Genomic DNA, 1,082,553 nt, shown 5'->3' with positions numbered 1-1,082,553 from the left:
AATGGAGAATCTAGCACCATCAGAGTATGGCTATTGGAACTAGAAACAGTTCAGCCTGTCCACCGAGGACTTGTAGAAGATGCTTCTCCTTTAAAAGGCTGCAGCCTTCTGCCAGCCTTTTGGTCTTTTGTTCCTCATTGCCAACTCATTCTTACCCCTTTTGTCTAATCAGTATACTTACATGTCTATATTGGCAATTTTCTTTTATGAAACACTAGCTCGCTCTCGCCTGCTCGCTCGCGCGCGCTCTCTCTCTCTCTCTCTGTGTCTGTTTGGAAGAGGTCATGCTGCCACTGATTTGGCTCAGTTGCTTAGACCCAAAGAACCTTAGGTTGCAAATTTTACCCCAACACAGACCAGTTATCTTCTTACTAAGAATAAAATTTCTCAGGATTCTTGACCTTCTGTCTTGGCCCGTCATTCTGTTCTGTCTGGTTTGCAAATGTGGTTTGGTCTTCCTCAAGAGAGATCAGGCAATCCATTACCACTTCTTTAAAACCCAACAATCAAAATATTCCTTCTTTATCAAAAATTAAGGGAACTTGGAGTTTTCTCAGAAAGCTAGACCTTTTTGATTTCATAGATGGTGAGAGCAGAAGTGATTTAGCTGTCCCAGAACTTTCAAAGCCCTTGTCTGAACTTCACATTGTATGTTCATGACCTTTTGAGATTGGGTGCCATCTTGCCTACCCATCCAAAACTCCCTTTTTTTTTTTTTTTTTTGTGCTCTCTGAACCATATACCCTCTGTCCATATACCTTTGTCTCGTGTGCTTCTGAGCCTTTGCTCTTGGTGTCCCCTGCCTGGAATTCTCTTTCCCTCCTTGCCTGCCCAAACTTTCCTTCAAGGCCCTGCATGAGTTCCACTTGGGTGATCTCCTATTTCTCACATCTTCCTAGATGTCTCTACACTTTCCAGATTTTATCTTCTGATGTTCTCTAATTGTTTCATGAGTGTGCAGCTTTATTTATTCTCTGAAAGATCTTAAACTCTTAGAAATCATGCTTTAGGTCTTTTCTGTGAGCTTTTCAGCATCTGAACCCATGTGGGATAATGCCTTGTTGAATGGAATTCCCAGGGAGTGGCTGGACCTGGCTCCCAGTCCCCATTCTACCACATAAAGTCAGGCTGATGGAGTTTCTGCCCTTTCCCCAGATGTAAAATAGACATTCATTCATTCATTCTCATATGCTCAGGGCACAAACTCAGAAGAATAAGACAAAACTCCTGTCTTTAAAGAGCTCTAGTTGAGGAGCTCTTTAAAGATGTATAAACAAAAATGACAGTACTCTCCAACTCCTGTTAACAAGGAGACCCAAGCAATCCCAGTGTACCTGTAGATGGGAGTTGATACATTTGTCTCCCTGTTGAGAATGTAAGCTCTCAGAAGATGAGCTGTATCACATTCATTTCTGGGTCTATAGTTTCTAGCCTAGTGTCTAGCATGTGGGGACATTAAATAGATATTTCTGTGGAATGAGGGACTTGATAAACAAAATGAGTGAATGTAGCAAGGGTCACAGGAGCACAGAGACAAGAGGTACGCAGGCAGACGATAAGGAGAGGGTTACTTTGTCCCAGATTTTTGAAGAAAGACTAGGAGCTTGCTTGCTGAGCAGACAGGAGAGGAGGCACATTGCTAGAGGAGGAAGCTGCAAAGGCAGAGACACGACCACGTGAAGCCCTGTGAGGGTAAGAGAAACCTCACCTGGTGTGAAATGGCTTGGGAAGGGCCTGGGTGGGGAAGCGAGGTGAGTGAAATTGTTATTCCTGAGCAGGCTGCAGGGTGACCCTAAACTTGTTCCTGCTCACCAGTCCCTTTTCCCCAGTCCCCCCAAACCTGGCCTCTCATTGCCCCTTGGCTCCTGGAATGCAAACCTTTTAATATTAGTGGAAAGTGTTACTTCTTAAGCTTTAATGTGCTCAAGAAACACCTAAAGGTCTTGTTAGAGATGCAGATTCTGATTCTTTGGGTCTGAGGTGGGGCCTGTGACTGTGTTTCTAAGGAGCTCCCAGGTGATGCTGCTGCTGCTGGTCCTGTACGGCAATGGTAACTAGGGAGGCTCTCCATAGCCTCAACTAAGAATTCCAAAGGCAAAAGGAAACTACCTTCTTTTGGATTATTTGTAACACTCTTGTCCAGCAGGGGAGGTAATTGAGTGTTGTCTGATAAAATCTTCAGGGATAAATGGCACTGGGTAGAAATGCCAAAAATAGGGCTTCATTCCACAAATAGCCCATCTCTGATACTGGTGTCTTTGTTCTGCAAAATACCTCTGTGAGTTTCTACTTCCCAGGCTTTTATCGGCTCCTGGGGAAGGCATACTGTTTTGGAGAAAATGGGCATCTAGGGGCCCAAGTGAGCTGTGGGGAGGTTCTGGGGTAGCTCTCCCTCTTACTCACCCTGCCAGGAAAACCCTCTTGTGATCTGGCGCCTTCTGCCCTTCGGTCCTGGAGGGCTGGATTGGACAAAGCCTAATTTAAGTTGTGTATCTGTTTTCTCTTGGCCAAATTCTGGATAGAGGCACAGAAACTTCTGGATCCATTTCTTTTCTTCCTTTTTTTTAGTGGAAGTATAGTTGATTTACAATGTTGTGTTAGTTTCTGGTGTACATCACAGTGATTCAGATACAGACATAGGGATATACACATTTTTTTCATTATCGTTTATTACAAGCTATTGAATACAGCTCCCAATGCTAAACAGCAGGACCTTGTTGTTTATCTATTTTATATGTACTAGTTTGTATCTGTTAATCCCAAACTCCTAAATTACCCTTCCCCTCTCCTTTCCTCTTTGGTCACCATAAGTTTGTTTTCTGTGTCTGGAAGTCTGTTCCTGTTTTGTAAATAAGTCCATTTGTGTCATTTTGGGATCCATTTCTTATCTCAGATGTCCCCAAGGTAGAAGCTTCTAGACCCAGTGTGAGACCAAGTGAGCCTGGAAAGCAGCTTTCCTGGGTCTTACAGGAGCCCTCAGCTGCATGAAGAAAAAGGAGGAGGCCGGCTACGTCAAACCAAAACTCTCTGGCTGACATGTGCCTGCGGCAGCATGGGTGGCTGTGCAGCAGACTGGGTCCTGGCCCAGGGGCTGGTGCGGGAGCTGAGGCCCCGGCTTGTGCCGTCCATCCCTCCGGGCACACCTGTGAGCCAGGCCGCTGCTGATGGTGGAGGAGGCCTGGGCCTGAGGACTGTGGCCCCTGGAAGACACTTTTCTCCCTAGGCTGCCCCGTCTCTCCTCTGATTTTCTTTCCTTTGGGCTGTGAGCTCTGTGAATGAGCCACCAGCAGCCAAACTCTGGTGAAGTGAGTGACAGGCACTTTGGCGGCAGAGTTTGTGCGAGATGCAGGCATGGACAACCGCCGCCAGTGTGGAGAACCATAGAGGCCTCTTCTCCATCCTCTGCTGTCAGCACCTGCCACCCAAATTCGGCCCACTTCCCTCCTCCCGGCTTGGAACAGCTTCAGCGGCCTTCTCTAGATTTCACTACCTTCACGATGATGTCGACAAAGTCCCATCCCTCTCCAAATTCTTTCATTCACTCATGCTGTCAGGGTGCCCGTGTGTAGCTGTGCGTCACCTGCTTACTGTCTGCTCTGAGCCAAGCACTGTGCTGGCCTCCCATTTGGTTTCTTTATGTTCTGCCTCTTACCACCTTCTTTACACACAGACACATGCATGCAGAGGTCCCCCGCTTCATCTATTCCAGTCTTCTCTTCCCTGTGTCTCTAGACAGCCCCAGGGAAGGAAGGTCTCGTGTCTCCTCCCCTTGGTAATAGGCAATGTGGACTACTGGAAACGCCTGGTGTTTCCCACAGACCTCAGTTTTGGTCCTGGCTGGGACTCTGCCCTTAACTATCATAGGTGACTTGAGTGAGTTAGGCCCTATCAGCCTCTGTTTCCTCATTGCGATTTTAAAAAAAGAGACAAAATCAGCTATTCCAGGCTTACATCTAAGTAGAGATATCCTTGGTAAAGACTTGGCACAGAGTCAGTGCTCTAAGATGTTAGCTGCTCCCTCTTCGGAGCATCAGTCGCCCATCGCCGGCGCAGGCGCAGGTGACTGTGCACGGGAGCCTTTGTTCTGCTCAAATGTCTTCCCAAGAAGAGTCGGGGGTCACCTTCTCTGCTTGGGGCCACCTTGGCACTCTACCCCAAGTTCTCCTGCTTGTGATATTAGCCTCCTTTCCTTTTTCAAAGGAAATATTTTCAAACAGACACTGCAAAAGAGAGAACTGAATAATGAACCCTTGGCATCTTTCAGCAGTTTCGACAATCAACAGCACCTTGTCACCCACCTCCCCTACTCTTTTTTTTTTTCCCCTAGAATATTTTAAAGCAAATTCCTGTCATCCTGTCATTTCAACTATAAACACTCCAGTGTGTTTAATAGATACAGATGTTAAAGAATATAACCACATTGTTTTTTTATCACACCCAACAAAATTAAGAATTATTCATTAATATAAACTAACACCCAGTCCATATTTATTTTTTCCCAATTATCGCTGTAATGGCTTTTTACTGTTGGTTTGATTGAATCAGGATTCCCCAAAGATTCACATTAATTTGATTGTAAGTTCACTTGGGTGTTTTTACACCAGCCTGCTTTGATCTCTTTTGTTTTTTGGTGGAAGTGCTACAAAAATGAGGAAGTTCTTACTTCCTGAAAGTCTCCCAACTCACTTCTCCGAACCCTGTCCAAACAGCACAAACATGAGCATCTCCTTTTTTGAGTGTTTTTAAATGACAAAGAATTCACCCCTTTCAGGAGCTTTGAAATAAATGGGTTCCTCAAACAACCTTCAAACCCCAACAGTCATCCAAGTGAGGAAGAAAGGCAGGACCCGTTTAGCTCTTGCTTTAGAGGGTAAACATTTCCGAAGAACTTCGTTCTTTGTGGAAAGACTTTTTTATGCCCTCCCACCTGCTTTTCGAAATCCACCAACCACAAAATTTACTCCATCCCCTTTTTTCTCTCTCCCTTTCACACTCCCTCTCTCTTTTTAGCAGCAACATACAAGCCGGCCATATTAGAGAGATGGAAATAAAGCCTCCTTAATGTTTTATGTGTCTTTGAAGTACATCCGTGCATTTTTTTTTTTTTTTTTTTTTTAGCATCTAACCATTCCTCCCTTGTAGCCCTCGGCCCCTCAAATCACCCTCTCCCATATCCCACCCGACTAACATCTCAGTCTCTGAAAATGCACAAAGATGCCTGGCTACCTCGCCCTGCCTTCAGTCTCACGGGGCTCAGTCTCTTTTTCTCTTTGGGTAAGTTAGACCGCACACCTGCATGCTCCTGAGGGTCCAGAAGTGCAGCCGCAACAGGAGGAGGATGGGGACCGGGGGCAGGAAAGAAGACAGTGCTGGAGCTTCTCTTCCGTGTCTTTGGGAAGGGAGGTTCCCGGGGCCTGGGGGAGACATTGCTGGGGACTGCATAGCGCTGGGACTACTTGGTCACAGAAATGTTGGGTCAGGGGATCTGAGTGTTCCTTGGGGGTGTCAGTTGTCAACAGGGGTGATTTTTCTTTGAATTTCCCTGAAATGGACCTATGTGGGGGTGGGGGCAGAGTGTAGGTTAATCTGCAGAGTCGCTTCATGGATTTTCTTTTTCTTTCTTTTTTTTTTTTTTAAAGCTGCTGAAAGTGTGGGGTCCTGGGACTTAATGCCCCCTTAAGGGGCTTCTTTTGTGAACCTTGATCTTTGGAATCTGGTGGGTTTAGGATATTAGAAAAGGGTGTACGTGGGAGTTGGGGGCAGAAAGTTGAGTCTGGGTCTGGCTTCCTGGAAACCTGTACCATTGATTTGTTGCAATGTGTGTGGGAGTAGTGGGGAGGTAGCCTTGAGGACTGATCTCTGGATTGGGAGGAGAATTGCTGAAGCAGGCACTGATGGAGAAAGTCTCTGGTTTGGGCCAGATGGAGTGGAGGAGGGGTCAGGTGAAGGGATCAGAAAAAAGAAGGGGAAAAAAAGGAACTCATGGTCTGAGTGTGGCTGTGGCCCTGCAGACCAAGTCTCAGAACTGTCCAGCCCTGCCTTGCAGATGGCCTGTCAGGTGATTCAAATGCTAATTTCATACTTGGCCATTCCTGGACTTCCTGGTGGGGAGGTGGGCTAGAGAGTTATTTGCAATCCTGCACAAAGGTAGTTTCGTTCTTGTTCCTAAACTTACTCGTTGCTGGCGTAGCAATTAGGATCCAGTCCAAGGGTCGTCAGTGGAAATATTCCCCATCACAGAGGCTCTCGGTCTCACTTCCTTTCTCCCTCTTTCTCTGGCACGCTGTGCTGGATATCGGGCAGGGGTGCTAAACAGAGACAGCGCAGGGCCCCTGGCAGCCTGCAGGATAAAGCCTATTAGCTTTGCTGAGTTATCACACATAGTAACGACAGAGCAGGAATGTTATGGAAGCTCAGGCAGCAGAAAGAGCATGAGCCTTGGAATCAATCTGGGTTTAAAGCCACCTTTGTCATTTACTTCACACTACTGGCAAGTTACTCCATCCCTCTGAGCTCCAGTTCTTTCATGGGTGAACTGGAGAACAGCTACTGCCTGGGCTATTTGTGAGTCTGGCACATAACCAGGGCTCAGTGCTAGTCATCTGTATGAACGCTTTTCATTGGCCTGTGCGCTGTGTATCTTGTTTGGTCCTTACGGTAATTGGTAATTGTATGAGGTAGATACGTTATTATCCTCATGTTACAGATGAGGAAACAGGCACAGAGCAGTTAAGTAACTTGCCCAGTAAGGTCACGGGACTAGTTTAAAGGGAGCTGAGATGTGAACCCCTGCTTATCTGACTTCAGCTCATTCTTAACCACTGAACTCTACTGCCCCTCATGTTCGAGAAATGGTGCTGCTATGTTAACAATAATTTTAATTATTTAATCAAAGAATCTCACGTACAGGCAAAAGGAGGGGAGCTGGGTGAATGACCAGTGTGTAGGGAGCTGGGGACAGAGGACAGGCGACCTCCTTTGAGAGCTTCCAGTGGGAAAGAGACAGCCTTATGAGAGCCTTATCTGCGTGAAGAAAGGAAGGGAGCTCAGGGAGCAGCACCAGGGTGTGGCGCAGGAGAGGATGGAATCTGGAGTGAAGAAGTCAGGGCATGGGGGTGGTGGTGGGAAGAAGCTAAAGCCTCGGCAGATCTGGGTAGGGGGAGGACGCAGGAGTAGGGACCTTGACCTTGTACTTGACTGCTGCTGTGATGAGGCACACCCTGGTTCTCCAAGACTGGGGGCTCAGGTGGACAATGGAACTTTGGTGGTCGTAGTGGCATCAGTCCCCAAGATGGAGAGATGCCCCAAGTGACAAGGGAGGGGGCTATGTCAGGGGCTGGGTTTGGGAGGATGACCATGGAGCTGACAAAGGGAAAGGGGACAGCTGGGCAACCTGCTGAACACACGACAGAAGTGAGTGAGACTAGTTTTCAGTTAGAAACAGTCCAAACGATTGGTCTTCCCTAGAGTTTTTCTCCACAGTCACTGGCCTGGTTACCAAAGTCTGGGTCACGTGAGGGGAGGCCTAGGAAGTGGTTCTCGCTCGAGCCCACTGCACACAGACACAGAGGGGAAGGTGCCTTCCGTCCTTTCTTCTGTGACTTTCATTGAGTGCCCTCTGTGTGTCATATATTGTTTTGGGTCCAGGGATACCAAGATAAATAAGCATAGCTCCCTAGAGTCTCTTGAAGGACTCAGGCATGTAAACAAATTACAACAACGCAGCATCATATTATTACCGTTAAAAATGTAATAATAGCAGCTAATCTTTTTTAATGGCTGACCATGTCCCAGGCATGCTGTGAGCTTTATATTTTAGTAAGTCATTTAATCCTCACCAGAGCCCTAGCAGGTAGGTCCTACTGTTGTGTCCCATTTTCAGGTGAGGAAACTGAGGTGCTGGGAGGTAACCATCTTGCCTAAGATCAGACCAGGGTGTTAGACTTGGCCATGATGCTAGTCTGGCTCCCAGCCTGGAAGCGATAGCTGGGCTGGGGAGAGGGTGCAGGCGCTGGGGAAGCCGTCACTGAGGCTTATTAGCTGGGATCTGCAGGGTAAGTAGGAGGGCCCAGGTGCAGCAGGGTGAACGCACTTCCCAACCCAGAGCAAAAACATGTGCAAAGGCACGGAGGAGGGCAAGATGGAGGTGTTTTCAGAAAAGTAAGAACTCTGGGGTCGCTGGAATGGTGGAAGCGTGGAGGGCTGGGAGCGGGCAGGAGATGAGGCCGGGAGGTCGGCTGGGCCCAGATGGCAGAGGGCTTGGAAGCCTTGCCTGGGAGCCCGGACTAGATCCTGAAAGCAACACGGGTCCAGTGGAGGCTGGGGGCGAGGGTGACGAGGACAGGTGTTCTCATGGCTGCTCGGGGTGAGGTGGGGGCGTGGGGGCGGACTGGCATGGGAGAGGAGCCCCAGAGGTGGGGACGAATCTGGTCTGAGATCAGGAGACAGGCTGCGTGTCACATGCACCCAGGAGGCAAGGGCTGCCCCAGGAGACAGTGCTCTGGAAGGGTGGGGGAAAATTTCTCTGCTTAGACCCACATACGCTTTCTCTCTTTTTTTAATGAAGAAGAAAACAAACCTACCTCATAGGTTGCTGTAGGGATGGAAAGAGGCATGAGGAGGATTAAATTCTAGTCTCTGCAGGAAATAATGTTTGACAGGAGATGTGCAAATTGTGATCTCTGCAAGATGGGCCCGTTAGAACAGGAGGTGACACGGGGCCCGAGGTGCCCAGATAGATGCCTTGGAGAAGGTGAGTGGGTCTGGGTATTGGTGATGTTTTGGAACGAAGCTCAAAAGCCACAACCTTACTGTACCCCTGTTGATCATTTCCTTTCTGTGAGTTGGAAATCAGGAGACCCAGGGCCCAGACCTGGTCCCAAATGGGAAAACCAGGAAGACTGTGGGGTCCCTGAGTGCAGAAGTTCCTTTAAATAGGACCATTGCACTCTGGCCAGCCTGCCCGGAGTGAGTTTGGGATGGACGGGGAGGCTGGCAGGTATGGAGCTGGACCTGCCACGTAGACAGCAGGAGGCCTTGTCCCTGGGACGCCTTGGAACAAAAATCACACTCCCACCCAGCCTCGACCCCTCAACGGTCTGTCTGGAGCCTGGCAGCCTGGGTTCAAGTTTAGCTTTTGTCACTTAACCAGCTGTGAACTTGGGCTATTCATTTAACTTCTTCGTGCTCCATTTCCTCATCTGGAGAGTCGGGGTGATAACAGGGATATTGCATTAGACGAGGTAATATCTGTGGGGTCCTTAAACAGCGCCTGGCACGCAGTAAGCACTCTGTTGTTACTGTGAAGACCTTCTGTGGCCCTAGCTGTGGATTCCGCTACCTTCCTGAAGCAGCAGAGTTCATCAGGAGCCCAGGATTTTGCTCACAGCTGTGCCCTCATTGCCTGATGATTTTCTTATCTTTAATGAGGGTCTGGATTGGTGAAAGGCCTCAGACCCTTGCCTTGAGCCTGAGATCCTGGTGAGGCGTCAGGTGGAAGGGGGTACCCTGGACTAGGAGTCAGGAACCATGATCCTGGCACCAGCTTGTCCCCATCCGCTGTGTGTCTCTCTGGCTTCACCTTCCTCACGGTTAAGACGGTGGGGCTAGATCGACAAGCTTTCCCCCTCTGGCTTCCTCTGATTTGCTGACTCCCTCCTCCTCTCTGCTGTTGGGACTGGACAGTTGACTCCTCTGACCACTAGAGGGCACACGTGTCCGCCTGGTGCCTCCTGCGGGACAGGCTGCAGGGATGCGGAGGAGGGACCCGCATTGCACCTCTCTGTCCGCCCCCTTCCTGCTGGCCAGAGAAGTCTCCTCGCTCCCCGTGGGTGGCCTCCCACACAGCAGAGGGCTAGCTCCTTCGAGATGGAGGGAGCTTCCTGATGGGGTTCAAGGTCTAATTGGCGCAATGTTGCGAGCTGGGGCAGGCCAGAGGCAGGGATGGGTCAGCCGGATTCACAGGACCTATTTCCTAATGCCACTTAGAGGAGGCTCCTTTCACTCAGGAGCCCTGGGAAGGAGGCCGACCCTTCCCAGGGACGGTGCTAGAGAAGCAGGGTGTTCCTGGGATAGGAGGTAAGCTCAGGACAAGGCCCTGCCAGGCTCTTTCCCTGCAGATTCCTCCGCCTCTGCAGAGTAGGGGGGGCGGAGATGGCATTTTCAGCGCACCTCCTCCTAGGCTGGCGCTGTACTAGGTGCTTTCATAATGGCTGTGGAAGCGGGGAGCTAGGAGCCGGGCTTTGTTCTCGGGGGCCCACTCGGCCTCCTCAGTTCATTTTCCCCTGATGAACACTGCAGCGCACACCTGGAAGCCCCGGCCTTGCTGATGGGGCCGCATGCCTATCCCTCTACTGGGGCTGCGTCCTCACCTCTGGGGCCAGCAGTTCAGAGCATTTCCTGTTCTTAAGCCCTGCCCACTGGCTCTGGCCACTCCTCCCAAGGGCTGGGCTGGGCAGAAGGGATAGTCCCGCTTCCAGGGTGCAGGGCAGCCGCTTTGGGACCCAGCAGCTTTGCGCAACAAAATCATTTGCAAAATCAGAGTCCCCTCCCAGACTGCTGCCATTAGGCCTGGCCCCGTGCCAGATCCCAGAGAATCTCAGGGAGCTGCCCTGAGGGGTCCATCTCCAAGGTGCCCCTGCCAGAAGACTGCCCCAGAAGCCCTTCCTATTTAGGGCACAGATCTTGAGGGGAATTTAGGCTACCATTTGTTTCGTATATTTTTTCTTATTTAATTGTCATAATAACCCTGAGAGGTATCATCAGCTGTGTTCTACAGAGGAAAGGACTGAGGCTCAGAAGGGGAAAGAATTTGCCAACGTTCTCCCAGCTAATTGAAGGCAGAGCTGGGATTGAACCCAGTCTGTTGAGAACTCCATGTCTGTGTTAGTCCCGTATCAGTAGGGCCCTGGCTCTCACCTGGACAGCCTTCTAGCTCCACCTCCCTCCCCCCACCCCAGGCCCATCCCCTAGCAGCTTCCTACCTCCCTCAGAAGAATGGCGGCCTCATCCCTACCTAACTCTGGGACCTCAGGTCCCTTCCACTTGCCCCCCTGGGTCACTCTGCTGGTTGTACCCGAGACATGTGATGGTCATTTCAGCCACTGGGACTTTACTCTTGATGTTCCGCTGCCTTGGAACTTGATTCCTTCAAAATTTCAACCGGCTCACTCCCTCACTTTAGTTGGGGGCTGTCTGCAGGGCACCCCTTGGAGCAGCCTGCCCGGACCACCTGATGTCACTCTGCACCTGGCTTTATTTTGCCATGTATCACTACCTAACGTTACAGTCTTACCTTATCCCTGTTAACGTCTGTCCTTCTCCCTAGAACATAAGTTCCTCATTACAGCACCTCTGCCGGCCTCCATCACAGCCGTAGCACCCCCATCCCCACCCCCCTGTGCCTAGACTGAGTGCCTGGGGCATAGTAGGTGATTTAGAAATATTTGGTAAATGGGTGAATGAATGATGGATGCCGAGTATTACTGTTTATCCTCTGTAAAGACTATTAGTCTTTTGGAATAAGGTTTTGACAATACTGGCCGAGAGTCTTAGAACTCAGACATGGACTAGAGTGAAGGAAAGGAGGTGCCTAGGGTGCAAAATTTAAGGAGGTGTTTGCATGCCCCTGAGAGAGGGCACGGCCTTAAATTTTGTGCCCAAGGCTTTCTGCCCTGTGGTGGGGGTTGCGGGGGGCACTGCAACTTCAGCTGGAAGAGCTTTGGCTCACTCCCCTCGCCCAAGACTCTGCCCTGCTTAGGATGTCAGAGTGGGATAGACCTTTCTCAGCCCTAGCACTCAGGGCTCCTGGCCAGGTGCTCCCCAGGGGATTCCTCAGAAACGTGCTGTTCCCACCCTGCCACCCCTGCAGCCTGTAGCAGCTCCTCGCTGTGGTGTTTCTAGGCCTGGCGTCTAAAAAAGGGCCTCCTGTCCTTGAAGACCCATCAGTTGGTCCCTTCGAATTGTGCTGATTCTTCTGGGGCATCTCCTCTCTCCTGCTGCTCATCTGTCATCCCTGCCAGAAGCCTGGGGTAGTTAAGGGGCTGGGCTGGGATCAGGCTTTACTCTGGCCCTGGATTATAGACAGCGAGGCCTTCTGAATCTCCACCTGTCCTCCAGGCTGCCGGCGCTCTGGGGACACTCAGCTTCAGCTGGAAGGGCTTTGGCTCAGCAGAGATGGTTGGAGGTGGTGGGGAAGAAGGGAAACTGAGGCCAGCACAGTGCAGGCCCTTGTCCAAGGTCTTCAGCCAGCAGGTGGCCATGACAGGGTGGGGGCAGGACAGCCAGGCGGAGGGCCTGTACCACTATGGTCCTGGAAAAGACTTGAGGCCATCTGTCCCTGGCTTGACAGATGATTTGGACTCTCTCCACCCCAGCCTCACTCTGCCCCGCATTTTCCCCAAGGGCCACATCAGGTACCCCTCATGAGCTTTGCCCACCTGACCCCTGACTATTCCAGCCGTAAGAGCCCCAGCCAGCTGCCATAGCTCTGCTCCCCTCCCTACCAGGTGCAGAAGGCTTGTCCCCTCCCTGGCCCTGTCAGCCAGAATCCTCACCAGCTTTTGGCTTTGTCCTCAGTGCCACCAGGGTGGAGCATGGAAGTCACAGTACCTACCATCCTCAACGTCCTCAATGGCTCTGATGCCCGCCTGCCCTGCACCTTCAACTCCTGCTACACAGTGAACCACAAACAGTTCTCCCTGAACTGGACTTACCAGGAGTGTAATAACTGCTCTGAGGAGATGGTGAGTCCTGGGAGGAAGGGGGGGTGGGGGAAGAGGCGGGAGCCCTGCTGCAGGAAGCCCACCTTTCCCACCACCTGTCCCTGCGCTGGACCAGGACCCCGGGGAACCCTAGTGGTCTGTGCTCCAGAGGGACTTGGCAAAAGGTGTGTTGTCATGCCTGGGTGACCCTGGGAGGGTGGCAGAGATCTGGAGGTAACTGCCTCTCTTCCTCATACAAGGGGGCACGGGAGGAGGGGCATCCTGCTGTCCTTGCCGCTCCTCGCTCATCCAGCACCCTTATCCTGTCCCTCACCCCACTCAGTTCCTCCAGTTTCGCATGAAGATCATTAACCTGAAGCTGGAGCGTTTCCGAGACCGCGTAGAGTTCTCAGGGAACCCCAGCAAGTATGACGTGTCAGTCACACTGAGAAACGTGCAGCTGGAGGATGAGGGCACCTACAACTGCTACATCATGAACCCGCCCGATCGCCACCGCGGCCACGGCAAGATCTATCTGAAGGTCCTCATGGAAGGTGAGGGGCTGCTGGGGGACCCCTGCCTGTTTCCACCCAACTCCTCTCCAGCAGGATTAGCTGGGGCTCCTTGGGAGAGGCTGTGCCTTCCTGAGGGATATGCTGGGTGGAAAGCATCCATTTTATTTCCTCTGGTCCTCAAGGACCTGGGACTGTCTCAGAGAGTCCTTATGACACTATCCATCATTATCTTGATCTTAAGAATCCTAAGAACAGCTTCCATTTATTGGACACTTTCTCTCAGTCATAGGTAGAGCTAAGTTCTCTATATGCATTATCTCATTTCATCCTCATAAAACCCTATGAGGGAGGTACTATTATGCCCATTTTACAGATGAGGAAACAGGCTTAGAGAGGCTAAGGAAGTTACCTAAGGTCATGCAATTAATAAATTGTACAATCAGGACTCAAACTGGGTCTATCTGACGTCAGTGTCTGGCTCTTAGATACTGCATTATACTGCCTTCCCCTGTGGCTTCTAGGTGCCTGGGATTTGGGGTGGGGTGATTAGAGGTCAATGGGTTGATTTTTGGCTTTGATTAAGTGCCTGCCACTGAGGAGAGTAAAGTCAGAACCACTGCTCGCATCCTGGGGGGAGCAGGGGCCTGGGGACAAGGCCCCCTCTGCCAGCCCAGCACTCAGCAGTTCTGTTTCCCCTCCTTCTCCAGAGCCCCCTGAGCGGGATTCCACGGTGGCGGTGATCGTGGGTGCCTCCGTCGGGGGCTTTCTGGCCGTGGTCATCTTGGTGCTGATGGTAGTAAAGTGTGTGAGGAGGAAAAAAGAGCAGAAACTGAGCACGGATGACCTGAAGACGGAGGAGGAGGGCAAGACGGATGGAGAGGGCAACGCGGACGATGGCACCAAGTAACGGGCGGGCGGGCGGCCAGCCCGCAGCCCCTCCCTCGTGTCCTGTACTCCCCCCACACTCCGCCCCGCACACTGTGTCCCCGCCTGCCCTCTCTTGGTGTGTTTCCCTCCAGCCTGGATCCCAGGGCTGTCCTGGGGTCTCCTGAACCCCTCCCTTCGTATCCCCCACCCTGTACCAAGAATGACCCACCTCTCTTTCATTGAGAAACCTGCCGGCGTCTGGGACGCGTGGGCCCTGGGAGGGGGGAGGGAGTGGTGCACTCAAAACTGCCTGTGTGAGGGTCGCACAGAGAGAAAGGGGAGTGTGGGCGGTGGGGGAGGGGGAGGCCAGCTGTCCAGCCTGCCCAGTGCCTGGACTGGTCTGGTGGCGGCTTCAGAGGGGACCTCAGGTCCGGGGGGCTCTGCTGGACAGCCTCTAGGAGGCCTGGGCTGTGGCGTCGCTCCGCTCCCAGCCCTGGGCAGCCCTGTCAGGCTCGGGGTGGCCATAGGTTCCTATAACTTGGGTGGGGTGTGTTGAAGGGACAACCGTGTATTTCCTGGGTGTTGGCGGGAAGCTGGGGCTGGAGGCAACTAGAGACAAGCCTTGGCCCCGGGAGCTCTGCTCCCGCCCTGAGAGCTGCTACCACAGAAGCCTCCGGTTTTCTGGTGGCTGTTTAACTCCTTCAGGTGTTTGGGAGAAAAGCACCGAAGGGCTGCTGAGCTGGGCCATGGCAGGGTCGTGTCTCTCAGGGTGGTGGTCGCTCTTCACCACAGTTACCCAGTAATGGGACGAATTTCAAAATGAGCTGAGGGGTGGAGGGGCTGGGAGGGGTGGAAGGCCGACTGCCTTCTCCCCCAGGGTGGCCGCCATCTGCCTGGGCCAGGAGCAGCCGTGAGGAAGGGGTGGGAGCCACGCTGAGGGGTCGGTGTGCAGAGAGGGGGCCGCCCTTGGGGCTTTGGTTCAGCCCCCCCCCCTTACCCTCAGCAGGGTTTCGTCTGGCTTTTGGCCCTGAGGGGAGCCTTGGAGCCTCTGAGGCCCTGTGGCCACATCACATCTGAGCCATGCTGCACCCTCCCCAGCCCCGACAACGCTCCCTGTGGGGGAGAAAGTAGCGCTGGTGGGGGGCCCACTTCCACTGCCATTTTACTCACAGGAAGAGGGAATTGCTTATGCCTCAGGGGAGGGAGGGAGATGGAGAGAAACTGCCTTGGAAGACCCTCAGAGATCCACTAGCCGAGTGGCTCAGACTAACAGGCGGGGAAACTGAGGTTCAGACTCACAGTAGCCGAGAGTCCTGCGCCTCCTCTGGTTCCTCAGTTTCCAGTTTGAATCACTAGAGCCATAGCTTGCCCGGTGGGCTGAGGGGGAGGCAGGGGGGCAGGCTCTCCGGACAGGGAGTTGAGGGAAGTGAGGAGAGGGAGGTGGGCCCCTCCAGCCCTGCTCACCTCCGGGGAACCCAGCCCCTCCAGGCTGTGACAGAGGCAGGGATGGGAGCGGGAGGGCAGGGATGCTGGCAGTGCCCCACACCAACCCCAGCTGACCCCCTGCTGCACTTCCTGGCCTTTCCTGGGAGCTCAGAGCTCAGGCCCTGCCTGGGCTGAGGGAGTCAGTGCCCAGGGCTGGAAGGAGTCTGGGAAGCGGGTGAGGACAGGACTGTGACAGCCCCAGGGAGCATTCTCTGTCTCTGCCCAGCAGATGGCCAGTTTGGGGAGAGAGCGAGAGCTTATGGAAGACTCAGTTTAATTCACTTCAGTATCCATTGATTGAGCATCTCCTCTGTGCCAGGAACTGTGCCAGGTGCCAGGGATGCCCACAAAGCCATAACAGAGTTGGGAACTGCTAGGTCAGCTCTGTGGGGACCAAGATTAATTTTGTTTTTGGTGCATCTAATTCCACCTCTGCAGCCACTGCTTCCAGGGCTGGAGTTGGAGAAGGAGGAAGAGATTCCAGAATCTGGGCCCTGGGAAGGGAGGAAAGAAAAGAAGGAGGGAAGATAGAACAGGTATGAGGGTGAGAGGACAGGCAGAGCGGGCACAGAGTAGGGGATGGGCAACCGACCAGATAGCTCCTGGATGGGGTGGAAATTCTAACTCATCAGTACTTAACTGCCAATCAACACACTGCCAACGGGGGTGGGCTAAGCCCCCGGGATGCCTGGGGTGGGTGGACATTACCCATCCTTGGAGCCAGCCAGCTGAGAGGGGAGAGGTGTGTGGTGGGCACCCTCGTTCCAGCTGAGACCAAGGGTGGTTGTAATAACACTTCTGCAGCTTGCAGATTTCACTTTTTGGCAACTTCTTAAGTGCTCTCCTCTTTCCAGGATGAGTGAGGATCTGTGTGGATGCTGGGAACTTTTTTTTTTTTCCAGGACTCATAACATTTAGGGGAATTATTTGCAGGATTCCCTAGGTTTATTCTAAGAAATCCTAACTCTCCTTAAAGAAGCCCAAGACTTCTGAATTCCTTCCTTTCCCTGCCCTGACCCAGAGGGTCCTGGGGAGAGCAGTTCCTCTCCAGGGATCTCAGGCGCCTGAGCAGATAGGGATGGGCCGGGAACCACCTTTGTCCCAGGTGTCCTCCCTCATATGCACTTTCTTCCCGAGCCTCTTAGAGTCTCTTCCTGCGGTCTCACAGAGCTGCCTCCCCCCCCCCCCCCCCCCCCGGGGGCAATGAGGTTGGGAAAAAAATGGGGCTTCTGTGAATAGAAGTGGGAAACCGGTGCGATGTTTTCCCGGCACCCTGCTTCCCAGTGTATACCAGCAAGCTGTTCCTCTTCCCAGCACGGTGGGGCTCAGGCCCTGCTGGTGGTTGCATGTTCCTGTCACTGCGCTCTGCGGGGTGCAGTCTGCTGGTTTTCCCAACTGCCCCTGCCTCTCCTGCTCTCTTGGAATTCTGTCCCTTCCTCCTAATTAAAGGGCCACTGGAGAGAGAGATGGGCTGGCCAACCCATGGGATTTAGCTTATAAGAACAAAGCACACCTTTTTCAGGACTGAAATGCCTTGAGGTGCCTTGGAACTGGCTTTGGAAATAGCTACCCGCCCCCCTAGCTATGGATTAATACAGTTATTCCCAATTTATAAAAAGGAAAAGCTGATGGGATCCATATTTCTCCCTGTGAGTCTCCTGGGCAAGGTTGGGCTGGTAAGTATTTGCAAGCTCAGGTTAAGCAGATGGACAATTGAAAACACTGGCCAGGTCCAGAAGGATAGTCCCAGGCCATAGGAATGGCTTGGTGCAATTGGAACGGGTGATGAATCAAGACATTTTTCTTCCTACTTATGTCTTAAGATAGACAGCCTGTGTCTCTTGCTGTGCCTCTTGCTATGTCTTCCTTTATTGAAGCTTGCTGATGCATTTGTACATAGTCTATATATAGACATATTATATATACAAATATAAAACATCTCACTACATCCACTCCAAAAGTTACATTGGCAGAAGGTGGGGGGAGGGGGGACAATCATTTCTCAACGTTTTGCGTTAATTCACCAAAGGCAAATTATAGAATGTTCTTATTGCTCTTTGTGCACTCGGAGGGGGAAGACACAACCACGTATGCACTTTCTAGGACTCGTGTGCTATATGGTGATTGGAAGCGGCGGTGGGGAGAGAAGCTTAAATGGTCCTCTGTGACCCAACAGCTGTGATATGTCTGCTTTTGGGAGCAGACTGAGTTCCTTTCGCAGTTTGTCTCATTGCTTGGATTTATTGGCTGCAATAAACAGATCATCTCCCCTGAACATCCCTTGAGTGTGGCTTTTTTCAGGGGTGCAGAGTGGGGCAAGTTGAGGCAGTGCCAGGATTGTGACAGGGACTCCTGATGGTCCTTTCCTGGTGCTCCCATTGACGCTGCCAGATCCCCATCAAGGATGGGGTCATTCTACTCCCCTCCTGTGGTCAGATGTTTCTTCTTTTTCCCTCTTTGCCTTCCCAGAATCCTGGGACCCAGGATCTTGAAAGCGTCCACCTTGAAAGCACCCTGGGGACAAGGTGGCTAAACACCCACTTCTTGGAGCGCTCTTGGTTATTCCTGGGAGACAACAACTTTTTGAGCCCCCAAGACTGTTATGCTGCTGTTGTCTCTTCTTTCTGTGAGTGGATGGGTCAGCCTTCCTGCCCCCTGTTTCTAAGCTGTATCTGACTAGGCAGACATCTCTTTTGCCTGCTGTGGACTCAAGAAAAAGAGATGACAGCTGGTGCAGAGTCTGCCCTCACGCAACTCCACGGATGAGGGTGTCTGGGGGAAGAGTCAGGTTGCTCACGTCTCCTCTGCAAACTGCTGTATCCTATTTACGTGCTGCTGAATCAGCCCTGAATTCAGGACTGAAGGCAACCACCTGGCCCAGAGACACATCCAATCTTTTCCCCTTTCACTTCCTGTTCTTATGTCTCTCTTTGTATTTCTCTCCCTCTCCCCCCACCCCCCCCGCCTCTCTCTCTTACACACACACACACCCTTTTGCCTAGGAGCCTCACCTAGATAAGAAAAGCCTCAACTTTCTGAATGGCAAGGAGATACTGAAGTGGTTGCTTTTCTCCTGTTTTCTTTGTCATTTCTGCCCGCTCCTGGCACTTCAGAGACATTTGCCAGTGGTTAGTGGTCAGATGCACTTAGAATATTCAGGAGGAGCTGAACATTCGTAGTTCTAATGCCTGCAAAGATCACAGCTGCTTCCCGAGAAAGAAGCCAGGTAGAAGGTTTCAGCGTTAAACAGAGGCGGCTGGTATTTGATAGAACCAAAGCTACCTTGGTTTAAAAGGATGCCTGCCCTCGGAGCCTCTGAGTCCTTCCAAGGTTGGGATGTCAGAGAGGATGCTTCTCTACTTAACAGACAAGGAAATTGAAGCAGGGGACTTGGACTGAGGAGCAGAAGGCACTGGGGATGCCAGCTAGTTCCTTCCGGGTGGACACGGCCTCTCGGTCTAGGGCTTTTCTCCCAGAACACTGGGAGGATGCTTTGGAGCTGGGCGTGGCTTCTGGGAGGGCTGGATCTGGTTCAGGCATCTCCCCTAGACTGATGTTCCTTGGCCCAGCCTGCTGCGGGCCTGTTGGGGTCATTCTGATTGCAGGATGAGCTGCCTTGTCGGGGAAGGGCTAGCTCCCACCCTGGCACTCAGGATTGCTCACTGGCTTCCCGTGTCCCCCGACTAAGGGGCAGGTGTCTGTACAAGAGCGTCTCAATTCCCACTGCCCCTTTGCTTCTCCCCAGACCCCCTGCAGGGTTCAGGCTCGGGCACAGCCACCGGCCTGCCCATGGCCCGCTGCCCTGGAATGCAGGTCTGTATGTGGAGGATTTCAGAGTCCCTAGGACAGGCTTTGATGGCCAAAAGGAGTGGGGTGTGAGAGTAGATTTTTACAACATCAGAGACAGGAGGGGTCCCAGAGACTCCTGGACCAAGTCTTCTGACTGTCCTGAATGGGAAACCAGGGACCAGCTCAGGAAAGTGACTTGCTTAGGGTCCCATGATGTGTCCAGGACAATCCAGGCTCTCCCAGCACCTCCGGGTCACCTGTGCTTTCCACAGCCCACACCCAGTGTGCGCCTGGTGCTCGGCACAGCTCCTCACCGCAGCCCACAGCAGCCCAGGCTCCTGCCTGCCCCTCCCCAGCTGGCCTTGAGTTGAATGAGAAGAGGCCCCCATGCTTCCTGGAAGGGCTCCCTTTTTAAAGCTGAAGTTCAGCGAGGGAAGGGAATTTTCCAAGTCACACAGTTGGCTAATTACAGAGCCTGGCTTTAGCTCCCATTCCGAGTCCCACCTGCACACTCCAGTAGAGTGACTTCCCTGTGCTGGTTTGTATACAGTCCCTCTTAGGCCACTTGTCTCTCTCTCATCTTGCAGGGGTCGGGGTTTTGAAAACAATTCAGGTGAGAGGAGGCTGGGACAGTGCCTGGTGGGCTGTGGGCTGGGCATCTGGGTGCACAGGAGCATGGGACCCCCAGGTCTCCTGCCCTCCTCCACTGGCACTTCAGGGGCTCAGGGGGTCCATGCTGGCAGGGCCTTGGTGGCACTGCCCCCTACAGACCTCTCACCCCACCAGCTTCTTGTCATCCCTGGCTACCATGCTGATGTCCAGGGTGCCGACCACCTTTTAGGACAAACTCCGGCTGCCCAGTGGTTGAGAGCTGCAGAGGGTCATGGGAAAGGAAGTTCATCTTAGAACTCTATCCTGCCATCCTGACTCGGATCATCAATTTGGTCCTAAAACAGATTAGCCTAGCCCAGGACCCCACTCCTTTGCAGGGCTGAGGAGGCCTCAGTGTAGAAAAGGGAGAAAGACTGGGATGGAGGTGGTGGGAATGGGTGAGTTGGAAGTGGGTAGCCTGGTAAAGCAGCTTCTCCTTTCACCTTGAGTCCATGAGGTACAAGGGGAGGCAGGCAAAGGGCCACTGGACCCTCAGCTTGGCTACTTGGGAGTCCATGGGAGGGGCTTTCCCTTATAGCCTTGGCAAAGTCACCTCTGTCCCAGCCACAGCTGCCTCTGCTTCTCAATGGGGATGCATTCATTCCCTGTAAACAGGTGGCATGCGGACTAGGAACTGTTTGCCTCAACAGATTGAAAGCTCCCCCTGTGGACAAATGGGCAAACGCAGAGGGTGTGTTCTGCCAGGAGGGGAAGTGTGTGTCCCAGCTGATGGCCAGCACAGTGGCTGGGGCTGTGACCACAGCGGGGAGGAATTAGCCTTGTGTCATTCTGCCTTAGGGCAGAACATTAGGGCTGGCGGGCAGAGACAGATAGGAGTCGGAGCCGGGTAGTGGGTCGAGTTTCTCTGAGGTAGTGAGATCCTCAATCCGGAAGTTATTCAAGCATAGCTTGGGGGTGTTGTCAGGAAGATTCCGTATATCAGGGCATACTTTTAGGTGCTAAGTTTATTGACATTGGCCCTCTGCAGCCCTCATTTTAAGATTCAAATGATGGAAGTGGGATTAACTCTTGCTTGCCTGAAGATAAACATGGCATACAATGGGTAAGCCCCCCATCCCAACCTCTGCCTTTTTACTCAGTCATGCTCTTCCGCAGGCTGCCTCTGCACCCTCCTACCGCCTTACTCTATCCATCCTTAGCAACTTATCAAGGGTGGGGAAGGGGAGGGGGCGAGCCCCTATTCACAGTGAGAAATAAGCTGAGAGAGGAAATTTGGAGCTAGAAACCTTCGGGAACTTCTTTCCAAAGATCAAGCCAAGTTAACTTGCATCCTTGGCCGTCTGGCTAGGGCCGGCTTCCCCTGTCTTTCAATCAAGACTGTAGAAAAAGGCGACAGTCCTTTCAGCCTTTCCCTCCCTTCGCCCTCCCAGCTTTGCCAGTCTTCAGCCTCCCCTTCCCTTCCCCACGGCAGACTCACGTTGCATGGGCTTCTCCACAGGAGCTGATGTTGTTTGTGGGGATGGGTGGGTTCTTTTCCAGCCTGGAAAGGGCTTAGAGGGCTGGGGTAGTGGTGGCGGTGGCAGGATGAGTGACAGCTGGCTAGACTAATAAGGATAATCACCATTTATTGAGTAGCTACTCTACACCTGGCACTGAACTAGGCATTCTATGTATATCAGCTGACGTAACCCTCAGGCCAACTCCCCAAATATGCATTGTTTTCTCACTTGTACAGATGAGGAGACCGAGGTTCTGCTATACTAAGTATGTGTACACCCAAGATGACCCAGCTAGAAAACAGCGAAGACTTCAAACCCAGGGCAGTGGGATGCCAAAGCCATCACATCGCACTGTGAGAAACATCAGGGGACTGGTTTCTTGCAGCCCAAAGATCTAGGAGTGGGTGGGGGCAGGGTGACTCGGAGTCAATCTTAAAATGGCCGTGGGCAACAAGAGAAGGGCAAAGGTGTTTGGAAGCAGAGGCACGCCTTCCTGGTAGGCTCCTAACACCCCACCCTCTGCATGGCTCTGGCCTTGGCTGGTCACCTTCTCCTCTCCTGGCATCTGAAAAACCTCTTCTTCACCTGCTGGCTAGTAGTCTTCCCGTCTCTACCCCTCCTCCTGGGCCTGTGTCTCACTCCAACCTCCCCAAGTTACCCTTCACTCCAGGTCCCACGTTTCCTCCTTTCCTCTCGGCCATCTGTCCCCCACCTCTGCCCCACCCCCGTATCTTCTCTCCCATTCCACTTCCTCCCTCTCCCCTCACTTTGCAAGATCCACTGCTCCAGCACAGCCAATGGGACCAGAACATTCAGGGAGCCCTGCCTGGCACTCCACACCACTTAACGCTTTGGTTTGGACAGTCTGTCCCAGTGCCCGGTTCACAGGCAGGACCAGGTCTAGGGTTCCAGGAGGACATCTGGCCATTCAGCCAACAAGGCAGTCCCCTGGGAAGCCAGGCTGCAATGAATGACAAACCTTCCCTACACCTCTGGCCCCCCAACCCTCCTGAGCCCCCATCCTCCCTTGCTGGGAGGGCAGTGGGGCATGGTAACCCATGAAGCAGGGAGGTAGACACATCTCTGGGGCGCTGGTAGAGTGGCTGAGCCCCTGCCTGGGGCTTCATGCCCCACCCCAATGTGGCCCAGAATAAAGGGATGCCCAGGACTCACCCCATCTCTGAGCTGCAGTGAGGGAAGCAGGCGCCTGCTCCTGGAAGGGGGCACACACCCCTCTCCAGCGTGGGACTGTCCGGCGAACATCTCCCTGGTCAGGGAATTTCAGCTCCCTCCTCCCTCTGCCCTCTTCCTCCCAATGAGCTCATCTGTCTGGGGCTCCCCACCCCCCTTTGCCTGAAATGATGTTTGGAAAGAACCTGGCAGAAAACAGAAATAGAGGAAAGGAGGGATGGAGGAAGTGGCTGCCTACCTGCCTGCACCCAGAGCCCTTAGAAAGTGCAGATGGGTGAGGAGGGTTCAGGAAGAGTTTATCTCTACTCCAACTCTCTGATGCGAGGTGGGCTGGGGAGCACCAGGCAAGGTGGCCAGTACCGGTTCCTTGCTGGACTGCTGAGCCACGTGCCTGCGGCTTGGTTTGGTGCATGCTGTCCTGTTAACCCCCTCGGCACCTGCCAAACTTCAGTGGATGCTATGCTGAGACTGTGGCTGGGGTCATGTGGGCGCTGGGCAGGGGGGCAGGAATGGTGAGTAGGGATGGGCAGGGAACAGACCTAGGTGCACTGGAAGGAGGCTCCCAAATGTCTGTCCACCCAATCCCAACCTGAGAGGCAGGAGGATTTGGGGGCATTTAACTTTAAGTGACTGGATGCAAGGAGTCTCAGCTCCTACGGTTCCAGCGTCCTGAGGTTGGGGGCCTGTTTATAACCAGGCTATAAGCTCCTGGTGTTAATCCAATTGATGGATTGATTGGAGGCTGGAGGCAGAGAAGCCCCCTGTTCTCTGCCTCTAAGAGCCCCGTCAGCGAAGCTGCCCTTGAGCCCCGTTACCTGCAATGCCCCGTTGCCTGCAGTTTCCGACAGGAGCCGTGAGGGCTTATGGGGGAGGGGGGAGAGGGAGGCGGCGGGCAAGGGCAACAGGGGAGCCAGAGGGGGAGGAGGCTCCCTGCCAGGCTCTTGTTACTTAGGAGGAACTTCTCTCAAAATAGCTCTGGAGACCTCACCGGAGCTGTCCCTTTCCCTTCCTGCCCTGCCGGGGTCTTGGCTAGCTGAGAACTGACAGGGGATGGAATCTTCCTCCCACTCGCCCCGGGAGAAGGAGGGGCCGCCCCCAGGGGTGATTGCCTTCTCACGTAAGAGCATCAGAGCTGCAGCTCTGTCCCCATTACTGCTGTGCCACTTCCCCCACCCCACACTGACCCTCACACCTGCTTTCCTTGCATGCGCCATCCTGCTCCCAGGAGGGCCCGGGTGGAGGCGGAGGGCAGGGATGGAGACGCTCACCTGGTCTCATGTGGGGAACCACATGAGAGCCGCTGCCCAGGGGAAAGCTCCTTCCCCTTAAATCTAGGCCCTGTGTCCTCCCACCTAAGAACAGCTCCTGGCAGCTCCTTGGCATGGGGCCATCCCTCTCTGCATCCCTGAAAACTTACTCTTCAAGGTCTTTTTGAGCCAGGCCGCCCCACGCCTGAGTGTGCGTTACCCCACCACCAAGGATCTGGCCTGTTGGGTGCAGTTGGGGGCGAGTCCTCACCATCCTGCCCTCCAGGGGTTTCCAACAGGAGGAGGAGAAAGAGCCTCCCATTTTTTCACCTCCCCTCCCAGAGCCTGGGGCTCTTGAGTTTGTGAAGTGGGGTTAAATCAGGGAGGGCTCCTCAGAGAACTATTTTTCTAAAGGCAGGACAGAGAACTGACCTTTGGTTGCTCTCCCCCCGGCACACCCAGGAGGCTCCTCCAGGCTCAATTGATGCACTTGGGTTTTGAGAATTTTTGAAGAAAGTGCTCTCTAAAAGCAAAATTCCTAAAGCCACTAATGCATCTCTCAAGCACTTTTCCTGCCCAGCTGTGGAGCCCTCCTGACGTTCTTTAGAGGAAGGCTGGGGGTGCGGGGGAGGGAATCAAATAATGGGGGAGATTCTAATATGGGCTTTAAGAATCACTTTCTCTGTGACCTTGGATCACACAGTCTACCTTTCTGCACCTGTTTCTTCATCTCGGAGGCGTGTGGGTTTCCTAAGGACCCTTCCGGCTCTAAGAATTGGTGAGCAGCAGGGCAGCGGGGAAGGTGGAGATCAGGCAGAAAACTGGCACCTTTTTGTGTCACCAGGATCTAAAGATATCCAGGGAGCTCTGTCCCCTCCCCTCCCCCTTCTCTGGGCAGGGGTCACTTTCCTTCCCTTTGGCTCATCTCCTGTCTCACCTCAGCCTCCTGCTCTGAGAAACATGACCCCTGCTGTAAAAATAAAGTGGACAGCCTGGATGCCTGGCTGCGTTGATCTAGCGTCTGGGACCTTCTGGGGAAAGAGAGGGTGAATGTGCAAACTTGAAGACAGGAAGAGACTTGGCCTTTTGGGGGCCACAGACCTCTTTGAGACTAATATGAGCTAAAATGTACCGCGTGCTGACACTATGCCCAGCCCTCTGCCAAACATTTCTACGTGCACTAGTAACCAGACTTCAGAGTCTGGTCCACTTCTGATGCCTGTGAGGCCTGGGGCAAGCGCACAAATGGAAATGACATATGTCTAAATATAAGCTGTGAATTAAGATAACAAAATGTTGAAACTGACCTATTATCTTCCTCTTTGGATTAATTTTCCTGGGTCTTAATTTTAAGGCCAGGCTCAAAACCCATTCCCTGGCCCACTCTTCTCTGGCCTTGTGGGGACGGGGTCTCTCACGCATGCCCAGGAACACTCCACCTGCATGTTAAGTTCCATCTGCTTCCCACCCTCTGCAAACAGCTGCCCTTGGCCCACTCCCCAGGTGTGCTGGTGCACATCTGGCCTGGGCAGCTCTTAAGATGATGGACCAGAGGAAGAGGCCTGCTTAGAACTGGGTCATTTGAACAGGGAATTCTAGGGTCCCAGATGTCAGGAGCTTGGTCTAGAAGAGGAGGAGTATGGACCACCATCCCTCCTGTCCCAGGACCTACTTTTCCAGTGAGGAGGGGTATGGCCAGAGGAGGGCCACCCTGAGGCGGCCCAAACTCAGGAGCCCAGGACTGAGGCCCTTGTTGCCAGGTCTAAGGGTAGGATTGTTCTTACCAGTTGCGTGAGGTAAATATCATCACTTTCACCAGATTGCAGAGGAGGCTTCTGCAGGAGGTTGCATAACTTGCTCAAGGTCATACAGCAGCAAGTGCTGGAGCTGGGGCTGGATTCCCCAGGGCCACTATACCACTGTCGCAGTGACCCTGAGTGAGCCTCTCTCCCGAGACACCCCCCCCCCCCCCCCCGCAACAAAGACATTCAGCATTTCCCATACAGCCTCAGGGGGCCCATGATCTCTTTGAAGCCCACCAGGGACCCCGGGTTAAGAAGGTAAGTGGTGGTGGGGCTGTAGCCGGGATCAGGCCATGAAGTGGGAGCAGGTTTCCAAGTCTGGACCAGTCCCCAGACAGGCAAAGGATGGAGGGTCAGGGATGCAGACAGGACCTGTGGTGGAGGGAGGAGCTGAGGCGGTTGGGAAGGGGGTGCTGAGGAGGGGATCAGACATTACCAAACCACCCCAAATTGCACTGCTCAGTTGTAACTCAAGGCTGGCTGGGAAAAGGCTTGCTTGTTGGCAGTCTCACCGGGCGGTGACCCCCCTCCACCAGCTCTGAGGCCTGCCCTGGGCTCCTCCAACCCCACCTCAAAAGGGAAGCGAGGCCAAGGACGTTTTCCAAGATTCTGACGGACACTGGAAATCCTTAGAGGAGGATGAAGGGTAGGATCTGAGGGGGACCGCTTAGGTGGGAAAAATGAATAGGAGCGCGGCGGGCGGGTGAAGCGGGGTACCGATCGGATCCGTGGTTTTCGGCCTGATTCCCTAACAGGATCATGGTAATTTCCGAGGAGTCTATGCAGCAGTGGGAGACGGTGGTGGGCGGTGGCGGGAGCAGTTTGCAGTTGGACGTCGGGTCCCCGGGGCGCTGCACGGCGGGGCGAAGGCGGCGGGCGCACGCACGAGCGGGTTGGCGGCTGCAGTGGGCAAGCCCGCACACGCCACCGGCTGCGGCAGTGCCCGCTGCGGGCGTCCGAGCCATCCCTTCGCGGCCCCGGGAGAGGGAGCCTCTACCCACCCCTTTCCGTGTTCCCCAGCTGCCCAAAGCAGAACACAGCCTTCCAACACCCCGAAAAATCCCACCTCTACTCCTCCCCAAACTATCCTCCTAATTGGCAGCTCAGCACACGGGATGATGCGGGCGACTGCGGGCAGCCCTGCAGTGCCAAGCCGCAGCCGCCAGCCCGAGCTGGAGAGGAAGGAGGGGAGACCGGCCGGCCCCCGGGGCTCGGGGACCACGAGGCGGGGCGCCCCAAGCTCCGCGGCGGCCACAGCCCCTCCTGAGGTTGGAGCGCTTCCAGAGCAGAGGCTCAGCATCCTTCGGCGATCCTCCTGCTCCTGCTCCTCCTCCTCCCCGCGCTCCTCCTCCTCCCCGCGCCCTCAGCGGCCGCTCCCGCAGTCGGCTCCTCCTCCCCCTCCCTCCCCCTGCTCTCGCTCTCTCCCCGCTAACTTTCCCGAGCTCCGGCCGGCGGCGCAGAGCTCCCCGGCAGCCTCGGAGCCCACTGCAGACCGCGGGCTGCGAGCGCGGCTGTGCCCGGTATCCCATCCCCGCGCCCCTGGAGCGCTCGGGAGAGAACAGAACGATGCCCGGGGCCGGGGACCGAGGCGCAGCCCGGGCGAGATGGCTGGGCACCGGGCTTTTGGGTAAGGCAGCCCCAGCTTGGTTTCTTCTCTTGCCTCTTCCCCCTACCCTTCCCCCATCTTTCCCCAGAGGAGGGAACACTTAGAAAAGCAGTGCCTTGGACGAGGTGGGTTTTGGAGTGCGGCACGAAATGAGCACCGCTGTCATCGGCTTTTTGCCGGCCGCGGGCTGGGAAGGCTGTGCTCCCTGGGGACCGTGCTCGTCCCCCTACCCGCCCTATCGGCCCAGCAGTCTCGCGATTAGTTCTTTGCTGTCTCCAAGGCCTCAGCCCCGGGCTTCTGGAGCTGGATATCGCAGGTATCCCAAGTTCAGAGGTTGAAGATTGCTGGGGGAGGGTGTCTGTGCCTCGGGTGTAGGGGATGCCAGGTGGGTTGCACGTGTGATTGTTGGGATGGTGGTTTCTACCTCTGCCCAGAGCTGTTTGTAACTTGGCTGCTTGTTGCCCAGGCACTAGCCGTGCACCAGCTGGAGGCAGGGGAGCTCCCCTTCCTCCTGGACCTTTTTCTGTTTGGTGCCTCTGCAGTCTACTTCCTCCAGCGTCCATTGCCTGCCCTGCAGACTAGGTGAGGTTGGAAGGACTTGGAAGCTCGTTTCAAGCCCCCTTTGGGGAAGGATCTTGCCTTCCTTCTTATAAAGAGATTCCGTGCAGTGTGTGTGTGTGTGTGTGTGTGTGTGTGTGTGTGTGTGTGTGTGTATCTGTTTAACCTGCTTCTGGCTCTTCATTTGGGGGATGAGTATGAAAACTGAAGAGACACATCCAAAGGACACAGAAGAAACAGATTATTTTTTTTTAACATTTTTTATTGATTTATAATCATTTTACAATGTTGTGTCAAATTCCAGTGTTCAGCACAATTAGAAACAGGTTATTAATATCTATTAATCCGCACACGATCGTTTTGAGTGTCAAACTCCAAGAGATTAGGGAATGATTTTTATTAGTCCAGCACATAATCTCCTCATAAATCATAGCTGGATTTCAATGTAAGCCGACTCCATCTCTGGCACCCAAATCTCTTCCCGTTTCTATTTGTCAGATTTGGCTGTTGGCAGCTCCCCCCATTGGGTTGAGCACATGAGGTGGGCATTTGGGTTGAAAACAGGGAGACAGAAGTCTTTAAGGGCGGTCACTGCTGTTTCTACAAAAGTAAACTGTGCAGACCTGTCATGTTGGCACCTGGTGGCGGAGGAGGGAGACAGTATGCCTTTCACTCAGGAACCACTGATTCTGTGACATCCCTACAGCTGGGTAGAAGATGCTGGCGTGCTCTCTTGCACCTTAGGCACAGATGTGCTGGTTTCACAGTGACCCTCGGCAGTGGGCCTCTGTGAGGCCTGAGGCTCCTCTTCATGGGGCGGGCACAGTGCTGCTCCCTACCAGCTCCCCCTCATCCCATCCCTGATCAGCACCGGTTCCCACTGTGACTATAGCAGGGGGAAGAGCTCACTGGGGAATTCAAACTCACACAGTCATTAAACTAGCCACTGTCAATGCCTCTGTCTTCCTTTCCTCCTCTGCCTGGTTGGCTGGTGGGATGCCAGTGCCTGGGCTGTCTTCTGTAGGAAACCACCCCATACACCGTGTGTGTGTGTGTGTGTGTGTGTGTGTGTGTGTGTGTGTGTGTGTGTGTGTGTGTTGCGCGCGCGCATGCATATGGGGATTGCGAGCAGATTCTTGGTACTTTTCTTGGGTGGAAGCCCCCACCTCCTTTAAGGACTGTTTAGCTGGTAGACTAGGGAGGAGCAGGGGTTTGGAAGAATCCCTGAGCTACCCTCTGGGAGCCCAGGAGACAGCACAGTGATCTGTAGGTGGGAGACTAGCAGGTCCCAGAACTGGCACCACCTGCTCTGCCTCCGGCCCCTCTGGTCTGCAGAGGGAGTACAACCAGGATCCCTCCAAACCCCCAGCCCCAGACCTTGCCCATGCAGCCACTGATAAGCCCTGACAGTGGCATTGCTTTGATCTTGGGACACAGACGCCATCCTTGCTCTCGGTCCCGCAGGGGAGATGCAGGGACAACTGGACAGCCAACTGGAAGAGGCTCCCTGGCAGCACCGGAGCTGGCAAGAACTTTGGAAACCATAGCACAGAGCTCCCCTAAGGATGAGGAAACCAGGTCCAGCGAGGGAAGGTGCATGGTCAATCGATGGCCAAGTGGGCCAGAATTCAGGTCTCTTGGGCTCTGCCACACCAACTTGCCTACCAGTTCACCAAAGTCTGGTGAAGGAGAAGGCCAGCAGGGACTGGGCTGATGCGCTGAAGAAGAAGTGCGGCGCTGGGGCAGGACATGGGAGGATAGAGGCTTGGGGGCCCACAGCTGTTGTTCTCTCCACTATGGAAACTGGGTCCAGAGCAGTAAGCTCCCAGGAGTCCTCTACCCCTCCCACTCCCTCTCCCCACATCAAACTTTGTCTCTTGGACTGAGACTAAAGTGATTTTTGATAACCAGACCAGACACCTTTTTCTTAAGTTGAGATGCTGTTTCCAAGGCTGTAGTATTGCAGCTGAGGTTTACATGGGCGCCAGCCCCCTCCTAAACATAGAACTGGTGATATATCCTTCCTGCCCACCCCTTCCTTGTTCCCTGATTTGCTCAATTGCTGTGATCTGTGTGTAATTATCACTTGTGAGGATGCTCTGTTGCCCAACCCTCTTTCCCTTGGTATGTATTTATTAAGGGCTTGTTTAGTGAGAAGGCAATTAAGGAGAGGGTGCTCAGTCCCACTCAGAGGAAGGAAAAAAAAAAGGTTTAGTAAGGGGTTCATGGAAAAGAGGATGGGAAACGGGGGAAGTGGAGGGAGCCCTCAGCTTTGAATCTGGAACCAGGGATTTGTTCTTTTTCCGGAGATGCAGGCCTGTGGGGTCTCCCAAGCCCTTATGCCTGCCGCTGCTGGTGGGATCAGCATGCTAGGTAGACTCCAGGCATAGATCCTCTCACCTTGGCCCATGGGCTGAGGGCATAGGGATCTCTGCATAAGCCATTGGCTGGCCGTGCTGATACACCCATTTGTGGCCTACAAGAGGAGGGAAATTCACACTACTTGGACTTGTTTGCAAAGCTGGTTTTGTTGAGCATCCAGGGTCATCTCAGGGGCACGCTTCTATCCTGGCAAAGCTCGTGGGGGTGGGCAGGAAGCAGGCAGGTTGCCTAGGGAGAGGGAGCTGAAATCTTTCCTCTGTCTCAGGACCCAGGGGCCTTGCCTGGCCCAGCCCTGACTCCCACAGCCCCTGGGGCCTGCACCCCAGAAGGGGTCTTGTCCTGCTGGCCTCGGCCCACTTTCTGCCTACCAGCTCTAACTCTGAGCTGTCTGACTCTCCTGGGGCCAGAGTGGATCAGCATCCCTATTAAAGTCAGCCGTGGTTCCACCTGCCATGCCCGGCAAGCCCTGGGAGCCTAACTTAGAGTGGGCACCACGCTGCCTCTCTTTCCTCCCTCCACCCCAAGGTGGGTGTCAGTGTCCCTGGATGTGAAAAGAGGTGGCAGAATTTTTCTGCCTTGGCATTTGCCTTGGAATTGCCTGATGGTGGCCATAGGATCCCTGTTGGTATGAGTATTTCATAATAACACTTGCATGGACCAAGTAATTTTTTACTTTCATTAAGCTTTGGAGAACCGAGTCAATCCTTAGACTAAGCTGCAGCACCCAGATGAGATGGGAAGGGGCCAATCGGAAAATTGCAAAGAAAATGGCTGCTCTGAGAGCTGCCCAATGGTTAGGGTCCTTCAGTGAGCAAAGGCAAGGCTTAGGGGCTTAGGACTGAATTCCAAAGGCTCATGAATAGGAGGACCTGCTCATCCATCCCATGAGGCCAGAAAGAGGCCCCCAACCCAAAACAGACACACGCACACCTTGAAATTCTAAAGAGTTTAGTTTGGGACAAAGCAAAGAAAGTCCTTCTTTCTCCAGGGAAATGGCCACATGGCAATAATTACCTCCAAGAAGTAACACAGGGTGAAAGTACAAAGCAATGTGTGGCCACTATGGAAAGCAGTCTGAAGATTCCTCAAAAAACTAAAAATAGACGTACCCTACGATCCGCAATCCCACTCCTGGGCATACATCCAGAGGGAACTCTCATTTGAAAAGATACATGCACCCCAATGTTCACAGCAGCACTATTTACAATAGCCAAGACATGGAAGCAACCTATTGTGTCCATTGACAGAGGACTGGATAAAGAAGCTGTGGTATATTTATATAATGGAACATTACTCAGTCATAAAAAAGAATGAAATAATGCCATTTGTAGCAACATGGATGGACCTGGAGATCGTCATTCTAAGTGAAGTAAGCCAGAAAGAGAAAGAAAAATACCATATGATATCACTCATATGTGGAGTCTTAAAAAAAAAAAGGAAAAAAGAGGACACTAATGAACTCACCTACAAAACAGAAACAGACTTGCAGACATAGTAAACAATCTTATGGTTACCGGGGGAAGAGGGGTGGGAAGGGATAAATTTGGGTGTTTGAGATTTGCAAATGTTCTCTACTATATATAAAAATAGATTAAAAATTTTCTGTATAGCACAGGAGACTATATTCAATATCTTATAATAACCTTTAATGGAAAAGAATATGAAAACAAATATATATGTGTGTGTGTATATATATATACACACATACACATGACTGGGACGTTATGCTGCACACCAGAAACTGACACATGGTAACTGACTTAAAAAAGAAAAAGAAAGAAAATTAAAACAGTATGTGAATGGCTTGGAGACATGGAAATATTCTTGGCTGACACTGGTCATTAAGTAGGGATGCCCTGGTTACATCTAGACCTGTGATGGGGGCCAGCTCTGTCCCCACCCTCCTCTTAAACACTATCCCCTTCTACCTGCAGAGTGCCCAGGCCAGAGGGATGGGTCCACTGAAGCCCTTCTCGTGTTTTATAAGCTCATGTTTTGGCTTTATACCAAGCTGGGGAGGAAAAAAGACAGCCATCCCTCGTTCAGGGATGGAGCACCGCTGACTTTCTCAAGGTCAGCAGGCAGAGTGGGGCCTGCCTTCGGCCGGCTGACCGGTCCATTCTGGCTTGGTCATCCTGCCAAAGTACCTCCTCTCGGGATCCTCTAGTGGATCTGTACCTTGACCCCTACCTCGTCCCCTCTCCCCAGTGCTGGTTGGCAGGTGAGAATGCACAGGACGCAGGCCCCTGGGCTTTCCTGTGCACAAGCCTCCCAGACACAGCCCACAGGCCTTCCGTCCACTGGGAGGGCATGCAGGGTGAAGCCAGGCTTGCTCATCCTCTCTGATGCCTTAACTTGGGCACAGACTCTGAACTTCTCTATGGAAATGTCTCTGCCTTTCCTTTGTCCCCTCCAGGCTATGGTGGGAATGGCAATGCTTCACTCTGGGAGTCTGGGCATCCTGAGTGTATTAGAGTTAAGTCATCCACATAGGTGCACACTAATCAGGCAGAAAGTTGCACTGTCATGAGCCAACCTTAAAAAAATAGCTTCTGCCTCTGTTTTGGACTTTTTTCTCCCTCTTTTTTTGCTTCTATTTAAAGCCATCAAAAAGATATCAATTAAAAAAAATTGAAGTATAGCTGATTTTTTCTCACTTGGTTTTTTTTTTATTGACATGTAACATTATCTTGGTTTCAGGTGTACAACAAGATAATTTAATATAGTATACATTGTGAAATGATCAGCACAATAAGTCTAGCTAACATCCATTACCATACATAATAACATTTTTTTCTTGTGATGAGAACTTTTAAAATTTGTTTTCTTAGCAAATTCCAAATATGCAATGCAGTATTATTAACTATAGTTACCACGCTGTATATTACATCTCCATGATTTATTCATTTTAAAAATTGACGTATAGTTGATTTACCATGTTATGTTAGCTTCTGGTGTAATTCAGTTATATATGTTCTTTTTTCATGTTCATTTCCATTACAGGTTATTACAAGCTATTGAATATCATTTCCTTGCTATACAGTAGGACCTTGTTTGTATACAGTAGTTTGTATCTGCTAATCCCTAACTCCTAGTTTATCCTTCCCTCCCTCTCCCCTTTGGTAACCATAAGTTTGTTTTCTATGTCTGTGAGTCTGTTTCTGTTTTGTAAATAAGTTCATTTGTATCAGTTTTTAGATTCCATGTATTAGTGACATCCTATGTATTTGTCTTCCTCCATCTAACTTCACTTAGTATAATCATGTCTAGGTCCATCCATGTTGCAGCAAATGGCATTATTTCATAAAAAGATTTCACTTTTGATATGTATCTTTGGTGCTCAGCCCATGCTGGCTGAGGCTGGGGAGAGGGAGTTGGTCTCTGACTTGCATTCCCTCACCTTCCCCGGGATCCTGACACTGGAGGCTGGCACTATGGCGCTCAGGCCCCGAGGGGGCGCTGTGACCATCAGGAAGCTGCCTCCTGAGAGCTTCCTGGTCACAGCTCTGCACTCTGTTCCTTGGTTTGCGAGGGCAGCGGAGTAGGGGTTGGTGCGGGTGTAGGGTCAGAAGCAGAGCTGAGCTCTCCTGTCAGAATGTCAGAACACCATCTTCTAGGCTGGAGGGTGGAATCTCATGGTCTGTCTCCTGTGAGACCTCTGGGCAGGGGTCAGGGGGTGGAGAGGGGAGAGGTAAAAAGGAAACCTTAGGAGTGCTCAGGAGAGCCGGCCCAACAGCAGTGTTCTCTTGGAGAGGCACCAGCACAGAGTCGTAAAAAGCAGACCTGTGTCTGAATACTGCTTTTTCCACTCACCAGTTGTGTGGCCTTGAGCTGGTTAATCTCCCTGAGCCTGCCTCTTCATTTTGTATACTGGGGATAAAAATAATAAGTACCTCACAGGATTATTATGAGGATTAATTGAGACAGTGCATATAAAATGTCTGTCCTATTTTACAGCAAGTGTTCAATTCCAGATTCACCATCTATTATGTGGCCCTGGGCAAGTTACCTAACCTCTCTGAGCCTCAATTTCATCATCTGTAAAATGAGAAAAATGATACCTACCTTTTGGCATTCTAATAAAAGTTGATAATAGGTAGAAATCCTCTAGCTCAGTGATCCTCAAAATGCCATCCCTGACCACAGCATTCCCTGGGAACTTCTTAGAAATGCAAAATTTCAGGCTCCATTCTAGACCTATCAAATGGGCTGAGCTAGCTGTAATTGCCCTCCAGGTGATTCTGATACTTTCTCAAGCTTGAAAGCCACTGCCCTAGAAGAATTCCAGGCACACAGGAGCTGATCAAAGAATGAAGGCTAATTGAAATAACCTCTCAGGACTAATTGGAACCCGGGTGGGCAAATCCTGCTATTTTAGGATATGAGGAAGGTATTGCTTTTTGGTTTTGGGATGCTGGATGTGTCTCTTTGATTTTAGGCAAGTCATCTACTCTCTCTATGCTCACTTGCCTCGTCTGTAATATGGAGCCATTATAGTACGTCACTCATAGCACAGGTATGAGGATTTAATGTGCCCGGCATGTAGTATATGCTCAGTAAATATCAGCTGCTGTTAACAAAGGCTGGGAGCGTGACTGGGATCCTTGGTCACAGGGTGTTATTTCTGAACTTTGTGGTAAGAGCACCCCACTTTGCCTTCAGCAGCTAGGGGAACAGGAAGGGGCCAAGGGGGCCCTGAGAGTGGAGCCCCTCCTCTCATTTAAAAAGCACTGCCCAGTGGCACCAGGCATTCTTATCTCATGTGGACAAAACAAGAGGAAACTGGTTTATGATGCACCAGGAGGGCATTAAGTTCAACAAAAGAGGTCCTTTGAGAGTGAGGATGGGCGAAAGTGCAAGGTTGGTGACCTGTAAAACAAAGACTGACCTTGGCTTGCCTTGGGAGCTAAAGCACTTCTGGGAATTACCTGCAGAGCTGGGAGCCCACCTGGACTGAGTGGAAGTTCTCAAGTGGCACAGCCATGAAGCCCAGTCAGTGCAGCCAGGTCTCCTCCTGGTTTGGCTCTTGGCTGTCCTGTGTCTAAAATCAGGTAGTGGCAACTTGGTGTCTCTAAAGTGGAGCAGTCTGGGTCCTTTAGCTACGAGGTTCTGGGAATGCCAGGCTGGAGGTCTGAGTCATTGAGAGAAGCTACAGTCTGGGAAGAGATGCCAGGGAAACTCTGGCATAGGAGTTGGTGCAGCCCATTTGCCCACTAGCCCTAGAGTCAGACCCCAGTTCAGATTTCAACTACTTCTAGAAGTTGTACACCTTTGGCCAAGGCACAAGGCACTTTGCTTCTCTGAACCTCATTTTTCCCACCTGTAAAAGGTGATGAATACAGACACTTTACAGGTGTGAGGTGAGAATGACGTGCGATTACTCACATAGAGGATTAGCAAGCATCCGGGCCCAGGAAAAGGTCATTATTCTCCAGATCACAGGGAACCTGAGAAGGACTCCCTCTGAGTCCTCACCCAGGCTGACCTTGGGTGCCTGGTTCATCCAAGGGCAAGAAGAGCTAGTTTCTAATTCCAACCCTACTCCTCCCCGTGACTTTGAGGGACAGTGGCATTTTATCAAGGACTTTGTAGGACAGGAGGACCAGATTCCCTTACAAGAACTCATGAAGCAGCAGGGCTGGTATTGATACAGATGTGGGAAAGCGGCGGGGTGCACGGGAGTGGGCTGGGGGGTGGTGCTCGGGGGGGGATGCTCCCCGGATGAGAGGCCCAGGTGGGCTGCCTGGAGTAGGGGGCAGGACTGGCCACTCCGGATCAGGAGGGGAACATGGGTGCAGCTCCCTCTCCCTGCTTGTGTGCATCTGGTTGCCCAGAGCCACGCTCTACAAAGGGTCTTCTGCTTTCTTACTTTCTCTATCATTGCCTCACTCATTCTGCACTTGCTGCTGCCCAATGCCAATACGATGCCAATACGTACTTGTTCCACCCCTCCTCTCCTGATGCCATCCCAGCCAGCTCTGTCTTCCTTTTCTTCTCGGGGTCTGGCTCGGTGGTCAAGCAAGGTCCAGCGGGAGGCGTCCCTCTGCCTCTCCGCCCCTTGGGGCAAGTGCAAGCCGCCAGGGTTGGTGATGAGTGGCCGCGGGGCTGTGTCCAGGGACCTTGGCTGCTGTTTTCCTCTTTTTCACCTCATGGGCCACCCTCATCCTCCCAACACCGCCCCTCCCTGCCCCCCCGCAAAAAAAAAAAAATCCCCAAAATGTAACATACAGAGTCCTTGGGGAAATTCCCAGCACGAACGGGAGGCACGGGCCCTGTCTTTGGGGCGGTGCAGGGAGGGCACCTTTAGGGGCAGCATCCGCAGGTTAGGGGGGCGCAGGCCCGAGGCACCGTGGCAAGGGCCTGGCTTTTCTGGGCTGGGGTGACCCCTGGTGGTCACTTAGAATGCTACAGGGGCTGCTAACTGGCTCAGAAGTCCATCCTGCCCAGGCCAAGAGGGAGAACGAATCAAGGAGGCGCGGGCGGGGCCCAGGCAGTGTCAGTGGAAGTAAAGAGAACCTTCCTCCTGACCCTGAGGGTACCAGAGAACTCGCTGCCTGATCAAGCCTCTCCACTCTGCCCGAGAGCTCCCTTCCGGGGCTCTAGGCTGGAGGTTTAGGTGGGATTTTATTAAGAAAAGTGGTGCCCATCACACAGGTCTCTTCCTGCTCCCTGTGTCCCTGTCGCTGGAGGTATCTGTGGGAAAGGCCACCACCATCTCCGCGGTCAACGGCACGGAGATCCTGCTGCCCTGCACCTTCTCCAGCTGCTTCGGCTTCGAGGACCTGCGCTTCTGGTGGTCATACAACAGCAGTGATACATTCAAGATCGTAAGTAGTGGGGGAAGGGACAGGACAGCGTTGATGCTCCACCCTTCCCTGTCGCCTCACCCCTGCCTCCCATCCCAGGCTCTGGTCTTTTCTGAACTGACCCCAAGGTGATGGTCTTCAGAACCTTTTGTCACCCTTTCTCCCAGTATTCTTTCCAGAGCCTGTCTAGGAAAATCTAAGTGGGAAGGATGCTTAGATTGTATTGCCAGAATTTGGGGTCTGTTGGAATTCTTGGCCAGAGTCCCCTGTCTGGCCTGAAGACTTACCTGAAACTTAGCTTGAGTAAAAATTAATAATTTTAAACACAGGGGAGAAAAGATCTTTGGAAGACTTGGAGAGGGGAATGAGGAGAGTCCAATGGGAGAAGGGCTGGGGAACAGGGCTTGGAAGGAAGGGAAGGGAAGCTGGGGAAGAGAAAGAGATGTGCGGGAGCAGGGACAGGGCTGTGGCCAGGGGTGGGCTGGTCACTCAGCAAGTGTGTACTGAGTACTCACTCTGCACTCTAACAGGGGATCCGAGACAAACATCTGGAAGTCACAAGAGACTAACTCTGGATATAATTAAACTCTGAACTCAGAGGGTGCTAACACACAACACTGTGGAATTGATCCACTTCTTGATGGAGGGCCAGAATTCAGGCAGACAGGGGACGTTGGCAAGGGCTGAGGGCAGTGACAGAAAGAAACGAGTGTGGTATTTGCAGGAGTCTTTATATAAAAGGCTTTTACAAAGAAAGCAGTAAAAGCTGTGCTACATTCTAGGGAGACCTTAATAACAGAAAGTGAGTTTAACTTGAAGCAAGTAAAATCCAGGTTAGACAGGCAGAGCTATCGATACTGGAAGGAAACCAAGAGGGAGGACTCTTCCTGGACCTGGACAGGGAGGTGCCCAAGGAGTGGGTTGGAGTGATGTCATAACTCTTGAAAGGACCCTGATTCTTTCTCAGCCACCTCCTCTCTTCCCTCTTTCCCCACAGCTCATAGATGGGACTGTGAAAAATGAGAAGTCTGACCCCAAGGTGAGGTTGAAAGAGGATGATCGCATCACTCTGGAGGGCACCACAAAGGAGAAGATGAACAATATTTCCATTCTGCTGAGGAACCTGGAGTTCAGCGACACAGGCAAATACACCTGCCACGTGAAGAACCCCAAGGAGAATAATCTTCAGCATCAGGCCACCATCTTCCTCCAAGTTGTTGATAAATGTATGTAGTGGGGGCCGGGACAAGGGCAGTGGAGTTGGAAGGACTAGGGGGAAGGTATCCAGCTCATGGTGAAATGGACCACACTGGTTTTCCTTTCACTTTGAGCTTTCAAGAGCTACTGGAGTTACATCTGGATGCTGGAATAACTTAGCTCGAATACTTATTCTGCCTCTGAATAGCTTATGATATACACTTAGGCCCTCTGAGCCTTGTTTTTCTCATCTGTAAAATCTGCATTCCCCTAGGGTTGTTGTGAGAGTTACAGAAGCTACATGGCAGTGTTTTGTGATGGGTAAAGTTCTCTGTATGGGCTGATTATTACTATTCTTGTGTATTCCGTTAGCAACAGCTGATTGAATGCCGGGTATTAAACCAAAAAGTGCAATGAATGATATGCAGTGTTATTCCTCTAGGAATTTACAGGTCTGAATAGGACGAGGACAGGTCAACCCGTGACTGAAAAAGGGGCAACAGAAGAAGAGGCACAGGCAACAGAGATTGATAAGAAGGGTCTCTCCCCTCCAGAGCCTCAGTCCCAGTTAGAGATGCCAGTCTGACACAGGTGGAACAATTAGACAATGAGGAAGCATGTGATGATGACGCCACATGACCCCTGACACCGGAAGTGTTTACAGAAAGGGCTGGAGTAATTAAGCTGGGTGGGCTTCATGGAGGGGGAAGCCTGGAAGGCTAAGGAGGCACAGACACAAAGAAAAAAGGAAGGGAGCCTGCTCAAGAATCCTGTCCTGATGGTGCTATGTATTTTGTGTACCTGCGGGTCCACTGCTTTTCTGGATGATATGAAATTTCTGCAGAGGAGATGCTCGTGATTCTGGAAGGTTTTGAAGTCAGGGCCATTAGGATTCTCAGGAGGACTGAAGGTTTGAGAAAAAGAGAGGAGTCAAAGATGACTGCCAGGATTTTGGCTAGAGCAACTAGAAGGATGGGGTTTTCTCATTGGAGGTGGGGGGGGCTGGGTGGAGCAGGTATGGGAAGTTAGGAGTTCAGTTTTCAGATGAAGGAACTGCGGCTGGAGGGGTTAAATGACCAGCTCTAGGTTACCAGCTCATTAATGATCGTTGAAATCCTGTAGTTAAAATCCAGACTATCTGACTCCAAAGCCTACTGGCCACACAAGAGGTATCACAGGGGCATTCTCAATTTTTTCTTGTGGGCAAAGGAGACCTAGAAAGAGGCAATGACTTCCTCATGTTTGGGGATCAAGTCAAACCGGGGTGCCATGGGCCCCGAGTGAGTTATTTCAGAATTTGTGTGGGTGTCTGTGAGAGGGCATGTGTGCAGAGGGAGAGGGGAGAGGGTCCTCTTCTTGTACCTGAGCCTGATGGCTGCCATATTCCAGCTTTTCCTGCTTCCTCCCTGGGGAGGGCGGGGCCTGAGGTGGGCGTGTCCCGGATGTCCAGGTTGGAGGCTGTGGAGCCCTTGGGTTGCCATGGTGCTCCAGGTGACCGCTGCTCCCCTTCTCCACCCTCTTCTCTCCCTGCTCTGGCTGTGAAGTGGAAGTAGTGGACAACACAGTGACGCTCATCATCCTGGCTGTCGTGGGCGGGGTCATTGGTCTCCTCATCTTCATTCTGCTGGTTAAGAAGTTTGTTGCCTTCATCATCAAGAAGACTCAGGAGAAGAAGTGAGTTGACTCCTGCCCTCCCACCAGTCCACCATCCACTCTTATATCGTGGGTGTTCTCAGCATCTTTTCATCCACCGTCATCTACCCCCATCCGCCTTCATCCTTCCATCTATCTCCTAATCCTATCCTCCTTTCCTAATTCTACCACTCTCCTTCCTATCCCTGCAACCCTGCTTCCATCTTCCAGCCCCATTGCTAATCTCCTTCCCTCTTCCCCATCCTCTCAGTAGGTGTTTGTTGAGTACATTGAATGCGCTGAGTATATAAATACAATCCACTTGCTAGTCCTCATTCCCCTGTCTTCCTCCCATCCTGCTAGCTTCTCTTTTTCTATTTGTACCACCCCAATCTAAAGTCTTACCAGAGGATTTAAGAAGCTTTTTTTTTTTTTTTTTAGATCAGGGAAAATATAAGATTCCATGTACAGAAACTCTAAAATGGGAAGATCCTTTAAGGAGGATGGGAGTCTCTTATTGTGAGATTCTGAAAATTCAAATGAGGGAGATAAAAACAATCTAAAAAGGCTGATATGAAAAAAAAATAAAAAGGCTGATATGGCCACCCAGGAAACCCTGAGATAGATTCAGGTAGAAGAACAGACATCTATACGGGGAAGGGGAGGAGAGATGGGGAGGGGGTACAAAGGGTGCAGCCCAGGCCCAGAATGGCCAGAACAGGCAGGCTCCATGGCAGCAGATGGTGAATGCTGCAAAGCCAGAGCAAGGAAATGGCGTTTGAAAGTTATGTTCTTAGCAAGAAAGAAGAGACAGGCCTGCCATTGGAGCAGAGAGGGTGAGAGTAAGAAGGAGAGACAGGAGAGAAGGGGGAGATACTCTCTTTGTGTTGGCTTCATTCTGCTGTGTTGAGAAAAAGGAATTAGGCTGGAAAGGGCAGAAATGACACTGGTCATGAAGGAAGGCAGCTAAAGGCAGGGAGGGAATTTTAAGGACCAGAAGAGGGAATGGGGAGCAAGGAGGCACTGAAATGAGCTCTTGGGTTGTCTGCCTGAGCTCTTGAGTGGTACCAGGAGCATGGAGCTGGACCAAATCCTGCTTTAAAAATTCAGTCTTACTATTGATGGTGAGTAAAATTGGACAACACATTATTCAACATATAAAAGCACGTGGGAAAGAAAACAGTGATCCTTGGGAGCCGCCATGGTTTCATGGAAAACAAGGCAGGTGAAGTGTTTTCTTGCTGGGGGCACTGGAATTGGCCCCAGATGCCACTTCCTGTCATTTGTCACATGCCTACCACATGTTAGGTCCTCCACCTGGCATTTTAATATAATATACATCATTTTTATTTTACAGTTGAGCAAAGTGAGGCTCAGAGTGCTTAAGTGACTTGTCCAAGGCCACACAGCTAATAAGTAATAGAGCTAGGATTTGAACCCTGACTTGTTTGCTTCAAAGCTGAACCCACTGCCACTGTACCCTTCTGATTCATGGGGCAGGTCTAGAGTTCAATCAGTCATTCATTCGGTGACTATGTGTACAAGGCACTGTGTTGGTGTTGCAGGAAGTTCTGGAAGGAATGAGGTTCTGCCCTTAAGTAAAGAAGACAGGACATGTACATGAAGAAGTGTAATATGAGGTAGAGGGACCAGGGCCAGCAAAGAGGTACACCAGAATGCGGCAGGGGTTCAGGAGCGGGTGGAATACTAGGGAAGGATTTCTGGCCAAAGAGATGACTATGGTCAGCCTTGCAAGATGGATATAATTTAACCCTCAAGGAGGGTGAAGAGAAGGGTGTTCTGGATGGGGAACCACTGAGAGCAAAGACAGAGAATCTGGGAAGTGGGCATGTTCTAGAGAACAAGACGTTTGTTGTTGTTGTTGAGAGAGTCAGGGGTGTGGTAGGGAGGGGAGAAGAAGCCTGCAAAGGGGGTGGGGACAGACCCTTAGGGACCTGGGAGTCCAGCCTGAGATTGGCTTTCCTCTGACGGCAGAGGAGCTGGGGAGGGCTTGTAGGGTCTGGCACGATCAGAGGGCCCCGGAAGAAAGGGTCTGGCCTTGGTGGGTACAGGGCCTGGGTGGGGAGAGGCTGGAGGTAGAAACAGGCCGTGGGGAAGCTGGAGAGGGGTCCTCTGAGCAGCGAGGAGAGCCTGCATAACAGGAGAGATGTGGCAGCTTCCTGAGAAGACAGGAGGTTGGGGGCAGCACCTCACCATCAGTTCTGGACTTTCACACGTGGGTGCAGTTCCCTCTGCCTGGAATGTCTCCTCCCTCTTTTCCGGCTCCTCTTCTTGGCCTCAGCTTAAATGACACTTCCAAAGAGACGTCCCTGACCCCAGAAGGAGTCTTCTAGGTTGAATCCCTCCTTGGTCCCCCCATCCTATCATTTACCACATGATATTGCAATTACTTGTGTAATATTTATCCCTTGGGAGTCTGCAAATTTTCTGAGAGCAGGTGCCATGAAAATTGGATGCCCTTCTAGCCTGACACAGTGCCTGGTAGCCAGTTGGTTCTCAGTAAAGAAATATGGACAGTTAGGTGGATGTGAATTAGTTAGGTTGACTATACCTTAGGTACAGAGATAGACAGACAGACAGACCCATCTGAGTAGAGGTCTTCAGTGGTCTGCCACAGGGCTCTCCTTGCCCATTGTTATTATTAAGATTTGAACTACATTAGAAATGATATACTTATCAAATTTCCAAAAACCTAGTAATTATGATGGAGAACAAAATTGGGATCTAGGAAGATCTTTATAGGCTTGAGCTCTGGACTAAATCCCGCAAGACAAAACTGAGGAGGACAAGTCAAGTCCGCCGTGAAGCCCTCACGCCCAGCTACACAGCCCAGGCTGGGCGAAGATGTAGTTTAGCAACAGCAGCCGTGAAAAAGACTTGCAAGTTTTCATGAGCTGGAAGCTGGGAGTGATGTCGCAGTCAGTCTTCCCTGGAGAGCTCTGTGCGGCCTGGGCGCTGCTGTTGAGGGAGGATGTACTTAAACGGGAGCATGTCCAGTGCAGGGCAGTCAGGGCGGTGACACTCCTGGGGGGTGTTTTCCCACCCAACCGTCTCTCCTTCCTGCTACCTTCTGTCCCATCGCACCACCCTCTGGCCACACCTCTTGCCTGTACCTGTGACTACTGTCTCATTCTTCTGGGCACTGCGAGCTTGGGGAGGAAAGGCCTGTGGGGCTCTGGAAGACTCTCTGCCCTGGGCAAACTGCCTGGTGCCTCGGGCCTTTCCCCCGGGTTGGCACAGCCTGGGAATTACCCCTCAGCCCTGACCCCTGGGAACGGCACCTGGTACCCTTGCCTTCGTCCGTGATGAGATGGCCGGGGGCTGCTAGCCTTACTGAGACCTTCCTGTGGGTCAGACGCTGTTCCAGGTGCTCACTGACTCCGTCCAGCAACCCCATGAAGAAGGGGCCACTGTTACAGCCATTCTCTGGATGAGGAAACGGAGGCAGAGAGGTTAGACAACCCGACCTCTGGCTACCATAGCTCTACAGAAGGGCAGGGAGAGGGCCCAGGCCTGATGCCCCAGGCCACGCCGCCCCCCACATTTATGCATCACTCTGGCTCCTCCTCTCACCAGTGTCCCCCTCCCTCCTCTCTCCCTCTCAGGAAGGAGTGCCTCGTGAGTTCTTCAGGGAATGATAATACAGAGAATGGGTTGCCGGGCTCCAAGGCGGAAGAGAAAGCACCAACCAAAGTGTGAGCCCTGCTTGGGGCCAAGCAGCCTCGGGGAGCCGCACTTTCCGGTGATGAAACTGATGCTTGAGCAGTGTCCGTGAACCCACGTGCCTGAGACATCTGCTGCTTGGCTCAAACTGTAGTCTTCCCCGGCGGCGGGAGAAGCTAGGGTCCTTGCCCAGACTGCCCCAGCCCCTCCCCCGCCAGGGCTCCCCAGGGACAAGGGCTGGCCAGGGGAGGGGGGCCTGTGGAAGGTTTAGGAGAGGAAAAGAGGCACTGGGGAAGTGTGCAGGGCTGGTCTCCTGACGTCCGGGTGGATGGGCTTCTTCAGTGTCCCCACCTTGTTTAAGGAATGCCTTGCTTTTCCTCCCGACGTTTCTTTGAGAGAGACTTGGGGGGTGGGCAAGGGCTGCCCCAGTAGCTGGACCCTGTGTGGGGAGAGGCCAGAGGTCTCTGTGCAGGATCTGGGGGTGGGAAGCTTTGATAGATACTTGGTCCCCCACATCCCTCTAATGAGGAACTTCCCTTTCCCTGCACCCCTGGGTACCTGTCTGCCTTGGTACCCCCCAACCTGCTGCTCCTCTGAACTCTCCAAGCTAGGGCTGCTGCCTTGGTCTTGGGGGGGGGGTCCCAGCCCACCTGGTTTGTTCCTCTGATCCCTGGATTCCGGAGGCACTCATGAAGGGGCCCGTCAGGCCTTCCTGGAGCACTGGAGTGCCACCTACACCTTTCCTAGCATTTCTCCTGGGAGGGTCAGGGCTGCAGAGGTGGGCCTCTTGGCCACAGAATGCCCACCCCCAGGCCTGCCAACCCCAGCGGCTCCTTAGCATGGCAGGACCACTGCCGCTCCTGGGAACTCGGGCCGGCTCTGCCCTGCTCCTCTCCCCAGAAGCAGCAGGTGGCGCCATCTTGCTTGAGGAGTTGCTCCTCAAGCCTCCCCTCCCGCTGGCTGCTCCTCCTCGGCCCCTCCAGCTTCTGCCGGCCCAGGGTTGTTCATCTCCAGCCCTGTGTCAAGGCTCGCCGTCACCTCAGGGGGTTCTCTTGCTTTGGACGGGAGGGCCTTTGGGATTTCTGGCTGCTTCCTGCTCAGCTGCGCCCCCTCCTACCCTGCGGTTGGGGAGGAGCAAGAGAGACTGCCCACAGTTTTCCATTGTTTTGCCAAGCGCTGGTTTGCACACCCCTTGTGTGTGGGGCTAGACTGTGCCTTACCTCCCGAGTCCTAGCTTCTACCATCCCTCCTCCCTTTAGCCCAGACGGAACAGCCAACTCGGGTCGGGGGTGGGGGGCGGCGGCACTGAGGAGGGTTCCCCAACTCCCCCCCCCCCCAGGGCCATGCAGGGGACCAGGGAGCTGAGTTGTGTCACTCACAGCCCCTTGGCCAGTGACTGGGTCTTAGGGACGTCTGCCAAGCGCTCCCGTGTGGTCCCTGACGGCATGTGGTGGTGTCCCCGTGGGTTGAAAATGATGGGGGGATGGTGGGGAGCAGTGATAGCAGAGGTCTCCACCATCTGCTCACTCCCTCGCTCTCTTGCTGGCTTTCTGACACTGTTGTCCTCTGGGCCCCTGAGAGGGAAGAGAGGGGAGTAGCTTCCTTTTCCAAAGTGTATGGGGACTGTCTGGGGACTGTCTGGGGACTTTCCCTGGCAAGAAGCAGCAGCAAGCTTCCCCAACGGTGCAGCTGGGGGAGGCTGAGAACAGCAGGACCTGCAGGGCAGCCAAGGTTGTGGCCTGTGGCCCTCGTCCAACCTGATGGGCTCACAGGGTCCCACTCTGATCTGTCTCTGTCCCTGGTGTCCTCCTTCACTCATCCTGGGCTCAGGTTTAGGTTTTCCTGGCTTTGGGAGCAGACAGACCAGAGCCACAGTCATGCAGGAAACTTCTTACAGCTGCCTTCATGCAAAACTGCTTTCTTCTCCTTTCCCAGCTTTAGCATTTGGACAGGCAAAGTGTCTTGGTCTCCTCTTATTCCCTTGAGAGGAAGCCAAGGTGTACAGAGTAAGGGAGAGGAAGAGCATCATCCTCTCCACTCCTGGGTCTACTAGTGACTGATAAGTGGGTCATACATCTCCTCTGGGCTCAGCTTTCCCCATCTATAAAATGGGCATAATAATACTTACCTACCTCACAGGACTGTTGTGAGGCTTGGCAAGTTTTGGTGTAAAAAATTGTTTTGGCTTGGAAAGGGATCTAGGAGTCCAGGTATTATCATAATTAGGGAGATTGTTTCAAGTCTGTCCTGTGTTCATCAGAGTCCCATCCCCATAATGCAAACACACACAAACACACGTACATGCACACACGCACACACATTCTCTCTCTCTCTTCTCTGTCTCTGTCTCTCTTCTCACCCTTCCCTCTTGGAATTATTTGAGTTTCTGTAATGTTGGAAACCCTGGCTCTGAGGCTTTACAGCTTCTTGTCCATGGCTTTTGTGTGGTGGTTTTCCACTGAGGTAACTGGGCGTATAGTGGGGACACTTTTGGTTGCCCCAATGCCTGAGGGCTCTGCTGGCATTTAGTAAGTGGGGGCAGAGAATGCTAAATTTAGTCCCGACAATGAAAAGCGTCCTGCCCAGGATTAGACCCATGGAGAAACTGGCATGGACTTGCAGTAGAAGATGTGTAGGCAAAGCCATCTTCCCAAGCAGACCCTCAGTGCATGCAAGTCTCGGGGTGATCTCCGGGGGCTGGTGAGGCTGTTTTCATGGCTTGTGGGCTAGAGAGAGCCATTTACAGAGTTGAACTTAGGACTGGTTCACATGCAGCTGCACTGACTGTAAAGTCAGGAGACTGCAGACAAAGTCATTCCCAGCTCCCCGTCCTTGATCCCCAAGGTGCTCGAGAGGTCTGGGAGAGGGGTGGGTGGAGCTCAGACTTTTCGCATCTGGCTGGCTGCCCAGAGCTGGAGGCAGAGGGAGGGGTGTGAGAGGGAGCCGCGGGGATGGTGGCAGCCGAGGGTGTGCGTGGAGTGCGTGTGTGGAAATGTGTGACTCTGGGGTGGGTGAGCTGCACATGGAAGTGGGGCTGTGTGCACATGTGTGGAAAGGCTGAGCGTGCCCGAGATGGGGGAGATTCTGCACATTTCAGGAGCCATCTTTCCTGACCTGAGCAATACCTGTTGTGGCATCTGGAGGCTGAGACAGGATAAGAGACAGAGGGGGAGAGCAGCCGTGCTCCTGGGCTCCGTAACGCTATGACTCCATCTCGTTGTCACAGACAGCTGCTGTCGGAGTGCTGGGGGGAGGGAGGGCCAGCAGGGGGACTTCTCTCGGGAAATCCTGCAGCTTGCTTCACTTCACTTTGTCCCAGGTTGGAGTCCCTACCCTCCCACCTCCCACCTGATATGCAGTGCTTTTGACTATCTTATGCATGGTTTCTTCCTTTGGCTTGGATGACAACAATACTCACAGTCAATTTCCTGTATAACTATAGATCCAAACAACGCAGCACAAACGGGCCTCGGGGAGGCCTCAGATCTGCAGGTGCCTCTGGGAGGCGCAGGTGTGCACACACCCAGCACTGACTTGTGTTCAAGCACAGAATGAATGTGATCACACTGTCTTGCCTTGACAACATGTTTTGCATTGTAGAATTTTATTCAGCTTGGCCTTGGATGAAATAAAAATTATGTTTAATAGAAATGGTTTGGGGTTTCTATTTTTAGCTGATTGGGAGTTGGGTTCCAGTTCTTTTACTTGCCAGCTGAGCCTCAGTCTCCTTGAGACAATCCCTGCCTAGATGGGATAACATGTAAAAAGTCTAAGAAAGTCTGGCACATTCACAGGCATTCAGGTCATATTAGTGCTGATAGCTTCTCTGGAGAAGTTGCAAAGATGGCCCTCTAATACTCATAGAAATTGCCGGGGCCCTTCCTGTTGTGATGACCTTGGCAGTGATTCTGGTACCACTAAATGTCATCACATCCCCTTCCCCGGACCCTTCCACCCAGGTTAACATTTATATCCAGGTGAAATGTACAAGGTCAACCTTCAAGAGGACAAGCACAGAACAACTTACTGACTGGCATGAATGGGAACACTGGGCCCTGCCTGGCTGGTCCCTCCAGCTTGCTGTTCCAGGGGACAAGCTGTCTGGGGGACAAGCTGGCATGGAGGAGGGAGAAGCTTAGGCATCTATCCCAAGAATGACTCTACCCATGGGCATTTCGTATGGTCCATCTTAAATGATATGAACATAGATTAACCAGGCACTCATGCCTTCTTGCCAACTGCTGGGCATAAGACCAGTCGGGAAAGGAATCATAAATAAGTATGTGTGTGTTTGTGTCTGCTCAGATTCCTGGATTTTATCCTACCATACTTTCTCATGCCATAGCCCTCTCTCCAATGAATTCACCTCAGACTGCATTTCAAAGGGTTTCAAACTCTAGGTCCTCAAAAGATCTCATTAAAAGACTACTCCTCAATCAAGGACCCCAGCAAGGCAGAGGTATGAGACCTCTGAGTTTCAGCAGATGTTCCTGACAGCACTGTTTTCTCAGCCCTCAGCTCAAGTACCTGCTCTGTGCCCCCACCCCGAATGGACTCATCACCTGGATTCCCACACCAACACGCACCTGTCTTCAGGTACTGCTTGTTGCCTGGGACCTCCTGCTGCTGTCCCGCCAGCTTTAGACCTGTCGGATATTGAAATTTTGTCTGAGTTTATAGCATTCTTGGAATGTCATGCTTTGAGCTTGCAGTTCCTCATGTAAGGCTCAGTCCCAAGGCCTGGATTGGTCCCCATCATTGCTGTGTTTCATCCCTACTTCCTTTCCCCACTCACCAGCCATCATACCTGTTAGATAAACAAATGTGTCAAAACCAGATTAGGAACTGGGACTGTCCTGGGCAAACCTGTTAAGCCCAGGCTGACCCAACCAGGACTAACCAGGACTAAAATACACATAAATGAAGGGTCCTTAATTTGAGCTGCTGGAAGGCACCCAAATGGACTCTTCTGAACTAGGTGATCTTTTAGATACTGGTGTCACTAAAAAGGCTATATGTAGACTATACTCCTAGGGAGCCTATAGTTTCCTGTGACTGAAATAGAAAAGTTTTTTTTAATGCGATGAAAGTTTGCTTCTCACTTGTGGGTCTCACGTGCAGGCCACTCTTCACATCTTGCTCAGAGGCGCTGCATCATACTTTGTGGCTCTGCTCCTCTGGGTCCTCGAAGCCCTTCCCACGCAGCTGGTGGATGGGGATGGTGAGAATGAAGATGGTGAGTTGGACGTTTGATGAGCCAGGACTGGAAGAGGACCACGTCATTCTGCGCACATGCTCCCCCCGAGGGAGGCTGGGAAACGTAGTTGCTGGGTTTCCAGGAGAAAGTGAAATGTGTTTTGGCGAATGCAGAGCATCCTATGAGATGACGAGTGTTCAGACAGCTGCAAGAGGCTCCGCTGTGGCTGAAGCCACAGTGGTGTGGTGGGGAATGGAGACAGGGAGGGAGGGCAGCAGGCAGGGTAGGCAGGACCCAGATCAGGCAGGGCCAGAAGGTTCACATTTTATTTTGTGGACAATGGGGAGCCATTGGAAGATTTTAGCAGGGGAGAGACAGGACTGGGTTGGAGAAGGCGAGACAGGAGACGGTGAGCGTGGTGGGGCTGATGTGGTTGCCCAGACAAGAGATGAAGGTAGAAGGGGGATGGCTAGCAGTGCAAGAGTGGAGATAACTGAAGGAGTAGAATACATAGAGCTCGATGTTTAAGGGGCTGGGAGAAGAAGGTGCCAAGATGGCTTCTAAGTTCCTCCTGGAGATAAGTGGGTTCTTAGAGATGAGCTTGCCTTGAAAAGGAACTGAGGGGAGCAGAGGGTATTGAGGGTGAGGAGGAGATGGTAAGTCCACTTATGAAAGTATTGAGTCTGCCCCTAGGTTACCAGAATACTAGCCAGTTGTAAATAAGGGTCTAGAACCTAGGAGACAGTGATCTGTTCAGACCATGGGGAAAGGAATCCTGGGCTCTGACACTCAGGGGCTGGTTGGAGGAACAGCAGCCCTTGAAGGGTGCCATGAGGGAGAGCCCAAGGGCAAGGCCAAGTCATGTCATTGAGGTCAAGGTAGCAAGAAGTGTTAAGAACAGGGTGGCCATTGCCATGTTGAGGATCAGTTCTTACAGAGTTTATTGGTGACCTCAGTGATCCCAGCACAGTGGAGTGGGATGGCCAGGAGGGAGAGGCAGCAGGAGCTGGATTCCAGGGTGTGGAAGAGTCAGCACCAGCACATGAGGTTACAATTTCAAGCAACTTGGCTTTGAAGGGTGGAAAAGGCATTGGCTTTGGTAGGAAGAAGGATGGATGGTTTTCTTCTTAAGATGGACGAAATAAAAGCGGGGTTAAATGCAGGTGGGGAGGAGACAGTGGGGAGGGAAAGGCTGACAGGTAAGAGTCCTTTGAGTAGACCTGAGGGGATGGACCCCAGAGGCCAGGTGGGAAGACTGGTTTGAGACAGGGGGTCAACCCTCTGCCACTGTGATAGGCAAAGGAGATCAAGTGGGAATAAATGCTGGTAAGTTTGCAGAGGATGTGGAGCAAGAGATTGGGGACTGGGCTGCGAATTGAAGGTGGAACTCTAACTCTCTATACCTTGAGTGTTGTTGGAATTTTTATAACTATGTAGTACACTCATAATAAACACACAGAACTTTGAGTCAAGTTGTGCTTGCTTCTAAGGCCGGGACGGATTCTTTTTCCTTCACTACAATGTCACCCACATCTCTCCTTTCACCTTCCTGTTTTCCCCTTCTCTTTCGCACTGTTTTTTGAACACAGGGCTTCTTCTGACCCGCTTGCTTTGTATTTGCTGTTGCCTCTAGCTGGGACCGCCCCCTGGAATGCGGACAGCCTATGCAGCCTCCAGCTTAATTTCAGACATCAGTTTCCCTGGTATTTGCGCACACCTGTGTTACAGTGTTTCCCACTTCATCCTAAAATCTCTCCTGAGCGTCCCTATCACGCTCATGGGCCGGGCTGTGTCCTCTCCACCTTCTCCCTGTGCCTCTTCGAGTTCCTGGCCCAAGTTTGCACGCAGGGCTCCATTGTGGTCCCTGTAACGGCTTGCTTTTAGGTGGGGACTTTCTTGTGGAGATGAGGTGAGAAGCCCCGTAAAAAAAGACCAGCAGGACCCCCAGGCACAGCCAGCACCATCCAGTTCCCTGGCCCAGTGGCTTTATCTCACTTTATGCCTCTAAAACAGCTTACTGCTAGGAAAGTGGAACTTACCCTTAAAATTCTGTTGATTCCCTGAGCTAACTCCTGATTGGTCCATTTATAGTGCTTCATTTGCATGCAGCTCACTCCTGATTGGTTATTTCTCTCACTCCTGATTGGTCCACTTCCCTCACTCCTGATTGGTCCATTTCTTTCACTCCTGATCGGTCCATTTCTACAAAGCTTGTTCCTGATTAGTCACCTTTGTAATACCTTATTTGCATACGGTGTTACAAAATGTTGCAAAGTCTAGACTGGTAGCCTATAAAAGCCTATGTAAACCTACAGACGGGGTTCAGAGCTTGGAATGTTAACTTCTTTGGGCCTGCTGGTGTAATAAACCTGAGTTCTCCAACTCTCCGAGTGCTACTTGGTCTCTCACCCAGATCCAGGTTGCTGTCACACTGAGCTGTAACACTGAGCTGTCACATGCTTTTCTGCAGCAGAGGTAGCTCTGGACCGGAGCTGGAATTGTCAAGCCTGTGCTCTGGCATCAGGCTTACTTTCCTGGGATTCAGCTCCCTTCCATCCTTGTGGAAAGGGAGCAGATCTTCTTGCCCACCAACCTTCTCACTGCACCCTCCCTCTTCCAGAGATGATGAGAGTCAGCTGTGAGCGTCTCCGTGCTGGTCATCTTACAACTTTCTGGCTCCCGCTTGATCTTGCCGGTGGAACCACTTAACACATTGAGTGTCGAGTGCAAAGGTTGGCTCATCTCTACATAAATCCAGATGGAAAAGAGCCCAAGCCGTTTCAGGTTAGCTGCTGAATGTCACCCTAAAACATTCTATGTATATGTCCGTATGTCTTAGGTATATAATATGTATTATATAGTTTTCATTATCATTCTATTTTAAGTAAATTTTTCTTTATAATTTCTGCTTTGACCTGTGAATTATATAGAAGTGCTGTTATCACATATGCATGTTATACTTAAAAATTTTTGTTTGCTGTTGTCTCATAACTTAATAGCATTGCAATCGGGGAACTTAATCTTAGACCTGGTTTCTTAGAAAACTTTAACTTGTCCATGCTAAACTTAATCTTAACTCTATATTGTGGGGTTCAATCCCAGGGAAACAGAGTTAGGGGGAAAGGGCCATGAGGCAGGGAAAGAGAGAAAGCAAGCACAAGGTGACGTGTTACTAAGCTGACCACAGCGCCACAAGAAACACGCAGCTGGTTGCTGAATCACGGGGACTGTCTCTGGGGAACCAGGGCTTCTCTGAATAGTTTCATCCTGGGGAAGAAGGTAGAATAATTTATTTGCTGACTCCTTTGTCTCCTGTTTTCCATTATTCAGCATTTATCCCATAGACAATGATTTCCATGTTTTGTTACTCAGCCTTTCCAGGCAGCCCTGGGGGAGCAGAGTCCTGTGGGTACAGTCTTCTGGCTCTGGGTGCTGGTGGGTACGATGAAGACCACCCCAGCCAAAGCCCAGCCCCAAAGGCACCAATGTGGTGTTAGGAGAAGAGATGGCAGCAGTTGCCAGGGTTTTAGAACCAGGGAAATGAAAGGCGCCAGAGCTAGGCCTACCCAGGGCAGGAAGCCAGGTCACAGCCTACATCCTAGAGGTGAGAGAATGGGGGATGCAGGCAAAACTGAGTGGAAATTGATTGGAACACAAAACTAGGTGTGGTGGGTGCTCATATGCTTTTGAAATGGGTTGAGACTTACTTTGTGGACTAGTATGGAGTTAATTTTTTTTTTTTAAGCAAATGTGCTTGAGAAGGATGCTCATTTTCTGAGCATTGAGTGCAAGGTTCTACACACATCTATTAATCAAGCAGACTAATTATATTGTTTAATTGTCTATACTTTACTAATATTTTACCTGTTTGACCTAACAATAATTGAGAGAAGTGCTCTGAAAGTTTGCTCTGTGATGGTGGATTTATCAATATCTCCTTACAGTTCTATCTGTTTTTAAGGCTATTTTTATATTGTGCTTATATAAGTTAAAAAAGAACCATTTACTGAGAAAAATTTCAGATATACAGAAAACTAGAAAGAATAATACATATCTATCACCTAGATTTTGCACTTGTTGATATTTTGCCATATTTATTTCAACTGTTTTTTCTTCTTCCCTGAGTTAACAACTTTTTGTCATTTTACCCCACATACTTCTATATGCATCTCTAAAAATTAAGGATATTTTCCTTAAGTATGATGCCATAATGGAATTAACAATTCCTTGTTATCATTCAATACCCAGATCATATTCATCCTTCCCCAGCTACCCCTTCACTCAAATGCCTTTTGCTGCTAATTGGTTCAAGTCAGGATCCAATCAAGGTCCACATCCTGTGTTTTGGTTGTTATGTCATTCATGACATTGACTTATTGAAGAGATTGGCTCATCTGTGTAGTAGAATGTCCCACCTTCTGGATTTGTAATTAGCTTCCAAATGGTGTCATCTAACTTATTCCTCTAATTTTTATATTTCCTATGAGCTGGAAATAAGATGTAAAGGTTTGGGTTAAGCATTTTTGATGAGTTGCCTTTCGGTGACACAGCATGAGGTGTACTGCATCTCCACATTGGGAGGCACATGGTATCTGATTATCCACTGTCAGTGGGTGGGTGATGCCAGCCTAATCCCTTGATTTTAAAGTTAGGTTTTCCTCTTGTGATTAGCAAGGAATCTGTGGAGGTGACACTTGGGCATTCTGCAGGTATCTTGTTCTCCATCAACCTTTCACTTAATGGTTTTCACATCCGTTGATGATCCTTGCTTAAATCAACTATCTCATTAGAAGTTGCTAAAAGTGATTTTCTATCATTCATCTGTATCGATTAGCTATATTCTTCTGTAGAGAAGAGCTTTCCCTCACCATCTCAAGTTATCTGGTTATACCTGGAAGTAGATTTCTACAGCAAAGCAGAATACTACTTAATTTTTTTCTCTTTAAGTATCATTTCAGAATAAAGACTTGATGTGATAGCAACTCCAGTAGTGGTGAAGGGTTTGCTTTTTTTCATTCCTGTTTTCTTCTCTTTGTTTACAAGTTTTAACTTAACTGTATCTTCCTGGTAAATTGAAGCTTTTATGATTATGTAGTGACTCTGTTTATCCTAAATCCCTATTTTATTTTATTTTTTACATTTTTTTATTGAGTAATAGTCATTTTACAATGTTGTGTCAAATTCTAGTGTAGAGCACAATTTTTCAGTTATACATGAACATATATATATATATATTCATTGTCCTAAATTGCTATTTTAAAAAATATATTTTACAGCATCCTCAGCTTAGATTTGGTGAAGTGTTTACTTTCTATATATTTTTTCATCTTTTTAGTTTGGTCTGTAACCTAACATTCTGGGTGTGTCTCTTCTAAATGACATGTAGATTGATTTAATCCATTCTGTTATCTCTGTGTATTAGTTGGTGAGTTTAACATTTATGGGAAGTCTGATATTTTTGTCTTTAGCATCCTATTTTGTACATTCTATTTGTTCTATTTTCTGTGCTTTCCTTACTGTTACCTCTCCTCCTCCTCCTTCTTCTTTTGAGAGTGTTTGATTTTTGTTTGCTTTTCCTTAATCTATTTGTTTTCCTTGTTTTGAAGTTAAACACTTACATCCATTTTTTTGATGATTACTCTTTTGACCACTTAAAATATAGTAAATACACTTTATGTAACATAACTTTAATCAATAGTTAAACCTCTCTCTTGAAAAACTTAAGAAGTTTAGAATATTTTAACTCCAACTAGCCCCTTCTGACTTACATACTGGTGTTGTTATTCTGTATTTTAATTAGACATTTAAAATTTAACTGAATAACAGTAACAAAATAGATGCTATTGTTATTTTATTTTGACAAAGTTTGTTTAGATTTGTCTACATTTTTACCAATCGCATCATTTACTATTCCTTTTTGCGTCTGTTTTTCCTTTTAGTATCATTCTCCTTCTCCCTAAGGTACATACTTTATATGTTCTTTTTGAGAAGCTTTGTGGTAGTAAACTCTCAATTTTTGTTCTTCTGAAAATGCCCTTTTTTCCTTGAAAGATAGTTTTGTAGGGTTCATAATTCTTGATTGGCCATAATTATTTTTGCACACTGAAGACAATTTCCTTGTCTCCTGGCTCCTTTGTTGCTGTGGAGAAGTCTGCTGTTAGTCTAACTGTGGTACTTATGTGGTTTTGTAAATGGTCTGAATTTTTCTCTCTAGCTGCTTTACAGAGTTTCTCTTCATCTTTGGTGTTAGGAAGATTCACTATAATGTGCCTGCATGAGGATCTATTTTATTTTTCTTCCCTTGGTTGTATGGGTGTACACTACAGTGGCATATGCTGTATCTGTGGATTTATGCCTTTAATTAGTTCTGGATATCAGATATTAAGTTTTGGGATATTGTCTCTCTTCCATTCTTTCTATTCTCCTCCTCTGGGCCTCTGACCAGATATATTAGGCCTTATCATTCTAGCCTCCATTGTTCATAGCCTTGTTTTCATATTTTCAAATGTTCTTATCTCTTTCCACTGAAATGTAGTAACTTCTTCAATCTACCTTCCAATTCATGAATTCTCTTAATCTATGTCTTAAATGCTATTTACCCCAAACATTCAGTTTTTCATTTTAATAATTACTCTTTATAAGAGCTATGTGTGGTTGGTTCTTCTTCAAATCTGCCTGTCATAATTGCTTGATTATTAAAATATTAATTTTTTAACAGACAATAACAAGTGTGGTGAGAATGTAAAGAAATTGGATCCTTTATTCATTGTTGATGGGAATGTAAAAGGATGCAGCCATTATGGAAAACAATAAAAAATTAAAAGTAGAATTATCATATAATCCAGAAATTCCACTTTTGGGCATATACTCAGAAGAATTGAAAGCAGGGTCTTGAAGAGATATTTGTACAACCATGTTCATTATTCACAATAGCCAAAATGCAGAAGCAACCCAATTTTTGATGGAAGAATGGATGAACAAAATGTGGTATAAATAATGGAATATTATTCATCATTAAAAAAGCAGGAAATTCTGATTCGTGCTACATTGTGGATGAACCTTAAAGACACTATATTAAGTGAAGTAAGCCAGGCACAAAAAGGCAAATATATGATTCCACTTATTTAAGGTACCTAAAGTAGCCAAATTCATAGAGACAGAAAGTAGAATGGTGGCTGCCAGAGGCTGGGCAGGGGGAGGGAGAAATGGGGTTATTGTTTCATAGGTACAGAGTGCCGGTTTGGCAAGGTGAGACCAATTCTGGAGGTGAATGGTGGTTATGATTGCTTAAGAGTATGAATGTCAAAATCATTAAACTGTATACTTAAAAGTGGTTAAGATGGTAAATTTTATGTTATGTGTATTTTACCACAATTAAAAAATTTTTTAATGTGGAAAAAATCCATTTTTAATATATTTAAATATTTTACCATATAGGAGGCCCTGTAGCGTGGTAGTTCATAGCATGAACTCTGGAGTCAGAATGCTCATGTTCAGCTTACCAGTAGGTAACCTCAGGCAAGGTTAACCTCATTGTGGCTTAGTTTTCTTATCCATAAAATGGGGATGAGAACAGTACCTATCTCATAGGTTCATGTGAGTATTAAATGAATCAGAATATGATGAAGCACTTAAATAGTGTCCAGCACCCAGAAATACTCTATTAGTTATTATTATAATTACCTGATAATTCTAACATCTGAAGTCATGAGGTTCGATTTCTGTTTTTGATGACCAACCCCCCCCCCCCTTGGTGAGTTTTCTTTTTTAAAATCTTGGCTGACCTCTGATTGTGAGCTCATATTTGGAGGACCTCTGTCTGGGAATCCTAAGGCTCTAGGCTTGTGCTGTTTTCCTCCATTAGATCTGCCAGCTGGGACCACATTTTCCCCCCTTTGGCTGTCTCTGCTTCATGCGGGAATCCCAGGTGCAGCTTCCTTACCTGCAGTAGGTCTGAATTTACTTCTGATCTACATGGAAGCCTTCTTCGTCCCTGGGGCCACCCAAGATTTAAGTTAGCTGTTGCTCCACCTTAGTTTCAACTCATGGTTCTGATCATTGTTTTATTTTATTTTGATTTTTTGGCCTTTGAGGATTTCTATTATTTATTAAGAACTTAGTCAGCCATTAGCAAGTATATTTTATCTAGGATTTGGCTTAACTATAGCAAGAAGATCCTCAGAATACTTGGGCTTCCATACAGCTGCCGGAGAAGTCCACGGGGCTTACTTTTCTGACCACTTTGAGTGAGGGAACTTATACTTATATCCTCAGAACCCAGCTTGGAGACCATCTCATACCTGGCAGGTGGTAAACAACTTTTTTCAAATGAATGCTAAAAACCACATCCAGTTTTCACCAGGCGGATTTAAAGGATTTAAAGGCGCAATGTCTCTTTCCAGCCACTTGGGGGCACCATGATTTAATGTCGGCCTTGAGTGCCCAAATCCTCTCCTTCCCCAGTCATAGGTTCTCTCTGGACTATGGCTGATGTCACAGCAGGGAGGAAGGGGAGGAGGGCAACGGGACAGGTCCTGTGAAGAAGAGACTTACTGACCCTGGCTTCCCCACTGTTGCCCTTATCCATCATCTCTGGTCTCCATGTCTTCTTTTCTTTCACTTTGAGACTCAGTCGTATCCCCAAGAACTTTTCCTACTCAGGCCAAAGAATAAAGGTCATAGTTCAATCACCTTGGCTCAGAGCTGAGCCATGGTTCATAGCCCAGTCAGCCTATGTCAAAGACTTCACATACCAGTTTAATAACAGTGGCCATTGAGGTAACAATAACAAAAGCAAGTAACAGTAGTTGTGCTAACAGTAGGACAACGCACTTTACATTATAAGGGCTTTCTTGTTCGGGTGGGCTTGGGGATGGGTGGGGAGGGAGAGTGCTGGCTCAGATCCCCTCCTCCTCCTCTCCAGTCTGTGGTGATCTGGGCTCTCAGAAAGGCATCTATTTCTATTCAGTAGAGTAGAAAGTTCCTTCTTGGCTTAGTGATGCCTCCTGAGACCTCGGCCTGGAGGCTGGCTTGTTCATTGGGCTGTGTCTCTTCCCCTTTGGATGCTGAGAGCATCCGGGGCAGCTGAGCCAGGGCTGCTGACTTCCTCCTGCGTGCCTGTGGGCTGTGGGGGCTCTTACAGGAAATGAAGTCCTTTGTTGCACCAAGAAATGCTGAGGCTGTGGGCAGAACGGTGTGCCCAAGGGGGCTCTTGCTCTGTGTCTGATTTCTGGGGGACCCCCACATGGGCAGGGTTGGGGGGAGCAGTTTTCAGCACTGCAGGGGAGCAGCAGCATCATGGATCAGACTAGAATCAAAGAGACCAACAAAGAAGTCAGATGCTTTGAAACTGGACAAAATGGTGGCATGCAAAATTAGTCTTCCTTTTTTTGAAGCTCTTTGCTCGTTTCTCTACTCTCTAGGAGCCAGGAAATCTCATAAGCCTTTCCACCCTCCCTCTTATAAGAATATGTTCTCTGGAAAGTGTCTGATAGTTTCATTCCGCCAGAGAATAGAGAAGGGTCAAACTGAGTGTGTTCCATACCCTAAGAGATGTGCATTTAGTGCAATCTCTGATCTAAGGAATTTCAGCTCTTAATGATGGAATCCCAGGTTGTCATTTGCTAGGCAGGAAGATTATTTGGGATGCTAAGGGGTATCTCAGCACCATTAAGGATGGTTTGGTACCCTCAGGGGAGAGGAATGGAGGGAGGGCACAACGGCTAGGGCAAACATGCTCACCTTCCTGACATTGTAGATCCAGTTGAGATAGGCTGTGACCTTGGTGTACACTCCCGGAGTACTCGGGCCCCCACAGCCATGGCCCCAGCTCACGATGCCCACCACTTGCCACTGGTCAGAGTGATACATCAGAGGCCCACCGCTGTCACCCTGTGAGAGGCCAGAGCAGGGGCTGCTGGGGAGGGCAGGCAGGGGTCAGATGGAGGGGTGGGCTTCTCTTTCCTCCCCTCACTTCCTGGCCCATCTGTTCCCCTGCTCTCTAGCGCCCCCTGCTTTTCCACCCTCACCCCTCTGCTCATGCTGTTCCTGCAGCCTGGAATGCCCTTCCCTTTTGGGGCAGGAGGGTTCTGTCTGTGGTCAAGTGAGTTGTGGGTGTGCTGTCAGCCCTCTCTTCACAACTCGCACTAGCACAGTGAGGGCTCTAAGAGGTCCTGCAGGAAGAAAGCCTGGTTATCTCTGTTGAACCTAGTATTTCCCAAATTTATTTGACCACTTCAGGAGGGCCAGTTTCCTGCCAGCCACTGTTCTAGACAACTGGGATTCAAGCAATGAAAAGAAGAAAGATCTCTGCCCTCGAGGAGCTTAGAATCAAATGGAACAGAGAGAGAGAAGGAGGGGAGGAGGGAGAGAGAGAAAGAGAGAGAAGGAGGGAGGGAGGGAGGGAGGGAGGGAAGGAGGGAAGGAGGGAAGGGGAAAAAAGCAAACAACAAACCAGACTAGAAAATGTCAGATAGTAAAAAGGGCACTTATTTGAATGTCCTTCTTACCAGCTCTTACAGCCTCTGGGGCTTCCTCCTCAGAACCCAGTACCACTGTAGCTGAACTACCTGTTTATGTAGCCCCCACCCCCACCACTGTGAGCTCCCCAAGGGAAGACACTGTCCCCAACGGCCAGCATTTACCTGACATCAAGAGATGACTAAGAGATGCCTCTTGAGTGAAGGAATTTCATGACTTAGGAGGGGGGCGGGAATCGGGTTTTGGAGTTTTAATGAAAATGGTTCAGAAGATCCTCTGGGTGGGGACATGAGAAGGGATTCAGGAGTTGGCCAGTAGGGGTGGGGTGAGGGGACACTGCACCAGGGCTCATCCAGCATGAGGTGGGCTTTCTCCAGTGTAGCTGAGCAGTTTGAGGGCAGTTACAGAGAAAACAGGCGTGGGATTCCTGCCCTCTAAGGGCTCAGACTTCTGCACATGATGGCGGGTGAGAGCGGGTGGGGAGGGAAGCATCATCTGTGTCTGTGAAATACACATTTGAAATCTTTCTGATTGTATCTATCTATGTATCTATATCTGTCCATCCATCCATTCTTATATGTATATCTGACTATAGTCCTTCCTTCCCTCCCTCTCCACCTTCCTCCCTTTGTCAGAGATTGAGTGCTCCCCATATGCAAGACTTCAAGTGGGGCATTGAGCCTCTGAATCTCCAGGACAGACATCCCTAGCTGTATAATCCCCTCATGATCCTTGGAGGCCCCACCTGGCAGGTGTCCACGCTACCCTCCAGGATGCCTGCACACAGCATCTTCTCGGTGACCTCCCCCTGGTATGCATCCTCTGCATTGCAGCGTGTGCTGTTAATGATCTGGACGGATGCCTGCAGCAGTGTGTCAGACATCTTCCCTGGAGGCAGAAAACACACTTGCATTCCCATTCTTGCCTTCTACCCCCCCAGCCCAGGATAATTCTCTGGGTTGCCTGGCATGATGGTGCTTGGACCTCCAAGATGGATTTTTCTAAAGGATGGTCCTCCTTCCCATCACCTCTGGGAACTGTTCTCTCAGGCCTGTGGTCCTGAGCCCAGGACTTACCTCCACCCTGTTCCGTAAAGCCCCATCCAATGACCCAGACTGGGGTGGCTGGAGCGAGCACTTCATCAGAGAAGGGCAGGCAGATGGGCCTGACTGTACCTGCCAGGAGGCAGAGAGGAAGAGGAAAGCAAGGTTTCAGAGAGCCTGGCAGCTAAGCCCTCTGTAAGAGCTGACCACACGGTTTCAATAGCATATGTGCCATGGATGGTAATAGAAGTGTTAGGAGAAGGAGGTTCTGTAGTCAAATAAGTGTAGAAAGTGTGAGTTAAACACAATAAAACAGATTGTTTAAAAAGTTTTAAAAACCTCTTGAAAAAAATTTTAAAAAGGAGGGGAGGGTATAGCTCAAATGGTAGAGTGCATGCTTAGCATGCTCGAGGTCCTGGGTTCAATCCCCAGCACCTCCACTGAAAAAGTAAATAAATAAATAAACCCCTAGCTAACCCCTGCAAAAAAAATTTAAAGAAAATACCTCTCGTATCATTAATATACATGAATATGCTCCAGGAAGAGAGGCATAGTATAAAAATGTTTCCCAAACTTATGTGAGAATGGACCCCTTTTCTCCCCAAGGGACCAGTGTCCTGTGGAGCCAACCACCGGAAATGCTGGTCTAAATACAACCCAATGTAAGTGTGAGTCATTAAACAGAGCTGTTCAAAGAGCCTATGAGCTTCCCTCACAGTAGTGAGTTCCCTGCCCCTGGAGGAGAGCAAACAGACACAGTGGCCCCTCGGCAGGGAGGTGGTACAGGCTCTTGTCATTGGTCGGGGTGGAGGATGGACTAGGGGACCTTTTAGGTCCCTCACAACTCTAGGACTGAATGAATCTACGATTCTCGCTTGAGGTGCTCCACATGGAGAAAACAGACCTCAGAAGAATCACTGGCAAAGGTGGGCTGGGGTGTCTCCTGATACCTCGAGCAGGCCTCGTGTCATCAGTGATGTGAGGCTGATGTATTTGCTGGAAACAATGGGCAAACAGGTCTTGGGAGGAGAATCGACATGACCAAGGCCACTTAGTGAATGAACGAGTGGCAGAGTAGGAGTTCTGTTCCCAGGTGCCATCCCTCACCGGAGAACGTGAGTGGGGACTGCAGCTTCACGAGGGCAATGTCCTTCTCTTTGGGGAGCATGAAGTTGTGCTCAGTGATGAAGATCTTGGCCACAGGCAGGGATGGGAAGTTGCTCAGTTTCTCTGAGCCAGCCCTCACCTTCCAGTTGGACACATCGAGATGCTTCCTGGGGGCAGAGACAGTGGGGTTCAGGTCTGAGCCAAGCATGAGGAGGCTTTGCCAAAGGATAGGTCCCCACAGCCCTGGGGATTGGGGCGCTAGATGCCCCTGCCTTTGGAGGTAATGCCGGTGAGAGCAGGGGAAGTTGAGAAGGGGCAGTCTGAGAAATCACCACCACAGACCAAATTCTAAAAGGGGTGTTGGATCCTTTTTCCTGGGGAAACTTGCCAAAGGAAACCGCCCCCTGGGGGGCTAGGGAAGAGGCTGTTCCCAGGGCCTGCGCTCTGGGGTCCTGACACTCTCTCCTCCAATGCTTTCTGCTGGCCGTGGTCCCCATGTGGTGCTTGTATTGCGGTCAGTTCCCTTATATTTCCCTGGTCTTTCTTCCCCTCGACATCAGACACGGCTTAGTGCTCAGGAGCGGTTTTCCAGGGAAAGGTTTATAGCTTTTGTTAGATTCTCCAAAGAGGTTACGAATCACTCGTCTACACTGTGTGCTCCTCTAAGGCAGTGATGGAGTCTAATGCATGAGGGCGTATGATGTGGCACTTGGTACCTAAGGTACTCATAGATATGGAATGAATGAATGAATGAAAGCAAAGAGGGCCTGGAGTGGTCCTTCCCCAGAGATGCGGGCTTGCCTCTCTCTGCTGGCCTGTAAGAGAATCTGTACTTGTTTTTTTAAGTTTCTGGATGTAATGAGGGAGTGGCAGTGACTCTGAAGCCAGAACCACTTCCTAGAAGACCAGCAAAGAGGGAGAGAGTCCTCTGGACTTTAGGCAGATGGGAAGAGCTTCTGTGCAGTGAATGAAACCGGGGGTGAGGGAGTGAGGACACTGGGTATCTGATAGCTTCCCCCCTGGAAGAGAAGAGGTCAGGTCTGGTGACCAGCAACCTCTGCTCAGACCCCAAGGCCTAACAAAGGACATCTTGTCCAGTGTCTCAGTGGGCTGGCCACACCCTGGTGCATGGTCTGTAGAGGGAGACGAGGGGGACTGAGAGCATCAGAAAACAGGTTGAGAGACAGGGGACCCAGGCACCCAGGCCCCTCCATGGCTCTGACCCTGGAGTCTTCCTCCCACCTGGGCCTTACCGGAAGCAGTGAGCTGCTGTGAGGATCCAGTAGGGGTCCAGGATGCTCCCTCCACAGATGTGTTGTTTGTCATACTGGACGCTGACCTGCCAAGGCCAAGAATCCACAGAGGCCTTCTCCCCGCCCACCACCCGAGGGGCCTTCAAGCTCTGCCCGCAGGCTGGACCCGGTAGGAAGGAGGGAGAAAGCAGGAGTCAGGCTCTTGGGGAAGGGGGCTGCCTCCCCTAGAGCCACAAGTCTATCCTGAGCAGGGCCCTTATGACAGGCATGTAGGGGTCTGGAGGTGGGAGGACCAGGCCCATTTTGAATTATTCATGGGGAGATACTGAGTGTCCCAGACCCAGGCTTTCCCCAATCTCCCTCTCCCTTTTTCAGCTTTGAACATGCTTAGACGTTTATATTGTGAACAGGGGCGTGTCCATTGTGCTGGGAATTCATGACCTTCAGACTAAACAGGGACACAGAATTAGGAAAGTCCTGCCCAGGTGGGGTCCCAGCTGCTCCCTCTGAGTAAACGGACACCCACAGGCTGCTTTGGGACTGGAGAGTGGGAAGAAAGTGCCAGAAATGGATCTTCCCATCCTCAACTCACCTTTCTCCAAGTCCCTTCCCCCGCTGACAGAGTCTCCCAAGTTGACATCCTGTTCCCTCTTTCACATCCCACTCTCCTGGCTCTCACATCTGACTCGCAAACTCTTGTAAAAATTTCCAATTCCACCTCCCCGCCCTGTTCTCAGCCTTTCTAATCCTTCTGGCGGTCGCTGCCACAGTGGTGATTCTAAGGGGGAAGGGCTACCGCCCTTTTGGGCTTGTGCCTGGCAGGTGCCTTTTCAACACCATCTAATTCCAAACAGTGCTTCCTAGACGTCACCTCACTCACCACTCAAAGCCCCTTAGCATCCCCCTTTGACTGCAGGGAAGAGTTTAAACTCCCCTTCCTGGCAGCCTCCCGCTGTCCTTAAATAAAGTTTCCATCTAGCTGAATCGACCTGCTGGTGGCTCTCTAAACAGTCATTCTGTTTTTGCTCCAGGAAGACCCGGGGATGCTTGTCTAAATCGTTGATCACTCAGCAAATTTGAATTGTGTGCCCACTGTGTCTCAAGGGTGCAGGGAAGAGAGTGGTGGATGAGACAGAGAGACAGACATGGCCCCTCCCCTCCTGGAGGCTACAGTTCATTCTGTAACGTTGAGCCTGGCACCACCTCCAGGCCACCGATCCCTGGGCACTTTCCTATCTTGGCATTTCCACAGCCGGCCTGGGTGTCAGCTGGCCTGCCATGTTGTTGTAGTTCTTGTCTTGTCTTCTCAACAAGACTGAAGTCTCCTCAAGGGAGGGTCTGTGTCTTAAGCCTCTTTGTGATTTCAGCGCTGTTCAGCACAGCATGTCAGGGGATGTGAACATTCATTCACTCATTCATTGACTGACCACCACGTGTCAGCCCCTACTCACTAGGTACCGTGGGGGTCAAATGATAATGATTAAAATCTTCACATCCATCAGGGAAGCATGTATGACTGCTAAACTGCAAAGGCAGTGGTGACGACCTTCCTCCTCTCGGGCTACCCAGTTTCTGGCCATTCTGCCAGGCTCTGCTCAGTTCTCCCGTGAGGCTGGTGGGCTGAGCAGGGCCACAGGGCTTGTTTTTTCCTTCTTATTTCCTCTGGGAGCCAGGGCATCTCCTGGCATCCTCTTGCGTAGTTAGACTAAAGGGCTTCTTGGGAAGATAAACCTCAGAAAGAGGTCAGGTGAATTCCTCAAGGTCACAATGGAAGCCAGTGGGACTGGTGCCTAGCTCTCCTGACCCCCACCCACCCCCAACCCCTTGTAACTCTCTCTGAAGCCTGTCAGCGAGGACCGCTGCTCAGTTTGGCACTTCCTGCATGAGGCCTCGCACCTCTCTTTTCTCAGACAAAAGCTCCTGAGGATAGTGGCCAATCTTCTTCCTTTTTTGGTATCTTCTCCTTCCATCCAGCCCCTGACAGTGCTAGACACATTCTAATTGTGCAATGATCTTTGCTAAGCTGACTGTGGGAATCAGATCTTGGATAGATGAGCTGATTGCGACAGAGGAGGTTACGTGGGCCCTGACCAGGGATGGGAGGTTGGTGGAGGCCCACTCCTGCACTTTCCAGTTCTCCTGCTCTCCCCCCCAGGTCCGTGCTCAGGTTGTGTGGGCTGTGCATGGAAGGAAGGAGGGTGTTCTTAACTCCAACCACTTGAAGGAGCATTGACGTACAAGCTCAAGATCAAAGGAGTAAGTTTGGGATATTATAGAGTGAAATTTGGAGTCTGAGGGATTTATGAATGAGGGTGAAGGTCTTCTCACTGCTTAGTGCTGGCCCAGGACCTAAGCCCTCAGAGATGGGGTGTACTCACCAAGGCAGTGCAGGGAAACCAGGGACCTGGAGAGACAGGGGCTGGAAGGGAGACACAGGCGCTGTGTGGTTTCTGCTTGTCCTCTGCCTGGGAGGCACAGACTCGGGTCTCCTGGCACTATTGATTCAAGTCCCCTTCCACCACCCGGGAAATATGGAACCTGCATGGTGGTGGGGGCTGTCTAGAAACTGCACTACCGCCCAGTTGAGTTCAAGTCAGTTCAATTGGATTCAACACCTTTGCTGATAAGCATCTACTCTGTGCTGGGTGCTGCTTGAGTCACAGCTCTCAGCAGCCTGAGATGGAAGAAAGCAGAGGCTGGGGCAGTGTCTGCGACACTGAGGGCTTTCCCAACGGAAGAGGAATGGGATTTTGATGAAATTCCAGGCAAATGATCATTCTGCCCCTACACCTGTCCTTTTCAAGATTTGCGCTTTGATGAATAAGCAGCCCCCAGTAACATCCCTGAGTGCGAAGAGGCCAGCAGCCTCTCTGAGCCACTCTGCTGCAGGGTGACAGTTTTCCTTTAGATGCCAGGTGGCAGGCACCGGAACAGGCCATTGACAAAGGCCATGCAGTCCCTCATCTGGAGAGCTGGGAGTGTGGGGAGGGCGTACTCGGGCTTGAGTGAGTGGCAGAAAGGACAATGTAGCCTTTGGAATCTTGCCTGTTGAGCTTAATAGGAACCATAAAACAATAGGAAAGAAATTTGGTTTTACTGTTTGACTGATGAAAAGGCCACCAGTGTGTGGACAGCACACGCTGTCCAGGTGTCCCTGTATTAAAACAAAGAAGTAACGCAGAAAACCTCTCAGAAATGCGATTCTCTATCTCTCAGCAGCTGACAGTCTGCCTGGCCAGGAGTTCTTCCTGTTGTCTGGCTTACGTCCCCCTTGCTGCGTCCGCTCAGGGTGGGCTGGCTGCGGGCCTAATGGCAGCATCCACACATGTGTGAGCCTTTGTGGGCCAGAGGTGTCCTCTCACTTACCCACTTGAGTTTCGCACTTGAAGTTCCTGGAGGTTCTCTGTGACTTTGACGACATCCAGATCTTGGTCTGGGCCAATCTCCACGGCTCTGAAGGTGGGTTTGCTGCTCACGCTGGGAGGCAGATTGAGAGACAGAGAGAAGTGAGCTGGGGCAGGAGTTTAGACCAAGATGGTGGGAGTAGCCCCCGCCCCCGGGGAGGGGGCGGCAGAGAACGCTGGGGAGGGCGTGGCAGGGGCGTGGGGGTGGTCTTGGTCAATGAGGGTGGTGGCAGCTTTGCTAGATGATAAGAGACGTTCCCCTTGGCATCCCAGGACTCAGCTCTAGGCCACGTCAGCAAAGACACGGCCTTGCCTTCTTGGTCCTGAACCCAGAGCCCTGGAGAGATGTTAGGGCTGTCCTTTAGTAACTCCCAGCTCGGGCCCTATTCCCCACATGTCCCAGTGGTTCCTTCTGGTTCACAGCAAGGGGAACAAGGAGGCAAAGGAAAGAACTTAGCTTCCCCATCACCTTGGAGGGAACTGGATGTGGATATTTGGTTCTCCAAACAAGGCTTCTGGTCTGAATTTAGTAGTGGGATACATTTATGGCCCCCTTGGAGATAGGACAGGCCAAGATCAGGCTTCACATGCATGCAGACATACATTACTCTCATTTGGACCCCTCTCCCTTTTTCTCTATGCTAATTCATGTTAATCTTCTTTCAAATGGGTTTAAGTCTTCCCTCCTCCAGGAGCCTTCCCTGATTAATCCCAGCTTCCAGACTGTTTCTGTGCTGAATCTGCCTCTTTCCCTTCTCTCCCCTCCTTCCCTATCTGGTCATGCTAGTACAAGCTCTGTGTGCAGGGCTTGAGTCAACCCGAGGCGCTGGCTGATTGGCACATTCTCACATTCCTAGCCAGGAATCTGGCACTACCTGGAGGACCCAGGCACGGCACCTGGAGGGTTAGTCTGGCAATGCTGGGTTTTGTGCTAAGAGTCAAGACTGAGGTTCTTGTCCTGGCTCTGACACTAGTTTGATGTGTACCCTTGGCAGGTAACAATTCCTCTCTGGGTCTCTCTAAGCTTCAGTTTTCTTCTCTATAAAATGATGGGTGGACCAGATGATTTCTAGAGTCCCTCCTACCTTGAACCACGTAGCATTTTGTAGTTATGGGACAAGAAGGTCCTCCCATCCAGGGAAATCTGAGCACCTGGGACTCATGATTTGGAGATGGACATTCCCAGGAGAGTTAGCCTCTGTTCACTGGTTACCTACTGATGAATAATTCTGTCCAGCTTTGATCTTGTAGAGCTCAGGAGCCAGGTGGCTTAAAGAGCTCCAGAAGGGCAGGCATTCCGGGAGCCTTTTACCTTAGGAGCCCCTGGAGGCACCCTGGTTTCATAATCAAGTTGCAGCCAGCTAGGCTGGGGACAGCAGACGCTGCAGTTGGCTGGGCTGCAGTAGGGAGGAGGGGCTGGCTGCATGGGGGAGGCTGGGCTGGGTGGATGCTGGGGGCGGAGAGAACAGCAGGGGCAGGGCGTGCCTTCCCAGCTCTCCTAGTAAAGGAAGGTTGCAGGGTGTCTTCTCCAGAGGGGCCTGGGAGTTGCACCCCATGGAGGGTAGAGAGCAGCGGAAGCCTGAAAACCAGAGAGCAGAAGGGCAAGCAGATCTGATGCATCAGCAGCGGCTGCCTGGAGCACGTACTGAGAAAGGACCTTGAGGCTGCTTTAGGCATTGATGGGAAAGGGTTCTGTGATTGATGAAGGGATGATGTCTGCCTAGTATTTATCATTTCTGCCTAGTCTCTTGGTCCAGTTTTTCAGAATCCTGAAGTTTGGGACCTGCAACTGAATATGTGGGTCCTTTTCCCTCCTCTCCATTTAGGCTCTGAGTGATCAGCTGTCTCCCCTCCCGTCCCTTTATAGATGAAAACTCCAGAGAAGAGAGAATTATCCAATCTAGAAACAGAGACGCTTCTAGAACTCCTGCTGTCCATGAATTAAGGAGTCTTGGGCACAAATTCTAGCCCTCTGCCCCACAGCTACTACCCAAGCAAGCTACTTACCTTCTCTGAACCTATTTCTAAAATAGATAGAATAATAACTACCTTTCTGGTTTTTGCCAAGATCAAATGAATATAAGTACATAATGCTAATTACCCTTCTTATCATTATCATTATGTGCTTTTCATCCACAGAAGATTTGGAGCTGCTTTTGAAATTTGCTGAGAGAGCTGGGATTGCTGGTGAAGCCCCAATAAAATCAGATTCATTTAAACTGAATTTTAACTGATGGGACTTTGAATAAGTAAACAAGACTTTTGTATTCTGGGGCAGGGACAACACTCTGCAAAGCCAAGAAGGAGTGAGGATTGAGAAGTCAAAGAAAGGAAAGGGTTGCAAAGGAGCTAGAATTGTGGAGGGTGGGGGGTGGGGAGGGGCATACATTCTCTCTCTGGTCCCTCATAACCCACCCATGAGGTTGGCATTGCTCCCTGCAATTAACTCTTGAACAAACTGAGGCTTAGCGGATGTAACTTCATGCCACTTCTAAGGGAAAGTGCTTCAAAAGCTGTTCTGTCTGACTGACTCCAATATCTGTATTTCTAGGAAAGAGGGAGGAAGGAGGAAGGAAAGAAGGAAACAGGGGACAGAGGAGGGAAGAAAGAGAGGCAGAGAGGTCGTGACATGAGATGACAGCCTCTGGAGCCTTGGGCTGGGTACCTGTCATAGCCCATCTGCCCACAGGCTGTCTTGGCCAGAGCTTCTGTGAAGTTGTCGAAACAGGCGGAGGCCCAGTTCTTTGTGGCCGGGTCCAGCACCTGCAGGGTGGATCGGTCCCTGGAGAGGCGGACTGGGAGGGGAGGAACCCGGGTCAGCTCAGGGCAGGGGCCTGTCTGGCCCATGTCCCTCAGAATTCATCATGTGACCAGCTCAAGCTCCCCCAATCCAGAACTGGGGAGCATCACAGAACCCCAACCCTTTCAACCTCAGGGGAATTTCCTCCATTTGGCTTTGCCTGAGCGAGCCTTTTTTTGACAGTAGCTAGGGTGACCAGGTTTCCTGGGGACAGTCTCCATTTTGACCTTTGCCCTGGCACAATTATAAATATTTCCCCCTTTTGCTTGCACTTATTTACAAACCAGAAGTAGACTCACAGACATAGAAAACAAACTATGGTTACCAAAGGGGAAGGTAGAGGGGAGAGATAAATTAGGAGTTTGAGATTAACATATACACACTACTGTATATAATATAGATAAACAAGAATGTACTGTATAGCACAGGCAACTGTATTTAATATCTTGCAATAACCAATAATGGAAAAGAATCTGAAAAAGAATATATATGTAGATATATATATCTGAATTACTTTGCTGTACAACTGAAACTAACACAACATCGTAAATCAACTGTACTTCAATTAAAAAAAAAAAAGAATACACAGGAAGTCACTTGCATCACAAAAGCCCCCATCATCTGTGTCCTGGGCTGTCTTTTCTCTTCAGAACTCAAGTACTAGGTAGATCAAGCTGGGCTAGCCCAGTCCAAGAAAGAACATGGGTTTTTATGTTCAAAACATCTCAATACCCTTTGAAGAACCTGGCTCAGTCTTGCTTGATGACATGTAGCAATAAACACTTATCTAATGAATAGAAGGATCAATAGCTGGTTAGTGGCCTTACTGTCTCTTTCTAGTGCCCTGGAAATAATAACTTTCATAGAAAGGAGCGAACTCCTCAAGGTCATCCGATTCAGCCCTCTGCCCAGGTGCAGCAGGAATGCGGCAGGCTTGGTTACAGTTTCCTGTCCCCTCTGGCCCACATCAGTTCATCAAAATTTACGGAGTGTTTGCTGCATATCAGGTATCGGGGATCTGGTAGATGAGACGTGGTCCTGTTTTTAGGAACCCTCCTACAGGGAGGGAAACTGACTGGTCAGGTGGCAGATGCTATGCAGTGGTCCAAGGGGGAACTGAGCCGACTTCCTGCTCTGCCCACCCCCCTGGCCCCACAGCCCCTGAGCTCACCTGCCACTGGAGGCCCATCGGGGAAGCTGTTGACACAGTGCTGCTCGTCTTCCCCTGAGGCACAGTCCTGCTGGCCGTCACACACCTGTGGCCTCGGGATGAAGTGGAGGCGCTGCCCGCAGAGGAAGTAGTATTTGTCCAGAACCACTTTGACTGGAAGGCAACGGCAGGGAGGGCAAGAGAGGACTGATGGTCAAACAGGCAGCCTAGGGGCTGGGGAGGCTGTGTTTCCCTGAAAATATGCTGGGCTTGGAGACAGGTAGGTGTGGGTTCCAGACCCAGTTCTGCCGCTTAGCAGCAGTTGGTCCTAAGCCTCATTCTCCTCATCTGTAAAATGGAGACAATAACATCTGTCTCACATCTAAAGATGGCTGAGAAGTCAATCAAGATAACGCGTGGGGAGCAATTTAAAAACAGCCCCTGCTGGCCTCTTAACCCCAGGTGCTGGCACTGTGCCTCTGGGAAGAGGAGACAGTGCTGGGCCTGGAGTCTGAAGACCTGAGCACCTGCTGTGTGACTTTAGACCAGTCACTTCCCTTTTCTGGGCCTCACAATTTGGTTGAGAACATTAGGTGAGCTGGCGGTTGTGAAAGTGTCTTGTAGCTATCAAGTGCAATTTCACAATTAGGTGTTTTTTTTTTAATTTAAATTTAATCAGATTTTATGTTTGCTCTGGTCTGGTTGCATAGAATTAGGTGTTTTTATCTGGGGTTGAAAAACCCATCACGGGGTTGGTGGTGTTTCGTTTTATCTCCTGCCTGCTGCTTTCAGATTCTGCTGCTCGTTTGTTATCTTGGATGATAAAAATGAATCTGGTGTTGGTAGGTCCTCAGGGAACAGATCTTTCAACACTTTTCCAAACTCTCCTAGCTCCTCCCGCTTAGCTGAACTCTCCTCTGGCCTGAAGCTCCCGTCTGCAGGCAGTGTCAGTGCAGGCTGCCCTGAGAAGTGGTGGTAGCAAGTCTGATGATGGCCCTGCCTGTCACTGCTAGACCTTCCCCTGTGTTGCCACGTGGAATCCTGACAACAGTTTTAGGAGGCAGGCGCCATCATTAACTAGCGTTGCAAGAAAGGAAATTGAGATTGAGAGAGTTAGGGTTTATTTCCCAAGGCCACTTAGCACTCGTGTGGTAGAGCTAGGATTTCAATCAGGTTCTGTCTGGCTCCAAAGCTCTTGGCTGCCTCTCCACGGCTTCCCTGAAGGAATTTAAGCTGTGACCTGCTGGTCCTGATGCTCCTGGTTTGAGAAATAAGGGAGAAGGAGCAGGTTGGATATTTCCTGGATTTTCAGAGTTTGGATCATGGTCAGGAGCCAGGGTGAGGAAGAGTGACTCCAGCCTCCCCCAGAAGCCAAAAGGTTGAGGGAGCTCAGTCCAGGATGGAAGTTCACATTACTTCCTCTGGTTTCAGAACTCAGGGGCCCTAGGCTGGAAGCTATGCAGGGTCTTCTGGGACAGGAGAGCCCGACTCTAAATTAGGTTCTAGTACCCACCCTGGCTCACCCTGAACTTGGCCCCGTCTTCTTCCTCCACTACGGCAGGGAATCTGTTCAGAGAAGGCGAGCTCATCGTAATAGCAGTCTGAGCAGAACAAGCTTAGGATGGCAAATCTGCTGACGTGCTGCAAACCCACCACTGCCTTGGGTCAGCCAAGGTCAAGGGGAATGATCTGCATCTCATGCCCCAGCGCATCCTCAGGGATCTGGGTGGCATTTGTGTTGTGGATCTACATTTCCACTGCCATGAAGAAGTGGAAATGGATCTGCTCAGCTGAAGGCCCAAAGGTCTGTTGCAGCCCCGTCCCCGACGGCCATACCGCCTCTCTCTGCCTCAGTGCCCAAGTGGAGAATGAGGGGTTAGATCGGATGATCTCCAAGAGTCCTCCAGTGAGGAGGCTGCTGTGGTTCCCTGGAAGGCCATCCTGGCTGATGAGCAACTATATGTCCTCAGTCACATCCGTACACACTGTGCGATGACCTACGCTTTTGTACAACCTGGTTTTTATCCAGGTACTTTACACACATTACCCCTCCTATCCTCCTGAGGGAGGTGCGATGTTTCACAGTGAGGAGACTGAGGTTAAGAGAGGCTGAAGGCTTTTCTCAAGATCACACAGCAGCAGGACGGCAGTGCCAGGATCCCTGTCCCAGGGGTCCTGATTCCTAGTCTGGTCTCCTCAGCCCCACTCCCTGGGTGAAAACTGTGGTCAGTAGCCTTCTGTGACTGGGGGAGGTGAAGGCGAGATCTCAGTCACAGGATATGGCAGCCGAAAGGGAGGGACTGTGGGGATGGAGGTTCCCTCATTTCACTCTCCTTTGTCCCAGAACAGCCTGCCCAGGATCACACTGGGTCTCAGGCACTGGCAGTGGTGAAGACAGAGCTAAGGGAGGGGAGAGGCACTGTCTTTCCTGATGCCTCTTCCCTTTGTGCATCCCCTCCTCACACAGAGACATGCTCCCGGCTCCTCCAGCCAGCAGCGCTGCCCAGATGCACTCAGCTCTCATCTGCAGACTTGGGGAGGAGGAAGCAGGGGGGCGTGGCCACCTGCAAATTGCCTACGTGGGTTTGTAACTGATGCAAACTGAGCTCTCCCTGCAGAATAAATCATCTGGGATAGAAGCCACCTGGGATAGATGGGGGCTGAGTTCATCTCTCTCTTGCTCTCTTAGAGGAAGGCTCCCTTTGGAGCAGGGGTGGATTCAAAGCTGTGTGCGTCACCTGCCCTTGACCCTGCTGGGGTGGGAGGGTGGAGGGCGGGAGCGCTCTGAGGTGAGGGCAGGGGAAGGGTGGGGGCTGCCACTTACTGAGGACAGCCGCGACGGTGACGATCGCCAGGCTCAGCAGTACCGCCATGATGGGGATGCCCACCTTTTTGAAGGTCTCCAGGGAGGTGCGGGTTTTGCGCACGGGGGTGACTTCTGAGAGGCGGAGGGAAGAGCCTGTAGTCAGCACTTGGAGGAGGTCCCTGCCAAGGCGCACAGCCTCCCTGCCCTATGACCTCTGGTTCTGAGCTGCAGGCACACCCTGGGGACGGTTTTGGTTGGCGAGAGGGGCTTATTCCTGCAAACTAGGCTCAGCCTCCTCAGCACGTGAGTCCCCCGCCTCCTTTCACTCACCTGGGCTTGTCCATCTTTCACAGGCGCCCCTCAAATGAACCTCCCTGGCACCTTCCCTTTGTTTTGACAGCCTGTTCTGGAATGTTCCACCCTGTCCAGTCTGACCTGTGTCTCCCCAGGAGGGGCATGTACCCTTTCCCTTTACTATCATTTATCCTCTTTCCTCACTTATCTCTTGATTAAACTATAAGCTAGAGGAGAGCAGGGGCTGCCAGCACAGTATGTGCTTAGTAAAGGCTTAATACATACTTGTGAACAAAGGCATCTTAATGGCCCCCATCTCCAACTCAGTTTAACACACAGCTGGTCTCTAGAAAGGGCCTATCTTTAAGAAGATTACAATTTGGAGGAAGAGGCAAACAAGGACCTAGCTGCCAGTGACGCCAGACACCATTGAGGCACTTCAGTAGGCCCCTGGAGGTGCGGATGGGAGAGGGAGGAGGGGTCCAGCTTGGTGAAGTCCTGGGGGTGGGGAGCTGTGAGCTGCTGGTGTGCCTGGGATGTAAGGTGGGTAAAGCATGTTGTGGGGCAGGGCTGGCAAAGTCAGCTTGTGAAGAAGAGTCTTGACTCTGGTGGTAAGGGGTTTGGATTTTATCCTGAAGACAGTGAGAGGCCATGGAAAGCTTTTGAGCAGCAGAGAGCCGTGATCACATTAATATTTAGAAAGATGAATCTCTCACCAGGGAGGAGACGGACTGGAACAGAAGAGTCAGGGGTTAGGGGGGCCGGGGGGTGCCTATGGGTGTCTAAAACAGGGCTGATAATAACTATATTGTCCATTTCACATGGCTATTCAAGGAGACGGACAGGCCATTGAAAAGTTAAATTGTCACAAGGTATCAGAGGTAGGTTCTTTGGTGTCCCCTCTCCTGGCAGACAATGAGCTGGGGAGGTGACTCGGGGACTTCTCCTCCAGGGAGAAGTGGGGCAGGAATTATAGCAACCCTGAGAATGCCTGGAAAGCAACAGGCCTACTCTCCTCCCCCTCACCTGCACCAAAGTGTCTTTCCTTCAGGAGTCACTTACTTTGAGAGGCCTTCCTTGTCCTCCCTATTTATAATACAGTCTTCCAACCTTTCCTCGCCTTCTTCCCTGTTTTATTTTTTTCAGAGTCCCTCTGATGTCCGCCAGATTTTGAACGCCATCTGTCCCCTCCCATCTCTACCTGAAATGAAGTCTGCATGAAGATGGGGACTTGTATCTGTTTTGTTTCCTGCTGAGTCCCTGGGGCCCAGGACAGTGCCTGGCCCATTGTCGGCACTCACAGATAATCTGACGAATGAATAAATGAATTGCTCTGTGCTTGTTCTCTTCAGCACATCCCTCCTGTCTTTCCTTACAGCTCTCATTTGTTCTGCCTGGAATGATGGCTAGTTTTGTCTCTGTCTTTATCTCTTTTCTCAGCTCTTCAAAAGCAGAGGATGGCGCCCTGCCAGAGACTGCTGCCCAGTGCGTGCTGATATCATTGACTCTGTGGATGGGGAAAGCATAGGAAACTGTGTGTTTCCTCAAAAGGGAGAGTTTAAACCTCAGACACAGAGCTCAGCCGTGGTGATGTGGGTCGTATTGTCTGTTACCGTCAGGACTGGCACAGGTTAGGTTATCAATAATGTTAGTGGATATTGTTTTTAAAGTTCCAGCAGTGAGTGTTCGGAACTGTCCTCTTTCCTGTGGCCGTGGACATGGAGATATTTTGTTCATTTGTTTACGTGTGACTTGTTTATTGAGCACCTGCCTCTGGGGATACAAGGCTGGCTTGTTTTCCCAGGAGTGAATGACTTACTGCGAGTCCTTTGATGAGTTGCCTGGTCCAGGGCCCCATGTCTCTGCCTCCGTGATGTTCTCAGGGAGACCATCATCAGGAAGGGAATGGTTTTCTGGGTTTCTTGTCTCATACATAAAGTTAACCATCCTGCTGAGCTATGAATAGCCTCCCTGCCTGCCATGGTTCCTTCCTCCAGCCTGTCCTGCCCACGGCTGCCAGACAGCGCTTCCCTGCATATTGCTTTCATCCCATCCCTCAAGGGCTCCCCATGACTTCCATCTCTGGACCGCACTCTTCTCCGGGCTTTCAAAGCCAGTGTAATTTGGCCTCCCTCTCCTAACCAAGTGGACCTCCCATTGCTAGTCCTCACCAACCCCACTTCCGCACGGGCAGCTTCTCTCCCTGGTCCGTGCACAACCTCTAGTCATCCTCACCTCTGAATCTTTGCTCTGGTTCTTCCCTCCACCACCGAGACCCTCCTCACTTCCTTCTGGCTTGGGACAGTTTGCTCCTGGAGCGCCTTTGCCCAGGGCGCCTGGCCCCCGACGACGCTGTCCCTAACCCCTCGGCACTGAGCTCCCCCTCCCCCCATTGTTTTCTGGTTGGGTTGTCCCCAGGCTTACTCAGGGGCTGGAGTGCTTGCGTGTCTGCTGTTCTCTGGGGACACCATGGAATATTAATACCTTAAATTCTGAAGTATAAAGCAGGCATCGTTTTACCTGCTGAAGATCATATTGTATGTAATCTCATTAACTTGTGACCCTGTAGTAAATAAGCCATCAGAGTAAGTGGAATTGGTCATTTCCTTATTGATCTGTTGTGTTAATTTGTTCCTTGCTGGCTCGTTTTGATGATCCAGCAGGCTCTCGGGGTAGGCATCAATGGTTTAGGAAAATGGAATAGGAGAAGAAAACACTTATATTTGGGAACATTTTATCTATTAACTCATTTTTTCTCCCTGTAAATCAGGCAAGCCCTGCCATTTTCTATTCTACCAGTGAAAACACCTTTGTCCTGTTTGTTCGTGGGCAGCAAGGTCAGACTGTAAACTCCATGAGGGCAGGGACTTCGGTTGTCATATTTGCTGCTACAGCCCAGCGTGCAGCCCAGGTCCCGGCACACGAAAGGCCCTCGCAGGATTGTTGAATAAATGAGAGAATGAGGAACTGAGTGAATGAACTAGGGGCATCACTGCTGTTGGAGTTTTAGGTTTGATGGTCCTGTCTCCCTGGGGACCACACCTCCTACTTCTAGAATGAATCCTGGAGCTCACACTTGCTCAGTGATATTTGCTGAATGATGGGTGAATGTCTCCCGTAGCCTTTAGCACCAGAAGGTGGTGGTGAGGGCCACGCAAGAGGGGTTTAGTATCTACTTGGTAACTAATTCAAACTCAAATGCTGAGGTAGAGAGAGGAAAGCCGGACCTGAGCTTACCAAAGCTGTTCAGGGGTCGATCATTGTTGGGATCCTGTAAGTGAAGGAAAAACACTCAGTGAGTTGAGTGAGGGAAACTCTCAGGCTGGAGCTCAGAGCCCCGGGGAGGACTCTTATCCGCCTTCCCTTCTCTCTGCTGAGTCTAAGTTGGGGTGGGGGCGCTCTGTGGTAGCTACATAATTGGTTCAAAATACAACGTTCACTTATGCATCTATATGACCTGGTAAAACAGGTTTATTAATTGCAGCAACTAGTTAGCAATTGTAGAAACAGCTGGCTGCTGGCTTGTTGTGTGCATTGCTGAGCTTTTTAAGATAAGGCTGCCCTATTGTCCGTTTTTGTCAATCATTTGTCTACTTTTATAGATGTTGTAGGCAGAACAATGAACTATGGCAGCTGGGTATTGTTCTATAGTTTTCATAAACGCTGTGAGGATTAAATGACCTCATAATAACTCTGAGAAATTATCCCCATTTTACAGAAGAGAAAAACCAAGACTCCTATAGATTAAGTGGTTGTTACGGCCCCAGAGCAAGTAACAGATCCAGCCCTTGGGGCCAGGCTTTTGGACTCAGTGCACCATTGTTTTCATTTCCCCACCGTTTCAGGAACCTATATGGGTGTCATCAGCTAGTGCTGGGTCCTTCTGATTTTCTGCTCCCCTGCAGTGAAGTCTAGTTGCGTATAATTAGCATGCAATCCACATGCAGAGATTATGCCCAGCATCTGCCCAGCCCTTCCTCAGTCTGAAGGCAAACCCACCTCTACTTGGGTCCTGGGTCTGCTAAGTTGTTCATGAACAGGTGTAAGAAGAGCTCCCTCCTAAACTGTTTCAAGGAAAGGACCTACTGCGGTGCTTGGCACCTAGTAGGGGCTTAATTGATATTAGTACCCTTCTTCCCTCTCATTAGCTTTGCACCTTTCTCACCTTCTTCTCCTTCCTTTTTTCACCAATCACCCTCAGCCCCTGATGTTTTAGATCCTGGAGAAACTCCTGGTTAGGCTTAGCTCAGTTCCAAGTTGCAGATGAACATCTCAGGGTCCTGTTTCCCTCCCAGCTTAGAGATGATGAGCCCAGACACAAGACAGCTCTTGGTTTTAAATGCGGGTGAGGACTAAGTGGACTGCAGAGAAGCCGAAAGACCCAGCCCGGGGAATGTGAGTTCTCATCTTGTCTTCTGACTTGCTGGGTGGCCCTGGGCATGCTCCCCAACCTCTCTGAACCTCAAGGTCCCATCAGGTAACTGGGAACTCTCTTTCAGAGATGATGAAGCAGATAAAAGGGTTACTAACTACACGATGAAATGGACAGATGCTCCCCCGGGCTAATAATGAGGCAAAGAAGAGGCAGCAGCTCATGGAGGCCAAAGGAACAGAGAGGCTGGCCAGCTCCTTTGCTTTTTTTGCCAAGCAAGCAGCCTGCCTCTGGGGCCTTATTTCTCTTCTCTCTGCAATGCTGAGCCTGCATTTCCTTGTTTCTGGAAGAAGTCAACAGCGGCAGAACTGGGATGACTGGGGTGTAGATGAGGGGAGAAAGCAGGTGTTCACAGAAAGGGGCTCTCTCGCCCTGTTCTGGTCTAAGGCAGCGTCAGGCTCCCATGGGGTCTGCAGCTCTGGCTTCCCATGGTCTCTCAGGGAAAACCTAGTGCAGGGATGGTGGCAGGTGGCAGGTGACAGCTAGGTTGCTAAGGCTGGGGACACAGCAGGGGGAACAACGCAGGGGAGGGGGTGGGAAAAGTTCTCTGGGTGAGCCAGGGGACCTAGAGGCTGCTCACAGTCAGGTCACAGAGTGAGGCTCAGCCATCGGCTGGCTCAGGTGCTCAGGGGCTGCTCTGAGAAGGCCTCATGCTGTTCTCGGACCCCTGAACCTGCATCCCACCCCTAACCTGACGGCAAGCAGCTGTGCCCTTTCCACCTGCAGGTTGATGCATTTGCCAAGCTGGGGCAAGTACCCGCTCTCTTGGGTGCCTCAGCCATGACAGGTAAGGGGAGGAGAGGGGACAGGAGGGCTGGGGGATCGTGAATCAGGAGACGAGGGTGTGAGTTTCCTGAGAGGAGCCTGGCCGTGATGCAGCAGCCCTGAGTGCATGGAAGGTTCTCAGAGATGACAAATCATGCTGGCTTCCAAGTATCTTCTGAACTTAGCCTGTCTCTACGCGGATCCCCTCAGCCAGGCCACGCACAGGTGGGTCTCCAGGCCTGGCACGGAGGAAACTTGGGAATTGGCCTCACTCGCTCTGCTTTGAGTTGAGCTGTCCTTACAGCAGCACCAACCTTGGCCTCAGCTGCTACATTCATTAGAAACCATTTCGCTTTGTTCTAAGCCACATAGGTGCTGACCTGTTGGCAATTTGAGCTGAGTACCCGGCCCCCATCCCAGTGCGTAACGGCTTGGGGGCAGGCCTGGCGCAGAAGGGAGGTGTCAGGTGGCCTGCTGTTATCCTGTTATCCCGCTGCCATCCTGCTGTTCAGCTGCCATCATTTAAGAATCAGCCTTTGTGTTCAGGCACAGCCCTTAACTCCAGGTAGGGCCAGGGGAGAGGGCAAAAGTGTAATGATTCCTGTCTCACAAATGGGGAAACTGAGGCACAGAGGCTTTGTGCAATCTCGTCTCAGGTTACGTGGCAAGTCGTTGTGAAAGGCTCCAGTGAGGTATTAATGCCTGCCCATGGAATGGAGCCAAACTGAAGACCTGGTTCTCCAGTCAAAGCCCATGCCTCCAGGTGATGGCGCTGTTAACTGTCCCTCCTACAAATCCCCACTGAGGGCCTTCCCTTGGTCTCAGGGGAAGCAGCCCCTTCTCTGCAGCCACTCTGAGTTCTGTCCACAGTTCTATTTGATTCAATTTTCTTTCTGCCCCCAGAGCAGTGTGTCCATCCAGCCCACCTTCCCTTCCCTTCCCAGCAGGATCTGATGGGAAGGAAGGTGCCCCCCACATTTGCACAGCTGAGGACAGTGTCAAAGCAATGGCTGATGGAGACACGAGAGCTCTCAGGAGTCAGGCCACCCAGATAGGGACCCTTGGGGTTTGCCTTTGGGAGGGGCTGATGGATCTTAAAGCTTGGCGGGGTTCTCTAAACCTTGTAATTTACCTGAACTAAGGAACAGCCATCAGTGATGCAGTGTGAGGTTTATAAGAGAATCCCACCAAGTTGATATTGCCTTTGAAAACATCATACTTCCTTTTGGCTTGTCCTAAATTGTCCTTTAAACCTTATCGGGGAGGGAAGTGGTGGCGAGGGAAGAGGGATTTTGGTGTTATAAAGTCTGACTCTCCTATTTACCTGCTGAGCTCTATTTTGAGCTATTATTTACCTAAGGTAAATGACTTAACATCTCCTGGACCCAGTTACCTCCTTTGGAAGTCAGGTGTGATAAAACTAGGTGGTGAGAAAGGTTGTCAGGTGCTTCACCTGCTAGTTATGAGGCGGCTTTTTAACCTACAGGAACCCCATATGGTCCTCTCATTATCGTCCCCCTCGGTTGATATTTATGGTCTGAGGGGTCTCACTGCTCTGAGCAGAGGGGGCGTGTCCCTGATCCTGTGCCCCTGAGCTCTGAGCCAGGAGTCCTGGCCTGAGTCCAGCTCTGCCCCTTACCAGCCAGGTGGTTCTGGGAAAGTTACATATTTTTTCTGAGTCTGTTTCCTCATCTGTAAAATGGGAAGAATATGGTCTGCTTCACAGGATTCTTGGTAAGAATTAACAGATGCTGCACGTGGTTTGACATACAGAGGAGTTCAGCACGTGAAAATTTGTGCCATCAGTTCCATCTAATACCCTGGAGGCTTGGAGAGCAGAACTCCACACAGTGCTGGGGAAGGGGCGGCACGGAGGTCCTGGAGGGGGCAGGACCGAGCATCCTCACTTGTTCTGGATGCTGTCAGAGAACCTGCATCTGATGGGCCGGTTTGGCTGCTGCAGCAAAGAGCTGCCATCTCCTGGCCAAAGTCTGTAGTGATTCCCGGATCGCTTCTGTGAACTGTCAGCTCTAAATAGTGCCTCAGTGCTGCTTCCGAACTCTGCGTCTGGGACCTTGCAGCTGCATAACCTGAACCACCTTCCTGCCCCTTCACATCACTCTGTGAGTGCTTGTGAAGATTCTCCTTGCTAGGCTGCCCTTTGCTAGGGGGGATTTATAGTGGATGGAAAACACACCTCAGGCATGTTGCTTAATCTCTGAAGCCTCAGTTGTGTGTGTGTGTGTGTGCATGAAAGAAAGCAAGAGAGACAAAAGAAAATAAGAGAAAGAAACAGAGATTCAATAAGTCTTCCTCTTCACAAGACCAAAATATGCATATATATATAAAACACATTGCCTGGTACACAGTAAGAGCGCAAGAGATGTTAATAATAATAGCAATAACAACACAATAATAATACTTTATCCTTTCAGTAAGCCACTGTTCTGGGGCTGGATATACAGCAGTAAATAAGCAGGCAAAGTCCTTGTATCCATGAAGTATATATCCTATTATTTTGATTAATAGTGAATAACAATATTAATATAAAACCTAGCAAGTGCTTGAGAAGGAGCCTAGCAGAGGGCCTAGCATGTGTGTGTAAAAAAAAATGGTAGCTATTTTTATGGTTTCATTAGGCCAAGAGTCCTGACTTCAGGGTGGGAATTGAAGGACTAGGGGGCCCTGGGGGAGAGTGACCAGGGCAGGTAGGGGACCTGAGGTGATGTCATGTGACTTACATGATCTTTCTATGAACAAAGGGTGGCGGATGCAGGCCAGAGAAATCAAGACCTAGGGTAGTACAAACACGGTCCTTTGAAATGTGCATCTTAAGGAAGAGGCAAAGAGGATGCTGAGGATAAATGGCAGAAGTGACAGAAAGATGGCTTTCTCTTGGCAAAGGGAAGATCATTTTAAGCAACAGATGACGTGTGAATAGAAGCTGGATTGTGAAGGAAATTTCCACAGTGGACAAAGGCCAGGGCAGATAAGGGCTCTATTGCACCCCGGGGGGATTTGGTGGAGCCCCCAGAGGTTGCATGGGGTGGGAGGGAAGGAAGATGTGGGTGGGGGTCACACTCCTTTCAAATACTGCAGTTCTGGTTTTACTCTGTTTTCCACCTGGGGCTCTATATGAGATTTCAGTGGAGCAAAGTGCTCTGAGGCTCAACCAGGTTTAGGGCTCAACCACTTAGCTGGAAGATTGCTGAAGTCATTTACTTAGGGCCTGTGAGTCTGAAGAGCTTGCTGTTAACCTGGAACTTCTGTTACCTCCTCCCACAGATAAGACTAGTCTTAAGCCTAATTTATTTATAACATTCTCTCGGTAAATCAATTTCTATCCTTAGTGATCTCATGGTAACTTGTTTTTTTTTTCCCCTAAGCAGCAATTAGGTATAAACTTTTTCTAGGTCTTCTTGAGAGTCTAAGTTAATTATGCCCACTGGTTTGCCACACCTATGTGTTTTTTTCCCTCTGTTTAGTGACCTTTAGTAGGTTAGTGATGGATGCAGTCTCCTTACAGAAATGGCATCGTCTTTTCTTCCACTTTCTTCCACAGATTGCACCAGTTGATGCAGTCTTCACTCAATGCACACTTTCTCATGAAATCTATTAGCTTCTAGATGGAAAAGTGGCGCCCCCTGGTTCTGCAGTATCTAGTTCAAGTTCCAGTTCTAGTTCAAGTTCGAGTTTCATGTTCAGGTCTTATGGGTCCACATCTTGGAGGAGACGGAGGGCACGATGGAAAAGCAGGGCACTTGGTACCAAACTTCTAGAGCTTAGAGTCCCAGCCTCACCTCTTCTTGGCTGAGTGACCCTTGTCAAGTCACATGAGCTCTTGGAGCCTCAGTTTCCTCATCTGTACAAAGAGGATCACTGTGTCTCAGAGAGCTGGGGTAAGACTTGGGGAGATTTGGGATGTGAATGTGCTTCTCAAGCTGCAAGATGTCACACTTGCTGCGTTTGGGTGGAGATGAGCCGTGGCTGCGGCCGTTTATTATTCTCTTTAGACCACCAGGGAATCCCGCTCACCAGGATGGGTCCTCCTGACAGCCTGGCCCAACCTGCCTCTCTGGAGGTGGGAGATGCCTGAAGTCCCCAGTGTCAGGGCGGGAATGGGACAAAGGTGAGGTGGGGTGACCTTAGTTATATCACCCCCTTCCTGTTTCACATCTGTGAGTGAATGATGCTCTGCCTGGGGTTGGGGCAAGTTGTTTACCCTGCTGTGTTCCGTCCTTGGAGTGTACGGAACTGAGGTCTTCCATTTTAGATATTCTTGTCTGAGTCGCCCACTGTGTCTTGCCAGTGCCTAGCACTTAGTGTGTGCTCCGGGAACACGTGCTGAATGAACGAATGCATATTATAAAGGAAGACACTGAGACTGCAGGAATTGCCTAAAGCATGTATGGGCTCAGCCACACCAGCAGGCAGAGCTCGGCCAGACCAATGCACTGAAGATTCCGTGATGGAGGACACTGCTGCCACCCTGGATAGGTGCCTACTCAGCCCCTTGCCCTCTTCCTCGAGTGTTTCTTTCACCTGCCACCCTGTAAGAGTTTCCCGTTGCATGTGGATTATGCTAGGAAACTGGCACAGCCTCTGCAGCTGCTCTGGGAGGAAGATGCAGGGGAGAGGTGTTGTGGTTTTGAGTCCTGTTTACAAATTTCTCTGCTGCCATCGTGACAGTCAGAGCCGCAGGCTGCGAGGTGGAGTTAAGCACACGCAGGGGGATTGCCGCATTGGTTCTGCTCAGACTCTCTCTTCCCCATCGCTGGGATTTCCAGGTGGGCTCAGGCCTCACCCCAGCTCCGTCTGGGATGAAAACAGCTTGGTACCACCTCCGGTAGCATCTAGCATCTTTTCAGCATCAAGTCTGACTAACCTTGTTTTCAGTGTCAGGTAAATCACACCACTCGTTCTAGGGGATTCAGTCTTTGGTCATTTATTTGTCCTTCATTCCCAAACATTTCTCAAGTACCTATTCTGTGACAGGCCCTGTGCCAGGTTTGGGGCTAAAAAAGGTGGAAAAGGCACAGACCCTTCTCTAAAAGCTCACAGTCTGGTGGTAGCAGGTTTATAAGAGAATGAGGCTGATGAATGCCTTTTAGGAATTCACTGTCTTGGGGGACCACTGCTTGGGGATTTGGGGTGTTTCATAGAGGCAGATGTTTTATCTGAGCATGAAGGAAGGCTGGGGGTGGGAGAGCTTCCCGGGAAATCTGAAAGGCCTGTGAAGAGCCTGAGAGTGTTTGTCTTCTACCGTCCTGAGCTGGTTCTGGGGCTTCAGAAAGTTTGTCCAGAGTTCCTGAGCCCTGCTTTCGGTCTTTCTTCTATTTCCCCATTTCCCCCCTCTTCCCTGGACCAGTCTCCCCTCACTTCCCACATTCAGCAACTCAGATTCTCTTAGGCTTTGTCAAGAAGACAGGCTCGGGGTGAAAGGTATTTCCTACAGGTCTTTCCTGGTGTCTCAGCTGCACGGAGGGAAGGCGGTGAGAGTGAGGGAGAGGCCTGGGGGCCTGGATGAGGCCCAACTTCTAAACCGCTTCTCAAGTAGCCAGGCGCAGAGCTCCACCCCAGGGGCGGGAGGAAGGGCCCTAGGAGATGGAAGAGGGCAGGGGGATGTAGTTCCACCTTCTCACTGCTGTTCCCTCCACCTGGTACAGCCCTCCCTCACCCCTGCTTCCCAGCTCCTAGGCAGCCCTCAGCCTCCGCTGGCCTCCAGCGAGGCCCATGCCCTGGTCTGGCTCCTACGTGTGTTGCATCACAAGCCGTAACTCAGTTGTTAGTTAAACAACTGTTTGTGTGATTGTGTGATAAGCATCTACCTGTCCCTGCCCTCCACTTCCTCTAGACTGAGCTCCCAGAGTGCAGGACCCACCTCTGCTTTCTCTAGCCCGCAAGTCTAGTGCGAGCGCAGAGCAGGCAGCCTGCCCCTTTGGTGGGATGAATGAATGGAGCTGGACGCCTGCTGCTCTGCCTGGTGGGGAGGGTGGGCTGTGCCAGGTTCTGGAGGGGGCTCAGCCCCAAGCGCAAGCCCCTGGCAGCCACTGGGGCTCCACCCAGGCCCTACCCCCCTGGGCTCTAGGGCACAGTGAGCTCCATGTAGGGCCTACATGACCACCCCATGGGGCCCAGGCCTCAGCCGAGCCCTCTGTGCTCCCTGCTCCAGACTTAGCACCCTTCCCCGTCCCCCACTGCCGCTCTTTCTTGCTGTTTGCATGCAGTTCCCGCTGCCTGGAATACCCTTCCCCGCGTCTCAGCCTGGAGAGAACCTGCTCATCTTTTGAGGTCTAAGGCAAGTACTTTCTCTTCTGGGACAACTCCCAACCACCGACCCCAGAGAGAATTTACTGCCTTCTCTGCTCCAGGGGCACCTTGCATCGCCTCTGGTATTGGACTTGTCACAGTCTCTCAGGATCCTTCGCTGTCCTTCTTCTGGATTTTGAGTACCTCCTGGGCAGGACCAAGGCATGGTACCCTTTTGCCCTCTTTCTGGCCATCCTGGGACAGATGATTAAATGGTGGATGGAAGGATGAGCTACTTGGGGTGGGGAGGGTCACAGCAGGTAGTGAGGGGTCCCGGACAGCAGGAGGGGGCCTGGCCCCTCTTTGCTCATCTTGCCCTCTTGGGTCTTTCCACTGCCCAGCTCTGCTGTCTTCAAGCCCAGGGTGGCACCACCAGGGCTGAGGGGGCTCCTGGACTTGGCCTCTCTTGGAGGCGGACCCTGCCCAGACTCCCAGGCACCACTGCCGGCAGGCTGCCCTGGTGACCTGCCACGCTCCTGAGCCCCAGCCCAGCCAAGCCCAGCAACCCCCTTGGTCCCTACAAGCCAGCAAGTCAAGGAGGAGAAGGTGGGGAGGACCTGCTTCCTCCAGATCAGCCCAAGGGTTGGACTGACCTCAGGCAGTGCACATGCCACCAGTGACACATGGTAGTTGGGGGCCTCCTGGGCATAGTGAGTTAAAACCAGGATGGCCAGTCACAGGGTGTCAGGCTTCCCTCCAGGGCTCAGCTGTGGGTGTCAGATATTGAGGGACACATTCCCCTTGATGAGAGACTGGGCTCAGACCTCTGCCCAGGCCCTCCCTAGCCCCTGCTCTCACTGGCACACCCGGTTGAATAGGTTTGAGGGAGACATTAAGGAACAGCAACGGTGCAGGACTCTGTGTCCAGGGAGTGGCCTGCGGGTGTGGGAGGAGGCAGGGAGGGGAAGAGAAGGGGGTGCTGTCTCATCTCTCCCAGGGCTGGGAGCTAAAGTTGTCTTGGCCTCATTAGAAGGAAATAACAGAGTTATTAAGCACAGGTGGTTTGATGGTTAGCTCAGGGGCCAGAAGCTCTGGATCGTGGCCACGCTGCTGCTTTGCCTTTGGGGCCTTGCCCGGCCCCTCCTCCCCAGCGTGGTCCCTGCCCGCCTCTCTCATACAGCAGCGCCCGGCTCCTTCCCTGGGTGGTGGATGGTCCGTGTTGACCACACCTCCCACCCATCTGCCGTTCCCTGGAGCGGATTCTTCTTTGGTCCTAAATCCTGACATCTGTACAGGGTTTCCTGGTTTACAAGACTATTCACACACGTCATTAGCCCATTCAATCTTTCCGCTAACCTTGTGTGCGGGCAGAGGAGGTGGCGTGGATAATATTTCTCTTTTATAGAAGGAGACAGTGAATCTCGGAAAGAGTGAACTCTCAGACTGACAAGCTCACAAGGGAGCTGACCGTGTGCCCTTTGGATTGAACAGTTAGTGCCCCAGCAGTCTGCCCTAGGAACTCCCCACTTCTAGGTTGCTCCGGGAGCCACCAGGAAGCTGCTGCCAGCCAGGCAGGCTGAGGTCTGGTCTCCAGCTCTGCATCCCCTTCTCTCTGACAGCCCCCGCGGGATGGGGCGTCTGCACACTGGCTGGGCTTTCAGGGTGCTTCCTGGGATGGGACATGGGAGGCTGATGCTTCAGTCCAGGCTGAATTGCAGAGTGAAGCAGGCAAGCCCCTTCCCCTTTCTAACCCCCCACTACCCCAGCCCTGGGGCTGGAGTTTTGCTAGATGGTTCAGGGGAGTGTCACAGGGAGTACTTGGGAGTCAGGAGACGATCACCTGAGGGACCCCAGCAGCTCACCCCTTTCTCCCCTGGATGCAGTGCCTCCCCTTCTCCTCGTGCCCTCCCCTCCCCCTTCGTTTTCATGTTGGTTGTGGGACAGCTTCGGCACCTTGGCCAATAACTGGGGAAGGAAGCTTCCCTAGGTTCCACCTCAGACCCGGCTGTTATCTCCTCCCTGCCCTGTCCTCAGTTGACCTCCCTGAAAGATGGGGTTGAGCCTCTTTGCCCCAAGACAAGTGGAGACACTCTAGGTGCTCAGAGGAGGAGTTTGGGCAGGGCCCCAAAAAAGACAAGTTGATCTCCATGGCACCCTAGATTGTTCTGAGGCGGCTCTCCACTGTTTGCTTTAAAAAGAAAAGAAGTCTGTTTCCCAGAGAGGTGGCAGAGGGCCACCATTGTAACAAACATCCCCTTGCCCTTGGGAAAACAGTGCCAGTGTCCAGACAACAGACCAAGAGACGTGGGGCAAGGGAGCAGGCAGATTGAGGAGGGAGAGCAGGAAGGATCGCCCTGGCCCCTGGGTCTCGGCCTCCTTGGTGCTGGTGCGAGGGCTGTTGGAGAGGAGCGGGGAAGGAAGGGCAGTGGGTACCGAGACGTGCCAGGGGCTGGAGTGTGGGGGCTGCTCGGGTGTGATCTCTGGGAGATGTTGCAAAATTCTCAGCCGATGACCTCTTAGGCTGCCTGAAGGACCCTGTATAGGGAGACACTCCCTCCCCCAGTCTTTGGAGCAGAGGGACCTGACACTCACCATGCTGGCTTGAGATCTTCCTGAATTCTCTATGGCCTGGAGCTGAGGTTGGCAACCCAAGTCTGGAGGAGGGCCTCCTGGGATCGGGCCCTGGCTGGCCAGCAGATCAGCGATCCCCGGGCAGCGCTGGCTGGAGGGCGGCTAAGTGCAAGGCAGGCTTCGGCACCCCTTCACAGCCAGCATCTCTCTCCCCGTGGGGAGCTGGCCGTGTCCCACCACTGTCTTCCAACAGTGATCTGGAGACTGTGGAGCAGGTTGATTAAAACAACCCTACAGGTGAAGTTGCCAAACTGGAATGATTATGTATCTTGTAACCTGACACCCATCTCAGGGGCTGAAACAGCACCTGGAGTCATGAACCCTTTGGCCTTAGAACAGGTGACACACCTAGATGTCGCAAAAGCCTTCCCGCCTGAATGACTTCCACCCAACCGGGTGTTGGCTGTTGGTGATGTCAGAGGCTCTCTCTCTCTCTCTCTCTCTCCTGCTTGACTTCTCACTGTGTGGGTGTTTTGTTTGGGGTTGTGGGGACGTGGAGGAGTTTGGGGAGTGGGATGATAGAATTTACTGCTCCTTGGAACTGGATGGTTGTCATGTGTGGGGCAACAGGACTGGAAAGTTCATGGAGAAGAGCTTTCTTCCCCTTTCCATGGACTTCGGCGTGAGGCTGTCCTGCACAGGGTCATAGACAGCGGACCAGCCAGCATCCTTTGTGAGTGTTCTCAGCCCTGCCTTGCCAGTTATTAATATTCTGAGTATCACTCTTGGTGCTATGGCTCGGACACAGGTCTCCCCTCCCCATAGGGTTACTGCTGACTCACATCCTGCCGTACCCTGACGGCTGGAGCCGCCCCTTGGCCGGGGTGGGGGGGGTGGTACGAGGCCAGACCTTGGAAGCACCGAACTACAGAAGCTGGAAGGGATTTGGGCAGCTGTCTTCTCCCACCCCTTTTGTGGGTCAGGAAACTAAATTTCAAGGACCCAAGATCACATAGCAAATTAGTGTCAGTTTCTGAGCAAACTGAGATCTTCTTCTGTTTCTCAGCCGTAACCCTCCCCAGAGACCAGCCTTGTGCACCAGCCCCTCCGGTGATAACGTGCTTCTCTGTATCAGCTCTTTACTTCTCACAACAACCTTGTGAGGAATAGTTTGATCCAAATATCTGTCAATATTTTTGTTTTGGCAGCTGAAGAAATCATAGCTCATGGAGATGAAGTGACTGGCCCCCAAATCACACTGGGTTTTGGGTAGAGCTGGGGCTTGAACCTGGTTCAGGGCTGACTGTAGCATTAGTGCCTGGAAGCCCTGGGTGACAGTCTGGGGACATACAGCGCATGGAAGACCCTGGTGACCTCTGAGTGGGAGGAGGAATATTAGGAGGTTTCCCTGATGATTGGCCTAATCTTGGCTGCTCCAGGTGGTGTGGCCTTGGACTTGTCTCTGAGCAGCAGAGATCTGAACTGGAGGGTCTCTCGAGCCAATGTGGCCCCCGCCCTCCCCCACTCTAGGGCACTGACCTGTAGAATTGGACATTTGGGTCAGAGTCAAGCGCCTGTGATCCCAGAACAGGTGTCTTCAGGGGACGGGCTGCAAAGACCCAGGCAGGCATGTCCCTTTTAAGGAGACTTGCCAGTTGGGCAGTGAGAGGCTAGTGGGCCACCCTGGATTCGGCTCTCCCTGGCCTTGGTTCCTCTATGTGCTGGGCTAAACATCGGGCCCCAGGTTGGCATCTCTTCGCCGGGTTCTCAGGTGTTGAACCAGGAAAGAGGGAGCTGCCTGGGCAGGAGAACCGCTGGGCGTGGCTGTTTTGGGGGTGATTACTCAGCCCTCCTGGCTCGAGCTCTGGGCCCAGCTCCCAGGTGGGTCTGGGAGCCTGTGGAGAGGCCTGGGAAGGAGATACGAGACAAGGCTGTTGTGACGTCGGGGGAAGAGGCTACACGATGTATAGGTGGAGGCACAGAGGCTGGAGAGAGTGGAGGCCCATCCTCCCAGGTGCCTCAACTGGATGTCCCCCCACGGCCCTCCATTCATGAGGCAGCCTCAGCTCCCCCTCAGCCCCTCCCGGTCCCATCTCTGACCACTCTTCCTCTTTCCCCACCATCTCTTTAGGTTCCCCCCCTTCTTTTCTCCCTCCTCTCTTTCCTTTTGCTCCTTTTTTATCTCCTCTCTTTCTCCCATCTTTTTTCCTCTCCCTTCTTCTTTTGCTCTTGTTTCCTGCACGTGGGTCAAGACCAGAGGCAGTCTGGCCACGAAGCTAATGAAGCCAAAGCTGCAGAGCCCCTCCCTGCACACCCCGCCCCCGCCCCAAAGCGATGTGGTCACACGGTCATTCTAGTTTGTAAATCTTGCAGCAGAATTTTGGGGGTATTATGCTTTTCCTTCAAGAGGGCCCCTCAACATGTATCTGCTTCAGGCCTCACAAAACCTGGCTCTCCCCTGATCAAGAGCGTGGGCTCTGGTTGCCTGGGGTCCTTATCCCGACCACTGACTATGTGACTCTGGGCATCTTGTTTAATCCTCCCGAGCTTCACATCTCTCATCAGTAAAGTGGGGATAACAGCACTGACCTCATAAGGTGGTTAGGAGAATTAAATGAGATATCTGTGTCTGGCACCAGAAAGGGATTTCGTGAATGGCGCTATTATTTCTATTCGTTTCACAAAATGTGTGTGTACGGCGCTCCTGCCACAGCCAGCTCCGGTGCCAGGCACTGGGGATTAGGGGATAAGGGATGCAGCCCTGCACACGCACATCGCATCGTCTCCTGGAGGGGATATGACACATCCATAAATCATGCTAAGTTAAAAAGATGTTCTAGTAGAGGGAAAAAGAAAACGCCTTGGGGATTTTACAGTTTTTCATCTTTCACTGCCTTCTCGTCCCCTTCCTCCTTCCTTCCTTCTTTCCTCCCTTCCCCCTTTCTTTCATTACCCACCTAGGACATTTTTACCTAGGTATGTAATTTACAAGACAGGACATCAGTTACCGGTTGTTTCTGAGTGTACATTTGATCTTTTTTGTTTGTTTTGCTTTTGCGTGGGGGAAGTAATTAGGTTTATTTATTCATTTATTTATTTTCTTTAATGGAGGTACTGGGGCTTGAACCCAGGACCTGGTACATGAACTCTGCCACTGAGCTATACCCTCCCCCTCGTATATTTGATCTTAATATCAGCATCCATCCACATGTGCCTGCCTATCCATCCCTCAGTCCCTCCCTCCATCCCACCATCCATCCATCCAACAAGTATTTTCTGTGGTGTTAAAGGCACTGTTGTCTAACACTGTATCTGGAGAAAATAGAAAGCTCCTGTTTTGGAGAGCTCAGCCTGCCCACGTACTGTACTCCCCCAATTTTATTTTATTTTACTTTATTTTTTACTGAAGTATAGTCAGTTGCAATGTGTCAGTTTCTGGTGGACAGCATAATACTCCTGTCATGCATATATATGTATATTCATATATTTGTTTTTATATTCCTTTTCATTAAAGGTTATTACAAGATATTGAATATAATTCCCTGTGCTATACAGAAGAAATTTGTTTTTTATCTATTTTTATATATAGTAGTTAATATTTGCAAATCTCAAACTCCCAAATTTATTTCTTCCCTCTCCCTCCCCTCCTAGTGCCCATAAGATTGTTTACTGTTTCTGCGAGTCTGTGCCCTCCCCCTATTAGAGCAGGACCTTCTGAGGGCAGCAAGCCCTCTAGATCGAACTGCTGAGTCAGAATCTGCATTACAAGATCCCTGGGGGATTCTAAAGCACCTTCAAGCTTGAGAAATGCTGTTCTAGATCTCTTCCCACGCTCAGGAGTGGGTAGAGGTAGTTATTTCTGGAGTGAACTGAATTCAGAGACTGGAGCTTGACATCCATGAATCCTTGGGGTTCCTTCCAGCCAGCGGATTCTGTCCTCTGAGCCCAAGTAATTTGAGATCAATTTCAGTGACAGACCCTTTTGTTCGAGCCTCTTGTAGGGAGTTAAGTGGAAAAGGGCGCAGCCCAAGGGCATGTGCTGACGACAGCTCACCACACTCCAGCCAAACAAGTCTGAAATGCAGCAGGTAGAATGCACTGCCCGTCCTGTGGGGACAGCAAGGGGCACCTCAGCTTATGGTGAGGGATGCAAGTGTGGCTCTCTGCTAAGTCTCAAACTTGCTGGAGAGGATTTTCACTGCTTGGCAAACCTTCTCCCAAGACATGGCTTAGGCCCCAAGGCTGTCTAATTCAGTCTTAAATATCTGCACCAAAGAAGAGCTGGGGAGATTGAGAATCCCCAACCCTGGCTGATTTCTTTTGGGTGGGAGCTGACCTTTCTCTTGCCAGGATGAACTTTGATAGGTGGGGGACCTAGGCTGGGAGCAGGGATGGGGAGACCCGAGTGGCAGAACGACAGGACGCATTTGCTTCCATAAACCACAAAAGTGAAAAACAGCTAGCATGGAAAATGTGCCCCGTGTGCCAGGCTTTTCTGCCTCATTTAATCCTTGTGGCCACACGAGGTCGTGGGTGCTGCTCTTGACTCAGACTCAGGGTGGGTGGGGAGCCACGTCTGCGCAACCTGGGACACCCGGGTCTTTTCCACTGCGTCGTGCGTGGTAGACCCTGCCTGGGTCATAGAGGGGATCTGGAATCCTCCAGGGACCTCTGGAAACTCTCTCAGGCCCCTGTAGCTCCAGAGCTCTGGGTGGGCCTGCCTGGGTCCCAGGAAGCAGTTTCTACATTGCCAGTGTAATCTGAAATCAGTCTCAGAAAAAAATTTTTTCATTCAGCCCTCTCCCCTAAAATTAGGCAAGAATGATTCTCAGATTATTTCAAAGGTGGCCTCTTTCTTTTCATCTGTCTCTAGAGGCTACTCACTGCTTCGCCCTGGAGGAGCCCAGTAGTTTAAAGGAAAAGGGAGGGCAGTAGGGCTGGGCAACGCTGCTTTTCCTCTTAACGGTGCTGTAGACTTGAGACCATGAACATACAGTACTTTGATGATTTTTTTTTTTTTAAGAATCTGACTAGAAATTGAATAGTCTGGATGGAAACTATATTACATTTATTTCCTCAGGATCAAATAATCAACAGCTTACACACGGGATAACCTCCACGCACAGGTTTGAATATTAAGTCACCTACCAGCTGGGTCACCTTGGGCATGTTATTTAACCTCTCTGTGCCTCACTTTCTTCATCTGTAAAATGGGTGACAATAATATCTACCTTCAAGGGCTGTTGTGAGGATCCGGAAATTCAATATTTGTAAAGTGCTTACAATGGTGGCATGAAAATTTTGTCAGGGAAGTGAAAATGATGATTATTTCAGCCCCAGGTTAAATAAATCATCACCTTCAGAATGTATGTTTTGATTACTGTGTTCCACGTAATCTACACATGTCATTCATTTTTTATGGCTTCATCAACAATGTGTGTTTTTTAAATTCAGATTCCAGCCCCATCTTTTGCCAATGGTGGGGGTGAGGGCAGGACCCTTACTCTCTCTGGCCTCAGTTACCCTCAGGGTTAAATTAGCTGTGAAATTATGGCCCCCGGTGCGGCTGTGAGAATGGGAGGGGAGAACGCTTATGTGACGGCTTTGCCTGCTGTGCAGAGCGTGGTCAGCAGGAGGGGCCGGCTTCCTACAGATGCGGGACTTGTGAGAATTTCCAAGGCCCTGATGTAGTCCATGCACTGCTCCGGGAAGGGCTGGACCGTCCTGCAGGTGCAGTCCCCTAAGGTCCTCAGCCACCTGAGTTTTGCTTTGTCATGTGCTTGGCTCAGTCAGCATCTCCCTACCTTGCAGAGGAGGTCTAACACCCACATCTCCCCTTTCCTGGCACTCTGCTTTTGCACCCCTCCAGGGATAGAATTGCAAAGTGATTTCTGAAGAGGTGCAGAAGCTCAGTGCTGGGTGCAAGGAGGAGCCTGGACCAGAGGAGAGCGAGCCAGTTAAGGGTTTAGTAAGCTAACACACTAATTCCCTCTGGCCCAACTACTAAAGGACTCTTTTCAGAAGTCCTGAATCATAAAATGATTCAGTTTTGACTTTCTGCAGAGGTACCTTGGCAAATGCTTACTGATGAGATCAGGGCAGCTCCCAGTTCATTCAGGAAGCCAATGTGTAACTGATGTGAGACAGGCCTCACGGGTCCAGGGGGGTGTCCTGGCAGAAGCCATGGACGCAGAAGAAAGGCAGTGAGGGTGTCAGTGTCTTCTCGGTCATTGTCAAGGGAGAGGGTGCAGGGATTGGTGAAGAAACATCACACATGTCTGGCCAGAAGGCTTTATGGCAACAAAGCATCTTCTCTCATTTGACCTTCAAAACAACCTTGTGCCATTGACCAGAGAACTGAGGCTCACAGAGGCTGAGTGGCTTGTCTAGGTTTACACAGCTGCCAAGATATCCATCTGGAACTGCCCGGTCCCAAGTCCTTCACATGGTCCTTTATTCTAACTTTTATTCGCAGCTTGGCGGTATATCCTCCTGCTGGCTTGTAGATGCCTGTAGACGCTGGATGTATATGCATTGAATAGTGTCCCCTGAGACAGACTGGGACCTGGGACCCTTTATTGCAGTGCTTGCCCCTGGACAAACGTCTCCTCGGGCAACAGAATACAAAGAAACTATAAGGGACTAAAACTTGCACATGCACAGTTGGGGCAATTGTGAACAATAAGATACAAAAAGGCTACAAACTAACTGCCATTTCTGAGGTGCCAGGAGCAAAAGGAGGGTACTGTGCAGGATCCCTGCACATGGCACCACCAAGGGCGTGGGCAGACCACCTAAGCCAGCCCTCTGGCCCACCCACGGGTCCGTCCTACCCTCGCCCCATGTAAGGGACCAGCCTGCCCTCCTCGGAGAACGAGCAGAGAGCAAGTGTACATGTTAACTTGCTTTTACTCCCTTGAGCTGCAGCACAAATCCTGCTAAAGCCTTGTCTGAATTTCTCTTCTGGTCTCTTATCAATTTCTATTGATTAAAGAGTCCAAGGACCTCAGCAGTGACATGGTAACACCTCAAGGATTTGTGTCCACCCAGATCCTCAGAACGTGACCTTATTTGGAAAGATGGTCATCGTAGACGAAGTTAGTTAAGATCCGGTCATGCTGGAGTAGGAGGGGCCCTTAATCCTGTGTGACTGGTGAGAAGAGACACAGGGACGCACACACAGAGGGAAATGATGTGCAGACGCAGAAAGAAGACGGCCACGTGAAGGTGGAGGCAGAGATCGAGCAGTGCTGCCATGGGCCAAGGATAGCCTGGGGCTAACAGAAGTTGGAAGAGGCAAGGAAGGATGCCCCCTAGAGGCTTCAGAGGAAGTATGGCCTTGCGAATACCCAGATTTTAGACTTCTGGCCTCCAGAACTGTCAGACAGTAGATTTCTGTTGTTTTTGTGGCCCAGTTTATGGCACTTTGTTACTGTAACACAGAGCCAATGGCAGGGCTTGTGTCTTACTCTTCTTTGTGTTTCTTCCTGTTTCCTCTAGTCTTGCTTTGTCCTTCTCCCTCCTGGGTGGTTGTACACACAGAGCAGCTAAATCTGGGCGGCTGGTGCCCTGTACAGACAAGGATTTTGATCCTTGACCTGGATTATATCTATTGCAGCAAATTCACCTGTCTAATCCTATTTGGCTCTGGCTTTTATTCCGCATAACTTCTCCCGTCTCAGCCACACCAAGAGTGTGCCTGACTGTGTTTGTGAATATGATGGTGTTTGGGAGGGGAGGAAGGAGGCGATGTGGTCATCACGCCTGGGGAACAGACTTCTGTCTTGCAGGCCCCTCAGAGAATCCCTCGGGTCCATCTGCCTGGGGCTGGAGGTCTCAGGCTGGGGCCGAGGGTTCATGCTGGATCTTGCTCTTGGCCTTCAAGTGCTGGCTGGACCAGCGTGGCCCGAGAATCTCATACTGCTCAGGCTGCCAGGTAAAGGGAAATATTGAGAAGGGAAGTAACCCTCACCCCTCAGCCCGCCCCCCTCCTCTCAAAAAAGTCATTTCCTCCACCAGAGCCATTGAGTCTTTGCAGATACTTGAGTCATAGTCTTTCTGTTGACTGTTCCTCTCACTGTGCCTCCTGAATAGTCTCTGTTTGCTGAGACTTCCTCCTACTTGTCCTTGTGCTGAACTTGGGCGGGGAGGGGTAGAAGGAAGGCAGGTGAGGGGTGATGGAGATAAGGGGTGAATTAGGAAGAACGTGGTTTCAGTTCAAGTCCTGGCTTGATGACCTTCTAGCTTAAAAAGTCACACATATTTACGGAGCCCTGTGCTGGGGTCCCCGGGAGAGAGCTCGTTTATATTTATATCTGCAGCACCAGCGCAGGGCCTGGCACACAATGTGCTTAAACATTGCTTGAGTAAATTTAGTTTAAAGCAGAACTCCTGCCGCAGGGGAAGATGCTTCTGGCAGCAGTGCAGGGGAGGGGGAGGGAGAACAGGTAAGAGGCAGCTGCAGAAGTTCAGACGAAGGTGGAGAAGGCCATCGTTAAGACGTGGTCCACAGGGATGGAGAGGATGAAGAAAAGGAAGGGACATATTCTTTACTAACATTCTTCTCTGCATTGTGCTCTGTGCTGTTTGCAGGGTGACTAATTTTGTCCTGATAACCCTGCGAACTCAGTCTTAATGTTCCCATTTTACGGCTGAGGGAACCGAAGTAACAGGCCCGACAGCACGCAGCTTGGTAGCAGACCCAGAGCGCAAGACCAGCACAGGTGCTGGGCTGCCAGGATCCAGAGACGCTGCTGGTGCAGATTCCAGAGGACTGGGGGTGGGAGGAACTGGTGATGACTCCGGGGTTTCTCTGTGGGTGAAGAAGTTACGGTGGGCCGTTAACGATTGAGTTCATTGGGTTGACCCTGTAGGAAGAGGGGATGCTTTTAGGTTGTCTGTGTCTAGGCCTTGCCAATTCCCGCAGGTGATCATTTATTGATGATGCTGGTGCCACTGGCTTGGCTGAGTGCTTCTGCAGAGTGATGCTTGGGGAGAGGCTGCTTGGCTCCTGGAAGCCACTGTGCCTCTGCAGGGTTGCCGGATGGTGGCACAGTGCCGCCAGGTGGTGGAAGCTCACTCCCTCGTCCTGGGATTCCTGCATTTTTCTCCTTTGGGTAGACTTCATCTCAGGTCTGAAAGGCCGTCACCAAGCAGCACTTCTGAGGTTCAACAAGCAGACACCGTCCTGGATGCCCCTCACATGATTTCCTTTGGCCCTCATCCTCTCCCTGGCTGTTACCCAGAACCAAAGTTCTTGAACCTGAAAGTCTCTGACCCAGACTGTTCCTTGACCTCACCCCTGGCTCTGTGGGAATCTTTCATTGATCAGATATTTACTGAGCACCTACAGTGTGCTGCTGGGCACTGGGGACACACAGGTGGAGCAGGCACCTTACCTTCTACCTCAGACATGGCAGGAGAGCACTGTGATCTGCTGGTCAGGCTGTACTGAAAGAACCAACAGAGCTGGAGCTCAGCAGCCCCCAAGAGGAGGTAACATTTGAACAGAGCTTGTGAGGATGAACAGTACTCGGTCAGGTGGAAGGGTGGGGGCCAAAGGGGAGACTAGCGTTCTTGGCAGAGGGGAGGCTGTGTGTTTGGGGAACGAGCTATTAATTCCATGAATATTTACTGAGCACTTTCTCCGTGTCAGCGCTGGGCTGGGGCTGGGGAGATACATAATACATGGCCCTGATGATGAGAAATTCACAAGACATCTTCTTTGTAGGACCTGGACACACAAGGAGGAATCTGGACACAGGCTTATGTATAGACAAGAAGTTCCCAAAGTTGGGTTCTTGAACCCAGGGATTATGCAAGATGATCCCCTGGGATAGGAGAAAAAATTACTAATAGTAAAACTTTCATTTATGTGTATTTTTCAACTAAAAATAGAGTTTGAGCTTTTCTAGTATTTGCTGTATGAGTTGACCCTGGTGACCTCACTTAGCCCCTACGTCATGCATCCTGTGTGTGTCTGAGGGGGTCCGAGGCAAGTGGGGGCTGGGGAGTTTCCTGACATCAGGCAGAGGGGCCCTTCCATCTTCATTCCCTTTTAACATGTTGTGACACATACGTCCTCAGAAGTGGGTTTATGTGTCCATAATCTGACTTAATTTTAACTGAATTGACCGTCACATAATGGACAAGGCACTTAGCAAGTTTCCTGAAAAGACCCTGTGGGTTGGAGAGAAGGCGGGTGATCTAAGCACACGCAGGTGGCAAGGGACCGGCATGGCTGTTGCTCCCCCAGTCTTAGCAGGGGAACTCAATATCCGTCTTGAGTTAAAAACTGTCACAATCTACTCATAATCGATAGAAGCAAACCAGAACTACTCAAAATGATCAAGACCATTTGAAACATAGATTCAAATCTTCTGATGTTAGTAATACTCTTTTTCTAAAGGTTTCTTGTCCTTCGGACATTGGCTGATGATGGTAGTACCTGTAAACGTAATTTATACAGAAATAAATACACAGAGGTTAGAGGTGGGTGCTAAAATTATTTTGTTATCGATAGGCATCAGAGAGGTTTGGAGACCACAGCTGTAGGCACTAAGGAGCCAGGAGAAGTTGCTCAAGTAGGAATGACTTTTTTGCTTTTTGCTTTGTTAATTTTGGAAGCCACTCCCTGGCAGCAGGGTGGAGTGAGAGATGAGGGTAGACACACTTGCAGGTAACTGCTGCAGAAGTCCAGGAGAGAGGATGCGGTCCTGAGCCCAGATTAGGGGAACCAGGAGACCAGAGAGAAATGTTACACATGAACTGGAGTTGGTGACTAGTTAGATCTGGAGAATGAGGCAGGGGGAAGATCCAGGGTGAGTCCCAGTTCTCTGAGTGACTGGGTGCTAAGAGGGCAAACAGAGGTGAGGGGTGGGTTGGAGGAGGAAGATTAAGAGTCTGAATCTGAGCCGGTTGAATTGGACATGCCAGTGAGAACCCTGGGGGGAGCTGTCCCACTTGGTCAGGCTCCTGGAGGTCTTGGGGCTGTGGACACCCCTTCCCCAGGCAGGGCCCTGGTAAGTGATGGTAATGGTAATGCTTGAAGGACGTGAAATGAGTCCTTTGAGCAGTAATGGTGACTTCTGTCCAGTCTTCCTGATTCCAGCCAGGCCACTGGCCCCAGGGATCAGACCCAGACACTCCCCATATTTCACTTCTGGGAACCACCCGAAGTGTAGGTACCCTTGTGGTCTTCCTCCTCTGAGCCATCTTGGATTGTGACCAGGCTACTTCCCCAGGGTGCTCCAGGCCAGAGTTACTGGGAAAGGCTGATCCGGCTGGGTGTGTCCTTGCTGTCATCTTCTGGTGCTAAAATAAACACAGTAAAGTGCAGGGAAGGAGCTGGGTGGGGCGGGACGGGCTGTGGATGCCCTGCAGTTGCTGAAGCAGGACAGGTGTGGGACCACTGAGAAGGGCTCCATTGGGGGTCAGGCTTTAGAAGAGATGTATTTCACTCTGTTCTGGTCTGGTCATTTCTGAATTGCAATATTTGGGTTGCCGCAGTTCAGTGTTCTTGACTGAGAGTCCACCTGGGTCTTGCCATGGAGAAGGTGAGCGGTTTTATCAGTGATGATTCTGAGAATGGGCCCCGGAACTACCAAACTGAACCTCTGGCTGGATCCTGGGGTCTGTGCATATGGGGGTGGGGTGGTTTTGTGGTCAATTAAATGTTGGTGGCTATCTTATCTCCCCATTTTAGTATTTTACTTTGGAATGGAAAAGAAGAAAGATATAGGCCAAAAGGTTGAGTAATTAAGAGTAAAGTCGATTTAGAAATAAAGACAGAAAGATGGAGATAAGAGAGAGAGACAGAAAATAGGAAAAGTAGGAAGGAGAGCAGAAAGTTACATAGAAAACTACCAACTGGAAGAAAGAGAAAGAAAAGTGGAATTAAGACAGGAAAGACAGAAAGTGAGGGAGATGGACAGGTAAACAGATGCAGGTCGATAGAGTGGCAGAAACTCAGAGACCTGGAGGAGAGAGTGGGCAGGGGGTGGGGATCAGGCACGTGGAAGGAGGGATGGAGAGAGGCCTGCTTGGCTGAAGCCTCTGCCTTCCATCTTCCTTTTTTCCCTCCCCACGTACCTGGTTCTCAATTGCAAAATCAAAGGAGCCAGAGTCCCAGTGACCTGCCTGTTTCCATTCCTGGCACCCAGCTGGGCTGTGGGAAGAGGCCATAAGCAGCTGTCACCTCAGCTTCTGCTGGGCAGGGGCCCTCAAGCAGGGTCTGGAGAGGAGCAAGGCGGCCTTGCAGTCCTGGCCCCTGGGGACTGAAGGGGATGCCTGATTCAATGTGCTAGCCCTGGGCGCTTCCCGTGACTTGCTTCTCTTTGTGATGGGACAGAACTACAAGTCTGTGTGACGCGAGAGCTCAGATGGGGAGCCTGAGTTGTAACGAACCTGGACCGAGGCGATGTGTGGGGTGGAAGCTTGGTGGCAGTCACACCCTGTGCACGGTGACTGGCATTGTTGCTTGCACACCGACAGCCAGGCCGTGGGCTGCCAAGGCGGGAAGCCCCTGAGCAGGGAGAGTTGGTTTTGTGAAGTCAACCCATAACGGGAAGGGAAACGCCATCTTGGAGGCCCAGGGAACAGAGGTGACTCTGGCTTAGTCAGTGACACTCACACATGTAGAGAAAGAAAGTGTCCACAGAAGGGGTCCTGGGGTACGGAGGAAATGGGTTTCACGGATCCAAACCAACCCAGGCTGGAGGATGGGGCCTGGGAATGGGGGGCACTAGAAGGTTCTGCTTGCAGAGGAAAAAACCCCTCTGGGAGGGGGCTGGGGCTAGTGGCGCTCGTGGGGCCTTCCCAGAGCGCAAGTGCAATTCCACCCACACCTCCCGCGTCCCTTGATCTGACTGTGTGTTCATCTGATAGCTACTGATTCAGCTTCCGGGGGACGTTGATGCCAGGAAGAAGATAACCTGTGGTGGGGACTCACCACACTAGTCCCACGAGGAATAATTTGCTATCAAAAAATATGGCATAATGGGAGCAAGAAATACCATTTACTGAGTGAATTGCCACTTATCAGGCTCTGCTAAATGCTCTTCGTGAATATGTCGTGCGATGCTGCCAACAATCATGTGAGGTGGGCATGATATCCTCCATTTTACAGATGGGAAAACAGGCCCAGAGCTGGGGTTTGCAGCCAGCAACCAGAGAGCAAAGTCTTGTTTCTTGGCCTCTCCCTTCTTGGAGGAACTCAGGATGAGGGCGATGCAGGCTCAGAGCCCAGACCTCGGCAGCTCCTCAGTCGTCCCCACTGAATGTGGGCAGAATGAGTCTGTCATTGAGATGGCGGTGCAAGCAGCCCATCTCTGGGCAGGCAGGGCTGAGGCCAGATACTAGAACCAGTGACTCAGCAGAAGTGGGACCTCTGGGAAGCTCTGCTGCCTCGGGGGTCTCCCCCTTGGAGTCCCCCAAACCAGCAAGCAGGACCGCTGTGATTGGAGGACACAGAGCTGGAGGAGAGCATGGAGGTGCTTTCTCTGTCCTTCAGTCTTCGATCAATAAGGGAAAATTAAAAGGAGGCCGGCATGGAGGTCTGCCTGGGGCTCCAAAGGATGAGGGCAGCCTAGCAGAGGGCAGGTGGTGAGAGGTCATGTGTTGTCCTCAGGGCTGAAAAGAGATTTGCAAGCCAGATTGGAACCAGCATTCCAAGGGACCCAGAGCTGGCAGGGAACTGGAGAAACAGAGGGAAGAAGGCAGTTGCTAGGGGTAAAGAAAAGAGGGACCCCTCTTGACCCCAGTTCTGTAGAGGGGGCTCCAGCCAACCAATGGCAGCTGCTTTCTCCCCACCTGGGCCCCAAAGGCACACAGGATCCTAAGCTTGGAAGGGAAAAGAGGTCAAGGACAATTTCTCATGGGGGCAATGCGGCCCCCTCTGGGTTTCCACCACTAATGCTTCCCAGAGCTGCTGCCCCACCCCCTGTCCACTCTCCACTGCCAGGGGCAGCAAATTGGTTATAACAGCAAAACAGAACTGCAGCAAAACCCTGACTCATGCCTTCCAAAGCCAAAAGGTCTTATTTCAGTATTTCCCAGCTCTTTCATCAGCACCGAGAGTTCATTCCAAGAGGGCTGCTGGGGAGGTGAGGGCGGGCGTTTGCACTCAGAGCGTGGAAAGGGGGCTGGAACTCTCGTTAGCAGAGGAAGACCTCAGCCTCCCTCTGCATCCCTAATCACCACGGCGGTTAGAGATGAGGGGTTGTCTGGGCTCTGCGTGGAGGCTCCAAGCAGACTTCCCAGGGGAGAGCTGTGATGGTGGACGTGGTTTGGGAGAGCCCCCGGAGCATGGGAATTGGGTCGGTGGCTGCCTCCCAGCTGGCCCCTCCTTCTTGTCCCACACAGGTGGGTCTGCAGGTTTGTCTGCCAAGGCAGTGCTGCCTCCATCTCTCCCGTTGGGCTCCCGAGCTTAGGGTGAGCATTAGATAAAATGCTAATCATTCTTCTCTTCTCGACCTCCTCTGCCCACAGGTTCTTAGCTTGCTTTGACTCAGCAAGAACGAGCCTTTATTTTCCCGGCTGTGGAGGGAGTGGGAGGGCGCCACCCTCAGCAGGACCCCACTGCTCTGGGTGGGACCACTGTTCTGTTCAAGCTTATCCAGCAGAGGTTGAGAACCTCACCCTGTGCCCCAGATCTGGGGGTCCCTGAAGGGCAGTCCGAGGCTTCATCTGGGCCCAGAGTGAGGCGAGAGTGAGCCAGACTGCTTTTCCAGGGGATGCAGCAAAGGAATGGAGAGGGGGCTACATCCAGAGGGGGAGCCTGACGGCCCCAGTGCACCCCAAGGCCCCTCAGCTTGCTCTTCTTGGCAATGGAGCTCCTGTGACCTGTTTTTGTATTTTTAACAACAGTGGCAAACGTTCTTTCACACGTTTTCTCATTTACACCTTAAGGCAATCCAGGAGGTAGGCCTTCAAAGGCTGCTCATTGCTCTAAGCCAGGGAGGTGAGCCCTCAGTAAGTGGCAGAGCCAGGGCCCAGGTCTCCACGCTGGTGGCTTTCCCCTTCCTCCAGCACAAGTAAGCAAGCATCCCTGTCCTCCCCAGACCGAGGCCCACCACGCACGCGTCCTGGGCGTCACAGGTGACAGGGCTCTTCATGTCGCTGCCCTCACCTGCTCACGCCTCACTTCGCTTCTGTGAGGCAGGATGACACTCACTCTGAAGAGGTCCCACGGCCCTCCTGGTTCTAGCCCCTTGACAGGGTGGCCGGGGTCTCTCAGAGGTTTTAAGCCCCACACTGGGAACTGGACCGAGGCTGTGCCCAGAAACACTGGCCTGGGACAGACACCAGTGTGGAGGAGCTGGGAGGGCCCCGCGTCCTCACGTAAGGACCCCACCCAGTGAGAGGAGGGGTGGAGGCCTGGGCTGGGAAAGGGGTCTCACCTCAGCTATGCCAGGGGCCCTGGTGACATTTCTGCTCTTGTAACTTGCCCTGTTTGTCCTGTTCGACCTCGCTCCTGGCTCCCGTGTGTTGGCAGCAAAGCCTCAGAAGCACAGGGCTCAGTTTTAGGGACAGAGATGGGGGGGAGATGCTCTGAACCCGCTGCCGCCACTTCTGCAGAAGGGCCCCTCCCCTCATTTCTTCCCCAGGTCCCCCAAGTTGGGCTCATGGTCAAATTGCAGAGAACTCTGATCGGGAGGCAGGACACAGTACTCTAGGCTTCAGGTGGTGGGTGGACCCAGCCAGGGGCCCCAGCGGCTCTTGGCTCCCTGACTTGCTTTAATAGAGAGGTGCCCACCCCCGAGTGTCCTCGTGTTCTGAGTTTTCTCATGTTCTTACAAGCGAGTTTCTGGTTTGGTCCTTATTCCTTGCCCTTGTCCCGGGATTGTGCACTCAGGCTGCCCTGATCCCTGGCACTTGCCTCTCAACCACCTGTTGGGCACATCCTGTGGTTCATCGTTTCTTCTTGTACCCAGGCCTTGGCTGCCTGCTTGAGCCCTGCCCACAGCTGCCCCAGCTGCCCAGGTCTGCCCCTCCCCCTCCTTGGGTCCACTTCCAGCTCTGGTCCTGGCCCCACAGGACTGGCCCTGGGGTGAATACTGAACCTGAAACTGAGCTGGGAGGAGACAGACCTCAAAGGAAGGGTGGAGCGAGGAAGCAGGGACCCCTGGGGGCTGCCGGGAAGTTCTGAGGGGACTTAGCAGCCAAAGCGAGCCCAGGACGGGGTACTCCTCTGCTTCAGGGACACTGTTCTCTGGCTGCCATCATAGTAACAGGGTGGCCAGGCCAGGGTGTGGGTACCTGAGGATTTTTTTTTTAAACAATTACAAAACGTGTTCTCATTAGGGAAGACCAACTCCCAGTTAGGACACAGGGTCAATAGAGTTTAATTCCTTGCCTGTGGTTCCCCTACTCTTGTGGCCAGGTATCAAATTATAGGCTTAGATCAACTGAAGGTGGTAACATAATGATTTGGTTTTAAGCTGTTCATGTTTAATTCCACACAAATTACACCACGAAGCAGACATTAAGGGGGATTACTGGGAAAAAGGAAAGTAGGAATGACTTTGGGCCTGATTCATATTTTTCTCGCGTTCAGTAGGTTGACCCCTTCCAATGGGCTGTTGGTTCCATGCATAGGCGCACACAGACCTAAGCCCCCTCGGGCAGGCCTCGCCTTTAAGATGCAGATGCTGCAGATCTCTGTGCTTCGGGGCAAGCACAAGTCAGGCAGGGGCCTTAGCCTTGGACTTGGCCATGCTGATGCTCATTACCTTTTTCTGTTGTCATTTGTTGTCCTAGTGATGGCCTCCCCTCAGACTGCTGGGAGGCAGGGAGGTGGGGAGAGGTTGTTGCCAAGCAGATTTACCATAGTGTATGTGTCCGTGCGCACCTATGTGCCCCACCTCGCCAGTGAAACCCCAACCCTGGAGCAAGTCAACATCCACCTGCACCCCTCTTGCACCTGGGATGCTGAAAAAACTCCTTCAGGCGCACAGATGTGACCGCGACAACGGCATTTTCTCCAACCCCCAGCTGAGGTTTCCCTACCGCCCGGCCATCTTTCCCCACATTGCTCTCTCAGGTTCCCCATCACGTTTCCCCCTCCCCACCATCCTCTCAACAAATGTCCTCACCTCCTAGAGCACGGAGGAAGCAGAGACCCTTAGAGAGGAACCCCTTCAGTTTCTCGCCTCTCCTCACACCTCCCACAACCACAGACACATCTATACACAAATCCTCCCTAATTTCCCTTCAGTTGCAATGGAAGATTTGTTCTTCATCCCCTCTGAGCTCCTCCATCTCCTCTTTAAGAAAGCGAGCATGACTTAGCAGCTCCTGAGTCTTCACCACCCTCTTCCGACAGGGCGTAGGGATGTCCAAGTCTCCCTTCTCGCAAACGCATCTCCGCTGACAGTACCTCCAGCTTCGCTCTGCTGCTGGTTGCCTCCCTTCCCCTCACTGCTCAGCCTGGGGAGAGTGGCCGACCCCTGTCACCCCTACTTCTCATGGGAAAGGGTGGCCTTTCTGCGTTGCCTTCTCTACCTGCATCCACTCCACTGCCCACGGTGGCCTGGCCCCTGCCCCTTTCATGCCACCAGAACTTGGCTGGAGTCCCCGATGACCAGTGTGTTGTGACCTGTGGCAATTGTGTGCAATGATCCACACAGTTTGCCTGTCTTTCTGGAACTTTACTCCTCCCTCCATTGCCCTCCTTCTTCTGGCTGGAACTTCCCTGTCTCCTCTGCCTCCTGGGTGTGTGTCAGTCGGGGCCTCCTCTGTGGCCCCCTCTTTTTCTTGCTTATCTTCTCTCCCTGGGGGTTTCACCCACTTTCAGGGTTATACTTATCACCTGGGTGCTAATGTCTCCCAAATTAGCTTTCGAGTCCAGAGAACTCTCTAAGCAATAAATCTCAATCTCCATTGCCCAGTGGGCATCTCCTCTGGAGGGTCTGAAAGTACCTTGAACCCAACAGGGCAAAATGGAGCTGCCTTCTCCTGCGTCCTCATTCTGATCAGCAGCCACTGCCACCCGCCCTGTCGACAACAGCAACGTCCTGGGAGTCATCAGGCTGCCCCTTCTTCTAACTCACTGCATCCAGCTGACCACCAAGTTCTGCTGACTCTCCCTCCTCAGCGCCCTCCCCATCTCTCCACCGGGCTCTGCCATCTCTCCCTGTGGGATGACACTTACGGCTGTCTCAGGGGGCACCTTGGCCTGGTCTTGCTCCTCACAGAACACCCCTTCCCCACAGTGGCTGGAGTGACCCTTCCATGGACCAGCCTGCCTGTCCTTGGTGGGCCGTCAAGGCCCCCATGACCTGCCCTCGGCCGCCACTTGACACTGAAAGCCTCTGATCGGCCTCACTGACCGTTCAGTGCCACGTGGTCCCTCCTGCCTCTCAGCCCTCAGCTTAGATCGCCTTCTTCCTTCACTGCCTCCTCTGCTTGGCACCTGAGTACTTGGCCATTCTTTTCAACTCAAGGCAGACAGCACCTCATCCAGGGACATTCCCTTGACTCCCACCTCACAAATCAAGGCTCTGTGCTGGCCCTTGCACTCTCAGAGCCCCCACGCTTACCTCTCAAAGCACTTAATACCCTGTAGCAATCACTTAACACTGTAACAATAATATTTTAGCTCTGTCTTCCCCACCAGAGGTCTGGGGCTGGAGCTCTTATTTCCATTTGCCCAGCCTGTTTGTCAAAAAAAATGGTACCTGATTATTGAGTAAATAATCACAGAGGACTTCCTACAAGAGGCAATTGTTAAGTAGTATTTTGTAGGCAGACAGGAAATGGTGTGAAAAGGAGGATGTGAATGAACTGTATAGAGGAGTCTCCAAATCAGATCAGGAGCTAAGAGAAACTGAAGAAATGATGACAGACGGTCCCCAACTTACGGTGGTGTTTCAACTTTATGATGGTGTGAAAATGATGCTCGGTCAGTAGAAACTCTGAATTTTGATCTTTTCCCAGCCAGTGATGTGCTGTCCAATTCTCTCTCATGATGCTGGGCAGGGGCAGCTGGCCACAGCTCCCCGTCAGCCACGTGATCTCCAGGGTAAACACCTGACACACTTACAACCATTCTGGACCCAGACAACCAGTCTGTTTTTCACTTTCAGTACAATATTCAGTATGGTACATGAGATAGTCAATACTTTATTATAAACCAGGCTTTGTGTTAAATGCATCTTCCCAGCTGTAGGCTAATATAAGTGTCCGAAGCACGTTTAAGGTAGGCGAGGTGAAGCTGTGATGGTTAGGTGTAGTAAACGCATTTTTTTTAAAGTAAAAGTATTTTTGACTTATGATAGTTTCAACTTACAATGCGTTTATCAGGATGTAACCCCATTATAAGTTGAGGAAAATCTGTAGATATATTTAACAGAGGGCAGGGAGACACCAGCAGAAGGCATGCTCCACTGAAAAGCATCACGGGGCTGTGGTACAGAGTGAGAAAGGCTGTTGGAATAGAGTAGCTGGTGGGCTCCTTCGGAGCCAGGAAGTAGGGCATGACTTTGCTGTGCTGACTCTGTGGGACTGGGTCTCTGTAGCTCATCCTGGCCCTGGCACACATCCCCGGTGTCTTGGAGGCCCTTGGAAGCCACAAGCAAGTGTCAGGCCAGAGACACAGGAATCAGGAGGACCCTTCCTTTTCTTCTCTGAGGCCTCCTGGACATGGAGATATGGGGACCCCCATCACTGTCAGGGGAACTGGGTCCAGGGTGGGATCTTTGGGACCGCGGGTGAGATGAATCCTCATGGCCCCTTCCAGGACAGAGAATTACAGAACTCATAGGACCTGAGCCTCCATGTGAATGAGATCCTGGTGAATACGTTGTTCTTCAAGCATCTGCAGGACGTCCAAGGACTGGGGCCTGTCTGTTGCCTCTAGTTCTTGGGGTGGGTGCTGGTGGCCATTCAGCCACTAGAGGGCGCACAGGCTCCAGGAATGGTTTCTCAGGGCTCAGCTTCGCAGAGGCTGAGAATAAGGTCTCAGAAGATGTGGCCAGAGTGTGAGAGCAACAACTGCAGGTGGGTCCCAGGGCTGAACTGGACTTTTTACAATCACCAGCACTAGTTCCATTCATTGATTTATTGATTCAAGAAACATTTGCCCCAGCACCTGGGAGGGGCCAGTTCTGAGCTGCTGGGCTCTGGGGATCTGAATCAGATAAGCTTGCCTGGACCCTGGAGGAGCTTGCTGCCTGGGCAGGGAGGCGGACCCTCAAAACTGAAGTTTCCATGTGACATATTTGTGCTGTGACAGAGGCACGTGTTGAGTGCAGTTGAGAGCACACCAGGGGGGCGTGTTGATTCTGCCTGGGACTTGGGGGAAGGCTTCCTACTGCCGGTAACATTTTCTGTGGGTCTAGAAGAATGAGTAGAGGTGCAATGGGCTGAAAAGTTAGGGAAAATACAGACCCGGCTAGGGGGTGCCCTGAGCCCACTCATGGAGGCAGGAACCTGCTGGCTGTCCAAGTTGGCTAGACAGGTGGATGTCCAGGGGACGAGGCTGGCTGGTGGAGAGAAGAGTCCTATTTGGGAGCCAGGGCAGACCCAGATTTTGTGGAACCTGAAGTTTAAATGGTTTTGGAAGCTTTCTTAGAACAAGAATACAAAATTTATAAACACAAAATTAGGTAGAGGGGCTTGAAAGGGTCTATACAAGTGAGGGGACAGATGCTGGAGCTTATTAGCTTCGTGGAACAGCCTGGCAGCCAACATATTCTGCTCTCTGCCTTCTTTTTCTCTCCCTTCTGGGGTCCCCTCGAACCCCGAGCAGCTAGTCAAGGCTGGATTCCGGAAACCAGAATCTGAGGTCTCTTCTGGAGGAAGGGAGGCAGAGCTCTCTGCTGTGGGGGAAGCGGGGGGTGGCATGATTTTTCGTATTGAGTCTATGCAAATAGTGCCCAGAAATTGTTCCATGGGATGACTTTGAATCTGACCGAAACTCCTGTTAACACTTTAAGCAAATCACAGGTGTGGAGGATTTTCCCATCTGCCAAATGCTTCCACCTCTGTGTCATTCTCACCCCATCCCAGTGACGCAGGCAAACTCTTCCCTCCAAGGAAGGCTCATTTTTTAAAAATCCTGATCTGGAGCAGATAAAAGACATTAATTTTCCTCTTTTGATTTGAGTGCAAATCTCTTTTAACATCAGTTTATAATGTGTCAGTTTCTGGTGTACAGCATAATGTTTCAGTCATACATATACATACATACATTCGTTTTCATATTCTTTTTCATTATAGGTTACTATAAGATATTGAATATAGTTCCCTGGGCTATACAGAAGAAATCTGTTATTTATCTATTTTATATACAGTGTATATCTGCAAATCTAGTTAGTATCTGCAAATCTCAAACTCCCAATTTATCCCTTCCCACTCCCTCCCCTTCCTGGTAGTCATGTTTATTTTCTATGTCTGTGAGTCTGTTTCTGTTTTGTAAATAAGTTCATTTGTGTCATTCTTTTAGATTCCATATGTAAATTACATCATATGGTATTTGTCTTTCTCTTTCTGGCTTATTTTACTTAGTATGATAATCTCCAGGTCCATCCATGTTGCTGCAAATGGCATTATTTCATTCTTTTTTATGGCCAAGTAGTATTCCATTGTATATATATACCATAACTTCTTTATCTAATCATCTGTCAATGGACATTTAGGTTGTTCCCATATCTTGGCTATTGTCAATAGTGCTGCTATGAACATTGGGGTGCATGTGTCTTTTCAAATTAGAGCTTCCTTCAGATATGTGCCCAGGAGTGGGATTGCTGGATCATATGGTAAGTCTATTTTTAGTTCTTTTAAGGAATCTCCGTACTGTTTTCCTTAATGGCTGCACCAAACTGCATTCCCACCAACAGTGCAGGAGGGTTCACGGAAGGCTCATGGTTGGGCCTAAACACACCTGGCAGGGCTAAACCACCAGCAGGTGGGACTTCACACCCTGCTTCTCCTCGTGCCCCTTGTTCACTATTTGGCTCAACGACATGTAAAGTTGAGATTGCCCTCTTGGGCCACTGCACAGGGAACTGATTCACCATAGAAGTGAAACCACAGATAAGGTGACTGGCTTTGATAGTCTCCCCTCCTGCGTGCGCTTGGGTGGTAAGGGCACGCTCAGGTAGGGTGGAGCTGATAGGTTTTTGTTCTGTTTTTTTTTTTTTGACCCTGTCTGTCTGCACTGCGGTGAGAGAGAGTTCTCACCTTTGTCGCCTCCCTGTGCTACTGGGAGAGTTCGTACCCAGGTGAAACCTCGATCTCAGTCTGTCACCCATGCAATGGATCCCTGAGACTCAGCACTGATTTACAAGATCTTCTGAGGGGTTTGAAGCCTGTGTTTAATGTGGAAGTTTCAGCCAGGGCAGGGGGAGGAGGGAAGTGCCTGCTAATTCCAGTAGCTTTAATCAAGCAGCCCTGAGCATCCGCTGTGTTAGACACAGTGCCAGCCCCAGCGGGGTGGAGCCCAATCAGCCACGCCCTGGTCCTCACGGCTCACTTCAGCCTTTACCTGGGCCAAGCACTGAGCTGGGCGGGGAGACATGGAGACTGATGTGCAACCATGTGCCTGTGCGTGAGAAGCTCATAGTCTGTTTCAGGATCTCAGCAGAGAACAGTAAAAGGCATAACATAGTCTGTTCAAAATTGGGAGGGACACTGTCTCTGCTTTTGTGCCACAAGATGGAGTGGGAGGCAATGCCTTGACAGCCACTGATTCTTTCCTGGCGCTGGACATGGCACAGATGACCCTCATTCAGCCCGGCCTGTGTGCAGAGCAGAACCTGCTCTCCTCTTCCCCAAATAGCAAGAGTCAGAAATGGGAGAATGGACTGAGTCAAAGCATATTCCTGCTCCCGGAGAAGTTTATTCTGCAGGGACTTAAAGGAAGTAGATGAGGTGGGAATGGATTGAGGGGGAGGTCAGTGGAGTCATTTCCTCCAAACGGTGCCCAAAGGACTGGGAGCCTCTGGTCTGGGGCTCACTGCACATCAGGGTGACCAGGGTGATGAGAGGAAGAGAGAGATGGGCATCATCCAGGTATTCAGATACTTCTTCAGATCCAGGAGACTCCAAAGCCTCTGAGCTTGTAACCAGACAAAACAGCCCTGGTTTATCTTATCTTCTGCAACCTGCACGAATCAGCCTGTGCTTGTGACCAGGAAACAAGAGCCAGGAAGTGGGGCTTGGGCAAAAAGGAGGCTGGGAGCAGGAGAACCCTGGGGTTGCTCAGAATGGGTGCTTGCCACTGTGTGCTTATCAGCTGTGTCTTCTCCTTCCCTTCCTCCCTCTAAACGTCTGGCAGAGATCAACAAGAAGAGTCAAAGAGTGAGAGCCAACTTGCCCTTGAACTTCCCCAGCAGTTGCAGGAGACTGGGGACAGCAGGGGCGGCTGATGGTTGGTATGGGCAGCTGGGTGCCAGTGCCCCAGTTCATTTCTTTTGGCCCATCTGAGCAGAGACCTGGCTTTGTCTAGACAAGGGCCTCAGCACAGGTCCCCCTGGCTGGCCCTGAGGCACCCGCTTCTCTCAGGCTTTGGAGCTTGGGAGTCTCTGGGGCTACTCTGTGCCTGAAACACTACTTGGGTGAAGGAAGATGTTCTATGTATCCCCAAAGCCCTTTTCTTCTTACTTCACGTGAGCCTTGCAAAGATGCCATGAGGCCCATATCACACATTAGCTCTTCATTTTACAGAAGACAATCTTGAAGTTCAGAGTGGTCACACAAGATTGCACAGCTGGTGTGTGCTAGGGTGGGGGCTCTCTGCGGTCGCTCTGAAGGCAAGCCCTGTGTTCCTTCCAAGACTCTAGATTTTATAAAGCCTCCCCGTACTCGCTCCTCCCAAGGAAACTGGGCCCCTACTACAGCATGAGGTGGCCTGAACTCAGAGTCACAGATCCCCTCAGCAACTCCTCAACCCTCCTCCCTCCGCCTCTAGTGGAGGAGGTACGGTTTACGGAGATTGTTGACAGCCGTCCAGGCAGGTGTGGTGAATGAGTAATGTAGTCACGAAGTAGCCAACTTTTTGATCCTGCCTCTATCCATAACCAAGTTTGAGTGGCTCACTATCATGTTTATGCACTTACCGGTTATATTTTTACTTACACTGTAGTATATAAGAAGCATTATAAAATGCATAGAAAAAAATTAATTAAAAATAGGAAAATTGGAAAAAACATGAAAGAATTACAGCTTCCCTATGAAATACTCCCAGACAGCATCTCAGGTTTGCTGTCTGGAACGGCCGCCCTGGCCATCTCTTGGCAGAGCTACTCCCCTTTGCTGGCTCACTGTGGCATCGTCCCCTGTTGTCACCAGCGCCAGGGCAGTGGCTGCGCTACTGAGGTTGGTGGAGGGCCCTGATCCCCGCAGACATCTTATGTCCGGGGCCTGTGGTCAGCATTGAGGGGCTGACTCCTGTGACTGCTACAGTTCATGCTTGGAAGGTTTCATGGGTGAAATAACACATTTTGAGTTAAAAAAATATATATACTTTTGGTTACAGAAGTGGTGCATTAAGATGATGGACTAAACTGCTGTGGTTTTTATTTGGTCCTTTTTTGCAGCTCTCTGGCCTGGGCTGTAGGCAGGAAGTTGTGGGTGGAAGGGAATATGAGGGGCAGGTTCCCCCTCCCCGTCCTGGCCCAGGGCCTGTGACATTTTCTTCCTTTAGGACACTTTCCTTCCCAGAAGGTATCTCCATCTCTTCTGGGATAGCCTGGTGTTTGACTGTTACTCATATGTTTTATCTAGAGCTGTGTTTCCCCAACGACTTTATGACCTTTTCCTCATCGTCTAAGTGCCTGGACCATTATTGGTATTTTTCTTAAGCTTGACTTCCATTTAAAATTAAATACCTCCTTTAACTTGTCCTAAGCATTAAAGTTCACAAAATCCAGATTTGATGTGCCAATGCTTTTTCTGAAACACATTAAAATAAATGCACAGCTATTAAATTATAAAATGGCCCTCCGTACAGCTGTCATCACCTCCTGTGTTGCCCGTGGGTGCGCCCACCCTCTGGGGAGCACTGATGTGGAGGGAGGGAGAGAGAGTCCTTGGCCTGGTTCCATCTGAGCCTGAAAGACCACCTCCTAAGAGACCACTGATAGGCCTTGAAATACTCAGGAATGCTTTCTGCATCCCACCCTTCTCCAGACACTGACCCTGTTCAGCACACCGTAGGCACTAAACTGCCCTGGGGCGAGGGTGGAGGGCTGCAGTGATCCCCAGCCTGCAGCAGTCATTTGCTTAAGCTAATGTAAAGGGACATTTGCCTTGACTCTCTCAAGGTGAATAACCACAGCTTATGCGCCAAACTGAGGGAGAGGCTGAAATATCTCATTTGTTTCTCCTGCTCATGGGGCCAGACTCCTCAAGCAGAGGCAGAATCTTCCCATCTCTCCCAACCCTTGGTGTCTGGGCAGGAAAGTCTCAGGGTTGGGGTCCCTAGGCTGCAAATGTGCTATGAATTCCTCCCCTAGATGGCATCTTGGCAGTACTGGGACATCATCAAGACCCCATTCAGTCCAGCAGTCCCACTCCTGGGCATACATCTGGAGGGAACCTTAATTCGGAAAGACACCTGCACCCCAGTGTTCATAGCAGCACTAATTACAATAGCTAAGACATGGAAACAACCTAAATGTCCATCAATAGATGACTGAATAAAGAAGTTGTGGTATATTTATGAAATGGAATACTACTCAGCCATAAAAATAATAAAATAATGCCATTTGCAACAACATGGATGGCCCTGGAGAATGTCATTCTAAGTGAAGTAAGCCAGAAAGAGAAAGAAAAATACCATGACATCACTCATATGTAGAATCTAAAAAAAAGACAAATAAACTTATTTACAAAACAGAAAGAGACTCAGTGACATAGAAAATAAACTTATGGTTACAAGGGGGGGAAGGGGGTGGGAAGGGATAAATTGGGAGTTCGAGATTTGCAGATACTGACTGGTATATATAAAATAAATAAGCAAGTTTAAACTGTGTAGCACAGGGAACTATATTCGATATCTTGTGATAGCTTATGGTGAAAAAGAATATGAAAACGAATATACGTATATTCATGTATGACTGAATATACTCTGTGCTGTATACCAGAAATTGACACAACAATGTAAACTGACTATACTTCAGTAAAAAAAATACCAAAAAAAAAAAAAAAAAAAAAAAGACTCCATTCAGGAAGAGCCAGAGGGTGAGAGTCGAGCTTTCAGGTGTCATCCTCCAGGAAGGCCCTAGAATGCCAACTTCAGCAGCCCAGTTTGTGGCCAGGACTCAGTCTCTGCATGTTCTCTCTGCCTCTGTCTCTTTCTCTCTGTTGCCAGACACCTGTTTCTGTCAACATTTGGCGTGGGCAGTCAGTTTACTCCCAAGGCTCACTTATTAGAAACGAGGCTCACTTTTTTTTTTTTTTTTTCAGTTTTCTCATTGACTTTATCTTGCTCAGAGAAGTACTAAAACTGAGTATTCTTAGGACTGGCATCTACCAAGAAATCTAAAATGTTTATTTATCTTAAACTCTTACTCAAAACAATACATTTCCAATCCTAAGCATCTTCATGTCTAACCTTAAGTATATTCAATATGACTCTCGCTTTCTTCCTCGTCAGTGTGAGATACCAGAACTGTTTTCTTTGGGAAACTCCCTATACTGACTCTCACATAATAGACTTTGGGAGACCCAGCCTTCTGTTCCTTAGACCCAAATGGTGGCAGCCTGGCTGCCAGAGAATCCTCTGGGGGAGCTCATTGAAAATGACAGATTCCAGGGCTCCCCACTCTGCAGAGTTGGATTGGACAGGTCTGGGGTAGCTCCATTCTTTGGAAGAGCTTCAGAGGACTCTGAAGCATTTGGGAACACCTGCTCTGCACCTGCCCTGACTTGTCTAAACCACAGGGAGAACTTGGCTTCATCTCAAGCTGAGGTCCAAGATACACAGGAGTACGTTGAGGATCGGGGCTGCGTAGGCAGAGAGACACCTGATGTTAAGATTGCATTTCTAAGTGCTGGGCGGGTACCAGCACTTAGAATTTCTTGAGGTCTCCTCCTGGCTCTTCATAAATGTTACTGTGTAAAGGGTGATGCTTATCTTCTTGTGTACTTGAAAGGAGACCACATATCTATCTGATTTAAAAGTGGTATCTGATTGTGTGGCATCCCTTAAAGAGAAAGGAGCCTGACACTCAGCCCCAATACATGTCATGGGAGATCATGATCTCTCAGGAGACCATTTCTGCCCACCTTCAGTCTTGCTTTAGGACTCAAAAGTAGCCTTTTGAACAACTTTGGGTGGTGGAGATCTGGGTGGGCTCACGTGGCTGGGTGCCTAGTTGATTTCTGTCTTGGGAGTCAAAGGCAGTGGTTAGATCAAGGCAAAGATGCCAACACTTCAATGCTGTTCTAAAACATTTCACCTTCAGAGAATGAAAGTAACTTACTGAATGTCCACTATGTGTCAAGAACAATACTACTCCCCTCTTTGCATGCATATCTCAGTTTTCTTTCACAATAACCATGCAAAATTAATTTTAAAAAAATCTCCATTTGGACATCGGTGAGGATTGAAACTTGATCTTGCCCAAAGTAACAATATTTCACCCTCCAGATGGCTCAACTCCAAGTCTCATTGCATGATCTCAAATCACTAAAGGGAGTATTCTAGTGGCCAAGAGTTAGGAAGATCTGCCTGAAATCTGCTGCCAGCTCACTCATGAAACTGGATTGAAAGACAAGGAGAAAGTGAGGGTAAATTCGGAGGGCACTAAGCAAACCAATGTATCTAGTTTTTTTTTTTTTAATTGAGAATTTACTTTTCAGAGAAGTTTTAAGTTCACAGCAAAATTGAAGGGAAGGTACAGAAATTTCCCATATAGCCCCGGACCCCGCAACATGCCCCACTAGAGGGAAGGGTACATTTGTTATAACTGATGAACCTATGTTGACACAAATATCACCCCGAGTCCAGTTTGCAATAGGGTTCACTTTGGGTGTTATACATTCTGTGGGTTTTGATAATTGTATAATGGCATGTGTCCAGTATTGCAATATCATACAGAGTATCTCCCTTCCCGAAAACATGCTCTGTGTTCTACCTGTTCATCCCTTCCCAAGCCCTGTGTCTAATTTTGATAAAGGAGATGCTTGTTCTTTTCTTGTTATTATGTGATTGGCTAGTTTTCTTCAGTAATGCTTTTTCTTACACAAATATTCCTGTTGCATAAAATTAAAATGGTGTGAAATTTATGATACTTGTTCTTGACTTAATAAAAGTGGCAATTTTATTTGGGTCCATGTAATACTAAGGTAAAACTGGAAAGCCTCTCTTTACTCCTACCACTGTTCATTCCCACACAGTTTGGGACACACAGCCGATTTTAGAATATTTTCATCACCTCAAAAAAATAAAAAAAAACCCCACGAGCTATAAACCCCCTTACCTTCCAATCCCTTCCATCTCCAGATGATATGAACGGAATCATATAATTTGTGGACTTTTGCGTTGGACTCCTTTCACTTAGCATAATATTTTCAAGGTTCCTCCAAACTGTAGCCTATATCAGTACTTCATTCTTTCTTATGGCCAAATAATATTTCGTTGTATGAATATTCCACACTTTGTTTATCCGTTTGTCTGTTGATGGATTCTTGAGTTGTTTCTACCTTTCAACTAGTATGAATAATGCTTCCATAAACATTTGTGTATGAGTTTTTGTGTGAGCGTATGTTTTCATTTTTTGGGGTGTGTATCTAGGCGTGGAATTTCTGGTAACACTATGTTTGAAGAACTGCCAGATTATTTTCCAAAGCAGCTGCACCATTTTATACTCTCCCCAGCACGGTATGAGGGTTCTGATTTCTCCATCCTCATCAACACTTATTATCTGGGTTCTGGAGACTAGCCATCCTAGTGGGTGTGAAGTGGTATCTCATTGTGGTTTTGATTTGCATTTCCCTGATGACTAATGACGCTGGAAGTATCTTTTCATGTGCTTATCTGCACTAAAGTTTTAAATTTTAATGTTCAACTTATCTATTTTTCTTTCATTGCTTATGCTTTGGGTGTCTAATCTAAGAATCATTTTCCAAATCCAAGGTCACAAAGATTTACCTCTGTGTTTTGTTCTAAGAGTTTAACAGTTTAGCTCTTACCTTTAGGTCTTTGCACCATTTGAGTTAACTTTTGTGCATGGTGTGAGGTAAGGGTCCAACTTCATTCTTTTGCATATGGCTATTCAGTTGTCTTAGCACCATTTGTTGAAAGGAATTTCTTTTTCCTTTGAATAGTTTTGGCATATTTGTAAAAAGTAAATTTATTGTAGATGAATGGGTTTATTTCCAGTTTCTCAATTTCATTCCACTGGTCTGTATGTTTATTCTTGTGTAGGACCACACTGTCTTGATTACCATTGCTTTGTAGTAAGTTTTGAAACAGGCAGTTGTGAGTTCTCCTATTTTTCTCTTATTTTTCAGGGCTGTTTTAACTATTCTGAGTCCCTTGCAATTCTATGTGGATTTTAGAACCATCTTTCAGTTTCTATAAAGAGGTCTTTGCGATTCTGATTGGGATGCATTGAATGTGTAGCTCAATTTGGGGAATATTGCCAACTTAATGTTAAGTTTTCTGATCCATAAACATAGGGGTTTTCCCATCTATTTAGATCTTTTTTATTTTTTCCAACAATTATTTGTAATATTCAAAGTATCAGTTTTACACTTATCTCAAGTTTATTTCTAAGCATTTTATTCTTTTGATGCTATTGTGCATTAGTGTTTTCTTAATTTAATTTTTGGATTGTTCATTGCAAGTGTATGAAAAGACAACAGTTTTGTATATTGATCTTCTATCCTGCAACCTTGCTGAACTTGTTAATTAGTTCTAATAGTTTTTCAGTGGATTTCTTAGGGTTTTTTATGTATAAGATATCATTTATGAATAGAAATATTTTCAATTCTTCCTTTTCCATATGAATGCCATTTATTTCTTTCTATTGCTTTAATTGCTCTGGCTGAAACCTCCAGTAAAATGTTGACTTGAAGTGGCAAGAATGGACATCTTTGTCTTGTTCTTGATCTTAGGAGGAAATCCAGTCTTTCTACCGTTAAGTCTGATGTTAGCTGTGGGTTTCTCATAAAGGTCTTTTATCAAGTTTGAACAAGTTCCTTTTTATTCCTCATTTGTTGAGAGTTGTTGTCATCTACTGAGATGATCATATGATTTTTGTTTTTTATTCTTTTGATATAATGTATTATATTAATTGATTTTCAGATGTTGAAACAAATTTGCACTTCTGGGATAAACCCCACTTGGACATGATGTATAATTCTTTTTATATGTTGCTGGATTAGGTTTGCTAGTATTTTGCGGAGGTTTTTCGTGTCCATATTCATAAGAGACATTTGCTTATAATTTTCTTTTCTTGTCATGTCTTTGGTTTTGGTATTAGGGTAATACTGGCTCTATAAAAATGAGTTGAGAAGTGTTCCCTTCACTTCCGTTTTTTGGAAGAGTTTATGGAGAATTGGTATTAATTCTTTTTTAAATGTTTGGTAGAATTCAGTAGTCAAGTTATCTGAGCTTGAGCTTTTCTTTGTGGGCAGATTTTTTAATAGTAATTTAATCTCTTCACTTGTTACATTTACTCAAAGAGTATATTTCTTCCTGAGTCAGTTTTAGAAGTTTGCATCTTTCTAGGAATTTGTTCATTTCATTTAAGGTATATAATTCGTTAGTGTACAATTGTTCATAGTATTCCTTTATAATCCTGTTTATTTTTGTAAGGTTGGTAGTAATGTCCCCTCATTCATCCCTGATTCTGGTAATTTGAGTCTTTCCTTTCTTTTTATTTTCTTGGTCAATCTAGCTAAAGTTTTATCAATTTTGTTGATCTTTTCAAAGAACCAACTTCTGTTCCTTTATGTTCTCTATTGTTTTCTATTTTCTATTTAACTAATTTCCACTCTAATCTTTACTATTTCCTTTCTTTTCCTTGCTATATGTTTAGTTTGTCCTCTTTGTTCTAGCGCCTTAAGGTGGTAGGTTTGACTGCTGATTTGAGGTATTTCTTCTTTTTTTTTTTATTTCTTCTTTCTTAAATCTTGCATTTACAATTATAAATTTCCCTCTAAACACTACTTTATCTACAACTATTCTACAGGAGATACAACTAAGTTGTAGCATATAGTTGGGCCATGCTGTTATTTTTAATCCAGTCTGACAATCTTTGCCTTTTTATTTGATTATTTAATCTATTTATATTTAATGCTATTATTGCTATAGGTGGATTTATAACTGCCATTTACTTTTTGTTTTCTATATGACCAATGTCTTTTTTTGTTCCTCTAGTTTTCTTTTATTACTTTCTTTTGCATTAAGTGGATGTTTTCTAATGTAGCATTTTAATTTCTAATATTTTTTCACCTTTTTAGTGGTTGCTCTAGGGTTTACCGTATACATCTTAGTTTAAATCAGAATTAGCTTCACATTTATACTAGCTTAATTCTAGTGATGTATAGAGACATTACATCTATATAGCTCTACTTTATTTCCCCATTTTGTTTATTGTCATTATATATATCACATTTATTAATGTTACAAACCCAACAATACAGTGTTATACTTATCACATGGCTAATTGCAGTTATTTCCTTAGCCTAAATCTATTTACAGTTTCCTTAAACTACATAATGGTGGTAATAATATTGCAGCTTAAAAAAAGTAAAAACTAACTTAAACAAAAAAAGTGGTGGCAGATTTTTTTCACAAATCTGACAGCTTATTTGAAAAATCTGAGAGAATTTTTATCTATAGCAACACCTTTGGAACCAATGTGGTTTTATTTACCATGCCTTAAACTTGGAATTTGTGGAGAAGACAATCTTACTACTAGGAAAATACACCCCGACTTATATTCATCTGCTTGGTTTAGTTCTAAGTATTTGGCTTTGCCCTTTAAAGTCATACAGAAAACGTGCACCCCAAGCTCTAATCAGAGAACATACTCTTGTCCTACATACTTTCCATGTTACACATACACTCTAGTTGAAAAGAGTGTTCTTACGGAGAGTTGGTTGAAGGAAATGTAGTCCTTACCTTCCTAAGGATAGTCCAGGCTTTCCTTGATACAATGAAAAAGAAAATAGATTATGATGCCAACCATGGGTACCAGAATTCCTTGTAGGGAAGAAAATGCATTGTTTGAATAAATAACTTGATGGACTCTTCAAGTTTGGAAACATTTTGGCCATGTCTCTTCAAATATTCTTCTATTCTCCCTTTCTCCTTTGAAAACTCTAATTAAACATATACTAGGTTGTTTGAAGTTGTCCCACACCCCACTGGTACTCTGTTTATTTGCTTTATTGTTTTTTCCTCTGTGTTTCATTTTGGACAGTTTCTATTGCTGTGTTTTCAAGTGCACTACTTTGCTTTTCTTCTGTAATGTCTGATCTGCTGTTAATTGCATCTAATATATTTTTATCTCAGATATTGTGGTTTTCATTTCTAGAAATATGATTTGGGTCTTTTTTATATCTTGAATCTCTCTACCTAATTTTTGGACATGAGGAATACAGTTATAACAACTACTTTAATGTCCTTGTTTGCCAGCTCTAATATATTCATCAGTTCTGAGTAGGTTTTAATTGATTAATTATTCCCATCATTATGGGTCATGTTTCTCTGGTTCTCTGCATGTCTGGTAATCTTTGATTGGATACCTGATGTTGTGAATTTGACCTTGTTGAGTGCTGGATATTATTGTTTTCCTATACATATTATGGGAAGCAGTCAAGTTATTTGGGAGCAGTTTGATCCCTTCTGGTCTTGCTTTTATGATTTGTTAGGTGGGTCCACAGCAGTTCTTGGTCTTGGGCGAATTATTCCCCACTTCGGAGGTAAGATCTTGCTGAGTTCTCTAGCCAATGTCCTGTGAGTTATGAATGTTTGCAGTCTGGATTATGGGAACACACACTGTTCTCAACCTTATTTGTATGCCAGACACTGTTTTCACTAATCCCTTCAGATGATTATCACTCTGTCCTTAGGTAGTTTATTCACACATATGTGCTGATCCATGCCTTACTGAATACTTTAGGGGGACCCTCTACACACTTCTGGGGTTCTCTGTGCAGCTCTCACCTCCATCCTGTAGATTCCCGATGCTTTGATTTCCCTAGACTGTCTCCTCAATCCACATTTTTCGATATGTTGTGTTTTCACTATTATTCAGTTCTAAATATTCACTAGTTTCTCTTGTGATATCTTCTTTTACCCTTGAAGTATTTAGAAGTGTGTTGTTTTTCAAATACTGAGAAGTTTTCCAGATTTTTGTTTTCATTTCCATATAATTCTGTGGTCAGTGCATATGATTTCAATCTTTTAAATTTTATTTAGACTGTTTTATAATTTAATATATGATCTATTTTGATGAATGCCCCATGTATACTTAAAGAATGTGTACTTAGTAGATGTTGGATGTATTATTCTGTAAATGCCTGCTTAGTCAAGTTGGCTGGTAATGTTCATTCTTCAATATCTTTTCTGATTACATCCATTCTATCAATTACTGAGAGGGGAGAGTTGAATTCTCCAGTGGTAATTGTAGGTTTGTCTAGTTTTTCTTTCAGTTCTGTTCATTTTTTCCTTCTTGTATTTTAAAGTTGTATAATGAAGATGCATACACATTTAGGATTGCTATGTGCTTTTGATGAATCAGCCCTTTATCATTATAAAATGTCCTTCTTTATTCTTGTTAGTATTTTCTGTTCTGAAACTACTTTGATATAAATTTAGCCACTTCAGCTTTCTTTTGATTAGTTTTTGCATGATATATTTTTATTTATCCTTTTACTTTTAACTTATATATGACTGTGATAAGTTAAAGATTCATATTTTAAGGCTTAGAACAACCTATAAAAATAAAGTGGTGTGACAAATAATATAAAATTAAATGACTTGATGGAAAAATTCAACAAATAATTAGAAATTATAAAAATAATTAAAACACTGAAAATGAAAAATACAATAACTGAAATTAAGAATACAAAGGATGATTTAATAGCAAATTAGACACAGCTTAAGAGAATTAGTCAAGTAGGAAATAGATCAGAAAAAATATTCAAGACTGAAGCCCAAATGAAAAAAGTATGAAAAATGCAAAAACAACTTCATTGTTAACGTTAAATTTTTAAACTGAATATTTAATAGCATTCACAATAATCTCATATGTTCTATTATACAGAATGAGCTTCCAAAAGCTTTACTGTGACTTCATAAATTAAATGAAAACATTGAGCCACTATTGAAATTAATTTAACTTACTCTTCTTGTAAAGAATGTCAGCCATCATTCTAAAATCAGTATCTATCTTAAACAGTAAAAAGACAAAGATCTCATCCCATATATTTGAAAACTAAAAAGACACTGCCAAAGAATTCATGGATTAAAGAGAAAATAACATTTGAAATTACAAAATATTTAAATCAGACACAGGTATATGTAAAAATATTATATATCAAACCTTACAGAATGAAGCTAAAGTGATACTTAGGAATAAATTTAGGGCATTAAATACATATATTATAATGCATTATACTGGAAGATCTAACCAATACAATAAGATAAGACAAGTAAATTTAAAGAGATAAGAATAGGAAAGTAAGAGACCAAATTGCCCCCATTTGCAGATAATATGATAGTCTACCTATCTAGACAGGAAAACTATTAGAATAAAAGAGTTTAGTAACACTGCTAGACATAAGATTAATATACACAAAACAAGTTCCCACTCACAGTAGCAACACTATAAAATTCCTAAGAATAAATCCAATAAGAGGTATGTAAAACCTTTAAGAAGGAAACATATAATAGCCTATGAAACATATGATAGCCTATAAAAGATGACACAAATAAATGAAAATATATGTCATACTTATAAATGTGAAGTCACAATATCGGTTTTACCCAAATGAACTTATAAATCCACAGCAATCCAAATCAAAATTCTAATAGGAGTTTTCACTGTTCTTGAAAAGCTGATTCTAAGATTCAGAGAGAGACTAAGAAGTGTTTATTAGTGATCAAGATTATTATGAGGCCATAGTAATTAAGGTAATGTAGAAGTGGCATGGTGATAGACATTTAACCGACAGAGACAAGAGTTCAGGAAAAGAAACATACATTTTTGTAAAACTTGATGTATGCAAGTAGATGAAGATGTATGTAGCAATGAAGATCACTGGGGAAAAGTATGGAAAATTAATTTTCCATTTAAAAGCTAGATCATCACCTTATAATGTATAGAAAAATGAATTCTGGTTAGATTCATGTCCTATGAAAGACAAAATTTGAAAACTTTTAGAAGAAAATGAAAGAGTATATCTTGGAGTAGAGATGGATTTCTTAAATAAGATTTTTAAAACCATGAATATGGATTAATTGAACTAAAATAAAAGTCAAAATTCTGCTCAGAAAAAGACATCATAAACAAAAGTAAGAGACAAGCCACAGAGAAAGTTTTCAGGGGTTCCCTCTGCAGATTCTGGAAATCTCTCTATGTAGACTTTCCTCTCTAGTGTTTGGTCCCATAAATTCAAGCTGCGTTCGTCTCCCAGATGCCACGTTCTTTCCCCTCAACCTGGAGTGCTAGGCTCTCTTTGGGTCTCACCTCCCTGTACTGTAAGTTGGAAACTCACTCCAGGCAATAAACTCGGCAGTTGTGGAGCATGGTTCATTTCATTTCCTTCTTTCAGACATCACCGTCTTGTACTGCCTCTCTCCATTATTTCATATATTTGTCTGGTTTTCTAGATGTTTAAGGCAGAGTATATCTGGCCTTCTTTATTCCACGGTGGCTGGAAGTGGAAGTAATCCTACTGTCATTTTTATAAAGTTTGAAAACATGCAAAATTATATATATATATATATATATATGTACACACACACTATTATTTCATTTCATTATACATATATTGAATTATTGGGAGAAATGAAATAATAGTACAAAAACCATGCACAAGGATGCTAAACACCAAATTAGGGAGAAAAGTTACTCAGAGGAAGAGGTAGGAGAGGACTACTCTGAAATTGAGATGATTAATAAGCAAGAATGGCAAAATTTTAGAATTCTTTGACAACTAGTCATAGGCACATGCATGTTCATCATGTTATTCTATACGCTTCTGTGTGCATGAAATATTTTATAATAAAAATTTAAAGATATACAAAAGGGGGAATGAGTAAAGAATATTAGTTAAAGGGGCATCCTGGAATGATAAAGAGGTAAAACAGGTAGTAGTTAATGTGTCTATAAGCCACCTAAGTCAGAAGGCACTGTTGGCGATGGGGACAAAATGGTAGCAAACAGAGATAGCACATCTCCTTCCTTCACCAGCTGGGTCTCTGGAAGGCTGTGATTTCCCTGCTGGTGCTTTCCTGAGGGTACTTTCTACTCCTGGACAGTCTTCTTCGATGAAACCCTTTAAAACTCCAGCTTCCACAAACAGCACAATACTCCTACCATGATTTGTTGGGTCATCTGTCTACCCACCCCTAGCTCCTGGAGGCTTGAGCTCTTGGGTCACTGTGCTGCTTTCTTATCCACATAGATGGTCTCTCTCTGACTTTGCCTCTCAGTTTCTTGCATTGCTTCCCTCCAATGATCATGTCTTGCTTGGATCTTTGCAGTAGCCTCCTGGCTGGTCTCCCATCTTCATCCCCCGCTGCCCCATCTATTCTTAACACAGTAGCCAGCGGAGTGGTCCTTTGAAAACAATGGATCATGTCACTTCACTGCTCCTGGTCTTGCTCAGAGGAAAAACCAAACTCCCCTCATTGCCTTCAAAGCACTGCATTTCTGGCTCCTTCCACCCCACCTCCTGCTGCTCTCCCTCACCCCCTGCCCCTGCTCATCACTCAGGCCTCCCTGATATTCCTGGAAGCTGCTTGGCAGTCTCCTGCCCCAGTTCTATCTGCTGCATCCTCTGCCTAACACTTTTTACCTGGCTATCTACCTGGCTTGTTCTTTCTCTCACCTATGGCTTTCCTCTCAACTGTCACATTCTACAGGAGGCTTTTCCTGACCACTTAAAACTATACTCTCATCCCCACAGAGCTTTCTATCTCTTCCTCTGCTTTATCTCTTTCTCCCTAGCATGTATTGCCTTTCAATATATTATATAACTTCTTTCCTTTTTTTTTCAATTGTCTCCCTCCACTGGAATATATTCTTCATGAAGGCAAAGATTTTTATGTTTTGTTTATTGCCATGATACAAGTGCCAAGAACAAGTGCCTGGCACAGAGAAGACGCCATTAGCGGCTTTGGGGATCCCTGTTTCCTCCTTCAATTGAGGACTTAAGGGGTGGGGGCCAGGTGCACAGTCCCTGACGCTGTCTGCTCACACTGACACTCACAGCAGCGGGGTCACTTGGCCTGGGCTTTGAATATCAGCCGAACACGGTGCTGCCAAGGTGTCTCTGGATCCCAGCTGCATGACTCCGTCGGGTCTGCAGGGCTTCTCTGTGACTTCCCCACCTCTCTTGGGGGCAGAAATCATTTGGTTGCCCCCACGCATGAGAGGGCACAGCAACGCTTCAAGGCTGCCTGAGGCTCCATCTGCCCAGATGTTCCAATCTGACTCTCCTTACTGGGCTCTTGCTGTCTTTCTGGGGCTCAGTCCAGCTCTCAGGTCCCACAGCTTTTTCTGGGAATTCTGTTGACTCCCTGGGGCTCCACTTTGGATCAGGGAACAAGGACTTTCTCTCTGGGGCTCAATGACATCTTTCCAATATTTTCCAGTGCTTCTCTTCCCACCCCACCCGCCCCATCTCTCTTGCCTAGTTTTCTTCCTTCCCTTCCCCCAGGCTGGAGATTTTTCTCTAATACAGTGAGAAGCGCAATCTTGCTTCTGCTCACCTCTTGCCTATGCTGTGAGTCCTCTCCTTTCTCTAAGGGCCCAGGCTTTTGAAATCTACGAGTAGGGGGAGAGAGCCTTTCTCTCTGCATTTGGCTGTCATATTCTCTCTGAGACCAACCTGGCTGCTTTAATGGGAAGAAGGGTCAGGGCCATGCAAGAGAGAAATCTTGGGTGGGGGAATTGTGAAATACTTAAGAATACAATTGCACCATTTGCTGATAATAATGACAACAATAGTAATGATATAATTAACATTTATTGAGCAATTAGTGTATGACAGGTCCTCTCCCAAGTGCTCTGTAGATGGCATCACCATTAACCACTACAACACCTCTATGTGTATTTATTGTTATTCTTATTCTCCATAAGACCAAATTGAAGTCTAGCAACGGAAACGGATTTACTCAGGTCCCAGATTTTGCAAATGGGCATGGGCTTCAGACTCAAGCCTGCTGTGCCAAAGCTGTGTGTAACACTGCCCTGCCTGGCCTCTCGGCAACGCCTCTGGAGCCTTGGAACTCCAGGGCCATGGAGATGGGGAATCAGTTTTATTATTTCTCACTCCTGGCTCCTTATCCAGCAGGAGCGGGGCTGCCTCTCCTCTTCCTTCCCTGCCCTGGCAGAGGTGGGTCCTTTCCTGCTCCCATGATCAGCCTCTTCCTGAAACCTGATTTCCCTCTCGACTTCTGCTTCAGCAAGTTTCCAGCTTCTCTCTTTCTCTTTCTTGGTTGCACAAACAAAACATAAATTTAGCTAAGAGCTCACACCACAAAAAGGGAAGAAGTGGTAAGTATAAGTAGCAAACAGAGCCCAAGGGTTAGCACTCTGTCACCACTTATGTGGGCTCGGAGGGGAGAGAACCGAGGCTCTGCGTGTCTCTGCTCCTGGGACCTTCCAGGCTGCCCTTCTTGCTTGATGCGAGGAGAGACCTCCTGGGCTCCTCCCCAAACAGCAGTGCCTTTTTCAACAAGTAGAATGCCTGTGGCTTCAGGCGGGCCTCCCAGCTCCAAACTATCTCTATTGTCAGAGGACTGTTACTTTGGATAAACAAGCTGCCTCTAAAAAATCAGGTATCAGACATTCACATCTTAGTCCAGCTCAGCTGGACTCGCTAGCTCAGATCCAGATACTCAGGGGACAGTCATCTTGATGGCAGTGGGGAGGGAGGAGAGGATATGTGAAACATGGCGCAGGTCAGCTGGCATACGGGGCTGCGAGAGGGTTCTGGGCAGCCGGCCAAGGAGGTGTGTCTCTCTGCAGGTGACGACTCCATTAGCACCCTGGGCCTGATCCTCTGCGTGGGGCTATCGCTGCTGCTCGTGTCCATCCTGGGCTACAGCCTGGCCAAGTGGTACCAGCGCGGGTACTGCTGGGAGGGTGAGTGAGCACTGGACCCTGTCGCCCCAGCTCTGCCCAGCCCTCCTCTCCTGTAGCATTTGGCCAGGCCAGGCGGGGCTGCAAACTCTTCAGCATGGTGTCATGTAAAAATATTTCCTGTGGTGGCTGCAGTGGTTGAAGACTTGAGTGGGTGGCTGAGCACTTGAGGTGTTGGGGGTGGGGTACTTGGGCCTCTATTGAGGGAGTAGGGGTTCTTCCCACCCCAGCCAGCAGCCAGCTTTCTCTCCCCTCAGAGCTCACAAGAGTCCATCCCCAAGGCCTGTGTGGGCCTTGAGGCCAAGGGCAATGGGCCAGACAGGGCAAGCTGCAGGTGTCCCCTTCTCTGGCTCCTTCTGCCTCTCTTGCTCTGCCTGTGGGTCTTGGGGCCCTCCCCTAAGCTTGCTGATGCTTCAGCCCCTCTGGGCATCTCCTGGAACTCGCTGCGGTGCTCCCGCCTCTGATCTGTATATGCACTTCCCATAGGACCCGGGTGAGCAGGAGTGCCAAGAGGTCGAGAACATCTCCCGGGTCTGCCACAAACTTCAGCACCTTCCACGGACGTTTGTTGAGCTCCTGCTGTGTGCCAATGCACTTTTGCCTAATACGATTTTTTTTTAAGTTCCATATAAAGGTGGAATACTTAGTCTCTATTTTTTTTTTTTTTAATAAATGAGGGTGTGAGGCTAAAGTCACAGGGTTGGAAAGTGGTAGAGTCAGAATTGAAGCCTCCTTCCCAGGGGAATCAGTGCCCTTGATGGAGGTATCCCCAGTGGCAGGACCTATTCTCCCAAAAGCTGGTGTTTCCATCTGGGAAGATGGGCTGCCCTCATGGGTGGGGGTAGGAAGCAGACACTGAATGAGACTGGGACCCTCCCACAGTATCCTGAGGCCCAGCCCAGCCACCCCATGCCTCCTAGACAGGGATGAGGGAGAAACCGGTGTTCCCAGAAGAGTGATGGGTAGCCCTCCCCGGAGGTACTAACCCCTCTTTTCCAATTATCTTCCTAGGGCCTAATTTTGTCTTCAACTTGTACCAAGTCCGGTGAGTAGATTCATGGTACATCTGGGTGGGATGGTGGTGGGGGGTTTGATATGCCTGAGAAGAAAATCAAAGATGGAGCCAAAACTTACTGCTTCCCTTCCCTGTCTCCTCCCTGTGCCCCTAAGCAAACAAGAGAAAAGAAAGGAGCCAGGGTCCATTTAGAAAGTTCCATGAATGAAAACTTGACCATGAACAGGATCATGTAAGGTCCTGATGACAGTGATTGTCTTAACATTCACCCCCCCATGAGGGCACCATCCATCCATCAATTCATTTATGGATTCACCCATCATTTATTCAGTAAGGATCTATTGTGGTAGGTATTGTGGTTTTAGTTTCTGAGGATACAGAGATACTGAACATAGCCTCTGTCTTTATGCATTTCACTGTCTGTGGTGGACACATGCTTGACTACAAATAATATAATCTCAGGCATAATATGGTGTCAAAAGAGAGGAGCACGTGAAAACAATCGGGATTCACAGAGTGGGAGTCAGAAAGTCCGCTCGCAGTAAGTCATCTCATCTGCTCTCTGCCACAGGGCAGGCCTGCTCCTCGCCCGATCTCAGAGATGGGGTAACTCTGATTCTGGAAGATAAGTCAGTGAGTCAGTGAATCATGGGAAGTTCTTCCCAGGCTCTGGTCTAGGGAGTTGGGCTCCCAGGGAGAGGCCAAGTTCCCAGCCCCAGTAACCTGATTGGAGCATCCTTCTCAGGAACCTGAAGGAGTTAGAGATGGGTCCACCCTTCACCATCAGTGGCCACATCAGCAGTCCAGACGGCGGCTACATGAAGTTCTCCGACAGGCTTGTCTGATGAGGGGAGTGTCAGCGTTCTGCAGTCCCGGAGAAGTGAGTGGAAGGTTGGTGAGTTCCTGAGTGAGTCTGATGTTCCAGTGTGGTCCTCAGATAGTCCACGCACCCAAGGCCAGCACCAGGGACTGCTTGGAATCCAGAGAGGATTCAGTTCATCCCCCGCCTTCTGGGGAGTGGGTGCGGTAGGAGATGGTCTCTGGTCATGCTGTTCCCCCACCTCCTGCCAGCACCGGTCACTCCTTTGCCACCTGTCCACCTGATCCATGTCCTGTCTTTCTTTCCTGGGGAAGTTCTATTTCTAATCAGATGGAAGCTTCTCGAGTAGGGCTTTCTATCTCAATCCTTTGCTCTGAGATGAAAGTTCCAAAAGGGAACCCTCTTCAAGGAGCATCACTGTAGTGCTTCTTTCTGAACTTTCTGAGCCCTGGAGCTGTCCCTGCTTCTGGGTGGCTGACCCTTTGGTCACACCCTTCCACGTCTGCCTTCAAGCCCACCCCATCTCTGCATCACAGTTGCTTTCTCCCATCTAAACATCTCCTCCCTCCAGCAGTCCCTCACGGACCCTCTGTTTCTCTCTCATCTCCTCCTCACTGGAGCCCACACTCAGCTTCCCCACGTGTTTCTCCCTCTGTCGTGCTCCTCCGCCCAGACGTGATGGTTTAGAGGAATCCTTCCCAAGATGTGTCTCTTTGTCACTGTCCCTTTTCTTTTTCTTTAGGAGGAGGCTCCTGGCTGAGCACCTGCCTCTCCTGGGCTCCCCTGGGCTGCCTTTGCCCCCTGGGTCTTCAGGGCCTGGCCTGGCCCATCTCGTGGACATGAGGAATCTTCTCCAGGCACACCACCAGGCTGAGGCCTGAGAGTCCCGCAGGGAGTCAGGCCTCTGGGGACAGTGTCTGGGGAAGTCATGGTGTCTTTCTCACAGAAACAGAGAGGTGGACATTCCCAAGAGAGGTAGGGCTGGTTTCCCAGAGGCCCCTGAGCCTGTGGGAGGAGTTCCAGGTGCCCTGGAGAGCAGAGTCCTCCCAGCTCGGCGGGTGTGGGTGGGGCCTGGAGGCTCCAGAGGGCAGCACTACGTGGAGCATCCCCTGTCACTTCCCCTGCAGAGCCGACACCAGGGCCAGAAACCTGTCATACCCTCAGGAGGCCAAGCCATGTGGCAGGGAGGTGATTCCAGGAGCTTTTTAATTTTCCTCCCAGAACCAACTTCCCCTAAGAGCTGAAGGCTGAGCTGGGGCCTGTACTCTGCCCTGCTCCGCTCTGCACGTGTTTCTGGCACTTTCAACAGCACCCCCCCCCCGCCCCCGCACCCCTCATGCCCTCTCATACACCTGGCCTCCATCTGGCTCTGTTTTCTCTGCTGCTGACCAGCCTCTGTGCCTCCTAAACAATTTTGAGAGCAGTGCTGAGAACAGTCCAGAAATACGTTCTTGTTTTTAGGTTCCTGGGATGGGATGGGCATGGTAGGGAGAGCTCTGGCTCCAGATGTTCTCCATTTCCTGTGCAAGGCCTGCCCTGGGATGTGGAAGGTGGACCAGAAATGGCAGGAGTGGGGAACAGGAACCCAAATTAGGCTTAAAAAAAAAAAACACACACACACAGCTAATGTACACGGGAAATCAAGAACCAAGAATAGCCTGGTGGACAGCAAACAGTTTGCTCATGAGTCATCACTTCTTCCTCCCATCTGTGCCCTGCTGGACCTGAGGTGGAGCCCACGTGGGGATGTTAGCCTAAGTGCTCAGGGCGGAGTTGTTCAATCCAGAGACAGACACTGAGTTCCTGGGGCAGCTGTGGATGGAGCAGGGTCTGAGAGGGGCCCTGCCAATGCCGACACCTGCAGTTACAACTACCAGCCGCCAGTCTCCCCACTCATGTCCCAGCAAGAAAGCCAATGAGATGCAGAGGCCCAGGACAATGGCAGGCGAGGAGGCCAAAGGCCATATGATTTGTCTTCCTATCCTCTCTTGACAGAGGCCTGGTGTCTTTCTTGCTCTGGGTTCTAGCAGATTGCAGAGAAAAAAAGGAAGGAGAGAGAGGACTTACCAGATCCTATCCCCTCACTTCCTGCCACGGTCTGGGGGCCATTCTCCTAGTGTAGCCAGGCTCCTACTTAATAAACCCAGTCTCTGGATTTGGAGGTCTTCAACTGGGCCCCATCTCTTCTACTCCTGAGTAGGTGAAGGTGGGGAATAGCCTCAGTGACTCTGGATCCCTCCCTTCCTTGAAGGCCTATTAGGGGTCAGGGAGATGGGCTGACTTTGGTGGCCTTCTTCCTTGAACTTCAGTTCTGAGGGCTGAGTTCCATTTCTTGGCCCAGGGGTTGTCCAGTCTCAATAAAACCTCAACCATGCCCTGCTCAGCGTGGAGCCTGGGTCTGCCCCTGCAAGTGTTCAGAACTCAGTGCCCTTGGGGAAACCGAAAGGATGGAGCGCAGGGCCCAGGTGGTCTTGGCCCTAGGTTTGGTGGTATCAGGTAAGGAGACAGGGACAGATGCGGAGGGCCGGGAGAATGGAGGGTATTTCCTATCCTTGGGAGCGGAACTGAGACTGAGCCACTTCCTCTTTTAAGGTCCTCTGACGTGTTCCCGGTCCTCTTTGCCTCCCCCTCGCTTTCCTGACTTCCGTAGTCTGGCTAGCACAGCTTTCTTTCCTCTGGGGCCCCAGGCCCCACCCTAGGATTATCCATATTTTTGTTGGAGGCAGATTCCAACTCATTCAGAAATGATTAGGGAGCAGGTGCCTAGAAATCTGGCTCTAGGTCTGGTTGTTCTGGGCACTGGCCGGGCACCCAGACTCACGGCCGTGCCAGAGCCTCCTGCAACCTTGTGACATGGAGATGATTATTGGCCCCCTTTTACTTATGGAGAGACTGAGGCTTACAGAGGTAGGCTGTACAGCCAGCCACTGACTGCACTGGAGCCCGAGTAGAGCCTGAGGCCGCACAGATGCAGCCTGACCTCAGGGCTCGGTAGGAGGAGGGCTGAACACCGTAGATGAAGGTCTGGTCTTGACCTGTCCTGCCATGCTGTGTGGCCGCGGGCTATCACGTCCCCACCCTGGGCTTTCGTTTCAGCATCTAGAAATTCAGGGATTGTACTGCTTCTCCAAGTCTCCTCTCTTTTTCTTGCGGGAAAAAAGAGGGTCTTATTATTACTATCTTTAATCTCTGTACTCTCTGTCTTTCCCATAGGACTTGGCACATAGTAGGCATTCAAGAAACAAAAGATGTAAGTACCAAGTGTAGTTATAACGCTCTAACTCAGGAGGTGGCAACTGAAAGGTGACCTTTTAGTTCCTTTAGACCCTGATGCTTGAGGATCGTAAATATTACTCAGTCTGTCTTTGACCTTGGATAAGTTCGACCAGCATCCCAGACTGGACCACTCCCAACCAAGCTGTTCTTTAGCAGGAAGACAAAACACTAATGCTTGCTGGACACATATCAGTGCAGAGCAGGGATTTCATACGCACTGTCTCACTGCATACTCCCAGCTTCCAGGTGAGGGAACAGAGGCTCAAGTTCTAGTGAAATGATTTGCTTAGGCCAGGCCAGAATTTATTTTCCTTATAATCCTCTGTTACTTTTAGCCTCTACCCAGGCTAGCAGCTTCCCAAGCTCCCGGTCCCCAAGGAAGCAGGCCCCTCCCTCTGGTCTCTAATCTCTTTTCTGGGTCCCCTGGTGTGGTGAGAAGGGCTTCTGTCCTCAGCTCTGAACTTCTCACTGACCCATTCCTTATTCTTTCTATTATTTTTTATATCCCCTATATGGCCTCCAAATCACCGAATTCTGCCTGTTCTTTGTGCTCGCTCAATTTTCACATCCCCAAAGTTCTTTAAGACCTGGAGATCTTCTTGTCCTCTGCTTTTTAATACAAAATACTCTCTGGCTCCCATAACTTATGATCATTCCCTTGTATTCATTCATGAAGCTTCTATAATGTGCTAGGAACTGTGCTAAGCACTGTGGGGGAACCCAGTCTCTCTTGAGATTAACCTCACTCCCTCCTATTTGATGAATACTTCTTGTAGGCAAAAATCAGGTCTTAACACCTTTTCTGAGTTCTCCATGGTGACTTGTACGGCTCTGGCTGCAGCCAGGAACTTCTCAGGAAATTATATTGGAGGCTTCTTCGGTCTCTTTGGGGGCATCTTGGGTCTTGCTTCATCCCTGGTCCAATCCCAGGTGCTCTGAAAACCAAAGCTTTGGATTTTCTCTTCCCGTCCTGCATCATGTCCCACCCTTTAATCATCAGCAGATACAAATCTGGAGAAAGTGCAGACACAGTGACTTTTCCTATTGAAGGGACAACCTAAGGGATGGCCAAGCCCACGAAGAGGCTGCGCAGGTGAGGAGGGGGCTCTGCCCTCCTGCAGCTTCCTTTTCCGTCGTCATGACCTTGCTCCTGCCAGCAGCCACAGAGGGGCCAACATCTACGATACCCCTCTCTCTGGCTTGGGGTTCTTAGAACCTCGAAGTGGGAGCTCATGGGAGTATTATTACTGTATTTTAAAAAACTGCTTAGTGATCAAAAACCATCTAGAAGCCGTGATATTTAAGCAGATCTGGTACAAAACAGGAAGCCAGTGGCCTGGTGAATTCTCACACTTGGGGACCAGAAGTGAAAATGTTCTGTCCCCACCCCCCAAGCAGCAGCAGGCCAGCAAAACAGCCGGTGGGGCAGCGCTGGAGGTCTCAGTAGACTCCGTCTCCGGGATGTTTCCTCCAGACCCACGGGGGTTGTCTCCTCCTCCCCAAAACCTCGGATGAGGCTTCTCATACACGGGCAGGGAGCCGTGGGGAGGGAGGGGGCTGGACAATGTCAGAACCCTGTCTTCTGTTCTAGTCCCAGGAGCTGGTGGGCCCCAGGGGCCTTGTTTGTATAAGGCTGACGTTGGACTTGAGGACACTGAGGGTCCTTCCAGCTGCAAGGCTATTTCAGAGTGTGGGTGACTTCAGTTCCACAGTACTGGGGGAGGGCGCAGGGGACGAGGTAGGCGGAGAAGCTCTGAGTGGGCTGTGTGTGTGTGTGTGTGTGTGTGTGTGTGTGTGTGTGTATACAGCAGAGGTAAGCCAAGGAGGAGCAGATTGTGTCTTGTTGCCTGCTGTATTCCCAGAGGGCCTGCCCAGGGCAGGTTCTCAATGAATGTTTGCTGAAGGGGTGAACGGCTGCATGTTCAATGTTTTCACGGTCCTTCGCCTTGCCTCCTGACCACATCCCCTTGCTCTAGGCTTCCTGTTTAGTCTGTAGCCCTGAGTCTCTCCAGCACCTAAGAGCTACAGGGTGAGAACAGCAGGGAAGGGAATAATCATGATATGCCAGGACGAAGCCAAGAAGATGACAAGCCTGAAAGGAAAATCAAGTTTATGTACAGCCTGCTTTATTTTTGTCTCAGTCTAATGTCTCCCAAGGATCCATTCAGCCTCAGGCTACCGTTACCATCACTGCCGTCTCCTGTTTGGATATTATACTTCTTCTATTTCTTGCACATGCTTTTCCTTGTGAGGAAATCCATTTTTCATGCATTCATTTATTCATCAAAAATGTACTGAGTCCTTATGCTCTATATTAGCCATTGGTTGGGTGTGAAGGACACAGAGATAAAACAAGAGTGTCTGCCCTCCAAGAGCTCACAGTGACAAGAGGACTGGATGTCTTACAGTCAGTGACAGCAGTATGCCCAGTGCATTACTGAGACAAGTCAGATTGAACACTACTCTCTCCATTTGGCAGATGAGAAGACTGAGGCCTGGAGGTGACATGGTAAGATTGAGCTGGTTGGGGATAGAACCCAGGGCTCTTGAGTTCCATTCCACTCCTGAGCATTCTTCCCACTCCCTGGGTCTGTTGGCCCTGCCCGTTTGCCCTTGGGGCATCTCCAGACCAACCACCTTGCTTTAGAAGCCTGTCCATGGACTTGTCCATTCAGCCTGATGGACTGATAGACACCTCCTCCATGTGAGTGTCTCGCTTTCTTCAACTCTGTTGCATCACGCCGCATAGCCCTTGTTCTACTAATTGTGTGGTCTCTTTGTCCCAGGTTTGAATTGCGGGCTCAGATCTTACACTATCTCAAGTTTCGGGAGAGTCTCCTAACCTCATTTAGCATAATTTAATAAATCATGTATTTTACTGCAACAAATGTGCATTGAACACTCTAGCTGGGTCAAACGCCCCTCCTACAACCTCCGAGCACGTCTCCGTCACAGCACATTCAGCTGATGCCTCTTCTCTTACATCCTCTCAGCTCCACCTCTGATTCCACCCAGTTCTGAGCGGACTCCAACTCCCTCTGTGCTGACAAGTCTCTTCTCCAGTGTCCACTGCCCATCATTTGCTTTCTGCCCTGGCTCCTTCTGTTCAGGGGTAGTCCATGGACCCTCATGCACCGGCAGCCCCAAAGTGCACAGCAGTCAGCATCTCTGGGGGAAGCTTCAACCAGTGGGGTTCAGGAGCAGATGGATCAGGGCTTCTCCTGTCAATGATCAGGGGACAGTTGGAAGAGGTCTCTATATGCTCCAAGGAACATTCCAGTGGGATCAAGGTCCAGCATCTCCCAGCATGACCAGCTTGAGAACATATTCTTGTTTTGGCTTTTCCTTCTCTTGGTCCCTCACTCTTGTTCCCTGTGATCACCTTCCAAATAAACCACCCACCCACAAGTCCTTGAATCAGGCTCTGCTTCTGGATGGGGCAATGTAGGCTAAGACAGCACCTATTGCCTTACATTGTGTCTGCCTTTATTTATTTACTTGCTTGCTCATTCATTCCTTCAGCAAATACAAACTCTATGCTCTAGGCTGTGAGAATGCAGGAATGAACAAAGAGATAAAGCCCTCGCCTTCACAGATCTTCTGTTTTATTGGGAGAGACAGACTACGAGCAAATAAACATATAAATATATCACATAATTACAGGTAACAATAAGGGCTCTGACGGGAAAAAGCTGGGGATTGAGGGATGGAATAGAGATGGGGAGGATACTGGGAGAGGGGTGGGCAGCGAAGACTTCTCCAAGGAGGCTCCATTTGAGATGACACTTGAATAAAACAGGGAGGAAATACAGGAAAAGACCTAGGAGGAGCAGGGCAATGACCTGAGGTGGAAATTAGCTTGAAGCAGAGTGAGCAAGGGACAGAGCTGGCAGATACCAGCTTAGCTGGATTTTCGCTCTCATCTGGACCAAGAGCAAAGGAGAGGGCTTCCAGGAGTGAAATAACATGACCTGAGTCATATTTTATAAAGATCACATTGGCTACGGTCCTAGACTAAGTACAGTGCACGAATCATGCTGGATTAGACTCAAGGCGCAGGAGTGGAAACAGGGACAGTAAGGGGACGAACATTGGTCCAGGTGAGACATGATAATGGATTTGACTGGGATGATAGTCTGGGGGTGGTTGGATTCACCATCTATTTGGAAGGTAGAGCTGATACGATGTACCTGATGAATCAGATGTGGGCTGTGAAGGGGTGATTCCTGGGTTTTGTTGTCAATAACTGGGTAAGTGGTGGACCATCAGGAGGAAGAGACCGGAGGTAGGATGAATGTGTGAGGGAATCAAGGGTTCTGTGGTTGACGTTATAATTTTGAGATGTGTGCTGGACATCCAAATGGAGCTGCTGCGGAAGCACTAGAGTTTGGGGAGAAATCCTGAGGGGGTATTTGGAAGTCATCAGTATCCAAGGCATTGAAAGGTACAGATTGGGTGATACCATCCAGGGGCAGTTGGGGAGAGAAGGGTTGAGTTTAATAGAAGCAGCAGCAAATCGTCTAGGTATTCGCGAAAGGAGTGACTCGCAAACTTTCCTGTGTATGGGAATCACCTGCAATTTGATCACCTGTAACTTGTTTACTAAGCAGGTCCCGGGAACTAGCCTTAGAAACTCTGGGCTTTGTGAAGCTTAGGAAGACGAGCAGCCCCAGGTGATTCGAATGCTGGTGGCGAATGCTGGTGATACTTTGAGAAACTGCCCTGGGGAATAGGCAAAGAGGCGCATTGGGAAATGGAGGGCAAAGAATCATGCCGGGGTTGGGGCCTGGGTAGCAGGATCCTGAGACTGTTTCCATTCTCTCCAGGGCCTTCATGAGGCCTTAGCCTCCACCAAGCCCTCCTTGCTTGTGCAGGTAAAGGCATACAGGTGTGGCACCCTCCACCCAGACCTTTGCTGATAGTACCTTCTTTGACCAGCACCCCTCCCCACGCCTACTCCAGAGCTAACGAGCTCAACAGATGAGCTCATTTACTAAAAACTCTCAGCTGCGCCCTCGTGATGGGCTGTGATTGTCTCAGGAACAACACAGCACCCGTGAGGCCGCTGGCTGGGGTCTGCCAGACGGCTGCCCGGCACAGGCGCGGCGAAGAGCAGAGGGACGGCAGCCTGCTTCTCCTCGAGGTGGGAGGTCGCCGGGTGAGTCTTCTAACTGCATGTTGGCTGCTGGGGTTAGGGGTGCGTGGTGGTGTTTCGCACACCTGTTTCTGTGTCTCCACACCTATGGCTGTGAGCTCAGCCATCAAGTGGGTCATAGCACAAAGACTTTCCCATCTGAATCTTCAGCCCTGAGTTCTCACCGAGTGCCAGGCCAGCCATGCCAATGGCTGGAGGACCTTCTCCTTGGCTGACCTGTCATATCGACTCCAGAACTCACCACTTCCCCTCTTCCTCCTTGCCCACATGTCCTTCTGTGGCCATATTTCACTTTTCTCCTCATCCACATTCGAGTACGGTTAGTAATCCTGATTCCTATTTTTCTCACTCCAGCCTGCCATCAAATCTTGCCAATTCTCCCTTCAAAATCTCTTTTGAATCTGTCACTTCCTCTCTGTTCCCACTGTCCCTGATCATACTGTCATTTGATGGGATTATCATTTCAGTCTCTGTTACGGACTGATTGTGCCCTCCTCCTTCATATGTTGAAGCCCTAACCCCTAATGTGACGGTATTAGGAGGTGGGGCCTCTGGGATGTGATTAGGGCTAGATGAGGTTGTGAGTGGAACCCTCATAGTGGAAAAAGTGTCCTAGTAAGAAGAGGAAGAGAAACCAGAGCTCTGCAACCTCCCCTCCCCGCCCCGCCCCCCCCCCCCCACCTCCGTCCCATCCCACTATGTACGTTGCCGGAGAAGGGGCCACACTGAAGTCTTTAGCCTCATCTGCAATCAGGAAGAGAGCCCTTACCAAGAACTGAATCTGCGAGCACCTTGGTCTTGGACTTCCCAGCCTCCAGAACATGGAGAGATATTTGTATGGTTTTGAAGCCACCCAGCCTAAGGTATTTTGTCAAGGCAGCCTGAGCTGACTCCTACAACCTCCCGTTCAGTTTCTCTGCCTCTTGCCTCCATCCCTTGTGTGGAATGCCAGTTTCTCTCATGGCACTCACTTGCCACTGATTACAATAAACCGTTTGTTAGTCTACTGGTTATCTTCATACCCAGATGGAGCCCTCCACAAAGCCACGCATCTTTTATTCTCCGCCTATGACCCAGGGCCAAGCACCGTATCGAGCACGTGGTATGTGCTTAATGTTTCACGAAGAAATCAAATGCTGACAGTGAATGCCTCCAACCAGTTCTCCCTGCAGCCTGCTTGGTCCCTTCGGACTCATGCCTTGTACATGGACCAGGGTTATCTTTTTAAAACACTAATTTCACCTCACTCAACCCTTCTTTGTCAGTGTTTACTGGGCCCCAGTGTCCTTTTCAAATGTTTGTGGGAGCTCAGGTGAAGTTAAGACCAAGCTGATCAGGAGGAAGGTGTGGTGGGTACTGAAAAAAATGTTAAATGATTAATAAAAATTTTTAATTGTGGATTTGCTTGAAAAGAAACCCTCAAACCCATAAGCACTACAGGAAATGGATGAGTCATGCCTTCCAGTATCTAGATTGGGGCTTGATAAAACCAGCCCTAACCGCTCGGACTACCTCACACGGCTACCAGCATGCCGTCCCAGGTGGGCACAGGGACAGCCCCCCTTCTCTGCTGTTCACATGCAAGGCTTGGAGACCCTCCACCCGCACTGCCCTAGGGGCTCCATTCAGTGCAGCGGGTGGGTCCGTCTCGGGGGCCATGGATATGTTCTGTGACAGTGCGTGCACTGGGAGTGGTGTGGGGTGGGGATGGAGACCTTTGAGGGAAGACAAGGCAGACTCTTTGACTACAGCTATTTACAAATTTGGGAAAACACGGTTCAACAGAATTTCCTCTTCAGTCAATGCCGGCCCATTTCCCCTCTCTCCTTACTAAGAGGAAGTTCCGTTAGCTCAGAGAAACGCAGAATCATATATTCCTCAGCCTGGAAAACCCTTCAAGGAGGTTACTCAGTGTAAGAAACAAACGGGGCCATCTCTTGGGGACTTCAATCCAAATTCCCGAGAAGCCTGGAAGTGTCTCAACACTGTTTGGAAGAACGCTCTCAATTTCTCCCACGGTCCTGGCTGTGCTGGGTGGTCAGAGAGCAGCCTGAAAGCAGAGGAGACATGGCACGAACTCCCACTCCTTCTGCAGAAGGGATGCTTGCAGCCACAGCCCACATCCTCAGACTCCACTCTCGTCCAGCTGCTCTGTGCTTCCTCTCTCCCATCCAAACTGGCCCCGGTTCCTTGAGGATGATGCCCCTTATTCTCTGAATCTTTACCCTCTCCACCGGCCTCCATCCAACTTGCCTCCAGGGTCTTTGCTTTGGGGGCAACAACCATCTCTAACACTCATTTCCAGGAGAAAGTGACCGAGCCCACACACCTCTTACCAATTTGGCAAGGAGTCCTTCAGGGCAAAAGTCTGAGCAGGTCCCGAGTGGTGTGAGATTAGTCAAGTTCTCTGAAAGCGATAGAATCGTTACTTCCCCAGAACTGGTTATTTTCTCAGAGTAAAAGGGGCGAGGCATCGCTGGAGATGACACGGGGGGGGGGGGGGAAGGGACACTGTGTCCCCAGCCACCTCCTGGAGGATCCAGGTTGCGACAAAGAACAAAGTGTACCCGAGAGCCCTGGGTCTGCTCCACCCGCTGGGCTGAGCTTGGTGACAGCTTCAAACCCACATGTGGCTTTTCGTGGAAGGAGCAGGTTGCTTTTAGAATTGAATACAGGTGGCTTCCGCACTTATGAGAAGCACCCTTGGGACACACTTACAGGTTGAGGGGAGCAGCTGGTGGGGCTCCAAGGATGCCTGGTTTGCTGCCTTCCTGGAAGAGGGGCTGTCGGGATCTTCTTTCAAGTTATCAGAATATACATCTAAAACACTGTTACGTCCCACTCCTGATTTTCAGTGCTTTGAGAGAATCCTCTGCATGCTCTTCCACGGTACTTACATTTCCATTCTTTCATTACATAACATACTCTTTACATGACGCTGCACTCAGTATCCTTCCTTACATACTCTTTCAGCAATTTCCTTACGTTTTTCACGATCTCTTTCACGTCCACCCGTTTCCAAGAAAAACTATTCATTTCCCTTTACATCTCTAAAAGCCAACAACAGCTACTTAACGCACGGAACTCTACACGCTTGGCACGTGTTAAACCCTTTGTGTGTGAGCTCATTTAAGCCTTAGAACATCTGCCCAAGGGGAATTATTTTTTCCATTTTATAGATGAAGAAGCTGGAACTTAGGATAAGAAGCCTGCCCAAGGTCACAGACAACGTGAGCATGAGGACCTGCACCTGATTTGAGCCTGAGTCCTCAGTCCTGGTACCTCAAAGCCATATCACACATCTTATTTATTATCATCCTCTATCATCAACGATTTGTGTTGTCCACTAGCCACGGTGTCATCAGAAATCTGACCGGTTTCACAAGATTCCTGTGGTCCTGACACTTTATTGGGAGGAAAAATACACACCACTCATTTACAGAGCTTTGTGTTCAAGGCACATTCACATCCACGTCCTTAGTGGAACCTCACATCACTATGAATGAAACGAGTCAGGCAACATTTTCTGATTTCACAGATGAGGAAAAGTGACTTTCCCAAGGTCACATAGCTAGAAACTGAAATTGGAATTAGAACTCCTAGGCCCTGGAAATATCCAGAATTCTTTCACTATACTACGTGGCCTCTTCAATAAATAAATGAACAGAACAAATAAATAAACCTTCCTAGGAAATGCAGAGGGACCCTCCATCAAACCTGGTTCCAGAGGGAGTTATCAGACTGGCACCTACAAGCCTCTTGGAAGAGTGGAAGGGGTTCTGGCTGGCTTCCCTGAGCCTGATGTCTGTTCCCAGGATGCCCCGGAGGACATGGGGCCAAGGCATGACTCAGGGAGGCGCACCCCAGGCCTGTCACCCCTCCCAGCTTCCCTGCCCATGGACTGTAAACTGGCTTTGAAGACAGATTCCGAACTGCCTGTGGGGAAGCAGTGCCCCCTTTCCGGGCCCAGGGTCCGGCAGCTCTCTCAGCATGATGCCATGGACTCCAGCTAGACCTGTTAGCCCTCGGCCTGAGAAAGCAGCTGGCTCCGTGCAGACGTGGGTCCTGCAGTCCACTTCCTCCCAGCCCTGGGGCAGAAGGGGTTGGAAATGTCATCCCAGAAGTCAGCTTGGCTAACATCCAGCATGGAGGGCCCTTTAGAGACTGAGTCCTTATTTCACAGATGGGGTACCTGGGGCCCTTTGAGACATGGCTGGTCCAAGGTCACACAGCTGATTACTGGGAGAACAGAGGGTCTAGCCCATGGGCCCTGTCCTGTGGGTCTGCAGCTGGACGTTAGCCACAAACCCAAGCGTAGGTCCCAACCTTGACCCTCTTGGGCAGATGAGGTGGTGACTGAGCTCAGAGGCCACTTCAGACCCTGAAGGGCTGAGTCTGGACCAGCACAAACTCACATGGTTTCTCTGGTACTGTCATCAAGACGGTGGGGCAGCAGGGTGAGGCTAGTGAGTGGCTTAACCACTCCAAGTGTCCCACGGAGATGTGTGCTATTTGCTCGAAAGAGGGAGCTGTCAGCAGATGGGCACGAAACATCCCCAGAGGGTGGGTTCTGAGCCAGAAGACCTTCTGGGTCTCAGCTCCCTCCGGCCTCTGCTCTCTCCTTTTCCCCCTAGAAATGGCCCCTGAAGCAAGACCCTGAAACCTCCATCCTCCCAGCCCTCCATCCTTCCTCCATCTGGAAGCTCCATGCTTCATCCTAAATGGGGAGGCCTGGCTCTCTGAGCTGACTTCAGCCTGGTGGCCTCACCATGACTCCCCAAGTCCCCATGATTCCCCTGAGCAAATAATCCTTTACCATACAGGAAGGGACAAGGAGGGAGGAGGTCTCTGCCCTGCCCTTCTCAGTTCTGCCAGAGTGGGCAAACCAGGCCAATGCCATCCAAGTACCCTGTGCTAACTTAGTGAGATCGCTTCTTCCTGCCCGGAACACCTACTGGGCCTGGCTAGTGCTGGTCCCACTGGGCTTGCAGAACAGTGCACAGGTTGGCCCTGTGTTTCACGTCTGTCTCCCGGGGCCTCTCCTCCTGGTCGGGGCAGAGTGTAGCTGAAACCAAACGCAGCCCCTTAGCCTGAGTCACTCATTCGTGAGCAGACTGGAGATCAGTGGCAGGGCGCCCATGTCTGAGTCAAAGTTGTCCAGGAGACAGCCTGGGGTGGCCACAGGGTCCCTAGGGGCAAGGTCATGGGCAAAGCTCCAGTCAGACGTTCTGTGCTCACCGCAGCTGGTTAAGCTCAGGAGTGACCATTCTTCAACTGATTGGTTCCATGGTCCAGCTGGGTCCCCGGGGGGAGCAAGAGGCATTTCTGGGGGTTCCTGTTTCATATAGCCCTTGGCCAGGGCCGGTAGAGGCCAGCCCATCTCAGTATCTAGGCGCATCCTGAACTGGGGGCCAAGGCCATCTGTTGAAGAGGACTCTTCTTCCAGGAGGCCTGACTTGGCTGCCTTCTCCTCTGTGCATCTGGTCTGCTTCAGGTAGCCCTGGAACGCCCCTGCAGCTGGGTCTTCTTCTGCAGGCCCCTCAGGCCCCTGGGGACTAACGTGGCCTAAAGCTGAGCCACCTGGCACATCCTGAGGCTGTCTTTTGGAGTTTTGGACCAGGCCAATGCCACTGTCATCCGGGTCTGGGCTGTCACTCCCCACCTGCGGCTCCCAGCTGGGCTCCGTGCCAGGACTCAGGCTGGGCTCCCGTAAGCAGATCCCGCTGTCTGTGCTGCTGCTGCTGCCGCTGCCACAGCTGTTCTCCAGTGACAGGGGTGCCCCCTTTCCAAGAGTCCCCCCAGCCTGGGGGTGGGGGGCAGAGAGGAGGAACTGGGGCTCATCGGTCTGCAGGGATGGCTTGGCACTGCCAAAGCCACTGTCTGTGCTGCCGTGCAGCTCCGAGTTCCTCAGCTCTGCGGACACCTTAGGGAAGGCCTCTTCGTCGAGGGGATGGATGGTGTCCTGGGTCTCTGGGCAGGAAAGCTGGCTGGTGAAGCTGAAGGGACCGTGCTCTTTGAAGACCTGGGGAGGAGAGGGCAGAGTTGAGAGGGTCACTGCAGGAACCCCACCCCAGTGTGGCCAGGGGAGGCCACGCGTCTAGGAGGGGAGCTAGACAAGGTCTTGCTCTGACAGAGAGGGGACAGCAGGGCCTGGATGACACCACCACCTTTCTGTTTTGTTTCAGAATTGAGTTTTCCTCCTAATGCAATTCTCAGTTTGACTAGCCAGATACCTAAGAAGCCTGTGTTCTCAGAGCTCAGAACGATGGGCAGCATTCTTACGTGTTACATAAGAACCTGTACATAAATAGCCCAGAAATATCTCTCTTAGATAATCAAACCCAATTTCACAAAATAATATTTACACTTACTACCTGTGTACTGTGACCTGCTGTATTGTGTTCTGTCCTGTCCTGTCCTGTCCTATTCTATCATATTCTATTCACTTCATTTTTAAAATGCTGGATGTGAGACACCAAGCTAGTTTCTCCACTCCCTGAGTGCACTCACGCGGCGTGGCTGCAGTGTGGGGCTGTGGGACAAGCACAGAACCAGCACTGTAGGAGCCCTTGCTCCCCATTAATTGCCAAGAGTCCCAGGGAAGTCACTTCACCTCTCTCCCCATTGCTCTTTGGCCTCAGCCACATTGGTGTTCTTTCTGCCCTGGAACACCTCGGCGCGGTGCAGTCTCAGGGCCTTTGCACATGCTACTTGCTCTGCATGGAATACTCTTCTCTTAGCACTTTGCATGGCTGTATCCTCCTTATCATTCAGGTCTCAATTCAGATGTCATGTCCTCAGAGAGGCTTTCCCCAACCCCTTGGTTAAAGCAGTGCTCCAGACACTTTCTTCACATAGTCTATTTTTGATTAGCACTTAGTTCCTGGAGTTGTTTGTTTGTTTTCTGTGCTCCCACTCACATATACACACACATTCACTTCCCACCCCCAAAAGAATAGAAATTCCTTGAGGACAGGAGCTGTCTGGTCTTGTTGGCCACTCTGTTCCAAGAGCTTAAACTGAGCTGACACGGAGCAGGCACTCCTAAGGTTTGTTGACTGACTTACTGACTCAGTGTTGTACATGTGCCCTCATTCCCTTTGTATGTGATGACTCTAATGCAACTCTTACTGTTTGGGTTCCTACTGATATCACATAGCTTGGTGACTAAGGATGTGTTTTCTGGAGCCAGACTTCATGGGTTCAAATTCCAGCTGTGCCGTTTACCAACCAAATCATTTATCCTCTCTGTGCTTTAGTTCCCCCTCTATAAAATGGAAATAAAGATAGTACAGCTTCCTCAAGTCATGGTTAGTACATGCAACATACTTAGAACAGTGCCTGGTACATAAAAAGCACTCAACAGACACTTGGTAAGTTGAATTTTATTCCCCAGTAGTTCTCTAAAGAAGTATTATTATCTCTATTTCCTAGAGGAGAAAATGGAACCTCAGAGAAGTTAAATGACTTGCCCAAAGTTACACAGCCGTAAGATCAAACCTGGAATTGGTAACTCAGCTGTGCTGATTTGAAATCCCCACTTGTTCAGTAAGACTTACTTTGATGTATTAACACCTCAGATCACAGCCGCTAAGGAAGGAGAAAAAGCTAACACGTGTGAAGGTGCTTTGTGTGCTGTAAGTTATTCATAGAGTTAGTGATGACCATGACCCTTAGGTGAAGGGAACTGGGCTGTATTTATCTTGAGGAGGAAAAAACTCTCAAGGACAACTCAATTCTGTGGTCCAAGCGTACAGAAGGAACAAAAAGCCCAGAAGTTGCTTGTCACCTCCTTTGGCATTTTGCATCTATGTCTATTTCACTGGTTTGCATTAAAGTTAATAGTTCACACATTGGCGGAGCCACCAGGCCATGATCAAGCCCCTTGGAACCGGAGGCTACATTACTCAGCTGCTTCCTGCACATTTTGCATGTTGTAGGTGCTAAGTAACTGTAGCTCAGTTGCTACCTCTCCCTTCCTAGATGCCTTTCCTCAAGCCCAACTAAGACCCTCCCATCCGGTACTGGGATCAGCCCTATCCCACTGCTCTGCTTTCTAGTGACCCATCCCTGCGTGCAGGCCAGAGTTCTTACTCAAAATAATTTCAGATGGCCTTTGTTTCTCTCCTTATTTTTCCAAGAGATCCCCATGGAGGGTCCCCTTCCAGCTGTGAGCTTCCCTGGGGCCCCTGTATCCCTGATGGAACCCACCCTTCCAAGCCGAGCCCTCCATCATCGCAGTAACGTCAGCTGTGGGGGCCACTTTTGGTCCAGTCTGAATCCCAGGCCACCAGGCCAGATGGACTGAGGTTTGGAAATGCTCACTGCAGCAAATTGAGTTTTGGAGGCCAGCTGACCACAAATGCAGCATTTGTCAGCCCTGCATGGCAAGAGGAGACCCTCTGGGAAGGGCCAGAGATGCTGGCCTCCTCTGTGGGGTGGGGGTGGGGCTCCTCTCAGCATCACGTCTCCACTCTGCTCTCCCCCGCCCTGGCAGCGGCCCTTTTGTCTCCCTCTTCCTAGGCACTCATCCCCAGCCTCTAGGGGTGGGAGAGGCTGGGCTCCCACCCTGGCTCTTCCTGGCTATGGGTCCCCCTGCAGGTAACAATCACTCTAAGCTTCAGTTTCCTCAGTTGTAAAGTGACGTTAATAACTGTACCTGTCTCGGAGGTACAGGGGCTGGTCTGTGGCCAATTATTAGCAAACAGTAACAAAACGATGGGTAGGGGGTTGGGATTACTCAGTACTCAGGTCTGTCTGGGCCACTAGAAGGCAACGGTCTCAGCACTGGGCTTGGCAACCAAGTCTTCCCTTGGCTCCCACAGTGCTTGACAAAGGCGCCTCTGATAAGGTCAAAGTTGAGGGTGTGGACTGTTTAGGAGGGCGCTTCCGGTCTCCTGGTGTGGCCAGGAAGGATGGCGCAGGGGCTCCCCTGTGAGACTCACGAGGACGGTGGGCAGCTTCCTCCCGCGCCGCACGTACAGCTGGAGGGCCAGGCAGTAGGCCAAGGTTCCGTACAGCAGCAGGACGAAGATGAAAAAGATGCTGAGGTTGGTCACGGTGAAATCTGTGGGCCCAGAGAGATGCATTTGTGGCCTGGCACCATGTTCCATGGACGGGCGGTCCCTGGGGATCCTGTGACCACTCTCAGGAGCAACTCAGTGAGTGGCCAAGTGTCCCCCCCACAACCTGCCCTGGGCTTCCTTTAGGTCACGACCCTGGAGGTCATGTCTGGGTTCCTGGGTATCCCTGCCTGGCCTTCTGCAACCTGCCCTGAAGGATTCCCTAGTAAGACACACTGACTCTGCTTCCAGCTCTCTGCACACAACTCACAACTCACAACTCAAACGATGGCACAGAGAAGAGCGGTGGGGCAGAAGGGTGCAGCAGGTAAGAAGGGAGGCTCTGGGAGCACCCAGACCTGGCCTCAAATCCCAGCTCTACCACTTCTAGCTGTGAAACTGTGGACAAACTAGTCAGCCTCTCTGAGCCTCACTTTTACCATCTATAAAATGGGCAAAATGATAGTGTCTACCACATAGATGGTTGCGAAGTACATAGCACTTACTCACCAAATCCTTTATAACAGTCCCCCTTATCTGGGGCCTTGCTTTCTGCAGTTTCAGTGACCTGTCGTCAACTATGGTCCAACAATATTAAATGGAAGAATTCCAGAAATAAGCAATTCATAAGTTAAATTGTGTACCATTTTGAGTAGCACAATGAAATCTCACACTGCCCTGCTCTTTCCCGCCCGTGACATGAATCATCCTTTTGTCCAGTGAATCCCACCCGTGAGTCACCTAGTGGCTGCCTCGCTTATCAGATCAACTGTGGTAGCATCCAGTGCTTTTGTTCAAGTAACCCTTATTTTATTTAATAATGGCCCCAAAGTGTAAGAGTAGTGATACTGGCAATTCAGATATTCTCTTAAAATTCTCTTAAATTTAGTTTATAAATTAATCATAGGTGGTTATGTATAGAAAAAAACATAATATATATCCATGGTTTGGGGCATCCACTGAAGGTCTTGCAATGTGTGCCCAACAGATAAGGAGAGGGGGAACTCCTGTACTATGTTTTCTGATCCTTATAACATCCTTAGGAGGTAAATACTGTTATCATCCCATTTTTATAGATTAGGATCCTGAGGTCCAGAGAGGTTAAATACTTGCCCAAGGTCATATCTGTCATAAGTGGTGAAGCTGAGATTTGAACCTAGACCTGTACACAGAACTTTCTATACCAGTGAGTGAATGTTGAAAAAGCTCTTAAGGATGCCTGGCACACAGATGGTACCTTACCCTCCTGCAGTGAGAGTGAGGCTTAAATAGCAATAAGCTCGTGCGTGTCCTCTGGAGACTGAAATGTACTAGGAAAGTAAGGAGTCCCTTTGGTCTTTCCCTGGACTGGGCACTCCCAGCACACTGACCGTTGGCATGATTTGTCAAGCATCTGATGTGTGGTGTCCCAAGTTGCTAGTTACAGCTTCTACTGGGCACACACTGTCTTCTCAGCTAGACTGTAAGATCCTTGCAGGCAGGACCGCAGCCTTCACATCTCATATTTCCTTCCCTCCCTCCCCTTCCCAGAACTTGGCTGAGAGCCTGGCACGGTATTTGCTGACTTCCACAGCTGTGGGGAGAAGTCAGCTCAGTTCTGCCTCCTCTGAGTGGGAGGGAAGGAGTTCTGAGAAGCCCTTGATGCCCCCAGCTCTAAGAAAGGACAGCAGAGGAGTGGAACTAACAGGAACCATCACAGTTGACTGAGGGGGGCTGGGGAGGGGCTCCTGGGAGCGCAGCCAGGCTCCAGTGGAAACACTCGCAGAACTGGGAGACCTGGCTCTGTGGCCACACCCTGGAAGCTGCGCATATGCACTGAACCTCAGTTCCTGCATCTCTAAAATGGGGACAAGAGGAGCTCTGTCTTAGGGCTGTGTGAGGATGCAGAGCTGTGTGTGGGAGTGCCTAGCCCAGGGCCCCTCATTGGCAGCCCTCAATGGATGCTCTTCCGAAGTGCGAGGCCCCTCTGCCTCCCTCCCACCCAGAAAGCAGCCCTGACCAACTCACACTGTGGGGTTAGCGTGATGCACTCCTCCTTGGACCAGCTCCCGTTATTCACTCGGGAGCCAACAGACGGTTTCACCCTGACACAGAACTCTCCCAGCCCTCCTGGGATTTGGAGGCTGAAGTTTTCTTGTTTTACCTTCTTCTCTTGTAACTGAAACAAAAATAATCATAGCAATAAACACAATACCCTTGTTCCAGGGCACGCAGAAGCCGAGAGAGCTGGAAGGGCCTTAGAGATGCTCTAGGCCAACCCCCTTCAATGTTCTTTTTTTTAAGATAACAAACCCTGCATTCTCAACACAGCCCAAGATCTCTGAGGCTCCCATGACTTATTTTGTATTAAAAGAGAAAAGGAAGTATCTTATAGATACTGAGGACCTCCCCAGAAGGGGCTGGGATCAGCTGTGGCGAAAAGGAAAGAGGGGGGATTCTGCAGATTTCAGATCCCCCACCTATGGGGGTGAGGCATTTACATAGCCCCTCAGAGCCTCATTTCCCCATCTATAAAATGGAATAAAATACCCACGGGCAAGAGGATTGGCAGCAATAGTCATACATCTCCTGTGGTACCTGACACTTAGGAGGCACTGCGTTGCCTGCCTCCTCGCAGAAGCAGAGGTTTGAGGGCTGACATCATCTCAACTCCTTCCCTGCGACGACCTCTGCTATGCTGGCCAAGTTCCCCAGGGGTGCACAAGAGGAACTTCTAGACTGGGTGAAAGGGAAGGCTGGCCTGGGGGAAAGCCCGTACCTTACTGGGTTCTGGTACCTTGCGAACCTCAATTGTGTACTCGCGGAAGTGTGGGAAGATGCTTTCGTATGTGTCGCCTGCAGGGGCCACGCTGGGCCTGGGGGGGTGGATCGTCCCACGGATGACACCGCTGTGCAACTCCAGCTTCACGCTGCCAACTGTCAGTGTCACTAAGTGGGGAGACAAACCCATGAGGCCTGCAGGCTGGGGAGGGCCTGGGCACCCCATCCATGCCTGGCCTCCAGGGTCAAGCTTTAATCACTCTGAAACCCAGGCTACAGGACTCCCAGTCGAGCAGGAGAGAAGAATGAATTTCCTGGGGAGTGTTAAAAATACAGATGCCTGGGCTTCCTCAAGACACGGTGAATCTGACTTTTGGAAGCTGGGTCCTGGAAACATCTATTTTAAACACCTTCCTCAGCTAATGTTTCTGCAGCCAGCGGAGCACCGGCTGGTGGGCAGGCATTAAGGAGACTATGACCTACGAGAGCACCCTTCTGGCTCCGACTTCTGCAGAGCAGTCTGGCCACACACTTAGAGGATGGTCAGTCCCAATCTGCACAATGAAAGAATTCCAACGAGTCTGGGCCTTATCCTTTCCTCTTATCTCTGCAGAGAGAAACTTCCAACTGCTTCAGTAGCAACTCCCTGCTTCAAAGCCTCAGACCTTGGCCCCTAAATTCATTCCTAAAGGGAGGAAGACCTGATCCAAATTCTGCCTACTGCCTGCTGCCCTGTGCTGAGGGCTTACGGATTCGCTTCCTCTCCCAGAACCCTGCAAGTGCACTGACCTGGGCTCGTGACTCAGCTGCCCCAACTCACCCCAAGACTTCTCTTCTGTAGGAGAAACAACTCCAGTTCCCTTTTTAACCTTGAACTATTTGGCTATTTTCATCTAAACTTTCTCCAAAGTCTTGATTCAGGCTTGTCTGGGCAACTAGGTCCCTGGCCAGGAAGCCAGGCAGACATGATGAACTATGAGAACAGAGAGAAAAGTTCTAGACTAGAGTTTCTGGCTGGAAAGGACCCTGAGAGCCATGTTCAAGGCCCAGGGGAGGAAAAGCACCTTCATCCATGGTGAAGCGGGTTTTGGGATGGGTCCAGTTGGAGCACTGGCTTCCGTTCACTGCCCGGACTTTGGCTAGGTAACCACTGCTGTGATACAGGTCCAGGGTCGCCATGGTGAGATCACAGGACAGCATCGGGGTCTGGCTACAGTTGGGGATGGGCTTCCAGAGATTTTCTCCATACCTGGGGAGATATTAGTGTAGGTATTGGGACGGGAACTTATGCTTAAACCTACCTCCTTTAAGAGGGAAGCAAGAGGCCAGAGGAGAGCTCTCATGATGGTAGAGCCCTCAAGGGATCTCATCTAGTCCAGGGCATCTAAGTGTAAGGGGCTCTCCCTTTGTTCTGGGACCTGCACCAACTTCTGTGTGGTCTAGAAGACTCTTAGACTGGAATATCAGCTCAAATCCCACTCTTACTGGAAGTCCTCAAGGAAGACTTGATACACTCCGCAACACAGCCCAATTCCTTCCTTCTCTCAACTACATCTGCCATCCTATGGGCTTCTTTGTTCTCCAGTTGTATTATGGATACTTTTCCTATTTTTCCAATAAAATGGAAAAATCTTGGGAGTAAAAAGCAACACTTTGGCTTTCTCATCCCAGAGCTCCCACCACACTGCTCTGCAGTGTTGATCAGTGAGAGTTGATCAGTACTGGTCAACTGATGGCATGCGCCAGGGTCCTTCCTGGTGTCACTTCAGTAACAGGGCAGGTATCTCCCCTTGCCAGGGGGGTAGAAGCGGATGGACTTACACTCCCTCACTCACCTCCCTCCTTTCTCCATCTTCCCTTTTGCTTACCTCAGGAGCTCCACTTCATAGTAGGTACTTTCAGACTGATTTGGGATAGGTGTCCAATGGAGGACGTGGTGGAAGAATTCTGCTGCAAACCACGCAGATGGAGGCTTGGGCAGTTCTGTCCCCAGGGAGAAGAGGGTCAGTACCAAAGGTGGCAGATCCCACCCCCCCCACCCCCCCAGGGAGGAGATGACGATGACAGTGGTGACAAGCATTCTAAGAGCTCCCATTTATTGATCACTTTTCCTTGAGCTGAACACTCAGCTAAGTACTTTATATATATTGTCCCATTTAATTATCACAATAGTCCTACGGTAGGTATTTATTATTCCAATTTTACTAAGAAGAAATGAAGGCTCAGAGGGGTTAAGCGACTTGCCCGAGGCCAACAGGGGTAGTGAGGGGTAGAGTGAGCCCAAGAACCCATATGTGTCTGATCCCAGAGCTTGTGCTCTGTCCTTAAAGCACTGTCCTGTGCTGTCAGTAATCGGGAGCAGAAGTGCTGGCTGAGAAGAGCCAAGCTGGGTCTGATGCATCTGAGGCAAGAAGGCAGGGGCTGAGGCTGAGATATGTTCGCAGTGAGCTCTCAGAAGAGCTAGTCCCTGCTCCAGCCCCATCCCAAGGTCTGCTCACCATCCCCACACCTGGTCCCCACCCTGACTCCAGCCCTGACTCGAGCCCAAGGTCCCCTCTCTGGAGTTCTTTGGGTACACAGATGCCCTGCTTGTTGGCATCTATCTTTCTCTTCACAGGACCCCAAGCTGAGTGCTTGCCCCGTTCCCTGGCTTTTAGGTCTTTACTCTAGCCAGATGCCTCAGGTTGGGTGAGGACAGGCAGTCCTGGTTACAGACTGGGCTGAGGACATTCCCACAAAGAGCTGGAAAAGAATTGCTAATCACTCTAGCAATTGCCCCAACACAATCACTTAAAGCATTTTAGTATGCTTCCTTCCCCTCTTTCCATTTCTATACATGGGTTATTTTTAAAAAATGAGGTAAATACACGTACTTTAAGGGTCTTGCCCATCAAGTGCAATGAGGTGGGTCAAAGCCACAGTCAGTTCCTCTCCTGTCCTCCTTTATCCCTTACTGCCTCTCCATCTGACATTCCCCTGTTCTCTAACTTCTCATCCTTCTAATAATGCTTCTTTTCTCTGTCATTCTCACTTAGAAAGCACACTGTCCCTGTCCCTTGCTGTCTTTCTTATACTGTCTTTGATCCTCAAATCTGTGTCTCGATTTCAAAACAGTAGATGGAAAGTGAAAAATGCAGTAGGTCTTTGTGGTGTTTGGGTGGAACATCCCCATTTCAGCACTCAATCATGTGAACGGCTGACTGCATGTTTTACTTTGTTTTCTGGCATCACGTAGAAGCGGTTTCAGTCTCTGCTCTCCCTGCCTTTGCTCTTGGCCCCTCCAATTCCCTGCCCTTTCATTCCCTCTCTCCAGGAGACTGAGCTAAGGGGTAGCAGTAGGCAGGAGGAAGGCAGGTGACAGTGGGAGTGCCGTTAAGATCCAAGGAAGGAGAATGGATGATCAGATGTGGCTGACAGGTGGTAGTAGGGGGAAAGAGCTGAGATGGGGGTGAGATGGCACGGGGCAGAAACAGATTAATCTGAGAGCTAAGGGTAGGTAGAGTCAAACTGAGATCAAAGTATTTCCCCAGAGGGACGAGTAGTCCCATCATATGAACTAACAACAAAAAAGCCATGGCTAAATTTATGACTCATATCGATGTGGGTGGACAGTGAGTTGGGAGGGGGTCATTTAACTTCTCTATCCACACTCCCCACTCCCCCAATCAATTTCAGCCTCCTCTATTTCCACAACGGGTGAGCCTGAGGCTTGCCAGATTGAGGGGGATTCCAGGAGGGGGAAGATAATGGGTTCCCCTCTCCAGAGAGGGCCAGCCAGATGGGGGTTCTCCGTGGGACGTAGAACTTTAATGCAGGGCGTGGGAGCGGGGTGGAGGGGCGCGGAGAGAGCAGAGCAGGGCTAGACCCCGGATCCTTACCATGCGCACGGGAGACGAAGCGCAGGCTAAGGAGCGCCGCCAGCGGCACTACCAGGCGCGGCAGCATCCTGGGCGCGCAGCATCCTCTGAAGCGAGAGCCGAAGCCGGAGCCGGAGTACGTGCCTCCAGCCGTCGGTACGCGAGGCTGCTACTGAATGCTCCGGCGGCGCTCCGCGCTCGCCCGCGCCCAGCGAGGCTGACGTAGGAAGGGCGGGGCCTCGAGACGCCCCGCCCCCGGAGGCGCTGCGCCCCGGAGCCAGCGCAGCAGCCGAGCGCAGACAGCGCAGGCCCACGTTGAGGAAGCAGGGCTAGGGTGGGTGTGTGCGGTGCCGGGGCGGGTGCGGGGCCCTGGCCGACTCCCACTCTCCTCGCCAACCCGCCCCCTACCCAGGGCCCCTCTGGGTAGCCTGGAGAGAGAGAGTGTGTGTGTGTGTTGGGGTGCAGGTGGCGAGGGACAACCCTGCCCCTGTGGGTGCAGAAGATGGGGTGAAGATGTCAGAGCAGATTGTACAGGCCTAGTGGGATTGGGGAAGGAGATTGTCCCAGGCACTCAGGGGATGTGTGCGAGGACACCTGTGTGAGTTTGGTGTTGCCGGAGTACCTCGGTGCAGGCCTCTGAGCTAAAGCAGTCGTACAGTGGGCAGCCTTCTACCTGCCTTAATTTTGGAGGCGTGTCCACGACATCTTACAGGCTTTTTCTCTTTACCTCGCCTGCCTGAAATGTCATGTTTAGAGCTTTTTTTTTTTTCTGCTGAGTAATAGCACTCCTGGAGAACTGGGTAGACATCATCAATCACTCGTACTTCTGTCGGTTGGCTCATCTAAGGTTTCATTACGGTGCATGGAAGATAGAAGGTCATGGGAGACAAACTGTCCTCTTCACCTTTGTTGGTTGGTGACATATGCTTCAGACTATGTGTGTGTATGGGGTGGGGGCGTGGGAGTCCCATCTGGTGTCTGAGAAAGACCTCGTTTTTTGATGGTGAAGATCAGAGATGCACCAACTATATGACAGTGGAGATATGGAAACGCAGCAGGAAACATGGTCAGGTAGAGCCACTGTAAGTGGACAGCTCTCATTGCTGCACTCCCTATCAGCCCGGAGGAGGGGTCTCAGGGTGTTAGAGGTGTGAGGGTATGTTTTGCACTCTCTGTTGCTCAGCTGAGAGATTAAGTGGTGGCCAGTTGCTCAGAGGTACCCAGGCATCACCCAAGGGTGTGGCTGCTCTCTCAAACGACTTCTTGACCTTTATAAGGAGTAAGCTGCACTGTAGCTTTCTGAACTTGTTTTTACTTTTAGTTTTGTGTTGAGTTGTAAGAGTTTACAAGTCTAGGCCCCCTTGCCATTTTGGAGAAGGATCAGGATTTTCAGTTCATTCATATAACATACGTTGACTGCGTATCATTATGAGCCTGGGGATATTATGTGCCTGCACATCACTGAGGCTGGGGATAAAATGGTGATGAAAACAAGGTCCTTTCCCCCCAAGAAATGAACACTCTAGCTAGAGACAGAAAGTAAACAGGAGATTTTTAATATGCTATGGTAAGTGCTCTGTACAGGAATGTACGGGCTTACACGGGGACTCAGAAAACAGACACTTTAGCGCAACTGGGACTGAGGGTAAGGAAGGCTTCCTAGGGGAGGTGACATCAGACCTGAGAAATGAGTAGGAGGCACCTGAGTCAAGAGGGTATAGGGAGGGTGTTCCAGGCGGAGGGAAGTATATGCTTAGAGATGAGGGAGTATGGTACTTTTTGAAGAACCTGTAAAGTGGGTAAATTAACATTCCTGTTTTAAGAAGAGAAAACCACCATGGCTGACTTAGGTTAGTGTTTTGCTCAGGGCAGAGTCTGCATTTTAATGAGACTATTTCAGTGTTTCCTGGTGCCTCAAAGAAAGCACCTAGAACAGGACATCTGATTGCCATCTCTTTTTAAAAAGAAATTCATGTGTTTGTTTTGGTTTGTATTCAGTTACTCATTCTCAGTGTTCTGAAGAATCCACCCTAAGGTTCAGTGATTTCTGGTATTCATACCAGTATCATGACAGATAATAGAAAGTAATTATAATAGTATCTTCTGTTTATGTAGCTCTTACTATGTGTCAATCATTCTGCTGAATACTTAACATGTTGTAGCAGAGACTGGCTAAGTGCAATCCCATTTCCTCTTCCTGGGCACCCACAACAACTGTGTTTCCTAGCTTGCCTTGCAATTAGGTGGAATATGTGACTGGGTTTTAACCAGATGTAAAGTTGTTGAATTGATGGGTGCACCTCCTGGCCTGGCCCCTAGCTCTGTCTTTGCTCTTCTGTCAGCCAGTGGAGAGGGCCCTGAGGAGGACTCCAAGGGGATGGAAGGAGTTTGTGTCCCTGAATTACCTCTTAGAGCAGAGCTATGTGAGAAAGACACCCAATCTACATTAGCCTGTGACTTGAGTGAGGATTGAGCTCTCGTTATATCTAGCCACTGAGATTTTGGAATTTTTGTTATAGCAGCTAGTGTTAACTACCCTGATTAACATGCAAACATTGTCTCACTTAACCCTTATTAGTACCCTGCTGGTTTGACATAATTACTAATGTTTTACAGATGGGGAAGTGGGGTCAGGGACTACTTCACTTGTCTGTGTCACTCAGCCAGCGAGCGGCAGAGCTAATATTACAGCCCAGGTTTGTTTGACTTCCGAGCTCATGCTTTTACCACTATATAAACCCAATCTTGGAAGAGTTCTTGGAAAAGACAAATGTCTCGTGAGTTGAGAGAGAGAAAGAGTGAGGGTGGGGGAGGAAGAACAGCTCAGGGCTGAGTCTTGAGGGAAGAGGGGATGTGGGGGTCCCAGTAAACATGTGGGGAGAGCTGGGTAGACAACTTGCCCCCGTGGCCACACTGGGAAATTTTTAGGACAACTTCTGAGCTTTAGATGGTTCCATTGTCTCATTTTCACTCTGCTTCATCTTGGTGTTCAGGTTGATGCTTCTGAATGGGCACCACTGTGGGGTCAGGTGGGCATCTGAGTGGTAGGAAGTCCAGCTCGAGTGTGGTAACAGACCCAGCTTGCAGTTTCTGTCCCTGGACTGGTGATTAGGGAAGTGGTAGGCCTTGTGATCACTGTGTCAGAGCGACACATAACAAGGAGAGAGACCTCGATGGAACCGCCCCTGAGAAAAAAAACAGAGAAAAGGAATCTGCCTGGGGACACTTCGTCATCACTGGGTCAAGGAGAATGACAGATGTAAGGGGATGGGGCCACCAAGGGCCAGTCCAGCCCCAGGAAGAGCTTTCTTGCTGTTGGTTACAGAATCTAATTAATGTCCACAGCCCTTCCCCATCTGCCTGACTCTCTCCTGCCTGAGAATAAAAGAGCTCAGAAGGGACAGATCTCCCCTCCGAATGTTCCTCTCTCTTCTGTTCAGATGGTGGCTCAGACTTGAATGCGGGGGCATTTGAATTTTAGTTGGATGGGTGATAGGCCTCCCTAAAGGCTTTTGAGCAGGAGAGAGACATGGCAGATTTGTATTTTAAATAGAAGAGGAAACCCAGAGCATGGAGGTAACTAGCCAAGGTGACTCAGCTAGTTAGTGGCAGAATCAAATTCCTGGTCTCCTGGTTGAAGTTCAGCTCTCTTTGCCTGACATGCTTCGGCAGCTAAGCTTGTAGAACTTTGAAGACTCTGTGAGTTGTGTGTTGTGTGTTGTGTGTCGTGCCTGCCCATCAGCAAAGAGAAAAGAGGAAGAACTACTGGTTTCCCAGGTGAGGGACCTCCCCTGCTAATTCTCTTGAATCAGCAGAACTGGGGCTAAGAGCCTTTTCAAGCCTACAGTCCGGGATTTCATTCTTGGTCAGGGGTCAAGGTTCACAAGGCTGCTGGGAGGAGCCTGTGGGCCTTGGAAACAGGAGATCTAGTTTGAGCCCCAGCCTGGCAACTGCCGGGTGTGTACTCTTGGAACAGTCCCTTTGTCATTAGCCAATGACAAGATTGAAATATTCCTAGGATGCTGTTAGGCCAGATACAGAAGTGTTCTTACAACTGATCAAGGCTCCCCAAATAAGAGGGGGTGTGGCTAGTGGAAACACTCAACAGAAAGACCTCATACGGACTAGAGGGAGCCAGTCTGCTTTCCTGTGGTCTGTGCTCACGTGTCCCTTCTCCAGGCTGTATGTTGTGTTGAGCCCCACCCCACCCCAGGACGACGGGGGCCTTGGACCACACTTGGATTCCTCCCAACCTCCAAAGTGATTTTTAAAAAGGTCATTTTATCAGAAGGGGTGAGGACCTAGTCCACTGTCATCGCTTTCATGAACCTGGATGCAAGACATTAAGAACAGAACATTGACAAAAGTATCTCATTTATTTCAAGAAATAGCTGTGTTTTCCTTCTGTAGTCCAGCTGACTGACTTCTCCAGTTTTTAGGGGTGTCATTTCCCTTTAATTCTACACTTAGTGACAGTCGGAGCTCCCATCCTGCAAATGGAGGAAGTTGATCTGCTCTTCGGTTTCCATTCCCGGATAGCTTGAGAAGCCTCGCGTGCCCAGGGCTGTCTTGGCAGTCTCATGGCCCACCTCTCATGCTGCTGGCTTCTGGGCTGCAGGCTGCTCGCTTTGAGTGTGGACACAGGGCTCATAACATTTTGACGTGCTGTTGGAAACTAACAGATGGCAGAAGTACCAAAGAGAGAGTTTTCAACTACTTCGAGAAATAGTCACTCGGAGCGCCCACCAGTTCAGTCCCATTCTGAAAACTTTCCTTAAGCATCTGGCTGTCACTGGGGCAGGGAGAAACCAGCTAGCTTCCTGCCTTTGGAAATCTCCAGGCCTCTCTGAACAACTTTCTTGCCCCCAGAGGGAGGCGAAACCTTCCTTCCCCTGCTCAAAGCCCACTTCTCGTCCTCCTCCTCCTCCTCCCCCCTCCCCCTCCTCCCCCCTCCCCCCTCCCCCTCCTCCTCCTCCTCCTCCTCCTCCTTCTTCTTCTTCCTTCTTCCTCCTCCTCCTCCTCCTCCTCCTCCTCCTCCTCCTCCTTCTTCTTCTTCTTCTTCTTCTTCTTCTTCTTCTTCTTCTTCTTCTTCTTCTTCTCCTTCTCCTTCTCCTTCTCCTTCTCCTTCTCTTCTCCTTCTCCTTCTCCTTCTTCTTCCTTTAAGCTGATTCACAGGAAGAACATCAGTGTTCTTCAAGGGAAAGTCCTAGCACCACCCCAAGGTATAGTCTGGCTCCCATGGCCACCAAGGGCTGGTTACTGGCATAATTCCCATATTTCTGCCTTAGCTTTAGATGACAGCCCAGGTGGGACAGAAGCTGTGTGGCCCAGACAGTAGCATGTCAGGCCCCATGCAAGGCCTTGCACAGCCATTCTTCCACGGAGGAGAGGAGACCAGGTCTGCCTGCCCCTCCTGCCCTTGTCTGGGCTCCTGTGAGCAACGCCAGGCCAAGAACGGTGATTTCCAGGTGTGGGATGGAACAGCCTAAACTCAGACTTGGGGAAAGCTACTTCTCTAACTTCTCCGGGCTGTGATCTGCTAAGGAGATACTCAGTTGACATTGCTGAATAAAACCTCTAGACCTCGGTCTGAGGCACCTGCCTTGGATCCACCACTGATGTCCAAAGCTTGGCCCAAAACGATGGGTAGGTACTTTATATTGACATGACTCCGAAGGTTCTCACTTAGGACAGAGAAGGGCTTTCACCTAAATACAAATCCTAATTACTACTCCATGATGTAGAAATTGTTTGTAATCCCTCAAATTATAGTTTTTTTTTTCTTTTCAAGAATTTAAAGATTTTCATTCCGCCACACCTCTGGTAGCAGCGGGAGGCCTGGATGGGAAGACCTGAGGCTGGGGTTTAAGCCCCAGGTTGTCACTTGTTGTCTGTGACTTTGGGCAAGTCACAGATTCCCCAGACCTCAGATTTCTTAGCTATAAAATAAGGATGATATCTCCTCTTCCAAACTATTGGGGTTGTCGAGAGGATTAATGTGAACAAACCTTTGCTAAGTACCCTTGACCAGGTATGGTGGGATACAGAAATTAGTCAGACATGTACTTGCAAGGGATTTAAACTTGTAATAAATAACATTGATATGCTATCCAAAGGACCAGCTTAGATGGAAACCACTGTGTAGACTCTAAGGTGCAAAACACATGCAGGGTACTAGTCCTGCATGGGTACTGCTGGTATTTTTCTTGTGGATTTGAGTCTCCTTTCTGTTATGCCAAGCATATCACAGGTCACAACCCAAACCTTTCTCCCCGTCCCTCGTGCTCCAGGAGAGCCTGCTGCCCCCCTGGAATCCTGGAATCCTTGCATGGAGGTCAATTCACCTGTTCCCCTCCTTCTCTTCCAGCACTTTCCCCAGGACAGATTGTAAATAAGGCTTTTCCTCTTTCACAGAATTAAGGACAAGTGTATGAAATGGTAACTGGAGGTCAGCTGGGGATGGTGCGTGGAAAGTTTGCACATGTGCCCAGTGGATGGACGTGTGGGGAAGGGGGCCAGAAGGGGGAAGCTCTGCCATCTGAGGATGCAGTTAAAGTTCTTATAATTTATAGGAAAATGAAAGTCAGAGAGGCAGAGCTCAGTTAGATGAGGACAAGTTCACACTTCACCCTCAGATTCATTCTGTGGCCATATGACCTTTTAGGACATAAGAACAAGTCAGTCACTGCTCTCCTCACCTTCGTCCAAATGCTTTTTCACAAGCCAGCACCTGGGTGACATGCTGGGAGGTCCTGCTGGCCTCTCTGGTGGGCAGTAGCCTCTCCTTTCTGCTGCACTACCCTGCCCCTCTCCCCCTCTCTCCCACCGCAGCCCTCCTCTCAGGACACCAAAGGAACCTAAGCGGAAAATTTACAGAACCTGTGAGAGGAAAATGAACATTTGTTCTGTAGCTTTTTAGAGTTCTTGCATATGGCGAGGTTATTTTTACACTTCTTAAAACTTTGGTTTGGGAAATAAATTTTTCACACACAAGAATTCTTTGATTAAGTTCTAAGTGTTCATTTATCAACCCTTGGATGCGTGATATGAAGTTCCAAATAGGTGACTCATGTTTATCGTTATAAAAATTGTTGAAATTCTAAGCCTAATTTCAGAAAGCCAAAGTAAATAAATGCTCTGAGGTTCATGCAGTTCTCATAAGCTGTCACTAATTGTGTCTACCTTTATACACTAGCACAAGGGTTTCCATATGAGTGCTAGATGCTTGCCCACTCACTGGTCCTAGGAGATGCTCCCTGTCCAGCCACATAATGTGATAACTTCTCCTGGCTTCCGGTCCAGTAGCCTCCTTCTATGGCATGTGTTCTTGAGCTCAGGACATGATTCTTTCCCTCTCTCCACTTAATTTTCCTCCCCACGCCAACTCTGGTCATCACACGCTAAAGCGTAAGTCAGTAACTCAGCTCCTCTGAGGTCCCACTTTGATAACCAAGTCCATAACTGCCGCCTCTTCCTCATGGCCCTTCTGCCTCCTGGGTCAACAGCTCAAATCTGCTAACATCATTGAGTACTTGCTCTGTCAGCCACTGTGATTAGCATTGGGGGTACAAAAATGAAAAAGATACCGTGTTTGCCTTAGAGCATGTTCAGTGTGAAATGGAGGCAGAAAGGAAACCTCGCATTTATTATTGTGCTGAGTAGTGTGCTATGGCTGCTTCATCTGACCCTCTCTGAGGTACTCTTTTCTCATTTTATAGAAGAGGAAGATGAGAGGTTATATGATTTGCCCAAGGTTACTTAGCGGATGGTACAGTCCAGGTCTTTCTGACTCTCCTGGACCCCATGATCCCCCTCCTCTCTACTCCTACCCACACCAGCCACAGACAGAAAGAAGCAGATGGGACAATTCCAGCTGTTGGCCAGTTAGGAGGCTACCAGGCAAAGAACTAGGTTAGGGCCTGATGGCAGGTGTTTGGGTACAACCGAGTCCCCCTCTGAGAGACCTAGAACCCAAGGCAGCTGGGGTGAGGTCTGTGTGTCAAATCTCCCTGTCTCTTTTTAACAACAAGAATTTATTAAGAACCTACGTGTGATTGCATTTAGCACTTGTTCTGATGAGCCTTAATTTCATCACATCTGCAAAGACTTTGTTTCCAGATAAGGTACCATTCACAGGATGCAGGGGTTAGGACAGGGGTACCCCTGGGGAGGATTTCTCATCTTGCCACGGAGAGCGATCAATTTTCAACATTCATTCCTATATTCATTCAATCACTCCTTGATTCAACACGTGTATATTGAGCTCTCTCACACATGGTGAGAGAGCAGAGCCTTCTCCAAGCTTGCAGCTTAATCAAATTATCACCCAAATAAAGTGAAAAATTGCAACTGTGGTGAGTGTTATGAAGGTCCATATTTGGGATTTAAGCTGATGAGAAAGTCCCAAGAAAGCTTCCCTGAGGAGGTGCTGCTAGAGTTGAAATCTGAGGGACGAGTTGGGATCACCGGGTTAAGAGGGGAGGGAAGCGTGCTCTGGGCAGAGGGAACAGAGGGCAGAACCAAGTACATTCCCAGCATCAGTGGGATGTTCGGGGCTGGAGGAGGGGCCGAGCGGGAGGGAGGGGTGCGTTTCTGGGGCTGTGTGGGGGTCAAACTGTCGTGCCTCCTCCCCACCCTTTACCCCAATCCTAACCTGTGGCCACTGTTTGGTATCCTGGGACCTTCCTCCCTGCTCCTCCCTCAGGCCTCATCCTTTCACTTCCTGCCCAGGGTGGCATGTGGTTTAGCAAGGAAACTCCCTCAACTCGGTGTGAAGGGCAGACCTCTAAGTTTCGATCAACAAAAATCTCATATTTTTGTGTGCAGACGCTGTGTTGGGAGTTACAGAGGGAATAAGGTGAGAAAACGACGTTATTCTGGCCCTTGAGTCAAGAGAATCTAGGGTGGAGGGGAAAGCACATGGGCTTAAGCACTGAATAGTCTGTTGACCTGGATTGAAACTCATTTCTGCTATTTATTGGCTGTGTGATATTAAGAGAATGACTTCAGCTTTCTGTGTCTTCATCCCTTTTGGGAGCATTGAACTCAAGTCAGCCAGTACTAAATGTGGACCCACTGTGTGCTACACGGTAGACCAGATACTGGCAACACTCAGAGACATGTCTGACTGGGAGCGGACCACTGAGGTTGACTGTTTCCTCTCCTGGGACTCCAGCTCCTATTTTGCTGCCAGCAGTGCTTGATCCAAATGGGTTCACAGGGCACATGCCACCGTGTGGTTCCTGCATGGGGGCCACAGACCAGGCGCAGGGCTGTAGGAAACGGCAGTCAGGGGGAGGGGATGAGTGTTCTGGGAATGTGGACCCATCTGGCCTTCTCTCTGCTTCCTCTTCTCTCCTGCAGAGTATCTGACACTGCGTATAGAATCAACATTTCCTGGATGCACACTAGCCATTCTAGGTTTCCTGAGTGACCCCCAAATTTGCAGAGTACTCTTTTGGTCGACAGCTTTCATCTATATCTTTGTTTATTGGCCATTATTGTCAGATGCCTCTACCTGATTTTTTATAATGACACTGGCCCTAGTCTTTTACATCAAACCATCTGTATCAAAAGGCCAAGGTGGCGTCAGACAGCTTGCCAACTGGGTACTGAGTTCGGCAAATTGTTTATGTTTCTAAGCCTCCATGTCTATGCTAAAGTGAGGACATGAGTCTCTTGCCATCCTTCCAAGGCTTTCATAAATATCAGATGAGATTTTGCCCCTGTGTCCTGTTTTTACCCCATTGTGGTGCCCAAGATGAGGTTTAGGGTGAGGTGAGGAAGGGTAAAATCTTGAGCGTTGAGCAGTTGAATTCTCCAAAATTGGCTGAGCCTTACCGTTCATTGATACCTGTGATTCCTCCTCTAGGGGCTGTTGTGGGGGCAGGTGGGTTAACTGCCCAGAAATGTCTTGTTGGGTTTCTTTTCCAACCATAGCGGCCTTTGACTCTTCAATTCCATCTCTGGTCTCTCACCTTTTAACATCTGGGCGGGGGATTTTGTTCAGAGTGTGAAACGGGCTTCTAGATCTCTCAGGTCTTCATATGTGTGAGGTGTTGTTTTTGTCCTTTGGTAGAGAGGCCATTTTCTGTGTGAGTAGAGGTGTTGGGCTGTGGTCCCTCATGCCCTAGGGCTGCTGTGGGAGCCAGAGTCCTGCCATCTGTGCCTTAGAGTCCAGGCACCTGTGGGAAATCATGGAACTGGATTCTGGGGTGGGCTCTGGGGCAAACGGAGGTGTGTGCTGAGTTACTGCACAACCAGGCCCAGCAGGGGAGGGAGGAGAAGCAACCTCAGAGATTGGCTGAGAAACGTGTGAAGGAGAGATTTCAGAGCAGGGTCCACCTAACAGCACAAAATCTGGGTGAACAAAGAATCTATGGAAACTCAATCCAATGTTTAGGATATGGTGTACAAGACATACCCAGGAATAAAACGGGATTCGCAAGTAGAGTAACTCTCTGAGTCTCAATTTCTTTATCAGTGAAATGTGTGTAACATGTCCTTCTTTGACAGCATTTACAATTTTCTCTTTAATACTGGTTTTGAGAAATTTGATTATGATTTACCTTGTAGTTTTCTACATGTTTCTTGTGCTTAGATTTTCTGTTTGGTTGGTTGGTTGGTTGGTTTCTTAGACCTGCAGGTTTATAATTTTCATCAAGTCTGGAAAAGTTTTGGCTATTATTTCTTCAATATTTGTCTGTCTCCCCGTCTCTCATCTCCTTCGGGGACTCTTTCAGGAACTCCGATCTCAGGCTAGCTGAAGTTGGCCTGCTGCTCACCAATGCTCTTCTTTTCTTTTGTGGCCACTTCTTTCCTCTGTGTTTCATTTTGGGTATTTTCTATTACTGTGCTTTTGAGTTCACTGATCTTGTCTTCTCTAGTGTCTAATCTGTTGCTAATCCCATTCAGTGTATTTTTCATTTATGATATTGTGGTTTTCTTCTCTAGAAGTTATAACTGATATTTTAAAAAGTAAAAGTATCTTGCATGTCTCTACTTCACTTTTCGAACATATGAAATACAGCTATAATTGTTTTAATGTCTTTCTCTGCTAATTCTAACATCTGGGATGTTCAACTGATTGATTGTTTCATTATTATGAGTCATCTTTTCCTGTTTCTTTGCATGCCTATGATCTGTGATTGTATGCCAGACATTGTGAATTTTATATCACTGGGTGCTAGATATTTTTATATTCCTATAATTATTCTTGAGCTGTGTTCTGGGATGCAATTAAGTTTACTTAGCACTAAATTTTACCCTTTTGTGTCTTGCTTTTGTGATTTGTTAAATGAGTCTGGAGCATTGATTAGTCTAAGGCTAATTATTTCATTCGACCAAGGCAAGACCATCCTGAGAACTCTACCCAGTGTCCTGTGAATTATGAGTCTCTCCAGTCTGGATAGTGGCAACAGGTACTGTTTCCAGTTCTGTGTGAGCACCAGGTACTCTTCAGTCTAGTCCTTTCAGATGATTCTTTGAGTAGCTTCAGATAATTTCTTCATACAGACACACTAATCAGTACTCCGATGAATACATGAAGGGCTCTCTGAAGTTCTCTCTGTGTGTGACTCTCTCCTCTCTGGTATTCCATCCTATGAACCCCAGCTGCATAGGCTTTACCCGAGTCCCCCCTCCCTATGCTGTGGCCTGGAAATTCTCTCAAGGCGGCATGTTGGGGCAGTCATATGGCTCAGCTATTTGCTTTCTGGTTCTCAGGGTTCTTGCTTTTTGTTGTCTGAAGTTCAAGTTCTTGAAAACCATTGTTGCATATGTTTTGTCCATGGGGGAGAAGGTTGTTTCAGGTTCCAGGATAAAATAGTCCCTGTTACTCTATCGTGGCCAGAAGTGAGAGTCCTCACTTTCATTTTTTCTTTTTTGGAGGGGTAATTATGTTTATTTATTTACGTGGAGGTACTGAGTAATTACGTTTATTTATTCAAATGGAGGTACTGGGGATTGAACCTAGGACCTCACGCATACTAGGCATGCGCTATGCCCTCCCCTCTTCTCACTTTCGCTTTTAAAGAACGTTTTGCTGACTGCTGAATTCTAGGTTGGCAGTTGTTTTCTGTCAGCACTGTAATGATATCATTCTATTGTCTTCTGATTTCTGCTGTTTCTGTCAAAAAGTGTATTCATTTTCTAGGGCTGCCATAACAAACTGCCACAGACTTGGGGGCTTAAACAACAGACATTTATTTTCTCACAGCTCTGGAGGCTGGAAGTCTAAGACCAATATGTCAGCAGGGTTGACTTCTTCTGAGGCCACTCTCATTGGCTTGCTGATGGCTGCCTGCTCCTTGTGCCTTTACTTGGTCTTCCCTCTGTAAGTGTTTGTCTCCAACTATTATTGTACTGCTGTTTATTTCTCCTTTTAGTTCTGTACTATTTGCTTTATGTACTTAGGTGCTCTGATGCTAGGTGCATAAATATTTATAATTATTATATCTTCTTGATGAATTGACCTCTTTATCATCATATAATGGCCGTCTCTGTATCCTTTTACCATTTTTAGTTTAAAGTCTATTTTGTCTTATATAAGGACATCTACCTCTGCTCTTTTTTTGGTTACCATTTGCTTGAAATATCTTTTTCTATCCCTTCTCTCTCAGTCAATGTGTGTCTTTATTAAAGCTAAAGTCTCTTGTAGGCAGCACATCATTGGGTCTTTTTTTTTTTTTTTCAATCCATTCAGCCATTCTCTGTCTTTTGATTGGAGAATTTAATCTATTTACATTTAAAGTAATTATTAATAGGTAAAGACTTACTATTGTCTTGTTGTTAATTGTTTTCTGACTGTTTTATAGAATCACTGTTCCTTACTTCTTATCCTACTGTTTTGTTTTGTGATTTGATGACTTTCAGTATCAGGGTGCTTTGACTTCTTTATCATGTTCTTTTGTGTAACTACTACCTTTTTTCCCCTTGTGGTTACCATGAAGCTTATATAAAATATCTTACAATTATAACACCCTATTTTAAACTAATAACAACTTAACTTCAATAGCCTTAAAACTTACACTTTTATTTCTCTTTTCTCTCATGTTTTAAGTTATTGAGGTTACAGGGGCCTTCAGAATCCTTATTTGTACTTGCTGTTTGATGTTTTGAATATAAATTCCTACCTAGTCCATTCCTCTCCTGTTTGACATTGGACTAAAATTTTTTGCTTAAAACACTGCAATGAACAGCCTTGAACATCATAATCTATTCTATTTCCTTAGAATAGATTTCTAGAAGTGAAATTACTGGATTAAATGGCATGAACTTTTTTTGAAACAGCTTTTGATATATCATCTTTGTGTGTAAAGTTTTTCTCTTTTTAAGATCATTTCCTTAGAGGAAATTTCAAGAACTGGGATTATTAGGGCATAAATATCCTAAAGGTCTTTGATGTGCATTAAGGCAAGAGTTTTGTACCCTGACCAGGCCCTCACTCCCTAGCTCACTTAGCGAATTTGAGTTTTGCTGAAGGCTAGCTTTACATGGGACAGCCAGCTAATGGTTATGACCATGTACTTTCCATGGCCAACCCCAGTGAGGGGATGACGGGCTCTCAGTGCCTGTCATCCCCAGGTTCTGGATGGGTAGCAAATTATCACCTGGGGAAGAGAAGGTGTTCATGTTTCTGGGAAGCCACCCTGCCTCTCTGTCTTTTCTTCTATCTCATAGTGGAGCCATTGCCTGCCTCCTCCTGCACCTGGAGGACACCTGGTGGCCCCTCTAACTCATCTTGGAGCCCCCAGAGCTAGCACAGAGCCTGGTACATACTGGTACCCAATACATACTTGTTGAATAAATAAAATGAGCCTCTACTCTGCAGGCAGGTCTGCTCTGTTTGTTCACATACAGTGTTTAATAGCCAAAGCAATCCTGAGAGGTTGGCTTCATTATCTCTGTTTATAGATGAGTAAATTGCTCTAAGAGGAAAGAAACTTGCCTGAAGTCATGCAGCTAATAAATTGCAAAGTCAAGATTTGACTCCAGTCATGAGATTCCTTTCCATTATCATCAGAGTGTAATATGTCAATCACCCCAGTTTTTAAAACAGTGAACGTTGCTGTCTGTGCTAGGATTGAAGGCAGATGCTGAGCTTCCAAGGAGAGGACTGTAGATCAGACACCCAGGGAGAGGGAAGGGCTCTTTCCCCCTTTCTCTCCCTCTCTCTCTCTCTCTCTGTGTCTTGCTCTCTCTCGCTCTCACTCTCACCACAATCTCTCTCACTATCTCTAGCTGGCTTTCTGTGTCTGTAGCCACTGGTGAGCGGCAAAGAGAATTATCGCCCTTACATTAATAGGATTTCTCAAAGTGCGGGCTGCAGCCTGCAGGCATCAGAATGCCCTCCAGCACGTATAAAAATGCAGATTCCTGGGTATCCCCACAGCTATTAAATCAGACTTTCAGAGAGTTGAACCCAGTCGAATCTGCACTGTAACAATTTCAGTAGGTGATTCTCATAAGCACACCCTCAAGTTTGAGAAACATTGCCTGAGAAAGAGGGGTCTGTGGTCAGAGCTGCAGGCCCAGCAGGAGGGGTTATATTCAGGGACAGGTGTTCTCTGTTCATATGTGGGTTGCTGAGGTTTACTGGGATGGTCCAGCATGACTGAGAGAGAGCCCTGGGCCTGTCACGTGCAGGGTGTGACACACAGAGCTGCCCCGTGCTGTAATATGACCAAATCAACAGTCCCATCTCAACTGACATTTGGTGGAAGCAAAATGTCATGCCAATTACTGATCAGACTCACTGGACAACAGACCAGAGAAGTGTTGCCTTGAAGCATAAGTCTATTTTTTGCTTTATCTTCATATTCCTAGGAATGTCCTTTGACCTTCACTTGGCTTCTGGGGCCAGAGATTTCAAAGACAGACGGGTGCAGTTGGGTGTGGAGTGGGGAGTAAGGGAAGGATGGGAGAGGCACTTTATAACATCAAGAGAGGAACTAGGTGGGGCCCCGTGCTTTGGCAAGAAACCACTGAAGAAAAATGTCATCTGTGGTTGTTTTGGGCAGAAAAGACTCTGGGGTTAATTGATTATTTTTCTTCCAACTTTTCTGTAGTTTTAGGTTTTCTTTAACAAACGTGGAATAATGATTCCTCCTATTATGAAACCCAGGTGGCAGACACTGTTCTAAGTACTGATGTAAATTAACCCATTTCATCCTCACAACTACCTCGTGGTGGCAGTCCTGTTTTTATCCCTCTTTTGCAGATGAGTACATTGAGGCACAGAGATGTTAAGTAAATTCCCCAAGGCTGCACAGCTGGTAAGGTGCAAGGGTAGGATCCCACCCAGGCAGGGTGACTTCAGAGGCTGTGTGCTTGGCTGCTATACTTCACATAAGAAGATGAGCATTGTCAGAGCACTTTCTCCAAAACCATTGTACTAACTTACTGATAGCAAACAAAGGCAGAGGGCCCTCGTAGGACACAGAATTGTCAGCCCAACATTTTTATTCTTGGTTCACTGGCTTTCCACATCTCTGTGCCCTAAATTGCTCTGTGTCAATTTTGCTGAATTCACTAGGTCATAAGGTTAAGACCATAGAATTAACTCCTGTGTATATTAAGCCTTACAGTCATAGATAGTACCAAACTTTCCACTAATCACAAGAAAGACTGGGTCAGCCAGCAAGGCTAAAAACTTCATCTTTAAAACTGTTTATTAAAGCCATCATAATGATTAAATATAATCAAGAACATGTTACCCATTTGTATTTCATTTTATTAGGGGGTTTGTTTCAGGTTGTGATTGTTTGGCCAGTGTATCTCCTTCAGAGAAAAGGAAGAGTAATTTCTTTTTTTTTTAATGTTTTTTATTGAGTTATAGTCAGTTTACAATGTTGTGTCAATTTCCAGTGTAGAGCACAATTTTTCAGTTATACATGAACGTACATATATTCATTGTCACATTTTTTTTCGCTGTGAGCTACCACAGGATCTTGTATATCTTTCCCTGTGTGATACAGTATAATCTTGTTTATCTATTCTGCATATGGCTGTCAGTAAGGAACAGTAATTTCTACAAAGGACAATAAACATAGCCTGGTCACTGGCTATTCAATTTTTTAAAACGTGCTTATAATTTAACTAAATATGACACGAATATATATGCAATCAACATCTAATATTGCCTGATGTCCACAGCAATATACATACGCACACACAAATTTATAAATTGTGTTCATTATTTTGAAAGATTTATATTCATTTTATAGAGAGGTTAGGACTCTGTTATTTTGTGAATGTCAAAATACACAGACAGAATTGAAAGAGTTTAAATTCTATGATAAACAAACAAAAAAAGATAAACATTAAAAAAAGACTTTGACACATAATTATTTATTCAGAGGGTCCCCCTGTGCACTGTTCCACGTGGTGAAGTAAGAACACCGACCTACACCATGCACTTACTTGGGACTAGCTAATTTACCTCCATCAGCTCATTTAATTTTTATAACCTCCAAAAGCCGCACTGTTCAGTGTGGTTCAACTCCCCACATGCGGCCACTGAGTACCCGAAATCTGATTAGTCTGAACTGAGATGTGCTGTGTGTATAAAATACATGCTGGATTTCAAAAACTTGGTATTAAAAAAAAAAGAATATAAAAATCCCCTTAATTTTGTTTATTGATTACACGTTGAAATGATAATCTTGTGTTAAATGAAATATATGAAGATGAATTTTGTCATTTGCTTTTTACACTTGATAATATGGCCACTGCAGTTTTTATAAGTTGCGTATAGGCAGCTTGTATTTGCGGCTCAGGTTCTATTTCTGTTGGCCAGTGCTGGTCAGGAAGGGGGGCGATGCCATCACCTCACTTTTCAGATGAAGGAGCTGAAAGGCTGAGTAGCCTGCCGGGGTCACACAGTGCCAGAGCTGACCTCTGGGCTCGGGCTCCACCCTGAGTGGCGCTTTCCTTTCTGCCCGCCCAGAGTCTCGGATCCTCACTGGTTGGACAATCACGTGTGCAGGAAACGAGCCGTGAACAAGGAGTTCCACACTGAGTCCCCGAGTCCAGATGCAATGCGGGCAGCACGGGCTGGGCACAGGCGATGCGGGCAGCACGGTGTGACTATTATGAAACCAGGAGGCGGACACTGTTCAAAGCACTGACGTGAATTAACTCATTTCACCCTCCCGACTACCCCATGGTGGAAGTCCTGTTTTTACCCACTTTTACCCACCGCTGCCATGCCCTGTGCGAGGTGACAGCTCAGATGAGAGCTGACATTTACCCAGTGCTCCCCTCTGCCAGGCACTCCTTCCACATTCCTTCATTAATCCTAGAGATCGCCTTTTGTAGCCCTGATTTACATCTGAGGGAACTTTGTCTTGGGGAGGTGGAAGCCATCCCCCAGGGTCACACAGCCTGTATGGGGTGCCGCTGGGACTCAATCTCAATTTTGCCCACACTGAGAGTTGCCACCCCGAGACGAGGGGAGGGGAGGCACGGTGGTACACTTGCTCAGGGAACCATTGCCGTGTAGGAAGTGCCAGGTGAGCTGGCACAGGGCCACAGCAAAAGGGACAGGAGGCCCCGTGAACTAGCATTGGTTGAACGAGGGAACCGAGAGCCTTTGGTGAGCTAAACTAGAAACTCAGCACATCCCAGGTCAAACCAGGAGACCTGTTGGCTTCCAGCTGAAAAAGACTCACCACAACCTGGCCAACCTGCTGGCAGGAGGAAGCTCAGTGAGTGAGGATGGAGGTTGGCAGTGGAATCCAGATCTCCCTGAGACTGAGACGCAATCTCGCCTGTATGCAGGACTAAGATCTTTCTAGAAAGGATCTAGCTTGTCAGTCCCACGGTGAGGAAGGCTCTTTAGAAGGAAAGCAAAGTCTATTCATTCCTCTGCGGGGATTCCCTCCAAATTGAATGAGCAGTTGGTTTTCTGAGGGTTTGCTTTGGGGCAGGGGAAAATTCATTTCTATGCTGATGACAAAATCTAGACTGTATGACTGTTGAGTTTCCTTGTGGTGAACTACTGAGCGCAACTTTGGAGAATTCACTGGGCTCACGTGGGTACTATCTGGCCTCATTCCTAGGCTCTTTCCCTTTGACTTTGTCCCTGTGGTTCTCAGATTATCTCCAGGTCTGGATCTTTCTAGCAGGGCTGCTTCCGATATCTGTTCCCAGGTGCCAGTGCAGCAGCCCTGGATGAGTGGTGCCCAGCTGTGCGTAAGGGCCCAGGAGTCTTCCTCCCCTGCCTGCTGGGGAAGGAGAGCACATACCCCAGGGCTCCGAGTGGATTTGAGGTTTCTCTGCACGTTCCTCCTTTAGCTTTGCTAGGGTTTGTTGCAGGAGCACCTACGAGTAGTGGGGAGAGTCCTTGTGTTTTGTTTTGTTTTGTTTGTGGAGTCCATCTGCTTCGAAAATGAAAAAAATTCCAGTTCTTACGCCTTTTTTTTTTTTTTTTTGGTGCTTGATGTAAATCATTTCTTCAGAAACTTATCATCTCAGAGAATTCATGAAATCTTGGTTCCAGGTTCAGCAAGCTGAGAAACTAGCCTCCTGACTGAGGTTAATTCATCAAGATAATGTCAAGCTGGCCAGCTAGTGGCTTTCCTGGATGACATCTTCTACATCGGAGTTTCTCAGCCTCAGCAAGAGTGACATTTTGGTTTGAATAAGCCTTTGTTGTGGCTCCTGTCCCATGCATTTTGAATGTTTAGCATCATCCTGGCCTCTGTCGACTAGATGCTTGCCACCACCACCACCACCAGCCCAGCTGTGACAACCAAAAGTGACTCCAGACATGGCCAAATGTTGCCAGGTGAGAACGACTGCTTTTTTTGTTTTTTTTTTAAACAAAAGTATAGTTGTTGTACAATATGTTACAAATGTGCAATGGAGTGATTCACAATTTTTAAAGGTTATGGTTATAAACTCCAAGGTTATAAGGTTATATACTCATGGTTTCAAAGTTATGTAAGTTATAAACTCTAAGCAGATAAAATCCATTTATAGTTATTATAAAATATTGGTTCTGTTCCCCACGTTGTACAATATATTCTTGAGGTTTATTGTATACCGAATAGTTTGAACTTCTTAATCCCCTCCCCCTATAGTGCCCCTCCCCACTTCCCTCTCCCCACTGGTAACCACCAATTTATTCTCTGTATCTGTGAGTCTACTTCTTCTTTGTTATATTCACTAGTTTGTTGTATTTTTTAAATTCTACGTATAAGTGATATCATACAGTGTTTGTCTTTCTCTGACTTATTTCAGAGTATAATGCCCTCCAAGTCCATCCATGTTGCTGTAAATGGCAAAATGTCATTCTCTTTTATGACTGAGTAGGATTCCATTGTGTGTGTGTGTGTGTGTGTGTGAGACGTCATCTTTATGCATTCATCTGTTGATGAATACTTAGGTTGCTTTGACACTTTGGCAATTGTAAATAATACAGCTATGAACATTGGGGTGCACATATCTTTTCAAAACAGTGTTTTGGGAGTTTTTTTTGGATCTATACCCAGAAACGAAATTGATGGGTCTTATGGTTGTTCTATTTTTGTGTTTTTTGAGAAACCTCCATACTGTTTTCCACAGTGGATGCAAAAATTTACATTCCCATCAACAATGTAGGAGGGTTCCCTCTTCTCCACATCCTCACCAGCATTTGTTATTCGTGTTCTTTCTGATGACAGACAATCTGACCGCTGTGAGGTGAGATCTCATCGTGGTTTTGATTTGCATTTCCCTTGTGATTAGTGATGTTGAGCGTCTTTTCATGTGCCTGTTGGCCACCTGTATGTCCTCTTTGGTAAAATATCTATTCAGTTCTTCTGCTTATTTTTTAATCAGGTTGCTTGTTTTCCTGATGTTGGGTTGTGTGAGCTTTTTATATTGTTGAATATTAATCCCTTATCAGTTATATCATTTGCAAATATTTTCTCCCATTCAGTTGGCTGTCTTTTCATTTTGTCAATGGTTTCCTTGGCTGTGCAAAAGCTTTTAAGTTTCATTAGGTCCCATTTATTTATTTTTGCTTTTGTTTCCTTTACTTTAGGAGGTGGATCCATAAAAAGATTGCTACAATTTATGTCAAAGAGCGTTCTGCCTATGTTTTCCTCTGGGAGTTTTATAGCATCGAGTCCTTCATTTAGGTCTTTAATCCATTTTGAGTTTGTTTTGGTACATGGTGTTAGAGAATGTTCTAATTTCATTCTTTTACATGTAGCTGTCCAGTTTTCCCAGTACTGCTTATTGAAAAGATTGTCTTTTCTCCATTATATATTCTTGCCTCCTTTGTTGTAGATGAATTGACCATAAGTGTGTGGGTTTATATCTGGGCTCTGCATTCTGTTCCATTGACCTATGCGTCTGTTTTTGAGCCAGTACCATACCGCTTTGATTGCTGTAGCTTTGTGGTAGAGTCTAAAATCAGGACGTGTGATTCCTCCAGCTCTCTTCTTCTTTCTCAAGATTGTTTTGGAGTCTTTTGTGTTTCCATACAAATTTTTAAATTATTCATTCTAGTTCTGTGGGGAAAAAAATGCTATTGGTGTTTTGTTAGGGATTGCATTGAGAGAGTCACTGCTCTGTGTAGTTGAGGTCTCTTTCAAATTCCAACAGACCAACTGCTCTGGGGGAGTCAAAGGAGTGAGGAATTGCTTGTGTCTCTGCATGTCTAAGAGTTGGGGTGAGAGGGCAGAAGGAACATTCATTAAAAAATTCATTCCTATATGTCATATGGAGAGTATGGCTCAGGGCATGGATTAGAATTAGACTTGAATTCAAATTCTGTCTCCCATTTATGAGTTATATAATCTTCAGCACATTACTTAACCTCTCTTAGCCTTAGTGTCCTCATCTATCATGTGGGAATAACAGTGTACCTAAGTACAAGGCTCAAATGAGGCGTCAGAGGGAAAGTGCTTATGAATATGCAGTGAACTTGTTGGGAATCATACCCCTGCTCCTTGGGATCTAGCGAAGATGAGCTTAAGCCCCAAGTCCCAAACCAGCTGTGGTTTGAAGCCCTGCTCACGAGGAGTTCCCAGGGGGACCTGTGAGCTCACACCTGCCTTTACCCATGGGCTTCTGTTTCCATATGTGTGTTTTCTATTCTGCTCCATGAGTGACAGTCTCACTTCTTCCCTTGATTTCCACCAAAACCAAAACAGAAACAAAAGTAAAAACTCCCTTGCAAAAAAAAAAAAATCCATGAGTATGAACAATTTACTGAAAATGAGCGACCGCACTGTACCCCTCAGTGCACACACAATTTTGAACTTATATGTTGGAATTCATGTCCTTTAAGGTCACATTGGATACTTTGCTTTTGGGGTCTCTTTTTGACCCTTCACTCCAAAGGTGAAAGACATTACTTTGACTCTTTTTCCCTTCTCTTCCTCGCTGTTCACTCCTCTCCTCCCCTCTCTATCACCTCACCACTCAGGTCTTGGCTCACCTGTCACCTCCTTGGAAAATCATTCTTGACATCGTTTTATGCAGCTGCCTCCCTTCTTTTCCACCAGCCACTCCCTACAGAAGTCACCTACTTATTTACTAGTCGCTTGGTTATTGTTCACCTCCCTCCACTTGAATGTAAGCTTCATGGGGGCAGAGCCGTTGTCTCTCTGTCTGTGAAGAATTTTTGTCCAGAACTGACCTGAGCTGTCTTGGAGCCTGTCTTCTCACGATAACATTGGGGCTATAAATGGCATCATGGCAACCTTAGCCAACCACCCCCACCCCCACCCACTCCATCTCTTGCTCAGTGTTGAGTTATTTGACCATGCAAGCCCCCCCTTGATTCCTCCCTTTTAACTCTATACCTTCTGTAAAGTGTGCTGCAGGCACAGATTTTAGTAGGTGGCACTTTGGGGAGCAAAGAGACTGGAGTGTTGGCTGGTGGGGCACGTGGTGCTGGGAAAGAGCAGCATGTGAATAGGGTGTAAAACCCAAAGCAACGAGCAAGAGTTCCGACATCAGCGGAAGAAAGAATGCAGATCTAAAGGTAACTCAGGGAGACGTAAGTCCCCTCCATAATCCTTGGAGGTGTGGGGAATGACCCTGGACCCCCACATACATGGGCTGGGTAACTCCAGGCAATGGAATGCTTTAGGGATGTATAAGAAGCTGACATACAGGTGGCATTTTCCCTTAAGAGGATGCTCATGGCTGAGACCATACAGGAGGATAATAGGAGGGGTACTGGAAGGCGGTTGATTCGGCTATTTGGGGGAACTAGGACCTTGGGGCCCTGGTTTCTAGTGGTCCCCTGCCTTGATGATTCAGATTGGCCCAAGTAGGGAAGCAGGTGGTAAGCCAAAGAGCCTTTCCTAGGGGTGTCAGCAGGTGGCACCCTAAACCAAGTTTGTCCTAGAAGGCTAAGCGAGCAAACGGGGAGGTTTATTCTCCAGGCCACTTCCCAGGAAATGATTCACCAGGAGACTTCATCATTTGGCTGCTCCTCACCAGGCTCAGTGGGGTGAGGCCCAGGACTGCTATATCACCTTGTTACATCTGAGGTGAGGGTGCCACTGGGGGTGCACTTCTTGACTCATTCATTCATTGGATGTTCATCAACATTCTCATGAGTGCCTGGTCTGGAGGGACTTTGCAAGCATTTCCACAAAGACACCCCTGTCCTGTTTCCTTCTGCGTTTGGAGTGGAGGTTGGGAGTGAGGGCCAAAGACTGGTGTCTGAAAGGGAAAATGGGGGGTGTGGATGACACTATGGAACACCGAGTCCAGCCCAACTCACAGTTCTATCTTGTACTCTCCCTCCTTTGAAATTGGGCACCACTCAGACGTTGCTGGCATTTGTTACAAACTGCCTTATGGTCTGATAAGCTTTTTCTAAGTAATATCTTATCTCTCCAACCAGATGAATGGTGAAAAGTGCTAGAACAGGAATGATGTCTTATTCATTACTGTTATCTGATCAGCTCCTACCCGAGCCACCACTTCCCCAACATTCAGCACCGTGGCTGGAACACAGGGATGTTTGATAAAGATACAGTGATGATGGTGATGATAATGATGATGATGATAAATCTGGGGGCAATCTACAATGAGGTACCAGGAATGTGACAGAGGCCCTGCCTGGCAAGCCCTGAATGTCACAGATACTAATAAAGATGTCAGAGGTTACTGAATCAGGGAGGTACATGGATTGGACTTGAAGGTAATCCTCATCTCTGCTTTCAGAGGCAGCCATGTCTCAGGAAGCAGGTAGCAAAGAGAGGCCTTTCTTCAAGGCCATCACTGCCCTAGGTTATCATCCCGTTTCTCTATATTTCAGATGATGAATTACATTTATCGTAACTGGGTGGGGGGACCCCTAGGCAAGGACTTAACCCATAGCTCCTACTGGTGTGAAGTCTCCCAGTGATAGAAGGATGTAAGGCAGTGTCACTCCCTGGGCACAGGTATAGGTAGTGATATTCATTATTCATTCATTCCTTCACTTGTTGCTATGACAACTATGTGCCAGACACCAGATACTGTGCTAGGTACCAAGATGCAATAATGAAACAGACATGGCCCCTGTCCTCACTGAGTTTAAATTTTGACAGACATCAAATTATCACACACATACAGAATTACTACTGTGATAGCTACAGAGGAGAGGTACATGATGACGTGAAAGTTTGTCCTAGGGGACTTTAGGCAGGAAAGAAGCCCCTTCTTCACCCCAAGGAGGCAGGAAGCCAACATGGTAACATGTCTGAGCAAAGCTGGTTGTGGCTTCTCCTGAGACCACCTGGCTTCCCTCCCCACAGAGGCTGATTGACTGCTTTGTACTTGAATTTGAGGGAGGTCATGTCCTCTGGGGCAGCTAGAAACAAAAGCTCTGCTACATTATGATTTTGATCAAACAGCAAGATACCCAGTTGGTCGTCCAGTGTTCACTGATCACCTAGTCTATCATTTTAAGTGGAAAGAGCTACTGAAAACTGGGTTGGTAAATGTTTTAGTTAGGATGACCAACTCGTCCCGGTTTACTTGGGACTTTCCCAGTTTGGGCTCTGAAAGTCCCATGTTCTGGGACTGTCCTGGTTTTAGAACTGAAAGTCCCAAGTCCCGGGAACCCCCTGAGTCCTGGGCAAACCAGGATGGTCACTTATCCTAGTTCAAGCCTCTGCCCAGCTCTGCTTCTCAGTTTCCTCCTCTGTAAGAAGAAGCTGAATGAGAAGAGAAGGTACCGAGGAAGCTGTTCAAAATTACCAATGATCAGCTTCACTTCCAGAGGTTTGGTTGGGGTGAGGCCCAGTTATCACTGACGTTGGTCTAAGGCCAGGATGGGGAACCACTGCTTTAAGAATCTAAAGTCCTCTCTGCTGGTCTGATCCTCCTCTGCAGTGAGTGTTATACCTGGACCCACGTGTTCATCTGTCCCCAAGCTCCAAGTGCTGGCCCTGTTGCCACTGTTACTCCTGCTGACGACAGCAGGGCTCCCTTCTCCTCCCTCTTCCTCCTTCTCCCTTTGTGGCTCTCTTGGCCTTTCTACCTCTGACTGCCTGGATTCCTTATGCTAATTCCATCCAGCCATGCCCACTAGGCCTGGATCAATCCATGAGATCCATTCCTCTGTCCCTCCTCTGTCTTGGCCTTCCCCTCCCCCAGCCTCTCTCAGTTCCCAGGAAAGAAGTTGAAAGAGATCTCTAGGTTCAAATGTGCCCTTTGCTGGGGCCAGGGCCAGGCACTGTGCCCCTGGAGTCTGTCCCTCTCCTTCTTCTCAGTAGAGACCACTTTTAGTGTGTGCCTCCTCCCCAGGTAGGTCCTGGGCATAACCCAGCCCAGGGACCATGTGGCTGCCTGGAGGCCCTAATTTCATTCCTTTTTTTCTGAGGTCCGAAGCTGGTACATAGCTCCCTGCTTCAGACAGTAATGTGCTCTGTGGGGACAGAAATAGACCAACATATGTATGGTTGGTTGAGTTTTTGGCAAAAAGTGCTAAGGTAATTCAGTGGGGAAAAGAGAGCCTTTTCAACAATGGTACTGGAACAACTGGACGTAATGAAAAAAACTGACCTTGACCCTTACCTCACACCAAACGCAAACATTAACTTGAAATGTATTATAGATCTAAACATAAAGCTAAAACTGTAAAAATTCTAGAGAAAAATAGGAGAAAAATCTCTTGAGTCAGGAAAAGATTTTTATTTCTAATTTTTTTTTATTGTAGTATAGTCAGTTTACAATGTTCTATCAATTTCTGGGGTACAGCATAATGTTTCTGTCATACATATACATACATATATTCATTTTCATGTTCTTTTTCGTTATAGGGTGTTGAATATAGTTCCCTGTGCTATACAGAAGAAACTTGTTGTTTATTTATTTTATATAAACTATATATTTTATATATTAGTTCATATCTGCAAATCTCAAACTCCCAATTTATCCCTTCCCACCTCCTTCCCCCACTGGTAACCATAAGTTTGTTTTCTATGTCTGTGAGTCTGTTTCTGTTTTGTAAATAAGTTCATTTGTGTCTTTTTTTTTTTTAGATTCCACATATGAGTGATATCATATGGTATTTTTCTTTCTCTTTCTGGCTTACTTCACTTAGAATGATGATCTCCAGGTCCATCCATGTTGCTGCAAATGGCATTATTTTATTCTTTTTATCACTGAATAGTAAGGAAAATATTTTTAGATAAGTCATGATAACCATAAAGGGAAAAACTGATAAATATTGAATTTCATCAAAAATAAAAACTTCTGTTCTTTAAAAGACACTGTTTATAAAATAGAACAATAAGCTACAGATTGAAGAAGATATATGAAAACATATATCCGGAGTGTGCAAAACATGTTCAGAATATATTGAGAACTCTTATAGCACAATAATAAAGAGACAAACAACTCGATAAAAAGGAGAGGACTCGATAAAGATTTGAATAAACACTGCAGTAAAGAAGGTATGGAAATGGCCAACAAGCACAGGAAATGATACTCAACATCATTAGATATCAGAAAAATGCAAATTGAAACCACATTGAAATACTACTACCCACTCACTAGAAGAGCTAAAATTTTAAAAGTCTGACAATGTCAAGTGTGAGTGAGGATGCAGAGCAACTGGAACTCTCATACGTTGCTGGTGGGGCTACAAAGATGGTGCAACCACTTTGGAAAACAGTTTAGTATTTCTTATAAAGTTAAACATAAATTTACTGTGTGACCCAGCAATTCCACTCCTAGATATTTATACTCAAGAGAAATGAAAACATCTTCCCGCCAAGATGTATAAGAATATTCACAGAAGCTTTATTCGTAATAACCCCAAAGTGGAAACAATCCAAATGTCAATCAACTAATAAAGGGACAAACAAATGGTGGCATATCCATATAATGGAATATCACTAACAATAAAAAAGAACAGACTATTACTATCTGCCAATATGAATAAATCTCAAAAATATTATGCTGACTAAAAGAAGCCATCCATTAAGGAGTGCATATTTATGATTACATTTATATGATACTCTCAAAAGATGCAAAAAATCAATCTGAGGTTCAGGGACTGGGAGTGTGGACAGAGGATTGACTGAGAAAAGGCATGAAAGCAATGTTTGGGGAGATGGAAATACTGTACACTTTGAATGCAGTAGCAATTATGCAACTGTAATATTTTTCAAAGCTCATCAAATTTCATACTTTAGAAAAGTGAAGTTTGTTGTACACCAGTTATACTTCGCTATACTGGATTAAAAAAATAATAACCAGATCATGCCACTATCTGCGCCCCCCCCCCCCCCCCACTGTCCCGCACCACTTACTTTAAAAGAACACAATGGCTTTTCATTGTTCTTAGAATAAAACTTAGACCTCTGCTTGTGGCCTCCAGACCTTGGACTACCTTTTTCCTTTGCTTATTCTGCTCCCATGATGCTGCTCTCTTTTCTGTTCCTCAAACTGGCTGAGCTCTTCCTTCTGCCTGGAGCACTGCCTCTGATTCTTTGCCTGACCGGCTCTTTCTCATCATCCAGGGTCTTTCCTGATGGCACCATCCAAATCAGCCTCCTCACGCTGCTCCGTATCATCGGTTTTCTTTCTATTGCTGTGTGAAATGATTTTGTGTATTTACTTTCTCTTGCTTACTTCATGTCTTATTAGAATTTGAGCTCCATAAGGACAGGAACCTCATCTGTTTTCTTCACTAGAATTTGTTCAGACTTTTTCACCGGGTTTGTTCAAAATCCCCAGCACCCAGCCCAGGCCTAGCACATAGGAAACTCTCAAAATTACTTGTGTAAAAGTACCTTAAAAGGTTAAACACAGTTATCATATGACCCAGCAATTCCAATCTTGATTATATACCCAAAAGAATTGTAAATATGTGTCCACACAAAAACTTGTATATAAATGTTTGTAACAGCATCATTGACAATTGCCAAAAAGTAGAAATAACCCAAATGCCCATCAACTGATGAATGGACAAATTCAATATGAAAGAACCATGCAATGGAATATTAAAAAGGAATGAAGTATTGATACAAGCTACAGCATGAGTGAACCTTGAAAATACTATGATGAGTGAAAGAAGTCAGTCACAAAAGACCACACACCGTGTGATTCCATTTATACGAAATGTCCAGAATAGGCAATCTATCAAGACAGAAAGTAGATTACTGGTTGCCTATGACTGGGGGAGGGAAGCTGGGAAGAAATGGAGAGTGACTGCTAATGGGTGGGGTGTTTCTTTTTGGGGTGATGAAAATGTTTTAAAATTGATTCTGATGATGTAGCATAACTCACTGACTATTAAAAGCTATGTAATTGTACCCTGTAAGTGAATGAATTATACAGGTTGTGAATGCTATGTTAATAAAGCTGTTAAAATTTTTTTGTAGGACGAATGAATGAATCTGCTTCTTCTGATCACTTCCTGGCTCTTAGGAGAGACAAATCAGGTGAGACATGCCCTGTGAGCTGGTCACTGTGCCTGTGTATCTGGACGGGACACTATTCTGGAAATGCACAATTGATGCAGACATCTAGGTACATGCCCCACCCACCTCTGGGATTCCATCCCCATGGAGCTCACCCCCCCCTCCCCCGGATGCTGTGGGAGATCTCCTGGGAAGGGTATCCACGATCCAGGCCCAGGTGGGCCCACTGGAAATTTCTCTCCAGCTCTCTACAGCTAGAACAAAGCATTTTCTTAGTCACTGGGCTCTGTCACCCTGCCTGGGGTAATTCCCTTCGTTAGCCCCTCTGTGTGTGTCATCCACACATGTGGATAATTATGCTAAACTTGGGGCTGATGATGTGGGCCACATTGCATCACACCAGCCTTGGCCCAGTGAAGACTGGGAGAACTGGCTCTTCCAGATGATCGGGGCAAGTGGAAAGCCAGGGCACCCAGCGCTAAGAGGAATAGGGGACACTGGTGTCTCAGGAGGGCTCTCTGGTCTCCCTCACTCCTCTCCCCAAAATTGGAACCCAGAGCAGGTGGGGCCATGGAGCTGAGGACGGCTGGCTGGTTGGCCTTGTGTTTAGCCTTGAAGCAATGAACTTGGGATAGCAGGGCCTGTGGTTTGGTGTGGAACCAAAGAAGCCTTAGGCAGCCTTCAGACTCCGAGGTGCAGGTGGAGGCCTGGGAGGAAAGGCCAAAGGCAGGAAGTGGGTCTTTAGACTCCTGGCCTCTCAAAGCCTCTGCCACAAGATGTCAGAGGGTTACCCTGTGATCAGAAGTTTAAGAGAATGATTCAGGAAAGAGGATTTCTGAGGTTCTTCCAGTTCTGAGATTCTGTGAGTCTGACTGCAAACATCCACTGAGCACTTGGTCTGTGCCCAGCTCTACGCACACCGTCTCCGTTCTTACTCACAAAACCCGATGAGGTGCATCCTACTCATAGTAATTTCCCTTTGCCGTGGGAAGGGCAGTGGAAGCAATCTTGTTAAGCAACTTCTGATAGGTGCATAGTAGAGATTCAATAAAGACTTGTTGACTGACTAACTGATTGCTTAGATTTGTGCTAGACATTGTGAGGGGGTGCAGAAGAATTGTATCAGTCACTTAGTGAATATTTATTGAGTGCATATTATAGGCAACATATTGGCCAATCTTGGAAGGGAGACCAGACTTAGGTTTTTAAATGCCGACAATTAATTCAGGTAATTCAGGTAAATATTGTCCAAAATGAATGAAATAACATTGTGAAATAAGAAGAAATGTATCGGTCTCTACTCCCCCCAGTTCCTGTCATAGGGCTCCTAAAACCCTTGTAAACAGGACTCCAGGAGAATCTTCTGTTTTAATAGTCTTTGACCTTGGTTCTTGACACAGAGCTCCTAAAACTCTTAATTTCCTGGGTGATGGAGTGTCTTTTGTTCTAATGCGGAACTCTGGGGGGCTCTTGAATGGCTCTTGGGTTGGGGCTGGTGTGGCAATTAACTCAGACACCTCACATCAAGAAGGTTCAATATGTATTAGTTATTCTTTTTCTGGTAGCAAAGTCCTAAGGTGAGGAGGACGAGGATGGAGGGGAGTGAGGCTCCTTGTGAAAGGGTGAGATTTGTGAGGGCAGGCACAATGCTGGCCTGAGTAGTACCTGGTACATGACAGGTGCACAGCAAATAGTTGTTTATAGATATATAAAAATTAAGCCAGATTTCAGGGGCAAAGTGAGAAGGCTTTGATTTGGTAAATGGAAGGGAACACATCTCAGCCAAACAGTCCATGCACTAGCCTTAAGATCGTGGGTCCTGCGCCTTCTGTTTTGACTCAAGAAAGGGATCCAAAAGTTCCCATGGACAGTATTGGATGCAGCCTACTAGTGGGTGGTCCAAAGGGCAGTCGCAGCACAAAGGCCAGGAGAATCTGGAGGTCTTCAGGGAGGATTTGGGAATTAACTGGAAACCTTGTCCTGCCCTGTGTAGTGGCCTTCACATGGTGCTTCTGTGATTAAGGGTCTCCATCAGGAACTGCTAGAAACATCAGGACCTCTCAGTGTGGGAAAACTAAAGCTGAAAAAAACACCCAATATGAACCTATAAAGCTTGGAAGGCTGAACTGAATTCTGATGTGTTAAAAAGGGCACATCCAAGAGCGAAGGTAAACTGTAGGGAGATCTGTTTACATAGAGTTTTAAGCTTATAGTAATAATGTCAGGTGTCCTTGAAGTACTGAAGCGTTTCACAAGAGCCATCTCACGGTCTCATTTGCTCTCTGAGGGGCAGGCAGAGTGGACCTTATCATTGCTGGATCACAGGTGAGAGAGCGAAAGCGAAGTGATTTGGTCAAATTTCCACTTCTGAGAAGGAGCCAAGCCAGGTCTGGACCTGCGTCAATATGCATTTTCCCCTAAGAAGTGCTATAGACTGGAAATAAGGATGGTTTCAAGGGAAGTGTTCATATCTGCATGAATTTTATGTTGATCATAGCTATTAAGGACCCCCAAAGCTGTTTGGGATGTACCAATGTAACGTGAAGTGCACAGAGTTGGAGGCGCTTTGACTGCAGCCAAACTCAGCCAAGCCACCAGCCAGGAGCCTTGGCACCTCTCTGGGCTTTTGCCAAATTGTTACCTATCATGTCTACCTCGGAGGGCTGTCGTAAGGGCTAGAGAAGATAAACAGAGAAAGTGCTTTGCAAATGTGATTATTCAATATCTTACTACACCTGTGCATAAAGAAAAATAATCATATTCCTTTAGATTAATTTGCTTTAAACTGAGAAGTCTTTCGAGAGCTGAAAAAGCAGAAAGGCTCATATTTTCTTTCCAAACTCTGAATAACCTATAGGAGAAATGGAAAAACAGAGCTGCATGCTCAAATAGCTAAAGTTTCTCATGTTAGCTAGATTTAAAGTCTGGATAACTTTGTATCTTTAAAAAAAGTGATTCATATTGGAAAAGCAAAGAGCTTAAAAGGCAAAACGTTGCCCTTTCACTGAGCAAACCATATAAACATCTATCTTTTGGTGACAGTTGGCAAAACACAGCAAGATTAATCTGGGGACCTGCAGGGGTTCACCTTCAATGACTTCACACTTATCATCTGCTCAAGTAAAAACACATCTGAAGCAGCTGAAAAAAATGAAGCTAGGAAAAGAATTGCATCAAAATGAAGTATTCCTTTTAAAATACTCTGAATTGTAAAAAAACATAAAGGTTCTAACAAGGAAGTGCATATTTAGCATCTTAAACTTTATGACCAAAACAGTTGAGAGCCAAGAAAATTTAAAAAATATAATGACCCATTATACTTGTCTATTACAGCTGACATTGTCATGGTGAGATCATAGACGTGAAGACAGAAAATGTGCATTTGAGCATAAGCTCCATCCTTCCTAGCTGTTGACTTATGAAGTTTATTTCTCTGAATCTCTGCTTCCTTGTTGCATAAAGCAATTGTGTTCTGAGAATGAAGTGAAGTAATACACAGGCAAGTGCTTTGCAAATCTAAGTTATTATTTCCTGGTGTTCTTTTTATTTTTAACCATGAAAATATATATATGTGTGTGTGTGTGTGTGTATATAGTTTCTCCTCATAATTTTTATTTATTGCGCTGTGCACCTGTTTTTGTTGTCTCTCTGGGTTCTGATTACCCTTCGGTTCCTGTCTTTCTGGGAAGCCTTTGGTGGCATTTTCTTCTTTCTCAAGATGTGACTCCATTTCTCTCTGTCAGATTCCCTGTTCCTCAGCTCTTCTGCAAGGATCGCCCCACTGCCTGGTCACCTTTGTTGACTCTCTTGTCTTGTGCCCAGCCTCTCTTCTTAGAGACCTCTAGGCTCTCCCGAGTTGAAAGGGATGTCAATTTTCAGAGATGAGAAGGCTGAGCTCTGGGCCCCTGGGAAGAAGTTTTTCAGTAATAACAGAGCAGCAATAAAAGCCGAGTCCCAAGTCTTAGCCCAGGGCTTTCTCTACCAAACTGCCAGCGAAGGACCCTTTTCTCTGGACTTTGGATTCAAAGCATAAGTCTTAACACTCTCCGCAGCTGCCCAAACCACTGTTTGTTGTTCAACCAAATTTAGCAATTATATCATTATCACCATGGCTATTTATCAGTGGGCACTGTGTATCAGGTCCCATGCCAAATGTTTTATACAAGTGGTTTCACTGAATGAACGTGAATACTCTATCTGAGAGGAGCCATGATCCTCATTTGACAAAACTGAGGTTCTGAGACGGGGAGCAGTCTGTCCAAGGACACAGAGGTATTACCTGAAGAGCTGATTCCATGACCGACTTCAAAGTACAAGCACTCAACACTCAGCTGCTCCGAATGTTCCTCTGAGGCCCATCTTGCTCCCCTCGACAGACCAAGTGTTGGGCTGTCTTCCTGCCTGTCTTTCTCGTGTCTTCTAGAATTTCACCTCCTCCTCCAGAAACCCTCCTTAGATGGGTCAGAGGGAAGTAGAGACGTTCCTATCTGGATGTGGGAGTCTCCTGGCCACAGCAGTAAGCTTCTCATTTGTCCTGTCTTATCCGGTGAGTATTGGACGGTGGCTGTGTGCAGGTGGACCCACGTTTGCCTCTGCTGGGCTTAACCCCCACCTGTCTGTCAGCACCACTGGTCTGTCATCAGCTGCTTCAGTTCTGTGGAAAACTTAGCAGCAGCCCGATGTTAGTTCCAGTGAACCACGAGTTGGTTTTATCTTAAGGGAGAGTCCGTGTAAACATGGCTGTGGGCACCCTGGCCTGGGGCCCACACTTCAGGGGGATCATCATGCCCGTGGGCCTGGTTTTGGAGAAACCCATGGAGGTAAGAGGACTTGAAATTGCCTCACACCAGTAACATGTGAAGGAACGAGTGTGTTCAGGGGGGAGAAGTGTCGGCTCAGAGGGTCACCAGACTGCTCTCTCAAGTGTGAGAAGGGCTGTCATGCCGAAGTGGGATCTGACATCTGCAGAGTGTCCCTGAGAAGGAAAAGCCGGGCTGGGCTAACAAGATAACTCGTAAATCTAAGTGTAACAAGTGTCGGATTGCTGATCTGAGTTCTGCTGGGCTAACTCGTAAATCTGAAGTTTAGTGTCAGTTTACTGGGCTAGCAAGCTAACTCGTAAATCTAAGCTCAACAAATGTCAGTAACGTGATCTGTTCCTAATAGATAAGTTCCAGTGTACTGATTCCTTGGTATTGCTGTTCGAGCCTTATTGGCTAATAGCCCCATACTTGTAATTAACCCTATAAAACCCCACGCACACATCTTGGAGGTGCTCAGAGCTTCGGAGCAGAAGCCCCTCTGAGCCCGCCGGCGTAATAAATCTGAGTACTCCAACCCTCCGAGTGGTGCTTGTTTCTTGGCTGGCCTGTCGTTTCCGTAACATCCCCATGGAGGGGAACTAGAAATTCAGAGAGATGGGTGTGGGTGAGTCATGAGGAAGAGCAGCTGCATCAAATCCTTTGGAAACAGGTGGCCCCCAGACAGAATGCTCTCCAGATGGTGGTACTTTCCACTCCAATCTGGCGCAGCTGGGCAGCCACCAGGTAGAGGTGTCACAGAGTCCACCGGAGAGGACTCAGCTGCTCTGATCTAGGACATCCTGGAGGTCAGGGCCAACCTTCCTCACTGCCCGCTGTCCCCTGCTCAAGGGGGTCGGGGCCGGAGTGTGCTAAGGGAGTCCAAGGTTCTGCCAGAGGCTTCTCATTCGGTTTCTTACATCTCATCATGGATTTTTGGTGGTGCAACCAGAACAATGATGGTTATGGGGAGAAGAGCAGGGTTTGGTCCCTCTCTGCCTACTGTTGGTACTAAACAAGACACAGAGAGGCAGCCAACTCCACGGCTACGGGGAATGCTGGCTCCTGGGTTTAGGGTTCTAGACTCTGAGACATCAGCCTGCTGTGGGGTCATTAGGGGGTCCTTTTGGGAAGCTCAGTTTTCTTGCCCACATTTTTTTGGTTTTTCTCCTGGGTGTGTCTGGCCTTCCACCCGCCCCTGTCCCCATTACTCAGCCAAGAGGTCCCATATCCGCTGGGTGTGAGGAGCCTCAGAGTTGTGCCACCAGCAGACTCCCCTGAAAACTTCTCTTAGCGCTTGGCTGAGGGGTCAGCTGGAACCAGGAATGCTGTTTAGGTTTATAGGCTGTTTCCTCTTGGCTTGAAAAGAATATTGCCACCTTACCCAGCCGCCCCTTATAATATCCAGGAGCACCCGTATCCATGCGCCTGGCCTGGGTCTGCTGATCTGGGTTCAGGCAGGAGCGCTGCACTGGGAGCTGGGCGGGGGGGGCAGGGGGCTTGGCTCTGGGGTGGGGCAGGTGTCCTGCCTATGGGGTCTCTCCTGGTGACTTATTCCCTGGAGGGTGGATTTGGTGTCTCCTCTCTGCCTGGCCACTAAGTACATGGTCTGTGTCCTGGCACCTGTCAGGCCTGGAGGGACACCCCTCTGTTGAGCTCTGAGTGATGGAGAAGCTCAGAAATGGGGTGAAAAGTGGGGAGGGTACTTGAGGCTTCCACGGAGGGAGCAAGGAGGAAATTCGGGAGTGCGACTGATGAAGGCGGCCTCAGGAACCAGGACCACTGACAACCAGGTGGGGAAAGAGTGACCTAGGGTCCTGTTTCTCGGTCTGCAGCCCTAGGAAGGGGCTTGCAAGGCAGGGGTAGTGGTAGTGGGGCGGCCCCGAAAGCAGAGTGGTGGGAGTTTAATCTCAAAATCGTACTGAGATTTCTGTCACTCCTCACTCTCTTTGCAGAGGCTGCCTCGAGCCCCGTGCTTGTTTGCATGGAGGATGTATTTTATGTAAAATGCTCTCCATTTCGAATGGAAACGACCCATAGGTGGGAAAGGACCAGACTATGAAGGCCTGGGGTCCCTACTGCTGCTGCTCACCTCTGGGTGGGGAGTAGCGGTGGGTCAGGGCTCTGGAGGGAGGAATGTGGGGAGGCAAAGGAAAGGGGGTGGTCAGAGGGAGGTGGAGATGGTATGGACAGCTGTCTCCTCCCCTCCAAGGAGACAGGAAAGGGCAGAGCCGGGGCCAGGTGCAGAAGTCAAGGGCAGGGGTAGGTCTCCAAGGCCAGCTCTGTTGGGGGAAGAGTTCACGTCTTATGCCACCCCAGCTCCGACCCCTCTAGAAATAGGAAAATTACTAGCAAAGAATTTCATGCTTCAGTGTCCCCTGGCTGCGCCTCCCCAGCCCCAACACAGATAATGCGTGTTCTCCCGGGCAGGGTCCCTGTCCTGTTCTTTCTTACCCTCACCTCCGGCAGCTACTCCGGGGCCTGGTGTTGAGCTGTCGATGCTGATTGAACTGAACTGATGGCTGACAGGGAGTTCCGTGTGGTCAGATGGCTTGGTCAGCAAGGACCCTGGGACAACTTGTGTCTCTGATGGAAACCAAGGAACAGAGCAAGAAATACAACCAACATTTCTGCAGAGACTCCCCAGTGCTGGACACATTCTCTGGTTGGATGTGTAATCACCATCTTCCAGAGGGTGAGTCTGAAGACCTCCAAGTTCACACAGCTGGCCTTCACCTCAGAGTTGTGGTTTCCATCCCTCCCCGGACTGGCCCAGAACCCCAAGCCTGAGCTCTTTCCAGAGGATGATGGGACCTTTAGAGAACAAAGCTAAAGGGGACCCTGGGAGGCCAGTAGTCTGCCTGAGGGACAGAGTGGAGACCCTCAGGTCTGGTTTATGGAAGGGAAGGCCCAATGACAGCCTCCAGCCTCATAGTCCTTGGTGGCCCGAGTGGGTGTGGGTATCTCTGTAGGGGAGAGGGAAGAGGAGGCACTGAGGACATAATTCAGCATCTCCTCGGGACTGGAGGACCACCTGGGAGGGGTCCCTCTGCCATAGCAGGCTGATTGACGGGGAAGGAAGGGGATGGGGACTGCAGCTGAGCTCTCCTCTTGGGAGCGCCAGGGCAAGGACCCCCAAGATAACCCAAGATTGGAGAACCCCGCATCCCTGCCTGGCCCCTGCAGGATTTTCCTCCTCCATCCTTCTGCCTCTGGATTCAATTTCCCTGAAGACACCATAAGCCAGAGCAGACAGTTTCCATTCTGAACTACAAGTTTCTGTTTTCTTGCACGTAAATGGGGAGAATAGTAGTCATTTCCTTTGTCTTGGCTTAAATGTCACCTCAGTGAGGCCGTCCCTGCCTGTTCTGTTTCAGATTGTGACTCTGCCTCCCCAGCCCCCTTGATTCCCTTCCCTGCTTTGTTTTGCTCTTCTGAATGTCCCGCTTTCTAACATACTGTATGATCTATCTGTTCTCATCATTGTTACCGATCTGGTTTTTATTCATTTTTGTCTGCCCTGCCCCCACCCCGAATGCTGGTGCCATAGGGCAGGGGTCTGCCTGCTGTGTTCTCTGTGTCCCCAGCACTTGGAACAGTGCAGGAACATAAGAAGCATTCAATAAATACTTGTTGAATGAATGAGTGAAGGATGGAGGATAGGATTGTTGTAAAAGCATTAAGTGCATTGCTGGATGTAAAGCATTCCTTAGGACCCCCAGCATCTTATTTCTGTTGCTTCTGCTATTGCTGGTTGGATGTGACTTGTGAGGATTCCTCAGCCTCTTGGCTCTCTGTTTCTCCATCTGTGAAATGAGGAGACTGAATCACTAAATGATCTCTGAGCTTCCTTCAATCTCTAAAAAGTCTGCATTTCTGTGATCTTTGTGCCCCCACATGCTCCGAGTCAGGAAAGTTCTTCCCAAAGCTCATTTTCTGCCATTCTCTGCAGCACCTCTGCTGGGTGTGGAGGTGCTAAGTGTCCCTTCACAGCAGCTCCTCCTCTATTTCTTTTGACTGTGAGCATCAGGAGAGGGCAGAGGTATGGGACCACGAGTCAGCTCAATATTCCTTGGGATGGTTTCCATTCCAATATTTACGTGTTTTATTTTCATTGGTTTTCGTGTGTCGTTTCATAACAGCTTATTATTTTCAACAGAGGCAACAGTTCATTCTGTGCATAATTAGTAGCTATTTGCTTTTCGTTTTCTTCTTAAGAGTTTTTCTAGAAATAAGCAAAGTACAGGAAAAAAAATCTTTTTGCCAGACCACGTGCCCTGATTTGGGATTTGGACACGGGGTCCTTGGAGATAAAGGTTCACGCTATCCTGCCCTGGGTGGGGTTTTGGTCCCTGACCTTGGACATCCCTATGCGGACAGGTCACACATCAGAGGGTTCAGAAGCACCTGTGTGGGGGCCCAGGTCAGCAGGGCTGAGATCGTCCTCACAGGGCCTGGGCCATTTCCCCCCAGAATCCCCCTCTGAAAGAGGCAGTCTGGAACCTCTTGTTTCGCCACAGCTGACTCCATGGGGGCAGCTTTAGGAATAAAGGTAGCTTCATACTCCCGGTATTTGGTATTCGCTGAGTAACTGGGATGGCCTGGGAGGAGGGGCGAGGGACAGGTCCGGCTAGTTCTGCCTCGTTGTTTATACACGGGATTACCTCACATGTCCCAACCGGCGGCTTCCCCGCCCGTCTGCTGGGGGCTGGCCCTCAGCCCTCCAGCCCCCTTTTCCCTACATGCCTGGGAAGCCAGGGGCAGACATGGACCTTCCTGATGACACCAGCTGAGCCTGGAGGCCTCACCCCTCGGGAGACCATGGAGAGGGACAGCCACCAGGTGAGTGTGTCCGTGGACCTGGGGCCAGAACCTCCTGGCACTGAGGAAGCCAGGATGGCGCTGGAAGATAGGTGGGGCACCGGCACCGGGTGCCTCGGGTTTCAGGGGAAATTGAATGAGACTTTTCTAATTGGAAGCTACTCAGGAGCAAGATAGCCTGGCCTCCTTTGATCATGGTTCCTAGAAAGGGCCTCCTGGGAGGGGAAGCTGATGGGAATTGGGGTCTGGTCAGGAAGCACCCAGGGCTGTGTGGCTGGATCCTGGGCTCCCGTTCAGTGGCCCGTGACTACCCCGGGCAGGGCACGTATGCCACTGGGACACCTCTGCTGATTGAGAATCATGGAAACCTAGCCTTCTACCCAGTTCAGGGTTATCTTGGGTAAGACCCTAACTAGACCCATAAACCATCCCAGAAAAGGTGACTTTCTGTGTGCATTTAGGATCTTCAGGGGGGCTTTTTCCACTCCCCTTGGTCGTTATTTTCAGGCTCAAAAATCTTCATGCTTGGAAAGTGCTTCCTTATGTCTACCCATGATTCCTTCTGCTACGACTCAGGTTCCTTTCCTCCCCTTCTGCTTTTGGTGGGAGAGAGTAGATGAATGTCCTCTGTGGAAAAACTAGTCATATATACATGAAGGCTTCCAGAAATTTTGTTCAACGGTGCCTCAGCTTTCCTTTCTTGAGGGACGTTAGGGGCCTTGCTCTTGTGCTCTGACTTCGCCTTTGGTCATATTTTGTGCTCATCTCAACTTTCTTTTGTTCTTTACTGGTGTGGGTAGAACCTGGGACTCTGGGAAGGGTGGGCCAACTTTGGATTTGAGGATCAGCTCTGCCTGTGTTCTGGCTTCGAGTTGCTTGTGGTCCATTCTGAACCTCAGATGTGTTTCTGCAAACTTTACTATGATCTCTCCCACCATTCCTCCAGCTCCCTCATGACTTTTTTCGTTCCCAGGTTTCCTCTCCTGCCCTCTGCTCTGGTCTCCTTAGTCCATGTGTCTGCCTCACCAAGGTAATTTGGCCCTAGGCCTTTGGGACTCATTGGAGCCTCCGGTGAGCAGTACAAGTGATGCAGAGGGCAGAATAGAGTTTTGTCTGAGGCCTGGGGAAGGTGAACCCACCATCACAGCCATGAGTCATGTTCCTGGGTAATTTGCTGGGAGCCTAAACTTGATGGTGCCTAACACAAGGCGTGAGAAGGGCTGAGCTATCTGAAGGGTGGTAGGGCCAGTCCCTGGGGCAGGAAGCTCATCTCTCCAGAATCAGGGACTAACATGGAAGGTTACTCAAGGGGCACAGGGTGGAAAGCAGGCTTTTCATTAGTGATGGAATAAGTGTCAAATGGTGTGGCAGGTGCCATGTTCTCTCTGGGAGACTGCTCTGACTTACCTTGGATTGAAAGAACTGAACCACTGCTTCCTTGATTGAAGGGTTCTTAGATTTGCCCCCCTTGTTGAAGGTGGAATCTCCAAGATAGTGAGCCCAAGATGGGGACAGAGAGAGCTTCCTGAGGTTCTTAATCTTATCTGCAGCGAGTTTCTTAAAATTGATTAAATTGAAATAGGAGCAGACTGGGAGTAACTGGTTGTCTGAGGCTGTGCTTCCTCCCTGAGGGCTTCATTGCAGAAAGATGCATTGTGAGTTTTGTCCATCAGCTCCAAAAGGGAGTAAGGAAGATGGTGGTCAGTGGACTTAAGCCTGCTGAAGCTCCTATGGGAACTGGTTGGGACTTCAGGGAGATCTTGGAAAGAAGGTGGAGAAGGCTCACGGCTTCTTTGTGTTCAAAAGAGAAGCTGCGTGATGTGGTAGACAGAACACTGGCCAAGTTCCAGGTCAGTGGTGACTTAGGACCAATCACTTAACCTTTTTGCACCTTAGCTTCTTCATCTGTGAAATGGAATAAAATAGGGTCTACTTCAAGGAGTCTTAGAATAATGTCTTCAAATAATAAGGCTCTTTTAGAACAGCGTCTGGCATGGATCGGTACTGATACAGAGGCAGACATGTATTCATGGTGTTTAGAATTATTTTCATCGTCCTACTCATCACCACTATCATCATCTATGGTCTACGGTAGCTTCTCTAAAAATTGGACAAACATATTCTGCTCTCTGTGCCTCAGTTTTCCCACCTACAAAGGAAAAGGGTTAGACAAATTGCCCCCGAGGCCCCTTTCTGGTTCCATGACAGACTCTGGAATCATGTAAAATGGGATCACAGGTGTGTCACACTGGATATATGCATTTGTTCTTAAAAAAAATAGTGCATATTTTCTGTTTTTTTCCAAAAGGCATCACATTCTCAATGCTTAAAGAAGTGTTGTGTTTATTAAAGAAAGATTGAAGTAGACCCCCTGATAAAGGAACAATCCGTTGTGGAGTGGAATTTCTTATTCTGGGTCTTCTTAAAGTGGAGCAGGTTTTCAGTCAGCCCAAGATCACAGATGCTGTGAACTTGAGAATGGCTGGGGGCCTCAGGTCCGGTCCAGGATGAGGCACCCTCCCCAGAGTGGTCTGGGCAGGTTCCCAAGATGGTAGACCAGCAGGTTCAGGTCGCTCTGCCATCCCCTAGACCCCAAAGGGCAGGCACTCCCAGCACCCCTTTGCCCCTTCAGGTATGCAGCCCTCCCCAAGATCACTGAGTTCCGTGTTGGCATTGGTGCTGAGCAGCCTTCCACCTGGCCCTGCCTCCCCAGCGTTGTCCCATGACCTGGCAAATGTGAGCATGAATGTGTGGGAGTGTGTGTACGGGGCTCCAGGCCGGGTGCCGGGCGGGAAGGCTGACTGATGTAACAGTAGCACTTAGCTTAAGTGTCTTGTTTTGGCAAAACAACTTCCTCTTGGTACAGCAGCAACAGGGGTGAATGGTGCCTGGCCAGGCAGGGAGAGTCCTGGGTGGGGGGCGAGAGGGAAGCCAGCACAGGGAACCCAGAGCTTTGTCAGCCAAGCAGAGGCCTCAGCAACACCAAGTGGAGTCTGGCTCCACCAATAGGGAAGCAACACCAGGACTGTCCAGGGAACCCCATTAGGTACCAGCCCTGAGCTGTGTTGTCACTCTAGCATTGGCAGAGAGGGGACATGGGGAGAAACAGCAAGTTCCTAGGCAATCAAACTTTATTTGCTTGGCAATAGTGGGTGCTTAATGTTCTTTAAACTATTTGATGAATGAATGAATGAATGAATGAATGAACAAGTGAATGAACAGGAAGGTGTTTTGATTCTGGTCTAACAGGGATCCCCGAGGGTTTTTCACGTGTACAAGAGGCATCGTAAACTAGAAGGAAATTTAGTGCTCAGTCAGGCCAGCAATTTTCTAGTTCTTTGCAGCAGCAGCCTCTTTTGTTCAAGTGAAATCTAATGTGGAACCCACTGTATAAAACTGAAAAGTTAATCTGCTCTGCTTACAGTGGGGTAAAGGACTTAAAGCCTTTTATCTACTAAACTGGAATCCAGGGCATCCCAACAGAACTTCTAAAGCTCTGTAGAAACATCAGTAAGACAAAGGTTGGACTAAAGAGTTTTCAAGCTCCTTCTAGCCTGCGATATGCCCAGCCTGAGGATGGCCTGGGGCTGAGGAGGGAGGTCAGGCAGTTTGGGCTGGGCTTGAAGGGGCCTTTCCTCATGGACATGCCTGTGGGCCATGAAGGCATGTTCAAGTCGCTGCAGGTAGACATTCTTAGGTCTAGCATGAGACCTTTTTATACCTCTCCCTGTGATGCCGGGGGCTCTGGGTGAGCCATAGTGTATCTGGGCCAGAGTTGAGGCTGCCACTGTGGTTGAAGAACAGTCTCTATGTAAAGCCCAGGGCGCAATCTGTGGCGGCAGCCACATAACCACAGAGGTGAAGCAACCCAAGAGGTGACTGTGACATCACTCAGCACAACAGGGGTCCTCCCTTCCCTGGCACCACTGGCTGGACCGCCTGCAGGAGACCCAGAGAGGCCAAGGGTAGGACACATCTGGGGGCTTGTTAACTTTCACCCATCCCCAACCAGTAAGGGCCCAAGCAGAGTCTGTGGCAGGAAACTCTAACACTGCCCCATTCACCGTGGAAGTTCTGGTATGGAAGGCAGTGGACCAGGTACAACGGGCCTCAGGTTTTAGTCCCTATTCTGCTATAAGACGTACCTGTGTGACTTTGGGCAAAACACACAAATATTTTGGGCCTCTACTTCCTCATCTATAAAATGGGAATAACAATCCTTATCAGCTCCCATCCAGGAAAGTGCTTGGAAAGAGCCCCAGAGCCAAGGACTGCCCTTTTCCCCTCTCTCCCTGGCCTGTCCCTAGCTGCTTCCCCGTGGACCCCTGCCCTGCCTGCCACCTCCTGCCCCAGAACATCTCGAGAGGACTGGATGAATTTTGAGTAGGGGTCCTTGGGAGCTTCAGAGACACAGGCAGGTGGCAGCTGTGACAGCTGGGGCATAGGCCTGGTCCATGACATGGTGAGGGCTCATGGCGATATTAGCCCAGGGGTAGCCCCAGAGACCCCCACCCACCCAGGGGTGGGTGGGGCAGAAAGGCAGAGAATGATTGACAATACTAGGCCAAGGAAATGGCCCAGAGTCACCCATGCTTTGGCTCTGCCCTATCCACCTGCTCCCCACCCCCTGGAAGGCTGGGGAGCCTCTGATCTGCAGGCAGGCTGTGGAGACCCTGGGCCATGGCCATCTGAGTTCCATCCCTGGGTCTTCTGCTCACCAGCCAGGGCTTGGAGTTGGGCCGGTTCTAGTCCAGGCTCTGCCCCTGGTATCTTGGGACCTTGGGCAAGAAGTCTCCTCCCCTCCCCGTTCCCCACCTGCTCAAGGCATCTGCTCTGAGGGTGAGGTTGGGCCTCCAGGAAGGGCACTGGAATCTCAGCAGTTGCTCTCCAAGAATTGAGGATAGGAAATGAGTTACTGCTCTAGTAGGTTAGACATCAGGTAGGATGTCCAGCAGGGTGAGGCGGCAAGCTGAGAAATGGGTAAAGCAGGACAGCTGTGGAACGTCCTGTTGCGGTGGTCCTGGAGAATGAGAACTCTTCCCAGCATCCTGCCACGGTTTGGGTTGAGGTTCAGAGTTGAGAGGATGGAGTAGGTGGTCTCCCTCTGGAGGCGGTGTTCCTCTGGTCATGGGGCTGCATTTCCATCCTGCTGTCCCAGCTGGGGTTTGCAGTTCCCCATGTGGGCAGCTCTATTTGGGACTTGGGGTGCCAGGACTTTCCTCTTGCCCTAGTCTGTGGGACCAGAAACTTTCCATCTGCCTCTCACCCTGCCTGACACCAGAGTGCTCGCTCTCCTGAGGCCAGGGCCTCCAGGGCCTCCAGTCCTTTCTTGGATATCCCCCTTTCTCTCCTCCACCCCCATCTCCTCCTCCATCCCCACACCCCACAGTTTCAAACTTGGGAAGACTTTGTGTTGGGCTGCCAGGGCTCAGAGTCAACCATCTGGAAGAGTCAGGCTGGGGACTACTCACCCCTCCTCCTGGCTCCTTGTGTACCGAGCCCCAGGTTAGTTCCCTTTTACATGTCCCACCTGCCTCTAGACTCAGAGAAGAAGGACCCAGGTCGCTCTCTTACCTGGACCCCAGGGCTCACCTCCCCAGGGCCTTTCCCCCCTGCTTCCTGCCGGCCAAGGCCATGGGTGGGCACCTTGGGACCTACCTGCAGGTGCAGCAAGCATCAGGCAGAGGGACCAGCAAGGCTCAGGAGGTTTCCCCCTTCCTTCTTGGCAGCCCTGGCTTCCTGCTGTGCCAGCCCCCCACCAGTTCCCTCCAGCTTCCCCCAGGTCTTCTCACGTGTCTTCCTCTGGGCCTCCACCACCTGTGGTCCTCCCAGCCCTCTCTCCTTCAGCCCCTGCCTGTCATGATGGGGTAGCAGGACCAGGGTCATGGGATCCTGCTCAGCTGGAGGCAGCCTGAGCTGTTGCCTGGGAATCAGAAGACTGTGACAGAGCCCCATGACCACTCATCTGTTTAGGGGCTGTAGGCATGATCTTGAGTCCCTCTGAACCCCAGTTTCCTCATGGATAAACTGAGGATAATAATTCCTATCTAGCTTGCTAACTAGGAAAATCAAATGAAATAATGGGTGTGAGAATCAATGAAATAATGGGTGTAAAATCTCTTAGCAAATTGTAAGCCCTGAAGAAATGGAGAAGTTACAGTGCACATTCGTGATACTTTTGGGCTAGACTCACTTGCTCTGAGTGGTCCTAGTTAGAATCCAAGCCCCCTCATTTACCTGGGATATGAACTTGGGCATGTTCTCAACCATCTTGGACCTCAGTTTCAAAATATGTAAAATGGGGTTAACAATACCAACCCCAAAGAGCTGTTATGAGGTCAAAATGGGATCAAATAAAATGCCTAGTGGGAGCTGTTATCTTTATTATGATGATACACATTTATAAACCTGGCTCTTTCATATTTATTCCACGTTTATCCTGGGGGAAGGAGGCAAGGTCAGTCTCATTGTACATGTGTGGAGCAGACTCTGAAGGGTTAATGTACTTGCCCAAGCCAGTTAGGAACAGATGCAGTCATATCTGAACACAGATCTTTCCATTTCAAGCCCAGTGTCTTTAACAAACAAGCAAATACCCACCATCACAGTTAATGGTCCTCATGTCCCTACTTCACATACGTCATCTGTCACTTCAGTGCTATGAAGATGGGTGACTGGCTCACCATACAGATAAGGAAACTGAGAGGTAAAGAGGTTAAGTCACTTGCCCAGAGTCACCAGTTGGCTCAGAGAGTACTGGAGGGCTGTGACGCTGCAGCTCCTGTCCACCAGGCTCTGCCTGGTCCTGGCACGCCATCGGACCAATCCTGGTTCCCACTGGAAAGTTCCACAAGACTGAGATCTCTTCAGGAACCCCTGGTCCCACCCCCAGGCTCCCCATGGCACTCCTGGCCCTGAAAGTCCCCAGGTCCAGTTCTCAGGCCCCATCACGGGTGCAGAACCAGCGTCCTGTGCAGCAGTTTCTGAGAGATGGCACCCGGAGGCTCCTGCTGCTGACTCGAGCAGGCAGGGGACTCAGATGCACACAGGCTGGGGGCAGGTTCCTGACTATGTGATTCTGGGCAATCTGAGCTCCAGGCCTAGGATTCCTCATCTGTAAAATGGGCTTCTCAACATATCAACCTCTCAAGAATGGAGTGAGGACCTCAGGAGGCCATTGTCGTGCAGGTTTATTGTAAACCCTAAAGTTCCATCCATTGTGAGCAATTGTCATTTTATTGTAGAGAGTTATGGGGATTTCTCCCAAGGTCAGGGAAGACTTAGACTGTGAGCACAACAGGGAGGGAGGCCTGGCAGGCCAGCTGAGATGCTCCGATGCCAGGGTGCCGGCCAGATGCCGAGGCCCCCACTGGTGCGAAGGAAGCACAGGGCTCGGGCTCATCCCTCTGACTGAAGGACCTTAGTCTGGCCTTTGTCCAGCACCGTCTTTTCTCCCAGGATGAGCTCACACCACCTTTCAGCCCTCTGGCTGTGCCCAGGGCTGTCAAGTCTCAGCGTGGTTGGCGCTGGGTGTGGCAGTGCAAAGGGGGAGGGGAATGACCCTTCCCTGCCCAGTCACCGGGTGCCCGGCATTGGCACAAAATTTCCTATTTTATCTCATTGAATCCTCAGGGGTAATGGTCCTATTCTACAGAGTAAGAAAAAGAAAAAGGGAAGTTAATTGGCTTAGACAACGTCACACTTGTCTGCCTGACTTGAAAGCCAGTGCTGTGAACGAATGCATTCTCCATTTCAGCATATCCTTACCACCTCCTTGCTCCAACCCCAGTCCTGTTCCCCTTGAAGCTTCCAGGAGCTAACCTGTCTTCGTTTTGTGGAAATCTAGTCTCTATAGACAACGGAGGTGAGAGGGAAATCTGAGCTCTGGTTCAGCTAGGGCAGCAGCTGCCTCAGCTGCTCTTTAAGTCCCTAAACACACACAAGTGTGTCCCTGCTCTGATGGCTGGGGCATCTGGACTCAGGTGTATTTACCTGTATCCATTAATTAACCCCAGTCACTCCCTGGGACCTGACACTCCGGGTCCCTGCCTCTGGCAAGCTGAGTGTGATCAGGGACTCGAGGCTCTTCCTTTAATTCACCCCACAGCCTCTAGAAAGATGAAGAAGTGACAAAATCCATTACCTCTGACTCTCAGAAGATGTAGTGAAAACAAAAACCAAAACAAAACCCCTGCCTAGTAGGCTTGATGGTACTGATGTGAGCCAGATGTTCTAATGAGGAACTTTTTATTAACTGGGTTGCTTACTAATAATGTCAAAAGCATTCAAGCATCGTGGCAGGTGAGGGGTGGAAACAGGGGTGCCTGAGGTCCAGAGCCTGTCTCTTCTGCACAGCCCTGCTGACCAGGTCCCCAGTGCAGGGTCCCTGAGCACAGGCATGCTTCCCTCACCATTCCTGCTGCCTCCTGGGAGACCACCATCCTGAGAATCCAGTCAGCGGTCAGCAGACATTATAATGAGGGGCAGGCATGGCCCCTGGGCCAGGCCAGTTCCCAGCTACCCCTGCTGTTCCGGGGACTCCTGGAGGGGGTGTAGGAGGCAGAGGTGGTGTGAGGGAGGGCAGAAGACCTCAGTGAGGGGCCAGAGGGAGGTGAGAGGATGCCTAACCTTGTGGCAGGGACTGAGGGTCCTGCAGACCAGGACCTGGCAGCCAGCAGAGGCTGCTCATCAGCCCTGACTGCTCGCTGGCTCCCTCTCCCAGGTTCAGCACACCCAAAGGCTCAGGCTCTCCAGCAGGGAACAGTGCTGGTGTTCCTTGGTTGCCCGCTCCGGCCAGCTGCTGCGTTATCTCATATGTCCCTCCTCAGGGAGGCAGCAAAGCCTAGTGGTTGAGCTTGCCCTCCAGAGCCCGACTTTCCGGGCTCACATCCTGTCTGCCACTCTCTAGCTACGAAAGCTTGATCGAGTTAATTAATCTCTGCCTCTGTTTCCCTCGGTGCAAAACGGGGGGAAATAAAGAGTTCCTACCTCATAGGGTCATTCTCAGGATTAAGTGAGTAAACACGTATAAAGCACCCAGCCCTCTGCAGCTATAAAGTGCTACATCTAAATGAATAAATCACTCCACCTACAGCTGAGTGAGGTTAAGACCTTGTTCCCCTTCTGCACCCTGCCTTTCCCGTTTCCCCGATGCCTCTGTGCATGTGCACGCGAGTTCTGGTGTTGCTGGGAACAGTGCGGGACGAGGCAGGTCAAGGCTTTTCTTAAGCTGTGCGTCTCACAATTTTTGATGACAGCTCATAGTAGGAAAGCTGTTTTATAATCTAACACACAGACACAGAAGGGCGGGATGCAGGGGAGTGGAACTGAAGAGGGCAGAAAGAGTGGCGACTTCCCCTCAGAGTGAGGGTCTGGCCCAGCAGCCTCTTTTTTGAAGGTCTGTGGACACAGGTAGCCAAAGCAGGTGCCCCCACGCCCTCGGCCGTTGGCCCACTGTCCTCTGCCCACCCCCGCAGTTCCCTGTGATGAGGAGAGACTGCAAGGAGTTTGGGACAGCAGGCTCTTTGAACTTTTTTGTTTTTGTTTTTCTTTGTTTTTTATTCTGTGAACTTTTATTCCATCTTGGACACTCTCTTCTCACATGCTTCCCTGTCTGGGGTCTCTGCTCACCCTCCAGCCGCCTGCCCTGGCTTTTATCTCCTGGTTCAGCAGGGCTGACAGCTGGGTGGGATGGCGGGGGAGCAGCTCGAGAGACGGCCTTCACTCTGCTTTCAGAATGTTCCCCCGGCAAGGACGCCTCCTGCCCGGGCTTCCTCGGCCCAAGGATCCCCGGCCCGTGCATCACCTTCCAGGTCATCGTCCAGCAGGTCTTCCACGTCAGTCTCCACGACATCCTCTCCAATGAGAGTCTACCTGGTTAGAGCAACGCCAGTGGGGGCCGTACCTGTCCGGGCATCTCCTGCCAGGTCCCAGCCAGCTGCCAGGACCACTGGGGAAAGCCCAGGTAAGAGGACTCCTGCAGGGAAGGCAAGAAGAACAGGGAAACAGTCCACGGGTGGGGTGGGGGTGCAGAATCTCCAAGTAGTGGCTCTCTGCTCCTCCTCTGCCTCTTGGATAATGATATGTGGGGTGGAGGGGGAATGGTCAGGTGGGTAGTGGGGGGACATGGGGAGGTGATGCAGAGAGGAACCACGACGTGCAATCCCAAAAGAGTGAAAAATTCGGGCAAAAGGGATAGGTGATAAGAAACCAGGACCCACAAAGCAGGTGTAATTTTGGAGGCTGCACACTCTGGGTTAAGGTGCAGATTTTGAGAGCAGGCGATCCCATTTAGAAATCAGGGTTCTTTCCTTGGGCTGCCCTGTGGGTGTGTCAGCGAAGCTGGGGTCTGCATCGGAACAGGGTCATGATCATGGACCCATCTGCGGGTGGAGAAGCAAAGGGAGAGATTCTGACCAGGCAGACACTCCCCACTCACAACTTTCCAAACTGGTGTATATGATTCAGCTAGAAGAGAGTTAGAGATGTCAAACGGGCCTCCAAGGCGGGCTCTGCCCTTAATGAAGCAGTCTTTCTGCCCATCCCAACTTTGCCCTCCTCCTGTCCTCAACTTTAGCCTGCCCCCACCACCAACCACAATATAAACAGACCTGGAGGAGCATCCTAGATTTGGAGCCAGTCTCAGTCTTGCCCTCTGAAGGGTTAGTGAGACACCTCGGTGTGGAGACCTTTGGCACCAGACACATTTCATTTGAATCCCTGCTCTGCCACTCACTAGCCAAGTAACCTTGAGCAAGTCATTTAACTTCTACGAACGTCAGTATCCCCGTCTATAAAACGGGCATAATAATGCCAAGCTCTTTCAGTGGCTGTTAGAATTAAATAACACATGCAAATGCTTGGCTGGTCCTCAGCAGATGCTAAGTAAAAGGGAGCTTGGTATCAGACAGAGGCGATGTCATATTCTGGGTGGAGAAGTCCTAACAGCTCCCCCACCCTGGGCCAGTCTCCTTTCCTTCTCCCTCCTCCACTGTGCGGGACTCCCCTCCAACAGCCTCACCCTCCCTTGCTGCCGCCCGCTCCTAGGTATCAGCTTGCCCAAGTTCACCTGGCAGGAGGGCCAGAAGCGGCTGCCGCTCATCGGATGTATCCTTCTCCTCATCACCCTCGTGGTGTCGCTCATCGTTCTCTGTGAGTTTCATGGAGGGAGCAGGGCGGGGCTCTGGTCATTTTGGGGTAGTGTGAGGTCCAGGGATGGGGGTGCACAGCGGAGAGACAGGATGGGGAGCACACGCTCACCCACTGTCATGTCCACAGAGGGAAACTCCTGCAAATGGCCTTGGACCATGGCACCTCCAAGCCTCTTGCAGGTAGCCGGGTGGAGAGTATGGGAGATCAGAGGAACCGGGCATGGGTCCCATCTGTGCTACATACTGTGCAACTTCCTTGGGCAAGTTCATCAACCAGTTTGAGCTCAGTTATTGCATCTTCAAAAGGGATTAAATTCATTCATTCATTCAATTTACTATGTGCTCCGTAAAAGTTCATGAAGATTTCCTGGGGTGGTGAGGAATAAACAAGGTAATGGCTCAATGCCTGGCACAAAATTCCACTCTGAAAATCTTAGTCATTAGAAAAACATAAAAGCACTGATTAGGAAATGTCCCTCAGGCATTTTCAGTCAATGTGATAAAATGTTCAGGGGTCCAGGCTCCCTCAATTCCATGGCCCCCTTTGGAAAAGGTACTCAGGACATGTTCCAGGGCTCCCTGCCAGGGAGTTCACCATGAGCCCAGCACCATGGGAAACCATAAGAGGGAGCAAAGGGGAGGACACATCACATTGCCCTGTCATCAGGGAGGGTACAGGCTCTGGGAAACATAGTTGGGAATGATTAAGATCAAATGGATTTGAGTATGACCAGCAGAAGAAGTGACAGCTATTGGGGCTGGAGAAGCAGGGGACAGCTCATGAAGGCCGTGGGGCCAGATAAGAACCCAGAAGATGGGGGAGCATCTTGGGCAGGGCATCTGAGCAGGATGAGCAGCTGCAGGAAATGTAGGGGGCAGATGGGTAAGTCAGCTTGGGGAGAGGGAAGGGACCCACTGGACCAGAGAGAACATTTGGGGACCTGAAAGTCATCTGATGGGCATGGCTGGGTTACACTGTAGAAAGCTTTAAATGCCAGGCTGAGAGATAAGGATTCAACTAAACAGGCAGTGCAGCGTGGTGAAGGGAGGGTGGGAGACTATATGGAAACAGCCATCTGGCAGGGCTGTTTGAGGAAGAGGCTGGTGTGGGAGGAAGACGAGTGCCAGTTAAGAGTATCACTTTAGTATCAGACTAACCTGCAGAGGCATCCCTGCTCTGCCACTTACCAACCATGTGACTTCAGCAAGTTCATTAACTTCCCAAGCCTCAGTTTCCCTGCCTGCCTGACAAGGTGGTGGCGTTACTGTGACAATGCTTGCGAAGTCCTTGGCACAAAGCCTGCCACGCAGCATCCACGTGACCCTCCTACCAGGATGCGCTGGCCTGCTCTCCCTCCCTTCCCTACGTGGGGCACCCAGTCCAGGGGAAGCCCTGGCAGTGCACTGAGAGCTGGAGGAAATAACCCGGGGAGGGTTGAGGTGGCACCAAGGGTGGGCTCACAGAAAAGTTAGAGCTCTCAGCATGGTTTCACAGCATTTCCTGACATCCGCTGACCTCTGGACTTCCCAGGGCCAGGGAGGAGGTCACTGAGCAGCCATGCAGTGGGGTCAGGACTAGAGCCCCTGCCTGCCGACTTGCCGTCCAGAGCTCTCCCTGCTACACATCAAGGTGATACCAGGAGGTTCAGTGCCCAGGATGTGGGAGGGGGTAAGACCAGGGCATGGAGAGGAGGGGCAAGTCCAAGAGATTAGGAAGGACTGGTGTAGGCTGCAGACGAGAGGCAGGGTGAGGAGTCAGAACCAGGGTTTCTTAGGCATCCAAGGGGAGGTGTCTCCAGGCAGGAGGGATGACAGTTCCTAGTTCGGAAATAGATCGGTCTTAGAAGAAGTCATGGAGCTGATTTTTACCTGTAGTTTGTAAAGCTGTTGTCTTTTCAGCCCAACTTGTCCATTTGGGAATTAGCCACCTAGGGTTTTTCATTGAGTGGGCAGACATTTAAAGGCATCAAACCAAGTAATGGGGCAGAACCAAGCCCTGGGGACATCACTTGTTTAGGGAAGAAGGAGGAGGAAGAAAATCCAGGAGCTTCTGAGGCTGGAAGGACAGCCTTTGAGAAGACAGGCTAGGTAGTGGTTGCAGGTGTGTGACTGAAGATGGAAATTTCTCTGCTAAGACCCACAGAGCACAGAGATGAAGGGATGCCAGAGGGGCTCTGAGGAGGGGCCTCTGGGATACTGGAGGAGGGGGTTTCTCTGATCACCATTTGGCCAGCAGGGGAACTCCCAGGGTCATACCAACCTTCATACCTCCTTTCCCCCTCTCCTCTCTCTGGGTGGCTACTCCAGTCTGTGTGGTGCTGCCCTGCTCGCAGGAGCTTTCTGGAGTATTCCAGAGCATTCCTAAGCAGACTTTCTCACCATACAGATGGGGGACGAGAGCCCCAGAGTCCCAGAGGGATGGCAGGTCAGTGATTCGGAACCCCCAGGGCCTTGGGCTGCTTAATGTCATGTCTCTCTGGGACTGGCAGTGACTCAGCTTCTGTTTCACTTTTTTCAGTCTACTTCTGGCGGGGCCACACAAGAGTCAAGTACAAGGAGCCAGTAGAGAGCTGCCCCAAGCATGCTGTGCGCTGTGATGGGGTCGTGGACTGTAAGCTGAAGAGTGATGAGCTGGGCTGTGGTAAGGAGGCTGGACGGCAGGATGTGTGCGTGTATGTGTGTGCACCCTGGGGACTGCAAACCAAGCATCAGCTCAAACGGGACGCGATGCATAGAGACTCGGAGGATCTAGGTTCTAGTCACAGGAGACTTGGGTTTGGAACATGGCTTTGGAACATGAGTGCTGTGTGATTTGGGCAAATCACTTACCTTCTCTGGGCTTCAGTTTCCTAATTTGCAAAATGAGTGGATTGAACAAGATTAGTGGTTCTCAAATAAAATCTGACAACTCCTAACTACCAGGCTGAGCCAAGTAGAGCTGCTGTGGCTGGAGGCAGGTGAGGGGCCAGAGCCCCATTCACGTGCCCCTCCTCTTTGCCCAGCAGGTGCCCCTGACTAGCCATCCCTGTGGTTTCATGAAGATCAGTTTGTAAGTGAAGGCCTAGATGAGCACAAAGCTCTCTTGGAGCGCCGCTCTGGGGGGGGGGGGTTGCATGCGTTGTCCACATACAGCCCCAATGTGGGTGTCTGTGGGTGTACGTCCACCTGTTCTGCTCCCCTGGGGTGTATACGCGTGTCCTTGTCCATGACTGCATCCATCTCTGACTGAGACTGTCCAGTCAGAACTCAGTCAGATCATCCCCCTTGTCACTCCCTGATTTGTGCATGGCCCCACCCTCTTGGGTTGACAACTCCTGGCAGTGCTCAACCCTTCTCCCAGCAACAGCCCCTGGGTCCTGCCAGATGGAGAGCTCTCTCCATCCTGCCCTAGCCCCTCGCCTTGGCTCAGCCCTTACAGAGTATCCTGGGCTTCTGAGCACTGGCTGATGGTCCTCCCATCCCGGGCCAAGCTTCTGGACATTTCATAGGCAAGAAGTCTCAGGACAGGAGCATCTCCTTGGCTCATTCCTCAAGAACACGGAGCTTTCTGATGCTGAGGACCTGCTCTTCCCTTTTCTTGCCCTGCAGTGAGGTTTGACTGGGACAAATCCCTGCTTAAAGTCTACTCTGGACCCTTCCAGAAGTGGCTTCCTGTCTGCAGTGATGGCTGGAATGACTCCTACTCAGACAAGACCTGCCAGCAGCTGGGTTTCATGAGGTAAGCCTCGCCCAAGAATCCCAGCTTCAAGGACACCTCAGGCTCTTTGCCAGGGCATCTCAGGTTCCCCAAGAGAAACTCAGATTAAAAAGACTCTTGGGGACCAGGGCTGAGGTCACTAGTTTGGTGGCCCGGGGAGCCCAAGTCTGGGGACAAGCTCCTCTCATGATGCCAAGGTAGTTATTTGATCTGCAACAGGGTGACATTCCTCTGCGGGTCTTTGCACCAAAGTGCCCTCATGCCCAAGATCACATTCAATGGTCTCAGTTGCCCTGTGAGGTGGGTAGGCATTTGGGCCAGTCTCGTCTTCCCCTCACATCTGGAAACTAGCAGCTCAGGCTGTACAAACCCTTCAGCAGACTGAGCTGCAGCAGCTGTGGCTCGGGCTGGAATTCATCCATCGAGGAATGAGATGGGCAGGTGTGGCCAGGTGAAGTCATTAGCATCTTTGGTTCTAGATTTTAAACAAGAAACTGGTGCTGATGGGTGGAGAAGGGAGTAGGATTTACCATGACCTTCCTGCTTGAAGGAGCCCCTGATTTACAGGTCACATAATCACCTCCATCCCATCTTGGTCTGAGTTTTCAAAGCAAGTAGTTTTGGGGTTCACCCACATGTATGGAGTTGTGGGGAGAATGATTTATTTAGGACCTTACTGTTGCCTCTCTGTAGAAGAAGCACCAGAAAGCCAGGGCTTGGGGGCCAGGACTTAGAGCCAGTTCTCTGCCCCCGTTTCATCCTCAGCATTCCCATCTGTGTAAGGGGATCTGGGTGATCTCGTTGGAAGATGACAGGCATATTTTATTGTTGAGTTGTGTGGCCTTATGCAAATCTGAACTTCCCTTGGGCTCAGCAGATTGTGTCATTTATTCAAAGAACATTCATAGAGCTTTTTTATGTGCCAAACACTACGTGGCACCCAGATAAGATCCCTGCCCTTGGATGATCTCCGGTATAGTGTGGGCAGGATAGGTTTAAGCCAATAATCACAGCACCATGTGATGTGTGATGCAAAGGACATGTGCGAAGCAAAGGCACACAATGGAGAGGCTGCCCGACTGCGCCTGGGGGCAAGCAGGGGGTGGGGGAGGCCCCTGGGTAGAGGAACAGCACGCACGAAGGCACGCTCTCGTGCGGGGGTGTCCCATGTTCTAGAAACACACCAAAGTGCCACACAGATAGCGGTCCATGATCCCCCATAGCAGAATCACCTGGGCTGCCTATTAAACTGCACCCTCAAATCAGACTCTCTGGAAGTAGGATTTAGAGCCTGTTTAACCAGTCCCCAAGGTGATTTTATGCACGCTGTGGCTGAGATCCAGTGAGCGAGTAAAAGCTTCTCAGGCTTTCATGTGCAAACCCGTAACATGGCGATCCTTAAAATGCAGATCCTGGTTCAGCAGGTCGGGGGTGATACAGCTGCTGCCAGTCCATGGATCACAGTTTGGATAGAAAAGAGCTAGGCGGGTGTTTCTCAGACTTGCGAGTGAATCAGAATCACCTGGAGGGCTTGTTAAGACACGGAACTGGAACTCTTGATTCAGCAGGTCTGGGGCAGGGCTCAAGAATTTGCATTTCTAACAAATTTTCAGGCAGCGCTAACTGCCCTCTGGGATGAGGCCACACTTTTATTTTTTAGGTTGCTTGTTTGTTTGTTTTTTGCATCCTTTTTTATTGAAATATAGTCAGTTTAGAATGTTGCGTCAGTTTCTGGTGTGCAGCATCATGTTTCAGTCACACGTACACATACATTTCCTCGTTTTCATATTCTTTTTCTTTATAGGTTACTGCAAGGTGTTGAGTATAGGCCCCTGTGCTGTACAGGAGAAACTTGTTTCTCTATTTTATACACAGTAGTTAGTATCTGCAAATTTTGAACTCCCAATTTAGCCCTTCCCACCCCGTTTACCCCCGGGAACCATAACCACTTTGAAAACTACTAGGCTAGGGCCTGGGGCTAGTGGCGGCAGTGTGGAGTGGGGTGGGGCGCGGGGTCTGAGACTATGGGGTCTCAACTGCTTCTGGCCTCTGTCACCAGGGCTGGCCAGGGCTCTAATACCAGCTGGGAGGCCAGGAGTGGATGCTGCTCCAGGAGGCTCATTCTCCTTTCCTCCCTCCCTTGCAGTGCTTACCGGACAACCAAGGTGACCAACAGGGACTTTGCCAGCAGTTTCTCAATCTCTGAGTATAACTCCACCATCCAGGAGAGCCTCTACAGGTATGTGGGGCAGGCCAGGCTGCCTGTCTGGGAGCGGAGTGAAGGAGTGCTTTGAGTCAGGGAGCCCCTCTCCTTTGGCCTTTCTGGGCCCCACCTCCAGGAGTCCCTTGTGAATGTCAAGAGCATCTCAGAAGCAGTCCCTAACCCACCACCTGCCTCCTGACCTGAAAGTTATGGAAGCTTGGGGCACAGAGCACCTTGAGGTCAGGGATGCCCCCCAAGAGTTTACCTGATTATCAGAGACAATGAATAGACCTTGGGGCCACCTGTCAGCCTGATGTTTGGATGGAAAGCTGCTGCAGGAAGGGGGCTTGGGGTGGAGAGGGAGAAATAGCAGTGGGGTCGGGAATGGGGAGGGGGAGCAGCAGCAGGGGGAATGGCAGGTACTTGTGGTCAGGGACAGAGAGGCCCATCTGGAAAGCATCGACCTCCCCCGGGCCTCGCCATCTGTCATCTTTGCACTGCAGCCGCCCTTGTCCCAACGCCACTGAGGGGGAGGCTGGGGGATGCTCCACCAGCTAGCAGTGTTTACCTTGGGGAGAGGTGAGAGGAAGCCAGGCCATGAGAGAAGAAGGCATGGGGAGGGGAGGGAAGCAATGAGCTGCACTCTGGATGCCTGCTTTGTGCTGGGAGGTTTGCATGCTGTGTTGCTGGCGGAGCATGGGGGGACTGTCAAAGGACCATTGGGCCACCTGTTTAGCTGTGGAAAGATGCTTGGCCAATGAAGTCATGAGTTCAAAGGACAGATCTAGCCAATGTGTGCCATCTGCCACAGAGAAACTGGGAGGTGGGAAGGGCGGGGATGGTTTGCACAGAGCTATACCCATTCCTGGAAAAAGCACTGGAAGGGTCTGTCCCACTGGGAGTGAGAAAGGTCAGAATCTCCATCTTCTTGTGCAAAGGAAATGGGATAGGAACTTAGCAGGGGCCAATCAGGGATGGCTTCCTGGAGGAGGCAGCTGACGTGCACTTTTCTCATCTTTTGTGTTTCCTCCTGCAGGGATGAATGCCCTTCTCAGCAGTATGTCTCTCTACAGTGTTCCCGTAAGAAGATGCTCTTCCTCCTGCATTGTGGCCTGTGTGGGGTGGGAGCCATGGGGCAGAAGGGTGGGGCCCCGGTTGGGGAGATGGCCAGCCCTGGGGGTCTAAGCCAGGAAGAGGGCCTTAAGCAGCAAGCCTGCTTCAGGGCCAGGGTCTCTGGAAGGCACCTGGACAGTCTCAGGGTACCATTTCCCCTTCTCCTGACTCTGCTCAGCCCACAACCTTGCCATTCATGTCTCCTGGATTCTGGGCAGGGGGCAGAGGACTGGGAGAGCAGGACCGGGTTAAAGCTCTGATGTAAGTAGACATGGAGCTAGGTCTACAGCCAGCATTTATGGAGCACATCTGATGCCTAGGCGCTGTGCCTACATCTTTATAAACATGATTGCATTTAATTCTTACCAGACAGGGGCCATTATTGTCCATTTACTGAAGAGACTGAAACATTTGATTTGCTTAAGGTCAGACTGCTGGTAGGTGAGGAGCTGGTACTGGACCTCAGGTCTGTCCCCAAAGCCTGAGCTCTTAACTGGTGCACAAGTGCTGTGTTCTTATGATGACCGGGGGTGGGGGGTGCTCCCCTGAGCAGGGCAAGCCCACCCCCTCAGACCACTGCTGCTTCTTCACCCTCTCCTCCTTCAGTGAAAAAAAAAAACACTTGTGTGAACAAACGCCACAATTTTGGGGGGATGATTCATTCCAGAACATGTCTGGAAATGTTCCCTTGGGGCTCAGGGTCCCCAACAGCACTGAATGACCCACTGAAGGACCATGTATCATGGGAAATGATGCAGGATGTTTTGAAACGATCCCCATCACAGCACTTACCAATTCAGGGTCGTGTTACACTTGGTCTGCTTTCCCGAGCTCCTGACGGCAGCCCTGGGATTCACCATCGTGGCCCTAATGCCTGGCAGAGTGTCCAGAGCACCAGGCACTTAGTAAGCATTAGTTGAATTAATGGAAGAATGAATGAGTGGCAGGAAAGAGGAACCCATCTAGGCTCAAACTTCCCAATGGATGATCCCCCCAAGCAACCCCGCCATGTGGGAGCTGTGCCGGCAGGAAGCAGCTGTGCTGCATCAGATTCAGTGAGCAAAGCAGCGTCAGTCGGTGGGTGGGGCTGCCTGAGCCTCCCGTGGCCCTGGGGACGAGGCAGGGGTGCTGAGAAAAGCGGAGTTCACAGTTCATTTCTTCTGCTTCTCCCCAGACTGTGGACTGAGGGCCATGACCGGGCGGATCGTGGGAGGGGCTCTGGCCCCAGAGAGCAAGTGGCCTTGGCAAGTTAGTCTGCAGTACGGCAACACCCACATTTGTGGGGGCACACTGATCGACGCCCAGTGGGTGCTCACCGCTGCCCACTGCTTCTTCGTGTAAGTGCCCAAGGAGGCAGGACTGCGACACCATTGAGGGTCCAGGACACCAGGGAGGGCTGACGGCTGGTGAACTCTTGGTGGAGGGGGGCTTTGGTTGTGAGCCTGGCCCATGCGGACTGGGCAGCACAGGTGTGGCGAGGACCATGATTTGCAGTTGGTTTTAGGTCTTGGGCATGAGAGTTGGGAGTCTGAGCTAGCACAGAGTGAGAAATGCCATTGGTGGCCCCAACAGAGACTGAGGCAGGGAGGTGGAAGGAACTGGGAGCCTGCCCTAAAGAAGCGGGTGAAATAAAGAGGCTTTGGGCTTGCTGCTGCTTCCAGCCGCTGGAAGTTACAGAAGAGCCTGAGAGATCAGGACTGCTGTCCCAGGAATGGCGGGGAGGGCAGTGCAGGCAGCTTCTGACAGTCACCAGCCAGGCTGGTCCCTTTGAGCTGGTGGACAGGGAAGGGCTCGGAGACAAGGCCTTAGGGGCACTTGCCTCCCCAGTAATGAGTCTGCAGGGGGTCACTTTGTCCTGCCAAAAGCTCCGTTTCCGCTGGGGATAATACGGCTGAGATGTGTCTGCCCACATCATTTGATCCTTGGCGGGATCCAGAGGAGACAGTCGGGTGAATGTCCCCAGAGGTCTTACTCATCCCTTCCTGTGTTCTACTGTAAGGTTCAGAAGGGCCAGTTCAGAGTGGTTTTTTGGAAGTAGGGGGTTGTCTGTCATGGACCCCTGGGCTAAGACAGAGAGCTCCCTCCAGAGGTCACTCATCCACCCTCCTGCCTCCAAGCTAGTGCTCTGGCTGCAGCCCTCTGTGTGCAGCAGATGCTGCCAGAGGGCTCTGCCAGGTGGTAGCTGGACCATGCTCTCTGTGGCTCTGGTAGGACCCGGGAGAAGATCCTGGAGGGCTGGAAGGTGTACGTGGGCACCAACAACCTGCATCACCTGCCCGAGGCAGCCTCCATCGCCCAGATCATCATCAATGGCAACTACACGGATGAGCAGGATGACTACGACATCGCCCTCATGCGGCTCTCCAAGCCCCTGACCCTGTCGGGTGAGTGAATCCACGCCTGCCATACCTTACCCTGCTCATCCCACAGTCCGTGGAGCCCAGTCTTTGCACTTAGCAGCACTCAGCGACCCATCTCGGGGCCCAGAGCTTCAGCATGGCAGAAGTCACAGACTCTTAGAGATCATTCAGAGGAACACCTCTATCTTACAAGTCGGGGAACTAAGCCCCAGATGTTGGAAATAAATTTGCCCCAGTGACACATCTCACATTGCAAACTGGTGACAGAGCCGAGGTGCGGATACTGGTCTTCATCAGGATAAACAGATCCAAGTGTTTCACTGGGATATTGAGCACTTAACAAGGGCCAGGCATTTCACATCTACAATTTCATTGACTCTTCCCAACCAATCCTGCGGAGCAGCTGCTATTATTAGCTTCATTTTACATTTGAGGAGGTGGAGCTTCAGAGAGAGAATCCCTGAAGCCTCGCACTGGCAGCTGCAGGACTGGCCCCGGGTCAGTCTGGCCCCACGCAGTTGCTCTTCCTGCTCTGCTGGCTGCTGGCAAACTGAAAACACGAGGCAAGTACCCACACATTCAGACAATTAACTGCCAGGAGGTTGGAGCTGAGGACCAAATGGAAGGAAGGCAATGCTACCCAAGTTCTCAGGAGGAAATCAAAGTCTTCATTACTTCGTTGTACTGTATATTGTATTGCACATTACTTCAGTGTGTTGTGCGTACAGTACATGGTATTTGTTCATGTATCAAATACTGTGTGTCTTCTACATAAGCAGATCTGCAGTTGCAAAGCAAAGCACAGAACAGACGACACCCACAAACAGCTGTTGAGAAGCGAGGGATGTGGTGTCGGGGGCACCCCGGGGAGCAGTGGTGGCACAGATGGGGGCACCAAGTCAGTCTTGGCAGGCTAGGGAGGCTTCCGGAAGCTTTGGAGGGCTCTCGGGTTCGTTCAGCCTTTCTGGTGCTCTGGGCCAGTGAGCTGGTCTTTCTCGGCACATGAATTACGGAAGGCAGTGTCGGTCCTGAGTCAGAGCAGTGAGCTCACCAAAGTCGTGCGGGAAGGAGGACACCCTGCCCACAGCCCCGCCTACCAGGAGCCACGCCCACCGAGGGTGAGCCCTCCCCACCCCACTCCTGCCCTCCTGCTGCCCTCCTGCCCCTCCCCGCCTTGTCTGTGGAGCCTGAACTATGATGTGACAGTTGCCCTGGTGCCCCGCCCTGCCCCTCAAGCACACATAAAAGGGGACAGGCCGTCTGCAGGACCAGAACAGGCCTTCCCAACCTGTGAAACGCAGGCTCCATTTGGCTAACCATCCAGATCTTACCTGCCATCACTCCAAACCCCATTATTATTTGGACTTCCAAATCAAATTAAATAGTCTGTGAAACAAAATTAAAGCTATTATGTAAAATCACCATACCCATTCTTCCAATAGCAAAAATCTTTAAAAATATCTGGTGTGTAACTTACTTTATCACAATCTAGGTATTTAGAGAAATATCTTTTCTACGTTTTATTATCTATATTTTTGAAAAATGTAATGTTTAGGTAATTCTCCAAATACAAATAAAAATTATCAAACTTTCCTACTACCTGCATTTTTACTACTACTAGAAATTTGCCTTAAAATTGTATTAAAACCATACTCGATTTGCAAAGGTTAAAAAAAAAAGCCTTTATGGCATTGCCTATGCTCTACCCACTACGGTATTCCCCATCCAGACTCATGAATAGCACCCCTGCCACCCCACCCCCAGGGCAGGAAGCGTATCTCCAGTCTAAGAATCACAGTTTAGGTTTCTGTGGTCAGACCATAAGCCCTGATTTTTGGTTGAGAATCAGGGCAGATTTTCTTAAACTCACTTGGTAGGCCAAGCACTTTGAGGTCACAGTACTATCTGGGAAAACTTGTGAAAGCTCGCCGATAAATATAATTGCCACGTAAAAAACAAGTGGCATACATAATGGTGTTACGTGTTTTTAAAACTGTATATCTCAAAAACAGGCGCAGACGATTTTAAGAAGTCATGTTTTGCAGTTTTGGGTTAGTAATTGATGCCATCCTTTCATTTTGTTTGTTTGTTTGTTTACGCTCTAGCAGACAAATGTGTTAGACTCCCAATTTATAGAAGAATTTAACATTCATTCTGCCTCCATCTCTCTCCTCCCTCCCTCCCCTCCTCCGCATGAGCGCTGTGTGTGGCAGGCACTGTTCTAGGTGCAGGGGCTGCAGAGAGCCTAACAGTTGACAACACTGCGAATGTTCTATCAGCTATTTCCCTCTTGCAAATTCGAGTTTGGTGGCCAATGCCCTAGTCCATCTAGGGACTCTAGTCCTCAGAAGGGGCTTGTGAACTGATACACAACAGCGTGGGCTCTTCCCACTTGGAGAGGCTGTCTCACCCTGGAGGGAAAGCCTCGAGCCCTGGCCGACCAGCAGGTGCCCTCCCTAGCCCAGGCAGGACACACCACTGAGACTCCATGGCCCTGCGGTCCCACCCGGGACTTAGCCTGTGCTGCTCCTTGCTCCGATGGTTGGGCATGGAAGAGGCTCAGCCAGGAGAGTCACTCTTGGTGCGGAGAGACCTGCAACCACCCAATGTCAGCTTGGCAGAGGGGAGCTTCCAAGGCATATGCATCTGCCCACGTGGTACTTACTGAAAAATTGGCATGTTTGGGGGACTCTGACAACACCCTGAAGGCTAGAGGGTCTAGATAAAGTGACTGAGTTCCTTGCCTGGTGGGTTCAAGGGTCTGGAAGATTCAGAACCACTCTGGGGGCAAGAAGGGGGTCCTAGGACATTGGTACTCCTGTCCCACCATGCACCAGCCCCCCTCAAAACCTCCAGCCTTGTCCCTTCACTGATGTCTTGAGGTCTTGTTACAGCTCATGTCCACCCTGCCTGCCTCCCCATGCATGGACAGACCTTCAGCCTCAATGAGACCTGCTGGATCACAGGCTTTGGCAAGACCAAGGAGACAGATGGTGAGAGACAGATGCTAGACTTGTGTGTGTGTGTCTATATACACGTGTGTCTGCATGGTGTGTGTGTGGGTAGTGTGTCAGGGTATATAGAGCAGGGTCTTCCTAGATGAGGGTTTGGGCACGTAGATTCATGGGCCTGGGTGTGAATGAATGTGTACACATACACCTGTGTATATATCAAAGCAGTCGGTGTGACAGTGCCCCAGCCAAGACCACCAGGAAAACCCCTGCAGTTGGAGGAGCTCAGTTCACTGCTCCCTGCGCTGGGCGGGTAGTCACACCAGGGAGAACCATGCGGTGTCTGGACAAGAGGGTGCTAGAAAGGACTTACAGTATTTGGATGGTTTGGTGGGGGGGGGGGGCGTCAGAGAAATAGAGCATTTCTCTAGATCAGATGCTTTCAGGAAGCAGGGATAATTCTATGAGTGGTTATCTTAATAATCTCATCTAAAAGGAGCTAAGAGTAGACTGAGTCTCAATCTGTAGTTGATAAAGGAGCAGCAGACACTCATCCTGGCTGGGAAAGGGGACCGCCTGGTCCTTCTGTGGTTTGACCAACCTTGTTTTCGTCTGTGCTGAAACAAGGTTAGGAAGTGGTTTTGTTTTGCTTCGCTTCATCACGATCACAGGGTGGCCTTGTCTGGTGTCAGTTCTGTAGGTTGTGTATATTTGGCAGGAGAGCACGGTGGCCAGGCTGGCCTCGCCATGAGACTCTTGAAACTTGGATCGGCCGCTTTGCCCTTGCTCATGGGGTGGGGTGGAGTTGTGACTGGCCGGGAGCAGCCTTGTTCCGATCTCAGCTCTGTGACTAGCTGTGCGACTATGGGCAAGTCCTTCGGCCCTTTATATCTCCCTCTGTAAATGGATTAATCACACCTGCCCTTCTCAGGGCACATAGTTACCAAAAACAAATGAGGTGATATATTTGACAGTGCTTTGAATATAGAAAAGCATTGTGCAGCATGTAAGGCGGGCCAATAGGCCTTTGAGTTGTCTGTGTATGTGTGTGTCTCTGTTATGTGTGTAGTGAGTTGTGTATGGTGCCAGGGTGTGTGTGCCCATTTTCCTGGGTGGCCCACTACGGGAATGGTGCCCTCCATGCCCAGAAGGCTGCCACTCTGGGGCCTGGGATGAGCAGTTGGAAGGCCATGAAGCTGCCTGGCGTCTCACTCCCTTCCCATCCTCTCTCCTCCACCCCACTTCACTCAAGAGAAGACATCCCCTTTCCTCCGGGAGGTGCAGGTCAGCATCATTGACTTCAAGAAGTGTAATGACTACTTGGTCTACGACAGTTACCTCACCCCAAGGATGATGTGTGCTGGGGACCTGCGGGGAGGCAGAGACTCCTGCCAGGTGAGGCTGCTTTGGGGTGGGGCTCAGGTCCCAGGACACCAGCGGAGTGGGAGAAAGCTAGGGTGTTGGAGTCGGAGGGAGAATCAGTGCCCACCATTTCTTGCTCGAAGACCACCTCCCCTACCCTGCTGACATGTGCACCCCTCCCTGTAGGGAGACAGTGGGGGGCCTCTGGTCTGCGAGCAGAACAACCGCTGGTACCTGACAGGAGTCACGAGCTGGGGCACAGGCTGTGGCCAGAGAAACAAACCCGGCGTGTACACCAAAGTGACAGAAGTCCTCCCCTGGATATACAGCAAGATGGAGGTGAGCGCCCCACGGTGGACATGCACCTAGCAGATGGGGACTTCCAAAGGTTGGGTGCCTGGAAGAGGGCCGGGCCTTTCCCCAGGGTCTCAGCAAGGTCCCTTCACCCCCTCGTGCTTGGGGATGTTCAGAAGGTGCAGAAAACCAGGACAAGAGTCAAATGTTGGGCCAACTCCAGCTGCCTGTACTTCTTTCCCCACCTTTTCATCCTGTGAAACAGAGCTCAGAGGGTTGGGAAAGGGATGGGCTAGAAGCTGGCCCCAGTATCACTCTCTTCTCCCCAGTGGTGGCCGAGCTGTAATTCACACAGGCCACTGAGAGTAGGGAGCCTCCTTTCCTTGGCAGAAGGTTGGTCTCCTGGGGAACTGGACATCAGGAGATGGAGAGCCACCCCCACCTCTGCTGGACCAGCCCCACCCCTCCCTTCCCGGGGCCTGTCTCTTAGCCGCAGGGCAGGGGTGCTCTGCCCAGCCTTCTCTTCTCTGCAGTGGGCCAAGCAGTGTGAGCTCTGGTGGGGATGGGGAGGGCTACTCCAGAAACCCAGTGTGGCGGGTTTCTCAGAACCAGCTTCCTTCTTTGCCCCTTTGCTGTCCCTCTTCTCCGAGAGGCAGTGCCAGGCGACAGCTGGGCTGAATTTTAGGCTCTGAGCCTCGACCTGCGGCGTCTGTGTTCCGGGCCCACCAGGCCCACCCTCATCCCATCCTCCTTCTTCTCTTCTTCAGAGTGAGGCGCGCTTTCGGAAATCTTAAGCAGCTGTCCTGCTCCACTTGACGGCACTGGCTGCTGTGAAAACTCTGGCCAAAGTGACCGGGCCATTTGCAGCAGCATCCGGGCTAAAGGCCACCAGATACTTTCATGACTGCCACCTTCAGCGTCTGCTGCCTCTGAACACACACACGTGTGTGTGTGCATGTGTGCCTGGGTATATGTGTGTGTCACCGCTTTCCCAAGGTCTTCAGAAACCAGGAGAGCTGTCAACTCTTCCCAAACCCCAGGCTGGAAATCACCTGGAGATAACTGTCTGGGCACCGTGGAGGTTCCCATGGGGGTGCCCAAAACAGATGGAGGAGGCAGAGCCCAGGGAAGGGCCTGGAAGGTCACATCAGGAATTCTTGCTCCTTTGACTCTGACTCAGACTAGCCCAGGATGGGCAGCCACCCGGTGGCCCAGCCATCACTGCCGTCAAGGGACAGTGAGAGGTTTCATGGAGTGCCTGCACTGTCCCTAGTGGGAAGATATTCCTGTTGGCATTCCCAGCATCCTGCTCTCTCTGAGCCGTCCTGCTGGTGCCACTGGTGTGGAGCGGGGCTGTGCCATGGCTGTCCATGCTGACCACTGTGAGCAGGGCTCACTGTCCTTGTTTGGTCACAGGCTGCTGGAGGCAAATTTCATTTCATTTTTTTTATATATTCAAGAAAGGGAAGTAGACGTATTTTTAAAGATTCTCCAAAAATTCCAGGAGCCAAGAGAGCTAGCATCAGTCACCCCAAGAACTCCGAGGGACCCCTGGGAGCTGAGCTCTGGAGTCCCGTGGAATGCTCCTGGCCTCAAGGGACTGGATGAAGGGGTCCCGTTGAGATACTCAGGGAAGTGAATCCTACGTGGGCCGGCGGACAAATCCAACACAAAGACAGCCGCAACGGCTGCTGCATTTCGGGGCTGCAAGGGCACAAAGGAAGCGATGCTGCTTCTCCGTGAGCCCCCGGAGCCTGGGGACATCCATGTGGACCGGCATCTCTCACACCTGGGGCCGTCTTGGGACTTTGGAGCTTCCTCACCACCTTTCGATGTCTCAGTAGTTCCAGAGACATAGCATTGTCATGAAAACTGTCACGAAGGGAAAGCCGACTCTGTCCCCAGGCCCTCCAAACAGCCCTTCTGAAGGATCCGAGTCGCCCCCTCTTGCAGGCCATCAGCACGCCCAGCCTCTGCACCAGCTGAAGTCCTGGACCGTTCCCCATCCTTTTCTCTGGGGCGCCCATGCCTCCTGCAGTTCCATTCTCCTCGCCTTCCTTGGGATTGTCTGGTGGTGCTCTGACTCCCAGAGGTGTGGTCCAAGCAGATCAGCCCAGCCCAGCACAGGCAGGCGGCTGCTGGGGCGATTGTTCTGGAAGAGCAGGCTGGAGCTGGCTAGTGTGGCTGGGCAGAGTCTGAAGGGGCTGGTTGCATGTCATTAAGGCTGGGGGTCGGGGAGGGCAATATTCACAGCCCCAGCAGCCCCCAGCAATGGTCTTCAGCAATAAAAGTTGTGTGACCTGAACAATTTGTCATTGGGTGTTTTACTGGTACCCGAGGTAGAAAACTGCGATTGTCCACCCAGGTGCCCACACATCCTTAGTTTTGCTTCTTCATTTTGGTTCCTCACCTTTGGGTTCTGCTCATTTAATCATGCATTCATTTATTTATTCATTCACCCACCATATCGGTGCCTACTCTATGCCAGGTACTCGTGCCAGGCCCAGAGGGCACAGAAACCACGATGGTCCTCAGGAACTCATGGTTGTGACCCAGTGTGATGGACGCTGTGATTCAGTGTGGACACTGCTTGGAACACAGATGAAGATGCCACCCGCCGCACCTGAGAGGTCAGGGAAGGCTTCACAGAGGAGGTGAGGTTTGAAATGAGTCTTAAAGGGGCGGGGAGCCTTCACAAAGCAGAGGGGGTCGGGGACAAGCAGTCCAGTGCCTGTCCTTTTTTCCTCCTTCCTCTTTCTCTACCTCTAATTTTGCCAGCTCAGCAAAAGGCATGTTTACAAAGAAGCCCTAAGGCTCACTCAACTACTTCCAAGAGAATTGGATGGATAGTCCCACTGGCCTCTTCTGAAAGATCTAGCCCTTCTTGCTCTGCACCAATTTTTCCCGCATTTAATAGATTGACCGCAACCATTGTCATCCCACGATGACTGCCCAGCACCCACCCCGCACACACCTCTAACCACGAGCACAGAATTCTCCAGGCCTGCCCCAGTGGGCCTGGCCTTTGGACACCTCAGGTTTGTTTAGTCTCCCATGTCAATGCTAGGGGAAGTCCTTCCTTTGATTTTTTTTCTTCCTCCATCCACACGACAAGGGATGGGGAGAAGGCAGGTGCCAGGCTTACTCTGTTAGCAGTATGGGTAACACAGCCACCGTAACACACCCCACAGTTTCCCACAATCTCATGCTTGACCCAATCAAAGTTTATTTCTCATCTACCTAACAGTCCAATGAGGATGTCTGACCAACGGGAGGCTTTCTTCTAAGCGATTTTTCAGGGACTCAGGTTCTTGCAGCCTGGTGACTTTATCATCTGCTTCCCGCCAGTGGAAAGAGGAAGGAAAAGCTGGAGAAAGCACATGCGCTTCCTAAACGCTCTGGCTCAGAAGGGACACATGTCACTTTCACTCCTGTTTTATGCGTGTCGGCGTGGTGCGTGGCCCCCACCTAGATGAAGCGGGACTAGGAAAGGCAGTCCCTGGCCGGTCCCCACGCAAGAGCTAACACTTGCTTTGGAGGATAACCAGCTATGTCTGCGCACCAGAGGAAGCTGGTCGTATCCCAGAAGCCAGGCCTTGGGGGCAGAGAGTTAGGGCTTAGGCCATTTCTGTTGCTTTTTCCTTAGGAACCAGACCCTCTCCCTCCTCTCTTGGCTTCCTAGGGCAGAAATGGATCTGTGGGGGTGCAGAGGTGTGTGTGTTGGGGAGAGGAAAGAGAAAAAGCAGTATCTAGACGTGAAAAGAAAAATATTCCTTAGGCCCAGGACATCTATAGAGGCTTTAAAATTCGTGGGAGGTGAGTGATGCGTGTTCCCAAATTGATCTCTTCCCAAATTGATTCAGGATCTCCAGGGGCACGGGTGTGTGTACTGGTCTTAGGGTCTCTGGGTCCCAGGCATCTCCAGGTACCAGTCAAACTCTCTGGCTTTGTCAACTCTGGTGACCACTGAATTTCCCTGGGGGAAGGAGAGCGAGTGAGTATGTTGGAGGTGGGGCAGATAATGGCTCTTTGGAGGAGGAATCAGTTACAGCCTCGCCGCTGCCACTGCCGTCCAGCTGCCTCTGGGGTTTGGTTAGATTCCCAAGAGCTATTGTTTTTCCATAATTGCTCAGCTGATGTCCCGATGCAGTTGGGAGGACATTGGGAGGACATTGGGAGATGCACATGGAGCGCTCATGATGAGGATAATGACAGTAATGGCTGGCATTTGCTGAATGTTATGTGCCAGGAGCTGAGCTGAACACCTGATGTGCATTATCTCCTGTGAGCGTGAAGTTGGCCTTGTTATTACCTCTATTTTACAGATGAGGAAACAAGGCCGAGAGAAGTAAAGTAAGCATCCCCAAACTAACAACTGCTAAGGGGCAGAGTTGGACTTTGAATCCAGGCTGTCTGAGTTTAAACGCTGCTTTAAAAACAGGTGGAGTCTTCCTAACTGTGACCTCCTGAAGTCTGCCATCTGGCTCTGTGGATCTTTCCAATTTCCACCACGTCTCTGCTATGGGAGGGGCAGCGGAGGCTGGGCACATCCCTCAGAGGATCACATGCCCAGAGCCTTAGCCAGGGCAGTTTCTAGAACCTGGGACAAATGCATCAAAGAAGGGAGGAGGCCCCCTGGCACCTCCCCCACCCCTGTCCCCAGTGGATGTTTTCTGGGAGGTCCCCCCGTGCCATAACATACTGTCACCCCAGGACGCCTCCATGTCTCCTCGATGAGGGTGGGTGGCTCTGAGAGGCACATGCCACTCATTCCCTACCTCCTCCGCACTGGTCCAGGCTTCCTGTTCCTTGAAAGTCTGCCGCCCAGCCCAGGGAGCAAGCTCCGTAATTGTCTTACAAGGCACCACCCCAAGAATCCAAAGGGCCACACTCAAGAGATGAGCAGCCAGGACTGTCCAGGCAGGAGGCTTTATTAGGTAAGTCCCTTGAGAAGGGGACAGCACGGCTTGGACTTCAGTCCTGCATGCTCAGCTCCTGCCAGCAGAACATGTGGATGTAATAAGGTGTCTCCTCTGTCCAAGCCCCAAGTCCCTGGGGTTTTTCATTGTTCATACAAGGAGGGAGCTGGGAATCTTCTCTGAGTAATTCCTCCTAATTGTGTTGTGGCAGAGAGAGTCCCAGACCTGGAATCAAAGCACCTGGAGCTACAATTCCAGCTCTGCCACTTATTTGGCCGTGTGATCTTGGGCAAGCCAATCTCTCTGGTTCCTCATATGTGAAGTGAGTGTATCTATTCCACGTGTTGTTGCAGGATTAAATGGGAGGGTGCATGTAAACAGGCAGGGCAAAGTCACTGGCATATTATGACTTCTCAACACATCATGAATTTGCAACCAAAGGGCCAGATTCTTCACCTCCACATCCTTTCACGCAACAAATGAGATAGGAGAGGGAAATTGGGGTACATCCTCAGGGCTTAGGATATTTGCCATTTCTCTGCATAAGTTTTCCATTTAGTCATAGGGCTGATCTTTCATGGAGATGACACTACCACCTGGGGTAGACGGTCATCCCCTACTGGTGGCGTCTCTGAATTGAGATCACCCTGCTCTCCCATCACTGATGGGACCAGGATGGCTTCCAGTCCCTGCTCTGGTGACAGCTGACTGCCCAGCCAGTGGAGCTGACATTTCCGGGCTGTGAGGGGACACACATCCTTGTTCCCTGTGGACCCCTTGATCCACAGCCATCTGGATCCTGCCCCATCATGTATGTGAACCGTCATGTTCCCAAATCCGGTGGACACTTCAGTCCCCATCTTGCTGGAACTCTGGAATAAATAGCACTTAACTATTGAGTGCTTCCTACTTGGTGACATTGCCACAGCTTCTGTGACATCAAGCTCTCCCATTTCCCCTTCTGGTCCTCTGACTGCTCCTTCTGTCTTCCACAAGCTCTGCAAATGGTGTTCCCCCCAGGATAACACCCTCAGCTCTCTTTTCAGGGTAAATGCTCACCCTAGGCCATCTCATCTATCCTTGAATTTTCCATCTAACATCAGTGAAGCCAGCAGGAACTTGCTCCATGTCATGAAAGTACAAGAAATGTCACCTTTCTTTTTAAAAGCCGATTAAAATCTGACTTTGAGCTGCGGCAGCCCAGCTGGAAAACATCCCTCATCATGTTCTTCCCCAGGACACTCAGCCCCAGGAGAGCCTGCTCACTGCTCCCCTGGCCGGGTGCTCAGTCTGCAGCCATCACAGGCATCCCTGGAGGATTTTACAGGTAAAGGGAGTAGCTCACAAACCTGCTGCTCTCTGTGCCCCCCAGTCTCAGGAACCCCACTCTCCCTGAATTGGGTCCAGGCTGCTCCCCTCTCTTCAGCCCCCAAAGCCCTTCTCCTTGCACACAACTCAGTCCTGTCTCTCTTGTGGACACTGTGCAAAGGCCACTCCATTCTCTCTAGGGTCAAAGCCAATCTTTCCTGATGAGATCATGGCAGAAATCAAGATGAGTGTAGATCTCAATAATTGCGTACAGGTTTTCACGGGAACCTAAATTTTCATTTCTCTAGTATAAATTACTATAGATGGGATTACAGGAATCATATGTTTAACTCTGTAAGAAACTTCCGGGCTGTCTTCAGAGGGGTTGTACCATTTTGCATCCCCACCAGTTCTTGGTATTGTCAGTATCGTCTACTGTAGCCCTTCTAATAGATGTGTGGTTATATCTCACTGTGGTTTTAATTTGTATTTGTCTAATAACCAATGATGTTGCACCCTTTTTATGTGTTATTTGCCATCTACATATCCTCTTCTGCAAAATGTCAATTCAGATCTTTTGTCTATTTCCTTGTTGGATTATTTCTTATTGTTGTGTTTCGAGAGTTCTTTATATATTCTAGATACTAGCCTTTGTTGGCTGTGTGATTCGTAAATATTTTCTCCCTATTTGACTTGTCTTTTCATTCTCTTAATTCTTTTGCAGAGCAAAAGTTCTTAATTGGGTGAATTCCAATTTATTGATTTTGTTTTCTTTCTGGATTGTGCTAAGAACTCTTTGACAGATCCAAGCTCAAGAAGAATTTTACTGTTTTATGTTTAACTTTTAGACAGAAGATCCATTTTGAGTTAACTTTTGGATACCATTGAGGTATAATTGAAGTTCATTTTTTGCTTGCGTGTTTGTTTGTTTGTTTGCTAATGGATGTCCAGTTGTTCCAGCACCATTTGTTGAAAAGACTGTACTTCTCCCATCTAATTGCCTTTTCATTATTTCAAAAATCAGTTGAGCATATTTGTGTGGGTATATTTCTAGACTCTATTCTGTTCCATTGACCTATGTGTCTATCTTTCACCAGCGCCACACTGTCTTAATTACCACAGCTTCATACTACGTCTTAAAGTTGGGTAGTGTGAATCCTCCAAATTTGGTCTTCTTCAAAATTATTTTGGCTACTCTAGTTCTTTACATTTCCAAATAGGTTTTAGAACCAGTTTGCTTAGATCTACAAAGAATTCTGTTGGAATTTTGATTGGGATTGCATTAAATCTAAAATCAATTTGGAGAGAATTAACATGTTAGCTATTGGGTCTTCCAAACCATGAACATAGTATATCTCTCCATTTATTCAGCTTGTCCTTGATTTCCTTCACCTAGGTTTTGTAGTTTTCAGCATACAGATCCTGTTCCTATTTCATTATATTTATAGATGAGTATTTAATTGAACCTTAACATAAATAATATTTTTATTGAAATAATTACAATTTTTAAACAAAAAAATAGAGGAGAGTGGCATTGTTTTACATTTTTGCAAATCTCTTTAATGTCTGGCTTACAAAGATAGCTAGATTCTCATACTTGCTTCAGTATTCAATCTGTTATATGTTGTTTGGGTTGAAATATATGAAGAAAATCAATATTGCCCAGATATAGAGTTGGAAAGTGGAAGCATATTTTAATAGCATTTTAGATAATTGTGGATACCTTCTTTTTTGATACTATCCTCAAACTTGACAAGTGGAACTTTCTTAAATGTCAGTTGCAATGTGGAATCTAAAACCTGTCAGTGAACTTTTTTACTCAGTTACATTAAAATCTTTTGGTCTGTGTTACACTCCGAATGCATCTTTCACCCTTGCCTAATGTTGTACATCATGCATTTGTCATTTGGAAAATATTAATTTTGAGTTATTATCATCTTCCAAGTGCTGACACATTTCATTATGCAATATCAAAAATAATAATGTATTAATTTTACCACTGATCTCATTAGAAAAGTCTTTAACAATTGGAAATAAGTCAAGCTCATGGCGAAGGATGCATATTTTCCAAATTTCCAATTTTCAGTTGAGGGTTTAAATTCTGTCACTGGCAACAAATACTGTCAGCTGTTTTCCTGGCTGCAACAACCTCATTTTGTTCATTTTTGAGAAAATGGTTGCCAACTATCAAGTCTGAATCATTATTTGTCTGTCAATCTTCATTCAAGGAAAAATGGTATCTCATGAAAAAAGTGGCTAGTTCAGCTTGCAGCTCAAAAACACAAATGCTTTTCTTTGAGAAAACCTTAGTACAGCAGAAGTACTTTATGCACAGTTCCCAGTTTTTCACACTGAATATTAAAAAATGTATTCAGGATTGAGATTAAATAAAATTAATAATTTTCACTATTAATTTCTACCACTTCATTAAAGATGTTCTTAAATGAAACTGGCAACTAAGGTGCTGTGCTGGTAAAGGACAGTGACTGTGCCCACAGTTTGGTGCCATGGCCTTGATTTGTGTTAAGGCGCCTGTAGTTTTGCACACCATTGCTTTTGTACCATTGGTGCAAATGTCAACACAGTGAAAAAGGCAAATGACATCATAGCATTATTATAAAAATAGCTCTGACCCTGCTGATCCCCTGAAAATGTCTAAGTAACCTTCAGGGTCCCTCAGACTACACTTTGAGGGCTGCTAAATTAGATCACGCAACAAGACAAAAAAGGGAAATCTGCAGATATCAATTTTAGTTACTTTCTAGAAATTCTGCTGGAATCATATCTTAATCTTACCCTCACTGCTCACTCTCAGGAAAAAGTAAACAGTCCCTTATGTGAAGAGGGCTAAGGTTGTCAGCTTTATGTGGTGATGTTGGGTCTTGTTGAAGAAAAGGGATGTTAATTTAAGTGCAGTTTAATGAAGAGCTCAGTGGGTGGGAGAAAGAAGATTGATGGGAAATTTGCATCTTTTTAAATTCCCAGGCTTGATCTGTTCCAGGTGAGCTCTTTAATTCCATTTGGAAACACTCCAATCATTCTGCCCAGGATGGGGAAACATGGCTGATGCCTTCAATGTGGAAGATGATGTCTGGGTGTGGTCGGCTTTGTGGCTGGGACTAGAAATCAGAACTCCATCGTGTTCTTCTCTGATGGTCCTTCTAACTGGACTAATAGATGAATTCAACAAAGTGTCACAAGCACTCACTAGTACAAGGACTGCGTTAAACTCTGGGAGCAGAACTTACGATCGGGGCAGAGGACACACACCTATACCATGGTGTCCCCCCCTGGCCCTTTCTACCTTTGTTTTTTTATTTGTTGGACTTGCTGAGGACTTAAGCCTGGAAGACAGCCTCTCAGATAGCTCTGAGGGACTGCTCCAAAGAGGTGAGGGAGGAGCCAGGATATAAAGGGGCTTTTGCAACAAAAACCAGGTAGTTAGAACATCAAAAGATTATTGTTAATTAAAGAAAAAACCAAGCATCTCGTGTTAATGGATTTAGCACTCACTTTTCTATGCATGGGAAGAAGCAAGAGTCTGGGCTCATTGAAATTATCCCTTTGATATGCATCTCAACTATTTAGGGTCAGTATCCTGTTTTTTTTTTTCCATCCTGAATCCCCTCAGGGTGCACCTCTGGGGACAGCAGCAGTGGCTGAAGACTGGGAGGAGAGCAGCCTGTTTGTTTCCATCCTGAGTTCCCTCAGGGCACAGTGGCTGGTGGCTTGATGGCCTGGTGGCCACATCATGAACCTCATTTGTTTGCTGATATGGCAGGTGCCATTCTCTGTCCATACCACACATGAGCATTTCTGCCTTTCTGCCTTGATTTATTGTTCTCCTACCTCCTTTTCCTCCCAAGGCAGGAGGAGCAGGGCTTGAAGAATGCAAAAAAAAAAAAAAAAAAAAAAAAAAAAGCCTGGACAGGCTGGAGCCCAAAGCGTGAGGGGGAGAGTGGGGCCTGTGGATGCTGAAGAGGTGGCAGGACCAGTGTCTGATCACGTATGTCAACGTGTACCTGCATCGGCGCACAGGTGTGAGTATCCAAGTGCTGTTGGTACGAGTGTGATTAGTGCACTGATTCTCAAAGCGTGGTCCCTGGGGGTGGGGCCCAGCACTCTGTTTTAAGAAGCCCTCCTGGTGGTTGCTCTGTGCACTCCCATTCAATGAATCCATCCTAGAGAACTGAGTGCACCTGTGTGCCCCAGGCTTTGGGATGTTTGACTTGCAGGTGGAGGTTTGCATGTTGGTGTCCTCGAGGCAGGAAGCTTACTCCACCTTTCTTGACTTTGTCCTGTCAGAGCACTCCCGAGTCTGGGGCAGGCACTCTGGGGACTTAGCAGGTATCAGATGATGATAGCCAGATATGTCTCCAGCTGAGCCCCTATTTCTTAGCAGTCCTGGGTAAAGAAGTCACAAGGAACATTTATTTTATCACAGACAGAAATCTAATCTCAACAGCGCAGAAAGCAGGAAGTTCACGACGGGAGAGTAAGAGAGCTGGTCTATTCACAGTGGAAAAGCACCTGCCAGCACTTCCCCTAAACAGATCACGGGGACAAAGAAAATAATTTCTTGCCTATCCCTGGCTAGTAGCTCTGGGGGTGCAGAGAGAGACAGAGAGGACGGGGTGGGTGCCAGGGCTGCAGCCCCACACAGGACAGGGGGCAGGGGTGACTGGTGGCTCTGAGAAGGTCCTTGTGTCACAGGATGATGCATTGTGGGAGTCCTGGGGAGTGGGGTCTCCTCGTGGGAAGAAGGGGCCAGGAGTGTAGAACATTTGAAAGCTACAAGCCAAGGTTGTATCTTCACCAGACAAACCCCAAGTATGTCTTTGCTTTGCATCAGATTCAAGTCCTGTCTCTGCTGCCCAGCAACAGAGTAACTTTGGGAAAGTTGCTTCATTCTTTTAGGCTCAGTTTCCTTGTCTCTGAAATGGGGACAAAAGTAGGATCTGCATCGCAGGGCTGTTGTGTGGATTAAATGAAGGGACAAATGTGTCAGGGCCCCCCAGACAGGAGTGGGGGCAGTGGCACTTGGCGCACTCATCCCTTCTGGAGTCCCCAGGTTCCTGGCGATCTGCAAAAGTACACAGGTCGGAGCAGTGAGCTCAGCCCCACAGTCGCTGCTGTCTGGCATCTCTGCATCTGTGACTTTATGTCACAATGGTCTGCCACAGGGTGGAGTTCACCATAAAGAGGATCACAGGAAAATGGGAATCAGTAAAACCTGACACTCGAGGTCGTGTGGGAAGGTGTGTGACATGCCTAGTTCCGTGCCTGGCACATGGTAAGGTACAAAATCGGTGTCCATTGAAGATAAAGTTCTCTCTTAGGGCTGGTCAAAGTGGGCTTGGTTGATATAGGAAAGTCAAGAAACAAATATGTATCAAGCAATGGTCATCGGCAGGCACTGTGGCAGGTATCGTCTTTCACATGTTTTTTCTCCATCAGTCCTCATCATAACCTTACGGAAACAAGAGTATCAATCATACTGTCTTCACAAATGAGGAACTTGGTGCTCAGAGAAGTTAAGTAACATGTTCAAGACCAACAGCACTGGATTCTAATTAGCGATTATCCATGCTAATGCTGCTACCATCTCTGCCTTCCAGAAGACCCTATTCTCTGGCATGGAAACTGCAAACAGCGTTATTGATCTCTCTGCTGAGCAAGAATTATTTGCCAAGGAAATAAACTTACTCATTTTGCCCACTCTGACCACAGTGGGAGTTCCTCCCTCTACCTGGCCTTGACCTCTCCTACTACAAGCAAAATCCCTTCTCTCTTGCTCAAGTCTCAGCAAAGGGCAGCTGGGAACATTTAAATTGTGTGCTCCATGCCCAGCAGTTGTTAGGGAAGAATGGGAAATTGAAAAGAAACTCAGTTGGGTGGTGTCTCTGAGCCCTTCTCTAATGATAAAGGGGAGCTTGGACTTTCAGGGGAGAGAGGGGCACAGAGTAGAATCCTGGTGTTAGCAGGTAGTAAGACCCCTAAATTAGGAAGCCCACCAAAGTGTAGGTCTTTGCCCCCGGCTGTGAAAGAATTCACAGCAGAGACAGAGGGACAAAGTGAAAAGTTGCTTTATTTCTCAAAAAGAGGAGAAAGAAAGAAGCACTTGAGCTGGGAGCCGTCAGCCAAGATGGCAGGTCCAGTCGTCTCTAGCTCCAGGTCGGGCCATGTGGACTTTTATTAGAAGCTTCTTCCATCATGTCTTCCTTCCAGGTGTGCTGGAGCCAGTTGCCTTTTTTCCCAGTCTTGTGTGGGCTTTTCCGTTGTTGTCATGGCAATCGTCCACTGTCATGGCGCTGGTGGGTGTGTTCTTTAGCAGCTAATGTACTGCAGTGAGCATATACTGAGGCTCAAGGTCCATGGAAGTCAAATCCTCTGCCATCTTGGGCCTAGCTGGTTCTAACCAGTTCTTGTTTCTTCTCTACAACTGCCTTCTGAGACTTGGGTAAGAGTAACTGGTTTCTATTTGAGGGAGGGGTAGGGGTATGATCCTGGGGGCAACAGCCTTGATAGCAAAAAAGGAAAGTTGCTCTCAGTTAGAATGCTGGCAATCTGGTGGGCTCCGTGTCCCCCAGAAACCATCTCCGAAGACTCTGCTCAGCCCTGAAAGCCTCAAAGGGAAAGGGAGAAGTAATCTCAGTTAATCACTGAGATAGGCGATCAGAGTCTTCGCCTATCTCCACTGCATGCAGACCTGTTATTAAGGCTTGTCCTAATCGTCAACTGTTTGAACCTGCTCTTTTATGACTCGGGAAGTCCTGGGAGACTTCAGCTTTTCTATAAACAAGACGCAGGGGTTGGGGGGTGCCCACAGGGTCCCGCTCGGTATCACTGACATCAAATTCAGAAGCCCTCAACCTTGCTGATTTAGCTCCTGGGGCTGGAACTGTCCCAGGCCCTGGTCAGCTTTCTTATCAGCACAGCAGGGCTGGGTAGGGGCTCAGGAAGTCTGTGTCCAGGTCCTCCCACTTGGGCACCTGCCAGTCCTGGCTCCCCTCTGCTGGTCAAGGAACCAGATGGAAGAAAAACAGACCCAAGATGGAAACTTACAAACCCCTGTGCCTCGCAGCAGGACTTCATGAATCAGCCAGATAGATCAGACTATCTCCCACACATCTCATTCCAACCTCTGTGCCTCAGCCTGCTCTTCTCCCACCCTCAACCCCCACCCTCCTCCTTCTAAGGTCAACTCTTCGAGGAAGGCGGCCCTGATTATTTCCACCTCTTACTCTGATCCTTCTCTTACCTTGGATGCTTTTGGTATTTCTACCTTAATTGGGACACTAATAATTGATACTTATAAGTATACAGCTTAGTTAATATTTTAAGATATTTTCCATGCATTTAGGAAAGTGTGTGTTTTCTCAGCTCCTCAGTTAGGACACAGAAACCCTGAGAGATGGGTGGGGCAAGGGAAGAAGGATTAGGCCAGTACTCAAAAGACCTCATTCTGGTCCCGACTGGGCTGCTAACAAGCTCTGTGACTTTGAGCCAGTCAGTTCCCCTCTCTGGGCCTTGGGGTCCCAGTTTGTAAAACGTCCCCTAAGGTCTCATCCGACTCATATATTCCATGGCCCTGTTTCCTCTGACTGTCTTCCTATGTCCATCTCAGGGCAGAAATCTCTTGTGCCCAGTTTCTTCAAGACTGCCTTTCCGAGGCTATTTGATCTCTCTCGTGTCTCTGGCCTGGGTTCCTGCAGCTTCTCCTTCTCAGTGCCAGGGAGGGCCTGTTAAAGTCCCGATGCCCAGGTCCGTCCCTGGAGAATCTGATTCATGCGCCTGGAGTGGGGCCCAATCACCTTGTTTTAGTCATCTATGTCTGCAAAACAAAATGCTCCCAAATTTTATGGTTAAAACAACCACCACTTCATTTACTCATGATCTGAGGAGCAGGGGTTTGGGCAGCGCCCTGCTGAGTGGTTTGGGGTCGGGGTCGCTTAACGGGCTGCCTTCAGTTTGGAGTTCGGCTGGGCTGGGAATGTGCTGGGTGGCTTCAGACCCCCCTCCACGCGGCCTCTCTCTCTCCAGGGGAGTCTGACTTCTAACAAGGCAGCTGGCTTCCAAGAGGTGCCATTCCAAACATCTAAGGCGGAAGCTGCAGATCGCTTAAGGCTCAGTCTAGAAAGCTACATGATGGTAGTTTTGCTTCTTTGTTGCTCAAAATAAGTCCCAGAGTCAGCCCGGACTCCGCCCCTCAGTGGGCGGGGTGGCAAAGTCGCGCCGCAGGAGAGCCACGGGATGGGAGACGTTACTGCGGCCTTCTTTGGAACTACGATTTGCCATAATTTAAAAAACACTCTCCAGATAAGTCTGTGGCGCCCAACGTCTGTGAACCGTGTCTCAGGGAGCCTGTTTCCCGGCTCTCCCTCCTTCCTGTCAGACAAGACACAGCTTCAGATTGCCTCCCGGCGCTGGTTTGGGGACTAATTATTGATGCAGAGTGGTTTTCTCTGTCAATATCATTCCAATCTTTGGCATTCAGCAAATACTATTAACTATTTACATTGGTAAGAGGAGGAGAGGGTTAAAAACTTAAACGAGACGTCTTTCCCATGTCCAAATTACTCACCATGTAAAAGTAAACAACTTAGTCTCCTCCCTGAGCAAAATCATCACATCCCTTCTGATTCTGCAAAAGGTAGTTCTGAGTTAAACTTAGGAAGACAATTGTGGGTTCTCTTTTTTAACAAGGTGCCGGGAAGGAGTTGTGTTCCAAGGGCTAAATAAATGTTTAATGTTAGGGCTTGAGGGTTTTACATCGGTCATCTCCCACCAGCTCCTACGAAGTTTCCATACAAGGCCGGCAAAATGAAAATCAATAGAGCTAATGCTTTAAATGGTGGCCATCAAACATGCCTCTGACCTGAGAGGCAATTAGATGAACAGAACCATCCAAGAGACAACTGAATTATAGGAGGGTTGAAAGGAATGGTAGTCAGTGGTCCCAGGAGTCCATTATAAACAGACAGAGAGGCAGTGCCTCTGGACCACAAGTGGTCTGCTAACCTGCCCAGGATGCCAGGTCTCTTGCCACTGCCACGTCCCCGCTGGGAGAAATGCAGGCTTGTCTATAGGGAAGTGCCTCTCCCCTTCATGGCAGTTAATCTCCAGGATTCATGTGACTTCCTTGTACAGAAGTTCAACAATCTGCTAGAGGCCAATCTTTTTTTTCCCCCCTAAACTCTAGCTTAGGGCTTTGGGGTGGGGGTGGGAGCCAGGGAAGAAAAAAAGAATAAATGGATTCAAATCAATCTTACTTGCCTGGCAAGCATTCCTGGGCTAGCGGGTTGTCTAGTCACAAAGCTGGTTTACAGACTAAATGGAGGTTCCTGCCGGGTCCCTACGGTTCTTCCTGGCCCCCAAACTCAGCTACAGCCTCTGTTCTGAGCCTGGATCCAGTGGGTTGGAAGAAAGTGTGTGATGATAAACAGGTGTCTCTCTCCACGGATGTTGGCTCCAGGCACTCGGGGAAGGGCGGGGAGTTCAGATGCCTGCTTATGCTAACAGGCTGTTGGCTTCTCTGTGCAAGGGGGAAATAGAAACATGAAGCTATTCTGGTCTCGTCTAGGGAGCCATTATGTATTGAATTTCCAGCGTCATTATCTCCAAAGGGCAACATCACTCAGCTTTCTCCCATTTGCATTCACTGGGGGAAGACAAATGGGTGCATGTTTGTGGAGTGGAGAGGCTGGGGGGAGGAGTGATCATGTGCTCCAATCTGGGTAATCAGCAGCTCTGGGAGAAAGAAGCGTGCGCATCATGAGTAGAGGTTGGCAGGTGACGGTTCACACAAGTTTTAATCAGGCAGCAATTGATTTTCTAGACTAACAGGATTGCGGTGAATTTTTCACTTAGAAACAAATCTCATCTATGCTTTGGCACTCCTTGTTTTCTGACATACGGTATCGTTTTCCTGTGGGAAGGCAGGGAGAGATTTTATTTCGGGCTTCCCCCGCCCTGACTGCCTTTGCTTTCTTCCCTTCCAGAGAATCAAGACCCTGATATAAAGGTAGCTAAAAAAAAAGGGACCATGGGGGACCCACTCCAAGAAGAGAGATGCTCGTATTTGTGTTTTTGATGGGCTGCCGTGTGTCAGGTGTGAGCCAATGGGGCTGTACGTGGCAAGCAGAGGTCTTCTAGGGGAAGAAGACGTGCTGAATTTCTGCTTTCTCGTGAAACTCTGTCCTCCTCGCTTGTACCCATTAGGATTGTACTGGCCGCATGGGACCGGAAACCAGCAACATTAAATTTATGTAATAGTGGCTGCGTTTTCTCACGTGACAAGAACTGGAATGAAGTCATTCAGATGTTGCTGATGGCATGTTCTAGCTTCCTGCTCTGCCATCCTTAGTCAGAGACTTCATGCCTCACAGTTGCAAGATGCCTGCTTCACTTCCAGGCATGACATCCATGTTTCTGACCCAAATAAAGGACAAGGGGGATGAGGAGGGGAGAAGGAGGAGTAGGAGTGATACAGGAAAAAGAATGTGGGGCAAGAAGATGGCTGTGTCCCTGGTCTCAGCTGAGTGCCTGGGACATGCCCCGCCAATTGTGGGTCCTTGGCTTCATGCAGGAAAGAACTCATGACCGAGCCACAGTTGAGTAAAGATAGATTTATTCAGAGAGATACATACTCTAGAGACAGAGTGCAGGATGTTTCAGAGGCCAGAGAAAGGCCACGAAGTGTGGGGATTAGGTGCTCAGTTTAAAGTAAAAGTAGACATGCCCTCCATAGACAGAGTGTGGTTCGTCTCACGCAGAAGGCAGAGCTGACATGAAGCCCCGGGGTTGTTAGTTTTTATGGGCTCAGAAACTTCGTATGCTGACAAGTGAGAGGATTATTCCAACTGCTTTGGGGAAGGGGGTGGGGTTCCCAGGAACTGGGCCACCACCCACTTTTTGACCTTTTACGGTCAGCCTTGACACCGCCCTGGCACCTGTGGGAGAGCCGTCTAGCAGCTGCTGTATTACAGTGAGCGGGTCTTGAAGCTCAAGCTCTGCTGGGAGTTGATTGAATCTTCCGCTGTCTTGGTGCTGATTGCTGCGCTCTCTTTCTTTTTTCTTTTGTTCCCTTTCTTTTTTTTTTTTTAGAGCAAATTGATTCATTTTATTGAGAGAAAAACTGCTTAAAAATGTATTTTATATAAATGCAACACTGGCCACACCCCCAACCAAAGGGGTAACAGCCAAAAGGCACAGAAGGGAGACTTGGACCACCCATACTTAAGAAGGACCTCCTGACAAATTAGGAGCACACAGTCTACATGGGAACACGTGCTCCCCCCCTTTTTTTCTTTTCTTTTCTTTTTTCTTTTTAAATTTAAAAAATTTTTATTCTTTTTATTTGGTAATCCTTAAAATTTTCTTTTCTTTAAAAAATTTATTAATTTTTAAAAATGTGTCTCAATTTGATTTTTACTTCTCTTTGTTTTGTTCTTCTGTTATTGATTCTATACTTTTTAATGGCATTGCCATGCCCCCTTCCCTCCTTTTGCTGGAGGAGCAGGAAGGGGAGGGGGAGGAGGAGGAACAGAAGGAAGAGAAAGAAAAGGGCAAAGGGCAAAAGACACATATTACTGTGTCTTTGTTAGAATTCTTCCTCAGTATATTTCTGTTCCCATCTCCTTGCCCAAAACTAGGTGCCCTAGTTGCAAAGGAGTCTGGAAATTTAGTAGTTTAAACTGAGCACGTTGCAGCTGAGTTAGAAAAAAGATCTGATCAAAGGGAAAAAGAAGAGAACAGACTTGGTCTATGGAACCAGCAGTGTCTGCCGTCCTACCCAGTCCCTACAGTTCCTCACATGGTCAGAGAAGTCCTGTTTTCAACCCCCAATGTCAGCGTTGGGGTTCCCTGCTCCTCCTCTCCAGTCTGGCCTTGGAGCTCTTCTCTCCTTTGCCTGTGGCCTCGACAGCACAAGCTTTTTCACCCCTTCATTTTGAGAAATGAGAACCAAGCAGCTGCATCTCACAGGCGTGGCCTGTGCCCAGGGTACCAGTGCTCAGGGAACCGGTTCTGAAGACCCTTTGGCTAAGCTGAGAGGTTCCTGGTTGGAGAGAGAGCTCGGAAGAAAGTGTTCAAAATGCATCTGGAGAGGTTGGCTGGGGCAGGGTCGTGCAGGGTCTTGTGAGCTGCAATTCACTTAAATTCAACCAGTTGTAAGTGGGTCCTCATGCAAGATACTGGGTTGTCTAAATGGAGTAAGATGTCTGGCTGAACCAAAGGGGTTCCTGTTCTACTAGGGCTGCACACACATGCAATGAAACACAGTAAAATTCAGACTAGGAGGTGTACAAGCACAGATGTAGAGACACAGTGTTGTTCATGACATCGTGGGTAAGAGCTTTAATTTCAATGAGGTGATAATTTGAATTTCACTTTGCATGGTAGGTATACTTGTAAGTAGAGAAGAGAGGGAGAGGATGTCAAGCAGAGAAAATTATATGAGCAAAAATTGGGGGGGGGGGGAAGCAGGAAGTGTATCTGGATAATTGTGAGTGGCCCTCTTGGGCTAGGGGACAGTGTTTGCAAGGACTGGGGTGACCAGAGTGATGAGATGGGGAAGGCAGAACAGAGAATGGGTAAGGAGATGAAGCAGAAAAGATAGGTGGGTGTCAGGTTGTAAAGACTGAAAGTTAGGGTGAGAAGTTGGATTCTAACTTGTAGAAAATAGGGAGCCTTTGAAGGTCTGAATCACATCTGTGCTGTGGAAAATAACAGCCAGACAAGAGTTAGCCTGGGAGTGGGGAGACTGAGGCAGGGGCCCGGCAGGAGGTTGGTACCACGGGCGGGGGGGGGGGGGAGTTGGGAGGAGATAGTGGCTCACACTTTTCCAGATGAGGAACTGAACTGGAGCAGTGTCATTTACGAAGTCAAGGACGACGTGGGAGGAGAATCAGCTTGGTGGAGGGTCAAGTGATGGATTCGGCAGGGGCACCGCTGAGTCCCTGGAGATGACTCTCTGGGTCTCTGGGGGAAGGACCAGGCTGGAGAGCCTGGGGTCATCAGCACTAAGTGGGTGGCAAAACCACGGATGTGGATTGGATTGTGCAGGAACTACTCAGGGCAGAGGACAAAGGGCCCAACACAGCTGCTGGAGGGGGAGAAGCCGAGGAGTCTGAGAAAGAAAGACCAGGAAGGGAGGGAAGGGATCAGGATCAAGTGATTTTGAAGGCAGCAGAGCTCTTTCAGAAAGGAGTTAGGAAATAGCTCTGCCCTAGGGTTTGGGGGCTTAGCATTTGGCTGAGGTCAGAGCGAACACTCTTCCAAATCTGTACAAAACAAAGTATGAATGGACCCAAAGTAACAGTTGATGGGCAGGGCCTGCTCTGGTTCTGCAGTCTGCTCCCAGGGATGAAAAAACACCCAAAGCTTCCTGTGTCCACTGGGACCTGCTTGGTGGGGCAGGGTCTCCTTGGACGACTCCTGGTCTCCACCCCTTTAATTTTCCCTGCGGGCCCTCTGCTTCCTGTCTCTGGCAGTGTGACCCAGGCACTGACATGTTGAAGGGCTATTTCTTTTCTTGTCTTTATTTTCTTTAATTGACGCATAGTTGATATATTAATGTTGTGTTACTTCCAGGTGTACAGCAAAGTGATTCGGTTTATCTACCATCTATCTATCTGTCTATCTACCTACCTACCTATCTATCATCTATATTAGTTTTCAGATTCTTTCCCATTATAGCTTATTACAAGGTATTGAATATAGTTCCCTGTGCTATACAGTAGGTCCTTGTTGTTTACCTATTTTATATACAATAGTGTGTATCTGTTAATCCCAAGCTCCTAATTTATCCCTCCCCCCTTTCCCCTTTGGTAACTGTAAGTTTGTTTTCTATGTCTGTGAGTCTGTTTCTGTTTTGTAAATAAGTTCATTTGTGCCATTTTTTTAGATTCCACATATAAATGATATCATATGATATTTGTCTTTCTCTGTCTGACTTATTTCACTTAGTATGATCATCTCTAGGTCCATCCATGTTGCTGCAAATGGCATTATTTCATTCCTTTTTACGCTGAGCATACTGAGGGCTATTTTTGCTGCAGCACAAGGGGACTGGGGGCAAGTGCTATCCGGATGGGTTTTTAGCTGCACAATTGCAAGGTATGTAGTCAGCTCAGCACAAGTTTAAAGCATGGACTAGTCCTTTACGCTCTCAACAGTTACACTGTCCTTCTAAGCGCTAGGTCTTTCCATGGCTCTTATTCGGGGGCTTGGGGAGGGTTTTAGGAATAGTTTTTGTCTTTTTGCGTCCTACTCCCGCCATGGCCAGGCACCCCTGCCCCAGCTCTCTCTTTGCTCCTTGGCCTCTAGAGAAGCAAGGTTCTCTTCAATTGGGATCCAGGCCCATTTCTCATCTTCACATTAGCGCCATTCTCCTCACAGGTCCTGATCCTTGACTGTAGGGTCCCCCTACTTCCAGAGCCAGCCACTCCCTAATTCTGGCTTGCAATAGTTTTCTTAATGCCCCTTAGAGGCTTCCCATTGTCCTGGGGATAAAAGCTGGATTCACTCAGGAGCTCTCAGGCCTGCCTGGTCTGGCATTTGCTTCCTTCCTCTGTTTCAGAGCCATAGTGGCTCCTTTCATACCATGTTCCTTCTGCCCCAGGGCCTTTGCACATGTTGCTCCTGTTCCTGTGTCAGGATCATTTCCCAACACTGCCTGTCACTCCAATTCTTGGCTCTTTCACTTCATCTCCTTAACCCCTCCTAACCCTTCAGCTCACTTCTCAAATGCTACATCAGGGCTCTAAACCCTGTTTTAATTACACACTTATTCATGGGACTATTTGATAAATCTTTATCTTGTCCATTAGCTATAAGGGACCATGACTTTCTTTTCACTATGTAGCCTGGAGCTTGGCCCCGGGCTCGGTACCCAGTAGCTATTCATACTGATAAATGTGTTGAAAGAATGGAGCAGCTGGTGACCTTTTTTTACCCACACCCACTTGCTTCCCAGGGGCTAGATGTGGTTAGAAGTGAGACAGGATGCCCCCCAGAACAAGCTTGGGTGTGATTTTGTTGCTGTTACCCCAAACGCCTTCAGCAGTGCCTCCAGGTGGGCTGGGAAGAAGCACATGTGAGGGGCAAACGGGGGCCCTTCCTCGCGGGGCTGGAGCTTCTGCCGCCTCCCAGGGGCTTTTTGCTGCTCAGAGGCACCGGGGAAGTAATTTGGCCCAACACCTTGGAATTCTCTGGCAAGAAAATGTCTGGTACTAACAGGTGGCTCGGCTTTGCAGTTCCAACTCCTGGCCTGTCCTTTCCCAAACAGGCTTGTAGAGCCTGGGCTTGACATGTCCCCACCAGCAGGAACTCCAAAAAGCAACACAGAGAGGCAACAGGCAGGCAGCACTCAAGGACATCTGGGAGGGACTAATCTACTTGCCCAAGGATACGGGCCCAGCAAGTGATGGGGCTTGGTCTCTTTCACACAGAGGGAAAGGAGGAGGACAATTGTAACCAAGACCTCATATGTAGAGGGAAAAACATGGACAGAAGGGTTACTTATCTGTGTAAAGTCACATGGCTCAAAAGAGTTGGGTCAGGTTTTGGGGAAAGAGCTCTGGTTTTCACAGGCACGCAAAGAAGTTTGGGGCTGGGCCGGAGCAGCATCCACTCTGAGGTTCTGTGTCACAGAGTCTGAGCTATCCTCCCAAGGGTCCCCACTGTTTCTCAGTAGCTGCTTATGGCTTCCACATCTGTGCAAAGCCTTCTGGAATCCATATATATTCCCTGCCTTCGGGTTTTGAGACTGGACTAGTAAAAGAATCCAGTCATCTTGGGTTCGAACTGGAAGGAGTGTCCAGATTATCTGGTCTGTCTCCTTCATTTTACAAATGAGAAAACTGAGGGCCAGGGCTGGGGGTGTTAGAGGTAGGGATGGGCCTCTTCCTGGAAGTACCCATCCTCCCAAGGTTCAGGGTCTGTAAGGAAGTCTCAGGCTTAGACATTTATAGCCTCCTTCAGGAGCCACCCTCACCCCCGATCCTGCCAATCCCCCTCTTGGCTCAGGCCAGCAGCCTCATGGCCACCAGCCTCATGGCAACCAGCATGGTTTCCTGGCTATCAACCAAATGGCCAGCCCTTGGGTCGTCTGTGGTTTCTGCCAGTGCCTGGCCTCAGGGCCTTCCCACAGCTCCCTGCTGACTTGCTGCTTATTGAGTACTCACACTGAGCACTGGGCTCAGCCTCGGGGGTCAAGTGTTCTCAGACCCATTTCACAGGGGACAAAACTGAGGCTCTAGAGCTTCCTTCAGTGATGTGCTCAAAGTCCCATCACAGGTCGAGTTGCAGAACTAGGACTTTAATCTTCTAATTCAGGTTGTCAGTCTTGTGTTTGGACCTGAGGAGCGAACTGGGGAGGGGAGTTACTGTGACCTGAAAGGGGTAGGATGAGGGGCCGTGAAGCAGGGTATCTGGGCAGTGCACCTGTGGTTCCCGCGAGCCCCCGCCCCCAGCATCCCACCTGGCTCCCGTCAAAAATGACGACTCCAACCAGAACCGGCTCGCGCGCCTACGACCCAGCCATTCATGCTTTTGGTGCACATCCCCCTTAATTGCCAAGTCTCCCAATTAACGTGAGTTGCTGTGTCTGGTGTTTTGTTATTTTCTCGTATTTTCCCGTGTCTCCCTCCCGACCCCCCTCCCCCACCCCAGTTTACTATTTCAGAGACACACTAGCGCTGTCATCGTGTTTGTCTCGCTCCCTCCCCACCCTCAGCAGAGGAAAACCGAAAAGCAACCGCTGGTGGCGGATGCGCGCCGGCGCTGGCCCGCCCCCTCGGCGACAGTCTCCTGTTGCTTCCCGAGCCACCCTGCCCTTTGAAATAATCCCTCCCGCACCCGGGAGCAGCGGCGGCGCGCTCGGAGGGGCGGGCAGCGCAGGGCGAGGAGGAGAGGGTCTGCGCGCGGACGCGACCAGTAGGCCAGCGGACCGTGACACCGCGGTCCCCGGAGCCCAGCCCCCGCCCACCCGGCCCCGCCCCTGCAGAACGCGCCTCTCCAGCCCGCCCCACCCCTTCCCAGCCAGGGAGGCGGGAAAAAAAGCGAAAGCCTCGCCCACCGCCCTGCCCCCAGCCCCGCCACTCCCAGGCTCCTCCGGACTGGGCACGTCCTCCTAGATTGTCTCAGAGGGACCGCGCCGTGCAGGTAAGCGGATGCGGAGGTGGCAAAGTTGGGTTCTTCTTCCGAAGAGGGAGAGAGGCTGGGATGGGGACCGATCGCGGGGCGCCGGGATGCCGCCGCGTTTTGTTTTTCTCGGTGGGTGTGAGCGGTCCTCCCCAGGCGGCCGCCGCTTGGGCAGCGAAAACCAGGTTGGGGATGGAAACCAGGAGGTGGGCGTCGGAAGAGAAGAGGGGCCTCCGAGGGGAGGCAGGCCGTGGCGATGGGGGCGAAGCTGTTCTGGAAAGGCGCTTGCTGCTGCCTGGAGCTTGGGGCAATGGTTGTAGGAAAAGAGGAAAGGGCTGCTCCCCACTGTATCTAGGGAGAGTTTTCCCTTTGTTACTTGGAAGCTGTGGCCACTTGAGTGGAGTGTGCTGATGTGAAGACGGGGAGGTGGCTGGCTGTGAGTGTGCACACATGACCAACACAAAATGGAACTTGCAGGCTTGGCGCTTGGGGGGCAGGGGGAGCTGGAGCTGGACAGTGGGCATGGGGAGGGGGGCAGGTAAAGAAGGGCTGGGGTTCCAGGGTGTGGGGTTCATGAGAATGTCTGCGTCAATTTTCTTCTTCTCTTGTCTATCCAGTCCTGTTTTATTCCAGTGCACCATGACCCCTCCACCCCCTCTTTTCCTGGTGCCCAGCCCTCTTTCCCCAGCAGGGCTGGCCCTGGCAGAGCTGCCCCCATTGTGTCTCTTGGGCTTCCCGGGTGAGTTGGAAGAGCAGCCTGGGGCTTCTGGTGCTTGCTTCTGGGCTCTTACAAGTGGTGGCTGGTAGAGAAAGCACCTGAGGGTAGGAGCAGTCACCCTGGAGAAGTGGGCCTGGCCAAGCCCCTGCTGCCAACCTCCCGACATGGGAGGCTGTGGCTGCCAAGGCTTCTCCCAGGAACATAGCCTCTGTCTCCACTTCCTTTGTCTCCTTGGCTCTGGCTGTCTGGCTGGGCCCAGATTTCCAGGTTTGGAGATGGACCAATGGGCCCCATGCCCTCTGTGAATGGACCCCATTCTGGGGGCCCAGCGCCCTCATATTGTGTATGTGTGGATGTGTGTATCTGTTTCCGCAACTTAGCCTTTTTCACGTGACCTTCCTGGTAGTTGCCATGGAAACTCCTCTTCAATTCTCAGCCTCCCTCCTTTTCCTGCCCATTCCTCACCTCTAGATCTCCACCCCTCCCCCCAACATGGTTGCCTAGATACTGGTTAGCCCTGACTTCTCTGGGTAGGAGACCCTTGAGAGCTAGCTCCCACCTCAAACTGATGTGGCCCCTACCCACTGCAGGCCCCTCCAAAACACAGCACGTGTCACAGACACACGCCAAATATACATACACTTGCCACACTACACACATCCACACACATCCTACTTGCCACACACACTACATAAACACACTATACATACACATATCTCATACCACATACACACCATATACACACCAAATACACCATATATATACCACACCACAACACACCACTCACAATGCTACACGTACGCCCTACCAACGCACTGTGTGCTTTCACATACACCAACAATAACATGTACCATTGCTTCCCCCAACACACACACACACACACACACACACACACACACACACACACACACACACACACACGACTTCTAAGTAGGTCTCCAGCTGGAAGATAGAGGGCAGCTTCCTGCCTCACCTGCTCTGTGCAGGGGAAGGCTCAGGAAGGCCAGATGGAAACATCTTCCCAGGAATCCTGCAGAAAAAGGTGGAGAGAAATGCATGTCCAGATTCCCTCAGAGGGGACCCCTCTCCTGGGTGCTGTAGACTAAAGAGGCTGGGCATGGGCCAGAATTCAAATCTCTCCACGGCTGCTTTCTACCTGCCTTGACCCTGAGGACGCCCAGGGCTCCTGGCCTGTCCTAAGGAGTCTTCCTTCCTAACAGAGGGTCAGGCAGCTCAGGAACCAGCAGAAGGCTTCAAGCCTCTGCAAAGGAGGGAAGAAAGGTCGTGACTGTGCTTGGAGGGCAGGAGAGGGACAAGGAGAGGGGACAATGCCCGGAGGAGGGCAGAGAGGAGAGGGACCAGGTGAGTTTAGGAAGTAGGTGGGACGATGTGGGGGAGGGGGTCCAGGCTACCCCCTCTCTCCCCCAGGAACACTTCCCTGCTTCCTCCTTGGCTCCTCCAAGCACATCTGTGCTTCTAGGAGAGGAAGCAGGTTGGCAAGGGCTCCTGGATTGCTAGGGCTTTCCCAAGACCTGTAGCTGCTCTGGGGGTCTGGTGGTAGACACCGGAGGCAAGGGTCTCCTTCCTGACCACCTGCCAAGGACCCATTTCACTCATTCAGTGAACTGTTTAAATTCCTTACTACATGTTAATTGCTAGGGTCTTGTGGGTGAGGTGGAAGACGTAGTTCCTGACCTCAGAATCCTAGATTTCTCAGGGCTGAAAGGGGAACTTCTGATCAGGACATCACATAAATGGGGAAACTGAGGCTCAGAGGTCCCACCACCCCACAGTGGCTGAGGCCTCTGACTCTTTAGCCAGGACTTGTGACCCCACACTCCCACTTCTCTTGCTGTTTTTTCTCTATTTCCAGCAATCCTCTGGGGACTGGGATGTCCCTTCCAAAGTGTGGGTGCCCCAGTGGGTGAGGAGCCCACTCCATTTTATTTCCTTGGAGGAGAGGGTGAGGAGGAGCAGTTCCCTAGACCCTGGGAACTCCCCACAGTCACAGGAAGCCAGCCCACCAGATGCCCCCTAAGTCAGAGCCCGGCCCTGTTGGACCTAGCTGGCTGCCATCTGGGGCGGCAGACTGTGCCAGGCAGCCCCCAGGACGCCCTGTCTAACAAATCACCCACTAACTTCTGCCCAGGCGCCTTGGAGGAAGCAAACCAGTCATGACAGCCGCAGTCGCTGGGGACAGAGACCCGGCAGCATAAAGGCAATGATCCCGGAGGTGCAGACTCAAGTTCTAGTCCTGGCTGCGCCCCAGGGGCAAGTGCATTCATCCCACAGATGTCACTTTGGAAGCAAACTGGCTGTCTGGTGAAAGTCTTTTAACTGAAAGCCTCTAAGATTTTATTTTCTTATTTTTTATTTTCTTCATACAACTTAATATGTTTATTTCCGATTTCATAATGTGGAATTTAATTATTCATAGTGTGGAATAACATGTCATGTATTTTAATATTTTACTTAATCATGACCCTACAGAGTCCTTTAAGGTTTCCAACTTTTAATTATTATAAATAAGATTTGATTAAACATCTAGGTACATGAAAGCAGCCATTTCTTCCTCTAAATTTTTGTACAGTCTTGAAAGAGATCCCTTTTCTCTCCAGGAGCCAAACTGCACTCATGATTTCATAACATGGGGTTGCGGCTGAGCTGAGCAGGAAGGAGGCTGGTGTCTGGTTCCTGGGGAGAAGGCCTCCCCTTTTACCCCTTTCAGTCATGGAAGCCGAGACTGGGTTTTCTTCTCTCAGGCTTCAGCTGCTGGCTCCTCCTGAGCTCTGTGTCTCTCTGGTCTGTTCTGCCAGGGTGGAAACTGGGGCGAGGTGGAGTCTTGGGAGACGTGGTCTCTGGAGACAGCGGGGTCCAGGGCCATCATTTGTGCATCTGTGAAATCCTCCTGGGCCAGCTGGAGGTGCTGGTCAGGGCTTTCTGTCCCAGATGAGAAGAAGAAGATCTCTGGCCGAGACGAAAGCATAGAACCATCTTCTCTGCTCTGGTATGGGAGGGAGGAGGGGGGACTCTGACCTGGGAAAGTATGAAGTCAGCTTGGAGCCCACACAGGAACACACTTGTTACAAAGATACGTGGGGGAGCTGGAGGCTCAGGATGGGGGCCGGGGCCCGGGGGACCAGGCTGGGGCCATGGGAACGTAGCTGCTTCAGCTCAAAATATCTGATGTGAGGCCAGGGATGACGTAGGATCTGGTTGGAACGACAGTGACTCCCCACATAGCTGGAGTGCAAAGCCAGGCCTTGGAAGAGACCAGAGACAAGGTCTTAATTTATACATACCTGCCTTTAACAAGTGCTAATTGAGTCCCTCCCCTATGCCAGGCTCTGTGGGCTTCTCAGGGCCCACAGAGCTGTGAAATGATGGTTTCATTCACCGGAACTCTCCCGCTCAGGTAGATCATTGATTTGTCCTCTCCCCGCCTCTCTCCCCGCTGACCCCACTCACACTTCCCACCAGGAAAGCTCTGGAACTTCCTTCTTCGACAGGAACCGCCCTGCACTCACTCTCCCTTTCTCACACATAAATAATCTTCCAGCCCTGACACATAGGCACGAGCTCGCAGGTTCCCGTGCACCCTCTCACCTCCCCCAGCTGCAGTCTCTCACCTAGACCGTGGTGACGGCTTCTTCCTTTCCATTTTCTCAGCCCCCATCCTTTTACCACAAATCCTGCGGATCAGGCCCAGCGTATCTGACCTTCTGGGCCTCTCCATGGCCTGTTGATGAGGACAGGTGTCTGGCACTGGTCCCCAAGGGCTGCAGCTACCTCTCCAGGCACCCTCTCCAGATGATTGTCCAAGCCTGGTACTTCCTACCCTCTGCCTCTCTCTGCTCAGACCTGACCAGGAATGAGCTCTCTCACTCCAGCATGCTGAGGAGGGGTGGTGGCCTTTGGAGACGCATAGACTTGGGTTCTAAGCTGGGTGCTGACACTTCCTAGTTTTCGTAACACTTCTAAGCCTCAGTTTCCTTATCTGTCAAATGGGCATGAGGATTGAGGGGGTAAGCTATGTCAAGTGCTTCTCGGGTGCCTAGCTCGTAGTAAACACTCAGTAGATGTTAGTTGCTGTAATGATGATGATAATAATGACATTGTTATTATTATTAGAATGACAGTATTGTTGGTTATAGCATCTTCTGAGGCTCCCTCTTTCAAACAGCTTTTCCTAATTTCCAGTAAACAGATATGCTTTCCTCCCCCCTCCTCGTACCCTGAAATGCTCTGTTGATTCTTCCCTGAGAGTACACACCCACCATGCCTGCATTTAGCTACTTAAGTACACGCCTGCTCCCCACACCCGCTCCTACCTCTTCAAAAGCAAAGTCTGTTTGTCCCTCAGACAGCGCCTGGCACGGTGTCAGGCAAATGGAGAAAGCCCAGCGAGCGTCCGTGAACTGAACATATGTGGGAAGAAGTCCTTACCCACCGGGAGATGTTGAAAGCCCACTTGTCCCTCCAAGCTGTCTCCCGCCTGTCCCTCATACCCAGGTGCGCACCACGCATACCTAGGGGGGACCTTCCTTTATGCTCTTGTGTCATCTCAGTCTGTCTGCTCCTTTGATGGAGTCTGAAAATAAGAATTTGACCCCATCAGAAGCCTGGGAGGCGCTTACGGGCTGAAGTCAATGGAAGGAAACTGATTCATCTCAGGTTTTGGTGATTGGGATCCGCCAGAGACCTAGTGAGCCGGCAGGAAGAAGTGGGGTGAGGGGTCACGGGAAAAGTTTTAAAATTCCTTAAAAATTCCATACAGATCCTCAGGTTGTTCTGAGCTTAGACTGGATTATGACTTAAAGGGATAATGATGCCAGAGCACCCGTTCATTCCCGTATCAGCCTTTCCTGAGCAGCTACTGTGCAAAGCGTTGGCAATTCAGAGATGCCTAGAATGTGCCTCTGCTTCCACAGAGTTCATGGTCTGATGGGGGAGACACACACACGAGTGATGGAGTACCTGGAAAGAAGCGTGGGCCTTGGCTCTGTGGGAATGGGGGGGAATGAATCATGTGGCTGGAGGTTGGGGACAGTGTGTTTCCTGAAGCAGAGACAAACAAGGTCGGGTCAGCCTCCAGACGTGCACGTGACCGGGTGGGCAGAGGGCCTGTCCCCATGCCTTTTCCACCCCAAGCAAGACAGTGTGAACATATACACATGCTCAGTAGGCTCAAACATGCCGGCCAGAGCTGTGCTTTCAAGGAGGTGGGCTGTTGGGCAGAGAGAGTGGATGGGGCTGGTCAAGCTGCCTGGTACTGTGGTCTGGCTGTGGGCAGGGTTGCCTGGGCCTCTGGCCCTGGCAGCTGCTCCGAGTTTCTGTTTCTGCTGCTGGGACTGTTGGTCTGGCCTGTCTTGAATGAGCCTTTGTCAGCAGGCTTGGGGAGGAGACGATCCCATCACTGGCCTCACTTGCTCACGCCCGCCCAGCCTGCCAGGGCCCCGGCCTAGGGCTTCTGAGCAGTGCTGCCCACCATCCAGACTCCCTGGAACTGGACTGAGATCCCCTTGGGGGCGGCAAGCCTGGTCCCGCTCCCTGACTCACCCTGGGTGGCTCGTGTCATTGGCCTGTGCTGGAGGCTGGAGTTGGCCACACCTCCCTGCCCTGCGCCTGCCTCTGAGCGCTGTCAGGAGAAGCCCACGGGGTGATGGCTGGGAAGGCACTGCAAAGACCGTCACAGTCAGAAGTGATGGGGGGGTGAAGTGGCAGCAGGGCCCTGTGACCCAGCTGATGGGCCAGCTTGGAGTCTTTCTAGAGACTCTAATTTTATTTTATTTTTGTTTTTGGAGGGAAGGTAATTGGGTTTATTTGTTTATTTATTTAAATGGAGGTCCTGGGGATCAAACCCAGGACCTTGTGCATGCTAAGCGCACACTCTACCACTGAGCTGTACCCTCCCCCTCCCAGAGACTCTTTTTAGAAACCAGTCCTGTGTTTGTGCTTTGTGTACTCCAAGGAAAGGCCTTATTTCTTCTCATGGTCAGTTCCTTTCTTCCTCTTCCCCGGAAGTAATTCCTCATTAAAGATAAAGGTGCCTCCGTTCAAATAGTAAGTTCTCTACTACATGATAAAGGAGTTCTGTCCCTCCCCCTCCCCCTGTACAGCCAGGCTGGATTGGGTCTGGGCTGGAAAGAGATAGCTTTGAGTCATGGGGACCAGCGGGGATGCCCTCCATGAATGCAGGGCGGTGGGGCAGACCCAGAGATGGGGCTACTCAGGGCAGTCCTGCCAGGCCCGAGGACCCTGTGATGAGAGGGACCCGGTAGGAAGGGGACATCCTGGAGGGTGTCAGCAGCGATGATCTGGACCAGAGGCCCCTGCCTTGTGCATAGGCTGTCCAGCTGCTTCGGGGCAGTGCAGGGAATTCAGTGACTACAGCCCCTGTGAGCCCCTCGGCCCAACAGAATGTCACCACACTCTGCTCTCTCCTCAGTCCCAGGCTTGAGTTCTCTCTGCCCTTTAACCCTTCTCTGGAATTCTGTAAGGGGGCCAGTCATTTCAAGTTAGGCTATTAAACAGAATAATTGATGTTCAATGCTTGTTTGATGGCATTTAACATGCAGATTGAGGGAACAGGTTGCATTTTCCTCCGAAGGCCACAGATCCATCAATGACCTCTGGTTGGGCCCAAAGCTCTTGTTTTAAAAGACAGCTTTAAAAGCCTTTGCTGGATTTCAGCTCTGTGGTTCTGAACCACAGAAGCCCAGCCCCTGCTGCAGAAGCAGCGGACACCACCGACAGGCCGCCGGGCTGCGTGCTGCTTGCCGGGAAGGTGAGCAGATGTGGGGGTGATGGGATGGGGTTGGAGAGCTGTTTTGTTTTTAACTGAATTAACATTTTTTAAAAATTATTTTTAATAGATATTTTTTTTTAAAGAACAGTTTTAGATTTACAGAAAAACTGAACAGCTAGTACAGACAGTTCCAGTATAACCCCCAGCACACAGGTTCCCCTATTGTCTTATGTTCATGTGGTACGTTTGTTACCATTGATGAGCCAATATTGATATATTATTATTATCTATAGACCACACTTTATTCAGACGTCTTCAGTTTTTACCTGATGTCCTTTTCCTGTTGCAGGATCCCACGCGGGTCGCCACGTTACAGTCAGTTGTTACGTCTCCTTAGGCTTTTCTTGGTGTGAGAGGTTCTCAGCCTTGCCTTGTTTTTGAGGACCTTGACCTTGACAGTTTTAGGGAGGACTGGTCAGGCATATTGCAGGATACTCCTCAGCTGGGATTTGTCCGATGCTTTTCTCACAGTTAGGCTGGGCCGATGGGTTTGGCGGAGGCAGATCACAGAGGGGAAGGGCTGTTTTTGTCACATCAGATCAAGGGTACGTATATCAGCCTGCTTCATCACCGGTGGTGTTGACGGGACTAAAACCCAGTCCCTTTTAGTGCCACCACTCCAGCACGATGCCAGGGCCTCGTGATTGGAGCTGTGTTCTTTCCACTCCCCGCGACAAACATCAGTCTGTCAACCAGCCCTCACTGGCTGTCTGCACCGCCCTAGCTCGTGCGGGTCCTGGGGTCACACAGAGACTTTTCAGCCAGGAGAACCTTATGAGAGAGAGCATGAAACAGACTGCGCTATGTGCCAAGTCAGTGCTAATGACAAGCCACAGGTGCTCTTTGAGTCTGGAGAAAGAAGTCTATAGTTCAGCCTATGGGCTGGAGTGGTAATTGGACAAAGATAGCATTTCTCAACCTTGGCTGCCCGTTGGAATGAGTGGGGCGATTCTAAAAATTACTGATGCCTTGGTCACACCCCCAGAATTTAGAATTTAGTGGGACTTAGTTGATTCTCAGGCATTATTGTTATTATTTGTATTTTTGCGATTATTAAAAAGCTCTCCCTGTGCTGGGAAGGTGCAGCCAAGTTTGAGAACTGGAATAAACAGGGAAGGGAAGGGCATTCTAAGTGGAGGGAACAGAATATACAGTGGCCTGGAGATGGATACACACATGGCAGGGGACGGGAGTAGACCACAGTAGCTGAAAGTAATGGAAGAAAATACTGGAAGGGCAGAAAAGGGAGAGGCTTAGATGTATTCAGATGCCAGAATAAAAAGTTTTGATTTTTAAAAGTAAAGAGAATATGGAAGCACCATGAATACATTTGTGTTTGGGAGAGAAGTGATCAGAATATACATTAGGAAGATTAAATCATACAGTTATCAGTGTCCAGGAGCAATTACAGGGAGGGGATTAAGGACGGGTGCAGCTAGCACAATATTAGACAAGCTATTTACAACGGCCTCAGCGGGTAAGAATGAGGGTCTGAACTAGACGGAGCAGTGGGAGAGAGGATTCTAGACCTACTGCAGGAGGAAGCATGTCTAGGACTTTGCCACAGGTACAGTGTGGAGATGGGATGGGAGGGAGGGAGGAAACCCTGTGAACTCAGACTGTGAGCTCCGTGAGGTAGGGACCGCGTTTGTGCAGCACGCCCAGCGATGACTAAGTTCTTGGGCAACAGCAGGCTGTCAATAAATGTTTGTTAATTTGGTTACTGGAAGAATAATGATGCTCTTCTTTCCAAAATTACACCTTGTCCCCAAATTACTCTCTTTTTCTCCACCAATTTCTTCACCTAAATGCAGGCAGATCTCAGCTGTTTGAAAAGCAATCTGATTCAATAACTCAGGCCAAGATGTAAATGACTGGTAGGATTGGAAGTATTTACCTTTTAAATGAAGCATTTGGTGGAATTAAGAACTCTCTCCCTGGGAGAATGTCGTGGGTGTGGATATATTTTTGAGGAGGGGTGGTCTTTATTTCAATTCTGTAATTCTGAGCCGTACCAGGAATAAAGGGGGTCTGTAGCTCGGCAGCTCGCTCTGAAAGGCTGCCAGTTGGCATCCCCTGTGAGCCTAGCTTTGATGGACAGATCCCCCCCTCCAACTGGTCTGGGACACCAGACCATCTAGCTCCCTGCGTGCGCTGACAGTCCCTGGGCAGAGAGCAGCAGGGTGCCCAGCAGCTGCTATGAGGAGGCTGGGGAGGGAGAGAAGAGAGCCTGAGCTGGTGCTGAAGCTCCACTGGGAGTGATGGGAAGGCCTGTGAGTCGCTGGGGACCAACAATGGCTGATGGATGTGCCAGACCTCCTCCCGCCTCCACAGGGGCTGCCGGATCCTAGCCTTAACATCAGTCATAGTGGACAGAACAGAGTTGGGCAAGAAACCGGGAAGGGGAGAAAATGACCTTATGCATGCTGGAGTTAAATAAACCTATTTAACTTTATCTGGATTATTCTCACCCTGGTTTTTCTGCCCTGGCCTGGGCATGAATGCTCCCATCCAATGAGCCCTGCTTGGTCTTGAGTCAAGATCAGCGTTTTCATGTCCCTTAGCCCCCATGCATTGCCACTCTTCCCAGGGAGGCAGCAAGGAGGAGTGGAAAGAACATAGCCTGTGGCATCTGCAGAATTAGTATGGTTAGCTGTGCGAGCTTGGGCGGGTGACATGACTCATGAAGCCTTGCCTTCTCTCATCTGTAAGATGGCAACAATACCCAATGCCTGCCGTTGTGATGTTCCTTTGAGCTGATGCTTTGGAAGTTGTCTGGGAGGTGAGGTGTCTTACAGATGCTTGGGATTATCAGCATCACTACCATCTCCAGCATCTTCCCCTTCAGCCATGGGTGGTGGGGAGGGGGGTGGAAAATACAAAACACAGCTGGTCCCCCTTTTCTTGTGACAGCTGCAAGTACACTCGAGGGTCTGGGGCTGAGGACCCAGGAATCTCTGTCCTGATGTATTTGCCCCAACCTTCCTTAAACCCAAGAGGCAGGAGGACCAGGGCTGCCTTAGGCCCAGCATCACAGTTTTACTGAAGTCCACTTAGCCTTGGAATCTCAAGGCCCAGCCCTCCGAGGGAGACACACCCAAGGGGCCCCTTGAGGGAGACAGTGGCTTCTCCTGGAAGGACTTTGGGTTAGGAAGAATACTTGGCGCTCTGGCCAAGGGGGCGGGGCACCTGAGGCCCTCCAGGGCCAGGCCTCAGGCTCCTGGACCCTGACCAGCAGGCGGCTTAGACAGCAGAAACCCTGTGTCTTCCACTGGGCAGCTGCCCTGCAGCCTGAGCGGCTTGATGTTTTTTCCTACAAGCAGCAGCTGTCTGTTGACTTTACCCCCCACCGACACCCCGCCCTGGTGCATCTCTTGCTCAGTTTCTGCCAGGAACGCCTCCCCTCGGCCAGGCTCCCTTCTGTCCTGCAGCCTCTTCTTCTCTTCCCTTTGCCTGCCTCTCTGGCACTTCTCTTTGGCCTCTCTCCTGTTCAGTCACTCTTCCTCTGGGATTCCTTTCCTCTCCTGCCATCTCGTGTCCTCTCCGTCTTGCTTCTGTGTCTCTTGGTGGGGGCTCCCCAACTTTTGCCTGGGAGGACGTGTCACCGTCCCTGGCTGCCCCAGGCAGGTCTGTGCTCCCCACACCACCTGTCTGTGGCCCTGGATGATGCAGCCTGTTTTTCTGGAGGGAGGAGAAGGCAGTAGCTCTGGGAAGCCTTTTGCGTAGATAACGCCATGCTCTGCCTGCATCTGCTGTGGCTCGAGGCCATCCCTGCCTGTGTCATGGGGACACTGGAGCCTTCCAGCGATGAGAGACAGTTAAAGGAGGAGGGAAGGGAAGTGAGAGGAGGCAACTAGGGGCTTTCCCCAGCTCCATTCTCTGTTTCTCTTCCCCATTTCCCAAGAGAAGCTAGAACGTGAAGGTGGAAGCTGAGGAAAGAGTTGGGGGAAAGATGATCTATCAACCCTTGATGCTTAAAAAGCAGTTGCTGTTTACCAGGCAGAGCGCTCAGCTGGGACGTGATATCTCTTTTCATTGCAAATGACAGAAACTGAGCTGCATCGGTTTGGGGCAGGGCGGGGATTATGGGTTCTTAGAGCCAAACTGCGGGATGGGCAGGGCAGCGCTGGCTGCGGACAGACAGGCCAGAGCACCCCCAGCCAGGACCCTCTCACTGTCCTTTCTCTGGCTCCTCTCTCCCGCCAGCTCTTCACCTGCAGGATGCTGACTGAGTACCCCTGCCCCCTAGACTCCTCCAACCCCACATTTCACAGCCTGGCTGCTTTGACCCTTCTTCCCTTGGTTCAGGAGGATGTGACTACCCGTGGGGGAATCCTGAAGTCTCAAACCCAGGCCTTTTAGCAACAAGGGAGGGGCTGCAATTGGCAGTCCCCAGTAGGTCTACAGGGCTGGAGCTGGGGAGGAGCTGTCTCCCCTGCAAAAGGAGATGCCAAAGGGACAGGTGTGGGCAGACAGTGATGCAGGGAGGCTATGTCATCTAATCCTCGCAGCTCCTCACATGCCAGTTACTATTCCCATTTTACATGTTCCGAAGCAAACGCTCCGAGAGGTAGAGTGACTTGTTCAAGGTCACAAAGCCCCCGAGTGGCAGAGAGGCAGGATGGTAGAGTGGTTCAGAGCAAGGACTCTGGAGCCAGATTGCTTGGGTTGAAATCCAGGCTCTGGGGCTTTAGGCAAGTTGCTTAACCTTTCTGACCTCAGTTTATCCATCTGTATAATGGGAATGATCATAATCAGAGCCACTTCTAGAGCTGCTGTAAGGACTGAATGAGTTAGTACGTGTAAACCACTTAGAACAGGACTTGGGATGACATGAATGCCTAACAACTGTTAGGTACTGTTATCACAGTGCTTTACAGTTTACAGAGAACCTCCACATGTATTATCTCACTTGACCTTTATAATAGCCTTGGAAAGTGGACAGAGGAACTGGCTGATCCCTTACTGTCCCCCACCCCCTGCTCTCACTTCCGGCCGAATCAGCTGCACAAATTCCATAATCTCTTTTTTAAAAACTCCCCTTCTCAGGGGAACAGCTCTCTGTGCAACAAGGGAATAGAAATTCTCTCTTGGGGGTGAGCCGGCAGGCACTGTGCCTTCTGCTCTCTTTCTTTCATGAGTGTGTATGAAGCTAGTGATGTTAGGAGGCTTAACAACATGTTAGGATGACAAAATGTTCACCCAGAGGCAGGAGCCCCCTCTTTGTAGAGTTCACATGACTCTTTTGTGTGGCCGAGCCTTGCAGCCTAAGCCTGCTGGACGGGTATAGGAGCAGGGAGCAGGGTGGCAGCCGCCTGGGAGGTGAGCCCTCTGGGAGCCAGTACAGGTAGCCCCTCTTGGCCCTTTGTTCCTGGGTGGGTGTGAGCCTCCCTGGAATGTGGGGCCAGGGGCTGGAGTCCAGGGCTCCCAGCAGGAAGACTACCTTCCTCCTCCAGCGGGTGGGCAGGCTGAGCTGGGCGGAAGTCTGGAATCCAGCTTTCACTCACCAGGGGACCACTCTTTCCCTGCCTCAATTTCTTCCCCTTTAAAATGGGTTTGATGCAACACATATTTCATGGGCTATTTTTAAGAATTAAATGAGAACGAATATTTAAAGTAGTAAGAATAGCACTTGACCTGTATGCTGTTTGTCGTGATTATTATTATCATCTCTTACATCCAATCCTGGCCCCAAAATGGGCTTCAAATACAGGCTTCCCATCCCAGAATTTTCAGTTCCTCTCATTTCCTTCTTTGGAGTCCATAGGATAATTCCGATGCTCACCAGCACCTTGCTTATTGCCACAGCCAAGTTCACTGCCAGAAGACTCACCTAGAAGACTCAGCTGTTCTGGTTTTACCTTTTCTTTCACACTTCGGTCACGGTTGCTGCCCCAGGAAGTGGAGCTTGGCTCGTGGAGCTGCAGGAGCTTCAGCCCTGAACATCCCCAATGTTCATGTCCAGCCGTGGGCTCAGGTCCTGCCTGACGCGAGTGGACCTGGGAGCGGCGGCACACTGGCCTGGGGGGCAGCATTGGGTGGAAGCTTTTCCAGTCAAGGAGGCTGCAGCTGTGTCTTGCAGCTGTATGAAGAAAGGGAGTTTTGAGCCTTCCAGAAGGGGCCAAAGATGGAGAAGAATCCACCCTGCATTTTACAAAAGCAGATGATGAAACTTGGTCGTGGCTCTGGGTCACTGTGTCTGGGAGCTCCAAGGCCAGAGAGTGTAGGGCACACAGTGGGGGTTTGAGGCCACAGGTCGCATGGAACACGAGGTGAGGGGCAAAGTCCCCATCCTGAAAACAGAGAAGATGGAGGGGAGTGCTGAGCTCAGCCAGGAAGGACCCCGGAAATGCCCTTGGGAGTGCTTCTAGACAGAGCAGTCAAGTAGGTGATGACTGTCCTTTTGTTCTTTGCTTTCTTTTCACGCCTGTACATCTTAAGTTGGGAGGCAGAAGGTGATGAGCGGTTTAGGGAGGAAAAGTGCAGCTGCACGTGAGGGGAGGTGGGGGTTCGCTTGAGTGCCAAGGACACCCGGCTGCCCCAGCGTGGATGGTGGAGCAGGGAGACACCGGGGTGGAAGGGGTGCCAGAGAAGGTTCAGGAGAACATTCCAGCCTTTCCAGCCCTGTGGCATTATGACCCCAACGTTCTCATAAAAGGACAGCACATCCCAAAGCCAGGCCGCGGGTTGGGCCTCATCGGCCAGTCTGTGCTGACCGCTCCCCCAGGCCTTGGTCGTGAGCACATGTGACTGAGAACTGAGGTGCCATTCAGAGTGTGCACGTGCAGCCCTTTCATAGAATCTGAGGCTAAGGAGGCCTGAGAAGTCTGCCAGGGTCAGTCTCCTGTCCCCAAAAAGATCTTAGCACAAATAGATCAGGCTCCCCTCCCCCTATTTCCCTCCCAAACAGTAAGACTTACTAATGTCTTAGGAATGTAAAAAATCCATCTCTTTGCCCAGAAATCAGACCAATTTTCTGTGCTAACTTTTAGTCCTGGGCCTTCTCTGTTTTCGAGCCTTAGCCCGGCCTTAGACCACTCAGATCTAGGCCACAGTGATGCCGCCTACACCAAACTCACCCGCACTGCACCTCACCAGGATCATCAGAAAGGGCTTTTCTGACCATCTCTTTGCCCCCTGTTCAGAGAGTGAGGAGGTGGGCTCCAAGCCACCTGAAGACCCTTTCTAGACATGATTCCATCACTCACCTTCCCAGAAGCCAGCACTGGCCCCCCAACATCTGAGCCACCAAAGGTGGTCTTCTAATGGGAGAGCCAGGAGCCTGTCTGTGCTTCTCTCCTACCCCTCTCACTGCCCTGGTCCCCCTCATTCCTGTAGGTGCCGTGTCTTCTGTCCTGGCTCTGGCCAGGCTGCCCGAGGACTCTCAGGCATTGCTCATCCTTTCCTACCACCCCCATGGCGCTTTTCCCTCCAACCCTGGCTTCCCCACCTCCCGATCCCAGCACACCAGCTGGAGGCGTGGGTTCTGGGCCCAGCTCTGCCCCTGATCAGCTGGATGACGTGGCTCCATCACTTCTCTGTTGGGGCCTCATCTCCTCAAATAAAAAGTAGGAGCTTTCATCTCAATCATTGTAACTTGCTGGCATTCGGTGAGTCTAACTCCATCTGGAAAACTTCACATCTTGGTTATGTCCTATTTATACACAGTGGAATCTTCTTTGTTGCAAAGATTTGGATACATCACAGGCTAAATCATGCCCCCTTGGCATGTGATAACAGTCTAGGGTAACCAGTTAGCCTAAACAGTGGGGCCCAGGCATTCTGTGACCCCATAAAAGTCTCCCTCCTTCTCCCTTCTGGTGTGTCCTCTCTGGAGAGGGGATCTTTGGGGATCCTGCCAGGATTCAGTCCTTGGAGACCCTTCTGGGCACGTTTTTGATGGGCTGAACCCAAAGGAAGGCAAGCAGATGGGATGCAAGGGAAGGGAAGGGAGGCTTTGGGGGCCGAGTGAGAGAGATGAGGGTGAGATAATGACGGTCCGCTGTAATCTGGAGCCTGTGCATTTTAAAGGGCGGTCGTTTCTGAGTTATTTTCACAATAGAACTGGGTATTCTGATCCACCTCACTGCTGCGTGGAATCAAAAATAATATAGCATGATGCTATATCATCAACTGGTGGCTTCTCTTTCTGAGCAGCTTTTACCCAGCAATTATGTGAAATTATGTGACTCAGTATAGAAAGATAATCACCGGAGAAACTCTTCTGATTGCTTTCTCCTGCACATGCAGAAAGCAACTGCGCAGTCGGCAGGAAGATCAGGGAAGGAAATTAACATGGACGTGCTGGTGCCGCCCGCCCGACGTGTCAGCTGTTTCCCAATGTAGAGATATGAGAACATGGAAAAGAGCAGAAAAACAAGTGGGAACTGAATTCTTTCTCAGAAGGTGCTACAGAGGAAGTGAAGTGTGGCTAGTCCCGTTTTCCAGATGGGGAGGATGGTCTGAACCATCTAGAGTTTGAGTCCCCCATCTAACAGTGATGATGTCACCATGAGCCCCATCCCAGGGAGCCAAGCCAGGTCCCCAGGCCCATCCAAGCAGAGGGGTCCAGGGCCTCCCTTGCACAGGAAGCTAGTGTAATGTTCTAAAACCCCATCTCCCGACTCCACCCAACTCTGCCTTGCTTTCCCCTCTTCTAAAGATCCCTCCCTTCTCTCTTCCATCTACTTCTTGGACCTTGTGGCCTGAAATGAGATTTACCACTGCTACGCCCTCTTAACCTCCCCCTCCCCCGCGCCAGCCCCAGGCAGCCCAGCTTCCTTTCTGGGAGAAAGGAATGTGTGGTAACTGGGAGGGTGTAGGACTCGGGGTGGGGGCAGTTGTGTGGGAGGGCGGGGAGGCAGAGAGTTTCCTGGTGCAGCCGGGGGAGAAAGAACCCCCTTCGGGGATTCTGCATGTGTTCTTGGCCACTCGACTTGGGGGCAGTGCCAGTGGTATCAACGAGATTTTTAAAAAGGGTGGAGGGGCCAAGAGGCCCCTGAGGAGGCCTGTGCTGAGCGCGGCTGGTGCAGCCCAGGCCTGGGCAGCAGCTTGGAGGAGGAAAGTTGGTCCCTTTCCAGTTCTATAACAGGATTCCTTTCAGCACACTGTAACTTGATCAGAAATGTTTTCTTTAGAATACAAAGACAGGTCTTTATTCTTGAGCTTGGCATTCAAGATCCTCTCCAGGCTGACTCTAACTGTCTTATCAGAATTCTTACCACCCACACCATCATACTTTACACAACTAGATCATTCACTGTTTTGGAAGGTGTCTTACTTGGGAAAGGGCAAATACTTGGCAGATTTCCGTCACAGCTCCCTCCTGTGCTGTGCAGACCTTACTAATGGACGAAGGCCCTCTCTCTTGCTGGACCTCATTCAGAATCCCCAGGAAGCCACTTCAGGTGGCCACTACTGAATGAAGTACCTTGAGGTTCCACTGGGTCTGACTTGAACTTGAATTGGATACTGTTTGTGATCCCTGCCTCCCGTTTCCCCTTCTCACCGCCTTTGCTCATGCTGTTCCTCTGCCAGAATGCCCTTCCTTTTCTCTCTCCTTATCCCTGTCCGTCAGAATCCCATCCTGTTTTCAAAGTTCAGCTAAAATGTCAGCTCCTCCGTGGACACGTCCCAGGCACCCTGTCATGTTCCCTGCTCCCCCTTTCCATGCCTGGCTAGATGCCCCTTGAATGTAGTCTCGACTTCTTGTGAAGCTCTCTTCACATTTGCTGATATATCAGAGCCCTCTGCTTTCAGACCCTGCCTCCCTGTCCTGTTCACCTGTTTATCCCTTGCAGAACCCGGAAGTGTATGGTCCTGTCTAGGAACTCAGTGTGCGTGTGGGGGACTGACTTGAACCTGGGCATCAATGGAGGTGGTTGGGGAGGAGCCGAGGGAAAGGTACAGCAGCCTGGAACTTTTGACATGCGTCCTTCCTACTCCCAGGAGGGGCCCTACTTTCCTACTAACCGCTCTCCTGGCTAGAAGCAAGTCCCAGCTGCTGCCCCCGCCCGAGGAGAGGGGATTCTCCAAAGGCCTGAATACCAGACAGTTGGAATTATTGGGGATTGCGTTAGAGTCTGTCCACCAGAAGGGTGAGATGAAAAATTTTCAGATGAACAAAATCTGAGTTTATAACTAATAGATCTTCTTTAAAGAAAATTCTAAAAGGTGTTCTCCAGGAATAAAGAAAATGGCTTAATGGGTGTCTGAAATTCGAAAGAGCAAATCAGTGAGTAAACGCTTTATGTTAGTTATCTGTTGCAACATATCAAGTAACCCCCAAACATAGTAGCTTAAAATGACAAACATCTGTTATCTCACACAGTTTCTCAGGGTCAGGAATCAAGGAGCAGTTTAGCTGGGTGGCTCCACTCAGGGTTTTTTTTTATAAGGCTGCAGTCAAGCTGTTAGCCAGGCTGGCAGTCAGTGAAGGCCAGAGGATCTGCTTCCAAACTCACTTCCAGGGTCCCTGTGGGCTTTTGAACTGAGACCTGTAGTTCTTTGGCATGTGGGCCTCTCCACAGGGATGCCTGAGTATCCTTAAGACATGGCAGGTAACTTTCCCCAGAGCAAGCAGTCAGAGAGCGAGCGAGCGAGCGAGAAGAGAAAGCTGTGGTGCCTTTTATGATATAATATTTTCAGTGACCTATCAGTTCTGCCATATTTTATTGGTCACACAATAAACCCTGGTGCACTGTGAAAGGGGACTGTACAAGGGTGTGAACAGGAAGTATTGGGGGCTAGCTTAAAGGCTGGCAACTATACACATGGGTAAACCTAACAAACGTTGTTTCCGAGAAATACAAACACTGATAACTACTTCATAGGATTAAGAAAGCTGAAATTTTGTACAATAATAGCATATATATCAGGAAGGAGATGCTTTGTATTTTTCAAGAAGAATATTTTACCTAATAACTATTATGTTTTAACTTTAGATTTTTAAAATCTTTGTTAGATCGAGTACCGTCTCAGTCTGTTCAGAGGCTGCTATAACAGAACGCCATAGACTGCGTGCCTTATAAGCAATGGAAACTGATTTCTCACAGATCTGGAGGCTGGGAAGTCCAAGATCAAGAGGCCAGCAGATTCAGTGTCTGATGAGGGCCTGCTTCCTGGTTCATAGATGCTGTCTTGTCACTGACCTCTCACATGGCAGAAAGGGCAAGAGAGTTCTCTGGGGTCTCTTTTATAAGAGCACTGATCGCATCATGAGGGCTCCTCCCCAACCTCCCCCCACCTCCACCCATGACCTAATCACCTTCCAAAGGCCACCTCCAGATTCCATCACATGGAGGACTAGGGACACAAACATTCAGTCTATAGCAAATACAAACGGTAAAATTTCAAAGGTAACCACTAAAAGACTACAAACAGCTTGAATAATTTCTCAGCCAGTAGAGGGAGAAAATGAATAAGAAAGTCAATCCAAAAATAAAAAAAAAAGTCAAAAGAGAAATACACACAAGAAAAGTAGGGGAAAAACAGATGGTAGAAATCAGACTAAATATGTTAATAGTCACAGTAAAGTTAAACAGAGTAAACTTGACAGTTAATAATCAAATTGAATGTTTAAGGAAATCTAACTCTTTACTGTTTATAAGACACACCCAATGCATAGACACAGAAAAGCGGAAAGTAAAGTAGAATTTAAGACAGGATCCCTATGTAATCGTAAAAGATCCAACTCCCAGGGCAGTATAATAATTTTAAACTTTCTGTTACAATATTGTAAGAAACACAGGGGTAAATTTATAAATCCTTCCTCATGGTGGTAGATTTTAAAGAACCTACCTCAATTTTTTGATAGGTTACATAGTCAAAAAATGAGAAAATACATAGAAAGTTAAATAACAATAATCTTAACTTAATGGGCATACAGAACTTTCTTCTCAACAATGAAGGAATTAATAATTGAATACATGGAATATAATTTTTAAAATAAGTAACCACAGCCTAGATCATAAAGCAAGTCTCAGTAAATTTCAAGGCATCTGATTCCTAAAGACCACATTTTCTGACCCCAGTGCACATTAAGTTGGAAGTCAATAACAAAAGTAAATTAAAAATCACTATATATCGGGACATTTAAAGAAATCCTTCTTAATGCACAGGTTAATTAAATTATAATGCAAGTTTAAAGTACTAAGAACTAGGCAATAATGAAAAAGCCACATTTCAAAGCTTGTGTTTGGAGTGAAAGTAGAACTTAGAGGGTTATAGTCTTAAATGTCCATCGAAAGATGACTGGATAAAGAAGATGTGAGATCTACATATATATACAATGGAATATATATATATACACACACAATGGAATGATACTCAGCCATAAAAAGAATGAAATAATGCCATTTGCAGCAGCATGGATGGACCTAGAGATGATCATACTAAGTGAAATGAGTCACTCAGAGAAAGACAAATAGATCATTCATATGTGGAATATATAGAATGGCACAAATGAACTTATTTACAAAACAGAGACTTACAGACATAGAAAACAAAGGGAGGGGAGGGATAAATTAGGAGTTTGGGATTTACAGATAATAACTACTATATATGTAAAACAGATAAACAATGAGGACTACTGTTTAGCACATGGAACTATATTCAATATCTTATAATAACCTGTAATGATAAAGAATATGAAAAAGAATATATATTTTTCATATATATAGTCTTCACATATATATATGTATAACTAAATCACTTTGCTGTACACCAGAAACTAACCAACATTGAAAGTCAACTATACTCCAATTTTAAAAAAGATCAATATATACAAATCAATTGCCTTTATACCAGCAAAAATTAGACATCACACACGAGATGGCATTTAAAATAGCAATAAAAATGGTAAGATACCTAGCAATAAATCTAACAGAAGATGTGCAAGATCTATATGAAAGCATTTATTGAACTTTATTCAAAGACACTGAAAGGGACCTAAACAAATGAAGAGATTTATTGACAGATAGGAGACTCAAGATCACAAAAAATGTCGGTTCTCCCCCAGGTTGTTCTGTAGATAGATGCATTGCAATTGCAATCAAAATCCCAACAGTTTTAGGTGAATTTGACAGGCTGATTCTAAAGTTGATATATAAGAGCAAAAGACCGAGAATAGTGAAGACATTCCTGAAGGAAGAGGCAGGAGAGGCAGAGAAGAAAGGAAAAAAAGAAGAGGAAACTGCTCCCACCACGTGGAAAGATGACCACAAAACCTTAGTAACCGAGACGCTGATTTTGATGCAGGAACAGACACACTGACCAACAGATCCAAAGAGAAAGCTCAGAAACAGACCCACACCTGGACAGAAACCAGACCCACCGGACACAAGTGGCCGTGCACATCACGAGGGAAGATGGTGACAGATGGTTCCAGGACAACTGGTTGTCAGATGGGGAAAAAGCAAGAATGCGATCCCTACCTCATGTCTTCCATAAACATCAGTTCCGGATGGAATAAAGATTTAAATGCAAAAGACAAAACTTTAAGATGTTTAGAAGAAAATGCTTTCTGACTCAGTAAATTCCAACAAGGAATTTTAAACAAGACACAAAGATCATTGCATCTAATTACATCGGAGTTAAGAAATTCTGTTCATTGAAAGACAATTTAAAAAGTGAAAAGACAAGTCACTAATTAGGATGGGTTTCTTTTGGGGATGATGAAATGTTTCTTAGTGATGATGGTTGCATAATTTTATGAATATACTAAAAATCGTTGAGCTGGACACTTTAAAATGATGAATTTCATGGTATGTGAATTATATCTTAAGTTTAAAATTTTTTTGAAGAGGAGCAAGGGAATGATTAAAAATGGATATTCAGGATATTCAGGGACTGTTTACCTCTGGGAGTAAGGCAGGGGGTTGGGTTGGAGGAAAATATAAAATGTAGAGGTATTTGTAAAGCTCTGGTTCTTAAGTTACTTGTTTATGGGTGTTTTCTTAGGGCCATGCTTCATTATACGTGTGTTACGTATACTTTTATATATATAAAATGTAATGTAAAACTTAAAAGAAATACAAGTATTAGATGAGGTAGCACTAAAAGCAAACAACTGCCTTTTGATAAATGCTTCTTGAATCGCCTGTGTCCAAGTCCTGGGTCTGTGCCTTGGCCTGACTCTGGATGGAGCCGTTCTGACCTCTGCTGGCTGAGAGGTGAAGGGCAGCTGGGGGCTGCTGGCCCCCGGGGCCGGGAGAATAGGGCGTGGTCCTGACCACTTGACAACGTGTAGGGGGTCAGGCCCCCGCTAGTCTCGCTCCACCAAGACTTGGGCTTTCCTGGTTCAGGTTTCTTTCCCTTTTTCCCGCTGGCTCTTTACCATGCTCCTTTAAGCCCAGGAAAGAGGTGTGTGTAACTCTACTGAATTCCATCCCCGGGAGGGACTCACTGGCCCTGCCTTCTGCCTCCATCCAAATGGCCCATCCAGGGGCTGCCGACCCCGGAGACCAGGGGCTTGAGCCCGTGAGCAGAAGTCTCAGGCACCATCTGGGGAAGGAGAGGCCAGGGCGCTGATACTCAGAGAACCCCTCTGTCCCCACACTCCCTTTGATTCATCGGACCAACGGAGGGCTATGAACTAAAGTCTATGGGTTGATTTGGGCATTTTAGAAGGGAGAGCGTGATGGGTAACGAGGAAGAGCTGTCAGCATTTCAGGGTTTACCATACAGAGTCCAGGAACAGCAGGCCTCCCGCCTGAGGGGCGTTAGTTTACCTGCCTCATTTAATTTAACTTCTGCCAGCAGGTCTTGGCTATAGGGAACCAGGCCAGGAAGTCCCAGACATCTTAATGAGCTAGAGATGGCCACGTGTCTAGGCGCCACGGAGGGAGGATGCTGGTGAGGTCATCTCATAAGTCCTCAGGGTTTTAAGCTTGGGCACCAGAGAGGCAGCATGGTGGAGGCGTTCCTGAGCTGGGTTAGGATGTGGGCTCTGCTGTTTACTACTGTGTCATTTCACCTCCTTAAGCTCAGGCTCTTCACCTGCAAAATGGGGTAGCCACAGTGCTTGCTAATGGAATTGATTTGGTTGTAATTGAACTGCTGCCTGTAAGGAGTCTATAAATGTCAGCTGCTTGCATTTTGTTGTTTGAACTCGCACGGTGTGGAGAGCGCTCAGCGTAGAGGTGGGAATCAGACTGGGGCCCTGGTCAGGCTGCGGGTTAGAGTGGGGCGTCTCCTGCCCAGAGGGTCATCTTCCTCCCTCCGTCTCTAGACGCCATGGAGGTGGTGCTGATTTTCCTGTGCAGCCTGCTGGCCCCTGCAGTCCTGGCCAGTGGTAAGTACCCCTCGGGGACCTGGCTCTGACAGGAGAGCAGCCACGGCCCTTTCTGGGGCAACATCCTAGCCCTTTGGGTCACCAGGTTTGGGGGGCTCTCAGATTCTACGCATCTAACCAGTTCCTCCACCTTTAGTCAGCAAAGAACATCCTGGAAGGCAGTGGCTATTCACAGACCCTCATCCAGCCTGCTCGTCTCCTCCCGCGGGCTCTGGCCCTGAAGCCCACTAGGGCCCTGTAGGCTTTTAACCTGAACTTTGGGAGCCAGACCTGCCTGTGAGTCTCTAGACTGTGCGAGTCACGTGTCCTCCTTTGGTCTCAGTTAACACACTTGCAACAAGAGGAAAATAGACCCTGTCTTCTGGGGATGATGTGAGATAAAAGGGGGCAGTAAATGTGGATGCTGTGAACACTGACCCTGGCAGGCAGGCCCATCCTTCCTGGCTACTCTGGGCATCTCCGCTTCATGGGTCCTGCTTCCTAGGAATCCCTCGGTGGGGAGTGAGGCATGTGAGACACGGTAAGATGTTTGGGAATCAGGACGTGCAGCTGTCTTCCTCTTCATCACACGTGTTTGTTTTTCCAGCAGCTGAGCAGGAGAAAGAAAAGGACCCTTTTCATTATGGTGAGTGGTGATGACGACCCTGGGGGGGGGGGGACGGACACACTCTCCCTGGCTCTTCCCTCTTCCGTCTTCTCACCCTCATTCCTTTCGCAGACTACCAGACCCTGAGGATCGGGGGGTTGGTGTTCGCTGTGGTCCTCTTCTCCGTGGGGATCCTGCTTATCCTAAGTAAGTTTGTTTGCTCCTGTGTTTGCTCTGCATGGGCAGTGTCTGCTGCTGTGAAACAGGTGTGAGCGGTCCAAGAGCCTGGCTGCTCTCTTTCCTGGAGGGGAGGGAGCCTGTCCATTCTGGTTATCTCCGGCACCTAATACACTGCTGGGCACATAATAGGTGCTCAGTGAATCAGTGAAGAATGAACAAAATGAGTGCTTGGTGAAAACAGGCACAGATAAGAGGGGGCGGGTGGCTGTCCTGCTGCTGTGGGGGATCACAGGAGACAGGGCTGTCCTTAGAGTGCCCTAAGGGATGTGCCCCCGTCTTTGTCCACACCCCCCGCCTCCCACCATGGACCCCTCTGCTCTTGGTATCACCATCCAAAGTGCTGAAGGGTGAACCTTGGCCTCAGAAGGACCCTGCTCCAACCAAGGATTGCCATGTACAGTTCTGCAAGCTGTGTGCTACCCCAGAGAAGGGCTGCTGTTTACCCAGACTCATAGCGCAGCCCTGCTGTGGCCACCCCGGGAGCATGACCTTGGATGGTTTTTTGCCTTTCAGGTCGCAGATGCAAGTGCAGTTTCAATCAGAAGCCACGGTAAGGAATGCCATGGCTGTGGACCTCTGGGGTGACACTAGGAGGGGACAGGGAGGGGTCCGTGGCGTGTGACCCCAAATGAATGTCCTTTTGAATTCTTGTCTCAGAAACAGGCCGTGTGTGTTGGGGTAGGGGTAGCAGTTTTGAGGATTGCAGGTAGCCCTTGGGAAAAGGAGAGGTCAAAGCATCAAGGTTTAGCCCTCTCTTCTCTCTTCTGATGTGGGGGTGGGGTGGGGAAGGAACATGCTGGATCCTTGTCTGGAGGCCCTTGAGACAGCTGGGCTTGGGAGAAGGGAGGCAGAGGGCCTCAGGGCTTCTCTTGAGGTCCGTCCCCTCTCTATAGGACCTGTGACACTGCCCTGCTTGTCACCTACTCATGAGGCTCTTTGTGGAAACCTGGGCTCCCGTTCATTCACCGTTCTACCCCCACACAAGGGCACACCCCACTGGTCCACCGTGGTAACCCAGGCCAGCCCTGGACCTCAAAGTCCAAAGTCTGCGGCAAGACACAACCCAAGGCCCCAGGCGGCTCTAGGCCACCCTTCCCCAGTACTTAGCTCTCTCAGGGACCAACATTGAAGGGTGCCCATAAGTTCCCCTGACTCTGTCCCCTTCGGCCCTGACCTCCCCGGGCCCCATGTGCCCCATGATGGAGAGAGATCCACTGTGACTCAGAGGAGACTGACCCCAGGGCCCTGCCCCAGCAGGGCGAGAGGGACGCTCTCTGGATTTGCCCTGGAGACCTGATGGGCCCGCATCCTATTCTCTTGCAGGGCTCCAGGGGATGAGGAGGCCCAGGTGGAGAACCTCGTCACTGCAAATGGTAAGTGTTAGGACCGCCTGCCCAGGTGAGATGGAGGGAGTGGGCAAGGGTCCTTGTACAGCTCAGGGGTGGGTGGCCGACAGCTGCCAGGTGCTGTGGCCTCTTGAGAGCTGGCTGGCCAGACATGCTTCCATAGTTATGCCAGAGAGGGGTCCCCAGGCCTCGGCTCTGCGTCACCCCCTCACCTCCACCACACAGGCGGCTGCTCCTGACAGCTGCTGTTTACGGGGACTCTGCTTAGTGTCAGGCAGGATACAAGGTGCTTGACGTCTCATTTAAGATGTGGGCATGCAGTCCCATGAGGCAGACATCACTAACCACATCTCAGAAAAGTGAAGGAAACTGCCAAGTCCTCTAACCAGCAAGTAGCAGGACAAGGATTTGCACCCAGGTCTGTCTGACTCGGAATCCACGTGAGTCACCTCCACCGTGCAGGTCAGGCTCCCCCAGAGACAGGCACAGGCAGGGCTGCCGCAGGGGGTGGCCTGCTGGGATGAGGGGTTCATCCACTACCATCCATTCCTGTTCTCTTTCCAGCAACAGAGCCCCAGAAAGCAGAGAACTGAAGTGCAGCCCTCAGGTGCAAAGGTAAGGTGCTGCCTGTCTGCATCTGTTTGTCACCATCTGACTGAAGTCTGGCTGCAGAGCCAGCAGGGAAGAACTGGGCCAGCTTTTGCAACATGCACAGCTTTTATTATGAGCTGTGCTCTGAGGAGGCTCGTGTCTGAAAAGGGTGATGAGACAGACAGACTGAAACCTCCCTCAGAAAATAGGGCTTCCATTTGACCCAGTGGTCCAGGTAGCAGGGTGTCATCCTTTTCCATTGTTCATTAGAGTAACAAGGGAAAGTAATAACTTAATTGCTTTCCAGTTTTCAAAATGCTGCCCCATACACAAACTCACTTGAGTATGCCAGAAGAAGTAAGTAGGACAGGTGGGGTTTAGCCCCATTTTATAGATGAAAAAACTGAGGTCAGAGAGAATAGCCATACAGATAGTAAGTAAGAGATGGAACTTGAACTCAGGGCTTTGTAGTTGGGTCTGGATTTGATCATACCCCTCTGCTCCTGTCTTCCTTTATGACATGTCCTGAAATATACTGGACTGAGTTTGTGGGGAAATCAGTCTTCTTTCAGCTCACTTCTGCCTTTTTTTTTTTTTCATACAAATAAGACATGATAAAGAGGTATATAACTTTCTCCTAAAAAAAATTTCTGGGTGTAAAATGCCCGGTACACCAGCTCCAACCGTGATAGTAATAACACAGTGTACTCAGGAGGCATCGGAATTCTTTCCTAACTGCTTTCTTGCCCCAATAACAGCCCCGTGGGGGTGCAGCGTGGGCTCAGTACCTCCATCCTCTAGCTGGGCCTTGGGAAGGTCAGTGATGCCTCAGCTCGATGTGACTGTAGAACCAATCCAGGGGGCACGTGTCCCAGCTGCAGCCCCGTGTTGTGTCCGAGCTGTGGCAGCCAGCAGCTCAGAATCTGGGGAGCAGTATGGAGAGGTTCCCGGGACAGAATCTCCAGCCAGCAGTTGTCTTTCCCCCCCCCCCCCCACTAGAACTTCCTCAGAAACCCTGTTGTCCTGAGTCTCAGGGCTATGAGCAACTCTCGGGGGCGTCCTGATATGGAAACCCTGGGTTTGACAGTTTCCTTTCCGTGTCCACCAGGTTCCACCCACCTGAGAGAGCCCCTCCCCTGAGTCCCACCCTCTCCGCCCTCATCTTTCCCTGCTTCTCAGACTCACCCTCCTTGCTTTCCCGAGAACAAGGCACTTAGAACAGGTCTCATCCTGGGAGCTTCCGCGGGCAGAGGGGCTATCGGGGAGACGAGCAAGTAGAGACTTTTGAAAGGAAGCCAGAGTTTTGTTTCAATTTAAATTCTCTCCTTCTTCAACCTCCAGAACCTGAAGGCAGCTGCTTGAACCTTTAGATGCAAATGCTGATGCTTAAGAAAAACCAGCCACTTCAGCAACAGATCTTTCCCTGGGAGAAGCCAAGAACTTGTGTGTCCCCCTGCCCTTTCCCCAGCCCCTCAAATGCCTGTCCTCAACTTAATGATGCAACACCGCCTCCCCTACCTGCAGCCTGTGGTCTCATCCACCTCCTGTGACATGTCGTGCGTGCGTGCGTGCGTGCGTCTGATGACTGTGGTCTCCGTGGCTGCTTGTTCGTGGATGATGGTGTGTTGTAGTGAACCTGGACTCACTTTCCTGGGCAGGAGCTGAGCCTTGTGGCCGTCAGCTCCCCCCTGCTCTCCGTGGCCCCATCCCCTCCCACTCCCAAAAGCCTGCTTTTTCCCTGAGAGGCCAGTTCTTCTCTGGATGTAGGGATGGGTGCAGGGGTGGGGCACGGGCGGGAGTCTCCAGTTGTCCTGGGACTTGGGAGAGTTTACATCACGTTACAATCATCCTGCCTGGCCGCTCTTCACCCCTGTTACAAGCACCTTGCTTCCATGGTCCTTCCTGGACCAAGTCTGTTCTGAGGTCTCTTGGCAGTGGGAGGTTCCCAGAAAGAAGCTGGAAGCCCGCTTTGCCCTCAGGCGGCTACTCCCCTTCCCTGGTCCCCATCTGCCCCATCCCCCACTTACTCTGCCCCCAGGGAACATGTCCCTTGCCTGTCTTCTCAGCAATAACTCCTTGGGCTCTGGAACCCTACTCCCCCCTCCAGCCTCCCCGGCTCCCGAGGCTCCCATCTACAGCCCAGCTCGCCTGGACTCAGACTCCCCGTCCCTGAATTGGGTCTCTGGCAGGAGATGACTGAGGGCTGCATTCAGGTGAGGCCAGTGCTCTGGGGAGGGGCGGCAGGGAGAGCAGGGGTCCTTTGCTTCTCTGTCCACGTCCCATTGGCCAGGCAGCAGCGGTGGCTCCTGTGCCCTGTGTTCTGCCCTTCGCTGGTCAGAGTGGCGAGGGCAGCGGCCGTGCTGCGGGTTGGAGACCGGGCAGGGCTCCACGCAGCCCTGCTGCGGACGGAACAGCAAGAGGTTGAAGGCCGTGAAGAGAGTGGAAAATCAGACCCCGCCCCTCCCGCCCATCGTGTTCTCGTGAAAACTAACCAAACCCAAACCGTGCCGCCATGACCAGGACTGCTGTTCTCTGTGTTGTGCCCTCTCCTCTCCACAATGACAAAAAGGAATAAAATACCACTTGTTTCCTAGTGGCTCTGAGGTGTTTTCCTTTCTGTGAAAGAACCTGAGTATTTGAAGGGCCAAAGGGACTGTGTCCTTGGTCAGAGGGAGGAAGCGATGGCTGCCGAGGCAGTCAGGTGGTATTTATTTCAGCTGCTGGACCACTTAGTTCCTCTGGGCTTCCCCTCCCTCCCCTGCCCCTCCCCTCGTGTATCCACACCCCTCCTCCTCACCCCTTCCTCCTGCTTCCTCCCCAGGTCAATGGGCTCAGGCTCCACCCCTAGGAGGACCTCTGCCTCCTACATGTCCTGGAGAGAAGGGAGTCACGATGGCCTGACCCAAGGCTTGCTGGCCTGGAATGAAAGGTTCTAACTTGCCCCTTTGGTCAATTCTGGGGCCACTACCTAAGGACTTGACAAAGAGGAATGTGGTAGGTCACCTGGGTAATGACCAAAGCCCGTACCCCCTTTATCTTTCTCTAAACCCAAATACCTGCTTCTGCAAAGCTGTCTTGGCCTTCCGGTAGAATGAGTCCTTTCTCTGTGCTCCAGTCTCACTGGTTCCTGCCTTTATCTTCACGTTTAATGCTATTTCTTGGCTCCAAACTGTAGCGGTCAGGTGGATAATGTCCCCTTTGTAGTGACACAATAGATGGGGCCTAGGGGCCTGGAGTCACCTAGAGTATCCTCCCAAAGACATTCCAATTCAGTTTTTTAAAAAGTACTATTGGCCGAACAAACAGCTGTGAGCTGGTTCCCTTGGCAGCCGCCCGTGTGTGGCCCCCACCCCTACATGTTCCGTGTCTTCATCATGAGACACAGTTCCTGGGGGGAAGGGCTATGTCTTGTTCTGACATAAGAATGCTGGAACACCTTACAATCTCAAAAAATCTTCGTAGAGTCTGTCTAGATTCTGTGAGTTGTTTGGCAGTGCAGAATCACGAGGCCCAGGTCCTGAGGAGTGCGGCGGGGAGGGGAGTGGTCCAGCCACTCTCTAGCCACCCCCGGGACATGCATGGTGCCTGTCCTACTTCTGCTTGGACCCCCAGCCCCTCAGGGCTTTGAAAAGACCAGGGCTTGTAGTTGAGATCAAGCTCAACATTGACAACCCAGAGATCACGGTGGTTAAAACATCTCCGGTCACGCTTAGACTTTGTGAATAAGCCAATGACCACCATTCATGGAACACTTATGTGTCAGGGAAGGTGGAGGCTTTGCAGCAATGTCAGAGAAAGGCCAGATAAAGATCCTTAGAGGCCCCAGGTGCACTAAAGTTGGTGGGTATCTCCTCATATTCATTATTAAAAATGAAACATTAAAGAGTAAGGAAGTCCGATGAAGAGGTTCTGATTTTTCTCATAATAATTATATTAACAACAGAGAATGGTAGTTCTCATATCTACTGCATCCTGGTATAGGTATGAAATTGTTATCTCTACTCTGCCGGAGTCTAAGCCCCCATCCTTTTCTCCACGTGGGAATCCAGCACGATCTCTGAGCTAGATACAATTCACAGATTCTCTCTGATGAATTTGTGGCTGGTCTAGGGCCACACAGCTGGCCAAGGGAGCAGCCAGGAATTGAACCCAGGCTGTCTGTCTGCAAAGTGCTTTACAGCACCCCACGCAGCCTGGCCTCCTCCAGAAGGCTGATACCCAGGTGGAGGAGGAGGATCATCTGAACCGATGAGGCTACACCTGGAGCGTGGCCATCCCTTCAGGACATGAACTAGCTGAGATGTGCTCTGAGGCGGGTCCTGTGGGAGGTAAGTGGTCTGGAAACAACACAATAAGAAACAGGCAAAGAAACAGATTGTCAAAATAATGATGAATGAATGCAGTTAACATTTACCAAGCACTAACTATGTACCAAACACTGGGCTGAGGACTTCACATGTACCAACTCATTCAGGGCTCACAACCTTTCACAATGGCATCCCTAGCTTGCAGATGAGGAGACTGAGGCTTGGTGGGACTTGCCTGAGTTTGCACTGCTGGTGGCAAAGCCAAGGTCTGGCCCAGACCTCCAGCTCCAAACCAGGGTGACTCTGCTGCAGAGGAGAGGACTCAGGCCCATCAGGTGAATGTGGGAGGGAGGCAACACTTGGCCAAGTGTGAGCGAGTCCTCAGTTCCCAAGCCACGATGTTCCAAAACGAGTGAGCTCCCCATCACTGGAAGTGTTCAAGGTGAGGGAGAATGATAGGTGGGATCCTCTAGGCAGGATGGACTCTGAGTCCAGGCCCAAATGGAGGACCCCCTCACCCCCCACCTCTCCCTCTCTGGTTTAGCACCATAGGGCCAGGGAAGAAGAATCCAGAACCCAGGAATGGATCGCTGCTTAATGTGTGTCTACCTTCCAGACCAGCACTCTATGCAGGCAGGACTAGGTCTGTCCACTCAGCCTCTAGGCACGTGACATATTTGTGATCTGGTTGGAGTTTTTGTTGTTGGGGGGGTGGAGTAATTAGTGTTTATTTATTTATTTAAATGGAGGTACTGGGGATTGAACCCAGGACCTCGTGCATGCTAAGCACGCACTCCACCACTGCACTATACCTCCCCACTGAACATAGCAAATGTAACTTGGTTGAATAGGAAAGCTGTGGTGCTGTGCCATCTCCCAGAAGGGAATACTGAGTCCCCTGGTCTCAGAGATTTCAGGTGTCCTGCACATCTTTCCTCCCAGCTACTCCCCTCCTGCCACTCCTCACCCCCCATGAATTCCATTGCAAAGATTTTTCAAGGCTATTTACATGGAACTGTTTGTGCTATTTGACACTAACAGAAAAATAGGCCAATCTGCCTTCTGGATCTCCCCGGGCTGTGGCCCTCCCCATCACTTCTTTTTTTTTTTTTTTTTTTTTTACAGGTTGTGGGATTGGAACATGCCAAATTGTTCTTGGAAGAGAGTCAGAGGCAGAGTGCAAGCAGCGAGGTGGAGGTGGGTGGGTGAGGGGGACGCCAGGCTGGAGCACGCCCCAAGGTCACCGGGCCCCTTCTCCCCTTCCTCCGGGGAGGAGAGCTCTGCCCTCCCCAGGATCACAGGCTGGCAAGGGTGGCTGGCAGAGCTGGGGTGGGAGAGCTGTCCAGCTCTGTCTGGTTCACCCCACCTTGTCCCTGGCTGCTCTGCATCACCCTCGGCCCAGAGAGAGAGAGAGAGAGATGGGGCGGGGGGGAGGTAGGTCAGGTGTGTTTGCCTGAGCCAGTAGCGGAGCCTTGGAAATACCTGTCTCCAGGCCACCTCTCAGCATTAGTGTGATTAATTGCTGTCACAGCTAAACTCCAAGGGGCCAGAACCAACCAGCTCAAGCCAACCGACTGTTGATTTTACGGAGCCAGCCCCAGCGCTGTGCCCGGTTGCACAATAGTGGGGTACCTGCCAAGGCAGTGATGGCAGAGCAGGTGATGCTGCGATCCAGTGTCCTGAAGGACTTGGAGTGGTAGGGGCTGCCGGGGGGTGGGCCCCCTGCACCATCTAGAAGAGTGCGTTCCTGCCCCCCCAGCTAGGCTTGGAGGCGATCTGGTGGAGCAGAAAGAGGCTCAGGGCATTGCCTTGTGTTCCTTCTAGCTGTGTGAGCAGGGGCAGACCCCAGCACCTGTGTCAGTTTCCTTCCCTGCAAAATGAAGTCCTTCCTAGCCTTCAGGTAAGCTGGGCTCCTGTGTAAACTGGGGAAGCCGCTTAAGCCTTGGTTTCCTCTACTGTACAGTGGGTCTGTCAGTATCATTCCTATTAACGCGCAGCGTCAAAATGATACAATGGACATAAAAACACTGAAGTTTTTAATGTAGATATTATCTTATTGTCAACTGAAAAAAAAAAAAACCCCACACATTCTGAAAGTTGAGAAAGAATTGTTTTATTCAGGGACACTGCTGAGGACTATAGCCTGGGAGACAGCCTCTCAGATGGCTCTGAGGAACTGCTCCAAAGAGGTAAGGGAGGAGCCAGGATATGGAGGAGTTTTTACTAGGGGGAAAAAAAGCCCATGTAACTGAACTTGAAAAGATTACCACTAATCACACAAAAACACAGGCATCTCAAGTTAATGATTTTAGTGCCTTTCTGTGTATGGGAAGATGCAAGAGTCTGGGCTCTTTGAAATTCTCTCTTTGATACGCATCTTAACTATCTAGGGCCAGTATCCTGTTTTTCTCCACCCTGAATTCCCCTCGGGGTGCATGGTCACTGGCAGTGGCAGATGGTTTGATGGTAGACAACATTCGTTGCTTACCGGAATGGCAGGTAACATTCTTTGTTTGTTAAAATGACAGCAACGACTTTTTTTGTCCACATTAATGTTTATGTTACCATCCACTTCCTTACGTGCTCTTTCTTTGATAGCAGGATTCCCCTTCTGTCTTTTAGACCTGAGTTCAAGTTCTGGCTTGTCCACATACCATTGGAGTTTTCCTCTTCTGTAAGATGAATATCACAAAACCTGCTTGGCTGAGTCCTTGGGAAGAACAAAGCAGATCAAAGAGGCAAGGGCTCTCTAGAATTACTGAGAACCAGAAAATGGACAGAATTGTTACAAAGTCACCAGACTCACTGAAGACAGATGTTTAACAGACCCCATGATCTGCGTCCCTGAAGAAGCCAGGATACACTAGGCAGTCTGTGAAATAAATGGCAAAGGTGGTTACAAAGCCGAATGTGAACCGCTTGGGCCATGTCGGTGGAATCCAGAAGGTCACTGAGGGAGGGCAGGAGCAGCAGGGGGCGGGCTTGCTCCTGGAGGCCTTCTTGGAGGCGGTGAGCCTGGAGCTGCTTTTCAGAGATAAAAGAGGGATGTGGTTACTGGAAGGACAAGGACTGCAGCTGGAGAGAAACAGCCTCTGTTCTAGTTCAAGCCCAGATGTGAATTTTTAGAAAAGTCAGGAATGCATTTCTCTCCAGGGTATTCACTGTGGGAGAGGTAGGTCAAACGAGTTTACCTTTGTACCTTCTGTAGAAACAGAAGAGGACGTCCCCATCTCCTGCCTGCTCAGGGAGCAGAAAGGCCTGGGTGACCTTGACTGAGTACATTGCCCTTTGGCAGCTCCCAGGACCTGTGTGCCCCATAGCTCGCACCATCCTGAAGGCAGCAATTAAGAAATGGACCCTCCAGGTCCCACCTCTTCCCAGCCCTGCCTTATAAGACCCCAGCAACCCTGGCATCCGCAGCCATAGCAGGAGACAGGAGCCAGCGTTCCTTGGGGTTCAGGGACTCTGGGCAGCACAGATGGGACCTGAGAGCCACCCGCTTCCCTGCCGAGTGACCACGCGTGCCACACAGCTGAGGACAGACCTGGGCCAGGAATCAGGGCTTTTTAGGGGCTTCTGGCTTCTCTCCAGCTGCAAGCCAACACCGGGAGGATTGACTGGGGACCTGGAGTCCAAGGCCGTGCACTCTGCCATGCAGACTCCCACGCCCAGGGCTGGTGGAGCTGGAGGATCCTGTCTCAGGGAGGCTGGTAATGAGGGCCTTTGCCTCCAGCACCAGGCAGACAAAGCTCAGCTGATGTCCCAGCCTGTTAGCCCCTTACCCCACTGGCCCAGCAATGACCACCCCAGACGGCTGCCCAAGACTGAGGAGTCAGGGAACAAAGGAGGGGAGACTGGAGCAGAGCAACTGAGGACACTGTCCCTTTGGACGTGACAGCCCTGAAAGAGGGTTCTGGGAGTTGGGAGTACCTCTCCGTACCTCCCAAAAAGCTCCTTGGGTTTGGGGTCCTGGGGAAAACAGCAGAGTATCCTTCCATTTGGCTCCAGCCTGGAACAGTCAGACAAAGGGAGTCTTTGCCCTGGAGCCTTTCTGGGACACAGAGTAGTCCCCCTGCCCCAGGAGGCCCCATGTTCCAGGGAGGACCAGAAGAACAAGAAATGGGGCCAGATGCCAGCAGGGAACAGGCATGCCGCGTGGGGTGTCCGGGGAGGAAGCGGAGGTTGGGGACGCTGTTTGGGTGGTAGGCCAGCAGACACCATGCTGTGGAAAAGGCTCTCTGAGAACCTGCTTTAAAGATCACACCACTGGGGACTGAGCCCAGGGAAGGGACTACTGCGAGTGTCCTTGTCTCCTGGGAGGCCAGCTCGGGGTGACAGTAATGAAGTTGGCACTTACTAGGACCCTCTTGGCCAGGCATTCTACCTACATCATCTCTATTCCTGCAACAGCCCTGCAAGGTAGGTGCTATCATCCCACTTTACAGATGGGAGAAGGGGACTCGGAGAGGTGACCTTCCCCAGCCTCACACAGTCCTTAAAGAAGAGTCAGGTGCCACAGGATTTAAGCCTGGAGGCATCCGCCGGCAGGGGGCCCCCTACCCTGCTCACAGGGATGCCTCAGGGGGAAAGGGATGGCCTGGGCTTCTCTCTGGGGGATCATGGGCCTCACTAGAAGAAAGTAGGGTGTCTCTGAGGGAGGGGCTTCTTGTCCCCAGTGTCAGCTAGGCTGATGACTTCAGTTAGGACTTGGGCGTGAGTGAGGGAAGAGAGGCAGGACCTCCTTGACTCTTAACATCTGCCTTCCCCCGAAAGGACAAATGAGCTTTCATGAAAATTGCTGCACGGCTCCGGGTGAAGTGCTGGAGTTGGGGGAGCAGAGGGGCAGGGATATGGGACTCCCCAGGAAGCCCTCTGGTGGGTGAGCTGTCGGCAGGGTGTGGGGGTGCTGGTCACCCACTGTGTCTGTGAAGACAGACTAGTTCTTGCTAATTACAGGGCAGGTGATTTCATGGGAAGAGGCTGCATTAAGCAAGTTCTAGGTCTGCCTGTGCCTCTGGCAAAATTATTTCACCTGTGTAACTGATTTTTTCATGTAACAAAACTGGGGGGCCACCAAGTGCCAGGCCTGGTTCTAGGCCCTGGGGATCTAGGAATGAACATAACAAACATCCTTGCTCTCCTGAAGCTTACATTTTAGTTGGGAGAGAAATGAGACGCAAGATAAGTAATATACATGATTGATCAGATATAATAAGTGCTACCAAGAAAAAAATAAAGCTAAGAAGAGATTTGAAATGTTGCAGAGTGGGTGTGTACCTTTTAGGCTGGGAGGCAAGGAAAGGTCTTTGAAGTCAGTCTATGAAGAAAGACCTGAGCAAGTTCAGCCAAAAAGTTCTCTGGAGGAAAAGTCTTTGGGAAGAGGAAACAGCCAGTGCAAAGGTCCTGAGGCAGGAGTGTGCCTAGAGGGTTAGAGGACCATTAAGGAGACCAGATGGCTGGAGTGGAGAGAAGGGATAGGGAAGTCATTGGAGACCAGGTCAGGCCAGATGAAGAAGGGTTTCTAGAACACAGGAAGGGCTTATACTCAGCCCTCAGAGTGTGTGAGCAGGAGAGTGAATCCTTTACAAAGTGAGGGGGTGTTGAGTGGGATGACCTGGGAGGTGCTTTCCAGTTAGTTTATGACACAGGGACTCCATTTGGGATGGAGATGCCTTTCTTCACAATGTTAGTGTCTGGGAGTGTGTGTGTGTGTGTGTGTGAGAGAGAGAGAGAGTGTGTGTGAGTGATAGGGGTAGTTCTGGCTGAGGTCTCTTCTTTTGGGATCTCTGATGTGTTTGGACCAGGCAACCTCTAAAGTTGAGATTTAGGAACCTCTCCAGCTGCCCTACCTGGGGAAGTTCTGCTCGGAGGCTCGGGGCCATGAGTGTGCAGGTTTCCACTTGGGAATGTGGGTCGAGGCCTGGTCTGGTGAGCAGCTAGGCCCCTGGGCAGGTTGGTCCCTGCTTAGTGGGTGGTGGGGAGAGAAGCGAGGAGGCAGGGCTGCCTGCTGGGGGGTGGCCCCCCAGGACAGATCTCAGCAGCCAGACAGCCCCCTCCAGGCCTGCCTGTCTCCATTTCCGGAGTTTTCCAGCCCCAGGCAGCTCTCTGGGGAGTTCACTAGTCATCCCCTCAGGGCAGAACGTGTTGCTAAGGAGGGACAGAATGGTGGGTGTCGTCTGACCAGAGCCAAGGGGCAGAGGCTGGAGCCAGACCAGCATCTCCCAGACCCTGATTCTCAGTGTCCATGTTGGGGCTGCTGAGCAGGGTGGCCCACAAGGGACCAGAGGAAGATCCTGTGGTTCTAAGTGAACCATACAGAGGCTGCTTGTTGTGCAGCCTTACTCCAGACCCTGTCAGGGGCCCCTGTGGCCAGGGAACAGGGGCTGGGCTGAGCCAGCGTGAGGGGCTGCTCTGCCGCTCCCGCTCCAACTGCCGCCAGCTGGGAGTCAGACCCTTCACACCTGCCTTTGCGCCAGAAGTGCTGTCTTCCGGCCACTCCCCTTGTGGCCCCGACCAGCAGCCCTCAGAGGCCTCATTAAGCTGCTGGTGTCTCCAGCTGCTGAGGTGTGGCAGCCGCTTGTGATCTCACAGCCTGAGGTAAGGCTCCAGGAGCTGAGTGAGGGGTCCCAGCCGAGGGAGAGCAGGTTACACGCCGGTGCCCCACCCCCAGCTGCTCCCCATCTTCACCTGCTAGCTGAATGACAGGGGGCTGCCGCTGGTGCCTCGGGCCCAGGGCCACGGCCTGAAAGCATTCCCATCCCACCCAGGGCAGCTTCCGAGGCGCTGCTGCTATTCTGCCCAGTCTTAGGGGACTCCTAGCTCCAGGACGGGCCCTGGGGGCAGGACACATCAGGGACAAGGCCAGACTGGGCTGGAGGAATGAGGTATAGCTGAGTGGAGGCTTGGGGGGTGGAAGGGGCGCACGTGCCCGTGAGTGTCTCCCTCGGCTGCCACCGGCCCAGAGGCTCTGATTCCACTGGCTCTAGCCCTGGCCAGTGCCCTCCTGGCTTCTGGTGACCTTTGTAGGCGCCTGGGCTGCATGGAGGCTGCTGGCTGTGGCATCTTTCCCCTGGGGCCAGGGGCCAGGGTCGGGGCTGCAGTTTGTCCATGGTGGCTCACAGCTTCTCCCTTCCTCGGGTACCCTTGGAGGTCAGAGAACCTACCCGGGCTCTCACGTGGTTCCTGGCTCCCTTGCCAGCCCCTCCTCCCTGCCTTTGTCTCTTTTTGCCTGTGGGCTTGGCTGGGGCGTGGAGGGAGGGCAACGCTTTCCATCCAGGCCCTCGGGAACCAGCACCCCACAACCTTCTCTTCCACGGAGGACACAGCCAGCAGCTCCTGCCATGGATAGGTGGTACCTGGGTGAGTCCCCTGAACCCCATCCCCTACCTTCTCAGACTCTGGCACAGGTGTCCGCTCCATCACTTTCAAGTGCGCCCCCAGCTCCCCAGAAGTGCAGGAAAAGCAGAAATGAGGAGAGGCAGGATTTCTAAACAAGGTGTCTCAATAGAGAGTCCCAAGCAAGCCGTCATCCCTGCTTCCTGCATCTCTGAGCTGCAGGGGTTGGGAAGGCAACTTGTCCAACAGCCCCCTGTCTGTGTGTCAATCCATCTGTCCTTCTGCAGGAACTCTGAAGCCAGGCTGCTCGGTTCAGAGCTTGGTTTCCCCACTTCCTAGCTGCCTGACCTCTGGCAAGTTATTTAACTTCTCTGTGCCTCAGTTTCTTCATCTATAAAACGGGGATGATAATAATGCCTTCCTTGCCTCATAGAGTTGTTGTGATGGTTAAATGAGCTAATTTTTGTAAAGTGCTTAGAACGATGCCTTGCAGAGTTTACAAATGCAGCTGTTGACTTCTCTCACTTATTTCTCTTTTTATTTTCTTTCTTTCTTTCTTTCTTTCTTTCTTTCTTTCTTTCTTTCTTTCTTTCTTTCTTTCTTTCTTTCTTTCTTTCTTTCTTTCTTTCTTTCTTTCTTTCTTTCTTTCTTTCTTTCTTTCTTTCTTTCTTTCTTTCTTTATCTATCTATCTATCTATCTTTCCCCCTACTTTTATATTCCAGTGAGACTCCATGAGAGCTTACAAAAACAGACAAAATGTACTAAGATACCAAGATAACATATAACCAGGGGGCACCAGCGTCTGTGGAGAGCGGCGGGAGCTTTGAAAGCACAGCCTTGGGGGTTGGGTCTGGCTTTCTAGCCCTGGTTTTGTCACTGACTGGGTGTTTCAGGCAAGCCCCTCAACCTCCCAGGGCTGCCCAGCGGGACTACCCTGGCCACCTCTAGGGGTCATTCCCTGCGGGGGGCAAATGACCAGCTGAGTTTCTCTAGCTGTGGAATGGACAGCAGGACAGTGCATGCAGGAGTCTGACCTGTGCTCAACCCTGACCAGATGTTAGCTCTGTTGTGCTTTCGTAAGTATTTGTCAGTTGGCCCTGAAAGCAGAAGGGCTGAAGGGGCATCTCTGTTCCTGGGCGGCAGGGCTGCGCCATCCTTTTTCCAGCTCACCCCCGGGTTCATTTTCGCTGGAGGGTGGTTGGCTTTTCCGGGTTGAATAGCATGTAACAGTAACAAAGACTGCATTTACTGTGTACCAGGCCCCCTGCCACATGCTTTACTTACATGCATTATCTCCCCTTCTCCTCACAACAACCCATTTTACAGAGGAGAAGACTGAGGCTCACAGAGGCTCAAGAGGCCATACACTTAGCAAGTTGAGGAGCCAGAAATGAACTCAAATCTTGATCCCCTGCCACTGCTCCAGGAGGATTAGCAGATGGAGTTATTCCCTTTGGGAGGACTAAACCACCCTTGGTGGACCCTGACCTTGGGCCTCCGCCCTTCAGCTACAACTGAACACCAGCCTCTTCTGAGGCCAATTCAGTTGACTAGAACTCAACCAGGATGTGAGCACCCATGGAGGACCCAGCACCCGGGTCCCAGAGGTGAAGGGGGCCACAGTAGAGGCCGAGGAGGCCCGAGAGGTGTGGGAAAGCTCCCGACTCCAAGAGCTGGGAGCCTGCTGTCAGTCTCCACCTTACTGCTCACTGGCTGTGTGACCTTGGGCCAGGGCCCTAACCTCTCTGTGTTTCAGATGCCTCATCTGCAAAATGGGGAAATAATACAAAGCACAAGGAAATAACAGTAAGGAACGTGCTTTGCAAATCGTAAAAGCAAGGCATTCTCCCTGTGGTGGGGCTCGGCCCCTTCCCGAAGGAGCCTACGCAGGACACTGGCATGGGAGAAACTAGAAAGGGCCACTTCACGGCTGTGGAGGGGAAGTGCCAGGGGCTGCAGGGAGAGGGGGATGAGTTAGGGACAACTGGAGCCTTTCTAACTGAGGTGTGAGGGGCTAGATGTGGCCTGGATGGATAACAAAGAGAATAGAGCAAAGGGCATTCCAGGACATTCCAGACACACATGAAGGTGTGACCGATCGGTGGGGGTGGGGGCTCAGGTGGGCTGTAAGGTGGGAGGCGGGCCAGGCTCCTTGGGACCGCCTTAGGGAAGCCTTGAGTGCCAGGCAAGGCACCTCAGCCAAAACAGTGATCTAGACAGAGGTGGGTAAGGTGGGCAGGGGCCGGGGCGGGGGCCCCTGTGGGACATTGCCCCCCTGCTGTATGTACATGGAGTATACTAGGAAACTCTCACTTCCCCACTGTCACAGCCCCGGCTGTGGCCCCTCCAGCTGGTGGAAGAACACCACACACATCTGTCGCTGGCGCTTCTCTTTGGAAATTTCCTTGGCAGGGGTTTGGAAAGCTGTCCAGCTCCCCCCGCCCCTCCCAGGCCTCACACCTCCTCACGCCTCAGCGGGAGCCCCACCGTCCACACCAAGGCTTTTCTTGTGACCAGGGTAAATATTACCTGGCACTGTTAATGTTTAATGCCCCCACCTCACCCTGGCCACCCCACAGCCGGGCACTCTCCCTGAAGCGGAGGCAGTGGGAAGAGGGCAGCGGGGACGAGGCCAGTCTGCTGGGGACATGGCAGGGTTGTCAACAGATGACGGTGAGTGTGTGTGTGTGTGGCCTCTGTTGGACCCCCTTTGCAGGACGATCTGGACCCTGCTCTTTCGTCTCCTGGCACCCTTGCCTTCCAGAGTACCTGGCACCCCTTCCTCACCCCATGCCAGCTTCCTCTCTAAGAAAACTTGCTTTTAAAAGAGGATCCCGCCTTAACTCCAAAGAAATACAGTTGAATGGCGGAAACTCAGGCACCAAGTAGGAGCTGGTGGAGGGTGGGGGTGAGCTTCTATCTTGACTTTCCTGCTTCAGTGCATCTTCTGGACTGTCTAAGCTCAGAGCAGGAGGTGGACAGGAGTCAGGCTGGGGAAGGAGCAGGCCCCTCTGGTCAGGCTGGCTTTGCGGGATAGCCCCCCACAAGCTCAGGACACACTCCCTGAAGGCACCCTGCGAAGGAGGGTGGTCAGGCCCAGAGCCCAACAGGGCCCCTGTTGATGGCGGTCTTCGAGCCAGATCTAGAAAAGGTGAGGGCTTGGGGTGGGGACAGGCTCTTCCAATGAATGCCTCCAGACAAGGTGGTCAGGGAGGAGGCAGTTTCCTGGTGTGATCACGGCTCTGACTCTAACGTCCCATTTGACCCTGAACAAGAACTGAACTGAAGCCAGGAAGACAACCTTGGAGGCCTTCCACATGGGGACGGGTGCCTGGGCCCCCCACAGCCTCCCCTTGGCCTTGGGCCCTCTAGGCCTAGGAGTTGCGCCGCCTCAGCCTGTTTTCTCCGGCCGAGGAAGCAGGCCGTCAGGACAGCTGGGCTCACCAGGCCCCAAGGCCTCCCAGCGCCCAGGGCGCAGTTCAGCACGGCCTGGGAGGTGCCGACTGGTGCATTCCTTTGACCTTGGGCCCTGCTTCCCTAGTGCCAAGAAGAGGCTCAAACAGGGCAGGGAAGAGGGGTCACTCCCAGCCTCAGCAGAAAAGCTCAGGCCAGGTGCTCTCCAGCTGCCCAGCGGCAGGTGTGCGCAGTTTACAGGACTGGAGGGCAGAGCCATGACATCCGCTGGGGGCTGGGCCACTCCACGTCAGGATGGGAATCGCTGCGGGAGGCAGGAGATGGGACCAGACCACCTGGCCTTGAAATGTCTCCCTTCTCCCAACCATGTGAGAGGCACATAGATTCTTAACACCCAGTTGCCTGGGTTCAAAATTCCAGCCGTACCCTTTCCTAGCTGTGTGGCTGTAGGTGAGTGGCTTAACCCCGCTGTGCCTGCATCGTCTCATGGATCATATTGGAACAATATTGATGCCTCACAGGGTTGTTATGATGGTTAAATGAGCTACTGCTTTGTTAGCCTTGGCCTGGCACAGGGTAAGCACAATAAATATATTAATGGTCCTTAAATAAATTTGCCTCCCCCTGAGGATAGCAACATAGGAGAGAAGAATCTAGAAACATGGGTTCAAGACTCAACTTTCATTGGGAATTTAGACAAGTCTTCAAACTGGGCCTCAATTTCCTCCTTCTGTTCAGTGAACATTATGGTTCTACTTACTGATTCATTCATTCATTTCACAAATATTTTTAAGTACCTTGTAGGTGATTAGTCATATGGAGAGAGGTGCTCAGCGAGTCTTATGGGAGATGACTCTGTTGGCCTTTTCTTATTTTTTTTTTTAATTTTATTGAAGTGTAGTTGATTTACAATGTTAGTGTCAGGTGTACAGCAAAGTGGCTCAGTTACACATATACGTATATATTTTCTTTTCAGATTCTTTTCCGTCATATGTTATTACAAGTTATTGAATATAGTTCCCTGTGCTGTGCAGTAGGTCCGTGTTGTTTATCTATTTTATATGTAGTCATGTGTGTCTGTTAATCCCCAACCTCTAATTTATCCCTCTCTGCCCTTTCCCCTTTGGTAACCATAGTTTGTTTTCCGTGTCTGTAAGTCTGTTTTAGGTTTGTAAATAGAATTTGTCTTTTTTTTTTTTTTTTAGATTCCACGTATAAGTGATATCATGTGATATTCGTCTTTCTCCTTCTGACTTCACCCAATATGATCATCTTTAGGTCCATCCATATTGCTGCAAATGGGGCCTTTTCTTACTTTTGCATGAAGCAAGGACAGGAAGGAACTAGCTCCTTCCAGAGTCACCGGAGGCCCCCACAGGCAGCATGGGTCCCTGCTTTGGATGCACAGTTTCGGGTCCCCAGCGGACTCTCAGGAGCTGTCTAGGGCAGATGCCCCCCGACTCCAGCAGTGCAGTTAGCAGAACCACCAGCATCCCCTCCTGGGATCTTTCTCCACTGGCCTCTCCTGGCCCACTTGGACCCTTGGTGGGGCTGGGGTGGGAAGGACGGGAGTTCTCCTGTTTCTGTGGGAGCCACACACCCCCGTCTGTGACTTGCCCCTCACCCACCTCTGGGTCTCTCCTCAGGTGGCAGCTCCAGTGGGGACGTGGACCCATTCTACTACGGTAAGCCTGGTGGGCCCTCCTCCCCACCTTTCCTGAGTGCCCCCCAGGTGTCCCCGGTTTCTGGCCCCTCCCAGCCCTGTGTTAGGTGCCCCTATCTTCCCCAGTCACTGTGGAGCTGCTGCTGGGTGGGCTGCCGGCAAGGGTGCTGGGGTCACCCACCCCATCTCCTTGCCATCCCCCTTCTCAGACTATGAATCCGTTCGCAACGGGGGCTTGATCTTCGCTGCCCTGGCCTTCATCGTGGGGCTCATCATCATCCTCAGTAAGTGGGGCCTTTGGGAAGGGGGTGCGGGGGGCACATCTCTTCTCAGAGCCATGAGCACATTGGCTTCCCAGGGGAGGGTGGGGAGAGCCCCCCCACCCAGATCCCGAAAGGAGGGAGTGAGTCTCCTGGCTCCCCTCCCCGCCCCCTAGAAGGATGTGGGAACTGATGGACACCTGGATGGAGAGAGGGGTCTTGGACCTCTGCCTGCTTGGTCCTCAGACCACCCAGAGGAAGTTCCCTCGTCCTCAAGTGCACCCTCTAGTGGACACAGGGGAGCTGCAGAGACGGGAGAGCTGGTTCCCACAGGCCCTGCAAAGATCCAGGGTCCATGTGGGCCAGGGGAAGAGAGGGAACCAGCCTCTACTGGACACCTCTGTCCCCAAATCTGGACACTGTCTTGGCTTGAGCTACATCTCGGCCCATTTAATCCTTTTGGCAACACTGAGGGATGTCCACCACTGTCACCATTTTCTAGATGAAAAACCAGACCCACCCTGACAGGTGCAGCCACTTGCCTAACATTCTGCAGCCAGTCAGGAGAGTGGGTTCAGCTGAACCTGGAGGTGTCCGCCCCAACCGCCTGCTGCCGGAAGGCAATGGTGCCTGAGAGCCAGAGGCCTTAGGCCCCCTCTGAGTTTACCATGGAGCCCCTATTCCTTGGTTTGCTTATTTGTTCAATGGGGAGGATCCCACTTGCCGCATAAAGTTAGGGCTGGCAGCCAAGAAGGCAGGCACGGGGCGTCCGGGGGAGAAAAGTGTCCCTGCCTCATCCCCTGCCCCAGTGGGCATACAGCAGGAATTTAATAAACACTCGTGGACTTGTTTTGGTGCAATCAGAATTAAAATACACAGAAACACACCAGTGAAAAGAAGACAGAGAATGTAGCAAACACAGCTCTGGGTCCTGGGATTCTAAAACATCCATGAGTGGTGCCACTTGGGTCTGCAGGCGTGGCCAGTCTCCCCGATTCACGTGGAGGCTCCCCGAGGGCAGCACTGTTTAGCGTTTGAGCACACAGGTGCGGGAGGCAGGCGGGTGTGAGCAGGGATCTTGGCCCTGGACTTCCTGCCATTCTTCTTCAAGAGCTTATTGAGCGATTTCTCCAGGCCCAGCACTGTGCAGGGGGTACCACGGTGGGCCAGGCTCAACCACCACTCTCAGTGTGCTCACCGTCCACCACAGAGCCACCACAGTAAATGTTTGTTGATTGGCCAACTGACTGACTTGGGCTCCTGCATGCTTATGATTCAGCTCCACATAAAAAGAGAGACAGTCATCTGGGGCCTCCAAGTGGGACACCGTGTGTGGTGCTGGCAGGAGGGAGGAGAGACAACAGAGCTCAGTCCTCCAGGGTGGAGACGATCTCCTTGCATGCTAACCTCCTTTCTCTCTTTAAGGCAAACGGTTCCGCTGCGGGGGCAAGAAGAGACACCGGTAGGTGCCTGCCTGGGTGGGATGGAGGTGGGCGGGGTCAGGGGAAGGAGGGGTGGGGCTAGGAGTTTGGTCTTTGAGACCTGTGATGAGGGTCCTCAACCTCAGGATCCCTGGACTCACTGCCTCCCCACTGCCCTCTTGTCTTCTCTCCTCCATCCCAGGCCAGTCAATGAAGATGAGCTGTAATGAGAGGTAGGTTTGCGTGGGGCGGGCAAAGAGGGCAGCCTGGATGGCTGCGGGATAATAAGGAAGAGCTGGGACTGGGCCTCGGCCCGGAAGGATTTTAGGGTCTTCCATCTGTCAGCCAGGCATCTGTCATCTTCATGTGTTTGTTTCGTTTTGTTTTGTTTTATATATTTACCTTCATGTGTTTTTAAATGATGGCCGAGTGCCTGGCGTGGTGTGTGTAGCCAACGGTGGCTGCAGAGATGTGCTGGAGAAAGGAATAAGGAACCAAATGAGAGTCCCTGCCTCTGCTGCCTCACAGCCCCAACCCTGCCTTTGTCTTTCCAGAGTCAGCTGTGCCCCCCTTCACACTGGGGTCTCTGGGGAAGCCTCCTCTGAGCTGTAGACCTTTGTCCCCCGCGCTGCCAGCCCCTTGGGCTGAAGGAAGCTCCGGTCTCCGTGTGACCCCTGGGTGGGCACCTCCCACCCCGTGCTAATAATAAAGCCCAGCCTCAGAGATGGCTCCTTCCCTGGCCTGCCTCCCTCCCTCCTTCTCGCCTGTAACTGCTGCTGCCCACCCCTCCAAGTTGGAGGAAATACCGCCTGGTCTCTTGTTGCTCAGTTGTTTGCTCAGGTGCCCATTATCAAAGCCAGATGTTCAGTATTATCATCTGTAGGCCTCTCCTAGCCCCGGAACTGCTTTCCAAATGCCACTCAAAGAGAAAGCCGGGAAGGCTGAAGGTTGCAGGTTCAGAGCCGTTGGTCTGCTGGAGCTGCTCGGGCATCTGTCCGCCCCAGGCCTCGGTGGCGCTGCTGGAGCTGTCCACTGGGAGTGGCTGGCTGGGTGGGTCTGGGGTCTCAGCACATGCTCTCTCCCTATCCCCCTCCTGACCCTGCTGCTAAGCTCTGGCCACCCCCTTTCCACTCTTGGGGCAGGGGACCTCAGCTGGACCTACTCCTGTCCAGCTATTTAGGTGCTGGCTTTGTTCATCCCAGCGCCAGGGGCCAGAGAGTGGACAGTGAGGGCAGGGCCCTTGTGAACAGTTCCTCCAGCCCCTCTCCGACCCCCCCCCCATCCCAACAGTCAGCCCCCCGAGGGCTACTTCGGCCCTCCTACAGTGCCTGCCTTCTCGTGGCCCCCTGGCGGCACTGCACGCTCCCTTCATGCAGTTCCTGCTTCTGGAAGGAGCCCATCTTCCCTCCCGCTTCCCTGACAAGACCTCTGGAGGCTGGATGGGATGATGGGATCACAGCACCACCTAGTGTCCAGTTTCCTCGTCTGGGTCTGCAAGCATCCGAGGGAAGGAGGGGGAACTGGCAGAAGAACCCAAAAGAGCAGCAAGTTAGGGGAGTATAGATTGAACAGGGAGGGCATGTTTGGGGACCAGAGGCAGAGTAGGCATCATTCCGCTTGAGAATTGAGCTCTCTGTCTTAATCCACTGCTCCCAGGCCCTGAAGACCATCAACCCTCATGGAATCACGGAAGACTTGAGCACCGAAGTTCCTTAGAGAGTAAAATAGACAATTCTCAATTTTCAAAAAGAGAAACTGAGGTCCTGACTCAGGCAGTGACTTGTACAGGTGACACAGCCAGCCTGTGTCGGAGCCAGAGCTACGACCCGGGTCTCTGGCTCCCATTCCAGGGTCCTTCTCACAGGCCCCGTTGGGTTAGAGGGAGCTGCTCCAGGGAGACACAGAGGGGAAAGCCTGGCTCCTACAACTCAGGGCCAAGGTCTTTGTGGCACCCTGCCCCAAAGGTGGTCTCACCAACGACAAATAAAACCCGAAGGCCAAACTCCTAAATAAAATTCAGTGTTTCCAGACACAAGACAGGGGCACACTAGAGCCATCCACAGTGGTGGGAGAAATGAACAGGAATGGGGCAAGTCCAGCCAGGGGGGATTTTAGGAATGGGGTGGCTCCTGAAGTTTCCTGGATGTTGAGCAAGGCAAACAGGAAGAGGGGTATTCCAGGCCTGTGGCCCACCTGGGGAGAAGTAAGACCGTGGGCAAGAGTGCTGTGTCTAGAATGTTCCATACACAGGCCCTGAGCCTGCCAACCCAGAGGGGAATTCCAGCTGCTCCGAGGGAATGGTCCTGGGTGAGTCACTTCTGCCTCTGCCCCTGCGGCAATGTGAGGCCCTGCTGGGTCCCAGGCTATCACCCTGGAGAACCTGGGGTGCTGTTCAAACCACCAGCTATCCAGCGTCCCCTCCAGAACTGCTGAATACTAATCTTGGGGTGGTTGCATGCAAGCTGATGCTTAACCAGCTCTCAGGAGAGCAGCCAGTGCTGAGAGCCGCGGATCCAGGTGACATTCAGAGCCCTCATGAACAATTTCCCTTCCCTCTCCGTGAAGGTCACATGGACTGGGAACTACTGAACTTTTGCTTCATTTGGGGATTTTCCACAATTCAAACGCAAATTTAGTCACAAATAACAACCAAGGCTGGGAAGTGGTTGGGCGAAGTACCTTTCTTCACACAACAGCAACAAGAACAGCCCGTTTGAGGGGGTGTAATTCCATTTGTCACCACCAGAGGGAGCACGCGTCTTACGCCAAATTTCACACGTGTTTTCAACTCAGTCTTCCTAAGGGTTGGGGGGTCCTTTGCTGGGAGGAGGGGCCGCTCAGTCGGCCAGGTGCCTTGGTTCCCTGGGAAAGCCCTGAGCACTTCTCATTCCGTTTGCACACCCTTCAGGTGTGTCACTTGCCCTGCTGGGGTGGGGGAGGGTAATGCTTGGCTGTGGGGTCTTGAGCCTTCACTCCCTCTGGAAGGCAGAGCTCAAAAGTGACCTGCACATCTTCCCCAGCCTGGAGTAATCATAAAGTCCCCACCTCATGGTTTGAGGTAATCAGCGTCCTGAGCAGGACCCGGAGAGAAGAGGGGCAAGGAGGGCGCCCCAGGAACCCGCCCTTACTGTCCTAACCTCGTCAGAGGCAGTGGGTTCCCTGACGGGGAGGTGCTGAGCTGAAGAAGGGCCCAGCGTGGAGGGGGATGTTGACTCTTCCCCCAGCCCTCCTGCCGCTCCCCCTCCACCGCTGCTGGAGAGATTAATGGCCTCCCTGTTGGTCTGCGGCCCCAGGCAGCTGAACTCTGAACTGCAATTCAGCAGGGCTCCTGGGGCTGCGGTGACCTGCTCCTTGCCAGGCACCCATTCTTCATCGCCCTCCTGACAGACACCGGGCCAGGGGAGACCAGAGGCCAGTGCCATGGCTGCCCGGCCTTGTTCTGTCCTCGCAGTGAGTCTCTGGCTTGGAAGATGGATCGGGCCTGGGCCTTGGAGTCAGGGCCACAGCAGCCTCCATCAAGGGCCTTGGGGAGCCCCGGGGCTGGGCTGGGAGGCTAGGGTGGCACCCAAGTGACCCAGCCTTGGAAGAAATCCTTGGTTTCCCTCTCCCACACTGGGGACACTTGATGTCGTTTGCAGTTGAGAGACTGAGGGCTGGGGAAGAAATCCCATTTATAACTTGGGACCTTGGTTCCTGGGACTTCAGCCCAACCACTGGGGGCAGAGGGGCAGTGGGTTGGGGAGGTAGCCCTGGAGACCAGGGTGAGGGTTTTCCCCAGGTGTGGACGGGCCTCATGCCTGGAAGGCACTGGAAGGAACTGCATCTGGGGCGGCAGCTCCCAACTCTGAATTGGATGCTTCTTGGCAGGGCATGTTGGGCCACCTGCTTGGCTCGCATGACCTCCCCCAACCCCCTCCCCCGCCGGCCCTTAGACACTCCTGGTGGCCATTTGTCTCCAGACCTCTTAAACTTGGTTCCTTTTTCAAGAAATTCTCACTGTCGCTTCCCTAAAGGGGTTTGTTGGTGTCCCCAAGAGGAATTCCCCAGGTGAGGTGGTGGAGGGAGGGTAGAAGAGGGGAAATTCCAGGCTGGGCAGCAATTCGAGGCCCAGGAGCATCACCCACAAGTCAGTGCATCCATGCTGGAGCCAGTGGGGAACTGGCCTCTTGGCCAGCTTTGCCCTCAGCCTGAGGTGTGACTGGGAGACTGCCCTTGTCTGTCTCTGGACTTGAATTTGGGAAAAGCAAACACAAGACCAAAAATCCAGGCGTTGGCTTCAAAGCCAAGAGGCTCTGGGAAAGGGTAAATGGAGACCTGTAGCTCGTCCCCTTGTTTCCTCCGGCCCCCGGGAGAGTGGTGCTCAGGGAAGCTGGGTGTGTTCACGTGTGCACCTGTACATACACACACGCGCGCACACACACATTCGCTTGTAGTTAAAACAGAGGCGCCCGGCAAGTGATGAAGGCAGACAAAAAGACACACTTGACAAAGCAAAGGAGATGAGGCTGGCTTGGCCCAGAGCCAGGAGCATGTTGAATTCTCCCGTGGTCTTTGTTTCCTGAAAGGCCTATCAATCAGTAGCAGAGTCGTGCCAAACCCAGCCCGCATGGGAGCCAAGTGTCCCCCGCCCTGAAGTAAATAATGTTTCAGGTCTCACGTCTACTGACCATATGTTCCTGACTCTGTGAATCACATCATCAGGGAGTGTGGCCTCAGCCCTTAGACACCACCCAGGGCAGGAGTAGGGTGGGCCCTGCTGAGACTCCGTGACTTCCAGACCCTTCCTGACCCCTCTTCCCAGGACCCCTGGGGAACTGCTGGGGATTCCAAATTTCCAGCGAGTCTGACCAGCCCTTCCTGTCTGTCTGCCCCACAGCCTGCAAGCCACATGAGGGCAGGGGTGGTGTCTGATGGTTTACCCACCAATCCCCAGAGCCTAGTCCATCCGTGGCATGTAGTATGTGCTCAATAAATGTTTGTTGACTGAGCACACAATCAGATGACCAGAGGAGTGACTAGTGATTACTCACATCTGGACCCACCACTTCCTAACTTCTTGGGGCAAAGAGAGCTGCAGGGCATTGCAGCCTGAGCAGGTGGCTGGGTGGTGAGTCTGGGTGCGCTCAGGGAGCAGGGATGGGAGGGGGCTTCTAGGGGCCTGTCCCAGTGACAGCTGGCATTTCGCCTCTGGCATCACAGTTAAGATCACAGGCTTTGGAATCAGCCGGTCTGGATTTGAGCCCTGGCTTGTGAACTTTGGGACTGTGGGCAAGTGCCCCTTGAGCCTCAGTTTCCCCAGATGAAGAAACAGTGTCTAATGCGTGGAGTTCCTGCTCCTGACTGGTCGTCAGTGACCAGTGGCTGCTGCTCCCTTTCCCTGGACCCCTGCAGGCACCCCAGCCCTTCTCCTGAATGCTTTACTGGCCAGTGTATTCTTCTCAGGACATGGTTCAGGACCAGGAGGCAGAGGCCCCTGAGTCCACGCTTAGCCCCAGACACTCCTCAGCACCATCTGGGCCACAGCGTGGACTTGGCCTGGCCCATCCTGGCTGGCCCCCTGCCCTCTGCCAGCTTGGGCTCCCACATTCCTTTGTGATCAGTGGAGGCTACTGTACTGGGACCAGGGAAGTTCACCGTCCCACCCAGTAGTTCTTCGAGGACACGTGGACACACCTGGAGCAGGGAGTGAGCCCAGATTCCAGCTTCACCTGTGCAGCACGACTAGGGGCAAAGGGCTGCCTGTGTGGTAGAGGATCTGAGCTGTGTTGTGAGTGCAGCAGCCTGGGATGCCCACCCCCCATCCTGTGGCACTAGGGGGAGGCAGATAACCAGATTCCCTGCACAGAGGCCTAGGCATGGAAGCGTCCGCAAGGGATGTGGACGCCACAGTGCAAAGGCAGTAGGATGTCCCCGCCAGAGATCAGGGCCACACCCGGGACCTGGGCAGGGGGAGTGGGCTCCTGGGCTTCCAAACTGCCCTCGCCAGGAAGTTCTGAAAGACTCACCACCTTCTAGATCTGATGTTTTTCCTCCTCTCAAACCATGTATCAGAAGTAGGAATAGTGCAGTGAGAGAGGAATTGGAGGGGTGCAACACAGACTTGGTCTTGAAGCTTGGCTCTGCCACTGACTAGCTGGGCAGCACCAGGCAAGTCCCTGAACCTTGGTTTCCTCATCTGTAACGTGGGAATCGCAATGCCCATCTCCTTAAAGAGGCTGAATGAGATCATGTGTGTAAACAAGATACATAATCCACAGAGCCCTGCGGAATGCCACGTGGGTTTAACTGAGGGGCAAAGCAAAGTCAACCAGAGTTTTCATTGGGCTGGGTGATTGCATGCTTTTCAATACAATTCAGCAAAATATGTATTGATTATTTGAATATCAATTATGTGCCAAGCACTGTGTTCAGTATTTGACGAGGCTTCAGTGGAAATTGTTTATGAAACCAAGGAGCACAAACTCATAGAAGATCTTCTGGTCGCGTTTCCCAAATGCCAACCCCAAGACCCCAGCTCAGCTGCTTACTTTCAGATTACCTGGGGAATGTGGAACACGGATCCCTGCTTCTGTAGCCTGGGATCTCTATCTCTGTCTCCCTGTCCCCACGGCGTGTGCGTGTGTGAATGCAGTTGCACAGTGGAATCTGGGAACCACTGATCTAGTTCAGCCCCTTGCTGCCCATCTGTGGAATCTGAGCCCCAGGGAGCGGAGACACTCTCAGAGGACAGCCTGTCACATGCCAGGGGCTTTGGGAGCACCTGTGCCTTTTACACTTTTCCGAGGGGCAAGAATAGTCAGTCCCAGTTCTCCTCAAAGGTTTGGCCTCAAAGGATGTGCCTCAGCAGAGCACCTAGAATGTGGGAGCAGAAGACTCAAGCTGGAGTCCAAGCTCTGTCATTTAGTGGTTGCTTAGCCCTTAGCAAGTCACTTGCTTCTTGAAGCCTCAATTTCCTCATCTGTAAAATGGGACTGTTGATGCCTGTCTCTCTCTTGGATCTTCTGGTGAGCACACTTTGAAGGCTGCACAGCTCCACTTTTGATCTTTGGGTAGCGCCAGACCCAGACTGACTTTTCTAAGGAGAAACCCCACAGGCTGAACTTTCTTCCACTTCCCCTAAGTCCAGCTGGGTTTAACACGGAAAGATTCTCCTCCCACTGGAGCAGCTGCCAACCCCACCCCCACGCAAGGTTTCAGGTGCTAGCCTTTGGGCGCCACCTGCTGGCCAAGTCCAGTACCGCATCTTTCCGTAGCCAAAGGACTCCATGGAGAAATTTGCCTGTCTCCTTGAACTTTCGCAGCCGCACTGCAAGGTGGGTGTTACGCTTCCATTTTACAGATGAGGAAAGTGAGACATGGTCCTTCCCGTTCATGAGAGGCACAGTGATTCTCTGATTCCAGGTGCTTCAGCTCCATCTTCTCCATCCCTCTTGCGCTTAGACTGAGCAGGATGCAGAGTCCTTCTCTCCTGGGCAGAGGAGAGCATCCTAAATCACCCCGAAATAGGAACTGGGATTAGGGGATGGCCAGAGTTGGGGGCCAGGTCCAGGATGGTCCAGACTGTTGTCATTGTGGCAACAACCCCACCAAGCAGAAGACCTGGTGTTCCCCATCTCCGGAGGAGACAGACTGACGGCAAGGGCTTCCGCTGCAGCAAGACATTCTGAGGAGGCCCGGGAGGCTGTCTGGCTTGGCTGTGAGGTGAGGGCTTGGGACAGGCTGCCCTGGGAGCTCAGCCGTTTGGGGCAGAGGCTGGCCTGAAGCCCCTGTGTGTGTGTATGTGTATGTGGAGGGGGTGCTGGCGGGTTTTACTTGATCTAAGCTACTTCTCAGTCAGCATGGCATAAAGTATAGTGATTGAGAAGGGATTCAGCCTTAGCTTTTAGAGATGTACGCTCAAAGAGCTATGGGTGAATTTATATAATGCATGAGATTTGCTTCAAAAAAAAAGTCCTTGGTGATGGGAAGGGTGGGGTGGTATGGAGATACAGATAAGACATGATTGACCATGAGTCAACAATTGTTACCTCTAGAGGATGGGAAGATGGCAATTCATTATATACGCTTCTCTCTACTTGTGCTATGTTTGAAATTTTCCGTACTGAAATTTTTCTTAAAAAATGTGACAGCAGAAATACTACCAATGGCAATAAAGAGAACGAAGACTCCGAAGTCAAACCACCCAGCCCAGCTCAAGGCTTGGGCATCTGACACTAGCTGTGCTAATTTCTCTATATCTCAGTTTCAGAATCTGTAAAATGGGGATAATCATTATACCAGTCTTATAGGTCGTTTTGAGGGTTGACTGAGATTATGCATCTTGAAAACTTAGCACCGTGCTGGACCCATGGCAAGTGTTCAATTATAATAATTGTTATTATGGGTCCATGGCTCTGGTTATAATTTGCCAGAAGAAAAAGCTACTTTGGCTGATTCGGAAAAACAGTAGGTCAATTCAGTTCAGCTCCAAGGTTTTAACCAATGAACCTTGGAAGACACAGCCCTGAACCACCTCGTGCGGATGCGTGGGTGTCTCAGATGGGTAGACACACATCACGGAGCCAAGTTCGTGAAACCCCCACAGGGAGGCCCTTCTCCTGACACCTGGTATGTCCGTTTCCATCCCGCTTTGACTGTCCAGGCTCCTCCCATTACACAAGCCCATTTACATCCTGCCTTGATTTTGCCTGACCACTCCTTTCTCCGAGCTTAAGCAGCTGTCTTCACGGACTCACTGAATCTCCACAGGTAATTAGGTTTGTTTGTTTTTAGAGGAGGTACTGGGGATTGAACCCAGGACCTCATGCATGCTAAGTACGCACTCTACCACTTGAGCTATACCCTCTCTGCTAGGTGGGATCTTAAAAGTCTTCATAGCCAACTCTATGGCTGCTGGGGATGGAGTGGTGAGCAGGCTACCCAACTGTGGGCCTGAGACAGAGGACAACACGACCTGGACCATGAATGCCACAGTAGACGGAGTGCAGGCCTTGGGGTCGGGAGCCCTGCATCCAAATGGTGCCACTGACCTTCAGGCCACGTGGCCGAGATGTTCTTCATCTGCACAGTCGCTGTTTCCTTCTCTGACATGAGGTGCTCGCAGGAGGTGGCCTCCAGCTCCCTTTGCGCTCCGACCTGCAGGCCCAGCACACAGCCCTCCCTGTGCTGCTTTCTGTGCCTCTCCCCCGCTGGGGAGTCAAGCTTCCCCAGGGCAGGGGCCCGCCTTAGAGTTTCCAGGGATGCTGGGAGCTCCTTGCACAGGGACTGAGCACAAACCTGCTGAAAGAATCAACAAACCCACAAAACGTGCTTCCTCCAAGTTGAGCCAGTGGAAGGACAGCGGTTTTAGCCCAAGAGAAGTGGGAAACATCCTCAGATGCCTCATCCTGTGCCCACGACTAGGAGGTTCCCAATACCTTTAAGGGTACAGATAAGTTTCATTCTTTTTCAGGAGGAGGGGAGGTCATTAGGTTTATTTATTTATTTATTTGTTTGTTTATTTAATGGAGGTACTGGGGATTGAACCCAGAACCTCGTGCCTGCTGAGCATGCACTCTACCACTGAGCTATACTGCCCTTCCCCACAATACATTTTAAAGGCTCTAGGAAGTCCTGCCTGAAAAGAAACCAATTTACCTTTGGTTATTCCAGTGTTTTCCAAACCTATTTGACCATAACTCAGTTTTTGCACATCCTCTCTTCCCGTCCCACGAAACACTTGGGAAGAGCAGTATTAGATCTTTTCGCCCTTTCAGCTGGGTTTGTTTAAGGGAGAGCACGTTTGGTAGAGAAACTAAAATTTCAGTTCCATGTGGTCTGAAACTGGGCCCCCAGCTCCTCATCCCTGCGGTCCCCAGCTGAGGTCTGCCACCCTCACTGCAGCTGAGCTCGGACTTCAATGGTCGTCCAGAGTCCTTCTCCACCTAAGTGATGCCACCTGACCCAGGCAGGTTTTCCTCTTCCAACATTCAACAAAGAATGTGTCTAATCATGTCCTCCTCCCCAATAATCCACATCAGGGTCACAGCTCAGCGGCAGCTCATGGGAAAGAGGCCCAGCTTCACTGGCGTGTCAGCCCCAAAGAGCCAATCAAATCTCAGGCAACAGCAAGAGAAGGTCAGATACCTCTCAAGGGGGTGACAGTTCTTGCCTTCAGAGCTGCTCAGACCTCTTCTGGAGTGCTGGGTCCATTCTGTTTTTAAAAGTGATGTTGTTGAAGTTGGAAAAGGGAAAATCAGGACAGGGAAGTGTCTGGAATTCATGTTAGAAAAGGAGAGGTCGACAGACCCACGATTTTGAGCCTGGCAGAAGGAAGGCTTGGGGCTGGGGGGGTGGGGCGCTGTGGTGGCTGTTCTCAAATATTTGAAAAGCTGTCATCTGGCAGATCCTGTGAGCTCCAGAGGGCTGAGGCAGATTGGGTTCAGTAAAGAAAAGAGTGTGTGCCTGACCGCAGATAGTAAAATTAGGATGAACGTCTGTGTGGGTCGGGAGCCCCTTGTCCTGGAAGCATTAACCAGTGACTGCGTCAGCATCTGTTTGGGGTATAGAGATAGTCCATGGGTGTGAGATGGGACCGGTGAGGTGAGCCAGCCCCCTTGCTGCATCTGTGGCTTTTGGGCTGGTTTTGCCTGCTGTCCCCACACAGTGTCTGTTTCCTGTTTTGTTTCCAAATAACGTTCCACCCACAGCAACGGCACCCTGGCTCTGTGACTTTGCCCCTCACCCCACCACCCCATCGCAGGTGGATTTTCCCTGCTCACCGTGGCAGGAGGGGCTTCCTGGTGTCTTCCATGACCCTTGGGCTTTGAGAGACATCTCAGTATTTCATGCTGGTGGCCCCCTCCCAGTGATGGGATGGGTGTGGTCCCACAGAGAGGTAAGGGGACTTGGGCAGCATTAAGCTGTTGTCCACCCTTGAGATCCTCTGGTTTGTGGACTGACCAGTCGGGCCTGTGGTGAAACGGCCAGGTTTCCTAAGAAGAGGACTTTCATCATCCAAATCAAGGCCGCTTCCATCACCTCCCAGGTTTTGATCTCTGCATCCCTGGGCACTGTGTGTGTGGCAGTATGCAAACCTGCTGTCTGACATCTCTGAGGCAAGGGACTGTGGTGGGAAGAGCCCTGGGCCAGAATCCAGAAAACCTGGCTCTTGGTTCAGCTCTGCCTCCACGGTGTGAGCCAAGATACATCCCTGAGATGGACTCAGGTTTTGTAGGACCTGAAGCTTAGACCATTTGGAGGGACCTCATTAAGGAAAACAATACACAATGATGAATACAAAATTAGGTACAAACGTGATCATTTAGAATGCTAAAGAGAAATGGCTGCAAATTACAAATTCTGAAAAAAAATTGACAAATACCACAAACATCACAAAATCTGGAAAAATAACATGATATTTGTGTTAAGTTACTGACTGACACACCTCTATAATGCCTTTTAATTCTTATTTTTTAGCATTTATTCTTCTCACAATTTTACAGACGAGGTTTTGGCTCAATATATTTTCAACCTGGTTTCTCCTCCACTAAACACACATCTCTGAGTGTAGGCACCTCAGGCCATAATCATGTTGTGATACAACTCCTGGCCTTGCAGCTTTATGTCACAAAGCCAAGTGAGCTGGCCCAGTGGGTGGTCGTATTCCTGCAGCCATTCCCCACCCTGGGATGGCCACGTCCTGGTGCCCAGCAGTATTATCTCGCCACTCCCAAATAGAATGAATTCCTCTCTCACTCGCTTTGGAGGATCCTGAGTCAGATCCCCAAATGTAACCAGACCCCAAATGCACATTGAGCAGAAAAGAAGTCAGAATTGAGTGTAGGCTAACCACAGTAGTCAACCGAATTACCAGTACTGCTTGGCCATATGAACACATTATCTGGGCCCTACAGGACCCTGGAGCTTAAGTTGTGTTTGTTTCATGGTGGATCTGCCTCTGGGCACAACACAAACCTCTCTGAGTTTCGGTTTCTTCATCTGTACGATGAACAAAACACTTGTGGCCTGATCTGTTTTTGATGAGGCTCTGAAGTGAAAGCAAATGTGACGTCTTTGGATCCCAAAAGCCCTGCATGATGGTGACAACGAGGAAGACACTGGTGATGCCGGCTGAGCAGGGATCTGCCAAGACTGAGGCTTCAGGTCAGTACTTCTGGAGCTCCTGGGCGCACCCTTCCAGGCCAGGGACTCTCACATGAGAAGGGCAAAGCTTAAGGCTTTGATTCCCCTTAAAGGACATGCCTCTGGAAGGCATGACCGGTGAAGCTGCAGTGAGGTACTTGCAACCCTCTAAGACTCTTAAGAACGAACTTGTCTGGTCGTGAAATCGACATTGAGCGCCCCCTAGTGCAGGCAGGCATCAGCCTAGGCTCTGCAGGTACAGACTGAACGTGCTTGGAGCCTAGTGTTTGGAAGAGGACACAAGTCAGATGTGTGGGTAAATAATCACAATGCAGGACAAAGGGATGAGAGCCACAGGCCACTCGGATGTCTGGGGCAAGCGGAGCCCAGAGGAGGGCTGGCCCGGGCTGGTCCAGGCTGGTCCAGGATAGCTGGGGGTGCCTGACCAGGAAGAGGAGGCTTACACAGGTGGAGAAGGGGCCCTGGTACTTGAGAAAGGAGTGAAAAACATAGTGTACCAGCTTTCCAGGAGAGACAATGCTTAAATATAATATGATGAACATATTTGTGAGTGGCTCGTGGGTCAGAAGAACTGCAGGGTGACCTGGGGAGCCAGCAAAATTAGCTCTCATTCAGGGAATTTTTGTCTTTTTTTTTTTACTTAGTTTAGACTCTCCCCATTCCTCTCCTCCCCACCCCTAGAGAGACACGTGGCAAAGAGCTTCAGCTCCACACATTTGGGCTTCACGGACCATCTCTGGGTTGGCCTTTCATCCAGTTTCAGGGTTGGGAGCAGAGAGGATGGCGGGAGAGAGGTCATGGCTAATGAAAGGGCTCCCTCACACCCTGACCAACTGTCCTGAGACAGTGTCCTGAACAAGGGCACCGAGACCCCAAGGACCTATCTGTTGGGTGGCGGGGAGGACGGACTCAGGGATTTGGCCTCTTTGTTCAGTGGACTTAGAACCATGATGCTACAAGCCAAAACGTTGAGAGGATAAGTGGTGAAACACACCTAGACATCCTCTGAGCTACGCGTATAGAATTTTGGTTTAAGGAGCATCTGGGTAATTTAATGACCCGCACTACCTTCAGATATAGGCATCGTAGTCTGGGAACTGCAATGATTCACCCTGTCTCAAGAAGACAGAAGTATTTAAAATATACGTGTGTGCATTTGAAGGAAAGGTGGTTTATTTGGTGTGGGTTTTTGGTGTTTGTTTGGTTCGGGAGTGTCTGCGCATGAAAATACGTATTTCTGTTTCTTTGCCTGCATTAGAGAATGTGTGTAGGCGAGGAAACTGAAGCTCTGAAAGACAAAGTGACTTGTCCCAGATCACACAGCTGGCTAAGGTGGCAAAGATGGGACTAGAACCCAGGCTTTCTGAATCACAGTCCAGGACTCTTCATATAACATTAAAATCAATTACAAATTGAAAAAAAGGGCAGGGAAATCCTTATTTTTTTTCTCCTCCAGTCGATAAATAAGTACTATGAAGGTCAATCCCGAATTAGCTCTATAACCCCAAATGTCAAGTTTTTACCATTGACCTGGTTCAGTATTGATTCCTTTTATGACAACCATATTTATACTGAACTTGTTAAAAAAATTTCAGAGCACATAAGAAAGCTTTGCTAAAATAATTACATGCCTTGGTTTTTGAAGAAAAGTATCTGAAATATATAAGCTGTTGTTTGAGTTAAACAATAAAAACATCTGTTGTTTTCTCCTGATGGCTCTAGTCCTAATATAACATGGCAAAATATTACCCCCCAGATATCCATGATTAACCTGAATTGGGAAGGATTCTCCTCCCAGTGCCTTCATATAGCTGCTTCAACCATCATCAGTAAAACACACACATACACACCCCCACACCTTCCAGCTACATCATCACCCAGAATTCTGACACAACAAAATATTCAGATTAATCAGTTTTTAAATGGACGGTGTGTCCCTCCTGGAAATACATCCCACACATTTGAGGCTTAAAAAAATGTATATTAAAGCATATGCATAGGTGTCAGTGCAGAGTTTTTGGATTGTATTCAGATTGCATCTGAGCACAGGTGTGCCTGTCATTGGTGTTTCTGTTTACCTGTACACATGGATGTTTGCCTGGGCAACTGTGTTTGTTCTCACATTGGTGTGCATATATTTGTGTGTGGGTGTGAGGGCTTCCATCCAAGTTGGGACTTTGAAGAAATTATCCCTTTTTTTCCAAAATAAAAAAAATAGCCCTTCCAAGATGTCGGCTGTGGGAGGAGAGCCTGAGGCTTTGCGTGGGTGTGGGTGAACCAGCATCCCAGTGTCTTCCCTGGAGGCCTGCTTTTCCCTTGGGTTCCCTTGCTAGGATTCTTGCTGACTCTACCAAGCTAGCTCCCCCTATACAGTTCCAGGTAAAAGGGGACTTCTGAACACATCTGAGCCGGAGTGTCACTTTCAAAGATATTTTCCGGAATACTAAGAAGGGACCAAACCTGGGAAATGGAAAATACAAAAACATAAGGACTGTCTGTTTTCAGGTCCTTTCCATGCTGACGATCACTCCGTGTTCTTCCAGGTTCGAGCGAGTGCACCTTCCTTCCGTGTTTCTGTGGTCTCTTCCTGGATTCCCAATTCCTGGCCTTGTTGCAGTATGGTGTACAGGACATCATTCCAACATCCCCTCCGTTGAGCTATTCCCTCCCCCACGCCTACAGGTCAAGGTCCTCTGAGCAAAGCCAATAACATTAGTGATAGACGTATTTACAGGGCTTACTGCGAGCCAGCCACGGGGCTTGTCTTATTTAATCCTCATAACAGCTCTCCGAGGCTGTCCCCACTTTACAGGTGAGGGGACGGGGGCTTGGCCCACAGTAATTCCCCAAGGGGCCACAGCTAGAAGGTGGCAGAGTTGGGCTGAGACCTCAGCACTGATTCTAAAGCCATGCTCTTAATGTCTCCATGACACTATAAAGCCCCCTCATGCAGGAGAGTCTGGAGTCTGCCCTCCTCACCTGCCCACCCCCAATTCCCACATCCACGCCACCTCTTCAGGGGACAGTGAATGACCTCACCCTTCAGGTAACACCTGACTCTCTACACATAGTGCTGGAGTCCCTCAAAGGCCTGCAGGTATAGCCAGCATAAAAGGGACACTCGGGTTATAGGATGCATTGCAGGTAAATGGAGAGAAGAGGGTCCTCCTCTCTCCTTCCAGCACGTGGGGCACGAGCAGCTGTGCTGACACCCCCAGGCCCACTCGGGGCCCACCCCCCCCAACAGACAGCAGCCCCTTTCATCCTGTCTGACTTAGCAGTTTATTTTAGGCATGGCCTGACCAGGTGCTCTGGGTCAATAGGCTTAGTTTTAAATAACTGGATTCCTCTCAGCAACCGTCTCCTTTAGAAGGGGAGGGACATGATGGAAGAATGAGCCTAGCAGGCTGCAGGCGGTGAGGGAAGCTCTCAGCCAGAGGACTGTAGATGGCTGGCCTCTGTCACTGCCTGCGTGACCTCGGGCGGGTCCATCACTCCTGGCTCTGGGCCTCAGCTTCCTCGTCTGTACAGCAGGGGGCTGGGTCATCTCAAACACCTGTTGCAATCTGCCCCGTGCCTCTGTTCACAGAGGACAAAACACCTCGTGGAGAAGCATCTGCCTCGGAGTGGTGACTTAGCGTCTCAGAGCTGGGCCACTCCGGGGACAGCGCCGGGCACAGCAAGCAGCTCTTCTCACAGTTAGGAGAGTCAGGTTCTGGTCTCGCTTGTGATACAAACTGGGTGCCCTTGAGCAAGCTAAGCTTTACTCTTCTCACCTGTGTTAAAAGGTGGAGCTAACCTTCGCAATATTTTCTGGAGCGTTACACAGAGCAACCACAGGTGAGAGCCCTTTAAACTCTTAATGCACTGTGCAAAAAAAAAGTCAAGGCACCTGGCAATTCCTCAGAAAGTTAAAAATAGATTTACCATACCATCCAGCAATTTTCACCCCTCAAAGAGTTGAAAACAGGGTCTGGAAGAGATGCTTGTACAGCCATGTTCATCACAGCCTTGTTCACAATTGCCCAAAATTGGAAGCAACCCAAGTGTCCACCAACAAACCAATAGATAAGCAAAATGTAGTCTATACACACAATGGAATATTATTCAACTGTGAAAAGGAATAAAATTCTGACACATGTTACAACATGGATGAACTTTGAAGACAGTATGCTAAGTGAAATAAGCCAGACACAAAAGGACAAATATTGCATGGCTCCACTTATGTGAAGTACCTAAAAGAGGCAAATTCGTAGAGATAGAAAAGCAGATTAGTGGTTACCAGGAGGTGGCGGGAAGAGGAAAATGGGGAGTTACTGTTTAATGGGTCCCGAGTTTCTATTTGGATGATGAAAAGTTCTGGAAATGGATGGTGGTGATGATTGTGCAACATTGTGAATGTACTACATGCCACAGAATAATACACTTAAAAACAGTTAAAGCGGTAAATTTTATACCATGTATATTTTAACAAATTTTAAAAAGTAAAGTCCCACTTTAAAAATTTTAGTTAAAATCTCTAGGGATATTTTGGCAAAACCTGGGATTCTAGTTCTCCTGTCTGATCCAGAGCAAGGCATTTTGGGGAAGTAAATTTTCTTCCTGTCAAGTGGAGCTAAACTGCAGCCTCTCTCCTTCTCTCCCTCCTCCGTTCTCCAGTCCCACTGCACACCTAAGAGAACTGGGTCAAAATTGTGCCCAGCCAAGTGGCCAGGGGGCGTCAAGTTGGCCTCCAGTACCCTTTAGGAGAGGAGGTCCAGTCCTAGCTTATTCCATTCACAGGGCTACGAAGGACCCCTCCTCTGGATCCTGTGCACGCCCTTGTTTTGGAATTAGGACATGAGGAGGGCCTGCCAACCATCACAGCCTTTTCACAGCGGTCCTGACAGCCATGCCTCAGTCCCCAGTGCCTAACCCACTGCTTGGCACACAGCAAGCACTCAACGTTCCTTTTGTAACTGAAAAGATACCCTCTCTCAAGCCCTCAAGTTTAATTCCATGCCAACTTTATGCAGATTGGTATAAGGAATAAACCAGTTTCTGCATAGTGACAAAACTGTAGGGTGGAGGTAGTGGGGGTAGGTGAAGATAAAGGAGGAAGATGCGATGTACGAGATACAGCAGACATTAAACTATTGCAAACAATGTCTAGCTAATCATCATGTGCCCAGTGCGAGGAAAATTCCCACAGAGTGCTGGGGTGGCAGACTGGCAGACGTAACTTGGGGTTGGAAGGGCATGCAGCTTTGAGGTGGGGCAGCACCAGAGGGTCTCAGTCTAGATTTTACTCCCAGCATCCATGCTACGCCTTCCAAAGGGGTAAACTGAGCCCGAGAGAGATCAGAAGCATTGACCCCAGGTGACTGGGCTAGGAGACACCGGGCGTCCTTGGCCCGAACAGGGCGGGCTCTTGGCACACGTACGACACAAGCCTGTGTGCGACCGACCGCAGGCTCCTAGCCGGTGGGTGGCGGGAACCCTCTTGCCTCTCAGACGGCACACCCCGGTCAGGGCCGTCAGGGCCGGGCCCCCGCCCCTGTGCCCGGGCTTGCGGGGCTGGGGACGGTCCGGGCTCAGGGCTCGCGCGGCGCTCCCCAGCCGGGGTGCCGCGGGGGGGGAGGGGAGCGCGGCCGCCTAGCCCAGCCCCGCGGATGACAGGAGCCAGGGAGCCGAGGAGGGAGGAGCCGCCGCCGCCGCCGCCGCCGCCGAGCGCCGGGCTGAGGAGCGGAGAGAGCGGGGCGCGGAGTGCGGGCGGCTGGGAGCGCGCTGAGCGGGGGAGAGGCGCTGCCGCACGGCCGGCCACAGGACCACCTCCCCGGAGAAAAGGGCCTCTTTATGGCATGTGGCTGGTAACTTTACTCCTGCTCCTGGACTCTTTACACAAAGGTGAGCCCCGCGCGGGCAGCAGGGCGGCGGAGGCAGCGGGGCCGGGAGGCGCGCGGCTGGCGGCGAGGCGAGGTGCCGCGCGGGCCCCAGGGGCCCAGGGGGGGACCGACCCCGCTGCCGGGTCCGGGGTGGGGAGCAGCGGGGGCGGGGCGGGCGCCCGGAGAGCGGCCAGGTGAGAATCCACCCTGGACCGCTCGGCCAGCCACCCGCGCCTGCGGTTTTGGGGCGCGCCCGGTGGGGCGGTGGTGAACCAGCCCCTCATCTCCCCGCTCCGTGCCGGGCCGCGGTTCTGCCCGGCCCCCTCCCCCAGCCCCTGGCCCGCCTTCTGCGGCTGGGTGGCGCGGGGGCCCCGGGGTGCCCTCCGAGTCCAGGGGTCCTCAGGCCGTGACTGTTCACCTGGGAGTCCTGGCCGAACCTGGCCGCGGACTCCGCGGCTCACTCCCCCTCTGCCGCCGCGCGCCCCTCAGCCGCCCTGGACTCCCCGCACAGCGCCGCATGGCGCTTATTCGCGCCTTGGCTGGATAGAGGGCGGAGAGAGCCGGGGGTCCCGAGACCTGGGGTCCCGCGAATGGCAAGTTTGTTCTCCAAACCCAGAGGTCGACTTCGCCCAGCCCCACCTCACCCCCTGCCCCGGGCACTAGCCCTGGCTTCGCCGCGCCGCCTGGCCACCTCCGGCAGCGCACCCCAAGGTGCGAGATTCTCCGCTTCGGCGCCTGGTCAGCAGACATGGGGACGAGCCTTCGGTTTGGGGGGGCGTGTCGCTTTCCTCGGAGAGAAGGCGTTGCTAGGGGTGGGTCCAGGTGTCCAGCATGTCCAGACCTGCTGCTGGGGCGCTGCGCACCTGATCCTTGAGGTAGCTGGGACTTGGGGTTGGAAGCGGCCAGACATTTCCGACCAGAGTCACCTGGGCACCGAGTCGGGACCAGGCCTTCCCCGGCTGTCGGGCTTCCAGGAGATCGCAGAGGACGTGCCCCCCGGGCGCGCAGATGGCGGGAGATGAAGCGGCCGAACTCCGCGCCCTTGCGCGGCGGAGCACACACGCTCGTGCAAGCTCGGCTTTACCTGTTCAGCCCTCTAACTTTTCTCCTTCGCGCCCAGAGGGACGGCCTCTCCCTCTTTAGCCCAGGCGCCTGCCCTGGCCCGGCTGCAACTCTTGACCCCTAGGCGATGGGGGAAGGGCAATCTAGCAGAAGGTTGGCGCTCCGGAAGGGGTCCAGTCTTTCCTTGACGACGCCCCAGGGGTCTGGAGTCTGCAACCTGCCGGAGCTGACTGCCATATCTCTCGGCTTTGGGGGACGAGGGTGACCCTTATTTTATTTGTAAATACCGCTAGGTCAAAGCCGGACTGAAGGCCGAGATACTGCTGGGGTTTGCCTAGAGACCGAGGTTCGGCGAGGCTGGCCTCTGAATTGTGGACAAAGTAGTTGAGTTTCTCAGACCCAGTGGGGTCCACGGGGTGACACACCAAGGTTGGTCTAGGCCAATTAGCCCCTTGCCCTCCCACACAAGCACCTCTCACTGCACCTCAGCGGAGCAAGAAGCCTGCCTCAGGTTCAACTGCGGACCCCCAACCCCCAAAGTCTCCCTCTCCCCAGGCTCTTCCTGCCTCCCTCCGCCCCCACAGGCTGGCTCCGCTAGCAGCTTTAATTACATTAATATTAAAAATACATAAGGTGAGGAGCGGCAGCTTTCTCTCTGGCTGGTTCTCTCTCCAACCACCACCCCTTTCAGGTTTGTCAGGGGAGAGAGCACAGGCCAGAGCTGCTGCCACACTCTTGCCCAGCTTTGTCCACTCTACACCCCCGCCCCCTTTCTGCAGACTTCTCTGGGAGCAGCCCATCCCCAGGCGTGGAGGCCCCTTAGCAAATACCTGCTGGACTCTCCCCTCCCCCTTCCAGAAGCCGGGCATTAATAAATGAAGCCCAAGCCATATGATAGGGAAGGGGCGGGTGGGGGTGGGGGTGAAGAAAGGCCCAGAAGGCCGCTGGAGAGCCTGAGGGGCCAAATCCTTTCCGAGGGGAGGAGGAAGTCACCCTGGCCTTGGGCCGGTGGGAAGCTGCAGGTGCCAGGTGAGGCGGCACCTAAATGGCCTTTAGGTCTGCAGATCCCCGGCGTCCCTGCCATTCAGAGGCTCCAGCGTCTGCCTTGGGCGCCAGGGCGATTTGCCAGACAGGCCTTTCTTTGCCTTCGTGCCTTAATTGGGTCTTAGGTGCCAGGCTGGTCCCCAGGGCCTGTTCTCCTTGGGGTGGCGTGGGGGTGGGGGTGGGGGTGGCGGAGGCGGCTGGGGGAAGATGTCGATGTGGCGAGAGCAGCGGAGATGGGGTTTGGTGTATTTTTCTCTCCCGTTGCCAGTCACCCCCGCGGCACCAAGGAAAATGTAAATGTGAGTGTTCGAGCCTGTTACAGAAAACAATATCCTCTTGCAATAATTTGTACGTCCATCTGTGAGGAGCAGGAGGAGGCAGAGAGAGAGAGGCGAAGAAAACAAGATGAGATGGAGCGTCCTCTGGATGGAATTAAGCAGTTATTGAATGTGTTTTAAGCTTCTGTTATTTCCATTCCCCTCGAAATACCTTTTTTGATGAAGCCTGAGCTCAGACCGATTCCCCAGAACTAAACTGGGAAGGTGTTTTAATAATCGGTTATCGAGTCTCCAATAACTGCCTTATTATTGCCAAAACAAATCCAGGTTTGGGCAGCCGGATGAACCCCAGCGAGGCTGTCTCCGTTGTTACAGCCAGCGTGCCAGCATCTGTGTTGCCTGCATTTGCATTTTTACTGTGTAAAAGAACAAGCTTCCCCGGCACTAAAATTCCTGTTTTCTAAAAGCCAAAATAATGGGTTGCATTGATTTTTTTTTCATTTCCCACCCCAACCTCTCGGATGGGGACTCATGGTTCTCTCTTGAGAAGACCAAATTAAAAGCCTTCGTCAATCCATTAAGAAAATCTCTAACACTCTGTTCAGTGTCTAATTAAAAGGGGTGGGGGGGTACTCGGGGAATGTGTTCTTAAAATCTTGAAATGGCAAACACAACTTAAGGGAAGCAGGTGAAGGATCAGTGAGCATCGCGGCTGGGGAGGGTGGGGGAGGTGGGCAGAGAGGCCCTGGGTGCAGAATAACATGGGGGAGAAGGAGATTGCCATAATTTCAGATGCTTCATATTTCTGGGCATCAAAGTCAGCTGCCTTGAATATATTTCTGCAGCAGACTGGGGAGCTCAATTAGAAACAAAAAGCAAGTAAGCAGTTGACCCAAAGGCAGCTCTTAAGTTGAGCAGATCCTGGGAGACTGGCTGAAGAGGCTTATTTTTCTCAGATTGAGGAATGGAGAGGAGGTGGGCAAGCAAATGGGTGGGTGGGTGGGGTTCATCCAGCAGTGCTTTGCTAAAGAAGCAAGCCCCCCCCAGCAGGCAGGCTTGGAGTCCCCAGACATAGGGTGGCTGTCTGCACAGGGCACCTCATGGGCCATTGGCCTTTGACAGAAGGGTGCAGACCTCAAGCCCCCCTTACCTTCTCCGGGTCTTCCAGAATTCTATCCTTTTGACTTGCTTGGTGCCCTGCTCAGCCTGGTGAAGGATGATTTTATTTGTGGATGAGTTGAAGGGAGGGTGGACGTTGAGCCAGCTTTTTTTTCGGGGGGTGAAGGCCAGGCTGGGAGAGTCTTCCCTACCACATGATCTTGGAGGAAATGTTTCTTGGGGACATGGAAGCAGTCAAGAGGAAAGCTGTCTCAGCCCCTAGCTCGGTAGATTCTAACCAGCACCCAGGTGCCTGAAAGGGGTGAGCCACAGGCAGCAAAGATGGCAGGGCGCCAGGAACCCAAGGGCAGGCCCTGGGTTTGCATATAATTTGCATACAGATTTGCATGCTCACCTAGCCAGGCCAAGAGCCCTGCCCTCTGTGAGGAGCATCTTGCTCTCAGCCTCAGCAGCAGCCAGGCAGTGAGTGGCTCTTCCCTTGCATGAAATGGGGGTGGAGTAAGAGAGGGGAGAAGGATGGTGTTTTTGGTAGTGCGTCTCTCTTGCCTCTGAGTTCTAGGCCCACAGGGGGCTCAGCACTGAGTTCTCCTGGCAAGGCCACCCCCGAGCTTGCAGTTGGGGCAGAATGGGTGACAGCAGCAGAGACACCCTAAGGCGGACCAAACTTGGGGGATGGGTGATCCCTCTTGTGCTGCAGGAAGAAGAGAGGGGCACATCAGCTAAGGGAATCTGGGCCAACATTAGCCTTCTGGTGAGTGCACCCCCAGAATGGGGGAAGCTTAGGGCTGTGGTCATTGGATGGAGAAACAGCGGCTGATGAGAAGGGGGTGTCAAGTGAGGCCAAACGCTCTTTCGCTCTCTCGCTTTGTCAACATCCAGCTTGGGAGGGGGTCGTGGCCTCTGAAGGACTGGAGGGAGAGGCCCCAGTTTCTTATTCTACCATTGTTAAAGTGGCTTCTGGCACGTACGGTGGGGGTGGGGCAGTGGGAAGGCAGGCACTGTGGTCGGAAGGACAGTGTGTAAAGAGTTGGGAGTAACGCTTGAAGAGCAAACAATTCGGGGCAGCTGGGGCGCTCCTTCCAGGGAGCCAGCTGGGATGCCCGCAGTGGGGAGGTGACTTTGGGAATGATTCTGTCTGCATTTCCGGGGCCCTGGGCAGATCCCACCCTGGCAGGTGCAGCTCCAAGGCCTCCCAGAGTGTTTTTCTGCACATCTAATAATCCAGGAGGGCCCTGGTCCAACAGAGGGCACAGAGGTTTCTGACGGATGCAGGGTGGAGCCTCAGGGGATGGCTGGAGGGAGAGACGGAGAGGGCCAGTGGGCAGAGCTTCAAGCCTCCTCCCTCAGTTCTTCCAACCAGATTTTGGAATTGTGAGGGAAAATGAAAAAGATTGCAACTCACTGGTGTGGCAGACATTCTGAGTCAAGGCACACCCGTCATTTACATCCTGGTTGTGCACTTACTCAGTGTGTGACCTTGGGCCTCTCTGAGCCCCACTGTCTCCAGCTGTGAAATGGGATTAAAGGAGAGATAATGCATATAAAGTAACTAGAACATAACTGGTTCTCAGTAAACATAAGACCTCTTTCTTTTTTTCTGCACTGCTCCCACCCAAAACAGATCATCAGATTCTGTCCCGAGGAGTCGTGTTAATGAGCCACAGTTTTGGCCAAGCCAAGTGACTTAGACTTTGTAGCAATAAGAAAGATTGGCGGTGGCCAGGGCGGGAGACATCACTGTTTGCTTCTGTCACCTGCCTGGGTAGTCTGAGGGACATCCTTAGCCAGACAGCTGGGGCCATGCAGGCACTTGGGTGCCCCTGGAGGGCTCAGCACCCTCCCTTCCCCCAGTCATAGCTGGTGGCATCCGTGGAAAAGGTGAGGGCACAGGTTGGCTCCAGACTTGGATTTGAGGGTGAGGCAGTCTCATACCTGCCAAAGGCAGGCGGGGGTTGGTTGGTAAATCTCTACCATGCTTGGACAGAGTAGGAGCGATCCTGGGTGTAACACCATGAACCTGTGTAAATGGGCTTCACAGGGTGAGCCCCCATACCTTGTAGCTGGATGGATCTCTCTGTCTTTCCCTGCTAGGATGAACTTTGTGGTTTTTCAGGTAGTTTTGTGTATAGAAAACATCCTTGAAGGCCCATGACCTTGGGGGTCCCCGGACCCCTCTAAACTCCATAACCCAGTCAGCCTCAGGAAAGCAGCATTTGACCCAGAGGTCAAGTGCTGCTCATGGCAGGTTGTGGCCTGTGGTTCTGTGAGTGTGGGGGAGGCTGTGGCACAACAGCCTGTGTGCCCTGTTTAACAGATGTTTGTCCCGCGCTGCTTTAGCATGAATAGCATTAGCCTTGGGCACCGCCCCTGCCATCCAGCTGCTATCCCTTCATCCGTTCTGCCACCCACCCTGCCCCACATCCCCATGCCCTTGCTCTTCTTGACGCCTGCATTGACAGTTTCCAAGGTCACCATCTTCATTAGGAACAGTTATTCAAATGCCAGTTGCATATCCATTAAACTCTGTGTATGTATGTGTGTGTATCTGTATGCTTGAGGAAGCATTGTCCATGGACCTAGAAACAAAGCTCAATCTGTCTAAATCAGGCAAATGTCTTAATAGTTCGTGTGCCTCTGTTTCCTAATCTGTAAAATGGGCAAAATAACCCCTGTCCTGACTGTCCCTCAGGGCGATTGTTGTTGCATGTGCACAAGAAGGGTGAAGGCCGTACAACTGGACAGCATGTGACAATGCTTTGTACACTGAAGAGGGCAACATATAAACACACACATGTACAAACCACAGCAAACCGGTTTTAGCCTTTTAAATGCTCCACTGAAATGTGAGGTCTAATTACTGTCATTTCATCATACAGGAACAACGGAGGGCTCACAGCTGTGGGTGGCTGGCTCCCCCTCCCTGGGCCCCCCACATATGGAGAATTTTCCTAGCCTTTGCTTTTCATCAACATGAGGAACCGCTGATGAGGCACCGGCAGGCTGGCAACAGTCTTCATGGAGCAGACTTGGCAGATTCCCTGTGGCCCCAGTGCCCAGGGGGTGTGGGGAGAGCTTACCTCTGCTCGCTCCCAGGTCCCGAGATGCGAGTTTATTCCACAGTCCTCTGGACACTCTCCCCTGAGGGTGTTCTCCCTGCTGGGAACCCACAGTCTTTCATGGGAAGAGCAGTAGACACAGGGTCCCACCTTGAGTGACCTTGTTTGAGGTCACAGCAATTGCTGGCATCCAGACCCCGAGAACCCATCTGAGTCAGGGTCATGGACACCCTGTACCTGGGGTGGCGTCCCAGAGCCATGGGGCTGGGGAATCTGCTTTGAGGGATGTGGCTGCCACAGGTAAAAGTCTTTTCAGGTTGTCAAAAACAGACTCATGGACATAGAAGCCAAACTATGGTTACCAAAGGGGAAAGGGCAGGGGAGGGATAAATTAGGAGTTTGGGATTAACAGATACACACTACTATATATAAAACAGATAAACAACAAGGACCTACTGTACGGCACAGGGAACTATATTCAATTTCTTATAATAACATAGAAAAGAATCTGAAAAGAAAATACATGTGTGCGTATATGTAGAACTGAAGCTCTTTTGCTGTACACATTGTCAACCAACTACACTTCAACACAAAAAATTTTTTTAAGTCTTCCGGGTTGGAAGACACCTTCAGGGACGTGGGATCTGTCCCCTGTTCAGCTGCCTGATCCCCTCTGTGCTGTGCATTCCCAGCAGCATTGCTTTTCCTCTGCTCCCGTGCTTCCAGCCAGAGGAAACTCCTTCCTTTCCAGGTGGCACACCCCTGGTCATGCAGCTCTGACTGTTACAGAGCTTATCCTCAGAATCTGTCCTGGTCCTGTACCTTCTACTCACTGGTTCTGGTTCTACTTTGAGGCTGCATGGATCCAGGTGAAACCCTCTTCCACTTGACAACACTTTGACCACTTACAGACAGGTGTCCTGCCCCTCTGAGCCCTCTCCTCCAGGCAGCCAGCAGCTGGTTCCTCTCGTGCTCCTTCATATGACATCATTTTGTTTCTCCACGATGCCACTCCACGCCTGGGTTGCTGGGTTCTGAGAGTGGAGCGGCCAGAACTGCAGGAGCAGAGGAGACACTGGTCTCGTCCACCCAGGACGCTGGCCAGCTGTGTACCTGGGGCGAATGACTCTACCTCTGTAGGCCTCACTCTCCCCATTTGTGAATGGAGGAGATTGGACAAAATAATCTCTTAAGTCCCTCAAGCGTGAACAATCTAAATCTGGGAATCTCTGGGGACAACTGTACTGTCTGAGCCAACTCCCAAGAAAGACCTTTCTGGCCATAAGGGGCCTTCCTTTGACAGGCCCTGTCTAGAAGGGACTGGAAGATTAAAGAGTCTGTTTGACTGTCAGCTGTTGCTCATAACTTCTCCTGGAGCTGATGGTGAGAGGCCTTGTAGGTTGAAAGATGACTGATCTTTACTGGATCACATAGGTTGCTGGTTACAGGAACTATGCGCTAAGAATCTTAAAAAAAAAACAACCCATGTTTCTGATGGATAGAGGTGGACACTGAGGCACTGGAGCAGTGCTTCTCATTGGGGTGGTACTGCTTCCTTAGGGCTGTTTGGAAATTGAGGGGGTATAATTTTGGGTTATTTGAATGACTAGGGTAGGGAGGATTTAGTAGGGGGCAGGAAGCGATGACTAGGGATGAAATGTCTGATGCCTAGGGCAGTCCCAAATAACTCGGAACTGTCATCCCTAAAAATGCTCTCCTTCTTCAGAAACCGCTTATAGGACCATCACATCTTGGAGGCAGTCTGAGAATAAAGTGCAGTCTTTCTGTTGAGAAACGCAGCCAGAATAAGGGAAACCTGGGTTTGAAATGCTGCCCTGCCAGCCCTGGCTGTACCACCTAGGAAATTACCTGATTTCTTGAAGATCCTGTTTTCTTATCTGTAAAATGGGGTCTTGGGCAATAGCTACATTAGAGGGTTGTTGTAAAGATTAAATGCGCTGTAATGTGAGAAAAGGACTTCTTCCAGTGGTTGGCATGGAATAAATGCTAAAAAGAAATGGTGGCCTTGATGATGGTGAGGATAGAGGTAAATTAGTTTTGCCGGGTCTGGGGACTGAAGCTATGGGACTTGGTCCCAGCTGCTCCACCCTGTCCCAAGGAAATACCAATTCTGGTTGCCTGTAGATGTTCGGATGCTGTCCGGGTAGACTGGCCCTTCTCCTCCTCCCGGTCTAGACTCAGATTATCTCCCAGATGTGAGCACACCATAAGGGGGTTTTCTGGTGGAGGGGCCAGACCCTGTCTCCCTGGTCCTCACCTGAGTTTTGGATGGACGTGGTTGTTAAGCTGAGGCCCCACTAGTTGATCCTTTCCAGACCCGGTTTTTCCAACTGTGGAATAAGAACAATCAGACTGAAGACAATTAATATATCTCTTTTATGAAAACCTTTGTGTGGAAATGCGGTGGAGTAATCAACCTTGCAAATTAAGAAAGCTCACCGGGCCACATCTGCCTTAAAACAACAACAGCTCTGTGTGAGGCCTGGGAGCCGCAGCGGTGTGGTGAGATGCTCTGCGTATTGATCACACCACTATTACTTTATTAACTTGATCCCCAAATTAAGTTAATTAATGTGGTGCTAAGATCCTCTCAGCCAAGCCCATAATGGTCTATTGTTGGGAGAGGTGAATTGAAGTCCTGGATGGCGAATCTACTTTTTTCTACAAAGTGTTATTCTGAGTATGGACAGAGGACCGCCTGTCTCAGAAAGCTTCCTGGCCCTACGACAGACTCGGTGAATCTGGTATCTAAGGGTGTGCGTGTTTAACAAGCTCTCCAGGTGGTTCTTATACATTGTAATGTCTGAGAACTACGGTCTGAAATTGTTATCCTCATCATCGTCCCCGGTGAGAGCTAAGTGTTTGTGGCGTGGGATACTTACTCCGCAAGTACTCACTGCTTGCCTGCTGCAATGGTGATATTTATGACAGTGGCGAGGAATACTTAGGTCATTACCTACACCACTTACATATACTGAAAACTGTCATATATATCAACTCATCCAACCTAACAACCCTTGAAGTAGATATGATTACCCCCATTTTGTAGATGGGGAAACCAAGGCACAGAGAGGCAAGGTAATCTCGCCTGAGATTACACTACTTCTTAGTGGCAGAGCAGGGATTCAAACCCAGGGAGCCTGGCACCAGAGTCTGGGCATTTAACCACTGTGCTAAGACCACAGTGTTGTGCTAGGCCAGGGGACAGAGTGGTGACCAAGACAGGGAGCTCACAGGCCTGCAGGGGAGCCTTGCTGGTTCCTCCTGTCTCCCCACCCCCACTCCCCTCTATCCATGCTCACTATACCCAGGCCTGGATACCCCTTGCAGGCTCTTGCCCATCTCTCTGGGGTGGGGGAGTGGCAGGGGCCCCAGCATTGGCAGATGCTCCTGGACGAAAGATCCAGTGAATAAGACACGTAAATGTTGTAAAGGGAGAGAAAAAAGGGTTCACTTCACTCTGTAGAGGTGGCGGGGGATTACTATTTCAGTCCCCTCGGGTGGTCATTTGCGATGATTGGAGGTGATGACATGTGGGTAATTCAATGTGCACCTGAGAGGAAGCCTCAGTTGGCCAGAAACCTCCATCCCAATGCAGGCAGGTGGGGTGGGGCCCCTGGGTGTTGAGTTTCCTTTGCCCAACTAATCCCAGACAGCGCAGGGCGGGTGGGCGAGTTGATGTTGATGGATATTTAGGTTTCAGGGGTGACCCTGGGGCAGCCCAAATGCCTCGGGGCGATTTCTGGTTTAAAAATATTGCTGTGCTATTTCTACACGTCTAATCTCCCAGCCATTTGGAGCCTGTTTTATGAAACGCGGCATCGGGGTGGTGCTCGATGTTAAATGGCAGAGAAGATTAAATGGGTTTAAGTCTGGGCGTCTGTCACATCACAACCAAGCCCATAACTTCCATTTTCTATTAAAAATCTATTTCCCCCTTTGACCAGAAGAAGCTTTGCTGTTGTTGATCTGATCTCTCTCTCTTTATTTATGAAGTGTTTTTCCCTCCTCTCGTTCTCTCTGTAAATATGCCTGGTTCTGTCTGCAGAGGAGAAAGCCAGGTGGGGTAGGGGTATGGCTGAGATTTAAGGGGAAAGTCAGAGTTTCCTGTCCAAGGATTTGCTGTCCAATGAGGACTGGCTTCCCGAGAAGAAGTGAAGGAGAATCCTTACAAGGCCTCGAACTTTGAACTCTTCTGTGTTGTGATGGAAGAAACTCAGGCTTGGGAGCCAGGCAGACCTTAATTGACTGTTGGCTTTGTCTACTTCTGGCTGTACAATTTTGGAGACTCTCTCCCCCCGTGAGCCTCTTTTTCCTCACCTGTAAAATGAGACTAACAGGACCCACCTCATATGATCTGCATGAGGATTACGTGAGAAAACACCCTTGAAGCACACAGTAGGTACCCAATCGATGTTTGTTTCCTTTCTTCTGAAAATGCTGTGCCATCAGCCAGGCCAGAAAGCCTTCAAGGGAGTAGGTGTATGGCCACAGTGAAATTAGACCAGGGGCTACAAGCCCTTCTGCTGACTCTCTGCCCTGGGCTGTCCCTTTCATGCTGGGTTAACCCTTTCCTGCTCTTCATCTTCTTTGCAAGCTCCCAGGCGGTGGGGGGCCGTTCTCCCTTGCTTTTGATGCTTTCCACCACACCTGGGGTCCTGCTGAGCACATGGCTGGTGCTGGAGAAAGATCTCCTGAAGGAACAAAAAGTCTTTCCTGGTCCCAGGTCAGGAAGGACCTAGGAGAGGAGAGCGCTGAAGGGTGCAGGAGTCACCTGTGGGTTCAGGGCTGCAGAGTGGGGCCCTGGCCATCCTTTGCAGTAACCTTCACCTCCCTGGTCCCCTCAGGGAATCACTGGGACACGAATCAAAACCCCACCCCTTATATTCACGCATCCTTATTATGGGGAACCATGTAATTTTCCCATGTTTTTACCTGCTCGGCAGCACTGGGGAATGGGTAAGACGGTACAATCCTCCCCCTTTTGTGAATGAGGTTCAGAAAGGCTATGTGGCTTGCCTGATGTCACACAGCAGGTCAGGATTGAGCCCCAGGACGAAGCTCTGTTAGACTTGTCCCAGGTCTCCATCAATTGACCCACACTTCTGTGCTCCTCTCTGAGCCAGCTGAGGCTTTGTCACTTCTCTGAAGATTCAAAGAGGAGCTTGAGAAGGAGGGAAAATCCCCACCAGAGAAGTCTCTCTAGTCTCCATGAGGTCGGAGTGATGCCCCCAGACCCTTGCTAGTCCCCCTTCTGTGACTAGTGACTGAATGTACCCACTGCTGCTGCAGCCGCTCACGGGTGCCCTGTACCAGCCTTCATCTTGGCACATGGCAGAGATTTGAGGGGGATTCGTGCCTCAGTTTCCCCTTTGTGGAGTTGCTCACTCCTTTCTCCTGGCAGGTGGGATGAGGCTGAATTAATGTTTATTTAAAGCCTTCTACATTCCAGGCTGACAGGTGCCTTGTGATGGTAAAATATGAGTCCAACGTAAGTGCAAAATGCTATTGTTTTACACCTGAGGGTGATGTTTCATGACGGCAATGCACTGTCAGAGCCTTAAGCAGAAATGAATGGTTTGTCTAATCCTCCCCAGCTCCCTCAGACTCGGAGGACAGCAGCTCACATCCAGGGGTGGGAGAAATATGAGGCTACTCACCTTTTGCTATAAATCTGCTGTTTCTTCAGCCCTGACAGGTGATTGGACAATCCCAGTCAATTCATCAATTAAATCTACCCATTTGTAGCTGCTGAGAACCTGGTGTCCTTGGCTCCAGCAGGATCCAAGGCCCAAGTACAGGAAGGCTGTTGCTATTATGGTTGATGGTCTTGCCAGGAGCTGGTCGCCGAGGGAATTCTGGGGAAGGGGTTGTCTGCCGGCAGGACAGGTGGGGTGGATTTCCAGCCAGGAGAGGAGACTAGGAATGTGTATTTAGAGTGGGTTTGGGATGAAAGAAAGGATGGGGAAGGGTACCCAGCCTGGAAAACCAGATTTTGTGGTTGGATTCCTCTTGTCTTCAGCATGGATCATACAATAGAACAGTTTCGTACCCCCCTTCTCTGAAGTCAGGCAAAGCTGGGGCCTGGCCCAGCTCCAGCACTTACATCCTGAGTTACTTTGAGTACGTTAGTTAAGTTCTCAGAGCCTTGATTTCCCCATCTGTACAATGGGAATAATAATAATAACATCCCCTAGAGAGTCATGAGATTATGTGAGATGTTACCTAAAACAGATCTAGCGCCCAGCCTAGCCTGTAGTTAGTGGTCTCTGTGGTGTCTGTTACTAGTGCTGCTGGCATTACCATCGCCGAGGGTGACAGTGTACTCATCCTTCAATATCTTCTTACCCTGCCCCTTGAATCAGATGATTCCTGAGTTCCTCTCTATCAGGGATCTTTCTCAGCTTCCTAAGTCCATTTGTCATGCATAATGTAGAGTCTTTCTGTTCCTTGATGGATTTTGGCTTCCAAAATCCATAAAGCTGCCACGGTGAGGATGTCTGATTAACTAGGTTGTCTCAGGAAGTACCCAGAACCCCGGAGTGATATCCCTGCTCCCATAGTCTGAAATGTCGAGTCCAACAGGAGCCCCTCCTGGGATGAATGTGTGTGTGTGTGTGTGTGTGTGTGTGTGTGTGTGTGTGTGTGCGCACGAGAGAGCGTGGTAATGTGTGGCTGTATTAATTCAGGTCCTAGCCAGCTGAATATGAAAGTTGGTGGCTAGGTGGTGTTTGAGGAAGGTATCTTTATAATTGCAGTGGTTACAATCACCGAAAGGTTAAGAAATCAGACTCTGGGCTCAGATTGCCTGCGTCTGTGTCCCAGAGGCCCCGCTTACTGGTTGTGCGGTCTTGGGAAAGTTGCTTTGAAACTAAGTGCCTTAGTTTCCTCATCTGTGGACTGGGATAATAATAGTACCTCCCTCATGGGGTTGTTGGGAGGATTAAAAGAGGTCATACAAGTAAAGTGCTTACAACAGTGTCTGGATGTAGTTAACCAGTCTTTGTTGACTGAATCTCAGTAAGGAAGTCTTTCAAAAGGTGAGCAGGCTCCTGCCAGGGGAAGCTGGTGAGTGTGGGTCCTAAGAGAAGCTTCCGAAGCCTCAGTCTGCATACTTGTGAGATGGCATGATTTCATGACCTTGGAGAATACTCTAGCCCCTGTAAGTTGGACAAGCTTCTGAGGGTCCCCTTTGGGTGGGCCACTTCCTCTTCCACAGAGCAGACTGGCTCAACCAGCCACACGGGGACTGTCACAGGAGAGGCAGTGTGAGGGGGCAGATGGAAAGGCCGTGCCGTCCCTCTCTGCAGCCGCTTAGGGCACAGGGCCAGGTGGGGACAGCAAATGCATTTGCTGCTAAGAGGAGGCCCCTGACACCGCAGCAAGGAGCCCACGGATGCGTTTTCCAGCACTGCTGCTAATGGCTTCATCACAGCTTTTTATGAGATGATGTGAATTGCTCTGACCAATGAGGCTTAATGGCCTTCCTCAACGAGCTGCCCGGTATATTCTCCCTGGAGGCTCAGCTCAGCGCTAAGCCGAGAATATTAATATGGTCCGGATGCGGGCCCTCCCTCTCCCCATAAAGTTGTGGAAATTGAGGTCAAGTTGGGTCCCCGCAACGTTCTTTAAACAAGCAGCCGAGTGGTTTGTTTGCTCCTTGATCTTCCTGGTGGAGAGGGAGTGGCTTCCAGCTGGAGACCAGGGACCAGGCCCCCTCTTCTTCTGGGTTTGCCTCCACTTGCTCAGAGCTGGCCCTTCTGAACAAGGCAGGCTGCTTGGAAGGGAAGCCAGGCCCTGATACCACCATTCAGGGCCGCTTCCCACAAGGGTAGGAAAGACTGGGGTCTGATGCTGGGATGAGAGTTGCAGACAGGTGTCCTCCTGGTCTGGCGGCCTTGATGTCAGGTAGCTGCAATGGTGAGTGTGTTCTGTGTGGTTGAGTGCTGCAGTCAGAAACCCACAGGGTCTTTGCAGCTTCGTGCGTCCTCCCTCCATTTTACGAGTGAAGGAGCCAGATGGTCAGAGACGGGAAGGGAATTCCACAGTTGGTCAGTGTCAGGGCTGGGTTTAGAACTGGGGGTGGGCAGGGGTGGCGGTCTCTTGTTCCCGAGCTTGGATTGATCTACCCACGGTACCACCGGTCCTCAGCCTGCCCTCTGGGGCAACACATTTTCCAAATCGACTTCCAGAGGGGGAAGACAGCTCCCAAGGTCTCCTGCAGTCTTCTCTCCTTGAGGCAAGCACCCCCACTTCCTGCAGTGCTTCCTCTCAGAACGAAGTCTCAGACACTTTGCCTTTCAGCTATGACATGGTAGAAAGTACGCTCAGGTGCTCTTTAGAGCAATGAGTTCAGATTTCAGTCCTGTAGCTTATTAGCTGTGTCATCTCAGGCAATTCACATAACTATGCTTAGGCTCCAAAAAGGAGTGATATAAAAGAGGTGAGACCATCTCCTCTCAGGGTTGTACGGATGAACCGAGGGACTCAGTGTGAAGCTGCCAGCGTATAGTAGGAGCTCAACAAATATTCATCATCAAAGCAATTTCAGTGTCTAAGTGTGGACGCTGGGTGTGGATCATGGCTCAGACCCTTTAACATAGCAGAGTAGTGGCCGCCTCTGTCCATGCACTTGGCATGGAGGATGGACATTTTAACGTGTGACATTCCTGTGCGAGGCTGGAAACTTCTGCAGGGCGGGAGCCATCTCTTAATCACCGTTGCTGGTGCTTGGTGTAAAGTGAGTGCCCAATAGTGCTTACTGAATGACTGGTGCTTGAGCGTTTTATGAATGAGCTGCAGCCTCTGTAACCTATGAGGGTATCATTAGCTGGTGCTAACCAGCCTCTCCACTCCCCTCTCCCCTCTCCTCCCCTGCAGCCCGCCCAGAAGATGTCGGCACCAGCCTCTACTTTGTAAATGACTCCTTGCAGCAGGTGACCTTTTCCAGCTCCGTGGGGGTGGTGGTGCCCTGCCCGGCTGCGGGCTCCCCCAGCGCGGCCCTTCGATGGTACCTGGCTACGGGGGACGACATCTACGACGTGCCGCACATCCGGCACGTCCACGCCAACGGGACGCTGCAGCTCTACCCCTTCTCCCCCTCCGCCTTCAATAGCTTTATCCACGACAATGACTACTTCTGCACCGCGGAGAATGCTGCCGGCAAGATCCGGAGCCCCAACATCCGCGTCAAAGCAGGTAAAGGACCAGACACCGGCTCCTCTCCTGGGAGAGCTCACTCTGCAAGATGGGAATGGGGAGCAGGCAGTGCCTGTCATTCTGAGGATGTGTGTGTCACATGGAGGAAGTCAGCCCCTCAAGGAAAGTTTTGCTGTTCTTTGGAATCTTAGCTCTGCTGCTTACTGTGTCTTTAGGCAGAGAACACACCTTTCCGAGCCTCTGTTTCCTCATCTGCAAAGCTGATGCCAGCACCTACCCCATTCATCACTCCATGCGATGCTTACATGAGCTAGCACCCCTTTAAGTTAAGTAATGTGCTCATTTCAGTACTTGATTCATGGAAAACATTCAGTGAGTTTCCTTTGTTAAAAAAAAAAACCCTTTTACTTAAATAGAACATATAAAAAGAAATGCACACATTGTAAATATACAGCTTGATGAATTTTCACAAAGTTTGACTAATATCCAGATGAAGATAGCAGTGCCTCCAAAAGCCTCTTTGGGCTTTTTTTCCAGTCACTCCTCCCTTAGGGGAAACCACAGTCCTGACTTCTAACAATATAGGTGTTTGCCTGGTTTTGCACTTTATCTAAATGGAATCCTACAGTACGGATGCTTTTGAGTCTTTCTTGTTTGTGGGGTTTACCCCTGCTGCTGTGCGAAGTTACAGGTCTTTTGTTCTCATTACTGTGTGGTCTCCTCTGACTACACTGCACTTTATTTATCCATCCCACTGTTGATAGACATTTGAGTAGAGGGTATCTCATGAGAACAGGCATTTAGGTAAATTTTTCATGATGGAAAACTCTTAGCAGTGGAGGATCTTGGTCTTGGGAAGAGTTGAAGGAGGCAAGGAAGTGAGGGCTTCTCAGCTGGTCTCTTTAAAGATGCTAGAAAGTCTCATTTCTCTGGGTTAGGTCTGGAGGTGAGGGAATGGCTTAAATCACTTACTCTTAGCCGGGGTGTCATGACATGCTGGTGTGTCCTAATCCCTTGTAAAGTGTACCTCAAATAATAATAAAGCACTGAAGTTTGGGGAATGCTTTTCTTAGAAGAGTTTTTTGGGTGGGAGAGGACAGGGAGTGTCCTAGCTAGCCCACGTGATGGCACCAGACCTTGGGCGCGCCATCTTTCCTGGAGATTGTGTTGGGCAGAGGAGAGTGGGTTCCGGGGAAGTCTCCTCAACCTGCATGCCTGGTGACAGATCCTGCAAGATCTCTGACTTCCTGGGCTTGCAAGAAGTCAGCCCCTCAAGGAAAGTTTTGCTGTTCTTTGGAATCCTAGCTCCGCCACTTGCTGTGTGTCCTTAGGTGGAGAACACACCTTTCAGACCTTCAGCTTCCTCGTTTGCAAAGCTGATGCCAGCACCTACCCCATTTATTGTGAGATAGTTAAGTGAGATGGGGCCCTGTTGAATTAAGGTCCTTCTGCCTCAGGAGCGCCTCTCACATGTACAAGTTTCCAGGTAGCTGGGAGTGGGTGTGTAGGGGGTGAGGTGGGGTGAGAGTTCTTAATTAGAGCTAGTCTTCATCCCACTGGCTTGTTGGTGGGGAGGGCGGGCATTCTTAGAACCCAGAGCCATGCTGAGGTATCTCCCCTGGGGCTCCCAAGGACCCTCTTTTCAGGGGGCGGCACCATTCCCCTAACATGACACGGGTGCTGGACTGGGGGCCCTGAGGCCTGGATCGGGAGCCCAGTTCTGGCTGCCAAAGCTGGGAGGGTTGGGCTGAGAGGAATTGATGTCCTGTTTCCTATTACACGCCTGTTATTGGGTTAGGATGCAGTATTCGCAGTAATCCCGTCTAGTGTTTCTTGCCAGTGAGGGAACTAAGACAAAGGAAGGTTAAGCCACTTGCCCAAATGTACATCACCAGGTAGTCACGCCATGTGGCTCTAATGACAGCGTTGTCACAGTGCTTTCCATGTGCCGGACCTTCTACCTGCTGCTGTTATTACTATTATTTTATTACTATTATTTCCTTTTACCAGCAGGGAAACTGAGGCTGCAGAAAGTTAGGTAGCTCTTATGCAGGGTTACACCACTGCTCAGAGGATGAGGCAGGACCTGCTTGTTTGATGCCCCTAACCACAGGCCTCTGCTGGCTCTTGGGGACTGTCCCAGCGGTGTGCGCCCACACCCCCGCCCTTTCCACTCTCCACTCTGCTTACCTCCAGCATTGACTCCCCTTCGCCTCCTCTGTGCTCTCCTTGCATCCACATCCTCATGCACAGACAGTGCCACACCCGACCCACGAAAGGGTGGACCGTAGCCCCTCGGAGTGGGCAGTGCCTCTCTTCACGCCTCTCCCCTCCACCTCAGCTGTATCTCTTCCCATCACAGCCACAACACGGGGAAGGGAAGAATAAAGACCTGGGGAGGGCTGGACAGGGCTGGCCCGTTGGGAAACACAGCCAATTAAGAAGCTCTAGATGAAGCCAGAGGGGCTGCAGGTGCACAGCCGGAGGGGCTGCAGGGCCCTGAGCATCACCCTGGCAACCGTGGCAGGGAGAGCAGCAGGGCAAGCTGCCCAGGTGCCTGCTGAGGGACAAGGTTGGTAGGCAGGGGGGTCCTGGCTGCGGCAGCTCTGCCTGGCAGAGAAGTGGAAAGACAGAGGAGGTCCCTGGGAGAGGCCAAGCTGAGGAAGACAAGAGAGAGGCAGGCCCCTCGGCCCCACCCCTCAGGTTCATCCAGCTGGCCGGAGGGACCTGATACATAGAATGCCTACAGATGACAGTGTCCTGGAAACCATCCCTGGGACCGAGCAGGAGGCCCCCACTGCACACTGTGGGGGAAGGGATAGTCTGAAGGCATGGGCAAGACTGGGGGTGAGGTGGTAGGTGGTGTCAGGAGTGGAGGGAAAAGCAGCAAGGATTTTTGGTGCGAGGAAGGCAATTAGGTTTACTTATTTATTCTCAGAGGAAGTATTGGGGATTGAGCCCAGGACCTCATGTATGCTAAGCATGCAGTCTACTACTTGAGCTGTGCCCTCCCCACCAAGGATGCTTTGTTTTGGAGAATCTTAGAGATGGCCCTGTCTGTGGGGTTCTTCATTTTCAGAGATAATCACAGTTTCAAATATTCTTCCCCATTGTCCTTTTAAACCACCGAGTCCTGCAGAAAGTTCAGTATGTAAACTTACATTTTCCCAGGCTGCCTTTCACATTGAAGTGGTACGAAAATCTGTTGCTAGATCATGTGTCACAGTGGTTATTTTGGCAAATGATGGTCCCCATGCCCCAAACTCTTGCCACCCTGGGCCCAGGAATAATGTAGGAAATCAAGTGTGGTTCCCTTGGAAGGATTCCGGCCTGTCTCCTCATTACCCACACATTGTTGAACACAACCCCATTGCAGGGCGGAGGTGCTGCCCTCAAGGCCCTTACAATCTAATGCCGTTTGCTAAAACTCACCAAAATTGGCAAGGCTGGAAGTTGGATTTATGGTCTTGCGGAGGGAGGCTGGCTATTTCTGAGGGAGAAAGGGTGCCGGCTGGAGCGGGAAGGGGTTTGCTGGAGAGGAGGTGTTCAGGCAGGGAGGAGAGGAACTTCTGAGCCAGGTGAGGTGGAAGCGGGGAGAAGAGTTATTGGGGGCTGTGGCCTGGGGTTCTGAGAGGTGGCTTTCTTGGGCCCTCCACTGTGTCCCAGCCGATCCTGTGACACCCTCTTCTTTCTGCCCCACCCCCAATCTCTCTGCAGTTTTCAGGGAACCCTACACCGTCCGGGTGGAGGATCAAAGGTCGATGCGTGGAAGCGTGGCCGTCTTCAAGTGCCTCATCCCCTCTTCAGTGCAGGAATACGTTAGCGTTGTGTCCTGGGAAAAAGACACAGTCGCCATCATCCCAGGTAAGCGAGAACAGCAGGGTCGCACAGGCAAGGGCGCGGTGGGTGGGGCGTGGCCGGAAAAGCAGAGGTGCTGAGTTGGTGGTTGAGCTTAGCCAGATCTTGCCGTTGGTTCTGGTGAGCGCTTTTTATTGTTCTGGTGATACTGTGGCAAAAAAGCGTGTTTGGTCTTGGCTTGGTGCGTCTCCGTGTGGCAGGGTGAAAACCCACCTGCCAGTGGCTTCTGCTGCGTGTGAAGGTCGCGTCAGACACTGGGTGTCCTACTCTCCCAGAGGAGTGGGGTCACCATCTTTCCTGACCACCAGGTCTTTGCTTGTCCTTGGCCTTAGGGATGGGAGGCAAGGCTGGAAGGAAGGACCTTTTCTGTGAATGATCTGGTATGTGGTCCGTGTTCCTGTGTTGAATGACTTGAGCAGTGAGCGCTGGATTCTCGGAGGACCAGATTTGAGTGAGCATGCATGTGGGACTTTTATTTCACGAGCTGCCTGAAGACCCCATCAGAATTCTTGCCAGCCTCACGCCAGGCCTGGTGCTGGGAAAAGTCTGATACCATGTTGTAGGGCCACCTTGTTAGAGCCACTGTGATTGCAGGCTGGTTCCTTTTCCCTATGCAGGGTTGTTACATCAATAGGTCTGGAAACCCCAAGAGAGGCCCTCAGAGCCTCGAAATACCTCCAGGCCTCCAGTTACAAAACTATGGGGTTTGTCCACCCATCCAGCTTTTCCCCTCATCCCTGCACATTGCAGAGGCTCTGTTGATTTTTCTTCCTTTCTCTACCAAGGACGTTGGTTTTCCTCTCTGTAAAATGGAGGGATTTGACCAGATGCTCAATGAGTGCCCCTCCAGTGTTGATGGCCCACCAGCTGGGTTCTAGCTGCTCAAGGTCTTCAGGTTAGTTGGAGAAGATAGACTTCTATGTATGAAACCCGTGAAGCCAGGGTTCTCAATCCTGCTATGTATTTGGATGCCTGGGGAGCTCTTTGAAAAGCAGCAGTGCTTGGGCCCACCCTGAATCTGTGTCTCCAGGAGTGGATCCTGGGCAGCAGCAGTTTTAAATCTCCTGAGGTGGTTCCAAGGTAGAGCTCTCAGACAAACCAGTGTTTAGGTACCTTGGTCGTGAACGTGGCAGGATACTTTTTTTTTTTTTGAGACAGTGATTTGTGTTTTGCTCTTGGAACTTCTTCCTTGTCTCAGCCCCCAGCGGACACCCAGGTCAGTGTATCTCTTGGTCTCAGAGCTTGTAGGAGGACTGGAATCAGAAGCTACTTGAAGACACCTGCTCTTTCTGCCTCATGTAAAGCTGTAAGTGAGCAGAAAAGGTTAGGACGGGTGTTCTGCCTGGGGAGGAGAGCCTCTGAGGGCAGTGAGCAAACAGGAGACAAACGGATGCTAGAGGCGGGGGTGGTGCTGGAGGGTACTCAGTGGGTGCGGCTGGAGGAAGTGGTCAGACCTCGCAGGGGTGGCGGTGTGTCTCCGTGGGGTCTGGGACTGAGGCCAGCCAGGCTCTTGTGTCCGAATGAGGCATAAGATGCACAGCCCAAGACCCAGAGTGACCCTGCAGGCCGGGAAAATGGGCTAGTGAGGACCACAGAAACCCTGTGCCTTGGTACATCCCTGGGGGAAGCCCCAATGGTGATGCAGATTGGACGTCCTGTCTCTCCAGCAGAGGCAGACTGAGGGTGATTTAAAGAACCATGCTATTTCTGATACACTTGAATTTATGGACTAGGAGTTATACTCATTCTAATAATAATAATAATAATAATAATAATAATAATAATAATAATAATAATAATAATAATAATAATAATAATATTGAGTACTTACTATATGCCAGGCACTAGGCTGAGAAACCTTCATGTATGATCTCATTTTATCCTCACAAAATGTCCCTAAGTGTATTTTTTTCCCTTCCACTTTACTGAAGAGGAAACTGGGGCTCAAAGAAGTAAAGAGACCTGTGGGTCAAGCATCTTATCAAGCAGAGGGCAGGGGTGAACCCGGGTCTGTTCTTTCAGCTGTACCCTGAACCCCGCACAGAACTTCCTCCCGGCCCCTGTACAAATGTATCCAATAAAGCATTACTCGGAGCACAATGGAGGCTCGAGTGCTGCAGGTATGAGGGCCTTGGCCAGAGGGGAAAAAAGTCAATGTTGGTTTTTAGGGAAAGGTCTGTGGAACTGAGCTGCGCATAGTGATTAAGAGCCCAGACTCTAGGATCAGACTGCCTGGGCTCCAAACTCACTCTTCTGGGCAAGTCTTTTACCTCTTTGGTGCCTCAGTTTCCCCAATGATAATAAAATGGGGGTGATGATGGAACAACTTCAGAATGAGTTCATGTATGTCACGTGTTTCCAACACCACCTGGCACCCACTGAGGCTGGGCTGGAGCCGCGACGGTGATTATTAGGGGGGAAGAGAGCTTCTTCTGCTTTGTGCCGCGGTTTCCTGTTGCGGTGTCTGCATTTCTGTGTGACAGGGTCTGTGTCCCCCACTAGAAGAGTTTTCCGAGGGTGGGAATGGGGTTGTTTTCATGCACACATCCCTGGCTCCTAATGTACCACTTTGCACCCCCAGGACAAATGCTCACCAGATGTTCAGTGGGTGCAGGAATGGATCGTTGGGAGAGTTCTGAAAGAATATGGGAACAGCGAGCACAGAGGCACTGAGATATGGATGAGTGCTGGGGGCGTGGGCTAGTCAGAGGCTCAGCTCAGCAGGAGAGACGGAGGTTAACCTGGCTCCTGCGCGTAGGAGCTGGAGGCAGTGAGCTTCCCCCAGGTTCACTGGGGTTGGTGCTTATAGTTGGTGCTTCAGGGCTGTCTTTGATGTTGAGCCTGGACTCGGGGCCCCAAAGGGCATAATTATCAGGGAAGTGGGCTAGACGCTAATCTGCAGGGCTCTGTTAAATGCTGGTTCTGTAGAACCCCGTTCTTTCCTTGAGCCTTGGAGAATTCGCCTCCCCTGCCCAGCTCTCCGGCCCCATCCAAAATCATTCTAGATCCTTGTATAGCTATGTTTTAGATCCATGGATGGACTTCCCAAAGCACACGAACCCAACTAACATGTTCCCAGAGGACACCCCGAGGACGAGAGTGGGTGGAGTTTTGTAGGTGAGGGGCCAGAACTTGGGCCCACACGCAGCAGGCTTTACTTTTGGAAAATGCAAATTGTTTATTGATTCTTTTTTTTTTCATAAAAATAGAATTCTATGTCATCCATTCCACACTGTACTGAGTGTGTGTATGTGTGTGTGTGTGTGTGCTGTGATGCTGGACAGCAACTTCTCATGGTGGGGGTTGCGTTGAGGTTAAGGAAGCACAAAGGAGTCTGAGTTACTGCCCTCTGACACTTCAGGGTCTGCTTCTGGAGCAGGGAGAACAAGGCTGACTTTGCTCTCTGGATATGCAGGGCTGGGCTCAGATCTCCATAAGCCACAGGGCCAGCAGGAGCAGGTGCTGGGGAGCAGGAGGAGGAACAGGAGGCTGGTGTGGGCCAGTCAGGGCCCATGAAACATCTCCTTGGGGAGAGCAGGTGCTCTGGGAGGAGGGGCCCTATGGGGTGGGTGCAGGCCCCTGTAAATGAGGTGCCGGCCCTCCGATGCCTCTCTGAGGAGCGTTGGGAGGAATTAGAGGCTCAGCGCCTCAGCAGGCTCCAAGAGTTGGGCACTGGCTCATGGGTTGGCTGTCCTAGCTGTCCATGCTGGGAGGGGCAGGCAGGCATCCAGGAGCTGGCCTCTGAAACTCTGAGCACTCTTTGGGCTGTGCCTTTCACAGGGTAAGTAGAGGCTAGAGAGACAGCCCAAAGTGCTCCTAGAGCGGCCCGCTGTGCCTGCCCCTCTCCTCCTTCCTGTCCCCGAAGCTGGTCATCTTCCTCCCATCTGGCTGTTCAAAGAGGTGTGTGTGAAAGCACAGAGCCTCTCACCTATGAGCTGGCCAACTCCTACTTCTTACTTCTCTCCCTGGGGACTTGGTCTGGAGGTGAACTGGCTCTCCAGAGCAGGCAGGGTGGGGGTAACAGGGCAAAGGGCCGTGCCCAAACATAAATTAAAATTAAGGCCTCTGGTGAAGCCAAGATGTGGTTTAATTTCCCATCTGCATGATCACCATTACAATGCATGTTATTGGATATAAAGATAAATCCAGCCCTGTTCCTAATAGCTTTTAATTTCCACCAGACCTGATTATATTGATGCAGGCTCCTTGTGGGAGTTTCCCGGCATGCCCTTCCCCAGCATCCTGACTGGCTGTCTGGGCCCTAGCGGGGAGTTTTGGACACTGCTCAGATGCGGGCCAGATGTATCTGCCAGTGCGCTGGAAGACCAGCCTGGAGCAGCTCCCTTGTCTGTGTGGACGGGACTCTCGTATGCTGGGTTGTCTTCATGCCCTGGTCAGGTTGGGAGTGCACTGGGGACACTCTGTGTTGGGGGAGGGGAGAAGCAGGAGCAAGGAGAAACTGGCCAGGGTAGGGGGTCCTTTCTGAAAAGTGGGCGGTGCTCCCGGACCACAGGTGAGAGTCAGTGAACTCACCACCCTTCTCCCACCTCCCTGTTTGTCTCCAGGGTTCCAAGTTGCTCACAGGTTTTTGTATCTGAGTTTTGTCCTGCGTCTCCTCTGCCTGGTCTGCACTGATCCCCTCTTCTCCTTATGAGAAGGATGCTGTGCTTCTCTTTTGTCCTTTAAACTTGGTTCACATGTGTCCCCTATCATGAGGCCTTACATAAGCCTTAGCAGAACCTACCGCTCCTCTGATTCCATTCTTGGAGCACTTTATTGCGTCTCCCATTATAGGCAGTTGATTCTGTGTGTCTGCTGCAGGAGGGTGTACAATTGTATCTTTTCCATCTCTTTATCCTGAGGGCCCTCATAGCACCTGTTAAAACAACAACAACAACATCGTAATAATATTAATGATAATATTTATCATGTATTGAGACCCCCTTTGTGTTAAGTATTATCTCGAATCCTCACAATAACCCTTTAAGAAAGATAAAGTTTTTTTAACTGATTGGAATGTTTCCCCTAGTTGTATGAATGAAGACAATGAGGCCCAGGGAAGTTAAGTGACTTACGCAAGACTACGCAGCTAATAAGTGGCCTGGGTTTGAGCTGGGGTCCTCCAGGTTACTCTACTTCCAGCTGCCTCTACAGAGCAGACTCCTCATTGAGAATGGACGATCCTCCATTTCCAGAATAGGAGGAGGGCCTGTTCCCTGTCTCTTGCGCTTGCTTGGGGGCAGAAATGTGTCACCAGGCCTTGCATTGACTTCTGGCTCTGTGTGTGGTGAACAGAAAGGCTTTGGCTTTTTTGAAGGACAACAGCTCTCCAGCTGAAAGATGGGTGAACAAAACAACCATTCTCACAGGGAGGCTTTATTAGGCACTGGCTCTGTTTTGGGCCCAGCGGGAGACACAAAGGCAGTCCTGATCTGGGAATTTAGGTTTCTGTTCATGTTGTCAGCTCTGATGGACAAGGATGGATAATCCTGGCACAATAAACAATCAAATATGATCTTGGTTTGCTTTGGAATGCAGAGTCTGTATATTAATTGCATTTGGCTCTGGCTGATACTAAAATTGCTTTGATCCCATGAGTCTCCTCCAACTTGGACAGGAGATGGCACAGACATGAGAGAGCCCAGGTGGTGCCCGGAAACTAGTTGGACACATTTAGGCTGCAAATGGATGGAGTCACTGACTGTCAGAGCTGGGAGGGCCCTGGAGGTCACGTGGTCCAGCCTCCTCCTTTAGCGATGAAGACTCTCAGGCCCAGACCAATGCCTCTCATTTCCCTTCCCCTTCTCTCCAGCCCATCCTCAAAGTGCATTATCTTAATACCCATGGGGTGCTTTTCTTTTACTACCAGACTTCTTTCCTTCTTTATCTGTCTAAAACCTACCCATCTTTCAAAGTCTGGTTCAAATACCACATATTTCCATGATATCTTTCCCAATTTCTGCTAAGAATGGATTTAAAAATTACCCAGATTAACCTCCTTCTAGGGGATCCTTTTCTGAACTCCCTCTGAACTTCATCAGTTCTTCGCTCAAGACACTAATCGTATTTTGTCCTGTAATATTTTAATATAGGTTTTATCCCCCCTGTGAGAATGTCTGACCGTCAAGAGTGGGAACTGTATTTCGTTCAGACCCCTTTCCTCTCCAGTGCTCATAGAAGATGATTAACAATGGAGATGAAATGACAGTCTCTCCTCTACTGGACTGTCCTGCGGACCTGCCTAAGGTCACACAAAAAGTGGTGGCTTTACAAGATCTAGGCTTGGTGGTCCTTGGCCTCCATTACTCTGAGCTGCTTCAGAGCTACCCAGAGAGAGGCCACTTCTGTGGGTTCCTCCTGTGACACTCTGATGTTTAGTTGCAAAATTGGGCATCCCAGCTTTCTACTACTTAGGGGCATGGAGAAAATGGGCTGGGATGGCCAGTCTGTGCTAATATGAAATAGATGATGTGTTCAAGGCAATTTAACCAATGGGGTTTGGGCTCCTGCTGAGTGCTAGACAGAGTCTCAGGCCTTGCAGAGAAATTAAACTGGACCATGATCTGTTTCTTCCCTTTAGCAGCTCCTGTCTAGGGGTTATACTATCTTCCCAAGAAGAGACGATACAACAGAGGCTGGGATCCTTTCTGATGATGGCAGCTCAGCAAGGCTCCTGAAGTGGGGGTGGGGGGAGGCTTGCAGGCAGGCCTTGGAGCAGAAATAGCACGTTGAGTGAGGTGACAGCGTGGGGAAAGGCAAGCAGGAAAGGAGAGGATGGGGTGATCTGTGGACATGGCCAGAGGGTAAGTAGAAGTGGTGAGAGACAAGTCAGGAAAGGACGCCAGGACACTTAACTCACAAAGGTTCTATCCGGTTCTAGAGAAGTAAAAAGGACAACTTGATAATAATGACTGATGTGGAGCACTTACTAAGTTACCAGACTCTGTTCTAAGCATTTGACATGTGTAGCTCATTTGACCTTCCCAGAAGTCTGAGGTTGAGGGAACCATTATTCTCCCATTTTATAGACAAACAAACTGAGGCACAAATATGCTGAATAAATTGACTACAGTTAGCAAGTAGGAGAGCCACAATGTAAACCTTCGCTTTCAGACTCCATTCTGTGTGCTCCTGAGCGCTGTACTAAGTTGTCTCATAAAAAATTAATATACAGAATATATTTTTTAAAAAACTGCTGCAAATCAACAAGAAAAAGACAACACAAGAAAAAAATTGGATGAGCAGACAATTTATAGACAAGGTAGAAGTAGGGGGTGTGGCAGAAGGAAGACAGGCTGTGAAGCCTGCTGGTCCTAATCGGTGACCTTGAGGAAGTTACTTTCGAAGCCTCAGTTTCTTCACCTAGGAAATGGGGGGAGTGACACCTCCTGCACGTGGAATCCTTTAGATGAAAATTAGGACTCTGAGGAGACTTCAGTTCTCTGATGGAGAAAGAGTGGCCTAAACTCAGCAGGGAAATTGCACCCCCAGCTTCATGACGCAGTCCTACCTTGGGCTGGGCTACCCTTTCTGGGTTCTGGGCTGGAGGCAGAACACGGGTCAGCCAGGGATGCCGCCTCCCAGGGGAGCAGCGGTGCTGGCATCATGGACTGGAGAATGCCTTTCCCTAAACGTGATCTTGAGAAAGTCATAAACAGCTGGGGCCAGGGAGATGACCCCTGCGGCATTTTTAACTCAAATAGGCCGCGGTACTATTTGGGCAGAATGAGAAAAACAAAATGTCGTATTATTCATCTCTGTGTTCACTTGTGCCTTGTGTGGTATCTGATCAAAATTATGTTGAGGAAGGAATGAAGGTGGGTGGTTTGGTACCAACCCAGCAAAGATCAGCTCCACCAACTACCTGGGTCTAATCCGCTCAGTCTCAAACCCTGGTTCAGTAATTTCTAGTATCTCCACAGCAATATACAGCTGACAAGGGGCTTTTACGTGATGCCTTTGGCTCCTCACAGTAACCCCAGTCCCTTCCCCATTTTACAGATGGGGAGACAGATGCAGTGACGTTTAATGACTTGTGCAGTTAGAAAAAAGGTCAAAAGAGGAGATAAACACATTTTAAGACATATGTGTATGCAGGGCCATGTGGCAGGTACCTGGATGTCATCTCATTTAGTTTTCCTCTCAACCTTGTGAGGGAGGCATGCTACCTGCATTCTTAGGTATAAAGAAATGAGATTCAGAGAGGCCAAGCAATTTCCTCCAGGTCACACAGCTTCTCCATGGCAGAGCCTGTGCCTGGACCCAGAGCTTTGTCCCCCAAGCTCAAACTTCTTCCTTGTAACATACTTTAGTGACTGCAGCCTGAGGGCTCTCCCGGGACTCATGACAATTTCTTTCATCAAGGCACTTGCACAGAGGAAAAGGCAGTGATTTTGTTATTGCTGTTTGCTTATTGTTTGCTTCTATGGGGAAGGGAGCATCTGATTCCAGACAGCCTAGTCTTCCTCTGAGTGCAGAGAAAAAAAAAATCCCGCCTTCTAATGCCTCAGAAACACACTTTGCAGGTTAGAGATTACGAGGAAGCATCCAGAAGCAGCAAAGGAATTCTCTCCTAAGTCAGATGGCCTAAATCAGAATGATAATCATCGTGAGAATAACAGTAAGAAAATAAGTGATCAGTCATTGAGCTCTTATGTAAGTGCTTTTTACGAGTCATTTCGTTTCCTCCTCATGAGTGTGCTGTGCAGAAGGCGGTATTATTTCTCTACTTTGCAGATGAGGAGCTTGAGACAGAGAAGCCGGCCACCTGCCCAAGGCCATAGAGTGAGGGCGGGGTGGGGCAGGATCTGAGCCCAGAGCAGTTTGATTTCAGCTCTCAGAGGTGACTTGGGCCACCTCTCCGTGGTGCCCTGATGTCTGTGTCACCTTTCACTTACATTATGCTCTCTGGTTTATAAAGCGGGTTTACAGGCAGCATCTTATTGAATCCTTCCAACCCCATCCAAAGGAGGCACATCCTTCACCTCACTTAACAGGCAGGGAAACCAAGGCTTGGGGGAGCTGAGGGGTCCTCCCAAGGTGACACAGCCAGGGAGGGGTGTACCAGATCTCTGGTTTGATGCTTGCATCCCAGGAGCTCTTGAGGCCCCACCTGGAGCGCATGCCCACGGCTCCCCTTCCAGGCTCCCGGCAGTCGGGCTGCTCTGCATTTGCATGCCAGTTGGTTAGTTCCAGAACCATCAGCCACAGCTCCTCAGTCAAGCAGAAATGTCTGTGTTCACAGGTGCCTCTGGCGGCGTGTGCATGTGTCGTGTTTTGCTTTTCCATTTAGTTCATGGCAGGTGCTGCATTTCCAGAGCACCCACTGGGTGAGTTTCAGTAGATTTAAGACAATTGCAGGCAAACGCTCTGCCCCGGGATCACGTCGCGGCAGTGGACACAGAGCAAACGGCATTGTTTGGTTAAGTTGGCACCTCTGTAAGTTACCCTGAAATCAGAGCAGAATTCTTTATGGAAGGTTATCCTACACATAAATCATCATTAGACTACCTCATTTTTGTTTAATGCCTACCTAACTGTGCTGTAGTCTAAAAATGTGTGTTTAGTGAAGTCAAGGGTTGCAGGGAAATTATAGGGTTTTCAAAAACCCATTTGCTTTGCTGCTGTTCACATCAGAATCAATCTTGCCTTTAGTTCTCAATCTCATTGCAAACATGCTGTATTTCTCGCCGAATTCTGGCATTTAATGTAGGGTAGCATTTATTCAGAAGAAGCCAACGGTGCTTACAGAATGGTAGAGCTATGTATAGATGGCACTTCCTGCCAAGCCTGTGATTTTGAACTCTGTTGTGTGTCAATGAGACTTCGCAGCCATAGCTGGAGCTACATGGGGAGGGACAGAGCGGAGGCCTGCACTGGGTGGCACTGGAAGGGGAGCCTGCATCCATCATGCAAGCCTCATTGTGCCAGCACATAGTAGGTGCTCAGATGATGTTTCTTGAGTACTTGGAGGAACGTTTAACCAGGATGGTGACGGACCTTTAGATTAGGTTGTAAATAAGATGAATTTAAATGAAGGGATGGGTGTGGTACTGTGGCTGCTAGAATAAAGCCTTCATTTACTCCTGTTATGTCCCCAAATCATCAGGGCTTGTTTGCCTTTTTGGTGGGGTGAAGCTGGGCAGCAAAGCTAAAAGGGTGTGGACTCTGGCCTCAGAGATACTTGGGTTCAAATCCAGGCCCTGCTCCTTACTTTCCACATGATCCTAGGTAAGTCCTTTAACCTCTCTGAGCTTTGATTTCCTTGGATGAAAGGATTAGAAATCATGTACTTTTTCTATATAGGGAAAACATATTTTCCATGTATAGTTTATATTTTTCTACATAGCTCTCTTTCCTATATACAGAACCATTATATGTAGGTTTCATATAGATCCTCTATACATAGGTTTTCAGTTTTTCCTAGTGCTGAGCAGACATATGATTAACTGTCCCAGGATTAATCATCTCCTTGAGGAGTGAGCGTCCAGGTGTGAGCATCTAGGTGTGGCTGCCCAGGAGTGAGTATGTAAGAGTGAATGTCCAGGAGAGAACATGCAGGTGTGACCATCCAGGAGTGAGCATCCAGATGTGAGTATCCAGGTGTGAGCATCGAGGAGGGAGCTTATAGAAGGATGTGCTTGGCTCTCATCCCCCTGGGGGTCACTTGGCCACGAGGTTAGGAAGGACAGAAGACAGCTCTCACACTGGCAGAGGCAGGGGAAGCCCCTCGTGTCTCCCCACATGGCTGAAGCCCAGTCCCTAACATCATGACCTTGGCTTTGTGGTCTACCTGACATCTTGCTGTGTGCAAGATTCTCAGGAGTTTCGACATGTGTCTTTTGGGGCTGCAGAGTCTGCCTTTTGCAGCGGAGCCAGGTACAGCCCTCTGCCTTCCAGTACAGGGGGCAGCGGGGCTCCAAGGTGTCCTATAAATTGCAAGTATTTTCTTCTCATACGTGGAGATTTTCCAATCTCCATCTCAGGGTCATAGCATATCTTTAGGGACATGGAATCTGCTAGAATCTGGAGAGTCAGCTGAGAAGCAGATGACAGAGTGGGACAGAGACGCCTGTGACAGTGAGTGGCAGTGGTGGTGGTGGCGGCCGGGAGGGAGCGGGGGGCTGTGGCGGAGTCTGGGCTCCAAGTGCAGTTTCTGCTTGTGCACCAGAGTCAGCCAGGCATTGGATGACCTTTATGCTGTGTGTGGTGGTCTGATGGGCTCTCAGACTTTGTGAAGCAAAGGTATCTCTTCCCAAAGCACATGGCAGGGGTCCCTCTTCACTGCCCTTCAGAATGGGACACAGAAAAGGAAAGGGCTTATCTCGGGAATATTCTGGAGCCTGCTGTTACTGATACAGACCTCAGGAAACAATTGCACGATGCCTGATGGGATGAAGCTGTACCCTTGGGGCGTGCGCCCAGGAAGAGGCACAAACTCCGTCAGGCTGCACCTGGCAATGCCATGTCTTATGTTGACTTACACTGACTTCATCCCCTAACTCTCTCTAATGGCTATGTTGGCATAAGCAACAATCAGTTGGTTGAATTTTCAGTTCATTATTTAATTTAGCAAATGTTTTTTGAGCACTTCCTGTGCGCAAGATGCTGTGTTATGTAGACAGTGATTCCCAAGGGTCTTTGCTTGAGGATCTCAAGGGATTTGGAGAAATTCCTCTTCGCACACACCAAAGAAATTCATTTTAATTAAAACCCGTATATGTGTATGTATATGAGTAATGTGCACACTGTGAATTCCACATGTTGACTGTGCACACCTGTGTACTCACACTCACCCTTCTTTGCTGTGGAAAGGGAAGAGAGAGTCACCTGTGTAGGCCCCCAGAAGCACCTCAGAGCAGAGACACCTTGGCCCACTGTCCATGGGGAAGGGCATCCCCATGGCAGCATCTCTGGCAGGAGCATGTCTGGGTAAGTGTGTGGGTCTGGGCCTTTTTCTCCTGAACAGAGAGGACAGCTCCTCCTTCCTTCCTCATCTTCCGGGTGGGAATGTGGGCGGCCCATGTGTTCTGAATTTCGTGGGCAGTCTTTGGTGGTTTGCTATTTAATGAGGCCTGTTCGGTTCAGGGAGGGTGAGCAGAAGCATGGAAGATATTGGGATGCTCTGCCTCTCTTCAGGGGCTTGCTGTCTTGGGACACAGGTGACCCCGAAACAAGGCAGAGTGTGATGCGGGGACGCCCAGCCTCTAGGGCCTCAGAGGCGTGAGCCCTGCCTTCTCTGGTTAGCGCAGGCACTCTGCTCTGTAAGGTGGCTTTTTCCGTGGGTACCAGACAATGGGTGTTTTCGTCAGGCTGAGCTCCTGCAGGGGAGAGTGTTCTAGACCTGTCAGCTCTCAACTTTAGAATCACCTGGGGAGCTTTTAAAACACACTGTTGGCCAGGCCCAACCCCAGACAGTTAAGTCAGCATCCCTGGGGGAAGACCCAGGCATTGTATTCGTGAAGCCCTCTGGGTGAATCTGGTGAGCAGCTGGGTTGCAAACTCCAGTTCTGGTCCAGGAGGCCATCGGGGAGCGGGGCTAAAATCCGGGAGTTCTGAGAACAAAGGCAGTGCTCTTGGGGGGGAAAAGCCTGGTTGGGCTGGAGCTCACGACCCATTTGACGGCGGGGTAGGGTTGATGCTGCACTGAGTTGTGTGTAACTGAAGGGCAGTGGGGAGCCACTGAAGATTTTGAGTAGGAAATGTTCTGGAAGGACTTTGGGAGTTGGTCTTCAGAGATTAAGGATGTTCGTAGAAACAGCGATTATCCCTGCTCAGCCTCCTGGAACCCAGGTCAGCTCTTGGATTTCTAGGACCTACCACTGGGCCTCACTCAGGCCAGTGGGCTGCAGGCAATCTCTGCCCCACACCCCACACTCTCCTCGCTTTCCTGCCCCCTCCCCAGACAGCTGTCCCATAACCCAGGTACTGGCCAGGTGAGGGTGGGAGCTTGCCAGCAAGGCCTGTGGGATGTAGGGCCCCACAATGTCACACTCAGAATTTAAGCAGTAGAGGGATCTCAACAGTCTGTTTACAATATTAGTGAGCAAATTGGAACTGTGCTTTTAGAGTTTACAGGTCACTTTATATATGTTACACTTAGGCTCATAACAATTCTCGGGTAGCATGAAACGGTTATCCCCACTTACACATGCACACACAGAAGCTCAGAGAGTCTCGGTGACCTTACTCTGCTGCTTCTCCTATACTTGGGAGAAGAAAACCTTCGCGACAGAAGTAGGTAGCGATGCGGGCCAGCGTCTACTCGGCTACTGGACTGTGGACCAGACACTATGCCAGGCACTGTCACAGAGGTGACCTCCTGTTTTAAGGACAGAGTATCTTTTCTGTCTTCCTCATGGTCCGTGGCCCATGAAGAATGGGAAAATACTTGGCTCCATCAGCAGTTGTATGAGTGGATAAATGAAACCATGCTACTCTGGGTCTCTTTCAAGAGCGTACCTCGTCAAGACCCTTTTGTGTTGTTTGATCCCATTTTATTCTTGTGATGGTTGGTATCAGCCCCACTTTCAAATGAAGAAACTGAGGCTCAGAGGAATGCCTCTCTCCGGCCAGGTGGCAGAGTCAGAGTGGCAGGTGAGGCCGTGCTGTGCGGAGGCATTGATGCTGTATGTACCTGTTGTATGGAATTGCGGGTGGGAGGAGGTAATAATAAAATACAGAGCACATACCTAGCCATTATGGAAAACAGTGTGGAGGCGCCTTAAAAAACTAAAAGTAGAGTTATCATATAATCTAGCAATCCCACTCCTGGGCACATATTTAGGAAAGATGAAAATTCTAATTTCAAAAAATACATGCACCCTAGTGTTCATGGCAGCATTATTTACAATAGCCAGGATGTGGAAGCAACCTAAATATCTATCAACAGATGAATGGATAAAGGAGATGTGGTCTATATATACAGTGGAATATTGCCTGGCCATAAAAGAGAATGAAATAGTGCCATTTGCAGCAACATGGATGGACCTAGAGATTATCATACTAAGTGAAGTAAGCCAGACAGAGAAAGACAAATATTATATAATATCACTTACATGTAGAATCTAAAAATAATACGAATGAATCTATATACAAAACAGAAACAGACTCACAGATACAGAAAACAAACTTATGTTACCAAAGGGGGTGTTAGAGGGGAGGGATGAATTAGGAGATATGGGATTGGCAGATATAAACTGCTATACATAAAAGAGATGAGAAACAAGCATTTTACTGTATAACACAGGGAACAATATTCAGTGTCTTGTAATAACCTACAATGAAAATAATCTGAATTGTGTATATAACTGAATCACTTTGCTGCACACCTGAAACTAACACAGTTTTCTAAGTCAGCCATCCTTCAATAACAAATAAACAAAAAATAAATAAAACACACAGCACCTGCCATGTGCCAGGCAGTGTACAAATTGCTTGATACAAACTAACTTGCTTAGTCCTGCCAATATCATGTTAAGGTAGGTAGAATTTTCATCCCCATTTTAAAGATGAAGAAAATAAGTCACCTGGAAGTGAAGTAACTCACCTCAGGCTACACAGCTAGTACGAAGTAGACTGGGACTCAATCCTAAGCTACCTGGCGCCAGAACCCACCCTTCACCTCCAGGCCACCGTGTCTGTGTCTCCTGGTTTCCGGTTCCAGGCTGTTCCACTGGGCGGGGTTAGGAGGGCGAAGGGAAGACACAGAAGGCAGGCTTTAATCTGGGCGCTGAGTGTGCAGATCCGAGGCAGCCTCGTTGGGAGGGGGTGTGCCCAGGTGGGAGACACCCCCCCCCCCAGAGGCTGGGTGTCCAGATGTGAGGCCTACATCTGGAGGTCAGGTAGTCCTGATGTGACCCCTTTAAGCACTGTCTGCTCTCTGCCTCTTCTCTCTCTCCTTTGGATCATTCGTTCTAATAGTCGCCAGGTCCCCCAGAGCCTGGTAAGAATCTGGCTAGAGAGGAGGGGAGGGAGTCCGGGGTTTCCAGTTCTAGCTGTCTCACAAAATGACTTTATGCCCTCTCTCTGGATGTCAGTTTCCTCATCTGTAAGCGAAGGGGCTGCAGTGAGTGATCCCATAGACCCCTTCCAGGTTGGTTCAGTTTAACAAATCCTCCCGAGCTCCATGCGCCCTCCATCATGCTGGGCACTGGGGACACGGTGACAGGTCTGTGACCTGCTGGGGTGACAGACATGTTAAGAAACAGAGCTCCAACATGTATATGCCTTAAAGAAACTCTGGCACAGGTGCAAAACAGGAATTGTCACGGCAACCATGTTTGTGATAGCAAAAAAATGGAAACCAAAATGGATAAATTAAATCCATGGTATTCCCACCATGAAATACTATACTGCAGGGGAAATGCATGAACCAGAGCTTTACAAATCAACCTGGACATGTCATTTAAACCTGTTGAATGGAAAAGCACATTGCAGAAGGATCGTACATTATGGTACTATTTGCGTAAAGTTTGAAAACATGCAGAACAGTATCCTGTATTGTTTCTGGATACATACATATGTAGCCAAAGTATAAAAACATGCTTGAGAATGATAAACACCATATTTAGGGCAGTGCTTACCTCTGAGGAAGGAGGCAATGGGCTCATGGAGGGAAAGACAACTGTTTTCAGAATGTCTTATTTCTTAAAATGTTCCTTCTAAAACAGACCTGAAGAAAATATAGTCAAAGTAAATATGGACGTTTTCATATTATTTTTTTCCTTTTTCTATATGCATGATATGTTTCAATAGAAAAGTACCCATTTCAACACCATATGCAAAATGCCAGGAGAGGGGTGAGGTCGCCGGTTGGGTCCCTCTGTGACATTCTAGGGCGGGGGGCGGGGTACTGGGAGCAGGGAGAGGAGGCTGTTGGTGAAAGTGAGATTTGGGGGCTGATCCCGGGGGGAGTCTGTGCCGGTGGGGTTGTGGAGGGGCGGGCACCCCCCCCCGCCCCCCATCTCGGCTATGCCCTCTGTGGGCTGGTTCCTGCCGCCTCGGCCTCGGCCACCTTGGCCCAGCAGCTATTAAATAACAACAATGAAAATGGTAAAAATATAAGAGGAGGAGAGACGTGTCTGTCTCAGGATCCCATTGTAATCTGTTTCCCAGTTTAATGAGAACCTGGAGACCCAGCATGAGACCACTAAAAATTAAGAAAACCAGGAGTATTCATGGGGCTTCAAGGCCCCCTTGCTCTGCGAGTTTCCAAAGCCAAGAACCAAGGAGAGTTCTCATAGCCTTCCATCTGTCCTTCTGCTCTGAGGGGCAGCCACCAGTCAGTGTTGGAGGCCAGCTGGGTAGGGATAAGTGACTTGGGGGGGTGCCCAGATAATTACCCTCTTTGAGAAGTCTACTCCCAATTTCAGCTCAAATTACAAGAAAAAGCTGGGAGCCCAGGTCATAGCCCTCAGGGAAACCCGAGCAAGAAAAGTGATCTCCTGGTTCTCCCGGGGCGCGAGCTTGCCCTGGGGCTGGAGGACTCAGGGTGCGCTGGGCGGAGGGCGGAGGGCGTGTGGGAATCACCAGCTGCCACCTTATAGAACATCTAGTTTTATTCCAATTTGCCCTGAAGCAATAATTTCCCCTGTCCTGCCCTTCCTCTGTTTCCCCCACCCTCTTACAAACTCGAGTTCCCAGGTGGCACGTGCAGACGGTGGAACTGGTTTGTCAGGGCTGGAAGGGGCCTTGGAAGCTGTGAAGCCCAGTCCCCTTCCTGCTCATTTTCTAGACGCCATTGGTGGTCTTGACTGCGCCTGGGACTCAGGCCTCCAGAAACATCCTGCTACAGGATGAGGGCCACTGTCACTCTAAACAGGGTGGAATGGGATTGAGACGCCCCAAGGTCTGGAAGGTTCGCCAGAGTTTTCAAGGAACAGAGAAGGAGCCAGTGTGTGTATCAGGGTGTGTGTGCCGGTCAGAGCTTGTACCCTGTTTATCATAAGCAGGCAGATAACAGACGTGTTCCTGAAAAGTGAGGTATCAAATCTCATCTGAAAATGGAGTGCTCTTTTTAGGAAAACCTTGAGGTGATGTTGGCAAGTGTGGGCAGAGTTGGGCAAGCTCGCATGCTGCTGATGCAAGTAGACACCAGGACAGCCTTTCAGGGAAGCAATTTGGCAATAGGTAGCTGAAGCCATAAATGCCATGTCCTTCAGGCTCTGTCCTTAAGAAGTGTCCAAAGATGGCAATGAAGATCTGTGAACCGCAATGTTATTTACATCAGTGGGGAAAAAATTCTAAATATCTAGTAATGGAAAGATTAAATGATTTATGATACCATAATAGAAATGAAATATTCCAATGCATTTTCAGTTACTGAAAAAAAGATCACAATATGGTGTTAAGTGGAAAATGCATTATATACATACAGTAGGTTCACAACTGGTTAAAAAATACACACACACGTGTATCATAGATGGCTATCTTGACCTACTTCAAAGCTATTAGTGATTGCTATGGTTATTTCTGGGTGGTGAGACGAGAAATGATTTCTGTTTTCTTTTCTTATAATTTTCTACATCCTGCAAGTATGTTTTGAGGAGATTAAATATGAAGTGTTTTTGAAAATGGAAAAACCATATTTAAGTGTAGGTACCTTGCAAAGGAGCAGCGACTCCTACTTATTTAGGAATTTCCTCTTTTATGAAATTCCTTCTTCTGCTGGGCTAAAATTTGCTTTCATGAAATTCATCCCTTAGGTCCTCACCCAACCCCTGCCCACCCCCAGATTCCCACAGAATTACACAGTTTCCTTGTTTCTCTGCGGCGCCCTTCAGTTACCTAAGGACAGCCCAGCTGTCATCCTCTCCTGCCCCCATCACCCCCTCCGATGTCCCATTCTCCGGGCTCTCTTTCTGCAGCAGGTCCTTGTATGATGTGATCAGATCTGATCTCATCCTGGGTGCCACCTCTGGTCACACTCCAGTTTGTCAATGTCTTTCTCAAAACCCAGGCTCAGAGCGAGTGCCCTGCACCACAGATGGTAGGAACAGAGGGTTCTGTGGCGTGCTCGCCCCCTCCTTGGTGGGAACAGGCTGTTTCCACCAGTACAGCCTGGGATCAGCTTTCCCATCATCGACCTCGTGGTGTCGGCTGCTTCTGAGCTTCCTGGCTCTCAGTGGTCCTGGGCTCTTTACCTAAACTTCTCAACCTCCTCGTTTCTAATAGAAGAAGAAGAAGAATATTCCATAACCCAGGTATCAATAGGTTGGTCCCTGCCTCTTAAAAGCTATCAAAGCTGCCTCTAATCTTAGTTCCACATCTTTGGGAATGTCCTGTGTCCTTCCCGAGATGTCTGCTAGTTCCTGGGAAGGTTAACAGCCTCAGAGCCATCACTTTCTCCTGCTTTTCAACTCTTCCAAATTCTCATTCTTTGCTCTGTGTTTCAGGGATGCTTTGTCGCCGTCCTGCTGCTGACCAAATGTGGTCTTCCTGATTTTCACAAAAATCCTCCTCTCTCATGGGCCCACATGTATCTTGCAAGACCTACCTGTGGGCTTTTGGCTGACCAGGTGACGTGGAGCACAGAAAGACTTCCTTGTCCCTAAGGGTCCATTGGGTACCCACCATGTTGAGTGGTCTTCCTTCCCGTCCCCAGGTCCGAACTGGGACTGCCAGTCCCATCTCTGAGAGGAGCCCAGCATCACTTTTCCTTTTTCAACTTCCGAAATCAACCTGCTAACAAGAAGGACTCAGAGGGTCACTTGGATGTTTCAGAGTCTTTACCAAAGGACCTGCTTCAAAGACAAAGGGCCTTTTCCCCATGGGGTAGAGGGTATAACAGGGACTCCAGACATGCTGGTGGCTGTGGTTTCAGGGGCATGGCTGCAGGTGCATCAACCCATCTCAACAATGGATGGGGGACAGGCCTTCAGTCCGTGGCCATGTGCTCAGTGGTGTCAGCCCCGACCCACAGATCCCCACTGCTCCACCTTGGGTGGGGAAAAACTGACAATCTAATTTTGTGACTCAATGAAAAGGAAATGTCAGAATTTCTTAAGAAGGTTACAAAACAAAACCAAGAACTCTTTAAAATGGCTCATTTTGCATTTCTGACTTGATGCTGCAGTTTGATTACAGTCAAGAAGGAGATGCTGTTTGGTTGGCATTTCTGAGTGAGTGGGGATCTTCCAAAACAGGGACGCTGTGGTGTAGAGGAGAGAGAGCCAGCCGGAGGAAGAAGGCACCCAGGGACTGGGTCTCGGCCAGGGCTCACTTTGGGCAATCACTTACCTCTCAGAACTTCCTCATCTGTCAAATAGGAATGTTGATGGAAGTTGCTGTTTCACTAGTGTTATTTCGTTGGCTAGACCTACCTCAACCAGCAGCCTGGACCAGCTGCTCATTTTCCTTTGGGGGGATCTGCCTCCTTCTTTTGGGGCAGTTGCCCCTTAAACCTCCCTTCTATCATAAATGAGTGTTCACATCATCCACGTTCCCTCTCCCTGGTCTTAGGAGTGTTATATTTTTCCTTACAAGCCCTGGACAAATCTTTCAGGGCTCCATGGAGAAGGATGAATTCAACTCAAGTGCTGTCCGGTGATTTACAATGGAAGTCACTAAAGGCTTTTGAAACATTGTTTCCTTAGAAAGACAGATCTCAGTGTTTGGTGCCCTAGGGCAGTGCTTCCCAACTGGGTTTCACTTCTCAGCACAAGTAGAACAATGATCGTATTGATTTGGCATCTTGGAGCCAAAGGAGGAGGTTACCTCCGGTGGGGGTGACCACTTCCCATGGGTGGTGGTGAGGATCTGCCTACCCCAGGTCCTGCCCTGACTCATCTCGGGCTGAGGGAGCTCGCACATGGGTCACCCACCTGTGGAGTCAGCACGGAACGTCACAGGTAGGTAGGAAGGTACCTGCAGGCAGGTGAGGGGGTCTCTTTGGAAGCTGTGATTTTCCCATGGGCGAGGCAGTGCTGTGACTGTGCAGAGAGGCATGGGTAGCTTCCCTGCCGCCCCTTCTCTTTTTCTTCCTCCTCTGTCTCCACATGACTCTTCCCAAAGGGACTTTAATTATAAAGTCACTGTTTCAAGAATAGCTCAAAGGAGGTGAGCCAGTGAGCTGTCACTATCAGCTTTCAAATCCTTGTTTCTTCTGCCAGTAGTGGGGAAGGATCCGTCACGGCCGTGGTCCTTCCTTCACCTACTTCCTACGAAGGTGTGTGTGTGTATTAATCCATCCACCCACCCACTCACCCACACATCCCCGCTGTACCCTCTGGATCTGGGCCCTGGGTCCTGGCCCTCAATATAGTCATAGCACAGGTGACAGTCAAGGGAAGCTTGCCTTCTCAAGGAGAACTTTCGACATGAAGGTGGGGGAGATCAAGGAGCAATGGCTGTTGAGGGGAAAGGGTGACGGAGACAGAGTGACGGCAGTGAGTTGAATTAATTCCCTGGTGTCAGATTTAATGAAGGGCTGCCTTCTGTGCTGCCTCAGAAAGGCACATCATGGAGCGATCGGTGCTGGATGCACGCACAGCTCCAATTAAGAGTTTCTGCATCGCACAGGGCCGGGCTGCCTTTGAATCTCTAGACTCAGGGGGCTTTTCGGCCCCCTCCCCCTTCCAGGCTTGCACAGCCCTCATCCCAAAGTCAGGGATCTTTGCTTCTCTTAAAGGGAAAGGACTCTAGGATCTTTTTTAGCTGCAGACATACATCCCCGGTGGTCCTTTCTTCTCCCGTCTCCCTTAGTTGTCCTCAGGTGAGGCCCAAGCCTCTCCTTTGCAAATGATGCCTATTTCACCTGGTCCCCAGTGGCTGACTCCTAGAATCACAGAGGTTTTGCAGCGGGAGGCCTTGAAGGTAATCTTATCCAGAGTCCCATAATTAGCGACAGAGATGGGACGAGAACCAGGCTCTCTAAGACAATCTCCCTGGCCTCCTGTCTCTGTTCTGGCAGCTCACAGGGTGAGCAACAGCTCACGATTCAGAGTAATTCTCAGCAACCATCGCAACTTAGCCACGTATCACACGTGACCATGGACAAAAGTGTACATGCATCATCTCGTGTTATCCTCGCTGCACTGAAGGCCAGGGAGATATTCTTACCCTTGGGTTTGAATCCCAGCTCAGTCACTAACTAAGCCGTGACCTTGTGCAATTTCCCGTGCTTCACTTCTCGAAGCCTCCTTTTCTCACTTGAAAATCAAGAAGAATAACACTTACCGCACAAGTTCATGGCAGAGTAGACTCATTTTGCAGATGAAGAATAAGGCTCTGAGATGAAGTGATGTGTCCCCAACACAGTGGCAACAAATGGGAAAGGGGGAACTATAACACAGGGCTTCTCTGTGCTGTGTTTGCATCACCTTTTGGTAGAATGATGTTGCCCCCATCTCCTCCAGCACCCTCACCAGCACCCTCATCACCATCTCAGTTACCATCGATTGAGCCTTTCCTATGTGCCAAGCACTCTACTGAGTGTTTTATAGATTTCATACCATCTAAACCTGACCACGAGCATGCAGTAGGTTTTACATTTATTCCCATTTGGCATCAAGGAAACAGAGGCTGTGAGAGGCGGTGTGGCTCAAGGTAAAGAGCTAATAAGCACCTTCTGCAAGATTCACAGCCAGGTCTGCTGGACTCCCACGCTGTTACTCCTTGTATCCCCACCACTCCTGCCACCATCCCGGGGTCACAGCTCCTCTGGGACAGCTGCACATGGGCTGAATGAGAGGAGAGGCTTAGAACTCGCTCTTGCCAGCTCGCCGCCCCCAGGTGTCCCTGCATGCCAGGTTCTGTGCCCAGCCGGGGTCGGGGACCGGCCAGGTCCTCCTTCACCACAGGCCCTTGCGTTCACCCTACCCCTAACATTTGAATTTGCAGTGTTTCTCAACAGTGGCAGAAATAGGCATCTTCCCCCTTGTTCTCAGAGTGGGCAACTGAGGCCCAGAGAGGAAACAGTACACGGTAGGTTCACACAGAGTCTTTAGCAAACCACAACGCACCGAGCCCCAGACCCTGTCATTTCCTCAGGCCGCTCTGCTGAATGTGCCCTGGTCCCTGCGAGCAATTCAAAAGAGACCATCCTCTGGTTAAGAAGTATTCTCTGTCCCAGTGATCAGCGCTGGGCTCATTTCTTCGATGAGTGCTGGCCTGGAGGGGTTGAGATGAAGCCCCTTCAGTGACTCAGTGTCCTTTTCTGCCCCCCAGGGCTCTCCTTCCCTAATTCACGTCGGGGTCGGGGTGGGGTAGAGGGACGCTGCCATGAGATACACTCACAATGTTATGTGCCCCAACCCCCTCACTCTTTATCCCTGGGATTGCTAAGAAGACCCTAACATGACCCACCAGAGGAGATAAATGCAAATCATGTCCTAACCCTGCAGGTCTGGGCTGATGAAGCTTTCCCCTTCTTGCTCCGCTGTGGTTTTCATCATGAACCTCTCTTGGCTTTTATGGGCGTGAGTTCAGTTTCCTGAGGCTTCAGTGAAAGAGGCCTCCAGGAATCAGAGCTCAGATCTCCTATCTCCTCTACCCAGGAACTGGGACTTTTGATAGAAATGAGAAAGCTTATGCTAGTGAGGAAACTCCACTTTCTATAATACACTCTGGATCCTTTCAGTTACACACGCGCGCACACACACACATACACAGAGACAACAGAGGTTCATGAACTGCTGGTGTTAAATAACAATTAGGTCAATAACGCCCTTTACAAAAACCTTTTAATAAATTGCATCCATTCATAATTAGCCCCTGTGAGGATCTTGGTCTGGGGAAGCCTTGATGGAACGTGGATCCAGATGCGGACCCAGTGCTGGAAGATGAGACTCTCCTTTCCAGGAAAACCTCTTTCTCTGCTCAGCTCTACTCGGGAAGGGCAGAGCCATGGCCCTGGGTCAATTTCTGCAACTCCTGTTGCCTTGACCTTGAACAAGGGCACCATCTTTCTCCCCCTGGGCCTCCATTTTTCTCCCCAGGTGGCTCCAGGGGTTGCTGGGGAAGCTGTGAGTTGAGGACATGTTGCCAGTTCTGTGGCTGAGGGCACAGCTTGTCACCAAAAGCATCTCTGAAAGATGAGCACTGTCCTCTGCTTCTCCAAGGCTTCCCAAAGAGGTGGTGTCTTCTCCTCTTGCTTGCCTTCCTGCCCAAGCCCAGAGATGGTGCCCAGGCATGTTACAGAGAGAAGTAGCTTGAGAGGGGTGAGAAACTGTCTGAAATAATTCCATCCTTCCCTGGAGACTTGGCGTGAATTTTATCTAATCACCATGGCAACAGATAAAAAAAAAGAAAAAAGGTGTGAGCATATCGCCTTTGCTGTGATAATTCAGATTTATATATTCAGATCAGATTGGAGTTGGAGATTTTTTTTTTAAGGGAGCAGATGCAGCAGAAGGTGTGACTGCAAATAATGTAGCACAAATGTTTGATGATCCTGCCCTTTAAGAAGTGGAACGCAGTTTCCTGCAGTTTTTCCAGAATATAATTATTCCATCAAACCCATTGCAATGAGGACTCATTACGGGCCTGAATAATGCAGAGTCACGTCCGTGCCAACAACACGCCTGCGCACACACAAACACACACAAACACGCTTGCATGGGCAGCCCCAGCCCCCGCCCTCAGCCTCTGGCCTTCCCCACACAGAAACCTTGGAAAGCACCCAAAAAAGCATGAGGCCCTGGCAAGGGGCCTGAGAAGGCTGTGACCAAAGGGCCAGAAGGTACATCTCAGACTCCATCCTGCAAGGGAAGGTATTTCCAGCTGGTGCGTGGGGTGGAGAGCCCTCCTTCCCCTACTGTCTTGTAGAACATAAACCCTTCGAGGGCAGGGGTTGGGGCCGGATGTTCAACCTGGGGGATTAATTCAGACATTAAAATATGTGATTCTGCCCACTTGTTCAAGGTACCATCTGATCTGAACCAGTCTGCTGACTCCCAGGCCAAACATCTTCCAGTAAAAGCTTCACTTTGGGATTAGTTAGCACCAAGGCCTACACTCTGTTTTCTTTTGCCTCTGCCTTGCTCACTCCGGGGAAGACTGGCGTGCATGCAGTGGCCCATGTGCTTGGCAGAGTAGACACTCAGGAGACGTGCTATCAGTGTTTATGGGGCATTATCTCCCCCTTCTCTGCCTGACGCTTGTGCCTGCAGGTATCACCTTTCAGTAGCTGACAGTTTCCCTGGATCTCTTGGTCTCCAGGCATTGGGAAGTTCCCACAAAGGGACCACTATCCTAATTCACGGCCCCTGGTGGAGACTGAGAGTCTTTCTCCCATTCTGCCCGAGCAGCAAAGTCCCCCTCAGCTGCACCTCCCCTGGGCCCCACAAAGGCACAGGTGTCTACCTGCCCAGACCAGCCCTTCCCAGCTCCCCCCAGTAAAGAGTAAGGGCAGTGCCAGGACGTGCAGCAGGAGGAGGTAGGAAGAGGGGGGCCTTGAGGGATCCCCTCAGTGCTGCCCCCATGTCTTGCTAGAGGATGAGACTTCCGTTATTCTCTCTCTTCCACCACAGACATCCCTGAACCAACACTTCCCAAATGAGAAAGCCAGGCCCAGAGGGCCACAGGGCTCGTTGGGGGCAGAGTGAGAACACGGATGCAGGACCTCCAGCATCTAAGCTGTCAGTCCTCGGTGCCTCTTGTCATCCATGTCAAACCCTGATATGTCAGTGGCCAGACACAGGCTTGTCACCCTATGTGCCCGTGTTCCCTCTCAGCGTTCCTGCTGGCCTGGGTGTCTGCTATCCTGAAGACCAGGAGAGCTCAAGTTTGCACAGACCCTCGGGCTGTCTTTCCTAACACCTCCCCTTCATCAGTCTTTCTTGGGGTGTGGCCGCAACTCTCCCTGCTGGAAGGGGAGTTCCTTCCGTCCTCTGGCGGAGCTCCCAGTAGACCTGCCCTTCCTGCGATTCAGCTTAGCCTGACTGAGTTCCAGGCCATTAGGAACCCCCACCAGCAGCCTGGGTTCACTCGTGTCTGGGCCCCAGCATCTTGCCAAGAAGGGCCCAGGTCACCCGCTGCCTCCTCCCCGGCAGACGGGCTGGTTCCGAGGGCTAAGTTCTGCTGATTGCATGGTACTATTCTCTGCTGCCCTCTCAGCGAAGCACTCGGAAAGCTCCTCTTCCTGTAATTTACCTGAGATGTCCAGGCTAAAAGGTATGGAATGCTTGAGACAGGGGGCCAGTCCCCACTCCCCACGAGGAAATAAAGCTGCTTCTCGGAAGACGGCTCATTCCCTGCGTGCACGCTGCCCTCTGAATGGGGAGAGGCAGGCAGCAGATTGTTTGTGTTTGGTGTGTAATTTATTTACCTGGGAAGGCACAGCTCTGCGGCAGCATCTGGTTTCCAGTATGTTTCTGGGCCCTCGTCCTGGCTCACGCCCCACCTAGCCCAGATGAGACCAGTGTATCAGGGTGCGGGATCTGGAGGAGGAACCCATAGTCCTAGGCCTAATCCTTCTCTCTTCCACGTCCCTGGGCTGTGGGTCCTCTCTAGGAATGGGAATGTTCCACCTGCAGAGGGGAAAGCTGAGAGAGAGCGCAGAAGCCTTCCCTCAGAGCCCAGCAGGGCCCCACAGGGCATGTGTAAAGGTGGGTCCTGGGTTGTAGGAGCACAGAACCGCTGGAGCTCACCTGACCTGCTCTGCTCTGCCAGTGGCTAGGCCTGCACAGTGGGGCCCAAGAAATTGCTGCCCATAGCACCGCCCGCGTCTCCTGCTGCCACCCCAGGGGGTCAGCCCGACCAGACTGAGGTGGGCAGAGAAGAGGCAGATGATGCAGCCCCTCTTTGCCTCCCTACATAGCTGGGTCTCCTTAAGTGGGGGTCAGCTGAGCATCCAAGCCCCAGGTTCCTGCACACAGTAGCTGAGATGGGCTACATGCAACGCCACCAGCCTGGAGGGAGTCCCAGTCCCCTCTCCTCCAAGCCACGTCGCCAAAGGGGACTGCAGGCAAGAGAGGGCCTGAGCTCCTGCCCTCTGCACCACCCAGACCCTTTGCTCCATTCACAGCCACTCCAGGAAGTATATCAATGGCTGGAGACCAGGGAGAGAGTCAGATCTTATGAAAAAGCTGATAGAAATAGGTTGTGTGGCTGGAGATGGGAAGGCTTGGGGCACATGGTTCCTGACTTCCTTCCAATGTCTGAGATGTTATTGGAGGAAAGGGGGAGCAGGCCTACCTCCCTGGCACAGCAGGCTCCAAGAGGCAGAACCAGGAGCAGTGCACAGGAATTACACAGAGGACGGAGGCGGTTCAGTATCAGTATGACTTTTCTAACAATTAAAGTGGTCAAGCAGTGGCTCGGATTCCCTGATAACGTGGTGAGCTTGCCATTACTGTATCTAAGGCAGGACCAGGTGGTAATAATATTAGTTACATTTACTGATTGCCTACTATGTGCCAGGTGTTCTTGCTCTGTGTGTTTACTTTCTCATGACAGCCTGCTATTTAGGTATTACTGTCAACATAATGCACTGGTGGTAGTGAGCTCAGAGAGGTTAAGTAATTTGCCCAAGATCACACAGCTTGTAAATAGCAGAGCAGACCTGTTCCACAGAGCCTGTGCTCTTACCAGTGTTTTATGAGACTCATGGAAGGGAAACTTACTGTGTGGGGGAAAGGGTCCCCTGATGACTTCTATGAGCCTTCTTACTAAAGATGTGGTGACTTACTCCCCTGTGAAGTCATCTTTGCCTAACCTTTTGCCTCTGATCGTCTTGCATTTCAGCCTGACCTCAACACTTGGGCTCACCGGCCCCTTAGGACATGGCTGCGGCAGCTTATAAAACTCTACCCAACAAGGTACCGAGTTCTATACACACTGCATTGTGTGATCTGGGCCTCATCTTCCCCCTGCATTACTTGAGGGAACTGAGGTCCAAGGACTTGGGTGGTCCACCCCAGGTCACAGAGCCGCAGGTTCTGTGACTAGATAGACCCGCTGTGTTCCCAGGTCAGTTTGCCATCTGCCTGCCATAGTGTGCCCAACCCAGCCCCCTCCGCACAACTCAGTAGGGCAAGCTGTTTTTATTTGTTCATTTGTTTCTTTCTTTCTAATTGGATGGATTTTCAGAGTCACCTCGAACTCCAGCCCTGCCCTTAGTATTGTGCTGAAGCTGTGGGAAAGCTCCCTCTGGTCAGTGCTGATCCACTGCCGTGTGGAGGGCAGAAGGTGGCAGGGTTACTGCTCCCCTCACCCTGTCTCTCTCCCCTACCTTGTCCTTCAGGGAAGGAAGGCTCCCTTGGGATAGAGCAGCCCAGACTCCCTTGGGAACCTGCCCAGGTTCGTTTTCTTTTGTTTTTGTTTTGCAGCCAGGTTGTTTTTTTTTTTTAATTAACTTTTTAATGAAGTATGACTGATACACAGAAAAGTACCCAGACCCCAAGTGCATGGTTCAATAAATCTTTACAAAATGAACATACCCAGGTAGCCCCTCTTAGATGAACCACCCCAGCACCCCAGAAGCCTCCTGTGTGTCCTTCCAGCTGTTACCTCCACCCCTCAAAGTGACCACCCTCCTGACACCTGTCACTGTAGATCAGTGTTGCCTGGTCTTGAACTTCCTACGAAGGGAAGCAGGGGTGTGTTTGCTAAGCCTGGCCTCTCTGACCCAGCGTGACATCTGGGAGGTTCGCCCGGGGTTGTCGACCTGGTCTTCAATCCCTCCTGCTGTCAGGCAGCCCCTGTCCTGTCCACCTGCACCTCCTCTGGTGTAGCCCGCCCTCCGTGGTGGGGTGAGGTTGGCGTAGGACCTGTTTATCTCAGAGCCGACCTGCCTCATTTCTGTAACTTCCTTCATTTTCACCTGTGGTTTTGAGACCTTTGCCTTAGGTTACCGATAGGAAACCACTGTCTAGAATCAGGACCAGCCTTGAGGGCAGAGGCTCCCTTTCCTGCATCCTGAGTGGGAGGCACAGACCAGGCAGAGAGTGAGGTTGGTGTGGACTTTGCCCCCCTGGGGCCCTTGTTATTAGAGTGATCAGTGGCTGGGGCTAGTTGGGGAGTGAGGGGAACACCCACCACCTCAGGCCTGGCGGGATCTGAGGAGGCCTGAGGGATGGCGAAGGTCCCTTCCAGCTCAGAAATCCCAGGAATCCAGGTTGCTTGTAAAGACCATCTTTCTGCAAAGGGAAAGATGCTAATGTGTACCCTTGAGGCCTCAACCTGGCATCCCTGGGGCTTGTCAAAATGCAGAATCTCAGGCCCCACCCTGTTCTACAGGATCACAAGCTGCATTTTACCAAGACGTGTTGCTTCAGCACTTTAAGGTTTGAGAGGCTCTGCTTGAGGTGGTGACTGAGGTGGTCAAGAACTTGGACTCTGGAGCCAGACTGTCTAGATTTGGATACTGGCTCAGCCACTTACTGTGTGACCTTAGGCAAGTTGCCTAACCTCTCTGAACTTTACCTAGAAAATGAAGGTAATAATAGTACATACTTTAAGGGGTTGTTGGGAGATTTCATTGAGATAACCCACGTGAAGCACTTTGAGCAGTACCTAACCAGGGTTAGCGATGAATATTATCCACAGGAGCCAGGCACAGGGCAAGGCACGGTTCCTCCATCATCTCATCCAGCTCTCATAATAGCCTTAGGGTCAGTAGTGTGATTATGCTCATTTTACACATCAAGGAACTCACTTCTCAGATGAAGAAACTGAGGCTGATGAGCTAAACTTTTCCAAGAGACCGAAAGAACGGAGTTTGAAAGAGGAGTTCTTTTCTGGCTTGGGACAGAGTGGAGGAGTGGCCAGTAGCTACTTGCTCCCCAGATAGGTCTGTGGATGTGATTGATACCTGCAGGCCATAAACAGGCTGCTGGTGTGTTTGTGGATATTAAATTCTGCCAGTTAATCGTGAAGGATTAATTGTAAAGGATAAACACAAGGCATTTCTCTCCCAGCAAGCTCTAAATTAAATGAGAAAGAGGGAGGAAGAGGCCTGTTGGAGGATAAGAGAGAGAATACTCAGAGGATCTGAGCTTCGGGAAGGACCTGCTACCCAGGGAACCGGGCCGGGAACTAAGCGTGTGGATATGCCAGAGAGCGGGAGACATGGTGCCAGGGGTCCTGGGCTCTGCTCAGCCTCCTGCATCTCAGGGAACTGGTGGGCTGATGGGACAATGAGCTGCTGGCTCCCTGGGGAGGGCCCTGGCTGCTGAGAGATGAGGCTGGAGACACCCAGGGCTGAGGGACATCTGTGAGGCGTGGGGCGTAATTTGGTCACAACTGGGCTCTGTGTCTGGTTTTGCTCATGTATGTGTGCAGCCAGATTGTTCCGGTGGCTCTCAGGGGGGCTGACCTGGCCTCCTGCCCGGCACGCAGCTCCTCTTCCTCCTCCTCGGCCTCTGCCTCTGGGCCTGGCTGTCTCCTGCTGCCCCCTCCTGACCTCCATCTGCCTCCTGCTCTTTGTCACCACCTTCCCCGGGGTCTGCTCCTCATCTGTGCTACCTGAGGCTGGGTTGTGTTGCCCATTTACTTGTCTGTCTCCCCACTGACTGTGAGTGCCTGGGGGACAAGAAACCCTGTCTTATTTTTCCCTGTGTTCCCTCACCCTCGTGCGGGGCTTGGCGCAACACGGATTCTCAGTACTTGCTGGCTGGCTGGATGGATGGATGAAAGGAGGGAAGAGTAGAGTGACTATTTCCACAGATGCCCTCCTAGAAGGGACACCAGGAGACAGGAAGTGGCTACCCGAGGCCACAGCATCACGAGTAACCCTGCTTTCATCTGACTTGGGTCCTTTGGTGTGCCAGGGGCAGAGTGTAGACAGCCAGTTTTGAGAGACAAGACCAGCTCCCACCCTGCCCTAGTGGCCTTCTCCTCCTGATGTTTTTCTTTGATCCAAATACATTGACTCTCTAGAGACAGAATTGGAGCTGAGGGGGTAAACCAGCCCAAATGCTGCAGGTGTTTGCTGGTAAATGGAGTCCCTGGGAACTCCATTTCCTGGGAGTAACTGGGTATGTGCACAGTGCAAGGGCCAGGGAGGCTGACCGGCTGCAGGTCCCCTCCTGGCTCCCTGCATGAAGTTGCCCCACTGTCTCACCCCAGACACAGTCCACCCAGCCACTCCCTCCAAGCCCAGGGTGTCACCAGATGGCCTGGGTCCTGTTACTTTACAGAGCATTTGAGATTCTGTGTTTGTGATCAGGAGTGTGCCACCACCAGGCTTGAGGTGGGGTCCCAGGACAGGTGCAGTGCCACCACTGTCCCCAAAGGAGCCTCTGGCACGTCCTGAGTACTTGGCGCTGTTGATGGATCAGTTCCATGTTTGTCCTGTCATCCCCGGATTGGGATTCAGGAGCTCAGATTCAAATAGAGGCTTCCTGTTGAATGTAATGTATGACATTGAGTTAAGTCATTTTGTGGGGTTTTACAATTCCTCATCCATGCATCCCTGAGATTCACATGAACCCAGTATGAGAGGGTGTGCTGTCACCTAACAGGGGGCCAGCGGGCCCTCCAAAGGCCTTTTGTCAGGGAGCTGGAGCCCAGGAGAGACAATGCCTCCTTGTGCTTCCTCCAGAGTAATCCCTCCGCAGCATGGAAGCAGTTTGTGACCATGCAGTAGGGACAAAATCCAGCAGACACCAGCGTGCACTCTGCCTTTCCCCGCTTGTCCTCTTTTCCCACCATGCAGGTGAAACTGAAGTCAGCCCAGGCTTTGCCTGAGGCATGGAGCTGGTATGGAGTAACATCCAGCCTCCCTCAGGATGCAGGCAGCTCTCAGGCTCCTGGTGATGCTGACAGGTCCAGGACCAGAGTGCACAGTCCTGTAACCTCAGGGGGAGGGGAAACTGGACTTGCTTAAGTACAAAGAGCATCGTGCTGTGTGGAGGAGCCTGGAGAAGTGGAGGAAACGAGACTGGAGTTCCACCTCCCCTAATTACTGTGTTCCTAGGAAAATCCTGAGCATCTTTGAGCAAAGTTTCCTCTGCTGTAAGTGGGAATAAAACTTTAATCATTAAGGTGATACAATCTGTCATATTTGAAAACCCCCAAAGCTCGGTGGCTTAACACAGTAAAATTTTATCTTGCTCATGGAGAATCCAATAGGCAGTGGGGTCTGCTCCGCACGGTCATCCAGGGATCCGGACTAGCTGAGGGTCCACCGTGTTTAAGGATCCATGATTTCAAGGTTGCACAGGATGTCACCATCCAGAGGTGGTTGGTGGAAGAGAGAGAAAGTGGAGAAGGAAGTGAGGTTTTTTAAATTGAAGTATAATTGGTTTACGATGTTGTATTAATTTCTAGTGTATAGCACAGTGATTCAGTTTTATATATATATATATATATGTATGTATGTATGTACACACAAACACACACTATATATTCCTTTTCATTATAGGCTATTACAAGGTACTGAATATAGTTCCCTCTGTTATACTATGTGACCTTGCTGTTTATCTATTTTCTATGTAGTAGTTATTATCTGCAAATCCCTAACTCCCAGTTTATCCCTTTACTACCCCCCCAGTCTGTTTCTGTTTTGTAAATAAGTTCATTTGTGTTTCTTTTTAATATTCTGCATACAAGTGATATCATATGGTATTTTTCTTTCTCTTTCTGGCTTACTTCACTTAGAATGACGATCTCCAGGTCCATCCATGTTGCTGCAAATGGCATTATTTTATTCTTTTTATGGCTGAGTAGTATTCCATTGTATCTATACACCACAATTTCTTTATCCAGTCAACTGTTGTTGGACATTTAGGTTGCTTCCATGTCTTGGCTATTGTAAATAGTGCTGCTATGAACACTGGGGAGCATGGAAGTGTGGGTTTAAGGTCTGCCAGGCCCAGGCTGGTGTTCATCGCATCCACGATCCTCCCACAGGCCAGGAGTAAGTTACGTGCCCCACTGAGATGTAAGGAAGTCCCTGGCTGGGCAGGTGCTTCCCAGCAACATCTTCACACTGTGGACGGTGAGGGGGTTGGGAGGAGTGGTCCACAGCTCTCTGGTTCATGGCTCACCCTCTCTACTGGCTCACATGCCTTCAGGATTGTTGTGAACATTTATCAATAAGAGCACAAAGAAAAGGCGCTGGCACGTAGTGGGTGCAGGGTCAATGTCCTTCCCCCTTTTCTTCTCAGACAAGGAAAGCCTCCTTCCCTTTGCCTGATGTCTCCATTTAGATCAGGAGATCCGCTCAGGGAGCCTGCACATGCCCAGGCGCTTGTCACAGGGACATCCTTGGCCTTGGCCTTGGGCTAGCTGAGCCAAACCCAGCCGTGCAGGTCCTCCTAGCTGAGCCCAGCTGTGGCTTCTCATCAGCACGCTCTCCTGGAGATGCACGTGTGCCAGCAGCAAATCCTATGGCCATAGTTATTGGCAGACCTCATTTCTTGAACAATAAACATACAGCCTCCGAGTCAGGGAGGCTCAGGACACGGCAGCCATGGTGAGGCCATGGTGAGGGCTGGTCGCTTCCTAAGACCAGGCTTGTTCCTTCTCAACATGTGTTAGGTTGCTGGCATCACCAGAAGACAATATCAAAGAGGAAGTGTGCAGGAGTGAGCTTTTCCCACGATGCAGCATGCAGCTGGACAGAGGTTTTTAGCATCAGTAAGGAGGTCCACTGACTGCAGCTGGAGTTGGAGAACTCTCAGTATTAGACAAGGTGACCCCTTATCCCAGTAATTTCCTGGTTTTAGCACTGGTTTTCCATGTTCCAGGAGCCATCCCAGGCAAACTGAGATAGGTGGTCACCCTAGTGTTGGATGGCCCAAGTCTATATTCTGCCTGTGCTATTCACTGGCTGCACAACCTAGGGCAAGTTCTGTATGCTGTCTAAGCCTCAGTTTCCTCATCAATAAGATGGTGTTAATAGTGTCTATTGCACAGAGCAATTTCCATGATTAGATAAAATAATATATATAAGGGGTCTGGTCTTCGTTGCTTTGAGTAATTGTCCAGCTTCTGCCTGAATCTCCTCTGTGACCAGGAGGCCCCTCTCCCAAGGCAGTCTGTTCTCTCTGCCTGGCTCTGGTTGTTAAAAACATCCCTTTCAGGAATCTCTACTCACTGATTCTTCTTCTGGACTGGTACACATCACAACTTCTGAACTCTAAAGATGATGGTCATGTGCCCAACTATGTGAACAGATGGATTGGGTGGAGGTTGAGATGCGCCATCTCCAAGGGGACTGGTGCTGGGTCTGTGGTGAGGAGTCCAAGGGCTCTAGAATTAGAACCAAAAGGCTCTGGGGATGTGATGATGCTAGGTTCCACCCCCTCATCCTGTTTCTGGTCAATCTCAGTTTTGCCCATTGACACCACCACGTGAGACCCAGCAGCATGGCCACCGCGCATGGCCACCCCAGATGTCTGTGCAGCACATCTCCAAGGGCACTGCTTCTTCAGAGTTGTGCAGTGCACAACCTGAATAACCATCCACAGGGTCCAATACACACTGGAGGTTTTCGTGGGTAACTAAGGCTGACTTCAGGGAGAGGACTCACACTGTGTACAGTTGAAGTAAGCAACCACCACCTGCTCTCAGGCACTTCCTGTATGTAGGCTTTGTGGGATTAAAGTCCTTTTATCTGTTTTATCTCATTATCCATCTCCCTGTCCTAGGAGAGTGTTCTCAAACTTGTGTGTGCATCCGAGTCAGCTGGAGAGCTTGTTAAAACACAGATGGCTGGATCCCACCCCCAGAATGTCTGATTCAGTAGGTCTAGGATGGGGCCCAAGGATTTGCATTTCTGGCATCATCCCAGGTGATGCTGGTGCTGCTTGTCCATGACCGCCTTTGAGAACCGCTGTCCTAGGTTGATATTTCCTGGTAACCTGTGCTAGGGAAGACAGGAGACCAGGGTTCAAGTCCCTTCTTTGGCTCTTATTAGTGGTAGCAGTTTAGGCATATCATCTCACCTTTCTGTGCCTTAGTCCCTTTACCACTTAGGAGTGGAAATGCCTGCTTTGAGTACCCCGGCGTGTTGTTTGGAGGACCAGCTTAGACAATATGTATTCAAGAGCTGTGAGTTGTTTGCTAACTGTGTAGTGTGGTTTGCAGCTGGTCATGTCTTCTCTGGGCTGCAGGTGTTTTCAGTCTGTCTTCAGGTGGACTCTCCTTCTAGTCTCCTCCTTTTAGGATGTAACAATACATCTCTTCATCTCTTATCATAAAAATTACCAAGATTCGGGGAGAGGGACTGGTGGTACAGGGTGACTTCTGCCTGGATACCTGGTAGATGTCAAAGTTAGCCCTCCCGAAACAGAGATACAATTGTACTGGTGCAAATCTCCAAACAGCACAGGTCATGGAAGTCAGTCTAGGAGAGACCTGTGCTAAACTTCTTCTCTGGGAACCGTGGAAATCCTTGCAGAGCCAGGGAGAAATGCAACCCAAGGCTTTGGACCCGGAACCTCAGTGGAGAAGGCCAGTAATATGATATTTTTAAGAACACACATGTTGGTACATTCTATAGAGAGATCTGAGCAATGTATGTGAGACTGAGTGTGCACTGAAACCTGTGCGCACAGACACATGATGGCAGGTGAGGATGAAGTGTAGTTGACATTGACGTTGTATGACTAATGCTGACATCAGCCAGAGGGGTCTCGCTGACATCGGCATCCAAGGAAAGACTTGAGAAGCAGTGAGCTAATTACTGCTAGACCCACAGAATTCTTTGTAGGGAGAGAATGACCTAGAATGCAAAGTAGGTTTCATTCTGTTTGGGAAACTGGGAAGATTCTAGCAAGAAAAGTACTGAGAAGGTAGGAATTGCTAGGGTGGTGGCAGAAGGTGACAGAGGAGTTCAGAGTGTGGGTGGAGAAGAAATGTGTAGGTGCCATCTGAAATGGCCTTATTCTAGAACAATGCAGAAAATGTGTCTGTGTATAAATGTATACTCACACATAGTCATTCAACAACAAGCAGCTATGAGGTAACCTGAATTCTGCAGGTTTTAGGCAGCCGTCATCTTTCATCCATGCAACCTGCAATTGCTTCCTAGCGGATTTTGGTGCCTCCAATTTCTCTCCACCTCTATCTAAAATAGAGATCTGATCATATCACTGCTTGGCTTTAAACCTTTCATGACTCCTCACCGTCTATGTAATAACTATGTACACCTGCTGGACTTCTCCCAGTCCCTGGAGCCCACCATATCATCTCCCGCCTCTTCTGGCCTTTCTCAACATGGGAGCCCCAAGTAAATCCTTCATGAACCCCCCTCTTTGCATGTGTCTCTCAGGGAAGTCTTCCCAGGGGCCAACAAATGAACTCATCATGGTTGCTGGATTGTGAAATGTCATTGATTCTGAACTGGACCACCATCTTTTTCATGATGATAAACAGCACCTTAAATGTATCTATCCACCATACCATGTATCCCAGGTGTGGACCAGCACGCCTCTTAGAACGGTACTTGTTCTCTGCGCTGAAGGCCCGAAGCTCCCTGTTGTAGTCTCATAAAGCATCACCCTGTGTCCCATAATGGGTGCTTGGTGTGTATCTTTGCTGACCGAGCGACAGACTACACTCTATCTGGACATAAAATGAAGCAGATGCCGAACTTGGCCCTTGTTTGCAACACTCAAACTTGAAATCCTGAAAGGCCTTGTACCCCTATTCTTCCTTTTTCATCCTAGCATTACTGGAAAGGATAAAATAACTGAAAATGATTTTTTCTAACTTATAACTGGGGGAGCGGAGGCCCAGAAAAGTTTAAAGCACCTCACCCAGAGCCAAGAACAGAGATGGCGCATCCTGACTCACAAGAGTGTTCTTGCAGCTGGACAGCGCTGCCCCCTTAAGTGGCGGAGATTAAAGAAATGCTGACGGGAGCCATGTAACCATGCCATGTACGGTGTTGTGCTGGGTTCCTACTATGTGCCGGGGGCTTAACACACATGATCTGGTTTACCCCTAACAACAGCTCTGCATGCTGGGTCTTTTACCCCCATTTCCCAGATCAGAGACCTAAGGGTGAAGGGTGACAAATGACTTGCCCACATTTACAGCAGCTCAAAGAGGGTGGGCTCTGCATCCAGGTCTGAGTGACCCTGGTCGTGGTTGCTCTCCTCTCCCACTTTACAGCCATCATCCGATTACTGCCAAAGCCATTTACGAACCAGTAAAGGGAGGGAATGGAGCTAGTGGTCCTGTAAAGCTTTGGAAATGTGTGGGGTTGGGGGGAGTAGAGGGGTGGGGAGGGAAGAACAGGGGTATGTTTTAGCTGTAGTATGCCTGGAAGAAGCATTTTTCTAAAAGTCACCGAAAGAACTTTTTTTTTTTAAGGAAAAAGAAAAAGTCTTAACTTATGTAATAAAATGCGCCCATTTGTACATGTATCCTTATCTATTTAAATACCTGCCCTCAACTGGCATTTAGAGGGCAGGGCCCCAATGCCACACCCAGTGAAGAATTGACTCAGCCCAAATGCTGCAGCACCCCCATGGCAGCCAGCCTCCAGGACAGTCCCCAAATCCTCCCTTTCTTGTATCCATACCCTCGTGTCATGCCCTCCTACTTTGTACCTGAGTGGTCTGTGTGGCCAGCAGCATTTGACCAAAGTGATGAGGTCCCTTCCAAGGTTAGGTTATAAATGACTGCGGCTTCTGCCTTGGTCTTCACCGTTGGATCACTGGCTCTGAGGAAGGGCAGCCAGCAGGTTGCAGGCTGTCATAGAGAGGTGCCCACATGGTGAGGAACTGAAGCCTCTAGCCAACAGCCAGAAGAAATCGAGGCCTAATACAACCACATAAACAAGCTGGAGATGAATGGAGTTGAGTGTGGAGGTGACACAGCAGCCATGGCCAATGGCTGTACAACCTCATGAGCCAGAAGTGCACAGCCCAGCCACTCCCAATTCCTCACCCTCAGAAACTGTGTGGGGTTATAGATGATAGTTGTTTTAAGTTGCTCAGTCTTGGGATAGTTTGTTATGCAGCAGTAGCTAGCTGATACAGCCCCATTAAGAGGCATTGCCAGTCTATGATTTCTATATTTGGAGTTAGGTTCTGAGAATCAATAATACTATTATTGTAGGAGTGTGAGTCCCTGTTTGCTCCTGGATAGCTGGGCTCTGGGCCTCCTGGCTCCTCCATCAGTCTTGCCTGAATGTGTCCATCTTTCTGTACCTCCCCTGGAGCCCTGGAGTGAGAGGCAAGCCTGGGTGCAGAAACAGCCTGGCTGCTGTCTCCTCAATGGTGGCAGTGACAGGACATGCTGGGCACAGCTCCACAGCCGACATAGACTATGCTTTATTACAGCCCCTCTTGTTTTTCAAAACCTCTTTCATTTTGTATGAGAAGACAGATGTGAGGGCCTCGCAGGCTCCCACAGGCTGCCATTCTGGGAAAAGAAAAAGATATTTTGTGTTCCCCTCTCTTTCTATGGAGGTCCAGGCTTCTTCTTGCTTTGTTTTTTCAGGTGCTTTTTAAAGGGGTGATTGTTCCCCTCTTGGACACACACACACAGCCTCTACTTTCTCGAGGGGGCAGGTGTCTTGGATATGCCCTTTTAACCTGTGTGACCTTGAACAAATGTTGCATCTTCTAGCTGTAGTTTTCTCATCTATAAAATGAGGGTAGTAATACATGCCCTGTGAGCTTTGGAATAAGATAATGAATATGAAAGTCGTTTCTAAACCAACATTGTGGCTCTGCCTCTGGTGTTCTTGTGTATCTGGGCAGAGTTGTCTCTGTCTGCCTCCTCCCTCCCTGGCCTCCGAGGGTGGGTGGTGGCTGTGAGCTCCTGGGAAGGGACTCGCTGTGGGACCCAGACAGTCTGTCTCCTCCACTCTCTGCCTCCTTAGCTGTGCAGTGTGGTCCTGGCCCCTCGGGAGGAGAGGGGAGCAGTGAGTGCCTCCTGCAGCGTGACTTGGAGTCCCATTAAATAGCACCCACGCCCCGGGCTTTCTCATGGGAAGGTGACCAGCCACCCAGATAGGCACGCATCAGCAGCTCAGCAGCCCCATCTCCTGCTGATTGCCATGGCTCAGTCCTTACCCTCCAAAGCTCAGCCCCAGCCTTGCCTCCTAAGCCATGTTTTCCCCCTCCCTGCCTCATCTCTCCATCCATGAACTACTTATTCAACAAGTATTTAGGGAGTGAAACAGTGATGCACCTGCCCCCATGGAGCTTACAGAAGAGAGCAGGAAGCAGACGTTAACCAAACACCAGTGCAGTGAAGGAAGAGCTCACAGAGAGAGAAAAGGAGTGGAGGGGTGGGGGTCCCAGAAGGCTTTTCTGAGGAGCTGCCCATGAAGCAGAGGCTTCCAATACTAGTAGGAGTCGGCCAGTTTGAGTGGGACAAAGAGTCCAAGGTGGCCCAAGTCCACTGAGAGCTTGGTGCTGGCTGGGAGTGGGTGAGCCAGTGCTCTGGAGGGGAGTTCAGGAGGTGAGGGAGGAGAGGCAAACAGGGCTTTCTGGGGTCCTCAGTGTTTTGGAGACTCAAGGCATCTCCACTTGGCCTTTCCTCTCTCCTCACCTTTTCCACCGCTGGGATCCCCCTCCCTTGCTTGCTCGGGAGACTCCCCACCTTAGGGCACGTAAATCAGGAGACAGCCTGTGCCTTTGGGGGATGTCCCGGGAACTGACTGGGTGGTGGCTCAGGGACGTAGGAGAAGAGGTGACTTTTCCAGGTGGTCCCCCAAGAGGAAAGACTCATATGTGCCTGCTCCGGAATCCTGAGACCTCCAAGGGCTCTTTCCCACCCCTCTCCCTGCCCCCTCCCCACTGCCTGCTTCCTTCAGTGGCTCAGGAAGGGACCCCATGCCAACTGAGTTCCCCTGACTGTGACTAGGATTGGGGCAGCAGTCACCGGCAGTCCATCTATAATCCTTTAGTAGTCAGTGGAACAGCCTGCTGCCACCTGAGTCCACCACCTAGATGCCCATAGGAACAAAGAAGCTATTTGCAGGGAGCAGAGAGCCATGAAAACTCAGCCAAATCACTCCGCCTACACTTACCGGGCCCTTTCCAGGCTCTGAGTGAGGGCATGCAGGACGGGATCTCTGCTTCCTTCACCATTCGTTTGTGATTTGTAGAGAGCCTACGGCTTGCCAGGCAGGCACTGCTTGAGGCCTAAAGGGGGAACATTTTGAAGCACTTCCAGCAGGAGTTTCACAACATAGAGCCAGCTAAGGGTCAGCTGCTCTGGTTTCCTGAGTTAGGCTGGGCCATGGAACCCCCTCCCAACTCCCCATCCATTCATTTTGAGTTTCCCAGAGGCTGGACCTAAGATAACCTCTAGCAAGTCAGATGCTTCCCACCGCAGCACTCTCTGCCCCCAGCCCTCCACTCTCCCAACCAACCCTGCCCACCCTGGGCTGGCTGTCCTTGGTCGCCAGCTCCTCCTTCCTGCCTCCACCTCGGCCACAGCCCTTCCTGTCCTCCTCTCTTGCCAGTTTACTCCCGTGATGCTATTCCTACTTAAAAATAAATCGCTGTGATCTTTAATTGCAGACTAAATAATTGCTTCATTTTATTTAAATGTGGCTCTTGGAGGCTCTGGGAACAATTAGAAGAAAACATAGGGCAGTGCTGGGTGCATGTTTTCAAGCATATAATTTTTTTTTATTATTATCATACGATGTTTGCAGGGTCTGGAAAAAGAAAGTGCGCCCCTCCTTCCGAGTTAGTCATGCACAATTTACATGCAATAATAACAATAATAATGATAATAATAATAATTCCTGGCTTTTTCTGGATTTCATGCTTGGCTCCCAAGGAAGCTGGGCAGTCACCGTGCACTTCCCAGGAGAGAGGTAAGAGCAGCCCCAGCTGCTTCCCGCAGGCCTCGGGAAGGGACCGTGCCCTGGCGCTTCCTGTTGGGATGCTGGATTTGACATGGGCTTAGAGCTGACCTTCCATGTGCATTCTGGGAAGTTCTGGGAAGGTTCAGTCATCTATCCTCGGGACCCCTCACTGTGTCTAAAATTCCACCATTCATCCAATAGTCAGCATAAGAGCTGGATGGAGCCTTCAAGGTCACTGACATTCTTCTTTTTATAATGGAGGAAACCAGGGGCCAGAGGAGTGACCTTCCCCTTCAGGTCACAAAGCTTGTTAGCAATAGAAAGAAAGCGTCCTTTGCATATGAAATAGGAGAACGGAGCCCTTACGACCTGGAAGACTAGATTCAAATACCTGTTCTTCAAGTCACTATCAGGGTGACCCTGGGCACATTTCTTCATCTGGAAAAATGAGAAATGCTGACATTTACTTATTGAGGAATGAAGAGTATAATCTACATGAAAGTTTTCAGACCAGCACCTGCAGATAGGAGATGCTCAATGTTCATCTTCTTTTCTTCTTTCCAAAGCTCTCAGCCTTTGAGTCAGCTAGTTGTGTATAACTATCCTGGGATGGCTGGCAGCTTTGACATTGGGACTAGATGACAGCTGGAGGAGAAGGAGGCCACTGAGCATGGGGGGGAGGCCTGCTAGAGGAAGCAGGGGTGGGCATGACACTATCTGGGCCTTGTGGGGGCCCTGAGACACCCTCTTCTCCCCACAGTCCTGATGTTGTGCCTTCCTCTCTGCTGGGTGTCCCAGCTGGGTCTCCCCAGGTCCAGGCTGGGAATATGGCCTGTCAGGCTGATTAATGCACATTACTGAGAACCTACTGTGTGCAGGACAATCTAGATACTAATGCAACAAAGGCAAGTAAGAGGTGGCTTCTACCTTCAAGGAGCTTGAAGTCGGTAGTGAAATAGACATGGAACGGTTGTATTTATTGTGATGTTAAGTGATCAGCAGGGCATCTTCAAGGAGCTGGGGAGCCTGAGAAAGCATGGGGGAGGGCAAATTGCCCAGCCTCTGGGGATTCAGGGAGGCCGCTTAGAGAAGCCACACCTGAGTGGCGTCTTGAAGGATGTGTAAGAGTTGGGTAAAGGAGGTTTATGGGGAGAAGGGGCAGCCTGGGTGTGTAGAAGACCTCAATGGTTCAGAATTATGGCCTGTGCGCTGGAAGGCTGGAACAGCAGGGGACAAGGCTGGCGAGGTGAATAGGGATCTTTGTGGACGGTTTTCCAATGTCCATGCTGGGGACTGTGGGCTGTGGAAAGGCAACACCTACCCTAATCTGAAACCACAACTCAGGCTGACCAGAGGGCTGCAGCTCTTTCTATTGGACTTGGTTTGCTTAAGTGGATCCAAGGGGCCTTTCCATGATTAACTACCTCCCTAGGGCAGGACAGGGTAGGCAACCTTTCTTTTTTAAATAAGAACTTTATTGAGAATAATTCACATACCATACAACTCACGATTTACAATTTTAAAGTGTACAATTAAATGGTCTTATTGTAGTCACAGATTTGTACAACCGTCACCACAATGCATTTTAGAACATTTCATCCCCCTCAGAAGAAACCCCATCCCCAGCTTTAGTTATTCCACGTTTTCCCTCCCACCCACATGCTGACCTAGGCACATACTCATCTGTGCCTGCATAGCTTTGCCTGTTCTGGACTTTTCACACGAATGGAATCATACCGTATGTGGCCTTTTGTATCTGGCTTTTTTCACTGAGCATGTTTTTGAGGTTCACCTATGTTGTAGCACAAATCCACATTTTATTTATCCATTCATTCATTGACAGACATTGATTTGTTTCCACTTTTTGGCTATTGTGAATAATGCCGCTGTGAACGTTTATATACAAGTTTTCACATGGACGTATATTTTCATTTCTCTTGGTAGATACCCAGGAGTGGAATTGCTGGGTCACACAGTAATTCTTTCCAAAGTAGCTGCCCCATTTTATATTCCTGCCAGCAGTGTTGAGGGTTCCAGTTTCTCCACATTCTCGCCAACTCTTGTTATTATCTGACTTCTTTTAGTATAGCTGTGTTGGTACCCTGTTGCTGCTGTAACAAATCGCCACAAACTTAGTGACCTAAACAACACAAATTTATTATCTTACAGTTTTGGAGGTCAGAAGTCTGAACAGGGTCTCATGGAGCTAAAATCAAGGTGTCAGCAGGGCTGTGTTCCTTCTGGAGGCTCTAGGGAAGAATGTCTCCTTGGCTTTTCCAGCTTCTAGAGACTCTCTGTATTTCTTGGTTCACGGCCCCTCTGCCTTCAAAGCCAGCAAAGGCATCACTTTGACCCCAGCTTTTGTAATCACACCTCTTTTTCTGACTCTGGGCCCCCTGCCTGTCTCTTTCACTTAAAAGGACTCTTGTGATTACATTGGGCCCACGTGGATAATCCAAGCTCCTCTCCGCATCTCAAGATCCTTGAGTTAATTGCATCTACAATATTCCTTTTGCCATGTAAGGTAACATACTCACAGGCTCCAGGAGATTAGGATGGTGGACATCTCTGGAGGGCCATTATTCTGTCCAGCACAACAGCCACCCGAGTGGGTGTGAGGTGGTATCTCGTTGTGGTTTTGACTTCTATTTCCCTTGTAGCTAATGATGTTGGCCACCTTTTCACATGATTATTGATCATTCATATATTTTCTTTGGCAAAATGTCTTCTCAAATCCTTTGCCTGTGTTTTAATTGAGATGTCTTGTTATTATTTAGTTTGGGTTATAAGAATTCTTTATATATACTAGATACGAGTCACTTTTCAGTATATAATTTGCAAGTATTTCCTCCTTTTCTATTGCCTTTTCTCTTTCTCTGTGGTGTCCTTTGAAGTACAAAACATTTTAATTTGATGAAATCTCAATTATCTATTTTTTCCTTTTGTTGCTTGTGCTTTTGGTGTCATAGCTAAGAAACTATTGCCTAATCTGGGGTCAATAAAATTTTACCCCTATCTTTTCTTCTAAGAGTTTTATATTTTTAATTCTTACATTTATATCTTTGATCTATTTTGAGTTAATTTTTTATATACGGCATAAGGTAGGGATCCAACTCCATTCTTTTGCATGTGGATATCCAGTTGTCCTAGCACCATTTGTTGAAAAGACTGTTCTTTCCCCCTTGAATGATCTTGGCTCCCTTGTCAAAAATTAATTAACGCTAATTGTGAGAGATTATTTCTGGAGTCTTATTTCTTTTCCATTCATTTAAATGTTTATTCTTATGCCAACACTATATTATCTTGTTTCTGGTAGCTTTGTGGTAAATTTTGAAATCAGGAAATGTGAATCCTCCAGCTTTGTTCTTTTTCAAGATTGTTTTGGCTATTCTGAGTCCCTCACAGTTCCTTATTTATTCTAAGATCAACCTGAGGATCTCTACAAAAAAAATCCAGCTGGAATTCTGATAGGGACTGTGTTGAATCCACAGATCAGTTTGGGGAATATGGTCATCTTAACAGTATTATGTATTTCAGTCTATGAACATGGGCTATCTTTCAGTTTACTTAGGTCTTCTTTAATTTCTTTGGATAATTTTTTATACTTTTCAGAGTTTATGCTTGGCATGTCTTGTTAAATTTATTCCTATGTATTTTATTCTTTTTGATAATATTGTTCATTGCTAGTGTATGAAAATACAATTGATTTTTGTGTATTAATCTTGTATCCTGCAACCTTGCTGAACTCATTTATTAGTTCTAATAATATTCAGTGGAATCTTTAGGACTTTCTATATATCGGATTATGTCATCTGCAAATAGAAAGAAGACAGTTTTGGTTCTTCCTTCCAATATGAACGCCTTTTATCTTTTATCTCCTTGTCTTGCCTAATTGCCCTGGCTAGAACCTCCACTACAAAGTTGATAGACGTGAGAGTGGACATCCTTGTCTTGTTCCTGATCTTAGGGGAAAAGCACCTACTCCTTCACCATTAAATAGGATGCTAGCTCTAAATTTTTTGTAGATGCCCTTTATCAGCTTGAGGAAATTTCCTTCTTTTTTTTTTTTTTCTTCCTATTCCCTTGCTAAGAAAAAGCAAATCAGGTTGCAAGGACAGTGAGCTCCAGGATTTATCTTGGTTCTGGAATTCTTCCTAGGATCTTGAACTGAGTGGCCAGCCTTATCCCCTGCTGACCAGTGCTGAGGGTAGCGCATAGGAACCAGGCCACTCCTTGATGATGCAGGCAGGAGGGGTCCCTAAGACTGTTGTGAAGGAAGACCCCACCATGGGCAGAGGATCACTTGACCAAGAAATAGCCTCATGGAAACCCTCAGTTGCAAGAGACTGCAAACAACCATAATAGCAATAATCCAGACATTAGCATGGTTTATAAAGCCCTTTCGTGTACATCATCCACTTCTGGTTTTGAGTTGCCCAAGAGCCTTGCAAGGCAGGCAGAGCAAGGTCCTGAACCTTCACATTATACATAAGGAAGTTGAGACTCAGAAAGATGAGTGACTTAGCCAAGGTTGCACAGCTGGTTAGGACTGGACCCACCTCAGGGTCTCTCAACTCCTATCCAGTGCTCTCTTCATGCTGCCGTGTCCCCACTCCGCCCAGGCTCCCCACCTGGACTCAGGAGCTAGTTAGACCCCAGCACTGAGCACCCTGGAAGGCTTTAGAAGGTGACTGGCCAGCAAGAGCCTCCATCCGCAGGCCAGCAGCAGCAGCTCAGGCTAAGTCAGCAACAATGACAGTGCACCGAAACCATCAGCAGTGGGAAGGCCAGGAAAGGAGGACCCCACCATTTCTAGAGACAGCCAAGCCCATGGTGAACCCTAATCTCTAGCCCCCAATTATCTTAAGACCTCCAAGAAGCACCTGACCCCCAGTTTCTTCCCCTGAGTAGTGGGTGTGAGGATTGCCTTCTGAAAGATAAGAACTCTTTGATTGTGACCCCCCTTTGCTGGAAGCACTCCAACTTTTGTTGGGCACCTTTGTGTTGTTCAGGGATAACTTCCTGTTCTAAACCAGCATCTTCGCGGAGTCAGAGGTAAAGTACAAAAAAGTGAAATGGACCAGCCAGATCCTCCTAATGGGAGGAGGCCAAGATGAACTTCTTTAAGTGGACCAGGCACTACTTCTGACATGGGCTGTGTCCAGACATGCATGAAGGGATTCTCGACCCCTGCCAATGTTGGCCTGGCTTCCCTCACTTCACTGGGCTCTGATATCCTGCAATTAGAGGTTCATTCCTTTGACTTAAGAACTTATCCCAAGTTAAAAGGCAAATACATCAGAAGTAATGTGCTAAACTGCAGTCACATCTAACCTACAGCGAATGAATCCATTCTCTCTGGAGAGAGGGTTTTGCTTGGGGTGCTGGGGAGGTAAGGACAGAGGGGAGGTGCTAGGATCATTGTTGGCCCCTGGAAGGTGACCCACAGTTTTCCTGAGGCTTGTCCAAAATCTATGGATTGTCTTAATCCTACAGTGTTTCAAAGGGTAACATGGTCTTGGTGGTTGGAGTAGGGGGAGATAAAGTTTTATCATCACCAACGATAAGAGTGAACCTGGATTTGAATCCCAGCTGTGTGACTTTGAGTAAATTATTTACCCTCTTTGTGCCACTTTATTTATAAAGTTGAGGGTAAGAATAGTACCTGCTTACTAGCGTTTTATTAGAATTAAATGATTCAATGAATGTTAAAGGTATGGAACTATCTGACATACAGCACGCACCCAAAGGATTTCAACTAGCATCATTACTAATGAGCCAACATTTATTGACTGCTCTATGCCCAGTATCAGGCTGCATGCCACCTGAGGCATTCATGATACCGCTCTGCCTGCTATCCTGCAGTCTCCTCTTCTTACAGGTTGCTTCTGCTGGTCCAGCTCCCTTATAAGTCCAGAGGCCCCCACACCTTGGAGCCAAGATCTTGGCCCCACCATCATTTCCAAAGCTCATCCTGATACTGGTGGTTGAGCAGATCCCTCACTGTAAGTCCCCCTTTGTGTCCCTTGGGGTCCTGTCCTGTCATCAAAGCTTCTGCAGTGCCACCCTAGTTTACTCAACAGATAGCTTTAACTTCAGACATTAGGGAAAGAGTTGAAGTCTTGGTCCCCTCCCTCCTAGAAGACCCTTGAGTCCTCCTACACATGGTCCACCTTCCTACAGTCTGTACATGTGGGGAGGGACAGCCTTTCTAATACATAGAGAAAATGGCCTGATGGACCCTTTGCTTGAGCCAGGAATTTCCCAGTGACCTTATATTTGTATAAATACAAAATATAATATGAAATAAATATAAATAAGTCACCCAAGTGATTTTTCCTATATTAACAAGAACAGCAACAAACAATTGCCCCAAGTTAATGTCTCTCCTCTCCCTTCCAGAAGAATCTGGCTTATTGGTTTAAACATCACCTCCTAAAGCACCCAGTGACACGCCCTCATTTAATCCTTCCAACAGTAGGTATTGTTACCTTTCTAACAAATAAGGAAACTGAGGCTCAAAGAAGCCCAGCAGTTTGCCCCAGAGCCAGTGCTCTTGACCCCCCTCACTGTCCTACCCTCACAGTGGGGTGGCTTGTGGGCTGCAGTTCCTTCTGGGGGTGGTGCATCCAGAAAGGGTGGCCAGTCTGGCTGCAGGAGCCAGGGGTGAGAATGCCAGGTATGGCTAGCTTTCTTCTGTCCCCTGGACGTGGACCTGGGGGTCAGGGCAGGGAAGATGTGAGTCTGGGGGACAGGCCCCACCGGAGCAGTTTTGGTGGCACAGGGCACACTGGGGCAGGTAAGGGGAACAGTGAGGCCTGAATGGATGAAGCCTTGGGGGCTGGGCCTGCCAGCTTCCAGCTCCCACCCATCCCCTCATTTTTTTCTTTTTTTTTTTTTTCTTTTTGTCATAACTGTGGCCTGTTCCCTTCGCATAGGCTCCCAAAACCTCAGACACTCCACCTCCCACCCCCTGAAGCCAGGGTCTGGGGCCAGCCCAGTCTCCAGGAGGGTCTCCCTGAATTCTGCAGACCTCTCTGCCCCAAGGCAGCAGGAGGGGTGCACTCTTCAACTCTGCGATCAGAGCCGATCGGAACGGATGATCTGTTTTCACTCTGGTGTGTTCAACCGTGCGGATCGGACAGGGAGCAGAAACAGGAAAGATAAGTGGGAAATAAATCACCCAACTTGATTTAGTCATAATAGTAAGGAGAGGGTGATTGCCGAGCCGCGATCAGAGCCACAGTCAGTGCTCCAGGGGCAACTGGTGGAGCTCCCTCCGCGCTGCGCCAACCTTCCAAAGCGCCCCCTGCAGAAGGAGGTGCTGCAGGGTCAGAGACGGGGTGGCAGCTGTCCTGGCCACACTCCGAGCTTGCTGGGAGCCCCCAGGCACAGAGGCCTGCTCTGCCGATAAGCCTCTGTCCTCCGAGGGGACAAAGGGAATACAGCGGTGTGGAGAGCCAGCCCCAGCCGCCTTGTCCCATGGAGACCCCTGCCCAGCCGGGCCTGGGGAAGCGCTCTGCCTATGGGCCTTCCCAGTGGGAGGCAGTCAGAGTTGGTGGGAGGGCGGGGAAGTGCTGGTGGAATATGAGTCCTTTTTTTTTTTTAGTTTTTCTTTTTTCTTTTTCTTTTTTTTTTTTAATTGAAGTACCATCAGTTACACTGTGTCAATTTCTGATTGAGTTCTCTTATTTTTAATGATCTCCAAAAAGCACCTTAGCTTTCCATTTTTCCAGGCAGGACTGGGCCAGTGCTGCCAGCCTGGCCTTTGGGACTGTCCAGAGAAAAAGGAGTCACACTGTCCCTTTGCCTCTCCATGCCCTCCCCTCATCATATCCCCATTCCGGAGTCTCGCCCCGTGGAATGAGCCCAGGTCTAACCCAGAGCCCCCCCACTGCATTTCTAGGCCATTTCCCTTCTGCCTGTGTGCGGTGGCAGAGGGTGACTGCCACATTCCAGGAAGACAGGCTCTGTGTTCTTCCATATGCCCCTCACCAGGGTTCCCACTTATGGGCCCTGGAGCCCAGAGTCATGGGGCTGGGGAGGAAGGCAGTGATTCTAGAGGCCTGGGCTTTACGGAGAAGACAGCTTAGGTGACGCAGGAATATCTATTCCAATTCACTAAGGGATATCTGCTCTGGCAAGTTATAAAATACCATTTCCACCGAGGCTGTGGAATTACTTACAGGAGCCACAATGAAACCAGACAACCTTTCAATCAAGCTGCCTGTTGTTCCCGCTTCAAGGCTGGCGAAATAAATACTGAGCAAATAAAGTTAGTCGGCATCTGAGCATTTTAATGAATAAAGAGTAGCAGGCGGGCCTGGGGAGCGGGGAGCTGTGGCACGTCCCCCGTGTGCAGACAGATGAGACCCCTGTGACAGCTCCAGGCTGCGTCCCTCCTGCCTCCCATCCTGCCCATCCACAGCCCAGCCCCCTCTTCCTCAGGCTTCCCTCCCTCCTGCTCCAGAACTCCACCTCATCTCCTGAGGTGCCTGGCAGGGATGCCTGTTGACAACCCAGCGGGGCCAGGGGTTCAGGTAACCTGCCCCATGGCCTCAGCACCGTTCATCCAGCCCCTGAGGGATTCACATCCTCAACAGACGCTAGGAGGCCTTTGGGGTCAGCCTGTTGCGCTCCACAGGGCAAGGGTCAGGAAGGCTAAATCGCAGATGAGGTGAGACGTGAGGGAAAAAATGACATGAGGCCTTAAGAAGGGACTTTGAAAGCTGCTTTTGTCGTCGAAACAAGGTGCAGGGGTGCAGATGGGTGCAGTGGTGTGCCTTTCACGGGAGGTAGGGGGCAGGCAGCAGAGCCACGCCCTGTCTGAGAGAAGGATGCTTGGGCTGGGAAGGAAGGACCTGGTTGGAGGGAGCCCAAGGTGACACAGAGACCTGAGGTTCCTGGGTGGTATTGGGGGAGATGCTCCGGTGAGCTGGCTGAATCACTGCAGGCCTCCCTGGGGACCTGTGCAGACCTGGAAGGAGGGCCATGAGGGGAGAAAGGTAAACGTTGTTGTGCTTTTCAAGGCAGGAAGCAGGGGAGGGCTGCAGCTGGTCTGCAGTGGGGCTCAACACCAGCCCCAGGCAGGCTTCGGGCCCAGATGGGGCATGGATGACTGTGGATGCAAAGGGAAGGGAGGGGTGGGCTCGCTGAAGGCTGGCTGTGCCAGACAAACCTCGTTTTGTTTTGTGAAGTACAGGTAGGTCAGAAGAATGTTCTGGATGTAGGACGAGGACTTCAGTTTGGCATTTGTCATAACTTTTCATGGCACCCCTGTGGACAAGCTGGTGATTTGTAACCTGGATGGTTTCCAAGGAGGAGCATCTGTAACAGGGCGAAGACTGAGGGGAATGATGCCTAATGATTGAGATCAGCCTGAAGGGAAAGTTCTCAGGACAGGGGGACGCCCTTTTCTTTCTAAGATGTGTTCTCAGTGACTGGTGAAAATGTGGAGGACATACTAAATAAGATTTGTGAATGACTGAAAGCTACAAGGAGGTAATAAATGCCTTGTATAATAGTAATAAAAAAAATAGCTAATACTCTATAGCACTTACCACGTGCCAGGCTCTGTTCTAAACACATTGCATGTGTTAACATTTAATTTTTTTAGTATCCTAATGAAGTAGGTAACATCATTATTCCCATTTTACAGATAAGTAAACTGAGGACAAAGAGCTTAAGGTAACCAGTTGCAGGACCAGGATCTAGTCCCAGGCCATCTGACCCCAGAGCCTGTGCTCTTAACTCCTTACTATGAAAAAAAACATGATACAAAGCAATTTTAGTTACTAGAATTATGGGCAGACCATGAGATGAAATCTAATTGGAATACACGAGAACTGCTGTTTCTAGAGTCAGAGAGTATTGAGACAGGATGGGGTGTGAGGCTTGTCAGCGGCGTGTCTGAAAAACTCTTAGGGGTTTGATTCGCTGCATCTCGGCCTAAATCAACATGGTGACAAAGCCCCCAAGAGGGCTCTGGGCGGTGACAGGCTAGTCAGTGCATAGCTGTGCACTCCAGGCTCATGTTTTTAAAAGGACATTGACAAAATGAAGCAGGCCGCGGCAGAAAGAGGGGTCAGGAGAGTGGAGTCCAGAACCTCTGACCATAATAACTAAATAAATAATATGTCAGGCATTGCAGGGGTTGAAATAACCAGAGACAGGTTGGGGGAGGGGTGATTGTTGTCCTGGGACACCTGGGGGGGCCTGCACATCACCAGGGGCTGGACCGACTGCACATCTCCAAAGGGAAGACCCAGGACTCACGGGCAGACAGTACAGAGAGATACATTTTGGCTCAGGGCAAAGAAACACATTCTAGCTCTTGAGGCTGGTCAACCCTGGGCCAGCGGCTGGAAACTTGTTTGGGGAAATGGTGCCTACCTTGCTTAGCGAAGTGCTCAGTGCATTATAAGTGTGCAAAAGTGGTGCCATTATTGTGGTTATGATGATTAACTTCAGCGTGTGAATCCCGAATCTACCACTTGTCAGGTGTTTGATTCTGAGCAAGTCTTTCCATCTCTGGGCCTCAGTTTCCTCATCTGTAAAATGGGGATTATAAGGCCTACCTTGGACAATTGTTGAGGTTGAAATTAGTGAGTCTGCCTACATGAGGGGTCTAATTAAGAATCTAACATTTAAGAGGTGCAGTGAATGAAAATGCATGGAACAGTAAGCATCACAGCAGCCGTTTCTTTCTTAAGCGCTTACCATGTGTCAGGCGCTTTGCTAAACCCATAGAAGGCATTTGCTCCTTTAATCCTCATGACCCCAACTCGAGGTAAGCGAGGAAAGTGGAAATTGGATGGCAGGGGAGCCCTTGTTTGAATGTAGGTCTGACTGATTCAAGTGCACGACCTCAGCATCACTCTGCTGCCTCCCCGGGACTCAGCGAATTATTCCGGGAGTGAGAAGGAGGCAGTCCTGCTCCAGGTTTCCCTCTTTATTCAATCACTTTTGTGGAGCCCTGGAGAGGGGAGCGCGGCCCGCCTCCTGATTCAGCCCCTGGCTCCCCGCCTCCCTCTCCTTCCAGCCCCACTGCAGGCATCCCTCTTTCAGCCTGTCTGACTCCATCTTGGCACTTTGTCCTGCTAATTCCGAGGCTGGAGGGCGTGTGCACTCTTGATGCTGTTCAGCCCTAATTAGAAGTTCCTGACAGCTTGTTTGGGGCCCTGTCAGGCTCTCTGACTGGCCTTGCACCAATAAGTAAAAAGGAAAATTGCTATATGCTCCGTACCTGGATGCCTGGGTGTCATTCTGAGTGGCGTGTGCAGGCGGCAGGCGCTCGCTGGCTGCTCCTATTCTGGGACTCCTACTCTGTCCTGATTCTGTGCTAACTCTGCACCTGCGGGGCTGGCCGGGGCCCCTGTCCCTCCAGGATCCACCCAGGGCTCCAGCATCTGGACCAGGAGGGACCTATTGATCGAGCCTTGACAGAGCCTGGAAGAGGGTGGGGGCAGGCTGCTGGGATATTCTCATTTAGATTTCAAGTCCTTTCTGCCTTGGAAACCCCACCTGTGTTCAGGGCCAGAAGGCCACAGAGCACAGTTGGCTTTTTTTTTTCATGATCTATTACAGGGGATGGGTTGGTGTGGTGTGAGGCGAGATTGGAGCTTGTATTTTTTCAGTGATGATGGAATGATATAACAGATGCCTGAACTCCTGGACCTTTCTGCCCACTGACCTGCCTTGAAAAATGCCTTGAGAGTTAAAGAGTTAAGACAAAAGGCTGTGAAACTAGACCACCTAGGTTCAAATCTCTGCCACTGATAAACTTTGTGCCCTTGGGAAGGTCATTTCACCCCCTCTGGACTTAGTTTCATCATCTGTGAAATGGGAATAATAATAAAGTTGTAAGGATTAAATAAAAAACTTCAGAATAGTATATGACTCCTAGAAAGCACTCTGTAGATGTCACCTAAGAGTATTATTTTTACAAGATTTTTAACCAAAACAGTATAGTTAAATAGTTTGAATTCCAGCTACACTGCATACTAGCTTTACAATCTTGGGCAAGAAATCTAACTCTGATCCTGGATTTATTTCTAAAAATGAGTGTAATAATAGTACCCATCTCCTAGGGTTATTATGAAGATTAAATGAGAATATGTACCTAAAACAATTTGCACACCCCTTGGAACAGGAGTCAGCAAACTATAAGCCTATGGGCCTAATCAAACCCATCACCTGTTTTTGTTTCAAAAAAACTTTTATTTTATCCCAGCCACTCTCCTGTAAGGATTGTCTCTGCTGATTTCTCGCTACAATAACAGAGTTGAGTCTGGCTCACAAAGCTGAAAATATTTCTTTTCTGCCCCTTTACAGAAAAAGTTTGCCAGCTCCTGGCCTAGAACTTAGTAAGGGCTTGTTAATGCTATCTGTTGTTTTTGACAGGTAATTGTCATTGTCATCTCCACGCTGTGTCATAGAAGAGTTTGGAGGCTAAGCTTGCAATAGCAGGAAGCTTCTAAGATTTCTAACCAGAGAGGTTTTTTTCAAAGGTCTTATATGGCGGGGAAGAGGAGGGGAGGGGGATTTTTTTGAATGTTCATCTTATTTGTGTGCAGTTTTAGAAAGGAAAACTGGGTGTGGTATTTAGTATAGCCATATACTTTCCCCTAGTCATGTATTTTCTGTTTTGAGGGATGTCAGTCATTTGGGAGCCATTGGATTGATCAATGAATCTCACTGATGAATTCCATCAATGAGGAAACTTTCACATTCCCCACTGCACCTGCTCCAAGAAAGTCCTTGCCGAATTTCAAATATCCAAAGCTGTCTGAATGACTGGACCAAGGCCACTGCAGCTGGGCTTAGAACTGAGTTTGTGGTCCCCTCCACCCACGTGGTCCTCCCAATGTGGGGGCTTGTGAAGGGTCCCAGGGGCTGCCTTGGGGTCATTCAGGCCAGGAGAACCCTGCCAGTTCAGAGCAGTTCAACAGATGAGGTGAGGGCTGGTGAGGTGAGTGTGGCTCAGGGAGAAGCTGGAGCCGGCGCCGGGGATGCACCACTGACCTCACATACAGCCAGACTATTATCACTCAATTTTTACTCTGTGTTCCGGACACTGCTTCGCCTGCCAGCGACATGCAGCCGTTAAAATATTAATGTCTGGCATGTGGCAAACATTTAAAATATGCTAAGATATGGGAGCTGTTGAACTGGGCCTGGTTGACACACTGCCTCACCTGGGTGTTGTTTGCTCTGTAAATGCCAAGGATTCCTCCCCAAAGTTGGAACCCACACTTCTTTTCCGACCTCCCATTTCCTCCTGTGACCCGATTGGTAAGGCGGGTTTGTTTCCTGACCCAGCAGGGCCTCCCAGGGCAGTTCTTTGAGAACAAGCCAAATAGGCGTGTTTTAGTGCCAGTTACCAGGAGGCATCTGAAAGGGCTGGTGTCAGGGTATTGTCGCTGGCAGCTCCCTGTGGGGTTGGGGGAAGGGGGTGCCCTGAGATCAGCGCTGGGCCAGGCACAGCAGGGGGGCCCAGCGTGGGGTGGACATGGCCACTGCCTGCGGGAACTCACAGTACACAAGGAGGAGTGGCACCATTCCCCAGTGCTCAGCACACAACAGAAGGGAGAAAGCAAGATGCCCACACTGGGCTCTGACCCTCCGTGCTCACAGCAGCCATCCCTGGCTGATCAGGACAGTCTTTTTCGCTCATCTCCAAGCAGCCTCATACTCCTTATCACACAGGAAGCCACCTCCAGTCAGTCGGAACCGCATGAGATGAAACCAATTTGCTGTCTTCGATGGAGGAAACGATAAGGGATGCCAGGGAAGTTCTGAAGAAGTGCTAAGGGGCTCTAGGGGGATGGAGCCCTTCCAGATGGGGAGAGGCAGGGCTTCATGGAGGAGGTAGCCTTTGGGCTGGGGAAGAAGGGCACTGCAGGGAGAGGGTGTGTTTGGGCGCAGGCTTGGAGGCAGCAACATGCTGGGTGGGTGCAGGAGTGACCAGCAGGGACTTTGGCTGATCTTGCTCTGCCAGGTGGTGGGAGCCAGCTGGCCCGGCCATCCCAGTGGTGGAGGCTCAGGGATGTCTCTCATCTCTGGCTTCCCCCAGCGAGGTTTCTTTCACTGGTAAAATCCTCAGGAGAGCCTTTCTTCCCGCTAGGAGTATCTCCATCCCAAACTAAACATAATGCAAACACCACACACCCAGACACAGGCAAGTCTAGGATGGAGATGTCTGGCCTCGCCAATCATCTAGCCAAAGCTTGGCAGACTTTTTCTATAAGGACCAAAGAGTAAACATTTTAGGCTTTCAGGCCATACGGTCACTGTTACTATTCTTCAACTTTGCTGTGCTGAGTAAAAACAGCCAAAGACAATATGTGACCATTGGGTGTGGCTATGTGCCCCCTAAACTTTATTTACAGACACCGAAATTTAATAATGCAATATTTACGTGTGATGGAATATTATTCTTCTTTTGATTTTTTTTCAACCATTTCCACCGGGTAAAAAGCATTCTCAGCTCTCGGGTTGCACAAAACAGGCAGCGGGTGGAACTTGGACTCCTGATGTGGTCAGACCATCTTGTCTGAATCTTGGTCGGCACGTCTGACTCCTCTGGGCCCACTTCCCCACTCTTGCTCAGTGAGCTCACCTGCTCCCACAGGTGGGCTGGTTTTGCAGAGCTCCAGCCCCAATGTGGAGAGTAGGGAGTCGGGGGTAGAGTTGGCCGGGTTAGGCTTTTAAAAGGCGAAAGCCATAGCCCTTGTGAGGGGACAGCTGTACAAGCTGCCTGTGCCCTTTCCCAAGACCTCAGTGGTCAGAGAGAGTCAAAGATGAGGAGCCGGAGGCCCAGAGTGGGGAAGAGCTTTGCTCAGCGTTGCTCAGCTGGTTCACAGCACAGCTGGGACAGGAGCCCTGCCATCCAGGCCTGGATTCTTTCCACTCGACTCAAGATAAAAGGGTCTCCAGGTTAAGCGTCTTCTTGTCCCCCGGCTCCAGGCTGTCAGAAGCAGCCCTGGACTTTGCTACCGTGATCGCTCATGCCCGCTTGCTGCATCTTTCTGAGAAAAGAACACAACCAATGGGCCTCAGCGTTGGGTAGTAAAGGGGGAAGTAAACCATGATAAATTGCTGCTAATGCTGCTGGGTGACTGAGATAAAGGCTTGATTGTTTGGGCAGCATAAATCAACACCCTGAGCTGGATGGGGAATAAAGCAATAATTTAAATCTGTTTTCAGGGTCTTGTAGGCTGAGTGACCGACCAGGAATTGATATCGGAGGATGAAATAATGGATGGGGGAGGGTTATAGATGGTTACACCACACTGAGTGGATATCTCTGTACTCCCCTATGCTTGTCGCAAGTCCTGTGGGTGGGATCCAGGCAGAACCATAATTCCTGGCCTGCTCTGTAAAGAGGTCCCTGTAATCCACCTACCTGCTGTCTTCTGCAAACAGCATCTGCTCCTCCTCCAGGCATCCCGGCCACTTCCTCATCACATTCATGGAGGAACTCTTTGTTAGACCCGGGACTGGGCTCTGAGATTCAAAGATGCACAGCGCGAAGTTAGCTCCGCTAGATCGTAAGTTCCCTGAGGTCAAGGACTAGGGCTGTCTAGTTCACCACCATGTCTCCAGTGCCTGGGACAGTGCCCGGCATGCAGTAGATGCTCAATATATTTTTTGGTGAATAAGAGATGGACCAAGCCAAAAGAAAAAAAATCACAATGAAGTACATTAACTGCTGTGTAAAGAATGCACTGTGGCAGGGGCACAGGGAGAGAAGAGGGGAGGATGTGTTGTTTCTGGGAGTCCTCGGGGGGTTAAGAAGCTGAAGAAGTAGTGAGACTTGAGCTGAGTCTTGAGATAGGAGTAAGGGTGGTCACGGGACCAAGGAGGGGAGGAGGCCACTCCAGGAGGAGGGAAGAGCCCACGCAGAGACTTGGAGAAGGCTGCACTGTGGCTTCTGAAACCAAAGAGTGTCGGTATCTTAAAGAAAGGGGAGGCCAAGCTAGTGGCTTATGATTTCCAACTTCGTTCATATTTTCTTAACTGGCTTTCTCTTCACCGACCACCCTTGGTGTGGTTTCTTTGCTTGTGATAATCCACATGGGTGGGAGGGTGGGCAGCACTGCATGCCAGGCATGGTGCGATAGAAAAACACTCGGACTGGTCAGGGGCCCTGGGTTCTCCCTCCAGCGGTGTCATCATGTAGCTCCATTGTCTTGGGCAAGTCCCTTGGAACTTTTTTTGTTCCTCCTTTTCCTCCTGTGGAAGATGGCAAGCTGGGAAGGGTCCCCTCAGGTAGCCTACCGGCTCTTGCTGATGCTTTAAATCATTTCTGGGCAGGCACCAGCTGCGGAGGCTGGGGTGCCTTTTCGGCCCCTAACCAAGGGTTAGGCACTTAGTAGACTCTAACAAATACTCGGTTATAGGTTACTTGAGGGCAAAATTCCCTGTCTTTTAGAAAAAGAAGAAAGATGAAATTCCCCAAGAAATACAGAAGATGGTCTTTATCTACCTAAATAGCAGTAACAATAAGGCCAAAATAAACACGGGTACCGTAGTGAGTACCATGCGCCAGGCAATAGTCCAAGCACCTTAGATGCACTAACTCAGTTAATTCCAGCAAGAACCCCGGGGGGTAGGTGCTATTATTACCCCCATCTCACAGCCCCAGACAGATGGGCTAACTCACCCAACACCATAGAGTTAGTAAGTGGTGAAGCCAGGGTTTGGACCAGGCATTCAGGCCCAAGAGGCTGGACTGCTAACCAGGATGCTATGGCCGTTGTGCTGACCTTTGGACTGCGGGAGAGACAGGTGTGATGAGCAGCCTGGGACGTGGCTCCAGGCACTGCCCTCAACGACAGCATCTGAGCTGCTGGGGTGATTCCGCCTCCACTTCCACCACCTCCCACTACCTCTACTCGGCCACAGGCCGTTGGCTCTACCAAGTGTCGGGATGGATGGGCTCCACTGCACCTGTCAAGGCTGGACAAGGGGACACATCTGAACCAGTGACAGAGGTCGTAAATTTTTCTGTTCATTATGTTTGTTTTGTTTGGTGTAATTAATGGATCTGTTAAGCTTAATCAAGCTCCGACCTCTTTTATAACCATTATAAATCAGCTCAAATAGCTCTGGGAGCAGGGTGGTGGTGTCATTTTGCAGGCCTCCCTGGGAGGGAGTGGTCATTCCATGGAGTGAAGTCTCAGAAACGAGATACTGGGCAGGGCGAGGGCGGCTCACGTGGGTCCCACGGGGACTGATTAGGGATGGGATTAGAAGCTATCACCAGGGCATTGGGAGTGGAAGGGAAAGGAGCCACGGAGAAACTGAGGCAGAGAGCCTTGTTGTGTGAGCCCCACCCTAATGACACTTAATCATTGGTGTTTCTATGAGTCCCGGCTGGTTGGGAGTAGGGGCTTGCTGCAGAAAGAGGTGTAAGCAACAGAACGTCTCATACTTTGACCTCTTTGCCCTACAAATGACTCCCTGACAAATAAACGCACTCCATACAGTCCCATGATAGGGGCTGGGCATGGTGGGGGCCGGGAGAGAAGACGGGAGAAGGAATGGGAGGCCCAGAGCCGCCAGCCCAGAGTCTGCAGCCGAGGCGATGACTTCCCTCTTTTCCGTCCCTGCTCTCTCTGGTTTGGTGAGCAGAGTGAGTGTGATTGAGCAGGGCTGCAGAAGCTTGTTCTCGGCTATTAGGATGAATGGATCCCTGGGATACCAACAAGGATGCTGTGGGTCTGCGTGCGCTTTAATAATAATAATAATAATAAAATAAAAGAAACTAACAAAACACCATTCCCCATCATTAAAATGCAGAAGCAGATAAAGAGCAGCTTCTGTGTAATTACCCAAAATTCTTATTTCCATAAGAAACCAGTACTTCATAAATGTTCCAACCTGAGCCTTTCTCTCCAGGGAAACTGGATTTCTATGAATATAGGGAAATTTAGTAATTGCCCCTGAAACTGCTTTTCTGTGTTAATGAATAGCAGGAGCTTGCTTTTGCTTACAACCCCAAATGGAGCAGTTTCCTTTCCCATCACTGGGTCACTGAACACCCACTCACCACCACCATCACACACATCACACTCATTAGGGGCTCAGGGCTTGGGTTTCAGGAGGAGTGATTTCTTCTGCAGGGGAAGAAGGGAGTGGGAGATGGCCTGCCAGTCTGAAGCCTAGGTCTGCATTTTCCCAGTTGCATCTGTATTCTTTCTTACCATAGGTATACATTTTATTTCAGTGCAGTGTGCTTTTAAAAAATGAAATCAAATAAATGCACTGTTAGATTAAAAATATGTACAGCATTCTATAGCTCATAATGCCACGGTAGATTTTAAACCTCTAAAAGCATATGCATTAAAGCAATTTTCTTAACTAATATAGCAAGAGGTCCACAAAAGCACTGCAACATTTGATAATAGTTGCCATCTTCAGTTGAGGATAATGATGTTAACAAATGTAATGGGAGTAATGAGTGGAGATTCAAAAAGCTGCTTTTGTTTAATTTTTTGTAATGCAAATTAGTTTGGGAATGAAAGAGGGGCGAGTGTGGGGGGGACTCTTATTTGAAATGAATCTTTATCCTAGCTGATGGTAGGCCAGTTGTAAGCAGAAGTGGCTTCATCATAGAATTAAACAACCCAGAGATGGAATTGTTAAGGTGATGAGGATGAAATTAAAAAAAAAAAAAGAAGAAGAAGAAGCTGCAGAATCGAATCTTCTTTCTTGAGCCTCGAACTGCAGATGTTTGAATAAAGAAGCCTCCAGATGCCACTGGCATTGTCCCTGGAGTTCTCCATGCCAGTGACTGGAGACCTGTTCCTGGTGGACAGAAGGGTGGGGACTTGTAAACTTGGTTTTAGGAGCAGGTGGTGTATGGAGAAAGGGGTGGTGAGGGTGGGGACCACCCTGGACCTTCCCCCAAGCCAGGTTGCTCTATGAGACCCTGAGTTACTTTATCAAGCCCCACCCTACTTCCCTTCAGGGACTTCAACAAGCTATTCTGCCCACCCCCCAGCTTTTCCCTTCTGTAAAATGGGAGCAGAAATGGGCACTCAGGGTGCTTTTTTTTTTTTTCGGTCTTCCTTGTTCCTGTGTTCTCCTTTCACTGCTCAGGGCACATTTTTGAAGGTGCTGGAGTTCCCATCTTAATTTCTCAAAAGAAAGAAGGGTGGCACAAAGCAGAGCAGCCGTTAACGTCTCCCAACCTCATTTTTCTTTGCCCTTGGCTGACCTCAGCCTGCCTCGCAAGGCAGAAATCACCACCATGACTTTGATGCACAAAGGAAAAATCCTGTTCAAGAATGCCATCCTGGAAGGCTCCTCTGTGGTCACTCAGGAGTGTGCTCAGTCTTCTTAGTTTTCTCTAGAGAAGGCAGGAACAGCAAAGCTTGAGCCACCGGATAAGCTTCTTGAAGAACCAGCCCATCTTGGGAACAGGGATGGGTATAGATGTAGAATAGCCCTCTCTAGGTACAGCTATGTGGCCTTGAACTGATGACATGTACCAGGCGGGTCAGGGCTTTTATGTTCTCTCTTTAGAGTATGTTTCATTTCCCCGATTAGACTGTCAGCTTGCAGAGGGGATGCTACTGTCTCTGTGGTATTGTCTGCAGGGGCCCATCCCGATGCTGGGCCCAGCAGACACTGCCTAACTGTTACCAGTTCCTGAACTCTTTACGAGCAGGCACTTTTCTAAGTGCTTTACATAGTGCGTTTCACAATCATCCCCATTTCACAGCTGGGGAAACTGAGTCCCTGGGAGGTTAAGTCACATAATGGAAGCAACAGAGCTGACCTTGAAACCAGGAGTCTGCTTCCCAGGTTCTAGTCCCTAAGGATCATGCTAAATGCATTAGTGGGTTGTTAAAGTTGGGGGAGGGGGCTCTTTGCCCAGGAATGTGTCTAATCCCACTGCCCACAGCCAAAAAGCCATGACTGGAGTACAGCTCAGCCTGAGGGAGGCTGCCCACTGGCTAAAGGAAGGTTTGGGGAGATAAAATTATTTTTAGGGAGAGTATCGTTAAAATGATATGATTTTGAGAGGGTGCAGAGAAGTGAGGAATATGACTTAGAGTCACTGGCTTGCCCAGCTTACAGCTTTAATTAATATGAAATTGCAACATAGATTCTTATGATTAGCAGGGACGTCTCAGTGAGCAGAGAAGGAACCTTTAACGATGATCCCAAGATGAATCTGGGAGATGAACTATCCATGCAATAAACAAGGCAGTGTTAGAGGAAGCAAAGTAAATGCAAGTCCCAGGCCATCAGAACAGTAATCTGTCAGCAGGACGAGGCCTTCCTGGACCTGTCCCTTGCAGAGGGGACAGCCATCCTTGCACCAAGGGCAGGACTGCACTGAGGCTGCGTCAAGTCCAGTGATTTATTCTTTGTATGTGTTACCAAGAAAGCCTAGTCTGGGAGCAGGAACACTGAGGCAGCTCCCTGTTCCTTTGGTCTGGTCTGTCCCTTTGTCATTGTCACCTTCAGGGATTGGTTCCTCAGGGACGTGGGCCTGGACCAGCTACCTGCGGGGGAAGGTCTCACCGTTCTCATAAATGCTTCTGAGGCTGAGGGATCAGGAAACATGCCTGTTGCCCTGAAGATGCTGATCTACTGGTTTCTCTTTTATAAAGTCTTACCCCAGAGCCAGTGGACTGAGAAGGAAGAGGCTCGGGGAGGGGGCCAGGCTGGGGTTATCTACCCGTCTCCCTCTCCAGGAAACTTGTTGAAATGAATAGCCACTTAAAAACTGCTTTTGGCTAGTTTTATGGACTGAATGTTTGTTTCCCCTCTGTTCCCCTTACCAAATCCACATGTTGAAGGCCTCCCCTCCCCATGTGACTGTATTTGGAGGTAGGACCTCTAAGGAAGTAATTAAGGTTAAATGAGGTCATAAAGGTGGGGTCCTCATTCAGTCGGATTAGTGCCTTTATAAGAAGAGGCACCAGAGAGCTTGCTCTCTCCTCCCTCTGCCACATGAAGATACAATAAGAGGGCAGCCATCTGCAGCCCAAGGAGAGCACCCTCACCAGACACTGAGCCTCCTGGCATCTTGATCTTGGACTTCCAGTCTCCAGAACTGTGCGAAAACAAATTTCTGAGATTTAAGCCGTCCAGCATGTGGTATTTTATATTATGGCAGCCTGAGTAGACTAGGGCAGCCCATCTTGTTTTGCAATGGCTAATGGCTGACTGGACCACAGACTGATACTAGGCTGTATCTGAAGCCCTTAAGTAAGGGACCGAGTTTGGCATAAGTCAGGGAACCTCATTTCAGTTTATTCCAGAATGAAAAGTCCATGAGTTGTGTGTTATTAATATATTCATTTCACAGATGAGGAAACTGAAGCTCAGAGAGTTTAAATTTCTTGCCCAGGTCAAAGAGCTAGTGAGTACACTTGATGGAGTTCCTCCGACACTGACAGGTGATGATTCTGGGATAGGACTCCAGCCTCGGATGAAATCAGGATGATTTCCTGGGTGGCATGTCATGGGAGCCCACAACCCTACCCACCCCCCAACTCATACTCTGCTGAGTGTCTGCGTCCTGGAGTGAGAAGGAAGAGAAAGCCTGTGGATAGGTGGAGGGGTGTTTCCCTTGGGAGGCTCTCCCCGCCTCCAGCAGGACCCGGGTAGCCTTGAGCCCTGATGGAATAATATTCTTCCAGCTGGTACAGTGTGCCTCCTCTGACACATACCCTCTCCCATGTCTCCAGAGCACCTGAGAGCACCCACTCTCAGGACAGTGTGTGTCCTTTTTGAAAATGAAGATATCAGGAATGCCTTCTGTACAAAGGAACATATCAGTTCCTCCAAAGCAAAATATAAGCCAGTAACATTTCTCTAAGGCTTGCTATGTGCCAAGCACTGTATATTTGCTATTTCATGTGACCTACACGGCAGTCCTCTGAGTCAGGTATTACTCTTATCCCCACTTTATGAGAAAGGAAATTTGAGGCTGAGAGAGGTTAAGAAACCTGCCCTAAGTCAAGCCAAACAGAATTTAATTGGTTTGGGAAGAGCAGGAGGACCTTGGGTATCTAAGATGGTTTGAGATTTGACATCAAGCCCACTTTACAGCAGGGCTGTCCAAAGAGATTTGGCACCTTGGCAGGTAGTGAGTTTCTTGTCGCTACAGGTAGTCCAACAGAAGGGAGACACTCACCTGATGGGGATGGGATGGGGATGCCGACAGAGCTGGAGCTTTGGGTGTTGGGGTTAAACCGGACAGGTTTGAAGTCCTTTCCAACCCTGAGTCTCCTCAGGATTATGGGATTTGATTCTAGGTCAGGAGTTCTGTGAAGACTCCAAGAATCCACACTTTAAAATAAGGGCCCCAGATGATATTTATAATTGAGCAAGTTTGGGAAAAGTGAATTAAGGGACTCCCTGAGATATGAGTGGCCCAAACAGAGCTAGACACCAGGCCTCCTGCCTCCGCTCACTCTACGTGTGTGTGTGAAGATGAGAGCGTCTGCTTGGGCACACAACTGTTTGCACAGATGTGTCTGCCTCCGTGGATGGCTGCCACCTTCCTGGCTCATAGTTCACCAGGAAAAGTCAGTCTGTCCCAGAACGCAGGTGATGAAAGGATTGGCCACACAGAGAGTCTTCCCGTTTATACCTCTTCCTTCTAGCCCTTAATCCTGCTGGATTATCTAAACACTGAGCTCTGATTGCTTTCCTCTCTGGGGAAAGGCCCGCACTGAGTCATGGGAGAGTTAGGGGTGATCTGAACTCTGATCTCTATCTGCCTGTAGGCTTCAGTTTCTCCCAGTATAAAATTGGAGAGGCTGATTTGAAACTAACCAGCCAATCAATAAAATCAAACCTAGGCAAGACCACTTCCCAGCAGGGACTGCTCATGGAAGTTGGAAGAGGAAAGATGAGTGTGCTGTAGAGGGCCACTGGGAGGGGTGATTTTGGTGTCTGTAGTCCGCTGGAGGAAGTCTGGGTCGGTATGTGGAGATGGGGATACTCAATGGTTGATTGAGGGCCCTTTATTCCTGGTGGTCCCCCAAAATAATGCTCCCTGGGCCGAGAAACCCTCATGTTTCCAACTCTATCAGGACCAGGTGAGACAGAGAAAGGAGCATATGTTCTGAAGTTGCTCTGCCTACCCAAGTTCACGAACAGAGGTCGAGGGTGAGTCCTACTTAAAAGCACAGCTCTTCTGTGCCAGACAGGGTCCTAGACACATCACCCTGCATGGTTCATATTCTGTCACCATTGTACAAGTGAGAAAATTGAGGCTCAGTGAGGTTAAGCATTGGCCTAAGGTCATACTTCCCACCCTAGCCTGCTTCCCATCTCCCCCACTACTGAACACATGGGAACTTAGAATTCCAGACTTGATGACTGAAGAGGCAAAACATTCTGAGACTCTGGAAGGAGGTGGGTGGAAGTAATAAGACATTCATCTGTGTGAGATTAGTTAGCTGTAGTTCTGCTTAGAGGCAAGTGGATGGACAAGACATGTGGTTGAGTTGATTTGGCCCTTATCTGGCTCTCTGTGTCTCAATTTTTCCACTCCTAACTGGATACAATTCCAGGCTGCTCCCATGATGGTTTTGAGCCTTGAAGAAGTCCCTTGTTTATCACAGAGGGAGTCTACTGTACAGAACATATGTTAATCATGGTAGATGGTGGGGGTGAGAAGAAGAGGAATTTTTAGCAGGGAAAGAAAATCTTTCTCTTCCTTGTCTCTGGAGGATGAAACTTTCTAGTTTCTAACACAATTAAAAAATGTAATATTATCTTAAAGAAAAATAGTGTTCATGCATAGAGTAAATTGGCTTTGGATTAGGACTGTCCAAGACAAATTTAGACTCTCAGGTTTGATTTACCTGCCCTGGCTTCCATAGCCATCTGAGTGTTCTCTGAGAATGCAAACTCATTTTAATAACAGCCGAAGCAAAATAAAATTAGAAAGATGATTCTGCTGTGGGGAAAATCATATACTGCCAGTCAAAGGCAAATGCACACTATTTTTAGGTTATTCATTGTAAGGGGTTATCTGCATTCTCCGCCCCTCCCCAGCCCCCAGACTTCCCTCCCCTGGCGTGGGTACTGGGGGTTGACACACCGCACACACATCCGGGGCGCACGGGCATACCTCGACAGCTCTCTACTTAGCTCACTGCCTTCACCACCCACCTAATGCTCATGGGGAAATGGAAACGCTTTTCCAATATTCCTCTGAATGAAGAGCTCGCTATTAGTCACCACCAGCCTGGCTCGGCCCCCAGTAGATAGTCCCATCCCCACTATGAGGTACCAAAATAAATGGCTTTTGAGGCACCACGGGGAAATAGGCTGAGACTCGCATACAATTAAAATAGTTATTAATACTTGCGTTGTTCCTGGGGTGTGGGTGTGCATGACATCTACCTTTTCCCTTTGGCTGGAGTGAAACAAGAGAACATATGTTCTCAGCGCCGGGACTCCCAGCCCCGTCACTGGGAGGAAGGCAAAGTGTAAGGATGCTCAGCCCCTCCTCCAGCTCCTGGAATCCCCGCCAAGCTGCCTGGCTTGGCCCATAAGTCTGGGCTGCAGATGTCCGAGTTTTTCCAGACCTCAATTTTGCCATCAGCCTAAACAAATTTTTTAAGTGTGTGTATGATATGGGAGGGGGTGAAAGTAGGGATGGGGGCCGGGGAGAATGAACAGACAGACTGGCAGATACTCTGACCCACCTTGTTGGGTTGTAGGAAGAGAAAGGAACAGATGTGAGGGCTCTTTGTGGTTTGCAGAGAATAAGTCTGAGGAATGATAATTAAGTCTTTACCTTTTCTTTCTTTTTTTTCTTTTTTTTTTTTTTTTGAGTTAATTTCATTATCGTCATCTTGCCTGGTTTGCTTCGGGTCAGCCTGTTTTTCCTTCCTCCCTTCCTCCTTCTTTTCCTCTATCCCTCCTTCTCTTCATTCCTTCCTTCCTTTTCTATCCTTTCTTTCTTTCTCCCTTTTCCTGTCATTTTCTCCTTTTTTCATAGGAATTAGGAGCAAGAACTTGGGAGTCTGCTGTGTGATCCTAGACAAGTTATTTAACCTCCTCAGTTTCCTCATCTGTAAATGGGCACAACAATTCTTGTGAGAATTAACCTGGGTAATACAAGTGAAGAATTTAGCACAGGGCCTGGCACGTAATACGTAGAATATAATATGACGTGTCCCTTAAAATGTGGGGCCAGGGACAGGGTAGTGGTGATAGTTACTGTTGTTATATTATCATCATCATTTTCTCTCCTTCCTCCCATCATTTATCGGGCAACTTCTAGGTGCAGGTTCTAGATCAGGCTCTGGAGATGGACCATCCAAAGTCCCTGTCTTCAGGACACCCACCACCTTACAGGGTAACATGTTTGCTTCCACTCAGCTGCCTTTAGAGAGAGAAGATTCTGGATGGTCTCAGGCTGACAATTGAAGGAGAAACCTTGATTCACAGGTATTAGGAAAGGTCAGGAGTAGAACAGAGATTTATACTTTTGTGTTTTGGTGATAGGATTGCTAATAGGCCTAAAACCCATTTGTCACCTGGGAACCGAGGTTTCCTGGGACCAGAAAACTAGCAACCACAGAAGCAGAGTTGGTTTCAGTGTCAATATTTGCCACAAGTGGTGAGTAAACAAAGTCTCCCACGTCAGAATCCAGCGTCTGGGCAGGGGAGCTGGTGGCAGGCAGGGACCAGAGCGCAGCACAGGCTGCTTTCTGAATTGCAAGCAAAAGGATTCCAATGAGACCAAGAACAAGAAATATCTCCCCAGTTCCCCCTTAGAGCGTAAGGTGGGTAGTGAGGGCAGCCTAGATAATCTCGAGATAAAATAGCCCTGGGGTAATTGAGAGTCGGAGGCCTGAGCTCCGAGCAATATTCCTTCAAAATCACAGGTTTGCATAATGGAGTTGCTAAGCAGCCCTGGAATTCTTTGCAGACTCCCTTCTCCTTTCCCCCCTGTTTACACGCTCACCCCAGGCTGCTGCACTGGTTCTAAGCCCCCTTTTCTGCATCTTTATGGGATGAGACACAGATGCAGTCACAGTTTCTGAGAAAATGCAAGTTTGCTCTGCTAATTTAAGGAAACCTCCAAATTCAAATTTACCAGGTAGATAAATTAGGAGATGGTTGTAAGCATTCCAGAAAGTCTCCTATTTTACAATGAGGCTTAACCACAAGGATCCTTTAAATATCAGCTTCTACTAGATCATTTCGGGCAGGAGTTATACCTGACAGAGGCTTTGGGGGAAGACACATAAATTTAAAGAATTAGAACTGTTGAAAGTAAAGATAAGGGATCTCTGATATTATAACGAAGCTCAATGGGACATACTCTTTGAGTCACAAAAACTTGATAATTACACAATTTTTATAAAGCTTTATTAAGTATCTGTCCATCCATTCATGCAACAAAAATATATTGAATACCTACTATATGCCAGGAAATATGATATGAATAAGACATAGTCCTTGTTTTCAAGGAACAATAAATCAATGGTGTGGAACAAGAATTGCTACAAGAAGGGTAAGTAAACATAGTGGACTCATGGAGGAGAATCTAAATCAAACCGGAAGAGAGGCAGTCAGGGAAGGCTTCCTGGAGGAGGTGAAGTTTATGCTACAGAGAGCCAGTGTTTGTTAGCCAAAGAAGAGGGGAACAGGCAATTCTAGCAGAGGGAACATCCCACAGGAAGATGGCATGTTCTAAGAGACACCAGTCGACAGTGTGTGGAGTATGTGCGCATGAGGGGAGATTAGGTTAAGAAGAAGGGCAGAGGCCAGCCCAGGTCATGAGAGGTTTTCCATGACTGACCAAAGAGTTCAAACTTTTCCTAAAAGTAATGGGGGCCATTGAATGATGTCAAGTGATCCTACTGGCATTTTTAGAAAGATCATTCTGGCAGCAGCAAGGAGGGTTGACTCAGAGGCAGCAGGAACGAGGAAAGCTGGAAAACAATTGGTAAGGGCCTGATGAAGGTGTCAGAAGGACCTGAGGAGCAGTCTCCCAGGCCAGATGAGGTGGCTGAGTCCTTGGCACGTGTGACCGGAAGGTGTGGATGGGAGGGAGGGGAGACACCTACAGGTACAGCAGAGCAATAGTCACAGCTGCCAGGCATGGTCTGTTCACCCTGCCCAGTGCCATGCCTGTTGCCTCCTGGACATTTGGGGTGGGGTGAATGCCCTGGGAGTTAGGAGGCTGGGTGCTGGGGTGACATCTCCAGGATATCCAGGCCACCAGGCCTGAGGGTAGGGAGGTGGAGGCCTGAGGGTAGGGAGGTGGAGACCTGAGCCAGGAGCTAAAGCAGCACAGCCAGGAGTCAGTAGGTGACGGAGCAGGACAGCAGAGGGGCTGGTGGCATTTTTGTTTGAAGATGTGGGAATAACCATTTGGAAGTGGGAAGGAGGATGGAGGAGCAGGCAACTCCCAGCCCCCCACTGGCTTCGCTGAGGGGGACCTTTTCCACCGCCCCCAGGGGCTTGTCCCTGGGGAGCATCCAGCCCTTCCTCCTCCGAAGGAGACAGCCTCACCTCCCACCTGCCATGAGATGCAGCTCATTCTGAGTTCAGTGGCAAATATTGAACTACTTTTCAGAAGTGTTAATTGGGATTTTTAATTGACCATAAGCAGGTTATCAAAGCCTGTTTGTCTTTGGCAGTTGTTTATTCTCCAGGGGACAATCCCACCCAGAGTGGTGTCACCACTCAGCAAGCACGTGTTCCCTACCCACCAGTCGCTTCTGCTTTAGTTTTGCCTCACTTAAAAATAAGAATAGAGCAAACTCTGTTCTGTCCTGGAAGGCAGGACCTGATGCGGTTTAAATGCTGTCAGTGAACACTGAATGGCTCCGTCCCTAGTGGCGATCCGGTGCTGCCCTGTATTGTTAGAACATCCTAGAAAGGGCTGCTCTGCTCCTGGCTGGAGGGGACCCCTGGGCTGGTAGGGCTTCTGCTCCCAGCACCTGACACGGCACTGCCTGTGCAGGGGATTCACCTCGGTCCCAGAAGCCACCACTGCTGGGGAGTTAGCGTTCCTTGCTTCTCCATACTGACCTGGGTATCTGGTTTGTCGTGATTGAGACGTTAGTTATTATGGTGTAAGTAGGCCAGCCAATTGCTAGTTGGCCTCACACATCCTATTTCGGACCTGATTCTGGCCTTGTGCTCTAAGCTGCTGCTTCTCTGGGCGCGGGTTGGAATTGGCTGGGGGTTGGGGAGCAAGGGGCATGCGCTGCTGTCCGGGGGGCTCTACATGAAGGCGCTTGCTTTCTTGGCATGAAGGAGGAACAGGAAATGGGGTAGTCTAATCTGACAGAAAGAGCCTCGAGGCTGCAGTCGACTTCCTCAACTTCTCCGAACTTCAGTTTAGCATCTTTGAAACCGTCTCTGCCCAGAGGAGAAAATGAAATGAGAAGCTAGGCTTGAAAGATGTGGGGAAATGTTCGAGCACTATTATGATGAATAAACTCATTCATTCTTCAAATATCTATTGAGCAGATGCCAGGCACTATTCAGGGCCCTGTGGATTCAGAGTTGAATGCGGCCAGGCTTCTGAACCAACCCTCCACCCAGCTCGTGAGTTCCATGAACACCACCCAAGTGTGAGGTTGTTACCGAGTCCAAACTCGTTCTGCTCGCCACCTGATAGGCCAATAAATTGAGAGACAAGGTGTTGGGGCAAGGAATAGCGATTTTATTCGGAAAGCCAGGAAACAGAGAAGATGGCAGACTAATGTCTTGGAGAGCCATATTACTCAAGTCAGAATTCAGGCTCCTTTTATACTAAAAAGGGGTTGGGGCATGGTTGGTTGTTGCAAACTTCTTGGTGTAGGAATTCTTTGTTCTTGTAGCTGTCCACCTGGGTCAGGTCATGATACCCCTGTCAAACCTCTAAGAAAACAAATGTTATTTTCTATTCTGCAACTTGTTATCTTTATATAAGTACAATAGCATCAATATCCTTAAAGGTCAGAGCCTTGAGAATAGGCTCTCCTGTATATTTCAGGCTAAAGGCAACATTCTTTTACAAACAGTGCAGAGCGAGCAAGACTGAGCCTAGGAAACAGGGCACAGGGTTAAAGCCAAAGAAACAGATTTAATACGGAGTCAGAGTTGTTCTTTTCTGTTACAAGGTCTCGTTATTAAGTGTCCTCCTACCCACTGAAAAATGAATGCATTGGTCAGCGCATGCCTTTGGCCATACTTCTTGTTGCTAATTCTCCATTGTCTATAAGGCCACCCTTGTGGTGATTACCATTCAGCTGCTAGAAGTGATGATGAGGTCAAGCCCAGGATGGAAGTGGGCTTTATTGGAAAGCCAGGTTGGTGGCGAGGGGCGGGGTGTGTGTGTGTGTGTGTGGAGTGAGGGTGGTGTTTAGATGGCTTCTGTGTCAGTTTGCATCCTCCAAGAAGTAGATGTTAGATGGAGTTAGAGGTGCAGCCAGTGTACTGGGAGAAAGTTCTGTGGAGTATCCAGAGGGAGCGAAGTCGGCGGGGCGAGCCTTCAGTCCTGATGCAGGTGGGGAGCGCGTGAGAGGAGAAAGGGATGGCGGAGGACTGGGCAGGAGGGGCCTCGGAGGGCAGTGCAGCTCAGAGAAAGCCTCAGCCAGGCAGGTGGGAAGCCCTAGAACAAGCGTCCTTTCTTCCAGCGAGGAGGCCTGTATTGAGCTGGGATGGCCAAGCTCTAGACCCTGTGCTTTGTTCCCTTGCTGGCTGACAGTAGCCGGGAGAGAGCCTGGTCTTGGCATCAAAGCTGCTCTGGGTGAGAAGGTGCACCAGCTGGTGGCTCCTCACAACACTTTTCTTGCAAAGGGAAGTGGGAGCAGCGCCTTCCCATGGCTGCCACACCCTGTTTTCCCAGCCAGCTCCATTTGGCTTCTGGCCCCTCCCTCTCCTTCCACTGCAAAGCCTACCCCTGTGCTCTGGGGTGAAAGCAAAAGCTCCCATCCACTCGCCTGGACCAAAAGTCTCTTCCCTTAAGCCCGTCCTCACCTTCCTCCTCCCATCTGAGACCGAGCCTGTTTCCACCCACTTCCTGTATAATAATCCCTCCACACTCTGGTCATCAAGGCGGGCTTGTCCCCGCAGATCGGCTTCCCCGCCACCTTGGCGAGCCCCTGCTCTGTTGGCTCAGACGCTTTCTGCCTGGTCCCCTCTCCTCTTCACCGCTCCATTCCAACAGAGCCTGCCTTCAGCCTGTCAGGAGTTGCCTGTCCGGTGGCCCTTTCCTTGATGGATGGCCAGGTCGCTTCACAGGTTAAGGAATCTAAGCTACAGTGTTAACGAGTCATGGTGACTTGATGAATTACCTCTTCCGGGTAACATTTGTACGCAGACAGATCTTTTCAATGCCTTAGCCCCAAAGAGTGTGGTGTTCTGCATAAATGTTCTGTGCTTGGCAAACCTAGTAGGATGGTGTGGGGCAGAGGAATTCCTTTGGCTCCCTCAGAGCGCTGCCAATGAACTGTCATGGTACAATGTGTGGAGATACAGAGGGCAGAGGGTCAGGGATTTTTTTTTTTAAGTCATAGTTTAAAGAAACCTGATTCAAAAATGAATTAAATAGACATTTCTCCAAAGGAGATATAAAAATGGCCAATAAGCAATTGAAAAGATGCTCAGCATAACTAATCATTAGGGAAATGCAAATCATAACCACCATGAGATAGCAACTCACACCCATTAGGATGGCTACTATCAACAAAACAGAAAATAAGCATTAGCAAAGGGGGCAGAGAAATAGGAGCCCCTGTGCATTGTTGGTGGGAATGTAAAGTGGTACAGCTGCTATGGAAAACAGTATGGCGGTTCCTCAAAAAGTTAAACATAGAATTACTGTATGATCCAGCAATCCCACTTCTGGGTATAGACCCCAAAGAATTGAAAGCTGGGTCCTAAAGAGATATTTGTACACCCATGCTCATATCAGCGTTTTTCACAATAGCCAAAAGGTGAAAGCAACCCAGATGTCCAATAGCAGATGAATGGATAAAGAAAAGGTGGTCTGTTCATACAATGGAGTATTATTCAGCCCTAAAAAAGGAAGGACATTCTGACACATGCTACAACATGGATGAACCTTGAAGACATTATGCTAAATGAAATAAGCCAGTCACAAAAAGACAAATACAGTATGATCCCACTTATAAGAAGTACTTAGTCAAGTTCATAGAGACAGAAAGTAGAATGGTGGTTGCCAGAGACTGAGGGGTGGGTTGGGGAATGGGGAGTTATTGTTTAAAGGAGTATGGAGTTTCAGTTTGGGAAGATGAAAAAGTTGTAGAGATGGATGGTGGTGATGGTTGCACAACAATATGAATCTACTTAATACCACTAAACTGTACACTTAAAATTGTTCAGATGGTCAATTTTATGTTACGTGCATTTTATCACAATAAAAAAAATTTAAACCAGAAAAAAAAAGTCCACTTTACCATACGAGAAGAAAGAGACAAATAGATTGACCCAGATTTGCCTGAGGATCTGCATTTGTATCTTGCAATCAGAGAATGTGACAGGGCAGCACCAAAGGCCTGAAGCCAGGGGGAAGCCAGGAGGGACTGCCAAAGGGCACCATCCCTGCCAAAGAGGAGCTGCATGAGGGAAGGCAGCTGGGCGCAAGAGGAACAAGAGTCAGCCAAACCACGGTTGGATCTCAGTGCTGCCAACCCAGGGCTGTGTGACTTTGGACCACTGATCATACCTCTCTGAGCCTTCGTTTCCTTGTCAATAAAGTAGGGAAATGGTGTTAACAACACCGGAGCTGTTGTGAAGCTAAGTGCAATCTGTGTGGTGTGCATAAGGAGGTTCCTAGCAAATAGAAGGCCCTTGTTAAATGTTAGCTCCCGTCTTAGTCCCTGAAGTTTCTGCGGAGGAGGTAGGGTTTTCAGGCTGTTTAAATGCCAGCGGCTGCCTCAGATGACAAGGGAGGTTGTACTATTAATGGGCGAGCATGTGAGATGTCCTTTTCCATGGTGTTGAGCAGAAATTTAACATGTTGGAAGTAAGCTGAATCGTGAGCACTGAGCTTGTGGTTGTAACTACGGGAGATTAGCACTTCCAGCCCCCATGTATGTGAATCTAGATAACTTTGAAAAGGAAGTAATTAAATACGTGCTTGGGAGCCTCTGCTCTCTGCTGGGCACCATGGCAAACACTGTGGGAGCACAGATGGGAGGAGATGGGTCCTGCCCACCAGCTGCTCCTAGGCTCAGCAGCGTAAGATGGAGGAACCAACAGCCCACCCTGAGGGGAGGGGCTTCAGGGAAGACAGAAGCAGCCTCTCCTGGGAAGATGATGTCATTGATGGATGACCAAAACCAAAATGCACCCTCGACATGTGCCCTAGCCTTCATTCAAATTAGCTGTTCATGGGTCACTGGAAGTAAAATGTATATTCATGCCGGCATCACAGAGCAGGCAGTTGAGATCTATCTGTTGCCTCATGCTTTCCTCAACCAGGATGGATGGCTCCCTCCTCCTCCAGCTTCGTTCAAACCACCAACGTGGTGCTTTACACAGATTTTATGGCGAGTTGTTCAAGTCTATGCATCTTTGACTAGATGGGGCAAGGCCCTTGCTCTTTTCCCCTGTGGCTCCCCAGGGTCCAGCACTGCTGTGGAAGTAGATGGCATGGAGGTGTAGCACATCTCAGGCACTCTCTAAATGTTACTTTCCCATTGTTTTGACACATAAACAGAACAGGTGCCAGGAGACTCTAGATGGAACCATAGCCTACGCTGCAAAAAAAGTGGGAAAGAATGGAGGGAAGGGAAGCACCTCCCCTCCACGTTAAGCCACACTGCCTTTAGAAAAGAACCAACTTGTGTTCAATCAGAACAAGTCAGGTCAAAAAATTCATCTCGTTTGCACAGGGATGCTGAACTGGTAGGAGAAGAGAACACTGGAGCCACAGGAGACCTTGTCTTGAATAAGGCTTTTGACAAAGTCTCACTGTTCTTTGTGGGCAAGGCTGGGAACAGAGGTTGCAGGAGAGTCATTGATCTGTTGGTTGAATGGGAAGAGAACTTGGAGCCATCCAATCTAACCCTCCCACATTACAGGTGAAGAAACTGAGACCCTAATGGCTCATTTTTTTTCTGAAGAAACAGCTTATTAGTGGCACAGCAGGGCCCAGGGTCTGCCTCTTTCAGTTCCAGAGCCTCTGCTGACATAAGGCCTTTCCTAAGTCTGTTGGTTTGTAACCCACTAAGCAATCATGCCCAGAGAAAGCTTCCTCACTGGCTGATGGGAGGTGTCAGATTATATTCTACAGGGCTTGAGCCTTTACTCTGCCCATGCAGTAATTAATCAGACTTTGGAGTAAAACCCAGAAGGCGTGTTTTTCAAATAAGTGAATGACACAGATGTGGAAGGGCTAGCTGATATATGGGGGTCCAGAATCAGGATCCAGGATACATTTCAGGCTGAAATGATGGGCTGAGAGTAAGGAGTCGAAGCTTAACACAAATAAATGGAAAGTAAGTCTTGCACTGAGGTTTCCAAAAAAACAGAATCGATTCCATAAATACAGGCTGGGGAAAACTTGACTTGATGTAGGTTCAGGAATAAAGGCCTATGGATTTGAGTTGAGTGCAACAGGATCTTAGCTGCTACAAAAGCCACAGCAAGGTGCTAGGGACCATTCTCGTTCTGAAGCAATAAAACACAGATTCCAAAGCAGAGAATGGAGTGCTTCTCCTGTACTCTGCGCTAGACAGAGCCAGGACTCCAGTTCCGAGCATCACACTTTCAGAGGGGTTTTGACAAACTGAACATGCTGGAGGCAAGCGCTCAGGATGGTCGTGAGTCTGGAAAGCCTGTCAGATGAGGAACACTTGGGAAAATGAGAACCCTTCATCTGGAGAAAATATCAAAAATAGTTTTTATGTAGCAGGGTGGGTAGACTGGCTCCCTGAGCTTGAGAGGGCAGAACTTGGGAGTTGGAGGTCCGCTTGGTTCCACGCAGGGAGAACATTACAGCTGGGTTTCCATGTCCTGCAATACATCCGTGCAAATCATGAGCTCTGTGTTGCTGAAGTGGTGACCCTCCACTGGGGAAACAGAGGGGAGTCACTGTTGGGAAAAAGGTTGATTTAGGTGATCTTGAGGGTCCCTTCCAATTATTAGCTGCTATGGTTCTATAAGCCTACATATTTTCATAAAAGCAGACTTGGAAAAACAGTTCTCCCCTTTCTTGGCCCAATACCATTCTCCAGGCTAAGTGGTAGTTTTAGTTTCAAATTCCAACCAACATTTAGTCATTGAGCACCTATTATGGACAGAGTCCTAAGTGTCTTTCTTTTTTAAGCTGAACAAATTAGTTTACCAGATGACTAAGAAAAGAGGACAGGAAACAATACTGATTGTAAACTTAGGGTGTGATTCATGTTGTAGGCACACTACACAATTTACACTTATAAATTTATCCTTCTATTGACCCCTTTAAAAAAAACATTGCAATATGATTGACATCCAAAAATCCGTCCATATTTAATGTATACCACTTAATGAGTTTGGAGGTAAGTATACCCTCGTGGAACCAACACTGTAATCCATGCCATAAACACATCCATCCTCTTCGAAATGCCCTAAATGTCCCCCTTAGGGGAGGGAAAGTCAGCGGAAGGAATGGCCTGCACCCTTCTGTATCCCAGAGCAAGGCCCAGTGGGCCGGCGGGGGGCAGGCGGGAGGCGAGCACTGGCAGCCACAGTAAGCAAGACTGAGCCACAAGGGGCTGATTTAGCGAAGTGAAAAGACGGCTGGGGGAGGGGGCGGGAGGATACCTCAAGCAGGGGTGAGGCGGAGGTGAGGCCGAGGAGAGGCGGAGGTGTGGAGGGAGGGAGAGCGGAACCTGGCTGAGTGTGCTGTGCCCGAGGACTGTATCATTAGGAGCCTTGCCTCAGGAGAAGGAGGGCACACCCGTCCCGCTGCAACGCGGCTTAAAGACTTCGCGCTCCCTTAGGCCCTGCTCTCCAGCCGAGATGGACTTATTTATTTTTAATAGAGCCCATTTGAGGTAGTCGTGTTTTCAAAGGCTGATGTCCTCCTAAGTACTTTTCCTTCTCACAGGTTTTAAAAAAAAAATCCTTTCATGGTGGGAATGCTGAGCTGGGGTTGGGTGGAGGGAGGCACCCCGCAGCCTGTCGCACGCCCACCGGTGAAAGCCAGGGACCAGGGATGGTGGAGAGGAAAGTTGTGACTAAAGCGGCAGCGAAGGGAGGTGGAGGAGGGGAGAGGAGGACAGACCTTCCCACCCCTCCCCCATCCCTCTTCCTGAACACGGAGTGTCGATGTAGTCATGGCTTTTAAACAACATTACACACACTTGTCGTCCAAGATAAAATGTTATTAAGATTAAACACCGAGCAGGGAACGGAATCCGACTTCCCACTGTCATATTTCAGCTCTGGTGAGTGATTGCCTTTCGGTAGCCCCAGCTCCTAAGCAGGGAAACGGCATTATTATCATTAATAAGCCCATAATGGGGAAGAGAAATTATAAACATTTCTGCAACAAGCGGCCCTCCAGTGTTAATATTTTATGAGCACACAGAGAAGCCAGCAACTGAATGTAAATGGCAGAATTATACGTAACTATAATGTAAACACGCATAATTGGGTTGGGTTTGGGGGGAGGAGGGGAGGCCAGTGGTGATGGGTGGAGGGTGGCACTTAGGGGACCCCGGGGGCAGGGAGGCTGCCATCTGCCCCCACATCCTACACGTCATCCCTTGGCACTGGGTCGCTTTAGACTTTACTTACTCAGAGGATGGACAATTATGGGACTAAATGTCGCTTCCTGGGGCTTTCAAGTCTGTTCACATGTGCGTTTCCTCACTCTTAATGTAGTTTATGTGTCTGAAGGACAGAGAGCCTGTTTTCTACTCCTTGTAATTGCTAAGTGTACTAGTATAACATGTGTTGCAGGAGCCATGTGTGTGTGTGTGTCTATTTGTTGTTGTTAGTTGTTTTGGTTTGGGTTTTCAGCCATGGAATCCTGACTTGTTTCATGGGAACCCAGTGAACAAGGGAGCTGCTCTGACTAAAGCAGGGTGGGGGCCCAGAGCCCCCATGGCCAGCCCCCTCCTCATCCAGCAGTCCCCAGAGGCACCTCTATGGAGCACAGCATGGGGACTAGTGAAAAGCACCCCCCAGCCCCATTTCCAGATGACAGAACTGATTTCCAGGGAGCTGTGACCTGCCTGTCCCAGGGACTAGAACCGAGCCCCCCGCCCCCTTCCACGGAGATGCACAACTTGGTGGAGGAAAGGGAGTTGGTCTCTTCCTCCAGCTCTGCCATTAGCAGGCAGGTGGCCTGAACAAATCTGGCTGCCTCTCTGAACCTCCCTTTCCCGTCTGTAAAATGAATGAGACAACTAGAGGTCCCCTACACTCCTTCCAGCCCTGAGGTCTAAGCCATGTACGGTCCTGCAGAAAATTACATTGTCCAGTGCAGTATCCAAGGCGACAGACGTTGAAAGGCCAACAAGGGACAACCTGGAGACCCATGGATGTTTCCACACCACGTGAGGCTGTTAATCATTTGCCTGGGTTCTACCTCTTGGGCTTTAAGCTTCCTAGGCCGGGATCTTGACGGGGACTCCTCGTGGCTGTGTTTGCCCACAGTGGGCTCAGCCCAGGACTTGAACTGGCCAGGAGATCAGGGACCGCAGTACCCAGCACAGTGCCAGACTCAGCAGGTGCTCAGTAGACTGTTGAACAAATGAATGGTTGGATTAATGAATTAATGGTTAATAGATGAGTTAGTTAACAACTGGAGCAACTCTCTCTTCTGCTTTACTTTGTTGTTTTTATTTTCAATATAGTCTGTGGCTTTCAAAAACTTTTTTTGAATACCTATTATGTGCCGGCACCATCCGATTGATGTTATAAAAGGACAAGAATGCCGCTGGCTGGAAAACGATCTCTTTTCCTTCCCAGTCCCCCGTCCCCCGCCTCCTTGATTTTCCCTTTCCCTCTGCTCCTATTCATTATTTCTCTCTGCAGTTATGTTATTATTGGCCTTGGCAAAGAGTTTCAGGGGTGTCGTTTATCTGAGCAACATTATGCAGAATTAAGTTCCAGGGTAATTTCTGATGCAAATACCTATCCTCCAGGAGAATGTGAATTAAGCCTGATGGTCTCAGCTCCCAGAGGCGGCTGCATTTGAATCCAGGTCTCTAGCATCAGGGAAGCTGACTCCAGGGGTGTATGGGACCCCTTCCTGCTCCTCCTCAGGAGCCCACGATGTGGCTTCCACGGGGGGAGGGAGCCTTGCACAGTTGAGATGTTCATCCCCCATAGCTCATCTGAGCATCCCAGAAAGCTGAGGATCTCTGCCCTGGCCTCTTCCCTCCCCTCCATAAGCATATTTTATAACCAGCTGGCAGGAAGTTTTTCTTCACAGTTAACCCAATCTTTCTTGCGATGTGCTGTTATCCTTTAAATACATGCTTCTCAAGTCGCAGTGTGCCTACCAATCACCAGAGGATCTTGTTTAAAAAAAAACAAACCAGATTCTGGGGCAGGGCCTGAGATTCTGCATTTCTAACCAGCTCCTGGCTGATGCTGTTCTGCAAATCACACTTCCAGCAGCAAGGCTTTAGAAAATAGATGGGCAAAACATAAATAAAGAAGGCAAAATGAACAGAAAAACAAAAAACAAATAGCCCTGCTTATTTGAGTTTATCTGTATGGTCCCTTAAATATTTCCGTCTCTGCTGAAACTACTCTTTGTCTGCAAATTCCTTAGCAACTCTGTGGGTCTTGGTTTCCTCATAAGCAAAACAGTAAAAACTCTCTCTGGGGTTGGGATGCGGGTTAAGGCAGAGTACTTGGCATGAAAGGAGAACTCAGCACCTGTTGAGGTTACCTGCTGAGACAGAAGCCCCTGGAAGGAGTGGGGACGGTGGTGGCTATGCCACTTCCTGGGGTTGTTAGGGGCTGTTAGACAGGGTCCATGCAGCTCAGGAGTCTGATCCAGCCTGTGGACCAGTGTCCTCAATGGCACCTGGTAGCCACATACTGAAAAGGTACTCAGCTCCCACGGGGAGTTCAGAGAGTGCCAGCAGGGGAGAGCCAATCTCAGTTTGGTTAGGTTGACCTTGATTTAAAAGGAAAAGAAAAGATGATTTGTATAGCTCAGGGTATCTTAGTTGCACTTAATCGATTTGAAGAAGGTGCTGGTGATTAGATTGTACTCATTTAGGGCTTTTATTCTCTTAGAAATTTTCCCATGGCTTCTCTTCACAGCCTTTTAAGGGCAGGTAAGGCAGGTGTTTATCATCCCCTCTCCCCTTGCCATACCCCCACTGCAGATACAAGGCACAGCGCTTCAGGGACTTGCCCAAGGTCACACAGGTTGTCTTCGGTGAAGCCCAGCCCAGAAGACTGTCCCCTGCCTCCTGGTCCTGTGTTCTTCCTGCTGCCCTTAAAGAAAGGGGCTGCAGGTGTGTGAGGGGAGGAGGCAGGGGAGGGGGTGGCTCTTTGCTCTGCTTGGCTGATGTTGGGCCGAGAAGGTGGGAAGGAAGCCACCCCCTTCCCCAGCACCTCCCGACTCTTGTCCTGCTGGGACTCAGGACCCTCGTCAGGTTACACGGGCCTGACCTGGGCCCAGTTCAGAGAGCAGAACCTCCACACTCCCCTGCCTGGAGATAAAAGGGGATCATGGACTGTCGGATCCAACCAGGAGCCGTACTCAACGGCTTATGAGCACAGCCAGCTATGTCCCTCCCACTCTGCCCCTTGGGGCTGGCACCTCAGGGGCAGTTTTACAGGCCAAACTCTGAGTCAGTATCTTCCCAGATACCATTCTCCCCCCGCCCTCTGCCACTGCCCCTTGCTATTGCTGCTGCTGAGAATTCATCCCTCCCTCCCCTTTTCCCAGCGCTGGCCTTCTCTCCGCTGGGGGTGCTCCGAGTAAGCTGCTTCCTCCTCCGACAGCTGTCAAGGAGAAGGCATTGGTTGACCTGTGCCTGTCCTGGGCCTGCAGGGCTACTGCCTGGGTTCCATCTCAGGGCTGCCCTGAGACTCCCCCTTATAACTTGGACCCCATGGCTTGTCCGGTCACAAGGACAATTGTGGTCAGATCTGAGGTGCAGGCCACCTACCTGTCTTTCTCCTGAGGTCCTGGGGGCCTTTGTGCGGGAATGCAGGTCACCTGCTTCTATAAGCTTCCTTTAACAGTCTTGCTAATTTTTCAGAGCTGTGATTTCTTCTCTTACAGCCTAGAAAGACCACTTTTCTAGGCTTTGATTCCCTCCCTTTTCAAACCAAATGGTAATATTAACCTCCCAGGCTTTGGGGGCGTGTTCAGGGTACCATCAGCTACTAGGCACATAATGGATGCTCACTGAATGGTTATTGGATCAAAGCACTACAGAAGAATTGGAGATTTAAATTCAGACAGGTTCCCAAATCCAAATAGCCCTTGACTTCTCCCTCCTCTATTAATTTCTTCAGCTGTGAGCTCTTTGGTTTCCTCCTCCCCACTCTGGTCTCTTCTCCTTTCTCTCCTGTCTTTTCTCCTTTCTCTCCTGTCTTGTGCACCCTCCCCTACATCCAGTCCTTGGCTGCTTCTCACTGGTCCACATTCTGCGTGACTTTCTGCACCCCCGCGCCTGCAGCCCCTGGAGAGTTGGAGTCACTAAGACTCCTCAGCCAGCAAACTCCTCACAGAGTCACGGCCTCTTAAAGAGTAGAAGACACACCCAGTGTGTCACAATCCACTTTCCCACTCTGCGCCTGAATCACCCGTTTCTGGGGGCAACTTGTAAAGACTTTGCAAAGACAGAGCTAAATCAATGCAGGTCGTCATCATCATCACATAAATCATTGTCACTGGATGGGTAGAAGGTGTATGAGATGAGGCCAGGGTGGTCCTTGCCTCTGTGGTTAGATTTCAAGGCCCTGGGGTCCTGGTGACCGCCCCCAGGGATATGCCTACCTCTTCCTTAAAACTCTGAATCCCTTTATACCACGTGCTCCTAGGAGAGCCAACTCGAAGGCTTTACAGTCACCTACACCTGAGTAATCCTGAATTGGCCACAGGCAGCGGGGAGAGAACTTTGCTCAGGAAGGAGACACCAGGTTTCAGAAGGGCTCATAATGGGGACTCTGCAGAGGGGGGCCAGGACCCTGGGTGGGGAGGCTGTGGAACAATCACACCTCTAGACTAGGTTGTGCCCTTGGCTCTGCCAGCGGCATGATTGTGCCCAGTTACTTTTTTCCCAAAAGGAAACCCAGTCACGCTGTGCTGTGCTCCGTAAGTGGCTCACAGGTGACCCTCACGGAGGGCTGTATGAGCACTTTCACGGCTCCTCTGGCAGCGCGAGGGGTGGCTCCGCATTGAGGATTTCCTCCAGCTCCTGAGCTCTAAGCCGAAGAGCATCCGACTGACCGAGGTCAGCACCCATTCCACCCTCCTTACCCCCAACTGCTGTTCAGCGTCAGACTCAGCTCTGCTGGTGGCTTGCAGGTCTCCGGCCAGGAGCTGGCACCCCTGGGGTCAGGAAGAGGAGGCTAGGGCCTTGATTCCGGGTCTCAGCTTCTCTCCAGCTCTGCCCCAACAAGCTCTTTCCTCTGGGTTCGGCCTAACAATGCCTGTCGACTGGCAGGGCAGGTGCAGCTGCAGGTAAGAGAGTCTACCAGTGGAAAAACCTCCCAGCCTCAGAGAAGGCAGTCACAGCCCGTCTTCAGGGGACCCAGCTCTCCCCAGGTCCTACTTTCCAAAAGTAACCTTGAAATAAAGTGGATACTAAGTGTCCACGCTCACTACCCATGGGGTGGCCCTCATACCACCCCCAGCCATCACAATCTCCCTCCACAATGACCGGACTGTGCAACTTTCAAGATTTTCCAATCCACAACTGCCTGGTAACAACACTGGGAGAAGGGCAGATAAGGAGAGGCTCAGAGAGGTGGAGTTGTTCCCCAGAGTCACTCGGAGGTAAGAGTGCTTTCCTTCTCTTCTGGGGGAGCTCAGAGCTCACAGCAGCTCCAAGGGTACAAAGCAAAGCTTTGTGCTTTTCTAGAACATCTGTAGGTACCCATCCAGAAGCCTTGTCCCCTCAGCCAGCAGGCCTTACATCCTGCCACAGGCCCTCTTAGCTGGAGGCAATGGGGCTTCAGACCTGCTGCTGGGGTCATGTGTGCCCGAGCACCCTGCCTAGACTCAACTCTGCATGCCCTGCCCGTGACCCTGTCCTTGCCCCATGCTGACCTGACCAGAAAAGGTGGGGAAAGCCAGTAGGGATGATGGGGAAGTGGAGTGATGAAAGTAGCACCTACCTGGGAACCAGGAGGCCTGGATTCTAACTCTGGCCATTAATTTCCTGTGTGACCTTGGCTAAGTCACACAGCCTCTCTGAGCTTCACTTCCTCATCTATAAAAGGAAAGGGCTTAACTGAACAACCCCTAAGGTTCCTTCCAACTCTGAAATCCTGACGCCTACAATTTGTCCCACAATTACATTGCTCACTGTATGATTCGATGCCAGTTAATATTGAGAGGTCTGAAGGAAGCCATCTGGAGATCCCCAGATGCCTCCCTTTTGACAGGGGACCTGCTCTTTTGCCAAGTTTCCTGTGGCAGATTCTAAGCACTGGCCAGACTGGCCCTGACCTCCAGTGGGGCTTTTTCACAAGGGGATGTCAGAGCCTTCTTCCTCCTGAAAAATTGCAATTAGCAAACAAATTCTAACCCCACCTTTGGCTTAAGATTGGAGAATCCAGCAAGCCCCTGTGATATATGAAGAAAGGGGTCAGTCACTCAACACCGAGTTCTCTATTTGTTCTCCAGCACTCACACAAATACCCTTCAATTCTACATTATTGACTAATAGTGTTTAACATTCAGTAATACATTTTAAATTACACAGACGTATCTTATCGGTGGAGAAAAACTAGCACAAAGACAGAATGGGCCACCTCCTTTGAACCTGGTCTTTTCTTAATGAAACTGCATCCTTCCCCGCCACCCTGCTCCTGGTTAATGCCACGTCTCTGTATATAATTCAGTTAAATGGATTTGATATGCTGGCATCTTCACCCCACACATCCCTTTCCTCTTTTTTTGGCTACTGAAATGTGAGCAGTTTACTCTCAACTGAAAACCAGCTCCGATGAAGTTTCATACCTTTCTGCGTAGGAGGGAGAGGCAATTTCTGAAGGAGGCACTGGCTGGCCGTGGAGGAGGCAGGGGAAAGACCAGTACAGAACCTCGTGTATGATGTGTCCTCTTGTATTCTCCCCCTGGGCAAACCCCACCACGGACCTTCTGATCAGTGCGTGGGGACTGGAGGTGGGTGGGGTGGCCCACCACTCTTTTCAGAAGTGAATCAGCACACCCATGGCTTAGGAGGAAGGGACTGACACTTGGGATGGCTTTCACAGGAGAAAAAAATCCTCTGAAGGGTTTATTCCTTGGTATCTATTCCCAGGGAGAGAAAGCAAGGATGGATAAGAAAATTCCTGTTGTCTGGCTTGGGGATGCCAGCCGCACACACATATCTGTGTGCGTTAGTGTCCGCCCTTCTGTGTTGTTCCTAGAAACCCCTACTGGACTTTGATGGGGGTCAAGGGCAGGAGAGAGCCAGCTGTGTGATCAAATAATAGTAGCGAACATTTATATGATATAACCTCATATAAGCCAGGAGACTTAAGTGCCAGGCTCACTTAGGAGATGTACCTTATTTCCCCCATTTTATGCACGGGGAAACAGGGACTTAGAGAGGTTAACTTGCCCAAAGTCACACTGCTTTGAAGTGTTGGATCCAGGACATGAACCCAGGCATATTGGCCCCATAACAGTCCACATGCTTAACTCCTGTGCTCTACAAGAAAGGGCCTGGAGACAGAGGCCTCTGTTCCCTGTCAGCTGGGTGGCCTTAGGCTGGTCACTCACCTCTCTGACCCTCCATTTCCTTGCTAGGTTATTAGGAGACTCAAAGACAGAAATGCATGCCATGTACTTTGCAACTTTTGAAGGAGTGTTGTTAACTCCTGAATAACTGAGCCCAAGCTTTCGTCGCTATGTTCCATCACTATGTTAAAGGGGTAGCATACTTGATACATACTTTAAACATAGTAGGTCTGTCACTTTTTTCCACTTAGAAGCATGCAGTTCAGTTTGTATTGACCTTTAGGAAAAATCTAGGTCTGGATGCCCTGGATGTCCTGGGGACCAGCCCTCCATGCACTTGTCCTGGTCCTTCAAACATCAGCACTCCCTCATTTCATAACTTGTCCCACATTTCATCTGATTGCATGATATTCCATGTATCTTTGTAAGCTGCCTCTAATTCCTGCTAGATCAGGATAAGACACAAATTAGTCAAACAAATAAATATAGTGAGTGATTAGTAAATACTTCTCCACTGATGGAATGAAGGAATAACTGAGGGAGAATGAGTGAATTGATTAATGAGGTGGAGTAACCAGGAATGGGCACACTTTCTCCAGGGGAACAGAGGGATATTGTGGCACGGTAGGGAGTAGGGCCTACGTGGGTCTGATTTCTGTTTCAGCCATTGAATAGCAATGAGATCTTGGACATGTCACCTATTCTCTTTGGGCCTCAGTTTCCTCATCTGAGGAATGAGGGATGATGGGGGCAGAAAGGGCAGAGATGCCTGCTCATAAAGCTCTCTCCCCTCCCCTCCATGGCTACTTCAGGCAGCCTTGAGCCATCCTACTCTTCCCCAGGAGGGTCACATGCCTGTTACATACCTGTCTGTCACCCCCAGTTTTGGGGACATGGGCCAAACTCCCTCCAGAACTCTCTGCACTTCATGGCAGCTTTCAGTCCCAAGACCCAGAGTCGGCTGGGGTGAGGGGTGCATTCTCCTCGTTGCTCTGCAGGGAGGGAAGACAGTAGAAAACCTCTACCAGCCATCCCTCTGTGGGAAGAAACCCTTTCCAACCTTGACTGGAGTTGGGCCTTGGGTCAAGGTTGCCAGACACATCCAGGTTGCCTTGTAGCAAGTCCTGCAGAGGAGGGTCTGTTTCCTCTCCTTAGAATGTGAGAGTTCTTGTCACCTGTTGTGTTCGGCTTCAACTGAAATTCAAATACACGTTAAAAAGTCTCGCTTAACCTCTGGCAGAGGGAAGTGGAGGTTTGTGTCAGATCTGGAAGAAGGATGAACAGGAACCCATCAAACTGAGGCAGGGAGGGAGCATGGAGGCACTTCCAGGAAACAGAGAGTGAGTGGTTCCTGTGAGGGTGAGGGCTCCCCGGCTGGAGCAGATAAGAAAGAGGGAAGGCAGCAGGGTGGGGGTGTCTAAAGTCATGGGGAGACAGGACATGAAAGGCAGAGGACAGACCAGGCTAGGGCAGCACCTTGCTCACACACGACTCTCAACGGGGCACTGCTAGCATTCAAAGGGTGATTCTTCAGCATCCAGGCACTCCATCTTTGTGATGACTAAAACCTCCCAATTTCCAAACCTCCCCCCCCAAGGGGGAGGGACTTACCTGCCTTGAGAACCACTCTGTTGATGATTAGGGGCCACTGAAGGATGAAGCCTGTGCCCTGGAGAGGCTTCTGGGTACCCAAGTGGGGATGGTGGAGACACTGGAAGCCAGGTGCCAGTTAGGAGTTTAAACAGTTCTATGCATTTATGGTGATATTAACAGCAGAGGCTCCTGCGAGCTGGAAGGTTTTATGTGGGTGTTTGTGATTCTGCCCGATGCCTTAGGAGGGCTCCCAAGGAGGCAGTGAAGAAAAAGCCCAAGGATTCACATTTTAAATTAATTAAAGAAACTATATCCATTTACAACATCCTCACGTGGGTTTTCTGTTTTCTTTTCAGAGGGTAAGAGGGGAGGCTGCTGGCCTAGGAAAGACGGGGTGAGGGTGGGGGTGGCCGTGGAGGAGAAAGCAGCCTTCAATCAGTCATCACAACTCTACAAATTAAAAATGGAAATTCAATAACGGCCCGGCACGTCGAGAGATTTTTTTTCCCCCATCTTGAAATCCTGCCACTCGTCCAGGAGGCCTGGCTTGGTATTGTCTGTGAAAAGGAAGGGCTGCTTTGCTTTCCTGGGCTCTGTGGGACTTCCCTGCCCTGTGGTCCAGCCAGGCGCCTCCCATCTGAGGACAGCCTGTGTGCCCAAAGCAAGGCTTCTTAAACCAGATGATGCTAACGCTGGACCACACTCTTGAGTGACAAGACCCGGAAGCCTTGTTGATCCCACCAGGCCCATCCATTTGCAGAGGAGCTGTGGGTGTTGACAAAGTTTGGAGAGCATGGGAGGAAAAGAGAAGGGCACGTCTGAATCTGAGTGGGGTTTTTATGCCTGTGGTCCAGAAAATGCCAGGTGAGAAACTGGGCTTAGAAGGAAGACTGACGAGCAGGCACAGAGAGCAGAGGCCCCTCCACAAGGCTCAGCTCTGAGTAGTGGCCCCTCTCCGTGCCTTTGGAATAACTTGCCACCCTGGGGGCTTCATCATGTCACTCCTGTGCTCCTAGAGCTGATCGTTTCCTAAGCAGGAGTAAAAGCTTCTGGCCAGATGTCCCAGGTCCACTCCCAAGCTGCTTCAAGCCCCATCCAAGCTCCCCTGAAGGGGAGGGGCCCCCAGAGACCCTGCCTGGTGGGGAATGAGGGGCTGCCTGAGCTGTCAGATCCACCCAAGGTGCCCTGTTTGATCTTTACCCGGCCAAGTGGGCAGATTTGGGAAGCATGGCCCGGGGAGGAGCAGGGAACAGCTCTAGAGAGGATCAGAGGCCTGAAACCATGGACAGCAGCGTGGCCTGCACAGCAGGGCTTACAAGGATGAGGAAGACGCAGCGCAGTTGGCTGCCTTGTTAGACTCCAGCCTTAGTCACTACTCCCAGGTCCCAGGCAATTCCAAGCAGTAAACCAGAAAGTCCCTTCCAGCCCTGGACCTCTGCTTCCGAGCCTTGTGGGGGAACTTTCTAGATCCCTGGGGAGGCCACTGCAGCTCTCTGAGCCCCTCTGCAAGAGGGCTTCTGCCCCTTCTGCTCACGGGCTTGGCTAGTATCCAAGGACACCCTGTATGGGCAGGTGGCATGACCAGCGCAGGGTCCCTCAGGGCTGGGGGGCTCTGGGCCCCGTGGGCTTGGGAGTGGAAGCTGGTTCTGCTTCTCGCTGGCAGTGTGGTCTGGGACAAGTCACTTGGGTTTTCTGACTTTGAACCCCACATGCACAATAGAAAAACCACTCCTGGTTTTGTTTTAGCTCGGGACGATGGTAGGAGGAAGAAAAGTGTGTGGTAGAACTGGGCTAGGACCCACAGCCCCCATGGTCAGACACCTGCCTTCAGCCTCAGGAAGGTGTCACCTTCCCCTGAGGGCTAAGCAAGGATGCAGGCAGCCCTGGTGGGTCACCTAAGCTGCTGAAAGGGAAGAAAGCAAAGTCTAACACACAGAGCTTTTGCCAGCGAGGAACTGTCCATGTCCAGGGGATTATGAGACAGCACTTGTGAGCCTCCCTGTCCCTCACTGTCCCCCACTGTCCCCTACACATCTGTCTCATGGAGATATGGGACTCGGATCCAGCTTCGAAATTCTTTGTAACCACTGGCGAGGGGAGTTCTTCGTGGTGAGCATGTGGTATCCATTCTTACTGGAAAAGTTTGCTAAGCTTCATTTCCTCTTTTGAAGAGTAAGCTGCTGGTGGGTGCGTAGGCCTCCCCTATTGTTCTGGAATCCAGGAGAACTCAGGCAGGTTTTTGGTGGATTGCATTAGAATAGGCTTCCCCAGGCAGCAGAGAAGATGATGGTGTTGGGCACAGAGGCCTAGGGACCCCCCCACCTCCCCAAGGACAACCAGGGATGGGGGAGCACCAGAGGTCGCCAGGAGTCTGAGCGAGTTATGCTGGGGTGTGGGGCACGGTCAAGGTCATGGGGGCATGGCTGCTATTCAAGGGCCAGAAAAAGCACCCATCACCCACCAGCAGCCAGATTTCAAAACAGCCATTGAGTAGAGTTACCTTTTAATGTAACCCAATCTCAAGGACTTCTCAAGTGCCCCTCCTCCTGGAAGTTTTCCCTGATTCCCTCAGGAAGGAAGGGTGACTGTCCCCTTCCTGCTGCCCACTGCTGACCCCTGCCTCCTTGCTGTCTGGTGGTGAGCGCTGCTGGAGGCCAGGACCTGGTTCATGAATCCTGGTGTCCATCAGGGCCCTGCCACCTGCCAGACTCAGCAGGTCTAACATCGCCTGTAGCTCTCCTTTTGCTCGTGCCCAGCACTGATCGCCAAATGGCAGGCCAACCCAAAGTCATCCTCTGGGGTGGCAGCAAGCTTGTCTCTGTCCTGGTCGAGGTGGCCCCTTCATCCAGCAGAAAGCTTTGTGGCCACTCAGCCTGGGAGCTCTCCCGATGTGTGCCCACATATCTTAGCTTTGGCCACGGGTGATCTCAGCTTGAATTCTGCATCTCGGGTCTTACTCTGCTCATCTGTAAAATGGGGGACCTATCCCTCACTTGGTAGTGTTACAAGGATTCAGTGAGACAGAAAGTGTACATACTTAACACAGCACCTGGTACCATGACGTGCTCAGTGAAGACTTGCTGAAAAGCTTTCCCAGGATTGCATAAATCAGCACTAATGTCTCCACTTTATTGAACAGACTGGACTCACAGGGTGTACTCAGGAAGTGATTTGAATGTTTTCCCCACTTCTGACCTTCCAACCTGCTCTGTTGCATTTTCCTTCTCTGCTCTGCCTGGCATCTCAGGCAATCCTGCGGCATTTCTTCCCTCTGACTTTCTAGGATTAAAAACTCTAGTTATTCCCTCACTTAAGACCCTCTGTTGGCTCCCATCTCATTCAGAATCAAAGGCGAACTCCTTGCCTGCAGACCCTGGCCCCTGCTCCCTCTGACCTCATTCACCCCCTACCGCCGCCCGCACCCCCGTTCAGGCACAGCGGCCTCTTGCTGAGCCTCAGACACGCGACTTGTGCTGGCCTCCGGCTTTCCTTACACCAGATATCCACGCGGCTCACTCCCTCACTGCTGCTTGGACTCTCTGAACTGTCAGGAATTATTAGAAATGCCTTCCCTGACCCCTCTATAAAAATAACCACCCCTCCCACCCACACTTTCTCCACTCAGCACTTCCCCCGCCCCATACTACTCAACTCCATCCAAGACACACAGATTTACTTGTTCATTTATTGTTTGCACTTCCTCCCCTGGATTATAAGCCCTAAAAGGACAGAGATTTTGTCCATTTTCTTTAGTGCTGCATCTTCAGGACCTGAGACAGTTCCCGTACGTAGTAGGTGCTCAATAAATATTTGTGAATCTCAGTCAAAGCTTCAGTCTCTCATCCATCAAGGCTTCTCCTCTCCTCCTCCCCCAAGCCTGGACCTCACCTGGGCCAAGCCACCTGCAAGGAGAAGGCAGGGTGATATTTTTGCACACGCCTGGCTTCACCACAGAGGGAGCCAGGGAAAGGGCAGGAGGGTCACTCACTTGGCCACTGCTGCTGTCACTCCTGGTGACTTGTGAGTTCTCCGGAGGTAGCTCTCTGGGGCCGGTGACACTGCACTACTCCCACATGCTGGTGATGACCTTTACAGTTGATGCCTCCTGTGTCTTTGTTAGCACCTGCTCTAGGACATACCACGTAGCCTCTTTCTTTGGCCCCAGCTGGCAGTCCTTGGGAGCAGTTTCCTTTAAGGTGGCTCCTGAGAGGGGCAGTGCAGCACGGAGGGTGATACAGGGCTCAGGAGCAAGGCTGCCTGGGTTCTTACTCCGGCTAGATATTTAGCTGCTCAGTGACCTGGGGCAAGTCCCTGCACCAATCTGAGCCTCAGTTACCTTACCTATAAAATGGGGTATTTTGTAGGTGTGATTTTTAAATGAGATGATATGTGTAAGGTCTTTAAAACAGAGCTTGACCCGTAGGAAGTACTCATAAAAATTAGCCATGGTTATGGCCCCTTGTGCCCTTTGTGGTGTCTTACTTGACCCCTCAGTGAGCAGAAGCCCCCGTGGCCCCCAACCCCAACCCTCCAGAACCCTTTCTGCTTCCTCCACCCTGGGCCAGGGTCATCACCAGCCCCTGCCTCCAGTCCCAGAACTCATATCTAGCACACCTGAGGACTTCCTTGAACTCCCCTACCAGGTTTCCAGAGCTGCCCTGGGCTCACAGAGCCCCTCACTCGGCAACACGGGTGGGACACATTTTTCAGACACATACAGAAACCCAGGGCATTCCACTCTCTTCAAAGAGACCCTCACTCTACCATCTCATTAGACATCTGTGCTGCTTTGGCCTCTGCTGGAGTGATGGTGGATGGCCCTGGGCCTCCGCACCAGCTCCCCCCACCCCTGAGCAAGGCCCTTGTGGAAAGCCTAGGGCCTCTTCTTAGAATGTGCAAGTCCATCCTTGTCCTGTGATTCTTAACTCTGGGCTTCACGAGAAATTCTGAGACCAGGGGTAACGTCCTGTTTTACATCCTATTGTAATAAATTTGGGATGTTAGAGCAGAAAGGAGACTTGATAATCTCCTGGTTCAAACCTTCCTGGTAGATGTGATGAAACCAAGACCCAGAAAGAGGAAATGATGGACCCAAGAGTCCTCCATGAGTCAGTGCTTTGTAACGTGCCTCTCAAGCAGAATGGGGCAACCCTGTCCCTAGGAACGGCCCTCCTTTGGTTAGTAGCAGTCCCCGGGGCTTGCCACCACCCCTCAGGAAGGAACCCTGGCCAGGGTCCAGCTGGGATGGGCAGGACCCACGGCCCACCCACATGCCTCAGCTTCCCCATGATGGTGGCCCTGGACTCGGTAGGAGGCCTGGGGCTCTGGGGGCTGCCCGAGGGTAGTTGAACAAGGCTCTGCCGCCTGGCCTTGTAAAGTGAAGCCTCGACCCGGCTGCCTGTTTGGCAAGATGTCTCCTGAGCAGATGCTGGTCCTTCCAGATAGCTGTAGGCCCTCCTGGGCACCTGTGATGGAGGCTGACTTGGAGGGCAGCTACAGCTCAGGAGGTCAGAGAAGGGCTGGTCTTGGGAATGGCCTCCTGTCTGCACAATTGTGGAAACGCAAAGCCCTGGACCCTCTGGAGGAAGAGGGCCTAGGCTGTGAGAGGCAGGTCTGGGGCCTGTTCTAGTGACATGGGACATGGGTCTGGGAAAAGAGACCCCTTTTGTGCCCTACAGTTGTCCAGAGGTACTTGCATTTGAAATGCAGAGTTAAGATACTGACACTTTGAGAAGAGTTTTCCTAACTCTGATCCAAGCTCTTTCCTGGTTCCCTTTGTTAGGTTTGATTTATAAAAGCTCTACTACCTGACATACTTGTTTTCTGCTCTCTTCCTCCCTTGCAGTTACTTTCCTTGGGGTGGGGGCAGGGAGGGAGGGTAATCAAAACCAGCAATGATTTTTTTCTGCCAATTTGTGATACGATCGCCAGTCCTTTACTTGGCTCTCCGCTCTATTTTATCCTCTCAATCATAATGAACTTCTTTATGCAAAAATCTGGTAGGTTTGGAACCCATTAGCAGAATTGCAACCCAAAAGCCCTATTTCCTCTGCTCCTTCTTGGTCTCCCCTTCATACCCCTGGCCCCTTAGTCATAGAAAGCTGTCCCCAGCGTGGGGATCACTCAGTGTGAAGAGAGAATCACAATCAGGAGAGGGAACCGTTCAATGCAGTTTGCATTTTACCAGGAGGAGATATTGATAAGACGGAGGCTGAAGTGGGCAGCTGAGAGTCTGCGGGTTACTTTCGGGACTGCTGGCAGATGAGGGATGAGAGCAGATGTCGATAGCTGACCTTTACACGGAACGGGAAGCAATGCCCAGGGTACTCCAGCCTCAGCCTCTGCCAGGGAGCGAGGGGGGACTGGCACTTAGAAAACCAGCATCGCGGCCAGGCCTGTCTGTATAGTGATCACGTTCGTGGGCAGCTTTCTTCCCCTGAGTCCAATTGCATACTGGGAGCCAAGCAGAGAGAAAGAAGGCCCCTGCTGGCCAGGGGTATGAAATTTAACCCTGGAGTTTAGTGGTATGTTTGAAAGTGTCTGGAGCCATGGTGTTCTGTGTATGTGTGTGTCCATGTGTATAATTACAAAAGCTACTACTTACACAGACTCTGTTCTATGTCCTTCACGTATAAAACTCATTAAATCTGCAGGACAACCTTGTGAGGAACTGGGCTATTATCTTCATTTTACAAATCAGAACCTGAGGCACAGAATGGGCAAAAACTTACCCAAGGCCACACAGCACAGCCAGGACCTGAGCCCCGGCAGCTGGCTCTGGTGTCTGTTCTCTTAACTACTCCATCATACGCCTAATGAGATACTTTACATGCTTGGAAACAAGCATGTCAGATAGTAGAGCTTTTACAAATCAAACCTTCATCTCCTATGGTCCTAAATATCCCACTAGGGCAAGCAGCCAGGACAGATTTGCCCCATTTTACAAATGCAGAAATCCAGGCTCAGAGAGGTCATCTGATTTGCCCAAAGTCACACGACAGGCAGCAGCCCAGAGACCGGAGCACACAGGCGGGAGAGATTTATAGTGCCACTTCTTTGAGGGCTTTTGAGGACATTCTTTGTCTTGCACTGCTCGCTCAGCCCTCTGCAGCTGTAATCACCTATCTTCAGTCCATTCTGAAGAAAGGGGGACTTGGCAAGGTGCCCTGTGGACGATGGGGGGTCCTAGATCTGTACAGGGGTATTTAGGGTGCAGGGGCACTACCTTGGTGAATATTCCATTAATATCCAAGGGAGGGCTTAGCACATGGACCACTTGGCACAAAGCGTGGGGACACAATGCTCTTGCCATTTCAAGGGCCCCAGTGACTGAGACGAGCATAGCAGCTCTATCTGGTCCATCAGAAATGCCTCTACCTAGAAATGCCTCTTCCCTTGTCACGGAATGGGAATACTGCTTCCGCTTCCCCTCCACCAAGAATCCAAAACATGCCGCATCAGGAGTGACTGCACCCCACTGCCAACCTAGAAGCCCCCAGTCCTTGGAGACAGGCCTGGCTGTGAATCCTCAGAAAGGAGCACCAGCTCTGTGCCGGGTACTGTCCATAGCACGTGCCTTGCGTGAGTCAGGAGGGGATGGGGCAGACAAGCAATCACACAGAAATACGTTAAGGCGAACACAGAGGACCCAGACGAGTATTGACAAAGTAAATTGCTCTGGACGTAAGCACCGCTCTCGCTTCCTCCTGTGGAGAATCCTCTATTGAAGGCTCACAAGGTAGGCGGGTTGAGGGAAACACACTGCAGAGGTGAGGCTCAAGGAAAGGTGGGAGTCTAAGGGGAGAAAGCGGAGTGTACGCTTCTAATTGAATCCATTTCGTGGCACCGTCTTCCCAGTCCTGGTCTAACTTGCACGTGTGCACGGAAATAGGAGATAAATAAATGGAAACACCAAGTTCCAGGGCAGCCTAAAAGGTTGGGGAATGAATCGATGTTCTCCCCAGGCAGCTGTCCGAATGAAGTGTAATAGTTAATAAAGGCTGATTGTGCACACACAGCTGGGCCAGCAAACAGAGCAAACCCAGGCCCGGGAGGCTCATCCTTTTCTCCAACACCCCCTCCCCTCAGTGGCGATCACAGGCTGATTAAATCAGATTTCTCAGCAGCGGATCCAATTAGGGGGGAGTGGGAGCTTGGACGTTACCAATGGCTGCACAGAACATGTCCAGTAATCCTTAAACTCTCTGATCTGCTACCCTGGGCGTGGGGGCAGGGGGTGGATTTGGTCGATGGAGGGTGGGGCAGAAGGGATCAGGGTAGGAGATAGACCCCAGGGGAAAAAAAAAAAAGAGCATCTGACCATTCACACTTGGGGTAAGCCCTGTCGAAAGCACTGTCTCGAGCACTGTGGGGGAAAAAGAGGAAGAGGCAGGATTCCTGCCCTTGGGGAACTGCCCAGCTCCTGGTTGGAGTAGCCCACACACGGGATGCCTCAAGAAGGCGCTTAATATAAGCAGAAACACCAGCACAGATCTTACAAAAGCTGAGGATAATTCACAAATCATTGATATTTGGCTTTGGAAGGCATTGATTTTCCTCCCAGAAGATTTACCTACCTAATTCCGCTTGGCTTAAGCAGGTAATAAAAATGTGTTTGCCTTTCTTGATCACATTTAGACTGGCAGCAAGGGGCAAGGGGGCTCCGAGTCCTGCTGGCTGGCTGGAGAAAGGTACTTTGGGTTTACTACTTGTCCGCAGAGCGCTGTAAAAGCAGGCGGCAAAAACCGCCTGGGGAGGTGGATGAGCACCGCAGAGCTTGAGTGGTCTGGATAGACCGGCCCCTGGCAGGTGGTCTAGGGCGGCTTCCTGGAGGAGTTTCCACCTACCTTTGAGAACAAGTACAGAAACTCACAGCCCACCCAAGTGTTTCTCCCTGCCCCCTTTTACTACCTCCAGATATAGGTAAACCAAATGGCATTTGTCTCCTTCCCTGGGAAAAAGGCCATCCCATCCTGCGTGGATGATGGCCCTTCAGTTTGTCACAATACGCCTTCAGGTCTTTGAATCAGTTCAACAAGTATGCCAGGCCAGTAGTGGTACCCAGTCTAAGGGTACAGGGGAAGAAGCATCAGACGGAAGCCTGAATGATAAAGACGTGGGCTATATAAGAAGTTGAAACACCTTCCACATACAGCGCAGAACCTGGACTTCCATGTGAGTCGTCCACTCGTGGGACCGCCCTGCTTGCCCGTGGGCTTCCTCTGAAGTTGCTGCAGTTGCTTCTCTAGGAGCCGTTTCATGCACATGTGCTCATGTTGAATTTCCTAAGTGGTAGCAAACCCTCATCCTGGGAGCATCTTTGCTTCCAACTTTGCCCAAAGAAGGGCTTTGGTATAAGATGCCTCCATGAATCTCTGTGTTAATGGAGAAGTCCTGTGTTTGGGGAGAGGGGAAAATGGTCATTTGGAAATCTAGTAAGCGTCCCCAAGGGAAGAGCTGCTGGAAAAGCATTGATGTTACGACCACACCCCAAACTGTCCAACACGGACTGCCTGCCCTTCTATTAAGGGGCACTGGGCTGGTAGGCAGGATGCCTGGATCTAGTCCTTACTTTGACACTAACACACTGGTTCCCTTGAGCACAACCTCCACCTCTAAGAACCCTGGTTCCCCATCTCCAAAATGAGGGTGTCAGACTGGATCCTCCCCAAAGTTTCTTTTGACTCCAAAGACCTATGATGCCATGAGATAAAGCCCACCCCCCCACCTCTGACTTTCTAATACTATGGCCACAGGGTTTCTATTTTTATTTCCTTTCATATTCCAGGATCTGAGCATCGCTTTTGACTGACTGTAGGTGTAACAGAATTTGTACTTTCTTGAAATTTAATTACTAGCAGTAAACGATCAATCAATCCATTGATTAACTGCTTATTGATTCCCCCTGACAAGGCTCTGAGACAGTTAGGCTGCATTTGGAACACAATCCTTTGGTAATTGGCTTATCCTGCCGGGCGCATAGCCTCTGTTAAAAGGCATTTGGGTCTTGGTAAATGGCTTTTTATCTAAGTATTTATTTCTCAGATCCCAGGACTGCTGTTGGGAGGCATTTTATGTGTGCGCTGGGTTTGGTAGGTAAGCCCTGAGATGTAAACATAGACTCCACGTGGCTGCCTGACAGCTAGTGCAAGAGATTCAGACCCTTTAACTGAGGGTCCCAGAATAAGTCATTCCAGCTCAGTGCACCTCTGGCAGCCAGTCTATAAAATGAGCATGTGGGGCTGCATGACGTCTAAGGGCTCAGATTCCTTAACTCTGATTCTAACTCTGTTTCCCAAACAATCTAGCTTAAAGGGATGGGAAATTTGCATATCAAACACCTCAAAAAACCTCAGGTTGCCCAGGCTTCATTCCTCTTGGGGAAAGATGTGGACCCTGTTGGTGCTTTGAAGTGTGAGCATTAAGTGCATTCCTTATGCCAGGCTCAGGCCACAGGGAACTGGCCCCACAGTTTCCGAATGTGCGCCACTTTCAAGGTGCAGCTAGCTCTCAGTTATCCATATGGACAGAAGCACGGAGAAAAGAATTCTGGTCCGACGTCCTCTGCCACCCACGCCCTCTGGGTTCCTCCCTTTCTGTCTAGTTCTTGCATGCCCAAGAAGGGAAATTCATTTCACCATCAACGTCAACAAGACGGCACTGCGGATTAGATCTGTCTCTTCTTCCCTGTGCCTCTGCCTAGGCCCTTAGTGGATGCTAATGTCGGGAAGAGAGGCCCTTGGATTGTCTGTTGGAGTGCTGTGTCAGATTAGGACACTGTTACAAGTAATTGGAATACACTGGAAGCAGGAACAAAACGCCACCCGAGCACAGAGGTGCTTTCGTTCCGTCCTGGGAGTTGATGAATGCCTCGAGGAGGAGTTGCCGCCTCTCACTGGACAACCACAGTGGCCTTGGGCTATAGCCATGGTGGACCCGTCTGGTCCCTCCACACTGCAGCCAGAACCTCCTTGTGTAGTTCAGATCTGAGGCTGTCACTCCCTTGTTTCAAAGCCTTTGTTCAAAGAGTCTCCAGGGTCCAGAGTCAAGTCCATGCTCCCTGACGTGACACCCAAGGCCCTCCCCGATCCGGCCAAACTTGACACTTGCTTCCTGCCTGCCTACCTTTCTGGCCTTCACTTAGTAGGTGTTCAGTATTTACTGTAGTGAGTAAGTCAGTGAATGAGAGGGTTTGGTCTAGAACAATAACAATACTTAAAATTCTGGTGACAAGCATCAGAACTGCTGTCGTAATTTCCTTCCTTTCCTTCCTGAAAGGCAGCGAAGGTCCCTGAAGACCTGGGCACCAGGAAGTTTCCCTCCTTTAAAGAGGCTCTAGCATCACAGGCTTGGCCAGGCCACCAGCCCAATCCTGATGCTGCCACTGTTAAATCCAGGTGTCACTCTGGAGTCCTAAGGTCCCCATGGTCTGGCCCTTGCCATTCTCTGACTCCATCTCATGCTCAGCCCTTCTCACTCATTGAGCTATAGCCACACCTATCTCTGTTTCTCAGACAAACCAGGGTTTTTCACCACCTCCCCCAACCCTGACCTTTGCATGTGCTGCTCTTCTGCTGGAAAGCCCTTCCCCCATACATTTCACATTTAGCTCCATACCACATCCGTCTGTCTTGGACACTGGTATTTCCCCATAGCCTAGAACAGTGCTTGGCACCAAGAATATCTTTTAAATAGTTGTTGAATGAATAAACGAGCCGACATAGAAGGCTTGGATTGGGAGAAGCAGCGCCGGTTCCGGCCTGCCTCCATGTCTTACGCTCACCCAGTTCAGGCAGATGGGGACACTGAAGTTCTCCCAGGGTGAGATGCCACAGCCAGCCGTGCACAGCAGGGCTTTCTCAGAGCCTGCCCGAGGGCCCGGCCATCTGCTCACCTAGTACCCACGCAGGCCAGTGCTCCCATCGAGGCTGCCCTTCAGTGGAGGGCTTGCTTTGAGGGCCGCTCTCCCCCGTGGGAGCCCTTTGGCTTTCTCCTTTTATGGGGACTTTTTGCTTCTGGATTGACTGAAATTGTCAGATTTGCATTTGGTACACCTGCAGCAAGAGGCCCTGGGGGCACCTAGGCCTTTGGAAATCAATAGGAATAAACAAACAAATATATTCATAGGATGGGGACCTGGAGAGAAGGGGCGGCTGGAAAGGAAGGGAGAAAACAAATCAAAGTGCCCGGCTCACCAGCTCACTGACTGCAGCAGGGGACCCACCCCCTGCCGCCTCCACCAGACAGACCCACGCCACGCTCCTGCTAAAGTTCCTCTTTCCATCACCACGGTGAAACTGAGACTGTAATTCTAGTGCTAGCCTGAATGGGTTCGTTTCTTTTTAATTACTCCAGCATTGGGGTTTTAGGCAAGTTGGCTATTGTTCAAGCCACGCTCTTCTCCACTCTGCTCCCCACACTTTGAAGCAGCAGGAACAGCCAGAAGGAGATGTCATTGAGCGGCCGAAGTGGCTGGTGTGAGACCAGGTGGCCCTGTAGTCAGTGGCGGAGTCATGGAGGTAGAGCCAGGAAGGGCCAGCTCTCTCTGCCTGGAACCCAGTGATATTCAGGGAGCGGCCCAGGCGCCTTCCTGGGTGCACCGACTGGGGTCCTGCAATTAGAAGAGGACCTGGCCAGGCTCCTTGGTACCCACTGGGCTCCAGCATCGTGAGACAGAAAACCAGTGGCACATCGTGCTCTGTAGCTTACGAAATGCCTTTTCACATCTGCACGCATAAGCCAGTTCCTGCTGAGAGCTTGCACCAGACTCCTGAGACACCAAGCAGCTGGGGGTGGGAAGTCCCGCGCTGGCATGAACTAGTCCCATGGGATTTGTAGACCGCAGAGCACCCTGTGGAGAAGTCTGAGGCATGAGATTACTACCAGGGACAGATATTACATGGCTTTAGCCAACCTCTCTGGGCGTCAGTTTCCTCATCTGGATTGTAAGCTCCTGTGAGCACAGCTGTCTTAGTCATTGCTGACTTCCTGGTAGTAGACATTTTAAAATACTTTTAAAGGAATGAATAAATGAAAAAAGAAAGAAAGAAACTGGGGATAATAATACCCACCTCCTAGGACTGTTGTAGGAACAAATGCGATAATGTGTCTAAAAGCCTTAGCGCAGAATTAAATGCTAACAGTGTTTGGTGGTTTCCTTGTTCTTGGAATGGTTAAGTTACTTGCTCCAATGTCAGATACCTAGTGAACGGTAGATCTTCTGGTGCTCGGTCCCATATCCCTTCCTCTCCAGCAAAGCAATCATAAAAATAAATGCAGCTTTAATGTGTTTAGATACAGGGTCACTCCTGGACAGGAATAAGCACTGGAAAAAGCTTTGAGAAAAATGAGTGGACATCAGCACCAACAAGTGTGAGGGACAAGAGCCAAGGCAGAAAAGGGTGCCGGGCCTGGGGGTCCCCAGGGCACTGGGCGAGCCGCAGCGCCTGCTGATAGACGTGGCTTTGAGGTGCCTAGCAGACCTGCAGCTGGGAAGGGACACGGTAGCTGCTGGCTCAGCTAAGGTGAAGCCGGGATGCATGGGGACCCAGAACTCCGCTGTCATGGGTCTGTGGGCTTATTCGTTCAAAGAGAGCTGGAGGCCTTCTAGAATGTCAGGTCTCCTTCACTGCACTATGTATTCTCATTAGCACGTACACCAGGCCATTGGGAACCGGTTCTGTAGATCCTGTGAATATTCACAATATTCACCAACTGAAAATGCACTGGGCTGTCTTTTTGGAATATCCATTAGGTGCTAGGCATTTGTTTTGTTAATTGAGGTGAGATTTACTTAAAAGTGCTAGATACTTTCTTCGACATGAATTTTAGGCTCCAAAACAGCAATGTAAGGTGGGTATGAGTAACCCCATCTCTGCACAAAGGGAAACTGAGCCTCAGGGAGATGATGTGACTTGGCCCAAGCCACGCAGCAGGGAGGACAGCAACATAGATTTGTCTGAATCATAAATCCATACACTTTCCATCACACCACAGTGTATAAATGTGCATATTTATATAAACTGTGAGATAAAATATCTGCTCATAAAGCCTGTCACTAGCCAGTGCTTCCTCGAGCATCGCTGTGGATTTGGCTACTGGCCTGCCCCAGCCCCTCGTGAGTCCAGGCCTCTGGTTCTCTGCAGACTTGGCTTCATGGAAGCTCCTTAGCTCCAGCCTGGAGACACCTACCATCTCACCCTCTCTCTTCCCAGGCCCTGCCCCTCTGTCCCCTGGTGCCCTCCTGGCTGCTGGGAGCCACAGCGCCTTCCCAGATTCACTGGATGCACTGCTGTGTATCAAATGCTTGGTGTTCGTGCTGAGTGCAGCCTCGCTGTACTTGTTACAGCTCAGTGGAAACACCCGTGCTCTTTGGAAGAGCAGGGGAGGAATAAATGTTTCAGTCACGCTATAAATAATGTAGCGAGGAAAGATGTTGTGAAAGTGGTGCTCTGGGTTTTGCCAGGAGGTATGTTTTCCTTCTTTCTTTTTTTTCCCCCTTTTACCTTCCTCCCCTAGCCCCCCTTTATTCAGGCCGATACAGAACGCCTCTCACCAGGGATCAGAGGAAAAAGCCCTGCGCCAAGGGGAGGAGAAGATTAAACTGTTGAAACTAAACAAATCAATCCCTGTAGGGAGAGGGCAGAGGGGAGGGGAGAGTCTGGCCAGCCAGGCCCTTGGCAGTGATTTGGGGACTGAAAGAGAGAACCTCCTGGAAGAGGCTGGGTGTCATTCATGCCAACGGAGGGTGGGAGAGGAGCGGAGAGCTACCTGGAAAAGGAGGGTTGGGATGAGATTCTAGACCTCTCATCTTTCTTTCGCAACCCAGCAAGTGGGAGAGCTCCCGGGGCGGGGGGCGGGGGGTGCTGGCTGGGTTCTGCTTGCAGGACTGGAGCAAAAAAGGCAAAGGGGTGATGAGGGATAGCCCCAAGGTGTAGGGGCCTGGCAGCCGGGCTGGATAGCCAAAGACAAAAGAACCAGAAGCCGAGCCCAGATCACAGTAAAGGTGGGAGCCAAAGACTGAACCCAGGTAGGAGGGCCAGGTGGAGCTGTAGACAGGAAGGTAAGCTGCAAGACCAGAAACATCGAGGAGCTGGGCAAGCTCCCAGGACCGAGTCTGTGACGTGGCAAGGGTATTGAAGGCCAGCTTTTCCATGGCATCAAATGTATTGTTTGCGGATGGATCTTATGTTGAAAAATGCCTTCATCTCTTTCTGGCTGCTCTGGGCCTCGGAGTTTCCTGGGGTTCAGCCAGATGAGATGGGGGCCTCTTCTTTCTCCAGGGGCAATTGGATGTGGAAAGTCAAAGGCGGTGGCAGCTCTGATGGTGCTGATATCAGGGAACCAGAAGAACCCAGGACTTTTTATTCCGGGTCTGCTATTCTTTAAGTGTGATCTGGCAATCCCAGGCATAGGCATCATCTGGAGCATATTTTAAAACACAGATTTCTTTTTCCCATTCTAGATTTACCGAATCCAAATTTGAGGTGGGGCCCAAGAACCTGTGCTTTAAATAAGCATTTACACGACTCCTATTTGCATGAATTTTGATAGCCCCTGTTAGGAACTACATTCATTACCTTTGGTTGGAAAAGAAGTTTGCTAGAGAAGGTCTTTACCATCAACTTGAAAGCTGATTTCCTCATATAATTTAACCTTATCCATTTGGCAGTCTGGAAACATTGATTGAGTACTTACTGTATACAGGGTGCTGTGCCAGGGCTATTGCCTGGAGTCATAGGGTGGAAAGGACCTCAAAGACCATCTGCCACCCAGAGAGCATCTTCTATGGCCTCCCTAAGGAGTGACCATCCACAAACTCACTAGCTTGTGAGGCGGCCAAGTCCATGGTTGGCTGGCTTGCAGGTCCCGATTCTGCCTCCTGGCACACAGACAGATCTGCTCCCTCTTATACGCAACAGCCACTGTCATGTTCCCCTGAAATCTCCTTTCCACGCTAGAAACTACCAGTTCCCTGAAAGGAAGGGTTGGTCCAGACTTCTCATCTTCTGGTTTCTCCTCTCTGGGTCCTTGGCTGGGTGGCTATCCTTCTTAAAGAGAAGGACTTATTCCCGGAAGTAGGTTGACCAGCCAAAGGGAGAGACAAACAAACCCACTTCCCCTTTTCTGGTCACAGACCATCGTTTCCCCTGGAAAGTTGCTTTTAGAATAAGGAGGTTGGTTCCCCCCGGATGACTTTTGAGGGTAGAGGGACTTCAGAGGAAGGCAAGAAACAAGTGGATGCAGGCCACTCCAAGCCTTCCTCTCTCCTGCGCAGAGTTTCTGTAACAGCATCCAGCCTTCGAGGAGCCAGCAGGTGAGCCACGACCCTGGGCCACACTGGAAGGTGCTGACCCCTGGTTCACAGGCTACCTCCCTTCTTCATAAGCCCAGTCTCCACAACTCCGTTCATCACCATCTGACATCCTCAGCTCTTCCCCTCCACCAAGACTACACCAGGAGAAAGCTGCTCATTAGCAGGGAAAGAAAAAGGGAGGAAAGTACCCTTTGATGGAGATGAGCCGCAGAAAGAACTATGCCCCAGATCGTGCTCTGTCACCTTGGCCTTGGAGAGGGATGCAAGAGAGGAGACCTAAGGAGGACCAGGTGGCAGGCGAAGAAAACGATTTGAGCAGTGGCATTTGGGTCTGATTGGAGGGGAGAGAGTCTGGGGCTGGGGAGGTTCATTATAATAATTGTATCCTTCCCCTGTAGTTACAACCTTGCAAAATGTAACTTGATGTTTGTAATGAGCCATAATTAGACAATCACCAAAAGTTGCAGTGAGTAGAATGAATGGAAAACCCAGCCAGCAATGGAATTCACTGTTCTTGCACACCTGTTTTGTTCTCATTTTCCTCCTCCCTGTGATAGAAGCCCCAGGAAAGACCTTCCATTGCCCTGACTACATGCTCCACTGCTCTGCGTTTACTTGGCCAGAATCTGTGGTCCTGTGAGGCGCCTGCCTCTGGTTCCCAGCTCTTGGATTTCCTCCTGCCATTTGGGTCAAGTCCCAGGATCATCAACACTGAGAAGGCTGAACACAAGCTGAGGATCCCAGGTCCCGAGGGAGGGAGTCCAAGGGCCAGGCTGTGGTAGCATCCTTCCTCCCTGGAAATGAGGCCTGGGCGTTCTCATCACTCTTTCTAAGAAAGCACAGGACTGGTGCCCAAGTCTGCACAGCTAGGAAGTGACCAGTAACAAAATCTATTACCTCTCTTGTGCTATTTGCCTAAGTGACAGGAGCACCATCCCTAACTCAAAGGAGCCCTTAGTGATGAGATTTTATATAAAATGTATAAATACAATATACACGTGTGCAAAGTGTATGCATGTGTATATGATAGGATGGAAAGATATTTAGGGACAAGGGCTCTTTCTCAAACTCAAGCCACAAAATCACCCCTAGATACAGCTTGCTAGAGGACACGCCATCTCTCCTTGCATGGGTGTTCCATGTGTTCTATGCGAGGTTCCCACATAGAATTTTGCTTTGGCACCAATTCAGGGCACCTGTTAATGCTGATCGTGGCAAATGGTGCTCTGACCTCTCTCAGCAGCTGGGCCCAGGCCCCCAGGGTGGAGCAGGTTTGAATGTTTACAACATTTACATTTTAATTAAAACCCTTTTTGGACTCTCCAGAGTTTCCATGAATCTATTAGTCCCTGCTACATCCTCCCCTTTATGGCAAAGTCATTTCAGAACATGGAATTTATACGAAGGCTTTGCTCTTACTGCTTATCAAATGAGGCCTTATGAGACTCGGGAAATAGGAAGGAATTGAGAGATGACAGGATCCAGCACATCATTTTTTAGATGAGGAAACTGAGGCCTGGAGGAGGGAAGGCCATTTACCCAAGGACACATCGACCGTGGCTAACCTGGGTCTTCAGTTCAGACCTGGCTCCTCACTGGAGCCTTAACATTCAGCCATGACCCCTTCTCCTTCCCGGAGTGGAGGGACTGGGAAGGGTGGGCCTTTGGTGGCTTCAGGCTCCCCTTCCTAGGGCTTTGAATTCTGAGCTCCTTCTCCAGGACTGGAGCCCTGAGAGGGGACTTGGACTCTGAAGCAGGAGACTCTGCTGATGTAGCTGGACCGTTTCCTACAGCCTGTGTCAGGGAGGAGAAATGGAGAGAGAGAAGCAGGAAAGGAAGGGAGGAAGAGAGAGAAATAGTTCTGGGTGAGTAAAGACATGGGTGTGGGGCCAGGCAACTGAGGAAGCCCAGGAGCTGAGATGCTCTGGCCCAGAGCAGAGCCAAGCCCTGGGGCCGCCTCCCCCTCCCCCTCTGCCTCCCCAGGGGATGCTTAGGCAAGCTGACTCTTGTCCCACAGACTGGAGCCTTTGGACCTCAGAAGGGCTTGTGCTTAAACAATAAAAATATCTTGCCCAGCTGTTCTGGAAGACAGTCTCATTTAGCTAAAGAGGCAGGAAATCCGATTTGTGGTCCGGACTTTTCCATTAACTAGGTAGCCTTGGTCAAGGTCTCTGACCTCTGGTGGCCTTGGTTTCCTATGAGAAGAGGTTTCCTATGACTAAATGAGAAGAGTGTTAATGGCTTTGTACTCAGTGGTCAGGCTTCTGTTAGGTACATGTGAGAATACTCCATAAACTAAAAAGCACCATAATAGTACCCAAGGGCTGGGTGGATTACCCCTGCCAGGGAGCCTTTCCTGTGACATTTACCTCTGGGGGCCTGGGGAATGTAGTCTAGGCACACAGGTAAAAGCCTTTCAAATTACTGGCCCCTTGTTACTGCAGGACTGTGCTCAGCTAAGCTCACCTTAAATCCCAACTGTTTACACATCTAGGAAATTTGAAATATCAGCAACGCTTACCCCGGATTGGAAGGTGCGCGGGGTCCCCATCGCCTGAGCAGGCTGCCCAGGAGTCAGAAAGGAAGTGTGGGTCAGTGGTCTGTTTACACTCGAGTCATGGTCTAGGAGCCAGAGCTGCACCCAGCCTGGTCGTAGGGGCAGATGGGCTGATGAGAGAAGCAAGAGGCCCCATCTTCGCCTGATGACCCAGTTTACCGATTTTTGCTTGAACGGCACAAATAAGAAGTATCTGGACGTTGGGATGCTGGGGAAAAGGCACAGATGCCTCGTTGACACTTTGGTTTATGGGATTGGTTCCTGGCTAAGGAATCCAGTTGACCTAAGGAGAACCTGTACCACTTGAAGATGTGTTTATACTAATCCTGAACTGTTCATTGCCTCTTTCTCTGGCTGGAATGGGATGTCTAGGCTTCTGCCGCTCTCTTCTGAGTTGTTAACCCTTCGTTGGTCCAGTTCATAGCTATCGACTTGGGCCCTGGCATGGGGTCTAGCCTTTCATGAGCCCTGTCGTGAACTCTATCTTCTTTATACAGATAACACCCTGCCAACGCACAGTGTAAGACCCCAGGCAATCTCAGATCTCACTCTGAAAACACGGGTTTTAGTTCTTGCTCTGCCAATAGGCTAACAATGTGACCTTGGGCGAGTCATGACTTTCTGGGCTTCAGCTTGCCGATCTATAAAATGAGGGAGTTGGATTTCATCGCCCTGAGGAAGTGGATCAGGAAAGCCTCTTTGACACCAGAATGTGAGGGGGGCACCCCATCACATGGGCATGGTATCGGCAAACCGCTCAAGCTAAGATCATCTGACTCTGTGCCTCAGGTGAACATGTAGTGTAAGCTCTGAAGACTCTGAAGGGACACCAGGGTGGCTCCTGTCGGTGCTTAAACATCAATCGTAACAGAGGCTCACTTTCTGTTCTGTGCTTGTTGGAAAGACAGCCTGGTGACTCCACAGTCCCTGCTAAGCCTTTGTTGTCAATTAACAAGCAGTTGCATTCTGGAGAGACCATTGTTCTTAAGTGTTCAGCTCCCTGTGCCATGTGCCAGCTGGCATCCCTGTGACCAAGCCCAGCCCCAGCGCCGTAGGTGACGCCGGCAAGAAGCAGGTGTATGCTCACCGTGCTGAGCCAGTGCACACACCAGAGTCAGTCACTCTGACATTCCAGAAGCAGAACGCCCTTTTCCAGGAGGCAAAGAAGAGGCTCAGCTATTTTTTGTGGAGGAAGAGTACGGCAGACTGTTGATCACAGACCCAGAATCTCAGAGTGAAAAAGGGATCTTAAGAGGTTGCCAGTCCCACTTCCTCTCGACGCTAAAATCTCCCTCTGTAATCCAGCTGCTCCCCACTTCCAGAAAGGAAAAGTGAGACCATGGACAGTTACAAATAAAGTCAGAAAAGGAGATCCCCTATCCATGAAAGGATGGGGTGAGGAGATTGTTCTGCCAGGGACCTAGGATTAGATGGTTACTGACAGTGAGCATTAAATTCAAATCTGAGCTCCTTGGGCAGCAAAGGCAAAAATGGAAATGTGATTGTTATATGGGTGTCTGACAAAAGACTCATGGCAGCAGAGACACTCTTTTCCCTGATACTAAATTCTAAAGGAAGCCACAATCATTTACTGGCCAGGGAAGGGGACCCTGGAGGTTGGAACTTAGACTTCCTGTTTCCCTTTTCTTACTCCGATGCCGTATGGTCCAAGATTCTACACAACTTCACAAGGCTTGCTCTGACTGGTTCACTTTTCTCCATTTCTTCTTTGGGGAGCCCACTGACTTATGTGTGAGCCTGAAGTCCTACAGGGCCAGGTCCCCTTTGGAAATTCCATGGGCTTTTGAGAATCTGGAAGGAAGTCGCTTGACTTGGGATGTGGATGCTGGTAGACAGGGCAGAGGCGGGGACATCACCTGCAAGCACCGGCTGCTGTGGAGACTGGGAGCCCTGGGAAGCCTGGGTGGCATGCACTGTTTCTGGCATTTCAACCCACAGACCCACAGACCCACACAGCTGGTGGGTTCTACCAGCCTTCAGAAGCTGGTTTAAACACCCCTTGTATGAATCAAGAGTTAAGCACTTTATTTTTTTTTTTACTTATAGAGTAATAAGTACATTTCCAGTTCTTCATGTAATTGGTCAATGGCTAGATCCAGGTGACATCACACTGGCACCTCCTAGTAAGCCTCCAATTCCTCCAGGTGGCCTGAGGTGTCTGAGGGCCATATACGTGTCCCTACCACCGTGAGGCTCTGTGCTGGACACAGTCTGGGCACCATTGCTAGACCCTCCATGTGTGGTCTTCAGAGGCCCTGTAAGGTGGTGATTAAGACCACAGATTCTGGATTCAGGCTACATAGTATTCAGATCTCAGCACCCCCACTAACTTGGTTCTGTGACTTGGGTTAACCCTTCTGAGCCTGAAATTTTTTTCATCTATGAAAGGGCAATAATAATAATACCTTACTGGGTAGTTGAGAAGCTAAGCTGATAGATAGATAGATAGATAGATAGATAGATAGATAGATAGATAGATAGATAGATAGATAGATAGAAAGAAAGAAAGAAAGAAAGAAAGAAAGAAAGAAAGAAAGAAAGAAAGAAAGAAAGAAAGAAAGAAAGGCAGGCAGGCTTAGAGATATTTTGATAGACAGTTGTCCTCGGCACACAATAAATGTTACATCAGCCTCTGACCATCCTCATCGTCAGCATATCTCAGAGGTGTAGACGTTATTATCCCATTCTATAGCTGATCAAACTGAGATTCAGAAGAGCTAAGTTCCTCATTGAGGGAAGCATCACTAAGTGTGGAACCAGGATGGGGATCTGGCCCTGCCTTACTCCAGACCCTGATCCCCCATTCTGAAGCCTGTGACCCTCTTGATTCCACCTTCTGAGCTGGCAGGTGAACCCTGCCCTGTACCTTGGTCTTGAGGCACACTGCCGGCTCCACACCAGCATGCTGACCAGGAGCTGCTTCTCACAGGGTAGTGAGAGGGTCTCCACAGCTGTGACACAAGGAACTGAGGGGCAGTGCTGTGGCCAGACTCCTCCTGAATCCAGGTTTACCTTTCAGCCTAAGCCCTTCAAAATACACCTTCTCTCCCCAGTATCTCCACCTTGAGGTTAAACAAAATCCCCTCTTGGCACCTGACAGATGTGGCTTGAGACTGAACCCAGCCCCAACAGGGGCTGGGGCAGAGCTGAGATGGCCCTCCACAGGGCAGTGGTTTTCAGGATCCCTAGGCTTTCCGGCACTGGGGCTAGGGTATGGATTAATATTTTTCCACCAATTTTGCTTCAGACAGATCTAGTTTTAAATCCTATGTTTACTGTTTACTAGCTGTGTGACTTTGGGCAAGATACTTAACTTCTCTGAGTCTTGCTTGCCTCATCTATAAAATGAAGATGATAATATGTCCCTCATAGGTTTATTTTAAGTACTGAATCATAATACCTGCAAATTCTCTGCCTATAATAAGGTAGAAGCTCTTCGTGTTTAATATTGTTTTTATTAGTAGTATGATCATTATGATTATTGTATCCTGCTGCCCCATGATACACAGACCCCAGCAGGTGTGGGTACCCCCTGCAGGTGGACCCCAATATCAGGGTATCAAGATGGCAGCTGGGACTTCAGGCCTGGAGGCAGGCCCAAGGGTGGTAGGAAGGCTCGCAGCCATAGCTCAGCTTTGGGCTGTGCACGTAGGCTTTGGACAGAGGGAGTGTGCTGTCAGCTGCCATGACATCTGGACACCTGGCATTGGGGCTGGGAGGCAAATGTGGGAGGAGGGTTTTCTGTTTCAGGGAGGTTGTTGCATCTAATTCCTTACTTGACTGAGGAGAAATGCCATTCCAGGTGGCCCCACTAGGGCACCCTAAGAAAAGCACCGCCGTTCCTTCCTGCTGCTTCTCCATCATCTCAGTGCCCTCCATGCTTCAGATAAACATTTGTGGATAGTGGGGGGAGGGGGAGCACGTGTACCTGGGCAAGAACAGGATGGTCCCAGCTGTGTTCTTGATTGATCTCTAAGCTCCCCTGCAACTTAACATTCTGCGGGACTCGGAGCCCATAACTCAAGGATGCTGCAGCTTCCCAGAGCAGTGACATCTCGACAGTAAATCTCACCCACTTAAATGATGCTTCTGTTCCTATTCCACTTGCCAACGTACCTTCCATCCCCTGACTCCTCCTGATGCCCCTCAGAGGCAGGAGTCTCAGTCTCTCCTGTCTCTTGAATGGGCCAGCAGAGACTCAGGGAAGGAAACGGCTTTTCCTGTGTCACAGAGCAAACTGGGGGAGTCTCCAGAACGTCAGCCCACATGTTCCAATTCCAGCATAATGTCCTGGTTTTTCACATTTTATAGCGACTTTATTGAGATGTGATTCACGTACTGTACAACTCACCCATTTGAAACATATGATTCAGTGGGTTTTAGTACGTTCGCAAATATGTACAACCATCGTTGCAATTTTAGAACATTTTTATCACCTCAGAATGAAACCCCTTACCCTTTAGATAGCACCCCTAAACACCCTCATTCTCCCCTAAGCCCTAAGTAACAGTCTACTTTCTATCTCAATGGGTTTGCCTATTTGGGACATTTCATGTAAATGGAATCCTGTACTATGTGGTCTTTTGTGTCTGGCTCCTTTCACTTAGCATAATGCTTTCAAGGTCCATCCATGTTGTAACATGTACTTCATTCCTTTTCATTGCTGAATAATATTCCCTTACACGGATGTATCACATTTTATTTATCCATTCATTAGTTAGTGGACTTCAGGTTGTTTCCATCTTTTGGCTATTAAGAATAATGTTGCTATAAACATTCACATACAGGTTTTTGTGTGGACATATGTTTTTATTTCTCTTGGGTATCTGCCCACGAGCAGAATTGCTGGATCAATGGCAACTCGACGTTTAACCATTTCAGGAACTGCCTGACTGTTTCCCAAAGTGGCTGCCATGTTACATTCCCACCAGCAGTGTATGAAGGTTGCAATTTCTCTGCATTCTCGCCAACGTTGCTGTTCTCTTAAATCCTCACCTGGCTTATGAGCAAGCTAGGGGATCTGTGGGGAAGTGAGGATGAAATGAGACAAGGCTGATTTAGGCCAAGTGATAGATGAGTGAGTTGGGGGAGAAGGAGTAGGAATCCCTTCTAGAGGGCGCTGTGTCCAACCTTCCAGAAGTCATCCTCTTATCAGGCTTGACCAAACACCAGAGCTGGTCTCCATGGAGATCATCTGAAGCCAGAATATTGGATTCACTTAGTGGCTGGGGTAAAAATCACAAGACAGGTGACTGTGGTTCCATGTAGCTGATGATAACTTCAGGATTATAGATTTTGTGTGCGAACTGGCCTGGCTGGGGACCTGAGTGAGTAGGCAAAGCCCTGCTTGTACTTTGGGTAACTCAAAACTTCCCAGCAAGGCCACGGAGCGGGCTGGTTGTCTTAAGTGGTAGGGGGCAGAGAAGCAAGTGCACAAATTTTATGCACATCTTCTCACATCACCTTTTAGATGCCAGGATCTTAGATCATTGCCCCAAAGTTAAGCAAAGCTGCATATTGAACTCTGAAGAACCTGTAAACAGGCTAGCTTTCGTGAGAGGAAGAAAAACCATAATGAGCTGAAAAAATGGAGAAAGGGACAAAAGCATCATGGTGGGAGAAACTGGCCCCAAGCTTCCCATGTCTGTGAAGAGACACTAAGCCAGCTCATGCCTCCAGTAGTGTCTGAGGGGATGGTGACGAGAGAACGTGGTTATAAACGTGACAATATTTTATGGCTAGTCCCAGGCCTTTGTCTGCTAATCCAGATGCTTCTGGAGGGAAGAGCCAGGGTCTCATGGCAGTTTGAAGCTGAACACGTAGATTCAGTCTTCCATGGGTCCCCCCACTCTCCACCACACCTTCTACCCACCCTGGGTCTACCCAGACCAGAGCTGTAGCTGCCTTGAGTGTGAGTGTCTCACTTTTAAATGGGAGTGTATTGGAGCTGAAAGGGCTCAGTCACAGAGCAGGAGGGGAGGCCTGGGAGGGCACGGCAGTGGTGGGACAGGAGCTCTGGAGGAGTGGGCAAGCGTCACCTGCTCCATCTCCTGGTCCTCTCCTGTTTAAGGGAATAACGCATAGTTGCCTTTCCTGGCACAGGGGTAACCTCATGACAGCCTCCGGTCACATTTCCGCATCCCAGGTGACTTCTGCTTGAGAGGAAGTCCTGGGACCAAAGCAGGCACACACTTGAGACTAATTCCACCAGTGCTCTGTCTCCAAAAAGCAGAAGACTCTGCAGAGGCTGAATATCTGTTTCAAAGTCAGGGGCTTCCCTGCTCAGAGGCTGCTCAATCAGTCCAGCCTGGTCCAAGGATCCTCTTTCAGCCTTATAATCTGAGAACTCTGGTGAGGAAGGTGGTGCAAGGAGGAGCCAAGGCCAAAAGCCCAGGCCTTGCTGGTTTAGAGGGACCACTCTGAAGACAGAGAAGTGAGCCTGGGCTACCCTGGGTGATAAGAGATGGTGGTACCCACAACTACCTCGTGCTGTGGGCACTGGCATCCCTCATGTCCCTCTGGGCTACGTGAGGGCCTGAGAACATCTGCCTTGAAGGGATAAAACCAGACAATGGCAAGGAAGTACTTTGAAACTCTGAGGGACGACAACATTTTAAAGGTCTAATGATTCTTACTTTGCTCAAATGCAACTCAGGGCTCAGACAGCTGAGCAGAGCATCCGTGAGCATTGGAGCTGGGAAAACGGGGGCTACAGGACAAAAGTACTGCTGCTGTGGCCCCTGCCAGGGTCTTATGAGCCATTTCTCTTCCTTGCCCCCTTCCCGGGCTGAGACCAGGGCAGTGGGATGGTGGTTTGGCAGCTGTGGACAGAGGCAGCTGTGGACAGAGACTGTAAGAACAAAGCACTCTGGACCAAGACTTCAGTCAAAATATGCCCTTAGTCTGCATTCTATGCTTGTGGGAAATGGCCCACAAACCAAACCACAGTCACAGGGCCAACCTCCAGGGTCCCTCACCATTGCCCATCCACCAGGGACACTCCTGCTTTCTCCCTGGAGGTCTCTGGGGAATTCACACCTCCTGGACTTCCCTGGGGTTGGTCTGGGCTGTTGCGGAAAACCCACTGTGACCCCGCACTCAGTGCATGTTCCCTTTGGGCTTGAGGCCCTGACCATAGCCAAAGTGGGGAGCTGGGCACTTAGCTGCCTCGTCCTGAGCAGCCCTTGGCCAGTCCCAGGCATTATGGTAATCCTAGCAGACCACCCACCTGGAACCCCAAGCCCCACCACGTACATTTTAAACAGAGTGATTCAGACCAGCTCCGAGGAAAGCCTCTGATCCACAGCTCAGCGCCATGCCCTTCCCTTAGGTGTGTGTTCAGAATGTCAGGGGCTCTGGCCACCCCTTTGCATGAGGCTTCATGTGATCTTTTCTGGCTTTCTACTTAATTGTCCTCAGAAAGCTGGTGAGGAGGGTTTCTAAAGAGCTACAGCTGCTTCTCTTCAGGGCATTCGTTCATTCATTCATTCTACTAACGTTTATTGACCATCTTCTAAATTCCACCGCTAGGACTTGGGAGCCTGCTGTAAAGACATGGGTCTCATCCTCTTGACATCTGTCGTCTGCAAAAGCCATCTACACTAGGCCAAGCCACGTTTATAGCTTCTCTAGTCCAGGGCTCCCCAAACTGGCCGTGGCTCCAAATTCCCCGGGGGGAGCATTCCTGAACTGATTCCTGGGCCCCACCCTGCAGATCCAGACTCAGAAGGCCCAGGGCGGGGCCTGGAAATTTGTGCTTTCTGAAAGTTCCTGGATGATGCTGCCAGGAGCCATATCTGGGGACCATGGATGGAGTCCATTCACTGAGTTGACAAATGAGAAAACTGAGACCCAGAGAGGATTTATTAGCCCTCCCAGTTAGTGGTGCAAACCTCTCTTCAGCACCCTTTCCAGGATTATCTGCCAACCAAAGGAAGGATGGGATCAACCAAGCCCAGGGTCTTTGGCAAGGGACCATATAAAAAGCCTCCCACGAGGCAGCACCTGGGAGGGTGTGTCTCAGACAGGAAGGAGGAAGTACTTTGCAGGCTCTGGGGGCATAAAGGGAGCAAAACTCTAAAAGTGTGGATGGCCTGGGCCTGTGGGAGGAGGGGGAGTGAGAACTGGGAGAAAGATCCAGAAAAGTAGACTGGGGACAAACTTGAGACCAAGGAATTCATATGCTATTCAGGAGGCATTGGGAAGGTTTTTTAATCCTAGGTATTTTAAGATAAGTACTCTCACAATAAAATGAGCAGCTCGGAACAGGGAGATGAGTGAGGAAGGAGCGCAAACCTGACCCTTGTGTGGGTGGGGGCTACGGTGGGCCCAGGAGCCAGGTCCGAGGCTGCAGGTGATGGTGAGTCAAAGATGTGATGGTTTGAACCTTTGTGGCTGGACTATCAGGAGTGTGACTGGTGGAGATGGGGAACCTGTCCGGGCTGGGGAGAGTGATTTTAAGGAAAAGGCTTCTGCTCTGGGTGTTTGGCAGAGATGATGTAAGCAGAGCACGAGGCCAGAGCGAATGCTCAAGAGTTTGTTGTTCTACAGACAGCCCAAGTCTGAGCCTGTGGGAATCAGCATTCCCCACCTTGATTGATTTTCAGTGGTGGACTCCCACCTTCCCGGGAATCACCACGCCTTTGACTTTGCAAAGATTTCAGCCCCTGTTTCTAGAGGGGCAGCCTCGGAGTCTGGGCCGCCTGGGGTTGCCGGAGCCTGGAAGGGGCGGGAGAGGAGGGGACGAGACATTTATTGAGGGACTACCAGGAGGGAGTCGGCCCCAGGCCTCTGGCTGTGCATTATTTCTCTCTCACTCCACACAACCACCAGCAAGGGGTCACTACTGTCCCCATCTTGCAGAGAAAGCGAGTCACATCTGGGTTACTCTGTGACCTGGGCTTAAGGCACTGAGCCAGCCACAAAGCCAGTGTCTGGTCTGCTGACCCCAAAGCCTGTGCCCTTTCCCGGCAAGGGCCACAGCTCCCTCCAGAGTCCTTTTTCTGTTCCTTGCTCACATTTGATTTCTTCTGACACATGAGGAATTGAACTCAGCTTCTGAGTGACCCGTGGCCGGCCAAGGTTAGCTGCACAGAAGCCGGTCCCACACTGCTCTTGGTCCTCTTCAGAGAGGTCTCCGGTGCTCGGGCAACGGCTGCCAACTCAACCTTGAGCCTGCCCCTCCAGGGAAGCCCAGGAGCATCCCTTGCACTCCCACCCCTACCCTTCCCCTCGGTTTCCAGAGTGGAACTAATTCACCCCAGGGACACACAGCTGGGCAGAAAAACTGGTCCTCCGCTTTCCAGGTCACTGCGGCTCCTGATGCAGAGGGTGAGAGCATGGAGCTGGGCACAGATGGTGCTGGTGGGGAGAGGGGGTGCAGGCAATCGGGGATGGGGCGGCGGCTGGTCACTTGTGGGCGTGGGCTGGGCAGCGCCTCGGTGCAGGGCTGGATGACCCAGCCACCAGTGGGCTGCTTCTGGGCCCCACCGTTTGTGTTAGGGCCCCTCTCAGAGCTTGTGTGTGGACCGCTGGACTGCAAGCCCCAACAAGCAGGCCACTAGGGCACAGGGTCACCCATGCTGCCATGGGGAAGGGGAGGACGTCTGAGCAGAGGTCAAGAAAAGCTCCCTACGGACAAGTCTCCTTTGCTCACCATTTTCCTTCCCGGGACTCCCTCAGCCTCTCCCGCTCCATCCTCCTCCACTTTCTCTGCTCTCATCTCTCAGGCTCCTGCCTCCTCTTTGCTTTCTACTAACCAGAGGATTCTTCTCTCCCCATATCCCTTCCTTTTGTCCAACTTGTCCTTCCTCTCCCTCCTCCTCTCCCTATCCCTTTCTCTCTCCCTTTCAAGTCTGTTTTTACTTGAGCGTCTGCCTCTTCCTCGGTCACGGGCACCATGCTCATGCTCCAATGACGTAAAAGCCCGGGGTGGCACCAGTTTGCTTGCTCCCATCTCCTTTATGTCTCTCTACCTCCTGGCTCACACCTCAGTCTGGGGAGTGAACCCCTGCCCAGATCATCTCGACACTGCCCACCTGCCTCATTAGCCTGAGTCCATTCAAGAGCCTGCTAAGCACCCACTAGCCCTTTCCTGAGAGAGCAGGGTGAGGGCAGAGGGACAAGAAGTGCTCAATGTACCATCATTCCCATCTCGGTGCCTTTGCGGACGTCATTTGGGCTCTGCCTCAGGTGACTTCCTCTCCAGCTCCAGCTGAGCATGCTCAGGAGGAGGCATAGGATTGAAATACAGTGTAGAAAGTACTAGGAAAGGAAGTTGTGAATTTTTAAGCCCACCTGTGACATTAATGAGGTTTGTGACCTTGTGCAAGTCACATAACCTCTCTAGACTTTGTTTTGCTTTCTAATGTGAGAGGATTGGACAAGATAACTTCTAGGGACCTGTCTAGCCACAAAATACTGAGCAGTCGCTGCTTTGCTGAGGTGAAACTCCTCTCACTCAGTCTCAAATCTGAAATTTGACCATTTGTGATTCATTCCTTTGGCTATCAAGTGTTTTTCTTCTCTAGGAGAAACTCTTGAATGTAGGTATTCTTGGACCAGTTAATACCAGTGATGTGCTGGCAAATGGTTAATAACCAGCTCTCAGGGAGAGGGGAAGCCCTGGTCTGTAGTGTTTGCAGATTGATTTTCATGACTTAAATACCCCTATTGTGGCCAATTACAAGCTATCAATATGATATCCCTGAATGAGAAGTTGGAAAGAGAGGCACAATTGGCTCTTGGAGCTGGTATGAGCAGCTCCAGCACACTCCATTCATGATGTGCTGACACCTTGACAGTGCGTGTAACAGATGCTAAATGAAAGCTGTAAGGAAAGAAATATCTGGCAGTGGCCAGGAGCACAGCCTGCAAGAAGGGGACAGAGGAACATAATGGGATGGAGGTGGGAGGGGGAGAGGAAGTACTCTAGGCAGGCAGGGGACCCAGCAGAGCCCACCCAAGGTTGAGCTTCCTACTCCTGCCTCCCTTCCTCTCAAACTCTTCCTTCCTCATCAAACATTCTGGATAGGGGTCCATCCCAAAAGCTTAAAAGAAAGCATTTCCCAGGGATTCTGCCTCTCCAGAGCCTGGGAAATCTGTAGCAACTTCCCTCTCCTCCCATCAGGCCAGACCACAGACCCAGAGACTGACTTTCCAACAAAAAATCAGGACCCCTGGTCTGAGAGAGGGCTTTCCCCAGCCCTGATTTTGAATGTATTTAAATGAAGTCTTCCAAGCTCTAAAAATTAAATCCTGGTTATACATTTAATGAAATGCCTTTATTGAAAAGAATAAAATTATTTTACATTTGAATAGAGCTATAAAAATTCAGCTAACCATATAGCAGCTAATACCATATTTGAAAATAGAATTTGCTCAAGTTATTAGGATTTGTTAATACTGAGTAGTGGGTACAAAGATGTTGGTTATATAATTCTTTATGCTCTTCTGTACATTAGAAATATTTCATAATAAAAAAGAAAAGAAATGACTCAAGAAATCAAGAAGCTTGGCTTTCCTAATTTCAGTCCTAATCCTCTCAGGAGTTTCTCTCCCCATCCCTTTAAATCACACGGTGGGAAAAAAAAATAGCCTCAATTGTCCTGGGTTCTTGATAAAGGGGCACAAAGGGGACCTGGGTCCCAGTAGGTGAATCGGATGTGTCCTAGTGGGTGTAGGTGCAGGACCCGAAGCAAACCTCTTTTCCCGCTGGGACTCATTGTCCTCACCCATCAAGTTGGGGAAGGAGCTTCCAGAGCATCTGAGATCGTTTGACATCCTTTGAGACTGCAGCTCTATCGCCAAACCTCCTTCCCTGGGCCAGATGAGCCCTGCAGGCTTCTGTGGAAAGTGTTTCCAGGCTCAAACATGAACCACCATATGGAGGGATCTCCGAAGTCATGTCCCTGTCTGAGCTGGGACAGCTCACACTGGGGGATGCTGGTCCCCATACCTATTGGCTCCCGGATCCCATCTGTGACTCTGAGGTGGCCTCATGGGGTCTGGGACAGAGTGGGAGCGTATTTTCTCTTCACTGCGATGTTTGAGGTGGGGTTCAGTGCGTGGGAGGCGGGTGGCCTGCTGGGTGGGCTCTGTCCTTGGCCGGCCAGCCCCAGCTGAGATCCCTTGGCCACTCCACCGTGGTCCCTGAGTGCCAAGTGCATCAGAGCTTGTGGTGCCCCTTCAGCTCTGCTCTTACGGAGAAATAGTTGCCGAGGGGGTCCCCGACCCGGAGGTTGAGATGCAGGCTGCATGGCTGAGGGAGCTCCCAGCCTCCCCCTCGGCTTCTCTGTGACAGCTACAAATAGGCTCTTGAACATATTTAATAAACCCAGGGAAGGAGTTGTGTCCGCCTCGCCTCTGCTGGGGAAATTGATGGATGTCTTCAGTGGGGAGAGGAAAGAAAACTTTCTAAATGGGCTCAATTTAGGGAAGGAAAGCGGTCTGGAGGGAGCTTTCGGGTGCCAGCAATGTGCGTGAATGTGCAGGGGAGTATAAGCGTCTTTGTGGCCCTGGCTGGAGTTGGGGTCACCCGGGAGCTGCCTGTGCACACACTCGGTGCCCAAGACAAGTGATCACTGCCTGGAGATCCAGGCAGGCCCTGCAAAACTCTTCTCTACTCAGGCCTTTAGGTGCCTGGCCTTTCAAGTGAGGGTTGGAGTGGACGAGGTTTGGCACTTTAGGATTCCAAAGTCACCTCCCTGTTTCCCAAGAGGAGGCTTTGCGTCTTGTACCAGAAACTTTGCAAGATGTGAGTGATGTGGTTGCCGAGTGTGTTTCTCTCGGAAGAGAAGAAAGCATGCAGGGCGAGGGGTCAGACAGACCTAGGTGCCCGTGAGCATAGGACATGACCATGAACCCTAAACAGGGCCCATCCTCGCAGGCTTCCTAGGAAGAGCTGTGACCCACAGAGAAGGAAAGCTCTTTGGGTAGGAACCAGGGTAACCGACAGGCGTCTGACCAGCCTCTTCTCTGACATTAGTTCCAGAACCCAAGGAAGCTCTCCATGTGCCCGGCACCCAGACGGGCATGTTTGTGACATTTCACTCCGCCACCGCCCACCTTCTGCCTGTGAGCTGTGGATGGATCCTGCTGCTTTTCAAACCAGTTTCCTCACCTATGGAATACAAATAAGGCTTGTCCAGCTCACCCCACGGGGTGAGGGTGAGGATCATCAGATCGGAGGAATGTGGGGGCTCCGAGCCTGCTGGAGGGTGATAAGTGTAAGTGTTAACAGGGTGTATGATGACAACCCAAGCATTGTTTCTATGGGGTGGGGACGCCATCCGTGCTGTCCCCTGCAGAGATGAGCATCTGAGCCAGTACTGAGGCTTAGGCTGGACCACCCAACTCACCTAAAACTGGACAGGCCTAGACTGGGTACAATCAGTATTTTAAAAATGATCCAGCAGCTCTTCTTGGGCGAGTAAAGGGCATATAGAGAAGAATTCTCCATGTTCAGGAAAAATAAAATAAAAGGAAAACTTGCTGAATTCTTCAAGGGATCAGCCTTGAATTTTCCTCCCCAACACCAGCCTCAAAGAGTAGGGATGTGGAACAAAAACGTGGGAATATTTATTGGGGGGGTGGGAGGTACTCCCCCCACCACATACACGCACAAGCTCACAGCCAGATGCACAGACAGTCACTTTGGTTTTCTTTAATTATCCATCATAGTCTGACATCCATGAAATGAGCTCAGCCCTTTCAGAAGCTATTTATATTTTCAGCTTGTCTCACCTCTTGGGATTAGATGTTCCCTAAGTTTGCAAGCTTCCGTATGAAGTCCCACTTTCACAATCTTAAACTAGCCCCATAAAAGCTTCAAAGAGAACTACATGGAAACAAGAGGATATAAAGAGAACACAGGGTGGATAAATTCGGACTCAGAACTAGGTAACAAGTATACCAGGGCGAAGTCTGAAATCCCTGCAGGTTGAGGGGTAAAGGTTTTAGTGGAGAGCTTAGTGCGGGCGAATCAAAGTTTTTTGTTTCTGGAGAGGAAGGTTGGGGAAACTATCCTGACTTCTTCTCCTGTTGCTCCTGGAGGGCATCCTGGAGGAGGCAACATTTCCCAAGCTGCTTGAACATGGGATGGCTTTGGCAACCTGGACCAGGAATGGTGTTCCAGATAAAGATAAAGGGTCAGAGGTGGAAGGAGGAAGGTGGAATCCTAGAGCAGGATGGGTGTTTCTCAGCCCCTCCACTCTGATGTCCTCATCTTAGCAGCAGCAAGACCTGGGATCATGGCAATCCACGGCCCAGGAAGGAAGCAGGACCTGCAGAACCCACTCTGGGCCACTGCAGCCATGGCTCCTTCCCATCCACAGGAACACAACCCTTCTCTATCTCTGAGCTGCTCCCTTCCAAACCCCTGCCTGGAGCCACGGTGTGCCTACTCTCCCAGCAATTTTCTTGCATTGCCAACCTGGGGTCCCACCAAGCACCTTGGCAGTGGGGCCAGATTGTTCCCATTCTTGTCCCCCAGACTGTGCCCAGGTGGCCTGTGGGGGCAAGGCTTATGCACAGACCTGTATGGAAATGCAGATTCTTGCAGATAAGATCAGAGCTTGGACAAGACCAAAGAGGAGGGCAGGTAGGAGACCAGGAGGAAGAGAGCTCAGAGCTGGACAGACGGAGGTAATACCACCACTCACCTCCTAGGGGCGCTGTGGGAATTAGAGGGACCGCACTTACAGTGCTTAGCACAGTGGCTGGCTTGTAGTAAGTGCTTAATGAATGGCAGCCGGGAGCCTGGAGCCCTAGAGAAGTCGCCTGGCCTCACTCATGTGACCAGCCAAGGTGGGGTCTCTGTGCTTGTCAGAGCGCAACCACTTCCTGTTTGTTTTCTGCCGTTCAGAGCTGTGAGAGGTGGGCTGTCTCTTAAGGGAAGGGAATTCAGTCTCTGGGGAACGTGGAAAAGGAGAAATACAAAACTGAAAATAATTTAGTGAGCACCTCGTATGTGCTGGGGCAAAATCCTAGATGTTTTTAGCATATCCTTCTCTCTTGCGTGCGTCATGTTTACCTCTTTTGGTATTATAATTATGAAAACAATTTCAAACATACACAGAAGTCGACAGGCTACCCAATGGACCTCCTTCTGCCCGCCACCCTGTTTTCACAATGAGCGAGATTTTGCCCCCTTCATCTTCTACTTTCTTGCTCATTTAATTTTGACTTTTGCTCAGCGATTTTAAAGCAAACACCAGACGTTTCATCATTTCACCCCTATGTGTGTCAGTAGTCATTTATACAAACGATGGACATTTCCGTACCTGACCATATGCCACTAATCACACCTAATAATAATGACTTGGTGTCTTCTGACACCCCAACCAGATTCAAATTCCCCCAACTTTAAACATATTGCTTTTTTAAAAAATAATTTTTTTAGTGCCTATTACCTCCCTGCTCAGTCAGGATGTTTATTTACTCTCATTTAACCACACAACTCAGAGAGGTTAAGTGATGTACCCAGGCCCCAGCCATCAGGAATTGGCCAGGCCCCGCTGAGTGTGGGCTGTGCCCACATGCTCCCCCTAAAGCCAGACTGAAGGTGGGGTGGCCTGGGAAGCCTCAGAGACCGAGGGAGCAAGGGAGTTGGTTGACACCTCCCACTGACATGTGCTTGTGCTGGCCCTGGTTCACTCTGGCTGGTACCACGGGTCTCACGTGATAGCTGTTTTTAAGGCCTGAAATCTGCTTGGTGAACAGCACTATGGCGTCCCAAAAGAGCTAGACTCAGATACAACAGGACCCCAAGTCATGGCTTCTGCCCTTTAGGAGTTTATGATTTATTGGGGTTGGGGGGTGGGGCTTACAAATCAGAAACAGTTCAAGTGCAATGGTGTAGACTAAGTGGGAGGTGGAGTGAACCCAGAGGAGTTCAGAGGAAGGACTGGTGGAGTGGGGAAAGGTACTGCTGGAGAGAGAGAGGCAGGGGGCGTGTGGCAGGAGGGCACTGGCTTGGCAGCCAAAGACATGGGTTGGAATCCTAGCTCTGCCACTTCCCAGCTATGTAACGTTAGGCTTCCAAGCCTCAGTTTACCTCATTGGTAAAATGGACTCAATAATACCTCTTCACAGCCCACGAAGAGCCTAACTGTGAGTGATAAGCAGTAATTTCTTGTTTCCTTCCTCCTGTAGTTCCATGGGGGTGGCACGTCCTGGAATGAGGCATAGGGCTGGTTGTAGGGCAAGGTCACACCCTCAGCCTCAGCTCCGTTCGAGTCCTAGGCCAGGAATCAGCAATCAGTGATGCTACTGTCCTTTCCCCCAGCCTCAGCCTGTCATCTCTCCTCCAAATCTGTCTCCCTCTTCCCAGGTAGGACCCTCCCATCTGGGAGTTTAAGGAGGTTCTGATCTCTCACTGTAAGGCTGATGCTGACCCCACACACTGCATCCCTTCCTAGACAATTAAAAAGCCTCCCCTTCAGTACCTGCCGGCCAGGTCACATGGGAAGGCTGCTATAGTCACACGCAGCTGTGTGTGGAGGCAGAGTGGGTGTCTGCTGGCAGGGCAGGGGCAGGGGAGCTGGGTGTATGCGTGCATGAGACACCAGGGAGGTCATTAAATCCTCATCTTGGATGAAGACAACTAACCATAAGAGGCATTCTCGCACTAATGTGATCGCAGAGGATGCTGAAATGAGACTTGAAAGATAAAGAGCTAAGGCTGGCGTTGCCCCCCTCCCCAGCAGTCCTGCAGCCTTCGGAGTGATCAGCCTCATTGTTACGGGGTGGGGAGAAGGTGGTACTTAGCCATCTGTGTCACAGTGATCTCTGTCTGGGACCCCTGGGTCAACAAGCTCCCAGTCCTGGCATCTGATCAGACCCAAATTACTTGGCAGGATGGCAGGGGAACTGAGATGTAGCCTTGCCCCTACTGGAAACATGCAATCTCATCTTGCCAGTTGGAGTGGTTCTAACCTGGTTAGCTACAGGATGCAATGTGTGTATTCCCCTCTCTCTATAGAAAAAAAGTAGGGGCAGGATAAATAAGCTTTGGATGAGAGTTATGGCTCTGTGCCTGGGTTTCATATACTTTTGGTTGAAGCCAGAGCACATACGTATGTGCTCATGGACACACGGGTGCACACATGCACACGCACACACACAGCAGGAAGCAAATCTCATCTGGGTTACGTGGCACATCTCAGTGAGTTGCAGCTCTAGCCTTGCAGTGTATTAGGGGAAAATGAGAATGGAGAAGAAAGTTAAAACACAGACACAAAGGAAGAAGCAGGAGTGTGGCTGGCCTGTTTTGGAGGCCAGTGAGGGGTTGCAGGAAGACACAGGGAAGAGATGTATGTGAGAGAAAATGGTGGTTTGGGCCATGGTGTGGGGATGAGAAGTGATCAGGTTAAATACCTATTTTGAAGATAGAATGAGGAGGATTTTCTGATGGGTGAGAGGGAGCTGTGTGAGAGAGGGGTCAAGGATGATGCCCAAGTTTTTGGCCTGAGCAACTGAAAAGGGGATAAATGGACCAGACTCAGAGGCTGGCTTTGAGTCCTGACCGTGGCACTTACCCCTGGATGATTCAGAGCAAGTCATCCAAATCAACTGAGCCCTTCTGGAAAGGGAGAGCAGCAATCTCTCCCCTCCTTCCTTCCCATGATTTTCCTAAGGACTGGACAAGATCTCAGATGTCAGGGTTCCCTGCCAACAGCGGGTTAGGATAACAACGGTGGTGAGTTGCTTAGCAATTGAATGGGCTGCGGGGCAGGGAAGAGCCCTTCGTCCATCAGTGGCTGGGATATGGGTTTTACGTGTGTGTGGGAAGGGGGTGAGGAAGAAATTAGGAAGGAGAGAGCCACTGCCACAGCCCAGGCACTGAAAACTGAGCCATGGTTATGCTGTGTATTTAAGACTGTGACAGCCAAACGAGATGCAGCCACCGCCTCTGAGGCTTTCCCGACAACTGCCCACCCCCACCCACCCAGCCTGGAGCACCCTGCCTGGGCTGCTCACTTCTTCATGAGAGAACATTCCTGTGTTAGCTGAAAAGTCCTTTCTGTGGTGACAAGATAGAAACAGAAAGGCCAGGTGTCAAAGGGAAGAGGAGCAGATGGGCAGCAGAGCCCCATGAAAAGCAGGCAGGAGGTAGGGGGTGGTGGCAAGGGCAGGGTGGTAGCCGCAGTTCCTGGGATCTCTGCCACCACTGCCAATTCTCCCATGCTGGGCAGCGGCCCGCGCCCCCGCCAGCCACACCTGAGCCATTTCTGCTTCCCACAGCAAACCCACGGCAGAATCAGGGTGCAGCAAGCGGGAGGGTCTGCACCCTCCCCCCAGCTTGCATTTAGATTCCTTCACCATCTGTCCCCCTTCCCGAAACTTCCTCCAATCCCCTCACCTGCAGGAGTGGGGAAACAAAGCCAAAGACTTTTAGACCTGTTTTCATCCAAACCCCCAGCCAACGCAGGCAGCCCTTCTCCCAGCTCATCTGGCTCTCCTGGGATACTTGTGACGTCAGGGGTCTCACCACTTTGTGGGTAGCCTGGTTCATTTCCTCGGGGCTCTGACTGTTAAAAGTGCCGGCCACGCCTGCTAGGATGACTATCCTTTAAAAGACAGATAATACCATGTCAAGGATGTGGAGAGGTCAGAACCCTCACACACTGCTGGTGGGAATATAAAATGGTGCAGCCACTTGGAAGAACAGTCAGTTCCTCAAATGGTTAAACATGGAAGTACCATAAAGAGAAATGAAAACACATCCACACAAAAGCTTGTCCACGAACGTTCATAGCAACATTGTTCATAACAGCCAAAAGCTGGAACCAACCCAAATGTCCACTAATAGATCAAATAAATGATAGATAATGTAGTCTATCCATCCAAATGGAATATTATTTGGCTATAAAAAGAAATGAGCTACTGATTCAAGCTACCACATAGATGAAACTTGAAACATGATGCTAAGTGAAAAAAAACAGTCAAAAATACCACATATTATATGATTTCATTTATGTCAAATGTCCAGAACAGGCAAGTCTATAGAAATATAAAGTCAATTAGTGCTAGGGGACAGAGAGTTTTGCCCAGGACTCAGGGGTTTCTCAGATGTGGGACTTTCAGGACTAAAACTGAGACAGTCCAGGGCAAACTGGTTGGTTCATCACCCCATGCAGAACAAATCTGCCTTCCCATAATATGCGCTGATTGATTTAGGGTCTCCCCCTGGAGCCACCAAGAACACATCCAGTCCCTGCCTTGCCCCATGACAGCTCAGCTTGAAGAGAGCCCTTTGGGTGGGTGGGTGGGGCCAAAGTACCTCTGCAGAGCTAACATCCTCAGACCCTCCGCCATGTCTCAGTACATGAGGATGGGGTCCCCTCACCATCCGGGAAGGGCTCTGCCTTGCAGGTCACTGTTGTACAGAGGGACCTGGAGCAGCACCCACTGTGATTTACCTGTACAGGGGAGCAGAGCCATCACCCTTTCTGGAGATTATTTCTCTATTAATGCAACCATATTGCATTGCCTTTGCAGGGGAAGCTGTATCTCAGCATGTGGTCCTGGTAAGACCCCCTAAGTTGTTTGCAGGTGAAATTGTCACTTCCACTGCTGCTTTTCCCTACTCATTTTTATCCAGTTGTATCTCATTTTGTCTCATTGCTCTCATGTTTCTATGTATGGAGCACCTACTACGTACAGTGACGGGGGGAACACCACAGTGCCCAAGGCCTGGTCCCTGCCCTCAGGGAGCTCACAGCCTCCAGGGAGGACACCAGACCCTTACACAGACGTCTCAGAAGCCCTGAGAGAGAGGCTGGGACTCAGTGAGCACAGGCCCCTGGGCATGCGGGCGGCAGGCCTCCAGCTTGGACAGGGAAGGCTTCTCCCAGGAAGCGACTTCCAGGTCTGGAGTTGATGGATGAGCAGGAGTTAACCAGGCAGAGTGGGCAGGGATGTGGGGTGAAAAGTGGGTTCCTAGTCAGGGAACATCATGAGCAAAGGCCAGAAGCAAGAGAAAGGGTGACCCACCCACAAGGACAGTTCATTGGAGAGACCGACGTGGACTCACGTGCTCAGGAGACAAGGTGTTTTATCAGGAGCTCCTGGAAGGCGTTCCTCGCTCTTGTCTACAAATAAAATGATACTAGGCAATGAGAATGGCTCCTGTTGCCTGACGACTGCTTAGGCACTGTACCAATTTCTTTTCATAAAGAAGTTCTAATCCTTTCAACAACCCTACAAAGGAGATGTCAAGTTAACATTTTAAAAATGAGGAAATTGAAGCTCAGAGAAATCAAGGCGTTGCCTAGGGTCACACAGCTTGGAGGTGGGGCCAAAGGGTTTCAGCCCGGGACTACCCCATTCTAAAGCAGATTTCTTGCCAGCAGTGTGTTGAGTAGGAAGCTTTGGGGGTTTAAACCCGTCTGGAGGAGACATGGCTTCCTACGGCCTCCCTCAAGGAGTGAGAGGAGCATGGGCCTGCCCAGGATGGAACTGCTGGAAGCTATTTACTTCACTGGGACAGGAGGGGCAGGTATAGAGATAATTTCTGAGGAAAATACGTCTGGTTACTGTGTTCATACATGCTGAGTTACTGGGTCTCAGGTGCTGGTTTTTGCTAATCCCAATACATTGGGAATTGTTTAATAGGATTTTTCCTTTTAATTAAAATATGATAATGAAACCTACTGCTTCGCTCTTAAAAAGGGATGCTTGAAAATACTCACCAATTCCCCAAATGTCTGGCCAGGAGAAATAAGGGTGTAATTTTATTCAGTATAGCCATAATGCCAATGAGGGGCTCAGCTTTTCCTCAAATGCAGTGCCCCCATCATTAACCCTTCCCGTGTCTGACCCCCCTCACCTGCTGGGGCAAGGCCTCTGGCTTCAAGAAGCAGGGCAGGTGGTCAAGGCCCTGGGTGTGAGCAGAAGAGCAGTTATCAAAACCCCTGTGTCTGAATACAGTTTGCTTGACTGCTCTTTGGGAGGGGTAGGGATGAAGGGATGGAAGCCCCAGGAGCCCACAGAATGGGGTCAGCCCTTGGACCAGTCGTTTCAATGATCGGGGCATCCTCTGTCTTCCCTGCTCCCTGGTGGGTGAGCTTCCATGATTTTAACCCAATTTGGGCTAAAGCCACATTTCCCAACCAGCATGATGGCTTTGCTACATCATCACCTCCTCTTTTGCATGTCATAAAGGATGGATTCCTCTTTTTCTCATTTGTTCTCTTTTCTCATAAACTCTGCTCTTCCTTTCTCCTCCCCACCTTGATCCATCTTGTTTGTTCCTTCTTTTTCCTCCCCATCTTCTTCTCGGTCCCTCTGTCCTCCCCTTTCCTCTTTTTCTATCCTTCTCTCCTCTCTTAGACACAAATAATGCTGAGGCTCATCCCTGTTCCTCCCTGTGAGCCCCTGGGGCACCCTGGGAAAGGGAAATTGACAAATGAGTCACGGAATTTAAAAAAAAAAATACAAAACTCTCAGGAAGTTCTGCATTTAAAGCCATAAAACCCAACCACTGGCACCACTTCCCTCGGATACCCATGATTCTGGTGCTGTGGAAAACAACCCACAGCTTGCTGAATTCCTGACCAGCCAGGGATGAAATGGTGAAACTGAATTTGCCCGGAAAGAACAGGCAGACAGAGCTGGGTTTGCTCTCCCCGTCCCTGCGCCCCCTCCCTGTGCCCCTCCTTCCTCCCCCTCCCCCTCTTGTGCACCAAACCGAATGTGATTGTTTGCTGCTGCAGAACATCAAAGAGCAGAAGAATTGCTTAAGAAGAAAATATTGGGGTTATGCATTTGAGAGCAGCCTGATCTTCAAGTAACCTCAGGGACTGCACATCCATCTTTAATCAGCCCCCATAAGGATGATTTGCTCACTGTTGAGCAGCCTGTCCAGGGTTTGGTGGGTGGCAGGAATGGCTGTGCCAGCCAAGGAAGGACAGAGTTTATGGCTTGGCCACAGTGCTCCCCATGCCTAGCCCCAACCCAGACAAAATACGATTTTGAGGCCCGTTTATAGCCAAAGGCCTTGGCTCTTGAGAGCTACCCCACTTCAGCTCCCTCTGCGACCAAGAAAGGAAGGCCCTGCTGCTGTGACTAGGGAGGCTCAGGACCCACCAAGCTCTGATCTGTGACGACGATCTGGGGGCCACCTTGCAGCGAGGGCCCAGATGTTGATGGGAGTGGAGGGGATGGGGGGTTGGTAGGAGGGAAGAGGATTTGTGAGGGGATATGGCTTTGGGTCCCAGCTGATCAGCTGCTGCCACCAGAGCATTAAGGACAAATCACTAATGCAAATTCCAGGCAGCACAGACTACAGCCTTCCTCCAGGGCCCGGAGCAACCTGGATGAAACCCACAGGCCCGCGGCATCTTACACAATTTCTTACCTTTTCCTGACCTTCTGAAGCCTTGTAGTGGAGCCGGAAGGGGCCCTAAAGATGGCCGGTTCTACCAAGCCTGGCAGGAGGCGGGTACTGCTTCAGCTGAATGCCACAGTATGAAGCAGAGGCTGGGAGGGTGTGATGACACACCAGAAGTCACACAGCTAGTGACAGTCTTGCCTGGAACCCAGTCTGCCTGATTCCTGCTGGCCCTCTTTCTGCTCAATACAGGACAGCATTTTGAGACATCCAAGGTTCCAGCCCACAAGAAGCACAGCCCCCTCCACGTTCCCCCACGCCTCCAGGAAGCCTTCTAAGAGAGCGGAAGAATCTCTTTCTCTGTCATCTGCTGCTCTGTTGTCGCCCCTGTCCCAGCCTGCCCTGTATTAGAATTCTCTAGGTACGGAGCTGCCTTCCCTGATAGGCTGTGATTTCCCCAAGGCAAGAGTCAAATTCATTCATCATTGTGTTCTCCAACAATCCCAGCACAGTACACGGCACATGATAAACTATTAACATATGTTTGTTGAACTTGTATTTGAACCTGCCCTGTTGCTTCCCCGCTTTACTCATGGTACCACTCAGAGCACAGGGTCATGGTTAATGCCAGCCGGTGCCAAAGCCTCCGACCCTCCCTCCTGTCACAGAGCCCTGCTCAGCAAGAGTGAAGGTCTAGAGGACAAGAAGGGTCCACGCCATTAATCAGCCAGGTGGCCCTGCACCTTCACCTCGCCTTCCAGGAGGACGAGCTTCCGTTTGCCGTGTTGAATTTTGAGGAGACAAGTGTCTTCCCCAACCCTTCAATCCCGAGGAGGGATTTGCACTTTGATTATTTTTGAAAACAGGTTTGTGTAAAATTTGATTTGAGAAAACATTCTTCTCCCACATGCTGAAGGATTGCGGGTCTGTAATCCCTCTCAAATCGCCCAGACGAGGTTGGTATTGCAATGTCGGCATCAGAGCTAACAAAGGGGGATTAGCAAGGAAAATTCTACGTGAAAACCTGCCACGAGCTGAAGGCTTTCAGTGTAAAGCAGATAAGATAGGTGCAGCCAAGCCATTTTTAACCCAGTTTTTAGGGCACTCAGAGCCCTCCTTCGGCACTGACAGAGAGCAAGGGCTGGATTTAGTCGTGTCTATCTCTTCCCTTCCCCTCCCGCCCTCTCAGCTGGGAGATGTGTTTTTTTCAGGAGGACAAGGATCTCCTTCTCTGAAGGGTGGTCAGAGCCCAGGCTGGCCAAGGTGTCTCCTGCCGGCTCTCTCAGCCAAGGGAGGTCACTGAGAGACACGGACTGTTCCCCACAGCCCACCCGTCTCCTCAGCTGTCACCCCAAATTCCAGACAATAAAGAGCCCTTGCTTTGTGTCGACCTTCCTGACCAGAAGGCTGACGGACAAGGAGTGAGTGGTAAGACGCTTGGACCAGCCCTGCCTGGTCCACCTCCTGAGAGGTCGCGGAGCCTCATGGCAGAAACTCTGGCTTTGAAGTGACCACATGCTGTGTGTGTACATGTAGGCACCTTACTTCCTGTAAGTGTCAGTTTCCTTTCCTTTAATAGACAGTGCCCACCTCTAGCTTTGTTGGGAGAATTAAATGAGATAATACTTGTGGAGCTCTCTTCATGGTGCCTGGCACATGGTGAACAGTTAATAAATGGGTAGTAATGGTTATTCAGAGTGAATTCGTACCACTATTACATACGGGGAAATCAAAGGGAAAGAAACCCACGATGAACCTGATTTTTTTTGAGTAGGGAAATCTCTTGGGCTCTCTCCCTTCCACAAAACCCCGTTGCAGGCTGAATATTGCGGCTGTGACGTAAAACCCAATGCAAGTCTTGGCCACCCTCTAGAGTGACTTTGTAGGCACCTGTCTTTTGACCAAACTGGCTGGTGGTGTCTCAGCTCCCAGATTCAGTCCCTTTGATGGCCTGCTCCCCACCAGGATGAGGGGGTTCCAGCCGATGAAGGGACAGAAAAGTTTAGAAGAGAAGGCTTTGAGGAAGCACAGCACCTACCCTCAGTTACCTACAGGCCCAGGAGAAAGCAAAACCAGCCAAAGGGTAGGGGTTGGAGAGACCTGACTGTTTCCTATAACCCAGCAGCTGGGGCAGCCTGAGAGTGCAGCGGCCTCTCTGGAGGGATGGTGAGCCTCCCATCCCCTGGGAACGTCTCAGACAGTATGTGGATAGCCTCTGATAACCAGGCAGTAGGAGGCATTACTTTAGGGGGTGGAAGCTACAGCTAGTTTACTGCTAATGTCCCTCCAATGGTCCGTGGTGTCCCGGGGCCATCCCACTTCTGGGCTCCAATGTCCTCATCAGCAAGTGTGAGGCTCTGCTGCCCCGCCACGGCCCCCTCCTGCTCTGACCTGGGACAAGCCTGCAACTCAGCCAGCTGTTCCTGTCTGTACACCTTCCCCCCCTCCACTTAGGGGGCTTCTCCCAGGGACAGGGACCAGTTTGATGTCCTGTCACCCCAGAGCTTAGCTCAGGGCCTGGCCCAGGGAAAAGGCCCAAAAGTGGAGGTAGTTGGATGGTTAGATGGGCAGATGATTGGCTTAAGGAGTAATGGATACCTGAACACACACACACACACACACACACACACACACACACATTCATAGAGGCATGCACACACTGACAGGCACAACCATACACACACTCAAACACACACATCCACACCGGCACACTGACACATGCATGCACACATCAAAACTCACTGAAATAGCTGTCTGCCCCCAGTGTCTGACATTCTAATGTAGTCTTTCCTGGTAAGCATTGTTCTCTCCCTTTGGGCTTCTTTCAAAATGCAAATGTCCCCAAAGAGACTGCCTTTTAGGCTGAACTGAATGAATTTCTCTTGTCTCAGAGTCCTGGGATCTGGGGGAGGGCAGACTGTGAAATGACTGTTCAGGGTGGGCTAGTGAACATTGGCGGGGAGCTGCAGCCCAGGGATCTCCTCTCAGGCTTCCTGGGGAGCACTGGGCGTAGAAACAGGTGAGGCCGTGCTTCCAGGAGCCCTGTTGGAACTCCCACCCCCCATCCCGCAGGGCAGGTGTCTGCAGGAGAGGCTCTCTGATGGGCCCCATCTTCTCCACTGAGCGGGGATAAAACAGGGCAGCAGCAGGAGGACCAGGAACCCAGATTTGGGGCTTCTCCTGAATTGACCTCTGGCCAGAGGGCTCTGATGTGGGCACGGTTGTCTTTCTAAAGACCCCCTTGCTCTTTCCTAAGGGCCCTTGCTTCTCTTTCACGGACCCCTGCCACACCTCTGCCACCAGTGCTCTCCTGCCTGTAAAATAGCAACAGCTCTCATTTGCTGAGCACCTATGATGCGCCAGCAACCCTTCTGAGCACGTTATGCACCCTATTTCATTTAATCTTCACTACCGTGGAGCTCAGTGCTTTTGTTCCAGTTTTATAGATAAGGAAACTAAGGCCCAGAGTGGTCATGTGACCTGCCCAAGATCATACATCTAAGAAGCGGGTCAGAGCCGGGATTTGAACCAGGCACTCTGTGCTCTCGGTCACGTGCTAAAATAGTCCAATAAGGATGCCCTCTAGGACAAACTCGTTCTCTCTCCTAGGATGTAGAATCTCTAGTCCAGATGCCTGTTTTCAGACCCTGGCCCTCCCCTCTGCCCACTGGCTAACCTTGGGTGGTGTGTTTTGTCCCTCTGTGCCTCTGTCTCCACATCTATAAAATGGGGGCAACACCAGTTCTTATTTCTTGGGGCTGCTGTGAGCCTCAGTTCAGCAGGGCCATCAGCTCCTGCCAGACTCACGAGCATGTGGTCAGCACAGGTTAGTGGTGGCTGGGACACAGCCAGGACTTCCCTTTGCCCTCAGGGGGAGGCTGCTTGGCCAGGTGGGCTATCTGCCTCCTGCCCCCCACTCCTGCCATGTCACCCCCATCCACACCCTAGAGCATTCTGGGAGCCCAGAGCCGGTGCCTTTCCCTGGAATGGCAGAAGTCGCTGCCGGGTCTTGGGGTGGAAGTCTGCGCGGCTCCGAGGCCTCTGAGCCAGCTAGCCACAGGCATATTAAGTGCATTCAATGACCAGTCCAGGCCATGCGGCCGGGCCCCCTTTGGCCTGTCTTGCTGTCTCTTGCTCTCCTTCCAGCGAGTTAGGGGACTGTGAGGAGAAGGAGGAAGGGGCTCTGGGGTGGAAGATGGAATCCCGTGCCCTACAGCAGGGGCAGGGGCGGTCTGGCCGCTGCTCCAGCAGGACTCTGAGTGGCTGTCTGCAATCCTGCTACCTCAATTCGCTGTCTCTCGGGTACTGCGAGGCTGTCTGGGCTCCCCTCTCTTTTTCAGTCTCTTTCCGACTTCCCTCCCCTCCCAGCCATTTCTGAGCCTTCTCTGAGTCTCACTGACTGTCTCTGTCTCTCCCACTGTCTGTCACTTGCCGTTTCTGTTGCTCTCTCTGACTGTCTTACTAGCAGTTTCTCATCATCCTTGCCGAGGTCCCTCTGGCTGCTGCCTCCTGAAGTGGGAGAACAGTGTCCTCTGTCCCCAGGGCTCCCCGGGGGCTGTCCCAGATCCCAGAGCAAGCCTCGCGCTCGCTCGTGACCCTCAGGCCACCGCACAGCCCCAGCCGGGGCTCAGCACAGCAGCCATCAGCTCTGAGGCTTCCTGGCTTAGGGAGGAGAAACCTTGGAGCTTCCTGGCCCAGTCAGGAGAACCGGGTGGGGGCGCGGGGCTGGGGTCTCTACACCAGGGAAGGTGCCCGGCCAAAGGCACATGCCCGTCAGCACCTCTGAGCCTCCAAAGCAGAACTCACACCCCGCGGGGACCCAGCACATGCACACCCCACCCCCTCCCCCAGGCGGTGACGTGTCTCAGTGAAAATCCCCAGACTCCTCTCTGTAGAGCAGACTTAAACTTGAAGTAGAGCTGCCTCTTCTTCATTTTTTTTCCAATCCCTAGATCTGTTGCGGTTTTCTTTAAACCTCATTAACACTGATCAACCTGCCATTTCTAATTTCCATCTGAGTTTGGGAAGTGCATGTTCCACATGGGTCAGCCATTCTCGGGGCCAGGCCGGGGCCACACAGTGGAGGGGCTTGCAGTGACTTTGGCAGATGGAGGCAGGAGCAGGACTGATGTGACAGTCACATGGGCACATCAGAGGGAAGGGAAAGCAGAGGCAGAAGTACAGAGTCTGGGAAGCCAGGGTGGTGACCTAGGTGTGGAGAAGACGGGGAGGAAACGTAGGTGGGTGGGTACGTGCGGCTCTGGGGGTGGGGCATGCATCCTGGAGAGGCCAGGTGTGCCGGCTGGGAGCACCCCTGCAGGGAGGTGGCCAGGGGGCAACAGCCTGGGCAGACGGTCAAGTCCCATCTGGGAGCAGCAGATCTGGGAGGAGAGGCAAGCCTGCAACCAAGGGGAGTGGAGTAAATGGTCAAAGGAAGGAAGAGGGTCCGTGCAGGGCACTGGTGGGGTCTCTGTCAGGAACTTAGCCGTCCTCCGAGGAATTTGTCCCTGGTGCTGGAGGTACATGGCCACGTGAGGAACCACCTGGGCCCACTGGTGGACTTAATAGGACTTGGCAACATCAGCTGTTGAGGGCAAGAGAGAGGAAAAGTCAAAACAAGCCAAAATAGTAAAACGCTGATGCTAATTGAGTGCTTACTACACGCAGGAGGCATTGTCATCATCATCCCCATTTTACAGGTGGGGGAAAAAAAGCCTGAGATGGTCAGTATCTTGCTCAAGGCTATGCTTCTGAGAAGTGGGGGCTGGAATGTGAGTCCAGGCCTCCTGGCTCCAGAGTCCAAGCTCTGAATCATGACAGCTACATTATCCAAGTCTGAAACCCAACTGACAGGGAAAGTGACAGTTCTATGAAACACCAACACGAAGTTCATGCTAATAAAATCCGAAGTCCGGTCTACAAGCCTTCAACCATCTGGCTCCAGCCCTCTCTCACCCTGGCTCACTCTGCTCTGGTCACACCGGCCCTGGCCTCAGGGCCCTTGCACCTGCTGGTTTCCCATCAGGAGCACCTTCCTCCCAGCCACCCATGTGGCCCCCTCCATCCTGCCTTTGAGTGTGTGCCCCAGTGTCACCTTACAGCAGAGGCCTTCCCTGACCCACTGTGTGAAATAGCAACCCCCATGTCCTTGTCCTTCCCTCTTTGCCCCACTTGTTTCTCTTCCCAACACTCATCAACCACTGGGCCTACAATATCAATTTCCTTGTACGTTTATTGTCTCTCTGCCCCAAATAGAATGTAAGCTTCACGAAGGCAGGAATTTTTTTCCCTCTATTTTCTTCACGGCCAGGTCCCCACAACCTAGACCAGTGCCTGGCACATTAAAGTCACACAATAAAGCTTTTTAAAGTTAGTGGTAAAATATGCATTACATAAAATTCACCATTTTAACCAAAGTGTAGTTTTGTGGCATTAATTATATTCACCTTTTTGTGCAACCATCACCTCACCATCTTCCACCCCAGAACTTTCTCATCATCCCAAACTGCAACTCTGTACCCTTTATACAGTAACTCCCCATTCCCCCTCCTCCCAGCCCCTGGGAACCACCATTCTACCTTCTGTCTCCATGAATTTGACTACCCTAGGCTCCTCATGTAAGTGAAATCGTGTAATAGTCGTTCTTTTGTGACTTATATCACTTAGCATAGTGTCTTCAAGGCTCATCTATGTTACAGCATGTGGTCAGAAATTTTTCCTTTTTAAGGCTGAATAATATTCCGTTATATTTATATACCATATTCTGTTTATCCAAGTGTCAGTGGACACTTGGGTTGCTTCCATCTTTTGGCCATTGTGAATAATGCTGCCATGAATGTGAGTGTACAAGTATCTCTTTGAGTCAATAAGGAATTTTTGAAGGAATGAGTGAAGTCTGGAGGAGGAGCTGTGTGGGGTGGGGGAGAGATGGCAGGGGACATGTGTCTGAGGGGCAGGCTAGAGCTCAGGGGAGAGGCTGGGGCTGGACCCAGGTTGAGGGGCCGGCAGTGCAGTAGTGACAAATAAAGCCTTAGGAGGGCAAAATCCAGGAGGCACAGGGTGTGCTGAGATGGAGAGCCTTGTCTTGCTCTAAAACCAGTGGTTCTAACTGTACCAGGAAGCTGCACAGGGAAGGCAGGGCTGCCTGGGACACGGGCTCCTACTGCTCCCTCCACAGCTCAGAGGACATGGGGATGTCTGCTCTCTCACCCTGGAGAGGGGCCATGTGCAGGGGATGCCCCTGTGGGTTTGGGGACAGTAGGCAGAAGGCTTCATGGCATCCTTTATTCAATTCTATAAGCTGATGTGGTGGTAGGGATATCCCTGGATGAGGGGCAGATCTGATTCTAGTTCTGTCTGTATGTCTACCCAGCTGAGTCACGCTGGGCAACTCAGGCTCTCATCTTTGGAATCGGAATAATGACGTGCGGATGTCCCCCTCACGGGAATGCTCTGAGGTTCGAATGCAGTATGTGATGAGCAGGTTTTATCAAACATAAATCCCTTTAACATATCAGGATAATGACTGAGAAACGCCCGGTGCCCAGGCCCACAATGGTCTCTGGGGAAACACAGGACAATGGAGTGTGCATGGTCCCCTTGGGGAATAAGAGTGGTCTTGACCAGAGCTGGAGGAGTTTGGGAAACCAAACACTCATGAGATCTGAGAGGGACACAAGGAGCCCAGGGTGGAAAGAGGAGTGTCAACAACGGGGCCAGGGGAGCAGGAGACCAAGCATGGGCTCCGGGCCAGATGCCCGTCCAACTTGGCCACATCCTCAGGTGTGCGATCTTGGATGAGGCACTTAACTTCTTTGAGCCTCAGTTTTCTCAGCTGCAAAATAAGGGTGTTGAAACCGCCTTCAAAAATTTAATGAGATAATGTATGCAAAGTGCCTGGTGCAGGAACTCCCTGAGTTCCCTGCTGATCACTGCACAGATATGTTCTTGCAAAGAGTTGTGGTTATGGAGCTGAAAGCTGAGTGAAGCCATGGTCCTGGGCAGGTTTTGTAGAGGAATGGGGTGTCTAGACATCCAGATGGTAGGGCACACGAATGCAGTGGCTCAGAGGCGGGAGTGCATATGGGGATGGGGGTAGTGAGCGACGGGCCGGCTTTACCAGGTCCTCCACCAGGAAGAGCGTGAGACAGGCCTTCAATCAAAGCTTTGAAGATAAGCACCAGCCCATGTGCCCAAGGCCTCAGGGAAACTGGGCAGATCTAAGGAAAATCATCCTCAGATGGTGACAAGGAAAGAGCTATTGCATGAGAACTACGTTTAAGGGGGAGAGGAAGGCTGGGGAGCTCCTGCAACCTCTGGGAGCCTCTTGATGGACCAGAGGCTGGAAGAGGAAACCTTTCCCTGCCATCTCAGGTTCTGGTGGGAAGGATGATGGGATGTGCCCTGTCATCTGCCCAGGAAGAAACGGAATAAATTATGTTTCTCTTGTAATATGGGGCCAGCTAAAAAAAAAAAAAAAAAAAAAAGAATTAGAAAATTAATTATCTGCTGTAATTAGTGTAATGACCTACACCATTAGAGGTTATTTACCATAGAGATAAAACTTCCCACCATAAATGTCAGCTCATCTTCCTGCATGTAAAGTCTCATAGGAACCACTGCCGACGGGCCTGGCTGATTTCTTTTGCTCTGTCTGTCTTCCTAGGGAATTAGGGTGCTGGTCATGGGCAGGTAGCAGGCAGCATGAAGTGTATTGTGAGATTTGCCCTACTGTGTGCCTGCTGCTTGTTGCCAGGCCCCAGGTGAGCAAGATGTGGGGGACAGTTCTTGGGATAGCAGGCCAGGGATGGTGGGCCAGTCCAGGCCCAAGGTTTGCAGGAAACCAAGGGGCATTGAGTGCCAGGAAAGGTGATGAGAACACAGGCACCCCCTGCGAAGAGGGGACTTTTCTGTGTAGAGCTTTAGAGCTTTTATGTGCCCTGCCTCATCTGAGCCTCACTGTGATGGGACCAGCAGCTTGCCCACCCCCTTGATGGATGAGAAAACTGAGGCTTAAGAGGACATGGGATGGCACAGTGAATAAATAAAATAGCCCCGGACTCTTTTTTTTTTAAGGTTGATTTTAATTGGTTTATTAACTAAGATTAAGTATTATATTATTACTGAATAATTTTTTGCATTTAAAAATTATTTTTAATTTTATTTTTTATTGATGTGTAATTGATTTACAATGTCAGTTTCAGGTGTACAGCAAAGCAGTTCAGTTCTACATATACATACTTTTTTTTTCAGATTCTTTTCCATGTAAGCCTATTACAAGAAATCAAATATAGTTCCCTGTGCTATACAGTATGTCCTTGTTGTTTGCCTATTTTATGTACAGTAATGTGTATCTGTTAATCCCAAACTCTTAATTCATCCCCCTGCCTTTCCCCTTTGGTAACTATAGTCTGTTTTCTATGTCTGTGAGTCTATTTCTGGTTTGTAAATAAAATTTGTTTCTTTTTATTTTTTAGATTTCACATATAAGTGATATCATATGATATTTGTCTTTCTCTGTCTGACTTACTTCACTGAGTATGATCATCTCTAGGTCCATCCATGTTGCTGCAAATGGAATTGTTTCATTCTTTTTTTATGAAAATGGCTCTGGACACTTAACTACTTGCTAATGTCCAATCAGTCTAACCTCACCTCATTCTCAAATCAAGAAACCGTAAACACCTTGGATTAAGAGAAGAGGGGTACCTCCATTAGGCAATAAGGCAGCAGCCTGGATGCCCAAACTCACTGATCAGTGTCCTATCCATTCAAGAAAGGGCAGCTCTCCCTGGCAAGCCCTTTGCTTCACGTGGTGTCCACAGGGGACCAAGAACACTTGGGCTGATTCGAGGGCAGATGGCTATTTGATCTGACCCTTTGCCTAGGTCTGATGCCAGAAGAGGGGAGGGGCTCAGCAGGAGCAGACTGTGTTAACACCACCCAAGGGGCGATTGTACCCTCTGACCTGAAGCTGGTGTGGGGGTCTCCAGCTTTTCCCTTGTATCCAGGGCTTAGCTCCAGATAATGGGGCAAAGTGGCAGATGTGGGAAACCCTGCTGCCCATGGGCTGGACGCACAGTGCCTGGGGAGCCTTCCTGGGGGTCGTTGCTTTCTCTGCCGACATCATGGCCGAGCCCAAGACATGGGACCAGCGTTCCTATAGTGGGTTTAGGGGAAGGAGGGCCTCATAAGCTGCTGTAGCCCAGAGATGAATAGTAGTTCTACAGAGGACACTGAGGGCATTGGGGGCTAGACTGTTCTTCCTTGGGCCGCACTGGCTCACAGATTACAGGACACTTGGTGTCCCTGGACCCCACTCACTGATACCAGCAGCACCCATAGGTGTTGTTAACAATCAAAAAAGTGCCCCAACATGGTTCCACATGCCATTTGGTGGGGCCAGTACAGTGTCTAATACAAAACTCCACTGTGGACCCCAATGGGGTGCACATTCATTTTTTACAGTCAAGGCCAGGCCCCCATCAAGTTGCGTCAAGGACAAAAAGGATCCTCTCTGGCCCCAGGCTCTATGGCTGACCTGCCAAACAGATGACCTTGCATCATCCTCCTTAATTCTCACAATCACCCTATATAGTCATTATTATTGTACCCATTTTGCTGTTGAGGAAACTGAGACCCAGAGAGGCTTAGTGATTTGCCCAAGATCACACAGCTAACAAGTGGTAGAGATGGAACTGGAACTCATCTGTCTGACTCCAAGTCCACTCTTTCTAACTTTCTACACTGACTCTTAACTCCGTGTATTTGGTCTCCACTTGTCCCTGTGGGGTGGGCACCCCCATCCTGCTTGTTTGGTTGTAAGATGGGTTTTCAGGGGCAAGGGTGTTTCCTCTGTGACATGCAGGAGGTGTGGCAAAGTGGGGAGGCCCGAGTCCAAACTGATGGCGAGCAGACAAGCCTGTCCGCGCAATGGCTTGGAAATCTCCCCCTCTGGAGTTAATTTCAATCACAGTGTCTTTCCTATTAAATGGAGCAGTTGGTTGGCTGTAGGTGTCAGAATGGACTTATAAAACTGGAATCCAATCTAATCTTAGGGAGAGGGGAGTGTGTGTGTGAGAGAGAGAGAGAAAGAAACGAGGGAGGAAGGAGAAGGGAGCGAGTGGGAGCTGGCAGTGTGTGCATGTACTGGTGGGGTAAAGAGAGCAATTTATTAGTTCTCCGCTGTTGGTGGCTGATGAAATTCAGACCTACTTCTGGTTTGTACAGAGAAGCTGGATCATGTCCCCACATCTGCTGGTCTGAGCTGCTTCCTCATCTACTTTAAGAGTGGTAGCCAGGCTTTACCTGCTGTTCTGCGGGAGCTAGGACACTATGGGGACTGTTCACATTTGAGGACGTCAGAGTCACAAGGCTGTAATTGACCAGGCTGATCTTTATTCAGCAATGATTTCTTGTTTCCAGGGAGTTCAGCACTGTGCTAAGCATGTTGCCACATTGTTTTTAACAAATTATCTCACCACATGTATGGCATTGGAATAATTATCCCCATGTTATGATTGGGAAACTGAGGCTCAGGGAAGTGGCCCAAGGTCACAAAGATAATAAATATAAGAGTGAGAATCTGAACTCAGGTTTTAAAAATTATTTCCCCTACTTCATGCCTTTGAGTGCCCTGTCAAAAGAATTTGCTGAAGACGGGGCGAGAGAATTAGGTACCCTAAGACCTATGACCTGCTGTGGATGTGTGAAAGCATATAAAGATGTTTCTATAGACTGCTTCTTCACTACCCAAAAAAGGAAGATAAAATAAGAGAAACCTTGCATTTCCCAAAATGTAGCCATGTTTTTCAAATCTTCATTTATACCCCCGTAAGTATACCAACATGAACATTTTGGAATCAAAATATGTTATCCACAATCCACTTTTAAGTTCTTTTGCTAAAAAGGAACTACAGATTTGCAAAGGGCACACAAAAAAAAGATTAAACATCTTTTCCGTTATCCTCCAAATCTTCGTTTTTCTGGAATGGATCTCCGCCCTGTGGTCTACACATTCACAGTGAGTGGGACTCTGCAGCTTGGGAGGGTCTTGTTCGTTCGTGCTTTTCCAAAGACCTGGGTCCTAAACCAGGAGCAGCTCCCAAGGAAAGTGGCCTGGTTGCCCATCAGGTGTCCCAGGCCAATGGCCATGGATGGCCCTGCCACACCACCACCGTGTGGGGGCCCCGCCCTGATGCGGCAGCCAGGCTGTTTCCAAGCGACCCGGTTGGGCAGAGGAGGCCTCAGACCAGCCGCCCAGGCTGGAGTAGAGTCACTGAGCACCGGGCCTGACTTGGCAGTCCTTGCGGGGAGCATATGGGACTGAACAGATGGGCTGGCACGGGTGCCCCCAAGCTAGAAACATAAAAGCAAGAGTGGAGCTGGGGAGGGGACAGAGAGAAAGGCAGAGAGGACGGGTCAGGAGTTGGCTCTCTGAGCCAGCCCCGGGTGAGGCGATTTGGGGCAGGCTTGGTGCTGGGATGATGTACACAAAAGACACAGTGGAGCCCTGGATGGAGGGTCTCGTTTTCCTGGGGACACCCTTCTCCATGGGTGGTGGTAGCACTTGGCCATCCCAAGAGGGGGCTGAGGGGCATGCCTGCAGGTGACAGTCTTGGGCTGCCTAAGGGAGCCTTACCAGCAAAAAGTCCTGCTTCTCAGGCCTGTGCTCCCTTTTTCCCCATTGATATGTCTCTCCCCACCCCACCACCCCACCCCCGTTTTCCCCAGCCCAAATGCAAGCATCTATTTGCTGGCAAAGACTGATTCTTTCTTTTTTCTTTTTTTGAGCAAATTAAACCTGAAAAAGAGAGGATGACGGTCACATGAACATTTTACCCTAGGGATCTATTTTGTTTTAGGGTTAGAATTTGTTTGCTGTTTAGATGGATGGGTTTCGGAAGCTGGCTTGGAATGGTAGGAAAGGTTATAAGAACAGAGGCTCGCCAGCCTGCAGAGGGAAGACTTGGGGTGTTCAGGGGAACACGACTCATAGGTGATGGGAAACTGAAGAGCTGTCGTATGGAAGAGGGAATTCACTTATTCACCAAAGAGTGGAGCCAGCAGGTGGAAGTTCCAAAATGGTACATTTAAGGTCCATTTATGGAATTTTTTCCTCATAATTAAAGCCATCTTGAAATGGAATGATGCCTTTAGAAGATAGCAAACTCCCCACCAGTGGAGGCGTTCCCACAAAGATTGAACATCCACCTGGTAGAGTGTTGGAGAAGCCATCCAACCACTGAATGAGATTAAGGCCCTTCCAGCCCTGCGTGTCTATAACTGTATGAAAGGGGCTATACTGAGCAGCTCGACATTTTGATTCAAGTAAGGTTGAATTCTGTGTTCTTTGGCAATTGTCCTTTTTGAATAAGAAGTCGTCCTGGAAAAGGTAATGTTGAGATCAAAGGTAGCATGAGAGAGAGAGCGAGCAAGAGAGACTATTACACTATTACAGACCTAGTATGTTAAGGGTCTTTGCCAATCACTCGGGGGCATTGTCTTGCTTGGTCACCTGGGCATGGAGAGACAGTGTGTCCTTCAACAAGTGCCAGCAGGACCTGGCTTTGCGTCTCCTCTTCCTCGCTAGGTGGGGTGGAGGGAGTGAGGGGCGAGGTGTACTGAAATGTGACACTAGCCATTTCTTTTCTAGCATCTCAGAAAAGCCCCATCATCCTGTGGCCTGGAAATGGGGACTTGTTCTGGGTCACAGGACTGCAGGGAGTGTGTGAGCTTGTGTGCGTGTGCCTGTCTGTTGTCTTGTGACAGTGTGTTGTAGCTTGTTGTTTTTTTCCTAAATGCTTTAATACACCAATGTTTGTGGAGCATCCTTGGAATCGAAGCGTCTTTGGCATAATTATTGTTAATTGCTTAGACTATTCTATAAACTCATCCAATTAAGAGAAAGTTATTAACTTTATAAAATATCTCAGGCATCCCACAGTGCCATGTGTAGATGGAATAACAGTTTGAGAGGCAGAGTCAGCGTGAAATATCATGCAAATCAGGAGGCTTATTTACTTCTTTTAAAAAATACAACAACATCCACACCATGGGGGTGGGTTTCCTCTCAGTTGGCCAGAAACCCTTGGGCCAGTAGCTGAACCTGGAGGGCTTCCCAACCTGACCCAGCTTCCCCAGACCTAGCCTGGGGGTACCTTAGTTGAGGCATCCAGGAGCTCAGAAGGTGTCCCCAGTAGACTCCAGAATCCCTGCTTTACCACTTATCAGCTGTGCAACCTTTCAGTGCCTACCTAACCTCTCTGGGCTTCCATTTCCTTCTCTGCAAAATGGGAATACTGACCTAGGGTTGTCTAGAGGAGTCAATTAATTAATACACAGAAAACATTTGGAGTAACAGCTGACATGTAGTAATAGTCAACAACTTTTGGTGAATAAGGATATCTTTATAATTGCTGGACTTTTCACTGTAACTCTGTGAAAGTGTCAGTATGTCCCGTAGAGTTCCTCTCACCTATTGTACCTTAGTAAGAAATTGTAAAGTCCCATAACACTAATCATTATAGTACTATTATTTTAAGAGTAATCATCGTTGGGCTGAAATTTTTTAAATAAACATTTTAATAAAGTATAACATACATGTGTCAAAGGACATAGTTAATAGATGTATGGCTTGATGATTTTTCACGAAGTAAACATATCTGTATAATCATTGTTTAACTCAAGAAATAAAACATCACCAGCACCCCAGAGCCCCCTTATGTTCTCCTTTCATTCACTAACTTCCTCCTCCTTGAAAAAAACATAACATCAAATTTTACAAAGTGTATTCTTTTGGGGAGATCTGACTTCTTTTGCTCCACCTTATGTTTGTGATTTACATTCATGGGAGAGCTATTCACTCAAGACTGGAACAAATGTCCATGAGCAACAGAATAAACAAACTGTTCTGTATTTATACAATGAAATACGATACAGTAATGGAAAGCAACAAACGTATACTCCAGTGGCCGTATGATCTTCCCATTGAGGACTTGAGGACTATTTGTCAGCACTAAGATTACCCAAGATTACTGAAATTCTTGGGCCACCAGCTGTGGCCACATTGATGAGCCCATGTGTCAGCTCCAACAGCGGGCTCAGTTTCTCAAGCTCCAACTCTCCCAAAGGTCATGGTGCTGGTGATGCCAAGCCATGTCCGCATCCAATAAGACAATGGGTAGTGCATTTCAGTGGAAGCCTTAGTAGGTAGTGAGCACCCCATCACTAGAGGCATGTGAGTAAGCACTAGAAGGCTGCTTGTAAAGAATTTTCAAGCATCAAATGGCCAAAAATGGGCTACAGCTACAAAAACTGGCAGTGGGACAGTCTCAGGGCTACCTGAATTAGGTAAAAATGGTGATTGTGAGCTGGCCACTGATCCTGGCTCCATCCAAGTGAGCAGAAGCTTTCCAGTAAGAAGTTGTATGTTCCTGCTCTGCTAGGACTCCCTGTGCTGCTCCCAGCCTTGGTTGTGGGAGTAATACTCAGTAAATGAACACTCACCAATGTCCACAGGGTCATTGATGAGGACACTTTAGCCAACAGCTACTTGTTCACCTGGTCCAGTTCATGTATGGGAGATTCCATTGGTGAGGATTTCCTTCCAGGAAAGAGATGCTGCCTTTTCAGCCACCAAAAGTACCTGCTTGAGGCTTAATGAGGTCCACTGCCCAGATGTATTCCCTTCTTTATAACCCAGCAAGCCACATTGTCTCAACAAGAATGGGGGACATCTGGGAAGCTTCCCCCACCTCTCCCTAAAAATGACTTTGAAGACCCACAGGTTCAAGTCATTGGACTTCCGTCCACCTGCTCCCCTGTATACATGTCTGGTTCCATGAAATCTTCCCCAGCTTCAAGAAGGAAACTCACTCTGATCTGAAGTTCTTACAGTGAGGGTCACAAGTAGATTAGCCAGCTCCCCTGGCGTCCCAGACTTCAGGGTGTGATAGGGCCTCAGGGGTGCAGGAAAAGGGGACAGAGGCCAACAGCTCTTCCCCAGGATGAAGGGCACAGAGCAGCATCTTCTTTCCATTTCAGTGTCATTATCACCTTTGTTTTCTCGTTTTCCCATCGCAGCAGCCCAGGAGGGCACATCTGTCCCCATTCCCAGGGGGAAACAGATCCACCAGGAACCTAAGTCACTCTCCCCAGATGGACAGATCTCTGAGCCAGGTGAACAAGGGACAGCCTGGGATGGGCTGATCCACTGTAGATTCTTTACCAGTTTTCTCCAGGGCACAGTTATCTGACCACAGATTGTGCCCTTGTCTGTCAGTCAGCATCGAAGCCACCCCCTTGCCCTGGGCTATCCTCCAGCCTGTCTGCCCGGGGCCAGGATCCCTGCAGAGGAGGTGCCTGCCACACTGTGAAGGGGCAGGTGCTGGGTCTTGTTTGGTGACCGGTGGCTTCTCCTCCCTCTCCGCCAAGAAATGAGCCGCATTCTGTTGCAGGTCTACTTTCCTGAATGTCCAGATCCCTCTCATGGTTTCCACTGGAGCCAGGGAGGTCAAACTAGGCTGGGCACTGCCAGGACCCAGGCCTCCATCTCAGCACGCTTGTGCATTAGCTGTGTGACCTTGAGCAAGTCTCTCAGCTATTTCAAGCCTGGCTGCTGCTTAAGTCTCACAGGAATAATGCTCCCTGCCCTGCCTACCTCAGGAGATTGTTTTAAGACTCGACAATAGGGTATTAAAGGGAGAGGAGGAGGAGAAAACAAGAATCAGCTGAGAGAATGAAAGCTTTTTCATTAGCTAAGTGGCTTGGCTTTAGAATCACGCTGGGAGCTTTTAAAACTCCGGATGCCCATGCCGTGCCCCAGACCAATTCAGTCAGTATCCAGGTATCCAGGTGACCCCACTGAGCACAGGGTTGAGAACCAGTGGTATAAAGTCCTCTACCCACGTGAGGGGTATTGGCAAGACTATCATATCATCTGCTGATTCTCTCACCAGGAGCCTCTCCACACTGGGCACTGGACTGGATGCTGGGGGTGGAAAAGTGAGCAGACACACAGCCCTTGTTCTCAAAGAGCTGCAGTCTATGGAGAAGACAGACATCAGATGAATAACCATCCATGTGGGTGCAGAAGTGCCAATGGGGACCATGCTCTTTGGGAAAGACATGCAGAGACATACAAATCTTGGGGGTCTTTTCTTCCCTGTAGCCCCTTCCCTCTGCTCATTCCAGGGAAGCATGCAGGAAAAGTAATCATAAATATCCAGAGAGCCCCTAAACTTCCCCAAAGCCCTGCCCACCCCAGCAGCCAGATCAGGATGCAGCCAGTAGAACTCAGTGACCCTCCCTCCAGACTCCTTGTATTTGTATAAGGGGAGGGGTGGCGGGGAGGGAAGAGGGGAGGAGGAGTTGCTTGCTGCCCAAACCTCGGTGCTCTGCAGGGCCTGTTCCCACCCTCCCCTGGTACCCTCCCCTGGCTCTGGCAGGAGGCAGCTGGGAAGAGCAGCCTTAGTCCCACACCCCCTGGGGCGGGTTATATTTGGATGTTAAAAGTAATGACATATCTCCACGCAGTCCTCCCTCCCTCCTACCTAACACGGTGAAGTCTCCTGGCAGGGAGGGGGCTGGCTTATATTTAGGTCTGGCATTCCCTGGTAGGCATCCTGTTCCGAAATGGAAATTCTTTTAATAGCTAGCCAGCCCCGAGCATTTAATGAGCTGGTGTTTGACTTTTTGATTTCTTGTTCTTGGTGGAGGACTGTGAGCTGCCTCAGCTAATTAGAGGCCCCCCCGAACAAAACATCGTATTTTTTGAGTACAGGGAAGAGGAGAGAGCACTCTATTATTTCTCAATGCTCCCTTTCCCTTTTAGATTTCTGCCTCACCTGAGAACTTTGCTTTCTTATAGAAATTCACCTCTTCCAGGAAGTCTTCCCAGATTTACCCATCTGCCTCCAACCATCTCTTTACCATTACTCCAAAAGTGTCATTGAGTCTTTTTCTGAAGTGCCTACTATGTGTCCGCAGCAACATCCGCAGCACTGCAAGAATGCCTTCTCCTTTTTGGAATCAAAGAACGTTAGGGCTGACATGACCATCTATGGTCAAGGAACCCTTTAAGAATCTGATTTTAAAGGGGAGGGGATGGTCGTGGGGTATGATAGGGAACATGGACCCTCTACCCAGAAAGAGATATGCATATATACAAAACTTGAACACAATTTCAGGGGTACTTGGACCCTCAAAGCCATCCATGAACCCTAAGTTATCTAGTCTAACCTCCTTGACTCACAGTAGACGTTATGACCAAATCAGAGATGGAAAGTGATTTGCCCAAGGTCAAACAGCCAGTAGGTGGCAGAACTGGGATTCGAACTCTGGCCTGCTCTCTGCCCCCCTCACCCCACCAGGCTGCTTCTCTCAGCACCACCCTATACTGCCTCTTCATAGGCTCTTCACCCACCCTTCAGGCCATCAGCTGACAGGGTCCAGGGGACTCTGTACTCAAAGGATGCTCCCCTCCTGATGATAACCAATGACTTCTCAGTGAGGCAAGACAGGCTGGCTTGGTCCTGGGCACGCTGAGCTTCTGCAGGTGCCAAGGGTACGGAAGGAGGGAGCAGGGAACGGGGAGGGCTGCTCAGTGTGGTTCTAGTGGTGGGCAGTGGCAGGGATGTCACTCCTGAGCATTCCAGTGTAACCAGTATTGATCTCTTTATTACCTCCTGGAAGGGCAGCTTCATTTGTCAGGCAAAACTACCTTTGTATCTGCAATGTAGGAATTGATCCACAGAGGAGCTAGTGGTTGGGATGTTGGGGGAGGGAGGAGAGACAGAAGGAAGCAGGCTGGAGGAGAGATTGATAGCACGATGCTGATGTGGAAAATGAAAATAGAAACCTTCCAGACTGATGGGAAACATCTGCCTTGTCTGATGATATTTCCTGAGTTCTGGGATGGGGATAATGCAGTTTGAAAGTTGGCGAGCCAGGGGGTTTGGCGTGCCTGAGCTGGGGAGAGGGGGGAGGAGGGAAGAGGCTCTCAGCCTGGCCTGGGAGCTCTGTCTGAAAATCCTCTCCAAACGTGCGAGAAGCCAAGACCGGCTCTTTTTGTTTAAGCATCATTCGTTTCGATTCTATCCAGAGTTTATTGAACAGCTATTGTGTAGAAAGCGCTATGCCTGGGGCTGAGAGGCATTCGGAAATGCACAAGGATGGCTCCCTGCTCCCCAAGACCTCACATCCAATGGAGGGACATGAAAGTCCATAGGCTACTCCAAAATTCAGCCAAGGAAAAGGCCCTGCAGAAAGGATTATAGGGCTGTGGGCGAGGTTAAATTCGACTGGGGGAGCTGGCAGTTTCTTAGAGAAGATGCAGTATGTCTTAAGGAAGGAGGAGGGGGCACTTCAGGGGAGGAAAAGACATAAACAAAGGTCTAGAGAGGAAGGAGGAGTTTCTACAGTTGTGTAAGGTGATTTGACAACTGCTGGATATGGAGGGAGGAGAGAAAGATGGAGTTGAAGGGAACTATACGTTTCTTGCCAAGGTGCTAGAGGGGTTACTGAGCTTTTACTAGGAAAATGAGCACAGGATGAGAAGGTAGGAGAGGGAAATGTTGAGTTTGCTTGACTCCTGTTCCGTCATCAAATAACTATGTTTTTCTGTAGACCAGAGTCTGCATGTTGCCCTGGGAATACCATGGTGGTCAGACCTGGTGCCTGCCCTCTTGGAGCTTAGAGTCCAGTTGAGAGACATTTATCAAATAATCCATCAAACCACTGTAGAGGGCACCGCACTCCGAGAGCTCAGGGGTTCAAGAACTTGCTAGAGAAGTGGTGCGTGGCTGAGATCTGAAGGATAAGTAGGACAAGGCAGAGAGGATTCTGAGCAAGGGAATGGCGTGTGCAAAAGAGGGAGCGGAGAAGGGTCACCCTGCTGAGACTGAGAAGAGGCAGGCTGGGGCAAGACATGGGGGGCTTCATGAGCCACGTTGAGAGTTTTGTCTGTTTCTAATTGTGCTGGCTGGTGTGGGCAGAAGTGCTCTTCTATGCTGCCGCTGGGGAGGCGGGGTAAACAGGTATTACCTCTCTGGCTGGGTGACTTGGTGGGAGATAGAAACGGTGGGGATGTGGGTACCCTTTGACTCAGTCATTCTACCTCCAGCAGTTCCCTGCACAGAGTTATAAATATCCATTAGCACGTGAGCAAGGAGATCTACAGACAAATTTGTTTGGGTTTTTGGCATTATTACTTGTAGTCGCAGAAACCTAGAAGCAACTTCAATTCTCAGGAATAGAGAGAGAGCTGGTTAAATAAATGGAGGTAGCTGTGTGTAATTGAATACTGGGCAACCGTTACAAAGAATGGGGTGGTTCTGTGCATACCAATAAGGAGTAAGCCCCAAGATAGCTTAAGTAGGAAAAGAAAAGCAGAAAAGGAGAGACAAAGTACACAGTGGACTCCTCCAGGAGGTCCGTGTTGAAGACCTCACCCCCCGTTAACCCTTCATTCTGAGCCTGTCCTCACTGCCTGCCCCCAGCAGCCCTGGCTCCTGCTAACTGATGCATCGTCACCTCATTTGGGGTGGGGGAGGAAAGAGGTCCCCCGCCAGAAACTAACTAGAAATGGTGGTTGACAAGGTTTCTGTTGACATAGCAGTCCCATAGTCAGAGAACCAGGTAAGAATCCCCACCACCCACTTAACACCTAACGTCTAAGGTCTAGGGGGCGGGGACATGTGCATGGAATGTGTAGCTGGGAGGGGGAGGAAAAACGTGTGACCAGAAAATACTGTTGTAGCAACAAAAGGGCGCAGGGGAATTCCCTGTTGACTCCAGGGGAAAGGAGCAGAGTGGTCAAGAGTGTCTTATTGGCATGAAGAATGTTCCCAAACAATCCATGGAAACCAGCCACAGTTTCTCACCCCAAGCCCTTGGCTGGGGACAGCTGGGCAGCACAGATGCGGATGGTGTTGGAGGGACAGGTTGCTCTGCTACGTTTGCTTGGGTGTCTGTTCCTCTTTCCTGGGGAGGTGGGAACGGGATGGTTTTCAGGTCAAGAGTGACTGCTGGGGTACCCTCAGAGGTTCGTGTAGGGAAGTTCAGCAGGGTAGGCTCTGAGGAGCACAGGAGGACTGGCTCAGGTCCATAGACTCTCTCTGCACTGGCCCATTACGGCCATGGGGGAAGCCAGAGTGCAAAGCCAACTTCCAGACCCTTAACCATTACCCCTACCACTTCATTTCATCCAACAGATACTGAATATAAAGTTAAGAAGCAAACTAAAAGCCAAAAAAAAAAAAAGTGTTTGAAACAAATATAGCAATGGGTAAAAATAAAAACCCTTTAAATATAGTACTCTTCCAGATCATTAAGGGAACACTAACACTCAAAAAAAAAAAAAAAAAAAAAAAAAAAAAAAGGAGCAGAGAACGTGATAGGGAGTCACAAAAGAAATAAAAATAGTTGAAACAAATATATTTTAAAAATCAGCCTCACTAGTCGTCAAACATGCAAATTAAAGCAAGCTGCCATTTTTGCCCCTTCAATGTGGCACAGATTTTAAAATATATAATGCTCCATGCTGGCAAAGGTGAGAAGGACACTTTGGCAAACTGCTAATGATAGTGAAAATTGATACAATATTTACAGTGATATGTATCAACACTTATGGCAATATGTATCAGAGTCTCAAAAACAATATTTCCTGTAGACCTAATAATAATTTCATTTCTAGGAATTTATCCTAAGGAAATAAACAGAAATGCAGATAAAAATTTTTAATAGTAAAAAAGTCAGAAATAGTCCAAATATCAGCAGGAGATTGTTGAAATACATCACAGTACTTCGGTACAGTGGACTATCCCATGGCCACAATATGTACTGATTTATGAAGACTGTTTAAAGATATTAAAATGTTCTCAGCTGATTGTGAAGTAAAATGAGCAGGAAATATACCTGCGTACAATTTCACTGCAACTGTACTGAAATATGTGTGTCTGTGGATATGTGTTGTGTATGTGTGTTTAAATATACATATAAAAGTTTGAAATAATATTAAGGAAATCCACTGAACTATTAATAGAGAAAGTTGGATTGTAGGTTTCAATTCTTTTTTTATTATGTTTCAATTTTTTATAATAAGAATACTTTATTTTTACGATCAGAAAAAATTACTCAATAAAAGTTACATCTATTTGCAAGGTGGTGTTAACCGTACTAAATCTTTAAGTATTGATGTCATCTCTCCAGTGTGGAATTGCTATATTCCACAGTCGCATTGTTGTTAAACTTTTCATTTGTTCATGCATGTGTCCCACCCAGATTTCCCCCAAGGTCTCATCCGCCCTGCCATCACCCACAGTCTTGGCTCAGTGCCTTTACACAGGAAGTCTCAAAGCACATGTCATGGGCCAAATACATACACCACAATGAGGGTGAGACTCCTCTTAGCTTCCATGACTGAGTTCATTTCTCAGGAGCTGCCTTCCCTCTGATGTAGGTGGAGAGAGGCAGTTTTAAACTCGCCACTTAAAGAGACTGCAATCTCTACCAATTTAAAATAATCTGTTGGGACTTGATGAATAAATACTTTTGCAAAGTTCCCATTCGTTACCAGGAGTCTTTCTCCCCTATTAACCCAGCCCCTGGACTCTTCTATCCAAGATGCCTGCTGGGCTCAGGGAAAGCACCCTTCCCTGTGGCATTCAGAACAGACTCCTCTGGGTCCTTCACTGCCCTCTTGCTGCGAAGTCCTCCCGCACCACCTGTCCTGCTAAGGTCTCCACAGCTGGTATGACCCAGTATCTATTCTCTCAGCAAAAACAAGGCGTGGGGACTGCTTGCTCCAGCCAGGCCCCCTCCACCTGCTGCCTAGAGCCCCAAGTTTCACAGAGGTGCTGTGAATCCACCCGTGCCTGGCTGCAGGTCTCCGGTGCACCAGTCCCCTTGCCTACACCTCTGTAGCCAGTCCCTTCCTTAAAGCCTCTGCTTTTAAAAAAAAAAATTTTTATTGAAGTATACTTGATTTACAATGTTGTGTTAGCTTCTGGTGTACAGCATAGTGATTCAGTTATACATATATATGTATTCTTTTTATATTATTTTTCATTATAGGTTATTACAAGATATTGAATGTAGTTCCTTGTGTTATACAGTAGGACCTTGTTGTTTATCTATTTTATATATAGTAGTTTGTATCTGCTAATTTCTCCCTCCTCCACCTTTTCCTTTTGTTAACCATAAATTGGTTTTCTACGTCTATGAGTCTCTTTCTGTTTTGCAAATAAGTTTATTTGTATCATTTTTTAGATTCCACATATAAGTGATAATCACGTGGTATTTGTCTTCCTGTGTCTGACTTACTTCAGTTAGTATGATAATCTCTAGGTCCATCTATGTTGCTGCAGATGGCAATATTTCATCTTTTTATGGCTGAGTTGTATTCCATTGTGTGTGTGTGTGTATTTATGCTGCTTTTGAACCATCCAAGTTGAATTCTGTTTCCTGCTGGGGCCCCAGTCTCTGCTGTGGATGGTGGTCCCCAGGTGGCCAGGATTTCTTAGGAGCATGAATGGCACAAACCCAGACCAGAGCCACAGATGGGTCACTTTGGTTCTGCACCTACACGTACACACCTTTTTTCTGAGACTAATAGGCTGACTTCCCTCTCGGGGTCAGTGGGCCACCACCCTGTCTGCCTCTCCTTTTCCTCCCTCTGAAGCATGTTCTGGCCTAGTCTCCCTGGTGCATAGACTCAGCCACACAGCACCAAGAGTTTGTGCTGAGGTCAGGAGACAAGGTAACAGGGAACTTGCCGCTGGAGTCATGGATGGCCAAATGGAAAGAGTCAGTTCTGCCCTGTCCCCTCCGTCAGCTCCCAGGCATCCTTATGAAAGAGACCCCCACTTCTAGGTGAGCCGGCACCCAGAATACCACTTGGTCCAGGGAGTGGTGAGCTTGCTGAGGGCAAGACTATGATTTATGTCGTCTCTGCTTTCTCACTACTCAGCACTCTGCCTGGCATGTGGAAAGTTCCTATTGCCTGACTAAATGAGTCAAGGCCCTTCCCCTAATCAATTTCCCTTCCAATTCCACCCTCCCTCAGCAGCCCTCTTGCACAGGAAGCCCCTCCCAGAGGAAGAAGCCGAGGTCTGATTAGCAAATTTGAAGAACACAGACATCAGAATCTGAGTCCAGACTCCCTCTTTGGGTGGCAGTGGTGGGATAGATGAAAAGCCATGGAGAGAAATAAGATCCCTAAAACCTCCTGTAGACGTAGAGAAAGGGGGGGCCTGACATACTGATTACCCACGGAACCAGAGCAGGGTTGGGGTCGGGGGAATGGATGGGATCCGTGGCAAATTAAGAATTCACTCACAGGAAAATCTCAGGAGGGAAGGAAAGAACCCTGAGGGTGGGAGCCCCCAGCCCCTAACAAACCTGAGAGTCGTCACCGCTCCAAGAATGGCTGCCCACGCACCCAACAGAAGAGCCTTTACATTACACAGAAGGGAAGACGGAGACTGCAGAGTGGAAAGGATAATAAACTATTGCTGTTTTGTGAGCACTTACCAGGCCCTGAGCCAGGTGTTGTGCACACACAGCATCTGAACCTTCCAAGTGCCCACAAGGAGGTCAGGGTTGGCCCCATGGACAGATGGGGAAACCAAGACTCAAGGAGATCAAGTGACTGCCCCGCCCCTGGTAGCACAGTGAGAAAGAACCCATGCCAGGGTTCAAATCCAGGTCTGCCTGGTTCCAGCCCATCGCAGTGCTTCCTGGGACAGGAGGTCCTCACTCAGACAGCTTGAACCAAGGCCAGAACCTCCCTCCCACCCTCTCACCTCTCCCCATCACCCCAGCCTCCCCACCATTTGTCCAACACTCCCTCCCCAAGCACCTGCCTCCTCCCACTGCAGGCTACCCTGACCTAACGCAGAAATCTAGTCCAACAAAGACAGACTCCATGTGCCCAGGACTAAAAGAAGCCAGGTGGCAGAGTAAATGAAAGTTGGCTGAGAGCCTCTGCTTAAGTGCTTTTCCATTCCGCCTCGTCTTTGCATTCTGGGCTGTGCCGGGTTTCATGTGACTCCGTGCGTGGTGAGAGAAGCTGTGCTTGCTGCAGAGGGAAGCTTTCTGAGCTGGTGATGCGGGATTGGTACCACAATGTGGGAGGCCTGAGTTGAGCTCCGGGAGATGAAGATGTGGTCAGCCCCATCTTTCCCGGCCTAATTAATGTCCCTAGGAAATGTATGTCAGACCAGCCCTGCAGTGGGGTGGGGGTAGAGGGTATACAGGCAAGGAGGAGGGTCATGCTGATCTAAAACCCGGGATGGTGGAGGGAGGCGGAGCCGAAGCCGAAGGAAGAGGAGGCCCTTCAGCTGCCATGGTCCCCATCAGTAAGAGCCCCCCTGATGAGGTCCCCACTGAGACCCACAGCCAACAGACAGCCTGTGCCACAGACTAGGCAATGGCGGTCCCCAGAGCACCTGCCTCGAGTCCCCATGGCAGGGAGCCCTGGATCCCAGACAGGCCTCATTGCCAGGGAGGCAGGGCAGGCAGACTGGCATGGGAAGAGATCTCCTTCCATTTCCGTCTCTGGCGCCTCCATCCTGGGCTCCCAGGACAATCAAGCTACTTCACTCCCCACCTCATCCTCCACTGGAGCCCTTGGAGAGAAGCTAAAGGTGGAAGGAGAGGTGGGTGGAGAGCAGGATTCAATGAGGGAAAAGATGTCCATGAACGGGCTTGCACCACCCCCCGCGGATTCGAGCATGAATAAATAAACAACTGCAATAATGAGGCAGCCGCCTTGCCACACAGCCCCACCGCCAAGAGAGAATTCCTTCAAAAGAAGGGAGCGGGTGCAGGTTCATTATTCATGAGCAGGGCCCTCCAAGGTGGGGGCCTCTGTTGTTTGTTGCAATTTAACACGGGCCTTGGTGGAGAGGGAGGGATAGGGGATACAGGGAGGCGGGTAGATCTCTGCTCAGCAGCCAAATACATTAAGAGGCCAAGTTCACAGAATTACCTCCAGAATCACGGTCGTGCAGTTTGTCCTCTCACGATGGTTGGGGAGCTGTAGCTATGTTGGACCACTTTGAAGACACGGCACCCCTCCATCCCCTGGTACATAAAATAGTTTATGCCGCCAAATGTTCAATTCTTTGTCAGGTACTAAACACCTGCCACGGGCCAGACATGGCGCAAGCATGCAGGGCTCCTGAAAATGAATGAGACGCGTGCATTACCTGCAAGGATCTTGCGCTCTAGTGATACCAGGGCGTGGAAGGCAGTCTACTTAGAAGAAAGATCTGGGCTTGGAGTCAGACAGGCTTGGGTTCGAATACCAGCTCTGCCAGTGCTCTGCCAGTGCCCAGCCATGGCCCCTGCCCAACAGAGCTTTCTCACCAATTAAATGGGGATAAGAATGCCTTCCTTGAAATGTCATTTTGAGGATTATAAATCAAGTATTTGGCACAATCCCTGACATATGGTAGATGCTCAGTAAATTAGAACTGCTCTTGGTAGTAATAGCAATAGTAATAGTAACAGTAATAGTAATAGTAATGATAATAGTATTTGACCTTCCTACAAATGCTGTCATCTTCAGGATCATTCGGGAAATTGCCTAAGTGTTTCTGTTTCTATCGAAAGGTTTGACATGTCTTAGAGTAGCCCTCTTTGTCCTGGACGACACTGCTGTTGCACCTTGCTGGAAGAGAGGAGTTGACCTGACTTCTTTGAATGCAAAAATCTTCCTTCGGGATGGATTCTGCTGCACTACCCTTATGACTTTAGCCTTATGCTTTAGGAAACGATGAAATTAAGTAGCTAACATTTATTGAGTGCTCACTATGCATCTGGCTGTGCTAAGGGACTTATGTCCTCTGTCTCATTTAATTTTCACAGCAAGCTCTGACACAGGTGGCTCTCTATCACCATTTTACAGATGACGAAACCGAGGCCCAGAGAGGTTCACTTGCCCACAGTCACACAGCAAGTGACAGAGCAAAGGTTCAAATATGCCTGAGCATGGTGCTCAGCCACCATGGTACTTACATGTGGGTTTCCTTCAGCTTGGAAGCCATGTGAGTGGCCTGTGATTCAGGAAAGGGGCACCACAGATGGACAAGATTAGGACCAAGTTTAGTGGCAGTTTTAGGGTGAGCGTTGCAGCACACTGAGAATTCCCAGGCCACGAGCTAGAAGGTTCTGACTCTCCTCCACAGCCAGGTCAGTAGACTCTGTCTTCTCCCTCTCCTGTGGGGCCGTGCTGCTCTCTGAATCTTAGCTGTGTGTGAGGTACTTGCCTTTCTGAAGACTCTGCGTTACTCAAGGGCAGGGACTGGCAAACAGTCAATTAGCACTTATTGAGCACCAGCTGTGTGCCTAGGCTTGTGCTGAGTGCTGCAGAGTCAAAAGAGAGGGACCCTACCTTCAAGAAGTCACAGGCAGGGGGAGAACAGACAGACACACATGTGCCAAGACACCAGGCTCCTATGCCCAGGTCCTGATGTGGAGCAAAGGGACCACTCTTGTCCAGCACCAGATTAACCATCTCCCTTTATCTGGAGGCACAAAGTAGAGGCTTGTACCTACCTGACAAATTGAAGTTCCTGTTTTTCGAGCTCACCAAAAGGCAGCCCCTCTAGGCATTCCCAGCTAGAGTTGCTAATTCTGAGGTGGGAACAGAGGTAGGAAATGCAGTTGCTCTTCTGATAAATTTATGCCTTTAAAAGAGAAATGAGCTTGGGCCTGGTGGGCATGTGGCCTCATCACAGCAGCAGGAAATGCAGTGAGACTGAAAGGTAATCCTTCCAGCTCCTGTCTGTCTGGGGATTGAATACAGGTCCCTGCTGTTCTGGGAGACCTAATTCAGAGAGAGGACACTCCGCTGGGTTGCCCTGGACCACAGCGTGCCCAGATCTCTTCATCCCAGAAACCGATTAATCAGAACTGGCTCTGGGAAAAAAAACACGAGGAAAGCCGGGCTTCCCAACACAGATTCCTCACTCTTCATTTTCCCTCCTACTGGTGAAAGCTGCACCCACCCATTCAAGGGTGTGAGACTCTCATGTCCCTCTCCCTTCCTTTATAGTCAGTGCTTATTCTCAGCAAAGGCTGGAGAAATTTATTCTACAGAGTAAATAACCGAACACATTTTATAGTGTTGCCTCTCTCGGGGGTATTTGCATTTAAACCAGGATCAAATGTTTAAGTGAAAGGAATAAAACATGAATAGTGGAATTTCAGATCATAGTGGATGCTGAGCAGCATTTTGGATGGTGTGGTGGTTCTGGATCTTTCCAAACCCTACCACCTACTCTAACTCAGTATAAGCTCGTCCTGACCTTGGGGGCCTCAGCTTGGCCTCAGAGGGTTAAAGTAGGCTCCCTGCTGAAGTGTTTCTGCCCCCTCCCTCTTGCCAGCCCTGGGATTATGGCCTTGGGACCCTGGTTTCATGATAGGCTGGTTTCATGCTGGGTTTAGGATGCAGGGTTGGGGAATCAATATAAGATTCTCAGCCTTTAGGTCTTTTTTGTCTCTCTTTTCCTGAGACCAGAAATGCTGGACCAGCACAACTAGGCATCGTAGCATTTGGATCTTACTGTGGTTTATTTAGAGCTGGAGGTGGGGGAGGGACAGAGGGGAGAATTAGTGGGTGTGGGTGGGAGAGGGGAACAGCTGCCACGGAGCCCGCTCTGTGGGTATACAGCAAAATTGTGGCTTTTAATGATTTTCGAGGGATAATCTCGTTCAATAAATTCCAGCTGAGGAGGTGGGAACTACCCTCCGATGATTCCTGCCCTCCCTCTGTCCTCCTGCAATGTCCTCCAGAGACCCTCCCCAGTGCCCACACTCTGGGTCCATAGGGTCCTATCACCCCATCACCACTTCACCTCCTCCCCCAGCCCTAGCCCCCCGGGGCCTCCTTCAGAGGCCAGCTAGGGCAGGAGGAAAAGTCCATGGCCCTTCGTCAATCGCCTCTCCGGGGCTGGCAGTACCAGGGAAGGGAAGCCGCCATCTCCGCAGCCACATGGCACAGTCACTAGCAATGCCAGGAGATAATGACAGGTTGAGTGTTCTCTGCCTGGCGAGGAGTTGCATGCAAATGACTCGGCTCTGAATGGGTTTAATTGTCACTGCCTGATGTGGTGGCTCAGACCACCCCTCCTCCCTCCCCTGAGGGGTGAGAAAAGAGAGCAAGGAGCAAAGGGGATCCTGTGGCATGGGGAGGGGTGGCTCAGAATGGCCAGTGGGACCTGGAGCCCAAGGGCGAGGGGAGCTAGCATTTCCCCTCTGCAGGGCCAGCCTGCTAGTGCACAGCTGTGAGCAGGGAGTGGGGATTCACTCCCGGACATGATCCAGAGTGAGATGCGGCTCTACAACCGTAAATCCCTTTACGCATCGCAGCTCAGCCGCAAGAGGCTGTCACGTGCCTGCAAGATGTTCCCGCTTGGCCAGCCAGACTCCCGGAAGAGAGGGGAGGGGCCGCAAAGAACAGGCAATAAATGCCCTCCCTCTGTGCTGCACGCAACCCTGCCCCAGCCCACCCTCCAGGAAAATGGGGGCACAAAGACAGACAGGGAAATTGTGAGGGTGATCAGCAGTAGAGACAGCCGACGCTTATGGAATGCTTCCTTCAGTTCAGTCATTTTCCTAAATCAGGGCTTATGCTCAGAATAAACTCATCCACTCCTCACCGTATCTCTATAATGTAGGCGCTATCAGTGTCACCCACTGTGTTTGCAGATAAACAAAATGAAGCATAGAGAAGTACAGTTGTCCCTTGGTATCCTTGGGGTATTGGTTCCAAGAGCCCGGTGAATACCAAAATCCACAGACACTCTGGTTCCTTATGTAAAATAGCATAGTACAGTGAATACTGTCAGCCTCCCATATCCACAGATCCAAAATCTGTGGATACTTGCTCCAGATCACACATATTGGCAGAGCCAAGATTCAAATGCAGAACCTAGCCCTACAGTTTACACCCTGCCATTCCCCTCTGGATGGTAATACACTTACCCTGTGCTCTCCTGGAGTCGCTGATCAGTCCTGGATGCTATGTGGGGCTTTAGTGTCTGTCTGAGTGCACATCACTGTTGGTCTGATGTTTGTACATCCGTGTGTGTGGCATGCCCATCTTCTGACCCAGCTGGAAATCATCTGACCCAACCAGAGCCAGGGTCTTGCAGACCTTACTGGATTGGATCCTGGATAGGAGTTCATTTTGATGAAGAAAGCACAGGGTGGTGGCAGATGTCTTGTGTTGAGAGGAGAAGGCTGGGGAAGAACTCAGTGAACATGTTCGTACAGTGTGGACAGGGACTGGGGTGCTGCTGAGCAGAGAGGGCTCTGAGCTGCTCCCAGGGGCTTTATCCAGAGCGTCACCTTTTTCACCTGTTCTACACCTTGAAATCCATCTGGGATTTCATTTGGAGAAAGACTTTGATACTCCAAAGAAAAATATCTGACACTAGAAAGTTTCTAAGGACTCATTCCTTAGTTCTATGAGTCTAGGTAATAAGGAAACACTCAAGCCTTTTGATGGAGGGAAACCATTTGGAAATCCCCTTCTAGTCACAGGCATCCCAGGGCTAGGAAAGAGTGTGGACCGGAACTAAACTTGGACATCCAGTGGCCAAGGGCTGGATGACAAAGAGGAGGTAGCTGCACATCCCCAGTAGCAACTGGATCTGGGTCTGAATCCAATGTCACCTCCTCAGAGTCATCATAGGAAATGGGGCAAGATGTGGGGGATTCACCTGTGAGGTGCTAAGGTTTCTGGTGTTGCAGTTTACCCAAAGCTACAACAAAACGTTTCATGTAATTGGTCAAAAATTCTCTAATCACTGAAAGGAAACTGATGCTGAGATCTGTATCACTGTGATAAATCTGTGAGTTCACCATATTAGTGTTATTAACTGTCACTGAGTGATTGCTTTCCAGGTGTTTAAATTCTTAATGTGTTTATCCTTTCAAAACTTTGGGCACTGATGTGGAAAAAAAAAAAAGACACCAGAGACCCCACTCCAAAATGAGTTAGTAAGAAGCCTTCCTCCAAAATCTCAGAGCTCTTAATCAATTTAAACCAAAGCAATTCAGCCCTGATTTTTAGTTGATGACAAATGTACTTTGGATTCTGTGTAATTGTTTCCCCAGGATGCTGTCGTGAAAGTTGGTACTGCTTCCCCTTACCACACAAAGTGCCTCCCTGTTCCTGGTGCCCATTCTCCAAACCCTTTCCCCAACCCCCATCCTAAACCCTGAAATTATATAAACAAAAGCAAAGAAATGTTTGGAGAATAATGTTTGGGGAGATGAGATCAGTTTTGACGGACCAGAATGTAGACAGAGTTGAAAAAGCGAGAATTTCTCCATAGTCAAGAACTTCCAAGGTAAGTGAAAAGCACAATGGAGCCCAAACGCAGTTCAGCCTAGTTTCCAATGCTGTGCGCTGGACACTGCCATCTCCTGAATCATCCTAGATGCCCATGATATAGCAGGATGTACCTCGGATTGGAATACTAGGAAACCTGAGTTCTAATCCTTTCTTTGCTCTTCAGTCTTGGACAAGTCACTGAACTAATTCCTATTCTTTGGTTAAATGGGGTAATAAGTTCTACCTGTAGAATATGGGGAAAACATGAAGATTTTATGAAAAATATCGTTTTTCATTTTTATGTTGTAAAAATACATTATACCAAAAGATAATCCCCTAGGAAAAGCTCAGGAAATGACCAGGATGGGGAGATCTGTTGGGCTGAGATTCCAGATCTTTTAAACTTATACAGTGTAAGAGAGGAGAGCTGGAGAGAATGTTTCAAAGTATTATATTCTGCTTTCTGTCATAAGCAGCAACCATCCACCCTGCTGGGAGAAGATTTTAAACAATTAAATGACCAACAAATGGTTAGCTTCTCCATTCTATATTTCTTGTATTCCTCCTACAGGGCCCCACCTAAGTTTATGGATAGGACTATACCCAATGTGCTCAGACTTAATGTGTCTTTGGTTGAATTTTTTTCTTCTTATTCTAAATAATGACAATATTCCCAAAGGTGCAAAAAAAAAAGTGATTTTATGGAGGATGATTCTGGGGTTGACAATTTTCTTTTCAAGTTAGAGAAGGAGCATTTAAGCTGTGAAAAGAGGAGATCAGGAGAAGGTACCACCCAGATGAAAAATCAAAAGTAATCCATGGCAGCTCCTTCTCCGAGGTTGACAAAGGCCTTGGCCTTGAACTCAGGTTGGATCTTAACTCCTACGGCCCTGCTCCCTCACATCTTCCTTCCAGTTCCCGTCTTGCAGAAATCTTTCTGTCAAGTAAGGTGACTTGAGGCCCTTCTGGCGCTGTCCCAGGTCCTGAAATGCCATGGGTTCCCGTCCTGGTGATTAAAGTGGGTCTGGAGCTCTCCCCTCTAGTCAGCTGTGTTGTGTGGAAACTAATTTCCATATAATAACATTTTGTTATTTGTAATAAATCATGCCCACAGTAAGGTGACTGGGTTATGTCATTATTTGCAAACCTACAGAATGTAATTATAATATGTCTGAAAAACCTCCATGCAGAACAGTGCAGTTCCAGCCACAGCACCATCCAATAATAATAAAAATTTATATTGTGCTTTATGTGACCGCTCATCACAGTAACCGTTCTATGCCAAGGGAAAAGAAAGCCCAAAGCAGTGACAAATTCACGGACGTGGAAACCTTGTAAATGCCAGGCTAGTTGATTCCAAAGCTAGCCACTGGGTTTCCTCCTCTTTTTTCCTACGAACCTTTTATAGTAACAGACTGGATGTCCAGGTTTGCCTCTGCATTCAAAACAATGAGCTCTTTTTGGAGTTCCCTTTTTATGCATTAAATGCACGTGCATCCACCTTCACTGATGTTGGTTCATAGGGATTAGCTTTTTGAACAGTATGCCTGTGTTGCTCCCTTTCACATCTTTTTCCCTGTGTCCTTGTCTCCCACCTCTCATGCCTCATCTTATTTTTCTAGAATGCATAGTTCCATTATTTTCTGTGAGCATGGTAAAGTGCGTTCCATGGGCCATAACTGAGTCACATACTGTATTCATCTTGCGTGTGTTTCCAGCATTTTCTCTCTTGTTGAATTTCACCCAAGCATAGAAATATATTATTACACAAAGAAGTGGGTTCTCCAATGCTACTATCTCTCCTCCCCAACCTACTACTTCTCAGGCCTTTAGCATGCCCTGCTGGGATTTTTTTTTTTTTTTTTTTTGAGAGAGAAATTGCAGATATGACTGATCAGAAGATACTCTGAACTTCCAGGGAGGCTGTGTTTCCTGGTAGGAATCTCATTAAGAGCAGAGCTTATAGTTTCAAAAGATCTGGATTTAGAGTAGAATTCTTCACCATCCGGTGCCTGGAAATATTTTATAATGTTCCCACATTTTAGCTGCAATGGTCTTACTTTTATTACATGTGTGGTGATGGCAGATTTCTAAGATATGCTTAGGGCTGTGAAATTTGCCCTCAAACCCAAAATTGAATTCAGTCCACTGCTTTCAGCAGGAGCAATGGGCTTGTGTATAACCTCTTTCCCAGGTATGTCTGCACTTACTGATGCTGAGCGTGGCCGTTTATTATGGACAATACAGAACAAAAAAGAATCTCTTAATAAGTCTCCTGCTCTGGCATGATTTTGTCTTGGCGCTTAAGACATGATACTTTGTTTCTTAGCCACTTTTTTCTGCGTATTTCCACAACTGCCTCCTTCCATCCTTTCACTTAGGGAGGGTTTTTGAGGAAAGGTGTTCTTAGGTTGGTTGTAATAGAATTAGAGCTTGAAAGGCTGCTTTTGTTACCATTCATTGGGTTGGAAAAAAAATCCAACAAGCTTTTCTTGGCTGTAAAGTAAGGTAGGAAAATGAAGAGATTTTGTGGAAATACTGGGCAGAGCTAACTCTAACACCTTAGGGCTCTGGAAGATCTGGGAAGTCTATCACAGCCTTAGAAGGGAATATTTTGTAGTCCTTAAAATGGTATTTTTGAAGACGATTTAATGATACAGAATAAAAGTTCTTACCGTAATATAAAGCAGGGGAAAAAGCAGCATATAAAATTGCATAGACAGTGTGATCTCAGCCCACCTCCCCCCGCAAAAAAGACTGGAAGGAAATGTACCAAATGCACCAAAAAATAGTAACTCTCTCTCTCATGTTGGTGGAGCTACAGATAATTTTTATTTTCTTATCTCTGCTTTTCGAAATTTTCCAAATTCCATACAATGAATATGTATATTTTAATTGGAAAAGAAACAGATATTTTTAAAAGCCCTTCAGAGACAGGGGCTTCCCTGACTTCCTTGATCCCTATTCTAATGAGTCTCTCCCCAACCCTCCCCCATCCCCACCAAGAAGAAAGCCTTCCTCATTAAAGTTCCCCTACAGCCTTCCCTCACCCTCATCTCTTCAGAGAAGAGTCTTAAGGAAATATCAAAGGGTGTGTGTGTGTGTGTGTGTGTGTGTGTGTGTGTGTGTGTGTGTGTCTGACTGTGTGAGTGAAAGAGAAAGACAGAGTAGTCATTATATCAGGAAGGAAGAAACCCACCATAGAAATGCAAAGCAGAGCAGATGAAGAGAAAGGCTAGGGTGAACTGTAGAGGAGTTCCATCTTGACAAAGGTAACAATGAGGAATTAAAATCCCACCACAGAAACTGTCAGAGGGTAGGGGATGACAAGAGAACTGAATAATAGAGAGGATCTTTCCAGGGGGGAAAGGGACACGCCCTTTAACCTTCCCTCACCCTCTTCCTCCCTTCGGCTCCAACCACATAGGACTAATGATAAGACCCCTTGGGAGAAGGAGGAAGATGCTATAAACCAGGGAGGGGCCTGGGGAGTCCATACAGGGAGTGAGGACCAAATGACTGGAATCAGAGAGCGAGCTGGGGCTGCCACAGGACGTTAGATGGCGGACATCTGACTCACTGGGGACACCTAGAGCACAGATGTCAAAGCCAGAGTACAGCTCCCTGTTTTACAGAAGAAGCTGATGTCCAGAGAAAAGACATGACTGTTTCTGAAGTCCTGGGACAAGAGGCCCAGGCAGGTGTGTGTGCCCTGCTAAGAGCACTGCAAGTCAAAAAGGGCAGAATCACTCACCCTCAACCCCACTCCACCCCAACACGACATGGGTGTTTGAACATGGGTGGCAGGGGGGTATATCTTATTGTCACAAGTGACTGAAGGTGCTCCTGGCTTTTAGTGCATGAGGACTAAACATCCTTCTTTGCCTGGGGTAGACTCACAAAACCAAGTGCCCGCCCAAAATGCCAATGTTGCCCCACATTGAGAAACAGCGGAAAATTTGCTCTAGGTTTGAAATGGAGCCGAAAAAATGGACCCAATGTTGTACACCTCTCCTGCAGTTCCTTGAGGCTTACCTTTAGTGCCCCTTGCTCCTTTTTCTGTCCTCTGGCGAGTCTGAGAAAGGCTCGTGTCTCACCTCCCTAGATAAACGTGCCAGGAGAGACCTGGCTGCCTTTTTTAAGTGGTGCTTAGAAATGTAGATGATTCAATACAGTGGCTTGAGGAAGATGGGCACCCCATCCCTGTGATGGATGGGAAGGGGGTCCCCACTTTGCTTCTCTGAGGGCCCTAAACCCAGCCCTGGGTCTTTTCCTAATAAATGAGGCTCTAGCACTGGCCTGGCCCCAGACCTCTGGGACTGGAGGTCGTAAGACAGCTGAGAGCCAGCCGGGGTGGTGGTCAGCCTGATGCCCCGACTGCACGTAGCACAGGAGCTGCTTCCGAGCTCACATTTTCTTTGCCAGACTCTAACTAAGGGGCCCGCACAGCAGCCTTGAGGTACCAGCCTGATGACCCGGGGCCCACAGCCCAACTGAGGCACAGGGAGAGGCAGCTGTGCTCTGCCTGGGGGAATCTGCCTTTTTTAAGGAGAGAGTGCAGGAGGTGGGAATGGGTTGAGGGGTGGGGTGTGGAAGAGCAGAGGGCTGTTTTTCTTGGTACTGAGACCAGTTTGCCCACCTCCGAGCATCTCTCTGTGTGGAACAATTTGGTCAGATACTGCCCAGGGCAGGACAGGCAAACGTGTGGCCTTTGACCCTTTAGCTGGGCTACTGCTCCCACTGTCCCCTCGCCCCTAGTAAGTGATTCGTAAGTGCTGGGTCCTGTGCTGGACACTCTGGGTGTCTTACTTCATCTCATCATCACAGTCACCCTCTGAGGGGGTTGTCATCAGCCATTTGTGGGAGAGAATCCCAAGCCTGGAGAAGGTGACCACACATGGCAACCCCACGGGATGGAGTTCACGCCACAGCTGCCCACTGTCAGAGCCCTTTCTCCTGAGCCCTGGTAGGGCAGCAGTTTGTTCTGGCGGCCAGGAGGAGCTTGGGCTCTGGAATCAGGCTGCCAGGGTTCAAGTCCTGCTTCTCCATTTGTTAGCTGTGTGACCCTGAGGCAAGGAATCAATCTCTTTATGTCTCAGTTTCCCCATCTGAAAAACAGGCTAATAACAGTACCTGTCTACCTATAACACTGTAATTGAGTGCTGTAGAGCACTTAGAACATTGCCTTGCACATAGTGGATGCTGAGTAACTAACTCTTAGCTGTTAGTACGATGACTGTTGTCCATTAGTGACCCAGCTTTGATAACCTGTCTTGGGTAGTGCGAGGCCTTCACTGTTAGATGTCAGGGGTTGGGCGGATCTTTGTAATCCTGTGCCAGTCTCCAGGGGAGATTCGGAGAAAGGAAAAGACACAGACCTAGCCCTCGGGGGGCTTTCAGGGAAATGAAAGACCCTGGAACTGCATGCTAACATACACGGGCACACACATTCAGAATGCTCAGGACACCAAATGGAGACAGTGTGAGGTCTGGGTGCCAGTGCTAACCAGCTGCACTGCCGTGGCTCCATCCAGGCCTTGAGGCATCCTTAGCTGAGACGGCGTCCAGGAGGAGGTGCACTGTGAGTTGGGGAGCAGTGGGGTGACAGGCTAAGACTTGGCAGAGAAAGTGAGATGGCAAAACCAGCAGCCCAGTGCTCCAGACAACCCAGTCTGGGTCACTGGGGCCCCAATGGCTGGCATCCAAGGCTCCTGCCCTCCCAACCAGTACAGCTCCCATCCTGACCCAGGGATCCTCCACCTGCCCCCTCTTACTAGAGATGATCAGCTCAGATCAGGGACCCATGGCCCCACCTGGCCCAGGGCATGCATGCCAAGACCTGTGGTCGAATCCCTAGACTGTGGCCTCTCCTGCCAAGTCCTTTTGAGAAGCCGCCTTCACCAGCCCTGCCTCTCCTTTGTCCAGACCTGCAGAAACCCACTTGGAACCAAGGACAAAACCTGAACAGCCTGTAGTCTCTGATTAGGAGCCTTCAATATAGAAGTGGACCTGTTGAGGGGCCTGGATGCACCAGGAGGCAGAGTCCTGGGGAGAGAAGGAATCCCTGGGAGCCACCTCCCTGGGAAGTGCTCCTCCCTCTTTCCAGAATGTGCAGTGAACAGGGCTGCCTGAGGCTTCTGTGACACAGACACCTGAAGGAGAGTAGTTAGACGCCAGTGCCGGAGTCCGCTAAAAGCGCGTCAGAGAGCAGAGGTAATTTATGAGAAGGACGCCGAGGCAATGCAGGCAGAGCGAGGGAGGCAAGAGGAGTGCAGCCTGGACACATAAATATCAAAAACAGGAGCGTGGGTTCCTACCTCTGCACGTCCCCAGATATATAATATTACAGATCGCAGCTTGCGTGGTGCTCGCCTATTCCTGCAGCTCGGCTACGATACAGTAAATGCATTGTGACAGTAGCTGAGTAGATTCTATGTGCTGAACAGATGTCTCCTAGCAGACGAGGTTTCTGTGACTGTATCACATTGTGCTTTCATCAATTATACATCACTCCTCATTACAGAGGCAGGCGCTCACAACGGCACGCGGTAGCCAAGTGAGAAACCCGGCCAGGCTGAGAAGTGGAAGGCAAACTTTGGGGGAGCCAGGACGTCCATCACGTTCTGAGGGTGCCAGAACCACCTCCTCTCCCCAAGACCCCCAAATCACCCCTCCTCCCTGCTACCTCTGTCTAGGTCTTAATGTCCCCTTTCGTACACTAGCTGAGCCAGCGTCATTATTTGTCCACTAAAAAAATAAGGATTGCAAAATATTTCAAATAGTCTAAAATAATGAATTGCATATGCCCATTACCTCATCACTCAGTTTAACAACGCTTAAGCTTTGTCCACATTGGTGTCTTATCTCTCTCCTGCCTCGTGCTAGGGTTTTAAAGTTAATCCCAGGCCTTCTGTGAGTTCACTTCTGTGCAGCTCAGTGTGAATCTTTAAAAGAAATGAGGCTGTCTCCCATAGAACCGTATGGTCATATCACTGCTTATGAAATCAACAATACTTCCTTGTCCTCATGTAGTTCTCAGTCTGCATTTGAGGGTCTTGGTGGCTTATGGCCACATGTCTCAGAGCCATTGCTCTGGGACACTCCCCCAACCCCACTGCACTCTCCTATTAGAGTTTGACCTGTAGCCCTTTCTGCAGCGGCTCTGAACTCCCCCATCCCCAGACCCCAAACTGGGCTCAGGTAGATTCTGTCCTCAGCCTCATGCTCCTCCTCTGGGCTGGGTCATAGGTCATAGGTCATAGGTCTGCCAAAGATGTACTGCAGACCCCTAGCAGGACTCCCGTGGGAGGAACAATCCTTTCTGGCAGGTCTTGGGGGCGGGGCAGCCAGTAATGACAAGAACATCCGGGTCTTGCAGGCTACTGCTTTGGGGTGTAAGCCAGTACTTCTAAAAATGTGGTACCAATGCCCTCGTGGTACACTGGTGATTCTGTGAGGTGCCTAGACAAACAATGAAAAAAAAAAGAAGTTTTGTATTTATTCCAATCTTCATTTTGAAAAAGTTAGAACCAGCTCATCAAGCCCATGGTTTCATAGATATCATTGTAGATGAGGCCAGCCCCAAAAGTTTGGTGACTGAAGGTCAATTTTGATGATATTAAATAAATAATAATGCAGATGTATTTGGATAAGGCAAAAAAAAAAAATTCCTAGTGGGACCCAATCCCTGAAGTCTAGGAGCCCAGGTGTGGGGAAAGAAATGGGAGATTTGAACCAAGGTCATTTGAATTTCAGTCCATTACTAGCCAGTAACTCAATCACTTCACCTCTTGTGGCCCCACTCTTTCACCGGGACAATGGGGCTGTGCCTGTCTGTCTTGTTGATATCAACCTCAAAAAGAGTAATAAATTGTTTTTAAACAGGGAAACCCTCTATAAAGATAAGTTTTAAAATACGCTAAGAACTCCCCAGTTCCAAGCCTTCTGTATCTCGTCACTTACCCACTCCCAGGGTCCTGTGCAACTCAAAATTTGGATCCATCCACTCTGATCAGCTCTAAGTGCTGCAGGTCATTAAGCCTGGCCATTGTAATAAGCATCGATTATCATTATCAACATTATTATATTTACCTAAGATCCCTGGTGCATACAAAAAAGCAGAGGGCTCTCACGCATCTTCTGCTTTACAAGGATGATTTGCCGTGTCTAAAAACCATTTCTAGAATTAATTTGCCTACTGCAAACAATTTATATTAATGAAAACACATTGAGTTGGGGGAGGTTGGTGGAGGGGGGTGTTCTGCCTGCCGAATGTGTTTGCTTTGTTCACCTAGAATGAAAGGAGTTTGAGCGCATGTTTGTTTTGAATAAATGAATAGCTGGGTGACAGGAGGAAGGTCTGCCCGTGCATCTGATCCAACTTGGTCTAGCAGTCTCTCCAAGGCGGAGGGGGACATCGGCAGGAGGCAGCGCTGGTCGCTTGCATTTTAATACACAGTGATGCCTGTCATCTGCTCCTGTGTATTTACAGACCCCCTCTCAGGCTGGTATTTGATCATGGTGGAGGAGGAGGCTGCCACCCACTTCCTCAGTCTCATATCAGGCTTGGAATAAGCCAAAGTGGAGGCCTCTGAGTCCCCGACCCCAACTCTCCCTGCCAGAGCCTCCAAAAACTGTGCCTTGTTCTTTGCAGCAGCTGCTCTCCCCCTGCGTGCGCTTATTTTATTTATTTGGGTCGATGAGGCTCATTTTCCTCTCTACAGATGACAGCAGGGTCCCCTGATCCTGCATGATGCTCTCAATTGTCAGAGGGAGAGGGAGCTGGGAGCAGGAGGAAGAGGAGGAGGAGAAGGAGGAAAAGGATCCAGTGAGGTGGGCTAGCTGTGGGGACGGAGACAGGAACCCCAAGCTGACCTCCCCCACCCACTTCCCATCCTGGGTGTTGATGTCAATGTTTGGAACTCAGCCTGCCCCACCCCGCCCCATGGATCCTTCTGTTTGGATACAAGCATCTCAAACGTTTAGCGCTTGACAGTCCCTTGATGACAATGTACTTCGGAGCTTTCTCCAGCAGCCCGGCCGGGGCTGTGGGGTGTGAAGGCTCTGGCTCTGCCTCACTGGCATCCAGGGCGCATGTGTGTTTGCATAATAACCTACAAAACGCTTCAGGCCCCTCGATGCACCCACTCAGGGGCCTCTGGGGGGAGGAGGGCTTTGTCAACACAGCTTTGTGTGAGAGCTGCAGCCCGTGTTATCCTGGATTAATTTGCCCCTGCAGTTTGCATGGACAACCTAAGGCCAGACTGGAAACCAGAAGTGACCAGATGACCCCCCCGAGGACCAAAGGGGCACTTGGTCCTCAGCGAGGGGACCCCCGTTTGTCCCAGAGGGACAGGAAAGGCACTAGCATGTTACACCCTCCGAGAGGGGCTCCTGACGAAGCCAGCAGAGAGGCAGCTTCAGGGGTAGTTAAGGGCACAAACCCTGGTGCCAGGCTGCCTGGGTCTCCTCCTGGATCTGCCGCCTTCTAGCTATGTCACCTTAGCACCCCAGCCTCCTCAACCTTGAAGTGGGGGTGACAGTGGAACCTAGCCCAGAGGGTGGTCATAGGATTAAGCGAATTCAAATCACCGACGTGCTTAGAATGGCGCCTGCCGCGTTGAAGTGCCATGTCAGTGGTGCTGGTGAGTTACAGTGACGTTTAGAATGATGGTGTCACCAAGTCCCAGGATGTCAGGCTTTGCTATCCGAGGATTCTGGGCAGAGAAGGGCAGTGACTCCTTCAGGACCACAGGGCTCTTGCAGGCACAGAAAGACTCAACACAGCCCTCCCACTGCCCCCGGGGAAGGGACCCTTCTGAAAGGCCCCTGTCAGTACAGGCTTGCTCTGCCTCTGACTCTCTGTCAGGGTGGGAGTAAGGGACAGAGAGGAGGTGTGTAGAGCCAGAACGGCTCTAATCCTGGAAACCAACGGAGACTTTTTCTTTTGTAAAGTCACATTTTCCTTCCCTTTCATTTTCCACTCCCAGAAGAGTAACTGCTCCGAATCTGCCCCCTGCTCCTTTAGTTCATCATCTCCGTGATGGCTCTGCAAGACAGCCGGGGCTCCAGGCTGCAGAGAGACCTCGAGAACATTGGTCTGACTCAGCTCTGACAGGCAGCTCCTCCATCTGGGGTCCCAGGCTCCCTGGGGAGGCCTGGGGGTGGTGCAGTGAGAGGGAGATGTCATCAATACTCACAGCCTGGACCAGGATGACAGCGGTCACTGGCATCCCGCAACCTGCGGTGGGGCTGAGGAGCAGAGCAGGTGCTGGGAGGCAAGGCCCAGGGCCACAGAGAAGTAGGGGGGAGGGGGCAGCGTGATGGGGAGGTTGGAAGGAGCACGGAGTTGATCTGGCATTTTCTAACCAGTCGACCTTGAGCAAGTTACTAACCTCTCACTCCCAATTTCTTCAACTATTAAATAGAGATAGTGTCTACATCACGAGTGGGGGAGACTGAGAGAATTAAGTGAGATAATGCCTTATCTCTTTGCCCCGTGTGTCAGCTATTTCTGTTACCGAGAGGAGTGGGCCATGGTGACAAGTATTGGCTTCAGAAGGCACCCCGGGGGTAGCAGCAATAGGAATGACCTCTTGCCAAAAAAAAGAGAAAAAAGTTGCGTGGCTACCACAGTGTGTGGCCACCTGCCCAAAGAACTTGTCCAGAGACGGGCCAACTTGGCTGTGTGTCTGTCCTAGAGGATAGGGCCAGATGGGACTGCAGGATACTGAGGGGTAGTGCCCCACGGAGCTTCACTTTGTAGTCATCACTATACTCCAACAAGGTCAACTTGGGCTTGGCACTGGGCAATCTTTATCCCCCAAAGCTAAGGTGCCCGACACCTTCAGCAAATCACTGAAACACTGGGAAACAATCTGAATCTGGAAAATGGTTCCTCCTACAGGAAACTGCCTCGAGCAATGCCCTTCAGAGGATGAGAGAACATTGTATTGCCCAGCTGGTAGAAGGGCTGGCTCCTGAAGGCTCCTCCCTGCCCTTAGAAACCCATCCTGGAAGCATGAGCAGATGTGACCGGCTGGGCAGAGGGAGAGAGGGAAGGCTGCAGGTAATGAGAGCCTCTCTGGAAGGTTCTAGCTGGCTCCCTAGACCCAAAGGGGCTTCCAGAAGACCTTTTCTCAATTCTTTTGATTGAGTATATAGGGCCCTCCTATCCAGCGTTTCCCCTCCAAGAAAGGAGGAGAAGCGAGACCAGAGAATGGGGAGCTGAAAGAAGCAAGGCATCAGGGGGGAGTCCCTCTGCCGCTGTCAGGGAGGAACACTGGGGAGAGCTCAGACTACCCTGTGCCGTCAGCCCCCTCCCCAGCACAATTTAAGCATCATCCTGTGCTTTAGGTAGGGAAAGGGGAACTGGAGAGAGCAGGGTTAAATCCAGTGCTGCTATGGACACCCGATCTCCCGAAAAGGTCCCAGATTTGGATTTCATGTCTCGTGGCAAGCTTGGGTCTCCCCAAAGAGATGAGCTGGATGTGTCTCTGGAGCATGGGAAATAGGGTGTCTGGGAAGGGAGCGTTAGAAAAAGAGGGTGTCGCTTCCAGGACTGAGTTGGGGGAAGGAAGAAGGGTGAGATGCCCCTTTAACTCAAGGTGGGCTTTACCAGGAACGATACCCCACTTCGTGGAGCAGGGCATGTCAACGGGCAGGCTGCCCTAAACCTAGGGGTGGGAAGTTAAGGACAAAAGTTGGTCTCTCCACTGGAGTGTTGCAAAGGGGTCCTTCCCCACCCAGATGGCTATCTTGTGGGGTCACAATGGAAGGCTCTGAAGGATCAGTTGTTTCCTGTGCCTTGGAGGTGGGGTCCCCAGGCCCCACACATCCATCCTCCACAGAGCACAGATCATGCTCTAATTTCCACAGGTGGAGGAGAGCAGGTAAGATGGGAAGCAGGGAGCAGGCAGCTGCCAGGTGCAGGACAGAGTCAAGAGACCTGCATCCTCATCCCAGCTCTGCCACCAATCATGTGATCTTAGGGACATCACTTCCCCTCCCTAGTTTCTGTAAAAGGAGGAGTTTGGTCCAGTTGGCTCTCAGGTCCCTCCCCTCTGCCTTCTGAGGTTCTAGAAGTGGCCAGTCACACCAAGGGCATTCATGCCTTTCTCAGCAAACTTACTGAGAAGTTCCCCTGCTCCAGGCGTGGTGCTGGATGCTTAGGACATTTGGGTGAATCAGAGACCGACCTGCCCTCGGGGTACTCGACAGGACTGTCAGTGAAGGCTCGTGGTATAAACACAAACGCTAGGAGAGCGTGGAAAGGTGTGATTCATTCTGACAGTAAATTGGCCAAGAAGGTTTCAGGCAGGAAGTGACATTTCAGCGCAGCCTCCAGGAATGAGTGGGGTCCCCTGGCCTGGCCACTCACACTCCCTGAGCTCCACGACACCCGTTTTGCCACCAGTCTTGTCCTGCTGCCGCACCCGACGCATTACCGCTTGGTGAAGATCAACAGGGGATGCTATTAGGAGTCAGCTGTGCGACCTCAGCGTCCCGGCGACATCCCTGAAATACCAGCGCTGCTCCACTTATGCACTTGTACAAGATGTATTTGTAGAAACTGTGAAACTGCTCGCTTAAAACAACAGATAACCGCCCCCCCCCAAATCATCTCCATTTGATTTAAAATGCACTTCTGGGGCTAGAAAATATGAATTCCTAATTCCGTTTCGCTGAGCATCAAAATGAGATGAGTCACATGGAAACACTGAATGACTGTGAAGAAAGGAAGCCCAGAATAATCCTGGGGTAGAATATTGGCAAGGGTGATCTGGATCGAATCATCGAAATGAGATGGTAGCAAATAGTCAGGCCAGCCATGACTAGCCAGTAACAGTTGCTCTGGCTCCAAGTCACGTTATAATAACAAGGGCTACCATTTACTGCAGACCTGCCGTGTGCCAAGCGCCGTTCTGGGTAACCTCTCCTCATCCTCCTCACCACTCAGTGGGTGAGTCCTGCCGTTAAAACATTTCACAGATGAGGAGACAGTACCATGTCCCAAGCTCATGCTCTTTGCCACTGTGTTGGATGTGCCATATCCTCTCTGTCCCAATTTAATGATCAACATGCAAAGCTGTTCAAAACCAACACAGGATGAAGCACACATCTGATTTTTCCTGACTCAGAACCCAGAAGTTACCTGGGCCCTGAGAGCTTTGCTCTGAAGACCCTGAAAGGTGGAAACAGAAGCAGTCTAGTTTCTCCCTGAGCAAGTCTTACTGATTCCGCCAGGTGACCAAGGGGCGCCCTCTGGATCTGGGCAAACCCGGTCCCTTGCAATGCCTTGATATAGGTCTGATGCAGACAGATGTCTTGCTTTCTTACTCGGCTTCAGGATTGATTATTCCTCAAATAGGTCCCACCTTGGGATGGAGTCTGGCCCCTGAGGGCTGGTAGGTAGGACTCTAACCTGGTGGGGGTAGGGGCAGATGGCGAATCAGACCAAGAATCCCAGCATCTGAGTTTCAGATGTGAAAATGGAGCTAGAACAAAGACTTATTCCTGCCCCTCGGGGTTAGAGCCCAAAGTTAGAGACAGGGGAGATGAGGCCGGCATGAGTCAGTCATCTGAATGCAAGAGGACAGAAGCGGAAAAGAATTTAAATGTGTTTCTATTTTCTTAGTTCCCTGAGGATCCCTTAATGCTGCATGGGGAGGTGGGGGAGGAGGGAGTGGGGAGTAGAATAATCTCCACAAAGCAGGCTTGGCCCTGGGTCCTGAGGAGATGGCCCCCCGCAGGGTTCTAGGAAGCACCCCCCACCACCACCACCATCCAAAACGTCAGTGCTTCTTCCCTTTGGCTGAAAGCCTTGCGCCTGTTAAAATGCAAATTCGTAGAGAAGAGCCATGTTAGCCGTATCAGTCTTTTATACCACTGTCTGCGCTGGACCACAATCGTCGGGACCGTGGAGTTAGAAAGGACTGCTGAGAACTCTGGGCTCAGCTGCTTCCCACGTTGGGGAGGAAGATATGGAGACAGTACACTACAACCGGTCCCAAGGCAGTGGGGGTCAAAGGTATGCTGTCAGGTGCTCCCTGGAGGTCTCATGGGCTAATGGGAGGCAGGCAGACACGTACATGGAAAGGGGTGACTAGCAATGCAAGGCAGAGAGTAATGGCGCTTGTGACAGGGTTAAGGGAGAGAGCAGCGTGGGCTGGGATAATCCAGAAAGTCAGCCAAGGAGGTGGGACTGCAGCTGAGCCTTGAAGGAGGGCAGGCATTCCGATTCCGATGGGCACGGGACTCACGTAGGGCGAGCCGAGTCAGATCACAGAGGCTAAAGGGGCAGGCCTGCACTTTGAGAGCATCCCTTAGGTAAAGGGGGGCAGAGGAATCTTGAGCCAGAGGGATGCTGAGGTGGGAGCAGTCTTGCCTGGCAGAGGAGCAGGAGGAATTGGAAGGGGACAGACTAGAGGCCAGGAGACTCAGATGTGAGAGTTCTGGTGACAGAAGAGGCAGTAAAAACAAAGAGGAAGAAATGAGAGGCGAGGATCCCAAGACTGTCCAGACCTCCCAACCCCCTGCAGAGCAGGGTGGGGAGAGAAAAAGGCTATGGTATCATGAATTCAGAAACCCCCTAGTCACTGGGTGACTGTGTCATTCACTTCATCCCCCCTGGGCCTCAGTGTTCTCATCTGTAAAATGGGAATGACAGTGCCAATAATATCACTGCCTCCTGTACAAACTTGTAAGAATGAAATGAGATTATAATACGAAAGTGCTTGGGAAAGAGTGAAGGACTGTTAACATTTTCCAGTCTACCGTCCCCCTCAAAAATCAATATCAAAATTTCCATCCCAGCCCCCACCCACCTCCCCAGCCTTCTTTACCTTCAACCTTATTTACTTCAAAGCACAAAAAGAAAATCTTTCTTTCCAGATCACTGGGAAGAACTGACCAGGCTGCTGGCAGGCCAAAGTCACTAGTTGGGGCTTTTGGGGGCCACCCCACTGTGCAGGCCAGACCCAGGGGGACTGAGGGGGTCCGCATCCCAGCACAGACATGATCCACTGGCCGGGGCGCCAAGCTCAGCCAGTCTCAGAAACAGAAGGTCCTGGCGCTGAGGCCGGGCCCTGTAGGTTCTTTCCTCTCCCTCAGTCTAGTCCTCTCCGGGTTTCACTCGGCAGGCTTGAGGGGCCCCTCACTCTCCATCGAACCATGAGCAACTCTCTCCCTTCCTCCCCGCACACTTGCCCAGGCGTCCTTAGGCGTAACCATTTAATTTATTTATATTTATGAAACCTCCAACTAGGTCAATGCACTTTCATGCACATCTTAATAATTGTTGAGATAGTGAGGGGTGGGGGGAGAAAAGGGTCACGTGGGCTGTAGAAACCGGCTCATCCCTCCCTCCACCGGCAGGTCATCAGGGACCCAGCGTGAGGAAAATGCCTTTGTTGGTGTATTAATTGCCGAGTCTGTATCAACGCTGCCTTCCACCACCCCCGTCAGCACTTCTCCAAAGAAATGGAGAATGGTTTTGTGGTTTCAAACCACATTGCACCCCCAGATCCCACTGGACTTGTAAATGGCTACGGAGCCCAAACTCAACAAAGCAGCAGCTGAAATGAAATGAGACACCAAGTCCAAAAGAGAGCAGGCTGTGATTCTTACAATAAAGAGAGCTTTGCCCTTCTCTTCTGCAAGTCCCAGATGCCCCATCTCGTCCCCTGCACTCATCCTTATCTTCTCAAAATACACTTGCTCTTACTTGATCCAGAGTCCGCATCCCATGGTCATGCGGATTTCTGCCTCTGTGGAAACTGTGGTGTTTCTTATAGGAAGTTGTAACCTAGGGGTCAGGCGTGGGTCTCTAATTCACATACAAGAGGAAGTGAATTTTAGGAAGATGGAAATGAACTCAGGGGACAAGAAGGGCCTCTGGAAGAGAGGGTAGAATCAATTCAAACAATGAACCAAGTTTGCCGTGTTGGTTTTTAGAAAGGCCATACCCTGCTATGCCTGGGGATTGCCACGGTGATATTAAATCCATGGGCTTTGAGATCAGAAATCTGAGTTTAATTCTAGATTCCTTGATTTACCAGCTGTGTGACCTTAATCAAGTTAACTAACATTTCTAAGCTTCAACTTCCTCATCTATATAATGGGGATACTAAGAGTACCTAATTCAGAATCGTCTTGAGGATGAGAAAAGGTAACATGGGCACGTAAGATTCTCAGTGCGTGGATTTTACATGCATTAATCTTAATGCATTATGCTCAGATGCATTGTACTAGGTGAAAGAAGCCAGTCTCGAAAGGCTACCTGCGATATAATTCCGTTTATATGATATTCCAGAAAGGGCAAGACTACAAGGACAGAAAACAGATCGGTGGTTCCCAGGAGCTGAGGATGGGGGAAGGGCTGACAACAAGGGACATGATGGAATCTGGCAGATGAAGGAATGTTCTGTATCTTGATTTTGGGAGTGGTTACAAGACTATCGATGTATGTTCAGACTTTCAGAACCGTACCCTAAAAGGGTGAGTTTTACTGAATATAAATAATTCCTTGATAAAGTTGACTCCTGCGAAAAAGAGAGAATGCATTCATATAAAAATCCTGAACGCCTGGCGTTTACTAGGTCACTACACTTTCATGGCGAGTTGGTGATATGTGGTAACTGGTGTTAGGTACAATCACTCTGGCCAGGAGTCCCTTCCTGTCTTGAAGCCACAGGCACAGTACATCCTTCAAAGGGGCAAAAAGGCCACATTGGTTGCAGTTCTCTTCCAAAGAGGCAGCCTTGGCTCAGCAACCTGCGATGGTCCCTTCCAGTCTGTGACATTTGTTGAAGACATTCCGCCTCCTGGGCTCACCACGGAGTTTTGCATTAGAATGACTGTGAGTTTTTTGGTCTGGCTTGAATACCTTGGCAGTCTGGCAGAGCTGGGGCCCCAGCCTCAGAGCTTAATAGCCACTTTCTCGACTCTCCTCATTGTTCTGTAATCTGTATAATTTTAGGACCCTGTTCAGCACCTTCTCTCTGCTTGTGGCTCCCATTAATAATCATGATCAGCACTTACCTAGGTGCTTTTCATTTTCAAAGCCCATTAATTAACACTAATTAATCCACACAGCGGTGCTGCAAGGAAGGGGAGCTATCATTATCCTGGTTGTAAAAAAAAAAAAAAAAAAAGGCAGAGAAGAGGAAGGCTCCAGATGACTTGCCTGTGGCTGCAAAGGGTGAGGAGAGATAAGGAAGTCTTAGCAGAGCATCCTGGTACCCAGGTCCCAGCTTAAGATGGTAACTCTTAATGATGATTAAAATGGCCAACATTTATTGAGCAACTACTGTGTGCAAGGCACCCCACAAAGAGTTTTCAGACATCTCCTCATGTCATCATCACAGCAATCCTGTGAGCACCTCTGACTATGATTTATTCTTTTTTACAAATAAAGAAATGGAGACACAGAGAGATGAAGGACCTGCCCAAGGTCACACAGTGCACTCACGGTCCAGACTTAACCCCTCACTGGCCTTACTCTATCTACCACCAGATGGCTCCTTGGAGCTAAAGTTGACCCCAGGTTCCTAGAGCCGGTGCGCAGGTGGGACAGGTGCTGGGGACTTGGCTCTGTTCTCACCGTGTACAAGGAAGGAGCTTTGGAGGCAGCCAGCCCAGGAGGTAGAGAACAGGGCTGACCCAGAGGCCCAACCAAGTAGCGATAGCATCCTGACCCCACCAGGGCACATTCCTCCCTTCTTCACCCCATTTCCTTACTTAGCCCAGGAGAAGACCATCCATTCACTCTCTTAACAAATATTTGTGCAGCTCAGCACAACCCTGAGCTCTGGAAACACTTGAGGATGAGTGATGCCTGGCCCCTATCTTCACAGAATTCACCGTGTCTTCGAGAAGCACAGCTTTGGTACCTAAAACATCCAGAAAGCTCAGTGCCTATGAGAAACAAGGAAACACTTCCCAGTTACTCCACATTCAAAACTACATTCGTTATTAAATAATCTAAATATATCATGTAGCTCTAGAACTGAGTGGGATCTTCCATTTATTCACTTACTTAATAAATATTTATTGAGTACCTACAACATGCCAAGCTGTGTTCTAGGTACTCGGCATATTGTGGTAAACAAAACGAATGATGTTCTAGAGGAGACAGGTAACAAACCAACACGAAAAACAGCCAGCATGGACGAGTAAATAAATATCAGGCTGTGGCCAGTGCTGTGCAGAGAATGGAAACAGAGTAAGGCAAGAGAGGGTCTGGATCCACTGCAAAGTGGATTGTAAGCAAAGGCCTGTCTGGGGAGGTGACATTTAGCTCAGACCCAAAGGACAGGAAGGAGCCAGCTGTGTGAAAACCAGGGGCAGGGAACAGCCAGTGCAAAGGCCCAAAGTGGAAACGGTCTTGTCCTCAAGGGAGCCACGGTGGCCGGAGGAGTGTAAGAACAAGGGGGCCATATAGCTGAGGGGCTTGTAGGCAGGGACAAGATTACAGAAGGCTTTGATTAAGTCATGGGAAGGAGTTTGGATTTTAAGTGCTGTGGCAAGCTACTGGAAGAGATGACAGGTGTTTCTTTGGTTTAGTTTTGTTTTGTTTTTAAAGAATGCTTTGGCTGCCGAGTGGAGAATGGATGATAAGAGGGCAAGAATGGAAGCAGAAAGAACAGTCAACCCCCCAGGGCCTGGGTAGGAAATAAAGGAAGCTTAGACCAGGTCATGGCAATATACTCAGAGAGAAGTAGATGGATCTGGGATATATTTGGAGAGCAAGCCAACAAGACCTACTGATGACTGGATGAGGGCATACAGGAAAAAGGGTAATGCCTATATTTTTGGATTAGCATCTGGAGAGATTAGAAGGCCCTGTTTGGAGAATGGGAAGACTTGGAGAAACAGGTTGGAGTGCCGGGGTGGAGCTAAAGGTTCTGTTTGGGACATGTCACTTTGAAATGACTGTTAGACATCCGGGTGGGGGTGAAAAGGAAGCAGTTCTTTTCTTACTTTGGGAAGATCAAGGTAACATTCGGACCTGGGAAGCCATTGGCATATGAGTGGGATTTAAAGCCATGGAAGTAGATGCAAAAACCAAGAGAGAGAGAGTCTAGATAGAGAAGAGGGGTTAGGACTTTGGGGCACACTCACATTCGGTGTGGGACAGGGAGAGGAATCAGGAAAGGGGACTGAGCAGGTGTCACAGTGAGGGAGAGGGGACCTGGGATAAAATGGCATCATGGAAGCCAAGGCAAGTTAAGAGTCTCAGTAAGAAAGAGGTGGTCAGATGGGTAAATGCCTCTGATGGGACGAGTAAGATAAAAAAATCTTCCCCTGGCCACATAGTTCCCCAAACCTGGCTGTGCATTAAAATCACTGTGGGGATTTTTAAAACTATAGATGCTCAGGCCCTACCCTAGAGCTGTTCTATATTGTAGAAGTTTAACTCTAAATCAAGGGCCCAATTTTGAAATTAAGCCCAAGCCATGTGGAAAGTGCGTTGCCTTGGTGTAAGATGCCTAGAATAGCCCAATCAATGGTAATTGGCCTTTGAAGGCCACCATGGCTGTGGCTTCAGCCCAGTTCTCAATTATCTGCACTTGGATTATCCACTTGCACTGATGAAAATGTTGACTCTGCAGCTGATTGTTTCCTGACACTCAGGACACAGCTGGATCCCTTCTCTCCAGCAGCTCTCCTGCCTGCTCAGGAACTGACAATGAAAAGGGTTTGGGGTGCAGAAAGAAAAGAGATTGTTGAGATCAATCAGGCTGCACTTGTGTTGTAAGAGGCTTTGGGAGGGGATGGCAGGGAGATTTCCATTTCTAACCAAGGCTCGTGTGCCAGACACTGTGTCACGAGCTTCATGGATGTTCTCTCCCTCCATAAGCACAGTATCTTAGTTCTCTAATTCATTTCCAGTGGCTAAAAGGACACTGGAAGCTGGAGGATGATGAAAATGTTGGCAGTCAAATGAGACAGGCTGGAGTAGAAAGCAATGGAATAAATGTGAGGAGAGTCCTCTGCCGGGGAAGTCATCTGCTCGCTGATGGGATGGTGCGGGGCTAGGCTGGCCCTATTGGATGAGCCAGGTCAGTGCCTGAGGTCCCTGGTGGCACCCTCCTCACATCCAGGAATGGTAGGTTGACCCCTCCCCAAGGATGAAAACCCCTCGTTGACCAATGTGGCGTTAGTAAAGTCAAGAATGAGGCCCCCACCCCCACCAGGCCAACTGCCCTCCAGGGCAACTTCCTTGCTGGCCCTGGTTTGAAGTGGGAACAGGTGATCCCAGAGGATTTGGGTGAGGGCACAGCTGCCTCGGCACCAGAGCCGTCACAGGGAGCCTGCGGGATCCAGCTCGGAGCCTGGGCCCTGCTGATGGAGGACAGGACAGAGCATCACCCCCAGCAGCAGGCTGGCCTTTTTCGAGACAGTGCCTGGGTATTCGGGCCTCCAGGCATCCTATCCAGAGCCCAGGTGAGAACCCAGCCACCCTTTCTCTGTTCTGCAGTTCACACAGGCCTCACCCCAATCATAAGGGCACAAGACTCTTCTTTCTGATCGCCACGCTACAGCACACCACCCTGTGTGGAGAGAAGAGCTCTGCCTGCTTTAGAGAGACCATGATTCACAGGATCTTAGTTGGGGTGGCTGGAGGGCGCAGGCCTCTCAACCCCCGCCATGCAGCAGGATCACCTGGAGAAGCTTTATACAATCGGATGCCAGGACCTTATCCCAACCTACAAACTCAGAAACTTCAAGGGTGGAGCCTAGGCTTCTGAACTTTACAAAGTTGTCCTAATACGCAAAGATTGAGAACCACTGATTTTTAAAATTGAAGTATAGTCAGTTTACAGTGTTGTGTCCATTTCCGGTGTACAGCATAATGTACATACACATATTCCTTTCCAGATTCTTTTTCACTACAGGTTACTACAAGATATTGAATGTAGTTCCCTGTGCTACACTGTAGAAACTTGTTGTTTATCTATTTTATATACATTAGTTGGGATCTGCAAATTTCAAACTCCCAATGTATCCTTTCCCACCTCATTTACCCTCTGGTAACTGTAAGTTTGTTTTCTATGTCTGTGAGTCTGTTTCTGTTTTGTAAATAAGTTCATTTGTGTCATTTTTTAAGATCCCACATATAAGTGATATCATTTCTCTTTCTGGCTTAGTTCACTTAGAATGATGATCTCCAGGTCCATCCATGTTGCTGAAAATTACATTATTTTATTCTTTTTTAGGGCTGGATAGTATTCCACTCTATATATACACCACAACTTTTTTTCCAGTCATCTGTCAATAGACATTTAGGTTGTTTCCATGTCTTGGCTATTGTAAATGGTACTGCTATGAACATTGCAGTGCACGTGTCTTTTCAAATTAGAGTTCCCTCCAGATATAGGCCCAGGAGTGGGATTGCTGGATCATATGGTAAGTCTATTCTGAGTCTTTTGAGAAACCTCCATACTGTTTTCCATAATGGGTACACCAAACTACATTCCCACCAGCAGTGTAGGAGGGTTCCCTTTTCTCCACACCCTCTCCAGCATTTATCATTTGTGGACTTTTTAATGGTGGCCGTTCTGACTGGGGTGAAGTGATACCTGATTGTAGTTTTGATTTGCATTTCTCTGATAATTGGCGATACTGAGCATTTTTTCATGTGCCTATTGGCCATTTGTATGTCTTCATTGGAGAATTACTTATTTAGGTCTTCTGCCCATTTTTGGATTGAGTTGTTTGTTTTTTTGTTATCAAGTTGTATGAGCTGTTGATATATTCTGGAGATTCAAGCTTTGTCTGCAGCATCATTTGCAAATATTTTCTCCCGTTTGGTAGGTTGTTGTTTTATTTTGCTATGATTTCCTTTGCTGTGCAAAAGCTTATAAGTTTAATTAGGTCCCATTTGTGTATGTTTGCTTTTATTTCTGTTGCCTGGGTAGATGGCCCTAGGAGAACATTGCTAAGATTTATGTCGGAGAATGTTTTGCTTATATTTTCTTCTAGGAGATTTATAGTGTCTTGTCTTATATTTAAGTCTTTAAGCCATTTTGAGTTTATTTTTGTGCATGGTGTGAAGGAGTGTTCTAACTTCATTGATTTACATGTGGCAGTCTAGTTTTCCCAACACCCCTTGCTGGAGAGATTGTCTTTTCTCCGTTGTATATTCTTGCCTCCTTTGTTGAAGGTTAATTGACTGTAAGTCCGTGGATTTATTTCTGAGCTCTCTATTCTGTTCCACGTGTCTGTTTTTGTGCCAGTACCACACTGTTTTGATTACTGTAGCTCTGTAGTATTGTCTGAAGTCTGAGAGGGTTATTCCTCCAGCTTTGTTCTTTTTCTTCAGTACTGCTTCAACAATTCTCGGTCTTCTGTGATTCCATATGAATTTTAGGATTATTTGTTCTAGTTCTGTGAAAAATGTCCTTGGTAATTTGATAGGGATGGCATTAAATGTGTAGATTGCTTTGGATAATATGGCCATTTTAACAGTATTAATTCTTCCAATCCAAGAGCATGGGATATCTTTCCATTTCTTTAAGTCATCTTTAATTTCTTAATTAACGTTTTGTAGTTCTCCATGTATAAGTCTTTCACCTCCTTGGTCAGATTTATTCCTAAGTATTTTATTTTTTGGATGTGATTTTTAAAGGGATTGTTTCTTTACTTTCCTTTTCTGATAGTTCATTGTTAGTGTAAAGAAATGCAACTGATTCTGTATATTAATCTTGTATCCTGCTACCTTGCCAGATTCTTTTATCAGTCTAGTAGTTTTAGTGTGGAGTCTTATTGACGCTGATGGACCTTGCCTCCTGTGTGACTCCTGGTCCCTAACAGTGTTCACCTCTTGACTGTTCCACCGAGTGTGAGGGACTCGTAACAGCAGAGGAAGGCAGTAGTAGCTGGCAGACTCTGAGCCCTTTTTTTCAGCTGTGCTGGGGTTCCCAGAAGGATGTGGTGGTGGGCTGGGTCAGAGAGAGGAAGATGAGGCTCTCCTTCACCAGGAAAGGAGGGCAGGAAGGGGCATTCCCCCTCCAAAAACCTCCTTGGGATGCTGCCCATGGGCTCTCACCTGAGAAGGCGTAAGGGAGAGCTTGGTATAAGGGAGGACTTAGCACTCCAAGGGGGTCTGAACCAGCTTTGCTCCCCTCACAAGGAGCTGGTGTGATGGCACAGGAAGCTGCAGAGGAAAGAGGCTGCTGGCTTCATAGGGAACCGCTGTCTCTGCAGGACCCTGCCCCACCTCTAGTGTTGTGACTCAGGAGTTCCCACCTGAGAGCAGGATCAGCTGGGGCTGGCAGAGTCCAGGAGTGACACTGTCTGGGGCCTGGGACTAACAGGTCAGGGAATGCTCTGGGTTGGAAGGTAGACTCTGCCTCCCTGCAACTGCCCAGAGATGAGGGGTTCTGGGGAGATTCCTCCACATTGGAATCTGATTGATCAGCATCGAAATCCATAAGTGAGGCCCTCTGGAGGCTGGACACAAGCTTGCAGAGGGCAAATGGACAGTCGACCCTGGGCATCACCTGTTTACAGTAGCAGATCGGGTTTGGATGTTCAGACCCCTTCCGACTGCCCCAGCACGTGTGTGAGCTTTGAGTGCTGCCTGGCTCCCCTTAGTAGCAGCAGCGTGAACTTGAACAAGTCCCTTAATTTCTTCTCCCCATTTGGGGAAAGGGATGCTAAAACAGTGCCTCTCTCACAGGGCTGTTAGGAAGAACAGCTAAGACTGTGAACTCACTGGGCTTCCAGACTGTTAGCTGGCATCACTGTGGTTGCCACTGTGACCACAAAGGATGGAAGGGACCAATACATGGAATATGTGGAGGTCTCTTCCCCTCCCTCTGCCTGGGGCAAAAGCTAGCAATCTGTGAGAGCAGGGACTCTGAGGCCCTCCTGCAGGGTCTGGTTATATCTGCACTCGAATTGGCAGTGGGGATTTTGAGCGACAACCTCTTATCTGAGGAGGGGGGTGCAGGAGATAACGCACATTTATTTCCCCTTCAGTTGACAAAGACCAATCGCTCATCTTCACTCAAGTGAATTTTGAGGACCAGCTCTTTGCCAGGCCCATCCCCCAGACGTTGGTCTTCCTAATAATTCACCCGCAGGGACTTTTGGAGCACCTCTTAAGTGCCATCATTGGTGTTAGTTTGGAACCAGAGCTAGGATGACCTGAGGACACACCCCAGGACCAGATGAGGGTAGCGGGGCAAGAAGGCCCTGGCAGGAGACCAGGAGTGGGGAAGGGGAGGCCTGATTCCACAGCAGGAAATCCACATTGATAATGATGACAGCAAAACACCAGATCAGAAATCAGGATGCTGGTTCCTACTTTTGGCTTCCCCACTGCGGGCTGGGTGACCTGGGGTTAAGTCGCAGCTCCCCTCTCAGCATCACTTACCTCCTTTCCCAGGACTAGGCTGGGAATTCAAAGAGGCCACAGCTGAGTGAGCCCTCGTGAGAACTACAAAGAGCTGCTGCCTGGGGAGAATTCTTTTTTATTTGAAGAGGAAGGCCAGTGGGGTGAGGACCATTCTCCCCCCACCACCTTCCTCTCAAATCACCGTTCTGAGCAGGAGAGCAGAGATCTTGCTGGGGCCCGGAGTCAAGGTTTCACCAGGGAATGCCTGGATCACAGCAGCACAGAAGGTTCCAGGAAGCCACAGAGAGTAAAGGAAAAAGCACTGGGCAGGGAGCCCAAGACTGGGTTCTTCCTCCCATCTTGGCCACTCACTCACTCCAGGATCTTGGAGAAATCTCTCTCTCTCTGAGCTTCAGTGTCCTCATCTGTAAAATAAGGACGGCAATACTTACCTCAACTGTTGTTGAGAGGACTCTGTCAGTGTCTGGTGCGTAGTAGCTGCTCAATAAGTGCTAATGATGACTGCAGTGATGGGAGCGATCTCCAAAGCCGTCCTGCTCTAAGGCCTCTGCCCCCACCCCAGGGACACTTCTCAGGCCCCCGCCACTATGGGTGCTCGAGCAAAGTGGGCTGAGCACCACCGCAGGCCTTCCAGAGCTCTGCTGCCTACCACAACCCCCACCTTCCCCACCAGGCCTTGGCTCACTGGGCCTGCTGCTTCCCCCGATGAGGCTTGGGTTTCATTATCTCATTTCTCTGGGCTCCTGGTGCCCAGCTGAAGATCCTTTGACATGGGAGCTGGGTCCCGCACAAGGCCAGTATTAATCCTTGAAGCTTAGCCTCTCTCAGCTGCCACGCGTGGAAAGCTGGCCTTGCAGCTGGCGTGGATCCAGGCTGGCAGGGAGCAGGAGACCTAATCCTGCTTTGAGCTCTCCAGGGAGCGAGGCTTCAGCCTCAGCACCAGGTTCCAGCTGCCTTGGCCAGTGGCATCTTTGTGTTTTAGCTGAACGTCTCCACCCCCAACACCACGAGGGGGCTTGTCCCTCAGGGGCCCCTGGAGTCAGTCAGCAAAGAACTCTACCTTCTGCTACTGGCCACTAGAACAGCATTTACGAAATGTGTTAGTCAAGGGAAATATTAATAGGTTTTATACACATAGGAAACCAATTCTTTACACAGGACTTCTCAGAGCCTTTAATCGCTGAGTCGCCAAAAAATATATTGCGCACCTATCCAGGGCCAGGTCACCATGCAACTGCTGGGAATAGGTGGTGAATAAGACAGATAAGTTATATGCTGTCAAGGGGCTTATATTTCTCATGTAAGGAGAAGATCAAAGATAAATGTGTAAGTCAATAAGAGCTTCAAATAGTGGCGAGCACAATGAAGAAAGTAAACCAGGAAAGGCTAGAGAGGGATTGATGTGTTAATGTGCATTGTGAATCTCCAAGGGCAAGCAGACCTGCATTTTCTATGAACTCTCAGGACTGGAATTCCTTGGAAAGGTCTTGAGGAAATAAGCACTAGAATGATCCTTCTAAAACTCAGATTAAATGTGTCCGTCTTTGGCATAAAACCCCCTAAGGACCCCCCATCATCTCCGGAATAGCGTCTCAGGTCTTCTCTCAATTGGCCCCAACCATTCTAGCTCATCTCCATAAATGTCTGCCCACCCCTCTCCCATCTCACAGAAGGAACCTGCTCTTCTGCAGCTCTGAGCTCCAGCACACAGGGCACAGGGTCTGCACTGTCCCTGACCTGGCCACACCCCCAACTCAGTCTTCCAGCAGCCAAGCTCTGAGTGTGCCTGGTCATGCCTCTGTCACACCCAGAGGGTGAGCACTGTGGCCAGGCACTCCTGGGCCCAGAGACAAGAATAGCCCACAGCCAGCCATCATTGAGGGTGAGGAGAGAAATGGGACAGCCACCAAAAAGGCAAAATAATGGTCCTAACTACAAGGACCGCAGCTGTTTTGTTTCATACATACTGAGCCCTTCTATATGGTAGATCTGAACCAAACCAGGATCTTAGGACAGATCAGTGAATACAGCAGGGACCTCCACCTTCATGGTGCATATATCCCAGTGGGAAGAGACAAACAGCCAATGTAACAAGTAAGCACATTATGTACTGTGTATATAAGTCCTAAATGATGAAGGGACAGTAAAGCAGAAAAAGGGGCGTGAGGAGGACACATGAGGGTAAGACGCAGGACCCAGTGTTGAACAGAGTGGTCAGGGCATCCTCACTGAGGTGGGGCTTTGAGCAAAGACTCCAAGGAGGTGAGGAGTGAGCAGGGAAGACCCAGGGGAGAGTTTCCTGGGCGGGGAGCAGCAGGGCCTGAGACAAGAGTGAACTTGGCAAGTTCAGGGAACAGCAGCAAGGCCATGCGCCTGGAGTGGCCACACCACCAGGGCTTCACCGCCCGTGGACTGAGACACGATTCTGGGGCAGAGAAACCTCCCACTGGCCTCGGGAGGCGTATGTCCTCAGGGGAATAAAAATAATAATTAGAGCTAGACCTGCCTTCCTGAAGTGTTCGAAGTATTTCTGTGGAAAGTAGAGAAGCTTCTCCGCTTACACGTGTGTCTGTCGTGAAGGCTGTGAGCCGCCCCCTCAAAACCACAGTGACGAGAAGGGGTTCAAGTGGCTGCCCCCACGAAGCAGGAGTGTGAGTCATCCTTTGAAGCTTTAAGACCTTCTTGCGGATGTGACATTTCACAGGCAGCTTTTCCCAAAATAGACCTGTTTGGTTGACATTGAAGGCCACCCAAAGCGGTCACCCTCCACCTTGCTGGCCTCCCTGTGCCCAGGAAGCTCCATCTGAGGCAGCTACTCCACCAGCACTTGCAGTCCCAGCTCAGCTGGATGGCAAGAGGATCCCGATGGGCCTCGGACCCGAAGAACCAGGCTTGGCTTGTTGCAAAACCTTCGAGCTCCTGGTTAGACCAGCATCCGGCATCGAACACTGCCATTTCGTCAGTCCTCTTACCTTGCTGCTTACTTCTATCACCAGGTTACACGGGCCTGGCCCAGCCCTTTTCACATCTGGGAGGATTTACTCCCTGCCCTGGGAGGGGTCCTCGCTGTCACAGAGTTCATCCCGGAGGCAAGCGGCGCAACATCACTCTCTCTCGACCTCTCATTTTTTAGATTCACCCCACTTTGCTGTCAGTTCTTCTGGCTTTCCTCTGCTGCCCGGCGTTGACAGCACTTACTGCTTTTACACTTTCCAGGTGGGAAGGGGTTAATGTAAGAGAGATAAAATGCCCTAAAACTAAGCACACACAGCAAATGCGAGAGATGCACATCGTGGCAGAGGAGACCCCAGTGACACAGGAGGGCATTAAGAACCCCCGGGGCGGCCGATGAGACTCAATTCCCCTCTGGCACAGAGCTTTGTTCACCTCAGTGAAAGTTTGGAGGGAGAACTTCACAAGGAGAGGAGCTTTTATCACATGCTGCTGGCCCCTGAGCCGTCCTGTCCAGCTCTCCCTAGTTTCCACCTCAGCTCAAGGTTCAGAGGCTTTGGGGGGGTAGGTAATTAGGTTTACTTATTTTTTAATGGGGATTGAACCCAGGAGCTCGCGCATGCTATGCACACACTCTACCACTGAGCTGTACCACCCCCACCTTGCTCACAGTTCAGTATTTAACAAGCTTCTAGAGCTGGGGATCGGGGGCACGGTTGGGGGGCCAAGCCGAAGTGCAGCGCCGTCCATCTCAAAGGATGCTGGTTTGTTCTTTGAGTTTATTTTTTCCTCTCTTTTCTTCCTCCCCCTTTTCCTGAATCTCTTAACTTTACTTCAATGTGCAAGAAATAAGCATACTGTGACAAAGCGGCAAACTGCCCCCCACCCCCAAGTTAGCTGCAGGCGGCCTCCTCCCCAGGACTGTGGTTGGTGGGGGCAGCACGGCCAGGAAGGGGGATTGGTGCTCCAGTGACAGCTTTTGACGTTCACCTCATTTCAGGAAGCACTGGGCTGGGCTGGGGGCACGGGTGGGGGGCTCACCAACGTGGAGCAATAATAGTAACCCTTTATTTTCTGTGTTGGACCCTTCCAGCCAGTATCTGTCAGCCTTACCACATCCCTGTGATATGGACATGATGATCCGAGTTTAGAAAGAAGGAACTGGAGTCCAGAAAAGTGAAGCGCCTTCACTGATTCGCTCATTCATTCACGAAGTGCCTACTCTATGTCAGCTACTGGCGAAAATCTAACATTCAGCCCAAGTCTGCTGGTTTCCACTAACTCATGCTTCCTTGACCTCGAGCCTCAGAGAACTTGCCTTCCACCAAGGAGTCCCAGATGTCAACATTTCAGTGCAATTCATAAGACAGTGTTAAACACATACCATGTGTAATGGCTCAGAGCAAGAAATGGTTCCAGGGAGGTCTGGGAGGCACACAGAAGAGGTGGCATTCGCCTGGGCCTTGCATGGAGTCCAGGCACAAGGCAGGGAGAGGGGTTGTGATGTGTCTGGGGAGAGGCATACCCTAGGTCTGGAGCGAGTGTGGGGCTCAGAGGGCTGCCTGGGGACCTGTGATGTGCTATTAATGAAAGTTTGGACTCTTCAGGCCCCACACGGCAGAACAGCATCTGAGAGGGCCACTGCTGTGCCCTATCAGACCCAGAGCCCCAGAAAGCCCGCCCCTCTGAACCAAGGCCGCAGGCGGAAGAGCTCCCACCATCGGCAGCCTGTGATACCCTGTTCTCTCAGCACGGTCTCCCCAGCAGAGGACTGACTGACTCCATACCCTACTCCTTCCCTCACCCCCCGTCCCTGCCCTGCCACATGTTCCTCCTGGGCTTCTATGCCCATTGCATGCAATCATCTCTTCATTCCATGTCTACCAAGCCACACTGTGCAAGGCACTGGGGATACAGCTGGGGTCAAAACAGATGCAGCCCCGTCTTCAGGGAGCACATACTTTAACAGGGCAACACGTCAAAGGCAGACACAGGGCAGTGGTCTGCAATAACCCTTGGTGCTCTGCGGCCATGCACAAGGGGTGTCCCTCCCATCCCGCGTGGTCCCTGAGGGCTTCTCCGTGAAAGTGAAAGCTAGCTACAACTGAAGACAAGATGCTAATGGAGGGGGTGGGGGAGTGAGAAGCAGAGACCTAGACCTTCACAGGCAGAGGGAGCTGCATGTGCAAAGGCCCTGAGGAGAGGGAAGGAGAACCAGGGGAAGTACACGTGGTTCTGGGTGGATGGAGTAAGTAAGGGGCCAGGGACGGCTGGAGATGTGGCTGGAGATGTAACTGGAGACGTGGGCAGTACCTCGTCATGGAAAGGCCCATCGAGATTAGAAAGGAGTTCAGCTTTCATCCTGCAGCAGCGCAGAGCTGCCATGGGGTTTTAGAAGCAAGAGTGGCAGCATCACAGAGTGCTCTAACTGGGCAAGGTCTAAAACGTCCTCTGGCACCAGTCCTCACTCTGCACAAAGAAGTCAGGCCTGGGGAAGGGGAAGCATCGGGTCCGAGATCCCTCGGCTGAAGTGGTCAGAACACAGGCCTCCTGGCTTAGGGCCCAGTGCTCACTGCCCTGGGTGCAGTCTAACTTCCAGTTAGTGGGGAACTGAAGGGACCCGAGGAAGAGGGCTCCCACCCACCTTGTGCTGCTCTGGTGAGAGGAGGGCCTCGTTCCCGGGGGTTGCCATCCTGCACAGTGCACAGGCCCTCTTCACTGTGTGTTCACCAGAGCCCTGAGCCCCGATCTCCTGGGAGGGTCTGCTCCTGCAACCAGAGCTCTCCTGCCCACCTGCCGGCCAGTGGTGGTGCCCGGGGGCCCCGGCGCCCACCCTCCATCTCTGTCCCTGAGCAGCCTGGAGCCCAGCCTTCAGGACAGCTCATAGTCCAGGCCAGCAGGGACTGGGGAGTTTACGCTTTGTTAAGCACTTCCTGTCACTGCCTCATGAATTATTTAGTAAATGAAGATTAATTTTTACAATAATGAGTAAAGCCTCGAGGGGATGGGCAGTGGGGGAGAAGGGGTGCCGGCGTGCCCAGGATGAAAGTCCTTGCCCCTGAGGCAAGGATGGCTGGGCAGGATCTTCTGCCAATTTGTTCTGACACTCTGAGCCCAGGGCCTCTCCCAGATGTGGTTCAGGAAGCTGGTGGTGGCTCTGGCAAGCCACACAGGAGCGAGACTCGGTACCACCCCCATGAAGAGGCAGTGGCAGAGCAGGGCAGGAAGGGTTGCCGTCTCCGAGTTCTAGAGAGTTCTGGAAACAGCCCCAGCTAGGAGTCAACAGACTGTGGCCTGGTTCTGGTACTGGTACTTGCCCCGGCTACGTCATGGGGTAATGTGTGAATCAGATGAGAGGGCGGATTTGAAAGCACTGATACAAGTTATTCCAAGGTTATGACTATAGAGAAAAGGGCCTTGGTGGCGGCAGGGCTGCTTCTAGACAGTTTGGACCATCACTTCACCCCTCTGGGCTTCTTAGGAGCTGCCATGCTGATTAAATGAGATCTTTTATTAAAACACCTCCCATTGTGCCTGGCACAAAGCAGGGGCTCCACAGACAGCAGCTGTATTAGATCTATTATTATTTACGTCATCCTCATTATCATTACTAATAAAATGCAGTCCATCCAGCCCTTGAATTTGTCAGTATGTCCCTAGACAGAGCAGTCCCTCCTCCTTTCCAAGAGGCTGACCTCAGCCCCTCACTTGTTCATTCTACCCTCAACCCTCTCCCAGCAGCTGGAGCGGTCTGGTTCACTTGGGGAACTGGCCCCAGGAGCTCTGGCCTGGGCTGTAGCTTCTCTGGGCTTGGGGCAGGCCCTGGCCCTGACTTACACCAGCCAACCTGCACCTCTCTGTGCCAGAACAGCCCCCGCTCTGTGTGACCTTTGGCCTTTCCCAGGTCCGTGTTCCCTCCATCCTCTTTCTCCATTTGGAGCTTGGTACCCCTCCTCAGCCCGCCTCCTCCTTACTCCTCCTTGCCCCAGGGCAACTGGACCTGGCACACTGGGTCCTGACAGTAGCCTCTCAGCTTGTACACAGCTTAGACAGCCACCACTCCTTTCGTCAGCCCCACAGGACCCAGCACTGCCCTGTGCCTGGGGGACACTGGTTAGATCTGACTGCCCATGCCCCTCTTCCCTGTTTTGTTGCTCTCTCCTCTGATTCTGCCCCACCAGGGGTTCTCAACCTCAGTACAATTTTTTTTTTAATTGAAGTATAGTTGATTTACAATGTTGTGTTAGTTTCTGATGTACAGCATAGTGATTCAGTTATACATATCTATATACATATTCTTTTTCATATTATTTTTCATGATAGGTTATTGCAAGCTATTGAATATAGTTCCCTGTGCAATACAGTAGGACCTTGTTGTTTATCTATTTTGTACGTAGTAGTTTGTATCTGCTAATCCCAAACTCCTAATTTATCCCTCCCCCTCCCCACCTTTCCCCTTTAGTAATCATAAGTTCGTGTTCTATGTTTGTGAGTCTGTTTCTGCTTTGTAAATAAGTTCATTTGTGTCATTTTTTTAGATTCCGCATATAAGTGATATGTGATATTTGTCTTTCTCTGTCTGACTTACTTCGCTTAGTATGACGATCTCCAGTTCCATCCATGATGCTGCAAATGGCATTATTTCATTCTTTCTTATGGTTGAGTAGTATTCCACTGTATCTACCATAGCTTCTTTATCCAGTCATCTGTTGATGGACATTTATGTTGCTTCCATGTCTTGGCTATTGTAAATAGTGCTGCTATGAACACTGGGGTGCATATGTCTTTCTGAATTAGAGTTTTCTCCAGATATATGCCCAGGAGTGGGATTGCTGGATCATATGTCAACCTTGGTACCATTGACATTTGGACCTGATAATCCTTTGTTGGGGGGCTGCCCTAGGCTTGTAGGAAGTTTAGCAGCATCCCTGGCCTCTACCCACTACATGCCACTAACAACTCCCCTGACCTAGTTGTGACAATCAGAATGTCTCCAGACACTGCCACATGTCCGCTGAGGGGCAAAATCACCCCCACTTGAGAACCACTTTCTAGGCCTTTCCCCCCTTGGCCTGTAGCGCCCACTCCCAGCCTTCTCCCTATGCTTCATTCTGTCTCACTGCCCCTCCTCCTCAGCTCAGAGCAATGCCCCCATCCCTTCCCACCACCACCAGCAGCACTTAATAGCCCAGACTGGACTAAGCACCTTCTCTGGTTTGAGCCACCGCTGTTTCTTCTGGCTGCCCAAAGCCAGGCTGCTCAGGATGGAGACAGAAGATGTGAACTGCACACAGCGAAATGCTTTGCTGGCACCTGGGGCCTCTCCCTTGGTTTCTGCTCAGATGAAAAGCAGGAAGAGGGGCTGGGGCTCTGGGAAGCCACAGGTCCACTCCCTTTCAATCCCTACTGCACCATGTGGGATTGGGGCTGCAGGCCTAGAGGGGCCTGGTTCCCTCCTGGACAGGAAGCTGGGGCCAGTTCCCTGCTCTGCAAAGGTCCAGAAGGCAGGTGGGAGCAGGGTGGAGCCTCTTCCCTGGAAGTCAGGGGTTCTGAAGCCCATATTTGTTCCAGGGAAGCAGTCTCATCCTGGAAGGTCCTCTTCTACTCTTGTCAGAGCCTCTCCTCCCAAACTCTGCCTTTGTACCTGCCTCCCCAGGTCCCCACAGAATTGACTTCCCATCCATGACACTTGACCCTCACTAGAGTTTCTAGGGGACATTTTCAATTCCTTCAGCATCACATGAAGGGCTTAGAAGAAATCTGTATGCCTCTTTTAGAGATCCCTCATCCAAGGCCTAGTCCACCTTCTAGCCTGCCTGGTCCTGTCTGGTTCCCTGCATCCATCTCCAGGAAAGGTGTTATTCCCTTCTGACTGGGGAGATGCTAACATGCACCTCTTTATCTAGCACCCTCTTCCCCACCAGAGCCATTTAATCTTACAGAATTGGGTCAGCACCACTGCTAGGAAGATGTAGGTATATGAGCTGTTAAGCTGTAGGTGGGTGGCTACAAGAGGGTTCCAGCCCTTCCCCGATGCATGTAAAGTCCTGCTGGACAAGCTGCCTTCTCAAGGCATTTGACCTTCACTGCGAGGTTGAGGACGTGACCACATCCACTCTTTGGCTCTCAGCATTCATGCAGGCACGTGGTGGTGAGCTGCAGCCCCAAGTAGAGTGCCCAGGTAGTGCCTGGAGTCAGGAGGGATCTCATGTAGGGCATGTCGGTAGGATGTGTCTTTGTCTCTAGCTTTTCTCCACATCGCCTCCACCTGCTTCCTCTTGGACCCACTAGTAGGGCCAAGTTGGAAGGTGAGAAGAGACTGGACAGGACTTAGATACGAGCCTGAAAAGGAAACGGTCTGGTCTTCTCTCACCTCCCTGTCTCCAGCCTCTTTTGCTCTCTCTCTCTCCTGCTTCCCAGAGGCTCCCCACCCTGTAATGCCTATGCCTTCACCCCCACACTGGGAGGCAGACACCGGTGCACTGGGAGACGTCCTTCAGGCCCCAGCTCAGTGGTGACCTCCTCAGTGGTGATGTCACTTGGTCCACTGGGCTTCGGGGCCTCTCCTCTCTGGGACCTGTTTCTGGATTTGAATCCTCCTCCTCTAATTGTGAGCCCGTAGAAGTCAGAAGTGTTCCGCCCACCCATCATTACCCAGCACCTGCCATCTGCCTGACACCCACGCAGCACTGGGGTCCAGACCCGAGCAGATCTCGACCTCCAAGGAGCTCACTGTCTAGAGAAGAGAGAGCATGAAAATAGCCCACTCTTGAGAATAGTGATAGATACCGTGAAAGAGGTGGGCCTGGGGTCCTAGCGGCTGCAGTGCCCAACCTGAAGGCAGAAGGTCATGGAAGAAGCTGTCGGGCCAATAAAGGAAGTCGATCAGAAGGAAGGGCTCACAGAGGGCCTGGCATGCACAAGGCACAGAGCCTGGAATTTCCAGGAGATACAAGGTTCCATCATGGCAGAGAAGTTTGAGCAGAAAAACAGTCGTACAAGAGGAAGGAGGGGTGGAGGAGTGTTAGAAACCATCTCCATTAGGATGGCATTTGGCTGCATGTAACAAAAAGTCATTGGCAGTGGCTCAGCCAAATTGGAGAGTTGTTTTTCTCATGTGATGAAGTCTGGGAGCAGGCAGCTCAGGGCGGCCCAGTTGCTAAGAAACCAGACTCCTTTTCCCTTCCTGCTCTGCCATCCTTACGACTACAAGGCAGCCTCTGTGCTTCTGAGCCACATGTCCATCTTTTCAGCAGGAAACAAGGAGGAAGAGCCAAGGTTAAAAGGTTTATGCCGATAGAATCTGCCCTTTTGTTGTTACTTTTAATTATGCTACAATACAAATAACAAAAGATTTGCCATCTTAACCATTTTTAAGTGTATAATCCAGTGGCATTAAGTACATTCACATTGTTGTGCAAACATCACCACCATCTATCTCTAGACAGTGATGTGTAAGTTCAGTTTCATTTTGCAAAACTGAAACCCTGTACACATGAAACAACTCCCCATTTTCCCCTGCCTCTCCCCGAGCTCCTGAAAACCACCATACTAATTTCTGTCTCTGTGAAGCTGACTACTCTAGGTACCTTTTATAAGTGGAATGATAAAGTATTTGTCCTTTGGTGACTGGCTTATTTCACTTAACATAGTGTCCTCAAGGTTAATTCATGTTGTAGCACGTGTCAGAATTTCTTTTTTTAAGGCTGAATAATATTCCATTGTATGTGTAGACCACATTCTGTTTATCCATTCTTCTGTTGATGGGCACTTGGATTGCTTTTTGGTTTTTGTGAATAATGCTGCTATGAACATGAGTGTACAAATATCTTTCAGAGTCCCTGCTTTCAATTCTTTGGGGGATGTGCCGAGAAGTGGGATTGTTCTATCATATAGTAGTTCTATTTTTTATTTTTTGAGGAGCCACAAGACTGTTTTCCATAATGCTGCATCATTTTACACTCCCCCCAGCAGTGCACAAGGGTCTAATTTTTCCACTCTCACCAGCATTTGTGAGGGGCTTGGACTTGACCTTGGACTTGACCTTTAAAAGGTTTTAAGCATCTTTGTATCTGTCCCTAATTTATCACAGCAGCAAGTGCATGGTAAATGTTCCATAAATGTCTGTTGAAAGTTCCCCTGATTTCTCTTTATCCACCCACATCACGCACATTCTTTAGGACCCACCACGAGTCCTGAGTCCTCTGGGGGGCACTCCCTCGAGGCAACAGCCCAGGGTCTTTGCCCCTTGTTGTGCATCCAGGGGATGTTTTGTCTGGTCCTTTGCACTACACCCTTGGGTATTTGTGGGGTGAGGGAGGCAGCCTGACTTGAACCCTTCTCCTTGCTCCTTGGATCTGACTTCTCCTCCCCACCTGGATGCCAAACTCCTTGAGAATCAGGGCTTTGTCCTTGACCCCCTTCTTTCCCCAGGCCAGCCCCAGAGAACCCGGAGCATGTCATGGACCCTCGGTAAACAGATACTCAGGTTTGTGCCAGTTGAAGTCCCTTGTGATTGGTCAAAGACAAGGTCATGGAGTGATGTCCTGGCAGTGGAAATGACCCCGGGTTTGAAACTAAAGGTTCAAGCCCTGCCTTCCCACTTCTACTTTCTTACATCCAGGAAGACACTTAACGTATTACCTCAACTTCAAAATGACCATAACTCAGGGACAGGGACGGGTAAATCAGGAGTTTGGGATTAACAGATACATACTACTATAGATAAACATGGACCTACTCTACAGCACAGGGAACTGTATTCAATAGCTTGTAATAACGTATAATGGGAAAGAATCTGAAAAAGAATGTGTGCGTATGTGTGTGTATAACTGAATCACTTTGCTATACACCTGAAATTGGCATAACATTGTAAATTCACTATATTTCCATTTTTCAAAATGGTTAAAAAAAAAAGATCTTTGTGCAAATGGCTCCCTGAGAGTTTGGACTGTTTGACACTAAGAGTTTTCTCCTTTGGGCCTAAAGTATCGTATACATTTCTATCTCTTCTTTTTGAAATAAATCTTTTGGTGCTTTGGGAAAATGACAAATACTCATAGTAAAAAGAAAACTTCAGAGACTGTCATAAGGAGAATTTAAATTACCTGGATGATTTAATTATGTTTTTTTTAAATGGCCATAGCAACCACTTCTTACCTTTTTTTTTTTTCAGTGTTTAATTCAAACCTATATTTGTAGTTTCTAAAACGTTGATCCACAGACCACTTTCTTGTTACACATGTGCACCAGCGGAAATGCAAAGAGAATCACGGCTGTCCCTGCAAAAGGAACGGCTCCTTTTCTAACCGTCTTTGAAATTCTATGTCCCCCGGTCCCTGCGCCCGTCCAAAGGTGGCAGTGCAATGAACACCCGGCCCACCCTGCTCCCCTCAGTTCAGCCGGGCCCACCACTACCTGCTGTGGGGCCTCTCCTTGGCTCTCCCCTCAACATCTGGGGGCAATACCGTCTGCCCTTGGGCTTGTGGGTCAGCCCCACGCGGGAGAAGTGGAACCACTCAATGGGGCACTTTCATTGTCACCGCCAGTCATCTCTCCATAGGAGACCTGATTGCGCTCACAGTACGTGGGCTAGTTTGGGTCAATGGGAAGGTCTTCGGGGGAGGCTTCCCTTTCGGCCTTGGCCTTGGAGAGTGTTTCTTCTTCTTGGGGGCCTTTGCCTTCTTCTCCTCAGGCGTCCCAGTGGAGACGTCTTTGTGGTCATGATTATTCGCTGTGTTTTCCTGATTCTCACTGTTACGCTGTCGCCGGGATCTCTTATCGTTGGGCACTTCTGCCTGCATGATTGTCTCATTTTTTTACTTCTCCTGGCCAGCTTTGCTGTGGCCAGTGTTGTCGCTGACCTCCTGGTGTGCCTCAAAGAGTTCCACGTGACTGTCCACCTGCCTGGTCCTGTTCTTCACCACCTCCACCATCTGACTCACGATCTGGGTCGTCACGTCGCACAGCTCTTGGCTCCAAATCAGGGCCCTCCGAATCCAGGGCAGCACCCTCCTCTTCTGGGCGCCGTCTGTCTCCCACTTAAACTTCTCATAATACTCATCCAGGTCCTTCAGGATTGCTTCTACTGTTCCTGGGGCCTGGGCAGAAGGCCCAAATGCGCCCTCGGCAGTCCCGGCAGGAAGGACTGCCAGCCTCGCCCTGTCCTCCGGGCTCCACCATTGCTCTGCCAACAACCACTTCTCTTTATGTAAATGGTTCACAGATCACAAAGTCCTCTTGCCTACACTGTCCTTTTTAATCCTGATGAGGACCTTGTCAAGTAGGTAGGGCAGGATTTACTTAATCTCTGTTTTCAAAACAGAGATGATTGCTCAAGGAGGTTAAGTGATTTGCCAAAATGCTCAACAGGTAAGCGCCAGAAAGGGCTCTCTAACTTTCTAGGCCCCATAGACTCCTCCCTCTCCATCTCACAGAAAACAGGTGAGAACCTGGACAGGAAAGTGCTTTGTAGACACATGGTGTTCTTTGCCTGGGCAGCGTCTGCAGAGACAGGGACAGTCCTCTTTGACCTACGGAAGATGAAACAAGATGTTGGATTTGGTCAAAGAAAGGGGGCTGAGAGCCTGCTTCCTCCCTCGCACCTGTGGGTTCAGACACCCGTCAGGAAGGGTGTTCCCAGCAACCCAGCAGGGAGTTGGCTGCCAGGGAGAGTTTTTGCCCTGGCCTCCTTTTGAGGAGAGCAGAGACGGTGCAGAATCCCGTCCCTCTAGACGCCTGCCACTCACACGCCTACTTCCCGGGAACCTGCACTCTGTAACCACAGCTCCCCCACCTCTGTCCTTCCTTCTCCAGGACTAACCCCCCATCACACCCTCCCCCTACCTCCTCTTCCCCATCTTGCTCCCTCCTTTCAAAAGCATAATGAGTTTGATAAGAAATTGTCTTGTTAACAGGATTAGCCACGGAAATCTCTGGTCCCCTCCCATTCATTCTGTAACGCTCCTGTCTCATGTCCTGTAATTTTCTGCTGGTATCAGAGGCTCTGGACCACCTCAGGGATATTAATTCCAACTTGTTCTTTGATCGTGTGACTGCTGATATGCCAGGACACCCCCCACCGCCACTGGGCCGCCGAGGCCTTGTGGGTAAATTACACCGGCGCCCTCCCTGGCTGTGTCCCTCCAGTGTCAGACGTTCCTGATTTTCTGCTGCTGTGACCACCCTCCCCCCAACTCCTACCTGCCTCAGCTGCCAGTTCTGGGTCAGCAACTAATCTAACTTACAGGCCCAGGAGCCAGATCTAATGCTAGACTTTATGTGGCAGGAGAATGATAAATGAATGCCCCTCACCCTGCCGCCACTCCTTCCCTTCCCTTCCACCCCTCCCTACACATGTCCCTAGAATACTCTAGCGAGGGCGAGTGCAGAGGTGGCTTAGCACGGTGCATGAGACCTGGGTTCACTCCTTGGGTCTGTGGCACAGACAACAGCTTGCCCAAACTCTCTGAGCCTCAGTTTTCTCATCTGTACGTTAGGGACGACCATGGCCATCTGGCAAGGCTGTGGCAATGCGCAGAGTACGGTCTCTGACACACAGTAGGAGCTCAATTCCTGCTATTTTCCTATTCTGCTCTTTCAAGACTGGAATTGGTGGGGGCAGGGTACACCGTACTTGGAATGTATCAAGAAATTCTTGTTTCAGCTTTAAGTTATATCTCCACACTCTTTCCTTGCACTGATTCCCTCTGACCTTTGTCCTCCCAAATTTTCCTTCTCTTTACATGTTTTTAGGGACCTATACAGAGGAATCCTTATGGCTCCTTCAACCCAAAACATTAAGAAAGCTCAGTGTATAGAGTGGATACCAAGAAGAGATAGCAGGAAAAAGAAGAAATTGCCTGTTCTATGCCCCTAAACCCTAGCTGAGGGCAGAGCAGAGAGACATCCTGAGAAAGAGACCCCAAATAGTCCTCGACCAGGGGCAAGAGGGTCACACTGGGCAGATACTCAGACGCTCGGTCAGCAGGGAATTTTCAAGGAGAGACAGAGATACGAGGAGCAGTGCCTGGAGGAGGTAACCTACCTAGGAAATTGCTAGAGCTGAAAGAGCGGAGACGCGAGTTAAATCTAGGTTAACTTGGAAACAGTTTTTTGATTGATCGAGCAGAAGGTGCCAGAGAGTGAGAGGTGAGAAATCACGCCTATCCGGTGAACGAGCTCAGAATTCCAGGTGTGTGGGGAAGCACTCTGGGCAAGATGGAGAGGCACTAAGTGCCCAGGGAGCTGGCAGGGCCAGTGTCCCACTCGGAATACACAAATACACACGTGCAAAGAGCCCAGCCCTCACCATGTGCCTGGCCTGGGGGAGGCCTTACCTACACCTCCTGTTTCTCCTTTCACGTTTGTACCTCCCTGAACAATGGCCATTGTCAACAGCTAAAGTCGGTCGCAGACCTGGGGCTTCCAGGCCAGGCCGATGGAAATCCCGTGGGGTGATTTGAGGCCTCTGTCCTCAAGGAGCTGAGGAGTCAATCTGGATTCAAATCCCAATGGTGTTCTAGCTGTGTGACCTTGGGCAAGTTTCTGCATTTCTGTGAGCTGCTTTCCTCATCTATCAGATGGGGATAATGTTGCCTGCTCTCGGGGTTAAACTGAGGCCATGCACGTGAAGTAGCTGGTCCTCTGCCGGGCACCTAATGGGAATCCGTAATCCCGCCCCATCGCCCTCTGCTTTTCCTCCCCCGTGCACTGCTGCCAAGGAGGACAGCTACTGATGCATTTTTTTTTAATCAATAGTAAAAAGGGAGTGTGTGATGAAAGCTAGGTGAGGGGTACAGATACCATGAGTTAGGGGAGGAAGAGCTGAGGGAGGGCTGGGCAGGGGAGGGCAGGCTCCCAGAGACATAGGATGTAACTTAGAGCCTAAAGGTGCTGAAATTGCCTGGCACTGGGGGGGAAGTGAATGAACCAGTAGAGTTGGGGCAGAGCGCTCGCTTGTGTGTTCACGTCATGTCAGTGGGATAGACTTGCTTTGGGAGCTGCTGATAAGACACAAACGTTGATGGCACTCTGAACATTTCTGCCTTTCCTGACAAGCTCCCTGGCTGGCATCACAGATGTGCCCTGCAGTCAGCTTATTAGCCTGTAAATAAAAAAGGTAGATGTTCAACATAGCAGAATTGCCCTGCTGTTTGAACAGTGGTAGAGGATTTTTAGGGTTTTAAGATGAGAGAGATGGGACTCGGGAGCCATGCAGAACCAGCAACACGAGTGGTCCCTCCAAGCCCCTGAGTGGGCTGAAGTGGACGTTAGATGGATCTACCTTCCCCGGAAGCTGGGGAGCAGCAGCAATGAGAGCCATTGCTCATTGAGCCATCACTGTGCAGGTGCTCAGCTCTCATTCTGGCCACAACTCCAGCTCTGTGTGATTGGAATATTATTGGCACAGTTTTAGAGAAGAGGAACTTGATCGCGAGGCTAGGTAAGTTGTGCAAGATCACACTTGATGGAGCCAAGGTCTGGTTGACTTCAGAGCCTAAGTACTGACCGTGGAGGCAAAAAGGTAGAGATTCATACACTCATTCATTCATTATTCCACTCATTATTCATTCATTCATCCATTCATTCAACAAATATTTTTTGAGCATCACCACATGCAGGTGTGGTGCACAAAACTGAGCCTAGAGCAGTGGACAGGCAGGCAGCCCCCACCCTCCTGGAGGTCAGGGGCTCATTCACAAACATACACTGGGCCAGGCCTGGGTGGTGCTAGCGACTGGGAGGCAGAGGTGGACAGACCTGCCAGCTGCTCTTGGCCCTCTGGGGCTCTGACGGCTCTTCATGGGAGCATCTTCCCTCTGCCAAGTGTGGACGCTGCCTCTGGACCAGGCAGGCCTTGGGGGTAGGAAGGTGGTAGATCAGGAGGCAAATACAGGAAGGACAGGGGGATGGTCTCCACTGCCATTGCAGGGCCCTTGGAGCCATGTCAGATGGCTGCGAGAGGCCACATGCCAGGCCCCCTGTCTGCTACACCCTCTTCTGGGAGGGAATGGGTAGGAATGCCCATGGCAATGCAGTGTACTAGGAAATATCCTAGCAAAAGCACGGCTTTGGATTCCGAGAGCTCCAGCTTTGTGATTTGGGGCACATTGCTTTGAACTCTAATTCTCAGTTTCCTCATCTATTAGATGGGAAGAACCCCCCCCCCAATAAGGCTGTAGCAGGATGAAACGAGATATCATATAGGGAAATTCCAGCCCAGTGCCTGGCTTCCATCCCATTGTACTGAGTCTTTACCCCAGAGCAGGGGCTGGGCCCACGGCTGCAGCCGGGACCCACCCTGCCCTGCCCTCAAGGGGCTTGCAGTCTAGGGACTGTGCCAAGTCTCTGATGACTCAGTACAGCGGTGACAAGTGTGCAGAGAAGAGGACAGGAGATAGAGACTGGATCTTCTGGAGGAAAGGAGTGTGAGCTGAGCTCCGAGGGGTGGGTCAGTGGGAACTTTGGGAAGGAGGTGAGAAGAGTGCTCTGAGTAGCCTCAAGGCTTGGGGAGGAGGACGGAGCAGGCAGTCTGGAGGACCGGAGGGAGGCCAGTGTGGCTGGAGTTGGAGCCAGGGCCAGAGATGGGACTAAGTTAGGTCAGGGAAAGGATGGTGAGCTTTGGCTGCCCTGTTAAGGACTTTGGTCTTTGTCCTAAGGAAAAGAGGAAACCACAGATGGTTTTCAGTGTGATCAGATGTCCGTTTTAAGAAGATCTGGCTATAGTGAGGGGAGTAAATTAGGTGAGACCACAAGTGGGTATGGACACTTAGTAGGTTGGCCCTTGATACATAGTAGGCTGTTTATGGTACATACAGTGTGCCATGGGGAGTCTGCTCTCTAGGGAGAGGGTGGAGCAGGGAGCAAGGCCTCTTGGAGGGCCAGGCCCTGGTGTTAGAATGGATCTCCTACTCTGCCTGACACTTCAGAGCCAACTGGGGTAAAAGAAAAGCTCCAACCACTTAGTGGCCCATGGGGGTTCGGGCTGCAGGTGGTCGTGCAGGGAGACACAGAAGGGTGGGGGCCACGCCTTAAAGGTGAGCCCTGTGGTCAGGGTTGGCGAGGGGAGAGTCACCATCCCTCCACTTCCTGCGTTCGGTGGGGGCATGGCCACCGGGGTTCTGTCGAAGCAAGGCAGCCTTACCGAATTGTAATAACAGTTATTTCCCTTACACCATGAGCATCTGACACATGGCTCGAGGAGCCATGAAGCCCCCCCCAGCGGGCAGCATAAAAGTAGGGGTGGGGGCTCCAGGGGAGGGTTGGAGGCCGCCGCTCCCTGGCTGGGCTCTGCCTTGTGCAGCGGGAGGAGGACTGGGGAGAAAGAGGCTTATTTCAGCACCCTGTTATTATGGCATCTTGTTTTCATAGTTTGTTCAACAAACCTCTCTCCCTCTCCCTCTCCTCCCCTCGCCTCTCTTTTTTTTTTCATCTTCCTCTCTCAGCAAATCCATTTAAATGCAATTCTATTCTTAAAGCGCCCCTCTCATGCATGTCTAATGAATGTCAGGGAAATGCTATTACAATGGGGCCGAGGAGGATCCGATCGGCAGTGTGTGTACAAGTCATTTGAAAGGAAGCCTGGGAGCGCTCCAGTTTTATTACAGCATAATTAGAAATAAAATCTTGTTGCAATAGGAGAATGAGAGATGTGTGCTAATCCTGTGGTGGAGGAAGATAGAGATGTGTTTAAAGGAAAGGGCTCAGGGAGAGAGAGAGAACCAGCCACTGTCCCTCTGTCCCCCTCCACCAAGGCTCTCCTGCTTGCTCCCCTTCCCCAGACGCTCCATCCTCACCACCCCCACCCCCACCCCCCACCCCCCACCCCCCGTGACCCCAGCTTCCTGGTGGCCACTCCAGAGACAGTGCCAATCCCCTTCTAGAGCTCAGCTGCCCAAAGCAGTCAGTCCGCAGGGTCCTGGGGAGCTAAGCCTGGTACCTCCCTGGAAATCCACACTCTCCCACCTATAAGAGGCCAATTGTGAGCATTTGGGAGGTAATGAGAATGATTGGCTTGGAGACTGAGACCCAGGTCAAGTTCTGAGTCCCCTTGCTTAGGAGAGTTATACATTCACTTATTCGTTCAGTCATTCAGTCATTCAACAACCACTAACCCACCTCGTATTACGTGCCAGGCACTGCGTTGGGTACATTCATTCACTTAGTTAATTCTCATAGGAAACAGGTTCAGAGAGGTTCAGTGGCTCACCCAGCATCATCCGGCTCAAAAGGGGAACACAGTTCGAATCCCACTTCTGACTCAAGCCAGGTTTTTTCTGTTCCACCATGTTACCCACTTGCTGGGTCCTCCTGAGACCTCAGACACCCATCCCCCGCAGTAACCCCACCTGCTGTAGAGCTCCAAAGGCAGAGATAAAGGTGGGGCACCTGGCTTACCCCTCTTACGGGGCAGGCAGGGGCATCGCTCCATAGTCCCACGTCTTCTTCTCTGACCACTCGCCCTCTCACCTCAGAGGTGTTGGTGGAGGAGGACGGACAGGGGCCGCTTCCCCAGGCCCCCAGGGACCCATGTGGTACGTTCGGCCACCTACCCGGAGCCTGGCACATCAAGGCCCTGCCCAGCCTGGCATCGAGCTTTGAAGGTGAATTTGAGACCAGGGTGTCTTCCCAAGGGCCTGGGAGCGCCTGAGCCAGGAAGCAGGTGGCGGACCTGCCACCTGCCACGTGGAGCTTATTATCTTGTGACGTCCCCTTTAGCTGGGCTGCCCACCCAGCTCCCGCTGCCTTCCCCTCACTGTTCCAGCTGGCTGAGGTGGGCCAGAGGTTGCAGCTCTGCGTGCCTTGTGCAAGCTCACATAGCAAAGGTCCCATCCATTCCGGCTCCTCGTGACCCAGATATGTCCCCTCTGCCTGCTTTCAATTCTGTGGGGAAGGAGCCCTCTCTCCTTGGTTTGCAGACGGCTGCCTTCCCACTATCATCACAGGGTCTTCCCTCAGTGCCCATGCATCCTGCTGTCTCTTCTTCTAAGGACACAAAGTCCTATTGGATTAGGGCCCCACTCTTGCGACCTCATTTAACCTGTATTACCTCTTTAAAGGTTCTAGTTCCCAGTACAGTCACACCTGGGGTTAAGGTTTTAATGTATGAATTTTATAGGGACACAAATCAGTCCATAACAGGGAGGATCCAGGACTTAGAACCAGCCAGGCCAGAGCTGGGACATGAATCCAAATTCCGAACTCACAGGCTGTGTGTTTCCACTATGCTTTAAATCTCTCCCCAGGGTCTTGGGTATAGGGCTAACAAACCTGGGAGTCCAGAGTCTAGGGGGAGCAGAGGAGGCCGAACAGAGCCTTCGCCTCCCTTGGACTTTTCAAACCCAGGCTGGCAGGTACCCCCAGGGCCCCAACCCTCAGCGGGAATAACAAAGGAGGGAAAGGAGGGAGCTCTGCAGAGCCAGCCTCAAATAGCTCCCAGCAGGCTGCCCTGGTGCTGGGGCCCTGACGGGGCTGATTCCTGCCAGCCCAGAAGTACTGATCACCCCCACCCACCCTGCCCCTGGGAGGAGGGAGCAGCCCTGCCGTCGGGGTGAGTTATCTCATTAGTCTCATGAACCACCCACAGGTTCCAAGCGGCAGGATGACCACATTGTTTTTATAAATCTATATTGGATAGAGCAGGAACTGGTAACCTGATTGACTGCAATTTCTCTTTTGGAATTGGGAGGCCCCTGGGGGCCAATCGAGGCATCCCGAGGCCACCCAGGGAAACTTTGAGCTGTGACAGATTAAATGTCTCTTCTCTCCCAAGACAGATTGGTTTTTCTGCCCTGGCCAAAGCCTGATCTCAATGCAAAATTCCATCCGTTCTTCCCCCTGCTCTCCCTCCCCCACTCCACACCTCCTGTGGCCTCCTGGGACCTTCCTTGTAAGGGTGGATCGAGAGGTGGTGCAGGCCAGGAATACAGGAATTCCACCACCCCCTCCCATCCCCAAGCTTCTGGCTTTCCTGCTTCAGGAAAGGCCAGGGAGGACGCTGCTGCCCCTGCTTCATTCAGTAATCCCTTTCCCTTGTTCTAGAGGCTGGAGTGGGATCTGTCCAGTTCATACGGTGCAGCAAACCCTCAGCTTCCTTCTCCTCTGCCCAGCACCCTCTCCCCACCAACTCACCCTCACGTCTCTCTGAGAGCGGGGAGAGGGGGCCCCACCTTTGCGGAGTACAGATTTTCTCTTCCAGCCCTCTGGGGCCGCCAGGAGCCCTGAGGTTTCTGTCCATTACCTCTCCATGGCTCCTGCAGCTCTGAGGAGTCTCCAAGGCCCAGCTCTCTGACCTCTTAAAAAAAGACAGAAAAGATACTGTCAGCTCACTTAGCACCTGTGTACAGGGTCTCTGAGCTGCCCAGGAGGGCCTCCTTATTTCCAGCTCCTGAGAGGAAGGGGGAGACTTTGCAGGAGGCCTGACCACAGGGAGGGGTGGAGAGCCGCCCCCACCCCAGCGGCCCCCAGCCCTCCACCTCCCTGAGATAGAACCGCTCATGCTGACAGTTAACGAGCACCACCTATGTGCTGGAGGCTATCTTACACAGTAACTCATCTTTCATTTAATTCTCCCAACAACTCTGTGACCTAAGTCCTGTTTATTATCTCCATTTTCCTGAAGGAGAAATGGGACTCAGGTAAGTCTGGTGTGATCCCAGAGACATCAGTTATCAGAGAGAAGGGGCCTTACAAGTTTATCTAATCAGTGGTTCTCCACCATGGCTTCAAATGACATCACCCAAAAAGCTTTTTTAAATACTAATGTCCAAACCACACCCCCAGAGATTCTGAGTTTAATTTTAAAAGCTCCTTAAATGACTCTAATGTACAAACAGTTAAAAACACACACCTACTCCAACTCTTCCCTCTTTATACAGACGGAAAATTGAGGGTCAGAGAGGACTGGACTTCCCTAAGGTCACCCTGTTATCAGTTTCCCAGGGCCGCATTAACAAATTACTGCAAACTGGGTGGCTTAAAGCAACAGAGATTCCTTGTGTCCCAGCTGTGGAGGCCAGAAGTCCAAAATCAAGGTGTGGGCCGGGCGCGCTCCCTCTGCAGACCCTAGGGGAGGGTCCTCCCTTGCTTCGCGCCTAGCTTCTGGGGTCACTGTCCATCTTTGACTTTTCTTTGCTCATAGGTGCATCACTCCAATCTGTGCCTCTGTTTTGACATGGCACCCGCCCTGTGTGTGCACCTGTGTCCAAATTTCCCTCTTCTTCTAAGGACACCAGTCCTATTGGATTTAGGATCTAACCTAAGCCAGTATGGCCTCATTTTAACTTGATTTTATTTGCATTCACAAGTTCTGGGTCAACATTAATTTGGAAGGGACACTAACCCAGTGTATACCCCATCATTAGTGGCCAAGCTAGGGCTCCAACTCAAGTCTCCTAAGTTCCAGGACTGGGCTTATCCTCCACCGCGGGGTGGCTTGGCCCCTTTTAATCCTCATCTTCTCACTAATGGCTTCTATTGAGCTCCCTCCTCATCCTTCACTAGCCCCCAGCACTTAAGGCCAAACCTTTCCTGGTAGAATGATGTTGCCTTCTAACTGTGGAATCCCAGAGAGCAGAGACCAAGTTCAAGACTTCTCCGTGGAGCCCTATCTGGTACCTAGAGATGCTTCATAAAGACTTTAAATTGAGCCAAACTGAATTGAATGGATGACTGCTCCTTCATGAGGAGGTGAGGACCCCGCTGACAGAAGCTACCAAGCAGAGGCTGGCTGAATGTGTGTCCCCGTAAGAGGTGCTGTTATTCTAGGAGAGTCAGCCTAGCACAGAGCTTTGGAGGAGCATTGGAAGTAGACTAATGGTCCAGGCTCTACCACTTATCAGTTGTGTGACTGTGGGTGGGTTATTCAACCTCTCTGTGCTTTGGTTAGTAATAACAGTAATATCCATTTCAAAGCGGTGTGGGGATTAAATGGGATACTGTTTATAAAGCCTTTGGCCTAACATGTAATAGGTGCTCAATAAATATTTAGCTTTACAAAAAGGAGAGGCCTGCTCCAGATCACCAGGGGAAAGGCTAGGGAAGCTGGCATGTGCGAGTAATAATAAAAAGAAGAAAAGGATTGATTAACCACACACAGCGCTTCCCTGGTCATCGGCGTGCTCACAGATGACGCCGCAGACTTTGAGGTAACAGTCAAGCAGCACCAGTGGCAGAGTCCACATTTAGACACAGTTCCGTGTACCACTCCTAGAGCCCAAGGGAAAGTGACCCTCCAGTGGATACCTGTGGGGACGCAACTGGCATTTGGGATTGGAACTGTTGTTGTTACTCTAAGCTGACCACTAAATGCCATTAGTGCCCCCCAGGTATAGAGTCAACCAAAAATGATCCTGGACACACACGTCCAAATGGCTTGCAGAATGGGGGCTAGACACGATGGTCGTGGCCGCCACTCTGCCCTTCAGCCTGCCCCAAGGAGGAGGAGCCAAGACACAGGATATCGGCTCCTCAACCAATCCAAGACGGCTGGTCCCATTTAGGCTGCCAGACTGCCAGGGCACCCCTTTGGAGCCAGCTTTGGAGGCCAGCCATGTTTGGAGCCCCAGCCCCTCTGAACCCCCCACCAAATGGCTGTGCCTCCTCCTCTCTCTATACGGTACACCGCTCACTCCACAGGCCCCATTCTCCTTCCTTCCCCAGCAGGGCCCATCATCTGATTCTCATCAAACATGCAGAACTGATGTTGCACAAGTCCCGCCCAGTGGGGATTAACATAATACCCCTGATTTCTTCTTCCCCTCTTGCTTGCTCTGCATCCCCCTGGCTGTGGCCCGCCTTTGTTTCAGGAAGAGCGACACACTGTATCTGGAAATGTTACTGCAATTAAATATGCACAAGAAGGGGGGAAGGGAGGGGGGAAATGAGGACAATGAAGGATGTGAAACATCAGATGCAGCAGCTGCTTGTTGCTATAGAAACCCCAGCTCCCCACCACCATCACTGCAGCACCCCTCCCCAGCTTAAAATTCCTGAGGGCCAAGCACATCATTGTCAACACCATTGTCATCGTCCTGGGGAATAACACGGTCCTCCCTGTCCAGGCCAGAGCACTTGTGAGTTGCTAGGGTTGATTTTAGGGATTTTCTTGCTTTTCGTTATCCCACCACCACCACCACCTCCAATCCTGGTACCTCTGACTGGCAGCAACACCCTCCAGTAGTTCTGCATTCCAGTCCCAGTTACATAACAAATGACGACAGAGCTTCCACCTTTGACTTTGCGATGTCACAACATGGAGACAAAACGGCACATGCAGAATCAGGTTGGGGAGCCAGGCTTTCTCTGCGCTTCCTGTGGATCTTCTGACTGCTGGCAGTGGTGCCTGGCCCACTCCTGCTTCCTTTTCATCTTTTACCCACAGCACTGAGTGGGGGTCTACAGGGTGTGGTCTGTGCTTCGGAGGGGGCAGGGAGGGGGTCCAGAAGCTCCAAGCAGGCTACCAGCTGGCCAAGTGTCCATGTAGGGAGATCTCAACAAAATGCCACTCAACAGGGATCCATGTGAAGTCCCAGACCTGGGCCAGGTGTCCAAGGGTGGAGAGCAAGAAAGTGGCCTAGCAGCAGCTCACAGACACACGACCAGGGCCTTTAGCTGAGGACAAGCAGAGTAAGAAGCAGTGGTGTAATGGGGCTGCCTCCCACTCCCACTCCATTACGCCTAGAAAGTTAATGCAGCTGAGGCTGGAGGCTACTGGCTGGTACCCCGGCTCTCCTCTGCCCTGGTCAGATAAGCTGATCCCCACCACTTGGCAAAGTGCTTGGCACATAGTAGGTTTAGTCCTGTACAAAGATACATGGGAGGGAGGACGGGAGGGAGGGAGGAGGGGAAGGAGAGAGGGAGAGAGGGAAAATTCCAAGATTTGTAGGTAAATCAAAGTTTGTTAAGAAGACAGGAGACCAACCAGATTAATGAAGTTATTTGAAACCATACTAAGTAACTATTAAAAACTATAATCCTGAGACTGCTTAGCCTGAAGAAACATCAAAGGGCATGCCAGCTGCCTTGTGGTTCGTGAGGCAGTGTAACATGGATTTAGGTTGGTTCTGTAGGGGTCCAATGAGTAGAACATAGTATCTCTCCATGGAGAGAGACACAAGAGACCATTGTGACCAAGGAAGATCTCTCTAAAAGTCAGAGCTGTCGACTTTGGAATGGGCCACTGATTGCAGTAGTGAGTTCCCCAGCTCTGGAGGTATTCAAATAAAGGCCGGACAAGCTTTGTCAAAGATGTGGTCAAGCACATGCAGCTTTCAGCCCTGCAATTCTACAGCGTTCATTGTTGGAAAGTCTGCTTTGATGAAGTCCCTGTCTGCAGGTGCTGAGGTCTTGGACTTGTGCTTGGAGGGGTGGTCAGAGCGCTTGTCAGTGGTTGAGAGGGCTCATTCAACCCCCAGGTGGGAGGAAGCAGACCTCTAAATAATACAATTTGAAGGGCATGGGCTACCTCAAAACATTTCCCTATGAAAGCCTGACAGTCCAGTGTTAGCAGGTCCTTCTTGTGAGGTCATCCTTACCCCGTCCCCAGCAGCTTTCTTGTAAGTCATTATCACTGTCCTGATTCTGATGCCCCCTCTGCTGGGAATGGCAGCCTGAGGTCTTCTGTGGCCACCGGGGGGGATGTCACCCCACCCCTAGAGAGCAGGCAGAGGGACTCAAGGTTAGCTTCTCAGCCTCCTCCTGGCTGGGTCTTGAGAGGGAGGCCATGAGCTTAGAGAGTCCTGAAGCCAAAGGCAAGCCTCTCCTCAACTCTCAGGTCCACATTCTCCCCTTTTAAGATCAGTCCTGATTAATTCAGGGTTTGCCTTAGGACCTTGGACAAGAAAACCCACTCTACCTCGGAGTGGAGTCTTCTAATCAGCCAAATGGATATACTCTGTCCTTTCCCCGTCTCTATGAGTCCTGGCAGTGAGGCTGTGGAGGGGGCAGGGAAAGTAGCCGGCACCTTTGCCTTGCACAAAATGGTTTTAAGAACTGTATGATGAATTAGTATCTCAAATCTGCATCGTCACACCCGCACTCCTGGTGCGGCTTATCCTCAATAACTGTTTCTGGGGTGAATAAAGAATGCAGATTGACAGAAAAGGATGTAGGCTTGTGTTTGGCTCAGTGCAAGGGGAGAGCTGGGAGCCAGAAGGCCTGAGCTCTGATCTACTTACCGGCTATGTGACTTAAAAATGTAGACAACACTTCTAACAGTTGTAAGAACAACAAGCAATGAATGTTAAAGCTTTGCAAACTCTTGCAAAGAGATAGGAAAGATGAGGACTAATATTCACTAAGTGAGCACTTACTGTGTGCCAGATACTTCATTATTTTTTTCATTACGTCCACTCCAGGAAGTGTTACTTGCACCATTACACAGATAAGGCTCAGAGAGGTTAAGTAAATTTCCCAAAGCCACACAGCTAATAACTGAAAGAATCACATTGGAACCCAGATCTTTGGTCTGACTCTTAAGCCCCACATCTTCCCATAAAATGCTGAAGCATCTACACTTAAAGGGATAATTACCGTAATATCTATCTGTTTGCACATAGAAAATCATCATCTATTGGAAACGCTCCCCTGCCTTTGGGGCTGCACCAACTTCATCCCCTTGCTTTCCCCATCACCTCCCCTCCCCTGGGCCACAATCCTGGCCTGAGAGAAGGCCAGCTGCAGGTCTGAGTCGCGTCTGGGGGTGTGCCCAGCCAGGGGAGTAATGAACTGTGTCCTGATTATGTCTCCAGAAAACAGGTTTTTTATTACTTCCCACGGCGGGCTGTACATCTCTGACGTGCAGAAGGAGGACGCCCTCTCCACCTACCGCTGCATCACCAAGCACAAGTACAGCGGGGAGACCCGGCAGAGCAACGGGGCCCGCCTCTCCGTGACAGGTAGGTGAGAGGGCTGCGGAGGGAGGGCGCCAGCCCATCCCTGAGACGGGGCGGGCATGTCTGCACCGTGGACCAGGGAGTCGGCTCTGTACTTAGGGGATGCCAAGAAAGAGATTAAAGAACACAGGTATAGAAACCACTGGGGCAGACCTTGTCTGGTTTGGTTTTGGGTGCCCTTCAGATAAGGGCTCTACAGATGAATTCTTTTCAGAAGTCTGTACCTGAGAAGCTTGACTCTCCTGAAGAGCTGATATATCCTCTCTTTTTTTGCCTTTGTTGCCAGGAAGCTCATAGTTAAAATCTGTTGTTCAAACATAGCAGTGATTCAATTTGATTTGGTTTGCTTTGATTTTTTGATTTGATTAGAGAGATCTTATATTTCCTGGTGTCTCTAAGTGTTCTTTAAGATTCAATTTTATCTATTTATGAATACATATAGATCTGTTGTTATAGCCCACCTCACAACAATTGAAAGTAGACAAATAATGGGTAAAAATATATTTCTAAATTAAATAAAGGATTTTTATTCTGGAGTGATTGTAGCTTCTATGGAAGGATGGAAGCTGATATTTACTGAATCCTGCTATGTGCCAAAAATTTCACTCATGTGCTCTTAGGCACCATAATAGGGTGAGGTGTTCACTGCACTCCCTATTTCTGTGGGTGAGAAAACTCAGTGAAGCCAAGCAAGTTGCCCCAACTGTTTAATCAGTGGGAGGCACAACCAGAATTCACACTCTGAGCCCCCAGTGTCCTCCAACTGTAGACCCCCATGGAAGGGGCTAATTGAACACCACGCACACCCCCAGCCCAGAGCAGGGAAGGGCACTTGGCGCTCTTCAGGGAAAGCGTTCTGCAGTAGCGCTTTTTAAACTCCTGACAGCGATCCACAGACATCATAACCTATGCAGTGCACGCTGGTGTTTCCTACCTCGTGCATTACAATGCGCTCTGATATTTTTTATTCTGTTCTATCCCATTTTAATTTCTCTAAATGCTGGTTGCAAATCACCAAATGGATTTCATAACTTCCTAACAGTTTGTGACCTGCAATTTGAAAATCTCTGCTCTTGAGGACTTGGAATTGGAGTGGCTTTGGGAGGGAAGGTAGACTGATAGTCAGAACACCAGGGTTTGGAAACAAACCCCACCATATCACGTGGCCTCTCTGGGTCTCTGAAACAGGAACTAGATTTAGTGACCGCTCAGATTCTGTTGACCTCTGACATTCTGCGGTTTGGTGAGGACCTACCCCAACCAGCAGATGACTCTATTCAGGACTCCCTCTTAATTGGAGGCAAGTCCAGAAGAGTGAGAGCCAGGAGGGCGAGGAATCAGAGAGCCTGGCTAAGTAAATATTTGTGGAATTAGCCAATGCCCAGGGAAACTGTGCTGTCGTGTGGGAAGGAGACGGGGCTACACCATGTGGCCCCATCTTTGTGGCTAGACTTTGCAGTCTGCAGCCCAGTTCCCAAATGTGTCAGAGTGGTTCCCTTCCAAATTATAGAGACTTGTTTCTGTAGTGTTTTGCATCTCATTTGCATGCCTCTCATGCAATGTGGGAAAGGCACAAAAATCCAGCCCCTTGCAGGCCTGCTCCTCCCCCTGCACAGAAATTTAGTCCCTTCATCCTATTAATCTTACCTTCACTTTGGAGGGAATACCTCCACCTTTTTTTAAAGTAAAGTTAGTGTATTTTACCTGCAGCTCTTCCAATATAAACCAAATGTAAATGCTGATACTGAGGAATATTAGGAAGAATTACTGATAGGTGTCAGAATACCATGCCTTCCAATCCATCCTCAAAAAAGACACTCTTTAAACTGGAGGATATGGCAACAATTCTCCTTCTGCTCTCATGGCCCCCAACACCCCGCTGGGTGGGGGGAGGATGGGAGATGCTCCCCAGAGACAAAGCCCAAATAGAGAAACAGAGATAGCAGAGATAGGGAGGCACCCAGCCAGACAAAAGGGGAGAGAGAAAGACAGAAACCTAACAGAGAGACAAGGACAGAGAAGATGACAGTGACAAGGTGAAGGAGACCTAGAGGAAGACAGAAGAAGCGGAGGGGAGCCGAGGGGAAGGGGCCCAGGAGTGACGCCGGCCCTGATGTGATGTGATGTGACAATGCGATCTGCAAGCTGCTTGTCTCGGCAAAAATGCAACTGATACCCGAGCAGGCAGTGCAAAGGGGAGCTCGTGTTGCGGGGCTCAGGCCTCAGCCCCCAGCCTCACCTTTCAGTTCTACTCTGAGTCAAGGGTAGGGGTCAGTCCTGAGCTGAGATGCCTTGCTCCTTAGTGGCCAGAGCCCTGTGAACTCCTAGGGCTGGTGGCTGGGAAGAGCATCATCCTGCCCTGGCCAGAAGCTTCTGGGCCACCCACTGGATTCAAGGGCAAGGAGACACCACTGCATGTCCTGGCAGAGCTAGGTCCCACCAAGGCACCTGGTGGCTGAGGAGACCTGAGCCCAGCACGCCCTCAAAGGACGGCCACCTCTCCTGTCCCAAGGCCCAAAGGCAAGAGGAAGGGGCAGGTTGATCTCCGTGGCATCGCTTTGTAGATGGTCCTTGGATGACGGCAACAACTACCCTTGGGGGCTTCTCAGCCTTCACCAAGTGTTCAAGGAAGAGGGAGGTGAAGGGTGGAAGGGAATGAGACGTATTGAAAAACGGACTTAGGAATCAGGCTGAAGTTTCAGTCTTAGCCCCACCACTCAGCAGCTGTAGAACCTGGCATAAAATAAATAATGTCTTCAAACCTCAGCTTCCCCATCTTGTAAAATGGGAGCGACAGCATGCTCTCCTGGGGTTGCTGGGAGAATTAAATAGGATACCACATGTAAACTGCTTCCTGTGGGGCCAGAAACAAAGGAAGCGCTCAGCAGGGCGTCACTGCTGACTTTGTTGTGGTCCTTGTGGTTGTTGTTCTATTGTTGCTGCATTATTATTCCTAGTACATTTCGGGGAGGGGCAGCGGTGGACGGGGGATCGACTTTTATTCTTCTGTATTGTCCAAGGTAGAAGAGGAGGCAGTTACAAAAATATTCTGAGCCCCCTAAAATACAACCTAGTAACAACCATTCTATGCGTTGAGATGCTTTTTAGGGTTTACCAAGTGCTTTCATGGGCATTAAATCAGAGTAAGAGGCACCATCATCTGCATTTATAAAGGAGGGAACCAGTGACCAGAGAGGCTGAGAGACTAGACCAGGGTTCACCAGCTCACAGGGTGCCGAGCCAGGTGCAGAAGCCATCTTCCATCACAGCACTGTCCTGACCACCCCCCACCCCAACCCTGAGCCCAGTCCAGCCTCAGTCCCAACCTACCCTAGCGAACCCCAGAGATTTCCCAGAGCCAGGCCATCTGTCTCCCCTAGCCCTGCACCGGCCCTGGCGGCACCCGATCCCCCCAGGCTGTCGCCGAACACGCCACAGCATTTTACTTCTGCTCTGGAGTAATGAAAGAGGTTTCTTTCCCTCAGAATTTAATTTCACGCCTGAGACTCGGTGATTAATTCCCTCCCCCCGCCCCTTCCTCCACCGCCCCGTCGGCCCCTCCGCTTGTAAATTCTGCGGTGTGCCACGGAATTTGTGTATTTTGCATCAATTAAGTGTCACATTGAATAATTCTTCCCTGGCACTGGATTTGTTTATCCCAACCATTCCCACAGGGTTGTGGGGGGAAGAGGCCACAGAAGCTGGCAGGGAGGGAGCGTGGCGGGTGCAGAATAGTAATCGCCCGGCACATCTGCGGAGCGGTGTAGCGTCAGTGGGCTCTTTGACATACAGTTTGCTTTGTTCCCACAACAGCCTTATGAGATCTGGAGGCATGTTGTCACCTCCACATGCAGAGGAGGAAACTCGGGCTCTGGGAGATTAGAAGACTCACCCAAGGTCACACAGCTTATCTGTGATCCAGGCAGACTTGCACCTGGGTCTCCTGATTTCTCGTCCAGGCTCCTTGTGAAAAGCCATGCATGGTGGGAAAGGAGCAGAGAGTCTTCTAGAAAGTCTTTCCCTAGCAGGGAGAATTCCTCACCCAGCCCCTCTCTTAGGGAGCTGAGCTCAGGACAGAGGATATTTCCCACGAGTCAAGGAGGGTCCCTACTGATGGTCAGCTGCTCTCTCCATTCCCTTTGGAGCGAAGTCCAGTGTTAGATTATTCTGTCTCAGCCCCCACGTAGTGAACATGAGAGAGGGGGACTGGTTTTCGGATCTTGGTTCTGCAGTGTGATTCTGGGCCGGTCCTGCACCTCTCTGGTCTCAGGGTCTGCATCTGGGTGTGCTCTCCAAGGTCCTTAAGCCAGCTCTGCTACTCCATGAGCCTATGACGTTCTGCACATTGGAAAAATCAGACCACTGGCCCACCTCATGCCCTCCTGCCCCTGTTCATCCTCCCTCATATGTTAGTGGTCCAGCAGCCCTACTCTGTGCCAGGCACGAGAGATGTCGCCTCAAGGAGCTCACCGTCTGCCAGGGCAGACAGACACGAGGCCTGGTGCTAACTGTTGTCGGCAAGGGCCTCGGGGAAAGAGGCAGCAGTGGTTGCCTCTGGGAGGGACATGGGGTGGCTGGGTGCAGGGGTGAGGGGCACATTCTTTTCCCTGTCCGCTCATCTCTGCTTTCTGAAGTTTGACCATGTGCATCTATTGCCCTTTAACTTTTTTTTTCTTTCAAAAGAAAAGGTTGTTTGAAAATAAAGGAAAAAGGAAATTTTATGGGAGTCCAATGAGAGTGGGCTGCGGGAGACATCCCAAAGGGGTGACATTGAAGCTGGTTTGTGAAAGATCAACAGGAGTTGGCCAAGCAGAGCAGGCTAGTGGGGCACCCGGGTGGAGAACAGTGCGATGAGAGCGTGCCATGAGGGGGGACCCGGTGAGATCAGAAGGTGAGGGAGGCAGGCTAGGCCAGGGACCTGGCAGGGGCAAGATCACAGATCTTGATCGGGAGGCCTGATTCGGGATAAGCAGTGTGGATTGGTGTATGTAGGTAAATGGGGCCTATGGCGGTTTTACAGCAGGGGCAGGTCCCCACTGGGCAGAAAATCCAGGGAGGCCTTTTAGAACTAGACTGAGGCAGCAGCCAGAACGCTGCTCAGAAGTGGCACAGGCATCGCACACAGAATCCCACCAAGGGCCATGGCTTCTGCAGGGGAAGGCCCCAGTCCTCGCAGTCACCGCTTTCTCTTGGTTTGGGAAGGCAGAGGAGAGGAGCGTTGTTGGGGTGGCGGGTGTGTTTTGCAGAAGGCTTCCCTTCTAAATCCTTCTGGAATGGAAAGGCACTGCCTCCTCTGATCCTGCCCAGATTGCAGGGGGGAGGAGACAGGATGCAACAGGGATGCCCATCCCTGATGGGGGCCTCCAGTCCTGAGTCCCAGACGGAGACTGACCAGGAATTACAAAGCCAGAATGTCATGATTCTCACATCACCAGGACCGTTTGTGTGAAAGTCTCTCCCTCTCAATGCCTCTTGCTGTTTCCCTTTTCCCCTCTATCTGTCTGTGTTTGTAGCCTGGTCTGCCCGCCATCCTCCCTGCTCCCAGCCGTGCTTCTCAGGCCTCCATCTGGCCTGAGAAGGAGATTTGGGGCCAGAGTCTGGGGCTCAGGGAAACAGAGCGAGCTCTCCTGCACTGGGTATCACTCACTCCAGACATCAATTCTGGGTGCCTGCCTTCCCGCCCCCACCCAGGGCTGCCCAGGACCTCCCATGCTCTCTGCCTTCCAGACCCTGCCGAGTCAATCCCCACCATCCTGGACGGCTTCCATTCCCAGGAAGTGTGGGCCGGCCACACCGTGGAGCTGCCCTGCACCGCCTCTGGCTACCCCATCCCTGCCATCCGCTGGCTCAAGGATGGCCGACCCCTCCCAGCCGACAGCCGCTGGACCAAGCGCATCACGGGGCTGACCATCAGTGACCTGCGGACCGAGGACAGCGGCACCTACATTTGTGAGGTCACCAACACCTTCGGCTCTGCAGAGGCCACAGGCACCCTCACGGTCATCGGTGAGCAGGGGAGTAGCCCCTCTTCCAGCCACAGTAACCATTGAAAGCACCACGTGTGATGGGGAGGGGCACGGGGGCAGCTGTACCTGCCTCTGGCAGGCCCCAGGAGATGAGTCTCTGGTTGGGGAAGGCAGGTTGGTGTCCTGGGGAAAGCACTGGGTTTGAAATCAGAAGACCTGCCTTTTGATTCTGACATCATCAGATAGTAACTGACTTCGGGAAAATCATATAACCGTGATGATCACCTCCGTGCCCTTTTCTGTCAAAGGGGATAATAACCCAGGCCTTCCTACCTCCCAGAGCTTATGAGGGTCAGAAGGTGATGTGGTGAGCTCGTGGACTTCTCAGCTTGTTGGGAGGAGGCAGTGTCTGTGCTAAAGGAAACAATGCTGATGTGAATCCACTAGAGGACACATAAACCCATCAGAGGTGACATTCAGAATATTTAGCAATAATTGATAGGAGTACTGATCGATCAGAGCAGACACTGGGGGTAAACAACCAAGGCAGACTTTTTAGGACCTAACAGTTAGTCATTAACTCTGGTCCCTCCTGTTCCTGCCCTATCCCAGAGCCCGGGGGTCCAGGGAGCCCACGTGGAGAGCAGGAGGCCTCCATAGACCCCTGCTGCTGCTGAGCGTCTGGAAGGGCAGAGAAGTCGAGGCAGAGGGGCTGAGGCCAGGGAGAGAACCCTGGAGAGGGATTCGTGGAACCTGGGAGCATCTTTTGCACCCCCAGCCCCTCCCTCATGTGACCCAGTCTCAGGCTCCCATTTGCAAAGTGAAGAGGCCCCTTCTAGCTCTGGCTTCTGAGTCTGATTCCCTGAGTTCCCTGCTCTCAGGACTACAGGGAAGGCATTGGCAGCAGTGGGGCTGGGGTTTGGGGACCCTTGTGGGGTCTCACACCTGTGCAGCAGCGATAGCCTGAGTCCCTGAACCTTGTACCTCACGGCATCATGAGGGCCTTTCAACCTGGGCAGTGGGAAGAGGCTGTCCCGAGGTGATCCCACCTCCATCCTGCAGAAAAGTTCCCTCTGCCGTGAAGACTGACCAAAGATGCTCTCCTCCCGGCTCCCCACCTGTCTCGTGAACACAAAGCTGCAGGTCTGCAGACCAGAGAACCACACAGAGCCCACCCCTTCCTGGGCTGACCTTCTGGCTTTGGTGTCCTGTTGCCTTCAGCCTAGATATGGGCCCAGATTCCTCCCCACAGTCGAGAGGGTCCTGCCAGTTGGAGAACGTTTATTTGCCGTGCCAGGAAGAGACCCTCCCCGTGTGAATTCACTATGAAGCCGGAAGAGCAGAAAGAGCCCCAAGGAAAGCTCTTCCAGTGATAGCAGTGCTGTGATACGCCTGCTTAGGTTAAAAGGCTGGGAGCTTGGAGGCGGGGGCTTCCCCTCGTACAAGCAAGCCCGACCGCAGAGTAGGCGGGTAAATGGACCAGGATCAGCACCCACTTCCTGTCCTAAGCACTGTCCAGAATTATTTGGTCTAATATTACCTTCTTCCCCGCCCTGTCCTGCTACACACACACTCACAAACACAGACTCATATTCACATTCATACAGACGCACCATCTTAGGCTACCGGTCAGGAGGGCTGCATACCCCCAGATCCTCAGAAAATTGGCAAACCTAACTCTGAGTCACTTGGCGTTCATAGCTCCTGCCTGTGTACATCAGGCAGGCAGGTACTTACACACACACACAGGCACGTGTGTTGAAATTTCCCACGCCCACTTCCCCATGCACACGTGCACACATATATGGTGCCTGTGCACATTCAGACACACACATCCCTCTGCGTAACATGGTCTCATCCTGGAACGCACACAGACATGCGATAAGTAACTGTTTACAGCTGTAAGCACCCTCCACTGCTCCTGTATGCACAGGTACCCCAGATCCTCCTCTTGGCTCCCTACCCTCCCCTACACTGGGCTTGGCTGGACAGCCAGGTTCTGGGGGAAGTGTCATGGCTTTTCTCTGTCTTCCATCCTCTTTGATAGCCCCTCTCTGCCAGGTTCATGAAGAGGAAAGTAATGCTTTTCATACTCCCCCTCATTCTGCCACCAAACCTCCCAGCCGTCCTGCCGTGAAGCCCGTGCAGGGGCAGTGAGGAGAGAGCAGCTGGCTGGCAGGGCCCTGGGTGCCCTGGCTGGTGACTGGGACAAGCAAGATGCCATCTGCATCACTGTGCACTGACATCGCCTGTATAGGGGGCAGAGGCTCTGGGAGCCACTAGGGAGAGCAGAGAGTGAGCAGACTCGTGTGTGCTTTGACTGCGCCCACCGAGACAGGCCTGCCATGCCCCCCTCTCCTCAGTCTCGTTCACTGGGGATCGCAGGCGCCTACAGGCCTCGGGCTCCTATACAGAACTCCAAGCTCGTGGAGATCAGAGAAGAGAGACTGGCTCATGGCTGGTAACCAGCCAGCCAGCCAATCAATAAACATGACCCAGACAGCTGTAGGGATGTAAAGATGACAGACGCTGCCCTGCTTTCAAGTGGCTCACAGTCCAGAGGGAGAGACAGACACAAAGTGGTGATCAGAAGACCCTGTGCTTAGTGCGGTGTTAGTTACACTCAGGGCGCCCCAGAAGAGAGATCCTTAACCCAGCCTGGGAGGGGAGTGGTGCCCGGGAAGGCTTCCTGGAGGAAATGCCACCTGAGTTCAGTGTGAAAGGATGAGTAAGAATTAGGGCAGAGTGTACTCTAGGTGAGGCCCTGGGTGTGCAGGAACCACAGGCAGGCTGCTGCCCTAGAGAAAACAGCTGAGAAGAGGGCTGGGTCCACGAGGGCTTTGATGGTCTTGAATGCCACTGAGTCGGGCACCGTGGGAGTTCCGAGCAGGGTAGTGGCTGGCTGCAGCGGGGAGGACTGATGGAGGGACACAGGGAAAAGGGAGGCGGAGGGGGTACTGCAGCAGGACAGGGCAGTGTAGGGGGTTGACTGATGCATCTAAAGGAAGTCAGACCAGCAGAAGGTGGCGCCTGGTGATCCGCATAAGTATGGGAGACAGATGGCTGGGCTACGGGGGCCTCCCTGGTTTCTGGGGGTGACAGCAAAGATGATGAGCCAGACAAGCTCTCGTCCTCCTCATGAGCCAGAGGGAGCTGCACAGCCCTGCCCAGGCGAGGGGCCCACATCAGGAAAGCACAAGCCATCAGAACGAGAGGTGCAGAGACACATCCTGGCCTGACCAGGCCATTTAACAGATGCGTTAACTGAGGCCTAGAGCAAGGAATTCACTAGTCCCAGGACCCTCGACAAGGATTCTTGGAGACAGAACCAGGGCCTCCTGAGTCCTGGGGCCATTTATGACCACAGCCCACCCCGAGCCACATTCCACTCACAGTGAGTCCTTTTTTTCTCCCTCCCCGTTTCCCCTCACCTCGCCCCTGCCTGGCCCGGCCCAGACCCCCTTCATGTGACCCTGACACCAAAGAAGCTGAAGACCGGCATTGGCAGCACGGTCATCCTCTCCTGCACCCTGATGGGCTCCCCAGAGTTCAGCATCCGCTGGTACCGCAACACCGAGCTGGTGCTGCCCAACGAGGCCATCTCCATCCGTGGGCTCAGCAACGAGACCCTGCTCATCACCTCGGCCCAGAAGAGCCACTCCGGAGCCTACCAGTGCTTCGCCACCCGCAAGGCCCAGACCGCCCAGGACTTCGCCATCGTCGTGCTCGAGGGTGAGCCGGGGAAGCTGGGTGGGTTCAGGGCTTCCACAGCCCGGTGGGGAGGTGCCCTGCCCCAGGCCCCGTCCCAGCCCTCCCGACAGAAGGCATTCATCCAGCACTCACAACACACAGGCAGATGCCCGCTCTTATTTAATCCTCCCCAGGGCCCTGTGTGGGGAGCCTTTTTTTTTTTTTTTTTTTTAATATTACCTATTTTGCAGTTTGGAAAAAAACTGAGGCTTCAGTCACCTGCCCAAGGTCACACAGCCCTGCGAAGGGACAAGGCTGGGATTTGAACTCAGGCCTCTTAACCATCATACTTGATTGCCTCTGCCCTTCAAAATTACTAGAATTTCACTATTAGAAGCATCTTCTTTAGGGTCTTAAAGACTCTCAGTCTCCCAGAGGCCCTGGAAGACTACCAGGAATCTCTGAACTCTTGAATCCTCTCCTAGCCTGGGGTCTCTTCACAGCAGGCCCTGTTTCTTACCATAAACCCAGGTTTCTTCCTGCTTCTCTCTCCCTTTAAAGCTGCCACCCCCTAGATTTCCTCACCCAGCACCTCTGTGTATGGTTGTTCAGGTTGTTCACTGAACAAGGTGCCCAACCAAGAGGGTGAGGACTGAAATCCAGCTTGCACTCCACTGATCAAGCCATGACCCCACACCAAGTTGCGACCACCCAGAGGAGGCACCTCTTATTTGTACAAAGATGAAGCAGGGGTTTGAGAAGGCCCGATCCTTACCAACAAATTTAGTGGTTCCCCAGCTCCTTTGTTGCTCCTAAAACCAAAACCAAAACAAGCATAATCCTATTCCTTCCAAGGATTTTTCACTGTGGTAACAAAGACACCAAACCCAGGCAAACCCCACGGGCATCAGTCTCCCTGTTACAGCCCGTGGGTCCTCGTCCCTCAGGAAGTGGGACGTGAGAGGTGACTACCCATCGAACCTGAGCCCTCACCCCTCGCCAGTGCCCAGCAAACTGCCCTTCTCAGCCCCCACCTCTTCTTGTTCTGCCCAATCCCTGCTCTCTGTCCCCAGTGAGGAAGCCCAGCAGCTGGGTGCAGACTAGTGGGAAATGGGTGCCTTTCATCTCAGGGGACCTCCCGTCTGAACTACTCCCCACCCAGGAGAGACCACCCCACCACCCAGCACATTTTCTCTCCGAGGGGCTGCCCCCTCATAGTAGGTGAGATTGTGAGCTCTTAGAGGACAGCCAGGGCTGGCCAGTTCAGACCAGGGAATATGGAGAATGAGGCTTGTGGGAGGGGCAATGAGCTGGAAGGGAGGGACAGCCAGAGAGGAGGGCCAGGGAGAGAGGCAGGGGAGAGGCCAAAGGCCGTCACCCCCCAGCAGGCAGTCCCAGCTCTGCCAGGCACCAGGCTCTCCCCGGGTTGGAGACATGAGTCTCCCCCAGAAATAGGGCCAGGGGCTGGCAGCTTGGGTTAACATCAGCATTTGGGTGTGAAATGCGGGTGGGTTGGAGAGTGCCACACTGCATTTGCCTTGCTTTCATTTTTTTACGTTTATTTTGGTGTTTTACTTTTTCAAGGACCTAGCACCTATTTTAATCCATTACAACTATCCTTTGTGGAAGATGGTCGGGGTTAATGATTACATTCCCCCATGATCCAGCGAGGAAGTGGGGGCCCCTGTGGGAGGGTTAATTAACTGGACAGGTTATCCTGTCCAAGGTTATTCTGCTAACCAGGACTTTAGCCTCATCACAGATCCCCACCACCACCATCACTGCCTCTGGGGAGCTTCCATTTTAAGCCTCAAACTTTTGCTAACAGGGCTACAGCACCACCACTGCTCCTACTGGAATGAGGGCTGGAATCAGAATCCAGAGGTCCAGCCCAGTCAGGACCTGGTTCCACATATAGTTAACCTCTGAGCTTCGAAGTCTTTATTAATAAAGGGTGGAGAAAGAAGCAGAAAAGAGAAAGTTGAGAGGAGCTAACATTTATTAAGAACTGGTAGAGTGCTGTGTAAGCATCTCTAATGCATTAATCCATTTCCTCCTCGCAGCATCAGTACCAGGGGGATATAATCGTTATCCCTTTTATCTCCATCCTCTACAGAGGGGAGATGGAAAGACTCAGAGAGGTTAAGTAACTTGCCCCAAAGACACAGAGCTTACAGGTGGTTGAGGGATGATTCAAATCCAGGAGTCTTCATTCACGTGCAGCGGTAATGGGCACCAAACAGGGTTTTGTGGATAGTGCATGAATTGATGTACATGGAAGTTCTTTGTTAGTATTATGGCCGCTGCTTTGCCTCCTCCCCTTGACAAGGTGGGGTGGCCTGGTGGGATGGTCTCTCTGTGGCTCGGTGACCCTGAAGGGGGCTCCTCGCTCCCTGCAGATGGCACGCCCCGCATCGTCTCGTCCTTCAGCGAGAAGGTGGTCAACCCCGGGGAGCAGTTCTCACTGATGTGCGCGGCCAAGGGTGCCCCGCCCCCCACTGTCACCTGGGCCCTGGATGACGAGCCCATCGTGCGAGATGGAAGCCACCGCACCAACCAGTACACCATGTCCGACGGCACCACCATCAGCCACATGAATGTCACGGGGCCCCAGATCCGCGACGGGGGCGTGTACCGGTGCACCGCACGGAACTCGGTGGGCAGTGCTGAATATCAGGCGCGAATAAACGTAAGAGGTGCCTGTCTACATTTAAATATCAGAATAGGCTTTTGAGTTCCTTTGCCATCTCTGTGGTTACCATTATTCTTGTGGTGATTAGTACTTATTATTAATCGTCATTTTGAGTTTAGTAGAAGTCTCTCTCCTCTTTGTCTCCCTTTTCCCTGCCCTCTGCAAGTCACATCATCCATTCTTGTGTGTGAGTGTCTGGTACAGTTTGCCCCCTTTGCGTTCCCACCCCTCTCCCCCCTTCACCCCTCCCACAATCCTGTCCCCCCCCCACCCCACTCCTCCCCATCAATCTGGCCCCAGGTACACTAAACATCCCACTAGGGCCTTGCAAGGACAGGGGTAAGGAAGGAGCAGCAGGGCCAGGCTTGCCCTTTGACAAGGATGCCACTGAAGCAATATCCCAGTGTCCTCCCACTGAGCCGCCCTCCAGATGTTCCAGGAGGTGTAAGCAGCCAGAAGCCAGGGCACCATCTCTCAGTCCACCATCCTCTGACTCCCCCTACTCAGCCATCAAGAGTAGGGGACTGAGGCTGGGTGGGGGTACCCCAAGGCAGGTACCTCCCAGAGCAGGGGAGGGAGTCCTCAAAGTGACCATCTCCATGCCTCAGTTCTTCATGTTGCTGTGGTGAGAATAGAGGCTCCTCTGAAGCTTTTTGCAGCCCCATGGGGTCAGACTGGTCCTCACCTGACCCTACCAGTGAGCCCTGATCCAAGAGCAGAAGAGGAACAGGGGAGTGGGAGAGATGGGGCACTGGTCAAGGAGGGCTTTGGGTTGCCACGGGAACAAGGGGGGCGGTTCATGCTAAATTCACCTGTGCCAGGTCTCCAGCTCCACAACAAATGTGGCCTCCCTTTGTCCACCCTCCCGCCCTCTCTGAATTGGAAAGGAACAGAGCTGCAGGGTCGTGGGAGATGCCCTGGTCCAGCCCCTCATCTACTGGGTGGCGAGCCAGAAGCCCAGAGTTTCTGGTACCCACTCCAGCACTATCCAGGCCTGATGGCTCTGAGCTCCCTTTACAACACCCTCATGTCTGTCAGCCCAGCTGACCTAGCTGATGACACTCCCTCCCTTCTGCCAGTGTGATCAGAGCCTCTTTTATATCCACTTCTCAGAGGCCCGCACAACACATTTACCTGTTGAAAGACAACCATCAACTCATCCAATGAAGACCTTCCTATTGTCCCTTAAATATTTAATGTGTCTAAGATCCTTTTTAGTACAAGACCATTATGAGCGAATTGAATGAAAATAACAAAATCTCCACATTTTCATTTTAACCCCCAAATCTTCATCTCCTCATAAATGAGGACTCACCCTCCCAAATCCCAGTCACTTCTTGGTGAGGCTTCAGTTGGCTCCTCTAGCCCAACCCATTAGGGGAATGGATTCTTGCCCCGGGCATGAATCAAACGTGTCTGTTTGCAACTATTTGAAGTTCATAACAGTGTGTTCTGGAGAGACCACAGGTGCCCCCATTCCCAGCATTCCCAGCCTCTGCCTTTATTTAGCCTTGTGAAAAAGGCCTCCCTCTCACCCCACCCCCTGCCAAATTTCCATCTCTTAAGAGTTTCCGAGGCCAAGCAACTGAGAAGCACATCACGGGGCAGTGCCTGGCTGTCCCTGGCTAACCACACCATTGCTCCTCCTCTCCTCCACCCTCCTGACTCCTGCCCAGGCCCCCCCAGCATCCGGGCGATGAGGAACATCACAGCTGTCGCTGGGCGGGACACCCTTATCAACTGCAGGGTCATCGGCTACCCCTACTACTCCATCAAGTGGTACAAGGATGCCCTGCTCCTGCCTGACAACCACCGCCAGGTGGTGTTCGAGAACGGGACCCTCAAGCTGACGGATGTGCAGAAGGGCATGGACGAAGGGGAGTACCTGTGCAGCGTCCTCATCCAGCCCCAGCTCTCCATCAGCCAGAGTGTTCATGTGGCCGTCAAAGGTAGGCCTCCCGCCCCAAACCAGAGCCCTCCTAGTCATCCAGGATTGCTGGCCTCTCTCCAGCTGGCCGCTCGGGCCGCAGCAAGCAATCCTGAGTGAGTGGAAGGCCAAGAAAGATAGGGCTTCGGAGTTTGGGGAAAAGGGGACACGGTGGAAGGTTGCAGGGGACACAAGACAGCTGTGAGTAACCTCTACACCCAGGTTCGCTCTGTGGGCTGCAGGTGAAGGCAGCATTGACCCGGGGACGTGAGGGGTCAGTGACACACAAAGAGGAGTCAGGTCACCTGAGCAAGAGGCCCAGGTCAGATAGGGCAGGCTTATTGTTCCCCTGATGTCAGCATGGAGCCATCCAGAACTCAGCAGGGCCCGCCAGAGACCAGCAAGTAGAGGGGCAGGGGACAGGAGCTCGGAGAGCGGAAGCAGCAGGGCGTTGGGTGCAGGGAGCACATGCTGGGTGCTGAGACGCCCTTCTGGGCTCCGATTGGCAGGGTGAGGCTGCTTTTATAGGATTGGCAAGGACCTCTCACCTGCTAATGATGCTGGAGGCCTGGAAAGCACCGCCAGTTGCCTAAAACCCTCCTCCCTTCCAGGCCCTTCATGCTCGCCTGGGTGAGGTCAATGTTTTGTGCAGGAGCACCTAATACAGAGCCTGGTACCTGGCAACCATCCAGTAAATGTCCATGGATGAAACAAATGAATGCATGTAAATGAGCAAACAAATGCATGGCTAAATACGACGTCCAGGGCTGTGCGCGGGTGTGAAGCTCCATCCCAAACATGCTCTTTGGGACTGACAGGCCTGGAGGCTGGACGGTGGGTGAGAGCAGGGTAGCCTGGTTGCTCAGGGGGCAGGATGGAGAGAACGGACCTGCCAGGCCCGGCTGAGGAGAAATGAGTGAAAGCCGGGCAGCCAGGGTGGAAGGTCACTGTGTCAGTGGTGGCCATGATGGGTAAGGGGCTCATGGCCCTTTCCGAAGAGCCAGAGTGGGCTCAGGCATTGGGAGGATATGCAGAGATCTGTCCCCTGTGACCTGAGGCTCCAGAAGCAGGAAGGCTTGGGCTGGGGTTCCACGTGGGAGGAAGGAAGGCCGTGATTTCCAGCCACCGTCTTGGCCTCTTGCGCTAGGCTGTGATCATTACAGTCATATGACGATAGCATGATGGAGGGTCCGCTCGACCCCATCGCTGAGCTCGGTGCTCTATACGCTCCATTCCATTTAGCCCTACCCCTGCCCACTTATCTAAGACAGCTACCATTTTAAGTAAATTGTCATTTGGAATCAGAATTTTTTCCTGGATCTAACTCCAAACCCTGGGCTCTAACTCAGAATGACCCAGATCCTGGGGAAGGGCAGGCTGGGAGGAGGAACTTCTGCCCAGCTCAACCTCAAAAATAAAGAGAGCGAGCTTCCAGGGCTACCTGAGAGGGAGTCAGGAAGAGACAGGGTCCCTGAGAGCTCTTAGAGCACCTGTCACCTGAGCATCTGTGTCACCTCCTCCAAATCCCTAAGGGACAGCCTGAGCCCAAAGAGGAAACTAGGCTGGACCTGAGGCCCAGGGATGGGGAGCAAAAGCAGCCTGTTAAGGGGCCCTGGCACAGGAAGGCCCCAGGGGGTCCCAGACTCCTGAAGCAAGTTGGAGTAGAGGCCTTGTGGACAGGAAGAGGGGAACTGGGGAGAAGGAAGGGTTTAGGAGACAGGTGCTGGGTCTGTTTGAGGCCCTTTCAAGCGCACAGTGATGATGGGACATCTAGGTGGAACTGTCAGGAGAACAGCTGGGAAAACTGAAAGTAGCAGCAAAAGATGCGATCCGTGCTTTGCTCCTTTGCTGCTTGTCACCAGGGCTCACTCTCTTTGGCGCACAAGGGCCGTGTCACATGCCTCCTCGTGCCCCTACCACCCGTCACAGTGCCAGACAGTGTGTGTTTCTTGAACTGAAACTGAGACATCCGTCTGGGTTGGAGTGACTGACTGGGGAGCCTTGCTTTGAGCCAGAGCACTGGGGGAGGGGCTGTCTCTGTGGCCATCGCAGGCCTGGGGAGGAGAGAGGAGACCCTAACAGCACCTGGCTCCCTGCCTCCCCACTGCTGCACCCCAGCCAGGCTGAGGGGCACCCTGGCCCCCCTTTCAGCCTAAGAACCACCCAGCCCAGGGGCCTTGTGCCGGCAGAAGCCACACAACCCCCAGGCCACATCCCCAGCCTGCTTCCCTCCTCCTGGCATGACAGGGTGCCAGTATCCATTTCTGTTACAAGCAGTGGACTGAGAGTTTACAGTGTAAACATCACATATTAAAACATCTAACCTTTGCTCTATTCCCTCGTCCTCCCGCACCAACGAGCATTTGGCCGGGTTTGTTGGCTTAAAAAAATTTAAAAAAATAACAGGGCTCCAGCAAGCCTCAGAGTACGCAGAACATCCTGAAAGCTGCTTCTGCTCATCAATTATTCAACCCCATTCAGGGAGAGATCAGTCCTAATGAATTGAATCTGATGCATTCCGTCTCAGCGACTCTCTGGGCCTGTTGTGATTGTGCTGAGCGACAGTGTCTCCCAGCCCAGGGAGAGGGAAGGGGGTGTGTGTGTGCAATCCCAGAGGGCAGAGCCCCTGCACTGGGCACGTGTGTCTCCTGGAACGCAGCATGAGCTTGGTGTTCAAAAGCATGGGGGGGGGGTGTACAGTGCACAGGCATGTGTAAATGCATGCCCCCTTTCCTGCCCTCAGGGTCTGCAAATCCAGCCCCAGAAGGGGTATAGTCACCCGTTTGCTCTCCTGAACAAGAAGCGGCATTTGTATGGGGGCTCTGGGACCCTGTGCCCCTGCCCATCCAAAAGCTCAGATTTATCACCCCCTCTCTTTCCCAGACTCCCTCTCCCCCACCTCATTAGAATGCACTTTTGCAGAAGAACCCATCAGAGCTGATTATGAGCACGCTGCTTGATTAGCTGATGTGCTGTTCTAAGAGCTACTCCAGGAAGAGGGTGGAGGAGGTGCCTCTGGGCGTGGAAAGGGTCCCCGACTTGGGCAGAAAGGGACAGGGCCCAAGAGTAGCACTCTTGACTCCTTCTCTGCTGCCTGGCTGGGATGTGTGTCCACCCCAGAGGATCAGAGCAGAGACCTGGAGTGTAGGAAAAGGCGAGTGGGGGCAGGATGAAGCACTAGAAGCTTGAGATCATTTGGAAATCCTACCCCCATGTCTCTGGGGTACCCAGAGCTCGTGGGCAGGGCAGGGCAAAACCCACGGTGCTCCATGAGCTGGAAAAACCGCTGCTGACTCCATTCCTTCCGGGACTGCTTGTCTTCTGATGAATTTTCCAACACTGAGCTGAGAAAAGCAGAGCACAGCAGGCACACATGCACATGCATGCACGCACATGCATGCACACACGTGCCAGGACCTGTGTGCCCGAGCACATGAGCGTGTACACGCTGTGCGCACTATACGCCTGTGCATGCAACAGAGAGACACACATTAGCCCGTCCACACTTGGACACACACATACATGCCTGCCGGCAGTTGCAGATGTACAAATGTTTCCTCTGTCCCTACCCTCCTGTGAGGCAACATTCCTGAGCCGCAAAAGGTGGCTGCAGGTGCTACCGTATTAAATATCGCCCAAGTGAGCCTGCTGTGACCCAGCAAGGTGGGAAGGGCCGAGGGGAGAGAGGATGAGGATGTTTCAAGGGCTGCCTGGTCTTGGGTGTGCATGACACTGACCGGCAGGGGAGAGCCAGGCTACAGGGAAGGAGAGTGCTTATCTCTGGGCATCCGGAGAGATCCTTGGCAGGATGCTGAGAGGCAGGCACAGAAATCCAACCTAGATTTGGTGTCTTCAGGGCCCCCTGTAGCTGAAAAATAATGTAACATAAAAGCATCTCTGGGCACGCAGGCTGAATGTTTAATTAACTCACAAGGCAGGGCTGCAACTGGGGCTCCTTGGCTTTGGCTCAGTGAAGGAACATCTCCATCCCCACATCTGAGGCTGCAGAGCCAAGTCAAGGGCATGAGGTGCTTTGTGCCCATGCTCAGTGAGGCCAGGACCCAGACGTAGTGCCAGGTCCCTATGGAGAGCCAACAGAGAATACACACACACGCACGCACGCACGCTCGCTCACTCACTCACTCACTCACTCACATATACCCCTGCTCCCAAGTGCCCGTTCTCCTCCCCGACACTCATTCTTTCCTTGCTGCTCCACAAGTCCCTGCTATGTGCTGGGAGCCTTCAGAGGAGGCCCCCTTTTACCCTAGAGAATGGATTGGGGGTTTCTATGGTCATGGAGCTTAAGAGAAAGCCAGCCCCCTGGCCAGATGCCTGCCATTGGCACAGGTGGAGGTTTGGAAGGAACCCCCTGGAATCTACAGGAAGGGGACGCAACAGGTCCTACAGGGGCAGATTGCCCAGTGTACGGGGCGGGGGAGGGCACAAAGGATGCTCCTGCCGTCAGCCCTGTTCCTCAGCAGAGGGAGCCAGGAGCATAGGAGCCAGCATCCTCCTTACTGGACAGACAGGGCTCCCGATGACGGCCGTGCTCATGACAAAGGCGAGGATGATGAGGAAGAAGCATCTATTTATCCATCCAGTGACGTAGTGCACCTGCTATATCCCAGGCCCTCTTCTATGAACACAGCTGTGCTCAAGGCAGACAAAAATTCCTGCCCTTGGGGAACTTACATTCTAGAGGAGAAATGGTTAATACACGAAATACGTGAAAGAGGTCTCATGTCAAATAGGGAGCGGGGATCAGAGCACCAAGGGGAGGGGAGAGTGGTTTGCAGTTTTAAACAGGGTGGTCAGGGAAGGTCTTCCCGAGAAGAGAGGGTTGCATAAAAGAAACTGAAGTGAGTTATTATTATTCCTAAAATATTAGACTTGTTACAACTGGAAAATTGGCATCAGGCTTTAGAGATTACTTGGTCCAACTCCTCCATTTTGCAGATGAGGAAACTGAGGCTCAGGGGCAGAGGCAGGGTGATGGGGAGGAGGCAGCTTGCCCACATGACTCATGGATAACAAAGTTATCTTTTCCCATCTCCGTGCTGCACAAGCAGAGAAGCTCCAACTGTGCACAGTGTCCATTCTCTGCTAAATAGGTACAATAAATAAACAGGTTCAGTCTCGAAGAGAGATCAAGAGAGACACCATAAAGTGTTTATGGGCCGGGCTGGTGATCAGCATGCCCTCTTCTGTGCAACACCCCCAAACAAGTGGCTGTCCTCGTGTGCCTGGAGTTATGGGGTTGTTGGAATGCCAGCCTGGAGCCGAGGAATTCTGTGGGCAGCTCTGGTCCCTGAAGAGTTTCTAGGGGGCACTTATCCCCTCACTGCACCACACCTGCCGCATCAACCCGTAGCAGGAGGGAGGGAGAGGGAACAAGGAGCCTACCTTGGACCTCTGGGGGTTGTCTGCTTATCTGCCTCCCACAGGACAGCAGCGCACTAGAGAGATCTGGCCAGCCCAGGTCAATGTCTGACCCCCTAGGATGGATGCCAGCTACTCTCTCCTTCGCTCAAATTGCAGAAGACCAGAAAGGAATGACAGCCCCTGGTTGGCCTCTGCCTCTTGGTTCAGGCTTTTCCCGCTCTCTCACTCCATGTATACTTTAAGGCATGTATGTCCTTTAACTCTTAGTCCAAATGGCACCTCCTCCATGCAGCTATGGTCACCCAACCAGATGACACCTCTCTCTGCTCTGAGTTCAGCATCTATGTGTTCCGGTGGTGCTTGTCCAATGACCACAGAGGGAATGTCTCACCTTCCCGAGCAAATGCTAAGCTTCTGGGAGTTCTAGCCATGTTTTAAACCTGCTTCTACTTTCCCCAGCTGACACAGAGCATAACGCCTTTATGGAGCAGGCATTTCATAAATATTAGATGAATTAGTTAATTAATGAATTAACCTGCCTTAGTAACTTTTTCCATTATCTGAATCCCTCCTTACTGAGAGAGCCAATCTTCCCCTCGCCTGAGCTAAATCTTCCTGCCTCATTTCAATCTCCACTTGTTCTCTGCTTGTTCTGTCCTCTATGGAAATGCAGTACTTGACCATCCCTCCCTGGGGCATGGCCCTCCAGGTCTGACAACCCCTCCTCCCTCTCCTCCCTACGCAGCTCCTGGCTCCGTGCTCTGCCGGCACCTTCCCCTCCACAGTCCCTTGTCGCTGCTGTGACTCTCCCCTTGTCCACAGGGCTCTTAAATCAAAGGAGCCGGCTCTGGTGCTGGGACAGCAAGGGTCTGACCCCCAGGAAGAGCCAACAGACAAGCTCCCAGCTCCAAAATTCTGTGGCATAAATACAGCATCTTGAAGAACAGCATAGAACTCCTTCTTCTTCTGGATGAACACTCACCTGTGCTCTCCCTGCCCCTTGCCCACCTCATAGGTGAACTTCTAAGATCAACCCAGGAAATGATATCCAGACATATGCTTATTCATTTACTCATCCCACAAGCTTTACTGGGCTCCTACAATTTGCCAGGTAAATAAGTCCTGGTTACTGCCCTTCAGGAGCTCCCAGGCACACAGGGAAGGTGGTGATGCAGTTACCCCACTGGTGTGTGATAAGGGCCTTGATCAAAGTGTGATCCAGGAGCTGCAGGGCTGTGCAGGAAGAGGGCAGGCTTCACAGAAGAGGTGGTACTGGAGCGGGGTCTGGAAGGATGAAGAGGAGTTTCCCGTCAGTCCTGCTGGGCCTTAGCTTTGGGTCTTCGTGGGAAGACTGGACCAGAACTGATCCTGCTAAGCCTAGGGAGACAAACTGGGTGGCAGATCTGCAACAATTCCATCAAAAAAGTCCAAGGAGGCCAGAGGACTCAATCTGATATAAGTGCCCCAAAGGGGAGGAAATGGGAGGCTCCACGAGCCCAACAAGGAATCTCTGGGGAATCACAGCAATGAGCATTGGGCCATTACTAGAGTCAGGGTTCCAGAGACATCTATCCGGAGATACCCAAGGCCCTGCAAACCACTCAGAACCCTGGGGACAAGGCCCCAACCCGGGGAGTAGTGGCAGCCGGAGATTGGGATGGGGAGATCCGGACAGGGACCAGAGCCCCAGAAAGTCTGGCTGGACTGAAGACCTGGGTTGGGTCCCATGGTGGAGCCCATGTGGTGGGACTGGTTGTGTCCACCAGGCCTGGGCTGAAGTTTGGAGCTGTGGGTATTCACAACCACAGCCAAAGTGAAGGGTGGGGTGGGAGATGACACTGAGGTCAGTTAAGGGCCCTGCGCAGGCATATGGCTCTCATCTCATAGGTCATGGGGGCAACATCCACCTAAATATCACTTCCTCTGGACCCAGAGCTCTTGGTCAGGAACTTTCCCATAGATCCAAAGAGCTGTCAAGGGTTTTGCCTTGTCCACACCTGGCCACTTCCCAGGGGCAGCTCCCTACTGAGCCCTGAAAATCCTTGGGGTGCAGGGAGAGCCTTGGGCATCATATGATGCCACTCATCCTTTTTCCCTCTGGGTTCATCACCTGCTGTGGCCGCTCTGGGTCGGGGGAGTAGCAGGCTTGCTAGGAGGGAGGGGTGGGGCTGGTGCCTGGGAGAAGGCTGGAGGACTGTGGACTGCCCTGTAATTTAATTATTTGGCTGCAGAAAGGAGATCGCATCTACTGGGTGCTCATCCTTGTTAAGCTAATTGTCTGTCTCCTTCTGTCTCTTCTCCCCCCTCTTGCTGGGGAAGTGGCTGTGGCCTAATTGAGTTATCATGAAGATAATGGCTGATGCTCTAGCCAGAGCTGAGAAAGGAGGATCCCTCTCACAGCCGCTCAGGTTCCAGACAGGCCCCTCCAGGGGCTGAGATGTGGGCGGCAAGAGAGGGGAGGGCCGACGAATCTCTAGGGGGAGGGAAGCCGTGCAGGTGAGTCTAACCAACTGGTTGTCTCGAAGGTGACAGGGCTCCCTCTCTGCTCTCTCCTGCCACCCAAGGGGAGCTCGTTTATGAGACAAAAGGGTCTCTGGTCTGGGCACCTGTGGGGCTTTCTCAGAGGCAACCAGGCAGCATAAGGCAATGCACTTGGACTTGGAGACCAGATTAGGTCCCTCTTAGAAGCTGGGTGATCTAAGGCAAATTACTTCTCTGCTCTGAACCTCAGTTTTCTCTTCTGTAAAATGAGGATAGTTAAGCTCACATCATATTTTTGGTGGTAGGACTCAGTGAGGTGGTGTGTATAAAGCAACTGAAACAACCAGTGATGGGAGCTTCCACTCACCCGTCCTAACCCGTGATGACAATGGAAAGGGCTGAGATGGGTGACGGGACCTCCACAGGAAGAGACCAGGGTCCAGCACTCTGGCTTTAGATGAGCAGCTGTGGGGTATGGACAGCCTCAGCATCTGGGGCACATCATCTCTGTCCATTCCAGGCCCCCAAACAGCTAGGAGATGCAGCTCTGGGATAGGACATTGGGCACAGGGGCGCCGGGGAACGGCTGGGAAGTCACGGTAAAAGCTGAGCAGTGTCAGGAAGCAGACGGGAGTCAAGAAGCACATGAGTCATCACCATTCAAGTTGCAGGACAGATCTGAAAGTCACGATTAGGGCAGGCCAGCCCAAGCCCTGAACAGAAACAGTGGGTCCAGGCCTGGGAGGGCAGAGGGATGGGAACCAGAGAACAATGGCAGGGCATCCCAAGAGACTCTGCATGTATAGGAGAACAGGCACCAGGACCCAGGGAACTCTATTCACAACCCACCACAGTGTTGGGAGGAGCCCAAAGGCGAGGCAGGTGAGGGCGTGCTGTCGGCCAGGCTAGGGCAAGTAGGGGCCTGACAGTAGCCCTCCTCTTGCCTTCCCAGTGCCCCCTCTAATCCAGCCCTTCGAGTTCCCACCTGCCTCCATTGGCCAGCTGCTCTACATCCCCTGCGTGGTGTCCTCGGGGGACATGCCCATCCGTATCACCTGGAGGAAAGACGGACAGGTGATCATCTCAGGCTCGGGCGTGACCATCGAGAGCAAGGAATTCATGAGCTCCCTGCAGATCTCCAGCGTCTCCCTCAAGCACAATGGCAACTACACGTGCATCGCCAGCAATGCAGCGGCCACCGTGAGCAGGGAGCGCCAGCTCATCGTGCGCGGTGAGTGGAGACAGGCCGGCGGCTGCGGGAAGGAGGGCCCAGCTCTGTCTGCTGCTAAAAACGGCCTCTCTAGAGTTCAGGTTTGAATGACGAGCTCTGGCAAAGTTGGCTCCAGCACGTGCCTCAAAGATCAAGTGGTTCTGACCTCTTACTCTCCAGACCTGGAAACCGAGGCCCTGATAGGGGATAACACCAGCTCAGTTGGTCACTAGTGAAATCAGAATTGGACTCAGAATTCCCAACTCCCAACCCAATGCTACTGGCAAAAGCCCTCAACGTCTTGGGTTTCAGAGGTGCCTGCTTCCAACTTTAGAATGGTCCAGGCAGGGCTGACATTGAATGGAAGGTGTCCAAAGCCAAAGAAAACCTATCAGAGGCTGAGATGACCTGTTCCTCCCCACCTTCTCTCTTTCTGCAGTGCCCCCTCGATTTGTGGTGCAGCCCAACAACCAGGATGGCATCTATGGCAAAGCTGGTGTGCTCAACTGCTCGGTGGACGGCTACCCACCACCCAAGGTCATGTGGAAGCATGCCAAGGGTAAGCCCCTGCCAGCCAGCATCTCTAAGCACGGCCAGGGATGGGTAGGGGAGGGTGCTAATGTGACTTGGGCCTGGCCCCTACCCACAATTCCTAGACCTAGGTTCTGAGCTCTAAGGGGACCCCAGACTGTACTTGAACTGGAGGTTATCCTCAGCCACCCCTAGGGTCTGTGGACCAGGGACAGCTTTCATGCTAAATCCAAATTTCCTCTTGTCCCCATAGGTTGACCTCTCCGCCTCTCCAGCCCTAGAACTCAATATAATCCACTCTCTCTATTCCTCTCCAACTCTCCGCACCCCATCCCAGGGTCTCAGAGTCTCATTGACCCCTGCTTCTCACCAGTCAAACTATTCTGGGATCTTGATCTTTTGTGGAACCCAGCTTCATCCCAAGGATGAATTTGGTGTCTGACTAAGCCCCAGGCCAACCTATTCTCCGAGACCATGTCCATGGCTGACTCTGGGGGACCTGGAGGAGGTACCCAAAGCCCCCCGTTGTAGGATAGCTGGCCTCTTTCCCAGGCCTGACTCCTAAGGCCAGGCAACTGCCATCTGTGGGCTCCATCGTCCCTCTGTCTATTGCCAAGTGGCCCAAAGACAACTCTTTCTTCTTCTCCAAGGAATTCACCCCAAAGGAAGCTAGTGCTAAGACAGACATTGAGCTGAGGCCCCTAACTCCATCTCCCTACCTCAGATCTGGGGCAGGGTCAGACCTCTGAGAGGGTCTTTCCTATTGCCCAGGACATGGGAACTATGTGAGCCCACAGCACTTTGGAGATGCTACAAAATGGCCCTAGATCAGCAAGGGAAAGGTATCAGAGCCATTCCTTGGGGTACTGCAGTCCACCCCGGCTTGCTCGCCCCTCGCCTAGACACCAGCCCTCCTAACTGCTGCCTCCTTTCAGGGAGCGGGAACCCCCAGCAGTACCACCCAGTGCCCCTCACCGGCCGCATTCAGATCCTGCCCAACAGCTCGCTGCTGATCCGCCACATCCTGGAGGAGGACGTCGGCTTCTACCTCTGCCAGGCCAGCAACGGCGTGGGCACCGACATCAGCAAGTCCATGCTCCTCACCGTTAAGAGTGAGTCCTGCCCCCGTTCCAGCCTCCCGGCTCCCCCGATCATAGGCCAAGGTCCGTCTCTGTCCTCACCCCGCCTCGCCACTTGGCTTCCATTGTTTCCTCTTTGAAGGGGAGGCAGGAAGGATTCCTAGACAGAGGTGGGCTTGGGAACCTCTGATGGGGGATTCAAAAACACTCTCATCTAAAACAATGACCTCACTCTGAATGACCCCAGCTCACAGCACTGCAGTCATGATAAGCTCATGATTTGTTGTACCAAAGTGTCATGTGACATCCCAGTTACTTGGCTCTGTAGGTTGGCAATTCCGTCTGAATAGTCATATCAGACAGTTTATTGCTGCTATTCAATGTGCATGTGCTTGTATATAACCTGTCTGTGGCTTAGAAAGGAGGAGACCATACACAATGTAGGAGAAAGGTCTGTGGGCAGAAAACCTGGGTTCCAATTCCAGACCCACCTGATAAGCTCTCTGGCTTTGGACAAGTGACTTCACGTCCCCAGGTTCCTTTTCTCACCTGTGTTAGAGGTTCCTTCCCAGCCTACTCAGCTCACAGAATTGTCATGAATAACACAGGTACTGATTTTAAAGGGAAAGAAGCTTCAGAGGAGCCAAAAGAGCAACAAAACTCACTATAACTTGGTGTCTATGGCTTCTAAATCTCCAGACACAGAGCCAGCATCAGTGGCCTTGGAAGTCTGGAATATCCCTGAATTCTGTTAAGTCACACACAGACGTTCCTACTGGGTGAGCCTATTCCTTTATGCTCTTAGGGGTCTGTATAATGGGCCCCCAAGAATCATGTCAGGACGCTATCCATCTGGCCCTCTGTTATGAAATGGACCACGGGCCATGGGGAACAGCAGTAAGAGCCTGAGTTATAGCATCTGACCAAGCTGATTGTGAATCTGGGCACTGTGACATGATTCCTGTGACCTGTGTAATGTACCGGATCACGTGGCCTCGCTGTACCTCATTTCCCTGATATAAAAAAATGAAAGTCACAAGAGCACCTTACCTGTTATGTTTTGTAGCAAGAGTAAGTCAGATGACATGTGTAACGCAGCCAGGGTGGTATCTGACACCCAGTGGGCCATCAGAGATTCCACCACCAGTTTTGTTTTTAACAGGAGACCCTCCAGGGTCCATGTAGGAAAGGCTGCCGAGAGCAGCGCCCAGTGTGCGGTCTGCCCGGCATCTCCCCAGAGTCCCTTCCTTTAAGAATCATAGCTTCTTTATCGCTTGCCAAACCCGTGTTCAGCTCAGCACAAGACAGGGAAGCCCCGGCGATCGATCGATGCTCTGGGAGCTCCGGGCGCCGGAATCCCCGCCCTGGGGAGCGGCTTCCCTCACACTATCAAAAAGCACTTTGTCCTTAATAAAACCAGGCAATCAATCTACATCCCTCAGCCAGGGAGAACTTTGCTAATTCTGCCTGCGTGAGGCGAGAGGAATAGTAGGCGCCTCGCAGAACTATCCTTGGTGTTTGATCCTTATCTCCCCTCTGTCAGCAGGAGAGAGAGCCCTAACTCGCAGGCTTTTTTTTTTTCCCCTGTCTTTGCTCTTTTTCTCTAAGTTAGGGGATTCCGCTGAGCAGGTGTGGCTGTGCCTGTGTGGCCTGGCGATGAGGCGGGCATGGGTGTGGGAGATGCGGTGGCCAGGAGGTGGGCTGTGTGCGAGGAGACCCGGTTCACATCAGGCTGTCCCTGATGTCCTGGGGGGTCCTGGGCAAGTCACCTCCCCTCTCCGGGCCTGCATTCTTCTGTGCCATCCTCACTTCCCAACCCACGCAGGAGCCATGAAAGCACATTGTGTAAATCCAAGGCAGCCTCGTGAACACATACAACACAAAATGACGCATGCGCACACACGCGGTCCCGGTGGCGGTGACCGCTGGCCCCTCCTCCCCAGGGGTGATGGGAGTCTCGTGTTCCTCATCACCTGTGGGCAGAACCTGGCCCTCGTTCCTTCCTCCCCCCTGCCATGTCCTCATTTCGGCTGCTTTGCCACTCTGCTCTGCTTCCTTCCATAGTAAAGCACCCACACCGCCTTCCCTACATCTGCTGCGTCTCACCAACACCTCCGGGTCATGTTTTCTCACTCACTGCAGCTCCCTCCTCCACTGCCTGTGACACAGTTTCTCCTCGCTTCTCACTGGGCGCCCCCTGCCTCACACAGCCCTCCCCCAGCGGCTGCTTTCCAGCGGTGCCCCCACCCACTCTCTGCACACTTGGGGCCTCCAAACCCTCTCCCGCGTGTGCTGCCTCAGGTGACCCTTTCCTCACACCCCCTTTCTGTCACAAACGCCCCCTTCCCCCTCTGCCTCACTCTCCCCAGTGACCTGCCAGCCATGCTAGAGGCCCCCTGCCCCTCTGAGTGCCAGCAGGAGAGGAAGAGGCAGGGCGAGGGGTATCTGAGACCTGAGGGCAATCGGTGTGGAGGGCTGAGCATGGCCAGAGCCTCTGCCTGGTGTTGGAGGGTCTGACTGCTTTCCTGTAGCAGCCTGGATCATTCCACCCCGTATCTGGCTCCCAGAAGATGCTCCCGTGACACTGAGACAGTGTGAGGGGGTGAGGCCTGGGTGGTCCTAACCTTTGGGAACTTCCCTGCTGCCTCCTGTTTCCTTTAGGTGGGCAACCGGCTCCAGGTAACCCACCCTCAGCTCCACATCCTTCCCCCTGCCTGCTCTGCCCTTTTCCTCCTTCATCCTCCCTCAACCTCTCCTGCCTTCCCAACTCTGACTTCAGTTGAAAGAACACAGGTAGATGGGGAAGGAGGTGCAGGACCTGGGCATGTGGGTCACCGATGGGGTTGCCAGGGCAGAGCCCTTCCTAGTCATCCCTCAGTCCATCTCAGACACCCCACACCACCAACTCTCCCCCTCACCCAGCTGCAGAGCCAGGAACAGTAAGACCTGCCATTTGCAAAACCAGCTTCCCGTCTTTCCTTGACGCCTCTAACACACTCAGGAGAATGTTGACCTGATACGGCTCCACCTTGTCAGATCTCATACTTGCATGAACTCTCAGAAGGCAAACTGACCTTAGTCTCCACTTTTGCCACATAGAAGTAAGAAGGTAGATATATCAAAGGGGGACATACATCATAAAAAGCATTCAAGTGTCGAACTGGACATTTGTGGTTGGCTTTTGTTGGGGAGTGTCTACACCATTGACCCCAACATTTTCCAGTGGTAATTTAACAGATGCTCACTGAGCACTCACTAAACAGCCCATAAAGCTCTGTGGCTAAGAGCACGGACTTTAGAACCAGACAGACTTGGGTTCAAATCCCAGCTCTGCCACATGGTAGCTGTGGGTTCTTAGACAATGATGTCTATAAGCCCCCATTTCCTCCTCTGTAAGTTTAGAATTACAATGCTTTTGACTCGTTGGTAAGATTCAAGTGAGACATTCAGTTAGAGAAATTAACACAGGATCTGGCACAAAATACACATTCCATAATCATTAGCAATCATTAGTTTTAGGTGCTGAAAATTCTAGTGATGGGTGAAATGGAATTGCTCCCCCCAGGGAATTTAGAATCTTGACGAGAGGAGCTGGACAGATACCCAAAATAACTATAATACACAAAATGGTAAGTGCCTTAAAATGCAGCAAACAAGATGATACAAAGAGAATCAGGAGTGGAGGGATCAATTTTAGTTTAGGGGGCCAACAAGGGAATGTCAAGAAAAGCTCCACCAAAGCAGTAGTTGGCAAGTAGGTCTTGAAAGATGAGAAGGAGTCTGACAAGAACCAATGGGAGCAAAGGGCATTCCATTCCAGGGTGAGGACAAAGTATAGTAAGAGGGTGGAGGCAGGAAAATCCGTGCATGTCAGTAGATGAGGTGGGAACTTACAGTGTCTGGTGGACAGGGAGGGGAGGGTGGACAGGGAGAAAAAGTGTGAGGTGCTTACGAGCTTTGGAAGCTAAATGTTTCTTTCTACGTAGTAGACATTTCTTTGACTCCTGATAATCAGGCACCAAACCAGAGTTCCAGGAGCCCAGGGGTCTGGTGGGGGCTGGGATTCCAGAGCTGGTTCTTAGAGAACTGCCATCTAGAACCTTTCCTTGGGGCCTCAGATTTCTAAGAGTTTGTTAGAGGAAGCAAAATGCTTTCCTAGTCCCTGGACACCCTTGCTGGCAACCATCGAGGCCCAATTGATCCCCACTCCTTCCTGACCCCCAGAGTGTGTTGTTGAGCCCATGATGTCCTGAGCACACAGCCCAGCCTGATACAAGTACAGCACTTGACAGTGTACAAAGCTCTTCCTATATCTTCTCTGAGAGGCTGGCAGGGAATAGTGTCCTCTCAGGGAAGGGAAGGTACCGGCTAAAAGTCATTGGGTGACATAGTCCCAGCTAGATAGGAGCTTGCCTCTGTGGACTCATGGTTTGGTAGAAAGAGCACAGACCAAGAGACAGAAGCCTGGATGCTGGTAACAGCTCCGTGACTCACTGGCTCCGTATCCGGGAGCCATCCCTTCCCGTCCCTGGGCCTCAGTTTCCTCGTCTGTACAATAAAAGATCTGGAATAGAATCCACTTGTAGCTGATCCTGAGACCCCTGCCATCTCAGACCATCTATGATTCTACCTTTGTGCGTGGTCCTTTCAGGGCACCAGACTGCCTCCCAGAGCTAGGTTGAAAAATAAATGTAATTAACAGAGGAAAATACTACATCTGTAGAGCTACCTTTTATCTCCCTTTTAAAATGTAAAGTTAAAAAAGGAAGATCATGACCAAATGAGGAGGAGGCAATCCCTCCTCCAGCTGACGTGGGGTGGGGGTGGCAGGGAATAAAGCATCTTCAAAGAGAATGCTTCACTGAGAGGCAGGTACAAAGCCGGACTGCTTAGTCCAGTGTGCAGGGGGCTGGCTGTGTCTTGATGCCACCACTGCATGGAACTTGGCAGCCCACTTGCGCCAGAGGTTCCCTGATTAGACAGGTCCTATTACATCCCCTAGACTCCCCTCCACTCTGTGAAGGCTCCAGTGGTGGAGCCAAGGCAAAGCCCGTGGCCAATTAAACCCATAAGGGCTCTTTGTTTGGTCTGAGTTTTGATTTGTTTGTTTAGCAAAATGTCAGACCAATTAAAGGCAAATCCAAGAGCCCTCCAGAGCGCACATGCAGCTGCAGAGTCACAGAACACAGGAGAGAAGAGAGGAGAAGCCAAGTGGGGAGTGGGGGAGTGGGGGCCCACCCTGGTGGAAGGAAGCCCCAAGCCTGGCTAGACCAGGTCACCCAGCCAGTGGTTCACCATTGGTGCAGAGGTCTGGATGTAAAACCTTGGGAACACAACTGTGTATCCGATGACCTGAGATTGTCCTAATTTCAAATTTGCCCAAAGGAAACCCTTCCCTGTCAGGCAGAAGCAGCACCTCCCTTACATCTGGTGACTGGGGCTCCTGCTCTATACACAGCAGCCCAGAGCCCACACCTCCCCTTCTAGCCCACACTCAGGGTACCCAGGCAGGGAAGTCCCTGCCCCGATGCCCCAAGCTGACTTCTAGGACTTGCCAAGGCATCTTCCCCAGTCTGTCTTCCCAAGGACACCCTGCCACGAGCATGCTCTCCAGACCTGGGTGGTGGCTGTTTGCAGGGGGAGCTGAACATGTGGATTGGGATGTCCACACGTGTATTTGTAAGCCTCTCAGCTCACAGGAGGAAACTGAGGCCCCAAGAGGCCCAACCCACAAAGCAGTCACCACCTCTCCACCCTCACCCCCACAGTCAGTCCCCAAGACCATGAGCACGCAAGAGCTTCCAGGTGGGTCTGGGCTCTAAGGCATCATTCAAGGCTTGCTGTGTTCAGCTCCAGCAGGTCTAGCTATGAATAACAAAATTCCACTCGTCATACTTGCCAACCAAGGAAAGTGTGCCAGTAAACATTTGAACTATCACTGAGCACCTCTGTTTACTAGATCAGAAAACACAGACAGACAGCCAAAGCAGTGCCTCCAGCCCCTGCCCAAAGTGGGGAGCCCAGAACTGCTCCCCCAGTCAACGATCAATGCCCCTCTGAATCACAGGGGGAGGAATAAATGGTCAGATCAGTCAAGCCATAAACGCGTAATTCCTAAGTAGCCCCTCTGTGCCCAGCATGGGGTCAAGGTCTGAGAGAGAAGGGCAAGATGAAGTCAACTTCACTGCCCTCAGGGAACTTACAGGCTCGTTAGGAAGCTGGAACTAACCTTCGGGAAACCAGGCAAGATCACACGCTAAAAATTTTGGCTCTACACGTGCAGTGTTGGGTTTGAGAAGGAAAAACCTGGTGTGGACAGACATGGTCAGACAGAGCTTTCTAGAGGAGAGGGACTCGGAGGAAGCCTTAGGAATAGGCAGGGCTCGGATAGGCAAAGGGAAGAAAGTTGGGCAGGCAGGTGGGAGGAACAGGAGGAGCCAAGACACTGGGGTCGGAAATCCATGTGGGAGGCAGTGAGGAGGACGTCTGCTGGGAGAGCAAGGGGGTGAGGTGGGATGGATCAAGGCATCAAAGTCTGGCTATGATACTAGGACCCTGAGCAGGGAGTTAGAGAAAAGGGGGAGCCTAAGAGTCATTGAGAAGGAACAGGGGATGACAGGTCGTGTTGTCTCCTTTTGTGTCTGAAAGGATTCTGATGTTCAGGGTCATTTCGGAGTGGAGTGTTCTCTCATCTCGAAGACAAGGACGAAAATACGACCTCGTAGGGTCGACGGGGGTGGATTTCATGAAATCATTCATGTAGAGCATTCACCAGGGTGCATGGCACATCATAAGCATTCAATAAACATTAGCTATTTTAATTATTACTAACATTTTCCCGATATTCTGGGGAAAGTAGAAGACCAGAGGCAGGAGAGAACCAGGTCCCACCCCCGTTAGAGGGTACTAACCCCAGCTCCCAACCCCTGGCCAAGGAGCCAAGAGAGGACCAACGGATCCACTTTATGGGTGGAGAAAGGAAGGCCTGGCGAGCTAGAGTGTCAGCCAGGCCCACCCTGCGGCAGATATGGGGCTCCAGTCCGGGTCTCAAAGGTGCTGCCGTTCTCCGTGACCAGCACCCCAACCCCCTTCATACACACACTGCTTGCCAGCTCTGCTCCCCTTGTAAACGGGCAGTGGACAGCTCAGGTCCCTGGGCCCCCGGCTCCCTGGCACCTCCCCACCAGCTCTCAGAGCTGAGGCTGATTGCTTCCATGCAATTTGAATTAATCTCATGCTTCAGGTGGAGCTTGGCTAATCAGGGGCGACAAGAAGCCGAAGTGGGTGCAATCAAATTAACAACGCTAGGCCCTGGCTCTTTAAGAAGGGAAAAACAAAGCCGGCACCAGAAGGCTCCCCCACAACCAGCCCTTCCCAGGGGAAGCCTGGAGCCGCTGCCAGGGCTGAGCACAGAGAGCTTCTCCCGCGGCTGCCACACCCCAGGCCGACCACCCCACACGCCAACAATGCCCGTTTGTGGAGGCTTATCTCACACCGCCAAACAGGGCTTCTGTTCTTGTCAGGATCTTGTTAACATGGAGCAGGGACACAAGCCTTTCGGAGGAGGGAGGGGAGTGGGCTGGGTTCGGGGGAGGGAGGGGCCCACGCACCTCAAATGGGTCCATGTAATCCATTCAGAAACAAAAGGAGACAAGAGCCTCTGAGCCAGGAAGCCCCCTTCTCCCCTGGCAAGGTGGGTTTGCAGAGCTCTCTAGGGTGTGTGCTGTCCCCTGGAAAAGCTTCTCCAAAAGCAAGGAGGAGGACGTCCAGAAAAGCATTTTTGTGTGCCCAGAGAGAGCATCCTTTTTAGCAAAAAACTCTGAGACTCCTGGAGAGACTTCAGTTAGACTCTCAGAGGGACTTCCTGAGAAGGTCAGGTCTCGCCTTGGGATTGGTAAAGAACATCACGACTTTGCTGCTCTTCTTCCAACCTTATTGGCTTTGAGGTCATCTTGCTTGAGCTAGAGGAAGGACCAGAGGGGCATCCGCAAGAGTTGGGGGTGGAAGAGGAGGGTCATCCTGCCCTATAGTTCTTCCCTCAGACTCTGTGAGATGCTCTCAACCCCTCCCCCAAGCCCATCACCTAAAAGAGCAGAACAGCCTTACCCCTCGCTGTCCGGGTTCCCAGACCCATCTGCTTTCCCCCAAGTCTGGCTGTATTTCTATTCAGAGAAGCTGGGCTCTTTGCACCCCCATTCTGCTCCCCTGCCCACCATCCTTCTCAGACCAGCGTCACATCACAGGTAAAACTACAGATGCCCTCAATCCTGGCTCTGCTGCTTATTAACTCTGTGGCCTCAGTTTCCCCATCTGTAAAGTGGAAATAAAAATAGGGTTGTTGTGAAGATTGAGTTACCGTGTGTAAAAGAATACAGAATAGTGCCCAGCACAGAGTAAGCCCTGCAAGGATTATAATATACTTTTGCCCACGAATGGAGTTAAAAAGTGCCCCAAGCTTCCTTTTGGAAATAACATTCCACGCCCCTTTCCCATTGTATCAGGCCTCTCCCAGCAGCTGGTGGCATTCCCGTCCATCTTCTTCCACATCCTCCTTCCCACACACACACTGCGCCTCTCCTTTGGGTATTCATAACTGCATTTTCCCTCCCTGGTGACTCGGGGACTGTCAGAAACACCAGCTGAGCTCTCATCACCAGCAGGAGGAGAGGGAGGGAGACGGAGACAGAGAAGTCCTGACTCACCACCCCCCTAACCCCTGCCCCAAGCCCCGCCGACCCTAGACTGGCCTCCTGGCCCGGCCCAGCTCTACCCCAGTTTTCAGCCAACTTCTGCACTCCCCTCAGAATCCCTCCACACCGTGTCATCCCCACCCAGCTTCTCACTCCTGGGACAAAGCCCGGGATGGAAGAACAACCCACCAGGCAGGAGAAAGCTGGATGAAACCAGAGGAAAGGACGCCAGTGAATTATCAGCAAACTTGGGGCTTCGTCATCTTCCTGTGGTTCTCCAGCTGTGTGACTTTAGACAAACCACTTAGCCTCTCTGAGGCTCCGTTTCCTCACTGGTACTCTGGGGGCTAAAAGCTCCCGGACCACTTCCTTAACAAGAAGGAAGCTCCTGATAAAGGGTGTGCTGGTGCTGTGTAAGCTGCAAGGAGCAGCTTATGAGGTGGGACCCCAGAGAAGGGGGAAGAATGAGTAAGGGAGGGACCAAGTAGGTGCAGAATTTATCACCCCCGCGGCAGGATCTAGGGGCCCTAGAACTCCATCCCCAAGCCTGGGGGTTGGTCTGAAAGTCTGTGGATGCTGGGGGTGAGCAAGGAAGCAGAGTTGTCTCGTGGTGTTTTAAAAAAATCTATCAGCCTCTCACATCAAATTAAAATGTAAATAGCAGCTGGTCCGGGCAGGACCTGGGGGTGACAGGAGCTGGCCTGCGTGTAATTTCACAGACAGGAACCGGTTACATCGGATTCTGACAACTGTCTTGTTTCTGAAATTGATTTCCTCTCCCCTCGGCTTACTGCCCCAGGAGGGCCCGGCAGCGAAGGGAGGGGGGTGGTTCCACTGGCCAGTACCCATCTCTTCTCTGTGACTCCTGCCAATAAGGCCCCATCAGAACCAGGAGGAGGAAATCTGAGACTTCTACAGGTCTGTAAGGCTGTGGCCTGAGCACCCCCGGTGAAGCCCCTCCCTTTCACTGGAGTGAATCTGACTGTGGACCAGGACAGGCTGCCCAGGGACCCTGGGGGAGCAAGACAGGCACCCAGGGCTTGGGAGCCGGCCTTCTTTCCACAAGTGCACGCGAAGTCCTGAGCGGGGATGCTTTTCCCCTGGAGAGGTTTCCAGTCAGACAAGGAGCCAGGGATGCTGCAGTATGACACGTGCCGTGCTGGGGGTGCTCGATGCCCAGAGGAGGGGCATCTGCAGTGACGGGGGTGTCAGGAGTCATCAGGAAGCCTCTTGGGCTTCTACCAGGCTTCACCCCAATTTGGCTGTGTGCAGACTGACACTGTACCTGGCACTGAGGTTGTAAAGCTTTGAATAAGACTGGCCCAGCTCACCCCAGGACCCCAGGGAAAAGCCTGCTCTCCCCACCTGAAGAAGCTGTGTTGGAAGGAGCTATGTATTAAGGGGCAGCTCACCCACTTGGGTCTCCCTGATGCCCTTAAGCCCAGCCCCTCCCTGTTCCCAAGTCCCCAGAGAATCTCCCACTGCATCCCTCTTTGTAAAAAGAAATTAGGTTTCCCTGGCTGTTAATTGAATTACACTGCAGGGAAGCAGAGAAGTTGTGTCTCATTAAAGCCTCCTGTGTCCTCCTGGAGCACTGTGTTGCCTTTGTGGCTGCTATCAGCTCTGGTCACGCAGAACTCAGCCCTGTGCGTACAACCTCCTCTCCCTCCCCGGCTCCCCTTCCTGTATCCCTAAAGCTGCAGTCCCTGATGCCTGCCCTAGGAGTGGCCTGCTGAGGCTGCCCACCACAGAGCAGTCACAGCGTTTTGGTGACAGCCAAATTCCACTTCCCAAAGCCAGATACTGTGTGCACATGTGGCAGACAGTGAGAGGTGGCCTGCCCCTGCAACCACAGTAGCACAGGCTTGAAGAGGGAAGCACTGCCTTCCGGAAGTCTCAGTTTCCTCATCTGAAAAGTGGAGATAGTAAGACTTACTTCTCACAGCTGTTGTTAGGGGAGGTCAGTGAGCAATGAACCAAGGGGCCAAAGCATCCAGTGATTGCCTGCTCCATCAGAGCATCACGGCCACAGGGAGGCCATGGCACTGAGTCAAGAAATACATCAGGACCCAGGCTTTGGAGCTGGAGGATAATAACAGTACCTCCCCCACATGACTTTATTCATGAAAAGTACTAGAATACTGCCAGCACGTGGTACACAGTCAGTTCCCAGTAAAAAGTAACCATAAAAGTGTGTGTGAGTGTGTAGCGGGATCGTGCACTTACGTAATGCAAGACTGTGAGTAGGTGCGTGTTAGACAATCACATCAGGATACTGACATGCAATTGACAATTGCATCAGGTTACATGTGTGACGCCACATGTGAGTTTACAGTAAGGATACCAGAGTGCAGGCTGTGAGGGTGTGTCTGTGTGTGTGTGTGTGTTTATCTGTGCTTCTGCAGGTGACTGCACATGAACATCTCTAGGGAATTCTTGGGATCTGCCTTCAACCCAGAAAGTGCTCTGGGGCGCAGCTGGGCCTCAGTGCAGTGAGGGTTCAGTCATGTTTACTGCTGCAATTCAGTGGAGCTGAGACCTTGTGGAATAATACCCAGATTTCTTGAGGAGCCGCTACACGGCAGGCACTTTATATAGATGGACTGTTTGCCCCCATAATGACTCTGCAGGGTCAACAGCCATATCTTCGCATCACAGAGAATGAGCCTGAGGCTCAGAGAAGTCAAGTGGACTGTCTTGAAGACCACACAGCTGGTAGAGACGAAGGTAGAACTCACATCTGTCTGGCCTCCAAGCTCTTCAAGCTGGGTGGGGTCCACAGGAGCAATCTCCTCTTCTTCACAGATGGGCTTCCCTGAACCTGCTGTGACAACATCGGGTTGTGCCACGTGGTGCTCATTGCCATAACAGTGGTGAAGGGAGCCCACCCCTATCCCCAGGTGTGGTTATTACTCGGGGCTGAAGGACCAAGTGGGTTCTTGAGGTCCTGTTGTCTCTGGTTTTCCCTGTGTCTGTCTCTTCAAACAAACCTGATTAGGAAGACTCTGTGAGGTGGGACGGGCACGTATGGATGCACAACTTGTGCACTGCTCAAACGTACATAGCCTAAGGGGCAAGTGGAGCCTGGGCCCCAGTCTCTGCTCCCCTGGCACCATGTTGCATCCTGCCAGAGGGGTGCCTTTATAACTACACACAGGCCCTGGACAGGCTGATCAGTCCTACCTGGAGAGCAAACAGGGGTGAGCTGCAGATTTCTCACTCTGGTGCAGAGCTTTGAAGTTCTCCTACCAAAGAAAGACTCTTCCTTTCCTCTCCCTTCCTTAGAACTCTGAACTATGCTGAGGCTTGACCCTGTTATCATCCCCCTTGTGCATGCACACATGCATGCACACACACATGCACACACACATGCACACGCACGCACACACATACACACACCTCGACATGAACATCTCCCAGCTCCTCTGTGGCTTTAGCAGCAGCCCCTTGGGAACAAGGACTCCTCTTCCCCAGGAAGGCCTCAGGGCTCAGGCCCCCCAGGGGTGCTGGGCCCCAGTCTCTGACCAACTGGGGATCAGTGGGGAGAGTAGAAACAGCCCACGTGCCCCTCCCTCCCACACCCCCTCATTTCAATCCTCTAGGAAAAATGGAGACTTCTGCAATGCAAGGCCCGAATTGTTGATGTAAAATCTTACTCTATATTCCACCCAGGTTTATACGAGTGAATTATGCAAATCTTTGATGGAAAAATATTCCTCCGCACATCCTTGAGAGTGTAAAACCTTAGTCAATAATTCATACTCGCATGTCTCTGACTGCAGGCTTTTTCTTCATTATAACTTGCACCTCATTATTTGTCTTCTGCGTTTTATTGTATATCCTGGTGTAATGCCGTGCATTATAAAATTTATCTGCTTCATTATTTGATGAGCCGGTGCTAGGGATTGTGCTGAGATGTTGGTGCAGGGGCCAGGGGCCAGGACTGCCCTTAGTATCACGTCCCACACGACAGAAGACAGTAGGAATGGCTGGCGGCATGGTGACTTCAGGGATGCCAGAAACCACCCTTCATCCCCCACTCCTGTTCTCCTCCTGACCCACTGACTGGCATCTCAGGCTGCACCATTACAGCCCCAGGCCTTCCTTCCTTTCTCCAAAGGCTTATTTGTCCTTAGAAGTACAATGACCCTGGAGAGTTTGCTGAGAAGAATGTTGTCTGAGAAGGTGTTTAAAACTGGAGGGGAAGGGAAATCCAGAGGACCCTAGGAGGGGAAGAAAGGGGCAGCCACTGAAGTGGAGCAGGGACGTGGTACCCAGAGGGGAGCCCCTGGGGTAAGGAGTATGAAAGAAGAGAAGACAGAGCATCCTCTTGTCCCACATCCAAGCAGGCTGAGGGGGATATGGCGAGCCAGTGAGCCGGGTCTCGGCTCTGCAGAACTCAATGTGAGGAGGCGTCCTCCCCACAACAGCAGGTGGGGAATGCAGTCTGATTCTTACAGGCACCACAGCGCCCCCCAGCGTGTGTACTCCAGGATGGCTCATGGGCACTCCCACAACAAGAGCACTGGGGACCTGCACTCTGAGAGGCAAGGTTTCCCAGGAAGGTGGTGAGGGAAAGGCAAGGGCAAGGACAGTTTCCCAGCTGCATCAGACCCGGTGTAGGTCTCTGGGAACTGCCCTGCACATCGCTGCCTCTGGGCCTTTGCTCCAGCAGGTTCCAGCGCCCCGGGTGCCCTTTCCTCCACTCTCCCCGTTTGCATCCTGCCCCGTCAGGCACTGAGCCCCTCTCCTAGCACAGAACTCGGCAGTCATTCCTGGAATGGCTATTTTGTTGTCTGTTCTCACTACTGCAAAGAAACTCCCTGGGACGGGGTTTGTCCCGCTCACTGTTGGCTCCAGAGCCCAGCATGAGGCCCAGTATGTAGTAGGTGTGCAGTCAGTGCTGGCTGAATGGCTGGCTGATGCCTCCCCAGACACCCCTCCGCCAAAGTTAGTTTCTCCTGCTACCTCTGTGAAACACACTCATCAGATTTTGCTCATTTTCATGTTGCTCAAGCAAATCTCAACCTCCTCCTCCCCTTCCCCAACTCCCAGGAGGGCAAGGACCCCATCTCATGTCATGTGTATCCCCCAGCCTGGCACCGTGCCGTGTACTGGCATAGGTGCTGGACACGTGTTTGTTGAGTTGATGAAAGAGAAAGGGGACAGAATTTGACTGGCAGTAGAGACCGTCTTTCCCTCTGCCCCTCCCCTCCCCCTGCTGCTGGCCACAGTGCTCAGGCCTGCGGTGGGTCAGGACTGAGACACCTCTTGTCTGGGCAGTGGGAGGGCTCTCCCGATGGCTAGCCAGGGCCTTGGCTGTCCCATGACGATTTTCTCAGGTGAGTGGTGGGCAGGGGGAGGGAGCTATTGGTGCACTTGAAGGAGCTTAATTATGGTGCTGCTCGCCAGGGTTTTCCATTGCATTTTGTTTGGAAGAGCAGGGGAGTTTCTCAGCTGTTTGGGAGGGCCCTGCTGCCTAGAAGCAGGGGGTAAACCAGCTGACTGCTGTGGAAGAAAGAGCTTGAGCCTGGACACAAAGCAGAGGCCCCAGCGTTTTAGAGCAGTGCTTGCAACCTGGGGTCCACAGAGGTCCATGCATCCAACTCAAGGGGTCCATGAATTTGGGCGGGGGTAAAATGGCATCTTGGGTTTTTTTCACTAACTTCTAGTTGAGATTTAGTACTTCTTCCATTTTGAACATAAGCAACAAGCCACAGCAGTAGCAGTACCTGTGACTATGCCCAATAGGTATTTTCATCACAGCTGTTGCAGAATATCTCACAATACGTTTATGCTCATCACTGCTACAAAATTGTTCTCATGTGGCCCGGCAATAGGTCTTATGTCATAAGGAGTAATAAAGAACATATATTATAATGTGATATGCTATATCAAAAGCTTGCTTTTGAGTGTTAATATTTGTACGACCATACTTCCATATATCTGGTTTCCTTTGTCATTCTATGTATGTTATGCATTTTAAAAGATTCTGAAAAGGGGTCCATGGGATATCAGAACCCCTGGTGAAAAGAGAGGCTACTCCCGCCATGATGGGCAGGGAAGAAAGGGGACAGGCAAGGGGGTTTTCTGTATCCCACCCCCAGCGGGTATTAGACCCTTTCTCTGGGGCTGAGATGCTCTGCTGGAGGGGCAGCAGGGGCGGGGCCTCCGTGCTGGGCACCTGCCCCTCCACTGCCCAGCCTCCCGCCCTCACTGGGACCTCCTGCGCCTCCTCTCCTCCCCAGTCCCGGCCATGATCACCTCCCACCCCAACACCACCATCGCCATCAAGGGCCATGCCAAGGAGCTCAACTGCACTGCGCGGGGAGAGCGGCCCATCATCATCCGCTGGGAGAAGGGGGACACGGTCATCGACCCGGACCGTGTCATGCGGTATGCCATCGCCACCAAGGACAACGGCGACGAGGTTGTCTCCACGCTGAAGGTGAGCACCCACGGCCCCGTCTCAGGGGGACCCCGACTCTCAGAAAGTAGGGGGCTGGCAACTATTACATCTATAGCCGATGGAGGTAAACAGGGAGTCTGGGAACCCCTCTCCCACCCCAAAAAGTACCTTCCCTTTCCTACCCATTTCCCTTCTCCATCCAGGAACCTCTGCCTTAGAGCACCACTCTATCTTCTTTCTGACAACCCCACAGCCATTAAATGTGTGGGCCCCTCAGCCCGTCCCTCCTGGGACCCCTCAGCCCCTCCCTTCCTCCTGGAACCCTCAGCCCCACCCTTCCTCCTGGGACCCCTCAGCCCCGCCCTTCCTCCTGGACCCCTCAGCCCCACCCTTCCTCTTGGACCCCTCCACCCTTCCCTTCCTCCTGGGACTGCCTTAAGCATCTCCCTGCATGGACTCTTCTGCACCTTCATTCATTCTTTGAACTTTCTGTGAAGAGGATCCCTTGACAAACCCCTGGTGGATTCCCTCCCAGAAGAAGGTGGCCTTGCTGATGCCCCCTAGATGGGCCCCCTTCAGCAAACTGGCTCTAAAAGTCTCTCCCCATTTCCTCCCTCTCTCCCTGCCCTCTGCCCCTGATGGCCACCTCCCAGCTCAAGCCTGCTGACCGTGGGGACTCTGTGTTCTTCAGCTGCCATGCCATCAACTCATACGGAGAGGACCGGGGCTTGATTCAACTCACTGTGCAAGGTACCTCACCTGCCCCACATTTCCAGCCCCTGCCCCAGGGACCCCAGGTCTCACTGCCAACCCCCTCCACACCTGGTGGAGGCTGACAGGAAACAGCTCTGGGGAAAAGCCTATGTACGTGCTCCCTCCTGCGCAGAGTGAGGCGATAGCGTTCTTCCAGGCACATGACAGACAGCGAGGTTTGCAATGGCTGTGGTCCCTGTAGAGCACACTGCTGCTCCCACCAGTGGGGGGCCTGGGTTTGTGGGGCCAGGCCCCAGAGGAGGTGTGGGAAGGGAAAGTCAAGCTGGGAAAAGTTGGGAATTCTGCATGGGGGAAAGCAGCTCTGAGGTGGAAAGGGGCCAAGGAAGAGACGGGAACAGAGCAGGAACCAAGCAGGCCCCCCTCTGCCTCTGAGCCCTGCTGACTGGCTCCCACCCCCACCCCCATCCCCATCCTGCCTTGCGTGAACTCCGGGGTTCCAGGGCCCTTGGGTAGACCACAGGTGACACCAGTACCCCCAGGGGAGGTCCCTGGTCCTTTGTGGGGGTCAGCAGGAGGCCAAGCTTTCTGCTGCCATCCTCACTGCTGCCCCCTTCCCCTGCCACATCTCAGAGCCCCCCGACCCCCCAGAGCTGGAGATCCGGGAGGTGAAGGCCCGGAGTATGAACCTGCGCTGGACCCAGCGATTCGACGGGAACAGCATCATCACGGGCTTTGACATTGAATACAAGAACAAATCAGGTGGGTGAGGGGCGGGCCCGCTGTGGCCCCTGGCACCGCGTGCCCGGACATGCCCCTCCGGGGGGACAGCCCGTAGGCCGCAGGGCTGCCCATCTAAGGCGGACACGCTGACATCTACCAGTGCAGAAGCTCCTGTGTCTTCCAAACGGAGGGAATTGGCCTGGCTAGGAACCCGAGGGCAGATGGAGGGACCCCCAGCTGATGGGGAGGGAGTATCAGCCCCTTTTTCTCAGGACTATGCTTGGGCAGGTCCACAGGGTGGTCTGATTAAAAGCAATTTAAAGGCCCTGAGCCAGGGACTATGGGCTGTATCTGTGGGGCCACAGACATCACAGGTTTAACTGGGTCATCTGGGCACTCCTGGTTTGGGATAATGGGGATGCTTGAAGGTCAGAGAGCTGGTTCTTGCCAAGAGTGGGTCACTTGGGGTTGGTAATCCCTGGAAAAGCTTAGATCTAGCTTCTTCCTCTTAGAAGCCCTACCAGACCCCTCCCTTGGGACCCTAACTAGCGTCTGTGAGGCTGCTCGCCACCATAAAGCACTGTGGAGCAGAGTAAACAATGAGACCCAGGGACCCACAGTCAGGTGGCAGGAATGGCAAGGAGGGAGCCTCAGAGGGATTAAGAGGCCTGGAGTGGACCAAGCCAAAAAAGAACCATAGGCAATCATGTTTGTGTCTGTGTGACTGTCTCTAGACGGTACATGAGGAACAGGTGACAGAGGGCTGCCCCTGAGAGGGCATCTGGGTGGCTGCCACCAGGAGTGAGGGAATGAGAAACATATTTCCCCTCTGAATTCTTTCCTACCTTCAGAATTCAAGACCATAAGCCCATATAAGCTTTTCAAAGTAATTTTAAAATAAAACACAGAAGAAAAGTCTGGAGAACTCAACCCTCTCCAGCCCCCCTCCCCCCACCAACTCCAATGCATCTTTCAGGTCTTACCATTGATCCAAGGTTTTGTTTTCCTCAGAAGCCTTCCAGACCCTTCCTTTCTTCCATAGTACAGTACATGGTCATTGGCCAGCTGGCTGTCCTCTCCTCTAGCTTGACCGAGTCCTAGTCCCTGCTGCTTTCCCAGCACCCAGCCCGGAATCCACAGCAAAGCTCAGAGCTGTGTTCCTACTCTGTCCAGGGCACTGCGTTCATCACCCTTGATACGGATTTTTACAGGGAGGAGCCCTGCCCTCAGAAGTTTACAGTCTGGTTGGGGAGAAAAGTCCACTTGTAGCCAGCCACTCAGGAGGTCACCCTCAGTGCAGGACGAAGGCTGCAGAGAGAAGGAGGGGTCATCAGGGAAGCACCTCTTTGGTCCCTGTCGACATTGCATTGAGCTGGGAGAAGGTTGAAAGGTAATCGGCTTAGATTCAGGGCAGGGGGAAGGGGCAGCCCTAGCAAGGAGCCCTGTGCTCCAGGCAGCAGCATGTCTAGCAGAGCGTTCACAGTCCAGTTCCAGGGCAATTAGATTAAAAAGTGCTCAGGACTCCAGGTTGGGAGGGGGCCTCAGGGCTGAGCTTTTACTTTGTTGGGAGGGTCATTGAAAGCCACTTACAATGTCTGAGGTCCCAGAGAGAGACTTAGGCTACATGGCACCTTGGAAAGATTCAGCTGGCGTCAACGGGGAGGAGGGGTATACAGGAGGTGAGCAAGTGAGCGGGCTGCCCACAGCCCCGCAGCTGGGACAGGTGATGAGCAGCAGCCAACCTCGGTGGAGACAGAGGGCACGGAGAGGAGAGGAGCCCAGCTGTGTCCATCTCACACCTCAGGACTTCCAGGAGCCAGATGAGAAAGGAGGGGTCTGTACGCAGGCCAACGTCTCCCTGCCAGGCTGATAAGACTGGCAGGACTCTGCTCCTGTCGGGGGTAGGGAGTGGATGCCTGGCTCACTCATGCCCCTCTCCCACTGCTCCTTGTAACTGCCTCCCTGCCCTCTTCCCCCATGCTGCCCTGTTATCCACCCTTCCCCTCCACTGACCACCCTCTAATGTGTGGAAACTTTTCCTGGGGCACTGCTCAGCAAGGCGAAGCTGAGAACATCACATATCTGGAGAGCAGGGCAGAAGGGGAGGTGGGCAGGAAAGATGCTATTTTCAGAGCTCAGCCATGTCTTCTCCCAGCCCCCTCGGGCTCTCCTGAAAGATGAAGAACTGCCATGCCCCACCCCAGAGCCAGAGCCGGGGCGCTAGGAGGGGTGGGCAGGGTGGAGGGGAGGGTGATGAAAATTCAGCCTCAGACTCTCCCATCCACAAGGGCTTTGCACCTATAAAAGATGTAAGTCACAGGATCAAGAGCACAGAGAAGCCAGTTGGTCCTTTCTCCTGCCTTTGGGTGGGACTCCTCCAGACCATTCCACTCAGATGGGCATCTATTCTGGCATTTAGTTTCCATCAGAACCAGAGTGAATTATCACTGGAGACGGGCGGAGGCTGTGAACACAGCAGAGCTTCCTCATCTGTGAGATGGGAACAGTAATGCCTACCTGGTGGGATTGTTTTAAGGATTAAAGAGAAAGCACCTAGCACAGAGCTACATTAAACCTTTAATAAATGTAAGTTCCTCTCCTCCTTCTAACTCAAGTACCTCATGTGGCAATATATAGTCCTGTGGGACTTGCAGGCTGAAATAATGTATCTGTCAGTCAGCAACATGTATTGAGTGTCAGTAATTTTTTTTGCAGAATCATGCACCAGCCATGTGGTAGGGAAAGAAAAAGAGGAGACAGTGTTGCCCTTGGAGCTTACAATGCAGTTGGAGTGAGACCATACATTGTGTACACAGGCATGTGCATACCCAGGTGTGCACATGTGCACCTACGCACATACTTTCAGAACCATTACAAAGCAATATCCGATCATGTGTAATACACCACAGACTGAATTACATGAGAACTGAAAAAGGTATCCTAGGGAACGGATGGCTGACTCAAAGGAAGGAGGGGCATGTGTGCGCACGCGCACGTGCGTGTGTGTGTGTCTGTGTGTCTGTGTCTGTGTCTGTGTGTGTCTAAGTAGATCTTCCACCTGCACATGGAATAGTGGAACAATTCTCAAAGCAGAAGACTTGGGTTGACCAAGTGTCAGAGCTGTGTGATCTTCAGCAAGCTACTTAAGGTCTTTGGACATCTCAACCTATTAAATGGAGATGATAAGACATAATTCAGGATAGTTGCAAGGATTACGTGAATGTGGTAACTTATGTGGGCATGCCCAGCACAGAGCCTGGCACAGCCTCACCCTCCAAGGAGCTCCATCCTGTGCCTTTACTCTCCCTTCCCCTCCTCCTCCTGCCACAGACCAAACTCATCCTGGATCTGGACCGCCTAGTCCTGACCCCCTTCTTTGTCACAACTGTGCCTTTGCCAAGCTTTCTGCCATGTTGCTCATCGTGTTAATTTTCCAAGGGAAATTACTAAGTCTGCCCTTTCTAAGCCATCCCACTCACGCTGACTTCTCCTGGCCCCAGGCAGCAGAGTAATAATACATGAATGCTGAATGATAAATAGCACCGTCCACACAAATCTATCAGATGGCGCTGTGCAGATTTAAAAATGCAGATGCCACATTTCGCCCCTGTTCCCCAAGCAAGGAGCAGGGATGGGTTCTTTGAGGATGGCCTTTCAAGGCCAGAAGGCAACCTCGTGGTGCAAGCCGTCAGCCACCGTGGGGTGAGCCAGCCTGGTGTGGCATGGCATGGTGTGGCATTCTGTGTGAGCTGGAGTGGGGCTGTGACCCAGGGAACCTCTTCTCAGTGCTGTGGAGAGATTGCCATGTTGGGCTCAGAGCTGTGATGCAGGGAGGAAATCAGAGATGCAGAATGGATTTGTTTCCCAAGCGCAGGCAGCTGAATGCTCCAGATGTGGCTTTTGTCCAAGCTGCTCCCCCTCCACCATGAACGTGTCTCCCAAAAAACCGAAGGCCCCAGGTCCCCTCACAGCAAGCAGCCCACAGAGTAGAAGGCACTGACATCTCCCCAGCCACTTCCTTATTTTTTAAGAAGAATATTTTGCATCATAAGCCCTTTGATGAAGAAAGGGAGAGAGAGCCCTTAATGAAATATGTTAATCTGGGTAAGCCAGGCTCATATGAAAGGGAATATTAAAAGAGACAATATTCGCCAAAGCCAGCTCAGTACTCTGAGAGCTGAAAAGGAAGGCGAAGAAAATAGGGCCCCTAATTTCAGCTATTCAGGTCAGAGAGATGGCAGTGATCAAGTTGGGAAATCAGCTAGAGCCCTCCAGATCTGACTGTGATGCATCAGCCTGGGAGGCTGGGGGGCGGGGAGGGAGCTGTTTTGTGCCAACATCAAAGCTGATTTGGGAACACAAGGCCAAATCCACCTGCAATCGACTGGCAAAAGCAGAAAAAAGGGGGGCCACTTTCTGAGATATCCCCCAACCTTCCTATGATTGGCAGCTGAATGAAACAAGGGAGGGGAAGGCAAAGGGTATTTATTCTGTCTACAGAATGCAGAGGAACTGTCAGTCTAGAGTCCAGGACAACAAAGTGGCTCTAATCTAAAACAGTTGGTGGGTTTTAAGCACCCATCACATGCCAAGTGGGGGAGATGGGCAAGGTTTTAGACATGGTTCCTGCCTTCAAGGAACTTAGTGTCTCCTTGGGCAGTTGCCATGGAAACAGTGTGGCATCAAAAGAAGTTACTGTGTAATGAAGAGGGGCTCTAAATGCTGTAGAGTTCAGAGAAGAGTGGCAGGGGACAGATCTTAACCCAAGTCAGGTTAAAAATTTTTCTTCTTATCCCAAGAGCAAAGAACCATTGAAGAGTTTTATTCAAGAGGATGTCAATACAAGGTTTGTGTTTGGGGTGATCACTGTCAATGCCAAGAGTGTTTGGCCTGCAAGAGGTACTCAATCATATTTATAGAATGAATGATGGCTGAGTGTGGAGGGCAGGTGGTAGGGGGCACACTGGATTCTGGGAGGCTGGCTAGTTAGGGTGTTATTTCTCTTGTCTACATGAGAGATGACAGTGACTTGGCCTGGGGTAGGGCTGGAGATGAAGAGAAGTGGAGAGATTCAAGACACACATGGAACTCGAAAGCTATAGGACTTGATAGGGAGGGGGAGAGAGGGAAAAGTCAAGAAGAACACCGAAGGCTTGGCACAACATGATGGATGGTGGTGCCATTTCCTGAGACAGGGAACCTAGGAAGGTGACAGGTTTACAGGGTGTACGGTCAAGACTCCTGTCTTGGATGTGTTGAGTGTGAGGTGCTTTGAAACAACCAAGAGGAGACATCAAGCAAACAGCTGGCTGTTAGGGTCTGGAGTTCAAAGGAGAGATCAGGCTAGATATGCATCTGTGCGTTTTCTGTGTGTAGATGGAAATAGGAGCCACGGGTGGGGAAAGTGTAGGGAGAGAGAGGAGAGCCTAGGATGGAGCCTTGAAGAATTCGAATTATTAATGGTAAGGTAAGAAGAGGCACCTGCAAAGCAAACAGAGAAGAAGTGACCGAAGAGATAAGGAAAATCTAGAGAGTGTTTTATTAGGAAGCCCAAGAGAAGAGTATTTCAGGAAGGGAGCGGTCTAAGTGTTGAACAGACCTGAAAGGCCAGCTGAAAGGTTGGGCCTGATGACGTGGGCATCATCTACACCGTGGAGATACGGTGCTGATGTCAGGCGAAGCTGTGAGGAGTAAACAGTGACCAGCACTGCGCCTGGCACATCACAGGTGCTTGTAAATATTAGTGCCTCTTTTTTTTAGCCCCTCTGTTTTCAGACACATCATATGGGTCTCCTCCCCCTGCCTGCACTCATCAAAAATGAATGCACTGACTTATGATCACTGTCCCTCTCCTATAAACATGGGCAAATCAAGTATGTTGTGTGAGCTGGCACCAGCTCCCAGGATGCCGCAGAGAGAAGTGAGCACCTGCCTCTGCATCACTAGCCCATTTCCTCCCAAACCAAAGCGGTGCCCACAGCAGGTAGGAGCCTGCATATTGGCAGTTCTGGCTTAACCTGCCAGCCACAGTGACTCTTGGGCAGTTAGGGTGTTTTAAAAAGAATGAGAAAATAATGTTTTTCTGAGCATCCACATTCTGCTGTTTGTGACTTTGGCTCATGAAACCAAAGAATTAAATGCAAAACTACAGATGGGGAGCTGGGCCAATGCCCTTCACAGATGCCAAGTCTGTGCGGCTGAAAGTGGTGTTTTAAAAAACGTCAGGACCTCAATTAACCAGAACCTGGGAGGATGGGGCAGTCTCTTCGGGGGAGCCAATTCTCCTGATTTATCAGGCATTAGCTTAAAAAAAAAAAAAAAGTCTTCCTAAAACTCTTTCTAGAATGTGCTAGCCTCCCTCCATGACTTAGGGATTAAACGGTAGTGAATACAATTTAATCTTTCCTACTGAGAATTTTCAGGATCCTCTGCTGTGGATTTAAAAGACATGGAAAATTAGACTGAATAGTGACATCAGGATGTGCCCTGGGAAGATTTTTAAGCCCCACTATCAGCTAGTTTCCTGGGGCTTTGCTTTTTTTTTTTTTTTCTTTTCAAAGCGAAGTGCCAATAACGTAATCTGGTTATGAATTCTGAGTTCAGAAAGTCCTAGCTGAGGCATTGCTGTAAGTGCAACCCCTTCCCATTTCTCTCTGGAATCCCCTGGTAGGCACACAGCAAAAATATATTGAATGAATGACTGGATTCCTCTGGAGATCTAGAGTGTTTGCTGTCACAGTATCCCTGAGTGGTATTTATCCCATTCTATAATTTTGCTAAACATTAGCCCTGGAATGGGCTGCCAGTTCCCCTGGATGAATTGGGAACATGCTCATCCCTTTGCTGGCTTCTGACTCTAAAAACTCAGAGACCATTCTCTTGCTGATGAGACAGGGTAGGGTTTGGGCTAGGGACTCTGGCACTAGGTTTGTCCTCCTGACAGCCCGAGCCACACTCAAGACCACCAGCACACAAATGCACAGGGAAAGGAAATACAGAAGCATACATAGAGAGGAGGAGAAAGGGGGAGAAGACTTGGCTTCCTCCTTGGCACTGGGATCCTGGGAGGATGGAGTGTCTTACATTTACAACATGTCACTGACGTAGTATGAGAAACAAGGAACAAAGGCATTTGCCAATCAGACCCTCAGAATAGCAAGCAAATGGGGATCTTGGAAGGGACCTTGGGAAATATCTTGTCCAACCCCATCTGAGGTTTGAGCTCACCAGCCGGCCGAGAACAGAGAAAGGTCAAGCTTCCTGAGTCTCCAGCCAGTGCATTTGCTGCTCACATCCTCAGGCAGCCCTTGGTCCCTTGAACTTCATGGAATAGAACCCTTGCACACTCTGTGAGCTTGCTGAGGTCTGTGCCCTCTTGCTGCAGTCTGCGTGAGCTGGACCTCTCCTGGGCATCAGTGTTGAGACTGGAATGTGCTGAGGCGAGGCTGGGGAGGGGTTCTGGAGTTTGCCTGGCTGTGTTTAGTAATGGGTGTCCTCTCTCCAGATTCGTGGGACTTCAAGCAATCCACACGCAACATCTCCCCGACCATCAACCAGGCCAACATAGTGGACTTGCACCCAGCATCCGTGTACAGCATCCGCATGTACTCCTTCAACAAGATTGGTCGCAGTGAACCAAGCAAGGAGCTCACCATCAGCACTGAAGAGGCTGGTGAGCACCTTGCCTTGCCACCCTTACCCATGGGCTCAGGGATCAGAGACATCTGGGGCCCACACCCACCCTGTCCACTGGCAGTAGGCTTACAATTAAAAGAGGAGAGGGGGTAGATTCCAAGGTGTTTGTTAGTGTCTGCCTCTAGGCTCTTGGGTCTAATCTTTTCCGGATGAGGTTCTAGATATGATGCTTTCAGGAGCTGTCCGTGGTCCTACCCAACTCCTCAGGCCCCAGCCTGTCTGGATAGGACAAATATGCTAGATCTGCAAAGGACGGGGGTACTAGTGCCCTGGGTTATTCTCTGTGACTTTTGTCCTGGAGTATTCCTGAAAGTTTAAGCAAGATTGCTGTATTTACTCCCCTATCTGTCATTGCAAAATATAAATTAATGCAAAAAAGCACAATAACATATATGTGCCATTTTATAAATAATAATAAAGCAACAATTTGTATAGTCAATGGTCACTGTCACTTACCAGAGGTTCTCCTTATGCCCCTTCTCAATCACAATCCCATCGCCCTCCCTGAAATAACCAGTTTCTCAACTTTCTTGCTTTTCTTTTTCATACTATCACCACAATGTATGTACACATCAACCATACAGTTTAGTGTTGCCTATTTTCCCATAGAGGTATGCTTAAAGTCATACTGCATAAGTTTTCTTGCGTCTTCCTTGTTTTGATCGACACATTTTTGTGAATTTCATGTCATTGGCACAGCTGTATCTCGTGTGCATTTTCACTTCCCCCAGGGGATATAAGCAGTTGTGGAATTAGAGTCATCAGTTGGACATACTTCTGCCTTCAACCAAAAAAAAAAAAAAACTAAAATGTTTCCCAAAGTGTTGTACCCACTTTCTCTTTCATGATCAGTGTGTGAGTGTTCCTGCCATTTCATATCCCTGTTCACGTGTTGCACTAACAAACTTTAAAAAATTTTTGCCAGCCTGCTGGATGTGGAGCAGTATCTCATGGTCATTGCTATATTTTCAGCAAATTCTGGAGAATGAAGAGGAAATTTAAACCCCATGATTGTTTCAGGGGGGTCTCAAACAAAGATTCTCTGCTTCTGTAGACAAGCGTTTCCTTTCTCCCCAGCAGTCCTCCAGCTCAAAGATAGGAACAAGAACATAGGACTCTTTTCTTCCAAGACTTGACTTGTAATGTTGTTTCTCCCCACCCCGCCCCAGCTCCTGATGGGCCCCCCATGGATGTAACCTTGCAGCCAGTGACCTCACAGAGCATCCAGGTGACCTGGAAGGTAAGTGAGGTCAGCCTTCCTAGTAGATACGTAGAGCCATACTTCCCTCCAGATTCAGATCTGGACTCCAGGGCTTTCCTCCAAAACTGGGAATGAAGCCTGGAGACCAGTCCCCAAGTCTTGTCTGCATCCTAGTTCTGGATGCATTTCCTACAAATACTCCAAGAAACCTGGAGGTGGGGGGTGGGGATGGATAAGTTTGTAAAACACTGAGACATTTGGCTACAAAGCTCCAACCTGGAGGTCGATAAAAATTTAGAATCAGATTTATTTCTCCAAAGTCTCATAATGAAAAATAAAATTGATTAGAAAGTTAGAACTTCAGAATGAACCAGCCCGTCCATAAATTTTGGGCTGACTTCTCAGGGGATTTTTTTTTTAACACCAAGAAACAGATTAATGAAAAATAAAGATTCACTTGAAAGATAAGTCACTTCATTTTAAGACTCTTTCCGTGAGATGGATCACCACTGCTTTATGACATAAATTTGCAATCAGCCCTATTGATTTCTTAATGCTTCAGAGAAATATTGTTAAGATTGATTTAAATCCTGAGTATGCCTGTTGTTGGGGGGGGAGCAACATAGGAGAGAGAGAGAGAGAGGGAAGAAAGGAGAGGGGGAGAGAGGAGGGATGGGGGAGGGAGGGAGGGAAGATCTGTCAAGATTTATATGAATATGTAAATATCTATATGTATGTAGCAGGGTGGGCCTGAATGCCTGTCCAAGGCCTCTGCCAGTGTGTGTTGATATGAATGAAGGTAGTGTGAGCCTGTGTGTATCCTGCATATTACAGGTATATATCATGGTGCAGGTGACTCTGGGTATCCAGACGTGTGTGTCATTGTGTAACGATGTGTATATCAGTGTGTTTCGATATGGAAGTGCATATGTAATCTGAAAGTCTGTGTCAGCGTGAAGACGGGCATGTTGAAGACATGTTTGTATCTATAACAGATGTCTGTGTGAACGTGTGAGTGGGCAGATCCCAGACTCACATTCAGAAATTCGCCCACTTACAAGCTAGCAAACAGGACTGCCCAAGTGCAGAGAGAAACATTATTCAGACATTAACAAAAAGTCAAGTCAATTAAATACACACACACCTATTTAGTGAGTTCAAAACAATTATGTTAAATTAAAAACTTCCTTTTATTGAGTTAACAGTGAGCTTAAAAATGCAATTCATTTAAAACATTCATTCAATTTAAAAAAAACTGCTGTTTTACTGACTTAATTGTTTTTGATCGCACTATTTTTTAGTACAATAAAAGGTGGGCTTTTAAATTAACTTCATTTTCTTTAAAACCCTGATTCAAGCTGTTTTTATATGCACTGGGGTGTGTGCTCTCTCTCAGTATGTAGATGGGCAAGTCCCCTCATTAAAGGAGCTGGTTTCTATTTGTGGGTCTAAGTGTTTCTGGCTGTGGGTATTTGTGGATTGGGATGTTTGCTTTGGTGGGTCTGGATGTGTGTGTTCATGGTTCTGGATATGAGGGGATATATCAGGATCCTGTGTGTGTGTGTGTGCGCGTGCGTGATCATGTATGAGAATGTCTGTGTCAGTGAGTGTTTACTTGTTGGTGTTTCCTCTCTATGTGTGTGTCTGGTTGTATATCAGGGCTCAAGCTGGGGGTGAGAGCATGTTTCCAAGCCCCCAGACTGATGTCAGTGGAGTTTTCTCCATTCGCCTGGCTGACCGAGATCAGCCCTTCATTCTGGCCAGCCCAGGCAGAGCTCAGAGACGCCCTCTTCTCACCTGTGTGTCCTTATCCATCTCCTGTCCCTCCATCCAGGAGCAAGCTTCAGACCTCAGTCCTCAACACACGCCTTAGCCATTGGCCAGGATGTTCTAGGGTAATCCAACTCCCAGAGGGGCTGGACCTACACCAAACTCAATAACTCTTTTTTTTTTAACTTGTGGTAAAATATACACATGATTTTGTTTACTTAAAACTGATCATTGTAACCGTGTTCATGTGTACAGTTCAGTAGCATTAAGTACCCAGCATTGAGCACCCATCACCACTATCCATCTTCAGAGCTTCTTCATGATCCCAAACAGAAACTCTGTGCCCATTAAACACTAACTCCCGACCAACCCACCCCAAGCCTCCGGTAACTTCTCTTCTACTTTCTGTCTCTCTAAATTTGCATGTTCTAGGTACCTCAGAGAAGCATCATACAGTATTTGTCCTTTTGTGTCTGACTTATTTGGCATAGCATTTTCGAGATTCATCTAGGCTATAGCCTGTATCAGGATTCCATTCCTTTTTAAGGCTGAATAATATTCCACTGTATGTATATACTGTGTTCTGTTTATTCATTCATCTGTCTATGCACATATGGGTTGCTTCCACCTTTGGCTACTGTGACTAATGCTGCTGTGAACATGGGTGTACCAATATGTGTCTGAGTCCCTGCTTTCAATTCTTCTGGGGTATATACCAAAGATGGAATTGCTGGAGCATAGGGTAGTTCTACGCTTAACTTTGTGAGGAACTGTCAAACTGCTTTCCACAGTGGCTGCACCATTTTACGTTCCCACCAGTGATGCACAGGGGTTCCGATTTCTCACATCCTTGCCAACACTTGTTACTTTTCGTTTTTTGATAATAGCCATGCTAGTGGGTGTGAAGTGGTGTCTTGGGACTCTCTTCTTAAAAAAGCCAGTTGCTTACCTCCTTCTCCAATCTGGTTACATTTTGTCTACTGTACTGTTGCATTTCTCCCAGGCCCCCAAACCGAGGCCAAATGATATCCCTATTCATTCATTCATTCATCTATTCAATGAGTCATTCATTCAGTAAATACGTACTGAGGGCCTGCTACATGCCAGGCACCATTCTAGATGCTGAGAACACAGCAGGAAACAAAAACAGACAACACTCCTCATCCTCATGGCACTTATATCCCCATGGGGACAGATAGTCAAAGACACAAGTGAAATAAACAGACTATCAGAAGGCGCTACTGCTGTGGAGAAAAAGAAAACCAGGAAGCAATGTAAGGAGTACTAGGCAGAGGGCAGGGAGCAATCTTCCCTAAAGAGCTCAAGGAAGGCCTCACTAAGAAGGAGGCATTTCAGCAAGGACACCACAGAGGTGATGAGGCAAGTCATGTGGATACCCAAGGAAAGAGTGTTCCCCTGCATGGAAATGTGCCTGGTGTGAACCACAGAGAGGCGTGTGCTGGACATAGGAAACATGGTGGGGAGGAGATGGGTCAAGGAGGCAATGGGGGCAGGGGGCAGATCATATAGGGCTCTGCAGCCATTGTAATGACTTTGGCCTTGACTCTGAGTGAGATGGGAGCCCTTGAAGGTGCAGGAGCAAAGGAGTGGCATGATCTGACTTTTTAAATTATTATTATTTAATTATTTATTATTATTATTATTATTATTATTATTATTATTATTATTATTATTATTATTAAAGTATAGCCAGTTTACAATGTTGTATCAATTTCTGGTGTACTGCATGATAGTTAGTCATATATATATACACACACATATATATATATATATATATACACACATATATTCTTTTTCATTATAGGATACTACAAGATATTGAATATAGTTCCCTGTGCTATACAGTATAAACTTGTTGTTTATCTATTTTATATATGGTAGGTAGTATCTGCAAATCTCAAACTCACAATTTATCCCTTCCTACCCACTTCCCCTCTAGTAACCATAAGTTTGTTTTCTATGTCTGTGACTCTGTTTCTGTTTTGTAAATAAGTTCATTTGTCTTTTTTTTTAGATTCCACATATAAGTGATATCTTGTGGTATTTTTCTCTTTCTGGCTTACTTCACTTAGAATGACAATCTCCAGGTCCATCCATGTTGCTGCAAATGGCATTATTTTATTCTTTTTTATGGCTGAGTGTTATTCCATTGTATAAATAAACCACAAGTTCTTTATCTAGTCATCTGTTGATGGACATAGAGGTTGTTTCCATGTCTTGGCTATTGTAAATAGTGCTGCTATGAACATTGGGGTGGGTGTATCTTTTTGAGTTAAAGTTCCCTCTGGATGTATGCCCAGGAGTGGGATTGCTGGATTATACAATGGAGTGAAGACAGTCTCTTCAGCAAATGGTGTTGGGAAAACTGGATAGCTGCATGTAAATCAACGAAGTTAGTATACTCCCTCACACTATACACAAAAATAAACTCAAAATAACTTAAAGACTTAAACATAAGACACTATAAACCTCTTAGAAGAAAGCATAGGCAAAACATTTGACGTAAATCTTAGCTATGTTCTCCTAGGGCCATCTACCCAATAAAAATAAAAGCAAGTACAAATGAATGGGACCTAATTAAACTTACAAGCTTCTGCACAGCAAAGGAAACCATATGTAAAACAAAAAGACAACCTACGGAATGGGAGAAAATATTTGCAAAAGATGAGACTGACAAGGGCTTGATCTCCAGAGTATATAAACAGCTCATACAACTTAATAAGAAAAAAACAAACAACCCAATCCAAAAATGGGCAGAAGACCTAAACAAGCAATCTCCAATGAAGATATACAAATGGCCAATAGGCACATGAAAAAATGGTCAACATCGCTAGTTATCAGAGAAATGCAAATCAAAACTACAGTCAGGTATCATCTCACACCAGTCAGAATGGCCATCATTCAAAAGTCCACAAACAGTAAATGCTGGAGAGGCTGTGGAGGAAAGGGAGCCCTCCTGCACTGCTGGTGGGAATGTAGTTTGGTGCAGCTGTTATGACTTTGGTTTTAAGAGCATCATCTCAGAATATCGCTGTGTCTTTGTCTCCTCCCCACCCAAGGCACCCAAGAAGGAGCTGCAGAATGGAGTCATCCGGGGCTACCAGATCGGCTACAGAGAGAACAGCCCTGGCAGCAACGGGCAGTACAGCATCGTGGAGATGAAGGCCACCGGGGACAGTGAGGTTTACACCCTGGACAACCTCAAGAAGTTCGCCCAATATGGGGTGGTGGTCCAGGCCTTCAATCGGGCTGGCACAGGGCCCTCATCCAGCGAGATCAATGCCACCACCCTGGAGGATGGTGAGGGCACCAGTAGAGGGCAGTGGGTACAGATCTCAGATGTGGGCAGAGCAGGGTTACCAGGGAAGGCTTGGGGCCCTTCCCTGTTCCTGGGCCCCACTGTGGTCCTGTTGTCCACGCAGGCTCCCTGGTTCCCTTCAGATCCCTTCATCTCCTCTCGCGCACTGGCTCCTCAAGGGATGCTTGGTCCATTTAGCACTCCAGGCCTCTCCATCTGTTGGATGGCTCTCTAACCATCACTTGCTGATGCTCTGCCCATCAGTCTCTTTTGACCTATTGGCCTGTCTGTGCACCTGTCTCACTCTCCATCTATGCTTTTTCCTCTTCTTTTTCCTCCTCCCTCCTTCTGGCTTCTCACTCATCTCTATCCCCAAGCCCTTTCGTCTGTACGCCGGGTCCTGTTTTTCCTCCCTTACAGCCTCCAGGTTGGAAACGCCTGGCTTCATCCTCAAAGATTGCCATTTAATTGTTCTAGGGGCACGAGGTAGGCTTTGAGAAGGAGCAGACTTCAGTAGCTCCAGAGCACTGGGGCCCTGGGGAAAAGAAAGATCACAAAAAGTTGCGTAGGATGCAGGGAGATACAGAGAAGTCCCAGAGTTACACTGCTGTCAGCTCCCCTGCCCCCTCCACCATCCCACACCCTCACCATCAGCCTCCTCCCCTCCATGATGCTGGCCACCAGCCTGGCTGGATTGAGGAAGATCAGCTTGTTACCTCTTAGTACCAGCAGTACCAATCCCAGACAGTGCCCTGACACAGTGGTTCTCAAACCTGAGCACACAGCAGAGGACTGTAAACAGTTTGCTGAGCCCTCCTCCAGAGTTCTACTTCAGCAGTTCTGGTGTGGGGGCCAAAAATGTGCATTTCTAATAAATTCCCCGGTGATGCTGATGCTGCCGGTGTAGGGAGCACTTGTGAGAACCATGACACTAACGGCCAGCTCATTACCCTAACAGGAGCCAAAGCTCACAGAGATTAAGAACCTGTCCAGAATTGCCCATCTAGTGAACTTCTTCCAGGTCAGGTCAAAAATCCAGGCCTGACCCTGAATCCCATACTTTCTACCTCACCACGTGGTTACCCTCTTGCTTGGGAGCAAGGCTGGATGCAGGACCAAGTGACACGGATGCAGGATGCTCGGGGAAGTCACGTCCAGGGCGAGTAGCTGCTCTGAGCCCACACCAGCATGCCTGACCAAACACTGAACTCCACCCACCAGGGCCGTCCCAGGAAACAGCCAGGCCAGGCCTGCCTTTGGCCTCCATCAGGGCCCCACCTCCCTTGCTTTGGGGGCTGTGAGGGGAGGAGGCGGAGGCAGGGCCTGGAATCACCAACAGGGAGAGATCAGCATGGGCCATGGAGTCATTTTCCAAACAAAGGAGGAGAAGGGGGAAGAAAGTTTCCAGCAGCATTTGCTCAGCAGTTTTTCATACTTAATTAAGGCCCTCGTTAGCCTGTCAGATCCTGATCATTTCCTGGCAATATTAGCACTCCTCTTGGGGTATTCAAGGGCCCCTGCTTTAGCAATAGTGTCTTTTCCATAATTATATTACCTTCATTTTGTTCAAACGGGCGATCTGTATTAGTTTATGACACTGGGTCCCTAATTACATGGTGCTTATATTTTTACACCTAAGTAATATGAAACAATAATCATTCTCAAAGAGGATCGTTAGGATGATGTATTATCAGTTAAATGCTCGTAAAAATTAGAGTTGCCTCTTGTGGGGCAACAGTATCTAATTACCTTCCATCCAGCCTGTGCCTCCTTTCTCCCACTCACAGCGAAGCAGACTTGGCCTTTCCATTTGCCCCCAGCTCCTCAGAAGCCAGTGGAAGTGCCACCAAAGTTGTCTCTAGCCAGGGTGGCTCCTTAGGGCCTGGTGCCACCACTGTCGTCTCGGAAAGGGCGAGCTGCAGCAGGGCCACCCCCAGGGGTGGGACTTAGGTTAAGCTCAGAGGTAGCTCTCAGACTGAGAGGCTTAAAAGTGGGGCGGACAACCCAAGTTGGTCTCTGAGAGTCTTTTCCCATCACCTGAGGCATTTTGGTGTGTTCAGGTGCAGGCACAAGGGGTAAAGATGCAACGACCCCCGAAGTCCTAAAGGTGTCTGCAGCACCTCTTCTCCCCTTCCCTGGGGTTGTTTGAGATCCTCTTTCCTTCCCTTCAGCTTGGCACAAGGACACAAGGGTCCCTAGAGCCAGGCCTTGGTTCGGACCTGTGCTCAGGTGCCACAGAGGGCTGGCAGCCATCAGATAAGTGCATCAGTTGCAGATCCCTCCAGGGCTTGGTCTTCTAGGTTCTGTTATGTTCAGCAGAGGGTCTCCCTGGTGCCTGCAGGTGCATCCCAGGGGCTTATTCCCGGAGCTCATCACCTTCTTTCCCCAGCATTTACCCAGGACCAGGAACATGCCAAGTCTGTCAAGATCTCTGTTTACCCAAATATCCAGGAAAGATTTGGTTCACTTCCCAGCCACTAGCCCAAAGTCTCTTGACTCACTAAGTCAGGAGGGGCTCCCACTGCTCTAACCCGAAGCTCCTCTGGCTGGGCCCCACCTCTGGACGGGCCCCACCTCTGGACATGAACGTTGTGCTGTATCTCCCTGACTGCGCTCTTTGGCTCTCTCCCTGCCCCCTGCAGTGCCTAGCCAGCCCCCCGAGAACGTCCGGGCCCTGTCCATCACTTCCGACGTGGCCGTCATCTCCTGGTCGGAGCCCCCGCGCAGCACCCTCAATGGTGTCCTCAAAGGCTATCGGGTCATCTTCTGGTCACTCTACGTTGATGGGGGTGAGTCTAATGGGAGTGGCCTGCCCTGGTTTCTGACCTCCTGGAAAAGGAAGTTTCCACTGCTCAGGCCTCCGAGGTTCCCCAGCACTGACCTGGCATCCCTCAGGCTGGGCCTGGCGTCCTCACCCTCTGGACCATGGCAAGACTGCTGCCTGCCTCTGGCCAGGCCCTCTGCGGGGCTTTGCCTGTGCCAGGTCCCCAGCGAGGCGCCAGGGTGGGTTTGCCAGCACTTGTCCTCTACAAGGCCCGTCTTTTTGAAAACCCCGTGGTCCCAGGGGGAGGGCTGTCAGCTCAGAGCCTCTTTCCTCCTTCTAAGACTCTGGCTGTCTCCTGGGACCTTCTCCCTAAGCTCATCTTCAAGCAAGCTCCTTGGCAGAGCCAGGATGATGGGTCCTCACTGAGCCTGAGGAAGGCCTGGCCCTTCCTGGCTGCAGTCACTCCACCAGCCCTGCCCACATTCTCTGTGCGGGGTTCTTTGCAGGGAGGGTGTCCTCGATGGTGCAGAGAACGTGATGGGGACTCAGCCCTTATCCTCTTGAGAGTTTGGGGTGCTGGCCCAGGAATGGTCAGGTGCAGGGGAGGCAGCCTCAGCCTCTCCTGAGTCATCCAGGTGGAGCCACTGCCTGGGGAGAGCCGAAAGCCCAAGGAGGCGCTGGGCAGCACAGAGGGATGGCCATCTTCCGTCCACCAGGCGCAGACTCCCTTTCGGGTCCAAGTCATTCCTGGGGTCCTTTTCATGGAGAGAGGGTTGGGTGGAGAGAGGGAAATGTTACTTGGAGAGATGGAACTGTCCTATCAAGAGTATTGAGTTGAATTTGGCACAAGGTTGCCTAGGGGCTCTGGCCCCACTGGCATTTGTCATTCACCCTGGTTGGGCCACTTGGGGAGGGATGTGGCCTGTGAGCCGTGCTCCAGATCTTCTCTGTGCACCTTTAGGTAGAGGGTCCCCTTAGGAGCCACCACCACCATGGAGTCCAGGGCTGAGCCCAGTGGAGCAGGCCTGACCAGAGCCCAGGCGGCAGAGGGGCAGTGGTGGGGGGACCGAGGCGTGGCGGCCTGGGCCGCACTCAGAGGCTGCTTGTGTCCGGCAGAGTGGGGCGAGATGCAGAACATCACCACCACGCGGGAGCGGGTGGAGCTGCGAGGCATGGAGAAGTTCACCAACTACAGTGTGCAGGTGCTGGCCTACACCCAGGCCGGGGACGGCGTGCGCAGCAGCGTGCTCTACATCCAGACCAAGGAGGATGGTGAGTGCTCTCCCGCAGCCCGCCCGGCCTCAGCCCACGGCGCAGGCTCCCCAGTCCTGTTGCTGAGCACTGCCCTTGAGCTGTCCCACAGCTCCTTCTCCGAGGAGAAGGGTAAGAGCAGAGCAGCATCCTTTCCCCTTTGATTTGCTGTATTTGGCTTTGAGGATGCTGGAGCCCAGCTTTGGGAGAACACAGCTTGCTGTAGGTGGTAGTCACGTGCTCTGAGATTTGTGCATAAATATACAAGCCACTGTAACCCCCTCCCCCTGCAGCATTGGGTCAGAGGCCAGATAAAGCCTCTCCTCCCCACCCCCACCCCAAGATCATCTTTTTTGTGGCATCTGCTCCCCTGTAGGGTTCAGCCTGGTTTCCTCTGGATACAGATGGTAGGGGGAGCATCACCCCTCACATCCTGGGTTAGGGACTTGGCGGTCAACCCGTGGAGGCTCCAGAATGAGCCAGGCCTTGGACTCTGGTGTTGCTGGGGGCTCTCAGGGAGGAAGTGAAATGTGCCTTCATTCACAGCTAATGATCTGGAAGCCCTTTCTTCCCCATACTGGGTAGAGCTGGAAGAAAACTGGAGATAAAGAATCAAACCTTAAGGGTAGAGTGATGAGGTCAGGTGAGGCTGGGAGCTGAGCCAGCCCAGGAGGGAACAGGTGGGGAGAAGGACCAGACTTCCCACCTGGGCCCAGAGCTGCACACCTCCGGGGGTCAGCCAGGTCCCGGAGGTGCCATGTATGACCATGTGCAGCTCTGGGCTCCTCTCCCACTTCCTTCCTCACCCCCCAACCCCCTCGCTTAGTTGATTCTAACCTTCCTGAACCAGGTGCTATACTGTTACAAGAGTCTGTATATGAAGTGGCTGGCACACAGCGGGCACTTAACAAACAGTAACCATCATTGGCCCTTATGGCTTCCTTCCCACTCAGCCTCAGTTTTTTCAAAGGATACAGAGGCCCACAGTCTAGAACCCACTCATCCACTTTGGCAGAAGGAGCTGGAGGGGTGAGAGGAGTTAAGAAGGGGCTGGGAGTGATGGTGGAGAGGTTCCCAGTGCAGCCCAGTACTTGGCTCAGTGACTGGACCGGCTCCCAGCTCAGATTAATGCTCCCCACTTGCCATTAGATCTGCCCCCTCCCCTGCTTAAGTGCTGAGCAATTAAATATTTACCAACCTGCCTGCCCTACTTTTCCTGTCATTAGTCCCCCCATCAAGATTTCCTGGCATGGCTCCAGGCAGAGCCACCTGCTCTTGTGTGGAGATCGAACAGGGATGATGCTCAGAGCCTGGCCCTTTCAGGGCCTTGGGGACACACACACCCAGGCAACTTCCTGGCCTCTAGAAATTAACCACCCAGACCCCCAGACTTCTTGTGTCCTGTTCTGATGCAAGGCCTGAGCCATAAGCAACTCCACGTGTTTAACTGACCAAAGTGAGACCCCACGAGGGAATCCAAGGGTCTAAGACCACCATCCCTCCCCACAGGGAGCTGTCACCCTGAAGCTGCCTGCGGAGCCACACACAGGGACATACACAGGCAGGGGCCAGGGCCCTGGGGCAGCAGCTTCCCAGAGCAGGAGGGACACTGAGAAACACAGCAGATGTGCGTCCCCCAGCCCTGCCGCTTCTTGACAAATCACTTAAACTTTCTGACCGTCAGTTTCATCATAATAAAACAGGGACAGTGCCTCATTGAGATGTTGCAAGAAAGAAAATAGCTGTAGAATCCTTTCTAAAATGTCAAGGGCTAGCAAATGGTAGTTGCTTTATACCTACCGAGAGCTGGCAGTGAAATGACTGCTTCCGGAAGACCCAGGTGCCCCGAAGGAAGGCTGAGCAGAAAGGAATCCACTGTCAGATGAGATCTTATCCAGAACGGGGATCATAGCTTGACACATGTGTGATATGCCATCACATACATGATTTAACCTTCCAGTCGCCCTATGGGTGGAGTATTGTTTCCATTTTAGAGATGAGAAAACTGAGGCCAAGAGCTAAAGCAACTTGCTGAAGGTCAAGAAGCTACTGGGTGGCAAACCAAGGCTTTCTTGCTTCCGTAGCCTCTATACTTCCTATCATACCACTTGTATCAGTGAGGAAGATTTGGGTTGTGAGTAATGTAACTAAAAAAAGGCATACACAATAAGAGCACTGATTATCACACATAACAAGACGTCTCAAGTAGGGCAGCTCCAGGGTCGGTTAACCCAGTAGTTCCCATCTTTCCACTCTGCCGTCCTCAGCCTGTCAGCTGTTCCTCCCGTGATTTCAAGATGACTGCAGCTCCAGGCATCACGCCAGACAAGACAGAGCTCCGAGCAAAAAAGGCAGTCTCTTCCTATGGGCCTGCCTCTCTTGGGAGTGAAAGAAACCTTTCCCAGAAACCCCCTCAACAGATTTATCCTCATTTCCGATCGGCCACTGTGGGGCAGTATGCCTCTTGCTAAGCCAGTCACTGAAAGGAGAATGGAATTCTCATGGCTGACTTACTCTAAGCATGATAAATCCTCTGGTGGAGGTGATAGAGACAGCTTTCTCTGAGGGGTGGAGGAGCATGGGCTACCCACGCAAAAGTGAGACTCTGTTTGCAAGGAATAGGAAGGGATGATGGCAGAGGGGTAGACGGACAACCATGCCTGCCTCACCAGTGCTGCTCCAGCTCCACCAGCTCCTCCCGTTTGCAGGCAGCAGTCATGACAGTTTCTACTCCCCTGACTTGGAAGGCAGACAGGTCCACATTCCAGTTCCAGCTCTGCCGTGGGACCTTGGGCACATATCCTAATCTGAAGACGCTCCCTACACACCACCACCACACCTCCTCAGAATTTTGCATTTTGCCAGAGGAAAACATTACCAGGAAATTTAGAGAAAAGCAAGACAAATAAAAGGACAAAACGCAGACATATAAATTCAAGCTCATTTCTTAAGTCCAGATCTCTCAGTCTGAGCTTGATTTCAGGCTGGCTTGGCTGCAGTCAGTTTATGAGCTACAAAACCTCTTGCCTACTGCTCACCTCCTTGGTGAATTAACAAATCTAACCACGTGGCCTCAGAGTACAAAGTTGGGTTGGATTTTAGACCACTTTAAAGGTCTAACTGAGGGAGAAGCTTGAACTAGACCTGTGTTTTAGGAAGGTAACACTTGTAGAGGAGTGGAGGATTGATCACAGGAAGGGGATGGGGGATAAGGACTCGTGTCAGAGAGACCTGTTAGAACCTGTGGGCATCTGGGCAGAGAAGAGGGTGGTATGTGCTAGGGCAGCAGCAGTGAGGATGAAGGGAGGAGGATGGACAAGTTTAGAGAAACATATCAGAGGATTTCCACTTCTAGGAATGGTAGATGAGATAACTCAAACCCTCTCTCCTCCTTGCTGAGGACACTAGGAAATCTGGAGAAAAAAATTTTAACACTTGCTTGAAGGCATCAGAGAGCTGGCAGGAAAGTGAAGAGTTATTGGGCCAGGAACCAAGGGAGAATGGCGGCTCAGGAGATGAGCCAGGTATTTGGAACAGGTCTTCCCCTGGGGGATATTTGCTGAATCTGGAGGTAGTGACTGAAAAACTGAGCAGTACTAGCAGACATGAATTGGAGGCTGGAGCCTGCTAGGAGATGTGGGTCTGTCTGGTGAACCACGCCTCCACTTTGAGTTGAGATCATGAAAGACAGAACTCTAAGAGTAAAAGTGAACCAAAAGTAGACAGCTCAGCCTCAAATCATGTCAGTGCTAGAAAGCAGACTGAGGTGACCTCAGGTTGCTAGTGCCCCAGATTGCAGGTGCATGTAAGAAACAAACATGAATTCTCTCTTTAGGAAGATTATATCATCTGAGACCTCAAATTGTTTCTGCAAACAATGTTGCAAATAATATGTCTGCCATGCAATAAAAAAAATCATGAGAACAATGTGAACAAAAACCAGCAGGAAAAAAGACAAAAGAAACAGAGCCACAAGAGGTCCAAATATAGGTTTTATCAAATATGGACTTTAAAGTAATTATTCTGAACAAGATTGAAATTTTAAGCGTATTGGAAACTATCAAATGGAAAATCTAGGGAAAAAAACTACAAATGTCTAAAATTAAGAACCCGCTAGATGGGTTTAGTAACAAATTAGACACAGCTGAAGAGATAACTAGTGAACTGGAAGATAGGTCAGGAGATAATATCAAATGAAATGCAGAAAGACGATTGGAAAATAAAAGAGCAAGTAAGGGATATAGAGCAGTGATTTCAAACTTTACTGTGCGTACAAATCACTTGGGGATCATGTTAAAATTCAGATTCTGATTTAGCAGGTCTAGGGTGGAACCTGAGATTTTGCATTTCTAACATGCTCCCAGGTGACACTGCTGCTGATCCATGGACCACATTCTGAATATCAAGGAAAAGACACAGAAGATATGAGAAGATAACCCAAAGAAAAGGAGAAAGGGAACGGAACAGAAGATAAAACTTCTGAAAACTTTTCAAAGGTGATGAAAGACTTCAGGCCACAGATGCAAGAAGCTCTACAAACTTCACAAGCAATGACTTAGAGAAATCCACACCTAGGCTCATCACACTGAAGCTGCTTACAAAACAAGCACAAAGAGAAAAATCTTTAAAGCAACCAGAGGGAAAAAAGACCACTTACCTTCAAAGGAACAACAGTTAGATTATCAGCTAACTTATCAGAAACACTGGAAGCCAGAAAATAAGACAGTGGTATATTTAAAGTATGTATGAAAAAATAGTTATTAATCTATGATTTTATACCTAGCAAAAATAGTTTTCAAGACTAAGATTTAAAACAGACATTTTTAAACAGAAACTAAAAGAATTTATCACCAACATACCTGCCCTGGAAGAAATATTAAAGGGTATTCTTCACCTGGAAGGAAAGTGGTCCCACATGGAATCTCAGTGATGTAGGAAGGAAAGAAGAGCCATTAACGGTGAATATATGGGAGGGATCAGTCAGTACTGATCGCATAAAATGATGATGACATCATCTTAGGGGGGTCTAAAATATATACAGAGTTAAAATATACAACAATGGCATGTAAGTTGAGAGAGGGTAAATGGAAGTTCTAAGTCCTTGCATTGTCTGAGAAGAAAAGTACCAATTAATGCTATTAGACTTTGGTAAGTCAAAGATTCACGTCGTAATCTAAAAGCAGTGAAAGACCGTATAATGGCAAAACTAACACGGAGGGAGAAATAGAGTGTTTTTTAATACTCAATCCAAAAGAAGGCACAAATACAAAGAAATAGAATAGGTGGGACAAACAGAAAGTATTTAGTAAGATGGAATATTTAAACCGAAATATATCTGTAATTGCATTAAAGATATATTGACTAAATTCTCCAATTAAAAGGTAAAGACTGTCAGGCTGGCTAGCAATGAAACAAAACCCAAGCATGTATTGTTTACAGGAGACATCTAAAACATACAGGTATAGAAAAGTTAAACATGAAAGAATGGAAAAAGATAAAGATTATACGAAACTAAGAGAAAACTGGAATTTTGATATCAAATATAGTATGCATTATTAGGAGAACACCTTGTTATGATAGTAGACTTAATTTACTAGGCAAAACAGTTCTAAATTTTATGAACTTAATAATATAACCTCAAGATACACAAAAGTCAAAACCAACAGAACTAGGGGGATAAATAGATAAATCTACAATCATAGTGGGAGATTTCAACATGTTTCCCTCAATAACTGATAAGAAAAAAAGTATGCAAGGATAGAGAAGATTTGAACATTACAACTGCCCGGTAGCCATCCATAGACCCACACCCCCACCCCACATCCCCAAACTGCAGAGACCCCTAGCAGAGGTAGCAGTGGGAAGGGCAGAGTCAAGGATGACTGCCAGCCTTCGGGCTCAGGCCCCTGGGTGGATGGTGATGCTGTTTCTAGTTATTTTACTGAATCGAGAGTTGTTGACCACTTATATTTTTTAAATTGTGATAGGTGCTAAAAGCTGAGAGGAGGAAATGCAAAAATACTCATTGTTACGATTTATTGAGCGTCTTCTTTGTGTTAGGCACTGTGCCAAGTTTTTTATTTTAATTGGTACTAATTCTCACTACAAACCTTTAGTGTGGTTGTTATTATGTCCATATAGATGGGGAAACTGAGGCTCAGAGAGGTAAAATCAGTTCAATAGGATACCATCACTCTCTTCAAAGGAGCATAAAACCACCTCCCAGGAGAGAAGACGAGTCACAACAGTACAAGGGGAAAGCAAAGTAGATTGTGGAAGCTTCCAGTCTCCCAGGAAGAGCCCTGGGGTCCCAGCCAGGCCCAGACATGGGGTTGAAGGGAAAGTCAGAACCCACATGGATTGGGATCCACACAGGATGGACTTCTGAGCCAATTCTAAAGTAGACTTTCCCTCCTGAAAGCAGAAAGGGCCTAACCATCACCCCAAGGGCAGTGACCTGAGCACGTAGCAAGAAACGCAATCACACACTGGCTGGCCACCAACCTTTGACCTTCAGGAGGAGGCCTGGTCTGTGAGTTTCCAGGGTCCCCAGCCAAAAAGAGCAAAATGGCCAGTATATTTGGCTTAAATGCAAGCCACTTGTAGAGCATGAGAGCTGGGATCTAGTTAGGGTCATAGAGGTCAAGATTAATTCCTCATGGGTTCTGTTTCTTTCTTGTGCTTCGTAAGTCCTTGGTTCTGGCCAAAGAGTTCTGAAGCTGTCCACTCCCTATGCCACCATCTCAAAGACTTTGTTCCACCCCAAAATGATCACCTTTGTTCTCCCACTGTTTGCCATGCTAGAACCTCCTCCTTTAAACCATAGCTCAAGGATACCTCCTCCAGGAAGCTCTCCCAGATTGATCTCCCCACTCTCCCAACCCTGTCATTCTTTCCCAAAGGCTGTGTTCCTCCTTTCTCTAAACTGACCCAGCCTTCCCCCTGCTCAGTTCCAGGTCCCCCCGCTGGCATCAAAGCTGTCCCTTCATCTGCTAGCAGTGTGGTCGTGTCATGGCTCCCCCCAACCAAGCCCAACGGGGTGATCCGCAAGTACACCATCTTCTGCTCCAGCCCTGGGTCTGGCCAGCCGGTAAGTGGGCTCAGGGCCGAAAGATGAGCAGGACAGGAGAAAGGAAAAAGTACCCTGCAGATCAATTGACTTCCAGGCCAAATCCTGGGGCTGCTCATATCTGTATTTCTATAGAATTCACGGAGAAGTATGGGCACTGGTCACCCAAGAGTGGCTGAAGACTTACCCAAGTCCATCTTGGGTCAGTCCTCTGTTCCAGGGGCTGCAAGCTTGTCACAAGCCCTGGAAGCCCTGGAAGTTCCTTTGAGTCAGAGGTCACGTTCAAGCAGGTGGGAAAGGGAGGACAGAGCCTCAGTGAGGAAGGTCCTAGCAGACCCCAGAGGGCTGCACTGGGGACTGGCTAGTCCATGGCCTCTGGAAATGAATCACTTTTCAGCATGGTCAGTCTGGGGTTGGAAGGTGGCTGGAGCTCTGCCCTGAGTGGCCCCCTTGGCATGGAGCCAGTTGAAGAGAGGAACAGATGGGGGATAGCTGAGAGGAGGCAAGGGCATCTCTCTGGGCCAGGGGTCTGGGGATTGCCGAGGGGAGAGCCCTGAGAGATGGTGCTATCTTCCCAAACCTGGGAGCACAGTGGGCAGCCCCCAGGCTGGGGCACAGTGCAGGGGCTGAGTGATGCTGAGAGGGGTCCGAGGGGCCCCAACAGAGAGGTAGGAGGGGATGAGAGTGGATACAGTGAGATGTGCGCCCATATCCCATAATAAGCATCCTTCCCTCTGCCTCTTATCTCCCGCCACTAAACCACACATTGAGTTCTACTGAGTGACTGCTCTGGAGCACACCTGTTCTAGTTAAGAGAGCAGGTGCAAAGACACCTGCCCTCAAGGCGCTTCCAGTCGAGTAGGGGAGGCAGAGGGTGCTCCCTGAAGGGCCGTGAGTACTATCAAGAGATGTGCTTGGGAAAGGGGAGGGCAAAGAGCAGGAAGAGGCCAGCTTCTCCCTCCATCAGCAGCTTATGATGTGACAGCAGCCCCAGCACCTGCAGATGAGCTTCTGGCAGCCCGGAAATCTAACCCTGAAATTGCTCAGTAATTGTGTCATCATCTTGTCCTCTGCTCTCTGCTTTCCTGTGGTCTTTCTGAATTACCCTCTGAGCTGTAGGTGGCCCCGCTCCTTGCCAGTGAAGCCAGAGTTCTATTACCAGAGAGGAAGCCCAGAAATATCTTTTTAGTGATTTCGTCCCCTCCTCTGCATCCTCACAGCCACCACCTCATGTGCAGTGTGAGGTGACTGTACAGCCCCATGAATTTTTACAGCGCACCCAGGCAAGCAGCAGGGGGTCCCCGGAGCAGGGAACAGGACATTACAACCCCCAGAAGGCTTTCTCATGCCCCTTCCAGTCACCACCCACCCCCACTGCCAGCATAACCACCATCTTGACTTCAGATTAACATTGCCTCTTTTTAAATGTTTTATACACATACACACACACTGTTTGGCTTCTCTGGCTCAACATTATTTTTGAATTTGTGAATTTCACCCATATTGTTGTGTGTGGTTAAAGATTATTCACTCTCATTTCTGTATCATTTTCAGTTGCTTGTGTATCTGACGATTTATTTATCCACTGTGTTATCCATTGATAGGCATTTGGGCAGTTTTCTGTGTGGAGCTATTACAGTCGGTGCCGCTGTGAGCACTCTTGTCCGTGTCCCTTGGTGCTCGTGTTGTGCGTTCCTGTGGGGTGTATGCCTGCGAGAGGAACTGCTGGGTCGTGGGGCCTGCAGGTGTTAGAGTGCGAACACCCTGCCATTGTTGGGGGTTGTGCCAGTTTTCCAATAAACTTATTCAGCCGTGTCTTCTGCTCCTCTTTCCCCTCTCCTCCTGCTCCGCCTCCCCACACACATTCTAGGCTCTTGTTACACTAGGCTTGTCACCGTTCTGGACACCCGCTATGACTTTTCACTCCCCGGCACCTCTGCCCCTGCTGATCCTACCGCAGCATCCTCTTCACCCTCCAGCACAGGCTGAATGCATTAGATGGCGATGAGCTGTTCACTCATCTGTCTCCCCCGCACTGGTCTGTGGGGCCCTGTGAGGACAAGGGCAGCATCTTTTCATCTTTGGGCCCCTGGCTGTGGAACACTGTGCATGGAACTTCACTGTCACTGAATACATGTTTGATGAATGAATGACTAGCAGCCTGGCAATTGTAAAGCCTTAGATGTTGGGCAAGTTTCCCTTCATAAACTGATGAGAGGGTGGGTCCTCGTTCTCCAGCTTGGGTTCTGCAGCCATGACCTTGTCTGATAATGAAGTCTTTCAAAGGGATTGTATCAGGGAGCGCAGCCTCCTGATTAACTCAGGCCACCAAGCCCCAGTCCCCTGGCTGGGGACACCTCTTCCAGGCCCCAGAGCAGAACTCCTGGTCCCCGTCCCTTCCTCCTGCTACTAGAAACTCTCCTTTCTCTTTGTGTCCCGAGCATGGAGGAACCTCCTCTCTTCTGGGGAGATTTCCCATCGGACAATGTCACACGAGGGGCCAGGTGTGCTAGTATGATGAGGACTTAAGTTCAACGACATTGCATGGTAGGGACTGGGTTTAGCAGGGGAATGAGGGGACCTGACTATCACGTGTGATTGTGTGATGTGATCGCTTTGCACAAATATATTCCAGATTCCAAACAACTGCATTACAAATTCATTTATGAAAGAGCTCCAGGAGGGAGGGCACACTTGTACATGCCCATTTATAAGTGACAGTGCAAGATGGTGGATATGAGTGTGAGGTGAGAGGCAAATGCACGTGAGTCTGAGTGTGCCTGGACACACTGGAGTGTATGAACTTGTGTGTGCGAAATCCTCAGAATAGATGTGGGAAACTGCATATGGTGCAGGCTCCCAGGAATTACACCCTGGGGTGGCCAGAGCTGCATTGTGTCCTGTTAGAAATTTTACCAAACATTTTACTATGTTTGTTGTTTTTCTCTGATAATCAAAATAATATAATTTTAGTGTAGAAAATTCTATAAATAGCTAAAAGAATAAAGTAAAAATTGCTTGTACTCCCATTCCCTAAAAAGCAACACTGGCAATGTTTTGGTATATAATCTTCCAGTCTTTGATCTGTACTTATATGGTTCTGTTTGGGGGATTTTTTTTTACAAAATTAAAATAAAATTTTGCATAACGTTATATAACCTACATTTTTTCATGTAATCTGTGTAGGCACTTTCCCACACCATCAAATATTCCTTTTTATTAAAACATAGTTGCCATCAAATATTTTTTAAAAATATTATCTTGAATGCCTGTATGTACATAATCTATTTAACCAGTCCCCCAATTATTCTATTTTTATCTATTTTTAATTTTTCACCATTATAAATAATGTTTCATTGAGAATTCTTTGTAAAAGACTTTATGCACATGTTTTATTATTTTCTTAGGGTAAATTTCTTAGGAATTCCTGGGTCACAAAGAGTATGAATATTCTTAATGTGTATTCTTTGCATACACATTTGCAAATTACCCTTCAGAAAGTTTTCATCCATTTATGCTTCTACCAGAATTGTTAAATAGCATGTACCTTTTCCTTGTGCCCATGCTAATCCAAGGTATTATGTATTTTTTATTTTTTGATAGTTGGATTTAGGAAAAAAGATACCTTGTTTTAAGCTATATTTCTTTGATTACTAGTCAGGTTATGTGTTTTTTTGGCTGTTTTATTTGTCTTTGGGTCATTGTCAATTCATGTCTTTTGTCCATTTTTTATTTGGGTGAATCATGGTTTTTTCTTATTGATTTGTAAGTGCTCTTTACTTACGAAGGATAATAACCATTTTGATCACATAGGTTGCAGGTACTGGCAGTTCATTACTTTCCTTTTGATTCTAGTTTTATTGTAACATAGGGTTTTCTTTTCATATAATTCATATTTATAAATCATTTCCATCTTTGATGTTTGCCTTTATCTTTTTGATTAGAAAGACAAATAAATATTTACCTATAGTTTCTTCTTTCATAGTTTTACCCATTTTTAACCTTTGATGCACTGGGACTTTATTTGGGAGTACAGTTGTGTGTTTGTAAAAGTGATTTCAGAAGATTCTTGGCAAGTCCAGGTTAAAAAGGAAGGCACCCAGGATCTGACACCTCCAAGGGGAAGCCAAACCTTTGTTGCTCTCTGTAGACACAAATGCACACTCAGGTACACACTGACACACACAAGCAAGTACACTCAGCTTTTCTCTACATATGTACACACACACACCCTCCTCTACTCTCATAGGAAAATGCACCAGGAGAAGAACATGTCCCCATTTACAAAGGATTTGCACACCTCTTGCCTCATTTGTGCTTCGTGGTAACTACACAGGGTAGGTAGAGCTGTATTGCTGTCTTAGTTTGCAAGAGAGAAACCTGAGGCCCCAGGAACCACGAGAGACACTATGGGTCATACACTAAGAAGGCAGGCAGGTGCCTCGTGCTCAGATGTGACCTGCAGATATGCACCCGATCCCCGAGCACTGCAGCTTAGCCTGAAAGGACTTCCCAACTACCAGGGCTCAGGGTGGCTTTCAGGAACCTCCTGAATTCAGGCCAAGATCTCCATAAGGAAGGCAGGAGGAGGAGTTTGCCGGGGAACGCTGTGTGTTGTGGGGATGCGTGTGCCTTCTCCCTGGCCTCTCCCGCAGACAGCCTGGGGCCAAAAAGGATATTTTTTTCCTGTTATAAGTCACTGGGCCCTTCAACCCTCCCATGGGGGACAGAGAATGTCCCTCTGACCCCATATCTGTCTGGAGGTCTGTCCCTCAGCACGTGCTTGGATGTGTCCATGCGTCCCCTGTGCGTCTGAGTGTGTGCATATAAGCATGTGTGTGCAAGGTCCCGTGACTGCAGAGATAACTAATTATTAGTTCCCTCTGTCCTCAGGGCCCCCCATCTGTTCCAGGGGCTGCTCCCCCTCCCTAGACTTCCTCCCTGATTTCAAAGAGGCCCTGGTGCCGTCCTGCTTTCCCTTCCCCGCGGCTGACCAAAAAATAAAATAAAATGAAAGTCAGCCCCATCCCGCCTGCACCAGGGAAGGGGCTGACAGGAGGTCTGCAAACTAGCGCTTATCAAAAGCTCCTTCTCAAATTCATTTCAATATCTGAGCCTCTGGTTTCCAAGGCAACATAATCTTTTCATCAAAGCAACTGGTAAAACCACTGGGATCCGATATTGTTTTGTTGGCAACTTGTCAAAACTGTCATTTGGCTAAAAAAAATTTATAGATTTATATAACCTACAAATACATACAGTGATCTATACCACTAATAATCATTAATAAAGTGTTGCCCCATTACGCTTTCATGGTTCCCTCTCCCACCCCTTCCTCCCCAGACAGACTGCTCCTTCATTACTGTGAAGGAGCAGTAATTAGATGGCAGGGCTGGGAGGTGACTCTGAGCAGGGACAGGCTGGGGGAGCCTGTCTACAACCCTAATAAGGCAAATGCAGTCATTTAGCTTCTTCCCAGGGACCCTTTTCTCAGGGCTTTCCTGGGACCCTCCCCCCTCCATTCTCCCTCTTCCTGACTCCATACATTTCTCACCTAAAGCACACTCAGATGTTTCCTGACCTGGAGCCATGGTGGTCAGTGCCTGGATCAGTTCCAAGAGGTGAACTGAGGCTGACCCAGCAACACTCCAGGTCCTTCGGCTCCCAGGTGTTGCTCCAAAACCAGAAAAGGCAAACTAGGCAGGGTCCTGCCTCCCCTCACCCCTGACCCGGTCATCACCTCTGCTGAGCCCGGGGTCCCCAGGAAGGTTGGAGTTGGAGGCTGGAGGCCCGGGGGCCTCGTCTCAGTACACATTCGCCTCTGCCCCGCAGGCTCCCAGCGAGTATGAGACGAGTCCAGAGCAGCTCTTCTACCGGATCGCCCACCTAAACCGTGGGCAGCAGTACCTGCTGTGGGTGGCCGCCGTCACCTCTGCCGGCCGGGGCAACAGCAGCGAGAAGGTGACCATCGAGCCTGCTGGCAAGGGTGAGCGGCCTGGGGCTGGGGCGGAGGGCAGAAGCTGCCAGAAACCCCCTTCTAGAATCCTGGTTCTCCCCAAGTAGGGGAGGTCTCCCCTCCATACTATCTGTGATCTGGCTGTAAGGAGCTGGCTGGCCACCTGCCTCCCTCCTGCACCCACCAAGACTAGGCCTCTGCTGCCCCCTGACTCCCAGAAAGCCTCACAACAGGCTGGAGGCAGCACCGCTACCCAGGGGCTCAGGGCATAGCGCACCCTGGTCCCCGAATCCAAACTTTCCCCTGGGGTTGCAGGAGGAGGCATGAGCCCCACCCCCAGCCCAATGCTCAGCTCCTCCAGCAGGGACTGAGGTGGGGTACGCTGCTTCCATGGAGCAGAGAGCTGCAAAGACAGCCCCCTCATTCCAAAGCCTGGACACCTCAGGCAGAGGTGATCCTACAGAAGGTGATTCACTCAGTCAACAGACATTCACAGAGGGCAAACCATGAAGGAGGCTGCGGGCTGGATGGGGCGCACAGGGCGAATAAGATTGTATTTGTTCTTGCGGGGTGCCCCCATCAAATGCCTGACCTGGGCATAAGTGTGGCACGGGGGTGCGAACACCCTGACTTTGCAGGGAATGACAGTTCTCAGGCCTCAACGCCAGATCAAGACAGAGGCCGCCACTCAGAGCTGCTAGGCTGCCCCCCGTGCCAACCCTGGGGCGTGGGATTTAGCCACATAAACCCGAGACCCCAAGCCTCCACCTTAACTCTGGGCCCCCCTGGGTCCTTCCTCTTGGCCTTGCCTCCCCCCTCAGCCACCTGTCTCTGTGGGCCCCGGCCCCGGCACCAGGACTCGGAAGGGGTGGTGCCTGCCTCAGCCCAGCCGCCCTCCTGGGGTGACGTGCGTCCTTTGGTTGAGATACAAGAGGCGTCAGCCCTCCCCTGCCTCAGGGTCAGAGTCAGCCAGCACTGAATTGAGGGCCTGCAGCGGCCCGGGGCCTCCAGCTGCCTGCAAGTGGAGGTTGTTACCCCATTTTCCAGGGGACACTCTGTGGCAGGAGTGGCACAGCCTGTGAAGCCGGCTTCCAAGGGGGAGGGGCCCCTCTGGCTCCAAGTCGGGGCTCTTTCCCCACGGTCTCAGGTTGCTAACCTCCCCTGACCCCTCCTCCCAGAGGTGCTACCTCCTCCTGAACTGTCTCCTTCAGGAGGGAAAGGGCCTGGGGCCTCTGATCCTCGCAGGGCTCCTGGCGCTGGCCTAGAGCTGGGCCTGAGGGTGCCTTCCCCTGTGGACATTAAATGTAACATATTCCAGAGGGCATGTCCTTCTCTGACCTCACAGCAACCCTGGGAGGTAGGAGGGATGGGCCCTGCTGTTCCCTCTACACACACACACACACACACACACACACACATACACACACACACACACACACAACCTGAGACACCAAGAGGTCCTGGGAGCCACCCCCAGCCACCGGGTAGGAACTGGGTCTGGAACGGGGTCTCCGTAATCCCTGCTGCTCTCCCTGAGGCCCCCCCACCCAGTGGAGACCACCTTAGCTGGGGCCCATCTGCCCAGTCCAAGTCTTTCAGCCCTCTGTGGTCCTCCACCGCCCTTCTCCTCAGCAGCCCCGCTGGACCCCACTACTGTCCCAGCCCATCGCCCCTGCACTGCCCTCACAGGAGAGGAACCTCTATTCCCTGCACCCAAACTCTAAGCACCGCTGCCCCGGCCCCCTTACATCTTCCCTCTCCCCAAGAAGGGACCCATGGCAGTTCGGTGGGGCTGGCTCTGGTCCCCTGAAGCACATGGTCGCTTGGTTAATTTAACACTTTCAACTCCAGGCCTGGAATTCACCCCTCCCCACCCCAGTCACTGACCCTGAGCTTTGGTCACCCCAAAGGGTTTAGCTCCTCCCACTTGCCCTGTGTTTCAGGCGTCCATGCCTCTCAGTGCTGTTCCCCGTCCTGACATCCTTTCTTTCTCTGCATGGTGACTTCCTTCTTAGCCTTCACGATTCAAGTCAAAGCTTCCAATTCCAGAAGCCACCCCTGGCCATCACTTCCACCGACACTGGCCAAGTGCATTCCTCCCTCTTCCTGCTTCTGGAAAGAATTGTATTTTTCACCCTAGTGATTTTTTTTAAGCGTCTGTCTCCCTCTTGCGTGGTGAGCAACTTGAGGACAGGGAGTAGGTCTTATTTATTTTGTGGGTCCTCAGAGCCGCCTGTGACGCCTGGCCCAAGCAGGTATTTGATAAATGTTTGTTGAATCGATGACTCCCGTCAGAAATTCCCTGCACTCAGCCCCCCTCCCCAAGCCCAAGGTAGCAGTCAGGTAGGGGAGGGAGGATTTGAATTGTAAAGTCAGGAGCCCTGAGAAAGGGGGGTCAGTGCAGTGTTGGGGGTAAAAGTTGGGCGGCCCTCTCTTCCCTGTAGCCCCAGCAAAGATCATCTCCTTTGGGGGCACCGTGACAACACCCTGGATGAGAGATGTCCGGCTGCCTTGCAATTCCGTGGGAGATCCAGCCCCTGCTGTGAAGTGGACCAAGGACAGGTGTGTGCAGGACCCTGCAGGGATGGGCAGAGCAGAAGAGCCATGAAGAGACCCGGGTGTCCTGCCCTTCCAGCTGACTCAGTCACCCCTAGCCATGTGGAGGCCCTGCTGGGTACCCAGCTACCGCCCTCACAAGCAGGCCTGGCCTCCTTGGCTCCCCTCTGTTGGCTGCCAAGGATCTCTCTTCCCTGAGGGGTTGAAGAGGCCAGGGTTATTGGATAGCAGCCCCAGGAAGTGTTGAGTAAAAAGCCAAGAATCCAGGGTCCCCTGGCCAGCCCCCTAGGGCTCCCAGCTCTAATTGCCTACATGCCTGGGGGAGGCTCCAGAGGAGATGTTTGCCGTAACCCGTCTCCCCCGCAGTGAAGACTCGGCCATCCCCGTGTCCATGGACGGCCACCGGCTCATCCACACCAACGGCACGTTGCTGCTGCGCGCGGTGAAGGCCGAGGACTCGGGCTACTACACCTGCACGGCCACCAACACTGGGGGCTTCGACACCATCATCGTCAACCTTCTGGTGCAAGGTGAGATGCTGCAAGGCCGGTGGGGCTCTGGGGGGACAGGGAGGGAGAAGGGGGAGGAATTCCATTGTGTGAGCGAGAGGGCCATTGAATGGAAGAAGACCAGCTCCCGGGGAGACAGGCTTTCAGTGGGTCAGAGGGGCCACGTGGAAGAGGAGGCAGGAGGGGTGGGGCGGAGAATGAGCAGGGGTGAGGGAGGCACCAAGAGGGTACCCTCATCCCCTCATCATCAGAGGTTAACCCTTTGTGGTGAGGGCTCGTGGCTCTCCCCTCACAGTTCCCCCGGACCAGCCCCGCCTCACTGTCTCCAAAACCTCTGCTTCATCCATCACCCTGACCTGGATTCCAGGTGACAATGGGGGCAGCTCTATCCGAGGTGAGAAGGGTCTGGATGAGGAGCGGGAAGACAGGGGAAGGAATTCTGGGCCCAGGGGCAGGGGAAGGGCTTCACCCACTCCCACCACTTGTCCCCATAATGCTTACTTAGCAAATGATGGGGGGAGGGGCGACTTGGACCACATGGAAGTTACTCAAGGGCCATGGAAAATATACCAGCCTAGACGTCTAGGCTTTAGAACACCCACCCCTCTTGCCACTGGTGGGCTGTGCAAGCCTGAAGAAGTCAGTTTTTGTCTCTGGGCCTTAGTTTCCAAATCTACAGAAGTAACAAGTGTTCTAGACAGCGCTTCTCAAACTTGAACTTGCATATGAACCACCAGGGGATCTTGTAAGAATGCAGATTCTGATTCAGGGGGTCTAGGGCAGGGGCTGAGAGTTTGTCTAACAAGCTCCCAGGTGATGCTAATGCTTCAGGGCCAGGAGTGAAGTAGCAGCGTCTAAATAGGACCCCTTTGCAGCCTCACAGCTCTGGCTTCTGCTCCCCTCCCCACCTTGGAGCCTAAGGGAGAGAGCAGTAAAGTTCACTGAAGGTCCTTCCAGTTTTGCATCTAATTTGCATATGCTCTGTCCCAATGGCCAGAGGCTTCCCCGCCCCCCCAGCAGAGCCCAACCCCATAATGCTTGTCGGGGTACCCCAGGCCCTGCCCTGCCCCCCTGAGCCAGGCAAACCTCCCGGGCAGGCTTCGTGCTTCAGTACTCGGTGGACAACAGCGAGGAGTGGAAGGACGTGTTCGTCAGCTCGAGTGAGCGGTCCTTCAGGCTGGACAGCCTCAAGTGTGGCACGTGGTACAAGGTGAAGCTGGCAGCCAAGAACAGTGTGGGCTCCGGGCGCATCAGCGAGATCATCGAGGCCAAGACCCACGGGCGCGGTGAGGCCTGGGCCCGGGTGGGAGGCAGCCAGGGTAGGGAAGGAGGGAGGGCACAGGGAAGCATGGAGACTCAGGGAGACCCCACCTAGTTCCCATCACTGTAGCATCTGGATGAATCACAGTGGGAAAAATGGCCCCACTTCCCTGCCAGGGGTAGCAGATGGGCAGCCCTCCTCTTCCCTCTTCTTGCATCTCTCTTCCTCCTTGGCTAGGCCTTTCTCTCCAGGTCCTTCTTCCTCTCCTCTTATTCCTCCTCTGCTTCCTGGGGCATCCCTCCTCCCATTCGGGCATCCCTCCTCCCATTCGGGCCTCCCTCTGATCCCCCGGAGCCACTGCAGTCCCAGCTGCCCCAGGGAAATCCTTCCCAGCGTCTCTAATCGCTATCTTTCCCTCTGGCCCCCTCAGAGCCCTCCTTCAGCAAAGACCAGCACCTCTTCACCCACATCAACTCCACGCATGCTCGGCTCAACCTGCAGGGCTGGAACAACGGGGGCTGCCCCATCACAGCCATCGTGCTGGAGTACCGGCCCAAGGGCACCTGGGCCTGGCAGGGCCTGCGCGCCAACAGCTCCGCGGAGGTGTTTCTGACCGAGCTGCGAGAGGCCACGTGGTACGAGCTGCGCATGAGGGCTTGCAACAGCGCTGGCTGCGGCAACGAGACTGCCCAGTTCGCCACCCTGGACTACGATGGCAGTGAGTGGGAAGCGGTGGGAGGGGCCGGAGCCAGCTGCTGCCAGGGGAGCCGGCAGAGAGGCGGACAGATAAAGAGATAGAAAAGCAAATAGAAAAAGAGGCACGACTGTAGTCAGGGACAGAGGCTGACAGGTGACTAAGCTAGCAAAGGACAGGCAAAGAGGGCAGGACAGTGGTAGACAGGTAAGTAGGTAGACGCACCTGTGATCCACGAGTCACAAACACTAGGTCAGTAACACTAAAGACAGAGGGTCTTTGAAGGTGCACTTGCTCTCTGTTGCTCTCTGTTGCAGTGAGATGGAGTTAGAGGTCCTGCCATGTAAGAACCCTCTGCTAAGATGGTATTAGTCAGGATTGGGTAGCCAATGCTGCAGTAACGGATAAACACTAAAAGCTCCTTGGCTCAACCCAATAAAGATTTTCTTCTCACTCTCATAACATCTTGTGAGGGTTGGCTGGCCACCAAGTTCTAGCTGTGCCATGTAGCCTCCAAGGTCACAAACAAGAGAGGTAGAAAAGGCACACGGCACACCAGTTCCTAGCGGCCCTGGCCAGGAGGTGACACTCCCCACTTCTGTTCACACTCTGTTGTCAGAACTAGCAATATGGCTCTCATCGAACCACCAGGAAGTCTGGGGGATGTAGATGAGCACGTAGATATGTGGTGAGCACTAATCGGAGTCTGCCACTTGGGGATACCTCACATGCATGCAAGCATGCACACACAAGCATTTAAGGCACATAGAAGGCTGAATTCACAGGAACCAGTTGTCACAAGCTAGATTAAGTCTACCTAGGTCTTAAGGAAACAGAATAAAAGTGGTATCGGAAGGGGATGGGCTCCAACAGGGAAGCCTTCATGAAGGAGATGACTCCTAGGTAAGGTTTTGAAACAAGCAAGCATCAGGGCTTGGCAGAAAGCTTGCCAGCAGGAGAACTCATCATCGTCTCCTTGCGGCCCCCAAGGTTGGCGGATATTGCATATGAGACGAGGGGCAGGGAGAAAATGCAGGGTGTTTAGTGGCTTTTGCCCCCATCACCCAGGATCCCACTGCCCTGACTTCTCCCTACTGTGAGCCTCACCGTCCCCCCTACAGCCTTACCAACTGGATATGGGAATCTCAGCCCATCAATTCACCCTCTAGAACTGAACACTGAACTCCAACAAGCAGGAGACTCTCTGAGAATTCAGGATAATTCTAAAACAGGCCTAGTGAGTCATTAATATCATCCCAATACAAAAACAAAAAAAAAAACTGTTCATGGCTGTCCTGATGGGAGCAGAATTTGAGGGCGCAGAATTGGGGGGTTGGGGCTCTGCACCAGGAAGTAGAGGCCAGAGTGAGACCAAAGGTAGCAAGAGAGGTCAAAGGGCTACCTTGCCCCTGAGACAGCATAACACTCAACTCACAAGGGACATCTGATCTGACTCCCTTCATCACCTCTGTTCAGGCACCATCCCGCCCATCAAGTCTGCACAAGGCGAGGGGGATGACGTGAAGAAGCTGTTCACCATCGGCTGCCCGGTCATCCTGGCCACACTGGGGGTGGCGCTGCTGTTCATTGTGCGCAAGAAGAGGAAGGAGAAGCGGCTGAAGCGGCTCCGAGGTGGGCGAGTTTCCCACGGGCTTCCTGGGAGGGAGTGTTGACTCTCAGCCCCGCTGGCCACTTTCCATGGACTCACAGCACCATCTGCACAAGAGAGAGTGCCTGGGTCCCCTTGAAGGAAGAGCTGCTACTCCAACCTTCTGAACCCTCCTTAGTTGTTCACTGCTTCCTTTTCTATGCCCACAGGACTTTGTGCCCACCCTAACCAGGGCTGACCTTTAGAGGTACACCCTGGTGAAACCATATTGCTTGTTAAAATATTTAAACATTTCCATGTTGGTTGTAAATAGATGTTGCTCCCTTCTACCCTGGATGCTTCATTCTCTTATACAGGATCCCTGTGACTTTCCTATGACCCGGCCACTGAAGAGTAGACCTGCAAGTTGTCTCTAGGACCTTCATTAGCTTTGACTGAGCAGTTTCCATGCCTTGTCAGTTGTTAAATATTTTTAATGTCATCCCCTGTCCCAACACCTGATACCATAGCCTGGCATGAATGGGTTTGATTTACCTCAATTTCTCCAAGGCTAATTAGTTGCTTGATAAATGTCCATTCACTCATTTGGAAAACATTTATTGAGTATCTGCTGTATTGTAGCTACTGCCAGACATTGGATATATAAAGATGCATGAAGAGGAAACAGTCCATGCCCTTCTAGGGTTTATGGTCTAACGTGAGAAGTAGGGCACAGTAATATCACAGAAGAGGGAATGACTAAGACTACCTAGGGTGTTTAGGAGTTGGGTAGATGAATGGATGGTTGGATGCATTGATAGTTGAATGGATAGATGGTTGGATCAATGGATGGATTGGATGGTAAGCTGGATAGATGATTGTATGGTTATATGAATGGATGATTGGATGATTAGTTAAATAGATGAATGGATAATTGGATAAATGGTTGGATAGATGGTTGCACAGATGATTAGATGGTTGGATGCGTTGATGGTTGAATGGATGAATGGTTAGATCAATGGATGGATGGATAGATGGGTAGGTGGTTGAATGAACAGATGATGGACGGGTAGGTGGATGGTTGGAAGAGTGGATTGAAAGGTGGATAGAGTAATGATGACTGGATGGATGGGTGGGTAGACAGATGGTTAAATGCATTCATGCAGCTAGATTTGCTCTAACAAATCATTCTCCATTGTCTGAGGTCTAATGGATTAACTAGGCCCTTTGCTTCTTCTCTCTTGTCAATTCCTAACCTGAGAGTCCAGATCCTATTCAAGGCCCCTCTGAGACAAAGCAGTGACCCTCAAATCCATCCATGGACTTTTTGGGGCCAGATGCTCTAGAGAAGGAAATGAAGCTTCTTGGTTGATGTCATCTGGAGGTGCCCATTCACCACCTCTACTTCATCCCCCAAACTCTCCTCTCTCCAACAAGTAACTGAGGATAGACCCACCACTGATGCCCATTTCCAGCCTGCTATGATGTCTTGTTTAATTAGAGTCAATTCAGGAACCAGATGGAGCACTTTATATATCCTCTCCTTTGGGAAGGACCTCCCTATTAGATAAAAATCTGAGGAAAGGAAAACAGACCTGAGCCAAATCCTGAATTGGGAGCAGTGAGACCTTATCATGTGTTGGACTATCTCAGAGGTCCTTACATTGCTTCCCAGGAGCCCAGCCCTGGCCCCATTTTAGGGAATTCTCCCACATTGTTCCCCATGCGTCTTCCAGTTCTCATTCTTCTGAGACTCCATTCTCACTCAGTCTCCTCTCTCTTCTGTTTTGCAGATGCAAAGAGTTTGGCAGAAATGTTGATAAGGTGGGTGTCACATAACTTCATCCTCTCTCCTCCACCCCCTTCCCCCACTGCTGGGCTTCCAAGACCCCACTATCCTGCAAAACCCCTCCCCCACCCCTTATGGCTCTGAGTCACCCACCTCCAGCTCTTCTCCCCACAGCAAGAACAACCGAAGCTTTGACACCCCCGTGAAGGGGCCACCCCAGGGCCCGCGGCTACATATTGACATCCCCAGGGTCCAGCTGCTCATCGAGGACAAGGAGGGCATCAAGCAGCTGGGTGAGTGACAGGTGCCATGAGCTCTCTGTCCTGCTCTGAGTGTGCTTTCCCAAACCATAACCCATGAAGGGCAACCATGGGTCCTCATACAATGCCCAGGGTTCTAGTATTAGCCCCGCCAACAACTCAACAACTTGAGAACTCATTGAAGCTTCTCTCAAGAGCTATGTTTTCTCCTCTGTTAATGGGAAGAATTGGCCTGACCTTTCTTGGTTTCAGTGTTGGATAAAGACAGAGAAATTTGGGAAGCAAAGATGGTGCCCAAAGGGAAGGCTTCCTGCTGATTTTACTTCTTCCTCCAGGAGATGACAAGGCCACCATCCCTGTGGCGGATGCTGAGTTCAGCCAAGCTGTCAACCCTCAGAGTTTCTGCACCGGTGTCTCATTGCACCACCCAGCCCTCATCCAGAGCACAGGACCCCTCATCGACATGTCTGACATCCGGCCAGGCACCAGTATGCATTCTCCCCAGGGAGACAGCCCTCCTCCCACACGGGGATTTTTGGGCACAGCATAAGGCAGAGGTGACTTTTATTTTTTTTAAGTAGGGAGGAGCAGGATGGAAGAATGGAAAGAGCACTGGAATTAGAGTCCAGAGACCTTGACTGCAGACTCACTAGCTATGACCTTAGGCATGTCACTAACCTTCTCTCTCTGGGCCTCAGTTGCCTTACCTAGAAGTTTTAAGAGGGTTAGGTGTTCTTTCTCTCCAAGGGCCTTTTGTATCTACCACTGTGACTCTGGACATAAAGCTAGACCACATCAAGGACTGTAGGGAATGAAGATAGAGTCATGAGGCAGCAGGAGAGAAGGTGACTGTCTTCCCAGGCTGATGGAAAAGATGGGGTGTCTGGGGAGGACTAGGGTGCCGCCCACAGCCCACATGCCTCCACACTGTGGCTCTCTCCCTCCATGGATAGCTGTGTGGTCCGGGAAGGCGGCGCACTCAGCATTCCCAAGGGAGCTTCTGTGACTGCTACTGCCTCTTCCCTTGCTCCCCGCTGCCCTTTCTGGTAAATGCCAGCTGCCCAAGCCTGAGTGCCCTCAGTTGGGAGGTGCTAGCTCTTGCTTCCTCTGTGCAGATCCAGTGTCCAGGAAGAACATAAAGTCAGCCCATAGCACCCGGAACCGGTATTCAAGCCAGTGGACCCTGACCAAGTGCCAGGCCTCCACACCCGCCCGCACCCTCACCTCCGACTGGCGCACTGTGGGCTCCCAGCATGGTGTCACTGTCACTGAGAGTGACAGCTACAGTGCCAGCCTCTCCCAAGACACAGGTAAACCAGGGACCTGCCTTCATCCTGCTCGCTCTCCTCCAGCTCCCCCATTACTCATTTCCACCTTCTGTTTTCCCAGCTCCTACTCCCCCAATCATGGGGTCCAAGGCCCAAGTCAGTTTCATTTCCAGCTGCCCACTGACTCACTCTGTGGCTGTGACAAAAACGCTTGACCTAGCCAAGCTCTGCTTGGTGAAGGATTTCATTTTTCCCTCCCAAAAGATGACAGAGTTAATGGTACACAGAATTTTTGCTGGAAAAAAGGCCGAGTGTCACTCAAGGGGTGGTTGCATATTATCAAGAATGAAGGATGTTCTGCCCTTCATTAGTCAAAGATCTGCCACCACCACTGCCTTCACAGGGGGAGAGCAGGATCTTGTGAGCCTGGTCCACTCCATAGTCCGGCTTTCAGTGGCTGCCAGGGTTAGGGGTAGGGGAACTGCTCAGTCTGGTCTCATTTACACCTTTCTGCCTGTAAACCCACTCATTCCCTTTATTTTTTATTGAGCTGTAACTGACATATAATATTTAGTTTCGAGTGTACAACATAATGATCTGGTATTTGTGTATATTGCAAAATGATCACCACAGTAAGTCTAGTTAACATCCATCACCACACATAGTTACAGTTTTTTTTTTTCTTATTCTTACAATGAGAACTTTAAAGATCTACTCTTTTGTGGGGGAAGGGTAACAGCTCAGTGGTAGAGCGTGTACTTATCATGCACAAGGTCCTGGGCTCCATCCCCAGTACCTCCACTAAAAAAATTAATAAAAATTAAAATCTACTCTCTAAGAAACTTTCAAATATTCAGTACAGTGTTATTAACTATAGTTACCATGCTGCACATTACATCCCCATGAGTTATTTGTTTTATAACTGGAATCTTTTACCTTTGGACCACCTGCACCCATTTTGCCCGCCTCTCACCCCCACCTCTGGCAATCACCAATCCATTGTCTATATCTGTGTGCGTGGGGGTTTTGGTTTTGGTTATCAGGGATTTTTTTTCTTTTTTTTTTTTAAGATTCCACATATAAGTGAGATCATACAGTGTTTGTCTTTCTCTGTCTGATTTATTTCACTTAGCATAATGCCCTTAAGGTTGATTCATATCTTCTCAAATGGCAAGACTGCCTTCTTTTCTAGGCTGAATAATATCCCATTGTATGTATATACACAGTTTCTTTATCTATTCATCCCTCCCCCCTCCACATCAAGACTTAGGTGCTTCCATGTCTTGGCTGTTGTAAATCATGCTGCAGTGAATATGGGGGGGTGCCGCTCATTTCCTCTTAACTCTGTGCCTTCCATCCCCCCAAGACAAAGGGCGGAACAGCATGGTGTCCACTGAGAGTGCGTCTTCCACCTATGAGGAGCTGGCCCGGGCCTATGAGCACGCCAAGCTGGAGGAGCAGCTGCAGCACGCCAAGTTTGAGATCACCGAATGCTTCATCTCCGACAGCTCCTCCGACCAGATGACCACGGGCACCAACGAGAACGCTGACAGCATGACATCCATGAGCACCCCCTCAGAGCCTGGCATCTGCCGCTTCACCGCCTCCCCACCCAAGCCCCAGGATGCTGACCGGGGCAAAAATGTGGCTGTGCCCATCCCTCATCGGGCCAACAAGAGTGAGTACTCAGACCACCTCCTTTGCTGTGTCCCCTGCCCCCAAACCCGGTGAGCCTTGGCTCGACCTAGCCCTAACTGCGCTGGATCTTGCCAGCCCAGCGTGGCTCCTGGGCAAGGGTGGGTGGTGCAAAAAGCAAGGACTTGGGAACAAGCAGATCAGGGTTCACATCCTGCCTCAACCGCTTAACATTTCTGTGACCTTGCAAGTCATTTAGCCTCTCTGGCCTTAATTTTCATGTTTGTAAAATGCAAATGAGAGCACATACTTTGCATTGTTTTAATGAGCATTAGAAATGATATATGTGCCTGGCACATAGCAGGTTCTCATTAAGTAGTGATCATTCCCTTAATCTGAGGCTTTGCCAGGATGGAATGAGACTGCTTACAGGCTCAGCTAACCAATGGCCATTGGTCTCAATGCTGTTTGAAGTTAATCTAGACCCAAAGGAGCCATCCTGGCAGCTCAGCCTGTGGTCACCAAACCTCATGGTGGTCAGTGACCTGGCCTGACTGGGAACCATCTGACTCCAGGGCCCTGGCCAGAGCATATGCCCTTTGGGGTCAGCAGGGAGGGTCTAGGGTAACCCGGGGGGAGGGGAGTACGGAAGCCCACCAGCAGACATTAGGGCCACAGTCTGCAAGGCTCAGACTGTCAAACCAGGCAGTCTGGTCTGCTCAGCACGGGCCTATGCTAAGTGACCATGCTAGCCCAGGGGCTCAGGGTCATCCAGAGAAGAGCCTGGGGTGACAGAAAGGACAAAGACGTGGGAGGTGGGAGACCAGCAGCCCGGAATGACCCTCCCACCCCTCCCAGCTGTGTGAATTTGGGCAAATTACTTAATCTCTCTGAGCCTCAGTCCCCTCACTTGGAAAATGCGGGCAAGTATTAACCTATGCGGGGGGGGGGGGGGGGGCTGAGGGGACTAAACGAGGCCCCTGAGGAAAGCGCCTGGCACAGTGGGCAGGATAGAGGCATGTGCACAGGCCCGGGTGCTCACAGAGCAGAGGGATTGGGATGTGGGGGTCCCAGAAGCATGTCCCCTGGAGGCACTTTAAGAAATTAGGAACATTCTGCCTTGAGAAGCAGGATGAAGGAAAGGGATGAGAAAATGCAGCTGACGTCATCCAAAAGGCTGCGGTGGGAAAGGGGTGGGGGTGGCCTGGCCCTGTGAGTCCTCGAGGGCAGGCGGAATCAGGGTAAATGCAAGGATGTGACAGGGAGTGACATTCCTTTCCTCCTCGGGGTAGAGAAAAGCTTTCTAACAGCCAGAGCTCTCAGGAAGTCCCTGTGTGAGAAGTGAACTCTGCACCCGCTGAAGCTGACCAGCTCTAGGGAACAGTTAACATTAGGTGTCAGTTTACTGAGCAGCGTGGCAGCCACTGCCTAGAGGCACTTTCTGTGCTATGTCTCATTCCCTCCTCCCACTATTCCTGTGGGGAAACGTGAATATCCCCATTTCCTAGATAAGGAAACTAAGGCTCAGAGAGGCCAACTAACTGATGTTTACTTGACTCTCCTGTCCACTGGGTTGAAGGGACGTCTGTGCCAGATCAGGGAGAGGACTCAGGGTGGGCGTGGGGGGACAAGCTGGTTCCCAGAGGCCTCTGCCGCTGACACCCTCACCTGCTCCCTTCCAGGTGACTACTGTAACCTGCCCCTCTACGCCAAGTCGGAGGCCTTCTTCCGAAAAGCAGAGGGGCGCGAGCCCTGCCCCGTGGTCCCACCTCGCGAGGCCTCCATCAGGAACCTGGCTCGAACCTACCACCCCCAGGCTCGCCACCTGACCCTGGACCCTGCCAGCAAGCCCTTGGGCCTCCCGCACCCAGGGGCCCCCGCGGCCGCCTCCACAGCCACCTTACCTCAGAGGACTCTGGCCATGCCCGCCCCCCCAGCCGGCACGGCGCCCCCAGCACCCGGTCCCACCCCTGCCGAACCCCCTGCGGCCCCCAGTGCTGCCCCTCCGGCCCCCAGCACCGAGCCTCCGCGGGCCGGGGGCCCACACACCAAAATGGGGGGCTCCAGGGACTCGCTTCTCGAGATGAGCACGTCGGGGGTAGGGAGGCCTCAGAAGCAGGGGGCGGGGGCCTACTCCAAATCCTACACCCTGGTGTAGGGGGCCCGGCCAGGAGGGCAGCCCTGCGCTCGGACCTCCAGCCCTCGCACACCAACTCGCCTGGTCTCCTGTGTTATTTATATTCAACTGACAGACAAAAACCAACCGACAAGGAAGAGAAACCCCCAAGTCATGAACGCTTGTACATAGAACTCTTTTGTACAAATGAAACTATTTTCTTCTTCTCCATGAAGCCAGGGCACAAAGAATTTGACAGTACAAGTCAAATCCCCCACCACACACACAAAATACGTGCGGAGAGATATATACATACATAGACAGATAGAAACACATGGACAAGCTATGTATCTATATATTTCTCTCACCTTATTTTGAGACAGAGGCACAAAGACTCAGCAATTTTCCACTCCTACTCACCCTCCCTCCAGTCTAAGTGGTTTTGACAAAGACCAAAATCCCAACTCAGAGACACTGCATGCGATTTTACTGTTCCAAGAAAACCAGGAGTTGCTTCAATTTGCAGATGCTTATGTGTTAATACCTTTTTCTATGAAAAAAGACCCAGCGCCGTGTGCAATAAAGGTTATGTTTCTACGTGGTGGCTTTTTTCCCATCTGGCAAGAGCCAGTGGGGAGGCAGGGAGGCGAGGCCCCTGTACCAGGCCGCCTGTCTCTCACGGAGAGACTTAGAGAAGCCCGGCTTTAGCTCAGCATGTTAAACTTTTTTAAAGGCTTTCCATTAGCTCAGGTGCCTCCTCGAGCACCTGTTCTGCTCTCAGATCTGCGCTGGGGCCTGCAGTGTGGCTCTGTGCAAGCTTCTAAACCTCTCCAAGGCACAGTTTCCTTATCTGTAAAATGAAGCACCCTTGGCAAGAGCTCTGGGGGGCTTGTATGGTGTTGGGGGGTTGTGTCTACTGGCTTCTCTTCTTTGGGAGAGTGCAGTGTAGCCAGGGGAACAAAGCAGATCTACGCTAGTGGGCAGTTAAGTTGTGTAAGCAGTGCCTCTAAATTGGGAAGGTGTGGGGAAGAGATCAAATTACCCTGGGGGTCCAGCCAGAGCCTGAAGTTCCAGGATGTTAGGGCAAAAGGAGGAATGAGGTCATTATAGGTCAGAGAGGTGAGAAGGGCTCCTGGAGGAGGGGAATAGAGTTCAGCTGAAGATTATCAGGCCAGCAGGCCCACCAGGTACCTCACCTGTGTGGGAGGAGCTGCAATTAGGTTCTGGGTTGAAAAAAACGCACCCACGTGCAGATGCGCAGAGGATTGAAAAAAACGCACCCACGTGCAGTTGCACAGAGGAGCCGTTTCTGACGAGCGGGTCAAAGGGCACGTGAGCTTGGCCTCCTAGGATGTGAGGGTTTGCACAGGCAGAGGAGAGGGAAAGACCCAAGAGACTGCAGAAGTCAGAGGCATGGAGTTCATGGTCTCCCTTCACCAAGGCCAGACCCCCTGCATGAAAAGAAAGTGCCCCTTGGAAGTACAAAGGGGCTCCTGAGGTCAGCACCCCAAGGCAAGGCCGCGGTGTGGATCGGGAATCTGGAAGGAAGGTGAGTCTGCGTCCTGCTGTTCCCCCAAAGCTGAGAGGAGGAACTGGGGAGGATACCCAAAGGTTGGAGAGGGAGGCGGGGGCGGTTTGTGCAGGCGGTGGGTTGTACCTATCTGCCCAGGCTACAGTGAAGCCCTCCCTGGGGTGCATGACCTTGAATGGAAGCATTTCCCAAAAAGCAACTCAGTTTACAAACATTTCCTAAGCACCAGCGAGTGCGGACACGGAGCTCCTGCCCATGGGTAACTACATTGCAGGGCAAGGGCTGTCGTCCCAGCACAAAAGAGGGGAGAGAGGGCAGAGCTTATGTGCCCCTGTGGAGCTCCACACCCAGGAACCACCCAGGAGAAGCAGCTAACAGCATTAGTGAGGAAAGTCCCTGCCCCTTGACTGCTGGTGACAGCCCAGCTTCCCCTCCATTGCTGGAGGACAGGTCTCCTCCCAAGGTTCCATGCGCCATCTGCAGGTCACCTCCCAAACTGCAGGCATAATGATCAAGCGTTGAGTTCTTCCCGGAACTTGGCTGAGCCCCTCCCCTCGACCCCCACCGCTGCAGGCTGGACATGGGGAAATAAACATGAATAAAACCCAACTCCGACCAGCATGAGGGAATGAACAAATCCCCAGAGGCTAGAGTGGCATGGAGCCACTCTCCTCAGGGCTGCAAAGGGGAACTTTGTCATGAAAGCGCATCACTGAGCCAGCCCTATACTACGGGTGCTGAGCAAAAAAACGCTTTCTTCATTGAGGAGTGGTTGATGTAAAACTCATTGCAGGTTTGGGAAGCAAGCATCATGATCTGCACCCAGCAGGTGAGAAAGCTAGAGCCCTAGAGAGATGAGGAAGTTATCCAAGGTTAGAGGAGCAGGAAGAGACAGAACTGAGGTTCCATCTCAGGGGTGTCTGAATCCTTAAAACACTGAGCCGTACTGCCCCATGTTCCACTTTTCAGAGGCTGAGTTTCAGTTCTACCCTAGGATGATGCTAAGTGTAGAATCCACCAGGACCAGGTGAGCCCGCTGGACTTGCAGGAAAGCAGCTGGTGTGGAATGTTAGTGAGCCGTTCAGGGAGGGACGCCAATACCACATGCTGGGCTGCATGGACTGGGAAGCTCTAATGTGCTGACTTTGATGAGGGGCAGTAATAGGAGGGGAGGGATTCAGCTCTAGGGGTCTGTTGGAGAAGGCCTGGGACCAGAGGTGGACCGCGTAGGAGGAGAAGGACTTGAAGCAGGAGTCAGTTTCACTTGTGTTCAGTTGAGCTGGCTTCCTTACTACGAAACACAAGTTCTGGGAATTCAGACAGACTTGTGCAAAATCCACACAGTGTTGTATACTGGTGATCTCTTACCTCGATGCGTTCTTTAGCTAAACCACAAGCCTGCCTGTTTGAACTGCACCCTGGAGAGTTCAAGGAGCTCTCCTCTAGAAGGGCTCCCAGAAACCATGCCCCTGCTCTCTCCCTTCTGCCAAAAGGCAGAGCTAGACCAGTGGGTCTCTTAGCTACATATCAGATTCACCTGAGAAGCTTAAAACAAAGAAGACCAGATCTCAACAATCCCAGCTGAATCACAATTTGTAGGGGAGGGGAAGTCCTCAGCTCAGTGGTAGAGTGCGCGCTCAGCGTGCACGTGGTCTTGGGCTCCACCCCCAGTACCTCAGCCAAAACAAATAAACCTAATTACTCCCCAACTGAAAAACAACAGAACGATCTGTGAGTGTGCAACTGTATTTTTTTTCCATGGTAAAGATACACAACATAAAGTTGACCATTTGAACCATTTTTATTGCATTAATATTTTATTGTTTCAAATAATAATATACTTGTTTATACAGGCAAATAAAAGTCTGGAAAGACGGTGGCCAACCTGTTAACACAGGCTGTACATGAAATGTAGGATTACAGGGACCACCGCTTTTCTATTTTGCATATACATATGTATTCCTTAAATATTCTTCCAAGTATTTTTTTTAAATATGGTGAATTTTCATTTCTGATACTGTATTTTTCCCATCTGGAAGTTCAATTTTGGTGGTTTTTTATAATCTATTTCTCTTCATCGTGCTCCAATTTTTCCCTCCTGTCTGGGGCATACAAAGCACACGTATTATGGAATCCAGTGTTCTAATCTGCTAATTCCATCATCTTTGCCCTTTCTGGGTCTGTTCCTGTTAATTGACTTTTCTGCTGGCTATATAGTTCATATTTTCCTTCTTTGCAAGTGTGGTAATTTTTTTAAAATGGATGCCAGTCGGTCATAACTTTATGATGTTAGGTCATCCAGAAAGCGTTGGATTTTATTCTCGTGAGCAATGAAGCTAGTTGAAATCAGCTGGATTCTTTTAAGTCTTGCTTTTGGAGTACCTCCACAGCAACTTACATCTAAAGCTAATTTAGGGAGGAAGGTATAGCTCAATGGTAGAGTGCATGCCCAGCAGGCACGAGGTCCTAGGTTCAATCCCCAGTACCTCCATCAAAATAAATAAATAAGTAAACCTAATTATCTCCCTCCACAAAAAGAAAAAAAAGGCACTAATTTAGCCCCACTACTAAAACGATCACCTTTCTAAGGATACTACCAATATTTCCCATGTGATGAGGTCTTTCCACTTCAGCTGGGGAAACACAAATCATTTCTAGCCCTGTATGAGGTCCAGGAATTCTTTTGACATGCTGTTTTCCATTAGTTCGCTTCCTGGCCGTAGGCATGTCTGTTCTCACCCAATGGCACATCAGTATCAACCACAGAGATGAGCACCCTCCCTGCAGGTCCACGCGTGCTCTCCGCAGCTCCCTTCTCTCTGGTACCCTAGCCCACAAATTCCAGCGGCCTCGGCCTCTCAAACTGTAGTTTCTGTGCTACAGTCAGAAAACCAATTGCATGTAGTAAACTGGGACGATCACAGGACTCATAGAATTTATTTCCTTTCTCTCAGGGTTCAAGTTTTGCGTATCGTGTTACCCAAGCGTCTAAAAGCAAATGTTTCATATATTGTATAACCTTGTCTAGTTTAAGGCTTCTGCCAGGAGGGGACCTGTATAACAGCAAGGTTTAAAAATTTTTTTTTATTGAATTATAGTTGATTTACATTGTGTTAGTGTCTGGTGCTCAGCAAAGGGATTCAGATATATATACACATTCTTTTTCAGACTCTTTTCCCTTATAGGTTATTACAAGATACTAAATATAGTTCCCTGTGCTATACAGTAGGTTCTTATTGTTTATTTTATATATAGTAGTATGTATCTGTTAATCCCAAACTCCTAATTTAGCCCTCCCCCCATTCCCCTTTGGTAACCATGAGTTTGTTTTCTATGTCTGTGGGTCTATTTCTGTTTGGTAAATAAGTTCATTTTATCATTTTTTAAATTCCACATATGTTACTGCAAATGGCATGATTCCATTCTTTTTATGGCTGAGTAATATTCCATTGTGTGCATACACCATGCCTTCTTTATCCAGTCATCTGTCACAGGGCATTTAGTTTGCTTCCATGTCTTAGCTATTGTAAACAGTGCTGCTATGAACATTGGGGTTCGTGTATCTTTTCAAAATAGAGTTTTCATCTTTTCCAGATATATGCCCAGGAGTAGGATTGCTGGATCATTCTACTTTTAGTTTTTTATGGAACCTCCATACTGTTTTCCACAGTAGCTGCACCAATTTACATCCCCACCAACAGTGTAGGAGGGTTGCCTTTTCTCCACACCCTTTCCATGCATTTATTATTTGTAGAATTTTTAATGATGGACATTCTGACCAGTGTGAGGTGATACCTCACTGTAGTTTTGATTTGCGATTGTCTTATAATTAGTGATGTTGAGCTTCTTTTCATGTACCTGGTGGCCATCTCTGTGTCTTCTTTGGAAAAATGTCTATTCAGATTTTCTGCCCATTTTTTAATCAGATTGTTTGGGTTTTTTCTATTGAGTTGTATGAGTTCTCTCTATATTTTGGAATATTAACCCATTAACAGAGGTAAGATTTGCAAATATTTTCTCCCATTCAGTAGGTTGCCTTTTCATTCTGTTAATGGTGTCCTTTGCTGTGCAGACGCTTTTTAGTTTGATGTAGTCCCACTTGTTTATTTTCACTTTTATTGCCTTTGCTTTTGGAGTCAGATCCAGAAAATCATCACCAAAAATGATGTCAAGGAGCCTACTGCCTATGTTTTTTTCTAGGAGTTTTATGACTTCAGGTCTTACATTCAAGTCTTTAATCCATTTGGAGTTAATTTTTGTGTGTGGTGTAAGACAGTGGTCAAGTTTCATTCTTTTGCATGTGGCTGTCTGGTTTCACAGTATTTATTGAAGAGACTATCCTTTCTCCATTGTATATTTTTGGCTTCTTTGTTGTAAATTAATTGAGCATATATGTAAGTGTGGCTTTATTTCTGGGATCTCTATTCAGTTCCACTGATCTTTGTGTCTGTTTTTATGCCAGTACAGTATTGTTTTGATTAATGTAGTTTGTTAATACAGTTTGAAGTCAAGAAGCATGAAGCCTCCAGCTTTATTGTTCTTTCTCAAGATTGCTTTAGTTATTTGGAGTCTTTTGTGGGGCCATACAAATTTTAGGATTGTATGTTCTATTTCTGCAAAAAACAATGCCATTGGAATTTTGATAAGGACTGTATTGAATCTGTAGATTTCTTTGGGCCGTATTGATATTTTAACAGGATTAATTCTTCCAATCCATAAGCACAAAATACCTGCCCATTGATTTGTACCTTCTTCAGTTTCTTCCATCAGCATCTTAATAGTTTTCAGAGTACATCTTTTACCTCCTTGGTTAAATGTATTCCTAGGTATTTTATTTTTCGATGCAATTGCAAGTGGGGTTGCCTTCTTAATTTCTCTTTCTGATAGTTTATTGTTAGTGTATGGAAACACAACCGATTTTGTATCCTGCAACTTTACTGAATTTGTTAGTTCTAACAGTTTTTTGGTAGAGTCTTTAGGATTTTCTACATACAGTATCATTATTATCTGCAAATAGTGATGGTTTTACCTCTTCCTTTCCAATTTGGAAGCCTTTTATTTCTTTTTCTTGCCTAATTGCTCTGCCTAGAACTTCCAATATTATGTTGAATAGAAGCGGTGGGGGTGGGCATGCTTGTCCTGTTCTTGATCTTAGAGGAAAAGCTTTCAGCTTTTCACTATTACATATGATGTTAATTTGTGGGTTTGTCTTACATGGCCTTTACTGTGTTGAGGTATGTTTCCTCTATACCCACTTTGTTGAGAGTTTTTATCATAAATGAATATTGGATTTTGCCAACTTCCCTCTTAGAATTGCTTTTGCTGCATCCTATAAATTTTGGTACTTTGTTTCCCTTTTCATTTGCCTCAAGGTTTTTTGGTTGTTTTTTTTTTTTTTTTTTTCCTCACCTGATTTCTTCATTGACCCTTTGTTGCTCAGTAGTGTGTTGTTTAATCTCCACGAATTTGTGAATTTTCCAGTTTTCCTCTTGTAATTGATCATTCAAACCATTTTTAAGTGTACAATTCAGTGACATTAAGTACATTTGCAATGTTGTGCAACATTATTACTGTCCTTTCCCAGAACTTTTTATCTTCCAAACAAAAACTCTATACCCATTAAGCACTAATTCCTCTGCACTCTCCACCCGGCCTCTGGCAGCCACAATTCTGTGTCTGTCTCTATTAATGGGACTAGTCTAGGTTCCTCATGTAAGTGGAATCACACAGTATTTCTTTTTCATTTAGGTTACTTCACTCAGCATGCTTCCATGGTTCACCCATGTTGAAGCATGTGTCAGAATTTCAGTTCTTTATAAGGCTGAATAGTATTCCATTGTATGTATACCGTACATTATTTCTTTGTCCCATACACTTATTGATGGACGCTTGGGTTGTTTTCCTTTTGTGAATTATGAATACTGCTGCTATGCACATTGCCCAGGTTTGAGTCCCTGCTTTCAATTCTCTGGGGTATATAACTAGAAGCAGGATTGCTGGATCAAAAGGTAATTCTTCATTAGGAGATTTTTTATTACTGATTCAACCTCCTTGCTAGTAACTGGTTTGCCTTCTTTCTGATTCAGCCTTGGAAGTTTGTATGTTTCTAAGAACTCTTCCATTCCTTCTAGGTTGTCCAGCTAGTTGGTGGATAGTTGCTTATAGCAGCCTGTTAGGATCCTTTGTATTTGTGTGGAATCAATGGTAATGCCTCCTTTTTCATTTATAATTTTGATTTGGGTTCTCTTTTTCCTTGGTTAGGCTAGCTAAAGATTTGTTAATTTTGTTTATCATTTTAAAGAGCCAATTCTTAGTTGGGTCAACCTTTATTATTTTCCTGTTCCCTGTCTCATTTGTTCCTGCTATGATCTTTATTATTTACTTCCTTCTAACTTTAGGCTCAGTTTGTTTTTTTATCCCCTCCTCGTCCCCCCACCCCCACCCCGGCCCCGGCTTCTTAACGCATAGAGTTAGGCTGTTTATTTGGGCTTGCTCTTGCTTCTTAATGTAGGCATTTATTGCTATGAACTTCCTCCTTAGAACTGCTTTTGCTGGATTCCATAAGTTTTGGTCTGTTGTGTTTCTGTTTTCACTTTTTTTCCCTTTTAATTTCTTCTTTGCTCCACTGGTTGTTCAGGAGAGTGTTGTTTAACTTCCACATATTTGTGAGTGTTCCATTTTTCTTCTGACTGCTTTCTCGTTTTGTACTCTCGTGGTCAGAGAAGATACTTGGTATGATTTCAGTCTCCTTGAATTTGCTAAGACTTGTTTTGCGGCCTAAAATACGGTCCATCCTAGAAAATCCTCCATATGCACATGAGGTTAGGATTAGGGTTAGGGTTAGGGTTAGGGTTGTGACAGAGCATCGGTGTATGGCTATTAGGGCCACTTGGTCCATAGCCGTGTTCAAATCCACTGTTACTGATTCTCTGTCTAGAAGATCTATTCATCGTTGAGAGTGTAGTATTGAAGTCCCCATCTATTATTGTCTTGCTGTTTATTTCTCCTTTTAGGTCTTGGCTTTTGCTTTATGTATTTAGGTGCTCCAACATTGGGCATGTAAATATTGATATATTGGCCCCTTGATCATTATATAATGATCTTCTTGGTCTCTTTTTACCATTTTAAGTTTAAAGTCCATTTTGTCTGATAAGTATAGCTACCTCTGCTTTTGTTGTTGATGTTGTTGTTGTTGTTACAATTTGCTTGCAACATTTTGCCATCCCTTCAGCCTCAATCTATGTGTCCTTAAGGCTGAAGTGAGTCTCTTGTAGGCAGCATATCATTCATCGGATCTAATTTTTTTACCCATTCAGCCATTCTATCTCTTTTGATTGGAGAGTTCAATCTGTTTACATTTAAAGTAATTATTGATAAGTAGGGACTTGCTATTCCCATTTTGTGAACTGTTTTCTGGCTGTTTTGTAGATTTGTTATTCCTGTTTCTTATCCTGCTGTGTGTGTGTGTGTGTGTGTGTGTTTTGATGTCTTGAGGTATCACAATGCTTTGAATTCCTTATGTTCTTTTGTGTAATTGCTATAGGTTTTTCCCTTGTGGTTACCATGAGGCTTATGTAAAAGATTTTAAAATTATAACACCCTATTTAAACTAATAACTTTAACTTCAATAGAATTCCTAAGCTTTACACTTTTACTTCTCCTCCCCCTCACATTTTAGATTATTGTTACAACTTATATATTTTACACTGTAACAAAAGATTATTGTAGTTATGGTCATTTTTACTACTTTTTTTAAACTTTTAAACTAGAGTTGTAAGTGAATTATGCACCACCATTACCGTATTACTGAATCTAACTTTGTATATTTCCTCTTACCACTGAGTTTTACACTGCCTTCTTATATTTTTATGATGTTAATTAGAATCCTTTTATTTCCACTCAGAGAACTCCCTCAAACCTTTCTTGTAAGGCAGGGCTAGTGGTGATGAATTCCCTCAGCTTTTGTTTGTGAAGTCTTTATCCCTCCTTCATTTCTGAAGGACAGCTTCACCGGGTACAGACAGTACTGCTGATTGACAGTTTTCTTTCTTTCAATATTTTGAATACATCATCCCATTCTCTCCTGACCTGAAAAGTTTCTATTGAGAAATTTGCCAACAGTCTTATGGGGGTTCCCTGGTTTGTATCTTCTCTTTTCTCTTGCTGCTTTTAAAATTCTTTGTCTGTGACTTTTGACAATTTAATTATAATGTGTCTCCACGTAGCCCTATTCAGGCTCAACCTGTTTGGGTTCTGTTGGATCTGGAAGTCTGTTTCTATCCTCAGGTTTGGGAAGTTTCCAGCCATTATTGCTTTAAATATACTTTGTGTCCCTTTCTCTTTTTCTCCTTCCAGAATTCCTATAATGAGAATATTCTTTTTTCATTGTGTCCCATAAGTTACATAGGTTTTCTTTACTTTTTCCTTTTTGCTCCTCTGGACAATTTCAAATTTCCTGTCTTCCAAGTTACTGATTCAGTTCGCTGCACGATTGAGTCTGCTTTCTCTCTCTCTACTGAATTCTGCAGTTATTGTATTTTTCAGCGCTAGGATTTTTTTTCTTTTTTGATGGTGTCTATTTCTTTGCTGACCCTGTTTTGTTCATGCCTTGTTTTCCTAATTCCATTTAGCCACCTGTGTGTTCTCATAGTTCACTAAACTTCTATAAGAGCATTACTCTGAATTCTTTGTCTGACAGATCATAGGCCTCTGTTTCTCTCGGGTCAGTTATTCGAGTTTTATTGGTTTCCTTCAGTGGTGTCATATTTATCTGATTTTTCATGATCCTGGAGTCCATGTGTTGGTATCTTCCCATCTGCAAGTAGTCTCTTCTTCCAGACTTCGCAGGTTTGCTTTGGCAGAGACAGTTCTTCACCTGTCAGCTCAGTTTGGGTTTCTGGATGTGTCTGCTGGTAACATCCTCGGGCGGGTGGGGCCTGCTGCTAGGGTCTGTTTTTGTGTGAGGCAGCTGTTTAAGCTCTGAGGTCGGAGGCGGGGGTGACTGGCTAAGAACAGTTGGGTAAGACTGCTGGCTTGGTTCCCTAACCAAGTGAGGCTATAGATGAGCTCTGTGGTTGCCTGAATTCTGTGGTTAGGCTTCCTACTTAGTTGGGACTGGGTGCAACACCCAGCAGTAGGTGGGGCTCTGAATGAGCACCCCTGCCCTGGTGAGGGCAGCAGGATGGGCCCCAGGGCCTGCATGGCTCATCTGGGGACCTAAAGCAGGCAAGAGCGCATACTGAATATCCTGGTCGGTGAGCCACCAGTTTTGCTCTGCAGACAGGGGAAGCCATGGGATGTGCTCCCCGTCCAAATGCCACTGTAAGCAGTGCTGTGGGATGGGCCACACAGCTTCCAGTGTGCTCTAGTCAGCGTCCCTGGGCAGGTGGGATAAAGGCTGCACTCAGCGGTAAGGGGGACTATGAATTACTTTCTCTCCCGGGGGCAGTGGGAGAATAGCTCCAAGGCCATTAAGGCTCATTGTGGCCTTGACTCAGGCCAACCTATGCCCCAAGTTCCCTGGCCCGACAGGGCCACTAGCTTTGCTCTGACGGCAGGCAGTTCTGCCCACCTGCCTCTCAGGTCGAGCTTTGCTGAATGGGCTGCATGTCTCTACGTGTACTCGGCAGCCATTCCCGTTAGATGGCTCAGGAGCCAAACCCAACGGATAGGGCTGTGTCTGTTCACCTGCCTGGGAGGCCCACTCCTGCCAACTCCCAGATGTTCCAGAGTAGGCTTTTTGGTCGGGAGGGGCTGGGAGGCACACTTCACAGTTGGCGTGGCTATGACTCAGCTCTTCTGCCTGGAAGTGAGCCGACCAGGCTCCAGGGCTGGCAAAACTCCTCATCTGAGGACCTGAGTCCTGCAGACCTGCACCCCACCAAGTTCCCTGGTCACGCTGCACCGTCGACTTGGTTCTGCAGCTGAGCAAAGCCACAGGCTGGGACTATTACTTGGGCTCTCCAGGTAGGAATCTGGGCTGCCAAGACTGAGGGCTGGAAGCCCCTCCTGCTTCTCCATCACGATCAGATTCCCAGCGGTTGAGCCCTGCAGAGTCCCCTGCGATCCCAGTGGGGTGAAACCAGACTCGCAGTGCTGGGCATGCTGGATGTCACCACTGGGTGTTCTTTTCCCTCCGGGGGCCCATAGGCTCAGGGGAGACCTCTCGGCTTGAAGCCGAGCTGGCCTAGGGGAGGGACTATGCGGTCAGCATGCAGTTGCTCCTCTTACCGTCCTAAGGTGGTCTGTCTCAGTCTCTGAGGTACAGGGGTTGCTCCAGCCTCACTGCTGGGCTCTAGGGTTCTCTGAGGTGTCCATCCACAAATGGTTCTCTTGAGGAGGGAGGAAAGTCAGGAACACCCTACAGCACCATCCTGATGACATCATTCCCCTTACTATGCATCACTGTCCTGAGAACTTTATATGAATGGACTTCTTTAATCTTCACAACCACTTTATGGGATAGTCACTGCTATTAGCCCCATTTTACAGATGAGAAAACTGAGGCACAGAGAGGCTAAAGTGGGAACTTTTGTTTGATTCACACCTCCTCCACCTTTAAACCTGAGCAGGACCCCAAAGAGCAGACATCCCTCTCCTCCATCCTGGCAAACAGTGTCACACTGCCCTTCAGTAGGCCCTCTGTGTACATACCTGCTAGAGATGGCAAAGCCAATGGGAGAGGCCGAAGTAGGTTGGAGATACAAGAGGAAAGGATGAATTTCCAATTCATCAGCTCTGGTGATGGCAGATACTATAATTTTTAACCATCACTTCCCCACCTCCCCTGAAGAAGCTGCTGGTGGGACAGGCAACCCCCCCTACCAGCACCCCTCTGCACCTGAGCCCTATTTTAGGCCACCGGAGGTGTTCCAGCCTGTCTCTGGATGCCGTAGCACCCTACCCAAGGCAGACCCCTCAGAGTCACTGAAGCCTAGGCCGCCCTCCAGCGTCATCGCTGGAGTGTGGATTTGGGCTTCAGGGTTTTGACCAGGGCAGACATGGGCCCAGAAAGGATTTACTCTGATCCCAGAGCTTGTAGGTGCCAAAGCCAACAATAAACCCGGGGTCCTGAGGCCAGGGTTCTTTCCCCACTCCCTGCACTGCCATTCTGTGTGGGAGTTTTTGTGGTCAGGGGGCTATTACCACGCCCAACGTTGCTTAAGAAATCAGGCAATGAACGTCTCACAAAAGAGCTTTGGAAAACCATCTGAGCCTATGGTAGGAATGACCCTTACCCCACCAGTAAAAGGGAAGAGACTCAAAACAGTCTCTTTTTTTTCTTATATTTGCATAAAATCTCTCGAAAGAACTGGTACATTCATTACCATCAAGAAGCCCATGGATGGACTGACTTTTGTACCATCTGAATATTGAGATGTGAACACAGAGCCTCTTCAAAGTGAGTATCCTTTTGAAAATACTCTTCCCTGACGCCCCAGGCTAGGAGTCAGGACAGCTCAGATCTGGTCTCATGTCTGCCACACACAGACCGTAACGCTAGCCACTCACATCATCTCTCTAGGCTATTTCCCCCGTGTAAGGGCCGAGTGGGCCGAACAAGCCATCCACAGGCTCCCCTTCCTCAAAGCGGCTCGGACACTGGGACACAGAGGAGGCTGACTTCGTTTGTGCGTTTTGTCTTTAAATTGGTTTTCTTAAGCAAGTCCATGAAAATGTGCCTTCTCAGGTGGCGGTTCTAGCAATTTTGTTATTATAAATCCAAGACTACGCAGGCTGTTCACACCGCTGGAGCAGGAAAAAAAATCCCAACTTTGCCAGCTTGGGACTTCCAGGGGGCTTAGCTCTCATTTGTCTGCATGGAGTAAGCAATGCCAAGTGGCCTTTGGGAAATGGTAGTGAGTCTCCGGCAGCGGGGGGTGGGGTTGGGAGAGACAGAAGGCCGGGAAGCTCTGGGGGCACAGGGATGGAGTGTGAGGTCCCGTCTTTGTAGGGAGCCCAGCTTCTTTCTCCAGAACCTCAGGCCCTTAAAGATCGCTTTGCCTTGGTTTTCTCATCCACAGAAACAGCTGACAATCTCTATCACAGGTTTGCTGTGATTAGACCTGATCCCTAGACGTTCCATGAATATTAATTATCTTTCCTCTATTCTTAAGAGGAAGGAGGCAAAGGCCTTCAAAGAGAAGGAGACACATTCACACAACTGCCTGGTAGCAAATGGACCTGAAGAGATTTAATTGATGTAGAAAACACAAGACGGTCACCAGAGTTAGCTGTAACACATGAGTTAGTCCCAAAGCACGCAGCATGAACCAAATACAAAAAGGATGTTCTACATGGTAGACCGAAGCCTAAAACGTATCTGCGGGGTAAACAGGCTAACTGGATCTTAGTTTCTTATTCCATGACAGAGACGAGGGGTGGGGTGGTAGAGTTGGCTGCTTTGCATTGGAGAGGCAAGGGCAACCCCACAGCTCTCAAGGCAAGAAAAATGGGGGCGTTTTATGTAAACAATGGGGCAGATGTCGGAGAACATCCCCTGCAAGTCCCCCCGAGGAGCCCGCTGAGGGGAGGGGGAGCTGCTGTCACTGACACAGCGCCAACTGGCACAAGCGCCCTCCCCGCCGAGGCCAGGCCCAGGCCCAGGCCCGGCCCCTCGCCTCCTCCACAACAAGTCTCCAAGCTTGGGGATGGGGTGGGGGGTGGCACAGTTAGAAAGAACAGACGGAAACAAGAACCCATGAATGTACCAAAGGTGGTCCAGGAAGAGACAACCAAGATGAGGACCAGAAGCCATGCCAGTCTTGTCCTACGGCTTGTTGGCTTCCTGAAAGTTGGGTGCTTGAGCCCTGAGAATCAAGCTGGGATGGGTCTGGGGAGGAGCCCCAGGGAAGGGAAAGGGAGGGCTCCTGAGGATAGCCCAGTGCCAGGAGGGGGAAGACATGCAGCCAAGCTCCAGCAACCTCCCCCAGGGCTCTGGGCCTAGTCCTGAGATAGTCAAAAGGAGAGACAGAGCGCTCAAGAAAAGGGACATTTAAAAAAAGGAAAAGGGTCAGATGGCTACACAGCTGAGGTATTAGAGAGATAGACCTGTTCCCAGGGTACAGACAGGCTGGGGGGCTTTGTTCTGAATTAAGGACTGCACACACGACCATGGGAGCCCCAGGCAGGCCCGGCAGCCCCAAGAGACCAACTCTGCTCTGAAGGGAGTCCCCTGGCCTGTGAAGGAAGCTCTTTCAGTGCCACTTCCTTCTCCTTAAGGTGCCCCGGTCCCTGCTGCCCCACAGCAGTGTTGCCAGGTCCACGCAGGAGCTTCCCGAAGTCCGCACACAGCAGCCTGAGCTATGTCACGCGGTCACAGGGGCAGCTTACTGTTTCCGGTCGTTCTAGCCTTGGCCTCTATGGTTCCGCTAAGTTGGGTGAGGCGAGCAGCAGAGGGGACAGGAGAATGCTTTATCCGAGGGAGTTAAAGTGCAGGCAGCTCCTCGGGCACCTGGTCTGGTGCAGGAGAGGCCAGGCTGCCCCACGCGGGCGCCTGGCTCCGGGCCTCAGTAGTGATACACCTTCAGTCTGCTGTTCTCATCCAGGCCCAGCTGCAGGAAGCCGGAGCTGGCTGTGGGCTTGGGCACCGAGGAGAAGAGATGTCTGGCCACAAGGTGAAGGAAAACTCTGCAGTCAGCTGAGCACAGCCAGGCAAGGGTCTAAGGTTGAACAGGATCCTCCTTGGACCACCCAGGGCCCACATACAAGTCCTGCAGCCACCTGGCATTTTACATCAGGAAGGGACTGGGGTTTGGGAAGCAGCTAAAAGGATACGACTTGGGGTCACTCCTGTAGCGTTCCAGCCACTTTCGGTTAGCCTCCATCATGTCCTGGAAGTTGGTGCTGCCCACCTGGGGGACTTGGGAATGGGAGCGCTGCAGGCAGCGGAGCTGCTCACTGAGGAGAGGGGAGAGGAGGCAGCAGTGCCGGAGGGAGGGGGCTCCTCGACCAGGCAAAGCTCCCTCCATGGGCAGAAGGCCCCTCTGCAACAATGAGCATCAGTTCCCGAAAGGGAAGTGGGGGGGACCAACCTGCCAGGGAAGCTCCCACATCTGCCCAGTCCCAGCCAGTCTCTTCCACGCAGGCTTTCCTCTTGGCCAACTCACATACCTTCCCCGCATTAGCTCCTGAACTGGCCAAAGGGTGAGGGGGGTTGTACTTGTGGTTGGGGGATACATTTGGCAAGGAATAAGATGAATGGGAAATTAATAACAGATTTAATTGCCCATCTGTCTCCCCCACGGGGCGCCCCCTCTCGCTCCAGATGCTGCTCAGCGGGCCTAGGGGGAGAAGGGAGCCGTGTGAAGCAGACAAAGAGCTCAGTGGCAGAGACGAAAGCCCTACTCCAGGGCCAGAAGGGGCAGGGTGGCACCTGGGGCCAATTTCTCCCCCCAGTGCTTCCTCATGGGGCTGGACCAGATCAGGCCAGTCCGGCCCGCACTGGGACTGCGGTGGTGTGGACTTTTCTCTGGTTAGGGGGGAGGGTGTGGGGTACCACAGACCCAGGCAGCTGGGTGGACTGGGGGTCTGCCTAGCCCCTCTGAGCGACGACCAGACGGCTCCACCCTGAGCCCATGGGGAGGCTTACCTGGCAGACACGTATCCCAGCCTGTTCTCCAGCGGGGCAGGGCTGCTGCTGAGGAACGGGATGCCAGCTAGAAAAGTGGAAGGGAATCGTTCAGAAACGGGCAGTGGTTCAGCTGAGCCAGACCCAGCCAGCTACTTCCTGCCTCCCCCCAGACAGAAACAGGAAAAATTTCTGTGGTTGGAGGTGAGAGACATGACAGACAGCACCTGTCCTACCTATTTCTAAAGCTTAAACTTGGGTTGGGACAAGGAGATGCAACTTTTTCCTTCAAATAACTTTTTATGGCTTTTCACATTCCTTAGCAGGGCTATGAGACCAGGGGAGGCCACATGTAGCCAAGGGGTTATAAGCAGACATAAGGTCAAAACCCAGTCTGCTGCTCACTTCCTGGGTATCCTGGAGCATATTACAGTTACCTCATCTGTAAGGTGGGGATAAATATCATAGAGACTAAATGAAAAACCACATATAAAAGGACTGGCCCATAACACACAAGATGGCAGCAATCATGATGATGACAACAGGGACCTTCTGAGTTCTGCTGAGCTCTAGAATCCATCATAAGGGCCCCATTAGGTAAACCATCATGACCCATAGGGCCTCCAGTGCCCAGCAAGGTCTTCCCAAGGACCCACAGACCCCAGTCAATGGACTATGGTTCCTGTCAAAGCTGGGGGACAAAGGGTAGGCAGAGGAGGAAGGCGGGGAGGCTTACTTGGAAAATACTTGTGCCACTTCTCCACCAGGAAGTCGTCCACAGTCTGAGCCACGGAGGAAGAGAGCCTAGGGCCCAGCCCCGGGTCCCAGGCCCACTGGGTGGACATGGGGGTATCCGAGGACAAGGCTGAGACCCGAGCCGAGGGGGGGCAGGGGACAGTGGGGGTGCTCCTGGAGGCCCGGGGAGGGAGTGGCGCGGGCGTGGAGGTGAGGAGCGGGGGTAGTGGCTGGGTGTTCAGGCTGCCCAGCACGCTGAGGACCCCGTTGAGCTGGCTGCTGATCCGCTGCAGGGAGCTGCTCAGGTAGTGGATCTTGTGGGGAAAGGTGGGATGCAGGGTCGGGCCGACTGGAAGGGAGGAAGGATCTCAGGTTCAGGGCCCTGGACTGGCCCCAGGCTCAGCTGGTACTGTGTGTCCCAGGGGCCCGCCCCTTTGTTCCTCCAGACAAAAGCCCCAGCGCATCTGTATCACTGGCCGTGAGAATGAGCCTCTCAGGGACCAGGCCCTCCCCTCCGCTGCAGCCAGGAGCGGCTGAGAGGGACAGTCCTCTCACTGTGGGTGCTCTGCACGGTCATGAGGCTTTCCCTGAGCTTTGGGCTGGGTGTGCTGGCAAACCCAGAATGAGTTCACTCCCACCTAAAGCATCCCCTGAGCACTAGCTCCCAGAGGCCCACCCAGGCCGGGCGGCATGAAGGGGGCCACATCTCTGCTCCTTCCTCTCCCTGGAGACTGGGGTCCTCCCCTACCACTCACTGTGAGGCAGGGGCCAGGATTCGGAACTGTCGCTGCTCGGGTCTTCCAGGTCGCTGAGGTCGAAGGTCACCTTCTTGGTGGGGGGGCCTCTGAGCGTGTCCTCTTCTGAAGCCTGGCAGGTGGAAGGTGCAGTTAGTCCTGGCGCTTGCCCTGTGGCTTTCTGCCCGTTGCCCTTGTGACATGTGAGGGCTGAGGACTTGGTGGGTAGGCTCTTTGGACCCACGGTTCTGGGAGAAGCATGTCATACAGGCTGCCTTGCAGGGGAGGCAGGAGGGAGGCGAGGCTAAGAGAAGTCAACCGCCTAAGAGGAGCAGTAGGGCCACTGGCACCAGACTCCCTACCCTTCCCCCATAGTGTCTCTCCACCTAAGCTTCCCTTCTGCCGCACCCACACCTCAGGCATCCAAGGTAAAGTCTTCAAGGTCCCAGGGAAGGTTGGGAAACCTTCTAGGAGTGTCTAAGCCTGACAGCTGGGCCACACCTCTCAGGCACCAGGGCATGGGTAGGGCAGGGGCCACTCCGCTCTCAAGCACCTACAGCAAGTGGCTCCAGGTCCGCTCAGGCGCACTCGGCCCAGATAGCTAAGCTCCCAGATTTGTTCACCAGCCCAGGAGCCCTATCTCCTGTCAATCCTGGGCCCTAGCGGCCTGGCTCCCCCAACACAGGACCAAAGAACCCAACCGAATCCCAGGAACAGAAGAGGGACGCCGTGGCTGTGCTGGGCCGTACCTCTTCCCGGAGAGAGGACTCCAGCTGATGAAGCTTCTCCTCTTTCTTCTTCAGCAGGTTGTGGCCTTTCCGCATGGCCGACCTCATCTCATCCAGGTGCCTGGTCTCCTGAGGGAGAAAGGGGAGAATGATGGTGACTAACCACACAGATGCGGGAGTCCCAGCTCGGCTGCTTATTGGCTGGGTGATCGTGAACAAATTACTTCTCAGTCTGAATGCTCATCTGAAAAAGAAAAATACTTTTCACAGGGGTCGTGAGAATTAGATGAGACAGAGTCTGCTACATGCCTAGCCCTATTGTCATCACTGTTCCAACTACCACAACTATCACCATCATCACCAGGAGGATGCAGCAGATGTCCCTGGGAAGGCTGCCCCTCTGCATGTACCAGCCTCTTGCCCTCTGCCGCCCTCAAAGCCAGGCTTAGGGGCCACAAGGCCTCAGCCCCCTCATCAGCTCTGAGCACCATGAGAATTCTAAGGGACCAGACATGATCTTCTGCCAAGACCCTCAAATGGCACTAATAATAACCACCAAGTCTCTGCTTTTCACTGCAAATTAAGGTATAAGAAGGAAAACAGAGAACTCAGTGTGCTCAGAAGATTCTCACTTGTGAACAAAGTCTTGTGTGTGATAGAATGGACAAGCGATGTGGAGCTGTAAAAATCTTACCCGTCCTCTTCACCTAGAAAACGGGAATGATACCACCTTACGGCTCTTGTGAGGACCAAATGACTTCCTGTTAGAGACAGCATTCCATTCCTCACACTGCACTGCCACGTAGATGTAAGGTGCTTCCATCCTCGTGGAAATACACCATCTGCATCTCAAGACTTCCAGGGACCCCAGGCCTACATGGCCACTCTGGTGGAGTCCCCAGGAGGACCAACCGCGGGCAAGCCCAGGGGGAGTGCTCCGGGCTCCTGACCTCCTCCAGGTTCTTGCACACGTCCTCCAGGGCCTTGGTGCCTGGGGGGTCTCTGGCCGCCTCCTGAGCGCTGGCCAGTTCGTGGCGCCAGTGCTGCTGGGCCGCTTTCAGAGCCGTCTGCCGCCTCCGCATGGAGCGTGTCTGCTGCACCAGGAACTCCTTGGCGCTGCGCAGAGCCATCCCCTCAGCAGAGAGGTAATGCCGGACGCTGTGGGAGGACAGGCCAGGGCAGGGATTGGGAGGGGGAGACACACGCTCTGGGAACCCCTGCTGTGGGTCACAACTACTTCCACAGCAAATGCCCGTCCTGAGCACAGACTAGGCGGTGGGGCCAGGGGGCCGGGCAGCATGAGGACGCCACCACTGAACACCCACAGTGTGCAGCGTGCTACACTGAGTCCTCCCACCCTGTGACCATGGACACAGCATGCTGGAGGGTCAGGCTCATGGGAGTGTCTGGCTGTCCTTCTGGAGGCCCCATGGTCACAGTGGTTGCCTTCTGGGCTTGTCAGAATACATTCCTGTCTCTCAGAACCCCTGCCCTGACCCAGGCCCCACTGGTGACCACTGTCACATTTCAGTCCACCCCGGCTCTGTGATGTAGGCACTCACACACCCCTTCCTGGCATCCTCAACCCAAAATAAGATAGGTTATTGGAACTCACCCGTCCAAGGACAAGTCGGTCTCCTCCTTGCTCTCAGGGAGAGAAAAGGCTACCTCTTTAGGCTGGTTCTAAGGACCAGAAAAGATCCAATGACTGTAACATCAGACACACTACAGGCGCCAAGGACCCCAAAGTCCCCTCTAGTGGCCTAGACACGGAAATGGCTCTGCCGGCCGTCGGGCAGGGCACGACTCACTTACAGAGAGATAATCTGATGGATGGAGAAGGAAGACTAGGAATGATATGAATAGGATGCTAAGGTCCCATACAGAGCAGAGCCAGGACCCCTCCCGGAGCCTGGCCAGGGCCCAGCCACCCTGACCCTCCCAAGGCACAGAGAAGCTTACTGTCCCTAAGGATTTCCTCAGGTCCTCAATGTGGAGATCTGGCTCGGAACGTGGGGAAGCACCGCTCTCCTCTACTGCCGGCTCTTTCAACAAGTGCTGCTTCCTCTGAGCTTCGGCCTCCAGGTCACTGAAGTGGGAAACGGGAGTGGGGACGGGTGTGAGGCAGGGTCCTATGATGAAGCAGGCCGGGCAGCACACAGTCAGGACTCCTGACGGGAGGCGGTGGCGGGGGGTGGGGAGGGCATCTCCAGAGATGGACCATCTCATCCCTTGCTCCTGTCAAAGACCTTGAGGCAGGGCTGGGTGTGAGTGTGAATGGTAAACCAGGGCCCCCCAGGCTATTCACGGCCTCTTAACACCCCAGTCCCCCACCCACTCCCTACCAAATGTAGCAGGCAGCCCCTCTGCCTGACTCCACCTCAGCCTGTTAACTGGGCGGCGGGCAGACAGGGCCCAGGAGCGGCAGAGGACCAAGGGCAGGTGGGAGGCAGCAAGGGGGGCTAAGTGCAGGGGCCCAGACCACCTGACGTGCTTCTGCAGCCTCTGACTCTGGGTCTGTAGCAGATCCACCTGGGACTCCAGCTCCAACTTGCGGGCCTGAAGCTCATCAAGAATTTTTTGGAGCTTCCGGTTTGACTCCAACAGGTGGGTGTGCTCCTTCTTCGCCTCCTCCAGGTGCTGATGGGTGGTGGTGGCTTTCTGGGGACAGAAGGAAAGATAGACACACCCGGAAACGTGGTAGGGGGAGGCAGGGAGCAGGCAGCACCTGATGACTGAGAAGCCGGAAGAGCGCTGGAGAGAGGGTGGGACCAGGCCCACTAAGGCCTGTGTCTGCGCCAGGAGGTGCTGGCCCCTTCCCCCACCACAGCACCCCCCTCCCGAGAGGGCCCCACACTGCGGTGCTGTTTGTGGAAACTGGGAGCCTAATGCCCTGAATAAAGGGTGGTGGGGAGGAAGTCAGAAATGGGGGTGGGGGAGACAGAGAAGGGAGGACAGGAGAGGCAAACAGACCTCATTCTCCAGCGCAACCTGCCTCTGCACATCGAGGAGCTGCTGCTTCTCCTTCTGGGCCGCCTCCTCCTATGAGGGAAGGAAAGGACCAGGCTGTGTGGCCATCTCGGGGCCCCAGGTCTAAGGGGCAGGAAGGCCCATGCTCTCCTGGGGGAGCTGACTCCAAGGTCCAGGGCGCCTGAGAGCCCGTCCTCCGCCCCTACTCCCGCACCTGGATATCCAGCTGAGCCAATCTGGCCTTGACATCTTTGGTTCTGGTTTCAAGTTCCACCTCTAAATCTTGGAGCTTCCTTTCCTGCACAGAAGTGTAGGTGGAGAGAAAGGTGTGTGTAGAAAGGGCATAGGCCCGAGCTGAGGCGCGGGAGGGCAGGAGGGGCTCCTGACCCACCACGCCATACCACGTGCTCCAAGCCGGCTGGGCTCCCCCATTTGTCCCCATGGCCTCCCCACAAAGCACCACACCTTGGTCATTTCAGCGGGGGCAAGGAGAGGCAAAGGCACCAACCCCAAGGCCCTAGAAGAGCTGACCTCCTCCTCCAATCCCAGGAATGCTCCCTGGCCCAGAAAACAAAGGAGCAAAGATGCCCTGGCTTGGGGATGGCCAGCAAGAGACATCCCCCACCCCAAGCTGTTGGGCTCCTTCCTGCTGCTGCCGCAGTGCCCGCCCCCAGCACTTTTCTACCCTGTGTGGAGGTGTCAGAGCTGGTGGGACCCAAGGGACTGTCCAAAGACCCCACCTGCTCCCGGTGCCGCCGCCGCAGGTCCTCGAGCTGCCGGTCCTGCTCCTGCCTCACGGTCTCCAACTCCCGTTCGTGGGCCCTGCGCAGGCGCTCCAGCTCCCCCATCAGGTGCCCCAGGAGTTCAGCCCGCTGCTTCCTCTCCTACGCAGAGGGTGGAGCCACTGGTGGGAAACCACATTGGCCCCTCACACTCCTAAAACCACAGCCCCACCCCTACCCTGCAGCCTTAGGACAGTAGGATCAGGGACCCCAACGGCCCCCTAAGGCCGTCTCTTGGAGGGAAGCAGGAGAGCGCCCAGGATGGCACAGTCCCACCCCCAGAAAGCCTATAGCCCCTCTCTGCGCTGACGCAGACCCTGGTGAGACGTCCTGAGCAAATATCCCCGGTGGGAGCCTGCCTCTCCTACTGCCCCCACACGTACAGCCCTCCTTCCTTAAGGGAAGTGAGATCGTTACTAAATTATCACTATCTTTCAGCAAGGGCAGGAGTGGCTTGGGAAAGGAGCCAACAACCTTGCATCACGGGCCGCTACTCCTGCCCCGGGCAAGACTATACAGAGTCAGGGATACCGGCTCCAGTTCCTGGAGCAGCAGCCTAGAGTCCCTGGGCAGAGGTTCGGCTCTGGGCTCAAGTCAGCCACCATCCCTCCCCCTCGCTCACCCCTAGAGTGAGCAAGCTGGCAGGCCCACGCAAGCCACTGAACTTGCCCACCCAAGGCCAAAGGTGGGCAGATAATATCCAGCCTACTTCTCAGTGTCCTGGGACTTCAATAAACCCTGGTGGCATGGTGTTGGGTGGCTAAAATTAAAGGCTTTGGAGTCAGCCTGGCATGAATCCTAGCTCCTCTGCTTACTGGCCGGGAGGGGCCTGGGAGAGCTGCTCACGCTCCCCGAGTCTTCGTTCCCTCATTTTTAAAATGGAGATAACGATAGTCCGTGCGCCCTACAGGTGCCGTGAGGACTAGATGGGTGAACACCGCTGAAGCCCAGGAGAGGGCCCGGCACACAGGACAAGCTCAATACACATCAGCTATTATTACCATGAGAGCAAAGTGCAGGCCTCTGGGGAGCAACCACTCCTCAGCTAACGCTTTAGTAAAACGGCAAAACGCGATTTCCCTGCTGCAGGGTGTCAGAGAAGAAAGCCTCCCACCACCCCGACAACAGTCCGTCCCCTTCCCAGGCCCTCCAGCAAGCGGGGAAGGGCCCCAGGGTGTCTGTGCGTGTGCACGTGCGCACACGTGCCAGGGCACGCGGCCAAGTCACCTCGGCTTCGTACTGCTGTCTGGCCTCGGCCACCACGTGCTGGTGCTCCTCCTTCATCTTGTCCATCCTCCTCTCATGTTCCCGTTCCACCTCCTGGCGCTTCTCTCTCAGGAGGCCACTGAGCTGCAGGGCAAGTGGCAGGGATGCGACATGTAGGACAGGGTGGAGCAGCACCCGGGGAATGAAGCACTCGAAGGTCTCACATGCAAACAACATACACCCGCCTCCCCAGCATCCCTGCACGCCCACCACGTCCACATCACACACACAACACGAGACACCCACAGCCACATCCAGCACCCCCTCCCCACTCACATACAGGGCATGGGGGCCTCGAAGGAACTAAGGCATAAAAATGGACCCAGAAGTCCTAACCCCGGCTGAACTATCTGAAGCAAAGCAGGGGCCCGCGGGCCAGGACAGAGCGTGCAGGACAGGGGCACACAGGCTGGAGGCAGCGGGGCAGCATCTACCTCGTGCTCGTACTCGAGCACGTGGCGAACCTTCTGAGCCCTCTGCTCCGCCCGCCCAAGGCTCTCCTGCAGCTGGGCCTCCTCTTTCCGTTGAGCCTCCTCTATCTTCTTCTGGAGGCTGGAGACCACCTGAGGAGACCCCAGCCCAGGGGAGCGTGACCCTCAGAGGGCACTGCAGAGCAGCCGAGGGGCACCCGCTCCCCAGGGGCCCCTACCCATCTCCATGGGGCTGCGGGAGAGGGAGGCTCCTTCCCTAGGGGCAGGGACGGGGTGAGGGGGGGAGGTCTTCGGCCGACCAGCCCAGCCATGAAGGGGGTTCTCAAGGCTCATACCCACCCTGGGCCAGGATGCCCAGGCTCTGCCCCGCAGGCCAGGGCCACCACACCTCACCTCTCTGTGCTTGGCCACCAGGGAGGAAGAGAGCCGCTCCAGCTCCTCCTGGTGCTCCCTCTCCAGCGCTGCCACTGCCTGGGACGCAACAAAGGGCGTTTGAGGGGCACAGGGCAGGCTGGCCGGGCTCTGATGAACCAGGAAGACTACCCCAAACACCCCTCGAGCCCCAGGGCCAAGGGGAACCACAGGCACATCTTTGTTCCTCTGAGATAACTCAGTCCCTCAAGTCTGTAACTAGCAAACAAACAGGGATGTGAAGGCCAGAGTGGAGGGGCTTTTTATAAGCCTCAATTACGGCTTCCACCCACCGCCTCTGGGCTGGGCCACAGGTTCACAGGTGACACTCCAGCCTGTGAGCAAGGACAAGCCAGGGAGGCCTGGAGGTCTTGGCAGCACCTCCCGGCGCACGTGCGCTACAATGGCGTTCTCCCCCCGCCTCGCTGCAGGCTCTCGCGGCCTACGAGCTGAAGCTCCACCTATCACCAAAAGTTCCACATGGCGTGACTATTACTTACTTCAGCTTCTTCCCTAGAGACAGACCATCGAATTGGAGGAACAGGGAGTAAGGACAAAAGAGAAAAAACTCCGCTAAGTGTGCTAGCCTCTCCCTCTGAGGGCACACTCCGTGGGGCTGGAGGAGAAGGGAGACTTAAGAGGTGATCACAGCTGCCCCTCAGGGACAAGGGCAGGCACAGGGCGCTTTTGTCTCAAGACCTTTGGTCAGTTTAAGTTCTTTAGGTCATTAAATCTTTCCAAATCCACGGGCCTTGTCCCCTCAAACTTCCTCCCTGCCATTGACAACACAGCTGCTGCTGGCCCCATGGGCCCCAGAGGGAGCCTGTGGACCGTGCAGCGCCCTCCACTACGCCCTGGCGATCAGGGCGGCACCTGCCCCGAGACACGCCGGGTCCACATGGGACACGGGCCCAAACAGTGGGCCCACCGTCTCACCGCCCGGCCGGCTCCCCGCCTAGCGCGCCCGAGGCTGGCTCTTCCCCTCCCGCAGGGCTCAGGCCCTCCCCGGCAGCCCAAGGACACATCAGGGCCAGGGGGAGGTTCCCATCTACATGCTCACTTCTTTTCTCTCCCCTTCCAGCTGCTCCCTCAGCTGCTGTAACGCCCTCTCCTTCTCCGCTGTCAGGGCAGCCTGCTCTCTCTTCTCCAAAGCCTCCATCTCGTCCCTGAGCTGCTCCAGCGTCTGCTTGTTTCTCTGCTCCAAGCTGGCCCTCTCAGCCTTCTGCAGAGCCTCCAGCTCTTCTCTCAGCCTCTGCAGGGAAGCCTCTTGCTCAGCCCTGGGCAGACAAGGGGACAGCTGTGGGCCTGGGCACTCGGGTAGTAGGGGAGCCTCCGCGGGGCTGGGCAGCCCACAGTCGGCGCTCACCTGATTTGGTCCTCATCTGCTCCCATGCTGGACTGGACCTGGGCGCGGAGCCGGGACAGCCTCTGGCTTTCCTGCTCTCTCATCCGGGTCTCCTCTTCCTCAGTGGCTCTCTGCAGCTGCTCCTTCAGGGAACTGCCAAGCAAAGACAAGCTAAGCTCGCTGGAGGGATCACAAGGTCTACCCTCTTCTACTCATCATCCCTGGCTCCTGGCCTACAAAAGCCCAGAGCCTGCCAGTGAAGCCTCCGAAGTCTTCAAGTCAAGTCCAACCTCAGCCTCCAGGTCCTGCAGCCTCCCTTTAATACCACCCAGGGGAAAGAGGGGCTATGAACCCCACCTGCCCTTTGCCACAGGAAGCGGATTGCAGGCTCCTTGGTCCCAGAACACATTTTTTCCAAAGGCTCTTCTCTGCCTACAGGTCCACCTTGGCACGGCACTCACTCAAGGCCGGATCCAGTCTGAGCCTAACCCAGCTCTGGTTCTGCACCTGTTCACTCTCCACCCGACAGGCTGCTCCAGCCACGTCAGCCGGTCAGCTGAGCCACCGCTTCTAAATCCCACCACCCTTTTCCCTGCCTCTTGGTCTTTGTTCATGCTGGTTCCCCCCCTCCCCCAGAATTCCCTTTTCTACCTGACAAACCCATGTTCATTGTTCAACACCCAGCTCCCTCCTCTTAGACAAGGCTTTCCAACTCCCCCCAAGTTTATCAATTACCTTTCTGTTCTACACGCTTTATGGGAGGCCCTTTCTTACGCATGCCACTCTGTGCCATGCATCATACTGCATCGTAATTCTTTTCTATGTGTTTTCCTTACAAGTCTGGGAGCTTCTCCAGACAAAGAATCTTGTCTTAAAATCTGTTATATCCCAAGTGCCAAACACAGTAGCAGATATGACGTAGGTACTCCATAAATGTTTGTTGCATTCCAACAGTTATTGCCCAGGCCCAAACCGTAAGCAAGCTTTTTCCATGAAGGGTGTCTTACTTACAGACCAACGATGGTAACCATCTCATTCCAAGCAGACACGTCAACCCTCTGCTTACACATACCACGCCCCACTCCCGCAGCCCCTACATGATCAGGGGCTGTGTGCTGTGCACCCAGGAAACCCAAGCCTGAGAAAAACATGATTCAGAAGGTAATTTCTTTGAAAAGCCTCTGCAGTGAATTCCAAAGCTAAAAAAGATTTAGGATCGTTTTCTACTTCAAGTTATCAGCACTACCACTCTCTTCCATTATGACAGAAAATTTGAGCTAAGTAAAAATCCTTCCTTCTAGATTTCCCAGAAGCCCTTTCTCTTGGTCCTGTGGCTAAATTTTACACGTAGCACCACAGAATGGTAGAGCTGAAAGGGTCTTTACAGGTTAAGTCCTGCATTTTACAACTCTCTCATCTTACAACTAAACTCAGTCTTTTTGTTTTATAACTAAAGAAACTAAGGGTCAGCCTGCCTGTCTTCCCTGCCTGCCTTCTCATTCGAGAAATATCTGCAACAACGTCAGCTTTGGCTTCCAGAAATTTCTACCAAGGGGAAGTTTCCCAGCAGAGAGGAGGCCCCACCCCTCAGAAAGGCTCATGTGTAAACAGAAACAGGGTTCTCACGATAAACTATTTTGAAGACAGCCAAGCAAGGAGAGAACACTTAGTCAAGAGTGCCGAAACTGTACTGATTTCAACTGAAAATACAGTCAAGAGCCACCATTTATTGAGCAACTACTGTGTTTCAGGACCTGAGTCAGACACTTCTGGCATGCTAGTCTTCACCACAACCTAGGAGGGCTGTGCCCTTCTGGAGTTGAGGGGTTTGGGGAGGGACAGAAAGCACAGTCAGCCAAGCTCAGGGTGGCCAGGGAGAGAGAGGAGCCTGGCACACCAGCAGGGAAACACCACCAGGATTCCTCCTAGGCACTGCCTCTCAAGGTGAGCTGAGTGGCACCCTGTATGGATGGGCCCCTGCCCCAAGTTTCAGTTGGCTGGAAGAGGAGGAAGATCTGCTCTTTGGGATGCTCCCTGGCAGGGGATCCAGGAGGGGTGATACAAGGATGGACCCTGGGTCAGCAGACTGAGAGGGCCACTGAGAGATTACCCCAACCCTCTGGGTAGCTGGGTGTTAGTTTTCTGTTACTTTCTCTAAATTAAGCAAAATATTTTATATGCTCTTTGCCATGTGTGCTATAAAAATAATAAGTCTCTACTACTTTTGGGTGTTTAGTCTAAGAGGACAAGATTTAGCCTTTAACTGCCGAGTAAGTGAAATACATTAACATCTTTTTGTAGGTCCTTTCCTATCCTGGGAATGTAATAGAGAGTGCTTATTACCATCTCAATATCCATTCTCCCATTTTTCTTTACTAAGCGAACCCTGATTTTATTCTATCAGGTACAGAGGATCAGCTAAAGGACTACATTTCCCAGTCACTCTTTGCAACCAGGGGTGAGATATAAGTGGAAATTACTGGGTCAAGTTTCCAGAGAAACACCTTTAAAGAATAAGCAGAAGTTACTGGGTAAAGTTTCCAGAAAAGCGCCTTCAAAGGGACTGAAAGCACTAGAAGGTGCCCCTATTCTTCCTGCCGGAACACAGATACAATGGTTGGAGACCCAGCAGCTATACTGGCCTGTAAAGAGACTCTGAGAGTAAAACCCAGCACTAATGAAGGCAGGGAGATTAAAGAAGTCCGGGGACCTGGTGACTCTGTGGAGCTGCTATGCCAGCCCTGAAGTGCCTTTTCTTATAAAAATAAAACTTGAGCACATATACACACAGTCACATACGCAGAAGCCCAGCCCAGGCTTAAATGTTGTTTGTCAACGGCCTCCCAGCCAGCAACTCAGAGAGTAGGAACCCAAATAGAATCTTCTGGATCCAGAGCAAAAGCACTTCACACCATACCATGTGGCCCCTACCCACCTCACTGGGTCCTAGCAGGGCCCTGACTCCCAAGAGAGAGGACGATGTAGTCAAGAAAATGGGCCCCAGAGACAAGCTGCCTGGGTTCATCTGGGCTCTGCTGCTTCTGAGTCCCAGGACCTTGGACAAGCTATTTAACCTTTCTGTGCCTCAGTTTCTCCGTCTGTATTATAGATTCTACTGATGACAACACTTCATAAGGGCCGTTTTGAGGCCTAAACTAAACGAACATAGACATAAAGCACGTGGATCAGTGTAATCTCTCAAAGAACGTTAGCTACTCCCTCATTATCACGCCTCCCAACTCCCTCCCCAAAAGGGGACAGGCAAGAGCCTCGGCCTGGGAGCCAGCTCCTCCACGTGGGCCACTGAGCAGGGGTCCTGGAGGGGCCTTGGGCATCCCAGTGGCCGCCAGGGCAGGAGGAGGGTGCCACTGTGAGGCCCAGGCAGCCAGGCTCAGGGGGTTGGGGGGCAGGACCTGAGCGATTTCTCTTTCTGCTGGTGAAGCTGGAGGACCTCCTCCTCCTCCTCTCGCCACAGCTTCTCCCGCAGCCGCTGCATCTTCTCTCGCTTGGACTCCAGGAGCCGCCTCCGGTCTTGTTCAAGTTCTTGGGCCACTGCCTCTTCCATGGCCTTCAGTGCGGCCTCTGAGGGCTGCTCAGAGGAAGGAGGGGGAGCCGCAGGCTCCGCAAATCGCCTACCAACGGGGAGAACAGCATTTCACTAGGTTTACCATCCACCTGCCATTTGGTACCAGGACTTACACAGATACAGAACATCACACACAGAACCCTGACAGAGGGCCCAGGGTCAGGAATCATAAATGCAAATCAGGTCACCCAAGGGTGGCAGCAAGGCTCCCCTCTCGAAGACACAGACAGCATTTGTTCTATAGGACAAGCCCTACCTTGGCCATCCCAGGCCCTGAGAGCCTGGGGAGGAGGGTGGTCCACAGGAGGCTCTCAGGGAACCTGGCAGGTTGTGGCCTGAGGCGAACCCCCAAAGCTGTGGCCCAAGAGCTGGCAGCAGAAGAAAGAGTGAAGCTCTATCCCTCATGGATTCCTCCCCAGAGTGGCTCATGGCCCCGTTTCTGTCTCCTCACCAGGGCTCTGCCTGCTACTGGAGGCTCATGCCAACAGCTTGGGAAGTCCCCAGAGGCCGCTCTCTGACTCCCAAACTGAACCGAGGCCAATGCATATGAGCCAGCAAGAGCAGCAGCATGTCTGCAAGCCCTGAAACCTAGAATAGTGCATGGAGGTCCAAAAATGGGAAACCCTCCTCCCATGCTGCTGAGGGAGGCAGGCAGGAGACTCTTCCTGAAGCCAGAGAGTAGCAAGAGCATAACCAGAATGCTGGCCAGGCTCCACATCCCCACGATGATGCCACAATTTCATCTTAGTGTGAATTCAATGTTTGGAAACAGGTAAAAGAAATTCAGGACTAACTTGGATGCCTCAGGTGGGTGGTAAGATACAGAACAATGGTATCAGTTACAGAGGTACGTAAAGTAGTGAGGTTGTTATGTGGCTTGTATTCTGGTTCTTGAAGGAAATACTCAGAGAGAAACCCCAAGAAGATTTTACGCGATGAAAGCGTAGGTGGGATAAAGTATTTTGACTCCCAGAGTGGCTTTCCTAAAGGCCAGGATGTGTCTGCATTCCCATGTCCCTAAATCTTACATTAGAAATTGGTCTGACCACCCAACCACCTGCTCCCCGGCCTGGCAAGGTGGCCCAGTTGGGGTCCAGTCGACCTCAGCAGCATATGGGTGTGGTCCAAATCAAGGAGGAGGGGGACCAGAGTCCAACGGGGGAGCCAGCCCCGCTGCTGGGGACACAGAATCCTCTCCTCCCTCGGCTCCCACACTGCAGCAGATGGATGGCAGTGGGCAGGATCAGAGTAGAACAGATGAAAACAAGGGCTCTGGAATTCCATTTCAACCCACCCCCTACCCCAGGCCAGAAACAGAAGGAAGACACAAAAAGTGACTGACATCTCTGAAATATCAGTGAGATCTTTCCTAAAATCGTAACTCAGACCAGAACAGTCTTGAGCCTTCAATTCTTTTCTGCTCTCAACCTCAGCTCCCTCCTTCCATTCCCGGCTTCCTTTCAGTCCCCCGACTCAGCCTAGATGTAAGTGGCTGCCACCTTCTCTGACAATTCCGCGCTCGGAAGGCGCCTCCCCCCGCAGCTCTCCGCCTCATCAACCCTCCAACTCATTTCCAACCTGAGCTGAAAACATCTTTTTTTTCCCTGAGATGGTACCTTTTAACGTCTCTCCCCTCTGTGAGCCGTGGAGCTACGTGGGGCCCCAGGGACAGATGCTGCGGAAAGACGGGGCATCAGACGGCGTGACAGCATGTGCCCAGCTGCACGCGCCAGTGAGCCTGCTGGCACACCTGGCAGGCAGGCAAAGGGGGCCTTTTTCAGTGGGACTCTTCTCTGTGTCCCCATTTTAAAGATCTAGGATCCCAAAGTCCCAGCTGAGGTCCAAGGCAGTCAACAATGAGCCTGAAAGATCTATGAGATGACAGGGAAGCAGAGGACTCCAGAGGAAGAGGTAGGTCGGATTTCCAGGCCCCTTCTCGGGTTTCGGCATCAACGAGACCCAGTTTTCAACAGCGAGTGGCCAAGAGGAGGCTCTATAGGAGCAACACTATTTCAGACTGGCCACCAAGTAACTCTGAGACATGTGGAAGAAAGCAAGGAGGGGAGGCAGGCAAGGCAGGACAAGAGGGAGGAGGACATGGTACCCACAGTCCTGAAATGGCTACAGAACCCCTAAAACTGGAATCCGTTAGCAGGGATCTCATCTCTGCTCACTTTCAACCCAGCGGTTTTCATTCTTTTACCCTCTCTCTATAAACCTCATGAAAGATGCTGGGATGACCAAGGGAAGGACAGCCTTGTTTCCCTGACCCAGGCCTTCTGGCCATAAAGCGTGCAGAGCGGTGGCTGCCTGATGGCCCTGCCTATGCACTCTGACCTGCCCTTTGTTCTTAACTCCTTCAGATTCAGCTTGACAACATCTATGGAGGTGACACTCTACTAATCATGTTTTTTATTTTCTGTATTTTATGATGCTTTGATGTCTGAGAAAGCTTGAGGGTCAAGGAGAGGATGCCCCTCCCAGGATGAGTCAATCTTTACAGACAGCAAAGGGAATGTGCCTTTCATGTGCAAATCAACCCAATTCCTACACCCCCATCGTCTCCTCATCTAACTCATACCAAGCCATATTTCCCCCCAGCCCAAAATCACCCAGGGCCAGGCAGCAGGCAACTAGAGACCACGTCCATAGCTCAAAGCCCACCAAAATTATTCAAACTTCCCAACGCTGCACTCACTCAGGGTACTTACCCTGCCTCGCCCACTGCTTCCCACAAAAACCCCAATTCAGGCTCTGGGTCACGCTGTTCCTTCTTGCCTCCTTCACCTCCTGACCAACTCCACCCCTTCCCCGCATAGCTCCTCTTCTCTCTGGAAATGTAAGCAATAAATTCTTCCTTCAGTGGCATTGCCCTCTCCATGTTGTCACTCAGTCTCCTCCGCAAATTAAAATCCTACGGGTACAAATGAGACACTCCCCACAAAACCCAGAAAACCAAGCCATTCTTCATGCAATCATAAAGATGAGTAACAGGGAAGTTATGGAGCCTGCAAAGATTCAGGAAAGGAACAGAAGACATTTCCGAAGGGCACTGTGTAAACTGAAACTGTGTGCTCAAGGAGAGTGCCCCCGGGCAGGGGCAGCCTCACTGGGATGGGAGGAGAAATACAAAGGATGGGACCCTCAGCCCAGGCAGCTGGGAGGAGCCTCACTGCTTCTCTCCCAGAGGCCCTGGGAAATGCCCTCTGACCGCTGCCCAGAACCACTCTCACCCCCCGTCCACATCAAAAGCATCCTGCTCTGGCTGTCCACAGCCACCAAGAAGACCTGCGAAAGCCACGTTGTTCCTCAGGGTCAGAGCTGTCACGGTGGGATAGATCCCCACCTGAAAAATGGGCTACCCCTTCCCTACGTCATTCCTGCAGTGCCTTGGTGGTGACACAAAACCGTGAGCTCCTGTCCCCCGCCAGCTCTCGGTGACACTTCCTGGGAGTAATCAGTGTGCGAACCTGTTTGTGCTCAACGCTCAGCCTGAATCCTGAGGACTCTTAAATCCTTTTGTACTGCTCAGTTCACAGGCAGGAAAAATTGTCCAACCCTGACCCCTGTTTCTCTCCATGCAGAGAAAAGGCACAGTGGCAGCAGACCAAGAGTCAGAAGTCCAGGCTCTGGTGACTAGAGCCTAGTCCTAATTCTGCAAACAACTAGCACAAATGCCTTTGCCTCTCTGAACCTGTTTCCTCATCTGTAAAAGGGGTGAGAGAGGGGAGGAGAAAACGGGAGGAAAAGAGCTCTGAACCCAAGCACAGAAGATATAAACTGGGTAGTGTGTAATTCTACTCATACGAAGTTGGATAACCGGAAAAACAAATTTATGGGACAGAAGCTAGAACAGCGGTGACCTGGGTGGACTGAGGAAGAGGGCCTGAGGAAGCTTTCTGGAGGGGTGGAAACATCCTACAGATGAGCTGGGTGGTTGTGAGACGGCATATACACGTGTACACACTCTTGATTTGTACAATTTAGGTGTATGGACTTCCATGTATATAAATACCTCGATTTTTTTTTAATAATTTTTTTCTTAAGAAAGAGAAAAATAGTGCTTAGTAGAGGCGCAAACATTGGTTACTGGGTTTCTGCTAATGACCCAGGAGGTACCCTACCCCCTCGCTTCCAGCCTCATACCCCAGGTGCTGACCAGGGGAGCCCTGGGGCTGCTTAGGGGTCTTAAGGCTACACACTGAACCAAGGCTACACGCTCTTCCCCTTGAGCCGGGGCCAGAGCATCCCCTCCCACCACCCAAGACTGGACGGGCACAGGCAACCCACACAGAAGGGAGGACAGGGACAGACATGAAAACTGGCCCTTACGCCTCTGGAGAGACTGGCGGGGTGGGGCTGACCACCACCCTCTCCTCAAGCTCCTCGGCCTCCTCCTGCCCAGGGCCCGGCCCCTCGGCCTGGGAGCGCTGCTCCTCGCCCTTCTCGTGGGCGGCAGGTGGGCTTGGGACCTCCTCCCTTGACAGCAATAAGGAAGCAACTGTGTTAAAGCCAGAGGAAGGCGAGAGGCTCCAGACGTACCCCATTTGGGGGCAAAGGGCTGTGACGGGGACAAGGAAGGAGGCAGCCCCAGCAAAGTTTCCCTACCTGTCTCAGGTCTCAGATCTCATCTCCCCTCCCTGCCTCTTCCCGAGCTGTTTACACTGAAGACCAGAGACTCACGTCCCAGGCGGGGTATGGAAGGGGTCCGGAGCCCTAGGAGCAGCTCTGCACACAGCAGGTGTTCTGTGGATGCTGCTGAGAACACCCCCGCTGCTCAACTGTCCCCAGAACTCACTGCACCTGGATGAGCACTATGACCAGCGCCTTTCTCTTGTAAGGGGAACAAACTCAGCACATATGCACCAGGCTCTGGGCCAGGCTAGGGAGTGAAGGTCCTCTTAGCTGGCCCAGAGAGGCCTGGAGCTCACGCCTCCCTCTCCCTGGGGCCTGGCACACCACAGGGAGTGCGGGCTTGCTGATGACAGGCGGTGGGATGACTGCTGGGAGGGAAGGGGCTGGCAGGTGGGGCAGGGAGAAATACCCACCTCCCCGGCCACAGCAGGAATGGCCCAGCCCAGGGTGACAGCAGTCCTTGCCCTAGCCTCTGGCAGGGAGGCAGCTGGGTCAGAAGTTTCTAAGCTCTAATCAGACTGTGCACCCCAATTTTAGCTGCAGACTGTTCACTAGGAAGAGGCAGTTTCCCTCACTCCCCAGCTTGTGTGAAACACTAAGCAGAAACCTCAGTTGCTGATGCTCAGGCTGCAAACCGGCCGCTCTCCCCACCGCTCCAGGCCTGCCCTGGGGGAGGCTCTCGGCTCAGCCTTACCTCTGCAGGGCAACAGGCGGGGCGGGGCTGCCTGCAGAGCCCTCCCCGGGCTCCTCCGTCGCCTCCTTCCTCTCAGGCTGCCCCTGCCGAGGCCCTTCTTCAGGGGCTGGGCTGTGAAGGGGACTCTGGAGCCGCTCCCCATGCAGAAGAGGAGGGGACAACCTGGGCAGAGCAGCAGAGTCAGGGCCTCCACTCGGAGAGCAGGAGGAGAACTGGGGATGTGGTACGTGGACCTAGGTCCATGCCTCCTCTAGGCTGGACCCCAGCCCTGGCCCCACCTCCACGGAGAGCCCACAGACGGCAAAGCACCCAGAAATGCAGTAAGGAGAAACTCCCTACTGAGCAGCCCCCTGGCCTGGACTGGCCTCAGCCTTCCCAGGTCCCTGTGCTGCACCTGCTTGGCCCGGGAGTGAGAGCCGGGCACACTCACAGATACACCTGTTCCCACCATCCCTGGGGCCAGGGGATGGAAGGACTGAGCAGAAAAGAGAGAGAAAAAGAAAAGCCAGACTCCAGTGGTCAGACTATAGAAAATGCATGAAACGGTAGCTTTAAGGAAGTAAGAATGCTGATAGCTTTTCAAGGTCCAAAAAGTAGGACCATCCCCTTCCCCATCCAGGGCAGTGGCCCTTGACTGAGGCCTGAGACACTGGAAGCCCCTGTCTATCACTCACACACACAGACACACACACACACACACACACACACACACAGACACACAGACACACACACACACACACACACACACATTTTGCAAGGCCATCCAGTCAGCTCATTTTCTGCCTTCAGGCAGAAGCACATTGAGCTCCACAGCCCAAAGCCAGGAATTCTGCCCAAGCCCATACCATCCCAAGGGCCCCTAAGGGCGGCCTCCCACGTACTGTACCTCTCCGAGCCTCTGGACTGCTTGCTCTGAAGCTCATCTCGGCTGGACTGGCTGGCATCCTTGTCTTCTCTTCCCAACCTCTGGGCCTGTAGGCAAGCAGCAGTGGAAAGTGTATATGGCGAGTGGGGGGTGGGGGGGTTCTGCACTGTGTCCTTCAATCCTCTGACTCCCATGCCAGCAGGAGGCACTGAGAGGTGGCTCTTGAGTGGATGAGGACAGGGCGGGATGCGGAAGAGGAGGCCTGTCCACTGTACAGTGAAGACCCTGGGGCTTTGGCTAAGCCCCCAGGCTCACAGCTGCTCCCAGGGCCGACCTTGCTGGCCTGGGGAGGATGAGTCAGATGCCACAGCCACTCAGGCTGAGCCAGAAGCCAGTGGCTGAAGGACACACAAAAAGAAAGTCCTGCCTCCTGCAGGTGGAAGGCTTCACTGCCAGCTGCACAGAGAAAGCACAGACGTCCATGAACGCCCCAAATCCACAGAGGCCCCAGATCTCCAGTGCCGAGGACGTACAAGGGATGCTAGAATTAAGACGGCAGGATTAGGGGCAATAGACAAGTACGTTAAAAAGGAAGGATTGTGGACAGATGGAGACCTGGTGAAATGAGAGAGAGCAGTACTCCAGACAAAAAGGGCACCATTTGGGCACCTGAAGGAGGAAGACAGAGTGCTCCTCTGCTCCATTCCGAGTTCCCCAGCCCCCCAGTGACGGTCCCTGCCTCGTCAGGGATTATATCACCCATCCATTATAAAAAAAAAAAAAAAAACCCACACACAAACCGCCCAAAATCTCATTTTAAAGTTTGGGTGTCTGGGCAAATTTAGCAAGCTGGTAAAAAAGGACATTTTTGATACATTCAAATACTTTCCGCAGGGGTGAGGTCACGGTTATTGTGGTGCAGTCAGCCTGGACCCAATCCTTTCTCCACCACAAAATGCGACAGTAACCCGCAGCTCACAGGGCTCCTGGTGAGGATTAAAGGAGATCATGTACGTAAAACCCAACTCCGGGCCCAAACAAGGCGCACCACACGTGAGCTCTACCCACACTCCTCTTCCTCTCCCCGAGCCTGAAGGGGGGAAGAAAAACACCAAAAACCCCAGCTGTGCCGATGCCCGTCCCCATCCCAGGACCCGCACTCCTTCTGGCACACTGACAGGAGCCCCGTCTGTTCCGGGACACGAGGGTTAACAGGAGAGGTGGGACAGGAGACAGCTCACTCTATCTTCCCCAGCGGGGTTCTGGCCGGGCTGGCACACCTCCGTGTCCCCAGCCCCGTGCCCTCAGCCCCGACGCCTCTCCACTGGCAGCCTGAGCCCCAGCAGCTGTGGCCAACTGCCATCTGGAGGGGTGAGGAAGGGCAGGGTCTGAGCTAAGAGCCAGCTCCCCCAAATTACATTAAAAATAGAACTGCTGCCTGGGAGTGCCTCCCGGTGCCGGCAGCAGAAGGGCTCCCCGCCAGCGCTGCCACTCCTAATTGCGTCAGCCGGGCAGAGCCCGCAGACAATGGCAGGGCGGGCCGCCCCTCTCCTGCTCCGCTCCTTCCCTTCCAGTGCACAACTCACAACTTGTCCTCCCCACAAATCACACCAAGCTTAGCAGATAGCTCTCCGCTCTCTTTTCAAGGAGAAAAAAAAATCACATAGGCCCATCTATTTCACAAACTAAAATTTACGATAGGACAAAGTGCAGTGATCACAGCAAATACTGGCAAGTGAGCCCTGGGTCAGAAAGGACAAGCTGCAGACAAGGTCTGTCTCCTTGTTTCATCTTCTCTATTTCTGCTAGAAACTCAGCTAGTTCCCCTGCTAGGGGACACCTTGGGAAAGTACCCAGACAGAGATCCTTCAAGCAGAGTTTCACTTGCTCCCTAGAACTTTTCGTCCCAGAAAAGGAGTCAGAGGAACCAGACAAGGAAATCAGGCATGCCAGAACTCTTCAGAAAGGGGAGACAGCAAGCATGCTGACAAATAGGCCTCTGACCTAGGACTGCTCTAACCACTTCCCCATCCTCAACTCAGCTCCATGGTTTTGCTTTTATGATCCAGTTCTCAGTTAAACGGTGCATTCATTAAACAGAATGCTATGCAACCAATAAAAAGGGAGGCAAGGGAGGTCTGAAATAGCTGAGAAATAAGTGAAGGGTCTATTCTCAAATTTAAAGAGCATACACAGCCAAGTGTATTTACAGCATAATTCTAATTTTTGTAGGAAGAAAAAAGATTAACAAATAGAAAATAGATATATGCTTATATGTATACAGAAACATTTCTGGAAAGGCACATGGAAAATGTTAATGGAAATGGTTAACAGTCCCCACCTATGGGAGCAAGGCTGCAGGAAGTGGAAGACTTTGACCTGTAGTATTTGAAATAATCTTATGGTCACTTTTATAATCTATTACAAAATTTGTCATGTTTATAATACATTACAATCATTATCTTGACTGTGGTGATGATCTGAATGGTGTATACATATGGTAAAACTTATCAAATGGTACAATTTAAATCTGTCCACTTAACTGGATGTCAATTATAGCTCAATAAAGCTGCAGGAAAAAAATTTTTTAAATGAACTGAGTTTTGCTCAGTTCTAAGCCTCTGTACTGGCCCTGGCCTTGGGAGAGATCCAGGGAATATAGAATATGGGCCAGAGCCCCCAGGAAAGACAAAGGGGACTGTACTTAAGGTTTGATCTGTTCCATAAAGAGGCTGCTGCTCCTCCCTATAGCCACCCCCCCACCACCACCTCACCAGCTGTCTCAACCCCTCCACACCCTCAGGTGGGAGAGAGCCGGATACTGAATTCTGAAGAGGGCTCTACACGGTCAGCCAACCTGTGCGCCCAGTGCTGCTCCACACCCCGCTATGCTGGTCTTGAGACACAGCTTAGGGCTTCCTCCGCCAGGGCTGGCTGCCTGAGAGAGTGCCTCGTGAGGGCCAAGTCCAAGCCAGGTCCTGCTACTGCTTTATACCAAGTGGCGTGACCCAAAAAGAGGGTGCTGACCTCACGAGGTCTTAGGCAGGACCCAGAGATCTATCTTTTTTAAAGCCCCCCAAGTATGCTAATATTGGCCAGGTTCTGGAGCTGGAGCAGTGAAAATTCACCCTGCCTGGCCCACTCGGTAACTTTCCCACTTACCTGCTGCCAAAGGTGCCCCACAAATCACCTGCTCCAAACGCTTCCTGACTAACCCCACCTGGCCTTGTTTGTGCCTTTACAGTCTTCTAGGGCTGCAAACAGAGGGACCAAGGTCAGGCAGGGACCTGGTGGCTCAGCAGCGACCCTGGAAGGCTTCTAGCCAGAGCAAGAAGAACATGTGAGGCTCAGATGCAACCGGCCTCACAGCTCTGCCGTGTCCCGGGCCTCACTTCACTAAGGGCTCCCAGCTTGATTCACATTAAATATCTTGTGTGTTTCACCTAAACCAAATGTTCCCTTAAAGTTGCAGAGACCATGTGCCAGAATCTCTCTCTTCTCAACAGCCCCACAGAGGAGGAAAAAAGGATCTTGACTTCAAGCTCCCTAAGGTCAGGATCTGTGTCTGAGTCACCCTTACACATACCCTACTCTGCGCCCAGCACCACCCATGCCTGCACAGAGCTTACAGGGGAGACAAAGAACCATAAAACAAAAGCAGCAGCACTAAGGGCAGCAAAGGGAGGGAACGATTCACCCTGCTTGGAGGAGATGACACAGAGGTGGGCCTCCAAGACCAAGAAGGAGCCTGCCAGGACAGAAGGAGGAGCAGCCCGACAGGCAGAGCGGTGAAAGAGGTGGATGGTGTGGCCCCGGGAACGGTGAGTGGTGGGCACAGCTGGGGCATGGCAGGTGGGCTGAGAATGAGGCTGCAGAGGTAGGATGGGCTAGGCTGGGAAGTGCCCTGAAACCCACAAACTACACCATGCTTTGCACAGGAGCGAGTAGTCAGCGTTCAGTTGCTAAATGAATGGATAAGCAGACAAATATATGGGGGAGGAGGGCAGGGAATGCCTTAATTCATGGCAGCCACACGGCACGAACGTCAGAAGCCCCATCATGGCACAGGCAGGGCCCAGCCTTAATGAATTAGAAGGGAGAGAACTCCCAGAGATGCACCCTAGGATGGGTAGGACTCATCTCTCGGTTATTCCCAAAATAAAGCCCCAGCCCAGCCCCAAAGAGACTCACCTCCCAGCGGGCTCCACCCAGTACCGAGGAGAGCATGTCCGCATCCAGCAGGTGCTCTGAGACCCGGCTGCGAACACCAAAGTCCTGGAGACAGTAGAGACAGGGAGGTCAGCTCTCCTCCGTCACGGTCAGTGCCCACCAGAAATACAGGACCTCTCCTCCACCCCACCTTCCAGAAAGATGCCTACTATGTGCCAGGAGCTGTGCCAAGCATTTCATTCACTTCATCTTCAAAATAACACCGTGACTAGATGGAAAGGTGTGTGATAAAGTAAGTACAGTAAACTGGTCATGGTAGACTCTAGGTGGTGAGTATATGGGTATTCGCTGTAAAATTCTTCTAATTTTTCAGTATGTTTGCAATTTTTCATCATAAAATTAAAGGGAAAAAAATAACCCTACAAGACTGATCCTCTTATCCTCATCTCACAGATGAGGAAGCAGTTTGAGAGCCCACGCAATTTGCCCAAGGTCACACATACAGAAAGCAGGAAGCCTGGGGGGGTCAGATGTGCCCTGGGCTGACTCCAAAGCCAAGCCCTTTGCATGACACATGCTGCAAAGCAGGTCACTTCCCAGCTGTCTCTCCCTCCTGCTGCCCAACCAGGAGGCCAAAGTGCCCAGAAGACCCGTGGGCAGCTTGGAAACGGGGCTTGCCAGGCTCCTCCCAGCTTGTTCTTTCCCTTCCCATACAGATGCCCCTCTGGACAATGGGGATTAATTAGTGACACATCCTCACAGGCTTCTCTTTGGGATGCGCAGCAAGTGCCCACACAGGTGCCAGCTCCCCGCTGCCCTCTGGCTGCTGCAGGGCCATGGCCCCACCCTCTCCGAGCCCACCATCCCCACTGGGCCAGGTGAAGGATTGCTACCTGACAGCATGCGAACGGGGACAGTTCTGTCATCGCCCTGATAAACGACGGGCCATGTGGCCAAGGTCTGGTCCTGCTGTCCATGGCTCCCTCCGCCCACTCCCAGAGAGAAGAAAAATGCCGACAGGCACATTTCTCCACCCCGTGACTCCTTTAGAAGGGCCAGGGCCCTTGCTTCAGAGGGTTCTGTGACACGGCGATTCTTCATGACGGTTTCTGCCAACCATGACTTTGCCTCCCCTTCCTAGCTTGTGGGTTTTCTTTGTTGATGACATTTTCCTTTCAGTGTGAGTTCTACTCCACTCAATGCAGCTGCCATCTGGCTCCTAAGCCCAGGACTCAGTGAGGGGCTTGAGCACACAGCCTCCTAATTCCTCTGCACCCCCTCATATCATTACTGTTCATCCCTGACCCTCTCCACTAATCCCTTCCCTTTGATCTGCCTCCTCCAAACAGATGGAGTGTGGTTTCTGGAAGAAATGCTCTGCCAAAAAAGCACCCTGAACTACTCCCCTTAGATACAAACCTGGCAGTGAAGCCAGGATACAGCAGGCTGGGTGGAAGGGCTGAGACAAAGACACCATGGATGTTGGCATTCCAGAACAAAGTCTTAACTTTGGAAATGACACCGCACCACAGCATCCTTCTTGGTCAGAGCCTGAGGACTGGTCCTCACTACAGCTCAGTGATCACACTCACACACACACACACACACACACACGCACACCCGGTCTCTAACCTCCGAATCACGTAATGTCCCTGCTAGAGCCCAAAGGCAATGACCTCACCTGATCTCCCAGGCAAGTCACAGGGCAATAATGGTAATAACAGTTACATTTGTTTAATGTTTATATGATAATGTTTTATATCCTTTACCTACTCTTTACCCCACTTTTTTCTCACAACAAACCCATAAAGTATGTAGTGTTATCCTTAGTTAATGGGCTGAGAAAATGCAGTTAGGATAAGACCCACGTTTGAATCTTACCTTTCTCACTGACAAGCTGTGAGAGGCTGGTAAATTACTTAACCACAGGATCTCGCAAATCCATGCCCTTCACCACCACCCTGCTGCCTCCCATCTCAGACTCAGACTCACCAGGCCAGGGAAGGACTTGGGGTCAGAAGCGGTGGAGTCTGAGAGCTGTAGTTCCTTCACATGTTCACTAATCTCCAAATCCTGGGGAGACAGACCCACAGAGAAGTCACTGGAGCAGAGGACAGAGGGTCATGATCACTGCCCATGGTGCCAACACAGGGCTGTGCCCAAACCCAAATCCACCTCTTCTGGAAAACCTGAAAGAGGCCTGTGGATTCTCCCATTCTCTCTGGACACACCAGCCGCCAACCCACTCGGGCTGCGCACACAGCTGGGTATGGACAACACTCCTTACACGTGGAGGGAGAACCGAGTAAAGGGGAGCGGAAGATGCTTAGAAAGTTGGCAGAGGGGAATGTGATGGTAGCCTAAAAAAAAAAAACAGAATGACAGCAGCTCTCTGAAAAGCAGCTAAAAGCTCTTTAAATGAATTCTCTCATCAGCCACCTGAAGGAGGAGCAGGACTAAGGTTTGAAAAATCAAAAATGCCAGCGATCTCCCCACGGGGTCCTACTTCTGTCCATCTGGGTCACTGGCTTGATCTCGCCAAAGCAAGGGTTGTTCTGAAAGAGCTGCAGAAATCAGTGAGGAGTCTTCTTGTACCCAAACGGACACTCCCAAGTGTCCCCCCACATCCCTCAATATTCTCCTCTCTTTGTAGGAACACAGGCTGCAACCAGGGCTGACCCCAAACTGATGTCAAGAAGCAGGAAGGGGAGGCAGGAAATGGCAAGAGGAAATAAGTGGGAGACAGAAGAACATGAATATCCCAGGAGGGTGCCGATGGAAAAGCAAATTTCTGCTCTGAATTTCTAGTGCCAGCAGGTTTGGAGTTTCATTCAGGATTTTACTGCCTGCTGGGTCTGGGCATATTTGTCACAATTAAGGCTTCTGGCTGCTGTTGACAGCCCGTTGCAGGGCCTGCAAATGAAGCTCTTGACTCAGTAATAAAGATGAAGGGACAGGAATATGCACAAGAGAGCAGCACAGGGGTGCAGCCAGCGACAGCCTGTGGGGCAAAGTGACTTACTTCACTTGCCTCTGATCTGCTCTCTTTGGAGACAGAAGCCTCCTTCTTTGGCTCCGTTGCTGTCTCTTCCTTCCTGGACCCCTTCTCTCCTGCATCCACCAGGTCCTCTGGTGCCTCTTTTTTATTGGCTTTGGCAGGCTGATTGCCCCCGGGGTCCACCAGACTCCTGGACGTCCTAGACTCATTCTTCTCATTCTTTTCTTTTTCTGGGAGCCAAGCAGCCCCTCTTCCTGGTCGCTCTTTGCCCTCAGCACTGCTCAGGCTGCTGTCTGCACCTTGGCTGAAGCGCTTGCCAGGAGTAGGGGGGCCGGCAGCATCTGAATCAAGAGAAGCGTCCTTCTTCTCCTCTGGCTGGCTTGTTCTTGGAGATTCCTAGGGAGTAGCAGGCCATGTCAGAAAGGAAGACGTCAGGAATTAATAAAAGGAGTTTAGAGACTTGCCGCAAGACGGAGGTGCCACTCCTTGATGCCTACAGGCCAGTGCTCTAGCTCTGACACCAGTGGTTATCATATCCCCTCCAAAAGCTTTTAAAAACACAGATTCTTCGCTCCAGCCCAGATCTACTGACTCTGAACTTCTATGGTGATTTGGATACTCCCAACCTGACCCTCATCCACTGAGGGGCTTAGAATCCACTGCACTGGACTCTGCAAATTTGTCATCACCCATCATGCACTCAAGTAATAAATCTCTCTCGTTCCAGCCCCATCAGCCACACCATAAGACTGCAGGCTCACAAGTCAGCATTTGTTTACAATGATGATGATGGAGAACCACATGAGAGAAAAGTACCAAAGTGGAGAATTTATATTTTTCATTTTTAAAAGGCAGCAAGGAAGAACTGTCAGGAGGGTGCCCTTCTTCCACGGCAACGAGGTTAGCTCTCTCCCTAAAGCCTCCCCTTTCAAGAAGCCCCACAAGCAGCCCTGGAGGTGGGCTCCTCTGTCGGAGGACCATCAAGTGGGTCCTCTGAGCAGCAGGTGCCAGGTGGGGCGAGGTGTGTAGGAGACCCATGGGGGAGATGCCTATGAAGGATAAGGGAGGTGAGGAGAGGCTTCGGAACACAAGCCTGAGGCCTGTGACAGGGGAGGGGGAGGAGGGGGCTGGCTTGGGTGAGAAGAGCCTCAGGCCACAGCACAGTTCTGCGAAGGTCCCCAGTCCTGGACAGAGTCCAGGGCAGCCAGGCAGAAACGACCCTGCACGAGGGCCCTTCCTACCCCATCAACTTCATCAACAAGCCCAGCTTTGGCAAGAGCCGGGGTGGATCAAAGGTGCAGCAGCTGCAGACTCTCAATCCACTCGGGTCCCTTCCACAGGGTCTCTCAAAAAGAGATCGGAGCAGCACCCCTTGCCAGCTGCCACATCCTATTCCTCACTCACAAACCTCACGGTAAAGACCAGGAAAAACCTGTAGAGCTGGCACAACAGACAAAGGAGTCCCTCCCTTGGAACTACAGCCAGCCATCTCTCCTGGGCTCACGCAGAAATGCCTTCCTCCCAGAAAACATCTATGCTAACACTTGGGCTGCCAGTGTAAACAACTTCCCTGCTCACAGGGATTTTTGAGACTTCCTGATTCCTGACCCTGGAGATTCCAACAAGGAGCATGATGACTGGAGTCCAGAGGGCCAAGGAGAAGCCCCAAACACGGCATCCATCAATGCTGTTTGTTGAAGGAGCCACTGAACCCAAAGACACGACCATCCGCCTGCAGGTCTGGCAGCCGACAGACAAGCCAACCCAGACTTTCCAAGGACGGTTAAGAGAGGCAGGAAACCAGAGCAGTTCAGAGTGCGGCTTCGTAGACAGAATCCCTGGGTTCAAATCTTGACTTATAAGATCGCACAGATGGAGGTATGTGACCTGCCAGTGACCTTAGGCAAACTGCTTAACTTTTCCATGCCTCAGTCTCTTCCTCTAAAACACGGGGGTACGGTAGGGCCTGTCTCACAGGATTGTTGGGAAGATTAAATGAGTCAACCCTCATCGAGTAAGTTACGGAATGGAGAACTGTGCCTGGCTCACCGTGAGGGTCCATAAATGCTAACGGATGTTTTGTGATGAGACAGACAAACACGTTCATTCACTGAGCACCTTCTATGTGCCAAACACCACCGTGGGGACCCTAATACAAAGAACAAGACATAGCTTCTGCCCTCGAGGAATTCAGCCGAGTACGGAGAAAAGGGAAATGTCCCAGGTGGCCCTGGCTAATGAGCCTTTCCTGCCCAAAGCAAAGGGCACTGGACACGGAGGTGATGCTGTCATCAGCCCCAGGCCTGCCCCAGGGAGAAAAGCAGGGGACAAGAGAAGGGTGAGGTCTTCCCTCGGTCCTTGGCAGCACAAAGACAGGGAACCCTCCCGACACCCACAGCGTGGAGGGAATCTGCACGGTCACCGGGCTTAGAGGGGCCGAGATGAGCCCCTCCTCTTCGAGAGGCATCTTCAGGGCGAGGCCAGGCCTCCTCCCCTCAGTGTCCACACAGCGGCCAGCTCTCAGCAGTGGCCAGCACGCAATGCCCAGCCTGTGGGGCCCATGGACTCCACGAAGGATGTGGGAGTGTCTCGGGGGAGGTCAGCAGTGTCTGACTCAGTAAGCTGGGCCAATCCACCCTGGCCATACGCATCTCATGGTGAATGAAAGGCCACGGACCTTGGATTAGGGGACAGAGGTGTCAGACCACAGGTTTACATCTCCTCACATGGCCCATGGCCCTTCTCACCCAGCCCACCCCCTGCCTGCCTCCCTTCGAGGTCATCTCCAGCCAGACACACTGAGCCTGTAAACAAACATCACTATTTGCCCGCTTTGCCAGGCACATTCTTAACACACACACAACCTACCCCAGCAAACTCCCATCAGTCCTCATAGCATCGCGTCCTGCAGGGAGCCTTCTCCATCCTCATCCTCTTTCACAACAGCTACTATATTATAACTGCGGACTTCCTGGCCTGTGGCCCTCACCAAATTAGCTCCCTATTATCCTCAGCGCCTAGTTTTTGGCACATAATAGGTGCTCAGTAAATGCCTGTTGACTGAATTTTTAAAACCGATTCAGTGCGTCGGTGGACATAGGATTTTCCACCCTGTAAAATGGAGGTGTGATACTTACTTTACAAAGTTATCCAGGGATCAGACTATATTTGTTATAGAGCTTCTGGAATGGGAACCAGCCAAACAAATGTGAACTATTAATATTCAAGAGGATGGAAAAACAGGCGACCTATCAAAAATCAGAGGACACAGATCCAGGTAGAGACTCCCCTGCTTACACATGAGAGAATGTGGCCGGACTCCAGGAACCCCAGGCCCAGCCCCTGCCATTCTCAAGCCAAAATTGTTTTAAAGAAGAGTTTCCCACGATGGAGCTTATCCTATCCTGTCTACCTAAAGAGTAAAACATTAAGACATGGCTAATATTAAAATAAACGAACTTGCATTCCCTGTGCCCACATCAGCTAACTGCAACGACAGGAGAACCAGAGGGACATCTCGAGGGCAAGGACGGCAGAGGGGGCATTCGTTGTGGGTCATCCACAAATGGCTGAATGAGAGCTGAGTGTCTGGAAAACATCCAGTCAACTCCACACTCCTCTCCTTTCACTGGGCCCCTGCTCCTTATCGCATCTCAGGGCCCACAGCCTGAGACCCTGCCCAGGATGCACACCCAGGGCCGGGCATCCAGTGTGGGGTACACAGGCAAGGACAGGGGGTGGGACCCCAGCACGGCTCTGCTCTCAGCTCAACCCTGCACACACTCTTCCTGTCTCTTCCTGTCACAGCCCCAGTCCTTGATTATCTTAAGGCAAATTCCTGCTGTTTTTCCCCAAAAGACCTTGCCGTCTGCATGAAGACAGGGGTGCAAGGAGAGTGTTCTAAGGACCGTTTCATGAATATTTAACATACCCCCAAAAGTTACTAGGTCTCCCATAGCTATAATCTTCTTCCGGCCCAGAGCACAAAGGCAGGGGCCCTGTAATCCACACAGCTCAGGAGGGAGGGAGTGGGGGACGGGGCAGCTGAACACGACGTCCATGCATTGATCCCATTCTGGGGAGACCCGCACCAAGCCAACCATCAGTCTGGTTTACTTTCCATGTCTCCTGCCCACTCAGTAGGTCTCAGTCCTTTGTGCTGCTCCCCGGTGTTGTTAGCGCTTTTGCAATCGCACTGACATCATCCTGTTATTTCTAAGCCCAGCTCCCTCCCTCCCCTCTGATCTGCTGATGGGCTTTTCACCAGCACCACGAGGCCACCTGCTGCCTGCTCGCCTGCCCTTCCCTTCAGCCTCCCTTCTTTCACTCCCCATCCGTGCTCAGTGTCTGTTCCAGGAACCTATCCCTGTTGATTCTGTAATAGACTGGAAACCAGTTTAAGTTGAAGGCAGGAGAGGAGGGGGAAGGAGACAGAGAGAGAGGCATTCTTGCCATCCTACTGCCCTCTCGTGGAATCATGAGCAAAGTGACTGCTGACAGTGAGACAGTAGAACAAACCACGGGATAAGCCCTCCAGCTCGGGCTGCCAGGGACGCCCAGGAGCAGGAAGAAGTGGGCCACTAAGAGGACCCAAGGGCTATAAACTAGGACAAAAGCCATGTTAAAAGGCATGGTCCAAGCAGCTTTGTCTGCGCTGAAACCCCCGTTCATCCCCAACACTAACCTTCCCCACCAGGAAAAGCCCCAGTTCCTGCCTGAAGTTATAACACAAGAATCCAACACTCCATGTGGCAAAAAGAACTAAATCTGCTGGGACACCATAGATAGGGGTGGGGGGGTGTATTTAACACCTCCTACTCCAGACATTTCTCCCCATCACACTGGGTTACCGATTTATATTAAAGAGATTATAAAAAAAAATACATTAAAAGCTACCACTCCCCCAAAGAAGCACGTTAACAATCAGAAGGGAAGCTTTTGAAAATCCAGGATGCATCAAAGATGAAAACCCCTTTTTTTGTTGGCATTTATAATCTATTATAAAGTAAAAAGAAATTAACTAGCACAAGTCAAAGTACATTATGACTGATTCACACTGGGATCTTTAGCCCACCAGCTGAAGCAGGGACCAAGTGTCCACTCTACCCAGGACCTGGGAAAGCCCAGGGAAGAATAAACACAACCAGGATACCCTCTGGGCCCAGCGTGGCTCATTCATTCATTCATTCATTCATCTATTCGTCTCAATTGCTCAGCAAAACATACCCACGCACTTCCCAAGTTCCAGGCAGTGGGCCAGGTGCTGGACCTACAGACATGAACAGGGAGAATCTCTGCTCTGTTCTCAATTTGTTTGGCCTTGTGCAGACTGCCCTCTTTTCCCAAAATCCAGCATGTCCTCCTGACACCCTATTCCTGCTCCTGGTCATCCTTCCAGGCTCAAAACCTGAGCTACTGATGCCATCAGCATCATAAGTCTTGGTGGTAGATGAGAAGAAATCAAGTTATCATTCCAGAGAAACAAAGAGATGGAAGGCTTTGGATTTAATGCCAATGGACCAGGACCAGGTCCCACTCAGAAGGAAGAGTTTCAAAGTAGACCTGGATCAGGTGGATGACTCTCAGAAAAAAAAAAAAAAAAAAGTGTTACAGTCGCAATTAAAACATATCTGATTGAGCAGAGCCAAAAATGAGACAGTTTCTGAGGCAACAGACAGAGCCTAAGTATAAAACGGGGCCTGTCCAGTGGCTAGAGCTGGACCAGCAGAGAAGACCCACCTACACCTCAGGGCCTCTCTTCCAGCATCCTCAACCTCAGCCAGCCTGGGAGCTTCACTCTGGCTCTTGAGGTGAGCTAAACGCCAAGAGTCAGAAACAATATGAACATGGAAAAGAATGATAAGGACATAATAATAAAAGATAATAAGGAAACATTTAAGTCCATGACATAGGCACTGTTGTTTCACTGGTCAGTTTTGTGATGATTCTAACAAACCTGAGTGATCTCTTCCATTTGAAAGTGTTTAAAGTCTTTAAAAGAATTTCCTATTCTGTGAAATGCTTAACTGACCCTGCAATCAATATTTAAATGTCTGGGGAAATCTGAGTTGATGTCGTGATTTATTGGTTTTGTGAATACTTTGGAAATATTTAGAGAAAGTTTAATTGTTAAAAATTAATAAATCAGACACTAGACCAAGAACATATAGTAGTGAATGTTCCTTCTCAAGTAGAAAAATGCATGGGGAGCTTTTGGCTATTATGATGACACGATGAGTTTTGGGGTTGGTTTGTTTGTTTGAAAAAACATTCTGGTGGGAGTGGAGGACAGACCGGAGAAAAAGATTAGAAGCAGCAGGACTGCTGAGGTGATATTCTGGAAGCTATTCCCACCCATGTTCTGCAATTCCCAGGCCTCATGCCTTTGCTCAAGCTGTTTACTTGCCTAAAACATCCCTTACACCCTCATATCTAAAATTACCTATGCTCCAAGACCCGGGTTGAAACTTGTCTCTTCCAAGCTCTCTCTGATCTCTAGGCAGGTAATTTCTCTCCACTCAGAACTCCTCCAAACAGTGTACCTATGCTAGAGCTCTTTAAACACTCTGCCCTTCGTGACAGTTTCCTAAATATTTATTTAAGCAACAGTTACTAAGCGCTCATTAAACACAGAGTACCCAGCATCCTTCTCTCTCTCCAACTGCACGCTCCTTGAGGCCAGCCCGGACCATACCTCACCAGTGTCCGTATCTCCCACAGGGTCTAGCACAGAGGCCACTACACAGCCAGCATTCAACAAATGTTAAGAATCTGGATGGTATCACACCTCTGTTCCAAACCACTGATGGCTCCCAATGCCTGTGTGATCCAATCCAGACTTCTGAGCTGGCACTCAGGTCCTCCACCATCCAGCCCAACCTACCTCAGAGTCCCATTTCCCACTCCTGTCCCACACGCGCTCTGTACTCCAGTCGAAGGAGACGCCCTCGTCCTGCCCTCCTGCCGCTGCCTGTGTCGTGCCCTGCATCTGGACCTCTCTCTCACCACTGTCTGCCCAGTCCTGCCCATTGTCCTTCCTGGCTCACCTTAGAGGTCAGATTCTCAGTGAAGCCTCTCCTGGTCAATCCAAGTGGGCAGGAGACCCCAACTTCTCTCTGCCCACAGCACCACATTTTACCTTCCCGATGGCCTCACTGCATTCTATTCTGAGTTCCAGTTATGTAAGTCTCTCTTTTATGAGACTGTAAACTCTCAGAGGGCAGTAATCACAGCTAGTCAAGGCTTGTGTGGCCTTTGCACCCTAGCAAAGTGTCTCACATAGAAAGAGTCAGTAAATGGTGGTTACTTGATAAATGAGGGAATGGATGAATTCCTTTCCCCATTTATGCTTCCCCAAACCCCAGAAATCCCATCTGGACAGGACTGGGACAAAATGGTTCTCTTTGCAAATATGTCTGCCACGAGGAGAAAGGATTAAGAAGGAAGGAGGGAAATCCCAGACATTAGCCTGCATGGGCTTCAGGCTCTTACCTCATACTCAAAGTCACCCCCCAGCGCCCCAATGTCCAGGTGCAGGTTCTTGAGAAGCTCACTTGAGCTGCGCGCACTCTGAAAACAAAAATGATGGAGGAAACTGGTCAGCCCAGGGTGTGGGCCAAGAAGCTCCTCGCCAGTTATGCTTTCTGGGTCAGACTCAGCAGGTGTAGAGACTGGGCAAGAAATGAAGCTGTGGGCTAGAAAATCATTTCCACTTATTTTCAAAGTAGCACAGAGTTTAGCCAAAAGGTGAAGACAACTCAAGTATCCATCAACAGATGAATGGATAAACAAAATGTGGTCTATTTACAGACTGGAATACTATTCAGTCAATCGTGCTACAACCCGGATGGACCCTGAAAACGATGCTACATGAAAGAAGCCAGACAGAAAAGGACAAAGACAGTATATGATGCCACTGATATGAAGTATCTCAAATAGGCAAATTCACAGAGACAGAAAGTAGAAAAGACACCAGGGACTGGGGGGAAGGGAGAACGCAGAGTTAGGGTTTAATGGGTACAGACTCTCCATTTGGGATTATGAACAAGTTCTGGAGATGGACAGCAGTGATGAGCGCATAACACTGTGAAGGTACTTAAGGCCTAATTAAGAACTGCACATGTAAAAGGGGTTAAAATGGCAACTTTCACATTATGTATGTTTGACCACAATTTTAAGAAATCTTTAACAGCACATAGGATTTGCAGGCCAGGAAGAGGATTTGTCATTACCTGGTTGTCACTTTCCACCTCATCCTCCTCGTTGGTCTCCTCCCCTAAAGCCAAGAGGCTGAGAGCATTCTTGTCCTCGTGGCTGGAGCCCAAGAGCCCCTTTGCATAAGCAGATGTCTTGAGACCCTGTGACGGCTCCAAAATAGAGAAGGAGAGTCAAGGCACTTATTGGGAAGACCTTCAGAGTGCTTCCCCCTCTCTCTTTCTGTTTAGACGTCTCCCAGAGCAAGCCCACCATGTCCAGGAAGCTGAGCCCAGCAACTCCCAGCTTACACTGACCCCCTCCCTTTCCAACTCCTACCGCCGTGGCTGCAGGGACTGGGAAATCAGCACTGACGTCCCTATGGCCTGGGTCCATCCTCCACAGCCCAGAGTCCATGTTCAGCATCATCCAAGTGTGACTCACCTTCCCCACTAGATTATGATTTGAGGAGTCAGCCCATGCCCTCTATTTCTCATCTATGGGCTGTGGTTCCTAGCATGGAACATGGAGGCTTCACAGTAACTACACTGAACACAAGAAAAAGCATTTACCAGCGAGAGTTCCCTGAGCTGACCAGACTCCACCGAGCTCCCCAGGCTCACACCTCGAGATCCACGAAGAGCAGAGGGTGGGGCATCCACCAGGCCTCGTAACGGAGCCAGGCCCCCGAGAGAAACGTGGACGGGGGCTAACGAGGAGCCCAGGGCCTGGGCAACAGAAAACATCCTGTTACAAACCCAAGAAACCACAGGGCTCTCAGAGTGTGGAGAAGGATATAAAAATAAAACATCTAATTCCTGCCCGTTCCAATCTAAACCACCTCCGTTCAGAGGCTGCTAATGAAACACAACATCCAGAAATTATCATCGCGCCGACTGTGTGAGACTCACAGGCTGCCTTCCTGATTCTCGAAACTCTGCCATCTCACAGAAAGCGGTTCCTTCACATCTGGCAGATGCGGCAGACGGTTCTGCTCTCCTTTCACATAGGAAGTGGGGGGAGGGGGAGAGCAGAGACAAAAGCCTCATCTACGATCATGAGAAGGCTCAATAGACAAAGTTTAAAACTGATGAATCAAGAAAAAGCAGCCTAAGCATGTTATTCACAAATACGGAAGCAAACACCAGAAGACAGCCACTGCCCCTGGGGAGGGGCACACCCACACCCCAGAACTGCTATATTTTGTTGTACGCCTTCTGCTGAGAGCTGACATTGTTTGACACAGGCATGTATTATTTTGATTAAAATAGTAACTATGAAAAATACACATGAGCCACAAAAGAAGAACTCTCCTTCCGCTCTTCACTGATGAGGAACGTGGCCAGAAGGAACCTCACCAAAGGACTGAGCGGGCCCCTACTTCCCCGTTCTCAGGACGACCAAACGAAGGCTTCGTGCCAGCAAGGACTGGGATAAGCACCCACCTGGGCGTCAGAATTTGTGAGACCTTGGGCCACTCACATGCTCTTGGATTCTCAGTTTACTCATCTGCAAGACAGAAGTGAAGTGTGTCCTGCCACTTAGGAAGGTTTGCTGAGAAGTTCAAGTTCCAGTGAGATCCTGAAGGCCAGGAGCATATGTGTGTGGCCCAGGACTACACCAGCACTAGGGAACTAACACTGTTACAAGAATTCACGTTACAATAGCCTGGGCTCAGAGGCAGAGGCAAGGATAGCATTCTGGGGACAAGTTACAAAGAGCTTGTTAAAACTCTCAAACTGAAAATGAATGTACACCACCACATCTGAAAGGTGACATGAGATCCCCCTCCTGATTTCCAATCATCTGGCTTATTGCAGGGTTAGGCCATAAAGTTTCTGGTTATAATAAAATTGGCCTACACTGCCTGAGCCCTGGGCACTGGGGTAAGCACCTGTCTCATTTCACTCATAACCACCTAAGGCCACAGTCCCCACAAGAGCAAATGGAGACCGGTGAGGTCAAGATCGCTGCCTCAAATCACAGGGCCAGCAGTGGGGCGGACGAGGGATGGGAACCCAGGGCAACCTCCAAGCTGGTATTTTACACTTCCAGTTGCAGTGGAAAAGGAGCCCAGGAAAGCTGCTCTGAGGTGATCTGTGAGCAAACCCAGCCTGCACCTCCTGGCTTCTGCCCTCCCAACCAGCCCAGCGGATCAGCAAGTAGAACTCTTCCCACACTGTATTTATGGAAAATTACAGACTCCTAACATGGCTAATTTGCAAACGTGCTGGGGGCCTGAGGGAGGGAGACGGGCCTGCTGAGGGCTTTGTTCTCCCAGGCCTTTACCAAATCAATGGTTAGCAGGGAAATTATACATCCCTGGCTCCTAGCTGATCAGCTTCTGTAGATGGCCATTAACTCTGACTATGGGCCGTGCATGGCGTTGTCCTTCAGAGCGGATAAACTTGCTGCCATTGGGCTAATTAAAACTTTCAGGATCATCTGCAGCTTATCTGATATTTATAGCGCTACAGTAGTTCTCAGAGCTAACGGAGAACCAGTGCACGCCAGCAATTAGGAACCCGGGGTAACAACTGGGTAAAGGCACAGCTGGGCAACAGCAAAGAAGAGCTGGGGAAAAGCAGCTCGACCCCTGGGGTCTCTAGTCCAACCTGACTTCTGAATGAAGATGATGACTCTTTAAGGGACAAAGGGTCAGAATGACAGGGCAAGCCCAACCCTTGAGTAAATCCCGGTAGCGGGGGGTGAAGGCCCAAACGCAGTCTGCACAAGCCCGAGGTTATTCACGTGGTTCTGGAAACTCTGGGAAGCAAGGAGCGGAAGAGCTCACTGAACGGTAGAAATCTTCTAGGCTTCAGCCTCTCGCGACAGTATTAACTCTCTAGTCCTCTGTGATTCTAAGAAGGGGCTACGTTCAGAGCCTGGGGGTAGGGTGTCTACTTGGGAGGACTCTTCTATAATCAGCTGATGGGGAAGGCTTCCCAAGTCCTGGGACAGTCCCTACATCTTGCATGAGTGCCAAGGTCAGCGCCACTTTGCTCACCCTCAAGACTGATCATCTTCAGAGCACGTGAACCACCCGAATTACACTGAGATCCAGGGAAGGGAAGTCTAGATACCCTCAGCCCGTATCTTGCAGGTGATGGGGTAAAAGCAGCAGGAAATGCATGTCATCCTACAGATGACCATCCTGGGTGGTTATGGGATCGACAGTTACCAAGGGAGGACAAAGAACAGGAGAGCAGACCTGATGGCTGCATTAAGATGGTCAGCTCAGCCTGATCCCTCCCTGCCAAGTTCACTGAGGCCCGCAGGCCATGCTCTCTAAGAAGCCTACCTGGTCGAGAAGCTGCATCTTGCCTGGCTCTGCAGTGAGCCCTCTGTTAGAACTCAGTTCAACCAACCCCTGCCTGAGGGGGCTGCTGCTTGGCTGGAAACAGGCTTGCTGAGAGGCCTCCTGCCCAGCCGGGGAAACGGCCACCTCCTGAGGATGCTCCAGCTGCTCTGGCCCCCAGGGCAGAAACCTGGAGTCCATGGCTCCGATGGCCTTGTGCTCGCCCTCACTAGACATCCTGGAAGACTCGGCTGCCAGACAATAGACCATGCCGGTAAGATCTTTGCACGGAATTTCCTGCACACTCTCGGGCAGCCCCAGGCCTTCCAACCGCCTAGAGATCTTGACCATCTGCAGGATGTGCTGGTAGAACCTCTGATCCTCAGAGTAGTCTTCACTCTCCGACTGCTCATCAGCGGAGCTTTGCATGTGGGAAAACTGGGGCGCTAGGAAGGGGCTGGGGTGCTGCTCTCTGGGCCCAGGGCCTGACTGACCCACATCCTGCTCAGATTCCCGTGAGCTCTGCAGGTCCCACGGGAAGTTGGTCACCTCGCCCAGGATCTCAGAGCCAAGGTAAGAGGCCAGGCTCCTGCTGCTGGTCTCCAAGTCAGGCCCAAACCCACTCGGCTTCCTGCCTTCTTCGGGCGGCTCTGGAGAGCCTGGGGACAGTCTTTTCTCACTGGCAGGAGACTCCCCAGGGGCACTTCCTGCAGGGGAGTTCTGGGCTGGTTCTGAGGTCAGGGTACCAGGGGGGATTAGCAAGGGTGGGCCTTCAACTGAGGCCTCTGGAGACTCAAGGTCATCAGGTTCTGTTTTCTTGCCACTCCCGGGGGTGTCCTTGTGGACAAGCTTGGAGACCTGTCCCATCCACAATCCCAGGGGCTCTCTCCTCCTCCTGCCCCTGCCCACGCTCCCACCATTTCCAGACACGCCCTGACAGCCGAGGTCTCTGGCTGGGCTGCTATCTGACAAGAACAGCTTGCTCTTCCTGGAAAGCAGCATGGGGTCAGAAGAACAAGGTAACAGGGAGGGGTCCGCCTCAGGGGATGGTGAGGGGATGGGGCTCTGACCCTTGTCCCCCCCAGGGCCAGAGGAGCTCCTCTGGGCCACATTGTGGCTGTGCTGCTCCCCTTTCAGCTGTGGGCCTTTGAGGGTTTCCGAAAGCTTCGAGCAGACAGAGGCCTGGCTCCTGCCCTCTAATGCATCCTGCCCGTTCCGGAAGGGCTCGGTGTTCTCGGGGCCCAGAGGGCCAGGTTTCCGCTGTCTGGTCCTCATCTCCAGCTCTTCTATTTCAGGGTCTGAAAACCCCAGGTAGATTTTCTCTGCCAGCTGCTGGGGTTTCTCCAGACCCTGCTGATCACCTAACTCTGTCCTGCAGTGGGCTGGGGCCCTGCCTAAGATTTTCTCCACGTCGGCAAAGATCTGGTGGGTTCGGGAAGCTTGGCCTTTGGAGAGCGGCTGTAGCTTGCTGGGCAGGGAGCCCATGAGAGGCCAAGGGGTGTCACCCGGCAGATATGGGCTCTTTCCTTTCTTAGAGGAGCCCTCACTTCTAGCCTGCATCTCTTGATTTAAGTCCAGGTCAGCAAGCCCAGGTGCTAGGAGAGGGGGTGGGCCACGGAGAAAGGAGGAAGGAGGCAGAAGTCCCTGCTCAGGCTGTGTTTCCTAGATGGGTATATAAATAGGCAGAGAAAACTAAGACAAAACACTTGTAATTTCTACTTACTACCTCCATTTTTGGTAAACCTTTAGCAGAAACCCACCCTCCATTTAAAGTAAAACACAAATCCAAGAGGGAAGAAAAACTAAAAACTCCCTTGGGCTTTGTTGTTTTCCGAGTTCTAGTTTCTTTATGTGTAAAGAGGAGGCTGGGCTAGATCGATGACTTACAAACCTTCCTCCATGGAACCTGTGGGTTGGTTCCACGTGTTACCTTGGGGGCCACCTATAGGGTGCATGTGATGGGAAAGGGGCATCCCCAAGACCCACATCCCCAGGTTCAACCATAGCAGCTCCACTTCTTTATATGCTGGACCTCTATGAAGGAACTGACTGGAAGACACACTACTAACAGAAGCCTGAAAATCACCAACTGGGTCATACGGAAGGTAACATCAAGCTCCTAATTCTGTGATTGGTCAATGTCATAAAATCCACCATCCTTATTACGGACTATCAGAAATAGTCTAAGAAAGGAGAGAAGAGGGGAAGCATAAGCAGTGAGCTGAGCCTTGGAAACTTGGACTGGGTCTGCTACCAAAGGCACAGAGGTTGAAACGGCTCAAGAGAGGTCCACATGGTCAGAGAGTCTTACGGCAGAAAAAACCCTAAAAGATCAACCACATCCTGCAAAACATTCACACTGAACTCCCCCCAGCTCATGAGCACACATCTCCAGAGAGCCCAAACCCCCTGAGCCTGGTCGCCCACCTGGTCAGCTCCAACCCCTGGACAATCTCAGGTTTGAGCTGCCTGTTCTGAGCCCTAAGATCCAGAACGGCAGCCCAGGGCTGTCCAACTGCCCTCAGCTCCTGAAACCACAGAAGGAATCCTTTTTCACACAGCACTCCAGGAACTCAATCACACACCTAGAACTTGGTCCGTTACCCGGTCCTCCACCCAGAACCCTCACTTCATTCTCTCTCTCACCTCTAGTCATGTCAGAGCCTGCCCAGATGCTGACTATCATTTAAAAGAGTTCTGGATTGGTGAGAAGCCCATTGTCCATCTTTTATCTTTCAAACACACGCCATTAGAAAATGTCCCCCTTTGGCAGTTACTTGTCCTCTTGTCTATGTCTGGAGGAATGGGCTTGTTATCTTATTTCTCAGAACCATGACTGGTAATATGGGGGGGAGGGGATGCAATAGTATCTGTACAGCTTGGAATGATAAAAAGGATAAATTCAAATTCACTAGCAACCATCAACATCAGAACTGACACCTTGGGAAGGAAGGAAAGAAAATGGAGGAAATCTTCACTGAGAAGTTAGCACCAGGAACCGGTGGGAAACAGACAATAAGTAAGAGCGCAAATCGACTGGACCATTAGGAGGGTTGAAAAGATATTCCCAATGCTCCCCACCTGGCTACCTGGGTTCCCATGTCCCTCCCTCTCGTCACTGTGGCCCACCTGCCGCACACCTGGCTGAAGGGAAGAAGGCCAGGTCCCCAACACCACTGCAGTGCTCTGGGAGAGCCTGGGCCTCGCCTCAGTACGGCCCCAAGTCTTAACTTCTCCACCTATAAAAGAAGGGTGATAGCTCTGCCCTCTAAGTCCAGACACACTGGAGGGACAAATACAACCATGACAGGAAAGATCACTTTCAGCTCTGAGCAGAAAAGCTACTGGAGATCAAGGTGGTCACACTGCAGTCAAATTTCAGCTATCCACCCTGAGCCGAGGACACTGGCAGCAAAGACGATCCACGGGAGCAGATAAAGCCCCAAGCTTTTCTTTTTGGATCTTGAAGGCACTGGTGTTCTGAACACTGAATTACGGCTCATCAAATGTCTAGGAATCTGCACCACTGAGACACAGGAGGAACCCACACCAGGAAGGCCTGACTCTGAGAAAAGAGAGGCACTCTGCCCAGCTCGGCTCTCTGGCCTATGCCAACGGCTCCCTGTGCTCCGGATCTCCAGCAGGGCAAATAGCATCCCTTCTTAGACTGCTGCAAAACACCATCCTCAGCAGAGCACGTGCTCACTAATCCTATTATGTAGTTTGTGCCTCCCAAGGAGGAAAAAGAAATTGCTCAGAGAGAGTAACAACTTCTAGAAACTGAAAAGAAAACTTGCCAGAAGAGAGGCACAATTCAGATGATGTGCTGTCAAAAAATGACTGTTGCTGCTGCTGTTCTCAATCCCCCGGCCGTGAAGAGCTAGAGCTTCCCAGCATGCCCTTGGGTTCAGGCCTGGCCTCTGGGAGCCGGACCCGCTGACTCACCAGGGGGCTTCTGGAGGTCTCTTTGTCCTTCTTGTCTTTCTTTTCCTTTTTCTTTTTCTTTTCTTTCTTCTTAACGACCCCAGGAGTGGAGAGCTTCCCTCGCTCTTGGATCACCAGGTTCCGATAGTGCTCATCACAGGGGTGGTCCCATGTGGACTGCCCATTGGAGAAGTTGAAATAGTAAATATCGCCTGTGATATCCTGGCTGGGGATGAGCAGAGGTCAGAAGTTAGTCCCTGCTCAGGTCCAAAGCGACATATGGAAAGAAGAAGAAAGAAGAAGGATGGGGGAAGGAGGAGGCAAGAGGAGAAGAAGGAGAAATGACAAGGAGGTAGAGAAGAGGAGAATTATGGGGAGAGGCAAAGAAGGAGAGAGAAGGAAGAAGAGAGGAAAGGATTAACACAAAACTGAAGGGTACCATTTGGCTAAGAATGAGGACTTCCCTTAGAAACAAACAACTGGGACACCTAAGGACTTCTCTAGATGGAGACGTTTAATTACTAGGGCTCCTGAGAATTCATGCTAGACTACAGTAGGAATAAACTTGGTTTGAGATGGATAAGTACAAACTCTATGGTATCTTGGATATAAATTCTAGGATAGAATTCCTTAATATTTTCATCAGTGGTCTAAAGAAGAAAGATGCATTGTAAAAGCTCTGGTTTTGCAAAGACTAAACTCATGAGAGGTGATAATCCAAGCCAGTTGGGATCAATAGTAGAAGAAAATAATGTAGAAAATGGGTTTAAAGAATCTATGTTTCAACGTGGACCAGTCCAGAATAAGCCATTCAGCCCATCCACCACTATCAGTTATCCATTAGGACAGCTAATAGGAAAAAAACCCATTCACAACAGCAATACAAAAGATATAATACCCAGGAGAAAATCCAAAGTTTTCAAAATTTTCATAAAGTTTTACTGAAAATTCAGGGGGAAAAAAAATAATTGGAGAAACACCCCTGTTCCTGAAGAGAAAGATTCAAATCTGTAAACATGCCAATAATCCCCAAATCAATGTACAAATCCAATATAATCCTAATCAGGCTCCTTAAGAAACTTGACCAGTTCAACCTCAATTCAAATAAAAGGGAAAATATGCAGTAAAAACAGGAAAAATATCAGGGGTAAAAGAGAAAAAGAAGACATGCAAATGGCCAAGAAGCACATGATAAGATGCTCAACATCACTAAACATTAAGGAAATGAAAATTAAAACTACAGTGAAATCCCACTTCATCCCCATCAGCATGATTAATATTAAAGAAGCAGAAAATAACAAGTGTTGGTGAGAATGTAGAGAAACTGGAAACTTAGTGCACTTCAGGTGGGAATGTAAAGTGGTGCAGCCACTGGAAAAACAGGATAATAGTTCCTCAAAAAATTAAAAATAGAATTACCATACGAACCAGCAATTCCACTCCTGGGTACATACCCAAAAGAACTGGAAGTGCAGATTCAAACAGATATTTGTACACCATTGTTCACAGCAGCATCACACACATGGCTAAACAGAAATTCTCAGACGCCAGAAACAGAAAGAAAACACAAAATCTGAGTGGGGGAGGGGAATGGAGGAGGGGTAAGTTAGGAGTTTGGAATTAACAGATACATACTATTATATATAAAATAAACAAGGACCTATTGTAGAGCACAGGGAATTATACTCAATATTTTATAATAACCTATAACAGAGAAGAATCTGAAAAAGAATATATATACACGTCTGAAATCACTTTGCTGTATGCCAGAAACTAACACATTGTAAACAAACTATACTACAGTGAAAAATAAATTAATTGATTAATTATTTAAAAAGTTATCTTTTAAAAAAAAAAAGAAAGAAAACATGAAACCTGAGTAATAAGTCCATGAATTGACAGGTCAAGATCAGTATCTGACCCGGACACAGGCCCGGGAAACTTGGCTTTTAAAGTCCATTCAGAGCACAATATGGCCTTAGGCCTTCATGAATTTGGAAAGTGGAAATGAGACCCCTGGTGTATCTGGGGCCCTCGGGCTGTGCCGTTCACGAATAAGAGGACCTAGTGGGCCGTGGAAGCAGCAAGGAAGCGCGTCACCCACTCCAGGTTCCAGGCAGGTGCAATAAAATTTCATGAAAAACTGAAACCCCAAGACACTTGTGGGTATATAGTTCAAAAGATGGTAAGGAAATCCCACAAAAGATGGTAAGGAAATCCCAAGTCAGGAAATTAATGTAAAAATTTAGTCCTAAACCACTGAAAAGCCCTTGCAGAAACCCTTGCAAAGCCACTCAACAACGTAGGAGTGAGACCTCTACAGGAGATGAACTCACAAGATGCACAGTAAATAATTACAAACCACGTGAGGCAACACGTCACCATAAGGGAAAATCAGTGACACAATGAAGAGAATTGTGAGAGCAGAATGACCAAAGACAACTAAAAATAACAGCGTTTAAAATTACTGTGGGGAGAAAAGGAGTGGAATCCATAATGAAAGACAGACCTCTAAAAAGAAACCACACATGTTGAAAAGAACGTAACAGAACTTGAAGGAATTGGTAGAGTCATTAAATTAAAAACAAAAAGAAAAAAAAAAAAACCTGATGGGTTAAAGAGCAGATCTGACACAGAAGAACAAATAGTGACTTGGGAAATACATATACTAAAGGAAATTATAAAATATAATTTAACATTTTGTAAATGTGAAACAGAAGTTAAGAGACCTGGAGGATAAAATAATAAGGTCCAATACATTTCTAGTAAGAGTTCCAGAAAAGAAGTGACAACGGTTGAGAACTTTCCAAAATTAAATAGAGACGTGAGTCTTCAGAGGAAGAAAGCGCTCCAAGTCCTGAACACGGCAAATAAAAATGAATCCATACCTAGATACATTGTAGAGAAATGACAGAACACTGAAGATTAAAAAATAATAATAAAAACAACTGGAGGGGGGGAGGTTGATCACCTATAAAGACAACAAATGAGACCAAAAAACATGTTTAATTAACGAAACCAGAAGTCAGAAGGTAAAGGTGCACGATATTGTCAAAGGGCTGTTCCACAAGTAATTCTGTACTCAACTAAACCATTATTCACGGGTGAGACCTGACAATAATTGCTCAGGACACAGCAAGATGAACACGTTTAGCAGGCTTGATACAAAGGACATTTATTTAAGAACGCTGTATCCAAAAATGAGAGAATACATTCTTATCAAGCACATACAGAAGCTTTATATAAACAGGGTCACTTACTGAACCACAAAAGAACTCTCAACATATAACTAAGAATAGAGACTGGGATAGTGTGCTGTACATCAGAGACAGACACACTGTAATTGATTCCACTTCAATTAAAAAAAAAAAAGAATAGAAGTAATAAATAAAATTGGAAATCAGTAATTTAAAAATTACCCAAGCTCTATCTTATCCCCTTCAAACTATTATTTTGAAGCAAAGACACTTAACACAATTTTAGAAAATCAAATCCAGTAATATATAATCATTACCAAGTGGAGTTTACCCCAGGAATGTAAGGCTAGTCTAACATGTGAAAGCCAATCAATATAACTGACCATATTAATAGACGAAGAGAAAAAAAACCATATAATCCTATCAATAGATGAAGAAAAAGTATTTGATAGAATCCAACATCCATTTCTGATTTAAACTCTCAGCAAACTAGAGCAAACTCATCCTGACAAAGGGCATTTACAAAACCCTACAGCTAACATCCTACTTGATAGCTTTCCCTGTAAGATCAGGAATAAGGCCCAACATTCACTGTCACCACTTCAGTTGCACTGGATGTTCTAGTCAGTGCAGTAAGGCAAGATATAGAAATAAAAGGGATCCACGTTAAAAGGAAGAAGTAAAAATGTCTTTATTCCCAGAAGACATGACCATCTATGTTGGAAATCCTATAGAATCTACAAACAAGCTTCTAGAACTGACATGAGTAAGTTTAGCAAAGTTGCAGGCTGTAAGATCAGCATACAAAATACAATTTTATTTTTATATGAATGCAACCATCAGTTGGAAACTGACATCCTAAAAGATACCATTTACAGAAGTATCAAAAAAAGAGATAAATCTGACAAAATATGGGCAAGATGTGTACACTAAAAGCTATAAAGATTTCTTAGAGATATTAAAGAAAACCTAAACAAATAAAGATAGACTGCGTTCGTGAGTTGGAAGACTCAGTACAACTTAAGGTGTCAGTTCTCCCAAATTGACTTACAGATTCAATGTAATCCCAGTCAAAATCCTAACAGGATTTTTTTTGTAGAATTTCACAAGCTGATTCTAAAATTCATATGGAAATGCAAAAGACCTAGAATACGACTTTGAAAATGGAGAACAAAGTTGGAGGATTTACCCTAAATGATTTCAAGATTTATAATAAAGCTACAGTCATCAAGACAGTATGGCGTTGGTATAAATGCAGACAAACAGATCAATGGAAGAGAGCAGAGAATTCAGAAACAGACCCACACATAATGGTCAATTTGGAAAGAAAGCTACAGACTTTTCAATATGAGAGTAGCTAAGTAAATCAGCATTTTTAAAGTGTAACACATCTATACATGGAAAAGTATGCAGCTGATAAGAATGAGGTAGACTTTCACACACTGACACAGAAGGGCCAAGTATACTGCAAAGCAGGTTTAAAAAAATAACACTGAGGGGTGGTGGCATTAAAAGACGTGGAAGGAATTCCCTAATTAACAGCAATTACTCATGGGATTGGGAATAAGGGTAAAAGATAACATGTACACATAAGTTTCAACGACTTATTTTAAAAAGTGAGAAACAGTTCACGCTTTCCTTCCAGGATGAGAAAGCATTAGCCTCTGTGATGCATGTGCACATTAAGGTATTATTCTACTGATTATATTTCTCATGTGGTTTTTAGTTAGAAAATGTATCCAAAGGCAGAACAGCACAGATATATACAAACTTAAAAACATAAAGAGAAGAAAGAGATTAATAGATAAGACCAATGCGGATATTGGGGGGGATATTGGAAACCAAACAGAAACAGCCATCCTACAAACTTTTCCTACAGACACAACTGTGAGTCCTCAGCACCTGGAATACTGTGTGCAGTGCTGACGGCGTCACAAGAAAGATGTCACAAACTGGAGAAGGTCCAAGGAAAGGTGGCTACAGAGATCCAAAGAACAGGGAGCCTGCCGTGCGAGGAGAAGCTGAAAGGATTATGACTGTGCGGCAGAGATGAGTAAGGCTAGGATGGCAGTCGTTTTGAAGCATGGCCAACGCATCAAGCGGTACAGAGGAGAACAGGATAATTACACCTGGCACACAAAATGCACAATATTTGTGGAAGAGGTGACCCCCTAAGACATCTAGGGACTAGTCTGGGACAGACATAGGAAATCCCACGCTCCGGCAGGAAGTAAACTCAGGGCACTGACCGTAGGGAGACAAGTGGAGAGAGGTCTGTGCGTGTGATGAGAACGGAGCAGCATCAACAAGAGTAGGGGTCCCCAGGGGGCGAAAGATGGCAGCAGCTGCCCCCTCCTCGGCCAGTCTGTCTCCTCACCATCAACCTCTGCTCCCCTGAGACAGCCTGAGCGAATGCCTGCTTCTCACAATCCAAAGAGCTCAAACCAAAACTGGAAACACGCACGGATCTACAAATATGGACCTATTCGTGAACAGGTTGCCCAAATCCAGGGATGGGCTGTCAGGGGAGACAGAAACCGCTGCCAGTCGGTGTAGCCTCACTACAGACCTCTCCAGCACCAGCATCCATCGTGGACCCCTAAGGGGTCACTACCCATCTCAGTCTGCAAAGAATAACAGTGACAGCTCCTCAGTGGGTCTGAAACTGATGCTGGCCTAGAGGACCTGACGCAGGGCGGCAGCTTATATCCTGGGACTCTGGATATCAGCGCTGAACCCGTACAGGGACCATCAAGGTGACCTGGGCTCAGGCCCTAATCATCAGGCAGCCCATCAGAGGACTGGCCCATGGCTGCCCCCAACTCTATGCAAGACACCCTTCAAAAGGTGGCCGGCTAAAGCTGATCGCTGGTGTCAGGCCCCCTCTGCCTGACAGGCCAAGCCGGTGGGCTGCACCCATGTTGACTCACCACGGTTTCCAATCCACAGGCAGTGGGGCCACGATCCCCTCCCGTGCCAGCCACATCAGCTGAGGTTCCTTTACCGGATCAATACCGATCTCTTTGGCAAATTCAAGAATTTCTGCAAAAAGGGGCAGGAGGGTGGGAGAGTAAGAGAGGTGGGGGCGGGGAGGGAGATGGTGGTGGATGCAAAGAAGGGAAAATCACAATCAGTCTTGTGAGCTGATAAGACATACACTGGTCTCTGCTCCAGTTCCTGTTAATATTTGGTCTCTGGTCCCAGTTCCTGACACAGAGCTCTTAAACTCCTTGGAACTTCCTGAGTGATAGGAGAGTCTTTGGTCTCAATGAGGTGACTCTGGGTATGCTCCTGGATGGCTCCCGATCACCAGGAAGACTAGGCCATGATTAGAAGCTTGGAACTTTCAGCCTCAGTCCCCACTCTCCAGAGAGGGGCTGGAAAATGAGGTAACAAGGGATCATACCCACACAAAGACGCCTCCATAAAAATCCCTAAACAAGGGGTTCAGAGGGCTTCTAGCACCTCCACGTGCCGGGAGGGCGACACAGCCCAACTCCACGGGGACAGAGCTCCTGCACTTGGGACCCTCCCGGCCCTCGCCCTGTGCATCTCTTTATCTGGCTGTTCACACCTCTATCCTTTAGCATATCCTGGATGGGTCACCTCAGTGGAGGAATTTGGAGGCTGACATACCTGGGGACTAGGAAAGACAAAAAGGACCAGCTGGAATTTGGCTAGCCAAGAACTAACTGGTTCATTCACTTTGCAAATATTTGAGTGCCTCCTATATGCCAGTCACCCTGTGCTGTGACCAAGAGAGAAATGGCCTCTGTCCCTATGGAGCTTACATTCTGGTAGAAGAAACAGCCACTGAAGATGTAAACAGATAAATACACAAGGTATTAAAGCTGATGATAAACATACCAAGGAAGCAAATGAGGTGTGAGTTACAGAATGTCAAGGTGGAGGGGCGCTCCTTTAGAAAGGGTGGTGGGAAAACCTGGTTGAACAGTGACACTTAACTAAATCCTGTAGGAACCACAGGAGCCAGCCATGCAGAGCACTGAGGAGAGAGCATTCAGGCAGAAGAGCAGGTGCAAAGGGCCTGTGACACATTGCAGCCTGGCCTGTATGTGGACAGGCAGAGTGAGGCAGAGAGGGGCAGCGGGTGAGCCTGGCCAAGTGGCAGGGCCAGGCTCCACAGAGGCCTGCAAATCCCACGGAGGCTGTCATGCTGAGTAAAAGGGAAGATTATTAAAAGCAGAGCCCTGATACCACATGCTTCACACCATAAGGTCACTCTGGTGCAGCACAGGCTGGAGAAGAACATGAGGAGAAGCAGGGAGGCTGATTAGGAAGCTGCTCAGAGTCCAGAAGAGAAAATGGTGGCTCGAGCTTAGGACGTCTACACCTGACTGAGCAGAAGAGAAGTTTTATCAATCCTTAGAAAAAGTTAGACCCCATCTATGACAGCAAACCAAAAAAGATAAAAGATACTTAAGAAATAAACCGAGCAAGAAATGTGCAAAACCTAAATGAAGAAAACTTCATCACTCCTGAAGCACACCAGAAGGACACAAATGGAAAGGAATTCGATGTTCTTGGATCAACATCCAAGTTGACCTGGATGAACAATTTAACCGCATAAAGATGTCAATGCTCCCCAGGTTCATTCATAAATTTAACACAATTTTCTCTAAAATACCAACAGTTCCCAGACACACAGCCCTCCCCAGAACTGAACAAGATGATTCTCAAGTTCATGGGGCAATAAAACAGACAAGATAATCAAGAAAACTTTCAAAAAAGAAGAGCCATGAGGGCATGTCAGCCTTATTAGGTATTAGAATTTATCACTGAGCCTCAGTTAATTAAGAGCATGGTACTGGCATATGACTAGACAGCCCAATGGAACAGAAGAGAGAGCAGACCCAAACACACACGGGCGGCACGCAGCTGGCGAGGGAAAGGTGCGCTATTCCATGAATGGTGTGGGACCAAACCTGAGAAAATGTGAGAGCAGGGAGGCCTTTTTAACTATGATACAAAATTCAGGGGCCACATGAGGGCGGACTGATACATTTAACATAAAGATTCAAAATTTCTACATGGCAAACATACAAAAATCCCATGCTGTAACAAATCCTATCCTGTCCTAATGTGGGATCCACGGACTCCTCCACATGCAAGAGTTCTTCCACAAAACTGGCTTGTAAACCACCTAAACTATAAGCAAAATCTGTGTGCCTGGGTCCACGCTCCTAAGAATTTCAAGGAAATCTTCACTCCCCCCCAAATAGCACAGTGCTTCAAAGTGCAAGCCCCAAAGCTGTAACACCTGGGTGTGGATGCCAGCTGCCCCAATTAGTACACTCTGTGACTTCAGGGAAGTTACTTAACCTTGCTGTGCCCTGGTTTCCTCATCTGTAAAATGGGGATAATAATAGTACCTAACTCATGGAGCTGCTGTGAGGGTTGAAAAGGAAACACATGTAAAGTTCTTAGTAGAGACTGGCACATAGTGGCACTCAATTAATGTTGTTATTATTGTTATTAACAATGTTATTCTTGTTTTAAAAAACCACTGCTTTAGTTTGTTCTTAAGCAATTCAGTTTTCCCTGGCCTCAGAACACACTGTATTTCATGATATCCCCTACGATAGTTTCATGTAAAACTAATCACTGATCTGACCCAAGGTCAGCCAAGCAACAGGCCAGGTTAGGCCTATGGGCTGCAGTTTGCCAACCCCTGATCCAACCCAACTATCCTGACAGCCCTGTGCATGTACTCACTGGAAGAACAAAATTAAATCAGACATAATTGCCCTCAAAGCACTATTACAATTCACCCAGGCCTCTTACCTTGCTCACTGGGGATGTAGGTCTCATCATAATCTTCCTCCAGAACCAGCTGGTCTCCTATGCGAATGGGTCTTCCAGCCATGATTGGTCTGAGCTCGAACGCCTAGATCCCAGAGACCCCCACCCAAAGAGAAAACCAGTGCCCCAGCTTAGAAGGGGGAAAGTTGGGTCACCAACACCTGCAGGCCAAGTGAGCGGGGGGTTTACCAGATGCCAGGCAGAGCGGAGGGTGGGCCTCAGAACTCAGGCTTCACAGGCTCTGCACCAGTGAAAGTTCCCTGGGACACACTTCCCCCAAAGCCTTGCCGAACACTCCGTGGACCACAAAAGATCTGGAAACTTAGCTCTCTCAAGAGTTTGACTTCATACACTCCCCCTGAAATAGGAGTAAGAACTAACAGTATAGAACCCCCTGCTAGAAAACCCTAGTGAGACACCAAAATAACTAGCAGCACACACACCCCCCGGATACCAACATACGCCACGCTGTCCCAACACGTACCCCCATTTACATTCAACAACACCCTAGGGAGCTTACAGTCTAGTGGAGGTCAGCACGCCAACAGTAGTAGAAGGCAGAAGGGACAAAACACATCCTGCTAGAAGTAACATATTCCCCCTGAAGGGATGAAGGAAGGCTTTGTCAAGGGGCTGGGTACCAAAGGCTGGCAAGAGTTCTGAGAGTGGAGAGAGGAACTCTAGGCAGAGGGAACAGCACCTGCAGACAAGGTGTTCTGGAGCAGCGATGCCAGCGTGCATGGCAGGGGCGGGGGTTGAAAGCCAGGTCCGGGTCTGGTCGTGGAGAGCCTGGTAGACGATGCTGAAGGGCCCTGACTCTGCTCTGTAGCAAAGGGGAGTCACTGTAGGCTTTGGTGGAAGAAAGTGACACGGAGTGGCCTTTTTTTAGGGTGAGAACTCTGGCAGGAGAGGCCTGGCTGGACTGGAGAAATGAGAGACTGGGGTCAGGAAAACCACTGAGAAGGCTGCTGGCCTGGGGAAAGACGATGAGGACTTAAACTAGGGCAGAAGCAGAGGAATGGAGAAGGGACAGACACGGGGAACAGATGCTGTGATGTGTGGTTTACTAGGACCAGGATGGGGTAGGGGGGGAGAGTGGAAAGGAATCAACCTGAATCCAAGGTTTCTAGCTCCAGAGACGAAGCAGAGCCACAGTCTTCAAGTGACAAGTGTGCACTTCTAAAACTGCTCCTCCCTTCCCATCCCGACTCTGGCAACTACCTCGGGACCCCAGGTCACAGCGCCTCTCCCCTACAGCAGCTCCCACATTGAAGCCTGAGACAAGTCACCCTGTAAAGCGGCTGCTGCAGATGGCCCTGCGGAGTGCCTCCCCAACCGAGGGGGTGTCTGCCACACTAGGGTGACCAAAGGGGGACTGGAGGAGCAGGTCCTGACCTCTCCCGTAGCCACCTCTTCAGAAGCTGTCACTGCTCCACCTGAGGCAGCAAGTGTGACCCAGCCCTCGCAGAGCAGGGGAAGCAGAGCAGGGGAAGCCAGTAGGAAGACCCTGTCATTGAAAAGAAAGTCGGGGGAGGGGGATATATATAGCCGAGTGGTAGAGTGCAAACCTAGCATGCATGAGGTCCTGGGTTCAATCCCCAGCCCCTCTGTTGAAAAATAAACAAACCTAATTCCACATCCCTACCCCCCCCCAAAAAAGAAAGAAAGTCGGGACGTGGCTTGTGATGAATGATCAGGGAACGCCCAGGTCTGGTGACACTGGAGAGGGATCCCGGTCTTGCCTTAGGACTCACAACAGACGGTTCCCTTTGTCAGTAACTGGACTAAAGGGAGCCAGGCTCTGCCCCTGCTCACTCCAACCATGACACCTCCAAGCAGTAACTTCCTGTCTCAGGAAGAAAGGCTAAAGGAAGAGGCATTCTTCCCAGCTGTACTTAAGCCCAACTGGAATCTGATCCCTACCCTAAGAACCCATAACACCATGAGGACGCGATGCTTAAGCAGGCTCACGTGAGGAGATGAGTGGGGGCCGACCCAGACAAAGTAGATCAGAAAAGTACCAGGAACCAGGGCGAGAGATGTGGCCCATGGCCTGGTGGCTGAAGGAGTCCTCGGAATCTTTAATCCTGAGTCAGGGAGGAGACGGCGAGAAAGTGGGAAAGGACCCCTAGGGAGGGAGGAGTCACAGCGGCCTGAACATTAGGCTGGACATTATTCACCAGGCAGTGATCTTACAAGGCATTGTACTGACCAGCTCATAGCACGTGAGAAATTCTGCACTGGAGAAATGTTACCTATCCCTCGACACGTCCCATCTCCAGAAAGCATGGGGCAGGTAGAACCTCTGTCCTCGTGGCAAAATGCCTAATTATCTCTTTACAGAACGGTCTGTGTTTAACTATTTAAAGATCAGGAAGACCATGGAAAATCTAAATTCATGAGTCACTCAATGTCAAACAAATTTCCTGCCAGAAAAAGATTAAAATAAGGGTAGGGTATAGTCTACCTTCTTTCCTTGCCTGGCTTCGGGAGAGATGTGAGCAAGGCCAGGGCCAAAAGGGCAGGAGGAGGGAGGTGCAGGGATGGGGAAGGCGGGGGAAGAGAGACCATATTTGTTCAATGGCTCCTGGAGATCATTTACTCATTCGAGAAATATTTGCGCCGCTACTAAATTTATTTACTGCTGCACTTGAGATGACAGGTGATTAAAAACAGATTTAGCTGCTACTCCCCTGGAGCTACAGTTGAGTGAGGAAGGGAGACAAACCAATCCAACAGTCACAGAGAAGTGTATGGTTTTAAATGAGGTTAGAGCTCTGAAGGAAATGAGCATGATTTAGATGAAGCCTAAGCTGAGAGATGAAGACTGAGTAGGTATTGACTAGAGAAAGAGAGGAGGAAAAGGTGTTCTAACAGAAGCAGCAGCACGTGTGAAGGCCCTTCAACAGGAAAACCACACTAAGCGAGAAGCAGCATCGTTGGAGATGATGCTGGGCAGGTGGGTGGAAGCCAGGCCACGCCGAGAACATGGCCTTTAAAATAAGAGTTGGAAGCGGAGAAAGGGTTTTTCCAGACATGCATTTTGACAAGATCACTCTGGCAGCCCTTGGAAATACAGACGGGAATGGAGGCCAGATTGGAAGGAAGAAAATCAGAGTGGCTGCAAAGACATGAGGTCGGAAACCACAAGCCCACCTAGATGAGAGGTGATGATAACCCGGCCTGAGTCGTACCAGAGGGAAGATGAGCCGTCTAGGAAAGCAGGCCTGAGATCAGCCACGGCAAATACACAGCACACAGCCTAACACTTCCCTCCAAGCTCGAGACTGTGAGGGACATCACCGTCAATCACAGCACCTTAGACATGCCTTCAGAACCATCCACACTGTACTCCATGTAGCACTCAGCCACAGATCAGAGGAAGCCTGATAAGATGTGCCTGAGACACAATGTGAGCCATAGAGCTGTGGGGGACGGTCACCAACTGCACTTACCCATCTCCTGCTAATCCCTGAATCTAGCAAAAAAGGAATGGTTCATACACCTCCTCTAGGAAGCCCTCCCTGGCTTAACCTCAGCCTCTCCTGTCAACTTATAACCACCTCAGCACAAAGGACAGTCTTCCTTTGTTCACAGGCATATTTTTCTCAATTCTACTTTTTTCTTGGGAACGTGTTCCACCTCTCCCTGTTAAACCACAGACGTCTGAGGGCCATGCCTCTGCCCCCTCCTGCATTCTCCAGCCAAGCCTAAAATAAAGATATGTAAACTGTAGGAGCTCGGCCACTGCTCTAAACCACTAACATAAAACCAAGGAATCTCAAGAGCCAGAAAAAGCCCTTAAGACCTTTGGTCAAACTGCTCTTCCTCTGCCAAATGTTTCCTCTCTATGCTTTCAGTGACAGACAGCAAAATGGTTGAAGCACCAGTTTGGGGGCCAGAAAACACCTGAACTAAATCCTAGCTCTCACTTACCAGCTGCATGACCTTAGGCAAAGTACTTCACCTCTCTAAGCCCCAATAACCTCACGTGTTTAATTCAAACCATCATGATGATCTACTTCAAAAGGCTGTGTGAGGGTGAAATGAGATTAATACTTGTAAAGGGCCTAGCATGGTTCCTGGTACACAAAACATGTTCAATAAATTTAGCAGTATTACTGATGTTATTGCCAATTCCACCGTTAGATCATTCTTAACTGTGAAAAGGTCTTTCTCATATTAAGCCAAAAATCTGTTTCTAAGAAACTTCCTATTTGTCCTGTTCTGCCCTCTGGATCTACAGAAAGCGCCCAAGGCATCTCTACTCCCAGCTAAGTATTCCCAGCTCCCCTCTGTTCAATATACACCAGCTTCCCAATCCCTTGACATCATGCTTACCCTCCTATGCAGAGGATTATGACAATTAAAGCTTATATTCACTGAACACTTCCTATGTTCCAACACCTGTACTAATGTTATATATGTATATGCATATATATCATCTCACCTCATTCTCTCAGCTCAGTAGGAGTTATTATCCCTACAGCTCAAAAAAGAAAACTGAGGCTCAGTAAGTTTTAAAAAATGTTTTAAAAACTTGCCCAAGGTTTCACAGCTAGTAAATGGCATAGCAGGACATGCATGCACCCACATCTGACTCCAAAGCCCTGAGCTCTTGACCACTCTGACATGACTAGCACACAGGGACAATGGGAGGGGTGGCAGGAGAGAGACTGCTATGGAAGGCAAGGAGCACATTATAAAGGGCTTGGGAGGACTGACGCTGTATCCTGTACATGATGAGGAGCCATGACAGGATCTCACAAAGGAGACTGGCCTGATCAGATCTGTAGTTTAGGAAGATGATTCTGACAGCTTTATAAGAACTAATTAGAGAAGGACAAGAACAGAGGCAGAGGGAGCACTTAGAAACTTATCCTGGAAATACAGGCAAGAAATTATGAACTAGGTCAGTGGATGTGAGAATGGAAAGAAAAGGTCAGATTTCAGGGGTATGAGGAGGCAGAATAACAGTCCTTCACGTCATGTCTGGATGCAGGAGGACAACAAGGGCACTTAAACCAGTACACTGGGATTATCTGTTCACTTCTATGCCTTGCCGGACAGCCCCATCTAGCCCACTGCCTAGATACAGGAAATGCCCAACAAATGTCCGCTGCGTATATTAGATGAATGAGTTCCAGATGTAGACGGTGGCTGACTGAGTGAACAGTGAAGTCCTCATGACACAAAAACTACAAAGGAGTGACAGATCTGGAGGACCAGGAAGGCTGGGGCGGCATTCAGTGAGCGATGATCAGAAAGTAAGTCGGAGCTCAAGAAAAGAAATCTGGCAGGAGCCATAGTCTGGGGAGTAACCGTTAAATAGATGGTAACTGAAACTGAGTGAAATCGCCCAGAGATGGTGTGTGTTGAGTAGAAAGGAGAGGCTTGCAAAGGCAGATGACGCGGGGTTGGGGGGGAGGGGAGGGGAGGGGCGGTTGGAAACCCGAGAGAGACGATTCGTGGAAGGCAAGTGTGGAGAGCGGTTCCAGACAGAAAAAGGAGATTTCTGAATCACTGCAAAGAAAGTAAAAACAAATAAACGAAAACAAAAAACTTCCTAACTTCCCCAGCTGGCCAAAAGACGGCTTAAGGTTGGGTCAGCCGTGATTCGGGTACGGGGGGAAGCTTCCCCACAAGAGAAGTGTTCAAGCAGAGCTCAGAAGGCCGGCCTTGCACAGTAAGTCTGAACAGGACAAACAACGAGCGCCCTCGCAAGCTCACCCCGTGGCCCCGGGCCCGCTCTCCCGGCCCCGCCAGCACCCCGGCCCAGGCCCGTCCGCCGCTCACAGAGATTGCGGATAGAGGCGCACTGGTCTGGCCGCTCCGTCTTCACTTTAAGTTCCCGCCCACACTCGTGCACATCCCGCTCGGCGGCACACTAGTGTGCCTCGACTCTCTCGCTTCCCTCCTTCCCCCACCACCCAACCCCTCCCTCGGGGGGTTCCTCACCTGTCCCCAACCCCCGGAGGCCCTGGGCGCTGGCTCCCAGCTTTGCGCAGCTTCCCCAGCATCACCCCGGCTCCCCGCTTCCAGGGACGCCGGGGTGTTGCCCTGCAGCGAACAACAACCACTTCCGGAAAGGGTATCAATCTAGCAACTGAGAGTCCCGCCTCTACCCGGAGTCAATAGGTCGCCGAATGAGAGCTCTGGCATCGGATTGGTTAAAGGTCCCGTCGGATCGCTGCAGATTTCGCGTTGCACGATGGGAGATGTAGTCCAAGATAGTTGATGCGGCTCTGCCAGGGATTAAAAGAGAGTTGTGAATTTAGATATGAGGGGAATTTCTTCCCGGGAAGGAAAGGATCATTCACAGTATTGACAGTAACGTGAATTAACTAAGGCAATTTATTGGCCATAATTTTTAATAGTGTGATTCTTATCAGATGAATGATACACTGATCATCAATAATCAACTCACTCAGGCTTTAATAAACAAAAAAATGTGAATGTCAGGTAATAGAGACACCGCCCCCCTACCCCCCGCCAACACACACACACACACACACAATTACTCCGCTGTGCTGTGACTAAACCAGTGCACACCTGCCCAGGAGTTGAGACCATAGTCCATCTTTTTCCCAGAGCACAGAACTCAGTTTGTGTGGCTACCAGAAGGGGATAATATCTGTCATAACTATGACAAAGAGTCTGTTTACGAAGAAAAAAAAGGAGAAAGAGAAAGACAAATATCATATGACAGCATAATCTAAAAAAAAAATACAATTGAACTTACTTACAAAACAGAAATAGATTTACAGACAGAGAAAACAAACTCATGGTTACCAAAGGGGAAGAAGGGGAGGGGATAAATTAGGAGTTTGGGATTAGCAGATACATTCTACTATATACAAAATAAATAAAAATGTCCTGCTGTATATAGCACAAGGAACTACATTCAATATCTTGTAATAACCTATAATGAAAAAGAATACATATATATTTATAACTGAATCACCGTGCTGTACACCAGAAACTAATACAACACTGTAAATCAACTATACTTCAATAAAAAAAGAAAGAAAACAAGTGACATAGTGTGTAGCCCCTCCACATACCCTGTCAGAAGGGTTGCTACTAATAATTTCAAAGGTTTAGTTTTGTTTGCACAAATCTTCCTTTCTCTCACATGTACTCAACCTTCTGGAGAAGTTAAGAGGGGCGAAGACAGCTCTGGCCATTACATCAGCGAGAAAGCTGGAGAGCAGAAAAGTGAAGTTACTCGCTAGGAGAGGAGCACCTGGAGCAGCCCTTGACAGTCTCCATTGTGGAGAGGTATCCATCTCCGGCTAACTCCTGAAACTGGTCCCAGCACCACTCAGATCCTGATCCCAGACCCAAAGCAGATATTCAGAATGTATTCCTCATGTTTCACTTCAAATCTTTTCTGTGGTACTTCTGCCTGTACTTCCTTTTTTCTGCCTGCAGACAACAAACCATTGCTCCCCCTTCCTCTCCACCCTCCTTAAAAAGTCTCACAGAGGGGCCAAGGGACCAGACTGGGAAGAGACTCTGAGAGCTCTCCAGTTCATCCACCACAGATCTTACACAAAATAGGGATTCAAAAAATCACTTGCAGATTTGGTCCATCTGTTCAAGAATTTGTAATCAATCTGGTTGACATTAATTGCCACCATAATTCTTAACTTTTGTTCCTTATCTTGGGTCCTTGCGCTCTCATAGGAGGAAGTTGATGAAACAACGGTTACTATGGGGTTAATGGGGTTGCCCCACATGGATAAGCAATTTGCATTTTATCAGGTTTCCCTATAGGTTTGTACTCAGAAATGCAAGCTCATTTTTAAATGCCCTTAGGCAAACATAATTAAGAAAGCAAGTCTCTGGGGGGAAATAACAAAAATGACACACAAATTGATATGCCAGAAATATGCCCAATGAGTGAGGAAGAGAAACTGAGAGTTTCACACATTGTAGATTATCTTCTGCAGTCAGGAATAAACACTTAGAAGTGATTTTGCAAAGATGGGGAGAAAAAAACAAATCAGTCCCAAATTTTATGCTCTACCCTCAGGTCAGAAATTCCATTGTTAGAACTTTTTCTTCTCTTTTCATATGGTTTACTTGTAATATACAAAAAAACTGCCCACATAATAAGAAAAAGGCTCAGTCCTACTATTTTTCCAAGAAGTATAAAAAGATGTGAAATGTTCCCTTTATTCTTTCAAGCCACCTTATTTAAAATTGCAAACTGCCCTTCCATCTTCCTTCTTCCCCCATAGCACATATCACCATCTGAAATACTATGTATTTTACTTCTTTATTGTCTGTCTCCCTGCATTAGAATGTAAGCTACATGAGAATGGGGACTCTCTCCATTTTATTTCCTGTTGCATCCACAGTGCCGAGCACGTAGTAGGCATTAAACACATTTCCTGAATGAATGAATGAGCAAAAGAAGGAAGGAAGGAATCCCACACTTCAAAGGAAAGCACTGTTGACATTTGGGTTCCCACCTTCACTGAAGACTTTTTAATGCTTATGCAGATGTAAGTTTATATGCATACATGTATATGCACATATGCCTACTTTTTAATCTTTACAGAAATGAGATCATAATGTACACACTGTTCTATGATGTGCTTTTTTCATTTAACAAGTCATAAACATCTTCCAAGGTGAGTTCATAAGAAGTTACTCTGCTCTTTATAATGATTACATAAGATTCCATTGGTTAAATGTCTCATTTCCTTACTGATACTCATTTATTCTGCTTCCAAAGTTTTGATGTTGTCCACAAGGCTGAAAATACTCTTGGATTTTTGTTGGATAGGATCCTAGAAGTGATATTGCTCAGAGCTTAATTTTTCACATTTTGATAGACATTGCCAAATTTCTCTCTAAAAATGGAATAATTTACAGTCCAACCAACAACTTCACCAAAACCAAATATTATCAACGTGAGAGGCAAAGAAAATGGTGATGAGGGTGTCTAAATATTGTTTTAATTCACTGTTAATGAAGTTAAACTTTTTTTTCATTTATTTATTGGCCATTTGAAGTTCTTCTATCAATTACAGCCTGGGGTCTACCAGTTACTAAGTGGCAGAACCAGAATTGGAATACTGGAAGTCTAACTCTACAGAAGTTTTAAAAATTTAAGTAGTCAAGCTTGTCCTTTTTTTAAAAAAAACCTTCTGAGTTTTGTTAGAGAAAACTTCTTCAACATAAGATTATTAAAATATACTTCTATTTTTCCCTGTAGTTTTCTTTTTAATTTATTTTTTATTTTTGTTTTATTTTTAATGTTAAGCTCTATGACTTATCTGGAGTTTACTTTTAAATGAGATAGGAATTTAGTTTTCTTTTCTCCAAAAGAATAGCCAGTTTTCCCAACAATAGTTACTGACTAATGTATCTATTTCCCTCTAATATGAATGCCAGCTTTATCATATACAAAATTCCCGCACATACATTGATCTATTGATTTTTATTGTTTAACCAGTATCCAGCCACCTTATTGGTTAGGATTTTTCTATCCATATTATATAGCCTGCATATAATTTGCTAATATTTGCTCCATTTTCTCATCTCATTGAGTTAGCTAAACTGATCTACACTGTGTGGGATGAGTAGTGATAATGACCTTCTCTTTCCAAAGCCTGACTTTCATGGAAATAACTTTAGCCAATTACTACTGTTTTCTATGATTTTCTGTTATCTTGTTTAACAAGTTTCCTCTTGGTTTTTATCAGAAGGACTACTGAATTTTAACAACAGCTTTCCACATATGATAAATAATAGTACGTTGATATAATCATACAGCTTTTCTCCTTTAAGCTATTTTAGCTCTAAAGCTTTTCATTTTAAGGCTCTTACCAATTAACATACAAGATACTTCTCAGAGTAATAACCTTTTAAAGCTGACAACAGTGATTTACCCTTAGTTCACCGACAGCACAGAAATCATGACGATCCTGAGGATTCACAGCATCTGGGGTGGAGGTCAGGGCAGGTAAAGCACCAAAGGCAAAAAAGATTCAGCTGAGAGAAGCCCCGACTGTATCTCACCTGCCTGCAGTTTGCAGGCTCCAGAGAAGGCAGGCTGCCCCTACACCTTCCTCCTTTGGCCCTTGCTTATTCCACTGGCTACTTAGAATCCCCTCCTAACCCCCTGACTCTTGCTTCCCAAATCTCTGCTTTTGAAAAATCCACCCATTCTTTAAGGTTCAAATTAAATACCACCTCCTCCCTTTGAGTCTTCCCAGTTCCCCCAACCGTCCCCCAAATCCCTTCTCGTTAATGCCCCATCATTTTTGTAGGTGCATGTGCATTTAATTTCTCTCTGTGGCCCCAGGACCTGGCAGAGTGCCTGGCATACGGTGGATGTTCCAGAAATGCCGGATGAAGGACTGACAGAACAAGAGAGGTCAGCCACCGCTCTCTCCCGATGGCCCTTCTCGCCCTGCCAGGGCCCAGGAAACCTTTCCCGCCAGGGTCCTGCAGGGTGGACTCCATCTCAGCAGAGGGCATCCCAGACCCCTCACCAACCCCGGAAGCCGGGCTGCCTGCCATGGGAAGACTACACTTCCCAGCGATCCCAGGGAAAAGCGAAAACCCTTTGGCTTTGACAGCCGCCGCCACAAGTCTTTCCGCCTCCCCAGCCTGCCTGGGAGCTGGGAGCGGGATTATGGTGGCCTGACCAGCAAACGCAGCCGCAGGAGCCCGGAACCCCTACCCCTTCCCCTGCTGCCCGCCGCCGGGAGGACCAGGAAAGCAGCCTCCGACCTGCCATGCCTGCCCCTCCCAGCCCCCCAGGGGGCCCAAGTCGTCCTCTCCTGGACCTCTGCTGAGGCTGGACCACTGGCCAGATGTAGCCGGGCTCCGGATCTGTCTCCTCCCCTTCTCTCTCTCTGCGGATCTCTCCTGCCCGCTACCCACAGCCTGGACTGAGGGCTGGCGGAGGGGCCTGCAGGCTCTGGAGCCCCGATGCATCAAAGCTCACTCTCCTGAGAACCACCTCCAGCACCCGGAGTTGGGGGCAGGCCACAGGGACGGACGTGGGCCGGAGTGAGCCCAGGGCACCCCAAGGCCAGGACCCACCATGGCCCAAGCGCTGCCCTGGCTCCTGCTGTGGATGGGCTCCGGAGTGCTGCCTGCCCACGGTTCCCAGCCCGGCATCCGGCTGCCCCTGCGAAGCGGGCTTGGGGGGGCCCCCCTGGGGCTGCGGCTGCCCCGGGAGACCGACGAGGAGCCAGAGGAGCCCGGCCGGAGGGGCAGCTTTGTAGAGATGGTGGACAACCTGAGGGGCAAGTCCGGTCAAGGCTACTATGTGGAGATGACCGTGGGCAGCCCCCCACAGACGGTAAGGTCACCGGGCCAGCTTTCCCCTCCCTCCTGCATGAGGAGACAGGCTGGGGATGCAGCATGCTGGCACCTGCTAAAAGGGGCTGAATGGTGCGGGCTGGGGGGACCCACCCCCAAACCTGATCTCTGGGATCATATTGGCAGCAGCTGGCCCCAAAGCTCCCCTTTCCCGCTTCCTTTCCCCACACAGGCTTCCCAGCCCCGCTGGTCTGACTGCCCTCCCCTCACTCCCAGTCTTACGCACACCCCCCTCTGTAAGGATCTGGGGCAAGAGAAACACATCAGTAGGGGGAGCCTGACCTGGGGAAGAGTCCAAACCCTAGAGGCACTGTGAACAGGTGTCAGCCCAAACCAAGCCTGAGTCTCCCAACCCCACTGCTCTGGACCTCAGTCACCCAGTCGTTGGCATCTGAGGTTCTGCCCATGGTTCCCAGCATCTAGAGGAGCAGGGACTCCCGGTACAAGTTGGCTCAGCCCTTTTCTCCCATCTGGGCTGCCACGAGACAGCGAAGTGAGGTTTCCGAGTTCCTTGTGACTGCCACTGTAGCCCAGAAGCTCTGACAAACTCTTGCCCTCTCCAGCCCCCGCCCCTAGCTCCCCCTCCCGCCTTTGCATTTGGCACTCCAGCCCCTCCCCCACATGATGCCTGCCCAGGCATTGGCCAGAGGGGACTGAACAGAGCCTTGGGAAAGGACAGATCATAGATGGCACAGAGCAAAGGAGTCAGAGCCCCCTTCTATGCATGAGATTCCTTCCATGAGCTGCTAGGTGCTGGGGTGGGGGATGGTAGTGGAGAAGTCCCTGCTGCCCGCTTTTCCTATCCCTTCTGATAATTCTCCAAGGTACCTCCAAGGTGGCTGGTGGAGGTCACACCCTCTGCACCTCTGGCCAGGTAGGATTGTGGCCCTGAGCAGCCCTCCGCTCAGTGCTGTCTGTGGCTGACCTCTGTGAGCATATGCCTCCTCTGTGGGTGAGCCTGGGCACCACTGGCAGGATGGCTCTGGGTGTGCTGGTGTCACCTTGAATCTGGGCCTGCACATCTAAGCCACCCCCTCCCCCGGATCTGCATCTGGGAGGCTTGTCCTTGGGAGGGTCTGTGAAGGTGGGAGGGTGTTTCTGTGTAGGGGGAACCACCACACTTCCCTGGAATGCTCAGACAGCTCTTACATGAGATCTAACACTAACCTCCACTTCCCAACCGCCTGACAGAATCAAGACTTCCTAGGTCCAGGCCACCCAGGTCTACCTCCCACTGATCCAAGATTCTGGTCTCCCCAATTTATCTCTCCTCTTGCCTGTGCCTGTAACTTCCCCAGAAATAGTCCTGAATCAGTGTGAGGACAGAGCCTGAATCCAGGCCTCTAGCAGCCTGAGCCAACAGGAGCCAGGTGCTGTCAGGGAGCAGGAGAATATAGGAACCTGGGACCTGCTCTCTTTTCTGCTACTGATGTGCTGTGTGAATTGTGCATGACCCTGGGACATGGACACAGGACGGGGCAGTGGGACCAACAAGGGCTCTGGGGTCAGATTGACCCGGAATTCCAGATCCACAACCCACAGCTTTTCCTTTTCCCAGCTGCGTGGCCTTGAGGAAATTATATAACCTCTCTGAGGCTATTGCTATGTCTTTAAAATGGGTGAAGTGAGATCTCCTTTGCCAGGTTATGGTGAGGATTAACAGAGGCTATGTAGGCGAAAGCACCTAGAACAATGCACCTGGACAGAGACTTGACCTCCAGTAGATATGAAGTCACTTTCTCCTAACTTCTCTGGCCACTTCAGTCTCTTCTGCACTCTGCAAGGAAGCAAAAAAACTGGGGTGTTCTGAGCCCCCATGTTTTACGCATAAAACACGTAAAAGCCGGGGACCCACCACTGTACTTCCCTGGACCCCTGAAATACCATGGACACCCCCCAGCCCAGAAATTGGCAGAGAGCAGTTGCCCCCAGAATGTCAGTTTCTTCCTGGGAGAAGGGGAAAGCGGGCTTAAAGTTCCGCACTAGCCCAAGGAGCCAGTGTCAGGGAGAGCACGGTTAGAGCAGCTCTGTGGATTGGCTTATGGCTCCAAACCCAAGCCAACACCAGCCAGTCTGCGCTCTTTGGTGACTTTGATTCTCCCCGCAGCAGTCTATAAGAAGGATGTCCTTTCTCCCGACCCAGCAGGGCTGTTGTAGGCACCAAATGAGAACATGCAGGGCACAGTATCCTGAACGAGTAACAGTGAAAGTTGTGGAGCACTTTCTATGTACCAGGCAATTGGGTTGGGAGACTGATCCACAAAGAGACAGAAAATACATTTTCTGCTCCAAAGAGCTTAGCATGGAAGTGAAATTCTAAATACTTGTACAAGGTCATCTGTAGCAGTGGTACTCAAAGTGAGGGCCCCAGACCCTTGTCATCAGAGCCACTTAGAAATGTAAATTCTCTGGCCCCACCCCAGAGCAGAATCAGAATCTCAGGAGCTGGACGGTGAGGTAGAGCTCAGTGGTAGAGTGAGTGCTTCACATGCACAAGGTTCTGGGTACAATCCCCAGTACCTCTACTAACAAAAAGAAAAAAGAAAAAAGAATCTCAGGGCAGTGTCTCAAGTTTGAGAAGCACTGATCTATAGTAGTATAGTGGTACAGAGAGTGAGTGCCACAGGTGTTCTGGAGGAAGTAAAATAGGGGAGGCCTCAAGGAGATGTGCTGTGAGTGTGGTCTTAAAGGATGGAGAGGAGGGGCGAGGCCATTCCCAGTGGAGAAAGGTTCCCCTGAACTGTGGTTGCACTTTACTTATATGTCCACCCCTTCCTGCCCTATCCCCTAAGACCAAGCGAGGACACCATGAATGAGAGGATGAGTTATGTGTGTTTGGGCTTATGCATGTTTGTTCAGGAGTCAGTGAGAAACCCAGTTCAGTTAATGTTACAGGTTTGGGTAAATAAGATAGAGCCAAATGGCCAAAGCCTTAAATGTCAAGCTATAAGGTTTAGACTTTGGTCTGCAGAAATAAGGAGAAAATTGAATTTATGTGTACAGGGGAATGACACCAAGAAAGCCATCTTTTAGGAAGAGATGTCTGAATTTTAGAAAAAATGGTACTGAGAAATGCAGTCAGAGGGAGGCTCTGTCAAAAAGGTCTATGTGTGAAGCTGTGACAAGGATGGCGTGAGGCTGTGATAAAATGGAAAAGGGAGGGGGAACAGAATGCAAGGAAGGGTACAAAGCAGATGGACCGATCATGCTGACATTGACGTGAAGGGTGAGGAGGAAGATGTCAAGGATAATTTCAAGATTCTGATCTGGGATGAATTAGGATAACAAGACCACTTGTTAGTTGGCAGGGGGGGATGGTTCAGGAGTACAGGTATACAGATATATACTTGTATGTATGGTTACAGTTTATACAAGTTTTAAAATATATTCTCCAGAGATTATTTTGTTCTTTACAGTAATTCCTGCAGTGTATAAAGCAGTCTTATTCATAGCTTCTAGCAGAAGAAATGGGGTCTGAAAGGTGAAATAATTGGCCAGTTGGCCAGGTGGCAGGTCAGTGGGCTGAGACCCTGTCTCACCCTTGACCTTCCTCCTCTGCCATATCACCTATTGTGTGTCTTGGGGGAGAAGAAGAGTTTTTCAGAGATCCCGCTTCCATTCTCCTGACATCTACTCATGTCTCCCTTACTACACTTATCAGAACATGTCACTGTTTTTGTGTTTGTTTCCCTCATAAAACATCAAGCTCTTGAGGACAGTGTCTTTTTTAATTAATTAATTTTTGCAGGGTCTTCTCTCTCTTTATCTCATATCTATGACAGTGCCAGGCTCAGAACACGCACCTAAAAAGTGTTGAGTGAGTGAATCAATAAAGTGTAAGACATCTAAATAGAACTGTTGGGGGAGGGTAAGCTCAGGGGTAGAGTGCATGCTTAGCACGCATGAGGTCCTGGGTTTGGTCCCCAGTGCCTCCATTAAAAATAAATATTTTTTTAAAAATAAATAGAACTGTGGATGGGCTATTGTAATTGCAGAGCTGGAGCTCCTGGAGAAAGCATTTTCACTCTCTTCACTTAAATGAAAAGATGTCATCTCATTGTAACAGTATGAGCAGCACTACTCAAACACAAGACAATCATTTAATTGTTAGGATTGAAATCTGGTGATGGTCAACTTTCAGTTTAACAAATATTTCTTGACCACCTTCTGTGTGCTGAATAGAAGACTATGTCATGGTCTTAGCTCTTGGACCATTCACGATTTGGAGTGAGACACAGACACGTGAACACCCAAATATCATACAGGACCAAGTGCATTTGGTACACATAGAAGAGTGAGTCTCAGCAGTCTAAAGAAAGAAGCAGCTGCTTCGGACAGAGTGTTAGAAAAGGCTTGCTGGAAAAGGGTGGCATTTGAATATGGCCTAGAAAGATAAGAAAGCTTTGCTATTTGGGGAGAAAAACTTCAGAAAGAGGCATGAGCTATGCTAAGGAGCTGGAAGTTGTGGTAGGGCTGCCGTGAGTGGAGGTTGGGTTTCATTCTGAAGGCTGCATGGAAATGGTTTAGTGTAATTGTGGTTCTAGGAAAACAGCTCCAGGGTGGAGGATAATTTGGATGGTCTACAGTCTGAGCCAAGGATCTCAATTAGGACAAGGGCCTGAAAGAAGATACAAAGGAGAGGTCCTCAGAGAGCCAGTATTCACCTGTCAGCTCAACTGGATGTCCTCTGCCCCTGGTGGCGGAGAGGGAAGAGAAGAAGGCCCCCTTCTTTTAAGCTTTCTGACTCTGTTTGTATCAGGGTACACAGCAGAAGGAGCAAGGTTTTAAACCTCAGTAGAGTTGACCAAAATTCCATGTTTATTTTTCTGCTTTAATCATAAGGACAAGGTATTTGCATGTCCATTTTGGGGAGGAGGAAACTGAGGCTCAGAGAGATTAAGTGGTTTGCCCAAATTTACTCAGCTAGGAGAGAACAGAGCTGGGGTTCAAAGCCAGGTCTTTGGATTCCAAGTCCAAACACTTGGTTCTTTCCAACGATCTATAGCCTGGGATGTGTTGGTTGACTTTGAGATGACAGTGGACAATTCCTGTGGATGTGTCAGCAACCAGATGGGAATGGGGATCTGGAAACCAGGAGAGAAGCTGGGATTGGACAGGAAGACTCGCGAGTCACCTGCAGAGAGGTGACTATGGAAGCCAAGTTAGCAAACGGGCTTGTTCTTTGAGAGAACGGAAAGAGAAGAGGAAAATGATCAGGTGTAGATTAGGGGTCAAGGCAGCAAAAGAAAATGATCAGAGAAGTAGAAAGCTACGAGGATCCGGGGTCTCCAAACCCGGGAAGATGCCAAATGGTTTTCCTGACCCTCCCCTGAGAATGGTTTTCAAATTGCGATTTGTGGGGTCTATAAAGAGTCCTCACCTCTGTAAAGGGTGAGAGAGAAGCTTAGGAGAAAGGTAAGCAGGCAAGACTATACCTTCCACTTTTCCCATCACCACGCCCTCCACTGTCCTACCTGCCCCCAAATCTCCTGGCCCTCTCAAAATAGGTCAGCTTTTGTTGTTTTTATACAGAGAAATTCCAGGTTGGTTGGTTTGTTGATTGACTGGTTGATTGAATTCTGGTACTTAAAAGGTCAAAACCCCTTGAACTCAAAGAGCCACCCTCCAAATCAGACAAAATAGGAGAGATCCCAGTTTTTTAGTTGTCCTCCAGTCCCTGAGAGCACAACTGTCTTGCTGGGGTTGGTGGCACATAGGCATTTTCTAGGTCTCTCAGGCTGCCCTTTCACTCCTTTTTCCTCTGCCTCCCCAAGTCAGGAAGGAAAGAATTCAGCTGGGAGTGGGAGGCATTGAGGAAGACTGCCATCTCACTCAGGTAGATGATCAGAAACCCTTCTTGGGTAGCTCCGGTAAACAGCTAAGCTGAAAACTTTGGTTGAAAGTCCTGGAAGATAAACATCTTTCAGGGAAAGCCCTCCTACCTGACAAGTAACTTCTCTGTCTGCTGGGAGCCATCTCTCCTAGGGGCCTGGGCAGTGGGGAATTCTGGAAAGGAAACACCATTCCCCTGGTCCTAGAGCTGCTCTGAGCTTCTCCGGGCAGGATCTCTGTGGCTACCCTGTCTGCTGGCCATTGTGACCCCACCATGCCCAGGCTGGATGGCTCCAAGATTGGCCTCTCGGGTTGGTGAATCCCACCAATTATCCGACTCCAGCACCTGTGGAGTCTTTACCACATAGCACAAGGAGTGAACCCTGGCATCCCTCCATGGCTCCAGCGATGAGACATATATGCTGAGCAAGAACAGGCACTCGGGTGGTTGCAGGGGGGAAGGGAGGGTGGGTGGGAAACATGGGCTTATGCCAGAGATCAGCTTGATTCTCACCTGAGGACAGACTCACAGACGATTACAGTCCTGTCACCTGTGGATGGGACCAGATTAAACAACAGGAAGGATTTACTGTCTGACAATGAAAAGCAGGTAGCAGTGGCTCTGATACCCTCAGGGCGGGTTTTCGCAGGTAGGTTCCATGGAGACTGAAGGTGCTAAAGAGACACCTTGAGAGCCACCACTGGGAGGAGATGGAGACAGAGGAGGCAAAACCTCTCCCTCAAGCAGAACATCTCTGCTTTTTTCTCTTTGGTACGTTAGAATCCTGCATAAGATTGGAAAAGGGTTCTGCTGCTTAAAAAAATTTTTTTTAATCTGCTTTTTAAGAACATTTAAGTTTTTTGACCATTCATATTCATCAACTCATTTGACTAGAACACACTGATAAATATTAGTTGTGTGTAGTTTGAGCGTGGGGGAAATGAAGCATCCTGTCTAAAGGGGGAAAGGTGCCCTTGATAAAGTTTGGGGTGACCTGGCCACCCTGGGATTCGTTTTTTGAAAAACAGCCCAAGAAGGGGTAAGTGGCACCAGGGAGCCTGCTTGCTCCCAAGTATTGATTGCCAGCCTCAACCTGGAGAGAGAAGTGGAAACAAAGGATACGTCTGGGAAAGGAGTCCATTTCCATCGGGTCAGCTGATTTGGTCAAGGTGGGAGGAACCAGGACAGGACCCAATCACTGGACTCAGTTTGAGGCAGGAGCTGTGTGCTCAGCTGGCCCTCAGCCATGCCCAGCTGCTAACTTGAGGCTCCTGGGGTCCTTCCTTGCCCCCTTGTCCCAGCCTTGGGTAAGCTCAGGTTTGGGAATGTCCACTTTGGGAAGCAGATGACTCAGAAGGCTCCAGGACTAGCAAGTCCTGAAGTCACTCCAACCGCTTCTAAGAACCTGGGCGGCTACTCATTCAATTTCATGGGTACGGTGGGCATCCATTGTCATCATCACCACACACACTACCCTACCCTCACTGAAAACCACCCCTGCAAGGACCCTCGGCTGAGAATTAACAGCAAGAGTCTGTGGAGTCACAGAGACCTGCAGGAAATGAAGCAATTACTGTCAGCTTAAAAAAAAATTATTAAGGAGCAGCTACTGACGGCTAGAGAAGAATTGGATAATAAACACAGAAACCTACTTCCTACACTTTTGGAGCTTCTAGTGGGTGGGACAGACAGATGCTGGATTAATGATTTCAAGTTTAATGAGTGATAGGCAAAGAACCACAGGTGTTACTGAGGACCTGCAAGAGGAGGCACCTAATCTTGGCTGGGTCATCAGGGCAAGACCTTTAGGAGAAAGGATGTTTAAACTATGACTTGAAAGTTGAATGGAAGTCAGACAAAACAGGGAGAGAATGTTTCAGGCAAAGGAAACAGCATGTGCAGAGGTGAGAGATCATTGTGCTGAGAAACTTGGGGAGAGGGGGGGAAAGTGACAAGAGATGGTATTTGGAGTTGACATACGGGTGGTTAGGTGCCCCCAAAGTCAAGGATCTCAAGATTTAATCCAGGTAGTTTTGGATCAATTATCTGATGCAGGATATCAAACTACCACCAAAATTGGTGGCTGAAAACAACAACCGTTGTTTTTCAGGATTCTGTGGGTTGGCTGTGGTTCTTCTACAGGTCTTCCCTGGGCTTCTCATGTGGCTGCATTCAGCGGGTGGGTCAGCTGGGAGCCAGACTAAGTGGAGGCAAGACTGAGCTTCCTCATATACCATCTCAGGGCCATACTCCAAGAGCTCAGTGCCCCCACTGCACAAACACTTAACAAGCCTCTGCTTTCCTCCTTTACTGATGTCCCATTGGGCCATGCAAGTCACATGGCCAAGCCCATAGTCAAAGTCAGAGGGGATCACACAAGGGCATGGATGCAGGGGAGTGTGATTCGTGCGTGTGGCGATCTACCATGTATTTCCTTTCCAAATGGGAAAGGAAAGTTAAAGAGATGAAAGAACAGACTTGGGGGGTTAGTCAGAACCAAGGGACCCTTGTCCTAGCTTTGTGGCTTATGTGCAAGAGGGACCAAGTTCTTACTCACCCTCAGTTTCAGTTTTCTCCTCTGTAAAATGGAAGAAAGACATCTCAGCTTCAGCTAAAAGGCTTGTGATAAGAGACTATAAGGGCTCTCCCCTCTAAACTGAGGCCCACACAGAAGGAAACAGACTTCCCTTGGTAGGAAGAATTAGAGTTTAAAACCCCCTCCCAGAGGTATATAAAAGTAGTAAGACCCTGGCATAGGCTGCCAAGAAAGGCTGTGGATCTTAATAACTAGAGATCTTTCAGGACCGGAAAGAGTCCCCATCTCTCCAGGCTGATGGACAGATGACTTCTGAAGGCTCTTTGCATCTAGAAGAATCTGAGCAATCCCCATGTGCTAGTGAGAGCTGGGGCCAAGACAGGTAGCATATGGGGAACAAAGAGCTCATCCTGAACTCACCAACCCATCACCCAACATCTATTGCTGAAAACTCCAGGGGAGTCCTGCCCACAGAGTGAAATGGGCAGGTGTGCCTTTCCCTGTGGGGCTTGTTAGCACTTCCCGTGAAGCTGCCTGTCCCTCTGAGGTCCTCAGGGGCACGTTTGTTTGTTAAGTGATTGGCACTGACCTAGCCCTGACCCCACACCGTGGCCCTCTGGGCATCCAAAGGCAAGGGCTACAGAGACTCCTGAGTTGGCCTGGCCCCAAGGGATGGGGAAGAAGTAAGATGGCTCCAGACCCTTGGGCTGCTGGTGTCAAACCAGGGAGTCTGGTGAGTGGAAGACAGGTCGGAGCTCAAGCCACACCTATAGCCTAAAAACACCCACAGTTCAGGGGCCGCTGAGAGATTCCTCCCTCACCCCCAAAATAGGGTAAATTTGCTCTTTCCCCTTTTCCTTCCTTTAACCACTTATTGACCCAGTCTTTCTCCCTCAGGAAGTTCCCTTTGAGCTCAGACTGAAGGATGAGATGAGAACACAGAACTGCAAGTGGAAAGGAGGCTGGTGCAGCCGGAGTGAATGGTCCATGCAACAGCCTTTGGGGGAGGGGCCAGGGCTGATTGGAGGACCAGAAATGAGGCCTGTGTGGCTGGTGGGCAGAGGGCTTGGGGGAGCATGGGACCAGCTAGGCTGGCTATGGACCATGACAGGCCGTGGAGGAAACGTTAAAGCTTTAAGTTTTTATTATAATAGCAAAGGGAAACCATTGATGTGGGAGGGTAACATGGTCACATTTGTACTCTGAAAAAGTCATCCCAGCCATCATGCAGAAACAGATCGGAGAGGTCAAGGGTGGATGTGCCAAGACCATTTGAGAAGCTGTTGCGATATTCCAGAATGAGATGATAGGTTGGCCAGGGGTGGCAAAGGTGGTGGCAAGAAACAAATACATTCAGAGACTTTTTAGCAGGTTAACTGGACAGGGCTTGTTGATGCTTCGTACAGAGACGTGAAGAAGAGGAAGGTATTAGAATGCCTCCGAAGTTGCTGATGTGGGGAACAGATGGATGGTGACTAACACGGGGAACATTGGGGAAAAACAGATGGGCAGGACCATGTAAGGTCAGCCATGGACATCCTGAATTTGAGGTATCTTTGAGGCAGTTCAAAGGGGAGGAAGGGGACATAGTGGGTAATTGCAGCCGCTGCCATGGATGAGATGGCTTAAGGAAAGAGTAGAGCGGGAGAGGAAGAGGGCCAAAGCCTGAGCCTTGAGAAGTGAGCCTGCAAAGTAGACAGAAAAGATACCATCATAGAGTGGGGAGGAAAGCCTGGGATAGGGTGGCCGGGAAGAGTGTTTCAAAGAGGGAGGGGTCAGCAGCGTTGAATGCTCCGGAGAAGCCAAGTAAGATGAGGATTGATTTGAAAACTGTCTTTTGTATTTGATGACATGAAATCCTTGGTAGTAAGGGCTGTTTTATAGTGGAGGGAGGGACAGAGGCGAGACTCAGTTACAGGATGGATTGGAGAGTGAGTAGGAGGTGAAGAAAGGAAGACAGCTTGGCCGAGAACTTTGGTTGTGAAAGGAGAGGAGAGAGAGGGTTAGCTGGAGGCGGATGTGAGATTAAAGAATTTTTTTTTAATGAAGAGACAGCATTTGTAAATGCCAATAGGACGAATCCAGTTTTGGGGGGAGCAGGCATGATGGTTGAGTCTACCTGAGGGAAAGGGCTAATGACTAGGGCAGGGGGCCTGAGAAGGAGGGAGTTGGCTCCAGGTGGAAGTTCTCCTGCGCCAGGAGGAGGGACCGCTGAGAGGAAGGCCGGGGCCCAGGCATAGGCAGGTGGGGTGACGGTTGTGGGAGATGGGGGAGGTCCATCTGATGGCCCCATTCGGTGGAATAAGAGGGGACGGCATCGACGGAGGTTTGGCTGCACACAGACCCTCCTCGTCCAGGCTGATCTTAACTGCCCTGTCTTGATAAGGAGCGTGGTGCTAGTTGCCAAGGCCTCTGCCCTGCAAAAGGCCTCTGGGAACAGGAAGGAGAGAGAGGCTGCCCAGGGGTAGTAACGTTGGAAGGACAGGACCAAAGTCACTTCTCTCAGAAGCAGGATCACAGTGCAAAGGGCAGAGACAGAAGGACATTTGCTCAGGAGGAAATGGCAACTGTGTACTTTGGTTTCCCTTTCTGTGTGTGGAGGGTGGAGTGGGGAGGCCAAGAGAGCAGTGGTGGCCTGAATTCCTGGTATGGGGGCGTGGGAGGGGTGGAGGGGGTCGTTCCTCTCTGGGCTTGACCCCTTGGGGGCAGAAGGGGGAGACATTCCTTAGGTGAGGAGAAAGGCTAGGGTGGGGAAGGCAACATGAGTGCCAGGGCCTTGGGGCTGAGGAGGGAGCAGCCTGCAGAGAGGAGTTGGGAGGAGGGGTCCTGGAACAGCTGGGACTCGGAACCCCCATTGGAACCCTCATTCCAGTGTGAAGGATGGTCTGATCTTCCTGGAGCCGGCCAGGTGCACACTCCAGGTAGTCCCCCTTTGCACAGCCACGGGCACCAGTGTTGTGGGCAGACACTCTTTCTTTGGGGTCCAGTGAGCGCAAGGTCCCCTGGAAACAGGAGGCCAGCCCCGGCGCTGGGACCAGAGTCCTGGCAGGTGGGGGAGGGGGCTCTGGGGAGCGGGTGGGTGAAGGCGCCTTTTTAATCATTAACCTGGTTGATTGAAATCTGAACTGCTCGCCTCCAGCTCTATTGATTCTCTCTGAAAGCACAGCATCTGGGGCTGGTGGCTGCTTAGAGACCAGGGAGTGGGACAGGGGCAGAGGGGCTGGGAGGGAAGTGGGAACCAGGCCAGGAGCGGGGGCTGGGAAGGAGGGAGGAGGGAGGGTCAGAGGGCTGGGCGACAGTGAAGAGGAGTCTCTGGGGCCCTGGGGAGGCCGGGAAGCCGGAGCGGGCGCTGGGGGAGGTGCAGTCAGCAGAGCCGCAGAGGACCACTGAGCATCCGGGAGGAGGAAAGTGAAGCCCAGAGCAGCACAGTGACCTGCCCAGGTGACAAGGTCAGAGCCTGCACCAAAGCCGGTCAGCTGACTTAACTGCACTGAGGGGAGGTGATGCAGAAACGGAAGGCCCCGAGGTCAGGGGAGAAGCAGAGGTGTTGAGACGGCAAGTCCACGAGAGAGGGTTCACTTTACAAATAACTGTGTTTCTGAAGATGGGCATCTTTTTACCCGTAAGGATGTAGGTAGCATCAAAAAACGGCTCTGGGCTGACTAAAGAGGGTCAGGCCATCTCAGGGTGAAGGAGGGCCGGGGTAGAAGAGGTGTAGAAGGAGCTGCACAGCAAGGAACAGCAAGATGACACCTGTCCGGATTCATTTAGCCAAAACCAGGGCCCTGGCAGGATGGCTTTTCACCAGGACCTCATACGGGGCTCCTGGCTTCCCACTCATTCTGACAGTGGGACGCGCAGGTCTGTGTCACCTCTGAGACAGAAGGGGAGGCCTTCATGGGGAGCCACATTCTGGCAGGCAGGGTCAGAAACATGTGGGCCCCAACATGCCATCCTGGTCCCCACAGCTCCCCTCGCCAGTGCCAGCTCCTAGAATAGCTCATCTCTGAGCTGGAGGGGGATGAGCTAGGCAGCCTGCTGGTGACGTGCTTCCTAGGAGGACCAGAGAGGAGGGGAAGGGGCGAGCTCTGCAGACAGACTGGGCTAGCACACAGAGTGAGTAAGGGCAGCTGACGGTGGGGAGAAATAGGAATAGAAACCACACACACACACACACAAACACACACGCATACACACACACACACACACACACACACACGCATACACACACACACACACACCAGTTACATTTCTCTGATACACAGAAAATGTTTCTATTCTGCAGAGAAGACAGAAGCAAACACAAGTTTTCTGAGGCCATGATGACGATGTCACAGGACCCTGTGTTCTGTCTGTGGTCGTGGTACTAGCAGGTGCCAGCCTGTCTAGTCCTGCGTCATGAAAGCTTCACCCTGGACACTCCAAAGGGGTTGGGGAGTGAGGGTTGCAGGACGATGATGGGGGTGAGTCCAGGCCTCCTGTCCTAATGTCCTTCTCTCCCCTTTCTCTGACAGCTCAATATCCTGGTGGACACAGGCAGCAGTAACTTTGCCGTGGGGGCTGCCCCCCACCCTTTCCTGCATCGCTACTACCAGAGGCAGCTGTGAGTGCTGGGGAGAGGGAGGGGGGGCCCTTGCCAAGGATCCAGGGCCAAGGAGGGTTGGGGAGGGCTTCAGGGAGGAGGACCAGCTCCTCACATCCTTCCTTTCTGCTGGGGAAGAGGAAGGGAAAAGAAGCCAACAGTGGCCAGGAGAGAAGGGGGCTGGGGGTCAAGGAGGTAAACTATGCAAAGGGTAGGTTGAAGGGCAGCCAGGAAGAGCTTAGGACCCAGACAGGGCAGCTTCCTGGGGGAGGGAAAGGAGGAAGGAGAGCAGCCCCAAAGCTCCCAGGGCAACCTAGGGGCTCCTTCCCTCTGTCTGAGTTGGGAGGCCTGGGGACTTCATCCCACCCGCTCCGTGGTGCTCCATTTTCTGACATGACCACCTAAGTGTAGGCTGAGCAGGCTGCAGCGACAGCCCCTTCGCTGTGTTCACGCCCAGGGGCTACTCTCAGTGACACTGCACAGTTCAAGGAAAAGAAGGAAGAGTCGTCCAAAGCCCCACTGCCTGGTGTGGTATCAGGGACTGAAAGCTAAATGCCTCCTTGCCCCTCCCAGAGTTCTAGCAGCTGGACTTACCCAATGGGTGGGAGAGAGGGTGGAAGTGGGTTTTTAAGGTAAGAGGGGCAGTGAGGGATGACCTGGGAGCCCTTTTAACAGAAAAACAGGAAGTGGCGAGAAGCCATCTAACATCTGAAGCATATCTGTGTGTGAAAACATGTGCATAGAGGCTGACATCCCATTCTTGGACTTCTAGGCAGATGCCAAGGCCACCTTCTTGCTCCTTCCCCTTTAACTTCCCTATCTAAAGAAAGCAGTCAGGGTGTGGGGCACGGTCAGGGTCAATGAAAGGGAATGCGTTCCAGCGCCCTGTCCCTGTCCCATCACCGCCCCGTCACATACACATGAGCCCTGGTCCATGACTCCACACAGGTGGGGATGACACATGTTGATGAGGATGTTCCATCCAGGTGGTGTGTAATGAATGCCCGCTTGCCCTGCCGAGATGCTTGTGCAAACCCTCTCTTTGGAAGAATTTGCTGAAGTTGCCCCGCCTGGTACTTTCTCTACCACTCAGATGGTACCACTGGGTCCCAAGACAGCAAAAGAGTCAATGGCTCCTTTTCTTTGGGAGCATAAGACTTGGGGGCGGAGGGGAGAAGGGGGAGGAAGAGGTGCCCGCTAGCTGTCCCTTCAGCATAGCAGGCACAACACACAAAGCCTAGGCTTGTTCTCCGTAGGGCCTGAGCTCCAGACCTAGGAATACAAGCTGCGGGCACAGGAGAGCGAGACCCTGTCTGCAAGGTCACCTGACATTCTGTTCTGGGTAAAGGATCCTAAGGGTGTTCTGTTGAGCAGCCTGACAGCATCTTATCTTACGCAGACGCCCCTGAAATGAGATTAGGCCTCTGGGAGTATGTTAGATGACAGATCCCTGTGCCAGTTGTGGTTATGCACCCACAGCTCTCTGCCTCCTTTCCACAGGTCCAGCACATACCGGGACCTCCGGAAGGGCGTGTACGTGCCCTACACCCAGGGCAAGTGGGAGGGGGAGCTGGGCACTGACCTGGTGAGCATCCCTCATGGCCCCAACGTCACTGTGCGTGCCAACATCGCTGCCATCACTGAATCAGACAAGTTCTTCATCAATGGCTCCAACTGGGAGGGCATCCTGGGGCTGGCCTATGCTGAGATTGCCAGGGTGAGAGGAACAAGGCCTAGCCCTGTGCTCTGTCTGCACATTGCACACTGCATGCTATACAGGAATGGAGCCGGGAGAGACAAGGGGAGGGACCTGAATAAAGGAGGGAAACAAATCAGTTTAAAGAGTTACTTTACAGGGGCATTGGGTGGCAGTCGTAATTTCATCCCTATAGAAGGGAGGGTATAGCTCAGCGGTAGAGCGCATGCTAAGGACTCACGAGGTCCTGGGTTCGATACCGAGTACCTCCATAAAAAAAATTAATAAATAAATGTAATTGTCTCCCCCACCAAAAAAACAAAGAAAGAAAAGTGAAAAAATAAAGTATGTGATAAAATGTGACTTTCGTCCCTATAGAGGGCAGAATTGTGGTGAGAGACACTGTGATAGGCAGAGGAATAGGCTGTTTTTTCTATTGACTCTACGACTTTAAAATAAAAAGACAAAAAATAATAATAATAAAAGCAGCCCCATAAATCTGAAACAGGTTAAGCAGACGGGGCGCAGCGATCTTACAGATCTTTCCTGTCTGTGTTGCCCGTGTGTCCTGCTCTCCCAGTCTCCACCAGGTCTCAGTACATCAAGATGGTCTTGCCCAAGGAACATCCCCCAAGTTTTGCTCTTGCCCTCCAGTTCAGGCAGGAAGCCCTTTCCATTAGGGCCTTCCATGCGAAGATTCACTCCTTCTCTCTTCCTGTCACAGCCTGATGACTCCCTGGAGCCATTCTTCGACTCCCTGGTAAAGCAGACCCACGTGCCCAACCTCTTCTCCCTGCAGCTCTGTGGCGCTGGCTTCCCCCTCAACCAGTCAGAAGTGCTGGCCTCGGTTGGAGGGAGCATGGTGAGTAGGTCCCAGGAGAGGGGAGGTCCCGGCACTGCACAGAGGAGTACCTTCTGCGTCCCCACCCTCTAAGGCTACCCCACAGCCGTGGGCGCCACTCGCGAGAATTGAGAGAAACCTCTTTATACTCCCCACCTCCCCTCTTCATTTTCTGTCCTTTTCTCCCTTGCATGAGTCCAGAAAGGCTTTGAGGCACCTATGGTAAACTTGGAAAGCGTGAGAGATGATTAGGAAAACTTCAAAAGAAGTGAAAAGAAGGCCTCTCAAATCAAGATTATTCAGTCTGATGATCAGCAGGCAGAGATGGAAGGAGTTTAAAAGCCTATTTATTAATTAATTAGGACAACTGGTGAATGGTTCTCTATCTCCAACAAGCAGAGGAAATAAAACTTATAATAGAAGCAATTATCATTCACTCAACATTTATTGTGCCAGTTTAGGTTTAAATAACTTTACATCAAGGGCTGTGGGATTCTGAAACAAGTAATTAAAAATCCTGGAAAGCCTCCTTCCCTGAACACATCCTTAACATATTTAAGAAAGTATAAATCGCTTCAGACTATGATTTGATTAGAGGCAGGGATTCGAGAAAAGTGACCTGCAGAGGGCCTTGCTACCCCAGAAATGACTGGTCCTCTTGCTTGCCCTCTGGGTGACTTGCTGTCCTTCTGTGTCGGGTCACGGGTACTGCCGCCTTGTCTCCCTAGATCATCGGGGGTATCGACCACTCGCTGTACACAGGCAGCCTCTGGTACACACCCATCCGGCGGGAGTGGTACTACGAGGTGATCATTGTGCGGGTGGAGATCAATGGACAGGATCTGAAAATGGACTGCAAGGAGGTAATCAAACCAAGAGGGAAGCAGGGAGAGGTAAGGGGGAGGCCACACAGCACAAGGCCAGACCCTGAGTTTTGAGGCTGGGAGAATGAAGCAGGGGTGCAGGACCTGCAGAAGGGCTGGGGGCTGAGCCTGGAACAGTCAGGAGCTTAACAGTCACACAGCGGGACCTGAGGTCTGGGGCTAGGAACTGGGGGGCACTTTGTCTGGGGCTGCATGGCTTGCGGTCTGGTAAGGAGAAAAGCACCCCAGGACGCCAGTCACCGCCTTGCTTGATGACGTTAGGCAAGTCATCCTCGAGGCAGTGTGACAAGAGAAGAGTCTGGCTTTGGAGTCAGAAAGACCTGGGTTTCCAGCTCTGCCATTTACTAGCCCTGTGCCCTCAGGCAAGTTACTATCTTGTGTTTCAGTTTCCTCATTTGCAAAACAGAAGTAAAAACAGCTTTTTCCAAGAAAATGAATACAGCGGGTATCCAGGTGCCTGAAACACAGCAATACCCAGTACACAGCAGCTAAACCATCTGGGTCTTCCTTACCTAGATTCTTAACGTATGTTAAATTAGAACAGATATAAATGTACTATGAAAAGCTGAAAGCATTATACAAGATATGTTTACTTTCAAGATTTGGAGCACGTCTTCCCACCTAAGATATAAAGAGTTAACGTTTACTGAATGCTTCCTATGCGCGGGGCACAGTTCTAAGCACTTCAAATATATTAATTTATTTAATACTTTATAATAACTCTTTGAGGTAGGTACTATTATCCTCACTTTAAAGATGAGGAAACTGAGGCACAGATGTTAAGTAACTCGCCCAAGGATATCCACCTAAGAAGTGGCTAAGCCAGGATGCCTACCCAGGAAGGACCCTAAGCAGTCAGACGCACCCCTCCAATTCTGGCCAGAGCCTGGCTTCTAAAAGGTTTTCGATCCTCTGACCCTGTCTTCGCCCTCAGTACAACTACGACAAGAGCATCGTTGACAGTGGTACCACCAACCTTCGTCTGCCCAAGAAAGTGTTTGAAGCTGCTGTCAAGTCCATCAAGGCTGCCTCCTCGGTCAGTGGGACTAAGAACAAGGGTACAGATGACACAGTGTCACAGGAAGTCCATGAGAGTCACATTCCTCAATAAGAGCCAAGATGCCTACACTTAGATCCTCCTACTTAGATCTCTAAAAAATGGTTCTCTGCTCTGGACCTCAGTTTGCTTAGCACACAATCCTCCTGGTCCAAAGTTCCGGCCTTATGCTCCCACTCTCTTCCTCTAATCCTTGGGTTTTGGTTTACTTCTCCCCAGTTTGGATATTTCACGGAAAAGCAAGTAAAGGGCCCAGTAAGTTATTTCAAAATGGGAGCGGCGAGATGGTGAAAGAGGCTGTTTCTTCATTGTTATCCCTTTCTTGCCAACACAGACGGAGAAGTTCCCAGACGGTTTCTGGCTAGGGGAACAGCTGGTGTGCTGGCAAGCAGGCACCACCCCTTGGAACATTTTCCCAGTCATCTCCCTCTACCTCATGGGGGAGGTCACCAATCAGTCCTTCCGCATCACCATCCTTCCACAGGTATGTCCCCGGCCTTAATCAATGGGATCCCAGGAAGAGAACAAAGTATATATTGGGATATAGTGAACAGGCATGCTTCCCAGGACTCGGAAGACAAAATAGATGAGGGTCCAGTGGTAAAGGGCTCTTGGAAAAAAGTCAACCCCTCAGAGCTCAGGGACGACGAAGAGAAGTGCAGCCTAAGGGCATCAATACCTAGAAGGCAGAGATGGGGTGAAGGATGAAGACATACTTTCTTACTCTTTGACTGCTTATCCTTAGCAATACCTGCGGCCAGTGGAAGACGTGGCCACGTCCCAAGACGACTGTTACAAGTTCGCCATCTCCCAGTCATCCACAGGCACTGTCATGGGAGCTGTCATCATGGAGGGCTTCTACGTTGTCTTTGATCGGGCCCGGAAACGAATCGGCTTTGCCGTCAGTGCTTGCCACGGTGAGAGCACCGGGGATGAGGGGGTGGGGTCTGTCTGTCCACGTTCACCCCGGCCAGCAGTTAGGGTATCCGGGCCCATGTCAGTCTTGGAGACAGTAACAGTTGCCTCAAGCCGGAGTCCACATGTCGTGTAAAAGCTAGTGTCCGTGCGTGTGCTTTCCTGGTCTCACCTGGCGTGGGGAGCCCCGCCTGGACTGGCAACCTCTGTGGGAGATCCAGAGCAGCAAGAGCTGCCGCGGCACTTTGGGAAGCTCTGGACCCAAGGGCAGCAGGCTGAGCCTAATGGACCCTGCCAGCTGCTGCACGCTGGGCCTGAACGCTGCTGCAGGGTCTGGCCGCTGAGTTTCAGCGGCAGCAGATGAGTTTACTAGGTTTACGTGGGGCTGGCTTTTTGGTCACCTCAGAACGACTGACTTTTAGGTATTATTCCTACTGCATGGGTATACCAGAAAGGGTTGTTGCCCCAGTGGCCTGGGAGGAGAGCTTCCACCTAGCAATGGCTTCCTGTCCTGCTCCCAAATGTCTCCAAGGAGGGAGATTCTACAGCCACCTCAAGGGCTGGTTGCAAGGCCTATGAGAAGTCCTTTTCGGTGTATGATCCAAACTGCTCTGTGACACTGAGAGCTGCCCATTCACATTTGCCCTTTCTCCAGTGCACGATGAGTTCAGGACAGCAGCGGTGGAAGGCCCTTTTGTCACCCCGGACATGGAAGACTGTGGCTACAACATCCCACAGACAGACGAGTCGACCCTCATGACCATAGCCTATGTCATGGCTGCCATCTGCGCCCTCTTCATGCTGCCGCTCTGCCTCATGGTGTGTCAGTGGCGCTGCCTCCGCTGCCTGCGCCATCAGCACGATGACTTTGCTGACGACATCTCCCTGCTGAAGTGAGGTGGCCCATGGGCAGAAGAGAGAGATTCCCCTGGACCACATCTGGTGGTTCCCTTTGGTCACAAGGAGACACAGATGGCACCTGTGGCCAGAGCACCTCAAGACCCTCACCCACCCACCAAATGCCTCTGCCTTGACAGGAAAGAAGGAAGAGCTGGCAAGGTGGGTTACAGGGGTTGCCCCTGCAGGAAACAGGAGAGGGGAGAAAGAAGCGTTCTGGTGGCAGGAATACACTTGGTCACCTCAAACCTGGGAAATTCTGCTGCTTGAAACTTCAATCCTAAACCTTTGCCCACCATCCCTCTAGAGTCTCCAATCCAACGTATTCTTTTCTTAGTTCCAGGAATAGTGGCATCGCACCCAGGTGACCCCAGTGTGTGTCTCTGCAGTGCCCTGGCAGAGAAAGAACCAGTTGTGTTCCCCTGCTGGCCAGTCGGCAGGAACGGGTGCACAGTTTGCCATTTGCTTTAGAGATAGGGGCTCTACAGACAAGCCTGACATTGGTGCAGAGATGCCTCTTGAATTAAAAAAATAATTACAAAATGTGTACAAATGGAGGTGGTTGGAGGAGGAAAGGGAGTGCAAAGACAGGAAACAGCTGGGATCAGAGCTAGGAAAGGCAGCAGCATGACCGCTCACCAGTCCCCGTTTTAGACTGCATCTCCAAGATAGAATCCCATCTTCTAAGAGGGGTGTTGCTTCCCACTGTCTCTTTTCTGTGGTTGCAGCCGGACCAAAAGCGCGATGGGAAGAAGGGCTTCTCCAGCCAAAAAGCTCTTTTTAGCTCTCTTAAGTGAAAAGCGCCCCCCAAAAGGCCCAAAAGTTTCCATCTAACAAATAAATTTCTACCTTATTAATTCCTGGTCTCCATCTGAACCCTCTGCTCTACACGTGACAGGCAGCACTGAAACACCCCCGACCCCAGAAGCCCCAGGTGCCCTATGGGAAAGCACCTGGAATAGAGCACATACAGCCGGGCTGCGCTCTGTCTTCCTGGCTACGAGTTCACCCCTCCCCCAAGTCCCTATTCCTCTGGAGCTTTGCAGCTGAGGTGCTAAGAAGAATAGACAGGAGACCTCTCCTATCTAATCCTTGGAATCAGAATCCCGAAGATTCATTCAACAGGTGCCCTATACCCTGCCTGGATTTCTTCCTGTTCAGCTGTAATAGTAAGATCTTGACATGATACAGAGCAGTTTCACTGCCTTCTCACCCTAAGGTCCCCCGCATTTACTTGGCTAAGGCATCCCACAGTGGCACTAGTATTATACCAGGAGTGTCAGGAACACAGGGCCTTTTGGCTCTAGCATCATCACCTTCAGTATCAAGGCTGCGTGGAGCAAGGATGGCAGCTTCAGGGATTATTTCCTTCACCCCAAGAACCCCTTGAGGGAGGTTATCCTTTGCCCCTATCCTGCTCTCTACTCCCTGCTTCTAATAGTACTCGGGTACCCAGGCTGGTTCTTGGGCTAGACAGTGAGGACCAAGTTCATTTCCTCCCTATCGATTCTAACCCAGCCGCCTATGATAAACCAGTGTTAGTGGGAAGAGCTGAATTTTCTTACTGTACCACTGGATCCCATTCCTAGCTGCTCAACACACCACTTCCAGGTATGGGACCTGCAGAGTGTGGAGCTACCTGATGAGGGAGAGGGAACTACAAGGAGGGCCTCTGGAGACCCTGGCCTCAGCCAGCTGCCCACAAGCCATAAACCAATAAAACAAGAATACTGAGTCACAGTTCTCCTTTTTTCAAATCTGAGTCTTCATTCCCACTGCACTTGGTGCTGCTTCGGCTGACTGGGAACACCCCATAACCACAAAGACTGACCGGAAGACTGGGGGCCATCCACTTCCAGCTCGGAACTTACTGTGTAAATAAACTTCCAGAATTGCTACCGTGAAATGAAGATGCCATATTCTGCTTTAGAATTTCGACCTATGTTGGGGAAAACTGGCTTTTCCCCAGCTCTTTCCAGGGCATAAAACTCAACCCCTTCATTAGTAAGTCTCATCGTCCAACTTTTTTTCTTTAAAAGAGAAAACTTTTACTTACTTTTCTTTTTACAGTTTTTCTTCCCTTCTACCCTGAAATCATGAACTCTTAAGCATAAATAGAATCTTGACCACAGTTTCTTGCTTGTAAAAATATGTATTATATATTTCTATTTTTAAATTCTACTCCAGAAAAATGACAGTCCAATCTCCACTCTGCATCAGGGGCCATTCCCATGGGTCTGCACGGCTTTTACCAGTGCAAGCAGTGGACAGAGGGAGAAGGGAGGACCAGGGCGGCCAAAACTTAAGTGTTGCTCTCGGACTGACCCTGAACAAGAAAGAGAAGAGTGCTGACAAGGCCCGGCTCCCGTGCACACCCTCCACCACACGGTCCTGCGGCTGCTGGCTTTCCAGGGCCTCTCACTAGGAAGCAGTTAAGGCCCCCCTATTCCCTGTTTTTTTCTCTTTACTCCTTTGGTGTCAAAGATTTGTGGAAAAAGAAACAGAATATTCTTTACACCCATTTCTAATTTCTAAATTTTCAAGGGATACTGAAAAATACTATAGGTGGCCCAAAGGCTGCTACAAAGTTGAGGGGAGGTAAAATCTGAAGAGTACAAGATAAAAAATGAATCCCCCCACCTCAGATGAAAAGAACAAAAGAAGTGGTCTTCCATTTTGCCACATTCCCTGTTCATGACAACTACCAAACTGGAGACATTATTATTTCATTAACCAAAGAAAGTGGGTTGTCTGACCTCTACAGTGGGGAGTACTCAGGCCATTTTAATCACCCTACAAGATGCCAAGGGGACCCCAGGAAGTCCAGCTCCTCATACTGGTACCAGTCAATAAACCTGAGCAAGTAAGACAAGAGAAGAGAGAATATGTTCATGAGCTGATAGGCAAGGATGAAAGACAAAGAAAAAGGGTAACAAAAGCAGAGAGGAGAGAATCATTTGGATCTGAAAGGAAAAGTCTCTGTTACACTGACATGTACTGCTATTTCCCAGGTCCCAGAATGGGAAAAACTCAGCTGTTGGTAATATAATAATATCTTTCCCCTGGAGCTAGTTTTTAAAAGTTAATGCTTAATTTGTACTTGTTTAATTCCAAAAGAGAAGAGAGCTGAAGCCATTTCCTTTAGGAATAAAGATAAGAGGATAGGAAAAGATTCAAAGTTCTAATAGAAACACAGTTTTCCCAGGTATCAGCCTAGAAACTGGAAGTGCTCAATAAGCAGAGGTGGAAAAATGATCCGGTTCCAGATAGCTATCCATTGAACAAATGGCTTATGAATTGGAAATCCAGCCTTCCCTCTTCATGTCATTTTGGTCTCCATTTTTCCCAGGACAGGAAAGATGTCTCCATAGCGTTCTTGCTTCAAAAATTTAGACTCGTATCTCAAGATCATTCTGAAAGTAATTTTGCACAGACATCTCCTCACCCCAGTGCCTGCCTGGAGCTCACCCAAGGTCACCAAACCGCTTGGTCGTGAACCAACTGCCTTAACCTTCAGGGGGGAGGGGGGATAGCTAGACTCAGAGACCGGAAGTGAAGGGGAAGAGGTGGGGACTTCACGATGTTGGTCTGTCCGAGCTTGATCAGAAGCCAAGTCACTGGTGGAAAGGATGGCTTGGCCCAGGAAAGACCTGTGAGCTGTGCTAGTTTCTAAAGAGATGACTATCCAGGAAGTAGGGTGCACAGAAGTTTGTGGGAAGCATGGGGGAGATGGGACCTGGTTATGTTGTTACTCTTGGACTGTGAATTTTGCTGACGTCAAACAGAATATTCTGTAAACTTACTGTCTATGTACAGATAATGAGTGTTAACACAGTAAAATATTCAATGAAAAGTCAAACTATTAGGGTTACATTTTTTTTCCTCCATCAATCTCATTTTATCCATTCAGAGTAGAGGGGCTAGAACAACACACTGAGGCTTCCGGAGGCTTCAGTAAGCAAGGCATCTGGTTGGACAGCAGGTGAGCACCAGGGTTCAAATCTGCGTACATGAGCCTTAAGAAAATGGACTAGAGGCTGAGCCAAATCAAAGCAGGATGGCCTTAAAGCAACAGCAGTTTCCTAGATGGTTTTTATATTGTGTTTGAAAACAGCCCTAGGCAGGAATATCATAATTTCAAGGCCAAACTAAACATCATCTTACCTACAATCTGCTTCCCCTGAAGGAACTGCAAGGTGAGGGGGACAGACCATTTCTGCATAATATACATACTTTCATTTACGAACATTTGAATACAGACTTTCTATACACACATCACCTATATAATAAAAATGTACATGGCATGAGTATATGTCACTGTATAAATATAGAGGTTTAGAAATCTTGAACCCGTGCTTCCTGTTCACATCAGTTTCTCCTCTTCTTCCTCCCCAGTCAGGTCCGTCATTTAAGAGTTGGACAAAAGGGACAAGTGTCATTTGTGTTGGTCTGGGCCCAGAATTTGATACACTGGAAAGAAAGAAAGACATACCTCAGGATGACCTGGAAAGATGGAGAGGAGGCGAAGAGAATGCCGTTAAGGTTCGACAGGTCTAAGGAACATTTACTAAGTCAGAACAGCTCCCTGTGGGGGACCAGACAGGCTATTTCGTTGGCTCTTACCTCCCAGAGAGCCTTTAGAGCAGGTGAACCTGTTCTTTTTACAGGAAACATTAACAATCAGCTAGCAATTGTAGGAAGCTGCTTTTTGTTGACTATCTAGGCTTGCTCCACACCTTATGATCCACTTAGGCTGAGATGGGTTTCCACCTCTTAAAACCCATCAACTTCGAATCTTATTCAGGATTTTCCCTTACCAAAAATTTCAATGTAAATTCAATTTCTCCCTCTTAGAAAAACAAAATGAATAAAACAAAATAGTAAAAAAGAAATCATCCCTGCTGCTAAGAGATTTCTCTCTGTCTGGTAACATAATGAGAGAGAGGAATAACTTGTCAGTTTGTGAAGATCATCTCTAATAGGCAAGCCTTCACACTATTCTGTTAATAGAGGTACTAATCTCATATTCAGGTTTCCTGTTCCATTCCTCTCATCTAAGCAAACTCTCCTGGCAGTAGGACATCTGAAACAATGGATAGCTATGTATACCTTACTGTCAATCTTCCAAGACAGTGACTATCAGTGTTCTAGTCTGTACTGTTTATACAGCCCAGTCTCCTACAGGGGATGGGATAGAAGGAAGGTGGGAGATCCTAGCTGCCGGTATTCTGAATGCTGCTGGTGTAGAAGCCACAATTTACTGAAAGCCTTATGCTCATGTTTAGACATTAATGACGAGCATCAACACTACAAAGTGTTCAAGAAAATTAAATCATCTCAGCTGTCTAAAAGCCAGAGTGGAAAATGAGGAAGGTATGTAGCACCCACCTCCTTGTGTAGCACGTGGGTACATGCCATTGGATGCAGCTCGCTGGGCTGGACAAGTTTCTGGCACATTAGACACAGCTTACAGGTGGCTGGAGCCTGCAGAGCAGAGGCAGGACCATCAAAAGAGTAAGGAACCTCTGATCTCCTTGCCTTTTATGCCCATGATTCCATCTACTATTTCCATGCAGCAACAAGATTTTACAAAAGAAAGAAAAGTTCAAATACAGAGCTCTTGCATTTTCCCAGATGGGGCTGTCAACAAACCCAGCTGCTAAGATGATGGCTCCTTCCTGCACTCCACCTATAAACCCACTCCCTCCTCACCCCCAGCAAAGAAAAGAGTCTTACATGTGAAGACCTCCCAGGATATGAAACTTGGGCAGAAGGCAAGAACATTGGGGTACTGATTTGGGCCAACGGAGCAGGGAACAAGGCCCGGATCCGACCAAGTGGCTGTGGGCAGAAACGTTGTCAGAGTGAGGGAAGAACGTCTGAGTAACAGAGCGTTTAACAAAAAGAAATCATTTATTTCCCAGCCTAGCAGAGGAAGAAAGCAGGTTAGATACCCCTGGCTACAGTGCTGCTTCCCACCCCCGACTGCTCTGAAACGCGCCTCTTCCCCGACATCTCAGCAGGTCTGAGTCCCCTGCCAGCTCTTCTCACCTGGGCACTGGCTGCCGCTCGCTCGTGCTCGGCCAGTCGCGCAGCTACCAGCTGGATCAGTTCCTCCATGGTCAGACCTGCCATGGTGGTACGTGCTGTCTTGATCTGCTGAAGAATGTTGGTCATCTGGGCCCTAAGAAAGATACATGTTCAGGGGGAGAGATTCTATGCTAGACTCATGGGGAAGATCTATGAATCCTCTCCCATTTTAGCCCATAAACATTTCTCTGAAAAACATTTTTTAATTAATTCTTAAAGATACTTACTTATTGCATTGTGGGAACCGAGTCAGCAGCTTCTCCAGAATCTTCTCCAGTTTGTCTACTGGTTGGGGCCGGGGAGTTTCACTAGAAGTCTTAATACCGCCCAAGCCTGGGGGAGGTGGGATGGAGGCGGCAGGGGGCACGTGTGGACCATGGGGGCCAACAAGGGAACCCAAGCCAGGGCTGTTTCTTCCGTGGGAGCCGGGAAGGGGAGGGGAAGGCTGGTTGGGCTGAGAAAGGGCAGGGTTCAGGATTGGGAAAGACAAGGAACGGGGATCTGCACTGGGCATGACCATGGGCATCGTGACCTGCCCAATGGAGAAGGGCATCCGAGGAGCCAGAGAGGGATTGGGCTGAAACACCTGAAGCATGAAGTCTGTCTGCAGAGGGGAAGAGGCAGAAGACAAGAGAGAAAGGAAGAAAACGAAGGTTTAGGAAACTGGGGCAGAAATCCATGAGCAACTCTTTCTTGTACCAAATAAGGATGGTCCCGATATCTTCATAAAAAGAACAAGTGAAAGACTCTAGGCTCGGCCGCCGACACAGAAAGGGAGCCTCCCCAAAGCAGCACTGTTACCTCTGATGGGGGTGGAGGCAAAGTGGGAGTAGGGATTTGAGGAAGGCTGCTCAGCTTGGCTCCGTTCCTCACTAGCTGGATATGACTGTTAAACTGGTCCTAGAAAAGAGAGAAAAGAAAGAATTATCTTTTACTGCTGAGCACAGTGAGCCTCTCTACAAAAGAGCACGATCCTGCAGCAGAAAAACAAGGGGAGTGGTAGAACAGGCCCTACATGCCAGTGCAAAAGGTCCTTCCCTATTGCAGTGTTTAAGCACAGATTAACTCTGACTCAGTGATCGCCCGTCACTACACTTACCCGAACGTTCTTTTTCATTATCCGAACTCCATTCAGTCTTGTCTCCCACTCCTGTTTGGAACGAACTGTCTCTAGCGTTGGGGGAGTTGACCTTTCAAGAAACCAACAGTAATTTACAGAATTAAAGAAAGCCCGACTCCTAACTCTCTGAGACAGCAGGATAGCAGCTGGCTAATGGGCCTGGAGTGAAGAGGCTGGAGCAGGTGCAGGAGAAGGCCAAGGTTCTAAGTTGTTTGCCTCACTTAAACTCCAGCATCTTGTAAGCTAAGCATTGGAGAAAGAGGACCAACCGCAGAGAGGGTTCTTGTCTGGCTGAAAATGCCACAGGGGTCCTCCACATTTCATGGCAGAAGGAGGAGAAATGACTGTATGAGAAACAAATCTCCAAAGACATTTGTTACACTTGACAGCACAAGAGATACCGTTTATCCAACTGGAAATAACACAATAAAAAGTACAAAACTATAAAAAAAAAAACTGTAAAAGGGAAGAGCCAGAGAGTGAGGAAGTTCAGAATATGGGAAGAGAACTCACTGAACAAAGTACTACCACACAGAGATGACCTCCTGTGAAGACAGAGTAAGTGCCAGACTAGCTGGCCTAGGGTTTCAAAAACCTAAAAAGAAATCCCAAAAACCTACAAAACTGCAGGGCCATTAAAACCCCTGAACTGGAAAGTACTTACTTGAGGTAAGTAAGGTGCAGTTCTGCCTCTTTTTCTGCTTCTTCTAGTTTCAGTACCAGCAACTCTTTCCGACTCTCTAGTGATAAGATCTAAGGAAACCACACACAAACACTTTATTTTTACATACACAAAGCTACCTCTAGCTGGTTAAAACAATGCCTAGGGGCTCTGTGGTATAATATTTAAAGGGCTCAGTGGTAATAATATGGTACCAAAAGTACACACCACCTGGAACCCCAAAATCAAGGCCTTACACATAGCAGCTCAACTCACCTCTGCCTTCCAGGCCCGTTCTGTCTCTTCCATAATGTTCCGATTTATTTCACCATCCTGATTCTTGAGTCTATCCAGTTCCATCTCCCACACTTCTCTGTAAGATAAGAAACCAAGAACAAGACTAAGAGGAGAAAGACAAGCTTGCTAAGGGACACTGAGGCAAAAGTAAAATCCCAAATCAGTCTGCCAGGTATGTTACAGGAAGTGTTATTCTAAGCACTGACTACAGATATATACAAATAATGTTTAAAGTGGCCTGATATTTGAAAGTAAAAATATTCACATCACCATTTGCTAAGGTTATCCAGAGCAGGAAAAAGTGGAGAATGGAGAATTGGTTTAACATTTGAAAATAAATCAATATAATTCACTGTATTAACAGAATTAAGAAGAAAAAACATTTGATAATTTTAATAAATGCAGAAAAAACATTTGACAAAATTAAGCATCCATTCATCTTAAGAACTCTCACAAAATTTGAACTTCTTCAATCTGATTAAGGGCATCTATTAAAAAAAAACAACAGAGCTATCGTCAAAATTAATGGCAAACTGTAGAACAGTTTTCCCTAAGAGCAGGAACAAGGTAAAGATGTCCACTCTACTACTTCTGTTCAAAACTGTACTGGAAGTTCTAGCCAGTGCCAATAATATTTACAAGAAATAAAAGGCTTAAGATTTGAGAGAAAAAATAAAACTATATATTCACAGATGCCATGATTGTTTCTGTAGAAAATCTTCAGGAATCTATAAAACGACCAATACACTAATACATGAATTCAGCAAAGCAGCAGATACAAGTTAATATACAAAAATAAATTTTATTTTACATACCAGCAGGAAACAACTGGAAAATTTTAAAAACTTTAAATCCTAATTATAATAGTGTCAAAGAACAAAAAGCACTTAGGAATAAATTTCTCTAAAAATGTAAAGAAAGATGTGTGAGACCTGTACACTAAAAATTATAAAATGTTGCTAAGATAAATAAAAACCTTACATCAACAGAAAGATATATCATATTTATGGATTGGAAGACTCAATATTATTAGGATGTCAATTTCCCCCAAGTTGATCTATAGATTCAAAGCAACTGTGTTCTCACCAGTTTTATTTTTGTTTTTATAGAAACTGACAAGCTGCTTCTCAAATATATACGTGTGTGTATATATATATGTAAATGCAAACAACTTAGAATATCCAAAGCAATCTTGAACAAAAAGCAGAAGACCTTGCATTACCAGACTTCACGACATTATAAAGCGATAATAATCGCAATAGTGTGATCTGGCATAAAGATAGGCAAATACATCAATGCAATAGATTGGTACGGTACCCAGAAAAGACCCAGTACTTATACAAATGACTCATACTACCATTTGGTTTTTGGCAAAGGTATCAAGCAACCTAATGGGGAAAGGAAAATCTTTTCAACAAAATGTGCCAAACAACTGGATATCCACACGGAAAAAAAGTGAACTTCAACCTCTACTTCTTAACATACACAAAAATTCATTTGAGGTAGACTGTAGACACAAACATTAAAGCTAAAATGACGAAGCTTCCATAAGAAAACAGAGAACATCTTTGCTACTTCAGGGTAGGCAAAGGTTTCTTAGGTTAGAGAATGCAATAATCATAAAGGGAAACTTGATAAATTAGACATCACTGAAATTAAAATTTCTGTTCATCAAAAGATGCAATTCTAAAGTGAATAGCTAAGGCAGAGAGTGGAGGAAAATTTTTCACACAACATGTAACTACCAAAGGATTTCTTTTCAGAATATACGAAGAGCTTCTACTACACAATAATAAAAAGCCAAAACCTCAACCCCCAAAAAAGGAGTGGAGGCCAAAAATCTGACAGGACACTTCACGTAAACAGATAAATGAATGGCCAACAAGCACGTGGAAAAAGTAGTCAATATCATTAGTCACTGGGGAAATGCAAATTAAAACCACAATGAAATACCACTGCACAACCACTTGAATGGCAAGTATATGAAGCGACCAGAACTCTCAAGCACTGTACGTAGAGTATAAAATGGTATATCCACTTTGGAACTATGTCTGGCCTTTTCTTATAAAATTAAACATGTATTTACCCTACAACCCAGCAATTCTACTCCTAGGAATTTACCCAAGAGAAATAAAAGTATATGATCAGACAACAATTTTCACTTGAATATTCACAGTGGCTTTATTCATAATAGTCAAAAATCTGGAAACTGCTTCTTGCTATCAACAGGAGGATGGATAAACAAACTGTGGTCTAGTAACAAAATGAGTATCACTCAAGAATAAAAAAAGACAAAATGAAAAAATATCTAAAGCACTATGCTGAAAGAAAGAAGTCTTGTACAAAAGAGTGCATATTATATGACTTCATTTCTGTGATGTCCTAGAACACGCAGAACTGGACTATGGTGAGAAAATCAGAACAACAAGCACTTTGGGAGAGTGAGGACAGAGAATGCCTGGGAAGGTGTGTGACAGACTATCTGGGTTAATGGTGTATCCTCTCGATGGGGTTTGAATTACACAGGTACATACGTTTGTCAAAACGCAATGAACGATACACTTAAGATTTATATAAAACTGCATATATAATTTATTACCACAAAAAGGAAACACAGATAATACTGAAGTCTAAAAACACAAATAATATTAACTTCTAATTAATAACATACATGTTTATGGGTTTAGAGGTGAAGTTACTGATGACTACATCTTACTCAAATACGCATAAAAAACTAAGAGGGGTGGATACAGAAAAAGATATGGCTGAAACAAACTTAGCAGAACATTAATTGCTGAATCTAGGTAGTGAGTGTTAACGTACAATACCTACAGTTTCTCTGAATGTTTGAAATTTTCATAATAAACTATTGGGGGGAAAATAAATCCAATAACCTAATCCCCCTGCCTAAAAATCCCTATTGGCTACATTCAATAATTATCAATGGCCTTTATTCAGACCTGGTTCTCGTTTACTATCCTATAGTTTCTGACACTGTTAACCATCTCCTCCATTCTGAAATCATATACTACTATTCTAAATGGAACCCCTTTCTTTCTTGGATTATTCTTTTTGACTTATCTTCCTCTTTCTCCTCCCAAACTGCAGTTGTACCTCCAAGTTCAGGACTAAGCCCTACTCTGTACTTTTTTCCCACAGAAAATTCACTTCTATCATTTTAACTATCACCTAGATGCAGTCAGTCAACTCGAAAGGAAGACACAGCATCTCTTCTGTATTCAAGTCTCCCATATCTAATCGCCTGCTGAGTTTTCACTCGAGTGTCCCATATCATCAAAAGTATTATTTTACCATCAAAATTTAGAAGTGGTATTCTACTTACCAATTACTGTCCATGGCAGCACACAGTTACCCAGGGTCCAAACAGTGAAGCTATTTTTGACTTCTCTCTCTGTCCTAATCCTTAAAATAATCAGACGCCAATCCCTCCTGAATCCATTTTTTTCTTTTCATTCCACCACCATTAGTCTTACAATGATTCTTATAAACTCACTTTCTTGTAAGAGCTTACTTGTTGATGTCCCAGCCTCTGTCTCTCCCCATAATTCACCCTGCATATTTCTAAAACATCTCCAATTATGTTACTCCTGTTTACAGAACTTCTGTGATTTCTCGTATCTAAAATATCCTATTACATGCTGAGCAGAAAAAGTCAAGTAAGATGTGTTCCTTGCTGTGGTAGCAAATCTCCAAAGATGGAGCCTCCCAATGAACCAGGCCTCCTGTGCTTATGTTGTTCATAGTCCCCTCCCACACTGAATCTGGGCTGGCCCTGTGACTCGTTTTAACCAGCAGAAGGCCACAGCAGTACCACCATGCTCGTCCCAAGTCTATGCCTTAAGAGAGCCTGGAAACGTCCACTTTTGCAGCCCTGGGAGCCCTGAGCCACCAAGTAAGAAGCCTGGCTCCTTGGCTGGAAAGACCACCTGGAGAGGAAAAAGTCCTGAGACAGTGTGGAGACAGAGAGTCATAACGGCCTAGACATCCCCGGGTCCCACCTGAGCCCAGCTTTCCAGGTGTCCCTGCCAAGGCACCAGAAACATGAATGAAGCCATCTTGGATATCCCAGCCCCAGATGCCATGTAGCTGCACCTACAGGAATGACTCCAATGGAGACTAGAAGAACCGTCCATCTGAGACTCAATCAACATAAAGAATTGCAAGAAATAATAAATATTGTTGTTGTTTCAAGACACTAATGTTTACTCTTTTTTTAAAAAAAAGACAGCAATAGATAATTGAAATAATTGCCCTCAAGAAGCTAACTATATAATGGGGGAACATTCCAGTAAACAAAAAAGACCATCAAGTGTGTTATGATAAAGGTATACACACCACAAGATGAGTAGAGAGGAGGGTCATCTAAATAAAATGGTCAGGGTGTGTGAGGGGGAAGATAAAGGGAGTGTCTGGGGAAGTTTTCTAGAGCAGTTGATATGGGCTGTATTTGAAATGAGTTCAGGATACTCTATGCAGTAGTTAGGTATAAACTAGCATAGTGTTTGGGAGCGTGGTAAAAGATACAGCTAGGGGCCTAAACAGGAACTAGATATTTGAGGGCCTCTTATATTAAACCAAAGAGCTTAATACAGTTCTTTACGCTAAGAACTATGAAGGATTTTAAATAGGGAAATGACATTATCAGATTTATATCTTAGAAAGATTTCTCGGGTAGCTGTGCACCAGACAAATGAGAATGGAGGGAGATTGGAAGCAAAGGAAGTACAGCAGCCTACCTCAGAAAGCTAGGAGAACTGATAAGAACCTGAACTAAGAGTGGCGCAGAGAATGGAGAGCAAAGGACATTAATGTTAAGAATGTACAGGACTTGGTAAAGCAGACGTGGTGGAGAGGCGCTAAAGGGAGGAATTTACAATGACTCAGTTCTTCAGCTTAGGATTGGAGGAGACAGTGGTGCCGCTTAATGGAGAAGAGTGAGAAGCAAGAGGGAACAGGTTTCACACAGAGGCAGAAAGTTTAGACTCAGATACAAGGGCAGGAAGAAAGGATGGATGCATCTGCTGATTGGAAACTGAAGGAAGTTTTACGTGATGGCCCCTATTTTTTTCAGTGAAATAAAACGCAAGATCATCTTCTGAGACTAAGGAGAGAAATACTGGACATAGAAAGTTCAGAAAGAGAGGTAACAGGGACAGCCCTTAAAGGAAGAGGGAGCCCTGAGGATCCAGGTGTTTTTGGAAGTCAAATTTATCCGGGCCCCAAGACACACGGTTGTATGATTTCCTCCAGCAGCAGTGAGCAGCCCAAGTATAAGAATAAAGAGGTGAGGTGGCTGACTTGACTCAGGACTGCAGCACTGTGGAAAAATGAAAGGAACGGAACAAGCATCAACAGAATTGATGGTAATGGTTAGGGAGTAATTCAAGTAATGGACCGCACATCTAGGCTGGCTAGGAAAAGAAATACTCCCCAGGAGCTGGAAGACTGGTGGAAAATGGAATGAAGTCAATAAACAAGAAAGAGGACTTGATGTGGTCAAAGTGTACATTTCCTGGGAATGAGACAGAAAGCTGGAAGGACTGAAGGCTGTGGTCAAAATGTGGGATGTTGCAACAGTCTGACTCACTGCTTTGCACCCAAGAAATACTCACTAGATTTACTGATTGCCAGACAAACTATTAGGACTTCAAAATATACCAGTTAAATATACTAGCATTTGGTGAGAAATTTCCCAAAAGAATCCTCATGCATCCTGTCAATTCCAATTTAACATAAACTTTTGTATCATATCCAAAGGAATGCTTCCAACATTAACTCCCCTGATCTGCTATTTACCCATCATTCCATCACGAGTTCATCAGGCAAACTCAGAGCATTTAAAAAAAGAAGAATCTTGCTTGATATTGTAATGTTTCTGCTACTTGTCCCAAGCTCTCTCTATGAATCAACTGATGATGTCCTGAAGCACAAGTTCACCATCTTTTATTCCCAAAGAGCCCTACTTGCTGCCATTCTCGATGAGTCACTATTACAGGCAGGGAGTTTAAAAAGAAGTTCAGCCCTAGAAAGGAACTGGCATGGAAGACTCACCTTTCTAATGCCAGCAAAACTCTTGAAGGATGCAAGCTGGGAACCAGAAAGTGTCCCCCAAAAGCAAGACAATGTCCATTATAAAGCATCCAAGAATCAAGGAGGAAAAAAAATACATGACTAAACTGAATATTTGGTCTTTTTTTTTTTGTCAATTCAAAAAAAGGGTGTCTTCTTTAAAAATTATCATTACATTAAAAAGTGACTACCTTCAAACAGCACAAAGCCTTTAGCAGATTTCTATTAAGTAAATTCATCTTTATATAACATCAATGTGAAATTCTCTTAATTTCCTATCCAGTGATTCAACAAATACTTGTCAAATAATTACCAGATACATAGTACTGAGCTAAATGTTATAAAAGAACACAGAAGAATTTTTTTTAATTTTAAATACATACAGAGAGAGAGAGAGTCTAGTCTTTCTCCTCAAGAGGCTTACGATATCAATGGCCAGCCAAGACATACACAGGTAGGAAAAAATGTAGAGTACATTATAATATAAAAGTAAGTGCTAAATGGGCAGAGGGCTGGATAGGTGTTCTGAGGAGACAAATTAATTCAGGAAGAAATGGATAAGGAAGATTTCATAAAGGAGGTAGAATTTAAGTTGAAATTTGTAAAATGGGTAAATGGATAAGACATTTTATAAAATAACCCTATAGGAGTTACCCTAACTCTTCCCAGCCCACCTACTAGTGCTACCACTAACATCTTACAAATGTGTTCACTTCTCTCCTCCCCACTGCATTGCTTCAGTTTTGACCACCATTATTCTAATGTAGGCTCTGACAGGTAAGTCTCCTAACTGGTCCTCTACACTCTCCAATCCATTTTCCAACTGACATCATCATCTAACTAAACTGCAAATCTCTACTTACAATTGCCAAAACATGGAAGCAACAGATAATGTCCAGCAACAAATGAATGGTTAAAATGGATGTGGTGTATGTGTATATATACATATACACATATACACATACACAGACATGCACACAGACATACACACATACTGGAATACTACTCAGCCATAAAATAGAATGGAACTTTGCCATTTGCAATAACACAGATGGACCTGGAGAATATTATGCTTAGTGAAATAAGTCAGACAAAGACAAATACCGTATTACTATTTACATATAGAATCTAAAAAATAAAATGAATGAATATAACAAAACAAAAAGAGACTCACAGGTACAGAGAACAAACAAATGGTCACCAGTGGGGAAAGGGGGTGGGGAGGGGCACGACTGGGGACAGGGTACAAACTACTATGTATAAAATAAATACACTGTAAGGATATAGCAGTGCACAGCACAGGGACTACAGCCAATATTTTATAGTAACTTTAAATGGAGTACAATCTATAAAAGTTTTGAATTACTATGTTGTACCTCTGAAACTAATATAATATTGTAAATCCACTATACTTCAATTAAAGAAATTTTTAAATTAAAAATAAATAAGATGCAAATCTCATCCTCTGATACCCGCCCTCCTCTTTAAAATCCTTCAGTCTCTCACTCTCAGGGGAAAAAACCAAACTCCTTAATGCAGTATATGAGCCTTCTGTGATCTATCTTCTGATTACTTCACCAGCCTCATTCCTCACTGCTTCATGTCTCAGTTGCTACCCACTCTCACCTGTAGGCCCCCTGCCTGCAATGTCTTTTTCCCTATTTATTGCCTGGCTAATTCCTCCCTATATCTACCCCGACCCCTGCAACTTTTTCTTTGAAAATTTCAAACCAACAGAAAAGTGAATAGAATAGTACAATGAACACATGCCTGGATCTGGATTCACCAGTTGTTATATTTTTTGCCATATTTCCTTTACTTCTCCCTCTAAACCATCTGATAGTTATAAGACATCATGATAATTAATCCCTAAAACTTCAGCAAGTATTTCTTAAGAACAGGAAACTTTCTTTTACATAATCACATAATACCATAATCACACCCAAAATATTTACCACTGATACAATATTATCTAATATGTGGTCCATATTCAGATCTTCCCAATTATTCCAAAATGTCCTTTCACAGTTATCATTTTTCATACTTGGGAAATGATTTAGCAAATGAGCCTGCTACTTTTCACTTAGCTCTCAGACACATTAGCAAGCTAAGATTTTCTTGATAAATAAAAATACATTGTAGTAGAATTTAAATAAAATCACAGTATTCATAGCTATTCTGATTTCCTAACAGGTCACGTTGCGAAACTTGGAAAATTGAAAATATGACCAAATTCTCTGCCCACCTTAGTCATACTATTGTACCCAGAAGAGGACACAGATCCATTAAATAACTCTTTCCAAACACCTTACAATGCTACTATTTGAAATTTGCTTTTGGTGCTGAATAACATAAATATAATCAAAGTAGTCTCATAGCTTGAATTGTAAAATGTCAGATAAAGCAAGTGAAATAGGTGTTGGATATATATGAAAGTCTTGATCATAACTGGGACCCAACAATTAGCTGCTATTATTTCAACATATTAATGAGGCCCTGAAATACTTTTTTAAAAATTTAACATTGGGTGCTGAAAAAGCTAAAGTCACTGGAGGATTTTAATTTGTGCACTTGTTTTTCAAATAAAAATTAGACCGAAAGAAAAGAAACTAAAAACACAAACAGGACCAGCCTCTTATGTACAAACATACATATACATACAGGGTTTATATTCTCAACAGCATCATTACCTTCTGCCCTTCTCACAAAGCTTCTCAATTTCAGCTTTCAGATCCTGCTCCTTCTGCAAGAACTCCTTCTTTTCTTTCTCTATCTTCTTCTTTGTTTCTTCTCGCTTTATTGTTACATCCTGGATAGCCTTTAATATCTCCTGAGTCCCACACAATTACAGTCACACACAAATAAAGAAGGAAATGAATTAGTTCTTTTGGTCTGAAGCTTACCTTCAACTATCACAGTTAACATACTGACTTTATTGAGTTTGAATTGAATTGAAGGAACCTGGTTGATGAGTAGTTCCAAAAGCCAGTATTTAGATATAAGGGAGTAAGTTACAATAAAGCAGATTTCAATTCAACAGGAGAAAGAATTTCTAACAATCACAACTGTTCAAAAATGGAATTTACTGCCTTGTGAAGCAATAAGCTCTCCATTACTGGTGCTCAAATAAAGGCGGAATGACGAACACCTGTCAAGACTGCTGAGCAAGGCATTCTTGCATAGGGTGGGAGTTTGTTACTTTCAGCAAACATGGTCTTGCTTTATTTTGTTATGGTTCTTTATTATGTGTAGGGGTTACCTTTGTCCTTTTTAAATTATCTAACTACATATATATATGTATATATGTATACACACACACACACATTTGTAATTAAGAAGTCAAACAATTAAAAAATGATAAAGTCAAGTCACCCTTAATTCACACCAATTCCACCCATAAAGTAATCAACGTGTTAACTGTTTTGTACCACGTTTTCCCAACTTTCTCCATTCTCACAGATACATGTGTACTTACTCACATATTTCTCTGCTTTTTTTTTTTTATAATGAGGTCATTTTATGTACATTATTCTGCATCTTGATTTGTTCACTTGACATGGACATACTGTCAGTAAATATAGATCAAACTGAAAAATAGCTGCATAACACGACATGATATGTATATATACAATTTATCCAATCACCCTCTGGTAAGAGTCCATCAGGTTGATTCCAGGTTTCTTGTAACTACAAACAACATTGCAATAAACACTCTACATGTCTATACTTTCATACAAAACCTTTTACTTCTGTAGGATAGACTCCTAATAATGAGATTGTTAGATTAGGGTATATATACATTTTAAATTTTCACTGACAATTCCTAGTATCTTTTCTAAAAGGGTCATAACAGTTCATTCTCTGCCAATGTCTGAAAAGAGTTCATTTTTCCTTACCCTTGACAACTTACTTCATTTTTGCCAATCTCTTGGGAAAGAGGAAAGAATGGTATCTAGTAGTTTTAATGAGCATTTCACTACTTCCCATTCTTTTACTGTTTTCATTGTCTGTTTGCTCCAACTAGAATAAACATTCAATGAAAGGAGAGACTATGTTTCGTTCAGTAAATCTTCAGAGCCTAGATCAGGAACTCAAAAAATACCTGCTGTATAAATGGATCAACACTAGTAAGGCTGTTTATTTTCATGTATTTATTACCCATATGCTTTTCCTCTTCCGTGAATTACTGTTGATAACTGTTGTAGGCAAAACAATCCCTAGCGCCCTCCTCACAAAAATGCCCATGTTCTAATCCTCAGAACCAATGTTACCTTCCACAGCAAAAGAGACAGGGAGATAACCCTGGATTACCTGGGTGAGCCCAATCTAACCACAACATGGGTCTTTAAAGCAGAGAAATTTTCCCAGTTGTGATCAGAGGAAGATGTGAATAAGGAAGAACTGTCAGAGAGATGCAAGCTGCTGACTCTGAAGATGGAGAAGGGGGCCACAAGTCAAAGAATGCAAGCAGCCTCCAGAAGCTGGAAATGCAGGGAAATGCATTCTCCCCTATAGTCCCCAGAAAGGAATGCAGCCCTTCCAATACTTTGATTTTAGCCCAGTGACATTCATGTTGGATTTCTGACCTACAGAACTGTAAGATAATAAATTTGTGTCGTCTTAAACTCCAAATTCATGACAATTTGTTACAGCAGCAACAGGAAACTATTACAATTGGCAACTAATACAATAACCTTTCCTGGTTTTTCTCTAGACTATTTGGCTTTTACTTTGAATTTGTAGGAATCTCAGAATGTCATGGATCTTAACCCCTTCATCAGATGTGCTATAAACATTTTCTCTCAGCCTAACATTGATCTTTTCACTGTTTTTCATTGCCATACCAAAACCTTTAATTATATATAAGTAAATTATATATAATAAATTTTTTTACATCTTCTGGGGTTTCTGTCTGGATTGAAATGAACTCTTGAACTTGAGGTATGCAAATATTCTCCTAAATTTTCTTCTAATTTAAGATTTTTTCCCATGGTAACTTTCTAATGGTTATCATAGAATTCTAAGGATAAAAAAGAATCTTGAGGGCATCTTGTCCAAACTCTTATTCCTGTTTTAGTTCAGGACACGATGCCCTCAAAGTTCTTTTTTATCCTTAAAATTCTATGATAACAATTAAAAAGTTAAATACTGCTTTTTTATTTCTATTAATTTGAAAACAAAATTAAAGTTTGATTATGGACTGTAGCTTCATTTATTGGCAATTTTAATATAAGCAGAATACCTGGTGATTCTTCATTTCTTCTTCTCTCCTTTGCTGAAGTTGCTTTAATTGCACTTGGAGCTGATTCTCCACTTGCCTCTGCTTGTCCAGGACCTCCTGGTAACGCTCCTTCAACAGAGTTCTCTCTGTCATCATTTTATCCTATTGGTAACAACAGAAGAAAAGTTTAATCTCCCAACTTAATTGCAAGAAACATTCACCATGTGCCTGTTCAGGGCACCAGGGAGAGCTCTGTGGCTGCAGTGCCCAATACTGGAACTGCCAAGCCATGCTCCTAGCTATGTAAATTTAAGTTAATTAGGATAAGATAATTTAAACATCTGGACCTTCAGTCACCTTGCCACATTTCAAGTGCTCAGTAGCTACAGATGACTAGCAGCTACTATACTGAACAGCACAGATAAAGAACAGTTCCATCATTAAAGGAAATTTTATCGCACAACACTGCACTAAGATAGGGGTCGGCAACCTCTGGCCTGTGGGCCAAATCCAGCCAGCACCTGTTTTTATAAATGAGAGTTTCAAAGGGACACAGCCATGCCTGGCGGCCTGCTGGCTGCTTTTGCACTGCGACAGCAGAGGGGCAATTACAGCAGAGCCCGGGCAGCCTTCGAAGCCTGGGATGCCTACTATCCGACCCTTTACAGGGAAAGTTTGCCAATCCCAGCTCTGCGGAATAAGAGAAAGAGGGTATTTTACTATCCGTTAGGAGAAAAAAAGAACAAATGAAAACAAAGAACAGATACCTACTCAAAATGCATCCATAAACAGGACTCCTTACAGGTCAGCAGCTCTAAAAATTGACAGACCCACCAAAGAGGTCTGGGGAACTTGGTATTCAGATTGGGCAAATCAGCAAGCTCACATAAAAAGTAGGGAGCAGAAGGAAAGCTTCTGAGGGCCACAGCTCGCTCTGCCTTCCCCACATCAGTAAAGCAAGAAAGGTAACGATTACCTTCCAAAGGGACACTAAGTTAGAGGGTACGTAAAACACATTTGATATCAGGTAGCCCAAGTAAAATGTACACAGAGCATTAAACTGAATTTGTTCAGTAGACAATAACTGTTTTCTTTTTTTACCTTTTTTTTTTTTTAATGGAGGTACTGGGGATTGAATTCACGACCTCGTGTGTGCTAAGCACACGTTATATACCACTGAGCTATACCGAATCCCCAGTAACTATTTTCAGAGAAAAGAAAGGTTTTAGAACTGAATGGGGAAAAACTTATCACACTGACAATAAAAAATAAATTTTCAAAATGGGACTTTAGCTTTGAGATCAGCTAGTCCTTAGTCTATGTACTGAAATGTGACCAAGGCTCTAAACAGATGACTCCTTAGCATTGCATCTTCAAAGGGATTCTGAAACTGAGGTTTATGGGTAGGTGTGTATAAAATTTTTAGATGAGAATTCAAAGTTTTCCAAAGATTCTGAAAGAGAACCTTAACCTAAGAAAAGTTAAAGAAAGGTTAGGAACCAATTGATGAAACTAATAGATTAGAGGATTCTTTTCTTCTCTCTTTACTTTTTTATGGTAACTTCTCTGTCCATAATGCATCTTTCTAACAACACAGGATAGGGGAAAAAACACTAGGCTTCATGGAAAGATGTCTCAAGGTACATACTCTTAGTACATACAAATGGATAACTTTAAGACATAGTCAATTACTTGATCCAATTCATCTATCTTAACAAGCCAAAGGGTTACACATTGTTACTTCGTTTCATTGGTGGCGAATTGGTTCCAAGAATCACGAGTCACAATTTCAAATGCAGGCAGTGGGCAATGACTATAAGTGCATGAAAAGGGTAGCAAATAAAACAGGAGCCAAGTTCCTTATATTGCCACCAAGCTTAATATCTGCCTAGTGCCACTGCCCTTTCAAAAGCATGTGGGCCACAACACCATCCAAAAGAACACAGCCAAACAAAACACAACCCTGGGCCTCTCTTGGCCCAGTGCTTGCCAGTTTCCACCCCTGCTTCAGACTGATGCTTAAGCATAGTTACAACTTCTTAGTTGGTCCCTTCAATTGCTATATGGTCATCCAAATCCCACCTTACAACTGTGAGGACCAAATAAATACTCTACGTAAAGCGCTCAGAGAAAGTGCTCAAGAAGAGGTGACTTCTCCCCCTTTCCCTGGAGGTTCTCCTCTCGCCTGGTTCTCACCCAGCACAGCTCCAGCAAGCCTCTCATCTCTAGGATCTTTTTACTCACTTGCTATAAATAACTCCTGAGTTCTACTCCTTATTTAAAAATTCGTATTGGTTTCATGTGATTAATGTGCTCCAATAACTTACTTCTTTCCCACTGCCCCTCAATTTCTTCAACTTGCATCAAATATCCACTTTCTTATCTGGTTTTCCTCTTTATTTTCACCCAATTAACACATCTTACCCTAAAGACCTCTTCCTGATCCTACAGTGCCCTTCCCTGCATTATCCTTCCTCTTGAAAAACAGACTTTTAGATGTCCATACACACACATTTTGGCCACAAAATGCCAAGGATGGAGCAAGGGGACCACTTTAACAACAACAAAGTTCCCTAAGGTTTTAAAAACCAGTTACCTAGGGATAAAATGGGAAGACACAACTAAACAATACAGAGGAAAAAGACTTGAGGGAGTCTGACTGAAAGCTCAACACTGTGACAAGACAGCCAAAATAAGCCTAGGTAAGCTTAAGAAACAGTGTCTAGAACGAGAGCGAGGACAAGAGTCCTATTGTGCTGTGAAGTAATTATACTGTATGTGCATCATTACATCAGTTCTCAGGATCACACTTCAAAAGAAACCCTGAGAAGATGGACCATGTCTAGGTGAAACAGCAACCAGGATGATGAAAGGACTGAAAAATACATCCTATGAAGAAAAGAAGAATGTTAAAACATCTGGGGATGTCTTACCTGGAAAAGTTCAGACTTGCAGGGTAAGAAGAAAAGGCACTAAAAAAAAACTCCAAATGTATTTTGGTCTGACAAGTAAAAGGATTTAGATTTACTGTACAAAGCTCAAGAGAGAACTATAACAAGAAGTTTTAGTGGTTCTGTCCTCCTCACAATAAGATCTAACAGTAAGGGCTATTTTCAAAATGCAACATGCTGCTTCGCGGGTAGTAAGCGTCCCATCTCTGGAAGCGACCTAGCAGAAGTCAGCAGACCATCTGTCAGGGATTTTATAAAGGAGATTCCTGTACCTTTTCCAACTGAGATGATGTGACTCTAGATCTTTTGCATTAATGGCTTCATATGTCAACAATGACAGTTCAAATACTTACCAGATTCTTTTCAATATCTTGATCTGTGTTTACCTCTGAATCAGCTGTCTTAAAGTCGGTCTATAAAGAAAGAAACAATTACATTCAGAAAGGTTCAAAGACATTTTAAGAAGCAAAAGTACTCTGGCACTTTCACCTAGAAATCTGTCACAAGTAACTAAGGAGTTAACTTTCTGCTCTTTCCCCTTATCAGTTTCATAGCAAGAGAGTTGTAGTTCTGCCAGGTGTACACTAACATCCACACAGCATTAAGCGTTTATCCCACAAAATAACCTGATCAAGACCCAACAACTGATCTCAGCCTCAAGACTGAGGTAAGAATTTGGGCCCCTACAACCTAGGGACCAAATCCTTCCTTCTATGACAAAGCACAGCAGTCACTAGAAGGCAGGATACACTGTATGTCTTAAGATGTCGGTCAGAGAATTAACCAGGATTCCTCCTGCAAGGACAAAGATGGGAAACGTGAATGCTAATGACTTACACTCGTCATTTCCTCAGTGAAAGAGGTAATATGTAGGTCATGAAGTTCCCAGTCGCCATGACTGGACATTGGCTGTTACTGGTTGAACACTACAATGAAGTTATTACAGAGCACCGTATGAAAGCACTATCAGAGTTGCCAGTAAAAAAAAAAAAAGAGAGAGACAGAGCAGCTCTCCACCAACTATGAAGAAATATCTCCTGCCCTCCAAAAAAATAAATCAAAAGCCCAAATTCCATTTTAGTAGTAGAAACTTGATACTTGACCTGTACGGCAATGTTCTGAGAAAGCTTCAGGGAAGAGCTATCCTGATCATCATCCTGATCCACTCTGACTCCTTCAACCCCATTTGCTGGAGGCACTACAGGTCGGAAATCCAAGCCTGTGTCCCTGCTACCTTCCTTTAGGATGGAGGCTTGTGGGGACTTCTCTTCAGGACAATTCCCGGAGGCCAGCTGCTGTGTATGGCACCCTGCCTTAAGAGACCGAGTGACAGGGTGGAGGCTCTCCCGGAGGCATGTGTCCCCCTCCTCTCCTGCTGTGTTGGCCACGTCCTTCAAATCAGACTGAGACCCACCGCCAGAGAGACAGAGGGCTGAGGCTATCAAGTTTTCTCCTAAAACCGCCCGGTGCGCTGCTGAGGTGTCGCCTGCCGATGAACCAGGATTCTGCTCTGGGTGTTCCAAATGGGCATTTCTGTTACTCTCCTTGGTTATCGTTTGGCTACTTACACTCGACAGAGGTGGGTTCTTGTGCTTCTGTGCGGGGTCTTTGGGGCTATCAAAAACAGAAGATAAAAAGTTTCTCTCTTCACCCAATCTTCAAGAGGCTTAAATACATAATGGCTTTACCATAACCACTAGAAGAACAAAACTAGACTGTATAACCCCCACCCCCAAATAATCAGAATGAAAAGGAATTCAGTTTCCACCCAGTAATTTTTATCCCACATGCAGGGAGTACAGGGTGGTGGTGAAGAATTTGGGTTTTAAAGACAGTCTGCAGTAAATGATCACACAAAAAAGACTCTGGAAAGCCAAAAATTGTGGCGGAGAGACTTGAGGGGAGTAAATTTTAATAACTTTTGGGGATGTAAATGAAATAGCCTAGTGTTAGAATATTTCATTTCAGTACATATACTAATTTGGCTACACAGGGTATTTTAATGAATAAAATATTATTTTATTCCACTTTTATTTCACAAAAATAACTTTCATTCAAATTCATTATACAGATCTTTGACCAGAACCACTTTTTAGATTCTTCCAACAGTTTTCCAGAGCATAGCATCTTCCCTTCAAGTTGTCTGAAGTAGGCAAATTTCATCCAAAACTGAAGCTGCCAGTAGAAATGTTATCCCAGATGACAAGTGTCAAGTAATCACGGATAACACCAGAAGTTGTTTCACTGTTTGCCACAACCATGTAACACACTGCTTTTAAAAGAGATCTTCAAAATCTATTTACAATGACATCCAACATTCACAACTGTTGAGTCCTTCACCCAGGAATAAAGACCAAATCATGTTAAATTTCCTTGCCTTTTTTTTTTTAAATAAATCTGACTCTGTCAACTGATGCACTTAAGTACCCCCAAACTACCACTTACTGAGGCTCCAGGTCATTGTGCCTTTCTTACCTCAACAGTTCTTCCCGTCCAAAATAAAATGATGCAGAGAGCATCTTGTAACATAAAAATCTTTATAAACACTATAAGCTGACTCCTCGCTGGGAATTAAGTGGGGTGTGGGGGACACTTAATTATAAATTTGGGCGTAGACAGTAGCTGGGTTTGAATCCTGACTCTGTTATTTATCAGCTGTTTAACTCTAGGTAAGTTGCTGAACTTCATTTGTAAAACAGAAATAATATTACCTACCTAACAGGATTATTGTGAGGATTACATAAGATAAAGCATATGAAGCATTTGGCTCCGGCACACAGTAAACACTCAATAAAGCTTAGCTGCTCTTATTATTACCAGTAGTATGCGGCTGATTTTATTTATAAAATGAAGATCCAAGTTTATGGTTAGGTTTACTTCACATTTTCTCCACTATGCCTCACTAACAAAGTTCTCTTCATTTCAACAAATATTTATTAAGTATGCTGGAGTCAGACAAGCCTGGGTTCAAACACTGACTCCAACATAGCTTGGTAACCTTGGGCAAGTTACTAGCCTCTCTATAAATGGGAATGACAGTATTAGCACCTATCTCCTGGGACTGTTATGAGAATTAAATGTATTAACACATATAAAGCTGTGAGAACAGTGTTGTCTATTGTCTTAGGTGCTAGGTACCCTACAAAAGAGTTGAAGGAGGATATATCATTAACCCAGTACAATGTTGTAACCTAGGTAAAATGTAGGGTTGGGTAATCATAGTTCCTGTCCTAAAGAATTTAGATGGAAGGCAAAATACATACATGAGGCAGTAAGCCATATTACCAAAGCTATCTATTTATCTATAGGCAGATATAGATAAATAACTACATATAAATATACGTGTGTACATATATATGTGTCTACGTGCATGTATATAATGTAGAATGAAATACATATATACAGATATAATAAAAAGACATATAATTAAATAAACATAAGGTGGGAAATATTTGCATTTTCAAATGAGTTTGGCCCCTATTTACTCAATGAACATTTAGCATGCCTGCTGGGTGTCACTGGGTTGGGTACCAGAAACACAAATACAGATCAGATAATCCTTAGCTTTAAAAAGCTTAATCTAGTGCAATGCCACTAAAGCCAAAAAGGGGAAAGGCCAACGACACTTCCAGAAGAAGCCCATCTCCAAAGCCCTTTACCCAAATGAAACCTTGCAGGTCGGCAATCCACACGTTACCTTAGACCATCTGGGAGACCTTCGTCTGATTTGGAAGCACACGCACTAGAAGAGGATTCCGGAGGACTGGGAGCGGTGGCCACCGCGCCAGCCACCTCAGGTGCCGCCATCATGCTCTGTTCATTCAGAAACAAAATACAGGCTACAAGTTCCAAAATTTCAAAGCAAATGGATCTTTCCCCCTCAGGATGTCCATACAACAGAGTCACAACAGGAACGAAACACAAAGAAAAAGCTGGGCTCCAGGAGAAAACACTTAACAGTATTCTGTAGTAGAGTACTAAAAAGGTCATTACTTGCGACAGGTCTCAGGGGACATCAATCCTCAAACATCACCGTATACATGTAACTGTGCAAAGCTTTTTCACTTTAGGCAGAAATGCAGTCTCACAGACAGCAGACCACATAGTCTGTGAGACTCTTCCAAATGGTGCACATACCTACCTTGCCTAACATCACTTACAAAGATTGTATTTTGGGGCCTAGTAACAAGTCATTTAAAATCACTCTATAGCTGTTACATTAAAAGCATTCTTCATTGCCTTAAGTGAATGTTTTTGGAGGTGTTCGTGTGTGAGAGAAAAGCCAATATTTTATTGGGCAATCAAAGGATCTTTCACTTTTCCTGTGTTCCCCACAGACGGGAAGAATTTGACAACCACTGACTGAGGAAGGTACAGACTCTTCCAGACTTACTACAGAGGTGCAAGGGTATGTGAATCTTGGTTACCCCAGTATGAAAATGAGACGCTGAAAAACAGGGTAATCCAAGTAAGGGAACTGGGACAGATGATTTTCTTAGATCAAAAGGTCATTCTTTACGTTACAGGACAAATTCAGGGCCCTCTATGATGAAGAGAAATGATAAAAAATATATGTATCTGGGGGTGGGGGCATGGGGCGTAACATGGGCTTAAATTCTTGTTTTTATTTTAACAGCATCACAGGCACATCTCTGGCCCTCACAGAGCAGGCAGGGAGACTGGGCTGTGTCAACACTTCAGTCCCAGGCCAGAGACATTCTGTGCCTCAGTTTCCCCCATCACACAAACTCCCAGGAGAAAATGGGCCCCAGGTCGCCTTTCCTGCTCGCTCAGATATGATGCAAATGTCCTGCCCCAGCAGAGCCCGGGTCAGGGGTCCTTGGTGCCCGGTAAACGGAAGAACCACAGGGCACGGGTCCTACGTGCAACTCCGTGGCTGAAAGCCCAGAGAGGAGGGGGACAAGGGACATCTGGCAGGAGGCTGCGGTGGGGAGCGGAAAGCAGAAGGTGCCCAGGGAAGCCGCGCACTGCAATCCGGCGGCGACCACCAGCCAGACGGCGACGCCAGGAGCGACGGGTCCTCGGGGAAGACTGGGGGACGGTCGCGAAGGGGACAATGGGGGGAAGCAGCGCTGGTGGCCGCGGCCGCCCTCCGCAAGGGGCTGGCGCAGCTGGCCGCCTCCACCGGCCAGAGCCCCTCAGCACCTGGCCCTCTGCCCACCGCCCGGCTGCCAGCCCCCGTCCCACTTCTAGGCCAGGACCCCCGCCCCCGTCCCCGCAGCTCCCTCCACGCCCCCCGCCTCGCCCCCCATCCCCTCGCGCCGCAGCCCCCCAGCCCGCGCGCCGACCCCGCACACACCTCCCGCGCCGCGCCCCCGGGAGGGAAGGGGGGAGGGACGGGACGCACCTGAGCGGGCGGAGCGGGGGGAGGGGGCGGCCGAGCCTGGGGGGAGGGGTCGAGCGCCGGCCCGCGCGCGACACCTCCCACTTCCGGCGGCACGAGCGGCGGGGGCGAGGCCCGGCCCAGGGAGGAGAGGCCGCAGTGGCACCGCGCCGCCCCCGACGGCGCCCTCTGGCGGCCGGAGCTGGCATGGTCGCGGGGACGCGGACTCTGCGGAAATCCCCAAGATGCTAGTGGACTCTCTCCCAGCGCAGGGACCCAGGTAGATGCGACCGGAAGAAGGAAGGAGACCTGGTGGAGGGAAGACCCTCCCTAGGAAGGTTACAGGGAAAGTCAGGGTCATGGCGATTAGAGAGAGAAGAGGAACGAGGTGTTTTTAAAGGTCGCAACCGAGATGCCCTTTCCAGAGGACGCCTTTAAGGAGAGGACGGTCCCTATGGAGAGGGCCCCTCTTGAAGATGCCACGAGAATTCGGGGCGGTGGGGCCCGGCGAGGAGCGCCCACCACACCCGCACGCTGCTCTGTCGGTGGAGGATGCCCAAAGGAGCCTGCTCCCTAGCGCCGGTGGCTCCCGGCCGGTCCGCCTGGCCGGGGACCCGCCGCTGATTGGCTGCGCCGCCGAGCGGAAGTGATGCTACTGTCACTGGCTCCTCCGGCTCCTGGGAAGCCGCGAGTTTCCGCAGGGAGGCGGCGGCAGCAGCTGCGGCCGGGCCGGTGAGTTGGGAACTCGGTGGGGGTGGGGCATTGGAAGTCGGGTGGTCTAGAACTGGGCGCAGCCGATGTCTGAGGATGAGGGAGCGGCCCAGACGGCGCCTTCGGTCCCGGCGTGGGGGAGTCCAGGGAGACGGAGTCCCGGGGTCGTGGATTCCAAGGTAGTAAGGGTCTTCTTAGGAGAGGGGCACATTTTACGGGGCAGTCGAGGCCAGGGTGGAGGAAATCAATGAAACTTGACCCCTGCACGCAACCTGGTTTCTAGGAACTGGGTGTAGAGGTTGCGAGGACAGTCTCTTGGGAGCAGAATCGTGGACTCTGGGCTGCCCGTATCATTCCTTTTCTCTCTTGACACCTAAGAGCTGTAAAGACACGCCTAGCAGTTGGGTGAAGTTGAGATCTGCTTTCAGAGGGTTTACGTTTCCCTTCCCAGAAGCCTGGGGTGGGGATGGAGGTAAAGTACTGCTCTGCCAGGGGGAATGGAGGAAGAGGTGGTCAGCTTTCTTCTCTCTTCCGAGAATCTATGGGATCTACTGAGACTGAATGAGCCTGCCTACTTAGGTCACTCTCAGGCTATCTAACGAGATTTTCTTTTGCTTAGTAAAGTATGTAGACTGGGAAAGACACCTGAATATCTTGGGACAGTGGAGGCTGCTGGAGGGCAGGCAGGAATTTGCCTGGGAACCTAAAAGGAAAAAAGAGATGTGAAATGCAGCTTTTTGGAGGGAAATGTTAGGTGGTGGAAGTTCCCTTCTCCTTTACCAAAGAGACTTAGATAGAATACCCACATTTCTGTAATGTGTTGAGACTGACCCATTTGGGTATGTGTGTGGGTACTAAGCTCTGCCTCAGGGTGAGCCCCATAGAGAGCAGATGCTTCTAAAGGAGCCCGGCAGCCTATGGGTACACAGGTGTTCCCATTCACCTGTCTCTGTCCTCAAAGATGCCCACCAGTTCTCAACTGGCCTTCTGTCAAACCATGGGTGGCAGTCCCAGGTTTAGAGCTTGAGCCCTCACTTCTAAGCCAACTTGCTGAGCTAGTGACTAAGAGTAGCCCTTTGTGCTGCTTTGCAATCATTCCTTCTCCCCAGGGTGCTCATTGGCCGCCTGACGCCTGTTCAGTTTTGTTTGCATTCTCTGATTTTCCCCATTTCCCCTGCCTCCCGCCTACCCTTATTTCCCCTGGCATCCTTCAGAGATACAGAAATCAGGAAGTTAACTACCACTTGGATTTCTGGGACACAGTACTCCCTACTTTTTCAAGAGGGGTTTTTGGTAAGAGTTCAAGCCCTCTTCTAGGCATCCAATGAAAAGAAAAGAGGGTGGTGGCGTGATGGTTAAGAAAAGAAGGAGGGTTTCTGGGTTTCGTACTGATTTGGCCTTACTGTTTCAGTTCAGTCCCAGTCTATGACCTCTTTGAGATTCTTGGAAATGATACTTGATCATCGGCAGTTTCTTTGGTCACAGGTCCTGGAGTTCATGGCTAACCTCTGCTTGTTCCCCTGGCTTTGGAAAGACACCGTTTCTTTTCTTGGGCCTACAGGTCTGCCGTCTGTGCTCGGAGTCAGCGCTGCTCACAGGGAGAGTGATGCCCTTTCTCCATTTGCACAAAATGAGCATGAGGTGGTTAGCCAATCCAGGAGCTCGACCTCACTCAAAGACCAGGTGGGAATGAGGCTCCACAGTGAGGGAGTTAATCTTCAGGACAGTGGGACTGAGAAGTCATCTGGGGGAAGTTTTCTGTCCCCTCTAAATAAAGGAGGAGGGTCTCTTCTAAAGAAATGTCGTGACTCTGCCAGGAATTTTCAGGAGTGATGAGACTTTTGAGCCCTTTTCTGGGCCACCATGGGGAAGAGCAGTGTGGTGCCTGTTAGCAGCCGGACCTGCTGCTTGATTATCTTGTGATAAGCATGCTATCGAGGTAGCCACTGGGGTTAATGCTGGCCCACACTCCCCACCAGGGGCTTATCCCTGGGGATAAATGTAAATAAAAAGAGAGAATCAAATGTTTAATGATTTAAAAGGTGTGGATTAAGGGTTTCCAGGTGTAATACATAGATACTCAGTTTCCCTCTCGGATTTCTGCCATTATCAGCGCTCTTATCTCTGATGTCCTTTCTCTCCGTCTACAGCCTACTGCTCTGATGCCGAAGGGGAGGCAGAAAGTGCCGCATTCGGATGCCCCCCTGGGCCTGCCCGCTTGCCTCTGGCTGGAGTTAGCCGGGCTCTTCTTACTGCTTCCCTGGGTTATGGGCCTGGTTGGGGCAGGTGGGCCCAGGGCCCAGGGTCCAGGGGGGCTAAGCTGGGCTGTGCATCTGGACGGCCCCAAAGGCGAAGGGGAGGAAGAGGCACTGGAGCAGTGGGCAGATGCTCTGGCCCAGGCAGCAGGGCTGATGAACGCGGGACGCATTGGGGAGCTCCATGGGCACTACCTTTTGGTCCAGCCTGCTGGGCACCAGCAGGCCCGGCAGGTAGCAGCCTTCCGGCAGCAGGTGGAGGCTGTGCTGACAAGGCATGAAGCTGTGCGCTGGCACTCAGAGCAGAGGCTGCTCAAGCGGACCAAGCGCAGTGTCCACTTCAATGACCCCAAGTACCCACAGCAGTGGCACCTGGTGAGTCCAGCCCTGCAGCTTCCCGCTTCAGATAGCTAGGTCGGGGGCGTCCAGTGCTTTGGTGGGCTTTTGTCTGCGTGACTCCAGTAACCCCCATCCTTTGCTTGAGGAGACATTTGTAGGGGTTCAGTGGTGGGCTTCATCCTCGACTCTACCCCCCTCTCCCCTGTGCTCACTCCTAGAGAGCCAGCAGACTGCAGTGTCAGGGGGTGGGTGCTGGGGCAGGCTGCCTGGGCTGCCTGCCACTTACCAGCATGTGCCTTTGGGTGAGCTGCTTAACCTCTCTGTGCCTCAGTTTCCCCCTCTGTAAAATGGACATTTGTAATGGTTGTGGTTAAATGAAATATACATTGTACCTGATGCGTGGGAAACACTTTGTGAGTTAACTACTAGCATTATAGTATATAATGTTCATAAAATATGTAGTATATGGCACGAGAATTGTACTATCCGACCCTTAACCCTAGACATCATTTCCCCTTTTTTGCCTGTGAAAAATGCCAAGCTTTCCTGAAGACCTACGTTGTGGCAAAGCTCTCACCTGTCTCTCCTTGGCTCTGACTCCACCTCCACCTGCTAGTCCACAACCTATCTCTGGCTCCTTGATGGCGGCTAAGAATGGAAAGGGGCTACTCGCTATAACTTGTCCCTCTGTGGGCTATGCTGTGCGTCACTGGATTCCCAAGGCTCAGAGAATAATTCTGAACCCTGTTTCTCTTACAGAATAACCGGCGGAGCCCCGGCAGGGACATCAACGTGACGGGTGTATGGGAGCGCAACGTAACCGGGCGAGGGGTGACTGTGGTTGTAGTGGACGACGGCGTGGAGCACACCATCCAGGACATCGCGCCCAACTATGTGAGCAGCCCTGGGACAACCTGCCCCGCCCGCTTGTCTTTACCTGGGCCCTGACATTGCCTCAGGCTCATCCCCTTTCTCTGAGGCCACTAGGCCAAACAAAAGGGCCTGCGAGGTGGGGGAGTCTTCCCCTGCTCCTAGTCCCCGGCCAGTGTTCCAGCCTGGCAGTTAGGATGCAGGAAGTGGCTCCAGCTCAGCAGGGGAGAGTGTCCTGAGTGACACTTCCTGGTTCCTGCTGCCACTCCCTGTCCTGGGGAGTAAGGAGTGGCCCCTGCCAGCGACTTCCCTCTCCAAACAAGTCCTGAGTGCCTTCCGCTCTCTAAAGCCTGGCCTTCAGGTAGCTCTCAATCCCCTTTATCCCAGCTTTCCCAAGCACATTTCTATAGTGGCCCAGAGAGAGGTTTGCGGAGAGCCGTAGCACTCCCCAGTTTGGCCCCAGTGTGTCCCGTCTTCCTATCTCATGGCCCACGTGGCCTGCTGTGCTGGCTCTGAGCCCCAAACCCCCAGCTCCCTGCTCTCCCTGAGCTCCAAGACCTGACCCCTTGTAACCGGTGAGTGACCACTTGTCACTCCACCCCCTGCAATGTTTCAGAGTCCCGAGGGCAGCTATGACCTCAACTCCAATGACCCCGACCCCATGCCCCACCCGGACGTGGAGAACGGCAACCACCACGGCACGCGATGTGCCGGAGAGATCGCTGCTGTGCCCAACAACAGCTTCTGTGCCGTGGGGGTGGCATTCGGGAGCCGCATAGCAGGTACCTTCCAGGCCAGCCTCACAGACACATCCTGTGATGAGTCTTCCTTCTCTGCTCCTTTTGCTTATCGGTATTGTCTCTGTGTTGAGGTTTTTTTTGGGGGGGGGGGTGGTAATCAACTTTATTTATTTATTTTATTTTATGGAGGTACTAGGGATTGAACCCAGAACCTCGTGCACGCTAAGCATGCCCTCTACCACTGAGATCTACCCTCCCCACTCTGTATTTTCGTAGTTTACCAGTTGCCTCCTCAGCTGCCCTCCTTCCTTGACCCCCTGTCTCTGGAGGCTCCTCTCCCAGCTTCCATGTCTCCCAGCCCTTCTGATAGTCACCATCTGCTTTCCATCCTTCCAAGAGAGCTCAGCAGCCCTGGTCCCCACTGGCAGTGGTTCTAGGGCTCCTTTGCCTCTTGGTTTTTGTCCATCAAGGCAGAAGGTGAAGGGAAAGAATGGGGATGTCCTCCCTGTGATTCCTCATAAACACTCATAAAAGCTGGTGTGGCCTTCACTGCCTGGGTGTCCTGCACTTGTGAGGTTGGACTGGGGTGGCTGTGTTTTTCTTATACACCAGCAGAGGTCAGCAGCCCTCTCTGGAAATGGGGCTACAGAGAGAGCCAGAAACCTTCAGGGCCCAGCTCCCTTCTGAAAGCTCCGTTTATCCCTGTGTGATGACCAGGGTGTGACCCACCCATTTTAGAGGGTGAGAGTGGGCGTCCATGGGAGTGGTAATGGTAGTGAGTGCCATCTATTGAACACCCTCTATGTGTCCAGCAGCACAGCAGTGTTTTATGTTTAAGGATGCACTTAAGGTGGGAACCTGGGATCCCTGCATTCTAGCCTGTGCCTCTTCCCACTCGACCCCATGATCCTTAAAGTCTAAGATTTAACATCACATTAAAAAAAAATTTCTGGGGAGGTACGTGCCCATGGTATAAAAATTTAAAAAACACCCAAGAGCACTTAGAGGGAATAGTAAGTCTCCACACAGGCCCCCACCACCCAGCTGCCTGTCGAGGGAGCAGCCTTATTGAGGAACTGGTGTGGCCTTCACTACCTAGGTATCCGGGTACTGGATGGACCCCTCACAGACAGCATGGAGGCCGTGGCATTCAACAAGCACTATCAGATCAATGACATCTACAGCTGCAGGTGAGACAGAGCCAGGAACAAGGTGAGAGGCCGGGGTGCTGGGCGCATCCTGCAACCAGAGAACAGCAAGGTGGGCTGACTCGGGCAGGTCCCAGCAGGAGAGGCTGTAAGTCCACTGCCCTCATCTCTTCAGACCCCAGCCACTGGGTTCTTAGTCTTAAGCCCCACGTCACCCCAGTGATCAGGTCGCCACACAAGGAGTGCTCCATCCTGCCTCGTATTTATTTATTTGAGTTATTAAACTCAAGGCTCTGGAAGAAAGTGGGCATTCCTCTCCAACCACAGCTGAGCTGAATACCCACCACCTATCCCCACCCACCCCCACACACACAGAAATGCTCCTGCAGATTCAGGCTGTGGTTATGGCGGGGAGGGGCTGGTGATAAGGAGGAACTGAGGTTGGGCCGCCCCCACAGCATTGATGGTTCCCGTTCTTCTCCAACCAGTATCTCCTGTCAGTCCGTGACCTCATCCACAGTGTACTTTTCCTTTTAGAGGAAGAATAGAGAACTCCTCAGACCTGAGAGCTTACACAGATTGCATACTTCTCCGCAGGTGCTCTGCCTTCAGGCCTAGTGTTAGTTCCCTAATTGGGAGAAGGGTGGCCTCCCAACCCTCTCTACCAGTATGTACTGTCCCCTGCCCCCTGGGACCTGAGAAAGGGTTTTTACGGGGAAAGTTGAAGTAGCCCTAAACTGGGAAAGTTTCCAAGGTAAAGAACCTTAGCACGTACTTCCGTTTTCCACTTTGGAGTGAGGGCCAGACCTTTGACCCCTGTGTCCTTTAATTGTGGGAGTCCTGTGCTAGCGCCCTGGGGAGGAGGAGAAGCGCCCAGGCGGAGGGGCATTCACTGAGACTTGGGGGTCTGGGTGGGCAACCACAGCCTGGCTCTGGCTCTTCCCACTGGGTATCTCCCAACAGCTGGGGACCAGATGACGATGGAAAGACAGTGGACGGCCCCCATCAGCTTGGGAAGGTAACTGGGAACCACACAGAGGCTTCGGAGATCTAAGACGCCCTCTTCATTCAGTTCCTACAGCTGCTCCCGGCCCACCCCCATCTGCAGTGCCAGACCTGCGCCACGTGGCCTTACCACCTCCTTTGGGGATGAGCACTTCTAACTTAGGGCGGGAGTGCGGGGGACACATTCTTAGAAGTGCACCAGTGCTTTGAGATTGTTTGCTTTGGTTTTGTGCTGGGCTCCCCGTTTCCGGCTCCACCCTCTCTGATAGCAGAGCATATCTGGCAAACAGTTGTTCCACTAAAAGCTTCCTCCCGCTCTTGTGTCCACCTTTAAATCTCTCTGTCCCATGCCCCGTGTCTTTGAGCCTATTTTTCTTTTCCTTCTAGAAAGGGAGGTGAGGGCGGCTGGCAGGATGGTCGGGGTCTTCCTATGAGCTCCTTAACTGACCCGGGCGTTTTTGCTCCTCAGGCTGCCTTGCAACATGGGGTGATCGCTGGCCGCCAGGGCTTTGGGAGCATCTTTGTGGTCGCCAGTGGCAATGGGGGCCAGCACAACGACAACTGCAACTATGACGGCTACGCCAACTCCATCTACACCGTCACCATAGGTAGCGGCTGTGTCCCACTGTGCGTGCGCCTGCACCTGTGAAATTGTGTGTGTGTGTGTGTGAGAGAGAGAAAGAGAGACTCAGTGTCTGGGTGTGTGTGTGTCACTTAGTCATGAGGGGACCATGTCTCTGGGTGTGTGTGTCACTCAGAGGTGAGGGGCCCATGTGTCTGGGTGTGCCCCCAGCTTCCCAGTGTCTATCTAAGTGTGTGTGTGTAATCTCTTCTCTTGAGGCTCTGCCCTGCTCTCAGAGGATCTCAAGACCCCCTTACCTGGTAGCATGTTCAACCCTTCCTCTGGAGATACCCCCCACCCCGGCCAAAAACGCCCACAGGTGGTTAGACCTCTGCTCTGTACCTCCTTACCATCCATGGGTCACCTCCCTCCTCCTTGAAGCCTTCCCTGACCCACCTCCCCAACTGGCCTAAATTAAATGCCCTTTTCCTGTGCTCCCCACCGTAGCACTGACCAGCCCAGTTGTATTTATTCACTTACCCAACTTCCTCCCTTGACTGTAGGCTCCTTGAGATCAGGACTGTGGCCTCTTCCCATGGCCCCAGTGCCTCAAGCGTGTGACTCACGGTAGGTCAGTGATAAGAGCTGAGGAAGACGCACGTGTGAGTGGATGAGTCGGTACTGAGGCCGAATGCCCCCAGTTTCAGCCTGGAGCCCATTGAAAGAATAGTCTTAGGGCACAGAATACTCTCTGCCATTTGAGGTGGCCTGTTCAGGTGAGGATGTGGGCCCTCTGAGGCACTTGGGCCACTGAGATCATTTCTTCAATTCAGGACAACCTCCCAGATGCTAACTCAGAGATGACTCTAATGTCATCAGGCCCTTATCTCAGCTCCCATGTCCCCAACTCTGCCCCCAGGTGCTGTAGACGAGGAGGGACGGATGCCTTTCTATGCGGAGGAGTGCGCCTCCATGCTGGCAGTCACCTTCAGTGGTGGGGACAAGATGCTCCGGAGCATTGTGAGTGTCCCCCTGGTCCCCACTCCCTGCCCCCACCCAACAGGCTTCTCCTCCCTAGCGGGTCTGTGCCCCTAAGGGTGTGCAGCTGTTGGAAGGATGGAGCTGAGGACTCTAAATCTGTGTCAGTGGTTTTTATCTTTAAATTTTTAACTTACAAACATATTGGTATAGAAATTACCAAGCATCCCATTGATTAAAAAACCTCTTTGAAATGCCTTCCTTTGGTAGAATGGGAGCTTTGGCTAATTTCTGTGGGCTTAAAAAAAAGATCATCATTCTATTGCTTTGCAGCCCTTATGTAAATACTGTGAGTTCTGGTCATGTTCTTTCATCCTCAGGAGTAAAGCTAGTGGTTGTCCTCACAGAATGGGCGGGAAAAGGAGTCAAGAATGTCTCAGCCAGCCCGAGAGACAGCTCTTTCCTTGGAGCTGGAACTGGAGCCACAGCAAACAAGAGGCTGGGGCAGGGAGTGGAGCTTCTCAGGCTGTGGGAACCTGTGAAAGAATTCAGGGTCCAGCGCCGACACCCGGCTGGCCCAGCTCCATTCTGGCAGGTTCAAGCCAGGTCCCTGGACCCTCGTCCTAGAGCTCCCTGCCTGCGTCCACGGCCTGGGCACAGGGGGCTCTCGGGAAGAGCTGGGCCGGAGCCAGGCAGTGTCGGATTTCTCCAGTGGCCCAGGGTTGGGAGGTCTCTCTGGGGCCATTGGGAATTAGGCTGCTTTGTCTTCCTCGGGGTCAAATTCATTTTCCAAAACTGAAATTCTGTTTTGCCACTAAATGACTGCTGGTCAACACAGTGTTCCAAGGTTCTGCGCCAGATGACCCCAGCCCACCCCACCCCCAACCCCAGGAGAAGGGAAAAGGGAGTGGACTAAAAGGGCAAGAGGCTTTGCTCAGCCGGTGGGGGGTCTGGGTGCAGAGGACACCACCCCTACCCCAGGCGAGGCTGGTCGGGAGGACGAGCAGGGACTGTCCGAGCAGAATCCTAGGGAACGCACTCACCCCGGGCCCTTCCCTGCCCTTTCCTGTGGCTGCCCAGGGGCTCCTGCCACTCTAGGCAAGTTCACGGGCCTCACAGCTACACACTAGACTGTCACTGCGAGGCTGTTTCCTTAACAGGAAAAAACCAATCTGCTCCCTGGCAGAGACCAGGCTTCCCACTCTCATTGAGACTACAGCCTGGAGCGCTTTCCCCTCCTCTTCTGCGAGTGCGTGGTGTCTGAGTGAAAATGACATCTCTTGGCAGCTGCTGCAACAGCTGGAAGGCAAGCAGTCAGGAAAAGGGAGGAAGGGTAGCTCTTAGCAGAAGTTAGCACCCTGGTCTCTGACCCAGGAGAGAAGTTTGGAAGTAAAAGATTTTCTGGTCTTCACATCAGCACCGTGTGCTAGACCCGGAGTGCCACATCGTGGAGCCGATGTAGGGAGAGCCCTCCTCAGCTAAACCCTCTGTGGCTCCAGGGTTGATTGGAACACAAAAAAAACTTGGTGCCAGACAGATGCCATGTGTCTCTCCAGGCAACGCCCCACCCCCACTGTCACCTCCTCACTCAGGACCACAGGTAGAGAAGGGGACTGGAGGAAACCACCCCAAGGCACCAGGCCCAGAGCAGGGAGGCCTCTTGGCCTGTCGATCGGCACAGGTGGGGCAGGCAGTGTAGACGCTGCTAGGCCCATGCCGAGCCCACGGGTGGGCAAGGGGGCAGTTTCCTCTTCCTGGGAACACACTCCCTTTGTTCACACTGATGTCACTCCAGCCCCTATCGCTGAGCTGCTAACTTGGATTTCCTTGAATGGTGCCGTCACTGTTGTCCCAGCTCCAGCTGGGGCCCAGGGGCTCCCCCGCCACTTCCTCTGTCTCAAAAGGCTGTAGGCGTTGGAGGGTTGGGGGCTGGGGGGTGGGTAGAGAATTCGGTAAGGGGTCATCAGAGGAGCAGGAATCGGGAAACTGTCCTCCGCACATGGGGCCTCTCCCCTGCCTCCATCCCCTTTCCCCCTACAACCAGACCCTCATCTGTAACACTTTCATTTTTATTCCCCCTTTCTCACTTCTCCACAGACTCTCTTTTGAGGCCTGGAAGGATGAAGGATCTCCTTCATCCTGACCTGCCAGGAGGCCTCCCTCTGGTCTCTCGCAATGGAAGGGCTCCCCTCCCCTCCCGCCCAGAGGCTGGTTCTGAGGCCTGGTCCTGCGCCCCCTCTCTCCATGGCACCTGGGAACTCAGTCTCTAACTCAGTCCCCCTCTACTCCATCCCATTTCCCAGGTGACCACGGACTGGGACCTTCAGAAGGGCACAGGCTGCACGGAGGGCCACACAGGGACCTCCGCCGCAGCCCCTCTGGCAGCGGGCATGATAGCCCTGATGCTACAGGTGCGGCCCTGCCTCACGTGGCGTGACGTCCAGCACATCATCGTCTTCACGGCCACCCAGGTGAGATCCTCGCAGGACAAACGACCTGGCCCCGCCTACCCCAGAGCTTTGGTTATAAGGACTTGCAAGTATCAGGAGGCTTCAGATTCTAGAGGTCCCAAACCTTAGGGGCCAAATCCCTCCCAGAGTTACATGTGTGTGGAACAGATGTGGGGACCCCATCAAGACCACAGACCTAAATTCATTTGTCCCTGTTCTGCTGCCACCAGTTTACCTGCAAAGGAGCGCTCCAGCCAGGCTCCCGGTGTAGAGGCAGCGATGGGACATCACGGGACTTTGACCCTTTGTCCAGCTTTCCTTGGGGAATCCATTCCTAGCAGCCTTGGTGGGAGAGTCTGGATGGGATCAGTCAGCAAGGCGAGCAGGGAAACCTAAAATCCTAGGGGCTAACCAGGACCTCTGTCCTCTCAGTACGAGGACCGCCGTGCTGATTGGATCACCAATGAGGCGGGCTTCAGCCACAGCCACCAGCACGGGTTCGGCCTGCTCAATGCTTGGAGACTCGTTAACGCAGCCAAGGTGAACAGGGAGAGGGGGTCCTGCATGCGGTGACCGAGAGTTGGGGCTGAATGACAGAGCCTGTTACATGTCAGTGCTTAATGAATGTTGATGTCGTCTGAGAGCCATTTTACAAATGAAAAAGCAGGTTCAGCACTATAGTTAAAGTTTCTAAACTACTGGTGGAGAGTAAGTGGGCCTGAGTCCCGTGTGGGCCCCTTGGGTGCTCTGTTTCTCCTCTGCCACCCTGGACACAGCATTTCCTCCGGTGCCTTGATTTGGTGCCATAGCGAGCACTCCAGGGTGTCAGCAGAAGCCTCCAGGGTGTCAGCAGAAGCCTCGGGACTGAGAGAAGGTGATGAGGAGGCGAGAAGTAGAAACGGCTGGTCCCTAAAGATCAAGTGATGAGAGTGTGTGTGTAAGATCTGTCTTGTTGGTTCATTCGCCCACCCCTTCCTTTAACAGGTCTGGACGTCAGTCCCTTACTTAGTGTCCTACGTCAGCCCCGTGTTGAAAGAGAACAGGGCTGTCCCGCTGTCTGCCCGCCCCCTGGAGGTCCTGTGGAATGGTAAGTAGTCAGCAGAAAGGGGGTTAATCTTGGGCCTGAGGTTTGGGGCGGGCTGATGGAGAAGTTAGACTCATCCTCCCTGCTGGGTCCTACCCCCTTCCTTTAGGAGCTGAGCTCCAGCCAAACCTGTGGAGTTTTCTTTGACCATTTTAGGACATGTTGCTGCTTCTGAGTTGGCTGGCCCCCCGGCTGCTTAAACAAGACCTTTCTCCTGAGTTGCTGGTGGTGGGAAGTTGCTGCCGAGCAACCGATTAGAAAGGCTGGCGGGAGGGCTGGGACTGGGACTGGGAGACAGGCGAGAGCTGAAGGATGTTCCATTGAGTTCCACGCTAGGAACTTGCCAGGCGATTCTTCTCAGCCCAGTAGCCTTTGGATGATGTAAAAGGGTTGGGGGGTTCTTCCTTTGGTTCACAGGCTTGCCCGATACAGAGAGGGTCAGATGGGGTCTGCTGGGGGTAAGACAGGGGAGTCCACGGGGGCTTCCTAGACTGTGGTTGCCCTCCCTCCACCCCGCCTCCACTGCACGCGGGCCACCAGGGCTGTCTCTTGTCAGTCAGAGATGCAGTCTTATGTTGAGCACGGAGGTTGAACCCCTTCCCAGAGGAGAGGGCAGTCGGACTGGGATATCGTGATAGAGGACTGTCTGTCTGCAGATTTCCCGGAGTTCACACTGGAGAATTTTCTCTACCACCAGTTCCTTGGGGAATTTTTCCCTCAAGGAATTTTAACAAACAGAGTTATTCACTACTTTTTTGTGAAGATTGAAGCGTGTCATGCTTTGTACCCAAATGGAACTTTGTCTTCACTTTTTCCATTCTCCTAGGAAGCAATCAAACCAGAGTAATGGCGAGAGGAGGAATGGCCAAAGATGGGATCTCAGAAGGGAAGGTCGGGCAGCTCCCCTTGGGCGGAGGTTTCACTGGGAAGAGTTCCATTGTCTCGCTCCCCAACCATGTCCAGCACTTGCCCAGTTTCCCTCTACGTGGAAGGAAATCCATGGCTCGGTTCATTGCATTTTCCGTAAAAGGAATGCTATCTTGGAAAGGGCATGAAGCCTCAGCCCAGGCAGAGGAGAGCAGGAACATTCCCAGGAATGCAGTTCAGTAGGAACCCCAGGGCTTTGTGCTCGCCTGTCTCGGAGACAGTATGCTTTTTAGCTTTGACCTCCCATCTAGGGCTGCTTCCTCTCATTTAAGAAACAGAGTAACCCACAGTCGCATCCATCCAACAAGGGGGTTGACTTAGGAGAGGGTTAGGGTCCTTTCCAGCTTCACCATCCTCTGCTTCCCACCAACCAGGGATGTTCCCCGGCATGTGGACAAACCTCCCTCAGTATAGAGGCATTTGGCAACTGCCTGTGTGTCACTAGGAAGCAAGAGAAAGAAGGACAGGTTGTCCTGGGTGGAGGAGGGCAGGAGGTGGGATAGTGGAGAGAGTAGGATGGAGAAAGGGGGGTAAAGACTCAGGGAGTTTTGCTGATGGAACTTCATTGGTTTGGAGGGCGGTAAGCAGAACTGCTGATTTCTGAGGTCAGCAAAGATGGCTCCCCTCTGTAGTGACTTCATTCACCCCTGAGCAGACAGTAGAAGGTCCAAGCTTGTGGGTGTGCTTGGAGGCTCCAGGAAGTATGTCCAGTTCATGCAGAGCTGAGCAGCTCAGTCCCGGACAGTCAGGAAACCTCTTCCCCTGTAGCCAAGCGGTAGTCTTTTCCCACTAAGACCTGGGCAATTCAGTGTCCAAGGGCTGGAAAGTGAACTCTTTGTAAGGCAGAGGAAGTTGAACATCCTGAGATGGAAGAGGAGGTGAAATACCGCTAAGACTCCAGAGTCGTGGTGTCCAAGAGAACTTCCCACGATGATAGAAATGTTCTCTGTCTGGGCTGCTCACATCACGTGAGGCTACTGAAGACTTAAACACGCGGCTAGTGTGGCTGAGGAACTAAGTTTTTCTGTTATTGTAGTTGAATGTAAATAGCCACGTGTGGCTGGTGGCCACCTTCTGGGGCGGGGCAGCTCTGGAGCAAGACAGCTTGTCTTTTCTCCCCTTTGGCAGGAAGATGTAGGGGGAAGGGGATTGGGGCCCCTCGGTTCCTTCAGCTCTGACTCTGGGTCTGAAATCTCTACCAGAAGGTAGGAGGGAGGGCGGGCTTTGGGGGGAGTATCTAAACACAAGGGCGCCTGTGTGGATTTACTGAAGATTCCTGAATGTGGCTTGCAATTACCCTCTTTCCTGGTTCGCAGTCCACGTGCCGGTTCCCCCCTCCTCCCCCTGCCTCTGCTTGAGTCCAGTTCCTTCACTTCTCCGAATCTTCCCCTCCAGCTCAGGCTTTCCCTCCACACAGATTCACCCTCCTGCCTTCAAAGCCCCCCAGCACTTGTTAGGAAGCAAACTGAAGTCCCTGCCACCCTCCAGCCAGTAGGTCACCTTTTCAAATGTGATATACCATTTGTATCACAGTGTGATACAATTGCTCACCTGTATCACACCCGCTCCACCCTTCACGGCCACAGACTTCCTTCACCACTCCTGGCACCCCTTTCCTGGTCAGACCCGGGGCCAGCTCACAGCTCATTCTTCTCCACCTTCTTGTCTGACCTTGTCTGACTGGACTAGCGAGGCCTGTGTGGCAGCCTCCCTCCTCCTCCAGCTGCCTGCCATGACCTGCTTTGCTCCATGGCCCCCTCCTGGCTTCTCTGCCCTGGGGAACTTGGTCTTTTTTTATTTTTTTAATTGAAGTATAGTCAATTACAATACCACAGAAATATAAAAAACCATAAGAAAATACTAGGAACTTAGTCTTTTTGTTCTCTCTTCTCACTACTCCCAAACCACCAGTGCCTCAAAGGCTCATCCCACATCCTTGATCCTCCCTCTGCATTTGCTTGCTCGACTGTGCAGCTGTGTTTGTGGCTTCAGCTCTCCACAAATGATTCCTAGATCGACATCTCTTACTCTGATCTGTCACCAGTGAGCTTGGCAGGGGGTTGGTGGGTAGAGATTTTTGTAGCTTCCATGAGATTATGAGCAAATAAAGCCCTAGGATCTTAAGGGGGGAGAGTTGAAAAAGACCCGAACTTGCCAAAGGCAAAACAGTAGTAATGATGACCATCATCGACTAAGACCTGAGTGCTTTTTATGTGCCAAGTGCTGCTCTTAGTATTAGCTCATTTAATATACCAACTCATTTAACTCTAACAATGTAATTCTTGTGTTCTCACATGCGTGGCTGCCCCAGTCCCTGTACACACCAACAGGGACAGACATGTATGCAGCACACCACTCTGCACGCCTGCCAACGCAGACAAGCTCTCACAGGCCCTTTTGGGATTCCATCCTGTTCTGTAGTGGCCTGCAGCATGTTACTTACTCTCCGTTAGCCCCTTATCTGCCATGTTAATGCTCCCCTCCAACTACGCCAGGAATATTTTCCTCCGTCTTTCTATTCCTAAATCACTGTGTGCTGTTGATTTTTTCCACCAATACATTACACTTAAAATGTACACAGTTGTAGATGTCATTATCGCCTCTCAAAAACCAGCTCTCTTTCCAAGCTGCTCTCAGTTCTGTGAGTGCCATCCCCATTCCCTGGGCTCCCAAACTTGAAACTCAGGAGTTTTCCATCTGTCTACATCCCTTGCCTCTCCCCAGGACTTCCCCTGCAATTTAGTCTTTTATTTATTTTTCTGATATGTCTCTTGGTTGATTGACTCATTCATTTTACAAGTATGTGAGACCTACCCCATCCCAGGCACTATACTAAGTTCTAGGGATTCAGAGATAAGGCATGATTCTTGCCCTCAAAGAGCTCACAGTCTGGGAGGGAAGATAGTCCTGCCTGCAGGTGGAACACAGTGTTACAGGCACTGCGATACAGATGACGCAGGTGCCTCCTGCCACCAGGGAAGACACAGGAGGGTTCTCAGAGCAGCTGTGGCTGACCCGAGTTCCACCAGGTACACTGGTCAGGAGATGAGGCGAGGAAGGGACATCCAGGCAGCAGGGGCAATGCGTGCAGAGTCCGTAGTGTCTTCAGGGAATGCAAGTCGAGTGATGTGGCTGGAGCATGGCTTGTGAGGGGCAGAGGAAGACCTGAACCTGGGCTGGCAGGACCACATAGAACTGTGTCTGCCATGGCAAGGAGTTCGGCCTTTATCTTGAGGTCCGTGGGGAGCCTTCGAAGTGAATTGTCACCAATTGATGTTGGCAGTTAGGGAGAAGGAGAGCAGTCAGAGAGCTTCCCAGGGCCTTACCTTTTAGAGATACATGCAAAATCTTCACTGATGCAATGATATGATGCCTGGGGATGCCGTCAAAAGAATCTGGGAAGGGGAGGAAGTGGGGGTCATCGATGAAACAAGATTGACCATATATTGGTAATTATTGAAGTGAGGTGTTGAGAACATCTATTCTCTCCATTTTTATATATGTCTGAAATTTTCTATAGTGCAAATTTATATATAAATGTGTGTATATATTTATATGTGTGTATATATATGTATGTGTGTGTGTGTGTGTGTGTGTGTGTTTAGCTTGGATAACTGGTTAGATGGTGATGCCATCAGATGAGATTAAGAACCCAGGAGGAAGAACAAGTTTGGGCGAGGGCATGGAGTATGAAGGACTGAGGAAGAGAATTTTGGCCCTGCTGTGTTTGAGGCTTCTGTGCAACATCTAGGGGTGGTAGCCAGAAAACAGTTGAATAAATAAGTTTGAAGGTCTAGACTGGAGGCCATGGTTTGGGAGTCACCAGCCTAAAAATGGAAGAAAAAGGTCTGGGAAAGAATGAGATCACTAGGGTTGGGGGGTAGACAAGGATAAAAGAGGACCTAGGACACAGCCTGACATTAAAGGGGTGGAGAGGAAAGGGGCCCTCAGAAGAGAATGGAGAAGAGATGCCTGAGAGGTTGGAGAAGAACCAGGAGGGTGGTGTCACGGGAATCTAGGGCAGTTCAATGAGAAAGGGCAAGGGACAAGGACTGAGGGCATCCCTGGTTTATCAAGGAGGCCGTAGTGACTTTAAGAACACAGTGTTTCAGTGTATTTATGGGAGCAAGAGCTAGACTGCAGTGGGTTGAAGAATTCATGGGGACAGGAGAAGGATTCTGTTTACAGATGGCAAATTGAACACATGCTTTTATCTCTGCTTTCTCCCAAAACTTCACCAAAGTAAGAATAAAGGAATAAAAGTGGTCTAAGCACAAGGACAAAGAGAATGAGAGAGGAGACCACAGCAAATGAGAGATTTCAACACATTTTTGGAAGATGGAAAATGACTGGAGAAGTGAACAGGGCTAAGAAAATTGCAAACCCAATACCTGCAAGGGTGATATTAACAACAAGCCCATTCATGCCCCAGAACCCCCAGAGGCTCCGGACTCGGAGGCCCCATGTCCTGCAGAAGACAGAGATGAGGTATGAGACTAAAGCGAGGGCTCCACTAAAAGGTAGACTCCCAGGTGTCTTCTCCCATCCTTGGTAGCCAGGTGACGGCCCCTTCGTTATCCAGGCAGGAGCTGGGAAATTTATTCTCCAGAACCCAGGACCCCAGGTACGCAGCAAGTGGGAGACAGAGAGTGTACCTTAAATTGATACGGCATGGAATATAATGGGGACATTTCACAGAGAAGGAAAGTAACCTAATTCTCAGAGCTAGCAAATGGCAGAGAGGGATTTGAACCCAGGCCGGGTGGCTCCAGAGCCCATGCTCTTAACACTGGTAGGCGGAAGGGAAAAGTTGAGAAAGGGTTTGTTTGTCTTTCCTTTGTAATAGGAAAGACGTAAGCAAGAAGGCCCAGCCAACGAGAGGTGTAATCCGGCTGATCTGGTGTTGGGCTTTGGCCAGAGACTTACTGTGAAAGGAAAGGGAGCTTGAGCGTGTAAATAAGAGAGTGTTGGAGGGATGGGCTCTGGGATCTTAGGCAGTTAGGAAAGGAGCTTGATGGATCTCTTGAGGAGCAAGAAAATGAAGGGGCCAGGAAGGCAGGGGAGAAGGTGGAGGAGCAGGAGGTCACTTTCTGAGAAGGTGGGACATTGGCTTCTGTGAGTTGACAGAGTTAATAAGAGACACACCTGCACACAGACGTGCCCAGAGAGAGGTCTGGAAGGATGCTTAACCAACGTGTTACCAAGAATTGCGGGAGCCTTTCTGTTCTCATTTGTGCCCAACTACTTTTCTGATTTGTCTTCAATTAATTTGTGCTCCTTATGTAATAAAACCCACAATGGAAGTTACTAAACCATTCGTAAGCAAAGCAGTCCCAGGTGATGACAAGGCCCAGGGTCTGGCCGTGGGAGTCTGTGCTGACATGGGATGGAGGGAGGTCTGTGCAGGTGAGGCGGTAAAGGGATGTGAAGTGATGACGTCGGGGTAGGTAGTCCTGGTGAACACTGGTGTCGCAGTGGATGACGGGAGGTGGTCCTCTTCCCTGACGTGAGCGCAGTGAGAGAGGGCTGAGCGGGAGGCCGGGAGGCACAGAGTCTAGGAAGGACAGACGGGGAGTCACTGGGAGCCCTGAGTCTTTCCTCTTTCTTCATTGTTCCCCATGGTCGCAATGCCTCACCCCTAGAATAGGCAGTAGCATTTTAGCTGGTCTTTCTGCCCCTCTTTTTTCCTTCCTTCTCCGATTCAGCCTACCCTCAACTGTTAAGAGTAACCTTCCTTCAGCACTCCTGTCCTTGCTCATTAATCTGTAATAGCTCTCAGTTGCTTGTTTAAAATAAAATTTTAAAGCCCTTCCCATCCTAGGTCTCCTGCCCATATTTTCAGCAACTCTCTGAGCCGCTTCATCTGTGAAATGAAGGTGTTGGTCTCTGCTTTGCCTGTTGGAATGAATTAACGGAAGAAAAGTTGCTTTAGAAAGACTCATTTCTCATTGCAGCCTAATTGCTTGATATTTCCCAATTGAGTCTTCTACGTCAGTAGTTGGTTTGTTTTTTTTTTTAACTTTTTATTTTGAAATACTTACAGATTCACAGGAGGTTGCAAAACAATGTTCAGGGAAGCCCTGTGCACCCTTCTCCTGATGTTAATGTCTCAAACAATTCTGGGACAACATCCAAACCAAGAGAATGACATTATTCAGATTTCACCGGTTGGACATGCACTTGTATTTGCACGTGTCTGTGTGTGTGTGTGTGTGTGCAGTTTTGCCACACGTGTAGCCTTGCGTAACCACCATCACAACCAAGATCCAGAACCAAACCATCCCAAGACTCTGTGTCAGCCCTTTAGGGCCACAGCCATCCCCTCTGCCCCATCCCTAGCGCCCGGCAGCCACTAACCGTTCTCCATCTCTACAGCTCTGTTATTTGTGAATATTATGTAAATGAAATCATTTACTATGTATGCTTTTTTTGTATTGGCTATTTTCGCTCAGCAAAATGTCCTTGAAATTTATTCATTTCAGTTGATTTTTTTAAAAAATTGTGTATTGCCTTCAATATGAAACTTGTTCATTTCCACTTCTGCCTGTACACATGCCGCTTCCCCTTCTAGAGTGCCTTCTGCCAACGCTCTCGACCAGTCTGTGTTCATTTCCTTCTGCAGAGTGTGTCTCCCTGCTGTGTGCCTAAACCCATCTGACTCATCTCTGTTCTAGCATCAGTTATGTACATGCTTCATACCATATCATTTTCCACTTGAAAGAAGAAGGCAGAGACCATGTCCAATTTACCTTTATATTCCCAGCATCTGTTTTGGTGCCTTAACTGTAGGAGGTCCTCAGTAAATTATTCTTTGGATGAATGAATGATGGAAGTTGCTCCATTTGGTTCTTGTATTGTGTCTTGGGGATATGCTGTCTTCCCAACTAGACTCTAAAATAGGTTGTAAACTTGAAAGCAGCGCCTTTCCATTTATCAGTGTCCGCTAGGCCCCACTTAGGGTTGCTGTAGACATTTGTATGTGTCCTCGGTGAGTATGTGCCTCTGTGTCTGTTGGGGTGAAGTGAGGGCAGAAGTGTTCATGGGACTGGTTTCCCAGTCGCCCAGCCTGACTTCCCACAGTCAGCAGGACGGACCTGGAGATGTCGGGGCTGAAGACCCTGGAGCACGTGGCAGTGACGGTCTCCATCACTCACCCACGACGCGGCAGCTTGGAACTGAAGCTGTTTTGCCCCAGTGGCATGATGTCCCTTATCGGCGCCCCCCGCAGCATGGACTCGTACGTACACGTGCCCTCACCTTCTGAGCTCTCTTTGCAACAAGGGCCTTTTCCAGAAGTGGACACTGGCACTGTCCTGAGCTACCTTGGCACTGGCTGATGTGGGCACCTGACTTATTACATGCTTTGTTCAAGCACTTATAATACGCTCAGCACTGCATTTTACATATGCTTTCTCTCATTCTTATAAGAACCATGCAGAGTAGACTTTGTCACCTCCTTTTACAAATGAGGAAACAAGTCACAGAGTGAGTAAGTGCCTGGGAAAGTAACAGTAAGCCTAGATCTATGGGACTCCCAAGCCCGTGTTCTTGGCACACTTGCTTTTTCCCCTACACCACGATGACACAAGTACTCGTCCCCTGAGATCCCAGGAGCAAGGGACAGCACTTGAAGGACCCTCACAGCCGGCGCCCCTCCCGATGGCTGTAGGTCAGCTAACTGCTACACCAGTAAGAAAATGTCTCTGGGCAAAAGGTCAGTTCCCTGCTGCATCCCTCCCTCTTTCTCCTCTGTCCTTGCCCCAGGGATCCCAATGGCTTCAACGACTGGACCTTCTCCACTGTGCGGTGCTGGGGGGAAAGAGCGAGAGGGACCTACAGACTTGTCATCAGGGATGTCGGTAAGCCTGCCTGCCCCTTCAGCAGGGCCCCGCCTCTCATGGTTGTCATCTGGTCCCTCTGGATCTCAGAGTCCCCTCGGAAACTGTCCCAGGTGGAGTACATAGGGTTGCCCTTGGACCAAGAGGGTAGATGCCAAGAAGTATGCCCCATCCAAAAAGTGGGCATTGATACCTAACTTGTTCATTTATACTACCTCTCATATTCCTTGGCGAAGTGACTGATCCATTTTTCCTCAGGATAGCAACAAAAATTCCTTGTTGAAACCACATTTCAAGTTCTTTCACATATAACCATCTTCCGGCCAGCCCTGGTAGGCAGGTAAGGGCAGGACTAATTTTCACCATTTTTTTTTTAAACTGAGGCCCACCCAGAGGTTTGAAGTGACTTGTGTGAGGTCACGCAGTATTTCAGTGAAGAGACTGGAAATTGAACCCAACTCCCCCAACTTCCAGCCAAGTTAGGGATTCATCACCGGACTGGTGGTTTTCAAACCTTTTTTTAATTTAGCAGAGGACTTTTTCTTTTCCCCCAGCAAAATCCCAGCTGAAACCCCAAAATGTGAAAGAGGCAAAACTTCTCTGCTTTGGGGTACCACCTCTCACCGTCCCCCTTTCCATTCCGAGGGGCACCCCCAGAGGCACGTCTGCAGAACCCCGGGGTCACTGGCCCGCCCATGTGGTCTGAGTCCCTTTAGGGGGCAGGGCAGGCGGGGCCTCTGCTGCCCGAGTGGCCACCAGCGGGCTCGGCTCATGGGCTGCCCCACTTGTGGCTCTAGGAGATGAGGCGTCCCAGGCCGGCATCCTCCGGCAGTGGCAGCTGACCCTCTATGGCTCTGTGTGGAGTCCAGTGGACATCAGGGACAGACAAAGGTAGGCACTTATCAGAGGGAAGGGGACTCGTGGGGTAAGGGGACGGAGGCCACTGAGGGTGCTCCACCTCCCTGGGAACACACGGCACAGCCCTCCCCTTCTTGCTGTGGGAGTTCTGCATCTGTAAGGCGGGAGGATGCACAAGGCAGATGATAGAGGAACCGAGCAGGGCCCGTCCCTGACTCCCTTCTTCTCCACAGGCTTCTAGAAAGTGCCATGAGTGGAAAATACCTGCACGATGGCTTCACTCTGCCCTGCCCTCCTGGGCTGAAAATTCCCGAGGAAGATGGTTACACCATCACCCCTAACACCCTCAAGGTACTAGGGCCGAGACTCAAGCTGCAGGTGGGCAGGAATGTCCTGGGGAATTTAGTCCTCCGTGGGGGACTCAAGGCAACTTGGGAAGTGAGGAGTCAGGAAGGCCTGGGTCCTCACTCTACTGGGCTAACTCTCAAGGGCACTCCTTGAGGGGAACAAGGGGAGCAGGGTTGTGATGAGAGAGGAGGCCCCTAGAAGGAGGGGCTTGAGCTCATTGTTTGGGGCAGAGAAAGGCTGTAGGCTTTTGGGAAGCCATCCCTACCTGAACAGGTGTTTGACTTTCCCCCAGACCCTGGTGCTGATAGGCTGTTTCACCGTCTTCTGGACCATTTACTACCTGCTGGAAGTATACTTGAGCCAGAGGAATGTGGCCTCTCACCCAGTTTGCCGGAGTGGACCCTGCCACTGGCCCCAGCGAAGCCGAAAAGCCAAGGAGGAGGGGACAGAACTAGAATCAGTGCCCCTTTGCAGCAGCCAGGATCCCGGCAGAGTCGGGACAGAGAGCGAGTGCCCTCCCACCACCTCCGGGCTCCACGCGCCGGACCTGCTGGATCAAGGGGACTGGGGCCTGTCCCAGCACCTACCCCTAGACCTGTTGCAGGGGAAGGAGGAGCAGATTTGCTGACCTAAGGCCTGACAGCCAACATGGGACAGGCTCTTCCTTCCTAGGACTGGGGAAGCTTGGAAAGCTGCTCCAAAGTCCCAGGAGCTCTGGGGAGAAGGCAGCCCCGATGCCCCCATCTGGGACCAGACGCCTAAAGAGCACCCTCTGGCTAAAGACTACGCTCAGGGAGGGCAGGGGCCTTCTGAAGGTACGAGTGGCAGAGGAGTGGTGCCGGAGAACAGTCTGGCAACAGCCACAGGACCGTCCTCCAACCAAACAGGAGCTTTTGGGGAGAGGGTTTGGATGAGGGATTGGCACCCCCGCTGGGCAGGCCTCCGTCCTCATTCCTCCAGGGCAAGCCAGGGGCCTGGGTCACGGGGACCCTCACCTGTGTGTGGCCAGAAGAGCATCTCAGCCGAACCATCACTGGGGTCACTTGGGAAGAGGGCTTAGGGGTGGAGGCTGGGAAGAGCCCTGGATATACCTGTCCTTTTAATGACCCAGGGGCCAGAAACAGCTGACTCTCCCCTTCTCTCCCTCACCTTCCAGCCTAAGCCTTCCTTGGACCTTGAACATATTGGTGTGGCAGTCAGCCCTTAGCTCAGCAGTTGCCCTGAAAGCAGATGCCTCGTTATCCCTGATCAGAAGCCAACCTGGAACACAGTCCTGACTCCGTCAACCGTCACCCCCACCCTTCTTCCTGAAGGATCGGTACGACTTGCCTGGCAAGGCTGGGGACAGACATGGCCCCCAGGCCTGGGCTGCTCCAGCAGGGGAGTCTGCGGCCGGACTGCCCCTCCAGCCCTGCGACCACCCCGTCTTCCTCTGCAAAGTGCTCAGGGAAATGGCCTTGCCCGCCAGAGGCCAGCCGTCTGCGGACAGGCTGGGCCTCTTCCTCCCCTTCTTGACCTCCTCCCCTCTTCTGAGCTGGTTGGTTGGTTTGAATTTTGTTGTTGTTGTTTTTAATGCTTCAAATTGGGTTTTCTCTTTTCACAGCAACATTTTGTTGAATTTTTTCTGCACAGCTTTTCCAAAATAAAACCTTCCACACAGTCCTGCCCCTGCCCATCTCCTTCCCTCCGCCTCCCCAGAGCTAACTCAAGGGGCCAAGTTGCTCCCCTTTCCCTTCAGTCCCCAACAGTCACTCTCCTCTTCCACCCTCTGGCATCCTGGAGTGCAAGGGCTCCCTCAGAGGGCAGCAGCCAGGAACACACGTACACCTGAGCTGCCCGCCTGTTCCCTACTCAGATTTCCTGGAACCAGAACAGAAGTGACAAGGGCAAATCAGACTCTGCCAGCCAGACCTGAGAAAAGATTGATGTATACTTTTTTTTTCTTTTTAAATTTCAACCCCCAAAATATTCCAGCAAAGAACAGGGGGAGTTTGGGCCGGGTTTCCTTCAATTGGCATCTGTTGCCAACAAGGACAGTGGACCTGCCCACACCCAGGCCACCCCCAGCCCACGTCTCCCCGCTCAGCCCGGGATGGGGAGACAGTTGAGCCAGCGGGGGAGCCCGGAGGTGGGCCAGGGGAGCAGTGCTTGGGGATGAGAAGTTGGGCTGAGGAGTGGGGGCGAGCTGCCCAAGTGCAGTCACCTTTGCTCAGTGACAGAGCCTCGAAGCTTGGCCGGGGCTGAAGGAGCTACACGGGTGCTGGTGAGGCGGGCTAGGCGGGATGGCTGCGGCCAGCGAGCTGGGCAGGGGCCGGGCTGGGGGCCGGCCCGCCCCCTCTAACTGATGATCTGCCGAGGTCGTCCGTAGCCCGTCATGCCGGCCTGAGAGGCCCCTCTGTTGCTGCCCATCTGTAGACCAATGACATGCTTTCCCTCCTGCAGCTGGCTCTCTGTGAATTCCCTCTTATGCTCCTGGGCTTTCCTAGAAGAGGAGGAACCAGGACAAAGACTTGCCAGGACTGTGCATTTTCCACCTGTGTTTTGTTCCCTAGGCTACCTCCTAGCCCGATCCCAGTGCCTCCCTGTCCCACTGCTCTGGCTTCCTTAATCTAGCTTGTTCCTCAGCACAGGCGAGATACTGGCTGAGACAGGAGAGTGGAAAGGGCCGAGTCAAGAAGTATTAGGGTCCCATTCCCCCCATCCTAGACCTTCCCTTCATACCTTCCTGGCTATCAGCTTCCCCAAATCACTGCACTAATGGGTTAGCCCAGGCCACTGCCCATCTCGTGGAGAGACCCGAGCTCAGGACGCAGGGAGACCCTGGTGGCCACGTACTTCATAAACCAGTTGGGATCTCCACGGTAGTGTCCATCGTTCTTGGTCACTGCCAAGCTGCCCAGGGCCATCAGGGTCCTCTGCACTGCTGCCAGGTCTTTGCCTGTGAAAGTGGGGAGAGGGGACGACCTTCAGGACTGTGAAAACAGGACTCCAAGGCAGGGCCTGCCCACACCTCAGAAAAAACAGACAACCCAGGGGAAAAATTTGTCCTAAAATGGAAGGAGGCCCTCGTGGCTGTGGTGTTGTCTCGGTGTTTCCCATTCCTGCTATGCAGATCTGTCATCGTGGTCGTGGCAGGTTTGATCATCCCTCACCCCTGCCTCAGCCTCCTGTCCTCCCCCTGCCTCCTCTGCCCCTCTTCTCTCTGTACCTTCAAAGAGGTCAACAGTCTGGAACATGTCAGTCTTGGTGACGCCATAGTCCTCAGCCGCCTTCAGGAACTGAGCCACCTGCTCCATCTGCTTGAAGACCATGGAGGGCGGGTTCTCGGGCACCTTCACTGGCTTGGAGCCATCAGGATACAGGCTGTTGACCAGCTTGCTCAGAATCTGCCAGGCAGAGAAGGTTGCTTGGCCCTCGGCTCGGGGGTTCAGGGGGCCTGCCCCACAGCTCCTGCACAGCCCCAGCCCCCTGCCCAGGTGCCACTCACCACGCCATTCTTCAGCCAGACCTGGAAGCCCAGGCGCCCGCGGTCTGGGCGCCCCACGTCAGGGCCGCACTGCACTATGATCCACTCCACCAGCCGCTCCTCCAGCTCCTCATCGTACTTCTTCTCAATTTTGGATTGCACCTCGCGGCTCATGCCGTAGGAAGGACCCTTGTTGGCCATGTTGGTGGGGAGCTAAAGCAGCACAGACCAGAGAAGGGAGAGGGCCAGAGGGTAGAGAACATCTCTGCTGTCACTTGTGCCGGGCAGGCCTTCCAGCTTTGTCGGGGGGCAAGCCGGTGTCTGCCTCCCCTTGCTTCCTGACTGTTTCCATGGCATTGTTCACCAGCCACACTCATCCCCTCAGTCCTGGGAGCCTCTCTAAACTTGGGAGACTAGACTTTTGGCAATCTAGGGCAGGAGTTAGTAAGCTTTTTTTTTGTAAATAACCAGTCATTTTACTGACAGTTATATTTTAGGCTTTGCAGGCCATAAGTTCTCTGCCATTGCAGAATCAAAGCAGCCTTAGACAAATGACCCTAAACAATGTGTGGCCAGGTTCCAATAAAACTTTATTTACACAAACAGATGACAGGCTGCATTTAACCTGTGGGTTTGACAAGCCCTGGTCTAGAGCATTCTTTCTCTCCCAAGACTGGCCACACAGGTACTAGAGAGGCCTTCTGGAAGAGGCCATGCTCTCCCCCAAAATAAAGCCAGCAGATGACTTTGTCCAGCCGGGTATGGAGGTGGTTTGTTGGCTCTCCCTGAAGTTATGAGGTTCGTCCAGCTCTTAACTCCTCTCCCGACTTTATCCTCTTGCCCAGAAGCGGAAACTCCAAAACGCCAGCTTTTTGCTGGTCAGCTCAGCCTCTGCCCGCAGCTACAGGGGCTGAAGCTTGCCCACCCCTGGTAAGGGCTGGGCAGCCAGCAAAGCCCAAGAGCTTTGAGCCAAGAAGCTGCATTTCCTCAGGGGAAGCAGATGAGAGACAGAGAGGGCCTGCGAGCTGGTATCCCCATCGACTTCCCCTGGTGCCCTCAAGCTCTCACCAGTCTGGTTGCTTGAGTCATCAGGAAGCCCAAGTCCTCTGGGGATATGAGCCAAGAATCTGCCCACCAGAGCCTGGGAAGCCCACCCTGTCCAGCTCAGCAGCAGCTGCTGCCCTAGGGCCTGGGGCTGGCCCTGCTCAGGAAAGCCCCACTAATGGAGGCGGTGGGGTTGGGGGGAGGCCCCGCAGGAGGAGGGCCAGGTAGGTAGGCCGCTGGGTAGGCATGGGTGTGGCTGGTCAAGAGGAACCTGACCTGGCCACAGGCATCGCCTAGAGTCCATCGGAAGAGCCCTTTCAAAGAGGAACAAAATGAGGCCAAACCATCCCCTGGCCTGAGGGAGATCAGAGGTTGGGAGGAAGAGGATGGTCAGAGGATGGAGGTAGTCAGTCAGGTCCCCTCTCCACTCCATCTCCTGTCAGCTGAGCCCCTGCCCTCACCCACCCCCATGGGAGGCAGTGACATCATCACTTCACATGTCCCAGCTCAGCTGCCAACCCCACGTGCCCCACCCTTCTTTCCCCACAGCTGACAACTTTTCTGAGCTCAAATTCTCCGTCTGTGCAGTGAGGGTAATGTTATCTCCCTCAGAGGGCTGGGAACTGCCGGTGACTTCCTAACACACTGCCTGTCCCTCAGCTGAGCTCCTTAAAGCCAGTTTCCTGGTGGTGACCTGAGAAAGCCGGCCCCTCATCAAGTGGTAAAAAACAGTGTTCTTTCCGCTCCAGTCCCCACCCCTGTTCAGAATCATTCCCTGAGGGTACAACAAAGTTTGAGAGAAAGAACACAGAGAAGGGCTCCTCTAAATTCCAACCATTGGGCAACTCGCTTCTCTCTGAGCCTGTTTCCTTATTTGTAAAATGAGGGCCAGGCCATCTCTGAGGATATGGTTCTCAGAGCACCACCACCCCTCTCCCAGCCAGCATGCCAAAGAATCCGAAGGCCAAGTCCCTCCCTTTCCCTCCCTGCTGTGTGTCTCATCCCTGCTTCCCAACCACGCAAGGACTCCTGGGCAAAGAACTGTGGTCAAAACACACAAGCAGCTGGGGCCAGGAGATTTCAGCCCCTCCTTCATCCTGGCCTCCTACCCTCCCTCCTCATCTCAGCCTTCACCCCCACCATCCCAGGCAGACAGCGGGCATCCCTGTGGTCCAGGCACCACCCCCCTTCCAGACCCAGCCCTCCTGGTGTTCCTCTCCCCACCTACCCTCCCATCTGCCTTCCCCTCCCAGACTTTGCGCTGGGCATGTGAGGAACAGGGTGCCAGCAGAGTGTGTCGCCCACCCCAGCTTTCAGTCTCAGGAGATTCAGGACAGTCAAGGCTCACAGTGACAAGTACACAAAGTCACAGCCCCTAGATTCAGAGACAACATTTGGATTTTGATCAGAACAAAGGAGAAGGGGTGAAAGACACCCCTCCCCCACCCTCCTCCCTCCTGGTGCATAGTCTGAAAGTGGTGGGTTCCCAGAAATCCCTCAGCAGCGTCTGATGAAGACCTCCGAGTCCCACGTTGTTGCTGCTGGAGACCGGGGAGGGAGAGAGTGATGGTGGCAGGCGAGCCCACCCAGGGGCCTTTCTAGGCCAAGGCTCCTGGGACAGGGTGGACAGGGCAGCCCGATGCTCTGCTTTGATCCCTTCTGCCCTGTGGCTCCCACCAGCCTCCCCTCCCAAGAGAAAGAACACAGTCCAGCTGCAAAGGAGCAGCGGGCACCTCCTACCAGCAGGAACCCGAAAAACTGGCAGAACTAGGGGTCCCTGCAGGACTGCTCTGCCCCTTCTCTCTTCAGAACAAAACACAGCATGAACACATGTGGATCTGAGGTGGCAGGAGGGGTGGCTCATCTAAATTCTGGGGACAGAGGAGACCTATCCTACTCACTGCTACCCTTTGAATAGCAACCTCTGAGGGGAGCCAGCCAGACCCTTCGGGAGGGCCCTGCTGGGTTCTTTCTGTCTGCATCACCCAGGCCATCACTCCAAAGCTCCTGGCAGTGCCCAACCCCACTCCTCTGCCTGTGGTGGGGTGACCTCCCATTTAGTATGGAGGGGGCTGTGTGCCTGGTAAAGCAACTCTCCCACTGTCCCTGCACCCTGCCACCCCAGCCTGTTGCAGAATGCGAGTCTTGTGTCCTTCCCGCTGCCCCAGTGGCTACCCAGGGGCTCGCCTATTCTGCTCAGGCTGTGGGGACCCACCAGCGGGACACTGCTCTCCAGCAGTAGTGTACCACACCTCCTCACCTCCTCAGACATCCTCCTAGACGGACAGCAGATCACAAGCCTTGGGTCTAAACCAACACCACCTTGACCTTATCACACCCTCCATGGGTGTGACTATGGCTGAAAATGGGGAGCCTTCCTCTCACCCCAGGTCCCAGGTTCCCACTGTCAATCCCTCTGCACCAGCCAAGTCACCCTGGGCATTTCAGTGAGCCCAAGGCTGCCCAGTCTGAGAGATACAGGACGCTAGGAACCCCATCCCACCCATCAAGCCAGGACCACTTCCCCAGGTGGAGATTAGGAAAGCACACTGACTCAGAGGGTGGGCTTCCCCAGCCGGGGAGTCCAGGAGCCCTTCCTGCAATATACCCACTGCTACTGCCAAGCCCCAGCCCAACTCCCTTCCAACCCCGGGACAAATGCACTTACAGGGGTTCCTGGGGCTCGCAGGAAGGAGTGAGCTCTGCCTGGACTTGGACAGACAGGATGGGGCGCTGGCTGGGTGAGGGGTTTAAAGGGCCGCTGCCGCAGTGATGTCAGCCTCCCCCGCCGGCTCACCCCGGCCCCCTCCCTGCTAGAGGAAACCGGCTCCTTCTCCACCCCCATTTCCCCCAGTGACTCCACACAGGCTCCATATTTGGGGAAAGACACCAAGTTGGAGCAGTCTACCGGGGGCTGCCCGAGACATTCTCCGCGTGCTTTGGAGATGGAGCCGGCGGGGGCGGGGCCGCGCTGCCGGCGGGGAACGGCCGGGAAAAGCCTTTTATGGACAGGACCATGAAGGCTTTCCCTGCCGTCCGGGGCCTAGGGCTGCTCCTTTGACACTGTTCCCTGCCTCCGAGCTTGAGGGGAGGGCGAGAAAAGAGGGGCTGTCCAGAGAAAGAGGAAAGAGGCTGGGGGGGGGGGTCCCGGGGGGTCCCGCCCTGAGGTTCGTGGGGCTCACCAGCCACCCTCTCTTCCCTCTTTCTGGGCCTTTTAGCTCCAGTGGGAGACAGGAACTCACCTTTACTGAGGACCGGCTACATGCCAGGCACTCTGCAAACGCGCTCCTTTTATACTCACAGCACCATCGTGACAGCGCAATTACTGCCCCATTTTACAAATGAGGAAACAAAGGCTGGGAATGCATCTTACCCAAGGCCACGTGGTGGGTCCTGAGTGGCAGAACCTGGGCGTCCCTGTTTACCCCCTGCCGCGTGGCACCTGCTCAGATTGAAAATTTGCAGTTGGAGTGGGTCTTGAGTCACATGCTTTAGTCGCGGGTGGGAATTGAGGATGCAGCAGCAGCTCAGTCAACCCTGGCCCCAACCCAGAGGGCCTCTAGGACCTGAGACACTGACACTGGGGTAGGAAGCTCAGAAGCTGCTATCATCCCTCCTTCCCTTTTAATTTTTTTTTTTTTTTTTGATAGGAGGAGGTAATTAGATTTATTTATTTTTTAGAGGAGGTACTGGGGATTGAACCCAGGACCTCGTGTATGCACTCACTCTACCATTTGAGCTATACCTTCTCCCCTCCCTCCCTTTTAAATAGTCCCTACCTACCCTGGAAAACAGACTGGAACCTATCACCCAGGAGGGAGAGCAATTCACATCTTGCTTCAGTGATCTAGGAAGGGACAGGAGGTCTGGAGAGAATCCAGTGGGGCTGTGGCACCACCCCATCCTAGGGCAGCCTGGTAGGGGGGCCCTAACACTGTCCACCACACACACGCCTGGCATCACCAGGAGGGGCAGCCAGGTCAGGCAGTCAGGGGAAGGCCTATCAACCTCAGCCAGCCTCCAGACGCCAGAGCCCAGAGACGCGGAACTACAGCGCCCCCTAGTGTTGTATGCTGGGAAGATCAGGGAGAGGAGCCCCGACCTCTGCCTGTGTCCTGAATTCACTAACTTCCTAACCGCACTCGGCTCCACTCCCCATCTCGTCCTCTTTAGCCTGCCAAAACCTAAATCAACCTTCCAGGGTCATTTCAAAGCTCCCTCCTCTTGGAGCCTGCCCATCATCCACGTGTCCACTCACCCACCACCCAACACCATCTTGTGTTCCCCAAGCACCACCCTGGCCTCGGCTCACATGCTCCTGTCCATTAAAGTCACTGTCCTGACCTTTAAGTCAGGGAGCACTGCCCCTGCCAGCAGCCTGCCAAGCTGAGAGGCACTCAGGTCAGAAGTGAAGCTGGCCTGATTGGTGGATGGGGACCAGGTGGGCAGAGGCCGCTGCCATCTGCCAGGTAAGGAGGGATCTGAGGTGAGACGGCATAGCTAAGGCTTTTTCACTACACTAGCCTTCCCACCCATATGACACCTAGCATGGAGCAGGCCCCTTCTAAACTGAATTGATGCCATTGCTCAAAGGAGAGGAAAAGTGTGGGTGTTTCAAGGGACTGGGGCTTGGAAGAGAAAGGTAGACCAGAAGGCCTGGGAAATGGTTCCCGGCCTCACCCCTCATTTTCAATAGCTCTACCCAGGAAGAGGGAGCAAAGAGGGGCCCAAGAACTGCATCTGGTTGTTTCTTTAATTGAATGCAGACTCATTCATAGAAAACAGAAATGCAACCATAGCATGGAAACAGACATTAAATAGAGCTCTGAAAAAAAGATCCAGACCCACCTCCTCTCCCCAGCCCAAGGGAGAGCTACAAAAACAAACTGGGGAGCATAAAACACATTCCCATGCCCCAGGCAAAGGCCGGATCTAACCTCCCCCAACCTTGGCATCTGAAACAGACCAGGTAGAGGGAGGGATCCAAGGCCCAGAGTAGCCAGGAGAACCAGAGCTGGGGCCACTCAGTGTAAACTCCAAGGTTTCATATGTGTGTGTGTATGTGACTGACACAGAACTCGGCTGAAGACTGGACGGAAACTTAGAAGCCAGCCCTGCATCCTAGAGTGAGGCTGGACTGGGACATGGAGGGAAGTTACCATGTCCCTTCCCTGAGCCCCGTTCTAAGACAGGCACTGGGGCCCCTGTGACCATGGAGGAGGCAGGCCAGGCTTTGTGTCCCCTCCTTGCCTCTAGACATTCTTGGGCAGTGTCGATGGCACTGAAAGGCCCCTGTCTGGGGTTTGGCAGGACTAAGGGCCTGGAAAGAAAAAGGAAGGAAAAAGATGAGTTACTTTTTCCTTCCAGTCTTGATGCCAACATCAGTCTGGGGGCTGATGGGATAGGAAAGTGACCTCTGAATTCAGTCCTTCAGATTAAAGGCGGTTCTCCCATGTGGGCTGACCCTCATTGCTAAAGCGCCAGCCCTGAGCACAGGGGGAGGGGGCAGCACTGCCCGGGGGCCCTTGGAGGCCTTAGCACCAAAAGCCTGGCACCAGCTGGCCAGCCCCCAGAATCCTACACCCCCATCCATCCTGGCTGACAGGATTGGGCAGTGATGGCAGCCAGGGACAGACCCAAAGAGAAGTGGAGCGAGCCCAGGTGCAGGACAGGGAATCAGGCCCCAGACCAAGGCCCTGAGTGGGAGCTCAGGGACGAGAAAGCGCTTTGGGTCCCAGACTGGAGGGCAGTGGAGTGACGAGCAGAATACAAGGCATGAGATGGACAGGGAACACTTCCCTCCTTCCTCCTGCAGAAGGATAAACGGAGAGCCGATGGACAGGGACCCATGGAAGGTCCCAACACTGAGAAGAAAGCAGCAATTTGGCCAACATCCAGGGTTTTTGGGGAAGCAGGCTTCCTCCCCAGCAGAGGGAAGGAGCAAGGCTCAAGGCCACCCCCGTGACTGTCCACGGCCAAGCCTGGGCTAGACCTTGCTGTCCCACTGCCACCCGGCACTGGGCAGCAGGGCTGGGACTCACATCCCTGGCGCTACGCAAGCTCTGGGCAGTGCAGCCAAGGAGCTCAGAGTCCCATGAGTGAAGCAAGGGGCCCAGCTCCTGCTAGAAGACGTAGATCTTGTCCCGCTGCACGGTGTCCAGGTCGTCATCAAGTGTCAGCAATACCTGAGGGGGATGCGGAGTCAAGCACAGGACAGGAGGCCACCTCCACCTCCTGTCTCCAGCCTCCCCGCCTCCTGTCTCCAGCCACATGAGTCCCACGCACCAGGAACGACCCAAACATGGCAATGGAGGAGAGGAAGTGCCAGATGTCGTGGTCATCAAAGAAGTCGAGGAGGATGCAGTCCCGGTTGTGCTCCCGCGACTCTGCGGGGGTTTTCTGCGGAGGAAGGGGATGAGCTGCCCGCTGACAGGGCCCCCATGCGGCTGGGCCAGCCCTGCTCCCATCTCCCCCGGGCACTCTCTGTTCTCGGCGCCAGCCCAGGCAGAAGAGCACCCTCTTTCTGGCTTACTCCTTGCCCACCCCACCCCCGTCTCCCACATCTAAGAATTTGACCTTTTGTTGCAAATTTCTCCCTAAGAATGCTGGTCGGGGTTCCCTTGAAGGACCAGAAGGCCGCCAAAGCTTCCTGAGTCCGTTCCCTGCCTTGGACTCCGCCCCCTGCTCTAAGCGGTCCTCCAGGGCTCCCCAGGCCCGCTTTCTCTCCAAAGCACTATTGTCAGGTCACAGCCCTGCCCAAGGACGACAGGAGCCATGACCTGTGGGCCATGACCCACAGCACTCAAGGTCCTCCACGCTCTCCCCATAACGTCCGTCCAGCAAACACCAGCTGGGCCTCACTGTGTGTCTGGGGCTACCAGAGTCACCCGCTGAGGCTGCAGAGATGACCAGAGAAGACCTGCCCTGCCCTCAAGGAGCTCACAGTCTCCACTTGGCTCCCAAGTGAATGCATTCACTGACCCCAAGGCTGCCTCTGCCTCATTATTCAAGTCACAACATGTCTAGGCCACAGGGCCCTTCTCCATCACCCAGCGTGTCTAAGGCCAAGAGCAAGGCTTGCCTCCCCTAAGAAGCTTCCCTGGACCTCCTAACTCACAGAAGCCTTCCTGTCCTCTGCCCTCCTGCACGTCCCCCTGCCTGTCTTGCCTACCCCCTTCATCTCGTGTATCACATTGTAAAGAGCAAGCCAGGAACGGACCGTCTCTCTCCTGAACTAGGTTAGAAGTGCCTCAAAGGCAGAGACCCTGCCAGATTTGGTTCTGATCACAGAGGGGAGAGGCTGACATCTCTGGCTTCAAATCCCTGCTGTGTGACCTTGGACAGGTCCCTTGGCCTCTCTGAGCCTCAGCTGCCTCACGAGTAAAGCAGAGGTACCTCCATGCTGGCAGGTTGAATGTTAGGAGAATTAAATGAGAAAGCAGCTGTGAAAGAGCGTGGCAGATGCTCACAAACCATTTTTGAAAAAAGAACTGGCCGTGTGTGGGCTCATGGTGAGCCTGTGGGTGACTCCCCCACCCTCTTGGCAGGAGGACGACTCACCTGCCAGGTGCTGAGTCCCTGGAAGAAGAAGAAGAGCGCAAAGCCCCAGACCACCGACGTGCAGACGATGCAGAGCAGGGGGATAAGCTTGATCTTCTCCCCGCTCCGGAGCTGCGGGAAGGGGGAAGAGCAGCTGGACGGCCCTGACGCACTTCCCGGCCTGCCCCTGAAGCCACCGCCCAGGCTTTCAGGACGGATCCTTCAGGAAGCCTTGGATTCATCCCATCACCCCACACAGCTACACAGCTCAACTTGTGCCCTACACCAGCAGCCCGGTGTCCTCACACCTGATGTCCGCCCTGGCTGGGCCTCCACGTGCCCCGTGCTGGTGGGATGCACTGGCCGGGGGCTCCTCTCGCACTGGATGGCATGAGGGCCCCTGGGAAGCACCTGGCCCTCGGAGGTCCAAGCCCACCACATACGTGAGCCCCACCTTCTGAACCCTTTCTGCACTGAACGGGGCTCCCACCAACTGCAGCCTGAAGTGCCACCAGTTTCACAGGCCAGCACAGAAGGGTCTCAGCAAATGGGTCTTAGGATGTAGCTGGCTCCCAGGGAGGACGTACAAGAGATGTTAGCCTCTCCCCTCCTCAGAACTCACTGGCGTAGAGAGATGGACAGAAAAATCCTCACTGCCTCTGAGTGCTGCCCCAGGCAGGCTATGCCCATCTCTTTCCCCCAGAAGCAGAACAGCCAGCCAAGGAGGCTCAGTCATCCCCACTCACCTTCATAATAATGTAGAAGGCAAAGTAAAGAAGCAGGTTGCAGATGCCAATGGCCAACAAGTAGGAGGCGAAGTCATTGGGACGCATGATGAGCCCATAGGCAGCCCTGGCAGGAAAGGAGGAGCTGGTAAAGTCAGAGGGCAGGGAGAGAGCAAGAAAAGGGCTCTCCCTCACCCCTACCCCCTGTCTGATTATGATGTAGGGCTGGGTTCAGAGGCCCACAGAAGATTCTGGAACCCCAGGGGCCAACAACTCTCTCCTCGGTCCCCATTTCTTATGCCCAAATTTGTCTGTGGCCTCCAAGGCAGCCAGTGGCTGGCCAGGTCCCCAGCTGTCCACCCAGCCTGGCTACACAGACAATGGCCGGACTCACAGTGACCAGTTGATAATGTTGCCCATAACTAGCAGCACCATGCGGTCCTGGAGGGAAGCAGAGACACGGGAACTGAGGGCCAGGGAGAGAAGTGGAGGGAAGCCCAAGTCAATGGGTCCCCATCCCTCCCCTGGGCTCTCAGCCAAGCCCCGCCCCCCACCAGAGGGAAGAGCACAGATGGAGGAGGAGGGGCCGGGGAGCTGGGCAGGTACCACGTAGAGGGGCCCGCTGCACTGCCGGATGCAGTCTGTGTAGAGCACATGGAGAATGCGACGGCAGATCCCGGAGTCTGCAAGAAGGGAGGTGCTGAAGGGCGTGGGCATCCCCAGTGGACCCAGGGCCTTCAGAGGGCACAGCTAGGCCAAGAGCCTTATCATCTAATTCTGCACCCAGTGATTCCTCCAGGGCCCCCATGAGAGGGCAGAACCCAAAGTCTCCTGTGAGGCCAGGTCCCCGAGGCCACAAACCCCAGCAGGCCCCAGGTGTGCCCTCACCCAGCTTCCAGCGGCCCATGTAATAGAGTTGTGTGCTGAGCAGGAGGGTGGCAATGATGTGAATGATCGAGAAGACAATCCAGAATGCTGTGTTCCCTTTGCCGAAGACCTGTCAGGGCCACCGAGGGCAGGGGTGAGGAGGCGCAGAGGAGCTGGGGTGCTCTGAGGAGCCCAAGGAAGGCACCTTAGGGAAGGAGCAGGAATCTCTCCTGCAGGGGTAGATGGGGGTGTGTGCACACACGTGCACCTTTCTCACGGGGTTAACAGAGAGGGTTGGGCCTCACCACGCCAAGCACAGAAAAGAAGATGACGATGGCCAGGCAGGCATAGGCGCTGTAGGCACTGGCATTGATGTCTGGGTGGCGCTTCTGGTAGAGCTTCAGCATGCAGAGCCCAGCGATCATGTACATGAACGACGTATCTACGTTGAGGGACATGGACGTGAGCTACACAAATATCCACTGAGCCCAGGCATGGGACCCCCAGCCCGCACGACCAGAGCGGAAGAGAGGGGCCCCACACCTCACTGTGGCCATCGAGCGAGATGGTGGCAGGCTGGCGCTTGAACTCCAGTTCCTTAACTGTCCCTGCCACACCACACTGCTGCCTCGCTGGCTGAACCCACAGTCTGACTTCCCTTGACAAGGACCACTCAGTCTGAGCATGCTGAGATCAGGGACCGTATCTTAATCATCTTTGTTTTCTCAGTGCTTGCACAAGCCTTTCCATAGGAGATGCTCAACAGATGAATGAAAGAGCATCCAGACGCCTATCTTCTACAAGTGAGGATCGTGCACGCACAAGCCCCCAGCCCAGAGTCTCCCACACAGCAGAGTCTAGGGGATCCTGACCCCTGTGGGTGACTGGGGATGGTAGAGGACTCAGGCAGGTCCCTGCTCTAGGTTCAGCCAAGGAAGAGGGAGTCTCTGCTCACCAAACTGGAAATTGGTATAATTGGGGCAGACGTGATAGCAAGCGCTAAGCAGCCCCTCCATCATCAGGGCCGTGCCCATGGCGTAGAAGAGGCCAAAGTGCTTTGGGATCCCACATTCCTGTTGGGGAGAAAGAGGCGGGAAGGGAGAGGGGAGGTGAGGTGGGAAGGGAGGAAGGAAGGGGCCCAGAAGAGGGAGATTATGAAAGAGAGGTGGGATAGGGGTCGAGTGGGGACTTAGGCATGGCAGGGTTGGGAAGGACAGGGCAGGACAGGACAGGACTGAGCAGGGCTGGGCAGGGCAGGGCTGGGCTAGGCTAGGCTAGGCATGGCAGGGCTGGGAAGGACAGGGCAGGACAGGACAGGACTGAGAAGGGCTGGGCAGGGCAAGGCTGGGCTAGGCTGGGCAGGGCTGGGCAGGGCTGGACTAGACTAGGCTGGGCAGGGCTGGGCAGGGCTTGGCAGGGCAGGGCTAGGCTAGGCTGGGCAGGGCTGGGCAGGGCAGGGCTGGGCAAGGCAGGGCTGGGCTAGGCTAGGATGGGCAGGATTGAGTAGGGCTGGGCAGGGCAGGGTTAGGCTGGGTAAGGCTGGGCAGGGCAGGACTGGGCAGGGCAGGGCTGGGCAGTCTGGGCGGGGCAGGGCTAGGTAGGGCTGGGCAGGGTAGGGCTGGGTAGGGCAGGGCTGAGCAAGGCGCCTGCTAGGAAGGGTCTAGAAATGAGGCATCCTCACCAGAGCGTAGAGGTCGTTCCGCAGCACGGCCCGGTTGTGGTTGATCTCCCGCTGCAGGATGATGAGCAGGAAAAGCAGCCCCAGCAGGATGTAGCCCAGGTTGCTAAGGATGTTGTTGAAGGCGCTGGAAGGGATGACACAGGGCATATGGCCTCAGCCTCACACCCTGGCCGCTCTCCCACCTGAGGTGGGCATTCACAGAGCCCCTGTCCCTGCTCTGGCTCACAGGGCGATGGGAAAGGGGGCCTCCCGAGATGATCCCCACCTGAGGTTGCCCAGCGGGTGGGCGCAGAGGAAGTTGTAGTAGCAGATGTCCTGGTTCCCCGTGACATTCACCACCTGCAGCAGGGAGCAGAAGCAGGGAGGGGGGCCGCTAGGGTGCCTGGCTCAGCCCACAGCCCGCGCCACCACCAGTTCCGCAACAGGTAGGGGGTGCCACCACAGCCAGCACCAATGACACCAGCAAGTCCCACTTTTGGTACAGTCACCGCCACCCTTGCTAGATGCGGCCAAAAACCCTGAGGCATGACTGTGACTGAGGTTCATGCTCCATAGGACAGAGAAGAAGGAAGGGAAACCAAGACTTACAAAGTCTTGTTTCATAATGAAAGGGAACCTGAGAAGGTGCCACAATCCCACGTGCTGCCCCCGCGGTGCAGATGAACCAACTGAGGCTCAGGGAAGTTGAGTGACTTGCTCAGGGCCACCCAGCTGGTAAGGAAGAGTTGGTATTGGAACCCAGGGCCGGTGACCTGTGACCTGTGGAAGGCTCTGCACTTGGGGCCATGTCCCAAACTGTGGAAGAGGCGAGCCCGCAGCCCCGCGAAAGCACTTAGCACCGGGCCTAGGAGCCGGCCCCTGCCCACTCACCGTCTGGTAGGTGATCACCAGCTGCACCACAGGAAGGGCATAGAAGACGGCAATGGTGGCGATGTTCCTGAGGAGTGGGAGGGCGGCAGTGAGGCGGCAAGACCGAGAAACCGAGACCCCACCACCGCGTGCCGCCCGGCCTGCTCCGCCCACTCACCAGAAGTAGATCTGGTACTTCTTCCGCAGGACACGTTTGTCCTTGCGGGCCAGGTCAGCCACGTAGAGGTATTGCTGGGGAGAAGCTGGAGTGAGCCTCCTTCCCCACTGCCTGGGAGAAGCCCCTCTCGCCCAGCTTAGGGGAGGATAAGGGGGCCACGATTCCGGCGGGCAGGGCTCTGGGCTCACCCACTGCTGCTGGCCAAATAGTTGGGAGGGCTGGGAGCGGTCAGTTCCCCTGGCATCCACGCCACCCCGGCTGAGCTCTTTCTCTTTGCTTCCCTAACATGCCACCCTCCTCCTCCTCCTCTTCTTCCTCTTGCTTCCCTAACATGCCACTGCTGGGGCTGAATACAGAATCTCCCTTCCCTGGGCCCCCCCTGACCAGGGCCAGCCCGCCCGGTGTCAGACCTTGGTGCGAATGACATTCTTGTCTGAATCGATGTCGGCCAACGTGTCATAGTCGTCCTCCTCCACAGAGCTCATGGAGTCCAGTCGTGGCCGAGTGCCCATGGGGTCAAGGGAGTGGTCTGAGGCAGGCAGGGGGAAAGGATTAGCTGGTGGGCCCAGAACCCAAGGTCTGTCCACACCCACCTGGGGCAATTGTCACAATTACTAGGCAGTAGTAAGAGGCAAATTGTAGGCCCGGAGCTGGGGTGGAGGTGGTCTCAGGCCTGGGAAAGAGGAATCAGGTGCTCCTAAGTCTTTGAGGGGAACAAGGATGGGGTCTGTGAAGAGGCCACCAAACAGGGACCATTCCAGCCCTGCCCCGTCACTGAGCTAGGGCTTCCCAGCCAGGACACCCAGCAGACCTCGGGCCCCAGACACGAGCAGCAGGACTGAATCAGAAGTCACTCTGATTAGAAGACGCCAGCTGTGTGTGTTCTGAGAAGACACTGCCTTGGCCCCTACTGGATAAAGACCCAGGGGCCCTGGAGTGCAGGTAAGGGTGAGAGGATGCCTCTGGGGAGAACACCTGTTCCTTTATCTTGTTCTTTTCTCATGCTTTCAGAAGATTCCTCCTGCAACCTTGCCTGACCAGAGTCCCCAGAGACCAGGACAGGACACTCCTGCCCACGAGCCCTCCCCAGCAAGCCAGGGAGTAGAATGCTGGGAAACACAACAGCAAACCAGAACACGCAGCCTGGAGATAGCTGGGGTGCCAGCCTGCTAGCATCAGGGGCCAGTGCCTGCCTATCTCAAAAGACACACAAGCTAGCAATTATTGGCATTAGATGGGGAAGCCATGCACCAAGCATCTGTCTGGTCCTAGAGCCTGCTGGCTCCAGTCAACTGCCCTGGCAGGAGGTGATTGGCACAGCAGTGCTCCCCCCTCACATCTACCCATGGCAATGCACTGCTGCCGCATCTGGCCAAAGGGGAGGCGCCGCTTGAACTGCTCATGCCCTTCAAAGGAAAGGGAAAGTTACCGGGGAAGTGGGGCCAAGGAGGAAAGGACGAGGGAGGAGAGGGGTGGGGAGACAGCAAGCCCTTCCCTGGTTCCAGCGTCTGGCAGCAGAGGCAACCGCCCACCATCACAGTTCACGCAGCCAGCACCAGCCCTGCACTGCACCGCTCTGCCCGGCCTGGCCCACTCACCCTGGTAACCGTAGGAGAGGTCCCCGGGGCCCGCGCTGTCAACCAGACCGTCAGTGGATCCGGTGGAGCCAGAACCATTCCCTGCAGGGAATGGTAAGTGGTGAGGCAGGCAGGAGAGACCTCTGGGAAGGGGACTCTGGACCCATGCCTAGGGGCGCTGAGGAGGCCACCATGGAGGTGGCAGCCGAAGGAGACCAGGCTGGGTGGGCAGGCACGAGCTCCAGCGCCGACACGTACCGAAGGAGCCGTAGTTGTAGCCCTCGTACGGGGAGCTGCCAGGGAAGGGATCGGCCAGGACCCGGGGGTGACCTGCAACGAGAAGTCAGGGTCCCCTCAGCCTTGGAAGCAGAGACAGGCTGAAAGCCAGGGGGAAGAGGGAGGGAAGAATCCAGAGAAGAGAGACACAGAGGGGTCATGGCAGCGGCAAAGAATAAGTACCGATCCCAGCAAACCCAGCGCACTCCCACCACCACCACCACCTGCCCCAGCAGGACACTTGCCACCCCCTGTCCCCCCCCCACCCCCCCGAGAGACAGAAAGGTCAAGGAGCTGACAGCAAGGACAGACAGCATCACCTGCCCCGGTCCCACCCAGACACCCCTGTACTTCCCCTCCCTTCCCATTCTGGACTCCAGCTCCTCTGCCCACAGCGCCGGGAGCTTACCAAGGAGAGAAGCTGAGACAGAAGGTCCCAAGCAGGAAGGAGGAGAGAGAGAGAGAGGGATACAAGAAAGGGGAAGAGAATGAAAGGTTAATAATGCCAGAGATGGTGAGCCACATTGTCTGAGGCAGACAGTGTAGCTAGACCCAGAAAATGAGTGAGTCAAGTGGCAGCCTTTAAGATAGGCACGTTAGGGACTGACGTCACACTATCCCAGCCCCATTTCCATCTGTAGAGTTCCTCCCAACCTGAACATCCAGAAGCCCCCAGTGGGCCCTTCCTCCTCCAACTCCCAAAGAAACCATCACCACTCTCCCCTCCAAAACACAGAGCAAACTTTGCCCTCCCCACCCAGACCCTCTGGAGGTACCGCTTTCTGGGCAGGCTTGATCCACAGCCACCAGAAGGGTCTTCTTTCTCTGCCTGCAGGGACAGAATCCAGAGGCCAACCAGAGGGGCAGGATGAGGATCCCTCCTATGCTGGGCTGGACCGCCTTCCACCCTCTCCACCCCATAACCATGTCCTCTGTCCACTATCCCAGAGGTCCTCCCAGGCTGGGAAGCAATGTGGGGTCTCCCTGCTTGGGAAGAAGGTTGAGGGGAGGGGTTAGTTTCCAGAGGAGAGGCCCATGGACCACAGGCCCTAACAGGGACCTGCTTTCCTATGCCCCGTGGATGGAGACTATCTGGGCTGCTCAGATCCTGCCAGGCCACTTCCCCCACGCCCCCTGCTGACCCATCCCAGAGCAGGGGAGGACCCAGCGGTTCCACTTTACCTCCAGTTCTCCCAGCAGGCCAGGAGGACGGTTAGCAGGTAGAAGGAGAGAAATATGCCCAGACAGAAGAGCATACCGCCAACGTAGGCCTCGGCTGCAGGAGGGAAGCGGGGAGGGGAAAAGGCCCACGCTTTCCTAGGCTGCCTGCCACGCACACAGGGCCCAGCCTCATCTCTCGCTGCTTCTCCCCTCGGATGGAATGACCCAGCTGTGCATGGCTTCCTCTGCTAGAACTTTCTCCTCTACTTCTTTCTCCAAAATGCCATCTTGACTTAACCTTCAAAACACAGCTGAGGAGCTGTGCCCTCTAGGAGGCCTCCTGCACTGTGAGCGCCCACAGTGACCAGGCCTGGGCCCCTCCAAGCCCTCAGGCCCCTGCACAGCAACATGCTATGGGCCCTCTAAACGGGAACACCCTAAGGTCAGCAGCCGGAACACGGGACCGGGGACTGGACACACGGAAGTGCTGAATAAAGAATCCGTGTAGGAGAGGCAGCTTCTTTCCCCTCCCATCACAATCCCTTATTTTTATCTTATACATGTCAGTTTACAAAGGGCTTCATTCAATCACTCAGTAAATATTTACTGAGCATGACTATGAGGCCTGGTACTTTCCTACTAATTTTGTGCTAAACCAGTGAGACTAATGGGACAGATTCTATTGCCCCCATTATAGAGATGGGGAAACTATAACGCAGTGAGATTACACTGCTTATAAGTGGCAGAGAGAGATCTAGAACTCAGCACCTCAGTCTTTACTCATGATGCTCTGTACTGCATTGTGCCGGGACTCACCTCCCGCCTCCCGTCATCAAGTCTGCCAACAACACTCCCCTCTCCCACCCCGGCAGCCTGCTCCAGTAGGTCCTCCTCACCCGTCCCGTTCAGAGAACACTCCCTACCCTAGGCCTGAAAGAAGAGCCAGAGGCCAGGCCATCTCCACTCAGCCACCCACACTCACAAGTGACTGCTCGCGAGACCAGCACGGACAGGGTTTTCTGGCGATGCCCTTGATCGACCGGTTCATCTGGAAGTAAAATGTCAAACGGGCAAACAAGTTCTTGTCTGGACCTTGGCTAGAATTGGTGGGACCAGGTCTGGGAGTGTCTGGGGCCAAAAACTCACATCCTATCGGATCCATCAATCAGCCACGCAGGCTCTTCTACCTTCCCGGAAGTGCCCAAGCCCTCTCCACTGTTAGTCAGGCCCAGGGCACAAAACTTACCTTCAACAAAGGGGTAGAAAGGCAGGGAACCCCCACAGGCCTGGTCTTCAGTCTTCACCACCACCACCACGTAGAAGCTGTTGCTGGGGAAATCTTTGCGCTGCAAGATGAGGATGAGGATGAGGATGGGGGTGATGACAACAATGACAGTGACTGTCATCACCAGCACCATCCTTTTCTGAATACTTACTTCAGGCCAGACATTATGCTAAGCTCTTTGTGTGTATATATATATCATTTTACTTAATCCTCCCAAAGATCCTTATGGGTAAGCACTACCATCATCCCTGTTGAACAGGCTCCGAAGTGAGCTTAGGGTCACACTGCTAGTAAGTGGTAGAGCCAGGACTATCTGGCTCCTGAGCCCAAACCTTGCCTCTATACTACTGCCAGGTGGGCGAACGTGGGTATGCCCCAACATCCTGGAACCCATGGGTGTGCTGTTACAGTCTGAGCATCAGCCAGGAGAAGTGGAGGGAGCACGGTGCCTCCATCAGTTGCATGACTGGATGTCATGAGGTGATCACATGGTCCCCCAGCTCCCTGCCCACAACACAGGTTTCAGCCTGTGCCAAGGGCAGCCCTCAGCATCAGCCAGGCCACTCTCCTCTCCCAGCAATGCTGTGGTGGATGAAGCAGACATGATGGCCAGAAAGGGTACTATGCTCTTTCCTGTCCCCCAAAGCGATTATGATTGTGATTCAATGCTCACATATATCAAGGGACGCAGAGTCTCGGGGATTGGCAAGCTAAGACTCAGTCCTGTGAGAAGGGAGGAATGGAGCAGGGGAAAGGAGCAAGGGTGAGGAAAGCGAATCACCTGGCCACACCCCCCACAGGGCCACACGCATTTCCTACCTGTACGGTGATGGCTGCCTTCTTGGTCATAGTCTGGTACATGCCTATGAAGGCTACGTTGTTGTCCAGGTCATAGACAGGGCACTACAGAGGGACGGGGGAGAGACAGATGGGCAGAGACCTGGGCCCTGTCCCCTGTCTGTAGCAGCCCTGCTATCCCCTGGCGGAGAGTAAAAGGATGGGCAGCTTACCAAAACATCCTGGATGGAGATGACTGAGCAAGGGAAGGCCTTGTTGGAGGTCACCTTGACAATGACTGAGTCCACTCCCTCCGGGAACTCATACTTGAAGTACTGAGGGCACAGGGAGGGCGGGGAGAGCCCCATCCCATGAGGATGCTCTCTTTGCCCCTCTAGAAGGAAACAGTGTGAATCCTCCCAGGGTTGGGCAGTGGAGGCTCTCTGGGAAGAAAGGCCTTGACCACAAGCAGCCCCATTTTCTGCACCCCACTCCCCTAACCTTCAGCTGGGCACTCAGGACAGTGCCCAAGAGGTAGCCAGTCCCCACGTCTCTGCACCTCCCATGCTGTCTCCCCACCACCACCTAAGGGTCAGAGCTCCTGTTTCCAGAGTCCCTCCATGGAGAGAAGAGCCAATCTGATACTCCTGGCAAAGACTGCCGACTACTCTCACCCCCAACTTCACGCGTCCCGATTTCTCCTCTGGGAGGTCTTACCTGGGGCTGGGCTGCTGTGGTATTGAAGCTGAACTGTTCCCCAGTCCTGTGGGGCAGAGGAGAGCCCTCATGGTCACCCCCGGAGCTGGCGAAGGAGGCCAGTCCTGTGGCCCCTCATTCTCCCCTACAGACCTGAGCACGAAGTCATCCATTCGGCTGACCCGGAGCTGGTACGTGGTGTTGACTGGTGACAGTGTAGACACATCCACGTAGAAGAACTGGACCTCGGACTCGTTCTTGGTGGGGGGCTGACACAGTGTGCGCTCCACCTTTTGGTAGAGGTACTTGCGCTGAAACCTATGGCCCGGAGCAGAGTCAGGACGTGACTGTGGTCCTGCGACAGCCAGCGTGCCACTCCAGAGGGGCAGGGCCCCAGTTCCTCCACTCTGATCCCACCGCCTCCCACTCCCAGCCCCGGCTAGGCTGACAAGCTCCTGGGCAGCTGGCTGGCTTGGCCGCTGACCAGCCTCCTGGCTCAGGGAACAGGGAGGAGAAACAGAGGAGCACCCGAGTGAGGGTCTGAGCAAGGCCTGGCCTCGGCCCAGCCCCTCCCTGGTCCCCAGGTCCTACTTACATCCCTCGCAGGATTAAGGGCACCTGGAAAGACACTACCGCCTCCTTCTGGCGGACCACGAACAGCAAAGGAGCCCCCTTCTGCTTGTTCAGGACGTTGACGGACACGCGCACACCTTCCGTCTGCAGAATGACATGGAAATGCCCTCAGCCAAGCCTATGGGGATTCTGCTTTCGCCACAGGAACACATGGCTCCAGAGACTGGGAGCCCTGCCCTCCCTCAAGCCAACTGCTTTGTTCTTTTCCCATCCCAGTCAGGCTAGGGAGCTCCTATGTCCCTTCTTCTGCCAGAGCAGCCCCCAGTCTCCAGAAGGGACTTAGAGAACAAGAAACATAGTGGAGACCTCAGGTGTCTCCAGGACACCCCATTGCTATCCAAGTTCATGGGACGCACCTGCCTGCACACACAGGTGCATGTACACACACGTACACACGGGGACAAAGGAGACAGAGAAGCACTCCCCAATCTTTTCCTTGTGAGCCAGGAAGCTCCTATTCAACTCATCTGGCGGCCAGAAGCTGCAGGGAGGTGGGGAAACAAGGGCTGCTGAAAGCCAAGAAAGCCAAGTTCTATCCTTAGCTCTGACCAAGGGATCGGGCTGTGGAGAAGTCACTTCACATCCCTGAACCTCAACTTCCCCCTCTGTAAAATGGAGACACTCATATCTTTGGCACCATGGAGGAAACCATACAGCACAGTCAGAGCTTAAAGAAAAAAATAAAACTAAGTAAATCTTGGGAATTCTTGTTATTGGTCTGCTGGAATCCCAGCCCTAGGGCAGCACTCCCAGAGGGGGAGAGGCCACAGCTCTCAGGTTGATCCCAGATATGGGGGAAAAAGAGAAAAGACTCTAAGCTGAAAGAGATCAAACTTCAGAGAACCAGACACTGGAGGCAGATCCTGGCTGCCATGGGAAACCCAATCCCTCCTTAACCTGAAAAAAAAAAAAAAAATCAGATTCCCATTCTGAACTCCACCGCTTCTTAGTAAATCCAGTCCTGGTGAGAGCTAAGACCATCAGCCAGGCTGCAAGAGTTCTCCAAATCTCAGTTGTGCCTGGTGTCTAGACTTCCCAGACCTATCTATGGCCATGTTCAACTCACAGTTGGGGAAGAAATGAAATAGAAATCAGGGTGAGGAAGATTCTCCACAGTAGGCAAACCCCCTCTCTCCTCCCACCCTACCTGAGGTTGGCTGTATCTTCACCACCTTCAACTTAAACAGCTGGCTTTTGAAGGTGGGAAGTCCCAGCAGTTACACCCTGGGGAAACTCAGCTATAACTTCCCTGGGCAGAGCACTTCAGTTTGGGCCTGTCTCATCCCCTGCAGTTTTCTGGGCCAAGGCCAGTAGCAAGCCTGCTTCCCCTAGCTCTCAGACCCCATAGAACTGTCAGATTCTGGGTGTTGGGTAGGGAGCAAGCCAGTCCTGCTCAGACCACAGTTGGTGGAAAGGAAGGAATCAAAGAGAAGATGGGAATGAGGCAACTTCAGAAACTGTCCAGCGGAAGCTGCAGAAAAAACATTGGTGGCAAAGGAAGAAGGGCTGGCAGGAGGGTCCAGCGTGGTTCAGAGAAACCCAGTAGGGCGGCCGTTCACGGGGACTGACATGACCGCCTAGCCCGGGGCTGCTCACCCACTCACCATCACCAGCCCCCAGCACAGCCCCTTCCCTCACCCGGTTGCGGGTCACAGTATGGTTGAAGGTGTAGATGTTGACCAGCTCGCTGTTGACCTCATCCACGTAGATGCGCTCAAACACGGCGTCTTTCTGCGAGACGTTCTTAGGCCCCAGAATCCCCAGATGGCTCTCGACCGAGGCCACCAAGAGTGCCAAGAAGGGCAAGCCCAGAGCGAACATGGCCCCGGCAGGGCGGCAGTGGCGGCGGCAGCGACGGCGGCGACGACAGGCGACAAGACACCTCCAGGGCGAGTTGCAGCTCTGGCCGCAGCTTCCAGCATCTCACTAGGACCAGAACTTTAACCCCGGCCTGAGATTAGCAAACGTCCCCTCCCTGGAGCCGCAGACACGCTTTCCAGGGCCCGGGAAGGGACGAGGCGGCTGGGACGCGGAGGTGGGGGTTGTGGGTACGGGCCACAGGAAGGGGCCCCAGCTCGCGAGGGGCCGAGGAGCACGGCTCGGAGACCCAGCGGGCGCCGGCCAGGGCCGTGGGAGCGAGGAGGCGGCTGGTTGCTGGGAGCCTGGAGACGCCGGGAAATGGGAAGAAGGGAGGGGAAGCCGGCAGTGGGGGCGGCCCCAAAGGGAGGAGAGTCTAAGGCTGAGGGGCGTGATAGGTGGTAGCGACCGGACGCCGCGCTGTGAGTTGTTGGGGCGCCAGCCCTTTAAGGGCAGGCGGACGCGACGGCCGCGGCGCTCGGAACTCCGGGGAGTGAGCGGCGCGGCGGGGCGGTAAACAGCGGGGTGGCCTGCCCGCCCGCTGACGTCAGGGGAAACTGACACAGATTTAAAGAGCCAGGCCTCGGATTGGCCCTTAAAGGAGCCACAGCCTTCCAGCTGGAGGCCTCCAACTCCTCTCCCTACTGCCTCTTCCTTCATTATCCTGCCCGCCTCTGGAAGCTCACTTTGGGTTAGGTAGATGTTTCCGTGAAGGATCTCCAAGTGTGAGATTCTCGTTGACAAATTCTTCTCCGGTCAAACGTAGGGATCTCCCCCCATCCCTACCCACACTACCATTACCACTAAACATTCTCCACCCCTGGGCCGCTTTTTTTTTTTTTTTTTTTTTTTTTCTTTTCCCCTTCTGGTATTTTAAGAAACGAAGAACTTCAAAGAACCAGGAAACCGGCTGAGGGGAAGCTGCGACCGAGCTGCGCCCAGCGCACTCTGGCCTCCCTCTGCGGCGGCCACACAGCTTCGGGGATGCCTTCAAGCATGTCGGGTTATTTCTCCTCTTCTCTGCTGAGGCAGCTACAAAGCTCACTGAAGGATAGTGACTTCCAGTGTAAATTGGTGAAAACTTCTCTACAAAATACTTTGACACCATGTCTCAAGAAGCTTACAGAGCTTTACATTCTGACCCTGTAATTCCATTTCTGGGACGCTATCCTAAGGAAATAAATACAGATAAAAATGTTCGGGGAAATACCTTTATCACTGTGATATTTATAATATAAAGCATAAAGGAAACAGCTTAAATGTCCACAATGAGGGAGTGGTTAAATGTCCTAGTGTCATGAAGCCATTGAAAGTGATGCTTAAGTCTTTAAGGGGACATGCAAGCAGACAATTAAGATGTGGTGCTGTATAAACAGTATGTTTTCCAAATACATAGACATGCATAGATGAATATTGAAAACTGCATAATAATTAAGCAATGATTATCTTTGAATTACAAGTGACTTAAAATATCAAGTATCATACAATTTTCCTCTGATTACAAAAGATAGACAAGGAAAGAAAAGAAAGAGAGGGAAGGAGGGAAGAAGGGAGAAAGAAAAGAAAGAAAAGAAAAAGCAAAGTCATTGCATGAGTGGTTTTTTAATTTTTTAAATACCTTTTAAAAAGTTATAAATTTTCTACAATGTACACAAATTCCTTTTATAAGACAAATTAGATATGTTTAAAGGAAAGGAAAGGCTATGTGGCTACTTCTGAAATTGTCAAACACCTCGATGAAGCCACCTAGGACAGTGATTTATCAGAGTCCTCTTGCTTGGAAGATTCCAGCAGCCTCAATCCCTGCTGTTGCCTTACTACCTGAGCATTGTTTCAGTGAGGACTCCTTTACCTTATGACCAGTTATAAATATTTAATGGGCATCTACTGCGTGCCAGGTAATATTCTAGGTAAAGTGGGCAATCAGTTGAGGGAGAGAATTAGATGTGGCCCCTGCCCAAGCATTCATACTTGAAGATGAAGACTAGAAGCAAGCTACAGGGGATAGAGAAATCTAGAAACTCAGATCCAGAAGAACCTTAGCATACTCCGGGGCCTCGTTTTACAAATAGGTAAAGTAAAGCCCAGAAAAAGTCAGCTCATGAGTTGCTCCCCAAACTCAAGCCCCTGCACCCTGGTCCAGTACTCCTTCTGGCACATCTAGACAAACCTGAATCGGAGGGATCCTCCGGATTACACGCTGTATCTTCAGAATGAGCCCCCGGTGCAGTCTGCAGCCCAGTTTGGAGAGTCAGTGTAGGATTTCCATATTCCAACTGGACTTCACTTTCTCATCACGAGCCCCCTCCTCATCTTGCAGTAAATCTGGAACTCTAAGAATCACTGCCTCCCCTGAACTTGAGCTTTGCTTGATGTGATTTCACTGGACCCGCCTGTGCCAGGAACTTTCCCGGGTGCCATGAGAACCACAAGTTGAGCAGCCCATCTCTGCAACAGGTTGTATTGAATAAGACCAGGCTGGGGGTCGGGGTGGGGGGAAGCATTCCACCTCTGCCTCAGGCTTTGGGGTAAAATGTGCCCCTAGGCCTGTTTAAAATGCACATCCAGACACTACTTAGTTTTTGAACTACATTCCCTAGAGGTGGAGCCCAGGAATCTGCATTTTAAGAAGCACTCCGGAGGTTTGCTCTGCACAGTGAATTTTGAGAACTACTACCCTGGGGCCAAACAACTGTGAACAACCAATATTTCTGTTTGCTCCCTTTCTCCGGGCAATATCTTGGGAGAAATCTATTCAAATAAACCCAGAGGGAATCCTTCCCTTTTGTGAGGTCTCAGGGGCTTAACCCTGAGCGTTCAGACAGGGTAGGAGGCCTGCAGCCCGTGTTTTTTTGCTGTTCTCAGGTCTGCAGAACTTCCCTCAGCCCTCTGCCCCACCCATGGCTGTTGGGGGAGGCGGATGGGGAGAGCAGTGCAGAGCTGTTATATGAATAGGCCCTTTCTGAGGTCTGGTGGCCCTGGGAGGATGGAAGGCTTTTTCTGTTGGCTGCAATAGTCAGCGTAAAAGCAGGGCTGCGCTGGGTCTCAGAGCCAGACTTGGGAGTGCAGAGACAGACATCAAGTCCTGATGCACAGGTCCAGCTACTGCATTCTCTGCCATGTTATATAAAAAGCTCAAGGCCAGCCCTGGTGATGAAGGGGGCAGGGTGGGGTCACAAGGCTAGCTGACCTCTTTCCATTTCCCTGTGGGCCGTCCTTCTGAGCCTGAATGCAGAAAGGATCTGGGAGATGGGGCCATTCACCAGGCAGGCTGACAAGGTTCCCAGCTTTTCATGAGTCCAGCTTCATTTTGTCACAGGATTTTCGAAGTTTGGAGCAAGAGGATGGGAAGGAAGCTTCAGCTGCTCTGGGGTAGCATATGGTTAAAATGAACTTAAGACTCACCAAGAGCAGGATACTGTAGGAATCACAGTAAATGGATTAACTGAATCTGATCAAGTAATTTAGGAATCTGGGGGGTAGGTAGAGGCCATGTCTGTGGGTGAGTGGCAGAATCAAATCAGACTTTAGAATTAAGTAATGGTATAACTTTGACCCAGAAAAGAAGGTTGTAAAACAAACCCCTCTGAAGGAAATGGACTTGAAGTTCCCTATTTTCATTGTGACTTTAAAGAGGGCTCAGTGTGAAGGGCTGCAAATGGCAAAATATCCTTCTTTCTTATGGGTGAGTTGTATTCCATTACATATATATGCTGCCTCTTCTTGTTCCATTCATCTGTTGATGTGCACTTAGGATGCTTCCATATCTTGGCAATTATAAATAACGTTGCTGTTAATAGTGGGGTGTATGTATCTTTTTGAATTAATTCTTATTTTGTGGTTGGCTTTATTCCTTTGATAACTATGTAAGTTTAAAAAGCTCTAAATGTTGTTAGAAACAATGAACAGTACATATACGTAAATTTTTAAAAATATGTGCAGCATATTGTGTATATGTATTTACATGCAATATTGTATATGTGCAGTCAGATTGTAACAATTCTACCTAATAAAACTGAAAAAAGAATGAAAAATAAATAAAAAGGGCTCAGTGTATCCACTTGGAGCTCAAGTGGAATTGTCCTGATACAGGCGGCCCTGGAAACAAGAGTACAGCGCTTTTTTCTGTCATCAAAGTCTGTTCTTTCCCAGGGTTGCCCTTGTGTCTGTTTATCTCTCCTTCAAGGACAGTGGAAACTGGGTGCACATCAGAGTAGGAATCAGTTACAGATACAGTGTCTATGCTGTCATTCGGGGGATAAGGTCCTCATGGCATTGTGGAAAAAGCAAGGACTTTGATGTCAGAAAATTCTACGTTTAATCCCCGCATTGTGCAAATTACATCATTGGCAAATGACGCTTTCTGAGCCTTCAGGGTCTACCTCTCTTCTCCATTGTCCTCCTAAATGCTGCACAGTGGAGCTAGGCTTGACTGCATTCAGCATCCTGAACTGTTGCCCACAGCGTAGGAGGGAGAGCAGCTTTGACTGAGTGGGCACGACTTTCTGCCAGAGACAGATCAGCCACTTTGCATTTCCTAAGCCCGGGCTTTCACCATTCAGAGGGGAAATGTGCACAGTGTGGTACGTTCAGGCCCTGCATCTGGTTCCCTGTGGCCATGTGATGGAACCAACATCAGGTCTTTCCAGGAAATGAGGCTGGTCATCAGGTTGCTGAAAACAAGCAGATAAATAATTGATCAACTCAAATCCGTGTCTCCAAAGATCACTGATAAAAGTGAGCCAGCCATCCTCTGATTTCAAGAAAGCTTGGGCTACAAAATCAGAAGATGCAAATGGAGAACCTTTTACTCCTCTCTGTATCTGAAGATCACATGCAGCTATCCAGTCCTTACTCCAAATTGTTCTTAGTAGAACGAGTCCCCTCTCTTTACACTCTGGCTCGGAAACAGGCCCCGTGCCATAGCTGCTTCTGATATTTCATTGGTCCTTGGAGTCTTCACAAAGGTGATTTTCTCATTCACAATAACTTTGTTCCTCTGAACCCATCTAGCTTTTTCTTCTAGCTTCACTTTTCCTAGAAACATTACCTTTAATAATTCCATGTAGTTCTTTTTTTATTTCTATTTTTAAAAATTGATGTATAGTTGATATATGTTATAGGTGTACAGTACGGTGGTTCAACATTTTTAAAGTTTACATTCCATTTATAGTTATAAAATATTGAATATATTTCCCACGTTGTACAATATATCCTTGTAGCTCATTTTATACATAACAGTTTGTACCTCTTCATCCCGCACCCCTATACTGCCCCTCCCCATTTCCCTCTCCCCACTGGTAACCACTAGTTTATTCTCTATACCTGTGAGTCTGCTTCTTTTTTGTTATATTCACTAGTTTGTTTTATTTTTCAGATTCCATATATAAATGATATCATGCAGTCTTTCTATCTTACTTATTTCACTTAGTATAATACCCTCCAAGTTCATTCATTTTGCTACAAATGGTAAAATTTCATTCTTTTTATGGCTGAGCAGTATTTCATTGTATACGTGTGTGTGTGTGTGTATACATATATATATACATATATACATACACACACACACCACATCTCCTTTATCCACTTATCTGTTGATGGACACTTAGGTTGCTTCCATATCTTAGCTATTATAAATAAATTCTGCTATAAACATTGGGGTTTGTGTATCTTTACATAATTCCCTCTAGTTCTAATCAAACAATTCCAGAAAATGTCTCAAGAATTTTTGTAATAGGTATATACTTCATCTTTCTATTTTTTTTAAAATGTCAAATGATTTTATTTAAAAAAATGAATCATGAATTATTATGCTATTATGCACGGATCCAGCTGGAGACAGAGTTATGAAGATTTTTCTCAGGTGAGAGAGAGTATCCTTATTCGTCAACAGAGTTAGCAATCATTCGACACTAACTCTCTCAAATCTATTTTCGTTGTTCTTAAGTGAATTTAGTTTGCCCTTACTTATCACTAGCCAGAATGATGTTTATTGTTTCTTACAAGCAGCAGCATGGTACCATTCGAAAGAACAGGAATTGAAGTCAGATTTGTATTCCAGTTTCAATTCTGGCCATTACTGGCTAGATGATCCTGAACAAATCAAACTCCTGTTCATTCATTCCTTCATTTATTCAGTACCTAGTTTGTACTAGTCACTAAGCAAGGTGCTGGGAACACAAAGATACTTAACAGACAAGTAGGACCTGGCCTAGCAAAGGGGCAGGAGCCGATTCCAGACAGGGGGGGTCTCAACTTGGGGTAAAGGCATAGATTCCAAGTTCAGTGCTATTGGCATGATAGTTCAAAGTAAGGAGCGAGAGGGTATGTACTGAAGAGGGCCAGGTCATGGAGCACACTGGATGTTGTATTTAATAGCTTGGACTATCAGTGATTAACAAAGAGCACACTGCATTACTGATGTGTCATTAATTTTTACAAGGGTTTTGTCAAGGCTTGATTGGTGTGTAAAATTTGTTTTTTGATATATGTATTTGATGTGGTTAGTTAAGCTAAAATAAGCCAGCAGACAAGCAAGAGGCGAGAGGCATAGCGTAAAACCAGGCCAAAGAAAGCCTATGTGTTTAACAAAACATTTAAGATCTTTGCTTTGTGGCTATGTAAAAATACTAACCGAATTAAGGAAGCAGGAAATGGACCCTCCTACTGCCTTTTTCCCCAAATAGATGCTGGTGAGGGGGCTTCCCCTTCTACTGATCACCCTCCCTTCCAACTCTCCTGGGTTATCGAGGTGGTTCACATGGAGTAGTCTGGACACAATCAGGCTTTCTGAGCCTCAGGACCCAGGCTGCTTTCACCACTGCCCTGTGATTTTGGAGGAACCTGTAAGCAGCTGACAAGGCAGTGCCTGGGGGGTTGGGGGTGGAGAGGAACTTGGTGTGATTAGACATTGGGGGAGGGCAAGTAGAAAAGCAAAAATACCTCAGTTTAGTATCTCCAAATTTTATCCCTTTATAGGAGTAAATCATTTTAATCCAGTAGCCTCACCGTGGTGAGATGTGATCAACTGAACGTCACAATAACCATAGAAACTTGCAGCTACTAAGGAGCATTACATTGGTCTATCAATTTGCTGTAATTATTGCTGGCGTGGTTGGTGGTGTTAGTCATCTGGATACGCTCTAATGGGCCAGTTGAGCAATTGACCCTTGCTCTGGTCACACAGCTCTGAAGATGTTGTACTTGGGGTAGATAGTATGAGCTTGGGGAGAGGCGAGGGTGGCAAAGGAGAACTGTGTCCACACTCGTTTCCTGTCCTGCACTCAGTAGCCACAATACTGAGTCTGCAGCCATTCAACCAGGTCAGATGAGGTGGTCCACAGCACACACCCAGACTAACCTACCTGCAAAACTGGGCTTGTGCGTAAAAGAGTGGTCTTCAAGGGAGGCGGCTGTGTTTCTGAAGATCTGTGAACCCTCATTTGGTATTTCCATCTGCTTCTGTGGTCCCAACCCCAGCCCCTCAGCATATGGAAGCTGGCAACTCCTATTTTAAAGTTATCTTTCTGCCATTTATATTGTCTGTACTTATAATTTCCTGGTTCCTTTAGATTTTAAATCTTGTTTCATTTACCCAAGTAGTGTCTTCCTGTCAATCTGCACATACTGACAGGTTAATACAGCAGCCAGGCAGTCTTTGAACCCCCTCACGTGTATCACCAAAAATTCTTGGCTCCATAAACACAACTTAATTCTACTGCTGGTTTTAAGGTTGGAAACAAGATGGCCAGATAATGAATTTTAAATAAATTCTAATAATTCTGTGGCCATGTGGGGGATGGAGTTGAAAAGGAGTATATTAGTTGCAGGCTGAAGGACGCTGTTGCCTTGGTCCAGGTGAGAGTGTTAACTTCATTCCCAGGACCTTCAACTGAAAGGAAACCAGGGATGTAGCCGCCATAAATCAGTGAGTCAGAACCTAGAGCTAAAAAGATTCTCCGGGTTGAATGGGTAGTGGCAAGGGCGAGGACTTTGAAGTCAGGTAGAGCTGAGTTCAAATCCCAGCTCAGTCACTGACATGACATGACTCACCTTGGACAAGACAGAAAACTTCATCGGCCTCCCAGCCAACAGGAAGGCGGGGGCGCATCTACCTAAAGGGCTTAGGTGGAGAGTACGTGGGGAATGTTGTCCTGAACTTTTCTCCGTGATGGTACAGAAACTCAGAATAACTCAATTAATTTGAAGCACTTAATTAAGTTCAAGCTGGGGGCAACAGTAGAAATACTCCAAAGTACAAAACAGAAAAAACTGGTGATTATTAGTGTGAGGAATAGCAAAAATGTGGAAACTGGGACAATTAACATAAAATTCTAAAGACCGAAATGAGGAAAAAGGGTCAAAAGGTCAATTTAATGACTTAAGAATTAATTGTTTTGAACTGTCAGATACTATTAACAAATCTGAAACATTTCGTTGGACAGTATTTCCCTTTATCTATTTAGGATTCTTTTCATCTGCTCATCCCACCCTGCCATCCTACACCCCCAAGGAGATAAGTGATGAGGGTCAGCTTGGTACATTCAATTCCACAGAAAAGCAGCAGGAGGATCTAAGTATCTAATTTGCTCGTGATAAGATAGGAAAAAACATTGCTTCTCTCCACTGGAAATCAAACTATGATAAAGGAGACAGGAAGACAGCAAGTTTGAGTGAAATGTTTACATTTATATTGAAATATGCATTAAAACAGAATGAGTTCTACTAGTCAATGAAACTGCCAAAGCGGAATCACAAACTTCCACTGGGGAGGTCCAGTCAGCTAGCAGAGGGGGTCCCCAAGTAGGAACACCAAGGAGAAGCCTGGGAGACCCCACCCGAAAAAGCCTCCTTTCAAGAGACCCCAACTCACTTCTCCCACATGCACCCACACAGATTGAGGAGCGTGGCCATGCTCCTTGTTTCCATCTATCTTTAGTTTCTTCCTTGCTGCAATAAATATAAACTTGGCAATGCTCATACATCACAGCACAGACATTATTTCAGGCTTTAGCACACAACTGTAAACAGTGACTAGGTTAAACAAATAAAAAAGGAAGTTGAACATTATAAACAACAAGACACAGAATTCCTAAGAGCAGAGTATGAGCTACTTGAATTGTTTTGATGGGTTAAAGTTTTTGACAAGATTAAGGTTTAGACAAAGTCCAAATAGACTCAAGGTGGTAGCAGTATGTCAGTCTAGAATATGTGGGCAGCACATGTCCTAGAGCACCCCTGGCAGTACGTTTTCAACCTGCCACATTCAAGATGGGACCACAGAAATCTTTATTATGCCATCATCAGCTGCCACCTAGTGTGGTGGGAATGGGTGGGCAAAGGAATTAACATTTGCAGGGAGACAGAGTAACACTTCCGATGGCTGCCTAGAAAGTTGGCCCCTTAATCACAACTACATTTCACTTGGACAGTACATTAAATTTCATATATATGTGTATGTGTATATATATATATATATATATATATGAAAACCAAAGATTGAGTGTTAAGTTCTGACACTGCAGCAAACCAGGGTGTCAAAGAAAAATAGACATTTTTTGCCTAAAGCAGTACAGAGAAAGCTGGCAAGAAATGAAAGTGGACTCAGGGTCTGCACATTAGCAATGGGGTAGACTTTTATTTAAAAGGGTAGTGGTTCAAATACTATTGCTCGAATAGCTCTGGTAAATATAAAATGTACTAACATCCAAGGTTTACACACAGAAGCAAAGGAGCTGAAGGCCCGCTCACAAAGGGATATTTGATCCTTAGTCTAGAGAGAAGCTAAAAGCACATGCTGCAGGAGTAACCTAATGGGGTTTGTTTGGACCATACTCCCACCCTCTGACAACAGAAGACCTGGATAGGAAACTCTCTTCACACACAAAATTGTGGCTTAGTTCTCCTCCCTAGAACTGTATCTCAGCTAAGAAAAAAAAAATCTGTCTTGAAAAACTCAAGAACCTGGGCTACTAAAAATAAAAAGGAAGTTTTAATGTAGTAAACAAGTTTAGTAAACACAAAGTATATTTTCAGTTGTTAATGAAGACATGATACATTCAATAAAGTATGTTTTTTTCTTTTTAAAGACAAAAAACAAAATTCCTAGAAAGAGGCTTGACAAGAAAAAAATCAGCCCAAATTCTATCCCTTTCAATCAGAAGTGGCTCTTAGCACAAATCACAAATCCCCCTCCAACATACAAAAGCAATGCCATGTGCATCGCAAGCAAAGCATGAAACATAGGCCTTAGATATTGAACTTGAACATTAAGCAGAATCACTGCAGAGCATTTTGATGGGTTACTTCAATATCCACCTGGTCCAGTTTAAAATATCTGTTTGTAGATCCAGTTTGTACATATTCCACAGGTATGTTCAACAGTAAACCACCTGTTGTCCTATCATTTTTCAAATGGCAGTTCCTGTAGCTCACAAACCATTAAGATTATAAAGAGCTCTCTTGAAAGTCTCAGACAAAGACATATTAAGGAGAAATTCTGAAGGTTAAACAAACCTAGATCTTTTTTTCACTAACATGGTGGGATCAAGCAGAAAGTCTATCCTGAAGAGCAGTCTCACCTACTTCCCCATGAGAAGAGGCCAAATTTTTCTGGACTGATAATAATTTAAAAACTAAGCCAATAAAAAAATAAAATAAAATATACATCTTAAAATGGTACAAAACTTGAAATAATACCAGGGCTTATGGAGTGGGAAACAGAGTTCTGATTTTCCCCCCCCAAAAAAGAAAAATTATAACAGGTTTTAAGGAAAAAACAAACAAAAACAAACCAGAACTCTGAATATGGATAGCACTACACAGACTCGATAGCACAGAACACCACACAAGAATGAGTCACACATCAGTAATATCATGAGAGTAACTGGCTGGGGACTTACACTCCCAGCAATAGAGCTCCTAGGTCAGAAATGTGTTAAAAGCATGTAATGTCAACAACGACCCCCCCAAAGAAAGAGGGGATGAGGGGGAATAGAGGAAAGGCTGCATGCATGGGTCTATTACAGACATGATATTCGGCAGCATATAAATAACACCCTCTGCAGAGTCCCCCAAATGGGGCACAACCTATTTTTCACTGCTAAGCATGGGAAAGATTAAGAGAGTGGAACAACTTCACTTGTAACTATAGCATCTCCCATATCTGAGTCACAAGCATGTTCAATCTGATGCTGTATGTTAAGATAACATTGAGAATACATACGAGTAAAGCAAAATAAAAACAAAGGGCTAAATTATGAACTGGAAAAACATCTGTTTTAAAGCCAAGTAGGTGTGATTCTGATCATTATTATATATGACATAATCCATACAATGAAAGGCCATGAAAAGAATCTTCATTTTGTTCAGTACTTAGGCTTCATGTTGTCCTAGGAAAAACAGTGATAATTCAACGAATGTGTCACACATACAACTAAAAAGCTCCTTCTGGTTTCAAATGAATTTAAACAACCATCTTCCTTGGCTAATTTTTCTCCTGTGTCAAACAAACCTTCTATGTACAGGACCAGTTTAAATCCCTCCTCCCCTTCAAACACTAGATATGAACATCCAGGAACATTCTACAATGCAAAGTGCCTTAAGAAAGAGAAGGACTCTGTAGTGCCAGTGATAGAACTGATCTGAGGAAGCTGGGACACTATTAACACTGATGGGAGCCAGTCAGGCAATGGTGGTTTGTTTTTCCTCAGGTGTTTCCTCCAACAACTGCATGATCAGTTCATGGAGGGGTTTGCAGATCTTTGCGTAGCCTCCTCCTGTGAGATGCAGAAAATCAAACATGTCGTGGCAGGAGATGGCACCGTCCGAGTGCACGAAGCCCCCATCTGTATCCAGGAGCTGAACGTTGGCAAGTTTCGGCAGGGCAACTTTGAGGAGCTGGTTCACCTTGGCATTCTTTTGCCTCAAAGGGTTGGGCTTTTCACCTCGAGGTAACAAACCCTGGGGCAGAGCAGAGAAGAACACAAGATGAGAAGAGTCACTGTTTCTCTCTATTTACTGGTGATTTCAAATATCCCTGGGACTCTCCATTTGGCACTTTTTACACCTTTGATTTCTAGAATGCTGGACTAGACTGGTTTTAATGGAAGTTCTCTGACCATTCCTTCTCAGTTTCTTCAGGAGTTCCTCTTCCTCCTCCTGTTCCCTAACTGTTGGTATTCTTCAGGGTTTTGTCCTCAGCCCATTCCTCTTCTCACTCTAAACACTTTAGCCCAGATCTCTTCCTAGAGCTTTAGAACTGCATCCTGAACAGCCAGGTGTAGCAGACCGGAATGTTCCTGAGGCACTCCCAACTTCACGTGTCCGAAAGCGATTCATCATCTCCTTCCCAAACTCCATTCCTTCTACATTCTCCGTATCAACCAGTCATTGCAACATCCCTGAGTCTCTCATCCTACATACCTTATCTACTTACCATTAAATCACTCAGCTTTTACATCCTCAATATTTTTCTAATCCATCCTTTTTACTGAGTATATACACTGCTATGGCTAGGGAACTCATACTACTCACATCAATTAATGTAAAATCTCCTGACCTGTCTTTCTACCTCCAGTGGTGCTTTTCCTTCAATTCATCCTCCATATAGTCCATCATATAGCTAGAATAATCTAGCTCAAATACGCATCTATCCATTAATGCCACATGGAACCTTCACTAGCGCACATGAGAAATAGAGCTGGAACAAATGCTGTCTTGATGAATCAGAGCCACATGATACACGCTCTAGTATAAAACAATGGTGTATCCTAAATTCATTTTTAACTTATAACCTAATGTAAATCTCAGATAAATCAGATGTCTGTCCTTCTACTATAGTAAATAAAAGCCAGCTCTTTCATGAGCAAGATTTTAGCATTTAAAAAAAAAAAAAAGATTTTATCATTTCAAACTAGAAATGGCCTTTACAGATCACTGATCCTATTATAAAATTGTCAGAAATCTCCAACCCGTTAGTTGGTTTATAGCTAATGATGCCATGCAGTAAGTTATTCAGGCAAAAATTTTGCCCCCCGTTTCTCCTACAGGGTACAAGAGGTCTTATTTCATACAAATAGGTTTTCTGTGGGTATTCTTCTAAAAGAACAAAGAAATTTTTATGCCCCAAATTAGTACTTGTTTATGTCTGCTTTAAATTTTTTCAGCAAAATGCTGGAGCCTTGATTATCAATTTATTGCGTGACTGTACAGTTCCAAAAGAGAATTATAGAGAATTATGAATACGCCACCCTAGTCCCTCTCCTTCTTAACCCTGTTAAGTGCAGATGAGGTAAATCCTAAACCCTAGTTTATATGACTGTTAAAAAAAAATGTAAGGCTCTGAATCTAACAGTTATCAAAGAAAAGCAGCCCTCAATGCTGGCCTGGTTTGAGATATAACAAGCAACTAGGAAGGATGGCCAGTGACTAATAAACACTTTGTTCTGATTTTCAAAGAATACCACAGCAATCAAAGCCAGAAAAAATGATAAAGCCTCAAGAACAGGGAGCCATACCTATTGGGATTTTCAAGCAAGGATGAGAAAACTACTTTATGTATTTGCATAATGTGTGACTATCAAGCGTATGCCATGTGATTTTTTTCCTTTATAACAATTAACTGCTAAAATATTATGTTAAAGGAGACAAAAAATTACACTCCTAATTCCTTTACCATGTAACAGCTATTTTGTTTCCTCTTCCACTTGCATATTTACTTTTAAGCAATTCTAAATATAATATACATACTGTTTATTATTTGGACTTTTTGCTTAAATGTATCATAAATTCTGTTTTCACACAGTCCTCATAATCATCGTATGATTAGTGCTCTTAAATTCAATGACGTGTAATCATTCCCTCATGGGGTTGATTATTTAGATTATTTCCAATGTTTCAGTACGGTATATAACATCACTGTATATCAAATTGAAGTCTGGTTGAAACAAAAAAATATTTATGGAGGATTTATTGAGCAATATCTATGCAACAGTATGTCCTAAGCAACTAATATGTACCAGCCACTATACTTCAGAGATGGACTCAACCATAATGTAATCCTTTCTGGAATAAGGCAGGATATAAACAAATACAGAAACAAGTAAATTAAGTTAAATATCATATAACAGAAAAACAAGGCCTGGCTCCCCAGCACCCTGTTATAGTACCCAAACTCCTAACATGGGACTTCGCTGTGGCCTCTTTCTCCTAACTATCCTAGTCTTAAACTTGATTCAATGAGAACCCTAAAATTCTTCTAGCACCTTCCTTCACTCACCCAACAAACACATACATGTAGTTTAAGTCTTTGATCATTTCCTTCCTCTTCTCTCGCTCTTTCTTTCTTTCTCTTCCCCTCCCTCTTTCTCCTCTGTAATATCTCCTCTTCTTTCCTTTCTCTGGAGACCAATAAATTCTCTCTTTTTATTGATTATATATATATATATACTGTATTTATTATAGTAAAATGAAAGCAAAGACAAAAGGAAAACTGTAACTCACAACCTATGCTTTGGTACTTTAGTAATTATGAACACACTGTAATATTTTCTATTAGGGAAAACAGAACACACAAGTAGGAACAACATAATCATTTATATTTCAAACTCAGCAGAAAGCTTGAGGTAAAGAAATGAAATTGATATTTTCTTTTATTAGTCCTTATGGTCTCTTCCAAGTGATATTAACATTCTGTAATCATATCCTTACATTCTATTTCTTACACGTGCTTTCTGAGTGTTATCACCTTAGTGCTTGTGTTCCCCCAAATCCGTATGTTAAGTCTTAACCTCAATGTGATAGCTGGAGGTGCAATGACTTCTTTAAAACTCAACTCAGATGTCAACTTTTATGTCTAAACTATACCCTGTTCTCACCTTAGAATGCAGGATAATTCTGTTTATATTGCTGTGTTCATCCACCAGACTGTGAGCTCCTTGAGAGGGACTGTCTTACTATTTCCTGCCTGCTCAAGACCCAGGATAGTGCAGTGTGCATAGTGATCCTCACATGTCTGCTGAATGAATGACTACCTTCTTAACCCTTTATCTCATTAAAGAACTGAATATATATTAGAGTTCACAAAAACATACATTTTTAGCTGGGCTAACTAAGAATATCGACAGGTAACCGTTAACACTAAAATAGACTGCTATTTATCTTTGCGATCACAAAGACTTAATGCTCTAATTCTACAAAGGGTAACACTTCTTGTTAGGGGTAACATTATGAAGTACCCATTTTCTTGCTGATGGAATCTTTGATATTTTAAAGAATTCAATCCTAATAAATGTATCACCTTTACCATATTAACAGTGGAGCAAAACAACCCTTCTAAGTTAATCCAAACACAAGTTTAATAAAAAGAGATCCAGGACTAGGAAAAGTCTCATATGCAATTTAAAAAATTATCAGAAGACAGTCTAGGAAAAAAAAATCTAAGGCTACCTGAGGCAACAAAGATTTCTACTTCTAAACAAGGATGAGCAGATAAAAGATGATCCCACAGAGGGGTGGGTACAGCTCAGCAGTAGAGCGCATGCTTAGCCTGCAGAAGGTCCTGATTTCAATCCCCAGTACCTCCGTTAAAATAAACAGATAGGTAAAAAGAACAATTATAAAATTGTTTTTTTTAAAAAATGACCCCACAGCTGTTTTGAGAAATGATGAGACTGGTGAGATGAAAGGACATATCAGAGAAGAGCTCTCAGGAGCATCACAAACTGCTTCTACCTAACGACTCTTTATATTCATGAATGATCACATTTCTAAAAAGACTCCTCACCTGACCTAGGTATCAAGGTTTTCTCCACCAAAGATTACATACCAGCACAACAATTAAGACTACATACCAGCACAATGATTTTGGCCTGTGGCTGCCTTGTGTTGATAAGCTGTACAATGGCCTCGATTCCACCTGCTACTTCTTCTGCTGTATTTTCATGGTTGTTTGTTCCTACCCAGACAACAATGACCTAAATTGAGGGAAGGATAAAAAAGAGAAAAAAGATAATCAAGAGTGAGGAATGTCTAATATTTAGTTCAAAATCTTATTTCAAAAATCAAAGAAGTTGCTGTGAAACTGAAATATATGTAAAGAGAGCCTTTTACCATACGAAACTTTACAGTACTTGCGAGAAAAATTCAATTTGATTTACACAGTGTATTATTTCTCCAGGAAGCATCCAAAATTCCCCAGAAAAGGCTTTCGCCCTCATCAGGTGTTGGCCCCAGCCCTGAGACTATCTGGGACTGTTCTATATTAAATTGCTGCTAGGATCTTATATCCAGTTAACTCCACTTTCTAGAACATATTCTCTACTAATGTTACTGAAACCAATTTCTACTTTATACAGACGTTTTTGCAACAGCAATTTAAGTTTTCCTTCCATGAAAAAAAAAAATCAAAGAAGAAATGATGAACTTCTAAATGGTATTGGTAACTTCAAGAGGGCATGCAGGAAGAATTAAGATTAAAACATTAACGTGCACCTCATAAACGTCAGGATAAATTCCAAACAGATTAATACCTAAGTGGTGAAAGTGTACTAGCAAGAAACAATAAAATTCCATTATCATTGCGGAGTTGGAAGTTAATCTCTTAAAATCCAGAAACTATACAAAAAAGATCATACATTCAACTGTATAAAAACAAAACCTCTGCACATTAAAAAAAAAAAAAAAAAAAGAAAGGAATGGAAAGAAAGTGCAATCTAAGAAACCTGGGGGAAAATATTTGTAAGTGACATGATAAAGACTCCCTGACTAGAAGTACCTTCTGGAAAAAAAAAAAAAAAAAGTACCCAAGGGAGTGTAATGGGCATAAATACATATTTCTACTCAAGGAAGAATCAGTGGGGGTGGAGGCTAGATGGATGCAGCCTTAAAACTTTTAAATGAGTTTTTGTCTCTTTAAAAAAATAGTTTTACAAGGTGGCTATCACCTAAAGACATTGATCTTATATGACCCAACAAGGTAATTTCCACCCATCACAACAGAGAGGAATATGGGTGAGTTTTTCTATTAGAAAGGCAAAAAAATAAAATTCTTTCAACTAAAGCAATTGTTATCAATGGCTTAGCTTTGTTTTTTCTGTTTGGGGTTGAAAAAAACTTACATGTAGTCTGCCAACTCAGGACGTTTATGTGATAAGGCACTGGGTACACATCTGTGGTGAACATTTGTTCACATCTGCTTCAAATTTTCTCCAAATAACCTGGAGGCCTTGATTACCAATTTGTTTATATAGTTAAATGGATCCAAAATTATTTCCTAAAGTGAGTCATGGCCCTGCTCCCATGGCCCTCCTCTGAGCAATCTCCCCTCACACTGCCTCAGGTTCACAGAACAGCTACCTCATGAGTAGTACATCTCTTCCTACAGCTGAAGAATTAACAATTACAAGCACAACCCAAGCAAGCAATACACTGATTCTTAATCTAAGCGTGTATTTAAAATGTTCTTAAACAATGACAATATCATTCATCTTAAAGGGATATGAAAGCAAAGAACAATGATGAAATAATGCTTTAAAGGAGCAATTTTTTGGGGGGAGGTATAGCTCAGTGATAGAACACATACTTAGCAAGGGTCTGGGTTCAATCTCCAGTACCTCCATTTTAAACATACAAACCTAATTACCTCCCCCTCCCAAAAAAAGAAGCAATTTTTTTTGTATTACTAGTTTCTGACAATTTAATTATCTGTGAAAGACTCAAGAGTAAGGATATTCTTTTTTAAAAAAAGCTTCATTTCACCTTAGGTTTAATATTCTCCAGTTCTCCATTCTTTAATCTCCACAAAACATGTCTTGTCGTATCTCCCCCAATTCCAAAATTCAGTGCATGAAGTGGGGAAAAAAGCTCTCGCCATATCTAAAAAGAGAAAAAAATTATTTATACTAAAATTAGTGGGAAATAAAATCCCTCAATTGCAGTATGTTGTGAGGCATCTGAAATAACAATTTCCCTTTTCTATATTCAAACACTGCAAGCGGTGTGCTACCAACTGTTGAAAGGGCTTTGAAGATGTCATTGTATAACTCAGTTCTTAATGGCAGCGTTAGGTCTCAACTCAAGACCTGAGTCACAACTTAACCTGATGCCATTCAAGAGGTATCAACATTTATAATTAAGTTGCCGACTCAATAAACTCTCCTTTCCCTTTATTCAACCATTTAAAGGAATAGGGTGAAGTAGAAACATGAGATGAAAAAATTTAGAGTGCTCCAGCCAAAAAGAAATAAAGCTATCCTTCCTTTTAAATTTCCCTTGGAAGAATGCCGATCCTTAAAAAGATTCAAAATAGCTCACTACAAAAATATATAAAATTTAAAAATGGTAAAACACAAGTAGTAAGAATTGAGAATCATGACTAGGACAAACATAAATGAGCAAATACAAGTAAGAAAATAGTAAAATACAAAAAAGAACTTAAAACCATGACTAGGACAAATAGAAATAAACACAACGTGAAGCTTCTTGGAAGCTGAAGGCAAAGAGGGAGTTTAATTAAAAATAATGTTAAATTTTTTGTTTCATCATACTTGATGGAACAAAGAACTCTATTAGATAGGTCTGATTTCCCTTCTGCTCTGAACTAGACTGTCATGAATGAAAGTCTGCTATCCATGAACGCGATGACACCAGCAGCCAAGGACCACTCTCACCCTCCCACCTTTACCTCATACTGCTGCATCAACTGCACCATGGAGTCCCCCACAAACAGGACGTCGGGCTCTTTGTCTTTACAGTCCAGGACAAATCTGTTGTGCTAGTTTAAAGAAAGAACAATCAGAAACTGGCATTTTTTTTCCGTGAGATTTCTTGGCCTAGACAGAACAGTTGTTCAACCAGTTACTCTGCTGTTAAACATTCAATTTGGTCAATGCCTAAAGTTGATTCCTCTCAATCTGCAATTAACTGCTGGAACTTTCCTCCCACTCTTACGATACTGATCATACTGATATGCTAAAAAAAAACCACAGAACTTTACTGAAACCAAGAGAAAAAAAGTATTAATGTGTTCTTAAGTAGTTTATATTTTCCTTCAACTCTTTTAAAGAAAATTTCAGATATTCAGAAAAGCTGAAGTAATACAATGAAAACCTGTACATACGCCACCTACATTCAACAATAACATTTTCCCATATTTGTTTTATCTGTGTGTGCTTGCTGAATCATTTGAGCGTAAGCTGCAAACATTGATTCTTCACCTTTAAATATTCCACAAGCAACTGCTAAGCATAAGGACAGTCCCCTGTAAAACCATGGATCTATTATCACATCTAAGAAAACGAACAATAATCCCATAGCATCTAGTTTTCAATCTTTACAACTGTTCAAGTGTTGGAAAGTGTTGTATGTATCTATTTTTTGAACTAGGATCCAATCAAGAGGCATGCATTTTATTTGAATGATTTTATTTTTAAAAAATTTGTGTGGGCGGGGGGAGGTAATTAGGTTTGTTTGTTTGTTTATTTTTAGAGGATGTACTGGGGATTGGATCCAGGACCTCGTGCATGCTAAGCTTGCGCTCTACCACTTGAGCTACACCCTCCCTCTTGAATGATTTTAATATGGCCTTTGATAATGTCCATTAACCTCTAAATGTGAAACGGCAAAATAGAACTCAAGGCTTTTTTTTTTTTTTTCAGTCTACTCCAAATTTCTAAGCAGTGGTGACCTAGTCCTGGAATGCTTCTCTCTGCTCTAAAGGCCTAAGGCTTTTAAAAATGATTTTATCCATCAATGCTAAAGGACATAGTTTAAATTTTTAAGTTCATCCCTGAAACAAATGAACATGATGCTTTCGGCAAAAGGTCTCTAACCCAGTTCTAGGGAAAGGTCCAAACGCTTTCTTTTTCTCAAACTCTACATTCAATTATGCTTTCCCTAGGAATTAAGATAGAGTTACTATTTAAGTATTTCTGCTGATAATACTAGTGCAGATGACACTGTGGTGGAACAGATATGCCACCGCTATTGGTGAAAACACAAAATACTTCTGAAACAATCCGAGAATTGATTAAAACAGCTCCTCTTATAGTGACAGGATTTGGGATCGATTTTTCTTTTTTCTTGGGTTGGTCCATGCCTTGTGAAAATAATTTTTAAAAACTCAGTTGTTTCAGTAAGTATTTTTAAACTGAACAGATAAGATGAGCAAGAATACAGCTTTGGCTAGTTTTACTGAACAGGTGCTCCTTCACACTGTCACCTCTCCAGTGGCGTACTCAAGTACCAACCACCTCTCCATACCAACAGCTCGTGTTTAAATAGCTCTGCTGTTCTAAAGGTTTTAGTACCCTACATTTTATTTTTAAGTAGAGAAGTAGTTGCAATAGATTTGGAAAAATAGAAATGATTGAAACAAAGCACTTATAATCTTACCATCTTAACCCAGTAACTGTTAATGTTTCAGGGTATTCTCTTTTATTTCTTCACATGCTTCCCCCATCCCACCCCTCTTTTTTAAGCATAGTTGAATTGTTATGTATGGCTCCTGGCACAATGGCTTTGGGGACAGAAAAACCTAAGTTCAAATTCTAGCTTATCTACTTTCTAAGCCAGTGACCTTAAGCAACTACATAACCCAAGTCCTGTTTTACACATCTGCTGGCAATACTGTTTTAGAGCTGTGAAGATGAGAGTTCTAAAACAGGGGGCTCAGCTTTTGGCTGGTACCCAGTAGGTACTCAGTAAATAGTAGCCATTACAACTGCACTTAACATTACACCAGAAATATTTTTCCATGTAGCTAAATAATATTCATAACCGTAATTTTAAATGCCACTTGATGTCCTACGTACATGCCACACGCATTTTTTAAAGCTCTTTTTCCTAATGACAGACTTGCCAGAAGCCTTCTATTGACTGAGATGAAGAAACTTACACACACGCATACACATAATTTTTTTTTCAAGCTGGGAATTCTTAGGTCAAAGGGAATTAACACTTTCATGGATCTTAGACATTATTTCCAAATTCTTAACAAAATGGCTATGTCTGCTGACTCTGGCAATGTGTCAGAAGTCACTTTACCAACCTTGCACCTGCACTGGATTTTAACATTTGTCTCCCTCTCCTTTCTCTTCCCATTGTTTTAATCTGCACTTTCAGAAGTTAAATACTTTTTGTCATGCTTATTGAGATACTTGTCTGGTGATACTCTGAAGACATTTTTACTGATAATATATCAAAAAATATCAATGCTTCACCTGTAATATTCACTGCAAATATTTCCCTCAGGCTGCTGCTGAGCCTTCCTAAACTGGTTAATATGTTTTGACATGATTTGTTATTAAATTTCTCTACAGTTAAGTCTTTCAGTATCACCCTTAAAAAAAAAACCTTTTATTATTGAAAGTATCAAACATACAGGAAAGCAGAATGAATAACAAAATGAATCTCCATGTACCCATCACCAGCTACAGTAATCAAATAATTTATGGCCACTATTATTTCAACATTCCAGAAACTACTGCCCCACCCCATTTGCAGATGATTTTGAAGCCAATTGAGGATACAGCACTTCATGTATTAAGTATTTCAATACATACCTCTCAAAAGATTTTAAAAATATATAACCATAATACCAATTCTACTCCTCCAAAATAGTATGAAATTAATAGTACTCTTTAATATCAATAATTCAATGTCACAAAATTTTGTTTTACCATGTTTTTGTTTGTTTGAACTGATACCGTATTTTTTAAAATCAGGATCCAGACAATTTGTCTCTTAAATTCCTTTTAATCTCTGGGTTCCCCTTCCCTCTGCCAGCACTTCCCAAACTTACTTTTTAAGGAATATGATTGTTTGACCTATAGAATTTCCCATGGCCTGGATTTTGCTGATTGCATTCCTGTGCTGGTGGTAGACATGCTCATCTGCTCTGGGTATTTCCTGATATATGGTACTCACGTCTAGATTAGGGTTGGCTACTTTGGTAATACTTCATGGGTATATGCCCAGGAGTGGGATTGCTGGATCATACGGTAAGTCTATTTTTAGTTTTTTAAGTAATCTCCATACTGTTTTCCATAGTGACTGCACCAAACTACATTCCCACCAACAGTGTAGAAGGTTCCCTTCTCTCCACACCCTCTCCAGCATTTATCTTTCGTGGACTTTTGAATGATGGCCATTCTGACTGGTGTGAGAAAAAAAAAAAAAGAATAAACTACAGCTACATTTTTAGCATGTGTGATATACTGCAAAAAGAATACATTCAGATACTATTTTCACACTTTCAAAACATGTGAAAAATACTATACACGTATTACTTAGAGATTATATATATGTAGCATATAAATGAAAAAAAATCCAAATTTAGGACACTGGCTTGGGGTGGGGAGGTAGGAAAGAGAAGGAAATGTTATCAGTGTGGATATGCAGGGTACAGCAATTCTATTAGCAATGTTTTTTTTAAGGCGGAGTAGCAAATACACAGAGGCTCAAAATATTTCATAATACTTTTAAAAAGATATAAACAAATGAGGTAGATTAAGAAAGAATAACCAAGTAGTTGGTCCACAGGAGGACAGTCAAAATAGAAAACTACCACTCAGAATAAGCTGGTTGATTTTTAAGTCTGAAAAGACAAAAACGGAGAGCAACTATACAACTATGGAGAGTATAAACAGAATCACTAGACACGAAAACACGAAACTTTGGGGACTTAAAATCATTTCAAACTTTATTAAAGAGGTAATATGGTTGGAAAAAAATAAAGGTTAACTGTAGTTATTGCTAACTGATAACAGTTTATTAAAAGCAAGCTACAAGTACTGAAGGAAAAAAGTGCTAAAAAAAACTGAGAAGACAAAGGGGCCAGCTTGAAGACATTTCCATTTGCTAAACTTGGGACAATCTGAGTTTCAAAATTACAGTGGATTTTATAACCCTCTTGAATAAAACAAGAACCCATGAGTCTGTATTGTAACAAATACGAATTGGATTAGGCCAATACTATCTTAACCAAGTGATCAAAGTTAACATCACCAGTGAGACAAATCAACATCACCTGCCTTCTGTGTGATGCACTGAACACATCACTTCCCTGATATTTCTGACAAAAAGGTGTAATCTGAATCTTGACTGTAAGAAAAAAGACAAACTCAGACTGAGGGACCTTCTACAAAATAAATGACCTATACCATTCCAAATGGTCGATGTCATGAAAAACAAAGGCTAAGGAATGTTTCAGATTAAAGAAGAAAGAGATACGACAACCAAATACAATGTTCGATCCTAGACTGAGAAGAAAACTGATAAAAACAACACTACTGGGACAACAGAAGATACCTGAATATGGTTTTTGGATTAGGTAACAGTATGTCAGTGTTAAATTTTCTGATTCTAATAACTATATTGTAGTTATGTAAGAAAATGTTCTTAGAAGACACACTGAAATATTTAGGGGTAAAGGGGTATGTTGACTGCAACACGCTTTCAAACGATTCAGAAAAAACTGTATGTTGGTAATATTACAAATAGATACAGAATAATTAGGCAGATGTGGCAAAATGTTAACAAGCAGCAAGTCTAGATGAAGGATATAAGAAGTTCTAAAATGTCTGTAATATTTGTACAACTTTGAAATTACTTCAAAATTTTTAAAAGCTTAAAAAAAGAATACTGTACAAACATTACTGTCTTTTAAAATTAACTAAGAGCAATGACCATGTTTTCAAAATATTCCTCAGTTCCAACATCAGATGAGGATCAGGAATGACATTTCTAATATTAGATTTTCACTTACAGTAATCAATTCTTGTTTTCCATTAAAAACATTCCATTGTAGCTTTGGTCAAAAGATTCTAAAAATTGAGGAAGACTCATCTCATGTGAATAATAAATGTGCACCTCCTTTTACCTGAGACATCCATCTGTCATCTCCTTGAATATCTTCTGCTGCATGTGGAATGGCTGCTGGGTTTGAGTCTCCTTGGCTCATTCTACACCTGGGGAAAAAAATGTCTATGTCATGTTTAGGAATGTTTCTTTGTTACCACTTATTTAAATATTACACGTCAAGTTTTAAATAAGAATAGGAATTAAATAACTTTCATTGTGATTTTGCCCAGAAACGAATCAACTGGAGCTTATTTTCAGCAGAGATGAGTTCCAGACATGACTGCTGAAGTCTCATAAATATCTAGTGCTACTAAACTTCCAGACAGGCTTGAATATCATTTAGGAAGAGTGCAGTGCATTTTTAAAATATCTGCTCCAAGTATAGACTTTACACCTATATTAATTTTTTATGAATACATGTTAAGGTAAGAACCAAGTGACACAAGGAATTAAATCCTTATAGTTCAATGACATATACATAAGAGCCTTTTAGGCTGCTAAAGTCATAAGAGTCATACACTTAAGAATTACTATAGCAATGATTAGAATCCACTGATTACTAAACATCACACAAATACCTGTACTACAGATTATGGTAAAACTATTCATAGGCTTTGGCATTAGTTTTTGACAAATGTTTTACTAGATACTTTTATTTCTGACGGGTCCCCACGCAAAAAAAATTTTATTAATGATAAGCCCAAGTATGGCAACTGATAGTGGAAAAGGAGTAAGTGAAATTCAGAAAAATTAGAAATGCTAAGCCTCTAGAAAGACAAACAAGAAATCAGACTCTTTTCAACCAACTCGAGATTACATACTAGAGACACGAGGCTTAACAGGTCACTCAGCAAAAGCAAAGGATGATGAAAGAGAAAAATCTGGGGGTTTGTGGCTTACAGAAAAAAAGAGGCCATACTCTCTGTTTCCTTCCTTTGCCATCTGGAAACACAACTAAACTTTCTCAGAAAGAGGACTGAGTTATATTCAGTGAATAAGTTATATTCACTGAGTCAACAAAACACGCTGGACTGCCAAAGCAGTAGTTTTTGAGGATCAGAAAACAACAAGCCCTGAACATGAAACAGCAAACCTTCATTCATGAAAAATAAATCACAGAAGCAAACAATTTTAACACTAATTATGCAAACACTTCCGCTCAGCTCTAAATGACACTAGGTCTTAAAAAACACTGGGCTCAGGGTTAAGCCCATATCTGACTAAAGACATAAGATATCACTAACAACTTGTGTTTATTTCTTTAGATTACTAAAATTGGCAACTATCAGAAAACAAGAGCTATGTATGAAGAACTACACGTGCTGTTTTATACATACCACCTCCAATTCTCACAAAAGCACTGCAAAGTGAAGAAAACAAGGATCAGATAATTTAGGTAATTTGGGCAGTGACTGACTGAAATTAGGTTTGTCTGACCCCAATATGGTCACATCTAGCCCACTGATCACAAACCAGTTCAGGCTGACTCCCTAAAGGGGGCCTGTATCTAACCATTTCACCCAAAAGATTTATACTACATGGAGCTAAAAACATCAATGTAAAATGCAAGAATCAGGAAGAACTGCAAGATGAATCTGTAAAGTTCCAATTAGATTATGGTATTTGGAGTTTCACTGTCTAATAAAAGTACGAAAAAAATTAAAAGATACATAAAGGAAAAAGAAAAAAATAAGAGGGTTAAACCAAATAGCTACAGAGAAATTTTTTTTTTTGAGGTTCTGCTTTTGTTTTTAACCAATAAAACATTCTAAACCTTCTATGTAAGTTTCTTGAGGGTCTAAGTTCAATTCTTGATCTAAGTCTGCCTATTCAGGTTAAATCTGACATGGTGCTTAATATTATTTTTAAAAGTTTCTTCCCTTCCTGCTGACCAAAAAGCTCTATTGGCCTTCAGACAGATAAGGGGCAAAAAACTTTTTCCATTTTCTGGATTTCAAAATCAGATATGTAAAGAAATATAGCAACGAACAACTCCAACAAAAAGTCTAGTTCTTAAACTTTTAAAGCAGATTTTAAAAACCTGACCATTTCTCATTTATTTTCCCACCTGGAGAAACACTTAATACGTTAGGCATTTTTGAGGCAAAAGTTAACTGACACAGGTAATTGAGAGACCATTGCTGAAAAGGAGAAAAATGATCTGTCCTACTCTTGAATGATTATGTAATTGAAACCATTTCTCCAGGGGATTAAAAAAACAAGGATGACACACCGTGCATGAGGTGTCTCCATAATAAAATGTATTCAAATACATCCCTCACCACATAAAGACAAAACACAGGCACTTCAACTACATTTCAGTTTTTGGAATACCATGCTCAGATCCTGCTGAAATACTTAAAAAGAATTTTGACAAACCAGAGTGTGTTTCAAAGAAAGGAGTCAAGATGGTGAGAAATTCAAAAACCTGTCATATCAAAAATAGTTGAAAGAAATAGGCTTATAATCCTTAGAAAAACCAGTTGGGGAAGAGAGAAGACACAGGACATAAATAGCTGTCAAAGTATTTGAAGATTACTAGGACGAGACATTAGGTTTATCCTGCATGTCCCCAAATAGGAAAACAAGGCCAGTGAATACCATGTACAGCAAGACAGATTTCTAGCAAATAGAACTGCAAATGGCATGATCTGTCCCTCAAGGCAGATTGTTGAAGTGGGGACTCAAAGAGAGACTAGGTGAACACCTATTAGAAAAGCATAAAGTGGGGTGGGGGGGTATAGCTCAAGTGGTAGAGCACATAGAATCCATTTCCTGGGTTCAATCCCCAGCACCTCCTCCAAATATAAATAAATACAAACAAACAAATAAATAAACAAACAAACAAATAAATAAATGCATAAAGTGAAAGAAAGCATATGGGTAAAGATTGGTCCGGATTAGCAGGGCTAAAACATTTTTCAATGTTTTGGAATCTTTTTGAAATGCTCCTCAATATATGTGTATTTATAAATTAAATGTGAATTGTTAACCTGTATATCAAATATCAGTAAAGTTAATTTTTTCCAAAAAAAAAAAAAAGTATATAAAAAGGTTCTAAATTTTTTCCTATATTCCAACAGATCACCTTATGCATTCCAGGGCAGTGCATACTCTATTTTCAAGACCAATGGTCTGTATAAACTGTAAGATCTATGATTCAATTTATAGACATGCATTTTTAGAGTTCCTCGAACAGGTAAAAAACTGATCTAAAATAATCATTACAATTAAGATTTATTAAGAACTTACTACTTACAAGTCACTGTGCTAGAAGCTTTGTTATTTAAATAAAACTAAAGCTCAGTGAGACTTAAGGGCACTGCTCTGTGACAGGGAGAGCGGGAGAGTGAACTCAGGGTGACATACTCTCTCCAAAGCCTATTACTTTTGAGCAAAGGGCATTAGTCTCCACATAGAAACGACTACATGAAACAATGATAAATTCTAATTTACTAACTCCATTCACTTATACCTATTACTACCACCAAATTTACCGGCATTCTGGTATTTCAGTCCTAAATTGTGTCACAGGCAAAATGAAAAAGCCATATGGACAGAGAAACTGAGGAACAAAATGTCACTTATATGATGTTACCTGGCAGAACCGAGAAAATTTCACACAAAATTCCCAATTAACTTTTTTTTTCCTGCTTTAACTGTGAATACAAGGTCACCCTCCCTCCTCTACAAGGGCAACGTGAGTAAAAGTTTGTTTCTTTGTGCCCTCAGACACTTGGATTCTGTATTATTTTGCCAAATCAAAATTTTGCAATACAAAGTAGCTTTCAGTTTTACCTGTGACTTGGCAACATTTTTAAACAGCAGGTAAAGTAAAATTGAAGGGCAAATTCATACAAAAGGCACCAAGCCAGGGACTATGCATTTAGGGATTCAAATAATTTGGGAGTTAAATAAATGGTTGTACTCTTTACAATAAAAATGAAGAATGAATCAGGAGCCATCCAGAGACCAGCATGTGGTAGGTCACAAAAACCTGACTGGTCTAGGGTGTCCAGCCTCTGGCAGGCAGCTGTATCATCACACAGAAGTATTCAGTATGGTGACGCTGTAATCGGTAACAACAGAAAAAGTACCAATAAGGAGGATCTGACTCCTATCTCACCTTACTAATTCCTCGTGCGGCAAGTCATTAACTTGAGATCACAAACGGTAGGTTCAGAAACAGAAAACCCCAGCCGAATGGAGATAAAGGTCCGATGAACAAACGTCTTATTAATTTACCAGGAGAGACTCTATTCCAGGGAAGCTTTAACTGTCTATTAAAACGAGTTCTCCAGGAAGATGAGGAGTAAGCGACTCGCACAGTATTTCCCAATTTTCCCGCATTTTCGCCCCTCTACTTAACTTGGACTGCAACAACATGACACCAGAATCTCCAGATGCTTATACGAGCGCGATGTACTGCCTCTAATCAAAAACCAGTTTCAACAACAAAGAATTATAAATCCTCAGGCTGAGCTGGATGTTTTAGTTTAACCAGGAAACAGATGGAGGGGGGAAAATTGCACTAAGAATTAAAAGATTTAGAATGTTTCCACTCTGACCTAAGACTCTCCGTTTTGTTTCAGAGAGAGCTGGCAAGGGTTATTCTGAAGGGGAAAGCAGGCCTCATCCTGCATACCCTGCCTCAGTGGGCTGGTGGATGGGTCCCCTGGTTCCAGCACATCCATAATTTATTATCAAATGCCCAAGCCAACACATTAAAGCACAATGATTTCATACTCCTCCCCTGCTCCTCCACAAGGAGGCAACCTTTATATCAGAACAATGTGCCCAGAAGAAGACTCTAAAGACACAAGGCATATTCAAAGCAAAGGGTATTCAAATACTCAGGGCAGACAATCTATTTTCTCCACACCTTTACCTCTCTCCCCAGCCCCCTCATTTAAAGCCGTACAAAATGAGGCCCTAGGGTGGGTCCAGACGGTCTTTCTTTCTCCGCGGGTAAGCTTTAAAAAGAGACCAAAGCTTCATGTGTTTGGTTTTCTTAAGATTTGTGTAGAAATCACAAACAGCAACGCTGGCCTGGGAGCTATGGAAAGCAGAATAGTGAGTCGCCGTGCAACGGGTACATCACAAACCTGCAGGCCAGAAGGTCCTGATCCGCTAAATGGACATGAACCGGGTAAAAAGCACCTAAGAAAACCTGTTCACTGGCGGGTTTAACTAGCTGGTTGACCTTGGGCCAACCACCAGCCCAGCTCTAAAATAAGGTGCTGGACAGGACAGCCCTCTAAGAAATAACCCCTTCTGAGTCGTGACGGCCTATGGCTTTCTGAATATACTAAAGGAGGCAACGGAGAAGTTTCTGAAGAGTTGAAATTTTTCAACAAAAGGGGTAGGAAAAAGTGCTCAGTCGAGAAACAACAGAGTAACTGGTCCGCGTTAACGGCCTCTCAGACAGAGAAAAGGGGAGGGAAAGGTCAGAGGTTCAACCTCGGGGATGGAGGAAAAGGCAGTAGCTGAGACCCGAGTAGGAAGCGTGGCTGGAAATGGGGCTCGCAGTGGCGAGCATGGGGCCGCGGGAGCAGGGATGTAGGGCGGCCTACTCCGGGGGAGTGGGCAGGGCAGGGCCCGGTCTGGCGGCGGTCCCCACGGCGGTGCCAGGCCGCGGGAAGAAGCGGGAGGCGGGGCGGCCAAGGAGGCGGCAGGTTTAGGGGTGGGGTGCTTGGGAAAGGCTCCGAGGAGGGAGGCGAGCGGCCTAGAGATGCGGCGAGCGGCGGGGCAGCTGGGGAACCGATGCCCGGCCAGCCGAGAAGGAGCGCGCGCGCAAGGCCCCCAAGGATCCGGGGGAGGGGATGGCGCGGGGGGAGGGGCCCGGCGGAGTGGGGGAGGGGCGGTCGCAAGCCTCTCACAATAACAAATCATAGCCCCTTCCAACCCCTGCCTCTAAGCCACCGGTTCTCCGCGCCCCGGGATGCACTCACTCAGGCAGTGGGTCCGTACGGGCCCCAAGCGGCTGCGGCGTCGGCGGGTGGCGCGTCTGTCGCTCGCTCAGTCCCGGCGGCCCCGCTCCGTCGCGTCCCTCCTCGGGCCCCAGCACCCGCAGCAGCGCCCCCACTTCCGGTTCCCCTGCCACTCAGGCAAATGGCTTCCGGAAGTCCCGCCCCATCCTGCCCCGCCTCGGCTTGCCTGTCGGCTCCCCGCTTTCTCTGCGGGCGTTCCCTGCGGGCGCCCAGGTGTCTTGCGACTCCTCGCGAGGTTCCCCGCTTTGTTCTCTATCCTGCCCTCGTTTTGTATGTAATCTGCGCGACTTGGGCCTCTATCATTCCTCGGGCTGCATTCCTCAATCATGCTTTCATGTCACCGCGGTGTGGAGATGGCATTCGGGACAATGTGGCGTGACCTCACACTGACGCCATTCCCTTCCCACCCCGCCAACCTGGCTTCCTTCTCCACCCCATGGAATAAACCAGATTGCTGCAAGTGGGAGGGAAACAGTGCCCCCAAGGTTAATGAGGCAGTCTCTTTCATTTATGGATGGAATTTCTGTTTCTATGATGAATGTACGGATTTGGGGTGACCGCCTTTTAAAGTGATATCATAGGGAGATGGAGAGTCACAATTTTTTTTCCCTTTAGAGGTCCGTCCAGTTTCTGGGAAGACATATACACAGTCAGTATCGAAACGATGATGTGCTTAATGCTATACAAATGCGGGATCTGTAACAGAGAGGACGGGCAAAAGATGTACGCAGGCCATGTTAGCAAAACGTTTGGTAGAGCAGCGTTCTGAGCTGGCCCTTTAAGGATGGATGGGATTCTATCAGAGCCATGTCGGGGAAATAGGTAGAGCCTTCCAGACCTCTAAAATAAAAGATGGGGGGGGTTGGTTGCTTTCGCAGACAAAACCCGTCACGAATTACTGTAAAAGCCTAAAGCCTAAAGTTTCAAGATATATCAAGTTATTTTTCAGAACACCTGTGCTGTCAAGTAGTGCTAAATTTATCAGGCATACATAATACAAAATTATTTGTCCTCCTATAAAATGCTTATTTCCCTCGGAATTCTCTGCAGATGTTCACACAACATGTGGCACACCAGTAGGTAAGTGTTTGTGGCTTTAAATATTTCATTGAAAATAATTTGTGTTTGGGGAACTCAAATGATGGTATAAAGAAGCAGCCCAGAAATACTGATAACAGAAGAGACCCATCTTGAATTATTCTCCAGGGGTAAATCCATATAATCCTGAATTTCCCCATGTTAACACTCATGACACATTAGTGGACACATTAATGTAATTACTACTTTAATACAGCCTTCCCTTCTATACTGTAAGCTCTGAGGAAGCAGAGACCTTGTTCTGCGGATTCCCAGCACCTGGCATGGTGCCTGATGTATAGTAGACTCTCATTAAATACTGTTCAATAAGGAATGAATGATCAAGGGTTGAATTTTTGCCAATGTGGAACCCATGGCCTATCTTTATATTTTCTTTCAACTTTTTAATTAAGAAACATAAACAAGGGAAGTGTGCCCCAGGAAACACTAGACATAGTTAAACTAGACTCTGCAAATATTTGAATACCTCTATGGCTCAGGCAATTTTGCCAGTGTTTTGGCAAAATCTCAATGTCACAGAACCCTGAAATGTATTGAGGTTGTCTCCTAATACATCTGTTTTAGCTTTATAAATAATTCATTAAAAAATGCACATGGTAGAGTGTAAAGGACCCTACACTAGGCTTCAGGGTACCCTGGATTCTTGTCTAAGAGCTGCTGCTGATTTTATTTCTTTGAGCCTTTGTTTCTTTGTAAGATAAAAAGGATGGGCGAGGTCGTTGCTAGGGTCCTTTTGAGCTCTAAGCCTCCACGGTCCCCTCAGTTCCCTGCAGGAACATAATTCTAGGGCATACAACCCTATCTCCCTCCTCCTCACTTCCCACACACAACCTCCCCTTCCCCTGGGCCCCATCCAGAGTCTGTGTTTTCCATACAGTCCCAGTTGGTGGTAGGTAAAAATAACTGTTTTCTGACTATGAGACAAATTGTCTGAAAACTATCAGGAGAGTTTGCCCTTCCAGTTGTCATTCTGTTAATGATGATGGGTTTTGTTACTCCATCCAGATTTTTGGTCTGGTTTCCCTCATAACTTAATGCTAACCCAAAGGGAGAAAATATAGAAACCCTGACAGAATGTCTCTGAACTGATCAGAGTAGCATAAGCATGATCAATTGTAAACCCAGGACTTTGAGAATAAGATGTGTCAAAATCCTACCCAAGTGGCCTGGAATTTAGGACACTGCTTGGCATTTCATTACTTACAGTAATTAAACTGGGAGATTTTATGGGACCTGGCATTTCAGACATGAAAAGAGGGAAGAAAAGCTATGTGGACTGAGAATGGACATGCAATATGAATTCAGGGAATTTCTGTGGGTAGAACACAAGGCCAGATGGTTTACAGAAAAAGAGTTTCAAAGTTTTATTTATCATTAAAACAACATTACTTACTGATTGTTTTAATAGAAAAAAAAATTTCATTCCCATCCTTACCAATTAACAAATTTTCATTTGCCTCAATTCTTTTCGATCAATAACCATATGGTCAATAAATATTTTATTTCTCAATTTGAAGATCTTGGGGGTCAAGCTGAGATATTGTTAGAAATAACGTAAAGAACATATTGTAACAACATTTTTGTTTTCACAACTGAAAATTGTTAGTTTGTCCTATTATTTTTTTAAACTGTGTGTGTGTGTGGTTTAAAATCATTACAAACTCATGGATTGAAACACATTTGATATGTTTCATTCATTGCAATCATTATGCTTACTGATAACCAGATTGTCCCAAAATGATCCTATTCAAATTGGCTCCTGAGTCATTTTGACATGACCAAGCTTTATCTGCTTTTGGCCACTTTAGTTTTGCTTTTTCTACAATTTCAATAAATAGAATCATACAGTAGAATCAACTTTTGTTTTGGCTTCCTCTATTTAACATGATATTTTTAAGATTCATCCATACTGTTATGTGTATCATTCCTTTTTATCACCAAGTAGTATTCTGTTACATGGATATTCTACAATTTGTTTATACAGTCAACAGTTAATGGACATTTGGGTTGTTTCTGGTTTTGCTTCTTGTGAATAAAACGAAGATGAAAGCTCCTGTAGAAATCTTTGTGTGGACATGTGTTTCCCTTCCTCTTGGATCTCTTGGATGGAATTGCTGAGTCATAAAGCAAGTGTATGTTTAGCATTATAATAAACTGCCCATCTGTTTTCCAAAGTGGTTTATCATTTTATACCCCCACCAGCAGAGTGTGAGAGTTCCAGTTGCTCTGCATCCTTTAGCCATTCTAGTGGATTGTAGTAATATCTCATTGTGGTTTTAATTTGCATTTCCCTGATGATTAATACCATTAAGCATCTTTTCATGTTCTTTTTGGCCCTTTATGTATCTTCTTTTGCAAAATGCCTATTCAACTCTTTTGCCCATGAAAAAAATATTAGGTTGTTTTTCTTATTACTGAGTTGTAAAAGTTCTTTTGTATTCAGAACAAAAATTGTTTGTCAATATATGTATTTCAAACATTTTTCTCCCAGTCTGCGGCTTGTGTTTTCATTTTCTTAACAGTATCTTTTGAAGAACAGAAGTTTTTAACTTTGGTAAAGTACAATTTATCTTGGTTTTTTTTTTCATTTATGGTGTGTGATTTTTGTGTCCTATTTAAGAAATCTTTGTCTTACTGTTAGGTACAATAGAATTTTTCCTATGTTTTCTTCTAGAAGTTTTATAACTTTAAATTTTACATTTCAGTTAATAATCCTTTTTAAGGTAATTTTGTGTACAGTGTGAAGTAAAGGACAAAGTTAATTTTTTGCATGTGGATGTCCAATTGTTGCAGCCCTATTTGTTAAAAGAGCTTTTTCTTTTCCATTGAATTATCTTGGCTGCTTTATTAAAAGACAGTAGACTATGTGTGGGTCAATTTTGTACTTATATTCTGTTCCATTTATCTCTATGTCTACCTTTACAGCAATACCAGACTATCTTCATTACTGTAACTATACAGTTACTCTTGAAATCAGGTAGTATATGTTCCTCAGCTATTTTCTTTTTCAAAATTGTTTTGACTATTCTAGGTCCTTTGCATTTCCATACACATTTTAAAATGAGGTTCTCGATTTCTACAAAAAGGCCTTTTGAAATTTTGATTGGGATGCATTGAATCTGTACACGCTTGGGGGAGAACTGACAACAAACTACATCTTCTGAGTCGTGAGTATTGCTTATTGTGCCATTATTTTAGATCGTCTTTAATTTTTCTCGGCAATATTTTTTAGCTTTCATTGTACAGGCCTAATTTTGACAAATTTATCCTTAAGTACACATATCTATCACATTCACATAGAACATTTTCTTGAGTCTTGAAGAACACCACATTTGGGGAACCCCACAACAGCATATCATTTCTGAATAATTTAAGCAATCAACTTGATGTCTGTAATGAGTATAACAATGTGCTAGGGAAGGAGTTGAGAACCCAATGCCAGGCCAAAATACACACCCAGTCTAGACATCGGGGCCTCACTTACTGGCTAAGTGCTTTGCTTTCGTTGCCTGTCAACCCTGAAGATAATTTCATTCAAATTTCCACCTCATTAAAATTACAAATCCTTATATCGTGGGTTTTCAGGGTCTCTCTCAAGATAAAATCCTGAATTCCAAATGCCAGGAGTCCATGGACGTTTCTGTTACAATGTGTATCTCACTCTTAACTATTTGTTTAGAAGTCTCTTTCCCTGACTAAACCAACTCTTCTGGGGTATGGGATTCCTTGTAACCCCAGTGCCAGGAAGTGCCTGGCATAATAAATATTTTTTGGTAAATGTTTGATGGATGAATAGTCAAGGTCAGTTTTCAGGTCTCAGGAAAGAAGACCATGAAAGCTGAGGGGAGCAGATACTACAACCGAAGTCAAGAGTGGGAATCAGTAGCTGGAATCCTAAAAGGCTGCAATGCACTGGGAGATTGGAACTCAGGAGGTAATCTGGCATTGTCCAGCTTAGTTCTGGCAGAGTTTCTTGCATCTTTTTGTAAAAATGGATATTAAGAAGCTGGATAATCCTAAAGACAATGTCCAAGTAATTGACAGAGTGATCCTAGGCCCATTACATTTCTTTTCATTACAATAGATATTTATTGAATTCTTACTGTATGCCAGGCACTCTGCTAAACCATGGGGAGAAAAGATGAGTAAGGTAACAGTCCTTTCCTCAAGGAACTCACTATCTAGTGATAGATATGGACACAAGGACAAATGAGTCTAATCAAATACACAATGATGAGAGCACTGAATGCTCTAAGAAATGAAAGGGGGGTGGTGGTCAGAAAAGGCTTCTAAGAGAAAACAATGCCTGATCTGAATCTTTTTTCTTTTTTTTAAAGACATTTTTTTTTAAGAGCAGTTTTAGGTTCACAGCAAAATGAGAAGGTATAGAGATTTCCCATATACCTCTTTGCCCACACACACGGACAGCCTCCCCAACTATTTTAACAGAATGGTACCATTGTTAAAAATTGATGAACTTACATTGACACATCATAATTACCCAAAGTTCATGACTTGTATTAGGGTCCACTCTTGGGCCTTATACGTTCTTTGGATTTGGACAAATGTATAATGATCTGTATTCACCATTATAATATCACACAGAGTGTTTTCACTGCCCTAAAAATTCTCTGTGTTCCACCTATTCCTCCCTCTCCAAACCCTGGCAAGTGCTAAATTTTTTTAATGTCTCCATATATTGTCTTCTCCAAATGTCATGCAGTTGGAATCACAGTATGTAGCCTTTTCAGGTTAGCTTCTTTCACTTAGTAATATGCATTTAAGATTCCTCCATGTCTTTTCATGGCTTGATACCTCATTTCTTTTCAGGGCTAAATAATACTCTATTGAATGGATATACCATTCATCTCTTGAAGAATATCTTGCTTGCTTCCAAGTTCTTGAAACTATGAATAAAGCTGCCTTAAGCATTCATGTGCAAGTTTTCACATGGACCTTAGTTTTCAATTAATTTGGGTAAATATCAAGGAGCATGATTGCTGAATTATATGGTAAGAGTATGTTTAGTTTTGTAAGAAACCACCAAATTGTCTTCCAAAGTGGCTAAACCATTTCACATTCCCACCAGCCAGTGGCACATCCTTACGAGCATTTGGCATTGTCAGTGTTCTAGGTTTTGACCATTCTAATAGGTGTATAGTGATTGCTCGATATTATTTTATTTGCAATTCCCTAATGACATATGATGTGGAACATTTTTTCATATGCATATATTTGCCATCTGAAAATATACAGAAAATATCTGTATATTTCCTTTGGTAAGGTGTCTGTTAAGGTCTTTGGCCCATTTTAGAAACCAGATTGTTTGTTTTCTTATTGTTGAGTTTCAAGAGTTCTTTGTATATTTAGGATAGCAGTCCTTTATCAGATGTGTCTTTTGCAAATATTCTCTCCCATTCTATGGCTTGTCTCTTCATTCTCTTGACATTGTCTTTTGTGGTAGAGACTTTTTTTTTATTTTAATGAAGTCTAGGTTATCAATTATTTCCTTCTGTGCCTTTGGTGTTGTATCTAAAAAGTCATAACATACCCAAGGTCATCTAGGTTTTATTCTGTTATCTTCTTGGAGTTTTATACTTTTGAATTTTTCTTTATTTTTGGTTTTCTGTATTTTGACAATGAAATGCCTAGGTGTAGGTTTTTTTTGCATTTATCCCGCTTCTTGTTCTCCAGTGTTCCTGGATCTGTGATTTGTTGTCTGACATTAATTTGGAGAAATTCTCAGTCATTATTACTTCAAATATTTCTCTTGTTCCTTTCTCTCTCTCTTCTCTTTTTGATATTCTCATTTTGCATATGTTACACCTTTGGTAGTTGTCCCACAGTCCTTGGATGTTCTGTTCTGTTCTTTCACTCTTTGTTCTCTTTGCTTTTCAGTTTTAGAGGTTCTATTTTTTAATTTTATTTTATTGAAATATAGTCAGCCCAGCCTCACTCTTACACTGTCGAATAAATTAGAATTGCCTCAAACCATGGATAGTCCTGTTACCACTATTCTTTCTACCAGTACTACTGTTACAGCCATGACAACATGTACACAGAAGGATGGTAGTTTATATATACTTTATACAATGTATATACCTACATATAATATATAAATAATAATTTATATACACACATATAATTACAGCTTCCAGACTCCTAGAGGAAAACATAAGCAGACCACTCTTTGACATAAATCACAGCGGTATTTTTTTTCAATTCGTGTCCTAGAATAATGGAAATAAAAGCAAAAATAAGCAAATGGGGCCTAATTAAACTTTAAAGCTTTTGCACAGTGAAGGAAAGCATAAACAAAATGAAAACACAACTTACAGAGAAAATATTTGCAAATGATGAGACCAAAAAGGGATTAATTTCCAAAACATACAGACAGCTCACACAGCTTAATATAAAATAAACAAACAAACAAACCCAAACAACCCAATCAAAAAATGGGCAGAAAACCTAAATAGACATTTCTCCAAAGGTGACATGCAGATGGCCAGCAGGCACATGAAAAGATGCTCAATATCACTAATTTTTAGAGAAATGTAAATCAAAACTATAGTGAAATATCACCTTACATCAGTCAGAATGGCCATCATTAAAAAGTCTACAAATAATAAATGCTGGAGAGGGTGTGGAGAACAAGAACCCTCCTGAACTGTTGGTGGGAATGTAAATTGGTGCAGCCACTATGGCAAACAGTATGGAAGTTCCCTAAAATACTAAAAATAGACTTAGCATATGATCCAGCCATCCCACTCTCGGGCATATATCTGGAAAAAACTCTGATTTCAAGAGATGCATGCACCCCAAGTTCATAGCAGCACTATTTACAATAGCCAAGACAGGAAAGCAACCTAAATGTCCATCAGCAGATGAGTAGATTAAAGAAGAACTGGGATATATATATGAGGGGGAATATTACTCAGCCATAATAAAGAATGAAATAATGCCATTTGCAGCAACATGGATGGACTTACAGATTATCATATTGAATGAAGTAAGTCAGACAGAGACAAATATCATATGATGTCACTTATATGTGGAATCTAAAAGACACAAATGACTTTACCTACAAAACAGAAACAGATTCAGAGACATAGAAAACAAACATGGTTACCAAAGGGGAAGGGGAGGAGGGACAAATTAGGGGTTTGGGATTAGCAGATAAAAACTACTATATACAAAATAGATAAACAACAAGGACCTACTGTACAGCATAGGGAACTATATTCAATATCTTGTAATAACCTATAATGAAAACTATAATGGAAAAGAATCTGAAAAAGAATATATGTGTGTGTGTATATATAACTGAATCACTTTGCTGTACACCTGAAACTAACACAACATTGTAAATCAACTATAGTTCAATTAAAAAAAAAAAACCCCACAATGAGAAGCCACTTATACATCCAGCAGAATGGCTAAAGTTGAAAAAAACTATCAACACAAGACCTGAGAAAACAGGAAGTGGTGGAAGCTCTGATTTCATGCTGGTGGAAGTGTAAACTCAGGGGAGCTAGACATAAGCATATTCTCCTACCCCACTATTCTATTCTTAGAAATACCCAATACCTGCTGTTCTATTTTTGACCTAGAAGGTAGTTTCATTTTGGGAACATTAACCTAACTATACAGTTACAATGTGTGTGCTTTTCTATGTTAATTTTATACCTTGATAAAATTTTATTAAGTGGAAAAAATTATGTCATTTATAATATATTTAGATTCTTTTGTCATCGTCTATGTTTCATCCTAGGATTCTTCTGTCCTCCTAGTTGATTTTTAAAAATTTTCATCCATTAAGATTCACTCTTTGTGCTGTAAAGTTCTACCAATTCTTATAAATGAATGGTGTCATGAACAATATATGTTTCAGGCATAAATTATGACAAAATAAAAGAGAAAAACCTGCTGAGGGTGGGCAAAGGAAGAAAATAAGGAAGAAGCAAATAGATAAATGTAAATTATTGGCAAAGTTCCATTTTTTAAGTTAGGCAGTGAGCTCATTATATTAATAAATAAATAAGGCCATACAGGGACCAATGTTAGTAGTATGTATATACCAAAGATTATGAATCAAGACAGGAGACCCAGGAGCTACAAAAAAAATAGATTTAATAATACCAAAAGAAACCCTAAAACTGTGGGAAAAAAATCCATAAACAAAGTCAAGAGATTATTAACATGTTAAGAATTATTTTGCAACACAAAGAACGTATAAGGACTAAGAACTATAAGTGTAAAGAACTTTTACAATTTAGTAACCAAAAGACAACACGTAGAAAAGTGGACAAAAGATGCGAATGGACAATTCACAGAAAAGCAGATACAAATGACAAGAGAGCATATAAACAGAGGCTCATCTTCTCAGCAGTCAGAGAAATGCAAATTCAAGTACAATGCTGTCATTTACCCCTATCAAATTGGCAAGAATTAAAAAGAATAATAATGCCTACTGGTGACAATGACCTAGAGAGGTTGGACTCTCATGCTAGTGGAAATATGGACCTTGTTGACTTTTTGAAAATAATCTAGAAACATCTATTAAAATTTAAGATTCACGTACCCTTCAAGCAAGCAATCCCGTTGCTAGGAATTTATCTCATGATAATTGAGGGTGACAATTATCGAGTATTTATTCTGTGCTAGGTTCTGTTCCATGCACAATAATATATTATCTCATTTAATCCTCACAGCAACCCTGTGAGGTAGGTACCATTTTTATCCTTTGTAGGGAGTCATGAGGAACCTGTGGCACAGAGAGATCACATGACTTGCTCCAGGAGACACAGATCATAAGGGAAGAGCTGGGTTGCAAATCTAGGCTGTCTGAATCCGAGGCTTGTACTCCTAGCCTCTAACTGAATCTTCCTTTCATAACAGAAATAAAAGCACTAGTGTGGGAGGAAATAAGTGCAAGGGTGTGCACTGCAGCATTGTTTGTAATGGTAAAAACCAGATGCAAGGGGAATATCCATCCACAGCGAATGTTTCAATAAACTGTGGATCAGTCATACCATGAACTGTTACCCAACCATGGAAAAGGATGTACTAGATCTGTATCAGTTGATATGGAGGGATTTCCATGATGTACTAAGTGAGAAAAGCAAGGCAGAGAGAAACATACATGATATAATCTCCTTTTGTTTTATAAAACAAAAACTAACTCCCTCAACAATATGAAAACAAACAACCCAATTTAAAAATGGGCAAAACACATACTGTGATTTAATTTATATTACATGCCCCAAATAGCCATATCCATAGAGATGGAAAGTAGCTTAATGTTTGCTTGTGATGGGGGTCGAATTCCGAATAACTGCTAAAGGATACAGGTCTTTTAAGGGATGGTGTTGAATGATAATATAGTGGTTGGACAACGTTGCAAATATACTAAATACTACTGTATCATTCATTTGCAAAGTGTGCATTTTATTGTATGCAAATGATGCAATAAAAAAAGCATAAGCTAAAAAAAATTTAAAAATTAAAAAATGGGCAAAAATCTGAACAGACATCTTACCAAAGAAAACATACACATGGCAAAGACTCATATGAAAAGATGCTCCACATCATATGTCATTAGGGAATTGCAAATGAAACAATAATAAGATATCACTACACATCTATTAGAATGATCAAAATCCAGAAACCTGACAACACCAAATACTGGCAAGGATGTGCAGCATCAAGAACTCTTATTCATCACCGGCGGAAATGCAAAGCTGTACAGCCACTTTGGAAGACAGTTTGCTGATATCTTACAAAATGAAACATACTTTTACCATGTGATCCAGCAATCAGCAATCATGCTTCTTTGCATTTATCTAATGAGTTAAAAACTTGTGTCCACATGAAAACCTGTGCATGGATGTTTAAGGCAGCTTCATTCATAACTGCCAAAACTTAGAGGCAACCAAGATATCCTTCAGTAGGTGATTGAATAAACAAACTATACTACATCCAGAGAATGGACTATTATTCAGCACCAAAAAGAAATGTGCTGTCAAGCCATGTAAAGACAGAAGAAACTTAAATGCATATTGCTAAGTGAAAGAAGCCAATCTGAAAAGGCTATATACTATAGGATTCCAACTATAAGACATTTGCAAAAGGCAAACTACAGAGACAGTAAAAAGATCACTGGTTGAGGGGGTGGAGGGAGGGATGAATAGGTGGAACACAGGGAATTTTTAGGGCTGTGAAACTATTCTGTATGATACTGTAATGGTGGATACATGTCATTATACATTTGTCCAAACCCGAAGAATGTACATCAGGAGTGGTCCCTAACAAAAGCTCTGGGCCATACATACATGGACTTTAGTTAATAATAATGTATGAATATTGTAACAAATGTACCACACTAATGCATGGTGTTAATAATAGAGACAATGTGGAGGTGGGAGTGGTATGGGGTATATAGAAACTGCATACTTTCTGCTCAGTTGTTTTGTAAGCCTGATAGCTCAGAAAAAGTAGTCTATTAATTAAAAACGAACAAGCAAATCCTCTAATATGTCTTCCTGTGTCTAGGTATCAATACATGTGCATTGAGAAAGCTAAGGGAGAGAACATAACCAGCTTTGGGTGATGGGATGATGGTGGGAGTGAGAGCAGGGTCCAATACAGACTGAACTTTGAGTAAATGCACAAAATTCAGAATCCTGAACCAAGAAAACCTTCCAGCTAAACAAGGCAGAGTCTGATTTTACCCCGGTGAATAGACACCTAGATAGACTTTGTTGTAAGAGCAGTCAGCATCCCCAGAAACACTCTGGCAGGTGTTTCTTTCCCACTGTGAGGTGGACTCCATTAGCTCCCCTCTAGATTAGAAACCCACTGGGGGGCAGGCGCTGGGTCTAATTTATCTTGGTGCCTCTCATAACATCTGTAGCACAGTGTCATTTTCATAATGGATTAATTCAGTAACAACTTATCAAATGCCCACAAGCCAGGCATTTTACCTGATGATAAGAATGCCAAATAAATACAGATTTTGCTTTCATAGAAACTATTTGTCTTGCTTTGGCAGTTGGGACCAATGAAAAAAGAGTGGCAGAGAGTTGATAATCGAGTTGGCTGATAGGCAAATAGGGGATAATTATACTATTCTCTTTACATTTCTGAGTCTGAAAATTTTCATGATGAAAAATTTAAAAAGTTAGAAAATGGGGGAAGTGTCCTGGGCAGAAAGGGACTCTGAGAACTTAAAAAAATAAATAAATAAAAAGATCAACCAATGTTATGGACTGAATGTTTGTGTTCTCCACAAATTTGTATATTGAAAACTTATCCCCCAATGGGATAGTATTTAGAGACTGGGCCTTCCTGAAGTCATTAGGTTTAGATGAGGTCATGCAGGTAGGACCCCGTGATTGGATTAGTGTCCCTAGAAGAGACCAGAGCTTGCTCTCTATCTGCCTTGTGAGGACACAGCCAGAAGGCTGCCTCCTCCAAACAAGGAAGAAAGCTCTTACCAGAACTTGACCATGCTGGCATTCTGAACTTGGACTTCCAGCCTCAAGAATTGTGAGAAATAAATTTCTGTTATATAAGCCATTCAATCGATGGCATTTTGTTATGGCAGTCTAACAGAGACAAACAGTAACCAGAACTACACAAAGGATGTGGTCAGAATTGACCTTATACAAATTCCATCAAGAATTTAATGATTTGAAGGTCATCAAGGCAGTATCTACAGCCACCAGAAGCCTGACACTCACTTTTACATGCTTAGAGGAGGACTGGTACCTGAAGCCTGGCTGGGGCTCTAATTTTCTCCTGTTCACCACGCATCGGTAGCCCAGAGCATAGCTATACTACAGCAGTAGGAACAATGCACTGGTAAAATCCTGCCAACAGCTGTTTTATCTCTCTTGCTCTAGATGTATTCAGAACTTCCCCCAATCTCAGAAGTGGTGGATGGGAATGCTGCCTTGAGGCAAGAGTTTATCAGTGAAAGAGTCAGCATCCAAGGAGAAAATCAAGTCTTCAGGCTCCTATGTTTTACGAATTTCTTAGCTTTTCCCCAATCATTTCAGCAAGTCTGTTGAAGGCTCCAAAGTTTCAGTTGAATAAGTTGCTTGCAAACTCTTAACAGTGGTGGAAACCCTGCCTATGCCTCAAATCAAACTTACTGAAATAGAATTACTGAGGCAAATTCCCTAAGTGATTATTACAGACTCTCAAAATTAAGAACCACTGATTTATACCCTTTTCTTTGGTTACATTCAGGTAACAAGCTTATAGACCTTGAAACTTTTATCTTCATTAAGTTTCATTTGATTTACTTGTCACTTAGCTAGATTGCTGGTTATTATCTCTCCCTCAAAACAGAAGACTAATAAATCCTTTCCACCTTAGGAAATCCTAAAGGAGATTCAGCTTCCAGTTCACCTTTAAAATGAATTCAGGATTAAGGACAATCAGTTTTTCTCCTTACCCCCATAGCTTCATCCCCAATGTATTAAAGATGCAAAGGGAGCTCTTGTCTCTTGTTTTCAGGGAAGATCGAGTGTTGCCTATGGCAACCACCAGACCACTTGAGATTTACTGCTGCACATTCCCTAAGCAACCCTGGCAACTATCTTTGCAGGGACTCTTCAGTGGGATAATCTAGGTCTATCACATCCCCAGCTACCACTTGTTTCTGACTTTTCCTGAGAGGCATAAGGGACTCAAACAACCTATTCACCAGGGGAAGAGCTAAGGAGCCTCTGTCTCCTTTGGGTCCCTGGGGTAGAACACAGAAAAGCCTTTCTTTGGGAAAGGCAGAGGCAGCAGCTTCTCTGGTTATAGGCAAATGGCGAGAATTACTTGCCAGGGAGACTTGCTGCCCAGCTCTTGATCTGGCACAGTGGCATTAAAAAGGGCTCTTTTAAAACTCAGTTGGCACTTTGGGTGCTGGAGAATTAATAGTTGAATGTTTGCTCTGTGATTTGTGGACTAAGAGGCATCTTTTCATATTTAAACATGCACGGTGAACAACTTTGAGGTCCAGTGGTCACCTCCTCTATGAGGTCAATGATTCCAGTCCACTGACTTTTTGTTGTCTGAAATGACTCTGTAGTACATGAACTTTTGCTGGCTTTTTAGGGCCCACCTGCTAATAGAGGGGTCCCATCTCTCTGCAAATCCCACCCCCCACCCAATGTTACCAGAAGCTCCATAGGCTAACTTCCTTCATTCCCAAAATATCCACAGTACTCTGTCAAAAGCTGCTGCTGCTGCTACTCTAAGCTGACCCACTGACACTGCCTCCTACCAGGCTGCCTGGCATGGCAGTTTCTGTTGGGGACTGTCACTGCTCTGAGGCAAACAATACACACTGTCGCATTCAGTTATTGTGCTGCAGTCCTTGCTGGAAATCGACACCTCTGCAGGCTGGCACTGTCATGATTCTGCTCTTTCTCCTGGGTTGCCTGGGTCTTTCCCACTGTTCCACCAGATGCCTACTGGGTATCAAAGAAGCACGTCGTCTGTACCAGAGTAGGGAATCACTTCTACCACACTTTTGTGATATACAATCAGAGAGGGGTCCCAAAACATGTTTCAGCCCCAGGGTGTTATAGAGACAGGGAAACAGCTCTTTCCATATCTATAGAAGACTTGCCTTTTCTGTGGAGCCTGGATCTTCAGCTAAATGTTTGGGGCAGCGTTTCATTTGAATATCAACCACCACACTCTACCCTAGGGACCAAGGCACTAAGTCTTGGCTAGCCTATCATGCCTGGCTCCATATTCCCCTAGGAGGAGGTCTCTGAAGTGAGGTACCGCAGGCTTCTTGCAAATAAGCTTCCTTAATACCACCCTACCAGCTAGTCAGACACACCCAGCCATACCTGAGACACCTGCAGTGGACAGGAAGAGATCCCTGATCAGCCCTGTGCCTCCAAATTGCCATCCTAAAGACTTTTCATGTTTGTAAGCCTTGTTTATATTCATAGGATCACAAGACACTTGAGATGTGAGAACACGTTTTCCACTTCCTTTGTATCTGTAATACTAGCGTAGTCCCAGAACTATCCTGACATTAAGCAAAATAAACCAATATAATTTTTTCATAATTTACAAAGCAATTTTGTAAACATCTCATGTTGTTTTTACAACAATCCTGTGGTTAGATTATTATTATCTTCATTTTACAGCTGAGATGTCCTAAGCTGTCCAAGATCACCAAGATATTTAGTGGTGAAGCTGAGACTTGACCCTCATAGACTTGACCCTCATTAACTGACTCGAGCGCAGGTCTCTTTCCGATACTCCACTGCTGGTGCATCCAGGACCAGCTAAGGTGCTTATATTCTCAATCTAGCTTCAACCTTCCTTCTATTCGACCTCTCCTTCTCCTCTCCATCTCAGCAGGAAGTATGTAAGAGGATTAAGGACAACCCATTTTTACTTCATCCTATTCCCTTCCTTTTTCAACTTGCCCTCTTGTATTTGGGGTCTCTTCTGGCTTGGACCTCTGAGACCTTGTTATGGATGGAATGTTTGTGTCCCCCTCCCGAATTTATATATTGAAGCCCCACCCCGCCGTATGACAGTTGTTGGAGGTGGGGCCCTTGAAAGGTAATTAGGTTTAGATGATTTCCTGTGAATGGGGGCCCCATGATGGGATTAGTGTCCTCATAGGAAGTGGAAGAGAGACCAGAGAGCGCTCTCTCTCTCTCTAAGAGGTGAAGACACAGCAAGATGCCAGCCATCTCCAACCCAGGAAGAAACTCTTCTTCCTGGAACCAAATCTGCTAGCATTTTGATCTTGGACTGCTCAGCTTCCAGAATTGTGAGAAATAAATTCCTGTGGTGTAGGCCACCCAATCTATCTATTTCGTTGTGACAGCCTGAGCTAACTAATACAGACCTCGTCGTCTACTCTTTCTTTGCCTATGACTCCCCAGATCTCTAGCCTGCCATAATCATGGAAAGGAGAGGATTCCTTGTTGTTACTTTGGTCTTTTGGTTTCTAGGCTTCTCTTGACTTGCTCCTGGGAGGAAACAGCATGAAGGCAGAAGTGCTGGCTTCATAAGGAGAGAGTCAGAAGATGTAGCTTCAGATTCCAACCCTGCTACTACCTGTGTGAGCTCAGACAAGTCCTTTCATAGCTTCATCTCTTTGAGGCTCAGTTTTCTCATCTGCAATGTAAGGGGATTGAAAAACAAGATCCAGGACCATTTCTGGTATAAAATGTTCTGATTTTATCAATTTGGATTGACATCCCAAATTTCTTCCCTTTTGCTTTTAGTCTCTTGACTACCCAGCATTCCTTTTTATCAGCCACAAATTCAGACATTCCATCTGTCCCTCTTCCTAAGTCCTGATCATACATTTATTATCAGATGCAGTGCTAAAATACACCCAGATTATTTCCCTGGGAAAGGGTATTTTTGCTACAGAATCAACTACAGCATAGTATCGTCTTTGCAAATTAAAAAAAGAAAGTTTTTTAGACCAGCTTCTCAAAGATGGGGAGTTTATTTCACTGAATCTCATTCATGTACACCATTTAAGAGGTGTTTATGGTTTGTTGGTTTATAGAACTTGAAGTCAAGTGGTCTGCTCTGTTTTGCTTTGTTTTGGGTCTTTTCCTTATCCCACTACTTTTGAGGCACTGTGCACAGCCATGCTGTACTTCTGTTTTCTATGGAAGCCCTGATAACCTCTTTCCATTATTTTGGGGAGGTAAGTAAAAAAAATATCATTCTAGTTATTTCCCCAACTCATGCCTCATACTCATCCCAGAGGAGACGTAATTCATCATGTCATCTTAGCTCTGTCAAATACTCCCACAGTTGGTCCTGTGGCTGCCTCTTTGCTGCTGTGAAACCCCAGCTTTAGCTGTATGCATATTCAACCTTCTTCCCCCCAGGTCAACAGGGTTGGTTTGCAAACTGGCCCCCTTACACAGAGGGCAAAGAGGGGCTGAAGAACGAGGCAGACCTCTCCAGGTTGGTAGGTGAAAGGTTTAATAAGCAAGGGAACTTGCTTACAAAGCTTGTCTTGGGCAGAGGCAGGACAAGTAGCTCTCCACATCCCCACACTGGAATCTTAAAAGTTTATAGAGAGGTCTTAACTGGGTTCAGTCATGTATTCAGTCCAGACAGTCTCAGCAACACCCTATTCTCTCAAGACTGCATCCCTGGAATAGCAGCCACTGTGAAAAAGGTAGGCAGAGTGTACATTCCAAGGACAAGGGAGGGAGTGAGGAGGCTCCAACTGCCTGGGGCCAACTGGAGGGTCAGCCGGCAGTCACATCCTTTTGATTACCTCCTCCAACATCCAGAGTACTACGTAGACACATAGTGGCTGAAAATAACACAGCCCATGAGACTACCTCCAATGAGACTGCAGTCAACAACCCCTGAGGTCTATCAACAAGGGATAGACAAGAAATGAGCAGACATTGCTACTGCCACTGAACCAGCTGAGCTTTTTATAACCATCAGGGATTTTTTTAAATATATTTTTATTGAAATATAGTCAGTTCACAATGTTGTATCAATTTCTGGTGTACAGAACAATACTTCAGTCATGCAGGAACATACATATATTTGTTTTCATATTCTTTTTAACTGTAAGTTACTACAAGATATTGAATATTGTCCCCTGTGCTATACAGTATAAACTTGTTTATCTATTTTATATATAGTAGTTAGTATCTGCAAATCTCTAGCATCAGGGATTCTTTAGGGACTTCGGGACAAGGTTGCCGGTACTCCCAGAAATCAGTGGGACTAGCTGTGTGACCTGTTTAAATCATTGCATATGAAGTGGGCTTTGTATCTTCGAGAGCTCTTGTTCGATAAAACTGATGAATGAAGATGGGGAGAAATTTTATTTCTTTCTCCTGTGGAAGTCTCCATCCCTGAGGTATTTTTCATACACTCCTTTTTCCCTGCAGTATGTGTTCTTTATAGGAATAGAACTGACCTTAATTCTGGATTCTACAGGTCAGACAGTAGTTCAGACTTTAACCCTCCCCACTGGCTTCCTTGAAAGTGCCTCTTCTTACAAAGACCTTGGTGCTTGGACGAAGAACTTTTTTTTTGCCCTCTCTTTAGTGAACTCCTTTTAGCTGGGTCTTCATTGGTAGAGAATTTCTTCTTGATGGCTTTTTTTTTTTAATGCTTGACAATTATTTTATGTTTTTTTCCCCCACTAATTTTCAATAATTTTTTTATTGAAATATAGTCGATTTACAATGTTGTGTTAGTTTCTGGTGTACAGCAAAGTGACTCAGTTATACATATATATATTCTTTTTCATATTCTTTTCCATTATAGTTTATTATAAGATATTTCATATACTCCCCTGTGCTATACAGTAGGACCTTGTTGTTTATCTACTTGATGGCTTTTTTTAATCAACAAAATTTAACACTTTTATTGATATATAATTCACATACCATAAAATTAGCCTATTTAAAGTGTACAATGTAATGATTTTAGTATATTCCCAGATTTGTGCAATTATCACCACAATCTAAGTTTCAACTATTTTCATCATCCTAAAGGGAAAAGCCATATCCATTAGTAATCATACCCCACTCTTCCCTACCACCCAACGCTGCCAGCCCTAGCCAACCATTAGTTTAGATTCTGTTTCTAAAGATTTGCCTATTCTAGACATTTCATTTATATGAAATCATACAATATGTGACTTTTGTGTCAGGCTTCTCTCACTTGGTTAATGTTTTCAAAGCTCATCCATGTTGTAGCATGTATCCGCATTTTTATTGCTCCATAATAATCCATTGTATGGATATACCATATTTTATTTATCCATTCATCAGTTTGGATGAACAACATTTGATTTGCTTTTGCTTTTGTGAATGCTGTTATGAACATTTATGTACACATTTTTGTATGAATGTGTTTTTGTTTCTCTTGGATATACATAGGGGTTGGAATCAGCCTTATGGTAACTCCATGTTTGACATTTTGAGGAATTGCCAAACTCTTTTTCCAAAATAACTGCACCATTTCATATTTCCATCAGCAAATGAAAGTTCCAATTTTACCACATCCTCATCAACTCTTTTTATTGTCTGTCTTTTTAAGTTTAGCCATTAAGTAGTATCACTGTGGTTTTGATTTGCATTTCCCTAAGGAGTAACAGTGTTGAGTACATTTTCATGTGCTAATTGATCATTTGTAGATCTACTTTGAAGAAATGGCCATTCAAATCTTTTGCCTACTTTTAAAGTATATTATTTGTCTTTTTATTATTAAGTTGTAAGGATTCTTTATATAGTCTGGATACAAGTCTTTATCAGGTGTATGATTTGCAAATATTTTCTCTCATTTGGTAGGTCATCTTTTCACTTGATGGTATTGTTTGCAACACAAATTTATTTATTATTTATTATTATTTACATTTTTATTTTGATGCAGTCCAATATATCATTTATTTTGTCTGTTGTGTTTTTGGTGTCATAGCTAAGCAACTATTGCCAACCCAAACTCATGAAGACTTACTCCTACATTTTCTTCTAAGAGCTTTACAGTTTTAGCTCTTACATTTAGGTCTATAATCCATTTTGAGTTAACATTTTTGTGTATGGTATGAGGTAGGAGTCCAACTTTATTCTTTTGCATTTATATATGATTTTATGCCTTGATTCTACTGACTCTATTTATTACTGTAGCTTTGTACTAAGTTTTGAAATACAGACGTATGAGTCCTTCAAGTTTGTTCTTTTTTAAGATTGTTTTGACTATTCTAGGACCCTTAGATTTTCATGTGAATTGTAGGATCACCTTGTCAATTTCTGCAAAAGAAGTCAAGTAGGATTTTGACAGGGATTACATTGAATCTGCAGATCAATTGGGGGAGTATTGTGATCTTAACAATATAATGTCTTTCAGTCTATGGACATCTTTCCACTTATTTAGGTCTTCTTTCAATAATGCGTTGTTGTTTTCAGTGTGCAAGTCTTGCATTTTTTTTTGAATATATAAGTATTTTATCACTTTGGATGTTGTTATAAGTGGAATTGTTTTCTTAATTTCACTTTCAGAATTTTCATTACAGGTGTACAGAAATATAATTGATGTTTGTATATTTGTCTTATAGCTTGCAACCTTGTTGAATTCACTTATTAGTTCAAATGTTTTTTTAAATAGATTCTTTAGGATTTTCTATATACCAGATCATGTCGTCTGCAAATTGAGATAGTTTACCTTTTCCTTTTCAATTTGGATGCCTTTTATTTCTTTTTCTTGCCTAATTACCTGTTCTGAACCTCTGGTACAATAATAAAAGAAGTGTAAAGAGCAGACAGGAGGGTTTTTTAAAGGCTTTATTTTCCCTGGAGATCTGGTTAGAAACTAGAGTCTAATAAATAACAAGAGTGAAGAAATAGAGCCAATGGCTGCCCATTTGTCCTGGGGACAGAATGAGATTAAACCACCTCTTTGGAGAAACTATTTTGAGCTCTTTCTAATGCAGCCTGGGGTCATGTTTTAATAGTAGTTGGGACCCTTTCATCTTTCCTTTCCCTCTAATCAAAGTCAGAATGGGATCTTTGCCAACTACGCCTTCTCCTGCCCTCCTCCCACCCTTCTCCCAGCCTTCTGTTTTCTTGCAGAGGCAGAGTTCTATGTTCTTAGTTTTCTGGAGGGTGCCTGATTGCCCTGCAAACCCTTCACTTTTCTCTTGGCTTCTCAAGAAGTGTCTTGGGATCCCCACGTTCCTGCAAGTTAAAGTGCTCAGAACAAAGTTAGATTTTGAATGGCAGCTCTAGGGCACCAGTCGTGTTTACTTGAGCGCTCAGAAGAGAAAATATACACTTTTGGATAAAACTTCCCTCTCTTTCTCTTGCTTTATTTTTGCCCATATATGCTGAGTGCTGCAAGGTGCCAGTACTGTGTTAGGTTTTGGATATATAGAAATGAAGTGATGAAGAAATTCTCTGAGCATACGAAAGTCTTTGGCCTCAAGGAAATCACAATTTAATGGGGGAGACATTCATTTATTTAAGGAATATCTATTGAGTATTTACTAAGTCTCAGGCACAGTGTTAAGAGTCAGATACAGAGTAGTGAACCTAACTTGCCTATTGGGGGATTGCAATCTAATTAAAGAGAGCCATACATGTAATGTAAGTTAAACTGTTAAAAATGCTGCAATAGATTGATAATAATAATGATGATGATGATGATGATGATAATAATAATAATAATAATAATAATAATAAATAATAATAAGAAGAAGAACAATGAAGCAATCATTCATGGAACACCAATTTCACTATTGTAAGGGCTCCAAATGTAGGAATTTATTCAACCTTCCCTACACTCCTTTCAGATACATGCTATTATGCCTATTTTACAGTTGAATAACTGAGGCCCAGAGAGGTTAATTCGTTTTCTTAATATCACACAACTAATATGTTATGGAGCAAGGATTTGAACCCATGCTTGGGAGACACAGAAAAAAAAAAGTCTTGTGACTAATTTTTTACAGAGATTGTAAAACTCCTGAGCTGAACTGTACTTTAAAAGAGTAGTAGAATTTCAAATAACAGATGCGTGAGCTTCAAGGGTGTTCCAAACACAAGGAGAAGCAGGAGCGAAGGTTAAGGAGAACGTGCAAAATGTACTTCCATAGTAGAGTCCTCAACAGTCCTGGGTAGGGAAGGGTTGGATGGGAAGATTCATGAAACTTGAGAAGCTGAAAAAAGGGGTTGGAGCCAGGTTGTGAAAGTCTGAGTACTCCGCTCTGAGAGTTTGGACTTAACCAAACAATGAATCCATAAAAACTTGATGCTTGGAAGTCACTGGAAAAAAATCTCTAGAGAAATCAAAACTGTTATTAAAATTGGTATGAAATGGAAGGGTAGAGGATTTGATTCCTGCTTTGGTTTCTACATCCAACTTTTATTGGGATGTAGCTCAACTCACAGTTTAGAGTTAGGGTAGGGTCAGAGGTCAAACTCTATTACCCTACCTCATCATATCTTGCCCCTATTTTTAACTTAAAATTTTCATATTATAATCTTAATTGAGAGTAAAAAGAAATTAGAGCATTTTAATTGTATTTAGAAAAACAGACCTAAAAATCACATATGGGTGTTGAGTTTCTTAAAAGCAGATTATTACATGAAATAAAGCCATTAGTATAAATATAATTTGGAATTTTTACACACATGGTTTTAAATGAATTTTAGAAGGAAAGAATGCCACCAGGATTGAACTTTTCTTTCTCATAGAGCTCGTACAGAATTCTTACAGAGCACTTGCATTCTGCAGAAAGTTTAGGAATGCACACAATTCCTTAAACAGATTGTTGCATAGCAATGATATAAATATTGTAGTATTTTTCTTACATATATACTTTAAATAAATTTAAGAAGAAAAAATCACTGGCATCTTTTTTTTTTTTTAAACAGACCACAGACACTGGAATACTTTAAAGTCTGGGAAGACAACTTGCTTTGGAGACTAAAAGGCCTGTATTTGCTTCCAGAGTCACCACTTCCTGGCTGTGCGAGCCAATCATGATGGGTCAAGTAAACTGGCCATATATGAAGTGGGGATAATAACTTCTTAATGAAGTTATGAGAGTGAGAATGTTTTCATTGGACACATTGGGTTGCATCGTAAACACAAATGTGTCCAGCTTCCAAAGATTGAACTATCCACGTTTAGTCAACTAACCAAAACATTTAAAATTATACTTTTCTCCTCGTAACTCTGAAGTTTATCCACTTTCACAGTCCTGATTCTATTCTTAATCATTCTTAATCTTTTGAAAGTGATTTGGAAAGCAACATGTTATTGTTTACATGCTTTTGGCATTTAGAGGGAGGAAATTAATACTTGAGTGCCTACTATGTACCAGACTCTAATCTAGGTCCCTGAGCGTATTTATGACAGTTGAGTCTCCTAACAATCCCATGAGGTCGGAGTAATTTTCCAGAAAAGGAAACTGAGACTCAGAGATGAATCTGTAAGTGGAAAATCCCATTGAAAAGTGTAGTCTAACTGTAAAACTGTCGCTCTTTTTACTCATTATGCCAGGCTGCCCTTTAAACGTGACAAAAGTATGAAATTATTTTAAAAAAAGAAACAAACAAATTAATTTCACCCTTAAAAAGTCTTTTAAAAACGCCATGAGAACTCTAGGGATAATTGGAGACATCCTTGGGTGGCACAAAACCACAGTGGTGGACTGTTAACTCAGCCCAAAGCACCACTGTAACTTTAGCCCACTGTACTTTCTGTTTGGGCATAAAGACATGCAGCTTCCTGGAGCCGGCTTCCATTTGGATTCCAGCTTCCTGGCTCCTGATGTGGGTTTGTGGTTTTCAACTGCCTGCAGTTTAAATATAAAGGACTAGAAGGCCTTAGTGGAAGGGAAAAGGGAGTCCAGCCAAGCATCATGTAGCTTAGAACTCTGACCAGCAGGTGTCTCTGCAGACAAGGAAGAGGATTCCTTTTGGCCTTAGAGGTGGAAGATAGTCTAGTTTAACTGAGCAGTATCGTGGTGGGAATGAAGCAAGATAGATCAGCCACCTACAAAAATCAATCCCAATTGTATAATTTTTTTCTTAACCAACAGATGGAAAGGCTGGTAGAAAACCTAAGCAAACCCCAGTCTTAATGCAAGGAAGCAGAGTCTGTGTTTTCCAAAACATGCAAGGCTGTTTTGAAGATGAGCACTTAAAACTGAGAGGAGATTGCCAAGATAGGTGCAGCAGAAAGGATGGCTTCTTAGGAGAGATGTGAAGATGAAGGGAAAGGAGGAAAGATGAAGTTCTCTCACCATAAGAAGCATATCCTTTTGTGAAAAAAGTTGTTCTGAATGCACTCTTTTTTTGTACTAACTGTATTTTCCCACTGATTTTTCTTATAAAACCACATGTGCATTTACCTGAGAAAAACATTAATCCCAAATGATAATATAGTCACATCTAAGAATGCAGAAAACCTTTAAAAAATCATACTTAAAGATCTTTTGAATGATCTAAAGTGTAGCTATTTAATAATAATCTAAAAATGCTTAAACCATATCCTAGAACATATCTAAAGTAGTAAGATTAATTTTTATGTTTCATTTAGTAGCTTGAATGGTTCCACTGAAAAGAAAAATGTGGGCAAGCAGAACAGAAAATCCTTGGCTGAAAGCTTATTTAGCTGTTCTCAGATCCCCTCTCCAAGATGTTTTACAGCAGGAAACTATGTACTTTACTTGTTTATGTATTTATCTATCTATTGCTGAAGTATGGTTGATTTACAATGTGTTAGTTTCATATGTGCAGCAAAGTGATTCAATTATACATATATATCTAATTCTTTTTCAGATTCTTTTTCATTATAGGCTATTACAAGATATTAAATATTATTCCCTGTGCTATACAGTAGGTCCTTGTGGTTTATCTATTTTATATAGAGTAGTGTGTATCTGTTAATCCCATACTCCTAATTTATTCTTTTCCTCCTTTCCCCTTTGTTAACCATACATTTGTTTTCTATGTCTGTGAGTGTATTTCTGTTTTATAAATAAGTTCATCTGTATCATTTTTTAAGACTCCACATATAAATGATGTCATATATTTGTCTTAATCTGACTTACTTCACTTAGTATGATAATCTCCAGGGCCATCCATGTTGCTGCAAGTGGCATTATTTCATTCTTTTTTAACAGCTGAGTAGTTTTCCATTGTATACATATGCCACATCTTCATTATCCAGTCATGTCGATGGATATTTAGGTTGCTTCCATGTCTTGTCTTATTGTAAATAGTGCTGCTATGAACATTGGGGTGCATGTATCTTTTCGAATTAGTGTTTTCATCTTTTCTGGATATATGCCCAGGAATGGGATTACTGGATCATATGGTAACTGTATTTTTAGTTTTTAAAGGAGTCTTCATATTATTCTCCATAGTGGCTGCACCAATTTACATTCCCACCAGCAGTGTAGGAGGGCTCCCTCTCAGGAGACAATATACTTACTTCGACTGCGCAGACCTGTTTCTGAGCACCCAGTGGAAGCACTCAGACATGACTAGGTTGGTCTGAGATAGAAGGAGGAAAGACAAGAGTCACACAGCCAGGATGATAATGCAGAGTATAACCCCAACAAAGAGAAGGTGTGCATCCAGTTCACCTGGAAAACCAGGGCACACTGGGTGTCCTGACTATGTGTATCCAACAATGCCCTGATTTCTACATAATGGCAGGATTTGTAAGTGTTTAATAATTTCCTTGTTTGGCAATATGTGGCATGTGAACATTCTATGATGCTGCCTTTTGGCATACGAATTTCTGAATAATGCTTCTGTATCACTGAATGCTCATATAATGCTGGCTTCTTCCAGAGCAGTAATGAATTGGGCCAATGTAAAATGAGGGTTTGGACTTTCTTCAAGGTCCTAATGCCTCTGAGAATCTACGGAGCTGGAATGTGAGGCTGCAGGTTTTTTGGGCAGGGCTTGCTGGTAAACTGCTCTGTGGACAGGCTAAGTGGGCCTTTAAAATCATAGATGAGTTAATGTATTACCTCCTGCGTTTATATCACTCCCCAGTTCAGACCTTGAGTCCTCAGAGGTTTGGCATTGCTTCCAGAAGTTTCTCAGGCCCTATCCTATCCATCAAGAATGCCTTGGTTTGCCCTTTTCAAATTTTGGAAACAAGACACAATGACATTATGGAGGAAAATGTCTCGTTTCCATCTTCGAGAAAACATCTCATTTTCATCTTTGACTCTATCTTTTGCTTTTCCAGAAAAAAGTGAATTGGTTATGGAGGCTGATTGGGAGCTGGGTGGTGGCTAGGTCTGTGGCTCCACCCTGGACTGCTGGGCTCTGAGAATTCAGTCCCCAAGCCACTCCTCCAGGTCAGCAGCAGGGCAGGAACACACCTCCCCAGCTGTTTTCCAAGGGCAGCGACACTCCTGCACAGTAAGCAGCGAGTCTCTTCATGGAGCTACTTACACGTGAAGCCATCACTTCGATCAGTTTTGCTATCTCTTGTTCTCTTGTTCTTCATTGATATGCTTCGGTGCCTGCTCTGTCCTCTCAAAGAGTTCTCAAGAACTCTCAAAATCTACTTCCCTGGGTCTAAACTGAACTCAGTCGCCCTAGCTTTATGGAGAAACTACTTTTCCTCCTAGCTCCTACCTTGACAGGTTTATAATCCACTGCGGGCGGAGCTCAGGTGCCAGGGGCTGGCTGCCTGGGTTCGAATCCTAATTCTACCACTTTCTAGCTCTATGATTGTGACCAGTTCCCTTAATCCCCCTGTGCCTCATTTTCCTTATCTGCAAAATGGGGAAAATCATATACAGAGTTACTTAAGGTTGTTGAGGATTAAGTCAGTTCATTTATGTAAACTAGTTGGCATAGTGCCTGGCAAATTGTTGGTGTTATTGACTGCGACTTCCTCTCCAAACTTAAAGCAGTCCTTAGTATTCAATAAATCCTTATTAAATACATACATTTAAACTGTTTTCCTTTTCCCCTGATGATCTTCATTGATCAATCTCCTCCCTAATTTTCTGTATTCTTCTCACCGAAAAGGACTCTTCAGGGAAATCTCCAGCAAATCTTTGTCCAAGTCTCATTAGGACGTAGGATCTCCTGGCCTTAGCCCATATCAGCATGGAGCTTAAATCACATGACACACAGCGTACACATTCTGGCCATTATTTAGGGGCAAGAGTGATCTACCTCTTCTCTTTGGAAGTGAGACCAATGCTCCATTTTCTAGTTTCTCCCCAGAGGCTTATTTGTTTTTGACACCATCCAGAGAGTGGCAAAATTTGCTGTACTTGATGTTCAGATGATTTCCATGAGTGGAGGAGGGGCTGTAAAGTCACTCTGAGGGTTATTTCAGTACTGCTCCTGCAGCCCCCAGAGCAAAAATTTTTTCTTTTGCCTTACCAACCAGCTAAGTTTTCTGTTGAGCACCTCATCCCCTTTGTCTTCTCAGGGAGATGGTAAAACTGGGACCCTGGGGCCCTGCACCAAAGTTAATATACAGTCTCTGCTAGAGGCAGGTGAGTAGGGTTGCAGTGGTAAGAGAGGCTGGCCACATGCCGTAATTTATCTGGGATTGAACGAGCTCAACCAATGACAAGAATTAATCAGTGCAAAAAGCTGAGGACCACTTCATCCTTATCCTTATTTGCTAGTAAAGGAGCCAGTTAGTGTTAATTGTGTTGGCAATTTGAAACAGCCACCAGGGAATTGATTCAAGACAATTGTGGAATGACCTCTCTGTCCCATCCTAGTCTCAGCCATTACTCATAGTCAGATGGGGAATCAGAGAGCTAGTAAATACGTTTTGGTCTGATAAATAGGTGCTCTCCTTCTCACACATTCACAGTGCCCTGCGTGTCAGGTTTCAACATCACACATGCAGTGTCCTGACAACACATTTCTGCCATTGAGAGAGTCATAGACGGGGGAGGGATCAGGACTGGCTTGAAGGAATACATTTTAACACTGGCATATTCATGGTCTTGCCTCCACCACCCCTAACCTGCCAAGACCATCTCCTTATTGATAGCCTGCTAGCCTATCCCTCCTCATCCCCACCTAAAGCTGTTAAGTCAATGTACTTAACAAAGGGAGGAGGGAAAAGGAGGGGGAAACCTGCGAGATACAGAGGGCTCTGGAGGATGTGGAATGGCAGACAACAGAGGAGGGAAGAAAAAGGGACATGAGATTTATCGTTGGAATTATAAATTTGATCACCTTTAATGTCCTTGGAGAGTCGCTAGTAAGGATGGAATTTTTATTTTATTATTTACTTATTTATTTTGCCCAAAAGACAGATCGTCTTTAACCATGACGTGGCTCACTGGACAATGCGCACCACTGCTTCATCAGGGTTATTATACAAGTGACAGAAATAGGACGCAGGCACTTTGACAATCATCTAGCTATAGAATTGTTCAGAGATGGGGTGGGAGGAAGGAAAATGACGTCCCTGCTCTGGCCCTCACCCACCCAATGACTGGAATGCATGTTTGGGCTGGTTCCTCCGCCCTTGAACACGAAATCCTAGTTTCCCCATTCCTCTATATTCGGTGACAATTAGCTTGGTTTGCTGTACCGGGTGAGTTGGGTTTTGTAAGAGGAAGGAATTTTACTGAAGAATTCCCCTGCCTCGCTACCAACTTGGTTACAGTTGCTTCAATATTGTAGCTATTCCTGCCTTTGGGGCCTCAAGGGCTAAAGTGGGACAGGGCTTGTATTTTGGTGATGAGGAATATTTTGTTTTAAAGGAGGTTGGGTGATTGCTGAACTGGGACGGAGGTCACAGCAGGGGTCACATTAGCGGTTCCAGAGGGATCAAGGGCGGGCTTTTGGGTCAAGCACAAGCACCCCCCGACTCTGGCAATGCTGCGGCGTCTAGGAACCGGCTGGCATCCTCGCGATGCCCACTGTCTCCTCCCCGGAGGGGGGCACCCGGGAGCCGGCGCCGGAGGAACAGGGCCCACGCGGGGAGGTCGAGCTCGCCGGTGAGGTCACGGTTGCCATGGCTCTGGGCAGTGACGCGCGTCGGCACGTGACGAGCGGTTGCCATGGCGTCGGGCCCAGGCGGTGCGGGCGCTCCGCCTCCCGGAGTGACGTCTGCCGGCCCCCCCTCCTTGTCCCGCCCCCCTGCCCCCGGCACCCCCCCTCGCCGGCTCCCCGCGGCCCCGGAGGTTTCACTGCACAACAAGATGGCGGCGGCGGCGGCGAGCGGAGCTGGCGGGGCTGCCGGGGCCGGAGCGGGGGGAGCCGGGCCGGCCGGCCGCCTGCTGCCTCCGCCCGCCCCGGGGCCCCCGGCCGCCCCCGCTGCTGTGCCCCCGGCGGCTGGCCCGCCGCGTTCCCCAGCCCCGGCCTCCCGCGGGCCGGTGCCTGCCCGCATCGGCTACTACGAGATCGACCGCACCATCGGCAAGGGCAACTTCGCTGTGGTCAAGCGGGCCACGCACCTCGTCACCAAGGCCAAGGTAGTGGCGTGGTGGGACCGGGAGGCTGCGGGGCTGCGCGGCCCGGGACCGTCCGAGTGTGGCGGGAGCAGGACAGACCCGCGACACCAAGGCTGAGGGGTCGGCGCGGCGAGCCGGGCTCAGGAGATTGGAGAGCGCTGGGGACCCGGGAAACGGGTGGGGGCTGTCGGGCGGGAGTGAAGAGGGACGAGCGGAAGGTGGGGGACACCGGAGCACCCGGGAGAGGGTAACTGCACGGCAGAGAGGGCGCAGGGGGCCACTTGAGCTCGGGGACCTGGGGAACTAGGGAGCCGGAGATGGGGAGGGGGTTCCCAGGGCTGTGCGGAGGGTAGTAGAAGGGATGATTGGAAAAAGAAATTTGGAACTCTCCCGGAACCAGGGGACAGTAAGCTAAGAAGACTGAAGAACCGGCAATTAGGAAATCCTAAGGGAATGAGGACGGGGCATAGGAATTGTGGACCAGGAGGATGAGGGGAAACAAGGGTAAAACTGGCAGATGTGGGGTTGTGAGGGGAACGAGGGTGGCAGGGACACGTCCGGGGGGTATGTGATGGGTGCAGAGTACTGGAGATTTGAGGGACCTGGTACCTTAGGACAGAGGCACCAATCAGCATTTGGTCGTCCAAGGCCGGTAGATGGTGGGAATTGGGAGACTGAGGACAGACCAGATTATTGGAGGAGGCGATGAAAAAAATGGGGAAATTAGGAGAAAAAAATTACTTTGCTTTTCCGCAGGAAGAGGGTCAGGGAACTGGGGAGGGGGGAGCAGGTTTATGGTGGCACTAGGTAATTGGGGGTTAAACAATTTGAAAGAGCTGGATTGCCGGTTATTTTTAGTTGTTGGAGGGTCCTAAACTGTGGGCTTTATAGACTCCAGGGGGCTGTCAGGGGTGAAGGTGAGGAGGTGTCTGAACGCAGACACTAGAGAATTGCACTCATTGGGCCCTTTGGTTCCCATGGGATTTGTGGAGCTGTAGTGGTGAAATTGGCCAAGGTCAGTTAGGAAGCCATCTACATCTACATATAACATTTTATATATAAAGTTCATTTTTGCAGGAAGTGTGGCTAGCACTTCCCTGTGGCTTTCTTCACTGGGAGTTTTGGAGTTGAAGACGTTAGGAGGAATTGTTTGGTTCTGATAGGACTCACAAAGCTCATTTGTACTCCCGATTTCTTTCTTTGCTCAGTCTCTTACTTGAATGAATACTTTCAGTGTAGTCATTCATTATATTTAAAACTGCAATTTGTATTTCCCTCAACCTGACTAATGAAGAACCCTCATAGCTGCCGCTGCTTCCTCCCAAAGCCACATCAATTCCCCTCAACCTCCTCAGCCTGGCCTCTGGTTATTGTCACCTACCCTGTTTTTGCTTGTTTTCAGCGGGCAGTGAAGTTACCTCTGCCTTCTCTCCTGCTCACTTACAACCTAAACTTCCTTTTTCCCTCCTTTCTGTCAAAGACTGCAAGGCACCCATCTTACCCGGGGTGGGTGGCTGTGGAGAATTGATTGGTCAGTTTCACTTCCTCTGGGGGGCCCCCTTCAGCCTTTTTGTCAGTTTTTATCAGAGGGCCTCAAGTCTGCAGGTCTGAGCTGAAAGAGATACCAAAGTCCAAGGTTTCCTGATGTTACCCTCAGACCCTGAGGGGAGTAGACTAAGCCATAAGTAGCCATAAGTAGCCAAGGCAAACTTATGTTTACAAACAACTCTAATTGTCCGAATCTTGTTCCTTGTTTTGCCATTTCCTTTCTCCACGCTCTCCCCCTCCCACCTAAGTAATGACACAGAGCTCCTGTGATTATTTTGCTCTGGCCTCTGGGGGATGTACTCTGAACTTAATCGGTTGCCTGGTTTATGGCATCTATGATTTAAAGAATTTTGTATCTTCCAACCCTTGGATACACCAAAATATTAATTAAAGAAATCTGTGACAGAGAGGGTTGAATGTTTTTGTAAAGATAATTGCAAACAGTTAGTTGATTCTTGGCTTTATATATGAGAGACATTTCTATCTTCAGTAGTCAGCAAAGCCAGTGGCTAATTATGGCTGGTCTGCCCACTTTCTAATTTTCCAGTGTGTGTATCTAAGTTTTTCTCTAAGGCTTTGGTATCATTTAGGACTGCAGCATTTGAAACATCAGCTTGTCAGCTTGTTTATGAATGGGTGTCACTGTTTGTGTTGGTTTTCGTCTTTGATCATTTGTGGTGTGCAGTTATGTAATTCCTATGTATGGAAATATTCAAAATCTTGATTGAGGCAGAAATGGCTTGGACAATGAGTTGCACATGTGACAGGACCACACCAGCACTCATTTGTGTTTCTGTGGCAGTGTGCAATTTCCTAGTTACAGTTACGAGGATCCTATCTTTCCCTGCTCAAATTACTATGACGACATAAGTGAAGCTTAATTCACAAGGAGTTGTCATGTGCTCTGGGTAAATGATGAACATATTTTGGCCAGCTCCATGCTTATCTGAATCCACTTTGGAAGGGTTTCTCAAATGCTGACAGCTCAGACGTTGCTAACAACTGCTGACATACAGTATGATGGCCTATTAAGGCCGCGGTTTGGTTATATAATGGCGAGGAAGGTGCCTAGGTATTGGCAGTTGCAGAAGCTGCTGTTCAGTTACTCAGGTGGATAGATTTTTCTCCCATGCACTGCAGCGTTCATCTTCTGCAGTCAGGTCACTTGGAACCAAAGAGAGTTAGCTCTTTTTTCTCCCATCTTCTTCCAGAATGTATCATTATTTTGTTTTGTCTTCCAGAGGTATGTGATTTCTTTCTCTTTCTCCTTTTTTTCCCACCGAATGGTCTGGGTTTTTCCTATAACCATACGTAACAATCAGACTCCAGAAATTCAGATGGTATTTGTGTTGGCTGCGAGAAGTTAGGTAGTAGGTGTTTTCTGAACATCAGAGAAATATTTATGGTCACCTTTTCTTACACACACTACCTATTCCAAGGGCCAAGAGGATGAAGTAAACTTCATTTATTGACTAAGCTACTGCGCTCCATCCAACAGTAAGTGGTAAAGCTGGCCCTCTCCCAAATTCTGTTAACTCTCAGACCTCCTAGATCAGGACCCTGGGATGAGTAAAATCAGCAGAGAATGGGAAATATTTTTCTATTTGGTTGTCGGTGACTTTTGCAGCACGGCACTCATGAGCTCAGACTTCATATTGGCAGCACTGCAGTGCTTCAAGCGTCACTGCAGAACAGTTAACAGGGGAGAATATTCATCTGTGACATACTTTGGTCAGCAGCTCACCCTGGCTGTCTTTGTCCAGCCTTCTTTGAGCTTCCTTTTTTGGAGGAACCTTAGTCTGAGATTCTCTGGCCCTCTTCTTTTGGTAGGGTGCTATAAAATATTGAAAATATTTAAAAAAGACTTTCTGCTCTAAATTCCTTATAGTTGCTAGCCTGTGCTTAATTATACTTTCACTGGCTGGATGAATGGGAACAAGGAGTGGATATATTTTGTGTGCATTAAAAAAAGAAGTATACATAAGTATAAAAGCCTCTGGTCAAATATTTTAAAGTGTATTTCAGCAAATATATATCACTTGCCTGTTTATTGGTTTGTAGTAAGAGCTTGAGCTTTGGATAAGACTGCCTAGGTTTGGATCTTCTGCTACTTAATAGCTGGGTGATTTAACCTCTTTGTGCTTGGATTTCCTCATCTGTAAAATGAGATGACATTAGTACTTACCTCACAAGTTTGGGTGTTATGAAGATTAAATACCATAATTTATGTGAAACTCTTAGAACAAATGTGCCTGGCACATAGTAGGCATGTGGTAAATGTTATCACCATCATCATCATCAGATGCTATGGTAACAAAGATGAGTAAGACATAGTCCCCCTGTTTTGTTTTTCACACTTTTAAAACAGTTCATGAGTGCATATGCCATTCATTTTGTGTAGGTAGACATCATGCTAATAATATGCTTTCAGGGTCAAAAAAATAGTTTGCTATTATCTCAGGGGCCTCTTTGAGAGAGTTGGATTTAATTCCTGTGGACTATGGGCTAATTTCATGAAATGGACATTTTAAAACATAACTTTCCATTAAACTCTTTGAACAGTTATGAGACTTGTCTAATGAAAACTGTGACTAACACTGGTTTTTATTTAGGCTGCCTTGGCCATTCAGTATGTTTGTGTTACTACTCTTTGTCACGCTGGTGACAGAATAGAGTTTGAGTGCAGCTCTTTCTCCAGAGATTCACTTAAATTTCGTGGAGAATGTGAAGAAATATTTCTACAAGCTTAAGGACACGTTTGCACTTTGGTGCAGGGTGTGCTACTTAGAGGGCCAAGGTCAGGATTCTTAGCTTTAGATATTGCATGAGAAAACATTTTGCTCCATGACCCCAGTCAAAATATTGACCAGCCGGAACACATCTGTGTGCTGCGTGGTGTAGTGCAAACTCATTTCCACGAGGAGAACAAGTCAAAGTGGGCTCATGGTATTCTTTTCACTTCTCAGGATGATGCTTGTGCTCATCAGAAGGCTGAAAACAAGATTCATTAGTAAATAGAAAAGAGAATTATGTCAAAAAGAAATTGAAAGCAAGGTTTACAATAGTTACATTTGAGGAGGATGTTTCCATCCCTAGGTAATCTAGAAATGACTATTCCAAGATGACTAACTTCACAAAGTGTACGATTCCAGCCAAATGACCTTCTGGAAAAGGCACAGCTACAGAAATAATAAAATGATAGTGGTTTCTAGGGGTTTGGGGAGATGGAGGGAGGAATGAATAGATGTAGCACAAAGGATTTTTAGGGCAATGAAATTATTCTGTATGATACTATAGTGGGGGCTCCATGGCATTACACACTTGTCAGAACCTACAGAATGTACAACATCAAGAGTGAACCCTCATGTGAACTGTGGACTTTGGTTGATAATAATATATCCATGTTGGTTCATCGATTGTACTAAATATGCCACACTGATGAGGGATGTTGAGGGTAGGGGAATATATATGTGTGGGTGGGGAGGGCTATGTGTGAACTCTGTGTATTTTCTGCTCAATTCTGCTGTGAACCTGAAACTGCTCTAAAAAAATAAAGTCTATTAATAAAAAAAAAAGAAAGATGACTAACTTCATTTTGATACAATTGTGATGGGGTTACTAGCTTTGTTGAAGCTTTGTGAAGAGCTAAGATTGATCTGGACTAGTCTCTCCAGAGTCAGAATACCAATATTGCACTTTCAAAAATGTTTATTTTAACATTCTGACTTTGGTGCCAGCTCCCTAGAAAGTCATAGATCTGGCTCAAGGCAGAGGTGCCCAGACTAGTTATTTCTGTGCCAGAAGTGCTGTTTTCATTTTCCAGGCATCAGTCTGGCTCATGTTTTCTAGTTCATGGCATAAAAGAGAACAAAATGGATGCTTTGAAAAGAAAAAGAGACATACTTTACTTACCAGAGCTTCTATAAGTCTAAAAAACACCTAAACCATCTGTATACAGAGATGGAAACTTTCTCTTATCCATTCATTCATTTAACGTGTATTTACTCACTGCAAATTTTGTGTCAGGTTCTATTCTGGGCTCTCAAGTAACCCCTGAATAAGAGAGGGAAAAAGCTCTTGAAACTTATTTTCTGATGGGAGGAGACAGGCAAGAAACATGCAAACAAATAACTTTATCTAGAGGCAAATACTATGAAGAAAATAAATGGGCTAGAGAGCGTCTAAGGGAGGATGCTGCTTCCGATAGAGGGTCAGGGAAGGCCTTTCCTGAATGATGAGAAAGAGCCAGCTGGGGAAGCTTCGGAAGACCGAATAGTCAGTAGAGAAGGAATGGCACGTGCAACGTGGTGCTGGGGTGGAAGTGAACTTGGTTTATCTAAAGATTAGACCCAAGGTCAAGATGCCTAGAATTTAGTAAACGAGAGAGGATGGTGATGAATGAGCGCAGAAAGTTAAACGGGCCAGGTCACATAGGTCTTATAGGCTATTTTATGGAATTGGGTATGAAACAAGGGATTGACCTCAGAGGATATCAAAGCAGAGCACTGATGTCATCTGATTTACGTTTTAAGAAACTCACGCTGGTTATCTTATGGCTAAGGGTAAGTTAAGCTTTTTCTGATGCATTTCTTCAGATAAGGAGGTTACAATTTCTTCAAATTTGAACACCTTATATTCTTTCACACTGTAAGAGACTGGCATACATTTTACATATAAATTAAACATGATCAGCCAATAAATATCTGTCAGTTTGAGGGCACTAAAAAGATCTTAGAGGTGTTCTGTTTCAACTCCTTCTTTTCTAGAGACTAGAAAGATGGACTTAACGGAATTTAGAATCTCAGGCTTTTAGGGGCTACTAAAGTAGTTTAGACCAATGATCCATTAGACTCATGGCTCTCTTCTGTATCTCTCCCGCCTCGCTCTTGCCCAGAATCCTGCAGCTAGTTATTGGGGAGCTAGAAATAGAGTCCGGGCATCCTTACTCCCTTAGGGATAGAAAACATTGCCCCCACCCTCTGAGCTCTTGCTTATTCATTAGAGAAACAAGATACACCTACTAATTAAAGTCTGAAACCTATCCTTTCTATTGAAACAAACTCCAAAAAATGAGTTGTCACAATAAGAGGAAAACTTTCCAAGTAGGGAACATGACAACACTGTTTTTTCACCTGTCCTTTGGTGGTGGTTCGCTTTGTCACCCCCCCCACCCCACTTACCCGCAGTCCTCCATGGGTGCACTGCTTTGCCTTTAAATCTCCTACTCAGATGTCCCTTGTTACTCCCTTGACATGACTGAGGTGTCAGAAAAACCTTTCAAAATGCCAAGGAAGCAGAAAGAGAAAGGAACACAGAAAAGGCAATGACCATAAATACAGTTTGCCTTATATAGTTTTCTTTTGCTGCAATATCTCGCACACACCCAGGGAATATGAGTAATTATACTTTTGCTCTGTTGGGTTGGTCTGGTCTATCTTTGAAGGTACCTGTCTTAGATGGACTCGTCCTTTACAAGATCACTACCAGTTTCCAGGGGATGGTGCCATCTTATAACTCAGTAAGAGAACTGGTCACCAAGATACGTACCTTGATGATGCAGCCGAGGACCAAGATCTTGAACCACTTATCTAGGGCTCCTCTTATGTAGTTCTGGTATCTGACCTGTTCCCCGGGTGAATGACCTCACCTATCAGGTGAGTCCCTGCCCTCTTCTAATAGTGAATAGCTCGGTCCCTTCTGGCATAATAGGGTAGTCAGATTGTCTCGTGGGTGACTAGTTAACATCCAGAGGATAAAAATTATATACATTCTCATGGACTTTTGTCCTAATGTGATAAATATTTGTTAAATAAATGGCCTCGGCAATGTGTTTGAGAAGCCTCAACAGTTTTAGATGAATTAGCTTGAAAGGGTTTCTTTTGGATCTGTTCAGAATAAAATTCCATGAGCTAGGACAAAACAGCTGGATGAGCTGTGACGAAGTTATGTTAGGAACACATTTCTGGTTAGGAGGTGTGTGAACCACTGTAGACAAGGAGTCTCCGGCCACACTGATAAGCGTTCCATCTCAGAACTTAGCTTGTGAGAGAGGTAGGGATCAGATTGCGAATACTCAGCCTCATTTCCCAGAAACTGCAAAGGAAAGAGACGCAAACATATCGCCTGTTTAAGCTCCTCTGTGTAGGCTGGGCTCACTCAGTTGGATACTTTTGGCCAGTTATCTTAAACTATATTTAGGCTTTGGTTAGGAATTTCTGAGAAATTATGAAATTTCTGCCTAGTTTCAGCACCAGGACATGCTTACCAACAGTATGCTTTACCTCTGTTTGCTCTCTCCTGAAAAATTTGAATGTGAAAATTTGGGTTAGCTAACCCCATTCCTTGAGACTGAATTTTTTGGAGGAGAAATTTTTCTTTCATTCATTCATTCATTCCATCCATCTGTCCTTCCAATAAACTTTTGGAAAATTATTTATCAAAAACTAGGAATAGATGATATATGGCACAAAATTGAAAAAGTACAGATTTGTATATAGTGAAATTATCTGCCTTCCACCCCAGTACCTTAGCCACACAGTTTTTTAGCCTTGTTTCAAATATTTAAGGGCTTTCCTGGATCAGTCAAAATGCTAGGTGCTGTTTGTTTTCTGACAGTGCTTGGACGTGCTTAAATTTTTTAAAAATCACTTTACTTAAAAAAAAAAAAAGAAAATATCTAACTTGTTAAGAGACACAAGTATGATCATTTAGTGTCAGCCCCACGAGGGCAGGGATTTTAGGCTGTTGTTTGCTGCTGTATTCTCAGAGCCTACAACAATGCCTGCAAGCATTCATTTAGTGAATGAACATAAGGATTATAAAAAAGGGGGAGCTGAGTTTGTTTTTATACTCTTAGTGCATCTTCGGATTTTGTGATTGAAATGTCCTGTGTCCAGTTAAGATGTTAAAGAAAAGTAATTTTCTATCTTTTTCTCACAAATCTCTAGGTAAGGAGATCTCACAACCTTTTTAGACAGGTAATTTTTGGCATATCTCAAACTTTCATTATTAAGAAGTTCAGTATAATCTAAAGAAAATCCTGCCATTTAAATTCAAGTCCTTCGATCTAAAGGGAAGTTTCTTTTATATCCAGGCACCCAATGGGTTGCTTCATTGAGAAGTTCCCATGGGTTTATGGGTACAGTCCAGCCAGTGCCTCTTGTCCTTCTGCCTTGGAGCTGACCCTCGAAGCTGACTTGGGCTGCTGGCACTTCCAGAAATAACTTCACACTATTTGTTGAGTTACCTCTTTTTCTTTTCTTTATAATAAGGGATCTGATTAAAATAGCAGCTACTTTTGTTTCACCGGTCCTTAATTTCAATGGGTTACTTAAAAATTTTTTTTAAATTTATTTTTTGGTAGGGGGTAGGTAACTAGGTTTATTTAGTATTTACTTATTCTTAGAGAAGGTACTGGGGGTTGAACCCAGGACCTCATGCATGCTAAGCATGTGCTCTGCCACTTGAGCTATACCCTCCCTTGTCAATGGGTTACTTTTATTGGTCCTTACCTTTAATGGATTAATTCAACTGGGTTTTTTTTGTGTCATCTGTAGGCAAAAAGCAGCAACTTCTGATACTAGATGACAAGAAGAAAAGTGTTGTTCTTGCCAGGGTGGGCAAAAGGTTAAGTTAAAGGAACAATTGAATGCTTGCAGACTGGACCTGGTAGGAGGAGGAAGACAGGGGGCCCTGAGCATAAATTCTCTTACTTCAACCTCATTGCTTATTGCTATTGGCTCTCTTTTACTTCTTGCCATATTTTTTTCTGATTATAAAAGTAATTTGTACTGATGGAAGAAATTTGGGAAAACTCAGAAAATTACAAAGAAGCAGAAGGAAAAAAAATCACCCATAATCTTGCCACCCAGAGGCAACAGTTACTAATATTGTAAAGTACATCATTCAGATCATGTTGATATACTGTTTTATTCCTTCCCCCATCATTATAAACATTTCCTCATCATTAGAAACTATTTGTAAACATCAATTTTAGTGGATGTATACTTTGCTATTTATGACCACTGTTATTTTTTGAATCTTTTCATAATTTAAGACTCTTCCCAGTTTTTCACTGTCAGAAATTTGCTGTGATGTCCATTTTTGTGCATGGATCTTTGATGCATTTCTGATTTTTGCTCAGGATAGACTGTTGGATGTGCAATTACTGGGCAGAGGGTATGCATGTTTTTGAGACACCTGATACATACACTGTCACGTTGCTTTCCAGAAAGGTTGTGTCAGGGTTAGCGTCCCAGAAGTGTATAAGAAGGTCTTTCTTTATCTTGTCTCTCCTCTGCCTTCCTTGGCTTGGAAGTATAGGGCTTGTAAGTCCCTGTTGCCCTGCTACCCCTAGGGTAGTAGATTTGGGACGTGCTAAAAGAGGGCTAGAGCAGCTGACAGTTCTTTCCTTGAACCAAACACAGATGAGGAATGAAGAGAGTGTTACTCTTATCTCTCGATTGTTTTTTTATGAATCATCATTCTCTTCTGATTTTTCCCAAAGAGATGTAAACCTAAATTGGAGAAATGACTGAAGGGAAGAAGAAAAATTGATGAGAGATTATAAAAAGACTCTGAGCACTTGAACCTTTGATTTTTAAATAGCTATTCTTTGGTAATCACTAGTGAGAATTTCAAAGATTGATAAAGGTTGTAAATTACTCCTTTTTTTAAATGATAAAAAGTTGGTGAAGGAATTATAAGAGAAATAATTATGTGAATAAATACGGTGACGCATCAGTCTTATTATGTTTGGCTTTGCTTTCTGCAGTATACTTTATGTGTCATTAAATAGATTTTCAAGGGTAATTGGGCCATATGGAATATTGTTCTTGGAATGTTTTGGAGTTACCACTGCTGTGCTTTGGGCATCTGACAATATGATCTTTTCTTTTATCTCCAATAAAAGGCCTTTTATACAATAGGTTTGGGCTATGATTTGCTTAGTTAAGTGGGGGGAAAAACTAATGAAACAGAGAAATGACACCTAATGGTACATATATACTTTTAATTTTTATTTTAATTAAAAAATATATATGCATTAATTCTTTAAAAACTAAAATTAAATTTTTTATTAAATTCAAAATTTAATTGCAAATTAATTAAAAATTAATCTTTAAAAAAGTTTATTATGGAAAATATCAAACATAAGCAAAAAAAAGAATAGTCTAATGAACCCCCACCAACCTGTTACCCAGCTTAAGCAGTTATCACCTCATGGTCAATCGTTCACGCATACCACTTCCAGCTTCTCTTTCCTTCCTGGTTTATTTTGAAGCAAATCCCATAATCTCATCATTTCATCTGTAACTATTTTGGCATGTATCTCTAGATGAGGATTCTTCTCATTCTAAGTGAAGTGGACCAGAAAGAGAAAGAAAAATGCCACATGACATCATTTATATGAGGAATCTAAAAAATAACAAAAATAGTAAGGATACAAATGAACTAATTATTATTTTGATTTCTTGAATATGTGTAAGCGCATTTGACTGTCCTTTATGATTGGATTACCACATTCTGTTGATTCTTACTTTGTAGTTGGCTTTATTCCTTTGATAACTATACAAGTTTAAAAAGCTAAAGATCGAATCTGTTCTTAGAAACAATAATTAGTACATATATGTAAACTAAAAAAAGTGCAGTATACTGTATATATGTATTTACATGCAATATAATGTGTATTATGTTGTATATTGTATTGCAGTACAGTTGAACTGTAATAATTCTACCTAAAAAAACTGAAAAAGGAAAAAACATGTAACAACAGTACCATTATCCTGCCTAAAACAATTAACAGTAATTCCTTAATGTCATTAAATATCAAATAAGTGTTAAAATTTCCCTGATTGTCATATATATATATATATATATTTGTTTTTATTGTTTTTTAACCACTTACTTATTTGAATCAGAGTCTGATTAAAGTCCATACATTATAAGTGATTGATGTCCCTAAAGTTTTGTATTTAAAAAAAAATTTTTTTTTTACCGTGTAGCTTTCCCCCTCCTCTTTTCCTTTGCCGTTTGTCTAAGGAGCACATTCGCTAATCTTTTGATGTAGGCCATTCTCTGTATGTTGACGTCCTGGTTAAAGTTCTTCATCTTGTTTGTGTTAAACATATCCATAGTTCATCATCTGTGATTTCCAGTTTTGTTTTGCCTTTTAAAAGCTGATTAGGAATTTAAAGGTTTTTGTGAAGCAGTACGAGTACAGAATCCCTCTTGGGTTTTTTGATTCTCTCCCCATGGTCTTTTACACTTGTCTCATCCACATCTAATTTGATTTTACCAAGTCTTTTTAAGCATTCAACTTAGTTTTCAAAGAAACGTGTCTTTTTCCCCTGATTTCTCATCAGTTTACATAGTGAATTAAATTGTGTACCTATAAAAACAAGAGCAACTGGTATAAATAGGTTTGGGGAAAAAAACAATTAATTCTCGGTAAGCATGCAACTTAATGGGTAGAAGCAGCAATATCCAGGAGGAAGAGGGAGTAGCTGTTAATTGGGGCCCCTGTGCATGCCTGGGCACCAGTTATTTTACAGAAGAAAAAGGAAGCATTCGTTATTTTGGCTGGTTGGTGGAGAAGTAGTGGGTTAAGAGAGCTTCTACATTCATTTTATAATTATAAATAAGTCAAAATTGTTAGAAATTTGAGGGCAAGATATTTTGCAGACTCTTTCACTTACAGTGTATATTTCAGTGTAGTATTTTTGTCCACTTGTGTTAGAATTTGCATGAACCGAACTGAATTTGATAATGGGCCAGTGATGTTGAAAATTTGGTGAGGAAACAGCCCGAACTCTCTAGTTTGAAAGGTTTATGTCTGTTCACTGCCAGTGTAGTGTTCCATGGAACAAGTTGACATTTTCATGGAGTAAGTTGTTTTCTGTTCCTGGCAAAAGAAACCTTGGTTCATATACCAAAGAAACAGGAGTGTTTTTATTGTGAAAGGCAGGAGCAGAGCTGTGTGTTTCTTATTAGGATTAGTTGGGCACCTGCAGGATTTCTTACTTCTTTCTTTCTGCTTCCTGCCTCCTGTTGCCCTTTCCTTCTGTCAGAATATTCTAATGTTGCATAAGCAGTGTTCTGACAATCGATGAGTTTTTTTGTAGCTCATTTTTTTAAACCCTTGAAATAATGTTTTTGGTGATTGTATGTTCTTGGCTTACTTTCCATTTCTACATCAACAGTGAGGTTGTTATTCTAGTCAAATGGGGCAGTTGTGTTCCAGCAGTGATCTCTGTTTCCAAGTCAGCTTGCAGAGACATCACGTTCATATATTATACCTATGTGTGTAGTAATTCTGGGAGGTAATTCAATTTTGAGATGATGCTTTTGGATCTCTGTAAAGGATTTTACGATGCTGGAGAATAAAATAACTCGTTTGAAGCATTGTTACTCACTGGCCTGTTTGACTTATGCAGAAGAGTGGCCAGTGATTTGAGCCTACTGGCTCTTCTGATCTCATTTTCCTTCTTCCTTTCAGTCAGCAGCTGCGTCCCGTGCCCGGCTCTAATTGAGCCCTTAGTAAAAGGGGCACTGTTATACTGACTCACAACCTCTTATGTCAATGGTTGTTATATTTTGTAGGCCAAGAATCCATTTTAGATCTGCATTAAGATTTGAAAACAGCATTTTGGTTGTGTTACCTAAATTCCTCTTCCTTTCCTTATGCGAGTAGCAGTGTTTTCTGCTTTTCCAACTCTTTGGGGAACTTTTTTGGCTCATCAGAACTGCTCGAGGCGGTCCCTAGTAATGAGCCGAGCATTGCGGTGGGAGTGAGGGCACGTGTTTCCAGTTTCAGCTTTTACTAGCCTGGCAGTTTTCATTGGGCAAGTCACAACCTCTTGGAGCATCCAGTTTCTGTTTAATGTGTATGTATTTTCAACAGTTTTATTGAGGTATAATTCACATACCATACAATTCCACCCAGTTCAGTGTTTCTAGTATTGACAGAATTGCGCAACCATCACCACAATTCATTTTAGAACATTTTCTTTCCCCTTAAAAGAAGCGACCTACTGCCACTTTGTGCATTTCCTCAACCTCCCTCCCCCAGCCCTAATCAGTCACTCATCAGTCTCTATACATTTTTGTTTTGTTTTGTTTTGGGAGGTAATTAGGTTTGTTTGTTTGTTTGTTTGTTTTTAATAGAGGAACTGGGGATTGAACCCAGGACCTCGTGCATGCTAAGCGTGCACTCTGCCACTGCGCTATCCCCTTCCCCATAGTCTCTATAGATTTGCCCATTTTAGACATTTCATATAAATGGGATCATACAATATATGGCCTTTTATGTCTGGCTTCTTTCACTTAGCATAATGTCTTCAGGGTTCATCTATGTTGTAACACGTGTCGGAACTTCCTTTTTATGGCTGAATAATTTTCATTCCTTGGATATGTTACATTTTTTTATATCCATTCATGAATTGATATGTATTTGCATTGTCTTCACTTTTTGGCTATTATGAACAATGCTGTTATGAACATTTGTATATGGTTTTTACTTGGACATATGCTTTCATTTCTCCTGGGCATATACCTAGGGGTGGGATTTCTGGATCATAAACATTCTATGTTTAACTTTTGGAGGAATTGTCAAACTATTTTGCAAAGTGGCTGCACCATTTTACATTCCCACCAGTAATGTTTGAGGGTTTCAATTTTTCCACTTGCTTACCAAAACTTACTTTCTGTCTTTTTGATCTAGCCATCCAAGTGGATGTGAAGTGGTAACTCATTGTGGTTTTGATTTGCATTTCTCTTATGCTTGGCATGGAGCATCTTCTTGTGCTGACTGACCGTTTGTAGATCTTTGGAGAAGTGTCTTTTTAGATTCTTCACCCAGTTTATATGTGGGTTATTTGTCTTTTTATTGTCGAGTTTTGAGAATTCTTTATATATTCTGCACACAAGTCCTTTATCAGACATATGGTTTACAAATGTTTTCTCCCATTTTGTGGGTTGTCTTTTGACTTTTATGATGAATTTGCAGCACTAAAGTTTCAAATTTTGATGCTCTAGTTTCTTGATTTGTTAAAGTTAGTCTAACTCTTCTTTGTACTCATTCTATGCCTTTCTCCCACTTTGGGATAATTCTCCCTTTTGCATGACATTTTATAGCTTCAAAGTCTCTTTAAAAATACCTGTGTATGTATTTGATACCCGTGTCTTATAAAATAATCAAACTGCAAAATATATAACGTTGGAAGTGAAAGCTTCCTTTCTCCAGAGAACGTCGTTAACATATTAGAACTAAATTTTTTGTATTCACATGTTAACATTTTACATTTTTTATTAAAAAGGGATCGTACCACACATCCATTTGCTGCATGTTTTTTATTTTTATTTATTTATTTCAGTTTTATTGAGATCTATGTGACATACATCACTGTGTAAGTTTAAAGTGAACAGCATAATGATTGGACTTACATATATCATGAAATGATTACCACAATAAGTTTAGTGAGCAGCCACCATCTCATATAAATAAAACATTTTAAAAAATAGAAAAAAAAATTTTTTCCTTGTGAAATTTTTCCTCTTAATATATGCTCTCTTAATAACTTTCATATATAACCTACAATACTGTTAATTATATTTGTCATGTTGTTCATTACATCTTTAGTACTTATTTATCTTACAACTGGAAGTTTGTACCTTTTGACTGCCTTCATCCAGTTCTTCCTCCCCCTACCCCCGCCTCTGGTAACCGCCAATCTGATCTCTTTTTTGTTATGAGTTAGTTAGTTAGTTAGTTTGTTTTTGAAGTATAATTGACCAACAATACTGTTTGGTTCTTGTTACGCAACATAGTGGTTCAGTATTTCTGTACATTTCAAAATGATCACGTCAATAAGTCTAGTTATGCACTGTCCCCATACAAAGATATTACATAATTACAGACTATATTCCCCACACTGTACATTTCATACCCGAGACTCATTTATATCACAACTGGAAGTTTGTACCTGTTAATCTCCCTCACCTATTTCTCTTCTCTCTCCCCACTCCCTCCTCTCTGGCAACCACCTGCTTGTTCTCTGTATCTAGGACTCTGTTTCTATTTTGTTATGCTTGTTCATTTGTTTTGTTTTTTTAGATTTCACATGTAAATGAAGTCGTACGGTATTTATCTTTCTCTGCCTGACTTATTTCACTTGGCAGATATGCTCTAGGTCCACCCATGTTGTCATAAATGACAAGATTTTGTTCTTTTTTATGGCTGAGTAATAATATTCCATTGCATATAAATTCCACATATTCTTTATCCATTCATCTATTGGTGGGCACTTAGGTTGCTTCCCTATCTTGGCAATTGTAAATAATGCTGCAATGAATATAGGGGTGCCTATGTCTTTTCTAATTAGTGGTTTTATTTTCTTTGGATAAATACCCAGGAATGGAATTGCTGAATCGTATGGTAGTTCTATTTTTAATTTTTTGAGGAATCTCCATACTGTTTTCCATAGTAGCTGAACCAGTTTACATTCTCACCAACAGTGCATGAGCGTTCCTGTTTCTTCACATCCTCACCAACACTTGTTATTTATTGTCTTTTTTGACCTGCTATTCTGATAGGTGTGCAATATCACACTGTAGTTTTGATTTGATGATTAGTGATGTTGAGCATCTTTTCGTGTGCCTGATGGCCATCTATATGTCTTCTCTGGAAAAATGTCTATTCAGAGTCTCTGCCCGTTTTTTAATTGGGGTTTTTGGTTTTTTTTTTTGATGTTGTTTGAGTTCTTTGTATACTTTGGATATTAACCTCTTATCTGGGCTATCACTTGCAGGTATCTTCTCCCATTTAGTCGGCGGTCTTTTCGTTTTGCCGATGATTTCTTTCACTGTGCAGGAGCTTTTTATTTTCATGTAGTCTCATTTATTTATTTCTGCTTTTGTTTCCCTTGCCTGAGGAGACGTATCCAAAAAATATTACTAAGACCAATGTCAAAGAGTGTACTGCCTACGTTTTCTTCACTCCTTGTGTTTTAATTTAATATCTCCCACATTCTTTCATGTCAGTATATTTTCCCCTAGTCTCAACCTTTTTAATGGCTGCAGAGTATTCCATTTTATGGATATAATTTATTTAAGTTGTACCCTATGACAGATTTAGGGTTGTTTCCAGCTTTTAATTTTTTTACAAATTTTATGTCACTTAATAGTTTATACATGTTTATATTTGTACACTTGTGCTAGTGTTTCTTTTCTGTTCCATTTGTTTTGCTGTTGCAAGACTTTTAAGTCTCAGATTTAATTTAATAAATTTAAAAATATATGGGTTTTATTAGGTCCAACCTAGAGTAAACTTCCCAGAAGCTATGTATCCTTTTCCATTATGATTTATACAGTGGATATATCCTTTAGGTTCTTCCTTTAAAACTAAGTTCTTCATTTTCCCAGTAATTTAATAGAATAATGCACTAGAAGTGGAAAGCGTGAGTCAAAGTGTGAGTGCTTAAAATTTTGTAAATGTCGCCAAATTGCCCTCCAAGAAAGGCCAGGCTAATTGACTCCACTCGAGAGTGTATGACAGTGCTGTTTCTCTTCTCTTTTAACACTGGCAACCAGCCATCTTTTTAGGGAGTCAATCTGACAGGTAAAAATAGGTCAGTTTAGCTTATTGTTATTAGTGAATTTAAGTATAATTTAATTTGTCTATTTGTGTTTTTTTCTGTGGGATTTTTTGTGTCCTTTGTCAATTTTTTTGTTGAGCTTTTTGGCTTTTTCTCATTAATGTGCATAAGCTTTTTGAATATTAGAGAAATTAATTACCTCTTAAATATTATAGATATGTCTGTTTGTCTTGACAGTGTGTGTGTGTATTTTTTTATACTACAAAATGTAAAAATTTTCACATAGTCAGAGTTTTCTGTTTTTCACTTTATGGCCTCTCAATTTCCTTCTTCATTCTAATCTCATAGAAATATTTACCCATGTTTTCTTCAAGTACTTTTATGGTTTTGTTTTTAACATTTAAATCCTTGCTTTATGTGGAATGCATTTTGGCTTAAACCAACTGAGAAAGGAATCAATTGCAGAATTTATTGGACTTGTAATTTTACATTCATTTCTGTGGTTATTAATGGCTTTTGCCTTCGCCTTGACTGTCAGCTCCCTGAGGGCAATGGATTGTGCATTTTCCCCCCTTGTTTTTGTTTTCAGTTTCTAGCATAGAGCTTGCCGATGGTAAGAAATCTATCTTTTTCTCTGGACGACTAGGTTGTTGTCCTGACACAATTTGTTAGATAAGCCATTTTTTCCCTCTTGATTTAAAAAGCTGCTCTATCTACAAACTCTCCAGATCTTTGGGTACATTTCTGAACTCTTTTAATCCGTTGGCTGTGCTGCCTTTACTTGCTTTGGTACTGTACATCTTTAATTAGTGTAGATTTATAGCCCTTAAAGTATATTTCGAAGGCCAGTCTCAAACATTCTTAAATATAATACCAGTTAGAGAAGCACTGTATTCTCCTTTAGTGAAACTTCCTGCGCTCCCTTAGAAAACATTCATTTAACTTACCGATTAAATATTTAATCCATTCTGAGAGCCCACAGAGTAGAAAGGACTTTGGGGTGTTACTTGCTGAATAGCTTTTCTGCGATATGACATACTTGCTTCTGGCTTGACATCGTTAAGTGTCTTTTAAAAAAAACTTTCATTTTGTAATCTTGAGTATCTCTGGAAAAACATAACAGTTTCCTCACAATCTTTTTTTCATGTAGAATACAAAGAGAGATGGTAGGTGGCAGAAAAGGCATCAAGAAATTGTAGTGGCACCCAGATGAAGTCAAAGCAGATAGCAGGAAAGAAACTACTTAAAAATGCTATACAGAATTCAGTTTAGTGACCTTAATTTCTCACCTGTGCTTCACTAGTTTACTTCCTATGGCGTGCCATAATAGATGGGTTCATCGCATATGACTTGAGTGAAGTCCAGGTAACACTGCAAAATAATTGCTTTCTTTTTTCACTATTTTTTTTTTTTAAATAGAGGTACTAGGGATTGAACCCAGGACCTCGTGCATGCTATACCCACTCTCCATCACTTTCTTTTTCTTTCGTGTAGCCTTCTTTTCTCTGTTAAACATTAGAAATTCTTATAGTCTGAAATAGAGCATTCTCTTGGGGTTTTCTGTCATGCCTGTCACCTGCAGGAACCAACTTTAGGGTCTTGTGAGTATTAAAAGAAACTTAAAGCAGAGAAGTTTGATGTCTAGGGAACAGAGCTGAAGGAATAGGGCATACCTATTGTGGTAAGATCCTTGCTTTCTTTTCAATTGGAACATTATTCTAGAGTGCTTCATTGAAACTCTTTATTCTAAATAACTGTTAATTTACAAGTATATTTTCAGATGATTACCCATTCTCTTAAAAAAAAGAAAGCAATGATTTTGTCCAACTCAGGACTTTTCCTTAATAAGCCTAGCCGTGGACTTTAGAAACATTAAAGTAGAAAAATACTCAAATAGGTTTGTTTGGTACCCTTATTTCTCCACCCTGGAATTAAGAATCACTGAAAGTAACCCGAGGATAAAGGGTTTTGTGTGGCAGAGCTCGTTGACTTAACGTGATTCTTCCTTTTGCAAGTTTTCTGTTGATGGAAAACGGGCTTCCTTTTCTTTTAGTTGTTCTCCTTATTTTTCTCAATGGTAGTCTTAACTGGGAGGTTTTTCGGCAGTTGGCTGTCCCAGCGCACCAATAAGCACCTTGTTAAGAGATGTTATCTCATGTTGATTCGTTACTCCTGAGATTTACCGTGCTTGCAGAACACCTGTCTGTATTTGAGCTTTGCTAGGTGGCTGGCTTTTGTGTTTGAACTTTTGCTCCAATGAAAGCAAATAGCTATTGGAAAAAGAGAGAAGGGACAAGGAGTCGGCACATTTCTGTACGCTTTCATTGAGCAGATTTCCCAATTAGTAAGCTTTTGGAGGCTTGACCTTTTTGCACTAAAGTAACCCAGCATTTCATTATGTATTCCATTGAGGTTTTGGAGCTCTGTGCCAGAAAGCGAAGAACTAGGGTTGAATGTGAAAGGAATATTCAGAGGATGAAGCTCTAGTCAACAAAGTGCTGCTTCATAGGCTAGGTCCAAAAATAACCTGCTTGCCATAGGAGAGGAAGCATGGAGGTCGCACTTGCTGCTGTTTTGAGCGGTGTTTTAGCTCCTGTCCTGTCATCCCCGCATGGTTACAGTCATGTTTAAGGCAATAGTGTTTACAGTTTAGGTTTGTAAGGATGTTGCCTCAGTACATTTTATTTATCCCCATGGAAGAGTTATTCTGCAAGGTTTGCAAGGAGAGTTCTTCTGCCAGATTGGAGGCAATTAACATAATCTGCTCTTCTCTAAGTAGGGGGATGATCTGCAGTAGTGCCATCTAATTAATGAATTAATTGAGTAGAGACTCAGATTATTGATTTGTTTCAGTCCTTGAGTGATTAGGAGGAAGACTTCAGTCTTTGGTTCAGAAAAGTTAGCATTGGAATGATCCCTGACCAGCCTTGAAGGTGGAAAATGTTACGGTTCAGAGAGCCTTTCTAAGATTTGCAGTAGATCCCTCAGGACAATATGTTTTAAAAGTTTATAAATAACGTTGAGTGTGGACATGCATAGCACATGGACACATAATTAGCAAGTCAGGAAGTTTGACTAGAAGGAATAAATTAACTTTAGTCACTTGATGGAATGAGATCACGGAAGGGAATGAAGTTTGTTGTAGGTGGTGGTAATTGTGATGTTGAGGCTGGTCCCGGAAGTGAGCTGTCAGATACGCTGTCATCCTCATTAATGGCTCATATTATTTCTCAGGTTTGTAGTTGTATGAAGAGATGGTTTTCCTATCCCATCTGAGGGCGAGGGGTTCAAAAATGGAAAAACTACAAAAAAGTGTGAAGTACATAGAAAAGCTTCCTGTCGGCACATACCCCATGGCCATCCAGATCCCCTTCCTATGTACAGGCAGTTGGTGTCATCAGTGTTTTATATATCCTGTGATTATTTTATGTGTATATGAGTAAATGTGTATATCTATTTACTTACTGTACCCTGTCTTTTAAAACAAATTGTAGTGTATTATACTCACTGACCTGCATCTTTTTTCACTATTATTTCTTGAGGATTATTACATGTAACTGTATAAGGAGCTTTCTAGTTAAAAAAAAAAATTCTATACAGTTTTCCCATGAAAGGATGTATCATAAATTTTTTTCAGTTAGTCCCATAATGGATGGCTATTTGAGTTATTTCCAATCCTTTGCTAATATAAATATGTAAATGATGCTAGAGGATTTAAAAAATATGTTAGGGTTTTGTATCCAAAAGCAAATGTTGAGTCATAAGAGAAATTTGTTCTAGTTATAATAATATTTTAGATCTGTATAACATGCTCACAGATATCTTATTTGAAGTAAACACAGCATTTTATACAGAAGAACAAATTTGAGTGACAGAGGTAGAGGTGGAAGAACCAAGGTCTTTTAACTCCGATTTGTGTATCTTTCCACTTTACCCGAAATAGAGATACTGTTGTGGGGAAGTGGGGAAGTGGTGGAGGGAGAATAAGATGAAATAAACCTAGGTGAGGCAAGCTTGTGAGAGAGAGGGATGTGCCTGTCATTCTAGAAATCAGGATCCTGCTTGCCAGGGGAGAGAAGAGCTGGCCATCAGCCTGCGACAGGGGCGAAAAGCTGTTTAGGCAGTAGCAGAACATGATGGGCTGACTACCTTCTTGGAGTATAGTAGTATGGCAAACCAAAAAACATAGTGGTTCTTGAGAAACTGGACACTTTCAGAGTTCCCTAGAATAGACTGGGGGCAAAACTGGGCATTTGAAATCTGTTAAGGAAATGTATTTAGTCTAAGGTTGTGAAACAGAAATAGGCAATAGAGAAAACAGGATTTTCTAGGCACCCCAGAGTCAGGGAGGGGATGATAGCATTGCAAAGAGATGGCTGTAATGTCAAGTCAGTTTTGGCCTCAAGACTGATTACTGGCAGGGGGCCTTTTTCCTCTACAGACCAGATAAGATTATAAAAGGGTAGGTAAGTCATCTCACAGCTGGGCTGATAAGAGTGAGGCTGATAAATGCTTTCGTTATATAGTTAGCACTGTTTGGAAACCTGAGTATAGGCCTGGTCACCAGTCTTCCATCTTAATTACCACATGCCCAGTGCCTACTGTGTTCTGGATACGTCGTGTAATTCACGTTGACCTCCTAACAGCTTTGCAAAGAAACTGTTGTTACACTTAGTTTCCATGGAGGAAACTGAGGTTCAGTTAGGTCACTTGTTCAAGGTCACATATCTTTTAAGTAGTAGAGCTGAGATTTACAAGTAGGTCATTATGACTCCAAGGCTCTTGTTCTTTCCATTATACGAGGTATTGAACAATGAAATGAATTGAACAATGAAATTATAAATAACCAGAATTTATGCTGTGCACCAGAAATTGACACATTATAAACTGACTATACTTCGATTAAAAAACCCAAAATAAAACAAGTTTCTACTGTATAGCACAGGGAACTATTTCAATATCTTGTTGTAACCTATAATTATGAAAAGGAATATATGTGTATATATGTATGACTGAAACAAACTAAATAAATAAATAACCAAAATTCTACCACTGTCATTATAAAAGTGTTAATAAATAAGCAAACACCTTGCATGATTTCACATGATTTAGGCTGGAAGAGTGGAAGGAATGCTAAGAAAAATGACCACTGGAGATGCTAACAGATGGCCATACTCACTCTAAAAAAGCATTTAATTTAAATGAAAGTCATGCACTTGCCATGCATATGGAGCTTTATGTTAAAGTCTCCACTGTCCCTTCCCTCATTAGATTGCAATTCCTCAAGTCCTTCTATATGGAGATTATATAGCTGCCACTGAAGACCATAGCTGGTGGTACCCAGGACCTGGAACATTTTGGCAGGGGTATGTCTGGGGAATCCATATACACTGAGTGTATACCATAATCATGAATTCTCCCATTGTGGAGTTTGAGGTGGTAAGAATCTCCTTGACTTAACAAATTTGGGCTTATAGCCTGAAGACCCTACTAGATTTTATTGCCCTGAATCCTCTAGCATTATCCTGCAAAAGGTTGGAGAATACTTATTGGATAATACTTTCGATGTATTTCCAATGACCGTTGTAGGGGAGTGTTAATATGGAGGTTAACATCGTGGTGAAATAATCACTTGAAGCTGTGATTCAGCATTAGTCACTGGCTTTTGTGCTGGGTTGCACTCAGCTGTCTCTCGCTTTAATTGTGGTGAGTCTCAGGCATTTGATTACACAACGACCAAGGAGACTATCCTTAGTGATAACCCAGTCACATTTCCAGATAGTAGAAATATTCAGGAAAAAAAAATTACTCATCTGTACCAGCTAGTGGTATTAGTTCTCTGGGGAAATGCTAGCACACTTTCTAGATTATGCCCAATAATATTACAAAAATGAATGACCATTTTAGGAAAAATGGCCATTTATACTTTCATTTAGTGTTCTTAAAAAGTGGAAACATAACAGAATGTGCTTTGGGGACATATTCGTTTTGGTTCTTAATGTGGGATCAGTTTTGTATCTCTGTCTGACTTGTAAAACCATGGATGGGGTGGGTTCATTTTACCCGATTTCTCACCGTTCTGTGTTTCCTTACTGCCTCATGCAACTTCCATGTTTAATCTTTCATTAAAAAAAAAATCCCGTATGTGGAATGCCTATTCCTTTTTTCTCTTCTCTTCTGTTCCCTTCTGTTCTGTTCTGTTCTCTTCTCTTCTCTTCTCTTTCCCCTCTCCCTTTTGTCCTTCCTTCTATTTGTCCTTCTGTTCATCCACAGATATTTGAGTGTCTGCTGTGCTCCAGGCTCTGTGCTAGGCATCGAGGTGTAATGGTCTCCACCCTCATGAGCTTACAGTGTACCCTAGTGCCCCTGATTCCTGTTCTGCCCTGCCTTCAGCTCTTCTCCTGACCGTCACACAGTTCTCCTGGACTTCTTTAGCCTTTAGCTAACCCATCCCTTCTGTGAGCTCCACTACTTTAAATCTGCTTTGCATAGCTAAGTGCTTATGATATATCTTAGTCTCATCTTACCAGAGTGTAAGTTCCTTAAAGGCAGAGACTGCCATGTTATTTTTTGTCCTCCACAAAGCTGAGTCTAAGCAAGTGGGTAATAAAAGGGTTTTGATTCATCCTACCCTGCTGAATGTCCAAGTCACTAGGTCTTGGGATTTAGAAGTAGTTGTGAAGATTATGCTTTTTATTTTTTCCACCCCAGTTGTTTGCCTAACATTTGCTGTCTGCTTCTGTTAATCTATGTTGAATGTGAATGAAAATGACCCCACTGATTCACTGTCTGCATTTAGATTATTTTCTAGTGAAGGGTTTGCTTTTGAGCTGATTATTACATAGCTTCTTATCTGGTTCCTCTTGTGACTGGTGAGGGATGAATTTCATGGCTACGGCAGAGAGCTTACCTAATGCTGATCTCTTAGCACTGTGCCTGTCATCTTTTGGGCTTAAGTGCCCTACCAATTATGCCTTAGTTCATGAAGTGTTAAGAGTGGCTCACTTAAAATGGGAAGCTGACAATGTAATAACTGAGATTTAAAATTGAGCTCCTCAGAGAGATTCATAGAAATGGAAAAATAATCATTTAATGGGACCTACATTATTTACATTTACATGATATTAGAGTTCAAAACTTTCAAGTAGTAAATGAAATGTGGCAACTTAACTGTGAAGGAAGGAGGCTGTGTCATTGGAGTAAATGTTTTTCTGAATGTGCTGAAAGCTCTGAGGTAATGGCAGACTTCAGTATTGGGGTTGAAGAGGGATGTTTTTATAAAGAAGGAGAATAGTGGGTGCTGGAAAAAAGAAATGCTCTTCTGCCTACACCTAAAAATTAAGAGAGTTAGTATATGAAAGTGCAGGCGGAGAAGACCTTGAAGTAGGAGAAAAGAAACCATTTTTTTCTCCTGAAGTAATCCAAATCCTGACTTGAACAAACCAATGGATAAAAAAAAACTATTATATGACAATAGAGAGATTTGAACATTGACTTGATATTTGATGTTAAGGAATTATTATCTTTTTAGGTGGGTAATAATATTGCGGTCATATTCCAAAGAAAACATACTTACCTTTTAGAAATATGTGCTGAAGTACATACGGATGATGTAATACTACAGTGTCTGGGATCTGCTGGGGAGAGGAAGAAGTGGTCAGGAATATAGATACAAGTGGCTAGGTATTTATAATTGTCATAACTGGCTGATGGGTAACAGGAAGTTCATTATGCTGTTTCTTTCTACTTATGTGTATATTTGAAAGTTTCTGAAATAAAAACGAAAAAAAAAAAAAAACCCCAAACAACCTCAAAACACAAACATCCCACAAAAAACCAAAAACTGCAACTGAGAAATATAACTGTCAAACCTACCCCCTGTCTTCTTCCAACTTAACTCTGGTTAGGGCAGGTACAACTGTAGATTCTTGCTGATGTTCCCAAAATGGAATGTGGTTCAGATTTCCATCCCCTCAAGTTTGTAAACTGTCTATAATGCAGCATCACTGAGAAAGCAACAAGCCCCACTTTCTGTCTGCCCAGCAGTGTGGTACATTACAACAGGGTAGAAGTCATACTATCTGTTAAGGCTCTTTCTTTCTGTAGGTGGAGAAATAAGATTTAAAAGGCAACACATGATTAGAGAATAGGAAAATGTGGTTTAAAATTAAGTGCCGTATTTTATAGTGCTGACTAAGCACTAGAAATCGAGGAAAAGGAAAGAACATTTTGGGCTAGGCTAAGCAGTTTTTATTAGGTCAGTGGACTTTGGGGGGTCACCTTTAAATAAAGTATAGGAGTTGGATTGCTGACAGAAGTATGGAGACAGCATGTCAAGGGAGGGAAAATACTACATTTGGGGGTGTGGGTAGATGAATATGAATTGCTAAAAGATGTTTTAGGTAGATGGGATGAGGTCAGTTCATAAAAGACATGAATTTTTAGCTTAGGCATTTGGGCTTGGGGTGGGGAGCCATTTTTGACTCTTAAGATACCCCCAGTTACTAATTTGATTTGATGATAATGTAGTATATTCTTAGTCACCTGCTTTTGCATGGAGAGTATATAACCTGCCTGTATAACTTAAAAAATTTTTTTCACATAAATTCTTTATTTCTGCAGTGTCTTAAAAGGGCTATTCAGGGACCATAATTAATACTTCTGTTTTGAAAAGGGGAGGGACACTGAGGTACTCAGAGTTAACGATCTTAATAAAGTGTGAATCATTGGCAGATCTGGGTTCAGATCAGAGATCCTGGGTGCTGAGCTCCTTCTGCCCCCTTTGCTTATATTAAAGGGAATTGTTTTGCATATAACTCATCCTCTTTTTTATTTGAGATGTGTAGTACAGATAGGTAATGTTGATTTCAGGCATTTTCTGCCTTTTCTCACCTCTCCTTCTTCTTGGGAATATATATTTTTCTTTGCCCTTTGTTTATTTTTTTTAATGTGGTTCTAGCCAGTTTTTTTTTTTTTTTCCCCAGCAGATTAAGACCTAACACTTTGTTTACCCCCTGTCCTGTCAGTTTGTTTCATGGTAGTTGATTCATTACCATTGATAAATCTGCCCAATGTAAAGTTACGTCCCCAATTTATACTTCTGATTGCTACCACTGTGTTATGATGCTTCCCCTTCGCCCTGCAATTCATAACATGGGATGATAATCCCTGCCTTTTCTGAGATTCTTTGTAACTATCAAAGATTTGAAATTATCTACATGATAGTTTTATAGATTTTTTTTCCTCCCAAATAACATTTTTATATTCTTAGTCAACTTGAACAATCAAGATATGAGAATTTACCTATAATCCCTAGAAGTTCCTTTAGTGCCCTTTGCATTCATTCCTCCTCTCCTCCCAGAAATCTACTGAATTGTTGTCACCATAACTTAGCTTGACGTTTTCTGAAATTTCATGTAAATGGCCTTTTCCAGGATGTACTCTTCTGTCATCAGCATCCTGTGTTTAAGATCATTAATTGCTGTCGCCTGCATCAGTAGATTGTTACTTTTGATTGCTGAGTGGTGTATCTGAGTACTGTCGCATTGTGAGATTACAGGATTTGTTTATCTATTCATCTATTGAATGTTCGAATAGTTTCTAGTTTTTGGCTATTATGAATAAAGCTGCTTTGAACTTCATGTGAAACTTTGGGTAGACTGATGTTTTGGTTTCTCTTGGGTAAACACCTTGCAGTGGAATGGCTAGATGGTTGGTAGGTGTGTGTTTAACTTTTTAAGAAACTGTCAAATTGTCTTCCAAAGTGGCTGCACTGTTCTACATTCTGTCTAGCAATGCATGAGAGTTCTGGTTGCTCCTTATCCTCACCGATACTAAGGTGATAAACTTTTAGCTATTCCCATTCTAATAGTTGTGTAGTGCTATCTTGCAGTTTTAATTTACATTTTCCTAATAACTCATGATATTGACATCTTCTCATGTATTTATTTGCTAGCTGTTTATCTTCTTTGGTGAAGTACTTGTTCAGATCTTTTGCATATTTTAAAAATTGGTTTTTCTTAATTTTGAGTTTTGAGAATTCTTTGTGTATTCTGGAAACAAGTCCTTTATCAGACAAATGCTTTGCAAAGATTTTCTTCTAGTCTGTGGCTCATCTGTTCATCCTCTTAACAGTGTCTTTTAAGAGCAAGTGTTTTTAGTTTGAATTCCAGTTTATTCATTTGTTCTCTTACGACTTGTGCTTTTGGTATCATATCTAAGAAATCCTTCCTTGCCTTTAACCCATAACTCTAGCACATGAAAACCATCTTTTATTAACTCCTTTACATGGAATAGTGTGCTTCATAGCAAACTTAAGGTACTATGCTCTCAAATGAAATACACTGTAAGGTTTAAAATTTGTTTTCATGAATTTTCAAAAGTTTGTGGGTTGTCTGATTTGCTGTAAAGAAAATGGAAAATTCATTTCCTTCATTAATGAGATGTATTATTTCGTGTGATTATTCTTTTTATTTTATTGTTTTAAGTAACCGATTTTTAAAGTTAAAAATTTAGTCTTCATTCTCGCCTTTTTTTCTTTTAAAGTCATAAAATTTGGGGTTTATTAGGGTAGGATGAGAAGTCAAGCCACATTCCATTTTATATTGGGTAAGAATCATTAGAAACATTATTTTCTACAGGATCCATTCCTGATTTTTCTCTAGCCCAAAATTTTTAGTAATTTAAAGTCGAATGCAGTTAAGATCTATTACTTAACTCTGAGTAATATTTTGAGTGTTTCAAGAGAATTTGTAAGCCATTTAGTTACTAATTGCCCTGCCTTTTCTGTAGAAAGAACTTAAGTTGAAGTTCTGTTTTAAGGTGCTTTTTCAAAAGGGACTGTTGTAAGAGTAGACGAATCAAGATCTGGGTAGCAGCTGGTGATTATGAGTACACAGCCTGATAAAATAACATGCTAAATTGTATTGTCAATCCTAATTTGTGGCAGTGTTTATCAGTAGAAAAGAAATGAGAACTGTGGTTAAATACTAAACTACCACTGAAAGTAAAATGCCCGGTAGATGAATTGGAGGAAAGGTGAACCAGTCTCTGTTATTCAGTTTTGAGAGTCAATAACCCACTCAGGATAAACAAGACAGTTAAGAAAGGGAGGTAGTACGTAGTATGCTGTCTTCATTTAAAATGTCTTTAAGAGGTAATTACAAAGGCATAGGGCTATGTAACTTTTAGTGTTTCTCTGATGATAATGAAGTATGTTATAAATTGGATTAAAAAAGCACTCTGTGTGGTTTAAAAGTTTTTCCTTGGCAGTTGCTGACAAATTACACTTGAGAGCAAGCTTAGGAGCTTGTCCAGGACAGGAACAAGTCCAGCGTTAAAAATACTGAGGGATTTTGACCTTAGTTTTGAGTCTGTGTTCTCTTGACCAGTCTATGAATTCTTAATGCTGCACTATGACAGGTGCATTTTTCCTAGATCTTTCTGAGAATATACTCATTGGCATATGATAAAGTTATCAGCGTACACAAAGAGGTTTCTTTCCCCCTCCCCCGGCTGAATGTAGAGTGTGCCGTTTCTAACATTACTGGCAACGTTTGTGTTTTTCTTAAGAAACTTCACTGAGAGCCTGAGAACTTAAAACCTGGTATGCTTTCCTCCTGATAATTCTTTTCACTCACATCTTTATTGGTAAGTCAGGCCAGGGGGATTGTTTACCTTTTGAAAAAGAGAAACTAGGTCCTCCCGTTTGTTTCAGTTGCAGGTATCCTGGCAGCTGAATTTAGATGGAGCAGAGGTGTTGTCAGGCTTAGTGGCTCTGAGTATGGATGCTCTAGAAATCAGGGTACCGTGCTTGTTACATCTGTAGGGAAAGGTAATGAATCTTTGCAGAGAATTCCAACCTTGCTAACTTAAGGTTTCATTGTAGTTATGGTCATATCTTCTTAAGACCTGAATACTGATTTTTTTTAGCTTTAACTTGTTTGAGCGACAGTATTAGGGAAAGGGGAGAGTGTTTAATTCCAACAGCTGGTAGGTTTATTTATTTAATAAATTCAGGTCTAATGTTGTGAAGCATGGTTAGTGTTAGGTAAATCTACATGTACAACATTTTGTTAAGTGTAAGTAAGAAAACCTCTAAAAAGTCATATACTTCATCAGAGCAGCTAAAAGTTTCAAAGTGCATTATAGGAAACTAGTAAAGCTCATTTCCAGTTCATCCAGAGCAAAAGAATTTAAAATTCTAACATCAGCAAAAGGCAACTTTTTAAAACTTTAAGATTTGAACCACTTTATGTGCTTTCAGTATGTAAGATTTTTTTTCATCTTTTCTCCTATGTTTTATTTCTTAGTCATTGACTTCCAGTAGTTTCCAAATTGGTTGAGGGAATTAAAGTGGTAGCCGAGTTAACCGCTACACAAGATTTTCCTGCTGTGTATGCGAACCTCTTTTTCTGGAAAACCCTTCCATTGGCAATCTTCTTGAGGGCATGTACTTTTTCCACACCGAGTGATTTGGGGGCTGAAGCCTGTGTTTAGTCAGAGGTGGCAAATGGCTCAAAAAAATTTTTTTTTCCAGTTTAGTAAGAAATGATTCAGAATTGAAAGTGAAGTGGATATGGAGTCACTTGCAATTACTCTTTATTTTTATTTTTTATTTTTTTCACTTGCAGTTACTCTTAAACAATTGCTGTTGGTTCCTTACTGTTAGGCACATTTTGGACATGTGGGTTCCATATCAATATTTTGTGTTGTGTTGCTAAATTTCTTGTCTGCTTTAGATACTTCACTTTTGTTTTGTTTTTTTCTTTTTGTTTTTTTTTGGTGGGGAGAGGTTAATTAGGTTTATTTATTTATTTATTCTTGGAAAGGCACTGGGGATTGAACCCAGGACCTCATGCATGCTAACCATGTGCTCTACCACTTGAGCTACACTCTACCTGAGGACACTTCATTTTTGGGGTTAGTTTGGAACTGACTTTGAACACAGGGTCACTGGAAATTGAATATAGTGGCCCATTTGGGGAGGACAAAAAGTTGGCATATTTTTACTTGAGAATTCAGGATAGTTTTGATAATGTGAAGGTGTATTTTGCAAATCTTGTAAGATTTTGAAATTAAGTAATTGTTGGGAAAACCAGGAAGCTTGTGATTCCTACTGAAAATATTAGCCTTTTGAGCTAAAACATCATTCAGTAGTATTTCTTTTATAATTTAACAAAGGTAAGTTAAAAAAAGCACATTCATTGTAAAAAGTTCTCTATGTAGAAATTTATTCCCAAATTTTGCTCTCTAGCAACAGCTTGGTATATGTTCTTCCATACCTTTTTCTATGCACATACAAACATTTGTAGGTCGATTTTGGGGGTTTTATTTTATTTTGTTCTACTGCAGCTTTTGTAACTCAGTCTCTTATAAAACCTCCACCCTCAATTTTCTGTTAGCTCTTTGAAAGATTATTATTTGTTTTCCTGTTCATATGTAGGACCTTTAAAAATCATATTAGTGGTTATTAATCCTTTGTTACATATGGCTTAAGTATTTTCTTTCCGTATAGCATTTGTCTTAACTTTTAACTTTTGTGGTATCTTTTGTCATATAAAAGTTTTTTTTTTAAACTGTAGTTCCAGTATAACGTCTGGGTTTTATGGCGTACTTAGGAATGTAGATACCCACCTGAACGTTTAAAATATCCTGTATATTCTTCTATGCTTTGTAAATTTATTTTCAATATTTAGGTTTTTAATCCACTTGGAATATATTTTCAGTACAACGTGAGATAGTATAGTGTGACTTAAAAAAAATTGATAACCAGTTGTCCTAGTAGTTTATCGTTTACCTCTGTACTTGAAATGGTCTTATTAACCTGTACTCCTAAAACAGGGTACCTGTCGTGTACCTGTACTGCATGTTTTAATTACTGTCACTTTAGAGTACATTTCAAAATTCATTAACTGTAACAGTTGATTCACTCTCTGTCTTTTTTTAGACTATCATAGTCATCAGCAAACAATAACTTGGACCCCTGGTATTTATGTTCCTGTTTTAGTGACGTTGTTGAAGAATAGCTAGATGATAGTAATACCACCCAACACATGATTCTCAACTGTATTTGCACAGAAATTGCCTGGAGGATCTCATTAAAAAGCAGATTCAGTAGGTCTGGGTGGGCCTGAGAGTCTGCATTTCTGACAAGCCCCCAGATAATGTTGATTTTCAGGTGTATAGACCTTGTTTTGAGTAACAAGGAGCTAATATTTATTGAACACCTCATTTGTCCTAGTCACTATTCTAGGTGCTCTATGGATGGACTCAGTTAATCTTCTTAACTCTGTGATGATTATCATCCCCAATTCACCAGTGAAGAAACTGAGACTGAGACAAGTTTATAACTTGCCCAGAGTAACACAGCCAGTACGTGGAAGAGCCAGATTAAGCTCAAGCAGTTTGTACCCTTAACCTCTTGGATGTATTTCTTCACCGGTGGCAGACGTGATTTTCTCTTGTGTGACTCACATGGTTAATGCCCTTAGTTTACTTTTAGTTTCCAATTAATAGACTTTATTTTTTGGAGAAGTTTTAGGTTTACAGGAAAACTAAGCAGAATTTAGAGAATTCCCATTTACCTCCTGACCTCACCTCTCTCCTCAATTTCCCCTAATATTGGCGTCTTGCATTAGTGGGGTACATTTGGTACAACTGAGGGCCTGATATTGATGCATTATTTTTACCTAAAGTCCATAGTTTACATTAGGGTCCACATTTTCTCTTGAACATTCTGTGGGTTTGGACCAGTGTACAATGTCCTGTATCTACAATTATAGCATCACACTGAATACTTTCACTACCCTAAAAACATCCCATGCTCCTCTTATTCACCTCTCCCTCCCGCACCCCTAGTCCCTGGCAGACACTGGTCTTTTTATTGTCTCCATAATATTGCCTTTTCCAGAATGTCAGATAGTTGGATCATAGTGTATGTAACCTGTTCAGGTTGGTTTCTTTCGCTTAACGATATTTATTTAAAGTTCATCCATGTCTTTTTGAGGCTTGGTAGCTCATTTCTCCTTATCACTGAATAATATTCCATTGTCTGGATGTACTACAGTTTATTTATCCATTCAGGTACTGAGGGACATCTCGGCTGCTTCCAAGTGTTGGCATTTATGAGTAAAACTGCTGTAAACCTCCACATACAGATTTTTGTGTGGACTTAAGTTTTCAGCCTATCTGGGTAAATACCAAGGAGTGTGACTGCTGGATTGTAATGTAAGAGTATGTTTAGTTTTGTAAGAAACTACTAAACAGTCTTCCAAAGTGGCGGTACCATCTTGCATTCCCACCAGCAATGAATGAGGGTTCCTGTTTCACATTTTTGCCAGCATTTGGTATTGTCAGTGTTTTGGATTTTGACCATTCTAATAGGTGTGTAATGATACCTCATTTTTTAATTTGCAATTAACTAACGACATATGAAGTTGTGCATCTTTTCATATGTGTATTTGCTATCTCTGTATCTTCTTTGGTGAAGTTCAGATCTTTTGCCCATTAAAAATTTTTTTTCTTATTGTTGAGGTTTAAGAATTCTTAGAATATTTTGGATACTAATCCTTCTTCCGATACATGTTTTGCAAAATTTCCTCCTGGTGTTCAGCTTGTCTGTGCCTTTAGTTTTTATCGTTACCATGAAGTTTGCTCTCCAGTTGTGACAAATAATCAAGAAGGTTTTCTTCTCTGTTTGTCTAAGAGCTTTTGTCGGGGATGCCTGTTATATAGCAGGGAACAAGTCTTTGAAAATTTGGCTAAATGAACAGATGAAGCTTTGTTTTTTAACAAGGCATCTCTGTTTTATTCCAGATACTTAAAAACACATTCCTTATGGTATTATGTATAAGAATGTAACTGAAAATTTAATTCTAACCCTTGTAAATAGTTTACCCTTACTCTTTCCTTGATCTCACGTGCCTTTAATGTCCATGCTACTTGCTTGTCCAATCTCCTAGTCTCATTCTGGCTTGGTCATCTTTGTTTCGGCTGTCTGTCCCTCCACTTGTCTGTAGCAGTCAGACTTCCACCTCTGAAATCATAAATTTGGAAATTTTGCTCTTTGAATACAATTTCCTGTCTTTTCAGTTTGCCATTTGCTGAACTTTTTCTGATTTCACCAAGGCCCCTTAAATCTGTTCCCAAATTTGTGACATTCCTCCGGGCATCACTTTATCCCATATGGACACCGTAGTTGGTCACTTTCCATGAGTCATGAGTGTCCTCAGTTCTCCTGCACCTTTGTGCTTCTCCCCGACATGTCATGCAGATCTCCAGCTGCGGAAGAACAATACTGCCCATTTTCTGTGGTCCTGCTGTAGGGCTTGAAGAAATAATTGAATCATATTAATTTGTTCTATTACTAATTCATGAGTTCTCCCTCATTTAGGCTTGTTTTTCTCTTTAGTAGTCTTCTGACTTGCCTGCAGTTGATTTCATTTCTCCTCCACCAGAACAACTGTTCTTTCTAAATCTTTACCCATTTTGGTTGAGCTCACATTCACTTCCCTCTAAGACGGAAGATTCCACATACTCCAGTAAAGTGATCTTAAAAGAAAAAAAGAAGACCCAGCCAATCTACTATGTTATTTCCTCTGTCATATCTTTCGTTATTTGAATAAAGATGAAGTGTTAACATGCCCTTTTCAGTTTTCCAGCCTCATCTCTCTCCTCTCAGCGCCCCAGCTCCACCAGCCTGTTTTTCGATCCTTAACATGCCAGGCTCATTCTTAGCATCAGGTCATTCTGCATGTTCTTTGTTTTGCCAGACAGGCTTTCTCTCTTGGTGTTTAATTCAGATTCCTCTTGGGAACTTATATATTACTTCCTCAAAGAAGTTTTCCCAACCTTTAATTTGCCTGAAGATGGGTTAGATTCTCCCTGAAATAGTTCATGGTAATGAGGGTAACAACAGTGACAGTAAACAGTTGAATTTTTGTGTGCCTGGCACCGTTCTAAGTACTTTATATGTATGGACTCGTTTGGTTTCCACAGCAGCCCCAATGGGTCAGATAGATGGGTAGGTAAATAGGACCTAGAATTGTCCCTATTTTATAGATGAGGAAACTGAAGTGAGGAGTGTTAAGTCATTTGTCCAAAGTCAAACAGCCATTGGATAGGGGAGTTAGGATTTGAACCCAGGCAGTCAGGCTCCACAGCCCAGGTGCTAAACTGCTGTGCTGTAATGGTAATCCTGTGTCATTACTGGTTAATGTTCGCCTTCCTTGGTAGGTGCTGAGTGCCCTGAGTTCAGAGATTGCACCTGTCTGGTTAATTTTTAATTCTCCGGTGCCTAGAACAGAGCCTGGCAGTGGGTAGGCTGTGACTGAGTGAGTCACAGCTGCCGTCCTGCTTCTTTAACTGAGTAAATAGAGGCTTTCAGTGTGATCGTCCTCAGTTTCCTTCCCCTCTGCTTCCAAATGTTAAATCCCTTTGATTGGATGAATAGGTGCCCTATTTATTTCCAAAGTTAATCCCTCTATGTTTACCTTTGATTTCCTAAAAGCAATGTATGCACTTTGTAAATAAGAACAGTTAGTGTAAATGTACATAAAGTAAATGTTCTCCGTTTTTCCTTCCTTCCTTAACCTTTCTCATTTTCCAGAGTATCAACCACTAGCAGTCAAATGTGTGTCTTCTGGACATTTACAAACTCTGTGGATGCTTAACACACGCAGAAGAGGGTAATATATAATATGCATACTATTCTAAATTTGTTTTCTATGTTAAAAGTTAACTTACGATATTGAACTATAGTTTTGTGAGATGTCGCCATTGAGGGAACTGGGTAAAGGGTCTGTGGGATATCTCGATTATTTCTTACAACAGTTGTGACTCTACAATCATCTCAAAATAAAAGTTTAACTTAAAAATTAAATTACAGGAATGTCTCCATGTCAGCATATTTCTCTCTTTCATCTAAATGACTGGATAAAACTCCATTTGTATAGATGTGCATTATTTTATTTCACCTTTTTGCTAGTGATGGATTTTTATATCCATTTTTTAATTTTACCGACACCACTGAAGGGGGGATATCCTGTATTTGTAGCTTTCTGCCTGCTTGGGGATATATGCTCAGGCAAGTTTCAGGAGAGGAGAAAGGATGAAAGGTGTACACAGTTCAAATTTTGTGAGAAGTCGACAGGCTGTTCTCCAGCTTGATTCTTGGAGCTGCACTCCATGTGCTCACCTCCACTGTCTTGATCCTGTTTCTCTGCTTCTTCTTTGGGACTTTTTAGAATTAATTAGCCCTTTTCTATTTACTGTATCTCCCTCCCTTGTTGGCTGTCTTCTGTCTGCCGAGTCTCTCACAAATCCTCCACATCGATAGGGCTTTTCTTATATTTACTTATCCTTACATAAGACCCTGGAAGTCAATCCTGTCATTAGCCCCAGTTTACAGGTAAGGAAGCTAAGACACAGAGAAGTGAAGTGACTTTCCCAAGGTCACGCAGATAGTGAGGAGCTGGATTTTAACCCAGGCAGCCTGGCTCTGGAGTATGTGCTTTTAACCACCGTGCTCTGAGAGGGGGCTGGCATGCTACTGCTGGCTGCCCACATTTGTCCTGCAGCCTGTTTCATGCTTTTTACATTTTTAAAGGGTTGATTAAAGAAAAAAACAAAGGAAAATATGGGACAGTAGATGGGACACTGACCCCTGTTAATACCTTTTTTTTTTTTTTAACCACTACTTCTTCATCTCTCTCTTCTCCCCCCGTGGTACTCTTATGTCTGTCCCAGCAGTTCCACTTAAACTGCTCTGGGGAGGGTTTTCAGCGCCTCTTTTTTTTTTTTTTTTTTTTAACATTTTTTATTGATTTATAATCATTTTACAATGTTGTGTCAAATTCCAGTGTTCAGCACAATTTTTCAGTTATTCATGGACATATACACACTCATTGTCACATTTTTTTCTCTGTGAGTTATCATAACATTTTGTGTATATTTCCCTGTGCTATACAGTGTAGTCTATTCTACAATTTTGAAATCCCAGTCTATCCCTTCCCACCCTCCACCCCCCTGGTAACCACAAGTCTGTATTCTCTGTCTGTGAGTCTATTTCTGTCCTTTATTTACGCTTTGTTTTTGTTTGTTTGTTTGTTTTTGTTTTTGTTTTTTAGATTCCACATATGAGCGATCTCATATGGTATTTTTCTTTCTCTTTCTGGCTTACTTCACTTAGAATGACATTCTCCAGGAGCATCCATGTTGCTGCAAATGGCATTATGTTGTCGGTTTTTATGGCTGAGTAGTATTCCATTGTATAAATATACCACATCTTCTTTATCCAGTCACCTGTTGATGGACATTTAGGCTGTTTCCATGTTTTGGCTATTGTAAATAGTGCTGCTATGAACATTGGGGTGCATGTGTCATCCTGAAGTAGATTTCCTTCTGGATACAAGCCCAGGAGTGGGATTCCTGGGTCATATGGTAAGTCTATTCCTAGTCTTTTGAGGAATCTCCACACTGTTTTCCATAGTGGCTGCACCAAACTGCATTCCCACCAGCAGTGTAGGAGGGTTCCCCTTTCTCCACAGCCTCTCCAGCATTTGTCATTTGTGGATTTTTGAATGATGGCCATTCTGACTGGTGTGAGGTGGTACCTCATTGTAGTTTTGATTTGCATTTCTCTGATAATTAGTGATATTGAGCATTTTTTCATGTGCTTTTTGATCATTTGTATGTCTTCCTTGGGGAATTGCTTGTTTAGGTCTTCTGCCCATTTTTGGGATTGGTTTGTTTATTTTTTTCTTATTGAGTCGTATGAGCTGCTTATATATTCTGGAGATCAAGCCTTTGTCGGTTTCACTTGCAAAAATTTTCTCCCATTCCGTAGGTTTTCTTCTTGTTTTATTTCTGGTTTCCTTTGCTGTGCAGAAGCTTGTAAGTTTCATTAGGTCCCATTTGTTTATTCTTGCTTTTATTTCTTCTAGGAGAAAATTTTTTAAATGTATGTCAGATAATGTTTTGCCTATGTTTTCCTCTAGGAGGTTTATTGTATCTTGTCTTATGTTTAAGTCTTTAATCCATTTTGAGTTGATTTTTGTATATGGTGTAAGGGAGTGTTCTATCTTCATTGTTTTACATGCTGCTGTCCAGTTTTCCCAACACCATTTGCTGAAGAGACTGTCTTTATTCCAATGTATATTCTTGCCTCCTTTGTCAAAGATGAGTTGACCAAAAGTTTGTGGGTTCATTTCTGAGCTCTCTGTTCTGTTCCATTGGTCTGAATGTCTGTTTTGGTACCAATACCATGCTGTCTTGATGACTGTAGCTCTATAGTATTGTCTGAAGTCTGGGAGAGTTATTCCTCCAGCCTCTTTCTTTCTCTTCAGTAGTGCTTTGGCAATTCTAGGTCTTTGATGGTTCCGTATGAATTTTATTATGATTTTTTCTAGTTCTGTGAAATATGTCCTGGGTAATTGGATAGGGATTGCATTAAATCTGTAGATTTGCCTTGGGCAGTGTGACCATTTTAACAATATTGATTCTTCCAATCCAAGAGCATGGAATATCTTTCCATTTTTTAAAGTCTTCTTTAATTTCCTTCATCAATGGTTTATAGTTTTCTGTGTATAATTCTTTCACCTCCTTGGTTAGATTTATTCCCAGATATTTTATTACTTTGGGTGCTATTTTAAAGGGGATTGTTTCTTTACTTTCTTCTTCTGTTGATTTATCGTTAGTGTAAAGAAATGCAACTGATTTTTGAACGTTAATTTTGTAACCTGCTACCTTGCTGAATTCTTCAATTCAGCGTCTCTTTACTAATCCTAGTTACCTAATTTAAACTCTTGTTCTATCTGAGCTCTTTATATCATTTGACACTATTAACTACCCTGTTCTTTGCAGAAATTTTCCTTTCCTTTAGTTTTCACATTTTTGATTTTTCTCTTCCTTCCCAGATGTACTGCATCTTCAGCCCCTTTGCTACTCTGTTTCTCTGCCTGCTTTTTAAGTACTTAATTCTTCTGAATTCAGTCCTTGGCTCTTCCTCCCAACTCATCTTCAGCTCCGCTTCCGCTTCTCTTCTCTCCTCTAGGTCAGAGAGCCCCAGGTGTGAATCTGATTCCATTTTCTCTGAGACGTCTGAATAGATTACTTCATCTGTTTCTTTCTCTATAAGAATGAGAATGGTGATCCTTATCTTGGGAGCGTGTGGATTAGATGAAACAATGTTTGTAAAACACTTAAATAGTGTCTCATTTACAGCAAGTGCTTAATAAATAGTAATATTAGTATAGTTGTGTTACTATTGTAACTCTGTATCTCTAGGACTCCCAGCTTTCCTGAGGTCCATGCAAAAAGATACTCAGCTGCCTACTAGAGATTCACATTTGAATTTCTCCCCAAGTAAGTTAAACTCTATCCATCTGAGGTCTAAATCTTTCTCTGGCTTCAATGCTTAGTGACTTTGACCTTAAGTAAATTACCTATTTTCTTTAAAGCTCAACTTCTCCATTTTGGAGTGTGATAATAATAGAACTTACCTCATTAATATTAAATGAGGTAATTCTTATACTATTTAGCATAGTGCTGGCATATAATTACAGACATTATTATTATCATCATTCTTAAAATTTGATCTTCCTTTGGGCTGTTCTGCCCTGAACAAGAGTGTGAGAAATGGCTTTTTTCTGATGTGCCTTCTCTTCCTTATCCTCCCCATGCAATTAGTCACCAAGGACTGTGTGTTGCTTCTTGCAGAGGCATCTGCTCGCATTCATCCAGTCCTTACCACTCCTTGACAGAATTATGGTGTAACCTCCTAATTGATCTCCTGGCCTCCAGGCACCTTCCACCTTTCAACCAGATTTATCTTTATTAAAGGCAGGTCTGGTTGTATCACTCAGTGCTGAGGGCATCAGATGCGTCCCTCTCACCTGACATAAGAACGTGCAAGGCCCACACCCCAGTTTTCTTTTATGAAAGCCTTTCCTCTTGTTCCTGGAGCCTGTGAGTCCTGCACCGCCAGTCACCAGTCGGTTAGACTGCTGACCATCCAGCGAATGCACCACACTCTCAAGTCTCGAGCCCTTGCCCCTCCCCTGTTATTGCTGCTTCTTTATTCCTTTAGCTTAGGGTTTTGTCCCCTTAACCACTCTCTGTAAATAGGCACCCAAACCTCCACCCCAGACTCCTCGTCCATCTGGTGATTTCCTGATCATCCTTCCTTGGTGGGTGGATAATCTTGATAAATGTGTTATCTACTCTTTTTCCTCTCTTTAGTCTTAACTGCCCTTCCAGGCAATATTATTTGGTCCTTTTTTAAGAGGCAATATAGTGAGTAGCTAAAATCCCCGAGTCAGTCTGCCTCAGTTAATAATGTTGCTGTAGAACTGGGATAAAACTGTTTAACCTGTCTGCCTCTAATCCATAAAAAGTGGATAACGTTACTCTTACTGTGAAGATTAAGTGAATTAATATAGGAAAAATGCCTTGAATAGAGTGCATATACTAAGCACTTCATAAATATTAGCTGCCATTATTATTCTCAAAGCATCTCTTACGTACCTCTACAATAACTTTGCCCCTTTATTAATGTACTTTTTTGTGTATTTTTCCCAATAGACTGTGGCATCCTTGAAGGCTGGACTTCTGTGTTAGTCCTCTCTGTGTCATTGGTCTCTGGTGCACAGTGGCCCCTCCATAAACATTCAGTCAGTGGTGCTGTTTGCTTAGCCCATAATAAAGTGCTGGATGCCCCTGCATTTCAGTGATCAGTATCTTCCATCTTCTGGAAATGACTGCTTTCTGGCAGTATGGCATTAAAGACACACAACTGTTTGTTCAGGACCTCAGTGAGCCCTTCAGCCAGAAGTCTGATATTCCAGTGAAGCTTCCTGCCTATAGCAGCAGAGTGCAGCTTGGTAACGTGTAGTCTTTACAGAAAGTTTCTCACACAGTATAAGAGAACCTTTAACGTTCTTTGTTGAAGAGTCACAGTCCAAGGCTAGAATGTCTGTTTTCTATCGGACCTTTTTTGTTTTGTTGTGTGTAAGTAGAGCTGTTAATGCTTTTTCAACTTTATTCATTTATTCAGCTTTATTTATATAGGCCTGCTGATGATTGGAGTGTTAAAACTTTCCCCTTCTGGTGATTCAGAGGAGATTTCTTTATTGTAAATGTGATACAGAGCTAGTCTGGATGCCAGATTTGGGCTCTTTATAGACGATTCCAGAGTATTAAGTTATTAAGCCCCATATGGTCGGGTTCCACTGTGAACTTCTGACACCTCACCATGCCTGGGCTATTGCAGTAGTAACTGGTCTACCTTTAGACTCTTCCCTCTAGTCTGTCCTCTGTACTGCTGCCATATTAGCCTTTCAAAAGTCCTGCTTTGATGTTTCTTATACATTAACAAAAAATCCTGTAAGAGTACCTCCTTGTATACAGGGTAAGTTCCAAACTCTTTAGTTTGACTTTCAGGACACTCCACAGTCTGAGTCTCTTACCTTTCCGACCTTATATCCCACTGTACCGTAGAATGAACTTGGTGACTTACCTGGGCTAGTTGTGATTCTTGTAATGTGAATTACATTTTCTTCTTTTACCTACTGGGAGTATTTTCCTTTTTTTTTTTTTTTCTTTGTAAATACTGCCACTCTTTTAAGATCTGTATTTTAAACACTTTTTATTTTGAGATAATTATGGATTCACAAGAAATTACAGAATAGTGCATAGAGTACTGTGTACCTTCCCCCTAGCTTTCCCCAATGATGACACCTTATATAATTGTAGTATAATCAAGATCCATTTAAAAATACTCCATTTTGAAGAATATTCTCAACAGTAGGAAAAAACCCTACCCTTCTTTCTTTCTTTTATTCTTTATCTCTCTCCTTCTCCTTCCTTCCTTCCTTCTTTCCTTCCTTCTTCTCTCCCTCTCTCCTCTATTTCTCCCTCATTTTTGGCTGTTTTGGATTTGTCGAAGTGGTCAGGAGTCATCTGGACTCATGTATGTAAACAGACTAGGTGGGTGATCAAGCTGGGTAGTATGGTGTCTGGTCCTTCACAGGAAAAAGGTGTGGCTATATAATATCATAACAGTGAGTTTGTCAACCTTTATGAACTGGCCTTGAAAATAATTTCAGAAGCTGGGGTGTCCAAAGTTGGAGTGGGTGTATAACCTCCTTAAGTATAATTAGATGAGGCACAGTAGTCATTTAGATGTGAATATTCTAGTGTGTTGGTTAAGGTACTCTAAATATTTTATAGCCATAGCATTTATATTCTCTTTTAATGCTTCTGTTCTCCATAGAGAATATGTTTTCATAAAATAAGCCAGTTGTTAAAACACACATTGGGTTGTGAAAAAAAAAAGTTTATTTTCCTCATGCTCATTTTTTAAAGAAGGCAGAAGGCTTGTAAAGGAAGAGATTTTGGAAAATAAAATTTATTTTCTGAATTGGAACTCTCATACATTGCTGGTGGAAATATAAAATGGTATAGCCACTTTGGAAAACAGTTTGGCAGTTTCTCAGAAAGTTAAACATAGAGATACCATATGACCCAGCAATTTTACTCCTAGGTGTATACCCAAGAAATCTGTAACATATGTTTACACAAAAACATGTACACAAATGTTCATAGCAGCATCATTCATAATTCATTCATAGGCAAAAAGTGGAAACAACCCAGGTGCCCATCAACTGATGATGAATAAACAAAATGGAGTATTTCCATAAAATGGAGTATATTTCAGCCATAAAACGTAAGGAAGTACTGGTAACACAGTAACATGGGTGAAGCTTGAAAATGTTTGGCTGAGTGAAAGAAGCCAGACACAAAGGCCATGTATTGTGTGATTCCATTTATATGAAATGTCCAGAACAGGCAAACCTATAGAGACAGAAAGTGGATTAGCGATTGCCAGGAGCTACAGGGGAGTGAGAGAGGAGGGCATGGAGAGTGGCTGCAGTGGGTGCAGAGCTTCTTTTGGGCGTGATGAAAATATTCTAGAGTTAGACAGTGGTGATAGTTGTACACCCTTCTGAAGATACTAAAAAGCCATTGAATTATATACTTTATTTTTTTTAATCATATACTTTAAAAGATGAATTTAATAATATGTGGACAGTATCTCCAAAAATGTGTTCTCTGACTTCCTGTATTAAACTATGATGTGGTTTAGGGTAGTACCTGTCTGCCTGGTATGAAGAAACATGAATATAAGATACTTAAATTTTGAAATCCAAGTGAGGCAAAAGATTAAGGGGAGAAGGGAGTAACTTTGTCAGATTTGAGCCTCGTAACTGCTCATTGCCCTATAATCCTCATGGGCAGAGTAGAGATAGAAGCAGATCAGATAAGTATGGAATTACTATCTCTTAGATTCCAGACAAATTTATTAACACAGAGAAATCAAGAAGTATTTTAGACAAAGCAGGTTCTGACCTGTTAAATTCAGTAGGTGGAAGTTCTTGCCACTCTGTCTTGGATTTAGACCTCACAGATCTTGAGAAGTCTGTCTCATAATGAATTACAAGTGAAGTTTTAATAGGCCTTATATTTATAGAATTAAAGTGTAAATCAATTCGGGTTTTCTTAAAAGTGTCAAAAATATGATTTTCCTTTAAAAATGACACAAATGAACTTATTTATAAAACAGAAACAGACTCACAGATGTCAAAAACAAACTTATAGTTACCAAGGGGGTAAGGTGGTGGGGGTGGAGGGATAAATTGGGAGTTTGGGAGTTGCAGATACTAACTACTGTATATAAAATAGGTAAACAAGTTTTTTCTGTATAGCACAGGGAACTATATTCAGTATCTTGTAGCAACCTACAATGAAAAAGAATATGAAAATTAATATGTGTATGTATATATATAACTGAAACTTTATGCTGTACACCAGAAATCAACACATTATGAACTGACTATATGTCAATACAATTTTTTTAAAAGAAAAAAATGATTTTCACCAGTGACATACTTATTTTTTCATATTTGCATAAAAAATCTTTTAGTTTTTCTCAGAGTAATTTATGTGATGTAAAAGTCATAATATTTATAGAAGTGGTATCAAGATGGTAGCCATCTTGAACAGTGATTTTTTGAGAGATATATGTATGTTTTAAAAACAAATCATACTGCCATATCTGATTAAGACTTTTATTAAATAAGTATATGAGAGATGGGAAAAATAATATTTACCTAATGGCACTGCGTCTTACTATCTGCCAGGCACAGTTGTTATTTTATTGAGACCCAATAGATGAACGCAGCTGGGTACATTAGAGCAATGATCTTCGGATTGGAGTGCACGTCTAATGGTGTCTATGTTGGATAGCTTTAAGAGTTCTCAGCATTTACTTACACTCTTCCTGAAACGGATTTGGCTGAAGATAGCACAGGCATGACCTCGTTTTCTTTTCCTACCCTCCCTCCAGTTCCAGCTCTTCTTAGGATTGACAAGAGAAAAAGCCAGACCTTCCACTCACCTTGAACATCGCCGTTGTACGTTTCTCTGAGGTATAAAATCCTTCAGGGATTCCAACAAAGGGATACTTGAAACAGTGGAATCAAGTGGGGAACTTCCTTTTATTGAGGTATAGACCCTTCTCCACACATTGTATTAAGAGCTGCACCTCCAAAACAAGAAATTACTTTTTATGGTTAGTTATCAAGATTTGTAATTTATTTGCTTTATTTTCACCAGTTGTATACTACTAATAACAGTAACAGGAATGCAGTCCAAAAGAAATACTTTAAATAAATAAAAAAAAATCAACTGTACTTAAACTAAAAAAAATACATTTTTGTTATAGGAAAGTATGATAAAAGAAATTATGTTAAAATAAAATACTGTGGAAGAAGAAGAGTAGAAATATATTTGCAAGGAGAAAAAGAAATAACGTTTCATGTAGGAAATGAAGATTCTGTTATAGTTTTAAAATGGAGGATGGTGAGTATCCAGTTGCTCAGATGTTTAGATTTCATTGGATGCATTTAAATTAGTGATGTAATTGTTTTATTTTTCTAGATAGCAGTTTTAAATTGGCCTATGTTGATCTATAAAGGAAAGTACAGCCTTTGCAGTGATTTAAACTTTCGATAAAAAATTTTAGATTATCAACTTAAAAAATATTCAAGGAAGGCCACCCCCATTTTATATTAGGGGGTATATGAGCAAAACCTTTTGAGGATAATGCTCCAAAGGAGATAGAAATCAAGAAGAAACAATTTCTGCCCTCAAGAAGCTTTGTAGTTGAATGATGGAATGGGGACATATACACATAATTTGGCTTAAATAAAGCCTTTATTTGGTTATGTTTTGCTGCTTATTTAACGCGGGCATTGTGCCTCAGTGTTGCATCATGCTTGTTAAAATGACCCTTGGATAGTGATTCAGCTCATATGTGCTCTGTTTCCACACAGGCCATTGTGCAGAACAGAGAGGGATTGTATCTTTTAAAAGACAGATGGATAGGAAAAGTGCCCACTGCACTTAGCACTGATGAATAGTGGGGCTGTCTCGTTGTCTAGGTCCTGTGGTCATAAAGAACATGAGACTGGAGTCAGGAGACCCCAGTTCTTGTTCTGACTCTACCCTAGGCCGTGTGACCTTGGCCAAATCACTTAACACATTTGAACTCTAGTTTCCTTGTCCAAAAAAGTTTAAACCGGAGGATGATATAGCTCCGAAATTTAGAATCCATCAGTTTAATCCATACATTTTTACCTAGTGCCTTAGTTTTAGAAGTGATAACTGTAGCAGACTTTAAAAAAATAGATGCCAGAATAACAGAGCAGGTTATTTGCTTAATGTAGTTCTGTGGAGAAGAATAGCCTGCTGCTGGTTATTCATCTGAAGTGTGATGAAGACAGTCTGTTACACTGCCTGTCAGAAGTGTTGTGGGTTTCACCACTGCCCTTTTTATTTAGGGGGAAAAAAAAAGGAGAATTTCTCCTACTTTTTTGGCAAATTCTGCACAGGATTAGTAACCGCGAATCCCAGTTTCGGCTTCATGTCAGTGCCTTTAGTGAAAACCACGTTTTCGTGATGTTCTAGAAGAATATTAAAATGGATTATGGATTACAGACAGCTCCAAGCTTTGCTCTTTATAGGTCAGAGGCGGAAACCAGCAGAGCAGTTACTGTTCACTCCTGACATGGACTGGGCCTCTTAGGTTCTTCAGGGAGCTAAAGTGAAACTCTCTGGAACAGTTCCACTGGAATGGCTTTCCTGGGGGCTTATGAGGCTTACATTCTGAAACCGATACTCTTGTAGTACAAGAATAACTACAAACTGATGTGGAATTAGGACGCCATAGAGGGGAAATGCTATATGCAGCTCTCGTTCTCGAAAGTCCCTTGGCTGGTGAACAGAGATTTTTCCCGTCAGTAAGCAGATATTTGGTTATATATTGACAAATCCTCTCCAAACAGCTTTTGGAATAGAAGACCCTGCTTCTGTTTTGTGTTTTTGGAAGCTAAGAAGAATGATGAAGGGTGCAGAATTAACTTGTGGTGGTTTAACATATACAAATATGATCTATTTAACTCCTGCTTCCAGTCATCATCTCTTATGTTTGTTCTTGAACATCATCTCCATTGTTTGCATTCAGGAAAGATAATTGAATAAATTCTTATGGTTGATTAGCAGATATTACTGTCTTTCATTTATTAGCCTCAACATTTGGTAGTTTGACTGGTTTGCCTCGGTTAGGTGGATACTTAGATTGGACCCTAAGGTGTAAACATTTTTTTTTGGCAGCACAAAATATGGGGTGAAGAAGTCTGTCTTTAAAGTGACCAGGTTTGGTGCCATTTGATGCTGAAGAGAGAAACACTATTACCTGGCAGAATTTATTGTGTTTTGTATCATCAGATCTCTTAGGTCAGCAGTTTACTTTTTGTTTAGTAGTATGTCTTGGCTTGTCTGGATGAGTCATAATTAAAATATAGTCACCAGGACTCATAATCTTGTCCAAACAAGAATTATAGTACAGAGGTACACTATGCCTTGCCATGCACAGAATTAGGATCATACAGGTCTGCTGTTATCAGTGAGAGAGATTTCTATAAATACTAAGTCGCTTTGGAAGAATTTTAATAGGTTTCTTTGTCACGTACCCAAAAGAAAAAGCCTAGAAAGTGAAAATAAACAGAAAAGTAAGTAAAAATAATAGTTATTCAAATTGAAATCTGAAAATTCCTTTCATCTACTTGAGTTTTTATATTTATTATATAAAAATAAAATGATTGCTTTGTTTTTTTTGAAGAGATTCGAGGAATAGAACACTTTTAAAAACAGTTTTGACGTTCCTTTGTTCATGGACAAAAACATGGTCAAGAGCACCAGCTCAGGGCATGTAGCTTCTGATCCATGGCAATAAATAATATTGCTAAGGTTTGCTATGGTCATTTGACATAGGTATTTTATTGAGCTAGAACTGCCCTCAAGTCAGTCAACATAAATTAAGAACTTACGTGTCAGGCGCTGCACTAAATATTGAGGTCACAGAGGTGAATAAAACATTGTTTATACTGGGGTTTTGTTCTGCAAAGGATTTGGAGTGCTGACAGGAAGTAAATATAATAATACTGTAAAATATAACTTAAGTTCAGAATCAGGGAAAATAGAAATTAGATTTGGAGGCAAAATATGGTTGAATAGTAAGTCATGAGCCGTATGGCTGAGCAGCTCAGTTTAATGTCAGTAGCAACATGATATAGAAGCTAAGCTTTGTTATGTTCAAGCTATGTTAAGGCGTGATTAGTTAATATATTTAGCAGGATTATGAAGAGTTCAGGCATTTTTGGGGAACTCCCATGAAAATGTCGTCTGGAGTTGGTTTTGTAAGTGGTAGTGTTTTTACTGTTTAGTTAAAGGGTTGAATATCAGATGGATTTCAGTATTATTTTAAAATTTTATTTAAACCTCCATCATGTTGAGGGAACAGTCCTGGTGCCCAGGCTGAGGAGCTGAGGACTGAAGTTTCACTTTACTGTTATGTGGTCTTGAGTTTTTGTTTACATGATAAATACACATTTAACATTAAGATATTAGTAGAAGTGAATTTGCAGTTTAAAAATTGTTCTGTTTCCCTTCTGTTTTTCTTTTAGTTATTAGTATTAAACTTTCTCTTTTCCTCAGCTTCTAGAGTTGTTTCATGGCATCTTGGTGCTGCAGGATGTGATGCTTTGTGTTGAATCAGACACTGTTGTTCTCCAGTTTCACAGGTTAGGGAAACTGATCAAGTAAATAATTGGTAATTTGAATATAGAGTCTGTTTTGAGAACTCTCGTGGGCATATCTTGATTTTAAAAGGGCAAAAAAGATTTACTGTTCTAAAAGGGATATATAAACACAACTTTATGATACTAGCTTTAGATTTCATTGGTTCAACACATAGCATTGTTGCACAATACATAATCTTCCACTGTGGTAGCTAATGAGATATAAAACTGCATAATTACACCAACAATTATTTTCCTTACAGAATTTGTGTAAACAGTTTTTTTTTAACTTTTCTTAATTAGCTTAGTTATGTGCCATCATTGAATGAGTCTGTATTTTCCTTCATGCTGCTGCACTCTACATTTTTAGTTGAACAGAGAAAGATATTAATTATTTTAAAAGAGGGCTTGCTCTTAAAGCATTTTTGCCAATTGGCTTTCCTTAATTACTATGGGTAACCATATTTAGATGAAATCTGACTCAGGAAGAAATCATAATGAAAGACATTCAGCTAGTCAAGGTGGAGGAAAACCTCCTAGAAGCTAAAATATTTCAAGGTTGTTTTAAAGTTTATCCTCATTGTTTTTATTTATCCTTTTGTGTGTTAACCGTACAAAGGTTCCTGGTTTGGTGCTGACATTTAAGGAAGGGCCTGTGCTGTGTCTCAAGCAGTTCTGGTGCAGGTACTGACTTTTACATCCCAGATTCACGTAGGTGTGCAGCAAGTCACCGCTCCAGCCTTCAAGACCACCCGCGTTTCTTTTCTAACCTTGTGAGTTGTGTTTGCTGGTGCATTTCACATTTCAGCCAATGGAATCTAAAGAATGCAAACTGGAATGCATAGAACCTGTCTATAAATTGGTTTTCCTTTCAGGAGATTGGAAATAGCTGTTGAGTGCACTGTGGGTTTAGTGGGAAGGAGTGAGTGCTTCAAGGGGGTGGGCAGTGTCTACTGGGGTCAGAATGCAGAAACTGCAGCATGTGCTCCTTCTGCCTGTCCTCCCTGGTGTCACCTGTGTTGAACACGTTCTCTGGTCATAATGAGAGCCCACAGACTCAAGGAAGTAATTTCAACAGGGACCTGGGAGAAATAAAGAGGATAGCCGTACACTGGACAAAAGTGGGCCAGTAAAGGGAAAATCACATGTGGATGGAAGAATAGAAAATGGTGAATTGGAAAGAAAAGGATGAAAAAGACATGAGAGTATGGATAAACAGGCTCTACTAGTCTTTTTTTTTTTTTTTTTTTTGAAATTCTAGGGCCACTTTGGGCAAGGAAGTTAGAAGTTAATTCAAGTTGTATTGTTGTCAGAGTATAGTTTTAAAATTTTTATTGTTCTCAAGGTAGAAAAAAAAATATGATACTCATGGCACTCCTTTTAGTTGGTTTATTTGCCACTTAGGATAAAACAAAATAAGGGAGGCTTCCAGAGTAATCTGTGATCTTAGAAGAGTCTTTTGAAAAATTATTATGTGGCTGCAAGGTATTTCCTTTCTCTTCATGTGGTCACATCCCATTTCTTTTTAGATATTTAGTATCAGTTTTCTAGCATGAGTTCTGTAGAACACTAGTGCCCCTCAATATTTAAATGTATGTTCTAGGGGGAAAAGAATCATTAGGTAGTTTGGGGACTGATAGGGTTCCACAAGAAAATAACAAAATAGTCAACAAAATTAGTCAATTTGTTTGCTGTAGGACATCTGAGAGCTCTTAAAATACCCGTGTGCCTTGTGAATCCCTGAAGAGAGAAATGGGTTGGAGCAGGTAGCTGTTCTCAAATTTAGTTGACACAATACAGTTTGAGAAAAGCTGGCATATCTAATGTTGTTACCTGTAAGCCTGGGTTTCTCCAACAACTCTGACTGCTTTGCTGCTTTTTTTTTCTCCCCCCCAACAAATTGAGGAAATACTCTGCTGTGTCATTTACACATGTATATTCCACTTGGGCTATTAATAGTAGTTTAAGGAGAGGGGATAGCTCAAGTGGTAGAGCGCATGCTTAGCATACGCGAGCTCCTGGGTTCAATCCCCAGTACCTCCTCTAAAAATAAAGAAAGAAATAAACCTAATTACTCCCCCCCCCAAAAAAACCCAAACAAATAATAGTTCCAAATTGCAGTTTCCATTTTAAAATATGATGTTATAGTATTTATTGAAACTCCTTATATGAACTTTTGGATTTCTTTATAATCAGACCCCTATCTTACCTACATTTTCAGATTTCTTCACCACTAGTCTCCCATGATAATTCTTCACTGGAGCTCAGTTTCTTTACTATTCCATGATTATGTTCTGTACTTAGAGTGTTCTCTACTTTTATATTAAGGTCTAGCAGAAGTGCTGCCTCTTCCATGAGACTTTTCCTGATCTCTTTAGCTAGAAGTAATCTCTTCTTCCTCAAAACATCTATAGCGTTTATTTACTAACACCTGTAGTGATAGTTATAGATTGGTTTGTGGTTGTTTATGCACACATCTTAGATCGCAAGCTTGAGAAGAGAGGGCATACCATGCGGTACCACCCATATCACCCACAGCTCCTGGCTTAACTGTCCCCACATAGAGTAATAATACAAGCTAATGTTTAGTGTTCACCAGGTGCCAGGCACTGTTCTAAGTTCTCTACATGATTAATCTTTTCTATCCTATAGTCCTATAGGTATCCCCATTTTATAGGTGAGGAAGCTAAGGCAGTGAGAGGTAGAGTAAGTTGATACTGAGTTAGAGATGGAGCCAGGATTTGAACCTGGAGCTCTTGCTCTTGATCAGTACACAGCACTGCTTCCTATAGTAGGTGCTCAGTGAGTATTTGAATGAATGAATGAATGAATGAATGAGCAAGCGAGGCTTTGGGAAAGAGGCCCATCAGCTGTAGCTCAAGGTACTTACTTGCCTTTTCACCTTTTTGAAGTTGACATTTATCCAGCCACGTGAGAAATTCCAAATGACTAAGAGCAGTTAGCAAGAGTTCAAGTGGGTTGAAGGAGCGGCCGAGGTGAGTGTGTGGGGAGATGCAGGATGTTATGTGTAGTCGGGAAGCTTCGTTCCCGGCTGGACACTGCTGCTTTCCTCATGGAGGGGGTAGTGGTGAGTCCAGACTTTTAGACCCTGAATAGGCGTTTCAGCTTCCTCACCCGTTAGCAGTTTAGCAAGTTTCTTAGCTGTTCTAAACCTCAATTTTCTCTGTAAAATAGCAGGAGCTACCTCATTAGTGTCTTTGTGAGAATTTAATCGGATAATCATGGAAAGCACTTAGCATGGTGCCTAATACATATTAAGTACTCAACTAATGTTACTTACAGAACAGGAGGTTTTACTTAATATAAAACCAGCTGCTTCTCTCTTTTCAAAAAAATATGCCCTTTGAACATACACTTTCAGATTAAAAAATTTTTTTTTAATGCAGGGACTGGGGTGTGAATTTAAACTTTTTTATAATGGGGGTACTGGGGATTGAATCTGGACCTCATGCATGCTAAGCACGCAGTCTGCACTGAGCTGTTCTTTTCCCCCCAACCTTCAGATTTTAGTCAAAATATTAAATAGGTCTTTTTTTAAAAATGATTTTCTTTTTTTCCCACTCCCCTTTAGTGGTAGTCCAACGTTCGGTTTATTTTTTCTCTATTTTATGGAGAATAAGAGCACTAGATTAGGAGCGCAAAGCTGTCGGTTCCAACATTTTTCGTATCCAGTCAGTTCACGCTCTGTAGGTGCTGTTGGCTGTTACTCAGCTCGTGGCTCTGGTCATTAATCAGCGACATTCAGTGCTTTCATCACCCCTCTTGATGAACGTAACAATCTCGGGTCTTACCGTTTTTTGTGATATTTTGAAATAATTACAGAATTGCCTCTTTTAAAAAATACTACCTTAAAATAAAAATTATCAAGTTTAAACTATCATCTGCAAAGAGGAGACGTTTCTATTGATGATACGCATGAAGAGTTCTGCTGTACGTTGCACCGTGTGTGCACTATAAGCATCGCACGTTAATGGCAAGCCTGTCATAGACTGAATTTGTTCTGAATATTTTCTCGTTGTTGGGTTTTATTTTTTGGTGTTTGTAGTTTGAAGACAATGGGTATCTTTTTATTTATCAAATAAGGTTTACTTTATTAATTATGCTCTGTCTTTTAAACCGTCCCCTCAAGAGTCGATTCCTACCTTCCTGTGCTGAGAATTGCTGTAGTCTCAATGTAGAGCTGAGGTGGCTCTGATCTGAGAGATTCTGCATGAATGTGTGGGATATTTCAAAGAATCTTAGCTTTGATTCATGTACAGGGAAGAAATCTGAGATTATTAGCAAAGATAAGAGGAGTGGAGAGTCATTGCAAGTGAAGAATCTTTTAGTAATTTATTCTAGACTGGAGCCAGGGGTGTGTTGATTTGGCTATACATGACTACAGTTAGTATTCTGTGAAATTTTCTTTGAGTGGTTCTTTGTTTGGTTGAGCAGGTTCAGATGAGGCTGAGAAAACAGGAAGATTGTGCTTGGAAGGGGAAAAGGTTGTCTTTAGGCCAGGCCAGGTCAATAATCTCATAAGAGTCCCCAGACAGGATGTTTCTGTTTTTAAAAATATTGTCTGATGTGTAAATTCACATATCTGGTGTAAATTATTCTGGCTAAGGTTTCTGCTTTTGATTCAGAAATAAGACAAAGCAGATCTCAGCCACAGAACACACAACAAAAAAGAGAAATCATGATACTTTTTAGAACTTCTTAAGGGGTATGATTTCTTTATGCATTCAGCATTTAAAAAACTGTGTGAAAACAGGAAAAGTATTTAGCATAGGAATTAACTTGTTTCTTGGCAAGGAAGCCAGGTAGCCTTTCAATCACTGGCTCGTCTGTGGTGGTTCTGTTGTTTTGCATGCATGTGTGCCTCTGTGTGTGTGTGTGTGTGTGTGTGTGTGTGTGTTTTCCTGCTTGTCGTCTCTTTTATAATTTCTGCCTTGGAAGATGTCTCTTTATCTAAGGCAATTACCCTACTGACACAGGAGGCAAGTTCAAAGCAAGCAGTTGTTTTGTTTAACTAGAATTTCATTTACAGCTGGCTCTGAGCTGAGTCACTGAGGTTAGTTTTACCCAGTTTAGGTCTTGACACTTGCTTGCTTGCTTTATTATTTGGGAGTGGCAGGAACCTGGAAATCAGTTACCTTTCTTTTCCATCCTTATTCATTAATTGCCTAATGCTGATAAAAGGTGTGAGATCTGCAACCTTCCAGCGTAGCCTCCTTCATCAGGACAGGAGTAGGAAGGAGCTCAGTGCGGGAGTGCCCTTTCTCATTAAAGGGCACTTCTCAGCCTTAGGGAAGCTTTATTCTGGCCCAGGTGATCCATTCTCTCCTTTGAACTCAGATAGCCTAATTGTCTCTGAGTCATGTGGCAACTAATCTTGTTTTGCTTTGTGTTCTCTCTTGTAGTTGACTTTTATTGTTAATGTCAAGCTGCTTGAAGACAAGGGCTGTAGTTAATTTATTATTTCCTAGACAGTTTACAGTGACTCAATTTTTCCCTGGTCTTACCTTGAATCCTTTAGAACATTTCATAAGAACTCTCAGAATCTTTTAGACTTCTCAGGCCACGCATGTTTGCCTGTGGCCTCGATAAAAGCAGTTTTCCCCCTGCAGCAGACACAGCCAAGATCCTGGGGTAAAAACCAGGCACTACGGTCTTCCTAGATTGACACTTATCTTGATTAGTTTCTTGGTTTGGAGATAAAATGATAGTATCCTATACGCAGGCATAATTTTCACCACCAAATATTTTAAAGATGGAAACAAATGGCAGGTAAACTAGCAAACATTTAAAATTAAGGTCTTGCATGCTAATTAATATTATATAAAATACGTTCTGATTTTGCTGCCCCTACTCTGTAATGTTGGAAACGAATGATCTGGTTGATACGGTGCTCTGAGTTTCTTAATGAATTGGGGGTTTCAAGTTTAAAATGAATCTGTATATTTTGATATAATACCCCAACTTCCATGAGAGTTATTTTATGTTTATCATCGCCCTGTTGGAAACTCTAACTGTTTTGCCATAGAGTCATTTAATGTATTTTCCACACTGACTTTGGCTTGGTGGCATGTAACAGTTCTGAAAGAACGAACCATACATTAGTGCAAGTTACCTGTGATGGCATAATGACAATAATTACGTCAATTTTTGCTTGGGGAGAAGAATCTAAAATTCTACTTTAAAGGAACTATTATTCTGAGCTCTTGAGAGGATTTATTTAAATCTTCATTTTTTTCCCCTTCTCTAACAAATTGTGGGGAAAACATTAACCTTGAGTTATTTCCTGAAATATTTCCCATGATGATTGCTACCTTAGGTTTTAAGGCTTTTTTCTTCAGGAGTTCTGACTTTTCTGTGAGCACAGTCGGAATGCTGGCTCCTCTCTGAGTAGAGTGAGAGGGAGCCTTCTGAAGCTTGGTATGAGCCCACGAACCCATGACTCGTCCCCACAGCATCCATATTTCTACACTTCCTTTTGTTACAGTTATTTTTTTCTGAGGACCATTTGCAAAATATCTCCATACCACAACATCTTGACTTGCAAGAAAACACAGCTGACATATTCTTTGTTGTTATGAGAAACAGTTTATTACTTACATTATTATTTTTCAAAATTTTATTTCCTGTTTCTATCTTGTCCAAAAAGAATGGATCTTGGATTTTAGGGAAGTATAGATATATGCTATGCATGGGGTCATGGAAAATAATTTGTTTTGGTTTAAGTAAAAATTAAAATTGTAGTGAAGTAACATTTTTTAATTTGGATGAATTATCACTGTTATCTGTATCAGGTATTTTAAAAGTTGAGTATAAGACCACTTCTGCTTGGGTTGGTTTCTGAAAGAACATTTTTATAGCCAAAATTTCTGTCCTGAGCTCTTTGACTTAGTCTGAGATTTTGCAAATGAAATTTTATCTGGAGCCCTAATAAGTGTGAAACTGACAAATTAGTATAAACTCTTTACAAGTTTGCTGAATTATTAAGAAAGTCAGTCTATGTTTGATGAGCTCTGGGAGCTCTAGGTTATTTTTGTGTTTTGTTTTGGTTGCACAGTATTAAAAAGAAAATCCTAGTTCACGTAGAAAAATCCTTGTAAATGGTAACAATTTTTTAGACCATCTTGCCTAACAACACAACAACAATAAAGTATCTAACATTTTTGAGCACTTAAGCACTGGACTCCTGATAAGAGCTTTATATGTATTATTTACACAACAGCCCAATAGGTAGTTACTTTGATCTCTGCTTTTACAGATGAAAAAATTGAGGCACAGTGAATTAAGGTAGCTAATACAAAACTTATGGATAGTAAATAAGTGGCAGAGCCAGGCCCAAATCTGGTGCCCTTCACCGCTGTGCTGTGTTTGTATTGCTCTGAAAACATTTCAGTTAATCCAATCTAGAAGCTGTAAAATGAAATAGCAGGAAATTCTAATTTCCAAGTAGAATCACTACTGTTCCTTAATTCATACTTGTTCAACTTGGAGTGATTGTTGAATAAGTTTCTCGGCTAATTTAAATCTTCATTGTGTGTTTGAAAATATTATCAGTGTCATTAAAAAAAAAAGAATCCTCATTGCCTGTCTTTGTCTTTTATTCAGTGAAAAATTTAAAACAGATAAATATATTTTGTTTTGTATGTTCAGTTCAGATTTTGTCTTAATTTTATCATTGACATTATTTGCAGTTGTAAAGCTTTGGTAGCATTACAATCATGTGTGACAAAATTCTTTAAAATATTAGCAGGAAATACCAGCTGGTGCAGCTGTGTTGTAACTGAGAGATACTGAAGGAGTTTCTTGGTAATGAAAAATGAAAAAAAAAGGGCAAGTTTTTTTTTTTTTGCGGGGGAGGAGGGTGCTTTATTTGAACTATTTGTAATAGAACTGGCCTTGGATAGCTAACAAATTTCACAAATGAAAGAAGACGTTCTGGAACTCATTATATAGTTATAAATAACTGGAAGTCTGAAATTTAAAGAGCATGCCTTAATAAATTGAAAATTTGGATCATGCTGGCATCGTCTTAACAGCTCATGCTGGTCTGTGGAGCTGCCGTTCTTACTTAAACTCCATTCAGGCAATAGCTTTGTAAGAACCACTACTTCTGCAGTTTCTCCTGCCATTGTCTTATTACCACTAGTTCGTATCTCATTATATTTTGACCAGCTTATTTGAGGGCCTCCTAAAAAGTTATTAGGTATTTCTGACTTTTTTCCCTCCTATCGTGCATAATGCTTTATAATAAACCTTCTTCTTGTTACTAGCATGAATATATCATTTAAAAAATTGAGATTTCCAACATTCATGTCCTTGCCTTGTTATAATGTAAAGGTTTCACATAGTTTTAGCCTTTCAATTATTCAAGTATTGTAGATGCTTTTCTCGCTGTCTCTTGTTTTCAAATAATGGTTGTAATTATATTTAAACAGTAGTGTATTCATGTAATAAACTTGTTTACCATGTTAGTATAGGATTAATACGCTTTTCCTCCAGAGGGTGTATTTGTTATTCATGTTCTGTGTAATAATTTGCCTTGAAAAATGCTGTGGCATTCTTACTGTTAGATTTAAATTTTGTTTGAATATTCCCTCCCCCTGCAATAACCTTAAGCTTTCTTTTTATGCTTATTCCCCCCCCCCACACACACAATGCCATAACTTGACAGGGATCGTAATTCTAAAAGTTTGTAAGATTTAATTTCATTAAACTTATCAGGGAGCTGGGATGTAGATTTTTCTTGCTGTAAACTCCAGTGACATATGGCTATCATCTTATTTTTATGAGATTCTTTCATTTCATATACTATATCAGTGTATTTGATAATGGTTGAAGAATTGATTGGTGTTGGTTTCTAATGGTGTTGGTTGTTAATTTGCCTTGAGTCTGATCAATCTTATTACATCCATTATCAGATATTTTTCTTAAGCCTCATGTTTAAAAAAAAATTATTTATTTAATTTTTTCTTGGAGGTGGGGAGGTAATTGTGTTTATTTATTTATTTATTTATTTATGTTTAGAGGAGGTACTGGAGATTGAACCCAGGACCTCGTGCATGCCAAGCATGCACTCCACCACTTGAGCTATACGCTATCCACTTAAGCCTCAGAATTTTAATCATATTTTGAGATGGTTCATTGATATGGTTTATTAATCATTTTACCTTACCACAAACATTAAGTTATTGAAGAAGTATTGAAAGCTTAAGATAATGCTATCATAAAATATGAAAGTAGTGCAAGAAGGACCCAAACCTTCATGTTATAGGTTCAGTTATTTTGTGACAGTCGTGCTGTGTCATCCAGAGCATGTGCTGAGGCAGTGTTGCCTGATACTTAAAGGAGTGCAGCATGTGTGTGCGCTTGTACCGTTTTGGTAAGTGGGTGTATACGGTCCTGAGTAAGAAGAACAGCAGCAACAAACACCAGTGTGCAACCGCAGTCTTTTTTTTATCAGCTTTATTTTTTTTTTTATTTTTAATCTTTTTAAACTGGAGGTACTGGGCGTTGAACTCAGGACCTTGTGCATGCTAGGCAGACACTCTACCACTGAGCTATATATCCTTCCCCCCACAACTACAATCTTTCTAATCGAGGGCATGTTTTAAAGAATTTCACATTCAGTGAGTGGACAGAAATGGCTGGAAAAGTCTTATTTTGAGTCCTGCACAAAAGCGAGTTAGCTTGGTAGGTGAAATTGCCTGGAGCTTGTCTCCATTTTATTAAAATCGGCATATAACACATCTGTGTGCATCTTTGTTATTAAAATCTTAAAAATAACTACAATTTATTGAGTAAATGAAAATAATCTAAATGTTTGCAAAAGCCCTGATGTTTTTTGACCGTATTTTGAAAACCATTGTCCTTAGATAACTTGTTCTAAGCCTAGTCATTGTCTCAATTCAGGGAGGATAGGGTCTTCACTAATGAGGCGGAATTTCTGTCCTGAGTTAACTTGACTTAGAGTGTTTTTGTGTTGAGAGAGGTTGCATTATTATTATCAGCCAGAATGTAGATTTTGGCTCTACAGATTTGTTAAATAATTAAGAATGATTAAAGAGATGAATTCTTTAAACTGTCCTGTAAACCGGTATTAAAAGGACATTGACAAAAATGTATGGCTTGCTCTCAGCAGTACTGGGCATGGATGGGAACTGTCCTCTTTCAGACAAAATCTTTTTAGCATCTGTAGTGGGAGCTTGAATATCATTTAAGACTTAATGCTGAAGTTTTCCAGCAAATGGATCAACCTGAGTGATGTTGGCACGGGATGATGTTTAGGTGTAAGATTTTAGTCTCTTTGTAGTATTGAGGATTTTCTTTATTGCCTGCAGAATTAAAAAGTATTTATCAGATATGATGAATGATTGCTTTATAAATAAATGAAATCTCAATTATATATTTTTTGGTGTTGGAGAAGTATGGAATATGGAATATTTAATCACTAAAAGGCCCTCTATTGGCTTTGAAATATTTACATTTGATATATTAATGCTTCTTTTATTAATAGTAATGGTAAAATATTCCATATAGTGAATGCTACTGATAAATAAATCTTAATTATATACCCTATGGTTTAAAAAAATATGTGGATTATTGCCCCAAACTTGAAATGACCAACAGAAAGTGGTGGCATATCCATACAAATAATTTTTTACGATTTCAATAAAATAAATTAAAGAAAAACTTAAAATTTATGTTGAATAAAAGAATTCAGACACAAAAGGATACATAGTATATAAGTCCATTTATCTGAATTGTAGAAGTGATGGTTATAGAAATTGGAGCAGCAGTTGACTCTGGGTAGGTGGATGGAATTGACTAGAAAAGAGTAGGAGGGAACTTTCTGGAAGAAACACCCTACGTCTTGATTGGTGTGGTAGTTGCATGGGTGCATACATTTGTCAAAAGTCACACGTCACAGAGCCAGGACACGCATCAGTCCACAGATCTGTTTGACTAGTGAGCTTAATAGTGACACTTCCCTGAATATGTATATTTAATGTACTAAGTATTTTCTTATTTTTTAAACAGAACATGTAAGTATAATTTAAATTTATATGATCAGTTACAGTCATCATTATGAACATTATTTTTTGTTTTGAAGTGTATAGGGCTTTTTCCCATGAATTGAATGAGCTAAATGTTTTGTTGGATTCTGTTTTGTAATACTTCTGTCTCTTCCCTCACTGCTACTCTAACGGATTTTTTCTCCCCTGGTTCCCCTTTCTACTTTTCCCCCCTTTTAGTATGCTGTAGGCTGGAAGTGAAAGGTAATAATGATTTTTATATAAAATAAGATTTAACTAGGACCCAAGACACCCTTTTCTTCATAATGCATGAGTTTTGGTTGCATGAACCTTCTGATTTTTTTTTTTTTTTTTTTTTTTTTGGCTGTTTAGAGCCATGTTTCCCTGTGCCCTCCCCTCTTTTGAATTTACCTTCTGGGTTTCGGTTGTGTTCCAGTTAGAAGTAAGATGAAACTAGGGGGAGTAGAAAGAGCTTTTTTTTTTTTTTTATTTGTGATGACTAACAACTAGTACTTAAGCATTAGGCCCATTGTTTAGTTAGCAAATTAGTGTGGGTCAGTTGATTCTAGGCCTGGAAAAAAATCAAACTATGAGTAAACACTTATCAAATATTGGAGCTGGGATGGGAACTTACAACCTCCATTCTGCTTGAACTGACAGATATTCATCGCTTTCAGTTATGTTGATATATATATGGTGAGTGCTTTTATGTAAAGAAACATTTCTAAGTTAGTAGCTTGTAAATAAAATCTTTGAAAAATTCTTTAATTTGTGGCTTTGTCTGACATCCAGAATAAACAATGACTATAAGAAGTTTTGCAAAGAAGACCTGCCTTTGTATGCATTTATTTATTTTTTATTTTATAACGTGTCTGTACAAAGCATAGGGGACACACTCACACACACACACACCTTGAATAGAGGCCAGTCTGCTCATTTTGGGCCTTTCCCACCTTTATGATAGCCGTGGGAGAGAGAATATTTTAAATACTTCAGACTGTTAATAGAATCTTGGTTAATGGGAAGATTCCAGAAGGAATCTACAAAAAGTAGACAAGTAATTATTATTATTATTTTTGCTCCATCTTAAGTTTTTAGTTGGTATAATTTGAAAGGGGCATTTCCCCCCTTTTATCTAGTCCTCTCTTACTACATGTGAAAAATAAGCCCATTTTTATTACTTAGATGAGATATTTGAGAAGTGGGAAACCAACTATGTTTCTCTATAGGTTGTAAATATCCATCGTACATATGGTGATGTATTCTATTATAATTCACATTGAAAGGGTTGAAACTTTTGGCCTTCAATTTTGAAAAACTATATAATAATGTCATAAAATAGTGACAAATCAATAGCTTTATTTATTGCTGGCTCTGTTCAAGGCACAGTGGGAGTATAAACAATGTGTGGCATAGTCTCTGCCATTAACGTGTTTAAAATCTAATTGTCTAAATTATCTAGGTTACCAGTTTAAAACAGAAAGTTATTGTCTTATCTTTATGACAGAGCTATTCTTGTAGGAAATGCCTGATAGGAAATATTGTGGTTGAACTGAATTAACATTGTTAAAGAGTCAACTGTAGATGATTTACTAGAGAACAGATTGCTTAATAGGACAGTACATGTATTGCCTTGTGAAGTTAATAGGGGTGATCTTTGGGTATATATTCATGAGAGAGAGAGAGAGAGAGAGAGAGAGAGAGAGAGAGAGAGAGAGAGAGAGACTTTCCTCTTTATGAGTAGGTGAAAAACTGAATGCTTTTCTCCTGATTAGAAGTAAGGCAAGGATGAGTGTTTTCATTACTCTTATTCAACATGGTGCTAGAAGTTCTAACAAGTGCAATAAAGCAAGAAAAAGAAATAAAAGCTATATAGGTTAGAAAAGAAGAAATAAAGTTTTACTGTTTACTGATGTCATGATTGTCTCTGTAGAAAACAGTCTACTGATAAACTCTTAGAGATAATGTGTGTGTTAGCAAGATCAGGATATAAGACAAACATAGGAAAAATCAATTGCATTTCTATATACTACAGCATAATTTCAGTTGCTCAAATAAAAAAGTAATATTTAAGTGTATATCTAACAAAGCTTGTATACTTTGAAAGCTACAAAATCTGCTGAAAGAAATCAGAGATCTAAACAAATAGACCTACTGTGTTCATGGATTGGAAGACTCTGCGTAATAAAGATGTCAGTTCTTCACAAGTTGACATACAAGTTTAGTAGAATTCCTATAAAACTTTCAGCAGGAGTTTTTTTGTAGATGTAGACAAGATTATTATAAAGTATATGTGGAAATACAAAGGAACTAGAATGCTAAATATAAGAAAAAGGAGGAAGAATCACTCTACCTTATTTTCAGACTCACTATCTAGTTACAGAAATCAAGTGTGTGTGTTATTGGGGGAGGGAAAGACACATGGATCAGTGGGAAGAATGGAGAACCCAGAGTAACAGAATAGAGACCTATACCTGTGTAACTAGTGGATTTTTTAAAAAATTGAAATATAACTCACATACCATAAAATTTTCCCCTTTAAAGTGTACAGTTTGGTGGTTTTTAGTATGCTCGTGGAGTTGAACAACATTCACTACTCTCTAATTCCTACACATTTTCATAACCTGAAAAAGAAACACTGTACCCGTTGGCCATTGCCCAGCTGATTTTTGACAGATAGGCAGAAGCATTTCAGTAGAGGAAAGAGCATTTTCAGTAGCGGTGCTGGAGCAGTTGGATACCCATAAGCAAAAAAAAAAGAACTTTGTCTTAAACATCACACATATAAAAATTAACTCAAAATGGATCATGGACCTAAATGCAAAACATAGAACTATAGAACTTTTAAGAAAAAAACAGGAGAAAATTTTGGACTCTATAGCTAGGCAAAGACTTCTCTGGTTTGAAACCAAAAGCAGGATTCATATAAAGAAAATGTGGTAAATTGGACTTCATGAAAACTAGAAACTTTTGCCCTGCTAAAGACCATATTGAAAGAATGAAAAGACGAACTACAGACTGGGAGGACATATTTGTGAACCACGTATCCAACAAAAGACTAGAGTCTAGAATATATAAAGAACTCTAAAACTCTATGGTGAAAAAACTAATCCATTTAGAAAATGACGAAAGACACGAAGAGACATTTCACTGAAAAGAATATGCAACTGGCACATGAGCACATGAAGAGATGGGGTCATTCAGGAATTGCAAAGTAAAGCCACAAATATCTTAAAGGGGTTAAATTATAAAGAAGGGGAAAATAATACATGAACATTATTAAATTTGGTAAATGCAACAAGGAAGGCTAAGGAAGAAAACAAGAAGCACAAGTGATCCTGCTACCGGAATATAACTTCCACTGACACTATGTTTTACACCTTTTTCTGTTTTCATTCTGTGTGTTTTGATTTTACATCGTTAAGCGAATATGCAGGGTTGTGTCCTGCTCTTTTCAACAAACACTGTCATGAATATTTTTTCGTATCACTGACAATTACCCATGAATGTAATTTTAAAATAGTTTATAATATTCATTGTATGGATGTACTATAATTTACTTAACCGTTCCTCTCATACATTTAAAATATTTTCATTCTGTTGCTATTATAAATAATCTGGTGGTGAACAATTTTTGCATCTAAACCACTGTCAGGATTTCTGGTTCCCTCCTTTGAATAGATTCTTTTAGATGTGGAATTACTGTGTCACTGGGTGTGGGCATCTTAGAGGCCTTTGAAAAATACACATTGCCAAATACAAAATACTTTACAGAAATACTGTTTCAGTGTATGTCCCCCCACACTCCCCTCTTTCTTTTTAAAATTTTATTATTTATTTGTTGTTTACTGTAGTAATTCCTGCTGTTTCTTGAATCCCCTTTCTCTGGGTTTCCAAACGCCTTATCTGGGCTCTCCTACAGCTGTCTTCTCCTCAGTCTTCTGACTCTGTCTCTCTTTACGCCCTCAATATTTGGGATCCTTAATGTCCTCTTCTCACTTTCCTCTATTTACATTCTTTCTGGACTAACCAGAACAGGCCCGTCTTCAACTACCACTTACACCCTAATGATTCCTAAATCCCATATCTCTTCTGCCTTTTAGCGCTCCATTTCTAACTGTGTACTGGACATCTTTACCTTATGACACACAGAGATCACAAACTCCACTCAGTTAGCTGCAACTGAGCTCGTTATTTACCTAACCGAAGCAGCTTCTTCTTCGCCTAGTGGTATAAGCCAGAAATCTGAGAGTTAGCCTAGATCACTTCTTGAACCTTGCCTGGCCACTTCTTGTCAGTCACTAAGTTTTAAGATTCTGCTTCCAAAATAGATCATTAATTTGTTACCTCCCCTTCATTCTCCTTTTCACTGTCTTAATTTAGGCACTCATATTTTTGGTACTACTGCAGTAGAGTTTTAACTGATTTGCCTATTTCTGGCCTCCTATCCCTCAGTTCCATCCTCCACACTAAAACCAGTTTGATCTTTTTAAAGCATAAATGTCAGCATGTTGTTCACCGTCTTCTTTCTCCGGTAAAACAAAGTCCATTTTCCTTAGCACTGCGTCGATGAGCCTGTCCTGTTTGCCGTGGCCGCTGCCTGTTTTCCATCCTCATCGCTGGTGGGCCTGATGTGGCTCCCGGTCATGCTGAGCTGGTTTCCTCAATATGTTATATATGAATTTTCTGGCCTTTATGCCTTTGCCCATCTTGTTTTTATTTCCTGACATCCCCCTCCTTCCCCTACTCACTTGCCAGATTTCTTTCACGGTTCAAGGTTCAGGTAACATTATCACCCCCCATGGGAACCTTTCTTGCCCTCTCTGGGAAGAGTTAAGAGCTCCCTCATCTGTGTTCCCACTGGGCCACATCCCCATTTCTGTCTGCCACTTTCTGCGTTGCCATCTTTTTCTTAGGGGTTACTCTTTCCTGGACCATTATATTATATTGTAATACACACTCCCTACCACCACCTAAAGCAGGAATCGTGTACCCTTTTTATTTCCTAAAGAAGAGAAGCGAGCAACATATAGATGTTTGATAGTTATTTCTTGACTAGATAAAGAAATGAACGAATGAATGGAAGGTTTCATGAATGGAGGATTTCATACTGACATATGAAAAACAGTTTAAACTTTAAGGAGAATCATAGACTTTAGAGTCATAGCCCTTGTGTTTGAATCCTACCATCATCTCTTTGTGGCTTCTTACTTTTAGGCAAGTCATTTCCCTTCTCTGAGCCTCAGTTCTTTTGGAAAATGGAGGTAGTATAGTAGTAATATTAATACGAGTACTTTTTAAGCAATGAATAATCTGTAAATTTAAGTTTGCGTTGTTAGCGTAATAAAAAGCATCCTGTATGTTCAGGCTGCACGTGTGTAGTGCACTCTCTTCATTGAAATAAGAGGAGAATTACTCAGAACTGAGAGAAGACAGACCCATCAATTATAAGATCAGCTTCCCTTGCTTTGCTGTAATTTGGTTGCATTATTGACTCAGTGCTTTGTTCTTGCATTGTCTAGTCACATGTTTAGACACTGAAGCTGGGTCAGAGTGAGTCAGTTTCAGAAAACAGCCTTCCCTGAAAGTAGTTCATATGCTTATGGTCTATGATGTGAAATTTCCAGGATGATGAAGCGTGCAGATGTGAACAGAGTTCCATGTTATTTTCCAATGTGGTTTGACTTTTCTAACCATTGTCAGTGACAAACTTGTGTACTAATAGTCCGCCCTGTTTTCTGTGTTTTCTATACAGAGATATATAGTTAGAGCAGTGATGAGTAATATGTTTTCAAGAAATGCTACTATAACCTTTAAGTCTAGATGGGTAGATTGGGCATTTAAAGCTGTAATTTTTTCACTGCTTCTGGATGACTGTATGTTCCTACCGAATGAATCACCTTATGAATATGCATGAGCTTATAAACACAACTTTTAAAAAGAAATTTTTGTGTTCTGGAAAAAAAATTACACTGGTAGTATTTTCCAAGTTTTTATTTTTTTTTGTGTATGTGTCTAAGAAGAAACTTTCCATTAGTCTTAGGAATTCTTTGAATAATATATGGAAACACACACATATATTTTTTTCCCTACTCATGCTGCATTTTAATGGCATCTCTGGCTTTATATTCTCCATCCTTTTTCCATCAAGTTTCTTAAATTCATTGTTTCCTTCTCACCCTTTAGACAGGTGAAATGGCAGTGACTCGTTTTAGACTTATGAGTAGGGGGCTCAGTGGCTGGGAGACACTGGAGCACCAAATGGCCAGCACCTAAGTGTAAGGCTTGTGGCAGAAATGTGCCTATTCAGTCTTCTGTTAAAGTGTAATTTGTAGGTTAGATTTCTTCGTCCAACTGTATTTACATTTGATCTAGAGTTCAACCATGTATTGCTTTGGGACATTTTTAACTGTTAAAAATCATAGTTGGGTTCTGATTAATGTGTATGCCCTCAAGTTATTATTACTCAGCCCCATCGTGGGCTTTTCTTTTTTCTTCTGCACATCAACAGCACACCGCAGTTCAGAATGGTCAAAATTGTTTCATTAGTGCCTTAATGAGCATTCACAGTATATCATCTTACAGAACGTAAGTACAACCTTTAACCGTGTTTCCCCCTTTTAGCTTGCAGAAACTGTAAATTCCTTGCATTTACATTTATTTCATGCAATCATAAAGATTTTGTTTTGTGCATGACACCATTTTGTTTTCCTGGTAAAAACGGTGATTATAAAACCCAGGGTTAAGAAGTTGACGAGAATGGTTTAGCAGTGAACACAAGTATTGTGTGAAGTAGTGGGAAAAGCCTTGAAGAGGCAGTCAGGAGACTCAGTTCCAGGTCTGGCTGTGCTCTTGACTCACCATGTCATTTAAGCTAATAATAACCTAACAATCAAAATAACACCTTAATGTATGCAATGCTCTGCCCTTTACAAAGCAATTTTATGGAAAGTACTGGGCAGAGATGTGATTATTCCCATTTCATGATGAAGAAACTTGGAGTTTAAGAGATTTGCTCAAGGTCATATACCTGGCAAGAGCTCGGACCAGAGCTGACTTTTATTCCACGGTCTCCTTTTCAGTTACAAGATACTGCCTCTCATCTTACTTTTTCTTTTTTTAATGTATTTTTACTGACGTATAGTCAGTTTACAATGTTGTGTAAATTTCCGGTGTACAGCACAATACTTCAGTCATATAGGAACATACATGTATTCGTTTTCATATTCTTTTTCACCGGAAGCTACTACTATTGAATATAGTTCCCTGTGCTATACAGTATAAACTTGTTGTCTTATCTTACTTTTAATTATAAAATGAGGGGTTGGACCAGATTGGTGACTTTTTCAACTTATATTTACCCAGAGTCCTAGGATTCTGTAGTGTAGCTTCCCTGTTTGCTTGTGAATAAGGACGGAAATTCGGGGAAAACTGTTCCCACTGTGAACACATCGGGTTGGGTGGTGGTTGCCCGTTTCCAAATGACGTGTGAGTCTTTTTCTGCATCTGCTACGATGGATGGATGATTTTGTGTCTTTTTGGTGTGATGAGGCAGAAAGAAGGTGGAAAGGTATTTGATATAAACTTTGGTTTTTTAAAAAAAGGAGGGGGGATTCCATAGTTTCTTTAACAAGTTTGAAAACAACTGTATTAGATGATTTCCAAGGCCATGTTTCAGCCTAGGAGACTGAAAAATGTTGCAGCTTTAATTTCAGTGGTGTCACCAGATGAGCCGGTGGCAACTTTGCAACCTTACATCAGTGTAGTGTTATAAAGCGCTGCTGAAGCCCTGTTTGTCTTCCAAGGTAGTCTCTTCTTACATGCGAACATGGCTATATTTAGTAGTCTTTAGGGAAGAGAGGCAAATGCCAGAAATAAGCTTGTAGCCAGTGTTGGTAATGCATTTGTTTTTTTTTTAAAGATTGCTGGTGAGAATGACTGCCTTTGGAGTTGTGCTGGGGTTATTTTAAAAAAATTAACATGTTGTTCTTTAGCCTAAACCGGTCATCTTGAGTGTCATCTGTGGCAGAGTTTGTGTTTTCCACAACCTGCCAATGGTTAAACCCAGCATTTCCATCAAGAAGGAACTCCCCCCCCCCCTTTTTTCTCTTTCAGAGTAAAGGTGTTTTTATTAACCCTTGAAACAGATCCACTGATGTATTCATTTCTGTGTTTATTTCTGAACAAAACAGACCTGGCTTTTCAGCTGAAATATTCTTTTAGCTACTTGCGGATGAAAGCGGCTGTTTCCATTAGTAATATGAATTTTTTACATTGTGCCATTTTACATTCCTCTCTTGCTCTCCACAATCTGATAAGCATCTCACTGACAATTATGAGAGACTAATTTGGGCCATGTGGTTATCAATGAAATTTCAATTCATTTTTTTTCTTAATCTGCCTCACAGGGGATATCTGCTCTTTTCCCCGTGATGCCTTTGACACAGGGATGGTCTGAGGGAACTCTGGTTGATAAGTGTGGTTTGCACACTCACAGGCAGATGCAAGTGTCCACGTTGCCCTGAGACCCTCTTCTTTCTACTTAGTGGAAGCTGTGAAGGCCCCAGGACATTTGATTCCTTAAGAATTAATCAGTGCATAGAAAATGGAGATACAGGCTGAAGGGAAAAAGAGCAGGTTTTTCCGCTGGGATTTTTGTCTTTTTTGTGGTAGGATATGAGGCTTCCCCTTGGTGCTTTCCCAACTCAAGTGTTTGGCTATTAAATAATCATCTCTGATGCTTGTATTTTTTAGGTAAATTTATATACTGTGGAATGTACAGGTCTTCAGTATACAGTTCAGTGAGATTTGATGTATGCTATAACCACCCTTTTAAAGACAGAGAGGCTTTCTGTCATCCACGTTGTTCGCTGATGTTTCCTTTAGTCAGTCCCCAGATGATTTACTTGTATAATAAAAAGGTTTTGACAGGTCCCAGTACAAAATGATCAGGGCTTTTGTTTCTGTGGCAACTGGTAGTATAAATAATACAAAGTAAAATTTACTTATGAAAACAAATGTATGTATGTATATGCGTGACTGGGACATTGTCCTGTATACCAGAAATTGACATGTTGTAACTGACCGTACTTCAATTTAAAAAAAAAAAGTAAAAAAGTAAAAGTAATTTTCTTTTGTAGAAAAGCCTGTATATATAGGCAGAAGGTACTCAAAAGTTGCTTCCTTAACTAATTAAGGGAATTTTTGATCATCTTTGATAAAGTGGTAAGCACAGCAGCCCTGCTTTCTTTGGTGTAGACTTGTATCTTTTTTTTTTAATTGAGTTATAGATAGTTTACAGTTTTGTGTCAATTAGACTTATATCTTAAAGCAGGCTCTCTTATTTGTGAAATTGAGAGCAGCTTTCTACAGTAAAGTGGTAAACACAGAGGCATCAGGCCATCTTTTTTGAGTAGTCTGTATACCAGGTCAAAGGCAGAGAGCACATTGGCCCAGGGGCCAGGTCTTCACTTTTTTTTTTTGGTATCCTCAGGATATATTCTCTTTTTCATGAAACCTCATTTACCTCGGGAGGCTGCTGTGGGCATGGGTTAATGTTTGGAAAATTCTGTGTGAGGAGTGGGTTCTGTCCATGTGCTCTTTACCAAGGAGATTGAGCAAACTTGTACTACGTGGTTGACCTTTGATAAGCACCACTCCTTCTCAGCCCAACTTGATCCCATTTTTCTTTTGTGCAAATAGTTCTGGAGGTTGAATGTTTATTTTTCACTACACATGCAGTGTGCTGGCTCTTCTGGTGTAGAAACTGCCCGAATGACCGTGGATGACCCTGGCTCTTCTCAAGGGTGTGCTTTGTGAGAACTGGCCAAGTTGGCTGTTACACTTACTTTTTCTGAACAAACGAATATATAGTTTCATCTGGCTCATGCAGTCAAGCCTGTGGTTTGGGAGGTTTTTTCAGTTTTTGTTTTTGTTTTTGTTTTTGTTTTAGCTAGTAGTAATTGATGTGGTTGAGGTGGGGCTTTTCTTTGGGGAGGGTGCCACTTTGAACTTACCTTCCTTTTCAGGTAGAAATACTGTAGCCCCTGTTTGTTCAGTGGTATCAGTAAACACTTGTTTTATACCTTCTTCTTTTAAGGGCAATACAGGAGCAGAAAATGATTTTATCTTGTGGTCCTGCTGTTAGTGATTTCCTGAGATACCTCTTAAACACAGTGTTTATCAGTATTATCCACGTACATTTTGGAAAAATATTTTTATTTCATATTAAGGAAAGAAGAAGCGACTTTAGCCCTCTGTTCTGCTAAGCCTAGAGTTCTGTTAGTAAGTAGTATGGTCTCAGGTTAATAGAGATTACATGTCTGGTTCTGGTAATATACGTCTCTGGAGAGCAAGGTCGCAGCAAAATGATACAAATGAATGGGTACTGAAGAATGGAAATGTGATACGATATTCCTGCAAGCTTCTTAATCCAACCCCCATCTTGTGTCAAGGGAGATGGAATTTACGTCACTGTGCCTCACATAAGGCCACTGCTCTACAGTTTCACTGCTCCTGAAACTGTGTGGAGCGTATGAGGCTTTTGTTTAATTGGTTCGATGTGTGCCTGTTGGAAACCTCTATATACCACTTAGATTCAAAAATAGCAAATTTCTCTTTCTTCTTTGAAAGGATTATTAAGGGAACAAAAAATCATTTGAAACAGTGTTCTGGTGATTTCAGGTTTTCTAAAAAATCTATTCTATTTGTTTAGCCTTGTGTTTATGTGACACCTAAGTATTAATTTGTGACCCTTAATATTTATTATTTGCAATAACTTACAGTTTTTGGATTTGTCCAAACCTAAAATATAAATTAAAGTTTATCTCAATCATTTTAGTAGTTGACCTTTCTTGAAAGGAGGTTGATGGACAATGACCTACAATTTCCGAATTAAATTAGCTTCATTCTTACCCAATTTGATCATCTGTTGCACAACTTAAAGAATATTAAGATTCCTTTTATTAAAAAAGGCTATTAAGTTTCCTAATCTACTTTCCATTTTGAACCTCAATGACCAAAGTATCAGATTCTTTACTTGAAAAATTTCATTTCCAGTATCTGCCATTATCATTTAGAAAGCTCTGTAACTGCAGGATTTGCTGTTGGCTTCCCTAAAGTCAAACCTTATTGCTTAATAGTGAACAAAATCAGAATTAACAAGAATGTGGCCATAAAGATGCTGAAATCTACATTTTGCAACCTGTTAAGAAAAGGTTGACTTCTAAGCTTCAGTAGTGGGAGAAGGAGAAGAGTTCTGAGAGGAGATTTTAGTTTCTAAAAGAGCTTTGTTAATTGTGAATGAGTCTTAACTATTTATTATGGGGACTTTGTTTTGAATTCACTTTGTAATTATTTACTAGTAAAATTGCCCCTTACAGTGACCTTCAGTAGGTCAGCTCCACTCTTTGGACTGATTTTTTGGTTGTTTGTTTTTTGTTTGCGTCTCTTCTCTTCTCTTCTCTTCTCTTCTCTTCTCTTCTCTTCTCTTCTCTTCTCTTCTCTCTCTCTCACTTTTAATAGACTTTATTTTTTGGAGCAGTTTTGAGTTCACAGCAAAATTGAGCAGAAGGTGTTATAGAGATTTCCCATATACCTTTTACCCCTTCTCATGCATAGCCACCCCCATTATCAACATCTCCCACCAGAGTAGTACATTTGTTATAACTGATGAACCTACACTGACCCATTATTATTACCCAAAGTCCATAGTTTACTTTAGAGATCCCTCCTGGTGTTGTAGGTTCTCTTTTTGGAAAAACATATTACGACATGTATTCAACATCATATATCATGCAGAGCAGTTTCACTGCCCTAAAAATCCTCTGAATCTGCCTATTTATTACTCCCTCCCCCAAATCCCTAACAACTATGAATCATTTTACTGTCTCCATAATTTTGCCTTTTCTAGAATGTCATATAGTTGGAATCTTAGAGTATGTAGCCTGTTTAGATTGACTTCTTTCACTTAACAATATGCATTTAAGTTTCCTCCATGTGTTTTCATGGCTTGATAGCTCATTTCTTTTTATCACTGATTAATATTTCATTCCAGATGAACCATACTTTATTTATCCATTCACCTATTAAAGGACATCTCAGTTGCTTCCAAGTTTTGGCAATTATGAATAACGCTGGTATAAACATCTTTGTGCAGGTTTTTGTTTGGATCCAAGTTTTCAACTCATTTGGGTGAATACCAAGGAGCGCGGTTATTGATTGCATAGTAAGAGTTTGCTTAGTTTTGCAAATTGTCTTCCAAAGTTGTCTGTACCATTGTACATTCCCACCAGCAATGAATGAAAGTGAAGTTCCTGTTTCTCCACATCCTTGCCAGAATTTGATTATGTCAGAGTTCTGAATTTTTGCTACTTTAATGGATGTGTAGTGGTATTCATTGTTGTTTTAATTTGCATTGTCCTGATGACATGTTATTTAGAGCAGCTTTCCACGTGCTTATTTGCCATCTGTGTATCTTTGGTGAGATGTCTGTTAAGGTCTTCAGCCCACGTTTAAATCATATTTTTTTTAATTGTTAATTTTAAAGAGTTCTTTGTATGTTTTGGATAACAGTTCTTTGTCAGATGTGTCTTTGCAAATATTTTCTCCCAGTCTGTGGTTTATCTTCTCACTCTCTTGAAGCTTCACATTGTTCCACTTGTGAAATTAGGACTTGTATCATGATGTCTAGTGTCCATTCCATTTCCGGAATTCTGTGATCTGCTCATTGCCTTTAAAATGTTACAATAATTCAGTTTTTCACGTATTCAGAATTACTGTTCTTTGAGCAATATGGTCATAGCATTTCTTCTTCTTGCCTTCTTCCCAGCAACATTTGCCTACTTGCTGAAGATTGAAGTTGATTGAACTGGTAGGGATCGCTTTCCTTTCTGTTGTTCTATTTGTGTTACATCTAAAGCTTCTATAGAGACGTTAAAATTAAAATCAGTTACTGCCACCAAACGTAATACATTTTAGGACTAGGTCAGTGGCATTTGTTGAGTGGTGTTTTCTTTTGGAATTGTCATTTGGTTAGCATTAGTGCATGCTGTTGTATTTAGGTATCAGCTACACTGTTTCCCTCAGGGGCTATTCAATTTTCACATTTTCTGGGATTTCATCCTTTTTCTCTTACCCTTTCAAATTTTGATGCCAATTTAGGGTCATCATCTCTTTCTACATCTTAAATGAAGTATTCACATTTTCATGTTCCATAGTATTTTCTCTTTATGCTTGATTTACTTGTCCCTGAAATAATATTCTGCAATAGTTTAATAATGCCACATGTTTAGTATTTCACTGGTCATGAAGTGCTTTTACAAACATTATTTTATTTGGAACTCATAATATGCTATCTAGGTAGTAGGAAAGATAGGAACGTACAGGTCATTTTTAGGGACAGCAAAATGAATCGGTTTAGCATTAGAAGATGATGAAAAAGTAGTTTGTGGTTAGAATAGAAAAGATCTTCAAACATATGGCTAAACACAGACAGCTTTGGAGAAGTTAACTGTTCCAAGTTTGAGTGTATAGTGAGGGTTCTTGTTCAGTAGGCCTGCATAGAGGCCATTAACTCTGTGATCCCATGTAATAAATGGTGTTGTCTGGCCCTTGACAAAAAAAAAATTTTTTTAACTGTTTGGGAGATAATCAGATTGGGATTGTATTGACAGTCAAGCTACAAAAGCTGGAAACCTTATTTTACAGTAGTTGTTCAGCTGTATCTTTCAGAATTTTATGTATAAACGAAGCCACAGTAAATCCCAAGAAGCTACTCTCAGTGCTAAAAAGTGGCTGATCAGTGATGTTGATTTCTTTGTGAATCTCGCCAATCTCAACAGAATTTCTGATTCTGGGGAAAAAGAGGTTTCTGTTTAATTTCTGTAGAAAATCACCACTTAGGAAGAGCCCGCTCCCTATTATGTGTAACAACAATGGAAAGAAATTTTTCTCTGGATGGTACAAAACAATGACTCATCCAAAACCATCTCTTGGAATTAAGAATGTAATCATAATACACCCTTAAATGCTCATATAAACATGTATAGACAGTCCCATCCAGCCTTCCTTTTTATTACCCCTTCTCACCCCATTGTGGTTTGGCCTGACTAATCTGGTTGTAACACATCAGCAGTCTTAGTACAAAATTTTACAGCTTCAATTTGGGGGAAAAAAGAGGGGTGTGGAGATAACAGATTTCATCTCTGACAGTGTTTCTTAATCTAAACTATATAGATATATTTCTTTAAAAAACATAGTAACCATTTTCTTGGTTGACTCATATAATGTAATTTAATGGAGTGGGATAGATAACTTTGGGCTTTCTCTATAGGAATAGCATTTAAACACTTAAAGGAAAAGTTCAAGAAGACAGTGACCTTGGAGACAGGGTGTGGGACTGTGATTGGCATACGGCCCAATAAGCCAACAGAAAAGAGAGGAGTCCACACTAAGCTGAGGAAACACTGGTGATGTAATAGGCAGAGTCCTTGGGGACTAGAAGAGGGTAGTTGAGGTGGAGAAAAGAGAAAAGTCAGATTTTGGTATTCTCGGTAGGTCTTGCATTCCTCACCTCCAGTATTCTTGAGAACATAACAGCCTAGCCCTCTTGTCTCTGGTCTTGTCAGCTCTCTGCATGTAAGGGACACCTGTCACCACTTTTACCCCAGGACTGGAGACGTTAGACTTCCTGTCTCACCTGTCCTTTTGCAGAAAAGAATCTCTACAATCCTCAAAATGGATGCGGAGAGTACTGTAGGTTTTTGGAGAGGGGCAGGGGAAAGAGTAAGTTCCAAGCGCAATGAAGCCTTAAGTGCTGCCCTTCCTCTCCTTCTCTTTTTGATCTTCAGAAAGGCGGCCCGTTGTGAGCAAGGACCGGGGGAAGCCTGTCTGGGAGAGGCTTCTGGGAGACGGGGCTTCCACAGGAGAAGCCTCTCCCCCGTCCCCGTGATGTTGGTGTGGCCTTTTTTCTGGGCAGCGGAGTCAGCCGCTTTGGGGCCAACCTGGTAACAGGTGTTGTCTTTAGTATTCTTTTAAAATTTTTATACTTTTTTTCTGCACGTATTTTTTAAAATTTACATATATGTACTGTTCATTGTTTCTAAGAATGTTTAGAGCTTTAGCTTTTTAAACTTACTTAGTTGTCAAAGGAATAAAGCCAACCACAGAATAGGAATTAATTCAAGAAGATACATATACCCCACCATTGACAGCAACATTATTTATAATTGCCAAGATATGGAAGCGTCCTAAGTGCACATCAACAAATGAATGGATAAAGAAGATGCAGCAGATATGTGTAATGGAATACAACTCACCCATAAGAAAGAAGGATATTTTGCGATTTGCAGACCTTCATTCACTTTTTTTCCCCACTTCAAAAACCAGAATTTTGTAACTGACATAAACGTTTCTATTGCATCAAAAACAGCAAAATACCTAGAAATAAATAAAATTTTCATAGTTTTAATATATATATATTTTCCCCCAATGCGTCTTCAATATATAGGCTTTGGAGGTAGGTAAAGTTTTGTAGGATTGGTTAATGCTGATCTAGAAGTTGAGGAGTGAACAAAAATGGTACCCTTTCAGCATGAAGAAAACATTCTTGAGGAGTAGCTGAGCATCCAGTTGGATGAAAATCTGGATTCAAAGGGAAAATTTTCAGGAAGAAGATAAGGTGTGAATTACTGATTGAAGATCTCTGAAGGATTGTTAAGGTGTGTTGGTTTGGTGCAGATGTTAGAGCAAGCTAGTAAAGGATGCTTAGCTTGATGGCCCAGAAAGCGATTGTGACTCTTCTGGTATGTATGTAAAGGCACATTTTCAACAACAAATTCTGACTCTATGCATTATAGTTTCTTAAAGATACCAACTCATAACTTTGTCTTCCTACCTTTAGGTGGTCTAATTTTGGAGTAGTTTATTTCTGGGTTTCTTTCTGTAGACTTGGGCTAATTGCAGACTCTTAACATGCTTTAGGAAAGTAATTTTACCAAATGTAAGGCTGTTTGCAATTTAGTTTTCTGATTCATAAGCCATAATGATTTGATAGATTTAGTTTTTGTTTATTTAATCACACATTTCAGTTTCCTTATTTCCTGTCTTTATAGAATTAAGCACCTTGCCAACAGAATTTTGAAGCATAATTCTGGAGTTTGAGATACTAGTTTTTTAAAAAAGAAACTACAGTGTCATTTTCCGTAGGAAAGGTTTTTAATCAAATATACATATAGCACACATATTTAGTGTGCTTACCTGAATTCAAGGTTTTGACTTCTCTCCATAGAGAATTTGAATGGAATTTTTGGAGTTTTGCCTTTTCCTCCTTTGTTTCTGTATTAAGAAATTTGTGAGTTTGCAAGGTTATAGTAGAAAAAGTGTAGAATTTGGGCTCAGAATGTTCTAGGTTCAGAGTTCTACCTTGATGTTAGGCATGTTACTTAACTTTTCTGAATTTCAGATTCTTCAGCTACAGATGGGATAATATACTCATCTCTTGGGGTTTTTGTAAGGATTAAACCAAAAAAAAAAAGTGCTTAACAATAAATGTTAGTTTGTTTTCCTTTGACAATCATTTAGGCTTAAGGGTCAAATTTTCTACTTGTTTTGGAATAAATCCAAATTTTATGGTTATATGTCAGGATTTTTTTCAAATCAGATTTTTTCGTATATCTTCCTCCCGCCCAAATTTTAAAACTGGGTTTTCTGTCTGCCAAACATGTTTCTTTCTAACATGTGTTTTCCATAAGTGATGGATTAGTTATTGAAAGGAAGATGGTGTGCATTTTCTAGTGAGGAAAATTGAGCAACTTGACAGTAAACTGAACCCACATTGCAAACTCTTGAAGATTGCCTATTGTCAAATTTCTAGAAAACAGTTCTCTATATCTGAAAGTTACCATGATACACCATAACATAATTGTGCGCCCTGGGGTCCCCAGGGCTATGAAGATACAATGTTGCTCTGGATCCCCACAACGCACAATCACTTGACAGATGCACCTGCATACATTCCCTGCTCTGTCGCTGATGGCTTTGCTAGGACTGCTTTCAAATCAGTTCAGTTGCCTTTGTGGTAATTGGTAATGTTCCGTAACAAGACTAATCTGAGACAAGGGCTTTTCTGTGAAAGTTGCTGTTTTTGTTCTGGGGGAAAATAGAACAGAATGGCAGCTGTGCATTTTTCTTATCCAGTCCCCAGGTAAGTGAGCGTTTAAGGTAGCCTGAACAGAAATACCTGTATTTGCAGAAACAGCAGCATTCCCTCTGTCCCCATTGTTTTACGTTTAACCATTTCACATTGTGGAGATCTCAGGTCCTGTTCTTTTAACTCTGTTCTCCCTTTCTCTTCCCTCCTTCACTGTTTTATATGAAGAGCCTTTGTCTTGAGTACACGTTGAGTGGAGTTACTTAGGAGAGACTCTCAGTAAATCCTGGCCCAAGGTTGACCACCACACTTGGTCGTGGAGCTTACCTGGATTCTGCTTTTGACTAGATACAGCGGAATCGCTGTCCGTCGAAGATCAAAGCTGCGGTCCATGAGGAAACAGCCACTGAGCCTTCTTCTTAACCTTCACTTAATAAAGTTCAGTTAGTTTCATGTTCTGGTGATTTTACTTTTTACATTGTATTTTCCAGATGCTAACCCAGTTGTGCCAAAGCTCATTTGTCGTGTGTGTGTGTGTGTGTGTGTGTGTGTGTGTGTGTGCGCGCGCGCGCGCGCACTACTAGTTAACTCTAAATGAAAGTACGCAGCTAATTAGTTTGAGCAAGTTCAAGGAACACTGTATTTATTCATTAATCAGCCTTTCTGCCCCTCTTCCTTCCTTGACACCTACTTACTGTGGTGTCATAATGCTTCCTTGCTGGATGCATTTTCCTTCCCCCAGTGTCCCGCCTTAACCCCCACAATGGAGATGAATGGAGTGCATAACATACCAGATATCCTAACTCTCTGATTAAACATCTTTCCTGGGGTCATTTAGACTTGCTGTTTATTTAAGTATCATGTTCTTGGAGTTGTGATAACCTTATACTATCAAAAGAAGCAAAAAATAGTAATATAAATAAGATTTTAGTATGTGCCATATAAAATATACTCTCCTGTTTACTATTGCTGTCAGTTTGTGAAGTAGATGTTATTATCCCCATTTTAGAGATAAGTAAATTAAGAGAGTGATTGAACCTTAAGGTTAGTCAGTGCCATAGATGGATTCAAACCCAAGTGGGTAGGACTTCAAAATCGGTGCACTGACCCCTGCTGAGTCTGTAGGACACTGAACCAGTGAACCAGCCACTGTCTGTTTCTAAGAAAAGCTCAGGTTCTGGCCCTCACAGGGTTCCTTGTTGTCCTTTGTAATTTAGGATTCATTTCTGAACCACTTGGTGCTTAATTTTCCCATTTTACAAGTTTATAATATTGGCAGTAGTTCCAATATTAATGTAACAGAACCAGGACTGGTGGTGCAGTGGGCGTTTGTAGTTTGAAAACGAGTGTCTTCTATTGTTGAGGATCACTGTGTTAGAGTTGGTGAGAATATTGAAAACCGGGAAATACATTCCACAGATCATAAGACTATTATAGAAATATTAAATTCCCTATAAATGCAAATATCTAAGAGTTCCTATAAAAATATTCGTGAAAGAAAGCACAGCTTATTCAGTTTATTTGTAATCTTCAGTATGCAGACAAGTTGTTGGGGGTATTCTTTGAAATATTTTCTGAGGCATCTTTGTCTGGAATGGTCTAGGTGTGACTCTTCCTAAAAACAGGTCTATATGACCACTCAAAATTCCTTTAACTCTGGTTCAACTCCTATATGACAGACAAGCTTTGTAAATAGGAAAGTGATCAATTTTAAAACTGTCTCAGTTTCATCTCAGACTAATTTCAGGGTTGCTCTTTCTGAATTAAGGAGGTTTCCCTGTTCTTTCAAATATTTCCTATTCTTTGCGTTGTCTTGAGAAGATCACACCTTGATTTCATTGAGCATAGTTCTTGTGCTTCTCTGAAATCGGTTATTTCACCTTGTATGCACTCACTCTGTTTCCTTGTGGGAACAGCAGCGTCATGAGGTTTCAAAGTCACTAATCGAATGTGACTGGAAAACAGGATCTTTAACCCAGTTTAAATAGCAACAGATTTCCATATGGCAAGGATGGTAGTCATTTTCATCATATCTTTTTCCTTGCAAGCTTGAGCCCTTTCACTGGATACTTGCGTCTTACTTTAAAGGGCGTTTTAAACTTGAAACCCACTTCATTATATAGCTTGGCTGGAGTTGCAGTTCTCTGGGACTCCAGTGTTGGCTCGTGAAGGTTAGTGTGTGGAGGGCTGCATTCCTTACAGTTGGGCTGTGACCATGGCTGCCATTCTGAAAATTTCCACTTTTAAAGGAGAGTTTGCTGAGTGGAACAGGCAGCTCCCTGAGTTGGGTTGAAAAGTCTGTATGATGAAAACTCAAGAACTGGACACAGTTTTTGGAGGGCCTTGAGATTTGTAAATGATCTTGTTTATTGCAGCTTTCTACTGGTCTTTATGTTTGTTGGCAAGGAACACATCAATGAAAAAAAGGCAAGTAGGGGAGAGGAAAGTAAGAGAGAAAATGTGGATGCATATAAAAGTGTGTCTTTTTGTTTGTTTGTTTGTTTTGGTTTTGTTTTAGTGAGGAAAATCCTCTTTTGGGCTTCATTCTTGAAATTAGAAATTGAACCAGTAGCCTAACAGCAGAACAGTACCCTATCCTTGTTAATTTTTGATTATTGCAGCTCTGTCAAAGCCAGATATAAATCAGATACAGATTTTACTAGATTTTGTAGGATTATAATAAGCCTTGAATCCCAAACAGAAATCTCTCTTAAGAGATTTGATTTCTTGAGGTCCAAATAGAGGTCCAAATATAGTGTGTTTAGAAGAAGGAAATTGTGTAGATATTGACTAGATGAACTGCTTTACTGGTGATATCTTTTTCTTTTTCCTTGGCTACTTATGTGTGGGCTCAGGGGTCAGACTGAGCTCAAATTCTAGGTCCACCATTTACTAACTGTATGACGTTGGGTAGGTTATTCAACCTCTGTGTGCCTTGGTTTTCTTATCTGTAAAAGGATGCTAATAATTGCACCTACCTGTAGGGTTGTTTTGAAGATTAAAGGAAACGATGTACCTAAGTGTTTAACAGAGTGCTTGGCATGTAATAAGCTCTCAATAAATGTTAACTGTTAGTATGTTTTATTTGCTTCATCCTTTGTTGACATTTAAAAAAATATTCTGAGTATTATACGGTAAAAATGGAGAAGTCATTGACATAGTCTTCTAAAAACTGATCTGAGAGGTTTAGCAGGAAGAACATTGGATTGGGAGATAAGAGTTTTGGGTTCTAGTCTTGAGTTTGACATTAACTAGTTGCATGAGATTGGGCAACTCTTAGTTTCCCTACTGATTAAATTGAGGTAGCTACACTAGATGTCTTTAACGAGTCTTCTCATGCTTAAGTCTTATGACTTTAAGCTTTAATTAGAAATCTGTGGTTTGGAGACCTCTTTATTATCCTGTAGCCTTTAACCTTGTTTCATTTCTCGTTGCCCAGTAGGAATTGGACTGGAGTTGGTGGAAGGTGAGATGAGGAGGAAGAGGTAGGAGTCCCATTGAAGTTGGTTGGAATAAAGTTATTGGCTGGTGGGAGAATGTGTTCTTGTGACTCTTTGTTTATTTAACTATTAGGATGAGAAGGAAAGAATTGAGACAAGTCTTAATTAATAGTGTCATTTGGGTCATTTCTTCCATCCCCCTTCCTTATTACCTTTTGTCAGAACTGCCTCGCAAAATGCATTTACCCAACTGTTTTCAGGGTTCCTGTTTGTAGAGTCCAAATAATATTAGTTACTTTTATCAACATTTACTTCTAAAGGTAAATTAGTGACCTGACCTGTCAAAGCTTAATTAAGGACAAATTCCTGTCTTAGTTCAGACTAGTTAAATCCAGGGTTGTAGTCTGTCAACTTTGTTTCTAATCAGTGGATGATAGGATGTTATTTGGAGTGGATTTTTAGTATATACGATTCCTATGGTAGCATTTTGCTATATAATAAATACCTTAGTCTGTTTTCTCACTTCTTTTGCTTTTCCTTCTCCACAGTTTCTGTAGATGCCCAGATGAAGGCAGTAGTATGTTTCATCGTGGTTTATCATTTTGAACATTAAATTCTCAGCTTGGATTGTTTCCATTCAATCCCCAAAATACCAATTCCCAAAAAGAGGGAACTTAACAACCCTCTGTGATATTGACCCTACCTAAAGCAAATAGAGTAGCTACAGAGGCAAAATCGAAATGATAGTAGTAATAGCTTCTATTTACAGAGTGCTTACTGTATACCTGGCATTGTGTTGAATAAATTATTCTATTTAATCCTGAGAACAACCCCATGAGCTGGGTATTTTTGTTATATACTTTTTACATTAGAATAAATTGAGCCTAGAGATGTTAAGCAAATTTTGCAAAGTGTGAAATTAGTAAGTCATGGAGCTTGAATTCCAAACCAGATCTGACAGAGTCAAACCTTTTATGTTCTTATTCACTAAGGACTTATTGAACAGAAAGGAGTGAGTGTTGGGCACATGTAGCTTGGTAATTATCCTGTCAGACTCTGTGAACAGTGTCGACCTGATAAAGTCATTGTGTATTTCTCATCATTACAAGGGACTCAGTGTAGCAAAAATCAGTATCATGGGAAAGATGGGAAAGGAGATGTTAGAGTTGTAGGCGGAGTGACTTTTTGGGGGCGTTGTTGTTGTTGGTTATTGCTCGTTATTGCTCTAGCAACTACTACAAAGGCAGCATTTACTTGACGAGTTATGTATACTTAAGGCAAAACACTGACTGCTTTTCATGCTGGCAAATCTGTACTTTACCAGCACTGGCTACCTGTAAGGAATGTGAGCATGTTGGGTTTTAGAACAGGAAAAACACAACTTCCACCTCATTTCACAGTCGAGTTCACTTAGGGATACAGACTTTTTGGTGACAATAACTGGCACTTTCTGCTTGTTATTTCTGATCCTTGCATAATGCTAACCTGGTAGATATTGTCAGATGACAAGCCTTCCTCCTACGTGTTCTTCATAAAAGAACTGTTAGTGACAAGCGTTTTATTATATGGAGAGCTCGGCTTGATACTGCTTTAGGTTGAAGTGTATTTATTATGAAGCCAGTATTATGAAATGTTCTTTCTTCTTCCGGAATGTGGCATTTTGTTTCCTCTCAAATGGACTAAGGTGCAAGTGTATTGTGAAGCAGGAGGAGTTTTTGCCCTGATGGGCCCTGGTGCAAGTGACTCAAGTATGTAAATAGATTCTGCTTCTATTTGGGAAAATGATCTAAGATGGATGCTGTGGTTTTTTCTTGGGAGACTAATACTTTATCCCAATATTTGCAACTTAAGGTCAGCATCTACTCCAGAGTCAAGAAGGTTTTTAGATGTGATACCATAACGTTCAGAACGTAGGCTTTACACAGTGGGGAATGGAGTTTAGGATAGATGCAAAGACAGGCTTGAAAAAGCATACTAAGTTCAGGAAACTATCGATGGTTTCATAAGGTCAAAGCGCAATGACATTGTGGGGAAGTGGCAAGAGATGAGAAAGGATAGGTTAATAGAGGCCATATAATGAAAGAGCTTTGCATTTTATGCTAAGAAGTTTGGATTTATTCCTGTAGACCATGGGGAAACTTTTTATATCTTTTAAGAAGGGGACAGATAGAATCAAATTTGCTTTCATTAATTCATGTGGCAGTGTCGAAGGTGGATTGAAGGTAGGGAGATGGTTTTATTCATTTGGAGACACATTCATTGTTAGGAGAATGTTATAATCATTCAAGCAAGAAATAATACCTGAATTAGGGAACTGTTCTCGGGGTGCATGGAAAAGTACACTTTATTCATTCATTATTGAGAAATGTCTATTAAGTTCCTGTTATGTGTCTGATACAGAGTTAGTTATACATTGGGTTAACAAGGTGAACAAGATACAGTGAATGCCCTCAGGGAGCTTACAGTCTATTAGGAGATGTGACAAATAACAGGCAGTTACAGTTGTCAAATACCCAGTATTTGCCAACTAACCAAATCACCCAGTCTCAGGGGACAGGGAAACATTTTTTAGGAGAGAGTGAGTAGAAGTCAGCTAAGTAAAGTTACACAAGATGTAGGGGTGGGGATTTGGGGTATTGGAAAGGTAAATGTTTCAGTTGAGGAAATAGTATCTGAAAATGGCTAGAGGAGGTGAGAGAAAAACCCTGGCTTGTTTAGGGAACTATGGATCATTCAGTGTGGCTGGATTGTGGAGAGCAAGGAAGTGGGCTGCGAGAAATGAGGCCAGGGGAATTAAAGTTACCTTATAAACTACATGGAGGTGGTTCCTTAAGAGCAAATGAACTGTTTTAAGCTTGAGAGTGTCGTGATCAAATTAGACCTTTAGAAAAATCCCTCTGGCTGCTGTGTGGGGGATTGGAAGAGGAGGAGGAAAAGAGTAGATAATAAGGAGGTGCCAGAGAGGTAGGGGAGGGTTTTTTTGTTTTCTGTTTTTTGTGTTTTAAGCAGAAGGAAGACTTCAAAGAAGGGAGTGGTCAGTTTTGTCAAATACTGCTGGGAAGTTATTAAGATAGAGACTGAGAAGTATCTACTGAATTTGGTACTTTTGTGGGTCAGTTGATGAAATAATTCGGTGAAATAGTTGAGGTGGGAGGCAGATTTCAGGGACTTGAGGAGTGTTAGTTAAGGAGGTAGCACTGGTGATTAAAGACTAATTGTCCTAGAAACTTGGCTATGAGGAGATCAAGATCAATTGGGAGAAGAGGGGAGGGGGAGGGCAAGCGATCGAAGGTTTTAATGAGGTTGATATGGTTGATACAAGGGGAAAAGTGAGGTGGGGAAGAATTAACATTTTTTTGAAGCCTTGTTTGAAGGCTTGTAGGTAGTTTCTCATAATTTTGCAGGGCAGATGTTATCATTGTTAGAAATTGGAACAGTCTGTCCAGCTTACTGCAGATACCGAACTTTAGGATTTTAAGACTTGGAGTAGGTATGGATTATGACTGATCCAGGAGTGGGACTGGGATAACAAAGTAGAGTGGAGATAAAGATTCTTGGCAGTAAGGTCAGAGTTATGGGAAATTGCCTACAAGTATGTTTGTAACTGGTATGGAAAAGACAGAGACAAATGCCAAATTATTCTTGTAACTTAAAGGAATAAAACGGTCAGTTATTTTACCAGCAAAACGGGTTTATTTGGGAACAGCAAAGAATTGCAATTTGGGACATGCAACTACGGTGAACCACAAATGGTAGTGTGGTAAAGCAAAGGAGAGGAAACTCTTTTTTAGAGGAGAAGGGGAAGTTGGGAGGGACTGTTATATACAAAAAGTCCATTGCAGGAAACTGGGAGTTCAGAATATAATGACTTTTCATGTACTGAGCTGTAAGTCTCTCATTGGCTGAGCTGTTGCCAGGCAAGGGGAAAATCTTTCTACCTTCTGCTGGTGATAGTAAAGTAGCCTCACTTCCTGTCGGAGATGCAAAGTACATCTCTTCCTGATGAGATCTGTGTTGACATCAAGTGGTACGTGCGTGACAGCTCCCCCTTCTGGCCTCCTGACGCCATTTTAGTGAGGTTTCCCTTTATTGATTTTCACGTTCTCCGTACATTGAAAGATAACCTGAAAATGAGTTATGACGTTGACTTAGATAGTAGTATAGTTGGGTGACATGAACCTCTGTGGAGAGGAATGTTTCCCTTCTTTTGCTGAGAGATCAATGAATACTGTTTTATGAATAGATTTTAGTTTATGATTCTCTGTGAAGATTACTGTCAGTTTTTTTTTTCTTTCCTCATATGAATGCATTTGGAAGACTGCTGCTAAGCAACCTGTTGTCATTTCCTAATGTTGTTGTAATCTGGTGTCAATGCCTAATGATCTCATTGGGCTAGTTATCTCCCCTCCAGCTATGCTGGCATTAAGTAAATTACATTAATAAACTTAAAGAAATGCGTTCATTAAAAACTAGGTAATCACTTTGGAGCTGGCCTTGGCAGTGTCTGAATGAGTTGGACAAGTTAGAGAAGATCTTGAGCCTGAAAGCTGCCTTGTCTTTCAGGTTGGCTTGGGCAAGGTAACAAGAGAGGAATCAGTCGTAATTTAATGGGATCTGATATTACTTTTATAAGAGTGTCACTTTAATATGATGCTTTGTCATTAATGTTTCAGTAATATGACAGCATTAAAGAGAGTTGATACTCCCCCTGTTTTATTATTTCTTGGCTCCATGACAGGACTATGCATTAAAATGCACTTAAGATTTTAAAAGGGATGTCTAAGAAAGTAGTTAAAAAACAAACATCCCAAGTGGGTTGATCTGCTTTATAAACTCTAACAATGTGTAGCTAATTGCAGATAGATTTTATTATTCAAGGTATTGTGTCAGCTCTCTTGTGTATACCTTCTGTATTGGAGCATAAGTAATAGAAATGTTATTTTGCCCGACATTAGGTTTGAGGAAGAAGTTTCCGAGACAGGAATAGCAGAACAGTTTTATTTTGCGCTGTACTTTCCCTTTTATATAAGCCTGCTAAAATTCAGAGGTTAGGTAAGAGGCTTTTGAGCGGATAGGGAGCTGATAGAAATTTTTTAGCTAAAGTGAAAACACATACAGATAATGTAAAATACATACCGAATGGTCGATAGGCCTTGCATATATATCACCCGCAATGAAAGAAATGCCAGTTATAATGACATCCTTTTCCACTTGCCCCGAATAGCAAAGCTTTATTTAACAAAAGATCATACTCAGTGTTGCTGTGGTGGCGGGGGACTGGGTGGGCACAACGTTAGTGGAATGTATCCACAACGTGTCAGCAGCTTTGAAAGTGCATACTCTTTGACTTAGCAGTTTCATTTTTATAAGTTTGTCTTAGATGAATAATTGTTGGTCAGAGCAAGAATATACCCATAAGAATGTTTATTGCAATATTGTTTGGAATAGCAAACAAAATGAAACAAAACAAAAAACTAAAAGTCTGATCCTGGGAGAGCAATTTAAAGTTATGACACATTTTCATAAAGTTGTAGAAAACTATCTAAAGACATCGAAAGATAAACAATATTGGTTCTTAAGTGGAAAAAACACATTCCATATGGTAAGTATGCATAGTATAGTTTCACTTTCGTGTTGATAAACATACACATAGGAAAAAACTGCAGGCATGTTCGAGGAATTTAGGGTGAAGTGCTAAGTAGGTATCCACGTGGACCTGGAAGAGGTTGGGGTGATGACAGGGCTGAGGTTGATGTGGGAAACATTGAGCCAGGTGAGCTGTACCACTGTTCACTAGACCAATGACACCAATGGTTGCATTCCAAGAGTGGTAACATTAGTGACTTAATTCCTTCTTTTTTGATCTGTATTTTCTAAATTTTCAACAATAAACATGTATTACTTTGTAATTAAAAATGCAGCATTTTAAAAACACAAAAAGGTGATAGGGTGCTCAGCCTTCAGTGAATTGTCAGAAGAGTTTATGTTGTGAATTTTATCAAGTAGACTAATTGCATATGATGTGATGATGATGAAAATGATTATTAATTTTTCTTATTTTTGTACTTTTGCGATGCCAGTTTATGGGATTCTTTTGGGAAGACGTTAAAATAAAATATGGAAAGATGACTTGTATTTAAAGCCAGATTTCTAGATCATGGAAAATGGAAGCATTTTAGTGAATTGCTTCCGCAGATCAAGAATATTTTTCAATTAAAGGTCTTCTTAGAGATCCAATCGCCTCCTGTGTCTCCTAAGATTATACTCTTACTGCTCTGATAAGACCTACAAATATGTTGAACTTGAAACATATTTAGAACATATGTTCATCTGCGCTGTCTAGTTAACAATTAGGATTGTAATTTATTTTCCATTGCTGATCTGCCCTGAGCTTAGAGGAATCATAGATTTTAAAGAATTTTAGAGGAATTGAAGCTGCAGTTTCAGGAAAGTTGCAGTCATTTAAGTTTTAGAACTGGAGCTGGAACTGGAACACAAACATCTGTCTGTGGCTTAATTATCAAGTACCCGCCCTGTTATTGCAGCTTGGTGTAAAGAAGTGATGGCCCTAGAAGTAAACTGTATCTACCAATAAAAAAAAAACAGAACGCTTGAAACTTTACATTTGAATCCATGATTCCAAGACTGTTCTGACATTTTTAATGATACGGTCAAACTCTATGGAAGTTTGGTTCCCTTATGTTTGTGAAAATAAATTGTTTTCATAAATCTTTTGAAGTAAGAGCTAAGATTTATCATTAGTTATGTAAATCTGGAATCTGGTTTGAAATGTCCCTTGATTTCATATACCTTTGCTTCTGAGTAGTGACTGTTAAGTTGTCAACATTCTTTTTGATTTATTCAAAATGGGTCAGTTGATAAAATTATTTCTCTGTCCACTTTTAGCTTGGCTAAAAGCAGCTTTTTGGACTAGTCAGAGATTATGGCTAAATTTCTGTTTTTATATGCTCAGTAATTTATATTTTTACTGTTTTTATCAAGCAAAAAGTTTATGTAACTGCACACGTACAGATTTATGATTCTCTGACTATTTCTGAAAATTGTCGGTGATCTTGGAGTTGTGGTAAGAGCAAAGCACTAGATTAGATGATACCTGTATGTGCCAGGCTGGGCTTTCTGAGGTTCAAGTATTTTAAGGAAATGATGAAAGTCATACCTTTGTCCTGCCATCTTGTTTCTTTATCCATGAGATCCTGGTCAAAGTCCCTGACTCTCATTGTCGTGAAATTGAGATTTTAAGCATTTGTTTCTCTTTACATACAAAATTCATCCTAGGTAAGAGGAAGAAGAATTACAGACACTTTCAAACAGCAGTTATCAGTCTTTTACCTACTTTCCTTCCCTTGAGCCCCTGGGCTCAATCTTTGGAATATTATATATAGCACCCTCATAGGATACTACGATGGAACTTTAATGAGGTGCCACTGTCTCAATCTATTCTATGTCCCCTGGGCATTTCTAAAAATGTAAAAGGGGGAAAAGCTTTTAATTGACCCCAGAGGTTAGTGGAACCATGAAAATAATTGCTCTGTTAAACTGATTCAATAGGCATTCATTAAACACCTACTGTGTGCTTGGTACATTGATCTAGGCATTGGTGTTTACAAAGATTGTGAAACTCCTGGGAGGAAGGAATAAAGTTACGTAAAGTAGTAAAGGACACAAATGAGGAGATGATCAATTCTGTTTGAGAGTTGTCTAGGAAAACCTGTCATATATACTTACTTTTTTAGTGCAACAGTATTCAATTTTTAAATTCAAAGTTATTTTAAAAAAGGGATCAACATTCTTCGTCAACAGTGGCATTGTTGTGCCCTTTTGGGTCCCAGCCTTCCCTCACTGTCCTGGTTGGATGAGATCTGTTGCTTCTCCAAATTCATAGTATTCTATCTCTTTTCTTTACATTGTACATTTGCCTGTCTCTGGAAAAATATTAAAGATCTTAATGTTCTCATCTTAATATATAAACCTCTTTTCTTTATCTTATCTTTCTAACCTTATTTTCTCTTTTTTCCTTCACATTTTACATTTTATCCAGTGTATTTATGTGAACTATCTTACACATTTTCTGAATCCAAATGGAATATAAATAAATAACATATTTGCCTTTTTAGTAGTATATGTCTTTTATTAGTAATTTAAGCCAGTATAGAATGAGGCTGTGACTTAAGTGCTTTTAATGCCACAATACTGAGCAAAGTGCGTTACATATGGTATATAGTACATGGAAGTAAATATGCATTTAGTGCCTTGCATGTTTGTTGAATGAATGATTGATGTACATACAAGGAAGTCGGCTGTTGAAGGGTCTTCTCTGCGTCTGGTTTGCCTATCTAGCAGACTGCCTGCCCTGTTGGATCCAGATGAACTGGCTGAGTATATAACCAGTGTTACGCTGAGCACACTTCCTTGTGCGTATGGATTTATGTCTGCTCCCGGACTCAATGTCAAGGAGTCAGGTGCATGGCAAAACGAAGCAAGGGTGGCAGTGAGGAAATCTCAAGAGAGGTAATCTAGTCATGATGGCCGGTGGTTCCTCTAAATCTTGTTTCCTCAAGTTGTTAACTTCGGAGAGAGGTAAAATTGCTCGCATCAGGGTAGGTCTGAGATTTCTTTTTTGATAATGGAATATGGCGAGAAGGTCCTCCATGATATGGTTGTAGATGAATATGACACTGGTCAGAGTACATGGGCATGCCGCTTTTAAGTCTGCATGTTTCCATTAACAACTTAAAAATAGTAAAATAATTCTCTGTTGCTTATTCTTTTTATACCAAGGATAGAGAAATGCCATATTTTCATCCTGTTGAATCTGCCTCTCCTCATGTCATTGGGTTTGGGCAAGTTTATATGTAACTGATCTTTACGTGATCATAAAATTATAGCTATATTTAAGAGAATATTTTCTAATTTCCACCCACCTGTTGTAGTTAAGCTGCAATATGGAATTAAGAGGTCTACTATTTATTGTGTTTATTGAATAAAATTTTGTTCCTTATTTTTAATTGTGAAAACAAATGAGTGCAAGACTCATTTTCAAGGTGTGCAGCATTTTGCTGGTTCCTGTGCAGTGTTTAAAGGAAAATACAGTCCCTGCCCTCAAGGAGTCTGTTGCCTTTATCCAGTTAGAACTAACAGATACCGTTAGAGAACAGTCAGCGGTTTGTCCTCGGGAGCCAGGTTGTTGAGAGGATTAAGAATGATTACTTGGAGATCAAAGTACTGGAGTCTTCTCAAAGAATCTGAACTGATTTCTGGAAGGGTAGTTAATATTCCCACAAGTGGAAAGTGGGGGTAAGAGGTGCCTGGAAAGTGGACCTTTTAAAAAGACTGTAGTTGCTACAAAGGTAGAAGCAAAAAAGTACGTTTTGTGTGAAGACAAGCGAAGAGCAGCAGGACTAATGCTGATTGTTCGGGGGCAGGAATTGGAGAGATTGTGTGGGGATGGGTTTCAGAGGATCCTGAAAGCCAGACCCGTGGGTCTGAGTTTAGTGTCAGTGAACACGTTTCCTGATAACACTGTGAAAAGAGGGTTTTAGGGAGTTTAGTCTGACAGTGATGTTCTGGGGGATAGCGTGCAGCATATAGAACCATGGTCAGGATGAGGTGGTTAATTAGATAATCTCAAAGGGAGTTTGTGGTCATTAATTGAATCCTGACCAAGCCCTGTTTGCCCTAAGTACTTTAATCATTATTTCATTTAAACCTCACACTACCTTGTGAGTTAGGTATTATTACTCGTTTTACCTTAACAGGCGAGGAAACCGAAGCACAGCAGGGGCAAGCAACTTCCTTAAGGTCACAAAGCTAATCAGTACAACAGTCAGTCTGGCTTCAGATACCATAGTCTTAACTGCCATGCTCTAAAATCTTACGTTTTCCAAAGAAAATAAAATTAACGTTCTTTTCTACTGTGTGATTTTTTTTCCCCTTACTAATTCCCTATCTCCCTAAGTACAACATGCTTTAGTGGCCTTAGAACAAACGTTTGGCTTGGGGATTTCAAGTAGGTTTGCTCATTTCAAACTCTTTTCAAAGCCAGTAGTTAACTACGAGCTACTTATAAATAATACTTTGTAATTTCACTTTTTTCCTTCTAAACTGCGACAAATCATAACAACTTTCGACTGGATTTTAATGCTGGAGGAAGGGAGGCTAGCTGATTTCATAAGTGTTTCTGGTTTGCAGAGTTTCTTTACCTGGGTCGTATATAAACAGCAATGGTTTTCATATTTATGTCTTTTAAATATACCATTTATACCTATTTCAATACTGAGCTGACAGAAGCTCTTTTAAAAAAGATAACACTGACAGATTTTTGGTTTCAGCAGTCAAAAGATTCACCATCAATTCTTAATTCATTCGCGGTCACTCTAATTGATGTATCTGTAACGCATAATTTAGAAAAGGCAGTTGCCTGGCAATTGATGAGCTTGCTTCAGGTCCCCTTTGTCATTCGTGACTATTGGTCTGTTTGCTGCACATCTTTTAGGACACGAGATCGAGCTCTTATAAAAGCATTTCCAACTAATGATTTTTCCTCTTATTCTTTGCTGTTCGGTTTCTTTGGCAACCTGGCCTCCCCAGCACCCTGCTGACGTCTTACACTCCCTGTTCCTTTCTCCAACCCCTCCCGTTATTTGAGTTGTTTTTTTTTTCCCCCTTTCTGCTTTAGGTGTGCACTGGAAGAATGTGCATGTTTTCTTAAGTCTCCATTCCCGTATGCTTCTCAGACTGTAGAAGAAGGATAGAGAGAAAAGAAATCACTTATAGAAATTAAGTAACCTGTATTTTGGGGTTTCAGGGTTTCAGCCATAAGAGGCTCAATTTATTCTGTTGTCTGTAGTGTTGGTTTTTTTTTTTTTCCTGGTTAAGCAGTAACAAAGAAAATGTTTTCCAGTTAATACGGACATTTTATAGTTAAAATATTTTAGGAATGCAAGTATAGTGTAGAACGAAAAACAGTCTGGAAATAGTGTGCAGAGTTTGGTGACTATAGGGTTATTCTGTGATTTTTTAAAAAAAAATCATTTGTGTCTGAAAAGCATTCCTGTTACTGTGGGGAGGGGAAAGGAAGTAAAGATCTAAAAATCTATTGTTCACATTTGTTCCCTTAGTGATGCTTCTTGAATCCCAGTTCTTTGACTCTGTTTATTACTTCACTATCCTGGACAGAGGTGGCCATTTCTACTACCTAAAGCGCAGTGAAAAGCCCTACTTTTTTCAGTACAATTGAAACAGTTTGTACAGTTAATATATATTAGGTGCTGCATGGTAGATCCTAACTGTACTGTTAGTTGCTGTGCCATTTACTTTCACATTTGGAAATATTTTACTTTGGCCTCAATGTAATGCAGTTTGAAAATTTGCGGTAGAGTATATGGAGTGTAGGTGAGGAGTGGATAAGAAAGGAAGAGATAGGAACAGAAATAGTGAGAATCACTACACAAATGCCTTTCCCTGCAGGTGCAAAGTATACAAGGTTTATGTATGTGTGTCTAAATATATGGGAAGATAAGATGACTCCCTTTTTCAGGATCTGTAATAACTTGATAATGTAGGTGTATGAGTGTCTGTGTACACAGATGTGTGCAGTGTAAGTTAGGAATGGAAAACCTGCTGTAGAAGCAAGAAGAGGGAGGAATTAATTTTGCCCAAAGAAGTTAGGGGAGGCTACCTTAAAAATATTGGCCACAGACTTGGCCTATAGGATTGAATGAGAACTACTAGTTGTATGTGGTGATTATTGCCAAAAAGTGTTGGGCTGGGAAAGGGGGCAGTAGCTGGAGATACTGGAAGATATAACTGAAAGGTAGGTTGCAGGCAGATTGTGAAATATCATTTAAGCAGAAAACAACCACCAAAATATACTTTTGGTTTGGTCTTTTAAATCAGATTTGTGCTTTGAGAGTGTCTCTAATAATATAAAATTATGTGTACTTCATCACTGAAATTGTATGATAAATAATGAATTAGTAACTTAGTTTTTAGGGTGATCAAATTATACCTGGTTTTCCCCTTCCCTCCATTAAAAAAAAATTGATAATGAGGCAGCTTTATATAGTGATTAAGAGTTAGTATCTGCTATTAAACTCCTAGCCTCCTGCTTCTTAGCTGCGTCTGTGACTTTGGATAAGCCTCAGCCTTGGTTTAGTTCATTTGTAAAACAGTCATAATAACATCTACCTGAAAGAATTGTTTTGAGGATTGGATTGAATGAGATAATAGCTATCAAGCCTGGCCACTTAACACAGAAAACGTATCTATTAAAGAGTAGCAATTATTATTTTGTGATAGTGCTTTCATGATAGAAGAACATTTTTGGAATGTGAGGGTTTAATGATCCAGGAAGGTGAAGGGGGAGATCTTTGGTAAATGGATTAACTAGGAAGTAGATTAATTATCACTTTATCCAAACAACGCTTTTAAGTAACAAGGGAATTCAGGGTAAAAGAAGAGATTTGGCAGAGAAGAGAGAATGTGACCGGTTTAATTAGGGATGGGCTGACTTTATGGTAATGGAGAACATAAGGGTGATATCCAGGGGGTGATGTTTGGAAATGTAAAGCCTGGAAATACAGACGTGGAAGTTATTATGGTCTGGTTGGAGCTATCTGGCTCTGGGAAGAGTGAGTTAGTGGCAGCCTAAGAGAGAGAGCCTTAAGGAAAACTAAGTTTTAAGAATTACGAGCCTGTTAAAGAGATGAGCCCTGTTTGACTCTAGGGATCTAGTTCACTGGTCTTTTGTCCTATATTGAAGAAACTAGAGAAATAGTATTTTTATGTACTTTAAAATATTTATTTTAATAATCTGGCTGTGTATTCTAAAGGCCTTTAAGTTTAGATTTGTTGCTTAACTCATTAATGTGTACAGGATATACCCAGCTTTGGTTAGCCTTCGGGCCGTTGGGCCTCATTCATAGCATTTTTCTCTGGTTCTCTCTCAAAGGGGGAGAAAAGTTCACTCTTTGAACTGGGGAAGCTCTCTGATGTTGGCAGGTTTCCTCCTTCTCAAGTCTAGACACTTGGCCTCCATAGTAGTTTTTTATTCAGGAAAGTTCTCACCTCTGAATCGTAGCCTCAGTGCAGAGTTCCTGGCACTTGGCTAGTCAAGAGCGAGACAGTGATGGGTGTTAGTAAATCCCATGAAATACTGCTTTCCAAGCAGCTTGCACGGTCAGTGTGTCCGGCCGGAGCCTTTTCTTTACATGACTGCACTGTTAAAATGCAGACTGTTACTGCCTTCTCACAGAATGTCTACTGTTTCCAATTTATGTTTGCCTGAATAGGGGGGAAGTTGGTGGTGGTGGAAATCTTTTGCCCCCATCTTCAAAATGAAATTTAAATTTCAGCCGCTTTGGATCTGATGTAATAAAATATTAAAGAGACTCAAATTACTCTATTAGACGTTTCAAATTGCTTACTTCCAAGTTTGCAGTAAGGTTTAAACAACTCAAGCCTTATGTGTGTTTTTAGTTACCTTTTTGAGTTAAACTATCAGAAACTATCTTGCTTAGGTTAAAGATGTAGTTGTTAATTCACGTGTCAAAATCTATACATGGGATTTTAATTTGGAAACCCACAGTAATAGGAAGTTCATTCCATGGGGTCAGGTCTAATTTTTCATTTTAACTTACTCAATCCCTTCTTTACCTTTAGACTACTAACTGAAAATAACTTGGGTTGCCTTTAGTTTTAATGTATAACCTTTATTAGGATTTTATGATACTGTATCTTTTTGGTCCTGGAGGTGGGGGTGGGGGGAGCTGACCTTGTTCTTGACCTTCAGGGACTTAGAAGGATAGTTTGTATTGATGCTGAACCGGGAGCATCCTGCTTGTTTTCAGGAAGCACAGTAGCAGAATACTGAGTTGCAAGTTCGTGCACTTTAAATAAGTGTATGGAGAGCTATAAAGTTACAACATTAAATTAGTTTCTGGCCTGCCCACATTGTTTCCAAAGTTCACTTTACGTTTTAAAAGCCCTTACTGATTTTGAAAGCGAATATAGAGAATTGCATAAAAACACAGATCATCTGAGGGACATTTGAGCTTGCAAAAAGTAATGCATGTAGAAGGAAGCGTGCTGCTGTCACGCTTATAGGCTAGAAACCTGCATTTAAAGTTTAAACTGCTTGGGTAAGGTGACTTATTTGCCTGGCTTATCCTCATATTTCCCCCTCTGTGTCCCCTTGCCATTATCACCTTGCCATTATCAAAAGAATATTCTTTTATTTATTGTAGTTTATTTGGAAGAGAAACTAGAGTGTGGCTTATTTAGGGGCATGAGGGAGAACTGAGGTCTTTTCAACATTAGGCATTTCTGTTTCTGTCTATGGACATGCTTTGTGTCTTCTTTTAGGTCCTTTTCTAATGTTTTGTAGCTTTCTCCATAAAACTCTCACACATTTGTGTAATGATTTTTCACAAGGCTTGTGATAATTTGTGGCAATTGTGAATACGTTCTTTTAGAAATTATCATCATCACATGTCTTACAAATTAATGTTGGTATATTAGAAAGTCACTGAATTTTTATGTGCTGGAATCTCCTAGTTTATTTTGTTCTTAGGTTTTACGTATCCCTTCAGTGCTTTAGTTTCATCATCTGTGAAACAAAGGGGTTGGGTTAGAATGAGCTATTGCCAAAGACCTTTCTAGTGTTAACATTATGCACTTCTGCGTTGCGGTAACGTCCTTTATTTACATACTTCACGCCGTGAGCGCGAGTTACACCACCCAAGCTGCAGGTGAGGTCTGTGAACTTCCTTTGCTCGTATGTGTTTGCGTGTGTTTAACACACTCTGTTCTCTGAATACTGATCCTTGAACATCTTGAGGTAAAGAGTGAATACTTAACATTGAAAAATAACTCTCAAAACTACGGTTTCTTATTCTTGTTGAAATGGTTTACTCTTATCTCTTCACCTTGCGTTTTAGTTTGTTGCTGTGTTAGTTTTACTGCATATTTTTCCTCCTAAAAATAAATGGTCTTTAAACCATAGTTTTTATAAATATTTGCATCTCAAGTTAAATTTTTTCCTACAACATGGATTTCATTTGGTGAGTTTCATTGGAGCAGGTTACGCTAAGAGAGCTCTCTACTGCATATTTATTCCCTTACATCCCTCTGTCCCAAGGATCCTACGTGCAGATGTCAGAAGATTCCACTGAGAGTGTGAGTAGTATTCTTGGAGAATTATTTTAATATTTATTTCTGCTGGGTGGAGTGAAGCAAATGCTGTTCTTGTTATTTCTGAGAATATATTCAGTTCTAACCCCAAAATATACCTCAACAACAGACCATCTTTTTGATCTTTTGTAAAAAGGTAGGTTTCTGTCTAGATGCTGGCCAGGAGTTTGCTTGAAGAAACTGAAATGACTTAAGTGAACTTTAACCCTAACTTAAGTAGGGTTCCAGAAAATGAATTCAGGACAGAGGCTGGCAGAGGTCATATTAGGATGGCACTGAGTTAGTACCAGTATGTATGTATATATGTATGTATTTAAATTGTGGTAAAATTAGCACATAATGTGAAACTTATCACTTTAACCAATTTTAAGTGTGCAGTTAAGTAGTGTTAAGTGTGTTCACGTTGTTGTGCAACACACTCCAAAACTTTTTTCATCTTGCAAAACTGAAACTCTATAGCCATTAAAAAATTCCCCATTTCCCCTTCCCCCCGACTGGTGACAACCACCATTCTATTTTCTGTTTCTATGAGTTTGAACCAGCGGTTATTTTATGAGAACCTGACCTCCTTTATGCTAGCTAAATGGATTTTGAGGATGAAGAAGAGAGTAATCCAGTAAAATCGGTAGCCATTCTCTGTAATCGCGGGAGTGTTGGTAGTTGCGAACCCTGGAACTGGAGCATCAGCCGGGATTCTGTGATGTGGAGCCTGGAAATTGCTCTTCCTTTTGTTTAAGGAGGAGGAGGAGGTGGAGGATAGCTAGTGACTAACAGTAGTTGTTTATTACTTGCCTGGGGTTGGAGGAAAGCCCTGCTTCTTCTGGAATGAAAAAGAAAAGGCAGGTTTGGGTGCATGAAGATGTGTAGAGGCATAAAAAAGGAAACTGAAGGAATTCTTCATGGCTGTGTTCTCTGTCAAGCACAAGACCAGGTCATTTGTTGAAAGTTAGGGATGTGAGCTTAGTGAGAAGGCTTAGAGAAAGTGGCAGAAGTTTGGCATTACTAGGAAACGGGGTACAGACCCGATCAGGGATAAGTGGAATAATAATAATCGTGTTGGTGATGATACCAACAGTAAGAGCGGCCAGTCTGTTAGCTCTCTGCTCTGTGCCAGCGGCTGCTCTAGGTGATTTATCTTTTACCCTTTACAGCAACTTTATTAAAGATGTTGTTGTACAGATAAGAGCCTAAGTGGTGGAGTTGGGATTCCGAGTTCATTCTCTTGCCACATCAAGCCCAGGCTCTTTTCTTCTTTTGGCACCGTTAGTGACACTAGGAGTGTCTGCTTGACATCAAAAGCCAGTTTAGAGTATAGTAAGAAATTGTTCCTCAGAGAAAGGAGGAAGAGAGTGGACTGAAAAAAAAAAGTATGTACCCAAAATATAGCGACTATGTTGATGGCTTTATTTCCCACCCAGAATGACTGATGCCCTTGGTGGGTGCTTCACAAACTGAAGTGACCTACCGCAGCCCTGTAGAAACCCAGACGTGGTCATGTGACTTGACAGTTAGGGGTATCTGAAATTATACACTCATTTTCTCCCTAAAAGCCTGTGTGATTAAAATACTGGCTTGAGGTTAATGCTAATAAGTCTTTCAATTTCTATGCAGGGATAAATGAGGACCTTTTTATTTATTATTATTCTATTTCATTGAACCAGGTATGAGTGGTACTGATTTTTTGTGTTAAGAGTCTGCGTTACAAAGTATAAACTTCTTAAAAAACAGTAACATCTCTATGCAAGTACATTAATGCTCTAAATAAATGCAAAATTTATTAAAAAGATAACCCCTTAGAATCGTATGTGCAAGCTTAAGTTTCTTGTTTGTTTTTATTTGACATGTGTGAAGGAACTTCCAAAGATATATGTGAACAAATGGAGGACAAACGATTTTGATGTAAAGCAGACCAAAGCAGATTACGTTATAACTGAACCTCTGTCCTGACTAGCATTTTAATGTCCAGATGGACAAACAAGCTTTTAGTAAGTCACAAGTGTTAACTCATCTAGTATGATCGATTCATTAGTTTCTAGGCTGTAGTTAGTTTATATGAATACTCTTATTCCTGAGGTGGGAAAATCCGTTGCTGTGTTACAGGTTAGATTTACATTGCCTGCAACTGCATGTCAGATTACTTGTAATTCAGGCTGAGCAGTTACCTCTTCTGGATTCGACCCTTTTAAACTTGGTGACGTGTCATATGCTAAATGTGTCCTGCGTACTCTCTACCCTGTTATGATGCTAACTCTTTGATTCTAATATAAGGAAAAGAATTATTGATAAAGAATAAGATGGAACATGGTATAGATGGATACTATCAACTTGGTAAGCACAAGCTACTATACAATGGGGGTTTGTTGCAGACTCTTTTCATAAGTGGAAAACTCTTCCAAAAGACATTTTTGAAGTTTTGCTATGAAGAAAGATGGCTGGTGAATGAAAAGAACCTTTTGTAGGCCTCTGTTTGGGAGTCTGGTAACTGGCACTTTGGGATTCTATACACAGAGCTCCAAGGCTGGGAGAATATCTCAGGGTAAAGCTATCTAAGTTTTGTATCCAAAGCTATTAATTTCTTCAATTATGAGAAGGAATCACAGATTGTGTCACGGCCTTGGAATTTTGCTGGTATGGAGAGGATGATCTCAGAAGACTTGTAAGCCTGTGTTGGGATGTGTGTGACACGTGCCTTTTTTCCGATTTTTAAAAATTTCAACAGTTGTAGACACATTTTTGAAACAGTAGATATCCTAAGTTAGCGAATCCAAATCAGCGCACAAAGCAACCATTTTTGCCAGTGCCAAATGCATGCTTTGCTGAGTTTTCTAATCTGGGCTCCAGAGTTTATACATAGCAAATTCTAACATCTGCCAAGTTCTGTTATGACCCAGAGGAGAGGAGAGCGAAGTGGGATGAAGAATCTGGAAATGCATGCTGCCTATAGGGTAAATTGAATTTTGGAATTTGCTTCCATGTGGATTTTCCCCTCATGGACCACTGTGATGTTTCGCAGGCTGAGCTGGAAAGGTCATATTGCACAAGATGAAGAACAATAAATGGTCTGTTCAGTGACTTGCTGTTAACCCTCCTGCCAGTGCCGACTAATGGTGGTAATAGCCATTTTTCCTCTGGGATATGAGAGTTTGGCTCTCATCTTTTTGGGAATATGGTAATTTGTAGCCATTGCTTTCGGCATGGTGGGGAGAGCTAATATTCAAAGGCTCTGTTCCCGTGGCTTTATAGCTCTTTTTTTCATGAACTGCTGATTCCTTTGAACCTGAAGGGTATCTGTTTCAAAAAATGCATATGAATATTAAATCCATTTAATTCACTTTTATTTTGCCAAAGAGAAGTTGAATTTACTTCTTCTTACAAGAAATTGACCTTACCTCTTTTTTTTTTTTTTCCAAATCGTGAGACATTGGCTCTAGAAATAGTCTATTGTTTTTTTCTTTTGCTTCTCCTTCAAATCAGTACAATTTCCTTTCCCTTGGGTTGTGGTGCAGTTCCAGTTTAGAATACGTACAGGTGTACAGAATAGATAAGCAACAAGGTCCTACTTTATAGCACAGGGGACTATATTCAATGGCTCATAGTAACTTGTAATGAAAAAGAATATATGTGTGTGTGTATGTGTATATAACTGAATCACTATGCTGTACACCAGAAACTGACACAACATTGTAAATCAACTATATTCAATAAAAATAAAATAAAATATTTACAGGGGTACAGACCCCAATAAGGCTTTAAAGATATGAAGAATCTGGAGCAGAAGTTAGTATTTCTAATAAATTTAACTTCCCTCAGATTTGCTGTAGAGGAAATGTATTAATTTAGGACATTTCCCAAAGTATTTCCATTAAAGTAGATATATTTTACATAGCTGCCTTTAAAAAATAAAGACGTAGTGTGATGTTATTTATCAATTTTTAATATGTGAAATAGTTTAAAATGAATAGCGAGTAATTTCTTTGATGGTGGATTAGATGTGCAGAGAATTTCCTTCTGGTCAGAACATTTTTCAGTGAAGCCGAGGAAAGGAAAAAATATGTGAATACATTTAAAATATATGTCAAATGCCAGAATCCTGTAAGAAGAACAACCAAAGGCCTTGAAAGGACTAGAAAGCCTGATTTCATAAGGTCGAGTAAACACTGAAGGTGGTGTTGTGCTGAGGGTTTCTTACAGGATTAGAGAAAAAAGGAGGGACAAGAGAAAAAAATAGTGCCAGGGTGAGAGGTCATACTGGAGACCGCCCTGTATGGAACTGGCACCCCAGAAAGGTGACTTCTCAGTGGCTGAATAGGGGAAAAAGATCCCCTGCATATGGAGACTTGCTTGTTAATGTCTTGAATCTGAATGGAGCTGGGAAAAAAGTCTCCCAAGAAATTGCTTCAAAAGAAGCCCGTGCTCACCTGGATGTGCAACCAGATTCCATACTACCTGTGAGGCCTGAAGGCCTCAGCTGGTAACTTTGTTGATAGGACTCCTACCTGGCTGTATTCCCAATGTGTGGGGGAATCTAGTTTAAATTTCTGTAGACTATCCTTAAAGAATTTTTATGGATAAAGTTGCAAGAAATGTGAGCTTGCACAAGAAAACAAGCACTGTGAGTTAGTCAGATACAGCAGATATATTTTCCAAAGGTGGCTGCAACAATGTTTCTCAGCCTACAGGCTCTTCTAGAACCTTGCTATTCTGCTATCAAGAAATAGAATCTGGAAACAAACAAACAAACAAAAAGACAACCCCCCAAAAGAAATAGAGCCTGTCTCGTTCCGTTGAACCTAGCCAGGCCTTTCTGACTTCTTTGATCAAAAGAATACAGCAGAAGTTGATAGTGTGTGAATTCTGATGCAAAGTCATAAAAATGCCACACATTTCTTCCTTATTCTCTTGGGATGCTCATTCTTGGAACCCAACACCATGCTGTGAAGAAGCCCATGCAGTCCATGGAGAGACCCATTTGGAGAGGAACTGAGGCCTCATGTCCATGGCACCAGCTAAGCTGCAACCAGCCAACCAAAACTAACTTACCAGCCTTGTAAGGAGCCATCTGGAAAGTGGATCCTCCAACTTCCTGTCAAATCACGCTAGGTGATGCCACATAGAACAGAGACAAACTGTCCTTTCTGAGCCCTAGAGAGATTCCAGTTATTGAGCAAAATAAATGATTGTTGTTGTTTTAATCCACAGAGTTCTGGGGTGGTTTGTCACACAGTGTTAGATAACTAAAACATCACAGTAATCATTTGTCGTGTAAAGACTGTAGATGTTTAAAGAAATGAAAGAGGGGATTTAAAGATATACAATGAAGAGACTCAATTGATGAGGAAGATGTGAAAGAAGAGCTCAACCTCAGTAGAACTTCTAGAAATAAGAAACAAATGAAAAACACAATGGAAAGGTGATACAGATTAGATAGAGTTCAAGAGTGAAGTAGAAGATAGATCTGAAGAAAATTCCCAGAATTTAGTACAGAGAAAGAAGAGAGGGGACATACGAGATTTGGTGCCATGGAGATGAGAAGATACCACATGTTTGACTTAGCAATTCTCAAACCTTTTGATATTAGAACCCCTTACATTCTTAAAAATTACTGAGAATCTCAAATTGCTTTTTCTTTTCCCACAAATAGGATTTTTTAAATTTGTTGCTATTAAAAGTCTGAATTGTAAACAGCTTCTTGGACTTGTGGCTCATATCCACCAAGCTCATTCAACTTAAGCACCTGTCCCATCCCCAGTAGCATTTCCAAAACTACTGCCTTCACCATGAAGCTCTGTGAGTTTTCCCAATTCAAACTTGGGCTGCTTCAGCACTTTTACTTCTCTAACAAACACATCACTGAGTGGATAAATAATTGACAAGCCTTTTCTGGGTCTTTTCCAATGCTCTGTGGAATCAGCTTACTGACCACCTCTTCCAAGTCATTTTTCTGCACCACTTGGGTCGTGATTTCCACCATTATCTTCCGAATTTGGCAGACCTATTGATGCTGAATATAAGAGGTCTTCTGAATCTGATTATTGTGTTCTTTAGTAAAACCAGCACAGAATAGACGAAACAGGTAACCATCCAGAGGCTTGACATCAACATGTGCTTCAATCATGGTCTGCCATTTTTGACCATGGAGCACATTTTGTTATTGGTAAGATCTATGCCATGGAAATCAGTCAGGCAGTTTTTGGCTTGAACATCTTCAGTAATTAGCTTGAATTCTCTAGCTGCAACTTCATCATTCTGCAGATCAGCAAGGCTCACTTCAAAAACATGACCCTTGAAGCCATCAGGTGTGATTTTCATTCCTTGAGTTCTTGTGATGAGTGTTTTCCTGATATATCTTATATTGAACATAGCTGGTGCTGTCACATCATACCAATCTTTCTTAGAAAATGGGTTAACCACTTAACGTCTTGGCTTCTGTTTTGCTTCCTTTTGTAAGGTGGTTGTTCTTGCTGACCACCATGGTGCTGCTCAGAGTCAAAGGGGCCAAATGGCTTTTGAGTATGTGGGTTACACTTAAAATGTGGTCATGTTTCTGCGTATATGTTATAGTTCAATAAAAAATTTTAGTTTCAAAAAAAGACGAGAGTGAAAAAATAAGCCACTACTTGAGAAGATGTACTGACAAAGTTTATCCAGAGTATAGAACTCTTCAAATTAAAAAAAAAAATAAAAAAAGGAAATAGGAAAGTTACAAATACGTTTATTTCACAGAGGCAGAAATAAATGATTCGTGACCCTATAAAAAGATCCTCAACCTTTTTATTAACCAAGGAAATGCAAATTAAAGCAGCAAGGAACTGTTTGCCCCCACCAGCTGGGAAAAATTAGAAATAACAGTTGTTGGAGATGATATGGAGCGGTGGGAACGGTCCTACTGTTGGATGCAACCATTTTGGAAAACAATTTGGCTTTACTTACTGATTCCTAAATATATACCCTAGTGAAACTTGCACCCATGGTTTAGGAGACACATATAAGAATATTTAAAATACTGTTCGTAACAGCTAAAAATGCAAACAACTTAACTGTCCAGCAACTGTAAAGCAATAAGGAAAGCCGGTGTATTCATAAAAAGGATGACTGTTTAGCATAAAGTGAATTAGGTACCACTGCACGCATCTTTGTGGAGGAATATTATAATAAGCGTCAAAAAAAGGGCAGTTAAAATAGTAAGTATGGTCCTCTTTACATAAAGTTTGAAAACAGGCAAATCTAAATAATAGGTTGCTTGGTGAGACATACACGGTAAAATTGTAAAGAATAGCAAAGGGATGATAATATAAATTTTAGGATAGTGGTTATTTAGGGGAAGGGGCTGGAATGGAAAAGCACATCAGGTACTATGGTTTGTGTGTGACAATGTTTCACAATAAAAATTTCTCTGAGCATATTATTAAAAAGAACCCCACAGTGATCCTTTTTCTAGGGAAAGAATTTTGGTATTGCAAATATTAGTTCTTAATTAATTTTTTGGTAGGTGTCCTTGCATATGAAATCCTCTGGTAAATATATTTTGAATTTATTTTTCAAGGTTTATGTCAGCCTTGCCAAGCAGGGAGCATGTCTAGGAAGAAGACGAAACTAGGAGGATTTATCCACAAGTTCAAGTTCAGTGTTTGTAGCTTTGGAATGAGCAATTAGGCCTCCTGTCCTACCTGTCTTAAAATTGACTTACTGTTGTTAAGAACAAGAGACTGAGTCTTAGTCTGGTTCTTTGGTGAGCAGCAGAGGCCCTCTTTTGCCTCTTGCCCTAGCCTGAGTCTGCTGTTTTAAAAAATCTTCATGCATTGACATCTCTTCCTTTTCTGAAGGAATGTGAAACCCAGTAATTACACACAGAGCTGACCTACTTTAGAAGAACCAGAGGACAAAGAAATCTTCACTTTTCTTCATCCTTTTTTGGTTAAAAAGCAGAGATTTGGGGTGGTGAGGGCCCGAACTTCCTATATCCTTTCTTCTTTGAAGAGTCTAACACAGTTTGTCCCTGTCTCATATATTTTATGTTGCTTGTAAACTAATGGCCTTGATGCTTGCTAATGAATCTTTTGCACATCTCCTGATCTGGAAATGTTTGGCCGTTTCCCAAGGGCAATATAGCTTTGAGAAAATAAGGATGAAGGAGTCTATTGATTTGTTTTTATTTTTAATTGCCTTATTTTGTATATTTGATTCTGTAAACATCTCAGTCCTATTTTTCTTTTTAAAAAGAAGTAGTTAGGATTTAAACAGACACACATGTTAATGAATGAATCAATTAGAATAAAAGTTTGGACTAATCCTCCCATTTATTGTTGTCGTTGCCTGGTAACTGTTATTCCGATTCTGTCTTAGTTCTATTTTTCTGTTGTTATTTTGCTAAGTTGGTAGTTTATTTTCACCCTAGTTTTTAACATTTGCTTATACATTGACTTTTATTTAAATGATTTTTTAAAAGTTCCCCCTAAGCCACAACCAAAAATCTTTTTGATTTGGTTCATTAATAGTTGCTAAGTCCCAGCTGGGTTTTGGGTTCTGGATTCTGGGTCCTGGGTCCTAGGTCCTGTATTGGGTGCTTAAGACTTTACTAAATCCATTGTTTTGTGTAGTAAACACCAACCTTAACAGTAACGTGAATATTAATATCTGGAATACCAAGAACCAGGAGACAAGACAGTGTGCATGAGCACAGACTTACAGCTCAATGAAGTGGATTCAGGAGTTCAGAAATAACTCTTACATTTATGGTCATTTGACTTGACAACAGTGCCAAGACAATTAAATGGAGAAAGAATAGTTTTTTTCAACAAATGGTGCCAGGACAACTGGATATCCACATACAAAAGAGTAAAGTTGGACCCCTGGCTTTACACCATACACAGAAATTAACTCAAAATGGCTCATAGATATAAGAGCTAAAACTATAGAACTCTTAGAAGAAAACACAGGAGTAAATCTTTGTGATCTGGAGTTCTGCAATGGTTTCTTAGATATGTTACCAAAAGCACAAAGGACAAAAAACAAACAAACAAACAAAACAAAACACCAGATAAATCAGACTACATCAAAATTAAAAACTTTTGATGCTGCAAGCAATACCATCCAAAAAGCTTTCTGCAGTGGCAGTATCATAGGCAATGAGGTTTATCCGAGGCACAGTTATTGCTAACTGAAAAAAAATAGTGAGACAAACCACAGAATGGGAGAAAATATTTTCTAAAAATCATATATCTGATAGGGGATTTGTATTCAGAATATATAAAGAACTCTTCCCAACTCAATAATAAAAAGACAGTCTAATTTAAAAATGAACAAAGAACATTTACAGCTGGCCACTAAAGACAAAAAAAGATGCTCAACATCATTAGTCATTAGGAAAATGAGAATTAGAACCACAGTGAGATTCACTTCATACCCATTAGGATGGCAGTAATAAAAAGGTTGGACAATAACAAGTATTTGATGTAGAGAAATTAGAATCTTCTCTTGCATTGCTAGTGGGAATGTAAAATGATGTAGCCTCTTTGTTGTTTCCTTAAAATTTCAACAACAAAAATTATATGTGGAGTTACCATATGACCCAAGATTCCACTTGTAGGTATAAATCCAAAAGAAATGAAAACACATCAACGCAAAAATCTTGCGTGAATGTTCATAGCAGCATTATTCTTCATAGTCAAAATGTGGAAACAGATGGCCATCAACTGATGAATGGATAATTAAAATGTAGTATATCTGTACAATGAAATATTATGCAGCAGTAAAAAGTAATGAAGTGTTGATACTTGCTACACCATGGACACCCCATGAAAACATTATGCTCAGTGAAAGAAGCCAGTTAGTTCAAAATTGAGAACTGTCTAACTAATGATTTTGATTTATTTTATGTGAATGAACCTTAGAACTTAAAAAAATAAAAATTTAATAGGAGCAAAACCACTCTGTCAGAGTTCTAATTAGAAATTGACACAGTGAGACCATGTCTTGATAACTCTGCTTTCAGGTCACTTACAGGCACACTTCATTTAATAGATGAGGACCTTGAGGACTGCAGGGGCGAAGTGATTTGCCCATGGTCACAAACATTCTTAGAGACAGAGTTGGGAATTGAACTCTAGATCTCAACTCTCAGTCCCGTGCTCTTTTTGCTGCTCCGGTGATTTCCAGATTGTTCCCAGAGCCCTAGGGCTCTCAAAAGTTTTGTCTGTCTCTGAGTCTTTTGCCCAAGTTAACTAAAGTAGATTTGGTTCCCCCCACGACCCCATCTTACATGTTATAGTTTCTATGAGTTTTTGTTCAGAGGGAAAAAGATTGTGCTACTGTATGTGTCAGTTTTTGTCTTTCCTACATAGAGCTCTTTATCCTGTGCCGTTTTACACTCAGAAAAGCACATTTGGCTTATTGGAGGCATTTTCTTTGACTTTTTCAAAGAATGCCAATGTGATCTCTGAAAAAAGTCTGTGCCTAGAGATTCTTGTGGGTCTCTTTGGCAGTGAATTAAGGGCCACATCAATTTACTTAAAAATAATATTGTCATAAAAAAAACCCCAATATTGTCATAAGATCAAAAGAGGGCCCAATAAACAGTGGAGTAGGTTAGTTTTTGCTTAAATTATGGATGCTTATAATTATTTAAAAAAAAACTCACTGTTACTAACTATATTCAAAATTGTAGTCAGTTAATACATAGTTATGATAACATTTAAAAGTAAAATTCTTGATGGTACTTTAGTAGCTTTTCAGAATTCTAGACTTATACTATAATGTCAGTTGAGAACTATTATAGAAGGTCAGAATTTAGGTTGCATGTAATCCTGCTAAGGGAAAGGAAAAACAATCTTATTAAATGTTAACTCTGTTATATTAAGTACATACTTCATGTAGTTGTGTTTTTACATTTAATGTGGATATAATAATGTTGACATATGTGATAATATATAATATATATAATAATAATCCATATACTAATGAGTTCTATTTTAATGAAACCATTTTTCATTTTTCTCTGTGGCACTGTTGTTTATCAGTAGTCCCCATCCTGCCTTTAAAATAAATGTCAGAAATTTCAGAATTAAGTAATATTTACCATTAGATTATCCAAGGGAGTGATTTAAATTACTTAAATGTCGCATGAAACAAACATTCATTATGGAAATAAAATCTGTGATTTGAAAAATGTGATGACTACTCAGTATAAGGAACTCATTGAAGCGGGAATAAATGCAAAAAGCCATCACACAAAATATCCCCATTTTTTGCCACTGATGGTTTACAGCTGGTGTTAGGAAAATCCCTCAGAAGGTGCTTGCTGCAGTGTTCATGGTGGGCACAGGGAAGCTGGCTCTTTAACTCAAGACTGCTGCAAGGCAGGACAGCCCAGTGTTATAATCATTCAGAATAGAGATGCTTGGTTTGACAAAGATGTACATCTTGACAAACAGTTAGCTCATGGAACCTGCATCTGAGGATGCATGACAAGTAAGAGTTTCAGAAATAGGGAAGGTAAGATGCTATCTGACAATGGAGACTTCTTCCTGTGTTCCCTTAGTCTTCGTTACCAAGTAATTGGGAGATGGAAAGAGATGAGTAATTTAAAATAGTTTTTCAACTGTTATTGTGTTCCCTTGGTTCACTCAAATTCTGCTACCTCAGGCTTTGTTATTGGGCCTTGGGGACATACTAATATAAGTTAAAATAATAAAATATGAACTGTTGCTGACTTTGTTCACCAGGAACAACACTACCATTGTAGGGTTAGCAAGATGCTCAATGTACTCAATCTCCATTGGGGAAGTTTAAAAAAGTTACGCTGTTCCAGTTGAGTTTAGCTCTCTTTCTAGCTGGTGCTTTAGAAAAGCTTTGAATGTTCTAGGTGCTACATCTAAATGTGCCTGACAGTACACAGGCTCCTTGACAAATGCCGTTCTTGGGAAGAGCACAATCGTTCTGTGAGTCGGTGTTATTTTTACCTATGAGCTGGCACTTCAGGAGAGAGTAGCGTGTGCTTCATTAAGAAAACTCATCTTGAAATTCATTCAGCTTTCTGCTTCCTTCTAACCTCAGAGTCCAGGCCATTGCCAAGTCCTTTACCCACATGTCACATATTTCTTCTCCAGGACTAAAATTTCATCCTTCATAGCTTAATTTCCCACCATAACTTTATTTTTTAATTTTAAACATTTTTTTCCTGGTAAAAGTGGGAGAGTAGGGCAGAAAGCTCACTGAGGTTGGTTGGTTGGTTATTTATTTATTTATTTATTTATTTATTTATTTATAACCATAACTTTAAATTTTCCCTTGGATTAGCTGCTGCCCCATGTTTTTCTTTTATTTCAAAACCTTCTGTAACAATTGCTATGTTTCTTAGATCCTGTAGCCAGTTTAAACTTTTAAAACTTTCTTGTCAAGCCATTTAACACTTACCCTTTTCTTTCCCATTTCTCAAAGCTTTTCTGCCCATTCCCTCCTCTCTTTTCAAAGCTCTTGTTTGCCCTCCAATCCTCCTTGGGCCGTTCGCTGTTTCCTGCTTTTCCTTTAATGGCTTCAGGGCATCCTTTTAAAGAGCGCCCTTACAATTAAGCCATCAGTTCCATTCTCCTTCTCCCTCTTGGACTTCTGAGATCTGGTCATTCCAAAATAAATACTCGAAAATGGGATGGGTACTGACATTTGGTAAATAATTCTTGCCTTACCTTCATGGTTACTGTCCAGCTCTGTCCTCCTCTCTCCTCCTCTCCTCCCCACCCAACCTCCCCCAATTATCTTTTTGTTCAGTTCATTTAAGTGGTAAACCTATAGGCCAGGAGTTGATTTAATGTTCTATGGAGCATACAGAATATTGTTTATACCATGTAAGTGTCAAAATAACAACAATAACAATGTCAGTCAGGCTGAGAGAGTTGCCTGTTGTGTTAGAGACACTCCTAGGACTTCTGTTTTCTGAGAGGGTAAATGTTAATCAGATGGGAGCTGTTGGAACTGAGAAATCATTTTCTTTTTGCCTTAAAAATTTCCCTTCTATGCCTTGAATTCCAAATGATCACCAGAAAATTTCCATTTATTAATTATGTGCAATATACATGTTCCACCTTAGAAATGCTTCCAAGACTAATGCATGTTTCATAGTGTATTTTTTCACTTCAGTAAGCTCTCAATTCTCTATCCTGCAGATATTGTACATGCATGAATTCTTTGATTTTCACTATTCAGTACAGCCCAAACAGAGAAGTATAGAAAAATAAAAGTCACCTAAAGACCTGCTAGATATTTTAACCTACAGTTGACTCTTGAACAACCCTGGGATTAATCTGCGTATGACTTGGCAGTTGGCCCCCCACATCTGTTGTTCCTCCATGTCCATGGGTTCCACCAACCATGGACCATGCAGTATACAATTGAAAAAAATCCGTGTATAAGTGGGCCCGAGCAGTTCAAACCTGCATTGTTCAAGGGTCAACTGTAATTCCTTTGGGGTTCATTGAGACCCAGCTGACCCTTATATTTGGTGGTCATGTTGAGTCCTCCTGTCTGAAGTTGGCTAGAATCCTAGTATCTCAGTCACTCCAAAGGCTTGACAGCTGCATATTCCCCAGAAACAGTTGTAATTGGTGTGTAAAATGGATGGAGTAACTGGTTCTTTCCAAAAGGGCATGTTTTTTGCTTTGCCTTTTAGTACTTGATTTGACGACTTGTTACCAACTAAAATATGGACTCCTTGATTGGTTCCAGGGCAAACATCAAGTTCTTCTCAAGAAAATGGCCCTCCTGCATCCTGACTGTGGCCGTGCGGTACATCTTTAATCATGGCCGTTTAGTGCCTGTCAGGTTGAGCCTTATAGTCTAGTTTGTGTAGTTTGTGTTGGTTTGGGGTTCCTTTAAACCTGTTTCCTGATGACAATTCTCTTTTCTAGTAAGCTTAAAAGAGAAAACCTTTTCATCAAGGCTGATTGCAAAGTCATTTACATTCCTTTTCTAGAAGCCATCTCAATGGGGACTGAATAAGCCTTATAGAAAGAATTAAGTCCTACAGAGAAAAAAAATTTGAGTGACTAGTTTGTCAGTTTTCCCAAAGGTGGTACTATTCTTGATACATGGGAGAGAAGTTGAATTCATTACATACAGTGAATGATGCCTTAGGGCAGCTGTTCTCAAAGTTTGATCCACTAGAGTCTAGAGTCTCCAAGACTTTCAGTGAGTCCCCGAGGTCCAAGTCGTTTTCATAAATATTCATTTTTCAGTCTCATTCTCTCACAGTTATACAGTGGAGATTTCCAAAGATGATGTTTGATGATACAGTTACTCTGATGGCTAATGAAATGTGCTGAGAGTATTCTTATGTTTTAAAATGTTCTGTTTTAATCTCTGATTTTAATTTTAACCCAATTTCTAAGTAAATATTGATAGATATTACCTGTGAAACAAAACTTTTTTGAAAGTTCTCAATAATTTTTAAGAGAAGGAATCCTGAGACCAAAATATTTGAGAACTGCTGTTGCAAGAGTATAAATCTTAATTCTCTCACAGCACCCCTGTTGAGAGTAGCTGCCAGCAAGCTGCTTGAAGGCACTGCCTTAAGCCAATCAGTTGTTCAATAAACATTTTTTACTGGAATTAAATTGAGTTCTTGGAATGCAACTTTTCAAACCTTATTTAAGATTCTCCCGAAAAGCAGTGTTTGAGCATTGAGTGCCTTGCAGCCTGCCAAGTTTCTTCGAGATAGGTGACTGGCGGTTCTCAATATTAGGTCAAATATTTCGGAAGTCATTTTCATGGAATACCTGCTTTAACTGGTATTGGCATCATCTAGACCAGTGCTGTCCAGTAAAATGAGGGCTGTGTATATAGTTAAACATTTTCTAGTAGTCATATTTTAAAAAGTAAAAAGAAACAGGTGAAATTCGTTATCCCCCCCCAGCTTTATTGAGGTGTAACTGACGAATAGAACTGAAAGATATTTCAAGTGTACAGTGTGATGTTTTGATATAGGTATACATGGTGAAAGGATTCATCCCATTGAGTTAATTAACATATCTTCTACCTGACGTATTTGTCTTTTTGGTAAGAACATTTACGTTTTACTCTTCTAGCAAATTTTAATTGTACAATATAGTGTTATCAACTGTAGTCACCGTATTTTGAGATTAGATCCTCAGACCTTATTCATTTTATAACTGAAAGTTTGTTCCATTTTGTCAACTTCTCCCTGTTCTCTGTCCCACCCACCCCCTACCCCAGCCCATGGCAACCACTTTTCTACTTTCCATTTCTATGAGTTTGGCTTTCTCTTTCTTTTTTTTTTTTTTTAGGTTTCACATGTAAGTGATACCATGCAATGCGGTAATGTGGTATTTGTCTTTCTCTGTCTGGCTTATTTCACTTAGCATAATGTCCTCCAGGTTTATCCATTTATTGCAAATGACAGAATTTTCTTCTTCAAAAAAGAAGAAAATTTTAATATTCTGCCATGGTATATATACACCACACTTCTTTATCCATTCATCTATCGACAGACACTTGGGTTATTTCCGTACCTTGGCTGTTGTGAATAATGCTGCAGTGAGCATCACGGTGTAGATAACCTCTTTGAGATAATGATTTTGTTTCTTTTGGATATATACCCAGAAGTGGGATTGCTGGATCATATAGTAGTTTTATTTTTTATTTCTTGAGGAGCCTCCGTACTGTTTTCATAGTAGCTGTACCAGTTTACTTTCCCACCAGTGGTATGCAATGGTCCCCTTTTCTCTGTTTCCTTGCCAGCATTTGTTATCTTTTGTGTTTTTGATAACAGACACCCTAACAGGCAGGAAGTGGTATCTTATTGTGGTTTTGATTTGCATTTCCCTGATGATTAGTGATTAGCACCTTTTATGTACCTATTGGCCATTTGTATGTCTTCTTTGGAAAAATGTCCATTTAGATCCTTTGCTCATTTTAAAACTGGATTTTTTTTCTGAATTGCATGAATTCCTTCTATATTTTGGATTTTTAACTCCTTATGAGATTAGATATTAGATATGTGATTTGCAAATATTTCCCCCATTCTGTAGGTTGACTTTTCATTGAAATTAGTTTTAATAATATATTTTATTTAGCTTAGTCTATCCAAAATATTCTTTCTCCGTGTACTCAATATAAAAAATTATCAAAGAGATGGTTTATATTCTCTTTTTAATATTAAGCCTTTGAAATCTGGTGTATATTTTCATGTATAGCATATCAATTTTGAACTAGCCACATTTCAAATGCATAATAGTCACATGTGGCTGGTGCCTACTGTATTGGACAGCACGGTTCTAGGCCATAAGATGATTCTACATCTGAGCTGAGAATAATCTAGAGTACTAGATAAGCTTTGTCATATAAATAAGAGAATAAAAACTTAGCTACAGAAGTTAATGTAAAAACAACCCCATTGAAAATAATTCCCAATGGCGAAAAGTTGGATACCTGCCTAAATGCTAGTGCGTTTCAATGAGAAATAGACTTATTTCCTTAAAAGAATATACTTTTTTTTTTTAACAAAATAAACTTTTCTCAAAATAAACCTTTCTCCACACTGTCATAATGTTTTCTCTTCCCTTCTTAAAAGCATTCAGTCTGTTTACTGTATTCTGTGAAGTTATTATCCATGCGTCTGCATACTAGTTTAGGGGAGCGCTCTTTCGCTTTTTGGAGGAATTTTAGCACCTGTGGTCTTTGTGTGTTCTTCCTAAGCAGTTCCTTTTAAAAAACTGTCCATTTGTCACAGCATATCCCTGAAGAAGAGACCTACTTATTTCTGAGGGATGAGGAGGAAAGGTGATTTATTTTGATCTTCATTTTGAACCTTTCCTTGGCTTGGTTTGTTTTTATTGTTACCTTATCTTGCCAATGAATATACTATCAGGATATGCAAGTGAATTATTGTCTGTTGTGAGGAAGACACTGTTTTCTTCCATTTCATTCCCTAAGAGCATTACTGCATTTGCAAAAATGAGGTAAGAGTTAAAGGAACTGTGATTAGAAACAAGAACTAACAGGGGAAAATAGCTATTTTTCCTTTCTAGAATGAATAAAGAGCTATGGCTTTAAATGTGACACCACCTGAATTTAACTTTTCTTAGTACCACATGCCTATTAAAAAAGAAATGTATTGAATGGAAATATCTTGGGTAAGGAAATTCTTAAGGACTTACACAATCTGTATCTGTCTAACAACATATTTGACACAGTGCCATGTTTTAATTAATACTAGTGTCGGTTTGCAAGATCAGGCTCCTTTGCAGGATAAAAGGATTCTATGTAGAGCCAGCAAATTTAAGAAATATATGCTCTGTTGGTAATGTGTTACAAGTGTCCTTCCTTACTTGTTATACTTTTCGTATGTAAGTGCAAGTATGTGATTCATAGATTTTTAGCACCAATCTAAAAACATTCTTTGAGAGTTTATCATCTTCTTACCTGCCAGTTTACCTTTTGTTATGGATACATTTTATTTTTTTAATCAACTGGTATGTACCACTTTCAGTTAAAACCTTATTACATAGCCTCCAATAACCTGTAGCCGTGGAAATGCATGCTTAATGATCTGTTCAGCTTTTCTGAAAATAATCATACCTGCTTGTCAACAACCTGCTATCTGACTTGTAGTTTCTTTCTATCGGTATTTTTCAACTTTTTAGAAAACCTCCACTTCCCAGTTTGCAGCTAAGGTAGGAGCTAAGCTTGAGGACTTTCCTTCTCCATTAAGTGGTCCTATGTTAAGTGGTCCTATCAGGAACGTGTCCAAGTATGCGCTGTGGCCTCCTCCCTGGTGTTAGCTACTTACTGTGGACGGAAGGGGGCCTGGCCTGCCTTGAGGAAGCAGACCACTCTCTGTCTGGTCTTGTTGTGGGTTCCATCCTGTGGCTCACTGTGACTTTGCTGAATGGAATGCATTTTCTTCCCAGCTCCATTCTTTCCATATTCTTCCTACATCAGCTGGAAGCAGCCTGTTCTGAATGCTGCCCACAAATTGTTAGCTCTTTAGCTCCTAGGCCTCCCAACTTGCCCCTTGAGAAGGGAGTTGATGTGTTTCAGATCCAGGATTATGCCACTTAGTGAAGCAAATCTAATCCTTGCCAAAGAATGCTTAACATCTAAGGCTTGATTCCAGAAAAAACAAAACAAAATAATAACAATAGCAGTACCTGTAATTAATGTACGTTACTTGCCCAGCATTATACTGAGTAGGTTGCTTGCATTAGTTTAGTTGATCCCCAGCAACCTTTAAAGTAGCTTCTATTGTTGCCTGCATTTTATAGATCAGTCATAGAAAAATTAAATAACTTGCTCAAGGTTACGTGTTACAGGACAGTTCCAAGACTTGGAGCCCGCACAGCTTTACACCACATTCAGCTGCTGGGCAAAGCCTCTCTCTGTCTTCTTGAATCTTGAATCTCACTCTAGAGTAGACAGGAATTTAATGTTTTTAATCTGTTAAAACTTCTCTGTATCTACTTTTACGATTATACTTAATGCAATTCTTCCCCAAAAGATAAGAATGTGTTTCAATATGTAGGACCATGTTCCTTTTATGTGAAATCAGATATAATTGTTATTAAATTAAAATATCTGTTCAGTGCGTACTATATGTCATGAGGTTTTCATCGCCAACGTTGTTCTCATAGATGATTAAGTTTGATTTTCTCTTCATCTTTATGAGAGTTGTTTTGCCTTAGAATGCAAATGAAATTCAGAATGAGTCCATTGTGAATCAGGAGGCCCTACTGTATGACTCTCCCAATTACAGCATGACCCAGTACTTTCTTGAGGGTGAAAAAGTGCAAAAATATGGCCGAATGCTTTGAAGGCCCTCCTTCTGCACCCCCACCTTCCACCCCCTTACTTTTCCTCTGCTTTCCATTAGTAAGCATGGACAGAATAAGGGACTTTCAGGACCAGTCCTTGGACAGCGGATGATCGACAAATCCTTAAGAGTGCTTCCCAGCCTTTTGTGTGTTGTGGCACACTCAAAATGATGGTATTTTGGGGTAAATACTTGAGGTTCCTTGAAGCTGGAGGTGATCCATTGTCACCTACCATGGCCTCCAGCACACCATTTGGGGAGCTCTGCTTTAGGTACATGTGTGTAAGTTTCTAAGCTTATATATATGAAAACATCCTGTAAACTATAGTGTCCCGTTCATGTGTAAGATTTTATTAATAATTAGTTACTATTAAGGCCCAGATATTTGTTCTATAAAAGGATATTGTGTACTGTGATTTTTTTGGTTTGTTTTGGGAGCTGTTCTTAGAGAACCAGGTACAGATGCCGGACCAGTTGCCAGAGTTGAGGTCCTAGATGTGACCTGGCACAGTGCTGAAAGGAGAAGTAGAAATGCTAGTGGTCAGGGTCATATGGTTCAAGACTTCTTATTAGAAGATCAGTTGGTGAGATTTGTTAATGATTCTGCTGTTTCTCCTCATAAAATTTCCTACCCTCTTTTCTGCCCATCCCAATTCTGTCTCTTCTTAAGTTCTGTCTTGTCAATCTTTGCCTATGTCTGCTTATTGTCCCCCAGGTGAAGGTCACACTTCATCCTCTGTTCTACTCTTGTGCCTTGCACGTGGCTTTATTGATTGTATCTCCAGTGCCGTATTGCTGGCTGTTTCATGTATGTCTTGCCTCTACTAGATTGTGAGCTCCTTGAAGTTAAGGCTACGTCTGGTTAATCTTTGTAGCTCAAGCTACACGCAGCTCATTTTATCACATTCCAACATTAGTCAGGGCTTAACTCTGAATTGTGCTTTAATTTCTCTCCTTGTGCCTTTCCCCCATTAGTCCTCATTCTAACATTTGAACTAACAGCTCCAAACAAAGTTACTTTTATGCTAGTTGTTCATACATTTGAATCATCTACCATGTGTGATTCATAGTCTTTATTTCTCTGGGCTACATTTTTTAGTATTGGTATTTTTGCTTCCCTGTTTTTTTTTCCCTCAATAAGTAGACATTTTCTTTTCCCCACCCAGTGTATAGAATCATAGGATTTTAAGAATTGAAAGGGGCTAGAATATGCCTAATCCTAGTCCTTCATTCATCCAGCTAATATTAATTGATTACGTACTAATTGAATAATTGAAACAGATACAGAGATATTTTGGGGCAACCCAATATTTTGCGTATTTCACTAAGAATAATAAGGAAGTTTAGATTTAACAGATTAAAAAAAGTCATCTTTCATTCTGTTTTTAAATATATATGCTGCCGGGTATCTTAAAGGAATAATGAGCAAACTTAGAAAGATGTTTTATGCTGAAGTAGTGTTTATACAATGCAGAAAGATCTTCAAATTCTTACAGTGTTATCATGAAGAATTCGACTCTAAAGCCAAGCAACCTGGGCTTCAATCCTGGATCTACTACATACTATCCCAAATTAACTTCATCTTGGGCAATTACTTAATCTCTATGTGTCTCAATTTCCATATTTGTAATACAAGGTTAATAATAATCTAGGGTGTTGTGAGGTTCAAATTTGTTCATGCTTGCAGAGCACTAAGAATTATGCCTGGTACATAGTAAACGTTCAGCATTTAGTACCTGCTGCTGCCCCCACGGCGACCATTACCACTACTTCTGTTACTGAGTTACAGAAGCACCCAGTGAGATGTGAAATGCACCTGTAAAAGTTCTGGTCGGACCTTTACTGAATCATCATGTTCTTACAATATAAGCTTCTTGTCTTAATAAGAGGCCCTATGCACCGTTCTCTGCGCCAGAGCGTGATTTGCCTAGACGGTAACCACAGCTGTAGGGTAATGAAGTGTTTTGTCACCGAGTCTTACTGCAGAACAATTTAAGAAATGGCAGGAGACCCATTAGCTTTTGGAGTCTGTTCTTTTGAGACCAACTTGCGAGGAATCCATTTCCTAACTTTTTAAAAAGAGTAAATTTATTTTCTTCGTTGATGTTCTGTAAACAAAATGCCAGCAGTCTGTCTTTTGTGGAGTATGTTTTAAAGTGGATTTAATTTTCCTTCGTAAACTCCTTTTAATAATGCATTGGAGTAAATTTCCTTTCTCTGTTTTGTTGTCAGGTTGCAATCAAGATCATAGACAAGACCCAGCTGGATGAAGAAAACTTGAAGAAGATTTTCCGAGAAGTTCAGATTATGAAGATGCTCTGCCACCCGCACATTATCAGGCTTTACCAGGTAGGATCACTGGTGGTGTAACAAATGGTAACAAAGGCCCAGAACGGTCACTTGTATCTGTGGTTGCCTTTGAAGAGAAGGTGGGTGGGTGAAACTGGGTTGAAATCTGCAACTTTCTTTTGTTTTATATTCATATGTTCACCCTACTATTTTCGTCACCCTTTTACCCCCCGTTCAGTACTTATGTTTCCGGCTATTTACTAGTAAAATCTAACTTGCCCAAATAGGCCTTTTAAGTTTGTTCTTTAAAATTTGGATGCCATTCTTAGAATTACACAAAAAGATTATTTAGAGGTTAAGAACCTGTTTATTTAGGTCAAAATTCTAAAGCAGAATGGGAAACCCAAAAGGAGCAGAGACTTTTGAGAGATGAAAAGCTAGAGATAAATGTAACATAATTTTTTACAACATTATTTAAATACTAATTGCTGTGATCATGTTATGAATTATGATGGCATAGGATATTTTAAGTGTGGCTTCTCGTATCAGTCAGAACCTACCTCCTTTCTATTCCAATAGGGTCTTAGACTTAGTTTTCCAAGGTAGCATTTGATTATTTTGATAACCAAGTGATTGATTCTGTGTAATGGAAGAGATTTCTATTCTAGTTCTCTTACCTTCCCAGGAAACATACATACTTCATGCATCATCAAAAGTGATTCCCTAGCCTTACTGCAAAAGCAGTCAGTCAATCTAAAGGCTGGAATTTTAAGCCAGATAGTAGAGGAGGACTTGGCCTTAGCAGGCTGCTAGAAGAGATATTTTGGGAGAGGCGGGGCTTTCGGGTGCTTCTCAAATTGCAGTTTGTTGGCAGCCACAGGTTCTGCCTCTGCATGGGGCCAGCCCTGCTCAGTGCTTTCTGCCAGAACAGCCATCACCTAGTTCTGGAGGAAGTGGCCACCCACTCCGTTCACTTGCTGATATTAGTCTGCAGTAAATGGTTACTGGCCCAGACATGGGACCGTGTATGTGTAAGAGTGGAGGGAGTACATCCAAGACACAGTGAACAAGTTTTCCTAGTCTGTTACTTTTATGGCAGAGAAAGCATGTCATGACATTAGTGTGTGTGGTTAAGGCTCCAGCTTTAGGGCCCTTCTCTGGCATCAGCTGCTCACATAATGAGTTGAATTAAATCAGCAGGAGCAGACTTGCTGAAATTTATCAGACTAGATTATGTTGAAGCAGACCTCCATTGCGTCCCAGAAGCAAACCCATGAAAGCTTCCTGGGGTTGTCTGAAGACCTGTATCTGCAAACTCAGAGGTGTCTAGCCTCTGCTTCCTTCCTATCCTGACAGACTGAGTACACTGCTTGACCTCACTTTTTAAAATAAATCATCTTTAAATAATTGTAGAGCTTATTAGGTTGACCTTTCTCAAGAAGTTAACTTGTAGGTATTAACCTTACAACTGAAATCTGCAAGTTTACCTTTCTTACCTTCCATCAGCCTGTAAGATTTCCATACTTTCAGTCCTGACTTTGAACAGTGCCCTCTTTTAAGCTCTAATTTTGCTCTCTGGCAGCTAGTATTGTTAATGGGAGATTCTGAGCTACCAACGTGAGAATGGTTGTCAGATTGTCTTCATATAGTAGCAAGGTAGTTTTCAGGTCATTTGCCAAAAGCTTCAGTCCCCTTGGATTTATAGAGCGAGCCAAATATAGGTAACTGTATAGGAAAGCTTTTGAATTCCTATAAAGTTTAAAAATAAGAGAACATTTACAGTCAGTAAAAGGCCTGATGGTACAAAGGAGATACACAGTATGACATTTATTTTTCTCTTTTATTTTTTTCTAAACACCTGCATATATTTAGGGTACTTACTTTTTGTTACCTATGTCAACATATGGAGAGAGCTTGGAAGCAATACATGTAACAAACAATGATGAGTATCACCAGTGTATAGAGAGTTTTTAAAAATTAAAGAGAGAAAAAGACATAGTTATTAGATTAGAAAATTAAAATAATGTGCACTCATACAATGGAGTACTATGAAACCACGGAAAAGAAGAGAAAGATCTGTTATTATAATGTAATGCATAATACTGTTGTATGGTGCTAATGTGTGAAAGATGTCACAGACAAAGTGGCTAGGGAATAATCTGACAAAATAATTAACTGTGAAGAATAGTGGGAGTCTAGAACTGTATTGCCTCCTATGATAGCCACCAGCCACGCGTGGTTACTGTGTATTAACACGTGGCTGAAATGAATGAGGAACTGAGTTTTAACTTTTATTTAATTTTAATTAATTTAAATATGAACACTAGAGCACTTTACAGTTAAAAGCTTTTTGAAATGATAATATTCATGATAATAAAATATAGTATTAGAATTGATTTCACCTTTTTCTTTTTATTTTTCTTAACGTGGCTACTAGAAAAGTTAAAATTATAGCCGACACTCAGATTATATTTCTCAAGGACAGAACTGCTCTAAAATGATACAGGATAAGCTATTGAAAGTGTTTCCCCAGGGAATAAAGTGAAGGTGGCTGGGAAGAGGAAAAGCTTTGGTCTTTTTTTTTTTGTATACTAGGTATTTTAAATGTTTATAATGAACATATATCCTCATATACTACTTCAATAAATATTTAATGAAAAAGATAAAAAGGAAGAAGGGACTGACAACACACAACAACTAGTAAAAAAAAAGTAGCAAAATAGAGACTAGGATAAAATAGAAATGAGTAATTTATATTACTTGAAGTATTGAATATTTATATTATTGTTCTCGGTTTTGAATAAATGGATAGTGGACAGGAAAGTTGTCAGTTCCATTAAAAAAACTCACAGCCATATGTGACTTCTGTGCAGTTCTTAAATGAGTCCTATTGTTTTCCATTAGTTTTGTTTTGGTTGAGTTTTGGGGGGACATTTTTGTTCTTCAAGTGATCAGTGTTGAATGTGAACTTTTTGGTTCTTGGCAGCTTCTTGGCTTCTCAGTTTTGTGGAGCTTAAGAGATTGCAGAGGCCACATGGGATAACCAGAGGACTGTCTCTCTCGAGTAGTAAATATTTCCTAACTCTTAAGAATGTGGAGGGATACCTATTTCCCTATTTTTTCTTAATAACATTTGTTTCTGTCGCCCTTCCAACCCCCCAGTGTTTTAAGTCTCCTTTAAGCAGTAAGGATTATTAACACTTCAAATGACAAAAGAAGAGTCATTAGTTTCTCCCCCTATGATCTCAAGCTGTCATTTGTGTCACTGTCACTTTCCTGCCTTTGCACCAGGTTATGGAGACAGAACGGATGATTTATCTGGTGACAGAATATGCTAGTGGAGGGGAAATATTTGGTAAGTACATTGATTGCATTCTTTAAACAGCTATTGCACACACTATGGCAAACCTAAAATAGCTGTTCAATGCCTTTGTCACTTGAGCAGCTGTCACTTGATGCTGTCCCTCAGTGCTGTCATTTTCTATCTGCAAAGTAATTTTTAATTATTTTTGATTCACTCATTTAAGTCCTTTCACCATCTTTGTTTCCTTAGCAAAGGTGTTTTGTTTATTTCAGTCACGTATTGACAGTTGAGATGAAAGATCTTCAAAAACAAACATTCTTTTGATCATGCGACTAAGTGTCTTTCCTACTGCCAGCTTCTAACTGGGGTGACCACGTGTGGCAGAACTCCCACAAGTGTGTGGGCCTCTGTTGTGTGACAAAGAGCCGCTTGGAGCAAACAGTCTCACCCTAATGCATTCTTTAAACTTTGTTTAAATATAATATGTAACTATATTCCGTACCATGTGTTCACAGTTCCCTTGATGAGTCTTGTAATTTGGGGGATTTCATCTTCAGTAGCTATTTTAGCCTCTAACACTTAGCTTAGCACAAACATCAGAAGTAAGCAGGATAATTTGTTACAGGGAAATCTGACTTTGAGGTGGTAAAAACTGGCCAAAAACTTTTTTTTGGTAACAGTGATAAATGGAGTCAAGTAAAGATAAAGGTTAAACTTCCAAATCTAGATTATGATGTCTTTTTATTTTCAAATCATATTTATTTTTGGCAAGTGAATACAGAATAAAACCTATATATTTTAGAATTATCTAGTTAATTTTGTTGGTTTAAATCTGAATGGTAAGAATTTTTAAAATTTTTGAAATCTTGGTACTTACTAATTTGAAATATATTTAACAGCATGAAGTCACTTTTAAAAGAGGAATCTTATTAGTGACTAGTCAGTTGTGACTATGAATTTTTTGATGCGTTAAACTTTTTGATAATTTTGTATCTAAGAATCTTCAAAATAAACATGAGTCTCCTTTAAAGGAGGTGTCATTTCTTAATAACCTTTTAGTTGGCTTTGTATCTGCTTTTGCACAATGGTAATCTCGGAAGGACAGAGACCTTGTCGTCTTAGTGTTCATAATGATCAAAAAACCAAGCATAGTGCACATCAGACCTACCTTGCTCTTGAGGAAAACAGATTTCAAAAGTACCAAGAAGGTAATAATCCCCTGGTCATGGATTCTTTGTGGGAATGCAGCTCAAGGTAGGAGGACACGGAACAGTACTTCTCACAGTGTTATTATTAAAGACCCGGAGGAGGAAGATGATGATGTTCTACTTAAAGACATCATTGTGCCCGCACAGGGATATAACTGTCTCATGAGGTCTGGTTTTTAAAAGCATCAGTATCAGAGATGAAAAGACCAGCTTAATCAAGAACATGAGCTTTGGAGGCGGTTAGGCCTGGTTTTGAATCACATGTTTGCCACCTATTTGCCTTTTTACTTGGGGCAAGTTACTAAATGATTCTGAGACTTGGTTTCATGGTGTATAAAAGTCAGATCTGTAATGTCTATTTCGGTTGTGAAGATTATGTGAGATAGCATACACAGAGCCCCAGCACTTTGCTCCCTTCACCTCCATGTTGAAGGACAAGTGAGTGATGACTTCTGCCAGGTTAGCACAAAAAGTTCCTCTGACTTGCTCCCAGTGAAACTGGTGAAAATGATTTTAACACACCTCCCCACGCCCCACCCCCCAAACCCCAGCCATTTAAAATCTCTGGAAATGGTACTAAAGGTGAACAACAAATGAAGAAACATTTATTCAAGAACATCTATGAAAATTTGGTAAGAAATGGAGAGTGTGATTTTGAAGCAAGGACCGCTTCTTTCTTCCCCCTTGCCAGCTCAGCAAGGTAGAGATTCCACTCAAGACTACTATAGCCAAGAACACAGGCCTGCCCACCCCCATCCCCTCCTTTAAGCTAGACTAACGACTTTCTTCCCCGAGGAACAGGACATCAGAATTTCTCATCCTGCCCTCAGCTACCTGTTGCTGTTGCTAAGTCCTGGGTGAGTGCAGTTGGACTCTTTTTTCTGTCCAGCCCTGACTTGGCATGAGTGTGGCATGCTGAAAATACTGGGACCCAGAACACTTTTGTCTTGGATTATAAATTGGATGGTCAGCTCAAGAGAGTTTCAAGCTGAGAGAATTCCAGACTGTCTTCCCTTTCTCTCTAGTGAGCTCAGCTCCTAGGATGGGAGCATCACCCAGAGAAAACTTTGCCCTTGTCCCCACAACTAGCTCAGAGCCCTGGCTCAGAGATTTGCCCGAAGGGATAAACTGACCATAAGACAGACAGCTCCTGATTTCTTCCCAAAGGAGCTGACTTCATTTGCAACATAAAATGAAGAAGTTCAAGCCTGAAGGCATCCACAAGAACAGTGGAGGTTGTGGTAAAAGGCATTTCAAAGGAGATTCAAGATACAGGCTACACTACAGACAAGCTAGTTTGCAGGAGAAAACCAGGGAGGAAGACATCACGAGCTTTCTTAAGGTCAGAACAAAATACACACTGATCCTTCAAAGGCACTGTTCCTTCAAAGGAACCAGAGTTTGAGTGGATGGTTTATAGACCAATTTATGCTCCAGGGCATTGTTGAAAATAAGAGCGCAACCAGCCAGTTTGGGGATTTTAACAGGTGGGCGTAGTCAAGGAAAGACAGGAAGAGAGCCTTACCCAAACCATGGTGATCCAGTGGTCTGAGGGTGATGGTGGATATACCAAGGCTGTGCCTCCCCGAGGAACAATATCGGAAGCTGACACTATGTATGGGGGAATAAACTTCACTGAAACAATCCAGCTAGTCACTAAAATAAATAAGCCAGTAACAATAATATGCTCTAGACGGGCAGAGGTGTACCAGTACCCAGGGGTGCAACACTATATGATCTAAAATGTCTAGTTTCCAAGAACAGCAACAGATTGAGGCATATAAAGAATCAGGAAAGAATGACCCATGCACTGAAAAAATTCAGGCCACAGTGACTGCCTATCAGAGAGATCAGACGTCAGATTTATCAAAAAAAGGCTTGAAAGTAGCCATTATAGACATGTTCACAGACATAAAGGAACTCACAATTAAAGTAGTAAAGGAAGATACGATGGCAGTGTCACATCAAATAGAGAATATCAGTAAAGAGAAAGAAGTTTTTTTTAAGAGGAATCAAATGGAAATTACGGAACTGAAAAGTAAAATGACTGAAATAAAAAAAATTCGTCTGAGAGCCTTAACTGTAGATTTGAACTGGCAAAACAAGAAGTGATTTTGTGGAGAGATAGGCATTACGCAAGTTGAAGAACAGAGAGAAAAATGAATTAAGAACAGTGAACAGGGCTTTAGAGGAATGTGGGACACAGTCAAATGCACCAACATATGTGTAATGGAAACACCAGAAGAAGAAAGGAGCAGAAAAAATATGCAAGGAAATAATAGCTGTAAACATCATGAATTTATTGAGAAGCAATAACCTACATGTCCAGGAAGCTCAACAAAATCCAATTAGGGTTAAATGCAAAGAGATCCACAAACAGATAAATCATAATAAAAGCAGTGAAAGTCAAAGACAGGGAGAAACCATTGAAATATTGAAAGCATTGAGAGAAAAACGATGCATCACTTGAAGGGAATCCCGTAAGTTTAATAGCGGACTTTTCAGCAGAAACAATGGAAGTCAGAAGACAATAGGATAACATTTTTAAAGTGCTCAGAGGGAAAAAACAATTATTAAGCAAAATTTTATATCCAGTAAACCTGTACTTCAAAAATGAAGGTGAAATAGATAATCAAAAACAAAGAATTTGTTGCTGGAAGACCCACCTTACAAAAAATAATAAAGGAAGTTCTTCAAGGTGAAAGCAAGTGATCCCAGAAGGTAATTTAAGTTCATACAAAAAACAAAGAGCACCAATACAGGTAATTATGTAATTATAAAGAGAAGAGATGCATACTTTTCTCCTTTCTTCTCTTAACCTATTTAAATAAATAACCTATTGAATATAAAAGACATTGTTAGGCCTGTATTATAATATATGTGTAATGTTTGTCAGTAACAGCACAAAGGAGATATGTGTGAAAAAAACTGCATTAGGCTAAGGAAGTCATTACGGATGGCACAGAAATAATTATAGCAAGGTACTGTTGGATTTGTAACATTAATTGATATAATGTTTAATAAAAAAACTACAAAAGGGGGTAAAAGGAATCTGGCTGTAAAGGAGTAACACTTTTATGTAATCACTGGAATTAAGCTGGTATAAATGAGAAGCTCATTTGGATAACATAAAGTATGCATGCTGACACTAGAGCAGTCACTAAAGAAAAAAGCCTCAAAAATTATACTGTAAAAAATCATTAAAGAGATTGAAATACTTCATTAGAAAATATTCACTTAATGCAAAAGAAAGCAGTAATGTAGGAATAGAACAACAAAAAAGACAAAATTTAGAGAAAACAAAAAATAAAATAGCAGACCTAAATTCAGCTGTTATCAGTAATTACATTAAATGTAAGTAGATGGAATAATCTAATGAAGTGGTTTAAGTGGTTGTTAGACTGAATCAAAACATGTGCCCCAGTGGCGCTGTCTACAAGAGACATACTTTAAATTCAAAGACACAGATAGATGGAAAATTATATATCATGCAGAGAGCAATGACAAAGCTGGAAAGATTTATGTTGATAACAGACAGAATAGACTTTAAAACACAAAAGACTTTCTCCTTACTAGAGATAAAGAGGGACTTTCTGTAATGATACGGAGTCAATACATTAGGAAACAATAACAGTTATAAACATATGTGTCTAATAAAAGCACCAAAATACATGAAACAAAAACTGATAGAAATGAAGGGAGAAATGGACAATGATGATCATTGGAGGCATCAGTGGCCCACTTGCAATAATGGATAGGAAAACTGGACAGAAGATCAGCAAGGAAAAATAAGACTTGAACAATACTATAAACCAACTAGACCTAACAGACATCTGTGGAATACTCAGATGAGGATAAGATTTTGGCATAATCTCAGAGTATCTCCCCATAAAATATTAATGATTTACAAAGGGGAAAATCAATTATCAGGTGGAGGAATTGGCATACCCCAACATGATCAGGTGTTTAGTATTAACATCATGGGTGGTGAAGGCTTTCAAGAAGTAATGCAAGAACTGTATCTTTGGATGCTGCCTGGAATTAACCAGGGGGAGCAAGGTATTTCAGAAATACCCTATGTAGCATGGTCAAAAGATTTTGTGATGTATGTAAGTCAAACCATTATGCTGCTCACCTTAAGCTTATACGGCACTAGCTGTCAATTATATCAATAAAACTGGAAGAAAACGTAAAACCTGGGAACATGTGATCCACAATCAGAGAGAAAAGTAGTTAATAGAAACTTTCTCTGAATGGGTGTATGTAGATGTTATTTTTAGCAAAAAAACAACTTCTGGCAATTATTATAAATTTGTTCAAATAATTAAAATAAATCATGTTTAAATAACAAAATATGATGATGATAACAATGACTTAACGAATAGCGAGTCTCAATAAGGAAATAGAAACACCCTGAATTCTACCCTTTAAAATCGTAACCTTTATGGTATATACCAGGCAGCAGGCTGGATTTGGTCCATGGTCTACAGTTTGCCAGTCCCCGCTGTGGGATAACTGTCAATTTGCTGACTTGGGTTATTGGATTGATCATAGTGCTGCCAACATAGACATAGGAAATTAAAGGAGGAACAACAGGTTTAAGGAGAGGAAATGAATAATTTAGGTGAGGAGTGTGAATGGGAAATGAGAATGGCATAAGGCATTTTAGGGATGCTCAGCTGGAGATATATAGGAAATATTGGTTGTATAGTTTTGGAATTTGGCATAAGTTTGGCTAACCATAAAACATAAGTAGTTTACTAATATGTAGATGGCCTTCAAAAACCAAAGGAGTAAATGTTATTCAAGGGAAGTGTAGAGAGAGAGAGAGAGTGAGAAGAGGAGTGACGGGAAAATCACTGTTAAAATAGCAGTCAGAGGAAAGAGTTCCAGCAAAAGATAATAAGAAGGAAGAATCAAAACAATAGGAGGAGAATCAAAAGTAGAACTTCATGAAGCCAAAGGAGGGAGCTTTGGTAGGAAATGATCAAGAGTTTAGATGCTCCAAAGAGGTCAAATAAAATAAAGATTAACTGGCAACTAGGACATCATTTGTGACTTTGGCAAGGGAAATAAATGTCAATGGAATGATGGAGGTAGACGCCAGATTACACTATGTTAAAGAAGTGGAGGCATTGAGTAGGGCTGGTATTTTGAGAAACATGGCTCTGAACAAAAGAATGGAAAAGACAGAAGCTAGATTAGGAAACAGGATGTTGGGAGAGAATTCTCTATGGGTATCTCACATTTCTTTATGTCTTACAAGTAAGGTACTGGTTGCCTTTGCCCCAGACTGCCTTTTGAAGGATGCTTATGTAGCCAACAGCCTTGGGAGATAGAGATAGTTTCTCCCTATGGAGCTAAAGGATGGATCTAGTTATTTCCCATTATAAAAGACTTGGATTCTCTAAGCTCAGGATTCCTCTCCTTTAATGCACCCAACTGTATGTGCAGGTGGTACCTGACCCCCTTCACACCACCCTGTGGGAGTTAGGAAAAGATAATCTCCACAGCCAGATCAATGAGAAATAGGAGGGCATTGAGCTATGAGCATAGTTGCTAGGAACTGGCTTTTCACAAGAAGGATAAAAGGTAAAGGATGCATGTAGCTGTAAGCAATTTTAGGTAGAAAAATGTGAAGTAAGTTACTAATTTTCTACTTGAAGTAGGAGGCTACATCATCACCTGAGAGAGTCAAGGGTGAGAGGGTAGGGACCTGGATGAGCGTGGAGAAAGTGAAATTGACCCCTTGGGGGAATGGGAGAGGCAGTGATCAAGCACGGCTAAAAGAGCTGACTGAAGGCCCTAGAGATAGGAAACCATCAACTTGTTTCATTCTAGAGGATTGAATGCTTTTTTCCCTTAGCAATGATCAGCTGCCTGTGGGTAAATGGGGAAAGACACTGGATTGATCTAGGGTTTGGGATTTGGGGGACATGTACAAATAGAAGAAGAAAGACAGTTGGCCAAAAAAAAAAAAAAAATGAGGCCACAAACAATAAAGTGGCCTATAAAGGGGCTGTTCGCCTCAGAGGAATTGGTGGAAGGGTGACTATCGGTAGGAGGTGTCAGAACACAAGATACAAAAGCCCTGCTGTCCTTTGCCCTGTTAGCCGCTGCTAAAGTTTAATGACCCTTCTCAGATGTTACGCATTCTGTGAACTCTGCCCTGATGGTGCTAGAGAGTTATTGCCTTTTTCCTTCTTTTCTTGAACATACCTCTACTATAGCACTATTTGTAGTAAGGTTTTTTCCTTTTGTGTTTCCGTGTCTGATATTTACTGACATTGGACTAAGTATATTGTCTAAATTACTTAGTAATTTAACCTTACTTATCAACTCTATTTATCCAGTTGCTCACACCAAAAACTTCTGTAGTCATACTTAATGTCTCTTTTGCTTTTCATGCCTCAGGCCAAATCCATCAGTAAATCTTGGTGACTCTACCTTCAGAATATATATGCTGAATTTGAACACTTATCACCACCTCCACCAGTACCAACCTGGTCTATGTCATTGTCATCTCTTTTGAGGATCGTCGCAGTAGCCTTTAACCAGTCTCCTTGAATCTGCCCTGATTCCCCTATCACACCTGGAGTGATTCTTTTGAAATGAGAGTCAAATCTTCCCAGTTACTTCTATTGTCTTTTCCATCTGTTTGAAATAAACACAGTCTGTAAAACTCTATATAATCTGGTCTCCAGCTGCCTCTTTGGCCTTAGGTCCTAGTCTCCTCCTTTTTTCATTGGCATCTCTTTCTTGTTTATTAAACTCTGGATTTGTTCCCACTTGAAGGCCTTCATATATTCCTTCTTCCTGAGATACTCTTTCCCCAGATATCTGCATGGTTCTTTTCCGTTCCTTTCAGGTCTCTTATCAAATGTTACCTTATTAGAGAGGTCTTTGCTAGCCATGCTGTCTAAAATCTCACTCTTCCTACTGGCCCACTACTCTGTATTTCCTTCCTTGTTTTGTTTTTCTTCTTGATTCTTATTACCAGCTGTCATATATTTATTTATCTATTTGCTTATTGTCTCACCTCACTAAAATATAAAAATAAGGACTTCATAAATTTTGAGCCCTGCTAATAAATCTCTAGTACTTAGAACAGTGCTCACAGAGAATACGTACTCATTAAATATTTATTGATCAGTTGAATGAAAGACTGAATGAATCAACGAATGTCACTAGATTGCAGATGGTGGCATTTTAATCTTACTCATCTGTGTCTTCACTGTTTAATGCAATGTCTAACATATAGTAGGCAGTCAGTAAATTTATTTCATTGTGTCACAGTGAGATATAACCAAGCTAAGCGTGGAACTTTGATCTTACTCCATAACATATTTTAATTAAATGAGTTTTTGACGTGGGAGAAAAACACCTTTTTGTTCTCTGCATAACTGCAGAGAAAGACATATTAAAGACTATGAATTCCAGGCCCTGTAATAGGCTTCAATAAATGGTTACTGAATGAGCATTTATTATGCATTCAGTGGATTTACTGAAATAATGATTGCATACTATTCAGCCCTGTATTATAAAGGGGCAGCCATGACAATGTGGGCTGTTTAATTTTACAAACAGAATTGAGAAACTGGTTAGTTCTGTAAACCACTAAACTCATAATTTAAAACTTCCACGGAATGATTTCTTTAGATATATATCCCCAAACTTCCTATTTGAGACCGTCAAGTCATAAATCCAGCACTTTATCAAGAAGAGTTTCCTGAATACCAAGCAGAACTTACGGGCATATAAAATAAATTATTAACTTAACAGTGCTTTGTTGAAATGTTTATGATTTATTACGAACATTCTGAGTGCCTTAAAAATAACATTTCCTAATGGTGCCAACATGTATGGGACCCAAAACTTCTCATAAAGCCATTTATTTATGCTATGGGATGCTCAGACTCATGAATAGAGCAGAGGATGGGAAGGACTGAGTTGCGTAACCGTCGTGCACCAGATACTGTGTTTAGTGTTAACAGTTATGTTATCTTGCAACCTTCTAGATGTTCAAGAACACCATCACAGTTGTTTATTTGAACACACTACTATGTGCTGGTTTGTTTTTTTAATAACATGTTTTTCTTATTACACTTCGCAACAGTCTATATATTTTTATAACTAAAATAATGTTTTTTCACTAAATCATTTACTCCCTTTGGCTATAAAAACTGGCTGTGTTCTAAGGCTTTACTGACAAAAGCAGGTAACTATATCACTGAACTTCATTTAGTCATTCGAAGTTAAAACAACCTCCAACTCCTTCCCCAGTTAATTTCCTATTCATAATTCTTCGTGTTTTGGTTTTATTTTCTTAATGTTAGACGTAACTTTAGCATTTATTTTCGCAACCTGCCCAAGATGTGTGCGGAAGCCACTTGTGCTTAGTGTTTAAAACCTTACAGTTTGATGATCTCACTTTACTGCTAAGCATGCATTCAGAGTTATCATCTAATCTTCCTGATGGTTCTGTCGTGACATAAAAGTAAATGCCGCAGAGAATGAGCAAAAGGAATATTTTTACCTGGCTCCTATATCAGTATTTTTTCTGAGGCTTTTCTGAACTTTTTTTTTTTTTTTTCCTTAATCCTCTTTGGAAAATGAAGTTTTTCTGACAAAGTGAAACTACTATTAAAATAAAGATATTTGGTCATAATATTTAGAAATATTTAACTTATATAAAGAGATTTTCAGCTCATTTTTGGAATTAGTGTGCTGTATTTCAGCGTGCCTTCAAACTTTGATGTCCTGAAGATATTCTTCTGGGCGTGTTTGTGCGCGCGCGCATATAGAGTGGGGGCGGGGAAAGGGAGGGAGAGACAGATTCCTGTTTTTTTAGCTGTGGTAGAATACACATAGCAAGAAATTTACCATTGTAACCATTTTAAAGTATGCAGTTCAGGAGAGTTAATTATGTTTGCATTATTGTTATACCATCACCACCATCCATCCATAGAACTTTTTTCACCTTGTGAAACTGAAACTCTGTACCTGTTAAATAATAATTCTCTTATTTTGGAGATGTGGAAAAGCTAAATAATAATAATAATTATTATTATTTAACTATATATTATATATTATTATTGTATATTATATTATTAATAATATATATTATATGTAATAATATATAATATAATATATAATAATACAATAATAATTTACCCTACCCCCAGCCTGTGGCAACCACTAGTCTATGTTCTGTCTCTGAATCTGACTGCTCTAGGTACCTCATATAAGTGGGATCACACAGTATTTGTCCTGTTGTGACTGGCTTATTTCACTTAGCATGAAGTCCTCAGGGTTCATCTATGTTGTTGCATGTGTCAGAATTCCCTTCTTTTTAGAGCTGAACAATATTCCGTTATATGGATGTAGCACATTTAGTTTATCCATTCATCCATAGATGGACACATGGTTTGTTCCTACCTTTTGATTATTGCACGTAAGACTTATGAACATAGATGTGCAAATGATACATTCCATTTCAAAATACTTTTTTATAGGCGTTTTCCAATATATATGAAAGGGAAGAGAATAGTATATGAACTCTGATACACTCATCACCTCGTTTTGACAGTTATCAACATTTTGTTGTTCTTGTTTTATAATTTTTCCCAACTTTTTAAAACAAAAATTTTTTGGTGGGGAGGAGTAATTAGATTTGTGTACTTATTATTTTCAGAAGAGGTGCTGGGTACTGAACCCAGGACCTCATGCATGCTAGGCAAATGCTCTACCACTTGAGCTATACCCTCCGTCTTTCCCAACTTTTTTTCTGTTAAAAGTGTTTTAAAGCAAATTCAAGAAATCATACCATTTCACTCATAAATACTTAATATTTTCTCTTGTATGTAAGGATTTTTAAAAAACTTAACCATAATATCTGTCCCAAGGTCACTAATCCTGTCTTTTGCTGCGCCAGCTGTTAATGTATGCCATGAATTCTCAATTTCAGATGTTTTGCCATTTTAGAATATGTTTATAGATAGTATATATTTTAGAGATTTTGATTTTCCCTCAACGTATTCCATTTTTTAAAGCTGTTTGTACGTCTTTTCCTGATTAATTCTTTACCGTATTAATCCTAGTCATTTTGAAGTCCTTGCCCGCTAACTCTAACATCTGAGTCATCTCTGGTTCTTCTTCTGTTGACTTTCATCTCTTGATCATCGGTCACTTTTCCTGCTGGCTCCTAAGAGTGGCAGGTTGCAGAGACTCTGGCTTATGGTGTTTTCTATCATGTGGCATCTATTCTGGCAGGCACTTATTACGATGGATCTCCTTGTTCGTGTTGAGGCTTAGCTTTGGGCGTTGTTAGGTTGGCTCTATTTTAGTTTTGCCCTTCCTTTTATGGCATAGCTCTTACTCCCCAGGATGTTGTTTTCTGGGGTCTCAATTGAGTACATAAAATCTTCATCAGAGTCTTTCCTTGTAAGCTGTATCTGAACTCCAGCATCCCCTGAGCACTATATAACCTCTAAAAATTCCTCTTTAGCTTCCATCTTCCCAGCAATTTTTTAAAGCTAAGCCTTTCATAGTTTTGCTTTGTTCATGCACAGTTTGATAGTTGGCCAAGACATGATCAGAATTTCTATGCTCGTTTTTGGCGTTTCTTTGCTTTTCCATCCTTCTCTGCTATCCTGCCACCCAAATTCTAGCTGCCTTACCAGCCCCTAACGCTGGTCTGTTTTCTCTCTCTTTTCTTTGCTTGGGTTCTGTCTCCATAGATTGTGGTTTGGGGTGAATAAGGGGCTCAACTCTTGAGCTTTCTTTCTCTGAAGAATCATAGACTTTTGTTGGTTATTGTCCACAGTCTGCAAACAGTCCAAATGTTATATTTGGTTACAGTGGGAGAGTAAATCCAGTATCAATTACTCTTTCATAACCAAAGCTGAAGTCTACAATACCATTCTTAAGCCCAACAAAATTAACTAATAGGCAGGACATGTTTATAGCTTTCTCCAATTGTCTCAAAACATCTTTTTATAGTTTGTTCAAATCATGATGCAGCAGAGTCCATACATCCACTGAGTTGGTGTCTTAAATTTTTTATAATTTGTAACAGCCCCTTCTCTCTCCTGCAAACACACACTTTTTTTCTATGCCATTTATGTGTTGAAGAAACTGGATGGTCGTAAAAAATTTCCCACATTGTGGATTTGGATCCTTCTTGTGTCATTTAACTTGTTCTTCTGGCTCACTATTTCCTGTAAAGTGGTTTGGTTTAAATATGGGTCACTTTGGTGGGGACAGAGGCAGGAACAAGCCATGGTCTTACTGCTGCATCATTTGAGCACTTGTATAACATCTGGTTTCCCCACTTTAGTGGTGTATAAAGTTTTATAAGTTTGTACGAAGCTTCCCATCCACTTTTGACCTAATGTTTTAGCCACTCTTATTATTTAGTTGCCTAGATACTTTACTTCATTAGAAGTTGCAAAATGATGATTTTTAATTCTCTCATTCTTTTTACATTTATTAGCTATAGTTCTTCTATAAAGAACTTTGTCTATAAGCTATTTAGAAACTACAGTAAATACAAAATAAATGCTTGATAGTTTTCCTTTACGTATTAAATTTCAGAATAATGAACTGGTATCCTTACAATCACCAGTGGTGATCAATGAAGTTGACTTTATTTTGTAATACATTTTGAACTTACAGATTTTAATACATTTGGTATGTTTCAGTCTATCAAGTCACTATTTTTTTGATGCTCAAGTAATTCTGCTTAGCCAGTGGGAGCCTCTTTAAGTTGACCCCTATGTCATTTTGACATGATCCCAATAGTCTTTGATAGCTTCCTTGCATTTAGGTAAGATGTCCCAGGCTTATCTTGAACACTTCCTGTCACAGACCTGGAATCAAACATTTCTCCTGGGAGCTCTGGGTCCTTCACTCTGTGCCCAAGGGATGCTTACATTGCTACAGTTATCATTGCTTAAAGGCCCTTTCAAGGCACAGAGGTAGGAAATATGTATTTTTTTATAGCGAGAAAAAGGAAACGTGAATTTATACTAACAGTCCAATTGAAATGTAAGATTTCAGTGTTTTTTACTTCTTGAATATTATATTGAATTTAATGATATTGAATATTCAAGAATTGAATATTAGAAATATATAATATTATATCTCATTTCTCTTATGCTAAAGATTGTGGGTTCAAATGACTTTAACATAATTACAGTATTTATTATGAGAGTGAGGGCAAGACTGATTCAGAATAATACCAATATTGTTCCAAATATTAGGAGACTACTGGTTCTTTTTGTCCTTAGGACATATCCCATTAAAGATGCATAGGCAAACTATTGTGTTTAATTGTCACTTAAAAACATTATTCTCTGGTTATGTCACAACTTAACTTAGAATTAGGTTCATTTTTCTCCAATTTGCTTTCAGTTTGTAGAAATTAGTTTTTCTTCTGTTTGATTCAATTCTGAAATTATGTGAGCTATTTACGACATTGCATGTTTCTAAGATTAAAACTTATAAAACATTCAGCCATAAAAACCGACAACATAACGCCATTTGCAGCAACATGGATGCTCTTAGAGAATGTCATCCTAAGTGAAGTAAGCCAGAAAGAGAAAGAAAAATACCATATGAGATCGCTCATACCATATGAGATCGCTCATATGTGGAATCTAAAAAACAAAAACAAAAAACAAAGCATAAATACAAAACAGAAATAGACTCATAGACATAGAATACAAACTTGTGGTTGCCAAGGGGGTGGAGGGTGGAAAGTGATAGATGGGATTTTAAAATTGTAGAATAGATAAACAAGATTATATACTGTATAGCACAGGGAAATATACACAAGATCTTATGGTAGCTCACAGAGAAAAAAATGTGACAATGAATATATATATGTTCATTTATAACTGAAAAATTGTGCTCTACACTGGAATTTGACACAACATTGTAAAATGATTATAAATCAATAAAAAATGTTAAAAAAAACTTATAAAACAGGGTGCATTCAGGAAAGTCTAGCTTTCCATCCCTTTTCCATGCCCCTATAAGAACCATTTTTAGAAGTTTCTCACTTAACATTACTTACTTTAGAAAATATAAACAAATGTATACACAGATATACCTACATACATGTTTGTATTTCCTTTTACTTGCTATGCAAATGGAAACACACACAGTACATATTTTCCTGTACCTTACAGGGATTCATGGATGCTAACCCTTCCACGGACCAAGAATCCCTGGTCTAGGAGGGAGATGCACATGTTAAGAAACAACTGTGATATAGTTGTACATTGATGTCACAGAGGTATATAGACTAAATGCCATTAGACACAGATTATGGGCCAGTTCCAGAGTACATGAGTAGGTTAGGGACAGCTTGGGAGATACGACATTTGAGCTGGATTTCAAAAGAATGAGCTTGATTTGAAACCTGCAGATTATACGAGGAATTAGGGAAGATCCTCTGTGTTACAAAAGTAGCTAACCCCACTTTGCTACTAGATTGGTGTAGAATGAGAAGCATTTGTACTGTATCAGAAGAGTCTGAGTAACATTCTTGAAAGGCCTTTCAGAACATATGGGATCCTGTTTCATAGGCTGCCTGAGCTTAAGCTTAGTCTAGAAGTACTTTTTTAAGAAGCTACGAGAAAGCAAATCCTCCTTTATACATTAATGTGGGTAGATTTCTTATCAAAAGAATAGCATTTTTTTAATAAAGGCATAACATAAACAATGCCTAATTTACAGACTTTATTAGCAAAATAAAAATGGAGAGTAAAACAATGAGTTTTTATAAAAGTTTATAGTCTTTCCTCTGATTGATATTCCTTGAGTTAATCTGTTATTATTAAGCATCCATCGTATGCAGAGCACCCTTTTGTGTGTACTAAGGAGGCATAGGAAAGAAAAATAGTTCTAGCTTTAAACTTTCAGAACTAAAAGCATATCCTGTGACTGTAAGTGTTTCACAAAGAAATTGTGTTTTCTCAGAATCCCTAAAGAAAAAGTTTAATTTATTTGGGATAGACAGAAAAAAAAATTATGTGTGTTTTGTTTTTATGCCTGCAAGGGTACCCAGTAATGACTAACTCCAAATAATTCTGTATCTTTTTTTGTAGGGGGTAGGGAATTATTACTCTGGCTGTTGTTTTGAGAGTAGATCGGGGGGGCTCAAGGACAGAATCAGGGATATGGTTGGGAGTAATATTCTGAGGTTATTGCAGTAATCCAGGAGGGAGACAGTGGCTAGTGGACTAGGTTGGTGGCACTGGAGTCGGGTAGGGGTAGGGGTAGGGGTGAGGAATAGTTGAATTCTGTGTATGTTTTGATAGCAGAGTTAATAAAATGTGCTGATGAATTGGACGTGGGTATGGGAGAAAGAGAACGAAGAAAGATGGCAGCAAGGTTTTTGGCCTGGACCCCTGGGAGGATGAAGAAAAGAGCTGGCGTCAAGAAGCAGCAACAAGTAAGGCAGCCTGGTGTGAGGTTGTTGGATTTGGGCAAAGAAAGCAAAATCACAAGCCTTCTTCCTCTGGTCTCTGGCGGCACGGGGCCCCCGAGAGCTGGGGCCGGTGTGATGTTAAAGAGGATGCAGAGAGGCGGCTGAGTTATCTTGGCCTTGCCCCGGCTGCCCTGGCTCTTTTGGGAAGAAGTGTTTGTTTGATAAACAGGAAGTCGTTTCCATGGGTGTAGAAAGAAGAAATGATAGAAACGGGTGGCCAAGCAAAGAACTGCTGGCTGTGGTTAGCTTGGAATTGGAAGAAACTTTTTCAGGTACCCACCTAGGCTTAGCACACAAGCCGCCTTTTCCCCATTCTAGACTGGCTTATTTCTTCATCGTGAAAAATGAAAAGTTTCTGCCCTGTTGCTTGACCTGCTGTCAGGGTATGTTCATTTTCAGCTAGTGTTTTGGATCAGTTATGAGTTGTAGACCTAGCAGACAAATGGAGACACTGTCTGTTTATAGTGGAAAAGTGACTTATTTTAAGAAACGTTGGCTCCCCACCACTACCCCATTAGTGGCATGCCTCTGACACTCCAGTGAAGCTGCCACTGGCCTCGGGAAGTTAAGACTGCCTTATGTGTATTTGTGTTCTTTGAAAGGTTAGAATCTAAATGTACCACAAGATATTTCTTCCTGAGTCAGATTGGGACAAAATTACAAACAGTGAATTCTGAGGCAAACTTTATAAATGCTGGCGCTCTAATGTTTTTGAAATTTTAGAATTTATTCCCCCCCCACTTCTAATAATATACTTCTCATGAGGTATATAAATCCCTTCGTGACACTAATATTTTTATGTTTTGTGAAGTAGAGCAGATAAAAAGGATTACAGAAATCTAGTGCCAAGTGATTTATGGTGATTGGAAAGTGAGAAAGAGAACTTAGACTCTTTCCTTTTGGTAAGAGCTTGGAAACAGGAGAACCGTTTTCTCCTCTTAACTGAGAGTCATCTCATCCTTGTCTGGGTTGAAATGGTTGAAGTTGTGATAGAGAAAAACTTTAAATTTGCCCCAGAGGTATAGTGGCGACTAAATAGATAAGTAGGTAATTGATGGTGAAGAGAGACTTAACTGTGATGGGCTGAAGATTGTCTAGACTCAGGGGTGGGGTGAAGCGGGCAGGGATCTGGGAATACAGGGGACTAGGGTCATGGCTCCAGGGTGGGACGTTTGGGACAGGAGACATGGGTGGCATCTCGCACAGCATTTAGGAGAACTAGCTCACTGAACAACTCTTCAGAGTTCCCTGCAACTAGGGTTTGTCCTGACAAGATTCAGAATATATTTTACTTTGAATGTTGAGTAATTCAAGAGCTGTTTGTTTCATTTGCCTTCTGAAACTGCCCCAGTGTTTATTCAAATGCTGTGACTTTGTGTTGAGTCCAGACGGGGCTACTGCTCTGGGTTTCTTTGCTGAAAGTTCAGTGTCCTACTTGAGCCTGAAGAATGTTTGCTGCCTGCCTATGGAGCACACACGGACATAAAGCAGCCATTTGTCAGCAGGCAGCTGAAAGGCAGTTTCAGCGGGGACTGAAAACCACTGCAGGCCGCCAGCTTCCTGGCACACCCACCAGACCCTGAAGGTTTACACTGAAAGCAAACTAACGGGATAGGAGGAGGGGTGGTGGTAATAAGATGGGCAAAAATAAAAGCAGAGACTAAAGTGTGAATGACACCGAGCCAGTGTGATGGTCTTGAATGTGAAGAAGAGCACAGTGCTGCCAAAGAAGAGGAAACTTAAACATCAAACACAATGGCTAGAAGAAACATCTGGTGTTTGCAGCCAACACCTTAAAAAAAAAAGTGATTTGTATCCCTTCTTTATATTCATAACTTTAGGGACACCCTGGGTATCTTTAGGGAAAGTACTATACAGTTTTAACCAGTGTGCTGTCACGATAAGCTTTTAACCAGAACCATCTAACAGTGACAATTGGTGTATAATAATAATCACCTTCAAGCACTGCAGAATCCTGAACAAACCTATTAACCAAATGCTGAAGTAGTACTTGTGTACTATTGAGTGGATCTTTTTTTTAAAAAAATAGCTTTTTAAGTGTCTTTGAAAGTTAAAATTATATATTACGACTCTTAGAGTACAAGCTTATTCCCAAATATGCTATTCTTTCTTTGGCCATAGCATGTAACAGAATTTGTTTCTATTTAGCAGATCAAGAGGTGGAGATATTGGCGGTATGAATGATGCATCCAAGGACAACCAGTGTGTCATTGTAGAGATAAAACAGAACGAGGCTGCATTCCACCAGCTCCTGGCCTCTGTAACATTTTTGAGAACTTTCCAATCATTTTAGGAAAACAAAGTACTTAGAAAATATAAAGAGGTTTTTTTAAATAAAAGAAAGTCACTTATTTTGGAAATCACTAAATTAATCATTCTGTTGTATTTAAGAAGCTCTTTGATGTATTCTGGTAATTAGTATTTACTGCCAGATGAATGTCTCTTGGGCATTTTAATTAATGGGTGGTTTGGCCAAATGAGCTTCTGATGGTAAACCTTCATAAGGGTTTATTTTTATGTTTCTCAAGAATAGCTGTCTCTTCAAAGCTCTTTAATTAGACAAAGTTTAGCAGCTAAACATATTATTAGAATAATTAGGCCTTGGTTTAAGAGAAATAGTGGGTCAAAGGAGCAGGTACTGTTAGAGAATGGCCTCTCAAAATGGAACACAGCGTCCACATCTGATGGGTGTCCAGGTTTCACAGCTTACATGCACTCACTGTCCCTAGTTAGGGACTTTGTGTTGTTTAAAGTTAATTTGACAGAGCTCACCAGGAGCCTAAACATACCAGAGTGTGAGCTCATTTATCACCACCTCTAAACTCCTGCAGAAAGCTGTATTCCCGTCCTTTTCACTTTTAAGCTAAAAACCTCTTATTTTCTTTATTTTTCCTACTAAATAGGTAATCTTGGGTACAAGAATGATTGTTTTTGAGGGAAATGCCTCAGAAGTCTTGTGTGTGGGTCAATGTTAACTCTAACAATTAGAACAACTCCTTTGGGGGGGATCTTAGTTAATAATTTAAATAATACACTTGCAATGTTCTTAAATTTACTATAGTATTTGGTCTCCAAAGTTTTATGTTTTTTGTGATCAGAATATAGTTTGAATTACTTGAAGATCTGCTCTGTGGATGGAGTGTCATTTAACCCCCCTTCTTCACAAACCCCCTCGCCCCATTTTTTTCCCCAAGCTCTTAATCTTACCCATCGCTATTAGAACATACACTTTGTCTCAAACTTCCTGTTTATGATGAAGAATAGATATACTGGTCCTGACTGGTCTTGTGGGTGACTGAGATGGTGCCAAAACAATTGGGTAATATTACTGAAACTACTGTTGATAGACACACAATAATATACTTACTTAAATTGTCTAATTTTTCACTTTCCCATCGTTTCCGGATGATTATGATGGCAAGTGTGTCTTTTTCCAGCTCGATCAGTTGGTTTAAGGATAGTGCTAATGAGCCTTAGAAATTTCAAACAGAGTGAACTGTGCTGCTAACATTTCTGATCCTATCAGCTGTCGTGCCCCATATATGCTGTTAGACGAAGAACTGGGCTGAGGATATGTATGTCATTGGTTCAGTATAAACCTACTGCCACTATTAGAAAAAAGTAAAGAACTTATGATCTTGATTTTATGCCAATCTATTCATTTTTAAATATAGTAGATAGCATGGTTTGTAGAATTACAAAGTTTTATCACATGTAAATTCTTTGGCTATACCTTAGCAACTTAGCCAATGAAATTATTTTATTTAAAGTGGTAGTAACTTCACTTGGTTTTCTATTGGTGTTATCTGTAAAAATTAACAACATAGTTTAAAAAATATTTGGTAGGCACAATAAATGGAAATGTAAAGATGCAGGTGTATTATAATGCATTCCAGAGAATTAGTCACCAAATAAGTACATTTTTACGTCAAATTGTAAACTTTTGAGAGAGCAGAAGAGATATTAGCCTAAACAGAGTCCTCTATAAAGCAGTTTTCCCCCTTAGCAATGACTAATTTCTGTCTACTCTTTCCTAAAATGATTGATTATTGTGACTCTGCTTTTTGACTCACCCTGCAGCACAGGAAATATCGCTGATGCTTATCTCCATGTGCATGTTTGCTGTGTCTGTGTAATCTTTTGCAACAGAGATATGAACAGGAAGGTGCTGAGTGCTACAATCCTTGATGAATACCATTGCATGCATCCTCAGAACTCCCTTTCTTATGGTAGAGCAAGTGTATTCTTATGCATACGTGTGTGTAACGGAATTTATACTGAACAGAGTTTGAGTACTGATTACTGATGAATTTTTACAGATACAAATCAGGACTGTAAGTGTGTTGTTTTCCATGTGTTTGTTTCACGTCTTTGACTCACTCATGTCCTGGGCCCCCTTGCCTCCCTCCTTCCATCTGCCTTTTGAAAGTATACCACTGTCCGAAATGAGAGCTGAAGGTGTTCTTCTCCATCGCAGACCACCTGGTGGCCCACGGCAGGATGGCAGAAAAGGAGGCCCGTCGGAAGTTCAAACAGATCGTTGCAGCCGTCTATTTTTGTCACTGTCGGAACATTGTTCATCGTGATCTAAAAGCTGAAAATTTGCTTCTGGATGCCAATCTGAATATCAAAATAGCAGGTGAGAAGTGTGCTGAGGATGTGAAATAGGAATAAAGGAGCTTTTCCTTTAAAGTTCTTAAAGCAAGGGGTTGTCTGTTTCCATCTATTCAGAAAGTATTATAAAAAGGACTGTGTGTGTGTGGGTTGAAAATTAATAAGCTTTCAAATACATTTATGCTATTTTTTAATGTAGTATTAAATGAAAGGTTGGGGAGAAAGAAGAAAATGTAATTTTTAAATAATAAAGGATAAAATATAGAATAAAGTAGTAAGAAAAACTGCTAAAAGTGTATACCCTCTCAGCTTCACTTGAGAAGGCTGATTTGTATCATTGCTGATGTAGCACACGCTCATTCTTAAGATGGATTTTATGATCATTTAGGAAGAATAAAGCTCATAGTGGTTTAAAGGAAGTTCATCTCTTTTTATCCTCAAATTTCCTTCATCTGCTCATCGGACAGTGCCTGAAAAGCATTTTTCACTGCCTCAGTCTACTCATACTTCAGTATTAGTAAGCTGTCAGCATTTGCCCAGCCAATGCAAGCTCACCACCTATTGATAGAAGAAAGTGACTGCAGTCTGTATAGAAGTTATAAATATAAAAATAAACCATTTTTGTTTTCTGACAATCTTCTGTATTACATTGTGTGTGTCCCTCATCTCCCAGATAAAAAGGGAGGGAGTCTCATATAGAAAACAGAAGTGTTGAAAAAAAAAAAAGGAAAAAAGAAAACAGAAGTGTGGCTAGAATATAACTGTCTTGAAAAAAACCTAGGTAAAAAGCAGTTCTAAAGATTTCCCTCCTTAAGTGGATAGGAAGTGAGAGTTCAAGTCCATATTATAGGTCAAAGTACCTGCGTGTACCCTTGCAGGTTAGTGATTCTCCTGACAGTTTCTTTTGTGTACATAACTCTGCTCACTTTCCAGGCTCTAAGTTTACATCCTTGGATTGTCACCCAGCCTTTTATTTATCTCAGTTGGGCTGATTAGAACTTTTATAGTTGCAAGCTCTTTGAATCTCGTATTTGCTCAGTATATAGTAGACAGGAATTAGATGCTTTCTTTATCTTACGTAAAATCATGTTTTTCCTTTGCCCTTATGTTTGTTTTATGTTCTCTAAAGCTCTCTAGATGCCGGCAGTTCTCACAAGGGTGGGTAGGATGGAAGGACCTGACAATTTGCAACCCTCTTTTATAATTATTTGTTGTAGCTTCAGTTAAAATAATGGTAGTAAGACCTACTAAGCCTCACAGTCCTCAAACGTATAATAAAATGTTGAATTAACTGTCTTTTGTTGCCGTAACAAATTACGACAAGCTTAGTGGCTTGAAACAATGCAGAGTTATTATCTTATGGTTCTGGAGGTCAGAAACCTGAAATGAGCCCTGTAGGGCTGAAGTCAAAGCGTTGGTGGGACAGGTTCCATCAGGAGCCTCTGCAGAATTTGGCTCCTCCCCTTTTTCAGCTTCTCAAGGCCTCCTGCATTGCTTGGCTCCAGCCCTTTCCTCATATCGCTCCTCCTCCTCCTCCTGTTCCCGTTGTCATCTCCCACTCCTAGTCTCATTCTCCTACTTCCCTCTTACAAGGACCCTGTGATTACACTGGGCCCTCCTGGATAATCCAGGATGGTCTCCCATCTCAAGATCCTTCATCTGATCACATCTGCAAGAGTAGGCAACACATTCACAAGTTCCATGGATTAGGACAAGGACGTCTTGGAAGGGCTGTTATTTAGCCTATTACGAATGTTATCGCAGGGTTCTTTGAATTATGGATTAGGGTAGTGAGTTAAAAGAAGGCTCTCTTTTTCTGCTACAGTCTGATTCTACCCTCACTGACCAAAGCCTAAGAAAAATGTTTATGCTTCCTTAGTTCTTGATTTTAGAACCATTTTGATTTAGTTAAGGGAAATATTTATGGCTTTTAGTTTTTGCATTGGAAAACCAATATAAAAGAAGAGGTTGGTGATAATTGAAATTAGAAACTCTTCTGACAAATATTTGGGTAAGGAGATTTTTTTTTAATGCTTTCCTTTGTTAATAGTTAATAAAAATCCATGTAGTCACAATGTGAGTCTCTACCTGCTGGTGTGTAATTACAGACTCCTAGGGTGCTGGCAGTCAGCTTTGGGCTTTCTGTGTTAATACATATACTTTGGCAAGATTTTTACTTCATTAACCCAAAGTCTGCGTTTTTATTACTTGTTTTCAGAGGAAAGCAAGAAGTAAATGAGCACCTCTAGTTTGGTGCCCTGCTGCAGTATCTGGCATTGTCTTTGCAGTCTTTCCTACACGCTGTCATTACTCAGTTTCTCAGTCATTGCCTGAACTTCCTTCTTACGTATAAATTAGATAGAAGGCCCGCTCCCATCTGCCACGTCTTCTTTGCACTTAATGGAACAGTGGGAGAAATGCTTCTAGCTGAAGCTGACTACAGTGTGACTAATTTTGGAGAGGGAGGTTGGATGATTCTGACAGGATAAGGTCAGATAAGTAATGAAATCAACTTTTTATTCTAAAAGCTAAAAGTGACTTTCAGATCCCTGATCTTTTCAGTGATTTATTGTAAATCTCAGTCTTTTTGATGAATTACTGTAAATCTCAGTAAGAAAGAACTGCTATATATGAAAGAAACACATGAAAAAGAGTGGCTTTTTTGTTTTATTTTAAATATTGTTAGTCTTAAGCACCTCATATTTTAAAATCATCATATATGTTACAGCAGCAGATTAACATGGAATTAATAAAAATTCAGATTAGGAAATTTAAGGAATTCATGTTTTCCTCATGCCAGTGCTTACCTAGTGGTTTTGATGAAAAGACTGTGCATCCTGTTCAAATGTAGATGAATAAGTTGTTCTGGGAATGTTTGTATTTACAGGAATTTATTTTTACTTTTTGTATGAAGTAATGCGATAATTTACATGTAATACTTGGTACTACTATAAAAATCTAGCTGTTATAGAAGCTTATGCTAGCCCTCTTCAGGAGAATGTGTGTTCCCTGGACATGAGAGGTAAGTTTCAGTTACAAGTATTAAGAGATTAAACATCATTCCATGGTTTAAGAGTTTTTGTGCTTAAATTCTTACCCATGTATTTTTGTTCTAGTGCTATTTCTAAAGAGAATGAAGCCCAGGCGAACATTTTGTTTTCTTTCTGGTTTTAGAATAAAATAGTTCTTCTTAATGGCAGTCACAAACCTGTCTTCTGTAGAATTAGTTAAAAGATGTTTCCGTCATTGGTAATCCAGAATAAGCATTGATCACTTTCACAATAAAGAATTTTGTTTCTGAAAGAGTTACCAAGTCTCGAACTAAGAATTTATAGTGGTTATCTGAAATCTTATCTGTTCTTAACAAAGGCTCGTTGCTCAGGTATCAGGGAAGAGAAAAAAAAGAAGTCTTAAGAACATGACTCCTACCTTCAGGAATTTACAGTCTATTTGGGCAGCAAATGCTTAGACCTTTGAAAAGGTTAGATAACACCGAAATTATGCTTCACATATATAAAATTGCTTTGCAGGGCATTTTCACATGTATCATTTAATTTCATCATATTTGGCGTGCAAGTAGAACTTGTTTGAAAACATTCGAGTTTTCGAAACACCTTTAACTTGCTAAAACTTTGAATTTCTTATAAAGAGCACTCATGCAAATTGCTTTCACATAGAGAGTTCAATGCTGGAAAAAGAATAGGGTTCTTGGTGTCTGACCTTTCACTTTTTGTGTCTCAGATGTGTGAGATTCCATAGAGGAGCAGATGAAGGGGTGGGGAGGCACAACGTGTCTCTCTCAGCATGTGGCCTGTATCCCTGGGTGGCAGCATGTCCAGCAGCTACCAAATCATAGTTTGATACAATAGAAGAGATGTTATAAAGCACTCACGATTCAGTATCGCATTAATTGTGTAGTCTAGTTACCACCGTTCAGAGGATGGAGAAACCACTTCAGTTTGCAAAATTCCATTAGATTGCAAGTGTCACAGAGACTGTAACCATATCTTGTGTATTGTTTCCCCGCCCCCCACCGCCTCGCACACACCTGTTCAGTAGTAGGTGCCCAAAACCCTTGTTGATCTGAACTTTACACAGTGGTAATGAGGACATAAACACCCTTTTGAGGATGTAACATTTGTGGTGAGTCTTAAAGAATGAGTAGAACTCTTTAAGGATCGGTGTAGGGGAGAGAATTGCAATTGTGTAAGTCACTCGGCAAATGCTGATAAAGCACCTGCTGTGTGCAGACACTGACCAAGGCACTGGGGATTCAGCAGCAGATAAAATAGTCTGTTGGAACTAACATTCTGATGAGGGAAGATAGACAGGAAACACATAAATAGGCTCTCGTAAGGGCTGTGAAGTGATAAAATCAAGTAATCTGACAGAATGACTTATGGGAGGATAACCAGCGTAGTTGGAGCCTGCCAAGCTGAAGAGCAGTGCTGACGCCTCAGTGAGGTGAATGGACCATGTTTGAGGGGTAAGAGAAAGGTTAGCGTGGCTGGAGATGGTGAATAAGGTGAGAGTGGAAGGCTAGGGGGAGAGGGCCGGCAAGGGCCAGTTCACGTGGGGCCTTGTGCACAGTGTGCAGGTTTGGGGTTTGAATTTTGCTTACAATGTGAAGCAGAGTTAGAGAAGCCAGAGCAGCAGTGGAAGGCATGCAGCATATTTGCAAAAAAGTTTGGCTGGAGGGAAAACTCAAGTGGGGAGTCAGGCCTGAGAAGGCAGGAGGGGTAGGTTGTGAAATTGTTTGAATACCAGGCTTAATAAGTCAGATTCAGGATGGATAAGAAAAAAAAAAAAAGGTGGGAGTAGGGAGAAGGGACAGGAAGGCACTGGGAAGACCAGCTAAAAGGCTGTGATTTGATTTGCCATTTGGTAAACCCTGCAGACAGGTGGTGGTAGTGGACATAGGTGGGAAGAAAAGAACAGCAGATACAAGAAATGGGAGCAGTGGAAGAACTTCCAGGATGGGATCACCAGTCACACATCTGGGCCAGAAAGAGGAAACTTCTGGTCAAAGATATGTTTAGAAATTGAGAAATCAAATTTTCTTATTGATAGATTATGTTAGGCTATTAAAGAAAAATGGTGTTGTCTTATTTTGATGGTTGATGCACTCTTATTTGAAAGTAATTTTCTTCTTATCCCCAAAGATTAAGTAGAGAAATTTCTATATTTGTAAAAGGTTGCCTAAGAAAAAACCTAAATGTGCTGGCCTATTCCGTGAAGCAAAGTTATTTGAAATACTCAGACGTTATGAGAATGTTTTGAAAATTGTGGAAACTTTTTTTTTTTAAACCTAAGGAAGTTGGAAACTTTTCTCTTAAATGTCGACTCCCAGAATGGTCTCCATGAGATAGTTTCCACTCCGGTGTTATTGTTTTAGTTGGCAATCAGTAGACAGCAAAGATCTGAAGTTCAGCTACAGCAAAGCCAGTATTTTGGAAAGAATTTCCACAGTACATGGATTTAAGGTACTGTGGAAATTTTTGACCTTTATGCGTTGAGATCTAGACTATTTCATTTTTTAAAAGCGAGAAACTAAAACGTTTCATAAGTGCATTGACCTTTCACCCCAAATAGAGATATACTGAGATATAGTCATATAGGAAAAGAGTTTGGAAACCTTGGATTTCTAAGACTCCTTCCACGGTGTGGTGATGGAGAATGTTCCTGTTGGGTCACAAAAAGTGGTTATGCAATATTCATGTCAGTCCCAAATTTTATGTCATGATCCTAAAGCCCTTTGTTTAGGTAATCTTTCAGTACACCTCCCTGGTTGACAGGTAGTAAACTGAGACCTAGAGAGGCCATGTGAACTTTCCCAAAATTAGGTCATTATAGAACCTAGGAATCGTAATGCCACAACCTGTGTCCTCACCCTGAAATGGTAAATGACCCTCAACTAGCAGGTGCTAAACAACATTAATTGGCCTTTGGGAAAATGCAATTTGAAAAATTCTCTCTTCTGAATCCTATTCCTAAGACTGAAGCTTTTCAAATGAAAAACTAATGTACTTTCATTTAAAAGGCATTTCAGGTACACAGTTGATTTGTGAAAAAAATTCTAAAATTCAAATTCAAATGAGCTTAAAGGTGTTAAAAAAACCTTTCAAATGAGCAGATTTTTGTCAATCATGGTTCTAGGTTATAAGTGAGGTCTTGCTGATTCTGCGAAGTGCTTGTGCTTGCTAGGATCAAAACCGGTTTTCTGTGTAGAGGGCCTCACTGACAGCAGCTATGCTATCAGTACAGAAGCATTGCTTCTCAGACTTTCTCACTGTGATTTTCCTAACACGGAGGCGATGAACTCATACAAGGTGAGAGGGCGGGTCGGGGACAGGTTACATGGTCTGAATGGCTCACTTTTTTAGTCACATGCTTTATTTTTAAATTCATGAACATTCTGTATTCCTCTAATGTCATACCCACATTTGTCTTAGTATTAAAATTATTCAATTTTATTTAATATAGAAAAAAAAATTGATGTCCCAAGAAGGTGTATTTCACTTACCTTACAGTTTCCCGTAAGTCTTGGCGTACTGCAACATTATGCCCAGAATATGTAAACACAGACCAGTTTGAGAAACAGAGTCAAGAATTTCTTCCCCAACTTTAAGTTCCTCTTCACTAACTGCTATTAGTTGCAGATCATTTTGGGGGTATAATTGTAAGTAGATAAATGGAATAGTGAGTTAGATCTCCCCACTCTCCTTAAATGGAATCGTTTGAGAGCCTCTGACAGTAAATCAAGCGAGTCTACCTGGTAGTGAACTAATAGGTATGCTTGTAACTAAACTGTTGCATTTATTGCTCAGTTAACTGGTTGGTTACTGTGGTAGTGTTGACCAGTATGCAGTTTTTCACTGTGTATTGTTAAATTTACGTGGGACATTGGACAGTATAAACATAAGGAACACTTATGTTAAAAATTTAGTTAATGATGGAGAGGAGGGCAAAGCTCAAGTGGTAGAGCGCATGCTTAGCATGCATGAGGTCCTGGGTTCAATCCCCAGTACCTCCTCTAAACATAAGTAACTAAACGTAATTACCTCCCTCCCCCACCAAAAACTTTCTAATTTGGTTAACGAAGATAGAAATGATAATTCTACAGTACTTTAAGACAGACCTTAACAAATTCATGAATTGTCTTCATTTGATCACAGTTCTTTTATAGATATTTCTAGGTCTTCAAAAACCAAAATTTTTATACACACACATATAACATCTGTTTTGCTTTATTGCAAATAAAGACCATCCACATTTATAGTATATTATTTGCAAAGAAGTACAAAACTTGCTTATCCATTTTACCATTTAAAAACAAATCACAGCATAGAATACAAACTTGTGGTTGCCAGGGGGGAGGTGGGTGTGGAGAGAGAAACTGGGAGTTCAAGATTTGTAGATACTGACAGGTATATTTAAAATAGATAAACAAGCTTATACTGTATAGCACAGGGAAATATATTCAAGATCGTGTAGTGGCTCATGGTGAAAAAGAATATGAAAATGAATAAATATATATGCATGTATTACTGAAAAATTATGCTGTATACCAGAAATTGACACAACATTGTAAACTGACTATAATTCAGTTTAAAAAAATTGTAAAAACAAATCATGGAAATAATTTAGATAGACAGGTTTGGTTTTTAGGTTCAAAAATGTAAGCATTCCAAGTGCCAGGTCATAAAAGTTTTTGACTATTTTGGATGTTATAATCTCAATATATACATAGCTCCCAAACTAAACATGATATATAAATTTTAAATTAATACTTTTTCTTACATAAATAATGTCACTTGTAAAATGGGGAAAAATGAATTTTTCTTGAGTGATGTTTATAATGAACTTTTAAAAAATTGAAGTATACTTGACTTATAACATTATGTTAGTTTCAGGTCTACAACATAATGACTCAATATTTGTATGTATTGCAAAATGATCACCACAATAAGTCTAATTAACATTCATCACCATACATAGTTATGAAAAATTGTTTTTCCTTATGATGAGGGCTTTTAAAATATACTCTCTTAGCATCTTTCAAATTTACAATACAGTATTATTAACGATGGTCACCATGCTATATGCAGCATCCTCATGAGTTACTTATTTTACAACTGGAAGTTTGCACCTTTTGACCAACATTGCCCATTTCACCCACCCCACACCCCCTACTCTGGCAAACACCAGTCTGTTTCTCTGTATCTGTGAGCTTGGTTGGTTTGTTTGTTTTTAAGATTCCACACGTAAGTGATAACATACAGTATTTGTCTTTCTCTGTTCGACTTCTTTCATTTAACATAATGCCCTCAAGTTCCATCCATGTTGTCAAAAATGGCAAGATTTTATTCTTTTTTATGACTGAGTAATACTCCATTGTGTGTATATATACCACATTTAAAAATCCATTCATCTATCAGTGGACACTTTTGTTTCCATATCTTGGCTATTGTGAAAAATGCTGTGATGATCATGGGAATGCAGATATCCCTTTGATACCTGTTTTTATTTCCATTGGATATACACCCAGGAGTGGAATTGCTGGATTATATGGTAGTTCCATTTTAAAATCTTTGGGGAACCTCTATACTGTCTTATATTGACTGTACCAATTTACATTCCTACCGACAGTGCGTAAGAGTTCCCTTTTCTCCACATCCTCAACACTTGTTATTTCTTGTATTTTTGGTAATAGCCATTCTAACAACTGTGAGGTGATATCTCATTGTGGTTTTGATATGCATTTCCCTGATGATTGGTGATATTGAACATCTTTTCGTATACCTGTTAGCCTTCTGTATGTCTTTGGAAAAAATAATCTATTCAGATCTTCTGCCCATTCCATTTAAAAAGTGAAATTGGTTGTTTTTTTGCTGTTGAGTTGTATGAGTTCTTTTTACATTTTGGATGTTAACCCCTTTTCAGATATATAATTTGCAAGTGTTTTCTCCTATTCAGTAGGTTGCCTTTTTATTTTGTTGATAAATATAAATATTATTTATAATGAACTTTTAAGTCAATTTTAATGATGTACTGATATAAAATATTTTACTTAAAGTTACATCTTTATCATAAATCATACAAAAATGGCAAATAATTAAAAATTTTCCTTCCTGCGGGGTTAAGATAATATATTCCTTTGAAAGAAGTTTGTTGAGTCAGAAAAGTTGAAAGATACTGGATACCTGTAAAATTAAGTAGGTTACAGTTATCTTTACATTGTAGTCTGAATATGACCTTGATTTTTTTTTTTTATCAGCTTGGGAGATTCCCTGAACTTTTAATAGATTCTTTTTCAGGAAAACCCTTCTTCTCTATTATATACCAATTGCCCCTAACCTTTTGCCTAAAACCCAATTTATGAGTATAATTATATAGTTCGATTGTGATTGTGTCATGTGTACCCCCCCAAATTAATCTGCTCCTTGGGGGCAAGGACCATGTGTGCCCCTCTGTGCATTAGTGGTCCCTCAAAAACTTGGGGAGTACCTACTCCTATTACGTTTATACACTACCTTTTAGGTGGGTTCCTTTTCAGATGTTTCCTCACGGTTGAGTTCTTTATTCTATTAACTTTAACCTAAGAGGGTATTTTCTTTCCTGCTCTTAGTTTCTACTAGTTTCAACTAGTTCTAGTTTCAACTTAGAACTTCTGATATGTAGTCATACTTTCTTTTCTCCAAAAGTAGCCTTCTGCTTATCAGACCATATGCCTTGATTTTTAATTTGGAAAATATTGTTATTATACCTACATAGTATATTTCCATTTGGTGTCTTTAGTTTCTTTTGCGACTTTAAGGAGACTTTGATTCATCATGGTCTATAAAAGGCACACGAAAAATTTGTGTAGTATGCTTACCTATCAGTGTTAGAAACTTACCTGGTTGAGTGGACTTTTATTTTTCTAAATGATATGATTTAGAATAATGACTATAATGGTATGCATTAGTATGCATTAATATTTTCAGGAATTCTAGTCAATATTGTTTGTTGGTCTTTTAGAAAGTGTTTCATTAACAACCTTTTCCTGTATACATCTACTCTGTTTGATGGAAAGGTCCTGTGTTGGGGAGAGTTTTTTGTTTTTCATGAGAAGGGTGGGGGTAGTGCTATCTATAAGAGAGCAGAGGGGCTTGGCCTATTACCTCATTTAAAAATAGCTGAGGTCAGTGATCCTGACTGCTAAGGCATTTTAAAGCTTTGGGGGAAAATATGTAAGTCATTAGTTGAAAAATATCAATATAATGCTGGTTTGGCATTTTTGTTTTTAAACTTTCATTTTCCCCAGAAAGAGTCATCATACTATATAGATATGTAGTGCTAGGAAGTTGTGGAGGGTCGGGAAATTACTGAGGTCAAGTGACAGGTGTGGAGGAGCCCCATATATGGTGAAATAGTAGGAAATGCAACAAAATGGTACTACAGTACCTCTCTAACACGCTACCAAAACGGTACATAAATTCTGCCAATCTGCTGAATATTACCCTCTCCCCTCCTCTGATTCTGACCTCCCCTGATTTCTTAAACTAAACCAAATCCCCCCGCCCTCCCCAAATAAGCTGATTACTTGATTTTTTTTTTCATTTTCCCATGAAGGAATTCCTCTTGTGTATAAATGCTCAAGCTGTGAGTCAGTAGTTTTTGGCATTACTTCTCTATTAGCTCCTAGTTAGGAAGTTCAGCCAGGGGTTGGAGGGATTGCTAAACACTGAGGACTTCCCAAGACCCATTTTAAAGAGTAAACTAATGTTGAGACTCTTGGGAACTTTGAAATGCATCCTTCGTCACTACCAATGTTCTGAGAGCCTCACAGTTGACTCTTGTTTAAGTCCAAATAAAGCTTTTGGGTCGCACGATCTCTAGGCTAGTAATATTGTGTAGGAAAGTGAGATTAGTTCCTTATCTGTGTCATGTTCCATATTGACAGTCCATATGACAACCCAAATCCTGTTTATAAAAGTGTTCTTTCACAGGTGTTGATCTTTGGTTCTTCAAGTCATTTCCAGCAAGGCTACCTGACAGCTTGTGGCCCCCACCCCATACTTATTAGTCCATTGAGAAGTTAACCAAGGGCCAAAATCATTTCTATTCTTGGTCTTTGTCTCTTAACTGTGAGTACAGTCCTCAGAAGCTTTCAGGTTTTGAAACAGGAAGGATCTTGTCATGGTATTTTCTGGCGAGGTTTTCTAAATAAGGGGAAATATTTTCCCACTTCACTTTTTTCCTCTGTCCCCTACTTCCAAGCTGTTTACTTCTAACAGCAAGAACGTGAAATGAAGCACAAGTTACTCTTGGAGGGGTTGGCGCTCACTTGTAGCTGTCCTTTTGTGTTACCTTCACAGGCAGTGTGAACATTTGGAACTGGCTGCAGGCTGTGCCTGATCTATTACATCTGCTTTGGGATGCTCCCTGGTCAGCCAAAAAAGAAGTCAAGGGTATTGCTCTGAGGTGGTGGGGCAAATAAGAAAATTTCCGGTTGCAGTTGTCCTGATTTTTAAATTAATGCCATCCGTTCCCTCTTTCCCCTTACCGCAGAGACATACTGCCCTTCTAGCTCCTGGCTCCTGATCTTGCTTAGAGCAAAGAATTTCAAGTTTCAAAATTGATAGTAAAGCTCTGGTATTTAAACCATCCCTAGAAGACAGACATATGGTTCAAATTAAAGTCTGCTGCTCTGTATTAAGAGAAAGTGATATAAGATACCACTTCAGCCTGCGGAAAAATGCTAACCAACCAGGGTGTTGGGGATTGGAAAAGAGACTTAACAAATTATGTTAGGAGCCACTCATGAGTGGAGAAATAAATGACCATAGGCCACATGAAGAGAACAGCTCCACCCATGCGGCTTCGATCATGCGGGTGTGAGTGTTCACTGTAACCAGTTCCTTCTCGTTTCCCCCTTTTCTTCTGTAACTGTTTAGGATAGTCATCATTTTAATGTTGAATCTCTAGGTCATAAAATTCTCCTGTTGCCTGTAAATAAAGAGTAAGGGATATAAAGTATCTTCATGTCGTATTTATACCTGAGAATTTTCAGTGGCTTAGTTCTTATTATTCAACATGGTATTTTAAAAGTCTTTACGTGTAAAAAAATTTTTTTTAATATAGAATAAGCAATAATATAAACATAGTATAGGAAATTTAAACAACAAAATATTTTTAAATAGTCAAACTGGAATCCCACCTGCAAAACTATCATTATCATTTTGAATGCATTTCTTTTTTTCCATGCATGTTTTTCATAATAATAAACACTATATTTTAATTTATATGTAGTTTTTATCCTTTATGTTATGTCAAGTATTCTCCCATATAGTCATTGTTAATGACTGCATATCAAGTAGATACACCATCATTTACTTACTCTATCCCGTATTGTCGTAAGAGCACAGACGTTCCTGTTAGGGGTTTCTGTTCACTTCCCCCTCCCTCCTTCAACATTATTGGTGCACTTCAGAACCGCGAAGTACGTATACTTAATCTGTATCTATTCTCTTCTCTGCCGTAAGTTTCTATGTTATTTTTGTTGCTGCTATTGTTCTTGTTTTTTACTTAACATTGACATGGCCCCTCTTCTGCTTTTTCCTTTGTATTGCACCAGAGCTCTTCATCCTGAGCCATGTGAATGAAACTTGCGAGGGTGTGGTTTATTTCACTTGTGAACCCTCCTTATATTCTGGTCCTAGGTTGACCTGAACTGCGGCAGGACAGCACTTGAGTATTCCTTAGAATGACAGTCACGGAAGGCTAAAAGAAGATAGTGACTGAATACAAAGTGCCTGAGGTTGTAGAGAAATGCTTAGGCTCTGTCCATTCACTGGCCTCTTATGGGATTTGAAAGGTTAAAAAGTTATAATGTGTCTTAAAGACTTAAACAGAAGACAAGACACTATAAACCTCTTAGAAGAAAACATAGGCAAAACATTATCTGACATAAATCTTAGCAGTGTTTTCCTAGGGCAGTCTACCCAGGCAATAGAAATAAAAGCAAAAATAAACAAATGATGGAGAGGGTATTGCTCAGTGGTTAGAGTGCATGCTTAGCATGCACAAGGTCCTGGGTTTAATTCCCAGTACCTCCATTTAAGCAAACAAACAAATCTAATTACCTCCCCCCACAAAGATAAATTAAACATTTAAAAATAAATAAACAAATGGGATCTAATTATACATATAAGCTTTTGCACAGCAAAGGAACCCATAAGCAAAACAAAAAAACAACCTATGGAATGGGAGAAAATATTTGCAAAAGAGACTGACAAGGGCTTAACTTCCAGGATATATAAACAGCTCATACAGCTTAATAATAAAAAAAACAAACCACCCAATCTAAAAATGGGCAGAAGACCTAAACAAGCAATTTTCCAGTGAAGACATAACAAATGGGTAATAGACACATAAAAAAATGCTCATTATCACTAATTAGCAGAGAAATGCAAATCAAAACTACAATTAGGTATCACTTCACACCAGTCAGAATGGCCATCATTCAAAAGTCCACAAACGATAGAAGCTGGAGAGGGTTTGGAGAAAAGGGAACCTTCCTACACTGTTGGTGGGATTATAGTTTGGTGCAGCCATTATGGAAGACAGTATGGAAATTCCTCAAAACACTAAAAATAGACTTACCATATGATCCAGCAGTCCCACACCTGGGCATATATCTAGAGGGAACCTTAATTCGAAAGATACATGCATCCCAGTGTTCATAGCAGCACTATTTACAATAGCCAAGACATGGAACAGGTGACTGGATAAAGTAGTTGTGGTATATCTATACAATGGAATACTACTCAGCTATAGAAAATAATAAAATAATACTGTAAAGCACAGGGAAATATACACAAGATCTTATGGTAGCTCACAGAGAAAAAAATATGACAATGAATATATATATGTTCATGTATAACTGAAAAATTGTGCTCTACACTGGAATTTGACACAACATTGTAAAATGATTATAAATCAATAAAAAATGTTTAAAAAAAAAAGAAAATAATAAAATAATGCCATTTGCAGCCACATGGCTGGACCTGGAGATTGTCATTCTAAGTGAAGTAAGCCAGAAAGAGAAAAATACCATATGATATCACTTATGTGTGGAATATAAAAAAAAACACAAATTTATTTATAAAACAGAAACAGACTCACAGACATAGAAAACTAACTTATGGTTACTGGGGGAAGGTAAGTGGGGGTAGGAAAGGATAAATTGGGAGCTCGAGATTTGCAGATACATACATATATATATATATATATATATACATACACACACACACACACTCGCTGAAAAAACAAGTTCATACTGTATAGTACAGGAAACTATATAAGATATGTTGTAGTAACTTACAGTGAAAAAGAATATGAAAATGATTATATGTGTGTTCATGTATGACAAACATTATGCTGTACACTAGAAATCGATACATTATAAACTGACCATACTTCAATAAAAACAATATATCCAAGAGAAAAAAACTATAATCAGAAAAAAAAATATGTTCTAAAGTTAGGGGAGAGTTCAGATTATTTATCAGAAAGATTTGCCAAAATTAGATTTACTCTGTTATCTAGGTTTGTTTTGTTTCGTTTTTTACTATCCCATTTTGGTTTTTTCTTCCCCCTCCCCTTTCTTCTGGCTCTCCATGTTTTTTGATTTGCTAGTTTCTCAAGCCTTTTTACCTTAAGTTGGACATGTTGGAGGAAAAGAAGGCAAATCTAAATCTCTGCAGTGTTAGCAGCTCTTGCTCAGTTAGGGATGACAGTACAGACAAAAATGAGTGTGTAAATTATTTATCAGTACTGTGTCTTAGTCCATTTGGGCTGCAGTAATAGGATAGACTGAGTGGCTTATAAGCAACAGAAATTTATTGCTTACCGTTCTGGAGGCTGGGCGGTCCAAGCTCAAGGCACCATCATGGTCACCTTCTGCTGAGGGCCCTCTTCCTGGTTCATAGCTAGGGCCTGTGCCCTGTGTCCTCACGTGGTGGCAGGGCCAACGGATCTCTCTGGAGTCTCCTTTATAAGACACTAATCCCATTTGTGAGGGCTCCACCCTCATGACCTAATCTACTGACAAAAGTCCCACCTCCTAATACCATCACACTGGGGATTAAGATTTCAACATGTGAATTTAGGAGCATGCATTCAGACCATAACATAATGTATGCTACCTTCATCATTTAACATGAGTTATTTAATATGAATTATTGAGAAATAGTTGTTTTATTAGTATAACGCTAATATCAATATTTTTAATGATGTGAATTGCTTATCATTTATACCTAATTGCTATGATATTATGACAGTGGTTCTATGTATCATTAAAATATTAACTTAAAAAAATTTTTTGAACTACAACTGTAAACTTTATCATTACATTTCAAGTCTTCACAGTTTGCTGTTCTTCTTATATTATTGTTGCTGTTTTCAACAAAAACTTCATGGGATTCCTGTTTCAGCAAGCAACTCCTAGTTCCTACCCTTTTAGCTGTTCTAAGGGCTGCTCTGAGTTCTCATACGTTTATTTCCTTTTTAACACTTCTCTCTTTTCCTCCCTCCCTCTCTGTTCTTAGTTAATCAATGAGTCATTTGTAAGATATTTAATGAGCGCCTTCTCTTCTGCCAGGCACTGTTCTAGGCAGCAGAAAAAATTAGTGGTGAGAAAAATAGCCTGATCCCTGCCCTCCTGAACCCTGATGATAATGGAGCTTAGAGTCCAGTGAAATGGCCCCAAACGGCAAGAAATAGAAGTAGGGGAGAAAAAGAATCCTATTCCTTTCTCTTTTTTCCTTCTCTTATTATGAAATATTATGTATGTAGACAGAAATGTGCATTAACCATGTATGTACGCTTTAATGCATCACTGTAAAGCAAACATCTGTGCAAATTACCATTTAGATAAAGAAATAGATAATTCCATGAGCCCAGACTGCATCCCCCATCACAGCAACATCTTTCCCCCAAGAGGTGATCACTGTCTTGATTTTCATGTTAATCACTTACTTGCTTCACTTGATAGTTTTTTCTTTTTACTTAATTTTACCACCTTTGTAATGCATCTCTCAGGAGTTTTGTTCTAAGAGATGCCATTTATATTGACTATAATGTGCAACGAGCCCATCTTTAATGTAGTTGGCTTGTTTTTGAACTCCAGGTGAATGGAATCATACTGAATATATTGTTTTATTTCACAGAGCACTGTTCGCAAGATTTATCCATGTTTGTGTAGCCGTGATTTATTCGCTTTAATTTCTGAGTAGTAGTCCACGACAGAGCTATACCACATGTTATATATTGGTGTTTTTCCATGTTATCTATTGGTGGATATTTAGATTGTTTTTAGTTTGGAGCTCTTACTAAAATTGCAAAGAACATTAATGTGCATTCTTACACATTTAAGAGTGTGAACCCAGGAGTGAAGTCGCTAGGCTGTACTGTGTGTCTGTTTTCAGAGTTTACTTTTGTAACCCCAAAGTGGTGTGTCGCACATGCCGTAAGGGCTCCTGTTCCTGCATGTCCTCACCAGTGCTGGGTGTTACTACACTTTGTAATTTTTGTCATCTGGTGAGTGTATAATGGTTATCTCATTGTGGCTTTTAATTTTTATCTTTAATAATGAGATTGAACTCCTTTTCTTATCTTTTGGCCTTTTTTGTGAAGTGCCTGCTTATGTGAGTCTTTCGCCCGTTTTTCTATTGTGTTGTCTGCCTTGCTGATTTATAGGAATTTTTGTTTCAATAATAAGTAAGTGTCTTTTGTTTTGTGTTACAAATAGCTTCTCTCGTTTTGTGGGAATTTCACGCTCTTTAAAATGCCATTCAATGAATAGACATTTTAGTATAATTTTAATGTAACCAAATTTACCACCTCTTACTTAATGATTTATGCTTTTTGTTTCTCGCTTAAGAAATCCTTCCGTTCTCCTGAGGCTGCAAAGATAGTCTCCTTTATTATCTTATTCAAAAAAAAAACTTTGTAGTTTTACCTTTTACATTAAGTCTGTGACCCACCTGGAACTGATTTTAGGATATGTGAGGACGATGTTTTATTTAAGTTTTTACCGTATGGAAAAATCAGATGCACCTATGCCACTCATTGAGAAATTCCTCTTCGTCCCAGTGATGTACAGTGCCTGCTGCTCTCTTCAGTGCAGTGGTTTTAAAGAAACTTGTAGGGACACAGTGTGTCTCCAGCCCTGTACGCCCTTGGGAATTCCATAAGCAGGGCAAAGGGTTGGCAGTCAGGAATAAAATGAAAAACAGTAGAATATAATAACCAAGGAATCTGAATAAAAGCAGGCCACGTGTGGAGCAGTGGTGAGAATACTCCAGGAACCAAAGATTATAATTAATTCATAATCAAATTCCTTGTATCTGAACTCTAATAAAAAAATTTAAGTTTGGGGGAAATAGAAGAAAAGGAAAGAAAGAAAAACAGAGCCCACAGGATGGAATCTAAGGTCCTCGTTCTATCATTTTGTCTGACCTGATGCTGCTGTAATGTTACTTCTTGCCATGTTCTCTGTGGGCCCTGTATCACACTCAGGACAGTTTCTTTACTGTTGTCTCAACTTAGCACACTAGTTCTGGGTGATCTGCCTTTGCTCTGCTTTTCCCCAACCACCACTCTGAACGCCCCGTGCGTGTTGCCTCTCTGCTTCTGCAGATCCCAGCCACTCACCTTCAGTTCTGCTTCCTTTAGGGCCCTTCCATAGGAACAGTTCTTTTCTGCCTTTGACACTTTTGTAGGCACCAACCAATACCAATGCTTTGCCAGTTGGGAGGGTTCCAGAAATCAATGTTAAATACATGAGTGAAGGAAGTGGAAGAACCTATTTGGAGACAGTGAAAGAGACATTAAGAGTAGGAAGCCTTAGTAGAGCTGCTGAGCCAAAATAAGACGAGCAAGTCCATTCCACTGAATGGAACGAGGCTTTCCTAGGTTCAAGGGAACTGACCAAACTTAAGTTCTAAAAGCTGTTCTTTCTCTGCTTCTTTGACATTTCTGATCCAAACCAGCAAGAATTCTTCATTCTTTCTTAAACATCGCTTTAAATTTGTCATGAGAATTTTCCCTTCCAATTTGGGTCATCGTGCAGTTTTTTCAGTTGTCTGTAGGTGTAGATAACTAAAAACCAACAAAAATCTCAGTAATTCTGTCCCATGTCTTGTCTGTTACCCACGTACCCTCACACCTCCACATCCCAGCAGTATTCCCTCAGTACTTCCCTCAGCTACCAACAAAACCCAAAAAAGACTAGTTTGAATTTTAACTGCTCTAATTTTTTCCTTCCAGTCTTCTTAAAATGTGTAGCAAAATGTCCCTGAAGGTAAGCAGCTGAGAGAATGGAGGAGGGGTCCTTCCCTTCCCAGTTACTCAGTCCCTGAAGTGGTGATTAGAAGGAACTAAACTTTCCGAGTGAGTTCCAGATTTAGTACATGTCAATAATTTGAGGATTCTCTCACATCAGTCATTTGAATTTTCAGAAAACATGTTATAGCTGAATGGACTGTGAACTAGCCAGGATTTTAACTTACAAGTTGCACAGCAATCTTGAAGATGAGTGTGAAGTACTTGTGAAGAGGCCCTAGTCATGAAGACAAGACAGCAGCCTGCTTTCCGTGAAACTGAACTTAGAGGAATGTGTGTGCTGAAGAGGGGGCGTGGATCAGATTCTGTTAGGTTTCGTACATTAAAGAATGAATTGAGATACCCCAGGGCCATTAATCGGAGGAAGCTGGTTTTCATGGAAGGAAAGTGTCACAGCAAGCAGGGAGAAGCAGATTTTGCTTACATGTGTAACACCTTATCGTTAGAAGAAAGAGTAATACTTGGAATGGTTGTAGGAGACCCCTTGCCAGGTTTACAAGGTTAGGGGATTTTTGCTTGCTCTGTAACAGAAGATAGGAGCTGGCAGGTGGGGGGGTTTGTTGTTGAATCCTACTGAAACCTTGCTGCCCATCACTGGGTCTGGCTGTTGGAGCCAGCTGTTTGTCTGTAACATGTTGAGGAAGCAGGTGCTTCCCGCGACGTGGCCCTCCCTAGATGTCAGGCCCTAGTCACATCGTTCATTCTTCACTCATTTCTCATATAAACACCTAATAGCAACCCAGGACTGTAGCCATCGCTGAAGATGGCTTCCTTTCATATCATTTCCCTTGTAAAGATTTCCCGTTTGGTAGATAAAATAAGCAAGCTTGTGCCATTAAGTCTGTGCCTTCCCCTCCCCGGCAGACTAAAAGGGTAGACAGGTTGCTAACTGTAGATAGAGCATTCATGGTTCAAAGTGAGAAATTTCCTATATACTTTAAGCTGCTTTAGGAGGAAGTTATAAAATCAAGTGGTTTTAATTCACTGCTTGCCCTGTCGCATTCTCCATTCAAAACACAAACAGAATACTCCATGACTCTGTCTTGTGGACTTTGCTGTCCCATCACACCAACGACAGAGTCACTCAGTCATTACGGATTCCATCAGCCGTCTGTGCAGAGGAGGGCCAGTCGTGGGAAAAGACCCGGTGAAGGTCTCTGCCAACCAATTGAAAAATATATTATGGGTCCATTTTCTAGATTCTTCCCAAAGATACCTACTCTGCTGAATCTCATTTGTTGGGATTTTTAGCACCCTATCCCCAAATCTCTTAAGAAAAACAGGTTTCAGTGCATGCAGGCTTTAACTTATAAATTAAAATTACTGAGTTTCAAAAGTTGTGGGTTAATTGGTAGGGCTTTAATTGCAGTTGCATTCATAGTCAACACTTGTTGAACAGTATGCTGGGTAATGTGGGAGAGTCAGAGATGAATAAGTTTTTCTTAAGGAACTAGAAAGGGGATATTTTACTACTAGAGAGATAGGGCGTTTTTAAAGTGCTAAAAGAATAGGATATTTGTATATGGAAATAACCAAAATAAAAGAGAAATACGAAGTAATAAATGAGTGCGAAGAAGGTAGAGCAGATTTCCTATAGGAGATCTAGGGGACTTGGCAGAAGAGGCATTTATTTTGCGTTGATGAATGAGAGTGTTTGATTTCTCGCTGGAGCAGCTACAGTGATTCTAATGATGGCCCCAACCTGAGCCCCTCCTGATCGTTCAGTTTTTTTAAACCTTAGGAGGGATGGCTAGGAGGTGGAGGCTCTAGGAGCTGGCTGGCTGCCAGTCAGTATGAAAAGGCTCCAGGAGCCCAGAGGTGACAGGACTGGCACAGTGATTTTATTGTGACTTGATTGCAGTTGAATTTAGTGACCCTTTCGTGAGTCCCTGCTATGTGTGAAAACACTGTGTGGTGACTAAGATAAATAATCCCTCCCATTTACTAACTATCGGAGGATAGAAACACATAATACAACTAAGGGTAAAATAAAGCAGAGTTGTCATTGGGTTGTAGAGGTATAAACAAAGGGCCGTGGAAGCACAGAGGAGGAAGCCACTGACGTGGTGCTTTGTGGTGGCAGTCAGTTAAGGCTTCATGCAGGAAGTAATATTTGACGGGACCTTGAAAATGGGTGATATTTCCAATGTGGAAAGGAAAGGAAAAGGCTTGGCACAGAGAGGAAATAGCCTAAGAAAGGCATGTAAACACAGGATGTGACTAGTCTAGTAATGCTGGAATGGCCAGGATGAGTTGGAAAGGTAGGGTGGCCCTGGGTTGTGAAGGACCTTAAATGACAATGCTAAGAGAACTAGACTCTTCTGTAAGTGGAAGGGAGCCACCAATGTTTCCGATTGAGGAGGCAGCACGATGTGATTGGTGGAATGTTTGCTGTGCTCCAAGAGGGTGGCTGAGAGGGAAGTGAAATAGTTGGGAAGCAGGAGCATCAGTCTGGGTTAGAGGTAATAAGAGTGTGAACTGAGATGGTAGGAATGGCAATGGAAAGAAGGAGACGAGTTCAAGACACGCTTAGGCACTGGAAGTCGGACCACCAGTTTGAAATGGAAATGACAGGGAGAGAGGAACAGAGATTCCAGTGCTCCTAGTAATGGGGCGGTAATGCCATTAACGAACATGGGAACATCACTGGACGAGCAGATTTGATTTTGGAAAACGTTGAGATGTTTCTTCTCAGGCAAGTATTGGAAGTTCACATCAGAAACTTAAGAGTGGTACTGGGGCCCGAGACGTAAGTTTGGAGACTTATCACCAAACAAGTGATAGTGAACGCTGTGGGGCCAGAAGAGCTAGCCCTGAGAAAATACAGGTCAAGGTCAGCACGTGCCTTGCTAGAAAACACCTTCTGGAGAAGGTAAGAAGGAGATAATCATATAGCAGAAGGAGACGGAGTTGTCAGCGAGAGTAAAACTAGGAAAGGGGGAGAGTTTGGCCGGGAGGCAGGTGCTCAGTGTCTTCAGGTGCTGTGACTGTGGGAACGTGGTGGGCCTGGGGCAGGAGGGAGTTCCAGCCTGTCAGTCATGCACACTGTTCATGTAAAGATTTATGCGCATAAAAGCATTTCTGAGTCTGTGAGACTATCCTTTGGCCTGCCATCCTTGGTCATTCTCTTAGTATTCCTCACCCTTCCTATCCCCCATCTACTCTATCTTCACACAGTGGGACGGGGAGAGGGGAAGGGGGGAATTTAAAGGCAAAACAATTTAAAGCTAAAATGTAAACGGTTCTTGGTTCAACTGTAACTAAGTTGCATAGCCTTTATTTTGAAAGCTACCCTGATGATAATAAAGTCACTTTGTCTGATTTTTAAAGTCACTGTGTCTCAGGTGATCAGACATGTGTTTGTCGTAGGAAGTAAAAAATAATCTGAAAATCCTGGGTCCAGTTGAGTAGACTTACACATTTTAATGATTCTGATGTGGTCTTAACATCAGTCAACGTCCAGTTTCATTTTTGTTCTTAAAGGAATAAGTACCACTCACCTCACTCAGTCCGGGTTCGTGAAGGGGACGGTGCTGGTTTTGCCGACATAAACCAATCACGTTTACTTTCAGTTAATCAGGTATCTTTTACATTCCAGTCCATCGTTTCTCTTTCACTATTATTTTAAGTGGCTGGTTACGTCATTTCTAAAGGTTCTCTTTTCGTGTTTGATAGTCAAACTCAGTGATCCACAACCTTTATTCCAGTGACTAGAAATGAGTACTCACTGGGTAAAGATACCATGAACTATGTCCATTTGCCTTTCTAGATTTTGGCTTCAGTAACCTCTTCACTCCTGGGCAGCTGCTGAAGACCTGGTGTGGCAGCCCTCCCTACGCTGCACCTGAACTCTTTGAAGGAAAGGAGTATGACGGGCCCAAAGTGGACATCTGGGTACGTAACTGCCTTCTCTTACACCCTTGATTGATGACAGCTGTCCTCAGCCTGGACAACACACAATGCTGCACGAGAATTGAGATTTTTTTTGATCACCTGTTCTTTGAATTCCCAGTGCTTTGAGACTTTCCTCCAGCATTCATCTTACGGACTGAGCCACAGATTTCAACCTCCCCCTTTGCATCTGCAAAAAAAAAAAAAAATAATAAAATAAAATAAAATCCCCAAGGCAAGCTTGGATGGGTGCCCTTGCCAAGAGCAGAGATTCTTTCTGTTGTTGCCACTTGCCTTCTCCTTAGGATGGGTACTGAGAGAAATTCTAGATATGTTACCTAAAATTAATGTCTGGAGGCAAAGGAGAATGCTAACTATTCTACAGATGATTGACCTTGACAGTGCCCCATATTATTTCTCATAAAAAAAGAAGAAAACGTTTGTTGCATTATCTCGTGCATGACTCACCGTCGTCTTCATACACACACTATAATGTCCTCTTCTGTTTGCGCTGATGTGATTAATTGTACTGCTCTCTGTCTGGGGTGCAGAGCCTTGGAGTCGTCCTCTACGTGCTAGTGTGTGGTGCCCTGCCGTTTGACGGGAGCACGCTGCAGAACCTGCGGGCCCGGGTGTTGAGTGGGAAGTTCCGCATCCCGTTTTTTATGTCCACAGGTAAGGGAGTTGCCAGCACACAGCTATGACTGGGTTCACGGAGAGTCAGACATGCGAAGTTATCCCAGGAATTGAGTGACGGAGTATAAGTGGCCAGTTTAACAAACTTGCTTAGCTCCAGTTTGCTGAATTGACGTCTCCGGAGGCAAGGTTCTCTGGGAACAGAGAACAGAGAGTCTAGGCTTTGGCATCGGGTGGCCCTGCCTGAGTTTGCCCGAGTTTGGCTCTGGGCTCTGCACAGAGCTCCTAGTGTTGTGTGGCAGGTTGCTAAGTCTGTCTGAGCTTTAGTTTCCTCTTGGGTAAGTGGTGACAGTTTTGTGAGGGCTGCTACTATGAGGACTGCATTAAACCATGTCTGTGGGGTTAATAGACCCATCACGTGGTAGCAGGGCAGTGGGTATTCCTGTTTCACCCCGGCTTCACCCCACCTCCCACCCTTTCTCAGGCTAATCTTTCCGTTTACTGGGGTCCCATTGAGATGCGGCAGTCAGATGCCAAGGATAAAGCAGGCTGGCATCTTAGTCTTGCTGCTGCTACAGTATTTCATCACCGTCCGTTTTCACGCCCATTAGAAAAGACAGTTTTGAAGACAATGCTGTAAGCCACCTGTTTAGTTTTGCTTAATCATATTTTTCAGTTTAAGGAACAGTGTACAGAATGTATGTCCACTGGGTTGGCAACACAGTATAAGCACATGGGAATTGCATTTTAGAATAAATGGGAATGGCATTTAGAATAAATTTTAGAAATTTTATTTCTAAACTTGCATTTTAGAAGAAAGATAAAATAAAGAGGTGGGTTTAGGGATGGTGGGTGGGAGGTTATAAGGTATTTCAGCGAACCCCTTCAGTGAGAAATCGACATTTCAGCAAAGACTTAAAGAAGGTGAGGGCGGAAGCTGTGCTGTGTAGGGAAGAACTTTCCAGGCAGAGGGACAATCGAGTGCAGGCGCCCCAGGGAGGGAGCATGCTTGTGTGTTACAGGAACAGGATGGAAACCTCCAAGCTAGAAAAGAATGAGTGAGGGGACAGGAGAGATGAGGTCAGGGGAACCAGAGCGCACTCACTTCAAGGACCCAGTCAGAGACGAGACCTTGGTTTACAGTCTGAGTGAATTGCAAAGGATTGGAGGATTTCAACAGAGGAGTGACATTATCTGACTTTTCTTTTTGTTCTAACTTTTATCATGACAATTTTCTACCATACAAAAATATCGAAAGAATTTTACGGTGACTTTTGTTTAAAAATAAAATCATCTTGGCAGTGCTGTTGGGTGAAAGGTTCAAGGGCTGAAAGAGGGAGACCAGTTAGGAGGAGTTTTGCAATAATCCAGATGAGAGATGTTGGTGTGTAGTTCCCAGACTGGGGTGTGGAGGTGGGGACGGTAAGAAGCAGTCCGATTCAAGAGATAGTACCTGCTGTGTGGCAGGCACCGTTCCAAGCATTTTGCAAGCATTAACTCATTTAATTATTTTAACAACCCCGTAAGATACATGAGACCATGATCCCCATTTTATAGGTGATAAAACCGAAGCCGGGAGACGTTTAGCAGTTTTCCCAAGATAACACAGCTACTAAGTGACTAAACTGGAATTTGAACCTAGGCAGTCTGGCTCCAACAGCATTTATGTTGGATTAAATGTGAGAGAAAGAGAGTAATTAAAGGTGACTGCAGGGTTTTGGGCTTGAGCAGCTGGAAGGAGAAATTGCTGCTAACAGAGATGGGGATGGCTAGGGAAGAATCCTTACATTTTGGAGAGATGTTTCAGCTGTGTTAGTCTGAGATGCCCATTGGACGTCTAGGTTGAGATCTTGTGTGGGCAGTTGACTATAGGATTGTACCTTAGTTGGGAGTTATGGGCTAGGGATGTCCATTTGGGAACGATCAGTGTATGGATGAAATTTAAAGCTATGAGATAAGATCTCTTTTTAGGCTGTGATTATAGAGAAGATAAGAGGTCGAAGGATTAACTCTGGGACACACGATATTCAGAGATCAGGAAATATGAAGGGGGATCAGCATAGAAATGGCTGGGAAGGTAAGCCAGAGAGTCTGCTGTCCTGGAAAACAAGTGAAGAAAATGTTTCAAGGAGGAAGAAATGAACTGTGTGGAGTGCTGCTGACCGGTCAGATAAGACAACTGAGAACTTGCTGGAGGACGGAGGGCATGAAAGGTGCCCACCGAACTGAGAAGGCATCTTGAGACCGAAAAACAAGGCAGGCAGCTCCATATGACCAGTGGGTAAGCTTACTGCAGGGAAACTTACTCACAGGGTAGGATCGAGCAGACAGTGATCCAGAGGCATTCACAGCTGTACCCCACACTGCCAAGGGGACAGTTTTATAGTTAACCTAAGGGTATGAAGGTATGTGCTTGGAAACAGGAAGTGCATTCCTAAGTCAAGATTTGTGAATGGGTAACTAGTCTCGTGGGCACCAGGAATATGTCAGTGAAGGTCTTTATTGTTGTTTGCAATCTGCCAGAGCATAGAGGCCACCTGGACCTAATGATCATAAACAGTGTCTGTTAACTACAGAGCCCTCGACATGGTACAGTCCGAGGTAGGGTCAGTGGAAGGACAGGAGGAACTGAACAGACCCAGGATGGCATCAGTTACGCTAACAGCCAGACAGAACTGAATGTCGGATTTGGAAATTTGGAGCTCACTGATAATCTCGAAGTACAGTTTTGGTGGAGGAGCAGGAGCAAAAACCTAATTCATGGGGAGACAACCAAAAAGGAACAGAAGGGAAATGGAGAAAGGAAATAGACACAACTTTTTCCAATTTTACTCTGAAAGGAAGCAGAGAAGAGGTCTAGTAGATTGCTCTGGCCAGAGTCACCAGTGATCTTGTCATCATCTGCTGGACATCCTTGGTCTTTATCTTAATGACTGAGCAGCAATATTTAGTGCTAAATGCTAAAAATGTACCACTCCTATCTTTCTTTTTTTTAAATAAGCTTTATTTTTAGAGCAGTTTTGGGTTCATAGCAAAATTAAGCAGAAAGTACTGAGAACTCCCATATACTCCCAACTCCCTCACACAGAGCTGCCTCCTCTGTCAGTATCCTGCACCAAAGCAGAACATTTGTTATAATCGGTCAGCCTGCATCAACACTACATTAGATTAGCATCTGAAGTCCATAGTCTGCATTAGGGCTTATTCTTGGTATTGTACAAATATATAATGACATGTGTCCACCATCATAGTATCATACAGAGCAGTTTCACTGCCGTAAGAATTCTCAGTGCCTATTCATTCCTCCCTCCCCATTAACTCTGACAGCCAGCAGTCATTTTACTGTGTCCACAGTTCTGTCTTTTCCAGAACGTCATATAGTTGGAATCATACAGTACGCAGCCTTTTCAGATTGGCTTCTTTCCCTTAGTGATGTGCATATAAGGTTCCTTTACGTCTTTTTTTTACATTAATGTCTTACATCTTTTTAATGCTGAATAATATTCCATTGTCTGGATGTACCACAGTTTATTTATCCATTCACCTGCTGATGAACATCTTGGTTGCTTCCAAGTTTTGGCAGTTATGAATAAAGCTGCTATAAACATCCATGTGTGGGTAGCTATTGTTTGTGTAGACAGAAGTTTTTAACTGATTTGAGTAAATACCAAGGAGCATGATTGCTGGATTGTATGGTAAGAGTATGTTTAGTTTCGTAAGAAACAGCCAAGCTATCTTACAAAGTGGCTGAACCATTTTGCATTCCCACCAGCAATGAGTGAGAGTACCTGTTGCTCCACATCTTTGCCAGCATTTGGTGTTGTCGGTGCTTTGGATTTTTGTTTCCAATAGGTGTGAAATTATATCGTCTTATTTTAATCTGCAGTTCCCTAATGATGTGTGATAGTGAACATTTCTTATCTGTATGTACCATCTGTATATCCTTTTTGGTGAATGTCTGAATGTTTTGCCCATTTTTTAATTGGGTTATTTGTTTTCTTATTGTTGAGTCATTCCTTGTTTTTTAAAACACATTTTTTTCATTGCCTCTCAGACACCACATTCTCCAGTTTTCCTCCTGTCTCTCTGGGTGCACCTTGTCTGCCAGATTTCTCTTTCTCTGTTCATCCTTTAAATCTTTTCTTCTTTATACCGTCTTTCTGAGCCATCTTATTTACTGCCATGGCTTCGGTGATCGCAGTGATGTTCAGTCTCCGGGTGACACTCAATTAACTCTCTGGCCTAGACCTCTCTGGGAGGAAGGGCTGTTTATCCAACCAGTTGCTACCAGTCAGCTTCACTTGCATGTCATGAAATCATATCAATGGAAACATTTTTGAAACTGAATTTAACTCCCTCCCTGCATTTGCTCTGTTCCATGTTCCCTGTCTTAGTGAACGGCATGAACATCTGACCAAGACAGAAACAAGCCTTGATTCCTCCTCTCTTACCATTACCACAGCCACTCCTTTACCAAATCCTGTGCTTTCAATCCTCCATTCCTATAGCCACTTCTGTAGCGGCCCTTACCTTAGTGAAATTAAACCAATTAAATGGATTCCTGGCTTCCAGCCTTATCCTTCTCTAATGCATTCTCCACACAGCTGCACGAATAATCTTTCTAAAATACATACATCAAAACAGACAAAATACCCCACCACACACACAAACACACACACATACATCTGATTATACCATTTTCCAGCTTAAAATTTTCAGTGGTTTACCGTTACCTCTAGGCCAAAGTTCACTCCTTAATATGGCTAGAGCACTGACTTCATTTTTGACCATGACCATAGTAAAAAATACATTTTATACTGTGACTTGGAAAATACACACACACACACACACACACAGTTGAACGAAAAAAAGTTGTAAGATAAAGTTTTTTAAAAAGTTTTTCTAAAAAGCAAGAAACCTGCCTTTACTATGTGCAGTGCACTCTAATGCATTTTATTCTATTACATTAAAAGTGCTCATTAGAACTTACTAAACTGACCTCATGACTGCTGTTTGGAGAACAATGGCAGGGAAATACCTCCGTGACCCGGCTCCTGCCCATCTCTTGGGCCTCAGGTCCCACTGTGCCGCCAGGCACCCTGATTTCCTGCTCGTTCCCCAAGCAAGTGATGTTCTCTGGAGCAGTTCCCTCCGCCTGGGACCCTTCTTCCTCTCTCCACCGGACACCGCCCATGGCTGTATTCTAGAGTAAGAGACTAGATGGGATAGAAATACGAATCTAGATAATGTCTACCAAGTTTTCTTTTCTCATAGGACTTCCCAAACATTTTATTGTAATTATTTCTTTCATTGCGCATCTTCCACCCCAGACTGTGAGCTTAGAGAAGTAGATGAAAGGTGCTTTGTTCACCGTTGTTACAGCTCAGCATAGAACCTGGCGTGTGGTAGGATTTAGTAAATAATGAGGAAATAGCAAATAGAACCCCCCCCAAGCCCTCCAGTGGCTCTTATTTACACTTAGGAAACAATTCAGAAAGTCACTATCATTATGGCCACAGGGCACAGCTGTGCTTCCCCTGTCCCACCCAATCTCATTTCCCTCTGCCCTTCGTCCTCTGCCCCGAGCTCCAGTCACACACATGTCCTTGCTGTTTCTCAGACTTGCCGAGCACACGCGTCCCCGTTCCCTCAGATATTCCCACGGCTTGCTTCCTCACCTCACTTGAGCTCTCTGCTTCGGTGTCCCTCAGAGGGGCCTTTCCTGACTACTCCATCATTCTCTTCCTTCTCTTCCATCATTGTGCCTTCTTTTTTTTTCATAGCACTCACTGCTACCACTACAGTATGTGTTTATTGTGTCCCCACTCCTCGTCCCCACTGCCTCTTTTTGTTTGTTTGTTTTGTTTTTGTTTGGGAGGGTTGTTTTGCTTTGCTTTGTTTTGTTTTGTTTTGTTTCTTAAATTTTTTCGTGGTGGGGAGGTATTTGGTTTTCTTACTTATTTTTAGAGGAGGTACTGGGGATTGAACCGAGGACCTTGCGTATGCTAAGCATGTGCTCTACCACTAAGCTATACCCGCCCCCACCCCGCCACTGCCTCTTGACTGTAATAAGGTTTTGGTTTTGTTCACTCTCAGGGCTTAGGACAGTGCATGGGTCCTGGTAGGTAGGTGCTCAGTAAGTATTTGTTAAATGAATGAAGGAATGGGTGCATGGGTTTGTTACAGGGCTAACTACCAAATAATTCAAATAATAATATCAATGACAGTAATTTATATTTCTTTAGGGCTTTGAAGTTTGCAAAGTATTTCCTGTACTTGGTCTAATTTGAGCAATGTAATTGTACTCCGGAATTGGTATGGACACACGGGATTTATCATTTTGCCAATGAAGTTTAAGAAGTTGAAGTTTAGAGAAATTAGTTGACTTGCCTAAAGCCACACAGGTAGTAAATGAGTAAGTCGGTACTCAGATTCAGTGTTTGTTCTCCTCTACCACACTGCTGCAAAGAAAGGGCAAGATAAACAAACCACTTCCTCTGCTTTTCCAATGTCCACAGTATTTCCTGTGAGCAACTTGGATCCCTCCGCCCCTCCACCCCCGTGTCATGGCAAAAGAGTTTTACTCAAGCCTTACCAGAGCTGGCTTCAGATGCTGGTAAATAGCTAACCATGCAGTCAACCACGTTGTCTGTTAGTACTTAGAAATAAACTATGTAATGTTTTAACTACTTAGAAAGAACTAATGTTTACAGTATAAGTTCACATGAAAGACTCAGAGAAGGCCAACAGAAGTATCCTAAATGTGGCCACTTTTTAATGGCAGACAAGTAATTCCCTAAATTGGAATAAAAATTTTTGTAGGATTAAGCACAGAAAATGAGAAACAACCCAATGTAGGAAATGAGTAGACAGTTGCTGCATTACCCGTATGACCTCCCTGCCTGCAGGGACGCACACGTGCTTGGTGGTGCCTACCATCACAGGCCTGCCCAAGGCTCATCGGAGAGTGCTGTCAGAGGATAAGGCAAGGGGAAGATGAGTGCAGACGACTGTTTAGTCATTTCTCATCTTAGGCATCCTTCAAGTACCATAAAGTTTCAAGTGCATGTAAAGGAAACCTGGAGTCTGACCCTGAGTCCTTCTTCTGCTTACACCTCTAGTTTCTGGGCATAACTGCACGCCATTAAACCTAGAGTTAATTCTCTGAATGGAGACTGTAGCCCGCCACTTCCAGCTCGTCAGACCTGCTGGTGCTGTCCTACAGAAGCTAAGGTGGTTGAAGGAAGTCCTAAAGAACAAGATCCTTTTTTTCCTTAGGCTGTTGTCATAGACTTGAACTGAGTTCATCCATTTTTCTGCCAGAAGCATCTAGAGACTCCAGCAGAGCTGGTGTAGTATAAATCAGCACTTGGGTGGTGAGCGGGGAAGGCCCTATTGTCTAGCTTTTTTAGCCAAGTTGAATTCCACAGTATCTACAGCTGTGTGGGAGGCCATGCTGTACAAATGGATACAGATAGTTCAAGAATTCTAAGCATCTCTTTATTGTCAGTAATGTGTGGAATGAAGTGTCCTTGCAATTAGGGGATATTTCTAGGCCTGGTCTTGTTTGGTTGTTATAAACTTCCCTTCATGGACATTCTGAGACATACTAAAGACATACTCTTCAAGTTGAATGACAGTGGTGAAAATGTAAAAGAGGATTTACTCCAGGCTGGATCAATTTTATATCACCTAGCTTAATAATTATGTAGATGTCTTCCTCCCCTCTCCCCTGGAATGCAAGCTCCTTGATGTCAGAGCTTGTAAGCGTCCCTAAAACGACAACATCTAGTATGGGGTCAGCATTCAGTAAATTTTTTTTAATGAAAAATTGAATCATCACCACTTACCTATAGAATCTTCCATCAGACTCTTGTGTTTTGTTTATTAAAGTGAGAGCTAACTCACTGATGACCTGAATTATTAACTGGGTTTATGAACTTTTGTTATATAGATTATGATATAAATGACCAGGCCAAGTGGCTTCTAGTTTTAGAAGAGTTTTGATCTACTGTGGAGTTGGCTTTCAACGTCTCAAGTGAGATTAGTTTGATCGAGACAAGTGTTTTGGGATTAAACGTCTCCGAGCATCCCAGAGAGCAGTTAGGCAAAAACCCCGAGCCTAAATTAAATTAAATATAGAAGGATTAAAAGTTGGAACTTGCTGTGTTTTTGAGCCACTGGCAGAAGATGAGACCTGGCCCGGCCACCTGTGTTGGAGATGCCTCCCTCCAAGTTCCGCTCCCACTGAGGGAAGCCAACAACATGGATTTTTTGAGCACCAAACTCATTCACTACCAGTATGTTTTTTAAAACTATCAGAGGCCTACTTCTTAAAGCCTCGTTTGTCTTACTCACCTGTTATACTACCTGCTAGTGAGCGTAGTAAGATCAGTCATTTATTTAGCTGGAGGAAGATTAATTTACAGTGAAAAAGCTGCACTGACGGCAAGTGCGTAGTGATCTCTTGTGGACAATGTTTTTGAGTCCTTATTGATTAGACTTCATTGTGACTTAATTAATTGTGATATTGCATAAGCATTTGATCACTGAGAATGCAAGACCCAGGCTTGCGTAATGCTCTGATGGAGACTTTTGTGCAGCTACTGCCAGAAAGCTTCTACTTGGATGCAAACAACTCTGCCCTGATCGGCTTACTCATCAGGAACCACACAACGTCTTGCTTGGCTAAAAGTGCTTTGTTTAGAGGGGACGGGAGAGGAGATTAAAGTAGCTCACCCATCAGTCTCCATATACTTAGGAACTCAGAGTCCTCAACACAGTTCCCTTCCCAAAACTCTTTTAAGGTTCGCTCTGCCTTTGGGGAGACAGTGTGTGTAGTGCTTTCATGTTAGTGAACACAGACTGTCAGGAAAGAGGCTAGATCTACCTGGGAGTTAAGCAAGCCTCCTCTGACCATCTTCGTGATCTTACCTAATATGATAGAAAAAGAATGGGGAAGTATGGGTACTGCCCTATTTAGGTAACCCTTTTCAAGCAAACTGTCTCCTAGTCTCAGCAGCTCTATAAAGGAAGACAGAGTAAGGGAGGAAGTTCTAAGTGGAAGAAGTCCAGGGATTTGTATAACAGCTAACATCCGCTGAACACTTTCTCTATACCAGACATTGTTGCATTAACCTATTTAATATTCAAAACAACCCTGTGAGGTAGGCTTCTCTTGTCACTTGATAGACAGTTGAGGTGAGGTATGATTAAGGGACACACCCGGAATTACACAGCTAGGAAGTGGCAGAGCTGAGATTTGAACCCTTGCACTCTGACTTCAGAAGCCACCTGCCTTTGACTATTTTAATTCTCAATGAATGCATATCTGACAAGTTATTCTAAGTATCAAGAGAGTCCTGGAAATAGGTGTCTTTGTCCATCTGCATCTGGATTCTTTCCGGAAAAAAGAATTATGTAGAATAGAAAAACAAGATTATACTGTATAGCACAGGGAAATATACACAAAATCTTATGGTAGCTCACAGAGAAAAAAATGTGACAATGAATATATATATGTTCATGTATAACTGAAAAATTGTGCTGAACGCTGGAATTTGATACAACATTGTAAAATGATTATAAATCAATAAAAAGTGTTTAAAGAAAAAAGAAAAAAGAATTAATATCAAGGACTGTATATTGGACTCTGATGTAAAACTGAGCCAGAATTTTCTTTTACAGTAATGATGGATATTAGGACTTAAAAATATAGTTGGATAATGATAAGCTAGTATAAGCGACAAATTTTTATTTTAAAAATGTGAACTGGAAGTTGGACATCCTCTAGTCTAACAGGGTAGTGTGGGAGCATCTTTTCAGGGTCAGGGCTGGAGGAAAATGTAGGCAGCCCCAACCTTGAAGCCAGTGTCTCCTAATTTCTGAATCTTCATTCTGGCAACATCACAGCCACCTAGAAAAACAGTTGAAAAGAAGGAAAGTTCAAGGAATAGGTGTTATTTTTCTAATGAGTTGAGATCTATGGGTCAAACACTCGCTTCCCCCCCAGGCTATCTTAGGTTGATAAACTGTTAAAACCGAAGAGAAAGGCCTCTCGGTCTAACTTTGCTGACTCCTCATAGAAGCTTTTCTTATCAGCGCCATCATTACTTGCTAAGTTATGCGAAGCCATCTCCCTTTAGCCTCTGTGTTCAGCCACAGAAAGTGTCTCACAGGATTTAGTTACAAGCAACTTTATTTCTGCTCTAGAACATTCTGATGATAATTTGCAGAAACCAGTGGTGTTGGGATTCGTATTTAAATCACTCTCCACGTCCTTGTCTGATCTCTTGCTGTTGGACTGTCTTTCTGAGAATTTTACTGAATACTTCGGTACTAGGATTCCCATTTTTTTTGTTCCCCAAAAGAACTGAAAGCAAATGGTTGCAAAACAAGACATTTTCCCCCCCAGTGCCATTGTGTTGGAGGAGCTGATCTACTGCTTATGTCTGATGAGTCAAGTCTTATTACAGCCATAAACACTATAATAGATTAAGTTCTGTTAGTTAGTTCCAAGATTATGTATTTTCTTTCAGGGTGTAAAAAACTGTGGTATTGACTGTCACTTTAAATAAAGTCCCTTCACATTAGAAATGTTTATGTATTTCTATTGTTACAGTAAAGTATCAAAATTTAATTTCTATAGAGTAAAAGTCTTCCTATCTCTACCATTGTTCTAGCAATAACGAATATAACAAAACTTCATGGCAACAGCAACAGAAAACCCCAGTATTTTATATGATTGTAGTTAACATTTCCATGACCTCTGGATGAATCTATAGGACAGCACATTCAGTGTATGTCTCTATACACAGAAACATCTGATTTCAAGATCATTTGTCTACTTTGTTTAGATTTTAAAGTCGTCACTGTATAAAATAGATTGGACCTCAGGTGACAGCTGACAATGACAGGGTTTCCTTGGGCATGTTAAAAAATATCATTTCTAATTTCATTTGTACTATTTTTCAGATTCCACATGTAAGTGATATATAATATTTATCTTTATCTGACTTTACTTGGTATGATAATTTTCAGGTCCATCCATGTTGCTGCAAATGGCACTATTTCATTCTTTTTATGGCTGAGTAATATTCCATTCTCTTTATCACTCTCTCCCTCTCTCTCTCTCTCTACACACACACACACACACACACACACACACACGTATATATACACGCCATGTATTTTTTATTCATTCATCTTGATGGACACTCAGGTTGCTTCCGTGTCTTGGCTCCTGTAAATAGTGCTGCTATGAACATTGAGGTGCATGTGAACTTGCTTACAAAACAGAAACAGACTCACAGACCAAACAAACTTATGGTTACCAAAGGGGAAGGGGTGGAGAGGGATAAATTGGGAGTCTAGGATTAAGAGATGAATATTACCGTATATAAGATAGGTAAACAACAAGGATGCACTGTATAGCACAGGGAACTATATTCTATATCTCATAATAAACTATAGTGGAGAGAATTAGAAAAAAAGAATGTAGATATAAAATTTTACACACATATATATATAATATAATTTCTAGGACTTAGTCCACAAGCAGAGTGTGGGTTACTAACTCTGGCCAGCCTCTTACCAAAAGAAGAGGCAAAAACACCTATGATTTCTTTTTTTTTTTTCTTTTTAAATTATATTTTTGAAATTAGAAAAAAAATTTTTTAATTTTTTGTTAATGGAGGTGCTAGGGATTGAACCCAGGACCTCATGCGTGCTAAGCATGCGCTCTACCAACTGAGCTATATATCCGTCACCCCACCTACAATTTCTTACTGCTTTTCTTTTTAGTTGTTTCTACAAGGATCATGACATTGTAAGAGAGCACACTGTTTTAGCCATGATTATGACAGGATCAGGACTTTATAACAGACTTTTTTTTCTTTTTGGGAAATGGCAGATAGCGTTAAAGAGGAGTCATAAACATTTGTATGTCCAGAACATAGGCTCTTATCAGAGCCGTGTTGCTCCATCCAGAGACTGTCATTGCGGACCATTCATCAGTCTTGTTCTGTTTGACTGTTTATCAGTACTCCCCCAGACTGGTACCTGAGCTGGACAAAGTCAATGGATAGCAGGCAGTATATCACATAGTATCCTTGTTCTGAAAAGCTTAAGTCTTTAGTGCCATTTAAAAAAAGTTATAGAGTTACTCATTTGTCAGGGAAACAGACATTTTAGAGATTTAATAGCCAATTTATTGTTTTCTTTTTGGATTTTGAGATTTGAGAAAAATAGAGCCCTCTTTGAAATTTGAATTGCACTGGAGAATTCAACATTATTAAGAAGTTAGTTTAAATTATTGAAAATAAAGAGAATTGGGCTAGGGACTTTGAAAGCGCCTTTGAACAGACCTAGAATTGACTGGAAGGAGTACAGGAGAAACCAGACCATACCCTTCTTATGAGCACCTGTATGAAACATGAATTTCCTAGGTCACTGCTTCTTCCTCGCATTCCTCCCATGCCTCCTGGCACACAGATGTCCTCTGTTTCCCCAGCTCGAAGCAGTTTTATGTGGTCAGAAAGAATCTGTGACTCAGTTCCTTTCAGACCACTCCTCTGCCCACAGAGCTGAAATGATTGCTTTGCCATGTCCCATACTTTGGCAACACATGAAAGGTTTAAAGGGACAGTTGGCATTTCCTCCATCATGGATCAGCCCAAAGGTTCAGAGGGCCAGTTCTCTGAATTTTTGCCTCCCCCTTCTCCTTGCCTGTGATGCCTGGACTGGGGCATCACCATTCAACACCCCGAGCCTGTAGACTGAGCTCGCTCCTCTGTAGTACATCTCAGCCTCACCATCGTGTCCCTGCCTTGACAGTTCATCTTAATCCAACTTGCCATTCCCTGTAACATTGCTTTCCAGCTAATTTGTAGCCTCCTGACCATAAATTTATTACCTAGCCCACTTGCTATGAACTTGGCTTGTAGGTGACTCTGTCATGGTGGGACCTTGGACACTACATGGCATTTAATCTGTGGGAAGAGGAATGAAATTGATTTGATATGTTTTTATAAAGATGTGCTCCCTCCTACCTAAAACAGCAACAATAAATTTAGATATCATTTGGGTTAAAAACTCTGGCTTTGGAGTAAGACTGACCAGAATTTGTATCCTGGCTTTGCCTCTCATTATCTGGTCAAGTTTCTTAACTTCTCTGATTTTTAATTTCTTTATTTGTAAAATAAGATATAGTAATAAGAACGACTAGTATGTGAATTAAATGCTGAAATTAATTTAAAGGGTTTAGCACTTCTGCCTAACATATAAGTACTCGATAAATGTTAGTAATTATTATTACATAATATTTTTGAACGAGTTGCTGTTAATCTTTCACTCCCTCCTTCCCTGTGTTGTTTTTCACTCTTCTCTCTTTCTCTCACTCTCACTCTCCTAACAGGCTAAAGGTAATATTATTAATACTTTCAGACAAATCCACAGGGTTTATGGAGAAGAATTATCTGCCAGGAGCTGTTTTGGTTTGTTGTATCATAACCTTGACGCTATGGCCATGCCCACATGCAGATGTCTCGTCACGTGGTAATCTGATTTACATATTACTCTGTACAGCCTCAGAAAAGATGAGTAAGTACCCTCTGTGTGAGTAAGACAAAGAACTCTAAAGCTGCCAGGGGGGGTCTTGGAAATCATCTGATCCAGACTTTTGCCCCCAGACAGTGCCACATCTTAATCTTCTGTAAGTTGAGAGTTGTCTGGTTTTTCTAGCTGGAGGCATGGAGAATGCCTGTTCTATTGTGGGTTCTTGGAACCAGGTTATTAAGGTTGTTAGGAGGAACAGCAGCAGTCACCTAGTCCAGTATTTCTTTCAGCTGGCATTACTGAGGGCGTGTTGCAGATCGTGTGCCATGCAGGCCCTGGGGATACACAGCTCAGTGAGACACTCTCTCTGTCGCTGAAGGACTCCCAGTCTTCCTCATACCTAATGCTGGGAGCCCTTCTAATATCTTAAATGCCAGCCTCTGATTAGACGTTTCTAGTGACTATAAGGATACTATTTCACAGGTCAGATTGTTCCCTTTTCAGTTACATGGTTTTTAGATTTGGAGGAGACCAAAGAGTTCATCCCATCCAGTTGTTCTGGGCTTCATTTTTGATTGAAATCTTACTCAGAATAACTGATCGGTAAAATGAAGAAAATGAGCTGTGCTCTGGGTGTGGCCCTTCTCCTGTTCCTTCTCACTTCCCCAAGGCTCCTCCTGAGAGCCCTCGGACCTTGATCCAGTATTTGGATCAACTCTAATAATTAGAAAGATTCTTCCTAAATTGAATTTGTTACTTCCTAGTTGTTCCAGATTCAGGCCGGTGGAGCAGCAGAGCATAAATCCACTTTGTCTTCTTGATAAATACCTTTCAGATACTGGAAGACCGCCCAGGATACCTCTTCCTGTCTCCACCTTTTCTTCTCCAAGATAAATCAGCCTCCTTGCCTTTAACCTGTCTTCAAGGGGCATGTTTTCAAAGTTTTAGTCAGGAGATTCTTTCTTAAGTCATTATGTTTCTTCTTCTGTCTGGGAAACTAGAGACAGAACTTCGATGAACTATCCTGGGTGAATTTGAAGTTGGTTTTTTAACTCCCCTTCCTCATCCTTTATTTTCACCCCCTGTCAGGCTGAGTACTTTCAGCCTTTTAGAGAAAGCTGTTTATTATCAAGGTCAAAAAAAAAAAAAAAAGATGTCAAAGCCCCGGCCTCAGATGGAATTCCAAGTTGAGATGGCGATCTGAACTTGATTCCCGTGTGTGTTAGGACCCTGCCCACGCAGCCGCCCTGTCTCCACAGAGTCACCCGGATGCCTGTCGGCGCCACAGGGCAGGGCCTGAGCTGGGCATCCCCTAGGTCCCATTCTGTCCCCGCATCAGGTTTCACAGGCCCACAGCGATTTTCACTGCGGGCCTGCCTGGCGCTTGCGCAGAACAGCCTGAAGGGAAGCCGCCCCCCGGCACACACCAGAATGTTCCTGCACCGCCCCGAGTGCTTCAGTTCCACTCAGTATCAAAGGCTCTGCCCTTTGAGAGGGAACAAGTGATGGGGCCGCTTTGGGCATTAAAATAGAGTTCTTTTTGGCATCTGAGAAAGTTGATGTTTTGTACTCTTTGATCTGAGGCCCCGTTTCCTCTCCACACGTTTTAATCGACGGTCCAGGGGTTGATTCTATTATTAGGTTGGAGAGCATGTATTCCCTTTGTTTTCACCCTCTTTCCATGTTTTATGTAAAATGGTGCATTCAGATTTAGTTTGAATATAATTTCCTGAGCTATATATGACACTCAGGAAGCATGAGTTGATAATAATACCCTGAGTTTCCGCATTTTGTCATACTACCATCTGTGCCACATACGAAGAGTGTTAGACTTCTGTTCCTTTGCGTGCTGGGGATGATGTAGGGCGCACAGATAAAAGTGTCCCGTAGGTGTTGCCACTGCAACAAGGAGTTCTCCACCTGGGACCTGTAGACATCTGGGGCATCGGTGACAGGCTCTGGGGACTCCTTGAACAAACTAAGATTATATGCATATTTGGGTGCATAAATTCTTGTTCACAATTTTCTGGAGAGTTTTCAAGGCATCTGAAACCAGACAATGGTTCAGGATGACTGACTAGAGGTTTCAAGATCCTGAAATTGAACCAGGTACATCTTCTAACCAGGGCTTGTGGCGGTGTCGATTTTTGGCTTTTTTGTTTGTTTATTTTTAAGAAAATGCCTTGAGAATTCTGTTTCAAAACAAGCCTGTAACTGAGCATCCTTCAGCCATGGTCATCTGATTCAGGACTAATGTGGCTACTACCTCTTCTGCACCAAGTGCTATATGGAAACCAAAAGAAAACAGTAGGGTGCCATCTAGAGGTCTTAACAATGTATTTCACAGCTTTGGAGTCAGGCCCAGGCCTTCTGCCTACGTGGGGCTCTTTAGTTTTAGGAACTTTCTAAATTAAGAACATTCTTTTCCTCTCAAGTAATTGCAGACCCTAAAGGTGTGTGGCAGTGGTATTTTCATCTATACAGATGCTACATTTGTGGGTTCTAGCCTTACTACTCCCATAACTTAAATGAAAGCTTAATGTTATAAATGGCATTTATTTTATAGGGATGTAGGAACCACAGGCTTTGGGATCTGCACTGCAGTTGAATATACTTTTAATCATGAAGCAAGAACAAATTGATGCCTGCTATAAAATCACTTTTGGTATATTGACTTTGTTGTATTTTCTCTGAAAGTTAGAATAAATTAAAAATTAAGGGTAATTTGTCTTAATGACACTTAGTATTCCTTTCAGGATGGTGATATAGAATGATGTTTGCCAAATGGTGCAAAAATTGTGGGGTTGCAGAGTTGAAGTCACTCTGGAAAAATATAGCAAACAATTTGAATCCACCTGAAGGTGTATGAAGGGAAGTCCGGAGCATATCTCTCAAGTCCCGGCTTTGCCGTGACTGTGTTAATTTGTTTCTTCTTTTATAAGTGGGGCTAATCATAGTGTCTTAATACAGGGTTCTTGTGAAGATGAAATGAAATAAAGTTGGTAAGCGCAGTGCCTTATATATAAAAAGTCTTTTAACTTAATAAATTCTCTTCAATTTGTTATTATTATCACTGGCCAGTTTTATTTTCAAGACAACTGTAGTGAAAGAGAAACAGACAATTTTGTAAGTTACAGAAAATTTTGTAGTTTTAAAAAGCATTTCCACAAATGCAATCTTTGATTAGAGTTTCAGTAAATATTTATTTATTCATACATTCAATAGCTGTTTATTCAGCTCCTGTTAGGTGTAATAATCATCTTTGGCTTCACAGGTTTGATATTGGGAACAGCAGTAAGAAAGATGTGGACTTTCCGTGGAGTTAGATGATAAACAAGCAAATAAACGAGGTGATTTCACAAAGAAGTCCTTCGTGTGAAGAAAATTCGTGTGTGTAATAGAGCGTGGCCAGAGGCCTGCTTTAGGTTAACAAGGTGGCCAGGGAAGGTCTTTCTGAGAAAGTGACATTTAAGCTCTTTCCCGGATGACAGGGAACCAGCCTCATGAGGGTTCGAGGAGCAGCCGTCCCAACTAAAGGAAATGGCAAGAGTACATGCTGTTGGTGCGAGTGTGTTCAGCACGTGCACAGACTAGAAAAAGGCTGGAGCTCAGGGAGCCGAGGGGGCATGGCAGCGGATGCGGTCAGAGGACTTTGGACTTTATTCTGTGGGTTATGGGAAGAGACTGGAAAGTTGTAATCAAGGTGGTGATATACTCAGATTCATATTTTGAGAAAGATTCCCTTTGCTTCTTTATAGAGAATAGGTGGTAATGGACCAAGAATGGAAACAGACCAGTTGGGAGACTTTTATTACAGTCAAGTCAAGCCCAAGTCAAGATGATAGTGGCTTGAATGAAGATGTTGAATTAATGGTTCAGGAGCTGGGGTCCTGCCCGCAGCTCTGTGCAGGACAGCATGTGGTTCAGAGAACCAACCAAAGAGTCAGACTGTCTGGTTTGAAGTCTGACCTACTATGTGGCCTTGGACAAAGTTCTTGACTCCTCTGTGCCTAATTTTACCGTCTCCAAATGAGAAAGAGGATAGTGCCTTCCTCCTAGGATTGCTGTGAGGATTAAAATGAGATCAGAATAATTGTAAAGTGCTCAGAACAGTGTTACTAGTGCTGTTTGTATTGTCATCATCACCACCTTCAGTGCAAGTACTACTCCTGCATCATCCTCACTACCCCCAATTTACAGATGAGAAAACTTAGACATAGAAGGTGGTTTTGAAATCGGAATATAGGTGTCTTGATTTTGAATCCATTATTTAATTCTTTTTCCTTCCAGTTTTATTTAGGTGTAGTTGACATACAGCACTGTGCACTTTTTTGAGGGTGGAGGTGGAATTAGGCTTTTTAAAAATTTTATTTATTTTTAATGGAGGTGCTGGGGATTGAACCCAGGACCTTGGGCTTGCTAGGCATATGCTCTACCATGAGCTATACCCTCCTCCCCGAATCCATTATTTTCTCTGTAACGTATTATGTAGCATGAGCTCAGAGTCGCATCTCTTGCTCTGAATCTCTTTAGCTCAGAGCCCAGATATTTGCACCTGCTGATGTGTAAACAACATGGACAAAATGGTAAGTAAGGATGGCGGAGTCCCAGTGTGCTGCAGGGAGGCATCCAGCGCCTGTGCCTTTCTCCCCCACACCTTGGACCATCAGAAAGTTTAATTCCCTGTGTTTTGGAGAGAGAGCGTTTGGACACCTAAGCCGAAAGCGTTAGTAGGCACATAGTAATGAACAGAGGGGAAGGAACTGACCATTTTGAGGACCTTGTAAGTTATGAAATCTCTCCAGAGGACATTCAACTCTTCACTAATGGCATTAAATGGGCCCATACATAATATAAACACATGAAACCCATGGGTTATCCCCAGACTTTTTCTCATCTGACTTTTAGTGACCAGGCTACCAGACTTGAATTCCCCTCTCCTCCCCGCCTGTCTGCCTTTGCTCAGTCCCTTCTGGAGTAAGCCACGACATAGGTAAGGGTCAAGAAGCAAGAGAAACCAACTAGAAGCAAGGAGCTTGAAAATCTCCCTGTTCCCCCGGCCTCTGGTTCCTCAGCCACCCTGGTGCTCTTTGTTGCAGAGTGTGAGCACTTGATCCGCCACATGCTGGTGTTAGACCCGAATAAGCGCCTCTCCATGGAGCAGATCTGCAAGCACAAGTGGATGAAGCTGGGGGACACCGACCCCAACTTCGACAGGGTGAGCTGGGCACCGCTTGCCTCTGGGAACCCCTCCTAGGGCTACTGCCGTCTCTTTTGCCTGAGACTGCAATCAGACCAGAACCTGAAAAGGTGGGCCTGGATACAAATGACTGTGCAATACTAAAGCAGCAGGTGAAGCCAGCAAGAAGGAATCTTAAACCAGCTGAGTTGTTGGAGAATAGTGGTACCAGTTCCCTTCCGCTTGTCCCCAAATCATTGCCCCTCCCTGGCTCTTGGGACAGTACAGGCTCCTCTGGTGAGGCTGTTTCCCTCCTCTTGTCCTCAGGTGCTCAGTCCAGTGCCTCCTATAACATACCTTTATTTAAACCATTATACCCATTCCAGGCACCCCGAGTTGCTCAGGAAAATAGAGATCTTATCTTCTCATAGCTGAGTACCCAGCACTTCCTTGCTTAGGATTTGTCTAAGGCCAAAAATATCCCAAGCTTGGGGGCATGGAACAGCTTGTTCATTGTGTATGATATGCCATCTTGACATGGTTGATTGGGGGATTGATAGCTTGCCTCTTTATATGTTACAGTTAATAGCCGAATGCCAGCAGCTGAAGGAAGAAAGACAGATGGACCCCCTAAATGAGGATGTCCTCTTGGCCATGGAGGACATGGGACTGGACAAAGAGCGGACACTACAGGTATCTCCAAAGGAGTTGGAGAACAAGGTGGGGTGTAGACATACTCCCTTTGTCCTGCCTCTTCCATTTTTTCTCCTTCCTGGGAACGTGGACCTTTTTGTTTTCTCCCCATTCTCCTTCCTCTGCCCCTCTCTGGGCCTTGTAAAGAAGGCGCTTTGATCTTCTAATACTACTGTTAAAAGGGTTTTGATCATTGACATGCCATTTCACCAGGGTTTTTCACTCTTTCCCCTTTTTTCCTGGTAGTCATTACGATCAGATGCCTACGATCACTATAGTGCAATCTACAGCCTGCTGTGTGATCGGCATAAGAGACATAAAACCCTGCGTGTTGGAGTGCCTCCTAGCATGCCCCGAGCCATGGCCTTTCAAGCACCAGTCAACATCCAGGTGGGCAGTGACTCTAGTGACCGGATTCAGGATAAGTAACATGGAGGAGGGGGTGGCTAGCCATTGCTCACTAAGCCTTAAGTCAAGAGAGTTCCTGTTCTTCCTTACCTCCATCCCTTCCCGGCTGTCGTCTCTTCCTTTGTCAGAGATCAGGCAAAGAACTGAGCCTTTCTTTGACAGAGAGGATAGAAGGATATTCCATTACTCAGGATGGATAACGATAGTTGCATTAAAAAAAAAAAAAAAGAAACAGCAAATCATTCACAGAGACTGTGTCTCTAAAGAATGCTTCCTTGTTGTAGCTTCTAAGGGCAGAGGAACCAAAGACTCAGAGGTAGAAACACAGACTTTAGCAATCGAGAATACTTTGAAAGACTATCATTATTTCCCTCTGGTGCTGAAGGCATGTGTGTGCATGTGTGCATTGCTTTCCAGGCGGAGCAGGCTGGTACCACTATGAACATCAGCGTTCCCCAGGTGCAGCTCATCAACCCAGAGAACCAAATTGTGGAGGCAAGTAGCAGCCTCAGCCTCCGAGAGTCTGCTGTCAGCCGAGGCTACTTTCTTCCCCATAGCCGTGCTTCCTTTCCTTACCTGTCATTTCTCCTTTGCGTGTGTTTCTCCACCTCAGCCGGATGGGACAGTGAACTTGGACAGCGACGAGGGTGAAGAGCCGTCCCCTGAGGCGCTGGTCCGCTATTTGTCGATGAGGAGGCACACAGTGGGCGTGGCGGACCCACGGTGAGTGTCGGGCCAGCGGCCCTGATTAACACCCTGGCCGGGAGGTCCCACCAGAGCTTGTGTTCCTACCAGGCCACATTATTCCTACTTCATTGTATCTGCCAAATGAGATCTAATCCAGGGGCCAAGATATGTTTTTAGCCCAGTTCAGGGTCCCTGGTAGATCAGACTTGATTTGACTAGAGAATCACAGACCTGTCCCGAGTGGATGGTGGGCTGATAGCCACCATCACGCCAGTTAATCACAGTACTTTGGTGAAAAGCGTATCTTTTCCCACAAAGATTGAGGTCTTCTGATCTAAGCCAAATGAAAGTTAAGTACCCCTTAAAATTCATCTGAATTTGACAGCTTTTAGAGATATTTGTCATATATTCTAATACAAGACTCGTCTAAGGAGTGAGGACAAATAATAGATGACTTATATATGTTAAACATGAAATTAAGTCAACAAAAATCCAAAAACCCATCAAATAAGTACTAGTTTCCCAAAATGGTTCCCCAGAGCTGTCGCTCAGTACGTCCCCTGCTGCCCTTGCTCTGGGGCGATGGACAGAAGGTGTCCCCGGGGTTTGCTCCGCACTTGAAAAGCCCCTCCCTCTTTTCTGGCTGTCTCTTTTACTGAGTAGGGAGGAAGAGGTTGTGGCAAGAGTTCTCTTGAGAGTTCAACTAGGGACAAAGCTAGGCTTCTTTCTTCTCTAAATGAGTTCCGAGAAAGCCTGCCCAGCCCGCGGATGAGCTTGCTGCGCGTTTCTCGTTCTCAGCCAGGCAGCAGGGGAGACTCTGGCTCCAGAGGCTGTCAGCTGCCAAGGGGTGGAGTCCCGTGTCGCTCTGTTAGTGGAAAGATGTCTTATTTTAAAGTGCGCCGTAAAACCCCACCGGCGGGGCACCACAGCCCGGCACATCACTGCTTATCTGTCCTATCGGCGCTGTCAGGAGTGACTGCGTTCTTTCCCTGATGAATCAGCTGCTACTTCGGGCAGCCATTGTTTTAGTGGATGGCCTGTGTCCTCCAGAAGCTTGCTGTTCACCTCCAGGCTTTGAAAACCTCAACTGGCCTGGGGCCAGCATTTCCTCTTGGCTCAGAGCTGTTGGTTTTACATGAGTGGTCAGTGAAGAATGGTGATCCCCAGTACTGGAAGCGAAATGGCGGAGAACCAGATTCCACACGCTAGGCTGCTGCTGGCTTGGGATCTCAGAGAGAAATTCAGATTTGGGAGGAAAGTGAAAAAATAAAATAAATGGCGCTGACCTTGGCAGTTTCATCAGTTTGGGGATAGAAGTTGTGAGTGAGCACATTAACCAGACTTTTGTGTCATCTGTTTCCCATCAGCACGGAAGTTATGGAAGATCTGCAGAAGCTCCTGCCTGGCTTTCCTGGAGTCAGCCCGCAGGCTCCATTCCTGCAGGTGGCCCCTAACATGACCTTCATGCATAACCTGTTGCCCATGCAAAATCTGCAGCCAACTGGGCAGCTGGAGTACAAGGTACCGGGATGTGGGGGAGGGCTTGCCCCAGAGAAGCACACCTGAGCTTCCTTTGAGAGACTCTGAGGGACCGTGCCTGGGGTTTAAGGGTGTCCGTCTAGAGAAGGGTGATTTTGCTTGTAAAGCAGCTTGAGTGAGAGGCTGGATTTCTCTAGTCTTCACCACCGTCATGGGACCCCTTCATTCCTGTGGATTAGTTCTCTCCTCCTGTCCCCCTCACCTCAGCAGTCTGTCCTTCACTGTCCCCCTGACAGGAGCAGTCCCTGTTACAGCCGCCCACCCTGCAGCTGCTCAATGGAATGGGCCCCCTCGGCCGGAGGGCATCAGACGGAGGGGCCAACATCCAGCTACATGCCCAGCAGCTGCTGAAGCGCCCACGGGGACCGTCCCCTCTTGTCACCATGACACCAGTGAGTTGCAGCACAAAGCCCAGCTTGCTTTTCTCAGAGGCTTTTGATAAAGAGGTTGTGGGCCCCGGGTCAGGAGCCCAGGGTTTCAAACCTAAATTTCCGAATTTCTTCTTTCCCTCAACTTATGATGTTAAACGTGTTCCTCTTTTTTTCAGGCTAGTAGTATTTTCCAGACTTAAATTTTGGTTAACTTCTTTACTTAACCAAATAATTTCTACACTGCAGCCCACTCCTGGAGAGTGTCAGCCTCAGGGGCCCTTCTGGGCGCCGGCTGCTGTCCCGACGGCCCCAAGGCCGGGAGCCGCAGCCTGGCTCACAGCCTTCTCACAGATGACCTTCCCTGCCAGGGGGCAGCGGAATCTAACCGTTTTCTCTGGCATTAATTGCTTTTTAGGCAGATTTCCAAAATTACCTTCTCACCAGCCCTTTCTGCTGTAATTAACACTGCTTCCACTTCTGGTGCGGCCGGGACCGGGGTCACTTGGTTGTTTAGCTTCCACAGGCTCTAACCTGGAAGCTGGTCTCTCTCAGTCCCATTTTTTTTGTTTGTTTTGTTTTTTTAATATGGTGGTTACATTCAGAGATTCTTTTCCTCTCCTGAGTTCTGTTTATTTCTGATTATTTTCCTGTTGTAAGTAAATTCATTCCTTCCTTCCTTCACTGATTTATTCATTCATTCAGCCGCATACTGCCTTAAGGTTGGGTGCCCATCACAGCGCAGCCCTGACCAGGTGTGCCAGGGCAGTGCTTCTCAACGTCTCTCTAGTTGAGAACCCTTTTTCCCTCTTCAGTCCATCCATCATGGGTTAATACCTTTGTAAAATATAATGTAAGTGAATTATTAGAGAAATGCAAATTTTAAAACATACGAACTACAAGGCTAAATTTTACTTGATTTAACAGAAAAAAGTTACTCCATTAAGTTGCTATAAAAGTTTATAAATCTTACCCTCTATTTGTTTACTCACCTTATCTTGGATTGGTAACAGAACAGTTTGTGGACTGGCACAGGTCCACGGGCCACACTTTCAGTAACACTGCTGTCGGGGAAAGGAAAGAATTTCTAGTCACGGTTCCTGGCCTCACTGAGCTTACGCTATGGGAAGACGAAGCCCACATATGTGAAGTATTGGAACAAAAGACCACATGTGATTAAGCCGAAGCCAGGGATTGTAGGTGGCAGAGGAACTCAGCCGAGGGCAAGCTTCATGGGACGTGAAGGGACTCACTCTGTCCACTGTAAATGTTTTTGCCAAGGTCACTAACAGGCATTTGTTGACAAATCCAGTGGCCATTTTTAATCTTTATCTTTTTGGACTTCTCAACTATGTTAGTCACTGCGACCATTTTCTCCTTGAAATATTATCTCCTTTGCCCACATTCTCCTTCTTTTCCTCCTGCCTCTCCTTCTCAGGTTCCCTTTCTGCTTGTTCCTTGAAGTGGGTCAAACCCAGAGTTTTATCTGCGCCCTGTTTCCATCTCGCTTTACAGACCCTCCCTGGGTGGCCTTTTCCCCTTCCCTAATTGCAGTTAGGGTGACTCTCCGGCCCAGGATGCTCTTCTGAGTTCTACACGGCTGTACCTGAGACTGCCTACTGCCCAGATTTAGTTGGTTATTCAACGCACACTCACCATTGTCACTCAGCATGTCCCCAGATGAACTTACCCAGACTCCGTGAAACCTGTGTCTCCCCCAGATGGCAGTGAAAGGCACTGTCACTCTCCTGGTTGGACAAACCAGGAATGTGAGCTTCAGCTTTCAGTCTTCCCTCTCCCTTGTTCCCCGTATCCAGTCAGTTATCCAGTGCCTGCGAAGTAAGCATCTTACTTCCGTCCATCTCCACTGCCCTTTCCCTAACTCACTGTCCCCCTTTGCCTAGATTAACACAGTGCCTCCTGGCTGGCTTCCTTATTTCAGTCCTGTCTCCTCACCCCCGTCACCAGCCCTCTTCACACTGCAACTAAAGCCTGCCAGCCTTCTAAAATATAACTCTTGTAACAGCGTGTCCCGGCTTAAAATCTTCAGTGATTCACCGCTGCCTGTTCTCAAAATAAACTTCTTAATGTGGGTATTCAAGGCCATTTATAACTGGCCACAGTGTTCCTCTCCTGCCTCATCTGTAGCCACTTCCTGCCTAACCCTGTTCGCTCCAGCCTTGTAGAATTGTGGTCAGGGATCTGGAAAGCTTAGGAGCATTCAGACAGTGGAATTATTCCAAAAGTTTGTTTTGCTTTGTAATTATCGTCCATTAAAAAAAATGCTTTTTTGTAATAATTGAAGTACGATCTTTGCACTAGTGCTTGAGGCTTGGTGATTATGTGAGCCGCCAGGCTGTCAGTAGCTCGCAAGGATGCAGAGCATCCCAGTCCACGTGCAGAGGGGAGGAGTCCCAGCAGTGGATGCACGGTGGTGGGCCACATTTCCCTTAACGCGTTTTGGTGGATAATAGCTATTGTAAAGCATTGAATTGCAATTACACAGCTATATGTTACGTACTAAAATGTACTTTTTAAAAACCAGTATGCTTCTCTGGAGTTAAAGACATCTAAAGCCTGGAAATAACATTAATATGAAACAACAGGTCTGTTCCTAGACATTCCGGGTACACAAGCCGCTGCTGTATTTTCAGGTCCTCCAGCACCTGCAGGCCTTCTCTCTCCTCTCAGCCTAGAAACCTCAGATGCTTGCAACCCCTTTCGCTCTTTGCCCGGCAGCTCGTCCTCTTCCTTCAGGTCTCAGGTTAGGGGCCATGTCCTCTGGGATGCCTTCCTCAATTCCCAAGCTGCCTTTAGACGCCAGGGGCGTGCGATTGTGTAACTGTGTTTGCCTACCTCTGTCCTCCACGGGGCTGTAAGAGGAGGGCAGGAACTCTTATCTGTGAATCCACATGTTATCCTGGAGCCTAAGTGGGCATTCAGCTCTTTGGTGGATGAATAAATGAATGAATGAAGATGAATCAGAGGAAGCAATTCAAAGTAAAACCAACTGAGCAAGGTAAACATGGGGAAATAGAAAGGTACATGAGAATTCTCTCTAACCCAGGGATCCTCGAAAAGTTCTGCAAATAAAACAGTTAACAGGAAGGCCTGCCCCGAGCCCCGTTTCTCGAATAAGAGCTGCTACAGAAGGAGCGCCGCCTTGAGCTTTTCCTTCCTGTCTCTCTTCAGGCAGTGCCCGCAGTTACCCCTGTGGACGAGGAGAGCTCGGATGGGGAGCCAGATCAGGAAGCCGTGCAGAGGTAATGTGACATCTGGCAGTGCTTGCAGAACGCCCTTGGGCAGGCTCCCCCTGCAACCAGCGAAAGGTCACCTCTGCCCAAGGAGGTGGTACAGTGCAGCTTCAACATTTGTGTGGTCTCTTTGCTCAAGCCAGATGGCATGTTCCTCCCCACATGGAAGTAACAGAAGACTACCCAGAAAATTTCATTTCTGTAAGCACCATTGGAAGTCCCCTAAGTGACAGCAATAACCATAAGAACTTTTTCTCTCCTCCCTCCTTCCTTCCTTGCCCCCTGCCTTCATATTGCAACTCTGATAGTGTTCACAAGGCACAAAGCCTGCTCCTACCTGCCAAGAACTGTTACTCAAAAGGAATTGGAGATTTGGGATGACAGTGATCCTAGCTAGTCTGGCCATGGACCTCTGGCATGGACTCTTCCTTTCCAGGAGAATGAATACCTCTTGTACTGTTTGCTGTGTGCTTCTTCCCAGGGACAGATGCAAATAACCATTGTTTGCAGAACCTTGTTGAGAGATGCCTAATTCACAGGAAACGGCAGTGACCACTAGGCATGCTGTACTGTTCCCATTAGCCGTGGTCCTCTGCTCCATGCATGCCCCCTGGTAGGAGTTGACTTTCTTATTTTCCGGGGAAGGGGAGTTTGACCAGAATCCAGCATGTATTTCCCCAGAAATACAGGTATTCTTCAACATTATGTGTTTTTTTTCCCTTGAGGGAAGTTGAAATAAAATGGTTTTCATGGGCTTTTGGGGAAACTTCGGGTGTTTTTATCAAATGGATATTAAACCACTAATGGCTTACTCTTTGGCAAGTTTACATAACACTAGTTACTTGAGAGTCTGTCAACTGTTTTTAGCTGAAATGGGCAAAGTAGTCAAGAAAGAAATGAGACCACTTTTTAAGAACCTGACGGTTGCTGGCCAGGGTTCTGTCCCTACCCCTAGTAGCTGTGAGAGCCGCTGTTCAAAAGGAACAGCATGTGGAAAGAACAGGGGCAAACCGGGGTGTTGGCAGGTGGGCCAGCTCCTTCTGTAGCTTAGTGGATAGAAGAAAAATCGTGTGAACTTTTTTTCTTCTTGATGCTATTTCTATAGTTTGCCGATAACAGGGTATATAAAGTTGCACATGGGCCCTGCTGGTGTCATGATGGGAAATTAGGAGATTTACTGCCCTCCTACCTGAATTAGACAGCAGTATTCATCTTACCTTCTTTGTCTTGCACTTTACTTCCTCTAGCTCCACCTTCTTTCTTCTTTAGACCAATATTTAAAAGGTAAAATGCCCGTCAGTTTTGATGTAGTGAAAAGGAGTAATGCTTCTTTTATTCATGCCGGAGAAAAGCAGCAGTGGTGGAGGAAGTTGTCAATCAGACAGAGGGGGACCAAGATCTTATTAACGGTATTGACTAAGGGGTGGATCTCAAAGATCTTCAGAATGAAACTCATCAGCTTGTCAGCTCTTCAGCTTTTGAAACTTCTGTTTTCTTGCCTTGCCTTTTTTCCCCCTAAAAAACATTCTAAACATTTCACGTGGTTTCATTTCTTCATTCTTTAGAGAGTGTTGGTTCACGGGGACAACATCAGTTTTTCTTCTCTGATGGCGGAGTTGCAGTCATGGGGTGTGAGGGGAGGGGTGGTTTGGAACCTGCTTAGCCCCAGATGGAAGGATCTTGTAGTGAGATCAGCCTCAAACCCTGGGGGCCAGTGGCATCAGGAGACATATGTGAAGCCCTTCTGAATATATCTCTTGGCTCATCTCTGGGAACAATCCTTAGGCTCATTTCCTCTGACTTGTATTTTGGAAAGTTGGAGGGAAAAGAGGAATAAAATTAACAAGTAGGAAATAAATTCTTCTAGTGAATGGAATGAAGTAAGGAAAATCCATCTTCTTTGTGAGCTACAGCTGCCTTCTCTCTTCTCTTAATGGCTGCTCTTAGGTCCAAAAACTCAGCCACTTCAGTGGAAAGCCAACTTTTGTTGGCTTTTCAGACGTGTTTCACTTTCGTCCAGTCAGGGATCTGTCTGCCCTTGAGCCCTTTTTGAGCTCTGGCACTGTCTCATCCTGAGTGCTTTGGATTAACTTCTAATGCTTCTTGCTGAGGAATGTTCCTGTCTGTCTTTTTTACTATGAAATCTGCTCCTGCTTGTTGCAGGTACTTGGCAAATAGGTCCAAAAGACATACACTGGCCATGACCAACCCTACAGCTGAGATCCCACCGGACCTACAGCGGCAGCTAGGACAGCAGCCTTTCCGTTCGCGGGTCTGGCCCCCTCACCTGGTACCTGATCAGCATCGGTGAGTAGCCACGTGAGCTGCGTGAGCTCCTTGAGGCTCATTGGACAGGCACCCTTCTGGCTGGTCTTACAGAGCTGGTGACCAGCATCGAGGCTGTAAATAGCATCCTGAACTTACATCTTCTCAGCTCCTTGACTAAGCAGTGCCCAGGGCAGCAGGAGAGTCTTCTTCCCCATTACTTTGTAGACGCGTTTGCTGTCTGCAGTTGATTCTCGTGATTCTAGATGTTGACTCGTAGATGAAATTGAACTTGAAACCTGCAAGCAGGTGAAGCTCTCAGAAGGCTAACTGAAAATAGGGGAATATGTAGCCACATCAATAGGCTTGACTTTTAATAACCCATCACCATCAAAAGAATGGGCATTTCTTATCACGTGACCACTGAACAACGAGCTTGGATATGGAGGAAGCTACATCCCTTTGTGAGTGGTAGAGCCGAGACAGTGCATCCTCTTGAATGTTGTCCTTGAGAAGTCATTCTTGCAATATTCTGATGGCAAAATCTTTCAGTAGGTCTCTGATATATTTATAATTCATTCTCTTGAAGAAAGAAAAATAATTTTAACCTTCCTGGCTGAGAAAACTTCACAAAATTGAATTCAAGTAAGCCTGGAAACAGAGGGGAATGCCACTTTGCTAGATTAAGAAGATGATTGTCTTCTGTGAATACCTTGATGACTAAAAATTTTAGCCGTGTCCATTCCGAAGCTGTCCCCAAGCTCGTGGGCCACACTTTCATTGCTAGAGCTTATTTTATTTCAATCTTTCAGGGAGGACAATGAAAAGCAGTCTTACTTGGGAAGGTTGGAAAGCAGATTCTGAGGAAGGGAAGTTTATAAATGTGTTGTTATTCAGTCTTGCAGCTGGCTCACACTGGCAAGCTTGACACAGTGTTTTTATTGTGGCTAGTTACCCATGGGTCATTAGGAGTAATCAGCAGAGACAGGTGACCTCTGAGCAGGCTGAGGCATCATTAGTGCCACGTTGGAACTCTGAAAGAAGGAAGATAAGCTTTTATAAATGACCATGAATAACATAGTAAGAATGGTCTGTTAGGAATGACAGAAATAACATTTCTCAAATAAAACTCTGATGGCACAAAAAGACAGTATTTTTCTTAGGAAAATCTCTTAAGACCTACGTCATTAAGGTACTACATCAAGAGTACCTTGAGTGATTATTAGAGAGGTACACTTTCCATCCCATACATTTTCTATGATTTCTCAATATCACTGAGCTCTATGCTATTATGTAATAGGACCTCTGTTACTTTGTTTCTCCTTGTTTCAGTCTTCCCCTCCTTTAGAGCCCCACACTTGATTTTTCAGCCTTTGTTAGGATCCATTGCTAGTTTAAGCCCTTTGGGTGCCCTTGTTTAAGTCACGTGCTCCTCGGGACACATTCTTCGGCAGGGGAACGTGAGGATCAGCACGTCTCCACAGTCTGCCTTTGTCACAGACCTGATACCCTGTTTGCACTTGTTACTAAAGGAAGACGACGTTGGCCCACAGCTCCATTTGTGTGGTTTCCAGCCTGCCTACAGTCATTGTCAAGGCCTTGCCTGCTGGAAATCTGTCTGCTGTCTGTTTTCACGTGAACACTCTAGGTAGAGTGTTTCAGGGGTTTCCTGTGGTCAAGCCAGTTTGGATTGGAATGAATGCTTTATGAGTGGCAGACTGCGCAAGGTGGGGCATTTATGCAAACTCAGCATGTCTTGATGGGGTTGCTGTGAAAATATGGCAACAAAAGAGAATGAAGTTAGTCTTCAGGGGAAAAGAGAAACTTTCCAAGGCCATAAAACACTGAAAATGGGTGGCCTGGATAGATCATTGAACTCCTTTCATTTGCTAGAGGAAATGACTCAAGAACAGCATTTGTATCAGTCCTTCTCGGTTATGACAGATGAATCCAACATGGAGACTGAAGAGGGGTCTGATCAACCTTTTCAATCCTGGAAGTGTGTAATTTGAGTTTTCTTTTTTAAATTTTAAGTGTTAAAAATAACAACAAAAAAACACAAGCTGGATTTTACTCAGGTGGGAAACCAAGTCCCTGTTTGAAAAGTGTAGTGGGACTATCAGCCTAATATGAGGCTGTCCTGAATTTGATGCGATTCTAACAAAAATAAAACATGATTGATGCTGTCAGTGCTTCCAAAATGAGCAACTGCATCAGAACTGTTCCTTTGGAGTTACCGTACTGGGCTGCCCTGGCTGTCGGTCTGTCCACAAGCTGAGCTTCTGGAAAAGTCACGGAATACCTGGACCTGGGGATATGGCTCTGATGGGAGAGGATGGGTTCTGTGCAGACAGACTATATTAACTCCTTGAAGAACACAGCTTTCTGAATGAATCAGAAAATATTGAAAGCTTTAAGAATCAAATTTTAGGAGAAAATGGTATAGCTTGCTTTAGCTCCAAAAAATAGAAATTATAAGTATTGAGGAGGTGCTCTTGAGAGCAGCTCTCATGATCACTGTTTCTGGAGCGTGTCTGCCAAAATCATTTGTCTTTTGTGTTACTGAAACAGATACGTGTTTGTGCTCATTTCATTCACTCGCTGCCGTGTCAAGCTTCAGTTAGAGTCTGAATTGGAAGTCGTCATTAGAAAAGAGAGGGTAAAGGGCTATCACCTGCTACCAGAGCTTTTTTGACTCCTCTGCACAGTCATCAGACCTTCCCTGTCCCTCCCTGTCTGCACTGCACTTGAACTTGCTTGTTAACCTGCTTCCTTAGCCCTGGTTCCGCTTCAATTCAGAATGAGTAGCTGGCAAGGTAGTACATCATTTCACCCATAGCTCAGTGTGACGTCATCTCTGCCCTGGACATGAAACCCTGATCCTTTCCATCAGCTGCTGGAATGCTGCCTTGGCAGTCTTCTATCTGCTTCCCTCCACCCATGAACATCTCTTTCTGATGAGGTCACGAGCGCAGGCGTTAGCTTCTACCCCTGCTGCTTATCAGCAGCTTGTTCTTTCTTCCTGTGAGATACTGGCCGTGTTCTGGCGGAGCAGTGGGGCCATTCTGAAGGTAATCCACATGCTTCCTCCTTCATTAGCAGGTGGGGAGGGTGCTGCTGCTCTGAGAAAACTTTCGCAGCAGGTAACCTTGTTTGCATTGACCAGGTACGTGCAGGGTCTTGAGGCCCACGTTCCGTTCCGTAAGACTGCGCTGCCTGCATCTGGGGACCAGACGTCCCCATTTCCCCCACTGTAACCCTCTGCTTTCCAGCACAAAACCTGTGAATTTCAGACCTGACCTTTGACCACAGAGTTGACTGTAGCTTCCCTCTGGTCGGTCATATGGAGGTTACTGCTCAGGGAAAACTTCAGGTCAGATGGTGAATTTTAGGTTTCTAAAGGCATGAGATAGAGACCTGATTCTAGAAGCAAGAGTTCTTATACGGCTGGGCTGCGGGATACTGAGAAGCTCTTCTCTCTAACCCAGTCTATTTGTAAGCACTGGATATATTTGATCCCAGGACCTCACTGGGCTTGGAAATTAAGCCAACTCGAGGTAAGTGGCAATGGAGGATGGTCGCCTGGAGCCCTCTAAAGGGAAGCAGGCAGGGAAAGGCCTGGCCTCTGGAGATGGCATGGATAGGGTGTAATGTGCAGGGCTGCACTTGCCGCCAGCCATCTTTGTGTTCACCTGCGACAGCATCCCTAGGTGATTTGGTCAAAACCCCCGAGTCCTAGCCCCTAACTTTTTCTTCCCATGTATTCAGCTCTACCTACAAGGACTCCAACACCCTGCACCTCCCTACGGAGCGTTTCTCCCCTGTGCGCCGGTTCTCAGATGGGGCTGCAAGCATCCAGGCCTTCAAAGCTCACCTGGAAAAAATGGGCAACAACAGCAGCATCAAACAGTTGCAGCAGGTAATGGAAGAGGCGGCAGGTGTCCCTGGAGGAAGCATGGGTGACCGCGACCAGTGTAGCAGGAGGACCGGGGGCTAAACTTCCACCCGCTCCGTGTCAGCAGCACTGCAGTTGTAGAGGCTCAGAACCACATAGCATCCTGACACTTCTTGTTGTGTTCAGCTTTCCCAGGATCAATCTTACTTACCCTCTGAAGGCACTAAATTTCCCTCCTGTCTCTGCAGTTCATTAGAGAGGAATTTCTGGGCTTGGGTTTCAGTGGGAAGCACCAGGGAATGTCCTTCGAAGCAACCCTGGCATTCCTGTCGTGATTTATGGGCACTGGGTCTTGTTGGAGCCTGCTCTGCATTCTTACCACCTGGCAGACTCTCCAGTTGGTACGGAATGCTGCTCCCAGAGGAAGGAGGAGTATGTCCAGGCTTCTATAAAGGGCCAGTTTCCTTTCTGCCTTCCCGATGACCAGGCGTCGAGTGGCATGTGCTTGGTACACAGATTTCACACTGGACACTTTTGCTGATACACAGGCCACCTTGGCATTTGCCCTCCATTCAGCCAGAACCGAGTGTGAATGTATCTAGTACACAAACCCCTACGTAAGTGGCTTAGTTGCTCATCCAGGACACTGTTCTTGTCTGTGGCTCTTCCTGCCCGTGAGACCTTGGGGCAGATCTGCATCTGCTGACGTCGCTGCATGGGGTGGGCCTGGCCGCATCCCATCTGTATCAACTGCTTTCCCTTCAGGAGTGTGAGCAGCTGCAGAAGATGTACGGGGGGCAGATTGATGAAAGAACCCTGGAGAAGACCCAGCAGCAGCATATGTTGTACCAGCAGGAGCAGCACCATCAGATTCTCCAGCAGCAGATTCAAGTAGGCCTTCCCTCTTTGCTTTCTCCAGCTTGCTTGGAGTTTGCTTTCGGCTGACTTGCCTGTGAATTCTGGAGAAGATCACGCAGGGCAAAGTGCAGTTGAGTGAGATTTTATGGTTGACGTGTTTGAGTAGAGGTAATCAAACCTTGCCATGGACGGCAGAAGCGTGAACCTCAGTCGCAGACAGTTCTTTCTGTGTCTTCCCTTCCTGAGAACAGCCCTGGATAACCTCCAAGCTCACGGTCATTCTTCTCTCCGTTCCCCCATGTTTTAGGATTCTATCTGCCCTCCTCAGCCGTCTCCACCTCTTCAGGCTGCATGTGAAAATCAGCCAGCCCTCCTCACCCACCAGCTCCAGAGGTAATGAATCAGACTGTTTCATGCCTAAGCCGGTGGCCTCACTCATGTGGGAGATACTGACTGACTTGAGCATTCATCTGGGAAGAACCTATATGAAAAGCAGGGAAACCAGTTTAAATTTCAGCAGCCTCCCAAAACCCTGCCTTCCTGTCCATCTTCACTTTCTTAGCCTCGTGAACAAAGTAGTCTCACATCTAATACAGGAGGCCAGACACTGGGCCACAGTGATCTCTGCCTCTTTGGGACGTCTGGTAAAACAAGACATGGATACTTTTTTTTTTTTTTTTTTTTTAAGTAAATTGTGGTGGGTGGTTTGGGTATGTTTTTCTAGCCTAGAGGCAAAAACTGCTGTCACCTCGGGAAGTTTATTTACTTACCTGGTTCTGTTGTTTTTGAAGGTTAAGGATTCAGCCTTCAAGCCCACCCCCCAACCACCCCAACAACCATCTCTTCAGACAGCCCAGTAACAGCCCTCCCCCGATGAACAGCGCCCTGATGCAGCCTCACGGTGAGTGCAGTGGGGCCGAGCCATGGGGACACAGGCTCTGTCCTGGGGGCCTCCGGCTGTTGATGGGGTGGGAGGAGTGGGGGTAACACGGTACTTGAGGCTGGGCTCCAGGGGCGGGCTGCCTCGGTTTGACTCCTGCTCCTACCAACTCCTCAGCTGTGAAACCACAGGTCAGTCACTTAACTTCTGGGTACCTCAGCTTCCTCAAACGTAAAATAGGGATAATAATGGCATTTAATGAATAAATTTGTATGTGAAGCACTTGAAATAGTCTCTGCAACAAGACAGCTCTCAGTAAAGGTTGACGATTATTAATATTTTTCAGAACCCCCCCCCAACTCTACCAAATAAAAAGCGACTGCCAGACCCTTCCCTCTTGTCTCGCCTGGGTTTGGTGTCCGTGGTGCCCGTGGCTCCTCTCCCATGGGGGTTTAGATGGAGGTGAAGATGAGTGTGCCCGGATCCGTATGGGCCTTCAGAGACCAGCACTCTGAGGATTTAGTTTCAACAGCTGAGGATCTCTTAAGTAACGCCACCCAGTGTAGGTCCCCTGGGGAGTCTGAATTGGTCTCTGGGCCCTTCCTACTCAAAGTGGGGTCCCCAACCAACAATGAGAACAGGAAAAGTAGAATTTCAGGTCCCATCCTGCACCTGCTGAATCGGAACCTGCATTTTAGTAAGATCCCAGGGCATTTGTGTGCGTAGCGTTTGAGAAGCACTGCCCTAGTCAGAGCTCCTCGAAGTATAACCCACAGACCGGCTTTCGGGCAATTTACCAGAATTACAAATTGTCGGGGCCCCGCCCTGACCCCCTGAATCGGCTTTCCGTGGGTAGGGCCCAGGAATCTGTTCTCATAACTCCTCCAGGGGAGCCTTCTGTACCCTAGAGCTGGAGAAGCACTGCTCTGGGTGGTGTCCATGTGGAGTCCTTGTTGACTCCCCTGCCGGCCGGCCGGCAGGTAACCCAGGTGTTTAGTCACTCTGAGCTTCCTTTCTCTGCAGGTGCTGCATCTCCCCCCCAGTTTCAAGGCTTCCCCTCCCGCAGTGCCATTTTCCAGCAGCAGCCTGAGAACTGTTCCCCGCCTCCCAGCGTGGCACTAACCTGCTTGGGCATGCAGCAGCCTCCCCAGTCACAGCAGGTGACCATCCAAGTACAGGAGCCTGTGGACATGCTCAGCAGCTTGCCCGGGGCAGCCACAGGCTCTGCCGGCCGGGGCGTCTCCATCAGCCCCAGCGCCAGTCAGGTTCAGATGCAGCACCGCACCAACCTGATGGCCGCCTTCAGCTACGGGCACCGGCCCTTGTCCAAGCAACTGAGTGCCGACAGTGCAGAGGCCCACAGGTAAGGCTGCCCAGAGACACCCAGCCATCTCTCCAGGTGACCCGGGTGGGAGGAAGCCCCTTAGCAGGGTGATGGAGGAGGAGGAAAGGAGGAGCCTGACTGAGCTGTGCTCAGCCTACCTTATATCAGGGTGGTGGGTTTGGGATGAACTTGAAACTTATTTATTGACCCAGGATCAAAATGCTAATGAGACAGAGGAGATAAATAACAAGGCTACCTCACTGTGTGTCCCCAAAGAAGGAAACAGCTGATTAGAGGAGTTTGTAAAAATGCCAGTTCCCCTTGTCCTTTCTCTGTCACTCATATTCTAAGAGATTGGTACATCTTAATAGTTCAAGTGATGGTGCTGCCTTCAAGCCATAGCTGGATGCATTGCACACAGTGCCCTGAGTCCCTTGGAAGTGACAGGATGAGCGAGTGCGGGGGTTGGTGGGAAGGACGCATACGTCCCCGTCTTCCCTGCCGCCCCGCGGTTCTCTGTACCAGCGGGGCTCCCTACTGAGGAGGAGTGGTAGCAGTTCCCCAGGGGAGTCTAGCACACTTGTCGCATGGATGCCTGGTACTCACTCCCTTTTGTGTCTGCAGCTTGAACGTGAATCGGTTCTCCCCTGCTAACTACGACCAGGCGCATTTACACCCCCATCTGTTTTCGGACCAGTCCCGGGGTTCCCCCAGCAGCTACAGCCCTTCAACAGGAGTGGGGTTCCCTCCAGCCCAAGCCCTGAAAGTCCCTCCACTTGACCAGTTCCCCACCTTCCCTCCCAGTGCCCATCAGCAGCCACCGCACTACACCACGTCGGCGCTGCAGCAGGCCCTGCTGTCCCCCACGCCGCCAGACTACACGAGACACCAGCAGGTGCCCCACATCCTCCAAGGACTGCTCTCTCCCCGGCACTCACTCACCGGCCACTCGGACATTCGGCTGCCCCCGGCAGAGTTTGCACAGCTCATTAAAAGGCAGCAGCAGCAGCGGCAGCAGCAGCAGGAGTACCAGGAACTGTTCAGGCACATGAACCAGGGGGATGCTGGGAGCCTGGCTCCCAGTCTCGGGGGACAGAGTATGACAGAGTGCCAGGCTTTACCGTATCAAAATGCCGACTCATACCACCACCACCATGCCAGCCCCCAGCATCTTCTACAAATCAGGGCGCAAGAATGTATCCCACAGGCTTCCTCCCCGACCCCGACCCACGGGTATGCCCACCAGCCGGCGCTCATGCATTCGGAGAGCATGGAGGAGGAGTGCTCGTGTGAGGGGGCCAAGGATGGCTTTCCGGACAGGAAGAGCTTGAACACGTTGACCAAAGGCTGCCACGACAGCCCCCTGCTCTTGAGCACTGGCGGACCTGGGGACCCTGAATCTTTGCTAGGAACCGTGAGTCACGCCCAGGACTTGGGGATCCACCCGTACCAACAGCCAGCTGCCACGTTCAGTAGAAATAAGGTGTCCAGCCGAGGTAAGAGTCCCTGCGAAGTGCCCTCCTGGGCCAGTCTGCCCTAATTCAGTTAACGCGGCAGCGTTACCTCCCTTCAGCTAGTGCTCTGTGTTCCGAAGAGAAAAAGAATTTTCCTGAGAAGACCTTCACAACCTTTTAGAGGCAAAGCATATAGGAAGTGGGTATCTGGTAGGTGAGGGGGGGGGGCTGCTTTCAAAATGAAAAGAGAGTGATGGAAAACTGACATTTAGATCAACAGTAAGATGTTTTACCTGTTTCCCATATTCACTCCGTAGTTTCTTGGAATCCAGAATTTCTTGACTGTCGTGAAAATAGCTGTCTTTAACTTCTCCAGTAGAAAAAAGTCAGCCAGTGCTGAGGAAATAGGATTTAGTGTAAATAGCATCAGACTAAGAGTCAAAGCACCCCCGTCCTGGACTCGCCTCTGTCACAAATGCGATAACCTTGTCACTTAAACCCAGGGTTCTTACTTTCCTCATCTCTGAAAAAGGGGCAGGAGGAGCAATGGTCTTTTGCAGAGTATTTGTGAAGGTTAAAACATGCATATATCTGTCTGTGTTTATACATAAAGTTTGTGTATGTGCTGGGGTGCGGGAGGCATGCTTGATAATCTGAATGCACGATATAAATAATATGCAGATTATTCCTCTGATCACTTTGTTAATAAGCTAAATACAGACTATTACAGCATCGTAAGGGGCCCCTGCCATTTCATGTAGTATCTCTGTGTAGTTAATGAGTGCGTCCGTCTCAGTCAGAAGGAGATCTGGATTACCACAGGTACGTTACACTCAGGAAACGTTGTTCCTCTCCTGTCGTCGCAGTCATCGTACACAAAATCTGCACTGACATCTGTCCTATCATCATAAACCCTGAAAGCAAGTTTCTCCATAAAATACACACCCTGAATCTGGGCACGTCTTCCATACTGCCCTTCTTGGAGCTACCTGCCTCTCCTGGCCTGTCCTTTAAAGTCAGCACACAGAACTCAACTCCTGGGGGACTTGGGTTCCCGACACAGAGCAGGACAGAAGACCTTGCTCTCAATCAGTGTACGTGAAAAAGACCCGGGGCCTTCAGGGTGTGCTGTTTAAGCACCAGTAGGCATGTGGTTCCAGTTAAATCCTGGGCTTTTGAGCAGATGGGTGCCGTCCAGTTCCAAGGGCTGCACCAGTCAGACGTATTATGTCCACCTATGGCTGCTGTTATTTCTAGGTAGACATAGCATAGTGAGAGGTTCCAGGACCAGGTCACGTGTGGATTGGCTGACAGACCTGGTGATGTTTAGGCTTTGGGGAAAAAACTAAGGAGAGCCATCATACCTGTCAGATGAAACAGGATTAGACCTCTCTGGGTTCATGTTAAGGGGCAGAACCAAGATCAGGATAGAAGTTGCAGCAAATTTCAGTTCTCTGTGAAAACCTTTATAAGAACTTTCCAGAATAGGCCACTGCGGCTGGGAGTATTCTCGCAGAGGCAGGCTGATGGTACCAGGGATGCTGTGGAAAATCTTCCTGTGTGAATGACAGCTTTTGCCAGAACAGGAGGAGAACCAACATTTCCATACCGTGTTCCCGGTGCCAGACGGTAGACCCTGTTCATATAGAGTCCTGGTTGTATGGTTTGTGTTGGTGAATGAGGTCAGGCTTGTGGAAGTTTTGATAAATAAATGCATAAAAATGTAAATAAAAAAAAAGCCTATAAGGTGGTGACTCTCATTATCCCATTTTATCAGTGGGACAACTGATTAAGTAATTCAGCCCCAAGGTTCACAGCCAGGAAGTGGCACTGAACCCGAGGGTCCAGCTGATGCTTGCTAAGCATGCCCTGGGTGTGCAAGGCTCCAGGAAGGAGTGAACGAGCAAACAGTGCACACTCCCCACCCCCCACCCGGGTTGCCTTGTAGTAAAACACCTTTTGAAACAGTTTTCTGCAAAAATGATTCTCTCTAATTCCCTTCACTTTTCCCTCCTGTGTGACTCCCATGTACAGAAAGACCGGGGGGCTTGAATTCACCTGTGTCCCCCAGTTGTCAGAGGAACCCCCCTTTTGGCTTGTGGTTGGTACAAGGGCCGTGAGAGCCCCCGAGGCGGGCGAGGAGACCTTGGTCAGAGCTGGGGGGTAGGGTTCCAGCAGCCAGTGACACTGGAGTTGGGTCTCGGTGGATGAAGTGGATTTTTGCCATTTGGATTTCAGGGAGAAGCCAGAGGAAAGACCAGTGGGTGGGACTTTCTCAGGGATGTCTTCTGCGGGTAAGCAAGGTGCCTTGGTTGGTTTGAAGTATAGTCTCCATGAAGGAATTAGTAGACGCTAAAGGCAGAGGTTTCCTAAAATCCAGAGTATGAGCGGGATCCGCGGCCATGGGCCACGAGAATGGTGGCCCTGGCTCAGTCCTCCTTGCCGCTTTCAGTCAGTTCACTTCACTTCAGCCCCAAACTCCAGTCATGATTCTTTTGACGAACCCCTCCTACCTCTTCCCCAGGCTGAAGGACTGTGATTACCTCTCTCCCTCTTCCTTCTCCCTGCCTTGCATCCACCGCCATCACCACCATTATCCCCTACAAACATCCTTTTTGGTTTCTGGAAGAACCAAGCTATAAATGTACCCCTGAAGGTTTCAGCTCAAAACCATCCTGTCCTTGTTGTCTCATTATCAGTTTTGCTGGTTTCTTGCCCCAAAGCCCTCTTTTTTCTTAAATCTCCTTTTCCTGACCTTCAATGCAAGCTTTCCTAGAAGCTGTAATCTTAGCTCCTGCCCTGTTAGCTGCTACGTGGTTGAGATGATTCTTTCTTCTCTCTGCCCGGTTTACTCTGAACTTCCTCTTTAACTTCACTACAGAGTATGCCTTTTCTTGAATACTGTTTCACCTTGCCTCTTTCTAACTTCTTTCTACTTCTGTTTTGAGACTTTTGGAATCACACTTACAATTAACTTTAACAAATAAAGCCACAAGTTTCTTACCACGTGAGTTTAGCATCCAGCATAGGGAAATAATGCGATAGAGGAAAAATGGCCTTGGGAAGCCCGAAGCTGCTCAAGAGTGAGTTAGAATCCCTCTGGGGATGTGCATCTGTGTGTTAAAACAATTTCTTATCCTGAGGCGTCCCTGCTGTCCTCGCCGTAAACAGCACGAGTTTACTCCGGGACCATGGGAACCTCTCCTCCCCCTTTTCATCTGTGTAGTGAGGGATGTTAGCTAGATGCCCTCAGAGGTGTTTGTGGTGCATCTGCTCTGGGCGTGGTGCCCTCAAGTCAGTTATTCATTTATTTTTCACAGTCACCCTGGGTGTGTATTCAGTGAGCCCTTTTACAATAGAAACTAGGCTCTCCAGTCTCCTTCTGCTTTAACCTGACATGATTCTATTCTTTTAAAAACTTGAGAGAGTGCACAGTTTTATATCAGCAAAGGATCGTCATATAATTTGCTGCTCCTTTTGCCAAGAAAGGGTTGCAATGCTCTCCCCCGACCATCCTGCAGGCGCGTAGGGGCAGCTCATCCTGGTTTATCTCTCTGGATAGTGGGGAAAGTCCACTGTCACCTTTAACAGTACCTCGATCTCCGTGTAGTTGCACATTGGTCCCAAAGCAGTTCATCTCTTATTTCTATGATAGAGCAAATTCAGTGAAATTTACTGAATGATTAGGGCACACAAGACTGTATGGTAGGTGCCGTGGGAAATGCAGGGATGAAAAGATGGCAAACCTGCCCTCAGGACGCTTATGCTTTGAGGTGGGGCGGTGGGGAGGGGACACAGACTCATAAACAGCTCTAACACGAAGCCCTACAGAGTGAGTGCTGTGAGAGTTACGATGAACAGAGCTGGTGATCTCCTTCTAAAATTTCTTAAGGGTAGATGGACAGGGATCGCTGATGTTACCAGGGAAAATTAAATGTCATCCTGTCAGCATCCACGGTTACCTGTTTCCTTTATGGCCATTTGCCACCAATGGGGACAGGGCCAGGCGCCAGCAGAGCACTGAGCAGCAGCACGCCAGAAGTCTGGTGGAAACAGGTAGACGTTTGGGCTGGACATGCCCCATGCTGCCTGTAATCTCCCTGCCTGCCACTCTGGCCGTAGAAATCAGGGTTATCTTCCTTCTGTAGTATTACATACACTTGATTTTTTTTTTTCACCTGGCAAACAGATATAACATAACCAGTTTGCACAGTGAGATTACCAGCTTAAGCTCACAAAGCAAACCCTGTCCTCGCCTCCAGGCCTGCTTAGCTTCAGCAGTATTGGTGGATGGCAGGCCTTGGAGGTGGGTTAAATGATGACGGACCCGGAGGGTTTACCCCTCTGAACCTTTAAGAGGGATATGTACACATGTCATTTCTCTCATTTTCTCTTAACACCCAGTAAATGAGTAAGGACAGTCAACATTGACAGATTCAACAGAGAGTTGTGCAAGCCGCCCCCAAGTTCCCTGGGTGGTGGGAGGGTGGATGGGCGGTGCGCCTTGTGTCTGCTTGTGTATCTTCTCCCCTTGCGTGATCAGATGGTCATCCTCTGCTCTGTGCTCTCTCAGCTTCACTTGGGTAAACACCTGAGAATTCTGCTCTCAGAAGCCCCCTTTCCCCGTTATTTATATATACTCTGGTGAGCTGGCCAGTTCCTCCAGCTGCTAAATTGCCATAGAAATGCCAAAGCTTTGAGCCTGAATTCCAGGTCCCTTGGTCAGTGGGTTGGTCTGTTTACTGCACCTTCCCCCCTAGCCTGGTCAGTGGGTCCCAACTATAGAGTGTCGCAAGGGGCTTCTAGACTCAGGACTCAACACTCTTACTAAAAATAATACTTTTCTTGTGTAGACCTTTGCAGTTTAGTAAAGACCCTTTCATGTGTGTTATCTCTTGAGCCCCCAGACAACCCTCATTTTTCAGACGGGGAAACTGAGGTTAGGAGAGATTAAATGATTTATGCAAGTTCATCCACTGTTTGTGATGGAGCTGGATCCTGACTTCAGGTTCTCTGAACTCCTGGTCTTATGATCTTTCCTTTTTGCCTCCAGGCCTCCCATTCAACACCTGCCAAGCAGAAGGTGCCAGCCCTTCCAGATCTTTGACCTGTAGGTTATATTGAAACTTAAACAGACAGAGCGCTGGTTTGTTCCCCAACTCCTAGTAAAATGCTTCTTTTTCATCTAGTTTTTAGCTTACTTTGTCTTTCCTAAACCAGAGGCTTCTTTCCTGGAAATTAAAATTTCCGTGACTGCTTTGTTCACTTACGTAGGGGTAAATTGTCCCCATAATTCTGGAAGTTGGGCTCTGTGATACAGTCTTTCTCTTGTTTGTTTTTGTCACCTGGTTCAGTGCGCCCCTGTCCACTCAGAAGCAACATTTCTGGAATATAGTATAACTAACAGCAGTCTTTACTGAGCTCTGACGGTGTGCCCAGCTCAAGGAAGCCCTTTGCATACCCGTGGAGTAAGTCCTATTTTACAGGTGAAGAGACCCCAGGAAGTCGGGTCATTTGCCTGAGATTCCCCTCCCCAGGAATTCTAGTGAAGCCGGGACCAAGCCCGGGTCTTCCTGACCCCGGAGCTAGTGCTTCTGAGCTCTGAGCCGGACAGCCAGGGAGGCCCGCTGGGTGACCTGCTGAGCAGTGGCTTGCTCTGTCTTGGTGGCACTTTCAGGCGTGTTGGCATCGGACCTGAAGGCTATGAAGAGAGTAGCCAAGGAGGACAGGACCCGCTGGTCCCTCCCGAAGGCAGGCCTGAAGCGGGGATGGGGGTTTGGGTTTGGGTTTGGAGAAACCCCATTCTCAGGAATAAAAATAAATTTAAAAAAGAGAGATGGGGGGAGGGTGGGAGGGAGAAGGAGACTTGGCATACATGCCCGACAAACACACTGAGGACTTAACCATTGTGTTAGCTTTGCCATTTCCTTGTGTTTGATAATCATCCTTTAAAAATCTTGAAACCAGAGAGCTCTCGCGTCTGTCTCGGGGAGCGTGGAGGGGCAGCTGGGGAGGCTTGCTTCCGGCTCTGTGACCCCAGGGAGTTGAGTGGATGGGGTTAGCTATCAAAGAATAAAATAGAGGCATTCGAAAGTGCTTCGAAAAAGTAAGCAGCAGCTATTCATGTGGTTTCTTGGCCAAGCAGACCAGAGAGCCAGGCCCTGGCTCCGCAGGGCCAGCGCTGCACCTCTTCCTGCCCTGGAGCCGGCACGCGCCCGCCAGAGGGGTCCGCTGGGTGGGTAGGACGGTTCCCTCATCCCACAGAGCGAGTCCTGGTGTCGGCTTCCTTTCATCTTCCTCTCTCTGCTGGCTTTTAGCTTTCAGTAGCGCAAGAGGTGACTTCTGGCTGTTCCTTTGACCTCTTTGCTCAAAGAACTTTCAAAAGATTTGTCGCTTGCCTTCACCTTTGGTAGTTTGGAAGGTCCCCCTCCTCCCGTTTTTCTCCGGAGTGTTTTTGCGTTACCAGCAACCTACATGCCGCTTAGTTCCCCTCCCTTCCCATCCTGCCTCAGCTCCTAAGCCCAGGCCTTCACCTTGATCATTTTAAGGAGACCATTTGAATATAGAGACCTGAAACTCCTTACCCAGCACTCCAGCAGTACGTTTTACTTTCATTATTCAAATAGATATTGGGATGGTACACTTAGCATTAGGGCTGTATTTCCTATGAAAAATGATTTTTAAAAATCTGGTCTCGCCAAGGTTCAGTTCCTCAGGAGATAAGCCCAAGCGTTGCCAAGGTGCTTTAACCCAGAAAAACCAGCCAAGCAAACAAAATGTATGTTCAAGTGCTAGGCTCTTGAGGACTAGAGCCGAAAAGTGCTGCAGGAGGATCCTGTCCCTGCAGGTGTGGCCCCGGTATTCTCCTTGGCCATCCTTGGTCAAGGAGAAAGTCAGTCTTCTTGAATTCCTCTTTCTCTCCAAAATCCAGTCCATAGGGTTGCATGACTCTGACAGGTTACTAACCCATGTTAACAGAGCATTTATTAGTATCAGTTAAAGAGATAATTATTAAATACTTACTGGATATAGGACAATGTTCTGGAGTACCGAAGGCTCACGGACTATTCTTGTCTTCGGAGAATTTAGTCTCGAATGATTAAGACAAGTGCACAATTGAACATGGTGCCAGGAATAATGTTAGAGTAATCAGAGTTCAATAAAGTCTCCTGCTGTTTAAAGGGAGAAAAGATCTATTTCTGTTTGAAAGGGAAAGCTTCATAAGGACGACAACTTAGGAAGTGCACCTGGAAGGCTGAGCTGATTCAGGCTGGCAGGGATGGGAGCAGGAGAATCAAGCATTTCCAGGGAGAGCGAACAGCGAGAGCACAGGCACAGAATCGTGAACGAGAGGGGAAGAGGCAGGTGGTCCCATCTGACTGGAGCTTGGCATGTAGGAGAGAGTCGTGTGAGTTCCATTGGAAGAGAGGCTGGGACAGCATTGTGAAAATGAAGCATTGGGGCTCCCCTGTAGAAAGATGAATCTTTGTAGGGTAGTGGTACAGGGATGGTTAGGAGGCTGTTAGAGACCCAGGCAAGAGGTAAGAGGACTTCAGTAGAAGCAGTGAGGTTGGAAAGAAAGGGCCAGATGTGACCAGCATTGCAGAGGCAGATTCTTTAGACTTAAGGCGACGTGGGGCCAGGAGTAAGGAATCAGCAGGGACCACCCCCACCCCCTTGCCCTGGCTCATACCCAGATGATTAGGAAAACAGTCACCAAAACAAGGATGTCTGAAAGAGGAGCTGGTGTGGGGGAAGGTGATGCATGTACAAGTGGACATGGTAAGTGTGAGTTGCTGGTTAGCTATCCAGGGAAAGATACGCAGCAAACAGTTAGAATTGTGGACCTGGAGCGTGAAAGAGCATTTCAGTAATTCTTTACATAGAGACAGTAGAGTTGAAGCCATGAAAATTGCTGGTATTACCAAAGTAAGTGTGGGGAGAGGGAGGAGGTCAAGGGTAGAAATGTAAAGAGTGCAAGAGCCATGGGCGAGGACGTGGAAGCAGCAGTTGGAGACATGGAGGAGAGGACTAGGGTTGGCCGAGGTGGGAGCCAAGGACGGAGAGAGAAGGCATCCACAGGATGGAGGCCATCCTTCCAGGCCAGAGGTCCTGAAAGCTCCAGGAATGCTTCTTCTGTGCATCTCGGTTTGGGAGCATAGCACTGTCAAACGAACAGAGAAAGGAAGGGAAAAGACGAGGTTCAGCATGATCCAGCCAACCACCAGCACGCAGGATTGTTTTTCCCCAAGGGTGTGATCCCTGCATGGAGAGGCTCAGATTTGCTGTAGGACTTCAGGTTGGCAGGCTGGCCCAGGCTCCTCTAGACATCACCAGCCTGCTGAGGCTTAGCAGAGAGTGCCCCCGTGGTCCTCACCCTCACTCACTGCCCCTTGCAAGACATGTCTGTGATGAGTAGACAGTGTTGGGAGAAACTCTTGAGTGGGCTGATCCCATCTTTCTCTGTCTCCTCAGAGTCCGTCATAGGGAACTGCATGGAGAGAAGCTCTCCGGGACAAGCAATGGAGCTGCCAGATCACAATGGACTTGGGTACCCAGCACACCCCTCAGTCACTGAGCACCACAGGGCCCGGACCCTCCAGAGACACCACACGATCCAGAACAGTGACGACGCTTACGTATGTTGGCCCCCTCCTGCTTCTCAGAAGCGGGGTGCTACCCGTCTGAACCTTGAAAACAGCACTTAGGAACGTGGGGTAGCCCCTCCAGCTCCTTCTCCTCCACCAGAGTCAGCACCTGTGGGCGCTAAGGGAGCGTGTCTTTGAATCACCGTGACGGACCAGCCCTGAACATCAGGAGAATCTCAGTAGGACCTAAACTCCACATCCTGGACTGAGGAAACAGGAGTAGTTGCCCTCTGTTCCCTCTAGTCTTAGCTATTGAACTTCTCGCCAGTCTAAGCTCAAGCTCCAGCAAGTGAACCTTTAGGCTCTTGGTTAGTTTCCCGGCAGTTACATTGAATTTATTCAGATAAAGGAAACGAATCTGCTTGGCAGAGCTTAGGGCAGACTCCTGGGCAGCCCTGTCTAATACAGCAGCAGCTAGCCACACGTTGCTTTTCCATCTTAAATGTAATCAGTGCAAAATAAGACTGAAAACTTAGTTCTTTAGTCACACTAGTCGCATTTCAGGGCTCGATAGCCCCTTGTGGCTGGTGACTCTGTATTGGACAGGGCAGATAAAACCTTCCCAGCCTCGCAGGAGTGCTGTTGGACGGTGCTGGTCTAAGACGGGCTCCTCATGGTGATGAGATAGGTCAGAAATCTGGTTTTGGAAGGCCATGTAGGTGTCAGGGACATCTGACCACCAGCTGAGATTCACCACCACCACCCCACCACCACCCCCGCCATGGGGGAGGCTGAGTCGGCTTCCGGCACTGTCACGTTGCAGGGGGAGGGACTCTGGGCGGTACCGCTTGGGGGTGGTGAGAAGTCCCCCTTTGCCTGGGCTCTTTTGCAGGGAACAGCCATCTCTAAGGGTCACCGAGAGTGGCACATTTTCTGATATCCTTACTTCTCTTCCTAATGGTTTCCTGCAGGTGCAGCTGGATAACTTGCCAGGAATGAGTCTCGTGGCTGGGAAAGCACTGAGTTCTGCCCGGATGTCTGATGCGGTTCTCAGTCAGTCCTCGCTCATGGGGAGCCAGCAGTTCCAGGACGGGGAATGTGAGGGTGAGGGGCATTACACAGGGGGCACCCGGAGAAGTTCCTGGAGGCACCCCCTTCCATCTTCACCAGTGACTGCTCCCCTCTTCTGTAGAAAGAGTCCATGGGAAGCCGCAGCATCCCCCCGGGTTCTGGACACAGAACCGTCCAGAACCGTCCCCCACTTCCCTTCCACCCAGTGTGAGTGCGTAAAGGAGCTCGCCCCCTGGTTGACTGCAGGGGTATCACATTTCTGTTTGTAATGCTTTGTTAAGATACTCCTTCAATAACTAGTTTTCTGGTTCTGATTAGAGGGCACCATGCCCTAATGTCTGCCTCTCTTTAGAACCAGTAAAGGAGGGGTATCATACAGATAGAAAGCGCAGGCCTTGGAGTGGACGTGCCTGCAGTAAATCCCGGCTGCTCTTTACTGGCTCCACAGACAAGGCGTTTGGCCTTTCTGGGCCCCAAGGTCCTCCTCTGTAAAGAGATTGAAATAATAGAGCCCTTGTCCTGGATTGTGCCCTGAGCATTAAGTGGCTTGGGGGTTTAGAGCGCTTAGAGCAGTGCCCAGAGCACAGAGGATGCCTGGGAGGCAGCGTCGGCCCTGACGAGTCTTTCTGCAGGAGTTCTGCTTCTCCCACAGCACAGTAGTGGATCATGCTTGCCAGTGGGAGGCAGAAAAGGAAGAGGGAAAAACCGACACCCAGGGCCGCAGGAAGAACCCTGGTCCCCTGTCACAGTCACTGCCAAATTGAGGGCCTGCTCTGAGCTAGAATTCAGGGCTCACGGTTAGGCTACAGAATATTCAGACTTTCTTCCTCCTCTCCCTACCTCTTGCCTACCTGCCTCCCCCTCCCTCAGCTCCCTGTGGATCTGACGTGTTCTTTCTGGTCCGGCAGAACGTGGGGAGAGCCTCGGAGGTCACGAGCACCCAGACCTGACCGATGGCAGCCAGCATTTAAACTCCTCTTGCTACCCCTCGACGTGTATTACAGACATACTGCTCAGCTACAAGCATCCTGAGGTCTCCTTCAGCATGGAGCAGGCAGGCGTGTAGCAAAGAAACAGAGAGTGAGTATCACCCTGGGCAGAGCCAAGCCAGCCCTTTGGCCCAGTGCCAGCTCCTGATGCCATCAGGAGCTTCCTTCCATGTGACTTTGAGCCAGTGAACTTGACACCGCTCTTCCCTTCAAGGTCTTTGTGTCTTCCTGCTCCTTCATTGAGCACTCTGCTAGTTGTCCTGGGGTGGTTGGGGGCATCCGGAAGAAAGGCTGGCCATAATCCCTTGGTTGAATGATGGGGGGTTAGACGTGTTAGCGGGGCCGTAGCCTTCATATAGCAAGTGAGCCACAGCTTCAGAAGACAGAGCTGCCTCTGGCCAGGGTAATGGGAAAGGAGGTGGTCCTTGAACTCAGTCCTGAAGGATGAAATTCAGCAAGAAAACATGTCTAGCCAGATTTTTTAAGGCTATGCTGTAAGTAGCAAAATATTCCAGAAATATGTGATCAGAGGCCAGTGACAGAAAACAATTTGCCTGGAGTAATGTCTAAATGTACATAGTAGTTGGTATTAGTTATGTCTTTGAAAATTCATTGACAGAAAAGACAATGAAAGTTAAAAAACAGTCTGGCAAATCCGTATTAGAGCCTCAATATGGCAAAACTCTTAAAATATCGGTAAAGTGACCCAGTTGGGTCTTTTTTTTTTTTTAAGTTTTCAATGGAATATTTGAGTTTTTCTCTTTTCAAACTAATTCCCTGTGTCTGCTCTGTTGCAGGTTTATGTACAGCGCGGGGATGAAAAGGTTGACTTTAAACCAACAGTATCTAGCAGCATCGCGCCAAATTGCCATTGTGTTTCCCTCCACCCAGAACGTTGGCTCCTTTCTTCACATTTAGTTCATCAGTGTGCTGTTCTTTTGGGTTCTGAGGGGGGTTTTGCCATGTTTGCTTGTATGACCAAGTCACCAAGGAAATAAACAGGAAATCCATGTTCGCCACCTTCTATGAAAGTGTATTTGGTGTATTTGAGTTGGTGGTTTTGGTTTGGGTTATTTTTAGTTTTTTTTTTTTTAAAGTATGTTTTCTTTTGGAGGTGATTTTCTTTCTTTCTTTTTTCTTCCTTTCTTTCCTTGTTTTTGAGACAGAAGAGCAAAGCAGTTAGAGTTCAGTGGCCAGGGGCCCCGAGCCACTCCCCTCTCCAGCCTCCATCCACAGAGCTCCCTCCAGTCCTCGGCACTGCTCTTAGCAGGAGCAGAAACTAAAGGATAACATCCTCTGGAATATTAGCTGCTGGAGAAAGAGACAGAGGAAGGGGTGATAGCCTTTGGCCCTTGGAGAGCAAAAAGAGACACCCCAAGCCTGGAACTGGAGAGGTCGTTCCTGCTGGGATCCACTGAAAAATGTGTCTTCCCCAGCCAAGGTCATGTCGGAAGGTTAGCATGGAGACGGAGGGTGACTTGCGCTGATGGTTGCCAGTTAGAATGTCTCGGTGTGGGCCTTCTCTTCGGTGTGTGACTCAGCTCCCCTCTTGTAACCTGGAAAGTTGGTTGCCTTTATCATCCTGCCCGTGGACTGAACACCCAGCAGTGGCACACTATGCTTCTGTGTTACCTTCCATTCTCATTTTAGATTGTGCTATAACAAGGATTGTTTCTCCGTATATATATGTATATATGTGTATACATACATATATATATATATAATGCTTTTCCCTTCCAGCCTCTTGGTCACCGACAAGAAGAACAGGAGGTTGTCTTGGGTCCTGCCTCTCTCCTAACCTTCTCCTCCTCCCTGGGCAGCCTCAGCCCCTATTTTAATTCTTGATCATGTAGGAATTGTTTTTGGTAAATGTTGATATTATTGTTATTATTATTGTTATTATTATTAATAAATAAAAACAAAAGGAATTTTTGTTTAAAAGAGAAATGTTTAACCAGATTCTGTTCTATTTGAATTGTGACTTGCACCTTTTGTTCAAAATATTTTATTTAGACGTTGCAATTGTGAGCAGTTCTCACTCGTGCCAGTGACAGACGTAGTGGTCTCCTTCCCCAGCTGAAGCAGTGCAAATGCAGTAGCTATTGTTTGTGTCATTATCTTTATTTTTCTTCACTGTTAGAAACCAAAGTCTTCTCTGCTGGCTGGGGGCTGACAGAGGATCTGGTTATCTCCTTCTGATCTTCAGAACAAGAAAGAGATGTTCAATATTCTGCCTCTTGATCCATTTTTCTGGGAAAGCAGAGTAAAAGGTCCCCAGGCCTCCTCTAGTCTTTCATCCTGAATTTGCACAGAGGAAAGCGGGTGCCCAGTGGGGCCATCCTGATGTGGCCGCCAGGATCCCCGCGCAGCTTGGCCTTCTCACTGATATTGGCAGCTCGGCTCCTGGACCCGACATCCCTCGAGTGGGTTTCTGCAGTGCAAGAGCCTTTCTTGGGATCTCTCCGTGTTTCCATGGTCCCCGATCTCCCCTCCACTTGGTGGGGTCACCAACTACTCACCAGAAGGAGCAACCGAGCAAGCCCGAACAGCCACTGTTGACTTCTCTGGGCTGTTGCAACTCTGATGCCCCCTGACGGCCCCCCACCACGGGCTCAGCCTGTTCTGTTCACACGGTCCTGCGCCAATGGAGGAGCAGACTGCCGCCCTCCAGCGACCGCCCAGGTGAAAGCCAGTGACCCTATTAACCGTGCCATCTTGCGAACTACACTTTTGAAAAAACCATTGCTTTGTATTGTAGTAACCAATATGCGCAGTATATGTTGAATGTATACGAATATACTTTCCTATTTCTGTTCTTTGAAAATGTCAGAGTATTTTTTCTTTCTCATTTATGTTGAACTAAAAAAAGGATTAAAAAAATCTCCAGACCCAAGTTGCAGTAAGACCTTTAGTCCTTTTTTTCATGTGGACACTTACATTAGTAACTTAGTTGGAAAGTCGGGGATTGTGACAATAAAAACCTGATTATGATCTTTTATGCTGATACGTTATTTGCCTTATGGTTCGTAGTCTAGTCGGGAGAAACCATCAGGCACATAGAAGCCAGAACACTGGAGGCTGAAGACCAGCGAAGGGTGGGGCTTTGAGCAATCCATTATCTCACCGGCCTTGTGAGACAAGCATTCTCTAGAAGCCTGAGCTCAGCTCCGCACTGGGTCCCCAGACACCTGGCTTGGACTCTGCCCTCTCAGAAGGGAGCATTTGAGTTTGCTGAGCCAGATGAAGAACAGATTCCTTGAGAGGACTTTTGAAGGAGTAGAAGGAAGGCCTCCAAGAGCTGGCACAGGCTGGGGCCTTCATGGGGCACCCTCCATCAGCCCCGTGACATGATCACCAACTAAGTGTTAGCGTAGAAGGGGACTTTTCCTGTAGTTTCCCCCTTTTTCCACACCTGGACTCCAAAGGGCAGGGTAGAATTTCCAGCATGGTCCCAGCCATGGCTAAGAGACAGCTGATTGAAGGTCTTCTATGAAGAAAGGTTACTCAAGCTGAGTTTGTAGAAAGACAAGTGAGAGGAAGGAACTTACGAAAGCTTTCGAGTGCCCGGTGGACCAGAAAGTTGCTGTGGGACTACTTAGGACAGAAAGGAGCCCCCTCAGGAAGGGTCTTCTAGAAATCACCTGCGTCTGTACACAACCCCATGAGAGGCTGGGAATGCCCCTGAAACCAAACAGCGATAAACCCAGATGCCTTCAAACAATCTGTAAGAACCTTCTGCAGTAGGTGCCACGCCCTCCCATAGTCAGCGGGGATGCCTTTGAGATGAGCTCAGAACCCTCACTGCCTCCCAGATACAGACCCTGAGATCTGAGCTCTGGAAGATAGGAGCTTGCTGCTCTTTCTTTGTGACAGCCCCACCCTGCTCCAGCCACACGAATCAAGAATTCAGAAGGCTGGTGTGCCTGCCCAGGAGCCAGCCCTCTGCTCCTGCTCTGGCATCATCTTAGTCTTCAGGGCAGGAGGCCAAGAGAAAACCGCGTTTGGTTGGTTTAAGACGCCCTGCCCTCAGGCCTAAGCTGGGGCTCCAGCTATCACCAGGATCTCAACGAAACTGCCAAATAGTGAATAGTGGGGGCAGGAGACGGGTCTCCTCTCTCCCCTGGTCAGTCCAAACCTCCTCAACCTCACATCTCCCATCCCATCCTGCACCACATGCGCTCAGGGTGAATGTTCTGAGCAGGGTCCGTGGTACAAGGCTGAATGCTCCAGGCTCTTGCGTCTGACCCAGGGCTGCTCCTTCAGATGACCCTCCACCTTCTTGGTGACCCTTCCTTTGGTGTGCCAGTGTCGTTCACTGAGCAAATATTTGTTGAGTGTCTGTTACGTGCCAGACCTAGCAGGGGACAGAGTCCTCCCAGTGCATACTGACCAGTGTGACGTTGGGACATCAGTTGTGAAATGAATGGCCCATCATTCTGAGTGAAATCCACTCCTACAGCCAGCCACACTCCCACCCGTGTCAGGGGACCCACTACAGAAACGGTCGCTCCAGAGACTCCCAAGATCGGGGGAGAGGGTGGTGGACTGAGGGCCTACACGGGTACCTGCTAAACAGCCAGTCCAGTCCAGGCTCATGGTGCCTCCAGCAATGACTGCCTGGACCCCAAGTCTGGTCCTGAGATGCACTCGTTTGCTGTTGGTGGTAGTTTTCACATAAGCCTCTGTCCAGAAAGACTTCCTCCTTCTCCAAAATGTTAGTAATGAGGAGCTCAGGCTGGTTTAACCGACTGTCTTACAGTGAGGTGGATTAGACGCACTCGGGAACAAGTATATTGAAAAGGATGCTTCCGCTTGGTAGGACGCTGTCAAACAACACTCCCTAGCCCAGTGCCGTGAGATCCCCACGCCAGGAAGCTGAGGAGTCCTGGGCTGGGGTCAAGAGCTGTGGGAGTCAGGGGCCGGCTGCTGGAGACCAACAGGCAACCATCAGAGAACTAGAAGCCAGGCCCCTTCATTCGCTTCCTGCCAGCAGCAGCACTAATGACTGAAGGGCGCAGGGCAGCTCTTAGCAGATCTCAGCTGCAGCCTTGTCATGGGCAAAGCAAGGAGAGGACCTGGCCTGCTGGCCTGAGAAGGACAAACTAAGTTAATTGTGAAACAGCTTTGGCCACTAAAGAACCGTGCAGGTGTCAGATGCTAGGTTACCATGGTTATTTCAGTGATGAGCCAGAGCAGGGCAGAACAGTGGCAAGTACTTGGAGTCCAACTGGTAAGCTTCTGAGAGCCTCTGTGTACTGGCTGGGCGGAGCTCTACCCCCAAACAAGAAAGGAGCTTCTCTTGTCCTGAGACACCCATGAGCTGCCGCAGCAAGGTCCCGGCCTCCCTCCCACTCCCTAGACAACAGGCAGAAAGCTGGGCTGGCCAAGTGGCAGCCTCCTTCTCTGCTGGGTCCGCAGAGCCCTGGGGCTGGGTCAGTCCTGGATCAGAGCCCCCTCATCTCAGCATCGGCACGGCAAGGCGACGCAGAGCAAACGGGCTTCCCTGCCTTCCCCCACCTCTACTGCCAGAAGCTGAGGTCGTAGCTCTGGTCTGACAGTTGCAAGTGTGTTCAGTGGGAGCAGGGGGACAGAATGCCAGAAACAGATTCTGGGACACAGAACAGTTACTGTTTACTAAGGGCCAAGTGTCTTTCAGTTTTGCTATACATGTTCAAATTTAGTGCTTAGCAACATAAATTTATTGTCTTAACACTACAGTTCTGGAGGTCAGAAGTCCAAAATGGGTCACAGGAGGCTAAATGCATGGTGTCAGCAGAGCCACATTCCTCCTGGTGACTCTGCTTTGGTGGCCCTTCCAGCTTCTGGAGGCTGCTCACATTCTTTGGCTCGTGGGCCCTTCCAGCAATCACATCACCCTGACCTTTGCTTCCGTCCTCTCCTCTCCTCCTCCTCTTCCTCTGCCTCTCCTGCTCTTGTGTATTAAAAACTCTTGTGATGACACGGGCCCACCTGCATAACCCAGGACAGTCACCCCATCTCAAGGTCCTTAAGTCACATCTGCCAAGTCCCTTTTACCATGCAAAGGAACAGCCACGAATTCCAGGGAGTAGGACATGGACATGTTTGGGGGCCGTTATTCTGCCTGCCACACATGTAACTTACTATAACTAGGAGGGGCATGTCCCAGCATCATCTTCATCTAACAGAGAAGAAACAGGTGTCGGGGAGGTCCTGGACTTGCCTAGGGACCTACCGCTAACAAGTGGCAGAGCTGGGATTCAAACCTAAGCTGGTCAGGCTCCAAAGCTCTCTCCTCTGCAGAGAAAGGCAGGAGGCTGGCTGGGGCGGGAGAGGCCTGGAGCCCCGCCCCTCCGGGATCCAGCAGGGTTTTAGAGCACCAGGGAGTTTCCTGGGCAGATGGTGCAGGGCACATGTCTGCCCTAGGTCCTCAGTCCAGAGACCTGGGTTCTAAGTCCAGCCATGTCTCTAACTCCCAGGGAGACAGAACCATGGGGCAAATTCCTCCTCTTCAGCTTCCTCATCTGAAGATGGCGGGGCTGCGGAAAGGCTGGAATGGCTGATCTCCAAGCTCCCCTTCACTTACGCATTCACAGGCTCTACCAGCTGGGCCCTGTTGCTGACCCGGTGTTGGGCGTCTCAGGCCTCTCAGGAGAAACCTTACAAAATGATGCTGCAAACACTAACCAGCACACAGCACTGATTTACAGGATTCCCCGGGTCTGTCCTCCAACAACCACACCCCCCATTCTTGTCTCCATTTCACTGATAGGAAACCAAGACTCGGAGAGATTACATAAATGACTCACTATCCTTCTCCAGGATTTTGCAAATTGAAGGTCAAAATGAAATGAGAAACCAGGCTCCTGCCGCTAGCAATCCAGAAGTCTTTCCCCAACACGGGCCGTCCCTAAGGGCTGGCGTCCATTCTCACCTGTGTGGCACCCAGCATCAGTGTGAACAATGCAAGGACATACGTTTTCCATTTAAGCAACTGTCCTTTATTCTGAGATTATGCCCTTTTTTGGTGTTAAAAAAAATCTTTTCTTTTTTGAAGTGCTGGTCCCACTGGCAGGGTTTGGGTTAGGTGGGGGGTTGGCAGTGGGTAAGATTTTTACAGGACAGAATGGAAAGTTGGCATCTCAGCATTGGGCTCTCAAGTGTGTTTGGAAATGTTAGCCGCCTCTGAAATCTCAAAGTCTGGGAGCCACTGAGTTCGGTCCTCTCTGCCCAGGATGCATCCTAGCACATGGTTCCCTTCAGTTTAGGATCTGGGAGGTCTGCGGGGGCCCTGGGAGGGGTGGGGATGAGAGAGGCGACAGCATTGGTGGCAGGACCGTCTGCTGCCTTTGTGAGGTGGGGGCAGAGTGGGGGTGAGATAGTCTCCCTGGAATGCAAGGGGACGGTTGGGGGGGATATCTCCTGAGTGGATGAGTCCCTGCCAGCCCTGGCAGTGAGCATGTTTTCCTTCGTTCCTTCTTCTTGCCTGCTGCGCCGGCACAATGGACAATGGTGGGCACACGGCCCCCACTGAGGAGAAGGGGCCGGGCTCAGCTGACCCCGACTCTGGGGACCTGCAAGCCTGCACCCACCCCTGCCTGAACCCTTGATCCCTGGCCCTGCAGCCCCCACAGCTTCCTGTTTGCCAGCTCTATTTGCCCGGCCCCAGGGACGGAGCTGATCCTTGAACTCTAAGTTCCACATCGCCAGGACCAGTGAGCAGCGGCAAGGCCTGGGCTGGGCTTATCAGCCTCCCAGCCCAGCCCCTGCCTGGACACATAAATAGGCCGGGGGAGAGCCGGCTGTTCAGAGACCACTGGAGCACTGAGGTAAGTGCCGCTACCTTCTCAGGTTACCCTGGCTCTAGGCATTCGAGGCTCAGGCTCTGGGATCCTGGCTTGAGCCTCTGCGCCACACTGAGACTCTGGATACCTGTCACCCTCCCACTCTGTGCCCCTCCTGCTCCTCCCTGGCTGGACTGAGCGGGCATGCGCGGGCTCCTCCACGCCCCACTCAGCCGGGCCCTCTTCTCCTCTAGGTCACCCACATCCCTTCAGGATGAAAGCCGTGGTGTTGACCTTGGCTGTGCTCTTCCTCACCGGTAGGTGCCCCCAGCCTAGGGAGCCAACCATCAGCAACACCTTCTCCCTGAATCCCTGTGGTCTACCTTCCTGGGCACTGGGAGTAGAATTTCTCCATCACCCCGTCTCCCCTGAGCATTTCAGCTCAGATCCTGGCCCAGAGCTGGCCTGATCTGGGTCTCCCCTCTCACCCCCAGGGAGCCAGGCTCGGTATTTCTGGCAGCATGATGACCCCCAGTCATCCTGGGATCGGGTGAAGGATTTTGTCACCGTGTACCTGGATGCAGTCAAAGACAGCGGCAGGGACTATGTGGCCCAGTTTGAAGCCTCTGCTTTGGGAAAACAACTCAAGTAAGAACCCAGCCTGGGACTGGGTGCAGGGGTAGGGGGTGCTGGTGCTGGTTCTGGAGGGTGGAGAGGCCTGTGGGAAGAAGCAACCAGACTGGCTGAATTCCCACTTGCTATTTGATGGGCCCCGTAGAAGGCTTGGATGGAAAATGAGAGTGGGATCCCCATGCAGAATCACAACCAAGGGGCAGACCAGCGCTGCCCAGTCATTGTTCACAAGCCCCGTCCCATTCTTAACCCCTCCTCTGCTCCTGCCAGCAGCAGGGATGGCTGTGTTCAGAGAGGAGAATGGGCTGGAAGGGTGGAGATCAGACCCTTAAAAGCTCCAGCTTCAGAGACAGACAAGACTGGGCACCAGACTCAGCTCTGTCTCTTTCTAGATCCTCATCCCACCTGGTCAATGGGATGCTGTGGTGGTGGTGCAGTGGGGGGACCCTGGGGGAGACCACAAATGGGAGAAGCTAAGCTGAGGGTCTGCCCCCAGTTACCCTATGTTCAGGGGCAGGTGTGCCCAGGTCTCACCCCCAGGTAAATGGGGAGCGCTGGGCTGCAGCTCGGGGTGGGGGAGGTGCCCAGCGTCCCTGAGAGCCCTCCCTTGAGCCCTCCTCTCTCTCTCCCCCTTCAGCCTGAAACTCCTGGACAACTGGGACAGCCTGAGCAGCACCTTCAGCAAGCTGCAGGAGCAGCTGGGCCCGGTGACCCAGGAGTTCTGGGACAGGGTGGAAAAGGAGACGGAGACGCTGAGGCAGGAGATGAACAAGGATCTGGAGGAGGTGAAGCAGAAGGTGCAGCCCTACCTGGAAGACTTCCAGAAGAAGTGGCAGGAGGAGATGGAGATCTATCGCCAGAAGGTGGCGCCGCTGGGCGCGGAGCTGCGCGAGGACGCGCGCCAGAAGATGCAGGAGCTGCAGGAGAAGCTGAGCCCGCTGGCCGAGGAGGTCCGCGACCGCGCGCGCGCCCACGTGGAGGCGCTGCGCCTGCAGCTGGCGCCCTACAGCGACGATCTGCGCCAGCGCTTGGCCGCCCGCTTCGAGGCGCTCAAGGAGGGCGGCGGCGCCAGCCTGGCCGACTACCACGCCAAGGCCGCCGAGCAGCTGAAAGAGCTGGGCGAGAAGGCCAGGCCCGCACTGGAGGACCTCCGCCAGGGCCTGCTGCCCGTGCTGGAGAGCCTCAAGACCAGCATCCTGGCCGCCATCGAAGAGGCCTCCAAGAAGCTGAACCCCCAGTGAGCCGCCCTTCACTCGCTCCGGATTCCCTCGCCGTCGTGCGGTTTCTTAGAATAAACGTTTACAGAGCAGGACACCATGTGATGGGTTGTATGTTTGGGGAGGCTTCAGGGATGATGATTTTTAAACAATAAAAATTCTCCAAAACTCAGAAAAATTCTCTTTGGGGAGAATGGGGGCCGGGTTAAGGGGCGCTGGAGGGGACGTCCGGGGTCGGGGGTGGGAGGGGGGCGCGACCAGGGATCAGGGACTTCTCTGTTGATTCCACCGAGTCATCAGCTCCGAACCCAGGTCTCTAGGGGCCTTAATGTTGGAGGACCTGCTAGGCCCGGGGTTTGGGAGTGAGGTAGTAGGCTCTTTGCTAAGGAGGACCAAACGGAAAGGGAAATAATAGAAAATCAGGCAAAGCAAGAGATAATCCAAAGCGGGTTCCCTGAAAGAGCCTTTCAAACAAGAAGTTCTGTAGCCAGTAGCGCTGGCTTTGCTGGGAGAAGTGGGTTCCCTGTCCCCAGGTGTTTCCAGTGCGCAGGGGACAGGAGACCCCCCCGCCCTCCGTCTCTAGGGCCGCTGAGGCGGATGGATCTTAAGGAGCCACTGCGACTTGAAGACCTCCGACGGATTCAACTGAAGGGCTTGGCGTTTGCTCCTTCCTCCTTTATTAACTCAAAAAACGCTTTAACAAACACTTTCCTTTTCTGTTTCCACAAGGGTCTCGTTTCACTCTGCACACTCCCACCCTGCCAGGAAACAGCCGCTGTTTCCTCTGGCCCAGCCCGGCCGGCCAGCCGTCCCCTACGCTGGGCTCTCGCCTTGCCAGCCCCACTGTCTGCCAGCTCTGACCTGAGTCAGAAGAATAATCACCCCCTCTTGCAGGTAATTAACACATTTTTATTTCCAAGGTGCTTTCATATCCAACATCTCATTGCATCCTTCCCCAAATCCTGGGTAGACTGCCGTTAAATCCATGGTGTGGATGAGGACGCTGGAGCTCGGAGATGCGGAGTCACATCCGAAGTTGGAGAGCAGGATGGGCTGAGTTGCCTTTTTTAAACCCATCTGCTCCTGGACATCCATGATTATTATTATTATTATTTTTTTTTAAGTGTGTGTCCAAGCACTCAAGTTCATCTGGGCTTGCGTGTTCACAGCTGGCCCCTCTTCACACTCAGGTAGGTGTACTGCCATACGCATGCGTGTCGCTTCATGGATCTGCAGCGCTCTGGGCGGTGCATTCATGGAGCTTTCCCTTCCGTCTCCCCTCAGGGCCTTTTGCCCCTGGTGCTGGATAATCTGCCCCTCCTCCACCTCCAGTATTTCTTAACAGCTCTTGGATAGAGGGGTGAGCTTTTGGTTCCTAACCAACCAGAGCTATAATAGGCGTCAAGCCCAGATTTGGGTGAGAACATTTTCCCGGTGTGGGTGCTGGGCTCTCTGACACACGTGGGCCCGAAGAGAAGCCCAGGTAGATTTTTGGAGGGAGAGCAGACGTCTCCCAGTGGGGCTGCATATCCCGATGTCACCAACACCTGTCAAGGAGCCCTCTGACCCCAGGCATGGGAGTAACTCAGCTTTCTTCTGCGTCCGCTGAGCAGAATATGGGCAGCTGGCCTGGGCTTGAGGTCCAGGTCTGCCATTTGGTGACTCAGTGACATGGGGCAATTGCCTTCACCTTTCTGAGCCTCAGTCTCATCGCAGGAAGAGTACGGCTGCTCAAGTAGTCTGTGGTTCTGGAACTATCTGATACGAATATCTGTTGGGTGGTGGGGACACAAGGGACACAGCCAGTGTTGGGTGACCTTGGGTTCCTTCTTAGTTCCCAGGACACTGGCCCCCTAGTCTGATCCTGGTCCCAAGGGGACAATCGGCTCAGCCTAGAGCGACAAGGGCAGCCATTCACAGGTGCTTTGATGGGCCAGGTGCTGTGCACAGTCTGATGTCCTTCATTCATTCTCAACAAACCTACAATGGGTATCATTGTGCCTACTTTACAGATAAGAAACTGAGGCTGATATGAAGTGATTGAGCCAAGACCAGAGCCTAGTTGTATCCTATTTCAATCACCACCCGACAGGCCTCCTTCCCTGAAGTGTGCTGAGAGGGCCAGCAGCCCCCGTATGCAAGTCAGCTCCAGAATTTTGGTGAACACACACACAGTATCAGTTTTGATGATGACATAACAATGTCTGGCAGAGAGCACACATTCAAGTCATGTTGCCCAGCACTTGACAGTTTATCAACATATTGTCAAACCTATTATCCCATTTGCTTCTCTACGCAAACCTGCCGAGGCAGGCAAGGTAGACAGGGTCATTCCTACCTCACAGATGAAGAAACTTGGGCCCAGAAACCACCCAGCTGCTGCCTGAGTTGGAGTCAGTCCAGAGCTCACCCACAGAAGAACCCTGACCGGTTTCCGTACCCAAACATACATGGCACGCGTGGGACATCCCACTTACGGCAGCTTCTCGTCCAGCTTTATTGGAAGGACAGCTCACCCTGAGGGTGGGCCAGGTCTGGGGTGGGATGGGAGGGCACTGAGAATGTTGTCTCTTTCAAGGGAACTTTGGGGGCAGCCCTGGAGGCTGCAGGACCCAAGGAGCTCGCAGGATGGATAGGAAGGCGGACTTGGGAGACGGAGTTCTCAGGCGACTTCAGAGGCCAGAGGTGGTGTGGCCTTGGGGATAGGCTCCCAGAATTAAGAGAACTTTTCCTTGAATGTGCTCCAGTAGTCTTTCAGGGAGCTGATGCGTTCATTCACCCAGTCCCTGGGAGTCAAATCAGTGAAGGGAGCAAAAGGGATGGGGGTGAGGGCTGATCTCTAGGCAGTGGAAACCATGGGCCCCCCACATATCCCCACGGCCTCTCCATGCCCCCTCCACCCCACCCAGCAATGCCGTGAGGGGGGTGTCCCTACCCCTTATAGCTACCTCCCCAGGAAGACAGCCCAAGGTGGTAATGGGACCCCCAGCACTCGTTCAACCCATGTTTCTCCAGGCTGGGGCAGACCTTTGTGCCACCACAGGTGTGAGGCAAGCTGGAGAGGAGTGATTGAGTGGGGTGGGCAATGTGTGAAGTCAGGACTGTCACTCTGGTCTAGGAAAATGACGCCCCCTAGAGTGGTAGGTACATCCCGGTGGCTCGGAGTGGGGTGGGGCAGAGGGAGGCAGTCTCTCATTTGGAAAATTGTCAGAGGATTGATTAGCTGTGTGATCTGGGGCAGGTCTCTTGGTTAGGTGAGACTTGATTTTCTTATCTGCAAAGTGGGGAAAATAATACTCCACAGCGGGTTGTGAAGACTAGGAATGCTTGTGAATGCTGTAAATACCAGTGGGGTGGAGGTGGGGAAGGGAGCTGGGGAGAGGAGAGAGCTAGTGGGCAGGGGCAGGGTGGGAGAGGAAGGAACAACTTCAGTTCACATGGGCCCTGGGGCTTGCAACAAGGCAGAAACACACACACACACACACACACACACACACACACACACACGGCTGAAATTGGGTCAGGTAGAGCCTTCCAAGCCAAACCTCCAGCCAGACTATCGGAAAGGAAAGTACAAGAGAGGGCTGAATGGCCTTCGTCAGAGCCACACAGGGCACTGAGAAAGGAGGGACAACCAAGGGAGAAGAGGCGGGATGCAGTGCCCCCTCCAGCATCTCTCCCTATGAGGGAGTCTGCTTTATAGACAGAATGGAGGCTCAGAGAGGTGCTGGTCCCGGGTGGGCGTAGGAGACCCACAGCCCCCTGCCTGGGCTCTCACTGAGATTCTGGGGCAGGTGGGAGCCCAGGGTGGGGAAGTGATGACATACCTAGCCTGCTTCACATAGCCCTGCACTGTTTCCGCAAAGGAGGGATCCTCGGCCTCTGTAACTCCTGTGAGGAGAGTGGGGCTGAGTGGGGTGGATCAGCCTCTGGGGAACCCTTGGCTGTTGCCCGGCAGCCCATCGAGACCTGGCACCCTCAGGCCACCTCCAGGAGGCTGCCCCCTCCCTGCCGCAGCCCAGTCCCCACCAGCTGCTTACGGGCAGAGGCCAGGAGCACCAGGAAGACAGCCACGAAGAGGAGCCGGGGCTGCATGGCGCCTTTGTTCCTGCAGGGAAGTGTCCTGTGAGAGGTTCCCCAAGCCCCACCACCACCGCTGGGCCCTCCCTGGGCCTGAGCTGAGTCAAGCCAGGAGAAGAAAGGGCCTGCTCCTGTGCTAATATAGGAGCGGGGAGACTAAGGGCTTTCTGGACAGGAGCCTCCAGGGACGCAGGCCCAAGAGAGGGAGGGGGGGCATGGAGCGGAAAACCCAGCAGACAAGGGATCAAGGCACCTGGGTTCTGACTGGGCTTCTGCCACTAACAGGCTGGGTGACTATGGGTGGCTTTCTGCCCCCTCTAGGCCTCCGTTTTTCTCTCTGGGCTAGGACTAGGGTATCGAAGGCTTCTTCCAGTCCTAAACATGCAGAAGTAGGGGCAAATGTGCAGATCTGGAGCCACTTCCAGTCCCAGCTCTGCTACTGCTCTCTGTGGAGCTTTGGGCAAGGGACCGTCCCCCATGGGCCTCAGTTTCCCGGGAGCGCCTTGCGGGAGTGGGTGCTGCTCTTCTCCAGGCTTTGCCGGCTGCCCTCCACCCCGCGCTCCTTTCCCTCCCCCTCCTCCTCCCAGGGGGCATTACCTGGAGCAGCTGCTTCTTGGAATGAACTGAATTGGTAAACAAGAGGGTTCTGACCTGTTTTATACTGTCCCCAGGGCAGTGGGCACTGAGGGCCCAGTGAGCTGGGCAAAGGGCAGTGGTCACCTGCTGATCAATCTTGATTGGCCCTGAAGCAGGGTGGCCAGGGACAGCCGGGCCTGCTGGGAGTTGGGAAAGCTCTAATTTCCCAACTGTGCTGTGGGGTGTCCACACTGCTCCCCTGCAGTGGGCTCAGGACCTGGAGGTGGACAGGGCCTGGGGAGACCCGTTCCTCCTGAGCACATAGCTTCCCAGGGAGAGGCGAGTGGGATGGGAGAAGGGACTAGGGGACAAGCTGGGGGCCACTGGGCACCCCTGAGCCCTTCACACTCTGTTTCCGGGTCCTTCCCATCCACTGCCCAGCCCTGACAACAGCCTGGAAAGGATGGGGGTGATGTGAGTGGGTGACGGGCTTCTTCAGCCTTGGGAACAACTCAAGGGGGTAGTTTGGGGGGATGTCTAGAGTGAAGTCACAGAAGACTTATGGGCAGAGGTTTGTGTGGGCAGGGGTGACACAGCTGAGTGCACACAGCCCCCCCTCCCCAGCATCTCCATCTCTGGGCTTCAGTCCTGGGTGCTGCTTACCAGAAGCCTCCTGGAGCTGAGCCCAGGGCAGTGAGTGGGTGGTGGGAGAAGGTCAAAGTCCACTCTTATCCCCAGGCCTTTGTCCCATCACCCCTTCCTCCTCACCTTGCCCTCTGGACCCACTGATAACATTTCCTGGGGCACGATCCAGGCTCGTGGCTGGGGCCCTCCCCAGACTGTGGCAGCTGGGATTGACTCCTGGCGTTGAGAGCCTCTCACCTCGGGCCTCAGTTTCCTCGCTTGGAAACAGCAGCCCTCATAGTCCCCTGGCTGGGTAGGCAACTGGAAGGAACCAAGGTTGTGGTGAAGCCAGTCTTAGTGGGGAGGGGGCAGACGTGCTCCACATAGGCAGTCGGTTGTCAAGGAGAGGCCTCGGCCCTTCTCGGGGTGAGGTGTACCCTAGGCCCCCACCGCAGGAACAGGGGGCTTTGTCTTCTGAATGCTAAGACTTCAGAGTCAAGAAATTCTTGGTTTAAACAATGCCTCTGGCACTTACTCACATGACTTGGGGCCAGAGATCTGACATCTCAGTGCCTCAATTTTCTCCTCTGTAAAATGGGGATAGAATACCGATATACCAGAATTGTGGTGAAAAGAAAAGAAATAGGTACAAAGCAGCTGGCCCATGGAGGGGGCTCAATAAACCTCTCTCCCTTTCCCCCAAATACCTATCCTTCCCTAGGCAGCATAGTCTGAAGGCAGGAGGAGCCTCCAATGTAGAAATAGAGCTTTTGGCAGGCAGCCAACCTCCCAGGAAGAAGGAACAGGGTGAAATCAAAGGCCTGAAAAAGTGGCCTGGAAAGTGATCCTTAGAGTTCTTTATCTGTGACTGAGACTTGAAATTTCTCTGTAGAGATTCACTCCTGTGACTTAGACCTTGCTATCTGTTAAAATGTAGATTTTTTACTTCTACTCCTGTGAAGTAGACATTATTAACCCCATTTTATAGCTAAGAAAGCTAAGGCAGAACATGAGACATACCCAAGTGCCCAATGCCCACGAGTGGTAGAGCTGGGAACCAGAATCCAGGTCTTTAAATACACATGCTGGTACCAAACAGCTTGGAGAAATGAGACCCTTGCGATTTATCAGTTACTCATATCTCAGAGTTAATCAGTTTCAGACCTCTTGCTGAGCACAGATTTTGGTGATGGGGTAGGGAGGAAAGGAAGGTGATTAGGAGGTCACTGAGGGATTTGGACACTGGGGGAGTTAGAAGCAACTGTGTCCACTTCCCTCGTTTGTTCTGGTCTATTCTTCAGCCCCAGAGGTGAAGGCCACAGTGGGGGGTCCAGATTCCATGCTGGGCTGGGGCATGCTCGAATGTGCTGGCTGGATCCCTTGACCCTGGTTCCTCTAGCTCCCTTTCCATGTGTGTGGAGGGTGTGGAGGAGGCTGTCCTCTCTCTCCTGCATGGCAGTGGGCCACTGAGCCCAGGGAGATCAGAAGACGCAAGCAGAGAGACCCGGGGTGCGGTGCTGAGCTGGGTGGAGAACCCAGGTGTGCGGGCCCATGCACCTGGGCATGCCATGTGGCCTGGGACCTTATCTCTTTCAAAGGGCTTGGCACCTTTGTGTGCCTGGACCCCTCCTAGCAGCTCCACCGTGGTCTCAGTAGGTCTATCTCAGTAAGGGTCCTCTCGGTGGCCACCCTAAGCCTCTCCCCCCACTCCCTCCTTCTTTTCTTCCCTCCCTCCCACTGTGGCTCCCCTGAAATGAAGAAATTGCTCCAGGCTTGGCCTACAGACCATAACTGGTGGTGGTAGTTTGGGAGAAGGAGAAGGAGGAAGAGGAGGAGAAGGCTTGACCAGCTGGGACCAAAAATGGTCCTCTGGGGTTGGGCTGACTCTCTCTGATTCCACCTGTGTCTGGATGAGGCTTAGTACGTGAGCCTCTGTGACCCATGCCCCAGCCAGGCTAGCCTGGGCAGCCTTGATGAATCAGAGTCTGAGCCAGAGGCCCTGGCTCACCATGACCCTCCATGCTGGAAGTTCCTCCTTGTATCCCACCTAGAGCCACCCTCTTTAGTTCTGCCCTGGGATGACAGCCAGAGTGGAGCATATGTGGGGACATGTGTCCATGTGACTTGCCCATCCCTGGCTGGGCCTGAGCTTTTCCCTCCTGACTCTGAGCTCTGGGCTGACCCCCAATTTGATCCCCATGGGTGGACAGGTGGGTGGCTGCAGGCAATGCTGGATTATCAGCCTTGTCACCTCATAGACAATTAGGTCTGTCTGTTGTACATACAAGGATACTGAGGCTTAGAAAAGGACATGACCCACTCAACATCACACAGGCTCTTTGTGCCCACCATGTGGCCATCCCCTGACTCAGAGGGCCAAGTCCTGCCAGCACACGTGCCCAAAGAGAACCAAATGCTGGGCTGGAGGCAGAGTCTGCATTTTCCATCAGCATCTCCAACCCTCCAAGACTGGGCACAGGGGCTCTCATTCCCCACCCACCACCCAGAACAGATCTGTTCACAGACTAATACAAAGCATGTCCACAGACCTTGGGAAACATGAGCATTCATTACTTGCGTCCCACCCACGACAAGCTGGGAGGCGACACGCCCTCCTCGCAGCTGTGGGTGCACACGCAGGCCTATGCTCCGCTGCATGCCTTAGCTTTATGCTTACAGACAGCTAAACTCATTGCGCCCTTATGTGAATCCTAGCAGAGGCTCTTGGGCATGCGCAAAGAGGCACAGTGTGTGTCCACCCAGGCGGGTGAGACAGAAGCAAACTCTGAACCCATCACATGCTGGCAGCACCTGTTGCTCAGACTGTAAGTCCAGGAGGCCAACGCAACTGAGTGCCCTCTGTGACTCACTGCCCTCCTTGCCTCTGGCCCCGGGGAAAGGGATGGGGGCACTGAGCACTGACCTTTGCACTTAGCCTGGGCTGGACTGTGCCTGATTCCAGAGTGTCGCAGGGAGGTAGAGCTTTCAGGGGTAAAACATGCTCACGCTTGCTGGACACTGTACCCAGCATTTTTCAGATTATCTCATTGAATCCTCGCAGCCCAGGAGGCAGGTTCTATATCCTGCTGAGGCAGCTGAGGCTCAGAGAGGTTAAGAGACTTGCCCAAGGTCACACAGTCGGTTAAGTGGGGAGCCCAGATGCAAACCCAGGGAGTCTTACACCAGCATCTGAATCTTTAACATCTACTGTGAGACAGCATGGGCTGCTCCAGGAAGGAGGAGCTCCCTGACACTGGAGGTGACCGGGATTGGGGTGGGACACTGCCTTGTAGTTGGGACTCTGCAGAGGGGTGCAAGCATCAGAAGGCCCTTTAGCTGTCTTCAATCCCACGAGACATCAAACCACCTATAGTATATGAAAAAATGGAGACACAGGAAGTCAGGGTTAGCACAACTGTAGTCTATTCCAATAGCAGATTCCTGGAAGGCCATCTACACGCCGGGCCCTGCATTTACAGAGGGGGGCCAAGAGTGTAATACGACGGGTTTCATCTCATAGTCACTCATAATGATGCCCGTGGGCCAGCAGTGGGGCCCAAGCTGATCATCTTTTTGACGGATGTCTTTCTGTGGTTGTGTGTGTGATCTCATTTGTAGAGAACGCTGGAAGTTCAAGTAGACCCCCCCATCCCCCAGTGAGAGGCCCCCGAGAGCCTCAGGCCCCGTGATTCATCACAAGCCGGCTGCTCCTGCCCAGGAGGGTGGCTGGGGAGGTGGGCAGGAGTCAGGCCCACCCCTCCCCCTGCATCATGCCTGCCCAGCGACCCCCCAGGGCTGGATCTAAATGGTGATCTCACTGGTGCAGAAAGCACTCTACTGTATTCCCGGTTTCGGTCCAAATCAGGAAAATCATAATACTATTATGAACAACAAAAACAATTATTTTTTTTAATGCTTACTCAGCCAGGCACTAGACTACTCACTTCACAAGCAACGTCTCATTTAATATACCCAACACCCCAAAGGAGAAACCGAGGCTCAGAGCTAAGCCAAGTTGAATCACTAGACCAAGGTGGCACACTTGGCAGCGGTGGGACATGAAGCACACTTGCAGGGAACACCTTCAACACAGGATCCCACCCACTCCACCCACATTCCCAAAGGCTTGCAGGGCTCCCCTCCTCCTGGGCACACCTTGACCAGGGCCCTGGATCTTAGCTCACTGCCCCTGTCTGTGGCCTTGGGTGTCCCAGTCCAGTGTCTGGTGCTCTGAAATGGAGTCCGGGTTGGGGGATGTGGGGTGGGGGCCCTCCCACGTGGGACAAACAGACGAGGTGTGAATTTCACCACCCATGCTCCAAGCCTGGCACAGACACAGAACTGCCACAGAGCCGCTGAGGCATCCGTCCTGGACTCAGGTGTTCCTGAGGCCTCGTTTCTCCCCTGGCTCGTGGCTCCCCGCCCTCCCTTCAGTGCTGGGTGGAGCCACACACAGAACAGCTGCTTCTGACTGCTGCCCAAGCCCCTATCTGCTGTCAGCTTCCACGTTGACTTAAGTCCAAGAGGCCTCCTGGGACTGTGTCACCTTCCAGCGTGGAGTCACACTGGGGAGGAAGGCGGGGAGGGCAGCCAGGTGGGGATTTAAATATCTGGTTGGCTGTGCACTTCAGTCAGTTCAAACAGCAGCACAGGTGAGCTGCCTGAGAACCTCTTCTCCGGCCCCCTCTGATTCCAGGAAGGATCCGGTGCAGTAAGAGACTATTCCAGCTCAGCGGGGGACCCAGGATGTTCCTGAAGGCTGTGGTCCTGAGCCTGGCCCTGGTGGCTGTCACCGGTGAGTAGGAGCTGCCTTTAGATGGAGCTTTATGGCGGGACGCATCTGCTGCATCAAGCAGGGAAGGGTGGAAAGTCTGGGGACAAGGTGAGAGGACATTTCTGAGTGCCTGTCAGCTCACAGCTGGGTGCAGGGGGTTGTCTGGCTGCCACCCAGCTCATAGGTGAGGTCCATAAACGGCAGTGGGCCCCTTGGCATGGGCGCTATACCAGCTTCACACACTCCTGTGGCTTTTAACTAGCCAATCGCGGAGAGGGAAGTCAGTGGCTGTGCTACCCCAGCATCCAGTCTGCAGCTCAGGGCTGGTGCTGAGAGGCAAAGGAGGAGGTGAGTCCTCAAGAATTGCTCTGTATCCCACCCAGGTGCCCAGGCTGAGGTCAATGCCGACCAGGTGGCCACGGTGATGTGGGACTACTTCAGCCAGCTGAGCAACAATGCCAAAAAAGCTGTGGAACATCTTCAGAAGTCTGAGCTCACCCAGAAACTCAAGTAAGAGGGGCAGGGCTCATGGAATGGGGCTTCTTAAAGGCCATGCAATGTGTTGGCAAAGGCTGAACTTGGAGGCAGGAGACCTGAGCTTAGGATACCCACTGCCCTGCCACCAACTCACTGAGTGACCCCGAGGTCTCCAGATCCTGCTTGAACTTTCTAGAGTATGACAAATGGCCACATCTTAGCATTGAGGCTCACAGAAGAAAGGGAGGGAAAGCAATGTTACGTGATTCTAATACATTCCAGAAGGACAGGAGTCTGTGAAATCATGGAAAGGGAGTTGAGGGTATCTGGAAAGCCTCTGAGGGTGAACGAGTGTAGGGAAGCCAGCACCTGCTGTAGCTAGAAGACGCTGGAAGAGGTTCGGAACGTCACATTCTACTAGAGAATGTGATCTCTGTCACAGCACACCTGAGCTGAGAAGGACCTCGAAGTCTAGCCTTTTTACTTTACAGTTAAGGAGAGGAAAACAAACTGCCCAAGGTCACATGCTAGGTAGACACTGTGACAAGCTCAGGGGGCGATTCAGAGATACAAGTTCAATGTAATACCTTAGTCTACTACATCCATTTGCTCACATCATGAGCCACCTTGGGGAAGGCCACAGGGAAAAGATGGGAGAACTCAGTGTCCTGCACCCTCACCTGTCCGCGGCAGGTGCGCACCAAGTGAGTGGTATATAAGGAGAAAGGGTCCCCACATGGAACGCCAAGCTTAACCAATGCCAAGGTGACCCCCTTGTGTCCTTCCCCCGCAGCACCCTCTTCCAGGACAAACTTGGGGAGGTGAACGCCTACACGGAAGACCTGCAGAAGAAGCTGCTGCCCTTTGCCACGGAGCTGCATGAACGCCTGACCAAGGACTCGGAGAAGCTGAAAGAGCAGATTCGGAAAGAGCTGGAGGAGCTGCGGGCCCGGCTGCTGCCCCACGCCACGGAGGTGAGCCAGAAGATCGGGGACAACGTGAGCGAGCTGCAGCAGCGCCTGGGGACCTACGCGGAGGAGCTGCGCACCCAGGTCAACGCCCAGGCCCAGCAACTGCAGCGCCAGCTGACGCCCTACGCGCAGCGCATGGAGTCCGCGCTGCGGCAGAACGTGGGCCAGCTGCAGGCCTCGCTGGCGCCCTACGCGGACGAGTTCAGGGCCAAGATCGAGGAGAACGTGGAGGAGGTCAAGGGGCGCCTCATGCCCTACGCGGAGGAACTCAAGGCCAAGATCGAGGAGAACGTGGAGCAGCTGCGCAGCAGCTTGGCCCCTTACGCGCAGGATGCCCAGGAGAAGCTCAACCACCAGCTGGAGGGCCTGGCCTTCCAGATGAAGAAGCAGGCCGAGGAGCTGAAGGCCAAGATCTCCGCCAACGCCGAGCAGCTGCGGCAGAAGCTGGCGCCCGTGGCCGAGAACGTGCAGGGGAATCTGCAGGACAGCGCGGAGGGGCTGCAGAAGTCGCTGGAGCGGCAGGTGGAGGAGTTCCGGCTCAAGGTGGCGCCCTACGGCGAGGTCCTCAACAGGGTTTTGGTGCAGCAGGTGGAAGAGCTCAAGCAGAAGCTGGGCCCCTTAGCAGGGGACGTGGAAGGCCACTTGAGCTTCCTGGAGAAGGATCTGAGGGACAAGGTCAACTCCTTCTTCAGCACCCTCAAGGAGAAAGAGAAGCAGGACCAGCCCCCCGCCCTCCCCGCACAGGAGCCAGCAGCCCCTTCGGAGGGCTGAGCTGCCCCTGGTGCGCCTACCCCACCGCAGACACCTGCCCAGCCCCGCCCCCTGTCTGTCTGTCTGTCCCAAAGCAGTTCTTGTACGAACACTTGGGTATGTGTCCCGTGGAAAGTGACACTACTTCCCATTACTCAATAAATCTACTGAGAAACTAGCCCCGTCTGGTTATAATGTGACTTCTCTGTGCTGCGGGGCCGGAGGTGGGGGCGAGAACACTGCCTGGCAAAACTTAGCAGGGGCAGGTGGGGGGTGCCTGGAGGGACACCGCGGGCTGGGAGATGGGAGGCAGGAGGGGTGAGGGCAGGGTGTTGAGAGGTGCGTGGAGAGCTCTAAGGAGGAGGTGGAGAAAGATGTCAGCGTTATCCAAAGACAAAATATGCAACCCGCTTATATTCACTTAGCTCACAAATAGTTATCACACGTCTTCAATGTGCCAGTCACTGTGTTAGGCACCGGACAATGAGCAAAACAACTTTTGTGCAGCGGGGGTCTGACACTGTGCTTCGCCCTGGGGTAAGCAGGACAGGGTCCCTGGCTTTGGAGAGCTCAGGGCACAGCGGGGGAGCCTGTCCCTCCTCGCATAAGCTCTTCTGTCCCTTTAACCTGACTTATTTGTGTGAATTTTGGTTTATTCCACCCCACCCCACTTGTATTATAAAATTGATTCATGCTTGTTTCAGAAATTTCTTGACTGCTAAACCCGTGGCCTCCAGAGTTGAGGAATGTGGCGTAGAGGCGTGGCAGAGGCCTGGGAGGTGGGGTGGAGCGGGTCCCTGTGGGGCCCGAGTGGGCTTTGCCCAGGACTCTTCTGCAGAGGGGTTGCCTGCCTGTCTGTCTGGGGCTGGGGTTGCCAGACACTGGGGCAGCGGGCAGGGGAAGAGAGAAGTTGGGACCCGAGCAGAGTCATCAGCACAGCCAGCTGTGGACAGCTGCTGCAGCCTCTGGGGTGGGCTCTCCCCTGACCCTCAGAGACTCACAGACCCTCCCCAGGAGGGAGCCCCAGAGAAGAGCCACCTCAAGCCTTTGCCCCAAATGACTTGACATCCTGGCTGTTAGTTCTGACCTCAGGTCTGCAGTTCTAGCCCGGGCACCCCTTTCCTTCCCAGAATGGGATACAGGCCTTTCAAGGGAAAGACACCAAGGGACAAGAGGGAATAAAATAGGAGGCTACCCCCGCCCCACTCCCCAAAATTATAGCAACAAGAAAGCCAGTGGCAGAAGTTTCTAAAACTTTTAAATACAGAGCTGGCACTAAAGGTGACACTCTACTCAGGAGTGCTAGGGGCTTTAAAAACCATGGTCTATGTACTGCATTGATGCACATAATTTTCACAACAGACGTGACATCAAAGATGCAGTAGGTGAGGAAAAGGCTATACAGAATGATGAGGTACGTTATCTAGCAAGTGGTGGAATTGAGATTGGAAACCGGGCCATCCAGTTAGAGAACTTTACTTTGAACTATCAGGCTGTGGTGCCACCAGGGTGAGTCCAGCATAATGAGATGTGTCAGCCCCGCCAAGAATGCCCTAGAGAATGGGGGACGTCCCCCACACGAGGGGCTTACACAGAAGAAAAAAAACCTCTAAGCTTAGGTGATAAACGCACCAGATGTCCTCTCAGGAGAATGAGATTTTGCTTTCTACTTTATAGATTTATGTATGTTGGGATTTTAAGATAATGTTTTAGTATTACTTTTTTATTGTGGTAAAATATATATAATAAAAAAATCTGCCATTTTAACCATTTTAAGTGTACAGTTCTGTGGCATTAATTATATTCACAATGTGGTACGACCGTCACCACTGTCTCCAAAATTTCTTCATCACCCAAACAGAAACTCTGTATCCATTAAGTGATTCTCCATTCCCATTCCCCCACTCCAGCTCCTGGTAATAGCTTATCTACTTTCTCTCTCTTTGCCTTTTCTAGACAGTTCATGTAAGTGGAATCATACAATAGTTGTCCTTTTGTGACTGGCTTGTTTCACTTCGCACGATGTCTTCAAGTTTCATCCAGGTGGTAGCACTTATCAGAATTTCTTTTTTGTGTGTATGGCTGAATAATATTCCACGGTACGTATGTACCACATTCTGTTCATTCATCTATCTGTCCAGGCACACTGGGGTTGCGTCCATCTTTTGGCTATTGTGAAGAATGCGGCTGTGCATATGGGGATAGAAATACCTTTTCAAGTCCCTACTTTCCATTTTTCTGTGTATTTACCCAGGAGTGGAATTGCTGGGTTGCATGGAAATTCTGTTTAATTTTTGGAGGAATCGACATATTGTTTTTCACAGCAGGTGCACCATTTCACATCCCCACCAACAGTGCACAAAGGTTTGTTTTTCCTCACCTTCTCCAACATTTGTTATTTTCTGTTGTTGTTGTTAAAAATAGCCATCCTAATAGTATTACTTTAAAGACTATAAATGAGCAAAGAAATACATATTCACCAGAGCTTCTCCAAGATCCAGTTTTTACCACCTGGCAAGACTGAGGCACTTACATGCAGGAGAACTGTGTACTTAGGGTCCCTTGCGAGTGCCAGAGAAGGGTGTTTTCTGGACTCCGGTGCAGCCCACATCGTATCTCCTAGGAGAATCCTGGAGCCCAGCCCAGACTTGAAGCTCGCCTGGTACCTCTGGCTTCTTGGGGGACTTGGAGATAACAGACTCCTCAGTGCACATGGGTTGGTGCCCCAGGAGGAGTGTTGGCCAGCACCAGTGTGGGCCAGGCTGAGACATTAGCCACACCCCGTGCCTATCCCCCAAACTCAAAGGTCAGAAGACATCTGAGAACGACGGCAGAAGGGTCACTGCCCCTGAAGTCTCTGGCGGGTGGCATGGCTCAGATTTGGGCGAGGCAATGCATGGGTCTGCTCTACTCTTGTACCCACAGGGCCTTGCTGCTGTTGAGGGATTGCCCCAGCTGGGTCAAAAGAACTCTTGGATGGGGACACTGTGTTCTCCTGGTGTTGCCATAGGACACTCTGTGCTCCCAGGAGGAGGAGCACAAGGCAGTGCCATGCTCTGGGGAGAGAAACAGCAAGTGTGGGGTTATCTGGGGACTTCTGTGTCTGAGAGCACCAAGGGTGGCATTGCAGTTATCTCACTGGGTGATGACCAGCAGCTCACAATGGGGACTCCAGAATTGCCCATGTCAGAGGGGTGAGGATGTGAGCTGCTGGCTCTGGGATGGTGGATTAGTGATATGGTAACTAAAGAAGTAGGACCTAGAAGAACACAATCATAGGACACTAGGATTGGAGGGAACCACCTTGTCTCTCAGTCCAGTTCCTTTGACATCATCTCTAACAAATCATCATAACTCTACACCAACAGCCTCTTGTGATCAGGTGCCCCATTTGTTTGTTCGTCATTGTGTCTACAGTGTGGTAGCCAGCCTCTGAGATCCGTCTTCATCTCCAGTATTCACAGCCTTGTGTGGTCCCGCTCACGTTGAAGAGGGCTGATGTATGGGAGCACTAGGCTGTTGTGGAAGTCATGGGATATGGCTCCCAAAGCTGGTCATAAAGGGCATTTTGGCTTCCATGCTGCTTTCCCTTGGCTCACTGACTCTGAGGAAAGTCGGCCATCATGTTGGATGACACTCAGGCAACCCTGTGAAGGGGTCCACATAGGAAGGAGCTCAACAACCAGCACCAACTTGCCAGCCATGAGTGAGCCACCTTGGAAACAGATCCTCCAGCCTTGGTCAAGGCTTCAGATGATGGTAGACCCAGGCAATGTCCTGCCTGCAACCTCATGACAGATCCTGAACCAGAACCACACAGTCAAGCCATGGACCGACAGAAATTGTGAGAGATCATAAGACACTAAGTTTGAGGGTGATTTGCTATGCAGCAATAGTTGGCTAATACACAGTGCCTAGCCCAGTGCTTGGCACGTGGCCATCACTCAGGTGTTGCGTGAATGAATCCTGCTGAATAGTGAACACCTCCACTGATAGCCAACTGACCACCTCCCCAAACGATTGAGTCTATCTTTGAACAACTCTGTCCAAGTTTATTAAAATTAAACTGGTTCTTTCTCAATACAGCCTTGTTTTAATTTTTACTCCTCTTTTGAGCCACAGAATAATTATAATTCCTTTATGCACATATTCTGCTCACAGGAAATCTGTCCAGAGACTCTTTGCATAAAGCCTCAAACCTTGTGGACAAAAAGGCACAGGTGCCTTGGGATGAAGAATCTTGGGTTGATTTCTGAGAGGGCAAAGGTCTTGTCTGTCTTGTTTATTATTCTTGTATAGTCAGCGCCCAGCACAAGGGCTAGAACTTGGCAGGTTCTCAATAAATATTTATTAAATAAATAAATGGATTTAACAAATCTTTTTTTCTTGTTCAGTTATACAATATATATACGTTCATCTTTACCAGGTGAGGCTGAATTATTTTCTAAGGTGACTGCAGCACTAGCTCTTCCAATAATTGGACCTTCCTGTTTTTCATTTCTCTCATTTCTTCCATCTCTGCATGTTCTCCTTCCTGGGAGATTTCCTCACCCTTTATTCAGTTTTCTGTTTCTGCAATCATGCTTTTAATTTGCAAGAGATTTTCTCAAAAAAAAAATTCTGTGGATGTTCTTTTATAGTATCCTGTTCTTTTTTCATCAGTATAATATATTCTTTTAGCTCTCTGATGATATTAATGGTATTTTTAAGGGTCCTTCTGTCTGTATAGTCTCTGTTTTCTTCAAGTTCCTTTTTAAATGTCTGCTTGTTTTGGTCTCTGTCTTTCATTTTAGAATCTTTCCTCAAATGACTGGTAAACTTTCCTTGTCTGCTTAAATTTCAGAGTGGGGATCTGAAAGCTGATTTGAAACTCCAAGCACATGACTACAGAGTAATTGTTGACTATGAGCTACACTGTTGGGTGATCCACTGCAATGTTTGGTTGGGGGACCCACAGTGTAAAAATATTTAGGTCTTTTCCTTTGAACTGGTCGTGTTTCCCTAGAAGTTTCTCCTGCTCTCCTGCCTGGAGGGTAAAGGCCTGGATAGCAGTGCTCCTGGGGCCAAGTGGAAGAGCAGGATGGGACTCAGCATTCAGAGGGCATACTTCGATTGGACCTCTCTATTTCTAGGACAGTACCCCTGTCCTCAGCTCTGCCTGGCATTCTCCTTCTGTGTCTCTCCCTCTTCAGAGAATATACTTCCAGTCTTCAGCCAAGGTGAGAGAGAAAAGCTAAAGCTTTTCTTGCTTTTTAAATAGTTTCAGCCAATCTTTCTTATTTTACAACAGCCTCCTCTCTCACTTCTATTTTCAGTGGTACCTGGTGCCTCCAGGTCAGGGCTGGTATGTACGGCTGTGCAAGACGTGCACTGCACAATTCCAAGGGCACCTTTCCCACGCTGTAAACCTCACAGAATTGTACATTTATTCTGACAGACTTCTGGTAGATGGCAGTAACATGACTTCAGAAAGGAGAGGTTAGTTTTTAATTTGCACACAGGTGTAACAGTGGCTAGCAGCAGATTTACTACCATTCCTTAACCTTTTGAAAACACAGGGTAATAAGTCAGGTGGAGCTCATCTTTCCCCCCTCCCAGCTTCAGATCAGCTTACTCAGTTCTGCTAAATGAGCTGCAACTGGTCTGTCTGCTTTCTCACTTTCAAAATTTTGCTGTGGTCTTTTCTCCTATTCTTTTTGTCCCTGCGGCTCTACTTCTTCTCTTTAGAAAAGCTTATCACTATAGTTTGATAGGGGTTTCAGGGAAAGGAGAAATTAGAGACACACACCCAGTCTGCCATGCTTGTTGGGAAGTCTGTGAAAGTACAGACAGAAAATGGCTGAAGGCTTTGTGGTGCATCTTTCTGTTAGAGTCTAAGTCACTGGATCTATCCTGGGAGGTTAAATGTTTCCAATGCTGAGAGGTCTCTGTTACTGCAGAGGATGTGTGAATAGGGATGTGCTTGTCAAGATGTCCTTCCGTTGACAGATTTATGTTAACGGAATAACTACAGAATGTATGCATTTAGTTATAAAGTTGTTCATTGCAGTGCTGTTTATAATTTTAAAAATTAAAAAAAAAACTCACAATGTATAAGAGAAGATTGTTAAATTATGATATGTCCACATTAATCTCCATCAAAAATCAGATTGTGAATGAGCATCAATTGACATGAGTGTGTAAGAATGATATACTCTTAGGGAGTGATGATATAACTCAAGTGGTAGAGTGCATGCTTGGCATACACAAGGTCCTGGGTTCAGTCCTCAGCACCTTCGCTAAAAAAAAAAAAAAGAAAGAAAAACCAAATAAGTAAACCTAATTACCTCCCCTCCCAAAAAAGAATGGTATACCCTTTAAACAATAAATCAAGTTATTAAACAATCTGCACAAAAATAAATTTGTAAAAATATCTAAATATATGCCTAGATAAAAAAGTTGGAGAATATATATACAAGTGTTGATGGTAGAATTATGGTGATTAGATATATTTTTTGCTTATCAGTAATTTATGCTTTTTCTATATTGTGCTCTTTCAAATACTAACAAAATAAAAAACAATTTATTAATATTAGTTAATGTTTTAGTGGGCAGGATTTCCTACTCAGAAATGTCAGGCACTCTTAATTCTAGCCACAGATCTTGTCACCAGAAGCTTAGATATTTGGGCTACCTCACCTTGATCTTACGAAAAATTGCCATTCCTCAGTGGCCTTTTAATACGATTCAGAAGTCCCTGTATATAAAGTTCCACAGGGACGTTTATTTTGCAATTCAGTGTTTGGAAAAGCTTTATTTTCCCTGGGAGTCTGGTCTGTTTTCCTCTTTGGATTACAATTATGTAACTGACTGAATTTCCCTCTTCGCGGGCTTCCAGGAAACCCAAAGCCAATGTGTAAGTCAACTATTGCAACTTTGTCAGCCCTTATTGCCTGTGCTTGT

General features: G+C 47.6%; 21 protein-coding genes, 2 long non-coding RNA genes and 3 pseudogenes across 58 annotated transcripts; 15 read left to right on the top strand and 11 right to left on the bottom strand.

Annotated features, from left to right (window-relative positions):
- The first annotated feature begins 5,002 nt into the window (after positions 1-5,002).
- SCN2B (sodium voltage-gated channel beta subunit 2) lies at positions 5,003-17,837 on the top strand. Its single transcript, XM_010981391.3, has 4 exons — positions 5,003-5,274; positions 12,577-12,743; positions 13,045-13,255; positions 13,924-17,837. The coding sequence occupies exons 1-4, from the start codon at positions 5,205-5,207 to the stop codon at positions 14,121-14,123; spliced, it is 648 nt and encodes a 215-aa protein (XP_010979693.3). The 5' UTR covers positions 5,003-5,204; the 3' UTR covers positions 14,124-17,837.
- A 9,291-nt stretch (positions 17,838-27,128) lies between these two features.
- Positions 27,129-47,190, top strand: SCN4B (sodium voltage-gated channel beta subunit 4). Its single transcript, XM_010981392.3, has 5 exons — positions 27,129-27,335; positions 36,909-37,081; positions 38,058-38,286; positions 39,802-39,931; positions 43,516-47,190. Exons 1-5 carry the CDS (start codon positions 27,275-27,277, stop codon positions 43,607-43,609), a joined length of 687 nt encoding a protein of 228 aa, XP_010979694.1. The 5' UTR covers positions 27,129-27,274; the 3' UTR covers positions 43,610-47,190.
- A 9,708-nt stretch (positions 47,191-56,898) lies between these two features.
- On the bottom strand, positions 56,899-87,362 carry TMPRSS4 (transmembrane serine protease 4). Of its 2 annotated transcripts, XM_010981394.3 has the most exons (13): positions 87,145-87,362; positions 76,344-76,377; positions 72,831-72,944; positions 70,028-70,180; positions 68,722-68,851; positions 66,019-66,129; positions 65,031-65,071; positions 62,653-62,812; positions 61,400-61,566; positions 60,326-60,424; positions 59,995-60,137; positions 58,512-58,661; positions 56,899-58,077 (listed from the first exon to the last, which is right to left on the bottom strand). In XM_010981394.3, exons 1-13 carry the CDS (start codon positions 87,145-87,147, stop codon positions 58,066-58,068), a joined length of 1,317 nt encoding a protein of 438 aa, XP_010979696.2. In that variant the 5' UTR covers positions 87,148-87,362; the 3' UTR covers positions 56,899-58,065. The 2 variants fall into 2 exon arrangements, with proteins under 2 accessions (XP_010979696.2, XP_031299443.1); XM_031443583.2 differs by lacking the exon at positions 56,899-58,077 and having other exon boundaries at positions 58,647-58,686.
- A 38,581-nt stretch (positions 87,363-125,943) lies between these two features.
- Positions 125,944-134,920, top strand: SMIM35 (small integral membrane protein 35; the record flags this gene model as incomplete). The annotated part of the gene is made up of 5 exons (XM_064481994.1): positions 125,944-126,097; positions 126,288-126,404; positions 127,413-127,446; positions 128,162-128,307; positions 128,979-134,920. Coding segments are annotated over 4 exons (405 nt in total), but the record flags the coding sequence as incomplete, so codon positions are not given.
- Positions 134,921-140,054: 5,134 nt separating this feature from the next.
- Positions 140,055-152,526, bottom strand: IL10RA (interleukin 10 receptor subunit alpha). 2 transcript variants are annotated; one of them, XM_010981395.3, is made up of 7 exons: positions 152,368-152,526; positions 150,358-150,472; positions 149,554-149,738; positions 148,488-148,657; positions 147,737-147,887; positions 145,613-145,734; positions 140,055-142,689 (listed from the first exon to the last, which is right to left on the bottom strand). In XM_010981395.3, exons 1-7 carry the CDS (start codon positions 152,432-152,434, stop codon positions 141,763-141,765), a joined length of 1,737 nt encoding a protein of 578 aa, XP_010979697.3. In that variant the 5' UTR covers positions 152,435-152,526; the 3' UTR covers positions 140,055-141,762. The 2 variants fall into 2 exon arrangements, with proteins under 2 accessions (XP_010979697.3, XP_064338160.1); XM_064482090.1 differs by having other exon boundaries at positions 148,506-148,657.
- Positions 152,527-170,852: 18,326 nt separating this feature from the next.
- LOC135319920 (uncharacterized) lies at positions 170,853-183,653 on the top strand. Its single transcript, XR_010378995.1, has 3 exons — positions 170,853-171,136; positions 180,180-180,239; positions 183,552-183,653. It is a non-coding gene; the product is annotated as an uncharacterized LOC135319920 (long non-coding RNA).
- A 15,875-nt stretch (positions 183,654-199,528) lies between these two features.
- Positions 199,529-217,190, top strand: TMPRSS13 (transmembrane serine protease 13). Its single transcript, XM_031443592.2, has 12 exons — positions 199,529-199,802; positions 200,885-200,989; positions 203,507-203,629; positions 204,577-204,706; positions 206,832-206,924; positions 207,925-207,968; positions 209,176-209,338; positions 210,213-210,385; positions 213,256-213,354; positions 214,565-214,707; positions 214,861-215,013; positions 215,736-217,190. The coding sequence occupies exons 1-12, from the start codon at positions 199,529-199,531 to the stop codon at positions 215,760-215,762; spliced, it is 1,527 nt and encodes a 508-aa protein (XP_031299452.2). The 3' UTR covers positions 215,763-217,190.
- A 21,014-nt stretch (positions 217,191-238,204) lies between these two features.
- FXYD6 (FXYD domain containing ion transport regulator 6) lies at positions 238,205-266,514 on the top strand. 2 transcript variants are annotated; one of them, XM_031443598.2, is made up of 8 exons: positions 238,205-238,361; positions 261,096-261,158; positions 261,748-261,783; positions 261,877-261,951; positions 262,498-262,534; positions 263,308-263,357; positions 263,895-263,945; positions 265,263-266,514. In XM_031443598.2, exons 2-7 carry the CDS (start codon positions 261,101-261,103, stop codon positions 263,921-263,923), a joined length of 285 nt encoding a protein of 94 aa, XP_031299458.1. In that variant the 5' UTR covers positions 238,205-238,361; positions 261,096-261,100; the 3' UTR covers positions 263,924-263,945; positions 265,263-266,514. The 2 variants fall into 2 exon arrangements, with proteins under 2 accessions (XP_031299458.1, XP_031299457.1); XM_031443597.2 differs by having other exon boundaries at positions 238,206-238,361; positions 261,745-261,783.
- Positions 266,515-269,743: 3,229 nt separating this feature from the next.
- LOC135319908 (uncharacterized) lies at positions 269,744-271,131 on the top strand. 3 transcript variants are annotated; one of them, XR_010378922.1, is made up of 5 exons: positions 269,752-269,924; positions 270,053-270,128; positions 270,350-270,417; positions 270,619-270,727; positions 270,851-271,131. It is a non-coding gene; the product is annotated as an uncharacterized LOC135319908 (long non-coding RNA). The 3 variants fall into 3 exon arrangements; XR_010378920.1 differs by having other exon boundaries at positions 269,744-270,128; positions 270,827-271,131; XR_010378921.1 differs by lacking the exon at positions 270,350-270,417 and having other exon boundaries at positions 269,752-270,128.
- Positions 271,132-271,350: 219 nt separating this feature from the next.
- FXYD2 (FXYD domain containing ion transport regulator 2) lies at positions 271,351-283,057 on the top strand. Of its 3 annotated transcripts, XM_031443594.2 has the most exons (7): positions 271,351-271,400; positions 272,604-272,647; positions 280,625-280,663; positions 280,851-280,925; positions 282,327-282,363; positions 282,525-282,555; positions 282,877-283,057. In XM_031443594.2, exons 1-6 carry the CDS (start codon positions 271,366-271,368, stop codon positions 282,547-282,549), a joined length of 255 nt encoding a protein of 84 aa, XP_031299454.1. In that variant the 5' UTR covers positions 271,351-271,365; the 3' UTR covers positions 282,550-282,555; positions 282,877-283,057. The 3 variants fall into 3 exon arrangements, with proteins under 3 accessions (XP_031299454.1, XP_031299456.1, XP_031299455.1); XM_031443596.2 differs by lacking the exons at positions 271,351-271,400; positions 272,604-272,647 and adding an exon at positions 275,474-275,587; XM_031443595.2 differs by lacking the exons at positions 271,351-271,400; positions 272,604-272,647 and adding an exon at positions 278,103-278,237.
- Positions 283,058-300,016: 16,959 nt separating this feature from the next.
- DSCAML1 (DS cell adhesion molecule like 1) lies at positions 300,017-614,616 on the top strand. Of its 2 annotated transcripts, XM_064482082.1 has the most exons (33): positions 300,018-300,352; positions 315,791-316,108; positions 319,787-319,933; positions 527,681-527,827; positions 533,552-533,830; positions 537,247-537,522; positions 539,880-540,176; positions 541,849-542,121; positions 550,918-551,196; positions 551,615-551,734; positions 552,642-552,818; positions 567,724-567,923; positions 568,538-568,634; positions 569,229-569,357; positions 576,823-576,990; positions 578,183-578,253; positions 583,065-583,305; positions 585,946-586,092; positions 587,184-587,339; positions 594,269-594,408; positions 600,220-600,373; positions 602,788-602,905; positions 603,266-603,429; positions 603,704-603,802; positions 604,506-604,694; positions 605,100-605,387; positions 606,840-606,995; positions 608,745-608,775; positions 608,915-609,033; positions 609,336-609,488; positions 610,116-610,310; positions 611,635-611,946; positions 613,586-614,616. In XM_064482082.1, the coding sequence occupies exons 1-33, from the start codon at positions 300,118-300,120 to the stop codon at positions 614,059-614,061; spliced, it is 6,351 nt and encodes a 2,116-aa protein (XP_064338152.1). In that variant the 5' UTR covers positions 300,018-300,117; the 3' UTR covers positions 614,062-614,616. The 2 variants fall into 2 exon arrangements, with proteins under 2 accessions (XP_064338153.1, XP_064338152.1); XM_064482083.1 differs by lacking the exons at positions 594,269-594,408; positions 600,220-600,373; positions 602,788-602,905; ... (9 more) ...; positions 611,635-611,946; positions 613,586-614,616 and adding an exon at positions 591,683-591,974 and having other exon boundaries at positions 300,017-300,352.
- Positions 513,328-526,495, bottom strand: LOC105090201 (inhibitor of growth protein 1-like; annotated as a pseudogene).
- Positions 614,617-627,721: 13,105 nt separating the features above from the next.
- LOC105090185 (centrosomal protein of 164 kDa) lies at positions 627,722-686,976 on the bottom strand. Of its 15 annotated transcripts, none has more exons than XM_064482087.1 (34): positions 686,863-686,976; positions 680,887-680,989; positions 678,012-678,123; positions 671,906-672,110; positions 665,235-665,390; positions 664,701-664,835; positions 663,961-664,038; positions 656,494-656,865; positions 655,464-655,544; positions 653,493-653,576; positions 649,323-649,408; positions 648,437-648,598; positions 647,440-647,586; positions 645,819-645,938; positions 642,935-643,153; positions 639,543-639,674; positions 639,237-639,453; positions 638,159-638,236; positions 637,769-637,897; positions 637,296-637,418; positions 636,027-636,170; positions 635,501-635,584; positions 635,290-635,358; positions 634,802-634,977; positions 634,279-634,405; positions 633,932-633,999; positions 633,267-633,474; positions 632,338-632,445; positions 631,610-631,721; positions 630,856-631,203; positions 630,141-630,207; positions 629,584-629,684; positions 629,327-629,449; positions 627,722-629,155 (listed from the first exon to the last, which is right to left on the bottom strand). In XM_064482087.1, the coding sequence occupies exons 2-33, from the start codon at positions 680,966-680,968 to the stop codon at positions 629,376-629,378; spliced, it is 4,404 nt and encodes a 1,467-aa protein (XP_064338157.1). In that variant the 5' UTR covers positions 680,969-680,989; positions 686,863-686,976; the 3' UTR covers positions 627,722-629,155; positions 629,327-629,375. The 15 variants fall into 15 exon arrangements, 14 of the variants coding, with proteins under 14 accessions (XP_064338157.1, XP_064338155.1, XP_031299466.1 ...); XM_064482085.1 differs by lacking the exon at positions 629,584-629,684 and adding an exon at positions 681,094-681,262 and having other exon boundaries at positions 686,863-686,973; XM_031443606.2 differs by lacking the exon at positions 629,584-629,684 and having other exon boundaries at positions 629,327-629,535.
- On the bottom strand, positions 666,460-669,799 carry LOC135319907 (uncharacterized). The gene has a single exon (XM_064482089.1). The coding sequence runs from the start codon at positions 669,518-669,520 to the stop codon at positions 667,925-667,927; it is 1,596 nt and encodes a 531-aa protein (XP_064338159.1). The 5' UTR covers positions 669,521-669,799; the 3' UTR covers positions 666,460-667,924.
- Positions 686,977-691,486: 4,510 nt separating the features above from the next.
- BACE1 (beta-secretase 1) lies at positions 691,487-713,234 on the top strand. 2 transcript variants are annotated; one of them, XM_010981401.3, is made up of 9 exons: positions 691,487-692,233; positions 705,137-705,225; positions 706,705-706,921; positions 707,625-707,762; positions 708,470-708,604; positions 709,560-709,661; positions 710,017-710,166; positions 710,428-710,599; positions 711,253-713,234. In XM_010981401.3, exons 1-9 carry the CDS (start codon positions 691,973-691,975, stop codon positions 711,492-711,494), a joined length of 1,506 nt encoding a protein of 501 aa, XP_010979703.1. In that variant the 5' UTR covers positions 691,487-691,972; the 3' UTR covers positions 711,495-713,234. The 2 variants fall into 2 exon arrangements, with proteins under 2 accessions (XP_010979703.1, XP_031299482.1); XM_031443622.2 differs by having other exon boundaries at positions 691,498-692,233; positions 706,705-706,789.
- A 2,338-nt stretch (positions 713,235-715,572) lies between these two features.
- RNF214 (ring finger protein 214) lies at positions 715,573-739,380 on the bottom strand. Of its 3 annotated transcripts, none has more exons than XM_031443619.2 (15): positions 739,293-739,380; positions 737,622-737,737; positions 735,028-735,538; positions 734,278-734,337; positions 730,995-731,135; positions 728,443-728,582; positions 719,642-719,738; positions 719,369-719,457; positions 718,684-718,774; positions 718,386-718,484; positions 717,812-718,188; positions 717,546-717,678; positions 717,231-717,335; positions 716,883-716,978; positions 715,573-715,964 (listed from the first exon to the last, which is right to left on the bottom strand). In XM_031443619.2, the coding sequence occupies exons 2-15, from the start codon at positions 737,732-737,734 to the stop codon at positions 715,899-715,901; spliced, it is 2,118 nt and encodes a 705-aa protein (XP_031299479.2). In that variant the 5' UTR covers positions 737,735-737,737; positions 739,293-739,380; the 3' UTR covers positions 715,573-715,898. The 3 variants fall into 3 exon arrangements, with proteins under 3 accessions (XP_031299479.2, XP_031299481.2, XP_064338151.1); XM_031443621.2 differs by having other exon boundaries at positions 735,493-735,538; positions 739,293-739,378; XM_064482081.1 differs by lacking the exon at positions 717,231-717,335.
- A 107-nt stretch (positions 739,381-739,487) lies between these two features.
- On the top strand, positions 739,488-763,040 carry PCSK7 (proprotein convertase subtilisin/kexin type 7). Of its 4 annotated transcripts, XR_837242.3 has the most exons (18): positions 739,882-740,000; positions 741,541-741,662; positions 742,130-742,609; positions 743,333-743,467; positions 744,060-744,225; positions 745,283-745,373; positions 746,295-746,349; positions 746,806-746,944; positions 747,818-747,918; positions 750,180-750,347; positions 750,759-750,866; positions 751,311-751,413; positions 759,418-759,574; positions 760,102-760,196; positions 760,973-761,066; positions 761,267-761,384; positions 761,674-762,196; positions 762,538-763,040. XR_837242.3 is itself a non-coding variant. In XM_010981406.3 (17 exons), the coding sequence occupies exons 3-17, from the start codon at positions 742,142-742,144 to the stop codon at positions 762,007-762,009; spliced, it is 2,334 nt and encodes a 777-aa protein (XP_010979708.1). In that variant the 5' UTR covers positions 739,882-740,000; positions 741,541-741,662; positions 742,130-742,141; the 3' UTR covers positions 762,010-763,040. The 4 variants fall into 4 exon arrangements, 2 of the variants coding, with proteins under 2 accessions (XP_010979708.1, XP_064338150.1); XR_004133903.2 differs by lacking the exons at positions 761,674-762,196; positions 762,538-763,040 and adding an exon at positions 760,434-760,515 and having other exon boundaries at positions 739,488-740,000; positions 761,267-761,291; XM_010981406.3 differs by having other exon boundaries at positions 761,674-763,040.
- Positions 763,041-763,293: 253 nt separating this feature from the next.
- On the bottom strand, positions 763,294-768,710 carry TAGLN (transgelin). Its single transcript, XM_010981405.3, has 5 exons — positions 768,560-768,710; positions 764,869-765,060; positions 764,590-764,767; positions 764,217-764,319; positions 763,294-763,863 (listed from the first exon to the last, which is right to left on the bottom strand). The coding sequence occupies exons 2-5, from the start codon at positions 765,046-765,048 to the stop codon at positions 763,719-763,721; spliced, it is 606 nt and encodes a 201-aa protein (XP_010979707.1). The 5' UTR covers positions 765,049-765,060; positions 768,560-768,710; the 3' UTR covers positions 763,294-763,718.
- A 1,916-nt stretch (positions 768,711-770,626) lies between these two features.
- Positions 770,627-786,486, bottom strand: SIDT2 (SID1 transmembrane family member 2). 2 transcript variants are annotated; one of them, XM_010981404.3, is made up of 26 exons: positions 785,774-786,486; positions 784,098-784,219; positions 783,656-783,820; positions 783,524-783,569; positions 783,040-783,141; positions 782,849-782,932; positions 781,991-782,090; positions 781,727-781,792; positions 780,766-780,859; positions 780,360-780,412; positions 779,566-779,637; positions 779,329-779,409; positions 778,141-778,259; positions 777,731-777,804; positions 777,574-777,640; positions 776,969-777,042; positions 776,704-776,827; positions 775,978-776,095; positions 775,328-775,464; positions 775,044-775,152; positions 774,762-774,838; positions 774,550-774,596; positions 774,177-774,282; positions 773,452-773,562; positions 772,177-772,290; positions 770,627-772,076 (listed from the first exon to the last, which is right to left on the bottom strand). In XM_010981404.3, exons 1-26 carry the CDS (start codon positions 785,954-785,956, stop codon positions 772,014-772,016), a joined length of 2,508 nt encoding a protein of 835 aa, XP_010979706.3. In that variant the 5' UTR covers positions 785,957-786,486; the 3' UTR covers positions 770,627-772,013. The 2 variants fall into 2 exon arrangements, with proteins under 2 accessions (XP_010979706.3, XP_064338149.1); XM_064482079.1 differs by lacking the exons at positions 784,098-784,219; positions 785,774-786,486 and having other exon boundaries at positions 783,040-783,200; positions 783,656-783,746.
- Positions 786,487-794,659: 8,173 nt separating this feature from the next.
- PAFAH1B2 (platelet activating factor acetylhydrolase 1b catalytic subunit 2) lies at positions 794,660-815,957 on the bottom strand. The gene is made up of 6 exons (XM_031443624.2): positions 815,803-815,957; positions 809,871-809,958; positions 804,675-804,764; positions 803,750-803,866; positions 801,844-801,966; positions 794,660-797,953 (listed from the first exon to the last, which is right to left on the bottom strand). The coding sequence occupies exons 2-6, from the start codon at positions 809,949-809,951 to the stop codon at positions 797,675-797,677; spliced, it is 690 nt and encodes a 229-aa protein (XP_031299484.1). The 5' UTR covers positions 809,952-809,958; positions 815,803-815,957; the 3' UTR covers positions 794,660-797,674.
- Positions 815,958-844,619: 28,662 nt separating this feature from the next.
- Positions 844,620-1,056,742, top strand: SIK3 (SIK family kinase 3). Of its 6 annotated transcripts, none has more exons than XM_064482076.1 (25): positions 844,620-844,909; positions 960,123-960,239; positions 963,471-963,534; positions 983,687-983,848; positions 1,005,983-1,006,107; positions 1,006,656-1,006,779; positions 1,025,394-1,025,512; positions 1,026,056-1,026,166; positions 1,026,413-1,026,556; positions 1,026,992-1,027,069; positions 1,027,188-1,027,297; positions 1,028,629-1,028,782; positions 1,029,037-1,029,192; positions 1,032,361-1,032,431; positions 1,034,586-1,034,729; positions 1,038,456-1,038,606; positions 1,039,348-1,039,473; positions 1,039,748-1,039,833; positions 1,040,232-1,040,341; positions 1,041,344-1,041,683; positions 1,042,449-1,043,140; positions 1,051,574-1,051,737; positions 1,052,658-1,052,790; positions 1,053,666-1,053,837; positions 1,054,544-1,056,742. In XM_064482076.1, the coding sequence occupies exons 1-24, from the start codon at positions 844,637-844,639 to the stop codon at positions 1,053,821-1,053,823; spliced, it is 3,912 nt and encodes a 1,303-aa protein (XP_064338146.1). In that variant the 5' UTR covers positions 844,620-844,636; the 3' UTR covers positions 1,053,824-1,053,837; positions 1,054,544-1,056,742. The 6 variants fall into 6 exon arrangements, with proteins under 6 accessions (XP_064338146.1, XP_031299485.2, XP_064338147.1 ...); XM_031443625.2 differs by having other exon boundaries at positions 1,042,269-1,043,140; XM_064482078.1 differs by lacking the exon at positions 844,620-844,909 and adding an exon at positions 888,044-888,589 and having other exon boundaries at positions 1,042,269-1,043,140.
- LOC105090207 (small ribosomal subunit protein eS1-like) lies at positions 944,736-945,545 on the bottom strand (annotated as a pseudogene).
- On the top strand, positions 948,170-948,335 carry LOC116150258 (U4 spliceosomal RNA; annotated as a pseudogene).
- A 4,626-nt stretch (positions 1,056,743-1,061,368) lies between the features above and the next one.
- On the top strand, positions 1,061,369-1,063,537 carry APOA1 (apolipoprotein A1). 2 transcript variants are annotated; one of them, XM_010981414.3, is made up of 4 exons: positions 1,061,369-1,061,554; positions 1,061,764-1,061,826; positions 1,062,004-1,062,157; positions 1,062,780-1,063,537. In XM_010981414.3, exons 2-4 carry the CDS (start codon positions 1,061,784-1,061,786, stop codon positions 1,063,381-1,063,383), a joined length of 801 nt encoding a protein of 266 aa, XP_010979716.2. In that variant the 5' UTR covers positions 1,061,369-1,061,554; positions 1,061,764-1,061,783; the 3' UTR covers positions 1,063,384-1,063,537. The 2 variants fall into 2 exon arrangements, with proteins under 2 accessions (XP_010979716.2, XP_064338143.1); XM_064482073.1 differs by lacking the exon at positions 1,061,369-1,061,554 and having other exon boundaries at positions 1,061,762-1,061,826.
- Positions 1,063,538-1,066,021: 2,484 nt separating this feature from the next.
- On the bottom strand, positions 1,066,022-1,068,111 carry APOC3 (apolipoprotein C3). Its single transcript, XM_031443321.2, is given in 4 exon segments — positions 1,066,022-1,066,145; positions 1,067,187-1,067,250; positions 1,067,400-1,067,467; positions 1,068,037-1,068,111. Coding segments are annotated over 3 exon segments (243 nt in total). The 5' UTR covers positions 1,067,455-1,067,467; positions 1,068,037-1,068,111.
- A 5,034-nt stretch (positions 1,068,112-1,073,145) lies between these two features.
- APOA4 (apolipoprotein A4) lies at positions 1,073,146-1,075,789 on the top strand. Its single transcript, XM_064482254.1, has 4 exons — positions 1,073,146-1,073,233; positions 1,073,336-1,073,434; positions 1,073,797-1,073,923; positions 1,074,684-1,075,789. Exons 2-4 carry the CDS (start codon positions 1,073,386-1,073,388, stop codon positions 1,075,630-1,075,632), a joined length of 1,125 nt encoding a protein of 374 aa, XP_064338324.1. The 5' UTR covers positions 1,073,146-1,073,233; positions 1,073,336-1,073,385; the 3' UTR covers positions 1,075,633-1,075,789.
- The last annotated feature ends 6,764 nt before the right edge of the window (positions 1,075,790-1,082,553 follow it).

The sequence above is a fragment of the Camelus dromedarius genome, chromosome 34 (genome assembly GCF_036321535.1).
Source record: "Camelus dromedarius isolate mCamDro1 chromosome 34, mCamDro1.pat, whole genome shotgun sequence".
Classification (NCBI taxonomy): Eukaryota; Metazoa; Chordata; class Mammalia; order Artiodactyla; family Camelidae; genus Camelus; species Camelus dromedarius.
This window is presented reverse-complemented; position numbering and strand designations above follow the sequence as displayed.

Coding starts and splice junctions, on each gene's coding strand:
- TMPRSS13 (XM_031443592.2), top strand. CDS start 199,529: ATGGCGGGGGAGCAGCTCGAGAGACGGCCTTCACTCTGCTTTCAGAAT. Junction 199,803..200,884: donor GACCACTGGGGAAAGCCCAG/GTAAGAGGACTC, acceptor GCCCGCTCCTAG/GTATCAGCTTGCCCAAGTTC. Junction 209,339..210,212: donor GCTGCCCACTGCTTCTTCGT/GTAAGTGCCCAA, acceptor TGGCTCTGGTAG/GACCCGGGAGAAGATCCTGG.
- SCN4B (XM_010981392.3), top strand. CDS start 27,275: ATGCCCGGGGCCGGGGACCGAGGCGCAGCCCGGGCGAGATGGCTGGGC. Junction 27,336..36,908: donor GCTGGGCACCGGGCTTTTGG/GTAAGGCAGCCC, acceptor CCCATCACACAG/GTCTCTTCCTGCTCCCTGTG. Junction 38,287..39,801: donor CCTCCAAGTTGTTGATAAAT/GTATGTAGTGGG, acceptor CTGGCTGTGAAG/TGGAAGTAGTGGACAACACA.
- IL10RA (XM_010981395.3), bottom strand. CDS start 152,434: ATGCTGCCGCGCCTGGTAGTGCCGCTGGCGGCGCTCCTTAGCCTGCGC. Junction 150,473..152,367: donor CTTCGTCTCCCGTGCGCATG/GTAAGGATCCGG, acceptor CCCTGGGGACAG/AACTGCCCAAGCCTCCATCT. Junction 145,735..147,736: donor CATCACGCTAACCCCACAGT/GTGAGTTGGTCA, acceptor CTGGGCCCACAG/ATTTCACCGTGACCAACCTC.
- APOA1 (XM_010981414.3), top strand. CDS start 1,061,784: ATGAAAGCCGTGGTGTTGACCTTGGCTGTGCTCTTCCTCACCG. Junction 1,061,827..1,062,003: donor GGCTGTGCTCTTCCTCACCG/GTAGGTGCCCCC, acceptor TCTCACCCCCAG/GGAGCCAGGCTCGGTATTTC. Junction 1,062,158..1,062,779: donor GCTTTGGGAAAACAACTCAA/GTAAGAACCCAG, acceptor CTCCCCCTTCAG/CCTGAAACTCCTGGACAACT.
- SIK3 (XM_031443625.2), top strand. CDS start 844,637: ATGGCGGCGGCGGCGGCGAGCGGAGCTGGCGGGGCTGCCGGGGCCGGA. Junction 983,849..1,005,982: donor TCTGAATATCAAAATAGCAG/GTGAGAAGTGTG, acceptor TTGCCTTTCTAG/ATTTTGGCTTCAGTAACCTC. Junction 1,041,684..1,042,268: donor GACAGTGCAGAGGCCCACAG/GTAAGGCTGCCC, acceptor TTGTGTCTGCAG/CTTGAACGTGAATCGGTTCT.
- RNF214 (XM_031443619.2), bottom strand. CDS start 737,734: ATGATGGCGGCACCTGAGGTGGCTGGCGCGGTGGCCACCGCTCCCAGT. Junction 717,336..717,545: donor GAGCGGCAGCCAGTGCCCAG/GTGAGAAGAGCT, acceptor TTCTGCCCACAG/CCACTTGGTCGGATCCGGGC. Junction 715,965..716,882: donor CCCACGTGCTACACAAGGAG/GTGGGTGCTACA, acceptor CTTTCTTTCCAG/TGTATCAAATTCTGGGCCCA.
- DSCAML1 (XM_064482082.1), top strand. CDS start 300,118: ATGACAGGAGCCAGGGAGCCGAGGAGGGAGGAGCCGCCGCCGCCGCCG. Junction 537,523..539,879: donor CGCCATCGTCGTGCTCGAGG/GTGAGCCGGGGA, acceptor CGCTCCCTGCAG/ATGGCACGCCCCGCATCGTC. Junction 610,311..611,634: donor CAGCCTCTCCCAAGACACAG/GTAAACCAGGGA, acceptor CATCCCCCCAAG/ACAAAGGGCGGAACAGCATG.
- FXYD6 (XM_031443597.2), top strand. CDS start 261,101: ATGGAGGTGGTGCTGATTTTCCTGTGCAGCCTGCTGGCCCCTGCAGTC. Junction 262,535..263,307: donor AGTTTCAATCAGAAGCCACG/GTAAGGAATGCC, acceptor ATTCTCTTGCAG/GGCTCCAGGGGATGAGGAGG. Junction 263,358..263,894: donor GAACCTCGTCACTGCAAATG/GTAAGTGTTAGG, acceptor TTCTCTTTCCAG/CAACAGAGCCCCAGAAAGCA.
- LOC105090185 (XM_031443601.2), bottom strand. CDS start 680,968: ATGGCTGGAAGACCCATTCGCATAGGAGACCAGCTGGTTCTGGAGGAA. Junction 664,836..665,234: donor AGCTCAGGGAACTCTCGCTG/GTAAATGCTTTT, acceptor TCTATTTTGGAG/CCGTCACAGGGTCTCAAGAC. Junction 629,450..630,140: donor CTGGGATACGTGTCTGCCAG/GTAAGCCTCCCC, acceptor CCCTCTCCTCAG/TGAGCAGCTCCGCTGCCTGC.
- APOA4 (XM_064482254.1), top strand. CDS start 1,073,386: ATGTTCCTGAAGGCTGTGGTCCTGAGCCTGGCCCTGGTGGCTGTCACC. Junction 1,073,435..1,073,796: donor GGCCCTGGTGGCTGTCACCG/GTGAGTAGGAGC, acceptor TATCCCACCCAG/GTGCCCAGGCTGAGGTCAAT. Junction 1,073,924..1,074,683: donor GAGCTCACCCAGAAACTCAA/GTAAGAGGGGCA, acceptor CTTCCCCCGCAG/CACCCTCTTCCAGGACAAAC.
- SIDT2 (XM_010981404.3), bottom strand. CDS start 785,956: ATGTTCGCTCTGGGCTTGCCCTTCTTGGCACTCTTGGTGGCCTCGGTC. Junction 782,091..782,848: donor AGGCAGCCATCACCGTACAG/GTAGGAAATGCG, acceptor CTCATCTTGCAG/CGCAAAGATTTCCCCAGCAA. Junction 774,839..775,043: donor CATGGGCCGCTGGAAGCTGG/GTGAGGGCACAC, acceptor CCCTTCTTGCAG/ACTCCGGGATCTGCCGTCGC.
- BACE1 (XM_010981401.3), top strand. CDS start 691,973: ATGGCCCAAGCGCTGCCCTGGCTCCTGCTGTGGATGGGCTCCGGAGTG. Junction 692,234..705,136: donor TGGGCAGCCCCCCACAGACG/GTAAGGTCACCG, acceptor TTTCTCTGACAG/CTCAATATCCTGGTGGACAC. Junction 708,605..709,559: donor TGAAAATGGACTGCAAGGAG/GTAATCAAACCA, acceptor CTTCGCCCTCAG/TACAACTACGACAAGAGCAT.
- PCSK7 (XM_010981406.3), top strand. CDS start 742,142: ATGCCGAAGGGGAGGCAGAAAGTGCCGCATTCGGATGCCCCCCTGGGC. Junction 747,919..750,179: donor ACAAGATGCTCCGGAGCATT/GTGAGTGTCCCC, acceptor CCCATTTCCCAG/GTGACCACGGACTGGGACCT. Junction 759,575..760,101: donor GCCCCCCGCAGCATGGACTC/GTACGTACACGT, acceptor TCCTTGCCCCAG/GGATCCCAATGGCTTCAACG.
- TAGLN (XM_010981405.3), bottom strand. CDS start 765,048: ATGGCCAACAAGGGTCCTTCCTACGGCATGAGCCGCGAGGTGCAATCC. Junction 764,320..764,589: donor GACTGTTGACCTCTTTGAAG/GTACAGAGAGAA, acceptor CCACTTTCACAG/GCAAAGACCTGGCAGCAGTG. Junction 763,864..764,216: donor GATCCCAACTGGTTTATGAA/GTACGTGGCCAC, acceptor CTCCTCTTCTAG/GAAAGCCCAGGAGCATAAGA.
- SCN2B (XM_010981391.3), top strand. CDS start 5,205: ATGCACAAAGATGCCTGGCTACCTCGCCCTGCCTTCAGTCTCACGGGG. Junction 5,275..12,576: donor CAGTCTCTTTTTCTCTTTGG/GTAAGTTAGACC, acceptor CTTTGTCCTCAG/TGCCACCAGGGTGGAGCATG. Junction 13,256..13,923: donor TCTGAAGGTCCTCATGGAAG/GTGAGGGGCTGC, acceptor CTCCTTCTCCAG/AGCCCCCTGAGCGGGATTCC.
- FXYD2 (XM_031443594.2), top strand. CDS start 271,366: ATGCATTTCTCTCCAGGGTATTCACTGTGGGAGAG. Junction 280,664..280,850: donor CGTGGACCCATTCTACTACG/GTAAGCCTGGTG, acceptor CCCCCTTCTCAG/ACTATGAATCCGTTCGCAAC. Junction 282,364..282,524: donor GGGGGCAAGAAGAGACACCG/GTAGGTGCCTGC, acceptor CCTCCATCCCAG/GCCAGTCAATGAAGATGAGC.
- LOC135319907 (XM_064482089.1), bottom strand. CDS start 669,520: ATGCAGGCTAGAAGTGAGGGCTCCTCTAAGAAAGGAAAGAGCCCATAT.
- TMPRSS4 (XM_010981394.3), bottom strand. Junction 72,945..76,343: donor TCGACCCCTGAACAGCTTTG/GTAAGCTCAGGT, acceptor TCCGCCTCTCAG/AAGTCACCCCCGTGCGCAAA. Junction 61,567..62,652: donor ACAGCAGCTCACTGCTTCCG/GTAAGGCCCAGG, acceptor CTCTGCCCCCAG/GAAGCATCTCGATGTGTCCA.
- PAFAH1B2 (XM_031443624.2), bottom strand. CDS start 809,951: ATGAGCCAAGGAGACTCAAACCCAGCAGCCATTCCACATGCAGCAGAA. Junction 804,765..809,870: donor ATGACAGATGGATGTCTCAG/GTAAAAGGAGGT, acceptor TCTTTAAACTAG/CACAACAGATTTGTCCTGGA. Junction 797,954..801,843: donor AGGCCAAAATCATTGTGCTG/GTATGTAGTCTT, acceptor GCTCTGCCCCAG/GGTTTGTTACCTCGAGGTGA.